A 1,126,351-nucleotide genomic window follows, 5' to 3' on the forward strand; every position below is an offset into this window, starting at 1 on the left:
CTTATGTTTTCTCTTATCTCACGTTGTCCAACAAAGTATTATAATTATTATTTGGAGAGGTTATATTGGGATTATTGTCTGGGTTTCTGAATAGAAATATTGATTCAGAAAAAATATTGGAAAAGGTATTTATACCAGTGCTTTCAACCGGCAGGAGTTAGGTTGAAAGATTTTTCTTTGCAAGAGTTTTCTGCTAAATCCAATTGACGATTTAGAAATACAATTTCATAATTTTCATACTTCCAAATGAATGCTTTTTCTCATCTGTAAAACTTGCTCCATGAGCTTAATCATATTTATGTCCCTTGATATTTCAGTATCAGGAATACCTATATCATAACATGGAATTGAAATATTTTAAAAAGAAACTTCCACATAAACGCTTTACTTATCAAGATGTTTATTTTCTACCTCCTTCACAAACTCAGTATAAGTTACCTCAACATTATTACCTAGATTTACTTTAAGAAAGAATCTGTGAAATAACAGGAATTGGATCACCAATATCATCGCTCGATTTTATTCCACAATTCATCCCTTTCAAATAAGTATTTCCAAAGAATGTTTGATATTTCTTTACGAAACTAAATCAATCAATTCACTTACGATAATTTAGATAAATATCTTGATTTACTAGAAAAACTCTGTTAGGCCGTACAAATCGGTACGAGTACTGACAAACGTCAAAGTTTATTTACATTTCGCAGCGCCCTCAACGGTAATTGGATTCGCGAATAGGCCCGATTGTCTGTTTTTCTCGTCAAATGTGAATAATGTGATCATCAAACTTGATATTTATTACATCTATGGTGATCAGAAAACTTTCATGACCATTACTGACACAAATGGGCGTTGCCGGGTTGTAAAAATGACGTAGAATGTTCACAAGAGCACTTCTGAAATCAGAATTTTCGTAATCGAATACAGACAAAATGCAATATGTTAAAATTCGAAAAAAATATATTTCGAGATATTTGAGTTATAAGGATTTTTATGACATATATTTTGAAATTTAGGAAAATACCCCATTACATTGAAAGAAAAGACGTGATATCTTCCCGGACTAGGCCGGAAAATGCCACTACTCACACAAAAAATTTCCGGGAAGCGGGTATATACCAGACGGTTGCCGAAACAAAAAAACATTTTTACGCTCCTTTGAATTGCATGGTTACTAAGAGATTCTAAAGAATTAAAAAAAACTTTATAGACCGAGAAAATAAGTTTCTTTGTGTAATTCGGTATTTCTAAAAGATTCATTTTGTTTTCACATACCAGCTGGCCTTCTATTTCCACCCAGAGTTTTAATACAGGGAAGTACCTTAGAAATCTTACGCCTTATGTGTCCAAAGCATTCGTTTCGTTGGCTTACAATGACGACACAGGAACAGAAAGTTCCTTTCCCTCCCCAAAGAATGTACACACCTCCGTTTTCAATAAACCCATATTTTCACTAGATTCTTTCTGAGGCTAGAATGTCCTGTATAGAGATGTACTGAGATCCATACACGCCCTGCATCTTGTAGTTTCAAAGGAAGACACTACCAGAGTGCTTCTCTTTTGATTGCCTCATTCTTCCGAACTCTCCCTTTTAGGTTATACCTCAGAAAAGTTCTGGGCCAGTAAGTGACGTTCGTGATGTTTTTTTAGAAAGTACCTATATTGGCATGATCGTTTTCTCTGATTCGCGAGGGACCGAGGAACCAGCCTAAAAATTTTGTTATATCTGCCTTTTTCATTGAGTTTTGTTTCAATGTCTCATGTAGCTGGTCCACTAATGAATGCTGTGTCGCATTCACGATAGTCTGTTTCCAGGTTTATATCTGCACATCTTTCGATGCAACTATTTCCACCTAAAATATAGTAGAACAGAAGCTTCCAAATGCTCTTTCAGTTTTTCGTTGATAATTATTTCTGATATTTGTAGTAGTTCAGCAAAATTCTTATAGATCTCTGGTGTATCGTAGGCGTAACTATAAATGGGTGCTTAGTTCGGAAAAAATATTATGAGAACTAACTTGTAGTGGTTGGAGAGCTATTTGCTTTCTCAATGTATGATTTGTTTGAGTTTCGTTTTGATGGAGATGAAACTTCAGATCAATACGAATCGATTTGGTTTAGTATATCGAAGTTTCTCTAGTCACTGAGTTTTTGGGTTACGACGCATAAATAATGTAAAAAAATGAGGATTCTTCATAATTTATCGTTGCCTACACCTTTGACTGATAGTTACTATAAAAATTATCCGCAAAATAATGATAAGTCAGATATCCAGGACTCTGGTCTCAAGTCGTTATGCACTCAACTAAAACTCTCTCAATAAAAAAGAATTTACAAACATTTTTGTCCCTGATTTTAATGTTTACATATAAGATTCATGAAGGATAGCGATCCACCGCATCCCGGCAACCGTAAGTATGTGCTATAGCATTGAAAAAAATCCTTAAACAAACTCGGCCAATAGAAATATTTAAAAATTTTGGAAAGAAGTTTATTTCATTCACTATAATCCTACGTCATTTCAAGACGATTAAGTGAATTTTCGGTTTTTTTATGTGATTTAATATAATTCAAATTTCGATTCTGGATTCAGAAATCGTTGGAACCGCAAACACTCCCAACGATTTTTGTTCTTTTTGTAATTCTTGAAAACGAGTTGCACCGTCAAAAATATTGTGAATTGGGAGATGATCGTGTTTTTGTTCGTCAGTACCGATAAGCCAGAGTAAAGAAATTTTCATCGACGCGTATTTCACCGAATTTTGAGTACATGATGAACATACCGTTTCTACTTACTGCAGGAGGAAATAAAAGAAGATCATTTCCTGCCTGCTATTCATTCCTTATTGGCTATTTATTCAGCCATGCTTTTCAAGTAATTACTGAGCGGTTCTGAAATAGTGATGCATCCGGTATCTTTTATTGATTCCGTAGTCTTGCTTCATTTATTTATTGATTCTTTCTGCTTATTTCTCTTTTATTGAGTATTTGAATCTTGAGGATTCATTTTCTTGCCGTTCACTCGAAGGGTAACGAGATGCACGTTTTGTTCAAGTGCAACCGGCACTACTGACTTGACAATAGGGTGTATGGTGAGTGTAATAGCTAAGCCACCACATCGCACTGTTAACTCAGATTAAGACGATCCTGTCCGAGTTCTCTCCCTACTGTGAGTTAGTTCTCTGCTGGTGTGTGAGTGGCCGAAAATGGGAGGGGAGAGACACCCTTGTAATGTCCGAGCCCTTCTCCTACTGTGTTATGGAGTTCTTTGCTGGTGCGAAAGCCCGCGAGAAGCTGTAAACGGAAAAGGAGTGCGCAATTCCGTGAGGAGCCGATAACAGATCGGAGAACCGCATCATGGCGTTCTACCTTATCTTCCGACCTGTAAACTTGTAATTTTGATTGATTTTGGGCCAAGACTCTGTTTTTCAAATTGGATGATGTCAAGAAAAAGAACGAATTCTAGTAATAAAGCTTTCATAGGTTAAGCTCTTCTTTGGTTACTTGATTGTTGTTGGTTGTTGATTTTTGAAAGATCGTTACAGAGGCCGTTTTATAGGTCGAGGGAGTTTCATTTCTTGGTATGCAAGATCTCGTGATTTATCGCCGTCTAACTGAACTACATTCGCGATTTGGTTTATGAAGTGGACATGTCCACTATCCATCTCTCTCATCATTTTGCCGTAAAATTTCACTGAAAATTAGAATCAATGAATGACCGATTCACATGTTACGAGTTTTAATACTTACGCTTCCATTTTCCTTAGTTGAGTGAAAAACTTATGGTTTTATTCTGCTTTTCATCTGTAAGTTACAAATCTCTAGCGAACAATCGATCTGTCAGTGTCCGATTCACAGATTCGTGAATAATGCAATTCTGGAAATGTTCCTGTAATTATCTTCTTTACAGTGTTACTTTTGAACTACTTATCGTAAATAGTTACGGTTTCCTGTAAGCTACAGATCACTAAAAACGCCAAGAATTGCAATTTTCCTGTAGGCTTATGAAAAGTTACAGATTGTCTTACAGATGAAAGCAGAATACCACCATTTAAATCTCGCAAAATCCATTCTATTATTTGATCCACATTTCTTTACCATTCAATAATTTTCGAATAATATTTTGGTGTTTTCACCAAGAAATAACACAAAAAAATTGAATAATCATCAACTAAAACGAGTTAGATAAACAAAAAGCGGTACGAAAATCAAAACATTCGAAACCTCTTTCGAATCAAAATGCACTTCCGAAATCTTACAAAATTTCATATATTCCTGCAAATGGCACTCAAATTAATATTTTAACGCTTGACAGATGGCGCTACAATCGCTTTAGTCGACTGTATTAAAAAATTTACATACTTCCTATCTATTTGTATTGAAAATTGATGTGACAATGATGTCCAAATCAACTGACTTATTTGTGATTGGCCTCACTTAACAACTATCTCACTCCAGTCTTTAGAATATTTATTTTCCATTCCATATATCTATGTTTGTTTATTATATCAACTGACATTTTTGTTAGTTCTTCTCGTCTACACGCACCGACTAATCTTATAATTGTTGCTACCTGAAATTTCATTTGATACATTTCTATATCCTACAAATGCAAATTACCAGCATTAGATATGTTTCCTTATCAGCTTCCCTGATGAATTTGTTGATCTGCTTACTGCTGAAGACTTCTATTTCTTAGCTTTGTAATCAACAATCTTTCTTTCAAGAAATACATTTTTCATCACTAGAATGGTACTTTTCAACATAGGGTACACACCGCTCCACAGAGTGAAGGATTTGGCAGTTTCGGATTTTTGCGCCAAATAAGCCAAAGTTGCATCCTCTGTAATAGTTTCGCATTGCTCCATATCCATTCATTCCGTGAAAAAATCAAAAACGTATTCTTACCTGGATTTTGATTTTTCAGGCAATAATTGTGCTGTAGCAGCAGCTACTACATTAGAAATATCCCAAGGCACATTTTCAAAGGTCTAGAATAATAGGATATTTTTCTGCTAGTATTTTCAATTCTCAGGGATCTCTCGATGAACTCAGGTTTTTATTTAACCCTCAGAGCTTTATGAATCTATATTGCAATGAAACTTGTTGATTACTACTGAATGCACAAAATCTATATTTACAAACCCTGCTAAGATTTGGTTGGCAATACAACACAACAACAAAATGATAATGGCTATATTCACCCGGATATTAAAAAAAAATAAAATTAATGGATCATCTGAGGTTTTGATTTTCCACGAAACCAATGCATATTGCTGAGAATGACATTTTGCAATTCGACACAATTACTCCAAATAATCTCTCCCGAAAATTATCATTGAAATAACGGGAAAAACATGAAGAAAAATCATCTGAGATTCATAAGTGTGTTATTTCTTGCACCAGTGAATTCTCGAGTTCCGTCGGAAATACCTTAATAAAACCGCTCCCCCTCGAATAAGCCCTATTCGAATCAGTTCCTCTTCAAACTCCATCAAATGGGGCGATTAGTTTTTCAAATTACATTTTCACAATTTTTATCTGGGGGGTATTTGCGGATACACCAAGATATGGCAATCAGTGTGAGGGCAATTCGTTCACAACATAAATTCAAATTAACGCCCTCTGGGAACATTCCTAACACAATTTCCCATATAGGCTATATGTTACATAGCATCCCAGTCCATTTCACTGCGACTCTCATCATAGTCTATTAATTCGAAATATGATTGAAGTCAAGCGTGAAGGGGCAATTTTGAAGAGGTTGCATGAATATATTTGCTCATTACAAGTCGGATGTGAAAAATCAATCAAAACTGAGATGAGCCAATATAGATATAGATATTCGAGATTAACTTGGACTCAAAGGGAAATTGGAGTAATTGATAATTTTTAGAACTTAGATTATTTATGGTATGTTATAGTAACCATACGAAATATTTATCTTTTTCTAGATTCTGTGTACCTATCTTTTTATTGACATCTAACAAAAGCAACATTTTTTCTTGGCCATATTTTTATATGTTGCAGTGAAAAATCAAAAAATGATCTACTTGTCTCATGATTATGGTTGTTATAAGCTTTTAACTTCAAGGAATTTTTCATTTTGTAAAACGCGTACAGCTATTATACAAAGGCAGGACATGTAATTTACTCATTAAATTGCTTCGTCATTTCTTACCTATTTTCTTATTTTCGGAAAAATTGTCATCCGAAAATACAACAGTATTTGAGTTCGTGATAGCGCAGTTCTGGTTTTATTACCTTTTGAATTCCGCTGGTCAGTTCATCTAGCGATCGCAGCGACTCACTTACTATCCCTATTTTTGGAGACACTTTTGCAGTGCGTTCTGCTTCTCTCTACTCTCCTTAGAAAATCCTGTTGCCTATTTCTTCACAGAATATGGTTCAAATGTGATAATTTCACTACAAGACGTATTTTTCGTTTAATATTTCGACCTATATATTTTCGAAAATCTACTTTTTTGAGTCAATTCAAATTATCATTCGTACAAACAATGATTTTCACCCTTTATTCGGAGAATGACCGCGAAGAGTATCGTAAAAATATGCCTGTAGAACGTTCTCACCTTCGCCAGAAATATCGTGGAGTAAAATTATCATAGGTACTTACTACCTAAACTTTTGGAATCGAACATTAGTTGTGACTTATGGAGCTTCACGATTTTCGAAATCCAGAATCTTTTCAAAAGTGTTTTGTCTTTCGTGCCTAGATGAACGAAGAGCGACGATAAACAAGAAAATTGGGGAACTCTGCACAGTACGAAAAGGGGTGAATACATTTGCAAAACACAATCAAGCGTCAAACTCAAGACCATTTATTATCGGAAGAAACAATAACTTCCGCCCTTATCAAATCCATTAATTCATATAGGAATAAGTATTTGAAAGTTGTTTTTAAAAAGATTTTTCACTATCAACTCATTCAAAGGTAGATACATCATCAGTAATAAAAAAGACGTTTTTTGTGTATTGCGACAAACCGAGGGGTAAACCGCTGATCAAAATCTGTACACCAGACATCCCCATAGTGAAGGGACATCCTAAGACATCCCCAGACATCTCCGAATTTACTAAGACGAGACATCCCCGGACTTCCTAAGACATCCTTGGAATTTCTCGAACATCTTGGGTCTTTTTCACACATTATTACATCTCAAAAAAACTTAATATGGAAAACTAAAAATTTCTTTCGACATATACTTGCTATCTACTTGATTATATTATCCGTGAGTGGAGATGATTTATTACATACAGTTGTTGAGTATGAATAGTGAGGGACAATTTGCCAAACTCAGTTCAGTTTATTGAAATTTAAAAAGCAGATGTCTGCAGTCATATAGCTACGAAAAGAATCAGAAAACGATGAATGTTCTTGATATTTTGATCATTTGCAAGTTGATGTTGCTGTCTCATATTGTTTAATTTTGGCCGTTTCTCGAAAATTTAGGCCGAATAAAAATGAATTATTGTGAAAACTTGTAAGAGGGAAATCTTTTTCCGGTACAATAATCAGTTTTTGAGATATGACTAAATTTCTATATTTTGTCAAAGTCGAAAATGTAGTATATTACAACTATCCTATTCTTTAATATATCCGGAAGAAATAAAGATTTTCTGGAGCAACTTTTTACTAGAAATATGATACTTCCTTGCCATTTTTATTTTTCTCTCGAATATACTTTGGGCAAAACAGGAGGAAATTTTCCGAGTTTTTTTCGGACAAACAAGAATAGTGGAAACCTGGGCCTTCCACGACAAAAAAATTATTTGAATTTTCTGAAATCTACGAAACCTTCATTTTAAATCACGCAACTCTTTCATGTTCAGTTGAGGAGTTTGCTATATGCACCCTCTGCAAGGGTTGGATGGTAGTTAGAGTTTTTTGAAATAGCAACCCTCACTATCTGTTTCAGAAATTACTTTTTGTTTTTGAGGATAATTCTGTGTTCGATGAGGTTTTCCTACCAACCCTTTCCTTATTTTAAAGATTGAATGATTGGATTCAATTAATTCGAATCTTTCTTTTTTAATTTTTTTCTTTACGTACGACGTAAGTGTGAGCCGCAGTATCTAAAAGAATTGATGAATTTTTTGAGTTATGTCTCCATGTCCAATGAATATACAACGAAAAAAAATTAAATGGTCTATAAATAACCAATGAAGAAAAAAAGGTTTCTGACACCAAGGCTCATTTGAGTTCCGTTCCATAGTGTGATGGTCAGATGTCGAAAACTTCTTAGAAAACACAATGGAGAAAAAGAAATAAGCCGACACAAAACTAATAAAGGTGATGAAGAGTGCCTAAGGCAGAATATACTCATTATCGTAAGCAAGTGCTTAAAATACCTCGCGATTGCAGTAAGGTTACATAGCCTTCACACGAGACGGAAAAAACACGAACTCTGTTCTCTATTGGATAAGACATATAAGTCGGCCCAAGCATAGCATTCCTTGAAGAAAGGACAAAAATAACCACCAACATAAATAGTTATCATCCGGTGATGTGATATGAAGCCATCGAGATCTATAAACAAACAAAATAATTTCAACAGAAAAAACAGAGTCCTGAGCTACATAGCGCTTGGATACCTGTCACCAATAAGACGAATTTGAAACCAATGCAAAATAGGGTATGCGGATACATAAGAGCTGGCAACGTTTCCGTGCTCGCCGGGTGGGGATAGGAATACAACTCCACCTGACCATACTACTTTATTATCAATGAGGGGTTAAAACCGGTTAGATACAATATTAGAACCAAATTTCTTTGGAGATGCCTACCACAGCATGAAGAACTATGGCTTTAAAGACCGGAAATATCTAATACTCAAATACTGGGTTTGTGCTGAGTTCCTAAGAAGCAAGGGGAGAACCAACTCGAGAACCAATCTAATTGACAGACGGCGATCATGTGACAATGGGATTTTTCATTTTCCCTCTTTCTTCCTTGGTCTTAGTTTTCAGGAACTCCACATACACGCACCATTTTATATTAACGAATACGCTATTACAAATATTATATATTATATACCCATTTTTCGATGTACAAGTTTTCAATCATGAAAAGCTTCATAGAAAAATTCATGATTCAATGATTCACGGATAAAAAACAGCACTTTCTCTGCCAGAAATATTCTGTTAAAGTGTGATTATATCCGAAGAACTATTTTTTCAGCTACCTCCTAGTGGATCTAATCGCTAGATATGGCATCTAAAGGTGCCTTGGTCGCTCATAATCTTGTCTATATAAATGTACCTACAACATTCTGTGCGAAGGAAACAGAATTCTATTTTTTTTGGAATTAAATTTGTGAAATCTGTAGCACTGATAACTATGTGGAATCTATGAAACTACTAGCAGCACCATACTTTCTCGCATTGCTTTTAAAATGCGATATTTTCTGTCGATGGAAAATCCTAGATTCTTGATTTCATAATTCAAAATTTCAGGTAGAATAACGATTTAACGCTACATCTTTACTATTTGACGATCACAAAGATTGAGCAATTGATTGAAGGATTCATATCGATTTGTGTGTAAAGTTTTTTCACGTAAAAATCATTAAATTTTGGTTATTGAGTCCTATTTATCCAATAATACGGATCACTCTGATATTATACAACTTGAATTGAATAATTTTTAATCGATATCTCAGTAGATATGCCCATAAATACAATTCAGATATTCACCGGACAACCCTCAGACATCCCCTGACATCCTTAAGACATCCCCTGACATCCCCAAGACATCCTCGGACATCCCATGATATCCCCGGACATACCCGGACATCCCCAAGACATCCCCGGATTTCCCCGGACATCCCCAAGACATCCCGGTACATCCCCAATCTTGTACACCAGACATCCCCAGCGACAAACCAACTTGGAATTTCAATCACTGTACTGTAATATTACGAAACCTATTCATTGAGTATTGAATTGAATCATCAATTAATTATTAAAAGAATTAATATTGTATATAAAATATCCTGTAACGACTGTCCAGCCACATACATTGGTCAAACTGCCGCTAACTTGAGGACCGAATTTCTGAACACACAAGACACTCCCTCAACATCCTAAATCCTAATAAACAAAAAGGAAAATAATACGGCACTAGCGGAACATATAAGAAGTCTTCTTCATCCCTTTGACTTCGATCCTGGCTCAGTGGGAATATTAGGTAGGCAAGTAAATTTTAAAAAACGGTTATTAGATGAGATGATATCCATAAAACAGAAGAAAAATTCCAACAACAAAAGAAATTATATAAAATAGTTAAATACCGCGTATTCAATTGGAAAAATCTAAAATAAATAGATGTTGTCCAACCCGAGTGTGTAATTTGCCATAATAATCTGGGCACACTCCAGGAACATCTATGTTAATAATTTAATGACATCACATTAGTATTTTCAAAGATTCAGATGCGAGCAGTACAGTTATTCTATCCAAAATTTTAATTTATGACAACGTAATTTATGACAACGAAACCACAAAAGGTGAAAATGTTGAAAATTCTCATAAGTTTCCTCACTTATATAATTAAGTGTGTATGTATTTTAGAAATAAGTTTTTTAAAAACAAGATTTTAATCTTTAGTCTAAGTTTCGAACATCCGAAATTGTTGCAGTTTTGTTCTTCCATTTCAGAGCTCTGATGAGGATTTTGAAATAAAGTCGAAAGTAGTATACCTTTTTTCCAAAAAGTTGGTTTTGTGATAAATCGTCGACCTAGTAACCTGTCAAAAATCACCTGAATTCAACAATTAATGGTCCAACTGCTGTTGAGGAGTTTCCTCATAATTGTGTCCTCATTATACAGATTGATCCTTGCTTCGTATACATTGCTATCAACATATTGATATCTGAGTTTATTGGAGTTAGTAAGGTTTTTAGGCCTTTGTGCGAAATGGCTCATTTTCAAGATACAAAGAGTGGAATTTACTCCAAATAAATAACGAATTCATCGATATTTTCGAAACGGCTTGAGATATTGGAATGAGATTTCATAAATATGGAATGCTAAGAGAGATAATTACACCATTTTGAATACTTCATCTTGAGCACCTACAGCGGAGTGGGAACAAAAAAATCTGTGCGTTTTTTCTCTAGGATTCACAATATTTCAGTGGGTTTGAAATTGAAAAATCGTTTGTTATCAAAAAAATACTCGAGTAGAGCACACGAACAATGAATTTCATTACATCAAAACGATTTTCAAATTGAAAGAATTGTTCAAAATTGCCACTTCTAGCTAGGATACAAGGGGCCACTCTTCTCCTCATGGATGGCTGAATTTGCTAGTTATTTTGAGAACAAGTAAGGCCCTGTATCTTGGAAACGAATCATTTCCAGAAAAAGGTCTACAGAAGCTTTTCGACTCTAATTAAATCAGAAATTAATATCCTAAATTTGTTAGCAATGCAACACCTTGAATAAATTATTGAAAAAAACTGTTCATTATTATATTATATTGCATGTTTTCTCTCATTGAGTATGAAACTCTATAATTTTCTTTCAAATATGTATGTTCAACTACTCGTTCAACTCTTATTACGTGAAAACAATTACATTATGATTATTCAAACTTTGCGGTTATCATTGACTCTATCGTACGACATTTAATTCTATCGAAATTAGATTTGATTCGCGAATTATTGAAGGTACATCAAACTTACATTCATCAGCTATAAAATTGCTTGATGCGAGACTCATTCAATTATGTCTAGTAGTGAGAAATGATGCTAATTCATCAATCTATGTACCAGGGGTTCGAATTTTCATTTCGGGGAGTCTAATATGCATTTTATTATATTAAAGATGAATTTTGCTCCCAGTTCGTTCCCCTACATTACTACGTCTGCCTCATCAATATGCCCGTCATGTTGAAATTTGTGGGGTTAGATTTGTACGTGTATTTGTACTAACGATAAACCTGTGTATAACGAATATAACGATTGGAACATGATTTGATTGAACAAGGAAATGTAGTATAATGTAGGGGAGAGTTCCTTTGAACTGGACAGCCCATGAACCGGACGCTACAGTTTTCTAGTACACTCGATAGCAATTTAGCATCCCTTACGTAAATCCCATTTTCGCAACATCGATCGAGATCTCTTGTAAAATGGCTGACCCTGTGGCTCGCGCCTTGTTGCGAAAATGGGATTTACGTAAAGGATGCCAAATCACCATCGAGTGTTTTAAAAAACTGAAGCGTCCGGTTCATGGGCCGTCCAATTCAAAGGAACTCTCCCCTATATTAACGATTATTTCTGAAAAATTATACCCCTTATCAGGGGAAACTTCCATTCATTCAACTACCATTGAGTTGAATACTCAAAGGCACTATCCCATATTTCATTCAAAGGTGAATTTGGCCTCCCATAATGGCCTCCTTAGCGTTGAGTGGATTATCGTTCAGCGACTTCAGTATTGAGTAATTTTTTGTGTTATGAATATTTTCAGAGATTATTTATTTATTTTATTTATGAACATAATTCTACAAATCACCAATCATGATGTTTCCGCAGAATAATATAATTTAGACAAAAACATCATAGAAAAGTGAACACTATGTTGGATGTGTCATTATGTATCTTTTGTGCGCCCCAGTGAACAACCTGAAGGATTTTTTCTGTTTTATTTATTGTGGTAAGTTGTTGTATATCGTTGTCGCTTGGTAGAAAGGTGAATTTTTGGCTCTATTTGTTCTTATGTTATCTAGATGGTAGTTGTTCCGTTGTCTGATCTGGTAATTATGAACGTTCAGTCTTTTCTTCACTTCAGTGAATTTGAGCAGGCTATGCTCGATTTTGTACATGTTTGCACTACTCAACAACCTTCGTGGTCTTCATGTTGGGTATACCGAGATTATCATATAGCTTAGCTGTTGGAGTATCATGTGGTAAATTGTATATGGCCTTCAGTGCTCGATTCTGTAGTCTTTGCATTCTCTGAAAATTGCCGATAGTTGTATTTGACCATATACTAATCAAGTTGGTGAGCACAGAATGTATATTCGAATAATATATAGACTTTTTCGCTTGTTTACTGAGATAGGGACTGACTCTTCTCAATGCTCCAATCAAAGGTATAAGTTTAAGTGACAAATAATCTACGTGTACATTCCATTCCAGTTTTGTATCGATATTTAATCCAAGGTAGGTGTGCACATTTTTTTGTTTGATCTTGATTTCGTTAAGTTTTATGTTAAGTGGTTTCGTGGGTTTATTTTTCTGACTGAAAAGAAGAGCAACCGTGTTATCCACATTCAAGATGAGCCTGTTTTTGATTAGCCAGTCCTGGAAACTTTTGAGGTCAGCTTCAAATTTCTGCAGCAAAACGTCTAGATCCTACCCTCATAGAACAACGCTGTGTCGTCAGCAAACATGCAGTACAGTGCCTCCAATCCTGCAGCTTCAAGATCTTTCACATACAAGAGATACAAAAGTGGACCTATCACTGATCCCTGCGGTACTCCCTTCAACACCCTCTCCTCTGAGCTTCTTGTATTTCCTATAATTGCGTGATGTCTTCTGTTCTTCAAAAATGTTTTTATAAGTGTTATGTTATGTTCCTGCCCCACTTTGGTTCTGTGTTTGAGTATGATTTCTAGAGAATAATGTTTTTGTTCATTATTGGAAATTGAAAAAATAGACCATTCGAAACTTACAGATTCGAATTTGTGAAATTTTGTGCTGCAGAATGCCTTTACCAGAGTCTAGTAATTTCTGTTAAAAACAACAAACAACACTAGAACAAATTAAGAAGATGTAGAATTCTGCATCACAGAATAAAGAAAATTGTTTCCGTTCTCTCTGTCTATACTATCTTGAAACCGACATTTTTTCGTCAAATGTAATCCACTCTAGCTGCATTACACTAGCAGGCACCTCGAATAATTTTTACGATTTTTATGCCCTCGGTTGGCTTTCATTTTCTCCGTTTTGCTCACCACTCAGTATATTTTGCTCACCTATATACAATGAGCTATAGACAATTCAAAGTGCCCTGCTGGTGTAATATTACACCAGCACTTCAAGGGATCTTTCCAATATTGGTATCACTCGAAAGCTCTCGTTTTGCTCCGTTTTGTTCACCAGTCCGTTCGTTTTGTTCATTTATAGTTTACGAGTTTTCAGAGAAGAAAAAACTTTCTTTTTCCTAACCTAGCTTGTGGGATATCTGCGTTTTGCTCTCGTTTTGCCCTTTTAAATCTGCAATTATTTTTTCTCTACAACTTACCGTTACCGAGATATAGATAATCAAAAGTGCCCTGCTGGTGTAATATTACACTAGCAGGGCACCTCAACGGATCTTTCCGATATTGGTTTCGATCGGAAGCAGTTGTTTTGCTCCGTTCTGCTCATCAGTCCGTTTGTTTTGCTCATTTATACTTTACGAGTTTTTGGAGGAGAAAATTTTTTGTTCTCACCCTAGCTTGTGGGATATCTGTGTTTTTTTCTTCTCTGAAAACTCGTATAAAGTATAAATGAACAAAACGAACAGACTGGTGAGCAAAACGACAGCTTTCGAATGATACCAATATTGGAAAGAACCGTTGAGGTGCCCTGCTGGTGTAATAATACACCAGCAGGGCAGTTTGAATTGTCTTTAGCTCATTGTATATAGATGAACAAAATAAACTGAGTGGTGAGAAAATGGAGCAAAATGAGAGCAGAACGAGGGCATAAAATCGTAAAAATTTTTTGAGGTGCCCTGCTAGTGTAATGCCGCTCACAAGAAGATGTAGCAAAGAAGGCGCAGGTCACCACTTCATCGGGAAGCTGATATTGTCATTGGAGGCCTATATCAAGATAAATTGACAGAACTTGTGTCGTTAGAAGTGGAGTAAGCTATCTGGACGAAACTTTTTGAAAATAAAAATTAACAGCAGTGCGTGAATGAACTAAAATTGTTGAAAAGACTTTCACCTAGCCTGTCACATGCTGGTGATCCTTTATAAATAATGTAATTTTTAAAAACATACGAAACATATGAAAGGAGGAACGAAAGATAAACAGATTTTTCTTCAAAATAATGCATTCCTCGAAAGTGGAGTAGGCTAACTGGACGAAACTTATTGAGAATAATAATTAAAAGCAGTGCGTAAATGAACTAAAAGTGTTGAGAAGACTTTCACCTAGCCTGTCACATGCTGGTGATACTTTATAAATAATGTAATTTTTAATAAACATACGAAACATATGAAAGGGAAACGAAAGATAAACAGATTTTTCATCAAAGTAATGCATTCCTCGAAAGTGGGGTAGGCTATCTGGACGAAACTTATTGAAAATAATAATTAAAAGCAGTGCGTAAATGAACTCAAAGTATTGGGAAGACTTTCACCTAGCCTGTCACATGCTGGTGATACTTTATAAATAATATAATTTTTAATAAACATACGAAACATATGAAAGGAGAAACGAAAGATAAACAGATTTTTCATCAAAGTAATGCATTCCTCGAAAGTGGAGAAGGCTATCTGGACGAAACTTATTGAAAATAATAATTAAAAGCAGTGCGTAAATGAACTAAAAGTGTTGAGGAGACTTTCACCTAGCCTGTCACATGCTGGTGATACTTTATAAATAATGTAATTTTCAATAAACATCCGAATCATATGAAAGGAGAAACGAAAGATAAACAGATTTCTCTTCATAATAATACATTCCTCGAAAGTATGACTTGCACATTTATTCCAACAAAAGATTCCTGAGTTCAGAAGAAACTCTTTTTCCCTTATCATTTTTCTTTCTAATTTGGCTTAGTTGAAAAGATACGCAGGCTGTTGAAAATATTATGTTGAGTCATATCTCACAAACGATTTAATGTGAAGTAATTGTTTTCGGAATATAGATTTTCATTACTGTGGTGAATATTCTACATCCATGAATTTCTGTGCATATCTATCAGTTTCCTCTATATAACCGTTACATACCATAAAAATACCAGAAATTCAAGGGACTTTGTGTATGTAGAGGTAGTGTATAGCTACCCACATAGCATGGGATATTTGTCAAATATTTATGAAATATTTGTACGCAAGGTTTTGAATATTTAAGAAATCTTTCGTTGAAATATTCATGAAATAAAGTTATGTCCTACTTTTTCTCACATTGAAATATTTCATGAAATATTTCATATAGATTTTTGAAATATTTTCTACAACATTATGTGAAATCTCTTCTAAAGATCATAGTAATATTACATGGAATATTTACGCAAGATTTCTTCTAATTGAAGAAAATGTTTACTGAAATCTTCAGAAGAGGTTTTCGAACTCTTCCAACGAGGGGGTCTGAAATGTTACGAAATATATTTCTGCGATGTTTGTGTAAAGTTGCTGGAATCTTTCTAGAAATATTTTTGGAAGATTTATATGCAATAATAGGAAATATTTCCATAAAAATTTAGGAATTGTTTTGAATTATATTCAGCGTTATCTGACTTTAAATATTTCTGCAATATGCAAAAAAATATCTTTCGAAGTCTCTGAACAATATTTCGCCAGGGTAGCTGAATAACTTCATAAAATACATGTTCCTGAAGAATTGAGCAATACTTTGAACATATATCTTCAAAGTAATACCAAATTTTTGAGGATTTGTATTTCATAAAGTCCCTTGCTAAATATTGTTCAAAGATCTCGCAAGATATTTTTTGAGGAACATTATATTTATATGTATAAGGTTTTCCTGAAAGAGTATAACAAGGTTATATTTGTATTGAATAGATCAAAATCAGTTAAAAAAATTTATTCATTTTTCATTAACTACATTAAAATATGTATCAATATACACGAATTCTTTATCTTCGTCATCAGGATCTGCAGATAATTGAAACGGATATTGTCGTTGGCTACTGGCAATCCTGGAATAAATATATTTTTATGATTTTTCAGAAACAGAAAGTTCCATTTTTTGTGAATTTAGGGTCATGAAAGTTCTTCTATGAATAATTGGGGTAATTATGGCAAAATTGGAGGAAAAGTAATTAATATGTACTTTTCAGAAAATTAATTGAGCAGCAGTAAATACGGGGTCTTTATTAAAGATTGTTGCATAGCATTTGGCTTCGAATGATGCTCCTTACTAAAGGGTTCTGAACTGAATAACATCATAGAATTTCGAAATTGACGCCAACTGGTGTAAAAATTATTTATAAACAACCTGTCAGTACTAGATGATACTACATTGGTGGTATGGAATATTTATAGTACTGAAAAGATTCACTTTACTGAAATATGTTTTCTTCAACTTGTCAAATTCCTGATCGGTGTGATTTTGGTATTAGAACAAATAGATGTTAACAGAAGATTTTATAGTGCAAGTGTGTAACTTTGAACAAATTCAGTAAATCAAAGGCAGTTTTTGTTGTTGTAAATATGCCAGAACAGAGCGATCGGTAGTTTAAGTTGCGCTATTTTTCATTCAGAAAAATGTTGTAGAGCGTGACCTTAATTTCAGACATGACGTCAGTGATGATTTTTTCAGAGGACAATTCTAATTTTTTTATGATTACCCTTATGTTACACTTACGCACACAAATATAAAGTTTTTATTTCATATTCTTTTGTTCGATTTTTTAACAAACGTTGTGACCCACAGAACGACAAACTAATGAATATCCTCGTTAATCTTCGCTGCTACTCTCAACTTTTTATTTGACAGAAAACGATTATCAAGAACCTCGTGTCATTCAATTTTTGAAATAACCGAGTTATTTTTTCGAGTTGAATCAGATTCCCTCGTTTTCGAATTAGTCGATGTTTGTTGAATATCTTTCCAACGACAAGAAATAAGACTTTAATATTTGGTACATACTTAAGTGTAACGTGATAAAACATTCAGAAATGGAGAGGATAACAACTATGTGAAAAATGTACTTACATGTAAGTACATGTAAGTACATGTAAGTACATCGATTTCGAAAGTGGTTACCCCCTCGGAAAAAATTGAAAAAATTTCGATAAATGTATCAAATTACAGTATAATATTCCCTCACTCAAGAAAGCTCCATTTAAAAATACTAATCAACCTGTGCTAGTATATTTAGAAAAAAACTGCCCTTTTCACAGAATTTGTTTGAAGTTAAATTCTCACACTCTATAAAGTGAAGTCATTATTTACAAAACAATAAAAGCCCTAAAAAAATTCACTTCACGAGAACAATTTTAGAGCAGATTCTATTTCGACAGCAACTCGCACAGCAAGTAGTCGTGAAAAGAAACACAAAATTCATTCTATTCTGAGGGTGAACTGAAGAAAAGCAAAAAATCTCAGGATATGAAAAAATTATAAAACTCACTTTTTATTCCGTCCACCATCTGAAGTCATCAAACCATATCCGTATGGGTAACACTGTGTATTATTTCGGCATCTGTCGCTTCTTCATATTTTGTCCTTTCACCAAAAGCTACTGCAAAACATTCACAGTATGAAGTATTGTAACCAGTCCGGCCCTTGCGGTCGGACCTTTCGAGAACCAGGGCGGTCGCTTCCTTCTGGAAGAATCGCGAAAGGTTCGCGAAGGTACCTGAATGTTTCCGGCGCCTATATAAGCCCAGCGGAGGAGCAGGTAGGCAAGTACAAGTACAGTTACAGTGCAAGCGACTAGTGGAAATAAATAGTAGTGAAATAGTTAGTTTGTGAGTTATAAGTTTATTAAGTGTAAATAAATAATTTTAATAAGTTGGACGTTTTAATCAAGCGAAGGAAACGTTACATTGGTGTCACGTGTGCGGTTCAACATCGCTCGAATTAAATAAATAATTTTGGATATTTGGAGTTCATGCCAGTGACCACAAGACTGCAGAACGCGATGGAGACTCAAGCGGTAATGGACTTTTTGAGAAAATTGAATGAGAAAATGGACGAGAACTCTTGTAAGTTAAATGAACAATTGGAAGAAAATTCTAGAAGATTGAATGAGAAAATTGATGAGAAAATGGACCAGATTAAGGAAAATTGTAACAATGTGGTGAGTCAACTTACAGACAAATTGGATAAGAAACTGGAAACCATAAATGAAAAATTTGAAAAAGTAGACGAGAAGTTTGATATAGTGAACGAAAAATTTGACGAAGTTTATGAAAGAGTTGATGAAAAGTTTGACAAAGTTTATGAAAGAGTTGACGAAAAGTTTGACAAAGTTTATGACGACGTTAATGGAAAATTGGAAGAAATGGCAGGAATAATTGAACATCATTCCAAATTGATAGATTCCTTGAAAAAACGTCAAACAGAACAGATATTCTGGCTTCAACACCCTACAACACAGCGAAAGCGGAAAATAACGGCGAAGGTAGTAGAATGAAGATCAAGCCTCCAACTTTTGATGGAAAAATACCCTGGTCGACATATCAAAAACAGTTTGAAGCTGCTGCCCTGGTGAACAATTGGAACGACAACGAAAAAGCCACGGCATTAATAATCGCTCTACGAGGAGAGGCACTCAACATTCTGCAGACGATCCCGGAGAGTCAACAAGCCTGTTACGAAGTTCTTACATCGAAACTTCAGATGAGATATGGTGATGCTCATCTACAACAAGTATACCATGCACAAATAAAGAACCGAGTGCAGAAAACAGGGGAAAATCTCCAGGAGTTTGAAGCTGATGTGGCGAGATTAGTCAGGCTGGCTTATCCATCTGCTCCAGATAGCTTCCTGGAACAGCTATCAATCCAGACATTCGTGGATGGGATAAAGGATAGTGAAATACAACAAGCCCTGAGACTAGCACGCCCTAGAACCATTGATGATGCCTTAGCCCAGGCTTTGGAAATTGAGGCAGCGAAGCAAGCGTCGCATAGAGGACACCTTCGTGTAAGACAAGTCCAAGAAACAGACCGATCTATTGAGGACATTGTCAGAGAAAAAGTCCGCAGAATATTGCTTGCTAGGAAAAAGGATGCTGTGTGCTGGAACTGCAACAAAAGGAGGCATTTCAAGCAAAATCGTCCAGAATTTGAAAGGGCTACAGCTGGGAAAATAAAAGGAGTCGCTGTGGTAAACAATGGCTCGACCAAAACCATCGAGTGTCCCCAGAATTCCAGCCATTGTTCGCGCCTGGAAGAAAAGATCGATTTAAGGCGGACTACCGTAATCGAAGACGACTGGCTACCTGAAGAAATTCAAAGAGCACAAGAAGAAGATAACGACTTGAAAATAATCCTGAGTTGGAAGAAGAGCGGTAGACGACCTACTTGGGAAGAAGTATCCAAACTGAGCCAGAATATAAAGTCGTTTTGGGCACAATGGGAAACGCTGAAGATTGATGGAGGTCTTCTGAAACGTTGCTGGGAAAATGAAGATGGAACTGAGCAGAGACTTCAGTTGATTGTGCCGAAGAGCCGTGTGACAGACATTCTGACCAGACTACATAATGGAACTTCAGGTGGACATTTCGGGATAACCAAGACGTTGGAAAAAGTCAGGCAGCGATTTTATTGGCTAAATTGTAAGAGGGACGTTAAAGATTGGTGTAGAAGATGCAAGGTTTGTGCTGCTGCTAACGGACCTTATGGTAAAGGAAAAGCACCAATGAGGCAATATAACGTCGGATCCCCCATGGAACGAGTAGCTATCGACATCGCTGGCCCCTTTCCCGAAACAGACCATGGAAACAAGTACATTTTGGTAGCGATGGACTATTTCACGAAATGGGTGGAAGCCTACGGTATTCCTAATCAAGAGGCAAGTACGGTAGCTGATAAATTGGTCAGAGAATTCTTCTGCAGATTTGGAATACCTCTTGAGCTGCATTGTGATCAAGGCAGAAATTTTGAATCGAAGTTATTCCAAGAAGTATGCAGCAAATTGGGGATTCACAAAACAAGAACTACACCTCTTCATCCACAATCAGACGGCATGGTCGAACGAATGAATCGGACCATGGGAAAACATCTAGCCAAAGTAGTTTCTGATCACCAGCGGGATTGGGATGAATATTTACATCTATTCACCATGGCATATAGATCTTCGGTTCAAGAATCTACCAAGGAAACTCCATCCAGTATAATGTTCGGCCGAGAAATAAGGCTGCCTTGCGACTTAGAGTTTGGATGTAAGCCTGGAGAAGACGTAGCTGGGGAGGACTACGTTAGTAAATTAAGGAACAAGCTGGATTACATTCATGACAAGGTACGCAATCAAATGCAGCAAGCAAGTGACCGAATGAAAATGCGCTACGACATCAAGGCTATTGAAGGTGGATTCACCACTGGAGATCTGGTGTAGCTACATAATCCACAAAGGAGGAAAGGTTTTTCACCAAAGCTGCAGAGACAGTGGGAGGGACCGTATGAAATAATCAAGAGGATAAATGATGTAGTTTACCGGATAAGGAAGCTCCCCAGAGGAAAACCAAAGGCTGTCCATTTCAACCGATTAGCCCCGTACGCGCAGGACAAAGAAGAGGTACGTCTTGTGGAAGCCCCGATGCAAGGTAGCAGCGATTACCAGAAGTTTATGGATTGTTATGGTGAGACACGCGTTGCACGGTTCGGCGTTACACAGGAAGTACATCAAGATCTCTTTACCGTGTCTGAGGAATACTCTCTCGCTCATTGCGTAGCGGAGGACCTTCGTATGAGCAAAGGAATAGCCAGAGTATTCAGAAATAAATTTGGACGTCAGGAACAACTATTGCGACAGCAGCCAAGAATCGGGAACGTTTTGAAATTGAAGCTGAAGGTCGGTTCATTTATTACTTAGTCACAAAGCAACATTCCTATCAGAAGCCAACCTACCAGAATCTATGGACGGCACTGCATAGCTTGAAAGAAGACCTTCAACGCTTTGGGGTTAGGAAATTAGCTGTTCCCAAGCTCGGTTGTGGATTGGACCAGCTAAATTGGCGAGTTGTGCGAAGCATGCTGGAGGTGGTATTTCAGGGGACTGGTATACGGATCCTGGTGTGCAGTTTCAACCCAAAGCAGGCCAGGGAGCCTGGAAAAACTGTGGAGTGCTACTTCCATCAGAATGGCTACTGTAGGAATGGTGATGAGTGCAAGTTTCGCCACGGTCCTCGGAGAAATTCACTAAATCTGTTCTGGGACAGAACAGGCTTGAGGAGGGGACAGTGTAACCAGTCCGGCCCTTGCGGTCGGACCTTTCGAGAACCAGGGCGGTCGCTTCCTTCTGGAAGAATCGCGAAAGGTTCGCGAAGGTACCTGAATGTTTCCGGCGCCTATATAAGCCCAGCGGAGGAGCAGGTAGGCAAGTACAAGTACAGTTACAGTGCAAGCGACTAGTGGAAATAAATAAGAGTGGAAATAAATAGTAGTGAAATAGTTAGTTTGTGAGTTATAAGTTTATTAAGTGTAAATAAATAATTTTAATAAGTTGGACGTTTTAATCAAGCGAAGGAAACGTTACAGTATGATACAACTTTAATCAAATGATATAATTTGCATAAATACGTAAACAAATATCAAAAAATGAAAATACGAGTAGAAATCCATAAAACATGGAATTCATTACCTCCCAATCACATGTTAAAATAGATATTATAAATAGAATAAAGATTAATTCGAAAATTCCTCTCGTTCAACCTGGTTGTGGTAAGGTAAGACCTAGGGTGAAACAGTTGAATTGCGATGAAAAATAATAAAAATGAACATATACAAATACTTCGGTGACATTATGGCACAAATGGATAGATTTAATAACACGTGTAAGTAGATGGAAAACGTTAAAGAGGAAATAAGTTACTTACCAAGAATCAAGTGGTAATCAAACTGGAATTTATTTCGTTCCATATCAATACACACGTTAGTCTCACACAAACACACAAAACGATCGAGACAACGCGCAAACGACAAAATCAAAATGGCACCAATGAATGCTTCCTTGTTCGGCTTGCGCTTCTTCGAATGAAACCCAAATCTCACGTACTGCCGTTTCTCGTTTCTGCAGCTGCTCAGCTGGCTAGAGTGGCTAGTGATCAGCGTTGCCAGTTCCAGAAATTTTATTCCCCAGTATACGGTATCCAGAGTAAAGTGAATTTTTACTATGTTGAATTACCTAGATTGATTAGATGGAATTTTATTTTTATCAAGCCTTGAAAAGAACGGATAGAGAATAACGACTTCTGAAAGTAGTACTTGTTAAGTTCATTTGTATCCAAGGAATAAAATAAATAAAGTCAGTTCCTAAAGACAATATGATTAAAAATAATTCATCTACTTCACAAATTATTTATTACTTATAATGATTGAATGCCGATTATACAGTTACAGATAAAAGCTTAATCCAACGTTGAACCCAATTCAAAATTCAACTGACTGCCACTGACAATGACAAAATAGAACTGAACTGTCCAAAATTACAATGGATTCAACTTTGAACTCGATTTGAACCTGAACTGTATAAAACCGTGGCTTAGAGTAATTGAAGATAGTGTAATATATGAAATAAAACAGATTTCTGGACATCGGAAAATAAATCTTAGGAAGATTTCTCCAACCTGGCATCGCTGCTGATTTTATCGCGGGGGACTGGGAATGCCGCGTCGACGCACACTAGTCTAGTCGAGAGAAGAGCGCGTTATATGAAAGTTAACTAGGATACGACGAAAATTTAAAGCTGCATTTAATATACATAAAGGGGTAGTAGGTGAATGTAATTTAGTATCTCCGAAGTAATTCAAGGGATAAAATGAAATAAAAATTAATGCTACTCTATGCAATATAGTTTCAATAGAATATCTATAGACAAAATTATAAATTGTTGAAGAATCAAGGTATAGACTATACAGTCAAATTTATTCATACAGATAGATATTTTGTTGTTGTTATTTGCTCTTTCGACGTACTATAATGACTACCTAGTGCGAAAAGAATAATAGCATATAAACAATTTTTTCTTCACACATTAAAAAGACAGTAACTTTTGACAAGAGGGATGCTAACGACAAAACATTAAATAAAAGGTCAGTAAAATATTTCACGGATATAACCCGAAATATTCCGCACAAAAATCCGGAGATGTGTTGAAATATTCCTGCAGTATTTCTTATATATTTATTAAAATATATGAATTCTTATATGAAAACGTTTCGGTGAAATTAAAATATCATTATCTTTCAAAAATATTTCCTGAAATATTTCCTGAAATATTAACAATTTATTTGGGCTTCCACTTCATCTTTCAGAAATATTGCAAAGAAATATTCTGGAGCGATTTCTGAAATATTTATTGTAGCATTACTTGAAACGTTAATGAAATGTTCAGTTGCATTATAGGTGAAGAGCATTCAGTAAGATTTCGGGAATGAAAATTGATATAATTTTTACACTTTCAGCTTTTCATCGAAAATATTCCACTGAAATATTACTTTAAGGTTTTTTTCAATGTATTATGTAGACGAATTAGAAATATTTAGTTTGTATTCCTGCAAATATTTTTTGAAATATTTAAAAAATATTTCTCACAAATATTCTGATTCCTATGGATATTTATTTTCCTGAAATATTGCAAAATATGTCATCAAAATTTCGTAGAACATTTCATTAAATATTGAGGAATCTTATGAAGTCATATTTCATGAAACATTTATTACATATCATGGAAATATTCAGCCAATCTTGCGAAAATTTTCTTGCCGTAAATATTCTCGAAACCTTTCATAAATATTTCAATGAAATCTTTCTCGAGAATATTTTGAAATTTTTCACTGCAATATTCCATGCTATGTGGGTAATTAGAAAAACTCAAAATGACTATATCTCTTTATCTATACCGAATCGGAATTTTTTATTCAGTACTTTGATCAGTGGCAGGACTATTAGTTTTTTGTATACCCATCTTGAAGTTTGCACACTAAATCGAAGTTTTGAATTTTGATTTGTCTTTTTTCATTTGATCTTTTGTACTTCTCATTGTACCAACAATAATATTGAAAATGATAACACATATCTACCCTGCTTTAGTTTTTTATAAATTTTACATTCAGGTTTGATTTTGCAGCAGATTTTTGTTTCGATGTTTTATTCTTGACAAGATGCTATGACCTTCCAATCGTTGAATAAATGATTGTTCTCTGTTAATCCTATCCACAATGAAATTGGTTAGGCCAGCAGTAATTAATTCTATTAACGTTCCCTGATCAATTGCTTTTCTCACCTCAAGTACCATTGAGAATAGGTCTAAATCAGTCCTGGTTAGGATGAGTACTATTTATTATATTATATGTAAGAGATTTCATCGAATAACTTACATTAAACACAAAGCCTCTCTCAATATTATACATATGATAAGTTGAAGTGTTAGTGGAGAGCAAGTACCAAAATTCTTTGCATTTATTTACAAACCCTCTTCGTGTGTGCGAATTGAAGAAGGTAGTTACTCTATAATACTGAAGTGGGTGTTTTGAAATTGTGTACAGGGTGAGCAAAATTGGTTTTAGGTACCTGAATTACAAATTTTTCAACCCAACGAGATACAGGAAAATGCATGGCACATGACGGTGGTCTTTTTCGGGATACTAATAATGCCATCAACTGCCTCCATCTTCTTTTGTATTCGAGATATATAATCCCAAATTAAAATTTCAACGTTGGTCATAAACTCCGTTTCTAATTTCAGTTTAAAGAGAACGTATAATTTGAGTAAATTTATTGTAGAGCTGGTAGAGCGCTTTCTGCTAGTTAGCCATCATCAGTACCGCTAAAAATAAGAACTTGTGTTATCAACAAATTACAAGAGACAACTACAACAACTTACTTGTCCTAAAATAAACATAAAGTGCCTACAGAGTGCAACGTCTTATATACAATATGGGTCTTGGAAATGTAACATTATAAAAATGAAGGTTTTAAAACGACCTAGTCGACTATACATAGAAACAATTATCAACAAAACATTATAAAATGACATACATATCTTTATAGATATGTTTTTTGGTCAACCATAGAATAGAAAAATTTTTTGAAAAATATGTTGTGCTCATGATGAAAATATAATATAATATATACCTACGTAAGGTAAAAATATTAAAGATGACGATATGTACTGCCTAATAATAAATTCTCTTGAAGAGTGGAGTATAACTACGGTTCAAATTGATATTCGTTTGTATATTGAGACAATTCACATTGCTTGAGATTTCGTTCTCAATGAAAATGTTCTCCAAGAAAGATTTTTGAGTTCTTTTGGGGGCTGAAGGAGTGCTTGTTGAATGACAGGTGGTGACCAAAAACAGACTTTTCCACGTTTCTTAGATGTTCCTGTATTCTCGTTCTGAGGGGTCCGCATGTTCTTCCGATATAAGAGGCGTCACAATCCTTGCAATTAAGTTTGTATACTCCACTTTTGTCCAGTGTGCAAGTTTTTTCTTTGTTATTAATTAGAATCTGTCCAAGACTGTTAATGGGTTTTGTTGATACTTCTATATTAGGAAAATGTTGTTTCAGGGTTTTTATTGATTTTTCAACGAGTCTTTTGTCTAAATGGGGGATTGAAACTTCGTTTCTGTTTGAGCTAGGATGTTGAAATGAAAACATTATACAGACACTTTTTTTGATAACAATCCAGTGGCGTACTATGATTTTTCAACAGGTATATTTGCAGAGCTATAACATAGAGTTGTATTTTTTCTTATAGTTCAAAATGACTTAGAAAGACTGAGGGTGATGTATGATATATATCTGGAACGGTAAAAATAGCGATTCTTTCTGAGTCATTTTAAACTACTGTCTTCATGAGAAAAAACACAACTTTATGTTATAGCTCAGCAAATAAACCTGTAGGAAAAAAATCATGGTACGCCACTGGATTGCTATCAAGAAACTGTCTGTATAATGTTTTCATTTCAACCTCCTGGCACAAACAGAAACGGAGATAATGACCATAGTTGAAATCGCCCAAATTTAAATTTTGGACTCAAAAACAAAAGGAAGGTAGTTGATGGCATTATTAGTTTCTCCAAAAAAGAAGACATATATTGCACATTCATTTTCGTCTATCTCATTGGGTTAAAATGTTGTAGTTCAGGTATCAGCAATTTTGCCCACCCTGTACAATAAGACGAATAATGGCTTTAAAGACACGACCAATTCTATTTTCCATTATTCTTTTTGTGTGAATTCAATCGAAGCCAACCCTGCAAACATGCGCCGGAAATTAGGGATTGCTCAAGGAAAATAACGACTTTCCCTTTGAAAATTTCTCGATTCACCTTTTGAGGTATGTGTATTTCTATAATCGAGTTCCTTTGCACACCGCCTTTCATTTTTCTCGACATATTACTTGTGGAAAATTGTGTATAAATGTTGAGTGCTATCTCATATCGATCGTTTCAGCTTTCAATGGCATGCTTTGATGTTTCAAAAAAAAAACAGTGGAATTGATGAAAATTCCATTCTGGAATTATCTTTTATTTCTACTCCATACAGGATTAAGTTATGCCTCAATAATAAATAACAGCTTTTTTTTCTACTATAAAATTATATAAAACATGTAAAGGATAGAACAGGAGTTGTCTGTTTACTGAGAAGTCACTGTCACTCATGGTAAAATGAGACTACCACTTTGTAATAATCAAGATGATATAGAAAGAAGACGCAATTTCCTTCAGAGCTTATTAAAAGGGTGATGGCGTAGAAGGGGGTAGAATAAAGTTCAATTGACAGAACTGGGTCCGTCAGTAGTGGCGTAGCATAGATAATTTGAGATAACATTTTTGCCGAAACGTTTTCTATTTATTTTGTGTCACAGGAAGTGCATTGAAGGCTTTCACGACTTACAGCCGATTTCAATAAACATGTCTATCCATCCTTTCACTTACTGACGATTGGAAACCCTCCTAAATTATAACTATAGATAGATCATAGAAAGGTAATCAGATGGTGTTTTTCTATCTTCAGTATCTGAAACAATGGATAAATAGGTTTATTCAAAACGGCTGTAAGTCAAGTCACTGAATGTGTATCTTTAATTTATTGTACCGCACTGACCAATTTTATGATAGTTAGACCAATGCGAGTTTTTGTGATGTGGCGTGTGTGACAATCACAGAACACGCCCATCTTGACTTACTTTATGGTGACAATACCGAAGGTACCCGAGTATTTCCAATCGCGTATTGCGCCTGCTTTCTATATTTTCTTGGTAATAATGACCCCACTTAACTAAAGGGGAAAAGAATGGAACTCTGTGACGTCGTTTGAGTTCCTCAGGTAACAAATAAATATCGAAGAACCACCAGATTATCGTGTTAACTTTTAACGAAATAAAAAGTTCGCCAGGGAATCACCATGTACGGTGTCATCGTGAATCGAGAAATTTGAAATTTTTTTCGTCAAGACAAGATACGAGGATATATTGAAAAATTTTTAGAACACTATATTTCTCAATATATTCTCCTCTTAATTGGATACATTTATAACAGTGAACCTGAAACGTCTCTAGACCTTTCAAAAAAAATGTTTCTTCTTGCTCTGTAAAACAGACCTCCATAGCTTTTATTACCTCCTCATTGGAAGAAAATTTAAGACCTTTTAAATTTTTTCGTTGAGGAAACAGATGATAATCGAATGGAGCCAAATCTGTTGAACAAGAGGGGTGTTCTAGTAATCCAAACACTAAAACACGAATTTTTTGCATGGCAACATGAGATTTGTGTGTAGGGGCGTTATCCTGCAAAAACAGAACAACTTTAGATAGCTTTCCGCGTCTTTTCTCTTCAATTTTTTTTCCGTAGAGTGGTCAGTAGAGTCGAATAGTAATCCCCGGCTATTGTTCTACCCTTATCCAAGGAATCAATCATGATTACTCCATGGCAATCCCAAATACTGAACAAGAACTTTTCCAGCCGATTTTTGGACACGAAACTTCTTAGGTCTTGGAGAACGAGAGTGTTCTTCAATCCATCGATTGTTGCTTTGTTTCAGGATCGTAAAAATGTACGCAAGTCTCATCCATAGTAACAATTCTGTTTAAGAAGTTAACATCGTTTTCAAATCGAGCACAGATCGAACGCGATGCTTCTACCCTTGGCACGCTTTTGGTCAACAGTCAAACATTGGGGGATCCATTCGGCAGCAATTTTTCTCATGTCCAAATTGAAGTGAACTATATGATGAACGCGTTCGTATGAAATTTTCAGTGCTTCAGATATCCGTTTAAGCCCAATTCGACGGTCTGATAAAATCATATCATGAACTGCATCGATATTTTCGGGGACTGACACAGAAACTGTCCTTCCCGATCGGTCATCATCTTCAATGGAAAATCTACCTCTTCTGAAGATTGAAGTCCAATTTTTGACGGTCGCATGTGAAGAAAGGGTATTAAGCATATCTTCGTAAATCTGCTTACCTCTTAACCCTTTTACATTCAGGTACTACTATGATGGCTCGATACTCGAATTTTTCGATTCTCACAATTTCGGTGGAAATCTTCTTTCTTTTAATTTATTGCGTAACTCTGGTTTACTTTTTTGACCTCGCACTTCACACTGCCACATCTAATGAGTTATTGTTCATTGCTATGGTAAAGCAATAGTTTTTTCATGCATGGACTAGTCTAGGCTAACTAGATATCAATACATCGTATTATATAGTACACGTATAATTTATCAAGGTTACGTCTAGACCAGATTTTTTTTAATTTCTTGACCCTACCTCCAGACAAGATAAGAAGTTGGTTATCAAGACAAGAATTCATATATTGTCGACCCCTATACGTTGACTCTAGTCTCGTCTCGAATCTCGTACATGTTCTATAGTCTCATTGATCAGAACAAAGCTATAATAGATATGTACGAGGTGTAGTTCTAAACTGGTGCTAATAAGAATGGAAATTGGGATTTTTCATTGATGCAAAATAAAAAGAGAATTTAATCTGCAATCGGAAATATCCGCTGTGCATTGAAGAATATGTGGAATTCTCGATTGTAAACATATGAATACTGATATGATTCATAGTCCATTCCAGTGATGCTCACTTCATTGGTAGGATCGACAATTCAGTTCTCAGGCTCAAAAGCTCTTTCGATCGATGACATCTGATCGAATCGGCTACCTAAGAACTCACTTTCCTACAGTAGAAGTAATACGGAGAGTAATACAGTGTTTGAAGGTGATACTGAATTATTCTCTCAGTTTTGAAAGGGCACAAATTCAAATCCTCATTGATATCAGAACCAATTCAAAACTGTTCCTGGAAAAAATCTATTGCTCCTTTTGAATAAGCATAAACCATTTTCCAGTTTCATCTATTGGAATAAAGTGGAATAGAAACTGAGATGAATTATGTATTTAAGGGTGCCCAATGAGAATCATCTCAGTTCGAATATACAAGCCAAAATGTTATCACAGAATACTTCCTAGTATAATTTACAAATTCGAAATCTGTCAGAGAATTAAAAGCATGGGGAGATGACTCAAAATCGTGTACATTGCCCATTGAACTCAAGAAACTTTCTTGAGTTTGACTTTACCTTCGCACAAGGTCAGATGACATATGGAGCGAACGCCTGTGGTGGTTAAGGAGCAAAATATTTGCATCATACAGAGGTGTTAGAGAATTGGACAACCAAGATGATTTTTGGCAGGAAATTTCATACAGATCAGTTGTTCCATGTGTGTGGATTCTTTGACAAAGGACAATTATACGGGTATAGTCAATCTAACATTGACTACCCGTATATCGACACTAATGCCGATATTTCTCAGAGTTCTCAGAGGAGAGGGCGCTCTTACCAAACTAGCTATATAATTGGAAATCATATTAGCAGTCTCTTAACCCATTATCTCTGTTGATTTATCTCTCGATACAATTTTTTCACTATTTCCTAAAAGTATTCATAACATTGAGACCAAAGACATGATGTGAAGTAGTTATCAGGTTCCATTGATTAACATTGGATACATAATTAATCTTGTCTTTCGGCAATATGATCTTCCTAAAATGGTAAATTCCTTATTGTTGAAAAGGTTTCAGAACAAACTTCAATCAGGAATATCCACAATTTTGTGTTCCGTAGATTTCGTAGATATTAGGTCCTTTCGTTTGCATAAAAACTGTAGCACTTTTCTACACTCGATTTTAGTATTCGTTTGCTGATTGAATTTATACCAGTATAGAGGAGGTGTAGTTTATCTACATCTCCTTTTGACTATGTGTGGATAAACTACACTTCTTCTACACTGGTGTATATCAAATCGAGTTTAGAAAAGTACTACACTTTTTGTGCAAACGACAGGACCTATTGTGTAGATACCGAAGTACACAATTAAAAATATCGAAGGAAAAATGTGAGGAGGTTTTCGAATCAATTAAATGTGAATGAAAGCTCACGGAGTTGCTCCATTAATGAAAGAGGACCTTTTTCACCAAATAGTAGTGTCCTCTAGGTTTCGATATGACCGTTATTTATGCGATGTTGAGAAGTATTCAGTGGGGAAGGGGAAAATCCTGTAAATTATTGATTTTCTTGGTGCGGAAACCGAAGCATATACCTTTATGCACTAGATGGCGTTCGAAGCATATCCTGCTGCTTTTCTCGCAAACATTATCCTTATGCCGCAAGCATTCTTTTCATCTGTCCGATTATTTTCTGATGAACTCCTCTCTCAAAAAATCTATATAATCGTTTTTGTGAGAGAAAGACTGTTTTTTTGAAGGTGAGTCTCTCGTCAATAGGAGGTGAAACTGGTAAAAATAAAGCATTACACCAAGAATCACTTATACACGTCATTCAAAATGACGACGTTTGAAAAATCACTGTTTAATTGATAATATGAGTTCGTTTAGTTTTTGAATGCGAATAAAAATGGAAGTATAAATGTCCCTATTTTTCTCATTATCTATGTAACTTGTTACTTGGACAATTTGATACGACTCAACCATTAATAGACACAAGTGTAAAAGAATTAAGTTCAAAGTTCGTCAAAATTATTCAAATTTTTTCAGGTCATGGATTAACTTGAAAATATAATTGAACCAATTATGTATCCAGAGCGTCCGTCTATATCTCTAGAAGGTCTGATTTCATTGGAATCGCCTTCTTCTAATTCGTTTGCAACAATTTCAATTTTCTTCCAGCTAACTTTCGAATATTATCGGCAAAGCTGCAGAAGATTTTCACGTTATGGTGAAAGCATTTAATAAAAATATATAATCATACAATTATTCGAAAATTTCAAAGATCGACATATAAAATGTCTTTTCTTTTTTTGAAAAATCTTACGTTTAATAAAATGATATTGGGTTATATCTATGGTGTTTCTCCATCATAGACCTAATATCGGAATCAAAGATTATAGAGTAGAAAGATAGGAAACGCCCTCATATCGCTAGTACTAAAAACCGACTACATTTTGGCCAGTGAAAACACATTTGACAATGAGATGGCGCTGAAAACGTATTGTCAATACAGAAAAACTGTTTAATAACAGTTTTCTCTTTATAATTAAGGGGCGCGAAATTCGAATTCTATTCCTTGTATTCAATTTCAATATTGACCTTGTTGAGACCAGAAAACAAACATCCTGAGCGACAAAACAAAAAGATGGTTTTGTTTTATGACCAGGATGTTAGTTTTCATCTGAACATTGTTTCGAATCGATTGATATTAATGAAATACGCTGTTGGATGTGATAAATTTATATTTGCAATCTATAAAAAATTTACAAAAATTTGAAATTATGGACAACGAATAGAGCTTTGACTAGGATGCAAGAGTACATGGTTATCTGCTATAGTTACGTCAAAGGTGTTTTTTCTGTGAAAACGTCTCGAATTGATAAACTGAGTTGAATTTTTACAATTTATCTCAGAAATTGATATGAACCAATATTCAATTGACCGTCATAGGATACACATTTCCGTTACTTACATATTATTTACAAAATTTTCAGAACCACAATTGAAAAAAACCTTACGGAGGTATACAAGCCTTGTATTCAAGCCCGTCAATATAATTTCTTCATGCTTTTTCATGATTTCTTCATGGTCTCTTTATGACACAATATACAAATTGATTGACGAATGAACACGCACAGAAGGTTTCATAAAACTTTGACTTTCCAAACAACAATTTGACAGTCACCCGATTCCCAAATCGAAATCCATAAAACTTTTGCATTTCTGAATATATTGAAGGCAATTGACAATCTTTGAATGGACGTATAAAAGTCATAATTTCCCCATAATGAGCCCTTCATGTAAGGGATGCTTCCTGCATACAACAATTTACGTGGATGAACAATTCTCAATCGACTTGCAGTAAAATGTTCATTGCACATGGTGTAGTCAGTAGTGTTTGCAGGCCTTTACGCCTGAAAATTTTATCCACTTCGTAGCACTGAAAATAAAAATCAATGAATGACCGAGTCACATGTTACCAGTTTTAATACTTACATTCCCATGTTCCTTAGTAAAATTCGTTTTATTTCATCCACAGTTCGTCACCATACAATAATTTTCGAACGATATTCTGAGGTTTTTGCCAAGAAATCAGAAAAAATTTTCAATAATCAGCAACTAGAACGGGCTTGAAAAACAGAAGGCGACAACCTCGTGTCTATGGATACGAGAATCAAAACATTCAAAACCTGTTTGATCAAAATGGCCATATGACTCTGACATCTCGCAAAATTTCATATGTCCCTCGAATTGATATTTCAACCAGTCAGGGCCCTAAAAACACATTTGAAACACAGATGGCGCTCACATCACTCTAGTCGCTTCGTTTCCTATCTTTCTACTCTATAATCTTTGATCGGAATTAGATCTATGTTCACCATCAACATTTGTTTTGATTGCTGTCAAAGTTGCAAACAAATCAACATTCAAAAATGATTAGAAATTGTTCATCTTTTGGATTTACTGAACACAAGAACCAACGGATGTTTGTGGAACATTTCACAGGTAAGTGTTTTATATGCTCAATAAATAATATATCTATACTAATATATTCTAATAGGGAAACTGGTGTAGGCCATATGTCATATACCTTTCGTTCTTTCAATTTCAGGTCTTATGCTCCCTCTTGTTATTCTAAACTCAAAGGAGCGAACTGTTATTTAGTCACACTACAAGGAAAAGCAGTGGCTTTGAATAGGTACTCAATAATCGACAATACTGAGGACTCAAAATATGATAAAGATTCGAATTAGATCAGTTTTTATTGCAAAAAATTAGCCTTCAACAGCAAATCCGAATATTTTTCTTATTTTCCTTTGAAGAACATTCTTCAAAAACGTTGCTCTCGAATGCGAACATATTCAAAACGTGCTCTACAGATTGCTTTTCATTCAGTTTCATCTCAAATTGGTTATTGTATCGGAATGAAAATTGGGCTGCTGTTTACTGAGTGAGCTATTCTTTTTTCTGTTCTGTTCGAAGTTCGAATCTTCTGAAAATCGGTTGAAATACCGTTTGGGGTCCTAATGGTGAGATCTTCTAGTAAATTTTTTTTGGTAGTTACTTACGTAACATAATATAAGTTCAGGTCATGTTTTATGTTAACCAAATACCTGAATACCTAAATTACCCTAAATGAATTTTCTGTAGTCTTTTATAAGATGTTTCGCTCTTCCTCTGAGAAACCTGAAAGAATTTTTATTGAAGCAAGCGACAATCAAATCAGATATATTTTGCATTATCTGATGGGTATTGGCAGAATGAAACTAAAATAAAAACAAACAACATTGTGAAATTTTACAGGCAAGAATTTTTTCCGATTCTTGAAAAAGCTCAAGACTATGGCTACCTCCTCCTCTGATGAAACGAAGAAGTGTTTTTCATTAAACTACCGCCCAATATCGATAATCGGTTATTTTCACAAATCGTGAAAGCAGCTACGACTAACAAAATTATTACATATTTTGGAAAAGTGATGGATGAGGCAACTGTATTTGTTTGCTTTTTTTGAATCCAGCGATTCACTAGAATTATGCTTCATAACACAAAGAATAGGAAATTCAGGAGGATCTACCTTTGTCTTCCGAAAATTCCGTTTTAATCCATATTGATTCAAATTACAAATATTTCTATCACTACGATACTTTTTATTATGGTCCAAGGAAAAGAGTATCATGAGGTAATTGGCGATTGATGAATAATCGAAAATATGGCATAAGGGATATGATATTATTCACAATTTTAATGAGGGACCAACATTTATACAAAAGTCAGTAACACACTGGAAGATTTTTTTTCATTCCATGAGGGAGACGCACCAAATAAGAAATTGGATGTTTATCCTAATTGCGAATTCTCAATATGAACGTGGATACCTCTCTTTCTGATTTGAACCGTAAGATTCCGAATTTGTTTCGATAAAGTCGATCTCTTTGTTCCTTCAACGTCATTTGTCCGCCCATGATTCCTGAGAACGGCTGAATAATCAAAGAGTTATCTGTCGTCGGCAGGTTCTTTTCGGAATGTTTGACATATTAAGGCCGGGTTCTGCTGCGAAGGTGGGCTATGTTGAATTTCATTAATTGTAAAAAGGTTGCTCATGTCTTTGAGAGGAAACTTCGTCATGTTATCTTTGACGGTATATGTAGAACAGAAACGAAATGTTCTGCTACGAAAGCTATGTTGATTTAACTCTGATTCCTTTGAGTATGTATATTAAGGGCACGCAATCCGAAAATTCTAGGGAACTATCTTTGGAGATCTCACAATGTAATACAATTATAAAATAGGAATTAATAGTTAATATGACGTTCAGAAAGAAGTTAATTCGAATATATCTATTTTCAGGGAACGAAGAGACTAAATTTGCATGAGCATCACCTGGGGGTTCAACTGTGTCACTTAAATACTAAGAATGGTTGAAATATTTAGTAGAGAGCCATTTGCAGAAATATAATTTGACTTTTGTAAGATTTGAAGAAACATGGCCGTTTTGTTTTGATTCTCGTAACGCTCGTCGTTTATCTAGCTTGTTGTAGTCGTTTGTCACAATCGAAGAAAATAATCTTTGCTTGAGATGTCGTATGGAAACTTTCGTTTGGTGAGGAGTTATGGAAACTGAGGTACCTACAGAAGGTTCTCGGAATATAAGTTTTTTGAATTTACCACTAAAATTCAAACGTATTGAAACTCCTACAATGTGATTCTGATATTGATTGATTTTTGTTTAGGTACTCTGAACTGAATAGTATTTTCAGTACGTCAACACAATGACTTGGTGAACTGAAATAAACATTGAAAATTTGAATCTTTAAATCTCTCAAATACTGAGAAAATTTGTTCTCTTATGTTGGATGAAATTAGTCCTTAAACTGTGACTTATGACTTTGACGATCACCACACTGCCTATGAGTAAGAGGTGGGACAAGCTGACGATGGTAAGAATGAGTATCAAACGTCCAAAACTTCAAGTGATAAAAACAAAGTAATAACCAAATACTTGAAAAACCAACAGTCGAACTGGGAAACAATTTTCAACTTTGAATATGATTTTCTTGAAACTAAATAAAATGCACTTGTACTCCTAGAACTAAAAACACCGTTTTTTGAAATATGAATCGTTTTATGTCTCTCAAACCTTTTGATTAATTGATTAAATGCCTTTTCTCTTCGGACAGTCAGATTATCGACAATTCAGACAATAGAATAGATGAAATTGTTTCAATTTAACAATGAATTTTGAAAACATTTATGACCAGGTATATTTTACGTTATTAGTGAATTTATTAGCCTTATGGAATTGACTTTTTATTCTTAGGTACATGTCTGACATACAGGACTTGTACACCTATATTAAGATTTTTTCTATTGTGGTTCTGAAAATTCTTTAATATGTAAAAGAATTCTTGAAATGTGTATGTAATTATGTCATTTTGAATATTTGTTCATATTAATTTCTGATGAAAAATCAACTGATTTTATTAATTGGAAAAATTGAATTGTATGGATATGATATACATGGTTAGAACTATTAAGAGGGGGACTGCAGTTATATCCAAAACCGTTAAAAAGACAGTGTGGCGTGAATTACAAAAAAATTGCGTCATTTAAGGATGAGTGTGTAAACAGTTCCAAAATATTTCTGGTGGTTCCTGAGATATCTCAAAAAAACAGAAAATCAAGATTACCTTTTTTTCTTTATAATTCATAAGTTTTTGGAGATACTACACGAAATTCGGTTTGTAATCATAATCCTGATGTATAGCGAGGCTGTACTACTTTTTTGTAATTTAAGCCTACCTGTTTTATTAATGGTTTTCGATATTCCTATAGTCCTCCTTCTAAATAGTTCTAAACCTTTATACCATTTCAAAGGTAGAAGGTACTTAGCCGGTTCCAAAAATACCCTAGCATGTATACATGCTAGGTCTTGAGCCACTCGTTTGAAGTCATATAATGAAAATGCTCTAGTGTACGAACGAATAATCACAAACCCATCAAATTTGGTGAGTAGGAGGACGACATTAATCCCCATACCTCAGATGAAACAGTTCATCAGTTTCCAGATCTATTTTTTTCATATTATCGGAAATCACATAGAAAATCACCTTGTAGATGGAAAAGTTTATAAACCTGTTATGGCAGTTCAAACTACACTAAATACATTCTAAATGAGATTCATAAAATCTCGTGACACACCTACAGTTTTAGAGAGAAAAAATTCAGGTGATTTTTGACAAGTTACTAGGTCGACGATCTTTGAAATTACTAATACTACTAGTATTATTATAGTATATCATGATGTGGTCCCGAAGTTCCTGAACATTAGGTTACCCCCTGTATACGACAGAAATAGAAAACATCAAATTAAGATATCACTACTAAAGAAAGAAATACGCCGACAATATCATATACCTATTGAAGTTGAAGTTTCTCCATCAATATTAATTGAAACACCTGCATACCGTTGAATAATACATCCTAGTTGAGAGCTTGGAAGAGGACTTTTGGTACACTAATTGGGATGCTGACCGTAGGAGACACCAAAAATTAAAATTTTTGATTGAACATAGAGACCATAACAGACAACGTTCAGACGAAAACTACACGGGTGCACCTGATGCTGTCCAGTCCAATGAAATACATCGTTTTCATGATAGATTCACCAATCTGAGTGACGTCGAATTTAATGAAGAAGAGGTTAAGACACTAAATCTCGGATATAAATTTGCTCCGATACCAAAATCAATCAACACCCATGAGATTGCCATCGACATAGAGATACAGGTTAGGAGGAACCCAGACTACGATGCCATTGCAGAGGAAGTGCTTCGTACTTTAAGGTGTTATAAGAACAGACGAGTTGTGGTCAGTGACCGTGAACATTTTGACATTAATAGATGCTTAGATAGGAACATAAGAGACATGCGTGATAAGCTATTGACTAATAACTTAATAATAACAAAAGCCGATAATAATGCTGGACTGGTGATCTTGAAGAAAGATTTATATGTTTATATGACATTTTTTAGAGAAAATAATATCAATAAGGTTAAGAATAACCCCCTTTCAAAATTTGTGAACAAGGTTAATAATGCCATAAAGGATTTCCTTCCCACTCTGCATAAATTTAACGAAACTATTTTTAGTATTGTGGAAAGAAATCCACAAATACCAAGATTATATAGCCTGATAAAGTTACACAAAACCGAAAAAAGCATAAGACCTATCACCTCAGCAGTTTGTTCTCCCACCCATAAAATTTCAAAATTCTTAAATAAGCTTATTAGTAGAGATTTGAATATAAGATCAAAATTCTCCATAAAAAATTCATTAGAACTCATAAAGGAACTAAATTCTGTCAAATTAAACCCCCACAGGCATTATTTTCTTGTATCTTTTGTTGTTGTCAACTTGTACACAAACATACCAATAGATGATACCCTCATGTTGCTAGATGAGATCTTGAATGAATATCTTAGAACAGACAATGAAATTAATCTAGAAACTGAGGATATATGTAATATTATGCGTTTAGCCAAAATAGCAACTCAACAAAACTTTTTTATTTTTGATAATGTAATTTATACTATGAAGGATGGTTTACCAATGGGATCCCCACTTAGCGGACCATTCTCTGACATATATGTGAATCATGCATGTTGAAATCCAAATCATGCTTTTAAACCTAGCTCGACATGTGGTATTTCGGAAGAGATATGTTGACGATATATTCTGATTATGGTCTGGGACTGAAGAAGAATTAACCACCTTTTTCAATACTATAAATTCAAAATTCAGGATCAAATTCACATTGGAGAAAGCACATAACAATTCAATTAATTTCCTGGATTTGAAAATAGGCTTGGATGAACATAATACATTCACTTATGACATTTTTAGAAAACCAACACAAACAGATATTATGATTCCCTTCAGATCATACCACTCTACCCCCATAAAAAAATTCAGCTTTCAGATTCCTAATCTATAGACTTTTGAACGTCCCATTATCTTTAACTAATTATAATAAAGAACTGAATATCATATATGAGATTGCAGAAGCTAACCAATATCCGAAAACATATGTTGACAATATTTTTGAATCCATTAAAAAGAAGATCAACCTCAAGAAGAACCCCCATTGTTTAATAAAACCAAATTATGTTTCAATTCCATATTTTGAGGGTCTCAATGACAGATTAAACTCTACTTTAAGAAAATATAACTACTTAATAGTAAATAAGAAACAAAGAAATCTGGAGATCATACTGTTAAACAATAAAGATAAGATGGAAGATATATGTTGCAGTGGTGTTTACAAAATATCTTGTGGTGAATGTCCTTCATTTTATATAGGTATGACCACCCGCTCAGCTAAAATAAGATATGGCGAACATATGAAAAACAGACCAAAATCAGCTCTAGGTGAACATTTAGTAGAAAGTAAGCATAAAACTGCAATTGAGAACCTTTCATTAATACATAGAGAAAACAATTACAACAAACTTATTCATTTAGAGCAATATGAAATTCTAAAAAATAAAAACAACAATTTACTATTAAACGATATATTAGAATTTAATGGAAGACATATGTTCAAGCTGTTTTGAGGTGTCTGAGATATCTGTGTTTTGTATATTTATATAATATATTTTTAGTAAAATAAAACGTGGTAATCCTATATTCTGGAATAGTATAGTAATTGTTAAAGCACCCAACGATGTATATCATTCTTGTTGTTGTTTCATAACATCCCAGGTGACCATATCTCATAACAGTTATGAAGCAGAAATGTATCCCGCGCTCCTTGTTTTATAACCGATATATCACACTAAGAGTACAAATACAGAACGCTTATGTAGCAGCTATGCTCCTATGTCCGCCTCAAACAAGGAACACATCTCCTTTCTGAAAGGAGCATAAATAGTTCAAACATGGATCATGCAAATATTTGTTTCATGGGAGATCTATATATATTATCTTCATGTGTTATGTTTATTATGTTTCATTTGTTATTAAAAACGCTTTCAACAAAAAGATGAAATATTATGGAAATTAATATAAACTATTGCAATAATAATGAACTCGAATTTTGATTTTTCAAAAAGTGTGTTTATCAATCATTTTTGAAGATAAAATTCAAAAACATCTCACATCAGTTCGGTGAGGTATGTGAACGAATGAACTAATGTTCAAAAACAATATATTTTCATACATTTCTGATTACAAAATTAGTGCACACGTTAATAGAACTAAAAAAAATAAATTTCATCATGCAAACTGCTGGGTTCATGATTATTGTTCTCCAAGAAAGATTAGGACATGTATTTCTGGTCTTTGCACTTTCCTGCATTCCACAAAAAGGATAATCAACAGTTCATTAATCTTTTGGCTTAGGTCAAAAAGTTTTTAGAAGAATTTTGTCCATGTTATGCGTTATGAAAATGATAAGAATACTATATGCATATTTCATATCTTTCTGAAGAAAAAATGTTCAATATAGGTATATGATTTATTCATTTATTTCTACATATGAGGTACATGCAACACGTGAGAAAATAACCTATATCGAAATTTACATCAAACAGTACATTATTTATTCAAATATAATTTTTATATGCTGGATATAATAAAACCATAGCCTATTATGTTTTATAGGACTGCTATGAAAATACGAGAAATGATTTATTGACCTACAGTCGATATCCATAGCACTTTCTTTTCAGTAATTCACCATTTCACTGGAAAATCACTATGACACACAAATAACTTATCAAACTTTAAATATCTGCACTTCACTTTCAGTAATCCACTATTCAAATGACAAAACGTCTAAATGATACTAAAATAAATATTGAAACGACAGCAGTATCAATAGTATTTCTCACAATCCTCCATATTTGTTTACGTTTTACAGCGCCCTCGACGGTAGTTAAAACGCTTATGGTGTCATGCTCTGTCGATGATCCCAAAATGATACATGGCAAATAAAGAACAATGTTACAAATATGTTACGTGGATATCTTGGAGCGGGTACATGAAATTTACAAAATGTGGATATAATTTAAATACAGCACAGGTACATCCCAAATATCGTATCAGACACGTAATGGTTACAGAAAAATAACACATAACAAAGTTCCCCATTCGATCTCCGGAGAAAACATAACAGATATGTTACTGGTCAGCTGGGATGACGGTAAGTTTTACTGTTCGAGAAAAAGATGTACCTGTTTACTGCCATTTTTTATCAATCTGACTGCATTTTGTGAGATTTTTCTATATGTAGTTTCTTATATTTTCAGCTGGCCTGATGATGGCCAACGGCTGAAATCGATAGTCATTAGACTATTATTAAAAATTCAGTGTGCTTTCATTTCCTAATACAATAATGGTCACACTAATAGGAGAATTTACTACTACTTTATAGGAGTATATAACTACTAGTATTTTCAAAGATTCAGATGCGAGCAGTATAGTTATTCTTTCCAAAATTTTAATTTATGACAACGTAATTTATGACAACGAAACCACAAAAGATGAAAATAGCCCTGATGAAGATTTTAAAATAAAGTCGAAACTAGGTGGCCGTTTTTACAAAAAGTTGGTTTTGTGATTAATCGTCGCGCGTCGACCTAGTAACCTGTCAAAAATCACCCGAATTCGTACTCATAGTTCTCATCATTTATCGAGAAAAAAATATTGAAAATGCGTACTCGGAGATGAATTTTTTGGACGGCTTGATTTTCATAGAACAACCATACCGAGATGTATCAAAAAGTGGATACAGAAGAATATTATTAGTTTAGATCCACTCGATGTGCAAGTATTGCAATATTCAGGGACGGACTCCCATTTCACATTGGGTTTTTCAATAGTAAATTTTTTTGAGCGGCCAAAGTTTTATGGAAAAATTATACCTAAATGTATAAGAAGTCGATCATGAGGTAAGGTTAGGTTAGTTCAGAAGTTGAACATTATGAGATTATATCCACTCACTATTCAATTATTTCATTTTCCAGGCATTAGTTTTTCATTTCATTCATTTTCCAAATCTTCACTTTTTTTCATTTCCAATAGATTTCCTTGAATATTGGTTACTGATTTTAGGTTTCTGTATTGAAACAAACCTATTTGGTCTATGACTGTTTTCTAATCGATTGACATTACGTTTTCGTGAGACAACAATAGATTTCAATTGATACTCAACAATACCGTAACAATATTCAACAAAGAATATGACAATATGATATACATTTATGGATATTGTGATGCCAAAGGAAGAGATTCTGTAGAAGATTATCGTGCTAGATTTCCGAATAGAAGGATCTCCAACCACCAGACCTTCTCATCAGTTTTTGTGTATCTCAGGGACCATGGAAAATTTCCAAATTCGAAACCACTGCGAAGGGGTATTGTAAATAATAATGAAAACATTGTGGATATTGTCGAGAACGATCCAAGTATCAGTACTCGCAAAGTCGCACAAAGAACACAGGTATCTCAAAAAACAGTGTGCACTACTTTAAAACAGGAAAACTACCATCCCTACCATTTAACTCAAGTTCAACGTTTGGAAGCTCCTGATCATGAATATATCACTCATAATTTTTACTGATGAAGCACAGTTTACCAGAGATGATAATTAATATGAGATATTCACATGTGTGGGCTCAAAAAAATTCCCAAACAAATAACTCAAAGAAATTCAAAGTATAGATTTTCTATAAATATGTGGTGCGGTTTTAAGGATAATGAATTGATTAGACCACATTTTTTCGATAGTATGTTGAATTCACAAATTTATTTAGATTTTTCAAATCATTGTTTACCTGAATTATTTGAAAAATGACAACCAACGTGGGATTTAGTTCCATGCAACACGACGGGGCTCGGCCTCAATCTGCAAGTCCGTGAATTCTTACATATCCGCTATGATGGTCGTGTTATAGGTCGAAGGAGTACCATTCCACAAAGTTTCGAATGCAGAAGTCTTGCAACGCGCCAGTTGTACAATAATTGAGACTCAAGTAACGAGGGCACGACTCAGATGGAGCGGCCACATTCTGAGGATGCAAGACACAAGACTCCCCAAAATAGCTCTGTATGGCGAATTGGCAGAGGGAACCCGGAAACCAGGAGGTCAGCATAAGCGGTTTAAGGATACACTACATCAATCCCTAAAATCAATTAATGCCAATCATAACTGGGAACAACTAGCGTTAGACTAGTGGAGTTAGGAGAGTGAAGATCTATGGTGCACGGATATAATGGAGACTCGAGAAGAATTCACCGGCGGCCAGATCTGGTTGGTGACTATCCATGCCCGGAGTGTGGAAGGATCTGTAGGTCACGGTTGGGTCTCTTCAGTGACACACACAGTCGCAATTAACCCCAAGAAATTATCAGTGTTCTTTTCAGGCCCGGATCTAGGGGGGGGCAAGCGGGGCGCTTGCCCCGGGCGCCAGCTTAAGGGGGCGCCAAAATCAACCAGAGGTTAAAATTTTTTTACTTTTGATTTTCTCGGCGCTAAATGGACAACTGTAGAATGGAAACATGATAAACCATCACTATGCCTAAAATCTTTAAAATCAATGAGGGATCAATTAACTGCATATTACTCAGTCATCTACGAATGACCGCAACACTTGGGTGAAATAGGTTGAAAGATCTGATATGTTTACACTGCGTCGCAAGCAGTAATTCCTTTGTCTGGGGAATTACCATAGACATAACCCCAGTCAATGTCTAGTCTATTATGGGAATTACCGACTCATCTGGAACTAAGGGCCAAAATTTCCGATTTTCTATAGACCATAACTTAAAAACTAATCCTTTCAGCATAATTCTGTTTGAATATTCGTCATCTATGCCTTAGTAAAAACACCAATTTTGGTGGAAATCGGTAAGATCGAAATTTTTTCGAATTTTCCATAGATGTACATGAGTTTTTCACCATAATTTGAGCCCCCCTTTAACTTTGTTACTAAGAGAGGTACAAATAAATGTTTTGTACAAAAGTTTCACGAAATTGAGTTTTTTAAAATGTTTTCACAAAATGAAATATATACAGAGTGGGCGATTTTCTGAAGAATATTTTTGGTCTCCGATCAAAACCGAATTCATTCTGTACACTAATTCGAAAGCGTAGAACACGAGTATGCAAACAGATATTTCTAAAAGAATTTATTTTTCAAGTTATGGTCGATGGAAAATCGGAAATTTTGGACCTTCGCGAAAAAATTCATAAAATCTGAACCGTTCGAGATAGCTGAATGAAGTGTGGTTTTTTATATTTGCAAAGAACCAATTCATCATCAAAAAAACAGCATATGACTAGTGCCTTTTTTCTAGCTGCTACAGCTCCTCAAAGTTGAAATTTTGCACTAAAAGTGAATTATTCCTCAAAATACTGATCCTCCAAAAATCTAATTGCATATTCGTGATCTACCTTGAATTAATATGTTTAATGATCCGGGTCGATATATGTAGCTAAAAAAATAAATTTTTGTTCGGAATAATTTCGTTCATGAAACGCGGGTAAAAACGATAGACGAGGGCGGGTAGCAAACGACATTCTTGTTAATACAAACTCTTTATTTTTTTTTTATTTATGCAATTTTTGGGAGTATTTTGGGAAAAGAATAAATTTTAATGGAACAATGAGAAACAATATCTTTTGATGGAACAATGGGAAAAAAATATGAGTGATTTTTTCCCAATTCCCAAAAATTCATGATGGCGCCCCCCCCCTTCTAAGGTTCGTAGGAAAAATCTAATTGCATATTCATAATCTATACGACCTCGAACTAGTGAAAAAAGTAACTCGAGTTGAAAGCGATGACGAATATGCAATTAGATTTTTCCTACGAACCTTAGAAGGGAGGGGGCGCCATCATGAATTTTTGCCCCGGTCAGAAAAAATCGTAGATCCGGGCCTGGTTCTTTTTTATGTCTTTTTGTAGATTAATTCCCGGTAACGGGATACAGCAATGAATGAATGACCATTACCGCTATGATGGTCGTGTTATAGGTCGAAGGAGTACCATTCCATGGTCAGCAAGATCGCCCCTTGATTATTTCTTATGGGATTACATGCGAGAATTAGTTTCCCCCGTTGAAATAAATTCCAAGGAACAACTCAAAGAAAGGATTGAAGCAGCTTGTGTCAAGATTAGGAGTAATTCCGTAGTGATATGGAAATCAACCCATCATACATATTTATGTCAGTGCTCGAAAATGTGTTGAGATGGAAGGAGGACATTTCAAGCATCTTTTATGAATCTTTCACATTTCTTTTTCGTTTTGTAATAGTGCTATTAAACAGATTTCTTTCTAACAATGGAAGTTGATTCAATAGATTCCTATGCACTGACAAAAATTACCTGTCGATATCAGTAATTTCGGAATAGACTTTCCGTGCCGAATATCTAAAGTGATTCGTACGAAGTAGTTATTCTTATTTTTCTTTCTCAAATAAATGGAAAATTTGTGATATTGAGAATTGTCTATTAATTTGTTTTAGCAGTCAATATACATGGCAATTTTTCTGACCTATCCGATATTGAAAAACACAATCTGAAATGAGAGTCCGCCCCTGAATATTGCAATACTTGCACATCGAGTGGATCCACACTGATAATATTCTTCTATGTCCACTTTTTGATACATCTCGTTATGGTTTTTCCATGAAAATAAAGCCGTCCGAAAAATTTATCTTCGAGTACGCATTTTCAATTTTTTTTCTTTATATCTGTATAGGAGTGCCTCGAGATTGTATTGATCTTATTTAGAATGTATTTAGTGCAGTTTGAATTGCCATAACAAAATTATCAACTTCCCCATCTATAGGGTGATTTTCTAAATGATTTCCGATAATATGAAAAAAATTGATTCCGGTTCTGGAAACTGATAAAGTGTTACATATGCTGTATGGAAATTAGTGTAGTCCTTCTACGTTGATGGGTTTGTGATCATTCGTGCGTCCACTAGAGCATTTTCAATATATCACCTGAAACTGGAAATCGAACTGTATAATCCAAACAAATGGCTGAATACTCGGCATATAAGGTATTTTCAACCAGCTAAGTGTCCTCTACCAATGTGTGAAGTACATACATTTCAACAAGATTCACCCTGTATAAAGCGGTATGAAACCATGTGACCATTTCGAACAATATCTTTACTTAATACAGTTTATATCATACCACAATACATAGGTATTCACTACTACTAACTTACCTTTTTTGTCATTCTAATGAGCCATTGTTGCGCATTTATTGAAGGACTGAAGCATTTTCGTCGATAAAGAATTTTCGAATATCAGAGATTTTTCGTATTCTGTATTGAGAAATTTGAAATGATCAAACTCTGACGTTCTTTATAGAAGATACATTTATGTGTACATACCTTTTTTCGAGATAAGGAGAATTACCCCTGAATAAAAATATATACATCGTGTACCATTTGAAAAAATGAAGTTGCATTCAATATGTTGTCCACTTTCTATATACATATTTCAATTGGCTTAATCATTTCGAAAAAAAACCTTTGATTTTGTACCATTCTTGTTTAAAATATCTTTACTCATTTCATTTTGTATTAGAGTTGAAGGGCAGGTCAATTCGAATAGAAAAACTCGGTCTGTTTAAGCTTGAAAGGGGCTACGTATCAGCCGAAAAACTTGTGTGGAATGGTCGTGGACAGTTCCAATTCCTACAATCCACTACACTCATGTGGAGAAAAAACCAGATTTTAAACTTACGCTCTTGTACCATACGCCGAATTGTAAGTTATCCCGGTGAGCTAAGCTCTTTCTCATTCACGTGCTATTCTTATCTATTGAGGTTGAAAATTGTGATACTCTTCATAATAATACTCGTATATTCTCCATTCATTGAATACCAGACAATATATATTGAATTCTGAAGAAAATTCTCCACTCAGGCAACCTGCAGATATGTAAGATAAGTACTTTTTAGGGTTTTCACTCCAGATCTCTGGAACAAAATCAATAAAAAAATGAAAATAACCCATTTGCTTCTGCGAAAAATCTTGCACTAACTTTCCAGGGCAAATCAAGTAGAAAAATTCGTTGCCTAGCAATGAACTGAAAAAAGAAGCTTCGAGATTATAATTATGTATAGTAACGTTTCGGAGTCTACATCACACTGTTTCATCAGACGATGGTCAATTACTGAAAATTTTTTCAATTGTAGCTTTCATTTGACATCAATTGTCAACACATAGAAACGTTGATTCATTAAATTCAGCAAATTAATCCAAATATGACCTATTCCTACCGAAGCATTGGCCAAATTATTATTTTGATCCAAGAAAATACACGTGGACTCTGTCAACTGTCAATAAAATTTTAGTTTTAGATCCTTCCATCATGTGGTCTCCTGTATTAGAACAAACCTGATCTGCGATCTGTGATCTACTAATTTCTCTAGAAATAAGGAATCATGAACGAAATAATATGTATTAAAAATAGAGAAATTAGTAGATCAAAGATTACAGATGATGTTTGTTCTAATACAGAAGACCACATAATGGATTGATATAACACTAAAAATTTTTATAACAGAACCGGATCATCATAACCGAAAGATTAAAGAGTCCACGTATAATTTGTTGGATCACAATAATAAATTGGCCAATTGTTCGGTTGTCACCCAGAGCGTACAATAAGAAAAGAAAGGACATCTTTTACTTTTTTCCAATTTCCCTAAAAAGCAATGCACATCTATGTGGCGATCGGCAGGGCCGCTGGCCAAAGCCGGCATGAATGTGGAGGCACTGTTGGACGACAAGCTGACCGTTTGCTGAAATCGTGTCAGTCTCCTTCAAAGGGAAGCCGATGGTAATGCATAGTGAGGATGTGCAGACCGCCTGCCTCGAGCGGCTTCAGTTGAAATTCAAACTGAATAGTGTTAAGATGTCGACACATTTATGGATGTCTATGAACTCGTTGGCTTGATGATGGGATTTTGTCGCTCGGCATACAGTGGCATGTGGATGCAGCTTAAGACGTTTTTCCAACCAGCAACAAAGCTCAATACCTTCGGAGCCTTCCAAATTGTACGACTATTTCACTTGCTTAGAAAGAGCGCAAGGAAGTTCAAACCGAAAAAAAATTTCTACGCAAGAAGAAGAAATTAAAAGAATTACAAACAATAAGTATCATCTCCTATAAAAATATAAGAGTAGGTATGTCCTGTTTAAATTTTAAAACAAGGCTTTCAGTGCAGAATTTGTATTTTCAGATGGTCTCTTAAAGTCACTCAGCAACACAGTCAATATACGACTCATTAGAACTTGTTCATTAACTTCAAGATAACTCATTCCATTCAATTAATTTTCTTATCCAAATATGGGATTTAAATATGTTTATCCGTATCAGATCTACATATAGTATTCATTTCTATCGAATCTTTTTCTAGATATTGGTCAATTTCAAAGCACTTATTATGCGGTAACTTTCATATCGCGAACGCCATTTATAGGCTCGAAACGTTTTTGTGTATTAGAGGGATGCACCTATGAGAAAGATTTTCTGGAAAAGAAGAGAAGTGAAAAAAAAATCTTGGGCGGCATCTTTCCGGAATGGATAACTCTATGTATGTGTTCCTTCAGTGATTAGAACTGGAACATTTAAGTTGCAACAAGTAAATACAAAGATTTTATTTCTTCAGACGAGTGTAGATTCCGAGGGGAGGAATTTTTGATTCCGTCTGTGAAGTTTTTGTAGGATCTATATGAAGGGTACGGGGAAACAACCGTCGATGTCAATTTTCTTTTCAGCTGAGAAAAACGCAGTTTCAACTTCAAAATCCGTTCATATTATTTGAAATATAACGAATTAAATATTATTGTTCTCGGAATGATTAGTATTAATATAATTATACATAAAATAAGTGCATTATATGAAATCACTTTGATTTTTCTTTCTGTGTATTGATCGACATCGTCAGTTTTTTCCTCGGTTTTTTCCCTGTACGGTAAATTTTCGGAGGCGATTCAACGTATGACTGATCTAGTTTCATGCCTGTTTTGATATACCATAAGAAACTACTCTTCATTCTGAATTGAATTGTTTGTCTATCTCATTTTCGGACAGAAATTTACATTAATGGTTTTTTCCCTGTACCCTTCATATGTGTATGTGTTATCGAAATTTTAATTCTTAAAAATTTTCAAAGTTGGTGTTCATCTGCCAGAGTTCAGGTCCAGATCGTTGGTACTGCAGAAAGCATCAGTTGAGCTTATTTTTCGTATCTGTTTCCTGATTTTGCTCATAGCGTAGAAAATTTTTGGCTTTATACCACAGTTATATAAGAATATGTTAGTGAAGATTCCTGAATATTTTATTATTTTCAAATTGTATAATATTTTGAGAAATCTATTCATGAAACCATGTCGGAGACCTCAGGTAATAAGGGTTCCTACATGGAGGCGACCGATGCTGGAAGGTTCTGCGACGGCGAACCCGAGGAACTTGTGAAGCTCAGAGAAGAAAATGGGCAGTTGAAAGCTCAAATTATCAAACTGACTGAAACTGTATCACAGTTGGTCGGTCGGACTCTTGAGACAGGAAATGAACCGAAATAATATGGCGAAATCCCCCACTTACACCGCAATCACAAAATCGGTAGCAGGTTCCAAAAATATTTCCCTTAAAGGAATTGTTTCATAACCCGAAACAAAGAGAAATAATGCAACGCTGGTTGCGAAGGCCCAAAACGCGCCCAACAACTAAACGCGCTCGAAAAGAAAGCTCCTCTTCTGATGAGGAGACCGTCAAAAAGACATTGGAAGTGCCTAAAAGGGATAAAATCCCACCCATCACGATGATGGGTACATCAGATTAGGTAGAGATCTCAAAATCTCTCTATACCAAGAAATTCAGTTATAACCGGGCTACCGTAGTGAAAGACGGAATCAAGATTATAGCCACAACTGTAGATGACTACAGAAAAATAACTAATTTCTTCGACCAACTTGGAAAGAAGTACTTCACATACCAGATAGAGGAGGAAAAAATTTACGCCGTCGTTAGGCATATGCCAAATAGACGCAGATCTGGAATTGATGAAAAATGACGTGAAATTCCAGGGAATCGATGATGCTGAGGTATCTAGAATGACATCAAACAAAACGAGAAAGCCAATACCATTACATCTGGTTGAAACACAAAAGAAGGAGATATTCGACATCCAACGACTCTACAAACTCTGAATTGTAGTCGAACTCCAAAAGGAGGCAGAAAGTCCAAGCCAATGCTTCAGATGCCAAAGGTACGGACACGCACAAAACCAATACTCCTTCCCGTGGAGATGTGTGAAGTACTCGGGAAACCATAGCAGAAAAGATTGTGAACTCACCAGGAGAGGTGAAGAAAGAAACGCTACATGCGTTTTATGTGGAGAAGACGGCCATCCAGCAAGCTACAAAGGATGTATCAAATTTAAGCTGGTGACCAGAAAGAAGAGAGCCTGTCAAAAACAAACCGAACAAAAAAATCTGTCGAATAAGGCAACACCTGCGCGAGAAGTTCGGGAAACTGTAAAAACCAAACCTGCAAAACAGGAAAAGAAGAAAGAAACTTCTAAATCTATGCAGAATAAAGCGGAACAGAAGAAGCCTCAATTAAAACCGACTGTAAATAGTCAACAAGAAAAAATTTTCAACAGGATAATGTTGAAAATTGAAAGGTCAATGGAGAAAGAGCTCCAAGCATTATTCAGTACACTGAATTAATGGACCTTACGGATATTAGGAAGAAATCTCTCAAGATAATCTCGTGGGATCAACACTCGGAAAGCCGAGATAGAAGAAATAATATCAGAAGAACAACCTGATATTATACCCTACAGGAAACAAGAATGAACCGGAACAGACGACTGAATTTCATGAATTATGAAACATATATATGCGACATAATAACAAACACTGGAGGAGGAGCAGCAATATTGGTGAGAACAGATCTGAAACACATCTTCAAAAGTAGATTCGACGAAACACAAGGAGAAGCAGAAACAGTGACGATTGTTGCCGAACTAAATCGAAAAAGAGTCGAAATTACCTCGGCATATAAGCGAACAAAAAACAATTTATTGGAAGAAGAGATAAACAACATGTTGACAGGAACAAACTCGAGAATCTACATCGGAGATTTCAACTGTAAATCTTCATTATGGAACAGCAGAACAGAGAATATAAATGGCAAAAAACTCAAGGATTTCGCCGAAAAACAAAATGCCATAGTGATTGGACCAGAGTTACCGACATATCTTGCTTTTGGTATGGGAATACCAGATGTAATAGATATCGCGATATTGAAAAATATAACTCAAGAATTCTCTATTGAAACTTTGGAAGATGGAGCCTCAAACCACAGTCCCGTCGAATTGACAATTGGAGAAGAACAAAGAGAAAAACTGTTCGAAATAAGAGAATATTCCAATTGGGCTAAATACAGCCATTTAGTACAATCGGAAATAACAGAAATTCCAACAATAAGCACTCCAGAGGATCTGGAATGTGCATTTGATAAACTGGAAGGGATTATATCGAAAGCTTACGAAAAAAGCACGAGAAAAGTGAAGAGACCAGCACCAAGTCATTCCCATGGCGATACGCCTAAAGAAGTAAAAGATCTAATACGAGAAAATCGAAGACTCAAAACAATATATCGGAGGAATAAAAATGATCTGGACAAAAGAAACCTCAACCGCCATAGCCAAGTTCTGAAAGATGCCCTGAATCTAAGAATATGCAGATGGAACAAAAAGGTTCAAGAACTAAATACAATAGATCATTCCGCATGGAAAATGCAAAAAAGCCTGCTAGGAGAAAAGGCTAAAATTTCACCCCCACACGGAGAAAGAGGAATGGCGTATACCACTACTGATAAGGCAAATGCATTGGCGGACTCGATCGAACGAGAATAAATTACAGGATAGATGACGATAATGAAGATTTGGAAGAACTGGTCAAAGAAAATGGAGAAAAAATGGATGAATTACCAGCGGCAGCTGAAATAGATAAACCAAAATCGCCAAATGAAATCAGAAAAATAATTAGAAGTTTGAAGAAGAGGAAAGCTCCCGGAAGCGTTAAAATAACGAATGTTTGTTGAAGAAATTACCTAGAAAAGCAAGTTCCCACAAAACTACAGAACAATAAGTCTAATGTCGTCGTTAGGAAAAGTAGTAGAAAAAAGAATTATATCCACGAGGCTGAATGAGGAAACCGAAAATCTGAAACTAATACCACCAGAACAGTTCGGATTCAGAGGAAAGCATTCAACAGAGCAACAATTATTAAGGTTCACAGAATACAGTCACAGAGGCATTCCAAAATAAACAAGCTACAGGTCTTGTTTTACTAGACGTCGCCAAAGCATTCGACAGAGTATGGCATGAAGGATTAAAATATAAGATGGGATGTGCTGGATATTCGATCAATATATGTAAGTTGATCCGGAATTATCTCAAAAATAGAAGATTTTACGTGAAAGTGGAAGGATAATGCTCCACAACAAGAGATATAGAGGCTGGAGTCCCCAAGGGTTAGTACTTGGACCACTTCTGTACAACATATACATTCACGATATTCCGAAGAATCCAAGAACCATGCTAACCTTAGATGCTGACGACTCAGGCATAGCAACTCGACACCGCAACCCAGAAGTAATAGAACGAGTTCTACAAGAAACGATTGATGAAGCAAATGACTGGTGCCTAAAGTGGAAAATCAAGCTCAATGGACAATAGAGCCAAGCCATATAACTACAGAAGAGAAGACTGCGACCCACAACGAATCTAGAAGTTGACGGCGAAGAAATCGACTGGAAAAATGAAGCCAAATATTTAGGAATAACGCTTGACAAAGGACTTACTTGGAAAAGTCATATCAAACAAGCAATCGACAAAACGAAAGCAGCGATGAATAGACTCTATACTCTAATAGGAAGCAGAAGCCACATGTCGAAAGAGACAAAATTGAAGATAATCAAAGCCGTTGCTATGCTTCAACTGACTTATGGATCAGTTGTCTGGGGTTTCGCGGCAAAGAGCCATATCAAAAGAATTCAGGCCACTGAAAACAAGCTGCTACGGTGTGCAATAGACGCACCTTGGTTTCTCAGGAATAGACAGATTTATAGGGACCTAAAATGGGAAACCATTACGAAATTCATGAACGGAAAAGCAGAAAAAATTTTTGAAACAGCGAAAAACCATCCGAATCAACAACTCATGAGACTAGTGGAATACGACCCAGAGGAAGACAAATGGAGAATGCGAATTTACCGAAGGAGACCAAGAGATCAATTAAAAAGAGATTAAAATAAAAACAGAAACTCATTGAAAAATCCAATAAAGTTTTATCCAATAGGGGATAAACACATAAATCCCAGCACGTTAGTGTGCGAGAAGAAAACCGACTAAGAGATGAACGGTTTATGGGCAAATGCCCGGAACCAATATTCAAGAAGCAGTTAAGGGTTTTTAGTGAGTCTCGAGCTCAGAAGAGTGAGAATCCTCACACTTGTTCCCACTCAGGAGAGGGTGGTTCGTCTGACTGGCAGGGGGTTAGCTCTGGATGGGGAAGAATGAGAAAAGCTCTGATGGTTAGCACTATACACAAGCACAGTGCGAGGTTGCGGTGCACTGTAACCTCTTTATAACTATCAACAGCCTCTACAAATATGTCCTGCAACCAATGAAAACATCATTCTCTAAATAGCTCATTTTTAACATCGACAAAATATTAAATTCCACAGCAGTTGCAAATTGATATTAAAAAAACCATTGAAAAAGATTGAATACTAAGAATTAAGAGAAATAATTTTCTATAAAACAAATGGAAAGAAATACAACTTACTCTTATTTCCATTATCAATAAAATAAATACGTACAATCAGAAAGAGCACGTCGGCAACTTTGAGGTCCTCTTGTACGGAAACAGATTTATCCTAAAATAAGCACAAGTGCACATTCGAAGAAGTATTTAGTACACTTTCAAGGAACGTTTTGAGCACAACTACGTATACGAGATATTTAACTACAAAGACATCTTTTTAAAAGCACATTTTGCTACACCGAAAGTTAATCTCACCTATTTCCAGAGCAAAAACTTAGTGCAGGCCTTCTGGTGAAGCCATTTAATCAAAAAAATTTTTGTAAAATCTAAGTTTGCATTTTACTGCAAGTCAAATTAGAACGTTTTATCCACGTAAATTGTTGTATGCAGAAAACATCCCTTGCATGAACCCTACTGACTACACCATATGCAGTACAAATTTTACTACAAGTCAAATCAGAACTGTTCATCCGCGTAAATTGTTGTAGAAATGCAGAAAACTTCCCTTGCATGAACGGCACATTAAGGGGAAATTATGACCTTAGGTCCATTTAATGATTCTCAGTTGCTACTCCTTCTATATATATTCAGAAATGCAGAGGTTTCATTGATTTAGATTTTGGAACCGAGTGACTGGCAAATTGTTGTTTGGAAGGTCCAAGCTTCATGAAATTTGTGAGTGTTTTGTTCATTCATTAATCAATTTGTAAATTTGGCGATCGTTATCTTAATATGACTGGAACGGTAGGTTGTAATGTGTAAGATTTGTAGAGTTTTTTTCACGTGATCGCATAATAAAGATGAAAAAAACGACATAGTTTCAGGACTTTCAGGAAGTGTAGTACCCCTATATTCTGATATCTACAATATATCGGACGGTAGCAAACATATTCAATGTAAGTGAATTTCTATGTTTCATCTGAATCAAAACGACTTGAAATTTTAGCTGAATGTTTGCACAATCAGAAATATTTTGAATGAAGAATTGTGACAAAGAATTTATTTCTATTGGGAGACTTTTTTTTCTATTGGGAGACCTAAAATAGTGGTGGCATCGGATAACTCTATTTTAGGGTGAAGGAATGCGGAAAGTTCCGACAGGATACCTATTCGATGAATATCATCTCAGAAAAAGTTCCAGAAAATTAATTTTTCTATTTATCATTCGACTTGTCCTATACATTGTAAATGTCTTAAGAGATTAATAAATATATGACCATTATTATTATATCAATGTATTGAGAATAAATAGCCATAAATTCGAGCCAGTTGTCTTATTAATTCATGTGAAATTTTTGTTTAAAGGTGAAATTCCTCTTTCTTTGGAAGTTCCTTAAATTCTTTCGACATCCATTGATAAGAGATGATTTTTGTTGAAGAATTCAAGATTATTGAAATTATCCGTTAATTTTCCTCGAGAGATACCATTTCCAATCACTGCATCATATGCATTTCATCTTCGTGTTGATTTTTCTGAAATCTACTACTGATGTAACGTCAATTATGTTCGTCACATCTTTTCGACTTCATATTTTCCGAAGTAATTTGACTTTGTGATTTGAAACCCAAAAATGTTTTGACAAGCCTCATAACCTCACATTTTCGTACTACGCAGAATGGAATGTGTAAAATTTCCATCACCAACCGAGTGCTAAAACAAAAGTGAATGGAGAATTGCTATTAGTCCGAGAATCCCTGCAATAGTCGAAGCGGACGACCGCTGGACTCAACAGAAAACTGTACCACAGCAACGAAGTATTCGTCGTGGACATGTAAAAGTTAGTAGAATTACGTTAAACAGGATTACAAAAGCAAGGGCCGTCCTCGTAATTTCAATTTCCGCAGTGAAATTTATAGGCGGAGTGGAGACCATACAGTGTGAAAATATTTCGATCAAAAATGTTACACACGTTCGAAGTTTGAAAATATTGCCCTAATGTCTTTCTCCCGGAAATTCGCGATAACCCATAATATTGGGGTTCATAAATATATATTTGTTCTCGATATATAACCTAAATTGAATCGGCCGGCGTGAAACGGAACAACTGTTGTTTTCACATCTTCCAGAGGTTATATTGCCGAATCAGAAAATAAATAGAACTCCGTTGTGACATCATCATGGATTCGCTTCTCCCTTTCAGTTCTTTGACGGCTGAGAAGAAACATTTTTTCAGTGAGTATGTCTACGTTTTATCATGGATCAAATGCTGGGCTGTTCATATGTAAGATTAATATGTTTTGCTGAAATCCGAAAGTAGTTTGGTGTGGAAGGTGAAATATATATGTTCTGTCAACAACTCCTTGCAGCGTAGGTATTTTATTCCACAATATTTCATGTGGACATCCATTTTTCTGAAATAAATGAGAAAACTTCTTCGAGATGCAAACGATTTTGGTCTATATTATATCTATACGAGAGTATAAAACAATTCCTCGAATCGGAACTAGTTTAACTTTCAGTTTCTCAACCGAGTTGGATGTTCAACCAACTAACCACAATATTTTGTTTCCAATGAAGCACTGACTAAATCTAATTATTAATTTATTTTTAAGAGCATATAAATGAAGTAAAAAGCAGTACTACATGTACGGTTAGCAATTAATAATAAAAGGATATTATTCTAGACACTACTTCACCAGCGTTTTTCGGGTCCCATGGTTGCACTCGGGATTACGCGATTTCGTCCAAACATGTGGTTTGCAATATACCCTCATCCTGAAACATAATTTCAACACTTTTATTGTTCTCTTATAAGTTCCATTTGGAGTCTTTTGTAGTGCGAAAAGCAGTTTGGTTCAGGTCATTTGTACACCTTAATCACACGACCCAACAGCCACATTAGAGGTGGAAGATTATTGTCCTTCACTATAACCATATAACCTAATGGTCTTCGTCTAAGGTATACTTCTTCTTTTTCCACTTACTCCTCGTTGCTCTCGGTGCTGACTTCACGCTCAGCACCAACATTTTCAAATTACCATGAAATTATTATACTAATATTTAGTGCTTAATTAGTGCCTATTAGTGCTTTTGGAACCAATGGAAAAAAATGAAGGGTTTTCATAATATCACAGATTATTTCCTTTGGTGCTGACTTCGCGCCCACCACCAACATATTGGAATTTCGTGAAAATTTTTGTTGCAATAATTAGTGCTTAATTAGTGCCTCATTAGTGCAAATTAGTGCCGTATAAATCTTTGACAGCACCATTGTAGTTTTTGAGTTACACGAAAATATCTGTTTTGATACCGCGTAGCCATCTATGGAGAGGTATGCGAGTCATTCTCTGCAATAGATTCGTCGTCAGTGCGTCATTTTATTATCACCTAAAGCGGCTCACACATATACGACTTGGGGCGCCAATCTTGATATCGAAGAATAATTGTACTATTGATTTAAGGGGGCACAAAACTATTTTCTGAATTATTCAGATAATGTTTATATGAAGCAAAGGTTCTTTTTCTCAGATATTGCCTAAACTCTTTTTCCTTTTGTAATAATAATAATACTTTTTGGGCCATCGAGATGAAAAAAGAATATAGAGTGTATTATATGCTTAAAAAGAATATCAGAAGAACTGTATTATTTTTCAATATGGAAGTACGAAATTTCTAACAGAAAAATGTATAGTGCTATGAAAATAGACATATTATCCCCTATAATGGGGATAATAGTAAAATATATTGTTATGTATATCTAACCAGATATATGAAAATAAAAATGTCTTAATACGTAGGTACATAACGAAGCATAATAGCAATATTTTGACAAAAAAAAATTCTCAAACATAAACGATGCAACAACAAACTCGAAAAAACGCAAAATTTTCAATATGTAATACAACAAAAAAATGATGACGAGAAGGCAGAATCATATATCCATTTGAAAAGCAGTTTACAAAAATTTCAGCTTCATTCAAATTATGAATTTGTGTAATTTCATGCTACATATCAATCTTTTAATAGGTATACCTATACAGGGTTGGGATAAAGTTTGGCACCAAATTAATATCTTTAAAACAAAACGCCCGATATTTTTAAAATTTGGCAGCTGAGTGTTATGGACCATAATGCATCTGATGAGCATATTTTCATTAATGAGATACTTCCGGTTTAACCGGAAATGACAAAACTTTTTTTTATTTAAATGGGACACCCTGTATATTTCTGCAGATTCTGAAAGTGCACCTTGTTTCGGATCTGTCCATATCGGGTTCCGTGTAAAAATTATCTGTAAAAAGAAGAAATTCAGTCTTTTTGTACATTTGAGAAAAAATCCATTCAAATAAATAAATCGTTGTTATTTGCATCAATAGTGAGAAATAAAACGAAATACTTTGTATTAGATAACTCTTTCTGCTTTTCATGACGTATTTTTTATGAAAATCTTCAAAATTACTGTCCGTTCCGTTTTAAATATATTAATTTGGTTTATCCCAACCCTGTATGTATTCTTCCCATTGACCATTGACCCTAATATTTTCTCTAAAATTAGCTGTCTCGTAAAATATGAGTTTCATTATGAATGATTAAAATAATTTCGATTCCATAAAGATAAATAGCTATCTTTTTATCACAGTCGATAAATGAAGAGTATGTATATTTTTGGAGTTTCGATTAATGAGATAATCGTGAGCTGAGTTTCCACTTCATTTTCTCGTTTGCTTAATATGATCAAGTGTCCTTGAATATTGAAGGTTAAAGATCACGCAAATCAGTTTGTTTTTTCTACATTTCCGTACCTATCTCGAACACTTTTCTGCAGTTGATATTGATATTGAAGTAATATATCATTACCAACGGAAGAACAAGAAAATGAAGAAAATATTGAATTCCCGGAAAGACTATCTATTTCACCTCTCACCATCTCTTATATTCGGAAGTGAGTAAAGTGTTGCGTACTGATCTTAAAATGAGAATATCAAACTCCTGTTAATGCTTAGGTATGGTTTTTTCGCATGGTCGCATGGGCAGATAAAACTTTTCACAAAGCTTATTATTTTAACGTTTGTAGATCGACATTGTTCGATATAAGATTACAGAACTCAAGAAAATCCAGATTGACCTGGTGGCCTGGTGGTCATCTAATATATAAAATTCTCGTGTCATAGTTTTCGTTACCATACTCCTCCGAAACGCCTTGACCGATTTTGATGAAATTTTTTGTGCTTATCCGGTATCTATGAGAATCGGCCAACATCTATTTCTCATCCCCCTAAATGTTAGGGGTAGTCCACCCCCAATTTTTTTTTGTATTTTTTAGACAAAATTTTTAATTTCTATTTTTTTAAGATACAACATACAAAAATACATACAATCCTCAATTTTCACCCTTCTACGATCAACCCTTATTTTTTAATAGCCATTTTAGTAATTTAATCATTAGGAAATTATTTATATGGCAAAACAACGTTTGCCGGGTCAGCTATCTATGAGAATCGGCCAACATCTATTTTTCATCCCCCTAAATGTTAGGGGTAGTCCACCCCTAAATTTTTTTTTGTATTTTTTGGACAAAGTTTTTAATCTCTATTTTTTAAGATACAACATACAAAAATACATACAATCCTCAATTTTCACCCTTCTACGATCAACCCTTATTTTTTAATAGCCATTTTAGTAATTTAATCATTAGGAAATTATTTATATGGCAAAACAACGTTTGCCGGGTCAGCTATCTATGAGAATCGGCCAACATCTATTTTTCATCCCCCTAAATGTTAGGGGTAGTCCACCCCTAATTTTTTTTTTATTTTTTAGACAAAATTTTTAATTTTTATTTTTATATGATACAACATGGAAATTATTTATATGGCAAAACAACGTTTGCCGGGTCAGCTAGTAATATAATACGATCTTAGACAGACTAGACAAATTCGATACGAATATTTTGTTAAGTCTGTGGAAGACTTTAGATTCAATAGATTGGCATTTGCGTCAGATATCGGCTCTACAACGAAAAAGGGCAACTACAAGAATATACCGGGTGTCCCAGAGCTTTTAGGCCAGCAAATATCTCAGTTACCTGCGGAAAAAAAAAATTGAAAAAAATACTTGTCGTAGGAGACCATACGCTCTTTCATGCAGCATAGCAAAATCCACCCCCTGACAAACAACCCCCGAGAAACCACCCCTAACTTTTGTTTTTCAAATGGCACCCCCATGTTTGTTGTGCTTCAACTTACAGTTTTTTTCATTTCTCAATCAATGATATATCATAATATGTAGTTGTAAAGATAGTCACTCGATAAAATTGAATTCGTTAGTGACAAAAAACAAACAAATGTAGCATTTAGATGATTTTGAAACTCCACCATATCTATCTTTGACAACAAGAGGACTAGCATATTCCGCTCTACTGCCATCTAAAGAAGGTCCGTTCGGTCCTTTGGAAATTCTTTCATCTGCTCCAATGATATGGGTCTTGCCTTGAAACATTTGATACAGCTGTGAATACGGGCCCGAACTAAGTTTTTACAACCAACTATGCAATATTTTTCTCTCATTTAGGATGGCACCAATTGGGTACCAGCGGCAATAGTCGCTGATGTTCCATATCCAGTAATAATTTCACAAATAGATGCTTAGAGATCAGGAGAAGCGGATGTCTCCTAGAGAAGCATGACAAACCATTGGGTCCCCCAAGCCTCAGCATTCATTTGTCATAAATAATATAAGTGGACACAACTTCTGTAAATTCATACCGGTTTTCCTTTTATCCTTTGAGATGTCGAATACAGCTACCAATAATACATAAAACAAATTCTCAAAAACACCCCCCCCAAGTAGGAATTCGATCGTACAATGCTTTACCTCAGTATATAAAACAACTAACTAACCTCAGACATTTGGTCTGAAAAAATAATACATGATGCTAAAGTCTGAGACGGTTCTCATCCCTGTCAATAAAATAAATAATGTTAATAAAAAATAGAAAAAAATTAAGAGAGAAAAGAAAGAGAAAAAAATGAGGGAAAGTTAATGAAAAATTGTTAAATCGGTTGGAGATTTGCACGGGGGTTTTCTTAGGTTGAGTCGAATTTTCAGTTTTTTGTTTTTGTTTTTTGAGCTAACAGATGACTTGTAACGTAATTGATTGGAACTGTCAGGCACAAACCATAGGTTCGATTGGCAGTGTTTATTATAAATTTTTTATATTTTGAGTTTTTTGGTGAAATGAACTTGAACTGAACTGAACTGAATAGTCAACGCACTTAGATAACAGACCACCAACTTATATAACAAAAGTGCACCACATAATTTGAGTCGTGGTATTATCAGTTTCTTGAAGAAACTCACCCTCATAGAGTACCGAATTAACTGCAGTTGACACTTTTGCCCACTTAAACGACATCCAAATACCCTACCCGAAAAATGCCTAAGAAAAAGGTAGAATTTTTGCCATTTAACAATTTCATTTCATCATTTGCCATCGAAGGAAAAACATCGAACATGAGTTGAATCACCTGTGGGAAGAAGCAGACCGTATTGTTTTCCGTTCCGTTTGAAAAATTTTGATTATAGGAGGGTTATACCCTCACCCCTTCGAGAAGGAGAAGACTATTTCCAGGCCAAGGAAAGAGCCGTAGGCTCGAGCCACATCCGAGACTAATCAGCTCAAAAAAGTGAATCCACATAAAAATCACCTGAAAGGTGAATCAAAAGCGGTCGTCGTAATCATGGATATTCCTGAGACATACGATTGGACAAATCAACAATTTCTTGACCGTCAAGATGTCGTGGCAGCTGTCTTCGTTTTATTGCTTTCAGGGTGATGTTTGTGATGTGTCGTCAGAATTGTTCTTATTTTCCTCAGAAGGCCTAGGGGTGGTGTGAGATTGCTAAATCAGTGTTGATCCAAGAGATGATACCTTCCTTGTGGTAGAAAATTCTCAAAATGTTCGTGCTGTGCTGGCAACTTAAATCGAATTTTCCTATTAAGACTTGACAATCAATGACTAAAAAAATTAATATATTTGACGAAAAACTAATAACAGCGTTCCGAAAAGAACATAAATTTAGTGGTCTATTTTACTATGAATAAATTTCAAATGCGAGAAAAAGTATTTATTCTTCAGAAACAATCTCCTGAAATATTAAACTCAGAAATATTCAGAATTTATTCAGTAGAGGAGATCCTCGTTTAGGAAAAAAGCTTGTGGATGATGTTTCATTTTTGTCAAATGAAAATATACTTGTGAGCTGAAATATGGAAGACTTAAATAGAGGAGCAGCATGTCAAGATGCGGAAACCTCGTCTGGGCGGCCGAATCTGCAATATATTCTGTTTCGGAGGCAGAAAAAGGTCGAAGAAATATTTCAGGATAGGAAAGTCTGAGTGCAGGCATTACATAGAAATTGATCGATGTATTCCATTACTTCGGTCTCGTTAGGGCTTTTCGAAAATATATAGTGTAAAATGAAAATGAGGTTGGGGTCTCGCTTCTACAAGATTCATGGAATTGAATGAATACTGCCTAAGGGGGCACTAATTCAAACCTGTCCACCTTGAAGAATGACTTCATTTCCATTTAGGAATTGAATTTTTGCACTACGACATATCTGACTACTGAATAAAGTATAAAATGGAACTTCAAACTATTTCAGGATACTATGTGGTATCACTTTTCTGATTTACGAATTCAAGATACTCAAGATTTCAGCCATCTCCCAACAACTCTTTTAACTGGAGACACACGACTACTAAGCTTGGTTTTTGAATGAATCTTTCAGAATGAATGTGAATACCATATTATTCTCAACAGTTGAAAGTCTGCCAATAATATAGAACGCCAATTGCACGAATAGATTCATATCTGAAAGAATAAACTTTTATTCTGCAACCTGAGTCTGTGAATTTGAAGAGAAGAACTTGGTTTTCTTAGCGTCGTCTTCTACTTCGTCTTCCTGAGATTTTTTTCTCTCATTTTGAATTCTTCCCGTTAAATTTTTTTCTTTCAGATATTTTTCTCATCCTGATCCTCGGTCACTTGATTCTTCGTTTTTAGTTATCGTCGTAGTTTCACTTTTTTAATCTCACACTTTTCATATCTTTCTATTCTGTCGTAGGATCTTTTCGCCAGTTAAGTTATGTGTTCTTTAATTGCTGTGTCATCTGTCCTATTTCTACGTTTCTTCTATACAACTCTGCCTCTAGGGCTAATCTAAGAGTATGATTATGTCTTGTATGGTTTATATTTTTTTGAGTTCATTCTTATCCATTATTGAAACTTCTTTTCCGTAAAATTTTAGTCTACCGATTGAATTATGTATGTGAGTGACGTGCTCACTAGGAAAAAAAAATTAATTTTTTCTAAATTTTTATTTTTGTGTGTAAGAACATCAAATCAAGAAGTCATAAGTCTCATCATGGGGGTGGAAAATGCATCTATAACCCATGATGGTTAGGGCTAGCTATTCACCATGGATCATGAAATTTCAGTTTAGTATTTATGATTAGCATGATTCAAATGTAGAGTCATTCGGGGTAACTGAGCGTAGTGGGTAAGTGTGCGCAGTGCGTATATCTCGACTATGCAATGAATAAAAGAGGGGTTCATTTGGGTGAAGCAAGGGCGCAGAATCCCCAAATAAGTTTTTCATAGGAGTGCGCCGTGCGATGTTTCGTTAACTTTTTATTTGCAATCAAGATCTGGAAATAAACAGTAGATTGGAAAGCACATTGAAGATATACCATGCCATGAATGAGAACTTCCTGAGTAGGAAAGAAATATCAAGAAGTACCAAGATGAATGTATACAAAGCGATTTATAGACCAATACTTACATTCGCGTGCGAATCGTGGGTACTTGATAGAAGACAGAAAAGCAGGATGCAGGCAATTGAAATGAAATATCTAAGAAAAGTGAAGGAAATAACAAGGATGCACAGGGTGAGAAACGATCTTATCAGGGAAGACATCGGAATAGAACCTCTGCAGGATTTCATAGAGAAGAGACAATTGAGTTGGTGGGGACATCTGAATAGAATGAATCACGAAAGACCTGCTAGAAAAGTATGGGAAGCAAAGGTTACGGGAAGAAGAAGGCGCGGAAGACCGGTTACTACCTGGGACAAGCAAATGGGGAAGATAATTGGAGAAAGGGGACAAACTTGGGAAAGAGCAAGGAAGATGACAGCCAACAAGAAGGAATGGTCGAAGTTCGTTTACGAGGGAAGAATTTAATATTTGTTTTTGTTATTATACCCTACACCATTTCATGGTAGAAGGGAATCGATTATATATATATATATATATATATATATATATATTTATTTGCAATCAATCAAATTCACTAGTTTTCTTGTTAATTTTCAGCATCTCTGCAAATTCTGCCAGGTCCAAGTTCCGAGTCCGACAGTGTTCAACAATATTTTATTCGATCATGGGCATATTAATCTAAACATATAATAAAAATTTTTAGGTTCTCTTAGCTGCTTAACTCTATAAGAACGTCAATTCAAATTTTGGCTTACTGGGGAAAGTGTGCGCGGTTAAGTGTGCGCGGGTAAGTGTGCGCATAGATTCATTATATGGGCATTAGTTCAGTGAGGAATAAATTATGACATTGTTGATTTTCTTGGTTAAGACTCGATCAATATTGTCCTATTTGTTCGGAAAAATATGAACAGCCAGCAACAGGGGAATGTATCAAGTGTTGTGTTCACCAGGAATTGTGGCACTAACAATAATGCAGTGCTTATAAAAAGGCGCTTCTGTATTGACGATAAACAGCATTTCTCTAATATTGTAATATTTTGATGACATTATTTTGTACTTCGTTTTGATTGTTTGGTTCATTAAACACTGCGTTCACTTACCCCGTGAGGGTGCGCACACTTACCCGCAATACGGGGCATGTGAACGCACTCCGACTTTCACCATTAAATTTCTTTTTGCGGAAAGGAAACGTTTTTGTTTGTTGGCTTTTTGATGTTTTTTTAAAGATTAGAAAATTCTCTATCTTATGAATATGTTTTAATTTTCCTAGCTTCAACATTTGAAACAGGGTATGGCTTGAAATGCAAAAGTGCGCACAGTTGCCCCGAATGACTCTACTATGTATCCCACCAATGAATGCTTGAAAACATTGATTGGCATCAATGATTTGATAAATGACACAAAAATTATTAATTGAAATATAACGAACAGTAGAATTGTTTAGATTTTGTTAATTCAATAAATTTCTAACCAACTTTGAACCACCCTGTGAATTCAGATGAAAGATATACTGTGGTCACTCAAAAAAGGTTCGAAAACTTTTATATTGGAGTTAGATATATCTGCACTTGTTAAAGGGAGGAAATAAAATACTCGAGGCTGACCAAAACTAGCACTTGGACAACGGCAGCTGGTTGATCCAAAACTGACTGCAGGCAGTCATAAGGAGTGTGAAAATGGCTGCAGATCAGACAGCAGAGGCGTAGATAAGTTAGTATCGATAGCGGCAATGCTACAGCGCATGGAAAGCAACGGAAAACTACCATGTATTTTATTCCTAGTACAATTATCATGGCTGAAGACAATCAAAGTTTGGGCCTCAGTCCCCGGCAGACCTTAAATGGTCAGAGGCTGCTAAGAATCTCCGGGTCAGTCATAAAGATCTGTACATGGAACGTGAGAACGTTGTATCAGGCTGGAAAGGCTCATAATCTAATACAAGAGATGAAGAGGATGGATATAAAGATTATGGGCGTGAGCGAGATGAGGTGGCCAGGAACCGGACAATGCAATGTGGATGACTATCAAATATACTATTCGGGAGCGGCTGGAAATGATCATCGATGTGGAGTGGGGTTTGTTGTTGAGAAGTCGATGCGAGGCTGTATCTCTGGTTTCACACCTGTCACAGAAAGAATTGCGTTATTGCAAATAAATACCAGCCCTCTACCATTCAATATCATTCAGGTATATGCTCCAACAGCAGACAAATCCGAGGAAGAAATAGAAAACTTTTACCAGGAGCTGTTGAACACATATAAAATCCTCTCAAAACACCATATGACACTTATAATGGGCGACTTCAATGCAAAAATTGGTCGAGGAAGAACAGGAGACTGTGTGGGCCCCTATGGATTGGGAGACAGGAATGAGAGGGGAGATCGACTGAGTACTTTCGCTACTGAAGAACAGCTGACAGTAATGAACACTTTCTATAAACTACCACCGCGAAGACTGTACACTTGGAAATCTCCGATGGACTCCTCTGACCATGTTGTTCGAAACCAGATAGATTATATGTTAGTAAATAGGAGATATCGTAACTCCTTCATTTCAGTTGAAACATATCCAGGTGCGGATATAATGTCCGATCATGTTCCATTAGTGGGATCAATAAGACTGAAATTAAAAAGGACCAAGCAAAGATCAAATAAGGGTTGGTATGATATTAAAAAACTCAAGGACCCAAACATAGAGTACAACGTTAGAGAAGACCTGAAGAAAATGATGGAAGAGAGTGATGTTAGTGACGAGATCGATTTGGAGGTTGATAGACTGAAGAATATAATAGAAACCACTGGTCAAAAATATCTGAAATCAGACAGAATTATCAAGAAGAAACCCTGGATGACGGACGAAATTCTTCAGCTGATGGGAAAAAGAAGAGTTGCGAAAAACAAAAATGAGGCTGAATACTTGCTTATACATAGACAGATACAAAAAAGGATAAGGGAAGCTAAAAACAGCAAGTTAGAGGAGGACTGCGAGGAAATAGAGGCGTTTCAGGGAAAGTATGACAGTTTTAATGTTCACAAGAAAATTAAGGAAACAACGGGTGTGTTCAAGAAAAGATCACTGAACTCAATCAGAAACGCATCGGGTGTAGTGATCGTTGAAAAACATGAAAAAATAGATGTTTGGAGAGAATATCTGGAACAGCTCTTCGATGACACGCGCCCACAGCTCCCTCCGTTGAAGGATGATTCAGGACCCCCAATTACCATTGATGAAGTCCGTGCTGCCATAAGACAGATTAAGGATGGTAAAGCTGCAGGTCCTGATGGGGTACATTCTGAAATTTTAAAGCTTTTCGAAGAACAAGGCATCAAAAAGATAACCCATATATTCAATCGTGTTTACGAGACAGGGAACATCCCGAAAGAATGGTTAATCTCTGAATTTATTGCGCTGCCAAAAATATCAGGAGCGAAGAAATGCGAGGACTTCAGAACGATCAGTCTCATGAGCCACTTATTGAAAGTATTCCTAAAAGTCATCCATAGAAGGATCTATAAGGTTTGTGAGGAGCATATGTCGGAGACTCAGTTTGGGTTCCGCGATGCGGTGGGGACGAGGGAAGCACTGTTCAGTATTCAGGTGTTATTTCAAAGATGTCGGGATGTGAATTGTGATGTGTTTGCCTGCTTCGTGGACTATCGCAAGGCCTTCGATAGAGTACAACACCATAAGCTTCTAGAGATATTGAAAAAGGTAGGAATAGATGACCGAGAATTGAGAGTAATAGCCCATTTATATTGGAATCAATCGGCATATATAAACATCGATGGGGACAAATCAGAGGCTATAAAGATTCAGCGGGGTGTTAGGCAGGGCTGCGTTTTGTCGCCTCTATTGTTCAATATCTATTCTGAATATATATTTAAAAAAGCTCTAGAGAACAGTAAGGCTGGAATATTGATCAATGGTAAACGCCTGAATAATTTGAGATTCGCCGACGACACCGTGATTATGGCAGACAGTATGGAAGACCTGAAAGAACTAATGACAAGGGTGATAGAGATCAGTCAAGAGTACGGACTCGATATAAATATAAAGAAAACTAAATATATGGTAATAAGTAAAACTATAATCCCTGAAGAAGATCTGATAGTTTCAACAAATAAACATATAAATCGAGTCAATAAATATACCTACCTAGGATCTGTTTTGAATGACCAATGGGATCACTCCCAGGAAATAAAGTGTCGAATAGAAAAGGCGAGAGCAGTGTTTTCCAGAATGGCCTCTATCTTTAAAAGTCGTTCATTGACCATGACAACTAAAGTGCGCCTCCTTCGATGTTATGTGTTCTCCGTATTACTCTATGGGGCAGAGTCGTGGACCCTAACTGAAGCCTCAATGAAGAAACTGGCCGCATTCGAGATGTGGCTATACAGAAGAATCCTAAGAATTTCATGGGTGGATCATATAACCAACGAGGAAGTTCTTCAAAGGATGAATAAGTCTACGGAGATAGTGATGACGGTGAAGTCTCGCAAATTGGAATACCTAGGTCATGTAATGCGAAACCAGAAAAGATATGGACTACTGCAGGAAATTTTGCAGGGAAAAATACCGGGTAAACGCGGCCCAGGCCGTAGAAGAATTTCATGGCTGAAAAACCTAAGGACCTGGTACTCTACAACAACCACATCGCTTTTCAGGTCAGCAGTTGATAAAGTCAAGATAGCCAGGATGATTGCCAACATCCGGACCGGATAGGCACTGGAAGAAGAAGAAGCACTTGTTAAAACATTTGTCCACATTTGAATGTTAAATTGCTTACGGTTAATTCATTCAGTTTTCAGAAAATCAAGGTTAAGTTCACCAAACACGAAGATAATGTCAACCAAATTCGAGCAATAGTTTAGTTTAGAGCATCCTATAAATAATCTATCGAGAAAAACTTCAAATTTACCGAAACACGGCCAATAAACACTATAACCTAGCCGAATCTCCTTGGCCATCACTATAATTCTGCAGGTTTCACAATGCATCTAAATGAAAAAAATAGACCCGCAAAAAGTTTTCGCTTCAATTTCAGCTCAACAAAACTAAAGTAAGAGTAATTCGATGTTATCTAACTCATTGAATATACACTGGACGTTTAGCTGTAGAAGTCTCAACCTATCAACTTTAGCAGCATTCAGATGTGTGTGAAGTTGGCCCAGCACTTTTTGATTTTCGAAAAAAAAAAAATTTGTGCTGAATTGTGCTAGGTTTGTGCTGATTTGTGCCGTTGAAATTTTTGTTTTATTCCACACGGTTCTCAAAATATTTCACAAAATGTATAGAATGGGCTAGCCCAGCACTTATCGAAAAAATTAGTTTTGACGACTGAAACAGGTTGTGCTATGCATGTACAGTGTTGTGCAGTTCGAATTTTTGCGAAATTCCCTCTTATCTCCCGGAAAATAGAAAATGAAGAAAAAAGTTAGCCCAGCACTTTTGAATTTTCTTCTCAAAAATTAGTGGAAAAATTTGTGCTACATTTGTGCTGACTTGTGCCGTAAATATTTTCTCGAAAATTAGTCGGATTTTTCGGGAAATCGCAAAATTGAAAAAAAAGTTAGCCCAGCACTTTCGTTTTTTCTCAATGAAAACTATGTGAAACATTGTGCTAGTCGTGTGCTAACTTGTGCCGTTGAAATTTTCACGAAAATCCTTCTAGTTTTCCAAAAAATTTAGATTTTGGAAAAAAGTCAGCCCAGCACTTTCGTGTTTTTGCTGTTTAATTTTTTTTATTAAATTGTGCTACATTTGTGCTGATTTGTGCCGTTGAGATTTCCAAAAAAAACTTTCAACTTTTCCTTCAAATGGTGGATATCAGAAAAATCAGTAGATTGCCTGAAATCAGTATAAATGGCAACAGGCCTAATACTCGTAAATTGAGCTTAATGAACTCCACGTGGATAGGCAATGACTGTAAAAGATTACTATTGTTTATAACTCAATTTTCTTGATACAGATGCAGATGCGTGACTCTGAAAATAGTTTACCGTTAATCTCAAAATTTTATATATGTATTTGGATACGTTTCAGACCGTGTATGAAATTAAGCTGAAAAATTAACAGCATGTAAACAACCATTAACATTATTTTTTCAAGAGTTTTATCTACAAGTTATAAACAATAGTAATCTTCTTCAGTCATTAGCTATCCACGCTGGTGTTTATTAAGCTCAATTTACGAGATTTCTCTCCTGAAAACTGAATTCTGGCAACATTGTTATCGTGATACACTTCTGATGATTTATGACGCTATGCGAAACTTGATAAGTCGTAGGTTGTGCACGCAGGGTTGCCAACCTCAACAGTATTCGGCCTGTTGCCATTTATACTGATTTTCAGGCAATCTACTGATTTTTCTGATATCCACCATTTGAAGGAAAAGTTGAAAGTTTTTTCTGAAAATCTCAACGGCACAAATCAGCACAAATGTAGCACAACTTAATCAAAAAAATCAAACTGCAAAAACAAGAAAGTGCTGGGCTGACCTTTTTCTTAATTTCGCGATTTCCCGGAAAATCCGATGAATTTTCGAGAAAATATTTACGGCACAAGTCAGCACAAATGTAGCACAAATTTTTCCACCAATTTTTGGAAAGAAAAATCAAAAGTGCTGGGCTAACTTTTTTCTTCATTTTCGATTTTCCGGGAGATAAGAGGGACTTTCGCAAAAATTCGAACGGCACAGTACTGAACATGCATAGCACAACCTATTTCAGTCGTAAAAACTCATTTTTTCGATAAGTGCTGGGCTAGCCCATTCTATACATTTTGTGAAATATTTTGAGAACCGTGTGGAATGAAACAAAAATTTTAACGGCACAAATCAGCACAAACCTAGCACAATTCAGCACAAAATTTTTTTTTTCGAAAATCGAAAAGTGCTGGGCCAACTTCACACACATAGCATTCAGCCCGTTGGATGGTTCACACTTCTGGCATGAAAAAAAAACGATGCAGGTTAGCGTTCTATGACCAACTTGTCCTTTTCATATTCACAGCTTGGAATAGGCAATATGTCAACCAGAAAACTTTCTTTGTCTTTGAATAGCCAATCTGTTCCAGTAATCGGATGTTGTCAGATATGCTTATTTAAACGTAATATAATTCATTTCATAAAAACGAGGAAAGCATATTTTGTAACGAAATGGGATATCCACACGTAGGTGCTTAAATATGTCCTCGCAATGAATCCTAACTACTGATGCATTGGGTACATGGGAAATGGCATAGTTCGAGTATCAAGTACCAAGAATTCTAATATTATGTACAGATATGCCGATATCTGGCTATTCAATGAAATTTTCAGATTTAGCGCATGAGTTCCCTGCAATATACCGCTTTATAGCGCCCTTGAGGGTTACAATGGAAGAATGGAAAATATTGAACTGAATGTAGACACTTGGTCATGAATTCGCAAGATCTCGAATATCGAGAATTTCTCCATGTGAAACTTAGAACCTTTATAAATTGAAATAACCATGTTGAAAAGTTCATTGAGGAGGAAAAATATTTGAATTATGGGTAGGGTTCAAGGATCGAATTCTGAATCACCAATCATTTATGTATATTTAGCCTCCTTCAAGTTTAGAATTATCACTTCCACATAATTTTTATATGATATTAGAAATTGGATCCCTATAATTTGGTTGAAGTTGGTGTAAATTATAATTAAAAAACAAAATAGTCCAAAAAAGTTTTCACCGGCGAGTGAATCAAGTTACAGCACCACTGAAAACCCGCCACGTATGTTCACAGTTATATTTTTCATAAGAAATATTAATAGGTATATTGATATTTATTCCAATTGTAAGGTGAATATGATGATTAATGTTATCAAGGTTAAAAAAAAATATGTACTGACACTAACAAGAGAGTTTTCATTCTTGACCATATCTCGAAAGAAGAAAATCGACCTTCGACTAGATATAAACATAACATTTTTTTCCTACAAGAGTGTGCGTTCAACCTTTTTCTCGCACGCATTTCAAGTCACAAAGAGTCATTTTCCCAAACCGTGCAAAAGAATGCCTGCTCTTTCAAGTAAATTAAATTATCTCATGTCTATGCACCGCACGCCAACAATTAGGTAATCATGGTAAAAACATGCAGAATTACCTCTGTCATCATATATAAATTACTCATACCAAATTTGAACTGTTCCGTAGATTAGATATATTTAAGTATTCAAGCACTTGCAGAAAAAATATCGTTCCTAACTATTGCAGAAAGTGTTTTGCCCGCACTCAACTAGTTTCCCGAACGATGCGGCAGTTTTGTACCGGCAAGTAGCACTTTTCGTACTTCTTAGGAAAATAACAATAACATTAGTCCTTCGAGTCGGATATAAACATAATTTTTATGGAAGCAGACTTTAACATTGGTCCTTCGAACGTTTAGAAACAACCAGCACTACGGTAGACAAATAATGGATACGAAGTCAGATCATTTGAAACGGAGCAAAACGACTTAAAGTTAAAGAAGCAGCTATACGAACTGCCACAAGTGAATGTGAACTGAAATTGGACAACGTTGAAGTAAAGAAAGGATATTTCGCAAAAGAATTTGATGACGAAAAGGCAAATCAAAATTTACGAGATCCAAGTCGAAAATAGAAAATAAGTAGCAGCAATATAGCGTCAAGGAAAAGTAGAACTGAAATCGAAACTGCTGTGAAAAAGAAAAAATTAGAGCAAAAAATGTTAGACCTACAATTACCGCTCAAAACTAACCGAAATTGAGGGGAGTAATGGGATGAGCGAGACCAGTTCTAAACCTCATGTTAATTTCGGATAGATACATGACATGAGTCGTTGGAGTCCAGTCTGGAAGAATGGATAGAAAGACGCCTTCCATGGAATCACGGATAGAAATTTTAAATTAACTGCCGATCTCAATTAAACTTGTATGGATTGAACATACAGCCGAAATCGAAATTGATATTATATAATTATTGAACTGCAATAATTCGATAAATTTCATATCAATTTTGATTTCGGCTATCGCATTTGCTTTTTCGTCCAATACTGGTTAGACCCACTTTGACAAATTTCGAAAAAAGATGTTTTTGCCGTAACCGAGAAATTGATCCATTGAGTTCATGTGAAAAAATTCGAAAATTCGTCAGTGGATGGTCTCTAATAAGCGAATAGAAAAAGTGCTTTTCTTGTCTGACAACTTTTCGTTGCCCAATGATGTGTCGAATTGTGTCTTTCAGTTGACGGACCTTTGCTTATAACAGAATTTTTTCACATTTGAGAACGATTTATATATTCAAGAATAGGGTCAGAGCATGGGAAATTGCTTGTCGCCATTCTTCGGTGAAATGTTATTAGCATATATTGAGAAGAAGCTGGTCTTCAACTCGACTAACCCATTTGGAGACGAAATATTATAGTATTTTGGCACAGATACGTTGATGATATTTTGCTGTGCTGAAATGGAATGGCTTATTGGTTTGCACTTGAATATCGAGCTTATTGTAGAAGTGGAATCCCATTGGAAGATCCTTACTATAATGAGAGACAAAAACATATTGAAGTTAGACATTTTTAGGAAGTACACGCAAACGGAAACTACAATTAATAAGTCGTTTTGTCATTTTATAGGACACAAAATGGCAACTTTCAGTAACTACGTGAGCAGACTGCTGAGGACACATTTGGATGAAGATGCCTACGTCAGGGGAATTGAATACTCTGAAGTATTCGGTGAAGTCGGCTATTCACCGATGTTATAGATGATTTGGTGGTTAGGAAGAGTCGAACAGCTCAACAGAATACAACCCTTGTCCTAATAAAAGAACCATCAAAAACTAGATTTTGCATTCCGTACTCTGGCAGTATTTCACATAAGGTAGCCAATATAATGAACCAAATTAATGGTGTCAATGTCATCTTCAAGTGTCAGAATATTTTAGTCCATCAGTCGACGTTTCGGTCCAGGTATGGACCTTCCTCAGTAGATCCTCAGAAGATCAGTAATTAGTTTATTCATTCCCATAACCCCTTATTCTATATTGTTACGAATTATTGGGAGTTAAATTACCTTGAGAATATTTTAGGCCATGCGTTGATTAAGAACAAGAGTAGCGTTAGCTCGTGGAGAGCATGGTCGTAACGAGGTTTATGTTGGCAGGAGTGGTAGTTCGTTAAAGACTAGAAACACGAAACACTTAACTGGGGTGAGGAATTCCAACAATGAAAGACCTATCTTTGTGTGGTGTTTGCCAACTTTTGTCACATTTACAAATTCAAGTTGCAATTTGAGAATTCATATAACATCTCCAGGTGACCTTCTTTCTTTATTTTTATTTTTAGATCGATTGGTTTTGATAATGGCATCACGTCTGAACGTGTATAACGTCGAAAATAAGTCATTGTTCCACACTGTTGGAATAGTTTGATAGACTTCATCCCAACCATTAGTTAAATATTATTTTTAGGTATTGTCAAAGCTTCATATTCAGTTGGTTAGGCCATTGGATGACCTGAGGTGTTGCATGTAAAGCCCCAAGTTGAAAGGTGAAAAAGTGGTATGCGAAACGACCAAACACCAAAATATTGATATACGGAGTGTTCTTGAACTTGAAACAAACTAGCTTATAAATTTTTGAAATGCTCGCGCAGCGGTTCGAGAGTACGGTTTACGTTTTCCCAACAGACGACAACCAAATAGACAGACATTTGTACAAGTGTTTAGGCGATTAGGTGAAACAGGCTCATTCGGTAGTTTGCGAATCAGAGAAGGTGGTCGAAATAGTCAGCAAAGCCAGCACCGGCTATACTTCGAGCTATCCGGGAGGACCCCACAACAAGTACTCGTCGAATTGGTTCTACATTGAGGATTCATCATTCTACAGTACACAAAGTACTCAAAAAAAAAAGTTACATCCATATCATTTGAAAAAGGTGCAGGATCTGTTACCTGTAGATGCTGAAACCAGACTTACATTTTTTTGGTGGTACCCGAATAAGTTAAAAGAGTGGGAAGGCGATAGGATATTATGGACTGATGAGGCCACATTCTCGAAAACAGGTTTGATTAATTTGCGAAATAGCCATGTGTGGGAAAGAGAAAACCTATAACTATTGTTTCTCATTTTCAACATGAGTTAAGGTTCAACGTGTGGTTGGCAGTCATGAGAGAACTTTTCGGACCAGTTATACTTCCCGATCGCCTTAATGCTGAAGAATTTATTAGATAAATCCAAAGCAACTTAAAAGACATATTGGATGAAATGCCCCTATCTAAAGCCCGTTTGCAACAGCCGAGAATTCTCTGGAGAATTCTCTACAAAATTCTCGCAAGAAAACGGCAGAGATTATTTCGTATGCAACTGAACAGAGAATTCTACCGAAAGTGTACGAGTACGAGTATGTAACGGTAAATAATTCACAGCGCGTGAATTTTCGAGTAAATTCTCTAGAAAATTCTCAGCTGTTGCAAACAGGCTTCACAGACGAAATATCTGGTTTCAAATGGATGGCTGCTCAGCACATAATAGTCTTAATATACGATATCTATTGAATGAATATTTTGAGATGCAATGGATTGGAAGGTACGGTCTGGTAGGATGGCCACCAAAGAGCCCTGACCTTACGCCTTTGGATTTTATATCTGGAATACTTTGAAAGAGAAAGTATATCAAATTCGCGTTCAGACTCGAGAGGAGCTCATCGACAGAATATAATTGTGTTGTGCAGAAATGCGTCAGAAACGCTATGAACTTCGCAGAGTTGTAGATTCAGTAAGAAAACGATGTGTCAAATGTATTGAACAAGGAGATGGACATTTTGAGCAATTGTTATAAGTAGTAGAGTTCTGTTTTCTTTCAATTGTTTTATAAAATTATATTATTAAAATTAAGTTATTGTGTTTTATTATTTTGATTCAAGATGAATTGATAATTTCCATGAGAATTATATTAAGATTCAATCATGAAGAGCTTGAAAAGGAGCAAATTCAGGTTCGGAATTTCTTGACTTTTTCGTTATCTTGTTAGCCATGATATTATGGCAGAGAGTAAACAGCTAGCACAGAAGTCGATATGCCATACCAAAGTAAACTAAATGAGGTATTTTTCACTGAAAAGAAAACATGTGCATAATTATAAATTTTTCATCGATAAAACCATTGGAAAAATAGGACTTATTTTGTTCACTTCAGACTCGTGATATTCATCTCCTTACCACGCCCACAATAGGAGATTTTTCTGCACATAGACTCTCTTGTCTTGTAGAAAATTCATTGCCCTTTCCGAATATGTGGTCAAATTTGATGAGGCTTCAAGGAATACTGAAAAATGATTGGGTTCATGAAAAAACTTGAAATATTTCGTGAAATCAAGAAATGTTAAATTGAAGAATAACCGTCTACATTTCGACCATTTTTTTTATGCCATTTTTTGTTGAAAATCACTCGTATGATCTCCCCTTAAAGTTTGGCCACGTTAAAATTAGTCACCCTGTATATAGTATAGAAGTTTTATGTAGGCCAGAAATTCATCTGAATTCGGCGACTTTTCAAACTGGCCTGTCCTAAAAGAAGATTTCATTTATAACTGAAAGCCCTGAGAGAGGACAGAATATTACTGATTCAAGTTCGACGCTCCAAAAAAAAATGGATGTGCGGAGTAAATGAAAAATGCAGGAGAGTAAAATCAAATCGGAATTCCCTTGCGAATTCGGCAATCAAAACACTTCAGAACATGATTCGGCAATCGCTGCACTTAGCGGCATGCGAATGTGTCACTGTCGATTCCAGCATCTCAATGGGAACTCCAACACTTGATGTGTTTAATTGTCGTTATTCCAATCCTGGCACAAAGAGTTGAAATTTTCATTCTATCGTTGCTTCGGTTTCGGCAATCAGCGAAATCTATTGCTGCTTCAGGGAAGAATTTGTGAGAATCGATAAGTGTTTTTAATTAACTCTGACAGACATATAGGGTGTGCAAGTTATCTAGAACCAAATTTCACGAACTGAATATACCGGGTGACCCAGAGCTTTTAGGCCAGCAGATATCTCAGTTACCTGCGGAAAAAAAAAATTGAAAAAAATACTTGTCGTAGGAGACCATAAGCTCTTTCATGCAGCATAGCAAAATCCACCCCCTGACAAACAACCCCTGAGAAACAACCCCTAACTTTTGTTTTTCAAATGGCACCCCCATGTTTGTTTGGCTTCAACTGACAGCTCTTTTTAATTCTCAATCAATGATATAGCATAATATGTAGTTGTAAAGATAGTCACTCGATAAAATTGAATTCGTTAGTGGGTACTGTTAATTGGACTGATCGAATTAGTCCACATTGTAGAGACAAGAAAAAGTGGATGTTGAAAAAAAAGAGTCAATAAAATGTTAGAACTTTTTGTGCTTTGTTTTATTCCTACGGTATCGGTATCTTTAGTATAATGTTGCAGTAACAATACAGCTGAGCGTATAAATTCGTATTTCATTTGTATTTTTATTTTCCATAATTCTGCATGCCATTCTAGCTACCATGATACATCATTGAATGAGAAATGAAAAAAACTGTAAGTTGAAGCACAACAAACATGGGGGTGTCATTTGAAAAACAAAAGTTAGGGGTGGTTTCTCGGGGGTTGTTTGTCAGGGGGTGGATTTTGCTATGCTGCATGAAAGAGCGTATGGTCTCCTACGACAAGTATTTTTTTCAATTTTTTTTTTCCGCAGGTAACTGAGATATTTGCTGGCCTAAAAGCTCTGGGACACCCGGTATAGGCAATCTGCACTAAAATGTTGTCTATAGATAAAACAATTAGTATACGTATCTTCGAAGTGATTGACAAAATCTGTGATATGGTTTTAAGTGATAGACGAATTTGGGTGCGTAAGATAGTTTTGGATACAGTGTACCCATTTCGTACGAAAATTTAGGTGCGACAAAAAATTACTGCAACATGAGTTTTTGCGTTTGCTCACAGAAGAGAATAATCGCAATCGTATATTCGATTCTTAGGCGATTTTGTTGATTTTTTGTCGCAATCCTGACGAGTTTCTGCGCAATTGCATTACGGTAGACGAAACATGGATTCCCTTTTACACTTCAGAGAAAAAAAAAAGAAAAAAACAGTGGATCTTTGAAGGAGAGCGGGCGAAAACGATTAAATCGGACGACAAAGTTATGGCCACAGTGTTTTAGGTTGCACACGAAATATTCTACATTGATTACTTGGAAAAAGGAAAAACAATAACTGGAATGTAGTATGCGTTTTTATTGAAAAGATTAAGATAAGAAATCTTTAAGAAACGTCCTCATTTGAAAAAGAAGAAGATTTTTTTCCATCAACACAATATTGGACTGCACACTTGTGCAATGGCAATGGCGGAATTCATGGAATTAAAGTTTTAATTATTACCACACTCACCCGCATTCAACTGATGTGGCTCCCAGTGACTACTTCTCATTTCCAAACTTGAAAAATGACTCGGCGGACAACGGTTCCTGTCAAACGAGAAGCTCACCACACGAATGAATGCCTATTTGGAGAACCTTCAGAAATATTACTTTTCAGAAGGCTTGAAATAGTTGGAGAAACTCTTCAAGAAGTGCATAGAACCAAACGGAGATTTAATTTAGAAATCTTGATCGAAATTAATTGCACACCGTTAGCAAAGATTTCCAATTAGGATTATAGTCTTCAAGAAATGCCTTGTTTTGAGTGAGAAACTTGTGGAGAAACTTGAATATCTTCACGATAGAAGATAATTTGACCATACTCTGAGGAAAATTTTTGTTCCAAATCAACTGTAAAATTTGGCCAGAGATAACTATTACACCCTTTATATAAAGAATCCCGGCAATAAGTGACCCCTTCTCGGGTGCAGATAAAGTATACGGGATGTTCTAAATTAAGTCCCCACCATTGCCACCTCCGTTATTATTTTATTATTATGATGCTCCGAGTTCGGTGAAATCGGCCAACTAGTAGCATTTTTAATGGCCTTCTCGATGCTTCTCGATTTTGAAAATTATTTTGTTTTTTGTTTTCGGCATCGAGAAGGACATTTAAATTGGCAATGGTGCCGACTTAATTTGGAATACCTTGTATGTGTTACGGCTATAGACATGTGTGAACATAAATTTTGTACAAAACAAAATGTAAGCAAATTTCAAGCAACCAAAGAGCCTCGGGTTCGACACGAACATAGCACAAAATCATCAAAAATTCAAAAATTGCTTCGAAATATTTATGAAAGCATCCGGGCTGGATAGAAAGCCTGATGAAGTCAAAGTTGCCATTTTTTTGAACGTCGCTGGTGAAGAAGCTCAAGATGTATTCAACACGTTGCAAATTCCAGAAAAAGATAAAGAGAAGTACAGAGAGGTCATGAAAGCTTCTGATAATTAGGCTGCACACCTCTTAGAAATGAAGCATATGATGATTTCAAATTCAATACAAGATGTCAACAAGAAGGAGAAGACTTCGATCATTTTCTCACAGATAACAAAAAGCTGGCGAAACAGTGTCAATTTGGAGAAATCATAGATTTGTGAAGAATAGAATCGTGGCAGGATTAAGATAGTACCTAAACAACAATGAAGATTGTTAAGGATACAAGATCTTACCTTGCTAGTTGCTGAAGAAACATGCAGAACCTCAGAAGCAAGTAAGATACAATTGAAAGTCATAAGAGGAAACGAAATGGAAAATACAACTTTAATTCCATCAATGATTACTCTGGCTGTTTTATACTCTAATGATATCAGCTCTATTTAATTGCTTCAATATAATCTACTACAACTAAAAAGTCCTCACCAGCAAAACTTAGTATATCTGCAGCTACCTTTGCATTGTCAGTTGTCAGGCGTAGCCATTGAGGGACGCTCAATGTATGTAATAAAGTCCTAACAAAGAAGCAAATAGACAAGTAATTTTATTAACAATAAGATATAACATCCTCAGCTCATCGGCTAAGAATGTAAAAGTCAATGGAAAAGAAACGAATAATTATTGGCAAGGTTTGAGGGGTGCAAATTTTCGGCAATTAAAAACATGTTTAAAAAAAATAATATATTCGAAATATTAATGCAATGCATTTTTGTATACATTTTACATATTTTCAATAGCAGAAAAGCATTCTATCGAGGAGTTGTAAAATTGGGAATAAGCATTTTTTGTTTCTACTGTCTGTCTCTCAACGCATTCTTATTAGCGAATCCAAAAATCTAAGCTCCTAATAACAAAACTCGAGACGAACATGCTATTTTGCGTGTGTGGGAAAAGTGTAAAGTTAATGCTCATCTTGATATTATTGATCATTTGACAAGGGAATTGAATGAACAACGAACATCTATAAGTAGCAGTACCCAATCTTGTTTGTAGCTAACTGGACTATTTGGCTGATGACTGTACTAAATTCCTCCGGACAGATAGATTCATCAAGGGTGGCGACTATATTTCGAAAACCTTATGTCTAATGACTTGGAAAGAAATTCTTATAACAAAGTCAGCTGGTAAGAGTGTTTTCAACTATTTTCGGGTTGACAGTTTCTTTCATGACAATTCATCAACAGATGAAGGTTGGAAAAAAATTGCAACTTCAGAAAATATAGTTTCTATTGCGTAGAAAATTTTTTGATAACGTCAAATTTTGAACGGCGGAAAAAATATACGTTTATATACAGTAAAAAAAACTCTTTATTTAATGTCTGATATTTTTTCTTGTGAATTTGTATTCAGCTTTATTACATTATAATATCCACGTTCCTATTGTCCTGTGGGAAACTGTATATTACATCTGTATGTGTGAATTGATTTTTGAAAACTTAGGCTCAATATGAAGAGCATTAAACTCAGTATTCCTTTAATATTTAATGTTATATAACTCCAGGGGGAGTTATCTAACCAACCCTCATTTGATCATACAAAATAGCATTCAATAGCTTTTTAGCATATTTCAATTCTAAAACTTGAAAAAAAACGTGGCCGTGCGTTCGTCTTGTTATTCCATCCGAACCATTCAAAAGACATCACCCCTCCGCGTGTTCATCGAATAGGTTTTTATTTAGCCGTTTCGTTTTGGGTAATGTGCACATTAACCGTCAAGATGAAATTCCCTGACGCAAATGAATAATTCATCGAACTCGAGCAGGTCCTCAAACATAAAAGTTAATCCGGCTAATCTTAAGTTTATGCTCACACCTATCTTTAGCCGCAACATAATATACAAACGAGTCAGGAATTGTCTAATTTTTTCCTACAACGCCGTCCAGGAGATAACTTCCGAACGACTGAAATGATTCTGGCAAATTTCTCAATTTGATCAATACGAATATCAGTAATTTTAGAATACTTATGATCAAGAGGACAAATATCCAAACTAGACTTTTCTTCAACAACAGATGCAAGTCTTTGAACCTTACACCCAAGTACATATCTATCAGAATGAATGAGTCGATACTGACAAATAAAACCCGTAGAATGTTGAGTACACTGAAATCTAGTATAGTTAAAGATGAAATCAGGAAATCATATATATCACTCAATATATTAAATGTGAAACTTAAGAGCTTATATGACAGACTTAAAATACTGCTCACGTACACTGAGTTTAATTACTTTATGGAATCAGTTCATGCGAGGTGCAGGGTACAGAGACGTTGGAAACTCCAGTTGCTGAGAAAGAAGCTGCATAATCTTCAAGTGAGGCAACGTCCCTGTGTTCCTGGAGTGGTTGACCCTGTTGATGTTCATCATTTTCATGACCCGGTGCTCAATTTCACTGAAGTAGTTTTTGAACCGGAAGAACTGAACCTTTTATCGAAAGGCCCAAAGTTTCGACTAGGAAATGGTGGTACACGGGCAAGACTTTCCAACTTGGAACGACTTGCTGCAGAAACAGAAGCTGTGGTGCAGAGGCTTGAGTCTACAGATGTAACTGTGGTGAGAGCAGAGTGTGAACAGGTGATGAGACAGGAAGTGCAGGAGATCAAGAATGTGAGTTTTTTACATCGGGGCCACTTTAGCTTCAGCACAATTAGAAAAATTAAAGAGAAGCTGAATAAAGAAAATTTGACTTTAACCAGAGCTGACAAAGGTAACATTATGGTCATTATGAGAACCTCAGATTATAGAGAAAGAGTACTGAGGTTTTTCTCAGAGAATGGTATTTTGAAGATTAACCCAAAATTCCCCACATTTGTAAAAAATGTCTGGAGAACAATCAAACAATGTAACATGGTTATACCGGAGCGCTTCTTGAGTTGTGTTTCCCCTCAGTACACGACGATACCTAGATTGTATGGGCTAATCAAAACCCATAAGTCGGACATTCCAGATCAGATGCCAATTAGACCGGTTGTTTCCTATACTGGTTCTCCTACACACAAGCTTGCAGAGTGGTTGGCTGGGCATTTTAGACAGATTACAGGATTTACTCCAGAATACTCGATTAAAAATAGTGTAGAACTGGCTAATGAAATCAAGAATATAAAAATTCCACCTGGGGCGGTGTTAGTGTCGTTTGATGTGGTGAATTTGTTCACAAATACTCCAGTGGGTGAAGCCTTGGAAATAAAAACAACATCTTATTGACAGTAATTTGAGTGACATAGAAGTCATACAATATTATAGACTTTTTGAATGTTGTCTGCGACAGAATTTCTTTGTGTTCGATGGAGATTGTTATGCTCAGGAGGATGGCCTGTCCATGGGGTGTCCAGTGTCCCCTTTGTCGGCTGAGCTAGTAATGGACCACATGGAGAAGACCAAAATTTCCAAAAGTTGCCTTTTCAGAGAACATGTCGTATACTACTACAGGTATGTGGATGACATCCTGTGCTTGTGGAATGGTAGCATGGATGTGTTACATGAGTTCTTAGAACACTTGAATTCAATACATACAAAAATAAAATTCACGATGGAAGTTCAAAGGGAAGGAAACATTAAGTATTTGGACCTTAGCATCACAAACGACAATGGTAACCATTCCTTCCGGGTGTATAGGAAACCTTCTCATACTGGGGTGGTTATACATAACACCTCTTTCCATCCGTTTTCCCACCGTTTATCATCTATCCGCAGTTACGTATACAGGGCCCTTGCATTACCGTTGTCATCAGTTGCCCTTGGTGAGGAGATTGATGTTATCAAACAAATAGCAAGGAATAATGGCTTATCGGAGAGTTCAGTTGACAGGATGATATGTAGGAGGAATAGACAAACTCTTGAGCGAAGTGTCTCTATTAGCCAGCTTCAGCAAAGTGATGACGAACCTAAGAAATATGCATCACTGACTTTCAGTGGGACGTCTTCCTACAAGATTGCAAAGATTTTGAGAGAACGGATTAATGTCATGGTTTCCTTCAGGACTGTTGGGACCGTGAGTGAATTGTTGATCAATAATAAGGACAGAAACAGTCCACTGAATAGTGCTGGTGTCTACAAATTGAATTGTACATGTGGTTCCTTTTATATTGGACGCACGAAAAGGAGTTTTGATGTTAGATTTAAGGAACACCACAGGTGCATTAGACAGAATAACACAGAGTCATTGTTTGCTAAACACATCTTGGAGACAGGACATCCGGTAGATCTGGAAGAGGGTTACAAAATATTGCATAGGGAGAGAAGGGTTGGGGTCCTTAATAATTTGGAATACCTTGAGATAATTAAGCATTGCAGATCCTGCCCAGATAAGATACTTAATGCCCAACTCTCAGTGGAGGCACCGAATTTGTGTACTGCTTTAGCGGATGTGAGCGGGGACCGACAGAGGGCGCCTCCGGTCTGACAGTTGTGGGAGGTGGACATAATGTTGGTCCGGAAAGAAGAAAAAAGAAGAAGAAAAGTAATCATAGAGCGGGACCGAATGTCAAGTGTCATCCGATGTCGATATATTTTTTGTAATAGCGTTGATTTCTCTCTTCTGGGAGAGCACATTTTTGTTAACCTTATAGTTGGAGACTTATTGAAGAAAAATTGTTTTTTGACGAAATATTGTATTGTAGGTTAGGAAGCTGTGTTTTTTGATTGTTGTACATGTCTGATATTTGTCTGTTCTTTTCAGTGTTGTGTCTGATGATGTCGTTTTCATGACGAAACCGGTTACACACAAAGAAGTTGAGAGTTTTTTATGGGATAGAAAATATAGAACTTTGTTCCTTCTCGTTTGTTTATTCATTAATATCAGTAATGTTTGTTTCTGATACTTTCTCCATAAGTCTTTATGACCGACAGGAACGGACTGACCCTAGCACTTAATGGTCAGGAACTTTTTTTGGTTGAAGATAGCGGCGTAAATCCTGCATTTAGATATTTCACCATTATTTCTGCAACAAAGGTATAGCAATGTAGCGTCCAAAAATTGCAACGTGTTTTGAAAATCTCTATATATTTGATATCAACTTTTTCCCCAAACCAAGCATCTAAGATGATCCAAAGTTCCTTGATAACTTTGAAATTACTTAAGTGAAAAAAGGGTGAAAGGATCACGTCTAATTGCGATTCTGGTGGAAATAGTGGGGGTATTCTGGATAATTTTCACGCTGAGTAATAACGATACTTCATTTTTTGATGTCATACTTATATCAATTTTTGCACATTTTTTTTTAAGTGTGTTCATTTTCAAACTCTTTTTAAGCATATTTTTTCGGATTTCACTTTGTTTATCTGCTATTTTAAGTTTGAGGTATTCGTGAAATCCGTTACAAAACGTAGTATTTTTCGATAATGAATGTTAGGTTTGTATCGCGAATAAACAGAAATCCATTCCCACATTCAAGAACCCCAAATATCTTTGGGTTCTATTTTGAATTTACATGTCTAGTCAGTATAATTGTTCATAATTTAATCAATACTGAAAAGTAACATTTATTTTTGGATAAACTGTCAAATGAAGTACAATATATAATTTATTCCAAAAATTCATTTTGTTTATTGATGTGCCTGTGGTTCCGGGTATGAACCTATTTTATGAACTTACGGCACTTCACCAAAACTGATCAACGTCTTGGTGATCAGGATATTATTTAAATATGATATGAATGACAACCTCATAACGCTTTTTGTTTTTCAAGCCCGTTCTAGTTGCTGATTATTGAAATTTTTGTCTAATTTCTTGGCGAAAACCTCAGAATATCGTTCGAATATTATTGTATGGTGAAGAACTGTGGATAAAATAAAACGAATTTTACTAAGGAAAATGGAAATGTAAGTATTAAAACTGGTAACATGTGACTCGGTCATTCATTGATTTTTATTTTCAGTGCTACGAAGTGGATAAAATTCTCAGGGCGTAAAAGCCTGCCAACACTACTGACTACACCATGTACAATGAACATTTTACTGCAAGTCGATTGAGAACTGTTCATCCACGTAAATTGTTGTATGCAGGAAGCATCCCTTACATGAAGGGTTCATTTAGGGGAAATTATGACTTTTATACGTCCATTCAAAGATTCTCAATTGCCTTCAATATATTCAGAAATGCAAAAGTTTTATGGATTTCGATTTGAGAATCGGGTGACTCAAATTGTCGTTTGGAAAGTCAAAAGTTTTATGAAACCTTCTGTGAGTGTTTTGTTCATTCGTCAATCAATTTATATATTGTGTCATAAAGAGACCATACCATGAAGAAATCATAAAAAAGCATGAAGAAATTATACTGACGGGCTTGAATACAGGTCTTGTATACCTCTGTAAGGTTTTTTTCAATTGTGGTTCTGAAAATTTTGTAAATAATATGTGAGGAACGGAAATGTGTATCCTATGACGGTAGATTCATATCAATTTCTGATATAAATTGTACAAATTCAACTCAGTTTATTAATTCAAAACGTTTTCACAGAAAAAACACCTTTGACGTACGTATAGCAGATAACCATATACTCTTGTATCCTAGTCAAAGCTCTATTCGTTGTCCATAATTTCAAATTTTTTTAAATTTTTTATGTATTGCAAATAAAAATTTATCACATCCAACAGCGTATTTTATTGATATCAATCGATTCCAAACAATGTTCAGATGAAAACTAACATCGTGGTCACAAAACAAAACCATCCTTTTGTTTTGTTGCTTAGGATGTTGGTTTTCTGGTCTCAACAAGGTCAATATTGAAATTCAATATAAGGAATAGAATTCGAATTTCGTGCCCCCCAATTATAAAACAGAAAACTGTTATTAAAAATTTTTCTGTATTGATAAAACGTTTTCAGCGCCATCTCATTGTCAAATGTGTTTTCACTGGCCAAAATGTAGTCGGTTTTTAGTATTAGCGATATGAGGGCGTTTCCTATCTTTCTACTCTTCTTTGATTTTCGGTATTATAGAAAGCTAATCCATACATAGGAACCAGGGGGGCTATAGTCGTTTGGATAAATTTTAGTTCAATTCCTAGGGTGGATGCCATTGGGCCACAACTTTTTCGGATAGGGCATAGAAATATTTAGGATCATAAACAGCGATGGAAAGGGGTAAGGTGGAGAAGATGAGCGGATTTAGAGGATTACAAAAATGGCCCTATTTGTACATACCCTCGTTGCTCGACGACTAAGCAACAAATCAAAGGAATTTTGAATAATAGGACCGTGCCAAGAAAACCATTTCGACCCAAGAGCCAGATTAAGAAAGTCCAAAAATCTCTAAAATTTGAGATTTTTAACGGTCGCCAAGGCGAATGTGTCAGTTTGAAAAATGTGAAGTTGGCACCGATCACAGACAGGAGTGGGTAGTGAGGGTTCTACTCATAGAGATAGGAGTAGTTTTTGGCCTTGGTACTCATAACCACGATACAATGAAAAGAATGTATCGTGCTCATAACATTCATTTCATTTTAGTTCTTTGAGGGAAATTGTCTCATGAAGCTCTCCTGGTCACTGTTATTTCTGCTATCCGGAAATTATCATCCTTCGATATTTTCCAAAAAAAACATGTTTGTATGAAGAAATGTAGATATACAACATAGACATTAAAATGGGGGTTGGAACGATACCTACTTCCACGATATGCAAACATTAAACTCAGTTATAATTCCAAGAACACCCTTGGGAAATTAAAATAAGCCGTTCGTTCCCACTGAAATCCTCTCATGCTATTAGTGAATTTTACCTGATGTCAAATTTCAATTTAACGCAAAATTCCTGAAGAAGAACAGAGTGGGATTGGGATGGAAGTAGACAATAATTTTTTTTACCTCATTCAATCGACATTGATTTGAAAATTTCATATACAGAATATATAAGGCCAGTTGAACTGGAGTGATGAAATTGAAAATTTTTGGCCGTACAATATATTCACATAACTTCGCTATTTTTCAGCTTGCCACTGTTTTTAGTTAGAAAGTTTCCATAGCGACGGTCGCTATGGCAAGCTGGCAAAACTTAACAAGCTAAGTTTAATCCATTCACTTTTATTTTTGCACTCGGTTGGCCATGAAATAATTATTTTCTCAAGTTTTTGTAACTAGAACGGAGTAAGGTTGGCACCAGGGGGGTGAAACTGATGAACTAAAACCGGCAACAAAACACTCTGTGGTCTGAAATTACCTACAAGATGTCGGCTGGCAGATGTAAACAAGTCTAGCCGTTGTCATGGAGATTTGCATCATTTTGGCAGAGTTGGGTCGGTTAAAGATAACCTATTTCTTTTAGTATGTGCTTGTGTTGTTTTTGGTCAAGATTTACGTCAGTTAGTGCAATAATCTCTAATGAGTTGTGTTATATTTATTTATTCAGTAAGTATTTTAGTTGTTCCTGATATTTTAGAACTTGTTTCAATTAGAATATATTTCTTTTCATGAACCTTAATCTCGAGGAGCAAAGCCAAAGGAAGACTGAAGTAACGATTTTGTGATAAAAAAAGTGATATGGTTCAGTATGTTCCATTCGAAACCTATTATTTTTCAATGTAAATATGTATATCTTATCTATATAGAGTATATAAAAATTTTGGCCGATGTAACTTTTGAAATTTGACTCTATCCTGTCAACTGCTAATCAAAACAACCATCGACAAGCCACATCCCATTTTGAAATAACATTCAATTCAATCAGAAGAAATCCACCTAATAAATTTTTTATTTTGTTATACTTGTAATAATTCAACTTGAGTTTTTTTATGACTCGGTTTGAAATTGTGAAGATTATTCTTTTCTGTATATCTGTATGTCATTATTATTGTTATAATTCTTTTCTATATATGATGTGAATGAAATTCAATAAATTCACTACTTTCGATAAATCTTGCAGTTTTACTTATCCTCATAACAAAAACATTCAAATTGAAAACAATATAACCTAGTAAAATATACCTGCGAATTCAAATTTCCCGCCAATATCTTTCTTCGAACCTACCGAAATGGCGGCCAATGAAATGTCATCGTGTTGCGCTGGTTTTGAACCACGTTTGCACTTCTCTTATATTAGTGTTCTGTGGTTGGCACTAATGAAATGTCGTTAATGTCATAACGCCGTTGATACAACTAATATCAATTAATATTACGAAAATGCCGAAAGTTATTGAAAAAGAGAGAAGACAGGGTTTCGGGAAGTGCTATTCAGAATTCAGGTCCGTTCACTAGAATTCAGGTCTGCTCATTCAAATAGTGGGTTACCATGATATTCTAATATCTACAATCAGACGGTAGCAAAATATTCAATGCGAGTGAATTTATATAATGTTCCATTTGAGTCTAAAGAACTTATATTTAAGCTGAATCTGAATGTTTCCACAATCATACCAAAAAGGTGGTGGTATCTGAGAATTGTATTTTAGGATGAACGAATGCGAAAAGTTACTACCTACAGGGTTTTCGATGAATGTCATCGTGGAATAAGTTAAAGAAAATTAATTTTTCTATTTTCCGTTTGACTTGTCCTATACATTGTAAATGTTTCAAGGGATGATTAATATATAATTATTTTTATTAATCAAAGTATTAAAAATAAACAGCAATAAATAAGAGCAAGCTGTCCTGTTAATTGTTAATTCATACTAAATTTTTGCTTAAAGGTGAAGTTCCTCTTGCCTTGAAGCTTCCTTTGAATCTTTTGACTTTCAGTGATGCCAGATGATTTTTGTTCAAGAATTTAACATTTTTTCAATTCTCCGTTAATTCCTTCAAGAAATACTCATTCCAACCACTGCATCATATTAATTTCATTTCAGGTTGATTTTTTTGAAATCTACAACTGATGTAACGTATTCAATCTCTAGCCAAAGAAGATAACTAACATTAACTCTCGTCAAGCTACTGCATATTATGTGTCAACAATTCAATTTTCTGTCATAGCAAAAATAAATATATTTAAAAACTATCTCTTTTATTTTCCATGCAAATAACTAGATTTGGTATGTCCCATGGAAATATAAAATGAAGTATGTCTTCAATCAGTTTGTATAAACGTCAACTAGCATAGCGCTGATATAAAACCCAAAAATATTGTGACAAGCGTCATAAACCAACATTTTCGTACTATATAGAGTGGAATGTGTCAAATTTCCATGGCACTCGGTTAACCGAGTGCTAAAATAAAAGTGAATGGAGTATAGTTAGTTTTTCAGCGATAAAATTTTGACCCACCTATTTTGATGGCGAAATTCGTGTCATGGTTTAAAAACTCAATTTTGTGAAAAACATTTTATCTGTTTTTAGTTGAATTATGGATTCTTATCAAGTATCAGCCACATCGATTTAATATTCACCAAAATTCAATATGTAGGGGAGAGTTCCTTTGAATTGGACGGCCCATGAACCGGACGCTACAGTTTTCTACTACACTCGATAGTAATTTAGCATCGTTTACGTAAATCCCATTTTCGCAACATCGATCGAGATCTCTTGGAAAATGGCTGACCCTGTGGCTCGCGCCTTGTTGCGAAAATGTGATTTACGTAAAGGATGCTAAATTACTATTGAGTGTAATAGAAAACTGTAGCGTCCGGTTCATGGGCTCTCCAATTCAAAGGAACTCTCCCCTACTATTTTTCGCTAAACTCAATTATTCCGCTTCATACTATATGATTATCTCAATTGTGTACGATGAACAAGGACGGAATACTCGAGTAGTACTTTTATAACATAATCTATGTTGGAGTTTTAAGACTAGTTTTTATTATATGATATTTCTGCATTGCTCGACTACTATTCCATAAATCAGTTGATACGTGCTTAGTCAATCCATAGGATATCCATTTTTTTTTTTTTTTTTTTTTTTTTTTTTTTTGGTGTAGCAGGGGGAAAATCTGCAAACAGACGAACACACCCTCTGCTGAGGGGGAACAGTGTGGGGATTCTCACTCTCTGAGCTCGAGACCCACTAAAAACCCTTAACTGCTTCTTCATAGGTTCCGGGCATTTTGCCTATTAACCAGTTGACTCTTATGGTTTCTGGACTCTCACACGATCATAGTCGTGTTGATAGTTGTATGCTGCCTATAGCTTTTATAGGTTAAGCTCTTCTTTGGTTACATTTAAATCCTTAACTGATCTCTCGGTCTTCGGTGGTAGGTTCTTGACCTTCTAGCTTCTTCTGTTGGATCGTAGTCGACTAATCTTCGTAGTTCCTCATTTGGATGTTGTTTGGCTTTGTCGAATATCCTTTCCGCCTTTCTCTTCATAAATTCTGTAACTGGTTCCCATTCCAAGTCCTTGTAGATTTGTTTGTTCCTAACAAACCAGGGTACGTCCATCGCCATTCTAAGGAGTTTATTCTCAGTGGCCTGTATTCTCTTGATGTGGGTCTTGGCTGCGAAGCCCCATGCCGCCGATCCATATGTGAGTTGTGGTCGCGCAATAGTTTTAATCATCGTCAACTTGATGTTCTTATTCATATGACTTCTTCTGCCTATGAGTGGATAAAGTCTACTCATTGCGGCTTTTGTTTTATCAACAGCACATTTGATGTGGTTTTTCCATGTAAGTCCTCTGTCAAGCGTCACTCCTAGGTATGTTGCTTCATTTTTCCATTCAACCTCTTGTCCATCAACTTCAAGGTTTTCTTCCATCCTCAATCTTCTCTTTTGCAGTAATATTGCTTGAGTCTTTCTTCCATTGATTTGGATTTTCCATTTGATGCACCATTTGAGTAATTCATCTATGGCTTCCTGCAGTCTCCGGTGTATGATCTCTGGGCGTCGATGTCTGAACGCTATTCCTGTGTCATCTGCGTACAAGGTGAGCATATTCCTAGCATTCTTCGGGATATCATAAACGTATATTACGTAAAGCAGAGGTCCAAGTACCGATCCTTGAGGCACTCCCGCTTCCAATTGTCTGGTTTGAGAGGTTGCTCCATCTATCTTCACATAAAAGTTTCTATTCCTCAGATAATTCCTTATAATCTTGCATAGCTTGGTCGAATATCCTGCTCTTTTCATCTTGTAGATTAGGCCTTCGTGCCATACTCTATCAAAAGCTCTCTCGATATCCATCAGAACTAATCCTGTGGCCTGTTTGGTCTGTATTCCTTCGGTGACGTATTCTATGAGCCGTAGTAATTGGAGTTCAGTCGAGTGTTCTCGTCGAAATCCAAATTGTTCGGGTGGGATTATCTTCAACATTTCTGTTTCCTCATTCAGCCTTTTGGCGATAACCCTCTCGACGACTTTTCCTAGTGCTGATAGTAGGCTGATTGGTCTATAATTTTGAGGAAATTTCCGTTCCTTTCCAGGCTTGTTGAAAACTATCATTTCTGCAGTTTTCCATCTCTTTGGGTAGTATTCGGTCCTCATCACTCCGTTTGTTATATTCGTCAAGGCTGCTATTCCTTTTCTAGGCAATTTCTTCAACATATAATTCGTTATCCTATCTTCTCCCGGTGCTTTCCGGTTTTTCAGTTTCATTATGATCTCTTTGATTTCTGTTGGTGAAGCCGGTTTTGGAATGATTTCGGTTTCCGGTGGTTCCATCATCAGTTCTTCGTTTGCCTCCACTTCTTCTTCTAGATCTTCATTGTCATCATCATTTCTGTAATTTATTCTGGCTTCTCTCTCAATTGTGTCGGCAAGTGCTTCGGCTTTTTCAAGTCTCGTATATACCATTCCGTTTGCTCCATGCAGTGGAGGTATAACTGTCTGTTCTCGTCGTAAGCGTTTTTGCATTTTCCAAGCCGAGTGATCTATTGTATTCAGTTCCCTTAATCTCTGGTGCCATCTGTTATTACGCAGTTCTGTTAAAGCATTTTTCAATATCTGACTATGCTTATTCAGTTTCTTCTTGTCTTCTTCTCTTTTTGTTGTTCTGTAGATTTTCCTGAGTCTTCTGTTCTTTTTTATAAGTTCCTTTATATCCCTTGGCGTATCTCCATGTGAATGTTTCGGAATTGGTTTCCTTATTCTCTTGGTGCTTTCTTCATAGGCTTCTTTTATATGATTTTCCAATTTTTCAACTGCTTCATCTAATTCATCCTGGGTGTTTATTTGGGGAATTTCCCTGATTTTCTCCTGAAGTAAATTCTTATATTTCTCCCAGTCTGTGCGTTCCTTGGTTTGTGTCTCTTCTTCGTTTCTTGGGCCATGTCCCACTATGAATTCTATGGGATTGTGGTCTGAAGTTCCGTCTTCTATTGTATCAATGCTGATTTCTTCAGTGATGTCTTTCATTACGACAATGTCCAGTACATCGGGTAGTCCATTTACTCTTGGTATGTAGGTCGGTATATCAGGTCCTATCACAACTGCATTAAGTTTTTCAGCATAAATCTTCAGTCTTCTCCCGTTTGTATTTTCCACCCTACTGTTCCATTCCTGCGATTTGCAGTTAAGATCACCAATTATGATTTTCGGGTGTCTTCCTTCTAGTAGCATTTTTAGATCCTCTTCCAGCATGTCCTTATCCGGTGATTTATAAGTTGAAATAATCTTCACTTGCCCTCGATTAGTATTCACAATAATCGATATTGCTTCTACTTCTTGTCCATTGAATATTTGGTCGAAATGGTGATCCATATTCCTTCTAGCCAGTATAGCAACGCCGCCTGTGCTGTTAGGTCTATCATTTCTGTAAATATCGTAATTGGGAAATGCTATCCGAACGTTGGGGTTAAGTCTCGTTTCTTGAAGAGCTATGACATCCGGTCTCTTCTCTTCAATCAGTTCTTCGAATTCTGATCTGCGGGCTCTCAATCCTTCGACGTTCCAAGAGACGATTATGAGATTGTTCTTTATCGTCGTGTCAGCCATTAAATATTCTTAATAATTTGCTGCATCTTCTTCTCAATCTCTTTCTCCAGATTCTGCATCATCGTGCTGAGGAGGTTTTTCGTGAACTTATCCAGTTCCTCAGTGATTCCAGAAATTCCTTTTCTGGTTTCGGCTTTTTTGACGGTTTTTGCCTTTTCCGTCTTTTTCTCTGGTTTCTTCGTCTCTTTGACTGCTTTGGTTGCAGTTTCCTGGGGTTTCTTCACTTCCGAAGAGTTTGGGGATGGCCTCGGTGTATTTTGTGTTGGCCTCGAGCTGGTCTGGTTCGATCTTGGCGATCTCTTGGTCTTTTTAGTGACCAATTTCCATTCGCTACATCCCTTGTAGCTGGCTGGATGTCCTTGCTCTCCACAGAGAACACAAGAGGCATTTCGCTCCTCGTTCTCCCTGGTGAGCGTACACTCCTTGGAGCTGTGATTACCGGAGCATTTCACGCACCTCCATGGAAAAGTGCACTTACTTTGGGCATGTCCATATCGCTGACAGCGGTAACATTGTCCAGGCCCGGTCGTCCTTCTCTTAGGTTCAACAACACAGTTCATGTTGTAGAGCCTTCTCACCTCGAAGATACCCTTATTCTGGGTTTTAACCAGCAATAAGGGCATCGGCCTCTTAGTTATATTTGAGGTCATTCTTATGACCTCAGCATCGACGATCCCTTGATCCTTGAGGTCGTCAAGGATCGTCGGGATATCTGCATCCAGCGGTAGATATCTCACTACCGCATAGATTTTCTTTTCTTCCTCCCGTTGAAGAGTGTAAAACTCCCTATTTATTTTATGAAGGAAGTCCGTCATTCTTCTGTGGTCTTCCGCGGTTTGTGGAACGACCCTAATTCCGTCCTTCACAGTAGTCGCTCTGCTGTAATTTATTCCGTTTCGCATTAACGCGTTGGAAATTGACGTCCATTCGGACGTACCCCTCAGGGTAACTGGGGGGATTTTTTCTTTTCTCTCCACTGGAGTGGTTTTCTCTTGGGCTGGGGTTTCCAAGACTCTTTTCTTGTTTGCCTCTTCATTTGACGAGGAGCTATCCTTTCTCACTCTTTTGGCGGGTGGGGAAATTTTGGTTTGAGGGGTTTTGACCACCTCCATCTTCTGTTTTTGAACCGGTAAGTTCACTTCTTGGACATTTTTCAAAATAATGTTCTTCTTGAGTGCTTTGGAGTAAGGACTTTCCTTATTTCCCTCCTGCAACTCGAGCCTCTCCCTGAGATTTTTAATCTCAGCAACTAAGCTAGATACGCATCTATCTAACTCATTCACCCTCGCTTTCAAACTTGCGTTCTCCTCTCTCAAAATATCGTGTTCGGACACGACATTAGCGATTTCTGGCGCGTCTTCTTCCATTACGGACTCGCAGTCCGAATGGTCAGACATTTTAGAATCTAATTAATAATTACTTCGCTACTCGAAGAAATTGGAAATAAAATTTTTCAAGACAAAAGAAAAATGTATCTCATGCATAAAAACAAAACGGCTCATCAAAAATTCTCTACGCTATGAGAAAAATCAGAAAGAAAGATACGAAAAATAAGCTCACCTGATGTTTTCTGCAGTACCAACGAGAAAATTCTCTGGACACTTAGGATGAACACCAACTTTGAAAATTTTAACGAATTAAAATTCCGATAACAAATATAGAACCTACACAACTTCACAGACGGAATCAAATATTCCGTAGCTTGGTTAGTGGGCACTTTCACCTCCGCTTTCACTTTTACGGCACTGTGACTTTCTCGTCCGCTTTCTCTTTTATAGCACTAGGAGCACTGTAGCACGTCTTCTCCTGTCAAGCGATTGACTCGGAATGTCGAGGATATCCATTACGGGCGTCCATAGGATATCTATTATGGATATCCATGAGATATCCAAAAAGGTCACACTGTCACATCCCATGGACGTCCATAGGCTATACTAGATCCTTCAACGGATATCCTTCGGACGTCCAACATATCCATCATGGATATCCATAGAATATTCATGGGATGTGTGTGTTCTATTTGGGTCAAAAATTGGCTTCATGGAAAAATTTTCTACGGAATAGAAAAAATGGTTTCAAATGTTGCAATTTCTTTCCAATCTTAATACTTCTGTAAAAAAAAACAATCGTATTTTGTAAAAGGGATAAATTGCGTAATCAAAAAAAGAACTATGGATATGAAAATAGTTGTGAACACTTGTTGTAGCTGATTATGAATAATAACAAGACAAAAATAACTATGTATTAAGTCCAACGTTTACCCTCACACTCAAAAAAACATGTTCGTCTCGAATTTTGTCGACAATTTATTTATTGCTCTGAAACAGGTCGAGATATGCGAATGAAATTTGGTGGGTTTCAAGAGGTAGTTATTGCGCATTTTCTGACATGCAATTAAGAATTTTATGTTCATCAGTGGTGCGCATACTGGTAATTATCTCAATTTTTTTTTTAATGGTACGCCACCGAGATATTTCGACAAAAAATCTATCCTGCCTTTTTTTCATATGGGGCGCAGTTTTTATGCAAAGATTTTTATGTATAAGAAAAAAGGGTGGGATAGATTTTTGTCACGAATTCAACGAAGAATTCAAAAATGAATCCCGGTTTCTGAGCAATAAGTAAATAGTTTTTCAATATAACCTTGAGGCTGTTCGTAGACCGGGTAATACGCTACCGATACGCGACCTCGATTTCTGCTCGTAGCGTACTTTATTTATTTTGAATAATAGCGGTATCGCAAATCATAGAGTAAATCAATCAATGAGTGTTTTCTGTGTCGCCAGTGTACGAACTCCCATTCAAAATAAAGTGTGCTACCTCTCAACGACCAGAAATCACTGACTTATGGATCAGTTGCCTAGGGTTTCGCGGCAAAGAGCCACACCAAAAGAATTCAGGCCACTGAAAACAAGCTGCTACGATGTGCAATAGATGCACCTTGGTTTGTCAGAAATAGACAGATTTATACTGACCTAAAATGGGAAACCTTAACGGAATTCAAGAACAGAAAAGCAGAGAAATTATTCGAAACAGCGAAAAACCATCCGAATTAAGATTTCAGGATACTAGTGGACTACGACCCAGAGGAAGACAAAAGGAGAATGCGAATTTACCGAAGGAGACCAAGAGATCAATTAAAAAGAGATTAAAATAACAACAGAAACTTATTGAAAAATTCAATAAAGTGTTAATCCAATAGAGGATAGGAAATAAATCCCAGCACGATACGGCTGGGAACGGCTTATAGGCAAATGCCCGGCACCAAAGTTCAAGAAGCAGTTAAGGGTTTTTAGTGGGTCTCGAGCTCAGGAGAGTGAGAAACCCCACACTTGTTTCCACTCAGGAGAGGGTGGTTCGTCTGACTTGCAGATTTTCCCCCTGCTACACCACAAAAAAAAAATACCAGAAATCGTGGTAGCGGTAGCGGTAGCGTCTACGAGCAGCCTCACACCATAAAGTAAGTCAATGGGGGTGTTCTGTGCCTCACACTACGTATCTTGGAAAACGAAGCATTTGCGCACGTAACTTATACAGCATAATGTCATTATTTTTTCATGCAGAATCACCTCCTGAAGTGTTTTGCACTTATTCACTAACATCCTGTATAACTTCCATTATAATAGTAATCTGCAATCTCAAACATATTTTCAAATGAAAAATATAAGAAGCTCATTGGACGTTCAATATCATATATCTACACATCGCCTTATTCGAGTTGAGATAGTGTTTCGCAAACTATTCACTTTGATCGCATAAAATATTTGGTTTGTATCGATTGGATATAAAGTGAAAAATGAATTAAAGGGTGTAAGTGGTTTCATCATTGAATGAGAGTAAAGCGGACTGGAAAATTATGGTTATTATCATGAAATTTTTTTAATTGGCAATATGGCATTTGGATCTTATCGATTGGTATACTATTTCTACAACAAAATGACTGTAAAGCTAAATGGAATAATAATATCATGAATATCCAAAGTTATTCGAACACAATTCGAAAGCAACCCGTTACAAATGGGGACATCAATACAAAGGTTGTACATTCTCTTGTGAAGCCTGGATGTGAAATTACACACCAAATTAATTCTTGAACAAAACAAACACTTGACGAAACTCATAGAACGTTTAGAGCATTATAATATTTCACAGTGCTGTCATATGAAGCCAGAAGAAGTATGTGGGTTTTACAGCATCGGCTTCAGGCTTCAGGCGACATGATATCCTTTGAAGAGAAATGGATCTTTCTGCGAACATAATTATAAGAGCTTTGAAGGTATTATTCTTACCTGAATTTTTGAGGCAGCTTGCAACTTCTAACGATTTAAGAAATATGAGTAAAATTTTCGCTTGAATTCTAAATATATCAATATTTACTGCTTGAATATTTCACAGATAAGATAAAATGTTAGTTTGGGCACACTAATTTTGAATATTTCAATATAAAAAGATCGTGAATTGATTAGGTATAGAGTAAATTGCAACAGCGAGTCTACGGATGTTCCGAGCGTCAGCTATTCTGAAGGAAAAATATCAAAAATACCCTGGTGGAAAACTAGTTTCCTTATCATCTGGGGTGTTAGCGATAACTAGTGAATGTCAAAATCCGAGTTCACAAAGTTTAATCGTTGTTTCGTAATAAGAACCACAATAATTTCTATTAGAGAACTCTTAGAATCCAAAGACCTACAAGGATATAAATCGGTGCAATAGGTGCAACCACAGTGCCATAGGTGGAATAAAAACAGTACACTTTATACAACTAAAATGGGTTTTTTTCGAAATTATGTACCTACAAATTACCATGCAAAGGTGGTGAATTCACGGAGTGAGCTGAACGGAAAGAGAAGGGAATCCGATCTCAAACGAGTCACGGTTGTAACGGACTTTTTCGCCAGCCAGAACCAAGACTTAGTGGGAGCGCTCACCAAAGTAGCGTAGCACTGACATGGCACATACATATCAAAGGCGATGCATAATTTTCAGATTTGAACTGAGAACGACATATTTCACGCAACTGGCACTTCACTCAATTGTGCGATATCTGAAAATTATGCATCGCCTTTGTCATGTATGTGCCATGTCTGTGCTACGCAACTTTGGTGGGCGCTTCCCCTAACATTAAACGGGCAATTAAGTCGGAGGAATAGGCTCGAACAATACTACACAAAAACATCACAGCTTATCTCGGAGTCCTTTCTGCTCATACCGGGTTTTCACACCAGCAGGGAGTCGTATTGGCAGTAAGGATAATTGTGGCGAAGGATAATTGAAGGTGGAAGCGGAGATTCCCTGATTCCTAATAGTACAGAGTCCTCATGACAGCTGGACGTCCTGAAGTGTGGATGGTTGGTCTCAGAGCACTCGGCTTAACTGTGGACTTAGAATATGACGGTAAGAAAAATTGAATGATAGCAGAATAACGGAAATAAGTTAAACAGCAATAAATCCCGGCTAAATATTTAGTTATGCCTGGACGTACCTTGACAGAAAACCGCGAATAAGCAAAAGTCGGAATCAGTTCTAAATACAGACTACATGAAAACATAATTGTTCAGAATTAGTGGATGGTGAAAACTCAAAGAAAGGGGTTTTTAATTGCTTTCTTTAGGAGGAACAGGATGAGAATCAGATGCGGCGAAAAATTCAAAGTTGAATAAACCTATTTTTGTTGAAATAAAATATTGATATTAAATTTTTTCGATTGGCTTGAATTATATAACGCCATGTATTGTATAAAATATCACATATCACTATATCCATGATATATGCAACAAATATTTTGTTGCCAAGTATTCTGTTTCCCCATTAACAAATTAGGAAATGAAAGAACAAAATGAAGAAGCAATAAATAACAGAACAGGCATATTTGATGAGCTATAACATAAAGATGTGCTTTTTCTTATGAAAACAGTACAGTAGAATCCGCTTATAATGACATTGAGGGGAAATGAAAAACACGTCATAATAACCGGAAGTCACAAAAAGCAAAATTAATGATATTTTTTATGGATTCAATTTGAGAGAAAAACGACAAATTATATGTTTCCTTTATTGAAAAAATTTAAAATTATCAGCTAAATATGAAGAACTTTTTCGTTTTTACAAAAAAATCTGATATATCTCGTATCGTATCAAACCTCGTCGCATGAAAAGGAGTGGGGTGGCTTGAGAAAACGATCGAGATGTCACTATAACCGGATAAATTTTCTACAAATAATGTTGTTGTATCTGAAATCATGTCATTGTAAGCGACATGTCATTATAAGCGAAGTCATTAAATCCGAACCCTGTTGTAAGGAGTTTTGAATGAAACCAAACTTAACACTGCAATTGCGTCATAATAAGCGATTGGTCAATATAGCCGGCGTCATAATAATCGGATTCTACTGTAGTATGAAATGACTTAGAAAGACCGAGGGCCATGTATGATATATTTCTGAAACGGTAAAAAAATGGCGATTCTTTCTAAGTCATTTTAAACTACTGTTTTCATAAAAAAAACACAACTTTATGTTATAGCTCAGCGAATTAACTCGTGGGAAAAAATCATAGTACGCCACTGGATTGCTACCAAAAAAGTGTCTTTATAATGTTTTCATTTTAACATCCCAGCACAAACAGAAAAGGAGATAATGACCAAAGTTGAAATTGCCCAAATTTAAATTTTGGCCTATAACTCAAAACCAAAACAAGATAGAGGAATGCAGATGATGGCATTATTAGTTTCTCGAAAAAAGACGACATGAATGGCACATTAATTTTCCTCTATCTCGTTGGGTTAAAAAGTTGTAGTTCAGGTATCACCAATTTTACCCACCCTGTACAAGGTGACTGAGTATAAATCCCCATCCGCCTTTTCTTTGTGTCACTGTGTGGGAAATTATAGGAAAGGGCATATGAAATCAATCACCTTTTATGAAGCACTGTATGGTATACATAATGTCAATTATCATTTTAAAATATGAGATTGAAAACTCATTTCTTGGTTATAGGTGGACCCTTTTATTGATTCATTCCTTCATATAATATTAACCGAAATATTTTCACAATGAGCGATCTGCCTTCAAGCGTACATTGTTTCCAAGTTTTCGAAGTCGTAAACACCAAAATTCATAAATATTTAGGGAATAAACATACCGAATTCGAACTAGCACTAATTGGTTCTATTTCCATATTCCCTGCAGGTTCGTACTTACCCTTTCGACTGCCATTAGGAATTTTCGGTCGGCACAAGCGACGTTAAAATGCCTTGGTGATAACCTGCAGGCAACAGGCTTAACAAAAACTCATAATGCTTTGTTATTTCAGAAGGTTCTTAACATTTAACTATGGATTCTGGTCATTTATTACCACGTTCGCGTTTAATGTGCAGATATGAGCTAAAGTAAATTTGGCGTCAGAATGGATTTGGTCTGTTATTTCTTCTTAGCATTCAGATATATAACTTTGCACTGGAAAACAAAGTGGACAGATATGAACGAGTGAAATTCATTGTTGCATCTGGAAATGTTAAAACAAAACAACTGAGATTATATTCGAAAAACCACTACAATAAATGGTATCATTAACCTAACAATATGATTTACGATTAAGTTACACAAGTACACACAAATGAAAAATAAAATTGTCGGTCCAGCAGCGTGGTCTGTGATATTATTTATGGTTCCCTATAAATATGGATGATAATAATAGTCGTTGAACTTATGAAAACTAAAATTTCTTGAGGCATCGATGGTACAAACAACAATTTATTGAGCCGGAGATTCGATGAACATCTGAACAACTTGAGAAATACAAAAAGAAAGAGTACTGTACAGCGTACAGCACTCCAAGCGCCTAACCGGGCGCATCGGAAGAATGATATATTAATGGAAATAACAATTCCGAAGGAATTTTTCGAATTCTCTGGGATTTCCTATGATAGTTCATGACTAACTCACAATATTGGAACGACAATTCCTTCGGAATTGTTATTTCCATTAGGCTCGGTACTTTCACCTTCGAATAAATTTTATTCAACCAATAATGACGTACCGACATTCGATCTATGACAAATAAACTCTTCTAATTAAGTTTCAATGACAGATTTATTCGATGAATAACACTATCTGAAAGTGAAAAGACTGCATTTTTACTAATCTTACGAATAAGACTTAATAAATGCGAATAAATTTATTTATTCGCACGTGAAAGTACCGGGCCTTAATATAACTTGAGAAATGTTCTTGAGAGGCTGCTAACTGCAAATCGAAAACTCGATGCCTCATGTTCAGGAAAGAAATTAAATACTTGGGACATTTAGTATGTGGGGCTTGAGTGAAGGGCTTACCCTTCACTCAAGCTCCAATCTAAATACTTATATTCAGATTATGAAATGCAGTAGGTACAATAGAAAACTTTTGAAATAAATAAATCTTCTTCAAGTTCTTGGATATTCATACTAAACGAACCATCCTCTTAATTATACAGGGTGTTTCATTGAGAAAGGAAAATACTTCACAGGCGGATACGTGGCACCGAGGTGGTTCTGGAGAACCACATTTATTGGCTCTCACTGTATTCGTTGCTGAGATACAGGATGCTCAACGAATTTTGCTCCTTTCATCCTTAAGCCATATCAGACGAACCACCGTGTATATTTTCTTCATATTTTGCAAATGTGTTTCTTATTCAAAGCTCAAAAGTATCGTTCAATAACCGCAAGGACAATCCAGGTCCGGGTTAACAAGAAATTATGAATCCCTTGAAACCTCCAAACAACACCCTGTAAATCGAAATTTTGAAAATCTTTCAATATTTCAAAAGATCACGAAAAACTCAACCGAGGCGTGAGCTTCCAATTTTTGCGCAGACAGTTTCACTGCACAAATTTTCAACAAGCAATTTTTCAGAACTTGGATTAATCATCAAAACTATTGAATCCATAATTATTCTAACATTACTTAGTGATAACTTATAACATTGGTTTTGTTTTCTACATCTGCAGTCCATTTCAGTTTGTATTTTTAAGTTATTCTCTCGTCATTTCCAGAAAAAATTAAGGCCCTGTATGTACGTAATTAACTGATTATATTGCTTGGATATTGTTATTGAATGTTCAAGTGAAAGAATGGAGATGAAGATGAATTAGGTCGATTTCATTTTTATTAAAACAATTATGTATGTAGAGGGTTGGCAAAATTCGTTGTCTACTGAAGGGATCTCGAGAACTATAGCAGCTAGAAGAAAACGGATTACACATTCAGCTCTTTTTTCTTGACTAATCCAAAACTGAAAACACATCCAGCCTTATTTTCATAGATTTTGAGTTAGGAACGAAAATTGAGAAATTGTCATTTTAAATGAAGCGAATAACTCGCTTATTTGAACTCGTATTGATAATCCGTTGTTACATTCTACAGGCTTTTTTGTATGAGGAATTCGAATATGATATTATTGAATTTTTTGATCCAGTAATTTTCGAAATAAACAGGGATATCTGATTTTCTAAATGTAAACTATAGTTGAATGTTCTTTCATCTTGCTGCAATTTTTTTGCTGATTTCAAAAAGGTTTCATATGTCGCTATTCATATGAATATAAAATAAGAAAAGAATTTTTATACTTTTTCCTGCTTTTCGATTCAGTGTTGAATTTTCAGTGGACTGGCGTAAATATAGCAACCGTTCAAAATGCATTATGGTTCGTGAACTCCATATAATCCTATGTGAGCTCAACCAATGTACCTGTAATAGGAATCACCGACTGTCGAATAATTATTTCTTTTATACAGGGTTACAGGGATAGTCGTAATGAAGGACGTTATTATTCAGGTTATTTCTGATGGATTTGGTTTTATAATATGTCCGAAACTCAACCGTTATGGAGATATTGAGTTTTGAAGATTTTTTTGGAAATTCGTTTATTTTTGGCTTTTTTATCGATTTTTTTCGATTTGTAGCTCCAAGGGATCATTTTTTTATGTATTCAGTCAGAGGGCATGTCAATTAATAAAAGTGGTCCGCAGAAACTAAACCTACCACTAACCGCTCAATACGACTACATGACAACGGTTAGAATTAAAGAATTGCACTTAGTGTTTTTAACTTTGAAGCGCTTTTTTTGAAGAAAACTTCATGGAACTAATTCAGCATATAATTTCAAAAACTTCTACGTCTCTTTAGCTATTTATGAAGGTGCTATTAAATGAGCCAAATATCGACCAAATGTCAGTACACGAAGTAGAGGGTACATCTTCAGTTTCAGTTAAAAGTAGCTGAAATAGGTGAATGAAACAAAAAAAGAACAATATTTTTATAATTTATGTTCGACATGGCTGCCGCTATTTCTTACACAAATCATCATTGTTTTTATTAAATTAGTTTTCACGACAGAAGTTCGCAGGTCCGCCTTCTTCCTCAGCCGCATCGATAATTTTTTGCCTGAAAATATCGACATTTGCGATCGGCGTCATTTGGTCGTATACTAGGTTTTTCTCATGACCCCACACATAAAAATCCATCGGCGTTAAATCGCGGCTCTTCGCCGGCCATAGTATGGGTCTACCTCTTCCAATCTATTGGTATTGACATTTCTCGTCCAACCATGCTCGAACACTTCTAACGTATTGCGCTGGGCAGCAATCATATTGAAAGAACATGTCTCGTCTCAATGCAATCGGCAAGTCTTCCATCAAAGAGGGTAATTCTTGGCAGGAAGTATGGCCCTATCAAGTAATTTGATATTATGGCCATCCACACATTGAAACTGAATCTCCTTTGTGGCCCTTTCATTCTTTTTTTTTTTTTGATAACCTTGCGCTTTGGGAGACAAATAATGTGCGTTATGATAATTAGTGATGCCGTTCTTATCAAAGTTCGACTCTCGAATATCTCTTGAATATGAGTTCAAACAAGTGAGTTATTCAGCTTCATTGGAAATGACAATTTCGCAATTTTCGTTCATAACTCAAAATCTATTAACGTTAAGCCGGATTATTTTTCAGTTTTGGATTAGTCAAGAGAAAAGAGCTAGAGAATGTGTCGTCCGTTTTCTTCTAGCTGCTATAGTTTTCGAGATCCCTTCAGTAGACAACGAATATTGCCCACCCTGTATACGCTTTCAGAATAAAAAATTAACGAAACAGACATAAACACAAAATTAAAAGAAAAAACTACACAAACTGCTCGAAATGTCTTCCATTTTGATCTAAACATTTCCTTGCTAGTTACAGAATTACATTAAGAATGTTCTTTATTTTGTGGCTAGCTTCTATTTTTATAATAAACTGATCCCGAGTATTGATCTCAGGAGAATAGTCTAGTGATTTCATGTAATCCCAGACATAATAATCCACGGGATTAAAATCAGATGTACATAATTGTTTCAACAAAAATGAATTCTACCTAATTCATCTCAATTCTTGTACTGAAGCATTCAATAACAATATCTAAGCAATATAAATTTCGATAATCATTTTGTATATACATTCTTAATTTTTTCTGGAAATGACGGAGAAACTTAAAAATGAAAACTGTAATAGTACGAGATCCAGCTGCAGAATTACTACGTTCATTACGTACAGAGACAAACACACATTTTCTCATACGTTTATGGATAGGAGAATACACTGATAACACCGCAGCCTGTCAAAAATGGCCGCAAGTAATTTTAATTAAATTAATGTTAATCAATATTCCAGGAGAAATTTCGTTCACTCCGTATTGAAATAAGATATCATCCACATCATAGCAATGCATGTAAAGAATACTAAAATCCATAGATGCCGTAGCACACTCGGCCGCAACTACCTCGAAATGTTACCTGCTTACACCTGGCTGCGAGGTAGTTGCGGCCGAGTGTGCAACGGCAGCTATGGATTTAAGTATTCTTTACATGCATTGTTATGATGTGGATGATATTTCATTTCAAAACGGAGTGAACGAAATTTCTCTTGGAATATTGATTAACATTAATTTAATTAAAATTACTTGCGGCCAATTTTGACAAGCTGCGGTGTTATCAGTGTATTCTCCTATCCATAAACGTATGTGAAAATGTGTGTTTGTCTCTGTACGTAATGAACGTAGTAATTCTGCGGTGGGATCTTAGACTATAATGGCCTAAAGCTATAGAAATCAAAACCAAGGTAATAAATAGTTACTAAGCAATGTTAAACTAATAATGGATTCAATAGTTTTGATGATTCATCATTAAAAGTCACATAAAACAAGTCTCAGGAATCCAAGTTTTTGAAAACTTAAATTTTACGTAAAAATTTGTGGACTTAAACTTGTTTAGTTTTTTTCAAATATTGAAACAGATTTTCAAAATTTCGATTTACAGGGTGTTGTTTTGAGGATTCGAACGTTTCATAATTTTTTGTTCACTACGACCTAGACTTTCCTTGAGGTTATTACACGATACTTTTGAATATACAGGCTGGTTCGTTTGATATAGCCTAAGAAAAAAACGAGCAAAATTCGTTAAGCACCCTGTATCTCGGCTACGAAAACAGTAAAACCCAATAAATGTGCCAGAACCATCCCGGTGCCACGTATTCGTCTGTTGAGTTTTTTCGCAACCTAATGAAACACCCTATATAATAGATTTTATATTATCTGGGGTGAGATGAAGGCCCTGTTCATCTCAAATTCTGTTCCGTATTACCTCGTATCTTCGAACAGAAGGGTAACTCAGAAAAAAAATTCCTTTTTCATTATTATTTGTCCAAAATAATGTAACAGCCATTATTTACTGGCTGTCACTCACGTGTCAAAGGAGAACGATACCACTATACTGAATTGAAGTCGCATACGAATGTTGAAGAGAAGCACGTCGAATGTTGCTGTTATTGAAACAATAAAAAGTGCCTGGCACTCAAAAAACTTCCTTTCTGAGACAAAATCCGACAATTTGCTATGTATTGTTAGGTTGATTTACCGTACCAACCATATAGAGTAGGCGCGAATTTGTTGCTCTAAAATTCTACATTTTACCAACTTGATTTGAAGATGTTGTGAAAGATGTTGGACAAGGTTTTTGTCGTAAAAAATTAAAGTTGAAACAAGTGTTCAGCTGGAGTTTCAAACACGCGGAAAATGTTTTCCAGTTGAAAAACTTATTGTTAGTACGTACTTATTTCACACTGATCAAACATGACATCATCTAAACTAAACGGAAACCTAGAACACGTTCGTATGCGGGTACCTAATTTTCGTATTATTTCACATTCAAATATTCTTTTTTAATGAAACATGATCAAGTCGTCACCTCTTTTTTTCTATACGCCGAAATTTGTTCCAAGTCACCCTTGCCCATATACAAGGTGTACCAAGTTCGAGGACCTATCAGAAGTTTCTGGAAAACTGGACCTATTGGAAATTGAAAATTTGGATTATGATATTGTTCGACATTATCTACTGAGCTACAATCGAGGCTAAAATATTCTTGAAGCCTAAGCACTTTCAGTTATACAGGAAATGAAAGTAAATTTTTCCGAAAAAATTCTATTTTACTTTTTTCTTCTGATATAATTTAAACAGAAATATATTCGAAATTGAATACTCTATCATATCAGAAACAAAAAAATAGAAAATAAAATTTTTGAAAAATTTATTTCCATTTCCAGTATAACTGAGAGTGTCCACGCTTCAAGAATACTTTAGCTCAGTAAATAATGTCGAACAATATCATAATCCCAATTTTCAGATTTCAAATAGGCCCAGTTCTCCAGAAACGTCTAATAGGCCCTCGAACTTTGTACACCCTGTATAAGAAAGGGACAAAGATGTTCGAAGTTACCAGTTCAACGATTAACTTGGAACTTTTTATTTTTTGAATATTATTGAAAAATTCGAGTGATTTCTCATTTTTTGTGGTTGATAGAATGGATTTTGTTTCGAATAATTAAAAATAGATATATCTCTTCCGCGAAACGACAGACATGTGTTCGCATTTGGAAAAAGTCAGCAGGTTCTACGGTATATTAATAACAATAATATTGAAACCTTCAGAAATATGCAGCCGACAAACGAGTCCTGGGAACAATTAGGTATATTATTTCGAGTGATTTAAACCAAAAACTAATATAGTTCAGTTTTGAATCATTCTGATGACGAGTTTTCGCTTCCAAGTAACTTGATTTGATATATCTTGCATGACACATTCCGTGAAACGAGTATTCTACGAATAGAATAAGACCTATTTGAAATTCAAATTAGTTCTTTCATAAATAAGTCTAGTTATTCAAATCAACGCAAAACCGTGAACTCTTGAAATTAAAGCACCATGTCGGATCATTGTTGCCATTATAACACCCTTGAGTTGCGGACGTTCAATCTGAAGTCCTATTTCATGGAGTTTTCTTGCCCGAGGGACCCAGTTCATAATATATTAGTGGACCGGAGTCTAAGAACTGCCACATTAATTATTTGCGGGAAGCAGGTCGAAGGTCGGTATAAGCTTGTTATAACCAAAATTTCTCGAACATATAACAAACTCAACCTTACATGTAAAGGCGCGTATACATCTGAGCAAAATAGCCGAATGAGCACGCCGCACCGAATGAGCGTTTATGCGGACAATTTTTCTTTCCGACGCACGAACAGCATGAGCATGTGTTCGGAGCCGCTCCAACGGATGTGTCAGTTCAGTGCTTACGAACTGGAAACTTAGAAAAAAGGAATCATTCTATGTATTCTATGTTCTAAGGATGGAAAACTTGGGTTGTGCTAGTGCCTCTTTCATAATTCTGTACGAGTTGCTAAAGAAGAGGAGACGACGGCGTTCTAGATGGTCTTCAAAATTATATCTACAAAGAAGTCGAGACCGTAGCCTCAACAGCACTTTTTTTTGCACGACATTCAGAGTGAGGGCGACAAAATTGAGCGGTTTTCATACTAGTTTATTAAATTCTAACACGTTTCTTGCGAGAAATCCATATTTAAATGTGCGCGTTCGGTTCGAGGAAAAGATGTCAACTAAACCCGTCCACACTGAGCACGAATTCTCTTTGATGGACCGACAAATTGCGGATCGGCTCCGCGCAACATGAGCGCGTTCGGTGCGGTGTGTTTTGCCCGTCCACATCTGAATGCTCATTCGGCGCGATGTGCTCATTCGGCTGTTTTGCTCAGATGTGTACGCGGCTTAATGTTAACAGTACATAATATATCCCCCCTCTGAATAGTTTACAGTCAATATCGAAAACATTTCAACCATGACCGAGCTGTTTGTTCGAATATATTCAACGACAAACGATTTCTAATCAAAATTAGCAGAGTATCATGGAGTAGAAAATTTTCCTAACGCTGCAACTAGGGAATAGTTCCGTGAAATGTTTATTCCAGTAGGTTTTAATTGAATTGATTCATTACATCGAAATTCATACATCATAGAGTTATATTATGGAAGTGTCAAGTTCGAATTCTATCGCGTTCTCTTGAAACGGCTTATAGGCCACGGTACTTGAATCATCCTGTATAGTTCCAAGAAATGTTTTCCAGTGATCCTTTTCTTTAGTAAAGGAAAGATTCCAGGAGTTTTACTTCACCGGAAATTGAAAAGCAATCACGAGGATATCTTCCCTGCTGTCTTTCTGCGGAAGTTGTGTTGAAATTTGAGCATATTGGATTCGGTGTCAAAAACTTTTGGTTTGTTTTTGACAGAAGGATGATCCAACCATTTCGCTTGTTCGAACAAGTTCAGATAACCAATCTGTGAGCGAGAAAATTAGTTCGAAAGTGTCATCTAGGCAATTTTCAACTAATTTATTCAAACCGTATATAGACGTAGGTATTGGACATTGACCTGTCGAAATCGATACCTTTATGGTCCTATTCACATATGGACATGCGGAAAGCATGAATATTAGAGATTTTTGAAATTCCTCACAATTCCTGATGGACCGAAGATTGTCGGGAACGCTGAATCAAGTCAATTTGTTGTGAAGGGGGACCAAACAATATTTACATAGTTACGAAGTAAGTTTTATATTGTGGTAGCAACCATAGACCACCTCTATGAAAATTTAATTGGTAGGGAGAGTTCAAGTTACCCATGTTTTGAAAGCCGCTTATAATAATTTGCCTGTGCAACAATATTTTTCAGTTAGTTTAGAGTTTGGAATAGTTTTTACACACGTGTATAAAGCCCGTTTGTAACAGCCTAGAATTCTCTGGAGAATTCTCTACCAAACTTTGGTAAGAAAACGGCAGAGATTATTTTGTATGCAACTGAACAGAGAATTCTACCGAAAGTGAGTATGTAACGGTACAGATTTCACGGCGCATGAATTCTCGAGTAAATTTTCTAGAGAGTTCGCCGTCGTTGCAAACGGGCTTAATCGAGGGTTTAATGTGAGAATTCTGATTCCCGAAATGTGACTGGGGTAATGGCTCTTCTTGGTTATTTCTCCACGGATAACAGACAATCCGTCAGTAGGCATTGCACAATAGTCTGGTGTCTCAAGGAGTTTAATTTATGTATGAAGATTAAAACTTCACCACCATCCAAATGAAGATCTGAGGGGCCACAATATATTCTTTAAGTATCTTACTAACCTGTCAACTTTGATGTCAAAATTTTATTCAGTTCAGACCATAGAGTCATTCGGGGCAACTGTGCGCACTTTTGCCTTTCAAGCCATACCCTGTTTCAAATAGTGAAGCTAGGAAAATTAAAACATATTCATAAGATAGAGAATTTTCTAATCTATAAAAAAACATCAAAAAGCAAACAAACAAAAACGTTTTTTTTTTGCGAAAAAGAATTTAATAGAGAAAGTCGGAGTGCGTTCACATGCCCCGTATTGCGGGTAAGTGTGCGCACCCTCACGGGGTAAGTGAACGCAGTGGTTTGTGATCCACACAATCAAAACAAATTACAAAATGATATCATCAAAATGTTACAATATTAGAGAAATGCTTTTTTTTGTCAATATAGAAGCGCCCTTTTACAAGCAGTGCATTATTGTTCGTGCCACAATTCTTGGTGAACACAACACTTGATACATTCCCCTGTTGGTGGCTCTTCATATTTTTCTGAACAAATAGGACAATATTGATCGAGTCTTAACCAAGAGAATCAACAATGTCGTCATTTATTCCTCACTGAACTAATGCCCATATAATGAATCTATGCGCACACTTACCCGCGCACACTTTCCCCAGTAAGCCAAAATTTTAATTGACGTTCTTATAGAGTTGAGCAGCTAAGAGAACCTAAATTTCTATATTATATATTTATACTTCATTCAAATTTATTTTAGCAGTCGGTTGGCCATGAAATAATTTTCTCAAGTTTTTGTAACTAAAACGAAGTTAGGTTGGCACTCATGAAATGTCGTTAATGTCATAACGCCGTTGCCACAACTAATATCAATTTTTATTACGAAAATTCGAAAATGCCGAAGTGATTGAAAAAAGAGACAGGGTTCCAGGAAGTGCTATTTAGAATTCAGGTCCGCTCATTCAAATAGTTATACCCTGATATTCTAAAATCCACAATACGTCAGACGATAGCGAACATATTCAATGCAAGAGAATTTATATAATGTTTCATCTGAATCTAAAAGACTTATATTTCAGCTGAATATTTCCACAATCAGAAAGATTGTGAATGAAGAGTATGACAAAGAATTTCCTTCTATTGGGAGACCCAAAAAAGTGGTGGCATTTGGGAATTTTATGTTTGAGTGAATTAATGCGAAAAGTTTACTACAGGATTTTCGATAAATGTCATCGTAGAATAAGTTAAAGAAAATTAATTTTTCTATTTTCCGTTTGACTTGTCCTATACAATGTAAATGTCTTAAGGTATTAATAAATCCCTAATTATTATAATTACATCAATGTATTAAGATGAATAGCCACAAATACGCGCAAGTTGCCCTGTTACTTGTTTATTCATGTGAAATTTTTGTTCAACGGCGAAGTTGCATCTTAACTTGAAACTTCCTTCAACTCCTTTTACATATATTGATGCAAGATGATTTTTGTTGAAGAATTTAACATTCTTGTAATTATCTGTTAATTCCTTCAGGAGATACCCATTCCCAACCACTGCATCATATGCATTTCATCTTCGGGTTAATATTTTTGAAATCTACAAATGATGTAAGCGAAAGAAGATAACGAACATTAACTCTCCTCAAGCTAGTGCATATTATGATATTATACTGATCTCTTGTATTTTCCTTGCAAATAACTGGATTTGGTATGTCTTCAATCAGTTTGTATAAACTTCAATTATGTTCGACACATATTTTCCGAAGAGATTCGACATTGTGATAAAATACGTAGTAACAGAAACTTTTACGTAGAACGGGCAACATAGCGTTGATTTAAAACCCAAAAATGTTTTGACAAGCTTCATAACCCCACATTTTCGTACTATACAGAGTGAAATGTGTCAAATTTCCATGGCCAACCGACTGCTAAAATAAAGTTGAATGAAGTATAGATTAATATGCCCATAAACGAATAAAATATTGTTTAACACTGAGGGACTCGGAACTTGGACCTGGCAGAATTGCAGAGATGCTAAAAATTAACAAGAAAACTAGTGAATTTGATTGATTGCAAATAAAAAGTTAAAGAAACGTGGCACGGCGCACTCCTATGAAAAACTAATATGGCGATTCTGCGCCCTTGCTTCACCCAAATGAACCCCTCTTTCATATATTGCATAGTCGAGATATACGCACTGCGCACACTTACCCACTGCGCTCAGTTACCCCGAATGACTCTATAAAAGCACATGTGACGATATGCATCATTTTTCTATATACAAAAGGATTATTGAGAATTTGGAAAAAAGCCTATGGATGTCTTTCACAAGACTATTGGATTCTTTTTATTGGCAGTTACTCCATTGTTGGTACGTGCACCAGAATTTCGCATGTGTAGTCTGGTCTAGTCAATCCCTACTCAGCTAGTCCTACTCCTTCTCTGATAAGAGTATGTACAGTTACTGCCGGGACACACTGTATACAAGAATGTATTACATTTTTACACAAGAACAATTCAAAAATAAGAAAAGACTAGTACACAGAATTATAACTATCCAAAAAAAGACTAACAACAACACAACAACAAGTAGAATGAAAAAGCCTTTTTTCATACAAATACAACCATCCATCAAAATGAGGAAACCTTTAGGAATCAGCTTTGTACTGAAATCATAGTTATAATGTATGTAGTATGCTATGTTGATGATACAGATTATTTATGTCATCATTATTCTGTATATCAATCATTACATTTGGCGACGGGGATGGGATCGATTAACTCGATATGTAACAAAATATATGAACATAAATCTCTTTGCCTTGATGCTCCATCCGTGAAAACGCGTTTTACAGATGCTATCACATCATTTTCTTGGCGGAAATCAGATGACCTATAGACCTATAACAGAGAATACATGTAGATTTTGCGGGTTCAGTAATGCTTTTCACTGTATGCTGATTATAGATTTATACTCCAAATTGCCAGAAGTATTCCAAACAATAACTGTTACTTCTACATTCATAATAAGAAAACTGAATGAGGTCTGTACACGTTTTGGATACCCTGAAACTGTAGTGATGGATAATGGAACTCACTTCACAAGTGAAGTTTTTCAAAGTTATTGTTTTTTCTGTGAAATACAATAAATTCGTACGGCACCTCATTGGCCCCAAAAAAATAGTCATGCTGAACACTTAGGGGATACTTTCAAGAGCGCATTAGAGGAATTCAAAAAAGAAGGACATCCAGATGAGGCTCAAATTTAACAATTTTTAGTTTCTTACAGTTTGAAACCATCCCGTCCGATACCTGAAAATGCATGAATGAAGATCATTGAAACACTATTTATTCTTTACGAGTATATCAATTATAACTGGAGCAATGGAAATCACAAATTACAAAATATCAAAAAAGAAAATACCAATTTGATAGACATGGAATCTTATCGCCTAGAAGATTATTCAATAAATATCTACACAGTGAATTTTTTCTTGCACAACTTTGTTTACTTTCATGCTGTGCAGACTCGAATAGATTCTGAAATAAAGAGTATAATCCTCGGTATTATCTATCTATCTTTCGTTTATTTAACCCCTATGGGACGACTTAATATTGGCAGCCTAGGCTCCTGATATCGGTGAGACTAGTGCTATAAAATATTTGAAAAAATTTCATAGCTTTCACTCCAGCTTGCAAGTCAGTTAACGAGAACCTATAAAAAAAAACGATTATCAATATCGGTCATTTCATAGTTTGAATCATAAATTTTCCAGATTGGGGATAGAATTTCGAACTGCTGCATAAATTAGCACATTCTTCGGTTTCTGTTCTTCGAGAAACCCAGAACTGCAATCAAATTTTGACTGATTGCTCTGCTAATTTGTTTCAAAGTTTTTCTGAACTTTTTTTCGAGACTCTGGTTAAACTTCGACAACTTAAAATATTACGTGGACGTAGAAAGCCAAACTGGTGAAACTTCCAACATGGGAAATGTAGTTCACAAGAGTTTTGCGCTATTAGGAATGTAACCGAAACAATATTGCTTTCGCCTCCATTTTCTTTTGTTTGTTTATGGTCTGATGAACATCTGGTAGAATTTGAAGAATGTTTGATTGACTCCAAAATATTGACATCGAGAAAGAATAATTGGAATATTGAGAATCCGATGGATAATTCGTTGGAAATATTGTTTTATTTTTGAGAATTTGGTGAGCTCAATGAACAATTTTATATGTCGCGATGCTTTCAGGAGGTAAAAGAAAAATTAACTCAATTACTCGTATTTAATGCTAAACAAAACTATCACAATGACAAACTCGAAAAAAAAAAGGAAAATTATTACTGGAATAGATCCTAATAGTATGGACCCTAGATCATTCGTTAGCTGAATTATCGCGAAGTAATGGGGAAAAACCTATCTCGTGATGACTGACCAAACCATATGGTTTCATTTAGGATATTGATTTTTAAAAGGGAATCAAAAAGGAAACTTGGTATTCCTAAATTTTTCTCATTATTCAGTAACGATACCAACTGACAGTACAAGAGTAAGAAAAAGAAGATTGGTACGAAATCTCACTAATAAAATCCGTGTTCCAACCCTCCAACAATGGTAGTAATAATGGGGTTAGTTTGTACGGGTAGCACAAAAATGAAAACGTCTACTCCCCTTAGAAGTATCCATCTTTCTATTGTCCCACTCGAAATAATCGGTCACAAAAAGTTTTTTGAAATATTTTCGATTTTCCAAAACGTTACAAAAGGATCATTCTATACACCCTGGTGTTTAAGATGATCACTGTGGTATGGTTAAGATGATCCCAATATCATCCAATATCACAAAAATTTGAAACATGTATTCTATGTGGTTTCAATGCACAACCGAAAAAAGTTAATTTGAGATCCATTGAAATATTCAAAATTGTCTGGAATAACAAAATAAAGTACGAAGTTTCTCTTCTTATTGATCCATACATTCTAAGCTCCATGTCCCTCATATTGTTCACGAGCTCGTTTTCTTGTTCATTAGTGGAAACAATTTTTCTCACTCCCAGATATTTCACTGCACCACGAGCTATTTTCTTAATTTCTTTAGTCCTTCGTTTCAATGAAATTAGCGACACTGAAAACTCCTTACTCGCTCTTATAATTGCTATTCCATTTTTAATAGCATCAATAGCACTTGACATTGATTCTTTGGACCATCCGCCTCGAATGGTTTTTCTTTATTTATTTATTACTATTTATATTTACGCGGCATAATTCCTAACTAAAAAATCCCTGTAAAAATGTATGTGTATACCCTTCTGACGATTATTAGACCCCAGAACAGTATGTGAAAAAATTAAGGTGTAAGATGATCCCCAGGGATCATCTTGTATACAAGTTGGGGGATCATCTTGGCCCAAGTTTTTCATTCAGCATTAGCTATTATAACCTTTACGAACGTCATTGTCTTCAAGTCGAGAAAAATCAAAAATAGGCATATAAGGAAGCAACAAATATAAAAATCATTTTTATCAACCATTCACAACGAAAGTAGCATAATCTCAGAGTTAACCTAATCTTAGATTAAGCGGTCACAATTCATATTTTTCTCTGTGAATATCGACTGTTCGCTTGCACTGTACTAAAAATTGACTAAGGTAGAAGTGTGGTAGAGGCTACGTTATGGCATAGAATTCAACCAGATGGCATTTTTCATGAGTCTAAATGAATAGGGATCATCTTACCCAAAGGGATCAACTCGTACACCTTTCCCCTACGTGTCCGTGAAGTTAGCACCCACTTTTTCGAAAATGAAAAAAATTTTTTTTGCATTCGTTAGTAACTCGTTAGTAACTATTTGTGACACCAAAATTTTCGTTTGTACCTTAAAGATACTGGTAGAAAAACACCGCATTCCGCTGGGTGCTAACTTCACGGGCACCCACTGTTCGATTTTTCGCGAAAAATAAAATACACTTGGAAAGTCCATCGTTAGTAACTATTTGTAACACAAAAATTTTCGTTTGTAACCTAACCTATGATGGTAAAATGACACCCCCAAAACGTGAAGTTAGCACCCACATTTTCGAAAATGAAGATAATTTTTTTCGCATTCGTTTGTAACTCGTTAGTAACTATTTGTAACACAAAAATTTTCGTTTGTAACCTAACCTATGATGGGAAAATGACACCCCCAAAATGTGAAGTTAGCACCCACATTTTCGAAAATGACGAAAATTTTTTCCGCGTTCGTTAGTAACTCGTTAGTAACTATTTGTAACACCAAAATTTTTGTTTGTACCTAAAAGATACTGGTAGAATAACACCGCATTCCGATGAGTGCTAACATCACGGGCACCCACTGTTCGATTTTTCGCGAAAAATAAAGTACAGTTGGGAAGTTCATCGTTAGTAACCACTCGTAACACACAAATTTTCGTTTGTAACCTAACCTATGATGGGAAAATGACAACTCCAAAATGCGAAGGTAACACCCACTTTTTCGAAAATTAAGAAAATTCGTTCTGCATTCGTTCGTAACACCCACTGTTCGATTTTTCGCGAAAAATAAAGTACAGTTGGGAAGTTCATCGTTAGTAACCATTTGTAACACAGAAATTTCCGTTTGTACCTCAAAGATACTGGTAGAAAAACACCGCATTTCTCAGGGTGCTAACTTCAAGGCCATCCACTGTTCGATTTTTCACGAAAAATAAAGTACGGTTGAAAAGTTTATCGTAAGTTACTATTAATTTTTTTTGCATTCGTTTGTAACTCGTTAGTACCCTGTTACTAAATGTTCGACACACATAATGTTTCATTAGTAAACTACTCTTCAATTGATAACACCCCTTAAGTGCAAAATTAGCATATATACACATTTTGGAGAATTCTGAATTAGTGTATTGCTTCCGTAAAATGAGTACTTCCTCTGTAACTACATATTTGTGACACAAATTTCTGTTTCTTTTTAAGTATTTTTTTCATGGAAATTTTCGTCTGGGGCCCAATGTTTGTGCTCCTAGTAACTTTGTATTTTTATCCATACCCACATATTTCACATCCAATTCATATTGATTTTTATCCGTAATTTCACCGAGCAATCGAAGAATTGTCTTGTAGGAGGAAAAATGAAATAAACGTCTTTATACCCAAGCCTTTCACTGTCTCATCAATTTTAGGTTTTTTGAATATAAATTGAATAATATTTTAAGAGAAAGTATATTTTCAAAATAAATTTACATGGTAAAATATAAAATTTTTCAAATACTATACAATAGTAGGTGGCAGGTGGACGTCAAGTACCACTGTTTTTGGTACAATTTTCATTTTTTTGGACATATCATTGTATAACCCCAGCGCTCCATCATTTCTCCGACAGATAGCAATGTAGTGTCCCAAGCTCGTCCTAGTATGTGATTTCTGGTAACATACCAAACCCCGTAATATGAACTGATGTTCAGGAAAATTCAAATTCAAAGGCGAATTTTCCAACTTTACATTTTCGGCTTCACTCGTATCAATGAAAATTAGGTGCTGAATTCATTGTCCACTAATGTTGCCTTAGAACACATTCTGCAATTAAACTGTCCTTGCAGTGATTCCAGGTTTTTAGGCTTAGTCAGCTGAAGGGTTTTATACATTCGTGTGAACGTTTCTTCGTGAGAGCATTCCATGCACTTACGCTTTTCTATCACACTATATAATCCTTGTCCCATTTTTTGTAGAGCAGATATGATATTATCTTGGCAGTCCCTTTTAACGATTTGGTGGTTTATCGTCAGCTTTTGTTGTTCGTAGAGTTCACTGAGGAACACAGCTCTTTCCTGATAAAATTGGCTGCCTGATCCTTTGGTAGGTAATGTACTGAGTAGGTTGAATATTTTAAGATCTTCCTTATTTTCATTAATTTCTCGTTGGAAAGCCCTACCCAGGCAATGCAGACTTCTCCGCGAGATCTCTGGGAGGTTATAATGAGGATCTTATGCGAACTCCTATTGCGAGGGCTCGACGATCGCTATGTGTCTTAACTAAGCGACATTCTCCCTGGTGTACGCAGGAGAAATCTCAGAGACCTCACATTGCTTTTTCCAGGTTTCATCTTATTGCGAGTACCAGAAGATGTCTCAAACTTAACATCAATGAGCAATTCTTATTGCGACTTTCTGAAGTTATCCCGAATATAACCAGAATAATAAATTCTCAATGTGAGTTCCTAAAATTATCGCGAACGTGACATAAATGAGAAATTCCCAATGCGAGTTCCTCAAGTTATCCGAAACGTTGCCTGAATGAGATATGTATTCTTATTGCGTGTTCTTGAGATTTTCCTAAAAATGTGTATTTGCTAACTTCGCATTTTGAGGGTGTCATTTTACCAATATATGTTAGGTTACAAACCTTGTTACAAATAGTTACTAACGATGGACTATATTCTAATAAGTAAGTAAGCACCCAGAGGAATGCGGTGTTTTTCTGGCATTATCTTTGAGGTACAAATGAAAATTTTCGTGTTACAAATAGTTACTAACGAGCTACGAAAGAATGCAAAAAAAATTGTCTTCATTTTCGAAAATGTGGGTGCTAACTTCGCATTTTGGGGGTGTCATTTTTTCATCATAGGTTAGGTAACAAACGAAAATTTTCGTGTTACAAATAGTTACTAACGAGTTACAAACGAATGCAAAAAAAATTATCTTCATTTTCGAAAATGTGGGTGCTAACTTCGCATTTTGAGGGTGTCATTTTCCTGTTATAGGTGAGGTTACAAACAAAAATTTGTGTGTTACGAGTCGTTACTAACGATGAACTTCCCAACTGTACTTTATTTTTCGCAAAATTTTTGTCATTTTTGAAAATGTGGGTGCTAACTTCACATTTTGGGGGTGTCATTTTCCCATCATAGGTTAGGTTACAAACGAAAATTTTTGTGTTACAAATAGTTACTAACGAGATACAAACGAATGCAAAAAAAATTATCTTCATTTTCGAAAATGTGGGTGCTAACTTCACGTTTTGGGGGTGTCATTTTCCCATCATAGGTTAGGTTACAAACGAAAATTTTTGTGTTACAAATAGTTACTTACGATGGACTTTCCAAGTGTATTTTATTTTTCGCGAAAAATGGAACAGTGGGTGCCCGTGAAATTAGCACCCAGCGGAATGCGGTGTTTTTCTACAAGTATCTTTAAGGTACAAACGAAAATTTTGGTGTTACACATAATTACTAACGAGTTACTAACGAATGCAAAAAAAATTTTCTTCATTTTCGAAATATATGTTAGGTTACAAACCTTGTTACAAATAGTTACTAACGATGGACTATATTCTAATAAGTAAGTAAGCACCCAGAGGAATGCGGTGTTTTTCTGGCATTATCTTTGAGGTACAAATGAAAATTTTCGTGTTACAAATAGTTACTAACGAGCTACGAAAGAATGCAAAAAAAATTGTCTTCATTTTCGAAAATGTGGGTGCTAACTTCGCATTTTGGGGGTGTCATTTTTTCATCATAGGTTAGGTAACAAACGAAAATTTTCGTGTTACAAATAGTTACTAACGAGTTACAAACGAATGCAAAAAAAATTATCTTCATTTTCGAAAATGTGGCTGCTAACTTCGCATTTTGGGGGTGTCATTTTTTCATCATAGGTTAGGTTACAAACAAAAATTTTCGTGTTACAAATAGTTACTAACGAGTTACAAACGAATGCAAAAAAAATGATCTTCATTTTCGAAAATGTGGGTGCTAACTTCGCATTTTGAGGGTGTCATTTTCCTGTTATAGGTGAGGTTACAAACAAAAATTTGTGTGTTACGAGTCGTTACTAACGATGAACTTCCCAACTGTACTTTATTTTTCGCAAAATTTTCGTCCTTTTTGAAAATGTGGGTGCTAACTTCACATTTTGGGGGTGTCATTTTCCCATCATAGGTTAGGTTACAAACGAAAATTTTTGTGTTACAAATAGTTACTAACGAGTTACAAACGAATGCAAAAAAAATTATCTTCATTTTCGAAAATGTGGGTGCTAACTTCACGTTTTGGGGGTGTCATTTTCCCATCATAGGTTAGGTTACAAACGAAAATTTTTGTGTTACAAATAGTTACTAACGATGGACTTTCCAAGTGTATTTTATTTTTCGCGAAAAATGGAACAGTGGGTGCCCGTGAAGTTAGCACCCAGCGGAATGCGGTGTTTTTCTACAAGTATCTTTAAGGTACAAACGAAAATTTTGGTGTTACACATAGTTACTAACGAGTTACTAACGAATGCAAAAAAAATTTTCTTCATTTTCGAAAAAGTGGGTGCTAACTACACGGACACTTCCCCTACTTATCTATTATATTCTATATCGGTAATGGGACAGAGAAAACTGAAGGCAGCCCGTGGCAGGAATCGTCTTCTGCGCATGTGCAAAAATATTAAGATTGAAAATGCCTGATTAGCTCTGTCTTTTTCTGATACATGATTCAATGAACTGACTGGAATGAAATGATTTCACTTCACAATCATTTGAATATTTTTAACCTAACAATATGTTGATATTGGTTTCAATCATGTTCAAACTCAGGTTTGCATTACGTAGTACTTTATATTTTACCGTTGAATTCTAATAATTACTTAGAAGTCAAAGTTCTTGAAACTTCATCATATTGCAACACTAGACGCTCGGATTCATAACAAAAGTGAAATATTATATGTTTTTCATAGAAAACCTGCGGCGATTAACAAAAGTTATGTTGAATCAGCAAAACTGTAGGACTGTGAATACATTTTTCTTGGTTCGTTACTGACGTATATTAGGTATATATATTGTATCTAGATTAGTCTATTTTTCTTTTGAAATTCAGTAGGCAGTTGAGGTAATAATTCCACTTTAATTTATGATAGCTATTTCAGCACTGAAATAGTGAAACATCTAAACTGATTATTGTATTGATTCTATTAAAGCATGCTTTTTTAATAAGCATTCGGTACTTTCATATATAATATAGTTATTATGTACCTACTATTACATTAAATGTCGACTCAAAAATATTTTTTTTTATTATTGGTTACATTTACAAGAGTGGAAATTCAGGAGGTGATTTAAGTATAATGTGGCGTTGCAGTGTGAGATTTCTGTTGAGGGTCCGACCGGTTCAAAAATTAGTCAGGTAGGTTGCGTAGCCAATTGATAAGAGTGTTTCTTGAACGGTTAATTATAATGAAATTTTCTATGTTCCCGTTTGGGGTGCCTAAGGCCTTATATCCAATACTGGGCCTGATGAGTGGAATTGCTTTCTCATTATGTCCATTACGTACATAAGAAAATACAAAAAATTCGAAGAACGCAAATCGAGAAACTAACTTGCGCGCTATCTAATGAATATTTGAACATTTTGTAAAATAAAAACTTATTCTTAATATTTTTTCGTATAATGCGCCGTTTCCGAGTAATTTGGTGTTCAGAAATTAAAAAGTATAGAGATAACATAAACCAACAATAAAAATGGATATTCAGATATCGACGGAATTCCTCAAATATATTTTTCAGAGAATTCGCATCCTTCATGATGAGCTTTTATGTTGGTCATGCAGTGATTCTCCAAAGAGGAGTATTATTGAAGTGTTTTAGTCAAAAATGACTCATTCATATGCATGTGGTCTGATCCATCTGTAAATTATTCAAATAATATTACATACTTCTGCTGTCAGATTTTTTGGTGAAAGAAAATTGAATTACTCCTATGTTCGTTTGAAATGAATACCTGATCACAAAACAAGCATCCACTTTTGGCCGAATTAGGCCGAGCAACTCATTTGTTCCTTCCCTTCCGTTTATTCTTTTTTTTTGCATTCATTATGGATCATTACATTGTTGCTTTCATACAATGATAAAGAAAAAGTCTATGTAGGTACGTATTCATCCAATAAATTTTAGGTAGCAAAGCAAAGTAGGTAGAAAGCTAGGATAATAATAACAATGATAATAGAAATGTGTGTCTTTATTTGTACAGTACAATATAATTCATACAAAGCACAATGATCAGACGAAGTCTGAATTATGCTATTCAACCTGACCTTCTACAAGAATTCCAGAACTTGATCAGTTATGAAAAAACAACGAAAAATTGTTGAATATAAGGAAGGAAAAAACCTCAAAACAAGTGAATAAAATAATAACATAATATATCAGCAGTAGACTAACCGAAAAAGTCGATTTTCGGATATGCTGATGGAGCCGTAATGGCTTTGTTGAAGTATTCTGAGTATGTATATTCACAGTGTAACCACTGTATATGTCAGCTGCCCCATATATTGGAGAAAGAAGTAGTCAAAATTTCAGTTTTTGTTGATAAGTTAAAAACTGTTGTTTCTCCGAAAAGAGCTCGAAAAGGGCTATCTGTTCTGTTCTAGCTCATCTAGTTTCTGAGATTCTCCCTCTGGATATCGAATTTGGACACCCTGTACATCCGCAGGTTTAAGAAAAGTGCATTATTCATAACGGTACATATCGGTACAAAACTAGAACATATGAATTTCAATCGATATGTTCAAGCTTGTTCCGGAAACCAAAATATATTTATTTATTTTATTCATTTGGAAAACATGTCTTTACCCCCCTTCCCATTCGAAACCCTCTTAAGGCCCCTTAATCTCAAGTTATGAAACTTTTTCTTGACGTCTCATTTTTGTAAAAAAAGGGAAAAAACTGTTAAAAAGAAAATTTTGCAAATTCAAAAGTTGGTGGTGAGCATGTCTACAGCCCGCCCAAATTGAAATCCGTATTTTGATTGGGAGTACAAACCTTTTTCTTACAAGCCTGCGCTCTAAACCCTTCACCCGAACGGATTTCGAGTGCAAAGAGTTACTTTTCCAAACAGTGCGGGAAAAATGCCTTTTAGCATGGGTTTTTCACGCACGCAAAAATAAAAGAGTAAACGCCAACGTTGAGATAGCCATGGTAGTGACATGCATAAATTCGTCCATGATTATCATATGAATTAATCAAATCAAGATTTTTTTTTCGTAAAATGGATACCTATACAGAGTGTTTTCAAAAGTGAGGTTTTTTTTGACAAAAGGTAGAACTTATCGGAATAAGTCATTTAATCAAGCATTGTCTATATGAAATATCCAAGATGGCTGAGATACAGCCCCTAGAAGTTCTACGAAATTTCATTGAATTTCGAGTACGGGACTATGGAAGGTGACTTCGGCATCGCAAAAACGAAACAAAACATAAACATATGGCTGGACAATGAATGGTTCAGTACCAAGATTATCGGATTAGATGCATCAAATCACTTTTGAGAGAATTATAATTGTTGTATGGTGCAATTTAGGGTGAAAAAAAAGTTGAAATTCGAGGCAGTTTCTTGAAAGTGCTTATGTCAGTTATATTAAAAAAGTGCTATGATATTTCCTCATTTCATCCCATTTTTACGACGATTTTTGAAATGTTCGAACAAGAAGATTGTGATGCCCATTGTGAAAAAATTCGTGAATAATTTAGACGAATTTTATTGGTGACATTTTGAAGTAATATTCTATTTTTTACACTTGTGTCTCTTCTGTCAGTTGGTATCGAAATGAGCTATTTCTTGAAGGTACTTTCTTGAAGGTACTTTCACCTTCGAATAATCAGTCAGATTTTGAAGTATTATTCTATTTTTTACACTTGTGTCCTAAGTCACTTCTGTCAGTTGGTAAAGGAGTGAGCCATTTCATAAAATCGTGAAAGTTACTAAAGAACAATGACATCAATTCAGCAATCCTAATCCTAAGTTTCCATCTTCACTACCACGTAAATATCGCATGAGTCAATGTCCTAAACGAAACCACATGGTCGAATCAGGACATAAGTTGTTTCCACTGCTTTGCGGTAATTCAGCTAACAAACGGTCCACATAGGGTCGTATTAGGATCTATTTCAGTAATCATTTTCAATTTTTTTCCAACTTTGTCATTTCGAAAGTTTTGTATAGGTGATTTTTGGCGAATTGCATCATTTTGTCCAGTTCTACCTTCTGTTGAAAAAAGCCTCACCTTCAAATATATACTTGAAATATATTTCAAGCGCAAATTTTGTAAAGTGAATTAAATTCTATCATGTCTCTTTGCACCGAACGCCAACGATGAGAAACCCATGGTGGCGCCATGCAGAACTACGTCTTGTCATTATATATCAATTAATCAAATCAAATTTGATCTGTTTCGTGATATGGATATTATATGTTTATATATTTCAAGCGCTTTTAAGAAGAATATTGTTCCTAACTCTTGCGGAAAGTGTGTTGCTCGCACAAAACTTTAAGCAAGCAGTTGAGGAAGTCTCACTTTCCGCACTTTTTAGGAAAATATCTATTCTCAACGGTTAATTTCAGTACAAAACTAAAACGTTAAAACAAGTGAAAAATTCAAAGTTCGAGGAGGGGCTAGAGGCATGGACCTCATTTAACTCAAAATTTATACTTTCGAATATTCTGCCTATTCCTATTTCGAGAACCAGAACGACAAATAGTTCTTTTCTAATAACTTTAATAATTCAATACCTACTACTAGGAAATTTTAATTGAAAAAGGTTTTCTCGGAAGGACCAGGGATTATTAACTTCGAATTCGAATTGTATACTCAAAAGGAGAACTCACTACCTGCAGTTATAAAGGGATAATTAGCGACCCTTCTGAAAGAGATGAATACTATCAACGAACTAAATATCACTAAACAAATACGGTTGCACACTTCAATAACTTTGTGTTAACATATTTTTAACGATTTTTCAGAAAAGTATATTTCTGCGTGTATTCATTTCCAAAGCGATGACATTATGTCGAGTCTATTATGCACCGAATCCCAGCAAGATTAATATTTAGTTCAAGGAGACCACTATCGGATATGATGAATAAAATAAAGAACGTTATAGATAGACATATTGATATTGCATCCACATTTTACCTCATCTACTGAGCTGAGCTTGTTTCAGAATAGATGCAGAAAATTTTAAAATTTTCAAAGATAATTGCATTAACATTTGAAAGCAGACCATACGGCATGATCCATTTCAGAAATGAATATATTCAATTCATGTCAAAATGACATACTTCTTGCTATTACCTAGCAAATAACTTATTTTCGACACGAGATCTTGAAAATTTTTAGCATATGTACTACCTACTTTTCCAAAAATAGATTTTGATGAACAAATATTAATCATCCACTTGAATGTTGGGGAGCTCAAAAAATTGATGGAACAAAATTATTCGTTTTTATGCTAATAATAAGATGGGACCTAGATTAGCAGAAATGGAAAAGCTTGACAGAGCCACTCACAAACTGAAGGACGTTATTACTATACCCCTCAATAGTCAATTTTCCAGACATGTTTATCATATTGATTGCAAGAAATGATATTATGATGATGAAAGATATATGAGATTGTATTGATTACTAAAAATTGCACAATTTATTATTGGATCAAAGTATTAGATTACCTGCAATAGTTTTCATTTTTGGCACTCAAATTCCAACTTGAGTTGACTTCATAATGGTTTCTCGGTACGAAGTAATTTATTATAGCAACAAACTCATTATTTCTTCAAACTGTTTATTCCATTATTCTCTGTTCATTGCGTTTATTCATTATAATAGAAGTGAGCTCTGATTTTTTCTTCTATATTTTCCTTCAATTTCTGATAGTGTTCCTGTATCTTTTTATGTCATTACGCAATTGTTCTTTTGTGGGCATTCGATGCCCACAAAATTCTATGTTCTTTATTTTTGTATCTTTTCTTCGGCTGAACTTATTAATCCCTTGATGTTTATTTTAATCTTCTTAGGGATCTTCTGTATTAACTTTTTTCATTTTCTTTAATGTACTATGTATTGAGCATTGAATTATCAACTTGAAAACTTAATGCACAATGCAATATTTGTTGTTTTGCTATAGAAGTGGCAACAATGGTTACCACCCCACTCCAGAAGTTATCACCCTAGAAGGCTACTACAGGTAGTCAGTGACATTAGGCTTCAGTTCCATTTTTGTCATAGATGCTGTCGGCAGTAGCATCCCAGTCAAATTTTCATCTGTATAATAATATAATAATTTAATAAAATTTTGGAAACCAGAAGTGAAGTGTGTAAATCATTTTCAGCCAAAGAAGTCTTTGCGAAGCAAGAAGCAAATATTCAATAACGTACCTCCTTCGATCAATATAAAAAAATATTCTTATCACAGCGAGGAGTAGTTGGAAGTAAGTGTTGAAATAACAGTTTTCTAGAGCCAAAAATTTTTAGTGAGTGAGTGTGAAAAGATGTATAAGTTCCTAACTGTGCTGTGTATATGGATGACAACCAGCGTTGGTGCAGGAATTGTCAGGCCTTTAGAAACACCGCAGCAAACCTGCCAATGTGTTCCAAAGTACATGTGTATGGATAACGAATCCGGTGCAAATATCAAGGACCTAGTGGACATTCGGTAAGTTTCAATGGATTGTAAATCATATTCGCCAATAATACTGGCTGACATATTGATGTTCGATTCCGGAATCCATGTGAACCTGTTATTTGCTTTAATATGCGACGGACCAATGGCCCCAGGGCTTTGGGGGTCTATCTGTGCTTGCTTGATATTGGGAACATGCCGATAAATCTCTGAAACAAAGAAAGTATTCGAATTGAAGTTATGAGGAGACGCAGGATTCGAATATTTCGAGGTATCACGTATTTCCTTTTTGAAATATCTGCTGAGGGACTGTTTATTCAGTAAGAAATAATTTGATATGCAGGTCTTCCAAATAATAATTGTTTCCAGGGAAATTTTTTTATTGTTCATCTCCATTATTGAAATTTGCCTCAAGATATCCAGATAGGTTCATTAAATATAAAGAAAATGTTACTCTGTATGAAAGTCAAACCAAAGAGATATTCGCATCAAATCAATAATATTTATTGATTCATATTTAAAATGAAATTCTGCAATATGAGTCTGTGATGACTTTCGATGAATTAAAACTGGTTTTTGCATAAAACGGTTAATATTGTTCGATATACTGCGATATTTTAGGACCTGTTGAGAGCTATCTTCATTCCAAATATCAGCTGAATCTGTGACTTTGTTCACATCCTATATAGTTAAGAAAAATAGCCATCAGAGGTTTTATTGCCAGAATAGCTTCAAAATATATCCCAATTTGATTATCCTAGGTTTTCTCTCTGGAAAATTTTCTGCATAGGGGATGTTTCGCTAAAATGCGGATCATTTTTCTTGTGCGATAAAAAGAGGGATATCGGTCTCAAATAACAATTTTGTGATTAAATTTTTTGTTTGTGGCCTTCTTCAAGCTCAGAATTATAATTCAGAAAAAAATGTAGTGACAATACTGTCAACATACAATCAAATTAAAACGTTTCAATTAAAGGTTTTCAGAGTCTAAATCCACAAATTTCTTGTCCTTTCAAGAATGACTGACATATCGGGAGGCTATGGAAAATCGGATTTAAGTTGGTAATAGACCATAAGTAGAGATTTTGTGTTGCAGAATTCAGGTTGATATTTTGAATAAACAGTGATCTATAGACCTGGAATATGTGAATCTATTCACTTACTGCCGGTTTTTTGAATTTTATACATTTGTTTATGTTCTTAATATAAATCATACAAATTGGAATCATAATTGTGTAAATTTTAAATGCTGATTAATATGCTCCAAATTTGAATATTTTTTGTTTTCATATACTTTTCTAGGTTATATTAATATATTTCAATTCTGTGTTTGAAAGTAGAGAAATTTTTATGAATCTTTTGTGACCAGATATTAAGCCTGGACTTTCAAGACCTACTAGGATGTCGATCCTTCTCTTGAACGAACTATAATTGAAACGTTCGAGTTTGATTGTATGCAGTCTGTTTTTCTATTGTGAATAGAATGTTGACTTTATTGTCACTACAATTTTTCAATCTAAATTATTATTCTGACCCCGAAAAAGGCCGCAAATTTTCAGAAACGTCGCTTATATTCATCATGATTATATTGGAAACGAGATATTCATATATATATGATTTTCTCTTTGCATATTACCTGTTTCGCGAAAAACGATAACATCGTGAAATAGTTGGTACCGAGGTTGGTACTGTGAAAATATGAATAATCTGCAGTAACATTGAAACACTCGGTCTTGAAGTTGCTGAAACAGTTATCGACAAAATATTCTATTTTCTTTCCATTCATTAAATAGGATTCAATATAATGAATGCTATTTCCATGTCGGTAAAGACTATCTTTGATTTTCGAGATGACTTTAATATATACTTCACGGTTTACCTGGAAAATGATAGAGCTATAGCAGTGGCGACATAAAATGTGTAGACTGTATATTCATTACCTATATCCAACTTCCATAGCCTACTCGACGATGAATTTTTTTGAACGCACGTCTTATTTTCCAACGAGCATAGAACGATACTCTTAACCCTTGATTGGAAAATTAGTATTACTTGAGGGAAAGTAATACCTCAAGAATCTCCATTAAAAACGGCATTCACTTGTTCCTAAATTACGCTTTCAATTTCTCACGTGAAGCCTTGATTTTTTTTTAAATTGAAGTTAAAGGACGTCTTGATGTCACTCCGTCTGTTTGTTTTCCAATTCAGTTGTTTTTTATTAGAAAAAAAAACTTGAACTTAAGTGTCAATAAAACGACGGTTTTTCGACAGATTTCGATAAAATAACGACCGGGTGCCATCGGCCATTCAATTGTTTTTTCATTGCAAAAATTTTCATAGCGGTATATGCCAAAATTACGCTAAAATTCAGGAATAACTGAAAATTATTCACCTCTCACGTGGTAATTTTTATTTTCAACTGACTCAGTACGTAATTCGGGCTATTGCTCAAAGATGTGACACATTTTCGTAATTGGGGTAGCATTAGTAAAGCAACCAACGTCGATCGTCTTGATCTCGAATCGTATGTACTACTTCCCCTTAATGGTTGAAGAGTATTGTTCTTCTCATAACCGTTTTCACAAAGCTTAATCGAGAATTTAGAGTTTTCAAAGGGTCTATAATGTTTTCAACAGATTATTCACTTATAGCGTTCGGAATATCATTCTTGATTCATGTCGATATCTACTTAAGTTCATCTATTCTCATTTGATACATTTTCTATATATTTAGAAACGAAAAAGTTTGAATGATCTGATTGTAGAATTCTAATGACTGTGATAAAGCATTCGATATTAAATGGAACCCTCGATATAGCAATAGCATGAAATAGCAAAAGTCATAATTATTTCTGCTCATCCTATCTTTAATATACCGGGTGTCCCAGAGCTTTTAGGCCAGCAAATATCTCAGTTACCTGCGAAAAAAAAAATTGAAAAAAATACTTGTCGTAGGAGACCATACGCTCTTTCATGCAGCATAGCAAAATCCACCCCCTGACAAACAACCCCCGAGAAACCACCCCTAACTTTTGTTTTTCAAATGGCACCCCCATGTTTGTTGTGCTTCAACTTACAGTTTTTTTCATTTCTCATTCAATGATGTATCATGGTAGCTAGAATGGCATGCAGAATTATGGAAAATAAAAATACAAATGAAATACGAATCTATACGCTCAGCTGTATTGTTACTGCAACATTATACTAAAGATACCGATACCGTAGGAATAAAACAAAGCACAAAAAATTCTAACATTTTATTGACTCTTTTTTTTCAACATCCACTTTTTCTTGTCTCTACAATGTGGACTAATTCGATCAGTCCAATTAACAGTACCCACTAACGAATTCAATTTTATCGAGTGACTATCTTTAAGACTACATATTATGATATATCATTGATTGAGAATTAAAAAGAGCTGTCAGTTGAAGCCAAACAAACATGGGGGTGCCATTTGAAAAACAAAAGTTAGGGGTTGTTTGTCAGGGGGTGGATTTTGCTATGCTGCATGAAAGAGCGTATGGTCTCCTACGACAAGTATTTTTTTCAATTTTTTTTTCCGCAGGTAACTGCCTAAAAGCTCTGGGACACCCGGTATATTCACCTCATGAAAAAATTCAATTTATTGTTGAAAGGAATATTCAAAGATTTTGTCTCATTGATTTAATTTTCAGGATACTGGAGTTGCAATGTGGTAACAATGGCGATATTTGTTGTCGCTCGCTGAAACGAAAACTTGCTTCTACTGTGCTACTCGAATCGGAATCAGAAGAAAATACACCGACGGAAGAACCTGCAATGTCCGAATCAGCACACTTCGATTCTTGTGGTTATCAGATGAAATTTTCCGAAAGAATTGTTGGAGGTAAAATAATAACAACGGGAGAAGTGCCTTGGGCAGTTGCCATATTATTCAAGGAAGTTATGTATTGGAGATTTTTATGTGGAGGATCACTTATACATCCGAAAGTAGTGTTGACTGCGGGTCACTGCGTGTATAAATATGATGTTCCTAATTTAAGAGTCAGGGCCGGAGAAATCGATAACGAGAATGACAGCGAGCCTTTACCTCATCAAGACACGTTTGTAGCGGACATGGTAGTCCACAAGCTTTTCCATGGAGAGACCCTGAAGAACGACATAGCACTTCTGTTTTTGACTGAACCATTTGAGATTGCTCCCAACGTTCAAATAGTTTGCTTGCCATCAGGAGATCTAACCTCACTTCGAACAAACTGCGAATCTAGCGGTTACGGAGTGGTGGGGATGGAAGCACCGTTCACGGGAAAACAGCTTAACAAAGTGGATATACCATTAGTACCAAGAGCACAGTGTGTCGCAAAACTCAGGAACACGCGACTTGGAAGTTATTTCAATCTACACAGGAGTTTCATATGTGCCGGTGGTGGTGAAGGTCAAGATACTTGTAAGGGAGACGGTGGAGGCGCTTTGGTTTGTCCCATGAAGAACCAAGCAAACCGATTTGTCCAGATCGGAATAGTTTCATGGGGAGTTGGATGTGGCGAAGGCATACCTGGAATTTATGCCAATGTCAATTTGTTTAGGAGATGGATTGATGAACAGTTTACGTATAGAAAACTGGATATTAATGTAAATAGATATCAGTGACATGTATCCGTTTAACCTGTTAGATTTTCATCGTGAGAGAGAAGATAATATCTCATTTATTATTGATGAAGAATGTAACAGATATTTTTATGTATATTCTACCTAGTCTGAAAATTAATAAATAATCAAGAATCATTTTGAAATTATTTCATTTCAAATTTAATCATCGCACTGAGTGGAGGTTGATGAACAAAAAAATTCATTCCATGCAGTGCCTTACTTTCGTGTCCTTTTTAAAAAGCGCTTCCTTGTTTCCGATTAAATATTATCACTACAATGAACAATTCTTGTTTATACCCTCAAACAAATTTGAAATCAACATTTTCATCTAAGGTAACATCATTAAACAAAATTATTGTCATGTTATTCGAAGATAATATACAATCTATCGGTAAGAACACCCTTCCTTTGCCAAGTGTAACCAAATTGTTAGCAGGAAATGACTTATATGCATGCGCGAATAAGAAATGCAAAAATAACAATAAATATATTGGTTCGTTTGTTTTCATGTTTGACGCAGCATGACTGAATGAATTCGTTCGAATGATGAATTATTTATTTCAATTCCACAACTACAATTTTTGAGGAGCATTTTATACGAAGTGGAATTGCATAATTTTCTTCGATATATTGAATTGATCGAGAATATATCTTAACTCAAGGTCATATTTTTGGGTCAACATCCAAGGTAGTAACACATACATAGTACACATATAAAAGATACAAGAATAGCATGCTTCATTTAAAATTTAACATTTGATAGCAATATAGAAATCACAATAATCAATCTGTAATTGAAACAATTAAAAGAATTGAAAAGATGACAAACTATCGATATATCGAAATAGTATCAATACTGGTCCTTCCCCACAGAATCTTCACTCGTAAGATTCTGATAAACCCATTTTCATCATATGTTTTTTAAGTCGACAATGTCCTATGAGCTAGCCAGAGAGGAGGCGCAACTTATTCTTGCTCAGATCCAAAAACTTCTTGGATCTTGCACTCTCACAATTTTGGAGGATTTATTTGGAATGATCCATTCCTGGAAGATTACTCCAGAGTGTTCCTCTTTTGGATTCTTCATTCTCAAGAAACTCTTTCCTATAGGTACATTTTCTTATACCACAGAAACGCTCTGAGTCAGTAAGTAGAGTTTGTGCCAGTGTGTTGGCTCCATCGTTTCCTTTGATTCGAGAGTGACCTGGAACCCAGACTAAAGAGGCCTTGTCCTTTTCTATTTAGTCGAGTCTCCTTCGGCACTCCCATGTCAGCTTTGAGTTGATGACATAGGAGTTTAGTGCTTTGGTAGCGGCTTGAATAGAAGATCTGAATCGATCACTATGTCACATCCTTGAGAGTTTGATAGTTTCTTTCCAGGTTTATGTCAACGCGCAGGATTGCATGTATCTCTACATGAAAAACACTCGAACTTAAGCCTAATGATAGTGTACATTTGGTGCTTGCCCCGTATATTCCAGCGCCAGCCCCTGTAGTGGTTTCTGAACCATCAGTATTCCATTTAAAGGTATTTATTTAAAATTCTTGGTAGAATGTTTCATTTCCCATTTCTCCTTTTCCTTTTCAAATTTTCGATATAACACACAACGGACACACAACTCTCATTCACAACAGTTTTTGAGGAAGTGATTATTTCTTGATAGATGCTTGCAAAAATTGCTGAGTAACTGCAAGTTTTTTTTGGCAGTGTCCAGTGCTCGGAGCACTTTTTTCAGCGCTTGTCACGAAAACGAATATCCAGAAAAGTTCATGCACCCTTCTATTATAGGGATATTTTGAATTAAATTTTAATGAAATATCTCCAATATAGGTATCTTTTCGACTTCTTTACAAAATGTCTCCAAAACGCTTGTCACACGAGTTCTAATGAAAAAGAAAACAGGTAATTTCCAAAAACACTCAACCAAACATTCAGTTGAGGCAGACCACTTGATTATAATAACCATCACGTAAAAAAATCAACGACGAAAAAGAACAATGACGAGTTAGCTGTCACGAATCTAAAACAACAACTGCATTTAATATCAGAGAAATCTTTCGCAAGACCCAATCTGATATGGGGCATTTATACGGTGCTGCTCTCCTTTAGGAATATGTGTCAATTATGTTGAGAATAAAATAAATATAAGTCTTCTAGGGCACCTTACTAAAATTCGATTTCATTTTTACCAGAATAGGTTCGGTCGACGACTCACCGAATTTCTCAATCAGTTGCTACGAATCTCGGAATTTTATTCAATAAAAGTTCCAAACTTTAATATCACACAAACGTCAGCGAGTTTCGTTCCCTAAATCATTTCATAATTGAAAAATTCGTTGAAATGGTTATCGTGTTGTCCAGAGATCCACCCCGTCAGTTACCGAGTAGAAAACAGAAGAATAAGAATTCGCAGCATCTCGACTAGCTTATAAAACCTTTTTAACAAAGTTGAATTGAAAAAGTTTCGGTGTAATCTGCGTAAAATCTGATTAAATTGTTTTATCAGGAATAGCGGAATAGCGGGGCTGGACAGGCTGGTTGCATGACTTCTCTAAGCACTTAATAAGATTACCAACTTTTTACTTCCCGACTTACGATGTATTTACTGCTTAATCTGAATCTGTATTAATTATTCAAGATCATCCAGATAGCCTCAATAGTTCTCTTAGAAGAAACCAAGAGAGGGTGCCGAATATATACTCATTGCACTGGCATTGCCGATTGTATGCACATTGAATATTTTTTTCCAGTTTTGACATATAAAGTTAAACTGACATTTTGAAACGTTTTACTTTTTGAAAATGATGATGAAATAGTTATTTGTGCAACCAGTTGGGAAAAGCATAATTTTTTCTAATTAGCGAATTTCTGCGTAACGAACGGAGTGAGTGGCGTAAAAGAAGGCGAAATACGAAAAATAATGTTTCGCAAATTCCTTTAAAATCGTCTGGTGTCGGAAATATCAAATATTTCACTCCGCTACTATGGGAGCATGTATCTTTTCATCATCAGTTGCGAAATATTATATTTTACTTTTCGTAACTGCCGAAGCACTTGCCTCTACTTCAACACATCAAGAAAATCCGATCAATGCAACCGTCAATATCGAAGAGCTGAATGAGTCAGTAAATATAGTCAAAATTGGACTATGGTGCCATCGTTTATGATTCTGCGAAGAAGACCGTAGCGAATTAACTGGAGGTTATTCAAATCAACGCATTAAGAATCGCATTGGGGGCATAGGTAGGTATATCGTACCATTCCCATCGGCAATTTACAGTGTGAATCAGGAGAACCATCGCTAGCACTAATAAATACGCAGCATCAGATTTGGCAAATACATCCACATCCTATCCAGTCATCCATCACGTGATAGCCAACTGCATCAAAAACCACGAAGTAATCGTTTCAATTTTCAATGATCATCTTCAAAGGAACCTAGGGTATAAGAAGATATATACAGACGCTTCGAAAACAGAAGACGGTGTAGGAGCTTCATTTACTACCGACAATCAAGAAGCTATATTCAGGCTACCCCTGTTATGATAATTCTCGTCTGAACTTTTTCTGATCACAACTGAAAACTACTGTGGATTTACACTTACAAATTACATCTTTTCCGATGTAGCTATACTTCGAGAACGAGAAATCGTTGAGAAACATTTCAGATATTTTAAGACTTAAGCCTATTCGACATCCAATTAAAGAACGTGACAATTACTTACCGTACACCTAAAAGTATACGAATATTTCGAAGGTGCTGTATTCGATTCCTGAAAACAGGAGTTAATGGAACAGTAAATTGAATCACTTCAGATCCATTTGCTACACAACAGATATTTTCACCGGATTGAAATTGCTCTAGAAGTTTTATTTCCTGAAACAATCTGAACACTTTTGAATTTTCTGACTGCCCTTCTTTTGTGCAAGAAGAGCGGTTGAATGAACTCGAATTAATTGGAAAGCAAAGACAATTCTGTTCGTGCCTTTCCGAGGAGGTAAAATTGTGAATTTTCCAGGTGAAAGGATGGCACAATTCCTTGATGATTGTTTTTTTAATAGTTTTAGTTTCACTTCAGATGGAACGAAACTTGAAGTTGATTCTCTTAAAAGAAGGTGAGATGACTTTTCCCTGAAACGGTTCAATTAAAGAATTGAAAGATTCAATTGGACTTTGTTTCGGTATTCTTACGCATAAATTTTCCAACTGACGATAAGTATGAATGAAATGAATTCATCAATGATTTCTCCATTGACAATTTTTTCGCCATAACAGTTGTAGTTATTGAATCAACTCTGTTTTCTATACCTAGACATCAATTCAGAGCATAAGTTTTAAAATTTGCAAGAACATTATAAAAAACGAGGAAATTATTCATTGGTAAGGCCTCAACTGGAGGCAATGAATCAATATTAGAAATTAATTCAGATGCATACTACCAGCTGATATAGATAGTGTTATGTCTGAACTGAACTAGACAATTTTCCAACGTCAGAACAACAAAATGGAGAACGTTCCACCGAAGAGGAGCTGATGCCGACCATGTTTTCGGTCTCCTCTGACTACTTCAGAGCAACACAGCTCCTTTTCCGATAAAAATGCTTGTAATTGACGGACCCCCATTAAATACTGGTAGTAGCTACTAAGTATTATGAGTACTACTCGGGCGCCATCCAGTATGAAACGAGATTCGGTTTAATCCCCTCCAGACGAAGGCAACGGAATATATGTCCCATATTTCCTCGAATCAGTACGCTGGCCTGTTTATAGCAGACAACGCGTGTGTAAGAATTGAGAAGGTGGGAGCACTTTCAGTTGACGGCAGAATTGATGCCAGCTGTAAAATAATGAGAGAATGAAAATGTCTAAACTGGAGGCACTGGATCAATAATAAAAACTAATTCAGATGCATAGTACCCGCTGATATAAAAGTCAAGTGTTAAGCTGCATTCACAATCAATTCGCGGGCCGAAGTACACTTCGGCACGAAATTTACCATTCGCAATAATCTTGGAACCAAATACTCAAATGAATCAAAAATGTAACTGATCAAAACATAAGCATCAGCATCATCTATAGCCAGCACGAAATTCCTTGCCGAAGTGATAGTTTGCAACTTGCAAGAAATTTTGTTTTGAATTTCATTGTGAATGGTAACGGAGAACGCCATCTGCTAAGCTTCCGTGCCGAAGTACACTTCGGCCCGTGAATTGATTGTGAATGTAGCTTTACGTCTGAAACGACCTAGCCAATTTGCGAGGACAACGAAATGGAGAACGTTCCATCCAAGAAGAGCAGATGGTGACCATGGTTTCGGTCTCATTTGACTTCGTCAAATTAACTAACTTTAATGATTCATTTTCCTACGATATCTCAACATTTGTTCAGATCTCTCAGATTAAATTACGATTGGAGTGCTCATAATAAATATCCTGAGAAATAAATATTGAATATGTTAGAAATTTGTCCGAAGACACCATAGGTACAGGTTGCGTCAAAAGAACGCACCCTCTTCAAGATCGTCACCTTAGGCTTTTGAATCTATGGGATCGCCTCACCACCACAAGGTCAATTGCGGTGATCCTCAATTTTTTGGGCCTACTCTATAGTAAATCGTCCAATGGTCATGGAGAGAGGTCACCTTTGATTATAATCAGGGGCAAGGTGTGGGAGCACATGTTCTGCTTTTGATTCGGACGCTGTCCAACCTATTTTCAATGCGAAACCAAAACCCTGTATAAGTGTTTTCACCTTTTCAGAATGTTGATCAATGCAAAGGCAACAATAAAATATTTCACCCTATCGCACCGTAAATTCTGAGCTCCTAGCTTGTGATCACCAGGAAATAGTTAAATTTCCTGCAAACCTATATTTTATTATGAATATTTTTCTAGTAACGATTGGATTTATCAGATATGTGAAGACTATGAAAGCTTCGGGAATAAATGGAATTTTGGTAGGTATATGTGGAACTGAATAACTACTGAATTATTCCTCCGAAGACGAAAATGCAAACAAAACTACTGATAACATATCGACTGACGAGATCATGTATCTATAATATGTCATTTCGTATTGTTTAGAGAGGACAGCTCAGTTTTTCTTCTTCTGAAATTTCCAACCGTTGCCATTTTTTCAAATCATTTTTCATTCAAGATTCAGTTGAATTTCCTGAATTTTCAGTAAGTCGTATATTTGGAACAGAAAGAAGATTATGCGCACATCTTATGGCAAGTTGTTAAGATACAGGATGTCGATGATGAAAAGTAAATCATCTGGCTTCAATTCAGCCTGAATAAAACTTGCCAATCTTCATCGAAATTAATTTGCATCATTCGTTTCTTCCTTCAGAATTTTTCTTTCATCGGTATTGAGGAAAAGCATTCGATCGAGTGCGGCTACCAGATGTCTTGAAAATTCTGAAGGACGGAAAAATAGACCCTAAACACATAAACGTCATTGAACAGCTCAACAAGAACAACAAAACAAGGGTCACAACTCAACACGGCTTAACAGAAGACGTACTGTCGGGAATTCGCCAGGGCGATACCCTGAGCCCAACCCTATTCAACCTGATCATGAATGAAATTATAGATAGTGTCAACCAAACCAGTAGAGGATATAGAATAGGATCAAGGTCGTTGAAGATCTTATGCTATCCGGATGATGCTATTTTAATGGCCGAAAACGAAGATGATCAACAACGTCTGCTTTATCGATTTCAAACAACAGCCGAAAAATTCAATATGATAATATCATTCGAGAGAACGGAATCGATGGTCATCTCTCGAGAACCTATCCTATGCAAATTGGCCGTCAATGACAGGTCTATCAAACAATCCATGCAATGTACTTACCTAGGAGTAGAAATATCCAGCTGCAAGAACTTGTACCAAGAAGTGCGGACTCAGACAAATAAAGCATCCCGAATATCTGGATGCTTAAGATAAATAATATGGAAGAACAATTATATGACAGCAGAAGGTAAAGTCCGTATATACAAAACGGCTGTGCGACCAATATTAACATACGCAGCAGAAACCCGTGCTGAAACCTCCAAAACAAAGACTCTGATGAGAAGTTCGGAGATGAAAATCCTAAGAACAATAAAGGGAATAACACTGCGGGACCAAATAAGAAGTAGTGTTATACGAGAATAACTGGAAGTGCAGGATATTGTTCGGTTTGTGCGGTCAAGACGCAGGAACTGGAGAGACCACGTGGCAAGAACGATCGATGGACAAAGTGGGCAAAGAACGAAAAGCCAAACTCAAAGCGCACTCCCGGTCGACCACCAAAGAGCTGGGGTGTAAGGGGGAAGGATGCGTTTTATAGCCTCTCCTCTCAAATGCCAACCTCACCTACTCGCGGTGCACCCTGTTCTTACGAACGAGGCTCTGGCGACCGAACATGAGCGGTATAACTCTGTTTCCCACAATTACGTAGCCTAAACATTGGCTTGAGCAGGAAATGGCTCTCTGCGTTGCTCAAGTTACGTCTCAGACCTTGTCGTCTCAGGATACCTGTGCCACAAGATAATCTAGTCGTAGCCGCAACCAAAGTTGCACTGACAGCGTTACCAGTGCAGCTTTTGAACACCTTCTAACGCAGCTCCTACAAAAAGATGGATCAGTCGAACAGGACAAAATTCGTATCCGGAGGTAAAATACCCTCCCATTCGGATCTCCGGGGGAGGGTGCCTGAGCGAGTGAATCATCGAACAAACACCAATGAAAAGCACATAGCTTTTGCAGCATGGAACGTCAGAACCTTGCTAGACAACCCCAAGGCCGACCGACCAGAGAGGCGTACTGCCCTAATCGATAAGGAACTGCAACGAACATCCATTGCAATAGTTGCTTTAAGCGAAACACGTTTTTCGGACGAAGGTAGCTTGGTAGAACAAGCGTATACTTTTTTCTGGAAAGGCTTGCCGGAAGGCGAAATCAGACAACATGGCGTAGGCTTTGCCATTAGAAACGACCTGGCCGCCAAACTTACCGAAAATCCAGTTGGTATCTCAGAACGTTTAATGACCCTACGTTTTCCTGCAGCGAATAACACGTTTGTGAACATCATTGCAGTATACGCACCCACTTTGAACTCCTCTGACAACTTAAAGGACACTTTTTACGAAACACTCGTTGCTACATTAGGTAAAATCCCAAAACGAGAACGAATTATTCTCCTTGGAGACTTCAACGCTAGAGTGGGCAGAGGTCAAGACTCAGAACTATGGCCGGGAATAATAGGGAAACCCGGCACAGACAGCATCAATTCGAATGGAGATCGTCTGCTGGCTCTTTGTGCAGAACACAATGTGTGTATAACGAACACCTATTTTATTACGAGACCCAATTCAAGGGGGACCTGGCGCCACCCGCGCTCAGGGCATTGGCATACCCTCGACTATGTGATCGTGAGAAGGAAAGATCTGAAAGAGGTGTTGGTCACTAAACCCAGAGCAGATCTGGAGTGCTGGACTGATCATAGGCTGGTAATCTCGAGAATGAAAATCTCAATGCGCCCAAAATACCAACGCAAGCCGAAGTATCTAAGAGAGCGCCTTCAAATATCCAAACTACAAAACCCTTCTACAAAGGACAGATTCACAGCTGCCGTCAAAGATAGCCTAACACCATCGGATTATAACGACGACATTGAGACTCATTGGCTCCGTTTCAAGTCATCCCTTACAAATACAGCGAAAGAAATACTGGGCACAGAACGCTCCCGAAAATCCCCAGACTGGTTTGCCGACAGCGAAACTCATATCGCACCCCTTTTGGACGCAAAACACAAAGCGATGAAAACCGCAATTAACAAGCCTGGCGATGTTGCAGCCCAAATAGGTTTCATAAACATAAAACGCGAGGTCCGTCAAGAAATAAGAAAAATCAAGGACAGCTGGTGGAAAGAAAAAGCTAGGGAAATACAAGCTTACGCCGATAACCATGACTACAGGCGTTTTTTCGAAGCTATTAAAACTGTTTACGGTCCAAGCAGAAAAGCTAGCTTTCCTATAAGAGATGCTCATGGAGCTATTCTAACTGATGATAGAAAAATTCTCGAAAGATGGAAAGAGCATTACTCACAGGTCTTGAATCAAAATAACGACTCGGATTTATCCATTTTAGACCTGCTTCCCGCGTATAGTCCGATGACATCGCTTGATGACGAAATTTCCATGTCGGAAATCATAAGCGCGATTAAAAATATGAAAAATGATAAGTCACCTGGTCTAGACGGCATTCCGGCGGAGATATTCAAAGCCTTGGATGAGGACATTGTCAATAGTCTCCTAATACTATTCCGCAAGATCTGGGAACAGGGAGATGTGCCACAAGACTTCAGAGACGCTTTAGTTATCAACCTCTATAAGAACAAAGGCGATACGTCGAATTGCAACAATTACAGGGGCATATCGTTGCTTAATGTGGCCGGTAAAATTCTCTCGAAGATTATGGCTAATCGTCTGGTTCCACTCTTAGAGAAGCTTTTACCTGAATCCCAGTGCGGCTTTCGACCAAATCGAGGTACGGTGGACCTAATTTTTACACTGCGACAGCTACAAGAAAAGGCCCGTGAACAACAATCAAGGATTTATACAGCCTTCATCGATTTAAGCAAGGCATTCGACTCGGTGAATCGGAGAGCGCTCTGGAAAATCATGGCACGTCTAGGAGTACCCGAAAAATTCCTAGCAGTGTGTAAAAGCCTTCATACCAACAACACCGCTAGAATACAGCATAATGGCTCTACAACCGACCATTTCTCAACCAACTCTGGAATAAAACAAGGCTGCGTATTAGCGCCTTTACTGTTCAATATTTTCGCCATAGCTGTATCGATAATTGCTGACATGAGCATGCCCGTAAGAGGTGTTGGGATAAGATTCAGATTTGATGGAGGCCTGTTTAACCTGAAGCGCCTCAGAGCAAAAACCCGTACCAAGTTTATCACGGAACTTCAATATGCAGACGACTGTTCACTCATCGCTAGCAGCTCAGAGGATCTACAGATAATGATGGACACCTATAAACATGTATACGAAGCTTTAGGCCTTAGACTCAATATTGACAAGACCAAAATCCTGGTAAGTCCGCCAGAAAGCCTTCAAACAGATATCAGCCTGGACAATGAAACTCTAGAACAGGTCGAGCAGTTCAAATACTTGGGAAGCTTCATAAATACTAGGGCTAACCTTGACACGGAAATACACAACCGTATCAATTCGGCATCACGGGCATTCTGGAAGCTGAAGGACAGAGTGTTCCAAAATCACGACCTCAATCTGAAGACCAAGACAGCTGTTTACAGAGCAGTGGTCCTCCCAACGCTTCTTTACGGAAGCGAAAGCTGGACTCCCTACAGGCGACATATTAAACAGCTTGAACAGACGCAGCAACGTCATCTAAGACAGATAATGCACATCAGATGGTTCCACAAAGTTTCGAATGCAGAAGTCTTGCAGCGCGCGAGTTGTACAACAATTGGGACTCAAGTAACGAGGGCCCGACTCAGATGGAGCGGCCACATTCTGAGGATGCAAGACACAAGACTCCCCAAAATAGCTCTATACGGCGAACTCACTGAGGGAGCCCGGAAACCAGGAGGCTAGTATAAGCGGTTTAAGGATACACTACATCAATCCCTAAAATCAGTTAATGCTAATCATAACTGGGAACAACTAGCGTTAGACAGGTCACAGTGGAGGTCTTTGGTCCACAGTTATAATGGAGAATCGAGAAGGATACAGCGGCGGCCAGATCTGGTTGGAGACTATCCATGCCCTGAGTGTGGAAGGATCTGCAGGTCACGGTTGGGTCTCTTTAGTCACAGGAGGGCACACAGTCGCAACTATCACTAAGAAGTTACAAGTCTGTTCGAATTATTTTTTTTTTGTCCTTCTTTTTTTTTGTACCTAGATTTATTCCCGGTAACGGGATACAGCAATGAATGAATGGTATGAGAGTTGGACGTCCACATAGCAGGAGGCTGGAAGAACAGAAGATAACAAGACATGGTCTTAAGAATAAGGAGGAAGAAGAAGGTATTGGGGAAGTGTGCCTATGAAGACATCCTGCCTATGGGGGTACACTATGGAAAAATTTGTTAGTGTCGAGTGAATAAGCTTATGTTCCATAAGAAGTATGAAAGGTTTACGTAGTAACACATGAATACGTCCCTTTTGGTGTTTTTTATGGCAGTTCATTCTCTCAGGTAAGTGTTGATATATGAAAGTTGTTCTATTTATTTATACTTCCCTTTAAAAACCCTGTAACATTGTTGTACGTATAAAACTTTGAGGTCATGTAGTAGTGCAAGTACCTTATTGAAAGGTATAAGACATTCATGCCTATGATGGCATACCTACTCAAAATGTTCATTAGATAGCATTGGGTGCCATCATATTCTTTGTTTTTGGATTAAAAGCTATGGCAACAAGAAGTGAGGGACAACTTTGTAAATGTTTTCATTTCCTTTCAGATTAATGCTGAAAATATTCGAAAAAATATGTTTGACATGTGAATAACACTAAATATGTATAGTCGATTATCCAAAAATTTTGTTCACTGAGATATTTCGATAATTCGTTAAGGCCAACATGGGCACACTTCCCATATTGTCAACTGTTTTTTTCAAATAACGTGTAGATACCCTGGTAGAGGGTCCAGGACACACCCCATAATTTAAACTGCAAAGGTGCGTAATTGGAAATGAAACTTGTGAATTTTATGCGTGACCATTTGAATTATACTCCATTAACTTTCACGAGAGCACTCGGTTGGCCATGAACTAATTTGCTTAAGTTTTTGTAACTAGAAGGAAGTAAGTTTGGCACTCATGACATGTTAATAATGTCGATACTACGTTACCATAACTAATATTGATGAGTACTAGAAAAATGCCGAAAGTGATTAAAAAGGGAGAAGACAGTGCTATTTAGAATTGAGGGCTGCTCGTTCAAATACTAACCCTGACATACTAAATACTTAAATAGATCAGACGGTAACGAACGAATGTTTCATCCTTATCTCAGCGACTAATATTTTAGCTGAATGTTTTCACAAGGAGATAGATGCTGTATGAAGAGGATGACAAAAAATTTCCTTTTATTGGGATGCCGAAGAAGGTGGTGGCACTGGGCTGTTATTTTCAGAAAAGATCTGCAATGGTAAATTTGAAAAATTTAACACTTAATTATTAACACAGTACTTAATTACGAATATATAACGAATATGGAATACTTAATAGCACAGGAAACCATTCCCTACCACTGCATCAGATGCATCTCATCTTTGGTACTCTTAACCAGCAATAACTCTTTTCAAGCAACTGCATATTATGTGTCAATAATTCAATTTTCTTCCAAAGCAAAAATAAATATATTTGAAAAATTACTTTTTTATGCAAATATCTAGATTAGGAATACTCTCAATCGGTTCGTATAAACGTTAATTTTGTTTATCACAGATGTTTTGACCAGCGTCATAACCTCACATTTTCGTACTATAAAGCGTGGAATGTTTCAAATTCCCATGGCCAACCTAGTGCCTTTATAAAAGTGAATGAAGTATAGTATAGATGGAGGAAAATCGGAAACGCTGGTGATTCAAGCAAAAATAAACAAAGTTCACAGCATATCGACCACTAAAGAGCCAAGTTATAGCAGACGAGATCAAGAATATATTAGACGATCAAAAACAGAAATAGGTAGAGAATTAATACACCGATTGAGGTGAGTCATTTTCTACAACTAAACATAATACATATCCCAACGATTAACACACCGGACAATAATGAGTTTAGCTACAGTTGAACATCTGGAGTAGAAAATACTTTTTCTGAAAACGCCCTGAAGTAATGGAAACGAAAAGATAGAACTAAAGAGTACAAGAAGAACTGAGTACCAACTTTTATGGAAGAATTTATCGAAATAATTTTACATTTTACAGATTGCATCACTCATATAAATCTGCATCGATATAATGCCGCTGTTAGCCGATCGGCAAGGCCGCTGTGTGCCGATGAAAAATCACTGAAGTGTCGGTCTCCATCAAAGGAAGCCAATGGAAATGTATAGTGAGGATGTGCCAACCGCTGGTCCAAGTGGCCTCGAGCGGCTTCAGTTGCAATTTAGACTGTGTACCAGCATGCTAATGTGGATGCGTCTTCTGTCGTTGGCTTTTCCAATGAGATCTTGTCAATCGGCAAAGCCGCTCAACACACAGCGACATAATGTGGATACAGCTCAAACTAGAGTACATCTGGTAAGTTTTGTATCCTTATTGACGTTTATACGTCATATTTATTTATATGATTGAAAGCCCCAGTGAGATTATATTTGAAGTGATTTTCTTTCAATGTTTTTTGCCTTTAATAAAGGAAGGCTTTCAAAGTGGTCACTATGTTCTTCACAATAACAGATGTTTTCTTTCAAGGCCGATAAAATGACATAATATTGAAAATTTACATGGCCTGCTCCCAACAAACATTGTGTACTGTTTGAATACTAACCGCCCTCTTTAACGGTTTAGCAGTGGATATCATGGCCCTGGATACATTCAAGGAATGTAACAGCTCATCCAGAAACAGTATAAAGTCAGAAGTATCGTAAGCCTCTCGGGGAAGCTGAAGAAGATGCTTGATTTCTAAAAAGAAAAATAATAAATTTTTCATATCATTATGTTATAAAAAACTTACCCTAATTTCACCTGTCATAAATACTATCAGGTGTTTTGAACATTTTAAAAATGTACATAGTATACCTCCTATGACTTATCAACAATTTATTCCAGTTAATCCATTGATTCCATTTTATAGTGTTGGGTTCCTTGGAGCCAACAACGAAAAATTGATTTTCTGCTGAAACTCTCAACTTTCCTAAATGTGTATTTTCAATTGAGACTTGTCTAAGATTTTTAATATGTAATTTGTAAACAGGAATATGCACCAAAACAATTGATTGACATAGTGGACCGTTTGCGTTGACAAATCCGGTGTATCAGAATACAGTAATCTGTGGAGAAAAACACATATATTTTCGTATGCAGTGCCACATGGCGAGTGATTGCAGAACTAAAAACCGTCTTTGGGATGGGGGTAAAGAAGTGTCGAGCCTCTGCTACTAGTATTATTTCATTACAGAGCATTTATAATCCAGGTATAGGGAAGGAGGTCGTGCGCCAAGTTCCTAAAAGCTAAGTGATTGTACCACGATAAAACCAAGATAAAAACAAGACGTCTCCGGAGCTACTTTCTTCAAGCATTTGCTTGAAGTGCTTGCTGTGCGCACTTTTGCCTTTCAAGCCATACCCTGTCTCAAATGATGAAGCTAGGAATATTAAAACATATTCATAAGATAGAGAATTTTCTAATCTATAAAAAGCAAACAAACAAAAACATTCTTGTTCCGCAAAAAAAATTTAATAGTGAAAGTCGGAGTACCTTCACATGCCCCTTATTGCGGGTAAGTGTGCGCACCCTCACGGGGTTAGTGAACGCAGTGCTTAGTGAACCACACAATCAAAACAAATTACAAAATAATGTCATCAAAATGTTACAATAGTAGAGATATGCTATTTATTGTCAATACAGAAGCGCCTTTTTACAAGTACTGCATTATTGTTCGTGCCACCATTTCTGGTGAACACAACCACCATACCACGGAGGTAACGACACAACACAACATTCCCCTGTTAGTGGCTCTTCATATTTTTCTGAACAAATAGTACAATATTGATCGAGTCTTAACCAAGAAAATCAACAATGTCATAATTTATTCCTCAATGAACTAATGCCCATATAATGAATCTATGCGCATACTTACCCGCGCACACTTACCCGCGCACACTTTCCCCAGTAAGACAAAATTTGAATTGACGTTCTTATAAAGTTGAGCATCTGAGAGAACCTAAAATTTTTTATAATATATTTAGATTAAAATGCCCATGATCGAATAAAATATTGCTTAACACTATCGGACTCGGAACTTGGACCTGGCTGATTTGCAGAGATGCTAAAAATAAACAAGAAAACTAGTGGATTTGATTGATTGCAAATAAAAAGTTAACGAAACGTCGCACGGCGCACTCCTATGAAAAACTAAATTGGCGATTCTGCGCCCTTGCTTCACCCAAATGAACCCATCTTTCATACATTGCATCGTCGAAATATACGCACTGCGCACACTTACCCTCTGCGCTCAGTTACCACGAATGACTATAAGTTTTCCTACAAGAGTGCACATTCAACACATTTCTAGCACGCATCAATATAATATGATAATAATATAATATATAGCGACCGGTATGTCCTGGATTCCTTCGGTTATTCGCTGCTCGAGATGTGGCAGGGTGTGTGGACAATGTTTGAGATAACTCCAAAGCCCCAAGGAAAGGAGCCGCAGCTGCTCCAATCAAATGAGTCACTCCACGTCCTCTCTCAGTGAGATCAGTCGCCCTTGGTGCATCTGTCTGATAACAGCTAATGAAATTCGAGCAGTGTGGGCTGTAGCACCGTCCTGCTGGAACCATATGTCTCACAAATCAGCGTGTTCTTCAGCATAGAAGAACGAGACTAACAGCAAAACCGTAAGGTATTTTGGTTCAAAGAATGGAGTTGACTAAGAACTATCGACCCTAAGGAACGAAAAGAGCCCTTTCGCATTTACCTGGCCCCACCACGGACCGAGCAATAAGTTTTCGAAAATCGTCAATGGGCTCTTCCGCAACCTGTGTTATGTAAACGAAACGTAAAGGAAACGTACAGTCTATACGTTCCCTTCACGGCATAGTGAAGTAGGATCCTAATATGATACTGTGTACTGGACAAAGGTCTCAAGTCTTTGCGACGAAAGATCCCTTACCAACTATACCATAAACCATACCCTATTGTATGAAATGGAAATTGTTTTCCTCGTAGACACGTGAGAGGGAAAATTTATGACCTGATCCCTGTTTTCGCGGCAGGTAATAATTTCAATCCAGGAACTGTTGAAAGTAGGTCCGAATGCGATTTCTCGCATCAGTGACATATTTTCGCAATCTAATAGAGGAAAATTTGATTTTCGTTATTCAATATATCCCACCTTCGTCCGACGCGGCAGGATTCTCGCTCGGGAAGGCGAATCAGAAAAACCGACGGAACAGAATGATGCATATGCCCGGAAAGTCGGCTCCCAGGAGTCCGGGACTGCAAAATGACTTCACATTAACGTCCGACTGTCGTACGTAGCCGTCTGTCCTCCATCCGGTTATTTCGCATCTTCCAATCAAATTGGATTTGCGGACTCGACGTTCCTCTTTCACTACAATAATTTCGAATTTACACTTTTATGAGTTCGAAAACCCTTGGCTGTTTTCTCCCTACTTCTGTTCGATGAGATAAATCAACGCCACGCGTCCTCGACACGAGTTAAATCCCTCATTTCTGGAATTTAACGGTTCAACTGAGATATGAGTGAATGAATAAATTTCTTCACCGATTTCTGTGAGGACCCATCGGAGAAAATCCTTCGAGAAATTTTGACAACATGGAAATGATTATTTTTCCTTCTACCATTCACTCACCTTTTTAATACAAGGTATATCTGATCCAAAAAGATTTCAAGAGCCAGCTTCCTTGTATTAGAATGGTTCTAAAACTTCCATGGGACGATCAAAATTCTAAAATTTTTGGTGTATTTTTCGCACACATATGAAAACAGAATTAGGAATGTATCTAATCTTCCTAATTCTGCATATTTGCGTTTTCCTCGCGCAAAACTGTGCCATGCTTGCATTCCTTTCGGTTTTTGGGGAGAATAATTAACAGTTTGAGCAATTTTTCAATATTTTCTTCCTGAAGACATGTTCATATTCAGAAGGATGATTCTTTGATACCTTTTAAGCAAAAAACTCATATGAATGGACTTCTGAATGTCGAAGTTTTCGAGATACCAGGTGATAAGTTTTCTAAGGTGATGATAATTTACACTCGAAAGTTTTTTCCTACCTTTTCCTCCAGTAAAATCAGTTTCTTCCTCTGAGTTGATCAACATTTGATATCAAAGGACCTCTTTAAAAAAGTCAAATGGAATTTAACCGTGAAATGAAACGACTTAAATGAGAAAAACCATGATTACTTCGGAATGAAAACAAATGATCAAATTTAATCAGAAATTAATGAAAATTTCGAAGTTTTTCTTCAGGAACAGAAAGTGGCGTACCATTTTTTGTGCAGAAATAATCAGTGCAAAATCCAAGCGAAAAGAAGCCGCTGGCAAAAAGTATGAATTTTTCAACATCACAAAATATCTGTTTATTCATTGAAGATATACGGGGTGTGGCGTATTGAAAGGATAATATGCTGCCTACGGGTAGAGGACGTTGGGGCGGTTTAGAAAAATATGGTTTATGTTTATTAAAAGTTCTTCGGTTGTCGAGTTATTCGACATTTTCGAAAATAAGAAAAAAAATTACACCCCTTGCCACTATTTTAAGTGACCTCCAGATGAGGTTATAACCTAAGTGCCGCCAGGTTACAGAAGCATTACAGGAGGCCGTAGGGCCCATTTCAGATATGTTTGATATTAATTCCTGCTATTTTGTTCCGGCTCCAGGTTAGGTTTTGGTTTTGCCGACCGCGGAAATTTGACAGCGTTCCAGTCAACCTTATCCAGTATCATAGGCGAATTCTATGACCGCTGTTTGAAACGCGGCCATATTAGACAACACAGAGAGAGACAGAGAAATAAATAGAGACTGGACGTAGTGGACCGATTGACTGACGCAGTGGTACCCACCGCTACTACTGATCCGAACCGAGAGGTGGAGTTAGCTACAACGTTTTCAAACATTTTCGATCTTTCTATTCGAAGTTATCTTGCAAACCCACGCAAATATGAGGTCCGCTAATAATTCAGGAGGCTTCGAAAATAAGACTTCAGATTAAATGAAATACATCGAAGGGAGAATTTGGATAATGCTAACTGAACTATGCTCTGGTAGCACGTGACAAGTTTGAAATTTTTGTCAACCAGCTGTTGACGTAGAAATTTTCATGTCTAATCGGATAGTTGACTTTTTGCCGAGTCAGTCTCAAGATTGCTGGCTTGACTCCCAAAGGAGAATTAGTTGAAAGTTTACTGCTCTGATTGCATGTGAAACATCCAGGATTTTCGTCAATCAATTGTTGTTGAGTACACCACCTTGAATTCTGGCAGGTTTAGTGGAATCACTGGAGAGAACCCGAAGTTTGGGTATGTAAGAGACAGTCTTTCGTGCTCTCTTATATTGTGTATTGGTTGGTTCTTCCTTCTTCTTCTTTTTCATTAGCCTGTGGACATCCAGTGTTGGATATAGGCCTCCCCTGTTCGTCTCCATAGTTCTCTATCTTGCGCCATTCCTGCCCTGTTAAAACCTGCTGTTCATTTTAAGTCATCCCTCCATCTTGTTTGTGGGCGACCTCTGTTTCTTTTTCCCAGATAAGGTCTCCATATATGGATTTCTTCGCTCCATAGCCATTTCAGTGATGTTCTATGTTGTTTCACATCGATAATTTTGGTTCTTTTGCGGATGTCTTCGTTTTTAACTCGATCTTTTAGCGTTTCGTTTGTCTAGCATTTGTCTTTCCATTTGCTCTTTGAGTTTTAGCTAGTCTGTCCATGAAACCTTTGGTAAATCACCAGGTCTGTGAAACATATGAAATATCGGGGAGTACACATTGATTAAAGACGGAGCTCCGTAATTTGAGTGGGATTTCCTGATCCTTTGAAATTTTAGTCTGTCTGCCAAATGCGCACCATGCTGATCTTATACGCCTCGTAATCTCTGCTGCTTGGTTTGCTTTTCGAATGATATTATTTGACCAGGGTAGATATATTCCTCTGTCCGTTCTATAACAGTATGATGTCCCTATCTTCCAGATTGGTCATAACAAACAGTTGATTCAATTATCTGCGGATGTAATGCATCTGAATTAATTTGTTTATTATTTACCTGCCTTACTATGAAGGCGTGATCCATTTCTTATTGGTCATAACCTTGGTTTTTGCTTAGTTCAATCTCAGACCTATCTTTTTTGATTCTTCATATAACACTTGCTATAATTTCTCGAAGCTACTTGCAATGAGGACCACATCGTCTGCGTATTTCGAGTTGTTTAATCATCTTCCATTTATTATTATCCCCTTTTCATCCCGGTCCAAGCTGAAAACCAAATTTTGCATTACGGTTATAAACAATTTAGGGCTCATGGAGTCTACTTGTCTTACTACGCGTCTAATAGGGATTGGTTCAGTTTCTTCGTATAGTTTTATTATTTTTGTGGTTTTTTCATAAATTGACTGGCAATTCTGGAAGTGTTCTAGTTTGTTTTTTAATCTGTTAATTATTATTTCAGTAAGTAGTTTATATGTCTGAGGTAACAGTGATATAGGTCTATAGTTTTTCAGATTGTTTTTATGCAATAGGTCAGTTACCAATTTATTCCATTCCTTGGGGATCTTTCTCTCATGTAGGCAGTTATTTAGGAATGTTCGTTGTTTAAGTGTCGTTTCACTTTCCTCCTTAATAAGTTCTGCAAAAACTCCATCAGTTCCTGGCGTTTTGTTATTTTTCATGGCTCTGATATTACTAAGCAATTCTTCGTCGGTGATATCTGGGATATCTTCTGACCCAAGATTCATAATTTTCTTTTTCATTGAATCTTTAACAAAATTTGGAGCTGGTTGTTTTTGTGCATGAAGTCCTCTGTAAAAATTGTTTGTTGTCTTCAGTATCTCTCTTCTATTTGTTATTAAAGTTCCGGTGTCGTCTTCAACTGCGTTGATGTTAGTCTTTCCTTATATCGTCCTTACGCTTTCCATATTCTTGCCATTCTCTATTGCTTGTTCTGTCATCTTCTCCGTTTGTTTGCTCATCTCGAATGGATTTTCTAAGTCTTTTATTTGTTTCTGTGTATTCAATGGCTCCATGATCTCCCTTCTCTAAACATATCCGTCTTTTCTTGAACAAATCTTCTGTTTTAGTCTTCGTTTTCTAATTTTTGCCACCTTTGCTGCGAAATCCAACATAGCCTTGTTGATTGTAGTGTTCAATTCGTCCAGATTCAAGCTGTTATAATCTTCGGTTTATGTTACTATCTATCTAAATTACCGAATACAATAGAGCAGTGGCGGATTTACATATTTGCCGCCAGTAGGCTATTCAAATTTTGCCGCTCTTACCATAATTATTTAGTTCAAGTTCAGCATTTAGTTCAGAAACTATAAAAACAAGTAGCAAAGACGAAAACAAACAGCAAATATAATATATACATGGTGCATAGAAATAGTTGCGAAAAATTAAATTCTTTGTCAAAAAATAGGGTGGATCTTCAATGTAAAAATTTTTTCTGAGCCCCCTGCTTAGTTACAGCTCCCTAAAGGTGGCACCCGAAAAGCAGTTTTCGATTTTTTTCTTGAGAATCGAAAAACTGACAGGAATCAAATTAAGCAGATATTTTATGCGGGGAAGTTTTCGGTGCTGTTCCTCTATGATTGAAAGTGTTAGCTATTGAAAGCCACCCCTAAACATTGTTCCGCAAGAAACTTTTCTCCATATCCATATTTCACAAAAAAAATAATTGATTTTGGATAGCTTGATCCATTCTTAACAAATAAGGTCTTTTGTAGTATCTTGCGAAAATTCACGGTTTTTCAGAAAAAAGACCGTACACAAAGTGCATATCGAACATTTCTGCGTTTGCGCACACAATCATTTTAATGAGTATGTGACAAAATTCTCTAGATGATAGCCAAATCAACAAATAATTGTAACTGAATCAAAGTTAATCAAAACTAGTCAATCATATCAAAATTACATCCGCTTACTAGATAAATTCCAGTTCCGAAATGATTCCAGCCTCTACGACTCACGCTATCATCATGATCAATTTTTTATACCGTGAATTTTAGCAAGGAATCGCCTTACTTTTGAGAATGGATTTAGTTATCCAAAATTTGTGAAATATAAATATCGAAAAAGTTTCTTGCTAAACAAAAATCTGGGATGGCTTTTTCTTCCACTTTCTATCACAGACAAAGAGAACCTAAAATTTTTTTAATGCCTTCCCGCCCGAATAAAATGTCTGCTTGATTTAATACGTGTCAATTTATTGATTTTTAATAAAAAAAAATTGAAAACTGTTTTTCGGGCGCCATATTTAGGGGGCTGTAACTAAGCAGGGGTACAAAAAAGGAAAGACCTTCCCCATTTTTTTAAGCCCCCTTAATTTTCTGCAACTATTCATATTATTATATGTAGGTATTATATGGCCACAAACTCACTGACGCTGACAATAAAATAGGAAGGTAAGTCATAAAAGTCTCATCTCGGGTTTCATAAAGCTTGATCAGGGAATAAACCAATACGTCAATTTGTTTTTGTTTTCAAGTTATAATTCAGTCAAGATCATTTAGATTATCATTCTCGCAATGTCTCGCATCAAATTATGATGTTCATAGGTGCACTAAATTATTCTCAATTGCTACTTGTTTAATATATTCAAAAATGAAAAAGTTTCAGTGATTTGGTTTTACAAATCAAGTGACTGTCAAATCAAATCAAAGTTTTATGAAACCCGCTGTTAAAATATCTTTCTGCTATGTCGTCATATGAAATTTTGTTTATTAGTTCTGACTCTATATACAAAAAAACCAAAACGTTCAGCTTTTCTAGCCTTAATGTGGTTCTCAGGTACCTAACTTTTCACTTTTTTCAAGCAAAAAAAGCTTCTCTCACCCGAATCATTTGTCGCTGGTGTATACATAGAGCCATAGGTACGAACTGCTATATCGAAGTTTGGACAAACATTTCTTGAATTGTGTTTTCGTAGGAACCGAAGAAACACATTACACATCCCAACGATTCAGAATCACCAAAAATTTTTCACCCTCACGATGTTTCAGTAAAGAGTCCAATGCGGCCGAAATAAGAGGGAAACAGGAAAATAATGACCATGCAGGGCAAAATAATGATGCAATACTTGTTCAGTTTTTCCTATATTTCGAGAAAACCAGATGTAGATAGATATTAAAATAGCTTTGAAATACAAGTATTTCAGTTTCTATAATGGGTTCAAAAAAAATTGTCCCCAAATTTGCCGCCTCCTAAAATCTGCCGCCCTAGGCTTTAGCCTACTCAGCCTCTATGGTAAATCCGCCACTGCAATAGAGAACTAAGAGTAGTTCTTTATTGTATTCGGTATTCTTTTTCTTTCAAGAGTTTTCTGTCTGTAAGTGAAGGTATATACGTTTTTCGTTATTTTCATTCTTTTCCACTTTCTGTTTATCATTATCGCAGCTCTGACCATGCGGTGATCAGTTCCCGTTCCTACATTATTGATCACAGATACATCGTTAAATATCCTCTTGTTATTTGACAGTATGTAGTCTATTTTGTTCTTGTGTTTCTTGTTTGGAGAAGTTCATATTCATTTTCTACTTGGTTTCTTTTTGTAAAACGTGTTCATGGCGTTCATGGCATCTGTCCTCATTCGCTGCGTTCACCGAGTCCAAAATGTCCTATCTTCTCCTCATCTGGTTCCTTTTTACCACCTAATTTAGCATTAAAGTCTCCCATTATGTATTGTATATTGGCTTGAGTTAACATCATGTTGGATAGCTGTTATAACCTCTTCATGAAATATTTCAACGTCTACATCTTCATAGGATGCTGTGGAAGCATATACTTCAATGATCTTTAATATACAGGGTGTACCAAGTTCGAGGGCCTATTGAACGTTTCTGGACCTATTTGGAATATGAAAATTTGGATAATGATATTGTTCGACATTATCTACTTAGCTCAAACAATTATTGAAGTTATACAGGAAATGAAAGTAAATTTTTCCAAAAAAAAATTTCTTCACTTTTTCTTTCCTGATTGATAGAGTTTTCAATTCAGAATATATTTCTGTTCAAATCGTTGCATTTGTCCGAATGGTTTTCAAAATATTGAGGAAAAACTGAAAAAAAAAAGTGATATGCGTATTCAGTACTATGTTCGATATTGCTATTCTGAATATCTGAAGCACAAATCGTTTTCACATTTTTGAAGTTGAAGAATGTGGAAATATTGCTCATTTTCTTTATTTCGAAAAACTTGCCAAAGGGTGTGTGGGGATAAACATTTGCCCATAACGTTTTTCAAATTAGAACCCTAATTTTTATGATTGCGTTCGGTTCTTCGAAGAAAAAAAATAATGATAAGGCTTCAAGAATATTTCAGCTCAGTAGATAATGTCGAAAAATTTCATAATCCAAATTTTCAGATTTTAAATAGGTCTAGTTCTCCAGAAACGTCTAATAGGCCCTCGAACTTGGTACACCCTGTATAGAACGTGGGAATGCACGTCCAACGTCATGTCAGACCAGTTTGAACGCTTCTGCGCAAAATCCCATATTAGATTTTTCAAACATGCGCATTATGACGTGGGCCCACGTCACGTCAAAGTAATCTTGAGGCACCTTTAGATGTCGAAGCGGCAAATTTTTAAAGAAAAATAAATATGATGGTGGATCGCTCGATTGGCAATTGAACAGTGCCTTGTTAAATAAATACTGTTGAGACAATTTTCCAAGTCCCGAAACTTGATTCATGGCGAAAAAGAGGAATTCTCATAAAATCCAGAGATGTCATAAACTATTGATATCCATACAAGCGTTGTCCGAAGAGAATTCTCTAAACAAGAAGCATTAATCTTCACAACTAGAATATCCCATACTTCATCCGAGATATAAAAATAATAATTCACCCTCATGCCAGCCCCTGCAACAAGTATGACGTCTATTTTTCAGCTCTCCATGTGCAGTTCCTTCCCGAATTGTTATTAAAAGTTAGAAGATGTATTGAATTAGTTCTAGGGCCCTAATTGCTTCATAAGTCTCATTAGTCGGTTATATAGCGGTTTTTATATCAGCTTCGGTGTCTCTGGCCATTGCGAAACTCATGAAATTTGTCAAAAGATGTCATAAACGTTTTGGGTGAAAGAAATGACGCCAGTTTGTTCTTGGTGGGTGTACTTCATGGCATGAACTTTTGTCCGTTCGATTGAGTTCTCGTTTTCGTGGTTGGAAAATCTGATCTTACATCTCGTGTGAACCAAATGCAGAGACTTTTCCTAGGTTAATTGCAGTATTCGGATTAAATTATTGATTTGATTGTTGCAATGCAGAGTGTGAAAACTCAACGGAGATTGAATCGCGTATTTTGAATTTTTTACAGTTTCTATTCTTTGCATATGGCCAGCCTCCTTCTGAGTAATTTAAATGTAAATTTCAAGTTCAAAGTCAACTTTCCTTTTTCAAAGAAAATAAACTGTATCCAGGTGCATCGTTCAAATTTCTTATATTTTGGGTACACACCTCAAATCTTAGTGGTTCTGGCCATAAGCCTATAGGAAATTATGTATATTTCGATAATGGAATATCTTATTATAACCTTGAGAAAACGGTATGCATAGAGTATTTTAAATAATGGTGGTCATTTTGAGAAATCTCCTTAGTTGATACGGTTAATGTCACACCACATACCTACTCAATTTTTTTTTGTCATTTGCATTTGTTATTGTTGGAACAATGATGCTTTTTAGTAGACTGTTCGAATATAGAGAAGTGATTGTATTTTGAATCTTCATTTCAAAATTTTGAAGGTATGAAACTCTGAAGTTCTCGAAATAAAAAAACACTTCGCCGACGTTTCGGAGACCATTTTCTTCTTTTTCAAGGCTACGAAGATGACATATATCCTCCATTCACTTTTATTTTAGCAGTCGGTTGGCCAAGGAAATTTAACACATTTCACTCTGTATAGTACGAAAATGTGTATGACGCTGGTCAAAACATTTTTGGGTTTTAAATCAACGCTATGTTGCCCGTTCTACGTAAAAGTTTCTGTTATTACGTATTTTATCACAATGTCGAATCTCTTCGAAAAATATGTGACGAACATAATTGAAGTTCATACAAACTGATTGAGGGCATAACAAATCAAGTTATTTGCATGGAAAATACAAGAGATCTAAGAGATCAGTATAATACCATAATATACACTAGCTTGAGGAGAGTAAATGTTCGTTATCTTCTTTGGCTACAGTTTGAATACGTGTTACATCAGTTGTAGATTTCAAAAATATTAACCCGAAGATGAAATGCATATGATGCAGTTGTTGGGAATGGGTATCTCTCGAAGGAATTAACAGATAATTACAAGAATGTTAAATTCGTCAACAAAAATCATCTTGCATCAATATAAGTAAAAGGAATTAAAGGAAGTTTCAAGTCAAGATGAACTTCGCCTTTGAATAAAAATTTCACAGGAATAAACAATTAATAGGACAACTGGCGCATATTTGTGGCTGTTCATCTTGATACATTGATATAATGATAATTAGCTATTTATTGGTACCTTTAGACATTTACAATATATAGGACAAGTCAAATGAAAAAGAGAAAAATCAATTTTCGGGAACTTATTCTAAGATGACATTTATCGAAAATCCTGTAGTAAACTTTTCGCATTAATTCATTCAAACATAAAATTCCCAAATGCCACCAGTTTTTTGGGTCTCTCAATAGAAGAAAATTCTTTGTCATCCTCTTCATTCACAATCTTTCTGATTGTGGAAATATTCAGCTGAAATATAGGTCGTATAGATTCAGATGAAACATTATATAAATTCTCTTACATTGAATATGTTCGCTACCGTCTGACGTATTGTGTATTTTAGAATATCAGGGTATAACTATTTGAATGAGCGGACCTGAATTCTAAATAGCACTTCCTGAAACTCCATCTCTTTTTTCAATGACTTGGAATTTTCGTAATAAAAATTGATATTAGTTGTGGCAACGGCGTTATGACATTAACGACATTTCATGAGAGCCAACCTTATTCCGTTCTAGTTACAAAAACTTGAGAAAATTATTTCATGGCCAACCGACTGCTAAAATGAATGTAAATGGAGTATATGTATTATACATTTTGTGTGCAATGATGTGACATTTTTACTGTTGAATACATGGATGTGACAAACCAAGAGTTTGTTCTTTATATTTTCCGAACTCTAAATCAAATCTTCATCAGAATATATAAATGCAGCTGTGTTTCTTTCATTTCGAGAAAATTTTAAATCTAAATTCTCAAAATATATCCATGTTGTCTGTGATCCAATCAATACGAAATTTTGAATTATATCCACGTTGACAGTATTGACATAAAAAATTTTCAGAACCATACGATACGTGGATGTAGTTTTCGAATGCAATCAAGCCATTGGCAGACCTTCATTTCGATGACGAAATTTATTGTAGGAAATGAGACTAGATTTTTTTTTATGTTTGGGTAGCTTGGAAGGGATATCGCAAACACATAATGCACATAATAGTTGTTATATCAGCTCTCACTCAATCATTTACATCGTCTATCGATAAGCAGATTAAATGCGGGGTAATCTTCTTATATAACCAAATAGGTACAGAACGTAGTTGCCGTCATTTTCACAAGGTGATCCATTTAATAATAATGAGACCTCAGAGAAAAATCCGATTCACATCAGAGGAAATGGATAAGCCGGGTGAAACTTCTGCTAGGACTATGAAATCATAAATTACCTTTGTTTCCGTCTCGGCTAATGAAACACTACACGCTCTGGTAGTTACCTGTGTTCTCTAAGTCCTCAGTTACGTCCCAACGTCCCTCGCTAAATAAATCCCTACACCTATTTCAATCTGCAGTTCATTCCTCCAGCAACATCAATTTTACATAAATTCATTCAATTTCTTTAATGCCCCTCATTTGAAATTTATATAATATGTCATGAAATTTCTTTTGATATTTCACATCAAAAATATCGGGCACTCGACGATGAACACTGGTGTTATTGTGAACATGAAATTTTTCATGATGAATAGAATAGAATGGTTTATTCGTCCTGAGAGACATTTCACAATGTATGGGACATGTCACAAATAATTAGATAAACTAAAGGATTTGGAGGAAGAAATACCAAACTTATGCTTACTAAAGTATATCATTGAGATATTCTTCCACCCTATAATTTCCATTTTTTTAGCAATAAAGTGTTCACTACTCTACGAAATTCCAACTTATTCAACGATTTATATCATTCGGCAATTTATTGTACAATTTTTTACTTTGGATCATGGCTGATCAACTTTCCTTACTTTATTGCCAGGAAAAGAGAAAATATGCATATTTTTTTCACCATAACATGCCAATATATCATGCTTTATGAACAATGGTTTACTAGACAATCTGTTATTTAATGCAAATATCATTCGCATATTACATTTTTGTGTCACAAATAATCTGTCCAGAGTATTACCCCAAAACTCAATATTAAATGTCAATAATACTATATATTGAGTTCTTGCCGGATCATTATTGGAGCTGCTTTCATCATCTCCTTGGTTAGCTTTTACCAACGTTGGTCACAGGTTTCACCTAAAAATATTTCCAGACTTCTGCATCTTCCGGTTACACTAAAAACATACTTTCTTATTTCAAATGGCACAATCTGTATATCTCAAAGCAATTTTTAGCTGCCTGATTATCCTGTGACTTGCGGAAAACTTATTAGGTCACTAAAATTCGAGGTTCTGATAAATAATTTTCAACATTTCATGAATGGTTCGTGGATTCTCAACAATCCCAACCTACAATTCATACAAGTCATAAAATATAAAAAATGATTAAATTTTAGTTCCTATTTGTTATTTTGGTTTTTGGAATCCACAGGCGCATCATGCAGTTTGAAATTGCTTTTTTCCTTAATTTCAATCTTTTCTTTGAAAATATACTTCCAGTGAAATCACTTTATGGCCATAGCATCTTTTCAATAGGTCCTAAGGCTTTATGAACGCATACATATACAAGATGAAATGAACGGAAGATATAGGTACAAGTGAATACGAAATTGAAATAATGGTATGATTTCAAAATTTTTTGTATAGATGAAAGCGGATAATTTCGTTAAAATTCTTGAAGCGAGGATGATAATATAATAACGAAAACGGAAAATAATCAAAACTGATATCAATATTTTCTCAGTTGCAGAGTGTTACAGAAAGAAAAATTTCTGATTATTTGAATTTCTCTGCAGCAAACTGGCAGCGTCAGTATAAATCGATTTATTCCATTTTGTTAGACTATCGCTGGCTAAAAATATAAAAAATTAATGAAGTTAGCGAATATTTTATACGTAACTGAGGAAAATTATGATTCAAGATTCGGAGAGGCTGTCAATAGAGAGATAAATGAGGTTTGTTGACTTTTCATTTCAGCCACGACCGAATCTTTGTAATAAGGTCTAGAAAGTAGGAAAGAGTATTATTTCACTTTCTAATCAAAATTGACAAGCGTGGCAATTCCTCTCAACAAGAAGGTATTTTCGATATCTATTCGCTATTTCGACATATATGTTATGAAATTTGATTTGTTGAAGTTCACCGCCCAGTTATTGGAACATTGTGAATTCCATGAAAAAATTGGTGACACAGGAAATAGTTTTTTTTTTGGAATAAGACCGCTAGGCATCACTAGGTGCCGTGAAGATTCTATATTTTTTCGTTGGTACTACATTTGAGGATATTATTATTTTTGTTTCATCTGATCCAGGATTAATATGAAGCTATCTACGAAAATATACTGCTGATTTAATCGAGAAAGAATTCAGTAGAGAATTCATTCTGTCTGTATGTTTGAAATTCTATTTCCTTATGAGATCATATTCAGTGTTATTTACACGATATGTGGATGGTCAAAAAACTACTTCCAACTAAAGTCGACGTTTCGTGAAAATATTTTTACTTGTTCGGGACTACAATGCTGAAAAACAGAGATAAGATATGTTTTCCCACAAAACTTTGCCGGCTAAATTAGCCTTTTATACAACTTTAAAGAATAAACACGAAATTACAAGAAGAAACGACTACATCAACAACATTCATTTATTCTATTCATTGATTTATTTTCAGAAAACATTAGATTGAGAATTGAACTTGAAGGAAACATTCACCAAGGTTGAAATTATGTTTTCCACCGTATTCATGTTAGGTACGATTTACTGAACAATTCAGACCAGAAACTTATAGAAATTCGAGAAGGCCCGTCAGACTATTCTACATAAATCTTTTACGAGAATTGTTATGCACCACTTTCAATGATTGTGCCAAAACTGATGCGTATCTATCACAAAAGCATTTTTCAGACAGGTGTAAACAACCGTGTGTTGTCAATTAGTTATAAATGTATTATTTTTTCTGTGATCAATGTACCTAATTTAACCCTCTAATACCCAAGTCCGCCTTGAGACTGATTGCATATAAGTGGATACAAAATTATTCTGCCCATGTCCGCCTTCAGTGTAGGTTCATTTTGTGAGAACAGGTGTTAATGTAAATCAGTTAACTATTTGCGAAAAAAAGATGAAGATTACATAAGCTAATTTGAAACTATACGGAAATAATTATAAAAAAGGAAAAAAAACTTGGGCATTAGAGGGATAATATATAAATATATGACTCATTGATTACAGAGAAAATAATACATTGATAACTAATTGAAAAATATAGGTACGTATACAAAGGGACAGTGTAATATTTTCTGATCCACTTGAGTGAAAGAAAAATTTAAAGATTTCAAGATTAACTCTTTAATTCTACCTGAATATATTTAATTCACTTTCCGTCAGAAGAAATTAGAACCTGAAAGATCAACATAATCGCATCTGTCTAGATTTCCCAAGAAACAGATAATCGCTGAAAGCAGAAAAAAAACATAAAACCGGGAGATCTGGTAATTTCACACAAAAACACTATATAGCAAGAATTGCGGAAACAGAACAATACACCAGCCAAGGCGAATACCCAGCAAACTCCAAAGGATGTGCAGTTTACAGAGATCCGATAAAAAAGCGATAAAAGAATAATGGTAACGAAACTTACATACAAGATCAAGGAACATACAACATTCTTCAAATGCAAACACCTCCTCAAAAATGAAAAAGTCTCAATATTAGAACGTACGAACAAGCCCTAAATAATTCAAATACATTTTGTGTTGCAGAATTAAATTTTAACCATCTTATAAAATCGACGTTTAAATAGAAGACGTTGTCGAATAGTTCAAAGAATCGATACAACATGACTCCTGGACTGCATAAGAGCAAAAACTCATCTGGCAAAAGGATTCTACACAAATTAAACAATGAACTCACGACAGCCACACAAGAGATGAAGAGTAACAGTTTTCACAAATATCCACTGTTATCTCCTGACGACCATCCCTTGTGGAAAGCCACCGAGAAATTTAAACAGCTAATAGTTTACGATTTACCCATCAGAAACCCTGATAGAAGCTGGGCCCGTTCTAACTCTGAAAATTCAACAGTATTCGCGAATATCTAGTCGATTCGTATAGACCGCTCAACTACAAGGAACAGTGAATTCCTGAATGGTTCTAACCAGTTATCTCCTTCAATATAGGCATTCACACCAAAAGAAGTGTATATAGAGATAAAAGCGGTGAATTTACGCAAAGCACCTGTCTATGATCTGATAGAAGGAGACATACTGAAAAACCTGCCACGGAAAGCTATAGTCCCCTTCACTACTATATTCAACAGAATTTTGGAGATAGGATTTCGTTTTACAAAATGTTCAAATATTCATTAGATAGCGTCCATCTTAGTTTCAAGAGTTGGGCTCTTTGAATTATTGGTATTATTATGGTAAGAAATGGTCTTAATGAAAAAACTGGAAGACGTTGTTGGTATCTTGCATTCGAAAAAGAATAATCAAATAAATGAAAAACTATGTTTCGAAATTCATTCAATTCGATAAAATCATTTGTGAGATAGAACTAAAAATGAATTTTTACTGGATAGAAAAACGGGATGACATTTGAGCTTTGAGGCAAATTACTTCTGAAATTTGGGTGATATTTTTTTTGACGAAATTCTGAATCCTGATTAAGCAGAACTCTCTTGTTGAAATCATTTTTCGCTCTCGTTCATGGAATCATCTCGATCCCAATGAAATTGTGGATATGCAACAATAAACATCTAAAAATAGTGAACTCATTGGATCCTGGACGTGACTCCAGGAATTTGGTGAAAACTTTGTTTCAAAGCTGCAATTTAACAGGATTGGAACAAATTCTTTTAATTCAAATGGAATGTGATCAATATGCCATCCCTCGATGGCAGCTTTCGAAGGGAGAAAAATGATTGAACTGTGGGTAGGCGACAGTTGATAGCTGAATGTATAGGCGCCAGGTGGCCCAGCAATTCGTAGCAAAAGGCCGACATTAATTTTCCGGTGTGTTCATTCGTCACTCCCTTGGAGGTTGGAGGACGGGCTGGGGTAGGAGGCGGTGGCGTTCTGGCATGATTTCTGGCGAAGCAAGCAGCCGATTTCTACTTGACAACTGTCCCTTTCCGCATAATTATACATCAAATCATTCCAAGCGGGAATTAACTGAATGATAAAACGAGGCTTGTCGGAAATTGTCGACGCTGAAGTGCGCAATATTATCTTTTCATTAAGTTTCTTGAAAGGTGCTTATTGACAGTGTATCTTGAAGGCGTGGATTTTCTCGGGTGAAGCTATCCATTCAATCGCGTCTAGAGGCACAACAGGGTCTTATTCGCATGAAATTTTTTTTTTTTTTTTTTTTTTTTTTTTTTTTTATTAATTTACATTCCGAGTCAATCGCTTGACAGGAGAAGACGTGCTACAGTGCTCCTAGTGCTATAAAAGAGAAAGCGGACGAGAAAGTCACAGTGCCGTAAAAGTGAAAGCGGAGGTGAAAGTGCCCACTAACCAAGCTACGGAATATTTGATTCCGTCTGTGAAGTTGTGTAGGTTCTATATTTGTTATCGGAATTTTAATTCGTTAAAATTTTCAAAGTTGGTGTTCATCCTAAGTGTCCAGAGAATTTTCTCGTTGGTACTGCAGAAAACATCAGGTGAGCTTATTTTTCGTATCTTTCTTTCTGATTATTCTCATAGCGTAGAGAATTTTTGATGAGCCGTTTTGTTTTTATGCATGAGATACATTTTTCTTTTGTCTTGAAAAATTTTATTTCCAATTTCTTTGAGTAGCGAAGTAATTATTAATTAGATTCTAAAATGTCTGACCATTCGGACTGCGAGTCCGTAATGGAAGAAGACGCGCCAGAAATCGCTAATGTCGTGTCCGAACACGATATTTTGAGAGAGGAGAACGCAAGTTTGAAAGCGAGGGTGAATGAGTTAGATAGATGCGTATCTAGCTTAGTTGCTGAGATTAAAAATCTCAGGGAGAGGCTCGAGTTGCAGGAGGGAAATAAGGAAAGTCCTTACTCCAAAGCACTCAAGAAGAACATTATTTTGAAAAATGTCCAAGAAGTGAACTTACCGGTTCAAAAACAGAAGATGGAGGTGGTCAAAACCCCTCAAACCAAAATTTCCCCACCCGCCAAAAGAGTGAGAAAGGATAGCTCCTCGTCAAATGAAGAGGCAAACAAGAAAAGAGTCTTGGAAACCCCAGCCCAAGAGAAAACCACTCCAGTGGAGAGAAAAGAAAAAATCCCCCCAGTTACCCTGAGGGGTACGTCCGAATGGACGTCAATTTCCAACGCGTTAATGCGAAACGGAATAAATTACAGCAGAGCGACTACTGTGAAGGACGGAATTAGGGTCGTTCCACAAACCGCGGAAGACCACAGAAGAATGACGGACTTCCTTCATAAAATAAATAGGGAATTTTACACTCTTCAACGGGAGGAAGAAAAGAAAATCTATGCGGTAGTGAGATATCTACCGCTGGATGCAGATATCCCGACGATCCTTGACGACCTCAAGGATCAAGGGATCGTCGATGCTGAGGTCATAAGAATGACCTCAAATATAACTAAGAGGCCGATGCCCTTATTGCTGGTTAAAACCCAGAATAAGGGTATCTTCGAGGTGAGAAGGCTCTACAACATGAACTGTGTTGTTGAACCTAAGAGAAGGACGACCGGGCCTGGACAATGTTACCGCTGTCAGCGATATGGACATGCCCAAAGTAAGTGCACTTTTCCATGGAGGTGCGTGAAATGCTCCGGTAATCACAGCTCCAAGGAGTGTACGCTCACCAGGGAGAACGAGGAGCGAAATGCCTCTTGTGTTCTCTGTGGAGAGCAAGGACATCCAGCCAGCTACAAGGGATGTAGCGAATGGAAATTGGTCACTAAAAAGACCAAGAGATCGCCAAGATCGAACCAGACCAGCTCGAGGCCAACACAAAATACACCGAGGCCATCCCCAAACTCTTCGGAAGTGAAGAAACCCCAGGAAACTGCAACCGAAGCAGTCAAAGAGACGAAGAAACCAGAGAAAAAGACGGAAAAGGCAAAAACCGTCAAAAAAGCCGAAACCAGAAAAGGAATTTCTGGAATCACTGAGGAACTGGATAAGTTCACGAAAAACCTCCTCAGCACGATGATGCAGAATCTGGAGAAAGAGATTGAGAAGAAGATGCAGCAAATTATTAAGAATATTTAATGGCTGACACGACGATAAAGAACAATCTCATAATCGTCTCTTGGAACGTCGAAGGATTGAGAGCCCGCAGATCAGAATTCGAAGAACTGATTGAAGAGAAGAGACCGGATGTCATAGCTCTTCAAGAAACGAGACTTAACCCCAACGTTCGGATAGCATTTCCCAATTACGATATTTACAGAAATGATAGACCTAACAGCACAGGTGGCGTTGCTATACTGGCTAGAAAGAATATGGATCACCATTTCGACCAAATATTCAATGGACAAGAAGTAGAAGCAATATCGATTATTGTGAATACTAATCGAGGGCAAGTGAAGATTATTTCAACTTATAAATCACCGGATAAGGACATGCTGGAAGAGGATCTAAAAATGCTACTAGAAGGAAGACACCCGAAAATCATAATTGGTGATCTTAACTGCAAATCGCAGGAATGGAACAGTAGGGTGGAAAATACAAACGGGAGAAGACTGAAGATTTATGCTGAAAAACTTAATGCAGTTGTGATAGGACCTGATATACCGACCTACATACCAAGAGTAAATGGACTACCCGATGTACTGGACATTGTCGTAATGAAAGACATCACTGAAGAAATCAGCATTGATACAATAGAAGACGGAACTTCAGACCACAATCCCATAGAATTCATAGTGGGACATGGCCCAAGAAACGAAGAAGAGACACAAACCAAGGAACGCACAGACTGGGAGAAATATAAGAATTTACTTCAGGAGAAAATCAGGGTAATTCCCCAAATAAACACCCAGGATGAATTAGATGAAGCAGTTGAAAAATTGGAAAATCATATAAAAGAAGCCTATGAAGAAAGCACCAAGAGAATAAGGAAACCAATTCCGAAACATTCACATGGACATACGCCAAGGGATATAAAGGAACTTATAAAAAAGAACAGAAGACTCAGGAAAATCTACAGAACAACAAAAAGAGAAGAAGACAAGAAGAAACTGAATAAGCATAGTCAGATATTGAAAAATGCTTTAACAGAACTGCGTAATAACAGATGGCACCAGAGATTAAGGGAACTGAATACAATAGATCACTCGGCTTGGAAAATGCAAAAACGCTTACGACGAGAACAGACAGTTATACCTCCACTGCATGGAGCAAACGGAATGGTATATACGAGACTTGAAAAAGCCGAAGCACTTGCCGACACAATTGAGAGAGAAGCCAGAATAAATTACAGAAATGATGATGACAATGAAGATCTAGAAGAAGAAGTGGAGGCAAACGAAGAACTGATGATGGAACCACCGGAAACCGAAATCATTCCAAAACCGGCTTCACCAACAGAAATCAAAGAGATCATAATGAAACTGAAAAACCGGAAAGCACCGGGAGAAGATAGGATAACGAATTATATGTTGAAGAAATTGCCTAGAAAAGGAATAGCAGCCTTGACGAATATAACAAACGGAGTGATGAGGACCGAATACTACCCAAAGAGATGGAAAACTGCAGAAATGATAGTTTTCAACAAGCCTGGAAAGGAACGGAAATTTCCTCAAAATTATAGACCAATCAGCCTACTATCAGCACTAGGAAAAGTCGTCGAGAGGGTTATCGCCAAAAGGCTGAATGAGGAAACAGAAATGTTGAAGATAATCCCACCCGAACAATTTGGATTTCGACGAGAACACTCGACTGAACTCCAATTACTACGGCTCATAGAATACGTCACCGAAGGAATGCAGACCAAACAGGCCACAGGATTAGTTCTGATGGATATCGAGAGAGCTTTTGATAGAGTATGGCACGAAGGCCTAATCTACAAGATGAAAAGAGCAGGATATTCGACCAAGCTATGCAAGATTATAAGGAATTATCTGAGGAATAGAAACTTTTATGTGAAGATAGATGGAGCAACCTCTCAAACCAGACAATTGGAAGCGGGAGTGCCTCAAGGATCGGTACTTGGACCTCTGCTTTACGTAATATACGTTTATGATATCCCGAAGAATGCTAGGAATATGCTCACCTTGTACGCAGATGACACAGGAATAGCGTTCAGACATCGACGCCCAGAGATCATACACCGGAGACTGCAGGAAGCCATAGATGAATTACTCAAATGGTGCATCAAATGGAAAATCCAAATCAATGGAAGAAAGACTCAAGCAATATTACTGCAAAAGAGAAGATTGAGGATGGAAGAAAACCTTGAAGTTGATGGACAAGAGGTTGAATGGAAAAATGAAGCAACATACCTAGGAGTGACGCTTGACAGAGGACTTACATGGAAAAACCACATCAAATGTGCTGTTGATAAAACAAAAGCCGCAATGAGTAAACTTTATCCACTCATAGGCAGAAGAAGTCATATGAATAAGAACATCAAGTTGACGATGATTAAAACTATTGCGCGACCACAACTCACATATGGATCGGCGGCATGGGGCTTCGCAGCCAAGACCCACATCAAGAGAATACAGGCCACTGAGAATAAACTCCTTAGAATGGCGATGGACGTACCCTGGTTTGTTAGGAACAAACAAATCTACAAGGACTTGGAATGGGAACCAGTTACAGAATTTATGAAGAGAAAGGCGGAAAGGATATTCGACAAAGCCAAACAACATCCAAATGAGGAACTACGAAGATTAGTCGACTACGATCCAACAGAAGAAGCTAGAAGGTCAAGAACCTACCACCGAAGACCGAGAGATCAGTTAAGGATTTAAATGTAACCAAAGAAGAGCTTAACCTATAAAAGCTATAGGCAGCATACAACTATCAACAGGACTATGATCGTGTGAGAGTCCAGAAACCATAAGAGTCAACTGGTTAATAGGCAAAATGCCCGGAACCTATGAAGAAGCAGTTAAGGGTTTTTAGTGGGTCTCGAGCTCAGAGAGTGAGAATCCCCACACTGTTCCCCCTCAGCAGAGGGTGTGTTCGTCTGTTTGCAGATTTTCCCCCTGCTACACCAAAAAAAAAAAAAAAAAAAAAAAAATCGCATGAAATAAAAATTCCCATTTTCATTAGCGGTCATTCCTTATATAGAAAAATATCTCATTTTTCGACAAAGGTCACTTCAACCTACGAAATATGTCCCATATTTTCCATTTAAAACAGATATTTTTTTTTTATTTTGGTTGTTAATTCTTTCATAGGTGTGTGAACGTAGATAAAGAATAATAGAAAACATTTCTTTGCCGTTTTTTGAGGGCTTCAATGATAAAATCAACTCTATTATCAGAAAACATAACTACCGATAAACAGACGCTATCAGATATTGGAAAACTTGCTGGTCAATAACAAAAAGAAACCCAACGACAAACAAAGAAGTGGCGTATACAAGATTACCTGTGCAGAATGCCCTTCATTCTAGAAATGACAACTTTCAGCAAAAACAAGATTCACCGAATACATAAAAAATCGACCCAGCTCAGCATTAGATAATCACCTGAAGGAGCTAAAACACAGGACATGAGTGGAAAATCTGACGATCTTACATAGAGAAAATGATTACAATAGGCTGATATATTACTTGAACAATTAAAACTCTTAAAGGACCGACAAAATGAGAACCTATTGAACGAGACCTCGTAGTTTACAGGTGGAAATATATTTAAAAAGTTACAACCGTTCATATGAGAAATCCAACATTTATATTTCGCGCCTTAATAACCTGTACAACGCTCTATAGACTCTATAAGAGGATGCATTGCTCATTTATTGACACTAAGGGAGATCGGCCACCGAATGCGAAGTTGAGCGAAGCTGAGCATTTTCAATGCGAAATGACGAGCTGCGTCACTCGATTCGTAGCTTGTCAATTATATTAGCATTGAAAACGGTCAGCTTCGCACAACTTCGCATTCGGTGGCCGGTCACCCTTACTTTTTAACTGCATACTGTCTTCCACGTAACTTAGAATATTTGTCATCTTTATGTTTTCATGAATATATTTTTGGGAGACTTTGATTTCATCCAAAATAAGGAAGATCACCTTAAAGAATTTTATGTCCATTTTCTTAAACATATATGATATATATCCTATTCCTGACGGTGAGTTCAAAATTAACCTAACAAAAAGGCAATAGTTATTAATGAATACACCTTGAAAAAAAAAGATTTTTCATAGGATTTTTATACTTGATGTTTCAAATAAGATGTTGAAGAATATCCATTTGTTATTTTCAGCTGGCCTGATGATGGCCCACGGCCGAATTGCCAATAGATTCTTTTCAAATAACGTGTGTTTCCTATTATTTTTGATTTTTTTAATTCAGATAATCCACATCCACCACGGAGGTTATTAGCGGCGGTACAAACTGAAATGTCAGATTCTAGATTTCATATAGTCCCAGTTGTTCAGTTAAGGATTAAAGTTGATGCTAGATTAATTTTGACATTTCAGTTCAGTTCTTTCAGGTTAATCCAGGATCATCTTAAATCTCGGCTTAATCTTGAACTTAACAACCGGGCCTTAGTATTTGAACAGACTTCAAGAATCGACTCAAGGTTCTCTGGACACAAGGCATCTTCAAGTGTCTTACGGTCAGCACCTCATGGCATATTGGACATCGTTTGGGGTTTTCAGTTTTGAGGAGATATTGATGGGTATATCTATTATAGCCGATTCTGAGTCGAGTTAATATGACCTGATGTTTCCGTGGCGTCCCTTCATAGTGGTCTGGATTCTGGTTAAGCTTAGTAGTCTTAAATAGGAAAGTGTAGTCTTAACTTAATTTTCTGTAGCTTGCCATTTTTCCTTCCATATGTTTCTGTAGAAGAGTTGGATATTTGACGTAAAATCTTCATGTGGCACTCGAAAGATCCGTTGATGAGAAGTTTCTGGGTGGATATCTCTGGCAAGGCATCAGCTGTTTCATTTCCATTTATACCAATATAAGAAGGAATAATATCAGGAATGTGGCCTCTTCATTCTAATAATAGATATAAGTTATTACATGAACATTACATTTTTCCATGTAATCGACAACTATCCTATTTCATTTTGATTTTGAAGATGTACCTATTCTGGAGTAGATAAAAACCAACAGGGAACAGGATGAGGAAAAATCACCAGGACCGCCGATTATTTCAAAATGAGCAAGGGGTATCAAAGATATATCTTAGTTTATTGCTGTTAAAAGTATGCATATCATCATATCACACAACTAAATTAAGATCTACTGCATATACTCAACGACGTTTCGAAAATTCTCATCTACTTCCTCAGGCTTCTATGTGCTACAAGTAACAAGATCTTAAATACAAAATGACAGAAACCAGAATAAGATATAAATATCCGAAAACCAACGCATAATATAACAGGACAACAAGAAAAGTAACCGCTCTAAATGATAATATGTACAGGGTTGTCCATAGAGATTTGAAGTCACGGATAGGCAAATCTCGTTCTGAATGATAGTCTAGTAACTTTGTCGCCTGGAAGTATGGGGTAGTATGCGTCAAATTAGGAAGTTCTGATTTTTTGCGGACTTGTTTATGATGTTGGCTTTATGAATAATCCAAATTTGTGACCTCAAGCGCCGAACGCAACTTTGTCAAAAGTCGAAAAAACCACGAAAAAATCGTGTTTATTTTTAAATTTTGGTGATTATGACCCTGAAGGACTAGTTTCTGAAAAAACTTCTTCAGAACAATAAGGATAAATTCAGATGCATAATACCCGCCTGAATATATCCTTATTATTGTATTCATTGCTTCCCTGTTTAGGTGTGATCATTCTTTTATTCTTCTTCAGAACGTTTTTGAAGTTTTAAAGACTAAATGCATTGTTTTTGTTTTTTGGGCAAGCAACAGGTCTTGTTCTACTATATGTCGTCAGAGCATTTGAGTGTGGCATGAAGGATTGATTTACAAAATGAGATATGCTGGATATTCAAACTGTGCAAGTTTATTAGGAATTATTTGGGGAACAGAAGATTCTACGTGAAAGTGAAAGGAGAAAACTCCACAATCAGATATATGGAAGCAGAGGTGCCTCGAGGGTCAGTACTTGGGTCGTTACAGTATAACATATATATTCACGATATCCCAAAATCTCCAAGGACTATGCTGACACTATACGCCGACGACACGGGAATCGCAATGCAACATCGCAAGCCAGAAATCATGGAAGGAAAATTACAAGAAGCTATAGATGAAATAAATGACTGGTGTATTAAATGGAAAATAAAACTCAACAAAAGAGCAAAGCGATATTACTGAAGAGGAGGAAACTGAGAACTAAAACAAATCTAGAGGTAGATGAGGAAGAAATCGAGTGGAAGAACGAAGCGAAATATTTAGGTATCACCCTAGACAAAGGTTTAACTTGGAGAAGCCATATCAAACAAAACCAAGGGAGCGATGAATATGCTCTACCCGCTGATAGGTAAAAAGAGCCACATGTCAAATGAGACAAAATAGAAAATAATCAAAGCCATTGCTAGACCACAACTGACTTATGGATCAGGTGCTTGGGGATTCGCGGCAAAGAGCCATATACAAAGAATTCCGGCAACAGAAAACAGGCTACTACGATGTGCCATAGATGCGCCTTGATTTGTCAGGAACAAACAGATATATCGAGATTTGAAGTGGGAAACCATCACCGAATTTATGAAGAGGAAAGCTGAAAAGTTATTCGAAACAGCGAAGGAACATCCAAATGAGGAGACAACGATCCGGAGGAAGACAGAGGAAGAATGAGAATTTACAAAAGGATACCGAGGGATCAATCGGGGAGAGATTGAAATGAGTACGGAAACTTATTAAAACTATACTAAGAAGAGATATCCGAAATGGACGAACATGACAACCATAGCACGACAATGTGCAAGAAGAAATAAACCGATCAAGGGATAAATGCTTTATAGGCAAATGCCCGGAAACAATGAAAAAAAAAGCAGGTTAGGTTTAGTGGGTCGCGAACTCAGGAGAGTGAGTAACCCCACAGTGTTCCCTAGAAATGGGTAGAGAGATAGAGCCCCGTGTTTTCACGGTCGCAGATTCCCCTACTATATAAAACAAAAATTTTGATTCAATGTATAGCTTGCAATTGTGCACGGAAGATTTCTGGGTCCTAAAATATATAAAGAAAATTTGGCCTATTCGAATATTTCAGAAAATTTTGTTGAGGAGTTTATTGACAATATTCCTATCAGTGAATCAAGGTTGTTTTCTTATGAGCAGGATGGCGCACCTGCCCATAATTCGAAACGAACTAGAATCAAATGAATAGTTCATTCGAGAATCAGTGGATAGGAACACATAGTCCTATTGCCTGGCCTGCAAGATCAACAGACCTCAATCCGGTCAATCCCTTAGGTGGGGGGGGATATGTTAAAAATAAAATTTTCCAAGCTCTAGTCATTAATTGGGCTGATTTCGAGCAGAGAGTCAATAACGCCACTAGTGACACTTCTCCAGTTATGCTGTTGAATTCAGTGGATTCTGTTAGAAAAAGAAGTAGAATTTGTTTATAGAATAGTGGACCTCAATTTGAGAACTTTCCATAAGTTATACTGAAATTCATCATGGAAATTCTGTTCGATATTAATTCCAATTGAGTGTAAAATGAATTACAAGAATTTATTGAAGTTAAAGGTGTTTCAGCTAACAAATGAAATTATATAAACGGAAAGTTTCAATTCGTATCATAGAGATGGAGATTTATTGGGAGGTGACACTCTTGAGGTCAATGGTTTCATAGAATTTTATCAAATATAAAAATTTCAATAAAATAGTTATTTTGCCTCGAGTAAGAGAGAAATATATCGACATATATATATTTTTGAAAAGCTTATTTTGTTTCGGATGATAAGAGGCCCAAAAAAAAAGCAGTCTCGTATTTAAACTAACGAAGGTGTTTTTTTTCACCCTTAGTACAAGAGATAAAAAAAAGTTGGATATGGTATCGTTTTTCTAATGAAGAGGTGCCTGTAGAAAGTTTTTACCGTTTTCAGATATTATCGTAAATAGAGAAGTTACGGCACATTTTCTAAATCGACAAAATATCAAAATTTGGTCATATCTTCAGGACAATTGAAGATATCGTGAAACAGTTATCAGTTATGGACTTTTCACGAAAATCGAGCCCAGGACTCCTATCAACGCTTTTACCTATCTAGTCTAGAAGTACCAGAAACAGCCAAAATCAAGCAAATTGGGATATCCGGACTGTCAAAGCCTACTGTACAGTGCATTCCATTTTGTGTGAGACAGCCAGGTTTCTCGTTTGTTATTCAAGATAGAGCCTTGCGGTTTTCACGTCCCTGTCCTACTTTTTTGTGAAACTCAAGTTGGCCTTATCAGATTTTGCATAACTGTTTTCGTTTATGAGATACAGGACGATTTTGGAAATTGATACTTTTCGGACCGTTCCTTTATCTTCGAAGTTATTAGAAAAAATACTGAGCTAAAAACTACGTCTGATACAGAATTCTACATTGAATCCAGGGGCGTACTCAATATTTTTTTTCGAGGTACGATTTTGAAAATACGACACAAACCTATATTTTTTTGAATGGAACACCCTGTATTTTATTACTTCGTTGAATTCGTTATTTTTTTCCCTTCAAAATAATGTATAATTTTATATAGGTATGATGTTAAGAAATGCTAAAAAACACTAAAACATCACATAATGATGATTTTTTTGTTAGTGGTTCATGAATTTCCCAAATTTCAAGTAAAGAATTATTACTTTGGATTATTAAAAGTAATAGGTCATGGATGATAAAATAGTTATTTCTGCAACCAGTTGGAAAAAGCATTATTTTTTGTAATTAGCGTATTTCTGCTCATCTCCTCTTCTCATCTCCTCTTCTCATCTCGCTTCGCTCGTTGCGCAAAAGATCGTGAAATTCGAAAAATAGTTTTTCCCAACGTGTTTCACACAATATTTTTCTAATTTTGAATAGGATGTTACTAAGGATTCAAATTATAAGTACCAAAAACGTCTTCAAACGCTTCTCTCGGAGAGTCCTTCAAAATCGTCTAGTGACGGAAATTATTGAATTTTTCACTCCGTAACTATGAAGCAAGTATCGTTTCATCATCAGTTGCGAAATATTTCACTTTGCGTATCTGATTGCAAAAAGTAAAACCGTTCAAAACGTCAATGAGTTTCAAAAAGTGTCATTTTATATGTCAAAATTAGAAAAACATCCTTGTTGTTATTATGGCAACTCTGCATTTGGGAGCATTGTTTTATCAAGTAGGCCTTGGAGAGAGAAAAACAAATCTGATCTAGCTGTCATCGCTATGAATTATTATTGTCTTTCAGACACAACAGTCTCGAAGAACTTCCAGAATTTACAAAACCGCCCTTTTTTAATATTAAATGCACTCAGCCGCATTGAAAAGGTTTGTCAATTATGTATTAGGGAAAATGGACAGCAATTTGAACAGTTTAATTAGTAAAATATTATGCAATGGTGAAAATTTGTATCAATGATACATATTTTATTGGGTATTTCTTCTGTATCTAATTTGTATTATGATTTCATCTAGGTAGGTACCTACGTTTTGTTTTCCGGTGTTAGTGATCAGTGTATTATCTTTGTCCGCTTACTATCCTATCAGCAAAAATCACAAATGAAAATTATTCAAATTATCAAATTAATTCAGATGCATAACATCCGCAGATAATGAAATCAACGAATGTTACGATCTAAATCGAACTAACAAACTACCATCGCTCGAAGTATTACCAGAAATTTCATTTCGCCGACAAAGAGTAGATGCTGACCATGGTTTCGGTCTTATTTGACCTCGTCAGAGCAACAAAACTCATTCGTCAGCGAAATGCTATGAATTGCCGGCTCCTTTTATTCCACATCAGTAGCGTTATGCATCTGAATTAATTTGATTAATATTTACCTGCCTTACTATGAAGGCGTGATCCATTTCTTAGTTCTTATTATTCAAATGATTAATCTTTTATGTGGAAAATCCACGGCCCACTAACAAAAATCATCATTATGTGATTTTTTGCATTTCTGAACATACCACCTATATAATATTTACATCATTCTGAAGGAAAAAAAATAACGAATTCAACGTAATAAAATACAGGGTGTTCTATTGAAAAAAATATAGGTTTGTGTCGTATTTTCAAAATCGTACCTCGAAAAAAAATATTGAGTACGCCCCTGGATTCAACGCAGAATTCTGTATCAGACGTAGTTTTTAGCTCAGCATTATTTCTAATAACTTCGGAGATGAAGGAAGGGTCCGAAAAGTATCAATTTCCAAAATCGCCCTGTATCTCATAAACGGAAACAGTTATGCAAATTCTGATTAGGACAACTTGAGTTTCACAAAAAAGTAGAACAGGTACGTGAAAACCGCAAGGCTCTATCTTGAATAACAAGCGAGAAACCTGGCTGTCTCACCCAAAATGGTATGCACTGTACATTTATGATGGGATGTCAAAAAAGAGAGGTATGAACTATGATAAGCTATGAATAATGAAGTTAAAAAAATAAGTACAACAGAAGTTCATAAATTTTTTTAAAGTAATATTAAGTATATTATAAATCCAAAAAATTCAATAATTTAGCGCTCGTGGAAGATCTCGGTTGAGGTTCGTCCGTATCTGGATTTACGTATTGGGATGGCATATCTCCATCAGGGTATGGTGATGAATCTTGATATTCTCTAAGGAAATAGTGAACGCAAGAAGATTCTTAACACCTCTTTCCTTCACTGGGCGTGCTTAACCTTCACTTAAAGTCTTTTTAGAAATAAAACACAAACCCATGCTGGGACTGAGATCAGACATTCTGTAGATTTTGAGTTCAAACGACACTCCAAGATGGGCAGCAAACCAATTAAAATATTGTTGTAACCTAGAAACAGCAAAAAAAATCGAATTTTGGTAATTATTTACCTGAAAAACTGGTTTTGTAGAAACTTTTTGAAACATTTTCGAAGAAAACTCAATTTGCTACAATATGATGAATTGTCTCTGTGGACCCAATAGTTTCTAAAATTCACGCCCGTTTGTACCGCTTACCCTCATTTCACACCATCAGGTTTTTTACCCGATGTTCCGAGTTATATTGATATAATGGGATCATTCACACGAGCCCACAGTACTGATATAACTCGATGAATAATTTTTCATCCTGTTGTTTTCCAATAAAAACCCGACGGTAAAAACCTGTGGTGTGATGGGAGTCCCTCATTGCTAGGTTCCACTCAAGTTTCATTCAAAATTATTCTCCTTTAGACCGGCCCGCTTAACGGAAGCTTAGCTGACTGACATTTGGCAACACTATAAGATTATTTAATTGTTGGTACCTACACTCAACCTACTAGGAATTATCAATATTTCAATTAGTTAGCCCATCTTTGAGTGCCGTTTGAACTCAAAATCTACAGAATGTCTGATACCGCCCCCAGCATGTGTTTAAGTTTTTTATGTAAGGAGACTTTAAGTGAAGCTGAAATGGGTCAAGAATAGAGAAAGGGCGACTAGTGAAGGAAAGGTGTAGAGAGGTGTAAAGAATCTTCTTGCGTCGAGTATTTCCCTCGGGATCTTCCAATAGGGCTGAATTTATTTATTTTTTTTATTTTTAATATTACTCAATTTCCTAAAGAATAAATTTATTATCTTTTGTTGTACTTAACTTATCCAATTCATTATTCGTAGCTTATCATCGTTCATATTTCGCTTTTTTTAACATCCTATCATAAATGTTCTTCGACACTATAATCAGGGTCAAAATTCGTTCAAAACGACAGAATTGCAAAATATGGTGAAATTCAAAAAAAAGATTCACTTTGAAGGCGTAAACTCGGAACCTTTTGGGTCTACAGAGACAGTTATAGTATCATATTGTAGCAAAAATTAAGTCTACTTTAAAAAGTTCTGAAGAAGTTTTTTCAAAAATTAGTCGTTCAGGATAATAGCAAAAATTTGGAAAAGCATGAGTTTTTCGTGGTTTATTCGATTTTTGACAAAGTTTCGTTCGGCGCTCGAGGTCACAAATTTAGATTATTCATAAGGCCAACATTATAAACAAGTCTGCAAAAAATCAGAACTACCGGATTTAACGCATGCTGTGATATATAGTTACTGGACTATGATGTAATTTAGAAAAACAATGAAGGAATAGTAGCGTGTTTTTGTTCCTTACCGATATTCCTAAATTACATTGAAAGTTACATTTTTTCTGTCTTGTAGGACCATTATTTAATCAGGACGTCATGTTTCGATACAATTATATCATGTTCAGGTCCAAAATGTGCTTCACCGAACTTGTATACACTTACAGCACGTTTTGGACCTAAAGAAGATAATATTACATCGAAACCTTTATTAGCTCTATATTGCACTCGTGGGTTTCAAAGGAGATTACATTTTTATTTTTGAGGTCAATGATATACACCCACTTGGAGTGGTGCAAAAACATAGTATTAATTGATGAACACAGTTGGAATGTGATATCAAATATGTGTTCATTCACTTTTTCAAATTGTATTGGCATTTCAGATAATCCATCAAAAAGTAGGTAGGTAACCTACGAAAAATCCATTCTGATAAAAGGACATGGCTTCTGACATGCTAAAACAGGCGAAACTTTGAAGCTTTCTCTACTTGTTTTGGCTAGTTGTTTCCCTAACCATACATATCATAGATTTCACATCATAATAACTAATTTCACAACCTCAAAATAAAGTGAAAAAAAGCTAATCGATGGTCATTAATAGTGTATATCATTCTAGCCTCCATGTTACTAATTACTTACATTCCTGTAGAAGTGACGGCCGAACTCGAGAAATTCTGGTCAAAATCATTCATCTGTTGAAAAATTGGCAGGCAATGAATTAAATTTGAAGAGTTGTGGATCAAACAAAATGTGGTGAAATATACTGCAGAAATATTGAAGAGATCGCGAACAAAAGACTGAATTGTCTGAACAGAACTTGGGGACCTACATTGATATGCTTCAAGACCACTCATGAACGATTTGTAAAGTTGATTGATTTTTTCGCTGAGAAGAAAAAATGTATTATATAAGGTATAAAAAGTAGTCAGATCCATCACAAATTCAATCGAGAATTCAATTTCGAAAGCTGTGCAAAAATAAATTTCAGTAGTTCCAACCACAAGACGTGGAAGTTTTCAACGAAAGGAGAACTGGCATTCCAACTTAAATCTCCGAATTTATTCCTTCCGTGAGAGTAACGTAAATCGCAAGAAACAACTGAAAAATATCTTTACGAGCTCCACTTTTATCGTAATGACTCGCTGCAAGCCAAAATGTGAAGTTTTTCGTGTTCCGTGGGGTTTCTTTTATGTCTAGAAAGTTTGAGCGGCTTAACGTACAGACGAAGAACAAAAAAAACTGAATCTGATACATTGTTGTGGTGAATTGGAGACTGAAGGTTCGAAGGTGTTCGATGAATTGATGGTTCCTACTGAGTGAATCTCGGAATCTCAACTAGTCCCAACTACTTTCCAAACTTTGATCAGGTAGTTGTTCTTTCGATTACACCTGCAGGATTCTGTTCAGTTAAAACTATTTCTACTGTCTTCGAGATTTCCCTCATAAATAATTAAGGTAAAGTATTAGAAAGATCTCACCGATTCTTATCATTGGTGAGGAACTTTATCAACTAATTAGGATGAAATTTCATAACTATTATACTGAAACGTGTGTTTTTAAAAAGATATAATTCAGTCGCTATCACAATAATATTCTCAGGTGAATGGAGATAGAAATTTTGAAAACAATTGAAATTTATGGTTTTTCATCAAATCAGCTACAATTTTCATTCATAAAATTGACTTATTTCCTTCAAAATATGCAGTCCTTAGATACATCCTTATCAGCTTTGCAGCAATTTGTGGATGAGCAAGATCTTGATTTTCTTGCTATTATATTGAAATTGGAACTTTACAAATTTCAAGTATATGAACTAACTCTTCGTCATTATAGAAGAACACGTAGGTTTTACTATTTCTTTGAGTAATGGAGCTTCAAACTCCTACAGGGAAAACATATTCGTTGCCTGAAATAAATAAATATCAATAAAAAGGCATCTTCAACTTACCCGACAGCGGGGAAACAGAATGTCGACTCCTGGCAATTCAGGACCAATTGGTGCTCAGAAGAATGTACCAAAGAAATTTTGGTAAAATCGACCGAAATAGCAGGTGTTCCCAGGCACCTGAACTGATTCAGCATATGACTTCATTTTGCTCTATACTAGCTCCGGAGGGTTACCTCAGAAAGCACAATTCCATTACAAATATCTACCATCAGCATGTTGCGCCGATATTGGGTCTATTCCAAAAAAATCTATATGCTTATAACTGACTATATACACTGCGAAAAAAAATTAACGCACATTCTGAAAATCTCTATTTTAATGAAAGTTAACTCTACATTGACTTTATAACTTATTTTTTATGTTCTCTCGGGAAGGTTTTGAACGAAACAAGACACATTAAATGGAAGAAAAATTCTGGATTTTACCGAATCTTATGTGAAAGAAGAGAAATACAATTTTCAAAATACTGAAATGCTGATAAGTGATTTAATACTTGGTATTTCCACCACTTATGTTGATTACAGCACGGCAATGACGGTTCATACTTAAAATGTTCCGATCTAATCCTTCCCAGATTCCTCCTAGTTGGATTCCTAAGTCATTACGATTAGCTGGATGATTTTCTGAACTTTTCAGCCTTCTATTGAGGTTGTCTCAAACCTGCTCAATCGGATTGAGATCTGCACTTCTTGCTGGCCATTCCATTCGAGAGACTTCAACCTCTTCAAGGTACTCCTGAACGATGCGCGCACGATGGGGTCTGGCATTATCCTCCATAAAAATGAAATTTTCACCAATGTATGGGGCAAATGGCTCTACATGCTCTTCAAGAATGTTCCTTATATACTTATCAGCATTCATAGCTCCATTATCAACGACCACTAGGTCTGTGCGAGCAGTCAAAGATATTCCACCCCATACTATAATCGATCCTCCCCCGAAACCAGTAGTATTCAGGAAATTGCACTGAGCATATCTTTCATGTGGACGTTTGTATACAAGGAAACATCCATCACAATGGTAGAGGCAGAATCTAGACTCATCTGTGAAGAGAACCCTTTCCCAATCGGCCTCTTCCCAATGGATATGCTCTCTCGCAAAATCAAAACGCGGCCTCCGATGGCCTGGGGTAAGAGCTGGGCCTCTTGCCGCGACACGAGGCCTTTAATCATATTCTCTGAGGCGATTTCTTATTGTCTGAGTGTTGAACCTCATGAGTTTGCTCAAGCTGAATTTGAAGGAGGCGAGCGGTTGCATACCGTTGTCTCAACGAAAAAACTCTCAAGTAACGTTCTTGAATGCCAGTTGTTACCCGTGGTCTACCCTGTCCTGGTCTTCGGACATTCATACCTGTCTCCCTGAATCGCTGCAACATTCTGGACACACTTGTATGGGAAATTCCAAACCTTCCTGCAACTCTTGTGTATGTCCACCCTTCTTCTCGCAAAACTACCGCTTGGGCACATTCCTCTTGGGTCAAATTGCGTGTTTCGCGTTGCATAGCGATCGAGTGTAGAAAATCAAGAGAAAGAAAAACTATTGATCACTAGAATTGATCGAGAACTACTGATTTTAGAATGGAGCTAATACATTCAAAATCTGATAATATCATCTTTTTTTATTCTTGCTGGGAAAAAAACATCTGTATTGAAGAAAACCGTTGAAAGTGGATAACATATGCATGCATAATTCTGATAAAAATAATTATCATTGAGAACACCTTCAGTTGTAGAATATATTTGAGATTTCCATAATATGCGTTAATTTTTTGGCGCAGTGTATGTCACTTATATATGTCCCAAAAACTCTCCTACAAAATGCACGCTACAGACTCTACTGGGTATTCGCTGTGGTGACGGAAATGGGTGTACCTAATGCATAACAGACCTGATATCGCGCTCTTCGGTACTGAAAAAACGACATGCATTTGATAGAATTTACGTTTCCCGCGGTCGATAACATCTTGAAAGGCTACTCGGGAAAAAGCACTAAGTATGGCGACCTCACATTTAAACTGCGCCTGCGTGACACTATGAGCTTTCCCCTGATAATGTTTTTACTACACGGCGTAGTTGAAACCCATTTTAGCCCATGCTAATCAGAGTGTTGGTTGCTAAACATTGCTAGCAAACGGAAAATGGTTTCAAACGACGGAAGACATCACAAATATGGATAAAGTGAAGAGTGCGATAATTTTCTGCTAGGGCTAAACTTTTGGTGACCAAAAAACCTCAGACTTTGTGTTTCTTACAATTTTCACCAAGAAGGGAGCATCTGACAAAATATTTTGCTCACTTCTTCTGTAAAAGGTGAAACAACCTCTGCATCAAAATTATTCAAATCGTCCAACTGATTCAGCCGAAACTCACTGACGTTTTGAAACGTTTTACTTTTCGCAACCAGTTACGAAAAGTCAACAAGTATTTCGCAACTGATGATGAAACGATACTTGTTTTCATAATAACGGAGTGAAAAATTGTCACTAGACGATTTTAACGAAATCTCCGAGAGAAGCTTTCAAAGACGTTTTTGATACTTTTAATTTGAATTCATAGCAACATATCCAAAATTTGAAAAAATATTGTGTGAAACACGTTGAGATAGACTTTTTCGTATTTCGCGTTTTTCGTATTTCTGCTCAACGAGCGAAGCCAACTGGTTGCACAAATAACTACTTCAGAATATAGAACCTCTTGGTCTTCGAGGACATATTTGAAGCAGGTATGGTTCCTACAATATAAACATTTCGCTGAGCATTTTATGGCAGCTTTCTTGTAGGAGAATGCTAGTGAACAAACCCCTACTGTAGGCACAGAAGATGTTGTTGAGTAGATATTATGAGACTGAAAGCAGGTCAATGTTGTTTGGATTGAGACCATTTTTTCTGGGGAATTTACATATCTGTACCTTCAAAGAATCAATAATGGTAAATGAACTGTCATTGGTGCTTTCCGTAGAAATGAGATCTTTGGTTGTGAAAGTTTTTGAATGTGCAATAAGGAGGTTATCGGTGGACTTGGAACCATATGATATTGAGTGTTTTTATGATGTCTGTGTTTAAGTTATCTCGCTTTTGTTACAACTGACTTGTGTAAACATTGTATTATGTAAAACATCAATAAATATCTATCTATCTAAGTATCCATCTATGTCATGCTCATGCTAATCATATGATCCAATATGTTTTAATATCGAATCTAGAACGAAATGAAAATAGGTGATCAACCTGCAAGTATGGCCGTATGTAGTACTTTTCTGCAGCTGTTTCTGTGGGTGGCAAGCTTGCCAGGATGAAGTTGGCTTTGAAGAGGGTCTTCGCAAATGCAGCCGACAGTTTTTCAGTCTATTTTTGTTGGTACTTGTTGGCAGATACTGTGGTCCGGCCTTAGTAACCCAATTAAAATTGAAAGAATGTTGTGGGCTTCTTTCAGATGTCTTTCTGAACTTAATTTTTTTCCGCCTGAAAAAGGCTGACTTACTGTCGAACCCACTGAAGGCACGAAGAAATAGTATTTGTTTTCTTGCAATTTCTGACAACTTTTTCGGACTGTGAAGTCATGTATTTTGTTCGGCTCCTTGTTTCTTGATTTCATTGAAAAAATTATCTTGATAGGTTCTGAATCCAGGAAAAAATTTATAACATGTGCTGTAAGGATGATTAAAAAAAGCGGTACGAGAATCAAAACATTCAAATCATATTTCTGCAAATGGCTTTCGAATTAATATTTCAACCAGTCTCGGTGGTCTTAGTGGAAGCGCCCACCAAAGTAGCGTAGCACTGACATGGCACATACACGATAAAGGCGATTTATAATAATAACTGACACTTCACTCAGATGTGCGATATCTGAAAATTATGAATCGCCTTTGTCATTTATGTACCATGTCACTGTTACGCTATTTTGGTGGCCACTCCCACATTTGAAACACAGATAGCGCTCACATCGCTTTAGTAGCTTCGTTTCCATCTTTCTAGTGTATTATCTTTAGTTAATTCATTGATGAATAGATATGCGTGGGGGTGTAAGGGGGAAGGATGCGTTTTATAGCCTCTCCTCTCAAATGCCAACCTCACCTACTCGCGGTGCACCCTGTTCTTACGAACGAGGCTCTGGCGACCGAACATGAGCGGTATAACTCTGTTTCCCACAATTACGTAGCCTAAACATTGGCTTGAGCAGGAAATGGCTCTCTGCGTTGCTCAAGTTACGTCTCAGACCTTGTCGTCTCAGGTTACCTGTGCCACAAGATAATCTAGTCGTAGCCGCAACCAAAGTTGCACTGACAGCGTTACCAGTGCAGCTTTTGAACACCTTCTAACGCAGCTCCTACAAAAAGATGGATCAGTCGAACAGGACAAAATTCGTATCCGGAGGTAAAATACCCTCCCATTCGGATCTCCGGGGGAGGGTGCCTGAGCGAGTGAATCATCGAACAAACACCAATGAAAAGCACATAGCTTTTGCAGCATGGAACGTCAGAACCTTGCTAGACAACCCCAAGGCCGACCGACCAGAGAGGCGTACTGCCCTAATCGATAAGGAACTGCAACGAACATCCATTGCAATAGTTGTTTTAAGCGAAACACGCTTTTCGGACGAAGGTAGCTTGGTAGAACAAGCGTATACATTTTTCTGGAAAGGCTTGCCGGAAGGCGAAATCAGACAACATGGCGTAGGCTTTGCCATTAGAAACGACCTGGCCGCCAAACTTACCGAAAATCCAGTTGGTATCTCAGAACGTTTAATGACCCTACGTTTTCCTGCAGCGAATAACACGTTTGTGAACATCATTGCAGTATACGCACCCACTTTGAACTCCTCTGACAACTTAAAGGACACTTTTTACGAAACACTCGTTGCTACATTAAGTAAAATCCCAAAACGGGAACGAATAATTCTCCTTGGAGACTTCAACGCTAGAGTGGGCAGAGGTCAAGACTCAGAACTATGGCCGGGAATAATAGGGAAACACGGCACAGACAGCATCAATTCGAATGGAGAACGTCTGCTGGCTCTTTGTGCAGAACACAATCTGTGTATAACGAACACCTATTTTATTACGAGACCCAATTCAAGGGGGACCTGGCGCCACCCGCGCTCAGGGCATTGGCATACCCTCGACTATGTGATCGTGAGAAGGAAAGATCTGAAAGAGGTGTTGGTCACTAAACCCAGAGCAGATCTTGAGTGCTGGACTGATCATAGGCTGGTAATCTCGAAAATGAAAATCTCAATGCGCCCAAAATATCAGCGCAAGCCGAAGTATCTAAGAGAGCGCCTTCAAATATCCAAACTACAAAACCCTTCTACAAAGGACAGATTCACAGCTGCCGTCAAAGATAGCCTAACACCACCGGATTATAACGACGACATTGAGACTCATTGGCTCCGTTTCAAGTCATCCCTTACAAATACAGCGAAGGAAATACTGGGCACGGAACGCTCCCGAAAATCCCCAGACTGGTTTGCAGACAGCGAAACTCATATCGCACCCCTTTTGGACGCAAAACACAAAGCGATGAAAACCGCAATTAACAAGCCTGGCGATGTTGCAGCCCAAATAGGTTTCATAAACATAAAACGCGAGGTCCGTCAAGAAATAAGAAAAATCAAGGACAGCTGGTGGAAAGAAAAAGCTAGAGAAATACAAGCTTACGCCGATAACCATGACTACAGGCGTTTTTTCGAAGCTATTAAAACTGTTTACGGTCCAAGCAGAAAAGCTAGCTTTCCTATAAGAGATGCTCATGGAGCTATTCTAACTGATGATAGAAAAATTCTCGAAAGATGGAAGGAGCATTACTCACAGGTCTTGAATAAAAATAACGACTCGGATTTATCCATTTTAGAACTGCTTCCCGCGTATAGTCCGATGACATCGCTTGATGACGAAATTTCAATGTCGGAAATCATAAGCGCGATTAAAAATATGAAAAATGATAAGTCCCCTGGTCTAGACGGCATTCCGGCGGAGATATTCAAAGCCTTGGATGAGGACATTGTCAATAGTCTCCTAATACTATTCCGCAAGATCTGGGAACAGGGAGATGTGCCACAAGACTTCAGAGACGCTTTAGTTATCAACCTCTATAAGAACAAAGGCGATACGTCGAATTGCAACAATTACAGGGGCATATCGTTGCTTAATGTGGCCGGTAAAATTCTCTCGAAGATTATGGCTAATCGTCTGGTTCCACTCTTAGAGAGGCTTTTACCTGAATCCCAGTGCGGCTTTCGACCAAATCGAGGTACGGTGGACCTAATTTTTACACTTCGACAGCTACAAGAAAAGGCCCGTGAACAACAATCAAGGATTTATACAGCCTTCATCGATTTAAGCAAGGCATTCGACTCGGTGAATCGGAGAGCGCTCTGGAAAATCATGGCACGTCTAGGAGTACCCGAAAAATTCCTAGCAGTGTGTAAAAGCCTTCATACCAACAACACCGCTAGAATACAGCATAATGGCTCTACAACCGACCATTTCTCAACCAACTCTGTAATAAAACAAGGATGCGTATTAGCGCCTTTACTGTTCAATATTTTCGCCATAGCTGTATCGATAATTGCTGACATGAGCATGCCCGTAAGAGGTGTTGGGATAAGATTCAGATTTGATGGAGGCCTGTTCAACCTGAAGCGCCTCAGAGCAAAAACCCGTACCAAGTTTATCACGGAACTTCAATATGCAGACGACTGTTCACTCATCGCTAGCAGCTCAGAGGATCTACAGATAATGATGGACACCTATAAACATATATACGAAGCTTTAGGCCTTAGACTCAATATTGACAAGACCAAAATCCTGGTAAGTCCGCCAGAAAGCCTTCAAACAGATATCAGCCTGGACAATGAAACTCTAGAACAGGTTGAGCAGTTCAAATACTTGGGAAGCTTCATAAATACTAGGGCTAACCTTGACACGGAAATACACAACCGTATCAATTCGGCATCACGGGCATTCTGGAAGCTGAAGGACAGAGTGTTCCAAAATCACGACCTCAATCTGAAGACCAAGACAGCTGTTTACAGAGCAGTGGTCCTCCCAACGCTTCTTTACGGAAGCGAAAGCTGGACTCCCTACAGGCGACATATTAAACAGCTTGAACAAACGCAACAACGTCATCTAAGACAGATAATGCACATCAGATGGTTCCACAAAGTTTCGAATGCAGAAGTCTTGCAGCGCGCGAGTTGTACAACAATTGAGACTCAAGTAACGAGGGCCCGACTCAGATGGAGCGGCCACATTCTGAGGATGCAAGACACAAGACTCCCCAAAATAGCTCTATACGGCGAACTCACTGAGGGAGCCCGGAAACCAGGAGGCCAGTTTAAGCGGTTTAAGGATACACTACATCAATCCCTAAAATCAGTTAATGCTAATCATAACTGGGAACAACTAGCGTTAGACAGGTCACAGTGGAGGTCTTTGGTCCACAGTTATAGTGGAGAATCGAGAAGGATACAGCGGCGGCCAGATCTGGTTGGAGACTATCCATGCCCTGAGTGTGGAAGGATCTGCAGGTCACGGTTGGGTCTCTTTAGTCACAGGAGGGCACACAGTCGCAACTAGCACTAAGAAGTTACAAGTCTGTTCGAATTTTTTTTTTTCTTCTTCTTTTTGTAGATTTATTCCCGGTAACGGGATACAGCAATGAATGAAATGAAGATATGCGTGGCGAGTTCATTTTTCCTTCCTTTAGACTGGGCAAGAAATAAATTAACAAATTTTGGCGATCGATTTTGGCTGAACCACTCTTACGACTCAAACGAATTCGATGTCATTGGAAAAGCTAATCTCTCTTCTTCGAAAAATTTTGGATAAAGTTTTTTGTTCAATGCACTTTCCTGATTGAAAACTGCGAAAAAATTGAAAGTCCGAAAATTCCGAGGGTTTTAGGCCCTTGCAGAAAATTGTCGCAAACTTTTCCCATATTTGTGATGGCCTTTGTCTTTTGAAACCATTACCAGCTTGCAATTTTCAGGAAGCACGGCTCTTTTTAGACCTAATTTGCCTGAGCTATTTACTGACAAACAATAAAAGATTCTACCTTGAATCTGATGTAATCTCTGCTTTCCAAAAGCACATCATCTTGTCTACCACACCTATCGTCAAAAAGTTTTTATAAGGATCCTTCTTTTTTTTGCCTATTAAATCAGACAGAATAAATATTAATGACATAGGAATAAAAATGAAATATAAATAGGAAAGTATAATTACGAAGAAGCTTATCGAATATTTCTGCTCGAAAACGTCAGTAACTTTTGTCATACCGATATCGATAAATTATGCGGACATCCGATTCCATATCTCCCTTTCCTTTCATTTTAGATTATTCCTGATATAGCATTTATTGACTCCGCTTTCTGCGGTGATTTCCATGTGAACCGGATCCGAATACTGTTACAAAACGCGTGACATGTTCTTTCATGACACTAATTTGTCGATGTCATTTCAAATTTGTGGAATCGAGTTTGTGTCACGTATGGAACATTACCCACTTTTTGGTTGTGAAAACTAGGGGAACGATGTATCACTGCTGGAGGGCGACGAGTTGAAGCGAATATTACAGTAATTGGTTTCAGCGGAAAAGATAAACGGTTGAATTTTTTTTTTCGTGAATACCGTTTCATTCGAAGCGATGTTGACGAGGAAATGAATGCGGAAATTATTATGATTCGATGGTTACTACAGTTTCGAATGACATTCGTCGAATCAAATGTTCTTCAACTCCCTTGTAATATTATGGAGGTGATATATCACTCTACCCTATCAATGCGATTTGTTGCAAATGGAATTTGAAAGCTTGATGTTGATATCCATTAGAGGCTTCATATTTATTCATCGCCCCTTTGCGTTGAAAAAACTTCTGCAGTAGGATATCTATTTTATGAGGTTAAAGTACGTTGGAAAAAAATTCTGCATTAAGTAAGCTATCTAGTTTTTGATACCTGCAAAAAAAGTAATATATTGACGATAGCAAGAGTTGAAAACAGATATAAAACAATCAAAAATTCCTCACAATACAAGATTTCCACAATGTTTCCCATTATTTCATAAAAAGAATACTTTCAGTTTTTTTACATCTCGAGGCTGTGTTATATCATTAATACTCTATGGTTTAATACATAAAATGCAGTAAAATATTCACTGCACATGGTGTGAACATTGTTTGCTGAAGTCATTCTCTTAACACCCTGAAAATTTTATCCATTTCGGAGAACTGAAAATAAAAATAAATGAATAACCGATTTACATGTCAAGAGTTTTTTTAATACTAACGCTTACATTTTCCATACTTGAGTGAAAAACTTGATCTCGCAAAATCCATTTTATTATTGGATCCACGGTTCTTCACCATTCAATAATATTGGAACGATATTTTGGGGATTTCACCAAAAAATTAGAAAAAAAAAATTAATAATCAGCAACTACAACGAGCTAGAAAAACAAAAAGCGGTACGAGAATCGAAATATTCATAATCTCTTTGATCAAAATGGCCTTCTGAAATCTTACGAAATTTCATATGTTTCTACAAATATCACTCAAATTAATAATTTCAACTAGTCCTAGCGTCTTAGAAACCTTAGAACATAGATACATGGAATGGACATTCTGTGCTACAAATGAATGTTTTGTAGTAGACACATTCGATGTTTCTTTGTCTAGCGCGATAGTAAGGCAGTGGCGTTATATTGAAAAATTTATATACTTCCTTTCTATTCGTACTGAAAATTAATGTGACACTGATGTCCGAAACAAATGTTTCAATTGTGATTGGCAACACTAAGCAATCTCACTTCAGTCTTTGGAATGTTTATTTTCCATTCCATGTACCTATGTTCGAAGTTAGAAACACGCTTGACACACAGATGGCGCTCACATCGCTTTAGTCTCCCACCTTTCTACTCTATTATATAATTTTTGTCCTATTATATTATATGATATCTGTCAAAAAATGTGTGGAGCTGGTGGAAGCTGAAGTTTTAGTTTATTGCTTACTCTCGAACGATCACGATTTTTTTGCAACATTCAATTCATTTTTGTTTAATTCATCCTTTACTCTGAAAATCAATGCGACAAACGAATGAAATAATTTTTTTTCTGTTGTTATGTTCCACGAAAATTATGCATTAATAAGAAATATACCATCAAAAGAGGTCAGTAATGGGCATTTTCGTGTACGTTGAATAGAGCTACATTTTCATATGAGGTCGACGAAAAATTCATTCATTTGATTAAGAAACAGAGTTTTTCACTTACTGCGCCATGTATTGTTCTTGATTTTTTGTATATTGATCAATATGTTTATTGATTAATAATAACATAATGAAGTTGCTCTGGAAAGTCACGAGTCGCGTTTGCTCTTTTCCGAGAAAAATTTCTCTTTCCTGTCCAAAGAAGCACAGATGAAGCCTTGGCTAATGCTGGAAGTCGAAATGATCAGTATAAACATAGACATAGAGACATGGACTGAGCAATGTCAGCATGAAATTGGCTTTTTTATAGAAAGAGAGAAATGATCGTCGGGCATTTACCTGTCTCTTTTTTGTTCACATAGAGGTGAGTGTAGACCAATCAAAATTCAAGAAAAAGACAACTGCATGCCCGACGTGTGTTTCTCTCTGTCACTGTTTTTGACCGTATTTCATGCATAGATAGAAAGGGAAGGCTCTATGTCTATGAGTATAAACAGGACTCGTCTGTGAACCTTCACTGTCATTCTCACCAAGTTGTTGATGAAGAATTGTAAGAAAACTGTTTTTGAAATATATTTTTAAACTGAAGTTAATAGTTGCTACAATTTCTCAATTATTATATTCTGCTAAATGTTTATAGAGGAAGTGACCAAATGGTCACTTCCTCTATAAACATCATATAATTATATATTATATATATTATATAGTTATATAAACCAACATTTACTTACTCTCAAAAGTAGGTACTATATAAATATATAGTACCTACTTTTGAGAGTAAGTAAATGTTGGTTTATATAACTCACTTAACGTCCAAACTAATGAGTAACGTCCAGTTTCATAATCAAATTTAAAGTCACTTTAAGCTTAAAGCTTCCTTTACTGTCATTTTTACGGCCGGTTTCATAATCAAACCTAAAGTCGCTTTAATTTTAAAGCTGCCTTTAACCGTACTAAAAATGACAGTAAAGGAAGCTTTAAGCTTAAAGTGACTTTAAATTTGATTATGAAACTGGACGTTAGTAGGGTTAAAGGAAGCTTATAATTAAAGTGACTTTAGGTTTGATTATGAAATCGCCCGTAATTTTATAATATTCATTTCGGAAAGTTTATGTCTGATTCCTTCATTTTGTAGCTCAATTCTTCTGTGTGGTGACTCCTCTATTTGAAGAGGTATCAGCGATAACAATTTGAGGATTTTTATTATGAATTCTACAATAGGTGAATTTATAACGAATAATTGTCTGGTTTTGTCTAAATTCAACTATTGTTCCTGTAGCTTTTGCCTGGACCAGCACTCTCTCGGTCGAATTCAACGAGCACAGAATTAGGTTTATCTACGGGAGTAGAAAATTTGAACATATGTATATCTCAAAAGCTGGTAGAGTTAAATTGGCTTCCTATAAGACTTCGTTTCAGTTTTCATGCTCTCTGCATTTTCCATAAAATAATTGTAAAAAAAATGCCACCTGTTCCTTTCAATAGATTGCAAAACAGAGCTGATGTCCATAATGTTAACGTTAGACATAGAAATTTGCTTTAATGTCCTAACCATAGAAGTTCAACCTTTCAGAGATGTTTCAGATACAACATCTACAAGTGGTACAAGTTATACAATGAGATCTCCTCTGAGTTCAAACAACTTAGGACTCAACAATTCAAGAACAAAATCAAAGAATACTCAGTTCTTTCTTACTCTTTCCACTCTCCGAAGAAGTAGGAAAAAAGCTCGGAAAAAAGCTATGCTACCCCCAATCGAATGGAATTGATCGTCGAATTGGCAAATTAAAAATTTCAAAGAATTCAATACATGGTAGACATTACGAAATCAATTATTCAGCCATATGCTCATGGCTAATGGGACGGCCTAAGCTCATTTCGCAATCTGTTTTTTGTTCCTTCTCTTCTCACCATACTTAGAGCTCATACGATAATGACTTTTAGACTGATGTTTATTCTAGGGATACGAGAAATATCGTTTTTAATCACACACATTCGTCCTAATGAGTTTGCCAGTCCGAAAACTGGTCGTGAGAAAAACGACGTATAATGAAAACCCTTTCACGTGAGGACAAAAGGTACCTACATGAAATTGAGCGTACCCTTGATGCCAGTTACTAAACACCAATTAGTTGGGAAACACGAATAGCTCGGGATATCTCAGAGAGAAAACCTCTTACTGAACGATTACCGAATAATAGGGGAGACCAACTGTATCCATGAAGAATTCATATAAAATTAATATTCCGTAAGTGCTAAATGTCCCCGTCAGATTAAAGCGCCTGGCTGATGCTTTGGAAGTGAGTAATTTATAAAACGCCAGCGCTGAATCTGTGTTCTGGAAAGCCGCAAATTTGGGCACTTTCATTTTTACAGATTTTTGTCAAAAACATTGACTTGAAGAGCACATTTTTGAACTATAACTCCTCCTATAAAATAATCCACAAGAAGGGTCATGAGATGAACCCTGGTGCGGAAAAAAATGATTTTTTTTCTTATGATGAAGACTCACAAAAAGGCAACTATATCCCGGTAAAGGTAACTGGTAGAGAAAAACGAATTGCAGATTTGGAAAGAGCAAAACGCAGATGTCCCACAAGCTAGGTTAAAAAAAAATTTTTTCTGCTCTAAAACCTCGTAAAGTGTAAATGAGCAAAACGAACGGACTGATGAGCAAAACGAGGGCTTTCGATCGAAACCAATATAGGAAAGATCTGTTGAGGTGCCCTGCTAGTGTAATTTTACATCAGCAGGGCACTTTTGATTATCTTTATCTCGGTAACGGTATGTGGTAGAAAAAACTGATTGCAGATTTTAAAAGAGCAAAACGCAGAATTCCACAAGCTAGGGTAAGAAAAAAAAAATTTTTTTTTTTCGAAATCTAGCAAAGTATGAATGAGCGAAACGAACGGACTGGTAAGCAAAACGGAGCAAAACGGAGCAAAACGAGAGCTTTCGAATGATACCAATATCGGAAAGATCCGTTGAGGTGCCCTGCTGGTGTAATATTACACCAGCAGGGCACTTTGAATTGTCTATAGCTCATTGTATATAGGTTAGCAAAATAAACTGAGTGGTGAGCAAAACGAAGCAAAATGAGAACCAAACGAGGGCATAAAAATCGTAAAAATTCGTTGAGGGGGCCCTGCTATAGTGTAATCCTAGTCAACCAGTTTCAGTCACAAGGAAGTTGTTCCGAGCAAAAGTGACCCAAGCTACAATTTTTCTGAAATTGAATTAACAGTAAGAACTGCCTAAAAATGAATCAAAATTTTATATACTCCTAAACTCAATTTCAGAAAAATTGTAGCTTGGGCCTCTTCAGCTCTGAACGCCTCATTTGCACCCTGTGTTTACCCTTACCTACATATATTTCGCATTCTGCTCTCATCCTCAAAAATGAAATTGAACAACTATATGGATTACTGATATCTTTTTATTCAAGATTAAAATGTTTCATACAAATCCAAATATGTATATAAAATAAAGGAACGGCATGGTCCAGCTGAAGAAGAAAAAATCAGAGCTATGCCGCTGTATAAAACTCCCCTCGGAACTAGGTTTTTTTTTCTTATATATGTTTCTAGACACGGGATATTCGCTTGAGACCTTCCGATTGTTCGTCTTTCGTTTGGCATTTCTTGTGGACCTAGATATGCAGACTGAAGATGACTTGAGAAACCACTATTGATTTTCTTCCTGAAAGACTCATGAACTTTATTATTCTGTCACGTTGCGGTTGTTCCTGCAAGAAGATATTTCCAGTAATGCTCATTGAAATTTATTTTGAAAAACAAAAATTGCCGTAAATACGTAGGAATTTTCATGTCGAAATATTGGGTTATTTCTGTGCTTTTAGCTGAAACATTATGACAGAATGCTGAAAACAAAAAATATCGTTTCGGGCCATTTTTGTTATCACCATATAATGGATTTTCGTGTTGCGCATATCCACCCGCAAGCAAAGTAATTCTATTTCGGTTCTGCCTCGCGTCACACGTTTAATAAAACACATTAATTCAGTAAACGGCTGCATCAACCAACGAGTCTATCATTTCTCTTTTTTGTTCTAAAATTCATCCCAAACCGCAGGAGACATGAACCAATTTCTTCGAAATCGATAAAATCTGATCAATCGCAGGAATGAAGTATAAATGCGGGAAATATTGAATTTGGGTCCGAATGAATATTATACAGAATTTTAGTGAATAAGATCGACAAACTTCAGCAGGTGATTCTGCATGAAAAATAATGACATTATGCTATAAAAGTTTTCCGAGATACGGGGTGGTGATATTTTACATAAAAACTGACAAAAACCCAGTAGATAAACGAATATGGAACGCCCTAGGCAAGAAACTTTTTGGCGCCCCTTTAGCAGCCATATAAGAATATATAAATTTTAACTCATACCTACTATTAGTGATATATTTGATGGCTATAATTGGCGTTTTTGCATATATCTATGTTCCGTGTGATAGTTGTAAGGGATTTCATTTCATTTTCAACTTATGGTTATCTTAACTACAGCTGCACTATCCTCAATGTTCCGGAGTATTACAGGATTTATTTTGTAGCATTCTTGTTAGAAATTTTTCAACGAGTAAGAACTATAAGAGGCTGATTTTGAAGCTGAAACTTGAAAGTTGGTAATGAGAGTGAACAACACAAGAGAACAGAGCAGACATGTTGAACAGTTTGCTCATTGTATATAATTGGTTTTTCTCTGAAGAAATATGGGGTCATATATGTACCGCGTCTGGCGGTGTGAAATATAAAAACATTACCATTCCGGATCCAAATGTAGGCGCGGCACTGATACAGCACACAAGAAAGACTTTGTTGTTTGTTGTTTTTATGGCAGTATTAGTGTTGTTTTCAAAGGTTTCTACTTTTGGATTCGTCGTAATATCATTCAAATTAAATTTCAGATCAATTTAAATTTGACAAAATGCAGAGTAGAAAGTTGCAGGGTTGCTTGGTGCAATAGACAATTCTCAATAGAAGGGAGACAAGCATGTATTAGGTAATTCTCTTCTTTACTGAATGGCGTATTGGTGAGTTAGAGGAGAGGATCAGTTTTTGATTTATTTATTATAGTTGATAATATTTATTAGCATTCAGATGTAATTCCAATTTCGTAGAGTCCAATTATAAATCATGGTGAATATGTTTGTGATAGAATAGGTAACTAAGATATGCAATTGCTATTTTTTGTTTGTATAAAACCACGCCCTAAGAAGAACAGTCAAAGTCCTCGCAAATTCTGTGAGGGAACGAGGGTTGACACAGATTCGAAGCGGGTGACCGCTTTCGGCTTTCAGCTTCGATTCTCGAGCCCCTTTCGAATATTTAAAGTCAGTTATCAGTGCACTCTGACCTCCGGTGAGTCACCACGATACCAAGAACACTGTATACGCTTGCGTATGTAGTTCCAGGTGGTGGAACAATTAGAGCAATCCTCCATATCAGGCTGTACTTTACTATGCCGGAATAGCTGAGATAGGCGATATTCAGACAAATACTTAGGCCCGGCAAATTCGAGCCATTCAACATTGAACCTAGTTCAACTTGTCAAAGTTGAATTGAATTACAGTCAAAGTTCTTGGTTCAAACTTAAACTCAGCTTAAACGTGAACCGTACAACTGAGCCTTAAATGCATAATGATCCTAATCCTGCTTCTTTTGATCTGGTCATTATACTTCCAAGACGATCTGTTTTGGATTACGAAACCATTTGTCTTATGTCCAAGCTTTTAGAATGGTTTTATTCGTTTTGCTTCCTACAAGTGCGAACTAGTTCACACTGACATCGAAGTGAATTTATTTACAGTTCCGGTTTAAAAAAAAAAATTGGCAAATTAGGTTCAGCAGGAAAAAATCACCCTGTATAGGGTGCGCAAAATTGGTGTTACCTGAAATTCAACATTTTCAACCCAAAGAGATGGAGGAAAACGCATGACACATTACGGTCGTCCTTTATCGAGAAACTAATAATGCCATCAACTGCATTCCTCTATCTTCTTTTGTTTTCGAGTTATAGGTCAAAATTAAAATTTTAACTGTGGCCATTATCTCCATTTCTGTTTGAGCTAGGATGTTGAAATGAAAACATTATACAGACACTTTTTGGAATGCAATCAAGTGGCGCACTATGATTTTTTCCAACAGGTATATTTGCTTGAACTATAACATAAATATGTGTTTTTTCTTCTGAAAACATTAGTTTAAAATATATTTCTGAAACGGTAAAAAATGGCGATTCCTTCTGAGGAATTTTAAACTGCTGTTTTCATAAGAAAAAACACATCTTTATGTTATAGCTCAGCAAATATATCTGTTTGAAAAAATCATATTTCGCTACTGGATTGCTATCAAAAAAGTGTCTGTAAAATGTTTTCATTTCAACATCCTAGCACGAATGGAAACGAAGATAATGACCAAAGTGGTAATCGCCCAAGTTTAAATTTTGGCCTATAACGCAAAAAGAAAAAAAGATGAAGGAATGCAGTTGATTGCATTATTAGTTTCTCCAAAAAAAAAAGACATGAATGGCACATTCATTTTCCTCTATCTCGTTGGGTTAAAAAGTTGTAGTTCAGGTATCACCAATTTTGCCCACCCTGTACATCAAAATTCTTCAAATTTGACAGGATATTCGGAAAAAGGAGAAAATTAATCTAGTCAAATCTGAATATTCAGACAACATAGTGAACAAAATTCAAGAACGGTAGATTTCATTCGTTGTTTATCAATTTTGGTAATTTAATGGAATATTTTGGGTCACAGACTCGAAACACTACGAAACCAGAGGTTTGTATTCGAAGAAATCAGTAATGATTTCAATTAGTTACATCACCACGAAAAACGATAACACCACGAAAATGAAAAAACGATAACATTGAGGATATAATTGATTGATTAAATATCTGAATTCAAAAAACACAATAAAATGAGTTATGATAAACATAACCTCTTTATAGGAAATTTTAGTTTTCTGTAACTTTTTAGGGTTTTCACTCTCAATCTCTGGAACGAATTCAATTGAAAAATTGAAATAACCGATTTGCTCCTGCAAATGAATACCACTTGTTGAAGGCTTTAAGGTATTCGAATTGATATTACATTCCTTAAAACGTGCTCATTTCATTGTTCATTCCAAATTTTTATATCTAAAAGATAAAGTTTATCGTTTTCAAAGGTAAGATTACTTGAAATTACCGCAGATTTATCTCTATACAGATTTGTTAATCTTTGTGTTTCAAGTTAGTGACCCAAAATATAAGTGCCTGATAAAAGGCTGAAGATTCAATTGAATCGGAAAATGGATAAATACAGAATAAAATTGTGATTTCTAATATTTTGGTTGCTGTGTTGTCTAAATATACAGATTTGACTAGATTTGTTGAGTATTAAAATTGCATGTGGAATTGTGGAAGTACTAGAAATAGCTTTTTCCCGTTAGGTTTTCATATGATTTTTTTTTTTCGTTCAATCTTATTTATCAGTTTTCAACGATAATAAACAACAATTTTATACTTGGTACGGAAGTGTATTTTGACATACCTACTCTTTGAGAAGAGTCATAAAAAATTATGATTTCCATTCAAAAAAATTACCTATTACGTCATACCTTGAATTTGGAAGAAGAATTTTAAATAAAAAAAGCACAATTTAAAATTCTAATCGGCCGGTGGAGCTTCACAACCGAAAATCGGAATTTGATTTACTTAATTTATTCCAAGTTAGGGACTCGCACTGTCATTCCGTATAATTGAAGAAATGGGCTTCTTAATTTAATTATATATTAGATATGTATCCATTTGAGAAAGTACCACCTTCAATATCTCGACTCTCAAGCATGCAAGGCCGAATTTGAAAATAGTTTATGTTTTTGTTTACTTTCTTTTTGAATAATGTTCAACATTTTGAAATTTTTTTAGAGTGAAATTGTTTTCATTTTTTTCGTTTTGCGTTTCTTGCTATCAGAACTATTTTACTTTCCTTTTTTTTCTCAATTTCTCAGAAATATTAGTAAGAAAGATCTAGGGTATTGCATTTCTGAAAAAGCAATTGAATTACCTTCAAAACAAGGTGTCATACCAGCTGCCATTTTTTCGACAATTGTGATAAATCAAAAAATTCCTTAACAACTTCTTCTTTGCTATCTACTACGCAGAAAATAACTGAATTTATTACAAGTGTGAATTTTAATTAGCTACTCTGAAATTTGTGGTTGCTCTGTTGGTACATTGTGCTGTTTGCAAAGTAAATATAATATAAATAAATGAACAGCTAACAGCGTTGCTACAAATTGATTGATTGATTGTATTCCTACGACCCAGAGTATTACACTTTTTGCATTTTTCCTTATTTTGCATGGGGGTCGAGATACAATTTCAGATTGACACTGTGTATATCCTATAAAGTGGGGGCCACAAATTGGTCTTGAATATAAAAATCATTGAAATTATCGGATTGGGATATGTTCATCCGTCAAACAGTTGTATTTCGAAACTGACACACACAAATATTCGTGGGAATACATCTGCTAAACGTTAAATATAAACTACTCAGTAATGAAATGGCACGATCCCAACGAAATGAAAAACAAAACAATCCTACTCGATGCGATTCCAGAGGCAGTGTCAAGTAATTCAATGCAGCATTCAACTCGGTCAAGTGCAAAAAATGTCCCCGAGAATCCCGGTCTCATCACTAGGTCGTTTATGTGTGAAATTCGTTGCGAACCAATTGGTCCAGTCGCTGTCAGATGACGAAGGTCTGAATTACGAAGCGGTCAAGCAATATTTATCCGACGTTACTCACGAAGTGCTCCAAGAACTTCTTAGGGATATTCTGAATTCCATCCATCTGGATGCAGCCACCAGATTTAGTATTTTGGAAGTTTTGCTTCGAGACGACGTCAGAAAATTGGATACAGGAATATTTCCGCATTCTTATTACGAAAAAATCCTCGAAGTTATTATATCAAGAGGAGTGGGGCTCCGGCAACTCAATCTCAAAGGAGTGTGGGCCAGGGATCATCCCGCATTGTTAACTAAATTGGTCGGTTCTTTGAACAATCTGAAAGTTCTCATCATACCCCATATGGCTAACGACGCTATTCTTCAGCGGATTGCAGACTGTAGGAATTTGAACGTATTGGATATTTCTGGTGAGTCGTATTTCACCGCAGATGGTCTAGGATATTTGAAAAACGAAAATCTCCGGATTCTTGATGTAGGATATTATGGAAAAAAGGAGATATGTGAAGGAAGCAACGACGATACGGAACTTGTATCCCGTGTCATAAGAAATTTACCGAAGCTGAGAGAAATCCGATCCTATTCGTTCACAGGAAATTCCCTGTTCCACTTACAGAATTCGTCCTACATTACCAATATAACACTTTTGCGTGATACCGAAACAACTCAAGAAATTTTTCATGTTATTTCGCGATTGTGTCCTTTACTGGAAAGCATCCATTTGAATTCCCCGAAAGAAGGAGTCATCCCACATTTGAAAGACTTGAAACGTTTGATCTATCTCAAAATATGTAAAGGCTCCGTTGCGGAGATCACCCAATATCTGGCAAGTCACCAATCGAATTTGGAAGTTATCAAAGTAGCGAGTTGTCAAGATAAACCCTTGGACTTAACCTTTGTAGCCCAGGGATCACCAAGAGTGAACACCCTCGAATTTTATCACATGCATTTAACTATCTCCAGACCTGAATTATTCTTCATGTACCTCACAAATATCGAGATTTTATACTGCAATATGACAGACAATTGCTTAAGGCAAATACTCGCGAACAGTCCTCTTCTTCGGAGGGTGATGATCGGTTGTGCGGTCAATTTTACTGATGGTGATTTATTCAGATTGTGCGCTGATATTGAATTCTTATTCTTAGAAGAGTTGTGGTTGTCCTGTGCAAAAAGTTTGACTGCAATTTCAATAGAATTATTGATGAATCATTGCCCAAAATTGCGATTTCTGGGACAAATGAATGGATGGGACATTACCAGTGAAGAAGTTGAGTTTTTTAGAACTGTAATTCAAGTATCAAATATTGATTTAACGTTGCTACCAACCGTGTTCTAGAAGATTCAAAATAAATTATTTCAGGTATATAAAAGTGTCTTCATCTGACCTCTCGTGTTTTTTTCATGGATAGGTTCATAATTGATAGTTCCTGAATTTTCGTTACAAAAGCGAAAAAAGTGAATGGTCTTCTTTCCAATCGGATCATAAAATCGATATTTTTCGACTTGAGATATTGATAAATTGTATTGGATTCGAATGATCTTATAAGAATAAGTTATAATAATGACTAGTACAAACTGAGAGCAACAACAAAAAAAAATTATTTTGCTAACATAAGTGAAAATGAATCGAACTCAGTCCAAAGAATCTACATATATCCACACAATCCTACTCGAAAAATCTACAGTGAAATCAATTTTAATTGCTATAAAATCTGAAGTTAGGTTTTCCTGATTTTAAATAGAATAATGATTTATTCCGGATCTCTAAGAGAGGAGTTGAAATTGGTAATTTCACAAATATGACTGTTCCTGTTCCGATTTCATCCATCTATGCTGACGAAATTGTCTACATGCACAGATACAAATCAGCCTTACTACCACAAGTCAAATATGTTACGCTTCCTAATGCCAGTGTGTGCATGGGATCTAAGGCGGTTCTTTCACCTTCTGAAAAATTTTGACTATACAGGGTCTTTCACGAGGAACCTCACCCATATTTATACGGGAAACTACTGAACGTATTTTCATGAAATTCAGCACTTATAAGTATTTCACGATGCTGATGAAATCTAAAATATTTTCAAGGCATGAGCACCTCCGGTTTTTCCGGAAATGACGTCAACTTCCGTTTTTCCAATTAGAACACCATTTTTTTATTGCAGAAATAGATTTCTTAGAAAATTTCAAGTTATTTTGATGTAACATTTTTCAGTTTTGGTTGGAAAATTCTGTCTGAGCGGGAAAATTCGAAAAAAAAATCGAAAATAGAGCTCCGCTGAAACAAGAATAACTTCGAGGTTTTTGGATGGAAAATTTTCAGTTTTGGGATTTTTCAAGATGTAAGATTGATGTATCCACTTTCAAAATCGAAATCGCGATTCATGATACAGGGGGTAAAAAAATCGCTTTCAAAGTTAGGGATGACAAAATTGGAAAAATCAATTTTTTAAAATAAGAACCCCATTTTTTTATGGCAGATATTGAATCTACGTTAAAAAATAATGTGAGTGCATGCATCACACCCTTGCCCTAAAGTGGATATTTTCTGAGTTATTTACAAAAAACTGTTTTTCGTCTTGAATTTTCAGCTATTTCTTTTCCCTTCACGCCAAAAAGATGAAATTTTCAGGAACTGTTACTTAAACCATGTTTTAGATTTTACTACCCTAATATGCAAGAGAAAAAGAAAAGTTACAGGTTGTTCCTGAATAGATGGCGAATTTTGATTCGAATTTGTATCGGAAACCTCTTTATTTCAACTAATCGGCCATCGGTTTTCTCTCCAGTGATAAATAAATAATTCCTTATGAACCATATGCAAAAACTTACCATGTTTTACATTCTTTTTTTTTAATGATAGATATCATTAATTACATCTGCCAAATTCCTCTTTATTCAGTAGCATTTTGTGTTTACTATTAATTTGGTGATAATTCGTATTAAGTTATAAAATCGATCACTATGCCTAATTTTACCAATGAAGATTATACTCAGATTGGGGGTTATTTGGGATTGCAGTCAATAACGAATGGATCACTCTTTATTCTTTATACTTATAAGCAAACAGTCGATACCTTTTTACCTTAATGAAGATTATTTAAATCTTATTCTACTTCATGGAGAATGTAATAAAGTTGTAGATAGAACGATTCGACTGTTCATTGAGAGGTTTCCTGACCGACCCAGACCAACGAGAGATACCATTAACAGAACCATGACAAACTTGAGAAATGTCAAATACACAGAGAAAGAAGTGTAGTAGAAGATGAGAACAGCGAAATTACAGTTCTTGCATATTTTCGTGTGAATCCTCAAAATTCTCTCAAAGATGCCGAGATTGATCTGGGATTATCTCAATCGAGTGTTTGGAGAATATTAAAAAAACATAAAATACACCCATATAAATTCAATAGGGTACAGCATTTGAAGGAAACTGATTTCGTCAGGAAAACAGAGTTTTGCGAAGCTATGATGATTCGATTTCAAGAGAATGAAAACTTTTTGGACTGCATAATTTGAACAGATGAATCTAAATTCACAAAGAATGGTTCTTTCAATAGGCATAACAGTCATTCTTGGGATGAAGAGAACAACCACCACTTCAGACAATGGAACTTTCAAGAGACCTGGAGTTTCAATGTTTTTTGCGCCATCAAAAATAATGCAATTCTCGATGTTCACATTTATGATGGGACTTTAACTGGTAAGGTAGAACACTACACATGTTTGCATTATTTAAAGAATGTTCTCCCTTAGGAGATAGATATTCTGACATATTGACTCAAATAATTGAGCCGCTAGTACAGAACCATAATGACTTATGGTATCAACAAGATGGCGCGCCTCCACACAATTCACTCAATGTGTCAAATATCCTCTACAGGCTATTTGAAGATCGATGGTTGGCGAACAATGGTCCACATCTTTGGCCACCACGTTCTCCCGATTTAACTCCTTTAGACTATTATGTTTGGGGTAGGATCAAAAATATTGTCTACACAACTCCCCTGACTGATAAAGAGGACTGCATAGAACGAGTCAGAAATGCGTTCAGGTTTGTTTAGATTTTTAGATTCATAGTTTTGAAACTCAATTTGGTTTTTAAACACTTTTGCAGATCTCTTCCTCCCGATGAAATAAGAAGAGCAACGCACGAAGCATTCCTGAGACGTATAAATAAATGTCTAGAAATTAACGGTCAAAACTTTGAGCATCTTCTCTAGTTATAACTGCGAGAGTTTGCCATGGTTCTCCTAATAGTAACTTGAAGTCGGTTTCAAGAAGGGGTGAAAAATCTACAGCATGGTTCAAATAACAGTTCCTGAAAATTTCATCTTTTTGGCGTGAAGGGAAAAGAAATAGCTGAAAATTCAAGACGAAAAACAGTTTTTTGTGAATAACTCAGGAAATATCCACTTTAGGGCAAGGGTGTGATGCATACACTCACATTATTTTTTAACGTAGATCCAATATCTGCCATAAAAAAATGGGGTCCTAATTTGAAAAAATTGATTTTTCACGATTTTGTCATCCCTTACTTGGAAAGCGATTTTTTCACCCCCTGTATCATGAATCGCGATTTCGATTTTTAAAGTGGATGCATCAATCCTACATCTTGGAAAATCCCAAAAATGAAAATTTTCCATCCAAAAACCTCGAAGTTATTCCTTTTTCAGCGGAGCTCTATTTTCGATTTTTTTTTTCGAATTTTCCCGCTCGGAGAGAATTTTCTAACCAAAACTGAAAAATGTTACATCAAAATAACTTGAAATTTTCTAAGGAATCTATTTCTGCAATGAAAAAATGGTGTTCTAATTTGAAAAACGGAAGTTGACGTCATTTCCGGAAAAACCGGAGGTGCTCATGCCTTGAAAATATTTTAGATTTCATCAGCATCGTGAAATACTTATAAGTGCTGAATTTCTTGAAAATACGTTCAGTAGTTTCCCGTATAATTATGGGTGAGGTTCCTCGTGAAAGACCCTGTATTGTGAATAAGTATCTGTCAAATAATTTAAACTGAAGGATACCTTATTTTGATGCTTTCACATGAAATTGTTCGACGGATAACAATTCTATAAAAACAGGTTATACTACTTTGCACTGTTTAGGATAAGATCAGACACCTCATTGTAGAAATCTTCATAATTCTAACTGAAAAGCCAATATATTTCGTGAGAATCACACAAAGAACCGTACATCAAGACCCTAAAAAATTCAACTGATAATGTTTAATCTTGATTTGTGCTACTTCTCATTGAAAGTATATAATTTTGAAGATAACATTTAACCAAATATTATTATTAACTTTTATTTCAATATCGATATAAGAGTTAATAATTATTTATTGAAAACAGTATATACAGGGCGCCCCAGGAAGAATGCGGCATACGGATAAAATGAATCATGTCCTCAGGCTGGAGACGTATCAAGAGGTTTAAATCGCCTGAGTGCCTCCGTTTAGGATGTACAGGGTAACTCTTGAACTAATTGACCGAATCATTTCAAATTTTGAAATTGTGCCAACTTTTACTATCATCGCCTTTCTTCAACATTTCTGAAATCGAATAAATCAGATCCATACTGGGAAAATTTTAGACTTTCCGTGAACATTCGATGAACTTGTAGGTGGACATTATGATTTTTTTACCGTTTTCGTAAACACAAACAATTAATTCGAAATAAAAAGTATGAATCTCTGCTTGGCAGTTTTATACAGGGTTATCAAATAATATTCCCTTCAATAAATCTTCAACCTATAGGTAAAATTATTTGAAATTTTACAGTTTTGTCACCCTTTTCGACTGCCTTCCTTAAGTTCCTATCAAAGTGGAAAAACAGAACCGGACTAGCAAAATTTCAGACTTCCTATATCCGGTGATATCGTATCAGCATGTACGTATGAACAATATGATTGTTATGACTAAACTAGTGTTTAAGTAGAGAGTTCAAATAAAGTTATCAAATCATGAAAAAATATTCAGAAATGAAACGAATATTCGAACTCATTAACAAATTGAATAGAAAAATATTTAGTTAAGGACGGCTAACATACCGGTCTTGTATACTTCGGTAAGGATTTTCCCAATTGTGGTTCTGAAAATTGTGAGAATATTATATGAATAACTGAAATGTGTATGCTATGATGATATATTGAATATAGGTTCATATTAATTTCTGATATAAATTGTACAAATTAAACTGAGTTTATTGATTCCAAACAATCTATTGCTCAGAAATAACACCTTTGACGTATGATAATAATGTCAAACTTTTGTAAATTTTTCGTGAACTTCAAATGAAAACATAGCTCATCCGACAGCGTATTTCAATGATATCAATTGATTCCAAATAATGTTCAGATGAAAACTAACATCCTGGTCACTAAACAAAATCATACTTTTGTTTTGTCGCTCAATATGTTTGTTTTCTGGTCTCAACAAAATCGGTATTGAATTTCAAATACAAGGGAATATAATTCGAATTCCGCACCCTCAACTATAAAACAGAAAACTATTACCATAGAGTTTTTCAGTATTGATAGTACATTTTCAGCGCTATCTCATTGTTAAATGTGTTTTAACTGACCACAATGTAATAGGTTTTTAGTACTTGTGATATAAGGGCGTTTTCTATCTTTTAACTCAATAATCTTTGGCTTCAGTCTTACGAAAGCATTCAATACGCAATACTCACTTCTCATAAAAACATAAAGAAACCCAGGGATTCAAGTTATTCGTTTACAATCTCACATTATTATATAGCTGCTATGAGCATTCAGTAATCATGACATATGAAATCATGTTCATCTGAATTAGCGGGCATAATAGGAGAGGATGCGGGATTATAGCTTGACCTGTTCCACGTCTCTTAGACAGAACACAAATCTTCGACTGTCACTTACAATCATAATTAACTTGCTAATTTGCTGCTAGATGTCGCAGTAATGATATAGGACTCCTCCTTGGCAACACATACACACTTGTTTTTAAATGAAAAGCGCATAGTTCATTCGCACTCTCCATGTCTGAAAACAGCTTAGCGCTGAATCTTTTGTTTTTCTAGCACTTGAGAACAAATCCAAGCTGTGCTTTCTATTCCTTTGTATGGTTTATGATGAGCGACAAAGAAAATTAATCCGAACGATCCTTTCGAAAGCAATGTATGCGTAAACCCTAATGAAAAATTCCCGTTCAATATGACATGATTTTGAACAGCGTTCTACTTGTTTTGTGGTGCGTGATATGGGGAGAAGCAGGCTTACCATAAATCACCACCAATTATTGATGTTTATTGGGGGCCATTCAGAAAACTCAAAGCGACTTTGAAGTTCAACATACTCACGGAACGAAGGGCAGACCCAAAGAGTTACGAAATTAAAAGCGCTTTAATGAAATAAATTCTGTTCGTTTCTCCAGCGGTAAACACCCTTTCTTCAGAAAGACCAAAACTATAGATTTTATTAACCAGGCAAGTTATAGCCCACATATGGTAAATGGCATTCTTTTGCTTAACGAAATCTTATACGAGGATGTATTGATATCTAGTTAACCTGGACCAGTTCCATGCATAAAAAAAATATTCCGTTACCGTAGCAACGAACAATAACTCATTGGAAGTGTCAGTGTGAAGTTTGAGGTCAAAAAAGTAAACCAGAGTTACGCAATAAATTAAAAGAAAGAAGATGTCCCCGAAATTGTGAAAATCGAAAAATTGGATTATCAAGCCATCATCAAGTGGGGTGGTATTTAAAAAGAGGTAAGCAGATTTACGGAGATATGCTCAATACCCTTGGTGATCAATGTCCTCCGTATGCAACCGTGAAAAGCTGATGACCGATCGGGAAGTATAGTTTCTGTGTCAGTCCCCGAAAATATCGATGCAGTTCATGACGTGATTTTATCAGACAGTCGAATTGGGCTAAAACGAATATCTGAAGCACTGATTATTTCATACGAACGCGTTCATCATATAGTTCTCGTCAATGTGGACATGAGAAAAGATGCTGCAAAAAGGATCCCCAAATGTTTGAATGTTGACCAAAGGCGTGCAAGGGTAGAAGCATCGCGTTCGATTTGTGCTCGATTTGAAAACGCAGTAGACTTCTTAAACCGAATTGTTACTATGGATGAGACTTGGGTACATTTCTACGATCCAGAACCAGTTCTGTTATCATCTAGCCAATTTAGTCTACTTCAAAAACGTCCCGGAGAAGTTTTTTCGAAAACTAGTCCTTCAGGGTGATAATCGCCAAAATTTGAAAAAAGCACGATTTTTTCGCGGTTTCTTCGATTTTTGACAAAGTTGCGTTCGGCGCTCGAGGTAACACACTTGGATTATTTATGAGGCCGACATCATGAACAAGTCTGCAAAAAATCAGAACTACTGGATTTGACGAATACTACCCCATACTTTCAGGCGACAAAGTTACTGGACTAACTGAAATAGATCCTAATATGACCCTAGACCGTTTGTTAGCTAAATTATCGCAAAGCAGTGGGAAAAATCTTATCTCCTGATTCGACCATGTGATTTCGTTTAGGATATTCGCTCATTCGATATTTACGTGATAATGAAAATGGAAACTTACGATTGCCGAATGGTTCTCATTGGGTATTTTTTAGTAACTTGCACTATTCATTGAAATAGCTCATTTCGATACCAACTGGCAGAATAGACTTATAACACAAGTGTAAAAAATAGAATAATATTTCGAAATATCGCCAATAAAATTCCTCTAAAAATTATTCACGAATTTTTTCATAATGTACATCACAACCTTCTTGTTCGACATTCCAACAATCTTCGTAAAATTGGGATGAAATGGAAAAATATCGTTGCACTTTTTCAACATAAGCACTTTCAAGAAACTGCCTCGATTTTCTAAATTTTTTTTCACCCTAAATTGCACGATACAAAAATTATGATTCTCTCAAAAGTGACCTGATGTATCTAATCCGATGAACTTGGTACTGAACATCGTCCAGCCATATATTTATGTTGTTTCGTTTTTGCGATGTCGGAGTCACCTTTTACAGTCCCGTACTTGAAATTCAATGAAATTCTGTCGAACTTCTTGTAACTCAGCCATATTGGATATTTTATATAGAAAATTTTTGGTTACGCCTTTTTTTGATGAGTTCTACCTTCTGTCAAAAAAAAGCCTCACCTTTGGAAACACGGTGTATAGAGGGTGTTTCACCATAAAGTGGACAAACATAATATATGGTCGGTAGATGATAACGGGAGAATCATTTTTGGCTTATGACATATACCCCTTTGTTTGATTGTAGTTCTTCTTATATCTAACACGAATATGAAAACACAATCGAAAAATATCAAACGGTTTCTTTGCAGCCGCTCATTTGAACGTCTCGTTTGGGAACACTAACATAATTTGAAAAAAAAACGATGGGTGGTGTGACCCTAAATTTTTAGAATGGGCTGTTGAAGCATTCCAACTTATGGTTTTTCAACAGCCTGTATCTTTTCAACCGATCCGAATTGAATGAAATGGTGAAAACGTGAAGTGTTCTTTTATTCTGTCATGTTACCTAGTTCCAAGAAATGGTCTACAGAGACTGGTCTTATTCTCAAAAAAATCTATATGTTTCGGTAATCAGTAGAACGTTTGTTTATTTTTCATTTCGCAAGAGACTGGGAAGCAAATTTTCATGAGCATCAATGAAATAGTTCGTTGGTGTCGAACACAAATATTCCTAAAATAACTGTTGAAAATCCAACAATGTAATCATTGCTCTTCATGAACGTCCAAACGAGAATATACACGAGAGCATAACATACTTTTTGATAATATTGGGGCACACCACCGAAATAGTCTGAAAACATTTACATATTCAACGTGAAAATCAGAGTATATTATGCATTCCCCGAATGTGCATACAAAAATCATCTCACGGTCAATAAATCCGGCATTTCATATGCAGCTCAATTTTATGAGGATAAATGGGTGAAATGATTACCTAAATTTAGATTGATGCGTGAGTTTATATATCATTCGTGATTTTTGGGTAGAATATTGGGAGCTTTCTCATTGTCACTGTGAATCGAACTACGAATGAAAAATTGATGATGTGAATACTGCATGTGGAATATCAAAGGTTATGAAGAATATCGAAAATGATATATAACTATTCATGGCAACATGTGGTACTCGACAAAACCCTCAAATAATCGATTTATATTCGAGAGAAAATGATTATGAACCTATAACATCAGAAACAGTATCCTTATGTACTGATGTAGATCGATGGCCGTCAGAAACAAATGAAGATACTGGCCATTCTGTTTGATGTTTATCAGCCCTACCATTCCATCAGACATCATTTCTGCTTGGTTCCATTCAGAATTCCTGCCTTAGTCTGAGTGCAGTTCTAATAGGATACCGAATCGACAGATTCACACTTTTACCAGAACCACGGTTATGGATATGGCTTCCTAGCCATCCATCCACGAACTGGAGTAGTCCGTAGCGGGAAGGATGTAATAATTCCCATGATCATATGCGGGAAACTGCTGAATGTACACGGTGTCTAAATTCGATGTCCAATGAGGGCATCTCAGAAACTAGATGAGCTAGAGCCAAACAGATGGCACCTTTCGAGCTCTTTCTCTGAGAAAAAAAGAACGTTGATTATCGTAGCCGACTACGATGCCTCGTTTCAATGTTGATAGAAAAAACTGGGATTTTGAAAATTTTCAAAAGTTCTCATAAAATTTTGATCTTTTGAAGTTACATATTTGAAACTTGAACCCTCTAAAGGCACTTTCTTACTTAGAATGCACTGACATAATAAAATAATTTTTTTTTCATATATTTTCAATTATAAGGCAGCATCGTGTTTTTTGAAATCGATCTATTATTGAATTTTTCCACTGTAAAGAGGCTTTCAACACCTTTCAACCGAAGTATTACTCAAGCCCTCTCCCCTTATTCAATTTTGATGACTTCAAGCGCCCCTTCTTAGGGGGTTTCTCGTTCAAGCCTCAAATAAACGTCAAAAGATGTCCCCCAAACAGAATCATTCGATGGGTTTCGGAAAATTTTTGTAGTCACTATGAGTTGAAGTTGAGAAATTAAATGATCACTGAAATGGGTTTCACTACTACACACACAGAGTATTATTTTCACCCAACTAAATAAGCCTTTATGGTAGAGAAATACGTACCTCTAGTGACAACAAACGCGTCTAAGTAAGAATTTGTTTTTGGTTCATGAGTCTAAGTACAAATTCATTTATTCTTTAATTCACATTTGTCTCTGTCGGCTTCCTCTTATGAAAATCAAATAATGGTTATAAAAGAGTAAACTCCATAATTTCGAGAAGCAGAAGTTGAAAATAATACGATGTTTCAGTTTTTATTGACGAACGTGATTTTGAAAAAAAGAATTGCATTCTCGTCTGCAGTGAAATATTTCGCTGTGAGATTTTTGTTCTGTAGAGTTAATTCATTTATACACTCATTTTGAATATCTTAATATAGGATATTACCATTTCGACTTTCATTCCACATTATTAATGGTTCCTCCATTTTTGACCACTTCTTTCCTTTTTCCGTACCACTTCGTTAACAAACAGCCAAAATACATTGTATATTTCACGGAATGAAATATTCATTATACTCCAGCGAAGTTATGGCTCAATAAAACAAACCTACTGGAATGGGGCATACGGCGAAAATTCGGTCAATTACCATATTTATTGAACGTGAAATTCTTTTCCAAGATGATATCCCTTCATGGTGGATGAATAGGATAGAATATAGTTGGGGGATTCTGTTGGTAATACTTCTAGTTTACTTTCAGCTTGCTCTTCACTTTCAGGTTACACAATGCTCTTCTCAAGAAAAGAAGTTTCTCTCAAAATTATTATAATGTTGAATTATTTCTAAGACACTTCTTTCTTGAAGTAAGACAATATTCAAGTGGGATATTCTTGCTTCTTGTAGATCTCCTGGGTACTGCCTTACCATACATCTATTATTGTGACTCTAACATTTCGGCTTTCACAATCATCCCCAGAGAAACATTCACTTATCCCAGATATCTCACGTAGTCCAAGGATTGAGGTCTGTTGGAACCCTTTCCTAGTTTTCCGACCTATGGTGTTGGTCGGGTCGTCTCCTTGTTGTCGGTTGGATTCCTGATCTCCCACACTTCTCGTCGAAGTAAAAGCTACAATTCAAAAGATTTTCAGAAATTGACCTTCGTCTGATGAAGGAGTCTGATAGAGACTCTGAAACTTTACTATACATAGAGTCATTCGGGGTAACTGAGCGCAGTGGGTAAGTGTGCGCAGTGCGTATATCTCGAGGGGTTCATTTGGGTGAAGCAAGGGAGCAGAATCGCTATATTAGTTTTTCATAGGAGTGCGCCGTGTCACGTTTCTTTAAATTTTCATTTGCAATCAATCAAATTCACTAGTTTTCTTGTTAATTTTAAGCATCTCTGCACATTCTGCCAGGTCCAAGTTCCGAGTCCTTCAGTGTTAAACAATATTTTATTCGATCATAGGCATATTAATCTGAATATATAATAAAAAATTTTAGGTTCTCTTAGCTGCTCAACTCTATAAGAACGTCAATTCAAATTTTGGCTTACTGGGGAAAGTGTGCGCGGGTAAGTGTGCGCATAGATTTATTAAATGGGTATTTGTTCAGTGAGGAATAAGTTATGACATTGTTGATTTTCTTGGTTAAGACTCGATCAATATTGTCCTATTTGTTCAGAAAAATATGAAGAGTCACCAACAGGGGAATGTATCAAGTGTTGTGTTCACCAAGAATTGTGGCACGAACAATAATGCACTGCTTGTAAAAAGGCGCTTCTGTATTGACAATAAACAGCATTTCTCTAATATTGTGACATTTTGATGACATTATTTTGTAATTTGTTTTGATTGTGTGGTACACTAAGCACTGCGTTCACTTACTCCGTGAGGGTGCGCACACTTACCCGCAATACGGGACATGTGAACGCACTCCGATTGTCTCTATTAAATTCATTTTTGCGGAAAGAAAACGTTTTTGTTTGTTTGCTTTTTGATGTTTTCTTATAGAGTTGAAAATTCTCTATTTTATGAAGATGTTTTAATTTTCCTAGCTTCAACATTTTAAACAGGGTATGGCTTGAAAGGCAAAAGTGCTCACAGTTGCCCCGAATTACTCTAATTATTATTTCAAATTTCCTTTTTTCAGTTCATTGTCAGGCAACAATTTTTAGTACTCGATTTGTTCGTGACAAATTTGTGCAAGAATTTACGCAGGAGCAAATCAGTTATTTTAATTTTTTGTGAAAAAAGTGAAAACACTGATCTGTCTTGATATCTTTCAACTTCCATTGTCACCTGGCTAATTCCCCGAGATCTAGGTACTTTGAAATATCTTCAATGTGCCTATATAAACTCCATTCACATTTATTCTAGCACTCGGTTGGCCATGAAATAATTTTCCCAAGTTTTTGTAACTAGAACGGAGTGGGGTTGGTACTCATGAAATGTCGTTAATGTTATAACGCCGTTGCCACAACTAATATCAATTTTTATTACGAAAATGTCGAAAATGATTGAAAAAAAGAGAAGACAGGGTTTCAGGAAGTGCTATTTAGAATTCAGGTCCGCTCATTCAAATACGAGTAGTTAGGTAAACTGATTATCTGAAATCCATAAAACGTCAAACGGTAGCGAGCATATTCAATGTAAGTGAATTTATATAATGTTTCGTCTGAATATGAGCGATATATATTTTAGCTGAATATTTCCACAATCAGAATGATTGTGAATGATGAAAAAAAAAAAGGATGACTAAGGATTTACTTCTATTGGGAGATCCAAAACAGTTGTGGCATTTGAGAATTTTATGTTTGGGTGAATCTCGGGGTGAATTAATGCAAAAGGATTTTCGATTAATGTCATCGAAGAATAAAAAACTGATTTTTCTATTTTTCATTTGACTCGTCCTATTGTAAATGTCTTAAGGTACCAATAAATACATAATTATTATTATTAATTATATCAAAGTTTTGAAAATTAACAGCCATAAATACGAGCCAGTTGTCCTGTTGATTGTTTATTCATGTGAACTTTTTGTTCAAAGATTCTTCTTGACATGAAACTTCCTTCAATTCTTTTTACTTTCATTGATGCAAGATGATTTTTGTTTAAGAATTTAAGATTCTTGTAATTATCCGTTAATTTCTTCGAGAGATACCCATTCCCAACCACTGCATCATCATAACATGCATTTCATCTTCAGGAATATTTTTGAAATCTACAACTGATGTAACGTCTTCAACCTTCAGCCAAAGAAGACACATAACCAACATTAACTCTTTTCAAGCTACTACCTATATATTATGTGTGAATAATTCAATTTTTTTCCATAGCAAAAACAAATATATTTAAAAACTGATCTTTTATATTTTTCATGCAAATAACTAGATTTGGTATGCCTTCAATCAGTTTGTATAAACTTAAATTATGTTCGTCACATATTTTCGACTTCATATTTTCCGATGTGATTTGGCATTGTGATGAAATACGTAATTACTGAGTCTTTTACGTAGAACGGACAACATAGCGCTGATTTAAAACCCAAAAATGTTTTGACAGGCGTCATAACTCATAACCCCATATTTTTGTACTATACATAGTGAAATTTCAATGGCCAACCGAGTGCTAAAATAAAAGTGAATGGAGTATAGTGGGTCGAGATTATTTGGAATGGTCACGTCGATATAAATTGTGCCCTATTCTCTTCTTTGTAAATTATAATGTCGTTGGAATTGTATAGGCTGAGAATCATTGGTTATAGGACTAATGGAGAAGAAACACTGTTCTTTTTCAAATAAGTCGACGTTTCACCAGTCTTTGCTGATTTCTTCAGGACTGCAAAAAAATTATTTATTCACTCAACACTTCTACACAATATGTGTCAATCATGGTCTTACCTAGTTATGTTACAGTCACAAGATCTTGAAGGTCATAAAAAATTAATGCGTCCGCACAATCAATTTGGGAAAACCCGTCATCAAAAAGCACCAATATCATTTGTCCCCCCCGTCAAAAAATTAAGGTTAGGAAATAGAAACTATAATCAAAATTGGCGCGACCACTGATCCACAGTTTCTATTCCACCCATATTCTTGCACTTTTCACTTGACTCAGTTTATAATGGTGCTTGTTGACTTCCTTATTGAGAGTCAACAGATAAAATTTGTGTCTTATTTTGACTTTCACTGGTTGTCACTAACAACCCAGATAGCAGGGAACATTGTTTTCGACTCAAAAATAACTGGTGCTCGAAATATACGAAGAAAAGTTACAATTTGTTATGTTTCGGCGTATGAATGACATATATTTGGTGCTCGATGGTAGGGTAGACGAAGGCGAATCGGATCAACTTTATTTTGAGGATATAAAAACCATATTTAAATTATATAGATATAACTTTTACTGACGAAATAGTAATGAGTAACTGTACAGCTGCGCAATAAGCTTTTCAACATCGAAATTATCAATAAATTCTGCAAAATAACAGAAATATTCCATTCTCCCAAATTCTCGGGGCCTCAGGGCGAATAGAATCGTAACATAACACATGACTGAATATGAAGTTTCTTAAGAATGAAAACTTTGAAATCATCAACAACATTGGAATAATGAATAGCAATATTTATATTATTCATTAGCACAGAGTAAACTGTTTGGTAAGAACTTTATTTGCGGCTTCTTTCATTATTTCCTGTGACCATTCTTCCACATCTGTTTTCTCTTGGTACATTCGAGCCGTCTACAATGACATAAAAAGGCTATATTTATCTATAAAGGAGAGCGCCCAGCAAAGTAGCGTAGCACTGACATGGCACATATATGACAAAGGCGATTTAAAATTTCAGATATTGTACATCTGAGTTAAGTGTTACTTGCGTGAAAAATGTCATTCTCAGTTCAAATCTGAAAATTATGCATCGCTTTCGTCATGTTTGTGCATGCCAATGATACGCTACTTTGGTGGGCGCTCCCACTAGCATAAAATAAATCATTTTAAAAAAGTGATCCAATTCGCCTTCGATGATGCGATCCGAATAACCCCATATTGAAGACTTTCGAAATGAACATGCTACACATTTACCTTTGATGATGTGGTCAAAAACTGAACTGTTTTCCTAATTAAGAACCCTTTCCAATTAATGTAAGCCGTTCAATTCGAAGTTTCCACAAAAAATTACGAAATGACACGACAAAATGATCAGTACCTAACTTAGATGAACGCGAAATTATTGAGATACAAACAACACTGAATCCCTTTTGGTCTATCTACTACTAATATACTAATTCAACTAGAACACTACCTATGGCATGGGCTATGAAGAGGGACGGGGTTGTAACAAGCTATTCGTCAAAGTCCGTATCAACACATTTTTCCAAATATCAACGGATTTCTTATTTCGATCCGATTTACCCATTGATCCGATTCGCTTAGTCTACCCTAATTCGGTAACTAGAATTAGGTTGACAACAAGGATGAAGGTTTTCTGACAAACCTCGTATCATTTCATCGTTAAGTAATTAACTTGAAGAATCAAATATTTTTTTAACATAATTATTGAAATACTGGCCAATTTTTTTAATTTGAAAATGTAGTTTTGAATTGAAATGATGCTAAATCTCCACGGGGTTGCCGATCTGGTAGATCTCCGGAGACTGCTATACCGATAGGTTTTCCTAAAGTAAAATCTTTCTTTATCGAAGGAGTCTGTCGATATAACATTTTTTTCGAATTCACAAGGTTGTATCGAGGACCAATTACAATTCATTTCCAAACTCGCAAGATACTGTTGAAATCTGCTAACTTGCTACAAAATCCATTCTGGCTCCTAAGACATTATAGATTCTCTTAGAAGTTCATTGAAGAGTCGAACTGAAATATTGAATAAATTTTATTCCAGAAATGCTTGAATATCAGTTTATATGATTCTTCATCGAACACGTTTAAAAGAATTGCTCTAGTTACTTCATGAGCTTTCAATTAATTGTTCAAACTCGCTCTGCAAATGTTTCGGTATGCGATAACTGAATGACATTCTCACAAATGGCCGATTTCAATTATTGACATACCAACAACAAGAATTTGAAAAACTCTTCGAAAATAGGTCTCAAGTATAATTTCCTCAATCTTGTCGCCGAATTTTGTCAACTTAGTATTAGCAATGATTGAAATTGCTTTTCAACTTTCAACAATAATTTTTTCTATAATACAATTGACTGATTAATACATAAGGGCGTTATTAATGAATGGCATTTTCAATAAACTATCTCTCCCTTCAGTTACTGATACAGAAAACGATCCTGAAACCCATCTGCAATCTACATCTACATAGAAATAAAATCAGATGGTTTTTATAGCTCCATTATCTGAAACGAATGATAGATGGGTTAATTGAAAACGACCGTGGGTAAGGAATGTGGGGCTTGCCAATATGTGTGCTGAATCACAAATATATTACCGTATCGGTCATAATTGTGGTTTCTATCATAAACGTACAAACTGAGTACCACAGTAATAACTTCACAAAAGCTGATCAGAATTTAGTATCACGTACAAAAATGGTCTCATTTTTCTTCTGACTTAAACTTCGTATATCTATATTATAAGTATTGGAGATTGTCCCGCATCATTGTGATACTTTTCCACTAGGTAACCTTTTACGTCAGCAATCTATCAACATTGCGGACGGATATTAAAATCTTTTTGTCTACTGCCAACTGCTATTGAACCCAGATATTTTGATTCGTAGTTCATGCAATATTTTGAATTCATGACGAGAACTGAGCATGATTTAAATTTTGAGGGAACTGATTTCAGTTTCAGTTTCTGGTATGCGGCACATTTTGTACTATTCCACACTGTTAGGTGAAAGAAGTATATAATATACATCTTTTCTTTATTTCCATGTTTGATAAGTAATTGCGTCCTTTAAAGATGATAATTGATGGGATTGTTGGTTGAGGATAACTTCAGATTACTAATTTTCAGCCAATGTTTCGTTAATTTAATGCATAAAATTTATCAGGGCCTGCCAAAAATGCAATAAAAAAATGTTTTTTAACAACCTCACTCTTAGCTGTGTGATGGATTTGTATTTTTTGCAGGCTCTGATGGAGATTATGCATAAAATAAACGAAAAGTTGACTGTAAATTAGTATTCTGATTTCTGAAGTTGCCTTCAACCGACAATCCCATCAATTTTTTATTTTTATGCCTGCAAATTCTTTTATTGCAGCATCATAATCCGCACTTTTCGTTAAATCATGTATGCCTAAGAACTGCAGTTCTTATTGAAAAATGGAACGCTGAAAACACTTCAAAACTCGGTTGTTACTTGTTAATTTAGAATAGAAAATTTGATGTTGAAATGAATAGTGGAAAGATTCTATGAAGTTTTCCCCACTCTGAGAAAAAAATATCCTGATTGGTGAAAGAATAATTATTTTTCAAATAGAGAGATATCAGAAGATCCTGGAATTGAAACAATATGATAGAATCGTAGTTCATGAATATAAAACTTAAACAATAAAATTAACCTTTTGTAGTTCTGAAAGAATATGTATAGAAGTCCAAAGATAAAAGGATATCGTTCATTTAAACCAACACTACAGTTTTCCACAATAATATCTAATATGAAATGAAAAACGAATGATAAATTCTCGTTCATCACCATAAAAAATACTCGAATCTTTCTTCTCAGGTTATCGAATGAATATAACCAATATTTACAACTAGAATAAAAAATTAAGAATTGTCTTGCACTTTGCACCCTCTCTCGATACAACATCGACCATACCATGTATCTAGTTTTCAAAGGGATACCTTTATTGCCACCGTTACGACAATTGTAGACGGATAGGAATAATTAGAAACAGTATGCGGAACCTTTGATTTGATGTTATCAGTTGTTTTTTAATGACAGCTGATAGCTGAATTTCGATCTAGGTCTAGATGCGTTTCGTATGATTGAGAGGGAGAGGCAATTTTTTTTCGTTTTTACTTGCAGGACGACTTTCCTTTCAGAACAAATGTGCATACGATCGGGGGACCCTGTAGACCTTGGGGCCTTAGGGTACGTTCATACCGAAGATGCATGGATGAGCGCGGTGGAGGTCGCGGTCGCGGTCGAGGTTTACATCGATGCCTGGCAGTACATGTCGAAGATGCTTTCCTTTCAGTCAAAGCTCATAAACGAACTGAAAAATAAATACGTTACCCTGGTGAATGTCACGTGATTTGAAGAAGAACGTGCAAGGTACCTCGCGGCAACAGCCCGATCGCCATATAAAATCAAACTATTTTGTTCTGCTATCGACATCGCTGAAAACCGCGATGATAAGCGGCGAGGGTGAACGGGTGAAACATCCTTGGTATGTACGATCTCATTAGAATATGAAGGTTTGTTTTGGCATCGATGTAAAGATCGCGACCGCGACCTCCACCGCGCTCATCCAGGCATCTTCGGTATGAACGTACCCTTACGCTTAAACGTACTAAGCGTACCGGTAGATCGCCCACTGATCAGTGGATGCTGTGTCTCTTTATAAATTCTTGTTATTGCATTCATGACCCACTGTTTAATTCATAGTTAATTTTCATTGGAGTATATAATGAAAGTTTCGGTTTCATATCCTTTTGATATTAGTATTTTCGAGTACCGAGATGTACCTATGTTACAATTTTTCGTATTGAATGTGTATACTCTGCGTCGACGTCGTGATATTTCTAAACAAAGTTATAATTTTCGTTTCACTGGGAAGTATTTTATGTGTCTTATCATATATTCAATGCTATTTGATTCAGGTGGAACTTCTTCGCCAAACTGAAAACAAAAACCATGTTATCTATACTCCATTCACATTTATTTTAGCTCTCGGTTGGGCATGAAATAATTTTCTCAAGTTTTGTAACTAGAACGGAGTAAGGTAGCACTCATGAAATGTCGTTAATGTCATAACGCCGTTGCCACAACTAATATAAATTTTTCTTACGAAAATTTCGAAAGTGATCTAAAAAAAAGACAGGGTGTCAGGAAATGCTATTTAGAATTCAGGTCCACTTATTCAAATAGTTACCCTGATATTCGAAAATCCACAATACTTCAGACGGTAGCGAACATATTCAATGTAAGTGAACTTATATATGTTTTATCTGAATCTAAACGAATTATATTTTAGCTGAATATTTCCACAATCAGAAAGATGGTGAATGAAGAGGATCATTAAGAATTTCCTTCTATTGGGAGATCCAAAAAAGTGGTGGCATTTGAGAATTTTATGTTTGGGTGAATTAATGCGAAAAGTTACTACAGGATTTTCGATGAATGTCATCGTAGAATAAGTTCCCGAAAATTGATTTTTTTATTTTTCATTTGACTGGTCCTATACAATGTAAATATCTCAATTATTATTATTATATCAAAGTATTAAGATAAACAGCCACAAATACGAGCCAGTTGTCCTGTTAATTGTTAATTAATGTGAAATTGTTGTTCAAAGGTGAAGTTCCTCTTGACTTGAAACTTCCTTTAATTCCTTCTACTTCCATTGATGCAAGATAATTTTTGTTGAAAAAATTAACATTGTTGTAATAATCCGTTAATTCTGTCGAGAGATACCCATTCCCAGCCACTGCATCCTATGCATTTCATCTTCGGGTTGATATTTTTGAAATCGACAACTGATGTAACGTATTCAAACTTTAGCCAAAGAAGATAACCAACATTAACTCTCCTCAAGCTAGTGCATATTATGATATCATACAGATCTCTTGTATTTTCCATGCAAATAACTGGATTTGGTATGCCTTCAATCAGTTTGTCTAAACGTCAATTATGTTCGTCACATATGAAGGGTACAGGGGTAAAAGGGACTCATCGCATTTTTGGCCAAAAGTGCGATATATTCCGGATGGATAGTATTTTTCATATATTATCACCTCTCAGCTTCCAAACTAGATAAAACGGGCTGGTTAATGAGATATCTGCATTTGAAAAAACTCTACACGGGAACAACGAGCAAACTAGAATTTCAACCTTAAACACATTCTGATGGAAAAACATAAAAATGCTCATAATCTCCTTTTACCCTGTACCCTTCATATTTTTCGAGTTCATATTTACCGATGTGATTTGACATTGTGATGAAATACGTAATAACTGAGTCTTTTACATAGAACGGACAACATAGCGCTGATTTAAAACCCAAAAATGTTTTGGCAAGCGTCATAACCCCACATTTTCCTACTACACAGAGTGAAATGTGTCAAGTTTCCATGGAAAACCGAGTGGTGAAATAAAAGTGAGTGGATTATAGCTGTACTGTGTGATTCACAGCTATGACCTGTTAAACGTTTAACAAATATTTTTCGACATCTGCTACTGCGGTAACTGAAGAGCGGATAACTACACGAACTCTATACCAAAAATGGAAAAACAGAATGTTAATGACAATATCATAAACTGGGTTAATTCGAATTCATTGAAACACAAGATCTCCAGATTAAAATATATGTTTTTGTTTCGGTCGATTCTACGTATAAGAAGAGGCAGGTTACCTCAGTAAACCCTACCTTGTTCTAATGAAGGATTTTGACATTTTATGAATCGTTTGTGGAGATTGTTGAGAATTAATTTTCAATTCATGAAATGTCAAAATTGTTTTGACGGTCCAGGTGATGATTTTCCTGTTCTTCAATTGTTCGAGAAACACTACAGGACCTTTATGTTGGGGAATATGTTGGGGAATAAGATCTCATAGATATGTAGTTATAACGGGTGATAAAAAACGGATACATGGTTGAAATGTGAAAGCTTTGATATTCCAGGAAATTCACATATTTCAGAAGAGATGACAAGGTTGTTATTTCCCTGCTTGAATGATACGTACAGCCGGTTCAATTTGATTTTTCGAAGCGAATTGTTGTCGATATTTGCATGATACTTTGAGCCAAACCTTCTTTTCAATAGTAAAAGTGTTGCTATAATAGAAACAACTGATGAAAGAGCGTGTTTTTCATAGTTTTTATGATATAGAGATTTCATAAATTCTATGAAAAACACACTCGAACTTCTAGGAATATATTCGTTTCATTCACGAATGAACCGACGAACCATATTATCTTCCTGGAAGTTCGACAAATAAACATGAATAGTGGAATGTAACTAGAAAAAATCTCTTCAAATCCGTCATATCGTTTTGCAGTCTTTCATTTAGAATGTTTAATTTGATTAGTTTCTGTTGAGTATTCGGACGCGTTTATTATTATAACATAACATTAATACACTGCTCCACAATTGATAGGGATAGTGTTGAAATTTCTCTCTGTTCGTGGCTTTTGTTGAGTTAACTGAAACATCAAAGATTATGAGGAAGTAAGATTAGAAACACGCATTATGGCCTTGGTTTGCCACATTTGACAACGAAAGGGCGCTGAAAATTTACTGTCGATACAGAAAAACTGTTTATAACCGAAGGGCGTGAAATTCGAATTTCTTCTTTGGTGAAACAGATGTTATATATCGATTCTTCAAGGAAAAACTGGAATATTTCGATTTGTTTTTATCATATTCTTCCTTTAATTCATCAAGCTCTTTCCTCTGAAATCCATTATTTTTAGTTATCGGTAGATGGTGAAGTATCAACCACGTTTCTTTTGATGCTGAAGCAATATCGATGCATCAGTCCTACAGAGAGGACGTTTGGCTCCTATATAACTTGACCACCTCATACGGTGGAATCCGGTGGATACAGGAAGTGTTTTTCCAGCGAGAAGCTTTCGCGACAGTTAAATATTCTGCCAAGTGTCGGGCTATGAATAGGTTCATCCGAAACAAATCAGAAGCTTATGTTTATGGTGGATGTCGACCGAGGAGTGCAACAGCTGCTAAAGATCGCCTTTTGATCATCGATAGTAGAAGGAATCCCACTTATCCAGCATTCTGGCTCAATAGAGCATTGAAGGTTGCAAAGGGAATTCTTATTTTTAAGCAGATTGTAACACGTCGCGTCGACTGCACGTTCCCGGTTTAAGAACACGTGGGCAGGCCTAGCATCTCAGTTTGAATAGGGAGCACAGAGTACGCAAACGGCAGTGGGACGAGGATAACCGCAATGGGATAGTGGTAGGTTGGAGTCGGCCTTCATTCACGGATGAATCTAGATTTCTTTTGGTCAACTACGATGGACACACGTATTTGGATGGCAAGACGTCGAAAATATTCAAAATGGTTCCCACAGCCATTTCATTGTTTCATATGTGTATGGGGAAGCATTTTTTTTGAGCCGTCGCACAAAGTTGTTTTGTAGAATGCTGGAATATCAAGCTTAAGATATCACGATATGATGATTGAACCTAAATAGTCCTTTCTCTTGCGGCATTGGTGAAAATTTCGTTCTATTCGACGATGAACTGATTAATGAATCGATGAAAGGTCATCATGGACTTTTCTGCCATGCCTGGGCAGTGATGTGGAGATAATAATAGACCTCTCTAAAACGACTGATTAATAATCTCGAGCAGCTTCCCAACACTTCGCTGGATATTTGGACCAATTTGTCTAAAAATTTCATGAATTCTCAGCGAAAATATGCCACGAAGATTCGGATGCTTGAGATGAGTTCGCGTGGGACCAACCAAGTACCTACCTACATACTCGCTTCACCGAGGTTTTGAAATATGTTTCTTGGAAATTATTCACTTTTTCTGAAAACGCGAAAATATCAACTTACCATACTCCGATATCTGATCAAAATCAATATACTGTTACGATCCGTTTAATCTTTTAATTTATTTTATACATGAAATTGTTATTTGAATGAACGAAATCGCAACTTAGGAAAAATATTTTTTTTCTGATCGAACCAATATTGAGCTATATCGCCTTAGTTACCATGTGTCATAACACACTCATATTTCCCTAGGGAAATATGGAATGTCAGTTCATATTTCCCTAGGGAAATATGAAACGTCAAATCATATTTCTTTCAAAACGTCAAATCATATTTTATTTCTTTATTTAGTAACAAAATGGAAACTGCAATTGTTGAAATTTCCACTGAAAGTTTTTCCACCAGATACAAAGGAAGAAGAAATATCTTGTTCATAATTATTCGTCGACGAGACTACAGTTTTCTTGAGAACATTCCGTGCAGCAGCAGTCTCGGACGATTCTCCCAAAACGGTCTTCAAAGACTGTGATGCTGCAGATGGCTCTCCCTCCACACCTGCTATCATCTTCGCTACCTTATTTTTGTGCAGCATACTGTCAGCCAGATAGCCTTCTGCAACAGACGAACTTTTCCAACCACCATGTCTCTTGAGTGTTGTCATTGAGGCTCCCGCATCGGCAACCAAAGTCGCGGATGTTCGTCTTCCACAATGGCCTGTATACATTTTCGGATTATCTAATCCCAACCATTCAGCAACCTTACTCGGAATTTTTCCGAAGGTATTTTTGCCGACAGGCTGAAGAGTACACTTCTTATCTCTATAAGCTACGAAGAACCTAAGAACGCCTTGCGGACGCAACGCCGAATACTCCCGCACCAAACGAGCAGCACCCAGATCTTCTTCATCAATTATAGTGAATATTCTGTTTATATCATTCTTAGTTTTTGAGACTTTAATTATGATTACCGACCCACGATCTTCGATATCTGAAGATAGCATATTCACCAGCTCTTGTGTTCTGCAGGCGCCAAAGATTTCCATTATTAAAACAACCTTCAAAATTGTGAATGTAAAAATCTTATAAACAGAGGAAATCAAAATTAAACTTTTACCTTATACATCAAAAAAACGTCATTAGGAGCTTCACTCAAGAATGTCTTGAGCTGCTCCCGGGACAACACTGCTGATTTTTTAGGAACGTATCCTTTATTTTTGTTCTTAACAAATGCTTCGACTTCATCGAATAATTTGACATCAGTTTTTTCCTTCAAATGTAGCATTGATCTTAACATCGATAGTTTCGGCCATAACGTGTTTGGTGAATATTTCTGCGACTGGGGATCGAATGAATTAATCATACATCAAGAATAACAAGAATCAGAGCAACATACCAAATCTTGGAAATATGCTAACAAAATATTATCGCTCACACCGTCCACCAAATTTTTTCTTTTCCACTCCTGAAAGCAATCGTACTCTCTACTGTAGGCAGCTTGAGATTTGGCCGGAACCAAAGATTCACGGGCTTTTGCCGATTGAGTTTCGACGTAGTTCGACATTATTTCAATAATTTTATTTCTGACAAGACGTCAAAATGAAACCAGTCAACCATGATTTTCAGAAACATGGCCCATAGCAACGTTAAAAATTTAATTATTACAAACATATACAATCTAACAATGATTTCCCCATAACAGATTATTTCAATCAGAAAAAACTATTGATTACACCACGGGAAATATGAATATATTTCCCTAGTTGTAGGAATAATAGCTATAATTCCCAACTATAATGAGTGACTTTTCTCAAATTTATTCTGACTGACAATCCTCTCTTTTTTTTTATATCTCCATGCCATCCAAAAATTTCCTAGCATAGCATCTATGATGAAACAATATTACATTGGAAAAAACTCAAATCATAACAAAATCCCCAAAATTAAAATATTTATTCCCCAAATTGAAAATTTTGGGAATAAACATTTTAAATTTAACAAATTGTATTTTACATACACAAAAAAAAATCATCAATTATCAACCTAAATTTTTTTTTTTTTGAACTTCTTATGATTTCTCCATTTTTTTTCTATTTTTTCTCCTTAAATAACTCTCTCTAATCCATTCCACTCCCTTTCTCACTCTTTGCATGACATTCTCCCATTTTCTGTTACTTGTGTAATTCCAATTTCTTGTACATGCTTCCTCTCCATCATTGAACCATAACAATGCTCGATCCACCAATTTCTCAACATTCCTAATTAATGGCACCAGTGCAGTATATTTTCCTTTTACCTTTAAATTGAAATTCCATTCTTGATCCCCCAACTTGACTATTCCTGACGTAGAATTTTCGTTGTTCATGACTCCGTCTGATGTTTCATTTTGTTTGTCTATATTCTCTTTAATTTTATTTATATCCGTATCTAATTTCTCTCTCACCTCCTTTCGAATGTTATTTTCCGTTGTTTCCAAATCTTCCTGACATTGTCTCATCATCATACCCATTTTCCTATCTATTTTCTCTTCTGTTTTATTGACTCTTTCATTGAAAGTTTCATAAATTTTCATGAAACCTTCTTCCATTCTATTTTCAAATCTTTTCTCTATATCTTCCAATCTTTCTGCTGTAACTTTCATTGCTCTCGAATTTTCTTCCATTCTATTATCAATTCTTTCCGCAAACTCTTTAAAATCTTCTTTCATCTTCATTAAAACATCCAATATGTTTGTATCACTATTTTTTTGCGTACTTGTTTCCTCACCTTCCGATCCAGCTAAATGTTTCCTTCTTGTCTCCATATTATGATTGTTAGTGAAATAAATTTATGAATATATCCACAAAAAAAATTGAAATGATTATTATAATCGGATTCAATATCAAAATTTAAAAAAAAAATATATCTCTACAAATTTAAGAGCCCCACGTTGGGCGCCATTTTGTTACGATCCGTTTAATCTTTTAATTTATTTTATACATGAAATTGTTATTTGAATGAACGAAATCGCAACTTAGGAAAAATATTTAATTCCCAACTATAATGAGTGACTTTTCTCAAATTTATTCTGACTGACAATCCTCTCTTTTTTTTTATATCTCCATGCCATCCAAAAATTTCCTAGCATAGCATCTATGATGAAACAATATTACATTGGAAAAAACTCAAACCATAACAATACTTTCTGAATTAGACCGATTGATTCTTCACGGATTTCGAAAAACACTGACTTTTATAATTTCACATGATGCGAAGCATTTCGCATAATTTTTTCAATGATAGTTTTTTACTAATCTGACGCGCTATTCTAAACAATTCCCCCTATATACAGGCATTGAGTATTAATTACTCAATGATACAGGTCTAATTTCTTGAAGAGGTACTCTACAGGGTCCAAAATTCTCGTTTCTCCCCTTACATCAATCTGACATGCTCGATAGTAAAGGAGACCGTGGGAGATCGACTTTCAGCGTTCTGATAACTCGATGAGACATATGAAAATATGTATTTTAGTTTATTCCTTGAAAACTTAATGGAAATTCATAATTCAAAATTTTCGTGTATGTTCCATTCAAAATATCCTTGAATAAGTTTTGTTTTTTCGATAAAAGTCACTTGACATATTTTGTAGAACTCTATGAGCGCTATTCAAAACTCTCACCAGAAGACTTTTGCGATCAAGTTTTGCCAACATAGGAAATATTGGCTTTCAAATTTCTAACCTTATTTTTGCTGATAAATTGAAAAGTTTTGTTTTTTCGATAAAAGTCACTCTTCGAGCGCTATTCAGAACTCTCATCAGAACTCTTTTGCGATCAAGTTTTGCCAACATAGGAAATATTGGTTTTCAAATTTCTTACCTAATTTCAGCTGATAAATTGAAAAGTTTCGTTTTTTCGATGAAAGTCACTTGACATATTTTGTAGAATTCTTCGAGCGCTATTCAGAACTCTCATCAGTTCTTTTGCGATGTGTGATAGTAACTGCTCGCAGTGTTGCCAGCATGAAAAGAGGAAAAGCGGTAGACATGACAAACAAGAAGCAGTAGATTTGTTAATTCGACGGTAGCATAGCGCGCGAGTAATTAAAGGGGGTGGGTTGATTTTGATCCCCTATAAATAACTACGCTAACAACCAATTTTTTAAGTTGAGCACCAAATCCAAATTCTTCTTAGAATAATAAAGCTGCTAATGCTAATTATCTATGCACATTGCGACAAGAAGATCTTCTATTGCAGCCCGACCTGTGTATGCGTTCCTTTTGGCATTCCATTTTGATCTATTTATTTAATTATCAATTAATCAACAAAAAGTGATGAGCGAGAGTTAATGCAGAAATCCAGTCATGTGCCTATAAAAACGATTGAAATTGACATACTACAGTGAATTCAATAGATAGTTTCATTGCTTGCATAACAACGGTAGGAAAGTCTAGTGACCCACCTGTGAATTTAAACCTGCTAAAATCTGTTGTAATCGTTTCTTGATATAAGCCTCCACACTAGTCTAGCGTGTTCCATAAAGAAATTACGATAAAAGAAGTTTTATATATTAGCGTTTCATTCCTGAATGCTTTTGAAGAGGAGGTAGAAAATCTGCTTCGATTGAAATTCGTCCAAGTCAAATTATTGGTCATTATCAAATCTGAATCCTCGTGATTAGTCGTTATTGTGCAACACTTCCGTCCGTTTATTGTATGAGCCTAGTGTAGATTGGTTCATCCAATATGCATAACAACACATTTCTCCGAATTCAGGGGCCACATTCAAGCATCATTGTCCGAAAATGTTCAAATCACGGTGTCGTCAGGAAAAGGCACTCTTAAACTTTAGAAGGAGGGGCCATTCAGATGTATGAAAGTTGAGCAGTATTAGTTTCTATACAGAACCCTGTGGAACAATAAATCTTGAAGGAGTATCAGAAGAAGAATAGAATCTACCTACTATTACTTCAAATATTGGATTATCAAGGAAGGCTCTAATCCCTTCGGAAAGGCTCATTCTGATAAATCGGTATTCAATTCTCCTGAGAAGTCTTCACCAGGAAACTCGATCGAAAGCCCTGACCAAATGAGGGTCCACCACATCCACAGGATTTGTCTAAGCTGAGGTACGCTTTGAGATACACATCAGCAGATTCTTCAGGGTAGAGCGTCCTGGAATGAAACTTTGATCTCTCGTAAACACACTACTTATAAGTGAGTGCAAATCATCTTCTTCGGTGTTTTCGGCATCACCGAGGACGAAAAAGCGGTTTACAGTTATGAGGAGACAATTTGTAACATTTTTTGATATTGCAGCATTACCAGTCAGATGGAAGAATAGCAGTTGGAGGGGATTTCTTGGTAAGCAAATTCAAATCTGCTTTGACGCTTTTTCAAGGCTTTCACTCCATGGCATGACATCAATGTCATGCCATCCGCCCCTCAGGATTTGTTTCCATTCAGGTATAGTAAAGTATGTGTATAGTTTTTGAACTGCCCTTCGCTGATACAAGTTCTGTAATTTCAGCAACACAACGAGGTTTCCTAGGAGAAAACATCATCCCAGCTCTCGACAAGACCCAGACGAAGGCTACCGCAAAGGTACCCGAAGATTCCTCAGCACACCAATTTCGTTCATCACAACAGGAACTCCACCGTTAGATTTAAGAGTGTATCTTACATATTTAAAAATCTTTCGTATCTCCGGAAGAGGTCATTTTGTCTTTACGTTTATCTTGCAATTTATGATGAATGAAAATCTTGGGTATGTTGATTACTTTAATACTTAGCAAGTCAAGATCTTACTGACGTTTCTGTTTTTGAAGAATTATTCGTTTTTTTCTGTAGTAGGTACATGAAATTTCCATATTAGACATTGAGTGAGTTATTGCGACCTTTGAAGATTGCCATACCGTGATAAAATATTGTTTTTATGGTTTTTTTTAGTAATTTTTGGATCAAAGGGAATTCTCGGATTTTTTCACCTACCCTCATATGAATTTACTTTATTGCAATTGTATATGTTAACGTTACTGTAAATGTATTTTTGTGTTTTTGACCTTCCTCTATTTTCGGTGTTTTCATTGTTTTTTTTTTCAATTGTAGCCCTGATGAAGAACTTTACACAGTTCGAAAAGTCGGCAAGATCTTGGTGCTAAGTATTAAAGTGGTCTACATACCCAAGATCATATAGGTATACAGAGGACAAGTGAGTTATTGTATTTGAACCATTTAATCTGGCGACAAACGAAATTAAAAAAGTTGCGATGATTAGGATACTCGGAATCGAACCTCGAAAGCGAGTATGTCACTTATGTCAGCCACTTTAACCTCTTCAGTTTGTGTTTGAGTATACACCCACTGATCCATGCATGGTTTAGAAGGATTAACTTGCAGTGGCCAGAAGTTGTATTAAATGGAGTCATCATACTATTTCACTGAAAGGAAAAAAAAGCAAGGTGGCTGATACTTGTGAAGAAATCTAATTCAGGTTTGATGAAGGTTTAGTTTCGAATTATCTGGAATGAAGCGAATGTTTTCGATAATACTACATATTGTTTTCTAAGACTCTCAATTCACCTCCTCCACTACATATTGTGCTCTTCAACATTCTCAATTGTTATGCCTACGGATAAAGAAGGAGCTAAAATATGTATTGATGTCTGAAATTGCACTTCAATGATCTGTAATTTCTGTTTGAATACATCTAGCCAACAAAAGAAAACACTTTGCGAATAAGATTTCATTTCTCCCCGTCATCATCAGTTCTGCGAATAATGTTCTCAAGAAAGACTGGGTAATATTAAGAACGACAGAGTCTGCACAGCATCTCATTCTCATTCGAGTGGCACTAGTTGCGCTATGCAATTTAAGTCGATGAATTTAACCCTTCGAAACAAATATTATAATATCCCTTTTCTGGTTGAACAAGGTGCAAATTAGGAAAAACGGCTGTCGAATTTCGCAGCAGCAGTGGCAAGGCGTGAATAGCGCTTGCGCTAGGGCGCTTTCAAGTGAAATACAGTAGTATGCACGTTAGAGATTCAGTTTCGGATTTGGCTTTTCCGACGCCTGAATTTCCACGGAAAGCGCAAGTTCGCGTACCCTAATGTTTACTTTACGAATGAAAGCTCCTGTCGAAAATTGTAATTGAATTTTTCAGCGGACATTTATTTATATAATCAGATCAACTGAGGGAGGTTGTAGGGAACTTTTATCGTACATTTCGTAAATTCCTTCGGAAGTGGATGACATTATTCACTGTTTGAGAAAGCTTTAATCAAGAGTTTGTGCCGAAACGAAAAAATTCTTATATTCGTGCAAACTTCATTCAATCAGTTTCTAGATGGAAGAGAAAATGTGAAGTGAATTTGAACTCTGACTTAGTGATGGCTTATTTAATTGAATTCAGACTTTGGTGTGTTGTGCTGCTTGGGTGTTACTCATCAGTGAATAGCTATCAAGGTAAAATTTTGAAAAATTTTTAGTCCTCTAACTTGTGGTTGGAGTCTGTGTTATGCCCAGGTCGAAATATTATGCCTAATATTATTGTATAGCCTACCTCAAATTTCAACGAAAACCAAAGACTATAAAGATAGTGAAACAATAAATCCCCAAGTTGATGTCATTTCACCTTATGAAAATATTAAGAATTTAAATTAAAACAAAGTCTAGGTGAAAAGCAGAAGTTCACCAGAAAAGCGCATTTCACTATACTCATTATCTCGTCTCTTGAAACATTTTATAAGGGTCAAGAAATTATTATTATGTCGGTACTATATGTATAAGTTGGGTGCATTCATGCACTTAAGGTCTATTCATTTAGTTGCCGATAGTTTCAATAATTTCTATATTCTCATTAATCCATAATAATGAATGATGTGTCACATCTCCAAATTGCACTTACCTCAAATCTGCCTCTAAACGATTGACTGGTCATCCTCAGTTGCTTGTCACCTAAGTAGTGAAATGGAAAACCTACAGAGAGTTCACCGAGCTCTCTTCACTTCAAATCAATTCATTTTAGGAAATTGTTTAGTTATTTGGTTTTGTCTATTTGGTTTTGAATTTTGAATAATATATGATTTGAAATGTTGGCTACGGTAATAGTTCATTCATCGTCTTCACGATTTATGTTTATATCACAAAAAACTATAATTATTCATCAGAGCCTTGAAATGAGGGCTACAAAATGTTGATAATCTTGGTATCACCCTAAATAAATAGTCCAAAATACTCAAATTGTGCGAATTCAAATAAAGGTAAAATAAATAAAAATTCTATACAAAAAAATAAGGTGAAATATGACGAATTCGCCAGATCTGTTGTTAAGAGGCTTTTTATCTTTACATATGGCAAATATTTCATGTAGAAGCCGTTTAATATATTCTGCTCTTCTATTACCCGCACCCTTTCAAAGTTACATCCATGTAGTGTCCTCCGTATGCTGTGCAAGAGCTGACATATTATTATCTTTCCTTTTAATTGGGTTGAGAGAATTTATCATGTCTTTACGATGTTCTATAATGCGAGTTATCATAGATCTTCCTATTCGGCAGATAAATATTTGGTCGCAATTAAGGCAAGGTATTTGGTAAATCACTGCTGACAACTGGTCTTTCTTACCTATATCAGATTATATGTCCTTCGAAAATTGCAAAGAATTTTCGATGTTCGTAATTTTCCAATTATTTATTCCTTTGAAATTTCCTTGTAAATCTCCAATGAATTTTTTTATTTCTATTTAAATTCGCATAATTTATGTATTTCGGAGAATTTATGCAGGGTCATACCAAGATTATGAGCATTGTGTACCTCTTATTTCAGGTAACTGATTTCTGTCATCTTCAGATCTTAAACCCATGGAAGCACTCAACTTATATTGAAAAAATGGTCAGCATAATCACACATCACGAATTATAACTCTAATTGGAATATGGGACCCGCCAAATTCTGAACATACTGTATTGGAAAAAGAGTGCTATAGTATATTTGAGCGCAATTTGCGTTGCTGTCTAGTTACAACGTGAATCCTGCACTGGCGATGCTTGGTATTATGAGAAATGAATGGAATAGGTACTTGTGTCGTGTACTGAAAAGGATAATGATAGGGTTACGCAAAAAAGTACCTATAGTCTCAGTGGCATCAATTTAAACCCACTCTTATTTTTTCTTCTCGTTGTTATTGACCATTGGATGTCAGAAATTATTAGTGTGTGGTAGGACCGCTGGAAGAGTCTACTTTGGTTATTCGCATAAGTTCCACAAATAGCAGTGTAGAAAATTTTTTTTGCTGGTTCTCAACATATCAACACTAAAAATTCCAGAGCTTTTGGTGAGACTAATTTCGTCTTTCGTATCATTCTCCTTAGCGGTTCCAAAAACATCATAAACATCATTACTGCATGGTTATGAACTTGATCACAAATTTATTTCACTCAGTGATTATTTAAGTAGCAACGAGGCCCAGAATAAGGCTGATTAAAAAAGTATTGGTGATTGTAATTGCCAGCTCTATTGTTGAAAATCCTGTGGAATATATTAATTTTCTGATGCATTATCATCAGGGATATAACAATGTATCCATGATTGCTATCAGATGATATTGGAAACTGGGGATGTGGATTTTCCGAATATTAATTCTGCTTGACATATTTCAAAACCAGTTTCGTACCAATATGTAGGTGAAAATTACCCTAAAATGAGACCATCATAATGAAGTTCGACATGAACTCGGATAGTTACTATTCGAATATGCAGGGTGATTCATAACTATTAGGACCTAGGCTAAGGCTAGTCGGACCAAAATATAGTAATAGGAATAAATATGCCTCCTTAAAATATTTCCGTTGGAAAAGATACTGAAAAGTTCAAGAACAATAAAGTTCTTGAACTTTATCGTTTCATAACAGAACTAAATCTATGAAAACAAAAATTCATCTATTAGTGTAATTTTTCTGATTGTCTTAATCATACTTTTCTCAATTGAAATTTCATTTGAAATCATGTTCCGAGACAATAAATTCTTGTTTGGTTTCTTCTCGATATATAATCGTGTTAAAATTTCATCGAAAAAGGTAGCAATTGATTTGATCATCAGGAATTATTCAGGTTGCCTTCGATATAGGTATGACAAAATATAAAGTTACACAATGAAATGATTTAATGATTGCAAAATGAAAACAAAAATTATTAGCAAAAAACGACAGAAAAATTCAACCTGCGAATCTTTCAATTTTTAGATTTTTAATTGATATTGCACTTGAATAGACATAAAGAAGTGTTGATCAGCACAAATTGATAAATTAAAAAACATATTATGATTTCAATAGGATCGCACAAATTCGTAACTGTGTGTAGGATACTACACTAGGATAAGGATGAAACATAAGGAGCAGATTTTCTAAAAATCAATAAGTGGCCGGAGGAACTCCAACAAATTTCCTCAATTTCAGTTCAACACATTCTTATTTGAATTGAACATACATGAATATTCGGCTGAAGAATGCCTCTCGTGAAATAAAATTCTGTAATAGGAAGACTGATACCGCTTCATGAATTCATATAATAGAAATATAAATTTCCTACAGTGAAAATGTTCTCTGGTCAATTTTTACACGGAATATTTTATCGAATGTGATAATTTCATGAAAATGTGTATTTTGCTTGAAAACGACAAGAATATCGAGATCTGGTAACGGTCAAGTAAGCTACTTTTGATCTTTCAGACCCCCGCAAGAGTTTGGTCTATCCAGAAGGTACTGTATGCGTGACATGGTAAAATCGGGTCTATGAGAGAATAGCTCCATTTTTATGAAAGTAGGCCTGCGGCTTTCGCTATCCTCACCAGAGGAACATTCACTTATCCCAGATATCTCAGATATCAAAAGGATCAAGCTCTGATGGTACCAAAGCCAAAGGTTCAAGACAGGCAGTCATCTATTGGACTTAGAATGTGAAGCATTGGAACGTTTATATTCACCCTAGTAAAGATCTTACCACATCGTTTTTGTCCAGGAGAACAAAAATGTTCCACGTACAACCACTTCCGTTGTCCAAGTTGTCCGAGGGACTCGATTAAAACTTTGGGCCGTTTATCTCATCCCTCCGGTAAAATAAAAATGAAATAGTATCTGACACACTATAATTCATTGTAATATGTTCAGTACCTACTTACGTATTTGTGCTATTGGTCCGATGGATAGGCAATAAAACCACCCACACTCTTCAACAGTACTCGACCGACTAGTCTCTCTGCCTACCAGAAATTTCAGCTTGTTTTTATATCTATAGTAATATTTTATAACTAATTTATGGTTGTCCGGTGGACCTACACTGCCTCGAAAATTGGAGAGACAAAATTGAACCGCAAGAAATTAATAACCAGTTCCATGCAAATATAAGAAATCGATATGTTTTATTGATGACACTTATCCATAGAAATTTTTACAGGTATAAATATCAATTCAGCAACAGTATCATTTCCGTGATACAAAGTTTTATCGTACACCGTAGCACGGAAACAACTATTAAAGGATGAATCAATGGTAAACAAAATGAAATGTTTTGTGATAAAATGTTAGAGAGTATTGATAGGAACATAAAATAACGTAATACAAATAAAACTCATTGATTTTATATAAACTCATATTATCTATTAGGGACTCTGAACGTCTTGTGCAACATCATACAACATAAAATTTGATCCACCCAGGTATAATTCTGAAAGCTGTGCTGTCTCATGTTTTTCATTCAGCAGAGACAAACCTATAATTTATCAAAATATACAAAAACCACTACTTGCGAACAACGCTTTGTAAAGATAAGAATGTATAATGGAAAACATAATTTGAATCTGAATTATGTCTGCAGTCGATCTGTTTTCAGCATTCATTCAGTACAAAAACAGAAGCAAAATATCTTGGTATTCATCTAGACCAACGCCTCACTTGGAAATCACACATCCTAGCCAAAAAAACACAAATAAACATGAAAATCAGACAAATGTATTGGCTCATAGGAAGAAAATCCAAATTATCACTTCAGAATAAGATACTGGTCTACAAGGCGATAATTAAACCGATCTGGACATATGGAATACAATTTTGGGGATGTGCTAAAAGATCCAATATTCAAATAATACAGAGACTCCAATCCAAAATACTACGCTCGATAACAGATGCGCCGTGGTATGTATCTAACTACATTATCCATAACGATCTAATGATACCATTTATCGATGACGAAATCAAAAAACGCGCAGCAAAGTACCATCAGAACCTTGAAGGACATGAAAACATCCTCATAGACCAACTGGCACGAGATCCCTACAACATAAGAAGACTACAAAGAACTTGGCCAACTGACTTTAGTTAAAGTTTTGTACAGGAGTATCAATATTGTTTGATAACTTCTTCATGTCAATTAATAGTTCAACATATTTACTCAATACTTAAGAATAGTAGATTGTAAATTTCGATAAAGAGTTATAAAAAAAAAAAAAAAAAATTCAGTACAAAGAAATCCAATATTGAATAGGTAACAACTTCACTTGAATCTTCCTTCGGAAACTAAAACAATTGATCCGGAAGATTCCAATTGAAGCTTAAATAAATTTCAATACTCGAATTTCTTTCATCAACAACATTGAAAGGGCCAAACTCACTATTCGTTCTGTATCTCATAACGAAATCTGAGGGGCCCGAAAACTGAGGATTCGAATCTATTCAAACCAAGTTTATTCAAACAGTTTTGAAGAAACTTGACATTAAAATTTGAGTTCCCTCTTGGTGAAGGAGTTGATTTTCATTCCACGAGGAAGTTGATGTTTTGAGTGAATCTCTTCATTTAATAGTATAATTTACCGCTTTCTCGGGGAGTGGAGTTCCCAAATACTCAGAGACTGAGCAATTGAAGATTAGATTCTATCAATTATAGAAAATACTCTCCCTGATATTAATCGCATAATTACAAAAAAAAAATGGTTCCGAATGATAGAAGCAAATACTGACCACAATTCAAACGTTGATGCCAGTCTAAGAATTAGAAAAATTTGGTGTTTTCAGGCGGTAATTACGCTAATGCGTAAAGCCCGAAAAATAGGTCCTGCTTCATTACCGCTTTGTGAGCCGGAGCGGAATATTGTTGAAAGGTCCAATTGATGTAGGCGAAGTGCAGTTGAGCCCACATAAGAGCCAAGGCCTTGAGAATGTCGCAGCAGTTCCTTCTTGCTTCCCATGACCCATTGATCCACTGAAACTGATTGCCAAAGATTAAAGAGTTAGGAAGATAGGAAACGCCCTTATATCTCTAGTTCTAAAATCCGACTACATTTTGGTATATGTTTCATACAATTGACAATGAGATGACGCTGAAAACGTACTTCCAATGTGTTTTTACAGTAATTGAAGAGCATGTAGTTCTGAATCTTTTCTTGCGATTGGAATATCGACTCACTCGAGACCAGTAAAAAACATCCTGAGCGACAAAACAAAAGTAGGTCTGAGTTTTGTGATCAGGATGTGTCTTTCATCTAAACATTGTTTTGAATCAATTAATATTAACACTCTATTAAATCTGCTCTATTTTTAATATGAAATTAAAAAAAATTGACAGAATTGAAGATTATGCAGTGTGTATTCAAATCTGAGGCGTTTTTTCAACGGAAAGTACAACTGATGAAAATAATTTTGTTGAAATTCTAGGGATTTTAGCTCAGCCATCTGGAATATTTTATAGGGACAATTTTCATGTAAAATGACTTATAGCTCATAGGTATTGATGACTTTTACCTTCTGTCAAAGAAATACCTCATCTTTGTATTAAAAAAATACAGCTTTGAATATAGGAAACAAAACTACATGGTGAACTCTTATATATGAAAAGTGTTATTTCCATACAATTACATTGTTTTGAATTATAATGAAATTAGTTAGAATTTGTATAATTTTTATCAGAAGTGAACATGAACAAATATCCAACATACCAATATATTTCAAGAATTTCTTCTCATATTGGTTACAGAATTTTCAGAACCACAATTAAAAAAAGCCTTGGAAGGGTGTACAAGTCCAGCAATTCAGTGAAGACATGTAAGAATAACAACAAGTCAACAGTGTCAACTCTATAAATGCAAATAACTTCATGTATAAATACACTCTCAATTCATCAATGAATTGTAAAAACCATTTATTGCTGGATTTATTTTTGGATATTACTGATCACCAATGTTGACGTAGATTCTCGTACATTTTGCTTGTCCGCGACATTTTGATTTGGTCCTGCTAAAAGTGGCAATTTTGAAGCTATCGATCTCAATTTCGGCAAGATTATGCAGATTCATGACGCTTAGAAGCCTATCGATTTTGGTAGAAATAAAAAAAATAGTTTTTTAGTTGTTTAGTGGGCAACACTTCGATTTATTTCAAATCATTTATCGAATTTCGGGTCTCATTTTGGAAACTTTTTGCTCGTCTGATATAAGTATTTCTCAACGAACATCATTTCATCATACGGAAAACAAAATGTCTCCTAGCAAAAAATTCTCGATGCAGCTACAATTTACACAAAAGTGATAATTTTGGAGTTTATGCTCGACGAAAAATGCAACATTCTTCTATTAAACTTGTTCATTTCAGAAGGGGTAGATTTCCTTCATTTAAATCACATCATGGTGCGCCACTTGGTTTCAATTTTTTTAACCACAATTAATAGTTTCTTGTTCCCACTAAGAAACGTAAGAAATTTTTGGTATTTTAATGAGAGATTTCATGAATTCTTGAAGCAAGGTGCTTCTAGCGCTTTTATATCCTCTGGGTCGAAACCAGTCTATTGAATCTAGTGATGTTCTTCGATCCACTGTTTATCTTGATTTAATCCATGAGCTTTGAAACTTTTTGAAACTCTATTCATGTTAAACTTCTGCTTGGTCAGTTTCCGAACTGATTCACGGTTGATTCCGAACCCACAGGTTATTTTCTCTACAAGGGGACCTTGCTAGACGAATATTGACAGTGTGTTTTCTTCCACTTCCAGGACGACGACCATAATAGACAAGCTCCTTTAAATGGCAAACTGCATGGAACACAATTTGTCGGGGCACATTAAGCAAACTAAAAGCGTTTCGTGACAGAACAATTCAAAATTGCGAGCAAAATTGTAATACGTTTGTTGGGTATTTTGAACCACTGCAAAATGAAGTGATTTCTGACTGACAATAAATACAAGGATGTGTACATGATCCATAATTTTGTTTCTCTAAAAGCTATTTGAGACAGTGCTTTGGATTGTGCACCGCCACCTTGTTCCGACGAGCTGTAGACAAAGTTCAGATAGCGTTGAAAATTGCCAACGTCCGAGGAGGACAGGGCACCTCAAGAAAAAAAAAAGCTATCTACTTGACTTTATTACGAAGATAGGTCCGACAATGAGCGTCAAATAAAAATTTCTTCATGTGTATACAGAATGTCCTGAATGAAATAAACGCATAGGTTCACTTCTGTTGAATGGCAACCCTATATTTCAGTTGAATTTTTGGATTCGCTATTTAATTGTCGAATTATGGGTATAAAGCGCCCCGGTGCCATAGACGTCAACAGACTTACACAAAAATTAATAACTTCAGAACTCTTTTAAAAAATTTTTTTTAAATGCAACACCCAGTATTTCAATGCAGTATTGTACGACATTTTTGAGAGCTTTCCGACAATATAGAGTTTGCTGGAGCTACTTCATGAATTGTTCGAAATATAAAGCAACATCTGAAATAAGAATGGTTTTTGAGTCTAGTAGACAGATATCGTTAAATCTGAGACATCCACAAAATGACGTTTTTTTTCTCATGCTTCACTATTAATCATTCATTGTCATTGTCATGTCATTGCCGTAACCCGTTACCGGGAATAAATCTACAAAAAGAGGAAAAAAAAAATGCGAACAGACTTGGGGCTAGTTGCGACTGTGTGCCCTCCTGTGACTAAAGAGACCCAACCGTGACCTGCAGATCCTTGCACACTCAGGGCATGGATAGTCACCAACCAGATCTGGCCGCCGCTGTATCCTTCTCGATTCTCCATTATAACTGTGTACCAAAGACCTCCACTGTGACCTGTCTAACGCTAGTTGTTCCCAGTTATGATTGGAATTTACTAATTTTAGGGATTGATGATGTAGTGTATCCTTAAACCGCTTATACTGGCCTCCTGGTTTCCGGGCTCCCTCAGTGAATTCGCCATATAGAGCCATTTTGGGGAGTCTTGTGTCTTGCATCCTCAGAATGTGGCCGCTCCATCTGAGTCGGGCCCTCGTTACTTGAGTCTCAATTGTTGTACAACTTGCGCGTTGCAAGACCTCTGCATTTGAAACTTTGTGGAACCATCTGATGTGCATTATCTGTCTTAGATGACGTTGTTGCGCATGTTCAAGTTGTTTAATATGTCGGCTGTAGGGCGTCCAGCTTTCGCCTCCGTAAAGAAGCGTAGGGAGGACCACTGCTTTGTAAACAGCTGTCTTGGTCTTCAGACTGAGGTACATTATTAATCACTGCTCCATGTGAAGTACACGTCTTCTTTTGTTTCTATTAAAACGTCAAAAATATTGTCTACTCATAATTTTGTAGATTTATCGAATTTTGCGACAGCGGCCTACTAGATTCCTAAAAAACCATCCACATTTTTCATTTTGCAATATACAGGGTGAGCCTTTGACTCGTACAAATAATTTGACAGTAGATTCTTGGGTTCAAAAGAAACACTTTTTTCTTATACCATATTTTCCGATTACGCCCTGATAAAAAGATATAGCCATTTTAAGTTTTCATAATGAGCTGCGCCAACAAAATTTACTTCATCTTTTGAGAAAAATTCAATGCAGTCAAAGTTCCCAATTTTTCGAATTTCACAGATAATTTTTATTCATGGACATCAAATTACTCGAAAATGGCGCATTGTACAATGAAATAGATACTTTTATTTCACAAAACGTTCAAATATTCATTAGATAGCGTCTAACTTAGTTTCAAGAGTTGGATTCTTTTGATATTTTTTTTTGCTACGTAATGGTCATAATGAAAAAACTTAAAGACGTGGTTGTCATCTTGTGTTCGAAAAAGATTCATAAATTACCTAAATGAAAAACTATATTCCGAAATAAAAAAAAAATTTCATTAGATTTTTTTTTTTTTTTTTTTTTTTTTTTGTGTAGCAGGGGAAAAATCTGCAAGACAGACGAACCACCCTCATCTCCTGAGGGGGAACAGTGTGGGGTTTCTCACTCTCCTGAGCTCGAGACCCACTAAAAACCCTACTGCTTCTTGAATTTTGGTTCCGGGCATTTGCCTATAAACCGTTCATCTCTTGGTCGGTTTTCTTCTCGCACACTATCGTGCTGGGATTTATGTGTTTATCCTCTATTGGATTAACACTTTATTGAATTTTTCAATAAGTTGTTATTTTAATCTCTTTTTAATTGATCTCTTGGTCTCCTTCGGTAAATTCGCATTCTCCTTTTGTCTTCCTCTGGGTCGTAGTCCACTAGTCTCCTGAGTTCTTGATTCGGATGGTTTTTCGCTGTTTCGAATAATTTCTCTGCTTTTCTGTTCATGAATTCCGTTATGGTTTCCCATTTCAGGTCCTTATAAATCTGTCTATTCCTGACAAACCAAGGTGCATCTATTGCACATCGTAGCAGCTTGTTTTCAGTGGCCTGAATTCTTTTGATATGGCTCTTTGCCGCGAAACCCCAGGCAACTGATCCATAAGTCAGTTGAGGCCTAGCAACGGCTTTGATTATCTTCAATTTTGTCTCTTTCGACATGTGGCTTCTTCTTCCTATCAGAGGATAGAGTCTATTCATCGCTGCTTTCGTTTTGTCGATTGCTTGTTTGATATGACTTTTCCAAGTAAGTCCTTTGTCAAGTGTTATTCCTAAATATTTGGCTTCATTTTTCCAGTCGATTTCTTCGCCGTCAACATCCAGTTTCGTTGTGGGTCGCAGTCTTCTCTTCTGTAGTAATATTGCTTGGCTCTTTTGTCCATTGAGCTTGATTTTCCACTTTATGCACCAGTCATTTGTTTCGTCAATCGACTCTTGTAGAACTCGTTCTATTATTTCAGGATTTCGGTGTCGAGTTGCTATGCCTGTGTCGTCAGCATATAACGTTAGCATGGTTCTTGGATTTTTCGGAATATCGTGGATGTATATGTTGTACAGAAGTGGCCCAAGTACTGATCCTTGGGGTACCCCAGCCTCTATATCTCTTGTTGAGGAGCATTCTCCTCCCACTTTCACGTAAAATCTTCTATTTTTGAGATAATTCCGTATCAACTTGCATATTTTGATCGAATATCCAGCACATCTCATCTTATATATTAATCCTTCATGCCATACTCTGTCGAATGCTCTGGCGACGTCTAGTAAAACAAGACCTGTAGCTTGTTTATTTTGGAATCCCTCTGTTATGTACTCTGTGAGCCTTAATAATTGTTGTTCTGTTGAATGCTCTCTTCTGAATCCGAACTGTTCTGGTGGAATTAGTTTCAGATTTTCGGTTTCCTCATTTAGCCTCGTGGCGATAATTCTTTCTACTACTTTTCCTAAAGCCGACAGTAGACTTATCGGTCTGTAGTTTTGTGGAAACTTCTTCTCTTTGAATGGTTTATTGAATACTATGACTTCTGCTGTTTTCCATTTTTCTGGGTAGTGTTCTGTCCTCATAATTCCATTCGCGATATTAGTTAGAGCGGCTATACCTTTTCTAGGTAATTTCTTTAACATAACATTCGTTATTTTATCGCTTCCGGGAGCTTTCCTCTTCTTCAAACTTCTAATTATTTCCCTGATTTCATTTGGCGATGTTGGCTTGTCTATTTCAGCAGTCGCTGGTAATTCATCCATTTCTTCATCATTTTCTTCAACCAGTTCTTCCAAATCTTCATTTTCATCGTCTATCCTGTAATTTATTCTCGATTCTCGTTCGATCGAGTCCGCCAATGCATCTGCCTTATCAGTATTGGTATAAGCCATTCCCCTTTCTCCGTGTAGGGGTGGAATTTTAGTCTTTTCTCCTCGTAGGCTTTTTTGCATTCTCCATGCAGAATGATCGATTGTATTCAGTTCTTGAACCCTTTTGTTCCATCTGCTTGTTCTTAGATCTTTCAGGGCATTTTTCAGAACTTGGCTATGTCGGTTGAGGTTCCTTCTATTTAGATCATTTTTGTTCATCCTATATATTCTTCTGAGTCTTCGATTTTCTTGTATAAGATCTTTTACTTCTTTAGGCGTATCGCCATGCGGATGACTTGGAGCTGGTCTCTTCACTCTTCTCGTGCTTTTTTCGTAAGCTTTCAATATAATCTCTTCCAGTTTATCAACCGCACATTCCAGATCGTCTGGAGTGTTTATTGTTGGAATTTCTGTTATTTCCGATTGTATTAAATGGCTGTATTTAGTCCAATTGGTATATTCTCTCATTTCCAGCAGTTTTTCTCTTGGTTCTTCTCCAATTGTCAATTCCACGGGATTGTGGTTTGAGGTTCCATCTTCCAAAGTTTCAATCGAGAATTCTTGAGTTATATTTTTCAATATCGCGATATCTATTACATCTGGTATTCCTCTTCCAAAAGCAAGATATGTCGGTAGCTCTGGTCCAATAACTATGGCATTTTGTTTTTCGGCGAAATCCTTGAGTTTTTTGCCATTTCTATTCTCTGTTATGCTATTCCATAATGGGGATTTACAGTTGAAATCTCCGATGGAGATTTTCGGGTTTGATCCTTCGAACATGTTTATCTCTTCTTCCAATAGATTGTTTTGTGGTGGCTTATACGCCGAGGTTATTTCGACTCTTTGCCGATTTAATTCGGCAACAATCGTCACTTTTTCTGTTTTTCCTTGTGTTTCGTCGGATCTACTTTTAAAGTAGTGTTTCAGATCTGTTCTCACCAATATTGCTACTCCTCCTCCGGTGTTTGTAATTCTGTCACATCTATATGTTTCATAATTCATGAAATTCAGTCTTCTGTTCCGGTTTATTCTTGTTTCCTGTAGGGCTATAATATCAGGTTGTCTTTCTGATATTATTTGTTCTATCTCGGCTTTCCGAGTGTTGATCCCGTTTATGTTCCACGAGATTATCTTGAGGGATTTCTTCCTAATATCCGTAAGGTCCATTAATTCAGTTTACTGAATAATGTTTGGAGTTTTTTCTCCATTTCCCTCTCAATTTTCAACATTATCTTGTTGAAAATTTTTTCCGTGAAGATATCTAAATCATCGGCTGATTCAGATATCTTTTTCTTCTCCTGTTGACTGTTCACAGCTTGTTTCATTGTAAGCTTTTTCTGTCCTTCTTTTTTCTGGACGGGTTTTGGAGTCTCCCTCTTCTTTTCCGGCTCTGTAGGTTGGATCTTCGCTACTTCCTGAATTTTTTGTTCAGAAGTTGTTGTTTTTGTTACCTTCTTTTTCTGTTCAACTGATTTTCGGGAATTTTTCTTTCTGGTCACCAACTTGAACTCGCTACATCCTTTGTAGCAAGCTGGATGGCCCTCTTCTCCACATAAGACGCATGTGGCATTCCTCTCTTCACCTTTTCTGGTGAGTGTGCAGTCATTGCTGCTGTGGCTTCCTGAGCACTTCACGCATCTCCACGGGAAGGAGCATTTGTTTTGTGCATGCCCGTACCTTTGGCACCTAAAGCACTGGCTTGGACTTTCAGGCCTCTTTTTATGCACAACCACAATACAGAGGTTGTAGAGTCGCTTCACTTCGAATATTTCCTTTTTCTGGGTTTTAACCAGGTAGAGAGGTATTTGTTTCTTTGTCTTGTTCGATGTCATTCTGGACACCTCAGCGTCTGTTATTCCCTGGAATATCAGGTCGTCCTTAATCAACGCAAGATCAGCGTCGATTGGTAAATGCCTAATAACGGCATATATCTTCTTCTCCTCCTCCATTTGGTAGGTAAAAAATTCTTTACCATGCTGCTCGAAGAATGTAGTGATTTTTCTAAAATCATCTACGGTTGACGCGATGATTTTTATACCGTCTTTAACTGTAGTTGCACGGTTGTAATTTATCCTTTTTGTGTAGAGAGCTTTAGATATCTCTACCCAATCTGAGGTGCCCATCATCGTGATGGGTGGAATTTTATCTCTTTTAGGCACTTCCGTTGCCTTCTTGACAGTCTCCTCATCAGAAGAGGAGCTTTCTTTTCGCGCGCGTTTAGTTGGGGGCGCGTTTGGGGCCTTCGCGACCTGCGTTGAATCATTTTTCCTTGTTTCGGGTTGTGAAACAATTCCATTAAGGGAATTATTTTTGGAACCCGCTACCGGATTTCATTCGATAAAACAAAGATTCACCCTATATGTATTTTCAAATTTCACGAATTAGACCCCTCAAATCATGTATCACCAAAAAGCTGCTAAGAAAATGTCTTTCAATGTTGCAACAAAATACTGGGTGTTGCATTTCAAAAAGTAGAGTAATTGCAATTTACAATTCGTTATATGAAAGTAAGTTAAAAACTAAGCCGAATAAGCTCAGGAAACAGAGCTACGTTTCATGAAAAAATAGGAACCATGGGTGTATTTTATTTTGGGGGCCTATTGTCCGTGAAAAAAGTCATGGACTATATATACACCCCAGTGACCCAGTATATTAGTATTAAGTAGTGCAGAATATTAAATTGCTTAAACAGAGGGGGCAGTTGAGCCTCAATTTTTTTACTTTTTCATATTATTTCTTCTCAATTAAAATAGGAAATCCATCACTAACAGTTTTCATTCTTTATGTTTCATTATTGATTCATAAATTATCTGTACCTGTGTTTTTGCACCCCTTGAATATAAATCCTTATTATTATTCTGCTACCCAAGAATAAATTTGTTATATTATGTATAATATGAGTTTCAATCTAGGACGAACAGTTTTGAAAAATGTTATGAATGGTTTTCCAGTAATTTGCTGAAGCACATTTGTGCATACCGAACGTAGAAATTTCATTGATTCGTTTTTGGATTCACAAGTGAAACCGTAAACTAAGGAAACACCAAATATGTTAATATTCCTATGTGCATGCATTGAATATTTTTATAATTGAAAAAATTTAATCATAATTATTCGAAGTATACTCTATAGATTGAACAATCATAATTATTTGTACATTTAATATTATTCTATCATGAAAGCCTACAGAAAGGATAGCTCTACTCTATTTTCATTCAATCTTCTACTAAATTAATAACCTTCCTTATAATAATGAGACGTAAACAACATTTCAATATTGGGAAATTTGACTGAAATATTCATAACTCGGTATGTATTAGTATTAGATCAATCAATATATGGAACTCCTCAGAATGAAACTCAATGTTGGGGTTATAATCAACAACAGCTGATTTCCCTATTGCGTGTCGCCGATGTCTTTCATATAATGATTACTATTCATCGCTTTCAAAATCATTCGACAAATTTGTCGATGTTATCTTAGTATCCATTTGGTTTGCTTTTGAGCTTCGGCTATAACATTTCTCCAATTTTCTAGGAGGAAATCTCATCTTGTGATAATGCAGAATAATTCTCCTAGAAGACATATAAGAAAACACGCACAGTATAAACGGATTTATCGGAACAATTGTTGATATCTACATGTATCATCAATATAAATTGGTCAATCGATCGAAATTCAGAAAAATCCAACCCTAAGAAGAAAACAAAAAATGAAGAATGACCACATCTTAGTTCTCAGAAACACGTCTAGACGTACTTCTTATAAAATGGCCGATTTCCTAGGCAACTTGTACCTTATGTCGAAGAAGAGTCTTTGGAGGATGTGTGGTTCAAGGAGTGATTTTCTTTCCTTATCCCAGACGTTTTTTTTTGTGTGACAGTTTGGGAGGAAATAAATGGAGGGAATAAATCGATTCGATTATCTTCAACATAACAAAAAGTACTTTTGGCAGCATGTGGTCGTGTATTATCTCGTTGGAATAGTATGTTGTAAAGCGTCCGAATATGAAGCAGAATATTTAGTTCCAGCTCGCCCTGGAAGTATTGCAAGGCAAGCGTGTTATCTTTGATGAGTAACCTTCTTCCATAAGAAATAGCCGTACAATAATTCCTACACTGCGGTACACATGAAATTCCACACAAAAATTGAGAATCTCGTCTTTCACCATACCTGCCTTCACAGCTATTATGTTTGTCCAAACAGAATATATGGATTTATCGTTGAGGATAATGACAGTCGTTCATATCGTTGCCCATAAAGGAAGATGTAGGACAAACTGAGGACGTTGCGAAATCTTCTGATTTTACGATAAACACTTCACATTGGAATTGGCTTGCCATGTTTTACAAACCATTGGAATGTTATTAAACTTGTGAACGTGAAGTGGTAGAGTTTTTTTTGGTGAAGCAGGAAGAAAATCTGCAAGTCAGACGAACCACCCTCTCCTGAGGAAAAACAAGTGTGGGGATTCTCACTCTCCTGAGCTCGAGACTCACTAAAAATCAATCATTTGAAAAAAAAAAAATCAAGTTTTTGTTCTTATTTTAATCCCTTTTCAATTGATCTCTTGGTCTCCTTCGGTAAATTCGCATTCTCCTTTTGTCTTCCTCTGGCTCGTAGTCTACTAGTCACCCCAGTTCTTGATTCGGATGGTTTTTGGCTGTTTCGAATAATTTCCCGGCTTTTCTGTTCATGAGTTCTGTTATGGTTTCCATTTTAGGTCCCTAATAATCTGTCTATTCCTGACAAACCAAGGTGCACCTATTTCACATCGTAGCAGCTTGTTTTCAGTGGTCTGAATTCTATTGATATGGCTCTTTTCCGAGAAAGCCCAGACAACTGATCCATAAATCAATTGAGGCCTAGCAACTGCTTTAATAATCTTCAATTTTGTCTCTTTCGACATGTGGCTTCCTCCTATCAGAGGGTAGAGTCTATTCATCGCTGCTTTCATTTTGTCGATTGCTTGTTTGATATGACTTTTCCAAGTAAGTCCTTTGTCAAGCGTTATTCCTAAATATTTGGCTTCATTTTTCCAATCGTAGAGCCAAAAGCCTAAGACAGCGACCTTGAAGTGAGGTCATTCTTCTGACAGCTCCCCTACCTCTTTATGTACGGCCTTCTTTATCCATATCCAACAGCAATCACACTTATGTTCATTCTAGTGACTATTTCTTTCTGTACAAACCAGCCACTCGTGAGCACCAAATTCGCCCACTGGCTGAGCTGTTGAAATTTTTCTCGTCTTCCCACAAAAAACAAAATGAAGCAAAACCCATTTTACAATTGTAGCTGGAAAACAGAATCAAGGCGTACTTACTTTTTAGTGAGATAACAGACGATAATAAACAAAAACCACTCTGTAGATATCGTTGAAAAACACAACTCAAACATATATATTCCTAGAAATTAGTTGTAATGAATACATCAATACTAGCTGCTCTGTTTCTATGTCACGTAGTATATACTTAATTGATTTATAATTCAGATAATCAATTGTTATGAAATATTCTGCACGAAATATTATTTATGGCCGAATATTCGCATTGAGCTTTTGCATTTGCAATATACATTATTGAAATGATATAAATGAGTATTGTGAAGAAAACCAACCCAAGAGGAAAACAAATATTATTGGTAAAATTTTTATTTAATATTATCTGATATACGCATGTATAAAACCATTGAGTATTTAAACTCAATGATAAAACTGAACCAGAACTCATAAGCAATTGATGAAGAAATGAGAACCTTATTTATTAGGAAACACGTAGTAAAGATTTTCATTCGTCAAAAAAAAATGACTACAAATAATGACAATGTAGGTACCTAATCATTTGTACGATGGGCTAATTTTTTTGAAGCTTCTATAATGCACCACGGATATTATATGAAACATTTTTAATTTCCTTAGACGAGTGTCCTGAAGAGGGATTCGAAATAATTATGATGATTATTATAATTAGATATATTTTACATATTTGGTTGGGCACTCGAATATACACGATTCTTGTTTTTTGTTAATCGATCTCCTTTATGAGGTATTAAATATACTTTGAGGCTCATTCTTAAGGATTCCATTACTACCCAGAACAAGAAATATTTTTTCAACTATTTGTCAAAAATTTCACAGTCTGTAAGTAGTGGTAATGGAGAGGTCATGTGGCAATTGGATTCGATCCATTTTACTGCCCAGAAAAAAAAACATGAGCGATTCTCAACAGTTATTTTGACCTCGTTGGATCCAACTAGCTGAGGAGAGATAAGAAAACGTAAAAAATCTTTGTAGAGTTCGCTTCAGGCGAGATGGGATGAAAGAGGGTAAACTTTGTCCATCAGTTTTCCTGTTAGGTTCTGAGTAATAAAATCGTCTGGGGTTAGTAACTAAGTTTGTGTTCCATGGCTAATAGTTTCTTGAGATTCACATTACTTCAGAGCACGGAAATTCACTGGAACTTCGCTGTTATTTATATGGAACAGAAAACGATTTCATCTTGGTTGCCATATTGTGAGACGCCACGGACCTCTAGAAATAATCAGCATGCAGAATGCTAGAATTGTTAATAATTATTGCCGGGGGTCTTTTGATCTGCTGTCAGTTAGGAGGTATGCTCTTTTAGAAAGGTTGTCGAAGATAATTTCAGGTCTACTTGTTCAGCTATCGATGGGATAAAAAGTTAGTTCTCAAAACTTTCTTTGTGGACTTATGTTGACGCTGCTTTTGGGTGTTCTCACGTTTTAGCGTTCTTGTTCATAAATGAATGAATAAATAAATGAAAAGCTACCATTTTTGTTGATTGAGTTCAACAAATTTGCTGTTTAGAATATCAACATCTGACATCTCTGAATCAAATGGGTTATTTCAGAAGGATGTAGAGTGAAGTGACCATGGTTTCGAACATAACATATCTTTGCTGTATTTACAGCTCTTTCGTTTCTGTTGATTGAAAAGTTTGTTGGACACTCCGACCAAAAAATGTCTTCTTCTAGTTTCTAGTAGTCCTCTCGTTATCCTTTCTTCAATATTGAAATGAAGAAATGTATTCAGATACAGCTAACAAATTGGCGATTGCGTGATACAGCTATTGCTTATAAAATCTATAATTTTTTTATTTCTCATTCGCTTCAATTTGTTGAACATAACCTTAGGTACTTGTTCATTTTCAACTCGATATATATGTAAAGTAGAAAAATAGATCGAACAATCCCTTTTCTGAAAATGAATAATTGAATGAGTTGATAAGTTATTATGGTTCTTTTCCTGTTTTTGAACCGAAACTAAGCCTTAGAACAACAATATCCTTCGAACCGATCCACACCACAACAATCTGAATAAATTTTCTTGTTTTTTCTTAAATTTCCCCGTTCTTCAGACTATATCACTCAAGTATAACGCTCGGTATAACGTAGGTATCATTACAGGAATAACATTAACTACTGGTTATTTATTTCTTTAAATATAATTCAATTTTATATTCATCCATGCTTTAGTCCTTTGGATATTCATTACGTACGGTTAGATGATAGATATATTTTTTAATTATACATTTTTATGTATCAGTTTTTTCCGTTTTCTTCATTTGCTGGGGCTTTGTCTAGAACCAATCATTTGATGTCGATGACTTTTCGACACATTCTAGGGCAACAATTGTTGAAATTTCCATTTCATGTTTTATATTGTAGAATAAATGAGGTGTAAGAATGTGAGGGTAATTTAATACTTTCAATTTGCATAAATTACAACAAGAGTTCTCGATTGGTGTCAAAAATATTCTGGTTTTGAAATTTCTTACGCTATTATTATTTTTTCATTTAAAAAGATGTATTCTTTTAAAGCCAATAGTATAAAATTTACTGAAAGCAACATTGAAACGAACGATTACTGCATTAATCTACAACGAAGAGGATTGAGATCGGTGTTGCGAGCTGTCCAAACCAACACTCACACTTCATTCCGCATGTCGAAAGTTATCTTCTATGTACCAATGTTCATTTGCATGTGACTACTTTATAAAGGGTTTCCAACCCTGTTGTTACTGCAATCCACCAGATGTTTCAATTTCAGTTGTAAAACATACTCCATTTTTCGACACTATTTATTATATACTTAAATATAATTTTAAATCAAAAATTCACAATTCATGAAAGTCAAGTGATTTAATCAAGATGTAGGAAAATTTTTGTGAATAAATTTTTTGTCATTCAATATAAATAAATTGCAGTAGTTTTAAAATTTGTGCTGAAGTTCTGATTGGAGCACTTGTGCTAAGTACTGATTGGAGCACTTGTGCTTAATTTCATATATGTACATATAAAAGGAATTGTGTTGTGGAAAATGAAAAAAAGGTTTCCAAAGAATTTCTGTACTTATTTCAAGAATCATTTCCAAATTTTGCACGACCGAATAAATTCAATCCACACCCCCAATTCCATAGCTTATCAAGCAATCAGCGTGCAAAACAGCGCATTCCATTTACTAGGTCAGGGTGATTTGTATCTCTTGTAATTTTTTGTAAAATGAGGACGTCCTTTGTTTTTTTTTCTAGAATTCAGATGAGAATGCATGCATGCTCATTTTGAAAAGTTACGAATTTTAATGCCCTGTGTTCTCTGAGAGAGAATTTCTGTTTTTGTTTTTTGCAAATTCTTTCACATAATCATGCCACTATTTTATTCACTTATGTACAAACACATTTTTAAATCAGATGCTTTCGGTGCAGCTCACTTTAATTAATTTTCCGTTAAAATTTTCGTGACATGAAATATCATTTTATTTTTGCCACCATGAGCAGGTCAATGCACAAGCTGTCCGAAAAGTTTTTGCTATCGAATCGTTTATGACGGATATCTCGATAATGCTGGTATTCTTGCACCCTCTTCAGGATGTTTACGTCTCAAGAAGAGTTCCATTCGAACTCGGTCTACGAGAAAATGAGACATTGATACGCTAGTACCTGTTTCTGTTTGTGTTTTTTCTCAATGAGAATTGTGATAGAGGCTACAGGCTGCAAGCATATTTTGATACCTATTGTCATCATCCTTTCGGGAGAGATCTTGAATACCTTGAATACCTTAAATACGGATTGTGTCATATAAAATGGAAAATATCGATTACTTTACGAGAATCTTGAAATTTTTCACTTCCAATCGATATAGTTTACAAGCTAAGAAATATCGATTGAAATTCAATCTGGGAGGACTCTGCATCTTCTGAAATTCTTTCGGATTTTCACTTCCGGTCCAAGAAATCATGCAAATATTTAGTTGAATAAATTGAGCGGAAATGTTTTCAAACTTAGCTTTCTATAGCAACGAGAAATAAAGATTTAATTATGAACTAATAGAAGGTTAATAGAAAGTTTCATTTTCTATATTATTTTATGACCGTTCCTCTGATTGCTACCTTCCTTGTGATTGCTCTAATGTTTCCGGAAATTACCTCTATTCTGATTTTTTCATGCCCCAAAATTACTCTGAGTATTAAGGAAACTGTCACTGCCTTCTCCAAATTTTTGGAAGTAGAGTCGAATGCTCGTTTACGTATTTTTGTTTGAGTACCAAATACTTTATCTTCACCCACCTGAAAATGTTATTGTGATAGCGAAACACGTGTCGTGGTTTAACAACTCATTTTGTTGAAATCGTATAATCTGTTTTAAGATTATGTTCATTTCAAGATGTCCCGAAATGAAAATCTATGTAGCCCTTATTGTGAAAACTGCGTTTTCATTCCCGTTTTAAAGATTTCTATTTGCAAGTGACCAGCAGAAGATTTACCAACATATTCAAAACTTTGTGAGTAGCGTAATGTCGGAGTGAATAATACTGCGTGTTCTATCTATATATTTGGTAGTTAAAAATCAAAATAGAAATTACCCTATTTTCAATAATTTCAATATCAGATAATTTCTGTATGGATTTCCATCAAGTATTACCAATATCAATTCAATATCTTACATCTATTTGAAGTGAAATTTAGCAAAAAAAATTAATAGAAAATCATGTTATTGTATAAGTATAAATGGTAATTCCGGAAATCGTTTAGTAATTTCTCAATTTACTTTGTGTTCCTCAAGGCGCCGAAATGACGGGTATTATTTATCCCATGCATTATTCAGGGGTAAGTAAGTAGTTATTGATTCGAGCTTCGAATGAAATTATATAATTTATTCTTATGAGGCTATCTCTTCACCAGCAGAGTTACAAAACTTTTGTGGGATCCGGTCTTCGCTGTATTCCCATCGAAAACAAAATTCATCTTGCCATTTCATTAGTAGTGAATGTTTTCTGACAGTAATGGACACCACAAAATCCCTTCTGTAGCATCTTGAGGGTATTGGATGTTTAAGATTCATTAGAGTAGGATTAAATAAACCATGCCCTAACATAAATCTCTTTTTAGAACCCCCAACAAAATTACCCAGAAGAAGACCATAAATCTTAGAATATTTAATGCCTATAAACAAGAGCGTAGCCAGATCTTCCTAGGATAAATGGAACATTGCGTGACACACATTTTTTTACGCATAAAAAGTTGTCGTACTTGCCTGAGCTCAGATCGTTTTTGAAAATCGAAAAATTCGACCTTTCACATAAATGAAATGAAAGAAAGGGTCTTTTGAAAATTCAACCGGTTAGGTTTGAGGTGATAATATTGAAAAGAAGTCAAATGTCTATCAAGAAAGGAACATTTTTCGGAATAATGTCACTTTATGATTGGATACAAATCTTGAAGTTTGAAGAAGAAAAAAGATCACATGATTCACTATGGATGGAGTATTTTTCGACGAATATAACAACCACAGAATATTATGGGGTTAGTCAACATTCTGACCCAGGGTTTCATAAAGCTTGATCGGAGAATCAACGCTTGATTGACGAATAGACATCAATTTGTTTTCAATCTATAATTCAGAATACCATTCTCCCATCAAATTATGATTTTTATACGTCCATTCTATTATTCTCCAATTGCTACTTCTTCAATATATTCAGAAATGAAAAGGTTTCAGTAATTTCGTTTAAGAAATTGAGTGTCTGACAAATTGTTGATCGGACAATCAAAGATTTATGAAACCTGCTGTTGAGTGTGTCTATTCTATTCATACTTAAACATTTTCAAATAAATATCAACAACATTTGTCCGTTCTCATCGACTTATTGATGGCAGACTTAATGTTGAGGTAGGCTGACCAGATTATTCGCAGTTCACTGACGGACGGACCTGGTGAATGTTGGCGAATCTTTAAATCATAAAAATAGTTCATTCTTAGGTCGAAAAAATACATACAATACATTTTTGTGCCTAATAAAAAGATATAGCCAGTTTAAGTTTTCATGATGAGCTGTGCCACCCCTAGGAAAACAAAATTCCTTTCAGAATATTGAGCAAAATCTGTGACACTACACATCTTCTGTGCATCTTTTAAAAAGAGTTGCATTCGGTCAAAGTACCCAATTTTTTATTTTTGAACGTCAAATTACTCGAAAACGGCGCCTTTCACGAGAAAATATGAAGAATACTGAAATTTGAAGAATACTTCATTTAAAAAAACATTCAAATATTCATAAGATAGCGTCCAACTCTGTTTCAAGAGTTGAGTTCTTTGAATTTTTAGTATTTTTATGATACGTAATGGTCATAATGAGAAAACCGCAAAACGGGGGTGATAACTTCTGTTCGAAAAAAATCATCAAATAATTGAAACACTATATTCCGAAACTCACTTCATTCGATAAAACGTTTGTGAGAACTAAAAATAACATTTTTTTATGGTTTTTCAACAACGTGTATCTTTTAAACCAAGCCGATTAGAAAAATAGTAAGGAAAGAAAGTTTCCCTTGACCTCAAAACTACTATTAAAACATTGATGAGTCCAATACTCATCCTGTATATGCTCCCAGCTACTCAGTTGCCCACCCTGTATGGTGATATTAGGAAAAAATATCATCTGAATGAAACAGGGAAAAAGAGAAAATAAAAGTTCATCACAACATAAACACGAAAATATAATAATATCAATAATAATATAATGAGTATAATGGTTGTGCATTACACTGTGGAATGGGAACAAGGTGTTGCTAGAGAAGCTTCTTCATCGCCAAAATTTGAATGTCAGAAATATTTGGTCAGAGAGAAAGAAGCTGCTGCATTAACAATTTTTTTATGTTTTTCCCTTGAAACATGCCGTACAATATCTATTCTGTCTAAATCCTGATTTGGATTGGATTGATTTGGCCAAACAATTTTTTTTAGGAATGGAAATGTTTTGTAGGATCTTCCACAAATTTGTTCTATCTTTTCTTTATTATCCATATCAAATATTTTACACTACTACTTTTAGACTACAAGATTCAAATTCCCGCCGTACTTATTGAACGCCCAGACGTCCACTAAGACGTACTGACGTTTTCCAGTGACGAACTTCTTGGACGATTCGGACTGTCCGTCACAAAGACGGACCGTCTGGTCACCTTATGAACACATACTTATTTCTCTGATTTTTATAGCAGTTGCCGTAGCAATCAGTGAAATTAATGATTAACGTTGAATCTGACTTCAGTGTCTTCAAAAAGTCAGGCATCAGGCATTTTATTGTTCTGAAACACTTTTGCTTGGAGCTATAGTTTTAAATGATGAAGATTTTACTTTCCGGTTAACGTACCTTTTCTGTATATATTAGGTACGTACCTAATATGACCTCCCACATTTTCCAATACTTTGATGGAAGATAATGAAATTTTGCCCAGCCTATACAGTTTCTTGTGACTCACCCTGTATATAGATTGTATAGCTTCAAAATACCTCGAGATCGAGAAACTTGAACGATAACGAATTCTTTTTATGCAGATCAATGAAGTATTCAATGATGCAAAGGCACCAATTCTTCGAGTTATACAACCAGTTTTTTGTTCCTTAGGAACTACAAAATATGACTAGAGATGTTCGGTTACCATCAAATATACTCATGAAAGAGGAAGAATATATATTACTTCAGCTGAAAAAAGGGCAACTCAGCAAAAGCAGAAACGCTTGAGCATATTGGAATACATATTCGGCTTCAAAATATCTCGGGAAACTTATGCGAATCAGGAATGAATGCGAGCACTTATCTATCTATCCAACTGCACAAAATTCCATTTGGAAGGCCTAGCTGACGACATCAAAATAAAATCTGAATTCTATCTACCCGAAAAAGTAGCCCCATCATTATTTCGGCGTACGGATCCGATATGGCTGAGAGAGGTGATGAACCCTTATATTCCCCTCCATTTCCCCGTTAAGTTCGTCTTAGCCCGCTCCCGTCTACTTATTCACAAACTTTCCTTCGAAATGACCCTGTCTCCGACATTCCACATATTGGAGTGTTCGTTTGTTATATAGGATCCCCATTCCAGGCCATTCGGCTATGGAAGGATCCAAATTACATTGCTACAACTTTGAATATCTTTCTTTCTCGACTTTGTACAAGCTTGCACACGGTTGAGATAAATCTTGGAGAACTGGAACGGATAGGAGATTTATTGTTAATGTATTCCAGGGTTATTGTTCTGTCTTCATATTCTCAGGAGATACTAGATAGGGTGCTGGGATATATCGTATCCTTTCATCTACATATTCTCTTGAAATCAGTTTATGGGGTTGGAAAAATACGACGTGAAGAAATTCAATGATAACAAAATATTAGCAAAGCTTCTGTCCGAAACTGAAGATTTGTCATTGTTGGAGGTATCATTTCCAAATAATGAAACATTTTTCTTATTCTCACTTTTTCATTACCAATTTACAGTTCTATTCATTTCATTATATTTATTCCTATTTTATAAACAGTAAAACCATTTGATACAAAATGTAGAGTAAAATGAAACAAACTGCATACAATTAAATCAAAAACTTTATAACAAACTCAAAACCCTCTTAACAACTATAATGATATACAACAAATTAAAAACTTTATAAGGACCTCAAAACCCTTTAAAAACGATAATGATATACCAAGAAACTGAAGATTGGGTCACATAATTTTAGAGCGTGTTGAACATCTATTAATATGGAAATGGTTGCGGTAGTTGGTACGGACCAGATCAGAATAAAAGTACAACATTAGGTACACATGATATACTCAAAGGTGCATTGAAACTGATCGAGCTCAGTTAGTAGTTCAAGGCAATCTATCTAGCCATTCAAGAACATGTATAGAAACAAAAGATCGAGAAGTGTACTGTCGCTAAGATGTCATACTTGAACTAGTTCTGATAAACTCATAGTTAATGAAGATTTCTCATCCTATAAGCCACCAGATGGAAAAATCTTTTGTTAACAACTTCAACCACTTGAATGCGAGTACTACTCGTATATGGAGGGTTCCATACAAGCGATGAGGCATACTCGAGAACATTAATGATTTCTCTGAAGAACTTCAAAGTTCTTTCGTTGGCATGGGTAATATGCTCATCGTAAAATAAGCGTGAATCAAGAACCACACCCCAGATCCTCGACCACGTGAATCCTTTGGATGGTGACACCACAAAGATGATAGCTGAAAGAAGGCTCATTCGACTTTCCTCTGCAGAATATATTGTTAAGACTGTTTGTTTTGCTATTTATCTGATTGCAAATGTTCCACATCAGTTTTATTTCATTTCTGTATTGCTTTTTTCCTAGTTCACTCAAAGTGACACACAAGTTTGGAAGAATTCAGTAAAAAAAAGTTATCAGTTCTTCCTCAAGCAATTATCTTCTTAATCTCTTCTGTTGCATGCACTTCTGATCATCCGAATAAGTGTTGCCGCAAAGCAACTAGGTAGAATAATTTTTACTGCACGGCTTGAGCGAAGATAATGGCAGAGGTTGTCTCTGATGATGGTTATCTGTTATCGTTCCTATAAACACAAATGCGGTTCTAACATCAGAAATATAATTCAAAGTGAAGTACTTTTTCGAATACTTTGTAAAATAAGGAGACCTTTGAATATCTTTCTTTTTTTTTTATTCTATAGAGAAGGGGACAATCCCAGCATTCAATGTTCATTACCATAATTCCGGCCTGTCCTCTTGTTAAAGTTTTTCAAGGATTTTTTTTTGCATTTTTAAAATAACGCAGTCATAAATTGGTCCATGTTCTTCTTATGCCTAACAAATTTGTAGAAAATTTCTTTCAATTAATTTTTGTTTTTAGGTATATTATTTCCGGATAAGGAGTTCAATTCCAGGGCAGCTAAATACTATGGCTAACTATTATTGGAACTTCCAAAAGAAGTGTCCGAATAAACGTTTATTAGGAAAGTACCTACCAGTTATGAACTCATCATTAATCAGATTAGTTTATACAGATACAACCATCTGTTGAAATGAATGTCAACCAATGTAAACCTACTATCCCAATCCCAATTTAACTAATATATAAAATATTCTTGGTCTCCTCACTGATATATGTTCAACGATGGTAAACGAGAAATTTTAAACAATCATCCTTTATAGTTCAAATATTCAAATGGGAATTCTTAGCTCGCTAATCAAAAATGTATTGATATAATGAAATCAAATACGGAATATATAGCCTATAGGTTACCTGATTCGAGCACTTATAAGCGCTCAAAGCGTTGACAAACTTCAATATGTGAGAGTAGACCATTGTTATCAATCAAAATGAAAAATTGCTAAAAACGCTTGAGTAGGGATTCAGTCAAACCAGGTGAAATAACGTACATATGTGTGATCCACGACAAAATAAGCAATTTATTTTATTTAACAAAACAAATGGACAGGAAATTATTGCATTATTTTGAGCCTTTTACTGTAGGTTTGAAGAACTATCTTTTAGCCAGTGCTGGACCTAGGGGGGCAGGGGGCAGACTGCCCTGGGCGCCAGCCAGTGGCGGGCACTGGCCCCCTCGAGCACAGGGCTGTTATGCTGTCATGCTTGCTGACAGCCACTTTTGCGAGCAACAAAAAGTGTAGATCCGTAGCTGCTCTAATTTTGATGCCTTAATCTCGTTGAGAAGCACATTAGGATATTTGAAGCTCTGCATCTTCTTTGATTTTGAACCTGAAAAATATCGCTCATCATTTTGAATTCTACAAGCGAATTTTGAATAATGCGAAAGTGTTCGCATAATTATCAATCATACACTGAACGCTAAAGTTCAATTTTCAAAAGTACGCGCTTTTCAATAATACAACATTTTCTTAAAAGTACCCCCAACATGTAAATGTCCCGGTACAATTTTTGCAGCACTTATAGTTCGTTAACACATTAAAGTTAATTATTATTCTCAATAATTCAAATCTCCTCCAGATAACCTACGCCACTGCTAACGACACCAGTTCTGACGAGTTAGCTTGACCTAAGCCTTCAATGACGTCATCAGCTTCCGACGAATAGATGACCTGCGCTTCCTTTGCTCCTTTGCTTTCGCAAAAAGTTGCTATATTTTCTTGTAACTTTCGTTGTTTGAAACTACACTACTATAGATGGTTACCATTGTAGCAACTGACCACATTTTATCAAAACGAAGACACTTGCTGAAACTTCGAATGAATCTATTTTCGTGAAACTGTCAAATTCCACAGCGTTATCAACCTGGAATTTGTTTTTCTAACGGAATTGAAAACTAACCGATATCTTTTCATTTAAATATCTCCAGGAATGTCCCTGCAAATTTCTGCTTCTGCAGATGTAGTTAAGTGATCTCATTGGGGAGGACGAGGTTGTATGAAATAAAACTTTCAGTTTATTATACCCTGAGGAATGAGTTTATATTGAACGTTAATCAAGTCGACGTCGGATTAAGAATGAGCTCTCTGTGAATGTTAAAACTTTTTGGAGGCCGCGAAACTGGAGCTTAAGTTCCTTTGTGCACCTTGATACTAAAAGACTGGCCTCAAATTATGCATCTTTCAATTGTTTAGAATTCTTAATGGTAGTCAGGATGTGCAAATTTCGACATTATCAAAGAAGATATTAAAATAAAAGTTACGTTCCTTATCTTAATTACAGATTCAATTCGGGTAAGAAAAACAAGAATTTTTCTTCTCACAGTTGAGTGAAAGGAAGATGGCAACACATTTATTTAAATTAGCATATTTGCTGAATACATTCTATATTAGTGAAATCAGGATGAATTCAAATATTATTAGAGAACGTCTAGACCATATTCCTCTTCAATTCATAGGTTGAAATATGTGTTGCGGCTGTTCGAGAATGACGATATTCTTGTTTTTCCCTTTATTTCACATTCATCCTGCTGCAGCCTAAGCAAGTCTGAAACTCTGTTCTGTAGATTTCTGCTTGTTGATTGTTCATCCCCAGTGTCTCCAATATACGTGTATTCAGCGGCTATGTCTATCGCCTCATATCACTGCCACAGTCGATAGAGTTATTTAGGAAGGATAATACTGGTACATTAATTCATTCTAATAAATACTTTAAAAGTTTAGCTCCACGAGTACGATTCCACAATTGTGATAGATAATCAATAAATCTGCTTTAATGGCTTATATTATTTCCACTTCACTGGTAATATGAAACATCAATCTTTTGTGATTATGCAACTGTAACGAGGATAATCTCCTTATGAGCACTGACTGGCATGGTATATATTTCATAATACCTACCAAGTTTTGTGTCAGTCAAATAGTAATTCGTAGTCACCAATTACTATTTAATGCATTTCTGCTATTTCTAATAATTCAGAATGGATAGTTAAATTGAACTGAAATTGTCCATATTCGAGTTTGATATTTCTGAGAATTAAATATACAGACGTTTGCAAATTGAAATATTTAATGATGTAACTTAAGGGGTTGAGTTTTATAATTATACAATAGGTCCTTTCGTTTGCATAAGAAGTGTACCACTTTTCTTCACTCGGTTTGATTTACACCAGTGTAGAGGAAGTGTAGCTTATCTACAAATAGTCAAAAGGAGATGTAGATAAACTACACCTCCTCTCCACTGGTGTAAATTCAATCAACAAACGAATACTAAAATCGAGTGTAGAAAAGTGCTACACTTTTTATGCAAACGGAAGGACCTAATGTAAAATACCAGATGAGACACCTTTACATTGGAGGATCCTGTTTATCGATTCTATCATATTGTAGGTATCAATGAATGATGAAATCAGAATAACTCTTGGAGAACAAACGAAGTGCAAAAACAACAATATAAGCAGACTAAACTTGCCAAATTTGAGGAAAAAAGAATTTTTTTACTTCATTGTAGTGAATCTATACACGGGTATGTATCCTAAGCACATTCAACAGAATATCAATTGCTTGTTTTCCATTATGGATAATCAACACCTCTTTGTGCAAGATAAAGCTTTTGATCGTTTCTAGAAAGATATTTTGAACTTGGAGATCAGAATCACTCACTGACAAATTGAGATAGGTACCTGAGGACATGGGAAAGCGAATAAAGGACATAACACAGGCAATACAAAAAAACTTTTCAGGCTGTAAAACAGGTACACATAGACCAAATAGCAAGATCAAACTGGAAGAAGTACTTGCGCTGATTCAGGAAATTCTAACAAGTGGATATCGAATTTAACAAGAAAATTCATTGCTGAAACAGTAATTCAACTACTTGCGTTGGAGCTCAAATTCAGTGTAGTACACTCTAAACAGAATCTTTCCGTGGTTGAATTATGATTTAGGACACTGAATTCATCATACAAAATTTTCCACTATAGAAAATACAATGAATAGTCCCTTTATTGGATACTCCGAGGTTACTACACATTTTCGGAGTGAACATGAAGATATTATTTAGGCGGAGCGTGGGAGAGATGATAAAGATTAAAATCAATGACACAGTTAACCATAGGTCTGACACGAATAATTTGAGTTCCTTTTATACTAACCTACTACAAATTCACAAAAATAAAAATAATATTATAGATAACACCAAGAGTTTAGGCTACCATCAATTTTGAGAGTAGTGTATGTAGATCTCTATATCAATGACTGCATCCTTCGGTCAAGATGAGTTTGACGTTTGAGGTTATGATCGTCCCCACTTTGTGGTTCCTGTTTCTGTGTCCCTAACATAATTCAGTGAGGCGAGCATATGTGTAAGTTTTCTCTTGAATTGTTTTCACGTTTCCATTTGCATGTTAATTGCCTGTATGAATTCATGATTTTCACAATTTTTTACACCTTCTTACTGTAGTTAACTAGGTAAGAATTAATACTGAATAAAGATTGTTTGCAGTCCTGAAGAAATCACCATAGACTGATAAAACGTCGACGTAGTTGAAAGTACGGTGTTTTTTCTATCAGTCCTCTAACCAATTATTCCCCTATCTTGATGAAAACTAAGTCCATTAGAATAAATCATACATGAAGATATAATTGTTACTCGAGCAGACAAAGGAAATTTCTCTGTGATTTTATCCTCTAGCTAGAACATACAAGGGGGAAAATGAGTGCCTTGTTCTCCGATGCAAAACATTAACAAGATACTCAAGAAGAGACAATATTAGAACAAGACGAACAAAATTTTAAAAAAGCCTCATGAATGTGAGGTTAGTGAGAGAGAACCTAACAACTCAGCTCCTCCAAAATTATACGGGCCTCAAAAAATTCATAAAAATGTATCCAAGTAAGACCTATTGTATCGTGCATTCGAAGTCTTAGTTTGTTACTGACTTTTGTTCCCATCTTTAGAGTTGTCTGTGGAGAAATCATGTGAAGAGAACCGAAGAAGTGAAGATCCCTAAGTGTTATGAGCTCAAGTCACTAGATATGATATCGCTTTTTATCAACCTACAGGAGGGATTGGTCATAGATGCGATTAATAAATATTGGCTATATTGAACCACGCACCAGAATTGCCAAGACAGAGTTATCAAGACTGAGTTGTTAGAAATGGTAAAGCAGATTTCCGACACGAGTTTATCATATATGATGAAAAATATTATGAACATATTTTTGGAAGTGCTATAGAAAACCGAGCCTCGCCGATTTTCGCTGATTTGAGATACGAACAACAATTTAGAAACAGACTGTTTCTAAAAGCCAACAAACTCTGACACAACGGTGAATTCTAGATCAATACATACAACTCATCAAAAGATAGTGATGTTCAAAGTAATGCTATCTAGAGATACCCGTTCATGTGATAAATATTTCAAGAACAAAAACCAAAACCTAACAAATAGTCAAGAATAATGGTTATATCGAGAGAACAGATAGATATAAATTTATTTCATTAACATAAACATGTACAAGCCACAGAGATAATCATACAGTTAACAATATTCTAAACAAGCCTGTTATGGCTGCTGAGGCCATCAGCAACATTAAACAAGGATGCACCCGATCAACAAATTAACTGTTGTTTTATTTGAGACCTATTTCCGAAAATCTCAAGATTGGTTATGGTAGGTTTTGAGTCATTTATGAGAAGTTTCTGACTTCTCAGTATTGACATCCGGTCTAGTTTCTAGTTGAAAGGTAGTATTGGTTTTAACACTAAGTCCTGGTTTCACAATGTTAGGTTACCAAAAGATAACCTAAAGGTTAAGCTGAAACCACAGATATGTGTTTAAAGTTGTTGGTTAGACATTTCCCAATAGTTAACCTGTAGTTTATTTAACCCAGCGTTATCCGCTATATTCATAGCGCAGTAATGAATAAATTTTACAAATGACCGTCTGTTATTTGGATTTTTTTATAATCTGAAGAGAAAAAGTTTCGTGTCCGAAAAAGAGTTTTATTTTCTGACAACCTTTTTTTTACATACACACTCGATTCTTACATGAATCAAAGCAACAAATAACTTATTAACAATAAAATTGAAAGTTCGTAGTAGTACATATTATGAGAACTACGAAATATTTAATTCAATTTATTACGTACTAGCTGACCCGGCAAACCTAGTTTTGCCATTTAAATTATTTCTAGGGTAAATAATAATAACTAACTCATCGTGATTGTGTGACAATGTGACATATGAGTAAAGGAGACGTGCTGTGGATGATATTCCACAAACAAAAATGTGTCGAAAACCTATAAGTACTCTATGATTGCTCGATTGGTCCTAAGAAAAAGGAATGCCTTTTTTTCTGTTCTGTACAATTTTTTTTTGGAATATTTTGTTATATAAACCTTGCCCTAACAATAATAAACACAACAAAGAAAGAATTGTCCAATTTGGTGCGATCGTTTGAACAATAAAGCAATAAAGCATTTTGAAGTAAACCATAGATCCTCTTTTATTGATATAGATTACATTTAAAGAATTTAATTCTCACATAACAAATAATGAAATAATACCAAGTCGCCAAGTATATTGCTGAATAGGTATTTTTGCTTCTGCATGAACACTCTAGACACTGTAAACTAACCAAAATATCAAAACTAATGAAGGTTATATACGCTGTTGTGTACAGCGAACTTCGAGGTTTTTTCTTCTTTTTCCCTTCCTATTTGAACAAATGACCAGTAAATCAGTATATTATATGGTTTGGAACATTTCAAGCATTGCCAACCTAAGTTAACCAATGGTAATTTGACCAACACCGTGAGCATTTGTTGTGAAACGTTTTCACAGTTAACTACTAGTTCACTAAAAAGTATTTGGTCAAGTTACCTGAAGGTTTTGAAGTGAATGTCCTTATGTATGGGTGATCCATAAAAGGTAAAAGAAAACACTACACCAGATAAATTACTTAGGTGATATTTCATCTCTCGACATGTTTCGAACTAAATAAAGCTCGTCTTCAGGAGTTATCACGTAAGTGGAGCTGAAACCTGAAGGTTTACCAGACATTGCGAAACCGGGGCTAAGGGTAATAAAAAATCTATGGGTTATAAAATATCGTTTCGATGTTTCGTGCAAAACTTAATAATATGAAATTTGTTTGAGAAAAGTTTTTTCCTAGTGAAATAATCTCTAGGAAATTTTGCAAAAGTCGAAGCATCCGCTAAAATATTCGAAAATTCAAAAGATTTGGGAAAATTATAACGCCCTCGGGCAGGAACAAGCTAGCCCAAATAGTTCTCGCCTTTCAGAGCTTTCACAAAGAGGTTACTGTTGTTTGCTTAACTTTCAACCTAAAGTTCGGCATAGTAGTACAGAAAGAAACTTTTCACTGTACCTTCCAGTTGGTCGATGCCAATTATTGACCAATGAAATCTCTAAGGAATCCTGAAGATGGCACTCGTAGTAATTCAGTACATACAAAAATATTTCCTTGAGATATTGGCACTCTATTTTATGGATAAAATTATCCTAGAATTGATTACACGATTTAATGATGCCTCCTCGAAGTTCATTAATTCGGGATTCATTCCTGAATCAAGCAATCGCAAACAAATCTGATACGGTCCTACTACAAACCTCTATTACATTCTACTGTTCAGTTGTTTGCTCAGATACAGCTTCGGGTAACAAAGATTACCCGATCCCCCGAGTATTCTCTTGAAACTGGTATACTAAGAAGATAATCACTCTCCATATCGCAGGGTACAAAATGTTTTCTCCAATATTCTGATCATGAAACACAACAACTGGGGAAGGTTGTCTCGTTACACAGAACAAACTTCGTTCAGTTAAGATGGCACGATTATTCGAAGAGAGACGAAATTTAGAAAGCAGATATTTTGTTTTGGAAATTTTATTCTGATTAATTAGGTAGGGAAGTTCTGAATACCAAAATTAACGAGAATATTTATCGAATTGGTTGTTTTTTGTCATTGATGAAAACAGAAATTTTCATCAATGCTTGAAAATAATTGAATACTTGACTTCAACTCTCATGGAAAATTTAGGTAGATGGTTGTTTTTCACTAGCATTTGAAGACAGGTAGGTATCTATTATTTTTCGGTTTCGGTCGCCATACGGACCTTTTTCAGAGCAAAAAATTTAGAAAAGACATTAATAGACATAAAACAAATCTTTGATACACTTACATAAATGATCTTGAAGAAGTTGAGTCAAAAATAAAAACTGCATACAAGGTTTCATCAAAAGCGACTTTACACTCCAGTGGAAATTTTCCCAAAATTTTTTTTTTAACAAGTCAATAATGTGTGGGAAAACAGAATAATCTAGGTTAGATATTATACTCATAGAGCATAATTTTCGAAATAGAATCATCGAAGTTGGTAGGAAAAGAAGAATCTCAATCATTCAAGTCCACTGACGTCTTCTCTATAATTCACCGTTTTGTTAAGTGTTATGTGAATCATTTCGCTTATGTTTCTGCGGTAACTGTTGTTTTCATGGTCGAGTACTGTTGTTCCCTCGATTAGTCGCTTTTAATGAAACCTTGTATGCAGTTTTTATTCTTGACTCAACTTCTTTAAGATCATTTATGTAAGTGTATCAAAGTTTTGTTTCATGTCTATTAATGTCTTTTTTAAATTTTTTAGCCTTGAAAAAGGTCCCATTGGTGACCGAAACGTCAGTGTAATGATTGTAATAGATAATCCAAATACCTGATAATACTTTTATTGGTATCTATTATTTTCGAATCTTTGGCCGAGAACGGTCCAAAACGATTTATCGAAAATTTTTTCAAGAAAGAACCAAAATATAAACGAATAAAACCTTGGGAATCTTGTGCAGTGCTTTGTAAACCTAAAAACAACCCTCAGTTATGACCTGAGCAAATTTTTGAAATTTGTAGACCACAAAAATTGCCAATATTCATTGTCTTACAGTATGAGGTATGGGGATGATGTGGCATCTGCCGGGAATGACATTGCTAGTCATTTGCTGAATATTTATCATCAGCGTATAAAACAGAAGAATCTTTTGTTGAATTCGGACGAGAAGGCATGGATTCTATTCTATGTATATCTTTTATAGTGCAAACTAGCGACGAAGTTGTTAGGAAGCTTGTGAGTTTGATGTTAAAAGAGAGTTTTAGCCCATATAATAATAATAATATAATAATAATAATAATAATAATAAACAAAATTTCATTTCAAGAAACATCACACAATACATACATGTATGAGCGACATTAACTGAAACAATAGTCAAGACAGAAACAGGAAACATCCTATACCAGGAACTCATCACATGAGTAAGGTTCGATTTTCAAGAGAAGATCATGTATTTGTTTTTTAAACGAATGTAGAGAATTGAGTATTTTGATAGGTTGTGGTAATCTGTTGAAGAATTTTATGCAGTTGTAATAGGCACTCTTTTCTGTCTATGACAGTCTATGTTGTGGAAAGTTATAGCAGAGATTTCTTGTGGAATAGTTTGATTGCGGTTTTAGATGTTCAAACTGTTGTTTATTTTTGAAGAAATACAAGAGACATTCTTGAATAAAGATTGCAGGGAAAGTAAGAATTTTGTTCGACCTGAATTTGCCTCTACAGGACTCCTGCGTATTTAGTTTTAATATTATTCTCAATGCCCTTTTCTGTGCTATATATAGTTTGCCACCTTTATTTCTGCGAGTTGTGGGGCTGTCCTTCGAACCTCTTTTACTTTTATTTGATAGATCCGTATAGGAGGGTGTTTTTCCAGATACCTGGAAGTCATTTGTGCGACCTATCTATACAAAATTGGTTGATGTGGCATTGGTCATTATTAGCGACCAATAAGTATTTTGAGATTAGCATATCGGATAGCATTCGTAGTCTTGTAATCCCACAGCAGCATGAATTTGTCCGCTCTAGATCTTCTACGATTATTTTGTTGTGTGTTATGTATTGTTCAGTATGCTCTTGCGGAATCGCAAAGTGGTTCGCAGGTCGATTGCATTTTTAAGGATTTCCAGAAAGCCTTCGATCGGGTCAGCCATTCCATTCTTGCGAGTAAGTTGAAGTTGGTCGGATTTGGCGAAGCTATGCTGTCCTGCTTGATAAGCTATTATACACTAATACTGGTCGTTTTCAGATTATGTATTTTAATTCTTCACCAATAAAAGCTACTTCTGGAGTTCCTCAGGGGAGTCATCTAGGTCTTATCTTATTTTTTAATTATCATAAATGCGATAAAAAATACAATCAAATATTGTAAGCTTCTGCCTTATGCTGATGAATTCTTGTACAAGTCAATTAGAGATATAATTAATGTACACCACCTTCAGTTCGATTTGAACAGTGTTGAACAATGGTGTCAGCTTAACATATTAGAGCTGAATATTGAAAAATGCATGATTACAACATTCACAGAAATAATTTCCCGCTCGGTGCGTATTATATCTTGAATGGGGCTGTTCTTAATCGAATATTGCAAGTGCAAGATCTTGGTGTAACATTGGCTAATTTAAGTTTTCGCGAGCATTAGGTATACCAATATATATAATGAATAGAGGACTTCAAATGGTGGGCTTTATAAGGCGCAACACTGCTGATTTCGATGACCTTAATACTATAAAAACTCTGTATAATGCCTTTTGTAGACCAGCCCTTGAGTTTTGTTCCTGTGTTTGGTCTCCTCATTATGATGATCATAATGATTTATTGAAAGAGTTCAAAATAGGTTTTTGAAGAATATTTCCTTCAAGCTTTCGGTTTCTTTCTAGAAAGCTATAGGCGACTATTACTCGTCAGAAAATGAAAATGGAATCTCTGCAGCGTCGCAGGGATAAATTTGATTTGCTATTGCTATATGAGATTATTAATTTCCTAATTGACTTTAGCCTCTGTAAATCTGCGAGTTCCCCAGCATGGGACAAGGCTGGGCAATATGTTCCAGATTTGTTTATGTAGAACTGAGTAATGGATAATCTCAGCTTGAGGACCGGTGAAACAGCAAAAGGGAACAAAAAATCTTTGTTGAAATTGGCAATGTTTCGAATCTTTATTGATAATCCATCAGGGCTACAAAAATACATAAAAATATAATAATAAGTGACCTCATTAGAGGAACAGACCACAACGACAAACACAGGTTCGGTAAATCATCAGCATATAAAATTTTTGAAAATAAAAACGACACAATATAAGGAATAAAAACCTCTTAAGCCAGATGAAAGCTACCCAAGAAGTAAAAAAAAATAAAGACGAACGTGTATTCAACATTAATTAACAACAGTCTTTGATCTTCGATGTTATAGGTAAGTATAAGGCTCGCCTATTTATTAGATTTTGTGAATTCCCTCATTGAACTTCTTGCTTGACCCACCCAGATCTCGATTACGTTCGTGCAGGCATTCAAAGGCACCTCCCGAGCATTTCACAACCCAGAAAGAAAACTTATAACCCCCAGTTCACTCTTTTAACAAAATTGCTATGTCGAGGGACTGTCAAATCGTTGATCGAGCAATCAGAGTTTTGTGAAACCTGCTTTGCATATTTAAAGATTCAAAAGAAATTTGTCAAATATTTTGTTGAATTTACAAATTAATCTCACTTGAAATGGGCTGTATTCCGTTAATGTTTGGAAAATAAGAAACTTAAAACTCCAGTTGGTGACTTCAGGCTTGATGATGAAACATAGGTACTTCGCTGGTAATGCCAACAATTCAATTCACCAGGCACCACAAGACACGAAACATTCAAGGATAAGATTCATTTAATAAATTGACAATGCGTCGTACGCGTTGTTTGTAGTCTATAAACTAAAAAATTTAGGCCGACTGTAAAGTAATCTTTATGTCAATAAGGTTTTGGGAAACGTTCGTCAGTTTACAAACTCATTAGTCCTTTCACAAAGCGATTGATTTCAGTATCCGACATATAAAGGGTGTTTCAAAGGTAATAAAACACATAATTCGCATTCGTTTTCAAAAACTTTTTGTTGGTAATATCAGTTATGACATTGATGTACGAAAAATAACATTTACCAAATGGCCTTCTCTTGCAGCTCTACAGACGTCTACTCTCTTGTTAAAATTTACAATGAAATTTTGACATAATTAAGACTTTATCTTACGATACGAATAATTTCATCCTTCAGTTCAGGAATCGATTGTGGATTATTCTTACAGACCTGGCTTTTCACAGCCACACCCATCCACGACGAGACCACGAGACTTTTACGAGACTCTCGAACGAGACTCGAGAAGAGACGAGACTAGGAGACTACAGTAAAGTCTAGTCTCGTTGGTCTCGTGGGCATCACTAATTTCTAATTTACTTATCATATGTACCTTATGGATGTTTATCAAGTATCAGCTTAAACAATACAACTTCTGTTGTGTTCGTTACTGATTCCAGATTTCAAAATTTCTTAATGAATATGACACAGATGTATGTGTCTCACTGACTATAATTAGTTTCCTGGATCTTTCTGATATAAGTGACTATCAGGAGAATCATACGATGATTAATTCTTCACGCCTATTGAATGTTATTTCATCCAAAAATAAATTGTTTATCCACATGTGTTGTTGTTCTTTCTTCAGTATAATGAGAAGATTATTCTAATGAACCTATCTTATTTGTTCTATATACTAAATTGAACGCTAAGTCAAACACTAGATTCCATTCAGAAACGAAATCCAAACAGGAAGGAACCGAATGATCGAGCCGAGTTAACAAATACTGAATTATTCACAATAGTTACATGGGAGTGTTGAAGAACCATTTTGCGTCTGCATAGACAACAAAAGTTGAAACTGTGCCATTTGTCCCTGTATAAATCTGGAAATTGAGGCAGTGAAGTTCCCCAGGAAAATCAGTTTACCCACTTGTCAGGATGAATATTCTCGGCCTGAATAAGCACTATTCACAAGATTGAAATTCAATCTAAGTTGAAGAGGAACGAAGCTGGCAATTGAGTCGGAGACGGAACTACAAACTCAGGTACTTATAAAAGTTTCAATGTTAAGCAGGTGCGAATAGAACTATCAAGTTCTGGGTCGTCGATGTTCGAAATTAGCAATCCCACTTTGATTGACTTACGGATGTTCGGAACATTATTGGATTTCGGAAAGTTTGAAGTTTATTTGATTAGTATTGCGAATATTCAGATTGACTTCAAAAATTGAGGTTTTTCCAATTTTCTGATCAATAGACTGCTTCAACTCAAACCGAGTATGGAACATTTCGATAGGTCGAAAATCCGAATAAGTAAAATTGGGCATGTAAGTTCTGATATTTCGTCACATTATAATCACCCTCAGTCTCTCTTTGTTTTAAATACCACATAGCCAATACTCATCTTGGATTGATGTGGCCGATACTAGATTGAAAATGTACCGTAGCCCTCCTGAATATTGTATTGTGATAGCGAAACACGTGTCGTGGTTTAAAAGCTCATTTGTTGAAAATTGTATAATCTGTTTTAAGTTCAAAACCCATATCAGTTTTTGAAGGCAAATAGTGTTTCAACAGCCTAAAATTTTACTTGTGGATATTTCATGATTCCTGAAGGCATGACTATATCACATACCGAATAACTGGGAGACAAAGCGAAGTAATGGACAATCTACGAAGGTCAATGTGCCCTTTCACTAAAGCTACTTAGTCAATCCACTATGTGTATTGTGTGAATTCAAAATGTTCTCTACAATGGACTGCCTTCAGATAGGAATGTTATTCTTTTATCATTCAACATTATTAACGGAAATGTTTTCAGTGGAATGTGCTCCACCCAAAGATTCAAAACAATGTTTGCATAGTCTATAGTCGGTTTTTTTTATAAAGAGTTAAAAGGAGAATATGTTGATTAATAAAATATTTTGACATTGAAATTTTGTTGGGTTCTATAATAGGCTAAGAATTTTTCAATATATCCTCGTAAATCCACTAATATAGAAGATAATTCAAAAATGAATAATTATGTTATGTTTCCAAACAATTACAAACTAGATATCTGTTCGGTATAAAAGTTGGAAATTCTCACTATACTGATGAACTATATACACTGTACAGGGTGAGTCTTTGACTCATACAAGTATTCTAGCAGTAGATTCTTGAGGTGAAAAGAAAGACTTTTTGCTTATACCATTTTAAGTTTTCATAATGAGCTATGCAACCCCTGGAGAAACAGAATTCCTTACACTAACAAGCTAAATCTCTGACATTACACAACTGTGGATCTTTTGAACAGAGTGGTATTCATCCAAAGTACCCAATTCTTCAAATTTCACAAATTCGCTTTGATTTTGAACATCAATTACTCGAAAACGGCGCATTATACGGAAAAATGTGAGGAATACTTTTATTACAAAACGTTCAAATATTTACTAGATGGTCTTAGTTTCAAGAGTTGAGTTCTTTGAATTTTTTGAATATTTATGGTTCGTAATGGTCATAATGAGGAAACTGAAGGAAGTGGGTGATATTAGATATCTTGTGTTCGAAACAGATTCATCAATCAAATGAAGAACTATATTCCGAAATTGTACTTTTGAAATATTTGTACGAGTCAAAAGATTCATCCTGTATATCTATCTATTCTATTGGATGAACTAGATGAAATATTTTATTTAAATATACTATATTTTTCACGGCAAACTCACAACAATATGTTTTCTACCCTACTAAAATAATCCCATGCTTCGAGATATACCCATTCAAATGCAGGACAATTTGAAAGTTCAAATTTTTTTATAATCCACGAATTATTGCATTGAAACGAAATTTGATACAAATTTTCACCTTGTTGAAACATCCACCATTATTTTCCTCGAGAATCTCACTCTACTTATATACTTATAACTGGTTGGTATTTTCAACCTCTTGCTTTAATTCTTCCAGAGATTCAGATTTTGTAGACATATGTACAGTGGTGGCTTCAGTTTGGAATAAATTGGTCTTGAGTGTTTCGAAAAGTTCATCTTTTCCAAATTAACTTTTGCGTCTAAGCCTTTGTTGGATATTCGAAACAAAATCATATATGGATCTTGCCTTGTTTTTGGGTGAGAAATTCGCGGCCTATTCTTTATTATCATCCTATTTATTTTGACTCTCCTACTCCAGAAGAACTATAAAAATTTATTTCATTTAAGAAGATAGTGAAATTGGTCCCCTTCGTGCTGAAGGTATCTTTCTCTGACGCACTTCCATTTAGTTAAATGCCAGCCACAACTCCTGCTGTGAATTCCGATTCTCTGCCGAACCCCAAAATCACCCGTGAGCACGTAAACAATTTTCCTGGTTTAATGGTATTAGAAGAAAGTCGGCTACTGTCTTGGAATGTTTCGTGCGCCTGAGATTTATTTAAACTTCTCTTATAGATTTATGAAGAAGAGGATATGTGTGTTTCGAGTTTTTCCGTCAGAAATATAATTAATTAATAATTAATAAAATGGAAAATACCACATATTTCACACAATATTATATGGAACCTAGGTTTCATCAGGCAAGAAAATATGTCTGTTGAGAGTGACGGTGATTTCCAGCCTTTACTCCTAACTGAAAACAATGAAGTTTGAATTGTTATCCGAATCATAAGGAAAGTAGCCTGTCGATTCCATTCGTAAAGGTATTTTTTTAAATGTTTTCTAGAACAAAATATATATGATGGTAATGGTACCGATATCCACCCTTCAACTCCGTTCGAATGGGATGATATTGAAGGAACTTGTTCTTCCAATTATGAGTAACATAGTCTCTGATTTTTCTTTATAGAGGATTTTTGCTTCGATGATTTTCGGAGGATCCCAATATTGTGCTTTTGTCAAAGTGCTCTTTTCATAGTTTTGGGATCTTTTTAATCAGGTTAATAACTTATACCATTATAAATTACTTCAGAAAGAGTCTCTACAAATTTCAGACCAGAACTATGTTCCAGTGGAGAGTTGTGATGAAAAATATTTCACCCAGCACCATTTGCCAAACGGCTGCTGGCTCTAGAAAAGTGGCCTTTATTATTATTTTTATTTGAACCATGGTCGTTGAGGCTCGGTTAGCCTTCCGGGAACTGCGACCATGAAGATCATTTGTTCCAACTCATTCATAAGAACCCAAGGAGGTCGTCAATGGTGTTGATAGAACCGACAATATCCTCAAAGGCCTTGGCCGTTATCTCGTGAGTATCCAGGATCGGTTTCCCCATATGAATGGTTCTTAGGACAGCCAGCTCTGGACACTTGCATACCATGTGTTCAGCTGTTTCTGCTTCTGATTCTCATGGAGCCTACAAAACTCATGTTGACTTTCCCATATGGTACAAATGATATTTGTACCCTGCTGGCAGTGCCCTGTCAACAGTCTCAGCATCACCTGAAGTTCAGCTCGTGAGAGTCCAGGAGTGTTTCTCCAGAAGGTTTTTCTGTTGTTCAACTCCCATTGTTCGACCGCTGCCCTATATTTATATTTTTCAAGCCTGGGCGGTTGCTTTATGGTATTACGGTGGCACTTCCACCTCAGCGTGGCCTGACTGTCTGTGGTGATCTAGATATGCGCCCCTTTGAGGTTTATTTCAAGACACTCCTGAACGCTTAAGTTCAGGCCAGTGTCTCGGTTTGTAAAATAGAGGGTTCACTTCCCAGGGCTTGAGAGATCTTCAGTTTAGGTCCATATACGCCAATGCCGGTGCCCCTCTATGGGCGCTTCGAAATAAAAGATTATTGGCATAACATCCGATGGTTATGCTAAGTGGTTTGAGTCCAGTTGATTCAATATCCTTAAATGTCCAACCCAGTTTTCGGGTAAGAGAATTCCGTTAAGGGATATCAAGCATGGCCTCAAGCGCTGCTGTAGGAGCTGTGTGCATAACTCCCGTAACACCAGCACAGGCCAGTTTCTGAAACCGTTTCCGTGTGGTGGCCATTCGGTTTTTGTCCACCATACTCTTTCCACGCATTGGTGACAATAGAGACAATTCGGTTTCATTTGCCATATCTTTCCAAAGAGTCTTTTGCAAGCCCACATGGCTGTCCGTGGCAAAGAGTCTTATTTATGACCAGCCAGTTTATTTGGCTGTCCAGGATAACGCCTAGATAATTGCACTCACTGGAGCACTTCAGAGTGTGGCCATTCAGGAGATATGAGGTCGAGATTCATTTTCTAGTGAATGAAATGTTGTCTTCGAGGGATTGATAGTTAGCCCCTTCACCTCGCACCACTTCTCGATTATACTGAGAGCAATTTCAAACCTAAGTTGAGATTGTATGACTCTGTACTTCTGTTTATATTATTGTTTATATTTGTTATGATGATATGATGAATAAAGAATAAATTTGCATGAGGCTGTTTTGTGGGCACTCATGCTTGCCTCGAACAGTAACCGCTTTGTCGTCGGTGTATGCCTGGTCTTTAAAACCACCTGCCGTGAACCTCTCCAGGAGACCGTCCATGACCAGACTCCACAGTAAGGCTGATAGTGCCCTTCCTTGAGGGCATCCCCAGCACGTCAGCACGGTCACTTCAGTTTCCCCCTGGTAGGCGCTGACGGTTTGCCCTTTCAACAAAGCTGATATCCACTTAAAAGTTCTGATCACTAACTTTTCCCCGGTTTTCCTTTAGCTAATAACATTTCTGTGCTCTCATCAGTGTTATCTATACTTCTTCTTATAGTAGGGTAACTTATGTCTGAATAAATATTGCCCTAATTTCCAAGTATTCACTCGATTAATAATTCGAAATATCTTCCGCCTAGAACAAATTGTAAAGTTGGACCTGAAATTTTAAGGATGAAGTGGGTTATCCTAGGCCAAATAATTTAATCCAGATGCACTTAGGATGAACTATATTATTACCTAGGAAAATCTGTTTTATCCGGTGAATAGAGTTTGGCCAGTGACAAACCTATACACTCTCCGTATGTTCCATTTCGCAGAATTCATTCTGGAAATTCTCCGAATCGAGAAGAAAAGTCTTGCATTTAACGAATTGGAACGTTTTGAAGCCTTGTTCCACGTCGCTCTCGATATATTTCATAATATATTTTCAGATGAACCGTAAACATCGATCCGTCTCGGTGTGTTCAGAAGAAGAAAATGTTTTGTGTCAGATATTGACGTTTTCTCGATTCATTAATTTCTCAATATACACTTTTTCTGGAGTCTGAATCGGAGTGAAACTCGAGAATATCGACATCGATATCTACACACGAATCAGGGCAGAAATGGGTCTCGGTATCGAAGACCCCAGCGGAGTGACATGGCCTTATTGTGCGATCCGGATCCCGCTTTTGTTTTCTCGTCTCCGCAGAGGCGTCCGAAACTTTTCGCTAAACTCTGAAATCTTTATACGTGTGGGCGAGAGGCGACAACAATGGAGTGGAGAATTGTTGATGATATTTTCATTTTTTTTTTCCGTTTGTTGGGATATTCCACGGATATCGCCACATAAGTGGGAGACGGATTCTGTTATTGGATATCTGAGCATCAATATCATTCCAAATCCTGGATGATCCTGAATGATGGGTTATTTGACTCTACAATTTCCATACTGATTAATTCAGATTCCAATTTTTATACCTACATAAACATTTTAATTCTACAGATTGTTTGAGTAACATATTTCAATGAATGACTTCAGTAGCTTACTTCATCTATTTTTATATACTGAGACAAAGCTGGCTGAGGCTGAAAGAATATTATTAACATGGTGACTGATCAAAATATCGATTTAAACTGTTTGACATCTTTAAGGTCCCAATAATTAGGAAATTGAACTTGAACGACTTTAATTGATTGGGATGATGAACCTTCTTATTATTAGTCAAAGTGAGAATTTTTCTTAATCACAACAAAGAAAAATTAGCAGATTCGCAGGAAATGAAAATAAGACACCTTTCTGCCTTGAAATGTATTACGCATATACAGGGTGTATTTGAAGATGAGGCTTTCGACAAATTGAAGCGTTTAACCAAAAATCACCAATACAAAACTTCCAAAATGACAAAGTTGAAAAAAAAATTGAAAACGATTACTGAAATAGATCCTTATACGACCCTTTACCATTTGTTAGCTGAATTATCGCAAAGCAGTGAGAAAAACTTATCTACTCAATTCCATGTGGATTCGTTTAGGATATTGGCTCGTTCGATATTTACGTGGTAATGAAAATGTCAACTTAGGATTGCCGAATTATTTTTTAATAACAATCTTCTTGTTCGAACATTTCAACAATCGCAGTGAAAATGGGATGAAATGGGGAAACATCATAGCACTTTTTCAACATCACCCACATAAGCACTTTCAATGAAAGTGCCTCAATTTCCAACATTTTTTCCCCTAAATTGCACGATACAACAATTATGATTCTCTCAAAAGTGACCTGATGCTTCTAATCCGATGAACTTGTTACTGAACCATTCATTGTCCAACCACATGTTTATGTTTTGTTTCCTTTTTGCGTTGCCGGAGTCACATTTCACAATTGAAATTCTATGAAATTTTGTCGAACTTCTAGGGGTTGTATCTCAGCCAGCTTGGATATTTTATTTTGACAATTTTTGGTTATAAGACTTATTTTGATGAGTTCTACCTTCTGTCAAAAAAAAAGCCTCACGTTTGAAAACACCCTGTGGAGAACAGAAGATGAAAATGGAAATAATATGCATCCAAACTCACATACAGAGAAACAATTCAAAGATCAGAAAGACCGGATTAATATGTTTCCATTTCGAGTCAAATGAACCAAATCAACAATTCGGAATCAGAAAAATCTAAACTACCAATTTCACCTTAATGTACCTTGTATACGAAGAATGAAAAAAAGTTATTTGAAATTATTTAAGAATCAACTTCTCTTAAATTCAGAAGAGCCATTAACATTAATCCTCAGCGTCGCAAATGATAAAATTAGAGTAATCCTAATTGATCAATACTTTTTGTTTGTTTTGTTTTGTTGTTTTTTCGTCATTTTTGTATTTTAGTCTTAGACCACTATTATAGCTATTAGTGAATACATATTTTTTGGGTTTGTTTCGTACTCCTTTTAAATAAATGAATAAATAAATAAAGGGTTATATGTGTAGAGCTTGAATCTTGCTTCAAAATAAAAATAGGGATAACCGCAAGGGGCATGATATAAGTTCCGCACCTTTAATAAATCCATTAGAATATCAGTTAGGAGAAGAAAGTAAATGTGACTTGAAGAAATAACACCAATCATATCATGAGTAATTGAAAAAATCTAGTTCTTTACGTTCCTACAATTGCAATCACAAAACGAATACATTGATTATATTCTTATGTAATTGATTATCTCTTAATTCACATAATTCTTCATTTCTGTACCGAAGGTAGGTTTCGCAAAATCTCATTCTTTTTGAAGCTGTTGGAGGAAATTCGATTAAACTCCTTCCTAGATCATCTTCAGAAAATTTCAAATCAACAGTGTATGTGTAACAATTTCACAAAGATGTATGATGTATGACAATCATTAGCCGAATCATTGTGTTCATTTTTTAATATCGGCACAGTGATTTGTTCCTCTGTTATGTTATGCATAACATAAAACCATCGAAGAAGATTTATATACCGATTATTTTTGTACACATCCTGTATATTGCATATAGCAGTGTGGTCAAAGTTGTCCGTATCAACAACTTATTTCCTGATTTTTTTACTCTATTTGAGTGAGTTCTTCGTCACCATTCACCTAAGCAACAAGCAACAACAACTCACTGTAAGAAATATCATAAAAACATTGATCTTTGATAATTACACATGCAAGAGATAAAAATGGCTACCCATTATCACGTTCATCCTCAAAATAACTCAGTGACGAAGGTATCATAAATTTTTAGCCCAAATTTTTAGATGAAATATTGTCATGTTTTCGAAATGGAACTTTTCGATATGAAAATTGTGTAGTTGGGAAAAACTGATTGTGAAAAATTAATTAAATATGAGTAGGTACCTATACCAGACAAAAATTAATCGAGAACATCTAAAATCAATGTTTATAGAGTCAAACTAACTCTTCGACCAGAACAAACAGATTTCACGTTACACGTGCTCATTACCAGAATCATCAACAAATCGGAAACATCATGTTGGGGTCACCAACATGGCGCTGGTTGAGTTCGCGCCATTTTGAGAATGACTTGCTTTTAAGGATAGAGTTCATCAAAGAACTGGCAACGGGATACAGCAATGAATGAATGAATGAATGAATGACATTCGGAGTATGAATGCGAATGTGCAAACTGTCGCCCGTAGGTGGATGCCACGAGGCCCACGAGGGTTGTTTGTAGAACCCTGTCATATGGATATGATTACCATGTTGAAGATTAGGATTCAATTTATAGGGGGAATGTTCGCAAAATTAATAATTTGTTTGTTCATCCCTAATGTACAATATTTGAGAACCTAGGCAGAAACTTACAGTGACGCATGACGCTTCCATCCCCAGCGTTCAGCCCATCTCTTTTGCTTGACTGTCTGTTCTTTGGTCTATTGGGTAAACATGTGATCATCATGAAGGAGTCCGTTGCAGTTCTCTGACCAAAGCTAGGAAATATTTCTATCCAAATCGGTTTCTTCTCTTTACCAAGGCATAAATCAGAACGTGACTGATTCAAAAGTTGAGCCCAGCACCCAATAATTCATTGCAGCTCTTGAAATCACTGTACTAGTAAGTGACTATTCAATCATAATAGCCAGTCTATTAGTATAGATAAAGAGGGGGAATTACATTTATGCCTTTTTTATGTATATTATCATTTTCGACACTTCGCTTAGCTACAGAAAATAATGCCAGCTGCTGCCACCTTATTGCACCTTAGTAAGGAGCAGCGCCGAATCAAGCCAACTGCGATGTTTTATTCACTTAAAAAGACCCTCTATTAAAAACTACTCAAGAATGTTTACATGTGCTCATGAATTTAATTTGCGTGAGGCATTCGAATGAAAAAACAAACTTTTTGGGTACAAACCGTAACCTAGATTTTCTGATTAATTCTATCATACTTTGCAGTGACCATATTACTTTATTCTTGAGCAAGTTCATCATTCAATGAACATCATCACTACTTGTGTGACATGGTACTTGATTGGATCAGATTACAATGAGACGGATACAGAAGATACAACACAACGCATTCGAGTAAACCTTGAAGACCGAATTTGCCATTGTTGAAACTAGATTGTTTTTTTTAATACACACAGTTGGTTTAAGAGAATATCTTGAAGAAATCGCAGGGGCGCGTGTTCAGCTCATTCACTCGGATCAAATAGAGCTATCAAGAAGAAATATGTTCGTAATTCAGGAAGATGGTTCGTGACCTGTAACCAGCCAATTTTGTGGCTGATTGTGAATAATTTCTATTTCTGTTATTCGTAAACACTCTCACAACCGAATGGAACAGCTAGGAAGGACCTAAATTTTCAAGGAGGTTGAGAGTCTAGATTCGCCGGTGCTGGTTCGTGGAGAAATCCATTCGTTCTTGGTGAAATCCATTTAAGAGTTACATCTTCAAAATTTGAGTCATTTCAATTCTGCGACTTCAAAACTGCTGTGTTATTGTATCTAGACAACGAAACAAGATCTGCTTTCTGATATCTTACTGTTTCGATAAATAGATCGGAAATCCGTGAAGATGTTTCTTCTAACTCAGGATACTTCAGCTAGCATAGAATTCAAAACACCTTTTGCAGTTTCGTATGGCAATTAAAATTGTTGAGAAATATTGCGAGCGAGCAAAAAAAAACCATGCCAGCTCAAGGAATAAACAGCCAAAAATTGCGGGGAGTTTCCAGATATATTTAGAAAATTTTGAAAATGTAGAGAATTGATTTCGTGAAATTAACTAACAGTTTATTGAAATACGTGAAATGGATCTCAATGTTTGAAAATCTGATCATGGAATTGAGTTCCTTTATCACATCTGATTGAAAAATTTAGATCTGAAGAAAAACTGAAAAAGATTTGGTTGTTTCCGAAAATTCATTCAGATTAATTTTCACTTCGTTTTTCGGGCTCAAAGGTTTATAAGACGTAAAACCCAAATGGAGGGCAGTAATAGCGGAAGGAAAACATTCTGTTCACTAATGCACTTGGCATGCTTCGGAAATAATGAAGTTAATAATACAAATCCCTCCGATGGGGATAATTCAACTATAAACTGATTCCGGTAGGTGCTTTATAAGGATGAAATTATTAATGGTTGCTTTAATTATTTTAATAAGGCACAGGTGGTGTTCATTCCCGAAGAGTATCAAACCCTTAGTATGGGGTAAAACTATTTATCTCTGCATATGTTGACTAACTCCACCATAACTCTAAGTTCCAAGTGCCAGATGATTTAAGTAACTATTTTACAAGATGAATGGCGGCATTTATCATAATGCATATGTAAAATGTGAGGCACGACTAGGCGAATTATATTAGCTATGTCTGGAGAAATATATCACTTTGAGTGTATTAATATTTTGTGCTCAACACTTGGGGATAATGAAATTCATATGAGGAGCTTGCTTCTGCATTGGAGAAAACCAATATGCTTGTGAGGCTGGGAGTCTGAGTTCCTTGTTGGCTATACTTCACATATAAATGAGCCTACAGACTCAGATACACTTAATATTGAGCACAGAATAATATGGAACTGAATAATTTTAAGATTATCACTAGAATGGGTTATTAAACCACCACACGTGTACATCCTCAGGTGGCTAAATGTTTACTGCACGATACTGCACTATGTACGACTAGTTGAATTTTTTATAGAAACAATGACCTGATTTTGCACCCATCCAGGTACTTAACTGGTCCACCGATAATTAGTCACAGTTGGTACAATTAAGTAAGACCAAAGCGTTCGATAAGGTATATAAAAACATCTTGCTATCTACCTAATTTTGGGAAATTACCAGTTTAGGGGAAGTCTGGATCTGGTACTGATAAATCGTACTCGAGTATTTCCAATAACTGCAGAAGTACAGACTACAGCATTGCACATGCTGAAGAGTTTTAAAGTGCAGATTGTTTTTCTCTATATAGAAAGTGATAACTTTTGAGGAAAACTTTTTTCATCGAATTGCAGAATATTGTAAGTATTATTTCAACGGTTGATCCAAATTGAAACTAATACTTAATTATTGAAATCCGATGGAAAAAGTTGCAAAAGTAACTACTTTTTTATGAAGAACTTTGAAGTCAAGGTAGAGGTTGAAACAAAATAAATTTATTTTTTCCTATTAGCACTTGACAGTTTTTATTTGAAAAATTATTTGCTGAAGTACATAGTTGTTGAGATAATTAACTGCTTCAAGTTGAATGTCATAACCCTCATAAATAAGCTCAGATTTTTTTTAAAGAGAGTAGTAACTTTTTATCGACACTATTTTTCATTTGATTTCACTTATTATTATTTTTTATTTTTTTTGAACGCCTAAATGTAATTTAGTTCAATATTTTTATTCCATGCTATGATTTTAAGAATGCCCTAGCAACAATCAATCAGAGCGACCCTTTTAATATCATTTTATAAATTATATAATTCTCTGAAACTGTTATAATTTCACCCCTAATAAATGCGGAATACAATTTTGTATACAACACGTGAGTTATTAACTTCTTTTTATTTGAAGAAATAAACTTACTCGCCCTTTGGACTCGTGCGTTCAACTTACTTCTCTTGAATAAATATTTATTAAACACATTTTTTGAATAAAAAACTATGAAATCCAAAGAGAAAAAGGTTCGAACAAAAATTATTTTTCATGGTGAATAAGAATCTGCTCTGAAAAAAATTGTCTTTTCATGAGAAAAAATCAAATTGAACTTGAAAAAACCTTTGAGTCGAGGACAAAGTTGAAAAAAAATTTTTATTCTCTGACCCCCTTGATATCCAAATATTTTTTTCTGAAGTAGGTACAAAGTTTTTGTGATAAATCAAAATGTGTCAAGTTAAACTTCTGTAGGAAGTTATAGATTCATATAGATATGTAACGGCTAAAGATAGGTGTGAGCATAAACTTAAGATTAGCCGGCTAAACTTAGGTGTATATTCGAGGATCGGCTAAAGTTCGATAAAATATTCATCTACGTCAGGGCCGGCTAATGTGCACATTACATAAAAATGTATTCGGCTAAGAACGGACACGCGGAGAGGTGATGTCTCATGAATGGTCGGATGGGATAGGACGCACGCATACGGCCACTATTTTGTTTAAATTTTTAGAATTGAAATATGCAAAAGAGCATCGAATTGTATTACATAACGCCCATGGGTTATCAATTCAACATTTAACGAGTTATTTTCATCTGTTTAGGAGATTAATGCTCTTCAAACCGAGCCTAATTTGTGAAAAACCATAATATGACCCTACAAGAAAATGAGATATTAGACAGGAAATTTTTTCCGCAAACAAAAGTATATTTTCCCTACCATTCAATAATTGGGTTTATGGAAAAATTACGAAATAGGAACTATAGTTTCTAACGTTGCAATTTCTTTCCAACCAATTCTTTCGTAAAAAAGAACAAAAAAAACTATGAACATGAACATAGTTGAAAACACTTTCTCTGGCTGATTTTGTTAAAAATTTCTTCCCGAGTCATTGAACATACGGCTTCCAAAATATGGCGTGTCGCCACCCTTGAATCATCCCGGGGGATATAAGTGCATTAATCGTAAAGGTTATCAGCCAAATCAAAGATTATAGAGTTAACTCTATAATCTTTGAGCCAAGTAGTCCGGTTAACTACAAACAAGATTGGGTACTTCTACTTATATTTTTCTAGAATTTAACCTTTGGTATTTGGATGAAGAAGTTCGCGGCATCATTCTTATTGTCTTCATTATCTCCTTCTGCTCATTCAATTCCCCTCAAATTATGAATAATAACAAGATGAAAAATAATCATTAACACTACAGTTTTCCCTCACACTCAAAATAGCATGTCATGAATTTTGTCATCAAGCGTTTAGATTTTTAGATTCGTCAATAAGAATTCGTTGAGACACAGTTAAAACAAATATATGTTCATTCTCCAATTTCTCAACTGCTTAACAGAATGCTTTTCTTTTATTAAAATATGTGAAATTCTTACAAAAAATGCATTACATTAATAGTTTGATTATACTCGTATTGCTATTTCTTTACATTCTTTTAATTGCCGAAAATTTGCGCCCCTCAAGCCTTCTACATTTTTAGCCGATGGGATGTGGCTACACTTAAGTTTAGCCGGCTTAAGATGGAAGAAACTAACATTAGCAAATACCCGAAGCTAAACCTAAGTTTAGCCGGCTAATCTTAAGTTTATGTTCACACCTATCTTTAGCCGTAACAGATATATAGAATGCATGACGAAGAAGTAAGTCAGAAATGCCTTCATACATGAACATAAAAAAATGAGTAACTGGTCGCAAGCAATCAACTGTTACACTGGCGCAGATATGGTAAAGAAGTAATTTTTTTATTTTCGGATATACCACAAAGCACCCAGCGATCATAGTACTATCAATATAGCAGCAGACATTGTTCTATTCCCACTCATTCTAGGTACTCGAGTATAGAACTCGTTGCTGGGGAACCTACGTCCCGAGGTATTGACCCAAAAATCTACCCAAAATAAAAAAAAACTCCGTAGAAGCCCCCATATCGCCAATCTCAAAATTCTTCGCGTGGAAATGCCCCACATTCACACCCTGTACAGCAAGTAGTCAATGAAGAAAAAATACTTCGTGCCAGTGACTCCCAGAAAAAAAATAGAGCTCTTCACCTTCGGCTAGAAATCCAAAATCGGCGAAAAAATAGCGAAATTATTGCTGGTCAAACTTTGACAAATTTTTAGGGGTTCCACTTCATTTGCTGCTTAGTTTAGTCACGAATAAGGATAAATATAACCTCAAAAAGATTTTGCAGCCTTGAATAGAATCAATAACAAACTACATCAACATAATCTTGAACTCTTTCCTCGAGAACCAATGTAAAGCTCTAGCAAAACAACAAAAGAAGTCGCTTACCTGAGGTACAACGACAGTGAGTACAGTTTCAGAGAAAACTGGCCATATCACAAATATCACTTCTCCGAAAAACATAAAAATATATCATTTAAATTGCCATTCAATAAATACATCAAACATGTGATATTCTTCGATTCAAAATCTAACCATTAAATTTCGAAAGTTACGAGTTTTGGTAGGAATTTTCGAAAAATTCATCTGCCTGAAGAAAACATAAATGACCTGATGATGCAACTATTAAATAGCCCTACCGAGTTTTCATTCAATGCTGAAATTTTTCTTCGAAAATTTACAAAATTCATTAATTCTTGAATATCATTCTATTGCCGGATTATTGAAAAAAAAAGCTCCATCGAAAATTTCCTTCCTATCTTGACGAAATTCGAACCAGTGTCCCAGAGGAGCAAAAATGTTGCAAAGTGGGACAGACAATGAGAAATCTTCTTATAGCACTCCAACTACTCATTTGCTCTTGACACTATTCTCTTTGAAACGACGTCTTTTCGTTTATCCCTATCGTATATCAATGGGCCTGAAGTATTTCTCTGGAGCAAGAGGCATCCTCGAGAGATTGAGTGTCGTCTTTAACATGAAATGTTCAAAGTTTTAAGGAAAGAAATATTTTACTGGGTTAAGAATTCCGTTCCTGTGAATTTTCAAGGATGCAGCCGCGTGGAAACATAGGACAATCACTTGAATTATAGATTTTCCGAAGGACGACTCTCATGATTTGATGGAATTGAAGTAGGTTCTTATGGAAAACTTTATTTTCTACCCATTGTTTCTTCACAGAGATTACTTTCATTGACAGAAGTATGGATATGAAACTATACAACTTCCCTCTGAAAAATATCAGAAGAAGAGGAAATCCATCATTGAACTTGAAAGAGAATTATATGATTTCCACTAATATGAGTTGTGTAACCATGACACGTGTTTCGCTAGCTCAACAGCTAGTTTATTATCACTTCTATCCACCTGAATATGCTATTGTGATCTTAGAACATAGATACATGGAATGGAGATTCAGTGCTACAAATGGATGTAGTAAACACATTCGATGTTTCTCTGTCTAGTGCGACACTAAGGCAGTGGAGTTATTTTGAATAATTTATTATACATAATTTCTATTTATTCGTACTGCAAATTGACGTGACAATGATGTCCGAGTCAACTGTTTCAATTGTGATTGGCGAAACTAAGCAACTAGCTCACTCCAGTCTTTGGAATGTTTATTTTCCATTCCAGGTATCTACATTCTAAGATTGTGATAGTGAAACACTTAACTACGTGTTTCAACTACAACTGTAGTTGAACAGCTCATTGTAGTGAAAATCATATAATTTTGTTTTTAGTTAGACTATTCATGTTCGTCAAGACCTTTTTTCAATAATTTTTAATTCTGAACTCTTCCTTGTTAAGTAGATCAAACAATGTTGAAAGATATTTATCCTTCCCCACTAAGCTATTTAGCTTAGTGTTACAGAATTTTGAGTAGACCTTAACGCAGGCTTCCCTTGGAGCATTATATTTTTGTGTTCGAAAAAATCTTTAATAATTATCTTCAGTTACCTCATTGAAAAATTTCAGTCGAAATAGATATCATTCAAAAAAATAATAACAGTCCAATGTATATATCGGCACAACGAACTGAACCAAAGAAAAACTCATATACCTACATAATTCTTACAACGACGTTTCGGAAAATTAATCATAGTGAAAAAGTCATAAGGAATACAAACGTGAAAATAGTAAAAATCTAATGTTAACTACACTATTGTCATAAAAATTTTGGATTTCTGAGAAGTTAAAATTGAAATAAATTATATGATGAAAATTTTATAATATATAACTAGGAAATGATGAAATCTGAATAAGAATTAAAATATCACAACAACATATGCAATGCTGAAAAAATAGAAAACCTACCACATCAGAATAATATTAACTACAGGGATGAAATATACATCCCTTATCAACTCAAAAATTACATGGTAGTATGAACAGATACGTTCAAAAATCAAGACAACAATGAACGACAAAACTTTCCTGGAATAATTAAACATATGCTCATCAATCTAATTGCATTGATCAAATTACAATATACAGTACTCAACATATCTATATCTGTTCTGCAATTCAATGTACGAAGTGCATCTTATAAATATCATTTCGTTCATTGATCTCTTCAGCACATTTTATTCTCCACCTAAAACTCTAACATTGTCCAAATCTTACATGTGATCATTAAGAACTGCATGCGAAGAAAGTGCAGTAGCCTTTGACAAACTGCGACAATCTCTGATATCTCTTCATAAACTTTTTAGTGTTTTCACTCCCAATCTCTGAAACAAAATCAATTAAAAATGAAATCAACGATTTGCTCCTGGGTAAATTCTTGCACTAATTTGTCAGGAGCAAATTAACTAGAAAAAATTGTTGCCTGACAATGAACTCAAAATAAATAACGTTGAAATTATAATTCTGTAACGTTTCGGAGTCTATATCAGACTCCTTCATCAGACGAAAAATCTATTTTTTAGAAAATCTTCTGAGTTGTGGTTTTTGTTTGACATTAATTGTTTCTGTGTGTTGACAATTAATGTCAAACAAAAACCACAACTCAGAAGATTTTCTAAAAAATAGATTTTTCGTCTGATGAAGGAGTCTGATATAGACTCCGAAACGTTACAGAATTATAATTTCAACGTTATTTATTTTGAGTTCATTGTCAGGCAACAATTTTTTCTAGTTAATTTGCTCCTGACAAATTAGTGCAAGAATTTACGCAGGAGCAAATCGTTGATTTCATTTTCAATTGATTTTGTTTCAGAGATTGGGAGTGAAAACCCTAAAAAGTTTATGAAGAGATGCAGAATCCTCCCAGAATAAATTTCAATCGAAATCTCTGATATGTTGGCTGATGCTGGTTTTTTAAATACAGTTTACTCTGATCAACATAACAATCACCACAATCACGATAATCCACCCTATAAACAACACATGAAGTTTATTATTCATTGTTGTGATATTTTAGTTCAGATTCAGATTTTAAATTTCCTATTGATATGAAGATTTTTTGAAATGAAAATTTTTTATGACAATAGTATTTTTAACATTGTAGTTTTTTACTATTTTGACGTTTGTATTCCTTATTACTTTTTTTGTATACTTTAGTGATTTAGACTTTTTTTTTATTTCTGTAGCTTGAAGAAGGAAATGAACTTTCCCAAACATCGCTGAAAGATTTATATATTTTTTTTTCTCTGGTTCCTTGTGCCGATATAGACCTTGGATTAGATGAATTTCGTTCGTTAAATAATACCTATGTTTCCATTATTCAATTGGTTCAGAGATAGAAAAAAGAAATAAGAAGGAAGAGCCGAGAAAGTTGTGAGAACTTTTTATGCGAGAATAATTCCTTTGAAACAGAATAATTATAAAATAAATACAATCTGGAAACACAAGACATACAATATTTTCTACCAACATGGCTTAGCTGTGAGATTCAATCCATCGATAAGGCACCCATTTAACCAATTAATCAAACATATACCTACCTATATCCTTTGGAAATATAACAGTATTCACATCATGATATCATTCATTTCGGTTTGTCGAAACAAGCTAACATGCTCATGAGCAGCGAAATCACAAACTTTTTCAAGGCAATCATCTGGTACTTTCATCTTCAGTTCTTGAGCTTCAAACGAACCAATTAAGGATATTTCCGATGAGGGACGAAAAAAAAGGTTTTCATGATAAAGCTGATTCTGCTTGAACCTCACAGATGAGATAATAGCTATTTATGTAACAAGTACATAAATTAGGTCTTTATGGACGAGTCCAAAAGTTTATTAACTTGGGCATAAAGCCTAATTATGTACGAGTTGCATACAAAGCTTTATGTTCGACTGCCATGCAGAAATTGTATTTTCCAAAATGGCTTAATTACTGAAAAATATTAAGTGTGCTTTTGATTTTCCTACCTTAGTAACCAGCGACCTTAGCAACCTCAGTAAACACAGTTGTTTACTTCCTTAATTCTGTGACAAACGTCATAATAATCCAAAAAATGGATAGTGCTGGAGGAGAAAACGTAGAAAATTTAGCCGTAAACGACAAAGAATCTTTCTTACCCACTAAATCTAAAAGTGCTTATGAAAATATGTATGCGGCCTATAACAAGTGTTGTAAAACGAAGGAAATTGTAAAATCAACAGAAGACAGTATTCTGGCTTATTCAATAGTGAATTGAAAGCTCACAAAGTTTCTTCGCTATGGACTACATAGATGAATCAGAAAGTACTAAAATAAGTGTTGCCACCAGAATATTGGGCCAGGAAGTAGTTGATCAAGAGTATTGCAGATGGAAAACTGTGCTTCCACTTCAAGCTCGACTTCCTCAGGCATGCATTTTTATGATAACAAAGAATGTGTTTTTAATATTCACTACCACACTAATGCTTAGAATAGTTATTCATAATTTTGTTTTAAGGTCGAAGTTCAATTCTTCTTCCTTGAATAAAGTGTTATTCGCATCTAGTATATTTACTTGACAGAATGATAGTGACAGTTGAGTCCAATAAAGTGGTGTCCAATAAAGTAGTCAATTATGGACTCTAAACGAATTCATAAATGAAGTGTTTATGATGCAGTCGAACATAAACATTCTTATAATCACTTGATGTCATAGGATTGAACTGAAATTGGGCAGTTCTTGATCAAATAATTTTTGTCCATAAGAAGATGCATTTTCAAACTTTCCTGTTGAATTCTCCGTTCATTCCTGCGAGCATTGACTTCAATATTACTGTTAATGTAGCGTATACACCCTATTCCCAGTGCATTTAGACATTTAGACGATGGATTACAAAACTTTCGCGTGACTCGAAATCATAGAAGAGCAAGAGGAAGCATGAATTCAGTTTGCCCTTCGTGCCTCGAGTTGGTCGCAACGATATAACTTCTACGACCGGACATAACCTAATACTGATGATAAAGTCTCGGAAGAACGATTTAGCTCCGGCGGAAGTCGGGCCCCGCATTAGATAGATTCCTAAGTGGAAAGTTTACACAGCTCATTGAACTCCGTGATCACTCTCTCGTTCGATTTAATCTATTTCAACTCCTTCCTTTTATATTGTTCTTTATTATCTAGCAGTTCATCAAAACAGAAAGATTTGAACATGGTTTATCGGGGATAAATAAATCGCACAAACGAAATCAACATGTAGTGGAGAACTAGAATGAAAAATACAACTGGCAAACACGCATATAAAGATAGTGTGTAATATATAGCACCTCCGGTGTAATTGTGGCATTTTCTCTTCTATATGAACATATTATATCCTCACAGTTATTTCTGATTCCACGAAAAAGAGAAATAATCTGGTGGTTCTAAAGAGTTTTATTAGCTCCTTATCATTTTATTCCATGTGTTACAGAGAACGCGATAACGTTCCTAATGGTAAAGTTTCCCTATCAATTGACATCTGTTGATGGTCAGCTTTCCTCAGTATTAATAAGAAAATGTAGCTCTGGCCAAGCCTCTCTATCATATGATCTCTAAAAGTTCTCTTACATTCCCCGGATAGAAAAGAGCTGTATATGACTTCTGTTGATGGTCAGCTTCCCTAATTGTTCCTAAGCAAGTGTAGTTCAGCTCTGGCCAGGTCTCTCAACCATTTCCTGGACGAAAAACAGCTAGAGTGGTTACCTTGTTCAAGAGAGGTGACTTGTCCTATGTGGAAAATTACAGACACATTTCCATTCTGTGAATTTTGGAAAGGTTCCCGAAAAGATTTTGTATTCCAGCATTCACCACTATGTTAAGCCACATTTATAAACCTCACAGCACGGCTTTGTCCGAAGAAGATTGACTGTATCTAACCTGGTCACAATATCGCGGGTTATTGCTGATTCCCTTGATGATGGTCGTCAGGTTGATGTGATCTATACGGATTTTTCACGTGCTTTTGATACCGTTCACCATAATTTGCTATTGGATAAGCTATTACTTTTCGACTTCACTTTAAATTATTTGAAATAGATTCGTACTTATTTGTGGCAGAGAATTAATTATTTTTTATAATGTATATAGTGCTAATGGATAATGCATACGAACTGAATTCCGGTGTTCCTCAGGGATCTAACCTTGGACCATTGCTGTTCGTAATATTCATCAACGATCTTCTATCCCTATTGCGAATCTTCAACCTATATGCGGACGATTTAAAGCTTTACCTGGGAATACGTGGAAATTATGACAAAGTTCTTCTTCAATCCAGTTTAGATTATATGTCAGTGATTGGTGTTTGCGGAATGGTATCTGTTTCAGTCTGCAAAAATGTTTCAAGGTTACTACACAAAGAGGGTAGAGCCGCTCATTTATAACTAACTACCATAGGTTTTATGAACCATTCGATTGCGGTTTCGTGACCTGGGAATCTGGTTTGACAGCTTAATTTCAGTTCCACAAGTTGGAAAACTATACGCACCCGCATGTGAATCTTTGGGATTTCTGTTAAGAAGCTTCCGAGAGTTGAATGATATGTCTGCCCCCAGAAATGTCTACTTTCCTATATTTTTCTTATATTGACTCTTGGTTTTAATCAATTTATATTAGGTTTATATAGAGTAGTGTCGGGTAATATGGCCTATGCGGCCAATATGGCCTGTGCCGATTTTTCCAAAACTAACCAACTGTAGTGGGGTACGTAACCTCCATATCGTCTAGGCTCTTCATTTGACCTTGTGTCGCACCGAGTGCGCATGTGTGAAGTCTGTGCGGAAATCGAAAATTGTCGGAGGCGATCTTATTTTTTAGGTAAGTTCCACTTATTCTCTTTCGTTATGCATTATCTTTTTTTGTATTGCGGTTGCATAGTAATGTAGGTAATCTATAAGACTATATTGTAGTGGCATTTCCATCGATACATCGAATAAAGATTGTTCGATCTTATAAATTTTATATTTTATTTCCAAGAAGGCTTATGGTGTGCCATATTACCGGAATAACTCTACTTATTTAGTAAACTCATCAGTTTATTTGTTCGAATTCAAATAGATAAGCTTCAAAACCGGCTGTGACACTGTAACTGGGAACTTTTATATTGGATGAATAAAGTTCATCAGTATTTATATTATATCTGTGTGAATGATTGCTCTATTTTTAAATATAAAGATACCTTCTAAATGAATCAGCTCGGAGAACAACACAAGGGCTTAAATAGTACAGTATTGATCTGGAATAATATAGAAAAAGATGTTGTAGAGTGGTAGTGACTTCCCTATAAACCTTATACCGAAGAGTATTATACCTAGATCACCTTATCAGACTCATTCTTCTAATCAGAAAGCCGAGCAATATTCGAAGAATTATCTCGAATAATCTCAAGGATTACCTCCATAGTATAGATGGATTATCCAACTTTCCATCTCTGCCATTTCCCAATTTATTACTCCATTGAAGTGGGACTTCAAGCATTCCGCTGTGTTTTTTTCAATCATTATTTTAATGAGTAATAATCAGCTTTTTGAATTTTTCCAGTTTCAGTTTCGCCCAGATTATAGTATGCAATTTGAGATGTCACAGAATTATAGGGAGACAAATCTCGGACTGGCATTCGAAAGTCCTTTGAGTCAGTGACGAACACAAGAAAATAAAGGTAACTCAAAAGGTAGTTGGAGTTTCATGAGCATTGAAATAAATAATGGTGAAGAAATTTGTAATGGTATATCAAATATCCAGTTTATCGAAAATTGAAATACATATTCATTCCCAACTTTTGATAAAATTCTTTGTTCAAAGAAAGACAAAACATTGCAAGCAAAGAAATAATCTCAATTTTCCTTTCGTGCCAAGTTTATAGATTGAATTTCTATTAGATTCTACATGAACAAAACGAGAAGAAAAACGGAAGATAACGGTGTACCCTAGGTTCAAAAAACGTTTTGTGGAGTAACGTGAAACACGAACATAAATTAACGGCGAGAAAATTGGTTACTTTGGGAGCAGTATGAACAAGGGCATACTGTTGGCTGTAGGGAGAAAAACAACGACTGGTTGCAACCGAAGATCAGTATCAGACTTATTTGCTGATTAGTAGCCGAGTAGTAGTGGTGAGTTGTTTAACTCACGGGACGTGTTTCGCTATCACTATAGCATCTTCAGGTGGATGAAGATAAACCACCACGGATCTGGATGGATGTTGAATATTGGGGCTTAAAGGCTCATCCTGAAAAACTTTCTTCAGAGAAGCAAAGATTTGTGCTGCTGTGGAAAATTGCTATTGGAAAATTCGTCAACATTCAATTGAGCTATAAAAGGCATAATAATTTCTTCTTTTTAATGCTCCACTAGTAAGTTTGCATTGGAAAAAATAGGTCCTTCTATTCGCCTCTGACTTCTGAACTTGAAGTTTACTACATCCATTGTTCCCTTAAACACTACCTGTACTGTGGAAGGATTGGTAATTCACAGTAACATTGGGGTACTCGATCTGGAAGTCGCTGAAACATTTGTCTGCAGAATATTAAATCTCCGTCTTCTATTTTCTACACATTTCAGAATTTTCTGATAATGTAATAGCACAATCCAGAACGCTAACTTGAAAGTTCACCTGGTACAGCATAATCTGAAAGTTAAGAAATAATGATGACGCCTCAACAGGAAGAAAATAAATACAATAACAATAATAAATTCAGATGCATACCACCCGCTAATGTGAATATCAACAAGTCCTTATAATTATCCTGAGGATGGCAAATTAGCTAGTTCGATTAAAAACATCGATTCTGTCGTTTACTGAACGTGCTTTCAACTTCTCGATTCTTACATGCATGTCGCCTGCAATGAGCAGGCCGGCGTACTGACTGAATTGGAGAAAACATGGCAGATGTGCCATTGTCTTTCTCTGGGTTCCTATCTGGATGGATTGAAGCGGATCCCGTTTCAAACTCAATGGCGCTCGAGTACTAGTTGATAATACTCAGAAGGTACTACCAGTATTTGATTAGGGTCCGTCAACTCCAAATGTTTTCCATCGGAGAAGGAGTTTTGTTGGTCAGACGAGGTCAAATGAAACCGAAACCATAGTCAGCATCTGCTCTTCTTAGTCTTCTTCAGTGGAACCTTCTTTATTTAGTTGTCCTGGCGATAGAAAATGAATTGTCTAGTTCAATCCAGATCGTAACACTTGTTGATATTCATTCAGATGGTATGCATCTGAATTGATTCTTACCAAAAATTACGTTTAGGAGTCAGAATATCCACATTCAAAAATCCGTAGCTTATTGATGGGTTAGTTAGGATAAGTACATTTTTATATAATATATCAACACATAACTAGTTCGCTGAAATGTATACTTTTAAAAGCTCACGGTAAGGTGATTTTTTATTCTAGGTTTCATTATCAAACATAAAATCCCTTTAAGCTTGAAAAGTCCATTAGGGTAATTTTTGTTGAGCTGATTTTTTAAACACAAAGTTTTCTCATTAAACTAACCTTAAGTTAGTCATACTTCGAACTTGGGCACGCCAAAATAGACCCTAAATCTAAATCAGGCTTCTTATTTTTCGTAATTTCTCATTTTATTCGAATAAACTGAACTCGTGTGGAGGTTGTTAGGTGGTTAGTTTGAGCGCTAAGAAAGTTTGAGATCTAAAGATAATTCAATCGCAGCTTTGTTTTTCTGGTTTGTCTCAATGCAGGTATCTGATGTGTATTTGTTTTCATACACCTACTTCAGGAGTGTAATTCAAAGCAACTCAACATTTTTAGTCATCTGATATCGGTTATGAAAATTAAGGCCCATGTCCCACTGTTCGTTAGCTCAACACGTCAACATCGTAAAACATAAACAAGAGTTATTATAAGTCATTAAAGGAACAATTTATTTCCCAACACATTTTCAGCGTTCGTTCTGAAGGGAGCCAGAATCAACGAAATTGCTGTAATAAAAACAAGTCGAAACTACTTTAAACGATACCAAACAATAAAACATATCAGAACTCACACTAATAACTTTGCTATACTTCTTAAGAATTGAAATTTTGTGGTCCGGCCAACCTCAATCCATTTCGTTCCTGGATATTGCTGGTATAAATTGAAGATAGGATTTTTATGAGAAATACGGTGAAAGGAGGTTTAGTCAATTTTCATGATCATTTTTGATAAAAAAGCTAATCTAATTATTTGTAACAATGTGTATGTTCATTCTCAATTATACAGGGTCCTAATAGATGATATCGACATAATGAAATATCCGTTTATATCTGAGTGTCGCAGCTATCCATATTTCCATTTCATTGTATATTTTGCAGCCGATGGGACCTCTATGAACCGATATTTTTTCAAGAAACAATATAATAAATTGCATATCAAAATTGTTAGTCATAAAATTTGTGAAAATTTGGACTTATCAGTGCACCCATTAAATTCATTCAATTGGATAAATTCGACATCAAGAGTATAGTTGGGGAGCCCAACAGGGAAATCCGGGATTTACTCGAGCGTGTCAAATTAATATAAGATACCATGGACAATGTAGATAACCACTACTAAAAATTAGACCTGCATATAGGTGAAATTGTCAAGGACAGCCTGGAAAGTATAATTCTTTTAATCTGAAAATTTGAGCGTGACGAAAATGTATGAGAGGGCGCCATATTTGCAGAAAAAAAACGTCACGTGTACAGTGCGTCCCATTTTGGGTGAGACAGCCAGAGTTGTCGCTTGTTATTTAAGTTAGAGCATTGCGGTTTTCACGTTCCTGTCCTACTTTGTCGAGCGCAGTGGCTTTTTTTCCTATTTTCAAGCTAATAATTCTAGAATAATGAAAAAAATATAATCTGACATTTTGAGCAAGCCGAAACAATAAAAATTGGATATAGAGGCTACAATTTTTTTTTTCTTAATTGTGTCCTCCCCTGGGCTTCAAATAGTTTTTGCATTCATTATATAAAATGTAGCGCACAACATTTTTCACAAATTTTGTAGGAAGCAATTTTTTCACGTTTCAACGTTTTTGAAATATATGGCGATGAGTGTACAGTGGGCAGGGTTTCTACATTGACCTTGGCCTTTCACATCTGTTGCTAAGCTCCTCGCCCTTATCGCCCTCTAACTCGAGAACGGTTAAGAGTATGTAAAATTGCTTCAGACAAAAGTTGCATAGAATTTTATTATCTACACCTTTCATAAGGAATACAGAAACGATTAGAGGAAAGGAGATATCTTAAAAAATGCCTTGTTATCATCTTCAAACTGTCAGATTGAGAACCCCCCCCCAATTGATGTCAGATTAATTGGTCAACACGTCTGCAACACCGATACGCCCGAGTATGTGCAAGTTACGATTTTTTTGCATTTCAAAGGGCTGCTGGGACCAAATTTGCAGTCTTGAGAAAAGTAGCTTCCTTTGGGTCCAACTAACTCAACCTCTAAGAATCTGACACGCGCGAGAAAAATTTTTTTCGCTATTTTCTTCCGTACGGCCAGCCTCACCATGCAAACTGTCAGATTAATATAAATTTATGATAACACGCTCGACTATGTACACCTGACAATTTTTTTTACATATTTGAAAACCTGCAGACGCTGAAAGTGCATACATCATAGAAACTTTTTTTATTTCTTCGATCTAATCTTCAAAATCCACTAGGTCTCCACGACTCTCGAGTAAATACCCCACTAGCAGAAGAGGTTCAAAAATATGAGTGTGAGTTGAGTTAGGAAGCATGAAAAATTATAATTTTTTTTTACATTACACATCACGTTGTGGTTGTGGGAGAGCTAAGTATTCCAATATTCTAGGTAATAATTTGTTTTTTGACATTATTTCTTGTCTTTTTGTAGTAAAAAAATTCATGGAAGAACGTTCATGTCAACTTCGTCACCCTTTTTATAATATGTGTCAAGTGTTAAACGTTTTGGAACATTGTTCAAAACTTGTAACGGTAATTAATTTATAAATATAAGAGTTCTTCAAAATAAAGAAATATATTTTCCGGTGCATTTAAACGCCCCAGGCAATCTTGTATCACGAGAACTTACAGGGCTATGAAAATATTTTCGAGGACATCTTCAATATCTCGAAAAATAGGCACACCCTAGCTTAAACCGTGCTAAAGCTTGTAGCTACAAGGGTAAGTGAGACTACCCACAACAGTTCAAAAAATGGAAAACCCTGTACACGTCAACAACTTATCAAAGAATTTATCGAATTTCAGATGTATGCGTATTGCGTATCACGTTAGTATATTTGATACCGGCGCATACACCATTCTGGAGAGGCGCAAAATATTTCTCGTTTATCGTATTGACCCAATTGTTTCGTTAGTTAATGAGTTTACAATAGAGAATAATGAGAAGTTTCATCAAAATTGTTTTAGTACCTTTGGGTGCTGATGGAACAAAAAGAAACTTATGTTTGAATTTGATGATTATTATACACCGTCTTAGTGAAAATTAACCCCTCCCTAGAAACACAGAAAAGCACGCAGGAGAGTGTTGATACTTTGCTGAACATTGTAAAAAATTTGCAGCTTCCAGAAATTAATCTGTATAACAAAAATTCAACATGGACAGGGTGTAACCGAAGGTGTATCTAAATGACATCAAAAAAATTGAAGGGTTAATTCTTTTAGGAAAATTGGAATGGGTATTTTCTATAAAATTTTTTGAAAAACCTGCCGCTGGAAAAGTTGCACCCCTCTGAAGATCAACAAAAAAATGTATTCCCTGTATATTAAGCTGAATGACACATGCACAATAATTCTGGTATCGGTATTATTGCAAAAACTATTATATTAAAGCAAAATATCCTAGCGTTAGCTCATTTTTTTTAAGATGCATTGCATTTTCATCTTGTGAATGCTTGGGTTGTGAAAAAAACTTGTAGATGCAAAAAAGTGAGTATATGAATTGGGCTTTTCAGATATGTTTCAAAAGAAAATTTTCACCAAAAAAATATCTTAAAGGTTATTTATATTAAACCTTTCTGAGCATACTGCAGGGTTACAAAAATTTCATCATGAGTAATTTTATTGACGAATAATATTCACCAAGTTTTGTGTCTTTATAGTTTAACATACAGGGAAAATATGTTTTTTTGATTGTCTTCGGAAAGGTTCAACTTTTCCGAGGGAAGGTTTTTCAAAAAATATTATACCAAATACCCACTTAAATTTTGACCAAAGAATCACCCCTCACAATTTTTTTGTGTTATTCAGATACACCCCGTATGCAGGTCTTATTTAAGTCATATTTCAAAGTGATAAAATGAAAGTTTTGCAACTATCACAATATAATAGACAATTTCATCCAACATATCATTTTCGTAATATAATATTGGGTCAGGGATTAACTATTCATAATAATAGTAATTAAAACCATTTGGACTGTTCATTACGAATTTTTCAAACGAATATATAAAGTGTTTTGTGTACCTGATCCATGAATATTGCGTTGTTTCCAGTAATTTTCGAATGAAATGCACTGAAAAAACGAATAGCATCATCATCGAAAATCTGTTTGGAAATGGATTAAAATCTTGTGTTGAATAGGTGTTCACTGGGATTTGGACAATTCAAACTCCATTCAGATTACAATCACAACCATTTCCGTTGGTTTAGCTGTCTGACGAGCATGCTGTTTTCGATTACAGATAGAACTTCAATTCGCACAAGGTGATTCGACGGAATCAATTTTGCAATTTACGATAGGAATACTTATTCAGTATACTTTATCGCATGTAAACATTTAGGTTATAATTTCAGATTAAAACTGAGAATTATCAATGCAGTACTCTTCTCTCTAATTTGTTTTCGTTTCATGATAATCAAGAGATTGGAAGCAGCTTCAACGAAAGCAGAAAAGCACAACAACAATTCTCTCATAGATTTTCTGTTGATCTTCTTCCTAGAACTCATTGCGTTAATTCTTTCCAAATATCTGAAAGACCAGTAATGATGGAAATTCTGAGTAGTTGGAGGTTTGGCGATATTATTTGTTAGGAGCAGTTATTCAAAAACATGTTTTCCAACAAAATATTCTCTTATTAGGTCCTTATTCGAGAAGTATTTCATTATGTTGGCAGTTTTGCTACACAAAAATATAGATTTATTCCACGTAGAAAATTCACACAAATTCTCTGTCTTTTCAACAGATCTAGCCAAACTTCTCATTATTCTTGAAGTTTAAAATTGTTATTTCTATTCTATAAAATACTTACATGTTGACCCTCAAAATTTACCATTTTTATATTCAGGATCGATATTTAATTCTTATAGACAGTTCAAATCATTCTAGCAGCTTATACATTTTTGGATTTCTATTACCATTTAAATTTCTTCAGTTGACATAACAGTAAACTTGAAATGAAAATTTATCCCACTCCAGGAAAGGTGGACCATAAAAAAATCATAATGTACAAAATTCGATTTCAGCAACCTAACGGACAATTTACGTCATTTTCAATGACTATGAAAAAATTTCATTTTGTCAGCAATAACACAATTTCCAACAATATCGAGAGAAAAGTTGAAGATATTTGAAGGAATTAGTGGTTCTTTTTTTTTGTGACAGATATTTTCATCCTCAATATAACATGTTCGCCATTTCCGTTTATACGAATTAATGTCACAGGTGCCTATATGGGTATACCTATATTCATTTTATTTTACCCTGATTCTCCACAGGTACCATTCATTTTGTTTTGGTGTATATTCAATTCAATTCAATGCTTCTTTATTTCAAATTAAATTACATTTTTATACAATAAAAACAAATATGAAATGAAATGACGTCAAAATTAATATTCTATCTGTTTCCATCAGTTTTATAACTCATATACTCTTCTATACTGTAGGGTTCAAGATTTATTAAGAACTGCTTCAACATCTGCCTAAATTGTTTTTCGACTGTGGCATTCTTGATCTTGTCATCCAGCTTATTGAAGAGTTTAATACCCATGTAGTACGGGCTTTTTTCATAGAGTGTCAAGCGATGGATAGGGTATAAAATGTCGTCCTTACGCGTATTGTAGCAATGATTTGACCGAGGAAATACTTGACTATTCTTATATACGAAAACAAGGATTTCAAATATATACAATGCATACATTGTGAGCATTCTCTTCGATCTAAAGACTCCTCTACATGATTGTAAATAGGACATGTTGAATATAACTCTTATGACACGTTTCTGCGTAACAAAAATATCTTGCATGGCAGAACTAGATCCCCAAAACATTATACCATATCGGGCTCTTCCTTGGAAATTAGCAAAATACAGTGTTCTCCTGGCCGTGTCATTAAGATATTTTGACACAATTCTTATGCAATAGCAGATGTTGTTCAGTTTCTTATTCAGGGAATCGATTTGATGAGACCAGTCCAACTGCTCATCCACATAAATACCTAGGAACTTCGAGACACTTTTTATTTCGAGCTGTGTATTTTCAACGGTAATCATTTCAGGTATTTCTATTTTGTTCTGCTTAGTCCTAAAGATAACGACAGTTGTTTTATCCTTGTTGATACATAATTTATTTTTCCTGAACCACTCCACCAAGGCACCGAAAACGAAATCAGTTTTTTCAACAAGGCATCGAATATTTGGTCCTTGCACTGCCACACTGGTGTCATCTGCGAACTGTGTTAAGCTGGAATCTTGTTGGTCTATCACAGGATCCATGAATCGAGTCAAGCTGTTCAAATGGTCCATTATAAGGCTCAAGTCATTCACATATATGAGAAACAAGAGTGCACCCAATATGCTGCCTTGAACAACTCCAACCATGTTCTCAAGAATGTCTGATTTAGTCATTGTACCTCCTTGCAGGATAACCACTCTTTGGGTCCTATTTTTCAAATATGATTCAAACCATTTTAATGCCCATCCTCTTATTCCATATTTTTCGAGTTTCTTTAGGAGAATGTTCCTGTCTAAACAATCAAAGGCCTTCGACAAGTCCAAGAATATGCCCATGCCCATACTGCCCTTCTCTAAATATTTCAGGATTGCTTGTGTGAGCTGAAAAATAGCACTTTGTGTTGATTTGTTAGTCAGGTAACCATGTTGACTTTCGGTAATTATGTTGCATTCTGTTAGGAATTTGGTCACTCTAACATACACCACTTGTTCGAATAGCTTTGAGAACCCCGAGAGTAAGCCTATTGGTCTATAATTATCGAAGCAGTTTTTATCCCCTTTGCCTTTGTACACTGGCCGAATTGCTGCTAGCTTTAGAGTGTCTGGAAATATTCCTTCTTTGAGAGAGTTATTCACGATGTGACAAAAAATCTCAGTAATTGCTGGCAATATTTCACGAATAAGAGAAGTTGGGATTTCATCTTCACCTGAACTATGCTTGTTTTTTAACTTTTTATTCAGTGCTATTAGTTCTTCTTCTGTAACTGGCTCCAATACTATTGATCTATCGTTTTCGAATTTGAAAGTATATTCTTTTCCTTCTTCACTAGTTTTCATCAAGTCTGGGATAATGTCGATTAGATATTTATTGTAGGCATTTGCTACCTCATTTGTATTTCCATCGATAAAGCATTCACTTGATTTTTTCGTCTTGCCAGTAATTTCCTTGTAAATAGTCCACATACACTTATTCTTATCGTCAGAGTTATTTATTCTATTTTCATAATTTTCCGATCTGGCCCTTACTAATAATTTTTCATATTCTTTTTTTTCTGCACAATACAAATCTTTATAATGTCCATTTAATTGTTTCAAAAATAGGAGATTATCTAATTTAATTTTCTTCTGTTGGATCGCTTCATTTGTCTCATATAGTTTTTGCCTAGATTTATAGCCTTGATTGAATAATTTTTTCGGGAATTTTTGATTAAATATAGTCATAAAGATTTTCATGAAAATATGCCATTGTTTATTCACATTCCCATTATCTACCTCGTAAATTTCATTCCAGTTTTGTTCTTTTAAGTCATCAAAGAATTCATTTTTACTCATCACATCAAAAAATCTTTTATAATAAGGGGAATTCCTTGTCTGTAAATCTAAACTGAGTACAATTTTTTGAGCTGTATGGTCTGAAATTGTCGTAAACAATACTGAACTTGAGATGCACTGATCAGGTAAATTTGTAAAAATGTTATCGATACATGATTTTGAGGTAGGTGTTATTCTGGTGTTTTCAAAAATTGAAGGATACAAATTGAAAGACGCTAATACAGCCAGAAGTTGTGATCCAAAATTATTATGTTCGAGCAGCTCAACGTTAAAATCTCCCAATACAAATACCTTCTTGTTCTCTGATATGATCATATGCAGTATCAGCTCTAGCTTCCCGAGGAAAATTTTGAAATCTCCCTTAGGGGGTCTGTATATTGATATTATAATAATATTTTCTTTCTTGAGTTTACATTCAATACTAGCGCATTCAAATATGCTCTCCGATGAAAGCATTTCAATTTTTTTTCTTTTTTTATATTCCAATTTTTCAGACAAATATATAGCTGTACCCCCATAACCATTCCTCCTACAAAAGCTAGCAGCTAGTTTGAAGTTTTCAACATTGAAACATTTCAATTGTTCTTGTGTTTTCCAATGTTCTGAGATACATAGACATTTACAATCATCGTTACTTTCTAGTAGAGCATTTACTAAGTCTATACTATTACCCACGGATTGTACATTTTGGTGTATAATACTAAAGTTTCCACAGTTGTCACTTACTTGATTTTGTTTAGTTGTCCCTGGATTCGATTCTTTCATAAAAAATCAGTTTGCTCATCACCATCACCATTGAAGTTGATATATTGGCGTTGCTTTTCCCTTCTTTGTATATAGGCTGGACATTTCTGATCTCTTGCAGAGTGTCTCCTATCCTTAATACCCAAACGTTTGCAATTTGGACAGTTTAATGGATCTTTATTGGTGCACTCCTTCGATTCATGTCTACCACTACATTTGTGACAGCATGGCTCTGCTCGACAATGTTTGGCTATATGCCCGAAGTTACTACATCTAAAACACATTGCTATATCCACAAATTCTTGAACATACAATTTAGTGAGGTCAAAGTGTAACGATTCGTTTTTAATCAGCCATTTAAAAACCTGCGGAGATGTTTCAAATATCCAGTTTTCTTTCATATTATTCCTACATACCTTTTTTGCGATGAATTTGAGGCTATTTTCCACCTGTGGGCCAAAAATTTCTGTCATCTGCGGATTATCTTCTATCAACTCCTTCCTGAAGATATCTTCTTGATAGCCTTTCTTGATTCCCGTTATCATAATCATTGGATCCTTGTTTTGTATGTTCTTTGTCTGAAGACTGCCTTGTTTTTTCAAAATTTCCTGAATCCGTTTTTGTTGCTCGTCATTATAGCATTCAAATATTACTCCTCCTTTCTGCAAGTGTCTAATATTTTTTAGAGTTTCATTTTTGCCCAATTCTTTAAATTTTAGCTTGACATTTTTTACGATGTCGCAAGTTTCTTCTCTATTATTTGAATTTATCAATATTTCATATTTATTTTCCTTTTCCGGAGTTTTCCATTTTTGAGTTTTAGTTGTTTCCGTATTTTTCCTTGTAGTGAGTATCGAACTGTAAGTCTTGATTTGTGAATGATTTTCCTGGTATACTTCTCTGTCAATCTCTGTATCTCTATTAATTTCGTCGGGCTTGAGGATATTACTTTTAGGATGATTTTCTTTGCGGTTTTCTGTTTCGAGTTTTCCAAATCTATAAACAAGTTTAGTCACTTTTTCGTGGAGTTTGAAAACTGCCTTCCTTAATTGTTCTTGATCCGTCTTTTCAAGTTTTTCTTTCTCCGAAAAATCATTTAGATTTCTTAGCGCATCAAGTATAGTCTCTATTATATTCTCCGTATTTTCCGAATCTCTACTGACTAATGGTAGGTTCATATCTATTTTTCCTATGGATGGTCCAGATATTGCTATGTGTCCATCTCCTGTTCTCTTGACTTCAGGTGGAGTACGCATTACGGTCTTCTTTGGTGTGAAAACTTCGTTATATTCATCCTGTTGTTGTTCCTTTAAGTTTTGAACCTGCCCTCGTACATTATGTTCATTGATAACTTCTTCATTCATAATATCGCTCACGTTATCAGAGATGGTTCCAGCTGTTTTCACTTCCTTCGAGATAATGGTGTTGTTTACCTCCGGGAGAACTGAATCGGTTCTAGATTTCCCTGACAAATTCCTAGTTATTGGACCACTATTTGCCTTTATTTGTTTCTTCCTTGCGTTAATCTTTTCGTTCTCGTTTTTCTCCGACATAATATAAAATTATTCCGAATTTTCTTAAACAAAATACACTGTTATAAACTCGAATCTTCGGGATCGAACGAGTACGGTGTGCATTCGGTTCGCGAATCTCTGAATATATATATAGAGTTGATATCGAGGAATTTATATTTCTGAATAATCAGGGCTGGTTTATTGACCTATCTTCAATGAAATTTACTTGCTGGTAGTACAATTTGTCCTTCAAGTGGGGCAGCTTTTAAAATGTTCGATTTCACATAGAACGCTGGCCTGCTGGGGGGATAAATCACCATTCGAAATAATACAAAAAGTTGCATATTAAATTTGATGCCGAAATGGTCATACAGCAGTTCCGGTACTCGTTGTTATTTACCCACTGACTGATTGGTTTCGAAAATGTTCAGCAGTTTGAAATTAATGTCACTAACAAAGTATGGACAGTATAGTACCAGAATGATCGGAACACACAACATTTTGAATGTCCGAATGAAGGGCCACCGTTTTGTTGTGATTGTCAATAATTTAATTTATGTCAATTATTCAAATATTTAATTAATTGATCGTTTATGTCAATTATTCAAATATTTAATCAATTGATCATCTAGGTCACATAAGAAGGATAGAGTGATATTCATTTCAGTTCATGAAATATTGATCATTACAATAAGATTGAAAAACGTGTAAATTACAATTCATCCAGACAGAAGGTGAGAAATGACAAAGAATAAGGTTCACAATATATAATGAATTTATACAGAGTTTTCTTGAAGAATTTCCACATTTCTTATTATTCTGATTTCAATGATTCATTAATTTTATGTCAAGATAAAGGGGAGATTTTTCTGTTAATGCCGAAGAATGATAAGGATAAAATAGCTCCTTTTCTTCTAGTAATTGAGTTGACATTTCTGTAGTTCTCAAAATATTGAATATAAAGTTACATGAAAATAAGAACTTTATATATGTATGAACGATATAGGTACTGTAAGTAAATTATGTTCTCTAAAGTGATTCCTGCATGATCCTCTGTAACTGATTGAAAGTTCGAAAAATATATCATCTTCAAGGTATATAAGAACAATCAAACTTTCAGAACACCCACTGAATATCACAGACTTTAGTCTCGTCACTTAATTGTCGAAATGGCAGTTCCATTGGAAGTGGTTTTCAAGATATATTCTCGGGAACTTTGTAGATATAAACACAGTTATTTTTTCATTTATATCATTCAGAACAGAAATTGAGGATCTATCAGTATCAAAGACCATGCATTTTTTTTGCAACAATCAGCACAATACAATTTTTGTTGCACCAGTTATCATCAAGCACTGTTTGCACCATATCGAGGGTAGATCCAAATGAGGAGGGGATCTCAGGATAACATTAGTATTAGTATGATCGGCAACGAACAAAAGCTCGACATAAATCATGTCTGTTTTTTCAAATAGCTCTCGATGAGTTTTAGTTTTATGTCAGTTTTGTATGAGCCTTGATGCCAAAATTCTTCCTAATATCTTTATATATAATACTGAAATAGGTTGATAACTGCTTGGATCATTGGGATTACCTTTTTTAAAGAATGGCTTAATAACTGCTATTTTGAGGGCCTCAGGAAAAACACCTGTTCATAACGTGTGCTACCTTTAGCACACGTAATGTGTGTTCAATCAGATGTTTTCATCACCTCAGTAGACACACCATCAAATCCTGCTGATTTGGACTTGATTTTTTACTGTTTTCATGACGCGGTATGGAATCAGGGCCGTATTGTTCATTTGATTGATTTTCAACATTAAGTACCGAATGAATAAAAAAGTTATTGAATTTGTCCAAAAATTTTTGAGATTCGGGCTCATTATTTATTACACCTTATATATTTCGATGTTTCCCTAGTGATTAGGTTTCAAACCATTTGTGATATATTTGTAGATTTTTTGATGACTTTTCTATAATTTTCAGGTTTTTTTTCATCATGGCATCATATTTTAATTTCGTTTCTTTTTAAGCTGAAAAATATCTGTCAGATTTCCAAGGAAGACTGAATAGACCATTCAAAAGCCCTTTGAACTTTTGAACAGTACTATTTGTCAATTTATATTTCTTGTTATTGTGGTAATTTAAGCCTTGATTGGAAAGCAAGAAATATAGTCCTTATAGAATTTCCCAAAAATTGTTTTCAACAACAAATTCACATCTCCATATATTCAAAATTGGTGTTTTTCAGATTTTGCGAAAAATTAAAGCAATAGACTATTACCAGATAATTGAGTTGGAGATGGTAGTGTAAAAGCATTTATTGTATATCATTCACAATCATAAAATGAATAAGTCACTCGCATGAAGCTAATAAGTAATAATACAAATACTGACAACATCCATGAAACTCAGAGTGACATTATTCAATTAAAAACAGAGGTAATCAAGAGTAGTTGAAATTAGAAGTCACTTGAGGTCAGACTTAGACACTGAGTTCAACGAACACAATATTAACAAAACGTTCACAGATCATTCAATGAAAAGTAATTAAGTGTCTCTGTATTCCATCAGAAAAACAGATATGGTTAGAAGGGGCGAAGGTGAAAACTAAAATATCTGAGTCTGGTCATCAATGAGATCAATACATTAACTATGAGCAGAGCAATTATATTATAAGTAATATAAATATAAATAACGTTGATCTTGCAGAGTGTAAAATTCATCAATGATAACACATTTACAGTGATGGACTGCTCACAAGTGAGCGCGATTTGAACGTCCATCAGAAAAACAGGAGATTTAGTTGATAAATTATGAAAAGTAGAAAGTAAGAGTACTAAAGAGGGTAAACACTAATCGTTGTTTTCAAGAAGAGCAGCAGGCTTGAGATCTAATCTGTATATCAAGCAAGATGAATGAATATGAGAATATATCGATGGAAATATATCCATGAGAATACATATTATAATGAGCTATAATTACCAATTGATAGAGTACACGATTACCAGAGGTGGAACCAGGACGAGAGACAGTCAACCAGTATCATGGTTTACTATTGACCGTTGAACCATATTATTTGAGAAGTTCACATGTTCTGAAGGAAAACAACGATTTCCAGGGCCAGCCTGTGGAACATGAACATTCATTCATCTGAAACTAGATAACAGTAATTAGTGAAAAGTTAGCAATAGAATTGACTTGAGAAATGAAATAAACTGATTCAAATTAATTTGAAGCATACATAATTTATTCAGAATTATAAACAATGGTCGCATTCAGCGGACGAAACAGTTGCGCAACTGTTACCAAACGCTAGCGGAAACGTTCGGTGACATATGCGCTACATTCTCAACACGTTCTGGAGCGGACGCCACTTTTGGGAGCGGCTTTGATTTGTGCTAGGTAGCGGTAGCGGAAAGGAGCGAAAGTTGGACTTGAACTGAGTAGGTAGTTGTTATTTAGTGTGGAAGATGTACGAACTTGAGTTTGTTGAGGAAAATGAAAATGGATTGTAAGAAATAAAGAAGAATGTTTAATAAATTATAGGAAATATACTGGAGCAAAAAATAATTCGTCAAAATTCTAGGTTATTTTTGTCACATAAAAATTGACTAACCAGCACAAGGTTAACGAAACTTAAAAAATCCGTTTGTTTACGTCTTTCCTACAGACTTCTCAACTAATCAGCTGATAGTGACAGCTCGTTGGACTGCCTTATCCTATCTAGGCTTGCCAGCGAACGTTCAACATGTTCCCAACCGCTACCGCTACCGATGGGTAGCAGAAGCGCTTTGCGCTCCGTCCGCTGAATGCGACCATTAACAATCAAACCATCATCAGTACATTCGAAGTACGATGTATTCAGCCGTTGAAACCCGAATTTTCTAAAACTACAGTGCTGACCTTTTTATGAATTTCTTAGAATATCTTGAGAACCGCATAGAATACACGACACAAAGCAGCACAAACCAAACACAATTACACATGGGTTCACTTCACACATCTATCAGAATTAAGTTAGTAGTTTGTCCTTGTTAATACCTAAATATTTCAGTTTATCTTTCCACTCGAGTTCTTCTCCATCTACCTCCAGATTCAGAATGATTTTCAATTTCATCTTCTGAAGTATTATGGCTAGCTTTTTGACTCTTAGGAAGCGTAAAACTAATAATATTTTCCATCATAGGGTAATCAACGGAAATTCGAAGAAAAGTGAAATACACATCGTTGTATGACTATCAAATTTTTCAGTTACTAGTGCGTAAAAGTGATTCTCAGGGCTATAAAAAAACACCGTTTTTATAATGGAGTACTACATGTTTCATAGTCTTTTCGATTTCATTACCTCATTTTCAGTCATCAAAGAATATCCTACGCAGGGAATAAAACGAAGTGAACAATTTGAGATTATTCGAACCAATATTCAACTAATATGACTGCCTTCCTCTAATGCAGAGGTACTCAGACTTGAATCGCCTGCGATCTACTTCAATATTAACAGACTCCGATCGATCGACTTTCCGGAACTGCAAATATATGTAATATAGGAGGTTATTTATACAGAGTAAGTCTTTGACTTGTGCGAATATTTTAGCAGTAGATTCTTGAGGTCAAAAGAAACACTTTTCTCCTAAACCATTTTTTCCGATTCATCACTGATAAAAAGATATAGCCATTTTAAGTTTTCATAATGAGTTGTGCCACCTGTAGGAAAATAAAATCACCTTCAGATAAATCTGTGACACTACACATCTTTTAAACAGAAGTTATTGAGCCAATGTACCCAATTTCATCAAATTAGTCAAAAACGGTGCAATCAATATACGAGAAAATATGAAGTCTACTCTTATGTTAGGAAACTTTCACATATTCATAAGAAATGTCCAACTTAGTTGGGTTCTTTTAATTTTTGTTATTTTAACGGTACGAAATGCTTAAAATGAAAAAACTGGTAGATGTGGGTTGTATCTTGTGTTCGAAAAAGATTCGTCAAATAAATGAAGAACTAAATTTCGAAATTCATTTCATTCGATAAAACCGTTTGTAAGATAGAACTAAAAATAACATGTTTGTATGATTTTTCAACAGCATGTATCTTTCAAACCGAGCAGATTCGGACAAAAATGGTAAGGGAAAAAAAAGTTTCTTTTGACCTCAAGAATCTACTGTTAAATTATTTGTTCGAGTCAAAGGCCCACCCTGTAGATCAGAATCGGCTTATTTTTTATGAGATCGACTCAAATATCTCACGCAAACAACAAGTCGATCGCGATCGACAGTTTGATCACCCCTACTCTAATGATAAACTACAATCCTTATTTCGAAATTCATTTTCCTAAATAGGCAAACCAAGGGGACAATAAAACATGTGCTTCTAAATGTTCATTTATTACTTTCCATCTCGGAACAGAATTCAGAACGCGACCTGAAATGGAACCGTGCTCACCTCCGTTTATAAGACTAATATAAGTTATAATGGAACTTTTGGACATCTCATTTCCGGTCTTGTAGGACAAACGCATCAAAGTTTCAACACCGCTTTCCAAAATTCGAAATGAAGCGATCGTAAACTGGATTCGAGGTCCTCTAAATCAGATTCGTTGATTCCGTTTACGTCTGGAAAGGCGTTCTGGAATTTTGCTTCAGTGATATATGCGGCAGCAAATTAGGAACACCGTTGGTTTATTAGCTTCAGTATGAGGAAGGCATGGCTTAGAGTCTACTATCCTAATGCTCGTGCCGAAATTGGGATATTAACATTACATTATACCTATTCCAGTGATTTATGCTGAAAGCCGGGGTTTCCAAGCCGATGTTTTTGTCCTGGACAGAGGGAGAGCGTTCAAACTTTTACTTTCCACGGTAAAAGTTTACGATTTAATAAAGAGGAATATTTGGGAATTGTGTGGGGGTAATATCGTGGAAAAACAGAGTTCGGCATTGTTGCGACCTGTTTCTATGGTGATTGCTCATAAGAGTATGTTAAAAATTCACAAAGTCTCAACCGCATATTGTTGGAACATGATGAGTTTCCCAAAAAATTGTTTTTCCACATAACGAACGTCTGTGCGGATGCAAAAATGTTTATCAGCATTTTTTGTGAACGTATGCGAAATAAGAGGCTATTCATGGAAAACATATCAATATCCATAGCTATTTTACAAAGTAATCAAGGCACGTCTCAAAATAATTCAAACTTCAAACTTTTCGGTAACGTTTATTTTGTTCGTATTGCAACGAATATTGTGATTTTACCAATTCTGCCGACCTAACATGAAAGTTCCTGCAAAATTTTGGTTTTGAGTAAATCCGGGGTTTTTCATTGCATAACACAAAGTATTTTAACAAACTCTTAATGTTTTCAGATTTCAATATCAGGAAAAGAAATCAATAATGGGTCTTTCTTTGTGTTATTCTTCATTGAAATCTGGTAATTAGCGAAGTCGAGATTGAAACATAGCTTTCTTAATGTTTTAATTTATATATTATGTCGAAGAATAAAACTTAATTGCAAAACATAATTTTGATTTATATTTTTTCCTGGTTAGTAAATTTCATCACATTTTGCAGATAGGACCTTTCTTGTTGGCAAGGCAGAATTCGTATCCTCATTCATCTCGATCTCAAGGCCCCAGTCAACATAACACGTAGAATCGATAATTTTTGTTAGAATCCAATGAAATTATGTTCTATAAACCGAAATGAGATTGATCAATTTGTCTATTTTTGTCATGATTCAAATACTTTTCGATATTTATCATAATTTAGTACTTACGCTACTGTATTATGATTCTAAAAAGCAACCTGAATATAGGTGTAAGCATATTTGTTGAAAAGCCCTTTTACGTCAGGAAAAAATTTCATACCATTAAAAAGTTGTGCTCTCAACAGAAAATGATCGATTTCTCACCTGATGAATTCGTTCAATTTTTTTCTTTTCGTATCTGCCGTTTTTGTCAAACGGGTTCTTCGAGTAATATGATTTCTATGAAAATTTGTAGGCTCGATTACTTCCAATAGCCCAATGGTACTAGCAATTTGCAGATTATCAGGACAGAACTCAAAATATTGAGACTTATTTTTCAATTACCAAAATCTTTATTTTCTGTATCAGTGGAATTATTCTTTATTGCAGAATAAAAAAAACATATTTTATTCAATCAAATTCAGTTTTTACTTCGCATGGTACATTTGATCCAAAAAAAAAAACTAACGAACGAAATCATATTTTTGAGGAAACAGTCATGTTTTCAATTACTTAGTTATAATTTTCAATGACACCTGCCGATATTTGGAATGAAAAGAGCTCTCTTTTCAATTGTTTATCACCCTGAATCATCAATACATATCAAGTATTCAAATTTCAAGTATGTGTATGTATATGAAAATTATATTTGTATTAGTGAACTATGTATTCTTTCAAAATTATCAAATCTTAGGCAGAACGACAAAGGATATCTGTCTTCGATATCGATTCAATTCCATGTATAAAAAATCCATATTTTCTGAGCAATACGAATATTACAGAGCGAACACAGTCACTTTTCCTCGATCGTAGGTACAAGGTGTCCGAGTTAAAATGTTCCTATACCTTATTGTGGAAACTAAAGGAGCTGGAAGAAAAAGTTGAATACAACACTTGTCTGTAATCGATTGAACTTTTATTTCTTATAACCCACCTTAAAACAAGGTGCTCCGTTTTTTCCCTGTTGGTATCAACTTTCTTATTTTAAATATAACACCCTATATATTATTGCATTTTTGAAATCCTTGTCAAATTTCAAGGTAACTTCGGTATGACAACTATGGTCCTATATAGCACCGATTCTGAGATATTCGACTTTTTCCTAAAATTTTCACAGCTGTTGCTGCTCACTAAAATAAATGATACTAGTTTTCTAATGAGTGTATCGAAACCAAATTTTGCCCAGCCCTTGTCAACATATTGGATCATACGTTACATCTCTATTTTTAGCAATCTGATGTACAGGGTCTTCAAAAATTAAAATTGGACATACAAATAGGAATTCAATCAAAACTTAATTTTTTCAAAGTTCGAAGTTTTCAAGTTCATCAAAATACATACAAAATATTTCTGCGAGGCATAAATTAACTCATTCATCTCTATTTTTTTCTTCACTATCCAAAGTACCCGGACTATGAAAATAGAAAAAAAATTAGTATAAATTAAAAGAAACATTTCTTCCTCACAATGTGAATTTCAAAAGTAATAACCGTGTGAAGTAATCTTAGACAAATCCAAGGAAATGATTATACTACCACTTGCAGCAATTATTCTATAGCTGCCGCTTGTATCTGCATATACGCGATTCAATGATGAATGTTCATTCTCACCCCGGCAGGTCATTCTCGCCCCGTTTCAGGGTACCTTAGATAATCATCGTTGACCTCTACTTTATTCAAATTAAGATCAATCAGTAATATATAATTAACGATATTATGTAGGTGTATCACTGGTCTCAATCGTTAAAAAACAACATTGTTTTTCCAAACTCAAATAGATATTTATTCGTTGGAACATCCATCATTTCACATTATTCCAATTGTTTGTTGATCTTTCTTTGAAAATAAACTGTAGGGACTGAAAAGTTGCCAGCTAAGTATAAGGTATAAGTGATTCCTCTCAAGAAGATATAGCAAATAAGCAAAGGAGATGTAATAGGTGCAAGTCGACGAGTATAAGAAAATCGTCGAAAATATTAATTTTTATCACCTACGTACAAGTTCCTCGGAAGACATTCAGATATGCCCCAGTTGGCCATACTATTTAACACGTATGTTCAACTACAGTTCCAACCTTAAATATTGCCCTAATATTTGGAGCACGTGTCACAAACGACCCTGTCTGGTACGAACGCTTTGTTTCGGAACTTTGCTCTCTAGAATTCACATAACTTCAATTCGTTCAATTTTACTCTTATAAACACATCATTTTACATTCGTATTGTGGCCAGGAAGTACGTGCCCGTACCGATGGAAAATCTGTCAGTCCATATTGCGACACAGCTGGGAAATGTGTGAAAATATTCAAATTTATACCATCGCGTGTTCATTTTCGAGAAGAGCGCAGGTTGAAATATCAGAATCCAATTCTTATACGACCGTGCATCGCTTCGTCTAGGCATCATATTAGTTTTTGTATTCGAAACTAAAATTCATGTCAGTCTATTTAATTTCCGAATGTCGAATAAGTAAACAATTGGATTTATTTAAGACTTTTCGGTTTATTCGTGGGTGAAACAGAGATGAAAAGGAAACAAATGTTGGGCATGGAATAGACGAATTCATAATATTAATCAAAAAATAAATGGGTTTATAAAACACCGGGAATTTACTGAAGATACGTCGAAAATTCAGTTTCTGACTCAGGTTCTCATTAATGAAATAATTTCGGATATTTGAGAACCTGCTAGGAATATTAAGAAAATAACGGGAATTTTCATGACAACTTCAAATTTACGTTTACTAGTACTAGCACAGCTGTCCTTATTATTTTTGAAGACTGTGGTAGTAGTATATAGATTATCTACTAGTTGGAAAGATTTGGAACATATTCATTTAAATTTAGGTTTAAAAATTTCTGCACAGCAGTATTTCCCGACTCATCCCGAGCATTCGACAAGGTTGGGCACAACGGACTGCTTTACAAATTTGAACAACTCCTCCCAAAAACACATTACATGATTCTGAAATCCTATTTAGCAGACCACCATTTTTCTGAGAAATATGGAGAAGCATCTCTCCCAAAGTCAAATCCACAGGGAAGTATATTGGGACCCCTTCTATATATCATCCATACTTCAGACATACAGGAATATGAGAACACCACCATTACATCTTTTGCAGACGATGTAGCCTAACTTTCATCTCACGGCGAAACAGCTTCTGAAAATCTGCACACTTGAATGACCCTGTACAGTGGCATCAAATTGGTGACTTAGCATCAATAAGGCTAAATTAGTTCAACTAAGGCGCTGGTCTCCCTCACCCGCTGCCCGCTACCGACGACGTGCGGCTGACGTCATACGGGAACGCTGGCGGTCGCTGACAACGGGCGCATGGTCTCTCTGAAATACCTTTCGCATGCTACATGCGTGCTGCAACACTAGGCTACTATGTATTGGTTATCAAATCTCGTCCTTATAATTGGTCAATAATGGGTAATCTCAGCTTGAGGACTGGTGAAACATCAACAGGAAACAAAAAACCCTTGTTAAAATTGCCAACGTTTCGAATCTTTATTGATTCTTCATCAGGGCTACAAAAATACACAAAAATATAACAATAAGTGATACCTCATTAGAGGAACAGAGCAAACGACAAAACAGGTTCAGCAAATCATCAGCATATAAAGTTTTTGTAAAAAATAAAAGCACAATATAAGGAATAAAAACCTCACTATGCCAGATGACAGCCGCCCAAGAAGTCAAAACAATAAAAGACTAAACGTATATTTAACTTAACATTAATTAAAAATAGTCTTTGATCTTCGATTTTATAGATAAGTATGAGACTCACTTATTTATTGGGTTTTGTAAATTTCCTCATTAAATTTCATGTTAGACCCACCCTGATCTCGATTAGGTCCATGCAGGCATTCAAAGGCACCTCCCGAGCATTGCATAACCCAGAAAGAAAACTCACACTCGCCAGTTCACTCTTGTAACAAAACTGCTATGTCGAATTGTTTTTGGATTGATATGAATTAAAATGAAGTTTTCAGGTAAATGCGTTCATTGAACAACGTAGACTCCAATACAGGCAAAAACGAAATGAAGAAGTGAAAGATCACACATGCAGAATAGTCCAAAATAACTCGTCCACCCGGAACTAGGCAACACGAGATACCAACTGATTAGGTGGATAGAGTGCATTCAACAATTTTCCTTTCATTGACAGAGTTTCCGAACATAATTTCCGCATACCTATGACAACCATACTCAGCCATAATTTTCCAACACGTTAGCATTTTGTTGTGCTGAGTACTTTGAGTTTTAAGGTGGAATTTTTGAAGCTATATGTCGACGATACTATTGCGGCTATTCCAAAAAACGCAACGAGCGAGCTATTGGATAAATTTAATGGTTTTCACCATGAGTTGAAATTCACCATGGAATTGGAAGTGGATCAAAAGATCAATTTTTTGGACTTGACAGTGATGAAAAATTCTAATGGTTCGATTTGCACCAACTGGTATACAAAACCAACTGCTTCCGGTAGAATATTGAACTATTTTTCGGAACATTCTACGGTGCAGAAGGTGGCCATTATCAAAAACCTTATGTTTCGGGCTTACACTCTTTCTGATGTTGACTTTCATAGAATAAATGAGGTGGTGATCAAAAAATTATTGAGGGACAATAACTACCTTCCTTCATAATAAGGATGATAAAAAATAGGAGAAAAATGTACAGAGAATACCAACAACGTCAAGATCCAGCCCTCAAACCGCAGATTAATGAATACAATAGGTCAATACATCGAATGATACAACAGTTCAAACAACACACCTGGACTAAGGCTTGTAACGCAATTTGCGAAACCAAAGGAAGGAGCTTTCACCAAGAAATCAAAAAATTATCAAAATACAAAAAATTTCACAATATCCCGACGATCCAAGACAATAACAACAAACCACATAGGTCAGACACCGAAAAGACAGAACTGTTTGCACAATACCTTGAAAAAACCTATCAATACGATAAGGACCCAAAATTTGATGTTGAAATAGAAGAGAAAGTTGAGAGTTGGTATGCAGAATACTTCTCCAAGGAGGTGAATAACACAATATTTGAAATAGAAGAAAGTACTTATTACGAAATCCTACATAAGTCTAAGAACAGTTCGCCAGGAACAGACAACATTCCCTGGAAGATCGTCAAGAAATTGGATCCTTTCATTCACTCGCACATTATTGAGATATACAAATGGAGCATTAATAACTGTATATTTCCACGAATATGGAAATCTGGAACTATCATTCTTATAGGAAAAAGTAATCGAGACCACTCCAAAGTAGAAAACTATAGGCCAATAACCCTCTTACCAGTTCTAGGGAAATTACTTGAAAATATTATCAAATCTAAATTAGAAGAACATTTTAACACTTTAATACCAAAATACCAATTCGGATTCCGTAAAAACAAATCCACTGTACACCCACTTACGATATTCTTCAATAATATACAAAACGCACAGTTGAATAACAAAAAAACAGCAGCAGTGAGCATCGACATTAAAAAAGCATTTGATAGCGTCTGGACTAAAGGTTTACTATACAAAATTTACAAGTCAAATGCTCCTTCCTACCTCATCCATCTGTTGAAATCCTATTTAGAAAATAGAACACTGAGGATAAAAATTAACGAGACACTATCTGAACTTTTTTTTTTTTTTTTTTTTTTTTTTTTTTTTTTTTTATAGCAGGGGGAATCTGCGACCGTGAAAACACGGGGCTCTATCTCTCGCCCAGAGGAACCCATTTCTAGGGAACACTGTGGGGTTACTCACTCTCCTGAGTTCGCGACCCACTAAACCTAACCTGCTTTTTGTTGGTTCCGGGCATTTGCCTATAAACCATTTATCCTTTAATCGGTTGATTTCTTCTTGCACATTGTCGTGCTAGGGTTTTCATGTTCGTCCATTTCGGATATCTCTTCTTAGTATAGTTTTAATAAGTTGTCGTACTCATTTTAATCTCTCCTCAATTGATCTCTCGGTCTCCTTTTGTAAATTCTCATTCTTCTTCTGTCTTCCTCCGGATCGTAGTCCACTAGTCTCCTGAGTTCTTCGTTTGGATGTTCCTTCGCTGTTTCGAATAACTTTTCAGCTTTCCTCTTCATAAATTCGGTGATGGTTTCCCACTTCAAATCTCGATATATCTGTTTGTTCCTGACAAACCAAGGCGCATCTATGGCACATCGTAGTAGCTTGTTTTCTGTTGCCTGAATTCTTTGTATATGGCTCTTTGCCGCGAATCCCCAAGCACCTGATCCATAAGTCAGTTGCGGTCTAGCAACGGCTTTGATTATTTTCAATTTTGTCTCATTTGACATATGGCTCTTTCTACCTATCAGCGGGTAGAGCATATTCATCGCTGCCTTGGTTTTGTCAACGGCTTGTTTGATATGGCTTCTCCATGTTAGACCTTTGTCTAGGGTGATACCTAAATATTTTGCTTCGTTTTTCCATTCGATTTCTTCTCCATCTACCTCTAGATTTGTTGTAGTTCTTAGTCTCCTCTTCTGCAGTAATATCGCTTGGCTCTTTTGTCCGTTGAGTTTTATTTTCCATTTAATACACCAGTCATTTATTTCATCTATAGCTTCTTGTAACATTCCTTCTATAATTTCTGGCTTGCGATGTCGCATTGCGATTCCTGTGTCGTCGGCATAGAGTGTCAGCATAGTCCTTGGAGATTTTGGTATATCGTGAATATATATGTTATACAGTAACGGCCCAAGTACTGACCCTTGAGGCACCCCTGCTTCCATATATCTGGTTGTGGAGTTTTCTCCTTCCACTTTCACGTAGAATCTTCTGTTCCTCAAATAATTCCTAATCAACTTGCACAGTTTCATTGAATATCCAGCATATCTCATTTTGTAAATCAATCCTTCATGCCATACTCTGTCGAATGCTCTGGCGACATCTAGTAGTACAAGACCGGTTGCTTGTTTATTTTGGAATCCTTCTGTTATGTATTCTGTGAGTCTCAGTAATTGCTGTTCAGTTGAGTGGTCTCTTCTGAATCCGAATTGCTCTGCTGGAATGCGATTCAGATTTTCAGTTTCTTCTGTAAGCCTCCTAGCGATTACCCTTTCTGCTACTTTTCCTAGGGCGGACAATAAACTTATCGGCCTGTAGTTTTGGGGGAATTTCTTATCTTTGCCTGGTTTGTTGAACACTATGACTTCTGCAGTTTTCCACTTTTCCGGATAGTGTTCAGTCCTCATTATACCGTTTGCAATATTTGTGAGAGCAGCTATACCTTTTCTAGGTAATTTCTTCAACATAGCATTCGTTATTTTATCACTTCCGGGAGCTTTTCTATTTTTCAAGCTTCTGATTATCTCTTTTATTTCAAATGGAGAAGTTGGTTTTTCTATTTTGTCGTCTACTGGTGGTTCGTCCATTTCTTCTTCGTTGTTCTCTACAAGATCTTCCAGCTCGTCATTATCGTCATCAGGTCTGTAATTTATTCTCGATTCTCTTTCTATCGAGTCCGCCAGTGCTTCTGCTTTATCGATATTCGTATATGCCATTCCTCTTTCTCCGTGGAGAGGTGGTATTTTAGTCTTTTCTCTTCTCAGACATTTTTGCATTTTCCATGCAGAATGATCGATAGTATTTAATTCTTGAACTCTTTTGTTCCATCTATTTGTTCTCATGTCCTTCAGGGCATTTTTCAGAACTTGGCTGTGTCGGTTTAGATTTCTCTTATTTATATCTGTTTTGTTGAGCCTGTATGTTTTTCTTAGTCTCCGATTTTCCCTGATGAGATCTTTGATTTCTCTGGGTGTATCACCGTGTGGATGTATCGGTGCTGGTCTCGTTATTTTCTTTGTGCTCTTTTTGTAGGCATCTATTATATTCTTTTCTAGTTTATCAACTGCTCTTTCTAGGTCTTCCGGTGTGTTGATTGTCGGTATTTCTGTTACCTCCGATTGTATCAGATGGCTATATTTAGTCCAATCGGTGTATTCTCTTGTTTGCATTAGTTCTCTTCTTGGCCCATCTCCTATTGTTAATTCGATGGGGTTGTGGTTAGAGGTTCCGTCCCACAAGGTCTCTATCGAGAATTCTCTAGTGATATTTTTCATAATTGCGATATCAATTATATCTGGTAATCCATTTCCGAATGCTAGGTACGTTGGTTCTTCAGGTCCAATAACGATAGCTTCATGTTTTTCAGCGAGATCTTTCAGTTTTCTGCCATTTCTGTTTTCCATCCTGCTGTTCCATTCTGGAGATTTGCAATTAAAATCTCCGATGCAGATTTTCGGGTTTGTTCCATCTAGTAAGTTGTTGATTTCTTCTTCCAATAGGTTATTTGGGGGTCTTTTATATGCCGATGTGACTTCGACTCTTTGTCGATTTATTTCAGCTACAATCGTCACTGTTTCTATTTGTGACTCGTCAGATCTTCCTTTAAAATAGTGTTTCAGATCTCGTCTAACCAGTAAGGCAACACCTCCCCCAGTGTTTGCGATTCTGTCACATCTATATATCTCATAATTCATGATATTCAATCGCGTATTTGGTTGTATTCTTGTTTCCTGTAAGGCTATAATATCAGGTTTTCTCTCTGATATTATTTCTTCTATCTCGGGTTTTCGAGTTCTGACCCCGTTTATGTTCCAGGAGACTATTTTAAGGGAATTTTTCCTAGTTGTATGTTCCATTATTTCAGTTTACTGAACATTCCTTGGAGTTTTTTCTCCATCTCTCTTTCAATTTTCAACATGATTTTGTTGAAAATTTTTTCAGTAAAAGTGTCTAAATCGTCGGCGGATTCAGAGACTTTTCTGTTTTCTTTTGTTTTGTTGATCGTGGGTTTAGCTTGGGGCATTTTCGGTGTCTCCTTCTTCTGTACTGGTTTGGGTACTTCTTTTTTCTTGTCGTCTACTTTGGAGGGGGTGGGCTTCTTTTTCTCCTGGACTTTTAGAGGAATCGTGCTCTGCTGAGCCGATTTCTGGCCTGTTTTCCTCTTCCTTGTAACTAATTTGAATTCGCTACATCCTTTGTAGCTTGCTGGATGGCCTTCTTCACCGCACAGAACGCATGTGGCATTTCTCTCCTCACCTTTTCTGGTAAGTTCGCAATCTTTTGTGCAATGATTGCCCAAACATTTGACGCATCTGTATGGAAAAGAGCACTTGTTTTGGGCATGTCCGTACCTCTGACATCTGAAGCATTGGCTTGGATTTTCTGCCCTTCTTTTTGATTCCACTACAATGCAGAGATTGTAGAGGCGTCTTATTTCGAAAATCTCCTTTCTCTGAGTTTTTACCAGGTATAAGGGTATAAACTTTTTGGTTTTATTGGATGTCATTCTGGACACCTCGGCGTCATGGATTCCTTGGACCTTTAGATCATTTTTTATTAAATCTAGGTCAGCATCTATTGGGAGATGTCTTATAACTGCATATATCTTTTTCTCTTCCTCCATCTGGTACGTGAAGTACTCCTTACCAATCTGGTCAAAATATTTTGTTATGTTCCTGTAGTCGTCCACAGTCGAGGCTACGATCCTGATCCCGTCTTTTACGACGGTTGCTCTGTTGTAGCTGAATTTCTTCAAGTAGAGAGCTTTTGAGATCTCTACCCAATCGGCTGTACCCATCGTCGTGATGGGTGGAATTTTATCTTTTTTAGGTAACTCCGTTGCTTTTTTTGCGGTCTCTTCGTCTGAAGATGAACTTTCTTTACGCGCGCGTTTTGTGGGCGGCGCGTTCTGGGTTTTAGCAACTTGAGTTGCAAAATTTCTCTTCTTCTCCGGTTCTGGAGCTACTTCCTGTTTGGAGGAATTTTTGGGGACCGCTACCGGCTTTGCAATTTCTGCAAATGTGGGGGATTTCTGTGCCGTATTCTGTTTTGCAATTTCAGCAAAACTAGGGGATTGAGGAGCTTTATTTTTGTTAACTTCCTCTCTCAAGAGGCGTATCTCCCCGACCAACTGAGACACGGTTTCAGTCAGTTTATTTATTTGAGCCTTCAACTGCCCATTCTCTTCTTTGAGCCTTACAAGCTCCTCTGCATCTCCATCGCTAAATTCTTCGTTGTCCGTAGCTTCCATGTAGGAGCTCTCATTGTCTGAGACCTCCGACATGGCTTTTGTCCGTATTGAACTATATGAGGTATTTCGGAATAATAATGAATATTGGAAATCCTTACTACTATGTTACTATTAAGCTATGTGGCTAAATTAAATATTTTCTATACTATCAGAAAAATAAATCGACTCACCAGTGATATCCGTGGAACCAGCGATCTTGGGATCTGGACTCTACACTGAATACACTGAATTTGAACGAATTTCCGCTCTATAACACATACACTTATAGAACTTACAAAAAAACTATCTGAACCTTTCATCCCCATGCAGGGCACACCGCAAGGATCATCTTTATCTCCACTCCTCTTCAATATTTACTGCAGCGATATAAGCCCAATAGAACAAGGCAACCAATATACCCTACAATACGCAGACGACACGATGGCTATTTCTCATGAAAGAACATTACAACATTGTATGGACAAACTACAATTACACCTGAATGACATCACATCATGGTTGTCCAAATGGAGACTCAGAGTAAATCCAGATAAATCTCAGTTGATTATATTTAACCACAACATCAATCAAGACTCCCCAACAATATCTATAAACAATAAAAAAGTGAAACCTGCATCGTCAATCCAATACTTAGGTATTCAGGTGGACAATAGAGCTAATTTAGGTCTCCACGCCAACAACATGAAAAGGAAAGCTATCGGCAGAGCGAAACACTTAAAATGTTTAACTTATGGAGACCATGGAATTGACATTAAGACTGCTTCCACCATATATAAAACCATATGCCGACCAATGATTGAGTATGCACATCCTTTGTATGCAAATTGTAGAGAATCAGTATTAAAAATACTACAAGTGGCTGAAACATCATCTCTACGAACAATAACCAAGTTGAGACATCCCAGGAACCGGCTACACAACCCGCCTAATAATCTCCTATACCAGCTAACCAAAGTAGAACCGATCAAACAGCGTATGAAAAAATTAAATAGAAAATTCATGAAGAGACTACACGACTTGAAGGATGTAACTGACCTAGCACAAGACGAGGTGCCTAGACAACCACAAAGAAAATTTCCCACATGCACATTATTGCAAAAACTGAATGTATTAGATATTACGTAACTTATATTGTATACTTTTTTTTTTTTTTGTAAATGCATACAGAATGTAACTGGAATTTATTATTGGCTGAAGGACTCAGGTCGATGGCCTTAAATACATTTATTATTATTATTATTCAATAACTATCCAATTAATTGGGTCAATAGGATAATGAATAACTATCGACATAGGTTGAATAATATAATTCCAACAATATCAAGAGGAGAACAAACGGCGAAATCTAGTCATATTGCACTTCCTTACGTTAGAGGTTTGTCTGAGAATATTTGTAGGATTCTTCGAGATAAGATCCCGGAGGTCTCGTGTGCTTTCTATCTTGTCAGGAAGGTGGGTGAGATCTTTTCGAAAACTAAAGATTCGACTCCCAACATGTATAGATCCAACGTAGTATACAGGATTGAATGTGGCGGATGTGACAAGTGTTACATTGGAATAACTAAACAATACTTGAAAAACCGTTTATACCAACATGAATATGACTGTAGATTGAGCAACAAGTATAAGAATGACAAAACAGCGTTGGCGGAACACCATTTTCAAACGGGGCATTTATTTGGATTCGAGGACGTGAAGATTGTAGACTTTGAGAGAAATTATTTCAAACGATGTGTCTCTGAGATGATAAACATATTCTTAAACAAAACCGTAAATTTGAGAACAGATACTCAAAACCTGAGTGCAATATATGCTAACGTGTTGGAAAATTATGGCTGAGTATGGTTGTCATAGGTATGCGGAAATTATGTTCGGAAACTCTGTCAATGAAAGGAAAATTGTTGAATGTACTCTATCCACCTAATCAGTTGGTATCTCGTGTTGCCTAGTTCCGGGTGGACGAGTTATTTTGGACTATTCTGCATGTGTGATCTTTCACTTCTTCATTTCGTTTTTGCCTGTATTGGAGTCTACGTTGTTCAATGAACGCATTTACCTAGAAACTTTATTTTAATTCATATCAATCCAAAAACAATTCGACATAGCAGTTTTGTTACAAGAGTGAACTGGCGAGTGTGAGTTTTCTTTCTGGGTTATGCAATGCTCGGGAGGTGCCTTTGAATGCCTGCATGGACCTAATCGAGATCAGGGTGGGTCTAACATGAAATTTAATGAGTAAATTTACAAAACCCAATAAATAGGTGAGTCTCATACTTATCTGTAAAATCGAAGATCAAAGACTATTTTTAATTAATGTTAAGTTAAATATACGTTTAGTCTTTTATTGTTTTGACTTCTTGGGCGGCTGTCATCTGGCTTAGTGAGGTTTTTATTCCTTATATTGTTATATTGTGCTTTTATTTTTTACAAAAACTTTATATGCTGATGATTTGCTGAACCTGTTTTGTCGTTTGCTCTGTTCCTCTAATGAGGTATCACTTATTGTTATATTTTTGTGTATTTTTGTAGCCCTGATGAAGAATCAATGAAGATTCGAAACGTTGGCAATTTTAACAATGGTTTTTTGTTTCCTGTTGATGTTTCACCAGTTCTCAAGCTGAGATTACCCATTATTGGCTACTATGTATAAGAGTGTGTTTCAAGATGAATGTAGAATTCGAGTAGAATTACTTACTCGTTCGATTTTTGGGGAAGAAGACGATGAACTATTGGCTTTGTCAACAAAGAGGCAAAAAACGGATACAATGTTCCAGAACAAGAAAAAGGAAGGCACTTTTTACGGTTTGGATAACTGTATTAAGTTCAATGATACAAAATTTAATGAATTTTCTCGACTTTCCCAAGAACAATTCGCAAGAATATTAAGTTTAATTTGAACATGAAATCACAAAACCTCCAACCATTAGATGCCCACGGCCTATTTCACCCTCTAAAAAACATTATGCTTGAGTACATTATTTTTATAGTCACTTTGTGAGGCATGTATAGTTCAAGATAACATTCTATTAACTGAATCAGCATTTCGTACTTTTTCTTATTAAAAGAACTCATTTTTCCCTCTGACGTCCACCCGTCACTACTACCTTTACAACAAGGAAAAACCCATGTTCCCCTGTCAAAATATTTTAAAAGGAAATACCAGTCGACACCAAAGCAAAGTATCTCGTCATACATTTAAACCAGCGCCTCAACTAAAGACAACACAACAATGCCAAAAAAAACGACATAAAACTGAAATTCCGTTTTTTATTGAAAGAACAATTAAAGACACGATGTTTATTATATATTCTGAATCAGGAAAAATATGGGACTGGAATATGCATTTTATCATTCATATTCGAAAAAATTAAAGTTACTTCTATATCACTTAAGTAGCTGAAAAATAATCTTTGACTGAGCCATTGCATTCTACTCTTTGTCGACGAAATGAAAATTCTGGTAATACTTCGAGCGATGGTATAGTTTGTTAGTTCGATTTAGATCGTAACATTCGTTGATTTAATTATCTGCGGATGTTATGCATTTGAATTAATTTGTTTATTGCATTCTACATTAAAAAGTTTAACTTGAATGTTACATTTGTTTTTGAATATGACTGGGACTTAACAAAATAGAGGCAGCAATTCAAAATACCGAAAATTGAGTTTTCACTTATAATTTGAGAACTTAAAAAGAAAGAGGGATAGGGTTTTGGTCGAGGTCGTTCACGTGTCATCCGTTTCTTCGCAGCTCTTAGGGTTTTGATGATTATGATTCGAATTATACACTTTGAAGTCGATTTATTTATCAATCAAAGGTGATTTGACAATTATTAAAATTATGACCTTGAGAGAAGTCAGTAATCTTCTTTGTTCCAGAATATTTCAGTCTTTCCACGCGTGAAACATTTCAAATTTCAATTATCAATACTATTTTTAGATACCAGGTATTATATATGTATGTTATTTCAATCAGAAAAAAAATGCACTTTAATGAAATAAAATACAGGGTGTCGCATCAAAAAAACTAGAAGTTCGAATTATAACTCGAAAACGATAGGACAGACATTTTTTTAGTGCATGTATGCCAATGAACTTCACGTGAAGACATCTATCAAAGACAGTTTCTACGTTGAAGATATCATAAGAGGTTTTCGCGATACACAGTATCCCTGAAAATGCAATAATTTCACAATGACCCTGTAAATTCCAAAGATCAACATTATTTAGAAACGGAAGGCACCTTTGAATTTATCATAAAAAAGTATCCCATAAGTTTCTAACTTGAAATTTCATATTTCCAACGGTCTACTCAAGGTTATCCTGACCTACTCCGTGTCTGGCCTGAGACAAACTTGGTTGACCCTACGTCCTGGATACAACTCAGCATTCGAGATTGCTAATCATTTCCATTACTTCGACCATAGTCAAAATGCGGGTCTGAATATGCCTCGTTCGTTTAGTTTTCCATTCTTTTAAATGAAAAAAAAAAATAAATGTCACTGCTTGCCCCCACAGTCTTGAGAAAAATGTAAATTTCTCCGGAATATGGGCATGTTTTCAATGAAAGTTTGACTTTGGAGCAATTTCTGTCCAAATTTGCGCAATCACTATCGATTACTCAACGTATGGACACAAACATTGTAATGAACCCCAGTTTTCTGAGGAAAATTGGAGTTCATCTTAGTGAATTTTTTCGTTTTAAATTTCCGTCTTTGAAAATATTTTAATTCTCGAATATTCCGTACGTTCATTCCGACAGGCGGAGTAAATGTAAAAAACCGCTTATCTGTATTTTACGTCGTTTTTCTTACATGCCGCTGAAGATTTCAACGTTTTTCATCTGTTGATATGCGATAAACCGGAGCTGACGACGTTTTTCAGTCTTGTCGCATTCTGGAATTTTCAGATTTTTACCGTGAGAGGGGATATGCCTATAAGAACAAATTTTCCCCCCGCGACGGTCACTTTACTTTTCGACTGTTACTTCAGTTCTTCGGCCGACTTTTGAATTTTACTTCAGTGCTTTCCTTTCGCTTGAGTATTATTTTCGCTTTCTAACGTGGTTTCTAACTGCTAGTATAAATTCAGTTGATTTTCCGTAGTACTTTCGCCGTTGAGAATAATCATTTTGTGTTGTTTGCATCAGTGCTTGGAGTTAATTTTTTTTAGTTTTTCTTTTTTTAAATCCTTTGAGTTTCGAGTGCTTGAAACAAAGGAGGTAGGTCCCCGTCTGTACCGTTCAGTTTCTTTGTTAGACCTACGCCGTTACTTCTTTAACTTTGACACTGCTGTACTGTATCGTTTCCTGTTGTATTTTATCGTTCTTTACCCTGTTTCGCGAGTCTGACTTTTCCCTTCGCTATCAGTCATGGCGTGTTAACCCTTGGGGTACTGAAGGGAAAGTTCCGTCAACCCCCCTGTCCGCGTCATAAGTGTTAAATCCGAAATCTCTTCTTTTCTGTCAGTCATGGCGTGTTAACCCTTGGGGCAGAGAATAAGAGATACCGCAAGTAGTCAGTGAAATCCCGTAGTTGCGCTAAAAATAGACATTTTCTTCGCTGTCAGTCATGGCGTGTTAACCCTTGGGGCAGCGAATAAAAGTCTCGAACAGATCCGCCCTTATTGTGTTTCATTCCCGGAGAAATACAACTACACACCGATACCGTATAGCAAGTCCTTAGCATTCGTCAGTTCTGGTTGGCGCATTTTTATTGAACCGTTAATTTTTCGCTACACCCGGTACAAATTTCATAAAGTGCTCGTGACCGGATAAGATTTCCCGAATGTATTTTCACTGATAGAATCACTCACATTTTATATCACACATATCTCCCTTGTACATGTGATTAGTTTCCGAAGTTGTGAATAAACTTTTACATAGTTCGATTTTGACTTCTTCGTTGTCGCTACTACCCCAGACAACACCGAGCTCTGTCTCTGGCTAGCAGCTACCCTGGTAGGTTTGCTATTCTTCCTATTGAAAAGAATAGCTGGCGCTCGAGATTAAGGCTTCTCCGAGAAACGCACGTTACAACATCACTATTAATATGAAGTAAATTGAAAGCTCGAAATGCGAAAACGATAATTGTTGACAGATAATGTATAGATGTATAAAATATACGTTGATAGGATTTACTTTTTTGCATAAAAACGGCGCTCTATACGTTGAATTACCTTCTGTGTTTTGAAATGAATTTTTCGAGCAGAATATTTTACCGAATAAGATTTGATATTGTACAAATTAAGTTGTGCTCATTCAGAGGGGAGGGGAAGTAACTGCTGGGCAACTAGTTATTTAGTGCTACCGATTCCAACACAAGAAATGCTTGTCCGTAAAACGATAAGATACAGGAAAATATTTTCCTTGGGCCTTCTGAGTTGTTCAAGTTCATAAACGCTTTGGAATTGAATGGAGAGCTTTATGCTGAGAGACAAGAAAGCAAAGTGGTACAATAGACCGTCAGGTTGAATTGGAGTGCATTTTAACCCTCCGTTTTATTGGATCTTAAATCTTGATAACGACCTCGATACTTAGTCATTGAATCTCATATTATTAAAGTTTATTATGTAGAATTGATGAAAACGACATATTCCTCCAGTTACTCCATAATGCTTCAATGAAACTGGTAACATTGTATTTCCATTGGTTTTACAGGGTGCTTCATCGTCATTCACTTCGTTAAAAAATGTTTGAATCTACCCGTTTTGCTCATCTTTATGGCATTCATGAGGTACTTGTGATTTATGAGTCATAATTCTTCTGCTAGAATTCAATTCAAAAGAAATATTGATATGACATGCTCGTTGAATAATAATGATATTTTTCCGTATTTTTGAAATGGTTGATTCAAAACTGCTACAAGTGATATGGAGGCATTTTATTGCACTAGTTTCTGAAAAATAACTTTGTCGTTTGAAACTGCTTCTTCGATATGTATTCTAAGTATTCTAAGTTTTTGGCCTGGGGTATTGACGGCCCCACATACCCCAGTCATCCAACTTCCCAGGTTAGCAGCCTGAGAATAATTAAATTGCTCCTGTCATGAGAAGCAGAACCCGAGGTGGTGGAGGGTAGCGGGCTACTTCGAGTCTACCGGAGGAAGAGCCTGATGGGGTAAACTGTGATGCTAGCGGCACAGTCCCCCGAGTTGGCACTGTAAGCCCAAATTCGGAACCCCTAACGGAGAAGGAACTTATTTTAGCTTGGTTGGAATGAATACCCGGCCCGCTTCGGGTACCTACAAGACGATATGGGAGAGTGCGCTGGTCAGTAGAGGGAAATATCCTCATAATGAGCATTCACTTTGTTTTCCAAGAACTACAACAAACTACTGGGAGAACATACCATATACATCGTATATCGGGTAAAAACGTTCTCCGACATCTTCGGATTTATAATCGCCTTTTTTCCCGGTTTTTCCCTAGCTCTTCAGCGAGTCTTAGGTTTTCCATTTATTTATCTACACCTTCTTTCCAACTTTTCTCCTTGGCCTTTCTCTTTTTCTGCGTACTCGTGGGGTCCAGTTGAAGATTTTCTTCAGAATCCTATTGTCGGACATCCTCTGTACATGCCAGAACCATAGTGATTTTAGAGTTAGGGCTTGACACGGCTAGATATGGATCAGCGAAATTTTGCGAAATTATTGTACAGGGTAGGCAAATTTCGATGTTTTAGCACTACAGCTTTCAAACCAGTTGTGATAGACGAAATCTGATACTCCATTCTCGTTCTCTTTTTCTGAGAAACTAACGGAGAGTAGTAGTCATTTTTGGCCACCTTCTTTTGTTTTCGAGTTATAAGCGAAAATTGGAAAAATGGCGATTTCGAAATAAATTTATATCTCCGCTAGTATTGATGATAGAGCTCTGAAATTAAAACATTATACAGATACTTTTTTAAGTAGAATCCAGTGGCGTGCTTGCCTTTTTATCAGGATTTTCAATTATGAAGCTATGACCCAAAGTTATGTTTTTTTAAATGGGAACACTAGATTTCTATGCAATTTTTTTAAAGCTTAATTTTCACTTATTTCAAAAATATATAACATCATATGGTTTGTATCAATATAAATAATAGAAAATGGTCAAATACCTAATTTCTCAATATTTCTATGGTTTCAACTTTTGACGAACACAGAAAAATAGAACTTTTCATAACAAGAGCAGTCTCCTTCCGGCAATGTCATTCTTTCTATGCTTTTTACAAATTTCCACAAAATTTGAATTTTGGAGAAATTGAATAAGAAGCATAGAAATGAAAGAACTAATAGAAAGAGACTGTGGTAATCATAAGATGCTACATTTTTCTATTGTCATCAAAAGTATTATAGAAACCATAGAAATATCAAGAAAATGAGTATTTGACCATTTTCTATTATTTATAATAATAGAAACCATATAATGTTATATATTTTTGGAATCGGTAAAAATAAAGCTTTAGAAAAATTGCACAGAAATCTAGTGTTCCTATTTGAAAAAACATAACTTTGGGTCATAGCTTCGTAATTAAAAGTCCTGCTAAAAAGTCAAGCACGCCACTGGATTCTACTCAAAAAGTGCCTGTATAATGTTTTAATTTCAGAGCTTTATCATCAGTATTAGCGGAGATATAAATTCATTTCGAAATCGCCATTTTTCTAATTTTCGCTTATAACTCGAAAACAAAAGAAGGTGGTCAAAAAAGACTACTACTCACGTTACTTTCTCACAAAAAGAGAACGAGAATGGGGTATCTCCTTTGATTTGAAAGCTGTAGTGCTAAAACATCGAAATTTGCCCACCCTGTACATTGGATTTTAGGAAATAGTTTCAGACAGCTGGAATATCCGTCTCCGCGCTGAACGATTCGTTCTCGGTGGACGACAATATTTATTCTGGAAACCATTTCCAAAAATAATTAATTTCAGAAAAAATATCACTTTTTAATATATCGAAAAAATATAATTGATTGACTGCTAATACTCGAATTCATTTCTCATCAAAATTTTAGCCCCCTTAGTTGAAATGACCACGAGCCGCCACTGGTCTCGTTCCAAGAATATCTTGAACGTAAAATGTGACAAACGGTTATTCTCTTCAAAGTTTCTCCACAATTTCTCCATAATCGGCTACCAACAAAAATAGGAAAGTGAAGCTTTTGCGGTCGTTCATTGAATTTATGAAACTTTCGTTTTTTATCATCGAATTCAGAAATATGTACTGTAATGGGTTTAGTTTGCAAAAGGTTTCAATCTCGAGGGCCAGCTATTCTTTCAATAGGGAGGAATAGCAAACCCACCCAGGTACCTACTAGTCGGAGACAGAGTTCGGGGTTATCTTAGGTGGTAGCGATAACAAGTACCTTAACACCGAATGTAGTACAACAATCTGAATTACAGTGAACCATAAAATGATTTCCAAAGCAACTGATGACCCAGTTCAAAATGAGGAAAACAGAAATGCAATAATGAATCTATCACGGTGATCAGAAATTCAAACTCAACACAGGGAAATTTTTGAATCAAACAATATTCAAAGTAATTATATTAAGTCAAAATATTAGGTATTAAAGAAAGAAAGAAATCAATAGCGGTCACTCTGATTCCTTCTGAGACAATGAGGTATTTACGGGGTTTACACAAAATTTACAGCAACCGGTTGTCTCAGAAAGATCCAAGTCCCTGTAATCGGTTAATTTATCGATGGGTTTGATCCCGAGCACTTTCAGTGATTTTCAGTGTACAGGCCAATCAGAATTGAAACTATTCAATAAACGGGACGGGGTTGATGCAGGTGAAACACAATGCAACAATTTACAGGATAACGGGGTAGTTTATTGTGGTCTCTCCGTGGCAATCTTGGGTGTACACGCCAAGCATCACCAGCAGAGATACTTCGAGACCTATGCCGATTGGTTTCCGTCACCAGAGAGCCAGGCGACAGAAGTCTGCGGTGAACGGGAAATCTAAACGGAACACAACAGGGGTAGGACGTGATAGTTTACTGTGGTCTTTCCGTGGCAGCCTTGGGTGTACACGCCAAGCATTACCAAAGGAACGACTTCGAGACTTCTGTCGAGTGGTCTTGGTTCACCAGAGAACCAGGCGACAGAAGTCTGCGTTAAACAGGGGGATTAATTTAAAAAAAAAATTAAAGAATGCAACTTTGAATCACAGAGTATGCGGTATCAAGAAAAGACTTACAGTTTGTTCCGGTACGGTCACACCACCACTTAGAGAAAAGAAAAGAAAACAGATCGTAGGATCTTCGAATTTAGAAGAAAATTAAAAGTGAAATCAAATGCCGACTAAAAGATGAATGAACTGTCGGACAGTGAATAAGGAATCACGAATAAAGAAAGAATGACCATCGTCTGGTGGTGCGGCCCTATTTATCAACTTTCCCACATGTGGACGTACATGTGATCAAAATTGCATCCAAAAATTCGGTATTCTCGAATATTCTCCCTAGCAGAAATATTCTCGGAGGCGGTTCTCTCTTTATCAGTAAAAAAAACTGTCGTTATCTGCAATCCACGTTTTTATGCTGAATTCGGTGTGTTTTTTGTGGACGGAAAAACAACGCCGAATGCAGAAAGAAAGACACTTTTTCTTTGTTTTGGATCCTTACGGTGGATTACTGATGGAAAATTCAATTCTACGGAATTTGAATTTATTAATCAGGATTCTGAAAAATATATCTAAAATGAAACGGAATATCTACCTATATTAAAACTGAAATCTCCATCAGACGGTGTTGCATTGCTTCAACTGGAAAATTCAGGGAAACGGACATTTAAAACAGGGCTTGATTTTTACAAACAATCAAGTATCGTTACAGTACTTCAAATATTGTATTTCTTCGAAAGTTTTTTCATAGGGAATAACGAATTTTAACTAGTTTACCTCAATCACCTGAGAATACAATGGAAAACGCGAGAAAGGTGAGATAAACCACATCCTAGAGATCAAATAAGATATTTGATCGTATGACCACAAAACGCGATGATAGTTATTGGGTGGTATTACCTTTGAATCAGATCATTAGATACGCTTGACAACGCGTATTGCAAGAGATTTCTCTGATGTTGGAAGTTTGAAGCAGCTTTGGTAATCGAGATTTCTGGGCGTGAGAATAGCTTGGGATATGACCGAAATACTTGCAGGTTATACCAAAATACGATGGTTCAAGACTATTGAGAATTTAGCATCCTGATGTATTAAAACTCTTCTTGCTTTGGTTCGAGCTTTCCATAGTTTGATTTACTCTTAATCAGGAAGATTGAAACAATGAGTACGGACATCAGAAACACAGTGAAATACGACATCATATACAATCGTACAAATAATTAAAACACGTCTTCTTGTTGTCTGTACTTATTCTTTCAATACACCGGATCACGAGAAAATAAAGTCTCGAAAGCTCGAGCCCAAGATATTGAGAGTTTCAATCCTTTAGGTGGCTGAATTGCTGCTGGTCAAACTATCACGTTGAAAGGAAATATTAATTTCCACATTTATTTAGTGATAAGGATATCACTAAATATATTTATAATTTGCATCTCAATTTGAAGAAAACGACATCATTTTCTTCAAAACTGTAATAGGATCATTCCATCCAAACCTTTAAATTACGCATAGTTTTCAAATTGCAATGCATATTCCAAATTTTACTGCGATACCTTCAGTACAAGAGTAGATTCCATTGGTCGATTCAAAAAAGTATGAGTTCATTTTCTTAAAAACATCAATTCAGTAAAAAATAACCCTGCTTGTGAATCAATACTTTTTTCGGGGTTATGACCTCAAATGAAAGTGAAACGAAAGAACTTACAAAAAAAATACGCAAGAATTCGGGAAGATCTGAACTAATTTTCATCGGGCATAACTCAATGAAGACCCAATAATGGCGCAGATAATTCCGTACGGCATCCACGTTCTGTCGAAGTCGATTGCACTGTGCAATCTCGAGAATGGTAGCGAAAATGAGCGGACCCTCAGATCCAAGTCAGCAAAGACCTGATTGCAGTTATTGTTTCTAATTGGATGTAATCCTGCAGACCGCAGTGCCAATTTAAAATCACTCTTATCTGATTAAACCGTATAATTGTCCGGTGAAGTCCGGCTAGTCGTCCCAAGTTTCTAATTGTCATTCGCCCTTTAATTCAATTTGACATTATCTTGGAGAATTGCGATTTTCCGAATATGTGGGTCTTTTATCTCGAAACCACAAAGGCAATTCCCGAGAAGAATCCTTTTTCACTGACTAATGTTGTTAGGGTAGAATTGTGCAATATGCAAATAGGTCATTCACCGACAATTGTCACGGTCAGAGGTGATTAACCCTTTCCTTGCGACTTTAAATCATCTGCTCTCGTGAATGAACAAGACCCTAATTAATGAATTGTTTTTTTCTGTAGAACCTCACTTCGTACAGAGTCACAAAACATTTAGATTATTTATTTTCTTTTTACCGTCATGTCATTGTAAGTTGGGTTTACCTGTAGAATAAAATTCAGAGTAATTGATGATGTCTATTTCCATCAAGGCATAAGAATATGGATCGTGGGTTAACCTAAAGTTCACAGCGGTATCATGAAAAGATAACCTATTGCCATGGAGTTTTCATTATTTAGAAAACACATGTTTTACTGAGCCTTCAGGTATATTTCGAGACAGAAAGAGGAATTGTAATATGAGTTATAAATTGTTTGCAATTCAGAATATTACCCACATAATTAGAGTATCTATTCCTTGCTTACGTCACAATTTTTTTATTTGATTGAATTTAGATTAAATATAGGAAGGTTATTGTGATCACTTCTGTGAAGCACGTATGAAACAGAGGAATACAAAGATTACATTATATAGAGTGTGAGTCTTTGCCTCGTACATATAAATATCATTTAACAAAAGATTCCTGAATTCAAAAAAAACACTTTTTTCTCTTACAATTTTTTCCGAATCAGCTCGGTTCAAAAGATACAGGCTATTGAAAAACCATAAAAAAATGTTATTTTAGATCTATCTCACGAACGGTTTTACAAAATGAAATAAATTTCGGAATATAGTTTTTCATTTATTTGACAAATCTTCTTCGAACACTAGAGATCACCAATGTTCTTCATTTTTCTCATTATGACCCTGACGTATCAACTAAAACTACCAAACATTCAAAGAAGCCAACTCATGAAACTAAGTTTGACGCTATTTAATGGATATTTGAACGTTTTGTGAAGTAACAGTATTCTTCATATTTTCTCGTATAATGCGACGTTTTCGAGTATTCTGATGTTCAAAAATGAAAAATATCTGTGGAATTCGTAAAATTGGGTACTTTGAACGAATGCAACGCTTTTTGAAAGATTCACAAATGTTTAGGTATATATAGTGTCACAGATTTAGCTACGATTTACCGGTTGACAAATAAGTACAACAATTTACGCAGGAGCAAATCGGTTATTTCAATTTTTTTTTAATTGATTGTGTTCCAGAGATTGGAAGTGAAAAGTTTCAGAAAATGAAAAATCCTGAATTTCAATCGTTATTCTACGATGACATCATATCCACATAGTGTCAGGTTGACTGAACCAAAACCAATAATCAAGAAAACTTTAGTGCGACAACTCAGTAGTTAAATGAACGACAAAGAAATTCTACCTGCTGGCGTCTGCAGGCTCATAAAAGATTTGGTCTCCTACGAAGATCTTGAAAGCAAGGTTTGATATCGAGTGAGGCCTTATTAGATTTTCGTGGTGTTATTGCACCATTCATTATCGTGTCAATGAAATTTCAAGAAATGTTATGCCAAATTTTCGTCAAAGCATTGACAACCTACTGTTGTGGGTCTAGTACGCGGAGTAATTGCTATGACTAGCTCAGACATGTTACAATTTTGATCTAGAAAGGCAGCAGGCGTTCAGTTAGGCCAGGCGCAAAGAGAAACGCAGGTTGGAGAGGTGACGCAGCTTTTTCCTGTGCTGCACGTACTATCTCACAAGTCCCTGTCACGCTTTATATGCGTGGTCTTGTTTTTTCTATGCATTACCTCACTAACCTGCGTTTCTATTTGCGCCTGGCCTAAATGTCATGCATTTCAATAGATAATAAGATCTGTGCGCACATTAAAACAAATGCCTTTTCGAAAGAAAAATGCGCCACCACTGAAAAGAGTCTGTGTCGTCATGAAATGTTTATTAAACCGTTATATATGTTTTAGCTACATCAACATCCGCCAATTAGACTTATAAGGACGAAATCAGGAGTTATCCAGGCACACGATCTCCATCTATGTGTGCTCCCGTTCTAATTTTCGTCAACTCAAAGATATCTTACAAGCCGTTTATTGCCCGCAAATGAAAGTATGAAACCTATTTAGTATTGTTTGACCAGAAACGATACGACCAGTTGCTTGCCGGAATGAGCTAATAATTCGGGATGCTGTAAATAAGGGATTTCGTCGTGCAGTTAACCGTAATAGCAGATATTGTGCAACTGATGTAGCTCTTGCGCTTCCACCTTCTGAGTACATGCATCACTTCTTCTAGTACGATAGTGATTCCAAGATCTTTAGACGTGGCAATATATCCACAATTGGTACTTCACAATATGAGTTGCAATAGCCCATTATCGCGAATACGGACCACAAGAAGAAATATAATACACATACAAGTAATGAGTTCCTTGTAATATTTTTCAATGGAGCAATTAAGTGTCATGAGGACCATATTTTGTGAAAGTGTGTGGGTAATATGCAAGCCTGTCCACATGGTGCGTACAGTATACAGTATACAGCAAAACTGAAAATTCGATTTAAATGCCAAAAGTTCTCTGTCTAGTATCAACTTAAATTTTTGAGCAGTGTAATTTTGTTCATTGCCCTCTTGACAAATAACAAGTTTATATCAGGTCTTCATCTATGAGATTGTATGCGTAGAATCAGAACACTCTCAAGAATATAATTATATTCAGGGCATACCTATTCAAATAATTCAGTTTATATCCACTTCCGGCACAACCGGATGTCATGAATCGTAGCAAATATTTCAAATTATAAGGTTCATCAATCTAATGTCTTTCCTCAAAATTTCAAAACAATATACTCCTGCGCAAAATTCTAATAGGTATTTCCAGTAGTACACTCTGCTCAGGAAAATGCATGTTCATGAAATTTGGGAAATTTCAGATTTTTACAAATAAAATTAACTATTACAATCAATGGAACTATACCTCTCATGAATTGAATTGAAGAACTTTTTTTTTCTCCCTCGAAATAGAGCGCCACATAGTGAAAAAGTCTTCTGCTACTAAATATCAGCAACTATCACTACGACCAAATAGACATGTTATAATTTCAAAAATTATTCATCAGTTCGGTTACATCTCTGTTAGAAAAAGCAGATAGCCTAATGTGTAATCATACACTTCAGCGAAGGAATTCACTGAACAAGTCTAGATTCACCCTGTAGATTTTCACACAATATAATTCATTATCAGACATATTTTGCAGAATGGATATAATGTGTCAGGGAGAATGATGATAGTGAACATAACTTTTCTTGTTTTCTAAGTTTACGTCAAATTCGAGTCTCGTATCCGTTCATATTACAAGAACTAATTAGTAAGTACAGGGGCATAAAACTCTAATGATTCTGTTCGAATATTCCACGTTTATAGCTTCAATAAATGCTAATGAAACCATTTCTACTTTAATTACCAGAGGCACCAAATAAGTACTGAGCAATTTTTGTATATCTGGGTAAATATTACAGCTATGCCAAACCTCAGTATTATACACCTAACCTAAATTCGAGGTCTTGTTAATAATAACAGAATGCAATATGTATAGCGCAAGAAATATCTCCATTCTCGCAAACAATTTATACAGCTGAGTTTCTTCTGTCCATATCGTATTGTTCAGAGTTAAAACGTGATTTCATTAAAAAAAAAAACAGATTTTACGAATTTGCTCTAATTGGTGGAGCTTTTTCGTCAAACAATCTTTTTTTTGTTCAATTCAGTCCAAAATATATGATGAACAATGTGTTATAAGAATTGTTTTTCCTAACTAAATATTTACAAATCATCAACAAATAAGTAAATGAACAAGCAGGATATAATAATAATAAATCTGAAATGAATTATATAATTTACACTACGATAAGTGTTCTAAATACTCCACTTGTTCCGCACGCTCCTACGCGAACGGAGGACAATTTTACCAGGATACGAACTGTAGCCAATGGCGAGACTTTTCGGGAAACTCATAGAAGAGAGTATTTCACCTCGGATAGTTGATAACATGAATGAATATTTGTTCTCACGTGAAAAAAAAATTTTTTGTTTTGTTTGACGAATAAAAAAGTTTCTGACTTTCCGGGGTGACGAAATGATTGAATTGAATTATAATGAAAACCCCATATAAATACTTATTTATATGGGGTTTTCATTATAATCATTATAATTTCATTATAATAAATGAATATCTTTTGAACTGAGCATTAAACGGTGTAGACCCCTCTTAAGGATTTTGATTTAGTGTGAAACAGTTGAAACATATTACCTTAGTGTTAAAATGATTGAACACAAACAATCTGAAAATTAATCGCTGAAAATATTTCCACACATAGGTATTTCATATGGCACAGGAAAAAGATGTTGCTGTGATTCTGGCTTATAATAAAACGAATACCTCTCTGTGAAGTGACTTTTTACGCAATTGTCAGTTGATGTGTAATTACCTAATTTTTTTTTCGAGAAAATATTCGTTCAGCTAAACGGCTTGATACAAGTAGTTCAACGAAAAATTGGTGCGTTTAAAGCTACGCGATAGAAGTGAAACTTTTCGGCGAATTCGGTCTTGAATACAAAAATAGATCTAGTTATGATAAACTGCTGTGGAAATTTCCAGTTGAGATGATCATCTTCTTTTCATCATCATATTCAATAATTACGAAAACTTCAGGGTTAAGCCTAGAAGATGAATTTCGTAGGGTTGCTCGCAATCATTTGGTTAACTTCTAGAAGATCTGAGGAACTTCATTAGTGGTAAAAGAGGCTTATCGCTTTTCTCCTCAGAGTTTATCCGTTCATGTTGAGGATTTCAAAGACATAGTCATAAAAAGAGTGAATATCTTACGCTATTCTAAAACTTGGCTAAAAAATGAATCATTTGACATTTCAAATTTTCATTGCATATGTCAAACGATCTCATATTAAGACTGAAGGAGATACAATTTAACAAAATACTCAGGATGTCATTAATCCGCATTTTATTGATGTAACGATGAGACAAAATTTTTCACTTGCTCCAAATGCCTCAGAAATTGACAAAATGCGTGCAGCTCATTACATAATGGAAAAGACATCCTCTTGGCCTGGACCTACATGTCACCAGATCGTTCTGTCGCAACTATAGTCACTTTCATTCATTAAGCTTTAGTGCTGTAGGTACACACCAGAGGCTGCTGCAATCATTGGATCTGATGATGATAAAACTCCAACTGGGACTTCAATATTAATTTTGCTTCAGAAGAAGCGAAGCCTTGGGTTCCCAAAACGAGCACTGAATCTGACAATGAATACAGATGCTAGAGAGAGAACGATAGTAAAATGAACTACGATTGTTGCAGTTTCCTCACGTTTCCTTGATAAATTGCAATCGTGGGTTTCCATATCTCTTTTCAGTTTCCACAAACCTATACTATCATTCTTGAAAAATCATTATAAAGAAGATTGAGTGAATATATTACCTATACTCAAACAATGAATGGAGTTATGATTTTATTCGATTAAAATAACTTGCGCCTGCATAACTGTAGGTAGATCTATTTCTGATTTTACGACCAAAGAAGTTCAACTTCGCGTGGCTGTCCACGCACCAAATTCTTTATTCTTTCATGAAAGTCTTTCAATCTATATGAATTTGATTTTGGCATTTCAATATTTATAATAATTCAACTTCCATGAACCTTGAAAATTAATTCCTAGAGAACGGCTCGATAATTTTTTTACGAAGAGCAATGATACCAAGACTCAGAAGTGTGCGAATCATACTAGCAAGATCAAGATCGCACTACATACCCCCTTCCTTCACTGCTAAGCAGTCGGCCCCCACCATTATTTCGTTTCATTCGGCCAAAGAGTATCAACACTATCAACTTGATACTCTTTGATTCGGCCGTAAAGCAGATTTGAACAAATGCCCATTTAATCACAACGTCCGAGCGTGCCCGAAGAAGTATTCACTTCAATTATGTACATTACAAATTTGCATATTCTGTTAGTTGAAAATGTGAAAACTGCCTCGTATTCACCAAAGAATAACGCATGCGTACCATTTGCTTTGATTTATGTCGTTGCAAATTGGCGGGTCCGCCTGAAATTTAAATCTTCGACTGGACATTTTCCGAGACTGGTCCCACAAACAACGGACGGATTACCGTCCGAGTGGTAATAGGATGAAACCGCAGACAGAGCCACTCTTGTTTGTCGTCCAGGTAAATTCCTCGGAAGATTAAAATAGGAGCGAGCGATTTATGACGATTTCTGTGACGTCCGCGTTCACTTAGATTAGTTGAGTTACGAGCCGGTTGGGGTTAAGCTGTCCGTTGGAATCTGGTTTCCGCTCGGATATTACTTCATATAAACATCGCCCGGCCGCAATACATTCAAATTAGTGTCCGTTGGTTGGGGATGATTTGCTCGCCATTCTTGTCCATGCAAAGTTATAACTATCGCGGCTCAATGGAAATATTATGTTTTGGGATAAATCCCCATCCTTGTCCGTATAGTACGGAACTTGGTTCACTATGAGACGATGGAAGCGTATATTTTGATCTGTGGAGGACGTAACATGTTCTGTTCCATCTGGAAATTCGAGAATTAATCTTCAACCTGGGCAAATCGGCTTATGATGAATTTTAGAACAAATGCTCTAGGTAAAATGAATCTCGCCGATCCGCTTTCACGGTTCGGGTTATTACATTATTCAGAATTTCAGAATTATTTTTTCGGGTTTCCATCTACTTATTCAATGTGATGCCAAAAAGCGGTTTTTAGTTGATCCATATTTTCATTTCGTTGTTCTCATAAAGATTGTGGATATTCAAGTACTGCGCGTCAGTCATTTTCAAAAGTCCCCAAAAATGTTCAGGGTGTGTCCCCAAAACAACCTATACTTTATAATCGCGAATCTATAAGAGTTGCGGAAAAAATCGTCATATGAATGGGATTCCAATAATTCAATGATACAATATGGCTCATAGCACAGTCATATTAGGTAAAAAAGAGGTCAACCTCGGAATGAAAGATAATGAGCGGTAAATTGGTATAAACCTTTGTTTTGTCGTCCTTAATATTGTCTCAAAAGTCACAAATGCTATCGTGTCCGCGTCTTAAGATATGTAAGGTCAAAGGTCGCAAAAATCGGTCTTTCCAGAATACCTAGGTTCCTATTGCTTGAATGCTTGAATTATTGTTATTATTATTACAAAATTCTCTACAACCTCTGTTTGAAATTTTTTTTTCATACGATCAACCGTTTATGGGGTACAGCTCGAAGAGTGCACACAGTCGTCATATAATCTGTGCTAATGCAAGGCATCAAGCGTTAGTTGTTACGGTTATCACTACGTCGTATTATATCAGTTTATTACTAAAAAATTATAATTATCAGACAATGTACTTAGTATTCATTAATTATATTTAATTAAAATAAGTAACTTAATATTCAACTATTTAACTGAAACTGTAAATTATTAATTCATCAACATATAAATCGTTTCTACTACCAGATTCAAACATGGTAAGGAAAGAACTTAGAACCTCAAGAATGCGGCTGGATGCATGAAAATGAAATCCTGGAACCCATAAGAACTCTATTACCTCCAGCATCAGCCGATAATACATTGCAATAGGGAATACTCCTACTGACGAAAATGATATATTTTTTATTGAATATCTTTGAAACCTCACATTTTGAAATAACCAGGTCCACCGTTTCCCAAAAGAAAATCATTTTGAGTAGGTACTGAAAAATGAAAAATAAAAATGAGTATTTAAAATTTAAAGCGTTTCGTTTCTATTGCACAAGTTGGAAACATCGACTTAAATATGCGTTGATAATAAAGGACATCAAATACAACATCTTGATGAGATAGACGAAGATGGCTTTCTATGAAGTCGGCGACGAACGAGGAAGGTCGTAAAATTTTATGGGATTTTTATGACCGGTTGCTGTTGAGGCTCGCCAGCGAGCACGCACCTTATGATTGCTGTAAATCAACAGCAATTATTTTATAGAGAAACCATTGTTCTTTTTATTTTCTAGTAGGCGCTGTTGACAAATCGTAAATTAGAAGCGAAGCGATTTAAATTTTAAAACCTCATATTTGAAGAATGATTTTGAATAGTTTCCGCGTTGCATTTGAAAAATTCATGAATGAAACTCATAATTATTCAGTTTAAACTTGCATATGCTGTGATAACCCAAATTGAGGAGAATTCCCCATTGCAAAAATGGTTGTGGTTTCCGCTGTAGATGCAGAAAATCAGGGCTACTATGTTCTTTAGCTTGTGGCCAGTGCAATGGACAAGCTTGCCTCAACGCTTCACTATTTCCCTATGGAGAAAGCATGCACGATCCTGAAATTCTGAAAGGTTTAGAGATGAATATGAACGTAATAAGGATGATGACAATGAATTGAACATTTTTGAGCGACAACAGGGAGAGGACGACGCCGAAGAAGAAGATAACTAGCTTCCATTCACAATTTTATTATTATTGAAATCAACAAAATTTTAATATGCCATATTTAATGATACATAAAGAAAGCTGGAGATATATTCCCCCACTGTCTTTTCAATGTAAAATATAATAAAATATAAAAATCAGAATTGATAATACACTTTATTTAAATTGTCAAATACAAATAATCATTAAGTTACTCATAAACTAATAAATAAATTAAAACATAATTATTACATGAATAATGGACATTGTTCAATAATTATAATTTTTTAGTGGAAATTAGATTCAGAATTCACTTCGTTATAAGATGAATAGAATGTTAAATATCGACACGAGAGAAAATTTTTTTATCACTATCAAGAAAAAAAATCATGATGGTGCCATGCAATACTATTTGGCGAAATGAATAAATGAATCTTACAGTTAACGCAGATATCGAGAAAATCATTAAATTCATTGTACAGGGTGATTTCGCGAACTTTTAAGAACTGTCCAAATTTATGTGATAAACTTCATGGAAGCTATCTTCATTCCAAATTTCGGAAAAATCGGTGATTCTGAGTAATTCTACAGAAATCGTACGCTTGAAACACTTTTTTTCATAGAAATTTGACTACATTTTCGAAACCATGAGGTTTTCGTTTGAGCCTTTTTCGAATTGCCTTTCATTGATTAATTTTTTCGATTCTATTTTTCATCGATCCCAGTTTTTAGCCAGATCAATACAATCCAAATCGAGTCAACTATGCACTCACACATGCTACATATCCAAATATCAAACCGTGCCGTTGGTACGAAGTCATACACCAGTTCGAACCTGCTAATCAACCGGAAAGCAGCTTTTACCCGATCCCTACAGAGTCCCCGGGGGGTAGCCCGACCCTGCTTCCCATACATCTCATCGAGTCGGCTTCGTATGCATGGTTGCGAAACATGAATTTTTATGCGGTTTATCTGGTACTGTTTGCTAATTAAGCCTAACCGGATTTATCGCACTATATGCGAATTTAAATTTAATCTCGGTTTGATTTGTAACCGTCAGGACGAATTGATACGAATTGTTCCGGCAGATTGCTTCGAATGGTACTGCTAAAACGTGCCCGTGACCATGTTGCATGGCAATGAGTGAGACTTGAATAGTTTTTAAATTGGTTCATTTGCAAAATAGACTCCGATTCGGGGGTTCCAGGTTTTTCTGTTTTTTCAATACTATCGGGGTCTGATCGAAATTTCTGCTTGATTGATATTGGTGATGGGGAAACGCCATCAGAGCCTAATTCACGGTTTGGTGGATATCGGTCACAATGAACAGTTTCATTATGTCACTTTGAACCGAAAAAGCGACCATTCTTCCCCTGGAAGCACGTATATCCTCATGTCTAGCTCAACGCACAATTGATATTTCGTGTAGTCGATTCGCCACATTCGACGCAATAATCCTATATAACAGTTCGCTATTTATTGGATTTTTTCACTTGTCAAGCTTTCAGAACCAATATATGTTTGAAAATATGGCCTAAAATACGTTCCAGTGTAATAAATATGCTTATAAAATGAAAAGATTTTCCTGTTCATTCGATTTGATAACGGTAATTCTGTTCTGAATAAGTATAGTTTACGAGGTCGAACACCTTTACGGCCCGTTTCAATCTCCTGTTCAAATTTTCCTATGAATTGAACGAAAAAACGAATACAAAACCCCAATTAAAAATTGTTTGAATTTTAGTTCGAATTTTCAATTGACAGAAACTCGAATCTGAGAGAGGGTTCTCAGCTAACAAACCTCTTTGATGAAAATTCTGAATGAAATGAAATTAATGAAAAAATAAATCCAAAATTTTATATAAAAACCTAAACTATGTATTATCTTGAATTAACTTTTAGTTTGATATTATTCTTTTCATTCATTCTTTCACTCTTTTCCAAATTGTATAATAGTGAAATTCATCTTTTACTTGAGATTTTCTTCATCAATTCAATATTTTTTTCTATCGTTTCCGCGATTCTTTAAGGCCAATTTTTCATTATTCTTACTATGTATTTCAACAACATTAAATTGCACTAAACTGTATGGCTGTTCCTACAATATTTCATCACCTTCAATGAATAGCTGTGTCATTTAATTGATTTTTTTTTATTCCACCTAAAAATATTTTCCTTGAAAATTATTAATTTTTGATACATATACTTATACTTCTTTTACTTTTATTTTAGCATTCGGTTGGAAATGGAAATTTGACACATTTCACTCTGTATAGTACAAAAATGTGGGATTGTGACGCTTGTCAAAATATTTTTGGGTTTTAAATCAACGCTATGTTGCCCGCTCTAAGTAATAGTTTCTGTTATTACGTATTTTATCACAATGTCTCTTCGGAAAATATGTGACGGAAGTAATTGAAGTTTATAGACACTGATTGAAGGCATACCAAATCTACTTATTTGCATGGAAAATACAAGAAATCAGTTATCGATTGAAATTTATTCTGGGAGGATTCTGCATTTCTTAACAAACTTTTTAGGGTTCTCACTTCCAATCTCTGAAACAAAATCAATTAAAAATGAAATCGACGATTTGCTCCTGCGTAAATTCTTGCACTAATTTGTCAGGCAACAATTTTTTCTACAACAAATTAGTGCAAGAATTTACGCAGGAGCAAATCGTCGATTTCATTTTTAATTGATTTTGTTTCAGAGATTGGGAGTGAAAACCCTAAAAAGGTGATTTTTTTTATTTTCTTCAGCCAAAGAAGATAACGAACATTACCTATCCTCAATCTAGTGCATATTATGATATTATACTGATCTCTTGTCTTTCTTAATAATTTTTTTATGGTTTTCACTCCCAATCTCTGAAACAAAATCAATTAAAAATGAAATCGACGATTTGCTCCTGCGTAAATTCTTGCACTAATTTGTCAGGCAACAATTTTTTCTACAACAAATTTACGAATTTACGCAGGAGCAAATCGTCGATTTCATTTTTAATTGATTTTGTTTCAGAGATTGGGAGTGAAAACCATAAAAAAAATTATTAAGAAAGACAAGAGATCAGTATAATATCATAATATGCACTAGATTGAGGATAGGTAATGTTCGTTATCTTCTTTGGCTGAAGAAAATAAAAAAAAATCACTTGTAGATTTCAAAAATATTAACCCGAAAATGAAATGCATATGATACAGTGGTTGGTGACGGGTGTTGAAGGAAGTTTCAAGTCAAGATGAACTATACCTTTGAACAAAAATTTCACATGAATAAACAATTAACAGGACAACTGGCTCGTATTTGTGTCTGTTCATCTTAATACATTGATATAATAATAATAATTAGGTATTTATTGGTACCTTAAGACATTTACAATGTATAGGGCAATTCAAATGAAAAATAGAAAAATCAATTCTGAGGAACTTATTCTACGATGACATTCATCGAAAATCCTGTAGTAACGTTTCGCATCAATTCACCCAAATAATTGAGTATTAAAGTTTAATACTCAATGCCCAAACATAAAATTCTCAAATGCCACTACTTTTTGGGTCTACCAATAGAAGGTAATTCTTTGTTATCCTCTTCATTCACAATCTTTCTTATTGTGGAATTATTCAGCTGAAATATAAGTCGTTTAGATTCAAAAGAAACATTATATAAATCCTTCTATATTGAATATGTTCGCTACCGTCTGAAGTATTGCGGATTTAAGAATATCAGGGTATAACTATTTGAATGAGAGGACCTGAATTCTAAATAGCACATCCTGAAACCCTGCCTCGTTTTTTCAATCACTTTCGGCATTTTCGTAATAAAAATTGGTATTAATTGTGGCAACGGCGTTATGACATTAACGACATTTCATGAGTGCCAAACTTACTCCGTACTAGTTACAAAAACTTGAGAAAATTATTTCATGGCCAACCGACTGCTAAAATAAATGTGAATGGAGTATAGATACTAATTCTGCTACTAACAGTTCAACAATAATCATTTTTCAAAATCAATCAAATAAAATAATATTTTTTTCCGCTGAGAAATCTCTTCCGTGACAGGATACGCCTAACTGAAAGAATTCAAAACATATTTACTAGAATTCATGTTTGACAGGATGATATAAAAAAACTACTTTTTTCTACAAGCGTGCGCGTTGAACCTTTTTCCCGCACGCATTCCAAGTTGCAAAGAGTCACTTTCCCAAAACGTGCGGGAAAAACGCCTGCTATTTCTTTCCCGCACGCAAATGGATTAGCAGGGGTTTTTCCCGCACGCAAATATTATAGAGTACATTAAATTCTATCATGTTTCTAAGCATAGAACGTCAACGATGAGAAACCCATAGTAATGACATGCAGAATTACGTCTGTCATTATATATGAATTAATCAAATGAGATATGATCTGTTTCGTGAAATGGATATATTTATATATTTCAAGCGCTTGTAGAAAAAATATTGTTCCTAACTCTTGCGTAAAGTGTCTTGCCCGCACTAAACTGCTTACCCGAACTCTGCTTCGCATCGTTCGGGCAACGGCAGTTTCGTGCGGGCAAGTATCACTTTCCGCACTTGATAGGAAAATAACTATTATTGAATTCAAAGTGTGTTTTCACAAGGAGATTGATTACTGATTCATTGGGAGGTGCACTAGCCAGCGTTCAAAATCCCAGTAGTGGGTAGCAATCATTCATAGATGGTGCCTCAAAGCGGCTATGACTAGTAGCACTAGAATCTCGTCAGAGTCACTGTAGCCAGGACCCGTTAGACCTCAAAGTGGTATTAAATGCGGAAGGTGATAGCATCACAGTGCGTCAGATAGTCAGCGAGTGATGCAGTTGATTTTGAGTGTCGTGAAAGCTATCGATTGAAATTTATTCTGGGAGGATTCTGCTTTTCTTAATAAAATTTTTGCGGTTTTCACTCCCAATCTCTGAAAAAAAATCAATTAAAAATGAAATAGACGATTTGCTCCTGGGTAAATTCTTGCACTAATTTCTCAGGAACAAATCAACTAGAAAAAATTGTTGCCTGACAACGAACTGAAAGCTGTTGCATATGAAAATTTGATATTATTTTTTGGAGTTAAACATAACTTATGCATAATAATTAAATATTGGTTTCAGTGACCGAAGATAGTAAGCCTCTTCTGAATATTACTGGATGTATAAGTCTAAAAGGGCTTATTATCTTATAGTGGTTCAAAAAAGTCTACTGACAAAGTTTTCAAAAATATTCGACTTTGTCTTTTCGTCGTAGAAGAAGTTGCCATTTTTGTTTTTATTTGAGAGTATTCGATTTTTGAGTTTGATTAACAATCATATTTTCTGCTGATTTGAGTTCATAGTTTCCGAGTCATTCCAAATCATCCTTAGCTAGACCTTATTACTCGCACCTCAGCATACTCTGACGTTATTCTCTTAACTGTCATTCCGTTATATCATCATTTTCACCAGACATTTTGGACATGTTTTGTAATGAGAGAATGGTTTTTCAAACCTATTCCCTCATTTTAGAAGAATCTTTTAGTTTTCACTGTCAAGTAATTATATTTTCGAATTAATTTTGGAGAAAAATATTCTCAATTTCCAATTCAGGATTCCGACAACGTTCGGAATTGTAAACATACCGCACCGTTTTTATTCCGTTTTCATTTCCTAAAAACGATGTCGCACCGTATAAAACATCCTGAATTGGTAGATAACCGTGTTTTTTTTGGTCGCTAGCTAGATGAGTCGAAATTAAGACGTTTTCATCGACGCAAATTTACCGAATTTCGACTGTCGGGCACATCTGATTTCCGCACCCCTCCTGTGGGTATAAAATCAGATGTTCCCCCGCAGGCCACTTCACTTACATTTGACTTACGCTTGATTCACCTGCTGTTCAATTGCTTTTCATTTTCCGATTAATCGCCTTACCTTCCGCCGTTGAATGTTATAAGAAGATTTCTTTCGAGTTTCGTTTTCACCGTTCAGAATATAAATTTTTAGTTTTTTTTTCTCTGTAATTATTGTGCACCATAGTGGGTGATTTTGAAATTTGCGAGTGCAAGTGGCCAAACCATAGGTAAGATGACACTCCGCCATTTTTTTTTCTCTCTTTCGTATCATTGGAACTTCAGCCTCCCCTCATCCCTTCCTACCCCTAGGATAAGTTCCACTCCTACTGCAGAAGCACCCCGCTGGCGTGGATACTCAGGGGGCGCGGAAACCTTCCTTCATCCCTTCCTACCCCGGGTTAAGTTTCACCCCTACTGCTAAAGCACCCCGCTGGCGTGGATACTCAGGGGGTGCGGAAGCACTTTGGAGTGGCGAAAAACCTTCCTTCATTCCTTCCTACCCCGGGTTAAGTTCCACCCCTACTGCTAAAGCACCGCGCTGGCGTGGATACTCAGGGGGGTGCGGAAGCACTTTGGAGTGGCTAACCCTCTTTCCTCCCCCGTTGTTCCGAGGCTCACCTCAGCTGTTATCGAAGAACCCCGCTGGCGTGGATACTCAGGGGGCGAAGAACGCACCTAGGGGTGAGCTGTCGGAAATCTGTGCCGTCTTTCATCCCCTAACCTGGCTGAAGTCCGATATCTGTCCCTTAAGTGTGCGTCTCAGGTTCTGGCTGGCGAACTAGTCCGTATACCCCCGTATAACTGTACGAATTTTGTAATAGTGCCATTTGTGTTCCCTTTTTACGAGTCGACAAATAAAGGTTGTGTACGTTGATTTTGACTATCATTGGGCGTCGCTAACACCCTAGACACCAAGGAACCTTGTCTTCGGCTAGTAGCTACCAGGGTAGGTTTGCTATTCTCCCTTAAAGAATAGCTGGCGCTCGAGTACACCGAGGAAAACCCGTTACAGTTTAATTCTCAAATTTTCAGTGAAGCGTTGGAAATATTATAAATAATACCGGTTGAGTAGGTATATAAAATTTTGTCGAATAATTGGACCATTATATTTTCCCTCTTGAAAATTACTTACTTACTTACCTTTTCAAGGTGGTTGAAGTGCACTGAAATGTTGGAAGTTGTTATCGTTTCTTGAAGTAAAAATGCAGACGGCAATATTTTCCAATAATAAATGGAAAATTTTTTTAAACGACCCATCGCTAGGCGGTAAAAATGCCAAAATTCATACATTCGTTTATCATCTGGTGCAAAAATATTTCAATACTTGATGAGAATGGGTTTTTTGTAAACCTCCTTATTTATTATAGGGATGAAATAGTCGAACTCATTCACAGGGAGTTCAAACTTTTCAAATGTATTTTGCTAGGCACTACTATTCAAATCCTAGAATTGAACCTTATGGCAAATAGAAGTGATAAGTGGTTGATGTTTTTGACCCTCCCCTGTAGAAGATATTTCCACTCAGTATTCACTTAAACACATAATAATTTAAATGAATCGAATGCACAAATTTTTATATACACTTGAATTCATTTTCAATATTTTCGTTTGAATTGGATATTTTTACTATGGATATACTGAAATCTACAGTCACCAAATCAAAATATATCAGAGATTGATAAATAATATTTCCGTTCAATTTCAATTTAACGAAATTGACGATATGGTGACGGTCGCTGCATGAGGCAATTGGCTATCCCCAGCAACTCCTGAATACAATATCCGAAGACAACGTAATTCTGCCATCTAATTCAATGTTCGTGTCTGGAAAAACAACAAGCTCGGCACGTTTTCAATATTTTTTTGTTTGGAGAAGTATGCCACTGAAATAAATGGATGTTTCTAGATCATTTAGTTGCCTTGAAATGAATATTTGTATGGAAGTGTGCAAGTTGTGAATCGTGCCCCAGCACATAATGTGGTCTGGAAGCTTTGTATACGAAAGCGGTACAAGCTGGTAGATGGCGTGTCGACAGGTCGATGCTGAATGTAAACTAACCCCGAAATGATGAATTTAAACTGCATCCTGATGCCTCTTGATTGAGTATTCAGAGGAGCATCTTTCAGTGATCCTATACTTGAAATTTAGTAGGGGGATGTGTGTGGATTCGTAGTAGTGTTTCCATTTCAGCGTTGAAACTGGGGAGCATATACGTTTCAGCGACGGAACTTGATATGCTGTTTGCTGATGCTGAGACAGAAGAAGAAAGAATATTGATTGGTATAATAAGCATCCTGAGCTTTCTCACAACTGTGTGATTTATTTTAATATTTTTGACAACCCTTTCAATCAACCCATCATGGAAGCCTGATACTGAATTTTTCCACCATTTGAATCTTTCAAATAATATACTATATCAGAAAAACAAGCATAAACTCATTTGGTGTATGAAGTAATATTCATAATACAATAAAAAATGAGTCCTAATAAATACTGAATATGTTCCCCTTGATTTCTATTTAATTTGTGATAAAAATAACGAATTCAGTATGCAACTACCCATAATAACACTGATAGTCATGAGCAGTATGTATTCATTTATTATCGTTATTTATTTCATTTACTACTAAAATTACCAGGTTCAAACACAACCTACTTCATCTTTCATTTTCATATAAATCTATAAATTACATTTTCTCCGAACGTTGAAACGTAATAAAGCATTATAAGGACGAAAGATAAAAGCATTAATCTTGTTATTTTTTAGTAACTATTGAATTACTCGACCACGGCACATTATAAGAGAAAATATGAAGAATTTTTTTTAATGGTCGAATATACCTACAATATACAATCCCATTCGATTGATTCGTACCTAACTGAAAGCTTAACTTTTTTAGATATGTATTTTTACTAACCTGAGCCGAATTGGAAAAAATGGTGAAGGAAAAAGCAATGTGTTTTTTCACCTCAGAGTCAAAGACCCATCGAGTATAAGCCCCCAGCCAGGTGGGTTGAGTACAGGCAATGCGTCAATTCAAAAAAATTCCAGGGAAATTGTGATCGACTAACTGTGAACCGGTAAACGCATTACTTCCTCATATATCAGAAAGATCAAAGATTGTGAATGCCAGTACTACGATATGAGGTTTCAGCAATGTTGGAAGATATTTTGAAAGATAAGGGGGATATAACATAATTTTTATTATTTTCATGAAGTACGAGCCTTTTTGAGAGATTTTTTATTCTGCATGATCATGGGGCTTTGTGAAGATTGTCGAATTGTTGAGGCTCATTTTTCCGGAATAATAATGAACTTTGTTATTTGAAATTAATCACCTTGTAGAATACCTATAGACTTGTAGGAGGTTTTTAATTACCGCTAGATTCGGGTGACTTGGGACAGTCCTGTAACTTGGGACAATTACCCCCCTCGCAGATTTCTTTGTTTCTTACCATGTATGAATAAAGGGACAAACTTATAAGATTGTGTAGCATCTTTTCGGTTCGTTTAACAATTAATTCCTGTTGAGTTTGCCGTGACCAGATCGTTTGAGACAATTTCGCGTCTTTTACTTTATGCAGGTGCAATTTTTTTGCTGGATACGTGGGATATTGGGATATAAGATATGTCTTGAAACAAGGTTGTTTACAAATCAAACAGCAACACGGATCTCATTTATTTATTTTGTTGTTTCATAGGGTGACTTGGGACAATGCCGAATAGATACAAGCGGCGCATTGGCAGCAGGAAATATGCCGAATTTTCGCAGGATATTATTATTTACGATATTTCCACAAAGAAATCACCAAAGAATGAAAGAAATCAAAGTTTTCTTGTTTTGTTTAGTTTTTTTTTTTACATTTGAGTTGCATATTTACTTTCGCTGTAATAGGGGTTTATCATTTAATTTCCTTACCGAATTTCAACTATAAATTCACAAATTCTAATTTTTCAAAACTATACACCCTCCCAAATCACATATTTCGTTTGAGAGTTGAGAAATCAATAGATTTTAACGAGGATTTTAACGTTATTATGCTTATCAGTTATTCTTCAGATTCCAGGTAAAGAGATAATTATTTTGTTCGAGTTTAAATTTCTGGCGTAGGTTTTATTGGCAATTCATGAAAGAAAGCAATACCGAAATGATCAACTAGGGTGTTATGAAAATAAATCTACAGATTCTGAGTGAGTATTGCAACGATTTCCAGAGAGAAATGCACAGTAAAAGACAAAGGAAAATAATAAGAAGGTTTCAATTTCTGAGTTCAAATTTCAATTGCAGCAATTTTATAATAAATAATATAATTCTGAGGCGAAAAATTCAATGAATAATATCAAAAATCATCATTTGAATTATATAATTGATTGGAAATGCAAAGTATTATTGGCTTAGGGTAGCAAATGAGTGTTCACCGGCACTTTGTGGAAGATCCATCTTAATACTATTCTTTTGGAAACTCATTACATCGGGAATCTTATAAAATTTTGAGTCGAGTTGCAGAAATTCCATTAAAATTCAATGGTTCATGAAAATTTCAATCTCCCATCATTCCCTTCAATAATAACCGATTTAAATTTTAATGTGGGATAAAATTTTAGTGGACGTTCTTGCAAGAAGACTTGAAACATGTCAGAAGCCCTGACTCTTCAGAAAATGACACAATATATCCAACTCGAGTCGACATTTGCCATTCGAGAGAATTATTTCATATTTCAAGCTTTCCTACTAGTGAAACAAACTGAATTTCGGGTAGCTATTTGGACATGCTCTAGGCTTCAGAGACAGGGGTTGAATGTATGAGGGGAGTCTTTCATCATTCTGGACCCTTCGCCCCCATTCGAGGTTTTATGTTCGATCGTGAGTGTGGCGGCTTGAACCGATTTAGGATAATTTTCACGGTTCGTGGACATGATCGAATGCCTGTCGCGGCAAAGTTACCGATAGAGACCAAATATAACGTCATATCATTAATTTGTTCCTTCAGCTGAAAATCCTCTTGATTGTCCCGGTTTGTGCATACCATTTTGATGGGGCAACTTCGCACCGGAATGTATCTCGGATTACAAACTCCAAGTCACATAATGAATTAGTGCATCGAGAATTCGTGGAGACGTTCAATTCTGATCTGGAAAATGCATTCTCGAAGATAACTAGCACGTTCATTGCCAACGAAATCTGATCAGACCAACCTCATATAACTCAAAAAAAGTTGTTGGTGGAATTATTTTTTCTTTATTAATAGATAAATCTGTTCCCGGAAATTGATTGGCAACCAGATTACCTATTACTGATATTCTTGACATGGATTTCGCAAAACATCATAATTTCTACATCACTCGTCCTACGGACTCGCGATGTATTCAAGCAACTGAGGTAATGGTTTGTAAGTTTACCATGCATACCAGAATTCCGATCGCGTGGTCTGTAGTCCCTGCAAAATTGTTTAACTAAAATTAACTGGCACTTACGGACCAAAATCCTGAAAATAACGGTTAACCAAATGCATCAACCACTTCCAAAGCCTGCTTTTCACGTTTGACAGATGTCCTCTGACCTTTCAACTGTATGTTCGACTGCTCGTGTTGAAAATAATAATTAATTTGACAGTACTTTGACAGTGTGTGCTGGGCAGCATGATGCCTGCCCAGCGAAATTCAGTAGAAGTGTTCTCGCATGGTTGGACGAGAAATGCCAATACCAATAGGTGGGAAGTGGTGGACCCATACTATGGCCGGCGAGGAGCCCTTATCTAACGCCGATGGATTTTTATGTGTGGGAGCATGTGAAAACCCTAGTATACGACCAAATGACGCCGATCGCAAATGTCGATATTTTCAGACAAAGATTATTGATGCGGCTGAGGAAGAAGGCGAACCTGTCGTAAAAACTAATTTGATAAAAACAATGAGAATTTGTGTAAGGAATAGCGGCAGCCTTATCGAACATAAATTACAAGAATATTGCTCTTTTTTTTGTTTCATTTACCTATTTTAGCTACTTTTACCTCAAACTGAAAATGTACCCTCTACTACGTGTACTCTGCCATTTGGTCGATATTTCGCGTATATAATAGCAAGTGTTATACCTTTTTGAATAGCTGAAGAGACATAGAAGTTTTTGAAATTATATGCCAAATAATTTCCATGAAGTTTTTTTCAAAAAGCGCTTCAAAGTTAAAAACACTCAGTGCAAGTTCTTCAATTCTAACCGTTGTCGAGCAGTCGTATTGAGCTGTTAGTGGTAGGTTCAGTTTTTGCAGATCATTTTTATTAATTGACATGCCCTCTGACTGGATACATATGAAAAATGGCCCCTAGGAGCTCCAATTCTAAAAAAAATCGATAAAAAAAGCCAAAAAGAATAAAAAAATCTACAGAACTCAATATCTCCATAATGATAGAGTTTCGGACAACATATTATAGAACCAAATCGATCAGAAATTACCTGAATAATAACGTCCTTCAATAGTCAGTACGACTTTTCCTGTAACCCTGTATATTTCTATACATTTGACATTAATGAAATTGTCATTGAAGTGTGTGCAATATAGTAATTGCAGAACGATATTAATATTTCTTTTATCCAAAAGTAAGAGATTTTGTTCACTTTCAAAACCAATTTCAAAAGAAATGAATATTATACAACAAAATCATAAAAGAAAAATACTAACGATTAAAATGGTTTGAACCGTTTTCGACAGAACGTAAAAGAAAATGCTGTAGCTAATAAATCTCTGTAAATGACTATAGAAATTTCGTCCAAAAATTTTTCAGTGGTACAACATCGGAAGATTCTATAAAGAATAAGCAATAAGATGTTACAATTTGGAGAGTAGCCTACCAAAAATTTATAGCTTTAGGCCTGGTGAATGTTCAGTGGTTTATTAGTCCTACTTGGTCAACACTGTAACATTGTCCATGGTGGTTGAACCGTTGGCTTAGTACTGCGAAGTACTGAGTTCGTTACCGGACTAGAGAAGAAATTTTCTAGTCAATGTTGATAGGGGTTAACTGTTGGGTTAAAATTAAGAGCGCTGTGCGGCGTAAGTGTGGCGTAAGGACTCAGTACCAAAGCCCAGGCCCGGATCTAGGGGGGACAAGCGGGGCGCTTGCCCCAGGCGCCAGCTTAAGGGGGCGCCAAAATCAACCAGAGGTTAAATTTTTTTTATTTTCTTGGAAAAAATTGATTTCCTAGGGCTAAAATCGAAACTATAGAAAGGAAACATGATAAACCATCACTATGCCAAAAATCTTTATAATTAATGAGAGATCAATTAACTGCATATTATTCAGTCATCTACGAATGACCGCCACACCAAAGATTATAGAGTTAGTTAACCTAACCTAACTCTATAATCTTTGCGCCACACTTGGGTGAAATAGGTTAAAAGATCGGATATGTCTACAATGTGTCGCAAGCATAGAGCCAGTAATTTCTTTGCCTGGGGAACTAAGGGCCAAAATTTTCGATATTCTATGGACCATAACATAAAAACTAATCCTTTCAGCAAAACTCTGTTCGCATATTCATAATCTACGCCCTCGATTTAGTAAATACACCAATTTTGGTGGAAATCGCAGAGATCGAAAATTTTTAAAATTTCCCATTGCGATTTTTTTAAAATATTTTTGGTCTCCGATCCAAACCAAATTCATACTGTATACTAATTCGAAGGCGTAGAACACGAATATGCAAACAGATATTAAAAAAAATATATATTTTTCAAGTTATGGTCGATGGAAAATAGGATGATGTTTTTTCGTGATTTACGACCTCGAATTAATGAGTAAAATGACCCCGGTCGATATATGTAGCTGAAAAAATCAATTTGTGTTCGGAATAATATCGTTCATAAAGCGCGGGTAAAACCGATAGGCGAGCGCGGGTTGCAAACGACATTCTTCTAAATACAAACTTTTTTATTTTTCGAACGATTTCAACCCGAGTAATTTTTTCTACTAATACGAGATCGTTGATTACGAGTATGCAATTAGATTTTTCCAAATATGAGTAATTTGGAAAAAAATAACTTTGAATGGAACAATGGGAGTGATTTTTTTCCCAAAATAGTTATCTTAGGAAAAATCTAATTGCATATTCGTAATCAACGATCTCGTAATAGTGAACAAAATAACTCGGGTTGAAAAAATTGTAGATCCGGGCCTGCCAAAGCCTACACATAACACAACTATTTCTCCGAACTCGTACAAGCTCACAGACGCAGAGCTTCTGTGGTGTTCTTCGGTACCTAGGACAATCAGGATATTATAATATGATAGTAATAATAGAAATAACATTGTCATTGTTGACACATTACTTCGTGCAACATTTTTCAAGTATAAAAATGGCATCATCGCTCGCATATTATCTTTGTCAGGGGAAGATTTTCATTGACTATTTGTCTCAAAGATAAAACGGAAGAGCTATTGGGTTCACCAAGTTATCAGGCAAATATTCAACATAAATTGAAAAGAGTAATTCACTATTTATCGAAGTCTGGAGTTTGCCTCCTTTCAACGAACAATTTTCTCCACCCCTACTTGGGAAGGGTCTGGTGGTAGTGTATGAAAGTATAAGGGAGGGAAAGCCCGAAGCAACAATCGAAGATAATTTCACGGGAGTACACATAAATAAAATTACGGTTCAGGGCTTTTTTGCAGGCGGAAGACTCGAGCTATAAAGAACATTTGTACGCCTATCGAATAAAGAGTGCGGAATGAATCAGCAATGAATATGAAGAATTTTAGTACCCATTTCCAAGCTTGCTCCTTATACATATTCTTATTAAATAACTGAGGAAGAATTCGGTAACCGCCTGATGTGGGGATAATGCTGAATTTACAGTCATAAATGCCAACTCGAAGGATGGATGATAATCGGGAATGTGGAATTGTTCCAATATTTTTGGTGGTGAAAATAAGTAGATACGTCACATTATAGTGACCTCAAAATTGATTTTTGAGAAGTAGATACAGGTTGTTTTTTGTTTTGAAATTCAGTACAATTATTTAAGGGATATATTGCCCAGTAATTTCTACTTCCTATAAACTTAGTTTCGCAGATAGAGGGTGTTAAAAGTTAAACTATATTTTACTTTTTCGTTTATAGCTTCCTGCAGTTTTTGAAATATTCGGCAGAAGGAGTGGAGCATTCGGAGCATTTTTTGAAAAAGAATCAAAGTCACAATACGTTTCATCGAACTAATGATTTAAAATGTTTTTTGATTTGATAATAGGAAAATGGAAGCATTTCGTTCAGCAGTGATTTTCTCGAGAAATGAGATACGACAAAATTTCAGGATTCCTTGAAGTTTGCCAATGAAATCATTTCAAGTTTTCAAATATACCAGTAGGAGAAAAATAAACGAAAGTAATCCAAAGGCATAACATCCGCTGATGATTAAATCAACAAATGTTACGATCTTAATCGAACATTAGTTCGAAATTAGGCGTTAATTTAAAATAAACTAACAGCCTTCATTCATTATATGCGATTAAATTCATATTATGAATAATATATAACGTAATAGACTAAAAAGTTGGGCAAATAGTTATCTTTTTCATTCATTGAAAATAATGAAGAGATCAATAAAATTAAAAATAAATCACTAATAAACGAAAGAATACCTTTTATTTTTTCAAAAAAGGTTATACATTAGGATAGTGGATGATAATAACTGGTTTACTTTAATATTTATAATTATATATATTCAGTGAGGAAAGAAACACATCAATACATCACAAGGTAGCTCGGCAATCTCAGATTTCTGACTTGATGGAAAATAATCTGTTTCCAACAAACACCTGAGAACCGCTTTAAAGTCTATAATATTGACAATATTTCATAAAAGGCCCAGTAAACTCCATTTCTACAACATGTGAGTTAATTTGCAAATATTTTCATTCAAAAGAGTCAACTTTTCATGGGGAATGACAATTTGTATTCCGTTGATAATGAATCGATCAGTTTTTTGGATATATTCATCGAAATAATGTTTTTGTCATAGTCTAAGATCCCGCTGCAGAATCACTACGTTCATTATGTACAGAGTCAAACACACATTTTTACATACGTTTATGGATAGGAGAGTACACTGATAACAACGCAGCCTGTCAAAAGTGGCCGCAAGTAATTTTAATTAAATTAATGTTAATCAATATTCTAAGAGAAATTTCGTTCACTCCGTATTGAAATAAAATATCATCCACATCATAGCAATGCATGTAGAGAATACTAAAATCCATGGCTGCCGTTGCACACTTGGCCGCAACTACCTCGCAGCCAGGTGTAAGCTGGTAACATTTCGATGTATTTCTACGTTCATAACGTACACGGATGTTTTTGATATCAAATTAAAGCTAATTTTTTTTCGAATCTGATGATATATGGCTGCCTGTGAAAAAATGGGCGCAAGTTAGGTCTGCCATCTGTTGAAAACGCGAGATTATGTTACCTGCTTACACCTGGCTGCGAGGTAGTTGCGGCCAAGTGTGCAACGGCAGCCATGGATTTTAGTATTCTCTACATGCATTGCTATGATGTGGATGATATTTCATTTCAATACGGAGTGAACGAAATTTCTCTTCGAATATTGATTAACATTAATTTAATTAAAATTACTTGCGGCCACTTTTGACAGGCTGTGGTGTTATCAGTGTACTCTCCTATCCATAAACGTATGTAAAAATGTGTGTTTGACTCTGTACGTAATGAACGTAGTGATTCTGCAGCGGGATCTCGTACTATCACACAAATTGATTTAGAGTCACTTTTACACCGAGCCAATATTTTATCATGGTTCATTTTTTTTATCAGAAATGAGAAATTTATTACATATTTCAATCATCTGTTACCACTACCATAAATCAATTCACTCAGCAATCTTCAACTACAAGTTTAAATCGAATACTCGTAATTTGTCACTAACGCCAGCGCATCTATCAGCTAAAACATGAACAAATTTCTGGTAACTATCTATGGTATGCAAGCAACGATCTATAGACATAGAGACATGGACTGAGCAATGCCAGCATGAAATTGGCTATCTATACAAAAGCGAGAAATGTACGTCGGGCCATTACCTGTCTCTTTTGTGTTGACATAGAGGTGAGTGCGGACCAATCAAAATTCATACATGGACCATAGATACACTCTTCCTTAAATTATATACCAGTAGATAGTTCACCTAACGTTACCTAGGATAGGTTAGCATGTCCAACTCAGGTGGCCAAGAGATCCACCTCACCGGGCCGATTAGCCTTAAAAAACCATAATGAAATGACTTTCATTAATACCGAGGCCAAAAACACTACTTGCCCCTATCGATTATTCCACTATCCTTTTCTTTTGTTTTCTTTCGCGGCCGGCGAGACTCAGCCATTTGGACAAGTATACCATTTTTGAAACCCGCTAAATCTTCTGATTTCCAACGACGACTCTACCACTTGGTGCTCACAAGTGCACACAGTGTACACCAGTATATACAGTGCATACGAAGAATTAAAACAGCAAATATTAAAAGAAATCTTGTCTTGCCGAACTATCAAGACCTCATAATTGATTGCATATTTGAACCTTTTCATGCTTAACTACCTTTTTCTGAATTATCGAAAAAATATCTATCAAGTTAGGTAAAAGGAAATAGGAGATCTAAATATAGTGATCAAAACTTATCGAAATAATACAACCTTTCTCATTTTAACGCAAAGTCATGTGTTTGATGACAAAACAGCCGATTTTTCATATCGAAACACTTGGCTTTCAGCATGAAGTTTTGGGAAATCTAGATGTGTAATGAAATAATTTGAATTTGTTGTCATCATCAATTCAATAGGAGATATCGCGATGGTCTGAAATTACCCTTAAAGGAGCCGTGTTGAAAAAGACGTAATCGATTCAAATCCCTAATTTTCTACTTTTTCAGGATTCTTTTGTACATAAGAAAACATTCGTAGAAGTGACAACAGTTTGAGTGAATCAATCTTATTCGCCTAATTATGTGTCAGTTTTCTGTGCACATCCACAATAATAGTTGGACAGTATAGCACAAACAGATCTTATCCGATTGGCTTGCAATGTTCGTCAATCAGTGTTCAAACTGCCTACATCATGTCAGATCCCAAAATGGTATTCACCTCAACAAGAGACTATGTGTCAGGAGTGGCTTTAATCTGACTGATAATTCAGAGTAGAAGACGATAAACATGTTCTCCAACCAGTATCGACCAAATAATGCAGCCTCAATACAATACCAACGTAGGGATTGTATCTTTCTCACAATGAGGGCACACGCAATGAACTGGAAATTTGATCTATTATCGTATATTGTTGCAACCTGTTTTGATTGACGTTGATGAGATTATAATTATTATTGCACTACTAATCGTATGTCTATAATTCATTTCTATCTGTGGATGTAATTCAATTGAACTAATCTTGATAGCACTTCCCCGAATCAGATAAGAAAAATGGATCTTTCCTATAGGAAATACAGGCGCAGTCAAGGGCGGTCCTAGACTGATTTTCTGGGGGGGGGGGTAATAATTGAAAGAACAATTGAAATTTCCAATTAAGACTTCAAATAACACCCTGTAGGTATCTTTAGTTAGCATTTGCAGTACCATATTTTTTGTTCTTCAAATTGTACAGTGCATCCCATTTTGGGTGAGACAGCCAAGGTTTCTCGCTTGTTATTTAAGATAGAGCCGTGCGGTTTTCACGTTTCTGTCTTACTTTTTTGTGAAATTCGGCGTAAAATCCAGTGGCCTACTCAATTTTTGTTTTCGGGGTTTGGTTTTGAAGATACGACACAAACCTATATTTTTTTCAATGGAACATCCTGTATTTCATTACTTCGTTGAATTCGTTATTTTTTTCCCTTCATAATTATGTATAACATTATATAGGTAGGATGTAGAAATGCTAAAAAACGCTAAAACATCACATAATAATGATTTTTTGTTAGTGAGCCATGAATTTCCAATAAGTTCCAATAAAAGGATTATTACTTTTGATTATTAAGAGTAGTATTTCATGTATGATACAAACATCCTCGTTGTTATTATGGCTACTATACATTTGGAAGCATTGTTTAATCAAGTAGGCATTGAAGAGAAAAAAATAAATCTGATCTAGCTGTCATCGCTATGAATTTTTATTGTGTTTAGACACAACAGTCCCGAAGAACTTCGTCTATCAATAGAGAAATTAAAAAACAGCCCTTTTATAATATTAAATGCACTATAAAGTATAAAGTCTTTATACCACGTATTGAAAAGGTTTGTCAATTATGTATTAGGCAAAACGGACAGCAATTTGAATAGTTTAATTATAATTAGTAAAATATTATGCAATGTTGAAAATTTGTATCAATACCAATGAATATTTTATTCGTATTTCTTCTCTATCTTATTTGTATTAGGAATTTTTGTATTATTTATGTGCTGCTATTAGGTAGGTACTGTTACGAACCGCTGAATTCAAATTTTATTTATATATTATTTTGTTAAAATCCATCAACAGAATCATAACTCATAAAAAGCAAATAATTTCAATTAGTCTATTCAAGGAGTGACTTTTCTGAAAACTATTCTTGACTGACAACTCCCTATTATTTTTTTTTATGTTTCCATGTCATCCAAAATTTCCTAGCATAGCATCTATGATGAATAAATTGCTTATAAATTAAATAAAATTTCTTCTAATTCCTAGTACTCATTGGAAAAACTAAACTAAACAATATTATATCGGGGAAACGCAAACCATAACAACAGTACCTTCGTTTTGTTTTTCGTGTTAGTGATGAGTGTATTATCTTTGATAGAAGAATCATCTAATTGATTCTTCTTCTCTAAAATCATCATTATGTGATGTTTTAGTGTTTTTCAGCATTTCTGAATTCAACGAAGTAATAAAGTACAGGGTGTTCCATTGAAAAAAATATAAGTTTGTGTCGTATCTTCAAAACCATACCCCGAAAAAAAAATTGAAGACGACACTGTATTCTACGCAAAATTTTGTATCAGACGTAGTTTTCAGATCAGCATTATTTCTCAAAACTTCGGAGATAAAGGAGGGATACGAAAAGTATCAATTTCCAACATCGCCCTGTATCTCATAAGCGGAAACAGTTATGCAAAATCTGATTAGGATAACTTGAGTTTCACAAAAAAGTTCTATCTAAAGCCCGTTTGTAACGGCCGAGAGTTCTCTACCAAATTTTGGTAAGAAAACGGCAGAGATTATTTTGTATGCAACTGAACAGAGAATTCTACCGAAAGTGCGTATGTAACGGTATATAATTCACGGCGCATGAATTCTCGAGTAAATTTTCTAGAGAATTCTCGGCTGTTGAAAACGGGCTTTAAATATCAATCGAGAAACCTGGCTGTCTCAGCCAAGTAAACTGTAGCACTGTAAAGGAATCTCTCATTCTCATTTCATTATAATATTGTTTTTCTTAGTTTTTTTATATGAAAAATTCAAAAAATCGTAATCGTTATGGGCTCTGTGGGGGGGGGGGGTAATTACCCCCTGTACCCCCCCCCCCGTAGGACCGCCTATGGACGCAGTAATCTGAATCAACCTCCAAAGAGGGTGTTTCCATAAATACTTCCATTTGAAAAGATTACGAATATCAACAAAATGATATTCTTTCCAAAATATTCCTTTGCATAAATAACGTACATGTGTAAAGTATTTCAAAAATAACGATGAAAAAATTATAATGGAGAGCATGTTAGAGTAAAATGTTTGATACGAAAGATTTTTTTTTTCTGCCTATCCCTTACTGACCTTGAAGCTCATATAAGGTCACATGTGATTTTCAAACTACAAAAACACGTTACTTTAGCCACCACCATGAAACATGTATTGTTATCATGTCCCCTCAACGCTTATTCTATAATAGATAGTAAGATAGTAGTAGATGTAGAAAACGTTATATTCGCCACTATTTGCCGTGTGCGGCAAACAATTCAACTCAGGATTATTTTTAATCTGTGATAAAATTTCTTATATTCACTTGGCACAGCATCTTCATTCTGAATCCAATATTCTTACTACTAAATTAATGACAGTATGTATCGCTTCATTGATTGAACGAAGGTTAAGCTCCTAATCTTAATCAGAATCTAACTCATGATATGTTGAGTTTAGCATTCGTATCTGAAGAACGTTATTCTGAAATGAAATTTCAACGTTAGTTTTTCCCAATTATTATTGCTACAAAAAGAACGGTTACTACGTGTGAGGAACCTAGAATAATCGTGAGGAGGTAGGGCTATGAAACGAAACCAGGGTGAAACATATATCTTAACGACATTTTACTGTTATTTCTAGTTAACTGGATTTATTAGGAAATAAATAAAATATACGAAAATACGAATTTATTATCAAGAGATATACTTTTATCAGAACACTGCAACAAAAAGTTCAATATAGCAAACATTTTGCATCCCTTTAGTATAACAAAAAAAGGAATTTTTCAAATAATTACACAAAATACATGGATATGATCCTGTTCCGAATTATGTATTTTATATTGCGATCGTGATGTTCACATTTTAAGGGTCATCTCGATCCTATCAGGTTGTGAACGACTTGTTCTAATCAGTGACAGGTTATCTGCATGAATCATGAAAGTTGATGTTCCGGCAACATCGTAAACATGCACTTTTGATACTGGGTGCATGTCCAATGGACGAGCCCAAGGTTTCCAACGTGACAGTTTGGGAAACATAGAAGAAAAAGAAAAATGCACGTTATCACTAAGGTTCTATTTCAAATATAGCACACTTAGAAAGTCGGAATTTATTTGGATTTCACGAAAATTTTGATATTCTTCATAATGGAGTATTCGAAAGGACAACCAAGAAACATTTTTTTTTTGAAATATTCAATGCTCTCAATAATAATAATAATATATTTTTTTTATTGAATTTATCGAGATTTACAATCTACTTTCAAAAATATTAAGTAAATGTGTTATATGTAGAGACTTACGGCCGTTTTCAATAATCCTATCTATCCATTGCTTCAGTTACTGAAGATAGAAAATGCATGGGATTTCGTTTCTATGATCTATCTGTAGATATATTTTAGAATGATTACCAATGGTTACCAATCGTCAGTAACTGAAACTATGGATAGATAGGTTTATTGAAAACGGCCGTAAGAGAAAGTATTGAACATTGATAAATTCATAGTTAAGATTAGCCAGTTAGGTCGTTTGGACAGGTTTTCTTCATAGTGAATAGAAAAGAGAGCCTTGTTTTTGGTGAAACTTTATTTGAAGACTGCAAAAGCAACGTCCGCTCGACCGGTTTCGGTGAATCAAATCACCATCCTCAGGAGTCAAGTAACAGGACGACTGCAACGAAATAAGATATATTCAAGATTCAAAGATTTTTTAAGAAAATAGGGAGTTTTACTCCCTACTCCACTTATGCTGCAGCAGCCCTGTTATGACTTTTCAAGTGAGCAGAAAAATCAGAATCAGTGAGATCAGTCCTCACTGTTGTCGACATATAAAATCCTATGAACTATAATATTAAAAATACTTAGCTCAAATTCGAAATTCGTCAAAATATCTAGGTTATATAAATCATAGACAACACAAACACACGAAAGAATGTAAAGAGCACAGCGCGCAGGGATGGACCGCGACCATTGAAGACGGATCGACGGACGACATACGGGAGTCGACACACGACCGTCAGTCAACTCATAGGCGGGGGCACGGAAGGGTGAAAATGTGCGGGGTCCTGAGGTCGTTAGTCGCTCACTACCGGGGTTGTCTCCTCCACAGCCGGTTCCATCCTAAGCATATCGAAAAGGCGGAGGAAATCGTGCGTGGACAAAGAATTTAGAGCGAGCAGAGTCTTGTCTTCGATGTGGCAGAAAATCTCCATCTCCTCCAACACACACTGCCTCAAACCGAAGCTGGATGGATGAATGATTTTAGCATCCTTCTCCGGATCGAAAGGGTGACCGGTGAATCTCAGGTGCTTACCGAATATTGACTTATCCCAGTTGCTTCTCTTTTGGCTTCGAAGGTGTTCGTTAATTCTCTGTTGAAGAGGTCTACCAGTTTTTCCAATGTAAACAACGTTACAGTTTGGGTCTCCACATGTCAATTTGTAGACTCCGCATTGCTTTAACGGTGGTATGCTATATATAGGTTATATAGGGTGTTAGTAGATTTATAGGCCACTCTGACATCGTAGTTGTGGAACAAATTGCCCACTCGGGAAGATAGAGACCCAATGTAAGATAGTTTCATGTACTTAGTGTCAATCTTATGTTGTTGAAGAGCCGAAGCTTCACTGTTCAGACGTTTCAGCTCCTCCTTCCTCATCATGGAGTCCACCCAGCTGAGATCGTACCCATTACGGTTGTTTTCAACCTTGAGTTGAACAGATCTTCTGTCAGTTGGTCGATCAGTTTGTTGGCATGTCCTTCTAGCTTCTGATGATATTGCCTCGAGTAATTTTCTATTTCTGTGGTGACATATGGGACTCTTAAATCCTCATGGAGACATACCAATGGTCATTAACCAATGAATGTAGTATTTTAGACTGAAGTCTTCGGATGATTTGAATATTTGATGCTTTAGCGTAACCCCAGAATTGGATGCCGTACGTCCATATTGGATTGATGTATAGCGGTCCGTTGTGCCAAACTTTGTCGAATACTTAGGATGAGTCTAGAAATACTGCTGAGCAAAATTTTTTTTTTCGAGGCTTGTTGAGGTGGTGATTACAATGCGATGGATTTGATGTGTGTTGTCGAGTGGTTCTCTCGGAAGCCTAGTTGGTGGTCTGGTACTAGTTGGTGCATAACCATGTCATCTTTCAGCCTTTTAAGAAGCAGCTTTTCAAAGAGTTTACCCAGGATTGGTAGCAGACTTATGGGCCTATATGATTCCACATTGTGTTCAGGTTTACCAGGTTTGGTTATCATTATAACCTCAGCATACTTCCATTTGATGGGAAAATAGAATATGCTCATCATTCTATTGAAATATTTTGTGAGCAGTACGACAGTTTTTCTGGGTAGTCTTTTTAGAGTTTCTGCCGTTATGAAGTAGTAGCGAGGAGCCTTCTTCTTTCTCAGTCTTCTTATCTCATTGGCTACTTCTATTGGTGTAAAATTTTTAATTGGTAAGGACATCTGACATGGAACATACAGGAAAGGTTCAACTTCTGCATCGTTGATACCAGGATAGGGGTCATTTGGTGTGAAGACATGTGCAAGATGTTTGGCAAATGTATTGCATTTTTCCTCATCTGAGGAAGGAACAATCTAATGTTTACACTGAGTTACTGAGATCTAATACCTAAGACAGGGGCCAATTTCTTTGACAGATGGCGTAAAATTGTCAACTATATTGGTTAATTTTTAGGTATAAGTTCAAAGAAGGCTACATGAACTGACCAGCGTTTTCGAATCTTTCTACACTTGTCCTGTTTACTTCGCAACCGTTCTGAACCACTCTGCGAACAAGTCTTATGAATACCGCAGAATCCACGATAAACATTCTTTTATTATTTTTCATCAATTCTAGTGATGCCCTCGAGACCAACGAGATGAGACTTTACTAAGGACTCGTCTCGAGTATCGTCTTGCCGGCTCAAGTTTCGTCTCGTATTTCGTGCGAGAGTCTCGTAAATATCTCGTAGTCTTGTCATGTATAAGTTTTTGTGAAAGTGAAATATTTAAATCTTATAATTATAACGGACACTCTAAATGTTCGAGGAATTTTTTCCGATTTTTTGCTTCTGGATGTTTAATTAAATCATTTAGGTATGATATTTCATACGAAATTTCATTTATTGTTTGTCGTACTTGTTCCAAGATCTGTGAAAAGAAATGGAGCAGACTTCCGTCTATCGTCCAGTATCAGAAAAAAAAATTTAATGATATAATTATATTAAATTTGGCTTCATTCAACTCACTCTAAAGTAGATGTAATAATCTCGAAGAAAAGTTTTAGATTATTAAAATCGAACTTCCAACTACCTATTATATCTTTTCACGTAACTGATTTTTTATGGGTTCAGTTGTATTAGAAAAACTCTAGTTCCTTTGTTTTTACATAAATCGTAGGTATCTTTCATATTGTGAAAGAAACAAAGCCTTGTCTCGAAACGAGACTCCAGTGATCCTCACTAAATTTAATTCACGAATATTCGTACCTATTCATTAAAGAATCATACAAAATAGCCAGTAGCATTAGCGATATAATTAGTATGTGTAAGGGCTACTAGCCTATGGATTGTTCCATCAATATTATTTCGAGGAACGATATACAAATTGATTATATCCCGGATAGTAATTATGTGACAGAAACTGAAATAGGGCAATTACAATTACTGTACTCGTTTTTGCAGATTAATTTTTTATGAGCTAATGGGTAATCCAATTTATACATAGAATGACATAAAATATTAATCAGGAGTAATTACTCGAAATACATTTCAACACATAAGCTAGTTTCTGATGAGAGTGGTTCACCTTCGTCGCCATTATTCAGAAAAAACATTTTTTCTTCACTGGAGAGCTCTTGTCGTGTTTCAATAAATTGTGAAAGATTATCGAATCCTCGTCTTGATTACCTTATTCTGAAAATTTATCTTCAATAGCATAAAGTAGAACAGGGTGGGCACAATTGGTGATACCTGAACTACAACTTTTTTACCCAACGAGATAGAGGAAAATGAATATACCATTCATGTCTTTTTTTTTTCGAGAAACTAATAACGCCATCAACTGCATTCCTTTATCTTCTTCTGTTTTCGAGATATTGGCCAAAATTGAAATTTGGGCGATTTCAACTTTGGTCATTATACCTGTTGGATGAAATCATAGCACGCCACTGGATTGCCATCAAAAAAGGGTCCTATTTTCATTTCAACATCCTAGCACAAACAGAAACAGAGATAATGACGAAAGTTGAAATTTTACTTTTGGCCTATAACTCGAAAACAAAAGAAGATATTCTGAAGGTCTAGTCGAAAACGAAAATAATTTCTCCAATTTCATGAAATGCTAAAGAGGACGATTCTTTAGATATTGAAAACATGTCATATGTTCTTTGAGGATTATGAGTCTCTCTTTTTCATAATCATTCAATTTTTTTTGCACACAAGAATATTATTGCAATGGGATTTTCTGAAAAAAAAACATGATGAGGATGAAGTTGGCTTTTCAATCTACCACTTCATTAAAGCTCTTGGCCCTGCTGCATATAGTTAGACAGACAATTTTTCTGCCAATATAGTCACCGATTTTTCATTGATAGATTTTTGGCCTTTTAGTAAAAAGGAGTATGCACTTTTCACTTCTTCACCATTCAGAACTCTTATAACATATTCACTGTTCTGTTCGTTTCAATTATTCAATTATTTCTTTTTTAGAGAAGAATCAGGTGCAAATGATTCTTGTGTTTACTCGTATTCATGTTCCATTTATAAGTACCTTTACTTTCCTAATCATTGATGTTCTTCTTGAAGATGATAATGATTGGTTCATTTAATATTCGAATTGTTATTTTTATTTTTGCATACAAATTTGTACCTTATTCTGACAATAATTTGAGTGCTCATGAGTACTCTTTAAGAAACTGAGCCCAACATACTTTTTTAAGACAAAGAAATGAGAAATAATCATAAAGGTTATTTTTGGAGTGAATATTTGTATTCAGAGCTCAAGATGCTTCAACTTTTCAAATCATTAATGATACAGCCTCTGCATTCTCATTTCTTCACATTTTTTTATCTATTATTTTTGTCACAGCTCCTAATTAAACAGGATACTTTTTTTTCAGGTAACTTATTGACGTAAATCTTGTTCATCAACGAGTGATGGCATGATAAAAAATATGAACCATCTGAAAGGAAGCCCTTCTAGGTAAAAATATAGGTCTAGGTGAGTTTTCATTCGGATTTGTAGATTTTTCGAATCAACATGAACTATTTGGAATTATTTCATCTCTTATTTTTGTATTGAAATAGATGCCTGATAAGCACCAAACATGAATATACGAGGGTATTCACAAAAGGTTGATCATTAGGCGTTTCTAAATAACTGAATAAAATTTTGGGTATAAAAAGTGAAAATTAAGTGGCACTAAACCATCCGACCGAAAAATTTTCATTGATGATGCTTTTCTTGTATAATATTTTCAAGTCCTTATTGAATGAAGATATTTTTATCTCAATTATACGTTGTAGACCATGCCAGGCCGATAACATCTTTGATATTCGAATCAAAGTGTACTATTTGAGTTACTTCATGCTTTTGGTTTGAGGCAATCTGATCGGTTCTTTTCAGGCTATACTTTCAGTAATGAGTGGTATATAGGGTTGGGCCTAAGTTTGGAATAAGATTATTTTTTTCAACCACAAACTCAAAATTATATTGCTGAAACCCATCAAATGATTTTTTATTACTCTCATTATCAATAAACTTTATTGTTTTTTGTCAACCTCTTAACGCATCCCTGCCCAACTTTCGTATTTCAAATGGAAAAATAAACCATGTGTGGGCATTGTGAACCTCATGGAAAATGTAATCTCACCATAATGTTCGTTTTTTTTTTTCAATTTTAATATTTTTCTTCAACCGCAATCCTATTCAATATTTGTTTTTCAAATAAGCACAAATATGTACTTATTATGTAGACGCTAGTTGGAGGACTGGTTGAGAAAGTATCAATTCAATATCTCACTTTTATGCCAGAAAATGAGAGTAATTAAAAATTTATTGGTTTGAGCGTTTTCAATTCGAGTTGTTGATTGAAGAAATATTATTTTCATTTAAAACCTAGGACCAGCCCTGTATGAATGCGAAGGCTCTGATATAAACTGAAATTTTAATTTGCCCAATTTCTCCTCTTTTTTTCGTCTGCACGCACATTCAAACAATGTTTATAACATATTGTTGCGGAGTATGTGTATACAGATGTATTACATATTTAGGACCAACACTCCACAGCACTTCCTACCCAACCGTGTGTTCGATTCTCAAACTATGTAGTTGGGGAGCCGACGATGCTATATCAAGATTTACTCGAGCGTCGTGGAGACCTAGTGGATTTTGAAGATTAGATGGTAGAAAGAAAAAAAGGTTTTATGATGTATGCACTTTCAGCGGTGGGGAAAGCGTCTGCAGGGTCTCAAAGATGTAAAAAAAAGTCGTCATACTCGAGCGTGTCAGATTAAGATAGTGTATATGCTCCACGAGTCTCTGATAATGAATTCATGTTGATCTGACAGTTTGCGCGGTGGGAATGGCCGTACGAAAGCGTTGAAAATGGTTAAAAAAAAAAAATTTTCCAGAGTGTCAGATTTTTGGAGGATATGTTAATTAGACCCAAAGGAAGCTACTTTTCAAGGGACTGACAATTTGGAGCCATTAATCTGACACTTTGAAGATGATGAAAATCCCTTTTTTTCGAATATTTTCCTTCCTGTACCTCTAATCGTTTTTTTTTTGTATTCATTATGAAAGTTGTAGATAATAAAATTCTACACAACTTTTGTCTGAAGCAATTTTACATACTCTTCACCGTTCTCGAGTTAGAGGGCGAAAAGGGCGAGAAGGGCGAGAAGCTTAGCCACACATGCGAAAGGGCAAGGTCAATGTAGAATCCCAGTCTAATCTACAATTGTCAAAATGACAAGGTATTTCTATGATGACAATTTCGAAATTAGTCACGAAAATTTTAGTGTTGTCTGTGACTGAACCTTAGAATGTACTATTTTCCAACGAGTGCATTTTCGCTTCAGCATGTATCGCTCAACACCTCGCATTAATCGCCATATATCTCAAAAAAGTTTAAACATAGAAGCAATTGCTTGGGACAAAATTTGTAGAAAATGTTATGCTCTATAACTCCAATAATTTTGATTTGAAGCCCAGAGAAGGAGATAATTGAAAAAAACTGATTTTTATGTCCTTTATGGCCAATTTTTATTGTTTCGGCTTGCTGAAACTGTCAGATTATATTTTTTCCGTTATTCTTGAATCATTAGCTTCAAAATAAGAAAAAACGGCAACGCGCTCGAGAATGTACACGTGACGTTTTTTTTTCTGCAAGTTTGGCGCCCTCCCACACATTTTCGACACGCTTAAATTGTCAGATTAAGAGAATATATTTATCTCAACCACATATATCTTAATCTGACACGCTCGAGTGTGTACAATGATCTTTTTTTTTACTATTCTGACAGGCTGTCCTAGACAATTCCACCTATATACAGGTCTTAATTTTTGGTAGAGGTACTCTACAGGGTCCAAGGTATGTCCCCTTATATTAATCTGACACGCTCGAGTAAATCCCGAATTGCCCGCTTTGGTTCCCCAACTAATGATTTCAAGAACTCCCTACATAGATGTGTGGTTGTTTATTCGAACAAATTTCCATTTAACTAGCTCATGTTTTTGTCCTTTTAATTTAGTTCTGCCTGAGATATTTTGGGTTTATATGTGTTTACCTGTTTGAGTATATATGTATATTTTTCATTTTGTAGACATATAGGATTTATCCTCGACTTTTATAGATTGTTATAATAATACTGAAAAAAATCAATTCTCTTTATCGAAGTATGATGCTCAAATATTGCGCACTCAAGACATACAACGCACATTGTCTGAATGTTGGTATAGTACGGTCTAAATATATCGCTCTCGTATCTTTTGAAGAAACGTCAATCTCCGGGATTTTTCAACCTCCGCTAAAAGGATTGAAATGTAACTCTCAGCTTCATTTTTCGTCTTCTTACAACAAATGGAGTTACTGCTATTATGTGTGCGCATTCTTTTAGTTAAATACGAGGCTTGGTAACATACTCGTTAGGAATACTATCTTGAGTGCATTTTGGAAACGTGCCAACTCCTGTTTTGAACTCAACGCTATTTCAACCACCTGGATAAAATCTCATTACCTATTAACAACATGGAACGGAAGATTTTCCCTGTGAATATATTTCAAGGTCGCATCGCCTGGCACAGAAATTGTAGACAATAATGATTCATCATGCTTAAAACAAAACGGAATGCCCACTTTCTCGGGGCACTATGAGAAACAAACGCGTGCAAATATTAGAATCAGGGAATTCACAATTCGTAATCATCATGGCTAGCTTCACTTTACTTTTCTTGTTCTGGGACCCTGTTCTAATTACGGTACGATGCTCGCAAATAATTGGATCCGTGAGAATCTCCTAATTTAGGGATCATTGTTCCCGAAAACAGGCTGCGCTGCCTTTTCTTCCCATGGCCCCCTACATTTTCACACCCGAAGTTAATGGAAACGAAAAGGGAAAGAGGATTTTTGTTATAATCCGACCCTTCGCAAAAATATGGTCGGAGACAATAATGAGTACGCTCCGAAGGATTGTTACCAATGAATCCTGAGAAGCGTAGTGTATCGTTTTGACCATTATTCGAAATGAAGGTTTCAAATTGTGTATCAGCCTGCTTGATGATGCCAAGTTAGCGCTATTTGGAGCAATCACTGAAATTAATAAAAGTTGTACAGAGGGTGAGTCTTCTAAATATCTTCTGTATTAACAGACGATTCCTGATGTCCAAAAAAGCTGTTTTTTCCTTTACCATTCTTCTAATTCAGCTCGGTTGAAAAGATACAGGAGGTTGAAAATTTATGACAAATGTAAATTTCAGTTGATGACATCTCATGAACGATTTTATCGAATAGAATAATTTTCATAGTTCATAGTTTTTCCTTGTTGTGATGAATCTTCTCCGAACACAAATTCCACCCACATTTTACACTTGCTCGCTTACTTTTGAAGATTTGACCCTTTTTTCGAATTTAAAGTATTCTCCATATTTTTTCGTATCACCCCCATTTGCGACTTATTTGTTATTCAGAAATACAAAATATATGTAAAACAAGGATAGGATACTTTGTCTGAAAGCAAATTTTCTTGAAATATCCATGGAAATAAAAAGTCAATATGTTGAATAAACATGCATAACGTATAACCTTAAAATATATATATTTTTCTCCTTCTATTTTCTCAGAACAGATCCAAAAAATCTCTATACCACGCCAAAATTGAAAATGTTCTTGATCCTAAACAGAAAATACCTAATATAAGTGATAATGAATCCCATATTCCCTTATGAATTAGTAAACTCACCAGTAGGACCAGGAATGGCTTTCATTTCGGCCCCATGTGGAAAATTATCCGAAAAATTGATCCATTCAATCAAGATGTATTGCAATTTTTCCTCAAATTTCAGTATCAAGAATTCCTACGAACTGGTTAATAATAGGTTTTCATTCATAAGATCAGAGCATATCCCTACTCACAGAGAATAGCGGTGTATTACAGCATGATTCATAGATTGGTAATCATTCCTTACTAAAGAATTGAACATGCGGAATTAATAGGATGCTTGCGGAGAAGTTAGTGTAAAACAGTTATAAACGAAGTTTATCCCTTTCAATTAAAAACTAATCATAAATATAAAATAATTTTTTAGGAAAGATTACTGAGGAAATATCAAATTGTCTCGATTTAAAAAATACAAGCTGTATAAAAACCATAAAAAAATTATTTTTAGTTCTAACAGACAATTTTATTCAATGAAATTCGAAAGTTTTTCATTTATTCGATGAATATTTTTCGAGCACAAGATATCACTCACGTCTTCCAGTTTTTTGTATTACGTACAATAAAAATATCAAAAATTCGAACATCCAACACTTGAAACTGAGCTAGACGCATTTTGTAAAATGAAAATATTCTTCATATTCTCTCGTATAATGTGCCGATTTCGAGTATTTGATGTTGAAAAATTAAAAAGTATGTGTGTGATTTGAAATATTGGGTACTTTGGCTGAATACTGCCCTCTTTGAAAGATCCACAGATGTGTTGTGTTATAGATTTAGCTCGTTATTTCCTTCCGATGCTCTGAACTGTTCAATTGTGTTTTTCTCAAAAACGGGTAAAAAAATATACAGTGAAATTATTAGCAAAAAACGAAAAAAAAAATCAACTTTAATGCCCTCTATCTTTTTCCAGAGCAACATTTCATTGACGTATATTTGGTCCTATCGCCATATTTTGGTCCAAACAATCTGCCATTAGCCTATGTCCCAATAGTTATGAATCACCCTGTATACCCGGTTTTCGACGCATAAACGAGATATAGGGGTTCAACGTCATATTTGAGCGATATTTTAATGCGTGTGGTCAGTTATCCATAAACCTCAAAGTAACGGTTTCTGGTCAGATCCGAGTATTTTTGAGTGCTCAATTCAGAATAAATGAAGAACTCCGAGAATTTTTCTTCAAAATGGCGGAAAACCTTCAATGTTCGTGATTTTTATTTTTCGGTTGCCGAATTGAATTTCTTTTTCTGAATGAACACAATTTTCGAACAATTTCTGTACAGAAATTTTTTCATAAATCGAACACAATTTTTTTTTACATGTCAATAGCGAAAAAAAAATTTCACCCGAAATTGTTGAAATGTTTCCCGATTTTACTTCCTTCTATACCTAACACGAATATGGAAACATAATCGAAAAATATCGAACCGTTTTTTTACTGCAGCCGTCCAAATATCTCGTGGGAACCTAGCATTTGCCTTAACAATGTATTCACCAACAAAAATATTCATCAATATGGCAGATCTACAGGCTAACTATAATATTACAGAAGAGATAATAGTTGATATAGTTGCTTTCTGATTTTATTTCACTTCATATTGTTAAAGCTAGGAACGCGAAATATATGTCGCTAAAAAAATATAATTATTTATTAGCTACACAACTATGAAACGTTTTGCTAATGAATTCTTCTCTATTCAGATTATCTACATTAAATATGTTTCACGGATGTTACCTCAAATTCGGAAATGTGCCACATATTTGAGCTATAGCCTCAACTGATACAGTTGAAAAATATAAATTACCACGCGAGAGATAATATTGGGAATATTGAATAGTTTTCAGTTATTCCTGAATTTCGGCGTAATCTTGGTATATATCACTATGAAAATTTTGCAATATATAAAGAATTGAATGATATCCCTGCGCCGTTATTTTGATCGAAATATGTTGAAAAATCGTCGAAGAATGATTGTGAAAACAAATTTTATAGACACAAAATTTTCAACTTTTTTTCCCATAAAAAAACAACTAAATTGGGAAAAAACGCGACTGGGCGACATCAAGACGTCCTTCAACTTCCATTAAAAAAAACTTTACGTACAAAATGGAAAGCGTAAATTGAGAACTAGTGAATGCCGTTTTTGAATAGAGATTCTTGAGGTATTACTTCCCCTTAACTAAGTTATAGCTTCATCATAACATGTCGGTGATAATGAAATCCAGCCTTTCAGGAAGAAAGCACAAAATAATCGTTGAAAAAGTGGATAATTCGAATTAATGTCCTATCCCGAGCAAAAACCATTTAAAGGCCTGCATATTATATAGGCATGTTTATATACTTGCATAACTCTTAGCCGTTATTACAGTGAATGAAGGTTGTTTGAATTTCTGAACTACGATCGTGAAATTCCAAGAGCATTTTATGTATGTCTTGTTAAGCGTACTAAAAGCAATAAATTGAAAAAGAGCGGCTTACGAGAAGGAGATCGGAATTTTATGTGAATATGAAGACAGCCTGATTATACGAATTGTTTTTTGATATAGCATACAGTGGTGGATCAGATGAGATTCATATTCCATCAGAAAATGTATATGTTACCGGCAATGTGTATAATCCGGCATACAATGCCTAGGCATTGTATAGAATGCCTGAAAAAGTCAGGCAATGCATTAAATATTATTCATTTCAGCCATTACCTAGGTATTCTATAGAATACCTAACGCCTAGCAGGCAATGTGTTAAGGTAAGATCTCATTGATGAGGGAAGATGTTGACAATTTAACGAGCACATTCGTTCATTGCGGATTCAATGAAATGGCGGCCGATCAACGATTGTCTTTGCTGTTCATTTTAAATAAAAAGCAAATATTAAACAGATCATGTAGGATCTGAAAACTTAGTAATTTTTGTTCAGAATGTGTTTTCAGATATATCTCTATCTCTTCAAACCTCTATGAAAAAAAGAAATAAAAAAAAATTTTTAATCATAAAATCTTATCAATAACATATTACAAATCATAATAACTAGTACAGGGTTGTCTACTGAAGAGACCTAAGGAATCGAGCTCTTTCAAATAAGCAAAGAATGATGAAAACCGTAGCTTTATATACGATTCTTCGTTTTTGAGTTTTTGGAAAAAAATGAGATTTTGACGATTTCGAAAAGTTCTACATAACTCTTTTGCCTTTGAAGTTACAGTTCTGGAACTTGAACCTTCTACAAGCACTTTTTCACGTAGAATCGAAGAGCTCAAAATATGTTTCCATTTCGAATTATTAGGCGAGCTCTCGTTTTTTTAAAAGCAAACTTTTATTGAAATAGTTATTTATGAAGTGAAAAAAATCTCTCATCAGTAGATTCTACGTATAAAAGTGCCTAAGAAGGTTCAAATTTCAGATCTCCAAGCTCGAAGATGAAAAAGTTATGAGAACTTTTCTAAATTGCCAAAATCTAATTTTTTGCTAATAATTCAAAAATGAAGAATAGTAGGAGGCTACGGTTATCACCATTCTCTGTTTCTCTGAAAAAGAGCTCGGAAATGTATCATTGGTTTTCTTCCAGCTCTTATACTTAGTTCTCGAGATCCCTTCAGTAGAGAACGAATTGTGCCCACCCTGTACATACCCTTTCTAATAAGTTATCATTTCACGCATTCCCGGCAGATCAGCAGGCTTTCTATGTAATACCTAGGAGTTGTATTCAATGCCTAGGTAAAGTATGAAATGGAAATGCATTCGTATTATTTCATACATTGCCTAAAAGACCCAGGCATTTTATACATTGCCTAGGCATTGTATACAATGCCTGAATTATACACATTGCCGGTAACATATTACCGAAAATATCTTGTTGGAACGATTTAATTAAAATGTGCACACATATTGAAATGGCTGAAATTTATAATTTTTGTACTTTGAAGGAATTAATAACTTTGCCATAGTGAATATTCACTATGGCAACTTCAGTTATACTAAAGTAGTTGATGTTGCGAACGGACTGAATGGAGCAAGTACAGTAGAGCGTCTGTCAATCGACTGACCGCCCAGGTTGCGTTCACAAACTTACTCCGAGAGTAGAGTATGAGAATGGCCATGCTCAGAGAGCATGCTCTGAGGAACTAAAAGAATACGTTTGTGAACGCTTCGAGTAATCAGAGCTTACTTCACGGCTTGCTCACAGTAAGTTTGTGAACGCAACCCTAAAGGTATGGTTTCCTGGGTGGTCCATCGACGATTTTTTTCTAATCGATGCATTTCAATGAGAAGCTTACTCATGAGGACCTTTTTCCTTTACCACAAGCAAAGTCGAAGAGCCTTGGTACTAATCAATCAGATTATGAGTGTTCCTTTTTGAAAAGGATTGACTTCTTGAACTGAGCGGCGGTTTCTTCGTATGTCCATATTCGTTTTCACTGATATCAGATTGCGAACTTTGATATTTGACGCTTTCTTTCACTAGTGAATGGAAGTCTTCTCGTCAAGCGTCTAGATGTTATATTTTTTCATGGACACGGATTCTGACTGTGCTTATGGAAACTGACGGACCTGTGCCATATCGAAGACGTTTAGTTAATGCTTGAAGGTTTATTTTATGGAAAGTCTTGTCAATACAACGGAATGAAAATACTATTATTAATAAATTACTATTAAAAATCGAATTTGATAAAAAATATATCTTTTATCTCGTTTTATTGAAATGACTTTCCACACAATGAACGCTGAAAAATGAACATTGATAATTTCAACAGAAGATGTTTCAAAAAAAAAGAATAGAGTGATTATAATGACTATGAATATGATGTTTTTTTCGAAAGGCTCAAGTAATTAAAAACTCAATGCTAGGTTACAATCATTCATTATAATAAACATATAACATATAAACATATAACATATAAACATAAAAAGATCCCGTAGGAATATAATAGCTTATTTGGTAATGAAGTAATTAGCCTGCATCAAAGCTTTACTAATACGTGTACTTCTTCACAGTCCCACAGGAGCCACCGATGGATCAATTTATGTTGATCAGAAATCAATGAGGAAGGGAGAAAAAGACCTTTGTCCGCTTATTCACTCCGCAGTTTCCAAATATTGTTAAACTACTTACTTGTCTGCGGGATTCGGGATTTATACCCATGAAACGTAATACGAAATGCGAATCGAAACGGATTTGGTATTGTGTACACGTACAATTTGGCAAACTCGTAGGTTTGATGCTGTCGAAAGAAATTGGTTTGCGAGTCAGCATTTCTTGCCTCCCTTGATGTATATTCGAGAGGAAGGAGTGAAATTTGATAAATGGTTATTCTTCTCGAATTTACATTATCAAGTCAATGCCTCCAAATCCTAACGGTGTATCCCAATGTCGGTTTGAAAAATTGAAATACATATGAAACCTGGTGTGATTTAGTTATTAAGCATTAACTTCATATTGTGGGTTTTGGATGATCAAGTAGGTACTTGATATAAATGCAGGTTATCATTTGGTCCTTCTATCTTTTATGGTCAACTAGAAGGGAAATAATTCAATAATGAAACTTTAATTAATAAATATTAAATACCGTATAATCGCTCCAACTATTCAATATTGTACCTTTTGGATTTCAATTGTCTAATTTTTTATAGTTCTATGTGCGATGGTCTATCTTGTTTGCAAGGTCAAATTTCAAAATCAAAGCAATCTTTTCAAGGTCATATAAGTTTAGCAGTCAGAAATTGAAACAGCTATCTTTGTCCGAACAATTCTAATTGGATAGCGTGTATCACGTGAGTATTTTATCGAGCAAAATTAAATAGTATACCATGAATATAATATTATTTTTGAAGGGCAAGCCAAATGTGCTATCATAACAATTATAGAAAGAAAGTGTGGAAACCGTTTTCTGAAAACAAAAATAGATTTCATGTATTTTAGAAACATATATGTATATGTAATATGTGGAGTATTGAATTGATGTCGTAATTGAACTTGAAACAGATAATACGATTTTCACAAAATGAGTTTTCAAACCACGACACGTGTTTCGTTATCACAATAGCATCTTCAGGTAATTCAAAAACTCATTTTGTGAGAATCGTAAAATCTGTTTCAAGTTTATAAACATAAAGGATCTTTCTTCCTAAATAAAAAGTGTTTTCAAAAAATTCGTCGTCTGCTAGGCTAAAGAATAATGAAGGATGCTATATTTGTGTTTAAACATAACGCTCGGCTTCTGTAGTGATTCGATAAAACTATCAAGTAAGTGTTTTGGATTCTTGGAAAGATCAGCTAGGAGTTTTGTTTCGAAAAAATTTTCTCAATTCGCAATTCGAACTTAAAAATCAATGGTTCTTTCACATTCATTTCAAGCAATTTCAAATCAACAAAAAGAAAATATGAAATAAATAAAACCTCAATATTCGAAGCATCGACAACTTGGATATATTTTCCGAATGTTTATTTTATTTCCTCATTACTATTAATAGGTGATATAAAATAAGCAAATGTTATGGGGATCGAAACATATTTTGTTTTATGATGGCGGTCGTTTCATGAAAAAGGTTGAAAAACACTGATGAAGAAAATGTACCTAAGAAAAGACCGATTTTGCTGAACATGCTGGATGAAGAATCGTACAAGCTTATGTATAGTCTTTGTAGTCCAGAAAAACCCGAAAAAAATCATTCGATAGTTTGATTCGACGAGGTCTGGCAGTTCGATGCAAATTTGGTAACGAACTTGAAAATTGTCTACGTGATCAATGTTCCTGTGGATATGAAGAAGGCCCACTTTTGGATAGACTTCTGGAGAAGAAAATAACAGTTGCCCTCTAGAAAAAGAGTGGTTCACTTGTTCGTTGAGAATTTAATTCCTGAAGGAAAATGACTTGAAGGAATCGGTGAATTCTTTATTACAACATTATCCCAGAACATAGAGATTTCACTAACAATAGACACGACGAAACAACAAGTTTTCGAAGGAGAGTTTTTTTTTTTGATAAGATATAGTTATCATAGAAATAAATCAATTCAACAAAAATCTGTATAAAACATTCAAGATTTCGAAACAATCACCTCCTGAATTTAAAAAGAATCTAGTGAAAATTCGATTACAGAGCGATAAAAATAGCAAGGCATTCAGAAAACCTTCACTTTCATAGAAATGAAACCCCATTAAGTTTTCTCTGAGTAGCTTGATAGTTCATTAAATGTCAGATGAAAAGTAGCTTGTTCGATTTAGGAAAAACAAGTTTTTACCGCTTTGGTATCGAGTAGCAAGACGAAGAATGTATATCACAAACCAAGTTTTTTCTACGCACTCATCCTCTCAATGACCTATTCTCAAAATTTCAGCTTCCAAAAAAACGAAATATGATTTCTCTACCTATTTCATTGGATCTATTTTTTTCGGCTATTTTTTGTGAAAAAACGTCAAAATCTCTTAAATGATCAGGAATAGGGATAGGGAAGTACGAGACAAAAATACTCCGATGGGAATAGAGAAGCGAAAAAAGGTATAATGAATATGGTGTCCTAGGTGAAATAACAAAATTTTTAAATTTTTTTGTATAGGCGGTAACGTCGCAACATTGAAAATACTCTGCGCAAAAAAATTAACGCACATTCTGAAAATCTCAATTTTAATGAAAGTTAACTCAACATTGACTTTATAGCTCATTTTTTATGTTCTCTCGGGAAGGTTTTGAACGAAACAAGACACATTAAATGGAAGATAAATTCAGGATTTCACCGAATCTTATTTGAAAGAAGAGAAATTAACAATTTTCAAAATTCTGAAATGCTGAAAAGTGATTTAATACTTGGTATTTCCACCCCTTGCGTTAATTACAGCTCGGCAACGACGGTTCATACTCAAAATGAGTGATCTTAAAATGTTCTGATCTAATCCTTCCTAGATTTCTCCGAGTTGGATTCCTAAGTCATTAAGAGTACCTGGATGATTTTCTGAACTTCTCATCCTTCTATTGAGGTTGTCCCAAACCTGTTCAATCGGATTGAGATCTGAACTTCTAGCTGGCAATTCCATTCGAGAGACTTCAATCTCTTCAAGGTACTCCTGAACGATGTGCGCACGATGGGGTCTGGCATTATTGTCCATAAAAATGAAATTTTCACCAATGTGTGGGGCAAATGGCACTACATGCTCTTCAAGAATGTTCCTTATATACTTATCAGCATTCATAGCTCCATTATCAACGACCACTAGGTCTGTGCGAGCAGTCACAGATATTCCACCCCATACCATAATCGATCCTCCCCCGAAACCAGAAGTATTCAGGAAATTGCACTGAGTATATCTTTCATGTGGACGTCTGTATACAAGGAAACGTCGATCACAATGGTAGAGCCAGATTCTAGACTCATCTGTGAAGAGAACTCTTTCCCAATCGGGCTCTTCCCAATGGATATGCTCTCTCGCAAAATCCAAACGCGCCCTTCGATGGGCTGGGGTAAGAGCTGGGCCTCTTGCCGCGAGGCCTTAAATCATATTCTCTGAGGCGATTTCTTATCGTCTGAGTGTTAACTTGCACCTCATGAGTTTGCTCAAGCTGAATTTGAAGGAGGCGAGCGGTTGCAAACCGTTGTCTCAACGAAGAAACTCTCAAGTAACGTTCTTGAATGGCAGTTGTTACCCGTGGTTTACCCTGTCCTAGTCTTCGGACATTCATACCTGTCTCCCTGAATCGCTGCAACATTCTGGACACACTTGTATGGGAAACTCCAAACCTTTCTGCAATTCTTGTGTATGTCCACCCTTCTTCTCGCAAAACTACCGCTTGGGCACATTCCTTTTGGGTCAAATTGCGTGTTTCGCGTTGCATAGCGATCTAGTGTAGAAAATCAAACGAAAGAAAATTTATTGATCACTAGAATTGATCGAGAACAACTGATTTTAGAATGGTGCCAATACATTCAAAATCTGATAATATCATCTTTTTTTATTCCTGCTGGGAAAAACATCTATTTTGAAGAAAACCGTTAAAACATATGCATGCATAATTCTGATAAAAATAATTATCATTGAGAACACCAGTTGTAGAATAAATTTGAGATTTCCATAATGTGCGTTAATTTTTTTGCGCAGTGTATTTTAGTCGACAGATCAGAAGCATAAACCGTAGTACCCCAGTTGACGAGTAACATATCTGTTATGTTTTCTTGGGAGATCTAATGGGGAACTTTGTTATGTGCTATTTTTCTGTAACCATTACGTGCCATGTATCATTTTGAGATCATGAACAGAGCATGTTACCATAAGCGTTTTAACTACCGTCGAGGGCGCTGTAAAACGAAAATAAATATGGAGGATTGTGAAAAATGCTATTGATACTGTCGTTTTGATATGTATTTATTATCACTTAGACGTTTTGTCAGTTGAATAGTGAATAACTGAAAGTGAAGTGCAGATATTGAACGTTTGATTAAATATTTGTGTGTCATATTGATTTTCCAGTGAAATGGTGAATTACTGAAAAGAAACTGCTATGGATATAGAACTGTAGGCCAATAAATCATTTCTCGTATTTTCATAGCAGACCTATGAAACATTTTAGGCTGTGTTTTAATGGAATCAAGAATATAAAAATTATATTTGAATGAATAATGTCCTGTTTAGTGTAGATTTCGATATAGTTTATTTCCTCACGCGTTGCATGTACCTTACCTATATATAGAAATAAATGAATGAATCATATATACATATTTCAAATTTTCTTCAGAAAGATATGCAATACGCATACAGTATTCTTCTCATTCTCACAAAGCATATAACATATAATTTATTTGAAAAAGCAAAATTCGAGTTCAATATTAGGTATAGCAATAGTTTTCATTAATTTCCATAATTTTTCATCATTTTGTTGAAGCGTTCTCAATAACAAATGAAACATAATAAACATAACACATGAAGGTAATACCTATAGATCTCCCATGAAACAAATATTTGCAGGATTCATGTTCGAACTATTTATGCTCCTTTCTTCTCTGCTTCACAACTGTTATGAGATATGGTCACCTGGGACCCAAATTTTCAGAACAATCCGATGATCTGTTGTCTGTAAATATCTAATATGTAGGCCACCCAGACAGAGAAACACTGTACACGATGCGCCGAGAGAAAAAATTCCGAGAAAAAGAGCTTCAGGTGAACAAGTATGGTTCGGAAAACGCAGGATAAAATGGCCAATAAAATAAAGCATTGCGGAGGTTATATTTTCCTTACCTGAGATATTTCCAATTCAACAATGTAAAATGTATTTTATGACTAGAATGTCAATAGGAGAATTTGGGAATGAATGGTGATAAAACATCTAGAATATTCCAACAGTTCAGAATTTTATTTTTAATGATTGAAATCAATAATGCGTTATATGAAATCTATGAGGAAGGTCAAAGGATGGATATTAGGAAACAGGTTTCGTATCGGAATTGAAAAATATAGAACTTCACGTTTCTCTACTAGATCTTTCTCAATTTTCAGCATGAATTTTCTGCACCATGTCATTAGATGGGGTTTAACTAGAAAAAGTTTCACGTTCTTTGAATATGAGATTACAGAAGATTATTGCCCGAAAATGAACGTTGCCGCATCGTGTCTTCAGGCGTAGGCCATTAGTGAAACGAGGTTGAATTAGACATCTGCAAGTATGATAATCGATTTTTTCACACGATATAACTTTTCGAGTATGATGGGAAGGAGACATCATCTAGTGAATTAAATATAAACTAAACTTTTCTTGCAGGTGAGTAATCGGTAACAGTCGGCTCTTCGCTGTTCATGAAGTCTATACCTATAAGAAATTTTTTCGCAACATTTGTTAGTTGTGGTAACTTTTTTATTTACTTTAGATTAGGCTACGTTCATCTCCCGTCATGTTACAAGCCATAAAGAGGATCATTTGTGCTGAAATGAAAATTTTTACATGGAAGTATTTGAAATATCGATTGAAATTTATTCTTGCATTTCTTAATAAACTTTTTAGGGTTTTCACTCACAATCTCTCCAAACGATTTGCGTAGGAGCAAATTGTTTATTTCATTTTTAATTGATTTTGTTTCAGAGATTGGGAGTGAAAACCCTAAAAAGTTTATTAAGTGTTTGAAAGCCTGTAGTTTTTTATAAAGTTGGACTGATAGGTACAATTATTATAGTTTTATCTGCGTTTTCAAGGAATATGTTTCCTCCATTGTTTCAAGCTTTTTTCCGACGCAGATTCATTGATTTCAGGAAAAATTGAATCAGAGTTTTTACTTGTACCGGGTGGGCAAATTTCGATGTTTTAGCACTACAGCTTTTAAACCAGAGGAGATAGATAAAATCTGATACCCCATTCTCGTTCTCTTTTTCTGAGAAACTTACAATAGTAGTAGTGATTTTTGGCCACTTTCTTTTGTTTTCGAGTTATAAGCAAAAATTGGAAAAATGGCGATATCGAAATAAATTTATATCTCCGCTAATACTGATGATAGAGCTCTGAAATTGAAACATTATACAGGCACTTTTTCAGGTAGAATCCAGTGGCGTGCTCGCCTTTTTAGCAGGTTTTTTAATTACGAAGCTATGACCCAAAGTTATGATTTTTTGAATGGGAACACTAGATTTCTCTGCAAGTTTTTGAAAGCCTAATTTTTACTGATTTCAAAAATATATAACATCATATGGTTTGTATCAATATTAATAATGGAAAATGGTGAGAAACACTTTTTCTCAATATTTCTATGGTTTCAACTTTTGACGAGCACAGAAAAATAGAGTTTCCTATAACAAAAGCAGTCTTCTTCCGGCAATGTCATTCTTTTTATGCTTTTTACCAATTTTCACAAAATTTGAATCAAGATATATTTCATAAATTTTCATAATAATGAAGAGACTTATAGAAGGAGACAGTGGTAATCATACGATGCTATATTTTTCTATGCTCATCAAAAGTTGAAACCATAGAAATATTGAGAAAAAAGGTTTTTGACCATTTTCTATTATTTATATTGATACAAACCATATAATGTTATATATTTTTGAAATCAGTAAAAATTAAGCTTTCAAAAAATTGCACAGAAAACTAGTACTCCCATTTAAAAAAACATAACTGTGGGTCATAGCTTCGTAATTAAAAATCCTTTTAAAAAGTCGAGCATGCCACTGGATTCTACGTAAAAAAGTGCCTGTATAATGTTTCAATTTCAGAGCTCTATCATCAGTATTAGCGAAGATAATAAATAAGTTGAACGGTCACTGATTCTACCAGTTTAGAAAATAAAATTATTCCTTGTATTTCTCATTTAATTTGCCATTTTCGAGTAATTGATAAATAACTGTTGAATTGGGTAGATACTTTGGCTGAGTGCAACTTAATTCAGAAGATCCACAGAATTAAATACTTGCTACGTTGAATGAACCAAGAAGATATAGCGAAAGGGGTGCCATACAGTTCAAAACCCAGGTGATGACGTAAAAAGTGGCGATACCAAGTTGAATTCGGTTCGTTGGCAATGGTATAGCATAAACCATCGGTGAACTTATACCTAAACAAAATAATTTGAAACGCCTTTTTCTTTTGTCGTTCTTCAGAGCTTATGAATGAATCACAGAAAGTGTTGCAAAACTTTTACAAGTAAGGTGAGTGAGTGGATAAACATAACACATTATTCTTTTTCTTATTCTATCTTTTCAGTTTTGTGCCTAGCTGATGCCAACTACACATTACAGATGTGTAATGTCATAGATTTAGCTTTATGTTCTAAAGGAAATTTTGTTGTCATTGAAGTGTCTTGTGTTTTTCAACTTGGAAACGTTTGAACGTTCAGATAAAATATAATTTACTAGCTGACACGGCAAACCTAGTTTTGCCATTTAAAATATTTCTAGGGTAGATAATAATAACTAACTCATCGTGATTGCTCGATTGGTCGTAAGAAAAAGGAATGCCTTTCTTTCTGTTCTGTACAATTTTTTTTGGGAATATTTTGTTATATAAACCTTGCCCTAACAATAATAAACACAACAAAAAAAGAATTGTCCAATTTGGTGCGATCGTTTGAACAATAAAGCATTTTTAAGTAAACCATAGATCCTCTTTTATTAATATAGATTTATATAAAAATGGAAGGTTAAATGGGTTATGATCAAAACTGGTAACTCTTGTACGAATGGAAATTAAGAACTATGGCAAATGACTGAATATTGAAATTTGAATATCAGAGCGTATACGGGTGGTTGCAAGCTAAATCTACTGATAAAATATATGTACAATTCAAAGACTCAATCTGTATACCTACCTACTGCTCACGATTTTTATTGATATGGTAGCTATTCCGAAATAGATCCCTGTGGTTAATTTAAACGCAGAAAACCCGGATAAAATACTTGGGTATTTCGGTATTTATTTGTTCTTTCGAAATGAGGATCATAAATAAATATTTTGCATGAATCTTTGAAATAGGAAACCATTCTGCTGGTATGGAAATGTTCAGCTTTGGTGATATTCCGGTCTGAAAACATACTCACAGCGGTTCTGTGACCTTGAGAATGTGTATTCCTTCAACAAATTTTGGGGGACACAAGGGCAGCTCAGGAACTAGTAAGGATGAAATTCTAACACTTAACTCGAATGTTTTATTGACACACTTGGTTATTCACATAACTAACAATCTTAAGCCTACTTAACATTCTTGACTTGGATTGCACGAAACTGAACTGTTAGGTAACGCAACTGGCAACTGCTACTTATATCAGATTGAAGAACTAAACAGTCCTGGTGGATCTGATATTTTGTATGAACTGCTAAGTCAGCATATAAAATATCTTTAATGTGTTTTTTTGGTTCCATAACAAGATTCAATTTAGATTGCCCAGGGTGACTGCGACTTATTTTTTCTGAAGAGTAGAAGTTGACCTTGCTTTTGGGCGGTTGCCGGATATAAGTTCAGGATGGTTTTGAATTTTTTTTCTCTCATTTCTTCATTTAATGTTTTATTATTATTATAAAATCCATGTTGGATGTAATTATTTCGGAACTCATCCATGTGAACGCTCAAATGAAATTTGTATCATAATAAACTATTCTTGCTCTCAACCATGATCGTTCATTTCATATATTGCAATATTTCGTAGGCAACGCTGGAAATTCATATTTCAAAAACTCCCTTCAGAAGTATTTCGATTCTGAAGCGTTCCATTTTATTCAAGTAAGATCCGGAATGCAGCATTCAACAAAGAATCGCACAACTTTCCCAAATCCAAGCAACAGGTCGAAGATTATTGTGAGAGATATTATGAACGGAATTCATGGGTTTGAACGTTGGAGAATCCGGTATGATATTGAAGTTTGTGCTGAAGAGGAGGGTTTGTTGCATCGATAACAATAGGAATTTCATTTCGTTGAACAAATCCTCCGTTAAAAATAAGGGATTGTTATTTCAAGGATGATATCTTGATTTAGTCAGAAAAATAATGAAGTCTCATCTGTTTTTGTAGTAGAAATGATGAACTTTGGTCGATATTATTAATTGACAAAGAATGAATTCTCATAAGGAAAACTTCCGTGGATCAGTTCTAAATATTCATCAGATTATACTTGAACCTCTCCTTCCATGTTCCATAATGTTTAAGGATTCAGTTGGGACAAGGAAGTTCTTATCGAATTACTCCTGTCTAATATCCGGCTCAGTTCGGCTGTATCTTTCTGGTACCTGATGGGAATGAAACTCATCGCAAAGACTACTGTTCAGCGGTGCCTTTCGTTTAGATGAGGTAGTTAAGTCTATCTGAAAGTTCTGCATTCTTGATGGGATTATTATTTCGTAATATCAACCATTTCACGTCCTTCAAACTGTATATCAACGAAGATAGTGTGAAATGAGACAGCCTTATGAAACACATCCACTCAACCGGGCAACAATTCGTCTATTTATCACACCCTTAGTTAATTGTAGTAGACCTGGAATCAGAATTTTTTATAATGTTATACGATAGAGCCCTCCTGACAAAGAACATACGAATCATATATCACAAAAATGTATAGGGTGGTTCATATAAGTTGTAATTAACTGGAAGAATGAGGAAAAATAGTAAATCACCCTGACACCGAAATGATTTTAAATAACCTTTATTTTATTATTTTTCGTAACCAAGACACAGGTTGATCTTCGGATTTTCTCCATTCTCTCAGTTCTATGCATGGAAATTTTGGTAATCAGGTGGAAGCCATATTCTGCAAAAATATCAATAATCTTCGAGGTCACGATTTTAAATTGAGGAAGGAGAATTTCCGGACCATTCCAAGGCAGATGTTTCTACCCAACAGAGTGTTCTCATCCTGGAATATACTTCCCAGTTCCGTGGTCAATAGCTCTACCACCAATAGCTTCAAAAATGGATTAGACAGACTGAGACAACTTTAATGGTGAAGAAATGTTCGCTGTGTTGGTGCCGAATTTTTGTGTCGAATTTTTGTGTCCTGTGTGTGTTACTCACATTTGAAATGATTCGATATATTTTTTTATATTCATTCACTAGTTTATCTTTATTTTGGGGAAGTGTACGTTGAATTTTTTTATATATAAGCTTATTTGAGTTCATAGGTATTTGCCTCAACTCTAATTGTATGGTTAATAATAATAATAATAATTACAACTTTTGAACCATCCTATACATTCTTGTGATATTTGATTCGTATGTTCTTTGTCAGGAAAGTTATCGGTTCTAAGACCTGGACAAACAATGGACATTTGCTGGAAGTTGTCTTGACAGCTGATTAAGTTGAATTGGACTTAATGGATGTAAACTGGGCTAGTTATGAAACTTTTATCGTCGGTAAGTGAATCCATTTATAAGTTCATTTGAAGTCGATATGAGGTTCAAAACTAGCCCAGTTTACGTCCATTAAAATGTTCAATTAATATCCAGCAGCTGTTCCATGGTTTGTTCATTTTGGTACAATTCATGCCCAAAATGTCCAAAATATTGGACCAAATTGAACCATTGGATACCCCTGGGGTATACAATGGACATCCTTTTTCCTTCAAATGATGTCCAATGAATAGCTATATTGCATGATTTGGAGATCCATCGGATGTCCTTGTGCTTATCGGGAATAGAACTGGATTACCAAAATGAACATTTCGATCTGTAACACTAAATCCTGGAACAATTTTCGGTAACAAGAATCGAACTACAAAGGAATATGTTCAAACGGCTTCCTTAGAAACTTCAATAAAAATTCTTTTCACTCCTAACATAATGTGAGTATGGAGTCAGTTGCAGTCACGCGAAATTACAGTGCCAAATATTCACTCCCATATTCATGCTCTGCATTCAGTGTGTTTCCATATTAAAGCAACGGTTCTTCCTTACAATTCGGAGATAAAAAGAAAACTGTAACAAAGTAGGTCGACTCTGGGCATATTTGTCTACTTTGAAATGTGTTCACTTTCGTTCTCCATCGCCGCTTTGCTATAAAGCTCAAAACGTGCTTTTTCCCTGAATTTCCATAAAGGAAATTATCATGGCGTTTTCTGAACTGCGGAACTTTTATCCGGCTCTCATATTTGTTTTCTGAATTGTGGCATTCATACATACACATGTTTGAGTATTGCTCCAGCGCATATTTCGTGCATTCTTTATGTGCGAACTTGCTACTTGTTTATATTGGAAAAAGTCAGTTGTTTTCACGTTGTTTATATATGAATATTTTGTATTGAGTATGCTTCTTTCTATAAGATTTAGAAGCCTAACATTCAATATGTTTATAATGCATACCTATTGAGTTAATTCGCTTATAGTGAAAGTTTTAGCGAAGCTTGTTCATAAAGATCTATTGATACTTCACATTGTTAATCTATATTCTACTGGGTGTTTCATAGTTAAATGCGCAAAGCTCAACTGTGAGTATAGAATACCCAGACGTTTGCCAATCACCTATGATTATAATGTCTGCAATGCCTATTGCAGATGTTAAAGGCGTTATATAGTCCGTATAAAAAGTGTCCGTATTTTATTATATTTCATAATTTCAATATATTTTTTTGTAATATTCTGAAGACAACAGTAATATTCAAAACAGGTTGTGCAGATAGTTGGCTCTTGCCAAAGTTGCATGGCTACTTTTTTGTTAATTATTGTTGATTGTCAGGTTTTCAAAACGTTAAAAAATTAGTGCAATTGACTGAACTGTGAAAACGAATGTGAGATACATAGATCACAGGGAACTGAGGGACATGCTTGCTAATCAGGTTTGGGATCCGTTCTCAGATCGGACACAAACTCCGCAATGAGTGCTTTTGTCGACATTAAACAGAGGAGTATAGAATTTTGCACCCATATTGAAAGAATTCATTTACTGTTGTTTTGCTGTTTCTGAATAAGCCGTAGGAAGGACACAAAGATCGGTCCATGGATGACGAATGATCTCATGAGGTCGACTGTCGTCAAAAATAATATGGCTTAAATGCTGAGACAAGACCCCTTCGACCTGGAACTGAAAAATCACTATAAAATCTACAGAAATAATTTAATGGCTCTTATAGAAAAAACAAAATTTGATTTTTTACAAAAATGAAATCGAGTCGAATAAAGACAGCTGGAATATTGTGAACGCGGTAAGATGTAGCAAAAAGAAGAGAACGAAGCTTGAAGCTATTAAGAATTACTTGGGTGAGCTATTGAGGGGAGATGAAGAAATAGCTGAGGAATTCAATCAAGAGATCCACAATTCAGGAGATCTAGAATACCTATCCAAAATTCTTTAGTCTTACTACCTTCCGATCCCACCGAGGTGATGAACTTCACCCTCCAAGTGAAAGACAAAAACTCCGCTGCAATGGACGGAATCAAAGCCGAAACACTAAAGAAAATTGCAGCCTTTATGTGAACCTTGAGTATGCTAATCAATAGATGCATTGAATGCGGTGTTTTGCCGACTGTTTTCAAGGATTCAAATATAATACTAATCTTCAAAGGGAAAGATAAACAGATGGTTGAAAATAATGGCCGATCAGCTTGGTAAATCACTTGTCAAAAATTGGCATGTTTACGTATTTCTGTTCAATCATTGACCTTATATGGGTGAAATCAACCACCTCAATTCCTAGTATATGCAGTGAAGGAATCTTGAAGCATATTCGCATAATCTTTGTCTGGAAAATAATACAACTAATAAAATTTCGATGATCTAATAGAAGAGAAGAGTTCAGTAGAAATGAGTCTGTTCATTCAGAAAATTTTCACCGCCATTTACTGCTGTAAGTGTTAATCTGGAAAAAATGTATCCCATTGAATATGTGATCTGCAGAGGTGCTACTTGCGGCAAACGGTAATCATTGTTATGGTGCGTTTATGCAGAGTTACTATGATTATAATTATAACTAATATTGAGTATAAACTCAGGTTGAATAAGTAGTATTAACTAAGTTGAATACACAGCGCTAATACCTAAGAAAAGGATTAATCTCATTGGCAGATGGCGTGCAGGTGTTTGCCATGAGATTGTTGCCTTCCCTAGGTATAAGTAACTCTGCATAAACCAACTATTACTACTTTCATTGTGATTTTCCCTTTCGCTCTGGATTCATGCAGCATTTCAGAACGTTCAAGGATATGGCCATATTCGATTGAAAGTATGTTCTTACAAAAGCCATGAGATTTTCCATAAGATACCTTAGGTGTTTTCCGTACAATAACCTTCGAATGGGTAAAGCAATCGCTCGGCGAAGTAACCGAATCAAATTGCCAGCTCTTAACTGTAAGAATCTCTTCCCTGCCAGTTGACATTGAAATAACAGAACCGAATAACAGCCAATAAAAACATGCCTTACGTTCTGGGTATCACGACGGGAAAGGCAATGACAGGACAAAAGCTTTCTACGTGCTTATTACACGTGACGCGTCAAACACCCTCCTAATGGTCGATATATCCGTGCCCTGATGCGAAAACTTTTGTCTCGGTCAGTTTCCACCGCAATTCCACAACAGAGAGATACAATGCCACCACGAAGTAGGGGCGATTTCACCAAAATGAAAACCTATGTCCTCTTACAATTTCCAACAAGTACGAAGATATGGGTCTTCTTTCATATAGATCAAGAGAAGAGTACAAAACCTTACAGATGTATGATATTTTCTCATAGAAAACATAAGGCGTCTTTCTTCAATGGGATTGAATATCTATAGTCAATTATTCGAACTATCAATTATTAAATTACCTCCCCGAAAGACATTAATACACTTAATCTTATGAAAGTACTCGGTTGGCCATGGAAATTTGAGCCATTCCACACTGTAGAGGTATAGTATGAAAACGTGAGGTTATGACCCTTGTCAAAACATTTTGGGTTTTAAATCAGCGCTACGTTGTCCGTTCAACGTAAAAGTCAGTCATTATGCGTTTCTCGCAGTGCAAATTTACGTCAGAAGGTAGATGAATTCCAAAATCAAATAACGTTTATGCAAACTAATCGAAAGGATTCTTGATTTAGTTATTCGAATGGAAAGTACAAGAGATCAGTTTTTAAATGAAGGTATTTAGTTTTGTAATGGAAGACAATTAAATTATTGAAACGTTATATGCAACTGCTCAATTACAGTTCTGTTGATTTTCAGCTTATTTCGGCTAATGTGCGAGGCGCTCCCTCAGTTGAAGAATTTAAAAAATCAATTCAAAGATGGAACGCATTTGATGCAGTATTAGGGAGTGGGTATCTCTCATAGAAATTAATTGAGAATTGCAAGAATGTTGAATTTTTTTAATGTCACCTTCTTCATTTACAATTTTTCTGATTGTGGAAACATTCAATTAAAATATAAGTCGTAGGATATCAGGATTCCTATTCAAATAAGCAGCCCTCAATTTTAAAAAGCACTTCCTGGTACTTCTCTTTTTCAAATCATTTTTGGCATTTTTGTAATATTAATTAATATTAGCCTACACTCTAAAATTTGGAAGATTCAGGCACAAATTGCCTCAATTTCATGCATTACTATTCAATCTATCGCATAAGTTTCTAAGCCTTCAAATGAATCGACTACATTCTCATACGGGATTGTGGACAATTGTATTCAATGGGATTTTCATATGTAATCCGAAGAACGCTCAGCTATTATGAATTTTGCATTCAATAAATAATCATATTACACAGTCTAGAAGCAGAAACGGAATGTTGAGAAAATTTGTTTGAAAAATAATGCATTTAAATATTATCTCCATTCCCTTTTCCAACGGGTTGTAATTCAAACAAGGCAAAGTTCCCGGAAATTCAACAATAATGGAAATTACTGCATGCCTATTTAAATACTGCCTATGCAATTTAATTGCTATGTTAGCAGTAGAATGTAATAAATGCTTTCTCTCTATACGCATTTGAATGTTTTTCGTTTGATTTTCCGTTTGTCGGAATTGTTTGGAGTTTTGCTGTCGAGTTAGACAAAGTGAAATGTTGAACAAATTGTATGATTCCCTATCTGTCCATATAACGCATATATAAGAAGCTATAATGCATGTTTCCACTGACATATAAGACAGCCTGAATGTTAAGACATACTTATTTCAGTGATTGCTCTGTTAATTTCTATAGAAATCAGAGAAATGAGTAAGACAAGGCAAACGGGCATAAGTTACTAATTTTTGGGTGCACTACGCAGAGAGGAAATATTATATATTTGAAACTAGTGCAAACGGTATAAAGGCAACATAAGAAACGACTAGAGATTATGTTAGTTCATCCAGAAAGACACCGATTACACAATACAAACCTAAAATATTTTGCCGATACTTAATTTTTCGAACAGTGCCATCTGATGATTTTTCACTATGCATTTGAATATATGTATCTACTCACGTTCATAAAAAATTCAATCTTGGGACGAAGGTTTTCTCACACTTTTTCCATTCAGACAACACGTTTGTGTTTCATCAACCGGTTTCCAAAAAATCTGAAAAAAATATTGAATTGATGTGGCCAATACTTGATGAAAATCCATAATTGAACTTTAAATCAGATTATATGATTTCCACAAAAATGACCTTACTGGTTAAACCATGGCACGAGTTTATTTTTACCCAACTGAAATGAATGATGAATTTCCGAAATTCGAATAATTGAATTTTATTGCGTCAAATAGTATATTTTCCTCTTCATCTGTTATGCTCTGTGTTTACTTCTAACAAGTTGTGATTTAGGATTATATGTTCTTAACGATTATAAAAGTACATGGACTTTTGTAATTTTGATAATGAAAAATATAATTTGTGACATAGAAAACGGAACACCTAGTAATAAGGAATTTTTCGTATATGATAGGTAAGTATTTCATTAAAATTTGAGAATAATCGAACTGTAGGCAAAAAAATTAATGAAGTGTTGTCTTATGCACTTAGAAACACGTGCGGCAAGCTGTCAATAATATCGATATCTTCTTTAGGTATCTCATCCGAGTCAACTTGTACCTCATCCAGAGGTGCGGCTAGAGTCTTTGGAGGATAATGTGAGAGAAGTTATCTTCTGCCAAAATTGCGAAGACGGTAAAAGATCCGGATTTCTAGAGGACCAAAAGAGCAAATCGACTTGATTCTCTTAAAAAGGAGCTATTGGGGCACTAGCCCCCCCAAGGCTTTTGCAGAAGGTCCCTCATGATCATTCAGCACATAGAACTTTCAAGTATAGTCCGAGTAAAATAAGAAGAAGGCCAATAACATTATTATATGAAGCTACAATACAGCCATCTATTGAATGTCAAGGTAATTCGCAAGAATTTTGTTCGTGCTGTCATCTGGTCCTTCTTTCGGGATGGGTGGTGGAAAATTCTCTAGAGCCATCGGGGTGAATGAATTGGCATCCAAATATTCCTCACTTATCAAAAAAGTTGTTTCGCAGCAGTGCATTATTCCAGCAACGTTAAATAATCTTTCTGACAGTGGAATACAGCAAGAAATATCTGGTATTGATGAACCAGACAGTGACAAGGGTCTTCTCTCCAGTGAATTAAAAAGATGGAAAAAAAGTGGATCACTTCAACACCGAATGATCCCGAATCATGACTTTCATCAGCACTTTCAGCTCTCGAGAAATGTTGCGAAGATTTTTACCTCAATTTGTACATATTTTTTCAAATATTTTGTGTACTTCCCGTAACAACAGCTGAAGAAACAGAGCGCAGTTTTTCTTCCTTAAGGAGACTTAAGACCTTCAAAAGCACTATGGCAGAAAACTGCTCGAATGGAGTAGCTCTAATGCACATAAATTTCTAGAGAGAGTCATTGATACAAAAATGGTTGTAACCAGATTTGCTAATGCTGGCCCAAGGAGCTTGAAGCTTTTATTTATTAACTTAAAACTAGCAAACTTTTTAATATTCGTTTTTTCCCTTTTTATAGATTTATATTTACAAGAAATCAATTTTCTATTTTATTTAATAACTGAAAACTAGTCAATTCTGACATAATTTGAAATTTTTCTATTTGATCTTCATAATTTTTTATAGTTATAAGAAATAAACGTTTTTGTTACATTTTCCTGTTTTAGTGGATGTTAGCTGAACTCCCCCCCAACACACTTTTCTGGGTACGCGCCTGATTCTGGGCATATGTAGTCGTGCGTAGTCTTGTTAGAAAAGTGGGCTTGACAGCGTCAGAATAAAAGGGATGACATTTGGTTTCACCTCCTCCTACATGTAACGCACGGCGTTGATGTTATCTCTGATGAATACCAAAGTTGACCTAGTTCCACAAGCAGTAGTGCCCTATATCATAACATAACAGTGTGTTCTACGAAGTGTTGCACACATGTCTTTCCTCAAAATATTGGGGTTTAGTTGTTTCACCACGCCACCTCCCCACCCTTGCACGGTCATGATGCATGCCCAAACAGAATCTGGACTCATCACGTACGCCCACTATTTGCCCCCATCAAACTCGCTGAGCAAACATTTTCTATTCTACTAGACTACTTTCTGTCAAAAGTGCGGAAAAACATCACCTGCGGAGAAAAAATTCACTTACGAAACGGAAATGAGGTGGGACGTAATATTTTTTTTTAATCTACAAAGATGCGAGACATACATACATATGTACGTCTTCAAAAGCTGAATTTTCACTGACTTTCCATTCAACATTATAAACCAATGAACTGATAATCAAATAACATCACTAGAATGGTGGTGAATAATTATTGATGTTGAACAATTGATGATGATATACGGTGAGCAATAGAAAATTAGAAATGAAAACGAAAAAAGTGTAGAATACTGATTCGATGTAAAGGGCTGCAGTTTGGTAATCATTTGGGAATTCACGGTAAAAGCTCCGAAGGATTCCATTCAAAATTTCCCTACGGTTCCAGTTCATATAATATTTCCATTTTCAGTTTCCATTCCCTGCTTCTATCAAGTTCGCAAGTTCATAATTTATACAAAGCAACTCAGTTTCTATATAAATAGTGTAACTTCAGCGGAGAAAACATGCTGTATTTCAAGTTGCTTCTGGTGATACAAAAATAAACTTGTGCTGTAACTTCTTGGAATGGAAAAAGATTTACTTGATTTCTTTTGACCGCACCCCCTTCGAAATATTTAATCGATGAGAACTGATTTACCTGGCACAACGAATGATGTGTTACTTTTTATAAAACAATAATTTCTGCATCTGTATTCTGCATCTGTTAAATGAATTGGTTCTCACTTAATAAAAAAATTTGTCATCACAGAAAACGAGGTTTGGCAGTTGGCCAATTTTTTGCAGCTCCTTTACTCTTTCGAGTGCAACATTATTTGTTTGTGGTGTAAGATTGTGAGTTTTGAGGTAAGCTTTTGTGCTTCGCATGTTTTCTTCAGAAATACTCCGTTCTATGGCCACTTTTTGCACTGCGATGAGCATTTCGTTGAATTGTTGCCTCTCGGAACGACTCAGTCCACCACTATACAGCGTCTAGCACGTTCAGCACTACTCTATCTTTTTTATGCACTTCATTAACATTATGTTTCTAAAAAGATACACAGACTACATTTCGGTTTTGTCGGTGTGTGAGTATCCGGATGTTCACTCTTCATGTACATTTCATAGGATGGAGGTTTTATGCATCATTTTAATAATTATAATAAAAAAATTGTTCAGTAGAAATTATTCAAATTTATTGATTATTTGAAATTATAAAAAATTTAGACGTATTCAATCTGTACCAAAAATGAAATTTGAAAAAAAGCAATTAATTTGGAATTATTATTTGGAAAAGTACTGTTCATTTTACTGTTATACTGCAAAACAAATTACCAGTGAAAAATCTAAAGAAATGGACCATTTTAGAATAACAAGCATTTTTCCTGAATATTACAAGCTGTTTTTTGTTGCTATGGTTAGTAAAAATTATTTTTTCTGATTGTTCGTTTATCTTCGTTGCACTTTGCTTGAGTGTATTCTTATGTGATGTTTTTTCCAATGGAATTATTCAATGCATTCAGTGTAAAAGGATGGTTTTTTTTTTAAAGTTGGTACTCTCAAGAAATATATTAAACAGGCTAAATGTCCAATAAAATTGCATTCACGTCCTAAATTCGCGAATTATGAAAAAACTGTCGACGTCCACTCGAGGATGTGCATTCATTCCTTCGAAAGCGGCTTGGATTATGACCTAGAAACCAAAAAATAAATTTCCACTCCCAGAGCTTATGAATAAAACGAGTGTGATTTGAATGCATAATTTTCAATTATGTGACGACTACAGACCGTCTTTTCGTTCTACCTTTTCCTCAGATGTTTATTCATTGCCAAAATGGGATTTCTGTCTCTCCAGAGGAGTTTCTGCTATTTTTATGCCTAAACCGTTCTCATTTTATTTCAGATATCGTGACATTATCATGCATTATCCCATCTTTAAATCCGGCTCTCCCCATTTGAAACGAAGGCCCTTCTTTTATATTGAAAGCGCAATAAGATGGGGATTTACATTCAAGTCGAAATTAAAATATCTCCATTGTTCGAGTTTAGATTCTCGTTCCAAATCGGGATAAGAAAAAGTACATCTCTGAGTTTTTAGCCCCTTGAATTTAATCGGGCTGTTTTTCTGAGTTTTCTTGTAAACTTTCACTCTGCTGAATTCGACATTCAGATTCTCTCGAAGATTATCCTCATTACTGTTTTTTTTCTCGAACTCAATATAATCGATCAGGTCTCAATAGGAGTATATAGCAAACCTCTGATCATTTTTTTTTCAGTGAATGAACCAAATAAGAGAATTTCTGTCATATCTTCAATCATTTGGCGTATTGAATCAATTTTCATTGAATGGACAAGGCTCCAATGAATTCAAACACATTAAAAGTTATCGCTTTTCAAATTCTCTCGGTTTTACAAATTTTTAGCGGTCAATTAACACCTGATTGTGAATGAACGTCATGTGCATATGAAGGCGTTTAATCGTCCTATCGTATACAGCCAGTATGTCCTGCATTTTCTCATGGATGATGTGAAAAATTACAGACACTATTCACAGATTTTCTGGTAGTTATAGGTACACTGACGACGAAAAAGGTCTTAAGTGTGGGTTGAAAATTGTTCTGTAATTATATTATGCATAAAATATATGAAAATAGGACATCAGTAATGTTATTCCTATTTTTTAGATCTTTCTCATTAAATATCTATCTACAGCCATCTACACAGCTTAGCAGATTGGAATGTTTTCAAAGTGCATAGGACCCTTGTTTAATTGCATACATTTGTCCAGAAAATAAGTAGGATCCTGCACTATTCTTACTTATGCTAGAGGAAATCATGTTATTATGTTTTAAGTTCAATTGTGAATTTTCGCTAAGTATCGGGCACAGAAATTGAAAGTTCCAGTTGGAATCCAATAGAATGCGAACCTACCTAATGGCCTCGACAAATGCGTCTTTTCCTGAATGCCAATTTATAGCCAGAACTCTGGAATATTTTCAGAATATCTGAAAGATATGATGTGGAAAATCTAAATTCATAACAAGTTGGCAGTTGTTCCAGGTGATAGTTATATGAAAACCTGCTTGATTCAAAAAGTGCCTGAATTCTTCCTCCTTGACTGTTGGCAGAATATTTTTAAAGAGCCGTGAATCCACCTGAAACTATATAGGGAAACCGAGGTGATTTGTGACAATTTTTTTTTATACTATTATATTATCTCATTCTTCATCTTTCAGTTATGGGAGTCAATGTAGCCCAATCATCATTCAATCAGAAATAATTTTGAGAGTTAATTAGTTCATTAAGGTTTCTGAGCAATTCTATAGATAAAAAAATTATCATCCTGCCACAACTCTCCTAATTTCAAGGTATGTTGTGACAAATACTAAGGTAAGTTGTGACACTTACCAAAAGAAACCATTATATTAGTGATAAATAATTAACACATTGATACAACTGTAGGTACTCGAAAATACATATAACATTCAATCCAGTTCCCTGTCACAACTTACCTCGGCCTATGCAGTGAGTGCATATTATCGATAAACGTTCGGTTATTTGTTTGTTGCTGGCTTGACGTTAAGCGATTATAGAATCCAAGATTTTTTACCAATTAGAGAGAAAATTTTTCACTAGACAATTAGGTTTTTGGTTTTTCTGGTGTAACGTTAAGCTAGCAGAAAGCATGATTCGTACAACAATTGGGTAGCCAAAAACATTTTTCTAGGGTAACGAATTAGGAAAATGGCCTAATATTATTGCCAGAAAAATTTCAAGGTGGTTTTGTTAGCTTCACATAGTTGAAATATTGACTGATCATAAATGTTAGTTCATTAAAAAAATTTATCATTTCGATAAAACTATTATCAGGTATTTGGATTATCTATTTCACCACTCCCTATTCAATCATTACACCGACGTTTCGGTCGCCAATCGGACATTTTTCAAGGATAAATAATCTCAAAGAAGTTGTGTCAAAAACAAAAACTGCACACAAGGTTTCATTAAAAGCGACTTTGAACTCCAGTGAAAATTTTCTCAAATTTTTTTTTAAAACAAGTCAATAATGTGTAGAAAAATAGATTATTCTGAAAATACCATATCAGTTAAAGAATTCAAAGAGCATTGTCGTCGAAGTAAGTCCATTGTCATGATATTGGACAAACCTTAAAGAAAAGTTAGGTGGCAACACCCATAGGTTTCCTCACTTTTTTTTAAAATCATTACGAAGTTTTCAATAACCCTCAACTAAATGATTGTTTCACTTATGTTATCTATGGTTTCTTCATGAAGAAGGATTACTAGTAGGATAACTGGTAACTCAGTCTTCTTGATATTTTGCGAAATTTCAAATTTGTTTCCTTATTTTCATCAGTGAAATAATACTCGATAATGTAGGCATTGCAAATTGTGGGCACGTATTTCCCCTGCACATCAACTGAAATATTTCCCATTTTTCTGTCGTGATTCCGCAGGACAGGGCTCCCATTAATCAATATTACCGTTGCAGCTTATAACCATACATTTCTTTTCAATCTTTCATGTCTGCTCCGAACGTTAAATCATCCCTCGAGTGGCGATTCTGAATTATTATTATGAATGAGCTGCTCCGGCTACTTTGGACCGTATGCGAGTTTGAACTCACTGAAATTCAAGGCCTGATTTATTATTTCGATAATTTATATCAAAATTCTCGACCGATCGACTGAATTATATTCGGAATAAAGGTGTTTTCTTGGTGATAAGAAGAATACTCTGCACAGGAAAATGAAAGTAAGTTGACGAATGAATGCTAGTCCCATAAGTATTAAAAAAGACAGGATTAATAAGTTTAATGATCGTTTCCACCACCAATCCCAAAAATTCAAGGAGTATCTAAGCTGGTCTCCAGCAACGGGTTCCAGGAACACTTGGACGCTAAGAACCTACAGAATACTTAAACTGAGGGAGAAGCATCTTTCGTATACCTACATTACACATGAAGAATTTTTTAATGAAGCTATAATAAGTGGTAGTGAAAATGAATAATATAATTTGTGTGGACAGTTGAACAAAAAGTAATAACTTGAATACTATATGTACAACGAATATTCGATAAGAGCCAATTTCACCAAGGATATAAACCAAGACGTAACGAACCGTAATTCAAGAAACTCACCGATTTATGCCGATGACGCATCTTAACTTCAGCCAAAATGGATTTTCTCTGTGTACTGTGGTCTCTCTACCCTTCTACCGTCTCTACTACACTTTATAGACAGAGCAGATGTCATTGTTTTATCAGTTTGTTCGAATCTTGATCTGAGTTTAAGTTAAGTGGAGTTCATCACCCTTTGGTGAAAATGGCCCCAATGGTTCAAGTTGAAAGGCTTCTAAACTCAAGAGTCATGACACAATTGATACTACACTGTATACAGCAGAAACAGTCTGTTTGAATTTTACTCTGAGTTCAAGTAACTGGAGTTGAGTCACCGTTTGGTAAACTTTGCCATAATCATTCACTCGGTAGACGATGACGTACTTATTTATGCTATAAAAGTTGGGGAAATTCGGGATTTACTAGAGCGTGTCAGAATAATATAAGAGGAGATATCTTGCACAGTGTAGAGTACCTCTACCAAAAATTAGACCTGTATATATGGGTCTAGGACAACCTGTCAGAATAGTGAAAAAACGATCATTGTACATACTCGAGCGTGTCAGATTAAGATAAATGTCGTTGATTTCATGTTGAAAAGTATATACTGTCTTGATCTCACAATTTGAGCGTGACGAAAATATGTGGAAGGGTGCCAAACTTGCAAAAAAAGCGTACAGGGTGGGCAAAATTTTTGATACCTGAACTACAACTTTACCCAACGAGATAGAGAGAAATGAATGTACCATTCATGTCGTCTTTTTTCGAGAAACTAATAATACCATCAACTGCATTCCTCTATCTTCTATTGTTTTTGAGTTATAAGCCAAAATTTGAATTTGGGTGATTTCAACATTCGTCATTATCTCCGTTTCTGTTTGTGCTAGGATGTTGAAATGAAATCACAATACAGACATATTTTTATAGCAATCCAGTGGCGTACTATGATTTTTTTCTACAGGTTTATTTGCTGAGCTATAATATAAACTTGTGTTTTTTCTTATAAAAACAGTAGTTTAAAATGACTTAGGAAAACTCGCCATTTTTTACTGTTTCAGAAATATATTATACAGCACCCTCAGTCTTTCTATGTCATTTTAAACTACTGTTTTCATGAAAAAATATATAGCTTTATGTTATAGCTTAGCAAATATACCTGTTGGAAATAATCATAGTACGCCACTGGATTGCTATAAGGAAAGTGTCTGTATAATTTTTTCATTTCAACATCCTCGCTTAAACAAAAACGTAGATAATGACCAAAGATGAAATTTTATTTTTGACGTATAACTCGAAAATAAAAGAAGATAGAGTAATGTAGTTGATGGCATTAGTTTCTTGAAAAAAGACGACTGTAATGTGCCATACATTTTCCTCTATCTCGTTGGGTTGAAAAAGTTGTAATTCAGGTATCACCAATTTTGCCCAGCCTGTACATTCTCGAGTGAGGTGGCTTTTTCCTCTTTTGGAGCTAATGATTCAAGAATAACGGAAAAAATATAATCTGTCAATTTCAGCAAGCCAAAACAAAACAATTGGCCATAAATGGCACAAAAACCATTTTTTTTTATTATTTCCTTTCCTGGGCTTCAAATTGTTTTTGCAATCATTATAACAGCTATTTATGTAATAAGTACATAATTTAGGTCTTTATGGACGAGTCCAATAACTTGGGCAAGTCCATAATGTCTAATTATGGAAAGTGTCTGTCCATTTATATAAATCAGCCATGTGAAAATAAGTTAACACTTATTTTTAGCTAACTTTGCCACCTGGTATCTGCCAAGGTGTCACTAGGCAATCTCCACAAGTTCGCAGGTATTCAATGCACATGAGACTCTATTGAGATCCTAAAGTTTCATCTATGTGAAAATGAGTTTTGTCTGGTCGCTCTGGGATCTTGGACTATTTCCTTCAAAGCCCGTTTGCAACAGCCAAGAATTCTCTTGGGAATTTACTCGAGAATTCATGCGCCGTGAGTTACGTACATACGCACTTTCGGTATATATCACTGTTCAGTTGCATGCAAAATAATCTCTGCCGTTTTCTTACCAAAATTTGGTAAATAATTCTCGGCTGTTACAAACGGGCTTAACTCGAAAACAAAAGAAGATAGTGGAAAGCAGTTGATGGCATCATGAGTTTCTCGAAAAAACACACACTGTACACATGACGATTTTTTTTACATCTTTGAAAACCTGCAGACGCTTTCCCCACCACTGAACGTGCATACATCATACAATTTTTTTTCTTTCTACCATCTAATCTTCAGAATCCACTAAGTTAATCCGGATTTAGCATCGTCGGCTACCCAAATATAATTGATATAGAAAAATCCCAGTTATAATGATAATAACTTTATACAAACATTTTGTCAGACATATCTCCAAGGGTTAGGTACCTGAGTAATCGATCAAATTTTGAGAAAACTCTAAACTCAATGGTGAAGGAAAAAAATCAATATTGTGTTGAGACTCCACGATTTCTCAAACTCTCTAAATCACTTCGAGACATAAGAAGGACAATGTATCTCCATCCCAGGCAGCTTGTAGGTCACGACGAAGTTCCTTCAGAGACTGTGAAGAATGGGTTAAACGAAGAATCGCAAAACTGTTCAATGGGTGGAAAATCGGGAGTTCTAGGGGCTAAGGCAACAAATTGACATTATTGTCTTCAACGTTTTTTGGGCAAAATGGGCTGCTTAGCGTCGGAATATAAGTCAGATCATGTAGTTCTACCACTTCCTGGATGTGACGTTCGGCATTCATGTTGCCTGTGGATGACCTACTTCCACGAGCAATAGCGCCCAATGTCACTACTCCTACAGTGTAATGCACATGCCTTCCCGCAAAGAATTGAGGATTATCTTTTCTCCATCCCGCCTTTTCAACCTTGCATGGCCGCATTATGCAAGCGCAAAAAGAATCTGGATTCATCTCGAAAGATAACATTATTCTCATCAAAACCTCTGATCCCACAATCAAAGTATCGCATTGTAATTGGCAACTGTTACGCAAGTCACCTTGTGGATGTGAAGCGGTCTCGTAGAGCCAAAAGTTTAAGGTGGCAATCTTGAAGTGGAGTTCTTCTTATGACACGTACCGTACCTCTAGCACTTCGTGTACGCCTTCCCTGATTCCATACCCGACAGCAATCCATTACCGTATTCACACTTCTATGCATCATTGTGCCTATTTCCCAAAAGACAAACCAGGCCCTAGTAGCCCCCTATTGAACCCTCTAAGTTGTTGAAAATTTTTTTGTCTTCCTACTATAGACATGATAAACAAATTATCTAAAGCTGCTCATCACGAGGTTTTGTACGATGATCAAATGCAAATTCAATCCAGAAAACAAACACTATGATCGCCTACTCTTTTCTGAATATATGACAGCGCCATATTATACACTCTGGCAGTTAGGAATATGAATTTAGTTGGACCTCTCCGCCCATCAGGTGGCGCTAGGGTATATTGATACACCATAGCGACTTCTGGCATCGAACACCAAAATCCATTTTATCCCATCAAGTAATATTGTAATTTCGTTCAGTCTGGGAGTAAATATTTCCTTTTTTTGTGAAAAACTAATGATTATTCGTCACAATTCACTAATTTCAAAATCAGTTTATGGCGCTCAGGAATTATTATCAACTTCGGAGGGTCATACGGAAACGCTGAATTCCCCAAAAGAAGCACATTCACAATTTCGAATGGTTCGATTCGGATGGCCCGTAAGCCGTTTACGGTTTTAGAGGATACAAATGTAGATGCCTAACAAGGGACGTAAAAGGAAATCCAATAAGTAAATGGAAGCGGTACTCACAAAACATCAAAACAAACTTCGCTGATACTTTCCTATGAAGTTTCTGGGAACTGAAGCTCTTGTTAAGGTGATGAATTGTAAGGATGTATAGGAGTTCCATTCAAAACAACATATCGTAGGCATCCAGCTCGACCTCTACGAGAACCAGACTCCAGAGTCTAAATTAGTTGCATGTTAAACTCTCAACTTAAATTAATTGTTTGATTTACATATTTCCACATCTCATTTGGAACTCAAAATAAACCGGAGCGGTACTTTATATGAAAGGAATTCACGAACGTTGCCACGTGAGTTTTTTTACATTGGAAATTAGTTCTCTGATTTACATTTTCAAGTGCTCTTGCATTGCTAGATGGAAATATCTTTGGGCTTCAGGTATATTCGCGGTGGAATTCACAAATATGCTTCAAATAATGAAAAAGAATACTCTTTGGGTAAATATCATTCTATAAAATAATGCTGGCGAATGAAACGTATTATTTGGCTCATGTTTTTGTATCCAGTCCATTCGAAACCATAGATTGAGCTTAAATCTTCAACATTACCTCACGACTGGAAGTTTTGTTTGATATGGATATGAAATTCAACAAAAATAGGGATATGAATTTTTCAATCTCAACTCATTTCGAAGTTGTCACTATGAAATTTTTACTACGTTTTGATTTTTCCCTGATATCTACCATAAATAGCAAACTGAAAGTTTTCTCAATTTCTGTAACCTGGAAATTAATGGTTGTATGCTTCTGCCAGTTCAGGAACTCAGCAGTGTGAAAAAAGGACAATTCACAGACAAGGCCTCTGCCAACTCTTTTTTTCCGAACCCCTTGTGGTTTTCCTTTAGCGGAATTTTTCAAATCAACTTTGAGCCACCTGACTAGTCTGTTCGCCCGATCCTATTGTTGGCTATCTGGAAGACTTGATCTCCCGCCTTTACCTCTCTGGATTGTCTACTACTCCCACCACTATAATGGTGTCATCTGTAAAGTTCACTATTTTTCCAACCATATCCCAAGTGAATACACTTTAGTATAGATAGAGAACAGAGCGAAGTTTTATATTCGAGGTAACTTTGTGAGCTTCACCTGCCTGCGCACTGATATATCACAAAAAACTCTAGAACAACGTTGACACGCGCCTGATATTTGGAAATTCATCTGGATTTGGGGAGAGTACTAATAACTTCGCTTGAATCACAAACTGAGTCAGTTGAGGAGTAGAAATGATCTCAGCCTGTATCTCGTCTATGCTTCAAAAACAGAGTATATGTCATGGAGCAGAAATGATTCTCCCGGTGCCATCTACACGACCATATAGGTATGTTTGTCCAGTTAATGATGAAACACCCTCTATATTGGGTGTTGCCGTTTAAAATGAGAAAGTACTAGGCTGCTTCCTGTAGAACCGGAAATAATAATCAGTTGAAGAATTGTGTGAAACCTTTCAGAGCCTCAATCAAACTCCTTTAAATATATGTTTTCCAAAATACATTCTGAAACATTGTGAATCAAATTTGAAGAAAGAAAAATTGTTCTCTTCATTACTCGCCATAGTTTTTCATCAATTCAATCAGTGGAGCTAGCGGATTTGTGATAAATAGGTTTAATTTATAGGGAAAGGAGTGTAGATGTAAATTTTTACAAATAAATATTTTATACTCAACAGAAATCGTTCAATACCAGGTCAGCAACTTTGCTTTCAGTATTTTTCAGTTAATATTGGAAGACTTAGAAATTTGGGTGGATTCTCTTGTAAATATAACCTCTCAGAGTACCTCCTTTGTATTCAACGGACAAACTGAAAATGTTGTAATATATGAAAATAATGTTATTGAGAGCTTTCAATCAATTACCTTCATTTTTTATTTTAGTTACCAATAAATATCCTCATGCGATGCTATCATCTATATGGTCATGTATTTGTAGTTTTTCCTGATTGGGATAGACACCTGTTTATTTGGTAAATTATTTTTTGTACATTTTTATGCCGAGACTTTCTCATCCTTTTACTGCTGCACATTTCTCATTTCTTGCAGCATAATTTCTGCTTTACCTTAAACTCCTTCCGGTTTCAATAGAATATCTGTCGGTTTCTATCAACCTCGTACCCTCTCAGGGGTCGGCTAAGAAAGACGAATAATTATAAATAAAACGTTACAGGTCATGAAATAAAACTCGTTACAATATTATAAACGTTGTATTCACATTCAATTGGAAAAATCATAATTTGCCTGCTGTTTTCTCCACGGTTTACAAAAATTTTCAAAAGATAAGAAAATCAAAATTCAAATCTCACGAGGGTTTATTCACAAAAACGACCAATGCTTGTTTTAGAATCACTGAATATATTTGTTTTGACATTAAAAAGAAACTAATCTTTTATATTTTCCAAGGGTTAATTTTTATTGCTTGTCAGCGCCACCTGGCCTATTTAAAATTTTTCGCGGATACTTTTCGGCCCAAAGAGCCCCGTAATTTGTTCTCCTTCTCTCTAGCTTCCATAATTAAGGGTCATGTAGAAGACATTGGATATGTCTTCGTGGGTGTTCGTATGTATGGAATTGTAAATTACTGAGTGGACTGTATTTTTGTTCGGAGACTAAATCAGATTAAAGTCCGAGATTGTAAAGAATAAAGAACCATTTAAAGAGTATAAAATATCTACCTGTATTCTCAGGGGATGATTTTCTGTAATTCCTCTGCTCTGCTCCAAAATCCAACTGGCCAGCGGATAAAAGTTTTGCAGGGAATTCTTCCACTATGACTATGCTGTGGTGATCTCAAATGATGGCCTTTGAATCCGTATAATATAGAATGCGGATAAACACTTAATTCACGAAAATATCGAAAACTGAGTACAACTTTAGGGAGGAAACTTAAGAAAATTCAAGGAGAAAACAATTAGCGAAATTAATGAATAAATCGGCGAAAATTCGAATCATAATGAACATTTTGGGCACGTTGATAAGAAAATAAAATCGAGGTATGTAAGACTCACGACGTCTGTCCATGAATTCCAAGATTAAGGATGAATGTGGAAATGAAATCTTCCCTACATCGAATACTCATATAAATGGCGTTAACAGAAATTATTTCCAATTTTGCAGTATAATCACCCTTCACTACTGTGTCCTTAAACTTTTCCGCAAATTGAGAAAAAAAATTTATTTAAAATTTTCCACATCCGTTTGTTGCATTCTTTCTGGGACACCCTGTATAACAAACGTCTAATAGGCCATCGAGGCGAATCATCCTCTATAGTTTGCTCAAATAATTCTTTGTGCATTTTTGAACTATACAAAAAATGAGCAATATTTTTCTAGTAGATTTTAATTCATCCTTCGGCATCTCAATTATTTCTATCACTTCATGATCGAATTTTCTCACACATATGAATTCAAAAACATTCTCTCCATGTAATAGGAAACAAAAATTCACTCCATTCATATATATTCAAACACAGTTGTCGATTTTGTTTCGTTCCACATTTGATGCATTCCCGAGAAGAAACAGTCAAACTCTATCGAATATTATTATGTGTTCGAAGCAATCATTAACAAAATGAATAATAAACATCAAATTCGGCATCAGATGGAAATAATTTTACAATAATAACAACACTGATAATGATCGATAGATTCAATTTCTCTATTTATCGTTCAACGATAATGGAAAGAAAAACACGTAAATGCAAATGAAACGAAATTTACAAGTTTGAACGAATGTAGTTCAATGATGCAGAACCGAATTTTCCGTCTTGTGCTCAATTTATTGAATCATTGAGGAAACGACAAATTGTTTCAATTCGATGGAAGTTTCGGTAATCGATTTTGCCTCTGCCTCGAAAATTTATGTGTACCAGTAATTCTGTTACAGCTACTCATGTTGATCTGAAATGGAGTTGCGGCAAATTAACTTTTAGTTCTCGAGTTTTATGCAATCCATCCGTTTGAAATATATGCCAATGAAGTGAATTGAACTGTGTTCGACTGCTTTGGAATTCTCCTCTAGATTTATATGAATTCTCCCGTGAGCTCATAGCCATAACAAGTACCTATCACCAACATCTCAGAGTTTTGGAATTTGGAATAAAAATCGAGATATTTACAAATCTACGAGGATGTATTGATATCTAGTTAACCTAGACCAGTTCCATGCATAAAAAAAATATTGCGTTACCATAGCAACGAACATTAACTCATTAGAAGTGTCAGTATGAAGTTTGAGGTCAAAATAGTAAACCAGAGTTACGCAATAAAGTGAAAAAAGAAGATCCACCTAAATTGTGAAAATCGAAAAATTGGAGTATGGAGCCCTCATCAAGTACCTGTATTAAAAAGGTTTAAAAGGTAGGCAGATTTACGAAGATATGCTCAATACCCTATGTGATCAATGTCCTTTGTATGCGACCGTGAAAAATTGGACTGCAAGCTTCAAAAGAGGTAAATTTTCCATTGAAGATGATGACCGATCGGGAAGGCCAGTTTCTGTGTCAGTCCCCGAAAATATCAATGTAGTTCATAACATGATTTTATCAGACCGTCGAATTGGGCTGAACCGGATATCTGAAACAGTGAATATTTCATAGGAACGCGTTCATCATATAGTTAACGTCAATTTGGACATGAGAAAAATTGCTGCAAAATGAATACCCAAATATTTGAATGTTGACCAACAGCGTGCAAGGGTAGAAGCATCGCTTTCGGTCTGTGCTCGATTTGAGAACGATGTAGACTTCTTAAACCGAATTGTTACTTTGGATGAGACTTGGGTACATTTCTACGATCCAGAAACAAAGCAACAATCGATGGAATGGCGACACTCTGGTTCTCCAAAAGCTAAGAACTTTCGTCTCCAAAAATCTGCTGGAAAAGTTTTTGCTTCGGTGTTTTGAGATTGCCATGGAGTAATCATGATTGATTTTTTGGATAAGGGTAGAACAATAACCGCAAAAAATTCGTGATTTAGGGTTTGAATTACTAGAACACCCCCCTTATCCACCAGATTTGGCGCCATCCGACTACCATCTCTTTCCGCAACTGAAAAAAAATTTAAAACGTCGTAAATTTTCTTCCAACGAGTAGGTAATAAAAGCTGTAGAGGTCTGGTTTGCAGAGCAAGAGGAAACATTTATTTTAAAGATCTAGAGACGTGGCAGGTTCGCTGTAATAAATGTATCCAATTAAGAGGAGAATATGTTGAGTAATAAAATATTTTGACATTGAAATTTTGTTTGGTTCTATAGTAGGCTAAGAATTTTTTAATATATCCTCGTAAGTATTCCATTCAGAGTCGTTACTGACATTGTTTAAAAAGTGAGTAAGACTAGATTCGGGCACCACGGTCGATAAGGATATGTTAATATTAAACAGTATCAACTCTGTTAATTTACATTTCATATGCAGGGTGTTTCATCTCAGACTAGCCACCCCGTATATTTCTTATCCCATAGTGAATGGAAATTTCCCGAAATACGGGAAACAAATTTTGTTTAGGGGGACATCATTTGACGTATATTTGAGGCTTGAATGAACAACCCTCTGAGAAGGGGCGTTTCAACCCCCCACAATTGATCACGGGAGAGGGGTTGAGTGATACTTCATATGAAACGTCTTGGAGGGTCTTTAAAACTAGGGGGATCGTTTTCTAATTTTTTTGTTACGGATCAATCGCATTTTCCAACATTTCAAAATAAATTTCGGTATTTCAAATTACCAGTAATAAACAGAGGCCCAATTAGGTGGTCTCCAAAAATTCCTCCATTGTAAAAATGACCAAAATATTCAAGGTGGCTCATTTTAACTGAAAAATTTATTTTTGGCGAAAACGGTTCATCAAAATTACGTTTTTCATACACCGTTGTAATGAGGCTTCCGAGACTTTTCCCTCTCCCCTATTCAATTATAAGGGGTGGAAGCACCCCTTCTTAGGAGGTTGCTCGTTCAAGCCTCAAATATACGTCAAAAGATGTCCTCTAAACAAAATCATTCGACGTGTTTCGGGAAATTTTTCCAATCACTATGGGATAAGCGGGTTGGCTCTCCTGCTATGGAACACCCTGTATACAAACCTCAAGTGTGGTTTAGCCACGGCTTAGCTAGATGATGTAGAGGGTCTCTCTGAATGGTATAAATATCGCAATCCTTTCTCACTAATCTAAATTAGGAATCCCTGAAGCAGAGTAAAACTAAAATAATTTTCAGTGATTCTAGCTGTAGGTACCTCACTCGGTTGTTTGGGCATTTTCAAATATCGCACAATTAAATTCTTTAAGATCATCTCGAATAATTTTTTCTATAAATATGAGATGGGGAATCAGTAATCTGGTCTATTTATTGATAAGTGACCTTTTAATAATACAATTCTGAAATTAGTACCTACTAGAAATAAATATTCTATGAAACAAGCGGTGAAGGTGGTTTATCAATACTGCATCTTATCTGAGAGCCGCTTGCCACTAGGTATAGTATATCGGTACTCGTTTTAGTATAGTGGCAAGCATTTCTTTTTGTTTTCTTTCGTTTCTCCTCCTTTACTAGGCCATTTAGAACATCCTCTTTTTATTGTTAGCACACTTAAAATCACTTGCATTATACAATATTATTATTTTGTTGAAATCACTTTCAACTGGAATAAAATCTCTAACCACAGATTATGGAGCCTATAGAGAGTCCACAGACAAGACATTCCACATACAACGTTATTCCATTAATTTTGTGGTGGTAAAATCGTTTGCTCTAACGATTCCATTTAATTGACGGCAAACATTTTTTCCGAATCTCATAGGTACCAATCGCAATAGATGTTATTTTGGGATCTTTTCGAAGTTATCTATTACCAAGAATAATTCCTTACTGCTTTGATATTGTTAACCTAATGACAAAACAATCAAATACATATAAAAATACTTTTATCAAAATTCATTATGGAATTTCTTGAATGAAATTTGTGACATGCGAAAAACCTTTAACAAACTATTAAATTCACATATTAATGTACGAGGATATATTGAAAAATTCTTAGCCTACTATAGAACCAAACAAAATTTCAATGTCAAACTATTTTATTTCTCAACATATTCTGCTCTTAATTGAATACATTTATTACAGCAAACTTGTAACTTCTCGTAGAAAAAAAAGTTTCTTCTTGCTTTGCAAACCAGACCTCTACAGCTTTCATTACCTCCTCGTTGGAAGAAAATTTACGACCTTTCAAACTTTTTTTCAGTTGTGGAAAGAGATGTTAATCGGGTGGAGCCAAATCTGATTAAAAAGGGGGGATGTTCTAGTAATTCAAACCCTAAATTACGAATTTTTTGCATGGCAATATGAGATTTGTGTGCAGGGGCGTTGTCATGCAAAAACAAAACACCTTTGGATAGCTTTCCGCGCCTTTTCTCTTTGATTTTTTCTCGTAGTGTGGTCAGTAATGTCGAATAGTAATCTCCGGTTATTGTTCTACCCTTATTCAAATAATCAATCATGATTACTCCATGTCAATCCCAAAAAACTGAAGCAAGAACTTTCCCAGCACATTTTTGGACACGAAACTTCTTAGGTCTTGGAGAACCAGTGTCGCCATTCCATCGATTGTTACTTTGTTTCTGGATCGTAGAAATATACCCAAGTTTCATCCATAGTAACAATTCGGTTTAAGAAGTTTGCATCGTTTTCAAATCGAGCACAGATCGAAAGCGATGCTTCTACCCTTGCGCGCTTTTGGTCAACATTCAAACATTTGGGGATTCATTTTGCAGCAATTTTTCTCAGGTCCAAATCGACCTGAACTATATGATGAACGCGTTCGTATGAAATATTCAGTGCAGATATCCGTTTTAGACCAATTCTAGACGGTCGAATAAAATCATGTCATAAAATGCAGTCCAATTTTTCACGTTCGCATACGAAGGACATTGATCGCCAGGGGTATTGAGCATATCTTCGTAAATCTGCCTACCCCTTCACCCTTTTAAATACAGGTACTTGATAATGGCTCGATACTCCAATTTTTTGATTTTCACAAATTCAGTGGACATCTTTCTTTCAATTTATTGCCTAACTCTGGTTTACTTTTTTGACCTCAAACTCCACAATGACACTTCTAATCAGTTATTGCTCGTTACTATAGTAGAGCAATATTTTTTTAATGCATGGAACTGGTCAAGGCTAACTAGATATCAATACATCCTCGTATTATTGTGTTCGAGTAAGCATTTTAATTACTCATTAAAATGTTAGTATCTGGCAGCTATTGTCGAAGCGAATCAATAAAATGTGCCTGTATTGTTTATTATCAGATATTATTGAAATCGAACCTGGAAGTTTCAAAGAATAAGAATTTTTTTTACGAATTTTAGTCCCACCTTCCTGAATTCAAAAAATAAAAATAATTTAAGGAGCATTAAAACCGAAGACGAAACATATTCGATTTCCATGGGAATCACAATGATAATTATTATCACTTCATTCATTTCATATTATAGTCATACCTCTCAGAAACATTGCGGAAAAATTGACGAAAAATGAAATGAATTGTCTGCCTGTTGAAACCATAAGAGAGATAATTCCCCAATTTTGCGATTGGATGTGCGTGGAATCCATAATTGGCGTTTGTTTCATCTGGAAATACGAACGACCATAAGACCCGCTCAGTCTGAAGAATCGAACGATGTACAAAGGAGAACCTGGAGCTTGCAAATCAAAGCGGATTGAATGAATGCCGGTTAACCGCACTCCCACATTTCGCGAACCATTATCTCCTCGTTTAGATACAATCTGACAAATACATTTCTACACCATTTGCTACCTTCGAATTCTTACACTTGATTGATCGTTATTCTGCACGCTCCCTGTTAAGGAAAGTAATCCAAATGATTTTTTTGTTATTGTTTTTTAGCTGTTGAGGGCCGAATGAGGAAATTTCACCGAGGCGAATCAGCATCGACCTATCCTTAGCGTGCTTCGGTTCGCCTCAGCATTTTTTTTTGCGGTTATTAAGGGCATGCTGAGATATCGCCTTTCTTGTATATATCTTCCTTATGTTCTATCTGCAAGTATACGTGTGAATCAACTTTTAAATACTTATTCACATGATGAAATTGTGAATTTTTATTTATTTTTCTTATTGTCCACATTTAAATACTTAATTCAAAGGATAATTTCCCACTGTTTACGATTCTGTATAGAGCAGAGCTGTTTCTTCAAGAAATTAGTAAATTTGTCTAAAAAAACAGCCAAATCTGCCTGTCCCCTAGACCACTATACAAAAGTATTTTTGAACAGAATATATACATCCAATTCTTGTTGAAACAATTATATTACTCACATTCCCTAAACAATACAGTTTCATTTTATCTTCATATATGGCATATATCTTATGAAATTTCACAATATTTTCCATAATCAGGTGCCCCGGACAACTCTAATTCTACAGAATCGGAACTTTTTAATTGGATTGAAAGGATTGCGAAATAGCTATAGTAATGGAAGAAAATTCCTCCAGCTAGGTTGTTTTATATTGTGTAATTGAATGTTTAAAGAATTGAGATCTCTTCTTGAATTTGAAGAGAAAAAAACGATCATATGTGTTTTTATTTTTAGTTGCCCGATAGACATATCTTGTTGTCCAATTGAAATATTACAACCAACAATCTCAAAGAAGGTACTATAAATGAACCAAGTTCAATAAAGTATCAGTAGCAGCAGTTTTAATGGTACGTCAATCCGGACAATGAAAGCGTTATCAACGTTCTTAATAATAAACAATCTCACAAAATAATTTCAAAGCGAAAGGTCTTAAGTCTTGAGATAGGATGTCGACTGTTTGAATGAGGGTGTCAAGCATTAGAATCTTCATATTTCTCAAGAAATAAAACCTTATTACATCGATTTCATTGAAGGGACAACAAAAATTTCCTACGAATAACTACTTCGGTTGTCCAAGGGACTTATCCAAAACTTTAAGCCATATAATGAATATTCAAGATTTTTTGGGTTTTATTTAACCCTTTCCGTGAAATATATACATAAAATAGTAAATGGTACAAATTTATTATAATGAGTTAAGTACTCACGTACTGCAGGTTGTCCGATAGACAGCCAATAAAACCACCTAAACTCAAGTTTGGGTATAGAGTACAAACAGTACACTATACCCATTGACGCCGCGATTTTTGTATAATCAAAATGGCGATTAGGTCTATCTGATTTTCGAGAATTTCAGCTTGTTTTCAAGTATTTTACTACTCCATCGATATTTATATTACATGACTAATTTATGGTTGTCCGGTGGACTTACACGACGAAAATAATAGGGACAAAATCAAAACTCAGAAATTCATAAACCGTTCAATTCAAATATAAGTATTCTGTACATTTCGTCGATTATGCTTATCCATCCAAATTATTCAGCCTATACATATCAATTCCGCAAGTATTTTTTTCGTGATGCAAAGTTTTATGCTGCACCGTTGTACAGGGACAATCTGTCCTAGTATTGAAAACCAACTTTTGGTATTTCGGACAGCCAATAAAGAACTGGTAGATAGTAAATAAAATAAAATTGTTTTTTTGGTGTAGCAGGGGGTGTAGCAAGTCAGACGAGCCACCCTCTCCTGAGGGGGAACAAGTGTGGGGATTCCCACTCTCCTGAGCTCGATACCCACTAAAGACCCTTAACTTCTTCTTGAATATTGGTTCCGGGCATTTGCCTATAAACCGTTCATCTCTTAGTCGGTTTTCTTCTCGCACACTATCGTGCAGGGATTTATGTGTTTATCCTCTATTGGATAACACTATTGCATTGTTCATTAAATATTTGTTCTCATTTTAATCTCTTTTTAATTAATCTCTTGGTTTCCTTCGGTAAAGTCGCATTCTCCTTTTGTCTTCCTCTAGAGTCTAGGTCGTAGTCAACTAGTCTCCTGAGTTATTGATTCGGGTGGTTTTTCGCTGTTTCGAATAATTTCTTTGCTTTTCTAATCATTAATTCCGCTATGGTTTCCCACTTTAGGTCCCTATAAATCTGTCTATTCCTAACAAACCAAGGTGCATCTATTGCACATCGTAGCAGCTAGTTCTCAGTGGCCTGAATTCTTTTGATATGGCTCTTTGCCGCGAAACCCCAGGAAACTGATCCATAAGTCAGTTGAGGCAACGGCCTTAATAATCTTCAATTTTGTCTCTTTCGACAGAGGGTAGAGTCTATTCATCGTTGCTTTCGTTTTGTCGATTGCTTGTTTGATATGACTTTTCCAAGTAAGTCCTTTGTCAAGCGTTATTATTCCTAAATATTTGGCTTCATTTTTCCAGTCGATTTCTTTGCCGTCAACTTCTAGATTCGTTGTGGGTCGCAGTCTTCTCTTCTGTAGTAATATTGCTTGGCTCTTTGTCCATTGAGCTTGATTTTCCACTTCATGCACCAGTCATTTGTTTCGTCAATTGTTTCTTGTAGAACTCGTTCTATTACTTCTAGGTTGCGGTGTCGAGTTGCTATGCCTGTGCCGTCAGCATATAACGTTAGCATTGTTCTTGGATTCTTCGGAATATCGTGAATGTATATGTTGTACAGAAGTGGTGACCCAAGTACTGACCCTTGGGGTACTCCAGCCTCTATATCTCTTGTTGTGGATCATTCTCCTTCCACTTTCACGTAAAATCTTTTATTTTTGAAATAATTCCGGATCAATTTGGATCGAATATTCAGCACATCTCATCTTATATATTTATCCTTCATGCCATAGTTATATAGTTATAGTGAGAAGGGGTTACAGTTCACTGCGACCTTAAGGTCTATTGTGCCCCCTAACAGAGCTGTTTTCATCGCGCCCTTTACAATCCTTCATGCCATACTCTGTCGAATGCTCTGGCGACGTCTAGTAAAACAAGACCTGTAGCTTGTTTATATTGGAATCCCTCTGTAATGTATTCTGTGAGCCAAAATAATTGTTGCTCTGTTGAATGAGCATTCAACAGATTCAGAAGAGAGAGCTCTCTTCTGAATCCGAACTGTTCTGGTGGTATTAGTTTAAGATTTTCGGTTTCCTCATTTAGCCTCGTGGCTATAATTTTTTGTACTACCTACTTTTCCTAACGCCGACAGTAGACTTTTCGGTGTGTAGTTTTGTGGGAACTTCTTCTCTTTGAATGGTTTATTGAACAAGATGACTGTTTTCCATTTTCCCGGGTAGTGTTCTGTCCTCATAATTCCATTCGAGATATGTATTTGTTAAAGCAGCTATACCTAACAAATAACATTCGTTATTTTATCGCTTCCGGGAGCTTCCCTTTCCCTGATTTCATTTGGCGATATTGGTTTGTCTATTTCAGAAGCGGCTGGTAATTCATCCATTTCTTCTTCATTTTCTTCAACCAGTTCTTCCAAATCTTCATTATCGTCGTCTATCCTGTAATTTATTCTAAAATTCTAAAATATTTTGTGATAAAATGTAAGATAATATCAATGGCAACATAACTGAATTCAAATAGAACTCATTACTTTTATACAAATCGATCAGGATCTCTGAACGTCTGATGTTGATCACATAAAAATTGATTCACCCATATATTAGGTCAATTATCGGAAATTTTACCTTTAGAGGGTATTTTTTTCTGAGCCACAATTCCCGAAATTGTTAACTAAACGAGCTCACTGCGCTCACATCTTGATATTTCTGATCTGTATACTCCGGCAAATCGTGATAAATAAAATAACGCTCCAAGAACGCTACCAAATTATCAAAATTCACTTTGATAATCATTCATTACCTCGTCGTGTCACAAAATTCATAGACTACTTCGTCATAATAGTCCATCTCAATAGACCATTCAACGATCTGTGGATATATTTCATAGCACATACATTGTATGCAACGTCAAAGAGTCATCACGCCTCCCCGAGTGGTACCTTCCCCTTGAAATTATGCCTCCAACTTCCTGTAGATCCTGTCCTCCAACCCTGTAGATAAAAATATTCCACCTCCTCCTTCGTCATTCAATACTCAAAGAAACTTGGAATCTTCAGATACTTCTGCTAGCACCTCCAACCCTCCCTCTTTCCCGGAAATACCTTGGTATGGGAATTTGAATGGAAAAGATGGATCTCATGATAAAATTTCATTTCTCTGTATCAGATTTTCAGGTTGAGTTTTCTCGACTCATAGCGTCGATATTTTGTTCCGTTTGGCCTGTTTTCGCTTTTACTCATCAATTCCATATCGCCTTCAACTTTTGAAGACATGCTGTTCGTTTCACTTTTCGTTAGAAGGGCTTCAACGGAAAATGAGTAATCTGTGAAAGATGGCTATTTATACCTTCAACACTATAGTGTTCACTTGCACTTTACAAATATGTTTCCACACTTAATGATAAACATTGGAAAATATTGACCCGTTAGGTTTTCGATTGGTAATGAGAATAAATGTCTCATCAAAACTCGAGTAATATTTATTTCGTTTTTTTTTGTGGACTAAGTCAATTTTTCATACTACCATTTGACAGAAGAGTTCATCTCAGAAAACACGAATATGAATAATATAGAAGATAAGTTCAAAACACACCGATAAATATTGATCAACCTCCAGGACTTTCTCATTCCAATGAACGATGTCTGTCTGTTCTTAATTGAGTCAAGTGTATCTTCAAAATATTACCATGAATAGTCATTGTGACCATAAGGTTACAAACTCAAACTATTTTTTCGTGATAAATACGATATAAGTAGAATGTCCTTTGTGTTATATTGGTCTTCATAATATTCTGAACAAATTTGAGAATTTTTCGTTCAAGATACATGCCTTGGCTTGGTTAAATATATTAATGGTTCACATTGACCAGACCCTGCGATTTTGTGGACTAACGGCCGTTTTCAATTAATCTATACTGACGATACGGAAAACTATTCTGAAACCTATCTACAGACGGATTATAGAAAAGAGGTCAGATGGTTTAACTATCTTCAGTACCTAACTGGGTAGATAGTTTATTTAAAACGGCCTTAAATGCTTGGGGACTTCCAACAGGTGATTCATTTTGATAAGTTCTAATTTCTATAAAAAAAATATATGAAAACTCATCCTTGGATATACCTACCTAGAATATGTAGACTTTTGTGTATTATATCATGTAAAGAAATTTTTAGTTGATTATTGGAGCCTTGTACCTAGTTGAGTATTGAATGCTGAATCACTTTATCTAGTTTTTTATTTTGGCCAAATAATTTACGTTTCAACAGAGCAATCTATTTACCTACACTACGATCAAAAGGAAGGAAAGAATGTGATTTGATGGGTTACTCTGATACCCGATTTTAATTATGTAGAACCAGTTTGCATTTCTCCAAGTTCTAATGGTTGACATCCGCAACATGGTCAGTCGAAAAGGTAACCTTCTACAATATTTTTTTTTTGTATAGTTTCTTGATTATCGATCAGAGCTACTTTGCTTCTGCAGAGATGAACCGATAAAGTCTAATTTCCAACTTAGATATTAAGGGGTTGCTTATTCATAGCCCAAGTGAAATGACAAAGATTATCAAAGACACTAAAATTGAAAAAATAAATTGAGGAGCAGATAGTACGTGGTAAATTTTAGATATAAGCCACGTTATAAGAAATGAAAAACTGTTTTAATTATCAATGTCGCCCCAATCTGAGTATGAATTCGAGAAAGGGGTTTCCATTTTTTATGACCAAGTAGGTATATAAATAATTGAAATTTTCTGGATATCCTGAACGTCTTCATTACGCACACTTGAAATGAGACGAAGAGTCATTCGGGGCAACTGTGCGCACTTTTGCCTTTCAAGCCATACCCTGTTTCAAATGTTGAAGCTAGGCAAATTAAAACATATTCATTAGATAGAGAATTTTCTTATCTATAAAAAAACATCAAAAAGCAAACAAACAAAAACGTTTTTTTTTCGCAAACTAAAATTTAATAGTGAAAGTCGGAGTGCGTTCACATGCTCCGTATTGCGGGTAAGTGTGCGCACCCTCACGGGGTAAGTGAACGCAGTGCTTAGTGAACCACACAATCAGAACAAATTACAAAATAATGTCATCAAAATGTTACAATATTAGAGAAATGCTGTTTATTGTCAATACAGAAGCCCCTTATTACAAGCAGTGCATTATCGTTCGTGCCACAATTCCTGGTGAACACAACACTTGATACATTCCCCTGTTGGTGGCTCTTCATATTTTTCCGAACAAAGAGGACAATATTGATCGAGTCTTAACCAAGAAAATCAACAATGTCATAATTTATTCCTCACTGAACTAATGCCCATATAATGAATCTATGCGAACACTTACCCGTGCACACTTTCCCCAGTAAGCCAAAATTTGAATTGACCTTCTTATATAGTTGAGCAGCTAAGAGAAGCAAAATTTTTTTATTATATATTTAAATTAATATGCCCATGATCGAATAAAATATTGTTTAACACTGTCGGACTCGGAACTTGGACCTGGCAGAATTTGCAGAGATGCTAAAAATTAACAAGAAAACTAGTGAATTTGATTGATTGCAAATAAAAAGTTAACGAAACGTCGCACGGCGCACTCCCATAGAAATCATATTATATATTATTACTCTAGAATGCTAATCCATTAGTAAGAAATGCGGCGAAAAATTGACAGTGGTCGTTAATACGAATGCGCATCATTAGTTTATTTTCTAGTAGAACGTTGCCTTGTTTCTGAATATTCTGTCGATCGAATCTTATGAAGAGGGAACAATTCATATAACGAACGTATGTCGGACAACAACGCGTTTTTTTTCAGTCATTTGATTTTTCACTGTTGCACGATCTGCTCGGAGGTAAGGAGTTTTAAGTCACATTTTCTGAAATGTTCTTGTGTACTTGTCTATCATATTAAAATTAATAAATGCAAACAAAAAATTCAAAACTTGAATGAATTATCGAGTTCCACTGATAGCGAATTCCATTGATGGTATATAGTAGTATTGCACTAGATCAGGATATTTCAAAATTGTTGCACGGAGTTTATAATATGCACTCAATGCTTAGGTATCTGTTCATCTAATCGAATCTGCGATAATATCGAATTGCATTGGTGATATTAAGTTTAGATCTTCTGGAATTTTTTTTGTGAGTTCCAAATATTTAGTAAGCACCAGTTGTTATCATGGAATTCGCTATAAAACTCCAATCTTCAGCCAATTCAAGGTTTGGTCAAACAATCAATGAATACTCAATAATACCTCTATCGACAAATTTTGATTTGGACTTATAACACGTCACCTTTTAGATTCCGATATATTTTCATTGAATCCTGCAACATCATTGTACTGATTTTCTGAAACAAAGCATATATAAACACAATTAGTCATCCATGCATGTGTTCGATACCGACAAGAAGTCCTGTATGAATCGAAAAATAAGTTTTTTCACCGAATGAAATATGTTTATTCCTCATTTATACCAAATAAACAATTCGACTGACATAAGGTAGGAAAGTCTAGGCAATGTTCGAGTTGAAATAAACTAATGTCGCGCATTCGCTTTAACGACAACTGTCAATTTTTCGCCGCATTTTTTACTACTGGATTAGCATTCTAGAGTAAGTATATATATTATGATTTCTATGCGCACTCCTATGAAAAACTAATTTGGGGATTCTGCGCCCTTGCTTAACCCAACTGAACCCCTCTTTCATACATTGCATAGTCGAGATATACGCACTGCGCACACTTACCCACTGCGCTCAGTTACCTCGAATGACTCTATATTTTTGACATCGAAAGTTAAAATAGTTGTAATTCAATGTGAACTCGAAAAGGTTATTAATTCAGTCGACAGTACAGGATATGCAACCCTCAACTCAATACGAGTAGACATATTTATTTGATCATTATCTTTAAACTCTTCAATTTTTTCGGTATGAGGTTTTCCATTCAGTAAATCGAAGAATTTTAGCCATGAAAAAAAAATGTGACCATTCTAGCATAGCCCGGCACCGAAAGTTTTGTCATCAGGTCTTCGAATATTCCGCAAGTTCCACGAGATTTATAATTGAATTCCATATCGAATAAAGATTCCCAACCCAACTTTGCATTCCAATCCGCGAAATTGATGAAGAATTGGCCTCCAGAGTCTGATGAATCGGATCCTATATTTTTCTCACTCCCCCACCAGCCGAAACTATTTTCCATTCAACTGAAAACCTTGGATATTGAATAACTTTCCCGAATGTGAACTCACCACACTCTAACTCCGGACGAAAACTTCCAAAAAATTAATATAAAAGTTCACCACACTCTCCTGAACTTCCTGGAAAATTTTTTCGATAATATTTACTAGTCACTGTGTGAAGTTTGCGAGCACTTCCGGCATCCGAATTTCAATAGATCGAATCTGAAGGGAGTTTTTCTTAGATAGGTAGAAAATATATTCTTTCAGACTCTCGGTTGACAGGTGACATTTTCATCTCGATATTTTGATAAGAAATTCCATATGAAATTGATTTGACAGAACTTGTCAGCCATCAACTGACGAGTGAAGTTTATTGTTTTCTCTGTTAATGGAAATTTTTCAGCACAGATCCATATGAGAGTATGATTTGATGTTTGTCTGGATAATCCTTATTCTTCCTGAAACGCCTCGAATTATTGAAAGGAAAAAGACCGTGAACTTTAGCAGGAAATACCATGAGACCTCATCTGTTGAGGATGCAGCAAGCCTTCCAAAATTAATTTTTATTGTAAAATATGAATAAAGAACAAAGTTACTTGCGTAAAAGGGTTAAGCTGTGGCCTTTCCTACTCTTGCAGTCAGAGTGGAACAGATTTTTTTGAGTACCTTCTCGTTCGTATAAGATAACTGCTCGATTTTATTCTTGTCAGTTCTTCCATAATAAAATAAAAACTGCTTTTCGTGCGCCACCTTTAGGGGGCTGTTACTAAGCAGGTGACTTAAAAAAAAGAAAGACCCATCTTTTTTTTCTGACGAGAACAACCCTCTAAATTTATATACATCATCTATATTATGAATTCCAGAAGGGTGAGATCATTGGTTATGAGAACGTGATGATATAACAGGCCAAAACTAGTTACAAGGTTTTTCTTTCTAATTTGACCCCTTTTATTTTTGTTACCGCGAAAGTAATAGGGAATCGACTAATCGTTTTCAAAATGATCTCATAAAAAGAAATATATACATATTGGAACAGCCTTCTTATTGTTGGCTAGCTCTTTCTCTCCTGAAGTCGAATATAGAAGGTGTCTCAAAACTAGTGAATCAAACGTCACGCCACGATAGAATATACCAAATACTATCGAATGACACCAACACGAGCACCAACATTAGTTCAAAGAAAATGTGCCGTTTCCAAAATAATTGGAATTTTGTGAAAATACCTGAAATTGCCTATTTTTTTCAAGTCCAGAGCCAGTTTGTGATAAAAGATAGCGATTTTCAGCTCATATCAATCCTAGATTACCTCATTAAAATGATTCTAATAAGTTAATCGAAAACCTCACTAAATGTACATTCAAACAATTTTTTTTCTAAATGAATTTTGTTATAAAAAATGAACCCTCTCTGTAGGGGTGATAATACAATAATTTATTATTGTTAAGGGCGAAAACCGCTATCCTTAATCACAAGTTAGTACTTTGATTGAAAACAAAATTTTCGAAAATCGGCAATTTCAGAGTAGTTTTTTTTTTTCGAAACGGTATATTTTCGCTGAACTAATGTTGGTGTCATTCGATAGTATTTGTTCTACTGTTCTACCTGTATATGAATGTGTTGGTCTAATCTTTGTCTGTGTACTACAGAGTTTCAAATTTTGAACCACCTGGCAAGCTCAATTATAGCGGCGATAAATGAACAAACTTCATAGATAACGATATGCACTGAAACCGAGACTGAAACAGAACCATAATTATGTTATTTAAAATAGTCTTACCGATTTGAGAAAATAGTAGGTAGGTATGCACCATGTATAAATAGAGGTGGCCAATTCAGGCTATTTTTTTAGTTGATACGGTTTATATCATACCACCATACGAGTACAAAGATACTAATTTTTTTTGTCATTTTCATTAGTTAAGTATTTATCGAAACAATTTGGGATAATTTCAAATACTTACTTTGTGTATTTTTGTTTCAAAATTTTGAAACTACACGAGTTCTCGAAATAAGAGACACAGAGCTTTATATGCATATAACGTGCGTTCAAAAAAATTCGTCGTCAAGTAGGCTATGGAAATTTAAACGTTGATATTCGGTGTCTGATCGTAAATCTTTTCTTGAATTACTTCATCTTTCCAAAATGTAAACAATAATGACATTAACCTAAACATTGTAATTTTGTATGAAAAGTGGAAAGGCACTTTTAAGGAAAAGTTAATTTCCCCCAAAGTGCGAAAAGCATTTCTTACATTGAGTCAGATCACAAAAATCCAAACAATCTGAGACGGTTAGAAAAATTCTTGGTAAAAATTTTAACCGAGGTTCGTGAAGTTTCTGTTTGTGTCATCATATCTTCATTATTGCTGAATAACTCTGAGGCAAAGACCTCACGTCTGTAAAAACCATCTCTATAATTTCCTGATAATTTTAATTCGACAACAATACAAAATACTAACTTCTAACTGGACAGTTCAACTGGAAAATAGTACAGCAAAAGCTAAGAATTACGTTAAGACTCGAAATATTGACGTTCGAAATCCATAGCCTACTTGACGACGAATTTTTTTGAACGCACGTTATATTCGAGATCAGAAAAAATACTTACCCAAAAATAAAAAATATACAGGGTGTCCCATTTGAGATAATGAAGTTGCTTTCAATATGTTGTTCACTCTGCATATATTTCAATTGGCGTAAATAAAACAAAAATTTTCTTACAGAAGATTGGTCGACTACCAGGATTAATGAGGAACCAGAATTCTTAACTCCGATTGAAAATATGACAATACCAATTGGAAGGGAAGCAATTTTGTCCTGCACAGTCAATAATTTAGGACGTTACAAGGTAAGTGATCCATAAATCTGAAAAATAATAGAGAATAGAAACAATATCAAAATGTTGTGAATTTTTGATACGGCTTAAGTATACCTACTACCAGCAAACTACAAGCGACGAAATAGATCATCATAATAGATAATATAATTCTAATACTATAACCCTCTACTATTCTTTTATTCCTATTCCGTCCGAATATTTCCTTGAATATAAGATTTTCCGTGAGGCACCGAAATGAGCAAATTTCATTTTGTGGTTTATCTTTTGATTTCGATTATCTCCAAAGTGAGGTAAAAATCCCATCAAAAATCTCAAATGGCAACTGGGCCAATAGGGGTCGAGTGATACATCATTTTGAATTCCTTTCATGCTAACTCATGTTTAGGTACCTATATGGCGTTCGTTTCGTCTTCAAAAACTTGTTGAAACTGATTGATGAATGGCAACAAGTGGTCAAGTTTTGAAGAAGAAGTGACATTGTGTGTCATTTTGTTTCTATGCAGTTACAAAATTTTCACTCCATAGTTTAATCAGAAATTTTTTGTTTAGGTGCGATCAGTAATGAGAACAAAGTTAATATGTGCCAAAAATTTTTTCTACAAGCGTGCGCCCTCAACCTTTTTTCCGCACGCATTCCAAATCCCAAAGACTCATATTTCCCGCACGCAAATGTTAAAAAGTAAATTGACTTCTGTAATGTCTCTATCTGTCGGGCAACGGCAGTTTCGTGAGGGCAAGTATCACTTTCCGCACTTGTTAGAAAAATAACTATTTCATCATGGAATTCCCAATACGTACCTATGCAATATGTTACGAAAAAAAGTATTCAATAAGAGAAAATTTTGAACAAAATAAATTTTTACTCTTCAGGAAAAGAAGATGGCAATTTGAATATCTTATCAATCAAAATTTGTACGATATCTATCCACTCAACTTGCCAACATTTCTCACATATCATTTACACTGGAATAAATACCACATAAACATTTATTGACTTATTCATAAGAAGAAAGGCAAAGTATGAAGAATGATGTATTATCCCTATTGCCACTCTAGTTTCTTGAGGGGAATTTTACCCTGTTCAAGGACATGACCAACAACCACTTTCCTATCAAACAATTTCGCTTGTCAAAGTGTGTGGAAAGATACAGCCATGCTAAATACCCTCAATATGACCTTCCTTCCTAGTAGCTAGCGTCAAAACACTTTAAAATATTTTTTTCGCGATCCCTTGCCAATAAAATGCTTGTTATGATGTTGGAGTATGTACAAGAGTATAAGAGGAATATTTCATCATGCGAGGTTTTGAGAACACTGAAAGAAAAATGTCACAGAATATGGGTAAACAAATTCTCCCCAATCCAACACTTGAACCCAAAGGAAGCTGACATTGAAATGCACTTAGGATTTCGCTGGCTGTCGTATGAATAGGACTTAACTTCTGAGAGGTGCTTGTTTCTGATCATTTACAGAATCTACTTTGAACTTGAATGTTTTTCATCTTTTCATCAGGTAATTGCCTAACTTATACTGACGTCGAGTATCTATTGCAGTTGGGAAAATTTTTCATCTAAATCTATTCGGTCTTGTTTTTCCATATGCGAATAATATTAGATTTGTCCTCGGCACAAATAATTATTATATTAAAAAGAGTTTAAACAATTAAAGTTCTACTATCCATAATGATCAATTAATTTCAAAGGAAAACAAATAAAAAATAAAAACTCCTTTTTGAGTAGTAAAATCAGAATATTACTAAAAAAGCGCATCTTTTACATGATTTTATATCAGGTGTTGTGGTTAAATAACTGTAATACCTTATACTCAGCAGTATATTGGCCCTGCAATTAGGCTGCTGCAGTATCTTCTTCTGAATATTCTTTTTTAGTCTCCTCTTTCTTTGTGCTGTCTTCCATTTTAATTTTTTTTTCTGCTAGCAAGAAACAACATATCTCTAATAACGGACATTTCTATACAGTTCGAATATCAATTTGCTTTATTTTGGTGGTTCGTTATGTGGCGAACTGGTGGAAGCGCCGGTCTCTTTTTCTTTTGTTCTGAAGATCTTGGATGAGATACTTGATAAAACATTCAAACTTTAGCCTTTGAACCATGTGCAAATTCTCAAGTCATTCAGAGTTTTTTAAATTGCCGTTATTATTATCATACAGGGTGAGTCGGCAGGAACGGACCAAACTCCAGGTGTGTATTATACACGTTAAAATAATTTCAAAAAACCCATATGTTCTCATACGATTCTCATTTGTTTCCAAAATATAGCGTAATTAAAATGTTTTAAATAGTTTACCCCTTCTTATGACGAATGTTGTATTTATCGATTGTTTGGTCTGTTTTGTTGTTCTGACATTTGTAAGTGTCACTGTATTTGGCGCAATAATACTCACAACTCTCACTGCCAATTCAAAATGATGTCAATGGTGATGGTAATATAACGGTGGGCTACGATGTACACGCTTAAAAATAACAATAATTCAAGAACTATTTTTGACGGAATACCATTATCATTAGCATTACGCTTGACATTAACATTGATGTGAATAGTATCGTAGTAGATTTAATGTATTTCTTATTATTATCGTTAACATTACCATTACCATAATTGTGAATTGGCAGTCATGTACGGTCAGACGAAAATCCACACGCAACAGTCGAAACTAATTTCCAGCACAAGTTTTCGGTTAACGTGTGGTGTGGTACGGTCGATTGTTATTTAATTCATATTCATAAAATCATATTAATATTATCCTGATTCTGCATAGGTACTGAAGTACCCCTCAGAAGCTCCGTAAGCTTGTGCGAGTTCGGACAATCAGTTGTGTTCTGTGTAGGCTTTGTTACTGTGTCCTTAGGCACAGCACTGTTAATTTGAACCCAGCAGTGAATGGTAGCCCGTACCCGTATGGACTAGAAAATTCCTACTCTAGCCCGGGATCGAACTCAGTACCTTGCGGTTGCGAAATATTGAGCCGACGCTTCTAACCACCAAGCTACGCACTCATATTTTAGAAAATCGTCTTACTGGAGAGAACTACTTATTTTTCTTGCGATATGAATTGAAAGCATTATTAGAGGAAGTTCCTCTAAACATCAGAATGCAAATACATATATTATCAGCACCATGGAGCTCCCGCACATTTCAGTCGTCAGGTTATAAAATATTTGGACGAAGAGTTTACAGGACTATGGATGAGTCGCGGTGGTCCTATTAGTTGACCTCCAAGATCTCCAAACCTCACACCACTGGACCACTGTATGTGGGGCTGGCTTAAAAATGAAGTGTGCGAAGTGAAAGTCGACACTCGAGAGGTCCTAATACGACGTATTAGATAGAAATGCTTGTCAAAGAAAGATATGAATCACTTAAAAAGGCAACAAGAGCCATTCGCAGACGAAGTAGAATGTATTTAGAGGTTAATTTCGGTATTTTTGAACATTTGTTGAAACAGTGCTATGATTAAAATCATGTTAATGTAGGAACTTTTGCTTGTTTATAATTACACTATATTTTGAAAAGAAATGAGAATCGTATGAGAACGTATGGGTTTTTTGAAACTATTTTCACGTATATAATACACACTTGGAGTTTGGTCGGTTCCTCCCGACTCACCCTGTATAAATATAAATTTATATCAATTTACGCCTCTGCTTTAGTGTCGCGCTAGACAGAGAAGCATAGAATATCGAATGTGTGTACAACAGCAAATACATACATTCGATTTCCCGTATATTCGAGACGAGAAACTCTTCTAGTGTAAATAAGCCTTTACTTTTGTGTCTTGTCCGTACTCAACTGCTTGGCCGATCATAGAAATGATTTCAATTCTCACGTATACATATAAATACGGTCTTGCCTTTTCGTATTGAAAATTGATGTGACAATGATGTCACAGTCATTAATCTCAATTGTGACTGGCGACACTAAGCAACTATCTCCCTCCAGTCTTTGGACAACAACAAATGTTTATTTTCCATTCCTTGTATCTATGTTCCAAGGGGATTTCTTATGATTTCCATGACCAGCTCGCATTACTGGAGCGACAATTTTCCAAATTTATTTTTCAGGAATCTCGATTTTCTCGGTCTTTCTTTGACTCTATATGAATCCTGGATTTGAAGTGTTAGCTTGAAATGGTCTGATAAGTAGACTTTCATTCAGTTATTATTGCGATCAGTGGAACGTTTGGACACATCGCCCATTTTCTGAACCTTCTGAATTAGCTGGAATTCCTTACGTCTAGCACTAGGTTATATGGGATTAAAGAGAGCTCTTGTGTGGCCAACCTAACGCTTAAATTTTTCACAACAATCGTGAGAAAAATCGATTGGGAGATCATATTTTTTTTTATATTTTCTAAAGAATATTGCTTTCAGTGGAGTTCGTTTTGACGGTTTTGGCTTTGAACAAGGCGAGAAGAACCGACAAAATAATTATCTCTCTTATTAAAAAAAAAATTTGGTCTCAATTTGTCTGAAGATACGATACTTTTTCTTCGTAATTATGGAATTTGAATTCTGCTACCTGGGAATTTAGCCTAACATTGTTATCTGTTAAGGAGAGCCCGTATACCGACCGAGGATTAGTTTTTATCGTTGCAATTCGCCGACTGGATTGGTATTTATGTTACACGGGAATTCTACTGTACAAAAATCGATAAAAGGTCTGCCGACCTGAGTTCAAAAAGACACCAACGTTAATTGTTCGTATCTTTGGGTCAGAAATCCTTCATTGCCGTTTTGATTGCATGGATGAAGACAACACGAGTGAGCTGAATTCGACTTGCGTATAGATACACAGAGTGTAACTAAATAATTGCTAAAATTTTCAAGGGGCGATTCCTTGTCGGGAATAAAAGAAAGTATTATATGTAAACTAAAGCTCTTTGGCTTTTCCTTGAGAAGCTACATGCTTTCAAGAATGGGTAAAAAACGTATCATTATTATTAATTGGAATTGGTGGACAGTTGAAGGAATGCGTTTTGTGGGCAAATTCAACCAAACAATATTTTTTAATTTATAATATTTATTTGATTATTCAATGGGATGTGTTGAATTTCATAAAATAATGGCCACTTCCTCAGTATCTCGATGGCCTGATTATTATTAATTATGCCAGATGTTTATTCTGAGAGGAGGAAGAAGAAGACTCCCTGTTCTCTTTATTTTTCGCTTTTTTTTCATTGAACTGTTCTCTAGTAGGGCAGATTCTTTTCTAGATTTGGCATTTTTATTTATAATGTCATAAAAACCTTACAGCCGTTGCTTTTCATTTCTACTTTAAAATGTAGACACATAAAATTCATTCACTTGCAAACTACATAACAATTTCATCTCGAGAATTATTTATTGTATTTTAGTGACATCTACTATACTACTTCTTAACAACCCTCATTTAGCCTTTCAAATGCTTGATTGTTGGATTGGTATATGAAATTATTATGAAAGTCTTCTGATCATGTGCTACTTGGGACAAAATGAACATCAGTATTTCAGAATGTATCAAGTGCCTTATGGGAGAATATTGAAAATAGCCTATATGGGTTTATATACAAAATATTGATTAGGTGTTCAGATTTTAATTTGATAGAATATGGAACAAAACGAGAAAACCCCATTGTGAGATGCGATTAAGTGATCGCCATCTGTTTGAAGTCATTTGAAAAACTTTGTGTATCGTGAAAGGAGAAGAATTTTGTATAATGCTTGTTCATATGTTTGTTGTGCTTTTTTTTATAGCGTTGTCTCACGAATAATATTCATCTTCCCAATTCATCTGTTGCGGAAAAAAAATGAAAAAAAATGAAAAAAAAATCGGAATAGATTCGAATATAAACCTACCGCTTGTCCCGACGTTGGGCAACAAAATATGTGGTTAAACGAGATTCACTTAACTTTGTTCACACGAGTTTTATGATATGCGAAATCTCACCAATTTTGGTAAAGGGCTCCATTAACAAACTTTTCACCACGCTACAATATCTTTGGTACCACTGAACATTAAACGCGTACCTATTTGATTATCTTGCAAATTGTTAAATCGTTAAAAAGCCCATTATATGGAAATCTTCCCTATCTTATAAGAGGAAAAAACCTGAAAATATGATTGAACACATTTCGACAATAGTCTGAAATTCTACTAGTCAATAAAAAAACTACAAAAAAGGTAGCTATATGAGATTTCATGAAACTCCTATGTAACAAATTCAGTGATTTGGAATCGGAATAAAGTTAGATGCGACATTAAATTAGCTCTAACTTCCAATTAAGGGTCTCCTGGTATAGATAAAGTATGGGGTATTATCATTTTGTCTCGAGAATCCGTGACTAAGATTAAAATTTTGTTGCATTGAATTCGTAACACCGAGAAATAGTTGGGCCATCAATGAAAATGTCGATACTACGAGCATCACATAAAAAGCAAACACTCTATTTTCACCTTCTTTCAGAGGAAATTAATCTGAATTCCCCCTTCACTAGGGTAGGTAGGGTCATCCTGAAATGTCCGTTGGAAACGTTCTCAGTTCAGGTTTACACATACGAAATATCACCAGTTCTGACAGAACCATTTTTCACGATTACTCTCAGTTTCTCGTTTCATTCCCGGTGTTGACAACGCACTTTATCGTTCATGTTTTTATATCATTTACGCCGTTTGCTCCTATTCTCGGGTCCAGTGTTGAGGTGTGTCCAAAGATATGGGAAATGGTGCTTCATTTTTCTCTTTGGCATGCCGTTGATCCATATCGAACAATTTGAATTTTCCTACGAACACCCTTCTCTCCTACCCATGTCACATCGAGAACTATATACATTAATCATGTCATATATAGGCTAGGAGCCATGAAAAATAAATGGACTTCTATAATTCAAGCGTGATGCTTCATATTTTATCTATTCGGCAGCACTTGAGTTTGAGGCATTCAATTTATCCAATAGAGAAACAGAGGTCATGATGTATTCAATGAAAACATTTCCTCGATCGTAGTTTTCTGATAGTTTAACCCTCTAATACCCAACTCCGCCTTGAGACTGGTTGCATGTAAGTGGATACAAAATTATTCCCTGTGAGCAGTTTAGTTCAACTGCCCATGTCCGTCTTCAGTATAGGTCCATTTTGTGAGAACAAGTGTTAATGTAAATCAGTTAACTATTTGCGAAAAAAAGATGTAGATTATACATAAGCTAACTTGAAACTATACGGAAATAATTTAAAAAAGGAAAAAAACTTAGCATTAGAGGGTTAATAGAATACATTTTGTGTTTTAAGCCAATATGGTTTGAATTAAATTTTTATACCTATTGGCATAGCAATGAAAATTGTAATCATAAAAAAGAATTGTCGACTATCTATACCAGGTCTGAAAAAGTAGCGCTTTTAGTAGTTAAACAAGCTGTAAACAAAGGTGAAATATGGTATGCATTTTCCATTGAAGAAGTTTCCAGCCAGTGAATTTTTGATAGAATTAATAACCCATTAAAACTTCTTCACATAACGAGCATTACTCTCCGCAAAAATTTTCTCGAGAGCAATGAAAATTTATGTCGTAACAATGTGAACAAAAGTTTGTACCAGCAGTGGAAAATCACTTTTTCAGTGAATTTATACAAGGCAAGCATGTTGAATCATTGTGAAGTCCGTTGAACTGTGGAAGCATTTCGAATGTGAAGTATCATCCCCCTTTTCCTCATAATCTGAATAATATGACACACAAATGTGTCTTTACCATTATGTCAATTCAACTGAAAGGACATCGCACCATCCTTATGGCCCCCCCTGAATATTTGCCAGATATGTCCTAGATTTGGACTTACACGACGAAGGATTCCAAAATATAAGGGTGGGGATGAGTTGTGAATATAAAAAATAAATTTTTCTGCCCATCAAAATTTGCAATAATTCCAATAATTGCCAGAACGCCCCTTAATGGTAATGCCATGCTTCAATGACGGTATGTCAAGTTGATTACGTTTCTATTATTCTTATTCTTTTTGAACTCTTCAACAGGGCGAACAGAGAAAAGTCGAATTCGATTAGTTTCAAACCGACCAGTGTGAGTTTTCTGAAGGGAATCGAAAATTTAATTAGCCTGGAGCAACTTCCTTCATCTCGATTGAAGCTAATTGACATTTTCTTCGAAGGTCGTTCAAAAAAAGTAGTAGGTCAAACCTTCATTTTGGGAAGAAAAAACGCACTAGAGGTGTAATCCTATAGTTTTAAATTAATATTATTTCCTCTATGAAAGACATGCATTGAAATGTCAGAAAGATATTGCTAGTATATATAATTTATTTTCAATAAATTATCCTTGCTCCGATATTAGAAAGTAGTGTAGTTGCACTTTTGCAGATGTTTCGAGTATATGCATAGGACAATTTTTGCTGTTGCTCTTATGTCAGAAGGTATGAATTTTTCCATCCAAGCACAAGCTGGCCAAATCACAAAACTTTCGCAAATTTTTTGGATTTCAGCTTTGTTTTGGTTCACACTCAGAACATGTTCAGAATCGGTTCAAAATAGTTGAAAAGCAATTGTTTGGGAAGCTACACGCAACCTTACTTCGAACAAATAATTGTGCGACAGTTTTGAACCGAACTGGAACCATGGAAAAATCGAATTAAAACAGTTATTTTGTAGTAGGTATATACGAATCTGAATGGTCTGAAAATCCTCAAGTCTCTCGTTGAATCAGCAACAGGAGTAGGTAAATCAGTCGTCAACTATAAGAATTCTAATGAAAGAAAAATTTTCATCAGTCAATCCTGTTCGCTTCCAATACATCTGTCTCGACGATTTCATTTCTGCCAATTTATTCTCATCAGTTTATAGAGTGTTCCTTTCAAAATTTCATTTTCATTTTCTTTTTTGGATTGAATCGACTCTAGCAGACGCTTTCCAAAATTGTCGGAGAGGTTTCAGGAAAAATACAAATTTTTGTGATCATGTTCTAAGCCTCACCACTTTCATCGAAGCAGGTTTCAATACCTAATTAACTAAAAACATAATAACAGCATTTGTGGATTTATCTGCAGCTTATGACACAGTATGGAATCATGGTTTGATTTTCAAACTTTATACGCATCTGAAGTGTGGAAAGATAATTTCAACTTTGGATAACGGTCTTCCACAAGGATCAATTTTAGCACCTCTTCCTTTCAATTTATATCTTTGTGATATCTCAACAACTTCCTCTGATAAATTTATATACGCTGATGATACTATGCTCTCGCATTCCGTCATTCTGCTTTTAGATGCATAGAGAGTGATCTGTCTAAAAATTTATAAATTTTAAGGAATTACTTTGTCGAATGGAGTTTGCGTCCTAACCCAAATAAAACCGAGGTTTCGTGTTTCTATTTGAATAATCATTAAAAATATTGAAAATAGAGTGTAGTTTTCCGTAATTCTTTCTTTGGATTTTTTGGAACATAAATTAACTCCTAAACATCTAGAAGTTAAGCTGGATTCCTCGCTGAATTTCAAAGCCCATCAGGAAACGTTGCGTCTGGAGTTAAAAACTAGGCATAATATCCTGCATAATTTAGCTGTAACTTTATAGGGTGCTGATGCAACTACTCTTCGAACGGCAGCCCTAGCTTTGTGTCTTCGGCTGCTGATTATTGTTGCCCCGTATGGGTTAATAATGCTCATGTACAAAAAATTAATGCAGAGCTCAATTTTTCCAGGAGAACTATAACTGGAACTGTTATATCTTCACCTGTTCAATGGTTACCAGTTCTTTCAAACATTGTACCGCCTCATATTCGCAGACAGACTGCGGTTATGAATTCCTGGGGTACATTTTAATCCTTTCCCGACTCATTTCCAATTCTGTCCTACATTCATTCTTCTCTTAAGCCCGTTTGCAACAGCCGAGAATTCTCTGGAGAATTCTGTACAAAATTCTCCAGAGAATTCTCGGCTTTTGCAAACGGACTTAAGAGACAAAAAACTCTGGCAGTCTGAATGGAATACGTGAACTATTTTCTACAAAAAACTAGTTACTGATTCCTCGAATAGAGTTCCTGGTTTTGATCTTCCCAGGAAAATATGGTGTATTCTGAATCGTTTAAAGACAGGTCAGGGACGTTGTATGCTTTTATGATTTTTATGAATTCCTAACGAATTCTTGGAAATACCTAATGTCATATATAGACGCTGTTTCAGCAAGTCCGTGAATGATCCTTGTTTTTGAATTCGAATCATTTGATCTTCTCATTCTCCTAAAAATTCAAACTCTTTGTTCGATATACTTCAATACCTGGGTCTGACCTATAACTGACCTATAAATCATATATGGTCAAAATTGACAAAAAATATTTCAGAAATTTTTTAGGAATTGTGAAATTTTTGTACGAAAAAAAAATTTGAAGGGCGGGTAGGAGGACCGACTTTGTGCTCAAGATATAGTTTTATTAAGATATTTTTTCACAAATATGGCTGATGAACGTTTATGAATTGATAGGCTACCAAGGGATGAATTTAATAATGATGATATAAGGAATGGCTTATTAATAGTTTTTGCTTATTCATACCCGTACTTTAAAATTATCAATATCTCCGTGATACCTGTAACAAAGGTGGTGCACGTCAAGAAGATATAGAAAGTAGGCGCACTAGGTCATCAGAAGAACTAGACGTTAATCGGTTGTTGCAACATGCTATGTGATACTTAAAAAGTGCAATAAATTTAAATAGTTTAATTCTCCACCGCTTTACACGAAGGTTGAAGTTACTTTAAATTATGTTTTTTATAACTTTACCCATTGTCTATGCTACGGCTCTTTTAACGACGAACCTAGTCAATGAATGAGTTTTATATTGCCACCTAATACGTCATAACCCTTTGCTTAATTGAATTTCGCCTCCTTTTCAACTATTTCTGATGCATGTACTCACATGCACTAACCTCAGTTGCTAAGAATATATTTCACATTTATATTGACTACTCTGACGAGATCAAATGAAACGAAACCGTCATGCTTCCGCCTATACTTTCGAGGTTTATATATAAATTTGGAATATAATATGACCTTCAAATTCAACGAAAATACAAGCTTACTACTATAACTGTCCCATTGTTATTCCCCCAGTCGTTAAATCATAATTTTTCAAGATTATTTTCGACAATGGAATCCTAAGGAGTAGGGTAATAACATCTTATCCTGCAAAAGTTATGTTCAAGAAATAGAGCTCACACCAAGATGGGGAAAATTTGATTTATGGCCATAAAAAAAGCATACAATGAAATCACCTGGGTTTGCATTATATGCCTTGAGGGTAAAAGCCAAGATGTTCATATAACATTCTAGTAACGGGTTGGATAAGTATATGCCGAGTTAATAGGGCTCTTTGTATTCCTTCGAGCCGCCTTGTGTAAGAGCAATGTCCCGTGGTAGTTGCCCGAACAAGAAAATATACGACCGAGTAGAAAGATTGAAAGTAATTATACGTACGCTCGAGTTTTCCTTCTGGCTGCCAGCTTTGGGACAGAAAAGTAATATACGAAAGAGAAAAAGTAAATCCGTTTAATGCACCTCGTCTTCCAGGAGCTCGAGGTTTGATCTCGCGGCGCTGCATCAACTAACAAAATTGAAGATGTTTGGGAACAACAACAGTAAATACTGCCTCGAAAACACGAGGCAATTAAATACAGCCTTCAACCAAAGATAATTGGCAGGGTTTCAGGATGGAAATGAACGGTAGTGTTATTCGGTTGAGAGAAGGTTTTACATCTAGGAACAGATCTTTGAAAATATGCATATTACTTAGAAGAAGAATATTTTCGAGTCTTCTAAATTTCCGGAAAAATCTAATAGCTCTCATGGGAAGTGGAACTTCTATTTCTGGAACATAGTTATTTCGAAATGTGCATGTAGAGTTTCTTTAGCAGTTTTTTCCAACTTCTACAGTCTCACAGCGAAGAATAAATGAGTATGTCAGCCGAAAAAAAATTGTAACGATCTAGAAAAGTAGGAAAATACTTCTTTACTCGTGGGCATCACTGAAATTTGGATGCCTGGATACTCTTCGCTTCAGAGGCAACGAAACATCGGAATCAGTTGATACACTGGCCATTGAATACACGAATGCAGAACGAACAGTTTCGCAACCAGTAAGTAAGAAATTGGAATTCGTGGAGGAACAAATGGAGGGATGAACGAAACTCAGGATTTCCTGACGGATGTTTGGCCAATCATCTTCGATTTCGAAACGCCCGTGCCCTTTGAAACGGTCATTGCTGACCGTCCTAGTGCAATAAGTTTTGAAAATCGTCTGGACAAAAAGTCATCCACGTGGTTTACGGATGGATCTAAATCAGTAAGGGGCACCGGCATTTGCCTATATGGACCTTAACTGAGGATCTCTAAAGCCCTGGGAGATGATCCCTCTATTTTACAGACCGATACACTGGCTGTCTACGTATGCGCTCAGGAGTATCTTAAAATGAACGTCAGAGGGGTGCATATCTATATCATCCCGGACAGCCAGGCCACGCTAAGATCTCTGGAATCACCCTGCCAGGGATTTCTTCTGACATGGGAGTGCCATAATACCATAAAGAAACTGGTCAGAGGCAATAAAGCGACTATTATGCAGCGGTGCAACAATATGAGGTGAATGACAGAATAACCATCTGGAAAAATACTCCTGGACTTACTCAGTCAAAGAAAGTCGCGATGTTTTCACCGACCTACACCAGGAAACTGACACGAGCTGAGCTTCAGGTGATGGTTGGACTGCTGAAAGGGCACTGTCGATGTCGGTACAAATATCATTTGTACCGTATGGGAAAGTCATATGATGAGATTTGTAGGCTCTGTGGATCAGAAGCAGAAACGGCTGAACACATGGTATGCAAGAGTCCAGAGCTGGCTGGCCTAAGAAACTTTCATATGGGGTAACCGGTCCTGGATACTCATGAGGTAACGTCCAAGGATGTTGTCGGTTTTATCAACACCATTGACGACCTCCTTGGGTTCCTATGAATGAGTATGGTAGAGAACAAAAGATCTACATGGTCGCAGTTAGCGAAAGACCCCAGTTCGAATAATAATAAAAGGAGTCCTCGAGTACTGGCGTAGCAGCCCGCTTCATTGGTTAGTCTTATAGTATAATTCCTGTCCTTCTCTGTCTCTTTTTCTCCGAAGAATGTGGTGGAAAAATATCAAAGTTATGTGAGTTTCATTCGAGAATAAATATAATATGAATAATACTCAACCTCTGAACACGTTGTGGGCAAAGTCTGCGTCACATATTTGTTTATATCCATTACATGATTTCGACATTGCCCACACGGAATCAGTTCATCTCTTTTTTATTCGATGAAAACGCATAAGCCCTTCTCTCTCTAATGCATCCAACCTCTCGATCTACTGACAAGTCACGTGACAGCGAGTCCATGTATTATAAGTCTATGCCTAGAACCTAACCTGCTGTGTAAATTGGTGAAGTAACGGAAAAAATGATAAAGATAAGGCCGGTAATGGGCCCCAAAGTCCTCCTGGAACCTAACTGCTACCTTAGAGTATCAGAAACTGGCAATCTAACGCAATATAAAATGACTAGATCACTTTGAACGGTAGGTCTGGATTTTCAGCTAGCTGAACAGTACAGAGAAAATATCACCCCAGGGGTTCATTGAGAAACCAAAAGGGCAAAAGTACCTTGAATAAAATAATCCTCTATGCACAACTTAACTCACTAGGACACTCGGTAAATCTCTTTGAAAACTACCCAAAACTCTCGACACACCCTCGTCAGCACTTAATATCCAATTAATTTTGCTCTTCACCATACAGGACCTCTGTAGAAAATCCCCTTTCCACTCGAAAAATTTTCTCCATTCTGGGACAACTCATGTCCCCATTGGACAGATTCAAATTTCACGGTTATTTAATTGGCCCGGAAAGAAATAGACATACTTAGTGCGAATGAGTTGAGAGAAATTTTTCAAGCCAGAAAAAGTACGGTTTTCCCTGAAAATATTTCGGTTGTCAGGGCTTATTATATGAAATCAAATCTGTTATCCATCTTATTCAACACTTCCATTTAAAAATTTCAGCGATGACGTCATCACGCTTACATAGATGATGTCAAAAATAAAAAGGTATCCTTAGGAATAAAGCGTTTCAAAATAAAAATCAACGGGTTTCAGGATTTTTCCTTAAAGTCGCCGAATTTATTCCTTTCATTTGCACCATACTGTATTGTTCGTCGTCAGAACCGGTCAAATATAAATGAGGTCCTCTGGTCGTCAGAATATATATTATTAACTTTTTAAGAGAGCAAACATGACATTAACAGAAAACAATTATTATATTATCAACTGTCGCTGTCATCCAGGGCTAGATTTAAATTTTTTCCTCAACATTCTCCACCCCGATGACAGCAATTTTAACTGCTGGTCTTCTTAAAACTCCTCGATTGGTCTTGATTTCCGCTGATCGGATTTGACCATCTTTTCCCGGAAATACCTGAATGATTCTACCCATTGGCCAAGAATTTCTAGGTAAGTCATCGTCACATATTATAACGAGGTCGTCGATTTTGAGAGGTCTCGCTTTCAGGAACCATTTTGAGCGCTTAGTCAAGGTAGGTAAATATTCTTTCAACCAACGTCGCCAAAAGTGATCTGCCATGAGTCCAACTTTTCTCCATTGTTTTCTGGAAAATATATCGTCTTCTTGAAAATTTGTAGATAGGAACAAATAAAAATTGCCTCCCAATAAAAAATGGTTGGGAGTTAATGGTGCTCCATCAGTTGCGTCCAAAGAAATGGGAGTAAGCGGTCTAGAATTGACGATATTTTCTACATAAGAAAGGAGTGTCTGTAGTGTTTCATCTTTAGGATATTGTGAAGTAAGTACTGCGCTCAAGCCTTTCTTGACAGATCTAATCAACCTCTCCCAGCAACCTCCCATGTGTGGTGTTCGTGCTGGATTGAAATTCCACTTGATACCTTCTTCCATATGAATAAGGGTCTTCTGAATTTTTTGATGATCCAAATGTTTCACTTGTTGCTGTAACTCTCTATTAGTACCTATGAAGTTTATACCACAATCAGAGAAGATTTCTCGTGGACAAGGTCTGCGGCTGGTGAATCTTTGTATGGCCATTATACAACTGTCTGTTGTTAGTGAATGAGCGACTTCAATGTGAATAGCTCTGACAGACATGCAAGTGAATAATAAACACCAACGTTTTTCATGTCTTCGTCCTACAGCAACTTCGATGGGTCCGAAGAAATCCATTCCTGTGTAAAATAAAGGATGTGGAGGTTTCGTCACTCTACACTGGGGTAATGGTCCCATTTCTGGTACTTCAGGTTTGGAATCTCGTCTCTTACACCAAAGACAAGTATTTTTTACATTCTTGACAATTGTTTTAATCTTAAAAATCCAAATTTTTTTTCTTAGTTCCATTATAACAGATTCTGTTCCTTGATGTAAAAATCGTTTATGCACATGTTGTACCAACAATCTTACTGCTTTACAATCATCTAGGATTACAGGAAATTTCGTCATTCGGTCAATTTCAGAAGATGCTTCCAAACGACTCCTCATCTTAATTATTCCATCTTCATCAAGGAAAGGTGACAATGGAAACAGTTTGCTTGATTTTTTCAAGGCTTTTTTACTCTGCAGGTGCTTCACTTCTTCTGGAAATAGGGAAAACTGTATTGCAATTAGAGTCATTTTTTCTGCCTCTTCAATTTCTTCTAAGGTGAGTTCAGGCACATCCAATGTTCTATTCAGTGTGTTTCGAATTTTTTTATGACTTTTCAAGTTCCTTGTGAAACGAATAGTCCAAGCAGTGCATCTAAGATATTTCAACCAGGATGACAATCTGTTAATATATGAATTCGGAATAATCCAGATGCAATTCTCCATATAAACAGTCACATACTCCTTCTTCAGTTCTAAATCAGACTTATGATTCAAAAATATACGAGGTTGGTCTGGCCATTCGGATTTACAGTTTTTCAAGAATGGTGGACCTTCTAACCATAATGAATTCAATGTTAGAAATTTTTTCTTGCAGAAGCGAGTCGCTAGGTCGGCAGGATTCAAGTCAGTCGATATCCATTTCCACTCATCGGGTCTTGTGAGATCATGGATTTCTGTGATTCTGTTCGCTACAAATTGTTTATATTTTTTGGAGTCGGATTTTATCCAATGAAGAACAGACTGGGAATCAGACCAAAACATTCTTCCTTTTATTTCTACTTCCAGGGAATTTTGAACTGCTTCAGCAAGCCGAGATCCAAGCAGTTCCAGACGTGGTATTGAAATTCCTTTCAGGGGGGCAACGCGATTTTTCGATATAATTAGGGAAACTGAGATTATTGGACCACTTTCGTTTCTCAAATAAACTGCTGCTGAATAGGCTTCTTCACTGGCATCAACGAATATGTGGAGTTCCGTAGATCCATAATTGCTTGAGAGTGGTGAATAACACCTTGAAATTTTGAACGTCTTCACATTATTTAGTAACTGGAGCCAGATTTCCCATTTTGCTTGAAGATCTCTTGGTAGACGTTCATCCCAGGTAATATTTGAACGCCAAATATTTTGTAATAAAATTCTGCCAGCCACTAATATTGGTGATACAAGTCCTAGTGGGTCGAAGATACTCATCACAACTCTCAATATCTCTCTCTTTGTTGGACTTTTTAAATGAATATTTTCAAATTTTGATTCATTAACTCGAAAAATAAACGTATCTGTTTTCGCGTCCCACCACATTCCTAAAATCCTCTCTGTAGCGAGGCCATCATCTGAATTCAACTGTTTGTCACTGTGGGCTTTGAGATCTTCAGGGATATTGTCTAAAACTTCTTTCGAATTACTGATCCAATTACATATAACAAATCCACCTGCTTCATGAATTTCAATTACTTGCTGAATTCTGTTAATAGCACTATCAATTGTTTCACAGCAGTCTAAATGGTCGTCCATGTATTCCTTGGTACAAATTGCTTTACTAGCTTCAGGATATTGATCTTCAAATCTTCTGGAATTCAATTTTACCACATAAAGGGCAGTCGATGGTGAACAAGTTGCTCCAAAAGTCATTGCTTTCATGATGTAGGTGTCTGGTTTTCTATGCCTCTCCATTCCACGCCAAAGAAACCTTTGAGAATCGACATCTTCTGTTTTTATGTTAATTTGATGAAACATTTCTTTTATGTCTCCAACAAAGGCGATGGCATGCTGTCTAAATTTCATGAGGACCGCTGGTAGTGAATTCAAGAGATCGGGTCCAGTTAGTAAAGCATCGTTCAAGGATACTCCATGACTTTTTGCTGCAGCATCGAACACTAAACGCAATTTTCCAGGTTTATTTGGATTGCGCACTCCAAAGTGTGGCAAATAATAAGTTCTATTGTGTGTTTGGGCTGCCTCTTCTACACTTGATTTCTTGACGTAATTTTTGTTTAAATATTCATCTATTTTTCGACAGTATTCTTCCGCTAATATTGGGTCTCGATCCAATTTACGTTCTATTCCATGAAGTCGACTTAGAGCGTTGTTATAACTGGGAGGAAATCTGAAGTTTTCTGTGGCCCATAACAGTCCAGATTCATAACGTTCTCCTGTATAGGCAGTTGTTTCTTCTAGAATTTTTAGTGCCTTTTCCTCCTTCGGCGATAATGAAGTTTCGTAATTCGGCTTTGTAATTCCATAGTTATCAAGCTTAAATGAATCTTTGACCAACCGATGTAAATCATCTTCAGATTCTTGATAACAAAAGAAATTGGAATTTGAATTGTCGAGAATATCCTTTTTGCATCTAAATTTTCCGTGAACAATCCATCCAAGTTTAGTCCAGCTTAAAATTGGTGAATTTGGTGGACCTTCATAAATCTTTCTAGGCATTATGAGATGGTAGTTACCTTGTCCCAATAAAATAGTTGGCCTAACGTCGTTCTTGAAAAATAAGTTTTGTGGACAAATAGACAGATGAGACCATTCATTTTTCATCTTCGAGAAATCGAAATTCTGGCTTGGCAGACTGAAACCAGTCATAGTTCGAACGTCATCGATTTCATATTCTTCGGTTTCGTAAAGCCCCCTTATTTTCAGTTTCACTCGACGAGAATTTTGATCTTTATGACTTGTTGAATTTGTCCAGCAAATGTTCAATGGATCTTCCTTTCCATTTAATCCCAGATATTCTGCAAGGTTGTCTTCGATTAGAGAAACAGTAGATCCGTCGTCAAGCAAGGCATATGTTTCGATTGAATTTTTCTCTCCGGATAAAACAACTGGACAAATCCGAAGCAAAACTTTCTCATTATAACTAGGAGTCGTTGAACAAAATGATGGTTGGCTATTCGGACCCTCGATTTGTGCTTCTGAATCTTGTTTATGTAGAACATGATGATGGAATTTTGTGCAATTGTTAATTCCACATTTTGTCCTCCTCTTACAAGATTTAATTTGGTGTCGTCCAAAACAAGAGAAACACAACTTCTTCTTTGTAATCAATTCCCATCGTCTGTCGATACTTCTTTCTAAAATCTCTCTACATTTTGAAGTTTGATGATTTTGACTACAAATTTGGCATTTTGGTGTTACTTGCGTTAGAACATGTCTATTGTTGGAGTTTCTTAGTTCTTTGGGGCTGAAGTTTTCTTGTCGTCTCCTGTCATCTGCTTTGGGTTGTAAAAATATACTCAGAATTTTAGCTTGATGTTGGATCCACGAAGAAAATATATCCAAAGTAGGCATTCCAATATTATTCATTCCAGACAGATGGACTGCCCAATTGTACTTCAAATGAGTGGGTAATTTATTGACAAGCTCCCTCAATACATGTGGATTACTCAGATAGATCTCCATGTTGAGATTTTTTGCTGTAGCGCTGAAATTCTGAATTTCAGTGGCGAATTTGATGAAACTGGCTTGGTCATCTTCTTTCAGATTTGGCAGGAAACGAATTTTTCTGAGAATTGTCTCTATTATGAATTCTGGTCGCCCAAATCTCATCGCTAAGGTTTCCATAATAGAATGTATATTTTCGAACGATATCAACAGCGGTCGAACAGCCTCGAGAGCTTCCCCTTTGAGACATTTTGGAAGTCTGGATAGATTTTCTTCCTCACTATAATTATTCTTTGTTCTCTCGAATACGGTTTTGAAAATAGGCCATTCTTCAGATTTCCCATTGAAATATGGTAAATCTTGGGAAGAGTTATTACGTCTGGAATTTTCCAGTACACCAGATAGTACATTAACTCCGTTTGCTATGGTCTGCGTTAGTAGTGCTATGTTTTCGCTAGAGTTATTAGTTTGATGAACAGGATTTTCTTCATACAACCATTCCTTCACTTTTTGTACTGGACATATTTTTTCTGATGTTACAACAGATTTTTTACTTGAACATGATGTGTCTGATGCTTCTGATAATTTAGCTTTTTCCAATTCAATGGTTTTTCTGACTATTTCTCTCATTGAATGTATTTATTTTTCTTTCATTTGTAGAAGCAATTCTGCCTTTTTTTTTTCTAAAACCATTAAATCCTTCTGGGTCTGTAACTCAACTTCTAAAATCCGTATTCTTGATTTGGAAGAATTACTTGTCTTGGTATTGTGTGATTTGTCATCGGATTTGTCTTTAGTGTCACAATTTTCTTCCTGAGTTTCAGAGTGTCGGGGGTAATGTCTGTCGGACTGCATTCTACTTGAAGCTTTATCGTCGTCTTCTCTATACGTTATCTCCTCAGTAGAAATGCGGGTTACCTTTTTACTCTGACTTGGAAATCGTATCGGAGGTTGACCTTTATTATTTCGTTCGCTCCTCCCCAGATTATTCATACACGAGTTTCGGCACCAAATGTTCGTCGTCAGAATCGGTCAAATATAAATGAGGTCCTCTGGTCGTCAGAATATATATTATTAACTTTTTAAGAGAGCAAACATGACATTAACAGAAAACAATTATTATATTATCAACTGTCGCTGTCATCCAGGGCTAGATTTATATTTTTTACTCAACATGTATACTAGAGTACACAAGGTCCTGCAATAGTGCGTTAGGCTTCCATAGCTGCCAAACCAGACGTTTTATAAATTAAGTTGAAGAGCATTTCCTTTGTACTTTCAATTCTGCATCTCAGGAAATACTTTTCTGATATACAAGGTGTTCCCAAATAAAATTATTCAACAAATGAGTGATTTTTTAAATGGAAAACCTCTTATATTTTCAATGCTCTTCAATACCTCTATTATGATCTAAAATATTAGGGATATTTTTCCAACGGTACGGATCTTATTCAGAAAAAACTGCAAAATTTAGATGAAACTGTAGTTCGATAAAAGCCCTTTACCGATTTCCAGAAGCGATAGAAACATGAGTTTGATCAGGATTTCTTTTAACTTAAGAATTTGCCTAGTTATCGTTCGTATAAATGATCAACCTCTCTTATACAGGATGTCCGTTATCAAAGTCCAAATATGAAGAATTTCAAATTGTTTTTTCTCGATTTTTTCAAATGTAACACCCTGTATTTTTTTCCATGATGATGTTCACAGTTTAAAACCTTACATTTTTTCAGAAGGAAACAAAGGTCTGTTTTCACTCCTGCGTCCAGCAGGCACGAAAAATGAAATCAGAACGGAAAATTCTATTTAAATATTGGATATAAAAACAAACGGGCGTTGAAAAAGACAAAGAAAAATTGTGTTAATCCATTTCATGAATAATAATTTTTTTGTGATGCCGATAAAACTAAGTAATCATTAGAACACACAAGTAACCAATAATATCTATGTATTTGTTACTTATTCGGACAAATATTATCATTTTCATGTTGAACTTCAAGGATTATGATTTTGGAAGGGTTTTAAAGTTTTTCAAAAATTAGTCATTCAGTTTGGTTTCATTGTGTGACTCATTTAAAATATCGTTTAGTTATTATGTTCATTAATGCTGAAATTTTTGGTTGAAATGTCATTTTTCCTGTCTGCTGGATACAGGAGTAAAAATAATCCGAAGGTTACTTTTGTAAAAATGTAAGGTTTTAAACTGTGTACACCATCATGGAAAAAAATACAGTGTGTTATAATATATTTGAAAAAATCGAGAAAAAACAATTTGCAATTCTTCATATTTGGACATTGATAACGGACACCTTGTAAGAGAGGTTGATCATTTAGTCACGATGACTAGGAAAATTCTTAAGTTAAAAGAAATCCTGATCAAATTCATGTTTCTATCGCTTCTGGAAATCGGTAAAGGGCTTTTACCGAACTACTGTTTCGTCGAATTTCGCATTTTTTTCCGAATAAGATCCGTACCGTTGGAAAAATATCCCTAATATCTTGCATCATGATGCTCTTCAATACCTCTACCATGGTAGGTTCAAAGCACAAACATTTCTATCGAGTTCAGTTGGATGTATGAAACTCGAAAAAATGAATAGATGGACTCTTGTACCTTATGATTATTTCCATCAGTTATGAATAAATTCGAATGAGTAAGTGCTACAAAGTATCAACAAACGTGAAACGTGTTCACTTCATTTCCATTGAATTCTCCATAAAAAGGATATTAGATCGCGCAGATTCCATAGAATTCATATTGAACTGTCAAACTCACTTGTGAAAATCGGAATGATTGTAAAGAGTTGAATTCAAATAAAATACTTTTCCTCCAACACAGGGAATTAATATTCATTCGTCCATTCGACCAAAAATTTGCATTCACTCCGATGTAAAATTCGATGGGAGCGAAATGGTTTAAGCGTAAAAAGTCGTTAAGTTCCAATTAAGACGATTATTCCTCTATTACATTCCATTTTCCAGTCTACTAGGTGGAGGAGCATATCCTTTGACGAGTTTGAAAAGTGTACCCGGATTCCAAAAAGTCTGATGAACTCAGATAAAAAGCTGAACGAAGCACACTGGCCAGTGCTCCAACTTTCATCGATTGCTTTTTTTCCTTTATTCATCTACGTCCTATAAGGATTCGAGTTTTCGTTATCGATTTTTTATGATTCTGGTCGAGATTAAGTATTTTTTTTCAACGAAAATAATGCAAACAAACTTGTTCAGGAAAAGCAGCAATGGAAAACAAAAGTTTCTAACCATGAAACCACTTTCGGAAATATATATTCATGCAACCCATAAGAATGTTGGACTTTCTCACAGAAATATACAATTTTCGATCAATAATATAATTTTTTTTTCGTCTGACTCATCAAAGAGTAGGTACATTTCACGTACTAATTTCGGAACAAAAAGTCGACTTTTTTATGGCAAGTAGTTTTCGTCTCACACTTTTCGTACCCAAATACTTTTTGTCCCATAACACTTTTCTCCAGCTGTTCATAACCAGGCAATATCAGATCCCGTGGCTAGTCAATCAGTTTTGATGGAATTTTTTATTGATAAAAACATAAGTGCCTGTTTCAAAAACTGCTGTTGTCAAATTAATTTTTCACGAAATCGGCTGGATTTTACGAGTGAATTAGGTATAGTCCCTTCAAGAATGATTGACATCCTAGTAGGTCTTGAAATTCCAGGCGCAGCTTATAATAACTGGTCACAAAAGAATCAAAAGATCTTTAAAATTTCTGTACTTTCAATCACAGAACTGGAATATATCAATATAACCTAGAAAAGTATATGAAAATAAGAAATATCCAGATTTGCAGCATATTAATCAGCCTTCAAAATTGACACAATGTTTACAATTTATACGATTAAATTAAGAGCATAAACAGCTGTACAAAATTCGAATAACCGTCGGTAAGTTCATAGACTCACATATAATAGGTCTATAGATCAATGTTTATTTACAATACGAACATGAATTCCGCAACACAAAATCTCAACTTAAGCCCGTTTGCAACAGCCGAGAATTCTCTGGAGAATTCTCTACAAAATTCTCGCAAAAAAAGGGCGGACACTATTTAGTACGCAACTGAACAGAGAATTCTACCAAAAGTGCGTATGTAACGGTACATAATTCACGCATTTTTTTCAATTTAGACATCAGTCAACCTCGAGACGTTGAAGCAGGTAGATGTGTTGAATGATACCAGTGCGATACGTCATCTCTCGTGTTGTAAAAGAGAAAGTCGAAGTGAAAGTTGACACTAGCGAAGCTACGGAATTTTTGATTCCGTCTACGAAACTTCCGAAGTTTTTTGTAAGTTCTATAAGTGTATGCGTTATAGAGCGGAAATTCGTTCAAATTCAGTGTAGAGTCCAGATCACCTCCAAGATCGCTGGTTCCACGGATATCACTGGTGAGTCGATTTATTTTTCTCATAGTATAGAAAATATATAACTTAGCCATTTTTCTTTTGTCTTGAAGAATTTTATTTCCAATTTCTTTGAGTAGCAAAGTAATTATTAATTAGATTCTAAAATGTCTGACCATTCGGACTGCGATTCCGTAATGGAAGAAGACGCGCCAGAAATCGCTAATGTCGTGTCCGAACACGATATTTTGAGAGAGGAGAACGCAAGTTTGAAAGCGAGGGTGAATGATTTAGATAGATGCGTATCTAGCTTAGTTGCTGAGATTAAAAATCTCAGGGAGAGGCTCGAGTTGCAGGAGGGAAATAAGGAAAGTTACTCCAAAGCACTCAAGAAGAACATTATTTTGAAAAATGTCCAAGAAGTGAACTTACCGGTTCAAAAACAGAAGATGGAGGTGGTCAAAACCCCTCAAACCAAAATTTCCCCACCCGCCAAAAGAGTGAGAAAGGATAGCTCCTCGTCAAATGAAGATACAAACAAGAAAAGAGTCTTGGAAACCCCAGACCAAGAGAAAACCACTCCAGTGGAGAGAAAAGAAAAAATCCCCCCTGTGACCCTGAGAGGTACGTCCGAATGGACTTCAATTTCGAACGCGTTAATGCGAAACGGTATTAAATACCAAAGAGCGACGACAGTAAAGGACGGTATAAGAATCGTCCCACAAAGCGCCGATGATCATAGAAGGATGACGGACTTCCTTCATAAAATAAATAGGGAGTTTTACACTCTTCAACGGGAGGAAGAAAAGAAAATATACGCGGTAGTGAGATACCTACCGCTGGATGCAGATATCCCGACGATCCTTGACGACCTCAAGGATCAAGGGATCGTCGATGCTGAGGTCATAAGGATGACCTCAAATAAAACAAAACAGCCGATGCCCTTATTGCTGGTTAAAACCCAGAATAGGGATATCTTCGAGGTGAAAAGGCTCTACAACATGAACTGTGTTGTTGAACCTAAGAGAAGGACGATTGGGCCTGGACAATGTTACCGCTGTCAGCGATATGGACATGCCCAAAGTAAGTGCACTTTTCCATGGAGGTGCGTGAAATGCTCCGGTAATCACAGCTCCAAGGAGTGTACGCTTACCAGGGAGAACGAGGAGCGAAATGCCTCTTGTGTTCTCTGCGGAGAGCAAGGACATCCAGCCAGCTACAAGGGATGTAGCGAATGGAAATTGGTCACTAAAAAGACCAAGAGATCGCCAAGATCGAACCAGACCAGCTCGAGGCCAACACAAAATACACCGAGGCCATCCCAAAACTCTTCGGAAGTGAAGAAACCCCAGGAAACTGCAACCAAAGTGGTCAAAGACACGGAGAATCCAGAGAAAAAGAAGGAAAAGTCAAAAACCGTCAAAAAAGCCGAAACCAGGAAAGGAATTTCTGGAATCACTGAGGAACTAGATAAGTTCACGAAAAACCTCCTCAGCACGATGATGCACAATCTGGAGAAAGAGATTGAGAAGAAGATGCAGCAAATTATTAAGAATATTTAATGGCTGATACGACGATAAAGAACAATCTCATAATTGTCTCTTGGAACGTCGAAGGATTGAGAGCCCGCAGATCAGAATTCGAAGAACTGATTGAAGAGAAGAGACCGGATGTCATAGCTCTCCAAGAAACAAGACTTAACGCCAACGTTCGGATAGCATTTCCCAATTACGATATCTACAGAAATGATAGACCTAACAGCACAGGTGGCGTTGCTATACTGGCTAGAAAGAATATGGATCACCATTTCGACCAAATATTCAATGGACAAGAAGTAGAAGCAATATCGATTATTGTGAATACTAATCGAGGACAAGTGAAGATTATTTCAACTTATAAATCACCGGATAAGGACATGCTGGAAGAGGATCTAAAAATGCTACTAGAAGGAAGACACCCTAAAATCATAATTGGTGATCTTAACTGCAAATCGCAGGAATGGAATAGTAGAGTGGAAAATACCAACGGGAGAAGACTGAAGATTTATGCTGAAAAACTTGATGCAGTTGTAATAGGACCTGATATACCGACCTACATACCAAGAGTAAATGGACTACCTGATGTACTGGACATTGTCGTAATGAAAGACATCACTGAAGAAATCAGCATTGATACAATAGAAGACGGAACTTCAGACCACAATCCCATAGAATTCATAGTGGGACATGGCCCAAGAAACGAAGAAGAGACATAAACCAAGGATCGCACAGACTGGGAGAAATATAAGAATTTACTTCAGGAGAAAATCACGGAAATTCCCCAAATAAACACCCGGGATGAATTAGATGAAGCAGTTGAAAAATTGGAAAATCAAATAAAAGAAGCCTATGAAGAAAGCACCAAGAGAATAAGGAAACCAATTCCGAAACATTCACACGGAGATACACCAAGGGATATAAAGGAACTTATAAAAAAGAACAGAAGACTCAGAAAAATCTACAGAACAACAAAAAGAGAAGAAGACAAGAAGAAACTGAATAAGCATAGCCAGATATTGAAAAATGCTTTAACAGAACTGCGTAATAGCAGATGGCACCAGAGATTAAGGGAACTGAATACAATAGATCACTCGGCTTGGAAAATGCAAAAACGCTTACGACGAGAACGGACAGTTATACCTCCACTGCATGGAGCAAACGGAATGGTATATACGAGACTTGAGAAAGCCGAAGCACTGGCCGACTCAATTGAGAGAGAAGCCAGAATAAATTACAAAAATGATGATGACAATGAAGATCTAGAAGAAGAAGTGGAGGCAAACGAAGAACTGATGATGGAACCACCGGAAACCGAAACCATTCCAAAACCGGCTTCACCAACAGAAATCAAAGAGATCATAATGAAATTGAAAAACAGGAAAGCGCCGGGAGAAGATAAGATAACGAATTATATGTTGAAGAAATTGCCTAGAAAAGGAATAGCAGCCTTGACGAATATAACAAACGGAGTGATGAGGACCGAATACTACCCAAAGAGATGGAAAACTGCAGAAATGATAGTTTTCAACAAGCCTGGAAAGGAACGGAAATTTCCTCAAAATTATAGACCAATCAGCCTACTATCAGCACTAGGAAAAATCGTCGAGAGGGTTATCGCTAAAAGGCTGAATGAGGAAACAGAAATGTTGAAGATAATTCCACCTGAACAATTTGGATTTCGACGAGAACATTCGACTGAACTCCAATTACTACGGCTCATAGAATACGTCACCGAAGGAATGCAGACCAAACAGGCCACAGGATTAGTTCTGATGGATATCGAGAGAGCTTTTGATAGAGTATGGCACGAAGGCCTAATCTACAAGATGAAGAAAGCAGGATATTCGACCAAGCTGTGCAAGATTATAAGGAACTATCTGAGGAATAGAAACTTTTATGTGAAAATAGATGGAGCAACCTCTCAAACCAGACAATTAGAAGCGGGAGTGCCTCAAGGATCGGTACTTGGACCTCTGCTTTACGTAATATACGTCTATGATATCCCGAAGAATGCTAGAAATATGCTCACCTTGTACGCAGATGACACAGGAATAGCGTTCAGACATCGACGCCCAGAGATCATACACCGGAGACTGCAGGAAGCCATAGATGAATTACTCAAATGGTGCATCAAATGGAAAATACAAATCAATGGAAGAAAGACTCAAGCAATATTACTGCAAAAGAGAAGATTGGGGATGGAAGAAAACCTTGAAGTTGATGGAGAAGAGATTGAATGGAAAAATGAAGCAACATACCTAGGAGTGATGCTTGACAGAGGACTTACATGGAAAAACCACATCAAATGTGCAGTTGATAAAACAAAAGCCGCAATGAGTAAACTTTATCCACTCATAGGCAGAAGAAGTCATATGAATAAGAACATCAAGTTGACGATGATTAAAACAATTGCGCGACCACAACTCACATATGGTTCGGCGGCATGGGGCTTCGCAGCCAAGACCCACATCAAGAAAATACAGGCCACTGAGAATAAACTCCTTAGAATGGCGATGGACGTACCCTGGTTTGTTAGGAACAAACAAATCTACAAGGACTTGGAATGGGAACCAGTTACAGAATTTATGAAGAGAAAGGCGGAAAGGATATTCGACAAAGCCAAACAACATCCAAATGAGGAACTACGAAGATTGGTCGACTACGATCCAACGGAAGAAACTAGAAGGTCAAGAACCTACCACCGAAGACCCAGAGATCAGTTAAGGATTTAAATGTAACCAAAGAAGAGCTTAACCTATAAAAGCTATAGGCAGCATACAAATATCAACACGACTACGATCGTGTGAGAGTCCAGAAACCATAAGAGTCAACTGGTTAATAGGCAAAATGCCCGGAACCTATGAAGAAGCAGTTAAGGGTTTTTAGTGGGTCTCGAGCTCAGAGAGTGAGAATCCCCACACTGTTCCCCCTCAGGAGAGGGTGTGTTCGTCTGTTTGCAGATTTTCCCCCTGCTACACCAAAAAAAAAAAAAAAAAAAAAAAAAAAAAAAAAAAAAAAAAAAAAAAAAAAAAATTATTCACGGCGCATGAAATCTCGAGTAAATTTTCTAGAGAATTCTCGGCTGTTGCAAACGGGCTTTATGGGCTATTACCAACTTAAATTCGATTTTCCATAGCCACCCGAGATGTCAATCATTCTTGAATGGACTATACATGGTTTGAGTGCTCATTATAATCAAGGAAAGATAGTGACAGATATATGGATATCAGTAAAACTCAGAAAAACTTCTTGGGATATGTTAATGAATCCAAATTGACTTTGTTGTTGCATGTCGGAGTCCACACTACTCGCGAAGTTCCTCGGCGAAGTACTCTAGAAAGTTTGGCGAAGTCCGAAGTGCGACGCTACACACTCGTTCAACTTCGCGAAGCTCATTCGCTCCGAGGTGCCGATAGCGTACGTACTTTGGAAATTGTTTGCTTGCATTTGAATACCGATCGCAAATAGCTGTCCATGAAATCAAAAGCAAACCAAACCGTCCGATACCTATACATCGTCGACACCGTCACCAGATTTTAATGACGCTTGTATCTTTCTACAATGGCCCCTGTATGTTCTAAATAGCGAATCCTTAATCCTTCACCTTCTTTTTTTTTCAATTCTTCAACGGGAACAAGATGTCACGGATGCGCACCCTTAGAACATAGATACATGGAATGGACATTCAGTGCTACAAATGAATGTTTTGTAGTATACACATTCGATGTTTCTCTGTCTAACGCGACAGTGGCGTTATATTGAATATTTTATATACTTCCTATCTATTCGTAGTGAACATTGATGTCATACTGATCCCCGAAACAAATGTCTCAATTGTGATTGGCGATACTAAGCAACTATCTCACTCCAGTCTTTGGAATGTTTATTTTCCATTCCATGTATCTACAATGTTCGCAAGTGCGCACTCAAGCATCATTATTTTTTTTCATCCTTATGACATGACATTTGTCATTGGGATCCCAAATGATTGTTTCCGTTTGCAGTGTTTCCAGGAACAACATAATTTGAAATATTAATGGAATCAACAATTCCGAAGGAATTGTCGTTCCAATAACGTGAGTTAGTCATGAACTATCATAGGAAATCCCAGAGAAGTCGAAAAATTCAAGTGCAACTGTAGACCGGTTTCGGGATCATTTTCCCTCGTCAGTACAGTATAGCACTGAATCTCTCGATCGGAGGATGGTGGTCTTATGCGATCTTGGGACGTCGCTTTGAGATATCTCATCACGATACGCCACCTGTCACGCAAAGACTGAACCAAACCTCACTTTCTCTGCAGACTCCTACAACAGTTCATGGCTCCCAAGTTCAACTACTTCCCGCAGTCATCGAATGTGCAAACATTCATCAAGGACCACGGGCGAATTGAGGGGGTTGGCTCACTATGACCATACTCTGGTCTGGAGAATTCAATACAAAAAGAAGGAATACTGTATAAAAAGATATACAGTACTCCAAGCGCCTAACCGGACGCATCGGAAGAATGAAATATTAATGGAATCAACAATTCCGAAGGAATTGTCGTTCCAATAACGTGAGTTAGTCATGAACTATCATAGGAAATCCCAGAGAAGTCGAAAAATTCAAGTGCAACTGTAGACCGGTTTCGGGATCATTTTCCCTCGTCAGTACAGTATAGCACTGAATCTCTCGATCGGAGGATGGTGGTCTTATGCGATCTTGGGACGTCGCTTTGAGATATCTCATCACGATACGCCACCTGTCACGCAAAGACTGAACCAAACCTCACTTTCTCTGCAGACTCCTACAACAGTTCATGGCTCCCAAGTTCAACTACTTCCCGCAGTCATCGAATGTGCAAACATTCATCAAGGACCACGGGCGAATTGAGGGGGTTGGCTCACTATGACCATACTCTGGTCTGGAGAATTCAATACAAAAAGAAGGAATACTGTATAAAAAGATATACAGTACTCCAAGCGCCTAACCGGACGCATCGGAAGAATGAAATATTAATGGAATCAACAATTCCGAAGGAGTTGTCGTTCCAATAACGTGAGTTAGTCATGAACTATCATAGGAAATCCCAGAGAAGTCGAAAAATTCAAGTGCAACTGTAGACCGGTTTCGGGATCATTTTCCCTCGTCAGTACAATAACTCACGTTATTGGAACGACAATTCCTTCGGAATTGTTGATTCCATTAATATTTCATTCTTCCGATGCGTCCGGTTAGGCGCTTGGAGTACTGTATATCTTTTTATACAGTATTCCTTCTTTTTGTATTGAATTCTCCAGACCAGAGTATGGTCATAGTGAGCCAACCCCCTCAATTCGCCCGTGGTCCTTGATGAATGTTTGCACATTCGATGACTGCGGGAAGTAGTTGAACTTGGGAGCCATGAACTGTTGTAGGAGTCTGCAGAGAAAGTGAGGTTTGGTTCAGTCTTTGCGTGACAGGTGGCGTATCGTGATGAGATATCTCAAAGCGACGTCCCAAGATCGCATAAGACCACCATCCTCCGATCGAGAGATTCAGTGCTATACTGTACTGACGAGGGAAAATGATCCCGAAACCGGTCTACAGTTGCACTTGAATTTTTCGACTTCTCTGGGATTTCCTATGATAGTTCATGACTAACTCACGTTATTGGAACGACAATTCCTTCGGAATTGTTGATTCCATTAATATTTCATTCTTCCGATGCGTCCGGTTAGGCGCTTGGAGTACTGTATATCTTTTTATACAGTATTCCTTCTTTTTGTATTGAATTCTCCAGACCAGAGTATGGTCATAGTGAGCCAACCCCCTCAATTCGCCCGTGGTCCTTGATGAATGTTTGCACATTCGATGACTGCGGGAAGTAGTTGAACTTGGGAGCCATGAACTGTTGTAGGAGTCTGCAGAGAAAGTGAGGTTTGGTTCAGTCTTTGCGTGACAGGTGGCGTATCGTGATGAGATATCTCAAAGCGACGTCCCAAGATCGCATAAGACCACCATCCTCCGATCGAGAGATTCAGTGCTATACTGTACTGACGAGGGAAAATGATCCCGAAACCGGTCTACAGTTGCACTTGAATTTTTCGACTTCTCTGGGATTTCCTATGATAGTTCATGACTAACTCACGTTATTGGAACGACAATTCCTTCGGAATTGTTGATTCCATTAATATTTCATTCTTCCGATGCGTCCGGTTAGGCGCTTGGAGTACTGTATATCTTTTTATACAGTATTCCTTCTTTTTGTATACAACATAATTTGCTCCTGGGTCCACTGTAGATTGCTCATACTCGCATTAATCAAAAAATAACGCACCGGCTCAGACGATGTCGGTCTAAATGAGCTACTTTGTCTTCGTGAATGAGAACTGAAGTCGGCCGAGTAGTTTAGAGAGGTACTTCAGGAACGCACTTCGTCCAACTTCGGGCCCTTTGACTCGGGCGCAAAAACCGACAACAAATGGAAGTCGAGCGAGGCGAGATAAACTTCGACGAGGTAAGCCGAGGTGCCTCTATACACTATCGTACTCGTTCAACTTCGCTCAACTTCGCGAGTAGGGTAGAGGAGCCATAACATCTCTCCAGATCTTAGGATATCGGCAATTACGGTGACCTAGATGAGTTCATCAAACAGGTAACTAGCTAGTTTCATAATGGTATGTGAGGTCAACGAAAAAATTCAATATGTTCGACTATACTAGACAGTTTTTCGAAGTAGCGGAGGTTTTTTCTAAAATTCTTGTTTATTCAAGATAACTCAATCAAAGTTCGACAACCTGTAATAAACTGGTTTCTCGTACTACAAATAGGAATGTATATTCAAGGGTGTATTTTGGAGAACATCTCCAGAAATGCAATTGGACATGTTACTTCTACTACGCCTATCAAATATATTAATTCTATTATGATTACTTGCAAACTGGTCACCTGTGTTGACCTACTTAACAAAAGCGTAACATCAGTATCGATATATGATGAACAATTCCATAAGCAAGGTGAATTATCTGTCAACCTAGCTCAATAAATAATAATTGTCCGCGAGAAGTGAATTGTACAAAATAATTTTTTTCAATATTTTTTCGTTTGACTGCTATTAATCAATAAGAGTCTATCATAACCCTGAATTTGGACAACGGTTGACTGCGTTTCATACCAAATTACTTAGACTACATAAAAAAACTAGTTTCGGTATGTTTTGCTCTGGAGGTCCTGGCCAAATAACTGGCTTTTAACTATATGAAGCTTATTTATCAAACCGTTTTCATGCCCAAAATGAAAAACGGCATTATGTTAAATTTCGTTCAGCTTATAGTTCCTCGGAGGAGAAGAAAAAGGGAAAAAATTGATATGCACTCAAATATCAAACATTATTTAACTCTAGTGAAATTAACAACTGTTATCAGAATGAAACTCCTCGACACTATTCTAATTGCGTTTTCTACGATGTCTCGAGCGCCAGCTATTCTTCAGAGAGGAAATAGTAATCCTTACCTACTGGCTTCAAATCGAAGACAAGGTTCCTTGTTATCTAGGGTGTTGGTGAAAGTCAAAATCCGAATCTAAAAATGTATTCGTTGTTCCGAAATAAGGAACACAAAAGTCACTGTTACACCGATTTACAGGTATATGAATTAGTATCAGTCAAGTAAAAAGTACAGTACAATAGTTGGGATTGGTAAACAGTTTTATACAAAACTAAAAGATTTTCTGGGTATGATATACAGATACCAATGAGATTCTACGGAGTGAACGAAAAGGGGATCAGATCTCGAACGCGCCCCGAATATTTCCAATTCGTTCGTCAGCCAGAACCAAGACCCTCACTGAGCGGACAATGATGTCGGAACTCATCAACCTCAAAAGTTACGGGTTTGCACCGACACAACGGTGGATGGTAGTTTTCCTCTTTGTTTTCTGCTCTCAGCGGACTTTCACCTCAACCGAACAGGGCAGAACTGCTTTCGCACCAGCTAGCACTGATTGAAATAGGAAGAGCAGTTCCAGAACTAACTTGTTTGAAGCTGAGGTGGTACGGAGTGGTGGCTCACCTCTGAATCGGATGACTATTCAATACAGAAAAATAGTACGGCAGGAGGACATCCTTATATTGTACCCACCTGCGTTATTCGTAAACAGTATGTCTCTCATGTGTTAAGAATCAGTAAAATCGCGCCTATAAAAAGGTCCTCACTCTGCTTTATCGGTACTGACGACCAAAAACGTGGTTATCCCCACATTCGGGATGTTTTTCCCTGTGCTAATTCTTTTTGAAAACTGAGAAATGGATAATGAAACGGTTCGGAATGCTTACGGTTTCCAACGATGCCTGAACATTGAACATTGAAATTGGAATTGTGCTAATTTGAACTGAAAACGGAAAAAGTGGCCGAACCATTGAAGGTGGATTTTTGTGACAAAAGTTATCTGCTATTTATATAAATGATCTCATCAATTGCATGGATTTTCAATCTACATGGTTCCGTTGAGACAAATCAGGCCTACAAATAGATCATCTATACTCCATTCACTTTTATTTCAGCACTTTGTTGGTCATGGGAATTTGACACATTTCACTCTATATAGTACGAAAATGTGGGGTTATGACGCTTGTCAGAACATTTTTGGTTCTAAATCAGCGCTTTGCTGTCCGTTCTACGTGAAAGTCTCATTGATTACTTTCTTATCTTATCACAATGTCTAATCACTTCGGAAAATATGAAGTCAAAAATATGTGACGAATATAATTAACGTTTATACAAAAACTGATCGAAGGCATACCAAATCTAATTATCTGCATGGAAAATACAAGAGAACCGTTTTTAAATATATTTATTTTTGCTATGGAAGAAAATTGAATTATTGATACATAATATGCAGTAGCTTGAAGAGAGTTAATGTTGGTTATCTTCTTTGGCTAAAGGTAGAATACTAATCAGTTGTAGATTTCAAAAAAATCAACCCCAAGATGAAATGCATATGATGCAGTGGTTGGGGATGGGTATCTATCGAAGGAATCAACGGATAATCACAAGAATGTTCAATTCAAGGGGAACTTCCCCTTTAAACGAAAATTGCTAATGAATTAACAATTAACAGGATATTGGCTCGTATATATTAGATATAATAATTATAATTATATATTTATTGATTCCTTGAGACATTCACAATTGATATGGGGCAAGTCAAATGAAAAATAGAAAGATTAATTTTCTGGAACTTATTCTACAATAAGATTAATCGAAAATCTTGTAGATAGTAACTTTTCGCATTCGTTCACCATAAAATAAAATTTTTCGAGTGCCACCACTTTTTTGGGTCTCCCAATAGAAGGAAATTCTTTGTCACCATCTTCATACACAATCTTTCTGATTGTGTGCTAAAATATAAGTCGTTTAGATTCGAACGAAACATTATACAAATTAACTTACATTTCTATATGTTCGGTACCGTCTGATATAGGTACAGGGTTGGGATAAAGTTTGGCACCAAATTAATATCTTCAAAACAAAACGGGCGATATTTTTGAAATTTGGCAGCTGAGTGTAATGGACCACAATGCATCTGATGAGCATATTTTCATTAATAAGATACTTCTGGTTTGACCGGAAATGAAAAAACTTTTTTTTATTCAAATGTATATTTCTGCAGATTCTGAAAGTGCACCTTGTTTTGGATATGTCCATATCGGGTTCCATGTAAAAATTATCTGTAAAAAGAAGAAATTCAGTCTTTTTGTATATTGGAGAAAAAATCAATTCAAATAAATAAATCGTTGTAATTTGTATCAATAGTGAGAAATAAAACGAAATACTTTGTATTAGATAACTCTTTCTGCTTCTCATGACTTATTTTTCATGAAAATCTTTAAAAAGAAGAAATAATTACCGTCCGTTCCGTTTTAAATATATTAATTTGGTGCCAAACTTTATCCCAACCCTGTATTGTAGATATTAGAATATCAGGGTTGCCTACTATTCGAATGAGCGGACCTGAATTTGGGACCATTTGGGAATTTTCATAGCTCAAAAGAGGGCCTTATGAATCATATTCAATATCCCCTACCGTGAATCTTGTAGACCACATTTCCGTCAATATAACATTTTAACCTTTCTTGTTTGTATATTGTGATATAGCAGAGATAATCTGAGTTGTCTTAGTAAGAATGCTGTTTTCCATTAGTACAATACAACAAATTCTGACATGTTCTCGATACCATGCCATAAAAAAATCGAAATTTCGGCATACTACCATAATCATAATCACTTACCTTCAAGTCTTCAGAACATGAACGAAAAAAAGTTCAAAAAGAATTGAAATCGATGCTGTTATACAAGACATATTATAGCATTGAAGAATTTATGTTAGGTTGAGTAGTTAAGGCTAGTTTTGCGTTCTTTGTTTTTTGACTTGTTGAATTTTGTACATTGCATATTTTCATCCTTTAACAACCATTTGACATGTTTGTTTCATGAATTTGTATTGTATTATATTCTATAATTTTATATATTTGTAACATTATCTGTGATAGATTACCACTTTGACTCGTCCTATACATGTACTATGTCTTTAAGGATTAATAAAGATTACATTACATTACAATTCTAAATAGCACTTCCTGAAACGCTGTCTAGTTGTGGCAACGGCGTTATCACATTAACGACATTTCATATGTGCCAACCTTACTCCATTCTAGTCACAAAAACATGAAAAAATTATTTTATGGCCAACTGAGTGCTAAAAGAAAAGTGAATGGAGTGTATATACGCTATAATGAAATTCTCAAAGCCACGATGAAATTCTAAAAAATGTGTTGGAACCATGATCTATCCATTTCTCACACAGAAAGTTAGGGTTCCCATTTAGAAAAAAACTCAACTGCCATCGACTTCTCGTAGAGAGTGCGCGACAATCTTCTCAATTATACATGAAAATTTTTGCAAGTTGAGATAAAATTCGACATATTCAAACATTTTTCCAACTATAATATCTAATAAGTACCCTTGATATAAAGTTTGTACTCCCTAAGCAGATATGTATGTGATTTAAAACAAAACTTCTTCCTAAAACAACAGTAGAAAATAATGTTGAACCAAACCCTGCTATTTTCAAATCAAGATAGGTTCTCCATCCTCCAGAGTGACGCGGGAATTTAAAATCAACATCTGAATTTGAATCTTCATTTATCATTGCCAAATAACCAAGAATACCTACATATATAAATTTTCCATTTCTCGAGCTGAATTTTCTGAATGATTAAACAACCTTCATCCACAGTTTAACCTCACACTGCTATTGCTGAATATATGCTCCAGAACGGAGCTCATCAGGTTGAGTTGAATATGTTATCCATCTCCTCGAGCTTTCGGCTATATTAACCGAGACGAAATGAATACGTCCGGGGAAGTTCGTTGCACCGTTGAACAACACAACTCAATAAGTTACAGTGAACTGAAATGAACCTATAAATAATGAAAAAGTTTCCTGGACTGATGAATACCATTATCACTTTCGGGTCAAGCGTTTTACAATTGAATTACTTAACTATTGAACAGGTGCTCATTAAATTCAGTCCCAACAACACAAAAAATCCCTCGAATATGCAACGTTGACAAAGTTGAGCTTGAAAGAATTTAGATGCATACTGGTGAAATGGTCGATCTGAACTGTTCAACTACTTTTAGGTCTTTACCACCAGGGGGCTAGAACGACTTATGTAATTCCATTTCACTTTCAGTCCATGATAATTTTAACTGGGATTAAAATTTAAACGGAGAACTCATTAGCCATATCAACATCAGTGAAATACTTTTCTATTCGGATATACAGGCTTCCTTATTTATTGATAGGAATTTAGATATAGGTTCATAACCTCAAAATAAGGCGAAAAGATTCAATGTAGGTAAATCCAGAAACGCTTCATTGAAGAGTACCGTTGCTTCAAAGATGAAGACTTGATTATAGATTTAGTAAATCTTTTTCAAGCATAGGACCAAGATGAACACATGAAGTTTTGCACCCCTATGTAGGAGCATTTCCTCGGAACTAGGGAAATAATCACCTACCGGTAAATGGCAACAGTGATCCCGCCAGGCGGCAGTGGAGTGAGATAACCGGATCAACCAAGTCTCGCTCGAGAGCTGGGGACGCATGCGTGACATTGGTTTTCTGACAGTTATAGAACGAGTTGTAGAAAATAAATGTATATTGAGAAATCGTATTTTAGTGGCCAAATTGTTGATCGCTAAGATTACTTGAGAGGAAATCAAATTCGATTATTCAGTGGAACAAATAGAACCTAAATTTCCTGATATTATTCAAGGCAATTCTGTTGATAAATATATTCCTTAGCTAAAGCTCGACTGATCGATATTTATAAATTCAGTGACGAAAAACAGTTGAAAGTTTAATCGACATGAGTAGAAATGGGCTGATATGAAACCTAACCAATTATTAAGAAAAATGCAGAATTATGCAGGCGTTGAAAAAACTGACAAAGCTCTCAAAACTCTCTGGTTAGATAAATTGCCGAACACAATAAAGAATTGAACATTTTCCTGTTCGTACAATAAAGAATTTTAGAATAGTGAGTAAGGAATCTTCGGATCAATTAGCAGTAATGGCAGATAAAATATTGGAAATAAGTCGACGGAACGAAATTTCTTCAGTTACAAGTAGTCAGAGTCAAAATAATTCCCGAATAGATGATCTAATCGCCGAATTCGCAAATTTAGAATCGAAAATTTATGCAATTCAAGCGAAAAGATGAGATCTCGAGAAAGTAGTAGGAGCACTTAACGCGGAACACGTAGGAAATATAACCCGAATGAAAAATATTGTTATCGACGATTTCGTTTTGGAAAAAGGTGCTTCACATAAAAATGGAAACCACCATTTTCTTGGAAAACATCGGAAAACTCCGATCGGTAGTAGAGCAAGCGGATAGTACTACTGCCGCACAAGAATCCCGCCAATTCCGCTTATTTGTGAGAGACAAAAAACAGGTTGGCAATTCCTAGTAGATAGTGGCGCTGACGTTTCCCTAATTCCTGCAATAAAATAACAAGTGCGAAGTGACTCCGAGTTCGAATTATATGCAGCAAACAGTAAAATATTTGGAACAAAAATCTTGTCACTTAATTTGGGACTTTCAATGGCTTCTAGTTATAGCAAAAACAAGCAAGGCTATAATTGGGGCTGACTTTCTTAACCATTTCAATTTATTGATCGACATACGTGGTAAGACATTAATTAACTGATTGTGGAAAACTTATAAAATTTGGTGAAACTTATGAAATATGCGTATAATAGACGAAAATTAATCGAAAACACTTAAATTCAAGATCCACAGAATTAACCTAAATATTTGGCCAAAACAAAACGATTCAAATAAAAAGCTAGTGCACCGGCAACGTAGCATACTGTCGACAATACAAACTAAAAGAAATTGTGCGAATTCCGAGATGGATACAGTTCGCGCGATTGATCGGCGGTTCGTGACGTCATTCCATACTTTCGGTCAATCGAGCTTAGTTGGCTACTGAGCAAGTGAGAAATTTTGTGTGTACTCGACTACTAGCGTACTTTCCAACATTCTCATAAAGTAATAAATATTCACTCAAGAGTTGAGAACCAAACCATAACTTCGGTATGTAAGCACCCTCATAAAGACTCGCAAAAAACATGGAAAAATCTCTTCACTAAATTGCAAGGAATATTTTCGTAACTTTTAAACTTTCTAGCAATATCGATTCAAATGTAGGTACGAATAATCATAGTATACTCTTGCCAAATCTAGTTGCATGGAAAATACAAGAGATCAGTTTCTAAATATATTTTTTTGCTATGGAAGAAAATTGAATTAGTGAAACATAATATGCAGTAGATTGAGGAGAGTTGATGTTGGTTATCTTCTTTGGACAAAGGTTGATGACATTATAGCAGTTTATGTATGGTAACGTTAATCCCGTATTAGTGTAATGTATATATTGGTAAGGGGTATGACTGCGGCCGAAACGTAGACGAAGAATAAAAAAAGGAGAGAAAAATCTAGCCTTTCACTGAACATCTCCCCGTCATAACCCTTACCAATATATACATTATAGCAGTTGTAAATTTCAGAGAAATCAAACCGAAGATGAAATACATCTGATACAGTGGTGGGGAATGGTTATATCTCGAAGGAATTGATAGATAGGTAATTACAAGAATGTTAAATTCATCAAAAAAAAATCATCTTGCATCTATGGAAGTCAAAAAGGAAGGAACTTCACCTTCAACAAAAATTTCAGATGAATTAACAATTAACAAGACAACTGGTCCGTATTCATGGCTTAAACAGCCATGAATATCATCAATACTTTGATATAATATTAATAATTATCTATTTATTGATCCCTCAAGACATGTACAATGTATAGGACAAGTCAAATGAAAAATAGAAAAATTAGTTTTCTTGAACTTATTCTACGTTGACATTAATCGAAAATCCTGTAGTTACTTTTCGTTTCGCATTCGTTCACCCTAAAATAAAATTCTTAAATGTCACCAACTTTTCGGGTCTCCCAATAGAAGAAAATTTTTTGTCATCCTTTTCATTCACAATCTTTCTGATTGTGGAAACATTTAGCTAAAATATATGAAACATTATATAAATTCACTTACATTGAATATGTTCGCTACCGTCTGATATATTGTAGATATTAGAATATCAGGGTTACCTACTATTTGAATGAGCGGACTTGAATTCTAAAAAGCACTTCCTGAAACCCTGTCTTCTCTTTTTTCAATCACTCATTTTAGTAATATTAATTGATATTAGTTGTAGCAGCGGCATTATGACATTAACGACATTTCATGATTGCCTTTCTAGTAACAAAAACTTGAGAAAATTATTTCATGGCCAACCGAGTGCTAAGATAAAAGTGGATGGAGTATACTTATGCAAAATTTCATGGAGTAAAGATTAAACCGAAAATGTCAGCGTTTCCTAAATATGAAATTCAACGTATAAAGGCTGATTCATGCTAAACCGTGTCGGGTCCGGGCCGGGAAAGACTCCGGGCCGTTGCAACCGGGTCGCCTCTCTGAAAACACGGGCACGGCACGTGTCCCAACCAGTGTAGTGCGGATGGGTCAATTGAAATTTCTCATATAATTCTTTTACCGTGTCCCGTCCGGGTCCCGGCCCGGACCCGACACGGTCTAGCATGAATCAGCCTTTATTCTGGCTCTATTTTATAATCACCTTGACGATCATTTAGAATTCGTATCTTAAAGACGTAGCTTTGATACAAAATTGCGATGATTTGTTTTCTTAGAATTTTTGTTACAAAAAGAATGGTTCTGGTGTGTCAGAAACCCAGAATAATCGTGGGCTCGACCTTCCACTGACGAAGTGTTTTTATATGGTAAAAGACATTCCGCTTGTAGTGGCGATTTTGAAATTTATTCGTCTAACATTCACTCTCCAAGTTTTAGACAGCAATACGCACTGGAAAGGTTTCACGCAAGAATTTGATAATCGCGTTCCTGGCGTGGAAGCTAACCGGTATGGTATATATTTCCACGGTCCTCGTACAAACGAATTCTTAGCGGTTTGTAATTTTAACCGGACATACACTGCGCCTGGTTTGGAAAGGAGGCATTCAGCCTGCGGTATTTAGAGAGTTTTTCGAATAATCTTTCAGGAACACTCCACAAGAATTGGGGTCGAGCCCAGTCGGCAGCTGAAAGTGCCGCCATTCAATTCGATGTTGAATATTATATTCATTCATGTCATTTTGTTCATGATGGTGCAAAGCTTAGTGGGTTGACAGGTTAAGTTATATGTGTGTGTCACCTAAGAAACGACATGGACCATGGACATGCTGGCAATCAGTGCCAGCTCGTCTGTGAAAGTGAAGTCGCATCCGAATCAGAAGGTTAAGGTATTAAGCAAAGTGATATAATGTAGATAAATTATTCAATTGGACATTTCATAGCTTCGAATTTATTGACCCAATTTCAATTTCAACTGTATGTTTTGTACATCTCATATAGAAATAAAATACTTTTTTACATATGTGGAAACCAATCCAATAGAGGTGGTTCAATTAATTGTTCCAATAATTAAGTATATCTTCGTGTATTTTGTTGGCTACGTGGAACAAAGAGCAAAAAACAAACTAAATTCATTTGCCGACGTTTCGTCAAATTTATTGACATCTTCACAGGCTAAAAATCAAAAAACAAGAGACATAGTGAGAAGAAGGAATCAACAACCGAACAAACAATAAAAACGGTCCGATTAAAAACTAACAATGATTGACAATTGAAACATTAATAAAAAACACAAGTGGAATGAAAGTGAGAAATTACAATAAATAATTTGAAATGATGGACAGAAAAACTATTGAAAACAAACATACAGTACCTCAAATTGATCAAAAATATCTAAATTCAGACATTGTTCCTTGAATGAAAATTGAAATAATTAGGTTCTTCATTAAAAAACATCATTACTGTGTCAGCGACGAGTTAAACAATCAGAATGGTTCCAGACAAGCGGGCAAACATATGAGACGCAAACATAAAAAATTTCAAAATGTTAAATATTCATCATTATGTAGGTGTTATTGGTATTATACTAGGTGAACCTTCTGAAATCATATCTCAACTTCACCTTATCAATTAAATGGCTATATATACAGGATAGGCCTTTCGTATCTGTCCTATTGTTTACCGTATCGTCAGTGATACTAATGAAGACCATCTCTTTAAAAAGTCTCTTCGAAAGATTACTCTCAACATCTAGGATGGAAGGGTTGAGAAAATCAAAACGATGGTCTTCTTGAATCGAATGCGCCGTCAGAGCTGTGTTATCCTTTTTATTGTGATCTTTCCTGGCTAAGTTACAGTCTGACCTATGTCCCCTAACTCTATTATTCAAAGTTTGCTTCGTCTGACCTACGTATTTGCCCGCACAATTACTACAGGATATGCAATAGATACAATTAGGTGTAAGCAAAATAGGTGTCTTATCTTTCAATTTCGAAAACAATTTTCTACCTGTCTTAAGATAATATGGGACAACCACCTCAGTTTCAGTATTCAGAATTAGGGAAAGTTGTTTAGTTAACCGCGGTATGTATGGTATCTTATATCTGATCACATTTTTATCATTGTTACCCTCCGGTGTGTACTCGACAGAAGGTAAAGGTCTTTCGTTTAAACTATTATGTCTGCTATGCCAGAGTGTGTTGAGCAATCTAGTCGGGTAGCCACTCTTACGGAACAAATCAATGAACCAACAATAATTTGATGCCCTGAAACTTTTGTCACTGAGCCTGAAAATTCTGGACAATGTTGCCTTCACAACAGATATTTTATGTGAAAAGCTATGTATTGAATCATAGTGTATAATTTTACCTGAAGCTATTGGCTTTGAATATATGTCAGTGATTAGTTTATCGTTCTGTCTTATGATTAGTAAGTCCAAAAAAGGTAATTTGGAGTTTTCTTCAATCTCCTTCGTGAACTTAATGTTGACATTGTAAGAATTGAACTCATGCAGTACAAAATCTATTTCATCCTCTGGCAACAACAACAACATATCATCCACGTAGACATACAAAACAGGTATAGTGACATGAACAGAACTCAGAACTGTAATGATCAAAATATGTATCACCATCTCAGCAAAAATAGGAGAAGCTGGGTTGCCCATAGCACAACCCTTTATCTGTCTATAGTAATCATCTTGGAATACAAAACAAGCCTCATCAAATAATAACTCAACGACAGAAAGGAAGTCAGTACGTGACATATTGGTGTGCAGAGAAATGTCATCCCAAAAATAATTTATTCCCGAAACAGTAAGCTCTTTCGATATATTGGTGAACATTGACTCAACATCAAAACTAACTAATCTATAACCTGGTGGAACAGTTATGTTCTTTATGTTATCAACTAGCTGATAAGAATTCTTAACTGAGTAAACAAACAAATGTCTGATATTTGCAAGAATGTCATTCACAAATTTACTCAAATCATAAAGTGGGGAACCACAGTTAGAAATTATGGGTCTGAAGGGTAAATTTGACTTATGTACTTTTGGTAATGCGTAAGCTTTTGATAAAATTGAGTTATAGGTCTTGAGCCTCTTACATTGAGCCTCAGTGATTGATCGGTTCAACAACAGACTCTGCAAAAGTTCATTCAACTCAGTTTGTATCCTATTCAAGGGATTTTTGGTCAATTTCTGATAAACCGAGCCATCCGAACAAATCTCACCTAGTTTACTGAAATAATCAGCTCTGTTCAAAACGACCGTTATGTTACCCTTATCAGATCTACACACCAGTAGATCTGTGTTGTCCTTGAGAAACCGCCTTGTGGTAGTATAAAGATCAGACAAATAAAGAGAATTAGTATCATCAAATCTTTCACATTGGATAACATTAAGATGGTTAGTAATTACGTTTGTGCAACGATTACGTAAAGAATTCTTTGTTCCACGTAGCCAACAAAATACACGAAGATATACTTTTTTACTTTTTAATGCATTAATACATATACTAACTGAGTGAGAAACTGCAACACCCAGAAGGAGCTGTTTGAATTTTAATGCTTTTTGCTGAAACATAGATAGTATAGCAAAGTGTAAATGATTAAAATTTGGAAAAAAAATTCGTGAAGGTTTTTTCATAAATACATTTTTATTATTTGTTACTTAAATATTTTAGTCTTTTTTTGAAAATCTCTTTAATTTTACAACAAACCAGCTGTTCGAGGGGATTCTAAGTCGATGTTTAGTTGTTGTTAAAATGCCTAGAGTACGCAGAATTTCACGCCAACTAAGTGAATTTGAAAGAGGTCGAATTATTTGTCTACGGGAGGCGGGGTTGTCATTTCGAGAAATCGCTAACTGTACGAACATAAATCCAACTACTGTTATGAGATGTTGTCAAGCGTGGTTTGAGAATGCCCAAATCGAAGAAGAGTAGGCACCAGACGTCGAAGCGGCACAAATGAAATGAAGTTCAAGACCGATTTGCGACAACTCGATATTTGGCTGATGAGTGAACAAGGCCATCCTGCAACTGTCAGAACGGTTTACCGTCGAATAATCATAGTTGATTCAACCGATAATGTCAGCGTTACCTGAATCTCAAATTCAACGTAGGTGTAATTCTGGCTCTATTTTATAATCAACTTGACGATCACTTAGACTTTGTATCTGAGTGAGGTAGCTTTGATGTGAGCAAGGCCATCCTGTAACTGTCCGAACGGTTTACCGCCGTATAAGGTCTTTTGGACTGCAGCATTATCGACCCCATCTTGTGTTACCTCTTACGGTTTAGGAAAGACGGCAACGATTACAGTGGTGTAGAGAACGACAACTGGCCGAAGAAGGGTTAGACGACGTCGAGGAGAAAGACGTGAACCTCATTTTGATTTTGAGCGTCATGTACACCGGACAGTAGTTGTTATGTTATGGGTACTATTGCACATGTAAGTAGGCCACCTTTAGTCTTTATTCGAGGTTCGAGGTAACATGACAGCGCTGCGTTACCTTCAAGAAATAGTGGAGCCATATGTTCTCCCTTACCTTAACCGGCTCGAGAATCCAATTTTTCAGCAAGATAGTGCTCGACCTCATGTTGCCAGAGTTAGTTTAAACTTTTTTGAAGCGACCCATGTGAATCTTTTGCTATGGCCATCCAAATTCTCCGATCTTTCGCCCATAGAGCATGTTTGGGACATTATGGGTAGTACAGGTAGCTTGGTATAGTATCCCTCAAGGAGAAATATACCATCTTCTTGCATCAATGAGAAGATGTGTTGAGGGGTGTATAGATAATCGCGTTGGATAAACACATTATTAACAAATTTGATAAAAAAATTGTGAAGCCTTCGTTTTTTTTCTCCAAATTTCAATCATTTACTCCCTGTATACTATCTATTTTTTACCAAAGAAAATTTGAAATATAAACAGCTCCTTCTGGGTGTTGCAGTTTCTTTGTCAGTTAGTATATTTCGTTTTTGTTGTCAAACGCAATCATACATGAGAATATTTCATGCCAATTTATACTTATTCACTCCTATTCATAATTGAAGCTAACGTTTTCTACTCATTTAATCAGCCTGGAATAATATAACAAAATTTTTGAGAATCATCACAGGGAATCGGACAATAATTAGACAACTATAATTTCGCCGACGTTTCGAAACAATTCGTTTCTTTATCAAGGCTTATTTTACAACGTTAAAAACACGAACACTGACGAATTACAAAATTTTGTTTCTCGTGTTACTCATATTATCAACATCTAATACAAGATCCCCAATAACTTAATCTTGAACAACCACAAACAAAACGTCAAAACATGTGCTCAAGTCAACGAGCGTTTGCTAATTATTATCACTCGTTGTCGAACGAACGTTGGAACGATGATTTTGAACGAATCTTCTATATTAATAAAAGAGAATCTATGGTTTACTTCAAAATGCTTTATTGTTCAAACGATCGCACCAAATTGGACAATTCTTTTTTTGTTGTGTTTATTATTGTTAGGGCAAGGTTTATATAACAAAATATTCCCAAAAAAAATTGTACAGAACAGAAAAAAAGGCATTCCTTTTTCTTACGACCAATCGAGCAATCACGATGAGTTAGTTATTATTATCTACCCTAGAAATAATTTAAATGGCAAAACTATTATAGGTTTGCCGGGTCAGCTAGTAGTTCATAAATTCGTTCCCCGAGAATTTCATTTTCCAGAAATCAACCTTCATGGCATCACGAACGTATCCGTATTCGACGAACGAGTGCTGATCCCGAGAATTGACTTTGAATTACAAATCATACATAATAGGCAGGCACTTGTACTTATTGGTTCACTTCGAAATCAAATGTTTCAATACTAACACCACCAAGCCATAACTGAAATGAACGAAAAAGAACTGTTTGTTTCCTGCATGACCACTTGAAATCCTGAAGCTGTTATTTCAGATCTCGCAACCTGAAATAAATCAATACATTGTGAACAATCAAACTTTGCCACAACGCAACGTCTAATTCGGAAGTGCAAAAGTCGTTCGCTCGGAAACAGTCAATCTCAACTTCGCGACGTCGGATCTCAGACATTGCTGAAGTGGCAATCTGAACCGAGCCCGATTTATTACTCGAATTAGTGTCCTTTTGCTGGACATGTAGTAGACAGTTATAGAAACTGTAGACCGCCGTTACAACGTTTTCCGACACTGTTGCAAAGTGTCTAAGGGTGGAGAAGGAGGGCGACCTGCGAAGGCGACAATCTAATCAGGAATGGTTGAAAAAGGAGTGAAGATAATTTCCATGCTGTTGGCATTTCATTTGTAACATTGAAATATCGTAATGGGTTTTATTAGGAAAACGCTTCTGCGCGAATCGGAGGTCTCTGTTATTCGGAGGTCTCCTTATTATTGAATATTCCATAAAGTGTTTTTTTAATTATTCGTAAATAATATGATTGACTTCATTTTTGGTATGAACGTAAAACCAGCATGCTTCCTTGTAGAGGGTGATTTATTGCGTATAAAAACAGGAAAGATATCGGACACCGAGTACTTCTAAATAACCCCCATTTTATAGATCTATTGTTTTTTTAATAATTTATTCAATTGATCACAACTTTTGAACCACCCTACACATTTTTCATATATTTGATATGTACATTCTTTGTTCACAGTCATTTCAACAAAAATAATAACGAGTCTTATTCTAGGTTTGGCCTCAAGAAATTAACGAGTATGTTTCGAGACGAAAATTTCATTCACAAATTTGGCAAGACCAGAAAAATTTAGTGGGACTCAAAATATTTCGTTTTTCGCATACAAATTTTTCACTATCAATAAATTCAAATCTATATGTTTCGCATATGACGGGGCAGATAATTGAGAAACAAAGGGATTGTCTTCCCAAATTATACTTTTCCAGCGTTATTCCTTGAAAACATCCATTTTTTAATATTCTTTTTTTTTGTCAATTCAATTCAATTCAATTTAATTCCACATAAACACCTTAAAGGTAGATTATAAATGCAGAACAGAGACAATACAGAGAAAATATTCTAACCTACAATAGTATAGATTTCAATTTATTAATGGTAGTATTGAAAATATCCACATCAAATTTTGTTACAATTTCATTGCACACATGCATCATACAATTTACAGGAGATAAGTGTCCTGGCATTACATGAAAAGGTTCCTTGTTTAAAATTCTCAAATTCAATTTAGGAATCTTAAAATTTATAAATTTCACAAAATCACAATCTTGGTAGCTCAACTTTGAACATAAAGGTCACAGCCTTGAATTTACGCCTATTATCTAGTGAAATCATATTGAAATCTTTCATCATGTTTTGATACGATATTCTAAAAGGATATTCATTATCTAATAACTGTGGTTCCCAATCTTATTGAGAAAGCAGAGGACATGTCCGTTACAGGTATATAATTATTTATAATTGAGCCTCAAACCCTATATCCGTAAAAAAATTATCATACCAACTGTGAAGTAGCACTACGTCGAAAAATAAATGGAAAATGAGAATAATTTTCATTCCAAAGAATATATAACTTCATTTTAAACGATAATAACGATGGAAGAAACCTACATTTTGAAAGAGAAACAAAGCAGAAATTCAAAATGATTTTTCAAATCCACGTCTCATATTTTTTTTAGCTAGGGTATGATCGTTTCGTGATTCTTCAGATCTTTTCTGGGGAAAATATTTATAAAATAAAGCACTACCTATGTTTGATTTGAATCATGCGCATTATGACATGGTCCCACGTCAAAGTAATCTGTAGGCACCTTTAGTCATTGATAACAATAAGTTGGTCTCATATAAGATTATGCCCTCTCGTTTCTTCAAATTTGCGATCCAGAAATTAGGAGAATAAGAAAAGGTTGATGGTTTAGGCCTGAAACGAAGTATTTGTGAAAAAAATATACCTATTGTTTTGAAATTAGTGCCACAAAATTTACGAAACATCTTAATTTGACTCAAGCTGACAAGTGAAACAAGTAACAAACTTTTTGCATTTTGCATGAAACAATTGTGGTTGTTGAAGCCAATAATAAACATAAAAATTTTGATAGCATGTCAAAAAATGCGCAATAACTACCTAAATCTTAAAACTCACCAAATTTCATTTGTGTATATCGACGGTTTCCGAGCAATAAATAGATAGTGAGTTTCCAAAAAAAATTTTAAAACTTCGTATCTCAGCAAACGAATCATTTGTTATACAGGCTGTTCCAGAATTAATGGGAATGAATTCGGATAATGGTTCTGAACATCAAAATAAGACGAAAAAATTCTATGATGACAAATTTTCACTTGAAGATCTTCTGTCCCACCTCGAAAAAATTAAATGAATCCATAATCAAATAGTCATCATTTCCCGAAATAAAGACAGATTAACAGCATTCCGAGTTATGATGATTTTTGGAAATGCTTCCATAGAAACGTTGTGTATTTTTTGAGGTTAAAAATCTATATCCAAATTGATTCTCATTAATCCTGGGACACCCTGTATGATGAAATGAGAATTTGAAATTTTTTATGTTTTCCAAAACTAAAGTATAATAAGTCATTTTATGTCGAAGACGATGAAACATTATGGTCATCCTCCCAACATGGCCAAACGAAAAATCTACAAATACGATTTCCTTCAGCGATAAAAAAAGCAGCTCATCTTCGAGGATACTTTTTAGGCCATAAAGCGTTTCCTGAACAATTCCACCGAGTAATCATCGCCCTTTATATCCCCCGGAAAAAGTGCCGATTAAGATTAATCGTAGCGGATGAATAAGTCCGGCGTAATCCGGGAAGATCAGCGGATGCGGAAGGAACTCATTAAATGAAAAGAAAATAAAAAAATTCAGACGAAAGTGGAAATTCACGCGTCGGTATCTTTTATTCCGCCCTGTTGTGAAATATCAGCAGATAAGGCACAAACATCGGAATTGGAATGGTAAGGGGGAAAATAATCTTCTGGTGGGTTTCGATTTTATCGGCGGAATCGGATATTCTCCTCGACAACGATTCGAGAACTTCGTACGATAAGAGAACTCGAAGAAAAGTCATTGATGCTGTCATGGTAATTGAAATTTTCCTAGTCGTTTCCTATAAGCTTTTTTATTTTTACATACAGTAGTTGGGGAGCCCAAGAGGGAAATTCGGGATTTACTCGAGCGTTTCAGATTAATATGAGCGGAGATACCTTGGACTCTGTAGAGTACTTCTACCAAAAATAAGACGTGATTTGGCCTCTAGTAAGAAAGTAATATATCGACATATACAGGGTGTCCGGGGAATAACTGTACATGCTCTCACCAGAGATAGAGTTGGACTAGATGGTTACGGATTGACCATAAAAATTAATTTCTGGATTTCCATAGAAAGCTACAGGGTGATTTTCCAACTTCATGGAAATACTTAGACCATCATAAAATCCAAACTTATTGACGGATATTATTGAAACTTGGGAGGTTATTGTGTGCTCAGGTCAAGTCAGAAATATATCAATTATTTCATTATTCCAGGGCCGGACTCATTTATCTTCATTTAAAGTGTTCAGGGTAAAAAAAACACTTTGTATTTCGAATTACAAATGATTGATTCGCTTTTCAGGAAGAAGCTAAATTATGCTTTAATTTTTGGTATCACTCAAAGTTGTCACATCAACAATTATTTTTTTATGAATTTATGAATTTGGATAAAGTTCGAAAAATTGAATTTTTCACCATGAAGAGAACTGAAAATCTCATGTTTGAATATAAAATGCGAAAGTATTAGTAGAAAATTTACAAAAAAGTTCAGAGCTTTAATAAGCACTTCATTTCTCTGCATTTTTGAGCTTGATTTTTGAATCTAGTTAAATATTTTGTAACATTCTCCCAAACTGAAAATCATAAAACTCATGATTATTTGAACTTGCCATACCAACTTTGAATTCATATAGAGGTTTTTACATTGAAAGAAGTGTAACTTTGGTCTATATCATTGTTGTCGAACACCCGGTATACATAAGAATAATTTTGAAATATGCTTCTGTATACCCTATACACATCACCAATTTTTTTTTTTTTTCAAAATACCTTCATTTACTCCCTCAAAGTGAAATCCGCGTCTGGGGTGGCCGCCCAGTATATCGACAAATTATTATAGTCTTCTTTACCTTCAGTGACTTTTTAAAAAGAATTAATTATTTATTTTCGACCTGCACAAGATGACTATGTCCTGTTCAGGTAAATAAATTGCAATTTTCGAACTTTATCCAAATTAAGAAATTCATAAAAAAATAATTGTTGATGTGACAACTTTGAGCGATACCAAAAATTGAAGCATAGTTTAGCTTCTTTCTAAAAAGCGAATCAATTATTTGTAATTCGAAATACAAAGTTTTTTACCCTAAATAGTTTAAATGAAGATTAATGAGTCCGGCCCTGGAATAATGGAACAATTGATATCTTTCTAACTCCACTTTAGCATGTTTCAATAACCTCCTAAGTTTCAATAATATCCGTCAATAAGTTTGGATTTTATGATGGTCTAAATATTTCCATGAAGTTGGAAAATCACCCTGTAGCTTTCTAGGTAAATCCAGAAATTAATTTTTATAGTCAATCCGCAATCAGCTAGTCCAACTCTATCTCTGGTATGAGTATGTACAGTTACTCTCCGGACACCCTGTATATATTTTTGAAAGGCTAATATTTTTTTTGATGATATGAGGTCAAAAAAAGAATGAATTCGTATTTAAAATAACGAAAATGTTTTTTTTCACCCTTAGTACAAGAGATAAAAAAAAATGAATATGGTATGGTATGTCCAATAAAAGTGCCTGTAGAAAGTTTTTACCGTTTTCAGATATTTTTGTAAATAAAGAAGATACGGCACATTTTCGAAAACGACAAAATCTCAAAATTTTGTCATATCTTCAAGACAAATGAAGATATCGTGAAACGGTTTTCAGTTATGGACTTTTCACGAAAATAGAGCCCAGGACTCCTCTCAAAGTTTTTACCTATCTCGTCTAGAAGTACCAGAAACAGCCAAAAATCAAGCAATTTGGGATACCCTGTATATTCTCGAGCGTAGTGGCTTTTTTCTTATTTTCAAACTAATTTTTCAAAACTAACGGCAAAAATATAATCTGACAGTTTGAACAAGCCGAAACAATAAACATAAGCCATAAAGCTTACAAAAATCAGTTTCCTCTCTTTGGCTGCAAATTGTTTTCGCATTCATTAGAGAACTTCTAGAGCATAACATTTTCGATACATTTCTCTCGAAGCAACTTTTATGAGTTCAAACGTTTTTGAGATATATGGCGATGAATGTACATCAGACTGGGTTTCTACAATGATCTTGTCATTTCGCATGTATGGCTAAAAACCTCTTGCTCATCACCCTCTAGCTCGAAAATGGTTAAGATTGTAAAAAATTGCTGCAAACAATGTATAGAACTTTTTTATCTACAACTTTCATAATGAATACAGAAACGATTATAGAAAATATTCAAAAAATGAATTGTTATGATCTTCAAACTGTAAGATTAAAAAAAACATGAGGAGTGTCAGATCAATAGGTCTACAATAGCATCTGTATGAAAATCAAGTAACGATTTTTTTGCAATTTTAAAGGACCGCTGTGACCTTGCGTCACATCCGCATTATCAGTCTCTTGAAAAGTAGCTTGCTTTGGGTCCAATTGACATCACTCTCGAGGAACTATTTTTTACCATTTGCAACTCTTTTGAATGGCCAGCCCCACCACGCAAACTGTCAGATTAACATGAATTTATTATCAGAGAGACATAGAGCATATACAGTATCTAAATCTCACACACTCGAGTGTGTACCTACACCTGACGATTTTTTTCACATCTTTAAAAACTTGCAGACGCTTTCCCCACCCCTGAAAGTTCATACATCATTGAACCTTTTTTTCTTTCTACCATCTCATCTTCACAATTCATTTAGTCTCCACGACGCTCGAGTAAGTCCCGATTTAGCATCGTGGGCTCCCCAACTACAGGGTGTCCCAACACAAACAATCTAGATATCGATTAAAATTTATTCTGGGAGGATTCTGCATTTCTTAATAAACTTTTTAGGGTTTTCACTCCCAATCTCTGAAACAAAATCAATTAAAAATGAAATCGATGATTTGCTCCTGCGTAAATTCTTGCACTAATTTGTCAGGAGCAAATTAACTAGAAAAAAATTGTTGCCTGACAATGAACTGAAAATAAATAAAGATTTTTCGTCTGATGAAGGAGTCTGTTATAGACTCCGAAACGTTACCACATAAAATTATAATTTCAACTTTATTTATTTTCAGTTCATTGTCAGGCAACAATTTTTTTCTAGTTAATTTGCTCCTGACAAATTAGTGCAAGAATTTACGCAGGAGCAAATCATCGATTTCATTTTTAATTGATTTTGTTTCAGAGATTGGGAGTGAAAACCCTAAAAAGTTTTATAAGAAATACAAACAATCTATGCTTGATGTCTAAAACCGAACAATTGATTTCACCAAAATCTTTTATCGACTCTACAACAAGTAAACAAATTTCAGCAGTGAGTGAAGAGGAGCATCTTCATAGGATTATCGGCCACATCAATTCTATATTTTCAATCAGGTTATGAATCTGAATAATTTCCTAACTTCACGTTAATGCCTTTTTTTTAATGAAATTTCAATAATTGAGAGCACACTATGATCATGGCTCTGGGTACATAGTGATTGATAAAACCGATCCTTCCCATTTTCCGAAATATAATTTCATTGAGTGAATAATGAGGGTAAAATATATATGTTTTTTCAATAAGGAGCGCCGTGATGGACTGAGATATTGAGCATTACATACCCGAAGTTTCCATTATACGAATTGGATATACCATCGAGTCCAATGCGAGCGAGTCGGGCGTGTAATTAAACCGAAACACCATAATCGTTAGCTACTATGGCATAATTATATCAGTTTCTGGTCCATGTGATGCTCATTTCCTAAGGATTCACCGATAGATAGTTAGGAACACTTCAGGACTCATAATGAGCAAACGTTCCTGACTTCCTCGACAGGATATCGAGTGAATATACCCAACTATAAATATCCTCCACTCTGACTCCTATAGTCATTTTCTAAGAAGGAACATAAATTATGACATGAGAATTTATTCAGCCTCATGCTTTATGCTTCATCATTAGAGGTATAATGGTTTTATCGACGTAGTTTCAGGGAGAATTTTCGAACGATATTTTCTAATCATAGAACTTCCAATGTCTTTTGAAGAAGGATTTCGAAGAGAATCCAAAGTTATAAGGAAAGATGATATCGAATATCCTGCAAAATTGAGAAAGTAGAATGTATTTTTCTTTTTACTACTCGCACACTTTTATCGACATCATTATCATATTTCAATGTTTATCTGTTCAACTCTTAAAGTGTTTTTTAATTTCAATCTTAGATTTTCATAACAGATTTTTTGTGAAAAAAAAATTTTTTGTTCATCATTATCAGGTGGGCTTAAATAGATTGAGAGTTTTGTTTTTCATAAATTATTTTATCCTAAAAGGTTCTAATGAACCAAATAAAAAGTGAATATGTTTTGTCTATAGACAAACGTTCCTTGCTTTGTCGAGATATTATATCTTGACTACAAAGCAACCTTCAATTCGTGCTGAAAGTTCCCAAAAATACAGCTAGCATCTAAATCAATCCATAATGTTCCAAGCATGATCAGAGTAGTACGTTTCGATTGAAGGATATACATATATATGGAACGTTCTTGCATTTGTCTTTAAACTCATTACAGGTTTTCTCTCTTCTCCCAACATCTGAAACATAAAGAAAAAGAGTGAAAAATCGTTTGTAGACAAAGGTTCTGCATTAGGACTTTTCAATCTTCATGGACAGCAGATTTTTCGAAACAATTCTGTCTATCGAATAATAACGTGCGTTCAAAAAAATTCGTCGTCAAGTAGGCTATGGAATTTTGAACGTCGTTATTGAGAATCTTACTGTGATCTATTCATATGATTGAAGTAACTAGAACCTTCTTACAAAAAAACATACTACCACGATCAATTCAAGATTCATGTCTCTTACGTATGAAAATAGTGGACGGTTAAAATTTTTACGAAGAACTTTTCTAACCGCCTCAGATTGTTTGGATTCTTGTCATCTTACTCAATGAAAGAAATGCTTTTCGAACGTTGGGTGAAATTTACAGGTAACCTTTTCTGAAAAGTGCCTTTCCGTACAAAATTACGATATATAGGTTAATGTCATCATTGTTTACATTTTGGGAAGATGAAGTAATTCAAGGAAAGACATACGTTCAGCCACCGAACATCAGCCTTCAAAATTTCATAGCCTACTTGACGACGAATTTTTTTGAACGCACGTTATTAAAACAATATGACTGAACTAAATATTCCGTTTATGGGATTCTTCATCTACTCGTCAAATTCTTCGCCTTATAATTATGAGGTTTAAGACAACTCAGGTAACTGAATTGAAAACAAACGTCCACATAATTTTGCAAAGGAGCAATGCTTAAATATCTCTGTTTAAATAATTTCACCATTATCCATTGAACGGATTAAAGTAAAGTCCTGGAAATTTGACAGTGTGTGAGATGTGATTTGAAAACCATTATATGTGACACCGTGAAACATTAATCCCCTGCAAGAATGTTGAAATCTCACAAAAGGATTCTTCTTTCAAATGCAGAAAACTATGAATGAGGCGGAGAAGTAAATCTCAAACATGAGGCATCATCAGGATATTATTATCCTGATATTATAATTATTAATTACACTATTCAACAAGGGTTCTCCCACCTAAGAGATTTATATTTTTTTTGTTAGGTATCCCTCACCTTATTACAAAAATAATAGTACTTACATTTGTTTAGCTTCCGTTATCAAAATAAAAGACATGCGTGAATTGTCCATGTTCGCACTTCTGTACCCTACGATACTTTATAAAATAAACAAACTATTGAAACAAGTTCAGTTTCTGGCAGCATTGAATGACTTTGAAAAAGAAGCCTGGTTGTCCTTTGTAGAAGTGACCAAAAATTTTCTTGGCAATGACAAATCTCCGCAATATATAAATATCGTCAAAACGATGTTACAGGCTCATCAAAAAATGGAATGCAACATGTCCTTAAAGCCCGTTTGCAACAGCCGAGAATTTTCTGGAGAATTCTCTACAAAATTCTCGCAAGAAAACGGCAGAGATTATTTTGTATGCAAGTGAACAGAGAATTCTACCGAAAGTGCGTATGCAACGGTATATAATTCACGGCGCATGAATTTTCGAGCAAATTCTCTAGAGAATTCTCGGCTGTTGCAAACGGGCTTAAAAATACACTTTTTGCAATCACATATTAATTTCTTTCCACAAAATATGGGAGCCGTAAGTGACGAGCATGGAGAGCGATTCCATCAAGACATCGCGTCATTCGAAAAACGCTACCAAGGCAAAGGGGAACCCTCTATGCTTGCTGATTATTAATGGTCCATCGTTAGAGAAATACTGGAGTCGTCCTACAGCAGAAAGGACAAAATATCTAAGCGATCGGAATCTTTTACACCATTGCAAATATTATAATGCATTGTTTTTGTTAAAATCATGAATATAATTATTAAAAAACAACAAGAGCTAACTTCCACTCTTTATTTATCGTGCGTTTATACCTTGGCTACGGAGATTAAAAATATATATATTTTCCTTAGGTGGGAGAACAAAGCTATAATTTTGTCGATCAGTGTTATTATTCGTAATTTCCAAAACTTGAATCAATGGAACTTCATCATTTCTGAAAGTCATCATAGAGACAGAAGCGGAATAAGCGTATTGAGATCGCTTCTATTAAGCAATAAAGGCCTTGGTAGCTTGTAGAATTTTGGCTAGCAAAACTTGAATGGATGATTGTGAAACCATTAATCAGATATGAGGCAATGGTCTAGCATGCCGAAGAAAGTCCAAACAGTACGAAGAAACTTCTCCTAGACTGTATTTGCATCAGTGGATCTATGATGACCGCCAGATTCACATTATCGCTAGGCCGCTATCCGAGCGTAGAGTAGTAGTACTGTCAGGTAGAAATATTTGCGAGCGAAACATGTTGTACCCAAAGATATTGTGTAATATCTTTGGTTGTATCGATGATTCCTTGGAAGTCTCTAGCGCCAGCTATTCTTTAAAAAGAAAATAGCAAGCCTACACAGGTAGCCTCGAACAAAAGGTTCCTTGCTATCCGGGTTCTAACCTTATTTCGCAATAAGGAACCAAATAATCACTATGCAAGAGATGGAATGGCAAACAGTCTACTGTAAACAACTAAAGAAAAGGTTTTTCTCGGAATGATATTCAAATAGTTACATATTCACCATATGCGACTTTTTATCAGGCAGGAATTTACTACTCGGTGAGTATAGTTTTTGCGCCATATTCCTCCTATCTTTTTGAATTTCGAAGAAAATTTTTCGAATGCCGTTTCTGTCCAAAATGTTCGTAAGTGTGAGGTAGGGCCTATTATAGTTATTGAAAACTCTACAAAACAATTCTGTACAGTTTACATGATGAAGTTCTACTATCTACTGAAAACAAAATAAGTAACAGCTTAAAAGATACATTAATTCATTTTTACACAAGGAACTGTAGTTATGACATTTTGAAGTCTATATTAAGGGGTTCAGAGCTGAAGTGAACCAAGTCCATGCAGCCTAGTTTTGAGATGAATGGCTTAGAAGTTGTTTATCACCAATTAATTCAAAAGTGACTACTTTATTTATTATTATTCTTATGTAAGCATATGCTTATAGTCTAACCTTTTAAAATCTAATGAAGTCACTCTTGAATTAATTCTAAGCCATTCATTACAAAACTAAGATCATGTACTTGGTTCATTTCAGCTCGGAACCCCCAATATGTAGCATGCGACTACTAAAATCAGTCAGTTCGTGAAACAACGAACGTTTTCTAAAACCCGATTACAATACAGATCGTTTCATAATGGGTCTGACTAGTCATTTTGCAATTGTAACAGCTGAGAATTCTTTACCAAATTTTGGTAAGGAAACGGCAGAGATTATTTTGTGTGCACCTGAACATACGCACAGAAAGTGCGTATGTAACGGTGAAGAAAAAATAGTTGTGAACGCTTCGAGTAATCAGAGCTTACTCAGAGTAAGTTTTTTAACGCAACCCAGGTAAAGACTGCAACCCCCGTCGTACGGAACCAATTCTTTGATACATAAGTATTTCGGTCCAATAAGTATGAATAAATGAAAGACAGTCATTTCGTCAAAACATGAAGCATTTGATTTTGTTCAGTGGAGGCCAAGGCAGAATTTAGAGCCAGGTCGACGTAAAGTAAACAAATTAAATCACGTGAGATCACGATCCACACCATGCGTGCCACTCCCGTATCAGCTCGAGGAATCTCATCTTATATTTGCCTCCATTAAATAATCATTAAACGCGTAGGAATTTTTCCACGAATCCACTAGTCTCATGTCTTCTTATTGCATGTTAAATTTTTTTATTGATTGATACTTGATACTCGCTTTAATTCAGGAATGATAGGCTAACCAAAAATTCTTCGGCACGTTACGAGGGGTGAAAACTTCATAACAATAATTCCTATGAAAAGTTCTGAATAATCATCTATTTTGCTACTCTGTCCATGCGGTCATTGTGAAAATTCTCGTCTAAATCTACGCATACATTAATGTATTTACTATGCAATGTATGGTTAAACATAGTGACTGCAAGTGCCATATTATAATTTGAGGTATCCTATACAATTTTTCTGAGTGACCTGGCGCGTCTGTGGAGTTTAAAAACAAATACTCAGATGTCTTCAAAATCCCACAGGTCTGGGAGTCTGAGGGTAATTCTGATCATCACTCCAAGTTCCAGATATAAACAAATTTAGCACACCTTTTCTTACATCTTCAAGCTCTTGAAATTTTCAACGCAGGCTTTCATGATGACCGTCATATTCCTTAATGAAGATAGTTTGACACCGAAAGGTCTAGTAAATATAAACTTCTGACCCTCAGAGTTTTTAAAGACCGAATAAAAGAACTTCTCCTGAGAAAAGCCTAGTATAGTGTTGCGGAGTATTTGAGTGACAGCAATCTTTGATCTTTTTTTTTGTATGATGGATCTATTGTCTATATTTATATTTATGTTCAAAAATCATTTTATGATTGCTGATGGATGTTTGTTATTGTGTCTTTTATATGCGCGTTTGTCAATATTGTTATATTGACTTTTAACCTTATTTTTTGATCTGTCCTATACATCCTGAATGTCTGAATGGACCAATAAAGATTTATTTATTTTTTTATTTCAACCTCCCCCAGTCAGCATCAGACTTCAGACTGTAGTAGATGCAGAACACTGCGGTGGAAGTAGAGAAATGTACGCAGATATCTACTTTTGGATATCCATGTATGAGAAAGCTTAGGTCGTTGTTGGCCAGATGTCGCATCGATTTATTCACTACTTCGATGCCGCCACTGGCTCTAAACAAAAAGTCCTCTGCTCCATTCGGTCGACATCGATTGGTTGAGTTATGCGATACTGACTAGCTCAAACAAGAGCGAAACTGGTCTATCGCTACTCACCTTCGATATCAGCATATTCTCCATGGTATACCATGGTATATTTCTGCCAGTTCGATTTATATTGTTGAATTTCCTAATGTTTTTTATGCCGCTGAATTAATGTCTGTCACATGAACAAATTATATGGAGATTTCGACACACAGCTGCCGAACTATTATATAATACATTTTTAAAATTGAATCAGTGTTTTCAACGGTTTCAAGCTGGTGATCCTGAAAACTGTTGGGTGTAGAGCATTAGGCAAGAAGTCCTTTTTTGTTCAACATTTCAAATTTTCAGAAAATAAGGTTTTTATCAGTAAACTGAAATCTTGCGAGAAAAGAGGGTAGTCTTTAAATACACCAATGAAACAAACAGTCGCGAGCCGATCTTATTTTTCGATCAGAATAATAAAGGTTATCAACATATCGACAATTCAACAAAACATGTTCGATCATAGATTTGTATCAACAAAGCGATGAGGAAAGTTCTCATCATCTGCAACCTCATTTCTCAAAGGGAGTGCCTATTATTTGACCACAAATTTCCCCACTAAATGTTAATATTTTTGGACAAGAAATCGCTTTCTTCATTTTTGTTCTCATCTTTAATGACTACCTTGTGGAACACCCAATCAAATAATGATTGAGTGAGTATACCACACCAACATTTCCTAGTGTTAAGTGTATTTTGAATCCTGTTGCGATGATGATATAGGCTGAAAAGAATACCTACATTTCAATTTAAGAAAACATTAAATGAGGTGTTCTTCGAATGTTTTCCTATAAAGTAGTTGATAACTTATTCCTTTCATCAACATAACTAATCCATTTTTTGGGCCTTCAGGTTAAAGGGATCAGGACACCAATCTATTAGAATGAATTGAATTATACAACGACGTCCTTTCATTTAACGCTGCCATGGGTTTAACGGAGGTTAAACGTTTGATTCAGCGATGAAGAAGAGGGATAATCACCTCTATGTTTCACTGTCGCTGAATCTTCCGATGATAAATGGGCCCTTAGAAGAGCTGAGAAGCTCTGATAAAAAGAAGGAATTAGTAATCCCAACTTAGATTTCTTAGAGAGATTTTTTTCCTTCAAGGAAATCAAAATGTGAAAAATGAATTGTGAAGATAATTTTTTCAGGAATTATTATATAGGTAGGTGAGGCTTGGTTTCAACTCAATTACTGCATACAAATCATTCTTCCCAGAATAAAACAAAAATTGGGGTTGTAGAATATGAAAACTGATGACTTCTGTGTTGAGTTTACCTCCCTGAAATGAGGAGAGTTTGGAAAATTATTTTTTCTAATTTCGACATATAAAGTGACACTTTCTAAAAATCATTGACGTTTTGAAACGTTTTACTTTTCGCAAGCAATTACGCAAATAACGTAAAATATTTCGCAACTGATGATGAAACGATATTTGCTTTCATAATAACGGAGTGAAAGAGTGGATAATTTCCGTTACTAGACGATTTTAAAAGAATCTCCGAGAGAAGCTTTTAAAGACGCTTTTGGAACTTTCAATTTGAATTCAAAATTAGAAAAAATATTGTGTGAAAGACGGTAGGAAACACTATTTTTAGTATTTTGCTTTCTTTTGCGCTACTCGCTTCGCTCGTTGTGCAGAAATACTCTCATTACTAAAACTAATGCTTTTCCCAACTGGTTGCACAAATTACTATTTCTAATTTTGACATACAAGGTGACAGTTTTTAAGACTCATTGACTTATTGAAACGTTTTAATCTTCGCAACCAGTTATACAAAGTGAAATATTTCTCAACTGATGATGAAACGATACTGGCTAACGGAGTGAAAAATTGAATAATTTCCGTCACTAGATGATTTCAAAGAAATCTCCGGGGCAAATTTTCAAAGACGTTTTTGGTAGTTCTAATTTGAATTCTTAGCAACATCCTATTCAAAATGAGAAAAATTATTGTGTGAAACACGTTGTAATACGCTCATTACGAGAAATAATGCTTTTCCCAACTGGTTGCACAAATAATAGTACGAGATCCCGCTGCAGAATCACTACGTTCATTACGTACAGAGTCAAACACACATTTTTACATACGTTTATGGATAGGAGAGTACGCTGATAACACCGCAGCCTGTCAAAAGTGGCCGCAAGTAATTTCAATTAAATTAATGTTAATCAATATTCGAAGAGAAATTTCGTTCACTCCGTATTGAAATAAAATATCATCCACATCATAGCAATGCATGTAGAGAATACTGAAATCCATGGCTGCCGTTGCACACTTGGCCGCAACTACCTCGCAGCCAGGTGTAAGCAGGTAACATTTCGATGTATTTCTACGTTCATAAAGTACACGGATGTTTTTGATATCAAATTAAAGCTAATTTTTTTTGAATATGATGATATATGGCTGCCTGTGAAAAAATGGCCGCAAGTTAGGTCTGCCATCTGTTGAAAACGCGAGATATCCGAAATAAAGTAAGAGAGAGTTCGATTCATTCTACACCATCGGGTTTTTACCGTCGAATTTTTACCCGATGTTCCGAGTTACACTGATATAATGGGATCTTTCACATAACCGGATTGCACTTTCGGCGGCGCTTATCGCCGCGAGATTTCCACTATACGGATAAAACCCGATGAATAATTTTTCATCCGGTTGTTTTCCGCTAAAAACTCGACGGAAAAACGCGTGGTGTTAAAGGAGTCTGGGATTCTAAAGAGTGCATCTGCATTATTCTTATAACCACGTGTTGGAGCTCGTTGTACACAACTCTGTTGATGTTATTTATGTAATAACCCTCCGTCAGGCGCTATAAGAATATTGAGAGTTCCGGCGCAATGCATCTAATAGATTCTAATGAGAATGTCATGTTTTAATAGGTCCAAATAAATTAATATTGAAACAGAGGAAGAATTTTTTAAAACGATGATAATTCTCACAAAAGTTTATATGGCATAACCAGAAATAAATAAAATTCTCTGTCAGATCCTAGAAGTTGGAAGACGGACTAATATGCTTTGAGGTCTATGTTTCACACGCACATGATTAGAAATTAGAATTTTTTTTACTGGGTCGTCTTGCCTTTTCCTAAAAAGCTGTTAGCATTTTCATCATACCCAAACCTATCAAAACTCCCATACAGTGTTGAAAATGTATTACGTACCTCAGCTAACAAATCTTCAGATGATGAAGATAAGTCTGATTGCGACGACGATAATGACAACTGCGATTATGAAAGCAGCGAGGAATCGGAGGAAAATGTAATATACTGATATGAAATATCACTTGATTCAAGTGATACTTAGTGAATGAAAAATTTTTTGTTATAAAATAAATCTCTTTATACTTTAACTTTTTTTCATTGTATTCATTAGGTAATTATAATTTTGGATTAAATGTGAAGTCGTTTCTACTATTGTTTGAACCCCTTGCCAAAAACCCTATGTATCGACGCACAGAACACAACTGATTCTCCGAACTCGCACAAGCCTACGGAGCTTCTGAGGGGTACTTGGTCGGTACCTATGGAGAATCAGGATAATACAGAGATATATCTCTGAATATGAATATATATAAATATGAATATGCGCAATGGCTTTAAATACTCACACGGCTAGCATACACATTCCTAATCTAACGAGTGGCGTTGCGCGCCATCTCTTTCACTTTATTTCGGATATCTCGCGTTTTCAATAGATGGCAGACCTAACTTGCGGCCATTTTTTCACAGGCAGCCATATATCATCATATTCGAAAAAAAATTAGCTTTAATTTGATGTCAAAAACATCCGTGTACGTTATGAACGTAGAAATACATCGAAATGTTACCTGCTTACACCTGACTGCGAGGTAGTTGCGGCCAAGTGTGCAACGGCAGCCATGAATTTTAGTATTCTCTACATGCATTGCTATGATGTGGATGATATTTTATTTCAATACGGAGTGAACGAAATTTCTCTTCGAATATTGATTTACATTAATTCAATTAAAATTACTTGCGGCCACTTTTGACAGGCTGCGGTGTTATCAGTGTATTCTCCTATCCATAAACGTATGTAAAAATGTGTGTTTGACTCTGTACGTAATGAACGTAGTGATTCTGCAGCGGGATCTTAGACTATAACTATTATTCACGTACAGACTGCACGCTATCGACAGTTTATCGTGGACAAGCAGGGAAGTTTTAGAAAAGTTTCTTCGACACAGGATGTTCCTCATGGAACAACCCATACTTTATTCCATTTTCAGATTGCATAAGAAATAAGTTGTTAGTTTCTTACTCGGTTTCTTAGAACCAAAAAAAAAAAATATTTTCAATATTTCATTAATTTAAAGTTTTTCAAACGGAATTGATAGCTGACTGCGAACTCGACTAAATGAAACATTCGTTTCAATAAAAACGGAGCGATGAAGATTGATTTTTTTAATTATTCAGAATTCTACTACGCTTTTATTGTCAGGCCTTCCATTTGTCAAGTAATCAAAGAAAAATTCAAAAGGTCCTATTATATTTTAATTATTCGGAAGCAAATTCAATCTTCTGTTTAAAGTTATTGAATATGTCTCACCTATTTTTTTTGGTTTCAGCATTGAGTATTAACTTAAGTTGAATACTCAAAGTTTTAGTCCTTATTTGCAATTTTTTTAAATTTCATATTTTTTCATCACTATTGTAGAGTATCTTGAGAATTAAATGAAATATTCATTCTACAGATTTTCATGTGTTAATATCTTACTTTTTTCATTCGTGCACAAGTTTTCCAGGATCTCAAGTAAAATGAAGGAACTTTAGTGGTAAGGACTCGATGAATTACATAGATTGCAGCTTTTTGTTTCAATTGAGAGAATTTTGACTTATGATCCTTCGAACTATGCCTTCTTTCTTCATTCTTTACTCAAAGGCAGTACTTCAGTCGGTTATACTTGTGAATGAAGGTTTAGAAGCTCGTTTTGAAAGGTTACTTGAAAATGTATCATTATTGGAATAAACATATAGGTATACTCAGTCTTCTGCAGATAAAACGTCAGTTTCACTTCTGGTTACTCCTGCCCTAATTACTTCACGAAAAGCGTAATAACGTATCGATATGGTGAAAATTTGATCACTTATCCTTTCAAAACGAAAGATGTTCAACGAGAATAATTTGAATATTTCAACTGTTACACAGAATCATTTTCATTTAAAGAGTATTTGCTACTATTTGTCCCATAGGCCTATTGTTTAGTTTTGCACATTAACCTAGTAATTTTAAACAAGCATACAACTTGAAGTCCTTCAGTAGAATATAAACATAACTAATTAAAGCAATCCTCAGGATCAAGAAGATATACCAGAGGAGGTGCAATTCAGCAATTCGTCGGAAAGGTGATGATGTAGATGGAGACTAATGTCAAGCGGAATTCATCGCTAGGAGTGGCGTGACATAACCAATAATTAAATTTAGATAGATGAGTTAAAATACCATCAGCTTTTGTGCTGGTTGTAGCTCAGGTTTCAGGAAGGGCTGCAAATACTTTCTCAAGTTAGGAGAGTTAAGGGAGAACTAGGAATTTATCGCATGCTACCACCTTATTTTATGTGAGCTACGCAAATGCGCGCTCAGTGTCATTGTGCTCGCTAGTTTGACGTAGATGGGGGCATCACCAGAGTATTTCCGATCTCCTATTGTGTCTCCTTTGCTATATCTTTTTGCTCAGGAGGTTTCTCTTTATATTCTTTTCTTTGTGAGTCGTTTTCATCAATAAGCCTTCTGAACTGAGCAAAACACCTTCTGAATTCTTCACAGTTGATGTTGTGCGTCTTCTAGACATTTTGGAAAAGCCTCAAAAGGTAGGGATGAAGCTTAGACGAAGTAAAAACTAGTTTCTGGTTATGAACCCCAATCTTAACACATCAGTTTTCAAACATAACCCTCCTTTGTCCTCTTCGATATGAATGAATCGTATCATCGAGAAACAGTCCACCCAAACTTCAAATATCTAAACACTTCTTAAACGAAAACTCAAGTGACTTCGAAATATCCCAATTTGTAGCTCTAACATGACAAGGTGAATTATTTTCACCATATTTCTCCATTCCGCTTTTCTAGAAGACAAAAGTGTCTCACACGAAGTTACAACTTCATTAGAGTGAATTCCTTCTTTACACGTATGAAAGAAACTTTTTGTTAAATGTTGTAAGTTATGACTGCAACGAACTTTGTGAAAGTAAAGAGGGGAAACAATTTATTAGCCTTCAACAAGAAGAATGGTTCACGGTTCACGCCATATAAAACCAGCTCCTGTAAATGTACTATTTCCCCACAAAAAGCATAAGCCATCCTATTGTGATGAATGTCTGGACGACACGAAGCACTCGACATTCGTTTAAGGAAAACAATGAGAAGCAAAAAATATCGGTTTCGTTTTAGATCATAAACGTTGAAATTTGGTGTTTCTACTCGTGGAAGCCATTTGCTGCTTACCACTCCAGCAGTTAAAATTTCAGTTAAGAATTATCGGCGGTGTTGATATAGAGTCTGATAATTTTAACATCACAGTTGACTTTGAATTTCTTTGTACTGCTTTTTATTGAAAGCTTTCGAAATATACTGCTTCACAAATGTTTAGGAAGTTCAGAAATTTTGAGAGTGTTTGAAAATCTCATAATCTAGTGTGCAGTCTTGGACTGTTCATGCATCAGAAGGCTCAATGAACTTCACCATTTTTCTGGGTGCTGTATGCATTACTTGCTCTGGTTGCAAAAACCACGAGCAAAGTTTTTTGCTGTAGATACCCGCAAAATCGCATAGCAAGTGTTCAGCTTTCTCAGTGACTTCTTGAAAGGAGCGATAATATCGACAACTGTTTCGATGTTCCCCATATGCTAATACATCGGATAGCGTCGCGACAGTTCGCTCCCTATTTTCGTCAGTTCTAATCTACTTAGTGAGAAAACCTGTTTGTTTCATCTCGTCAAGTAGGAGATGAATAACAGACTTCAATTTGTCTTTTTCGATTCACAAGTAAACAAGATTCCTCTTTGTTTCAATTTATTGACATCCATCGCTAGCTAAGAGACCACAAAATGGCTCTAGTTCCTGATGTTTCCAGCTGATCAGCCATTTCATTATAATGCACTCCAGAATAACCATGTCGAAGGAAAGGTAGCCTTCTTATTTATTTCGTAGTATATGTTGAGTTGTAATTTATGGAGAAAAGCTCTATATTATATAGGCAAACCTGTGTGGCGTAAGATAAAAATTCAGACTTCAATTCTCATCATTAATTACAATTTGACCTGTTCCTCAATACTCATGAGTTACTGCAGGAGAGATTTGAGTATATTACATGAAATATTGTAATTGATTTTTACAGAATTTTAGGAAAGTAGTTTTTGTACAACCCACTTTCCCAATATTCTGTAAAAATCAATTACAATATGTCTCTATAAGGAAATGATAGATCAGACCATTACATGAAATTCTTTTTTGATGGCAGAATATCACCTAAACTGTCACAATATTTTGGAACATTGAGTATATAATTTTAAAGAAATATGCAAGTTTACATAAATAATATGAAGCAATACCGGAAAACTATACAGGCTGTTTCCTAATTGAATGTTCATATATATATATGAACATATGTCCTAAACGACTTACCTTTTGAGATACAGGATGGTATTATTTAGACAGTCAGCGACACGCCACTGACTGTATTCAACTATGAGCAAATTTGATCTCTTTAATTTTTTTTAGTCCGACGCACGGAAACCGTGAATCGGATCGAAAAAAGTCAAGTAATCAACTTTGGTAAGAAAAATTTGGGAATTTCAAAAATAATTTTTATTTCAGGAAAAATCTGTGGCGTACCATCAATGTCTGCCAAAATATGTAGGTCAAATTACGTACGAACGTCACTGGTGGAAATTTAGAAAAAAGTGATACATTAAGAAATGCTTCTTGATTCATAGTATACATAGATGATAAATTTCATTGAAATATTTGAAGTGGTATTGTTGATAATGATAATAAATTATTTATTCATGAAAACTTTAGCACCGTATATCTCAACAGATAAGACGTTCAGGACATATGTTCATATAAAGTTTTTTTCTTGAAATGGGCCCAAAAATCATCCCCATAAGTATTGACATTTAATTAGGAAACACCATGCATGTATACCTATACCATGCATATAATGATTGACTAAGATATAGAGAGAATTCCCAATTTCTGATACTTTGATGACAAAAATAAAGGTTCTTGTTTCAGCAATTCATTTTTTCATTCAGGAAGTGTGGAATGGATTATATTTTGTCAAAAAGTATTGAGGAATATTGACATGGTTAAAGCATATCAAATCTGCACGCTATGTACAGCCATTTAACGCAAATGAGAAATTGAAGTCTCCATTAATATTCCAATGAAAATCCAATCACGATGAAATCCACAGCACATGGAAATGAAGAATGTTTGCCAGAAAATATGGCCACAGTAACTAGTCACCGATGTGGAATAATTTGTCATATATATTCAGATTTACCGTTTTTGTTGTGTAAATATTCGCCAGTAATCTGCAGGGAATTTGTTTACATGGGAAAAAACGTGGATAACCATTTTTATTGTCATAACGTGAAAATGGGCTGAATGTTTCTGGTAAATTCCGGTGTATTGGTGGAATTGAAGTGATGATTAAAATGGTTGATGCAGAACGAAATCAAATAAATGAATGCTTTATTTTCGCCATTTTCAAGGAAATTGAATTTTGTAGTTTATGTTAGAATTTCGCGTAGAGTGATGGAAACAAATACTTAAACAATAAATATGTACTTCATTGAGCTGCTAAAGAACCGGTGACATTTTTTGAATAAGCTATTTTCTAATACTCCGAAATTTTTTATCTATAAGAAATTCAGAATCCAAAACATGACTGTCTAGAAAAGTATTTAGTTTCTTTTCACATTTCGAAGGAATTTATTATCAAGAAAACTTACTAATATATTTATTCTTATTTAATTTTTTGGTTAATGAATTATCAGATCAGTTGTGCAATCACAGTCCCCATTTGAAAATGTGAAATTTGTGTTGGTGCTTTGCTCGAATATTTTTATTGGGACTCTCTGCATGTACGCGATTACCATTGAAAAATCCGGAATAAAAAACGAGAATCGACGTACCTCAACGAGTTTTTGGAAAATGAATTCCTGAATTTTCCTTTCTAAGTTTTATAATATCTATGTCTCTCTATATTTATAGTTTTGCTTTATTGTCCTAGAGCCGGCAAGAGTTTTGTAATGGCTCATAAATAAATATGATTTAGTATTGAGAGTGTATATTAGTCAGCACCCACTCTCAAGGTCAGGTAGCGGAACACCTAGCGGCGACGCGCTTTGATGTAGTTATATAAAATTACAACATACTTCACAAGTATTTGGTAATGTATGAAAATAGCCATTCGGAACGTTTTACTTTACGCAACCAGTTACGCAAAGTAAAATATTTCGCAACTGATGATGAAACGATACTTGCTTTTATAGTAACGGTGTGAAGAATTGAATAATTTCTGTCACTAGACGATTTTGAAGAAATCTCCTAGGGAAGCTTGAAAGCTTCCTGTTTCTGGTTCTTTTAATTCGAATTCACAGTTATAACCTATTCAAAATTTAAAAAAATATTGTGCGAAACACGTTGGGAAACACTATTTTTCGTTTTTCGCTTTCTTTTGCGCTCCTTACGAAAAATAACGCTTTTTCCAACTGATTGCACAAATAACTATTCTGCCAAACTATAACGGTTATCTTATTTGAATAAATAGCCTGTTTTCAACGAGGGAAATGAATTATATCGTGAAAAATTTTGATTGGATGTACATGGATGAATGGAATAGGTTAATGAAAAATGATTTCATATTGATCCTGAAAAATTTTTGGTCGTATCATTTTGCTCTGCTACCGTAACAGTACGTCGCCAAAGTTTCACCCCACATTAAGTGGTGAGCTGTACTAAATAACTCAAATTTACTTTCCCTCTCTAAATTTTGACCCCTTATCAAGTCAAGGTTTTAAGCCGCTAAGCGATAAATAATCTGTGCCTCCTTACTCCGTACATAACAATTCACCAGAAACTTCAGAAACGATTTCATTCAACATTTATCTATGGAAAAGCAACTTGCTGCTCTAAATTTTCCCTGTTGTTTTATGTATCATCGAATGAAATTATTCTGCCGTTCAAAGGCCGAAGGAAATTGATCTCCCTCATTTATTCATGCAATGACCCTCCCCAACTAAAGTTTGAAAGAAAGATGGACGATTATTGATTCCATGTCATCATCTTTCGAATGAGTTCTTAATGAGATCTGAATTGTTGCGGTATTGATAAGAAGAAAATTTTTCGAGCTGACATCAGTTCAGAATTCTCGTTATGAATAAATATGAATGATACTAATCTTGAGTCGGCAGATTTCTACAATATCAATATGGACAACTTGGTGGTAGAACTAGGGTTATCGAGTGCGATGATGAAAAAAGATAATAATGTATAAAAGTTCATAAGTATTCTTCAAATTCAAATTGGTGATCCAAATTATGTATATTCAAATGATCAAATGGTGGTATCAGGATCAAGAACAGGAAAATGATACTATGTCAGTTCGCCGACGTTTCGGAAATATATTTTTCCATCTTCAGGGCTCTACAAAAGAATATGGAGCATATAATGAAAAATTCCAAAAAATAAAACATGTAAATATATAAAAAACAAGTAGGAATGACAGACTAAGACAAAATTCTATAATTACAGTGTACAAAGTGTAATATTAAACAAACATAAACATGGATACAGCGCAAAAAGTGAAACAATATAAACAATCAGCAATAAAGTTGAAGATTTTCGTGAAGGTGAATGTACTTACATACTAAACAATTGTATCCTCCCATTATCCTCTATATAAATAAAATAGTTTCCAAATCTCATATATTTTGTATGGAAAGAAATTATCAGACCGCAGTGAAATATAGACAAAGTAATAATTTCGAGAGACATACGTCGACACACGGAGGTGGAACTAATACAAGAGCTCTCGATTTCTTAGATGGAAATACCCGAAAAACGCGTTCATATGTTGACGGAAGGCGATGAAAACTTTCGAGGGTGTTTATTCATTCTTAATAAGGGAAAATATATTCGGCTTAGATGTTGGATGTCCGATCTTGAATTAACTGAATTATTAACAGCTATCTGTAACATCTCATACATTAGTCGATTCACTAAGTATGGTTCCCTATTTAGAATTTCGACGTTTTCAAAGTCGAAACTATGTCCCGTGCTAACGCAATGCTCAGCTAAGGCTGTTTTTGGGTTGGAGATGGGCAAACGGACCGATCTTATGTGTTCCTGGACTCTCGCTTTCAAATAACGCGCAGTTTGTCCTACATAAACACTGGAACAATCCGAACATCTTATCCTGTTTTATCGACAAATCTTTGGTTTTGGTATGGGAAGCTGTCTTTCACCCCTTTGCTGTGACATCGTTATGAAGAAGCTTCAGGATGTCTGTCTCGCTCGTCTTCCTTTTAAAGTGTTCATTTTTAAACGTTATGTAGATGACATTTTTATTATAATACAGGATGGCACTGAACAACTTGACAAGCATTATATGCTCCATATTCTTTTGTAGAGCCCTGAAGATGGAAAAATATATTTCCGAAACGTCGGCGAACTGACATAGTATCATTTTCCTGTTCTTGATCCTGATACCACCATTCAATCATTTGAATGTTCATAAGTATCATTGGTGATAAATTGCTTTATTCTTTCATGAAACTCCATACAACATGTGATTTCTCATCAATCTGAATGAACTTAAATAGTTATACTTTGTAGGTAGTAAGTATATTCAACCTTCAGAGGTTCATATCAGAGATAAGATCATTTTTCAATCATCCTATGGATTTATTTCCGCACAGAAACGCCTTCATAGCCGATAATACACTATACTCAACAATGGGGTATTTTCCTAATTTTCAAAATATATGCCATAAAAATCCTTATAACTCAAATATCTCGAACTGTATTTTTTTCGAATTTTAACATATTGCATTTTGTCTGTATTCGATTACGAAAATTCGGATTTCAGAAGTGCTCTTGTGAACATTCTACGTCATTTTTACAATCCGGCAACGCCCATTTGTGTCAGTATTGGTCATGAAAGTTTTCTGATCACCATAGACGTGATCACAAGTTTGATGATCACATTTGACAAGAAAAACACAAAAAATGTCATCGGTTTTAAGAAGGTAAAGACACAGATTACAGAAACAATTTTTTGTAATCTGTGGATATCTTCTTGATCAGTTCCAGTGTTGTCGAATTAACAAAAATTACTATACTTCAATAAAGGCATTCTACGTCACAAGCTTCCACATAGTCGAAGTTTCGAAGGGTGTATTTCTGAAATGTCTGAATTTTGAAGCGAATCTTTTACGTGTTGGATAACTAGTAGAAAAGGCTTTCCATAAATAATCTCGAATTCGGTTTTGGAGTTTTAGGAAACTTGCCCATTATAATGATGACTTTAGCATTGCGGCTTTCACACTATACAGAGGAACATTCACCTATCCCAGATACCTCAGATATCGAAAGGATTAAACTCTGTTGAAGCCCTTTCCAGGTTTTCGGCCTCGTGGTGGTGGTCGGGTTCAGGTCGTTCCTCGGCTGTCATGTCGGTTGGAATCCTGATCCACCCATTCTTTCTGTCGGAGTAGACGGTGTTCCTCTTATCTGAATTCCCCATGTACTTGCGTACAGTTCTCGCCGTGGTCAGCAGTAGGTACCCCTATCTGCATGACTGTTTCCTCAAGTTCTCTGGTAGTTTCTTCGGTATCAGGCCTGTAGATGAAATGACAATAGGGATGGTCTTTATATCTTTCAAATTCCACTGTCTCCTGGTTTGTTTCTCGAGATCTCTGGATTTTGAAATTTTTTCAGTGTGCCTAATTGGCCGCCAAGAGTTTGCGACCAATTTCAGATGATAATTATTGCGAATATTGAGCAACTGAACTGGTGAAAATACTATTACTTACCACAACGGGCTTAAGAATGAACCTGGCGATTCTCCACTGGTCTGGTAGCAGAAAGAGAGTTCCAAAGGGAAGGAAAACAGGGACTGACCTTCCTTCTGTACCGGCTCCGTGGTTCTCACTTCGCTGATATAGACGACAATCGACAAGGCACTCTACTCAAAGTTGCTCAATATCACTCTGATTGAACTAATGGATAGATGATTTCAATTAGAAGACAATCTATGAATTTGGCAATATTACAGACGATTTAGACGATTGCTTTAGTTTTTCGTAAACTTCTAGAGCGCACGGTGACGATACGATTACGATTGTTATCGTGATTGACAGACGACAAAGTTTCTCTTTCTTCCGCATAACGTCGGGAGTGACTGGGTCAACAAACGCCTGATAAACCGGAGTAAGGCAACCCAATTCACGCTTGAACAGTACCTATTTAGAATATTGTTACTATTTGGAATCGCTAGGTCGATGAATAGTCCTCTGTTCAACAATATTAGATCAAGTCTATTGTGATTTTCCGGTCTGTGAAAACCGTGCGATCCCAGTAAAGCTTGTGATGATCGTTTTCCCATACAGCATATGGATGGTAATTGTAAAAGGATACTTTTTTTTACCTTAGAAGTTGGTATTTTATTGCCAATTCTTGGTGAAGAATCTTAGCAATAGCATCATGTCTATTATTATCATTATTAAGGATATATTCACGGCCTTCTGTTTATATTATATTTGAAATTAAGAGTAAAATTGATGGGATAAGGCCAGAAGAAAGGACAATCAATTCGATACCACGCCGACGTTTCGGTTTATTTAAAACCTTCCTCAGGGCTCTGAAAGAGCGATACAAAATTCACATTAATTGAGGAGCTAATATTGTTTTGTCTTGAGTTGAACAATGGCTCTTGTTAGTTTGTATCATATTATGTTGTCATTGTTCAACTCAAGACAAAACAATAATAGCTCCTCAATTAATGTGAATTTTGTAACGCTCTTCCAGAGCCCTTAGGAAGGTTTAAAATAAACCGAAACGTCGGCGTGGTATCGAATTGATTGTCTTCTCTTCTGGCCTTATTCCATCAATTTTACTCTTAATTTCAAATTATCATTATTATTACATTGAGATTTGAATCAAGGAAAAGATCCTATAGGATTCATTATACAGGAAAAAATCGAACTAAATAATACAAACGGAAGTACATAACAACATAACAATAAATGATAAAGATATTCATATACAAACAAAAGAGAAATAGGAAATAAACAAATAACAGGTTTTCAAATATATTTACGAAAGTGGCGCTCACTACATGAACTAGGTGGAAGGAAGTTCCAACGATTGAATATTCTATTGGGAAGGAAACTCCACCGCACAGTAGAAATGTATCTTTACACTTTTTCAGCTTCTGGTTATGTCCACGCAAACGAGTATCTCTGTTCAACACAAAAAGATGACTCAAATCACAGTTGACGAAATTGCGCAGGATGCGATAAGTCATAATGAGGTCACCACGAAGCTTGCGCCGCTCGAAAGAATCCAGATTGCCCATCACCAATCGCCGCTTGCATGATGGCCTGGCCCGGCCAAACGACATTCGCGTGGCAGATCGTTGAGCAGACTTCAATAAAGAGCGATCGTGCACAAGTTCCGCACTCCGCACAGGTCCGTCGAATTCTAAAAACGGTTTGATGAGGAGATCTTGTATAGGTATATTGTATATTGATGTGGGGAAAGACAACGGACAGAAAGATTGATAGGGATCATTGATCTTCCATCAATCTATCCCAGGAATATTCGGTTATGTTTATTTTGAGCAGATACCATGTCATGCCTTTTCCTCGAGGTACTCGAGCGCCAGCTATTCTTTAAGGGAAAATAGCAAACTTACCCTGGTAGCTACGAGCCGAAGACAAGGTTCCGCGGTGTCTGGGGTGTTAGCGACAACCAATGAGAGTCAAAATCAACGTATACAAATTATATTTGTCGACTTGTACAAAGGAACACAAATGGCACTATTATACAATCCGTACAGTGAGAGACTCGATATAAGTAAATTTACAGGTCAAAACGGACGGAATGAAACAGGATCCGATCTCAAACGCGTTGCGGGGTTTACCGATGCGTTCGCCAGCCAGAACCTAAGAAGCACACTTAACGGACTAGTATTGCACCACAGCCAGGTTGGGGGATGAACTACGACGCCACAGATTTACGACGGCTCACCCTTAGGCGCGTTCTGCACTCCTCTGGTATCCACACCAGCAGAGTGCTTTACTAACCGTCAGGGTGAACACGGAAATGAACGGAAAAACTCAAGGAAGGTTAGCCACCCAAAAGTGCCTTCTCTACCCCCCAGGGTTTTTTTTTGGTGTAGTAGGGGGGAAATCTGCAAATCAGACGAACCACCTTCTCCTGAGGGGGAACAAGTCCGGTATTCTCACTATCCTGAGCTCGTGACCCACTAAAAACCCTTTACTGCTTCATGAATATTGGTTCCGGGCATTTGCCTATAAACCGTTCATCTCTTAGTCGGTTTTCTTCTCGCACACTATCGTGCTGGGATTTATGTGTTTATCCTCTATTGGATTAACACTTTATTGAATTTTTCAATAAGTTTCTGTTGTTATTTTAACCTCTTTTCAATTGATCTCTTGGTCTCCTTCGGTAAATTCGCATTCTCCTTTCGTCTACCTCTGGGTCGTAGTCCACTAGTCTCCTGAGTTCTTGATTAGAATGGTTTTTCGCTGTTTCGAATAATTTCTCTGCTTTTCTGTTCATGAATTCCGTTATGGTTTGCCATTTTAGGTCCCTATAAATCTGTCTATTCCTGACAAACCAAGGTGCATCTATTGCACATCGTAGCAGCTTGTTTTCAGTGGCCTGAATTCTTTTGATATGGCTCTCGGCCGCGAAACCCCAGGCAACTGATCCATAAGTGAGTTGAGGCCTAGCAACAGCTTTGATTATCTTCAATTTTGTTTCGTTCGACATGTGGTTTCTTCTTTTATCAGAGGGTAGAGTCTATTCATCGCTGCTTTTGTTTTGTCGATTGCTTGTTTGATATGACTTCTCCAAGTAAGTCCTTTGTCAAGCGTTATTCCTAAATATTTGGCTTCATTTTTCCAGTCGATTTCTTCGCCGTCAACTTCTGGATTCATTGTGGGTCGCAGTCTTCTCTTCTGTAGTAATATTGCTTGGCTCTTTTGTCCATTGAACTTGATTTTCCACTTTATGCACCAGTCATTTGTTTCGTCAATCTTTTTTTGTACAACTAGTTCTATTACTTCTGGGTTGCGGTGTCGAATTGCTATCCCTGAGTCGTCAGCATATAACGTTAGCATGGTTCTTGGATTCTTCGGAATATCGTGAATGTATATGTTGAACAGAAGTGGCCCAAGCACTGACCCTTGGGGTACTTCAGCCTCTATATCTCTTGTTGTGGAGCATTCTCCTTCCCTTTTCACATAAAATCTTCTATTTTTGAGATAATTCCGGAACTTGCATATTTTGATCGAATATCCAGCACTTCTCATCTTATATATTAATCCTTCATGCCATACTCTGTCGAATGCTCTGGCGACGTCTAGTTAAACAAGACCTGTGGCTTGTTTATTTTGGAATCCCTCTGTAATGTACTCTGTGAGCCTTAATAATTGTTGCTCTGTTGAATGCTCTCTTCTGAATCCGAACTGTTCTGGTGGTATTAGTTTCAGATTTTCGGGTTCCTCATTTAGCCTTGTGGCGATAATTTTTTCTACCACTTTTCCTAACGCCGACGGTAGACTTATCGGTCTGTAGTTTTGTGGGAACTTCTTCTCTTTGAATGGTTTATTGAATACTATGACCTCCGCTGTTTTCCATTTTTCTGGGTATTGTTCTGTTCTCATGATTCCAATCGCGATATTTGTTAGAGCGGCTATACATTTTCTAGGTAATTTCTTTAACATAACATACGTTATTTTATCGCTTTCGGGAGCTTTCCTGTTCTTCAAACTTCTTATTATTTCCCTGATCTCATTTGGCGATGTTGGCTTGTCTATTTCAGCAGCCGCTGGTAATTCATCCATTTCTTCATCATTTTCTTCAACCAGTTCTTCATTATCGTCGTCTATCCTGTAGTTTATTCTCGATTCTCGTTCGATCGAGTCCGCCAATGCATCTGCCTTATCAGTATTGGTATACGCCATTTCCCTTTCTCCGTGTATGGGTGGAATTTTTGTCTTTTCTCCTCGTAGGCTTTTTTGCATTCTCCATGCAGAATGATCGATTGTATTCAGTTCTTGAACCCTTTTGTTCCATCTGCTTGTTCTTAGATCTTTCAGGGCATTTTTCAGATCTTGGCTATGGCGGTTGAGGTTCCTTCTATTCAGATCATTTTTATTCATCCGATTTATTCTTCTGAGTCTTCGATTTTCTCGTATAAGATCTTTTCCTTCTTAAGGCGTATCGCCATGTGGATGACTTGGTGCTGGTCTCTTCACTCTTTTCGTAAGCTTTCAATATAATCTCTTCTTGTTTATCAACCGCACATTCCAGATCCTCTGGAGTGCTTATTGTTAGAATTTCTGTTATTTCCGATTGTATTAAATGGCTGTATTTAGCCCAATTGGTATATTCTCTTATTTCCATCAGTTTTTCTCTTGTTTCTTTTCCAATTGTCAATTCCACGGGATTGTGACCTCCCGGGTATCCAAACCAGCCGGATACTGTATTGACAGTAGGGGTGGAACTCAAACTGTTGCATAAGAGGGGTGGAGATGTAAGCTGAAGTTCCAACAATATAAAAATAAACGGAATGTCGTCTTACCTCTGGGTTCTAGTGCATTCACAGCGGAACAGTAGAAAAAAAATCAACTAATACTCAAACTATTTCTAAAATTTCCCACAGTAAAAAAATGGTAAGTTCTCAATATTCCCCGAAAACGGCGGATGCAACGTAAACTCTCTCAAATTCGGCAATTAATTGAAAGTGAGTGACCTGCGGGGGAAACATCTGATTTTATATCCACAGGGGGGTGCGGAAATCAGATGTGCCCGGCTGGCGAAATTCGGTAAAATTTGCGTCGATGAAGACGTCTTAATTTCGACATATCTGTGCTAGCTGGTTATCTTCCAATTCAGGATGTTTTATACGGTGCGACATCGTTTTTCAGAACTGAAAACGGAATAAAAACGGTGCGGAATGTTTACGATGTCGGAAAATCGTTTGATTTTCTCTCAAAATTACTAAAATGAAACTAAAAAGATTATTCTAAAATGAGGGGGTATTTTTGCCAGAAACTACCCATTCATTACAACCAGAATACGACTATCTGATATCCTAGACAAATTCCTCCCCAAAAATATATGGAGCCTATAGTGAAAATGGAGTACAAAGTACTCCAAATACCAACCGATCACTTTAAAAATATCAAACTACAAACAACAATATCGAAGATGCGAGCTAGGCATGAAGAAGCGTAGGGAATTCCAAAGAAGTCGAAACAACTTCTAAACGCAACTTTACTGAACACCGGTTTCAGCCTCATTTTCCACTCATCAACACAGTGTAGATATCAAGCAGCCCAATCAACCAATAACAGCCACAGGGAAGTTGTTGGGAATTAACTCTGTGGAAATGCGACTTCACAATGTTGATTTGAAAAAAGGCCACCAGTACCTACTTATTGGCGAGTGCCTAATATCCTCAACATGGCATATAGCACCATCAGCAGCAACATTGCGACTTCTTATATTGGAAGTTTTAACGATTATTTGACAGAATTAGCTACCATAGATTCGGGTGACTTGGGACGATTGTTGAATTCAATTTGTCATATTTTCAAAACTGTGATCTATTTTTATCTGAGAAAGAGGTTCGATTATGCTTAATGACCCAGTATATTTATATTTATCATGCTTCAGAATTCGGATATAAATTTTGACAAAAATAAAATATACTTGTCCCAAGTCACCTACCGATTTGGGAGGCTTGGGACACAAATTAAAATCTATTGATTTCTCAACTCTCAAATGAAATAGATGTCTTGGGACGGCGTATATTTTGAAAAATTAGAATTTGTGATTATATGTTGACATTCGGAAAGGAAATTAAATGATGAACCCCTAATACAGCGGAAGTATATAATATATTGCAACTCAAATGTAAAAAAACTAAATAAAACAAGGGAACTTTGATTTCTTTTTTTTGGTAATTTCTTTGTGGAAATAACGTATCCTGCGAAAAATCGGCATATTTCCTGCTGCCAATGCGCCGCTTGTATCTATTCGGCATTGTCCCAAGTCACCCTATGAAACAACAAAATGAATTAATCAGATCATGACATATCTTATATCCCAATATCCCACGTATACAGAAAAAAATATTACACATGCACAAAGTGAAACACATGTACAAGACACTAGAAAGTATAAGGGCCATAAAAAAACGCGCTGTTACTCTCCTGAATTCGCTAATTTTTCCTGTCAATTCAAAAGCTCTACTCGCGGTAAAGTCAACAGGAATTAATTGTTAAACCAACCGAAAAGACGCTACACAATCTTATAAGCTGAAGCTGCAATTTTTCTGAAATTGAGTTGTTAAAACGGCCAACAAATGAATCAAAATTTGATATAAACCCAATTGCAGAAAAAAGGAGACTGTAGAAATGTATGCAGGCCCGGACTGGCCAGGTCCGCATGTCCGCGATCGGGGAGGGCCCCCGGCCCTCGTAGATAAAGATAATAGATGAAGTAGCTTCAACAAGTGAGTTGCACACAAAGAAGCTGTTACTTCAGGCCAAGGGGAGTAAAATGTTGAAGCATCTTAGTTAAGCCCCTTCTATTCCAGTATAACAGCATTGTAAACTGTTAAACACACAGATTTGTTTTTAATTTTAGTATTATTTTTCTAATCACTAAAATCCGTTTTTCATTATTTTTATTACAAAAATTATTTTCACTCAATTCATTCATACATTTGGTGTGACTACAATACTGCATTTTAGAACTATATCACATATATGAATTTCACATAAAATGAGAGTGTTTTGTGATCACAATAAGATCTTCAGGTTATTGAGGGTAAACTGAAAAATTTGGTACCGAACGAGGAGATTTATAGACAAATACAGGTTGTTTTTACGGTGAGGCTTTCACGAGCATTTTCAATGCGTTTTCTTAGTTCGTCCGCACTATCCACTTCACCGTCACTGTACACTGATGTTTGCAAATGACCCCAAAGGAAGAAATCACAGGGGTTGAGATTTGAGGAAAGAAATGGATGCGCCACGTTCTATCCACCTATTCGGGAACACATTATTGGAATAATTTCGAACGTTTCTTCGAAAGTGGGGTGGTGCTCCATCCAGTAACAACCACATTCTCTGTCGAATATTGAAAGGAACATTTTATAGTGATCCTGGCAAATTGTTCTGGAGAAAATGGAGAAAGTTTTCACCTGACATTCGTGGTGGTGAAAAAAATGGCCCAATAAGCATTCCACGCAGGAGTCCGATTCAGACATTCAAGGAAAACCTTTGCTGAAAATCTGTTCTTCTGATAGCGTGAGGGTTTTCTGTAGACCATACATGGGTATTGTTTACTCCATTTCTTGTGAAAGTGCTTCGTCAGTAAACAGAACAGAATGGATGTTGTTAGATATTGGTGATTTAAAAGCCACAGGCAGAATTCTTTTCTTCGAGTATGGTCTTCTGGTTGGAGTGCTTGAACTTTCTGGAAATGGTATATATGGGTACAGTTGCTCTTGTCTTAGTGTCTTTCAAACTCTACTGTGGCTCACTCCGACGACCCTGGCTATAGATCTAGTACTTGTTGTCGGTTGTTCCTCAACTATGTCCAGAATCTGCTCCTCGATTTCTGCCATTTGCGATGTTACAGGCCTGACAACATTTGCTCCCCGGGATTAGTGCAAACGTCCAGTATCCCTAGATCTTTGCACCAAGTTTATGAACATCCGAGGAGTTGGGTAATTTCTTAACGGAAATCGTCTACTGTACAATCTGCACGCCGCACTGGCACTCTGTTTGGATTCACCATAAATTAAAATCATGTCAACAAGTTCATTGTTTGAGGAAACGTGTAGCATTTTTCAACTACTTTGCGATACTCCGAAAATTCACAAAAATCTTACGCTGACTCTGACGGTTTCCAGTATACTGACCTTTCGCCGGCACAAGCCTACGCATAAAGGTATGGTTTCGGTAGTGCGTCGGATGCATATAGTGGCTGCAGAATGTGACTACCCACATGCAATTACCAAGCTGCAGTCACATTATGTAGCACTGTAGCATTGCATCCGAAGCACTACCAAAATCATACCTTGAGCCCTGGTGAATATTTTATATAAATGATTTTTGGTACCATGACTTATTTTAAAGAGTTCTATTACCTGTCAAAAAAAAAGCCTCACCTTTGAGAACACTCTGTATTTAACTCTCTACTCTTTAAAATATAGAGGGGGCGGGGGTAGTTTCCAAAACATCAGAACATTCAGATCGATTTCAGGATTTTTTTCGTCTGCTTAGTTGCTAATACGAAACAAACAAGCAAACCAAAAAAACTGTCAGAAAAATTTTTTTTTAAAAATTGTATGCGAAATGAATAGAAAATGAAATCTAGGGAAAGATGATGGTTTTCGATATCATTATGCATTGATAGAAGGTTTCCTTTGCTATATTATTTAATGACCGATCATGCGATTGGTACCTATTTTGTAATAGATCTGAACGTTCCGAAAATTACCATTACCCCCTCTAGTCCGATTTTCACCAACTCTCAAATGAAATTCCACTGAATGTAATGGAAACTGTCACTGCCCCCTGTAGATTTTTAGAATAGAGTAAAACGCTTTTTCAAATATCTTCTCATTCGATACCATATCTTTCAGTTTACCTTTACCCACCTAAAGATGGTATTGTGATTACGGAACGAGTGTCGTGATTTGACAACCCTTTTTTGTGTAAATCATATAATCTGTTTCAAGTTCAATTATGGATGTATCGGCCACATCAATTCAATACTCCACTTTTATGTTTAACACCTTTGTAATCACCTATACCTAGCGTAAAAATGCATTTTCATTGTTTTCAAGCACCTAATTCGTGTTCAAAAATTTTCCGGGTAGAGCCCCGGACACCCCGATATAGGGCCCCTTAAAAGGTCTCAGCTGAGGGCCCCAAGTGGTCCCAGTCCGGGCCTGAATGTATGTAATTGCCCAGTACGAGAATAATTTTATTACAGGTGACAAATTATCGAATGATCATCAGTTCATAGTTCATCGGCATAGTACGAATTCTCAGTGCCCACTTTAGCGAGAAAGCGTACTATACATGAACTGATTCAGATAATTTATAAACTGTAATAAAATTATTATCGCACTGGGCGATTGCATTTCTTCAGTCCTCTTCTTTCTTATGGCAATTCCTATGTTCGGACGTGAATTTTCGTAATCTGTATATCAGCCTTGAATTAAGAGATACAAAAGAGTTTATAGACAACAATGAGTTTATTCTACAAAAATTAGATCATCAGTTGTTGAGATAAAATCACTAGAAGAAAGCAAAGCTATATCCCTTACTCATTCAGTATTCTCTTCTTCTTCTTCTTTATATATAGGCATTTCTGCCTGTTTTTCTTTAATGCAATGTCGTCATAAGTCGTCGTTCCATCGTTTTCGCGGGCGTCCTACACTTCTTCGACCTCCCGGCGACTTATCTCGGGCTATCTTTACTATCCGCTGTTCCGTCATCCTGTTTATGTGTTGGTTCCATTCCCGTTTTCTGTTCTTTACCCAAGTGTTAACATTGTCAACCTCGCATATGCGTCTTATGCTTTCATTTGTTTCTCTGTCCCACAATGTTTTTCCTGCAATCTTTTTCAGTGTTTTCATCTCGCTTGTTTCCAGGTATCTTTGAGTTCTACTTGTTTGTGGTCTCGTCTCGGCGGTGTAGGTCATAACTGGTCTAACAACAGATTTGTATATTCTAGATTTTGTTTCCGTTCTTAGGTGCTTATTCCTCCATATCGTATCATTCAAACAACCTGCTATTCTGTTGGCTTTCATTGTCTGTTCTCTCACTTCCTCTTCTATATCGTTGTTGTATGTTAACTTGATTCCCAAATATTTAACCGACATCACTTGTTTTATCATCTGGCCATCAATTTCTGATTTGCATCTTATTGGTTCTTTAGAGATAACTACTGCTTTTGTTTTTTCTGCTGATATTTTCATATTGAATTTTTTCGCGGTTATATTAAACTGGTGCAGTAGTCTCTGCAGGTCATCTTCATCCTCAGCTATTAGCACAGTATCATCGGCGTAGCACAATATTTGTATCTCTCTGTTACCCATTCTATAACCCCTCTTTGTTTTAACTTGCTTAATTATTTCGTCTAATATGATGTTAAATAACAAGGGACTCAATGAGTCTCCCTGTCGGATACCAGTTGTTACATCTATTGGTTCCCATAACTCTGAATTCACCCTTGCTTCTATTTTATTTCTAGTGTAGATGCCATCGACAAGTTTTATTATCTTCAATGGAATGTTTCTATTGTAGAGTATGTGCACTACGTCCTGTAATTGAACTCTATCGAACGCTTTCTCAAGATCTATTAAACATAGGAACGCTGGTCTGTTATATTCAATTGATTTCTCATTGATTTGTCTAATTACAAATATTGCGTCGTTACAAGATCTCCCGGTCCTAAATCCTTGTTGTTCTTTCGAAATTTGTGTTAGTGAGGTTATTTTGTTGCTAATAATTTTTGTAGTCAGTTTTAACGTTGTGCACAGGAGGTTAATTCCTCTGTAGTTGTTAGGATCGGTCTTTTCACCTTTCTTAAAGAGTAGTATCATTATGCTTGTTCGCCATTCTTCCGGTATCCGCGATTCTTGTATTATCTTATTTATAAACTTTGTTAATTCACTAGTTAGTCTTGTTCCTCCATACTTCAATAGTTCATTTTGTATTCCGTCTTTTCCAGCTGACTTCCGATTTTTTAATTTTTTGAGTGCTTGTTCGACTTCCTGCTCCTCTATTTGTAGTGTTTCATCTGTTACAATTTCTGGTGTTTCCGGTGTTAAGTTTTCTGTTCCATTGTGTAATTGTTTTAAATGGTCTATCCATGTATCCTTTTCGATGTGCCTCACTTCTATTAGCTCTTTCATTTCCTTTCTTTGTCCACGTATCATTCTCCAAATCTCTTTCTGCAATCCAAAGAAGTCATGTTCCATTTCTTTAGAGAATTTTTCCCAATGTTCTGTTTTCTTCTTTCTCACTAAAGCATTTGTTTCGTTTCGGATTGTCTTATATTCCTCATAGGCTTCTCTGGTTTTTCTTGATCTATATTTGAGATAAGCTTTTGTCTTCTCCTGGCATTTTAATTTCACCTCTTCACAAAACCAGGGCGTATTTTTCACTCTTCTTGATGTTCTGTTTACTTTTCGCTCCCCAACTGCTTCCCTTCCTGCCTTGATGATGTTATTTTTTATCTTTCTCCAACTATCTTCGATGTCTTCCTCCTCTGTCACAGGATTTTTGTCTATTTCATTCTCCAGTCTTGACTTGTAAAGATTTCTTGTTGATTCATCTTGTAGGCTTTCGACTTTTATCGTTGTTTCGGAAATTATTGGGTCTGTGTTTTGGGTTTCTGTATTGTCATTCTTATCTTTCCCAAGACCAGATTGTGATCACTTCCTATATTTGCAGAACATAAGCATCTTATGTCCAGTATCTGTGTACAATGTATCTTCCTGTTTGTCAAAATGTAGTCTATCATTGACCTATCTCCTCTTGTGTTTTGAAATGTATATTTGTGTTGTTCTTTGTGTTTGAAGAAAGTATTGTTTATTCGGAGCTCGTTTTGTGAGCAAAAGTCTATCAGTAGTTCACCATTCTCGTTAGTTACATCTTCATTAAATCTCTGCTTCACTCCAGGTATTATCGTGTTCCCTACTCTGGCATTAAAATCCCCCATTAGAATAACTGTTTCGTTTCTTGGTATTGTGTCAATTGTCTCCTGTAATGTTTCATAAAAGCTTGTTCTCTCCGCTTCCGGTTTGCAGTTTTCTGGACTGTATACTCCAATTATATTAACATTTTGTCCCTGTGATCTAAGTTTTGTCGCTACTATTCTCGATGATACGTATTTGCACTCTCGGATGTTCTGAGTTAGCTTTTTGTGGATCATCAATGCCACACCCTCTTTCGCTCTCCTATCCCTTTCTATTCCGCTGTATATCAACAAGTATTCACCGAGCCACATTTGTCCTTTGCCCTTCTTCCTTGTTTCCTGTAGTGCGCATATGTCTATGTTTTTGTCTTCCAGTTCCTTCACAACTTCCTGATCTCTATTGTTCAGCGTTTTCACGTTCCATGTTGCCATCCGCATTATGTTCCTCTTCCTATAACCATTCCATCTCCTTTTTCTCGCCGGGTTCGTCATCAAATTATTCGTCCTATTCCGAGGCATTGCATTAGGTCTATGAGCCCTATATTTGTTTTACTGTGGGTAGGTTGCTAACCTTGCTCACAAACCCTCCTCCTTTTTCCGGGCTTGGGACCGGCAACAGCACCGTCGAGCTACTCAATCCACCCTCCAGTGCTGCAGGCGGAGTTATTTCAGTATTCTCGATGACAATAATTGTGTCACATGACTCAAATACTATAGGATTCATTCCGAGTCATTCGCTTGACCAGAGAAGACGTGCTACAGTGCTCCTAGTGCTATAAAAGAGAAAGCGGACGAGAAAGTCGAAGTGTCACAGTGCCGTAAAAGAGAAAGCGGAGGTGAAAGTGTCCACTAACCAAGCTACGGAATATTTGATTCTGTCTGTGAAGTTTGTGTAGGTTCTATATTTGTTATCGGAATTTTAATTCGTTAAAATTTTCAAAGTTGGTGTTCATCCTAAGTGTCCAGAGAATTTTTTCGTTGGTACTGCAGAAAACATCAGGTGAGCTAATTTTTCGTATCTCTTTTCTGATTTTTATCATAGCGTATAAAACATTCGGCTTTATACCATAGTTTTATATTAGACTATTTTAGTGAAGATTTCTGAATATTTTATTATTTTCAAATTATTCGATATTTTGAGATTTTTGATTATAAAAACATGTCGGAAACCTCAGATAATGAGGGCTCCTACATGGAAGCGACCGATGCTGAAGAGTTCAGCGAAGGCGAACAGGAGGAGCTTGTAAAGCTCAGAGAAGAAAATGGGCAGTTGAAAGCTCAAATAGTCAAACTGACTGAAACTGTGTCACAGTTGGTCGGTGAGATGCGCCTCTTGAGGGAGGAAATGACCCGCAATAATATGACAAAATCTCCCACTTACGCCGCAATCACAAAGCCGGTAGCGGGTTCCAAGAATAATTCCCTTATAGGAATTGTTTCACAACCCGAAACAAGGAAAAATGATTCAACGCAGGTCGCGAAGGCCCCAAACGCGCCCCCAACTAAACGCGCGCGAAAAGAAAGCTCCTCTTCTGATGAGGAGACTGCCAAGAAGGCAACGGAAGTGCCTAAAAGAGATAAAATTCCACCCATCACGATGATGGGCACCTCAGATAGGGTAGAGATATCTAAAGCTCTCTACACAAAAAGGATAAATTACAACCGTGCAACTACAGTTAAAGACGGTATAAAAATCATCGCGTCAACCGTAGATGATTTTAGAAAAATCACTACATTCTTCGAGCAGCATGGTAAAGAATTTTTCACCTACCAAATGGAGGAGGAGAAGAAGATATATGCCGTTATTAGGCATTTACCAATCGACGCTGATCTTGCGTTGATTAAGGACGACCTGATATTCCAGGGAATAACAGACGCTGAGGTGTCCAGAATGACATCGAACAAGACAAAGAAACAAATACCTCTCTACCTGGTTAAAACCCAGAAAAAGGAAATATTCGAAGTGAAGCGACTCTACAACCTCTGTATTGTGGTTGAGCATAAAAAGAGGCCTGAAAGTCCAAGCCAGTGCTTTAGGTGCCAAAGGTACGGGCATGCACAAAACAAATGCTCCTTCCCGTGGAGATGCGTGAAGTGCTCAGGAAGCCACAGCAGCAATGACTGCACACTCACCAGAAAAGGTGAAGAGAGAAATGCCACATGCGTCTTATGTGGAGAAGAGGGCCATCCAGCTAGCTACAGAGGATGTAGCGAGTTCAAGTTGGTGACCAGAAAGAAAAATTCCCGAAAATCAGTTGAACAGAAAAAGAAGGTAACAAAAACAACAACTTCTGAACAAAAAATTCAGGAAGTAGCGAAGACCCAACCTACAGAGCAGGAAAAGAATAGGGAGACTCCAAAACCCGTCCAGAAAAAAGAAGGACAGAAAAAGCTTACAATGAAACAAGCTGTGAACAGTCAACAGGAGAAGAAAAAGATATCTGAATCAGCCGATGATTTAGATATCTTCACGGAAAAAATTTTCAACAAGATAATGTTGAAAATTGAGAGGGAAATGGAGAAAAAACTCCAAGCATTATTCAGTAAACTGAATTAATGGACCTTACGGATATTAGGAAGAAATCCCTCAAGATAATCTCGTGGAACATAAACGGGATCAACACTCGGAAAGCCGAGATAGAACAAATAATATCAGAAAGACAACCTGATATTATAGCCCTACAGGAAACAAGAATAAACCGGAACAGAAGACTGAATTTCATGAATTATGAAACATATAGATGTGACAGAATTACAAACACCGGAGGAGGAGTAGCAATATTGGTGAGAACAGATCTGAAACACTACTTTAAAAGTAGATCCGACGAAACACAAGGAAAAACAGAAAAAGTGACGATTGTTGTCGAATTAAATCGGCAAAGAGTCGAAATAACCTCGGCGTATAAGCCACCACAAAACAATCTATTGGAAGAAGAGATAAACAACATGTTGGAAGGATCAAACCCGAAAATCTCCATCGGAGATTTCAACTGTAAATCCCCATTATGGAATAGCATAACAGAGAATAGAAATGGCAAAAAACTCAAGGATTTCGCCGAAAAACAAAATGCCATCGTTATTGGACCGGAGCTACCGACATATCTTGCTTTTGGAAGAGGAATACCAGATGTAATAGATATCGCGATATTGAAAAATATAACTCAAGAATTCTCGATTGAAACTTTGGAAGATGGAACCTCAAACCACAATCCCGTGGAATTGACAATTGGAGAAGAACCAAGAGAAAAACTGCTGGAAATAAGAGAATATACCAATTGGACTAAATACAGCCATTTATTACAATCGGAAATAACAGAAATTCCAACAATAAACACTCCAGACGATCTGGAATGTGCGGTTGATAAACTGGAAGAGAGTATATTGAAAGCTTACGAAAAAAGCACGAGAAGAGTGAAAAGACCAGCTCCAAGTCATCCGCATGGCGATACGCCTAAAGAAGTAAAAGATCTTATACAAGAAAATCGAAGACTCAGAAGAATATATAGGATGAACAAAAATGATCTAAATAGAAGGAACCTCAACCGACATAGCCAAGTTCTGAAAAATGCCCTGAAAGATCTAAGAACAAGCAGATGGAACAAAAGGGTTCAAGAACTGAATACAATCGATCATTCTGCATGGAGAATGCAAAAAAGCCTACGAGGAGAAAAAACTAAAATTCCACCCCTACACGGAGAAAGGGGAATGGCTTATACCAATACTGATAAGGCAGATGCATTGGCGGACTCGATCGAACGAGAATCGAGAATAAATTACAGGATAGACGACGATAATGAAGATTTGGAAGAACTGGTTGAAGAAAATGATGAAGAAATGGATGAATTACCAGCGACTGCTGAAATAGACAAGCCAACATCGCCAAATGAAATCAGGGAAATAATTAGAAGTTTGAAGAAGAGGAAAGCTCCCGGAAGCGATAAAATAACGAATGTTATGTTAAAGAAATTACCTAGAAAAGGTATAGCCGCTCTAACTAATATCGCGAATGGAATTATGAGGACAGAACACTACCCAGAAAAATGGAAAACAGCAGAAGTCATAGTATTCAATAAACCATTCAAAGAGAAGAAGTTTCCACAAAACTACAGACCGATAAGTCTACTGTCGGCTTTAGGAAAAGTAGTAGAAAGAATTATCGCCACGAGGCTAAATGAGGAAACCGAAAATCTGAAACTAATTCCACCAGAACAGTTCGGATTCAGAAGAGAGCATTCAACAGAACAACAATTATTAAGGCTCACAGAGTACATAACAGAGGGATTCCAAAATAAACAAGCTACAGGTCTTGTTTTACTAGACGTCGCCAGAGCATTCGACAGAGTATGGCATGAAGGATTAATATATAAGATGAGATGTGCTGGATATTCGATCAAAATATGCAAGTTGATACGGAATTATCTCAAAAATAGAAGATTTTACGTGAAAGTGGGAGGAGAATGCTCCTCAACAAGAGATATAGAGGCTCGAGTACCCCAAGGATCAGTACTTGGGCCACTTCTGTACAACATATACATCCACGATATTCCGAAAAATCCAAGAACCATGCTAACGTTATATGCTGACGACACAGGCATAGCAACTCGACACCGAAATCCTGAAATAATAGAACGAGTTCTACAAGAGTCGATTGACGAAACAAATGACTGGTGCATAAAGTGGAAAATCAAGCTCAATGGACAAAAGAGCCAAGCAATATTACTACAGAAGAGAAGACTGCGACCCACAACGAAACTGGATGTTGACGGCGAAGAAATCGACTGGAAAAATGAAGCCAAATATTTAGGAATAACACTTGACAAAGGACTTACTTGGAAAAGTCATATCAAACAAGCAATCGACAAAACGAAAGCAGCGATGAATAGACTCTATCCTCTGATAGGAAGAAGAAGCCACATGTCGAAAGAGACAAAATTGAAGATAATCAAAGCCGTTGCTAGGCCTCAACTGACTTATGGATCAGTTGCCTGGGGTTTCGCGGCAAAGAGCCATATCAAAAGAATTCAGGCCACTGAAAACAAGCTGCTACGATGTGCAATAGATGCACCTTGGTTTGTCAGGAATAGACAGATTTATAAGGACCTGAAATGGGAAACCATAACGGAATTCATGAACAGAAAAGCAGAGAAATTATTCGAAACAGCGAAAAACCATCCGAATCAAGAACTCAGGAGACTAGTGGACTACGACCCAGAGGAAGACAAAAGGAGAATGCGAATTTACCGAAGGAGACCAAGAGATCAATTAAAAAGAGATTAAAATAACAACTTATTGAAAAATTCAATAAAGTGTTAATCCAATAGAGGATAAACACATAAATCCCAGCACGATAGTGTGCGAGAAGAAAACCGACCAAGAGATGAACGGTTTATAGGCAAATGCCCGGAACCAAAATTCAAGAAGCAGTAGGGTTTTTAGTGGGTCTCGAGCTCAGGAGAGTGAGAAACCCCACACTGTTCCCCCTCAGGAGATGAGGGTGGTTCGTCTGTCTTGCAGATTTTCCCCCTGCTACACCAAAAAAAAAAAAAACTATCGGATTAGCAGACGGTCAAAGTGTTAAATGACGATCCCCAGCAGTGTTCGATTGTGTGAACCATATACCTACATGTATTTCTGACATTCAATAGAACATAGAGTATAGATCGACCTTTGCAATTATGTTGCACAGATGTCAATATATTGATCCTCAAAAGACATTTTCTCTCGATGTAATTTTCTTTTTCTTCTCGTCTCCCTTTCTAACTTGGTTAAGTAGTTTATCACTGATTATTTCGCTAATTTGTTAACCTGTGAATACTATTTATGGGTAATTCCTGTTTATATTCCTTGTACTTTAAATAAATAAATAAAATATTGGATATGACTCCATACTTCTTACTGGTAATATTCGCAAATATTGAAAGAGAACAAAAAATCATTCACTATCTACATTTAGAAAATCAAACAACAAAAATGGCTATAATAATTGAAAGATGCTTCATGCGATCTACGCTGATGCACCAAATAAAAATCCTAATATACAAAACTTTATTGAGATTGCAATATTGAGCAAGTTCTATGTTATAGGTATCAGATTACATAAGATATAGATATTAATGGCCTCATGTGGATACTACCGATATCACAAAATTGAGCAATAAAAGCTCATATTACTTACGTATACTTCATTTCCTAATTCAAAAAATGATTTTCAAAGAAAAATAGCGCTATCCTAGAAAAAACAATCAGATTACATTTGCTAGTTTGTTATCTGAAATATTTTCATCCACATAAAGTTATCTTTTTGTCAGTATGTATGTACCATTGCATTCAAAAATATAATAATGGCACACTAAATATATAATAGGGGTACCTTTGTTCGGTGCAAGCCTTAGAATACTCGGTTGAGTTATACTATATTCGATCAAATCTCAGACAATTGCCAGGTCGATTTACAACAAAAACCGAATCAATATTACCCATAAAAGAGGTCAAGGTTCAGTCGGAAGCAAGTCATCACTTTATTATAGCGCAAAGCACGTCTGCGATCTGCGATTTCAACAAACTTTGATGAATTATAACGAGAAAGTTGGTGGAAACAGGTGGATCTGAACTCACTCCATGTATATTTCAATATAAGGATATTGAAGTCACGCATCTCTGAAGAAAACGCAAGATCTACTGAAATGTTCACTTCTTATCGAACATGAAAGTCTAGGATGGATCAACCGCTAAAGTTTGATTGAAGCTAGGTAGGGAACACAGGTGCAATTATAATGCTGAATAACTCGATAATTAAATCGTTAGTGTTAACTTGTGACCAATTAAGACTAGACAGGTTAGTTAGTGTTTCGTTCACTGTTATCAGACATATAAATCGGTTAAACCCTTTTGTTAGAATGCTGAAAATTAGATCGACGCTATACATGCAATACCTTTTACTATTGATGTGAATGAACTAACAATCGTCTTCACTGCAAGTATGTGAGTTTAGAACTTTCGGCATTTCGAAGCAAATGAATAAATAAATGAATACGACTCTGTTATCTCTCTGTTGGAATAGGAATATTATTGCCTGCAATGAATCAATATGCCATATGGATTTACTAAGGATGTGTTCCAGCAAAACATCATTCTCGCGATCTTTACTACGCATAAAAAAGGACAGGAAAACTGAATGATTTTAAGGGATATATAAGATATGAAAAGGAAGTTCACAAACTCATCGATAATAGTGTATTATTTCATAAGGAGGTGAAATGTCACTTTTCATGGAGAGCTTGAGTTTACCCGCCGAACGCAGTGAATGAAATGGGTTATTTTATTTTCAATCATTTTGAAATTCATGAAAATTTGAATATCCACTTCTGGATTGATTTACATTTACGGACCTAATTCTATCTATATTTACGATCGTTATAGTTGAGTAAATTATGGGGCATTTACCTAGTTACAGTTGCCAAGCAAAATTCAATCTGGCAGATATCTTCTTTTTTTTCCGCTTTTCAATAGGACTGTGTCCTGTGTCTCCTGCCTTCTGCCTGCCTTTGGTCTGTCTCCTGTGAAATAGAGCACCATCTTTCCTTCCAACGCTTTGGGGGGCGTCCCAACAACGGTCCGCGGGTATTGGGATTCCCATCTTCTTCACCTTTTCAATGATACGGTCCATTATGAGATTAAAAAGAAATGGACTCAGGCCATCTCTTTGGATATGCGGATTTCGTCGGGTAATCCACAGTTTGTTTTATTCTTGTGGAGTTGTTGGTATTAAGATCTTTAATTATTTTGATATATTTTTTACATAGGTTCTTGGATTGTAGGATCTGAATGATATCACAAAGTATTATTCGGTCGAAAGCTTTCGTTGGGTACAGGAAGCATATGAGCATGGGTATCTCAAACTTGGTTGATTTCTCTATGACCTGACGCAAGATGAAAACCGCATCCACCGTTGACCTACTGCATCTGAGACCTTGTAGTTCCTCGAATACACTCAATCGGTTGAAGATTTTATTGGCCAGAATCTTAGCGAATATCTTGTGAGTTGAATTTAGTAGCAGATATTAAGTAAAATAATTGATAGTTATTATTTGCAAACTATTGAGAAAAGGTTGAAAGTACAAATCTCTTCAGTAATTGAGGTTTTGGCCAACGATGCAGTCTGTTTCAACGATCGAAGTCTATTGAAAAATTATGCTGCAGCTCATGATCACTTTGTTAATTAGTGTAATTCGAAAAATGTGACAGTTTACCAAGAGAATGTGCTTTTAGCATATTTCAACTCAATGGCTCGAGAAAAAACATGGAAATCTCAACTTTGTGGGAATGATATTCAATGTTCAAGTCACAACTAGCGATCAAACATAAGATATTGGTAAATATCTGAAGTTGCGAGCATTTTTGAAAAACTCCAATCATATTTCAAGAAATTTTCATTTTGTATTTTGATCACGTTATTGTTTCAAATTGTTTTATTATTCAGGGTAGCTGGTGCCTGCGAATGTGACGAAATAGTAAAAATGTAAACTACAGATATCGAGGAGAACAGAAATATTAAAATAGTAAATATTCCTGAGAGTAAAAGGAGAAAACTTATTGGGGAGAATAATCTCACTATTATTTCTGGGAGATACACTGAGTTAAGACCAAACGATTCTGTTGAAATTATTTTTTTTTTTTGGAAATATCAATTTGGAAAATGCTACAGAACTATAATGGGAATACAGATTGCTACTTGTTTGCAATTGAAGGTTAAGTGGAAAAACTGGCTATGTCACTAATTTTCATATTTGGGGTTACTGTACTCAAATTGTTGCCAGTCAGGGAATCTATAATACTATTTCAGTATATCAGACCAGGAAATAAGTGGCTTAGTAAGCTGTGAAAAACGCTTTATTGAGGCGAACTTCTGCTACCCTACTTAATAAGTAGTGTCCCAGCAAACACTGAAAGCCAGCTGCGACTCACTCAGCGATGGTAATGCAGAAACTGTACCAAAACTGCATTTGACAAGCAACACAAGCTGCACAGATACAGAAACTGTACAATATCAAATACTGCATTTTTTGATGCAGAATTATCAAAACAGAAACTATGCAGTCACAGTATATGAAAAAAGCATTTTAAAAATGCAGAATTATCAATACACAAACAGTGCGGTAACTGTACATAAAATACTGCATTTTTAAGTGCAGAATTATCAATACAGAAACCGTGCAGTAACTGTATATCAAAAACTGCATTTTAAAAATGCGGAATTATCAATACAGAAACTGTACAGTGACTCTATATCAAATACTGCATTTTTAGTGCACAATTATCAATAGAGAAACTGTGCAGTAACTGTATATCAATTACTATTTTAAATGCAGAATTATCAATGCAGGAACTATGCAGTCACTGTATATAGAAAAAACATTTCAAAAATGCAGAATTATCAATACAGAAACTGTGAAAACTGCATTTTCAAAATGCAGAATTATCAAAACAGGAACTGTGCAGTAACTGTATATCAAATACTGCATTTTTTATTACAGAATTGTCAATAGAGAAACTGTGCAGTTACAGTTATTCGAATTATCAATCCAAAAATTGTGCAGTAGGTGTACCTATCAAATACATTTTTAAAATGCAGAATTATCAATACAGAAACTGTGTAGTTTCAGTACAGCAATTTCGCTGCTGCAGTTGGCACTTATAACGCAGTATTTGTACAGTTGCTGTATATTGTGTTTGTTGGGGTATATCTATAATATAGATGAAGGAGCCAACATTGAGTCTTTGAAAAAATATGGAGGTTGGAAGTCAAGTAGTAATAGTAGAAGGCTACATCGAGGATTTGCTACGAAATAAGAATGAGATTGTTGGTAGGATATTGAGCATCAATGAATTTCGGAACCAGCAACTTACTCTATTGACTAACAAAATCCGAGACAATTTTGGTTATAATGTTCAAAATGCAACATTGACCAATGTGATTCAATGTGACTTTCCAAAGATGTGACTTTTGAATTAGAGACTTTTTTGTTCATGGTAACGAAGTCATCTTTTGCATTGTGAAAGTGTTGCATAGCAACACTTCTCCTCCTTGGCGGAGGAATAAAACTTTTCGAATATCCTCTCAATCGAAAAATGACGTTATTATTATGAGTTTGAAACTGAAATAGATTACAGAAATTGTTTGAAAGAATAGTTACATGCAGCAACTATCACAACTGTTTGCTCACGAATAATTTCAAGTCGCCCTCACATTTAGTTCGTTCCCACTAGTCACCTCACTTCATCGTCACTAGATACCACTGTTTTAAAGTGACATTCACACTTGGAGAAGTTAGGCCAAGAAGTTGACCCACTTCTTTCTATCCATCAACCTTGGAGCACATTATTCAAATAACTTAGAACATTCGCTCTTTGATGGGGAGATGCTCCATCCAGAATAACCACATCCTTTGTCCGAATATTGAGAAGAGCTTTGTTTTTTCTGGAAAAGTAGAGAAAGTCTCCACCTGACAGTCGTGGTGAAAAAAATAGCCCAATAAGCCACACAGGAATTCGATACAGGCATTCAAAAAAAAATCTCTACGGAAAATCTTTTCATTTGAAAGCGTGAGGAGTTTCTGTGTACCATACATGGGTATTGTGAACATTGTTGAATTCATTGCTTTTGAAAGTGGCTTCGTCAGTAAACAGATGGCGTCAGCTGTAGGTGTTTTAAAGCCCCAGGTAAAAATTTTTTCTTCGAGGATGATCTTCCGGTTGGAGTGCCTGAACTCTGTGGAAATGATAGAGGTATGATTGCTCTTATCTCGATGTCGCCAAAAACAAAATTACATTGGCTCACTTGGACGAATCTGGCATAGATCTTCTGATTACTATCAGTTGTTCCTGAACTATTTTCAGAATCTGCTTTACGATTCCTATCATTCGATGTGTTACAGGCGCCTTAAACCATGTGCTCTCTGGAATTCGTCCCAATGACCACAATCTTGATATCTATGATCTTCTCCGGAAGAAAACAAACATTTTGAGAAATCATTAGGAGTTAAGTTCAGGACGGTTGAATAAATGTTCGTTTCAACTTGAGATCAATATCAAGATTAGACTCTACTTGATGAATTAATTCTGCAGAGATTTTCATGATGAATTAATTCTGCAGAGATTTTCATGATTCGTGTCTTTCTGTCCGATCCAAAAGATGCAATTATTACAAACGTCGGAAAAATGTAGTCGATTTATGGGTTATATCACTCAAATTGGCATTCCAACTTCGTGTAACGTAATAGGTCCAAGAACTCCTTCGCTCAATGTTTAAAGAATATAATCGGATGCCAAGTATTAAATCCAATCTCGTTCTTGCTTCATTTCAGAGCAAGATCTAAGGAATTCCTTCAAAAATTGAATTGATGAGATTTCGCTGATGAACCGTTCTTATGACTACAGCAGTTTCTTCATTACTGAAAGGGGAATGAAATTCTTCTATAATAACCACCTTCTTTCATCAGGACTTCAGGAGTGAATCCATAAAACAGGTTCAAAATCTGCCTTCATTTCTGTAACATTTAAATTTCAATTCTTTCGTGTCCATAAACTCTTAGGAACTATAAGACTGCGTTTTTGTCTTTAATAATATAAGTAGATATGACATGAGATCCCTAGCTTTCATGAATATCGTCAAAGAGGGAAAACTAGTCTCGTCCTGGTAAATGAGAACTGCAAACTGAAAAACGTAATTTTTGATATTCGAAAAACAAACTTTTGACTTGAGGGAATTTAGTTTTTACTTCGCATTTTTCATGTTTCAAATTTCAATTGCACATACGTCCAAAACTCGAATCAATTTTTTTACAGTAGCATCGTATTCTTCAAGACCTCTGATCGCCTGAAACTGAAAAGTTCCTCCTCTCCAGCTAAACCGAACTGCCTCCATGATGTGAGGTTTAGAAGCAAATTGCAGCATACGCATAATGAATGACAAATTCCATCAGTAGTGAGTAATTAACGAACAAATGTTATTGTGGGAATTACAAGCTCCATATAACTTCAGCCGAATACGTCGAATGCATGCTATAATATGGTTTCATGCATAGAATTTATGATTATTCGCGCAGCAGAAGTCACTCTTGCATTTTAGGAAGCGGAACATATAATGGTAGATTATCTGGAATCATCAGAACGTTATTTGGTGCCATAGCACGGTCACTAATGCATTCGAAAGAAAAGTGGGATATATGCCCTATACAGAAAAAGTTTCAAAGCTGCTTTTTTAACGCATATTGAATATTCCACAAGACTTGTGCTTATACAACAGTTATTTCCCCAATTACATTCAGTCACCCCTAGGCCTGCCGTAGACATGCAATTTTTAGTTTTGCAACTGTTTGGTTGCAGAAGTGAGTACAATGCATTTATATGGGGCTGCGCAGACATTCAACTGAAAAGTTTTGCGATCGTATAGTTTTAGCCCCGACACAAACTAAGCGATTGCGTATGTGTGCGCCCTCGAACCGCTTGCAATCAAACTGTTGCGCAACTATCGCGAAACTGAAAAGTTGCATGTCTGCGGCAGGCCTTACTGCTACTCGCGTTGCCCGAAATATTTCCCAAAATAATTCTGCGGCAATATCGAAGGTAAGTAAACTGTGCCTTCGCCCACCTGAAGATGCTTTTGTGATAGCGAAACACGTGTCGTGGTTTAAAAACTCATTTTGTGAAAATCGTATAATCTGTTTCAAGTGACTTTCGGCAATGACGGACGAAGAAATTGCAGCCTCAGCACTTTGTTTCTTTCAATTGTATAAAAATGTGAGTGTCTTGAAAACATGTAGAGTAAAAAGAATTCAAGAATTCGATTTCAGTTCTTCTACTGGAGTATCCCTCATATATCTGGCTGATTTTCTTCCAGGCGTTCGTCATTTATTTCAATGCTTCAATTTATGGTTCTATTCCATATCAACCGAGATATCAACCTTTCACCATTGATATGTTTAAGATCAATATAATTTTTTTATTTCCCACTCTGTCGTTTGACTGGACATTTTTTCAACAATGATAATAATTTTTCCACCGTTCAGCAATTCCTTCGGAATGTAATCACTTACATTGGGAATTCCAAACAAGAGACGCCTGCTCGTGTCAATTTCTGTAAATAAAAAGTTAATGCACTTTTGTTTGTTCACATGGAGGGACGGAGAATATTTTTGTGTTTCAATAAGAGTTTTCCTAAAAAATGTATCTTAATCTGTTGGGAATATCTTAATCTCGTGATAATGGGAAAAGCTTAGTGAAGTTTTCATAATTTGCATCCTTTGATCAAATCTTCGATTACGACAATCATCTTGTGAAGATGTCAGTTTTTACTATTTTCCAGGATGAAATGAACGTTTAGTCAATGTTTAAGGACATATATATCTCGTCCTAATTGCCCGGTAAGGTTTCTGTACAATTCAAATTGGTTACGAAGAATATAGAGGATGAATTGACTAACCTGGATATATAACCTCAAACTGAAAGGATTTACATAAAAAAAAAAATCTGTTTCTATCAGAGAGGACTTTTTCAACCTAGTAAGTTGATATTCATATGAATTTCGATCAAATTCACACAAAATTCATTCAGAGAACCATTTGTGATTTCTTGTTCAACTCGGACAAGTTTTCTTAGCATCAATGTTGCAATTTTAGCCATTGTACATATATAATGGAGAAGGCAAGGTATCATAGTTGTGTCTCTCCATATAATCAATTTAATTCTATTATGATCGTGTCTTACCACGATCTTGGCTCTTTCGCCAAGTTCGGATTCAAAAAATATTGCTCTCTTTCATCAGCTGATTCAGAACATAGTCAGAATTTTCTTCATTAATACTAATACTTCTTGTTATTTATTGGCCTAAAATGGATAATAATTAACACACTTGAATCCAGTTTCGACAACCAATCTTCAGAATTGAAAAAAAAACAATTATAAACCGAAAAAAAGGATTCATTTAAAAAAAAATTCAAAACCCCCTCAAAAATGAGAATGACTGCATCAACTTTTCACTTCGAACTGTCATCATCATGTCGGTACAATCTACAATTGAATTGTAGAATTACAACAGCTTGCGCTGTCAGTCCTTTGACTTCTGTACCAAAAACCTCCAATTTAGGAAGCGAAGGGCAGCGCATTCTCACGCTTAGTGAATACTTCCTTGCCGTGGAAGTGAGTCGAGTGTAATTGAGGTCATAATATTATTGGAATATCTGACGCTGTTAGTGGCCTTTTGCAGAAGGTGTAACTGAAGTCTACTACTCACATGGGCAAAGTAAAACTTTTCAACCTAAAAATATCTAATACTCAAGCATCGTTAGCAGAAGTTCGTGGACACATAAAAAATGGTGCAAGTAGTGTAGCTTTCAGCTCAGCATTTATAACGATTCCTACAGTTAACACAACCTATAATGCAGCACAGTATTAGCTGTTTCAATAATCCAAGGTATTATAGCAGTACGAATAGACTGCTCTAATACCTCAGATCATTGAAACAGCTAATACAGTGCTCCAGTGTACTTTTTCGTTGTGTCAACAATCTAGCCTGGATGAATTTTTTCTAATATCGATTTTAACTTAATCAATATAATTTCGTATACTGGATGTTTCGGGACCTCTCTACCTGCTGTTTGAATTTGTACAGCTGCCCAATAAATCCCGATTTCAAATCAGTGATTTTTTTGTTTCTTTCATTTAATATCAGTATAAACAAACAATTGACACTTCTGTATATGAGGAAAGATGAATATTTCAGCTGTAATAAACTATTCATCATCATTCAATCATTTTTGGACCACTTCAGATCGACAATCACCCTATTCCTTTCAATTTAAAATATTTCATGAAATAAATTTGAATAACATTTTCAGGAATTATTATTGAAGCCACGTGTTGTACGTTCTTCACTCTTTTTATAAGAAGAGAAGTTTGAAGGATCAATCACAAAACGATGCCAAATTGTGATCTCAGTTTTCATCAAAATATTACTAAATACATTAAATGAGGTGAACGCCAGATATAAGGACCATGGTTTGTCCGCCTTTGGTCTCGAAGAGGTCTGAACAAAATATTACATGCATTAATTATGGTATGTGGAGGTGTTGGTATCATACGTTCTGAACATTGTTCTCCACTATCTAGGAGTCACTTTCTCTGAGGGTCTGAATATCTATCTCCTGAACATTAGTTTCATTAATATAAAAACCCAGCCTCGAAGTTAATTGTAATAAGTTGATGTTCCATCGATATTATTAACATTAAGAATTGTGTTTTGAGGTTGTCCCAAATTATTTGTGAAAGAAACGTATTTGTGTTTTTTCAGAATTTTCTTGTCGCTAGAATGAATAATGAGATTCAACGAATCTTCATGCGTGAAACCAGGTTGCCTATTTGTCTAGTACGGTTTCAAATAAATCAGATCTATCTATTTATTGCGGCAAAATTATTTTTCATTCTATCCTTACTTATATAGATATAGATATCGTAATAGATATATACCCATTTAAAAAATTGGGGCTTTTCATGCTGATTTCCAAATGCTACAATGGATCTTCATGACTCATCGAAATACGAACTTATCACGTAAAAAAGAAATAAAGAATTTTTTCGTTTTTTTTCAGAGCACACAGAAGCATTTTCGATAGGTATTGGCAGGATTATCTATTATCTATTATCTATACAACTTGTATAGATACATAAATAGTGTTTAAATAATGAAATGTTTCGAACCTCCCGAGTAGGTACAATACTATAGTATATCCAAATCCAAGAGGCCAGTCGTAAACATTGCAGCATGCAGTGATCACGCGTCAAGAACGTGATAACGCAGAGGTGTACTAATAAATTTAATTCCGAGAGCGTTATATTTTAAAACTTTTTGAGTGTTCCAGTTCCGGTGAAAAATATGTATGCTTATCTACGAGTCTCAGTAATGAACAATTTATCTAAAGTTCCCACTTTAATACATACTATGTATATAAATGTGTAACAATATTTTTTTGTAAAAGTGACTAGCCCGTAGTGTCGTCAGAAGATGCAGAACTTTCTTCTAAGTTGACGATGACTGGTGTTATATCATCCATAATATTATCCAGTTTCCACATGTCTACCTCAACTTTTTGTTTGACATGTTCCACGCACTTTCTCCATCTTTCGGAAGTAACCCGTGAGAGAGCCTCTTGAAAAAGATTTTGGACGTCAGCCATTTCAAATGTGGTGTTTTTATCTGCCACAAAATTCTTGACATCGGCCCAAATCAACTCAATAGGGTTCAGTTCGCAGTGGTAGGGCGGTAATCTAAGTACAGTAATATTTTGGGCCTTTGCGGTTTCATCGACGATGTATTTTTCAAAGTTTTCTTTGTTCTGCCTGACTATGTGCAACAATTGCGCTTTTATGAGGTCAGGGGTGAAATCAATATTTTTTTCCCTCAACCATTGTTGGATATCACTCTTTCTGAATTGTGAATTAGGAATTTTTTCCATTTTCCTTGAATGGTAAGGAGCATTATCTAAAACTACTATAGAATTTTCCTCCAATTTAGGAAGTATACCCTCGAACCACTTTTCGAAGGACTGACCATCCATTTCTTCATGGTAGTCACCAGTTTTTTTGGATTGGAAAGTCCAGAGTCCTCCAGTTAAAAAACCAGTGTCACTGCCAATATGACACACTATAATTCTTTGCCCTTTGCCTGGAAAAATATATTCACTTCATTTTTTGAAACTTTCATATTTCCGAATATATTGGAGGAGTAGCAGTTGAGAATCATTAAATGGACGAGTATAGATAATTATTTGGTGCAAGAATGATATTCAGAATGCTTATGACCAACTTATCGACTGAAAACTAATTGACGTTCATCCGTCAATCGATCGTTGATTCTCTGATCAAGCTTTATGAAACCGAGGGTTAAACTCAAAATTCAAGACCTTACCAGACGGATTTTTTAATCCAGTAGATAGTCCAGCAAGTAACCCTTGCCGAGAAGATGTAACTGTTTCATCGATCCACACTTTGGATTTAGTATGACCGGCATTTACCCCAGTTTCATCCAAGTAGTAAATCTTCCTGTTTTCATCACGGAAGGCCCTAATTTAATATATTCACTTCATTTTTTGAAACTTTCATATTTCCGAATATATTGGAGGAGTAGCAGTTGAGAATCATTAAATGGACGAGTATAGATAATTATTTGGTGCAAGAATGATATTCAGAATGCTTATGACCAACTTATCGACTGAAAACTAATTGACGTTCATCCGTCAATCGATCGTTGATTCTCTGATCAAGCTTTATGAAACCGAGGGTTAAACTCAAAATTCAAGACCTTACCAGACGGATTTTTTAATCCAGTAGATAGTCCAGCAAGTAACCCTTGCCGAGAAGATGTAACTGTTTCATCGATCCACACTTTGGATTTAGTATGACCGGCATTTACCCCAGTTTCATCCAAGTAGTAAATCTTCCTGTTTTCATCACGGAAGGCCCTAATTTTCGTGAGATAGTTTCTTCTCCAACATTTAATGTCGTCACGGTCCATTAAAAAACTGTTGCGTTGGCATATTTGAAATTAAGTTTTTTCAATATTGTAGAGAAGGTACTCTTCTTAAAATTCGTAAAGTTCGAGTCTTCATTAACTATTTTTAATACTTTCTCTATAGTCGGGTGTTCATTTCTGAAGAAAAACTCGCCGTATTACATTTTCATCGAAATCTGATAAGGACTCCCATTTGGTGGTCCGATTTTGATTTGTTGCCGGCTGTGATAGAACACCGGAATTTATGTATTCGGAAATAATTCTCCTAACACTTCGAGCTCCAATGCCAAGTCTCTCAGCAACTCGGAGTTCTACGTCCTTTAAACACATTCCTGCATTTTGAATAATCTCAATTTTATAAGTATTCAAAATCATTTCTTTTATCTCGGCACTGAAGTGTCGTTTCAGACGTCTCTTTTTTGGAGGACTTAAGTCAACACGCGATTCCTCAGCAGTATCAGTACTTGACATTATCTTAAATGCTTGTAACTTGAATAACTCGCTACAACTATAAACCAATTTACGCAAGAAAAAGCAATGAATGACCTCTGCAGTTCTGCACAACAATTCGCATACAATCAATGAATCAAACGTAATGCGGTTCTGCATTACTCCCACCTGCAAACATTGCATTCCTGAAGCTTTGACCAATAAGAGGAGTACCTCAAATAAGATCACGCGTTAGTCAGTTTGTTTACGCTGGCCTCTCGGATTTGGATAGACTATAGGCATAGAGAAACTCATTGTCAAATTGAAAAACGCCTATTTCGCAGAATGATCGTTCCAATAATGCGAGCTACTCATGAACTAGCATAGGAAATCCCAGAGAAGTTGAAAACATCTGAACCCAACTGTAGATCGGCTTTGGTATCATTGTCAACTCATCAATACAGTGTAGTGTTAAATATTTCAACCGGAGGATGGGGCCTTAAGCGAAACCTGTCCCGCAAAGACTGAACCAAACCTCTCTGCAAACTCCTACATACCCATTTTGGCTCCCAGATTTAATTACTACCTGCAGTCAACGAATGTACCAAAAACAATTTTTCAAGCGACTGCAGGCGAGTCAAGATGGTTCACTCGGTAGACCAAATTCGGTCAGGAAATAATGTAGACAGTAGCTTAGAGGAGGAAGTGAATGAGTACTTGAATGTTATTTTTGTTTGTTTGATTGAATCACTTTGTGCATTTTCTTTGAAGTTTTTCTTTAATATTTGATTAATGTATCCTGAACAAATTAAGTTTTTCCAAACGGGTATGTAATTCAATTAGTGAGTGCTCGAGTTATAGAAGACGAATTTTGAGATTGCTATCATCAGCAAAAACAAGAACAGCTTTCTCGTCAAGCAGACAGACATGACTGTACAGTTGAGTCATTTCGTTCGCATCATAAAACCCTGAAGTTCTCATTAATCAACGACTCTTTCAGTTCGCTGAAAGCTTCCTGTTCTCCAGCTCGATGTTTGGATAAGTCTTAATGTTTCCTAAGCTTCGGTCCCACAAGTTTCCGAAGTAGTTCCGACAACGTGGCAAGATTTGGAATCCACTTATCAATGAAGTTCAACAACGCCAAATTCCCTAAATTAAACTGGCGTTCTTGGGAGCTCTAAAGAGGAAAAAGAAAATTGTTCACAAATTGCAGATGAAATTTCTACACAATTTTTTCTATATCTCTAGAACAGATTTTGTGACTCAGGTTTTCCACATAAAAAAAGTTAGGCAATACTCACTAATATTATAAATGTGAAAGTCCGTTGGTGTGTTTGTTTGTATGTTTAACTTTTCAGAACTCCGGAACCAAATGTCTGGTTTTGATTAGTGTAAAGAATTGATCAGAGAAGATTTTGGTGTGCAACTCATTTTAATATAATTAAGAGATGAAGAAAAATGATCTTTCTAAATAGGTCATGCATAAAGCTGTTGATTATATGGCCGAAGCCATATAAAGAATTGATTCGAGTACGGTTTTGTGTAAAATTAATTCCTTTGTGATGACGAAACTACGACAAATTCAAATATGTATATCAAAGCCAGTTTTGTTGTTATGAATATGCGTGGACAGATAGATTTGAGTTAAATTGAGGTGCTTTTCAAGTGAGAGAATTTCATACAGCATGTTTCAAATTTGAGATATGACGTCAATCAAAGCTCGTTTAGAAAATCTTCTCAGAAATAGACCTTCTTCGATGGACAATATTTAATTTTCAGAAAGAATAGACGGTTTTCAAAACACTATGAGGCTCCAAGACTTTTGACGCTGTATTTGGTTTCTAGCTTTGAAGCCGACTTCACAATTATGGCTGTATTTGTTCCCCCAACAGACCCTCAATTTGACAGTCACATCAGTTTCTTGACTGAAGCACCTGATCATCCTCATAATGTCTGATGTTATGCATTGCGTCCTAATTTTTCGAAAAGTTGTTCAGTTCTTCTAACAATGAAATGCACCATATTGCTTCCATCCTATCGTTTATCTTCTACAGATCTCCGTTTGATACAATGAATTTCTGGCATCTAAGAAGGTGAAAATCAACTGTGCTCAATGGTGCGACACTTGTGAATGAAGATTTTATCATCCGCTTATGAAAATGGAGCATCACAGAACTGAGCCTTGAGGTACCTCAGGTTTCACATGAAGCGAACTGAACTGACACCATCCAGGACCACATGAATTGGTTGGAAAATATCTTTACCCACTCATGCAGATCTCAGTAAAATCTTGATAATAAGTCTCCTTCAGAATTGATTGATATCGAAGAAAGACCTCAGATGTGTCGGAAACAACTGATCTCGATTCTCCATAGCGCTGGATAGTAGTTGTCCACACACAACTGAGGAGGTCGATGGGTGCAGCCATATTACCTGTCACCGATTAGAACATTACTCTCAAGGTATTCAATCATACTGATATTCATTGCTGATTTCATCACTTTCGCCAAAACAGGCATTATCGCTATTAGACGATGGTTTGAAGGAGACATAAAATAAACGTGAGAGCTTATGAGTGACGAAAGTATTAAATTTGTAGAGCCATCCAAAATTGCGCTAGAAACCTGCCGCACATTCGAATTATAGAAAACATGCAAGATTCTGGACTGGATTGTTGTAAGAAACGAACCATAAAATCTTTATTGCATCTGTTCTTCTGATATGTAGATTTTTTAGAAACCATTTTTTATACCCAAATACTAGACAGAAAAAAACTGCATTTGAATCATAATTTCTGAGCGAAATATTTGTCTTCCTGTATTCCGTCGAAAAATGGACGAGATTTCGTCAGTTCATACTACCTATAATTATCCTTTCTCTATTGAGGTCCTTTATCCCGTTTCGTTCTATTTCTTGAAAATATTTATTTCCACCTATGGAACTACTAAACAATTAAATGAATAATTTAATGTATCATTTTTTGAATAAATACATAAACAAAAGAATAAATACGTGAAACTTTGCCAATTATTGTTGATTTCCAGTTAACATGATTACAGGATTCGCGTAACTTGAAGCTTTCTGTACTAGGAACTATAGCTCTTGTGAGTTCTTAACTCAAGGAAATCCATTAACTCAATGAGGAAAGAAAATTAAATGATCTCACAGAAGGTTCTCCTTCATAACGACTATGGCACCTTACCAAATGGTTTTCAAAGAATTGCAAAAATTAGTGCAAAATACACTATATCCGATCCATTAATTTCTGCTATAATACAAAAACATGAGATATTTTTTTTCTTATCCTATTCCTCATATCTCACTGTGCTGTATAATCTTTCGTAGTAGTTTTTCAGGAAACATTTCTGATTATAATATAACCGAATATATGTCGAAATTTTTATAGCAGCTTTGTAAGAACAACTCTTTTATATATATTATATGTACCATTCTCAGTGGAAAAGTATCGTGAAAAGGTAATAAAATTCCTAGCTACACTTCACTGCTTATAGGTAGGTACAGTCGATCAAGTCCACATAACATTTTATATTTGGCACGCGATTCGATATTGTTCCATACAACCACCCATCAAGCACAAAATCGTTGATTTTTCAACTCTGCACCTCAAGTAACAAATGACATTTTCCCATCTTCACGAAGTTCAAGCGAAGTTCTGGCTCCGAACAAAACTTCCAAAATGAGAAGGGGATTAGTAAATTCACAAGGACCCTGCAAATTAATTCGTTCTGCATGGTATGAAAAACATGCCATGCAAGTGGATAAGTTTTCGTGCTACGAACTCAGGGCTTATTGAGTGATTAATTGATGTGAGTATAAGGCTTAATAGAACTGAGGAGCTCGTGATTTGATAACATTTTAATCCCAAATTCCTGGAGTATGGGCATGAAATGCAACTCGCATGGTAAATGGCCAAAACTGTAGTAAAAAAAATAAAGAGTAAGTTGCCAAAATTTCAGAATTAATAGAATTCGGTTTGGTTTCGTGAGAGTATTTTTTTTTCCAATCAATACAAGGCTACTGTGACGCGTGAAATTTTCTTTATTTTCAGGCTAAAAATCGAATACGTACAAATTACATTAAATAAGGAGGGAGATGTGAGAATACCCAAAAATATTTCTCCTTTCAACTTTGTTACATGCTCCAAGAATAATTTAGGGAATATTTGTTTTTCCAAACTCAATATCAAATTTAATATACCGGGTGTCCCAGAGCTTTTAGGCCAGCAAATATCTCAGTTTCCTGCGGAAAAAAAAAATTGAAAAAAATACTTGTCGTAGGAGACCATACGCTCTTTCATGCAGCATAGCAAAATCCACCCCCTGACAAACAACCCCCGAGAAACCACCCCTACCTTTTGTTTTTCAAATGGCACCCCCATGTTTGTTGTGCTTCAACTTACAGTTTTTTTCATTTCTCATTCAATGATGTATCATGGTAGCTAGAATGGCATGCAGAATTATGGAAAATAAAAATACAAATGAAATACGAATTTATACGCTCAGCTGTATTGTTACTGCAACATTATACTAAAGAAAATGTTTTATAACATAAATTATAATAAACAAAAAGTTCTAACATTTTATTGACTCTTTTTTTTCAACATCCACTTTTTCTTGTCTCTACAATGTGGACTAATTCGATCAGTCCAATTAACAGTACCCACTAACGAATTCAATTTTATCGAGTGACTATCTTTACAACTACATATTATGATATATCATTGATTGAGAATTAAAAAGAGCTGTCAGTTGAAGCCAAACAAACATGGGGGTGCCATTTGAAAAACAAAAGTTAGGGGTGGTTTCTCGGGGGTTGTTTGTCAGGGGGTGGATTTTGCTATGCTGCATGAAAGAGCGTATGGTCTCCTACGACAAGTATTTCTTTCAATTTTTTTTTCCGCAGGTAACTGAGATATCTGCTGGCCTAAAAGCTCTGGGACACCCGGTATAAAATAAATTGCCAAAATTGATATGGTTATTATATAGGTACTACAAAACCAACTTCTCTTAAGATTAGATTGTCCAATCATAAGATTTCAATGAAGAATCTATCTAACAATCAATAGAACGGCCCAGGTGGAACATCATCTACTGGATACAGGACATAATTTTGATGTGGAATTAGACAATGTTACTTTTTTAGAAGAAGAGAGAAAAGGAGACTATAGAAAAAGAGATGTTTTGTATCAGAAAATTTGATGTTCTGCCATGATGATGCAGAAAATTTAAGTAACACAGTGCCATCTTATCTTAAATTTGGATAAATAAAAAGAGAAGAATGTTACTAGTGTGCCGATTGTTATTATGACTCCCCCTATTTTAGGTTAATGTGTTTTTATTCTGTGATTGTAATATGATCTCATTCTCTAGTTGTCCAGATGACTTACAGAATTTTCAGGTTAAGTAAAATTAAATTTGGATGATTGTTCGCAAACTAATTATATTATTTTTGTGAAATTGGAGTGGTTAATCCACTCAATCATTCTATTTATAAGAGACTTCTTAGTTTTAATAGGTACATAGTAGTGGGTTCTCAGAAGGTGGAAGGAGAAATATTTTTGGGTATTCTCACATTTTCCTCCTCACCTATTGTAATTTGTACGTTTTCGTTTTTTTAGCCTGAAGAAGAGAAAAATTGCCCTCGAAACCGTAGCCGTGTATTGATAGGGAAATGAAAATATTGTTACGAAACCGAACCAAATTTTATTGAAAAAAACCAAAAAGATATTCATTTTAATTTTTCCGGTTCCCGAAAAGCACAGACTAATTAATCAGTCTAAATTGCTGTTTTCCCTCATTCCATGAATTTGAAAGTTTTCATATTAGATATATGGTTTTTCAGCATTTCAGCAGAAGCTGCGGAGGTCTGAAAATATTTCACGAAGAAAGTCTTTTGACAAAACTCCAACATTCAAATTTTTAGAACAAAATTATGATTAATTCTCTATAAACATCCAATAGACCATCATGGTGAATCACCCTGTATAATATCCATTTTACTTTGTTACTTGTTGAATTTCGAAGGAATTTCCCCATTCCTAATCATTTATGACAAATATGGTCCACCCCACATCTTTTATTGCAAGAACGACAAAATCACACCCGACTGGAATTGCCTGTGTATAAACCTTCACGAACAATACGCACATAGACTCAATTAACCCTTGAACACTTGATCAGACAACAATCAGAACTGAGTGCAAATGATATTATGGTTGTGGTGAACAATCATTAGATTCGAACCCTTTGGGGAATTAGTAATTTCGTTGTTTAGTCATGTTTGACGCAAGTACATTAATACGGTTCACGTGAACATAATATTTTCAAACCGATTCGCTCCTATTATTATCTCCGGAATTCTTGGTATCTCCATTTTAATAATATAATGTATTGATCGAACATTGTGTAAATACTAGAGTTATTACTTTTCTAATTTAATTTGAAACCAATTGTTTGAAATGACAACAAACGGAAGCACTCTGTACCTCCAAAATAAATTTACAAGGAAAAAAATTCTTCCTTTCCTGAAGGCTCAGGTACACGTGGTGAATTTACGAGCTACAAGGCGGTTTTTTTCACAAACAGCTCGTAAACTAGTCCAGTGTACTAGACACACTTGCTCCGTTAGCCACTTGTAAAAATGCTCTCCACAAAGTTGAACTGCCGGTGACTTTACACGCCATTCGGCTGATTTTGAGCGGGCTAGCTTGTAAACTGACCACGAGTACTCATAGTAGCTTGCGTAGAAGTGTTTAGCATCATTAACACTCCAGTACTCGCGCGGGGTACTACAATACCCCAGGCTCCACGTATTGCTTATGTATCTATCGGACGCGCGAGTACTGGAGTGTTAACAACACGTCGTTTCTACTCCCAAGCTAGTTGGCTACTGAGCAAGTGGGAAATTTGGTGTGTAGGTACTCGACCACTAGCGCACTCGCCGACTAGCTTGCTTTTTACAAGCCAGTTTGTTTGCTTCGAAATTCGGCCTGCGTACTTGACCCTTACGAGTGGTGAAAAATTTACACGCCTTTTGTCGGACCTTGAGCGAGCTAGCTTGTAAATTATAGTCACGTGGACTCACAGCTTCTTGCGCACAAGTAGGTAGTAGCATTAACAGCCAAGCTACTAGCTAGTTATTCATTTATTTATTTATTTCAACAGAACAAGGGTTGAGGTTGGTTAAACCTATAAACCAAAAAATACAAAATAACTTCTGAAAATAAACAATTGATTCGTTGATAGAAACCTTAAACCAAACAAAAATGAGTACTGGTTATCGTGCAGAGCGCCAATCGTCCAACCTGTTCTTGAAAGCGTTCACCGAGGGAGCCTCAACAACAGTTCTTGGAGGCTGATTCCACATGATAAACACTCCGTTGGAGAGAACCATCTGTCTTGTTGAGGACTTGAATGCTTTCTTCTGCAGTTTGAAGCAATGGCCACGCAGGCTATTCGTATTCAGCCAATACATCACCTCCTCCCCAAAATGACCATTCATGGCGCGGTACGTGAAAATTAGATCACCCCTGATTCGACGTTCGGCAAAACTAACGAGACCAGAAATGTGAAGGCGATCTTCATAGGATAGGCGAGGGTACGTGTATGGTTGGCGCGTGGTCCAACGCTGGATGGACTCCAAAAGATTTTTCATCGAACCTAGTTGATGGCCACCACACCTGTCTAGCATACTCCATAATGGGACGTATGTAGGTTTTGTTCAGGAACCCCCACGTTGAAACACTGCTCCTTCCAAAAGTTAGGTAAAAAGCAGGTAAATCATTTGTCTTGCTCTCCCTGTAACCGCTGCCACATGGTACGACCAGCATAGATCCGAGTCGACAGTGACGCCCAAGTCGACGTCCAGTATGGTAACTTCGGGTTGTTTTTGCCAATATAAAGCAAGCAACATTTGCCGACGTTCAGCGGTAACAGCCAGTCATGACACCGCCTGAAGAGGACATCGAGGTCCCGCTGGACAATATTTCTCTGTAGAAGGGGGAGGGCGAACAGTTTTGTGTCGTCAGCGAACGAGGACAGGGCTGACTGAATTAACGGAGGCAAGTCGGAGATGTACGGAATGAATAGTATTAGCCCCAATACTGATCCTTGGGAGACACCCGAAGTGACTCGCTCCTCAACCGAGGAGTAAGCAGCGCCCACCCGCACACGGAACCTGCGATTGCCCAGAAGGATGTCAGCCATCTTAAAAGTTTTCCTTTCACTCCTAGGTGCTCCAACTTGGCGAGAAGTCGTCTATGCGGAACCAGATCAAATGCCCTTGAAAAATCCAGGTACACTACATCAACTGAAGAACCGGAATCCACAGCCTTGGTCCACTCAGCAACGCAGAAGAGAAGATTTGTTGTTGTAAAACGTTGAGGGACAAATCCGTGCTGAGACGTCGGGATCAGCTTGTTGCTCGAAGAACAACTCTTGATGCGTTGCAAATTTTCAGCTCAACAGTCAATAGTCACTCTAAATCTTTCAATTAAAACTAGAAGGAAGGAGCGGAGGAGGAGAATTGTCTACGTCGAACACTATAAACACTATACTATATTCACATCGCAGATATTGAAATGCAAATAATAGATATGGAATTCAAAATTAATTATAACAAGATGCGATATGGTTTGTCAAGTGTGACGTGTGACCCATGTCTGCTTTCACGAAATCCCATTTTGCCAACTTCGAATTTTCACCAAAGAAGTCTGTTACAATGAACATCATCAGATATGTTGAATCCATCCTAATGAAAGAGACAATGTACAAGGAAATTCCCATTTTCGGGCTCAAAACTGGAAATTTATTCCGCTTCGTGACAACATGTATTCATATTATTCATCTTGAGTAAACTTAGAAAACCAGGGTAACTGAGGAAAACAAATTTGAATACAGGCAAACGTTAATTAATGAGATATTAAATAGAAATTATGAAGGCGGTTTAGGTCGCATCCAGGAGTTTCTTAGAATATGCAAATGACGGTTGGCATCTTCTGGTGTTTGAGAAGTGACGAATATCTTGTAAATTAATCTACATCCCTTTGCTGATCCTATCTTTCAGAATATATTAGGATGATTTTTATGGAAAGGGTGCTTACTTTCAACATATTACTACAGGATATATAAGATATTACTCATTAAAAGGTTAATTATTGGCACTTTCATTGGAAAGTTGGTTATCTCCATGGTGATAGCAGAGATATTGGAGCCAGGTAGTCCATGAATCAACAAATATAATATCGACACTGAAAACGATGACAGCCAGTTCATGATTTTTTACTAAACCGGAAACATTGAATTAAAAATTTTCTTCGCGATTTATTTTTCACGCCCAGTGTGGATGGCTTTCCTTCGAGTGGTGTGAATACTTTGAAAAAATATCGTTATCAGAATTAATCAGAAAGCATAGAAGTTCATTTATTCTGTATTTCCTTTTTTGTTATGTTTTGTTTCTTATCGGGTTGTTTTGGCTGAAATAAAATAATTTTGGTTTTTGCTCTCTTTGGAATGAAATCGTTTCGTTGGAACCAGTCGTAAGTGTACATATACACTGCTTGTCTTACTTCCAACTCCGCATCTGTAGTACCCGGTTTACACGCAGTCACTACTGCTGCTACTCGCGTTGTCCGTTGTCTTACCCTATATCACCAGACAGCACTTGAAGCAAGTGACCGTTTATATGCGTCTCCGTTTCAGTCCATTCTTCAATAATAGAGAACATCAAAATGCGACACCGCCTTGTTAGTTCTGAAAAATGGGCTAGAAATTACTGATAGAGTTTGCCAAAGAATACCGGAGCTTCATATTCCAACATGGAGAAAAACAAAGTCACTATCAACAGTATTTCCAATTTCCTTAGGACCGTTTTCAAATATCCCTAAATTTTAAGTAACACCTAGAGTGACGATTTCGTTTTCAACCAATGTTTAGGAGGACACTTAAACGCTAAGGATTAAATTATAAGGGCCCCAAAGTCCATAACCGTTCGATCCTAAACTAACTGACTGCTGATTTCGACATTTAATTCACGACCTTCAAGTATCATTGACTTATTTTCTTTCAATCGAGTATAACTTCTGTAATTTTTTTTTTCAGATTTTCTGATGCCCTTCACAGTCATTCAGAAAGTTGTTTGATTTAAGGATCTTAATTCCTAGATCATAGTTATCATATTGTTCTTGGGTAACTGCAAAACAATTCGTATCAGTTCTAAATGCTAATAATAAAAAAAACGATAACAATGTAATATTTAAAAGGAGTTTATACCACGGGACTTTCTCGTCATCCGTATAAGGCGTAAAAGGAGAAAGACTACCAGAATGTGGGGTGTTGCCAGAACACTCGAACGAGAAGTAGAAGTTACGAATATTACGTTTCTACTTTCGTTGAAAAAATGGCAGTACTTAACGAACGTCTTTTTTCAATTTCACTAGGATACGAATTGTGGCCAATGGCGAGACTTTCCGAAAAAATTTTTCGCGTGGAAATTCATAGAAGAGATAATTTCACCTCGGAAAGTTAATAACATGAATTTATCTTGGTTCTTCAGGGATATTTTTTTTTATTTTTGTTTCTGTATGACAAATGAGAAAATTTCTGACTTTCCGAGCTGAAGAACTGACAGAATCGAATTGAAATGAAAACACCATATAAATTAGTGGTTTTTGAAGTAAGATTTTCATTTTCTTTTTTTGAACTGACCACTAAAACGATATAGACCCCTCTTAAGTGTTCGCAGCATGAAACAGACACTGCTACTGGCTCCACCAGTCCTTCGACTATCAAGAATATTGCCACCGAAGGGAGCACCGAAGTGGCACTGGCGTGAATATAAACTCTGAATTGACGTGTGTCCATACTCGCCCTTCCCACTTCTCTGTATATCGCTGAAATTGTGTTTTTATATGTTTTGCTCAGCCAATCAGTCTATCGATGATTCTGGAATGTCAGGGATTTGAAGGAATAGGAAAGCGGCGTATTAAACCGTTCCTAGCAATAATAACCCCCTCTTCAGCTGTTCGTACCCTGAACATCCTCGGTATAGAGGCTAAATTTACAGAATACGCCTTTTCTGTAATTGAGCCACGAATTTTGTACACAAGGAAAGTTATTTCCTTGTTTTCATTCCCTTTGGAACCCCCTTTCTGCTACCAGACCTGTGGAGATTCACCTAGGTTTCTTCTTCAGCGCGTTGAGTTAAGTAATTGCATTTTCACCAGTTTTTCACCAGTACTAGTTGGTCAATATCCACAATCATAATAATCATTATTGGAAATTGATCGCAAAACCTTTGCGAAGCAATTATTGGTGCCAGGAACCCGGGAGATGTTTAATCTAAAATTCCCTAAATTCAGTACATCTGATTATTTGATTTTAAATTCATCATTCAATTCACTACACAGCAATCCTTATCGCTCTATCATCTGTTTTTATCTTCTGCGATAAAAGCGTGTCGATCAGGGATATTCATTCCGAAACTCTTCAGAAATAAATTCGTATTTTGAAATTGCAAATTCACAGTATTGTAATCTCCAGTGTTGCCATAAGAGTTTTCATACCTCTGTTCATCGATATGCAGGAATAAACTGTGTCCCGTATCAAGTGGTTGTTTCCATAAAAGTATTCATCTTCTCCCTGCTGAGCATTTTGATATGGGTTCTCTTCCCTTATTCCGTCACCCCCCATTTATTTATTTATCATTTCATTTGCAATAATCGAACTGCATGAATTGTACAAATCAGACGGAACTGACAGCTGACACCTTAACAAATGTCATCGAAAACTAAGACGCCAAAGATAAACATAGTAAGCTGTGGTTACTGCGCCAAAATTCGCCTTATGAGACAGAGGTGGGGTTCCACTGATTGCTCCACTGTCGCCCGAACAAAGGCCGAGTGTGAAGGAAGTCTTTTACAATAATAGAGCGTTCACGTCAAAATAATATTTTACTAGTGAGACAATTGAGGAAGGCGAGGAATTGAAGCTTTCACGAAGAAGCATTCAGCATCACAAACTAGATACTCGATGAAGTTCTGAGGAAGCAATCTTGTTCAGGAAATATTCTCGAAATCCTTCAATTTCCTGAGACATATCCACAGTTGGGTAGATCCGAAATTCCTTAACCCCCAAGATGTTTTGGAAATTCTGTTCGTTGTACTGAGCTTTTAGTGTGATTTGGTGAAAATGAGTACTACGAAAAGAAAAAGAAAAATACAAGAAGTAGAAGTTTCACTAAGTGGTAACCGATGCCACTGCACTATCCCTGCCTGAGAGTCATTTATCGTACTAGTTTTCGAATGTTTTCACTGAACTTGAACCAACGACATTCTCAGGCACACGGTTGGTGAGAAAAATGTGATTAGATTGATATAGGGCACACTTTCAAATAACTGACTCAATCGAAAAATTGATTGAGCGTGAGGCCTGAGTGCACGCTGTAGTATAGCGTTTGGTGGGGCGAAGCGTCCAGCGAAAGCTTCAAACACGTGTTGAAGAATGGAAGTGTCCTGAGTACGGCCTTTAACAGCGATGGATGTAGCGTTGACCCGCACCACTGCTCGAGCTTCAGATCAAATTGGAGACTAAGCATATCATATACAAGGTGTTGACTATCAAAAAGATCTTCAAATCGGCCCCAAATTAGAGGAACGTTGCGAACCTAAAACAAGTTGTGATGTCATCAATGTATATGAGAAACAGAAAGGGTCCAAGGTGATTGCCCTGAGTTACACCAGACTGGATCACATATGACGAAAATAAAGCAGCTCTAAATCTAACCCTTTGACAACGACTATTTCAGTAAGACATTAACCAATAAAGCAATATGCTTGAGATACCAAATGCTGATAGGTCCCTCATCAAAATCTCATGGTTAACTTTGTCGCCTTAGAAAAATCTGTATATATGGCATCAACCTTCCCCCTTTCGCCAATCGATAACATATTGAACAAAAACAAGGTTTGATTCAACGCTTCAAGTTAAGAAGATATCTCTTCGCTATTTCTCTAATACTAGGTACTCAAAGATATTTGGTATGGCACTAATAATAGAAATAGATCTATAGTTTTTAATGTTTGTTCTTCCTGTGGTTTAACTGTGCTGCACTTTCATTTCAGAGGGAAAATTCCCAAACTTAACGATCTATTAAACAATATCTGAAGAGGAAGTACTAGGAATGAAGAACAGCTCCCAAGGAAAAAGTCTGAAATCTGGTCAGATCCAGGACCTTGTTGACAAATATAATAATTTATTTTCAGTTGATTTATACATATACAGTACCATGAGCCAACAAAAGTGTATTGAACATTTTCTGAAATCATCCCACATCCTCAAACTAATGAACTGGGATCATATTTTGATGGGACAGTTTTGTGTTGTAAACGATACTTGTTCCGTTTGAAGAATGCTCCAGAAAAAAGACTATACTGGAATATAACAGTAGAAAAATGTGTACCGCTTTCATCTTAATAGAATCGATATCGTTGAAACTTTGAACTCTCTTGGTAGAAAATTATGTTGAAATTCTAGAAGTAAACCCGTAGATTGATCTGAGAGTGTACCATCCTACAATCTTCCGTCCCAACTTAAATTGTATGACACAAGTTATCTCTTCGATTTGAGTTTTTGCTCTGAAGTATGGAAAGAACAAGTTAACTTGTTAGGTATAAAATAAATATACACAGCTCATAGTGCAAGATATTCTGAGTAAAGTTTTGAAATATATTTTCCCCAATCAAACAAACTTCATACTTCAAGATGAGTGTTATTTTTACATTTTCAAACTCAACACGAGATATTTCTACTTACGTTATTTTTATTTCACGACCAAATCGATATCACCACTCGAGGGAAATTGAAATATAATATGATGTTAGAATTTACCGAGATGAAAACATGTAAAATGTTTTCCCCTGTATTGAACAGGGTCAAAGAATACTTCTTTCAAAGATTTCTCATAATGAAGGCTGCCTTGATAAAAACCCATTTTCAGTTACTGCTTTGGCATATATCCTGAACATATTGTGATGATTATATAACTTGATATTTTGGATAACAAAAAATATTCAGAATCATAATACTGGGAAATACTTTCAACTAATATATTGTGATTAAGACTGCATGGAAGCACTATTAATGCTCATTAGTTTAGCTTCTTTATTCTGCAAAATTGTCATATTGGTCTGATCGTCTAGAGATATTTGTGTGTATCTGGGTGTTTCTATTTTTTTTTTTGTTAAGATAATTTGTGGCAATTGTGTCACAAAATTCTTTTAGTTTATATTTATTGAAGTGAAAAAGACACTGATTTTTCACTGATCTTATCCTTCTTATGCTAGAATAAATAGGAATTTTGAGGTCACTGTTTGTTACCAAAAAATGTTTTCTTTCTGAGCACATGTTCGCAGTTGCCCCTTATTCGTTGAGCAGAAATACGCTGACTAAGAAAAAAAATGCTTTTTCCAACTAACTATTGTGAGATAAAATTAGCAAGGCATTCTGAAAACCCTCACTTTCATAGAAATTTTACTTTATTACCGAAACCATGATGTTTGTCAGGGAAACATGATACATCATTAAATGAGTATTATGAGTTTCTCTGAAAATATCGAATGAAAATTAGAGTGTTATATTTGAAAGAGTGAAGTGAGTGAGAGGACGAGAAACTCTGAAACACCTTGTATTTTTTCTACTCGAAACTTATCCTTGATATCTCAGGGATATATTTTCACAATTTCAGCTTCCTAAAGTATAAAATGTCTTTTCTGTACCTATTTCATTGGTTCCATGTTTTTGGCGAGATTTTGGCCACCCACCCTGGGAACCCTGAATCTAAAGTGTACTGAAAAAAGAAATCATTCGAAAATTTTTTTTATTACAAGTAAATAAATTTCTCTGTGTAATTAGCGTAATATTATATGGAATTTATCGCATCTAATCTCGAATATTATCTCTGAACTGCCATGAAAATCGTAGAATTGAATATATTTTGCGATTAATAGTTGACACGTTATATTTCAGGTGGCCTGGGTCCGAGCTGAAGACCAGACCATTTTAAGTCTACATACAAAGGTCGTAACTCACAATTCACGTATCAGCGTTACGCACGACAACCTTCGCACATGGCATCTGAGAATAAAACAGCTTAAAGAGACTGACCGTGGGTGTTATATGTGTCAAATAAATACTTCGCAGATGAAAATTCAGAAAGGATGCTTGGACGTATATGGTGAGTTGAATTTCTTCCTATGTGACTGATTTTTATTTCATTTCATTCCGGTGAAAACCGTTCGTTCCAGAAGAAAATTAATTTGATTTTTTATGACGTATTTGTCGATTTTCCAGTAGTGGATCACCTTTCAATGAAGGATCTGAAATCATCAGATGTTCTCGAAGTAAATATATCTACATATTTCCAATAAAAATTTCCTCTGTTTCAACTGGAAAGGGTATGAATATGAGGGCCGCATTCAAAGTACGCTGCATTTTGCGTCCAGTCCATAGATTAAATATCATAATCAAAGATCTTTATAACAAGTTTAATCGGAAAATCCAATTATTACTTATTGGCTGCAAAACTTCAATAGTCATTCTTTTTTCATCGAAAACGAGCCATGCGATGAAGTATTATTGAATGAACAAATGAATTAGTTATCGTTGCACCAAAATAAATCTTCATAGATAACAATTAGTTGCAGCAGAATTATTTCTTTTGGCATATCTATCATCTTCAAGACATCCAAAATGAGCCTTTTATCGACCTAAGACATCTGTTCTTAACCGTCTGCAATGCATCGTACTTCTAAATCTTAAGGACGTTTTATAAAGGTAGATACATATTGGAACTGAACGATCATCATCACCAACCTTCGGGTTGGTGATGATGACAATGAAAAATAGTAGAGCATGTCCAACCAACCACCTCCTCCTGAGGGGGAACAAGTGTGGGGATTCTCACTCTCCTTAGCTCGAGACCCACCTAAAAACCCTGAACTGCTTCTTGAATATTGGTTCCGGGCATTTGCCTATAAACCGTTCATCTCTTAGTCGGTTTTCTTCTCACACGCTATCGTGCTGTGTTTATCCTCTATTGGATAACACTTCATTGGATTTTTCAATAAGTTTATGTTCTTATTTCAATCTCTTCTTAATTGATCTCCACTAGTCTCCTGAGTTCTTGGTTCGGATGGTTTTTCGCTGTTTCGAATAATTTCTTTGCTTTTCTGTTCATGAATTCCGTTATGGTTTCCCATTTTAGGTCCCTATAAATCTGTCTATTCTTGACAAACCAAGGTGCATCTATTGCACATCGTAGCAGCTTGTTTTCAGGGGCCTGAATTATTTTGATGTGGCTCTTTGCCGCGAAACCCCAGGCAACTGATCCATAAGTCAGTTGATGCCTAGCAACGGCTTTGATTATCTTCAATTTTGTCTCTTTCGACATGTGGATTCTTCTTCCTAGAGTCTATTCATTACTGCTTTCGTTTTGTCGATTGCTTGTTTGATATGACTTTTCCAAGTAAGTCCTTTGTCAAGCGTTATTCCTAAATATTTAGCTTCATTTTTCCAGTCAATTTCTTCGCCGTCAACTTCTAGATTCGTTGTGGTTCGCAGTCTTCTCTTCTGTAGTAATATTGCTTGGCTCTTTTGTCCATTGAGCTTGATTTTCCACTTTATGCACCAGTCATTTGTTTTATCAATCGTTTCTTGTAGAACTCGTTCTATTACTTCTGGGTTGCGGTGTCCAGTTGCTATGCCTGTCGTCAGCATATAACGTTAGCATGGTTCTTGGATTCTTCGGAATATCGTGAATGTATATGTTGTACAGAAGTGGCCCAAGTACTGACCCTTGGGGTACTCCAGCCTCTATATCTCTTGTTGTGGAGCATTATCCTTCCTCTTTCACGTAAAATCTTCTATTTTTGAGATAATTCCGGATCAACTTGCATATTTTGATCGAATATCCAGCACATCTCCAATCTTATATATTAATCCTTCATGCCATACTCTGTCGAATGCTCTGGCGACGTCTAGTAAAACAAAACCTGTAGCTTGTTTATTTTGGAATCCCTCTGAAATGTATTCTGTGAGCCTTAATAATTGTTGCTCTGTTGAATGCTCTCTTCTGAATCCGAACTGTTCTGGTGGTATTAGTTTCAGATTTTCGATTTCCTCGTTTAGCGTCGTGGCTATTATTCTTTCTACTACTTTTCCTAACGCCGACAGTAGACTTATCGGTCTGTAGTTATTATTACTTATTTAATACTGGCAAGCGCTATTGAATACTATCCAGCAAACAGTACTATACTGAGTACTACTGAGTACTATACAGTAACACAGAGCGCCACGCAGTATGAAACGATATTTGATTCAATCCCCTCCAGATAGAAACCCAGACGAAGACAATAGCATGGCTGTATTCGAGTTCGAATTTCGGACAGTTCGAGAATTGTTCTAGAACTGCCCTAGTATCGAATCCTATGCGCAGTTCTTGAACCATTCTCGGACTGTCCGAAATTCGAACCCGAATACAGCTTAGGGTATTGAACTCTAAAAGAACTGGAATGGCCTCTTAGGTAACGAAATACGATGAAAAGTGTGTCCAACTGAGACGGAAGATGTAGAGCAACCCATCTCTTTCTAATGGTTCGGCAACCAATCGAATAACCGCATCAGACGTCAGACGCAGCAGTCGTCTCAATTCAACCCCCCGGGTTGTTTTTCTTTACATCGTTATAAACCAATTGACAGAGCGCAGAGAGAGATAGATTGCTCTACATCTTCCCTTTCAGTCTTCCTCAGTTTGCCTGCATCGAGATGCCATTCCAGTTCTTTTAGAGTTCAATGGCTTAGGCGGTTTTGTCCGAGACGTTTCTCGAGAGTAGAACCGTATCGGAGAGTCGTCAATTGGTTTCAAGTAGACCATGTCAGACGTAGCCTTATGAATCGCCAGGCGTTTTTAAAACCGACTCGAATAGTCGTCGCCTCGGTTTTTATGAGACGTACAGTCATCAGTGGTGGTATGTATATGGAACATGTCAGACGCGGCGGTTTTATCGCTCTATTCACGACCTCACACCGCCTTGTATTTTGGATATAAACCGACGCGATTAAATCGACGCGTGTGACATCGACCATCGACCAGACGAACGCTAGCGGGAACCGTCTCGGTCAAAACCGCCGCGTCTGATATTACCCTTATATGTCCCATATTTCTCTAATTCAGAATTCAGTACGCCGATTCGCTTTGCGAACAGTATGCGTGTGACCAATTGAGAAGTCTGGGAACACGTTCAGATCAACGCAGAAATGATGCCAGCCGTACAATAATCAAGATCACGCCTAAACGGAGAGGCAATGAATACAATAATAAGGATAAATTCAGATGCATACTTCCCGCAGTTATGAATATCAACAAGTGTTACGATCTGAATTAAACTAGCCAGTTTGCCATCGTCAGGGCCCCAAATCAACCACTTTCCTAATTTCAGTTTGTTAAAAACTTATACTTTGAAAACTGAAGTCAGCGAAAAAAAATTAAGAAAAAAAGATCGTAGAAAAAATATGTCTCCAACTAATCCGTAAAGTGTCGACAGAAGTCAGGTTTGAAAAAGTATCCCGATCAAAAGTATATAAGTTTTCTGCAACATCCTGCATATTATATGATATTAGGTTTCATAGAACTTTTGAATTTTTTTTTCTACAGAAATTTAAAGAAAGAAGCATTTATAGTCAATCATGAAACAACTGATTGGTTGGTCCTTGATTCAGCCAGCAGTGGGCGCTCAAATGCCTAGATACGGTAATAAGAAACCATCGAACCTGTTTAGAAACAAAACCTTAATTAGGCGTCTTTCGGCCGCATATTACTTATGTTTAAACTGAGTAGAAATAAAAAATTCCAACTCTTCTGTCGAAAAAATCCATTATTCCAGAAATTTCGCTATTCATAAAAATTTGTTTCTATATTCGGCGAAGCGAAAATATGCTGTCCCTCAAACCTCAACACCTCTAAACTAGGTCATGATTTGGGTTGACCTAGCGCCAAATATGTCACGGCTTATTATAACTTTACGCTATAGAATATGAATATGTTCTACGGAAAAACTGGAGGAACATAAATTTGATGCACCTTTTTTTAAAAAACACTCTATCACAATCAAATCTTCAATATTTCTCAGCAGAAAACGTAATTTAAGTTTGAAGAGATATTACCCAAAAAGATGGTATAATGGTAAGTGTCCATCTGAGATAAAATCTCTAGAGAAACTTTCGAGATCAATCTCAGGGCGTTGTTTAACTGAGCACTTGAGTCACGTTCAGTCTCGGAGACTGAGTACGAGTATTGTGCTGTATCGGAGAGTGCTTGAGAAGGTACACATTGTATAGTACAAATATATGAGATTATGAGGCTTGTTGAAACATTTTTGAGTTTTAATCAGCGCTGTATTGTCGGTTCCACGTAAAAGTCTTAAAAATTACCTATTTCTCACAAGTTGAATTTACTTCAGACAAAATTGAATTGGAAAATATGAAACAGTACAGTAACTGTATATTAAAAAGTGCATTTTTGAATGAGGAATCATCAATACAGAAACTGTGCACTTCTCTATATATCAAATACTACATTTTTAGAATGCAGAATCACAAACACAGAAGTTGTACAGTAAATATGTATCAAATACTACAATTTTTAATGCAGAATTATCAATACAGAAACTGTGCGGTTTCAGTACAGCAATTTCTGTGCTGCATATATTTGGAACTTGCAGTGTCTGTACAGTTGCTGTATATTGTATTTGTTGGGATGTGATCTTCTGAAACTCTTTATGTTTTCACATCCCCAGTCTCTGAAACAAAATCAATTAAAAATTGATTTGGTCCTGCGTGAATTTTTGCACTAATTTGTCAGGAGCAAATCAGTAGGAGTAGATCGTATTTGGATTTATTTACTCAGAAAAAACTTACATCCGATCATTTCAAAATTGAATTTATGCACGTCTCCGTGTATTGACAAATTAATGTCGATTGAAAAACTACAATTTAGAATTTACTTATAAACTTTTTAGGGTTTTCACTCCCAATCTCTGAAACAAAATCAATTAAAAAATGAAATAAACGATTTGCTCCTGCGTAAGTTCTTGCACTAATTTGTCAGGAGCAAATTAACTAGAAAAAATTGTTGTCAGGCAACAATTTGAAATGTCTATGTTGAAATGTCATGTCTAGTTGAATGTTCATGTCATGAAATGTCTTTAATGTCATAACCATTGTGCCATTGCCATAACCACAACTCATATCAATTAATATCACAAAAATGCCGAAAGAGAGAAGACTGGGTTTCAGGAAGTAGTATTTAGAATTCAGGTCCGCTCGTAGGTAACCCTGATAGTCTAATATCTACAATCATTCAGACGGAAGCGAACATGTTCAATGTAAGTGAATTTATATAATGTTTCATTTGAATCTAAACTCATATTTAAGCTGAATCTTTCCACAATCAGAAAGATTGAGAATGAAGAGGATGACAAAGAATTTCCTTTTATTGAGAGACCCAAACAAGTGATGCATTTTATTTTAGGCTGAACGAATGCGAAAAGATAGTACAGGATTTTCGGTGTATATCATAGTAGATTCCAGAAAATTAATTTTTCTATTTTTCATTTAACCTGTCCTATACATTGTGAATATCTTGAGGGATCAATAAATATATAATTAGTACATCGAAGCATGAAAAGTAAACAGCCATGAATACGGGCCAGTTGTCCTGTCAATTGTTAATTCATGTGAAATTTTTGTTTCAAGGTGAAGTGAAACTTTCTTCAATTCTTGTGAATACCATTGATTCAGGATGATTTTTGTTGAAGAATTCAACACTCTTGTAATTATCCGAATTTCTTTGAGAGATACCCATTCCCATATACTGCATCATATGTATTTCCTCTTCGGGTTGACTTTTTTGAAATCTACAACTTCAGCCATCTACAACCTTCAGCCAAAGAAGATAGCCAACATTAACTCTCCTCAAGCTACTGCATATTAATATGTCAATCATTCAACTTTCTTCCATAGCAAAAATTAATATATTTAAAAACTTATCTATTTTCCATGCAAATAAATAGATTTGGTATGCTTTCAATCAGTTTTTATAAACGTTAATTATGTTCGTCGCATATTTTCGACTTCATATATTCCGAGGAGATTCGACATTGTGATAGAATACGTACAGCGGAGAACATGGCGCTGATATAAAACCCAAGAATGTTTTGACAAGCGATATAACCCCACATTTTCGTACTATACAGAGTGGAATGTGTCAAATTTCCATGGCCCACCGAGTGCTAAAATAAAAGTGAATGGAGTATAGAGCGAGTAATCGAGTCCTTGCTGAATCAACCATGACCCAAACTAATAGCAGATTTGCTACACGACTGAAAAACCGATTGAGATAATGGACAGGTGATAGTAAAACAACCAAAATGAAAGTCTTCATTAGTTCTTTACTAAACAAAGTTACTTCAGAAAGTTACATATTTCGATCGCTCTTTAAACTCCCTATCTCGACTCTTCAATTAGTAGGATACGTCAAAAGTCGATAATTTATGACTGCGTATGAAGGGAGCTGCTGTTGTCGAACTTTCTGAACAAAAAAAGATCAACTTGCCGAACCACATAAGCCAATATATAACTTTTTCATCGAAATATCGCTACGCCTTGATAGAAATAGAATAGAGTCCACCAAACTATCAATCATGGTGAAAGAATACCCGCCCAGTTCACGCTGTTGGAACACTTTTTGTAACAGTATAGAAAGTTATTGAATCATTTTGAATCAATTAATCAAACATGCTCTGTGTGAATTAGACGAGCTTGATTTATCAATCTTTTCCTTGATGAAGGCCTATAAAAAATATATTCACTAAGTGGACCTTGGAATGCTAGTTTTCTTCTTGAGTAATTAATCGGCCAGGATCCGAGTGACTTTTAATCCGACCCAAAAGAAGAGAGAGGAAAAATTTCTAAAGGAAATGCATTCGTTCCATTAATATTTCGACTAGCTAGTTCATGGAATCTCGGAAAGGATGAATAATTAACTGTTGCAAGCATTGGATACGACGAGCAATCAGTAACGTTATTCTAGTTGAAGCTTCTCCCTTCCGGTTTCGAATTCAGAAAAACGTTTTTGCTAAAGTAGGAAGAATCTGAATTGAACAATCAATATCATTTTTCTAAAGAATTAAGGAATTATGTGGTATGATTTACATTGATATAGGTTTATTATAACCAACGTTTGCCTAGCATTCGCCAGCCAGGAAATCGGTTGTTGTCACTAACCGACGAAGGTTTCCTTTTGAGTTGCAAATAATTCGAAACGTTGGATGAGATAATGAAATAAATGATGAGGGTAGTCCAATAAACCCTACTTCGAATTTTTCATTATCAATTATTTCACATCAACAAATATGCCATTGTGAGAGCTCTTGTGTGATACGCCGAATTGTATTGTACCCCTTTACACTGTAGTTGGGAAGCCGACGATGCCAAATCGGAATTTTCTCGAGCGTCGTGGGGACCTAGTGGATTTTGAAGAAAGAAAAAAAGGTTCTATGTTGTATGCTCTTATAGCGGTGGGAAAGCGTCTCAAGGTTCTCAAAGATGTTAAAAAGAATCGTCAGGTGTACAGACTCGAGCGTGTCAGATTAAGATACTGTATATGCCTTACGTGTCTCTGATAATTAATTCATGTTAATCTGACAGTTTGCCTGGTGGGGCTGGCCGTACGGAAGAGTTGAAAATGGCAAATTTTTCGAGCATGTCAGATTTTCCGAGGATGTGTTGATTGGACCCGAAGCTATTTCTCAAAGGATTGACAATTCTGACGTTACACAAAAAATCTTTACTTGTACAGGATGGGCAAAATTGGTGATACCGTAATTACAACTTTTTGAACCCAAGGAGATGGGGAAAAATGCATGGCACATTACGGTCGTCTTTTTTCGAGAAACTAATAATGCCGTCAACTGCATCACTCTATCTTCTTTTGTTTTCGAGTTATAGGAAAAAATTAAAATTTCAACTTTGGTGTTTTTGTTTGAGCTAGGTTGTTGAAATGAAAACATTATACAAATACTTTATTGATAGCAATCCAATGGCGTACTATGATTTTTTCCAACAGGTATATTTGCTGAGCTATAACATACAGATGTATGTTTTCTTATGAAAACAGTAGTTTAAAATGACTTAGAAAGACTGAGGGCGATGTATGATATATTTCTGAAACGGTAAAAAAATGGCGATTCTTTTAAGTCATTATAAACTACTGTTTTCATAAGAAAAAACACAACTTTATGTTATAGCTGAGCAAATAAACCTGTAGGAAAAAAATCATAGTACGCCACTGGATTGTTATCAAAAAAGTGTCTGTATAATGCTTTCATTCCAACATCCTAGCTCAAACAGAAACGGAGATAATGACTAAAAAATCACCCAAATTTAAATTTTGGCTTATAACGCAAAAACAAAAGAAGACAGAGGAATGCATTTGTGGCATTATTAGTTTCTAAAAAAAAGACGACATGAGTCGTACATTCTCCTATCTCTTTGGGTTAAAAAGTTGTATTTCAGGTATCGCCAATTTTGCCCACCCTGTACATACACGTGCGTGTCAGATTTTCATAAAAATGGTTAATCTCGGTGTTGCAGACGTGTTCACCAATTAATCTGACACTAATCAGTTTTGAGGTGATAAAAAGGTTTTTTTTGAATAACTTCGTGTATCTCTAATCGTTTCTATACTCATTATGAAAGTTGTAGATAATAGAATTCTATAAATCTTTTGTATGATGCAGTATTACACACTCTACCGTTTTCGAGTTACGGCTGTTTTCAATAATCCTATCTATCCATCGTTTCACTTACTGACGATTGGTAACCATTGGTAACCATTCTAAAATATATCTACAGATAGATCATAGAAACGAAATCACATGCATTTTCTATCTTCAGTAACTGAAACAATGGATAGATAGGATTATTGAAAACGGCCGTTAGAGGGCGATAAGGGCGAAAAGCTTAGCCACACACGCGAAAGGCCAAGGTCAATGTAGAAACTCAGTCTATTGTACATTCGTTGCCATATATCTCAAAAACTGCTGAAACTCATACATAAGCTATATTATTTCATAAGTAAAAATGTATTGCTGGAAAAGATTACTCAATGTGATTGATTGGTAAATGGAAGGATGCTAAGGGTAGAGGTAAAGAGAAATCCAAATACAAATCTCTGTTCATTTCTTGCGTTCCAAGTTTGTGACCCAAAAAAAAAGGCCTGATAAGAGGATGAAGATTCAATTGAATCGGGAAAAGGCTCCTGTTTACTTTAGCGCCCCCCTTTCTGTCTTCGATGTTTTCATCAATTTCAATGAATTCGAATATTAGCCTTAAGAGAACTTAATGAGTTAACGTTTTCAGTTAGTATATTTCGAAAAATGTGTGGAGTTAGTTTAGGTTGGGACAGTGAAAAATCATATTTGTACCTACATGAAAATACCATTTTAAGATATTAATTAATAGCATAAACGATTGGATTTAGATATTCAAGTGCTGAAGAGGGAAAATGTTACAATTAGACTGATTTATACCGAATATTCGCAATTTTCATGAGAACTTTAAGAAATCATATCTACCCAACTACAAGTCTCCCGAAGTTGAGACATGTACCAATCGATTTTTCATACAATGCTTTATCTATGAAAAAATCGACGACAAAATCGGAGGTGGGCACTAATCTAAACTTTTACGTTATTAATTTTTTCTAGGCCGGACCTGAAAAAACATCAGTTGAACTATGTTGCAACTAGTAGTTGTGAAGAATCAGAGCACTCTAAATCTTGGTTATAAAGACTATTTTTTTATAATAATATTTTTCTGACTCACCTCCGTGTGCTCTTTCTACCCTTAGCTTTCGCTCATTTACCAATGAATCATCTTGTAGAAAGCAAAAAGTGATTGAATGTCTTATCTTTGTGGAATTTAAAATTTCTAAATTGTTCAATTGTGAAATTTCATCCAGACCAATTTCTTCAAACTTTATCCGAAGTTTGTGTGGTTAGTTCGAGTCGAAAATATATATATATTTGAATTCTAGATTGTAGATTTAAGGGGAGTTCCATTGAACTGCGACCTGAAAGTCTCATCAGAGCTATTTTCGCCACAACGTATCCTACAGCTCGCCCGGCGCTTCTAGACTTACAATAAACACTAGTGCCTTAAATGTCTGCCAGGAGGTTGCTTCCCATAGAACAAAAACTTTCGTGTCATAATCATTTTTGTGTTTGCTAGCAATGACGAGGCATTTCGTCACCAGGATTCGGAGTTTTTGTCTCCTACAATCTACAATCGTCGTTTTCTGCTAGACCTATTTTCATTAGGTGTATCCTGAATCGGCAATGCCCTCTAAGGGATCCAGTAAGGAGGTGTAGCATAGTACAGATCCTCAGATCTTGCAATATTGAAGTTTCGAAAAAACTCTTCGGAATTATTCAATATATTTCTTTCTATTTTCCTTCTCCTCAAACTCTCTCCTTTTGGTTCATGTACCTATAGGTACTACGAAAGCGAATTTGTGAGTGCCCCTTTCCTGGCAATTGTATTGGCTTCTTCATTTCCGTTGATTCCCGAATGACCGAGAACCCAGACTAAGCAGACCTTGATATTCATGCCTGATTCGTTGAGTATTTTCGTACCATCTTAGAATTGATGATATGAGCGCTCAGAGCTCAAATCGCATCCTGACTGTCAGAATGTATCCCTATATAACATTTATGATATTTTCATTCTAGGTTTATTCCCACACATTTTTCGACGGCAAGTATTTTTGCCTGAAAGATACCAAGACAGTGGTCTAAGGATAATGAGCATCTGGTGCCAGCCCCATGATTTATGTACCATTTTATGTTATTCCTTATGAAAGCTACCCAAGTCTTATTTTCTACTTAGCGTCGTATTGAAGGTTATATGGGATATATATCTCATAGCTCCAGTGATACAAACACAGGTTCACCTTCCTATTCGATCGAGGGCTCTCCTCGTACTGCTCTGAGTTGATTTGACTATACTTGGTACATTACACTATTGCCCCATAAGTTACTATCTGTCTAACAATCCATCACAGCATTTTTGCACTATAGCACCAAGTCTTAAGTCTTACCAACTAGTATCATCAAGACAATATGCACTCTAAATCTGCTTGTTCCACAGAAACCTGCTTTCTGGGTCATTCCCATATATGTATTCACTCTATGATATCTCCATATAGAAAGAGGGATCTCATAGATGGAGTCTTTTTTTTATGTTTCGAATTTTCCTCTAATTATAAGAACTATGTGGTCAGCATTGCCTCTATATTTGAGGTCAATTTACATAAACCTGTGTAATAGCTCATCTACACATCTACTAGACTCTATAAAAAAAGAGTTATGACTCATCCTAGAAGTATTCTTTGAATGGCTTCACCATAGGTGCTTCAAAATCTCATACATCTATTTGATAATGGTTTTCCGTCTCATTTTTGGTGCCTTTTCCAACATCATATGCGTGATGTTGTGAACAGCCCAACATATGTCTAGAAAGACACAATGACTTCAGTCATTTGCACACCCAAGCGTAGAGTAGCTAACTTATTTTACCATAGTTAAAGCTTAGAAATGCCTCCTAATTTCATCAAGCATGCTGTTATGTTTACCCTCCCTTAGAACCTATATATGTAAGCTTCCTCCCAATAAAATCATTCTGGGCGCAACAATGACTTCAGTTAGCTGATACTGCAACATCAATAACTAAGCAATGGATAGTCTCGTTCTGTCACAGCCAACTCATAACAAAAGGACAAACTCTCCTGCTGATGGAACAATAATAATTCTCTGCATCGAAAAAGTTTTTTTTTCGAATAAGTTGCCCTTAGGACAAACTGCATCGTTTTTTCTTCAATCGGCCTAAAAATAAACACCCGGTAAATTCGAAACGCACCGTTTGTTAGTCTATAGTTCCTTGAGAAAAATAGGCTTATTTTTATATTTCGAATCCATAGTTAACGTATGGCGGGTTTCCTTTGGGACAGCGTTAGTGAGAGCAAAAAAATGTGGAAGCAAACTATCAGAATTACTGGGCGAAGAAATAGGGATCCTTCATCAAACTGAAAAAATTGGACGTATAACCTGAGAAATGATTTAACCAATGAATGATGCCGGTTTGAAATATCAATCTTTCCTTCAACTTGCCATTTTCGCGCAAAATATTATGTTCATTAGCTTGGTGGAATCAGGGTTAATTAACTCCTGCCGACTTCTTGCTTCATTAAACAGGACTTGATAATAATTTGTAATGACTGATCCTTTGAAGTCGCTTTCTCGTTTCATTTACTAGGAATGTATAAATTCTGGAAGATTTTAATTTCATTCTGTCTGGGAATCTCTTTATGTTGCTTCGTGTTCGTCTTTCTCAAAGAAAATCTTATTGTATCTTTGCTAGGCTGAATCCAAGTGAGATCAAAGTGTTCTAAGATATGTCGGAAGTTTAGGTATTGACGAAGGGAATCGGAAATGATTCGATGTAAAAACGCACCAGGGAAATTGATGCGCTCAAAGAAATTCTCGCATTTCGAGTTATCTGCTGGTGATGAATTCCAGTCGAACAAAATTAATAAAAAAATGTTTGGGATGCTCTTTCTCCCATGTATTTATAAGGTTTTATATGTTTCGGATCATTTTTTCGAGACTGGTGGACATGCATAATAGGACAATCATAATGAAGTGAAAGCAACCCCTAGCTCAATCATTACTCATCCTCAACTTACAAAACGTCAGCTGATCTTCCATATGCATATAGAGGAAACTGCAGAATAAAAAACTGATTTGTCAGGAAAGAAGTGACTTAATCAATCTATATTTTTTTTATGCGTATGACCCAATTTTTTCAGAAAAATGAAAAACTATAATATATTAATATTAGTGTACCTAAAATTATAACGAAATATCTAGGTACTGACCTCAAGTTTCTCTGCAAAATAATAATGTTTGCATTTATGCCGCAACTTTACTGAGCACCCTGTATTATTCTTCCAACACAGTAACCGCAAACTCAAAAGTTGATATCGTACAAGATTATGTCGACATCCCAGTTATGGTTGTAAACATGTAGAAATTTCGGTTTTGTCAAACGGCTCAAAATTATCGCATCCCTGTTCTGACGCAAAGCAAGCATTAACACCACATCGTTAGTCGCTCCCATTGTACGTGATATTTAAGAGCAAGCCTTCAGAGAATACCCTAGTAAAAAAGTATCATTAAATTCGAAATTTGAGAGTTTCCCTCGACAGTGAATGCTAACCCCTTCAATTATATGTAAATGAACGAGATTCCTGAGTATGAATAGGCAGAAAACGAACATGTCTAACCCTCAGATTCACCATGCAGGTGGGAGAGAATAGATTATTCTCATTCGGTTCTTTCATTTTACGAGTAGTTCGTGAAAACATTATGAAGAGACCTGCTCTTTTTTCAGGTAAATGAATCATATTCTTCCTTGAGAAATCTTGATGAATTTACGCGCATTGTCATATATTTTCCACACGTGAATTGAAAATCGGTTATATTCAAAATGGAACAGAATAATTTTCCAGACCATGCAAGGATCAAAAAAAGGAAGCTATCAATGATATTTTCAATATTATAATGATGAGTGAAATTACTTTTCTTAGAAGAACATATTTTACGAAACTCAAACCCAAGCTACAAGCCCAAGAATTGAAATATGGAACAGGGGTCGTATGAGCCCTCATTTTGGAGGTGTCTGAATTTCCTTTTCAAAAAAGTGGGACAAAAGAGGACAAACTAGTGAACAATTGGTGTACTAAACCCACCTCTTCGAGAATACTCATTAATTATAAGTCACATCACCCTATGTTAGTAAAGTGAAAGTTTACAGATGTTAACGCTCAATAATCACCACAGATCTTTGGTGAGAAGTGTTTTAAATGAATATAAACACAACATATCCGAAGACATACATGGATAAAAGAACGGATGCAGAGACAACTCTAAAACGTTTCGATTTCCTTATATACAAGAGACTGAGATCCCAGATTAAAAAATGAGACTGATAGTGATAAGGTAGAAACGTCTTACGTTGTATATGAGGTTAAGTGTGCAGGTTGCGAAAAGAGGCTCATCGGAATGACGAAGCAATTTCATTGCGCGTGAAAATTTTGAAACAAATTAATTTTTTCAGAAGAAAAATATTTGGCAACAAAATCCTGAAACAGGTAAATTTTTGTATCACTTTCACCAAATTTGTATGCATTTTTTTGAAGGATTTTTGTTGCACCCTGTGCCATCCCCATCAACCCTCTAAATATTTGAATAGGGAAAGTGGGTCATATTGTACTTTTTTGGCAAGGTCTTTGTATCTTCTTTACAGGCATGCAGAAATTTTCAATAAAAAAATTTGTTTTCAACAAATTTGTTAGTTCATATTTTCAGTATGTGCACTTTGTCATGGCTCATTTACTTTGAGAGGATGGTACCCATGGGCGCATGGGCGCCCGCAGGGGGGGGCCAGGGGGGGCCACGGCCCCCTCTGAGATTCTGATAGACTATCGAAACATTTCCAAAAAGATGGAATTAATTGAAAGATCGTCAAGAACGAACGGCTGCATCGAGCTCCATAAAATCTTCAATGTTATAAATATGGCCGACCTTAGATGCGAAAGATTCAATATCTAGTAATTTTGAATTCTTGGGCAAAATATTGAACAAAGAAAAAGGCATTTCATATTCTTTTGAGAATCTCGTTTCAAGGGCTGAAATCGGATGATCTAAATATTGGATGAATATAGATTTTTCGAACTAATCTCAAGCTGAAGATGCTTCATAATTAGATATACATGTACATGTACATGTACATCTACCGCAAATTCGTGGTTTTCCAGTCTTTATATTTGAGACTCTGAGCAAAAGATGATGCTTTGGAAAAAATTTCTGTGAAGCATGCATCACCGGAACGATATTTTCCACATATATTTATAATAAAATTCATGTGACAAAATAAAAACATTTTGTAGTGTATTTGCTATTGGTTCCAATATATTTGAATATTTACTTGCTACCGTTAAACAAACAACAAAATTGAAAGAGTTTATTGCAGCCCATAACTGAGCAGCTCTTTTTGTTGTTGAAGAATTCATTGAAATTTCTTTTTGAATATAGTTTCAAAGTTTTCAGCGAAAACTCGCAAAGATTTATATCTAGCTGACCAATGAGTTTCACAAAACAAAGGATAATATTGAAGGTGTTGTGTTGAAAAAAAATAAGGCGATCAGAATCTCAGGTGGGGGCCACGCTTCCCCCTGCGGGCGCCCATGGTGGTACCTGATAAAATTTGTCACCGAATGAAAGTCGACCATTACAGTTTTGTTCATTCACAACTTTCAACCACTACGAAGCCTTTAATGGAAACAAAAAATTGATTGACATTGGACACCCGGAGAATCATTGTGCATTTCAAGATAATAACCACCATCGTTTTGGATGCAATTATCAAAGCGCTTGGAGTTGAGAGGTGTTGAAAGTTGTGCATGAACAAAACTGTAATGGTCGACTTTTATTCGGTGACAAATTTCATCAAGTACCATCGTCTCAAAGTAAATGAGCCATGACGAAGTGTACATACTGTAAACTTCTTTGAACTCTCTTCTCTTATCAATATTAGATAATAATAATAATAAAAAGTTAAATATGGCAACATCGGATCCACCAGATGCGTGATGAACGAAAACACAATTAAATTTGTCAGCGGACATCTTTTTCACGCGTTACTTATATAAGCGATTGGTATTCCAGAAATTTTCACGTAAATAAAAATCCATGTTGAGAATGGTAATAAAGATAGGTAATTGAGACAAATTTTTGTGACATCATAGCAGCCAGCCTCTCTGTGGAAAGTGTACCACAGTCTAGTCAATTCGGAGAGTAACTTCAGGTTGATGTGTTCGCCCCCAACCTTTCTTGTTCTTTTTTTTGTTATCCCTCCTTTTGTTAATTATATAATATTGTGTAACTGAGATTTGAAATATTAGCTTTGAAAAAGTGTGAAAGGTAACTCGAAATGGCGGCCAATTGAAAAGGATTGTTGTTTTTTCTTATCACCCAGCTCTATGAACAACACTGAACCATTGTATAAAGACCACTTTGGTCTTTATACAATGACTGAACTATACTCAAAATGGAGAGCGCACAGCAATAGGTACGACCAAGCCGAGAGAGATAGTCAATAGAGTGTCGGGCCTTTTTGTCTGCCGGTTCCGTAGTAAGAGTATCGTACCCTTGAACTTCTATTCCGATTTTTCAATATGTTAAATATTTTTCGAAAATAACGATTTTATTACCTTTTTATTGTATTATCTACTCCAAATTGAGTACCAGAATAATTTTTATTCCTTTTTATCATTCTTCACAATAACACCATTGTTTCCTTCACAAATTTTCTTTCAGAAAAATATCAATACACAAAAAGAACTTAAGAAAAGTGACATATTTTTTTAAATTTCGCATGTGCATCTATTTTTCACGTCTCTCTTAGATTATCACCATAAAATCGGTATAAATAGCAAAGGTCATGAGCATACATATATTCTCGTTAACATTTTTCTCATGGCTGGCTGGAAAGAACCAGACTATCAGAATGCCATAAAATTACTGACATCCAATTCAACCATATCAACAAAAGAACATGCCAAAATTACGAGAGCTCATCACACCAGCATATCCAATTATTACATAAGATAACGAATAGAAAAAAATGCCTCGAATTTTAATAAAATATTATATTTTATGAAGAAAAAAACAAGGAAAGCGGTATTAGTTCCTTTTCTCTGTTAGACGGTTTTGAGTGCTGTGGCGAAAACTGAAACTGAAGCTGCATCACAAAACTGGACCCTTTTCTCATCGATTGAGGGAATTGTAATCTGAAATGGAAATCGACAATTATAGGTAACTGAAAATTCGATGTATGTTATTTTTTTATCTAAGCTCATCTAAGTTCTAACAGTGAAATGAAAACTATTAAGGTGAAAATAAGGACAAAAATAACATAAATCTACTGATTCGAATGTTCCTAAAATAATTTAGTTTTGTAAATACCTCAAACATAGCATAGAAAATATCTTACGATTGCTTTCATTCCATAAATTTTCAATTCTGAGAAAAATAATGATTCTTATTTTCTTGTTCAAAACATACTGGAAATGTGACAATAGTACGGTACTGTTTAAGCCGTTTCCATAGTAATGAAATCAAGCAGCAGCAGCGGAAGTGATTGGCTAAAATATATTTACAAGGATAGATGATCCTCCTAAGAAACCCATCTCTCTCGGCTTGCATCTATTTATTACTGGGCGCTTTCGATTTTAATTATAGTTCAGTGATGAACAACTAAACCTTTTCCTCACTATTTTATAATATATTTCTTTTTGTGTTGCAATAATGGGCTATTGCAAGTCACAAAAATTCTATGTTGTGTAGTATCAATTGTTTAATTAGCTTGATATGAATTTAGGAGCCTTCCAATTTTACCAACATTTGTGTTGTTTCAAGGAAGGTTTGATTCAACAAAAGAGTTTAGAGAGTAGAGCGTACAATCGCTATCGTACTAGTACAAGTGTCGAAGTAGAAGTAGGAAAGTAACCAGTAGGAAGGTTTCTTTTCAAACAATTGTAATTGGTTGCACAATTTCATTTGAGGGCAAGAAGATCCGGCAGGCACTCGCGATTGAGTAAGGAGCAGCGTCGTATAAGATATCGTTGGGCTATCGAACATGGGAACTGGAACACACATATGTATAGATCGAAATGCTAACGACGAGAACGGCGTCAACATTTCATTACGCCAACAACTTTGTTCGGTAGCGGCTCAGTGTGCGTATTGGGAGGCATTTGTTTCTATAGACTTATTTTATCTTCATTAATGCAATCATGACAGCGATAAGGTAACGTGATTCTATTGTAGTACTTAATACATTTCGCTTTGCGGTACCATCAGCAACATTTTATTGCTGAGCGACGATGAGCTTGTCCACACCGAGCTAAAATTTTCGATGAACGCATAGAAATGCATCGCTTTAACAGTTGGATTGGCTTGCTGCCTTCACAAACCAAAATTGTTCAGACCATATCTGGTCTGCCACGTTACAGGAATTGAAACGATGATCTGACCCAACCCAGACATTACAACAGCTCTCAAATGCTTTGACAGACATTTGGCGAAACATTCTCCAAAATGCCATTGATTACCTCACTGACCGAGTAGAGTTAGAGCACTGCTGAAAGCTAGATAACGCCCCACTCGATATAACACCTTGATTTCAGGGTGTTTGCAACAGAAGGAAATGTTCTTAAGCCTGCAGACTCCACCAGATAATTTTGTTTTCAAATTTTGGTAACCGTGTTGTTTGAATATTCAGATTTGACTAATTGATTATTGAAATCGCTTGCGGAAGTACAAGAAATACCTTGTTCCTTTAGTTAACTAAGAACAGAGACCACAGCAATCGCAACTGCCATGCCATTAAAAGTGATCTGTTATTGAAAATATTCTAGAGAATAGTTCAACCCTGTTGTTAATCTTGCCATGTTTGTGGGAATTAATGCCCGAAGTTTGTTATCGCACATCATATCATTGATCTACGAGTAGGATCAGGAAGACGCTTAAAATATTGGGCCTCCATACCATATAGGAACCCGGAGTAGCAAATCCTCTTAACGATGTAATTAATAATGCTGTGTTGCGGACCACTACGAGTCCTTTTCCTAGATGTATTTCCTGTTCCGATAAGGTAAAGTGTGCTTTAGACTTTAGGACCGATCGCAGATTATACCGAATGGATAGGATACAATCAGTAATGGGCCTTTGTAGTACAGAGATTGAGCATAATTATGTTGATATATCTACATATGGGACAAGATGCAAAATTACTAAAACAAATAATTTCAAGATGATGTTTTTTTGGATCTTTCCTTATATCGGGGTCTAAACTCGTATATACAGGGTGTAAATATAAAGGTGCTTTAAGATTCAAGATTATTGAAAAATGTGAGCTTGAAGTCATCCAAAAAATGTTTTTGTAGTGTTCCCTATGATAGTTAGGGAAAGAAAAGATCAAACCTAAAATTTTTGTTCGTGAAACAAATACTTTCTGATTAATTACGATGATACTTTGATGTGTGAAAATATAATATAATGGAAGTTTTAACGGCATGCAGACACGAATTGAATTCTGACAAAAGTACCTACTTTTTTTATATTTCTGATTTATATTATTCTATTTGAAAATTAAGTTGTTTTATTCTGAAAAAATTGTAATTTTTTGCTAGAATTTCTTCTGCAAAACTGATTTTAGGGATGGCACTTTTCCCATACACTCGCATAATTTCATCTTGTCAGCTTTTCTGGCGCAATCTTCAAGAGGTGTTTCCAAGCTAGGCATTTAAAAATAATATTTAAAGAAGTCTATTTATTCACACCCTGTATGTAACGTCTGACAATGAGATTGAGATGATTGATTATGAAAACCAGTGAATGTTTTTCAATATATTGAAGGAAAATTACCAGCATGTAATGAAATTGTAAAGCTTTCGAGCAAATCGTATTTCAATTATTGTTCAATATTCTACAAATTCCAACAATCAGTAAGTAATAGTGAGCTGAGTCTGAAGAAATTTTAACATTTGACAATCAAGTATTGGAAACATGATGAAAGAGGAATACTCATTCTGCAGAAATATACAGACGCGTATATGATATTTTTCCACATCCCGTACTGACGTCGCTGATTGAAATATTGAAAAATATTCCATATATCAAAATATAGTTAGGAATATCTAGAAATGTATATGCTGCACTGAAATATGTTTTCATCTCTCGAAACTCTGAAATGATAAGAGGTTCAAGACTTCAGTTCGTTTAAACTTTTCATCCTAGAATCTATATAAGTTACGCACACTTAATGATCATTATTTTTTTCGGAAACATCTTGTATATTTTCGAATTCTGCGTTTCTTGTAAATTTAATATGAAAAATTCAAGAATAGTCTGCATTTAATTCGAAAAATCATTTTATGATTTTATCATTCGAAATCCAAATGAGGGGAGTTTTCTTTGGTATAATGATAGATTCTACTCAAAAAAGGAAAAGTTCTAGATGTACTACCAGCTTCAAGAATGAAAAAGTTAGATTCTAAATTTCAAGTCCCTACAAACTCATGATACTACAGTTTCCACCCATTTTTGTTTCTTGATTTCCTTTTTTAACAGTAAAGGATGTGACATACCATATTTTCATTTTTTCCAAACAGAGTATTCTCAGGTTGAACGTGAACGAAAGATGAAAACCATCGACAACATGAAAAGGAATTATACAGGGTGTTTCATCATAAACTGGACAAACTCATATGACGTGTAGAGAACATCAGGAGAATCATTTTTTTCTTATGAAATATTTCCCGTTTTCGAAGCATAAGGGAGGTACACGGTGTTTAATGTCATTTTCGAGCGTTATTATATTGAGTGTGGTCGGTTATGTATAAGACTGGAAGTAATGGTTTCTTGTCATATCGTAGTATTTTTGGATGCTTCATTCAGAAATGGTGTAGAGCACCGAAAAAAAAATTACAAAATGGCGGAAAACCTGCAATGTTCGTGATTTTTTTTTTCGGTTGCTAAATTGATTTTCATTTCCTAAATTAACACAATTTTTAAAGGATATCTGTGAAAAAATTTTTTCAGAAATCGAACACAACTTTTTTTTCACATGTCTACAGCGAAAAAAAAATTTCACTCGAAATTGATGAAATTTTTCACGATTGTACTTACTTTCATACCTAACAGGAATATCAAAACAGAATCGAAAAATATCAAACGGTTTCGTTTTTACAGCCATTCAAATGTCCCGTTCGAATATCTGAAATAATAAAAAAACATGACACAGCTTGTGTTCTTAGGCCCATAATTTTTGAATTTGTATGTCGAAACATTCCAGATTGCAAAATGAATTTAAAAAAATCAGTGAAACTTCATTGAGAGTCGAACTCCCTAGGCAGCTCATAGAATTTGACAGAGTACCTATTTGAATTTAACTGAATATAATATTGCAACTATCTTACAAAACCATTTTATGCAGTTTGAGTAGAAATTGGCGGTTAATACTTCCCAGATATTAATGGCATGGCATTATTGCGGAAATTTCTACGAATAATTCCACAATTTCACAAACGCAACAAAAAAAACCTATTAGTATAAAATTTATTCATAATTCGTTCTCAAAAATATTGCCATTTTTCAGGATACACTTTCTCGCCCTTTTCGCCACACTATCCACCGCTGAACGAACCATTTCCGGGTTTTGGCGAATCTCTCTGCGGCTGATTCGACTCTTTGAATCAGTTCTTCTCTCGAAGTCACTGGATCTCGCTTATCATAAACAAGACTCTTCATATGACCCCAGAAATAAAAATCCATAGGTGTAAGATCTGGAGAACGAGGAGGCCATGCGACAGGTCCCAATCGGCCGATCCATCGGCGAGGGTATTGAGAGTCTAAAAATTCTCGTACACTCCTCACTGTGAGCAGGGCAACCTTCATGCTGGTACCATATTCCTTGAAAAATTGATTATAGCCATTTCCAGTCAATGTTTCAGGAAGAATGTACGGTCCTATAATGAATCCATCCTTCATTCCCGCCCAAACATTGACAGAAAATCTCTTCTGGCTATTTTTTGCTACTGTTGCATGTGGATTTTCCCTTTGCCATATGATATTATTTTTTTTGTTGAAGAAACCATCTCTGTGGAATGTTGCTTCATCCGTAAACAGTATGAGACGTAGGAAATTCCTATTCTCACGTGTCCTTCTTGAAATAAATTCACAGAATTCTTTCCTCTTCTCAAAATCACCTTCTTCTAAGGTTTGACATGAATGGAAATGGTACGGATGGTAGCGATTTCTTTTCAAAACTCTCCATACAGTGGATTTACTCTTATTCACACTTGGATGATTTGTTAGAGTTCTCGTTGATACCATCGGATTTTCACTCACTAAATCCAGGATACGTTCTTCCTTATTTCGGATTGTTTCCTTCTTCTTGCGGTGAAGAATACCTTCTACACGTAATTCACGCACTGTTTCTATGAAAGTTTTAAAATTAGGAACGTTTCGGCTTGGAAATCTGCTAGCGTAAATTTCCCTTGCTTTTCTCCCTGAGGAATTCGCTTCATAATAAGCCTGAACCATATCATTTTTTTCTAAAAGTGAATATTTCATTTTCGTTTGCATACAAATCGTTTCAATATACTCGAATTATTCAGTAAAATTCAAATACCCTGTCAAATTCTATCAGCTACTGTTGCTCGGCAACGAAAATTAATATTATACTCAGTACCTTAGAACAGACTCATATTTCACATTAATACTTAACTCAGAGTAGGGAGTTCGACTCTCAATGAAGTTTCACTGATTTTTTTGAATTCATTTTGCAATCTGGAATGTTTCGACATACAAATTCAAAAATTATGGGCCTAAGAACACAAGCTGTGTCATGTTTTTTTATTATTTCAGATATTCGAACGGGACATTTGAATGGCTGTAAAAACGAAACCGTTTGATATTTTTCGATTCTGTTTTGATATTCGTGTTAGGTATGAAAGTAAGTACAATCGTGAAAAATTTCATCAATTTCGAGTGAAATTTTTTTTTCGCTGTAGACATGTAAAAAAAAAGTTGTGTTCGATTTCTGAAAAAATTTTTTCACAGATATCCTTTAAAAATTGTGTTAATTTAGGAAATGAAAATCAATTTGGCAACCGAAAAAAAAAATCACGAACATTGCAGGTTTTCCGCCATTTTGTAATTTTTTTTTCGGTGCTCTACACCATTTCTGAATGAAGCATCCAAAAATACTACGATATGACAAGAAACCATTACTTCCAGTCTTATACATAACCGACCACACTCAATATAATAACGCTCGAAAATGACATTAAACACCGTGTATCTCCCTTATGCTTCGAAAACGGGAAATATTTCATAAGAAAAAAATTATTCTCCCGATGTTCTCTACACGTCATATGAGTTTGTCCAGTTTATGATGAAACACCCTGTATTATAGTATTCTTTACTGGTAAGAACCATGATAATATGGCACTCATTTTTTAGACATACTTATATTTCAAATAACTTTTGTATATGTTGAATGCCATAAATATGAAGGTGAAATAAAATTCAATATACCTAACTGAACTTCATTTCCATCACTATACAGTGTGGTCACAAATTAGATGCTCAACACTACTATCTTCCAAACTTTACCAGATAGAAATTCTGTTTAGCGACAAAAAAGTTCTTCTTTTGTGAGTCTCTCGAATCTCCTATTATTCTAGAATTAGTTGTTTCTTATGGGAGCCACATTGAATTTCTTCATTGAAGAATGAATAATATCATGTATCTTCTTATTTATTTATTTATGACAAAAGGAGCACAAATAGGTGAAGAATCCATTGCAGTAATGAATGAAAATGATAAAAACTTAACTAACCCAAATTTAAGAAATTTCTTAAATTCAATAAGTATTAAAAATGTCCATTTCGTGGGAGTTGGAATTAAATGTTTTCAACATCATACACAGTGGCGAGTTTTGTGTTATGTTGATTAAAAAGTTTCAGGAAATAATTTTCATTCTATAGCCTTTTTCCGTGAATTCATCATGAGTGCAGATATTTTCAGTAATACCTTCAAAATTCCCCTTCTCTAAGTCGAATGTTGAATACAAATATTATTCTTCATTTTTCAGAGGGAAATTTTGCCTGACGATCGAGATGACGATAATATTGAATAATTTCAAAATTTCATAGAAATCGTTGTTAAAATAAAGAAGTTATAAGCAATTTTCGAATATCATAATATGTTCACGATTTTTCATTATAAATCTAGAACAAAAAAAGATTTTAAGATTTGAGGGAAGAAATGTTGGAGGACTTGCAAAGGAAGAACTTTTTTGTGAATACACGGAATTTCTATCTAGTAGGTATAGTTTGGAAGATAGTAGTGGTACGCATTAAATCTATCACCTGCCTATAGAGATAATCAAAATAAAAATATTTTCAAAATTTTAATTCTATAAAGAAACCCTGATTGCAAAGTATGTCACTGGAGACTGAACCTGCATATAGCTTCGAATAAAATAATGTACTTTATTGTGTAACGAATAAGGACAACACCTAATAAAATTTTCCTCCCTTCTTTCCAGAAGGGAGTTGTGTTACACAGGCTGAGAGAGATAAACTGCATAATGAATGCACCTATCAGTACATCCTAGGATCAATATAATCAAATAATTGCGTCATGGTCAAATGAAGTATTTCTGAACTAATTCCATTAGCACAACATTCAATAGTTTATTCATCGTATTCGTGATAAACAAAAATATTGGAATATACTTTATTTATTACTCACTATCAAAATATATCGACGAACAAATAAATTTTCATGTGATTTTTTCGGATAACGACTAATCAAAATGAATTTTCATTCGATATATCCATTTGACCAAGCTCTCTCTTGTTCACTCCTGACAGGAATGTCCATTTATTTTCATCGGGAAATATGAAAGTTTTCAATTTCATGAATAAGTTCGATTCGTATTGATGAATGAAACTTTTGTTATCAATCGAATAATGAATGCTAGAAGGGATGTGATATCGATGTACCGGTACAGGGTACACCAACAAAAGGAAAAAAATATTGGATCGAATTGTCCAGTGAAAATCTATACGCAGAAGGACTATTTGAATTAAAAATGGCAATCATTGAACACTTTTCAGTTAATTGGGAATTATGACATCCCCAGCAAAAATTTCTATGGGTAAAAAAAGAAATGTATTATTAGTTTTCCAGATATAGGGTGTCACAGTGGAGAATTCCGAATTTTTAAAATTTTTTTCTACAAGCGTGCGCGTTCAACCTTTTTCCCGCACGCATTCCAAGTTGCAAAGAGTCACTTTCCCAAAACGTGCGGGAAAAACGCCTGCTATTTCTTTCCCGCACGCATTTGCGTGCGGGAATGGATTAGCAGGGGTTGTTGTTTGAATTTCGAAAAGATTTGTGATTCAACATCATAATACATTAGCAGTAGGAAGTCTGATTATAATGATTTTTATTTTTATAGGGAATATGAAGCTCGATACTCTGGAATGACAGGGGTTGAAGAAATATTATTTTATTAATGAAAGTTTGATTACTGTCTGGTGAAATTTGAAGAGTTTTAAAATATATCCATGAAAATATGTCAATCATTGGTGATAACAGATAGTAAATTTATTTTGGCGAAGTTATAAATGAGTCCTTGCATTATTCATAGGTTCTCTTCAATCAATCAAGATATGCAGAATCAGCGACCCGTCGGTGGTGAATATCATAAACCATCGGAAGCTAAACTTCTCTCCAAAAGTAATAATGATAAAATTAAGTATATCCATTAGGTTCAGTCATTATATGCACACCAGCAGACATTCTATGTCTGATACTGTGAGACATTTATACAATTTAATGCCCGTAAAGGTAGGTGATGACTCATGTTTTGTCGTTTTATGCTTAGGAAAACATAAAACATCCTCATGTCTAGTGCTGTAATGATGAAACTCGGTGCATGTTTTAAGTTCTTTCAAATTCCGGTGGACATAAATTAAGCAATTCAGTATGTAGATCGAGGGTAGTATTAATAGATTGTGGTTCTTGAATATAGGACGAAATGATTCCCGAGGTCTCAGGTTGAATAAGAGACGAAGTATTTTCTTTTGCACAATAAACACACGCCAAACATCCGGGGAAGGACCCCATAGGTTAACATTGTGTCAGAGGTGACTGTATACAATTTTATAACATACACCCAAGAGAGCATCCAATAGGAGCGAATTCTTGAGGCGGGATATTGCAAAATAGGATTTATTTATTGTTTTTGCATAAGTGGTCAACTTGGAAAGACCATCTCAAGTTATTGTCCAAGTGAACTCCCAGATACTTGACAACCCCAATATTGGATAATATCTTCGGGAACAGGAGTCACCTAGCTCAACCATCATAGACCGGTTAGAGAGAAAACTTCGAATCCACTCGAGGAATACTCCTCTGAAACCCATTTGATACATTTTGTCGATAAGAAACCCATGTTGTAGGCAATCGAGTGCACGAGTTAAGCGAAAAAGATTCCGACAGTTTGCGCCCTTCATCTAGTGAGGAATAAACAAGTTCTATAAACTCGAAGCATGCACTTTGGGTGGATCTCCCAGCTCTGAAGCCATGCTGACTTGTCAAAATAGAAAACCGAGAAAGATAATCATACATTCGGCGATAGACAATCTTCTCGAATTCCGTGGACAGCTGGCTTAACATAGAGATGCACTAAGTTATCAGCTTTGTTTTTATTCTTATAAATAGGTTTGACCATCGCCAACTTCAGAACTGTTGGAAATTGACCTGACGAAACAGAAAAGTTGATTAAAACTGCAAAGTGATCGGCAATAAGAGGAGTGATATCCAGATGCACGACCATTCTTCAAACCAGATATCACAGATACGATTTCTTCAGGTATAACAGGAAAAAAATAGAAATTGGAATTCACAATTTTCTGGGTGGTTCAAGAATTCGAGATCGAATCTCCATATTCACTTAGTAAGACGAGCTCACCCATTGTAGAGAAATACCTACCGAAAGCATCAGCAACCTCCTTGGGATCTGTAATATGCTCATCTTCAATAGTTAGTGTAATACCACTATGTTTCTGCATTTTATTGGATTCCAGAATGGAGTGGTTCTCCTTGCGACGAAGATGAAGACTGTGTAAAAATATATCTTGCTATAAGGTAGAGCGAATGAAAATCAAACATTTCATCGAGAACGTTTCACATAAGATATCCAAGATATAGAAGTGAAGGTAATAATTTCCTCAAGTCCAATGCAATTCCATTATATTTCAAATACGGGTCTGGAAGGTGGCATTAAAAATAGCCGCCCAAAAAGAGATTAATCTTATCATCAGTCATGAAATTTTGTATAGATGTAGCGTCTTTTCAACCCGCTTGTGAACTAAAAATTCCTGTTGATTTTCACTTATCACTACACCCTGTATAATTCGAAAATAAATATTTCCACAGCAAAACTCTCGAAAAGGAATTCAAGTGTGAAATGGAGTGGGTGCATTCAGAAAATTGATACAAACTCAGACAGCATATTCATGCAATCGCTCAAAAGATGAGTATGTCGAGTTGAGATAAGGCTCGTTCGGGAAAAGAATCATGTGCGAAAAACTGAAAAATATATTTTCATCCCTTATCCATGCCACATTCTTCAAGCAGTAATGGCGACTTGGGTGCCCGAGAGAGGAAACATAAATTGCTACCCTTTTTGACAGTTGCTGTCATCAGTATGAGGGACTAGATTTTTCACTTGAAATTGTCTGCATATTAATCTTTCGATCCGGAAGGGTCTATCGATTATGTTGAGTTCTCAATTACAGGTGGTTAAGTATTATTCGTGAATAAAGAAGAAAACCCAATAATACAGAGAAAGTTTTTTTATTCCGAGAGTTTAAGAGAATATTTTTTTCTGAATTTCATATCTATCTTCAATTATTTTTTTTTAAGAATATTATGAATAATTGGCCTATCTGATCGGATGATGCCTACTCATACGCATAAACTATTCTCACTGTTGTCCGAAACACAATTTGGAGCAATAAAGCTACAAAGACTCCTACTTTTCTACCATGCCACTCACCACTGTCACAGCACTTCGTTGATCCCCCTTGCCTCAGTGAAGTAATACATTTCACCCGGTACCCGTATTTAACAGAACTTCTTATGCATATAAAAAATATATACATAAATATACATAAAGAATTCAAAGATCGAGAAAGATTTAGATTTTTTAATAGAATTTTCTCCTGTGAATTGGATATTTTCACTTTTAAGTTTCGCCTGAACAATTGAGGTTTGCTCTTTCACAGATCACTAAATTCAAATTTAGTCAATATGTTTGCAAACTGACCACAATCATATTTCACCGTATTCTAGAAAACGGAAGTAGCTGTTCATGTCACTCCGGCCATCATACCAATTGCCAGCCACTTTTGAAGAATTATTGAGGCTCGCCGACAGGCTTAACCGAGTTAGTTCTTTCAAATTTGTTCCAATTATCTGGAAACTCTACTTCAATTCATCTGTGTGGACTACTGGACTAGCTCACATTTGGTGCCGAAACCCGGGAATGGACCTTCAGATCATGGGAGTGATCCATGAATATTTCTAATTTTCCGCTTTTGAAGGCTAGTTGTCGATATATTTCGATCACAGAATACAAGTAGGAAAAGTTACTCTGGTTAAAATTATCCAACTGTTTCTTTTCATTTGAGTTCTTCACTATACTTTTATTATTTTTTTTTGTATTTTTATTGCCTGATTTTTGAATGCACATAAGGGTTCACAGTATTTCGAACATTACTCATCGTTTGTATTTCTTTTGTTTTCATTTCTTGGGAGTTCCCATAAAAAGTTCACGAAAAATTACAGGGAGGGGTATTGAAAATGAAACAGAAAAGCTAACGAAAGAAATGAACTTGAATGATTTCGACAAAATACTGGGATATGTCGATTTTCATACCAGGGGGACAAACTTTAAGATTAATAATTCACAACCATATCGCTTCATCTCTTAGTGTTAGAACAGCAACGCCTAAATCGTGTATAGGAATGATGGGGTAAGCGATAACTCATTCAAAATGTCTTTTTATTTTGAGATCACATTTAGTACTGGTTATTCCGTTAAGCATGCCGCGTCGTGTGAATCAATCAAATTTTGAAATTTTTCTTGACTTCTTCTGAGGTTTCGATGCTTATCCTTAACTGTCATATACGAGGGATAAAAACAGAATTCGGTTAGAATTGAATTGATATACAAAAAATGGGGAAACTCCAGCCAGGGGAAAAGCAAGTGATGTGCAAAATTTGAATTTGAATATTTAGAAAACGAATGGAATAAATGAAAATAAAATTAAATATGATGCAAACAAAAAGAAGTACGCCTTTCCAATGAGATATCACTTACCTACACCGATCTTCCCCATTCAAAATGTATGTGTGCGTAACTCTTTCGAATTTGATGAGACTTCGGAGTTTGCGAGAATCTACTGGGAATATTTCCTGAAAAGTTCTTATATCGGAAATTACGTTGATGCCACTGAGACATTCACACATTTTCACTGTACAAATAATGTGATGGCACAACCCCAAAAATTCCAATAGTCTACATGACGACGAATTTTTTTGAGACATAAGTATTATTGTGAGTTTCTGTGAAGATAACTGTGAATATTTCTCAAGATTCTTATTATTAGTTTTAATTAAAGCGTTAATTATAGTGGGTTTGGTGGTTTAAGAAACGGTTCAGTATATACCGCACGGTATATACTGAGTTCGATCCCGGTCTAGAGAAGAAATTTTCTAGTCGATACGGGTACGGGCTATCATTCACTCTTGTGTGACAATTAACAGTGCTGTGTCTAAGGTGGCGTAAGGATAAAGTAACAAAGCCAACACAGAACACAACTGGTTCTTCGAACTCGTACAAGCTCACAAAGCTTCTGAGGGGTACTTCGGTACCTAAGGAGAATCAGGATAATATGATAATTATTAGCTCATCTGTTTTGGCCTCTCAGGAATTGTTGTACCTAATGTGATGCATATTCAAGAAATAACCGAATTCGTCTCAAATACTGAATGAATTATTCGTCAGGCGAAGAAGTTTGAGCCATTTTTTAAAAACTTCCAAAAATAGGAACGGAGAGAATATTTTCAACTATGATCATTGATTTTCATAATAATTAGGGACGAATATAAATAACAACTAATAACTACCTACCAATACTCCATTCACATTTATTTTAGCACTCGGTTGGCCATAAAATAATTTTAACTAGAACTGAGTAAGGTTGACACTCATGAAACGTCGTTAATGTCTTACCGCCGTTGCCACAACTGATGTCAATTAATATTACAAAAATGCCGAAAATTAATGAAAAAGACAGAGGACAGTATTTCAGGAAATGCTATTTAGAATTCAGATCTTCTCATTCAAATAGTAGGTAATCCTGATATTCTATTATCTACACATCTACAATATATCAGACGGTAGCGACATACTCAATGTAAGTGAATTTATAAAATGTTTCAACTGAATCTAAACGACTTATATTTTAGCTTAATGTCTCCACAATCAGAAAGATTGTAAATGAATAAGATGACAAAGAATTTGCTTGTATTGGGAGACCCAAAAAAATGGTGGCATTTTAGAATTTCATTTTAGTGTGAACGAATGCGAAAAGTTACTACAGGATTTTCGAAATGTCATCGTAGAAGTTCCAAAAAATTGATTTTTCATTTGACATGTCCTATACATTGTAAATATCTTAAAGGGGTCAATAAATATAAAATTATTATTATATCAAAGTATTAACAATAAACGGCCATAAATACGAGCCAGTTGTCCTCTTAATTGTTAATTCATATGAAATTCTTGCTTGAAGGTGAAGTCCCTCTTGCTTTGAAACTTCCCTTGATTCTTTTGACTTCCGTGGATGCAAGATGGATGAATAATTTAACATTCTTCTGATTATCCGTCATTTCCTTCAGGATATACCCATTCCCAACCACTGCACCCAGCAAACCAACATGTTACATGCATAAGGGTGCTACATAACATAAACAGAACATTTGAAACACAACTGTGGATTTATAAATAAATATTCCATATACATAACGTTCTCATTTCACGTGATACATATCAAACATAATATAATATTTATGTATCATATACATTAATTTGTTATGTTTTTCATGAAAAGTATATGGTATATCAATTTCGTATTATCTATGATATGTATCATTTTGAATGAGAATGTTATGTATATGGTATATTAATTTATACATGCACAATTTTCATTCAAATGTTCTGTTAATTTTATGTAGCAATCAGAGCATTAAATCCATATTATTACGATATGAGAGTATACACATAACATATACGTATTAATTTTTCAGCAGTCATCCCGACAATGAAACTTACGGTATGATTTATTGAATCGTAAAAAAGTACAAATATCAGTACTGAAAGTAGTTGTTATCGAAACTGTTTTTTTCAATTTCTTACTACTAGCGGATAGAATCCGCCAAAATAGGCGAATTATAAATGAACTTTGATAACTCAACTTTCATAACCTCAGTTATTGACATTCGGAGGAAAAAGAAGGGTTGTGTGATTATGCTGAATGTTCACATTCATGCATCAGTATGACAAATTTATTATATATATTATAATAGTATTTGCAAGGATAGTAAATCTGATTCCATTCGTCAGAGATACAATATTGTGTATATCTGATGATTTTGTGTGACAAATGAAAGGCAAATACTCGAGTTATTTTTTAAAACATAAAGAATGCGATTTTAGTTCGAGTTTTGAGAATTATTTGGTTTCCGCATTGATATAAGAAGCAATTTTATTCCATACAGTTAATATGGTGCACTTATATGAATAGTCACATGTTTCCATAGCTAGATAGGTTGGAGGGACCACTCAGGAACACAAGATGTCGAAAAGTAAGCAGGTTCGAGCCCGGAATGAGAAGGAATTTTAGGTCGGAGCGGGAGACAACCACGGATCGTAGACATAGGTTACTAAAGAAGTCTCAAGTATGAATACTGATAAAATCAATTAGGTGCAACAATAAATTATCGTTTTGGTACAGTTTTTGCCCAAAATAAGTACGTATTTCATCAAATATGGCGATCCATTGAATTTTGGATGTCCTTGTATTTATTGAGGTTATTTTTCTTCTTCTTCTTGATTCTCAAGCAGACTACTCAGCAGCCAGTGATGCCCTTGACTGAAAAGGCCTGAATATGGGCTCAGCCTGAAAGACTATGCACCCAATCTCTGTGTTGTAGTATTGCTTCTTATTCCTAATTCCTGGGTCCTGGGGCATCAGGAGTCTTGGAGTTCCAATCCCAGGTTAGGTCAACTGAGGGACATTCTTTATATCATTAATATTTTGGGATTTAATTTCATGCTTTACATGCTATAGGTGGTAGGCTAATGGAGTAAGGAAGGCAACAAGCAGTTAAGGCAAAAGCACACACAGGAACTAAGTCCAGGCCGACCAGGCATGCCACTACACTCGCAAGCCACTACTAGAAAGAAACTCAACCAGCAAATCCAGCACTTCTAGTTTTTCAGAAAAAATACAATTATATATGTTAACAGGTAAAGAACTCTCATGCAAGGAAAGTGCAGTATACAGCCCGCTACTTCTGCTCAAGTTATTAACACAACCGAAAAACAAGTGTACGATATCTCCTACCTCACCACAATCACATAAGTTTGACTCTTTAAGTCCTATTCTATGAAGGTAAGATGGCGTAAGGCAATGACCGGATCTCAAACGTAGAACGACCGTGAAGAAACGGCGTGGCCGGTTGATTTTCGTAAACCAGGGATCATCCAAAAAGGTGTTGCGAGAGGCATATAACGCATAGACACGCCCTTTCAGGGCACAGATCTGATAAAAATCGTTAATCCAGGTGTTTTTTAGTTCCCTACGGAATTCTGGCCACAGTTCTCTAGGTCCACCCGGGATGATAGGAGGACCAACCTTATATCTGCCTTGATTGGCCAACATATCAGCGATATCATTACCATGTATATAGGAGTGGCTAGGAACCCAGAGGCACCTGACCGCAACCCCGGCCTTCCTGGCCTGATGAAGGAGTTTGAAGGTTCTTATCGTGATGCAATCCGTACTAGAACTAAAATTAGCTGATTTGAGCGCTTCCAACACACTCAAGGAATCCGACACTATCAACGCTCTGGAGATATTATGCTGCCGAATCATTTGAACAGCAGTTCCCACGGCATACATTTCTGCAGTGAATATAGACCAGTGATCTGGTAAACGGGCTGACATTTTTATCAATGGGTTTGAGCAGAACACACCATAACCTACTGAGTCCGGAGATTTGGACAGCGACGCATCTGTAAAAAATATACAATGTTGAGGAAACTTTTCCGCCACTAACGCAACAAACTCCCGAGGATTCGATATTGAAAACTTTGGAAGGCCCGAATTAATTACAAAAACTCTGTTGAGTCTAACCTGAAGGGAAATTTCATAAAATGGGATATTCTGCATGGCCTTTATGAGTTGTTTTCTGGTGGACAGGTCAGAGAATGCCTGAACAAGAGGGGGTATGGATGTACGCTGCCAGAGATGGTCCAAAACTTCATGCTGTCCAAATATCTTGCGAACTGGGTGGTCTTCCACCTGAAGGATCTTTGAAACATACTTAAACGCCAGCCACCTACGTCTGTACGCAAGAGGTTGCTGTGCTGACTCATAAATGATTGCATTAGTTGGGGTAGACTTCAACAGGGACATTGCCGCCCGCAGGACCGCATATTGTGCCCTATCAAGACGCTCCAGGTTATATTTAGAGCATCTCCCATAAAGAAAGCTCGCATAATCTAAATGCGGTAAAGCCAGTACTTTATATATTCTGATTAGTATGGCAGGATGACAGCCCCATGCTGTCCTGCCCAATGCTTTAATGATATTCAGTGCACCCGAAGTCTTAGCGCATGCAGTGGCAATCTGCCCGCCCCAGCGAAAATTGCTCTCAAGTTGAACACCAAGATATTTAAGTGAAGACTTCCAGGGGATAATCTGATCGCGACAAGACACATTAGGGAGGTCAACACGAGTCCTAGATTTAGAGAAAATCATTGCTGACGATTTTTCTGGGGAAAGTGAAAGATTCCTATCAGACATCCAAGCATGTATCCTCCCCAGGTCAGCTGAAAGCTGATCTATCATTGACTGTAAATCAGTGCCACTTACAAGAAGGGCAAAGTCATCTGCAAACTGCAGGCTAACGGTACCAGGAGACAGAGAATCAGCAGGAAGGAGAGAATACAAATTATAAAGAGGAGGAGCCAACACTGAACCCAAAAATGTGGAACGCTTCACGATTTTGCGTGTCATCCTTGCGCAGAGGCCATGCTAATCTTCTCTGTATCGTTCCAATTTTAGTATATGTACCGCCGAAGCGAGTACTTATTGAGGTTATATTTCAAATTGGTTGCAAATGTTCTGTACCAGAGCTATCATCCTTTGCACATAGCATGTAAGGTACAAAGTACCTATATGTGTACCGAACATGTAATATTGCAATTTCGTTACAGTATACATAGCGAAAGGCGGACATAGAGCTCTCGTTGGACAGATAACGGATAGATCGTGTACGGAACTTTGCTATGACGAATGTAAATCCAAGGATAATAGCATGAATAAACATTATTATTATTATTATTATTATTAATTATTATGTAACACGGAACGTTGCAATATGTATGATACGTTGATGTTATGCAATTGTGTTTGCTGGGCATCATATGTATTTCATTTCGGATTGTTTTTTTTTAAATCTACAACTGATGTAACGTATTCAACCTTTAGCCAGAGAAGATAACCAACATTAACTCTCCTCAAGTGATTCAACACCTTGCTAAAATACCTAATTACTTAGACTTTCACATAGAACGGACAATATAGCGATGATTTAAAACCCAAAAATGTTTTGACAAGCGTCATAACCCCACATTTTCGTACTATACAGAGTGAAATGTGTCAAATGTCCATGGCCAACCGAATGCTGAAATAAAAGTGAATGGAGTATATGTGAATAATTCACTCTCAACCTTCATTTCGGAATATTTTCTCGGTAATGAAATACATAAAACATGTCTGAGGTTGAACATTCTGTTCCTTGAAATGGACAGCTTCTTTCAAGCCTTCATACGGCAAGCCACCATCCAAAAAATTATGGGTACGTAACTCGAAAATATGCAAAACAGCTGTAGGGAATGGTAGATGACATAAACGTAGAATTTTAATATACTTATATCTGAAAATGCAATAATGAATAGACTATATAGTATAACTAAGTCATAAGTCATTTGGAAAAAGATTTTTCATTTGCTTTATGTCTCTATAAAAAATTCCAAACAAATCCAACATATATTTCTCTGAAATCTTTTAATGGGCTTTCCGTGTAAAACGGCCTTTATTGATTCTATGTTTCTCTCTAAACAGACGAACAAGTCATAACAGTGCCCATTACTTCAGTCATAAAGAATAGAGTAAAAAATATGATGACGTGTCAGTTTCACCCCATCTACAGAAGTTAAGCTACTTCCAGAAAGTTCGTGAAAAATATGACATTAATTCTAGTACTAACAGAGAAATATCTGGTAGTTTGAGTGCTGCACTTGGCTTCCAACGCTCGAAAATTAGTAAAACAAGACCGCAAACCTCCTTAACGATCAATATTTGTATTCACAGTTCGCGAGGACGTTGCATCAAATACAGGACGAGGTGCTTTCGGCAGGTTCAGACGTTGTAAACTGGGAATTTCAGCATAAAACGAGTTAATGAAGGTAACGAGGAAAGTTCTTGAACCGGATTCCTAAATACCTAACGACACCAGACTGTCGGAAACTTCGCGAAGTTCACTTGTTGTGGCACCACGATACGTTGGACTCGCCCTTCGTCTTGTCTTCTACTTGTTACTCACGCCATTCTTAGCGGAATCATTCATCTTCCGTTTCTCCTACATCTTGTTAAACGTTGTTCCACAAAATTATGTAATTTCAATTAATCTATACGGAACAGCTGGGAATTTCATATGTCCAACATAACATCCAACATAATTTTGATAGCTACGAATAAAATTTCAATATTTTCTCCACTGTGTCACGACGGTAGTCAAGTCAAGTGGGTCCATTAGGCAGAAAGGTTTTTCACTACAAGATTGAGCGCTAATGATTCAGATGATTACAGATCCGGATAAATTGATAGTTGATTGATAGGAAAATAACTATTTCGTAATTTTTTTCTGGAAACCCGCAGAATTATTATTTATTCAAACCGAATCTGTTTCATCGTCACCATCTATTATTCTATATCTAAACAAATCTGCAGAAAGTGTGTTCGACTTGGGAGGTTTAGACCTCCCCTTCTTCATTTTGTTATAAAAAAAATTTTTTTTTCGTGGTTAATAAAGACTTCATGATCTCGATCATTTTAAGGATACACAAAACGCTATGTTCTTTTATACTTTCTACATTTCTGATTATTCCTGAAAGAATACATTTGAGAACAATCTTCAAAAGGAGAAAGGGATCTTGATTCGAAGTTTATGGTGTTGTTTTGACTCATACTTCCTATAAGATGTAGATACTGGGATATCCGTTTTTTCAAACCAAAAAATAAAAATTCAGGAGGTCATTATTTCTCGAGTCGTCAATCTTTCATCACACTTCTTCAAATCCAAACTAAAAGAAAATATTTTTTATTCTATATAAGCCTCAAACCCCAACCATGGCTCGGGTTATACTTTTACTCTTACGCATGCTTAAGTGTTTGGATTAATTTATTTCATCTCAGTTTAAGAATTTTGTAATTGCTGAAAACGCATTTCCTGCTTGATCTTAATATTTTATTCGAGAATGAAACAGGTCAAAGTTCAGTAGGACAGAGGTAATCAGCAGTCGCTCAAAGTGCGAATATTGTAATTTCATGTACATCAACTCGTGGATGCTGACTCATGTCCAAAACCAACTCATATTTCTAAAATAAAATATAAAAAACTTGCTAAGTTTTGTCCCCTGCTCTTGGACTACTAGACTACTACTAGAGTTTTACCTAATAAGCTATTTGTTGGAATTGAGATTTTATGACCAGTTCATGAAATGTGAAAATCATTTATTGCAATATTGAATTTGAGTTTCCATATGTGGCAATAGCTGTTATCCCTTAGCTCAAATTCCTCCTTGATAAACATGGAAGTTTTATTTTTAGTTATAGGGTTTATTTAGGTAACCCTTAGAATCGACTGAAATAAAGAAAAATATATGTTTTGAAGTTTGAAAAACCTTGAGTTCTGATGAATAGATATATCCAAATTGATCATCTTCTCACAAACACCCTGTATATTTTTGGTACAAACACTAAACAGAAAATAGCATGATAATTGATAGTAGGTACCTACTGTTATGGTCCGTTTTTTGTAATACTATGAATTGACTAATCAAACGAATCCACATCTAAAAATTCTTTGAATTAAAATTTTCATTAAAATTTCCCTAAAACTCTATCTCAAAGAGGGTTCGCATCTAACACATTCCTTCGAAATAAAAATTCAAATGAAATAAAACAAAATTTTTCTTTTAAATCAAAATCTTCATACATAAAGCACCTTGACTAATTTTTCTAAATTACGTTACTTTAATTTAATATGGTCTTCTCACTCACTCTTTCATGAAATAATAATGTCTCTAGTCTCTGTGCACTTTCTGAATATCCGTATTTCTTATTTCCTGATGTCGAAACAGATGACGTCTTGTCTGACAGTTTTGAAATTTCTGAATTTTTTTAGTTTACCAAATTCTGTACCCTTTCTGGAATTACTTATGGAAAAGTTTCCTAAAACCCCAAAATCGAACGTGAGATTATTTATGGAAACCCTTTTCTATTAGTTATCCAATACATGAAAGATTCGTTTCAAAATTCATAAATTTCAGAAAAATACCCGTTGAAACTTAGTAAACATTAGAATGTATTAGAATGCCTCTACTAAAATCTAGTAATTTTTGTTAATTCGACAACAGTGGAACCGATCAAGAAGATATCAATAAAATACATGAAATTGTTTGTGTAATCTGTGTCTATACCTTCTTGAGACCGATGACATTTTGTGTGATTGTTTGCTCTTCTTATCAAATGTGATCACCAAATTTGATATTCATTAGGTCTATGGTGAAAACTTTCATGACCATAATTGATTGTGAAAACGACGTGGAATGTTCATAAGAGAGCACTTCTGAAATCAGAATTATCGTGCAATATGTTAAAACTCGAAAAAAATATATTTCGATATATTTGAGTTATATGGATTTTAATGACATATATTTTGAAATTTAGGAAAATATCCCATTGGATTATCTTCTGGTGAAGTTTACTTTTGACTTAAGATTTCTTCCATTAATTCAATTCCTTTATTCTTTCTTGCACCAACACTTCAAGTTTTTTTATATCTTTCTTACTGTTTCAATATGGTCCAATGATATCAAATATATGGTTGTTTTTACAATATCTCATCTCCTTCACTTCAATTTCACATCAATCAATACTTAATTACAATTCAATAATCATAATCAATAATCATTCTTGAAACTAATTATAAAACAATCATTCTTTCAGCTGAGAAACCAGCATTTGGTTCTCCCAACTGAAATAATTTAAAATCAATACAAAAATTTATATTTTTCTTTGATGAGATAGTATGAAAATACATAACATTGAATTTTGAAGAAATCTGGAACTTATCTGTACATTATGACAGAATTAAAAATGGTGAAGGCTGAAAATGTTTTAGGAAGAAAGTGCATGGTGGCAAACCTCAATATGCGAATTTGCATTACCAAATTGTGATGAATTATCTATCGCTTGACTTTCTGTATACTGTTGTAGAAATGGCATCCTTATATGGGGTTTCATAAAACTTTGATTGTCCGATCAACGATTTGACAGTCACTGGATTTCTAAACGAAATCACTGAAACCTTTTCATTTTTGAATATATTGAAGAAGTATCAATTGAGAATAATTGAAAGGAAGTATAAACATAATAATTTTATCCGAGAATGATATTCTGAATGATCATTAGTGAATTATCGATTGAAAACAAATTGACGTCTACTCGCCAATCAAGCGTTGATTCCCCCATCAAGCTTTATGAAACTCGGTATTACCTAATTCCCATTTTACTGGAATTTTTTTGAATAGGATTTTTTGGGGTAGATTATTATCTGTTGAATCGTGTTCATAAACATTGTGTACCTAGTTTTGAAGAATCCGTCAATTAACAGAACTATTCGCATAATTTTCCGACCCATTCGGGTGTCGGAAAATAACAGTTCCACGAACGAGATCATTAATTTTTCCGCTATGTGTTTATAGGTTTCCACAAGAGCAGGAAATACAGTGATAATAATTTTCGCCAAATATCGATTAATAATTCCGTTTGTGACAGCAACCTGCGTTCAACGGAACAAAAACCTCAATATAATGGTGAATTAATGAATTGAATTCTGAACAGTTAATTGCCAAAAGAGCATTCATATCATAAAATGAGTCATGAGTTCGTTGGTCAGTTCCACTGGAAAAGCCCACTATTGTTGTCCACTGCTGATTCCGTTAAATTTCAAATCGAAAAAGTTCATCCTAAACAGAAAACAGAAAAGTGAATATGGGAAAAGTTGGAACGACTATCTAATTTATTCGGCTAGCTATATCTGGACCTCTGAAGTGCTCACTTTTTTCATTAATTCATCCAGATATGATAGGTACTGAACAGAACCTACTCCAAGCATTATAAATCGTGTTTAATTATCAGGTTGAGCGCTTTCGGCCAATCGCCATCCTCAGTACCTCGATAATATTGACAAATTATTATAACAAGTTGTTTTGTTCAAATTCATCCCGTACTTGTCAAATTAAATACGACAAAACACAATTATTCGATACATCTCCACATCGCCTATAAATAAACTAAATGCATCCAATATTCCTACTTTTACAAATTTTCTAGTCCTCAATCTAATGGAAATTGTGGAAACTGCATAATTAAACAATTTTTTCTTGGGTTAAGGCCCGGTACTTTCACGTGCGAATAAATAAATTTATTCGCATTTATTAAGTCTTATTCGTAAGATTAGTAAAAATGCAGTCTTTTCACTTTCAGATAGTGTTATTCATCGAATAAATTTGTCATTGAAACTTAATTAGAAAAGTTTATTTGTCATAGATCGAATGTCGGTACGTCATTATTCGTTGAATAAAATTTATTCGAAGGTGAAAGTACCGGGCCTAAGTCAAAGAAGTAAAACAACATGACATAGAATATTTTCGATAGATAAGCAGTTCTCCCAACACTATCACAAAACCATGTTATACATATATCATCAATCTTCTTCACATAAACACAAAAGTGACACTCATAGGCAAACAAATAGCAAACACATCAACTAGAACAAGAAGCCGAACAATCCAGTAATTTATGCCTTAAAGTCTCTTAAATAAAGGAATATATGATTTGTTCAAGTTTATATTCGTCTGTATATTCAAGCAGTTAATGTTTCTGGTAATCTCATTCCCTATGTGTATATTATCAAGAAAATCCAACCGTGTATAATTTTTATTGTTAGTATGTAATATTCTGTTCAGTACCTATTAGAATTACCAATTACTAGCTATTTAGTAAACGTGTGTGTTCGGACCATTGTTCACATTGATTTATGAATCATAAAGAATAAGAATAAAAAGGAGCAAGGTGAGTGTAAAAACAAAAATAATTATATGAATATGAAAATATAATGAACCTGAAAGTATATTTTTGTTTCATATTTCAGGTTCATTTTTTCCAGTGATGTTGAAAAATGAGGTGGAATGAAAAAGAGTTGAAGGTTAACGCAGTCTCTACAGATGTATCGAAACTTGAAAGAACCTGCCTTATGAAAGAATCCCAAGAGAGCAATTGCCTCAATTTCACTGGAAGACGCAGTTCCTAGTATATCTGGTTACTCTAGGTTGCCTCTCTACTGAAAATCTACAGAAAAATAAAATGACGATACAACATCTCAGGAGAATATATACTTCATTCAAATTTATTTTAGCAGTCGGTTGGCCATGAAATAATTTTCTCAAGTTTTTGTAACTAGAACGAAGTTAGGTTGGCACTCATGAAATGTCGTTAATGTCATAACGTCGTTGCCACAACTAATATCAATTTTTATTACGAAAATGCCGAAAGTGATTTAAAAAAGAGACAGGGTTTCAGGAAGTGCTATTTAGAATTCAGGTCCGCTCATTCGAATAGTTATACCCTGATATTTTAAAATCAACAATACGTCAGACGGTAACGAACATATTCAATGTAAGAGATTTTATATATGTAATGTTTCATCTGGATCTAAAAGACTTATATTTCAGCGGAATATTTCCACAATCAGAAAGATTGTGAATGAAGAGGATGACAAAGAATTTCCTTCTATTGGGACACCCAAAAAAGTGGTGGCATTTGAGAATTTTATGTTTGAGTGAATTAATGCGAAAAGTTTACTACAGGATTTTCGATAAATGTCATCGGAAAATAAGTTCTATATACTTCTATATACTATGTAAATGTCTTAAGGTACTAATAAATACCTAATTATTATTATTACATCAATGTATTAAGATGAATTGCCACAAATACGCGCAAGTTGCCCTGTTACTTGTTTATTAATGTGAAATTTTTGTTCAACGGTGAAGTTGCATCTTAAGTTGAAACTTCCTTCAATTCCTTTTACTTATATTGATGCAAGATGATTTTTATTGAAGAATTTAACATTCTTGTAATTATCTGTTAATTCCTTCGGGAGATACCCATTCCCAACCACTGCATCATATGCATTTCATCTTCGGGTTAATATTTTTGAAATCTACAAATGATGTAAGCCAAAGAAGATAACGAACATTAACTCTCCTCAAGCTAGTGCATATTATGGTATTATACTGATCTCTTGTATTTTCCATGCAAATAACTGGATTTGGTATGCCTTCAAACATTTTCTATAAACTTCAATTATGTTCGTCACATATTTTACGAAGAGATTCGACAGTGTGATAAAATACGTAATAACAGAAACTTTTACGTAGAACGGGCAACATACCGTTGATTTAAAACCCAAAAATGTTTTGACAAGCTTCATAACCCCACATTTTCGTACTATACAGAGTGGAATGTGTCAAATTTCCATGGCCAACCGACTGCTAAAATAAAATTGAATGAAGTATACTTATGTAATTTTTGAGTGGAGGAGTAGAAAGGGGCAGGCTGAGCTGCATAGAGAGTATTTAGTTCCTTAAAGAATGACAAGTTTGAAGTTCTATTAAAACAAGTTCAGAAAAGCCTTATCTGCAGTATTGATTATATAATATTACCAATTATTAGATATTTTGAAAATCTTTTCTTGTGGTGTGTAGGGTGTTCAAAACCACAATTTAAAATTATTGTCATGTATACAGGGTATTCGAAAACAAAGATGTACCCCGAAGTTATACTTTTTTAAATTTAACACGTGTATTGGACCTCAAAAATGAAATGGCTCAAATTATGATGAGTTTCTTCAGACCACTTTATACCTTAGAAGCATCCTTTACGATATAATGGCGAAATATTGAAAATATGCAGTTGTTTCAAATAGCAGTTAATGTATAAATGCCAGTGATACAGACAGTATTTTTTCGAGAAGACAAGTTGGCTACTCCTACACATAAAAAAGAATATCTCTGGAATATACAGAGTGATCATAATTAATTCTCAAACATCAACTGCAAATAATCGTTTTAACTGCTGAGAAATTAATTTTTAAGTTCAACGAGATATAGAAATACCGGGTGTGCGCTTTGAAAGAAGAAAGTTTTTGACGATTATTTGTAGTTGATGTAACTTTAGGTTACCTATATCTTTGTTTTCGAGCACCCTATAAACATGAAAATAATTTTAAATTGTGCTTTTGAACTCCCTACACACACCATAAGAAAAGATTTCCAAAATATCTTTATTTACTCCCTCCCGCGTCTGGGTTGGGCTACCCGGTATAAAATATATTTGAAAATAAGGAATACGACAGTGTTTGATTCAATATATAAAATGTTTCAAATTAGATATCTTCATCTGAACAAAACGTTTCAGATCGAGTTGAATGACATGACCATCAAACGAAAACGTAATTACTCCATTAACGGTTGAAATCGACTATTGTCGCCATTGTGATGTATAATGTCACTGTATCTTGGAGGAGAAAATTAAAGCAGGAATACCTACGCCTCCTGGAAGACCTCTCAGATACTGGAGTTCATTGGAACTCTGGGCATGGAGGGCGACCTGTAGATGGCGCAGTTGGGAGAACAGCTCTAATAGACCATATTAGTGAGGTTTGGCGGGAATTTTGAATCGCGATCCATTCGAGGATCTGGTCCCTAAATTTCCTATGCATTTCTTATGGGACTAAAAATGCCGCGTACTTCTCGCCTGTTTTTAGATATTTTAGAGAATTCCTTAAGATTTATTTCTGTCGGAATGTGTTCTATGATCCTTTCTTAACAAGTTGAAAACAAAATTTCGAAATGAAATGGTATATATTTTTAATAATGGATCAATATTAAATTGGTCGGCAAGATCCATGGAAGTTTATCGTAGCTTCATTTCGTTTCTAACCTCTGAAGCTGACATCATTCTAACGCGCAAGCGTAGCATGTCATTTTCCTTGTTACGGTTCATGATTGACGTATAGCAGAAATGATCTACGAAATACGGATATATTCCGTATAATAATGTGTTCAATTTTGATTTAAGGACATATAAAATTATTTTGTGATATAACATGTACTTGGAAACAACCTCTCATAATGGGGGCACCCAATTTTGCATGTCTTTATATTAACATTTACTTCTAGCTAGCGACATTCCATCTTAAAGTTGATTCCTATGTAGAAAAATTTGAATATGGATCTCCCGCCAATTGAGTGATTCTAACCTCACTAATATGGTCTATAGAAGGCACAATAGATCTCAATATCATATTAACTATTAATGACAACAATTCAGTCATCTAGAGTCTTGAAGAAAAAATGTCTACTCTGGCGGACATAGGAATTTGAGGGATGATACTTTATTTTAATTATTTCGAACAAGATAGAGACCCTTTATTGACGATTCATCATATTGTTTTGACCTATGAGTATGCCGTTATACTCGTGAATGAAAGGGTGGCTGTATATTTTTGCATTCAACATCACGTTTCTTCGACCTCAGGCTCTAACGTAGAAACCGCTATTCGGCTCTTTCATTTTCACCCTCTTATTCATTTAGCCCCAATTAAAACGTGGACATTTACTGTTTACAGAATGTCCATTAACAAACATACATGGAAAAAGCAACATTCTCACTCCAAAAACAAGCCATTGCCTGCGGCTTGGCACGCGTTTTTATTGGTTCGTTTATCAACCCCTTAATTCTTCTGATTCCAAGGACCTATAAGGTTGGTGTTATTCCTTAGCACAACATGAATCCGCGAATTTTCATTTATTTTTGATACCGTTTTTTGATATTATGTCGAATCTAAAAACGGGAAAATGAAACTATTGGATTCGAATGGGTTTGAAATTGGGTGCTCACTTCATACCAGTGCACTTTGCAAATTACTATCTGCTAATAGTGCTTTCTCATTTTGTTCGACTTAAAATCTTTTTTTATTTTATTTGCTGTGAAAACTTATATTCGAACGATAGTGTATGACCGCGGACAGTTGTGATTATAATTATACTCCATTCACTTTTATTTTAGCACTCGGTTGGCCATGGAAATATGACACTTTCCACTCTGTAGAGTAAGAAAATGTCAGGTTATGACGCTTGTCAGAACATTTTTGGGTTTTAAATCTATGGACTATGTTGTCCGTTTTACGTAAAAGTCTCAGTAACTACGAATTTAATCACATTGTCGAATTACTTCGGAAAATATGTGACGAACATAATTGACGTTTATACGAACTGATTGAAGGCATACATTATTTGTATGGAAACTACAAGAGATCACTTTTTAAATATATTTATTTTTGCTATGGAAGAAAATTGGAGTATTGACGAATAATAAGCAGTAGCTTAAGGAGAGTTAATGTTGGTTATCTTTTTTGGCTGAAGGTTGAAGACATTAAATCAGTTGTCTTATTCTTCTTCTACTCCTTGGAGATCTGTTGATCTGTTAATTCTGAAGTTGCCCCTGCATCTTTTTCTGAGAGGTAGATTGCCAACTATCTTTCCTTCTTTTAGGTGGTCTCCCGGGAGGTCTTGAGCCGGACGGGTTGTTTTCTAGAACTATTCTCGGAAGTCTGTTTTCGTCCATTCGTCTTACATGGTTGTACCACTGCCTCTATCTTCCCCATATTACAATATCTTGTATCCCGCACTGTTCTCTGACATCTGTGTTTCTTACTCTGTCTCTTCTTGTTTTCCAGACTATTGTTCTCAGTTTTTTCATTTCGGCCACCCTTAGCATGTGTTTCGTCTTGTTCGTGTCCTCGCGGACTTCCGTGCCGTACGTCATGATGGGTCTGATACTAGTCTTGTAGATTCTAATTTTGCTATCCTTGCGCATGCACGGGTTGTACCAGACTATATCTTGTAGGCATCCTGATAGTGCGGATGCTTTGTTAATCTGGTTCCTTAGGTCTCACTGGGTCGTGGGTACTTGATATATCTATGCCCAGATATCGGAATTGCATCACCTGTTCTATGGGATTGTCCTCCACCACCAGCTTACATCTGAGCGGATCCTTCGCGATTGTCTTACATTTGGTTTTGCTGATAGAAATCTTTATATTGAGTTGGCGGCTTACTAGAAAGAACTGGAAGAGTTGTCTCTGTAGGTCGTTTTCTGATTCGGCAATATCTAATTGCTGCATCATCGGCGTAGCACACCATACCAACTCTTTTGTTGCCTAGTCTGTATCCGAGGTTGAGACATGTTACATTGTTTATAATTTTATCCATGAGGAGATTAAACAAAAAGGGACTTACACTGTCACCCTGTCTAATTCCTCCCGGTGTTGGGATATTTTCAGTGAATTGATCTCCTACCTTGACCTTTGTTACGTTATTGTTATTTAGGTTATGGATTATCTTCGTTATGTTTGCTGGTGCCTTATTTTTCATTAATATATGTAGAATGTCTCCCAACCGGACTCTATCAAACGCCTTTGTTAGGTCAATAAAGCAGATATACGCTGGCATATTGTACTCTGTAGTCTTTTCGTAAGAGCAAATCGTTGATTTCATTTTTAATTGATTTTGTTTCAGAGATTGGGAGTGAAAACCCTAAAAAGTTTATTAAGAAATGCAGAATCCTCCCAGAATAAATTTCAATCGATATAATGCAGTGGTTGGAAATGGTTATCTCTCGAAAGAATTAACGGATAATTACAAGAATGTTAAATCCTTCAACAAAAATCATCTTGCATCAATGAAAGTCAAAAAAGAATTAAAGGAAGATTCAAGGCAAGAGGAACTTCATCTTCGCATGAATTAACAATGAACAACTGGCTCGTATTTATGGCTGTTTATTTTCAATACTTTGATAAAATACAGTAGAATCCGATTATTATGACGCCGGCTATATTGACCAATCGCTTATGATGACGCAATTGCACTGTTAAGTTTGGTTTCATTCAAAACTCCTTTCAACAGGATTCGGATTCAATGACTTCGCTTATAACGACATGTCGCTTACAATGACATGATTTCAGATACAACAACATTATTTGTAGAAAATTTCTCCGGTTATAGTGACATCTCGATCGTTTTCTCTAGCCACCCCACCCCTTTTCATGCGAAGAGGTTTGATACGATACGAGATATAACTGATTTTTTTTTTTGAAAACGAAAAAGTTCTTCATATTTAGTTGTTTTTGTTAAAGAAGCTGATAATTTTAAATTTTTTCAATAAAGGAAACATATAATTTGTCGTTTTTCTCTCAAATTGAATCCATAAAAATATCATCAATTTTGCTTTTTGTGACGTCCGGTTATTATGACGTGTTTTTCATTTCCCCTCAATGTCATTATAAGCGGATTCTACTGTATTACTAATTACATATATATTTATCGATCCCTCAAGATATTTACAACGTTTAGGACAATCCAAATGAAAAATAGAAAAATTAATTTTCTGGAAAATATTCTACGGTGACTTTCATCGAGAACCTGTAGTAATTTTTCGCACTCGTTCACTCTAGAATAGAATGTCAATTTTTTGGGTCTCCCGATAGAAGGAATTCATTCATATTCATCCACATTCATTCACGATAGTGGAAATATTCAGCTGAACTAAAAGTCGTTTAGATTCAGATGAAACATTATATAAATTCACTTACATTGAATATTTATGCTCCGTCTGATATATTGTAGATATTAGAATATCAGGGTTACCTACTATTTGAAATGAGCGGACCTGAATTCTGAATAGCACTTCCTGAAACCCTGTCTTCTTTCTTTTTTTTCAATCACTTTCGGCATTTTTGTGATATTAATTGAAATATAAGTTGTGACAACGGTGTTATGCCATTAAGGACATTTCATGAGTGCCAACTAAGATGTCCAAAAACATGCACTAGTCAATTTTTGAATTTAATGACATTAGACTCAATCGAAAATAAGAGATTCGTTTCGTGGCGGCGCCACCATGTTCTATCCTTGTGATATGAAAGAAAATCTAATGCTACTCTCTCGCTTTATTTTGTTCTACGTTGATATCGATCACAGATTACAGTCATCTCTGTGTTCCTGACCCATCAAAGTATCCAATAGAAATGAACCGGACTATTTTCTCAGCTGTTAACGAATATTTGTGATTTACACTTGAATCTTCAAGGTAATTTTTGTTTAACAAATTGTATTCGTGAGGAAGGTAATTCAATATGATTTCAATAAAACATAGTTGATTGGCGAAATATTCAATATATTCACAATATGTCATTTCTATGACAAAAACGAAATTTTCACTATACTTGTGAAAAATATTTGAAGAACAGACTCGAACAGATTAACGTATTTCTGTTTCTCAATACATGCTCACAATTCACATCACGTATTTTCAATACAGTTCTTTTGATTGAATATTGCTGAAGTTGCCATAAAAGTGATAGCTCTATCCGTCCCGAATGTTCATCTGATTTGGCTCTGCCTCAATTTCCAACAACAAAGAGTGATAGTCCAACAACACCGAATTCTTAGCTGTAGTTCTTGATTGACCCATACAGAAAACTGAACGACATGTTGAATAAAATGGATTTTGTACACCCTTTCTCGAAACTAATACATTTTAACACAGCCATAATCACTTATAAATACAACACATCCGTCGTAGGAATTCATTCAAATTATTTTCAAATATCAATTGACAACTGTCAATTTCTAAATAGCGCTACCTGCAGTGGGAAAAACGAAACTTATCTTTTATTTTCGAAGCGGGAAAACAAAATCTAATCAGTGCATGCACCATGTTTTTAGACATCTTAGTGCCAACATTCAGAAAATTATTTCATGGCCAACCGAGTGCTAAAATGAAAGTGAATGTAGTATAGTTAGTTAGTTCACTCAGCTTCGATCATCAAAGCCTAAAGTAAAGGGTTCCTTTAGGACTTGTTCAGGAAAAAAAGATACATTTGTTTCATATTTCATATTTTCATTATATACCCAAGGAACACACCTTGGATTACTGTATGTCTAATATTCATCCTCCTTATATTATACATATATTATATCGAATGATAAGTATTTACCCTGTGTGACTTATGAAAGAATAACAGTATTTGATATTCAGGGTTTAATATTATTCAAAATATAATAGTTATTGGCGACGTATCGGGCAGTACCCTTTTTCTAGCCGTTTTAGTTCAGTAGCATTTTTATGCGCAAAACGTAGGCTCAGAGATGTCTTCCTTTTCTTGGGCCCAGTTCAGCCGGTTTCCTCCTGTTGAGATATAGAACATCTTCAGTGAACATACCTTTAGGAAGAGAATGGAAGGGTTCTGATATCTCATGCCAAGAGCGACAATCCATCATTTTTTGAAGTACTTCAAGAGTTCACTTTTTATTACTCGTTCAGTTTTGATGAAACTGATTGCCCGTTGCCTTTGGGGTCTTTAAATTATACTATAGTATTTAATGTTTTATTACTGCTGTTGGCTCCTTCAATGTGTTACTTCAATGTTATTGCTGTTTTCCGTGTCAACATATACTGTTGTTTTTGTGAATGTAACAGGCTTCGCCTTTATACATGAAAACATTAATTGGTCCCGTTCCAGTCTATAATAAAAAAAGTGATCCGATTATTTATTTTGACTGGCCTGAATTTATTTAACCGATTTTACTTTGCTATACTTTGCGGTGAGCTATCGAACTGAGTTGAGAAGTGGATATTAAGCATCTGAGTTAATTTCTGCTCAAGCCTTTTATTCATAGATATCCGGCGATACGTAAATGATCCTGATTCATCGATTAATGAGAATTTAGAAATAATCAACCGAATATGACTAATAAGGGCCTTTCTGGATCGATCGAATATCGTGTTCATAAAGGAATAACTTGAACATATTAAACTTGAAACAGATTAAACGATTTTCACAAAATGAGTTTTTAAGCCACTACACGTGTTTCGCTATCAAAATAGCATCTTCAGGTGGGTGAAGGTAAACTGAAGATGTGATTGTGATAGCGAAACACGTGCCGTGGTTTAAAAATTCATTTTATACTCTGTTTCAAGTTCAATTATGAATTTTCATCAAGTTTCGGCCACATCAATTCAATATTTGAACATATTAATTCGTCACTTCAGTGATTGAACGCATCTGAGAATCAGAAATTTTCAATTTAGCCATACAAACATACAAGCCATACAACAAAGATGAATGAAGGTTTGGGTTTTGAAAAAATTTTTGTACAATAGGGAAATTTTTGAGTTTTTGGATAATGAATGTTCATATTTTTTCTTCCTGGTGAATACTGCACAAAATTCTTCACACTGTATTAATTTAATAATAGTTTTCACTCATATTTTGTTTGACACTTTCCTTTTTGCAATTTTACTGAGATATCGTGAATCTGGAAAACTCCACAATACAACAGGATTCATCGAATTCTATGTAGTGATGTGCACATTTTGCGGAGTGTTCGTCTGGACGCTCCATTAGAGAAAAACGACTATGAACTAATCAATAAAACAAGAGGGCTTAGAGGAATTGGATTTTAAGAATTCAATACATTCCATAGGGGAAGGGCCATCAATACAGTATTCTCCTGAAGAAGTTCTGAAGTTGAGAGGGAGGATGTAGTTTCATTGATATATGCACGAATCGTCAAAGTGGAAATTGTTCGGATCGGTGATACGAAATCACATTTCCAGTCGAATTTGTAATGAAATTTTTCATCCTCAGTCCTTATGACGAACACATCTATACAGATGAAACAATTCAACCTGAGAGAAGAGTTTCTCGAACAATTTCCGTGCAGTCTGTAAAGTTTGAAGAATTATTAATGGATTTCGTGACAGAAGAACGTCGAAAAGTTTCGGAGGATTATTGGGGATTGCAGTGAAACGGAGCGAGATTTGTTAACCCTCATATATTTTTAGCGCGATAATCAGCGACTCTTAGCCAGAAGTCACTCCGGTGTCTGGATATTTTTGAATTAATTGTCTTTACTTGTAACTGATATTCTCACTGCTCACTGACATTTTCGCCTTTAAAATTTCTGCTTATTTTATTCCTCATGTCTCCGGCACATAATTATGGGTGAAGTAAGCGAACGAAATATGCCTTCGAGATATTACGGATATTCATTGCTCAACAATTGATAGGTATCACATTACTTATAATTTCTCTTTATTCGTGGCTTATTTTTTGAGTTATCTGGAATATCTGTTAAACCTGTTTCTTTTAAGACAATAATGATAAATTTGAGCAATATACTGGGTGGGCTTTTTGAAACGAAACAGACGAGGTAACGGCCAGAATGAATTTATTTCGAAAAAATGCTCGGACACGTCGATTTTTATTTCAAGGGGGACAACTTTTAAGGTCAAATTCACAACTATATCGCTTCAACCCTTAGTGTTAGAGAACACCAACCCCTAAATTTTGAATAAGAAAGGTAGGGTGAGTGATGCCTCTTTTGAAAGGTCTTTTTATCCTGAATTCAGCGTATTAATTTTTTTCTCATTCCATGCATTTCTTTTCGAGATATTCAATTTTGAATTTCGTACAGTACCAGTCATTCCGCTAACCATGCTATGTGAAATCATCAATTATTTGACTAATTCATTCTGTGGTTACGGTAGTAATCATTAATTGTCAACATTAGACAACGAAATAATTATTATTGGTAATCACTTTCTTCAATAATTGAGGTGGTTGTTTCGTCTGTTTCGTTTTAAGAAGCCCATCCTGTAGATGCATCAGTCACGTCGACAAGACGTGTGGCCCCTGTGAAACTTGACCAAATCATAAGGTGCGTGATAAGGTGACTGTTAGAGGCATGCATGAAGGCCCACTGAGCAGCCTATTACAAACCGCTCTCAGGAGTATCGGAAAGTGGTGCAATAGGGGCTAATTGTCAATTCCTCGAAGACAACACTGATTCCGTTCACAGGAAAAAGGAATCTCGACTTTAGGGCGCCAATCCTGAACGGCCAGTCTCTGAAGTTTTCCAGTAAGTGCAAATATATGAAATATCTAGGTGATATCCTGGACAGCCAACTCAACTGGAGAAAACATATATACATAGATGAGACTCTTTCCAGAACCACGGCGGCCATGTAGGCCTGCAAAAGACTCTTTGGAAAGACATGGGTCATGAAACCGAAAATGGTATAGCCCTGTTGTCACCTATGCGTGTCTAGCAAGGTGGACAAAAACCGAAGAGCACACCACTGCAGCCGGCTGCAGAAACTGCAAAGGCTGGCCTGTGTTGGTGTTACGGGAGCTATGCACACAGCGCCTACAGCAGCGCTTGAGGCCGTACTTGATCTGCCTTCATGTTTGAAGTAATATGAATAGTTATTTCAATCATGAAAAAAAATCATACGACGCATTGCATTTGAAAAAATAAAGATGAATCGATTTGAAAGTCGTCATATTGATAGTCTTTTTGTGGACACTTCATATGGTGGAGATGCTTTATTATAGCTGGCTGTGATTCTTTGAAATCTTGTCTTTCAATCCATGTAAAGTGGATATTGGTATGTGCGAGGGTTCGTAAATTATAATTAAATAACAAAGCCTCTACATGTATCTTTTTTGGCAAAATCTATATTAATAAAAGAGGATCTGTGGTTTACTTCAAAATGCTTTATTGTTCAAACGATCACACCAAATTGGACAATTCTTTTTTTGTTGTGTTTATTATTGTTAGGGCAAGGTTTATATAACAAAATATTCCCAAAAAAAATTGTACAGAACAGAAAAAAAGGCATTCCTTTTTCTTACGACCAAGCGAGCAATCACGATGAGGTAGTTATTATTATCTACCTTAGAAATAATTTAAATGGCAAAACTAGGTTTGCCGGGTCAGCTAGTAACAAATATTTCGAAAACTGTTGAAGGAAAATATGTGAAAAGTATACAAGAGCATGCAGGAAATTCCAGAGCATTGAAAAACACTACTGAATATAGTGTGCCCCTTTTGAAGAATCAATGTCACCCTTTATTTCTCTTTTGTATATTCGAAAATATTTTTTCTACAAGCGTGCGCGTTCAACCTTTTTCACGGAAGCATTTCAAGTTGCAAAGAGTCACTTTCCCAAAAGGTGATTTGCGGGAAAAACGCAACGATGGGTTCCTATGAAGTCAAGCCCGGAAATGCTCCGTGCAACGTTGCTTGAAAGATGACGACTTGATTATGTATTTATTCAATGTTTTCAAAGTGAAACAGAGATAAAAAAATGAAATTTGGCAGTCGTATTTTTCAAATACAGATGCACAGAGAACTCTTTTTTTAACTCATCCCCCATACAGAGCTACAGAGAGGTGGAATCGACATTGTTTTTCATTTTCCACCATAAATTTTCATTGATGCTTTGAGTGTCACCATTATAAAATGTACATTGAAAAACGATTTCATTTGGAAACCTGGGTTCTATGGAGTTCTAAGTTCCAATTTGAAAAATACCTGCAATATTTAATTTCTATATTTATGCCCCACTTTCAAAAAATTGAATGAACCTTTGATCCAACAGTCTTCCTTGAAGGAACGGAACTCTTCAACTTTCGTCTTATTTCAACTTCTTCACCTATATCGAAATTTATTCCCATTAATACTGAGACCCCCTGTATAATCAGCGTTATTTCTCACATATGATATTCCTGTTTCATATATAGGAAATTAAATTGCCGTTATCACTGTTCAGAGAATTTTACGGAGATTGGATCACCGTCGACAAGGCATTATGAATTCGAGTTTTATAGATTCAACATATATATTTATTTCTGTTGTTTATTTCTATTGGAAAAACTATCATATAAAAAACAGCAGTAGGGACATCAATTCGATAAAATTGAATCTTCTGGTTCATTATTTCAAAAGTACGTCGTGAATTAGTTAATCACTGTTCCAAAAATATCTTATTTCATTTATCGAAAAAGAACAGGTAATTCACAGCCATTATGGTATTCAAATTGTAAACGTACCACTAGCAGTGCTGGAAAATAATTATATAATTGAATTAAACATAACTGGTAGGGATAGGAAATAAGATAAATACATAGATTATTCATACAAATATAATAAAGAATACAATTGATTTGATAAAAAGAGTATATCTTGATCACTTTGTCTACACTGTCATGGAACATATCGACATCCCCAACATATGAGTTTGATTATTTTAGCATTCCAACCAAGAAAAGTTCTGCATGGCGCTTCTCCGTTGAAGATAAAAAAGATCATGACGTCAGAAAGCTTTTATTGGACCATAAAAAGAAATCTCATGAAGAATTGAACCTGGCTCGAGAAGATACTCATAAATAACTTAGTAACGAATAAAATACAATTCAACTTTCTACGGAAGTCCAGGATTGACCCTACTGGTGGACAGACCGCATCTTGAACCGAGGAATCTGAAAAATCTATTTTCCACCATTTTTAAACGTGAGATGTGAACTTGATACTGGGGGCTACAGATGATATATAATCTGAAGAGTTGTGATTAACCAGCAAAGTCTTATCTAACATTTTGTTGCAGTTATTATCAATTGAATTTACATGGTTATCAAATACGTCGAAGATGATAGAGTAGAAAGATAGGAAACGCTCTCATATCTCTAATACTAAAAACCGACTACATTTTGGTCAGTGAAAACACTTTTTATATATAACAGTTTTCTGTTCTATAATTGAGGGGCGCAAAACTCGAATTCTATTCCTTGTATTGAATTTCAATATCGACTTTGTTGAGGCCAGAAAACAAACATCTTCAACGACAAAACAGAAGTATGGTTTAGTTTTCTGACCAGGATGTTAGTTTTCATCTGAACATTGTTTGAAATCAATTGATATCAATTAAATACGCAGTCGGATGTGCTATATTATTATTTGAAATTTATAAAAAATTCACAAAAATTCAAAATTTTGGACAATAAATAGAGAGGACACAAAAGACAAAAGTATATGGTGATCTGCTTTACGCCATATTTTAATATTTCAACCAGTCTTAGGATCTTATTGACACATTTGAAGCACAGATGGCGCTCACATCACTTCAGTCGCTTCGTTTCCCATCTTTATACCCTATCATCCTTGGAATAGGTGTTTATTGTCTAGCAACTTTATTTGTTCTTTGGGAGTACTCGACCTGGGTTTCCTGCTGCTCGTGAGAGACAAAACGCGTCATTTTCAAAAAGAGACCATTTTACTCACAGTACCTGCTGAATCTTTTCAACTCATGTTGCATCTTCATGCTTACTTTCAACTCGAAAAAATCTTTGAATCAACAGCGACAAGTAGAATTATGCAATGATTTATTTTATCAACATACAGCAAAAAAAAAAATTGGACAAGAACACGTAGAAAACAGTAGGTCATACAACAAACGCCTCGAAACATAATTCATAAATCGAGACAAATTAAAATCCATCGGTTATGTTCGAACATAACCAGTCAAGTAGCACACTATGCACAACAGGCTGGCAACAGACCGTAATCATAGTGATCAAATATCAAAAGCCTTACTGAATTCAGTGTACGCAACATCCACCTGCTACCGACCGACAAGACAAGAGCTAAGGTACCTACTCGAGAAACTCACCAAATTTGTCTCCATTATCTACCATTGAAAAATCTATGCTTTCCTGCTTATTCTTTCAAAAACTAATATGAAAATATTGGATTTACTTATAGGTCCATAATTTTCTATTCCGCTTTCATTACCTGTCTTATTAAATGGAACGATACATTTGGTCCTATTGAGCTAGATACCGAAAGATAATAAGGACTCACTAAAACTCAAAGTCGAAGGATTAAAGGTGTGTATTCTCTACCTCGTACAGAGTTTAAGTGGTTTTATCCAATGGCAGTGGCGGTATAGAGTTATTGTGTTTGTGAAATAAAAAAACTTTTTTTTTCAAATTATTCTCCCCCCCCTCAAGGAAAATTTGCCTGGAAACGCAGGGGGCAGGGGCCCAATGCTAATGGATCCAGTGAAGATATGGAATTAGGTTCACGTTTAATTCATTTTGAAAGTTTGCTACTCAATTTACAGGTAAAATGTTCTTATGAAAATCCAATATGTTTTACAAAGTGGAAAAAAAAAGTTAATGGAGGAGAAGAGGCAGGCATTCATAATTAACATCAAGTGATGACCAAACGATGAATTTTTCATGGAATATTTTCCATATAAAAGTAACTCCAATTATTCGGCTTATTAAGGATTAATGCTTCAAATGAAAATTGAACCTTTCATTGTGATGCCCACAGGATGAAAATCAACCTCGAGAAATTACAGAATTCATAACAAAAAAATTTCAGTTCGAAATACAATTCCTAGTAACATGAACATGAAATATTTTCTATTGGAGTTCAAATTGCCTAATTCCTGTAAATAATTCTGCGACATTTTTCCGAACATCATTATATGATACAAAACATTCTAAAGGTGCCTACTCTGACATGGCGTGGGACCATGTCATAAAGCGCATGATTCAAAAATCATAACATAGGGTTTTGTGCGGTAACGTTCAAGTTGTTCTGACGTGACGTGAGAGTTATCTGTAGGCACCCTAACGCACCTATATTACTGAATAACTGAAAGATACTCTAATTTTTTCATAACGAATATCTTCCTCATGTTGACAATTTCTTTTCATTGCATCTTTCTCTAAATCAAATCGAGAATGTGTAAGATCACGAGAGACGAGTTCAGAGCCTGATACTCGAACAATTTTATCAATGGAATCACTTCTTTTTTAATTCTGTATGTGCCTTTCGATTGTATAAACAATTTGAGAATCCGTGAAATGCTCCCTGTCATCAAAGACAAGATAGACCACTAATGTTTTCGATTGGACAGGTTCATTCAACTGAACGTAGGCGAATAATTTCAATGGGCAGAATAATGTACGTTTCCTGATTGTCTATTTTTGTTAAGCCAATATCCTTCATTAGAGATGAAACGTTGTTCAAAGTGAACAAGTAAGAGCACAATGGCCTAATCTCCTCAATTACTCGAATGTGATGTCCACCAGAACAGTATTTAGGACTGTTACAGCACCAAAATGCCATTACCGTATTGTTATAGTTACTATTCAAACATCTCTTTGCGAGTAACCCCTATAATCAACACTTCTTTCGAAATGAAGATTTCAGTCTCAATTCAAGGAATATTGTTCGTAACCACTTGGCTAACAGTTAGAAGCCGTTAACTCCTTCCAAATTCTATTAGGAAGGAACGACTAACCCAATATACCCTAACTTAATTGATATAGGGAAAAGCCCTTCTAGTGATCACCCTGGGGCACTCAATTGTCCTTTGTCCGTCCGTAGAAAGTCTATTTAGTGTTTGCAACACTGTCTGGGAAACACAGCTTATCCATTTAAACTGAACAGAGGCGAAATATAAATATTCATACCGAAGGATATAATGAGAAGTTTGATGAATGGATTACCTGACCTACCTCATGATTGTGTAAAGGAAGGGCACTAAATTGCATAACAAGCACTCACATCACGGGTAATTATTTCAATTCAGATATTTAAAAGTCACAACAGAAACAGTCATGATGATCGATGATGATTTTAAGAAAATTTCCAGCAGAAAACAATGAAATTTTCTTCCTCTCGTAAATCAGTAACAACTCACCAAAAAAGAGTAAACGAAAATACCTCTGATGAGCTCATGCAAACTGATGAAATCGTCAATTGATTTCATGACTTATTGTTGAATTCAACTAGGAAAATTTCGATGGCAAAAATAATTGCTGTTTCCTGTGCACTAAATCATTTCGGATTAGGTCCGCCCAGTTGAACACCACACTTTTTGTTTTTGTATTCGAGATCGTACGTGTAATATCCCTCCGAACAAGCAGAGCCAGCGATGTAATGGTCCGTACTTTAAATTAAGTGTTCGCAGGCTTCAATTTTATTAGTTTGTTTCGTGAATTCGCCGTTTTATTTTTGTTTATTGCGACTGAATCACGCTCAATAAAATTGCGGGACTCTTTTTGCGGCAACAGAAATTGCTGGATGGTAAAAAATTCAGCTGCTCTTACTTCACGTTCAAATTTAATGGTCGATGGTGTGAGCAGGTCTCGTTCGGAATCGTCCCAGGGGGAATTAGAAATATGGAGAAATATTGTCAATTTTCGTTCTGGCTGAATCAATATTGTTGTTCTATATACGTTTTCAATTCGAGTTTAGCGACTAACGATTTTAAAATTCCATAAAATAATCCTGCGTTATCCTGGCCATTTTTGGGAAACCGTTGGAGGGATAAGCATCCTGTTCATGATTCAAGCTCCAGTCTCTGAAGGATTTCATAGGCGTTTGTTTCACACGCGTATATTTGTGCCAAAGTTATGTTATACATCGTTCCTCACGGTGGGTGGCCTATTAGACGTTTACGGAGAGTAGGGACGATTGTTCTGAAAATTATGCTTCTCATCTATCCAATATTTTCAATGTTGTGACTTTGCCGCTTATTCTAAAAAATACCACCAGTTTTAATAAATAGGGTGTCCCATTTGAAATAACGAAGTTTGTAGTATTCTTTCGTGTAATCAGCAACGTTGGTTGCAACATTGAAAATAGTTGAGTGAGATAGATCAGAAGCATAAACCGTAATACCCAAATTTTCAGAACAGTCCTATGATCCGTTTCTCGTAAGTCCACCCACCGTGGGAAACCCTGTACAGAGTGGGCAAAATTGGTGATACCCGAACTATAACTTTTCAACACAAAGAGATCAGGGAAAATGAATGGCACAATGCGGTTACTTTTTTCGGGAAACTGATAACGCCATCAACTTGATTCCTCTATCTTCTTTTGTTTTCTATTTATAGGACAAAATTTAAATTTGGGCGATTTCATCTTTGATCGTTATCTTCCTTTCTGTTTTTGTAGACATTAGAGACATTTTTTCCATGGCAATCCAGTGGCGTACTCTGGTTTCTTCCAAGAGGTTTTGTTGCTGAGTTAAAACAGGTGTGTTTGTTCTTATGGAAACAATAACTTAAGAAATATACAGGGTGTTTCCAAATTAGACGTGAACTTGGATGTGTTGGTATCACTCATTTGCTGTCGTTTGAGCCATATTTATTGATAACCAAGAATCAAGAGTTTCCGAGATATTTGAGTTCTTGTGTTTTTCAAAAAATTTGTCACCTTACTTTATTTTTCGTAAATTTTTTCTATGTTGACCAAGTTTAATTATAATTTTGCATTATTTTCAGCAGAAAAAGATATGATATGTATGAAAAAAGCAAATCTATCCTGTATTAGATATTGAAAAATAATTAGTATGATTAAAAATTTGCTATATGGAGGAAAAAAAATTAATTTCTAATATCAATTTGCCTGCAAATTTCAAATTCCACAATTCATAAATGAAAAAATTATTTTAAAAGCTTGCCAAATTCCTTCTTCATTTACTAATCTCCTCTAAGGTTCACGTCTAATTTGGAAACACTCTGTATACAGGGTGTCAATTCCATAACCGAGATACAGGGTGCTAAAAATTTCAATTTCTCATAACTTTTGAACCAACCAGTATAGTCGGTTGATATTCGGAATATATGATTCACTTGCACAGGTCGATAGATTCACATTAAAATTTCCAAAAAATTCCAGGTCCGTAATTGAAAAATACGGGACATCTTCCAAGCTGGTACCTATTCAACACAGTGTATATCAAAATTTTTGGATTTCATGGAGATATTTGAAAACAGCAGAAAATTTTCAATGAGATTCAGTAGATTTTATTGTCCCGCACGTCATTTTGCTCAAAGGAAACTCCAGGGAAAGCGAAGTGAGAAATGTTTTCTTTGCTTATTTTGGTTACAAATTGTTCTAAGGCGATCTGTTTTGTTTTATAAGTGAGATTTAAGTGAGCAAGACACTCAGTTCGCACTTTGATCACAAATCGGAACACGCATTTAATTGTATTGTATCCCACAAGGGATAGGTAGAGGTGGACCGCATGCCTGGTCTGCTAGATCACCAGATTTCAATCCGGTTGATTATTTTATTTGGGGTTATTTAAAAAGTTCAGTATACTCATCTGAAATAGGAAGTGGGGAGATTCTAATGCAACGTATCGAAGTCGCCTGCAATGAATTACGCAATAATCCAGAAATGATAAAAAAAGTATCAGAGGTCAAAAATATGTATTGCCCAAAACGGTGGTACTTTCGAGCACCTTATTTAATTCACGTTAAGCCTTTATGTTTCTTCATTTATTTATTAATCGTTGTTGTCTTCGAATAAATTTTTCTTGATCAATCATGTTTTTCCGGTAATAACTTGAAAGGATTCCTCAGAATATTATGAAATACGAATGTTCAATAAGTGGGGCAAAAAAGCCAATTCGATCACAATGTTCGATGATTAGAGGAATTCCAATATTCAATTTGATCTTTCCCTGGAGTTTCCTTTGAGCAAAATGACGTGCGGGACAATGAAATCTGCTGAATCTCATTGGAAATTTTCTGATCTTTTCAAATATCCCAATAAAATTCCACAATTTTTACAGGGTGTTGAATTTCAGCTTGGAAGAAGTCCCATATTTTTCAAATCCGGACCTGGAATTTTTCAGAAATTTACAGTGAATCTATCGATCTGTGTAAGTGAATCATATATTCCAAATATCAATCGACTATACTGGTTGGTTCAAAAATTATGAGAAATTCAAATTTTAGGTGATTACATGAAGCACCCTGTATCTCGGTTATGGAATTGATTAGACCTATCTAATATGGGTTTTTTTTTACTCGGCTAGGGTAGCTCTAGCTCAGGTTACCGTATGTTCATTTACCAATGAAACACCCTGTACATCATGCATCGCCCAGATGCGCTGAGATATCATAAGAGAAAAAGTCACAAAATTGCTTTCAAAAAAATGTCTCCATAATTTTTTTATTTCAACATTCTAATCCAAATCTCAATTTTGGTCTATAACTCGAAAACAAAAGAAGATTAAGGAATGCAGTTGATGGGATTATCAGTTTTCCGAAAAATGGTAAACGCAATGTGCCATTCATTTTCTCTATCTCTTTGAGTTGAAAAGTTGTATTTCAGGTATCACCAATTTTATTCACGCTGTACATAGGTTCATCGCAGCGCTACAGGTTATAAAGAACTGAGGAGAGGGGTGAACCTTGCGGAAGACCCTGGCGAGGTGTCAGTGGGCCTGGAATTTCATTTTTCATTCTGACCTGTAGGTATAATTCTTTTAGTTCAAAAACTTATCAATTATCTTGAGAAGGTATTTGAGACATCGTACAACATCCAAGAATAGTGCTCCTGATTTTTTACCTTTTTTTATTGCTTTGTGTGTTTGTGTCAAAGCGATTAATGGATGGACTATGGAAGTCTGAACTTAACTGACATGAAGTGCTGAACTTTACAAATGAACTGTGTATCCTTTCAGTCGACGAAGTTTTTGCTCAATGCCGAGGGTAATATGATGGGACTGTAATTCTTTTTTATCACATGAATATTTATCGTCAAAAAGTACTTTTCATTTCTTTCTCGGTTCGTGTACTTGACCAGAATAGGTCAAGTAAACTGTAGGTTTCGAAAAACAGCTTACGAGATTCAACGAGTGACCTCTATTCCACGTCCCTCATCCTATGTAAACGTATAATACACTTGTAGAGTCATTCGGGGAAACTGTGCGCACTTTTGCCTTTCAAGCCATACCCTGTTTCAAATGTTGAAGCTAGGAAAATTAAAACATATTCATAAGATAGAGAATTTTCTAATCTATAAAAAAACATCAAAAAGCCAACAAACAGAAACGTTTTCTTTCCTCCAAAAGAAATTTAATGGTGGAAAGTCGGAGTGCGTTCACATGCCCCGAATTGCGGGTAAGTGTGCGCAACCTCACGGGGTAAGTGAACGCAGTGCTTAGTGAACCACACAATCAAAACAAATTACAAAATAATGTCATCAAAATGTTACAATATTAGAGAAATGCTGTTTATTGTCAATACAGAAGCGCCTTTTTATAAGCACTGTATTATTGTTCGTGCCACAATTCCTGGTGAACACAACACTTGATACATTCCCCTGTTGGTGGCTCTTCATATTTTTTTGAACCAATAGGACAATATTGATCGAGTCTTAACCAAGAAAATCAACAATGTCATAATTTATTCCTCACTGAACTAATACCCATATAATAAATCTATGCGCACACTTACCCGCGCACACTTTCCCCAGTAAGCCAAAATTTGAATTGACGTTCTTATAGAGTTGAGCAGCTAAGAGAACCTAAAATTTTTTATTATATATTTAGATTAATATGCCCATGATCGAATGAAATATTGTTTAACACTGTCGGACTCGGAACTTGGACCTGGCAGAATTTGTAGAGATGCTGAAAATTAACAAGAAAACTAGTGAATTTGATTGATTGTAAATAAAAAGTTAACGAAACGTCGCACTGCGCACTCCTATGAAAAACTAATTTGGGGATTCTTCGCCCTCGCTTCACCCAAATGAACCCCTCCTTCATACATTGTATAGTCGAGATATACGCACTGTGCACACTTACCCACTGCGCTCAGTTACCCCGAATGACTCTATGTGTTTATTGAAATGATCATTGAGGTTCTTGGCAAATAAAAATCTTCAAGAATGTTTAATGGTATTGAATACTATCTTTACCATTACGCAATGGAGAAAAATTACTGTGTAATATTGTAGGTTCAGCTGATCATCTAATATTGGAAATTCTATTGAAGGACATGCAGGCCAAGTGTGTGGTTCCAAAGGACGAAAGCGGTTTGTTTTCCAATAAGCGAATCGATTTTTAGGAAACATTTTTCTAGTAAGCGTGTGGCAACTGTAAACAAAATTGCTTATCTTGATATTTTGTTCAATTAAAAATTGTGAAATCATTGAAGAACTTCGAATTTTTGTATTTGAACATTAAGATCGATCTTGCACTTATTGTCCTAGCTTCCCACCCTAACTCACTGGGACGTTTAAATCATTATTTTCGTATTCGAGTAAAGATATAGGCTTTGTCCCGTCTGTTTATGACACCTTGGGCACATCGGGTCTATTACCCCTCGAGGCAGTATGGAGTGAATTTGATACACCATTATGTGCTAGGCAGGTTAGGCTTTAATGCTATCAAATAACATCATTATATTCAGAGCTTTTCCATATTGTTCCGAATTGTTAAAACTGTTTCACCGTCCATAACTGGACGAAAGGGAAGGAGATAACTTGCCAAAACACTGCGTACGAGAAACAGATATTTTTCATAATTGGCCTGAATGAATTTTGTATCAGAGCCAGGGAGCCAGCAGGCTATTTGCTTGCTTCCTGTCGAATATCAGGAAAGAATTACGATTTCTTTCATTTTCTATTGATGCGATCCTCACGAAATTCTGTACAAGGCCACATATCTGTACTCCAGAAGTAGCCACCGAATTGGATCAGTATTTCTCATATACATGTCACTAAAAAATTCAGATGCCAATCACCCGGCAAACACATCGAACAGACTTCATCCATTTACTTGATCAGAGCATTCGGAAACTTCTGCTACCCTGCGAATTTAAAGTATTTTTCCTACTGGCGGATCGAAAGTATTAATTTTCACACGCATGAACGTTTGGTAAGTACCTATTACTTTTCCAAAATCGTGCGGAAAAAAGGCCTACTATTCACTTTCTGCAGGCGTATACGGGCGGAAAGTGAATAGCAGGGGTTTTTCCTCACGCAAATATTAAAGAGTCGCAGCAATCATAAAATTCTAGCATGTCTCTATGCGCCAATCATAAAATTTAAACGTTTCTCTATGCGGCTGAGCCCAGAAAAATTATATAATTTCTTATAACGTCAGTTTCAAGACGATAAGTCTACCGCGGAAGTCTTTCATTTACGCCAGTCTCTTCAAGCCTACATCAAAAGAGGAAATGAAAAAGAAAATGTTTCAATCATAAAATAGAAATAGTATCAATTACATATTACAAAAAATAATAAATAGTACAGGGTGGGAAAAATTTGTTGTTTACTGAGGAGATCTCGAAAACTATAAGATCTAGAAAAAAACAGATGACACATTGTCAAGCTCTTTTTCAGAGACACAAAGAATGGTGAAAACCGTAGCTATTTACGATTCTTCGTTTTCGAGTTATGAGCAAAAAATGAGATTCTGTGTGCTATCCCTGTACATACCCATTCTGATAAGAAATTCATACCCGAATCATTTCATCTCACACATTCCCGGCACATCAGCAGGCATTCTATATAATACCTAGGAATTGTAGGTATACAATGCCTAGGTAAAGTATGAAATGGACAAACGCATTCGTATTATTTAATACATTTCCACTCACCAACATGGGTTTATGAGGAACAGAAGTACGGAGACAGCTATCTTCAACTTAGTGAAAAACGTTATGGGTGCCTTGGAAGAAGACAAAATACCACTGGCTGTATTCATGGACTTTTCTAAGGCCTTCGATTCTATTGATCATGCAATATTTTTGGGAAAACTAGAGGCGTACGGAGTAAGAGACAATCAACTAAAACTAATAAAGTCATATTTGGAGAATAGAATTCAGAGAACAGTGAAAGAGAGGGATGGTGTTACCTATGTTTGTGAGGGTGCTCAGGCTCAGACTGGGGTGCCACAGGGTAGCATTCTGGGCCCTATTCTTTTCCTCCTGTATATAAATGATCTGCCGGATTTCCTCGGAATTCTGGAGGTCCTTTTGTATGCAGACTATTCAAATATAACAGCTATAGGTGATACTATCGATGAAGTTGTTTCCTCTACTCAAGTACAATTAAAGAAAGTAAATGAATGCATGGTGTGAGGCAAATAATGTAAGATTGAATCTCGAAAAAACTGAAGCAATATTTTACCGAACGAAAAAGTCAAATTTCACACCTCCCGGTGAAATAACAATGGATGGCAAGGAGATAGTAGTACACCCGTCAACAAAATTTCTGGGTCTTTATATCAATGATAACATGAAGTGGGAAACTCACTGTACTTCGCTAAGTAAACGTCTGCATTCGGTGATATATTCACTAAATGTTTTAAAATACCATTTGAAAGTGCCTGTTCTCAAAGTGATATATTCGGCAAACTTCGAATTCCAAATGTCATATGGCCTTATTTTCTGGGGAGGCAGCTCTTTGTCGAATAGAATATTCTTGGATCAGAAATGGGCCATTCGACAATCTATGGAATGAAGAAAACAGATATCTACTTGCCGAGGTGTTTTCGAAAAGCATAGTCTGATGACTCTGACTGGCTTGTATATATATAGATCCTTAATGTTTTTCCGACAACATGGAGAACTCTTCATTGATTATGTTAATCGCAACGATACGAGAAGATAGAACGATAATTATTACCCAAGTGCCATCTCACATTATCGCAGCATCAGGTGGAATTTATGTCCCTGAAGCTCTACAATAACCTGCCATCATCTTATCATAAAATCCAAAATGAGAATGTTTTCAAAAATAGAATTCGGAAATTGGTCTTGGATTGTGAATCATACAGCGTTCAGGAATTTTTCGACTACTGCCGCTCCCTCAAGATGTCGCATTGATCTGATGTTTTTCCTTCTGCATATGACGTATTTCCCTTTTATTGTAGTCAATAATTGTGATGAAATGAATAAAATACTATTACTATTACTATTACATTGCCTAGATGACCCAGGCATTCTATACATTGCCTAGGTATCGTATGGAATGCCTGATTTACACACATTGCCGGTAACAGTATAATAGAGAACTGCACAAGTCGATCTTAAATTATTCGTTCCAAAACTTTGGCCACCGAAGACACAAGGCTAATTGAGCGATAGTTCAAGGGGGACATCACCCTTCTTGAGAATGGGAGTAACTGTTGCAGACAACCAGACCGAAGGAAGACAAGAATCGGAGAAAGACAAGGAGAAGATAATTCATAAGAGGATTGACATCGCCTTGGCATAGTGAATGAGTAAATTTGACGTGATAATATGACTAACTTGTTTGACTTTCAATAATTTCATTTTGTTGGGCTCGAAAAATGATTATAATATCAAAAAGAAATTCATCCCCATCTGTTTCCTAAACCCAACAAAACACACATAAAGAACACCGTTCCAATGTTGCAGCGTATAAATTGTATAAATCAACTCCTGATAAAAAAGTGATGACATTGTTTCAAATGTCTTGGTCAAGACGTCTGGTTACCACATTTTATTCATTATAGTTACGATTCTATCTAATTATACATTGATATTGTTGACTAACAATACTGAAACGTATAAACTCCCATAATTTAGCCAAGAGCAACAAGGGTTCAGCGAGTCCTCTGTTTCATGTAAACCGCCATTTCACCCGAGGTAGTCGGCGAATGCTTTTTATTCCTCAGTCTCTAATTAATCGACTCTCGAATTCAAAGCTCGTTGCTGCAAGGTGAATAAATAATTCAAAGGCATCAATTCTTCATTACGCGACAGGGAATATTTTATCTGTAACGAATTCAACATTTCAATCGATAGATATTTCCCCGAAATAAAGGCAGAAAAGGGGGGTATGGAATCTCTAGAATGATTCAACTTGGTCAGAATTTCAGTTTGTTTATGGATCACTCCCTCTTTGGAGGAATGGGTATAGGTAACAAATAAAATATTTCCGATTTGATGTATGATTCCTTTTTTGATAATGTACTTTTGTAAAATGTAAAAAAAAACTTAGAAACCCTTTAGACCAAGATTGACAACCCTATTTCTCTTCGTCCAATGTACATAGTGTTTTGTGAAATTTTTCAAAAAAAAACAATTTTTTTTTTTTCAAAACTTTTTTTAGTGATATTCGAAAAAAATCCAATGTTCAGGTGTAAATTCGATCAGTACCAGTCTCAAAAATTTATTATAATTTTTCAAATTAGGAGTAATATTTTAGGTTACTTTTTTCGTTGTAAACCAACGAAAGTGTTGCCAAGCATATTGCGATTTCCTATTCAAGGAAAGACAAATGGCTTGTTAATGTTCAAGCTGTGTTCATTTCCAGTTTCTTCAAAAAAATTCAATCGCTTAGACGCTATGTTGAAAAAAGCTTTTTTTTTGATCGGCTTTATCACGGCAAAGATTAGAGAGATTCTTTGTTTGACGGTACTCTGTTTAACATCCAAGTGTAAAGTATAAACGATGGCACTACTTTTGGTTGGGTTCAGGTTTTCCTTTGAATTTCATTATCATATGTATGTTATACTCTTTTTCATTGAATAAATATTAAATTCTCAAACCACGTTTAAACATACAGTGTGCATACATAAAGTATGGAATAAATTCATTTTCTCACACTGATGGGGCTTAAAGAAATAAATGCTGAAACACGTCGATCTACTTTTCAAGGGGGGCAGATTTTAGGCATATTACCTTACCTCTAGATTTAAAACCTTTAAAATGAGGTATCACTCGACCCCCTTCCCATTGCAAAAACTAGGGGTGGCACTCACCTCCGCTCAGGGAGTGAAGCTAGAAGCAAGGTAAAATGCCTAAAATCTGACCCTCTTGAAAAGTAGATCGACGTGTTCCAGCATTTTGTTTTCAAGTCCCAGTGCGAGAAAATGGATTTATTCCATACTTTATGTTCACACTGTATAAGTTCTATAGAATAAAGTCGGTTTGAAAATTGACTCTCGTTTAATGAAACGGCGCATGTACCATCGCAATTAATTTACATTTTTAACGTCGATTTGGGCATCGAATGAGTGATCCAAAATGTCGAACGCTTGAATTTTCTAAAAGGTTGGAAAAAATATACCTTCTTGGCTTATTAACAATGCTCATACGAAGCACCGAAAAGAAAAATATACCGAAAATAAGCAATATGTTGTTGGGATAAGGCTGACCGTTGCTTTATAGCTTGATATTGAAGTGTATGGAATTTGGTCCCTCGGGTCCCCGCCATTTGTCTGTCAACTAAAATTAGCAATTTCCACAGCTATGTGAAGCTGGCAACCCCAAATGCGAATTATGTTAAAAAAAACTCCAGGGTCGTTTGTCCATCGTAGGTCCATGTTTGTCCACCCTTTTTTTAAATTTGTCCAGGCACCGTTTGAGAGATATGGGAAAAAAACTTTTTTCGGTGCATTTTCTGAGCAGCACCCCCAAATTGCAAAAACGTATTTTTAATGGTACAGATCGTTTATCCAACGTAAGTCCACTTTTGACCACCCAATTTTTTCATTTGTCCACCCACCGAACCACAGAAATCAATTTTTGAAAAAAATGAAAGTGTGAAGTTGGCACCCCCAAATGAAAATTTTCCAACCGAAATTTCAAAATCGTTTGTCCATCGTAGGTCCATGCTCAGCTCACCCAAATTGCGAAAATGAGTTTTGTATGGTAGAGATCGTTTGTCCAACGTTAGTACACTTTTGTCCACCCAATAACCTAAAATGCGAATTAAAGGAATTTTCCCAGTACATTTCCTCAGCAGTGCCATCCTATTGCGTAAAAACGTTTTCCGCAATTCAACTACAATCTAGGCAATTATTTGATATTTGAATACCTCTTCATAGTCTTCATGATTATAATTAAAATAACCTAAGCTGTCCCATCTTCATTATAAGCGCCTTTCCCAATCGATAGCCAATTGAACCTTTTCATTTCATCAAACCTCACATATTATATAACATTTGATATGAGGCAGGTGACTAGGTGACTATGTGATACATAAAAACATAAATCGAAAACCCTTCTCTACCCATTCGCTTCATCGTTTGCTCAATGAATACTCGAGAATCTCCTATTTGGCCAAAATTATGAGCCTACAATATGAATTCGTACAAATATAGATCCCCGTCTCATTTTATAAACAGATTTCACAGGGAGGAAATAAATTCAAAGAAATTTTTCTAGCACTGATTCGCTATAGAAACAGGGAGGAAAGTAAGTACATCTTGTTGATGTCGTTTCAGCGCCTTTGAAGTTCAAACACGTCGCTCTGAATATGTAAATTCCTTCACTTCACGTCCGTTATGTGTCCTGCATTTCAAACTAGATGAAAACTTGATATAATAATCTATTTATTGAAATTCTATGATTAGTATACATTCCTTCATCAGCTCCTAGGAAAATCTCGAAGTGAATAATATTTTTCAAAAATGTTGAAATTTCTGAAGGAATTCTTGCATAGTAGAAATATAGGTCAAATATAGCTTACATCAATCATTTTGAAACGTGATCGAGATTCACACTCCTACATAATATCTTGTAGATCCAGCTATATGAAATACATGTATTTTATTCTCACTTCTGTGTAATTGTACCTTTTATTTATGGAAACGTAAACCAAACAGTGGCAGCAAAGCTCATACTGACTGTATACACGAATTGCTATACCATAATTATCTAGCAAACATCCTGAGTTAAAACCATTTGATTGATTCGTTTCTCCAATGCAGAATTTTGTATGCAATACTCTCGCTCATGTTCTAAATCAAACTCCAAACTCAAGGCAACACGTTTTCTGTTTTGATCGAAAAACTCCCCCACAGGAATCAAATATTTCAATTAGGGTTCCATCTTCGAAAGGATACCATTCGAACCGGATATCCACTCCCTACACAGAAAATAAAACTTAGTTCCTGCAGATTATAGTGCCCGCCAGTTATCAGATCTTTTATCTACTCATCTTCGTATTACTTCCATTCCTCAGGTCTCAGTAAACTGTGTTCCGGGTTATGGTCTGAGATGAGATCCCGTTCCATCCCAATACGATGCGATCAAATAGGACATTAACGTGTTATGAAGCAATAAGAAAATACCATTTTCCCTCTCCCCTGTTATGTTTTTCCAGCATTGAACTCCTTCTCTGCTTTGTTTGATATTGAGCGATGACCTGTTCTAATCGATTGGGTCTATTGGCTAACGTTTTTCTGGAAGATTGAGCTTTAACTTCCACATGTCCCATTTTATCACTAGTAACACCAAGAGTTCCTTAAAATAATTGGATTTGACATCTAGCGCTCTCAGAAAATTCCGTACGAATTAACCTGCTGCCTAAAAATTCCCATACCTATTTGATTTGGCTGTGGACTACACTAAATATCACCCTTACGTATTCAACCATGCTATTGAATATGCGAACAAGCTTCTAGTTATAAAAGAAAAAATCTGCTAGGCTTGAATTTTCACGAGGACATATATGAACTGAACATTGTGAAACTGAATAAAACTATCTTTCTTCTACTGAAGTATTTAAAAATTTGTCAAGAATAACTAACTATAAATTTTATATCAAATCAAATCAAGTCTAGATCAGACGGACGAGGTTTTTCAGTCGTTTTGTTTTTCGGCAGCTGCTTTCGTCGAAATGTGAGCTACAAAACATTCTTCATGTTCGATTCCATAGGTTCTTCATTGAAAAAAAAATGGAATGAAATAGAAAGCTAGAAATGGAATCCGATTTGAACATTCTGCTATAATCATTTTTCCGACAAGAATTTTCTTTTACCCTCTCGAATACCTCTCCACTAATTAGAAGTTTGGGCTGTAGAGCTCCGCAAAGGATGAGTTAGACCATAAATCAGTTAATTAAAGGCCAGAAGCTGGACCTTCCGACTTTCTTCTATATGGCGGAGAGAATGAACTCCTCTCTCGGAATACAGCCTAAGACTACATTCAGAATAACTTTGTTCAGCATCGGGGCATGGGCCGAAATGAAATGAAGGTAATTTGATTATTAAGCTCGTTAAAATTCAACAGTGGGATTGAGTGTAACATAGAAGTGGTTGAGGTTTTCAATTAGATATTCTCCCGTACCTGCTCTTCATAGAGCAGGGCGTGAAATGCTACGCCATCGTATACACAGGATACGTGTACACATGTTTCCTGTTAAGAGAAACTGGATCCGTAGGTATATGAATTTTCAACGGAATATGTTCCACCCCATTGTCAAGATGATGCGGATTGAATACCATGTTCCAGCAGTAATATTAGGAATTCCACGAATTTGCCTCCAAACATTGATCGACACTTAGTCCTATGTAGGATATCTAACAATGCGAATATTCACTCACTACTCCTCCGCTAAAATAAAGATTTTCTTTGCACTTAGATACCATACTTGAATCAACACTCCAATTTCTAATGCTCAAGTAGAAAACTGCATACATCCATTTAGTTCTTCGGAATATGGGAGGATTAAAATATTCATTTCGAGGTTTTCTTGGTCCTTATCTGAAAGTCATTGATTCGATATTGATCTTTTTGAAAGTGATCGGTTCAGTAAACAAAAATAACTGCAAATTATTGAAAACAATTCGAAACGCATGCAATATTACTATGACTTTAGCCTTGCCTATCTTTTTTATTCCTGAGTTAAATAAAATGTAGTTTAAGACTTCTGAGGAAGCGGAGTAATGGATGCTCCAATAGATATTAGTCACACAGTGCTAAACTTCAGTGAGCGTAATCAAATAATTTTTATCGAAATCACATTTCAAAATAAAATATATATTCTATTTTGGGGGAGATTCATTATCATTAATTATGGCCCACCATAAATACACTAAACATACCATTAGTCTTTGTAAAACAATATCAACGAATATGAAAACAAACAGCAAATACAGAAACAAAAGCAAAAATAAAAACAGTAAATATAAAAACGAATAATGAATATCAAAATAAACAATACCATCCAACTGACGGTGACAGTAAAATAGGTAGTTAATAATAATAATAATACTTTACTTTATTTACCCAACAGGAATACTCCCAATTATAGGGTAACATATATAGGTACATCTATAAGAAATCAAAACGAGATAAATTATTCAAAAAATAATATCAGTTCTCAAAAATAACCAACAATTATTACTAACTAAACATGCTAATCCTGAGTGTATCCACACTTTTACACATGCGAAATACCGGTGCACGAACCAACAAGTTTGTACGAGGTGTTGGCAGACGAAAAACATTTGCAGACCTGGAGGCCAGCCTTGGAACAGCAATACACATTTTAGACAATAAATACGATGAGTCGATGTCACCCACTAGCAGCCTCTGGGCGAACCTAGCACATTGGTATCTATGTCTTTCGGCCAACGACGATATTCGCAAATCTCTCATTACGGAGGAAAGAACAGCTCCACGTTCAGGATATATACCTGTTTGCCGAAATAGGACATACTTAAAAAACCTTCTATGGATTCGATCGAGCTGACTCAAGTGACATTCATACATGGGAAACCAAATGATACTTCCATATTCCAGCCTACTGACAACCAGTGTGAAGTAAAGACTTCTCAACACTTCCAGATCGTCAAATTCCTTAGAGCACCTGAATACAAATCCCAGCATTTTATAAGCGGAGGCACAAAGTTCCTCAATATGGGGTATGAAGCTCATTTTAGCGTCAAATAAAATGCCGAGATCGCGCATTTGATCCACACGGACGAGGAAATGGTCACCAATGCAGTAATTGCCAACTAAGGGATTCATCCCTCTCGTGAAAGAGATCTGAAAGCACTTATCCAAATTCAATGTTAGTTCATTCCTCAAACACCAATCCCATACCAAATGCAACCTGGACTGAAGGAGCCTTAAATCATTCACACTACGAATCCTCAAGAACAGCTTCAAATCATCAGCATACGCCAAGGCCATGTCCCCCAGGGAATTCAATAGGTCGTTTATGAACACTAAAAATAATAATGGACCAAGATTAGAACCTTGAGGAACTCCAGCTCCTAAAACATATTCAAAAGTAACAAAACCATTATAAAACACATAATTGATTCTATCATTCATTAAGTCATTCAAGTCTTAAAGCATCTTTTTGCGCGATTTTCTGTTATCAAACTCATCAATTATTTCATCATATGAAATTTTGTTCATATGTAGTTCTAACTGACTCTATGCTTACAGCGTTCATTTTTTCTTGGCCTCAAGATGGTTCTTAGGAAACTTTTCATCCTTTCCACACAAAACATGCTTTTTTCACCCGAACAATTAGTCGCCGGTCTACAAGTAAAGGATCCATACGAAATGCTATATCCAAATTTGGAAAAACATTTCTTAAATTGTGTTTTCGCAGGAACGAAGAAACATATTCCATCGTTTCAGAATCTGCTTTCACCAAATTTTTTTCGCCCTCACGAAGTTTCAGTAGAGTACAGTGAGGGATAAAAGGAAAACGGGAAACTAGTAACCTGATGCACTACTTTTGGTCAGATTTTTTTCATATTTAGGGAAAATCAAAAGTAGGGAGAGTCCGGGAGACTTGCTCAGGTAGGAGACTTGAACCACCTCAAATATTTAAATTCAAATTTCGCGCTACCGATATCGTAATAGAGTGCGATATACTCGTAACAAGGCAAAACTAGTGGTGGCTCCATTTTGGCCGGGAGCGTTGAACTATTAAAGAAGTTCTTATAGAGTTCAATGTTCGGGAGTGAGAGGATTGAACGAGATTTTGTTGTTAAGAAGTAAGAAATTGAATTTTTGTTTGTTACGCTATCTGATAATAGGAGCGTGTTGTTATTTAGTTTTATTGCTTTCATTGATTTATATTCTTCTACAAATAATGAGCTTTTTTAATAATAGTTGTAAATATTTCAAAGCGCAGGAGACTTGACCCATCATGGTCGGGAGACATAATCAGTGGTCCAAGTTTCCCGCACTGAGGTTAGATAATAGTTTGCTTCAAAAACAAAAATCAAGTATAGAAATAAATATAAGAAATATACAAAGGTTCAAAAAAGTAAACAACATATTGGAAATAAGTGAGAGTGACTCTGAAATAGAAAATATGTATTTCATACATTTGATGATGAAGACATTGACATAGACAATCGTTGGGATTTGGAAATTGTTTTCTTTCAATGTTTTCCTGATAAACAAACTTATGATCAAGTCTCTCTCACCCCCTGTTCAACTCTCCCATGGGTTAGGGAGACATGAGCCAATTTTCGGTTCCTAAAAAAAGAATTGCTGTACTCAAAATGTTCATTTCACCATCACTCTACTTTTATCTATCGTTATCCTATTTGAGGATAATATCTTCACGCAAATAAATGTGTTTCTACCATTTACAGCTTACCAACTTGAATGGCTTCAGAGTAAAAAGAGGTTCAATTCTCCCGGGCTCCCCCTAGATATGAAAGTAGCTTTGAAATGGTAGTATTTCAGTTTCTGTAATAAGTATAAAAAAAATTGTCCCCAAATTGGCCGCCATAGGTTTCGGCCTACTCAGTCAGTCAGCAGCCTCTTTGACCAAATCCATTACTGATTGGACTGATTATTGAGTTTCGAGGTTTGTGGAGTGATTCTCTTGCCTATTACTATTTTTTTCCAATGAAAATAAGTCATGCATCAATGACCGCCAATGAGAAAAAAATGAAGTTGTATGACCAGTTGATTTTTTTGTATTTTCACTAGTTCGGATTGTGCAGAATATGAGCCTGTTTATAATATGCTCAAAATCGCCATTTCCACCCTTGCACTTCTCATAACGCCGGGATATGAATCAAGCCCTAATTTCAAATTCTGATCTCATTCCAGTGCCGCCGGATATCATAAACGACGACACTAGTGGAGATTTGTCGGTATCGGAGGGGGAGAATGCTACTCTTTGGTGTAAGGCAACCGGACATCCTGAGCCACGCATCGCGTGGAGAAGAGAAGACGGACAGCCCATCCTCATCCGGCGACCCGGTAGGGAACCAACCCGAGGTAAGTCGAATTTATGGCACCTTAAGAAGTCGCGAATGCTAATGATTCACTGCTTTTTATGTTTGTGGCTTTTTATTCCGTTTCCTTAGGGTCCGGATTTTTCCTACTGTTCGCATTACCTCGTGAAAAGTTGGGAGAGTTCATGGTTATTTCTAGTCATAAAAGTCCTTCGCATCGTTTCAGAAGTTTGAGCTCGAGATTCATTCTGATGAAGAATGGAAATGACTATATCACTGCTAGGCATTCAATTTTCGGTTCAAATTCAATTTTCCCTGGAAATATTTGAGTTTGAGCCCGCTGTACATCTGTAAGCAGCTTCAGTGGCAGGTTTGGTTTATCCGTCCAACACACCCATCAATCAGTAATCAGTAATATCTGCAAGCAACAAAATCGTATTTAAATATCATTTATTAAACAACTTCACAAAAACATAGTGTACTATTGAAAGTAGCAATTTTTAGGTCGCTTTCTTGATTTTTTAACTTGCGGGACGATTTTCCGTATACATACTACATTCGCTTCGTATTTATCAGACCAAGAACAGATGGTAACATGGTCGAATCAGAGGCCAAAAACTAGAAGAACGGAAAGAGGTATTCCACAGGATTCGGTACTTGGACCTCTTTTATTTCTCATCGACATCAACGACCTAATGTGGAACACTGACATATATGGAATATCACTGTATGCTGATGATACCTCGTTCTTGATGAGGGGTTAGAATACAGAGGAAGTCCAAGAAAAGATGACGCAAATGATGAAGAACATGACGAAATGGTCCCAGGCCGACAAATTAAAAGTGAATGTAAATCATACACAGCACCTCTAACTTGCATATGCAGTACCAACCGCATCAGCGTCATACATCTGGTAAATAGATTGATTTGAAAGGCAAACATTGATAATCTTACATCGAAATTTTTAGTCGCGGTGTTCTCAATTCGAAAATTCAAAATATGTGCCACTATCCAAGTTGCTCGGCAAGCGTATTTCTAAAATTTTTGCTCTGTGGCCACTAGAATCCTCTTTTGGGGGGCAACTTCAAAAGCGACGAAGATACTGAAAAGGGCAGTGAGGGCCCTATATATTCTTAGATCTAGAGACAGTTGCAGGGAGTATTCGTTTACAAAAAACTCCTCACTATACTCTGCATGTACATACTCGCTTGCCTCAAGTATGTACATAACAATATTGAAGAATTCCCAAGAAACTCATGCAGGCATTTCTATAATACCAAAAATAGAACAGCTCTGGAGACCGCTTGACGTCTTCGCAGCAGTTCATAGATCACTATCCTTTCTACAACAAGATTCCTGAAAATATAAGAATGGCTCAATGGAACACGATTCGGTGTTGTAGTGAAGAGCGCACTCTTAAAGTTCGCAATCTATAACTTGAATTACTTTTTTACTGTGATATTGTTGAATTAACTGTTGGTGTAATTGTAAAATTGTTGACTGTTATATAATGTGCAATTATTGCTTTTTTTTCTGATTAAAATGAAAATTATCATTATTGAAAACTATTATTGTTATTCACTTTCATAAAATATAAGGACTCGGTTGGCCATGGAAATTTGACACGTTCCACACTGCATAGTACGAAAATGTGAGGTTATGATGCTTGTCAAAGCATTTTTGGGTTTTAAATCAGCGTTATGTTGTCCATTCTACTTAAGAGTCCTAGTAATTAGGTACATATTTTCCAAAAGGTGAATTTACTGCCGAAAATAAATTAATTGGAAAATCTATAATCAACTGTTGTTTGATTGTTTGATTGTTCTTAGGTTATCGTCCATTTAGTTAGATGAAATGAAAGAATATTTTTGTATTGAGGAACAATAAATAAAATTAGTCCAAGAATCCCAATATTCTTTCATTTCATCTATAATCAACATAATCAACTTAAAACAGATTAGACGATTTTCACAAAATGAGTTTTCAAACCACCACATGTGTTTCACTATCACAATAGCATCTTGGGTGGGTGAAGGTTTACTTTGTATTTAATTATGACAGGGCTTGTCAAGTAAAATTGGCGAGTAGGTATTTCTTCGGTTTTTCAAATCCAAAAACTGAAACCAGTAGCAAAAGTGAAGAAAAAATATTGCTCGTAACACGATCCGAAAGTGAATTCTTGGATTCCATTTGAAACCAATAAATTTTTTCGTCATTTTGCTCACGTTGATAAAAATATTTCTTATAATAAAAGAGGTTTTCAACGAAAACTTACGGTTGGTTAAATACACTACGGAAAGTATGGTGGGGTGACATGTGATAATTGCTCGATTAAACGCCATCTCTCGATGGAGTGTTACATCAGGTGGGTGAAGACGGTTAATATCTCTAGTGCTTCCTTTCTCTGTCTCTGTGTTGTCCAATACGGCGGCGCGTCACACGGCAACCATAGAAGTTGACGGCTGTCAAACTTCAATGGTTGACTTAGCCAAAACCTAACCTCTGATCCTCCACAAAATAGCAAAAATAAAATGAGAAAAACATCGGAAATGGGCACAACGGCTTCCTGAAAATTTTCTGTAGTCTAACGACACTGCAAATTGGCAATCTAACACACAATATGAATCAATATCGCCTTTCAACTAACTGACTGGCACAGGGGAAGTGGAAAATATCAGCCCAGGGGTGCACTGAGAAACCAAGAGGGCAGAAGTGCCTTATTTCACTTTCTGGTCCATAGCTTATCCTCAGAATACTTTTACTGCCCGTAGGGCTTCCGAAAAACTTCTTCATCCCTTTTGTCGGATCATTCTGCCTTTTGGGGGAACTCATCATCTCATTGGACTGATTCAAACTGGACGGTCATTGGCTCAGAAAGAGAGAGAGAGAAAGGGAGAAGTAAACAGTGAGAAGAAAAAACAGGAAAAGCCAGAAGAACTTTTAATACAAGAAAACATGCTGTTGAAAGGAGAGAATTATAAAATAAATACAATCTGAAAACATATGATACACGGTCTTTTCTACTTACATGGGATAGCCGATGGAAATCATATTTACAGGTATTTCCTGTAAGATAAGTCGGTTTCCTGAGCTAATTCGGTTAAGTAATTGCTCTTTTTTGGTGGAAATTGAACTAGGTTCGAATATTATAAGCTATTCTTTGTTCTCTGAATATCTACTGAAGTTGTCATATGCATCTTTTTAGAAATTCAATGAACTAAAACAGTTAACCGCCATTTCCTTCAAATGAAGCTAATTGAGAAGAAAGTAAGTTGGGAGTCGTGAAATTTATTTCAAATTCAAAAGATGGTATACAGTGGAAGATGGAAAGAAATTAATTACAGATTAGGTCGTAGGACAAAAAGTCTTAATGTGAATTTCACGGATTTCTTTTCAAATCCTCAATATTTGAGAAGTAGAGCCAGCAAATCAAATCTGACGCTCTACAGAATTGAATACAATTCCCAACCCAACAACATTAATAATGGAAGGAAACCACAAAGGAACTAGGATTTGATCCAAATGGGATCGCGAAAGATTGCAGCCAAAATATGTTAATGAGGGCTTATGTGTCGAAGTCGAGGCGGAGATTTCATTCTATCCCGTGAACTCCGTCAGCTTCTTGATTGTATTGGAGCTCACGGAAGTTAACAGCCAGGACTTCCATCCTTTATGAATCCAACAAGAGGATCTTCCATAGTGCGTTGCGAAATTCTGGCACACAACACTGAAATAAATATCTGGGATCTATATATAGCCAGTAATTCCATAAGTTTTACACATACCACCCGCTCTAGAGTTTGAGGTGAATAAATTTTAGATGAATATTCAAATTTCAGCTATCGTTATACATATGAAGCTTATACGGTCGAGTAGCGAAGCTTTTCAAAGGAACTACAACACACGTATTCACCGACAATGATGACGGTATCAGAGCAATATATTGATCCTGCCAAAATGAATTTGAATAAGAAAATTGTTTTTTTTTGAGAAACGCACTGACAATATGCGAGCAGAGTATCATTACCCGCGATTCTGCAATATCTTCTCACCCTTTTAGGTTAAGGTAATAAAAAAGGGATGTGAATGATGTGATAAGTAGATAAACAATGCGGATTCTGGCACAAACAATATCTTATCACTAGTGCCATTTTGTTGGAAAATAATCGTTTGATGATCTTCCGCATTCTCCAATACTTGCACAAGAGGAGGATAAATAGCGTTCTACAATTGATCTAAATAAATTTGGCCAGTGCGATTACCTGGTATAAAAAAGGGCTGATTATGTGATTTCCATAAATACCCGCCCAAAAATTTTATTTTTGGAGAAACTGATTATGCAGCTCACGAAATAATCTTAGATTTTATGTGACCAATATCGACAATTACGCCGGTTTAAAATGCCGGGTAAGATGAGCACTCGTCCGAAAAACAGATATCGAACATGTTGTTTTGACTACCATTAATTAGTTCACTGAACACTTCACAGACCTGAGGTCGGCGATCGGAATCGTCCTCATTCAGTTCCTGAATCAATTGTATTTTATAAGAATGGAATTTATGTTGTTCAAGGATTCTCCTGATCCTTTTGCGTGGAACACCAGATACATCGGACAATTCTCTAGTATCAAAGGTTGGATCCATTGCTACATGACCTTAGACAGCCACGTCCCTCGCTTCGTCTCTTTCATGCGTGCATCCTCTTCTTGTTTCCGACTGACCAGTGGCGTCAAATTTGGCCACCAGTTGCAAAACGTAAGCAGCGGATACATTTTTTCCAGGATGTCGTTCGTTGAATAAAGCTGTCGTTGTTCACGCAGAGTCGTTATTTCTAAAAAATAATTCCATCATTTCCACCCTTTCTTCTACGGAATACATCATTCTAATTCTACTACAAATTTCCAATCGCTTCATCACACTTGTAACGTTCTTGAAAATTCACGGTAGAGACTGAAGTAAATCGAAAACATGGTACGTCTACTTTTTTGGACAAAAAAAAACATAACTACTGAATACCTTTGAAATGTGTCAGATGCGAATAATATTCTCGAGATTAATTCCGTATTGCCCCTTCCACTATTTGCGCTGTTATTTCATTATCGAAATCAAGGGGTTGTGGTCACCGCTGTTGGTGGGTTGAATTTACGGGAAATCAGAAATTGACGGGCCCGAGCGATTTTTCACATTTTCATTTTAAACAAAGTTGGAAAATAGAGGTGTTAAGTTTTCGTTGAACCATCCTGTAGGTGAATAATGAAAATGATATAGGAAAGAGATATGTACTAATTCGTTCATTATCAAAGAGTACATCGTAGCTTGAGAATGTTTTCATATTTACTAGTTATGTATTCAATTGGCAAACATCAATTCAATCATCTGTATCCACACAATCCTCTAAATGGGACCCTTTCATCAATCCGAATTTTTCGAAAAATAAAAATACTACTCAATTTTATGTTGACAGATACGATTTATTTATTTTTAGTATTATTGGTTTTCGACAATTTTATTTATAGATTGTGTTGATAGTTTAGTTTCTGAAAATATAATGAAATGAAAGTATTAGCGGCATGCAGACAAGAATTGAATTCTGGTGGTACTTTTTTCAGAATTCAATTCTTGTCTGCATGCCGCTAATACTTTCATTTCACTTTATTTATAGAGAATGATCGAATTTGTTGTATGATTCGGCAGTTTATTATTCAAAATTCAAGGAAGTCATAGTAAGGCCTTTTTTTACAACGAATTCAAGTAACCTTTCAGAGGTTAATTGTTGACAAAATCTTAAAGAGTGAACAATTTTCTGAAAAAAATATCATGAACACATGAATTTTGTTTCTTCTCCTTATTACTCGTCATATACAGGGTGGGCAAAATTTGTTGTCTGCTGAGAGGATCTCGAGAACTATAGCAGCTAAAAGAAAATGTATGACACATTTCCGAGCTCTTTTTCGTAGAAACAAAGAATGGTGAGAACCGCAGCCTCCTACGATATTTCGGTTTTGAGTTTGACAATTTCGTCATAACTTTTTTGTCTTTGAAGTTACGAATCTGAAACTTCAACATTCTACGGGCACTTTTTTACGGAGAATGTACTGATGAGCTCAAAATATTTTTTTCATTTCGAATCATTAGGTGAACTAACTTATGTGGCCCATAATTTAGTTAGAAAATCTTTGACTCTTAGTGACTCTTGTTTTCATGCTGGAAATTTGAAAGTAGTAAAAAGAATCCTATCAGACAACAACTATCCAGTATACTTTATTAATAAAATGATATAAAAAGTTTTAGATCAGTTGACGAATATAAAAGATGATTCGAAGGTTAGTTTGGATGTTGAGGTGAAAGCCAGTAAATACTGTTAATTCCTTTTATACCTGGAATTTCTTATAAGGTCCAAAAAATTTTCAGAGAATACAATTGTCGTTGTGTTTTTTATAATTTAAGTACCACAAAAGTTTTTCACTCCAACCCCTCCGGAATTACAAACAGAAGTAGTATATATAAGATTCCGTGCCGTGATTGTGAAAAGTGCTATATAGGACAAACAAAACAATATGTGAAGAAAGAATTAAACAACATGAATCTGATCTGAGGAATGCACGTAACGTAGACAAAACTGCTCTCACAAACCATGCAGTTAAAGAAAAACATCACTTCGACTTCATCAACACCATTATTCTCGACAAAGAAAAGTTTACACACAAACGGAATATTAGTCAAATGTTACATATAAAATTAAATACCTTAGTAAAATTTAGAGATGATGTCAAGAACCTTAGCTTAGTCTACGATTTTTTGTTAGATATGACATAACTTAATTTTAACGATAAGATCATAAATTCCACAGTTAATGATCAAATTTCATAGTTCTTAATGTAGGGGTTTGACAGTAATTTGTAACATGTTTTATTCTGTTATGTTATTCAGTGTTAATGTGTTTGACAGAGTTCAGTGGTCCAGTCCACTGCACCCATAGACATATAGACATGGACTGTGCTTTCCCTTTATATCTATGCATGAAATACGGTCAAAAAAAGTGACAGAGAGAAACGCACGTCAGGCATGCAGTTGTCTTTTTCTAGAATTTTGATTAGTCCACACTCACCTCTATGTGAACAAAAAAGAGACAAGTAAATGCCCGACGATCATTTCTCTCTTTCTATAAAAAAGACATTTTTATTGTCACATTGCTCAGTCCATGTCTCTATGTCTATGACTGCACCATAAGTTTAGGACTGTGTTAGGTTAGGTTTATGGCTCCGGCCTGCATATACATTGTGAAGAATTTAGATAAATGATTTTGGTTCTAAACAGATTTTAAAAAGTACAAAATATTGGCAATGAAAGTAGCTTCCTTGTATACTGTTTGCCTTGAACTTGCTTTTTATTTTCACAGCCTTGAAAAAGAGGAGAAAAGACCCCGAAACGTTGGCAACTTTTTTGTAATTAGCAGCAAATAAAGGTCCACATTCCCGAAAACTTTTTCATTTATTTATATCATGGATGAAAATCTTGCATCAACGTTATGAGAACTTTTCGGAATCGTCAAAATCTCAATTTTTGTTTATAACTCAAAATCTAAAAATGACAGGCCGATTCTATTTGCACATTTGAATTAGTCATGAAAAAAAGCTCGAAAATGTGTCATCCGTTTTCTTCTAGCTTCTAGTTCTCGAGATTCCTATAGTAGACAACGAATTTTTCCCACCCTGTACATTAATTTACCTATTATTCTACTTCAAGATCTGTTTCCTCGGAATGACTATCATGCTTTCAACCAACGATGATAAAATCTAACGACTACCGTGGAGCACTACTGTATTTCTTACAGCGCTGCGCTTTTAGTTGCAGACGAAGGCGATTAGAGCCATAAAAGATGCAAGAATATCGAGATTAGCCAACTGCTACTCAACAATCGTTGTTGGTCGAAAGCCGAGGAAAATGGATTTAATTTGTGGCTCTGATACATTCTCTGATCAAAGACATCATAGATATCGAAAAGATTAAGCTGTAGTGGAGCCCTTTCCGGGTTTACTGGCTCATGGCAATGATCGAATCTGTGGTGCTCCTAGGCTTCCTTGTGTAGGTCGGTTCCTTTCGATCTTATTCCGCTTAACCACACTGTAGCTCTTGATGTAGAAGCCGCCGGTGTTCTCTTCCAACATTTTCTGCGCTGTCATTGTATTTTCGTACCGTTCCTTCAGTCCCCAGCTAATTTTGTATGAGTTTCTTTGTTTGATTCGAATAAAGTCCCCTTCGTTCGAACTGAGCAATTCGTATTTTGTTGCCATCTCCTGATGTACAATTTCAGGAACAGGGTAATATGTTCTATTCTTCAGTTCCCTTTAATTGATAACCATCGTCCGCTACATTTGGATCCTTGGCGATATATCTCAGCTAGTTCTTCGTTGGAATATCTCAATCTTGGATATCAGTATTCTCCCAGCTCCAGAAACAATTTTACGCTAGGGTGACAGGGAAAAAAATTCTAAGTAAGGTTGTGAAACAATCGTCCTCCTGACATTTCGCCGAATGATCACTACCTGTTTCTGTCATTGGACAATAATCATCTGAGAGATACGCAGGAAAAAATACTGAGAGATTTTTTGAAGGAGATATCACATGAAATATGTAATAACATATTTCATGTGATATCTCCTTCATTTTTAATAATAATTAAAAAAAACATCGAATACGTCCTCACATCCATAACGAAATTTGTCATCAAATGTTGCTTATTAAAAATACATATTTACCTCTTTCAGGATTTTACTCGGAACTCAATCGATTTAAGTAAATAACATTCCAGACGTCCTCGTCGGGATTACTCTACAGTCTACATCAATAAATGTCAAACTCAGACCGATTTTTCATAATTTCTGGAATGAAGGGACCAACGGAAATACGTCACTCGTTGCAATTGATAAAAAAGAATAGCTTGAAAATAATTGAGTGTCTGCTCAACCATGATGGAAGCGAGGGGAGAACATCGGTATTGCAAATTTTCAGCAGAAATTGCTCAAATTGAATAATATCTACTGTAATGTCCTCACGTACTCCAATAAAACGTTCGATGTCAACATAAATAATCACAATGTACCTAGTATTTCATTTCAACTCCGATCGGGTTTGAATCGAAGTAATATTAGTTGACTCTGAACATGGCATTAGAAGTGATTAAAGAGGTAATGACGTAGACGGTGCAGCCAGACACTCCCTCTGTATGCAGTCCCGTTCCTCTATCCTTTCTCTCATACATCCTATATTTGGGTGGTCTATCTGCTCTCATTTCTCTACCCCTCACCCAAACTAAGAGAGGGATGGCACTCATGAAAATGGTGATTACGAGAAGCCTCGGAAATAATTCGCTGCCTGGGGATTGTCAGAGCATATCTGGAGCCGGCGCTGGACATGGCAGCATGCGGGACGTCTGAGGAAGCTGAGGAAGCAGACTCCTGCCGCGAAAGAAGCTACAGCTCCACATCCCAAACAACAACCAACGAGTCAAATTCAATTGCTGACTCGAACTGCTGAAAGTGCTGCTTAGGATATTCAGCTAGTCCACGTCCAAGCAGGGTAAATAAGACAGCGCATGAAGTGGACAACGCCCATGAATGAAACCATTGTGTGCATATATAACACTATTACGGATATAGGAAAGAACACGAACAACTACAGGAAAAGGCTCCATGAGGAATTTTGCCGTGCCTAGCAAAATCTCAATGTCACTGAACAACGAACAGCAGACCAATATCGCGTAATTTGAGAATTGAACTCATACCCAATTCTAGAAGAAAGAATTAACTGAAGAGTTCATTCGAAGACTGAGAAGGATAATGAAACCTGGTCTGAACAACAAGAATCTGATCAATCACTGAATAGATGAAAATGCAATTACTTACCCCAACAGGTTTGAGAAGAAACCGAGGAAGAAACCTAGACCTCAGAACGAGGGTTCCAAAGGGAAGGAAAACAGGGAACTAACCTTCCTTTCGTACCGGCTTCGTGGTTATCACCTCGCTAATATAGAAGACACAAGTCACTTCACTCAAAGTTGCTCAATATCAGTCTGGTTTGATTAATATAGATGATTTGAACAGAGATGACAAATGGTGCGATATTACAGAGGATTGCTTTGGGTTTTAGAGAAAAACTTTCGGCGCGTTTGACGACGATTTTATCATTATGTTGATTAACAGAGGACAGTTCGTTTTCTGTTCGCAATGCCTCGCCTCCGACTAGGACAACTCCTCCTGAGAACCACGAATCAGGCAACCTGAAATAATAACGGTGTAACACGATTAATACCTAAACTTGCCCGACACTGATCTACTCCTTCGGTATCATCACTTGGACCACCACCGATTTAGAAGCCCTGCAGAGAAAAATAAGAACAATGCTGACGATACATCATAAACATGACCCTAAAATTTCAATAGAACGAATAGAGCTGCCACCACATCTTGGGGGTCGAGGAATTATTGATTTGTCCAACTGTATGTCTAGGAGGTTAGAGAACTTTGAGAATATTTCCTTAACAGGGCCGTTTCATCGGAACTTCATCGAGTAGTTCCTAATTCTGATAATTCTACTCCGTTAAAGCTGCATAAGGATCACATAGAAAACCTCGAACACTCTGCGAAAAGCAAAATGCAGAATATGATTGCCAAACCTTTACATGTGTGACACCAGAACGAGGTCAACCATGATCTGCGTCGAACTACTGGTTGACTTCCGGGAAGTTGTTTCCTGGGACATAGGAATTCATCCTTGCCATTCAAGAACAAATGATTCCAACAAGCAACTATGAAATATATCGCCAAGGATTGGGCGATTGGAGGTTTACAGGGTGGGCAAAATTCGATTGGATTGAATGACAGCTCTGTAACCGTGAGTGCTAGGGAAAAATGAATTGCACGTTTTTCGAAACATTGTTAAAGACCTAAACCGCATCCCTCTATCTTCCTATCTTCATTTGTTTTCAAGTTATAAGTGAAAACACATTTTTTAGCTCTTTGTACTGGTGCCTTTATTTCGTAAAGTATCAGTGATATCGAAAAACAAATAATATTACATTCTACAGATAATTTTTCATGTAGAATGCGTAGTCAAAGATTTTTTTTAGTCCGCTACTACAGGGATATAGTGGTAACTTTCATTATTTCAAATATGAGCTCTATGTTATTTTTACATATTCCAGTCCTATATTTTCAGAATATATAATAATAAGTGGTATCTCTAATTGTTCTTCCAATAAAAAAAAATGAAAAACTTGTTCGGTCAAGTTGGGAGGCCATTTTCATTGATAATATGGTAATTAACTTCATGCTTTTATTTTGTGTCAGGTTATGAGAGATTTTGGAGATCATTTTCGTTCGGGATATTCGGGAAGATGCTCAGGAAATGAGGAAATTAGGAGAATTTCCATGCCTTATTTGTGAAGGCGTTTGAAAAGGCTGTGGTACTGATAATCTCAATAGATTATCTACTAGTTTTAAAGGTTTCCTGAAAGTTTTTCATTCCATATTGGAAAAATTTTCATCCTTTCAAATATCCGGAATGAAAGTGATTCTCAATAATGAGGTTTATTCTTTGAAATCTATAAGGTTGTTACAATTTTAATATCTGAATGATAAACCTAAGGAAATCCACTAAAGGCAAAGCCTGTGTCATTTAATAACCTGAAAAAATTTAGGAGCATAAAGTTCATTATCATATTATCAATGAAAATGACCTGCCAACTTGAATGGTTTGAGTTGAGTTCTTTATTGGAAGAACAATAGAGATGCGACTTCTATTACATATTCTGAATCAGGAAAAAATATGGGACTGGAATATGTAAAAATAATATATGGTTTATATTTAAAAAAAAAGTTACCACTATATCACTGAAGTGGCGAACTGAAAACATCTTTGACTACGGCACTGCATTCTACATGAAAATGTGTCTCTAGAATGTAACATTTGTTTTTCGATATTACTGATACTTTACGAAAAAGAGGCACCAGTAGAAAGTGCCGAAAAATTAGTTTTCACGTATAACTTGAAAACAAAAAAAGATAGAGGGATGCTGTTTTGGCCACTAAATCTATTGACTTTTTCCCTAACTCTTACGGTTACTGAGCTGCTATTCAATTCCATCGAATTTTGCCCAAAAAAACAGGTTTTTATCCTTTTCATCTGAAAAGGATAAAAACTTCAAAGTAGGTGGGTTTTCAGAAAGTCTACTATATAATTTAACTTATTAATAAATAGGTTATGATGTAGGCTGTTAGAAACTAACTACAATGCCTAAACGAAAATGCCTGTTCAACAGCGATTTGCAAAATGAATTTCCAATGTTAAAAAAAGGTAAATATGACTAGAAGGCTTTGTGTACAATTGTTTCGATCGCAAACAAAGGCGTTTCTGACATAAATGAACATTTGAACACATAGAAACACAAAACTAATATAAAAAATGAAGCGGGATCTTCAAAAATATCTACTTTTTTCTCTACATCAAACCCGGAAGACCTTCAAATTCGAGCAGCTGAAGGCACTCGTTTATCCTACAGTCAGCCATCACATGTCTTTCAATTCTCTGAATTGTACTTGCTCTCTTAATCGCGAAATCTTTTTTAGCTCAGAAATAGCTACAAAACATTTGTGTAATCGTACTAAAGCTACAGCAACAGCTACAGAAGTTTTGAGTGCTCTGTCGATTGCCGAACTGAAAAATGACTTACAAAACATTCCGTTTACAAGCGGATGCTAGCAATTATGGCAGTGAGAAACTATTTCCTTTGGTAGTTCAATATTTCGATGTGAGAAATGAAGAAAGTAGAGACCACGGTAAATGAAACGTCCGATACCATTTCTGAATTGATCATAAACCAACTTCGAAAACATGATCTTTTGTCTAAATGTGTAGCGTTTGGAGACGATAACTGCAATAAAAACTTTGGGGGAATAGAACGACAAGGAGTCAGCAATGTTTTCTATAAGCTAAAATAAATTTTGAACCCCAACCTGGTTGGTGTTGGTTGCTCTGCACACGTTATTAACAACGCCATTCATCATGGATGCGACTTACTACCAGTGGACGCTGAGACTATCGTCTTGAAAATTTATAATTATTTTTCTGTATACACAGTCCGAACCGAATCCCTCAAAGAGTTCTGTGAGACAGCTGATGTCGAATACAAACGGCTTCTATACCACTCCAAAACCAGATGGCTTAGTCTGTTTCCTGCAATAGAAAAACTGAAGCTCTTCACTCCCCTCAAAGATTACTTCGAAAATGTACAAAAACCACCTGTCCTGATCAAAGATTTTTTCCAAAATCCGCTGTCAGATGCTTATTTGCTTCTATTCCACTCCATTATGCAAATCTTGCATAGCAAAATAGAAAAATTGGAGAGAAGCGACAATTCCGTCTTAGAAACTCGAAACATTCTTGGATCTATAACAAAAAGCCTAGAAGATAGAATCAAAGAAAGCTTCATGTCCTTAAGTATGACACGACGACGACATAAAACAAGAGTTCAAAAACTGAACTACGAGTTTCTATAATGAAATAAAAACTTACATTGAAGATTGGAATCAGCCTCTTCAACAATTTGATAAATTTGACTGGATGTTTTTGCCGAATATAAATGAAAAGCTTCAATGGGCTGTTATCGAAGATACTATTGTATTTTTGAAAGACAAGAATATAGCAATTGACGACACGAAATTGATAGATGAGTGGATGGATTTGAAATTTTTTTGTCAAAATCTCAGCGCAGAAGATAAGCTTTTAAATGCTAATCTACTATGGTTACACCACCAAATGCCCATTTTTATTCTGAATTACTTAAAATTGCTCAATATTTTTTTTGCATTTTTTTTGCAAAACATAATGCGCATGTTGAAAGAATATTTTCTCTCATAACGCAGCAGTAACAGTGGACAAACGAAAGGAATGCATTGAATGCTGGAACAGTCTCGTCACTACTCAAAATTAAATTCAACTTCAGAGGCAGAGGATTGCACCGAATTCTATAAATTTTTATTACCTAAAAAGGAAGATCTGAAAGCTATTGGTCAATCCGATAAATATAAGTGGACTTACTAATGCCCAATATGTACTTCGTTTCCGTGGGAATTTCTTAAAAACCTTTCTTATTCCCTGCTTAGGTTATATTAAAAAAACCTCTGCGCCGAATTTCATCTTTCTAAAATCAGTCAAAATTATTCATTCATAAATTTTTATTTCGTTGAACAGTTAAAATTAATAATATACGTGGTAATTATAGTTTGAAATTTGAAGACATTTTAATGTTATTACTTTAAGAGGTGTCAAATAATTAAAGAGTAGAGTTTTATTTGTTTTAAGTATGATTAAATTAGTTACATAGATCTATGAATGAAAACAACGAACTGTGTTCTGTTTCTTGTAATATAAAGAAATAAAAAGTAAGTTTGTTGAAATTGTTCCTCAGTATAAGTTATTATAACTTTCTGAATTTGTTTTAATTTCCTTTAAAACTAAGAAACAATTGTAAATTGTATGGAAAAATAAAACGTCAAACAAGTTTTCATTTAATTATATCAACTAAGTAACTAACATTGGGTTTGTTTTTATTTTATTAATACCTAAGAAGGTTAAGAAATAAAGTAAAATTACTCACTTGTCGTCACAAGAACGATTAAACACACTATTTCATGCGACAAAAGAGGCTTAATATTAAAGTTTTCTTCTTTCAAGTACGGAGTAAAATATATCAAGATGTAAGTGAATGAAAAAAGTATTGAAATGTCCGGGGTGTAAGCTTCAAAATCCGGGGAACTTACGCTGCCGGTCCTGGGGGCAGGTTTTAGAGATGGCAGCCCTACTCGTATATAGTCTTTTGAGATCAGTCAATACTGTAATAAGAATCGTGCGAACAATATCCTTACATTATACATCTCATAAAATTCAAATTTCGCAGGAGTAATCCGTAACTCCTGGAGGTAACATTTCCGTTCACATGACCCATTTCCTATAGACATACTGGAGAATTCCATTTCAGGTACCCCATTCTTCACCATATTTCTCCTGCTACCCCATTCGACAATGATGTCACTTTGTCTTTTTTGTTTCAGTTGAAACCTACAACGGAAGCAGTTTATTCTTCTGGCGGTTGGACAGGAAACAAATGGGGGCTTACTTGTGCATTGCGAGTAATGATGTTCCACCGGCTGTGAGCAAGCGTATAGCTCTGAATGTCAACTGTGAGTATAAGAAAAATCGACAATCTTTCCTTTCAATTGACGCCCCTATTTGTGCCATCAGATCGGACGTTTTAGATTGCTCGACAAATAATTGAGTTCTCGAATCTTCGTAAATCAATTCGATGAGATCGATTCAATCAGACGTATATGTGACATACTTTGATAGACACAAAAGTACAGAAGCTTAACGACTGGATAACGTTCCCATTATAATTATGAGAAACATTGATAGCATACCTACTAAAATATCGATAAATTGAGATAGGTCCTTTCGTTTGCATAAAAAGTGTAGAACTTTTCTACACGCGATTTGATTTACACCAGTGTAGATGAACTACAGCTCCTCTACACTGGTGTAAATTCAATCAGCAAAGGAATACTAAAATCGAGTGTTGAAAAGTGCTACTCTTATTATACAAACGAAAGGACCTTATACGAGTTTGAAGTTTTGAATCCATAGGTTTTTATTTCAGATTTTCTCTGCTCTAAAAGGCAAAAATAAATAAAAAGGAATCGATATTTTTCCATTCACTATATGAATAATAATTTTATAATAATGAGAATATTCGTACATAAATGGACCTTTATTATTCAAGATTCGCTCTACATGTTTCGCCCTATAAAGGCATCGTCAGGAGCTTTGTCTAAGTTTACAGGCTATATGCAACATCTTATTTCTGGTCCTAGAGAAATGAATTAAATTTAGGTTTAAGCTGCCACACTGAGGTGATTGTATGAAATGTCAAAATTTCCAATTATCTAAATTGACAGTTTATCCCCATCTGACGCTGTCAATTTAGATAATTAGACATTTTAACATTTTATACAATCAGCACAGTTTGGCAGATTAAAACCAAATTTAATTGAATTCTGCAGGACCAAAAATTAGATGTTGCATATAGCCTCTAAAATTAGATTGAGCTCCTGATGATGCCATCATAGAGCGAAACATCTAGAGCGAATCTTGATTAATGAAGGTCCATTTATGAACGAATATTCCTATTATTATAGAGGGTGTCCCAAGCTCGAGTACCTATTAGACGTTTCTGGAGAACTGGACATACTTGAAATCTGAAAATTGGGATTATGATATTGTTCGGAATTCTCTCCTGAGCTAAAATATTTCTGGAGCCTGAGCACTTCCAGTTATACAGGAGTGACGATAAATTTGTTATAAAATTTTTTTCAAACCATTGTGTTCATTCAAAAAATCGAAAAAAAAAACTGAAGAAAAAGGGATATATGCGTATTTAGTATTATGTTTGTTATTCTTGTTCTAATTGTTCGAAATTCCCTACTGAGCTAAAATATTTCTGGAGCCTGAGCACTTCCAGTTATACAGGGAGTGACGATAAATTTGTTATAAAATTTTTTTCAAACCATTGTGTTCATTGAAAATATCGAAAAAAAAAACTGAAGAAAAAGGGATATATGCGTATTTAGTATTATGTTTGTTATTCTTGTTCTAAATATCTCAAGCGTTAAGTTTTCATATTCTTGTCGAAGTCGAAGAATGTAAAAATATTGTACCTACACTTGCAAATGTTGTGTCAAAAATTGGTTTTAAGATTTGCCCATAACTTTCATTTTCCAAATGAGATCCGTATTTTCTTATGATGGCGTTAGAGTCGGCGAAGATAAATAATCATGGTGTTTTAACACGTTAATGCCCTAAAAGTGAATAATTCCTGAGTTATTTAGGATTTTCTGAATTTATGTCCTACGTAGAGTCATTAATGAAATCTGCTTCATACCAATGATCTATAGTTAGAGAAGATGAATTATCCAAGTAATTCACAAGTGACAGATCTAATAATCTTATGTAAAATTTTTTTATTCAGGCAAATTCTTTATTTTTATTTTTTTTTCAAATAAATGAATTCAGAAAAGATATCTGCCACTTGTAGGTACATTATTTGAAATATTTATCTTCTATGACCAAACATTGTTGATATGAAATAGATTTTATGAACTGTACTACGTACGACATAAATTGAGAAAATTCTAAATAACTCAGGAATTATTATTAAGCATTGATGTATTAGAACACTATTATTATTTTTCTTCACAGACTTTAACACAATCATAAAAAATTAGGGTTCTATGTTGCAAAACACAAGATATGGGCAAATCTTGATCCCAATTTTTGACACAACAGCCAGTGGTAAGTTTTTCAAAATTCGGGAAATGTACAATATTCCCACAATTCTGCTTAAGATATTTAGAATAAGAATAACGCACATAACACTCAATACGCATATCTTCCTACAAGAATACAAGGGTTTCAACATAATCTTATTCATCATCGAATACTCATTCATATATCAGTAACGAAAAAATGGAAAAAAAAATTCGAACAAATTCCCTTTCAATACTGGTATAAGTACTCAGGCTCTAACAATATTTTAGCTCAGTAGAAAATTTCGAACAATATATTATAATCCCAATTTTCAGATTTCAAAGATGTTCAGTTCTCTGGAAACGTCTAATAGGCACTTGGAACCCACTGTATATTGAAAATGGATTATGGCCGATTGGTTGGTACGTTTGTTATACCAATTTTAAAACAATGACGTGAACATACATATCCAATCAAATACCGTCAATAAAGTAGTGATTTGCGAAATATGCGTTAGCCAGATGGCTAGATTAGTTTTAGTTTTCACAGCGAATAAATAAAATAAGGATAGGGATGAAATAAAATCAGAAAGCCCTATTGGGAGATTCCCATCTGCCAATAAGGCTTTTTATTTCATTTGCCATATAAATCCAATTTCGGTTGTTGCGTAATATGAATATTATTTTTATTAAATGTTTGCTATGCTTCTGACTCGAGACTCAAATCTAATTACCCAAGATTCGAACAATGAACATTTTTAAATTAATTACCTTTCCAGGAATGAAATTGTTTAACTACAAAAGATACATTCAAATGCATTTTTTTAATATCCTTTCACTCGGTTGAATTCGGTGAGTTGGCTTTCATGGCATGCAAAACTCTGATGGAAGTAGAATTTCTATCTGGGCTGTATTCATTAACTTCAAAGGGGTGCAATTTGGAAAAGTTGTGAATAGAAAACAGTTTCGGCTAGAAGAAAATATGGCTCAAACACCATGTCTAATCAATGTTCAACTTTCTCTACAGGGTGTAGGTCGTTATAGACATCCCAGCAACTAGCACCGTGCTTCAGTGTCTCTTGTATTTACTTGTAAGTGCTTGTGTACCTCGAAATTTTTGCGAAACGATTACATTGAAGAAATTCAACTCTAAGGTTTCACTTCAATCCAGTTAAATGTACTTACTTTCAAGTACGTAAGGATCTTTCTGTCTAAAAAAAAGGTGGGTTTCATCGAAAAATCCAGAAAATCTTTTTATCCTTTGAAATGTTCGATGACAATAAGAATATCTTATTATCTTCCCATAAGTCCAGTTCAATATTTTCTATACTGAATAAAATATGCTACCGTCGGCGTCGGTAACTGGGGTCCTTATAGCTAATTCGAGTGTTCCTTTTCACTTTCGAACAAAATAGCTGAGCACCGAGTACTCCAAGATGTACTATACTACACGTAAATACACATCGTCCGGAGACTACGTCAGTTTGGATCTTCAGACCTGCTGATTTTAGAGCGAGATTCCTCTGAAGATGCCTAGAGAAGTTGTAGGCGAAACTCTACCTAATTGGGAACAAGAAATTATCCCACGAATTGGAGCAGCGGTATCGACACAAAAAACAAAATGAAAAATTTGAACCGTCCCAGAACACTTGGCAAATGTGAAACGTCGAAATTATTTCACAGATTAAATGCATGAAAGTACTGATTTTGGAAGAAAATGAAGAAGGTATATAAGTACAACTCGATTACCCTCGCCATGACTAATGGTGGTATTCTGCTTTCATCTGTAAGCCAATCTGTAACTTTTCATAAGCTTACAGGAAAATTGCAATTCTGGACGGTTTTTAGTGGTCTGTAGCTTACAGGAATCCGTAACTATTTACGATAAGTAGTTCAAAAGTGACACTGTCAATAGGGAACTCTAACGATTTGTCAAAATCGTCGGCAGCGTTCGCTGTCGTGGGGCACACAAGCTTTTCCTTCCATTGATTCGCATGCTGTTTTGGTCGAGTATTGTGTTTTGTGAATGTCTTTGGAAAAAATGTTTTTCCTTACGTTAGATTAGATTGGTGATTAGACCATAACTTTCTAAGAAATGCCTCTTTACACTGATACTAAAAAGTTTTGTGTGCCCCACGGCAATCAACGCTCAGCTGATTTCGACAAATCGTTAGAGTACCCTATGAGATAGTGACAGAAACATTTCCAGAATTGCATTATTTACGAATCTGTCAATCTGAAACTTAAAGATCGATCGTACGCTACAGACTCATAATTTACGAATGAAAAGCAGAATACAACCATAAGTGTGAGATTCATGTATTCTCCATTCGTAAAATCAGGCATCTCGTCGAAACATTAATGAACAGTGAACTCATATGAGACTTAATAAAAATGAATCTCGCATATTTAAATTTCTGACTTATGCTATTACATATACATATTGAATTATTTGAAAATTAGATGACTAATTATCTGATATGGGTTTTCATTTGAAATAAAGAAGTTTAAGTCGAAAACTCAAGTCAAAATTTGGCCTTTTTTTGTGTGAACTTCTTCATCAAGATTACAGTGAAAAACATAAAAAACCCTCTCGGCTCGAAGATGTCTCTTCCTCCGTCGCAGCACTTGATCTGTATCTCGTGTTCTTATAATTTCTGCACAATCTTTCAGATATAAAAAAAAATATTTTAACAGTCACTTTTCAATGTGAGCATCAATGTAATATTTCAAATCAGTAGAGCGGCTATGAAAATCGGTACACCATTTTCTGAACTTATCCTTTTTCCTCTACCCTGTGAAAGTGTTGCGTCTATTGGTCAGGGGATATTCAGTACAAAAAAAAATTTTATTTATCTGAAAAATCTAGAAAACTATCAAAAATCCATTTTTTCATTCGATGCAAGATTGCCAAAGATTTCAGTCAGTTTCTCGATCAAATTCCTTTTTATTTGTAAATTTTCCAACTCAGGTACCAGAAACACGATGAAAATTTACTCTATGTAGTAAATTTCTGGTGAAACTATAAAGGGTACATTCCGTTAAAAATTTGTACCATCCTATACTTATTCCTCCTGCTGTTCCGATTATATCCAAGATGTGGTAGTATTAAAACTTTCTGATTCGACCCAGGTTGGAGTTTCCGCAACGTTCCACTAATTGTTAGGAGAATACATGCCTCATGTTTATAGAAACATTATAGGTAGCGTAATTAACTCTTTATGTATAATGAACGAGATTGATCTTTAGTCAACTTAGCGAAACAAAAGGTCGTGCACACGATGTGACAATATAATGAGATCCTTTGAGTATTAATGTCCCGAACAGCTGTTTCACTCGCATTGTGGGGGTGACTTCAGTTGAATATGCGCTTATGGAATTTGAGGTTCATCCATTCGAAGGGTATAAGTACTACACAGAATGTGATTTTTCTACTGAAAAGGAGGAAATGATAATAACCCTCAAATATTTGCCAATACTTTTGAAAGAATTCATCATGCCAAGGAAATATATTTCAAAATCGAAAGAGGAATATATTTCCATAAGTCGTTGTTATATGAACGAATTATTATATTTATGCCCGCATGCACCGCCGTGTATGGAACTAGATCAAGCCTCAAACTCTTTCAAGTTGCACTTATGTTTAGCACTGCTATATTTAACAGCATTAAACTGGTTTAAGAAGATTCTGACAACATTGAAGGTTTAAACGAAATTAAATAAAATTAAACGACACAAAATATAAATATAAAATATATAATATAATTTTACAACAATTGTTGAAACGAAAATTTCTTACTTGAAATATTCTCTTCATAATAGAATAAATACTTGGAACGCCATCGTAAGGACTACAGGATGAATTATTCTTTGGAGGGGACGATATATTATCGATAACCAATTTTGGTTTCCCCGTTCGTATTTATGTGGGACCTAATTATTGCGTGAACAAGGATAATTTTTCCTTTCATGGACGATTCAGATTTGCTAAAGAAACAATTATATTTCTTTTAGATCTGATGGTAGGTTTACGCAGACCTGCTAAGAACTAAGACTTAAGAAATTGACCACTCTAATGAGCACATGCAGATACGCGAATGCCATCTGCCAATTAGATTGGTCAATTTCTTAGGTCTTACTAGTAAGAATAGTAACGCTGTACAAACCCAGGTATGAACGCACACTCGATAAGATGGGATTTTGGACATGTTGCAGAGGCCAATGCATTCTTATCAACCTAAATCGACCTCCAGGTATCATGTTCCCTTGCAATTCAGATCCTCATTTTTCTCATCTTCGATGATATGTTTGTAATCATACACTATCAAATTTACCAAATGACAACTTATCGACAGAAATTCAAAAGTTTCAAACTTTAATTTACGACTGCATGTCCATTTTGAGATGAATTTCTGAGAATGCAAATATCACAAAAATTTCCTCCGAGAGGCGAGGTTGTCAGAAATATTTTCAACGGCGATGAAATGAAGGTCTAACTCTACTACACAAGGGATGAAATATGATAGGTACTAGTGTGTTATTTTGAATTCTGAAAATAAGTCAAGCGAAATAATTGGTATAAATTCGCAAGTGACTTAGGAAACATAACAAGCGAGTGGCATACAGTATTTATACAACAAGTAGAATAAATCGTTTTTTATGAGATAATAATTAATAAGCTTTGTGATCAAATCAATGTTTCTTGCGCCTCAGTACCCTATAAATGTCAGAATGAGGCAACAGTGACTTCGACTTTGAACGAAGGAGGTTGTCTGTTTGTTTGGTTGTCACTGGCATGAACATTGTTAGCAAATGCTTACATAAATTTTGAATCTTGTCAGCAAAGATTATAAAGTAGAAAGATGGGAAACGAGGCGACTAAAGTGATGTGAATGTTTCATATGTGTTTTTAAGACCCTAAGGCTGGTTATTTCGTGGGACATTTGCAGAAACAAATGAAATTTTGATTTCAGATGGTAATTTTGATAAAAGAGGTTTTGATTCTCGTACCGCCTTCTGTTTATTCGGCTGGTTCTACTTGCGGATTATTGAATTTTTTGTCTAATTTCTTGGTGAACAACTTAAAATATCGTTCGAAAATTATTGCATGGTGAAGAACTGTGGATCAAATGAAAAAGATTTTCCGAAATTGAGTTTTTACTTTACTAAGGAAAATGAAAATTTAAGTATTAAAACTGGTAACATGTGACTCGGTCATTCATTGATTTTTATTTTCAGCTTTCCGAAGTGAATAAAATTTTCAAAGCGTAAAGGCTCGCAAAAACTACTGACTACACCAAGTGCAGTGAACATTTTGATGCAAGTCAATTGAGAACAGTTCCTCCATGTAAATTGTTGAATGCAGGAAGCATCCCTTGGCCCCCCCGTGAAGGGCCCATAAGGGAATTTATGACTTTTATAAGTCCATTCAAAGATTCTCAATTGCTACTCATTCAATTTATTCAGAAATGCAAAGGTTTTATTGATTTCGTTTTGGGAATCGAATGACTGTCAAAAGTAAAGGTTTTATGAAACCTTGTGTATGTGTTTTGTTCATTCATTAATCAATTTGTATATAGTGTCATAAAGAGACCAAATCATATAAAGAGGTCATAAAAAAGCATAAAGAAACTATACTGACGGCTAACATACAGGACTTCCTCCGTAAGATTTTTTTCAATTATTGTTCTGAAAATTTTGTAGCTACTTAATATGTAAGTTAATGAAATCTGTATGGTATGATGGTATATTGAATATTGGTTCATATTCATTTCTGATATAAATTGTCCAAATTCAACTAAGTGTATTTAATTCATAACAACGTATTGTACAATTGCACAGAAATAACACCTTTGAAGTTTAGCGGATTACCATAAACTTTTGTGACCTAGTCAAACCTCTATTCGTTGTCGATAATTTCAAATTTTTATAAATTGCAAATTGAAATACGGCACATCCAACAGCGTATTTCATTGATATCAATTGATTCCAAACAATGTTCAGATGAAAACTAACATTCTGATCACAAAACAAAACCATACTTTTGTTTTGTCGCTCAGGATGTTCGCTTTCTAATCTCAACAAAGTCGATATTGAAATTAGATACAAGGAATAGAATTCCAATTTCACGCCGCTCAATTATTAAACAGTTTTTTTGTGTTGAAAACGTATGTTTTCAGCGCCATCTCATTGTCAAATGTGTTTTCACTGACCAAAATATAGTCGGTTTTTAGCACTAAAGATATGGGGGCGTTTTCCATCTTTCTACTCTAGATAATCTTTGCTTGTCACTTTTGCCTTCAGAAAATAAGAAGCTTTTCTGAAGAAAAAAAGTATATAATATAGAGGAAACCGATGAAAATTACGTTCCTGAGGATATCCTCACGGAAGCAACAAGGTGTGCAAAATGTATGAGTTTTGGATGGATCCACGGAAGATAAAAGTTTTGGAAGAAGATGCTTATTTTTACATTTGAAAAAAAAATAGCCCTATCGTCGCTATGGACCAAATACCCAATTCTTCGCTCGACTATTCACCTTTATAAAAAAATCGACATTTCAAAACATGGCAAACTAAAGAGCTTTTTGTGAAGAAAATCACGGGGATATAAACTGAAGCAGTCCAAGAAATTGAAACGACCTGAAATGGAGAATATTTCGAACGAAGCTCCCGACGACGAGTACCTGTGTTGATAATGGGGATTAGCGGTGCTTGTAGATGCGATTATTGTCAATTGGAAAATAGAAAACATTCAAGACAAAGGGAAATATTTTCACGTAGTTTTGACAGGCACTGAAACCAAGAAATCGAGAAGTTTTACCTGTTTTACCATACTTGAAGAAGAATTTCCAGTCAACCCGATCAATCTGTGTAAAAAATCATGTCTTTGAAACCAGAGAATACTAGTTCTAACCGCTTTCTTAATAATGGGAGGTGTACCAGCCAGTAGATATGTGTGGAAATAAATACGTTGTCGCAGATACCTTCAAGGGCTATCATGGTTACTTTGAAGTGGATGGTTCTCGATCGTAACAGAAATATACCTAAAAGAATCGCTGCATAATATAATACAAATTGCAGAAAAATTATAAGATTCTAAGTCTTCCAGAACTATCAGCAGCTGTACCGATAGGGCAGCGTCTGCTTCAGATAAACCATCAAATTTTATAATGACTTCAAATTCGAATAAACTGTTAGCGTTTTCCTTTAATTTCAGTGTGACTGTGAATTCTGCTTGGAGTAGTAATAAATAAATATAATATTACATATAATGTCTACGTGAATTATAATCCATAACTCTCTAGTGAGTTATGCATTATAACACACTAGTGTGTTATTTGATGGTTCACTTATCTAAAATTACATTTATAATGACAATCGATAACTGTTATGTGTTGGATAAAACATATTTGATCACTTATGTAATGGAATAAGACCTTTATTTCATCCTTGTTATGAGTATAACTATATATATATATATATATATATATATATATATATATATATAGTTATAAAGTGTTAATACCACCTCCAAAATAGTAACTCGTTTAACGCTCTCACCTCATATATATCGCTGTCACCTCCGAAATCGGAGGTGACAACGTTTTGCCTTGTTTTTTAGCTTGTTAGATTCAGGAGGCTTCAGGGACCAACATATCAAAAAATCGTTTTGAGGTCACAACGCACCCCCTTTATGTACTGAACAATCTTTTAGTTCGAGTGTATATCACTGGCGCTAGTGTGCTGAGCTGTATATGGAAGAATTGCTCTGCGGGACTCTTTGCTCGTTAGCACCTCCGAAAATGGCAACGTTGTACTGTCCAAGCAGATGTAGACAGGCGGAATATCAGAATACGGAGGAATTAAGTGAATAGAGGCGCAGCGCGTTATCTCCTCCATTATTGCAATCCAGGCGGCATATCTCAACGATTTTTGATCGCATTCTTCTGTAGGGGAAAGAATCACGTGAAAGAAAACCAATCTTGGCTCTCTCGAATGGGATTATGACTGTTTATATTCCATCGTGTGTATCTATGCAACCGTTGAACTTCTTTCATCTCGAGCTAACACTATAATTCTGAATTTGGTGAACTATTTCATTACCTATCTGAAAACAAATCGATTTGAGTCTTGTCCATAATAATATTGCTTCTCTCTATGGAAATGATCTATATAGATAATTCTACCTATTAGACTAACGAATAATCAGTATTGTTACATTGCATATAATAAAATGAGCTGTTCAGAGAAAAAAAAAATTTTGGAAAAGAATAGTCAGATGTAAATGGTGATGAATATTCAAGGACAATGAGCCATTCCGAAAATTTTCATTTCAGAATCAAGAGAAAAAATGCTAATAATTTTACAATATCACACAAATGAACAACGTCGGCTAAACCGAATGTTGGACATTGTTGTGTTATTTCAAATGGAACGCTCTATATATTTTTCTTAAATCGGATTGCTAAATGATTTTGAGGAATCCTTTGCTCAGAAGCATCTATTTTATTATCGATTATGTTTAAATATTGGATTTTCCCGAAAATTTAAAGAGCTTGTACCATCTCCTTGGTTTAAATTTTTTAGTGATGTATCATAAAGAAAATTACCAATTATATCGAAAAAAGTAAGAATTTATGAAGAATTATTCAAAACAGATTTGCATTTTTCGATAGATCATACAGGATGTAAGGGAAAAATTAAACAAAATTGAAGTCTTTAGAAGGCCTCGAGTCAACATATTTTGAAATTGCAACCATGTTTTTGTCAAGACATGATGAATCTACAAAATGAAGTTAATAATATAGATACATACTCGGATACATATGATTGATATACAGATGATTGGTTGGTAAATTCCCAAAAGCTATGATGAACAGCGGACACTATGATGGACGCATGATGAAAGGAGAAAGACAAAAGTTAATTTAAGTATTTTCGCATGCTGTTTTATTATTCAAAATAAATGATTCTTTTAATCAACAAATCAGGTGCAATTGACATTTTTTGTTTTGGTCTTCGAAATTAAACTTCTACTATCCAAAATAAATAGGTACATGGATAAAATATATCTATATACAGGATATCTGTAAACAAATGCGAAGGACTAAGGGAGATGATTCCTTAATGAAAATTTTTTGCCAAATCGACAGCCCTTCCAAAATACAGCCTTTGGAAGGCGATGACGAGTTTACAGTTTTTAATTTTTTTACAGGTTCTAAAAAACACTGAGTCATGAAACTATACATATTATGAAGCACTGAGTAGATTGTTACCAGTTTCAACTTCGGCAAGCTCGTAGTTTAGGCGGTAAATTGCTATCGATTTTTTCAATGTGTCTCTCCCTTAAATTCAAAAATTTCTGTGAAAATGTTGAAATTTGAGTTATTATGCTATTGTCATAGAAGTATAAGAAACTAGCAGGTCGGGGGATCCAAGATTTCGGGCCGATTCACCTTAAAAAAACATAATAAAATGAATTTCGTGAATACCTACCGAGGCTGAAAACCACTATTCTCCGCTATAAAAAATTAGTATTATTCCAATAATATACCGACTTAATGAATGCTACGTTGCTATTATTATAAGGCCCGGTTGTTCAGTTCAGGATGAGGCCGAGATTTAAGATGATCCTAGATTGATCTGACAGAACTGAACTGAAATGTCAAAATCAATCTAGGATAAACTTTAATCCTGAACTGAACAACTGCTATACATGTAGAGTTTCGCGAGAATCTACTACTTTTTCTTCAAAACAAGAACTACGCTGAAGGAAATGAGACTGTTAGCGACACGGAATATCAACCATCTAAATTCTGTAGTCCATACAAATTTTTTTGAACTCTCATCATACTATATAGCAGTCTGATACTGAAATCCATCATTTGACAAAATGAGTTGTCAGTTCATAGACTGACCAACATTTTCGAAAGCTATTGCTCTATTAATTAAATCGTTCTATGATTGGTTCTAAATTGACAGTCGTATTGTGAACAACGATATGCAGCGGATTATCTAAACACGAAATAAATTCTGAAATGTTTCGGATCATGGGGTTAATTGAATAAGTATCTTGTTCGTATCATTTGTTGAACTTCATTATTCTAAATATTCTTCAATGAATGAAAATATAATATCAACACACATAATTTTTTTATTTATTCGTCATCTAATCATTAAATAAATCGTTTCTCGAAAAGTTTCGAGTCTTGAGGCAAATATAATATTGAATTATTTACATCATTATTTGTCGAACTTCAAAGTTCTGAATGAATTAAAATCTAAACTTGACAATATACGAGACAGTTTTCGCAAGAGTTTCAATGAAATCTGAAAATTTTCATCATTCTGGACATCAATAATTCTCGAAGCATCCATGGCATTAATTCAATTTTATCCAATATAACACGCAAAACGAAATGTTACTCGAACTCATCTTGAGCAATTCGTTCCTAAAAAGCTCGAATCAGGTAGAAAAGTTTGAACCCTTCGTATCAGCATTAACACGTGTTTTGCAGTAAACAGATGCCGATTTCATTTTCAACGGGCAATGTAACCAGGGTCGGGGGGATGAACCAGAGTCTCTGGACGTGGACGAACGTTTCTACAACAAGAAGAATTTGAATTTTCATATGAGGGTGAGGGCATTTGTTTCAAAATTTTCAGAGTACAAAGAGTATACAGGGTGTTTCACGAGTAAACAGACAAATGAGAACCGTGAATAGAGGGCATTGCGCTGAGTTCAAAATCACCCCATATACAGGGTGTCCCAAAACTAGTGAATCAAACGTCACACCACGATAGAGTAAACCAAATATTATCGAATGACACCAACATTAGTTCAACGAAAACGTACCGTTTCCAAAATAATCAGAATTTTATTAAAATAATTAAGTTCCCGATTTTCGAACTATTTTTCTTAATAACAGGGCCAGTTTGTGAAGAAGGATATCGATTTTAAATCATATTGAACTAAGATTATTGTTTTATCTCCCCTAATTGAAATTATTTTAAGTAGTTAATCGATAACCATAACCTAAGTCTCGACCTAATTTGATGTTAATTGAAACAATTGTTTTTTCTACATGATTTTTAATACTCAGATTAAACAGGGGTGATAATATGGGAGAAAAACGCTATCCTTAATCACAAATTTGCCTTGTGATTGAAAAAATAGTTCGAAAATCGGCAACTTTAGGTTAGGTTTTCTCAGAAACCGTACATTTTCGCTCAACTAATGTTGGTGTCATTCGATAGTATTTGATCTACTCTATCGTGGTGTGACGTTTGTTTCAATAGTTTTGGGGCACCCTATATATAGGTTTCTTCAGTGTTTTTTGAAATTTCTCGAATTTCCGTTCGGCTATAACTCCTGAAATTCTCTATCAAGTCGACTGAAAATTTATATTTAGCCTTTAGTTGTTAATTTCATTGAAACAGACCATTTAAATTCGACAAACATCAGGACCGGGCTCAGTGAGTCTTTACTTAACTTCAAACTCATAAAAACACCGTGTATGTAGTTTTTTAATCATAATTTAAACTTTTTTGTTATCTGCATTATTATTGTCTCAAAATGAATTGATTTTTGGGTTACCCCACCTGTTGATCATGTTCTAGAAGTAATTGTTTTGGTCAGACGCCTCTAAGGAACAGAGCACTTCATGAAAAATAGAAATTCTTTATTGATTTTTTTTTCAAAGAAATGAAATGAATGTGTTCAACAATTATACCATATTCAGTCTTCAAAATAGTCATTCACAATGATAAAATGTTTCAAAATTGATAATGCACAAATATGGATGAAAAAACTACGCTATCTTGAAACTAAATATTAAAACTTGATCTTCAGAATTAATCTATTTTTTTATGGACAACTAGTTGTGTGAATGAAAACAAAGAAAGAAATCGGGGGGTGTCAGATCTGGAGATCTAGCAGTCCAATGTTGGGGTCCTACCCTTCTAATGAAATGGCCTGAAATACTGATAAATACTTTTGCTGGTGCATGAATATCATCAATGTTTCAATAACAAATTGTAATAAGACCAGACCAATCCATAGATTTCCATAGATCCAATAATGAATATAACGGAATAAGTGAAGAATCCGAAAGTGTATTTATCATACTTATTCGAAGTGCCAATCATTACCTTCACTAAAAGACCAAATGAGGTGAAAATCAATTCGGAAAATTACTTCAGGTCCACGTTGTCCATAAAAAGCGATTCATTCGGAAGATATCAAGTTATAATTATCATTTTCATGATAGCGTAGTTTTTTATTGCTATTTTTGTTCATTATCAATAATAAAGTTTATTATCACTGTGAATGATTTATCTGAATAACCAGATAGGCTAAAATATCAAAAACGAAAAAATTCAGTTGAACATTTCCAATTCCATTTTTAGATTTCCACATCCGATTGGCGATCATATTCATACCATTAATTATTGTGAAGTAAAAGTCAATATGCAGCACTGTTTTTTCTAGAGGCATTTCACCACCAAACAATTATTCATTAAAAATTATCCACTGATAAAGCATACCAAAATTTCATTGATTTTGAGAAAATCTATGCAGATACCTGAAAAATTCAAAATTATGACGAAAAAAACTACAAACAGAGTGTTTTGCATGAGTTTAAGTTTGAATATAGCCTCAATGAGTCCGGTCCTGTGTTCGTCAACTTTTAATGTTCTGATTTATTGAAACTTACAAGCTTAAGCGGATAATGAGTTTTTAGCCGAATACAACTAAATTATTTGGAGTTATAGTTGAACGAACTCAGCTCAATTCCCTCTAATCACGGTTTTCGTTTGTCCGTTTACTTGTGAAACACCCTGTGTACTGAAAAATCGCAAAAGACTCCTCGAGCATTTAAGAAATGCCATTAAATCAAGTAGTTTCTTTTGATCCGCTATGATGAAAAATGTCAATATCCAGTTATTATTATTATTTATATAATAATATCTTGAAAACCAAGGCACTTTTACCAAACGTAAAATATATTTATCTGAACCGCCATAGAGTCCTCTACCCGCAGGATCCATATTTTTCATTCATTACGCCACACCCTGTACAATTATTATCATTATATCAATGTATTGAAAATAAACAGACATGAATACGAGCCAGTTGTTTTGTGAGGTGAAGCTCCTCTTGCTTCAAACTTCTTTTAATTATTTTGACTACCATTCACGCAAGGTGATTTTGGTTGAAGAATTCAACATTCTTGTAATTATCCATTCATTTCTTCAAGAGATACCCATTCCCTACCACCTTTGATTATTCAACTCAATGCTAACACTGCATCAAATGCATTTCATCTTCGGGTTGATTTTTTTGAATTCTACAACTGATGTAACGTCTTCAACCTCCAGCCAAAGAAGATAAACAACAGAAACTCTCCTCAAGCTACTGATCACTTGTATTTTCCATATAAATAAATAGATTTGGAATGTCTTCAATCAGTTTGTATAAACGTCAATTATGTTCGTTACATATTTTCGACTTAATATTTTCCGAAGTGATTTGACATTGTGATGAAATACGTAATTACTGAGAGTCTCACGTAGAACGGACTACGTAGCACTGATTTAAAACTCAAGAATATTTTGACAAGCGTCTTAACCCAATATTTTGGTACCATACAGAGTGAAAGGTATCCAATTTCCATGGCCAATCCAGTGCTAAAATGAAAGTGAATGAAGTATAGAAGCTGAAAGTAAAACGTATATCTTTATTGATTCATTCGGGAAAAACATTTATATGGAGTTCCTAATGTCGTGAATATAATGCCCAAAAATTAGACTACTATTTCATACCAGAACAAATGCGGTAAAATTGTCTTTTGAATTAATCTTATATGTCACGAAAAATTTCATTTTCATGTATCATTCATTTTGGGACCTATATAGTATTAGACTCCCCTATCGGACGAAGTATCGTAGACATAAGCATATTTATTCAAAACTGTCCAAATTCATTTACACCGAGATCACGAACCTTATCAATCAATTATTAGCGTATGAAGTTTATTAGTATTACTATCGTTCTCGAACTATTTACAGGTTTCACTATGTGTGAATGAATCGGAAGAGCAGCTGTATTCTATATATGAGTAGAATTCGAGCTATCTTACTTTCTGTCCTCCTAAAATCTGGCAACGTTGCGGGAGGTGAGAGCGCACTACTAATAAGAAATATATGCGGAGGTAGTAAGGTCTGATTCGTTCGAAGAAAAATTTTTCGATAAAAATCTTTTCCCCTCTTTAGGTACCCCTGTTATTTACCTTCCCCTCTACATATATAAACAAAAATTATTCCAATTATATAACTCCTTCACCCGGAGGTCAGGTCGCCCAATGAATTTAACGGAGGTAACAACGCACTACGGGTTCATATATATATATATATATATATATATATATATATATATATATATATATATATATATATATATATATATATATATATATATATATATATATATATATATATATATATATATATATATATATATGGGTTTTCACGAAGAAATATTTCTAGTTTAACCCTCTAATGCCCAAGTTTTTTTTTCTTTTTTGAAATTATTTCCGTATAGTTTCAAATTAGCTTATGTATAATCTACATCTTCTTTTCGCAAATAGTTAACTGATTTACATTAACACCTATTCTCACAAAATGAACCTATACTGAAGGCGGACATGGGCAGAATAATTTTTTATCCACTTATATGCAACCAGTCTCAAGGCGGACTTGGGTATTAGAGGGTTAACTAATCCTTGAATAAAACGAAAGGTGTATATTGTACAAAAGGTATGACATAACATTAATCCTGATTAATAAAACTCGATAAGAAAAAAACGGTTCATACTGGCATCAGGCAAAACGGTTTATAATAACGGTATACTTATTCAGTAAAATCATCTATACTTTCAATCATATATAGGGTTTTTCAACAAGAACTCTGTTTTGTTAATCAAAATAAAACAATAAATCGAGATGACAATGATTCAAATTTTCAGTTTATTCAGAAAAGTATGGTATGGCAATTATGAATAGAAACTTATATCTTATAAATGTCCACCACGACCACGGTTACAGCTGTGTTAAATCGCATGATTTAGCTAGCCCTTTAATGGCTGAATTTCGTGAAATTATGCGATCAGGAAATTTGGTTTGCAATAAATCCATTGTTTCGGTAGATGTGTGACTTGTGGCACCGTCTTATTGAAACCACATATTGGTGATATCCATATCTTCAACAATAGGCCAAAATTTAGTTGTTAACATCTGTCGATTCTGTTGACCGATCTCTAAAACTTTTACAGATCCACCATTTCCATAGTGAATTTACCTAATAAGGTACTTTGATTTTACCTAATAAGGTATTTTGAAACGATTTTTGAGTGAAATGGAATTTATTGTAACAATTGCCCAAGTTATTATAGTCCACATCTCGGGTGGTTATGGAAAATCGAATTTAATTTGGTAATAGCCCATAAGTTGAGATTTTGTTTGCGGAATTCATGTTGGTATTGTGAATAAACATTGATCTATAGACCTATTATATATGAATCTATACACTTACCGACCGTTATTTCAATTTTGTACAGCTGTTTATGCTTGGACATATTTGTGTCAATTTTGAATGCTGAAATATGCTGCAAATCTGAATATTGCTTATTTTCATATACTTTTCTAGGTTATATTAACATATTCCAGTTCTGTGATTCAAAGTACAGAAATTTTCGAAGACTTTTTGTGCCCAGATCCCAGATATTAAGCTGCGCCTGGACTTTCAAGACCTACTAGGATGTGAATCATTCTTGAATGGACTATAGATATGTCAAGTTCTTATTGAAAAAACCTGTATTTTATATTAGTAAAACAGGTATCTATGTAGAAACAGATTTATGAAAATGATTACTAAAATTAAACGAAATAATTCTTCGTAACGTTTTGAAAACTAATTGGTGCGAAAATATACGTTTTATAGCCATAAAAAACAGATGAAAATAAATATATACCAGATTTTCATAAAATATTCATCAAACCAAATATCATTCCAAAAAAATATCCGCTACATTTCAAGAGTTGAAAGTATTATACCAGAGCCGATCCAATTAAATGTAGTTTTATTCCCTACACGGAAAGAATTACTATGAATGTAGAACACGGGAGCGCGAAAAACGTGAATTGGATTCATAAACACACTGCACCCCAGATTTTGGATGTGAAACACATGTTGGAAAAAATTAATCCGATTATCGGAAACGACATGGTACACAGGGCAACGTTCAACTGAAATTATGAGCTACAGTTATTTGGTAGATTATGTTATAATCAAAAATGCACAGGGGAACGTATTTTCAGAAAAACCTATCCCATCGCGATAGCAACTCATTTGTCCCTGTTCCTATTTTTGGAGGTTCTGTCCGAAAACTTCATTGAGAACTTCGATCGATATGTAATGTAAGTAGGTAGGTACCTTTGTTTTTATGTTTATACAATGATGAAAAAATTAGTTTAAATACATTGAAATAGATACATGGATATTGATGTGATTAATTTTCAGCAAGGCATTTGCTTTATATAACTAAAAAATCAAAAAGAGATAATTTAGGATTATTTATAAACCTTCAGATCAAATCTTTGTTGCAAAAAATTCTTGCAAGCTATGAAAAAATTGATCCATTGATTAATAAATAATAAATCGATTGAGCTTTTTTCTAAAATGAACGAAATCAGAAATATTTCGTACTTATATGGGCTGCTATCACATTACAAACTTTTGTAGTCATTATGAGGAAAGAATTGTGGGTTTTTGAGAGTCGATATGCAGGTATTCTAAAGCCCGTATCAATAATTAGATCTCAAAATGGGTCTCAAGATCTATCTCAGTTGATACTTTCTCAAGATAGTAACAGCTTCCCAAGATTACCGCTTATTAATAAACCCATATAAGTCATTATCAGTTTGATACTATCTCAAAAAGCGAGTCTTGAAACTCAACTTAGGAATGTCTTGAGTAATGGTCTTGAGATAGACTTGAAATCACAAAAGGAAAAGAGAATTTACTCTTTTTATTTTCGCTCAATATTTTTCATCACTTTGGATTCCAATGGAGTATAATGAAGTTGACTTTTCGATCTCATAAGAACGGACATATCAAGTCACATTATTGTTCTTTGAAGTGATCGATTTCATCATTATAGTAGTTGACCACTTCTTCCATGGATTCAATATTTTTCTTCGATACTGCCGATTTTTGGAAGCACAAAAAAGAAAATACTGTCAGTTCACATCTTGAGTCAGGGTCCGACCATACACAAAATTTGACGTTTCCAAAACTTTTACTCGAGTGAGATCGCAGAATGAGCGTCATCTTGACGGAGTCTATTAGTTAGACTGGTGTCTCAAGACTTAAGAGGAAGTAGTTACACCTCAAGAATCTCCATTCAAATGCGGCACTACTGAAAACATAGTAAATCCTTTTGTCAACAAGTTTTCATAAAAATGATTATATCAACGATATTATTGAATATAATTATTCAGGAATTCAGAACAACTTCAAGATATGGACTCCAAACAACCGTGAAAAATTGAACGATCATATTCTTGTTGTATCAATTTATAGTAAATACTATGGTGTCGTGGAAACTTTTCAATCAGTTGATTTCCAGTGAAATGAATGAGACTGAGATAACGATAATAATTATTCTGCTGTTCGATTTCGTAGAATGATTATTATAAAAAATCACCACTGTGTGGAAGGTAACGATGTCCAATATCTGTTCCTACGACATCGATGCTTTCAATAGTGCCCTATTTAGATTCAAAAAATTCCAATTAGTTTTTCACACCTACTTTTCACCCCTTACTTTTATATGATGTATGAATTTAGTTGAAATGTTTTAATTCAGCACGTATGGTAAATGTTTTGAATTTGTGAATGGAGTGTTAAGCTTCCACCTGTTTGCGTCCCAATCGTCTCAAATGAATAAAATATATCATTCAACAATTGTCCATCAAAATTCACTGATCCCTAATGATTCATAGCCATCATTCACTGGTATATCAAACTTCATAGTCATAATCACAAACATAAATACATTTATGGTTTAAGCAAGACAAAACTCAACTCTGAGCGAGTAGAACCCAAGCAGAAATCGGTTCTAAACGTAGAGATATTGTTGTGAAATATCAGGAGTTGCTCTGGCAAGAATCTAGACATGGAAATGAAAACACATATTATTGAAAATAAGATGAGATATTTCAGAAAAAATTTTCACAGTCGTGGATGAAATCCATAGTATGGCTATCAGGGCCTATATTCAGTAGATTTTGTTTCTTTCGGTAAACTTTCCTGCACGTGAATAAGAGCCATCATAATATGCTCGTCGAATAATACTAAGGTACTATACCAGAAACGGAATAGACATACCAATTTTTGCAGGTGCAACCGCAAGACATTCCCTGAGGTGAAATTGAGTTCTTATGAATTGAATAGGCCACAGATTCTTTGAAGGAAAATGAATGAATGAAAGGAAATAAATGAGTTTAATCGAATGTCAATCGCATTCGCCACGTCTACGCACAATAGAAACAAACAGGGTGCCCCAATTCGTAGTCGATCTGAAAGATCTTCAATATTAAGAGGTTCTCCTGGGAAACACTGAGATAGGTCGATTTTGCTTACAAAGCCGACTTTGGGTCGTAAATTCATGAGCGTAGAAACATTTCAGTTGATAGGGTCTTCAATTCTCTCGAGTAGGATGCTTAAATTTATACGATGTATGGAGAACAAAAATATATGGTGTCCCATTTGAAATAAAGCTAATAATGCTGTTCGAATAGGTGATGAATAAATTATCTACATTTGAACGCTCAGTAGAGGATGTGGATATCCATTGTTCCTCGATTCCCGATCAGAAACATTAAATTTATTCATTTCGGAGTTTTCAGTTTTCCCAAGGACTCTCCAAGTTTCGAAAAAACGGAATATATCATTAGGTATATAATTTTCTTTTCTCTGATATTAAATAAAGGCTCGGATCGATGCTCTAAAAGAATTTTATTAATTTTCTGCAAGTAGGACAGTAATAAAACAATAATCTTATCTAAAAGAATCGAAACAACAAGCCAATACTCTATCTTCTAATCAATATCTTATCATTAGCTATAACACATGAATTTAAATTCCCAAACAATCAACCCAACATCCTTGATCATACAACATCAATAAAATTATAAACATGGAAAATAATTCCAAATTATTTTACAGGTATAAAAAGGCATACAGAATATGTTACAAGATTGTGCTCAGTCTGTTCTGTAGAAAGTGAGATTGTGCTATTCCACAAATTTTTGTACACATTGTATATTTTGAAATCTATCGAGAATGCAACCCAATAATCCTCTTATCGTTCTGCGTGGAAAAGCTGTTTACAGCTTAATCGCAGTCGGCCGTCGCGTTACACTCTCTATATAAAGAGTGGACCATTGAAAACGAAACGGCGGCTCTGTAGGTCGGCAGAATCAAATTATATAAAAACGCTCGGAAAAATTCAAAACCCTTAGTTTTACCAACCACTATACATATTTTGGATAAAGAAGATGGGGTAATTGATACCTCATTTGAAAGGCCTTTTCATTCTGAGTTCAAGATATTTGATTCTTATTATTATTATTATTATTAAACATACAGTTAGAGTTGAGGTAAATACCTATAAACTCAAATAAGCTTACATATAAAAAAAATTCAACGTACACTTCCCCAAAATAAAGATAAACTAGTGAATGAATATAAAAAAAAAAAATATATCGAATCATTTCAAATGTAACACACCCAGGACACAAAAATTCGGCACCAACACAGCGAACATTTCTTCACCATTAAAGTTGTCTCAGTCTGTCTAGTCCATTTTTGAAGCTATTGGTGGTAGAGCTATTGACCTCGGAACTGGGAAGTCTATTCCAGGATGAGAACACTCTGTTGGGTAGGAACATCTGCCTTGGAATGGTCCGGAAATTCTCCTTCCTCAATTTGAAATCGTGACCTCGAAGATTATTGATATTTTTACAGAATATGGCTTCCACCTGAGGACCAAAATTTCCATGCATGCACTTGTATGTGAATATCAGGTCACCTCTAGTGCGTCTATCCGCAAATGTTGTCATGTTGTTCAGACGAAGGCGGGTCTCATAATCAGGTCGGACGATTCCATATGGAATTCTGGTATTCCATCTCTGGATAGACTCGAGAGAATTTATCTCTCCAACAAGGGCAGTCCACCATACTGGACCAGCGTATTCCATGATAGGGCGTATGTAAGACTCATATATCAGTTTACAAACTGATCTGTCAGAGCCTCGGAAGGATCTCTGAACCAAGTAGGTAAGTTGACGGGCCTTAGCTGTAATTGAAGCAACATGGGTGGACCAGCTCAGATCGCTAGTTATGGTCAAGCCCAAATCACATTGACTGGTGACAGGAGAGATACAATAATCGTCAATTACATAGGACAGTCGCGGATTATTTCTGCCCATATGCAGCACATGACATTTGTCTAGGTTTAGTGGAAGCAACCATTCCCGACACCAAGCGGACAGTTTGTCAAGATCCCGCTGGAGAGTTGTAGGGTTGAGAAGGGGAAAATTATAAATCTTGGTATCGTCCGCATACATAGCTCATGTCGACAAAAAACAACCAGGGAGATCAGAAGTATATAGGAGGAACAGAATGGGACCGAGAACCGATCCCTGAGGGACACCACTCAGAACATGCCACTCAGAAGATGAGTAAACATCACCAACCCTTACTCTAAAAGTTCTATTGGTCTAAAACGCACGAATCCACTCAAGAAGACCCCCTCTCAGCCCCAGATGGTCCAGCTTATGAAGTAGACGTTTATGTGGGACACGGTCAAATGCTCTAGAAAAATCTAGATAGATCACATCAACTGGAACGTTCTCATCCCATGCCCTAGTCCAATCTTATTCATTCAATCCATTCGTTTTTGAGATTTAAGAAGTTGAATGGGTCATTTTGTTAATCATGCTGTGTGAATCAATTAAATATTCGTGAACCAATTTATTCAATGACTGCCATACACCAGACATCAAAATATTACTGTTTGTTCCTTTTATTCACAATTAAGGTGTAAATAAAGTTTATTCATTCGCTGAAAAATTTTTAATAATTTGTTTATATTTCAAAGATAGCCAGGGCAGGGACCGTACAGTAGATTAGTCATCGAATTTGCAGAATACATGAGTGGAAATTCGATTGATTAACACAGAGATGTGAATATTTCGAGAACCAATAGATTGAATGAAAAAAGATTCAATATGCTAAACTCAGAATAGAAAGGCCTTTCAAATGAAGGTATCACTTACTTTTCTATTGATTATATAGGCGATTCCTTTTTGAAATTAATTTTGGTTGTTCCCCTGAAATCAAAAATTGACGTGTAAGGGCATTTTTGTATAATTCGGTGCTGCCGAACTACAAAGCCGCTGTTTACTTTTCAATGGCTGACTCTGTATAGTATAAAATATTCAAAAACACAAAATTAATTCAGATACATAGAACTCGCTGATAGATATAAAATCAACAAATGCTACGAACTAGCAAACCACCATATATATATATATATATATTCTTTTCAAAAAAAGTGTTACAAACTTTTACAATCTGAAATAACAATGAAGCGGGTGTAGAGAAATGGAACAAGAGACAGATCCTAAAAACCTGTTCCTCGTTCCAGATCTCAGTGTAAGCAGAGGAAAAATGTCAACGGGGTACCATACATATCTTCGTATGATACATGAAAAAAACAGAGATAAAAACCTCAGAAAAAACTCTCTGTTTGCCCGTATAAGTGTAATGATGATGTATTTGTGTAAAGAATAAGCTGAAAATAATTGAAATTGAAGGACATCTTCTTCATATGACAAAATCCAAAAACTTCCTCCCATTCTTTCTACTATGATGGTTGACGAAGAATAATCTGAAAACAAAAAAGAAAGAAAAAAAACGAGAGGGGTGTATTGAATTTTATATTAGTCATTAAATAATTTTGAAATTAGTAACCCATCTCAAAAAAGAATCGGTAACCGAATGAATACCTTCGAAACCACCCTGAAAATGATATATTCTACAACTCTTCACAAAGTGGTCTATAGTTTCTTCTTCTGCACCACACTCACATCTTGGACTATCAACAGCATTCCACCTAAAGAGCATGCTATTACACCGACCATGGCCAGTCCTCAGTCGATTTAGTGTACACCAAATTTTTCTTGGAAGATCAAAGCCAGGAACTTTTTTTGAAGGATCAGTAATCAAATCTTTATTTGATTACTGATCCTTCAAACCACCATCACTCACAGTGTTAACAGAAATACCCCTTCGTCGTAAAAAAGTAGATACTGAACATGGTTTCGCTCTCATTTGACCTCATTAGAGTAACACAACTCCCACCTCCAAGAAAATGGAACGAATTGATGGCCCCAATATTCTATATCAGTAGTCAGCACAGTAGAGGAATACACCCTAGTGCCATCTGAAACGACAGGATTCTTTATGTTTCTGAATTTATTTCTTTTATTTATCACCTTCGCCATCTAAAAGGAGCGATGCATTAATGAATAAAAAAATATGTTAACGTATATTTGTGAAAACCAAAAAATGTGTATTGAAAACATTCTCTGTTGGTGCCCAGAACCTTCAAAATGTCATGATAGATCCAAGTACTAGTTTTCAAGTCAAACTGATCTATAATTCAGAAAAAGTCTAAAAGATATTGAATTGATGTGACCAATACTTGTTGACAATTCATAATTATACCAAAATAATGCAAGTACATTTTTTCCACAAAATCTGAATATGCTACTGTGATAGCCAAACACCTGTAATGGTTATGAAAGGTCCTCAAAAACGGGGCAGTCAGTATTATAATGGCTGCTACGAATAAAACAATATTTCCGTTGATATCTTCTTTCATCGACTTCAACATTCAGACTGTCCCAACTTAACCGGCCATCTCATAACCATTCCTGATCACGCACGCTTCTTCTTCTTTCAGTAGTTTAGGTAAACCTGTTTACACTCTAATTCCTCACTCTGGGACTTCCTGAGATATGGAGGTCCATCTCTTTGGTGGTCTACCGAGAGGCCCTATTCTATTGGGTTTATTGTCCCTTGCTGTTTTCGCTGTTATCTTCCATACGTGATACGTGTGCTTTCCATTCCCTCTGTCGTTGTCTTGTCCACCTAACCACGTCCGGTGTGTCACAGATCTCTCGTATCAAACTATTTCTTTTCCTATCCACCAGTGTGGGGCCAGCTATCATTCTCAGGGTCTTCATTTCGAATGTTCTTAATAATCTCTTTGTGATGGATGTGTCAGCTCTGGTTTCGACGGCGTATGTCATTACTGGGTGGACGCAGGTTTTATAGATTCGAGTTTTTGCCTCAGTAGACATGAATTTGTTCTTCCATACAATTTCTTTGAGAGCTCCTGATATTGCCCTTGGTTACTTGTGTTTTTACCTCCTTGGTTAGATTCCTATCGCTCGTGATGTCTACTCCAAGGGATTTAAATGTTAGAGTTTGCTGTATCGTTTTTTCACTGATGGTTAGTTTGAATCTACGTGGTTCCTTAGATATTACCATTGATTGGGTTTTTACGGTTGATATTTGCATGATATATGTTTGTGACGCTAGATGGAAACGATGAAGGAGTCTTTGAAGATCGTCCTCGTTCTCGACCACGATTACTATGTCATCCGCATAGGCAATCAAGCTGATCTTATTATTGCCGAGTTTGTAGTCTATGCCTGCCATTTCACCTCTTTGATAGTCTGATCTAGAACCAGATTAAACAGCGTTGGACTCAGAGAGTCACCTTGTCTTATTCCTGTAGGGGAACTAATACTTGTTGTTAGGGTGTGTTTAATTCGTATTTGTGTTTCTGTGTCGGTGTATAGCTCTTTAATTATTCTTATTATGTCCCCGGGTATGTCGTGTTGTTTCAGTATTAACACTATGTTAGATAGGCGGTTTTCAATAATCCTATCTATCCATTGTTTCAGTTACTGAAGATAGAAAAACCATCTGATTTCGTTTCTATGATCTATCTGTAGATATATTTTAGAATGGTTACCAATGGTTACCAATCGTCAGTAAGTGAAACGATGGATAGATACGTTTATTAAAAACGGCCGTTAGTCAATTCTATGAATCAGAGATCAATTATATAAATCATTCAAATCAAATAATTCTTACCCTTCTGGTCAAATAATTAAGGTAACTTAAAATCACGTTATGCAATATTAGGCTAATAACTGGATGGGTGTCGCTCTGGCTATGAATTTGATATTGCAAATGCTCACAACTTAGTTTTCAGCTTCTTGAACTAGAAACTAAACCTCAGTTTTCACAGGGCTTTGCTCTTCGGGAGTCGGGCACTACATGGACCCTTCTTGTATAACACTGTTGGTTCACCTTTTGAATTGTGAAACTTTGAATAAAATGACTAACAATACAATTTCAACAGTTGTTATGCCAAGAAAATTGAATTTGAATTTGAGAGATTGATATCTGGCAGCAAACGAATATACCCACACTTGAAGGTTTCACAAGAATATGCCGTAGAAAAGTGCCGACACTAGCAACCAATGCTTAAAATGAACACGGTTTTGAACTGAAGTAATAATATTCTACACTGAACCAAATAAGCAGCCCCCGCGAATCACCCTCCGTGGGAAGTAACAGATTGCGTAAACTAATTACAAACTTATCCGAAACAAAAGTTAGTTGACGCGTGATATACTCTCAAATACAATTTTCCCATGGATGGACCTAAATGAGGAATTACGAGTCAGCGGTCCCAGCTTTTAAGAGGAGTGGAACACGTGTAAAATTTCATTTTTCAATACTTTATTATTTAGAAAGCTCTTCAGATTCCCCAATGACGAACCGAATTTCAACATGAACTCATTTACTGAAAGTTTAGTACTCGAAAGTATTTTGATTTTGATGCTGCGTTTCGGATTTCATACCATCAATTTAATAATAATAACATATGGGAGAGTTGGGCAAAACTACGGAGGCGTAGAAGGGCCACATAATATTTCAAAAATATGTTTCGTTAAATTACGACTTTGAAGTCGGACAAGTTACAGTTCAAGATTGGAATAGTAAAATGTCCTTTTTAAAAATAAAGCTATAGGTCAGCAGGTAATGGACAGCAAAAAGTTAGTGTCAGATTGCAGAATAATCAAACGTATATGTTGAATAAGGTACTTCAAGGACCTAAAAAAATTGAATAAGTAATTTTGTTACAAATCTCAGAAAGAAAATATCCCGGCAATATACTAGACCAAATCAGTGGCGGCTCGTGGTCATGAGAGCTGAGGAGGCTAATAGTTTTCGAGGAGTGTTGGAACAAACTTTTATCAGTCAATAAAGTATACTTCTTCAATATAATGAAAAGTTGCCAGTTCTAAGACTAATTTTCAATGCAAGGGGATGCTATATGCTCCTTTAACTTGTTATGCCTTTCGATAGAACGCGGTATATTTTTCAAATCTGAAAACCCCGTTTTGAACCATGAAGTATATTCTGTTTGATGAGAAAATAGTAAATATGGCCAGCAAAATAATTTTTCCCGTTTGATCGATCCAGTTAACCAATCACATTTATCGTACCAAACAACACTGAAACCTCTATTCTGACTATTTTCGGTAGACTTTAGTGTAATTAAATTTGGTGGAGGTCTTGTGAAGGTTTTAACAACGTGTACAGTTAATTCTCAATATTCAATTCCATTTTATTTTTTGATCCGTATCAGTACTTACCCCTAACGCCCTAACAGAACAACCTATCTTAACAAGAATATATCACAAATTTCCCGAAGTTCCAGTTCTCCACGAAGTCGTTACATTCAAATTGAAAATTGAAATCATAACAACTACCGCCGGACAACGCCCCTACCGTCGGAGATCAAGCAAATACTGGGCCTGTTCCGATATTGCTGCTAGTACTAGCCCGCAATCGAATAACAATAGAACTCGAACGACTGGGCCAATAGGCATCGTTTCTGAAATACTGACAGTACTGTTCAGGAATATCGGAACAGACGGATAGTCGAAGACGGCACGAAAGAATCAATGGAGAACAGGGGAGCTGAGCCTCCTCTGGTACATTTTACGGGCGAATATGGTACAGTAAGTCAGCTGAATTCTTGTTCGGTTAGTATGCGAGTCCAGAGAACGTATGCGTGAGTTACACTATCAACGGAGGCAGCAGGCCCAACAGCCTCCGTCCGAATAGGCTAGGCAGTCCTAGGAAATATTCACATTCGATGCGGCGGATGCGTACGCGGCCGGTGGATTGTATGATTGTTATGCTGGATTTTTATGAGCGGAGGAACGAAAAATAAACTAATTTTTATCTGAATATCTAGTTCAGGTGTTCGGGAAATTTATATAGAAATTACTTTCTGAAAATGAGGACATGCCCGAAGTGAATGTATTTTAGCTCTAAGCTTTATGAGGAGGCTTAGCCTCCCTTGCCTCCTCTGACGAGCCGCCCTTGGACCAAATTGATATCAGCCAAAGTAATACGATCCTATGACAACATTCCATACTTTCGTGATAACTTCAAGTTTGATCGACTTACGTTCAATCCAGACGTGCATTTCACAATTTTCCGCCGTATCGCGGATTTTAAAATTGGAGCTGAACTAGTTGCCAGTCACGAGATGAGCAGTAAATTTTCTTCGTTACCGGCATTTCCCTCCTATCGGTAAACTTCGAAATAAGCTGCGCGTCATTTGCATTCCGACCATCATATTTTACTGCAATGAAATTGCGGAGTTAATATCAGAAAAATTCTAGCACTACTCTCACATACATATACTCTCGTGTGACCTTATCCACATATTAAAACTGGGATGTTTTGTGCACAAGTTGCTTTGAACTCCTGCATTTTCCAGTTTATCTCTTTCACTACGTCAGAATAAACTACATAAGCTTAGGAGAAGCCCCTAATCGACATTTCAGATGAACTCTGGGGTATTTCCCAGTGGAACTTATATGGGAGCGAGTTCGAGAGGAATTTTCTATTTATCGAATTTATGTGGCCGATACTTGATGAAAATCCATAATCAAACTAGAAACTGAATTGCATCATTTTCACTTACATAGATGAGTTATTCAACCACCTCACGTGTTTCGCTTCGTAATAGAATCTTCAAATGGATAAATATAGAATAAATAATAATAATAATATCATTCAACTGAGTTTTAATCTTATGTATCCGTTTTTACCAAAAACTATATCGGCTTTCACCTTATTGATAATATGGTTGTTATGGCATAAATGGTTACTTACTGGATAAACCGCCTGATATGATACGATTGCTTTTGAGAAGATACTTGTGGCAGTTTTTCTCACTACTTTTTATGAAACATTTACCGAATATAGCTGACATCATCTGAATTTAGTTGTGCGGAAAGAAGGTTTCATATAAGTTCTTGGAGAATTTTAGAAATTTTCATCATTAATTTCAGAATCAATAAATTAAAATCAATGAAAAGATTTTTATCGGGAAGCAGTAGATGGTATAGCGAATGTGAAAGAATTCTCTCCATTTGTTTACCGAAAAACAACAGTGAGCGTTTCAATTTCATGAGCTTTTGCGTAATATATCTTGAAAAAACAGTAATAAATAAAAAATGGCAGGGACATTATAGTTTACACTCAATTTCTGCTATTTTTTCAAAAAAAGACGAATTTCACGAGAAAAACTAAATTTCATAAAATAGCGTTTTTCCGTAGCAACGCAATGAATCTTGAAAATTACGAAAAAATCCCGAGATATTGACCTAACAATCCACCCAACATAAAGAAGAACTTTGTAAGGACCTGACTGAATCCTCAGTCAGAAAAAAATTACAATTTTTCGCTTCTTTATATTCACACCCTATACAAGAAGAAGAGACTGAAGAAAAAATACACTGGGCCGGTTGCGTGAAGACTAAAAATTATGATTTGCATCATTTGCAGAAAATCCAACATCGGCAAAGAAATGTCGAATTTGTAGCTCTAGCTATATTTCAAGCGATTTTATGAAATGCAGCGATATTTCCACAGCAACGCATTGTATGCGGAAAATGGCGAAGATGGTCCGAGGTGTTAAAATAATAAAAACTCTTTAAAGCCCTGTACTATTCCTGAATTCTCCACTAAAAAACGAAAATTTTTACTGCCTTACATTCACACACTGCACAACGAGCAAAGATTGCATAAAATCACCCTGTGCCATGCATATAGGTACAGGATCTTTGCAACTCGGGTTGAAAATCCAAAATCATCAAAGTAATGTCGTAGTTATAACTAGTCAAACTTAGGCAATTTTTCAGCTGCTTTTTCATGGGGTATCTGTTTAGTTTATTTATGTTTGTCAAAGTTCATTTTGTTTGAGTATACAGGGTGTTTCATGAGTCGTTGGCCATAGCCTAATGGTGAATGCAGGTCATCTAGGCCTTTCAGAAAACTTGCTTGTTTTTTATTCTAAGGCTATTAGTTTCGGAGATACGGGGTGATTCATGATCATTGGCCTAAATTTGCGGTAGCAATAACCCAGGAATGGATTAAATTTTATGAGCTTGTTCACTTCAGAAGGCTCCTTCAAACGGCTCATGAAATTTCAATATTTTCAGGCCAGTACTTGGAATATCATGATTTTTCTTTCAAGCTCCAAAATCTATATTTTTCACATCTCTTGCAGAAATTTCGTTATTGCCATGAAAAACTACATAAGGAATTCAATTTTCACTTTGCATGGCACACTTGTCTCTAGAGTATAGGAAACGGACGAATTAATCTATTGTGTAATTTTTTTGAAATATTCCTTTGGTGATATTAGTTATTGTTTTTCGTCTAGATTTGCAATTATTTTAAATTCCGTTCAACTCTTTTTCATTTTAAACCTTCTGCACCCACTGAGTATTCGTAAAAAAGTGATTGCAAAATCGAGCTATGAATTCATTGGAGATCACATATTGAATTTAGATACAAATAATATAAACCCTCTTGGAAACTATAATCCGTAAGTTTATTCGCCTCATAACACACATTAGTATTAAAATTTATTCCTCCGAAAAATCTTCACAATGTTCCCAATGGAGTTGTTCCTACGTCCTTCCCGACACATTTTCTAGCTCTAGAAATCATATTATTTATTTTCCTTATCATATCGGGTTTTTATTCAACTTCTGCGGAGGCTTCTTTTATCCTCTATCACAAATGCCCCCGTGAAGTTATTTCAGTGGCATATACTTCATCTTCCAGATAACCCCACAGAAAATAATCCAGAGGCGTTAGATCAGGGAACCTTGGAGACGTTGCCAAAGACCCCCCAGTTCCTATCCATCTGTTCGGAAAGTTGTTGTTCAGATATTGCATAACTAGTCTAAATCGGCGAGGACCTGTACTATCATGCTGGAAGTGAATTCACCCTGATATTCAATTCGTCAAATTTTTTTGTGTTTCAAAGCGAATTAAGTCACGTATTACATTTTCTAAGCGAGTTTACTTCGCATTTTCCGATGAGTCTATTTGAAAGTCATCAATGTTTATTGAAATAGTATTGTGACGTTGAGATTTACTTCAGATGAGTTGCAATACCTGAGTTTTTTCTTTATTAAGATTGAGTTTTTTCATATGAAACCATCTAGTTGAAAGTTTAAGACTGTCTATCACGTCAGGTAGCAGCAACCCCTTAACCAGAAAATTGGAATCATCCACATACAAAATCGGATTAAAAACTGCTGGATCAATACTTAATACTATATAATTTATGTAAATTATGAACCACAGTGGTCCAGCGACACTTCCTTGAGGTACTCCTGTATTAAAGGTTTGCAATCCAGATAGCCTTAGGGTAAAAAAAAGCAAGTTTTCTGAAAGGCCTGGATGACCCGCATTCACCATTAGGTTATGGCCAACGACTCTGTATAAGCTATAGGGCGTTCTTCACCTAACCAAAAGATTCGTTCAATACAAATCCCTCTATCACGTTTTCTCCTCTCGTACATCCGGCAATCCCACTCACCCCACAAAGGAGATTTATCAAATGGTGAGATGAAATACATATTCAAACGGAATAACTACAGTTCGCGATCATTTCCTCAATAATGCTCAACTCCCATGCCAAGGCCAATGAAGAACAAATGTTGTGCTGCTACCCAATTTGATGGATCGGATGGAATATGCGGTGTGTTGAATCATAAACGAAACACATTTTCCGCTAACGAGTCTCGGCAAATAATAAGCTTTCCCAGTGATAGCTTCCGCCTTTCGAATCGAAACTTGAAAACAAAAGCTCCTGGGAAAATAGCAGGTGCTGCAAATAAATGAAATTCGGAAATAGAGACGAATCTGCAGCAAGCTTGTACATTTCAATGGAAACGTAATGCTACAGCTCATGAAGCCTGAATTATTGGGCGGAGAAGAAATCGGGAATTATTCTACAGTTTCTCTTGCATTGAACTTTGAAACCGTTTCTGGATGACGAGACAAAAAAAATAAATCCATGTAGTTCGAGAATATTTTGTATAGGTACGAATAAGCTCCTTATTCGTGATCTGTGAGCTCTTCATATGATGAAATATTTTTCACGATGAAATCGCTATACCGCTCACGTTGAACAGAAGGATTACAAAAAGAGACGTTTTTCAGGCACGTGTACCTATATTATCGATTTGATTGGGTATAGATACAAGAATTGGAAAAACTTATATTAACAAGTTTCTTAGAGTGTCTCTGAATGTGAGCTTCATCTCCAGAAAAAAGGACTGATAAAATCAATCGTTATGAATTTCTCCTTGAAACTATCTGGGCCTAAAATGTAATACTGTGAGACACTGCTTTCTTAACAAGCAGTAATTTGTTGAAATATATGGTATCGAATGTTTCCTTGTAGTCTATGTACGCAGCGTAAAGATTCCTTCAATCAAGCGTTCTCCAAGCGAAGGATTGCGTACATAGACTACAAGGAAGCATTCGATACCATACCTCATTATTATTATTATTATTCAGCATCACTTTTGACGCGATGCAGAGCAGGATGCGTTGTCCAAACATAGTATTAAATCTACAGTGTGAGGCTGGGCAGGGTCTCTGCTTGAGGCTAGCAGCATCATTGCTTGCCTAGGCCACTCAACCTTTGGGGGCACATGGGGAAGGGGATCCAGCAGGGCGGTGCTATGTAGTATGTAGTAGTCTATGTACGCAGCGTAAAGTTTCCTTCAATCAAGCGTTCTCCAAGCGAAGGAATCTTTACGCTGCGTACATAGACTACAAGAAAGCATTTGATTCCATACCTCACGAATGGGTCTTGACTATCTTATACAGGGTGGATCCTAAAATTGTTAAGTTCCTGAAAAACGCCATATCAACCTGGCGTATTAGTCTACAAATGAAAGCAGCAGATGGCTCCATTACAACAGGACCTATTCCAATACGACGCGGAATTTTCCAAGGAGATTCGCTGAGCCCTCTGTGGTTCTGCATGGCCCTGAATTCCTTGTCTCATAGATTGAATTCTACGGACTACGGATTTGCCATCAAAAGCGGCAGTAGAACTATGATGAAACTGAATCATCTCCTTTACATGGACGATTTGAAACTCTTCGCATCTACCAAGAGGCACATGCAACTGATGCTGAAAATGGTGGAAGGATTCTCGGAAGACATCAAAATGAAGTTTGGACTAGAAAAATGTCGACTGCTGAACATAACGAGAGGGAAAATAGAAGATGGTACGTTCAAACTCAATGAAGGTGCAGAATTGAAGCATTAAAGGAAGGAGACACATACAAGTATCTGGGCATAAAACAGCTAAGAAATATCAATCAGAACTAGATGAAAAAGAACTAACCGAGGTGTTCACCCAAAGATTGAGAAGGATAATGAGTACTGACCTTAACAGCAATAAAAGCTATTAATACCTACGCTTGCTCGGCGCTGAGCTACTCATTCGGTATCATCTCCTGGACCGGCACTGATTTAGCCGCCTTACAGGGAAAAATAAAGACGATGCTGACTAAACACAATAAACATTACCCCAAAAGCTCAATAGAACGGACCGAGCTGCCACGTCATCTTGGGGGTACTGTTGATTTGTCTTGTTGATTTGTCCAACCGTATGTCCCAGGAAATTGAAGGACTTCAAAAATATTTTCTGAGCAAGGCTGCTACATCAGAACTCCATCTAGTAGTTTGTGTTGCTGATAGTTCTACACCGTTAAAGCTAAAACAGGACCTCTTGGAAACCGTCGAACACTCTGCAGAAAGTAAAATGCAGAAACTGATTGGCAAACCTTTGCATGGTTCTGTTAACCATGATTACGTCGACATGTCTGCGTCGAACTACTGGTTGACTTCCGGAAGGCTGTTTCCTGAGACTGAAGGCTTCGTGCTCGCCATCCAGGATCTGGTGATTCCAACAAGGAACTACATGAAATATATAGCAAAGGATGCCTCAGTTGCGGATGAAACTATCCATCACCGGGGGATGTCAGAAGTTCGCGGGCACGGAGTACAAAAATAGACATGATGCCGTTGCCAAGATTCTTCACCAAGAATTGGCACTAAGGCACCAACTTCTAAGTTCGAAAAGGGTTCCTTATTACAATTACCATCCGGATGCTGTATTGGAAAATGAACATTTCAAGCTTTACTGGGATCGCACGGTTCTCACAGACCAGAAAATATCCCACAATAGACCAGACCTCATATTGCTCCAAAAGAGCTTAATCCTTTTGATATCTGAGATATCTGGGATAAGTGAATTTTCCTCTGGAGAGGAGTGTGAAAACCGCAAGGCTAAAGTCATACTTCTTCATTTTAAATCCCATCCATAAAAAACTACAATAAGTTATGCGGAGTCGAAATGAAATAGAGTCAAAACAAAAAATTCATATTTACAATTAATGCAGTTAACCTAGAAATTCTCCCAAACTGTAAGGCTTCAATTCTAAGAGAAATTTATATAATCTTCTTTTGAAAAGTTTTCCATCTTTTATAATTTTAATCGTATTTGGTAGGAAGTTATATAATTCAAGGCATCTATCTAAATTGTGATGCACTACATCCTCAATACAGTTAGCAATCGAGTGAAGAACAGAATCCACCTATTTGCCTAGCTGGTATGCATGCTGGCAGGGATGCAGTGAGCACGCCCCTAAAGCACCATCCCTAACAAAAACCTCTCCAGCATTTTGACTAAGAATGAGGAAATGCTATTTAGACGAAAACCGATCGCTGTTTTATACGATGGTTCACATTCACGTATTTATATGAAAACAACCAGCACCTGTCTCCAGGACAATGCCATATTGCCTACACCTAGACTTGCTTAGAGTAGGTGAAGCGGTCAAGAAGACAACACGTCCAACCCTTTGATAAGGAGTAACAGGAAAATGCCGTCGTTACTCGTCGCCTTGTAGGGCTCGAAGCCGTTGATAGTCCAACGAATTCAAGACAGTGTAAGCACTTGTGAAACCACCTTCCAATCCTACCGTATGGCATGTCGGTAGCACTCACCCTGAAAGCGCAGAAAGTGCGCTTCTAGGAGATATCTCAAGCTTTCTTTCTGTGAACATGTTTTATGCCTTGTTGAATGCTTCAAGTAGTCTATACCATTATGTCTCCGGCAGAGAGTATCTTCCTTAGCCAGTAGGCTAGAAGGATAAATGTGTCACTTCATAAGTGCCTCCAAGATTCTTAGTAGTCCTCTGTATCATTTCAGGGCCGATGTAATGTCGGTAGTCATTGTCAATGCCAGATCGCATTGCATTCTCAAAGAGTGTGTCTGACATCACTCAGTTCGGGTGTCCACTATTTTGTCTGAATCTTCGTTTGACGAAACTGAAACTTAGAACTGCTATGATAGGCTGAGATTATGGACTTCTTTATTCTTTGGTTTTCCAGTCCTAGGTTGACAGATAGGTCAGTCAAGTATTTGGACCAATCGGTGTTTTTCGGATTCCTGAAAATTTGTGGTTGATGCTTTCAAGAAGCATTTTTTTGGCTATCATCAGAAGTGCTCGAAGAGTATTTCAATCGCATGTCTTGAGAACAATAAAAATATGTTTCTTGTGAGATGACTGTGATTCATGATGACCCCTGTTTGTTCAATCCTTTGGACTTATAGATTTATGACACCGAAAATCTTTTTACAAGAGCCCTGAGGATGATTTTATATAAATCGAAACCGTCAGAAAACTGTTGAATTGATTCCTCAACATCTTCCAATCTACACCTATAAAAAAATCTGAATAGAAATATTTTTGATGACATTCAATTCTTCTTTCCTTCTATTCACAATAGATAAATACCAATTCTCGAATCATAAAAACTCTTCACGTGCTTAATTCGTTAAAGTGTGAAAATTATCCAGTCTCCGAAGCGTTGTAGTTTTATTATTCGGTCCAATTCAGTTCTCATTTTTACTATTACAATACCTACTTCGCCATGCAAACCCTCATTTCACTTGAGTATAAAACGTTTGCTGAAACGAGAATTGTAAACGTGTCTACAAAGGGGTTATAACTCTCATTTTATTTGCTCAACAGCACGTATAAAATAGTTGCGCTCAATTCGATGTCGTTTATTCCAGGTCTCCAAGAGTTGTGGAGCCTTCACTATAAACTTGAAGCATTTTATTTCTAGTCATTCAACTTTATTATTGTACGTTATATTCACCGTGCCGGATACTTACCCTTTCCGAATTTTGGAAACGATAATATTGAGAAACACCTTCCCAGAAAATCAACTTGAAATGTTTTCCTCGCCAAATGCACTAGAAATGGTTCAAACTGAAAAGTAAATAGACGATTGCGTTCGCTTGGTCCTGAGGTATAGATTCTCTACTTGACGAACAGGGTGATTATGAATTATTGTGACATCAATTTTTATAGTTTTGGAAACGGAATAAAGATCAGAAAATTTCAATAAAAATTGAAGAGAATGTAATAAATACCACACTCTCAATTCTGAAATTCCACGATTCTTGTTAGTTCAGAGCGCAAAACATAAGCTGAAAGGCCACTAATTTACAGGGGCTAGAATGAGTCTGAAATAAAATTAATATTTCTTCAATATATAGTACCTCAAAATGAAAACGCTAGACTGAAACATGTCAATTGATTTTTAATCACCCTCATTATCTGGAGATGAAATTGAGTGTTTTTCTCCAACCCTTCAGACTCAACCAGCATTTCTTGTGATTTACAATTTTTGTCTTATACATATCAATATGACATATTTATTATGTCCTCATCGTTCAAATTACATTCATTTTCAGCTGAAAATTGATCCAAGAAACTTGTGCAACTGCCACACTTAAAATAATTGTTTTGTATGATGCATGTGCAGTTTTTAAAATACATAAAACTATTATTTTTGTTATTTCAGTTGCGCCCCTCATCAAGGTTCCTAATCAACTTCTTGGTGCTCCTCTCAATACTGATGTCCAACTGGAATGCTATGTGGAAGCATTTCCGAATACTATAAATTACTGGATCAAGAATAGGGCAGAAATGCTTATCAATGGGTAAGTAAAAAAATCTACACTCAATAAATACTTGAATAGATTTTTAAAGAACTGAATTCAAATGTAACGGATCCAGATACGCCTAATTTTAGCTCATTCCTCCAAGTGTAAGATTATTCGTTTTTTTCATCAAGAAAAGTAGATTCCAAGATCACATTCTCAAAGTTATTCCCCATTTTGGAATCAATTTCCGTATACACAATGGTCACAATGATTGATTTGTTTGAAAGTGAAGTTTTATAATTTTCATGTCGAAAGTTCTGTTGCACGAGGGGCATTCAATTTTTGGTAATAGCATTAATGCTATTAATTTATATGAATATTAATATTCATATAAATTCTTTAATACTTTCTATTCTTCGGAGTTAGAAAAAATGTACATTTATATAACAATATAGAATTCAGTTGTATATGTATTTGTTGACTGGCTGATATAATAGTAGCTGTATTGACTTGAAAACTTATAAAATGGTTATTTGACTATTTAATCTCCATTATTCCAAAAAACAATTCGGTAATTCAAAGATGCACTTATGATAATAACAGTAGGAATCGAGTATTTCAAACAATGCAAAAATATCCGATCCAGTATCGTCTAAAGATATGAGATTATTCTTTGTGCTGTGATAGACTTTTCGTACTCTGGCAGCTCCTTACGGTTGCTCGGGCGCCAGTGGGGCAATCAGTCAAACCCCAAGTCTCTCACAGAATCCCCAAAGAATTGGAGAGCCCGGGCAGACTTGAGTATCAGTGGAGAAGGGTATCGATGAAGACTAGGGCGGTAGCGTCTTCCAAGTGTCTGCTTTTCAACGGTCTTTAGGCGTCAGAAAGAGTACTTACCTCTTCTAACTAAACTCTTAGATGAAACTGATTTAATAAATAGACTCTCACTGGCAAAATAGTTGGCAACAAAAATAAATGTTCAACTATTTATTTCTATTAAAATAAACTGTACACAAAAGAGAATATACAGGTAGACTAAATCGTGGACGTCAACGGCTGTGTCTGGTCGGCGCAGTACGGCTGGCAAAATTTCACTTCAGGAAAATGGACGGTTTCGGAAATATCCGGAAGTAAGTCAAGTCTCAACTAAACTAAGTGCAAAGAAACATGCACGGTTTCGGAAAAATATACGGAAGTAAGTCAAGTTTCAATTAAACTAAGTGCAAAGAAACATGCACGGTGTCGGAAAAATATACGGAAGTAAGTCAAGTTTCAATTAAACTAAGTGTAGAGAAACATGCACGGTTTCGGAAAAATATTTCAACTAAGGCAAGACACAACTGAATGAAAAGTACGAACGGTTTTAAAAATAATAAACGGAATTCAGTCAGGTCAAAATTTAAAAACACCAGTTCACCGGGGTACGCCCTCTATCTCTGTCTCGGTGGTTTGTCTATGATCCGGTGTCCTTCGGTCTCTCTCTCTCTCGGTGACCTCAAGCTGGCTGACTGTCAAACAGCGGCCACAGAGTCCGGCGGTGAGGGTATTTGACGGTTATGGAATCCCAACTCTATGCTCGGCGAATCTAACCTATAACTATAATTCAAACGGTTGGAAATCGGAATGAAACGGTCAAATATTCAGGAATCGGAAAAATCAGGGGGGCCCAACGTCCTCCTGGGACCCAAATGCTACCCTACGGTAACGGAAAGCTATATACAGCAGGAAATGGTTAGCTCCCGGTTTTCAGCCAAGCACAAGTCTAGAGAGAATATTATTCCATAAAGGTGCAATGAAGCGGTAATAATTTCAAATATCACTTGCCTTAGAAATTCCTTTGTGTCTCGTAAGTACGGTTTTCACTTGACAATCACCTCACTCGTTCAACTCTCAACAACGATTCATACTCATCTTGACCTTCAGCGACGGAACTCGAAGAAGTAGGTACCCCGGAAAATTGTCCCCACCATGGGTAACTCAGTCCCCCATTGGATAAACTCAAATTGTTCGGTAAATCAACGGGCTCGGAAAGAGACAGAAACAATTGAAGAGAAGGAAAAACGGAACAAATTGAAAGACCTTTTTCGAGTCAGAAAAAGTACGGTTCAACGAAAAGAATTCTAAAATATATGAATTCTGAAAACAAGATATATTCGGTCTCCGCTACAAATATGGGACTGGTCGGTAGAAAACAATGACATGAACTCAATCGGTAAATCCCCCCTATGATAATTTAACGGTTTTCTTCCGAAATACTTCGATTGTCAGGTCCTATTAAGAAAGTATCGGTAGAGAAATTTCCTTTTCGTGGCGGGGTAAAATCTGCCTCATCACAGTGCCTTTGGGGAAATGTAAATTTCCAGGTTTAGATTGGTAGATGAGTCACGTTATGAAAATTCAACTCTCGGTCTCTACTAAGAGGAAATAGCAAATCAGGTGCCTGCGTCGGTTCCGCCACTGGCCACTTCACACTACGAACTTGCATGTGGTCGACCATCATTGGCCTCATAAGTAAAATCTGAGTATTGGGATAAATATGTATATCATCGAATGAAGGGGACGTCACTTCGTTCCATTTTCATCGGGTTCTGAGTTTTGTTGTTCTGACGAGGTCAAATGAGACCGAAAACATAGTCAGCATCTACAATTTCTTGACGAAATGGTGTTTCTGGTGATACTTTGAGTTAGGATAGTTTGTTCAATTACTAATTATCACTTTTTTATAATAAAAGTTTACTTCAAGAGTGTGACTCTCTCGACATGCGTTTCCACTTCAACCCTTTGAATTACTTTTTGTATGAATGTGATTTTCTTGATGTATCGGCCACATCCATTCAATAAAGGGTGATACTGATACATTGGGACTTACTTACAGTAAAGGTATATGAAAGACACCAAGGTGCTCCTAAAAAAACTCAAATTATACAGGGTATTTAAAAAAAAGGTGACCCCTTTTCTAGGATAGGTAGAAAACTGAAATATAATTGGGGTTTACTCAGTAAAAAATTTTCGTAACGCCATCCGCATAATTGTCAAATTTTATTATTTTGGTGTTGAAGCAAAAAATTATACACATTTTTAACGATTTCGCAGAAACTAGGTACTGGTAACGTTTTTATATCTGGCTCCCTTAGAGAGGACGCTAATTACACGGTTCGTACCAAGTAGTATTGAACATAACTTTTTCAAGGTCAAATTTATTAATCAAAATTTCAAAAAAGCCCTGACGCAAGTTCAGGAGTTTTTTCTAATTCATAATGACAGCTCACCCATCCACATATTGAATTGGCCCGACGCTGATTGGCTCCATGAACAATGAATTCAATCTTCAGTATTTTCAAATACACAAATGCGCTCAAAAACAATCGCTTAAAATTTTAACCGATGTTCACTATTTTCATACGTAAGAGACATGAATCTTGAACGGATTGTGGTATTATGTTTTTTTTTTTGTAAAAAGGTTATACCTATTTCAGTTATATGAATAAAGCACAGTAAAAACCTCAATATGTTTATTAATTCTCTATAAATATTGAATTGATTTGGTTGTACCTGAAAATCCATGACCAAACTAAAGAATTGAATTCTATGAAAATAAATATTGGACAATTCATCAAAATTGAATTTAGCTATAATAAAAATGCATGATGCTTTCTCCTTATTCATAACGTTCTACTCTTCTACTGTTAAAGTTCCATAAAAGAAAATAGGTCCCACATTTTGCCATTGACTGATGAATACCGAACTCCAATTTTTGTGGATGCTATGCAAGGATATGATCAAATATCCTTGTGTGAAATGTATTCAATTTTCTGATTCTGACATTCGAATCTTTATGAAAACAAACTGATGTCTTTCATTCAAAATCGTGCATGTGACATAAAATATGGCAACAGATACTCCAACCACTTGAGATAAAACCCGTGGAGCTTCTGCCTTCTGACATCATATTTTCATTATTGGTGAATAACTCTGATGCCTTCTTCTTTGGTCGACCACCACTTTTTTTTGTTTGAACATACCTGTTCCGTCAACGCATCTCAAAACAGTACTTTCGAAAGATTGATTCTTTCAGCAACATTGGAATTGTCGCTGGAACATTAAAGAAAATTTCCACTCTCCTTCTATTTTCTCCCCAATTTTGATGTAGGATTCAATAATAAATGCTTTTTTCCGCCGACCTTTTAATAATAGCACTGTTAAACGTACACGAAATTAGCTGTTAACGAACCCTTTTATTGGTTAATTTCCTATTAATGCATTATTGTCATGGGTAATCGAACATAGAAGTATTCAGCAGGTTCCCAAATAATTATTTTATTTGTATGTCGCATTGATTTTCGTAGTACCTTGCAGGTGAATTGAGAAGAGATGAATTCTGGAGTTTGCAGAAAAATGTTGATGGTTAGATAGTAACCAATATATCTACAACTGCAGCTCCTACCAGCTCCAAACATTGGTCGCATTCAGCGGACGAAACAGTTGTGCAACTGTTACCAAACGCTAGCGTAAACGTTCGGTGACATATGCGCTACATTCTCAACACGTTCTGGAGCGGACGCCACTTTTGGGAGCGGATTTGATTTGTGCTAGGTAGCGGTAGCGGAAAGGAGCGAAAGTTGGACTTGAACTGAGTAGGTAGTTGTTATTTAGTGTGGAAGATGCACGAGCTTGAGTTTGTTGAGGAAAATGAAATGAAAATTGATGGAAGGTAATAAAGAAGGATGTTAAATAAGTTATAGGAAATATACTAGAGCAACAAAGTAATTCGTCAGAATTCTAGGTTATGTTTTTCACAAAAAAAAACTGATTTAACCAGCACAAGGTTAACGAAACTTAAAAAATCCGTTTGTTTACGTCTTTCCTACAGACTTCTCAACTAATCAGCTGATAGTGACAGCTCGTTGGACTGCCTTATCCTATCTCGGCTTGCCAGCGAACGTTCAACATGTTCCCGACCGCTACCGCTACCGATGGGTAGCAGAAGCGTTTTGCGCTCCGTCCGCTGAATGCGACCATTCTTTAACAGATATTATAGGGAACGATATCAATTTGATTTACTCAAAATGTCACAACTCGAATATGCCCTCTATGGATTTGTCGAATTGTTCGATCGGCCGCATAAATATCAACATTCTGATATGAACATAGAAAATTATAAGGTGTCAAATTTGACTAGGTATCGATAGAAAATTTTTGCAATCAAGAATTCACATTCAATTCAAAATGTGGTCGACGGAAAAATCTTGTAATCAACTCGTTTATTAATTGAGCGATTAATGATCTCGAACATTAACGTGCGAGCGGAGCGAGCACGTTTAAATATCTCAATCATTAATCGCTTTCATTAATAACCTACTTGATTAAATAACTTTTACACGTCCGTAAAACCCATCTTTATAATTTCCTGATAATTTTAATTCAACAACAATCCAAGATGCTAACTTCTTCCTGGAAAATAGTACAGTCAAAGCTACGAAATGCGTTAAGACACCAAATAGCGGCGTTCAAAATTCCATAGCCTACTTGACGACGAATTTGTTTGAACGCACGTTATTGCACTAAATGATAACGAATTAGATCCTTGGAACAATCACTAATGGAAAGCTGATGACCCCAGCAGTCGGAACAAAACGAAAAAAAAAATAGAAAACAAAAATTGTCAAAATGTTATTGTTTGGTTCTTATATTCTGAATTCGGATTAAAATCAATATTCGAAAATTCTCCTCTTAACATGAAACCGATGCATGCGCCATTTTGTTGCAAAGATACATAGATTTCATCAAACGTATACATTACCTAAACAAAAATCTTACAGTTTGCAAGATAATGGCCATATTTAAAATTACTGAAGAATGGCTACTTCACCATCCTAGTGGCATGTCTACGAATCAAAACTGATCCAAATATCTTTAGGGCTGAAGATTACTGATGAGAGATACCTTCAGACAGACACGAGTATTTTTTGAAATCGATACAATATTTAGTAAAAAGCCAGAATTCAGTTCTACAGATTTTCAGTTGAAACATTGACATTATTGTATGAAGAACGTGGGGATGGCAATTTATCGCAACAAAATAAATATTTTGATTAGATTCTTGAATGGTTTAAAATAAATAGGTTGGATGGAAATATGTCATTTCATCTCTATTTCTTAAAAAATCAATTTTAATCTTCAGCAACGAAGATTTGTCGAATTTGTCGAAATAGTACTCAAGAATTCGAGGTGGGGTAGCGATTTTCTAGATTTGCAAAAAATTCCCATTATCTCGTAAAAGGTGAGATCTCTATTTAGGCGGAATTGTGATTTTCTGGACTGTCATGAGCTTGTCAGTAATATTGTCCAATGTTTACCAGACCTGTTCCTGTATAAACAAGTTTTCCATTTTACACTGGCAATATTGTTGCAAGAATCATGTAAATCGATCTGCTAATTTTAGGCGACAGAATTCTCGTCAGTAACAGAAAATCTTATGCCTTTTTGAGTATAATTATTATAGGACCAATATTTATGATTAGTTTATAAACTACTTGAGCCTTTTCATTTCTTTCGTTTACTCACTCCAAATTTCTCCACTGTACTCCTTCAAAATATCATGATATGAGGTGGATTATATTTTTCTTCCCCAATTCCGAAACAAAAGGTAAAAAAGCTTCCTCACAATTCAGAAAATTTCGATAAATAAAATGTTCCAATCTTGTATGAACTATATTTTTTAAATCATCACAACTCTAATAGCTAAAGATAGTTTTTATTCGTTAAGGCAAAATGAAGTTCCTTGAAATAAAATGCCTCATATCTGTGATAAATTTATGGATATATGTTTTAGTTTTCGAATGAAGATAAATTCAGTAAAATTTCAGGAAGGTATTTGGAGCAGTTTTACTGATGTGATTATTCATTTTTTAAACGATTGAAGAGAATCGAAAGCATGAGTTTTAGTATTCGATATTTTCCGCAACATTTATTTTTCAGATATTTCCCTTATTCCACATCATCATACATCACTTCTGGACGATTTGCATCACATATCTAGATTTTGCGACGCATTCAGTGCTTCGAATTTACATCATTCATTATAAATTGATTTATACTCGTCACTTTTATTGACAACGCTCATTATATAACTAGATATCAAAATATTAACTTAGAGTTATCACAGACTATAATTTCTGAATATACATATAAAATTTCATCATTTCACCAATTTCTGTAAATTAATGGTGAAGATATATAGCAACCAACTTGCCAATTTGTCGAGCCTGAATAAATCAGTTACCAAAACAACTGATTTTAGTCTCATTTTTAAAATCAAGCGATTTCGGGAATCCAGATCTTTCAGACTTCCGATATAACCAAGATTCAAACCAGGATTAATATTACAGGATCAAACTAATCGGACTATTCTCGAATAGCAAACGCAATATGGTCTGAATTCGAATGCCATTTTGATGAAGTCATGTCATTATTGAATGGTATTTGTGAAGCAGAACACTAATTACTGAGCATTAATTATTGAATACTATTTCAAAGTGGAGCATCCAAGTAATCGTCATAGGCAGAATATCATGATCCGAATTGCATTCATTTATGTAAACGTTCGATAAAATAATGTTTCACTTCAAGCACGATAGGGATTTTCGTCAATGAAAAAAATTTGTTGAAATTTATCCGCTTTCGTTTCTGCAGTCTCCACTTTTGTCCTTCAGCAATAAGTTTGTCCTGAAATTATTTTATTCTCGAAACTTAAAACAGATTATAAACGACTTTCACAAAATGAGTTTTAAACCACGACACTTGTTTCGCTATCACAATAATAGCAACTTTAGGTGGGTGGTGGTAAACTGTAGTTTACCTTCACCCACCTGAAGATGCTATAAAAAATTTCGGTGGGATTCGAAAGGACGAGAAAATATTTGAGCTTTCAGACAATTATTCTTCTAGCGCGCTCGCGTAATACTTCGTAAAGAAACAACTAGAATATTTCGAGAAAGATAATGACTACAAAAAATTTAGTAGTAGTAATAGTTAATAATAAGCAACAGTAATAACCATAAACAAATCAATAAGTATGTTTTAACGGCTTCTCCTCGGAGTTCTCAAAGGCCGTCTATTCTTTATACAGGAAATGGCAAACCTAGCCTTGTGGCTTCTAGTCGAAGACAAGGTTCTCTGCTAACTAGGGTGTTAGCGATAACTATTGAACTTATTGGAGCTCAATATCCGAATTCACAAATTTATTCAGTATCCCTATATATCCCTATATTGTGTTCCCACACTACAATCAATAACGCACAATCATTAAATCCACCAATTGAAAGGAAAGAAAATTGGCATCAGACAAATAAAAGTACATAACACAATACTAAATAAAACTACAGTTCAATGGAAGGAAATAGAGAAACAGTATCTTACATATTCCCGACTCGTTATCCAGCCAGAACCAAGACTTACTTTCACTTATCGGAAAATGAGGACATAATTCGGCACCAAAAATTACAGGTTTTTCAGGTCGGAAGACAGCACAACGGCACGATTCGGTTCTCCGTACCTTACCACTTTCCCAGGGGCTTTCCCACCGCCATTCAGGTTCTTCTTATTCTACATGAGCTGCCCCACCAGGCTGATCTGAGGTCTGGTTACCCATTATTCATCCGCTTGTAGTTGGAGAGACTCAACCCCTGAAACTAGCTGACAAAAATGCCACAAGTCGATAGAGAGGAGTCCCTCTCACCATAGGAATCGTCGGTATTGTGTTTTCCAGATATGTCATCCTTAACTCTTCAAGGTTGATGAAGATGGACAGAATATGTTCAACACTTTCATCAGTGCTTCTGCAGCAGCGGTATATGTTCAGTCCCCTTCTATTCAATTGTTTATTGAACAGATGGCCAGTCATTGTTCATTTTGCCTATTAACCAGTAGTCTCTTATGGTTTCTGGACTCTCACACGATCATAGTCGTGTTGATAGTTGTATGCTGCCCCTATCTTTTATAGGTTAAGCAGGTTAAGCTCTTCTTTGGTTAATATTTAAATCCTTAACTGATCTCTCGGTCTTCGGTGGCAGGTTCTTGACCTTCTAGCTTATCCTGTTGGATCGTAGTCGACTAATCTTCGTAGTCCTTCATTTGGATGTTGTTTGGCTTTGTCGAATATCCTTTCCGCCTTTCTCTTCATAAATTTTGTAACTGGTTCCCATTCCAAGTCCTTGTAGATTTTTTTGTTCCTAACAAACCAGGGTAGATTAGGCCTTCATGCTATACTCTATCAAAAGCTCTCTCGAGATCCGTCAGAACTAATCCTGTAGCCTGTTTGGTCTGCATTCCTTCGGTGACGTATTCTTTGAGCTGTAGCAATTGGAGTTCAGTCGAATGTTCTCGTCGAAATCCAAATTGTTCGGGTGGAATTATCTTCAACATTTTTGTTTCCTCATTTAGCCTTTTAGCGATAACCCTTTCGACGATTTTTCCTAGTGCTGGTAGTAGACTGATTGGTCTATAATTTTGAGGAAATTTCCGTTCCTTTCCAGGCTTGTTGAAAACTATCATTTCTGCAGTTTTCCACCTAGTATTTGTTTCTCATCACTCCGTTTGTTATATTCGTCAATTTCATTATGATCTCTTTGATCTCTGTTGGTGAAGCCGGTTTTGGAATGATTTCGGTTTCCGGTGGTTCCATCATCAGTTTTTCGTTTGCCTCCACTTCTTCTTCTAGATCTTCATTGTCATCATCATTTCTGTAATTTATTCTGGCTTCTCTCTCAATTGACTCGGCGAGTGCTTCGGCTTTTTCAAATCTTGTATATACTATTCCGTTTGTTCCATGCAGTGGAGGTATAACTGTCCGTTCTCGTCGTAAGCGTTTTTGCATTTTCCAAGCCGAGTGATCTATTGTATTCATTTCCCGTAATCTCTGGTGCTATCTGTTATTACGAAATTCTGTTAAAGCATTTTTCAATATCTGACTATGCTTATTCAGTTTCTTCTGGTCTTTTTGTTGTTCTGTAGATTTTTCTGAGTCTTCTGTTCTTTTTTATGAGTTCCTTTATATCCCTTGGCGTATCTCCATGTGAATGTTTCGGAATTGGTTTCCTTATTTTCTTGGTGCTTTCTTCATAGGCTTATTTTATTTGATTTTCCAATTTTTCAACTGCTTCATCTAATTCATCCTGGGTGTTTATTTAAGGAATTTCCGTGATTTTCTCCTGAAGTAAATTCTTCTATTTCCCCCAGTCTGTGCGATCCTTAGTTTGTGCCTCTTCTTGGCTTCTAGGGCCATATCCCACTATGAATTCTATGGGATTGTGGTCTGAAGTTCCGTCTTCTATTGTATCAATGCTGATTTCTTCAGTGATGTCTTTCATTACGACAATTTCCAGTACATCGGGTAGTCCATTCACTCTTGGTATGTAGGTCCTATCACAACTGCATTCTCAGCATAAATCTTCAGTCTTCTCCCGTTGGTATTTTCCACCCTACTGTTCCATTCTTGCGATTTTCAGTTAAGATCACCAATTATGATTTTCGGGTGTCTTCCTCTAGTAGCATTTTCAGATTTCCTTCCAGCAAGTCCTTATCCGGTGATTTATAAGTTGAAATAATCTTTACTTGTCCTCGATTTGTATTCACAATAATCGATATTGATTCTTCTTCTTGACCATTGAATATTTGGTCGAAATGGTGATCGATATTCCTTCTCGCCAGTATAGCAACGCCATACTGTGCTGTTAGGTCTATCATTTCTGTAGATATCGTAATTGGGAAATGCTATCTGAACGTTGGGGTTAAGTCTTGTTTCTTGAGGAGCTATGACATCCGGTCTCTTCTCTTCAATCAGTTCTTCGAATTCTGGTCTGCGGGCTCTCAATCCTTCGACGTTCCAAGAGACGATTATGAGATTGTTCTTTATCGTCGTATGAGCCATTAATGTCCTTAATAATTTGCTGCATCTTCTTCTAAATCTCTTTCTCCAGATTCTGCATCATCGTGCTCAGGAGGTTTTCCGTGAACTTATCCAGTTCCTCAGTGATTCCAGAAATTCCTTTCCTGGTTTCGGCTTTCTTAACGGTTTTTGCCTTTTCCGTCGGAAGACCCTCTGCAGATATTCACCAGTGTGCATACCAGAACAGCATGCACTATAGAACAATCTCTCCCTAGGGGGATGGACAGGACAGATCTTGTTTGGTGTAGACTACTGTAGACCAAAGGTCTCTATCAGGAACAATTACCCTGCAGGGTTCGTAGAAGTAGCAGCTGGTGCCCGAGTGGTCTCCTTTATTAAGAAGGAATGCGTTGGCATCCTCCGCCATGTTGAGAGCCCTCGTGTGCCCCCTGAACAGTCCTCTATCAAGCCATTGTCTCTGTTCTCGAACTCTAAGAGCTGTGCGAGGAATGGTACTTCCAGTGGGGTGAGAAATCGTTAATCCATTTTGTCTCTCCAGGGCCTTTCGCACCACCAGTCAAACTACATCCGACAGGGCGCAGGGGCGGATTAGGAATTCGTTTTTTTTGGAGGGGGGCACAAAAATCAACGGTTTCATCCACGACTGTTTGATGATCATTTCTACATGGGAATGAGGTTTACACGAAACGCTACTCGAATAAGTTCTCTACAGTAGGGTGAATGTCCCATCAAAATCGGAAAATCGGAGTTATGTAAAGATAAACATAGGAAGAACCTGACAAACACTTTCACATTCATGATGTAAATTGTAATGATTAGGACCACAAAGATGATCATAGATCATAGCCCTCAAACGTTAGAAAGATAAAATTCTCTACGTTGTGAATCAAGTTGTACGTTCTTCACTGTAATCTTGATAAAAAAAATATACAGAGAATTCGCAAACATCCTTATTCGGATGAACCCATCATGAATTCTGCACTGACTGAAATAATAAAAGTCTGTAACAACTAAGCTCTGTCGTCATATTTTCAAAACAGTGACCTATTTTGATCTGAAAAAGATGTGCGAATATGCTTAATAACTCAGACTATTGATTAGGATATATATCATGTTTCAGAATTAGGATATAAATCTTGAAAAAAATAAAATATACTTGTCCCAAGTCATCCACCGATTTGGGAGGCTTGGGACACAAGTTTAAATCTATTGATTTCTCAACTCTCAAATGAAATAGGTGACTTCGAAAGGTGTAGAGTTTTGAAAAATTAGAATTTGTGATTATTAAGTTGAAGAACATCTTGAGGAGTTCAGAGACAGTCCTGCCCACTGAGTGAGCATGCAAGATGCCGATCAATGACCACTACTTCAACCACTTCAAAAAAAAATAATATAATATATATATTGAGTTTGTATTTTTTATTTTTTTTTGATCTGTACAAATGTTGAATTTTCAAACAATCAATCTCCAAATATTGTGCAATCTCACATTTCATTATTATAAACTTACCTGGCTGTAGGACTAATACTGTCGATGGCCATTTGGCCTTTTGGTCAATAAATTGCGTTTATTATTATTTTTTAAGTTGAAATTCGATAAGGTAATCAAATGATGAACCCCTATTACAGCGAAAGTAAATGTATTGAAACTCAAATGTAAAAAAACTAAATAAAACAAGGGAAATTTGATTTCTTCCATTTTTGGTGATTTCTTTCTGGAAATATCGTGAATAATAATATCCAGCAAAAAAACGTCATATTGCCTGCTGCCAATGCGCCGCTTATATCTATTCGGCATTGTCCCAAGTCACCCTATGAAACAACAAAATAAATTAATGAGATCCGTTTTGCCGTTTGATTTGTAAACAACCTTGTTTCATAACATCGAATATCCCACATATCCAGAAAAAAAATTACATATGCACAAAGTGGAACACATGTACAGGACACTAGAAAGTATAAGGGCCATAAAATACGCGCTTTTAGTCTCCTGAATTCGTTAATTTTTCCTGTCAATTCAAATGTTCTGGTCACGGCAAACTCAACAGGAATTAATTGTTGAACTAACCGAAAAGATGCTACACAATATTATAATTTTATCCCTTCAATTATAAATGGTAAGAAACAAAGAAATCTGCAAGGGGGTAATTGTCCCAAGTTACAGGGCTGTCCCAAGTCACCCGAATCTACCGGTAGTCTAAAGTTTGTCTTCCAAAAATTAATCAAGTATCTATCAAGGAGAATATGAAATGTTGAGGTGATAACATTAAGGTAGATCATCATCTTCCTTATTTTTAATCGTTCAAATATCTCGAATCCAAATCAATTTCCTGGAAACCGTTAGAGATAATACAATACTGTTTCCACAGTGTTTAGACAAGGAAAATAGATTTTTCGAGCAATATGTATGGAAAAAGTAACTATATAATAAAGAAAGTAAGGTCCCCATCTTTCGGAACGTATTGAAACGATGGTTATACAGATGGTAATATAACATCAATATCAATTTCATTTCCTTGGTATTTGAGATCAGTGAACAGTGCATTTATTGCTGCAACAAGATATTTTACGATTCAGCTCGAGACTGCCATTAACCAGACAATGTCCGACCTCTCGTACAGAAAATCTGTAAAACTGGGGCATTTCTTTATTAAGTTGAGATCTTTCGATATAATTCGACCCAGCGGAAACCTAAGTGAATTAAGAACGTAAGAATTCCTACCGCCTTTATTACGAGAATATCCGGAATATTTCCGTCGAACTAAATACGAAAGTCCTAACAAACTTTCGATTCAGATTCAGTGGGGCGTTTTCAATTCATACTGAGTGAACTCTCATCCGAATTAATTGAAAAATGCGAACACTAAATATAGCGTATATTCCATTGGGAAATTTTAGAATTTCCAACTAAGGGAGCCTATTAGGCTTTTCTCAGAAACTGGCCATATTTGATATCTCAAAATTGGGATTTCGATATTATTCTTTATTCTCTACTGAACTGAAATGTTTTCGCAATTTCACTACTTCCGGTTATAAAAATAATGACAATAATGTTTTTTGAGAAATTTTCATTTTTTTTTTATGATTTAGTTTTCCATTCTGAACATCATTCTGTTTGATCTACTTGATCAGACCAAATATCCAAATAAACGGAAAGGAATAGTCCAGACAAAATTCCAGCTGAGGTGCCGGGGCAGTGTGCAAAAGCCATCAACCCTTAACCGGTCCGGAGCATTTTGCGTCATAAATGGTCCAGTCATTATGACTACCTACTCTTTTTTGAAAGGAAACAAATTAGAATAATTCTTTGAAATTTCAATTTCATTTTCATAGAATAATGAATATACGTATACAATAAATGTAATTTACTCTGAAAAATAAACAAAACATATTGAAAACTCATTAAAATTCTGATCAAGGGCGAACATCTGATCGGCATTTTCATTATCAAATGAGAATTATGATAAGAAAGATCATTTAAATATTATGAGAAAATTTGTAGTGGCTGTGCCGTGGCAAGTTGTTCAAGAGTGAAGATAGATCCTTGGGGGTTTGAACTATACAGGGTGATTTTTTTAAGTGTTTCATTAGACGTAGGTATTCGAGGAAGGAATTGTAATACAGATTCAAGATTTTAGATTTGTGTTTTAGAGTACATGAACTTGAAAAATATTTTCAAGCGGAATCTACTTACCGGAAATGAATGTACCTTCGTTATTTCAAAGGCAACACGCTGTATATATATATTCATTTCTTCGTTCGTTCAATTCTACACTGATTTGATGTATGATATGCGCAATAAAACTATGATATCTCATTCTTTCAAATGGTATTCTTATAATTTTGTAATTTCAATCGGTTGCTCGTCAAAAACTATTTGGGGAATCCTATAGATTCCATGCCTTCAAAAAATCAGTATTTTCGCCGTTATTGAATGAAATTCGAATTTTACGACTAAAACCAGGTTTCGCACAGTCAGATTAATTTGTATGCTTGTATTTTTTGAAGTAGGCTGTATAAGGAACTGTCGTTCTTACTTGTTTTCACTACTATGCAAAACATGCAATAATAATCACACTAGAATGATTTATATCAAAAGTAGGTATGTTCTTTATTTGCGGCAAATGTAAGTCAATCTCGAAAAGGATAATTGGAAATTTAAAGAAAGAAATTTACATTTACGAACTTTAACCAAATCAAAGTTCAGGAAGTATCAAAACAATTTTGTTAAAGTTCTTAAAGTTTCTAATTATCCTTTTTGATATTTTGTTACATTTGCCCCAAATAAAGAACATACTTTTGATATATCATTCAAGTGTACCTAATTATTGATGCATGTTTTGCCTAGTGCTTCATCGGTGAAAAAAAATGCAAGTATATAAATGAATCTGACTGTGCGAAATCTGGCTGTAGTCGTGAAATTCGAATTTTATTCAATAACGGCAAAACCCCAGATTTTCTTCATTGGTTTCTTTGTCTATTACAACAATTTTGAATTTTATATTCAACTCGGCAAGAAATTCAAATTTTCAGTCAGCTTAGTATTGAATAAATGTAAAATTAATCAATGTTATTGGATGGAAACAGAAAGAAATGATTTTGAATAAAGATTCGATTGGTTCTTTCATGAAGCAATGAACTAACAATTTTTCTCATGAATACATATAATATTTAGAGATCAATCAAATGAATAAACGATTAGCTTCAGTTAAGTTGCGCCGAACATCGAAAATAGGTATAGCATTTCCGAAAAATCAGAATCCACAAGAATTTTATTAATAAAGTCCAAACAGATGAAATCATTATTGAACATTTTGATAATTTCAAATTTCCCTTTTTATATTACTATTACTAATTAATATTTGCAGTATTTGCTCTCCAAATTAAAGAAGGGGTAAACCGATTTTTTTCAACCAACCATCATCTTATAACTTTCGAAAAATACTGAAACTAATAATTTCGAAGAGTTAAAGTGGAACTGAAAACAAATAATCCAAGCAACCGCGAACCTGGTCAATTGTGCTCAACAACTTTAATCCAACGTTCTGCGCAGAGTTGGTTCACCAATAAACGTTTTAGTTATTTATATAATTTAGGAACAGTTCATTGTCTAGAAGCCCGGAGCTGTGTTGGACAGTGGTGCATGAAGCACCAAAAAGAGAGCTCCTATTAAACGGGAGGACACGTTGCTCTGTAAGCACTGTTAAATTCCTCTGCACGATATACAGGATTTGGAAATATTACCAAAATAGTCAATCATTACAAAAATAAACATGGTTTGTCAAAAATGTCTTATATAGAAGTTTTAGAGCTGTTAAAAATCTATATATCCGTGATAGATTGAATAATACAGGTCGCCCACAAAAATAGGCAGGTTATATTTTTTGAATGGGACACCTAATGTTATTTCAATAACGAAAGATTCCCAACCGATTCCAATCGTGACTAACGAAACATCATTCACTCGAATTAATTTCACGATTATCTGAGGTTACAGTTATGGAAACATCGAACTAGTGCTTGTCTTGTGTCAATAGCACAAATCAATATTCTCGAGCAATTTTTTCTTGATATCCGAGTGTAGTAGCGGTTGTTTTGATAATCGAGTGTTTGAGAGATTTTCAAACTCGAGTGGTTCCAACGCTACAAAAAATATTTACTCCAAAAACATGCTTTAGCCTGCAATGATTATTTTCACATGTTGTGAAACATAGGCTCGATTATCTCATCTTAGAAGCTATCAAATTATGAAGACAATTTTCTATTATCACCATCCACTTTTCTCTAGAATCCGAAAAAATTTATCCTGATGTTATTTTCTCTTCGACATATAGTAAAACCACTTTGTCGTCTTAAATTCTAAAATTCTTGTCAATTTCAAAGAAGATAAAGCTTATCTTTCATCTTTGAAGAAACTTAAGGATATAAGGAATACCATTGAAAAGATTTGAGCACCCTATGGCCCCATCGAAAGTTATAAGCCTCGCAAATTGTTCGAGGAAGTAATAAGATATCGAACAACTATCGTATGAATAAGGCATAACACATCGATTCACGTATTGTATTGCTGGCAAATACAAGGAAGTCGTATGATTTGGCTTTGTCCAACACATCGAAATTCCTATATCGACATAAAAAAATCAGATATTCGTTTGAAAAAGTTCAGTCTTCAATGGTTTTGTAAGGTTGAGTTATAATTGAATTTATTTAGCACATACTTCGAATTTCAGAACCTTTTCATTCCTAGGTAGGGAAAATACTTCCCTAAAATGTCTCAAAAAAAATTATTTTAGGTCAATACCGTCAGAATGTTAGAGAGAATTGATCTGTTCACAATCTTACGTGAAACGTGTTTCGAATTCATGTTAAATATTATCAATTAACTTCATGCCAAAGTGCAGGTTCGTGCTAGTTAAACATTTCAACTCCTTTGACCATTCGTTTTTTTAGTGTGTTCAATTTTAGGGAAATATTCAAATTGCTACAGAAGCGTGAGCCCATTTGTAGTTTCACTGTGGGGTAATTTCGGCTGAATTGCAATCTCGGCTTACACATTGAACAATCAGGTTATTAGCCTATTTTAAGTTTTCTTTTAATTAACCACGAACATGTTAGAAATTATGAGGAAATTTCAGTTTGCTGCATTACACTGCACTCAAATTTCTGCAAACAATACTGCAACTTCCCTTTCAAACTCCATTATCCTGAGAGCACCCTGCTAATTTTTCATGACCTCCATGCAGCAATGGAAGTGATGCACTCCAAAAAATATGAGCGTAGGATCCAACTCGAACTTATAACTGGTTTATATCATTTAGTAGAGAATTATCTCTGCATAACGAAGTTTGAAAACCTTTCAAAGATGTATATCGTTTTCGAATCTTCGGACATAACAGAGGCATGACGGGGGTGTTGGAAATCTAATCAATTCACCAATTCATTTGCGATAGAGGTATGAGTTAACTGTGTCTTTCATTTTTCAAATTATATGAAATATTTCTTGCAGGGGAATATAACCATCGAAACAAATGCAGCTTATCGTTTAGTGCATGATCAAGTTAAGTAGAAAATAATGTATAATTATAAAATTGATAGGATTTTGTACCCACTTCTCTGAACTCATTTCAGTTTCGAAGGTATCCCGCACGAATGGGATAATTTCAGTATTTTCTTCAAAGACAATAATTCTTGATCGTACAAGGAATAGTCAAAAAATAAAACAATAAAAAAACAAAAATCGCTTCAAACTAGGAACAAATCCTTTCCCTGTGTTCTAATATTCATTTCTGAAATGGTCTACCAGTTTGACCTATATAAAAAAAAAATTGTAGTGATTGTTCAGCTTTTTATACGGGGTGTGTCTTTCACTTGTACAAATATTTTTACAGTAGAGGTCAGATGAAACAATTTTTCCCTTGCCATTTTTTCTGAATAGGCTCGGTCTGAAAAATACAGGTTGTTGAAAACCCATAAATTTTTTCTTATTTTTTAGTTCTATCTCACAAACGGTTTTATCGAATGAAATGAATTTCAGAATATAGCTTTTATTTGTTTGATGAATCTTTTTGCGACACAAGATTTCACCCACGTCCTCCAGTTTTCTCATTATGACCATTACGTACCATAAAAATACCAAAAATTCCTGAACCCAACTCTTGAAACTGAGTTGGACGCTACCTAATGAATATTTGAACTTTTTGTAAAATAAAAGCATTCCTCATATTTTCTCGTATAATGCGCCGTTTTCGAGTAATTTGTAATGTTCAAAAATTGAAAAGTATCAGTGAAATTTAAAAAATTGAGTACATTGGCTGAATACAACTCTTTTTGAAGAAATCCACAGATGTGTAGTGTCATAGATTTAGCTAGATATTCTGAAGGTAATTTTGTTTTTTCAGGGGTTGCAGGTGGCACAGCTCATTATGCAAACTCAAAATGGCTATATCTTTTTATCAGAGCCGAATCGGAAAAAATGGTATAGGAAAACAGTGTTTTTTTCGACCTCAAAAATTCACTGTTTAAATATTTGTACGAGTCAAAGAACCATCCCCCGTATAGGTCAAACTGGTAGACAATTTCAGAAAATTATATTAGAACACAGGGAAAAGATTTGTTCCTTGTTTGAGGCGATTTTTTTTCCTATTCCTTATAAGATCTAGAAAAATATTGTCTCTGCGGAAATTACTGAAATTACCCCACTGATGCGGGATACTTGAATGAGTTCAGAGAAGTGGGTAAAAAAATCATATCAATTATCATACATTATTTCCAACTCAACTTGATCATACACTTAACGGTAAGGTGGGTTTGTTTCATTTCTTAAATTGTCTACCGGTTTGACTTATATAAAAAAAAACTTGTTGTGATTGTTCACCATTTTATATAGGTCAAACTGGTTGACAATTTAAGAAAAGAATATTAGAATGCAGAAATTGTTTCATCGAAAGAACTGTAAATTTCTAAGTTTGCTGAGCATCTGTTGAATGCAAAGCACTTATTCAACGAAAACTTCGAAATTTTACATATAAAAAATAAAAGCCTAAAAATAAATCTTTTAGAAAGTTTCTAAATCAATAAATCTAAATTATCGCCGGACTTACTCAACGACCAGAATGACCTTATCAACTCCCCATTACTGAATTTATTTTGAATATTTGTGTGCAGCTTGTAGTTTAGTCGCTAACATGAAATAAAAAAAAACAAAAATACAAAACTTGAATGTAATAAAATATTTTTTTTGTGATCTAAGGGTAGAGGATAGTTTTCCAACTGATAAAAGAAAAGATTGCATTTTCTATATAATTTAAAGGCCTATCCTTCCATTGGTACCTGCTCCGATTGGTAATTGCTCTGAACGTTTCCGGAAATTACCATCACTAGCTCTAATCCGTAGGGAGCAGTCCGGAAGACTTGCTCAGATAGGAGACTTGAACAACCTCAATTATTTCATCAAAACAGTTCGGGCAGTAAAAGGATTGAACGTGATTTTGTTGTTAGGAAGTAAGAAATTGAATAATTTTTGTTTGTTACATTGTCTGAAAAGTCCAATAGAAGCGTAGTGTTATTCAGTTTTATTGCCTTCATTGATAAATAGTGTTCTACAAACAATAAGCCTTTTTAATGATAGTTGTAAAACTCTCCAGAAAACATCTGTTGAATAGACTAAAAGGAAGAGTGGGAGACTTCATCAATTCTATGATCGGGAGACATAATCAGTGGTCCAAGTTTCCCATACTGAGTTAAGATAAAAGTTTACTTCTTAAAAAATTGAATAATAGAAATAAATATAAAAAAAATATACAAAGGTTCAAAAAAGTAAAAAACATCTCGAAAATAAGTGAGAGTGACTCTGAAATAGAAAATATGTATTTCATCTGCTGATACATCTGATGATGTAAACCGTGACATAGAAAATCGTTGATCATTGGAAATTGTTTTTTGTCAATGTTTTTCCTGATATACAAACTTATGGTTAAGTCTCTCTCGCTCCCTGTTCAACTTTCCAATGGGTAAGGGTGACATGAGCCAATTTTTGGTTCCTATAAAAAGAATTGCTGTATTCAAATTGTTCATCTCACCATCACTCTACTATATTCTATATCTCATCTATATTCTATCGTAACTTATTTGGGCATGATATCTTCACGCAAAAAAAAGATTGAACTTAAGTGGCTTCAGAGTGGGTTCAACTCTCCCGGACTCCCCATACTTGCCCCAAAAATGCTCCGAATGGTCTGAAAACTATATCATTACAAACTCTACATTTTTAGGAGAAGAGTTGTTATATATTTCGTTCGGTACCAAATATTTCAGTTTTCCTTCACCCACCAAGATGCTATTGTGATAGCGAAACACGTGTCGTGGATTGAAAAACCATTTTTTTGTATAATCTGTTTTAAGCTCAATTATGGATTTTCATCGAGTAACGACCACATCAATCCAATATTCATTTCATGTTAGCTATATATTTAGGTTATTCTGGATTTATAAATTGAAGCTGATCCCATTTCATCTAATAATCTAATTGAAAAAACGCCCTTGTCATTTATTTATACATATAAACTACAAAGGAGGGGTCGCTTGTGGTGCCCAGTTAGGTTGCCAGTATCACCACATACATTTCATCAATTATAAATTTATAAATAACTTTATTTGTGCTGAATAATATAAGGGAGAAATTGAAACAAGTGCTCGCCTTCTATTTGTTATTATTAATTTTATAGAGTGACTGTCGAATAATTCCAAATACCTACCTGTTTTTCTGAACCGCAGAGACTGAATTTCCGCAGGAATTTAAATTCCACTCAAGAGATAAAACGCTAAAATTCAAATTCCGGTCTCGAACAAGAACAAAATTAAATAGAGTGAACGAATAAATGAAGGTGGATCGGAATGAAAAAAATACAATCACCTTATACGAATTCGGTACCTCATGTTCCTCTTATAAAGTAGAACATCGAACGTTCGGTCTGAAAGCGCTGTGTCGCCGTGTTAAATCCTCGCAAAAAGAAAGGTGAGCCCGTAATTGCTAGGGGATTCAGATAGACCGCAACTTTGTAATGTAAAAGACCGAAAAAATCGCTTTGATCTGCAATCGGCAAGCCATTAAACCTGTGATTGATGTGGTTCATTTTCTGTTGCAGAAGCAAATACACGATAAGGGAGGAGCGCAGCGGATACAAGGTGTTTATGTGGCTGGTCATCAGGTCTTTTTCCCCATCCGATATTGGAACTTACAACTGCGTATCCACAAATTCCCTGGGAAGGGTGGAGGGTACGCTGCGGCTTTACGGTAAGTTTTACCCCTTGAGGATAGCTTTTAGGATTTCCTAAAAGTGACCGCTCGGGATTACATCGAATATCCGTTGTAATACTCGATGAAATACTTAATATTTTCCCCATATTGTGTTCAGGTAATCAATTAGTTAAAACGTTGCATTGATGGTAATTGGTTCACAATAAAATGGCTCGTATTTTTTGTAGTGAAAACTCAATTTCATTATCGGATCAATCTTCCTCGATTTTAGGTGCAACGTTGATTTTGCGTTGCGTGTTTTGTGCTTGTATTTTGATAATGTCCTAGCGGCACTTCCTAGGGATCGGGTTAGAATTATTCTTTCGTAAATTAACATTACACTGATAGATAGATAGATAGATAGATAGATAGATAGATAGATAATCTTCTTTATTTCAAATTTTACATAAACTACATAAGAAATGAAATGACGTCAACAAAAAACCAATTTAAATTCCCCCATTTAAGTAATCCCCTAAGCTATAAGGTTCTAGCGTAATCAACATTCCTTTTACATCCTTTTTAAATCTAGAAAGACTTTTACAGGATTTGATATGGTTAGGTAATTTATTGAAAACTTTGATACACATGTAATATGGACCTTTTTCACTCAAAGTTAACCTATGGTGTGGATATAGCAGGTCTTCAGTTCTGGTATTATAATTATGTCTTTCTCCATTATCAAACTTCTCTCTATTCTTGAACACAAATAACAAACATTCATAAATATATAATGCATATACAGTCATTATGTCTAAATTCCTAAATTTGCTTCTGCAAGATTCTCTGAAGCTCATTTTACATATGGTCCTTATAATTCTCTTTTGTGCTACAAAGACTGACTGGATCTTAGAATTCCCCCCCCAAAAAATAATACCAAATCTCATAACTGATTCACAATTTGCGTGATATAAGATTTTAATAGTATCAGTATTCATATATTTAGATACTATTTTTATTCCAAAGCCAACACTGGACAGTTTCAAACTTTCAAACAAACTTTATTTATGTGTATATCCCATTTTAAGAACTCGTCAATCTGTAATCCCAGAAACTTAGTACATGCCACAGGTTTAACAGAATTATTTTGGAGAGTAATAGAGTTGCTAGTAGAAACTTGTATTTGTTGAGTACGAAACAACATTACATTCGTTTTTGATTGGTTTATTGCTAATTTATTCATGGAAAACCACTTACTAGCTTCCGAAAAACATTGCTGTGTTTTTTCAATTATTTCTGTTGAGTTGGTGCCTGGAATTAATATGTTGGTGTCATCAACATAGTTTGTGATGAAGAAATTATTTAATGTTAATGGGAGATCATTAATATAAATTATGAACAGAATCGGTCCTGCGATGCTGCCCTGTGCGATACCAGTTTCTACAAATTGTATATTGGATTTAGCTCCATTAACAATAACTTGTTGCTGCCTATTAGATAAGTAGGAACGAATCCATTCGTTGGCGTTTCCTCTTACTCCGTAACTCTTCAGTTTCGATAGCAAAATATCATGATTCACACAGTCGTAAGCTTTGGTAAGATCAATAAAAAGTCCCAAAGCCAAATTTTTGTTTTCTAAATACTCCAATATTGCCGTTATAAACTGAAAAATGGCAGAATTAGTAGATCTACCTTGCAAATAGCCATGTTGGAACTGGGAGAAAAGGTTTTGCTGATGGGTTACTTTAAATCGGATGGATCTTTGCCATTTTTGGATGTTTTTGTTATTAGGGACAGAGACATATAAAATTTCCAATCAGCATGTCACTCCCTTCGCTCCCCTTTTTTCTACAGTTTTTTATGCTCATCGAGTTTGTCGGCATTCTCTTTGAAATTCACCAGGACCAGATGATCGTTTTATTGGGCAGCCCGCCGGCTTCTTTGATTTGAGATTGTTCAGACAACCCCTTTGATGTTTCCAAATTGATTGTCCATTCCCCAATCGGGATATTTTTTCCGAGAGGAGGAAAATTATTATAGAATCTTTCATTTCTATTTCCATTCTATAAGCCCGTTTGCAACAGCCGAGAATTCTCTACAAAATTCTCGCAAGAAAACGGCAGAGATTATTTTGTATGCAACTGAACAGAGAATTCTACCGAAAGTGCGTATGCAACGGTAGGTATATAATTCACGGCGCATGAATTTTCGAGTAAATTCTCTAGAGAATTCTCGGCTGTTGCAAACGGGCAAAGATTATAGAGTTAGCCTACCTACCTAACCTAACTCTATAATCTTTGGCAAACGGGCTTTAGAAACAAGTAGTCGAATCCGAAACCACCAGGAACACGTAGCTACAGGGGGTGCAAAGAGTGCTGGACTTTTTCAGCATTGGAAAATCAACATTTATTTAATTAATGCATGCGGAAGATTTATAAATACCTATGAAAAATATCAGAACGGTCATAATTATTTATCAGTAAGTACATATTTCTCGTAAAGACGATGAACGAAAATTTTACTGTAGAAAATAACCAATTAGTCAGTTTATTTTTCTTTGAAATCGGCACGCAGTAAAAATTGGACCCTTTTAGGGTTTATGAGTTTATTATCGGTTTCAAGATGATTTTTTTTATTATTGCGCTATGAGGACGTCTACGTCCAAGAGCATGAATGACTGCTACCAGTCCGATTTCAAGTATATATTTATTATTTTCCTTTATCCATCCGCTTTGCCGCCCTGGGTTCTGCCATCTGTGATCAAAGATTATAAAGTTAGGTTAGGTTAACTCTATAATCTTTGCTGTGATTTTTGTATTTCTCATCGGTTTATAACACTCACCCTATATTTTCGGTTTTTTGTATCATTCTCCTCAGGCAATTTCGATAGTGAAGTTCAAATTATTGTCAAAGATTCCAAATCATCTTGCCTTCGACTCTGACAAGTTGCTGTGATACTGAGCTAGTTGCTCGAGTAAGAAATCTAAAAAAATGTTCCTCTTCTGACCTTTCGGACTCTCTCCACCAAGAAATAGTTTCATATGTAGGCACACATTCAGAGACAAAATTTATACAGACGTTTCCGATAGGGTTACGGACAGTCACAATCGTACAAGTCCGTTAGTGTAAAACGTCCGTCAAAATGTCCGCCAAAATGTCCGTCAAAATCTTGAATTTAATTCAGTATTTTTCTCAAGAAAATTTGAGATGGATAATAAAAATTTACGGAAGATCTTTCAAAAAAATTTCCATTCCTTAAAAAAACAAAACTTGATTCTCCAATGTACGAAGGGTCGATTCAGCATTGTATTTGTTTCAAGTTACAAACATAAAAAAATGGTTAGCAGCGTTTTCCTCCCTGACCAAATATTTCAGAAATCCAAATTTTGGGGATTACGAAGGCGTAGAAGGGCCACATAATATTTCAAAAATATTTTCCCCTAAATTCCGACTTTGAAGTCGAAATTTAGTTAAATTCTGAGTTCAAAGTCGGAATTTAACAAAATTCCGAGTTCAAAGTCAGAATTTTGTTAAATTCCGAGTTCAAAGTCGGAAGACTGATTTATCCAGAATAACCTCTTTTTGAGAATTTCTCCCCAACCACTATATTTTTGTTCATAAGGGTCTTTTTCTGGCGGACACTATGTATTTGTGTGATATGCACTGTAGTCGAATTCAATTTGGGTTACTACATCCCAGATTACCTGACCCTAAGTCAAATGACGGTTTGATTTTGATAGAAATGTTTCTAGTTTTCTTGCTATTTCATTTAGGCTCCCCGCTCCCCCTTTCTTTTTTTTACTTATTCCCGAAAAATGAACAGATATTCCAAATATGCCGCAGTATCACACCTGTATAATCATTATATATCGCCCCAGTGTAGTACCTACCATTTGATTTCAATAAATTATTTGATACCATCAAAAAATTTCTGGAACAAATATGACTAATTCGAAAAACAAACCAGAAGGCCTTAATTCTTGACTGCACCACTTCACGAAAAGTAAGTTGTCAATTTCCTTCCTCGTTCCAATTGAATAAGAAAAGCATTCTACTTGTCACTCCATCAACGCAGAGTAACAACTGTTGGGGTGTCAAGCCTTTATATGGGTTTGGGCCTTTCATGGACTATTAGTTATATATGATTGATGATGTTTAGACAGAGTGTGATGGATTCAATTCATGCGGTGGTGTATTTTCGATTCGTCATCCGTTATTGATTAGAAAACCAAACGTGACGACGATATCAATCAAAACTTTGCAGTCTCGTAACATTACTTCGTAGCTTTCAGCGCAGATTTCTCATTTCTCCACTTTCTTATGACGTTTCAGAAACTTCATCTTGCGATTCTCGACCTAGAGATATCTGCAGGATGTTCAAATTATATCGATCAAACAATAACACCACAACTGTGTTTATAAGTTTTATAGTTGAAAGATGATGACTTCGCCAAGAAAGCGTTCAGTCTAAAAAATATGCTGAAGGTCATGTAAATAAGAACACCTAGTAATAATTGAAATGAGTTGATATTTTTTCTTATACATGGTGTCTATTCTTGAATGAGTAAATAAGTGTAATTTTCAAATTACATAGTAAAAGTGTAATTTTTGTTAAGTTCAGTACTATTCTTCTTTTTCCTCAACAATTCTTCATCCACTCCTGGACGTAGGCCTCCTTCAAATGTCTCCACTCCGATGCCATCCATTTCTCGCCTCAGTCCCAATATCGTCTATCCATTTCCGTCGCGCTCTTCCACCACTGCTTTCTGTTCAGTACTACATGAAAATAACTCTTTTGCATAAACTTAAACCATCATATTTATGTAATAAAAAATGAACGAGGGTCCGAAATTTGTTCGTAAGCTAAAACACATCTTTGATTCAGAAGAACTTAAGGACAGGGGCGCATTCAACGGGGGGTACTGAGGGTAATTGACCCCCCCTAGCTCCTCCCCCTCAGAAAAGAGTTATACCCACTATATCTAGGTGAACTAAAACTTTCCAAGTACTCCCCCATACTCAGACTCTGGATGCGCCACTGTGAAGACTTAAATAAAACACGTTTTCCAATAATGCAATACTAAAAATAAGATCTGTATAATAACGAAAATTCTGAACATATAGAAAATTCAGAACCGGAAGAAATCTAAAGCTAGGACAGATTTAAAGTTGGAGAGAACCCTCCAGAGAAAATTCGATACAAATAACTCTGAAATCTTTTTTATATAGGTACTGTCGACAACTAATTTGCCCAAAAATATGTATTTTAATTGATATTTTAATGAAAAAATTCTATTAGAAATGTGAAAAGATTTTTCAAATATTTTCACGAGCGGATGCGTTCATTTCCTGAATGTTTTGAACGTAGGGTTATTCTTTGAAATTTGTTCACTACCACATAAAATACACTATTTTGAATAAATTGAAACCAATATTGCATATGTTATAAAAAAATGAGAATTAATAGACTTCAATCGAAAGATTGGTTTACAAAAATTTTTTTAATTTTTCTCGTTTTGAACGATATTTTCCCAACGAACAATTTATTTTTTATTTTGCCTTAACGTTTTTTGCAAGTTTCTCATGCTTCCGTCAATATTGTCAAAGTAATAGAATGTATACAACATTCAATTAACCAAATAAATGTTAATCTGACACGGTATGTGCAATGATCGTTTTTTTCGCTATTCTGACCACTGAAATATACTCAAAATGGAAAGCGCACAGCAATAGATACGAGCAAGCCGAGAGAGATAGTCAATAGAGTGTCGGGCCTTTTTGTCTGCCAGGGCCGTAGTGAGAGTGTCGAACTCTTGAACTTCTATTCCGATTTTTTTATATGGTACATATTTTTCAATGATAACGATTTTATTACCTTTTTATTCTATTGTCAACTCCATTCTTGTACTCAATTGAGTACAAGAATAATCTTTATTCCATTTTATCATTCTTCACAATAACACCATTGTTTCCTCCACAAATATTCTTTCAGAAAAATATCAATGCACAAAAAGAACTCACGAAAAGTGACATATTTTTTTTAATTTCGTATGTGCATCCATTTCTCTCTCAGATTATCACCATCAAATCGGTATAAATAGCAAAGGTCATGAGAATACATATATTCGAGGCTGTTTTCTCGTTAACATTTTTCTCATGGTTGGATGGAAGGAACCAGACTATCACAATGCCATAAAATGATTATGCCTCGCAATTACTGATATCCCATTCCACCATATCAACAAAAGAACATGCCAAAATTACGAGAGCTCATCACACCAGCATATTCACTAATTACATAAGATAACGAATAGAAAATAATGCCTCGAATTTTAATAAAATATTATATTTTATGAACAAAAAAACAAGGAAAGCGGTATTAGTTCCTTTTCTCTGTTAGACGGTTTTGAGTGCTGTGGCGAAAACTGAATAGCTGCATCACAAAACTGGACCCTTTTCTCATCGATTGAGGGAATTGTAATCTGAAAATGAAAATCGACATTCCACCAAACTTGAGGAAGATTTTTTATCAGATTACTGACCTCCAATAAGTCAGTGCGTCAGATTATTAGGATAATGTTATTCGCCGATTATTCCTCCATAGCGGTAACAGCTGAGACGTTGGAGGTTGGAGGAATTACAATGTCTATGTGAGCTCATCATACAGGGTTTTGTTGAATGGTGTCACACAAATAGAATTAAGATAAATGTCAATCAAACGGAGTGCATTCGTTTTAGTCTATCTAGCTCTGGGGGTAACCCATTTGTTGTTCGGTATAGGGATACAGTTATCACATCCAATGACACTGTTAAATTTCTGGGTATACACATTGATAGATACCTGAAATGGCACTTCGGTCACTTCAGTCACCTGTCTTACAACACTCTGCTCTGGGGTAATTCTTCAGATGTTAATAGAGTGTTTGTTATTCAGAAGCGAGTAATTCTTTTAATGTTCCGTTGTCATCCGCGGTCCTCTTGCAAACCACTCTTTAAAGATAATAGTATTCTCACATTGGCATCTTTATTTATGCTTAAATGCCTTGTATAAGTGAAGGAGAGTGAGGAAAGTATTATAAAGCTTTCTAGTTTTCATTCACACAACACCAAAAAAAGAATGAACTATATTTCCCGATACATAAAACTACTAAGTTTGAGATGTCTCCGCTGTATCAGAGTATTAAAATTTTTAATCATCTTCCTCGATGCATTCAGAGTCTTCCTAAGAATAAATTCAAGAAGATAGTTCGAAATTTTGTATTGAAGGAATGTTTCTACAGCGTTAGGTTAGGTTAGGTTAGGTTGGAGTCTTCCTAAGAATAAATTCAAGAAGATAGTTCGAAATTTTGTATTGAAGGAATGTTTCTACAGCGTTAGGGATTATTATAACTATAATTTCGGTGTTTTTGATTATATATATTCATTATATTATTGTGACTTGTCCTATACATGTAATAACATGTCTCACAGGATGAATAAATATAATATTATTATTATTATTATTATAGGTAACTGAAAATTCGATGTATGTTATTTTTTTATCTAAGCTTATCAGTCCCTTCAGGACTCGATTCACACTTGCATGAATTAATACAGCACTTTTTCACCATTTTTATGAACATAATGATAATTATTTTATTCGTGACAATAGTACGGTACTGTAAGCCGTTTCCATAGTAATGAAATCAGTTATTGAAGCAGAGGAATTGATTGGCTGAAATTTATTCACAAGGATAGATGATCCTCCTAAGAAACCCATCTCTCTCAGCTTGAATCTATTTATTACTGGACGCTTTCCATTTTGATTATAGTTCAGTGATTCTGACAGGCAGTCCTAGAAAAGTCCTCCTTTATACATGTATAAGTCCAATTTTTGGTAGAGGTACTCTACAGGGTCCAAGGTATCTCCCCTTAGATTAATCTCACACTCTGGAGTAAATACCGAATTTTCCTCTTGGCCTACTATGAAAGACCGAAATTCAGCAATCGATTTGTGACAGTTGTGTAGGCAATCCGATAATACGATAGCAGTGGACGCACCACCAAAAACTCATCATTTTCAAGTGATCTGTGCGTTAGTAATGATGCGAAAATGTGGACGCTTACCTCAATGCCAATTCCCGCAGCGCAACTCATTTAGAGAGAGGTGAACGAATTCGATAAACTGGGAACATCCTACTGACCCGAAATGGCCGAAATCCATGCTGATGTGTAACATTGAGTAGTTTTCGAGATAATCGCGTTCGTTCTGCAACATTTTTTTTTTCAAATACTTTAGACTCAGTACAGAGTATCTTCTATAGAGATGAAGAGATGGATCTATTGATCAAATATGTGATATGAAGTACTCACCTATGAGAAGATCGATTGCTTTGATTACCCTAGAAGAAATCAACCCAGGGCATTCATTCATTGCTGTATCCCGTTACCGAGAATAAATCTACAAAAAGACTCAAAAACGAAACTATCGGTGCGATCAAACTTATAATTTCTTAGGGCTACTTGCGACTGTGTGCCCTCCTGTGACTGAAGAGACCCAACCGTGACCTACAGATCCTTCCAAACTCCGGGCATGGATGGTCACCAACCAGATCTTTCTCGTGTATTCTTCTCGAGTCTCCATTATAACAGTAGAACAAAGACCTCCACTGTGGCCTGTCAAACGCAAGTTGTTCCCAGTTATGAATGGCATTAACTGATTTTAGGGATTGATGCAGTACTTACATCCTTAAACCGCCTATACTGGTCTCCTGGTTTCCGAGCTCCCTCTGTGAATTCGCCATACAGAGCTATTTTGGGTAGTCCTGTGTCTTGCTTTTTCAGAATGTGGCCGCTCCATCTTACAGTGACTCTATCAAACACAGTGGCAACAATTGGAAATTTAGCAAGAATATGGCGGCTTAGAAGCACAGATTTCAATTATATGATCTCTAATTCGGAATGTGGATTGGCTCATGTCACGTCACGTGACCAAATCCGCCATATTCTTGCTAAAACGATGAAAAACGAGACCACAGTTGTCGCCACTGTCTCGTTAGAGTCACTGTACTCTATCTGAGTCGGGCCCTCGGTACTTGAGTCTCAATTGTTATGCAGCTCGCGCGCTGCAATACTTCCGCAGTTGAAACATTGTGGAACTATCTGATGTGCATTATTTGTCTTAGATGACATTGTTGCGTTTATTTAAGCTGTTTAATATGTCGCCTGTAGGGCGTCCAGCTTTCGCTTCCGTTAAGAAGCGTTGGAGGACCACATCTTTGTAAACAGCTGTCTTGGTCTTCAGAATGAGGTCGCGATTTTGAAACACTTTGTCCTTCAGCTTCCAGAATGCCTGTGATGCCGAATTGATACAGTTGTGTATTTCCGTGTCCAGGTTATGTTAGAACATAGACCACCGTTATTTTTCGAAGAACTAATGACCAATGCAACCTCAGTCGGCACTACAGCGCACTACCAAAAGTAATTGCTTTCAGAAAAATATTTTTTTTATTTTTTTTTGACGAATAAAATAATTTCTGACATTTCGAGGTGACCAACTGATTGAATTGAATCACAATGAAAACCCCATATAAATTAGTGGTTTCTGACGTAAGATATTCATTTTCCCTTTTTGAAGCGAATACTAAATCGGTGTAGATCCCACTTAAATTTTGTATGTACATTTGGTAAGTATGTGAATAGGTTGTAAGGTATATTCCTATACCGCTAGGTGATGAGGGTGTCCCCTTTTCAGACAAATTGCTACCCCTTCCCTGAAGAGTGTCACTATTCAGAATTTTTTATGGAAAAACGTTTTTCTATGATGATTTGAACAAACTTTGGAAGAGTTTTACTCCACCACCTGTTGAATAATGTCGTCTTTAAATGTCGAAATGAAAAATACATTTCATTTTTTATTAAATAACATTAATCTTGTAAATGTCTAGTCACTCATAAAATTAAAAGTTGTTATATAATATTGACGAATATCCTGCAGTGTAGAGTTTAACTTGTTCGAAAATTTGAACTGATGTAAGTTAATGTTGAAAAGCTGCAGAACACGGTATGCTACGAGGTAATTGCTACATCGTCCGTCGTTCCATTTGTTTTATTCTGCATTAACTACTGCAGCGGTAATATTATCGCTGAAGAGCCATTTTATGAGCTACTCCTACATTGAATACAAAGTAGTCTGGGTGATCTCATTTCCGAAGCAGCAATAGAATATCGAGCGATTTGTTAATAGGAAATCTAAATTCTTAACTGATGCTAAGAGTTTGCTTTCCGCTTAGACTAGTAAATTAAAACGCAGTTAAAACTGAAAAAACCTAAACTTATAATGCCTTCCAAGTAATCACCTCCACAATTCATAAAAAAATCTTGTCCCAAATTTGAGATATGACGTCATCGATAATTATTAGTTATTCCTTTAAATTGAATTCCTTATTTTTTTAAATATTCTTAGAACAATTCAAGAATGGAATATCGCAAGCTATTTATTTATCATTTTTAACGAAGAAGTTATGGCTTTCAAATCGCCGAATTTGGAAATTTTATGATAAATATTTTTTTTGAAAATGAGTCTTGTCAATCATCAGTGACTGTTAGTGGATTTCACGATATGATAACAAAATTCTATCTACATAAATTGGATTATACTAACAGCGCCATCATATGCCACCTGACATACCTACAGCCCATAAAACAGTTCAATTACTAGCCATTTCTTGGTTGTGTACCTACTCTATCGTATCGGTGATCTGAATTACTAGATTTTTCGATAATTATGATATAATATTTGTTCGTGACATCTACCAAGTATCGGTAAAGAATTATATAAGGCCCACTGTGATCATTTATAAAAACCCCGTACATCGACAAGTAACTACGTTTGTGCTATGGAGGCCATTCCGATGTGTGTTATTCCGTAAATAAAACTATTTTATGTAATACTTGTAATACTTTATAATTCAATGAAAAATCTAACAGCTTGGAAGATTCGAAACTGTGTTCCCGACTTAATTAAAATCTTGTGTTAATTTTTGGACACTCTTGAAAAAGTATAATATCTCATAAAAGTCAATCATTCATTCAATGAGCGATTTTTAGCGTGTTACCGGTTATGTTACAAGCGGTATCTTGCGGTTTCCCCCCACTCTTCCGCGGGAAGAATGATTTGAATAACCAGTATGAATCGCAAAAATAAGATTGGTTATGTAAAATGATTGATCGTACCCACATGTCAAAACAAAAATAACCTCAACTCAGTACTCAGTTGAGACTGTTTCTCTTATATTATGAAATGGAATCGCAACAAGTTTACTTCATCATGGATACTATTTCCGATATTACGATCGAATGTATTCTAAAATAACTAATAGTAGATTGAATACTATAAGCCCTCATTTTGAGATACGAAAAGAATATTACAGACCATCCATTCCTAATGAACACTGGATACAATACGTTTCTGCTTAAAAGGGGAAACCTTCGTGAAATTCTGAATATTTTGGTTCTGAACGATAGATATTTGAAAAATTTATTCATACTTATGTACAATGGTATTCGCACAAGTAATGTGGAAAAAAGAACTCTTCAGCACATGCATTATAATATGAACATTTTCCGGGCCGTTCTGTTATACTGGTGAAACTTGGTATAAGCTCGGAACTATTTCTGGAATGGTGTTCAAGAAAACTGCGATGGGTTCTATAGCAGCTGATGTTTTTTCTACCAAGAATTAGGTTCTACACTGGCGGAGATCAATATTCTTCTCTTTGATGAACGAGTGGTATATTTTTGTGGCCAACATCCAGTTCCTCCAAGAAAGCATTGGTCGCATTCTGCTGGTTCATGGTTTATTTCTTTCCACATTCCGTAAAGTCCATGGACTCGTTCTCAAAAGTATATTACGGCAGGAATAGAACTATACAGAATAGCACTTTGAACACATGATAATAAATGAAAAATGCGATTTTTTTCTCGATAACGTTTTTCATTCAATAGTGTCATACATTTGACAAATAAACAATCCCTTGTCACCGCTTATAACTCTGATCGCGAGCTGGGTTATTTGCGGTAAATACTGATGACGTAGGATATGACGTCATATCACTTCCCCTCCATAACCGGTTTCACGCTAAAATACAACGGTAACTTCAGATGACATAACCACAAGGAACCGGTAACACGCTAAAAATCGACTAATATTTGTAAACCACGTTCGATTTGGTCACCAACATTCAAAAAGAAAATTGAATTTTTCTCAGTGATGGAGGTATATAGTAGATGCATAAATAAATTGGAACGTTATCAATATGTTATTGTTATGTTATGAAAATGTTATTGCTATTTCATGGTGGTCCTACAGGCGAAGGAGGGGGGGAAGGGGGTAATTACCCTTCCCACAAGAGCATTACAACCAATTCAATTGTTTGAATTTCATGTAGGAATAAAGTGAGAAAAAATTATAATAAATATATAATAATCAAATGAAAAGGAGAGATTCCTTGTACGATTGTGAGAAAAAAGTCCTATGAATATGGAACTGCAAATGCTTCGTATTCAAGATACCTGCAAAGTGTTACTTGAATTTTCAATCTGAAATTTAAATTGTTCATTCGATTACTACACCCCCCTCCCCCCAGAAATAACTAATGGTGTATGAGGTCATCTAGGCCATTGCTTCTATTGTAGCCAAAAGCCATTAGATTCGGAAATACAGGGTGATTTATATATTGAATTTTCGATATCCATAACTTGAGGAAGATTAGTCCAATTTTGATGGCCTTCGAAATGGCACAGGCCATCAGCAGATTATCAATACAGAACTCAAAATATTGAGATTTATTTTTTTTATTTCGAAATCTATATTTTCTGGATCAGTTGAAGAATTTTTGTTTCCAGAATTGAAAAAAATATGTTCTTTTTCAATCAAATTCAATTTTCACATCGCATGACTCACTCGTTCCAAAAGAGGAACGAAAGAACGAAATCATATTTCAGATTCATTTTTGCGGGAAAACAGTCCTGTTTAGAATTATTTAGTTATATTTTTCAGTGCCACCTTTCGAGATTTTGAATAATTAAAGACCTCTTTTCAATTATTTATCATTTCAAATCATCAAAACACACAGTGCATGTTTAAGTACGCTGCCCAAAATATATATTTGAAAAGTGCATTATTATTAAGTATGAATCATTTCCAAATTATCAAATCTTGAGCAGAACAATAGTTAATGAATATTCATTGTACAAAAAATTCATTTTTTCCTTGCAATACGAACTTCTTCTGCAAAGCAAACACGGTCACGAAATAATACATTCCCGTCACTCTATCTAATTTGATAATTTCGAAAGAATTCATAGTTGAATAACACACTTTTCAAATCAATTTTTTAGGCTACGAGCTTAAACACTTGGTGTGTTGATGTCTCAGAATGAAAAATAATTGAAGGGAGGGCTTTTGCTATCAAAAATATCAGGTGGCAATGAAAATTATTACTAGATAATTGAAAACAGGACCATATTCTCAAAAATTAATATGCAATAAGATTTCGTTCGTACCTTTCTCTCTTGTAACAAGAGTGTCATGCGAAGTGAAAATTCAATTTGATTGAAAAAATGTCCTTTTTTCAATAATAAAAACGAAAGTTCTTCCACAGATCCAGAAAATATAGATAAAACTCAATATTCTGAGGACTGTCCTGATTATCTTGAAATTGCATCATCATAAAGTTCTTCAGTATGAAAATCGGTACCTATAAGAGACCTCCAACCTCAAATAATTTCATGCAAATTTTTTATATGAAAGAAAATCATTATGTAGCTTTAGAATAGTTTTATTGATGTCAAAATTTTCACAATTCATATATTCAACATCTTTTCACACAACTAACAATTATGTATTTCAAAGTTGGATTAGTTTTGAGGGGGAAGTTTATAAAATGAATTACTCAATGCTTTGGAGAGCGTCAAGTACATATCGGTGGTCATCTTGGAGCCTTTGATATTTTTTGTTTCCAAATTTTTGAAATCCAATCCACCGTTGAAGAATTGATCACTTTTATTTGTAGTTATTTGATTAGAGCTACTCTCAGCAAAGTTTCCCGAAGAATCAATAGAAAATGTTTTAGTAAGGTATTCGGATTTAAGAACAGCATTTTGAAGTGGTGAATCGTCAAATATTTCTTTATCAGTCCTCGTCATAGTCTCATTGGCAACGAATTTATTGCTAGATAGATTTGGAACGCTGTTAACTGATGAGTTTTTATTATAATCTCTTTGACCAAGCATATTGGAGTATCGGCCGAAATTATCATAAAAAATTTTTTTCTTCGATGTTGTTGTAGCTAAATGGGGACTCTCAGTTTTTGAATCACAGTCGAAATAATGAGTCTCTGAGGATTTTGACTTAACTGCATTCGACTCAGGATTTTCAGTGATTTGTTTTTCAGAGTCCGAAGTTTTTGGTTTATGTTGTGAAATTGAATTTGTTTCTTTAGGTTTCAAGAAACTCCATGATTTGTTGATGACATTTTTCTCTGAACTCTTTTCTTCCTGTGTGATCAATAAATCTCTTAGTTTTTCAACTTCCTGTTCAGGAAACTCATTACGTCCATTTTTTTCAGCAAGGCAAGCTCCACTTTCGATATTTTTTTCCAACTCCTGCATAAAATCAAGTTCACTAGAATCATCATATAGCTCTATTGAAGGCATTTTTTCAGAGTATTTTCCGATTGATGAAGTTATATTCGGAATCGAAAGATCATCTTGTAAAATAACGTCAGGTATTGTTGAGGAAAAATTTTGACCTTTATCAGAAAGTCGTTTACCATATTTATTGATACATTCTTGGTCTATGAAATTCTCACGCATTTTCTGAATTTTAGTCAAATGAAACTTTTCCAGTATTCTGTTTTTAGCCTCATCTGGCAAAATACAGTCGCTGTTTGATTCTGTAATATTTATCATAGCTTTCTTTACAGTTGGTACTCTGAAATTCTTTCTGCCTATATCATCATCATTTTCATCAATGTGAACAGAAGTTCCTTTCTCTTCAGATATTAGATTCTGTAATTTCTTGATTCTGGATAAATGGAATTTATCTAGAATTTTATCCTTGTCTTCAATTTGTACATTATAATCACTGTTAGGTTCAGTTATGTCAACCTCAGATATGCTTTGCGATCTCAATTTTCCAGAAAAATTATTGGTAGGTTTGAAGGAGTTTTTGGTGCTACTGAAATACTTCTCCTGCATGTCGTTCAGTTTCTTGTTGAGAGTAGTCAGTGTTGATATAACCCTTTCCTTACTATTGACTTTAACGTCGGTTTTTGAGAAGGAAGTGTTCCATTTTGGTTTGAGAGAGTAGCCTTCTTCCGAATTCTTATTCTTCAATATCGTCCGTATCTTTTGAAGTTGATTTTGCGAAATATCAATCTCTTTTTGTGCGTCCTCTAAGACGTTTGATGGCTCTTCATAATTGAATGTACTTATGAATTGTTCAGGGGCTTTTTCTGTTCGAGAAGCAGCATTGAAGTCCTTTCCATAATCATTTTCCTCCTTTATATTTGAATTTATTACTGCTTGACCTCTTCCGAAACGGGGAAGGTTGATTGAAATCATTTTAATTTCAGATCCCAGTGGAGCTCTCTTCAACTGTCGAGGGATATTTATTTTTTCAGATACTCCACTCATATTTGACATCCTTCTTCTCTCCGGTAAAAAATACTTCAGACCGGTCTTATCTAGATCAGTGCCCGTCTTGCGACGCTCGTAATCTGGAAGTTCTGATTTGCGTTTATCTTTCTTCGTTGGTTTTTCGAACTTTTGTTCCTCTTTCTTCACATCCGTGTCCCCAGAACATATTCGGCGAACTTGCAAGGTATCAGCAAAAGGGTCTACTTTTTCGATTTTTTTCTTATTCGTTTTCATTTCATACAGTTTTCGATTGTAGTGAAAAAAGTTGTCAGATAATTGGAAAATTTTGACATTTTGAATTATTCCGAACCCGGTGACTGAAATTTGAAAACTTTCTGTATTCATTCATTGACAGACTCATGTATATCGACCACTGAACTATACTGATTATCATAATGAATGTTCATATTGCAACTCTGTAGCAAACGATCTCATGTATATTTTTTTTTCAGAAATCAAAGTTGGCCCCGAAGGAGTACATGACCACATCAGTGTAGTAGGGGGTAAGTTGACAATAAAACAAATAACTGATAGAATTCGAGGAAAATTGTTCCTAAATTGAATAAGGTTTCCTCATAAAACACATATTTATTTGATGTGATATAATTAATGAACATTTCCAACTCAATTTCCAATAAATGATGTCTAATACTGATCAATCATAAGCCGGTTCTATCCTTCCCCAGACGTATTGAACATAACAATATAATATGAGAATCCAAAGGAAAAATTCTTCAATTATATCGAAAATATAAATTGAGACTACAAAGAATTGATGTTGAATTACAGGGACTAAAATATAAAATGATGATGAAGATTGAAAAATGTTCTGAGAAATGTAAGAATTTTTTTATTTCATCATATATTTGTACTTCGTCATTGTATTTGTACTCCGTCACCATATTCAATAAGCGTGGCATAATGTCCCTTAATATTTTTATTCTCATTCTTTATTCACCATCAAGTTTACAGAAATTGTAAAAACTACAAATAGTAAAAAACATATGAATGTATATACTTTCGTAAATTTACGAGAGTTTGAATACGAGGTAGCCCACATAAAATAATCCAGTAGAATTATTTTTGAAAATATTTAATTCTATTATTCTATCATTAAGTCAAGCGGCTTAGCAACCCCGTCAAGAATTTTTGATGGGAATACGCGTCAAATCACATATTCTTCTGAAGCCATTCTATTCAATTCTTCGTGTTTGGTGCTCGTTTCAGTTTAAAAAAAATTCGTTGCCAATGAGGGATGAAATGTTCGAATGAATTCAAACTGTCCACCATTTTGGAACAGTAATTTAGTGCCTTTTCTCCTGCATTATGTAACCAGCATGTTATTGAATGGAGGTCTCTATTTAAGAAAAGCGTCTTTTTGAGATGCCGACGTTAGGTATATTTTATATACCTGTTTGTTTTAGAGGTACACAAGTTCAAAATGAAATAAAACGCCTAAAAGTAAATTTCATAATCGTGGGATTGGTTTTATATAAAATATGTTATTATTTTATTAGTGCTTAAAAATGATTTCGGGTATATGGAAGCCACTGCAGGCTTTAATGAAGTGTAATTTTCGACCACGTTTTCGAGCCTTCTATCGACAATTACGCAGCAAATGTTGGCTTAAAGACCTGCCGCAGACATGCAACTTTTCAGTTGCGCAACAGTTTGATTGCAAGGGGTTCGAGGGCGCACACATACGCAATCGCTGCAACTTTTCAGTTGCATGTTTGCGCGGCCCCATATAAATGCATTGTACTCACTTCTGCAACTAAACAGTTGCAAAACTAAAAATTGCATGTCTGCGGCAGGCCATAAGGACCAACGTCTGTGGTTTATCTGCGTAGACGTGTGACTTTACATATCCCCTAAGAAAGTAATCCTTAGGTCTCTGCTTAGGTGTTCCATCACACGCTCGTGGAGGCCAACTCACAGGTTCATTATGCGAAATTATGAACTCTTCGAATGTTTTCCACAATAAATTCATGGTGTCTCGCTGTGTACAGTGACCATTGAACTCTTTTAGAGTTCAATGACAGTGACTATATAGTCACGTGGCATGTTGCGCCATCTTATTGAAACCACAACTCTGCCACAGGAGGGAAACAAAAAAAGTCGGTAATCATGGCTCTACAGCACTCTCCATTGACTGAAACATTCTGGCCGTTATCATCTTTAAAAAAATATGGACCAATGAGAACACCTGCCCATAAAGCGCACCAAACAGTTGCTTTTGATGGATATAAGAGCATCTCAATAAGGGCTTCTAGGTTTTCTTCACTCCAAATTCGGAAATTTCGTTTATTGACGTAGCCGTTCAAACAAATATGAACTTAGGGCGCGGTAAGATTGGCGAACTGAACCATTTTTTTCAAAACAAATTTGCACAATTTGCAAGCGTTGTTCTGAAATAAGTCTATACATTGTGAAATGGCAAAACGTACTGGCCACAAATATACCACAAACTCTCAAACGAACAATCACTAGAAACAGTGTTGGCAATTTAAAACCCGATCCTCTGAAAAAACACCCTTTATAACTTTTTCAGGTCTCTAAAACTATATAACAAAAATTCAATGGAGACCTGAAAACTGAAACATTTCCAACGCATTTCTCTACAATACAAACAAAACATGGAATAACAGGATTATGACAACATCGAAAAGAATTTAATGTTAAAAAATTGAAGAAGGATTTATGAATGAAAAAACAAATTTATCAAAACAAAAAGAATGCAATGAATGAAATTACAGGTATGAAAGATTTAAATGTCCCTTATTTCAATATAGACAAGGTGAGAGACAAAATATGAATGTGTGCATTTTTTTTTTTTTTGTGTAGCAGGGGGAAAATCTGCAAAACAGACGAACACACCCTCTAGAGGCTCTCTGAGCTCGAGACCCACTAAAAACCCTTAACTGCTTCTTCATAGGTTCCGGGAATTTTGCCTATAAACCAGTTGACTCTTATGGTTTCTGGACTCTCACAGGATCATAGTCGTGTTGATAGTTGTATGCTGCCTATAGCTTTTATAGGTTAAGCTCTTCTTTGGTTACATTTAAATCCTTAACTGATCTCTCGGTCTTCGGTGGTAGGTTCTTGACCTTCTAGCTTCTTCCGTTGGATCGTAGTCGACTAATCTTCGTAGTTCCTCATTTGGATGTTGTTTGGCTTTGTCGAATATCCTTTCCGCCTTTCTCTTCATAAATTCTGTAACTGGTTCCCATTCCAAGTCCTTGTAGATTTGTTTGTTCCTAACAAACCAGGGTACGTCCATCGCCATTCTAAGGAGTTTATTTTCAGTGGCCTGTATTCTCTTGATGTGGGTCTTGGCTGCGAAGCCCCATGCCGCCGATCCATATGTGAGTTGTGGTCGCGCAATAGTTTTAATCATCGTCAACTTGATGTTCTTATTCATATGACTTCTTCTGCCTATGAGTGGATAAAGTTTACTCATTGCGGCTTTTGTTTTATCAACAGCACATTTGATGTGGTTTTTCCATGTAAGTCCTCTGTCAAGCGTCACTCCTAGGTATGTTTTTCCATTCAACCTCTTCTCCATCAACTTCAAGGTTTTCTTCCATCCTCAATCTTCTCTTTTGCAGTAATATTGCTTGAGTCTTCCTTCCATTGATTTGGATTTTCCATTTGATGCACCATTTGAGTAATTCATCTATGGCTTCCTGCAGTCTCCGGTGTATGATCTCTGGGCGTCGATGTCTGAACGCTATTCCTGTGTCATCTGCGTACAAGGTGAGCATATTTCTAGCATTCTTCGGGATATCATAAACGTATATTACGAAAAGCAGAGGTCCAAGTACCGATCCTTGAGGCACTCCCGCTTCCAATTGTCTGGTTTGAGAGGTTGCTCCATCTATCTTCACATAAAAGTTTCTATTCCTCAGATAGTTCCTTATAATCTTGCATAGCTTGGTCAAATATCCTGCTTTTTTCATCTTGTAGATTAGGCCTTCGTGCCATACTCTATCAAAAGCTCTCTCGATATCCATCAGAACTAATCCTGTGGCCTGTTTGGTCTGTATTCCTTCGGTGACGTATTCTATGAGCCGTAGTAATTGGAGTTCAGTCAAATGTTCTCGTCGAAATCCAAATTGTGTGCATTTTGTAATTCGTTGCATTGTAGCAAATGAAAACGTTTACGTATTGTTCTCCTCCTCCTTTCTGGTTGTTTCCGCCTATCTTGGGAATGTGATAATCATGTTAAATTGAATAAGTGGCTGACAAAGACTGTTTTTTTTTCAAAAAAATTCATAGAATACTTTGTTCTCTCGATTGCTCAATTTGTTTAGCACGTAGAACTTATTTTTGATTTGATTAGCTGCCGTTGTTTTTAATTCAGAGATATTTTCAATCCAAATTTTTTGTTCATTGTTATTTCTCAATAATGTGATCTTTTCATTTATGAGTACAATTTTCAATTTTCCAACATTTCAGGTTTTTCTCTTTGTTATACTTTTAGTTTTCTAGTCTTCATTGATTGTTTTTGGTTTTTCGATGCAGGGCCTTCAAAAGGTTCGAAATATACAGAAATGTGTTCATTGACAACAATATTGAGAAAGAGAACTGATACCTATTATTCAGTAATAGTTTCAGAAAATCATATATAGAATTCAATTGGTAATATGTAACTGTTTCAGGATTGGCAGAACCAGCAAGAGGTCATCGGACGAGGAACAGCGAGAGCTCCTCCAGCACGAAGATCGCTGAATTCTGCACAACCCAAATAGTGACGTTTGTCATTTTATACGCGATTCCAAGGTGACCAATCTTCTAAAACCTCCCAGAGGAGTTCACAAAATTGTATAGCAAATAAAATTATGCTATTTGAATGTGGAATGTCACGTCCATACCAGACTATTTGTCAAAATTTCCTGATTCTAATCCATTTCCAGTATTTTTAGGAAATTTTGCTTGTATATATTCCCTAGAATAAAAATGTAATAAGTTTGTAACTATTTAGACGGGCCACAACTAACTGAAAATTTCAACATATCGAAACTTCTTCGTAGGTTCATCGAACTCAAGTCAATAAATAGAAGATATACTGATGAGAGAAACACGAGACTGGAACAACTTTTCAGCATGTGGCAGAACACGCATAATGTTTGGCCAAATAAGCAAAAAATAAATTTCAGTGAATTTTTTTCATTTTAGGGATATGTTGATTCTGCTTGTTTTACAAAGATTGATCGCACTCGATTGATGGATGCATATCGACTATTTTCTCAAATTCATCGTTGAGTTTCACAAATCGAGAAGTATATTTATATATGTTACGGCTAAAGATAGGTGTGAACATAAACTTAAGATTAGCCGGCTAAACTTAGGTTTAGCTTCGGGTATTTGCTAATGTTAGTTTCTTCTATCTTTAGCCGGCTAAACTTAAGTGTAACCACATCCCATCGGCTAAAAATGTAGAAGGCTTGAGGGGCGTAAATTTTCGGCAATTAAGAGAATGTAAAGAGATAGTAATACGAGTATAATCAAACTATTAATGCAATGCATTTTTTGTATGAATTTCACATATTTTAATAGCAGAAAAGCATTATGTTAAGCAGTTGAGAAATTGGAGAATGAACATATATTTGTTTCAACTGTGTCTCAATGAATTCTCATTGACGAATCTAAAAATCTAAACGCTTGATGAAAAAATTCGAGACATGCTATTTTGAGTGTGAGGGAAAACTGTAGTGTTAATTATTATTTTTCATCTTGTTATTATTCATAATTTGAGGGGAATTGAATGAGCAGAAGGAGATAATGAAGACAAGAATGATGCCGCGAACTTCTTTATCAAAATACCAAAGATTTTCTAGAAAAATATAAGTAGAAGTACCCAATCTTGTTTGTAATCAACCGGACTATTTGGCTCAAAGATTATAGAGTTAACTGTATAATCTTTGATTTGGCTGATAAGCTTTACGATTAATGCACTTGTATCCCCCGGGATGATTCATCAAGGGTATTTTGGAACCCGTATATTCAATGACTCGGGAAGAAATTTTTAACAAAATCAGCTAGAGAAAGTGTTTTCAACTATGTTCATGTTCATAGTTTTTTTTTTGCGAAAGAATTGGTTGGAAAGAAATTGCAACGTTAGAAACTATAGTTCCTATTTCGTAATTTTTCCATAAACCCAATTATTGAATGGTAGGGAAAATACTTTTGTTTACGGAAAAAAATTTCTATGTCCAATATCTCATTTTCTGGTGGGTTCATATTATGGTTTTTCACAAATTAGGCTCGGTTTGAAGAGCATTAATCTCCTAAACAGATAAAAATAACTCGTTAAATATTGAATTGAAAACCCATGGGCGTTATGTAATACAACCCCAATAAATTCGATGCTCTTTTGCATATTTCAATTCTAAAAATTTAAACAAAAAAGTGGCCGTGTGCGTTCGTCCTCTCCCATCCGACCATTCTTGAGACATCACCTCTCCGCATGTCCATCGAATACATTTTTAGCCGTTCCATTTTGGGTAATGTGCACATTAGCCGGCTAAAGATGAAATGCCCTGACGCAGATGAATATTTTATCGAACTTTAGCCGATCCTCGAATATAAACCTAAGTTTAGCCGGCTAATCTTAAGTTTATGCTCACACCTATCTTTAGCCGTAACATATACACCGTTACAACAGTTGATAAAATCTCAGGCTATATATAGCCTAAGGTACAACAACGATCAGATGCCTAAAGATTAAATTGATATTATTGATTGATTGATGAAAATCCATTACGAAACTGAAAACTGACTCACATCCTTTTCACCAAAATAATTTTTTTAACAACTAGGTACATGTATTTCGTATTTCTCTATCAATAGTTTGTTCATTTCTGATAAACCGGAAATAAGCTTAGGCTTTGGTAGGCACTCGATCATAGGTCATATTCTGCCCAGAATGTTACTTCTAACGTTTCTATTGCAAAGAGATATTCAGGTTTGGCCTTAGCCCAACGGCTTGCGACGCCCTTGTTAACGATTCGAAATTTCGAATTATCAATTGACGGGTTCATTTAGAGCAGCCTTGAATAGCTAATGAAATTCAATAACTGTGTTTTATTGTGAGAACCGAAGAGAACTTTCCAAATGTTTCGAACATTCAACAGCAGGTTGATCCTTTCACTCACCCTTTCCTGTTGAATTAAATTGGGTCATGTAGCGTTGAATGAAGGGACTTGACCTCTTCGGATAGAACTACCTTCATTTGAAAAAACCTCGAGTAATAATATAATGGATTGGATACAATCTTCGAGTATTGGAGTTCAATACTCAATCATGCAATGAAGCGTTAAATAACGGAAGCTGCAACCAGCATTTATCATTTTGCCTGACGAAAAGATTCATGGCCGTTTTGTCATTAGCTCCGAAAGATAATAAAAGAATGGTGAATATTCTATACAGCTGAAGTTTATATTGAATTTTTTGCAGCCAAATTTATTACCAATGAGATATGTGAAGGTTTGTTCAAATTATATTCATATATATTCATATCTTTCAAGGGTGATTTTGGTGCGTCTGTTTGAAAAATACACATGGTACTTTGAATTGGTAGAAATGAACTTCCACTACTTATTAAAATTCAACTCTATTGATGTACAGGGTGGGCAAAATTGGCGATACCTGAACTATAACTTTTTAACCCAACGGGATAGAGGAAAACGAATGTACCATTCATGTCGTCTTTTTTCGAGAAACTAATAATGCCATCAACTACATTCCTCTATCTTCTTTTGTTTTCGAGTTATAGGCCAAAATTGAAATTTGGGCGATTTCAACTTTGATCATTATCTCCGTTCCTGTTTGAGCTAGGATGTTGAAATGAAAACATTATACAGACACTTTTTTGATAGCAATCCAGTGGCGTACTATGATATTTTCCTACAGGTATATTTGCTGAGCTACAACATGAGGTTGTGTTTTTTCTTATGGAAACAGTCGTTTAAAATGACCTAGAAAGAATCGCCATTTTTTTTCCGTTTCAGAAATATATCATACATCTACATCGCCCTCAGATTCATTCAGATATTATGAAAAATACAGTTTGTATTCATGTTAAATTTAAAATGAAGAGTAGTATGGGAGCTGAATTATAGATTTATTTTTCAAGAAATCACAAATCTCGTAATTTTTGAATATTTCCACAATACCGCCAATAATGACTTCGAATTCTAATTAATGACAGTTGTTTTAAACCGAGATCAAACCATCGAGGATTGAATCAAGTATTCAAAAGCTAAATAATAATTAAACCATACGTAGAGAAATACTATTGTGTGATTCAGCCTACTGAATACTCAATCATTTGAAATTCACATATAAACTATGTTTTTCATAATATCTGAACGCATCTGAGGGCGATGTATGATATATTTCTGAAACGAAAAAAATGGAGATTCTTTCTAGGTCATTTTAAACGACTGTTTCCAAAAGAAAAAACACAACTTCAAGTTGTAGCTCAGCAAATATACCTGTTGGAAAAAAATCATAGTACGCAGTGGCGTACTATGTACATTATACAGACACTTTTTTGATAGCAATCCAGTGGGATTGCTATCAAAAAAGTGTCTGTATAATGTTTTCATTTCAACATCCTATCTCAAACAGGAACGGAGATACCCTAATAGCACACAACGTCCATGGGAAGTACAATTCATGTCCATTTAACGTCGGAACGTCCATGGACTTGATTTGTATGTCCTTTGGACGTCCGTTTCCGGACAGTTTCAGGACGTCCAAGATGGATATCCATTGTTAGTCCAATTTATGTACAATGTCCGTATCGGATATCCATTGGATGACCGTGATGGACATAATACGGACTATATGACATATGTCCGTATCATATAGTTCCAAAATAGTCTCTGACCGACTCAATACAGGCAATGTCAAAAATATGTCCTTACTGGGATATCCATAAGGTGTCCGTGATGAACATATTACGGACCATATAACTTATACATATATATTACATGGTCCGTATAACGTCCATCACGTACACCTAGTGGATATCCGGTAGGGACATCTTTTGAATGTCCTCACCGGATATTCACTAGGAGTCCATAATGGACGTAATATGGACCAAATGACATGTATATGTTACATGGTCCGTATAACGTCCATGACGGACACCTATTGGATATCCAGTAGGGACATCTTTTGAATGTCCTCGCCGGATATTCACTAGGAGTCCGTAATGGACGTAATATGGACCAAATAACATGTATATATTACATGGTCCGTATAACGTCCATGACGGACACCTATTGGATATCCGGTAGGGACATCTTTTGAATGTCCTCACCGGATAATCACTAGGAGTCCGTAATGGACGTAATATGGACCAAATAACATGTATATATTACATGGTCCGTATAACGTCCATGACGGACACCTATTGGATATCCGGTAGGGACATCTTTTGAATGTCCATACCGGATATTCACTAGGAGTCCGTAATGGACGTAATATGGACCAAATTTCATATACACATTACATGGTCCGTATAACGTCCATCACGGATACCTAAAGGATATCCGGTAGGGACATCTTTTGAATGTCCATACCGGATATTCACAAGGAGTCCGTAATATGGACCAAATAATACATACATGTATATCAATGAACACCAAAATTTAAACTCCTTCTTTTCCGTTTTGTAGTATATGAATATCTTATGAATATTATATTATGTATAACGTTATGATGAACGAAGACTAAATACTTGAGTAATTACTATTATAAAATAATCTATGTTTGAGTTTTAAGACTTTAGTTTTTATTATATGGTATTTCTGTATTGATCGACTACTATTCCATAAATCAGTTAACAATATAATGAATATGTTCCTACAAGTAGGTATATCGTATAGTCTCGGTAGCTAGGACGGTTGCAGCGAAGGCTGAGTAATACGATGTCCCCACGTACTCTCGAGTTCGAATCCGGGCCAAGTGTAAAAACTTTCTAGTAAGTATGGATGGAAATGGGAACAACACAGAAAATACCATCTGCGTCTGAGTGTAAGACATTGGGTTCTAGGACATTGAAATTCTAATAGATAGGATAGCCAACGTCGTGGTAAATTTTTGTACCGTTGAGATAGCTGATGATGGTCCCAACGGGATATCCATTGGACGTCCGCGATGGACGTCCGAATTCGGTTCAAAGTTGTGACATTTGTACGTCCCTCGGATGTCCATAGAACGTCCATTGTACCAGAAATGGACGTCCCATGGATGTCCGTAATGTCCGAAGAGGACGTCCTATGGATGTCCATAGGACTACTTAGTGCTATTAGGGTAATGATCAAAGTTGAAATCGCCCAAATTTCAATTTTGGCCTATAACTCGAAAACAAATGAAGATTATTATTAGTTTCTGAAAAAAGACGTCTACCTCGTTGGGTTAAAAATTTGTAGTTCAGGTATCACCAATTTTGCCCACCCTGTACAATGTATGTGGGTTTGAACTTTCGGCCTCGATACGATTATGGCTTGAAGGTTGTCTTGAAATGTATAGCGCATTAGGATGAGCTTGTGCCCGATAATTTCATACGGATTTTTTTTTTAAATCATTTCCAAAGCATGCCTGTCAAAGCTATTCCTTTATACAGAATAATGAGTCAAAAGCACCTCACAGCTCTAAATACAAAAACATTTCACTTGTGGAAATGATTTTTTTTTCAAAAAAACGGTTTTTGTTGTGTTATGTTGCGTTCCTGTACAAAAAAATTTTATCTGTTTTACGTGATATAGTATTAACCATGGAATATACGAATGAATATGCAGCGAGTCGTATAAATATATGTTGTATTTCTTTGCGATTAAAATCCTCATACCATCATGAAATGTGCTGAATATGTATTTCATGTTGTGTAGATGTTTGAATGTACGTAAGGTACTATTAGTATTTCACTTTTTTCCATGAATCTCTGAGACACCCTGTATATCTAGAATATATTCATCATGAGCCATAATGCTTTAACCGAGAATAAGTATAATGCTATCGAATAATAACCATTTATTGAAGCTGAATTGCACAGAAAAAATATAAATCAACATAAAAAAGGACTAATGGACAGTTTATTCAATTAATTCTTTGTAAAATGAGTACATGTTTGTAAATTCGCATTGATCAAAAAACCTACATGGATTGCGCACAGTTAAGATTCACATTCTTCAAAGGAATTTCGAATCAGACCGATGCTCATTAAACCGCGCTTTCCATGTTCAATATCCCAGGAATGTTAAAACTGTTCAGATCCCACAAAAGTCTGCATGAGTTGTTAATTAATTCATTAGTCGAAGAAGCAAATACCTTAAACACACTTTATTCATTTCATGTTCAGTGAAACTGCGCTTTAGGAATTGATAGCTCAATTAAATCGACTCTATATATACGATCTTTAATCAAATAGCGTCGCTTGAAATCGAGTAGAGTCAATCTCAGAACGACCCTGGTTAATTGGTTTATGGCAGAGTGAAATGCTTATGCTCCCAATGAACGAGTTTCGATGCTAATAGATCGGTTTAAAATCCGATACTGATGAAGACTTCTTGTGCAAAATTCCTTTCTTCTTGTTGGGATTATATTACATGCTTCGCTCGAGATAATTTTGTGTTGTTTGCTAATGATCATCACTCAATGGAATTTCGATGAATTTTATACACTGCTGGACAAAAAAAACCGGACAGAATTTTTTTTACTAAATTAACTTTTTAAGCTATGCATCGATTTTGATCATTTTGTTGTTTATTTGTAGCCTATTTCATCACCTGATGTCGAGTCTGTAGAAATTTCAATTGAATTTTATGGTATACAGGGTAGAACTGAAAGTTGCAATTTATTCTTAATTCCTGAACACCCTATGGAGGTAGTTAGTGACTCAATGATGGGTCTTTGAATGAGTATTTATAGACTGATCTCCTCTCAACATTTTCCTGTTTATTCCGCGTCCATAGCTCCTTTCTGAAAGAAAATCTATATTAACAAAAGAGGATCTATGGTTTACTTCAAAATGCTTTATTGTTCAAACGGTCGCACCAAATTGGACAATTCTTTTTTTGTTGTGTTTATTATTGTTAGGGCAAAGTTTATATAACAAAATATTCCCAAAAAAAATTGTACAGAACAGAAAAAAAGGCATTCCTTTTTCTTACGACCAATCGCCGAGCAATCACGATGAGTTAGTTATTATCTACCCTAGAAATAATTTAAATGGCAAAACACTAGGTTTGCCGGGTCAGCTAGTAGATAATATTTTTCAAACGAAACTGTGCAATTTATAACATTATCGATAACACCTCAAGAATATACAGATGAAACTATGAAAAATAAAAACAGTTTCTTCAGTTCAATTACGGATTTTCATCAGCCACTTCAATTCAATAGCATATTGTTCATTAGTTTTGGCCTCTGGCTTAACGTTTGAAGGTTTCCATCCATTCATTTTTCATTTTCGATTAACAAAGAATAGCTCTAATAGAGATGGAAGATTCAATGAATCTATTTCAGTCAAGCAAAATATCCCTTAGTTCAATTTCAAAACACTGTTTAGTGGATAATTTAAATATTGCTCAAAATCTGAGTAGTGAAAAAAAGGTTCGCTGGTATATATCTTTTCATCTGTGAAGAAACATTATCCAGATCAAGTGACAATTCTACATATATGTTCGATTTTCTGAACCTTCATTGTAAGATGTAATAAATCGGATATTTATTTTAAGAATGTTTATCAAATTTGTCAACGTATTTGTGATATTAGTTTGTTTTCTTCTTTATGCTTTCACTCAAACTTCTGTTATAATGAATATTTATGTACATAAATTCGTCTTCCAAAAATCCCGGAAGAACACAATCTTAATCGCTTATATAAATGCATTTGATTGAAATCTACATTATCTGAAATTGGGGTATATATGTATTTGTCAATAAAAATGAAATACTTTGGCCTACGTATCTTCAACAACCGAAAAGCTCATCTTGTCGAGAAATATGAAGAAAGTATGATTGTATTTTCATCTTAGATATACTTCCAATGAATCCTGATGGAATGAGTCAGAGTACCACAGAACTTTTTCTTTCATTTTATTTTCCTCACACATCACCCAAATAAATTTCTTATGGTCATCCCATTTTATTTGAAATTCCATTTCCTTTCATGGAAACTTATTTTTAGATCAAATTCAGCAAATTTTTCAAACTTCTCAGTATACCTATCTTTTTTCATTGATTTATGAATATTTCTATAGAAATATATGGCCATCTATTTTTGTGAGGAAGTATCTTATTTAACTGGCCTATTTTACTGAATATAGACTAATAAGGTTTTTAAACAATCAACGACCTTTTTTAAATATTAAATCAATTGTACCTATGGATTCTTTGTAACTGTATGATTTCTTTAATTCTTATGGAAATGTACCATATCATTATATTCTTATCAGAATATTATCTACAGGACGAGCGAATTTCAGCATATCATATATGAAGAGAGAATCATCACTGTCGATTTGTGTTTATTTCATGGATGTTCAAAAAAACAAGAACAAATAAAGCCTAAATGTGAGAATACCCTAGATAATACATATAAATGATATTTGTACGTACTATGAAATTTAGAAAACCTTCAATTTATTTTTATGTAAATACTTCGGTTCATTTCAATGAGCTTTAAGATTGTATTATTAGAGTATAGGGCGACTTCCATTAATTTCTGTACAAAGAATTTCTTCAAGTGTTTGAATAAAAATTTATTTCGTAATTTTATTTTATTTTTCCTTCTATATAGCCCTACTACGTATGAAATGAAATTTCATTAGTGAAATAATTGTGGAACAGCCTTAAATTCAATTTAGATTAATTGAGGCGAATTTTGGCGCTGTAACCACAGCTTACTATGGTTATGGTTATGTGTGACGTCATAGTTACTGATGACATTTATTGGAAGGTGTCAACTGGCAGTTCTGTCTGATTTTTTCGATTAATGGATTTCCAAATAAATTAATGAATGGAGGTTAGAGGAATAAGGAAAGAGAAACTATATCAAAATATGTTTCAACTAAGAGAAGATAAATACTTTTATGGAAAGTACCAATGGATAGAAGACTTGTTTATCCCTGCAAACATTGGTTTATGTGTCCATATCGATGAACATCTGATAATCTGAATGATATGGAAAGAGACATGGAATATGAATTCAAATTCACACATATCTTTCACCAGTTGGGAACTTAAGTTTCATGTTTCTCAAATAATGAGCAGCAAAAATTTTTATAGAAGGGCCAAGGAGAAGCATTTCAATTTTCTACTCTCTGAAACGACACGAATTGAGAATACCATTGCTTTGTTTAAAGGAAGATCTGTAATACTGTATTAAGTGTTATTAGTAAACGTGCCTTTTAAAATACCGTTTTTTTTTACACTCCTTAATATTTGTGAGTTTGTTATAGATAAAAATGATTTTACATTGAGGATTCATTATTTCACTATCTACACAGATACTTTTCCATTTGATCGTCTAGATACTCATTAATTCATATTTTCACTTGACATAGTATATGGACCCTATATACTATGTATATATACATCCCAAATAGCTTAGGGCTTTATCAATTCTATCAAAGCAAAAAATCATCCAAAAAGTCTGAATCCGACCAATACCTCAGCATACTTAGTAAATAATAATTCATAAGCTTGAGAATGATCAAAATTATCAAATTCAAATTTTCAGTTTTGCTTAACGAGTGAAAAAATTAATTAAACGGATTATCTTCCAAGCTCCCTTATTATATTATTTTTTTCTGTCTGGTACAGAAATTGGATTTTATTTATAAAAATAACGTTATATCGAAGAGGAAGGTTAATCTTTGATTGTAGCATCCATCTCTTCAAAACTTTGTGAATCCCACATAACATCAATGGTCCAATATTCCATTTCACTCATTGAAAGGAGATAGAAATACATACCACTATGGGAACCCATAGAGTTCAATGACATACCACGCAATTAACCCTACTCAAGAGGAAGGTTACGTGGTTAACTTCGTGTGACGTCATTAAAACGTCATAGTTACCTGGTTATCTTCGCCATAGACTTATAAATAACATGGACTCCGCATGTGAGAGAGAAGTCGGTTGCTTGAATAAGATGGAGAGTTTGTGGGCAAGCTGTCAAAAGGTTATAGAACACAAGTTTATGCGAAAATTTTCTTCAATAAATTTTAAACAAGCTTCCGAGAAGACACACAGAAATTCCATAGCATTCCTTCGAAATCAATTATGTCAAAAAATATGTGAGTTTTAGTCAAAAATAGATGTAATGAGAATAATAATCAACGTATCAACACCTTGTGGGCAAAGTCTGCGAAAATTGTAAAAATTTTCCATAATAAATGTTCAACAAGCTTCCGAGAAGGCAAACAGGAATTCCTCAACATTCCTTCAAAATGGAAAATATAAAAATTATGTGAGTTTCATTCAATAATAAATATAATGTGAATAATACTCAATGTATGAACACCTTGTGGGCAACGTCTGCGTTAATATCCATCATATGATTTTGACATTGCCCACACGGAATCAGTTCATCTCTTTCTTGTTCGATCAAAACGCATAAGCCCTTCTCTCTCTAATGCATACAACCCCTCGATCTACTGAAAAGTCACGTGACAGTGAGTCCATGTATTTTAAGTCTATGATCTTCGCCAAAATGTGGTTACCGGAGTAACTACAACCTAACCATAGTTAACCACTAGCGCCAAAATTTGGCAAGAAGAACACAATCTTAATCGCTTATATAAATGCATTTGATTGAAATCTACATTATCTGAAATTGGGGTATATATTTGTCAATAAAAATGAAATACTTTGGCCTACGTATCTTCAACAACCGAAAAGCTCATCTTGTCGAGAAATATGAAGAAAGTATGATTGTATTTTCATCTTAGATATACTTCCAATGAATCCTGATGGAATGAGTCAGAGTACCACAGAACTTTTTCTCTCATTTTATTTTCCTCACACATCACCCAAATAAATTTCTTATGGTCATCCCATTTTATTTGAAATTCCATTTCCTTTCATGGAAACTTATTTTTAGATCAAATTCAGCAAATTTTTCAAACTTCTTAGTATACCTATCTTTTTTCATTGATTTATGAATATTTCTATAGAAATATATGGCCATCTATTTTTGTGAGGAAGTATCTTATTTAACTGGCCTATTTTACTGAATATAGACTAATAAGGTTTTTAAACAATCAACGACCTTTTTTAAATATTAAATCAATTGTACCTATGGATTCTTTGTAACTGTATGATTTCTTTAATTCTTATGGAAATGTACCATATCATTATATTCTTATCAGAATATTATCTACAGGACGAGCGAATTTCAGCATATCATATATGAAGAGAGAATCATCACTGTCGATTTGTGTTTATTTCATGGATGTTCAAAAAAACAAGAACAAATAAAGCCTAAATGTGAGAATACCCTAGATAATACATATAAATGATATTTGTACGTACTATGAAATTTAGAAAACCTTCAATTTATTTTTATGTAAATACTTCGGTTCATTTCAATGAGCTTTAAGATTGTATTATTAGAGTATAGGGCGACTTCCATTAATTTCTGTACAAAGAATTTCTTCAAGTGTTTGAATAAAAATTTATTTCGTAATTTTATTTTATTTTTCCTTCTATATAGCCCTACTACGTCCAACATGAAATTTCATTAGTGAAATAATTGTGGAACAGCCTTAAATTCAATTTAGATTAATTGAGGCGAATTTTGGCGCTGTAACCACAGCTTACTATGGTTATGGTTATGTGTGAAGTCATAGTTACTGATGACATTTATTGGAAGGTGTCAACTGGCAGTTCTGTCTGATTTTTTCGATTAATGGATTTCCAAATAAATTAATGAATGGAGGTTAGAGGAATAAGGAAAGAGAAACTATATCAAAATATGTTTCAACAAGGAGAAGATAAATACTTTTATGGAAAGTACCAATGGATAGAAGACTTGTTTATCCCTGCAAACATTGGTTTATGTGTCCATATCGATGAACATCTGATAATCTGAATGATATGGAAAGAGACATGGAATATGAATTCAAATTCACACATATCTTTCACCAGTTGGGAACTTAAGCTTCATGTTTCTCAAATAATGAGCAGCAAAAATTTTTATAGAAGGGCCAAGGAGAAGCATTTCAATTTTCTACTCTCTGAAACGACACGAATTGAGAATACCATTGATTTGTTTAAAGGAAGATCTGTAATACTGTATCAAGTGTTATTAGTAAACGTGCCTTTTAAAATACCGTTTTTTTTTTACACTCCTTAATATTTGTGAGTTTGTTATAGATAAAAATGATTTCACATTGAGGATTCATTATTTCACTATCTACACAGATACTTTTCCATTTGATCGTCTAGATACTCATTAATTCATATTTTCACTTGACATAGTATATGGACCCTATATACTATGTATATATACATCCCAAATAGCTTAGGGCTTTATCAATTCTATCAAAGCAAAAAATCATCCAAAAAGTCTGAATCCGACCAAGACCTCAGCATACTTAGTAAATAATAATTCATAAGCTTGAGAATGATCAAAATTATCAAATTCAAATTTTCAGTTTTGCTTAACGAGTGAAAAAATTAATTAAACGGATTATCTTCCAAGCTCCCTTATTATATTATTTTTTTCTGTCTGGTACAGAAATTGGATTTTATTTATAAAAATAACGTTATATCGAAGAGGAAGGTTAATCTTTGATTGTAGCATCCATCTCTTCAAAACTTTGTGAATCCCACATAACATCAATGGTCCAATATTCCATTTCACTCATTGAAAGGAGATAGAAATACATACCACTATGGGAACCCATAGAGTTCAATGACATACCACGCAATTAACCCTACTCAAGAGGAAGGTTACGTGGTTAACTTCGTGTGACGTCATTAAAACGTCATAGTTACCTGGTTATCTTCGCCAAAATGTGGTTACCTGAGTAACTACAACCTAACCATAGTTAACCACTAGCGCCAAAATTTGCCTTTGATAACTCGAACACGAAATGAAAAATCACCTCAGTACTCCTTCATTAGATAAATGCTCTTTTATAGATGTCCAATTATGGAATTTTTCGAGGATTTTATTATGTATGGGAGAGTAGGGGAATTGGAGCAATGTAAGATAAAACGGAAATACTACCTTGAAGTGCCAATCTATATTTTTATTGGCTTCCATCAGTCATTAACATGTTACTTGTTACTAATATATATCATAGATAAAATGACAGTTTTCAAAAATAAAAATTTCCCCCCCCCACCTCGAGTAATGAGAACCAAAAAATTCTCAATTTGATGTGAGAAACATTAATCATTGATTAACAAAAATTAAATGATTTTATTCACATAAAAAAACTACAAACATATTATCAATAGTATCAGGTGACCTAAGTAATCGATTATTCGTACAAAACAACAAAATTAAACAATTTTTCATCTGAAAAGGAATATATCACAAGCTTTCTCATTCATTCAAAGATCCATACAAAAATTTCGAAGGGAGTCTGCTTAGTGAGCCCACTGGCCTACTAATCAGGGGCTATCGATCATACCTGTTATGATCTCTTTGTTAATATGTAGATACTTTTTTTCCAAGAGTGCTAAAAGTTATTGAATACTTTTGTGCTGATTCATGACCAAGAGCTCCCATCACCCAACGCTTAGAAAAGCTAACTGATTGTGCCATGCTAAGACCTCAAAAAACACATCCGGTATTCTCAAAGGGTTTGTTACTAATTTCAGATGATTATTATTGTGGATCTTGAGCAACTGAACGGGTAAAAATGCAATTACTTACCCCAACGGGCTTGAGAAGAAACCTAGATGAAAAGGGGTTCCAAAGGGAAGGGAAACAGGGAAGTAGCCTTCCCTCCGTACATGCTTCGAGGCTTTCACCTCGCTGATAGAGAAGACACAAGGCACTCCACTCAAAGCTGCTCATTATCATTCTGATTTACTCAAAATAGATCATTCCAAAATAATAGAGATCACAAATCGTGCTATTACTGCGACTATATTACAGAGCATTACTTTGTTCTCAACTTTTGGAGCGTCTGACGATGAAATTATTAATTATTATGATATTGACAGTCGAAGAGTTCGTTTTATGGACGCAAGGCGTCGCTAGCAACTGGGACAAAAACGCCTGACAAACCCGAAGTAACATTCACAACTGAACACGGATTTTTTCCCCAAAGTGTTGATGAGGCCAGATGCTTCAAGGAGTAGCAACTATCTATAATTTCAAGATACGGTAATAATTATGAAATTGTGAAAAGATTCATTGGTTTCGACAATTGTTCAACTATGCAGAGAAGCAAAAGGACAAGCTTAAATGATGTTCGATATGCTGAATAAATACAATTTGAATGATCTTAAAAAAATTGTTAAACACCTCAAAAACAATAGATAACCTGGGCCTGGTGGCATTAGCCCGGAGCTATTCAAACACGGGTCAGATAAGTTACTGCGGATCTTACGGAACATGTTTTTTAAGAGCCATAAATGGAGAAAATCTGCCTTCAGAATTGATGGAATCCTAAATAACCTCGATTTTAGAAAAAGGGGACAGAAGGAAGTGTGAGAATTATAGAGGAATTAGCGTCATATCGACAATGGGTAGGATGTATGGTAGACTGTTGAAGGGACGACTGGAGGAGAATATAAAAACCAAGATTGGAGAAGACCAGGCTGGCTTCACAGCAGGAAGATCATGCCAGGACCATATATACACGATACAACAACTCGTCGAAAAAAGAGCGGTACATATAGCTTTTGAGGATCTGCAAAAGGCTTATGATTCTGTACCCCGCATAAAGATCTGGGAAGCATTGGAGAAACTTGACATACCGCAAAATCAGATATCTGCAACAAAAAAATTATACTCTGAAAACGTAGTATCGGTCAAACTGATGAGGAAAAGGCTAGGAAACAGCTTCAAAACAACTAAAGGTCTACTGCAAGGATGCTCCCACCCTATTCAAGATATTCCTAGAAGTGGCACTAAGACCTTGGAAACGGAAATGTGAAGGTATGGGAATACACCTATATACCCTCAGTTTCGCCGATGACCAGGTGATTATGGCACAAGATGAAGAAGACCTCAGCTTCATGGTGAGGAAACTAGGCGAGGAAATTAATTTTTGAAATTAATTTCAATAAGACAGAGTATCTATCAGCTAGCATAACAGAGACATCTGACCTAGAACTAGATGATAAGACCAAATTGAATGGATGAAAGTCCTTCAAATAGCTAGGCTTCACAATTTCAAAAGAAGGAACAACTATAGAGGAGATCAAAAAAAGGTTGCAAACCAGGACGTGCATTCGGCAACTTAACGGCATATTGTGGGATGACCATATCACGAAGACAACAAAAAATAGTCCATAGTCAGGAGTATTATGACATATGGGTCAGAAAACTAGGTGATGAACAAGAGAGAACAGGGAAAAATTCTAGCCACAGAAATGGAATTCTGGTGGAGGTGTGCTAAAAAGACCAGACTAGACCGAATACCGAACCAAGAGATTAGAAGAAGGATGTCAGTGGAGGACGACATACTTACCTTTATTGAGGAAAAACGGCTGGAATTGTATGGGCACGTGAGACGAGCGCCACCGGATAGATGGATATCCCGAATAACGGAATGGAGCCCTTTAGGGAGACGAAGATGGGGAAGACCGCGAAGATCATTCAGGGATGAAGTGGATAGCGCAATGACGAGGAGAAATCTAGAGGATGGAGATTGGAATCATGGACAACCTTGGAATGATATAGATGAGTGGAGAAACCGGTTGAGAGAGGGAAGACCGCGTCACCCTATATTATATATATGAATGATCTTCCAATTATTGGACAGGCTTATGATGGAGCTAATGTGATGTCCGGTAAAAATCAAGGTGAACGAGACAATCATAAAGGAAACTTATCCGCAGACCATTATTATGTCTATATTTTAGCGCACAAACTAAATTTAGTGGCTATCGATTCGTGCGCAAATGTTTCACATTAGTGACAAACGAAAACAAAAAGGTCTTTAAACTACAGCACTATATAAATTCTAAAATTATGATTTTGAGAAATAGAATTAAAATTAAAACTGACCTCATAGCATTCCAATACTTTATTAGTCACATCTCCATGATAACAGTGCAATATCAACATCAGTATGAAAATATGTTAAAACACCAGATTTTGTTGTACTTATTACACATTTATGAAGTATTTTCTTATTTTTGTTAAGAAAATTTTTAGTGATATGATAAAAATGGAATATTAATGTAAAAATATTATCAAAAGCCATATTTTTCATAATTATTAAATACTTTTCAAAAGTTTGTATCTATTTCCCGAAAATAAACCACTGAAAAAATATTTTGTCTTTCCTTCCTTGTATGTCACTGACTTGTTAAACTTCGAAATTGAACCGTAAACAGGGCCTAAAAATAGTTTTAAAGGTATTCAAATACCACACCATTCAACAATTGGTCTACGAAGTGTTTATGTGTTTTGATTTGATATAAATTTTATTGCATTTCTTGAAATATTAACCAATATAGACATCCTTCATTTATATTGACCTCGAAATCGAAAAAACCGATACAAATGAAATTGAAAATATTGAGCTTTTTCAATTAACAACTAAGCATATGTAATCGTATTCAGAATATTCAGATATATAGAACTCAGCCTCAAAATTCGTGTTGATTTGTGCAATTCCTTTGTGTAAAAAAGGCAGACTCAATAAAAAATTGTTACCTTCGAATACAATATATTGAATAGGACATGAGTTGGCAATGGCGAGAAACGATATATTTTCTCAATACAAAATAGGACCATCGCAATCCGTGGCTTCATGCCGATTAAACCAATAATGCACATATGTGTTAAGTTGTGTGAATCGGCCCTGAAAACACAGGACCGTAAATTAACATTCCATTCAGTTTAATAACAAAGGAACATGCCACCTATCGGCGTAAAATGGAAGCAACCTATTTGGGTCCATTTGATGACATGACAATTGGTCCAGTCTAATAAATCAGCCTCTGCCACCCTCAGTTCCACCTTTCACTAAATCATTCACCGTAGACTGTGTGTACAACCGTGTTAACAAAGCTAACAACTTTGGCGAGGGCTTTCCAGCATTCGGACAAAAGCTAGATAGGACATGAAGGGATAGTAATATTTCGGAGACCTGTCGGTTTGGCTCCATATGTGTTATTAATTGTTGTATGATTCATTAATCATACAACAATTAATAACACATAATAATTCCTCATTAGGAATTATTATACCATTATGATTTCAGGATTCAAGAACAGTAACATGAAACGAACAAAAACTGTCTAAACTAGGTACTTAGTCTCATGGTGTTCTCTGGGATAAGTTGTTCAACCGCTACACGTGTTTCACTTTCTGAATAACATATCTTCAGGTGGGTGGAGGTAGTAGGTATACTGAGTAGGGAGCTGTGAATGCAAAACACGTGTAGTAGATAAATAACTTATATCCTACTAGTGAAAATTGTGTGATTCACGCATGGTTGATTTCGCAGAGGAAATAGGTACGTCTGGTCGGTGCTCTCGTTGTTTCAATAATTCGTCTAGATTATAGAGTAGAAATATAGGAAACGCCCTCTCATATCTAGTACTGAAAACCGATTACATTTTGGTCTGTGAAAACACATTTGACAATGAGATTGCGCTGAATACTAGCGCTGAGAAAAACTGTTTAATAATAGTTTTCTGTTTTATAATTGAGGGGCGCGAAATTCGAATTCTATTCCTTGTATTGAATTTCAATATCGATTATGTTGAGACCAGAAAACAAATATCGTGAGCGACGAAACAAAAGTATGATTTTGTTTTTTGATCAGAATGATGGTTTTCGTCTGAACATTGTGTGGAAAAAATTGATTCCAATGAAATACGCTGTCGGATGTGCTAAGTTTTTACTCACAATATATAAAAAATTTACAAAAATCGAAATTATGAACTTATGGACGACGAATACAGCTTCGACTAGGACACAAAAGTATATGGAGATACTTGATAATACGTCAAAGGTCTTATTTCTGTGCAAGTGTGCAATACGTTGTTTTAAATCAACAAACTTAGTTGAATTAGTACAATTTATATCAGAAATTAATATTCAATATACCATCATAGCATTCACATTTCAGTCACTTACATATTATTTATAGAATTTTCAAAACCACAATTAAAAAAACCTCACAGAGTTATACAAGATTTTTTTAAGATTTCTTTATGATATATATGTTACGGCTAAAGATAGGTGTGAACATAAACTTAAGATTAGCCGGCTAAACTTAGGTTTAGCTTCGGGTATTGGCTAATGTTAGTTTCTTCTATCTTTAGCCGGCTAAACTTAAGTGTAACCACATCCCATCGGCTTTAAATGTACAAGGCTTGAGGGGCGCAAATTTTCGGCAATCAAAAGAATGTAAAGAAATAGTAATACGAGTATAATAGAATAGAGTATCAATGCAATGCATTTTTCGTATGAATTTTACATATTTTAATAACAGGAAAGCATTATGTTGAGCAGTTGAGAAATTGGAGAATGCACATATATTTGTTTCAACTTTTTTGTTGCAACAAAAGGAGAGAATGAAGACGAGAATGATATGCCGCGATCTTCTTCATCAAAATACCAAAGGTCAAATTCTAGAAAAATATAAGTAGAAGTACCCAATCTTGTTTGTAGTTAACCGGACTATTTGGCTGATACGACTATTTGGCTGATTACGATAAATGCACTTGTATCCCCCGGAATGATTCATCAAGGGTGGCGTATTTTGGAACCCATATGTTCAATGACTCGAGAAGAAATTTTTAACAAAATCAGCTAGAGAAAGTGTTAAAAGTTTTTTTTTGTTCTTTTTTGCGAAAGAATTGGTTCGAGAGAAATTGCAACGTTAGAAATATTTTTCCTATTTCGTAATTTTTCCATAAACCCAATTATTGAATGGTAGGAAAAATATACTTTTGTTAACAGGAAAAATTTTCTATGTCTAATATGGTCATATTATGGTTTTTCACAAATTTGGCTCGATTTGAAGAGCATTAATCTCCTGAACAGATCAAAATAACTGGTTAAATATTAAATGGAAAACCCATGGGCGTTATGTAATACAACCCCAATACATTCGATGCTCTTTTGCATATTTCAATTCTTAAAATTTAAACAGAAACGTGGCCTCGTGTTTTCGTCTTCTCTTATCCTATCATTCAAAAGACATCACCCCTTCGTGTGTCCAATGAATACATTTTTAGCCGTTTCGTTTCGGGTAATGAGCACATTAGCCGGCTAAAGATGAAATCCCCTGACGCAGATGAATATTTTATCGACCTTTAGCCGATCCTCGAATATAAACCTAAGTTTAGCCGGCTAATCTTAAGTTTATGCTCACACCTATCTTTAGCCGTAACATATATACCTAATCTTTTTATGACACAATATACAAATTGATTAATGAATGAACAGTACACTCACAGCAGGTTTCATAAAACTTTGACTTTCCAAACAACAATTTGACGGTCACTTCCCAAAAGGAAATCAAAAGGCTTATTCGTAGAGTGGTTCACAACGGTTGTGAACTGTACAGTACACTACAGACCAGCGCATTTCCATTTTAGGGTAGCGAAAATTCATTTGCGCTTGCTCTGTACAGTTCACAACCGTTGTGAACCACTCTACGAACAAGCCTAATGAAACCTTTGCATTTCTGAATATATGGAAGAAGTAGCAATTGAGAATCTTTGAATAGACGTATAAAAGTCATAAATTCCCCCAAATGGACCCTCATGCAAGGGATGCTTCCTGCATACAAAAATCTAAGAGGAAGAACAGACTTGCAGCAAAATGTTCACTGCACATGGTGTAGTGTAGTCAGTAGTGTTTACTAAAGTCATTGTCTTTATGCCCTGAAAATTTTATCCACTTCAGACACTGAAAATAAAAATCAATGAATGACGGAGTAATATGTTACCAGTTTTAATACTCACATTTGCATTTTCCTTAGTGAAGTAAAAAACTTAATTTCGGAAAATCCATTTTATTTGATCCACAGTTCTTCGCCATGAAATAATTTTCTAACGATATTTTGAGGTTTTCACCAAGGAATCAGACAAAAAAATTAAATAATATAGTATTATAATAAGTAGAACGAGCCACATAAACAAAAGGCGGTACGGGAATCAAAATGTTCAAAACCTCTTCGATCAAAATGGCCATCTGAAATCTTAAAAAATTTCATATTGCTGCAAATGGACCTCGAATCAGTATTCCAACCAGTCTTAAAAACACATTTGAAACACAGATGGCGCTCACATCAATCTAGGCGCTTCGTTTCCCATCTTTCAACTTTATAATCTTTGGTCATACAATTCAGTAGTATTATTACATGAGCTTGGGACCGTTTTCCTTGTCTAGTTGTGGTGACTGTAATTGTTGAAACAGCTTATTCAATCATTATGAACGCCTGCATGAATTTCCCTCACCAGGAAGTCTCCATCAGGTATTCAATGTACCTAATCAATTACATGCCGTTTGTTTCTTCATGCTCGGATGTGGCAAAAAAACAAATATCATTGATAGCATGTATGCCAGGAGGAAGGTGGGAAGTACTTTGACAGCGCAAATTACACAGTAATCTCTGGAATCTGTACTCCGTAATCTGTGTTCTGCAGCATCGCATGGTTTTGACGCTCCGGAAGAACTACCTGCTTCGGCGGCTGGTATCTGTAAGAACAGATGTGGAGTGATATAAGAGAACTTCGGAATTCCGTAACATTTTGTGCCAACAAAATAACATATTTCGAAATTAAATCGAGCAAGCTCGCTGAAGGAATTAAGGTGGAAAATCATTTACTCAAGAAGGAGTGTATTTTTTTTTTTTTTTTTTTTTTTTTTTGATGTAGCAGGGGGAAAATCTGCAAGACAGACGAACCACCCTCATCTCCTGAGGGGGAACAGTGTGGGGTTTCTCACTCTCCTGAGCTCGAGACCCACTAAAAACCCTACTGCTTCTTGAATTTTGGTTCCGGGCATTTGCCTATAAACCGTTCATCTCTTGATCGGTTTTCTTCTCGCACACTATCGTGCTGGGATTTATGTGTTTATCCTCTATTGGATTAACACTTTATTGAATTTTTCAATAAGTTTCTGTTGTTATTTTAATCTCTTTTTAATTGATCTCTTGGTCTCCTTCGGTAAATTCGCATTCTCCTTTTGTCTTCCTCTGGGTCGTAGTCCACTAGTCTCCTGAGTTCTTGATTCGGATGGTTTTTCGCTGTTTCGAATAATTTCTCTGCTTTTCTGTTCATGAATTCCGTTATGGTTTCCCATTTCAGGTCCTTATAAATCTGTCTATTCCTGACAAACCAAGGTGCATCTATTGCACATCGTAGCAGCTTGTTTTCAGTGGCCTGAATTCTTTTGATATGGCTCTTTGCCGCGAAACCCCAGGCAACTGATCCATAAGTCAGTTGAGGCCTAGCAACGGCTTTGATTATCTTCAATTTTGTCTCTTTCGACATGTGGCTTCTTCTTCCTATCAGAGGATAGAGTCTATTCATCGCTGCTTTCGTTTTGTCGATTGCTTGTTTGATATGACTTTTCCAAGTAAGTCCTTTGTCAAGCGTTATTCCTAAATATTTGGCTTCATTTTTCCAGTCGATTTCTTCGCCGTCAACATCCAGTTTCGTTGTGGGTCGCAGTCTTCTCTTCTGTAGTAATATTGCTTGGCTCTTTTGTCCATTGAGCTTGATTTTCCACTTTATGCACCAGTCATTTGTTTCGTCAATCGACTCTTGTAGAACTCGTTCTATTATTTCAGGGTTTCGGTGTCGAGTTGCTATGCCTGTGTCGTCAGCATATAACGTTAGCATGGTTCTTGGATTTTTCGGAATATCGTGGATGTATATGTTGTATAGAAGTGGCCCAAGTACTGATCCTTGGGGTACTCCAGCCTCTATATCTCTTGTTGAGGAGCATTCTCCTCCCACTTTCACGTAAAATCTTCTATTTTTGAGATAATTCCGTATCAACTTGCATATTTTGATCGAATATCCAGCACATCTCATCTTATATATTAATCCTTCATGCCATACTCTGTCGAATGCTCTGGCGACGTCTAGTAAAACAAGACCTGTAGCTTGTTTATTTTGGAATCCCTCTGTTATGTACTCTGTGAGCCTCAATAATTGTTGTTCTGTTGAATGCTCTCTTCTGAATCCGAACTGTTCTGGTGGAATTAGTTCCAGATTTTCGGTTTCCTCATTTAGCCTCGTGGCGATAATTCTTTCTACTACTTTTCCTAAAGCCGACAGTAGACTTATCGGTCTGTAGTTTTGTGGAAACTTCTTCTCTTTGAATGGTTTATTGAATACTATGACTTCTGCTGTTTTCCATTTTTCTGGGTAGTGTTCTGTCCTCATAATTCCATTCGCGATATTTGTTAGAGCGGCTATACCTTTTCTAGGTAATTTCTTTAACATAACATTCGTTATTTTATCGCTTCCGGGAGCTTTCCTCTTCTTCAAACTTCTTATTATTTCCCTGATTTCATTTGGCGATGTTGGCTTGTCTATTTCAGCAGTCGCTGGTAATTCATCCATTTCTTCATCATTTTCTTCAACCAGTTCTTCCAAATCTTCATTATCGTCGTCTATCCTGTAATTTATTCTCGATTCTCGTTCGATCGAGTCCGCCAATGCATCTGCCTTATCAGTATTGGTATAAGCCATTCCCCTTTCTCCGTGTAGGGGTGGAATTTTAGTCTTTTCTCCTCGTAGGCTTTTTTGCATTCTCCATGCAGAATGATCGATTGTATTCAGTTCTTGCACCCTTTTGTTCCATCTGCTTGTTCTTAGATCTTTCAGGGCATTTTTCAGAACTTGGCTATGTCGGTTGAGGTTCCTTCTATTCAGATCATTTTTGTTCATCCTATATATTCTTCTTAGTCTTCGATTTTCTTGTATAAGATCTTTTACTTCTTTAGGCGTATCGCCATGCGGATGACTTGGAGCTGGTCTCTTCACTCTTCTCGTGCTTTTTTCGTAAGCTTTCAATATAATCTCTTCCAGTTTATCAACCGCACATTCCAGATCGTCTGGAGTGTTTATTGTTGGAATTTCTGTTATTTCCGATTGTATTAAATGGCTGTATTTAGTCCAATTGGTATATTCTCTTATTTCCAACAGTTTTTCTCTTGGTTCTTCTCCAATTGTCAATTCCACGGGATTGTGGTTTGAGGTTCCATCTTCCAAAGTTTCAATCGAGAATTCTTGACTTATATTTTTCAATATCGCGATATCTATTACATCTGGTATTCCTCTTCCAAAAGCAAGATATGTCGGTAGCTCTGGTCCAATAACTATGGCATTTTGTTTTTCGGCGAAATCCTTGAGTTTTTTGCCATTTCTATTCTCTGTTATGCTATTCCATAATGGGGATTTACAGTTGAAATCTCCGATGGAGATTTTCGGGTTTGATCCTTCCAACATGTTGTTTATCTCTTCTTCCAATAGATTGTTTTGTGGTGGCTTATACGCCGAGGTTATTTCGACTCTTTGCCGATTTAATTCGGCAACAATCGTCACTTTTTCTGTTTTTCCTTGTGTTTCGTCGGATCTACTTTTAAAGTAGTGTTTCAGATCTGTTCTCACCAATATTGCTACTCCTCCTCCGGTGTTTGTAATTCTGTCACATCTATATGTTTCATAATTCATGAAATTCAGTCTTCTGTTCCGGTTTATTCTTGTTTCCTGTAGGGCTATAATATCAGGTTGTCTTTCTGATATTATTTGTTCTATCTCGGCTTTCCGAGTGTTGATCCCGTTTATGTTCCACGAGATTATCTTGAGGGATTTCTTCCTAATATCCGTAAGGTCCATTAATTCAGTTTACTGAATAATGCTTGGAGTTTTTTCTCCATTTCCCTCTCAATTTTCAACATTATCTTGTTGAAAATTTTTTCTGTGAAGATATCTAAATCATCGGCTGATTCAGATATCTTTTTCTTATCTTGTTGACTGTTCACAGCTTGTTTCATTGTAAGCTTTTTCTGTCCTTCTTTTTTCTGGACGGGTTTCGGAGTCTCCCTCTTCTTTTCCTGCTCTGTAGGTTGGGTCTTCGCTACTTCCTGAATTTTTTGTTCAGAAGTTGTTGTTTTTGTTACCTTCTTTTTCTGTTCAACTGATTTTCGGGAATTTTTCTTTCTGGTCACCAACTTGAACTCGCTACATCCTTTGTAGCTAGCTGGATGGCCCTCTTCTCCACATAAGACGCATGTGGCATTTCTCACTTCACCTTTTCTGGTGAGTGTGCAGTCATTGCTGCTGTGGCTTCCTGAGCACTTTACGCATCTCCACGGGAAGGAGCATTTGTTTTGTGCATGCCCGTACCTTTGGCACCTAAAGCACTGGCTTGGACTTTCAGGCCTCTTTTTATGCTCAACCACAATACAGAGGTTGTAGAGTCGCTTCACTTCGAATATTTCCTTTTTCTGGGTTTTAACCAGGTAGAGAGGTATTTGTTTCTTTGTCTTGTTCGATGTCATTCTGGACACCTCAGCGTCTGTTATTCCCTGGAATATCAGGTCGTCCTTAATCAACGCAAGATCAGCGTCGATTGGTAAATGCCTAATAACGGCATATATCTTCTTCTCCTCCTCCATTTGGTAGGTAAAAAATTCTTTACCACGCTGCTCGAAGAATTTCGTGATTTTTCTAAAATCATCTACGGTTGACGCGATGATTTTTATACCGTCTTTAACTGTAGTTGCACGGTTGTAATTTATCCTTTTTGTGTAGAGAGCTTTAGATATCTCTACCCAATCTGAGGTGCCCATCATCGTGATGGGTGGAATTTTATCTTTTTTAGGCACTTCCATTGCCTTCTTGACAGTCTCCTCATCAGAAGAGGAGCTTTCTTTTCGCGCGCGTTTAGTTGGGGGCGCGTTTGGGGCCTTCGCGACTTGGGTTGTATCATTTTTCCTTGTTTCGGGTTGTGAAACAGTTCCTATAAGGGAATTATTCTTGGAACCCTGTACCGGCTTTGTGATTGCGGCGTACGTGGGAGGTTTCGTCATATTGTTGCGGGTCATTTCCTCCCTCAATAGGCGCATCTCACCGACCAACTGTGACACAGTTTCAGTCAGTTTGACTATTTGAGCTTTCAACTGCCCATTTTCTTCTCTGAGCTTTACAAGCTCCTCGTGTTCGCCTTCGCTGAACTCTTCAGCATCGGTCGCTTCCATGTAGGAGCCCTCATTATCTGAGGTTTCCGACATGGTTTTATAATCAAAAATCTCAAAATAATAAAATATTCAGAAATCTTCACTAAAATAGTCTAATATAAAACTATGGTATAAAGTCGAATGTTTTATACGCTATGATAAAAATCAGAAAAGAGATACGAAAAATAAGCTCACCTGATGTTTTCTGCAGTACCAACGAGAAATTCTCTGGACACTTAGGATGAACACCAACTTTGAGAATTTTAACGAATTAAAATTCCGATAACAAATATAGAACCTACAAAAACTTCGCAGACGGAATCAAATATTCCGTAGCTTGGTTAGTGGGCACTTTCACCTCCGCTTTCTCTTTTACGGCACTGTGACACTTCGACTTTCTCGTCCGCTTTCTCTTTTATAGCACTAGGAGCACTGTAGCACGTCTTCTCCTGTCAAGTGAATGACTCGGAATGATGAATGGATGAAGCTGAAGAGGACGCAAGATTGAACAATGTGGAAATTTTGGATATTCCGAAAAAAAAGAATGAAAATTTGATAGATATTCAAAAAAGAATTGGTGAGTAACACGTAGGAGTTGTAATTGAGTCTGGTGCATTATCATCTCTTACCCATCTCTTACACGGGTGTAGATTGTTGAAAAACCCAGGAATATTGCGGCGAAATCTGTTTCAAAGTCAAAGAGAGATTATATGATTTTTTAAGGTGAGAAGGAATGATTTGGCTGGTAGGAATGGTTTCAAACTTGATGGACTTTAGAAGATGGCTGTTAGAATTTGCGGAACGAACATCCCACCGGTTCTTGAAGTTGAAATTCACTTATGTCATGTCCAAAGATTATAGAGACTCTATAATCTTTGGTCATGTCATGGTGAAAACGATATTCTGTTATTACTTCTCTGGTTTGTTTTTTTGGTTATTTTACGTTTTCAGTGTATCGGTTGCTTTTTTACCATTTGCTCTCAAACTAGATTTGAATTTACTTCAATGATAATATGCTCAATGTAATTCTGTCAATACTGCGTTGGGTTGAAATAACTTTTAGTATTCCATTTCTCATTAAATAAATAAATGAATGCATATATGTGTTTCCTCCCAAGTTAAGCAAAATTTTATGATGCATAGTAAGCACATTCAAATGGTCAAAATAAAAAAAAAACTGAATTTGCCAACTAAATTATAAAAAAGACAGATTACACGATATGAGAAACCATCCAACTGAACTGAAAAAACTGTAGTCTATATCCGTGAAACTCTCATGCTTGAATACATCTCTGAGAACATTCGTTCCCGGATTTTCTTATTATACAAGCGAAAGTCAGTGTGTTTGTTTATCAAACAAAAGAAAAATCGAACAGGCATTGTATTGACGTGATTCCTCTCATTGGAATAACAGAGGAAGAGAATAATGTTATTGGCGTATAGTTCAAAATTCCTCAATATGTGTTTTCAACAGACCGACAGTTTTCGTTCTTTCGTTACATTCGAGAGGTACGGTGAGAAATGCTGTTATAAGAAATTATTGCAATTGTAAATCTCAAAATTAGTGTCCTCCACAAGTAGGGGAAAGGTGCACGAGTTGATCCCTTTGGGTAAGATGATCCCTTTCGATTACGGACTCATGAAAAATGGTGCATGGTTGAATTCTACGCCATAACGTAGCCTATAGCCCTTCTACCTTCTACCTCAGTCAATTTTTTAGTACAGTGCAAGCGAACACTCGATTACTCGATTTTCACAGAGTAAAAATATGAATAGTGACCGCTTAATCTAAGATTAGGTTAACTTTAAGATTATGCTACTTTCGTTGTGTATGGTTGATAACAATGATTTTTATATTTGTTGCTTCCTTATATACTTATTTTTGATTTTTTCTCGACTTTAACACAATGACGTTTGTATAGGTTATAATAGCATATAATTTCAGTTAGGAATTATGCCGCGTAAATATTATAAACATTACTAAATAAAGAAAAACCATTCGAGGCGGATGGTCCAAAGAACCAATGCAAATGCTATTGATGCTATTAAAAATGGAATGGTAATTAAAAGAGCAAGTAGGGAGCTTTCAGTGTCGCTGATTCCATTGAAACGAAGGACTAAAGAAATTAAGAAAATAGCTCGTGGTGCAGTGAAATATCTGGGAGTGAGAAAAACTGTTTCCACTAATGAACAAGAAACCGAGCTCGTGAAAAATATATGAAGGACATGGAGCTTAGAATGTATGGATCAATAAGAAGAGAAATTTCGTACTTTATTTTGTTATTTCAGAAATTTTTGAATATTTTAATGGATCTCAAATTAGCTTTCTTCGGAGATGCATTGAAACCACCATTTAGAATACATGTTCGTTTCAAATTTTTGTGATATTACACCTTATATGTTGATTTTTAGTTGTTTATTCACTTGATAATTTATAATGTTTTATGCCCAATAAAATTATTTTACAATCTCCAATCTCCACAGATATTTGTTCCACATACTTCATTCTTGAAAATATGGGAGCTTATTGAGAAAATGGGGTCAAGATGATCCCTGAAATCATCTTAACCATACCACAGGGATCATCTCAAACACCCGGGTGTATAAGATGATCCTTTTGTGACGTTTTGGAAAACCGAAAATATTTCAAAAAACATTTTGTAACCGACTATTTCGAGTAGGACAAAAAAAGATGGATACTTCTAAGAGAAGTTATTGCCATTTTTGATCCAAAATAAGACAGCTTTTCAACTGCTTGTTTCACAGCCACCTCCATGGTCTCATAAAACTATGGAGTAAAGAATCTACATAAAGTGGACGATGAATACCCACACTATAAAAAATTGGTCTTGGAACCTGCACTATATCTCATGACTGCTTCAAGCATATGCTTGAAGAAAACTAGGAGGTATTGGTTGTTTAATATCAGCCAGTATTTGGGCTAGTTACAGTCAGAAATACATTAATTTCTTTGTCGAAATTTACGAGTTTTAACAAGTCTATGAAGTTTATCGATTTTTTAGGGGCAGTTCATTATTATTATGGATTTTTTGTAGAAAAACAACAAACTGTCAATCTTTCGGAAGTTTATAGTTTACTTGCTCGATTACCATATATTTTAAAAGTGTTACACTTGAAATCATTCGTTCAATTATTCAAAGCGTCTGAAACATAAAGGCATATGACAGTGTAAAGAATGGAGTACTGTTAAAGTACTCCAAGTGCCCACCGGGCACGTCGGAAATATCAAGAATTAGTGGAAATGACAATTCCGAAAACTTGTCGTTCCAATAATGCGAGCTAGTCATGAACGGTCGTAGGAAATCCCAGAAAAGTCAAAACATCCAAAAGCAACGGTAGACCGTTTTCGGAATCATCGTTCCTTGTCATTACAGTGTAGCGATGAATATTCTGAGGGGAGGAAGGTGTCTCAAACGAAATCGGGGCGACGCCGACGGTTTAAGAAATTCTCATGCCGCGCTATCTGTCCAAAACCTCGCTTTCCCTACAGACTCTTATACCAATTCATGGCTCCCAAATACTTAATAGTCATCGAATGTAAATAAGACATTCATCAAGGCACCGCAGGAGAGTCAAACCCGTATAACTTCAGATCAAGACACTAATGCCATTGTGCGATATGTCATATAAAAGCTAGTAAAATTTCCTAAGGGTGACCGGCCACCGAATGCCAATTTTCAATTGTCGGTTATTCTGCAATGCCATCTTGAAGAAAATATTTAATTTTCTCAAAAGACTTCATGAAGATCTACAATTCAACGCCCAAATTATGGGCCTGGGGAGTTTTAAGAGCCGGACCCTATACAATATATATTGTAAGGTTCTTAAAAATAATTGAATTGTCTTCATTCCTAGCATCTAATTTATTTACACAGCTACTACACTAATTTATGTACAAGGATTAAGAGGGGTCTACACCGTTTTAGTGGTCAGTTCAAAAAGAGAAAATGAATATCTTACGTTAGAAACTAGTGATTTACATGGGGTTTTCGTTATAATTCAAGTCAATCAGTTCGTCACCTCGGAAAGTCAGAGTTTTTTTTAGTCTTCAAACGGAAAAAAAAAATAATTTTCTCTTTCATTGAAGAACAAATATTTATTCATGTTATTAACTTTCCGAGGCGCAATTATCTATGCTACGAATGTCCACATGAAAAATTCCTCGAAAAGTCTCGCCATTGGCTACAATTTGTATGTACGTTCGTTAAGTGCTGTCATCTTTTCGACGAAAGTGGAAACTATTGTAATATTTGTAATTCCTACTGTGTTCCGGAAACACACCACATTCTGGTAGTCTTTCCCCCTTTAAGCGCACATACATCGGCATCTGACGGACGGAAGGGTCGGAATTTTTATGAAGGTATCGCACATATCCATCGGAATCGCCGGAAGAATAGGTTAGTTTCGAATATGTCTTCAAGCGGTGAGAAAATAGCGATGTTCTGGAAGAAGAAAATTTTCGAAAAACGAAGGAGGTGTTGGCGAATGTGGATTAATGATATATATGAATGTCGAAAAAGGCATAGTTTTGGAGAATATGTTCTTTTATTTAGTCCTATTTTAGTTCTTCAATTGGAATCCATAAGAGGAGCCACTGAAGAAAGTGTTTAAAAGCAACAATTTGAAAGAAAAATTTTGTACATAGTGGTTCATTCAATATTTTTTGAATAGAATAACTGAATTGAAAGTATTTTATTCCGATCCGTACCGTCCGTCCGATGCCGTTGTATGTGCGCTTACCTTTAAGGTAAGCGCTTACCTTACGGATGGCGAGAAAATCCCGTGGTATATACTCCTCTCAAAAACCTGAAAAGATTTCATCATTAATCACAAAGAAGGCTTCGAAATTTGCACTACAGCTATATCTAAATGCTGAAATTATGATTTTGAGAAATAGAATTGAAATTAAAACTGACTTAGTAGCAATCCTATGCTTTATTAATCGCATCTCCATGATAACAGTGCAATATAAATATTAATATGAAGAAAGTCCCGTGGTATAAATTTGATTTATTTACATACCCAATAATTCACTTTCACTTCTTTCTGCAGCACCCTTGTTGTTCAGAATAGCATTCCACGCCGTCTGATTGCTCGGGGTGAAACTACATCAATAACTTCGTTTCCGTTCTATTTAAAATGACCTCCAGCATGTTTCGAAAGATTCTACAGTTGGGTTGATCTAGACCACAACCCAACTTACACAGCCTCTACAGCTAGGTTTGTTATCAGAGAATCTCTTCGCTACCAGGTGCAGGTGGAAAAAGAAACGCCGACCATAAAAGCTAGCCTCAGAACTTTTCCGGGATGAAGTTATTGTTTGAAGAGCTCAGGTACACGGCAAAATTTATTCCTGAAGACGAATGCTGTTCTTATGGACATACGCATGTCTTCGGAGTCACAATGGGCCAGTAAACAATCTTCAAGCACAAAGAAGAGATCCTGCCGCTGCTCAATAGTAACTCCAAATCTTGCTTTCCCGGTTCTCCATATTTTGACATGAATTGGTCGGAACTTATATCATATAATGCACTTTCTGGGTGCCTCGTATTTCGCCAAACGATTCATATGGACCACTTGTTTCTGTTTACTGGGTATAGTTTTTGGATACGGTACACTACATCATTTTTATTCTTTTTATAACCTCGTATGGTCCTTCCTCTAGGGGTTGTATAGCCAGACCAAGTCTCCAACATCAAAACCACCTTCTGCAGCTTTGCAATCGAGTCTTTATTCGGTCACTCGCTATTTGGAGATTCTGTCAGACTTTCTCATGAATGTAGTGTAGCTTAACAAACTAGTCACTTAACAAACATTTATCGTCGGTAAATCGTCGGCTGTGTGCTGTTACTGCTGGCGAAGTGCGTACTGCTGTTAACCATCATCGGACCTGTGCTGAAGTCGATTTAGGCAACACACCGTACTCAGTAACCGTAGGTGTGTTTGCCTATAACACCGCCTGGTTTGAATATTGTTTACCGGTTTTTTACTGATTTTTCTTTTAACGTGTGATTCGATTCTTTATCGGACACACGAGAATAATCTAGAAGGAAGAATTCGTTGCTCAGTAGAAGGCTGGTGAACCAAAAGATATTTTTTCTGTTTAAATAATCGTTTTACGAGTATTCCGGACAGTGGGATCGGTCACCTTCTTTTTATAATAGGTGAGTGTATTTGAGAAACTTATATTTTATTTTCAAAATGTAATCCTCTTGTGTAACACCTTCTTTTTACAATAGAGCCATTGAACGTAAAGTGCTTCATTCCTCCCTTTACTTGGTCAACCCCCCCGTATCAGTACAGACCTTTGAAGATCCGAGGACATGGTTTACGCTGCTGAAGATGTGGCGAAACATGAGCATCTAGCCAGCGTCGGCAAAACGCTGCTGTTAGATGAGCAACTTCTTGGCGGTTTATATTCATCGGATCGGTTGCGGTTAGATGCATCTTCAGCGCTTTTTACCCTTAACATAAGGTCAAGCTGTACTATTTAAATTTCGCGGGATTTTGCAGAAGAGCTTCCAGACAATCTAATTTCCGTAATTCGTGTTTCGAAGATAAAAGAGTTTTTAAGAGTAGGCTATTTGACGAAATTTTTCTTTCTGAAAACTTCCTTGTTGTGTTATGTTGTATTAACATAGTAACAGTGATGTCCCAGGGCAGGTGAGTACAAGAAATCAAAATAAAATGGTATTTCTATTTCTAATAAACGTCGGAATATCATCACGTGAAACAGAGAGTTCTCGAAATATTAGGTCCAAGTAGTACATCACCACCATCATTAGAACCGAGTACTTCAACGATCTTTTGAGATTGCATGTAGATAAAAAAAATGCAGAGATAGAAATGGATAAGAACACCATCAAAATAAAAAGGTACGAAGAGTTGAAGAAATTCGATGCTGATATACTTATATATGATCTAGAATATTTGAAAAAATGTGTAGGTAGAATTATGTATCTACTCTTTTGGGATATGCTTTCAATTTTTGGTTTTGGTCTTTTTTATTCTAGAGAAAAAATTCTACAATTTGAAAGACAAATCTATATATACAAATATTTTTCAGTTGTCCAAATTTGGCCTCAACGGGGGTAAGGACGTAGCAGAGACAACACGCAAAATAATCTAACTCATAATAAGCCATGAATCAGGAATTTCCCTGAATTGGTCGGGTAGGAATTAATGATAAAAATGGATTAGAAGCAATGGCGAATATTGTTGAGCTTAATCATGGTGAGTTTTCATGTTGTATTGGTCGAAAATGTTGACATTTTTGAATGTAAGGAAGTTACTTAAATTGAATACATATTTTGCATGTTGACATATATTTAATTAATTTAAACACATATAAGATGATATTCTATAGGAAATTCAATAATTTATTTTATACAAATAATGAAATTCTATTATCCAGGATCTGTAAGGATAAATCCTATTACAAGAAGTGCCACTGATGTGGAAATGAATCATGTAATGAATTGGCTTCGCAATGCCGGTGACAGAGCAGGGGGCAGATTAAAAAGTGCGGAGGAAAAAGAAGCAGGCAATAATGAGCAGTGAATAAATATATACTTTTTTTTTCAAGTAAGCTAGTCGTTTTTATGTGTTCTTCAATCTACAAAGTATTTATATATGTATAATATTATATGAGCGTTATATTTAAGTTGTTTGAATATATGAAGGTTCTTTTCAATTGGCTGTATAAATTGTCTTGCCCTAATCACAATAGAAGTGTTGCAAGGTTTCAAAAAATATTTGAAGAAAAAATAGATCTCCTTCAACATGAGAAATGATTCCGAGATTTCATAAGAAACATTCAAAGATCAGAAATTATTGATCAAATAATTCATATTTAATTTTTTTTGGATTTGCCAATTTCTACCAACGATTCTCAAATTTTCAGGGGCACCTTAGCATATTTACTTGGCATTTCTTTCTAACTCTAGTACGAATTCAATTTTAGCAACGTTAAGTTGGTATTAAGTGTCTCCTAAATGTTGATGAGACAGAAATCGTACATGAGTAGTAAGAAATGTCACGTAAATATGCTTAGGTGTCCCTTAAAATCTAGAGATTGTTGGTGAGAACGAGCATTAGTATTGCAGGTATGTATATATTATACCGACGTTGTACCGATCAATTGGAACAGCGTATTCGCAGCATTGTCTAGACGTTAAGCCGACGTGGTGCCGATCAATTGTAAAAGCATTCTTCCAATATTTTGTAGAAGCTGAACCGACGTCGTAACGATTTGATGAGCGTATTTGAAGCATAGTCTAGACGCTAAACCGATGTGTTTTTGCACAGTCGAATCGTCACCGGATCTGCGGTGTGCAGACTCTGCAACATGTCGGCTCATATTCCGTCGGCCGGCTGTCGGCCGATGTGACACTATTTGCAGTATACCGACTCTAACATCGCAGCACTAACCCAACGTTGGCCGAGTTAAAAATGTTTGCTGGGTATTCCTCGACCGAATATAATATTGATATCTCCTGTCGATGATTTATAGAAATCATAATATATATACTTACTTACTCTAGAATACTAATCCAGTAGTAAAAAATTGACAGTTGTCGTTGAAGCGAATGAGCGACATTAGTTTATTTCAACTCGAACGTTGCCCAGACTTTCCTACCTTATGTCAGTCTAATTGTTTATTTGGTATAAATGAGAAATAAACATATTTCATTCGGTAAAAAAACTTATTTTTCGATTTATACAGGACTTCTTGTCGGTATTGAACACATGCATGGATGACTAATTATGTTTATATATGCTTTGTTTTAGAAAATCAGTACAATGATGTTGCAGGTTTCAATGAAAATATATCGGGATCTCGGAGGTAACGTGTTATAAGTCCAAATCTAAATTTGTATATTTGGTATAAATGAGAAATAAACATATTTCATTCGGTAAAAGAACTTATTTTTCGATTCATACAGGACTTCTTGTCGGTATTGAACACATGCATGGATGACTAATTATGTTTATATATGCTTTGTTTTAGAAAATCAGTACAATGATGTTGCAGGTTTCAATGAAAATATATCGGGATCTCGGAGGTAACGTGTTATAAGTCCAAATCTAAATTTGTCGATAGGGGTATTATTGAGTATTCATTGATTGTTTGACCAAACCGTGAATTGGCTGAAGATTGGAGTTTTATAGCGAATTCCATGGTAACAACTGGTGCTTACTAAATATTTGGAACTCACAACAAAAATTCCAGAAGATCTTAACTTAATATCACCAATGCAATTCGATATTATCGCAGATTCGATTGGATGAACAGGTACCTATAAGCATTGAGTGCATATTATAAACTCCGTGCAACAATTTTGAAATACACTATCTAGTGCAATACTACTATATACCATCAATGGAATTCGCTATCAGTGGAACTCGATAATTCATTCAAGTTTTGAATTTTTTGTTCGCATTTATTATTTTTAATATGATAGACAAGTACACAAGTACATTTCAGAAAATGTGACTTAAAACTTCTTACCTCCGAGCAGATCATGCAACAGTGAAAAATCAAATGACTGAAAGAAAACGCGTTGTTGCCCGACATACCTTCGTTACATGAATTGTCCCCTCTTCATAAGACAGAATATTCAGAAACTCGGCAACGTTCTACTAGAATTCGTATTAACGACCACTGTCAATTTTTCGCCGCATTTCTTACTACTGGATTAACCTTCTAGAGTAAAAATATATAATATGATTTCTATGCGATTATTGAACTGACGATCTGTAGGCTATGGTGAACAGATTAAGGTACCTGTTTCAGTCTCTTTGATGATCAGAGACCACTTTCGTTATATTAGATATTTTCCTACAGTTCGATTCATTCCTTCGACCGTGCCATCCGACTGTGGGTGAAGGGCCGTTTTCCTCGTATTCTTAATTCCGGGCAATTCGCATTCATTCTGGAACAGAGACTGTTCTCGAAGTTCCGTCCTTGATTGAAATGTAGTTCGAGTGGCATACCAAATCGGCTAAACATATCAGTACATCCGCCTATTGGTTTGGAATGGCATAAAGCATTCAGTGATATAGTGCATCGCCACCAGTATGTATTTATTACCAAGGACGAAACAGCTTTCACCCAGAATCGTGCCTTTTTTCAACGTCACTGAGTACATGTTGGTGTTCCAATATCCTTACAGGGACTTCCTTTCTGCCTCTCACCAAGGTTTTCCTGACTAGTAGTGCTTTCCCGAAGTTTTTCTCACTTGATGGTTGGGTGAGCCTTAGGCTTAGTACACGTTAGACGCCGCGTTGAGCGCGCGTTTGTAGTTTTCACTTACTGACCGTCGCGTTTGCAGCGCGCTTCGAGTTACTAGACTGGGCATTGGAGCGTACAGCGTTAGACGCCGCGTTGAGCGCGCGTACATGTGTAATGCATGTGTACGCTCCAATGCCCAGTCTAGTAACTCGAAGCGCGCTGCAAACGCGACGGTCGGTAAGTGAAAACTACAAACGCGCGCTCAACGCGGCGTCTAACGCCCTTATGTGTACTAAGCCTTAGGGCCTGTTCACATGCAAACGCGCGTTCTGAACCAACGTCGCCAAAACGCAACGCTTGTAGTTTTTCCTTCGACCGTTGCGTTTGCAGCGCGCTTCGAGTTACTAGACTGGGCATTGGAGCGTACACATGTACGCGCTCTCGTGTGTACAAAGCCTTAAGGTGTGATTCGTGATTCCACCGTGTGCCGAGTGCTGAACTGTGCGACACTGTTGCGCACATTGTGCGGAATAAAAGTTCATTGCGGTGGACTCGCCCACATGAAAAAGTAACACACAGCTATGCCGGTGGAAACGGACGCTAAATGTGTTAACAGTTTGTACGTGCTGTAGTACTGCACAAAATGTTCCTGAACAATTGTGCCGCACCTTTATACAACCATCCCGAAGGTCTCGAAGCATTCCTATATACCCATCATCTCCATAGTTGAGTAAGACTCGAACCATGGCATATCCACATCCCAGGAATGGAAATTCCAGACTTCCAATTCTCAAGGCATCGTGCCTCATATCCATCTGTAAGCCGTAAGCCATTATCCTGGATGACGTCCATTTCCAAGATGACTTCCTCTATATATCTGCCACCAGCATATCACATTCGAGAGAGACTTGTTAACTTCCGTTAAAATCTCTTCAAGTCCGTTAAACCTTAATCCGGAGTCCGGACCAACTACAGTCCCTGGCCATATTATTAGACGCATTGATTCGATGCGAAATCTCAATATTGAATTATTAAATTGAATGTATATGTTACATATACTTCATCTGCAAATGGTTTTCATATATAATATATCATATTCAACAAAAAATATTGATTTATTGACGATTAAACATGAAATTCTAATATTTTGCTGGGCCACCCTGTGTAGCTATGAGAGTTTTATACTATCAATGCAGAATTTTTCGGTTTGCTGCATTCGAAGATAATGATTTCATATGTGGATTATCGAAATAACGTCCGAACCTGCAGAATACAAGACGTCCACTGGAAGACATAGTACTTATTCATACTTAAGTACTAATACTACAACATCAAAAATTAATGTCAAATAGAACAATTCAATGAGAGTCGTAGATAAAACTGACATTCTGTGGAAATGAAATTCAAATATTCTGCTTTTTCCTCGGGCAATACCAGTAAATATAAAAAAAATCCTCAGTGCGTCTAATAAACTGGCCAGGGACTGTATATACCATGAAGGTAGAATCTCTCTACCCTCCATATATTTACCAAAGCCCGCCCTGCGCGCGCCGACGTGAAAGGCACGTTGCGACAAGTTGGTTTCGGCACAGCCCTCTTAACTGTCTTAAGCAGAGACAACCTGTCTTGTCTCTGGTCTTAACTTAACACAGTTATTAACAGAGTGTTAAAGCAAAGAGATCCTCTTTGGTTTAAGAGGGCTGTGGTTCCGGTCGGCAAGCGCGGCGCGAGTGTTGCCAGCAAAGATTATAGACTCTACTCTACTCTACTACTCTACTACTACTACTCTACTCTACTCTACTCTACTCTACTCTATAATCTTTGGTTACCAGAGAGAGACAAAAAAACTGCCAAGAAATTGAAGTCATCCTTATCAAAGAGGTTAATCTCTGCCAAAAGACCACTAGCCTAAAATCTATTCAAAATAGGGCATTTCTTTGGGAACAGAGATTTTCCTAAATCTGTTTATTAAATTATAAAACAGTTAAACCGTCAAGCGCTATAGCTGAACGTCTTTTTTCCAAGGACAAAGATATTTTGACACCGAAGCTCGCTTCGCTTTCTGACGAAAAATCCAATATTTTGATCTCCATCAAAACATCGAATACATTGAAGAATACATGGATCTTGCAGAACCAGATACCTGGATTTAATGATTTGAATTACATATTCTGATTATACACGTCTTCTATTTTGTTCCTAAACTGTTAATTTCTAGAACCCTAACCAACAATTCTCGTAAGTAGGTAAATCTTGAATGTAACGAAAGAGCATTTTTGATATGGTACTAACGTCGCTAACGATAACTTGCGCTAAATAGTCCCAAAAGTACCCCTGTAACGTTTAACGAAGATAACAATTTTAGTAACGGAGGAGCGATTAACGAAGTTAATTATTTCATTAACGGTAAAACGGTACCCAGCTATGTACCTACCTAGGCAATATACTGCCAGCTCAGCTAACCACTGGCTCTGAAAGGGTTAATGGAGGAGTTCCCTACATGTTGGCCAACCTAGAAAAAGGTCTAAGAGGTCTACCAACGGGGAATGATTGCTTTCTAACGAAATCTACTTCATTCTTTCCGCAATGATCAAATATATTTATGAAATTCTACCGAGCTTTCTAGAGTTTACTGTTAAAGAGAAAAAAGATTTTCATAACCTCGATTGCTGATTGGTTGAAATTTATGTTGGTATTACTACTTCTTGTGACAATTGACATATTTCATTGGCAAATGTCATTTTTACTGATATATATATTATTAATATTAATATTGTCAATGTGCAGTATAGCTTACAAAATACAAGAAAACAAGAATGCGTTCAAGCAAAGATTGTGCACATAACCAAAACTTTGTCCATAACCTAACAGATTACTTTTTCCTTCTTGACATTTGCCAACGAAACATGTCAATTATCACAAGAAGAAGTAATACCAACATAAATTTCAACCAATCAGCAATCGAGGTTATGAAAATCTTTTTTCTCTTCAACAGTAAACTCTAGAAAGCTCGGTAGAATTTCATGATTATATTTGATCATTGCGGAAAGAATGAAGTATATTTCGTTAGGAAGCAATCATTCCCCGTTGGTGGACCTTTTGCTAGGTTGGCAAACATGTAGGGAACTCCTCCATTATGAATTGAAACTATCAAACCAAGTATACCAATAATAAAATTGGTTACTAGCTGTGTTATTTCAGAACTGTTTTCATGTCCCTCCAACAAAATCTTTCCAACAAGATGGATGTTGATTTATCTCCAACCTTTGCTCAAGATCACTTGATCTCTATAACTATATTCATATTACAGAAGTAAACTCCCTAATGCCAAGTTTTATTTTATTTTCAAATACTATGTAAACATATAGCAAAAATAATTTCTAATATATATTTATTTATTTATAAATATTTTATTATAAAGGAAGTAATTTACCATTCTCATGTTATTAAACAACTTGGTTTATTATAATTAACCAGCCATAGTTGGAATCAATCAATCAGTGGAGAAGATTATTGACTTCTTAAGTTGAAAAATTTGAATATTTCTTCAAAACACAACCATTAAAATATATATTCCTGCTACAAGAGCACAAGGGTAAGCTATGAGAGGTTGCTGCTCTTTATCACCAGATATGGTAATAAATAACCTAGATGCAGATAAGCAGCACCATAAGACTGCAATGATTGATAAAACTATGCCAACTAACCCGCGAAGGGAAAAGAATATTCCAATAGCAGATAAACCAACAATAGGGGAAACACTATAACCTAAAATGCTAAAAACAGTCGTAAAAGTGAACACCCCATCCTCAAGTGTCATTAAGGACAATAATCCATACATCAGTAGTGATGCTAGCACTGTAACCCCATAGACATATCCAAAGTGTGGCTTATTCCCTGATAGAAATAAACATACAGCCAGCACTAAATAAAAAAAAATGGGTCCTGCAAGATCAGCATCTTTAGTCAAATATTCTGCATCATCTGTCAAGCAATGGCTTCGAAAAGGATTGAGAACTACTTTTATTTTCTCTAAAATTCTGTCAGGATATATTTCTAACTCCTCTAATAACGGTGGTTCATCAAATTCATCTGAAACCACTTCTTTAGTATCCATGTAGGGCATATTAGGCATGGGTGTAAAACCAGGGCTGTAAACTTGCTGTCCATAATCTTCCAATGGTTTGAAATCTAGAAAAAGCTATATTCCAGATCGGCTATTATTTGGAATACCAAAGAAGAATACCTAAGTTTTGATTTTGAAATTGACTATATTCTGCTTGATAAAAATTATTAGACTGATATGGTTGCTCATTCTGCTGACCCCAAAATGAATTATCTTGAGTAAATCCAGACATTTCGGTTGTGAATATTTCGTAATAAATAGAAGTCAATCAAATTTTGATTGCTGATCAACGTAAAACGTAACCTCAAAAAGAATGCTCGAAATGAATACGATACGTATCGCCTACAAAATATGGTACATTAGAACTAAAATCACAATCAAAGAGGTGTCACAAGCACTTCACAAGGCCAAGAGTTTGGAAAAGAAGAGATGTAAAAATTCAAATTTGGAAGATTCCTCCAAAGATTAACTCTTCGATTTCTCTTTGGAGTTATAGACTATTAGTTTAATGAATGTTAAGCTGAGTTGAGCGAATTTTCAAGCTTAGAATAAAATTTGTTCAAAAAGTAGCGATAGGAGAAAAAAGAAATGTCACATGTTGGAACCATAGACCTAATTCGCCTGTCAATCCTGTCATGAGCCATGACATGACATGGACCATAGATATACTAACCTAAAGAGTTATTATTTCTATGCATGGACAACATAACAAAGAGTATTTATGGTTACAATTTGCTAATAATCATTAGAGACTGTCTTTGATCATAACAATCTTTAAAATATCGTCAATTTATCTAATCATGTTAGAAGCAGAGGTGCTGTCAGACTTGGCAAACTTACCTGCTGATCCTCCTAAAATGCGCAATGTTTGTGATAAATGCGAGTGAGTAGAAGTAATCTCATGTTTCTTTTATCACGAAATTATCAATTTCGTTCCAGAAGACCTTGTAGCGTATGCTGGTGCAGTGCCTTACCAAACCCTCCACTTTGTCCAAAGCATCGAATTGTCATTCTTCAACATCCTGCTGAAGAAAAACGCTCCTTACGTACTGCCCCAATGTTGAAGTTGGGACTTGAACATGATAGTTGTATAATATTCAGGGGCAAACGTTTTCCAGGGCATAATAAAGATCTAGAACAAATATTACTACAACCAAATACACTTTTATTGTGGCCAAGTCAAGAATCAGTAGATTTAGCAGAAGTGGCAAGTGAAAAGAGTTTCCCTTCTTTAAACTTGGTTCTCTTAGATGGTACCTGGCCTCAAGCAAAGACAATGTATTCAGGGAACCCAATTCTGCAGAAAATAAAACAGACTAAATTATTGGTAAAAGAATGTAGCAATTATATTATACGGACTCAACCTACAGATGGTTGTTTGAGTACATTAGAGACTGCCGCAGAAGCTTTAAGTATTCTAGAAAATAATTGTATTTATAAAGAAAAACTTATAAACCCTTTGAAATCTTTATGTAAGTATCAACTTCAAAATGGTGCAGTATCTCATGAAAGTAAGGAATTCAGGATCAAGAACAATTCTTATCCAAAATTGGTTGGAAAAAGGCTGAACAAAGTTTTGAAAAGTGCAGAGAAATTTCACCCTTCATAGAAAAAATTTTCTCAAAGGAAAGTTGATATATCAGAAAAGTTGGAAATTTTTTACCCATCACACAAATATTTACACACAGAAAGAAGATGAAATATCTTCAGAGAGGTGCTGACAGGGAAGTTTTGAAATTATTTTGAAGCTGTGGCTGGAAGTGAAAGATTTGAATCAAATGAAATATAGGTAACAATGATATGAACTTTAGAGCTTCGTTAAAATTCAATTTTCTGTATTGAATGAGAGAATCGATTTGTATCACCATATAATTAATATTTATTTCAATAAAAAACCTTAAACAATTTTCTCTAGATACTCATGACTTCACCAGATTAAGCCAATATTCTTGCTAATTTATCCCAAGTGGTGCAGAGACAACCAATATAAGGTCTCTGCCATGGTGTATAAACAAAAACTCTTTGGTATAAATTCAAGTCACTGTAGTCCCAAATATTCTTGGCTGATGCCCAAAGATTATAGATAATATTTGGCTCATGCCTAGTGAGCACGATTATGGATCATAGACCTAATAATACATGGACAGGCCTTCACGTGGTTTTCCCGTTCACCGCATCGAGGAATACCCACGAGAGAGAGGGGGGTGGTAGAAAAGAGAGATAACAGCAGTCCCTGGTAGTAAACGTCAAGCTGGTAGCTGGTAGAGAATAAATCAACGTTGCCGCTTCAACCAAGTTATCGAGTAAACTCGGGAATTCTACCAGTCCGCTGATCCTCCGTGTTGCATTTTTGGGTGGTTGTCGGTAGATTTATAGATTTTCTATCAATTTGTAGCAATTTTTGTACTGAAATCAACTTCGAAAATGTTATCAAATCAAATATATTTTTCTCGTAAACTTTCAAGTGCTGATAAAATAATAGTTTCAGAGATTGAGAGTGAAAACCCTGAAAGGTTTATTAAAAAAAAATACTACCTGAAATTTTTTTTCTTCTGATTTTTATTAATGTAGAAAAACTTGAGAGTTGTGTAAAACAACAATATTATATCATTCGCCAGGGCTTGATTTTATATACACTGAATTTACTCGTGATTTGGGAAGATAAAAGGACCCCTGCTTTGGGATCTGGCTACACAGAAAAATTAATCGTTGAAGTGAATTTTTTTAAGCATTTCACCTTCCTTGAGCAAAAACATGTGTGGTATAGAGAAAAGGGCTATAATTTTAAGTATGTTTATTGATACTTTCACAAATAATATAAAATTTCCTGCGGGGGAAATATTTATGATGATTAATCATTCACAATTTTTTTTTCAATTATTTTGATAGGTTCCCCATCAGGTGGTTTAGTTGCTCTTCTCTGGCATTCCTGGCATTAATACTTTACTGCTCCTGTTTCTTTATCGTGTGGCTTTACAGTGTTAGATTTCTGTGACACTGATCAACAGAAGATATTGAGTTTTGAGTTTGCCGATGTCACAAGGCTTACTGAATATCAACATGATTCACATCTCTTCTCTTTCTAATATTAAATCCAGATTGGAGTTTAGTATTTTCTTCGGACATGCCTTGAAATAGAATGTGATGGTAGATATGTAACTACTTCGTTTAGAACAACATTCTTTATAATATTCAATAATATATACTATCTCGAAATTCAAGTCACCTCTACAAATTCTTGCTGTGGCCTTATGAAATATAGGAAGTAGATTAGGTATATTCCTTGTGATTGTCTGTAAATTATGTCTTATATGTACATGAAATAACAAAGAAACTCCCTTATTGGTCTATTATTTCCAAAAATAAATCTCTTTCGCTTTATTACCATGTAGCAGTCGATTCTAAAAACCTAGTTTTCTGCTAAATTGCTTGTGAGGAGAATGAAATATCGATTGAAAACACAGTAGCTGAACAGTAAACAATAAACATATGATTTTGACGTTTTCTACCATATGTCCATCTCTTTCTAACGTACTACTCGCATTGAACTAAAGTTCTTTAGTTCAATGACTACTCGTGACCTCTCTCTCTCAGGGCCTGTCCATATTTTATTAGGTCTATGTTATGGATATAAAATTAATGCAGGCGTTCTTAATTCAATAAGGTTATGCTAAATTTCTGTTCTGCGCTGCTCCAATGCTGACCAGGAGGAATGACTGAATCAATCATAGACAGTTTCTTTGATCGAGTTTTGTTCTTAAAATTTCAAACAACAGGTATTCTAAAAACTACATCGTCCCTTTCACGTCTACTTCCACACTTGACTACACAACAAAAGGCAAGCATTTCCTCCAAAGATTATAGAGTTTGGTTAGGTTAACTCTATAATCTTTGATTTCCTCATTAGCTGCAAAAGTATAAAAATCAAAAACTTTAACACACCTATTCAAACAAATGCTTTGTGCAAAGAGGAACTCTTTGCTTTGTGTGCCCCACGGCAAAATCAGCTAAGCGTTCGTAGCCGTGGGGCACACAAGCTTTTCCCTCCATTGATTCGCATGCTGTTTTGGTCGAGTATCGTGTTTTGTGCATGTTTTTGGAAAAAATGTTCTTCCCTACGATAGATTAGAGTGATTAGACCATGGAGGTAGGAACCTCCATGGATTAGACTATAACTTCCTGAGAAATGCCTCTTTACAGTTATAATAATAAAAAGCTTTGTGTGCCCCACGATAACGAACAATCAGCTGATTTTGACAAATCCTTAGAGTACCCTATTCTTTGATATAACCCAGAGATATAACCACATTATTTATGTTCTGTGGATATAACCTCATTTTCATTAGTGAGTGTTCTGTGAATCTGTGGTTGTGATGAAGAGTGAGGACATTTAAATTTTATCTAATGAATATCAAAATAAAATGGTAATCCAATTTTTTTATTATCAGAGAATTGAAATCTTGGTGAAATAACGATTAATTTTTTAAATTGTATTACAGACGAAAGTGAAAGACATCTCGCAATGCAAACATCCTTGCAGTCGAAAAACCAGAGCACTGCAACGGCAAATTAAAAAGTAAGTTTAAGTTCCTTTTTATCAGTGATATTTTCTTCAGACAGTAAATTTCAGAGCAACTACTAAGGAAAAGAAAAAAATTCATGGTAGTATCAAACAAAATCTAATTGGAGAAAAACTGTTATGGTTTCAAGAGCACCTACAACAAGTTGAATTGTTAACACCTGATCATGCCGAGGAGTTAATACATATGTAATTGATGTTTCTCATGAATTAATGCTCAATTATAGATATTTTACTTCTCACAGGTATTTAGGGCGTTTCAATGAAGAATTAGAACAAATTTCAATAAAGCATTCAATTGGAAATAGGAAGAACAGACAGCATGCTAGTAGAGAAGATATTATAAAGCTAACAATAAAAAGGGAAGAAGAGGAATTCAGAACATGTGGCATTGGTAAGTATTTAGACATACTTATGTTAAAATCCTAACATTATATGTTTCAGAAATACCAGATTTATTGAACCAGGATCAGTTGAATCTTTTAAGAACATGGAATGGGGAACTGCGCTATCTACCAAATTTCAAACTCAAAAGATATTCGCATAATTTTTTTGAAACTAGGAAAACAAAGTGAAATTTAAAAAATATGTCCATATTGTAATTCACATTAGTCCAAACCATAAAAAGCAATTTATAATAAATTTTAAGGTTGGTATGTTGGATCAGTGCTTTTCTGAACTACTATTATAACAATGCTGTCAACTAGTTTATGACAAACGAATGAGATTATATCAATTAAATGAAGAATATATTTGATCAACAACTAATAACCCATGCCTCCCTGGGCTTGAGTGAAGCCATGTCGCCCAATCTTCATATACGTGCTGTTGGAGAGACACTAGACACTACCACAAAATGTTGACAGAGAGAAGTGCCGCTTACTATAGGAATAGTGCGCTGTCCTTAACTCAGTATGGTTACCGCAGGTGAACAGAATATGTTCATCAATTTCATCGGTGCTCTTGCACCAGCAGATAAATGTGTAACTCATCAAAATTTCTTGCGCTAACACAGTACAACAAGCGCAATTCACTGTGCTAACTCATAATTGCGACTACCTGACGACATTCTGCGCCAAGTCCCAGGGCTTTTACTTTCATCACGAACCACTGTATCGGCTCTCGTGTCAACGCAGTGAATAATTCACTGTAACACCTACAGACTGTTCCCGTGACAGACAGGTACCTGTTCCAAAATACTTGTGATACCAGCAGATATCGTTCTTTTCCAGCTTCAAGCACCCGCGTATGCACTCGAAACTCGGCAAGGAGTTTTTCACCTCAGGCTCAAAGACGGGTCCACCAATGAGAATCCTGGACTGCCTGAGGCCAGTTCCCATTCTCCATTCAGAGGAAATTTTTCTGTCTAGCCATCTAATAAAAAGTTGCTCACAGATGGAAAGTGCAGGTTCCGGACCAACAAAAATTGAGCGGGTTAGCCATTACGTGTCTACCTTCTCGTTTCCAAGAAACTCGTGCGTGCTGGACACCAAATAACTACTAAGTAAGGGATAATCTTCTCCACAAAAAGAGATTCCAGCATTCCCTTATAGCCCGAGAGCTGGCGACAAAAATCGGCAAGAGTTTTGTAATGGCTCATAATTAAATATGATTTAGTGTATTGAGGGTGTATATTAGTCAGCACCCACTCACTCTCAAGGTCAGGTAGTGGAACACCTAGCAGCAACGCGCTTTGATGTAGGTATATAAAATTACAACATACTCTACAAGTATTTGTAATAATTGAAAATTGTCACTCAACTAGTTTATAGAACTGAAAAAGTGATCAGACCTCATTTCAGTAAAACGCGGTGGGTCAGTACCCCTTTTATGTTGCTGCTTTTACGATGTCGTTTCAGGAGATTTGTAATGGCTGAAAATGCATTTATTGCTCAAATATCATGTATTATTTGAGAATAAAATAGTCAGACCACATATCAATTGAACAGAGGCAGTCAGCAGCCACCCAAAGTACGGATAATGTAATTTAACATAAATCAAAGAGCATCGTCGCCAGTTGTTCCACTACCTGACCTTGAGAGTGGATGCTGACTCATGTACACCACCAAAACTAACTCATATTTAATTATGAGCCATTACAAAACTCTTGCCAATTTTCGTCGCCAGATCTCGCACTGTTATGTACAGAAATAAAGATATTTGATTTGTTTCTCAAATCTTGTTGGAGTACCAGCAAAGGCAGAACTTTTTTTGTCAGTAAAAGACCTTGGTGGAATAGTTTGAAAGATAGTAGTGGTCAGTGTCGAATTTGTCACCACCTTGTACCGATGTGTATTCCGGAGTATCCTCTGCGTATATTGTCCAAAGAGAACCGACAAGAACGACATATGCAGTGCAGCCTGCATTATGGTTGGTTTTTTAGTAGGTGGATGGATTCATTGAAACGATGTCCTGCAATCCTCACACCAGTGCCTGTGGACATCACAGAGTTATCGATGATCCAAGTGGGACCTTCTGGCACAAGAAGCCTGTAGGGTTCCTCAAAGCAGAAGCCGATGCCCGCGCGGTCCCCTTTATGCATTAGCCTCCTCCAACATCTTGGGAGCTCCCGCGCGCACCCCTAAACAGTCCGTATCACGCCATTGTCCCTGTGCCCAGACTGTGAGAGCTATTATCATAACACCTTTCAGAGATACTCCATCACTGCCGTAGCAGATTTCATAGAGCCCGTCAGGCAGACTTTTCCCTGGCATTTAGTCATAATGGAGCTGCTTTAGTTCTGCATGGTAGTCCACCATTTAGTTTATAAGGGGGTTACGTTTCACTGCGACCTCAAGGTCTATTCACAGAACACACCCACTTACTTGACTTACTTTATGGGTCTATTGTGTCCCGCATCAGAGCTGTTATAGCGATTGCGCTATCTACAGCTCGAACTTCAATAAACCCCACTATCTGAGCAGTGGCGGCTCGTGACGGTATGAGATGGTGAGGCATATCAGAAAAAACACGGACCTCAAGGGATCGCCAAAAACGGTTTGCTATACTTAAGCAAAATTCGCAATAAAGGATAAATGTAAATAGCTATCAGGAATTAATTATTATTTTTATTCTCTAAAAATTGGTTCGTTATATGCGAAAGTTCGCTGAAAACGGACCCGTTTCAAAAATGAGGCTTTTTTTTGACAGAAGGTAGAATTCATCAAAATAAGTCGTCTAACCAAAAATTGTCTATATAAAATATCCAATATGGCTGAGAGACAACCCCTAGAAGTTCGACAAAATTTCATTGAATTTCAAGTACGGGACTGTGGAAGGTAACTCCATCATCGCAAAAACGAAACAAAACATAAACATATGGCTGAACAATAAATGGTTCTGTACCAATTTCATCCGATTATATGCATTAGTGCACTTTTGAGAGAATCATAATTGTTGTATCGTGCAATTTAGGGCGAAAAAAAAAAGTTGAAAATCGAGGCATTTTCTTGAAAGTGCTTATGTTAGTTATGTTGAAAAAGTGCTATGATGTTTCCCCATTTCATCCCATTCTTACGACGATTGTTGGAATGTTCGAACAATAAGATTGTGATGCCCATTATGAAAAAATTCGTGGATAATTCAGACGAATTTTTTTGGTGAGATTTTGAAGTACATAATAATCTTTTTTTTCACTCTTGTTTCCTAAGTCTCTTTTGTCTGTTGGTATCGAAATGGGCCATTTCATAAAATCGTGTAAGTTACTAAAAAATAATGACAACAATTCGGCAATCCTAAGATTCCATTTTCATTACCACGTAAATGAAAGAGCCAATATCCTAAACGAAACCACATGGTCGAATCAGGGAGATACGTCTTTTCCCACTACTTTGCGATAATTCAGCTATCAAACTGTCTAGGGTCGTATATAAGAATCTTTTTCAATAATCATTTTGAATTTTTCTTCAACTTTGTCATTTTGAAAGTTTTGTATAGGTGATTTTTGGTGAAACGCTTCATTTTGACCAGTTCTGCACACTGTATACATATCTACACATAGGAAAGTAATTTTTGCCGGATAATTATGCAAAACTTCGCGTATTCTTGGTAGATCCAAGCGCTATCTCCCGCTTCCGGAGCATAGACATAGAGACATGGACTGTGCCTTCCCTTTATATCTATGCATGAAATACGGTCAAAAAAAGTGACAGAGAGAAAAACACGTCGGGAATGCAGTTGTCTTTTTCTAGAATTTTGATTGGTCTACACTCACCTCTATGTGAACAAAAAAGAGAAAGGTATGTCCCGACGAGCTTTTCTCTCTTTCTAATAAATAGCCAATTTCATGCTGGCATTGCTCAGTCCATGTCTCTATGTCTATGTTCCGGAGTAACCCGAACAGCAAAGATTATAGAGTTAGGTTAGGTTAGTCACAGCCCTCTTAAACACAGTGTGTTAAGAGGGCTGTGGGTTAGTTAACCTAACTCTATAATCTTTGCCGAACAGTGCAGAATAATAACAAAGATTCCTCTTTGATAATAATCGCAGTTTGCCGAGGAAACGAATTAAATCACGGTTCTACTCTGTAATCTGTGTCACGGTTCGAGCGAGGGGCCGAGGGCCGGGGCATGCCTCAAAATGATAGGTGCAAAGATTATAGATCTCTATAATCTTTGGATAGGTGGAAGCAGTAGCCGCTTTCAAAGGCGTGTGGATATATTCTCGTCGCCTCGATGTAGATCACGCGCTAGACAAGGAAGCGCATAGGCATGCCTCAAACCTCTTATTTCTCAAAGGGGAAGTGAGATGAATATAGAAGAAAAGTGAGATTGAGCTTGGTTATTATGAAAAACAGAGACTCAGTGCCGTACGGTATGATGGGAAATTTGGACTGAAGGGATGATGAAATGGATTAATAAAATATTCGATTAATACGTGTAATTTCCAGAATTTATTTGGTGAGGCACTGCCTCCTAAAGTACTCTTGTCCTAGACATTCTTTGCGCAGAATTGCAATGGCGAGACATTCTGTAACGATGTGAATAGGAGTTTCCTCCTCTTCCCCACAGAATCTGCACTCGTCGGTTTCTAATAGGTCTATTCTCATCATATGCTTTCTGCCAGGAGGTTTAGCTTATTCTTCGCGAGATACAAGAACTTCTTGGCTCTTGCAGTTCTGAAGTCCCGGAGGAACCTTTTGGAATGATCCATTCCTGGAAGAGTCCGTCAGAGTAATTCTCTTTTGTTTTCTTCCTTTTCCAAGAATTCTTTCTTATAGATGTTTTTGCATACACCACAGAAAGGCTCTGGGCCAGTAAGTGGCGTTTGTGCTCCTTTTCTGGCTAGTGTGTCAGCCTCTTCGTTTCCTTTGATTCCCGAATGACCAGGAACCCAGACTAAAGAGACCTTGTTTTTCTTGCCTACCTCATTTAGTTTACTTCGGCACTCCCATATCAATTTTGAGTCAGTGACATAGGAGTTCAATGCTTCGATAGCGGCTTGACTATCAGAGTGTATCACTATGTCACACCCCTGATAGTTTCTTTCCAGGTTTATGTCCACGCATTTTTCGATTGTGATTATTTCCGCCTGAAAAGCACTCGAGTGGGAGCCTAATGCTATTGTACACTTGGTGCTCGACCCGTATATTCCAGCGCCGGCTCCTGTCGTGGTTGTAGAACCATCTGTATACCATTTAATGGTATTTCTTTTGAAATTTTGGGTAGTGTATTCCTTTTCCACTATGTCCAACATACCAGAGATACTCTCCGAGTAGACCCAAAAAAATCAGAGTACGCCCAACCCCAAACATACTAGGGAGTTTGATGTTGCAGGGCACCCCCCTCCTAGAACCATCTTCCGTTTATAATGGACCGAGAGTTCGTTTTTTAAGTACCATCGCTCAATCTTGCGTGCTGTATCAGATCGAAAATGATAATGATAACTTTATGTAGAAACGATAGGAGAAGGTCATCCGTATAGGCCACAACGTCAAACTCAGCCTTCGCAAATCGACCAGGAGCACATTCAGACAATATTTCACAGAAGAGGTTATGAAACACGACCCTGCGAACATCCCCTTCCCGGTCGAAACGCCTAGCCAAGCCATGATTCTGTAAGCCCCAAGCAAAGACATATCTTCAAGCGAGTGCAGGTTCAACGCAATGTTTGGAAACGAATGTTGTTGAATGCACTGCACTCTCCATGTAGTGCGTCGTCAATGGAGTTAACAACCGAGTGAAGTGCAGAATCTACTGATTTAGCTGGGAGGGGTGCAGTGGACTAGCTACCATTCCTAATATGTCTTTCTACCACCTTCTCCAGCGTCTATCTATACTATGAATTGTGTGCTTCTTGATTTTCATCAAAAACCCTTCATCCATTTCTCAGGTGTGTGCCTTCTAATGTTGTCTCAAGAATGTCGAAAGTAATGAAAAGACAATTTTTGGTTTTATTCCATGAAGAAAATTTTTGGCCTTGCTCTATGTATTCCAGATGCATTTTAATTAGCTCTTTCTTTGATTATTCCAGTCCCAATTCAATTTCCACAGTGTGCTTGTTTTTTTTATGATTCAATACCTTTTGCCTGGGATGCAACGACATGAAGCTGCATTCACAATCAATTCGCGGGCCGAAGTGCACTTCGGCACGAAAGTTGGCACGAAATTTGCCATTCGCAATAATTTTGGAACCAAATACTCAAATGAATCGGAAATGTAACTGATCAAAACATAAGCATCAGCATCATCCATAGCCGGCACGAAATTCCTTGCCGAAGTGATAGTTTTCAGCTTGCAAGAAATTTGGTCAATTTCCAATTCCGTGCTAGTCTTGAATTTCACTATGAATGGTAACGGAGAACGACATCTGCTAAGCTTCCGTGCCGAAGTGCACTCCGGCCTGTGAATTGATTGTGAATGTAGCTTTACAGAAGCACTGAGTGGTGTAATACCTGATAGATATTCAAAGAAGAACTTATAGCTGTGTATGAATCAAATAAATTAACTGTCAATATAGTCTTACTAAATCACTGTTCTCGAATAATAACCTCATTACTTGCATAACCATGGCTGTGATCCGTATATACACTTTGGTTTCTTCTGGTTAGTAAGTGGGCGGTCCGTAAATGTCGAATTCCTGACAATTCAGTTCAATATCTGTCACCAGAGTAACCGCTCTGGTAACTTTCGGTTACCAAATGTGTATACACTTTGGTTTCTTCTGGTTAGTAAGTGGGCGGTCCGTAAATGTCGAATTCCTGACAATTCAGGTCAATATCTGTCACCGAGTAACCGCTCTGGTAACTTTCGGTTACCAAAGGTGTATATACGGACCATACGCCATATTGAAAACGAAATCAAAACTGAATAATTGATAAAATGCAAATCATGACCAGAAACAAAATAACTTTTATAGCCAAGAATTATTTTTTTATTATACATTTTTATAACTACACTGAAATAAATAAATTAGAATGATATAAAAATATAAACTCAGAATGATAAAACAACATTGAAAACTCACTGAGTTATCATAGGGACCTGCAATTTGAAATGATCGATGATATAGGTCTTCAATTGATCTAATAAATGAGAAGCCATTTTATCCGGTATAATCTCAGGACTCTCTTCATAATGAAAAACAATCTTTGCTGGTATCTGTAGTTTTGAACAAAAGTTATGAAATGGAATAATTTCTACCACTGCCTTTTCTTCAGGAAATTGTTCACCTAGAAAATAATTCAGCATTAATGTTTGCTGAAAGTCCCAAATATAAAATAACGGTTGTCGCATTAGATTATAGGATGGGCGATAAGGTCATATGAATATGAACCTCTCAAACAGCTTGACTTGAGAGTTATTTTGTATCTCCACGCTGTTTAGCAGTCAGGCAGCAGTCTGAAAAAACTCACTACCTTCCTACACCGATAACACTGATCGACAAAATTATAGCTTTGTTCTCCCACCTAAGGAAAATATATATATTTTGAATCTCCGTAGCCAAGGTATAAACGCACGATAAATTAAAAGTGGAAGTTAGCTCTTGTTGTTTTTTAATAATTATATTCATGATTTTTAACAAAAACAATGCATTATAATATTTGCAATGGTGTAAAAGATTCCGATCGCTTAGATCTTTTGTCTTTTCTGCTGTAGGACGACTCCAGTATTTCTCTAACGATGGACCAACACTATTCAGCAAGCATAGAGGGTTCCCCTTTGCCTTGGTAGCGTTTTTCGAATGACGCGATGTCTTGATGGAATCGCTCTCCATGCTCGTCACTTACGGCTCCCATATTTTGTGGAAAGAAATTAATATGTGATTGCAAAAATTGTATTTTTAAGCCCGTTTGCAACAGCCGAGAATTCTCTAGAGAATTTGCTCGAAAATTCATGCGCCGTGAATTATATACCGTTGCAAACGCACTTTCGGTAGAATTCTCTGTTCAGTTGCATACAAAATAATCTCTGCCGTTTTCTTGCGAAAATTTTGTAGAGAATTCTCCAGAGAATTCTCGGCTGTTGCAAACGGGCTGTAAGGACATGTTGCATCCCATTTTTTGATGAGCCTGTAACATCATTTTGTCGATATCTAGATATTTTCATATTGCGGAGATTTGTGATTGCCAAGAAAATTTCTGGTCACTTCTACAAAGGACAACCAGGCTTCTTTTTCAAAGTCATTCAATGCTGCCAGAAACCGAACTTGTTTCAATAGTTTGTTTTTTTTATAAAGTAAAGTAGGGTTCAGAAGTGCGAACATGGACAATTCACACCTGTCTTTTATTTTGATAACGGGAGCTAAACAAACGTAAGTACTATTATTTTTGTAATAAGGTGAGGAATACCTAACAAAAAAAATATAAATCTCTTAGGTGGGACATGTTGCATCCCATTTTTTGATGAGCCTGTAACATCGTTTTGACGATATTTATATATTGCGGAGATTTGTGATTGCCAAGAAAATTTTTGGTCACTTCTACAAAGGACAACCAGGCTTTTTTTCAAATTCATTCAATGCTGCCAGAAACTGAACTTGTTACAATAGTTTGTTTATTTTATAAAGTATCGTAGGGTACAGAAGTGCGAACATGGACAATTCACGCATGTCTTTTATTTTGATAACGGGAGCTAAACAAACGTAAGTACTATTATTTTTGTAATAAGGTGAGGAATACCTAACAAAAAAAATATAAATCTCTTAGGTGGGAGAACCCTTGTTGAATAGTGTAATTTTTTACTGTTTCAAGTATATAAATACATTTTTGCTCATTTTAACCTGCTCTACATGATGAACCAGAAAAAAATTCAGGTTGCCATTTGAAAAACTCAAGTTTTGATTGAACTTCTATTTGAATTTTTAACTTTAATTTTCGAAGACACTGTATATCAAATTGCTAAAAATTCAGAGATGTAACGTATGATCCAATATGCTGAGAAGAGCTGGCCAAAATTTGGCTTTGATACATTCATTAGAAAACTAGTATCAGCTATTTTAATGAGCACCTAAAGCTGTCAAAATTTTAGGAAAAAGTCGAATATTTCAGAATCGATAGTATATAGGGTTGCGTTCACAAACTTACTCCGAGAGTAGAGTATGAGTATGGCCATGCTCAGAGAGTATACTCTGAGAAACTAAAAGTACGTTTGTGAACGCTTCGAGTAATCAAAGCTTACTCAGAGCTTGCTCAGAGTAAGATTGTGAACGCAACCTAGGACCATTTGACAAGGAATTAAAAAATGCAATAATATACAGGGTGTCCCATTTAAAATAAGAAAGTTGATACCAACAGGGAAAAAACGGAGCACCTGTATTAAGGTGGGTTATAAAAAATCAAAGTTCAAACGATTACAGACAAGTTTTGTATTTAACTTCTTCTTCTAGCTCCTTTAGTTTCCACAATAAGGGAAAAGGGAAACTTTAACTAGGACACCGCGTACAACTTCAGTAGTTCGGACAGTCGCTAGACCGGACACTGCTAAGATTCGGGCGTTTTGAAATTTACCTCTCAAATCCGGGCAAGGAAATATTCATATGCATAACAATATTTTTCTTGTTTGAACAATTAAAAAACAAATGCATGACGGTTAGAAAACGGCACACCGCACTGGCGGAATCTTTCTTTCTGCATTTGGCTTCACTTTCTTTCACTTGCACTCCCTGAAAAGTCTAAAATATACCTTGATGCAGGCAAAGTACTAACTCATTAGAATTCTTTTTGTGAGTTTTGACAGATAATCCTTATTTTTTTCAATTTTCAAGCCGTTTTATTTTATAAATTCAATAATCCGGCCTAATAGTCCGGTCATGTCCCTGAGCGATATCTGCCCAGCTGCATTGACTACTGAAGTTATGCTGTACATGCTTCTATGATGAATTGGTAATAAAATACCTTTGTGTGTGTAAACATGCTTCTATGATGAATTGGTAATAAAAAACCTTTGTGTGTGTAATATTTTACAGCAGATTTATACAGAGTGTCCCAGATAAGATGGAAAACATTTTGATGTGAGATAGAGAACACTTAGAGGATCATGAAACAACCCCATATGCATTATCTACAAGTTCTAGATTTTGATTTACATGCAGTTTTTCAGATTTGAATGGAAATTAAAATCACTCTATCTCCTGAACGGAATCACCGATTTATCCGAAATTTGAAAGGAAGATAGATTTCATGAGGTTCCAGAAAACTGCAATCAAATATCAATAGATTTGCAGGACCGTGTCACATAAGTTTGGGCAGTTCGTAAGAGTACGCGAAATCACCCTGTACAATGAATTTTATGATTCCTTCGATATCTGCGTACACTTCATTTATTCAATTCGCCTGATAATATAGCATGGCACCGTTCAGGTTGCCGATGACTGATTTTTTGTTCTCGATAGTAAAAAAAAATTTTCTCTCGTGTCGAGATTTAACAGCCTATTCATCTCATAAAGGGGTGAATTTTGAATCTTCATGAGTCCGGTCAATTGGATATAAATTATTGGATGTTAATTTCAGTTATCATTCTATCGAATACAAATATTTATTTTCAAGTCATTCAATTAGCAAGAATAAAAACTATAAACTGATTAATTAAGTCCCGTATTTGTGAGGCTTATAACTTTTTATAGGAGAGTGCTCAAACCTTTTGCATTATATTATATTGTTTTTCCAGGGGTGGCACAGCTCATTAAAAAAACTTAAAATGGCATACATTTTTTTATCAGGTCCGAATCGGAAAGAACGGTTACTGTTAAAATATTTGTATAGATTAAGAACTCACCCTGTAAAGGTAAAATAAAAACTTAGCGGCTCTCAATGTCTGTTCGAAATAAAGGCAAACTTGATCATTCTGTAATCAGAACAAATCAATCTATCATAATAAGTCAACGCCAAACTGGGAATAAATCAAGGTTGTACAGTTCAATATCGACACGAGAGAAAGTTATTATCACTCTCAGAAAAAAAAAAATCCTCGGCACCCTGGATGGTGCCTTACATTATTATTTGGGGAGTTGAATAAATGTATCTCACAGTGTAAGCAGATATCGAAAAATTCATGAAATTCATTGTACAGGAACAGATTTCGAAAACTTTCAAGAACTCTACAAATTTATGTGATAAGGTCATGCAAATTAAATGAAATGATATTTGAAGCAGTTTTCTGGAATCTCGTGGAAGCTATCTTCATCCCAAAGTTCGGATAAATCGATGATTCTTTTCAGGAAATTGAGTGATTTCAATTTCCATTCAAATTTGAAAAATACCTTGCAAATCAGAATCTAGAACTCCTAGATACATACTTAAAATGGGGTTTACTTTGTGATCCTCTAGTTGTTTCTATCTCCCATTTAAATGTTTCCCATCTCCTCAGGGACAGCCTGTATAATACAATTACAAACCAAAAAAAGATTCATTGTTGGCCACAATAACAATAACCACTTAGTGTGTCAACTTTGTTTATTTGTTGGGAAAAAAATTATAAGGTCTTTTTCAAGAAACATCAAAAAACTATATGTGGAAAATGGATATCACTCAGAATATTTGAACAATATTTTTTTGTAAAAATTACATAAATATTTCAGAAACTTACCCATTCTAACTTGCACCAAAAAAAAGCTCCCACTGACTTCGCATAGAAAGGATACCTGATTCATGAAATAAGCATCATATTCTATAATGCTTTTACCCCTCAGAATGAGTAAGCTAGCAACAAATTCTTTCTTAAACTGAAATTTGAATGCTGCATCATTGATATGTTTTTGAAGTAAATGAGTTAACTGTGGAACATAAGTCATCAGAGATATGTTCGCATAAGGAGGTATATTCAACAGATTCTCATTTCCTAGGAACTGATTCAGTCTTGGAGAAAGATTCAATTGAACAGACATGTTTTTGCCTTCATTATCATGATAGTATACTGCCAATAAGGCATAATCTTGGTTAGGATTCAAAAGGGTACCTTCCTCACTGACATGCCTGTAAAATAAATTATTCATCTGGATTCAATTCACCACTACAAAACCATTCAAACAATTGTCTCGAATTCGAAATAATATCACAGTGGCAATAACAGATATATCCTGAATGAAGAACAAACATTAAATGAAAACTTTCAAATAGTAAAATAGCAGTACATGACATCTGCAAAGATCACAAGAGTTTGATAATGAAAAACGGATTCGTAATCCAAAAAAAATTTTTACAAAATAGTATCACGAAACAAATTCAAGTTCATTCTGAAAAGTTCAAATAAATTATTTTCTAAGGAATAATAACCTTAAGCATTATCAAATTCATATGGATTAACTATGAAAAACGTTTATTAACTGAGAGGCACCACTCACTCGAGTTACTATGTTTATTTTCTTTAATAATAATTTAATTATAGAATCAGGAAAAGTTTATATATATATATACACAGGGTGATTCAGAACTCGAGGCGTAGTATACAGGCTGCTATTCTTTATAAAAAAAGGAAAATGAAATTTTTTAATATTGTCCTTGTTTTCGAGATATAAGTGTCCAAAATTTCTGCATGTCATCAATTTTTAACCTTTAATACCTGATAAAAATACAGAAACAATTAAATCAAATGTTCAAAAATGCCTCCATTAGCATCGATACATGCTTGGCAACGCAGAATAAGGGAATTGTACACTAATTGCATGTTATGCCTATTCTGAGTGGATTCGACTGTATCAATAATTCGTTCCATTAATTGTTCTTAATCATTAATTTCCACTGCAGAAACTTGTTTCAAATGCCTTCATACAAAATAATCCAAAGCATTCAAATCAGGTGATCTTGCTGGCCATAGCACCTGACCACGCCGACCAATCTATCTACCATTGAAATTTTGGTTTAACCAGGCGACAACATTTCGTCCAAAATGCGTTAGTAATTTATGAAATTTTTTTGCATACAGTAACATTACTGTCCAAAAACTCGGAAACGAAGCCTCATCGACCAAAAAATGTTCCTGATACGTCCGAATATCACCCTGTATATAACTTCAATGAACAATTTCTACTAATATACTTATCAATCAAGAATTGAGGGGCTCAGAACTGAAGTGAACCAAGTCCATTCATTCTAGTTTTGAGATGAATGGCTTAGAAGTTGTTTATCTCCAATTAATTCAAAAGTGATTTCTTTATTTATTATTATTCTTATGTAAGCATATGCTTACATTCTAATCTTTTAAAATCTAAAGAAGTTACTTTTGAAATAATTGGAGATGAATAACTTCTAAGCCATTCATCTTAAAACTAGGCTGAATGGACTTGGTTCACTTCAGCTCTGAACTCCTCAATTAATATGGTCACCAGAATTCACACTATACAGATAGCGAAAATTCTACTTCGAACATAGGGAATGCCACAAGACTGAAGATGACTATAGAAATGAAATTGCTCAGTGCAAGATTAACTTCTTCGAAAGTGATAAATTATTATCGAATATTCATATTGACCGCTTTCTGAATCAGTTCCTACTATGCTTTGTCATTAGAGTGGGAACTGTGAATTTGTGACCAGTAAGTGCATCTCACTTGAAAATAAGAGGAGCAAATCGAATATCAATCGGTCCAGTTGAATATTGAATAATCCATCACCCTTAATAAAATTATACTCGTACCGGGCGATTGCATTTTTACAGTTTTTTTTTTTCATAGCATCCCTATGTAAGGCATTAATTTTTCCTAATCTGTATAAGTGGCCCTAGATGAAATATTAGTACAAGCATAAGTTAAATACTCAAAGCTAATAGCATTTTCTTACTTACTGAATAAATTCAGGAAGTTGAGATATATCGACATGGAGTACTATCAAAAAATGAGTACTATTGATATCCACAAAGACCTCTATATCACTAGCATTATAGTTTACAAGGGAGCTAGTTAATTCATACTCTTTAGAAATAAATGAACCAACTCTCTGAAGTTCGTTTACCTAAAAATACCAGCTATTACACTAACAACCATTTTCATTGACAAGCAATGATGAACCTGAAACTCTGTGAACAATTTTATAAAGCCTTGAGTGACTAATTCTAACGATGCAGTGTTTTTTATATTCCAATGCACCCAATCGGGCACATATTTCATAATATTATTTCTGTGTATGAATTCTTCAAAAGCTTCATCATTAAAATCGAAATCTGGAGCACTAGTTAAATCATGAGGATTGAAAATAATATCCCAAAGTAATATCCTGGTTGCATAGGGAACATGTAATCTGTAAGCATATGTATACTTGGAATCAGACAATGTTAACTTATTGAGACTCTCCCTTTCCATAAAAGGTCGTAATGCTAAAACATCTTTATCAATAAGTTTTTCAAGACACCTACGTATCTCCTCACTTATTCCACAACTAGTGAATAACTTGTAGAACATTTCTCTAAGACACGGATGTACACTCCTGACGAAATTATTATTCCTATCATTAATTGAATCATGCATTTTCATGAGGAATTTTATACAACATACACTACACCTAAATATTGAAGCTATCTAACAAGAATACGTTCATTGAAACATCACAGGCGAGATGCTAGAGCTAGATTACATTGAATTATGCTTGGAGAAAAAAAAATTTGAATTTATCGCTGACACAGAGAACAGATCGAATCTGTGCCGTTGATCACAGATTACAGAGTGGCCGTTGATTGAAGTACTTCCATAGACAGACAGACAGACATTGAGTACTTCAATGTTCAATGTCTTCAAGCAGCTGTGTCTGTGCTTTTTCGACCCAAATGATTCGGGGCATTCGGGCCGAAATTTTCGGCAGCAGAGCCAGCAGGCACAGAACACACTAGGGCTGTGTCGATCAGGGTCATTGAACTCTATGGGAACTGGAATGGCATCGCGATACAGGCAAAATGAGGAAGAGTGAAAGGGAAGAAGTAGAGCAACCTTTCTCTCTCGCACGCCGTTGCTATTAGCAACGTAAACATTTCAATGTGCGGGAATGAAAGAATGAACTATTCGAACTGAAAATATTTGAAGGTTTGATACTGATTGGAAAAATCCACTTCTTTCTCTATTTCCCAAATTGTTCAAATCTTTCAACGAGTCGGTTCGTACTAAAAATAATTAATCATTAGTTTGTCATTCTAATCGAAATTTCTAAAAATTTTGCACTTTTTTTAGTGATTTATGATGTTAATAATAATTTCCTGAATTTCGGGAACGAAATTTTTAATAATCACCCTTGCAGCCTTGATGAATTAATAAAATAGAAGCTTTAGAGTAATTTGAATATAAATATTAAGTTTAATCTTGAGGCAAGAATATAGGAAATGATCTTCTGAAAAGCCTCGGATAAAGCTTTGGAATCATATGAAAAGCAGTGTCAGCAAAGACAGAGTTGTCTCTGGAGCAGAGACAGTCGTCTCTGGTGTCAGTGCAAGAGATTTTAAATATTCCAAATAGTTCAATATATAAAAGGAATCATATCAAAAAGTAAAGAACAAAATTGCTGAAATATTTATATTTAACATAATTGGGACAAAAATGTTACATTTGCTTAACAATTATTAAATAAAATTAATTTAGTCATTTTCTGACGAATAATAGAGGATCCCCATGAAGTTCATCATTCATTAACTTTGATTGATGGAACATTCTACACTAGCCCTAGTGCACTCTTCATGGTCGAAATAAATCCTAAAGCGAATGTCTTTCGATAGTGAAAAAGAATGTTGGTATCATCAATTTCCAATGATTCTAAATATTCTATAGTTTCACTGAAAATTTCCTCAACATACCTCAGGGAAAAAGATCTAATTGGAGCTTTAAATCCTCTCCGGAACAGATTTCTAGAATTAAGAATGTCAAACACTCTATCAATTTTTCTAATGAATTCAACGGTAGCGGCACTATCTTCGAATTGTAAGTTCTTACATTTGTTATTAAGAAATTCCATAGCATCTGCTACCCCGTTACTCATTGTTTGAGTAGCTAATCTGACATTCATAATTCTATTTTTATAATTGATATGCTGAGATGAGAGGGAATTAGCCAACCTTAGACCTTCCTCCATTTGAACTTTTTCTAATTCCTTGACAAACTGCCAAGAAATGTTTCCTGTGGGGGACTGCAAATTTTTTTCTGCAAATGTATTTCTACGGATACCAATTTTTCCTTCCTGTAGCTTTGGTCCAAAGTTGTAAAGTAAAAGGTTTTCTGAGAGGGAACCTAAAAAAATGAAAAACATAAGGCATAATTCCTAATTATTTACTGCTTCTCTCTTTTTGTGGATTCTCACTTCTGTAAAACTGTTCAGGATGGATTGGTTTATATGATACCAACACTTCACAGAAAAAATATTATATTATATTTATGTCCCCTGCATTATGGCATCCGTTTCCAATACAATACTGGACCATTGTTGTTATGAAATTCTTCTTATTCAAAATGTTTTTTGTTACTGCAAAAACCACTTTGGTCACTCTGGGAAACACATAGACTTAAAAAACACTCACCAAAAAACTATATTTAAGCTTTGAAAAAGCACAAGAGATTCTGTTCAACAGCTAACTTGACTTGATATATAGACATTTTTCGAGTTTCTTAGGAATGTAAATAGGAAGTATATGGCTTCTAAACAATTTTTCACCATGATTTTTACTAAAATACTGACAAAAAGACATTAAACAATGTAATTTAAAATTTATCTACGAAAATGACATTTAAATTTAGGTTATAAGAGTGTAAACAAAAACACGCTAGAGAGAGAAAGGTTGCTCTACTTCTTCCCTCTCTCTCGGTCACAATTTCCGACGAATTTTGCTACCTACGAAGCCATTCCAGTTCCCATAGAGTTCAATGATCAGGGTATTTTCGTAACCCGGGTCGATCGCGACCCACCGGCTCAGGGATCGGGTCAAAAGATTCGATCATTTCGATCACTTCGATCACAGAATCCGAATATGCTATATTAACTCATTTATCGTGTATCAAGCCTGTTCAAATGTGATCGGGCTCAGAAATGAAAAGAGTGGGTTCTAGATTGTGGTCAGAAATGATTTTAACGGGTTTTTTATATATGAAATGTATTTACAATTGATATTTTATCAATTATCATACACCTAATTCGATCATTTGGATCATTCGATCATAAAACCCGATTTTGTTACATCGCATTGACTCATTCACCGACTTTCGAGCCTGTTAAAATTTTATTGAGTTTCGAGTTTAAAGATCGACTCAGGAAATGAATTTTTCTAATTAAAGATGTATTTTTGTGATAGAAGATCATAATTAAATGGTCCAGCATTTTCAGCCTGAATGTGGCCAAAAGTTGCGTCGTCCTAAATCAAGAGGTTTTTGTTATCATTAAATTAGTAGAATTTCATTTCTTCCGAAAAGTTTCTTTTCAATTCCGCTTAATGAGAAATTTCCCAACTTTTAGATGTACTTGTTCAATTAATCTATCGCTTCCAACTCCATAATTCACAATCGATCCTTATGGGTTCTTTAAGATACAATTATTCGATCATTTCGATCTTTCCATCGCGTCGCCTCTCACAGTTTGTCTATGGCCTCTCATTCGATCTTTCGATCTCGACTCGATCAGGCTACAATACCTATTCTTGAATAGACAACCAGCGATACGCGATACACCCTACAACCAATGCCAAAACAACCAATCCATCTATAGGGGGAAACTGAAAGTTGCCATCTTTTGTCAAATAAACAATGTATTGAGAAAATAGTCACTTCAGTCAGTCGAATTCTGTAGTAATGCTCGTGTCCAGAAGGCGCAGGCGGGTCGAACTCGAATATGACCGAATGATCGAAATGATTGGGTCATTTCGAGATCGGTGACTCGATCACTCCCGCACGGGTTACGATCGAATCCAAACGATTCGATCGATCGTGATCGACACAGCCCTAGAACACACCCACTTACTTATGCCAGCAGGCTGAGTAACTCTTTGGTCTGGATCTGGAGCATAGGGTAATAAAAACAGAACACTAATATAAGTAATAAGTAATAACACAGAACATCAAATGTGGGAGTAATAACCTTGTCTAATAATAATCCCTGGAGTCAGCTGATTAATTCATCAAATAAACATCTCGTAGTACTTTGTCTATGCTGTGATAAATAGGTAGTTATAATTATCTTCTCACATTTCTCAAATCAAAAATCACTTCATGAAATAATTCTGAATAGGACTCAACTACGAACGGATTTCCATAAAAAGTATTCAACTGTTTCAATATCCCTGTGATGTTCAATATGAATACCCAACAATTGTTACTATTTTTTATATTGTTGAATACGGTATATTGTCATAATAAATATAGTAAGGACCTGAATACACCAGAAGTTCCAGAGGAAGATTCGGATTTCAGGCCACATTACTTACAACATTTAGATAAACCATTTAGAATGTCTAAACTGAACTTACTGTGGTCCAAGGCTGTAGTTGTAAGTAATTATTGTATAGTTTTGTTTAGAAAGTGGAAGTCTGGTGCTTATGATAAGTACACTAATGAGCATTTATCTTTATAGAGGCTCTCTGAACCTAAACTGAAATCCTTGCTTGGGGATCTGAAGTTACACGATAAATTAGAAATAACATATAAACATGATAGAGCTCAAGGAAAGGATAAAGATGGATTGAAAGAGGAAGAACTACGAAACAAATTAAAAAGGATAATGTTAAATTATAATTTATTAGATCAGATTGAATCTGTTGATGATGGGGGGCATAAAGCAATGAATAGTGCTTCCAATAAATATATAAACAAGAGTTTATTCAGGGATAAAAAATTAAGCAAATTATGGGAAAAAGCTGAGCATTCAGGGTTTACTGCTGATGAATTAGAAACTCTCAGGGAAGAATTTTTACATCATCAGAATAAAGTTGATCAATATTATGCACTACTACATGAAGTGAAGAATAATACAGATGATAAAGTTCATGAAAGTAAGTGGACATCAACCAAATTTATAATTATTTATGAATATTAATTTTCAGATTCTATTGATGAAAAATTGGATAAATTCAACGAAATTGATAGAGCAGAGGAAAATGACAAGCCAAACAAGGATTATTTACATAAGGCTAATTTAATTAGAGAACAAAGTAAAGTGATAAAAGAAGGTTACGATCATTTAGCTCTACTCACAGCTAAAGGACCTAGTAGTAGAGAATTTGTTGAGCCTAAAGTTCAAGGTCTATGGAAAATAGCTGTAGAATCTGAATTTTCCCCAGATGAATTGGAGTCTTTGAGAGTTGAGTTATTACATTATGAGAATAGGCTGATGAAACTGAGGCATCTACAAGCAGAACAAGCTATCAACGAAGAAAAATTCAATTTACATAAAGCAGCTTTAGGAAGTAAACCTGGAGATGAATCCTTTGTGAAAGACCAAATAAAAAAACATGCAAGGAAAGTAGAAAAAATTCATTTGGACTTAGAAAGTCGCATTCTAGAAAGACATGGAGGTGAGCTCTGAGTATAACTTCTGGATTACATGAATAACAAAATGAAAAGATCTGATTAGACCGGACCCTTCCAATGGAAAGATTTCTTTTAATTCTATTTATTGCCTTAATCATTCAACAATCCTTAACATTTTGCTGGCTATTGTATCCAAGTGATCATAAAGTTTATATTGTGCTTTCATTGATAGGGAAAGGAAGGAAACCTGGGGTCTGCACTCCGTGCACTGGCACAGTCTAAATTAGCTGATGACTGGAAAGGCCTTTGAGTATATCACCTTTATGTGGTGTGTTCAACAACTTACTTTAATCCTTGAGTAGTTAATTTTCATCAAAATTAAATACCTAGAAAAAATCACAAAATATGCTAAAAACAATATGATTTTTTTATCATATCACTTGGATTTGATAGCTGACATAATTTGTTGCAAAAGGGTATCTAAAATGAACAAATATAATTGAAAAAAGATTTTTTTTGTATGAGCTCTTTCTCAAGTATTTACAAGGTAGGAAAGCGCCTCTGAACTTGTCCATTCAATAGGAAAGTATTGAGGTCTCATATACTCTAGAATAGAATTTATATTACTTCTCTATTTTCTGTAAAAATTTATAATATATATATTTATAATATCAATAGTGTTTTCCTTTTATATTCACCTATGGTATGGAGATATAAAGTTATAGTACTTTTTTTTCTCTGTCACACTGATTCATCATGAATTTTCAAAATTTCTAAAGATGCATGTTTAATCTGCTTAGCTAATAAGTTTTTAAAATCAGTATTGGGATCCGAGGTACAAATATTCTGATACATATTGTTCATGATTTTTTTCAAAGCAGTTAAGAATTCATTCCGTGAAACTTCATTATCAGCTTTCATTTCACTTCTATTTTTTTCTTCAGTAAAGTTGAAATACGGCTCTACTATGGTCTTCAGTTGTGGATCATGAATCCCATCCTTTATCTTTTTTAATTCAATTATGTCATCTGCTGTTAGTGACAATGATTCAACAACACTTAAAATTTGTGGCAGAATTGACATAAGATGATTAGTTTCTTTACTAATGTACTCAAAATAATCTGTCTGACAAGCAACATCGCACATATTCTCGTCTTGTTTCAAAGATAATTCTTTTGATTGGGAGTCCTTATGGTTTGCATATTTTTTATGGAACTTATCAAGTTCACATTGTAAATTTTCTGATTTCAACTCTAAAGATTTTATCTTAGATTCAAGTTTCTTAAACTCGTTTTTATTGTCGCATTCCTTGAGTGGGACGATTTCTTTCAATTTTGAAGTTAATAAATGTATTGCCTCTTTCAATTCAGAATTATTTGTTTGATTGTTAATCAGTACTGATGTTAACAGTTCAATTTTTTCACTAGTAATTGTTGATTCTGGTTTTAATACCGTATGTTCTCTAGTTCCAAGTTCACTTTTATTCCTTTGTACATCATTCAATGTATTCAGAGAGTTCGAAAGCTCCTTTATATACGTTTTTTTACCTACCTCATTAGAAGTGCAATTTCCATTAGGTTTTTCATCTCCTTTGGAGGAAACCACATTTCTCATATTATCTTTCACAATTTCAAAAGGTGGAAGTTGGGATATCCCAATTTTCTCCAAACGTGTTAAAATATTACTCCTATCATTTTTATCATTTATACAGTCAACTACTGCTCTAGGTGATTTAGTACAGCCAGTTTCTAGGGTAAAATCAAGTGAAACTGTTTGATTTCTATTATAATTCTCTGAATCTTTGAGTACTTCAATTAATCCTCCATATTTAGCATATTCACTGGTAAATTCCAAATATTCAGTTTCATTTTCAAATTCCAATCTGAATTGCTGCTCTCTTTCATTCAAAATTAAAGTGCGATTGTTGGTATATTTAAACAATTGTTTTTCACATATAGGGCGACGAATGAAAATTTTTTTTTTTGATTGATATATAAGCATTTCTGTAGGGTTTGCATTTGAATTCACTAGTGCAATTACATACTTTCCACAAAGTTTTCCATCATGACTAAAAATTTAATGAATGCAAGGACAGGTTTTTCAAATCACTAACTGCACTAACTTACCTCTCATACAACTGAATATATTTATGAAATGTCTTGTAATTTGTTCCTGGAACTGAAGTTGAAGAACTACTAGGCTGTTTTGGGGCTTGGTATATTAGACTTGAATTACCAGCTTCATAATCTTTTTTAAAAAGGGCTGATAATCTACAACTTATTATAAATTTTTTCAAAATGCATTAATTGAATGAAATCATACTTCTCGGTAGACTCGAAATCATAATCATCGTCATTCATCTCAAATAATATGTGAACTCCAAGAAACAAGAATTGCTTATTTATATATATTTTTCAAGAGATATATCTCTGTACTTCTCATGACAAGTTTTCATAACAAAATAAAAAGGGTTATGTATACAAAAGTAAAAAATTGACGTTTGACATTCTGATTCTGTTCTGCGCAGAAATTCTGGCAGAAAACTCCAATTCCAGTTGTCTAGTTAATAACAGAATAACAGAAAGCAAATCCCCCATATCGTACGTTGTTTTCATAAAAGTGCTTTTCTTGAAAAACCGTACTGAGAAGAGAAAAAGATAAATATTTACCACTAATCAAATATTCATTAAATAGTGACCTGAATCAGAAAGAAAATATGTATCTATAATTTGAGGTTATTAATTTAGGAATAAACTGTAATATTTGTGAAAAATGGCGAAGTGGTTCATCGTGAGACGTTTAGAAATGTAAAGAAGCTACAAATCAATTGAAAACAAACTCCATATGTTTTCTGAAAATTCGATTGAGTATCGAGTTTCAATCAGCCAGATGCATAATACTTGCTAATGATGCTTGGGAGTACGTCCAAATATTAATTTAAATTCCAAATACAATGTCCAGAGGTTATGGTAAATATCGTCGGGGGGCTCACTCCCATGCTAGTTTTCACTTTGATAACATCTTTAAAGAAAACAGCAATAAGCCTTCTGCTGCAAGATCAGCTGCTACTGTAGGGAAATGGGGAATAACGTCTTTCACTTCCATTCGTACAGTTAATGGTAAGTTCTCATTGAATATTATTTAATGTTCACACAACAGTTGTTAACTATACAAAGCAAACGCAATTTCATTTTAGGTGTAGGTAAAATCTATCTGTGCTTGCTCTGTACAGATCACAAGTGTTTTGAACCACTCTATAAACAATCCTAATATTACAGAATTTGCAAAATGAATTAGGAAGTTATAATATATGTTGGTTACTTCTAGAATTATTATAATAAAACAGTTTCATTAACTCTATTGCCATGGCATCTTCAATTCATTTACAGCAAAAATGTGTTTCATCCTGATGTTATCTTTTCAACCTTGTTCATATTTGAAATTTTTTTCAGGATTTGGTCAAAGGGAGCCTGATAAATCCCCTACTGTGGAAAGTGCCCCAAAGCCTAAAAAATTTTTTAAAAGTAGGAATGCAGATACTTCAGATGCAAAACAACCTGTTAGTAGGCATTCAGATCCTGATTATGAGCATCCACCTTTGAAAAAGTTGAAACCAACTAATGAACACACTGAAAAACCAACTAAAACTTCAGTAAGAAAGTTTTTCTCATCAAAACACAATTCAGATAAGACTGTTCTAAGCTCTAATGTAAATAATTCCAAAGCTAACAATGATAGTAAGCCTCCAATCGTTTTGAGGATATTTAGAGGTAAATCTCAACTGCTTAGTGATACTGAAGAATCGGAAACTACATCTATACCAAGTTCTACATCAAATGCTACCTCACCCAGAGCCTTAAGAGACCTTTCTCAACCTCAGGTTAGTTGAAATTTATTTAAATATTTTACGTTTGTCAATAGCATAGTAGAAGATCCTTGGAAAACAATGATCCACAAAGGACATTAAGGTCCATACAAATTAAGAATTATTGTCTTTTCTCTTAGGCCCAGTATTATCACCTGTGGAGAACTAAATTTATTCGGCAGATAATTAAAAATGCTGTCTTTTCACTATTAGATAGTGTTTTTCATTGAATAACTATTCCCTATTTGCCTAATAAATCTGTCTTTGAAACTTACGAATAAGGCCTATCGCAGACATGCAACTTTTCAGTTTCGTGATAGTTAGGCAGCAGTTTGATTGCAAGCGGTCCGAGTGCGCACACATATGTAATCGTTTAGTTTGTGTCGAGGCTGAAACTATTCGATCGCAAAACTTTTCAGTTGCATGTCTGCGCGGCCCCATATAAATGCATTTTTCTCACTTCTGCAACTAAACAGTTGCAAAACTAAAAATTGCAGGTCTGTGGCAAATATGAACATAGATCGAATGTCAGTACGTCATTGTATGGTTATTCTTTGTGTGATTTGCACAAAATATTTGCATTCTAGTTGGAATTGTGACAATTTTACGATGAGGTGTCTTATCTTACATCGATCAGGGTAGAGTTCTATATCGTGTTTTTATAGAATTGTTATTTGTCAAATAACTTCATGTAAAAGTTCCGAAATGAGGTATCCTTCGAATTAAAAATTATTTGGCAGATATTTATTCACGATATAGGTAGTTAAAATCCATTCGTAGGTGAAAGTATAGGACATTGCCTCAAAAATGATTCTAGTGTACCCAAGGTTTCCTTCAAGGCTGTTTCTATACCTTTCCAACTTCAAATTGAAAGTAATCACATTCGAATTGAGATTAAACAAATTCAAAATGAGAATATGCAACTTCAAAATGATAAACACAATCGAATTGGGAATAGACACATAATGGGACAAAACAATTTTATATTGAGACCAGTCATTTTCAGTTTTATGTCATATTTCATGAGAATTGTTCTGAAGTAACTAAGAATCTGACATTCGATTATTCCGCTCCTTCAATGTAATCTGGCATAGTTAGAATACAAAACACTCAAAATGATCTGATCAATACCATTTTTATTTGACAATACATCTTTTTAAAGTTTCAAATTTAAGTGGAAATCTGATTTCCAAATATGAGATTTTTTGTCCCATTTTAATTGTGTCTATTCCCAATTCGAAAGTGTTTACTATTTTGAAGTTGCTTGTTCTCATTTTTAATCTGTTTAGTAATTTGAATGTGATTAGTCTCAATTTGAAGTTGAAAAGTTTGTGTGAGGTAGGGGAGTCATTTTACGAAGTGGAAGCGAGACAGATAGTGAGGCTATTAATTAGATTCCTCAATAATAATTGTTTCAACATCATTGGTTCAGATACTAATATCATCTCAAAAAAGATGCCTACTGCAGCGTTACAATCATTTATTCAGTTCGAAACACCTAAGTACAGAGCAGCATAGAGCAATTCGAAGCCAGCTGCTATGGCACAATAATATGAGACGCTACTGTACAGGGCAAATTTGGCGATTACTGAACCGAATTTTCAAAGACCCTGTATTTGGCTAGCAAAGGCTGAATAAGCTGGTATGTAATATAACCATTACTTTTCTCCATGTTGAAGGAATATATCATTGAAGTAAGCTTTTTCTAACTTGTGTTTCTCTTTCCCTTATTTCATATCGTCCTTTCCAGTTTTATCACCTCCAGATAGGAGGCTATAATTTTTTCAATATCATATATAGGGAGATTAGATAGAAAAATTCGCATAGATGAAGGTATATCGTCTTTTGTGTATTTATTTGTGAGCCCTATCGTCGGTATTCTTGCAATTTTCTGGCTATGTACTCTTTTTGAAGAGTAAATTTTGTGATAATTTCTAGCCCATTTTTAAATTTCATATGGTCTAATGTTAGAAGTTCCTCAAGGCTTTAATAAGTGCTTGGTTTAGGTTCGCTTCCCAAAGGAACGGTGTCATGAGCCTTACATAAATCAATGGACATCAGATGGGTTTCCTGATCCATTATTGATTTCTCATGTATTATTTGCTTTCGTTAAAATATATTGTCATTCCAGGTTCAAACAGTCCTAAAACATGACAATTCTTCCTTCTCCCTTGTTTTATATTGTATTGCGTTTTGAATAAGTTAGGCAAGAATTAAGATTATGCTATCACCAATTACAAATAATTGCGTTTGACTTAAGCTTTTAAATTTCTATTTGTAGGTTCAAAGATCTCCTAATTGTCGCATCACTAGGTCTGCAAGAAGGAGTATGCAACAGGACAGTCCTAACACTGCTGATACACCCGGTGAATTTTCTCTCTTTATGTCACCTAAAGATGATGTGGAACTATCGCCAAAGTATATTCCCGCAGAAAAGTATGAGGCTGAGAGGCGAGCTCTGTACGATAATTTATTGAATTCCAGTGTACCAGTCTCCAAGGAAAATGAGAGTTTAAATGATGAAATCCCAGAAGAACTTCAATCACATAGTAACAATGCAGAAAGCATGGAAAATGCTTCTTTAGAAAATGAAAATTCATGTAAGTCCAATAATTTAATATTTTCTTCCTGATAGTACTTTTATGCTCTGAAAATTTTTCTTAGTTTTGGATTCCTATATAAAATTGAAACTTTATAATGAACAAGTAGATTTCGAATAAATAAAAAATTCGTCCATCATTTATACAGATTTGGTTTATGATTTCGAAAAATAAACCTTTGCATAAAGTGGGACTGTTGATGAGGAATATTTTGAAAATTTTGAATAACAGATTTTTGTTTCAAATTCTGCCTTTTATACATATAATAGCTAATGCTAATATATTTCTGTTGATTCATTCAATTTAGCCATCTTTATGTTGTTGAAAGTTTTATTGTGATCTCGATTGTGATAGTGGATTGCACAAGAGGAACTGATAGCTTGATCAAATATATATCTAGTCAATACATCTGATATTCAACAATAATCTATCCTAACTAATAATTGTCAGAGACATACGCAGTATTATCAAGTTTTGAGTTATGATAGATTTTTTATTTTGATTATTTCATTCAATATTTCAGCACAAAGATGTTAATTTCGATATTCACAAAACTGTTTCCAAATTTATTTATTTGTTTTTGCAGTATTTTCTGTTGTCATATTTCCATTACATTTTTTAATGTCACTACAATCCGCCATCTTTATGTTGTTGAAAGTTTTATTGTGATCTCGATTGTGATAGTGGATTGCACAAGAGGAACTGATAGCTTGATCAAATATATATCTAGTCAATACATCTGATATTCAACAATAATCTATCCTAACTAATAATTGTCAGAGACATACGCAGTATTATCAAGTTTTGAGTTATGATAGATTTTTTATTTTGATTATGTCATTCAATATTTCAGCACAAAGATGTTAATTTCGATATTCACAAACCTGTTTCCAAATTTATTTATTTGTTTTTGCAGTATTTTCTGTTGTCATATTTCCATTACATTTTTTAATGTCACTACAATCATTTCAGAAAGACTCAAAACTAGTTACCAGTGAAATTTTGTATTATGAGAAATTCCATTGAGTGCATTATAAAAACATAGTAATAATTTCAGAATGTCCCAATCTATATTTGTTCTGTGATCCATAGAGCCTTTGACTTGTACGTACCATTTCAACAGTAGATTCTTGAGGTTAAAAGAAACTCTTTTCCTCCACCATTTTTTCCGATTCGGACTAGATAAAAAGATATAGTAATTTTAAAGCTGCTCGTAGACCGGTAGAGTCGTAAACCGTAGAGCCACTGAGTTATACCCCGGCTCTTGTAAATTATATAAATGAATAAATATATGAGGGGTTCAGAGCTGAAGTGAACCAAGTCCATTCAGCCTAGTTTCGAGATGAATGGCTTAGAAGATGTTTATCAACCATTAATTCAAAAGTGACTTCTTCAGATTTTAAAAGGTTAGAATGTAAGCATATGCTTACATAAGAATAATAATAAATAAAGAAGTCACTTTTGAATTAATTGGTGATAAACAACTTCTAAGCTATTCATCTCAAAATTAGGCTGAATGGACTTGGTTCACTTCAGCTCTGAACCCCTCATATGAATAAACACGCTACCGCTACGCGACCACGATTTCTGTCGTTGAGAGGTAGCGCACTATAATTTGAATGGTAGCGGTATCCCCAGTGTGCGAACTCCCATTTAAAATAAAGTGCACTAGTGCTACCAATATAATTCGCTATTTCACAGGAGATGAAATGCCAAAACGATTATACAACGTCGTCAAGAGTACATTCACTTATTAGTACGAGGTAACAATGCGAATTTTATTGGTTTATTTAAACTCTAATATTGCCAGGAGACCCACTTTTACGGCCTGATTCGCCTAAGAATACATAAAATGATTTTCATAGATATCGAGGCCAAAAACAGTATATTAGTTTGATCGATGCAGAGCACCCAGCTCAGTAGTCACTGCCAACCACTGTGGCGAGAGACAGTTTTACAACCAATCAGAAACGATTTCCCTTAACCCAAACCTTTTCTGTCCTAGAACCTGCAGTACTGAGATCCGTGTAGTTAAATTAATTCAACTACGCTAGAGTGTTGTTGACTAAACTTAAGTTGCAAGGGTGGGGAGATGTGGCGACAGTACGAAGCTCTGAAAACGTGAAAACGAGCCTTAACTTATATTCGCGTTGCAAAATAAGCGATACGCCCTCTGGTGGCAGCTAGAGTAACCCGAATATGGCTATAGAAATCGGGTCAGATTAGCGCGCATTGGAGCAGCTATCATAAAATTATGCGGTGCCGTTCAACGTGCAAAAAATTCAAATAATTTACTTTTATTTATTTTTACTCGTGAAAATATCTTCAGTACTTACACGTCATCACCCTTTCAATCGGCTTTGAACTGATTTGCACCACCTTTGTATATCTTCTCGATCAAAACCCCGTTATTTCGTCTGATCATTGATAAGAGTTTAGACATTAATTCAGAGAAAGGTTGTTGTGGGAAGGGCGTGGCCTCTATGTTAATGGCATCTCTTCCACTTTCGATGTTGTGCTTCGTCCACACAGTTCGGGGCTCCTAGGGTCCGTTAAGCGGACCCAAGTTTTTCAAAATTCTATGGTTCTATTCTTTTACTATTATGTAGTACAGATGATGAGTTTTATAATCACTGGAAAATAAAGAAACCTTGATAAAACTTGGTATCTCAGTAACTATCAGCCATTTGGCGCTGATGCGCACAAAACGTTATACTGCGGCCAGTTTTCAAGTTGATGGGATATGTATTTCTGGAAATATCAGGATTTTTTTCTGGGATCCAAGCAGCATTGGGTGAATTTAGTACTTAGATTTCCAACAGTCAAAATAGGAGTTTCGACTCCATGCCATGATAAGTTCAGGAAGTTCTTGAGTAAATGCATTTCATTCAGGATAGTTTTCGTTAGAAATAGTTTATACTCTTTTGTATCTAAATAATAAACATACTGCGAAATAGATCTGCTGACCTTGGCAAAACTTATTCTCTAAACCAAATATTCTGTTGTATCATTTGAACTCCATGACAATATTCAAATGTGATACTCTAGTGAAATAGTATTCAAATAATTTGCAATCCTTTCAGTACCAGAAGAACCTCAAAATCTGGAAAAACCAGAAGAAAAAAATAAAAGCCTTGAAATGAATAGTCAAGAATCGGAAAATAATAATTATAGTGTACCAGAAGAAATTAAACTTGATGTTCCAATAGAAGAAGTTCCAATAGAAGAAGCTCCAATAGAAGAAGAACCTAAACCTTATCATGTTTCAACCATATCCAAAGACTGGCTCAGTGATTCAGATAGTAATAGCAATAGTACTGGTCCCGATTTAGAAAAACCCTCAGAGAAATCAGATGTTCTAGAAAATCCTGTCTATGAAGCCACGCCTGTACCTCCAGAAAGTTCTAATAATGGTGATGAGGCTTCTGCGCCTCCGGTGAAATTGGTGATTTCGAAGAAAAAAGGTAGTATTTTCAAGAGCAGAGCTCTTGTGTCAGATGGTACAAAGAAAAGAAGAGCATTGTATAAGCACAAGTGGAGCGATGATAAAGATGGAACACCAAAAGCTCAAGAAACCGCCGTGAATAATGTGATACCAGATGAATTTTCTTTTGACGATATTACAGTTAAGGAGAAAACACAGGACAGCAAATCATTGGAATTTGAAGATGTCAAAAGTGACAAAGCTGTGAGTAGGACATTCTCAGACATTCTCATATACGGGGATTTCCTCGGTGGGTGGCTTATCAGACATTTATGGAGAACGGATCATGAGATTGTTCTGTAAATTTGGGTACTAAAATTCACGCTTCTGATTTATCTGACCAAAATATAGTATAAGTACTATAAACTTCGTAATTTCAAATTTATTTATTACAACTTTTTTCGCTTCTCTATACCCATCTGAGGATTTTGTCTAATACTTTCCTATCCCTTTTCCGGATACTTTCGGAAATATCAACGGTTTTCCACAAAAAATTACCAAAAACATGGATCCAGTGAAATAGGCACAGAAAGACATTTCATACTTCAGGGAGCTGAAATTCCTGAGATGCCAAGGAATTTCTTGTAGAAAAAACTTTTTCTTTTCACTCGATACAAAAACACAAAAAGTTTATTTTTTTCAAATTTAACATCCTACTTTTTATTCCATATTTTCAGAGAAAATCACAATATGCATCTTATGATGTATTATTCCATACAAAAACCTCATGGTTTCGAAAAGTCAAATTTTTATGAATGTGGGGATTAAGAATGCCTTCAGTCGAGTTTTCAATGATTTTAGTTTCGTAGTTAACGAAATTAACGTAGCAGAAATTCTATGGTAGCTAAAAACCCTCACAATCCTATAAATTTTACTTTATTTACAAAATCATGAAGTTTACATTCAGGAACATGATTTTGATTGGTATTTTGATTTTCTCAGAAAATATCAGAGGAAAAGTAGGGTGTTCCATGTGAAAAAATAAAATTTTTGCCGTTTTTGCATCGAGTTTGTATGCTCATTACAAACCAAGTTTTTTCTACACGAAACTTATCCTCAAGATTACAGTGACCATATTTCAGCTACCCAAATATGAATTGTCATTTCTATGCCTATATCATTGGATCCATGTTTTTGCCAAATTTTTGTGGAAAACCATTAATATCTCCGAATGCATCAGGAAAAGGGATAGGCTAGACAAAAATATTCAGATGGAGATAGAGAAGCGAAAAAATATATTATAAATAGGGTATCCCATTTGAACTGACGAAGTTTGTAGTGAGGGGCAACATCACAACATTGAAAATATTTTACTCAGATAGATCAGAAGCGTAAACCGTAGTACCCAAATTTTCAGAACAATCCTATGATCGGTTCTCCTTAAACGTCTAATAGGCAACCCACCAAGGGAAACACTGTATTCAATGTTATTTTCCATAAAAAGACTCTCTTATGATTCATAATATAGCAACCAATATTATATGATGGGGTTTGCTTATGCTAAATTCAATTTTCAGTATACTAGAGTTAAGAATGTGAAAAAAGCACATCAAATACAAGAAATAGGAGAATTTCAAGAGTTCAATGATGATGTTGAATATATATTGGATACCCTGCAAGATAACAATCCTATCAGCACAAGATGCCTTTCTGCAATATCATTGGCATCCAAATGCATGGCACCAGCATTTAGAATGCACGTTAGGGCTCATGGGACAGTTACAAAATTTTTCAAAGCCCTTCACGACGCTACCAAAGATCAGGTGAGAATTATCTCTTTGTTGTTGTTGTTTGTTTTGGTTGTACTGTTTGTTGTGAAATTTGATTTGTCTATGTCCTGGTTATTATAAAATACAACAAAACAAAGTTCTGCTTTGAAGGTTTTATAATGGATATTTGCAAGTTGTTGCTACTACATTTCGTGATATTATTATTTTTAATAATGAAGTGATAACGAGCATCGACTCTTCTTCGGCGGAACGTTCTCTATTTAGTTGTCCCGACGATGACAAATTGACTAGTTCAATTCAGATCGTAACACTTGATATTCTTATCGGCGGGTGGTATGCATCTGAATATAATTATTATTATTGTATTTATTGCTTCAAGGCGTTATCATTTCATTATTTTACCGCTGGCATCAATTCTGCCGTGAACTGAACGTGTTCCCACCTTCTCAATTCTTACACGCATATTGTCTGCATTAGGCAGACCAGCATACTGAATTAGAGGAAATATGGGACAGATGCCATTGTCTTCGTCTGGGTCTCGATCTGGAGAAGATTGAATCGGATCTCATTTCATACTGGGTGGCTCCCGAGTACTACTCGATAATACTCAGAAGCACATGACCCACACCCTTTTGGACAAGCAATCACCTTCACATTTTTTCTCAACTATTCATTTATACCCTGTATAATGGCATTATGTCATCTTGTTCAGAGTTTTTTCTTTGACCTGTGGATGTTTTGACAAAACAGCTGATTATAAATAAATTGTCTTCGTCTGGGTTTCGATCTCGAGGAGATTGAATCGGATCTCGTTTCATACTGGGTGGCTCTCGAGTTCTACTTGATAATACTCAGAAGCATATGACCCACACTCTTTTGGACAAAGAATCACGCTTACATTTTTTCTCAACTATTCATTTATACCCTGTATAATGGCATTATGTCATCTTGTCCAGAGTTTATATATTGACCTGTGGATGTTTTGCCAAAACAGCTGATTATATTGAATGTTAGGTGAATAAATTTTTGTAATATTGTTGAATATCTATGTGAAATTATTTTAATTCTTTTTGTTTTTTTTTTCAGAGCTTGGGGCTTTGTACAGCAACAGTAATGTTTGTTTTGAGTCAAGATCGGCTCAATATGGATCTTGACCGAGATTGTCTTGAACTCATGTTAAACCTTCTTGATTCAGATGTTAGTTATCAGCAAGCACTGGACGTGAGTGGATTGAGCTCAAGCCAATTAGAAAAGAATAAACAACGGGTTAGGGAGCTCTGTGCAGAAATTCAAAGCCAAGGACATGCTATGCATTTGAATTTAGACATGATAACGGTAAGTTATCAAGTCCAGACATGACATGACAGATCCAAGAACATTCATTTTAAGGTTATTTTTGTGATTATTCCTCTTTTCATTTAGGTTGGTCAGTTGGCTATGGAAACCCTGCTAAGTTTAACATCTAAGCGGGCTGGTGAATGGTTCAAAGAAGAACTCAGGGAGCTAGGAGGATTGGAACATATTATGAAGACAATATGTGAATGCTGTCGTCAGGTATCAGATTATGTGGTATCATGGACGGATGTCCTTCTCGACAAATTAAGAAAAATAGATAGATGTTTGAGGGTCTTAGAAAATGTAAGTTGCAATCAGCATAATCATATTAAGAAAATTACAATTCGGAAGTGATTGTTTAAAATAACTTGTTTACATTTGTAATATTATTTTTTTAAGCATCGCATTGTTCAATTTTCAGGTTACGCATAATAATGAGGAGAACCAATTGTACCTGTTAAAATATAGTGATGGGGTTATGTTGGACACATTAGTGAATTTATATAAGCTTTGTGATAGGGAAATTCCGTTATATCCAGTGACAGACATAAGTGATAAAGAATCTACGGGAACCATTATCAGAGAAGCACTGTTAGTAACTTTGAAATTGTTCATCAACTTAACCCATCATTTCAACCCAAAATGTAAGTATTCTACTGCAAATAATGACAACTTGTATAATATACAATGTGGGTCATGGTCGATGGTATGTACAGTGTGTTTCACGTAAACGGGCCACTGAATTTTTCGACTTATTTGTTGGGCATTAGTAAGTGAGCCGTCAATGTGATTATTTTTCACTAGCTTTTCCAATATCTATCGAACATAGATATGGAAGGGAAGTAAGTTTAACTTTTGGTGGCCAAAATATGCCCTCTAATGGAATGTTTTGCGGTTTTTCAGTTATATCTCCCTATGAAAGCAGAATAAAGATCTAACACCAATCCAAAAAACTTTACAGCACTAAATTCTGATTTGGGTCTTTGCCATTATAAATACACGATACGACGATTTTTCCAAAAAACTTACATCAGGACAAACATTTCACGATTTCTCTGAAAATTGGTCCTAGTTTGGTGTTATTTAGTATGGAAACAGTCAATTTGAACAAGACGTGCTTAGTCTCATTCGACCCAGAATTTTGGTTCTTCAACTTTTATAAATAGGTCCTTTCGTTTGCATAAAAAGTGTAGCACTTTTCTACACTCGATTTGATTTACACCAGTGTAGAGGAAGTGTAGTTTATCTATACCTAGTCAAAAGGAGATATAGATAAACTACACCGTCTCTAGACTGGTGTAAATCAGCCAACAAATACTAAAATCGAGTGTAGAAAAGTGCTACACTTTTTATGCAAACGAAAGGACCTATTCTCTTTTCTCATCTATTGGGGGAAATACTCCCGAAAAGTGTTGAAAACGGCATTCTACCTGAAAATTGGCAGAATTTCTAGGTTCCTTAGGGAGGGAAAAGGCTGTAAGCGCTTGTGCATAATTTAAGAATTTTAAACTTACATTTGGGTCCTTTCCATAAAATGAAGGCATTCGAAGATGTTTTAGAAAAAGTAATCCAAACCTACTGTTTAACCTCTCAGCAAATCCAATATTCCTCCTTTCTGGATAGTTACTCCCCAGGTTTTAACAGAACTCATTTTCTGCAAAAAAATATGTACTGATTACTGATTGCTGGGTGTGTTGGTCGGATGAACCAAATCTGCCACTGCGACCAAGCGGTCTATTGGAGCACACAGGCAAGCTCGTAGAGCTAGACCTCTCCCTCCAGTCCCATACTACTCAAAAAAGAGATGATGTCGGAGGGGGAGTGGTTCTTGAGACAACCAGAGAATGTGCTCAATTGTTTCGTCCTCTTCTAAGCAGAGTCTGCAGAGCGGGTCATTGACGATGCTGAGTTTTTTAAGATGGGCTCTGAGTCAACAATGTCCTGTGAAAACTGCCATTATGGACCTCAGATTGGTTCTGGAAAATCCTAGCCAACGATTGGTGTATGGGCTGGGAGGCACTGAAATGGCCCAGTGACAATGACGGAATCCAGTACGCTTGCGCCAGTATTCCAGGACCTTTTGCCTTATCCAGCTGTTGTTCCGTTGGAAATTCCTATTCTGGGTTCCGGGCCAATAAGCGCTGATGAAATGATGTCTCCGACTCTCCCAGACTAGCACTGAGTTCAGTCAGCGGTCTACGACTGTAGACTCCGGCTCCAGATCCCTGGCTGGTTCTGGAGCCATCAGTAAATCAGCAAGGTTATTGTAGATAGAACTCCTAGTGACGGAGCCATTCGTCTCTGCTTGGAATCAGAGAACTGAAGGTTCCATCCGTGCTGGTTCTTGTGATTATTCTCATGCCCATCACCTCATCTGCCTCCAATTGGGCTACAAGAAGATTGGGCACGAAAAAGAGTTCGTCAGACTCATTTACGGTAAGGTGGTGGAGCCTGTGAGTTTCTAGTCTTGCCTCTACCTGAACAATAATGTGAAGGGGGGGGGGAGGTATAATAGGCGGAATGCCCCCGAAATCATGAGGCATGCCGTATCTAGATTTAACTGCATATGCAAAATATCGTCATCGAGTGTAAAATATTTCAGCAACAGTTTATTATAAATGCATATCTAGAAAAATAAAACCATCAATTGCAGCAATAGGCTTGTTCGCAGAGTGGTTCAAAACGGTTGTGAACTGTACAGAGCAAGCGCAAATGGATTTTCGTCCCCCTAAAATGGAATTGCGCTTGCTCTGTACAGTTCACAACCGTTGTGAACCACTCTACTAACAAACCTAATTTTAGCTTATCCTATCAACAAACGAATTGTAGTGAGGATGTGACCAGTGTATGGATAAAGGAAGGAACAAAATAAATAAATACGTAATTAAATTTTTTCAAGAAAATCGAATATGTCAATTCTTGATTGAACACCTTTTTATTTCATTTGAAAAAAATATGTTATTCACCATACCAATTTTTTACACTATCATTTATTCAATTTGCACTGTCTAATAAAGTAGAATAAAATTTGAGTAAGTTATTCGAAAAAAATATTTGATCATAATTAAATCGCGTCGTCAGTAAACTTTTTATGCCATAAGGTGGTTAATTAAAAATAAAAATTGACCAGTTCAAGCGTTTTGCTTGAAAACATTCAATTACGCAGTTCCTTACTCTATCTACACTGTATATGTACCAGCAAATTCTATCTGTTATTTTTTTCCTTAAGATAGTACCAATTATTTTATCAATCTGTTCATCAGTACCAATCCCTTGAGCATATTGCTGGCTCAACATCCAAAAGTTGTTATATAAATTTTTTACAGCTATTGGCGGCTGTTTGATTGGAGCTCGAGTAGGAATAATAGATACAAGTTTGCATCTTCTTCTACAAGTGCCCCTTTATATACCAGAGCAGAAAAAGTTCGAGTTGGGTGTTTTGGTGAGTACTTCTGTTTGAACAAGGCAAAACATTCTGAAAAAATTTAAATTATAAAGGTCCAACTGAAAATTTCATGAAAATGATCAAAATTTTCAAGTATGGATTATAATTGAATCTCGTTCTATTTCATTTAAAATTTTGATGAATCATTTATTGCCAATTCTTATGTATGTTGGGAAATTGTGTGTTCATTTCTGTTTTCAAATTACTACTTATTTGTTTGAGTTATCCAGCTATAATTCCTACAAATCTTTTCAGAACTGCTGTTATTCAATAACATTAATTCATTTCAAGAACTGTTATCCAGAGGCGTATATAAGAATTAATTTTTGAGGAAAATAAAAATTTGAATTTAGCCGTGTTAGTAAATGAAAAATTACACTAAAATAAAATTGTTAAAACTATCGGAAGTTTTCAAAGCAAACGAAAGAAAGCGGAAAATAATTTTAAAATATCAAATGATTAGAATCGTAAGGTTTGCGGTAGGATTTCCCCGTTCTCCCCTCTCATAGATGACCTATTAGTTTAGTTTAGTATTTAAAATCAAGAGCAAGGTGCTTTTTAGAATAATAGGCAGATTGTAAAATTTCCACCATTTCGAATTATTTTTTTCAGATAATTTATTATATACGTCTTTTTCAGGTACTTATGTTTTTAATTAATCTAATTCAGGACAATGAAGCCAACCAAAAATTACTTCTTGAAGCGAAAGCACCTCCACAATCAGAAAGTATTTATTCCAGTGAGTACTCATTGTCATATCATTTCATACATTTATATTCAAATAGCCCTTATTTCTTATGAATAAAAAAAATTTACAGGAGAAGAAAGTGCTGTTGAAGCTTTGATCAAACAATTTTATCATTGGGAGGGATGTGCAAAAATTGCAGAAAAAAGAACAAATGCTATTTTAGATGGGGAAAAAGATACTGAAAGCGAAAAGACTCAATATAAGAGTAATGAGGAATTCATTGAAGAAACTGTGGCAAAATGTGAGTGGCATTTCCCGCTATGAAATTATGTTTTATTAATTATTTTTTTTTTGTAGTGCTCCAAAAGGCTGGTACTCACATGGAGTTTACATTCCTAGCATCCTATATTGTTATGCTGATTGGGTTCTTGATCATGCAGAATGAAATGTACCAAAACAATGTGCGATTCTTCTTGAAGGGAAATAATTTTGTAGATATGGTGGATATTTTGAAGAAATTCTTCAATTTTATGAAGATGACTGCATCGGTAAGTAATTTCAGAGAATTATCCTATCACAAAAATTTGAGCTGCATGAATTTTAATTTGCTCAGAACCGAAACAAGGTTCTAAGAAGATTGATGAGGCGGAATAAGTAAATTTTTACCGCGATGTGTCTCAAGGAAGGTAGGGATAAAATCTGATGAATAATTCTTCAACGGGTTGCCTTCGGTTAAAAACCTGACTGTAAACACCGTATGGTGTGAAAAATGCCTAAGACTCTTTTCACACCACGGGTTTTTACTGTCGGCATTTTACCTGAAAACGATCGGATAAAAAATTATCTGGTTTTATCTTTTATCCGTACGGCGCGCATTTCTCACTGTCGAATCTCAAGGTAATTACAATTGGCGAATTCAAAAACGTAAACGCCGCTTAGAGGATAATAAATCAACCTCGTATTAAGTAATATTGAAGATGAAAACCAGCTGAACCGTACGGTAGATGGTGTGAAAGCTAGAGAGCTCCTCCATATCCTTATGAGGATTTGGAGGACCTAACGGCGATAAGCGCCTCCGAAAGTATCACGCGGGGGTGCGAAAGTTAACTATTATATCAATGTAACTCAGGATATCGGGTAAAAACCGGATGCTGTGAAAGGAGTCTTATTGGGTGATTCTAATTGCAGTTCGGTGTCCGTCAGGTTGTTCCAGACTAGGTTCAATAAGAACCTATTGTTTCGTGGGTGTAAACATTATATGAAAGTGGCAGTATCGCAAAAACAGGGCCTGATGTTCACAGAATTCCAGAAAGTGTTGAGAGGGTGAGGTATAATCGTTTTTGCGCTCTCTTTGGCGTTCGGCGCTCAAACATGCAGTTGCTCTGGGGATTTCTGATCGCACTGTGAGACTTTTTCTTCACAATAAAATTGATGATTCATCCCTACAAACTACAAACGCAAGGGCTAAGAAAGCGATTTTGTTTCTCTCTAAACTGCCCTCCAATACTCATGACGCCCACGTGTTGTTCAGTGATAAGGCCCATTTTCATACGCAAAGAAAATATGCCTTATTGTTATATTTTCAATGCCTGTGAACTTCATGAGGAGCTACTTCACTGTTACTGTGAATGCAGTTCTCTACAGAGAAATTATTGAGTTATTTTTCTTCTTGAACTTTTGGACATATTGTAACGATCTATGGGTTAGCTAAAATATCTTTCTTCTTTATGTCTAATTTATTTACACAACTACTACACTCATTTATGTACAAGGACCAATTGTTTACAGTTACTAGTTTACTTGCACTACTTTGCACTTTGTAACTCTTCGGGATTCACTGTTCACTGTTTCGCCGCGCGTATCTTTTATATCGATACGTCGGGAATGTTCCAGCAGCGTCCAGAGAAGCTGGGAGCAGTCGTTTTCGAGCGGCAGCGAGGGCGTATTAAGGAGATTCGAATGTTATATGCCCCCTTCTTAATACGTTTAGTTCCCGAACACCCTGGTTGGTTTGCCTGAACCTACTTCCTTTCTGCAGCACCCTTTGTGTTCGAAATAGCATTCCACACTCTTCTCCTTTGGCACAGCTAGCTTCTTCACCTTCAGCTTTGCGAGTTCGCCCCTCAGGATCAATAAAGTATCCTACAAACCTCTGCAGCTAAGTTTGTTATCGGAGAATCTCTTGGTTACCAGGTAAAAGAAGTAGAACTGGTCATTAGTGAGCCTTTTGGCTTTCCCGGGACGAGGTTGTTGTTTAAATAGCTCAGGTATACGGCAAAATTTCTTCTTGAAGACGAATGCTGTGGACATATGAAGGTCTTCGGCGTCAACTTGGGCTGAAGTATTATCTTCAGACACAGAAAAGAGATCCGGCTGCTCAATGGCAACTCCTAATCTTGCTTTCCCAGTTCCTTCATAGTTTGACATGAATTGGTCGAAACTTATTTCATCATGATCTCCCCCCTCGGATGGTTTTCCTTCTCAGATGGGTTTTGTTATTTACGTCATAGTCCGCCTCGTATTTCGCGGAAGGTTTATATGAACCACTCTTCTCTTTCGCCGGGGTAGTTTTTGGATACGGTACACTACATCGTTTATCCTTTTCATCACCTTGTATGGTTCTTCCCAGTCTTTCAGTTATTCAAGTGATAATTATCTCACGCGCTCCGCTCGTTGCCCAAAAGAACACGAAATATGAAAAATAGTGTTACCCAACGTGTTTTACACAATGATTTTTCTAATTTTGAATAGGGTGTGGCTATGAATTCCAATTAAAAGTACCAAAAACGTCTACACAGGCTTCCCTCGGAGATTCCATTAAAATCGTCTAGTGACGGAAATTATTCGAATTTTCACTCCATTGTTATGGTAGCAAGTATCGTTTCATCATCATTTGCGAAATATTTGACTTTTCGCAACTGGTTACGAAAAGTATAACGTTTCAAAACGTCAATGAGTTTTGAAAAGTATAACGTTTCAAAACGTCAATGAGTTTTGAAACGTGTCACTTTTTATGTCAAAATTGGAACAAGATATTTTAGTCAATCCAAGCTATTGTCGGAAATATGCCCTTTGAAAGAAGTAGACGGCAGGAAAACCTGAAATGTTTTTTTATTTTTCAGACTGAGGCTTCCAGTGTTTGTGCTATCAAGACGACAGAAAAAATTATAAAATTTTTGGAGGAATGTGATAAAGAGTCTTCTTAAAAGGAAATGAAATGAGGGAATTCAGACAATTAGCACAAAAATCTTCACTTTTCAATTGTACATAATAAATTTGGTTTACATCACACAGCCTCATTGTTTCAGAGATTTATTAAGGTTAGATTGAAAAATGGGTAATAACTATTTTACTGTATATTATTTTGAAGAAATCGGGTAAAGTTTTTATAATTCTGATGAGAGTGTTTCGTTTCGCACCCATTTTAGGATTTTAAATGACCAGAAAATTATGTATATGTAATCAGAAAACGTTGCAGAAAATATTTCTTAAATCAGTACTACAAACATATTTTTTTGTAATTACTTTCTTACATCTAAGAACCCTAAGAAAGTGACTGAAGATAAATTTCTTGAAAATATTTCATTAGTTTTGTATATAAGAGTACATAGAGAGTATAAATATAATTATATTGATTTCTATCAGTACTTGGACATATGTTCACTTCAACCATTCATAAAATTATTTTAGAAGTTTCCATCTACAGATGATATTATATATTTATATTGAATTTTGTTCCGAAATTTGTTAGTATTATAGTTTCTTAGATTTCGATTTGTTGTTTGACTCTAATTTTATACTGTAAGTTTGTAAATATTGATGAGAAATTCCATATCCTTGTTTCTTTTGCTTTATTTATTCAATATTTTTTAAGATTGTATGTATTGGATTGTTCAAATGTAAATACAATTCACTTTTTGAAATTGGCTTTTCATTTTCCATCCCGTGTTGAAAAAGTACGTAGTGAAGGAATAATGTTAAAAACATTTACATTACATTACATTGCTGAATCCTGGTACCGGGAATAAAACTACAAAAAGACAGAAAAAGAAACAATAGACTTAAGGAAACCTAGCCAAACGATCTCAAATGAGGTAAAAGAGGACTGGAAGAGTCCTCTCCATGTGATATCTAGGGCACTGTGAGCCTTTTGCCAACTAATAAGCTTATAAAATGAGTATTATAATTGCTAATAAATATTCTAGAAAAAAAATTTCTCCAGTTTGCTGACATATCCACTCTTTTACTTCCACTAAGACGTCGGTGGCGCTGGTAGCTTCCTAGTTGGGCAGGATATATTACATTATAAATGAAAAAGTGTACCCATAGTGTGAGTTTTCGAAAATAGGACAAATGAACAACCAATTAAAGGTCTCTCTCTTTTATTCAAGAAATCACTACCGGTTTAGGGATGACTCACATGCATCCCATCTTCAGGCTCCTACAACATTAATTGCATAAGCAAAACAGTAAAACTAACAATAAGGTGCAAGCCTTACAGTGATATTAAACAATAATTTTTTGAAGCTTGCACTTTTGTGATCTCTCTTTGAGTTTGATCCTGATCTTTTTTGTAATTGTATTGTTTATTATCACTGTAAGGCTTGCACCTTATTGTTAATTTAACTGTTTTGCTTATGCAATTAATGTTGTAGTAGCCTGAAGATGGGATGCTTCTGAGTCATCCTGAAACCGGTAGTGATTTCTAGAATAAAAATTGTGAGAGAGAGACCTTTAATTGGTTGTTTATTTGTCCTATATTACACTATCATTCTGATTCTCCATAGGTACCGAAGTACCCCTCAGAAGTTCTGTGACAGCTTGTACGAGTTCGGAGAACCAGTTGTGTTTTGTGTAGGCCTTATTACTGCCAGCTTAGGCACATCACTGTTAATTTTAACCCAACAGTGAATGATGGCTCGTACCCGTATCGAATAAAAAATTTCTTTTCTCTCCCGGGACCGAACTCAGTACTCGTACGTTGCGGTATACTAAGCCCCCGTGACGCTTTAACTACCAAGCCACGGACGCTTATAATAATATAAGCCTCTAGAGGCTTCTGCCCACTCACTCGTAAGTATAGTCCTTTGCCGCAATATATATTTGCGATCAAATTCGAAAACAATTGCCACTATAGCTCATATAACACACTTTCTGCACCAGTCCTGCGTCATCAGCCTAATAATAGGGCCCGGTATAACCGCTGCTTCACTTCAGCAGAGCCCCGATCCCCGAAGCACCTTTTGTTTTCGGCTAACAATTTTTGACGCCTGTCTGCACTAGGTATCATTCTCGGTTTCAAAAAATCGTTTCAATACCCCATTGTCCATAGGGTGCCATCGGGTCAAGTAGGATATAGCGGAGTGCGAGTAACCTGTCATGATATGAACAGTCATTTGGTTATGGTGGAATACACTACATCGCATACCCTCAAGATTTCTGAACCGCAAAAGTCAATTTTGATCTGCATGGTAAGTTTTCAACAGGAATCGTCTCCCATACACGTACGTGTGCTCTACTCCTTTACCAACAGCTAGAGCTCTAGATTGATGACAGAGTAATTACGCTCTGGTTTGCTAAGTCTCTTGCAAAAATAACCAATGACCTCTCCTATTCCTCCTGGATATCAGATAGAACTGCTGGCGTCCATGGACAAAATAAATTTTCCGTTGGGTAGGACAGGTGCGTTGATCAAATCATCTTTCAGCTTCCTGAACGAGTTTTTTAGCATTCCTCAAACCACTGGAAATTTGTGTGACCTTCCTTGGCCGGTGGTTTAGAGATTATTGCGAACCCCCAGCACATATTTGAGATAATACGTGCACATGTGTCTTTTGGAAAGGTTCATTCCTGAACGTCTTTGATATTTCTGGTCTCCATTGCTATACTTATTTCCCAAAAACAAAAGTGGGCAAAGTATGGTCTTCTTTTCGAAGCAAAAGGCATTCTTCAGTTGCTGGAATACCTATTCCAGGTTTTTCATTCAACGATCTGCCGACCACCGACCTTCCAGCACTCAATCTCTATCAATTTTTCGAGGGTGGTCGCGTTATGAACGTTAAGAACTCGTTACTGAGTCCTGAGTCCGAATGGCATAATGGTGAACTACCCTACTGCTGGTCCGTTGGTGGAAGCAGTATTTTCCGGCCATCAATTCTGTTAGCCTATATATTCCCTTTTCAGATCGAGGGTCGAGAAAATCGTGGAACCAGCCAACGTGTATCTTCTATTCTCGAGAGAGTATATAATTAAATGTCCTCCCGCGTTACATTGTTAAGCTGATTATAATCTCTGCTCCTCATCTTCACCAGTACAACTTACCTTATGGCAGCTTCTAGGTTAGCAGGTTTTCTGTAAGTTTTCTTCAATACTCCAGAATTAACATTGGCTTTTGCAAGACTACTTTTCTGCCCGTAATTCTAGTGAGCGTGCCAGTGCGTCTACGAGATGTGTTGGACGTAAATGAGCGTCAACGCTTGTCTGGTTTTTTGGTCGAGTAGTCTATCCAAGAATGCTGGACCGCTAATCATTTCATAACGTCCTCCGGTGTGGATAGATATGCGAACAGAACCATGTCTCTATTCTCTATCCTGAAAGATTCGCTACACATCACACAGTTCTTTTCTTAGACCTTTTGTAGTTTCCAGTAGCTTTTCCTTCCAGGCTTTTAAAATTTTATTGCTGTTCTTCTTTCAAAGGTTTTGTAGTTTTTCCTAGGTTTCTAGAATTTTCTCGAAACTTTTATTCCAGAGTCTTCGAGAATTTCATTTCAATTCTTCTTTCAAGAGGTAATAAGTAGTTTCTTCTACGTTTCTAGAATTTTTTGTAAACTTTTTTTAGTTAATTCATAATATATGAATATTTGGATAAAACTGTTTCGGGTTCCTCATCACCTTGTCACCTATCTGTGTACCAGATTAAAGACGTTGGGTGTGTCTGCCTGATCCACTAGAACTGCAACCTAGAACATTGCGTGGTCTATTGTGGCACACAAACAAGCTCAACGAGCTGGACTTCATCATGAGTTCCCCTAAATTCACCTTGAGAAAACCAAATACAAGTGCGACGATATCTACCGCCTGGCGGTCACAAGGGATATTCTCAATGGTTTCGTCCTCCTCTACGCAAAGCCTGCAGAGTATTTTATTGACGATAAGTTTGTGTAAATGAGCTCTAAGTCTATAATGTATCGTGCAAATAGCCACTACAGATTTCGGATGGGTTCTAGAAAATCCTAGTCACACTTCAATATGCGTTTTCAGGGAGGTAACTATATTCGTGAGGCTCAGACAGGGTCGGCTGCGCCAATACTCCAGGACCCAGGACACCTCTGTTTTATCCAGCTATTATTTATTTGGTTCCCTTATAAGGAATTAGAAAATCCATTAGTTGGTTCCGGGCCAATAAGAGTTGAGGTCGCACCTTATCTCGCCAGAGCATCCAATAACTCGTTAGCTATAAAGCCTGAGTGTCCAGATATCCAACTAAGTTGTAGCCTTGTTTATATAACTCCCTTGTCTATAAACAAAGGTTGTAGTCTGCTGCACCTTCCTAATTAGGAGAGGTTAGATCTGCATTCGAGTACTTGTGCCGAAATGCATTTGTCCGCTGCAAGATATTTGAAGGCAGCCTGATAATCCGTTAGAATTTCTATTGACCTTTCCGTCCAGACTTTGTCAATCATGTGATCGGCTCAAAGGTTGAAGGCGGTAAGAGAATGTTGTCGTTGATTTTATCACCCTGAGCTCGGTCAGCGGTTTTCGACCATAAACTACGGCACTAGAGCCATGTGTAAGGCTAGCCGCACATTGAGGCCAGCGTAGCCTAGCCATTGAACTCTAAAAGAACTGGAACAGCATCTCGATGCAGGCAAACTGAGGAAGACTGAAAGGGAAGATGTAGACTATGTAGAGCAATCTATCTCTCTCTACGCTCTGTCAATTGGTTTATATTATAACGATGTATACAAAAACAACTCGGGGCGTTGAAGTGAGATGACTGCTGCGTCTGACGTCTGATGCGGTTATCCGATTGGTTGCCGAATCATTAGAAAGAGATGGGTTGCTCTACATCTTCCGTCTCAGTTGAACACACTTTTCGTCGTATTTCGGTACCTAAGAGGCCCTACCAGTTCTTTTAGAGTTCAATGAGCCTAGCAGGCTATTGAGAGTAGCATAGCCTAGCACAACATAGGGAAGATAATAGGAACTATAGAGGAAAACTAATTATGTGATACACATATGAGCGATGCGCTCATATTGCATATAGATAGTTATTTTTTTCTGTGTCTTTTTGTTAGTTTCTTACAGAAATATGGATCCAGACGCTCAGTTAAACCTACTTTCGTATTCATCTCTGTACGCATGTAGTCGTTGTTACTCGTATTGTAAAGCGCCTTATTTTCGCGAACCATTTCAAATTCCATTTTCATAAAATTTAACCGTTTCATTTAAAAAACTTGGTCACTCTGCAGAGGAAACTGTGCACACCATAAAGTAAGTCAGGTCTGTTCTGTGGTGCACACTCCACAACCGACGCAAAAGTACTGGATCCGCTACTGTTCAGAAATAATCAATTGAAATTCGAAAAACATCAATTGTATTCCAGATTAGTAATTTTCATTTCAGAAAACATCACATGTAATTCAGATTAGTCAATTTAATCTCAGAAATGGTCATTTGAAATTCAGTTTAATCACATTTATTTCAGAATCCGTCAATTGTATTTCAGATTATCAGATTAATCATCTGTATTTCAGAAACCGTAAATTGTATTTCAGAAAATATCAATTGTAATTCAGAAAGGAATTCATTGAATTTATGAACTTTTATTATCCTCAAAAACACTAAACTCCATGTATGTAAACAAGAAAATGCGACAATTTGAACGCCAACAGGCATGTCGTCTATGGCAAAATAGCAGCTGCATGGAAGGTGGTGTGCTATACTGCACTGCTCTAGCACAATCACCCCCAAAGATTGTGTACTAGTCAATATCATTCTCAAGATATGCAGATTCAGAATTTTCAGGAGAATAGAAAGATTAGGTACGTAGATAAAAAATAAGGAAGTAGGATCACGCCAAGATTCTGCAACACCCTAAATATACAGGATTAGAACTATTTAGAGGGGATATCGAAAACCGTTGGAAATACAGGGTATCTTAAATTACGAGAAAGTTGCGTTATTCAAGGATGAGTGGGTGGGTGTAAACCGTTCCCAAATATCTCGGATGGTTCCTGAGTTATCTCGAAAAAACTGAAAATCAAGATTATCATTTTTTCTTCATAACTCATATGTTTTTGGAGATAACTACACGAAATTCGGTGTGTAGTCATAATCCTATATAACGATTATACTGATGTACTATATTTTTGTAATTTAAGCCACCATATATTTTTAACGGTTTTCGATATTCCTATAGTCGGCCTCTATATAGTTCTAACCCTGTATATGAAAAGAAGTTTTTTCAAAAATTTATTTTATATACTTATACAGCGTAGCACAAAAGAGTCAAAGATAGAGGACGGGCATTTATAATAATCAATCGCCCTGTACCTACTGAGCTATCAAATAAATCCTGGAGACAAGTAGCACAGTCTGTATCTGGAATAGGATATGTCATTAGTAGAGTACCTACAACTGAATTAACTTAATAAATCATTTTATGTAGATATGTATCATTCTGATACCATGAAAATGCGTATTAGATAATATGTGAGAGATTCATCTGACATAACCTTGAATAATAGTAGTACTCTTTCTTACTTTCTGAATTACAAATTACGGTTTCTGAAATACAAATGATTGATTCTGATTTACAATTGATGGTTTCTGAAAACAAATTGACTAATCTGAATTACATTTGATGTTTTCGGAAATAAAAGTGACTATAAGTACAGGGTGTTTCATCATAAACTGGACAAACTCATATGACGTGTAGAGAACATCGGGAGAATCATTTTTTTCTTATGAAATATTTCCCGTTTTCGAAGCATAAAGGGAGATACACGGTGTTTAATGTCATTTTCGAGTGTTATTATATTGAGTGTGGTCGGTTATGTATAAGACTGGAAGTAATGGTTTCTTGTCATATCGTAGTATTTTTGGATGCTTCATTCAGAAATGGTGTAGAGCACCGAAAAAAAAATTACAAAATGGCGGAAAACCTGCAATGTTCGTGATTTTTTTTTTCGGTTGCCAAATTGATTTTCATTTCCTAAATTAACACAATTTTTAAAGGATATCTGTGAAAACATTTTTTCAGAAATCGAACACAACTTTTTTTTTACATGTCTACAGCGAAAAAAAAATTTCACTCGAAATTGATGAAATTTTTCACGATTGTACTTACTTTCATACCTAACACGAATATCAAAACAGAATCGAAAAATATCAAACGGTTTCGTTTTTACAGCCATTCAAATGTCCCGTTCGAATATCTGAAATAATAAAAAAACATGACACAGCTTGTGTTCTAAGGCCCATAATTTTTGAATTTGTATGTCGAAACATTCCAGATTGCAAAATGAATTTAAAAAAATCAGTGAAACTTCATTGAGAGTCGAACTCCCTACTCTGAGTTAAGTATTAATGTGAAATATGAGTCTGTTCTAAGGTTCTGAGTATACATATTAATTTTCGTTGCCGAGCAACAGTAGCTGATAGAATTTGACAGGGTATTTGAATTTTACTGAATAATTCGAGTATATTGAAACGATTTGTATGCAAACGAAAATGAAATATTCACTTTTAGAAAAAAATGATATGGTTCAGGCTTATTATGAAGCGAATTCCTCAGGGGGAAAAGCAAGGGAAATTTACGCTCGCAGATTTCCAAGCCGAAACGTTCCTAATTTTAAAACTTTCATAGAAACAGTGCGTAAATTACGTGAAGAAGGTATTCTTCACCGCAAGAAGAAGGAAACAATCCGAAATAACGAAGAACGTATGATTTTGAGAAGAGGAAAGAATTCTGTGAATTTAATTTAAGAAGGACACGTGAGAATAGGAATTTCCTACGTCTCATACTGTTTACGGATGAAGCAACATTCCACAGAGATGGTTTCTTCAACAAAAAAAATAATATAATATGGCAAAGGGAAAATCCACATGCAACAGTAGCAAAAAATAGCCAGAAGAGATTTTCTGTCAATGTTTGGGCGGGAATGAAGGATGGATTCATTATAGGACCGTACATTCTTCCTAAAACATTGACTGGAAATGGCTATAATCAATTTTTGAGGGAAACTCTGCCCGATCTATTGAAAGATATTCCTTTGAGTCACTTTCAAGGAATATGGTACCAGCATGATGGTTGCCCTGCTCACACAGTGAGGAGTGTACGAGAATTTTTAGACTCTCAATACCCTCGCCGATGGATCGGCCGAGTGGGACCTGTCGCATGGCCTCCTCGTTCTCCAGATCTTACACCTATGGATTTTTATTTCTGGGGTCATATGAAGAGTCTTGTTTATGATAAGCGAGCTCCAGTGACTTCGAGAGAAGAACTGATTCAAAGAATCGAATCAGCCGCCGAAGAGATTCGCCGAAACCCGGAAATGGTTCGTTCAGCGGTGGATAGTGTGGCGAAAAGGGCGAGAAAGTGTATCCTGAAAAATGGCAATATTTTTGAGAACGAATTATGAATAAATTTTATACTAATAGGTTTTTTTTTGTTGCGTTTGTGAAATTGTGGAATTATTCGTTGAACAGTCTCAATTCAGATTCCATATTTATTTTAATAGGTACTTAACTCAGAGCAGGGAGTTCGACTCTCAATGAAGTTTCACTGATTTTTTTTAAATTCATTTTGCAATCTGAAATGTTTCGACATACAAATTCAAAAATTATGGGCCTAAGAACACAAGCTGTGTCATGTTTTTTTATTATTTCAGATATTCGAACGGGACATTTGAATGGCTGTAAAAACGAAACCGTTTGATATTTTTCGATTCTGTTTTGATATTCGTGTTAGGTATGAAAGTAAGTACAATCGTGAAAAATTTCATCAATTTCGAGTGAAATTTTTTTTTCGCTGTAGACATGTAAAAAAAAAGTTGTGTTCGATTTCTGAAAAAATTTTTTCACAGATATCCTTTAAAAATTGTGTTAATTTAGGAAATGAAAATCAATTTGGCAACCGAAAAAAAAAATCACGAACATTGCAGGTTTTCCGCCATTTTGTAATTTTTTTTCGGTGCTCTACACCATTTCTGAATGAAGCATCCAAAAATACTACGATATGACAAGAAACCATCACTTCCAGTCTTATACATAACCGACCACACTCAATATAATAACGCTCGAAAATGACATTAAACACCGTGTATCTCCCTTATGCTTCGAAAACGGGAAATATTTCATAAGAAAAAAAATGATTCTCCCGATGTTCTCTACACGTCATATGAGTTTGTCCAGTTTATGATGAAACACCCTGTATGTATTCTGAATTTCAAATGATCATTTCTGAAATTAAATTGACTAATCTGAAATACAATTGACGGCTCCTGAAACTGAAATGAACTTGATTAATCTGAGTTTCAATTGATCATTTCTGAATTACAACTGGAAATGGTGTAGTAGGTATGCTTCCTGAATCCTGGTGAAATGGTTCATTTTGACGTTAAAAAAAGACACCTTCAAAAACGCTTTAGCAAAAAATTAAGATGTAGATATTACCTTTGAGGTTAATACTTATGTTCGTCTTGGGGTAGGTATACGGGGGGTCAGGTGAACCATTCAATTCATTATGAGTCACTCCAAAATGAGTGAATAAAGTAATTTGATCAATTTATTCAACTTTAACTTGATAATAATACGAATACAATAATTTATGTATGTATATGTATACTCTTATTTATAAGTTATGTAATTTAATATTAATAGCAGTTATTTGCTATAATCCAAAATCAGGATGTCTGTATCTGAGTCCATTCATTTCGAACCTATTGTACAAACGATTTGCCTGCAAATCAGTAGAGCAATATTTGAAGGTTGGCGTTTGCACGAAACTACAAGTTTGGCTGTTGAGAGAATTAGTAAAGCTGGTTGTATAGAAGTCTGGTTGGTATTGGGAGCATTTCCATGGAAGGACATACTGTATTTCGCTGTTGTTAACATGTGGAGAGATTGTCGATGGCCTGAAGAGGTTTTTGTCTGTTTCTTCTAGACGGAAAGGAGTTGACTGCACTTTGGGGGTTTTTGGTATTGAATTTTGTTGCGAAGATAAACTTCTTTCGTTGCGTCGAAACTTGGCTCTTCTATTTTGGAACCATACCTGTGAAATGGAATTAATTAATAGCAAGAAAGAATAAATATAGATATGTATTAATGACTTTCAGGTCGTACCTACAGCATATGCAAATTCATTTTTGAGAAAATTGTGAAGGCTATGAGTGGGAACGTTCCTTGTCAAGAGCACAACTTTTTACAAGTTTTTCACTGTTTTGAATCATTTTTGAAAGGACAAAAATAGATTTGAAAATGAACTATGTGAGGATTTGAGCCTTTAAGGATAAAAGACATGCGCTCACTGTTACCTAGAGAAGGTTCATGTAATGAAGAGAAGAAAATGAGTGGTTAATACTCAATCATCTAATCAAGACATACAACCTTTTCATATAAGAGAACACAGAGGGTGTGGTCAGTGGTAAATTTTGGGGTGTGTGGGCTCTTTAACCTATAGCCTCCAAAATATGCCATCCACTCATGGTTATAATCTTAGACAAAAGGTTATAATATAAGGTTATAATGGTATACAGCCTTTGGTCTGCATTTGTATAAGAGGTGAGACCAAAAAAAGTACCTATTTCGCCCTTTCTTTACACATGGAAAGTGCTTAGTAGAGTGGCACTGTGGCCGGATTATTTTTGGCCAACACGTAGCGCGACGAACTACTGCTGGTTTTTTGAGATTGGTGGAAATTTTTAAAAAGCAGATACGGAATCAGACTATCGAATTCCCGAATCGCAATCTTCAACTACAATATTATTTTCGTAGATCAAGGCACAACTTAGAAAAGCAAGGTTATCTTGAGAACGTTAAATGATTTCAGATCAATTGCCATTTTTCAATTGTCAACAGGCTCAACAGCCAGCAAGTGTCTATCACTTGTCCGTGGATGCGGGTAGACTTCCCAACATGCACTTGTGCGCAAAATTGGAATTTAGTTTAGTTTTCTTGATTTTCTCAATTCCCCAGGCACCATTTCTTAATCTCTTCATAAACTTTTTAGGGTACTCAACACTTTCTTGAAAAATTAAGAAATTCTAATTTAAATGCAACAGACATCTTAGTAAGTTTTGATGTAGTAAATCTTTTTCCAAATGTTCCAGTTGATAAAACTCTTGAAATAGTTAGAACAAATTTGATTAATCATAGAACCATTTATGAAAATTCGAAATTGACTATTGATGATAGAATGGAGAAGTTTGCCTGAATTCCACATATTTTCAATTAGATGATGTTTTCTTTAAACAAAAATTTGGTATGGCTATGGGTTTTCCTTTATCACCAGTAATGAGTAACATATTCATGGAATCTTTCGAACAAAAATATATAGACACATACCCACTAAAACCAAAGACTTGGTGGCGATATGTAGACGATATTTTTGTGATTTGGCAACATGGTAGAGATGAACTAGAGAATTTTTTTGATCATATTAACAACAAAGAACCTACAATAAAATTTACAATGGAATTAGAGCAGGATAACAAAATTTCATTTCTAGATGTTTCAATAAAAAAGTTTTCGAATTATTTTGAAACGAGCGTATACCGGAAAAAGACACATACTAATAGATATTTGAATTTTTATTCCAATCACCAAGTAAGTGTCAAAAGAGGTATCATTAAAACACTTTATGATAGAGCTAATTTAATTTCATCTACACCCGAAATTAGAAATAATGAAGTTGACTTCATTAAACATTTTCTTAGGGATAATCAATACCCGAAAAATTTTATTGAAAAAACAATATTAAATTTAGAGAGAAAAATGACTAACCAAAATCGTAATAATGATCAGGAACAACCAACAAACCGTCAAGAACAACCAAATTTGTTGAATGTAATTCCTTATGTTAATGGCCTTTCAGAAAAAATAAGAAGAATCGGTTCGAAGTTCAACATACGAACTGTTTTTAAAACGCAAAATGATTTAAGATCTATATTAACAAAAACTAAACCTTTGAACGAAAAACAAAAATCAAAAATTGTATTTACAACATATCCTGTATTTGTGGTAAAACATATACAGGTGAAACGTCCAGACCTCTAGAAATAAGAAAACGCGAACATAAAAATTATATTAAAAATAGAGAAATTAATCGATCACAAATCGCAGATCACATTTGTTCCAATACGGGGGACCACATGATGGATTGGGACAACACTAAAATTTTAATGACGGAACTAGACCATTTTAAACGAAAAATTAAATAGTCTACGTGTATTCTATTGGATCGGGATAATAATTTGGCAAATTGTTCGGTAGGAATAGATCATATTTGGATCAATTTACTAAAGAAGGAACTGTCATCCGGTAATTTCAAAATTAAATGAATCAAAGTTTCTTTGCAGTCTCTGTTTCTGTGTGTTGACAATTAATGTCAAACAAAAGCCACAACTCAGAAGATTTTCTAAAAAATAGAATTTTCGTCTGATGAAGGAGTCTGATATAGACTCCGAAACGTTACAGAATTATAATTTCAACGTTATTTATTTTGAGTTCATTGTCAGGCAACAATTTTTTCTAGTTAATTTGCTCCTGACAAATTAGTGCAAGAATTTACGCAGGAGCAAATCGTTGATTTCTTTTTTAATTGATTTTGTTTCAGAGATTGGGAGTGAAAACCCTAAAAAGTTTATGAAGAGATGCAGAATCCTCCCAAAATAAATTTCAATCGATAACATTTCTTAAGTTTTATTCTGTAATAATCTTCTAAGAATTGTGAGAGGAAGGTTCTGAATAAATTGAATAAAATCGGTTTAGCCGCATTGACGTGATGCGATGACAACGCAAAACAGGGCTCCATTTTTATTTATAAAGATAAAATATTTAGCAATGAATTAGCTATTTTTACTGTGGATAACCATTGTGGGATAATCATCTGATCCACTTCACCACAGCCTTCTCAAACACGTCATGACTTAACCATGGCTGCAGTTGATCTACAATCTGAAATGTCAGATCTTACGAACGAGTAGTTACTGAGAATTTTTTGATATTCTAACAAACTAACGTGTTGGACGTTTGACCAAAAGTCCTTTTAGATGAACAATTATGTAAGTCTTAAGTAGTAGGAATTCATACAGGGCATTTATGAATGATTTTATAACATCAATCAAGTAATTCTGTCCTGCTCCTAATTGAAGCATATAGAATTTCAGAATTGACGCCCTCACAACTATGTTAAAAAGACCCTGAAAAATAATCATCATGCACGATGTTTCATCTCTTTCTTCATTAATGTAATACCTATGTAACTTTCCTCTTTTTAAAAGTCAAAAAACGAATTCATTGCTCTGCCAATATTTAATACATTCAAAAAGAAGGGATTCAATCTGAAAGGCTCTTAAGTAAAATAGGATTTCTGAAGTAAAACTAAAACCTAGTCAGTCATCCTGAAGTTTTGAATCTTATAACATACCTGTACTCTGGCTTCTGTCAGACTAACTTTATTTGCTAAATCTTCTCTCACAAACGCATCCGGATAATGAGTTTTCTCAAATACTTTTTCCAAAGCAGTTAGCTGAGCAGTTGTAAAAGTTGTCCTATTTCTCCTAGGTTTTTTTTTGTCCTCATGTAGAAGAGAATCGGAAGAATCTGAAACTATTATGCTTTTTTATTGATAAAATATTTACTTCCAGTCTTCTAAATTTCCGAACATATACAGAGTACTCTACAAGCTCTATGACAAGCTTTGACAGATGGTAGCTGTGCTCATTCTGAACATTTTTTTTCCGATTCGTTTTTGTTTAGAAGATATAAACAATAGAAGAATCATATTTTTATGTTCAAATCATAATAATAATAATAAATGTTCAAAATGTCCACCTTCGGCTTGAATGCAAGATTCACATCTACGAACTAAAGATGCCGTTACTCTGCGGCTCAGATTTGGGTCGTTTCGTATTTTCGTATTTGCAGCATCTTTAATTCTATAAAGTAATTGTTGATGACATTGGATTTCAACATTATAAACATGCCGCTTCATAACCCCATAAAGAAAAATCTAAGGGATTTAGATCAGGCGAACGAGGTAACCTTTGTATTGGTCCTCGACCTATCCATTTTTTATTTATTCCGGAAATGTTCATTCAGCCAATTGACTACTTGTCTCCCATCTATGTGGTGGTGCACCATCGTGCTAATACCACATATTTCCAATAATGTTGGGCTCCTAATCGCCAATAAAGTCAAAAAGGTTGTGCTTCAAAAATATTTTATACAAATCTGCATTTAAACGATCATTTATAACATGTACTGGCATCAAATCATTGTTGGAAATCCCACCCCAAACGTTTACACTGAAACGTTGCTGAAATCGTCTTTGTCTAATAGCATATGGGTTCCGTAGTGCTCATAAATGTTCATTATGGTTATTGTTGATACCATCCTTAGTGAAACAAGTGTCAAATGAATTATTAAAATAACGTCAATTACCATATCAACCGATATTTTCTGTCGGCCTACTTATTAATCAAAACATGAAAATAAATTTTTTCAAATGCTTGTAACTCCTAAACGAAAACGAATCGGACCTATGTTCATAGGAAAAAAATGTTCAAAAGAAGCACAGCTACCTTCTGTCAAAGTTTGTCATAGAGCTTGTAGAACACCCTGTATATATTATAGGACACATTATTTTATGAATCTTTTCATGAGAAATAAATAATATTGTGGAAGTTTGACGAATTCAGTCAAAACATCTTATAACTTATATCCATGAGAATGTAAGGTAAGGAGAGTACAGTTTCATTCATTAATGAAGGTAGGTATAAATAAGTACCTTCATTTCCAAGGCCCATAATGAATTTTTCATATTCATGAAAATCTGCTGGATATTTACTCCGCTTTTGATCTTCATAACTCTGTATTTCAAAAAGGCTAAATCATTTATAATTTACACTTAGGCTTATTATTTGCAGAATCTACCAATTATTTACCTACTTCGAACTACAATTATTCTGAAAACACGTGAAAAACGAATAATACCAGGAAAGATTTTCAACAAGGCGATCTTAGGTACGGGTTGACGCTTCTACCGAACGAGCTAATCTGCCTGGAAACTGGGGCAAGAGTAGACTAAATGAAGACTAGAAAATACAAATTTTAATTACGATTACAACTATCGGAATTATATCACCTAAAAAAAATTTTTATCAACTATGTACAGGGTGGGCAAAATTCGTTGTCTACTGAAGGGATCTCGAGAACTATAGCACCTAGAAGAAAACGGACGGCACATTCTCGAGCTCTTTTTTCTTGACTAATCCAAAACTGAAAACAGATCCAGCCTAACGTTCATAGATTTTGAGTTATGAACGAAAATTGGGAAATTGTCATTTTGAATGAAGCTGAATAACTCGCTTATTTGAACTCGTATTCGAAATCTGTTGTTACATTCTACAGGCACTTTTTTTTTGAGGAATTCGAATATGATATTATCAAATTTTTCGATCCAGTCATTTTCGAGATACGAAAGGTATTTCTGATTTTTCAAATGTAAACTATAGTTAAAAGTTCTTTCATCTTGCTGCAATTTTTTGGCTGATTTCAAAAATGTATCATATGTTGCTATTCACATGAATATTACACGAGAAAAAAATACTTTTTCCTGCTTTTCGATTCTCTGTTGCATTATAAGTAGGCTGGGTTACCATAGAAACCATTGAATATGCATTATATTTTGTGAACCTGAGCCTCTATGATTGAAATCACGGATTGCTGAATAAATATTTCGATGATTAATTTGCCATCGTTCGTTCTCGCGATGTTTGGCATGCTTATCTAACGGTTACGATGGCTCACAATTCGAACCTTACCGTTGACAGAACTACCTATTTTTCATCATCTTACTTCTGTAAAAATTATAATTATAGAATTATAGATAGCTATCGTATTTTATTTATAATATAACTGACTCTTGAAGTTTATTTCATAAATAGAAAAACGATAATTGAATAAATTTTTTTCTCTTATAATCAGGCGAAAGTCTTTTACTCTCTTCAAAAGGATATCGATCTCGATATCGATATATAAAAGTAATAATTATTCGTCAGTCGGTGATTCCTATCGCAGAAGGTTGAGTTCATATAGGATTATGTGGAGTTCACGAACCATAATGCATTTTCAACGGTCGCTATGGTTACGCCTGCCTACTGAAAATTCAACAGTGAATCGAAAAGCAGGAAGAAGTATTGAATTTTTTGTTACTTTATATTCATGTGAATATCGACATATGATACATTTTTGAAATCAGCAAAAAAATTGCAGCAGGATAAAAGAACTTTCAACTATAGTTTATATTTGAAAAATCAAAAATCCTTGTCGTATCTCGAAAATGACAGGATCAAAAATTTTATTGATATCATATTCGAATTCCTCATAAAAAAGTGCCTGTAGAATGTAACAACAGATTTCGAATACGAGTTCAAATAAGCGAGTTATTCAGCTTCATTAAAAATGACATTTTCTCAGTTTTCATACATAACTCAAAATCTATGAACGTTAGGCTGGATCTGTTTTCAGTTTTGGATTAGTCAAGAAAAAAGAGCTCGAGAATGTGCCGTCCGTTTTCATCTAGCTGCTATAATTCTCGAGATCCCCTCAGTAGACAACGAATTTTGCCCACCCTGTACATACTAATGAGCATAACATCGTGTTCTAGCTCGCATTGCTAATAATGTGTTGATGTTGGCAAGGTCTTCACAAACTACCCTATATTTAAAATGTACCATTTTTAAGTTATTTTGAGATAAGTGTTGCGTGAGATCAAAATACCAGTTTATTTCGTCCTTTATGAGGTACTTCCACATTGGAAACTCTATGACCATAACTGAAATTATTTTTCTAAGGAAAATGCCTAATCATGAGAAAATTTACGAAAATTAACAGAAATAATGATATTTTGGACGGTCCAACTGGTACTGTCATTCTTATGCATTAATACAATTTTTAAAATATTATTTTCGAAACCGGTATTAAGCAGGCTTTAATTACATCCTCTGGAGTTATCCTTCTGAAATCACTTTCGCAAGACATAAATTTTTGGTAGACAAATTACCAAAATAGTCTTCAATAAACGAAGTCTGTGACTTGAGAAACCCCTTGAAAGACGTCCTCATATATTGTCTTGTGGGTATGACATTTTAAAGAGCCTCTCAGACGACAATAATCAAGAAATACTTCATTTTGCTGAACCATAAATGTATTCAATCTATCTTCCATCCTATCAGTTTGAGTAGAAGCATGGAGTAGATTTACAATGAATTCTCTTTTGATTTTCCCACCGACAACCTCAATCAACCAAAAACTTCGCACTCTATGTTCAATAATCGTATAAAAAATCTCTACAAAAACATGTAGGGCGTTTTATATAGGGTGATTTATTGGGAAATTACAAACAGGACGAGCCGTAGGCGAGGCTGTAAAACTTCAAAAATATCAACCTCTCCTTAATGAATGGATGACACTGACCTCAAAATACATAAAAACTGGTATTTAATAAGTTTAATCATCTCATCCTAAAGGAAGGGTTGATAAAAAACCACCAAATCATCCTTAGCAACAAAAAGTATTTCCACTTCTGTCACACAAAGTGAGCGTTGCCATTGAAAAAAAAAACTCATTTACCCTCCGCCCTCCGTAGAGGGAGGATGCAGGAGAAATTCCTCAATTATACTTGAAAAATTACCTTATTTGAAAAGAACATTTACCTATTCTAGCATTTTTTTACAAAATGTAGTAAAAACCGGAGATATGAATTTTGTGCGTAACTTTTTACTCACATTATATATGCAAAGAATCAAAAATAATTCGAAACAGAACATGTGAGAGTGACTCACTAGATTACCCGAAAAATAGTACACGACTATAACATCTGATTTTTTTGATATGACAAAACATAAATTACATATACCTACAATCGTATAAATCATTTCATGGTTTCGCTCAACTTAATTTATAGCGGCAGCAGCATTTTCCTTTTGATCTGTCCTTTGATCCAATGTCAGAAGATATATTTACCACTTCTGCCGGTCCAACGATTCTGAATCCTCACGCTTAATTGCAAAGTGAATTCTTATTTGAACGCCGTCAAGCTTTTTGCTTTGGAATTATAAGTTAATGAGTTGAGTGGAAGGTTTTAGGAGAATTTCAGAACTTAGTTAATACTCGAGAAATGTGTAAAAGGTCTGTTGATGATGATTAACAACGATTAATTTTAATATTTTACATTCATTAGAAAAATTGGAAAATCTGCGAAAATGCGAAATCATTCATTTGATAGAAGACAGTGACGCACCTAGGAGGGAAGCTAAAAGGTTGCAATGCAAATAGGAGAAACGATGCAAATTTAAACTTCAACTTTATTTTACTCAACCGATGCATAAGTGATGTTGAAGTTTTTCAGGGTTTCGCTACATATTTTAAAACGAATAGAATAATCTATTATCTATTAAAAACTACTGATGATGATCGCGGGTAATGATTCTGAGTATTCAGAAAACGAGTTTGAAAATGCGATTTTCGGTGTCTTCGAATTTCAGAGACGTGGTTTTTCTTCTCCTTATTTTTCCCTTTTTTTTGTTTTAGATATGATTTTTCCGGATTGGAAAACTTCTGGTTTTATAACCCGGAAAAAAATCATTAAATCGAAAAAGATTTCTATCGATAAGAATAGCTTAGGTACTGTATAAACAAATTCAATGCCGCTAGGTACACTCATATTATTGCGGGACAGGATTTTTTTTCTATACCCTTGTATTATACGATGCACTAATCTCTACTGAAATAGTTCTATCTCATACATTCTATGAAATGCTATATTTCTTGAGGTTTAGATAGATATTTCTATTGCCACAGCCAAAGAAATATACAGGGTGTCCGAATTTGATGTCCATAGTTTACAAGGGGTATTCTTTAGGTAAAAATAGAAAGCAAACTGAATATCTACTAAGGTCAATAAGACCGCCAAAATCCAGTAAATCTATGATTTGATAGGTTTGTCATATATTGGCAGAATTCAATGGAATTAGTACACAGGTATTCTTGGATGAACTGAATCGTCCATTGATTCTCATCAGTGGTGGAGATAATGGGGGAGGCTTTCATAAAATTACTTAAATTTTTTTTTTCGTCTAATTGGAATTTCGATTAAAGCTACCCTTTGTGGAAAGCCTCACGGAGTATGATTCTTCGGATAGTAGTGATTTTGTGATGCCAAGCATTCTAACTGAACCACTAACTGCATGTCTCGAAAAACATAATAACCATCGGTTACTTTGACTTTCGTCAACAATATTGACTTCTATCATACTTAATAGTATTAAAAAAGCAATTTTATCTGAAATAAATAATCCACAAATAGATGAAAAAATTTTATTCGAACATAATTCTAATAAGCGAGTTTGACTGAGTAGTGAGTGAAGGACAAAATAAACAATACAACACAATAATCTTAACGATATAACGATCAGAAATAAATTCGAAGAAAAACGCCCATTTTGTTTTTCAAGATAAGTAGTCTGTGGCAGAATGCATATCGTCACAAAATTACTTCTTCGTGGAGAATGGTGCTTAACACTTTCAACAGTAGGTACGTTTTTTCTTCAAAAATGTTTGACCGTTCTTTGAAGAAATCCATGATCCAATTATATCACTTACTCAAACATTGGAAGAAATTTCTTGAAAAACTCTCCTATTATCTACGCCACAAAAACCTTCGTGTATTGAATTTATTTTGAATCTGTCAAATTTTGACAAAGCTATAACAAATTGATTGGATATTGAAGGTTTTGTTGAAAAGGCTTATTTGAGAGCTTAAGTTGTTATGAAGTATTCATATTTTGACGCCTAGAAGCATCAGCCTCTTAAATATTACCGTTAAATCCAAACACTCTGCATATAGGGTGCTTACTGAAGATGCATAAAAAATGCGGGAGATGATTCCTTGTCCGAAAACATCAATATTTCGTGTTGAATATGCAACCGCCCCCCCTCCCCCCTACGATATAGGGCGTCAAAAATGGAAGTTTTCTCATGTTTTCATTGTTACAGGTAAGAGATATTATAAACTTTCTCAGAAGTGTACAAATTGACAACCTTATATAATTAATAATATTAATATGTACCACTCCATCGCTAATAACCCTTGTGGTTGAAGCGAAATTTCTAAATTAAAAAAAAAAAAAAAAAAAAAAAGGTAAGAGATATTTCCTTCAAATTTCGATTTGTTAAAAATTGTTAAAATTAATTGTTATGTATTTTCCAGTGATTTATAATATTCATCATTTCAATTCGAAAGAAAATAAATCACTGAAAGCATGATGTACTAAACGACTAAACTTATTTTTTCGGGCAGCCTGATCTTTCGATTGTTGTATTTCAACAATATTACTTAATTTTTGAGATTCATAGAATTACTTTTAATTCAATATACCAAATATATATTATCTTTTTATGTCAGATTGTATGAAATGAATTGTCTTTGTATGTAATGTTTTGTCCAGTATTTTTCTCATACCTTCGTTGGAGTCCATCTCAGACGATTTTCTCTTATCCTCTAATCGCAACAAACTGCACACTGAAAATTGTCTGTTATTCTCTGAATAATTTGGCCTGATAGGATATTCCATTGGGGACAGATCGGTGTAGGTTCCTTCGTAACTGAACATCGTCCAAAATATTTTTGATACTGTGAATAATTGCTTTTACACACTCGGTTGACTTGGAAAATATTTTTCGAAACGAACTGTCCGCTTAAATCAATGATGAACACTACCAACACATGATTTGTGAGGATTTAAATTGCTACTACCTAATTCTTATTTATGCAAATTAGCTAATCTAATAAGCGTTGTTTCTCAGACGAGACTGAGTAAATTGCGGTATTTTGAATCTGGGCTTAAGTCAGTCGGCGTCTGATCTTTCCCCCACTCAAAAGGTTCGACCAGAAAAAGGGGCGGTTTGAGTCAGTTTGTATGTTAAATTAACTCATCAAGTGGCGCTTGAGGTTTCTTCAGAGGCGGATCCTCGTTTTCACACATCGTTAGTGGGGTGTTTTCATCGGATTATCGCGGGAGAGATTTATTTCCTGTTGTTTCAATGAAAACATGCATTTTATGAGAGAAAATAAGAATTGCATAAATTGATTATGTATGCATCCGATACCTACCAACATAAGGATGGATATCTTGATTTTTTCTAGATAGGTACATCTGAGGGTGGTATAATTTACTGATACTTTTTGAACTATACCGGACCGTAAAATTAACTGGGCAGAATAAATTCGGCTGAATTCAATGTTGAATAGCTTTTAAATTTTTCGACTAATTTATATAATTTTTTGACAACAGGGTGTATAGAAGGTTGACCTAAAATAAAGCGTTTCACTAAAAATCACCCATACAAAACTTTAAAAAACGATAAATTTGAAAAAAAAATATTAGAAATGATGACTGAAATAGATCCTAATACGACTCTAGATCATTTGTTAGCGGAATTATCGCAAAGGATATGGAAAAAACTTATCTCGTGATGACTGACTCAACCATATTATAGTTTCGTTAAGAATATTAGCCCGTTCGATTTTTACATGGTTATGAAAATGGAAACTTAGGATTGCCGAAATGTTCTAATTATTTAGCAACTCAAACGATTTTATTAAATCTCATTTCGATACCAACTGCCAGCAAGTGTAAAAAAATTGAATATTAGTTCAAAATCTCACCTTTAAAGTTCGATGAAATTATTCACAAATGTTTTCACAATGGTCATCATAATCTTCTTCTTGTTCGAACCCTCTAACAATCGTCGTAAAAATGGGATGAAATAGGTTAACAATAATAGCACTTTGTCAATATAAGCACTTTCAATGAACTGTCTCAATTTTCTACAATGTTTTCATGCCAAATCGCACGGTACAACAATTTTCTCAAATGACCCCTTGCAACTCATCAGATATACTCAGATGTACGAACCATTCATTGTCCAGCCATATGTTTATGTTTTTTTTTTCAGACTCCGAAGTCACTGTCCACAGTCCAGTAGTAGTAGATACTTGAAATTTAATGAAATTTTGTCGAAATTCTAGGGGTTGTAGCGCAGCCATCTTATTTTGTTGACTTCTACCCTCTATCAAAAAAAGCCTCAACTTTGAAAACACTCTGTATATATGCAGGGTGAGTCTTTGACTCGTACAAATATTTTAACAGTAGATTTTTGGGGTCGAAAGAAATACTTTTGTCTCATTTCATTTTTCCCGATTCGGCATTGATAAAAAGATATAGCCATTTTAAGTTTCATAATGAGTGCCACCCCTTGAAAAACAAAAATATCTTCAGAATATCTAGTTAAATCTGTGACACTACACATCCAAAAACCTTTAGAACAGAGTTGTATTCAGCCAAAGTATCCAATTATTTAAATTTCACAGATACTTTTTCATTTTTGAACATCAAATTACTCGACAACGACGCATTATATGAGAAAATATGAAGAATACTTTTATTATACAATACACTCAAATATTAATTAGATATAGTCCAATTCAGTTTCAAGAGTTGGGTTTGAATTTTTATAGTACGTAATGGTCATAATGAGAAAACCGGAAGACGTATCACCCACGTCTTCCGACTTGTGTTAAAAAAAGATGCATCGAATAAATGGAAAACTATATTCCGAAATTCACTTCTTTCGATAAAACCGTTTGTAAGATAGAACTAAAAATAAGATTTTTTTATGGTCTCTTAACATCTTTCAAACCAGGCCGATTCGGAAAACAAGGTGAAAAAAAAGTGTTTGACCTCAAGAATCTACTCTTAAAATATTTGTACGAGTCAAAGACTCACCCTGTATAACGATTTCACGGACTGTATGAACGAATACTTTGACATGCGGGGTACAACAAAAAAATTCATTTTTCGCTAAACTTATATTTCTTATATTTCTTGGAACGGCATTTTCAAGCTCAATTTTTCTGAACAATTTGTTTTTTGATTTGAACCGAATTTGAATTCCGAAAAAAAAAACAGATTTGAAGGAAATAATTCCATTATATTATCCTTTATTAACTAGCGACATTTCTTTGGAAGCCCGAACAGACATTGTTACACTTCAGTGTGTGTACAGGAAGTGCAAAATCCGATGAGATTTAATGGCATCTCTGTAAGAGCTAGGGAAAAATGTATTTCATATTATACTTCAATGTTGTGCATAAATCAGGATATCAGAGATCAATGTCATTATGTATGCTAGCTCTTACGATTACAGAGCTACCATTCAATCCCATCTAAGTTTGCTCACCTTGTAGATCAGGCAATGTTTAAGATCGATGTAAATTTCACATATTGATTTGTTGTTGCCAAATATCCAGAATTTCACTTCTCAACTCATCTGTCGATCAAAAATCGACAGGGTGCGTTCGCCTGAAAAAAACCCTGTTAATACCTTTTATGCGAAACTATGGAAATTATAAAAGAATAATTTTCAATAATACAATGTGTAAGTATAACTTTTGATAAACGGTGTGACAATATGAAGTTGTATTTTCGTCAATGGAACTCCCTTCATTTCACTAGACTTTTGAGTAGGACCATTCAAGGAGATATATCTCCTTGGGACCATTGAATATTAAACTCAATGGTAGAGCTTATAATGTTCAATTCAAATATATATTTAAGTTTCATGGTCTCTAATTCTTCGTTTCGAATTTATCGATAATCAGCAGAGAAAAGGGGGACAATATTCATAATACTATTTTAACCTTCGAAATGCAATTCGTGACAAGTTTCAGGGACTAACTTTGAGCCCCTAATAGGAACACAACGTTTTTGAGTAATCAGATGGAGGTTGTTATATTTTATATTACTTTTAGATAGCTCTCTGACAGTCGAATCCAATCATGAATATCATGCGGCAATATACTTCATGTGTATACATGGTGATTCATAACTATTGGCTAAGGGCAGATTGTTTGGACCAAAATATGGCGACAGGAGCAAATATACCTCAATAAAATATTGCTGTAGAAAAAGATAGAGGGCGTTAAAATTGAATTTTTTTTAAGGGGACAGAATAATATTTTCTTCGAAGTCCTTTATTGAAAGAATTAGAAAAGGCATAGAAGTCGGAGGAGGCCACGTAGAACATTTAATTTAAGTTTTTTTTTTATGTTACATTGCTTAATTATGCTTTATCGTCGAAATAAATAGATAAAATAAATAAATCATTACTTCAAATCCTCTTCCGATGCTATGAACTTTTCAATTGTGCTTTTCTTAAAAACCGATGAAAAAATATGCAGTGAAATTATTAGCAAAATATTGATATACATATATCCATTCTACGAAACAGATCGAATTTGATTTGATGGAAAGAAATAGCAGGGTTTTTTCCGCTCCGTTTGGGAAAGTGACTCTTTGGAACTCGATAGGCGTGCGGAAAATAGGCTGAACGCACAGTTGCAGAGAAAATAATGTTCCTTATCCGTAGAGATTAAAATCTTTTATATATGTAGATACTAAAAAAAAGTGCTCGGAATTGTAAAATTCAAAGAATGTGAAGATAAGAGCTCTCAAAAAGTATCTTACTCAATGTCATTTCAACATTTAAGGATGACCTCATCTGGGAACCTTGCGGTGAAAGATAAAAAATCGATAGGTCTAAGTTTTTCTGAGAAATTTCGACGCAATTTTCTTATATTACTATGTTTCGTTTTCATTTAGCGAAATATTGAATTCGTTGTAATGGTGAGTTAAAGAAAATGTAAGCTTGGTCTTCTTTTCACGAAAAAGAAACGAAAAATCAAACTGGGTCGGTTATCTGCGATCCGCCCCTGTTCCTTCGAAAATTATGGGCTCAGTAATTGGTGATAATTGTGTTGACGTTGGAAATGTGCGGAAAGGAAGATTCGGATTTAACTAGTCGTATATATTGTGTTTTATGGTCGATGACAACGAGACTCCTGTGATTTATTTCTGTGTAGTTACATTCTTGAGAGCTCTCATATATGGATCGACAATCATGAACACTTCCGGACCATTAAGACACCGGAGTGATGGATTGGAGAAGCTTCAGGGGGGCAGAGAGCTGACAGGGTGGTCAGAAATTTTCTACATTTTGAGGAAATAGGGGAATATTATTTGTCTTGAGGTTGGTGTTTTCTTTTCTGAGGCAGCTCACCCTTACCCTGCATGTTAACAGTATTTTTAACAACTGTTTAGTTATTTTTTTAGCATTATGTTTTGATGAAATCTAATTTTTACTTTGGATTATGAAACCTATGGTACCAGCATAATAATAGAATTTCTATAAAATCTCCAACTATCATCGTTGCTCGACTTATTTTGATGGTAGGAAATTACAAATTGAATATTGTGAATATTGTGTTAGTGTAATGGAAGTTCATGATTTCGTATATTTGTTATCAAACAAAGGCAAACTTCCACAAAATTTATTGTACCACATTATTTTTTGTACAGGGAGATTAATCAAGAATTGCCAGTTCTCACATTTATGATTAGAAAATAATTTTTTATAAAAATAAATAATAATTCAACTTGAATTTAGTAAAACCAATACAAGGTGTTTCACGAACACTTCCTGTGCGTGATCCTATTTCATCTGATTTTTTCATTCTCCTGAAAATTCTCAATAGTTTGCATTTGAAATATCCTAGCTTAGACAAAAAGAGATATATTGACGTAAGAAAGAAAAGACTTGTCTAGAACAAGTAAAGGGTTTCCATAAATGATTTCAACATCACAGAGGGCCCTGAATTATTCTTTGCCGCTCTAGAATCTCGAGATCTCTTCGAGACTGACAGTTATTTTAATTATTGTACTACATACAAGTTCTTATTGACATTTCATGTTATGTCTCCAAAACCATAAAAATGATTGAAATCTGATTATTGAAAATATTTCGAGGCTCACATTTTGTTCAAATCATTCATAAAGACCCTGTATTATTATGAATGAATTATCAAGGTGCCATCAAAGACTTTACGATTCAACAAATAGATGGATATGAATTGAACATAAAAGTTAACATCACCCTTTATACTTTTTATAACTAAATATTTGGAAGAACAATTAAAGATCAATATGGCACTAATGAAAATCTTGTACCGAAAAGCTAATTTTTGAAATATCTTTAATACGAAAAATTTATTGAAGAAAGATCTGGTGGTGTTCTTATTTTGCACCCTTTCCATTGACGTCGAATGGTTGAAAAGATTATACGGAGAACATCCACGTAGTGCTTCAGAATATGTAAAACCAATTCAAAGCCAACTGCGATGTTACCAGTGATTCGTAAAGAGCCACTCGGTGTTTTTGAGAACCTTTGAAGTAAAAAGTGAAAAAAGTCAACTTGTTTACACATTCTTTGGGCAGCATTTTGAAAGGATGGGCGATTCAAAAAAAAACATGAATTACCTTTTACATAGGTTAGTAATTAATGAATTATCTGAAATAAAAATTTTAATTACAAAAATAAAACAACTTATAATTGATACATTCTTTCAATAAGAATCGAAAAAGATATGTTTTCATTAACATTGTTGAAACATGAAACATCAATCACTCCCAAAGTTATTTCAAAATTCATGTAAAATTCCCAATTCCGTAAGTGAAACCATTCCATCCATATATGTAAATATAATAACACCCATTACCTCCAGAAAAAGGAATTTGAGAAACTCTTCAATCATATATGAAAAGTTACGTAATTTGAAATATAAAAAGTCTGTTTTTGCTTTACTCGTTCTATAAAATAGTAATAAGGTACCGAATATGTGAATGTTTTGCTTTACATTTTACTTGCTCTGTATATTATATATATTATACAGTGTGTCAATTTGAAAAGATATCACCTATGCAAAATTCAAAAAAAATCAAAAAGAAGTGAGCTGTGGCTCGTAGGCAGGCATGCATTTTATAGGGCTGGTTCTAATCATCCCCACGAGAGCGAAGACAGCAGCCAAGGTGGATGACACCTTGTTTTAAACTTAATTCCATTGCCCTTTCAGAAGTGCGATACACACCATTTTTTTTAGTACTTCCGAAGAATTAAAAAAAAATACTATAGTAACGACAGCAAGAGTTGCAATGAAACATGAAAATAATGAAAAATTTTTTACTATGAAAGATTTTCAAAATGTAGTCCATTATTTTGTAGGCAAAAATTATCCTTTTTTCAAATTCGTCCCTCACGTTTCGGAAAACATCAACTTGAATTTATCGGCATGCTCTGCGTATTCTTACCTTCAATTATTTTACTTCTCGGGGCTGTGTTCCATACACAACCGACTTTAAATGTCCATAGAGGAAAAACTGTAGAGATGTTAAGTCTGGGGAGTGTGGTGGCCATTCCATCATCCCTCCTCTACCAATCCATTTATCTTGGAAATAATTCGTGTAGGTGAGCTCTAACCTCACTACATTTGAAATCATGTCCTCCTGAAGATGATTTTCCAAACTTAGTGTTATTAACGTATCTATGACTTCCTCAATCAGATTTGAGTGACAATTTATGGAAGAACACTTTACTGGTGATATTCATTTGAATCTGCTCGAAAAAATAATAGATAATAATAGATGCATTTAATTAACAAGTTTAGAGAATCAACTTGATCAGAATGGCGATATGCTATTATGAGGGCACCTATAATTTACTTTCAACACTTCCTCCTCTTTAGGTACAGTCTCACTTTCATCCAGTGAGGCAATTGCCAAGAGGAATGGATCTTAGAAGATATACCGAAATGTATAGAAAAATTAAAAGTAAGAATACCCTCAGCATGCGGTTGATTAATTGTTGATACACTGAGAATACTTGAATCCTTGCTCATCAAAATGTTATCATCCTCTGAACAAATAACCACGAGCTGCCACTGCTAACGAGAGTTGTTGATTTGGTGAATGAATTCCTAGATTTCAGTTATAAGGCAACGATTCATATTTGAGAGAACCACTTATTGGAGCAGATGATAAGTTGCGCATTCTTCCACGAGCTTCATTGATTTGGGTATCTCCGGTCAAAGGGGCAATTCAGTCATTTTATGGACATCCGTCGGTGTCCGCTTCAGGGTATATCAAATGACTTCTAGTAACCACAGAACACATGTGCCGACGACAAGATGAGTAGCGCACGGTCGGGTGCATTTTGAATCGCTTCCTATGATCTGTCATGGATATGGACCACGTTGTGTGGCGTTACACGCCCGCAGTGGGCTGTACCCCGACTACTAGACGCCTCTGCATAGTACATAGTTTGTTAACTTTTCTCTTTCGAAATTCTAATTAATGGTACCGAAATTTTTCTTCAGATCAGACTGGGAGAAAACTGAATCAAACAACAACAAATTGAATTTATTATTTCCGGTACTTTGAGAATGTAAAAAATTCTTAATGAAATGCCAAAATACTTGGTGAAATATCAGTGATGGAAGTACAAAATATCCTTCCAACTAGATTTAGAACAAAAAAACCTACTTCAAGTGTAATTCGGGAAGATTTCAACATTTAATGAAGTATTCTATTGGGGGTTTCAAATCAGAGCGCAATAATTGAGTTGCATGAATTGAAAAACCTAGAAACTTTTCAACTTTCACCTTCCTCCCCTCCCAAACCCGATTCTCAAAACAAAATGGTGAGAGTTTATTATTAATATTTGCCTTGGCCTCTGCCAATTTTGGTTATACCTACCGAAAACAAATGGCACTCCCAGTATATTTCTGCAGCGTTAGAGAGCTGATTTCATGACAATTTCAACAGTATACACCTTGGGCAAAAATCTAGGCAGAAACTCAAAGGTTTATGAATTATTGAAATCCTCATGAAAAAAAAGGCGAAAATAGAAAGTCACACTTCTTTTTATATTTTTGCTGAGGAGGTTTTTCAAGAAAACATTCACCATTTTTAATTTTTCCATTATGCAGTATTATACAGGGAGAGTCTTCGACTCGTACAAATATTTCAACAGTAGATTCTTGATATCAAAAAAAAATAATTTTCCGATTCGGCCCTGATTAAAATATATAGCCATTTTAAGTTTTCATAACGAGCTGTGCGACCCCTGGAAAAATAAAATTACCTTCAGAATAACTAGCTAAATCTGTGACACTACACATCTGTGGATCTTTTAAACAAAGTTGTATATTCAGCCAAAGTACCCAATTTTTCAAATTTCACAGATACTTTCAAATTTTTGATCATCAAATTACTCGAAAACGGCATATTATACTAGAAAATATGAAGAATACTTTTGCAATTTCAACAAAATTGCCATAAAATCAACTCTCTAGCGATGCAAAGATACTTCAGAGGCCTGAAAATATTTTGAGAAGAAAGATTATTGTCTAAAACCTCAGCATGCCAATTTTCAGCCCAGAATTGTGATTAGTTTTCTATGAATTTCTAAAAGGCCATCGCAGTGAATCACCCTGTATTTGGATTGTGTAGGACAGCTTGGATTTGGAGAGTAACTATCACTTCGGATGTGGGGATTAGGGTACTTTTTGGACCGTACCAAACCAGTTACAATTCTATATTGAAATTTTTTTATATGTATTCAAACTGAAACTTTTTTCTTAATCACTATTTCATTTGCACTTCTTGAGTCTCGAAAAAAAGTGAAATAATTCTCAGAGCAAACCCATTCAAACAGAACCTTTTCTCTGATTCGTTCATATGAAGTTTTCGTTCTAATCATTTTGACGTAGAATATAATAAAAACTGAAATATTGAATTTTCCCCATCATAAGTTATTTAGTTTCACCTAACTGAAGATAGTACTGCGATAATGCTCACACAAAGATGATAAAGAAAAAGATTATATCCAGAGCCACATATTTTACTAAATTAACATATAAGAAACTAGAAATCAACATCTACAATGCAGCAAAAAGATATAAGACCATTTGTAGGCCATTTATTGAATATGCACACCCAATATACGCAAACTGCAAATCCAGAGCAATAAAAAATCTGCAAGTAGCAGAGACAACAGCTCTAAGAAAGATAAAATGAATGGGACACCCAAACAATCTTCTTCACCGAATCAAATCTTGTATGAAAAGGCAGGAATTGAACCAATAAATGAAAGAATCAAGAGACTCAATATGAAGTTTCATTCTAAACCGATAAAACAGCATGATATAATTATACAATATCACGATGATTGAACGAATAGGACTAAAAAAACATCCCCCACAGACTCTTCTGAAAATATTGAATACCAACTAAATAATTATTGTACGATATTTGTGTATTGTATTTTATATAAAAAAAAAATGATAAATGAAACTGAAAATTTAAAAGGCTGAAGGACCCTAGGTCGATGGCCATTTGTTTGAAGACAATAACAATAAGGAACTGCTATATATAAATGAAGCTGGAATTGACTACTCGAAAAAATTTCTGAATGGTAATGGGAAGTTATCATTATAAAAGTCCATTTTAAGTATGCAGTGCAAGACTGTTTTAATTCTGAAGAACCTACCTATAATCCTGAATTTCCAATGCATGTTTAATGAGTGTATTGTCAATGCATGTCACTGCATGTTTAATGAGTATATGAACGTAATGAGAGCAAATAGTAGGTATAATCAATATTAGTTCAATTATTACGGTTTCTATCCAGAGGATATAGCGATTCATAATTCCAAGGACTCTTGGAAATGGACTGAACAATACAAACTGAAACTAATCTTGAAAAATGTATGAGGTGGTTTTTCTTGGTTCAATAAATTTAAGATCTCTTCCGATATATTCGTTTTGAATTTGAAACCAGTTGTGCCTGTCTATTATTTTTGCATGTTATTGAAATAAATAATGTGAATCAGGCTATGTTGTGTTTTCAAATGTATTGGATATAGGGAAATACCGACCCAGCTACACTCACTCTTATTAATGAGGCATTCGCTAGACTATTCCTCATCAGATGGCATGATTTGTAGTGCACCCAACAGCTCATCATGTGAGGGGATGGAGTGAATGATAGCAACTCCGACTAGTTTAGGTAATTTGCGCCAATCAGTAAACCTCTTCATCCTGACAGAGACGTCTATCAATCTTGGCTCTTCAAAGCTGTTGAATACCACACATATGTTCCTATGCCTCCTAACACGTCGACTTTGACATCCGCCTGCGTTAGATAGTGCCTTTATGGTATATTTTTAGCGATGTTCATGAAAAATAGGATGAAACTGTTTGATATATGCTATTGACTTTCTAGTGGTACATTAATTTGTATGAGCACATTGACAGACGATAACGTACCAATCGGTTTAGAAAATTCGTCGTATCAACGATGCGAGATAAAAATATGTATTGAAATTCACATAAGAGATGAGATGAATATATGACAACTAGATTTATTTTCGAGAATCGTGGTGTAGGAATTTTCAAAACAGTGTGGATCTCTATCTTGGATGAAATTCAGTTAATCAAAGACAGTTTTTTGTTGTAAATATGGTTCGAAAAGGTCGAAAGGTATTTGAAATTGCGCTGTTTTTGATGTAAGAAAATTTTATACAGCCAGTGCCAAATTCAAATTGCATATGACGTAATCGATATTTTTTTTAATGCCACTCCTGTTTTTTATGACTAATAAGAGGTATATCAAGTTACACATGCGTACCAGTACCAAATATTAAATCATTATTCCTTGTCCTTCAAAAGATATTTATTGAACATCAACTGAATCGAAAATTAATGGACTCTTAATCCCGATTGCACCGACTTATTTAACACAGGATCAACGTTAATTCGGTGATTGCTACGGTAACTGCTATAGAAAGTCGGCGTATACGGCCCTTAGTGAAATAATTTATCATTTATTTTTTGTATTGCTTCAGGTGAGTTTTTATTTAATTACAAATGGATTATACTGATGAAGTTACCGATTTTTTTTTCAGGTTATAAAAAATAAATAATATTCAACTCAGAAAAAAACACCCTGTATATCAAAATTCTTTATATTTGATATGATACACGAAAAAAGGAAAAACAACTAAAGGGAAAAAGATATTTCTAGTACACTCGCATGCGATTTTGATACTCAATAAACCTAGTCAAATCTTAATTTTCAGACAACACCAGTACCCAAAATCTTGTAGAACACAATTTGATACGGTATTTATTAATTTTCCCCACTCAATTGAATTTTCAGCTTTTTCTGAGGTCCATATTTTTTAAGTCACAAATTTGAAGCACAACGAATAAAGAGTTTTGCATAAAGGGATTAATCTGCGAAAAATTCAAGTAATTTCACCACAGCAAACGATAATATTTCTTTATTAGATAAGTATCAGACCACTGCTTTCGTAGTTTGTCAAGTTTGTGACCTAAAAAAATTCAATTGAATTAATGAATACCGTTTGAAATTGATTTTTTCTCGAAATTTTAGATACTGTGTGGTCCTAATTTTAAGATATGTCTATTGACTAGATTAATTGAGTATTAAAATCGCATGGGGAAGTACAAGAATATCCGAGGAAATACCTTGTTTTTCTCCTTTTTTCGAATATCCTATCAAATTTAAGGAATTTGTTTATACTCAGTGATATTTTTTTGAGTGGAAACTTATTTATCGATTTTTTCTAGTCTGGACCTGACAAAAATTCAGTTTCTATGCTATGTCAGTATGAATTTCTTATTGCGGAGAATAAACGTACCAAATATAATCAAAATATACAGGGTGATTCATAACTATTGGGACATAATATGGCCAAAATCTGGCGATAGGACCAAATATACCTCAATATAATATTGCTGTGGAAAAAGATGGAGGGCGTTAAAGTTGAAGTTTTTTTTCGTTCTTTGCTAATGATTTCACTGTATATTTTTTCATCCGTTTTTACGAAAAACACAATTGAAGAGTTCAGAGCATCGGAAGGGAATTTGAAGTAACGATTCATTTATTTTATTTATTTATTTCGACGATAAAGCATAATTAAAAACAATACAACATAAGAAGAATAAACTTGAATTAAATGTTCTACGTGGCCTCCTCCGACTTCTATGCCTTTTCTAATTCTTTTAATAAAGGACTTTCGAACTGCGAAGAAAATAATATTCTGTCCCCTTATAAAAAATTCAACTTTAACGCCCTCTATCTTTTTACACAGCAATATTTTATTGAAGTATATTTGATCTTATCGCTATATTTTGGTCCAAACAATCTGCCCTTAGCCTATGTCCCAATAGTTATGAATCAACCCTGTATATAAGGTTGTTCGAAAGGGTGGTTAAATTGACAAAATCAATGAAACACTCCGTATCTTGATTAAAATATAGGTTTTTCTGAATCACCTCAGTGAGGATCCAGGATTCGATTATGGGAGGGGGGCACAACCCTCTCCTCCCATCTCTCCCAACCTAAAATTTTCTGTTCTAATTTGAAAAATACTTTTTTTGTCGACCTAAGTAAAAAAATGACATTTTACGTACTAATTTCCAAACGGCTATTTTTGAAGGTGAGTACTTTTCGTACCGATTCACTTTTCGTACTGATTTACTTCTAGTCCGGCTTTCATCACTAAGCAATGTATTAGATCCTGGATAGATTGAATCAATTTTGGAAATACATAATTTGATGAGAGCATAAGTGCCAAACTTTCATTTGATGTTGTCAAATTAATTCTTTACGAATTCGGCTAGATTTTACCAGTGAATTAGGTACGTGGTCTAATCTGAATGTTAGTGTTCAGTATAATCAAGAATGGTTACTGATAGCGATATGGATAACAGTACCACAACCAGAGTTCAGGGAATCGGCAATTACGGACACCTAGATGAGGCCATGAATCTGATAACTTCTTACTTTCATAAAGGTATGTGAGATCGACGAAAAAATGTAATGTGCACCTCGGCTAAAAACTATCTATATTGTCTCACTTGCTTGCTTACTCGGCTATCAATTTGCAGGCTCGACTGTAATAGACAGTTTTTCGTCCTTGGTACTTGAGTAACTATTTTATGCTAATGCGCAGACATCTTTACTCTTTTCCTATTCTCAAGATATAGTTAAAAAAATATTTCTGGTCAATAACAGAAGTAATAACACGAAAATATAAAACAAAATATGAAGTCGTATTCAGAAACTGGTCCCAGATCTGCCAGATTCTAGTTTTGTTGGACTATTCGTATCCACTGACGTAAAATTTCAGGAATAGGTTTAAAAATTATATGAAAGATTAGTGCAAGCGAGGGAGGAGTTTTCGGTTTTGGGGGGCACGTGCCCCCTGGATTCGTTACTGTCTGCTTCCACCCTTAGATTCCGCCTATTTCCCAATGAATCACCTTGTATACCTACATTAAAGATGCTGGATGATAATATTATTTTGGTTGGTATGATGATATACCATATCATTGGACTGTAAAATGCGAATCAACTATAATTGAAAAAAGATGGTAAGGGACGTAAGACTGTAAGAGCCATAGATTAACTAAAGAATATAGATGAGCCACTCTTGTATCTGGCGCCATCTGTTGGGATAGTACACTAAACACGAAAAATTATTCTAAAATTGATGGTTAGATGTCGCTGCATTCGGGGCAAGCAGATCGTAACCACTCGTGAATGATCGTGATCTACCGACTTCGACACGAATAATGTCCGATTCACCTAACTTTTTAGATAACTAATTGAACGGACTATATTTAGGAATCGCCTTATTCTAATTCGTTTGCACCACCCCAATTCCAATTAACTTAGCTAAATTTCGAATATTGGCAGTAAAGCTGGAGAAAAGTTCGAAAGATCACGTTATGATGAAATAGTTTCCATGGAAACATAATCTATCTTCAATAAAATCATTCGAAAACTAGAGAATTCATTTCAAGTTTTATGTGAAATAGTGGCAATGAAATGGATTCGATAGAATATGATCGAGTTAAGAGATAGAGAAGTGGTCAGAGATAGTATCCATATTTCTGGTTTCTAGTAATGCTACTTTACAAGAGTGCACAGTGACTTTGAACGAGAATACGAGTACCTAATAAAAATCGTACTAGATTCGTATTAGCTCTCATTATTCATTGAAAACAATTTTGCAATCAACAAATAATTATAATCCTTCTCTAATTTTCCTCCGGAAAGAATATTTGAAATGTGCGCTATTTAATCCTTTTCAATTTATTTTTTTTTTCATTCAAACATATGGCGCTGACGCTTGTTTCTCGACTCATTCTCTGTTCAACTAATCTATGGTAAGAGCCACTTTTGCGAGTAGGTGCCTATGTAGTTTTATACACTGCGCAAAAAAATTAACGCACATTCTGAAAATCTCAATTTTAATGAAAGTTAACTCTACATTGACTTTACAACTTATTTTTTATGTTCTCTCGGGAAGGTTTTGAACGAAACAAGACACATTAAATGGAAGAAAAATTCAGGATTTCACCGAATCTTATGTGAAAGAAGAGAAATGAACAATTTTCAATATACGGAAATGCTGATAAGTGATTTAATACTTGGTATTTCCACCCCTTGCGTTAATTACAGCTCGGCAACGACGGTTCATACTCAAAATGAGTGATCTTAAAATGTTCTGATCTAATCCTTCTCAGATCTCTCCGAGTTGGATTCCTAAGTCATTAAGAGTAGCTGGATGATTTTCTGAACTTCTCAGCATTCTATTGAGGTTGTCCCAAACCTGTTCAATCAGATTGAGATCTGGACTTCTTGCTGGCCATTCCATTCGAGAGACTTCAACCTCTTCAAGGTACTCCTGAACGATGCGCGCACGATGGGGTCTGGCATTATCGTCCATAAAAATTTAATTTTCACCAATGTATGGGGCAAATGGCACTACATGCTCTTCAAGAATGTTCCTCATATACTTATAAGCATTCATAGCTCCATTATCAACGACCACTAGGTTTATGCGAGCAGTCAAAGATATTCCACCCCATACCATAATCGATCCTCCCCCGAAACCAGTAGTATTCAGGAAATTGCACTGAGCATATCTTTCATGTGGACGTCTGTATACAAGGGAACGTCGATCACAATGGTAGTGGCAGAATCTAGACTCATCTGTGAAGAGAACTCTTTCCCAATCGGCCTCTTTCCAATGGATATGCTCTCTCGCAAAATCCAAACGCGCCCTTCGATGGGCTGGGGTAAGAGCTGTGCCTCTTGCCGCGAAACGAGGCCTTAAATCATATTCTCTGAGGCGATTTCTTATTGTTTGAGTGCTAATTTGCACCTCATGAGTTTGCTCAAGCTGAATTTGAAGGAGGCGAGCGGTTGCAAACCGTTGTCTCAACGAAGAAACTCTCACGTAACGTTCTTGAATGGCAGTTGTTACCCGTGGTCTACCCTGTCCTGGTCTCCGGACAATCATACCTGTCTCCCTGAATCGCTGCAACATTCTGGACACACTTGTATGGGAAACTCCAAACCTTTCTGCAATTCTTGTGTATGTCCACCCTTCTTCTCGCAAAACTACCGGTTGGGCACATTCCTCTTGGGTCAAATTGCGTGTTTCGCGTTGCATAGCGATCGAGTGTAATAAATCAAACGAAAGAAAAACTATTGATCACTAGAATTGATCGAGAACAACTGATTTTAGAATGGAGCCCATACATTCAAAATCTGATAATATCATCTTTTTTTATTTCTGCTGGGAAAAAACATCTGTATTGAAGAAAACCGTTGAAAGTGGATAACATATGCATGGATAATTCTGATGAAAATAATTATCATTGAGATCGCCTTCAGTTGTAGAATAAATTTGAGATTTCCATAATGTGCGTTAATTTTTTTGCGCATTGTATTTCTTCATAAAATAAAACTTCATTCATATTAACAGTACCTAATATAAATATTTGGTATTATGGGGTTAGAACACTTGAATCATTATTATGGAAGAAGTTTTTTCTGATTGAACATGTTGATCTGTTCTGTCGGAGAAAAATGTTGAAAAATATTGAATAGTCAATAACGTCCATCCACAATATTTCATTGTGTTCAACATCGAAGTATATTTTCATACACCTAAAAATAATACTTTTTATTCCAGTTCGGTATAGGGGTTGTTTTTGTGAACAATCAGCCTTATTTCCGTTGGAAATCGAACTGCTGCGTTATCCGACATTATTTATACAAACATACACCATTAACAAATCTGGCTCTATTCAAACACGAATCCCGCGATGACCAGTTTGACTGATATGCGGGTACAGGCTCGTGCATCAGGGATGCCAACGTATTTATTGAAATTAACATGCATGAATACCCTTATCTATGAATATGCGGCTGGCGCAATTATGGCGCGTGCGGGTACCGGTGCAAAAACTTATATTTTACGGAATTGCCGCTTCACCGTATTCGGTAACGGTAATAATGGCTCTTTTTAACGAGGCAGTCACGAAAATTATACGACAGAAAATTTATCAAACACAGTATACCCACCGTTTTCAGTCAGGACAGCATAAAGGCCCCATGTCCAATTAAAGGAGCCAGTGTTGATGTATGTAACTGCTACTACACCCTACCCACCAATTTTCATTCATTATTCATTATAATGAATTTTTGCTCGAAAAGAAGTAGGTACAGATATGAAAAAAATACTGGCATAAAAATAAGAAAACATTGTATTATTTAGTCAATAGTTATCCAAAACTTTGTAGGTCTTCTATATAAGTTTTTAGAACCCTCTGCTCAGGTTCATCCCCCTAAAGATGGACATTTTTGTGGTATAAGTTATCGAGTGACTATGATACTGATTTTTATTTATTTATTCCCGATTGGAAGTACACAGAGAAAATACAGTTCCCTAAAAAATACCCACAAAATTATCAAAAAATTATAAATTTTTTATGGTGTCTGCAGTGGCGTAGCAGAGGTCTCCGCAGGCACAGCGGCGCATGGGAGCCCCCAAAGCCAAACGAAAAAACGATAAATGGGGCCCCCATAAATTTTTTCGGTTGTACTTGCCGATTCGCGATTTTTTCTGATGATATTATAATGAACAAAACAAAACATATAAATTCAATATTAAATAATGAAGGTACAAATATACCCGAAGAATAGAGAAATAATCCCAAATTATATTCGAAAAAACATATAGGGTTTCCAGTCGGCATGCCACTCCCTGAGCTCCTCTATTTTCAAGAGTTTTTATGTTCATCAAACTTGTCGGCATTCTCTTCAAACGTCACCAGATGAACGTTTTATTGGGCGGCCTGTCGGCTACTTTGATGTGAATGTCGTGGCAGCTCTGTCCGTTCTATTGAGCTTTTGGGGTGATGTTTATTATGTTTAGTCAGCATCGTCCTTATTTTTCTCTGTAAAGCTGCTAAATCCGTTGTCGTCCAAGAGATGATACCGAATGAATAGCTCAGCGCCGCGCAAGCGTAGGTGTTAATCGCTTTTATCAGATTCTTGATGTTAAGACCAGTTCTCATTATCCTTGAATTGCTTGAATGAATGCTTGAATTTCTGCACCCCCCTTGAGTTTGAACGTACCATCTTCTATTCTCCCTCTCGTTATGTTCAGCAGTTGACATTTTTCTAATCCAAACTCCATTTTGATGTATTCCGAGAATCCTTCCACCATATGCAGCATCTGTTGTATTTGTTTTTTGGTAGATGCGAAGAGTTTCAAATCGTCCATGTAAAGGAGATGATTCAGTTTCATCATAGTTCTACTGTCGCTCTTGATGGAAAATCCGTAGTTCGTAGAATTCAATCTATGAGACAAGGGATTCAGAGCCATGCAGAAACACAGAGTGACCAGAGTGCTCAGCGAATCTCCTAGGAAAATTCCGCGTCTTATTGGAATAGGTCCTGTTGTAATGGAACAATCTGCTGCTTTCATTTGAAGACTAGTACGCCAGGTTGACATGGCGTTTTTCAGGAACTTAACAATATTGGGATCCACCTTGTAAATCTTCAAGATCGTCAAGAGCCATTCGTGAGGTATAGAATCGAATGCTTTTTTGTAGTCTATGTACGCAGCGTAAAGATTCCTTCGCTTGGAGAACGCTTGATTGCAGATAACTGAATCTATTATTAGTTGTTCTTTGCACCCTCGGCTGTCTTTGGTGCATCCTTTCTGTTGCATGGCGATGATGTTATTTCTTTCGCAATGGTTGTGAATTCGGTTTGATATGCACGATGTGATTAATTTGTACATCGTTGGAAGACATGTGATCGGTCGGTACTTGGATGGGTCTTCTGTATTCCTTTGGTCTTTAGGTAACAGGTATGTTGTGCCATGTGTAAGGAATACTGGCATTCTTTCAGGATTTACAATGACATCATTTATTGCGGAGGTCAATTTGTCATGCATGATCCAAAGTTTCTTGATCCAGAAGTTCTGTAATCCATCAGGCCCAGGTGCTTTCCAGTTGTGCAGTCCTCTGATAGCTGATTTCACTTCTTCAATTGTGATCATGTCATGCTGCATCGGCTCATATTTTATAGCTTCAGATTTTTCATCTTCAATCCATCCGGTATCTCCATTGAACTGAGGTTTCGTTGATAATTGTTCGGTCCAGAATTGTTCAATGGCTTCCTTTGGTGGTAATTTTCCATTTTCTCCATCCGACGATGTGAGTGACCGGTAGAAAGATTCTTCCGACTTTTCGAATGAATTATTGTCTCTTTTCCGGCTATAATTGCTTTTATATCTCCTCAGGCGTTCTGCATACAGACTCAATTTTTGCTTCAGAGTGTCGAGGCAATGGTGAGCTGTAGCATTCTCCGTCTCTCGTTCTGTGTGTGTCCTGTTTCTGTCCATGATATCTTTGGCAGCTTTCATAACCTTTCTTCCTCGATTCCCGTTCAAGTACTCCGTCAGTCGTCCAATGTCTCTTCTTAGCCTTTCTGTTTTGTGTTGAAGACGTTTCTGCCATGCTGGCGCGTGTAATTTGTGTAATTTTGGACCATCGTTGTTCGTTTGGCGAATTTTTGCCCCTATGGTTTTCGCTGTCGTCAGCGCTGCACAGTGAAAAACTAGATGCAGATATTCCAATGAACTTCCGTTCTGTAGGTATTCAGGTAAAACGTCCTTATTCAAGATGTCGATTATAAGTGACAGTTTCTTGGATGTATTGAGTCGTGGAGGTGCTACTCGATGAAGAGGATCTGTTCCTTCCAGTTCGGCAAAGTATTTCCTCATGTCAGAGTCAACTTGTCGGTGGAGCTCTTCCCTATCGTCCTGGTGTTCAGGCTCATTTGCTTTGCAAGAAGGGCTTTCAGTATCAATGTCTTCTGGGTGTTGTTGCCCAGGTATGTGAATTTCATCAGAGGTGTTGGTGTTATTCTCTATTGCTAGCGGATGCTGAAGTTCTCGTTTAATTGCGTCGATTCGGGCCGTTGGTATTAGTTCATTTCTCAGAATTACGCGGTACTGGTCTGCCACTCGTTGTTCAGTGACATTGAGATTTGGGTAGGCAATGCAGAATTCCTCATGGAGCCTTTTCCTATAGTTGTTCGTGTTCTGCCCTTGTCCCGTGATGGAGTTATATATGCGCACAATAGTTTCATTCATGGACGTTGTCCACTTCATGCGCTTTCTCACTAACCCCGCTTGGGTGAGCACTGGCTGAATATCCTGCGCAGCACCTTCAGCGGTTCGAGTCGGCAATTGAATTGGACTCGTTGGTTGCTGTTGTTGCTTTGGAGCTGTAGCTTCTTTTGCAGCAGGAGCCCGCTTCCTCAACATCCTGCCACCGACGTCCCGCATGCTGTCATGTCCAGCGCCGGCTCCAGACATGCCCTGACGATCCCCAGGCAGCGACTTGTTTCCGAGGCTTCTCGTAATCACCATTTTCATGGGTTTGTGCTCCCCTTTCTCGGTTTGGGTGAGGGGTAGAGAAATGAGAGCAGAAAGAGCACCCCTATAAAGGATGTGAAAGAGAGAGGAAGAAGGAATGGGACTGCGGACAGCAGGCGTGGCTGGCTGCACCGTCTACGTCGTTACGATGGCTACCTGGCAGGCCATCTACCAGATAGCTGCCAGGCAGGCCAGACACCCTATTATTATTATTATTGAAAGAAGAAAAGGGGAGGTAGAAACCTATGACCCTCATTTACAAAATAAAAAGTATGTAACATAGAAATATAGAAATCAAGTAAAATCATAGAAAGGAAAAAGAAAAAACAATCAAACAGAAGACAGCACTACGTCCAGCAAGTTCTTGAAAGTGTTCAATGACGTAGCACACACGACGTCATCGGTCAGCGAATTCCAAAGGTGATCTTGTTGCTCAGAAAGTGCTCCCCTGGGGTCAATCTGAAGTTCTCGCGGTAAAGCTTGAGCGCGTGACCGCGTAGATTGGAGCTGGAGAGTTTAAATAAATGTGTCAAGTCATTCTATTCTCATTCTAGAGAAACAAGTATTTGAATTACCAAACCACGTTGAGAGTGTGTTCAGAGTCAAAAGTCAAAGTTGTCAGTATTCTGACTCTTTAGGGGTTTCAGGATTTCAAATTGTGTTATTGAGGGCAAGTTAAGTCATTAATTGCGAAGCTGATATTTCCGTTAAGTGTCTCGTATTTTTCAATTTTCGATGTTCTTTGGTGGAAAAATTGTTATAAAATGAATTGATTTTCACCATTTTCCTAGACTGACATAGCCATGCCAGTAGTCCATAAAATTTTTGAATAAGATCGGAAAAGTGAATAGCGGTGCTGGGTACGGATATCAGAATAAAACTAAATTCTTTGTGAAATCTGAATATAAGTACAGGCTGGGCAAAATTCGTTGTCTTCTGAGCGGATCTCGAGAACTATAGCAGCTAGAAGAAAATGAATGAAACATTGCCGAGCTCTATTTCGGAGAAACAAAGATGTCAAAGAATGGTGAAAACCGTAGCCTTCTACGATCATTCGTTTTTGTCTTTGAAGTCTTGAACCTTCAACAGGCACTTTTTTACGTAGCTAAAAATATTTTTTCATTTCGAATCACTAAGCAAACCTTTTTTTTTAAATGTAGACTTTTATTGAATTTGTTATTCTTGACTTTTGGAAAGAAATCTTTTGTCACTAGATTCTACTTATAAAAGTGCATCAGAAGATTCAAGTTTCAGATCTGTAACTTCAAAGACAAAAAAAGTTATGGGAACTTTTCGAAATCGTCAAAATCTGAATTTATAACCCAAAATCTAGATATGACAGGCCGGTTGTGTTTCCAAATTTGGATTAGTCAGGAAAAAAGAGCTCGAGAGTGTGTTATCTGTTTTCTTAGTTGCTATAGTTCTCGAGATCCCCTCAGTAGACAACGAATTTTTGTTTTTGAATATATATTATTTTCATCATAAAACTTATTATAAATAACAGATCTATTGAGGGTGCCCCGACTAAAATCCTGCGTGGGGCCCCAAATTTTGCGTTAGGCCACTAAAAAACTAAAAGAAACAACCCAAAAAATCAATTGAATTGACAAATCGATATAACTTGAAAACAAAAGAATATTTAGGGATGCGGTTTGTCCATTATCCATCTTTTGAAAATCGAGGTAGGAAACGTGCTATCCATATTTTCCCTAGTTACAGAAAATGCCATTCAATACAATCGAATATTGTCCACCCTGTACTATGCAGATCATGTTTCCGGTTTGGGCGGACTGATTTGGTTGTAGCTACCTAAACTTATGTTTTTGATATTGCAATAAGTTTCTTGAGGGGTTGTTTTTTCGTTTGAGGAAATACGAAGAAGGCCATGGTTTCATATTTAGTTTATGGAATTTATGGTAAGAAGGAATTCGGCAACGTATTATCGATCTTCCTTTCCTCTTTAATTGAAACCAAATCTCTTTAATGGACTTCAAACTTAGGACAACTGTCTAACATAACATGCTCGTGGGTTAAAATAGTAGGTAATGTATCACTGTTAAGATGTGATTTTTTTCATTTTTCGAACAATGAAAAATAATTAGTTTCATTACCTCATTTTCGGTATCTGTTGACAACTCGTGATATATGATTTTACTCAATCCTCCTAAATCTCTCCGACACCAAAATTGTCATTGTTAACAAACGTCAGGACCCCATACAGCTTCCAGAATAAATATACTTGGCATTCGGCACTGAGAACAAAAAGTTGATAATCCTCATTGTGGGAAGGGACATCCCTACCGTTCAAATAATGAAAGGATAGACATTTCTCCAGGTAAATGACTAAAACAAATAGTACGAAGAGATATAAATAAAGCATCTTAAAATTTATAGTGACTTTAGGGGACGACTATCTAACAACTTTTATTATCGTACAATAGGAAGACGGTTTCTTACTCACGGTGATGATTTTTTGCCTCATTTCAATATTCTCCCTTCGACAATGCAATGGTGGGTCGGAGAATAGGGGAGCTCATTTTTTTGCGATTTAAAGGGGGTGATGCGTCTTTCACATATAGGAAGAATAAAAATAATTTATCAGTTTTTTTCTGTAGAGATTAGGTATAAGAAAGCAACGAAATGAAGGTAATTTCTAATTTCATCAATCCACCGTTTCCCTTAAAACAATTATGGTTTTAGTTACTCGATGTGAATTTTTCGAAATGCTGACTCTGGGAGCTAGGAAGATGTCGAAACAACGTTCAATCCACGATAGAATTTGACCTCTTTCAACCTAGTTTCCAACTTCACCCCAAATTCAGGGGAAAAATGTAAAAAAAAAGATTTCTCGTTTTCAATATTTTCCGCAGACATAAATAATACTGAATTCGATCAAAATCACTGAAAATATATATTTCTACTAGCTGACCCGGCAAACCTAGTTTTGCCATTTAAATTATTTCTAGGGTAGATAATAATAACTAACTCATCGTAATTGCTCGATTGGTCGTAAGAAAAAGGAATGCCTTTTTTTCTGTTCTGTACAATTTTTTTTGGGAATATTTTGTTATATAAACCTTGCCCTAACAGTAATAAACACAACAAAAAAAGAATTGTCCAATTTGGTGCGATCGTTTGAACAATAAAGCATTTTGAAGTAAACCATAGATCCTCTTTTATTAATATAGATAGATAGATATCTTAAATAAGCAGAATTTTTAAGAGGGGTATGAGTATTCATTTTTGTATTTTTAAGGGCTATAATTTAAAAAAAACGAATTAAAAAAAATTGAATTTTCGAAAATTGAAATTTGTAAATTCACTCTTGCTCATTTCTTCTTTGAAATCTAACCTAATAATATTTTCTGCATGAAAAAATATTTTTTGAAGGAGGAATACCTACTAAAAAAATAATTTTTTCAAAATTAATTTTCATTACATGAAGCTTTTTTCACCCTTCTATATCTTAACTCGTATCGCGCAGATCAACCATAAACAAGAACATTTTATAGCTTTAAATATCAAACGACACATTCCCATTTTAGAAATTTCAATATACATATGTATATACTACATTTTCCGAACTTTTAAGCCAGCTATTTCGGTGCTCGGAAGTAGGCTACATGGACCTCTTCAGCTCTTCAACTCTTTATTTTATATGTCTGTGAATGAATGCTTACGTTTTTGGGACTTACTAGTAGGGGTAAAATATAAATAATTTGCGAAAGCACCTCCCTTCCAATCTGAAGCAATATAAGGTATAGATGGGTTGACGTTTTTGTACGAGTTCTGAAAAACAGTTTTATAATTCAACATAATGAGAAGTAGTTTTTAGATGTTTACCATCACCCACCTGAGATGCTATTGTGATAGCGGAACACGTGCCGTGGTGTAAAAAGGCATTTTGTGAAAATCGTATAATCTGTTTCAAGTGCTTTATTCTGCTTGCATATCTCATTTGGGTTGCTGAAAATTTGAAAAACAAGGTTTACATTGAACTAGGCTTCAACTGATTGTAAAAGGAATTTATTTTGTATTAAATTTTGGAAATACAGAAAGTTATTCCATTTCGGAATTTCGAAGAAAGAGGCATGTATTTTTTTATTTCGGAACTCAGGTAACCATACATATTTTGTTTTCACACAAAAAATCATAAATAACATTCGATAGCGCATCTATCCAGAAATACTATCCGCAAAAAACAGATTGAAAAATTTCCTTCATTTGGAGACCTCCAAAATGGATGGCAAAGGGTATAATTTTCTTGAATTCTCGAAAATCTCCAATATCTCGAAAACCAAGGGACATATTTTTCTGAACCACCATAACCTCTCCTCTACCATCAGGTACCATTTCATCGATTCATACCCTGTATACAAAATTGGATTCAAACCCTTTTTTGAATCTTAGACACTTGTTGACATTTATTTTTCGTGCCTCATATTGAAGATATTGGAAATCGATTCAATTCTATTTGTTTGTTCCAATGAGGAATATTGGAAATCGATCATGAAGTGAATTATGTACTTAGAAAGGACAAAGCGCATTGTGATGAACAACGAATTTCTAGGAACTGAAACTAGGAAATTGAAAAAAATAATATCAATAATACTTGGCACAGAAATGTGAATAATTATTTAACAATTCAATACTGGTTACTCAAGTTGAGTCCCACACATTACCCCTTTTTCAATTACTTAGATGTTTTGCTGGAGTCAGACGTCAACACAGACATAATTAATTTTCAGAGCTTACCCAAAAAATACTTGTAACTCAATATTTAGACATTTTGTGCTTACCGCCGGATATTCGAGACATAATACATGAAACCTTTCAATATAACTAATTAGTACACATCTTCTTCACGCTGGTACGCTTTTAGTCACAACTTCATCTTTGTCGACTAACAGTAAACTGCAGGACATAAAAACCAGGGTACAGCCACAGGCACATGTATCGAAATAGGATGAAATATGTCAAACAAAATGCTGAAAATTTTAGTGTAGCCTGTTTTTTCTAACTAACTAGTCGACAAGTATGATTATTATTACTTTTTTGAAGATGAGGGGAATTTAGGAGGCTGACACGCGACGGCAGGTGAGGGAAAATGACACCTTCTTTCATTTTTTACATCAAAGGAATCGCATGTGTCGTAAATTCGGCAGAAATGTTGCTTTCGGCAGCTATTTCAAACTACTGATTCCGTTTTAGGGCTTTTTATGTTCAGGATAAACCGAAAGTATGATAGACACAGATTGCTTATTTAAATTCAACTTCTATGGCCTTAATTTCGATATATTTCCCCTTTATAGACAGGATGATTCAGAACTCGAGGCGAAAAATTGAGGAACGTATACAGGCTGCTATTTTTGATGAAAAAAGTAAAATAAAATTTTTGAATATTGCCTAGTTTCTGAGATACAAATGTTCAAAATTTCTGCATGTCATCAATTTTAAACTTTAATAGCTGATAAAAATGAAGAAAAATTAAATCAAATGTTCAAAAATGCCACAATTAGCTTCGATACATACTTGGCAAAGCAGAATAAGGGAATTGTAGACTAATTGCATGTTTTGCTTATTCTGAGTGGATTCGACTGCATTCATAATTCGTTGCATTAACTGTTCTTTATCATTAATTTCCACTGCCTAAACTTGTTGTTTCAAATGTCCCCATATAAAATAATCCAAAGGATTGAAATCAGGTGATCTTGCTGACCATAGCATCGGACCACGCCGACCAATTCATCCACCATTGAAATTTTGGTTTAACCAAGCGACAACATTTCGTCCAACATGCGGCGGTATTGCTCCATCGTGCTGATACCACAAACGATTGTTTACCAAATCCAGAGGAAAATCTTCTAGCAAATTATCGAGATTGTTTTCCAAAAACTCCAAGTACGCATCGGCATTCAAATGATCAGGCAGGAATTGGATTGGTAGTAATTTTTCGTTAAAGACTCCGCCCCATACATTAATGGAGAATCTTTGTTGAAAACCCCTTCTTTTAAAAGCGTGAGGATTTTCTAAAGACCATATGCATACATATATATGTTCATTATGGGAGTTATTTATGCCATCACAAGTAGCTTCGTCCGACCAAAACGTCTCCCTTAAGAAATTTTCATTTACTTTTTGTTTATGAAATGGATGTAAAATATCGGTTTTCAAGGGTTTTCAATGGTTGTCGTCTATTAGGAAATCTCATGTTGTACTCCCGATAAACTTTTAATGCGTTGCCATCACAAAAACCGTACACAAAAATAATATCTGCATATTCTTCGTTAGAAAACTGCTTGTTTAACAGAAAGACTAAACCACCAAAGCAACTTTTGAATTGGCAAACAATAAGTGTTCTGTCACCAGGTGACATTCATCTCATTTATTTTTTCTAGGCTTAATGTAATTAATGAAATTCAATTGTTTGCTTACAGAAACATTAATGTCCAAAAACTCGGAAACGAAGCCTCATCGTCCAAAGATTTTTTTTACGTTCATTCAAGAATATCAGTCTCCATATGTCCCTTAATTTTTGGCCTCGAGTTTTGAATCACCCTGTATATTTTTTGTGCAGCCGTTTCATTTAGGAACTAAAATAGTACATTGTGTACTGGGTAGGAAAAGCCTAACTTTCCTGGACGATTTGAAGATTGCACACTTAGCAACACAGAGTCCAGGAATGTGGCTTTTCTTACGAGATAAACATACTATTTTTCTGCGAATCGTTTAAAATTCGACAGATATCAATTTATTAAAAAAAAAATCACGAATTATTTTATTCATAAATAAATGGTCAAATTCGTAATAAAATTGGCTGAGTTACTATGGAAAAGTATAAATGTTGAATTTTCGAAATTGACGCTTATAAAATTAATTGCTGGTGGAAAAAAAACAGTATAAAGTGATAAGTGATGATGAATTTTCCATTTCTGAGACTCCTCCAGGGCTGGTTGAGGCCGGTTGAGGCAGTGAAAACTGCTTCATTAGAATTATTACAGAAGAAATCAAGAGAAAAGTACGAATATGCATGAGTATAAACGTTTTGTGGACTATCGCAAGAGTGAAAACACGAGTTCTATCCCAGAAAATGTTGTAATGGCATAATTTCAAGACCTTTGTTCAAAGATGAAATCTTCAACATTGTGGGCCAATTATTCTCAATGTTGAAGTCAACCCTTGCAATTAAACACAATGTAGATATATCTACATATTCACCACTTCGTTCTTCATTCAACAGGAAGCTCAAGGTTATAGGGCAAAGAAATTTAAGATTTTAACGAAGGAAGAAATCGAAAAATTTATCCAGGACGCTCCAGATGAAGGCAATTTAATGATTAAGGTAATTTACAAGGTTTTAATTTATTATATTAATTATTCAGATGACACATTTATTCATTTTTCAGGTTTCTTTATTACTTGGTATTTCTAGGGCCTGTAGAATGGTTGAGTACGAACTACTCTACACGATATAGAAGACCTAGAATCTAAGCTTTTAATCAGCATACCTGATTCAAAGACCAACAAACCAAGATTATTTGTAGTCAACCACATGAACTTGAATCTTTATCGAAACTATGTTTCGTTAAGAGAAGAAAATATGAACAGAAATTTGACATTCCAGACAAAATTTCTCAAAGAAAAACTCAATATTTCCCAACTGGAAATATTCATTTCCTTACTGTATTTCGCTATGGTTGTTAGTGTTCTACATAAATGATTGAACGTTGTCTATATGGAATTAATTCATATTTTGAAAATTTCGATGCATTGCAGAATACATTTTGAAATCAGTTTGTTATATTTACAGTTATTTGACAGTTAGTACAATTATTGAAAATTGGAGGAACATTATTAAAACTATGAGAAACATTTTGGACAATATACGAGGGTTATTTTTCCAGCATTGATTGCGATTTCTGTAGCACGATCAATCCTCAATCTATCGACAACTTATCGATGTCGGATTCGATAAGGCGTTGTCCAATAGATTAATCTAATTACAACGGATAGTTTTCGTGTCAACTAAATGTTTATATAGCCGAAACCGATAATCTATGGTACCGATTTTCACCTATTTGACTGAAAGATAAGTTGATTTTTAATCACTCAGTAAGGAGCTTTGAGTTATTTCTTATGATCATTAGTTAATCTTATGAACTTGGAATAGATTATACGATTTTCACAGAATGAGTTTTCAAACTACGACACGTGTTTCGCTATCACAATAGCATCTTCAGGTGGGTGAAGGTAAATTTAATAGTTGATTTTTTGTCAAGATTGGCCGATCTGGCTACACTGCCTATAAGAATTCTTCAAAAAAATAATATTTTTGAGCTCTTAAAGAATTCAAGAATCAAAAAATAAGTAATATCGAGAAACATATTTCAACATTGAATTACACTTTGTTCTTTGCCATTCCATAAAAAAAAGTAAAGTGAAAAATAATGTGATGTATAAATTGATTTCAAAAAGACTGTGCAGCGGAATCGCCATTTTTCAAAAACGGAATATTTGATGACATTTTTTATGGGTTGAAACAGTGTATATATTTATGAAATTTTTTGAAATTCCGCATTATTAACTGAAAGACCTGAAATGTGTTGGTTAGCGATAAATATTGAGATCGTTATATCTTCTTGTTTTTGTACGGTGTCAATTCGAGGCTAAACGGAGACCAAAAGTCCCATTGCAGATGAGAAGATGTAATTTTGAATAAACCAAAGAAACTGACATACATCATTGGTTGGATCGAGAAGTTGTTATTATAGCAAAAAGTGTAGTGGTAAAAACTCATCTTGGTGTAATTCATGTTAGGTCAATGGTTGTTTATTATCGTTGCCACATCAATTCAATAACTGCAATTATCATTTGTATCGCTTGTAATAGCTCATAGAACTCGTGTCCCAGTATTTCTCCAGAAATGAAAAGAAACACAAATGTTACTAATCTATTTCAAGGATTGCAGCAGATTAATCCTGCGTGAAAACTGAGAACATTCACCCTTTAATGCGACATTTATTATGACTACACGGAAATATGTTGTAAAGCAGGATAAATAGTAGAGAACTACAGCACTGTAAATTCGGTTGAAATAGGAATAAATCTAACTCCGCCGTAATTTTATTCAGGACAGTCAGAATGAATGGCTACATAATGAGGTTCATATATAAGCCACTTTCAGGTTATATTTCACTTTCTTCGAGCAACACAGCAAAAATGTAGAACTTGGTGGCTGCTTGTTTTTGTGTGACATTTAGATGAGCTGTGAATGTTACACGTAAGTTTTTTCACACTTATTCCTGTACCAAATCGTTCTCATTTTTCTGGGCAAAATGGGTAGGAACTTCAAATTTTAAGGGTTTGAGTTCGGCACCTCAGAAAATATTCGTCACATTCCGCTGAACTGTTTTTCTCTCCTTATAGGACTTCGATAACATGAGTTATTCTAGAATTTAGAGAAGTTTTCTTCGTGAAAAAAGTTATTGGAGAAATTCAGATAATTTCAGCGCGATGGTCTAATAGGCGTTTATTGAGATCTATTCACAATGATGTGCTGAAAATTTGCATGATGAAATTTTCGACAATGAACTTTCCCATCAAAATATTTTCATATCTCTGCAACTTCTAATTATAAGGAAAATAAACTACTTGATTAATTAATTGATGTCAAATAAAAGCTAAAATTCAAAAGATTTTCAGAAATTGACCTTCGTCTGATGAAGGAGTCTGATGTAGACTCCGAAACGTTAGGTTACAGAATTATAATTTCAAAGTTCCTATTTTCAGTTCACTGTCAGGCATCAATTTTTTCTTCTAGATTTGATCCTGACAAATGAGTTCGAGAATTTACACATTTAATTGATTTTGTTCCAGAGATTCAAAGGTTTTTCAACAGCCTGTATATTTCAAACCAAGCGGATTTGGAAAAAATGATAAAGGAAAAAATTGTTTCTTTTGACTTCAAGAATCTACTGATAAAATATTTGTACGAGTAAAAGACTCACCCTGCATATAAGTATTAAAAGAATTGAAAATGGTTAATATTAACTACAAGCTACTATAGTTTACTAGTTTCATCAAATTCTTAATTCCTCTGCATAAGGAAGGATCCGTAATGGAGCAAAAAAATGAACTTACGCTGTGGAAGTCTATAGTGAAGACTTTATACAATGAATGTAATTAAAATGTAATTAAAAATATGCTTCAGTTATTGACAAGTTCTTGACTTCCTTAGTTGTTCATAATATTCGAAGTCCGATATGGTCTAGTGGCTAGGATACCTAGCTTTCACCCAGGAGGCTCGGGTTCGATTCCCGGTATCGGAATATTTAATTTTTGATCTTGTCAATCTAATGAGATTATGTATGCAGGTTAGGTTATGTTTATTGTTTGCGATATGATAATAGACAATATAAAACTAAATATGGGAATATACAGTACAGGAAGTCTTAGAGCTTAGAGCAAACTTATCTGCTTCATTCATAAAACTGCCTAGTCTGACTTTCCCGGATCATCCATGGATATCAAGAAACTGGAAACGTGACCGAAAGGCCGAGAACTGGACGCCTAAGATCTACCACTCCTGCACAAGATTGGTTTCCGGCTGTGTCTACCCGTAGTATGCATTTGAGTACCTAATTGTCTAATCCTGCAACAGCAGTTTTTGTAACTAAAACGGAGTAAGGTTAGCACTCATATAATATCGTTAATGTCATAACGCGGTTGCCACAACTAACGTCCAGTTTCATAATCAAAAAAGTCACTTTGAGCTTAGCTTCTTTACTGTCTTTTTTTTAAGTAGGGTTAAAGGAAGCTTCAAATGTAAAAGAAAAAGTTTCCACAATCAGAAAGATTGGAAATGAACAGGATGACATATAGAATTGCCTTATATTGGGAGACCTAAAAAAGTGGAGGCATATGAGAATTTTATTTTAGGGTGAACGAATGCGATAAGGTACTACAGACTATAGGATTTTCGATTAATCTTATCGTAGAATAAGTTCCAGAAAATAATCCAGAGGCGTTAGATCAGGGGACCTTGAGGACCATGCCAAAGGTCCCCCATTTCCTATTGATCGGAAAGTTGGAAAGATATTGCATAACTAGTCTAAATTGGCGAGGACCTGTACTATCTAGCTGGAAGTGAATAACCCCTAATATTCAATTAGTCAAAATGTTTTGTGTTTCACAGCGAATTCACTCACGTTTTTCATTTTCTAAGCGGGTTTACTTCATTACAAGTGAAAATTGAATTCCTTAGAATAACTTATGCAGTTTTTCATGACAATAACAAAATTTCTGTAAGGGATGTAAAAAAATAGATTTTGGAGCTTGAAAAAGAAATCATGATATTCTGAGTGCTGTTCTGAAAATATTGATATTTCATGAGCCGTTTTAAAGAGCTTTCTGAAATGAACAAATCCATAAAATTTGATTGAAATCGGACTTTGCATTCCAGACTTATGGCCATCGCAAATTTAAGACAATTTTCATGAATCAGCCCGTATCTCCGAAACTAATAGCCTTAGGGTACAAAACAAGCAAGTTTACTGAAAGGCCTGGATAATCCGCATTCACCATTAGGCTGTGGCCAATGACTCATGAAACATCCTGTATAATGCGCCACTCCATCGTTCGAGAATTGTTGACCAAGTTCTGGAAACTCATGGTATTCCGAATTTGTCTTTTCCCCTCCGGCCGCTACACCTCAATCCCATTGAACACGCATGGAAGCAGCTACAAAGAGTTTTATATTCACATCAGTCACCTCCCCATACACTACAAGAACTCACAAGGCTTTTACCACAACATCAACAACTCTAGAGAGCAACTGCACAAGGCTACATCAACAATCTGATCGAAAGCATGCAAAGGTGTTATCAGATCAGGCTCTAGTTGATGTTCGAGGAAGCCATTCTCTTTACTGAAATTTATTTTCCATTTCATTTGTGAACTGATTTTGTACTACAAATACAAGATAGTTATTTATGTACCAAGGAAGAAAAACTGTCTATTACAGTCGAGCCTGCAAATTGATAGTCAAGGCGCAGCCGAGGATAGCAAGCAGGCGAGGAAATAAAGACAGTTTTTTGCCGAGGTGCATATGAAATTTTTTCGTCGACCTTACATACCATTATGAAAGTAAGAAGTTCCCCTATTTATGGCCTCTTCTGGGTGTCCGTAATTGCCAATTCTCTGAGCTCTGGAGAAGTGTTACTGTTATCCATATTGCTATCAATATCCATTCTTGATTGTACTGAACACTAACATTCAGACCACGTACCTAATTGACTGGTAAAATCTAGCCTATTTCGTAAAGAATTAATTTGACGACATCAAATGACAGTTATTGTCACAGACACTTGTGTTTTCGTCAAATTCTTTATTCACAAAATTAATTCAGTCGGCCCGGGATCTAATATATTGATTAGTGACGAACAGCCGGACGAAAAGTATATCAGTACGAAAAGTGAATCAGGGCGAAAAGTACTCGCCTACAAAAATAGGAAATTAGTACGTAAAATGTAATTTTTTGTTCAGGTCGACAAAGAAATGAATTTTCCCCTCAAACTGTGAAACTTGATGAGTTAGATAAGAGAGTGAACATTTCAATTTCTTATATTTAAAAAATTCGTGAAAAAAAAATGGAAGCAGACTAAAAATTTGTTCTTTCTTCTTTTGGAGCAGTATAATCAAAGTACCTACGTTTTGATCAAAAAGCATTATCAAACGGGCTGATTCCATTTTGTATTGTCGAATTCAGAAGAAATTATTATGAGGAAAATGCAGGTCCATGATTTCCAAAGAAAATACTTTCTCGTACTCATATTATTATGATATAACAAATATCGAGGTGATTTCATTGGCATCTTGAGATAGAATAAACGCTTCAACCAAGAGTTTTTACTCTTATATGGTGGTGGTATACACAAATTTCAAACCACCAGATAATCAAGATCCAACCACACAGTATATCTAGTACTGCCACCTCTCCTACAGCGTCATATTTTTTGGTAACTCCGTTCAGAGCGAGAGTCATGCGAATCATGTTCGACATCCCTCACAGAGATTCTTGTAAACCATTCTTTGTGGCTCGCAGGATTCTCACATTTCCCTGTATTTATATTTTGAATGTGCTAGTGTATATGAAATCGAATTGTGGTTCGGTGTTCAAAAATTCCAATTTTTATGACTACCCGACCAGCTTGCTCAGTGTTCCCTTACATAGGACAAAAAAGTTTGAGTCGTCTATGTCATATCAGGGCCTCACCTTGTACAACCACGTGCCTAGTAAACATAAAGTTCTGACCCTCAGAGTTTTTGAAGACCGAATAAAGGAACTTCTCCTGAGAAAAGCTTACTATAGTGTTGCGGAGTATTTGAGTGACAGTGATCTTTGACTGTATCTATCTTTTTTTGTACTTTTGTATTTATGTTTACAAATCATTTTATGATTGCTGATGCGATGTTTGTCATGGTGTCTTTTATATGCATGTACGTCAATATTGTTATATTGACTTTTTACCAAATTTTTTGACCTGTCCTATACATCCCATGTCTGAATGGATCAATAAAGATTTATTATTATCACTATCCATTATCAAAGAGTGCGTAAAAGTCGAAATATTGTATGTGAATACTGCGAATACTCGCTGACATATAATGAGTTCTAGAAATTAGATTATCTCTGTACGAAGGCAATGAATACGGGTGGTATTTTCACATTGATGAGACACATACTTGATGAAAATCCATAATTTAACTGAAGAAATTGAATCACATCTTTTTCCTAAGGATTGTTGGAGTTTTGTCCTAAGGAAGGATGCCATTTTGAAAAATCAGAAGAATTCTCGATAAATTAATCAGAAATCAACGAGGACCGTGGGAATGTTTCAAAGGGAAAGGAAGTTCAATTAGCTAACTGCATTTCTTGGCTGAATGTGTGTACAATGTTTGTCTTTCCGATTTTATTAACATCATTCATTCCATTGATTTGTAATCAGCGTTATGGTTTTATACCAATCCTTGATAAAGAGTTACATTTGATTTTCTTTATATCAAAACAGTTCGAATTCTATGGAAATAACTTCGAACTTATTTTCTCGTTTTGACGGCCTCTCCAGATACAGCATCTGTTTTTAGGAGGGCAAAGTACCCTCCATCGGAAAGCAGTATATGAGGATAACAAATTGAACATCCCTAGTGGTCTACATGAAAAATACTCAAGACTCTTGGTGACACATTGACTGAAAACGAAGGTTTATCAAAGGCGCAAATGCAAATGCGTACCTTGTGAATCTGCAGAACACAAAAAAGCACATAAACGAACCCTTTTCATTTCTCTAATTCCCTCAACTCTTCAATAGTTGTTCACTTCGCAGTAACAACTTCAGTAAAAAAAGTGAATGTCTGTAGGCATGTTATTTGCGGTACTAAATAACCGTTTACCCCAACCCCTTACGGGCGAACCAGAAGAAAAGTGTCATTAATGAAAGGAGCAAGTTTTACTAAACTCGTATTCACCGATCACTTCCTGGACCGAGAATATCAAGACAGGGAGCTAAAACGTTGAACTCGTTGACAAACTGGACGAATTTTTTGTGATACCCGATCATGGGAAGCCTACAAATTCGCATTCCCTCATTATTCGGGGATTATCGGGATGTCCATTAGACCATGAAATTGTCTTGGAATTGAAAATTTCAACAATAACCTCCGAACATGAATGGCTGGATTGGAATGGGAAGAATTTATTGGTACTTTCGAATTAATCTGAATAGGAGGGTTGTGAAACTCTGTAAGTAATTTCGTGAAAAGCAGGATTATCGGATTTTCTTTATGCTTGATATTATCATTGAATAAACATTATACCTATACATATTTAAATATTCAAATACTCGAATAGATTTTAGGCGTTGTGCAATATGATGTACTTGAATATTATTTCATTCTCGAATAGAGCGACATGTTAGTTGGTAGGTATCATTGCGAAAATTACTGATCATTGGAAGGGGAACTACTTATACATGATAACCAACTCGAGAAATTCAATTGAAATTGTTCATAAGTAGCTATTTAAGACTACTCAAAAAAAATATGATTTTCGAATTAAATTGAACAGAAGTTTAATCATATTCGTACCTAACGAATACAATGAAAAACCTTCTACATAGTGGGCGAAATTCGATGGAATTGAATGGCAGCTGTGTAACAGTAATACTTAGGGAAAATGGCACTTTTTCGACCTCGATTTTCAAAAGATAGATTATGGTCAGTATCGCATTTCCTATCTTTTATTTTAATAAATGAAAACATATTTTTCGGCTTTTTAAAGTAGTGCCTCTAGGTATCAGTAAAATCGAAAACAAAATGTAATGATTTTTCATGTAGAATTCAGTAGTGTTTACACATTCATTCTACATGACAAATAGTTAAAGATTTTTTTCAATCTGCCACTTTTAAAGAAAAAGTTAAGATTATATAATTGAATGGTAGACCAAAATAGTTATTTATGTACCAACGACGAAAAATTGTCTATTACACTCGAGCCTGCAAGCAGGCGACACAATGTAGGCAGTTTTGGCCGAGGTGTATATTCCATTTCTTCGTCGACCTCACTTTCATAAAGGTATGCCTTTATGAAAGTATATAAGAAGTTACCTGTTTTACGGCCTCATCTAGGTGTGCGTAATTCCAAATTCCCTGAGCTCTGATGAAGTGTTATCGGTATCCATATCGCTATCACTATCCATTCTTGATTATACTGAACACTAACATTCAGAGCACGTACCTAATTCATTGGTAAAATCTATCCGTTTTTGTAAACAATTAATTTGAATTTGACAAAATCAAATGACAGGTACTGTCATAGGCACTTATGTTTTCATCAAATTCTGTATTCACAAAATGGATCTAATCACCCCGGGATCTAATATATTGCTAAGTGACAAACAGCCAGTCAGTAGGAAAAGTGAATCAGGACGAAAAGTACTCGCCTTAAAAATAGTCGATTTTTCGTTTGGAAATTAGTACGTAAGATGTCATTTTTTGTTCAGGTCGGCGGAAAAATATTTTTTCTTAATAATAGCACTGTTTAACGTACACGAAATTAGTTGTTGATCAACCCTTTTATTGGTTAATTTCCTATCAATGCATTATTGTCATAGATGTATTCAGCAGCTTTCCAAATAATTATTTTATATGTATGTCGCATTGATTTTCGTTATACCTAGCGGGTGAATTGAGAAGAGATGAATTGTGGAGGTTGCAGAAAAATTATGATGGTTAGAGAGTAATCAATATATCTATGTACTACAACTCTAGCTTCCACAAGCTTCACACATTTTTAACAGATATTATAGAGAACGATATCAACTTAGAACATAGAATATCAGGAAGGAGCTTTTTCGAATGAATGTGACGGGAATTGTGCGACGGAAACGGCCATATTGGTCTTCCAAGTTTTAATTTTTGTTAAAGTAATATAGCTCATATTTCGACGCGCTGCAATCATTTTAGACATATGTGCGAAATATGTGAAGAAAAACTGACCACAAGGAACAGTCTAATTTTGGATGTTAAAAACAGTGTGTGCTCGCTGAAAAATCGCTTCGTGAACTAATCAAGTGTCGCTAGAAAACTTGCTAAAGTCAAATAATTAACCCGCAAAGACGTAAAATTAGTGTTAAGCAAAAACAGTGCATAACCTATAGTGGAAGTTGCCCAGAAAGTCTGGTCGCGGCGTGTAGGTGGGATCGGGTGAGGTTCTCCCAGAGCAGTGGTTCTTAACCTTTTAATGATCAGGGACAATTTGACAAAATTGTTGTCTTGTCACGGACCACCAACTGTTCCGAGGTAATATTAAGTACGTAAATGTAAATTTTTGTGAATGAATAAACAAGGTTGTTGTAGTTATAAATTTGAATGAACGGGCTCGACTTCGATTTATGCCCCACCTCAGATTTTGATGATTATTTTTTTATAGATAGAATTTTTCATGAAGAATCGAATGGTAGTAATCTCAATCTGCGGAAATTTATAGTTCATTAGCTATGATTTTTCGAAATGTTCGTTAAATTCACTCAATTATGACATTTGAATGTTTGTTCACTGTAATTCTCGGTTAATTCGAATGTTTTTCTCAACAGAACTTAACCAATTGGGATTTTCAGGTTATTCATTGGAAGAAATGTGAATGATTGATCAATTTTGGCTAAAAATTAAAGGTAAGGTTCGGTTGGGTTAGGACAGTGAAAAAACAATTTCATACATGAAAGTATCATTTTGGTTTAAAGGACCGAAAAGTGAAAATATAATTTTTCATGATATTATAATGATATAGCACGTATTTTGATGAAATTTTCGAAAAAGCGTTTCTCTCAAATTAAAAGTTTGCCGGGATTGATAGTTGTACGAATAGATTCTGTATCTTCTCTTGCATCCAGGAAAAAATCGGCAAAAAAATCTGACGTAGGCACTTTGTCGAATTCGAGAAAAAGCACTTTACAAAAATTTCAAAAAATCATAACTGCCGAACTATAAGTTTCCTCAGATTGAGACTAAATACCATTAGATTCCTTTTAAAAAATTCTATAAATCTATAAATATATATATCTATAAAAAAATAATTATTAAAATTTGAGGTGGGGAATAAATCGAAGTTTTACCGGTACTAAATGCCAAACTAGCATGTCGGCACTGGCATCCAACCGATTTCGATGCTTGTTTTTAATTACCAGTATCAGTGTCGATGAAAAGAGAGAGCATTGGGGTCTCCCCATTTTTTCTATTGAAGAAACCCAGTTCAATATACTTTCGTTATGGTGGCATTTTTCTAAAAAACTAATATAAAATAATTGTTATCAATAAGTGATCTTCAGTCTGGTTCAACCCTATGTCCTGTCGGATGGCTTCGCGGACCACTTCGGGTGCTTCCAGGGACCACCAGTGGTCCGCGGACCACCGGTTAAGAACCAGTGTCCCAGAGGGAGTACTAAACCGAATAGGCCTATTCGTGAGGACGGAAGTCTACAGGAATATCTTCTGGAACGACCCTGTAAGTGCTATCCATTTCGTCTTTTTCGCCATCGGCTTAGATTGGTTCAAGAACAAAAACGTGATTACAGTCCACTAAAGCTTACCAACAAAACTGAGCTATTTTACCGCAACAATTTTAAAAGTGGCAGACTTGGAAGTCAAATGATTCTGTTATCTGTGGCCAAATGAACAAAGTGATGTTTTAACTTAATTTTGGTAATTTGGATTCTTGAAATTTGCTGGAAATAAGGATTTTGGATATTGTAGCGTGAATAATTCATAGGTAGGTGATTTTTTTAAGCTGAATATCAGGTATTAATTATGTGTTCCTGAATTTCATGACATATAACCAAAGATATTACACAGTAATATCTTTGCATATAACAAGGTTATCCCATGACAATAACACTCCATGGGCGTAGGTGATGTTAAGTCATAGACCTTAATACCATTAAGTATCTAGCCAAGCAGTGTTAGGCGGGGTGAATTTCCGCTTTGATTATCAATTTGAACGAGATTGAAAACGCTTCTGACTTTACGTCAATGCTTTCCTAATTTTTTTGATTAATCAGAATCAACTGACTATTGAAATTAGTTTTTTGGAAACTTCATTGTCCTACGTCACTGTTGAAACGGAAATATATGTCGGCCATATTTCTCCTCCATTCCGGTCAAATTGAAATGAGCAATATGCTCCTTCCTGTTATTCTATATTCTAAGGATATCAATGTAATTTACTAAAAATGTCACAACTCGAATATGCCCTCTGCGGACTTCTCCAATTGTTCGATCGACCGCATAAATATCAACATTCCGATATGAACATAGAAAATTTATAAGGTGTCAAATTTGACAAGATATCGATATAAATTTTTTGCAATCAAGAATTCACATTCAATTCAAAATGTGGTCGACGCAAAAATCTTATAATCAACTCGTTTATTAACTGAGCGATTAATGATCTCAACCATCAATCGCTTTCATTAATAACCTAGTAGATTAAATAACTATTAATACCCTTCTGAATTCTACATAAAAAAGCTAACGTTGTTTTTGAACATAACTATATACCTATAACTAACTTTACGAGGAACCAATTCGAAGAGAGCTGAAAAATAAGTTTGCACTTATAACTTGAATACAATAAAAAGGGATGTGGTATTAGCCATTTTTCGAAAAGACGTAGGTATATGTTCGAAAAGTGTAACTCACCCCTTGAAATCTACCCTACGTAAATCCGGAGAATCAAAGAAGTTTAAGCAAATAACGTGTCTTGGTATCCTCCAGTAAACCGTAAACCCAACATTTGAATGCATTATAGTACCTACTCATTCTAAAGTTATGTAGGAAAAACTATTAGGTATCATTACGCATATTTCAAGGGTAGTAGCACACCTAATGAGCGGTTTCGGACATGAGTCCATCAGACCAAGACCACTTATTTTCTGCTGTTCTATAATCCTTAGAAATATGGCTTTACGTGTTCGATTCATCTTGTATACAATCAGGGCCGCCGCCAGACATTTTGCCGCCCGGCAAAACAAAATTTCGCCGCCGCCGCCGCCGCAAAATGATATTTTGCCACCTGGCTGGGACTATATTGAGTTCAAATTGATCATTATTTATGGAATGACGTACAGCATGTTCAAAATGTAGATATTCAGAGATAAATCTTTTTTGTAAATTGGTATGCCTTAGTAAATGTTGAATCTAAAAAAAAGATAAGAAAAAAAAGAAACAAAAAAGTGGGTTATATATCTACTAACTACACATACAGTAAAATATATACAGTGAAACGTTTGAAAATTACAGATATAGAACTGACTTTCAGTATGATTCAATTTGAAATGCTAAACTCCACAGATAAAGAGATATATTAAAATCTACAACAGTCTCAATTCGTATAAATATGATATACTATTGTAAAGGATAAAGTACCTTTAAAGTACTCTTGCTTCTCAAGTATTTCAAATTCCTCCCAGAAATTAACATTTCGAATTCAGATTGGCAAACAGAATATAAAAATTATTTCTGAATTATCTTAGAAGCCGTCCCAAAAACTATACAGTCTGTGACGTTTATCAAAGAGACCGATTGGCTAGAGAGCAAAAAAGGGGCAATGAGTGACCGCTGCGGTGGAGATATTTACAGGCTGATTTTGATAGTTATTTATGAGTAGAATGCGGCATCTTTGATCGTTTTCCATCTGGCGGTATTCCCCTTGTTTCTTATTAAAATGCATTTCTATTCGGTACTTTGAGAAGAACATATATGTGTGAAAAAATTGGTATCGTTTTATCAACTGATTTGCCGCCCCCAGAATGTGCCGCCCCGGCAGGGTGCCCGGTTTGCCGGTCCTGACGGCGGCCCTGTATACAATGAATTGAATTGTATTTGTTGGAATCATTCCAACAAATGTAGGAGACAGAGAACTACGTACTTATTTTCATGCAGCACATTTTCAGTTTGTAATCCGAGGAAATCTAAAATATTTTTATGTTTTGTAACATCTAATTATGCGGAAGTAAACGTAATCTACCATGTAGCAATCAACTAGTGATCAATGCTCAATGTATTATTATCACACTCTTGTATTTCACATCAAAGTTCTTTGAGCTTATTCTGTGACCGTGAAGTTAGCACCCACTTTTTCTGAAATAAAATTTTTTTTTTGTATTCCAATAACTTGTTATAAACTTTTTTTAACACGAAAATTTTCGTTGGTACCTCAAGGATAGTGGTGGAAAATCACCATCATTTCGCTGGCCACTAACTTCACGGGCATCCACTTTTCGATTTTTCGCGTGAAATAAAATATACTTGGAGCGTACTGTTTGTTTGTAACTATTTGTAACACAAAAATTTCCTTTTGTAACCTATGTATAATGGAAAAATGGCGCCCCCAAAAATGCGAAGTTAGCAACCAAATTTTAGAAAATTCCATATTTCTCTTTTGCTTCGAATAGTAAGTAGGTGCTTTGTTAGTAACTATTTGAAGAATGGAAATTTTTTTGTGTAACGTCATCTATAATGGAATATTAGCACCAAGCACCATCAAAATGCGAAGTTAGCTCCCACTTTTTCGAAAATGAAGAATATTTTTTTTTGCTTCTGTTAGTAACTCGTTTCAAACTTTCGTTTTTAACCTAATAACCTTTAACGCCAAAAGGCGAAGTTTGAACCAATATGTTGAAAAAAATCAGTACCTATTATTCGTTTGTTTTCATTGGAGTTTCGTTAGGAACTACATATTTATCTGCAACACTTACATTTTTTGTTTGTTTCACATATAGTTACAAACCGAGGACATTATTTTTCGAGAAGTGAATGTACGTGAAGTCAGCACCCAGAGGAATGAGGTGTTCTGCTTCCATTCCCTTTTAGGTACAATCGAAAATTTTGATGCTACAAATAGTTACTAAGAAGTTAATAACGAATGCGAAAACATTTTTTTTCATTTTCGCAAAAGTGGGTACCAATTCCGCATTATATCATTATACAATGTGTGGATAAAGTAACGAACAAAATTCATAACTACGTTATTGAATGCTTTCAAGCAAAATGGTCGGTCAGGTCAATTTCAGTTTCTAGTTAACCACCTTATTAAATAAGATTTTACTTATGACAAAATTCATACCAAAAAACTACCCCAATATTTTTGCAAATCACCGGACGTGAAAAAGTGGTACCGTAGATAAAACAAAATAAAAAAAATAAAAATTATAAAGTTACTCTGTAGAAATGAATGACGTCATAAGTAAAATTTCATGTTCTAAATAATTGAAGACTAAAATAGCCCTGTCCGAGTGTTTTGCTTGAAAACATTCAATGACGCAGATATTAAATTTATTTCTTATCCAGATACTGTAAGTAGAGTTACAAAAGAAATTTTCTAATTTACAAATACATACAAATACAAAAGAGACATAATGAATTTTCTGAAATGTTGGTTTTAACTTCGCATTTTGGGAGTATCATTTTTCAATTATAGGTTAGATTGAAAACAAAAATTTTTGTGTCACAAATAGTAACCTACTAACGAGTTACCATTGGAAGCAAAAGAGAAATCTAGAATTTCAGAAAATAATTCGTATGTAATGGGTCTCATTTTTATATTATAGGTGATAAACAGAAATTTTTGTGTTACAAATAGTTACTAACGATAGATAGATTCAAAAAGTAGATGCCCGTGAAGGAAGCACTCAACAAAAAGCAGTGTTTTTCCCCACTATCTCAAGGTACAAATGAAAATTTTAGTATCACAAATGGTACCTAATTATGAGTTTTTACAAAATTACGAACAACTAATAAATACCTATTTGTTGTTGTTGATATCGTCGATTTGAATTATTCAGAAATTCCATCTTCATATTTGGCATTGCCCTAGTCCAACTTCTTATGTGTCTTGTTATGTTAACTTTTCAAAATTGAGGGTTGAAAATTCTTTTATTGGTAGAACTGGAAGTTGTCAATTTTCTGCAAAATGGGATTTCAAGTTCAATTTTGAAAAAAATATTTTGATATTCAATAATTCAATCATGAAAATGCTTGTACGCAACTCGAAAACGGTGCATTTTTTCGCTGATAACAACCAATAAACAGTTTCTGACCATTAAGTGCTAGGTTCGGTCTATTCCTGGCCGTCCTGATGACTTATGAGGAAGGTGTTGGAAACAAATCATTACTGCTCTTTGTATGACTCAATTTCAAAAAATTAACAGAATCGGTAAAGTACTTAGTTCAGAAGTTATCTGAATTACGGGAGTACCATTTATAGGCATTAATTTTCGCAAAGGATCGTTAAGGAAATAAAATAAAGCATTCCGTCTTTATATACTTTATAATCTCACCCTAGAAAGAGTCACGTATCTCCTGGTCACCCTGTATATATATGAATAGTTTGGCGATATTTTATATGCGGAGATAGTAATTTGATAACCTGCAGCAATTCATGATAACTATAATATAATAATCAGGAACAAAAATAGTCCAATTTCCATTGCACATAATTTTTCGGTGAATGGAATCCTTGTTGATATCCGAAAGTTTCGTTCAGTTGTGTGATGATTGAGTTTATTATATGGTTTAACCCTATAATTTTAATGAAATAGCTTCCTTCCTTCCTTCCTCAATGGCAGGCGAGTGTAGCTCAATCTATAGAAATGTCCCAAACACATATTCTGCCACTTTTTTTAATTTTATTAGCTCCAGTGGAGGTAAAAGAATATGACCGTGAAAATTTTACATAGAGTAATCGAAATGTATATGTATGTGTACCAACTTTTCGCAGGGCGAAAGGGAGATGATATTCGAAATGAAAACTTCTTATGAAGAGGCTGACAATGGCACCTTGTTATGCTACTTGAAGTGTAAGTCGGACAGAATTCAATATACAGTAGATAGCAGTATATTCTTAGACTTGATAAATATCTTTCCCGATGAAAAATTTTTCATACTTGACGGAGCTATCAGGAATATAATGTTAGAATGTATGGGATCCAATCTATCAACGAAAACTTGTGGGGAGAACTACAGCAGATGTAAACCTCTTATATCGAAGGTAGGTACTGAATAAAATTACGTTTTCCTACCGCTCTCTACTGCTCCGATATGAGTTCATTGAGATGAATGATTCATTTATTTCTTCCTCATTGGTTTCCCCTTGAAAAAACCAATAGATATCTCTATTCAACATTTTTTTATTGAAAATGGTGCTGTCTATGGCGATAGTTACAGGGAAATTTTGTTGTACACATCTCATATAACGTTGAAACGTCCCAATTTAAGGTTATGGGCTTATTCTTATATGAAATATTTTTCGATAGAAGTGACATTAATATTTTTTAATTCTACATGGGTCATATTTCAACAATGCAAATGCCAGTTTGTATAATACTAACAATGCTATTATATCTCGATAGTTTGCTAAATTATTGGCTTAGGGTCTTATGACCTTGGTAAGCAAAGGTTGTGAAGTAGGAATTTTTTTATTACATATTTGGGTATATTGTTCAATTTTACACTTTTACACGTCGATAACTTTTAGAATTTTTGGGCTAGGAGAATAATTTCTACTTTGGCGTATGAGCGAAAATTATTTTTGACTTTATAGGGCGAACCACCCTAATAAGTGGTGAAACCCGTTACAACCCTGTCTCTTCAAAGGAAAACACCCAATTTTTATTTCATATTCTAAATGTACATAAAATTTTTATTTCGTGGAGTATCCTAATTGTCATAATTTATATGATATATAATATCATATACTATAATTTGTGTTTCTTAATGACGTATGACATTTTTTCCGATAAATTTCATGGTTATGATGATGTTTTAAACTTGAAATCGTGTATTGAAAATCGTTCCAGATAAATGTATGATTTTCTTTTTCATAGTGTTTTTAGGATTATCCTACAAGAGATCCAAACGAAAATTTTTGACTGCCTTATATTCACCCTGTACAACAACAAGATTTTGAAAAAATTACCCTGTACCAGTGGCATATAGGCGAAGGCTTGTCATCTCGGGGTGAAAATCAAACATCATTGAAGTGATGTGGAATTTATACCTAGGTATAAAGTTTGACTCAAAGATTATAAAGTAGACAGATAGGAAACGTCCTCATATCTCTAGTACAACAAACCGACTACATTTTGGCCAGTGAAAACACATTTGACAATGGAATGACGCTGAAACCGTATTGTCAATACAGAAAAACTGTTTAATAACAGTTTTCTGTTTTATAATTGAGGGGCGCGAAATTCGAATTGTATTCCTTGTATTGAATTTCAATATAGATTTCGTTGAGACCAGAAAACAGACATCCCGATCGATAAAACAAAAGTATGGTTTTGTTTTGTGACCAGAATGTTAGTTTTCATCTTAACATTGTTTGGAATCAATTAATATCAATAAAATACACTGTCGGATGTGCTATATTATCATTTGCAATTTACAAAAAATTTAGAAAATTTTAAATTATGAACAACGAATAGAGCTTTAACTAGGACACATTGATCTGCTATTATATGTCAAAGGTGTTATTGCAATACGTTGTTTTTAATTGATAAACTTAGTTGAATTTGTACAACTTAGGGGAGAAATTAATATGAACCAATATTCAATATACCATCATAGCATACACATTTTCGTTACTTAAATATTATTTACACTTTACAATTTTCAGAATTAAAAAAAACCTTACAGAGGTATACAAGACCTGTATGTTAGCCCGTTGGTATAGTTTCTTTATGCGTTTTTTATGATTTCCTTATGACATGGTCTCTTTATGACACAATATAAAAATTGATTTATGAATGAACAAAACACTTACAGCAGATTTCATAAAACTTTGACTATCCAAACAACAATTTGAGAGAGGCTCGATTCCCCAATAGACATCAATAAAATCTTTACATTTCTAAATATATTGAAGGAGTAGCAATTGAGAATCTTCGACTGGGAGTATAAAAGTCATAAATTCTCCTAAATGGGCACTTCATGCAAAGGATGCTTTCTGCACACAACAATTTACGTGGATGAACAGTTCTCAATTGACTTGCAGTAAAATGTTCACTGCACATGGTGTTGTCATAGTGGGTTTGCAGGCCTTTACGCCCTGAAAATTTCGGGGCAATGAAAATAAAAATCAATGAATGACCGAGTCACATGTTACCATTTTCAATACTCACATTTCATTTTCTTTAGTAAAGTAAAAACTTTATTTCGGAAAATCCATTTTATTTGATCCACAATTCTTCACTATGCAATAATTTTCGAACGACATTCAGAGGTTGTCCCCAAGAAATTAGACAAGAAAATTCAATAATCAGCAACTACAACGAGCTAGATAAACAAAATGCGGTACGAGAATCAAAACATTCAAAACCTCTTCGATCAAAATGGCCATCTGAAATCTTACAAAATTTCATATGTTTCTGCAAATGCCCTTCGAATTAATATTTCAAACAGGCTTAGGGTCTTAGAAACACATTTGAAACATAGATGGCGCTCACATCACTTTAGTAGCTTCGGTTCCCATCTTCCTACTCTTTAATCTATGGTTTGACTAGTCATACTTAGGCAAATTTTCACCTATCTCACTTCATTTGCTGCTTGGTTTAGATATGGCACATGTGAATAGAATGAAAAATTATTCTGAACGACAGTTGCGACAAATTAAAACTTTCCCAAATATTCTTTAGAGCCTGCGAAAAGATCAACAGTGACATTATATTATTAGTGTCAGTGGAGTTTAATAATTTTGGCTTCTGTCTAATTTATCATTGCATAACTAACATTATTTTTTCTAGTTTTCGAATATAAGCGGTGAAAATTCAACATGCTGCCTCCAGGAGATCTATCCGGATAAGTCGAAGCTAGACTGGCGCAATTTCCTGGGTTTTCCAGAGGGAACGGAATGTCTGATGAAATGTATTAAAGCGCAAACAAGTATTTTCAATAAGAAGGGGGAAGCTGATGCTTCGAATGTATACAGAAATACGGAATTTGTTGATATTATTCCAGAAAAGAAACAAACTTTCAGGCGCTGTGTACTCAACGGATCTGGCGTTCATACTTGCGAAGAGATAATTCATCTTTATATTTGCTTTTTCAGGAACATGAAGAAAGCTGATTCCAGGGAATGGCTTTATCCTTAAAACTTTTAACTATGATATAGATGCATAATATTTTTTATGGATTTGGAAAGATATTCGTATTGAAGTGTATGATTAAACTGACATAATAATAATGCAGCTTTATTTGAACAGAATTTGCTCTAACTACATCATTACCATAGATTAAATAGATGGATCATAAGCTATTTTCCAGACTGTTCATTTTTCAAATTATTCCCACTCCCAATAACCACCAATGAAATGAATTTTCGCTTGTTTTCCCCTCCAGATCGCTTCTAAAATTTCTAAGACGGCGTGTGTATTTGTAATTGTCAAAATATTATTTCAATCATTCACGTCGTAATATTTTGGAAAATAAGCAGCGATGTGCCGTAAAAACGTGTGTTCGAAATAAAAGTGCAATTTATACACGAAAGAGGAAAGCGATTTATTTATTCTGGTAAGTTTTTGATATTTTATTCTTGTTTGAGTTCACGACTTTATGAAATCAGGGGAGGGAGTTATGGGACGCCAGGGTCGTATTTTGTTTGAATCCCATCTAATGATGGGATTGAAATGTTGAGTTTATACAATCAAATAATTGATTTCAATTTTAGATTTCCCAGAAATGTAACCAGACGAAGGCAGTGGAGAGTTGCACTGGGTCTTGAAAACAATTTACACTTCTCTTGTAATTTATACTCCAGACTTTAGTATAATGAGAGTAATCGACTTTTACCGTAAATTTGAAAGCAGATGCCATCCCGAGTGAGGTAAGATAGGTAGTTTACCACTTATTTAACTCGCTTTATTGTCTGATTATCACTTTCTTTGGAATTTTGCAAGTGATTTCTGAATACTTCTGAACTTGAAATTTATAGTAGATTCTCTTTTTCTTATTATATCATGCTTTTTTGTATAAATATTCTTCCTGGTTTCGAGATGAACAGTAGAACGAGATTTTAATTGCTTCAATAAAGTTGTAATTATAGCCACTACTGTGCCAAACCTGTTATCAGTACTGGAGTTTTTGAGGAAAATGGGAACAATATCAAGAAACACGAATGCCAGTTCAGGATTTGCAGAAATGAAAGCTTCTTGAAGTTCAAGGATAAAACAAGTGAGGTACATACCTACCCAGGGAGGTATACAAAATTCCTTATAAACTGCTATGGCAAATAGAACTCGTCTTAGGAATGAAGATCCATAAAAATGAGCTGAGGTCATGTTTGGAACTTTTTGTGAAAATCAAAAAGTTTCCTTTATTTCTAAAATGTATTTCAATGTAAAAATTATGCTACTACTGTAATTATGATTACAATAATGACCATTCAATTAGAGCTCAGATATTCCCATTATTTTTATGATTTATTAAATGAAAATGTCTGTTATCAGGATACCTCATATTTCGAAGTAAAACTTCAGTTGAAAAATTGTTGCAGAAGACAAGCGGAGAACAGAAATTAAAAAACAGCTAATTGACGTCAAAAAACCGATTTAAGATTACCAGTGAGTCGTCAGTACTACAAGCAGTTCCCAATTCATTGGAAAGAAAAATTCAAGATGAAAGCTTGGAAAGCCGAGGCAAATACCTAATAAAAAATTTCTTCGAAGACAGCTGCATGCATAAAATACATAAATTTGGCAATGTCCTCGAACAATTTGCTTAAAAGTTACATTATTATTGAGTTAGAGCTTACAGTTTCGTAAAATGACTCTTGATTATTATGCACTTCAACACCAAAAAGCACTTTCGAGGTGGTATAAAAATTTGAAAGAGGAAGCAGGTTGTTGAACTAGGTATTTGAGTTGCTGAAAAACAGTGCTCTTTAGTTTATATGCAATATAACTTAATTCAATTTAAAACTGCCCGTAAAAAAAAATATTGATGCTTCATCTAGAATTGAGGGATTCTTTTATGAGTTACTGTATACAATAAGAAATAATTTCCTATTTCACAATCATTGGTTCATGTTTACAGTATTACATTAATGTTTCATTCCGCAAAATCTGTACGGAAGACTTGAGGATTTCTTCAATGAACAAACTTTTTTAGATTCTCATTATACAAATTCCATAAACTTCAGCTGCTTCCACTTCTATTGATTTGAGAATTAACCATTCTAAAGGGAATTTTTTTCATGAAAGTAATTTTTGGTTTTCAGTTTATGCTTAGTGAATAAAATTTCAAATAATCTGTATGTAGGTTAAGGTCATATTGACTATTTGTGAATGGTAACATTGTATTCAAAATAAATTCTTTTTTACATAAGTTGTTTTGGTATTACATATTAGTTCTACATCCCTTTGATTAGTTGTCATAAGAAAAATACTCGAAATCTTTGCATTGAAACATATTTCCATTCGATATAAAATTATTGCTGACTACCTGAAATATTCACAGTGTGACTAGTTCTGAATCCGCCCCTGTCCAGTTCCCCCACCCAAGATATCCAAATTCATATTTATGGCAGTATTATGTGAACGCGTTTTTGTCGAGATGCTCTATCTCCTGTTTTATTAATCTATGATCATTACATTTTATGGATAAAGTGGTCCTTGCAGTACATGCTCATTAAAGTCATTATTATAACATTTTCTAGAAATAAATTTTCATTTGATCAGTAAGAATTCTGCAAATATGTTCAAATCAATTGTTCACTGATCCTCAACCATACATATGTTCGGAAAGTTATCCCCAGATGAGAATGGGTATGAAATTACTGTACTTAAACTCTGCAAGCAAAGCATATGATGAGCTTATTAGTTTTTTATTGATGTCATATGGCTGAAGTAGACTCGTATAGCACTCGATACCTAATTAATCATAGGGATCATCAATGAGTCAACAGAATGCCATTATGCTTATTAATCCAACGTTGTTTTTGGGGTCGTTATTAGATAATGGTAAATGCTGAATCGAGTTGCAATGCTTCAAATAGTTGCATTTTACTTTAAATGACAAACAGGGACGGACTTAAAAGGATAGTTGGGGACGATCTCCCTATTGTTGAAAAAATTTAAAAGCAGTTAAAAAAATTTAAGCAGTTGAAAAATGGAAAATTTGGTTTCGACTAATTTTTTTAAATTTTCTCCCATTAATATGAGCAGCAAGCAGTATCAGTACTTTCTTCGATGCACATTTGACCAGTGATTTATTTATCATAATAATCGATATCACTTTGTGCAATGAGGTGTTCTTTATTAATTCATTGGAAATCACAGCATTGTTCTGATTTTTTAAATTGAAAATAACTGAAGTTCATATTTTTAAAGTATTGCAGCAAATTGCGGTAATCGAATGAAATCATTTTTGTAGGTTAACTTTTTTTTCGAAAGAGAAAGAAGATACCTTTCGAATTATGTAATATAAGCTTATATTTCTCATTTAAAAATTGGTTGTTGTATTGTAACTGTTACTGGAAGTGGGTTGAAGAATGCCAAGATATAATTTGAATTTGACGTCTTTCGGGATTTACTACAATAGTGTACAGGGTGGGCAAAATTCGTTGTCTAGTGAGGGGATCTCGAGAACTATAAGAGCTTGAAGAAAACGGATGACATCTCCGAGCTCTTATTCAGAAAAACGGAGAATAGTTCAAACCGTAACCTCCTACGTTTCTGCGTTTTTGAGTTATTAGCAAAAAATGAGATTTTGTCGATTTCGAAAAGTTCTCATAAATTTTTTGTCTTCGAAGTTACAGATCTGAAACTTGAACCTTTTTGGGCACTTCTATATGCAGAATCTATTGAAAAAAATTTTTTTTTTCAAACTCAAAAATACCTAATTCCATAAAAATTTGCATATGAAAAAACGTTCGCCTAATGATTCGAAATAAAAATATTTTCAGCTTGTCAGTGGAGTCCACGTAAAAAAATTCCTGTAGAAGGTACAACTTTCAGATCTGTAACTTCAAAGACAAAAAAGTTACGAGAACTTTTCGAAATCGTTAAAATCTCATTTTTTGCTAATAACTCAAAAACGAAGAATCGTAGAAAGCTACGGTTTTCACTATTCTTTGTTTCTCTGAAATAGAGCTGGAAATGTGTAATCCGTTTTCTTCTAGCTCTAATAGTTCTCGAGATCCCCTCAGTACACAACGAATTTGGCCCACCCTGTACTGTACAGTTACCGAAATAATGTATATGTATAGTCATCATGTTGTCCAAAATTCTACGCTGTTGACGATTACGGAATCATTTAGTTCCAGTTTAAGTTTGAACCAAGCTCAACTTTGACAATTCAGTACAATTTTGACAAGTTGAACTGGGTTCAATGTTGATCTCGGCTCGAAAATTAATTGTACAACAATCGGGCCTTAATCTGATTTTCTAATGTCACTTACGGATGTCCTGTTGTATAAAGCTTGATCGGGAAATCAGTAGGTATATACTTGATTGTCGGGAGTATTTAATTTTCTTTCAGTTCATATCATTTTGAATTTCATTCTGGCATAAAATTAAGGTAACTTTAATGATTCGCAATTGCTACATTGTCAATATATTCAGAAATTGAAAAGTTTTAACTCATTTAATACTGAATACTGAAAATATCGATCGCTCACATTTTGTGTATGCGGCAAGCAAGATTTTTGATTATTTCTGCTCCGGTTGCCTTCAATTTCCAACTATATAGGTATAATTGACTCCCTGGACAGGAAAGCATTCGATGAGCGTAATCAGCGCATAAATGATTTTATGAGCAGGAATCTGGAATTTAGTGGTAGTAAAGGGATGGTTAGGTCCTCTAAATTCGCTCTTATCTCATGAATAAATTAAGCGTCGTTTGTGATGGAATGTTTCGATCTACTCCACATAGAGTTTCTGGAGTATCTCACCGTATGCAATCTAGAAAAACAAATACACTATAGGAAATTTGAAAGTAAATGGATATTCTTGTGAAAAGCAACTTAAACTTGAATTTTCGGGAAAAAAAATTGTTGCCTTAATACTCCTCTAGTAGATCTTCTCCAACTATTCAGACCTTTTATGTTCACTTCTTAATCGCAGTCAAGAAATACGTACACTGTGTAGCAGAAAAATTGAATAAATTACTTATTTTGACTAATAATGCCTTCTTGACCGACTTATTTCAGGAAGGCTTAACGTCAATTCTTACTTATTTCAATTTTTTTATCACTGCCGAATCGGAAAAATAGTATATGAAAAAGCGTTTTTTTACCCCAAGAATCTAATGTTAAAATATTTGTACGAGTCAAAGACTCACTCTGTATAAGCAAGGATCTGCTCGCAAAAAAATTTATATGAAAGAGCAACACTATTTTTGACAAAGAATAAACTCTCAAATTTTTTTGCAACTCTTCATTAACACCTTATAAATCAAGTCAAAAGGATAAAGGGAAAGTATTTGAGATAAAAACTGATTTTACGGTTTAAAATCTCATTAAATAAAACAGGAAAACTGACAGACCAAATAAACAAATTGGCATTTGTAAAGAGGAGATTTCTTTCTCAATTCTTAAATTAATTGAGGTGTGGAATTTCCCGCTGATACAGTAGCGTCCGTGGAGATAATCAGTAGAAAAGTTCATATGTGACTTTCATATTATCGGTCAACTACGCATTCAGCTTGTTGTTTTCAGTATTCTGGAGAAAATTTCTACTTCTTCTAGAATTTCCTTGTTGTGGTTAAATTCACAATGCAGAATTATTTTGGGCACAGCATACAAAAAATATTTTGCTCAGGACACTACATAAAATTATGTATAATACATAAATCATACGGTTTTGTATTTCAGGGGAAAGAGTTACATTCTTTCGCTAAAAGCATTGAGTATTAAATACATTGAGTATTAAAACTCAATGCTATAAGCTATAAGTGAATCTGTATCAAAGTTCCTTTTGTAAGAATTCTTCCGGATGTGATGAAATACACGAAAAAGCTCAAAGAAACTTTTTCATTCTCTCTACAATATTAAAACTAATATTTTCAATGTTGTGTAAATAATACTAAATGCAGATTGATGCAAATCAATTCAATTAGATAGCCTTCAATTATTATTCAAGAATGTTTTCATTCATGAGGTTTATATATAGGGTGTGCATAATTAATAGAAATGATATGGTACCTGAGGGTAGAGGACGTTGTGACGGTTCAGAAAAATATATTTTGTTTAGTAGAAGTCCCTCGGTTTTCGAGATTTTCGAAAATTCAAAAAAATTACACCCTCAGTCATTCTCTTTGTCGGCGTGAGTTGAAATGAAGGAAATTTTTCATTCTGTTTTTTGGATAGTATTCCAGGGTTGATGCGCTAAAGAATGCTGTTCATGATTTTTGGGACGAATTCATAGTGTTTTTTCAAACAAAGATCCAACTCAAAAGTCCTGTTTTGATATTTTTTTCTGAGTTTAACCTAACGTGGTGTGACAAAAACATGCCTGTTTCATTGGGATTTCGAAATGGTATAACTCACTCTATTTCGAGCGTTTGAGACAAAATTCCTACTAAAATGAGTCAAGGCCAAGTTTAATGTACCCTTTTTTTAAAGCTTTTAGCAACTGAAATGAGAAATGCAAGCAGAATTAAGCTATCTTTCATAAGAAGGTGTAGAGCATAATATATTAGAGCTCATGGTGACAACTTTGAACACTTTTTGTAAAATTCAATTCAATAAAATGATAAATTAGTTATTTTCAAATTGATATTTTTTCGCGTTTCATTTCATGATTGAAATCCACAGTTCTTAAATCAATATTTTCAAGTCAATTTGGAGGAATTAAGTAAATTTTAGCACTTAAGAAAAAATATCTTGAATCACTTGTGGCAGGAATTTACTTTGACTTTTTCTCTTTAGATATTACAAAACTACAAAAATTCACTTCATTACTTGAAATTAACTTGAAAACACGGATTTCATAACTGTGAGGCTTAATAATCAAAGAAAACGAGAAAAATAACACTTTCCGAATATTGTTAATTGTTAATTGTTAATGTTTTATCAAATCGAGTTTTACAAAAGTTCAAAGTGCACTGCACCTTCTAATGAATGATTGCTTTATTCTGCTATTTTAAAGAGAAGGTTTGCGTCAAACTAGGTCTTGACTCATTGTAATAGGAATTTTTTTCCTATTAAATTTTTGACATTCAATTGATTTAAACCCTGTCGTAATCTCAATGAAACAGGCATATGTTTTTGCTTACTTTGGCACTCAGTTAACCAAATTTTTTATCACCACGTACAGTTAAATTGGAAAAAAATAAGCAAAACAGGATATTTTAGTTGGATCTTTGTTTGAAAAAACTATACATACGCCTCAAAAATCATAAATCACGTTCGATAGCACATCTATCCAGAATACTATCCAGAAATATTATCCAAAAAAACAGATTGAAGAAATATCTTTATTTGTAGTCTTATATATATATATTCTTTTGAATGCCAGCAATACATTTTAGTTATCAAACAAGCATACATACATAGCATATGTATGAGTTTCAGCAAAGGTTAGTGTAACGGGGTACCATACAATTTGGAGTATGATACAAGAGCTTAGGGAAAAAACCTCAGTAAAAAAACCCTGTCTCCCCGTGAGTAGTGTAGTGATGTCAAATTTGTTTACAGAATAAGCTTTTAATACTGAAGGGCTTCCTTTCCATTGATATGAAAATTTCTTTATCCTCTTTCCATTTCAAAATAATATCTGAAACAAAGAAACAGAGCAGAAAACGAGAAAAAAAAAAGAATAATAAAGCCTTCATCCAAACTCATTCTAAGACTTGATGATGACTGAAGAAAAAATAAATAATCATAGGTACATAACCTGTTTTTCAATTGCACTGGGAGGAATACCATCTCTGCGTAAAAAATCTTCTGCTGATCTTGGTGGAGGATCACTCTCGTCGTTAGAAATGCCTTCAGTACTCAAATTAATAATAGCCAAATCTTGCTTTTGACTGGGAGGGTCTTTCGACCAGGTCCAGTCCTCCAAGTGATGATTCTTCTGTTCTTCAGTTGTTCGAGGAACGCTACAGGACCCTTATATTGGGTAATCATCTCCCATAGATATACCAGTGGTTATTCAGTAGAAAATTGAAAAAACGGGGAAGATATTCAAAAAACTTCTGACACCTTATTGACAATTTGTCTTGATACCAAGAAACGTGGCAAAGGGGTATAATTTTTTTGAATTTTCGGGAATTATCAAACATGAAACTTAATCTTCTGAACCGCCACAATATACTTCACCCCCAGGTACCATAGTATCCACTCATTACGACACACCCTGTATATCAAGTACTAAAACTAACTCATAAATCTCAAAGTTAAAATAAAGCTCTTTTTGATTGGGAAAATTTCATGAGGTTTACAAATTATTTTCCATGGTGGATTTCAAATGTTGTAGGAATAAGGGGAACACACAAATTGACATTCTGTAGAAGAATAACCTCTTAATGGTTACATTCATTTCTTACTCGTATCACTATAGTATTTAACAAAAGATAAAATTATCAGTATTGTCGATGACAACACCCTCGTTTTCGTCTTGTAAGAGAGGACAAGACTTTGAACTACCTATTGAAGATCCCCAACATAAATCCTACGTTCAACCGTCGAATCACCACAGGCAGGTGAAAGACTTTTGTGTTCCAGCAGATGCTCTCAATCTGTCTCAAAATATATCACGATATCTGACGTACGGCGTAGCACCAACAGCAACTAATTTTTGGCTGCCCATCTGGCCTTTTTGCGAAAATATCGGTATGGGTCTGTTGTTTTCCCCACATTATAAACACCTACTAGATGAGATAATCAATCATGATTCGGGGAAACTTCTGACTCCAAGGATATTAATCTTCAACAACTCATTCAAACTGTTTTGACTTTTATAGGTTGTTAATGTAGATGTTAAAGACTATTTATGGATTGTTTTCGTTGTTCACTTGAAGAACAATCTTAACCCGAAGTAGGTATCTTAAAGTCTAAAAGACTATATAATCTTACAAAATTTATAGCACATTGTATTTCGATGGTTGCAGTGAAGGTAATTTATAGGTTCGCTAATTGTTCTGAAATATTTTTGTTTGAAGTTACCTCAATTACTTACATACATAACAAAGTTACCTCAGTTACATGCTATGGCGGTTCATCAGAACAAATTTAAAAAAATCTTCTCCTTTTCCTAAATAAAATCTTGCTTTTTATACAATATGCCATATCATGTCACGTGAAACCATATCTACTAATTATGACTTGAAGGAAATCTTTGTTGAATCTACTAGAGCGATCGAAGTGGTTTTGCGGTTATGCAAATTACACAAATTATACAAGTTATACAAATAATAGGTATATTATTTTATTAATATTACTATTTTGGATATAGGTATATAGTATATAGTGTATTCAAAGGTGAGGCTTTTTTCAACAGAAGGTAGAACTGGTTAAAATAAAGTGTTTCACCAAAAATCATCTATACGAAACGTCAAACAAATTTGAGAAAAAAAATTTAAAATGAGTACTGAAATAGATCCTAATATGACCCTAGATCATTTGTTATCTGCATTGTCGCAAAGCAATGGTAAAAAATGTTTCTTGTGATGACTGACTCAACCATATGATTTCGTGTAGGATATTTGCCCGTTCGATATTGACGTGGGAATGAAAATGGAATCTCAGGATCGCCAAATTTTCCTCAATATCAAGTAACTTAAACGATTTTATGAAATGGCTCATTTCGATACGAACTGTCAGAAAAATACTCAGGATCAAGTGTAAAAAAATAGAATATTAGTTCAAAATCTAACCAATAAATTCCGTCTAAATTGTTCACAAATTTTTTCACAATGGTCATCACAATCTTGTTTTTGTTCGAATCCTCCAACAATTGCCGTAAAAATGGGATGAAATATAGGGTAACAATAATAGCACTTTGTTAACATAAGCATTTTCAATAACTTTTTCTATACTTTTTTCACCCTAAATTGCACGATACAAAAATTTTTTCAAGTGAACTGATGCTACTATTCAGATTGACTCTGAAGTACGAACCATTCATTTTGCATCCGTATGTTTATGTTTTGTTTCGTTTTTCCACAGTTTCGTATTCGACATTTAATGAAATCTTGTAGAATTTCTAGGGGTTGTATCTCAGCTATCTCGAATATTTTATATAGACAATTTTTGGTGAAATGACTTATTCTGATGACTTCTACCTTCTGTCAACAAAAAATCCTCACCTTGAAAAATATCCTGTATAGGTTGCCGAGTTTTTATTTTTTCATTATTTAAAAAAGACAATCCAATTGAATTGAAACATTTTGCAACATTTATTTCGTTAACACCCTAGGACTAGAAAATAAAAAATATCCAAAAAAAGTCTCTCCGCTATTGTTTAACAGATCGGATCTCAAATTCTGCAAGAACCCCCAAAATGTTATTTCAAAGCAGAGAACAGCAATTAACATTTACAGATCTGCACTTTTGAAAAATACCGGGAATAGTTATTTTCCTAACAAGTCCGGAAAGTGGTACTTGTCCGCAACGAAAGTGCAAGCAGTTGAGTGCATGTCGTTACCATGGCTATCTCATCGTTGGCATTCGGTACATGACATAATTTAATTTACTACTCTTTAACATTTGCACCGTTTAGGGAAGTGACTCTTTGGGACTTGAAGTGCGTGCGGGAAAAAGATTGAACGCGCACGCTTGCGTAGAAAAAGGAATTCAATTACAGTTGTGTGAAATGTTACTTCAAAGAATTTTCCATCATAATTTGGAAGTGACGACTAGTTATTCATAATCTAGATACACAATTTTGGAAATGATTGACATATTTTGTCTATCATTTCCAAAATTGTTGTACAGGGTGTTCTACAAGCTCTATGACAAACTTTGACTGAAGGTAGATGTGCTTCTTTTGACCATTTTTTTCCTATGAACATAGGTCCGATTCGGACCTATGGAGTTACAAGAATTAAAATTTTTTTTTCATGTTTTGATTAAGTAGGCCGACAGAAAATATCGGTTGATATGGTAATTGACGTTATTTTAGTTATTCATTCGACACTTGTTTCACTGAGAATGGTATCAACAATAACCATAATAAACATGTATAGGCACTGCAGAATCCATATACCATTAGACAAAGACGATGTCAGCAACGTTTCAGTGTTTTCATATTATAAATTATCGTTTAAATGCAGATTTGTATACAAATTTTTTGGAGCACAACCTTTTTTACTTCATCGATAACTTACAGCTCAACATTGTTGGAAAAATATGGTGCACGATGGTGCACCATCACATAGAGGTAGACAAGTTGTCAGTTCGCTGAATGAAAATTCATCGAATAAATGGATAGGTCAAGGAAGACCAATACAATGGCCACCTCGTCACCAATTCTTGTGCAAAATTTCTTGGAAATCACAAACTAGGAGATAAAAACATTTTCGATGTAATTTCTGTATATTAGAAATTATTAGCCAGATGATGGGAAAGAAATTCTAGCTGGGAGCTAAGCAGCTTTGGACGAGTTCATTGTCTGGGTTGGCGAATACAGTGGTTATTGTTATATAGTATTTCAGTAGAATCATTCTACCTTTTCGATTTTTCAATAATTTCCAGTAAGTGACGAAAGACACAGGGACAATTACACACAGATTGAAAGTTTTGAGGAATTTTTCTCAAATTGAATGAAATTTCCAAATCCTTCTACTCACTCAGACTATCCGTTGCCAAAAGCTGTTAAATAGGTAGCAAAACAATGAGTAGTAATGAAAGAGCTCGACGAAGGAAGTTTAGCACGACAATGCAAATTTATTATATTGCTTATAGGCACATATCAACAATGGAACCGACGTAATAATCTACCCAGTGAATTCCTGTTCAATTATGATGGGCATTGTGCCCGAATGGCTTCGCGGTGAAAGAACATAAATTTGTATACCTATTTCGACTTCTTGGTCTCTCCACTACAACGTTGGATTATGTCCAACATTGACTGCAAAATTTCAAAGACAGCTCTCTTATATTCTTTTGAAAAACTCAGAAAACTGGAAAACTTCAAGGTTGAGACGGGTGTAGAAATTAAATTATATAATTACAATTACAACAAAAATGGGAACTATACAAATTCTTCCACATGCATCTCATATATTGCGATAATTCATTTTCCAATTATTAACTTTCAGTAGGTTCAGTAAATGCAGGCGAAAATGCCTTCCATACTAAGGTACATTACAGAATAGATCCTTGTTCAAATTTGCGCTAATCAAAATAACATTAGTGAAAATCAAATTGGCAGCATCAATTTCAAACTGGCAGTAATCAGAAGCAAATTGGCAATAATCAAGTTCAAACTGGCATTTACCAATTTCAAATTGACAATAAACAAAATATTATTATTATTATTATTATAATTAACAATAAAATCAACAACATTTTATTCTAATGGGGAATTTAAATTCAGAGTTACCAATTCGATTGTGTTCATTATGTCAATTTGCAATTGACTAATGCCAAATTGAAATTGATAAATGCCAATTTGCTTTTGATTAATGCCAGTTTGAAATTGAAAAGGTATAGAGCATACTACATACCTGCAGTATGACACAGAAGAAAAAAATTAGAATAGGGGCACTGAAACTCATAAGAATTATCAAAGGTCATATATAAACACCGATGAGTTACTAGTTATTACAAAAAGTACTAATCACCAACAATGAATTATATTTTTCTCAAAGTGACAAGTACCTACAACATAATATAAATATGTACGGTGGGCAAATTTCGATGTTTTAGCACTACAGCTTTTGAACCAGAGGAGATAGACAAAATCTGATACCCCATTCTCGTTCTCTTTTTCTGAGAAACTTACAATAGTAGTAGTGATTTTTGGCCACTTTCTTTTGTTTTCGAGTTATAAGCAAAAATTGGAAAAATGGCGATATCGAAATAAATTTATATCTCCGCTAATACTGATGATAGGCACAGGCACAGGCACTTTCTTACGTAGAATCCAGTGGCGTTCTCGCCTTTTCAGCTGGATTTTTAATTACGAAGCTATGACCCAAAGTTATGTTTTTTTAAATGGGAGCACTAGTTTTCTGTGCAATTTTTTGAAAGCTTAATTTTTACTGATTTCAAAAATATATAACATCATATAGTTTGTATCAATATAGGTAAATAATAGAAAATGGTCAAAAACACTTTTTCCCAATATTTCTATGGTTTCACCTTTTGACGAGCACAGAAAAATAGAGATTCCTATAACAAAAGCAGTCTCCTTCCGGCAATGTCATTCTTTCTATGATTTTACCAATTTTCACAAAATTTGAATCAAGACATATTTCATAAATTTTCATAATAATGAAAGGACTTATAGAAAGAGACACTGGTAATCATACTATGCTATATTTTTCTATGCTCATCAAAAGTTAAAACCATAGAAATATTGAGAAAAAAGGTTTTTGACCATTTTCTATTATTCATATTGATACAAACCATATGATGTCATATATTTTTGAAATCAGTAAAAATCAAGCTTTCAAAAAATTGCACAGAAAACTTGTGTTCCCATTAGAAAAAACATAACTTTGGGTCATACCTTCGTAATTAAAAATCCTGCTAAAAAGGCGAGCACGCCACTGGATTCTACGTAAAAAAGTGCCTGTATAATGTTTCAATTTCAGAGCTCTATCATTAATATTAGCGGAGATATAAATTTATTTCGATATCGCCATTTTTCCACTTTTGCTTATAACTCGAAAACAAAAGAAAGTGGCCAAAAATGACTACTACTATTATTAGTTTCTCAGAAAAAGAGAACGAGAATGGGGTATCAGATTTTGTTTATCTCCTCTGGTTTAAAAACTGTAGTGCTAAAACATCGAAATTTGCCCACCCTGTACATGTACATATATTGGAGATGGAGATTCTGGATCAGATATTGAGTAAATGATGAAAGTGTGATACACTTGAGAAGCACAAACGTTATGATTTCAATATTCAACTCACTCAATGACAGGTTGCTCAGTTTTTCATTGATTTAACAATGCCCTTTAAATTTTCAATGAGATTTCCTCATTCAGTAAGGATGTAAGAAATCATGACTATAATAATAACTGCAAATCGTGTATCTATACCATGTATTAATTTATTGATTTTTTGTGCCCTGAATAGGTACTCTCCATATTTTTTCAAGGGAAATTTTAATTTAATAAACCTGGGTTCGCTAAATGCTGGACTGTTTGGATTTCCTGGAAAAAATAACCAAGATGCAAAAAACACATTTTTTAAAACACATTTAGACTAGGATACTCTTATTGGCTCACTAAAGAAGCCAATTGATTGAACTTATTATTATTGATTATAATACTATTTTCACAAAAATGAGTTTTCAAACCATGACCATGACACGTGTTTTACTATCACAATAGCATCTTCAGATGGGCTAAGGGCTAAGGTATACTCCAGTGGAATTTCACCATTGAATTAAATTTTTACACAAGAATTTTGATAAGTCAGATATCGTGGGGACACTGAAATCTACAGGTCCCCACCGAAAATGCTTTTCTCGAATATTCTAATCAAATTCCAATATTTCGTCATACATGTTGTTAAATCTCAGCTTGAGAAAAGTCCTATGTTTTTCTAATAAAATTCTAGATTATTCGATCAGTTCAAGCATGAATCGATTTACCAATGGAAGTATATTTTACATTTTATTTATAAATATCAATTGATTGTACAGGGTGATTCGAAAGTAATAAGCAATTAAAAAAGCTTTAGGTATCTATATTCACCAATGGAACACCCCGTATTTATGAAGACTAATGCGGTTATTTTTGATAGTTTCAACGATTTTCTACCTTCGTTTTTGAGTTATCAAATTCTTCTCTTGTTGAATGAACGTATGCCATCTGAACTCCAGAACACCTGGAAACAGTGCGAATATGAAAATTTTGACAAACCAGTATCAAAATCAAGACAATGCATTTGACCTATGTGAGAAGAGGAGAATGGAGCAAAAGTACAGATACGTTACTGAACCTCCGCCTTCTCTTTTCCTAGATTAGTAACACCGATCGTCCAGGAAACAGAAGATAAATGCGAGGATCCAAAAAGAAGTTATTTACTTGAATTATGATCACCGAATCTTAATCCGGAACTATTGTTATTCCCCTCCCGCTTTCAATAAATTCGTTGAACTGAGCAGAAACGCCAAAAATTATTGAAATGAGACAATACGCTCGGAAGTTACTGTCGCCCTCAGGCTAGATTCATTCAAAAACAGGGAGAGTTCCTGAAGATATGCTCCAAATTTCTTCGCATCCATTGTATACCCCAATTTTATCCGGCTTTCAACAGAAATCTAACAGTGCGTTATGGCGAATCAATATAAAAACACCTGGTGTTGGTTTCTTGCATAACAGTCGCTTTGATGCCAGTCTGCAGCTCGGGTATTGTGAGACGCACAAAAGAGGATGCGTACCACTCGTAAGTTGCAGAAACGGAGCATCAAAGGTGCCCGACTCGAGCAGCCCTTACTACCGAAATTTCTTCATGGTAAGTGGATCGGTCTCTGCGTCACATCCATGCCAGACTCTTAGAAACCTTCTAGACGGCTGAACAAGAAACCATGCACGAGCCAACGCATTTCCGTGTGTCTCGGATGTTTCGCAAACGACTTTGCCCATCTTTTATCCGGTCCAAATTATATGGTGTTATAAAGAATTCAGTCAGGGTAGCTCCAGAGACTCACCGGTTAGGAAATATACAGGATGCTTCAACTGAAACAAGTCAGTCTTTGAAACTTGTCGAGCTATTGATTTTTCCAAAAACCTTCACAGTTATACTGTTTGGAAGGATTCACGTTCTTTGGTACTCATTTCTTTCTGATGTTCAAAACATCCTTCTTGAGTTTTCGAGAAGGAAATTTCGGTTGAATGACGCATGATTCCGAAAGTTTTTTTAATTTCAGTAATGTGGCGCATGTATTCTATACAGGGTGTCCCAAAACTAGTGAATCAAACGTCACATCACGATAGAGTAGACCAAAAATTATCGAATGACACCAACATTAGTTTATCGAAAATGTACCGGTTCCAAAATAATCCGAATTTTATTGAAATACCTAAAGTTGCCGATTTTCGAACTATTTTTCTTAATCACAGGGCCAGTTTGTGAAAAAGGATATCGATTTTAAATTATATTGAACTAAGATTATTGTTTTATCCCTAATTGAAATTATTTTATGTAGTTAATCGATAACCTAAGTAAATGTAAATTAAAACAATTGTTTTTTCTATATGATTTTTATTACTCAGAATACACCCCCTCTATAGGGTTGATAATATGGGAGAAAAACGCTATCCTTAATCACAAATTGGCCTTGTGATTGAAAAAATAGTTCGATAATCGGCAACTTTAGGTTAGGTTTTTTCAGAAACGGTACATTTTCGCTCAACTAATGTTGGTGTCATTCGATAGTATTTGAGTTTTGAGACACCCTGCATATCCTTTTTCTGAGATTTTCACTAAAATATCCGAATGGATAATGGAATCAGTGAAGGAGATTGGCTCTGCAACTGAAAAAACTGCCAACATAACAACATTTGCATACCCTAAAACTTTGCTCATTGCGAGAAGTTAGGGTGGTTTTAATGTTTGGTAACTCTTTGAACGACCACTTGAAAAATAGGTAGTAACCGAATGGCTTATATTTTTAGTTTAGAGTAATGAAAGAAGAAGAAGAAACAGGTTAAACATATGCAAAAAATCTTGGTAATTTTTCGATTTAATACATACTTAGAATAAGAGAAGTAAACATAACTACTTTCCTGTATACCTACTTTTATTTTTGCATCGACACTCAATTTTTCTGGTAACAATGTCTGAACTATGGTGCAAAACAAACACTATATAGAGATATACATTGAATTAATTATGATAAAGTTCTGACTAGCATTCAAATGTCTGGTCAATTTAGGTTAACAGGTTGTAACGAAGATCGCATAGAACAAGGTTGTATAGGAATTTGAATAGTTAATAAAAGATTCAAAATTTTTTATCACATAAAACTTTTCGTTTTGATTCTTAACCGAATCGAAGTGGTGATCATAGTTGCCAATTGCCATTTTGTTTTTTTTCAAAATAATATTCCACGGATTGACATAAGCACGAAGAATATTTTCCCGAATGCAATCCATTCCAATGCCATCAGCAAGTGCTTATAGATTGTTTAAAAAATTTTAAAACAAATAAATAAAGTATAAAGCGGATTGAATAGGATTATGTTGAGAAATTAGTATCTACTTAGAAAAATGAAATATATTCTGCTATTTCAAGCAATTAATGTAATTAACGGAATAGTTTGTTTCTCAAATTCGATCTATAACGTCTTCTAACTAATAGTCTAGTGAAATAAATTTTCAACAAATATGGTATATATATCCATCTTATGTACTCTTCATTTGATATTGAATCTGGATACAAATATAAACTACTGCTAAAAATAGAATTATTAGATTATCATTATAATATGAGTTGTTTGACTACACTTGTTCAATCAGACCGTGTGTTGAGAAACTCATGTTAGTGACAATGATAAATACATAAAATTGTGTTTTTACTTCAAATATGGATTTTCATCAAGTACCCGCCGCTTTTATTCAATAAGCCACTGCGTTTTCATATTTTTAAGACCTCAAAAGTGCCTGAAAATTGTAGCGAGGCTTCTGAATTACCCCGTAATTAGAATAAAGATGAACTTAAGAAAACCATTATGGACTCTTGATGAAGATAAGATATTCATATTTAGTGATGACGAGTTTCAAGTTTTTCAACGAAATGAGAGGGTTTTTCTCTAAGATGGAGAGTAATTACCGAACTTGCTCATAAGGACGAAATAATATCTGTCTCATATTGAATATTTCGAATTCGCTCAAAAATTAGGTGAATTAACCCTACTGGGTTACAAAATATTCGTTACCCCGTCGGCTTCTTTCCGTTGTCCATTCTGATACCTAATGAGTGTTTTTGTGTTGCAGAAGATGTCCTGCTACTCGGGCTGATTCTGAGGTGTCAGATTTATCAAGGAATAATATAATATCAGTGTTTTTTTTTTATTAAAAAATCTGATGATATGATCATTATAGTCCTAAAAGCACAAAAGTAATTCTGAAAGGGATGCAAATGAATATTTATATAACTCATAAATTGTTTACCTTGGTAAAATTATTTTATGAATGGATATCCAAAAAGATACTGTCCCTCAGAAATTATTTTGAAATCATGACCTCCAAAATCTTTCTTACCTAACTCAAATCTGGAAATATGTTCTTTACTTTTTTGAATTTGATTAAATATCAGCCCAAAGTTTTGGTCATCCTTTTATATATGTTCTATCTTCAGTTTTCTACCCAAATGTCTAAAATTCATAGAAATACTGAATCCATCATCAAAGGCAAACTGATCTACGAAATTTATTGAAACTTGGGGTTTATGGACACATGCTGAGATCGAGTCACAGAGATATATAAATTATTTCAATATTCCAGGGCCGGATTCTCATTAATCCACATTAAAGTGTTCAGGGTAGAAATATCACTTCGTATTTCGACATTCAAATAATTGTTTCACTTTTAAGGAAGATATTGTACTATATCTGGATTGGTTGCAATAATAAATTCTTATTGCTGCAAATTTCGAAATATCATGATATTTGTTAGTATGGAGTGAAAAAAAATCTGAGATGAATGGATGACATTAAACAGGCAGCGGTTCCTATCTGGTATAAACTGGCATGACATGGATAAAAGAAAAATGGATGCCTATATCCAGAAGTGGATTTTGAATGGTCGATGAGAGATCAAGTACCTAACAAACAGCCAAAGATCAAATTTTATATTATTAAAGCATTTGGAGGTGACAATTCAAAAATATCTTTTGGGACCTTTTGGGGCGGACATTTAAAGAAAAAAGGTCTTGACTTTAACTGGCTCTATATGCTCTTAATTTTGGACCACCTGTTTTTGAAACATCTTATTTATATAATTATAATATCCATTAATCATCTTACGCAGATCATTTCCTAGTGAAATCCCAAATGATTTCAATTTCACACAAGACAGTCAGTCGGGTTTATGCTTAGGAGTATTACAACAGTAAATCATTTTGTAGCAAAGTATCCTTTTCGAGCATTGTAGGAACAATATCAGAAATTCATTAGAAATTGAGGAGTCTTTAAATTTCCTTTTTTCTTGAAATTTTGCTTATGGAACTTTTTTTCGATAAGAGGAGACTCTTCTGGAAAAGGGTAGTTTAGGTTTTCTTATGTCAATGGCTGTGATTGAGCCTGGAAATAAATTTCACAAGAGATCGTTGACGCCATGGCATTGCTAAAAAAATCGACTTTAGAGCTCCAATTCGTTAAGGGGAAATAGAACATACGATTCGAGATCGAGACGATCGACATTGGTTGCTTTACGGATGCTACCCCTAATACGAAAATGTGTCACATCTTTGAGCAATAGCCTGAATTACGTACTGAGTCAGTTGAAAAGTAAAAATAACCGCGTGAGAGGTAATATAGGAATATTGAATAATTTTCAGTTATTCCTGAATTTCAGCGTAATTTTGGCATATATCGCTATGAAAATCTTCGCAATATATAAACAATTGAATCGCCGATTTCACCCCGTCGTCATTTTTATCGAAATATGTCGAAAAACCGTCAAAAATGATTGTGAAAACAAGTTTTATTGACATTAAAGTTCAAGTTTTTTTTCTCACAAAAAACAACTAAATTGGAAAAAAAGAGACAGGGTGACATCAAGACGTCCTTTACCTTCAATTTAAAAAAAAATCAAGACTTCACGTAAGAATTTGAAAGCGTAAATTAGGAACTAGTGAATGCCGTTTTGTCCGTTTTTGAATGGAGATTCTTGAGGTATTACTACCCCTTAAGTGAATCGTGTTTGCTTCTTATCTATCAAGGTCTTAAATGAGATTCGAATGTTGAAAGTCAAAAATTCAGGCAACTCTTTTCAAACACCCCATACTGCACCAAGAAATTAAACGAGCAATGTTTCCCTCTATCGATTCTTATCTACCAAGTAGGTGAACCGCACCCAGCGGTAACGTTCAAAAATAAAGTGATATTATTTTATACGCCAATCAAACCATATCGCGATGAATACGAAATTAGCAGTTTCGTATCGTTCACGGTCGAAAGACCACCTAAAATACTGGTAAAGTTTTACTTAGTTGGACCATGAAAAATTCGTGCCATATGCAACTTTTGACCCCGAGTTCGAAGTCGGTAGAACATGTGGCGGTTTTATATGTATCAAATTGAATTACATTAATGAAACCGTTCCGTTGAAAGAGAACAAATTGAATGATATATATCTCGTTTGTGGAGGTGTACTGTTGCTCGGATTGAAAAGAAAGATAGAGTTTTATCGGAATCCTCGAACTTCCAATTTCGTTTCATTTCATTCACTTCGGACCAGCTATTGTGATTTATTTTTGGAGACTTGTGTGCAATTACAAGACATCATTACTATAATAACAGAACAAAAATTGCTTCAACAGTATAGGCTTATTCTGAAGAACTATTGGAGATGACAAGTGCGTCTATGGAATTCGATACAGAGGATTAAAACTTAGAACAAAGTGCAGGAAGTGCTTTTTATGATCGATTCCTTTCACACGAAATGCTACAAAATCATCATTAACTTACCTCCATTAGTGAAAGTCAAAGGTCCGCTTCCTTTTTGGAAGTTGTTTATACAAAATACCAGGTGTTCAATTGGGAATTGCGCATACTCATTGGAACTCATGGAGTCATTAATTTTCCCCATGTTTTCAACTTATTTACCACTACATTTTTGTGATATTTGTTCGAAAGTCTGTCACTGTCTAGAGAAAGGACAAGGTTTATCCTCGAGAGAATTCAATCATAAGATATTGTTGAGTCGATTCAATGTTATTACTCTGCACATTGAAGAGAAACTTCGTCTTTCAAATTTTTGCACAAATTACTGCACAACAGTATTGACTGCCTTTCCCTCTCGTCTATTTTGTTTGAGGTTTCGTAATCCAAGACAAACTTCCTATGGAATTATTCCATCTAAAGACTCCCAGGACCAAAACTTTAATGCAATTCCCCATTTGATTCATGGTGTCTACATTTAATTAAGTTGCAGGAGAGTCTGACATTCACTTTGGCTCAATTGAGCTATTTATTAGCAGTTAACTCAGGTGTTGAATTACATTCAATCATTGAAAGTTGAATATCTAAGTTTTTTCTTATGTTCCTCCCAAAAAAAAATTTTATTTCCTATTCTCATCCCTTCTGATGTTTTGCATCATAGAGATTAATATATAACTTGTACTCACCCTAATTTTATCTTTGAGGATACTAGATAACGATAGGTTAATGCAGAGATACTAAGAACTAAAACCAATCTAATGGGTAGATGGCAAACAAGTGAACGCCATCTTACAATTAGATTCGTCGCTTCCTTGGGTATGAGTTCCTAGTAACGTTCTATGAACTCACCCTTAGAATCTGAATTCTTTTTATTTGTTTCTAGTGCTATATCTCGAATCTTTCTTTTTTGTCTTGTATTTTACTATTTTGTGTCCTAAATATTATTCAGTTGAAAATACAGAAATTTTTGTTATTTTGTATATATATTTTTTTGAATTAATTAACGTAGAAGTAACACTTTGCCATTACATAATATCATAGGAACTGTAGATATGTGGAACATGCAGGTTAAGAAGAGGACGGAAGATGGCGATGGTTTAAAACTCTCAATCACTTATGAGACTTTGACGATCTAGTTCTTGTAGTATTTTGGAGTACCTACAATCAAATTGGAAGGAAATGAATTAAATACGTAACATCTGTAAGTATTTGAAATTCACAGTGTTTCAACTTTTTCCTCAACTCCAGAATATTTGTCGACGAAGAATTCGGTAATAATCATTTTGGTTTATTCTGAGAGAACTAAACTTCTAGTTTTATGTTCACAATCAATGATGAATAAGGAAAAAATTAATTGATGTTTTGAATTTCGTAAGTAGATACACAAAATAGGTGAAGCAATTGTGATGGACATCATGTATCAATGAATCTGAATTCTATAAACAAATAATTTTTCTGAAAATTTTGAACAGCATATTTGATACTTAGTATGTTCATGAATCAGGAAGAAAGTTAGGCAGGCAATCCATCCCTTATATTTCGAAAAACGGTCTCCTTATTTTGGTTGATTCATCGAAAGGTATATAAAACTAAATTAAGTCACCATTCTCGAATTTCATGTATTGACTGACTCCACTGTTATATCTTCCTTGAGCTCAATTATTCCTATTCATGAAGAGTCCGAAAACCGTTTTCGGTTTAGTACCATGAGGTCCCAGAATTACGTGTATAATTACAGGCTGCTTCGGACTTGAGGACCCTATTTCATCCTTATTTAACTTTACTTGGTTAACATTAGAGCAGATGTTGTGTCGAGAACACGGTCCTTGTAGCCTGAGGCTCAACACTTAGATAGTTAGAACGTGGAATGAACGTAATTTGACTAATCAAAGATTAATTAGGATATGACCTAACGAATTCGAGAATATAGAATATTCGAAACTCCAGTTTCAAGCCACTATAGTATTTATATATTATATTATATTTTTGTAGACTGTATGACACGAAGTCAGATATATTTTTTATTCTCGTTTGAAAGTGTCCTTATATCTCTAGCTATTTTTAGATCTTGGGGCAATTTGTTTAATTTTTTCATGGATTTTCATTATGGAGGAGTATCTCAATTTCCTTAAAGACAATTTGAGTTATAGTCTATTGGTATAATTTCGAAGGAATTTCATGAGGTCTTGAGTCTTTGATCTCCATGTTAGGTATACAGTAATGTAAAAAAAGAGGTTTTCAGTTGCATAAACGTATTGCACAGCTTAACATATTGAAGAAAATATCACACATTTTCTAATGATTCAAAACAAACAGAACAAAACTTCCATATCTGAACATACTTGGTTGAGTTTCTCTAATAATAAGATTCGATATGTGGTTACCGTTCCAAGTCCCTACTTGTCAGAAACTACAAATGAAAGTCTGAAGTTTAAATCTTATCAACAAAAGAATATGATGCTAATTATCGAATACGACGAAAATTTGAGAATTTTTATGGTAAAGAAAATATCCCCATGTTAGATAAAATCAGATGAATGTACCTAGTTGTTTTCATATTTGTGGATAGATGTGGAAGAAGATGAATGTGTGAAGTTAGAGCTTTGGTTCAATTTCGGAAATCTGCAGTTGTGCAAGTGAAGTATTCGGAATCTTTTTGAAGAGAACAATTTTTTTTTTTTTTGAGAACTGCAGGAAGCTTTTATTCGAAATGTATAATAATATTATTTCGTGAATATTTCTGAAATCCATATATCGATGAAAAGGTCATCGAATTTGTATTGCCATGTCACTTGTGAGAAAATACATACAAATCCTTAACCATAATATACACCCCTTTCCCTTTTTAAAACACTCGAAACTTGAAAAAATATATGTATATATTTAAAAAATTGGAATTTTTTGAAACGTTCCTTTTAGAATAGGAATAGGACTTATTTTATCACATGGAGTTTGGATTTCCAGATACTCAAAAAATTTCAGGCCATGTTACTTATCATACAGCGTGCCAAAAAAGTTAAGCAACAACCACATAATTCTTGTACGAAGAATTATCAAGGATGGATTAAGGAAGGATTTTGAATTTCAAAAGCTACCTTTAATTTTCAAAAGTTACCCTATGCCTTTTTGAATTTGATATTTCTCACCACCTACGCGCTACATCTGACCACAATATGGATTATATGGATTGTGGTATATCAAATGAAAGGTCATTCGATCACCCATTCAGCGCTGTGACTGAAATGAAAATTGGTCAAGCCAAGTTTTTTGCTTGAAAATAAACAATTTGTGATTGGATAGGACTGCAATCTTTCCATTATTCTTATACAAATAATGCATTGAGAAAAATCCTCTCACTTGTCCATTTTTTATTTCAAAAGCGATTTACCGTATGCCTTTTTAATTTGATATTTCTTACCCCCTTCGCCCTATAACCCGCCATGTATTTTTCAACTGTGAGTATAAGGATTGTGATATACCAAATGAAAGGCCATACGACTAAAGAGAAACTGAGGTTATGGCCTAAGGTGACCAGATGTCGGTCATTGTGACGGACAGTCCGTCAATCTTCCAAGAAGTCCGTCACTGGAAAACGTCCGTCAAAATCTTGAAGTCAACTCAGTATTTTTCCCAAGAATATTCGAGATGGATAATAAAAAAAGAAAGTGCAAATTTAGGGAAGATCTTTCAAAAGAATTTCCAGTCCTCAAAAAAACAAAACTTGATTCTGAAGTCCGATGTATGAAGTGTTTGGGTCAATTAAGCACTGCATTTGGTGAAATATGACATATTGTAAGGCATGTTTCAAGTTAGGTGGCACAGCTCATTATGAAAACTTAAAATGACTATATCTTTTTATCAGGGCTGAATGGGAAATAAATGGTACAGGAAAAAAATGTTTCTTTTGACCTCAAGAATCTACTGTTAAAATATTTTTACGATTCAAAGATTCGCCCTGTATATATACAGGGTGTCCCGTAAAGACCACGTCAAACGAAAACGGAAAGTAGATCAGAATGTGCTCTACCTGATGTGAAAAAATCGTTCATATGAAAGTCTCACAGTTTTCGAGATATCTGATGTTTTATGAAAATGTTGAATTTTTTCACTTAAAATGCTTTTTCTCTTGCGGAAGCTACAATTAAATACTTTTCGAATCAGTTTTTTTCCGTGAATATTGTTGAATGGTTACTTCAATTCATGCAATGAAAAATACCACAAAATTTCATACAGGGATTCTGAAAAAATAAATTAAAATTCATGTTCTGAAGGAAGTGTTTTTTTGTGATGAATTCTATCTGACGTGGTATAAAAAAAGACACTAGACCTTTTCTGCATATTACGTTGAAAAGTTGCTCATTTTGTGATGATTCCGAAAAGGTAAAATACAGGTGATAACCTTCTTCACGAAAAAAGATATTTGAATGTTTATCGAAAATGGAGCATTTCTGTGAATAACTGATTTTGTCACTTTTTCCATAAATACTTTCATTTTGCACTTCCTGATGAAAATAATCAATCAACAAATCAATAAAATGTTATTAAGATGCCAATTGCCACTGACTGAGTTTTTTTATTTCATTTTCTTTGCCTAAAGAACTCTCGAACATCGATATGATGTGATGCGATTCAATGATGGAAAAATATTTGGTCCGACAGAATTGCCGCAATCATTAAACGGCAACAACTATTTGAATTTTCTAAGGAACAGTGTACCCTTACTCTTAGAAGATATACCACTGGATATGCGACGTAATCTATGGTTTCAACACGACGGGTGCCCAGCACACTACAGTCGTAATGTTACGGAATATTTAAACCAAACATATCCTCACCGGTGGATCGGAAGGGGCGGTGAAATTTTGTGGCCACCCCGTTCACCAGACTTAAATCCTCTGGATTTTTTTTACTGGGGTTTTTTTAAAAATGAAATTTATTCGATTCCCATAAGAGATGAAGCACAACTTAGGGACCGCATTCGTATTTCAGCAGCCAAAATAGCGGGGAGAAGTTTGTATGGTTTGAAAAGGTCATTTCTCAATAGATGCAGGGCATGTATTAGCGAAGGGGGTGGTCGTTTTGAGCATTTGCTCTAATAAGAATCCTGAATTTTTATTATTGATATTTTTATAAAGTTCATTCACAATAGATTTATTGATGTTGAAGGTTATTACATTATATCATTGCAATTAATGAATAATTTCATTTTATAAGTAATTTAACGACTAACTGACATTTTTCAAGAGAATAATTCAATATGTTACAGCAGAATCTGCAAAATGAAAGAAAGGTGACAAAATTAGTTTTTCACAGAAATGCTCCATTTTCGATAAACATTCAAATATCTTTTTTCGTGAAGAAGGTTATCACCTGTATTTAACCTTTTCGGAATCCTCACAAAATGGGCAACTTTTCAACGTAATATGCAGAATAAGTCTAGTGTATTTTTTTTATACCACGTCAGATAGAATTCAGCACAAAAAAAACACTTCCTTCAGAACATGAATTTCAATATTTTTTTTCGGAATCCCTGTATGTAATTTTATGGTATTTTTCATTGCATGAATTGAAGAAATCATTCAACAAAATTTACGGAAAAAAACTGATTCGAAAAGTATTTAATTGTAGCTTCCGCAAGAGAAAAAGCATTTTAAGTGAAAAAATTCAACATTTTCATAAAACATCAGATATCTCGAAAACTGTGAGACTTTCATATGAACAATTTTTTCACATCAGGTAGAGCACATTCTGATTTACTTTCCGTTTTCGTTTGACGTGGTCTTTACGGGACACTCTGTATGTATACTTCCGTCATTGAACTGGGGATAATCTGGTCAGCCTATTATGGCCTAATTGCAGTACTCTCCAATCACGAATTGTTAATTACATATTTCCTAATGTTTCAATGAAATACGGTTTGACCAATTTGCTTTTAAGTCACATCGCTGAATGCGTAATCGAATGGCTTTTCATTTGATATATCATATAATCCCAATCGTGGTCAGATGTAGAGCGTAGGGGGTGAGAAATATCAAATTCAAGAAGATATAGGGTGACTTGCTGTTGAAATTAAAAATGAACGTGTGCAAGAATTTTCCCATATAATTTTTCCTACAAGAATTATGGGCCTCTTGCATTTCTTTTAGGGCAAGCTGTATAGAAAAAAACTCTTGAAATCTCCAAACTCCATTTGCAATTTCTCACCCTTGTTAAGAAGAGGTCGTTCGTATGAGGCTAATCTTGCGGAATGCAGATTGAGGTGCGTATAGACGAGTTCTTCTCTGAATCACCTCATTAACTTCTTCACCCTTGGAAGAAATGGGCAGTTCATCACCAGACCTAATAAATACAATAACATGTTTACTGAAGTAGTTATTTGGGCGCTCATGCATCAAGTGCACGTTGTTAGTGGGGTGGTTCTCACTCCTCAAAAGTGTTATTGTTACGAATATACGTGGACCTTCCCAACACGCCCCGGGATTCTTTCAATTACGCTTATTACGGTCGATTGTGTGAGGCTTTGGATGTGGTCTATTAATCTAGTTCTTGATCTACTGTGCATGCCGTGAGTTCAGCCCCTTAGAGAAGGGGGAAGAGTTATTTGCACCCTCTCACTTTTCTCAGTTGCACATTATTAGGATTTATTATGATAACGAACCCAAAAAATTACGAAGGCGTAGAAGAGCCAAGGAATCATTTTATCCCGACTTATAGGTCTGGATCTCGAGATCCCGACATAGAAGTCAGGATCATAACCTATAACTTTCGAATTTAACTTAGTCGTGTCATGTTCGAGGTACAATAGTAATATAAATCAGTGATTCCGTTCAGAAGATAGAGTTGTTTAAATTTCCATTCAAATTTGAAAAACACCCTCTAAATCATAATCTAGAACTCCTAGAAGTATCTGAAAGTTCTAGTAACATAGGCGGGTATTTCGTGATCCTCTAGGTGTTCTCTATCTCACATTTAAATGTTTTCCATCTTATCCGGAACACCCTGTATAAACTGCATTATCAAGATCTGAAGGCTTGTTGTGCGGTTCATGTCATGAATTTTATCTGAAGAATTTGAGAAATATGGAATTTATGAAACAATTACTGCTTAATTTTTCAGTCTCAATTTTTTCAGTTGTCCGTAATTAGTTGTCGGAATTTCTGATCAGATATTATTACAATAAATAACCTATTGCGATCTTGAGTTTGCTATGCTCTGTTTTATAGCCTTGTCCTTGAAACAAGGCTTAATTCTAGACAAACACGCTCTCAAACAAAACAACATTCTTCCGACTAATAAATCGCTCTTCTGACTAGCTTATATAAATTCGAGTTGCACTCAATAAATGCAGATCTCCATTAGTGAAAACCAAAAGGAATAGATTCCTTATTGATTTCTGGAATGTTTAAGATATTATCGGTTAGTTAATTGATGGCATTTTGGGTATTCATTGAAGAAACATATTCGAGTTTATATCAGGTACATCAATAATTGATATACCCTATAGTCATGGAAAAATTGGGATTGTCATTCAAAATGTTATTAACGATGCCATATCTCAAATTTGAGACATGCAGTGCCAAATTTTCCGCATCAAAAGGAGCGAAATTCAAAATATTACACCTGTTCGAGTATATTTACAACAAAAAAACTGTCTTTGATCTACTGAATATAATCCAAATTAGAGACTCGCCTTGTGTACAGGGTATCCCAAATTGCCAAGTAGTAGTGCACAGCTAGTTCAGTTATTTATAAGTTATATATAAGAAACTATTATGATATACAGGGTATCCCAAATTGCTTGATTTTGGCTCTTTCTGGTACTTCCAGACTAGATAGTAGAAAACGTTGAAAGGAGTCCTGGACTCCATTTTCGTGAAAAGTCCATAAGTAGAAACCGTTTCACCAGATATCTTCGTTTGTCTTAGGCCCGGTACTTTCACGTGCGAATAAATAAATTAATTCGCATTTATTAAGTCTTATTCGTAAGATTAGTAAAAATGCAGTCTTTTCACTTTCAGATAGTGTTATTCATCGAATAAATCTGTCATTGAAACTGAACTTGAAGAGTTTATTTGTCATAGATCGAATGTCGGTATGTCATTATTCGTTGAATAAAATTTATTCGAAGGTGAAAGTACCGGGCCTTAAAGATATAACCAAATCTTGATATTCTGTAGATTTCGAAAATGTGCCATAACTTATTTGTTTTCGAGAATATATAGAAACGATATAAAACTTTCTACAAGCATTTTTTACTGCGAATACGACACTATAGTCATTTTTTTATCTTTTGTACTAATGGTGGAAAAAAACAACCTAGTTTTTTATATACGAATGCATTCTTCCTTTCATCTCATATCATACAAAAAAAGAAGCATTGCCATGGATATTGGCAACCAGTATGGTCCTATTGCCCGGCCAGCAACATCACCACACCTCAATCGTTTGGATTTTTTCGTATGGGGATATGTTAAAAATAAAATTTTCAAGACAGTCATAAATAAAGCTGATTTAGAGCAGAGAGTCATATTTCCCGCGTTATTCTGTTGAATTCGGGAAATTCTGTTACAAAAAGATGTCGAATTTGATTACAGAATAATGGTACTCAATTTGAGAACTTGAGTTATATTAAAATTGATTATAGAAATTCTGCTCGATATTTATTCAAATTGAGTGTAACATGACTTACATGATTTTATTGAAGTTATAGATGTTTCTGGTAATAAATGAAGTTTTAATTATTATCATAGAGATGGAGATTTATTGGGAGTGGATATTTTTGTGGTCATAGGTCTCATGGACTTCTATCAGAAATGGGAATTTAACTGAAACGGTGATTCTTCCTTGAGTATAGAAGTAATATATTGAAATATATTTTTTTTTTGAAAAGTTATTTTTTTTTTGTATAACATGAGGTCAAAGAAAGAGATACCATCCGTATCCTGTATATCATAATAGAGTGGATATTCTGAAAACTTATTATATAACCGAATTACATAACTGAACTATCTGTGCTCTACTGCTCAGCAGGACGAATTTTTTCTCTACAATATTTCAGAAACTTATGCTATTTGAATTCATATAGCATGTAGTTCATTCTGAATAACTCCTAAATATATTTTTCGTCAACCTAAACAAGCAATGACATTTTACGATTTTACGTACTAATTTCCGAACGAAAAGTCGACTATTTTTGAAGGCGAGTACTTTTCGTCCTGATTCACTTTTCGTACTGATTCACTTTTCGTACTGATTCACTTTTCGTCCGGCTGATCGTCACTAAGCAATATATTAGATCTCGAAGCGATTGAATCAATTTTGTGAATACATAATTCGATAAAAACATACGTGCCTGTGACAACTGTCATTTGATGTTGTCAAATTAATTCTTCATGAAATCGGCTAGATTTCACCAGAAAATTATTTACGTGTTTTGAATGTTAGTGTTCAGTATAATCAAGAATGGATAGTGATAGCGATATGGATACCGGTAACACTTCATCAGATCTCAGGGAATTTGGAATTACGGACACCTAGATTAGGCCATAAAACGGGTAATTTCTTACTTTCATAAAGGTCTGTCAGGTAGACAAAAAATGTAATTGCACCTCGGCAAAAACTGTCTATATTGTCCCGCCTGTAATAGATATTTTTTCGTCCTAGATAAATAACTATTTCGATGAATTATGTAATCTTATTTTTCTATTTCTATAAAAATAGAAATATAAAATGTAATCCTTCATTATTTATTCATTATCAGTACCTATTTGGAATCATAAAATAATGTTCGAGGGTGACAAAGCATAGTCTCACAAAACTGAATATATTTGAATTCATACTTCGGACAGACTTCTACAAAATAGTGCTTGAAAGTATAATATAAATAAAAAAATTTAATAAAAAAGAGTCTGTAGAAACTTTTTACGCTGGATTCTGAAAAACTTAATGAATTTTTTTAGGATAGTGACTTTTTTCAAGCTTTCTCAATCGCAATTATATCCAATCCATCTTCCAAGATTGCTAAAAATCAATTCAATTGCTTCAAGATGCAGTGATATAAATTTTTGTTGAACAAGCTCAGGGGAGGTCCTGAAGCGTGTCTTGAGCATCTCATAAATTCCTGCTAAATTTGATTGCGGCCAAGGAATCGTATAAAAACGGGATTAGACCGATAAAAAGAGGGGATTACGATATGGAGTGTTAAGCCCGGTATGTATGTGGCCTTCAACCATCCGTAGGGACGGCATCCGTGGGGTGCAAAGACAAATGCACATAGAGGTTGGCCAGGTAGAGGTACCTTCCCCAGGTAGGGTCCTAGTCGCAGTCACCAGACACTTGCGGAACGAGTTCGAGACAACTTCTGCTTATGCGAGCCTTTTCATATCAGTCTGTCCGTCCGTTTGATACGAATTTGAGGTTATGTTTGTTGAATTCGCGCGAATTCGAGTGACGTTAGTAACCCTTCTGCCGAACAGTTGCGTGATTTACTTGCAGTGATTTGATATGTGAATTTTGGCCGATTTGAGGATATTTTGAAGGTGAGTGAACGATTTTTTGGTGAAGTATCAGAGTTTTTAATCATTCTATTCAATTATTTCTGAGTGTATGAAATCATACTTGGTGAAGACGATAATTATTGGTAGAGGTAGTAAAATTTGCCAATTTTTTTAAAATCAATAAACTAAACTTTCGCGAGAATTTTTCAAAATCTTCTGCTTAGTGGATAGTTTCAAGAGAAATCATTCTATCTAGCTGTCAAATTCTATACATCAACCTGGAGTTTATCTTGATTATCATATTTCTGGAATCAGATTTCTTCAAAATGAAATTATAATGAAACGATAACTTTAATATTGAATATTCATATTCTTTCAGTGTCAAAGATTTTATAGATGATTCTGACAGAAATGCACAATACTACAGTATCTATTTCGAAATGGAGAAATTTTCGATAACTCAAAATGTTAATTTTCGTATTTGATTTTTTTGAAATTATATTGTCGTAAGAATAACAATTATAATAAGAAGTTAGGTACACATTTAGAGCAATATGCGATTACCGTAGCAAAACTTTCAATGGTAAATGAAAATTACCTATAAGTAGATAAACAACATTCATTCCAAAAAGTGCCTAAGCAAAATCTTGAGATATTATACAATTTACGGTCTTTGAACAGTTCGTTCTTAAACCACTTCTTTGGCCGCAACAGCTCATTGAACCGCCTCCAAAACACATGCTCCTAGAATCTAAATGATTCTTTATTACCCTATGTTTTGAAATCAGCTGTAACTGATCTTATCTACGAGACCCCCAAGCAGATGTCCACTTGAAAGAAAGTGTGTTCCTTCACGTCGGTGAAGGTGGAATTGAAACTTAAACAAACATCCATCGTTCCTGTTCAGGGAACATATGCCCTCAACAATGAAAAACCGTTTCGGAAGAAAATTGAAAGAACCTCGATTGGAGCAATGAATCACAAATATTCTTTTGTCGCGGAAGCATAATGTTGCATGTGGAGTTTTTATTTGTTGGCAAAAATTCATAATGGATCCGGAAACAGAATAGGGATCTCGAAATGCTCCAGATTCAAATGAATAAAATTGAGGGTGTACAGTGTTAGAAGTCTCTAACTTCTTCCGTCCGCTAGAAACCGGAAGATGCTAGTTCCTCCTCTTAGAACTAGTTTCAACTCTTTTCTACAGGATGGAACAAACGGAGCTGTCGTCACTTCTCTAGCGTATTCATTCGATTTAATGATAGCTGTGAAGGATCCCCGCTGAGATAGTATAAAAGCGCATCTGACAAATGATGCCTGAAGTCACTAGTCATTGTGCTTACAATGCAAATTGGAAAATTGTTGATGTTGCCGTGATGTCTACATTTCAGTATTGTGATTCACACCAGAATTGATCGGAGAATCTGTATGGAGATAGGGGTAAATTGATGAAGTTGTACATTGTGTGGCCCAATAGAAATGTGTCAACCGACACCTATTGATTTATGCTATTTTCTATGTCGATAAAAATAGAGGGGTTTTCAAGCATCGTTTGCAAAAATTCGATGAGAATGCACAAATTTTCTTGGAAACTGATGGAGTTTTGTGCAAAATTCGAGCACCATCTGACAGAGACTCTTTCATCTCTTGGGTTTGATCAAATTATTCGAAGGGTTGAAAATGGAACAATGAAACATAAATTCAAATTTTGTATTCCAGTAAATCAAAGTCTATTTCTTTTCATTCTGCAAGTGTCAGTAGCACAGTTAAAAAATGTATCATAATCATTACTTACAAGTGCTTCTGATGAAAAAACCAAGTACCTATTGAATTTATTGTATAAATGCAGTATTCGATCTGTAGGGTGATTTGATTAATTTGACCAAAAAATATCATTATTCAAAAAGAAAAAATGATTTATTCCAGCAGTGATGAAAAATCACCAAAAAAACTTTCATTATAGAACTTTTTTTTTTCATATTATCATATTCACAACAGGAATTAGGCTTTCCCGAGGGCTTTCCTCTCTTCACTTAAAGAAAATAAATATTTTGTATCCCCTATTCTTTTCATCTTTTGTTTTGGTTATTCTCAATGATTTGTTTCCAAAATTTTTGTCTCTATCATTGGTTATATGTGGAAGAGCGCAATTTACAGAAATGAAAACCTCAATTAGTTTTACTTCTACTTATTATTGTATTTAAAATCGGTTTACCTTATTCCAAACATGAACTGTGGAAATTGGAAATTTTGAAAACGGGTCTATTCATTCCACCTAAATGTTATCCATAGCCAATTAATGACTTCATTATATCCCGGACGGTTTCAAAAGAACCTGTTTCGTCAAATCAACGAAAAAAATAATTGGATCTTGAAAATCTGATGCATTCCCATGATAGGTATCTATCTATTTTAATTCGGAATTCAGAGGGTTTTGCAGTCTTTAACCAGTAGGTAATATAATGAATCATTCAATAATGCATACAAAAATTCTCCCCTTAGTGATAAGCTTCCGTCACCTACTGAATTATTTATATATTACGTACAAGAAACGTTAAATAAAACCCAATTATGCCACTTAAGGTTCAGCCATCGTCGTTAATTTGGGGGCTGAAATCATAAGTAATTCACGTTTGACAGTGCATTACCCCCTTCTTGGTTGGTCGCGAACATAAAATGCTAATGATTTTGGTGGCTAGTCGGGCTATAAAAATGGTTAATGCGAATTTGAATCCTATTTAATTTAAATCATAGGCCATGCGACAATATCCAATGATTCTGTCGCATCAAGATAAGCAGGCACCTGAATAATGGTTTCCTTTCTGGTTATAAGATTAATTAAATGTTTTGCCTTGGTCTATTGGTCGAAGGAATATTGAATCTTGTCGATTATGCTTCGAAATATATTCCATTCCTGAAATGATTTCAAAGAAATTTCTAGATGGTACGAATAATGATGCAGTGAGAATGAGATATGTTTCTATAACTGACAAACAACAAATAAATATCATGAGCTAACTAAAAAGCTTTTTAGCTCTAGTTCGAAAGATGATTAACTCCTAGTATATAGACACTACAAATTTGTTAATCAATGATGAAAACAATAACTAGGTACAATAAAATATCGAGTTGTATGTATGTAGATACTTGCAGAGTGTAAATGAATAGTTGCGAAAAAATTTAAAGGATGATTAATTTTCAAGAATTAGTGAGGGACTTTCATAAAGCCCCCATAGCCTCTGCTTAGAAATAGCCTCCTTGAGATACCACCTGAAAAATAATTTTAAATTTTTTCTCCGAATTCAGAAAACTGATAAAAATGAAATAGCGCCCACATTTGATAGAAGCGAGAAAATAAAACAATTTTTGATGTTGCTCCCCGATAATGTTAGCATCATACTACTATGTACAAGGTACAATTGAATTTGGAGTTAAATCCAGCCTGTATACGACTAAGGTTACGTACCTGTTGATAAATAGGTAATTTCTTTTTTAAAAACCCTTACTTTCAGCAAGAAATTAAAAAGGACATCATTTATATTCACAATTAATCAATCTATCCAATATCAATTTTTCAATGGTATAATATGAATAACAAAGAAGTTTCATACGAAACAAATTTAAGTGATTTCTTTTTCTACCCCTAGGGAAACACCGCCAAAAATTTTTGTATTGTCATAGAATATCTGCACAATTTCATTTTTGTCAATTCTCTGGCTGATCACAAAAGTAACCTCTTTAGAGAGCTCTTTCTAAGCAGGGGCATCTGAAAAAAAAATTATAAGAAAAACCCTCACTTTTTTCGGCAAAGAATGATGCCTTAAATTTTCGCAATATTTCATTTACACCCTGCATAATGCCATTGTTCCAAACTTTATACAATTTCAACCGAATCTTTATTTTTTCTCAAATCGATATTTTATTATCTGGAAGAAAATGGATAATTTGCTTGATTCAACGCATCATACATCAACAAAAGATCAAATTAGAAATGAAAAGGAACCCTTCATTATTATTTCTAAACTTCTCCCAGTTCTTTTCTACAAAAAACATACCTGTTCCAATTTGACAATTCATCTATATATAAAATAAAATCCCCATAATTTACTGGTGGTAACATAAAAATTCTCCTACAGTAACTTCTTACCCTCACCTAGTCAAAAAGACATAAATTCGTCGTACTAAAGCTAGCCCTCCCATAAAATCATTCTTAGTCATTCACCAACCAAACTGGATTCGTCTATTAAGAACGTTACAATTTTTTTTACTAGGGATCGAGGGGTAGAATGATTCTCTAATATTTCCTAGTGACGTTGAAATCGTTTCTCTATCATAACTAGATCTGAGTGTCCCAGAACGGGACAATACACCTTTGCCTTTTTCTTTAACGGGTTTTGAACCTGGAATACGTTGAAAATCGTTATCGTCTATAAATGCATACCTACCTATACATATTCCATGTAGAGTTTTCCTTGAAAGCTCACACAAATCGTTAAGAGTTTATAACCGACAATATAATTTTTTATTACCTATATTTTCTAAGTAGATCCTCAATAAAACTTTTCACTGATAGAATTAGACTAGTCTTTATTGGTGGAAAATGAATTTATAGAGTTTTGAAATTTGCATCCCATCTAACAGTTCGAAATAAATATACATAATTGATAAACTACATATTTCATCAAAGATTACTTTGAAAATCGAAATTGCGAGAAGTTATAGCGGAAAAACCGTTTTTCAAAAAAGGTAAATTTTCAGAATTCGACTGGTTAACTGGTTTTCAGTTCAAATGGCCATTTTTGTTTCATTTCAACTTTAACGGTTCTTACGAAAAAGTTAAAAAAATTTTTGCACAATATTCTTGAAACTTTTTTTCATATTCGATTTTTCCTGATTTCGAAAGGATAGGAAGTTCAAATGAAACACAAATGGTCAGAAATTGTCCCTTTACAATTCAATGTTGAAAACCAGTCGAATTCTAAAAAATGATTTCTTCTCGAATAACTGGTTTTCCGTCATAACTTTCCTTGTCTATGTTAGATATATTCGAGGTCGAGACCATGTTTGGAAAGCGAGTTGGAAAGCATGTGAAAAAAAAAACTATCATACTGGTGCTTCACTTTTTAATCTCACCCAATAAATAAGTCACAAAATCTAGTGAAACACACTGTTGGTAATAATAATAAATATAATTCGATAGGTAGTAGTAATTCGTCCAAACTTTTGGACTCTTCTGTCGCTGTTACTGGTTCTAGGACCGTAGGAAAAAAGTTTCCTTCAGATAAAACAATATGCAAATATGTGAAAGCATCCTTCCGTTTTGACAATAGTGGTCGAAGTCAAAATTTATGATGATCAAAATGTGTTTCACACAATATTTTTCCTAATTTTGAATATGATGTGGCTATGAATTCAAATTAAACGTACAAAAAGCGTTTATACAAGCGTTCCTAGCAGATTCTTTTTAAATATGGAAGTATCTTTTCATCATCAGTTGTGAAAAGTAAAAGGTTTCAAAATATCAATTAGATTTTAAAAGTGTCACTTTATATGTCAAAATTGGAAAAAAAAATCATGATTCAAAGAATCAATCAATTTTTTATTCGAATATTTGAGATTGACTTACGATATTGCTCCTATTATACCTTCCCAGGAAACCACCTTTCGTTTATTAAACATATATAAGTCAACTTATTCCGACGTATAAATACGGTTTCATTAGACCAAAATAAGAAGGACAAATGTCCGCGTGGTAGACGTATAAAATCAATCCTGGATATACGTCTCCTATTCGTATTTTATATACGTCTGATACTCGTATTTCATATACGTCTTTTAGACTACTTAAGTAATTCAGAAATTACGTCGAAAACCAGTCGTCTATAAACGTTCACAACTCATATATTATAGACTATATTTCAACGACTTCAATGTACCAAAAATAGACGTTTAATAATCGTATTTTGTACTACAATTAGGTATCAGTAATAGACGGCTGTGAACAACGTTAGACCTACTGTTCATGTATACGATATCCGACGATACGATGATCCGAAATTGCATTAATATGTGTTGATCGATGATTTCGAATATAATAAATTAAAAGAACAATAAATGCACTTTGGGATCATCGTTCATACTGTCGAATATCGTATGAATGAACATTAGGCTTATTTGTTGTTAGATATTACTGTTCTGAATATAGTCAATCTTCAACATTTATTATAACAATCTTACCCTCTTTCATACTTGTCCTTTTCATAGTTTCGAATAAGACATAACGTAGTGTCAATCGGATTTTAGGAAAACTAAATTTTAAACTATTTAGGTCTCAAACCAATTTATTCAGAAAATAATAAAATAGTAGTTTTCAAAATTTAGGTATATACATTGAGCACACCTCTTCAAATAAATATAATGGTCTATTCCTATATTTTTAGATTGCTTCAATCAGATGTACCCACATCAGCACTACGACCTCTGTAAAATGTTATTTCAGTTAGTTTTAGGAGAAAAAAATATGTCGAACAAAACATACCAAATATCTTTTTCATCATATTAGTAGACTTGAAAGTGGAGAGCTTTCTTCAAAATCGGTTATATCATTTTGTTTTTTAGCAGATGTTTAAACATGTCCATCACTATGTTGAATCAGAATCCATTTCAATCACTCATGACAAAGTACAATTAATTTCCTCCAGACAAAATAAACACAGTAAACACACACAGCTTACGAAACTATTTCAAGATGGACGACAAGGAGAACGAACTACGAACAGCGCATGCCGCATAGCATAGAAACACGGCCGTGACTGCCACATGCGTGTATTGTAACGATAACTAATTGCCTATTGGCCGGTCGGGCCTGCGTAGATCCTCAATCCGCTGCCTACGTAAACATGGCACCAACGTTGCCAGGCTATTAAAAATGTAGTAGATCTTGAACATTCTCATAAATCTGCTAGGCTTGTTTGAATTAGAACTAGTAGACTACAATTATATCAAGTGAATACTAATTGAAGAGGGCTCATTCAGTTTTCCAGATCACAAGTATAGACAGCAGAATCTTTGATGGTTGAAGCAATCAGTGTATGGACAGGACATTATTTCATTTCATGTGACAACGCTGTGAATTGTCGAATTGGGGGACTTTTAATCAGAGATATTATATGTGTAATATTTTTGCTTTTAATTGGTTGACGACCATCAATCCGAATGAATCAAACTCCATTTGGCGAGGAAACTATAGAAAAATATGCAAATACGCATTTTTTCCGTTCAATGTATATATTTTTTTTTCATTTATTGCACCTATGATTGTACCCTCTATTCAAGAATATCTAGTATGAATGTTATACATATAAATTATTCCTGCCACGGCTCAACCATTTATATACAGCTATCATTTAAATGGTGATTTTTATGGAAAAAGATTACGTTCGATGTGAGCCGATTAATTAGCTACCTGGTGAAATCAGTTCAAACAATTAAAGCACTTATATAAGCTGAATCGCTTTTTCAACTTCAAAAAACTTGAATGTTTGGAACTATATGTACTAGGTGTATAAAACTCAGAAACATAGATATGACAATAATGAATAAAGGACCAGTATTTTTTTTCTCCCTGATAACTAGAAGTAATGTAGTAGGTATCTACATGTGGCTTATAATAATAGTCATATTTGAAACCTTTCATATATTTGTCCAGTGTAGACCTCAATGATGAGTGTTAAAAAAATTCGCTAATAGACAGATTGAAAACCTACCATATATCCATTTAATATATGTACCTAAGTTCATGAAGTAGGAAGGTAGGTTGAAATATGTACGACTTATAGTCGTATAATTTGTGGAACTTTATAGACCTAGTTTATAAATTATGGAAAATTATTAAAGCTGGGAAATAAGCGATATATATTGTAAGATGCATATTGTTCTAATCGTAAAAACACAACTGGGAGACAAAATAGATCTCATTATGTATATATGACTTCCACTTATAGACATTTCAAAAACCTATCACATATTCGTTTAATATAGGTGTAGGAAGTACGTCGAAAAGTACAATATATTCGACGTATAATTCGGAGATCTTGTAGACTTCGTTAATAACTGATGAATATGACGAAGAGTTTAAAATAATTGAAGTATATAAACAAAAAATAATCTTCAGTTCTTGAAAAAACTATTGATAAGCAAAAAACATATATTGTGGTATATATAGCTAACGCTAAAAGACGTTTTATAAACCTACTACAGAAAAATGGTATAATATAGACGTAAAATACTCGTACTGTGATAGACCAAAACGAAAAATATACCATCAGGATGAATATTAGACGTATACTAAACCAAGGTGTGTTTCCTGGGTTTTAACAAAAAGGCGCATGCAAGGGAAGAGCATGTTAATTGCATGCAATATCATTGAAAAAACGACAAGGTTTGTATTCAAACTTCAAATATAAATTGGTTAAGTTCCTTATAGAAATATAATTTAATCAAAATTGGTATTCAGATAGATTAAAATATCTTTAATTCAAAACTTGTCGTATAAAAAGTATAGTTAGAAATGAAAATATATCAAAAGTTTTTGAACTTAACGTTTGTGTTACGGTGCAGGTAAATGTAAAAATTATATTCCACCTTGTGAACACTTTCATCTAAAACCAATACTTCAAGTTTACGTTTTACGTGGAAGTTGCGTTCGAATTACGAATTACGTCCTTTATGAACAATCTAATAGTTATGCAATGAATCTCAGTCACTATTTTGATTTTCGTTAAACAATATTCTGTTCTTGATAATATTCCATGGAAAAATGAGCTCTTAAGCCTTTTAAATCTATTGAAAATGAATCAATATGATTCCTACAATAATATCATATTTAGTCCTGTGAAATGCACCCTGAGAGTATTTCTGTATGAAACTGAGTAAAACTCAAGTTTAATAAAAAGCAAGATCGGCCTAGCTCGAAATGAAATCTTGTTGCCAAATCGAGAGAGATGGTTGGCATTATCCACAAACGTAGGATGTATTTCGATAGCATCAAATGTCGCGTATCAGTTTCAAATAGAAAAGACGAAAAGAAAGTACAACATTCGAAAATCAATGACCAGCTGCAAGGCAACAATGAGAAATCGATCATATTGTATAACATAACTGAATTTCGTGAGAAAATGATTGGATCCGTACGCAAACCTTTCCAACATACCTTACATTGTATTATTTAAAATTAGATCATGCATTGTGTTCGTACCGGAGGGGTAAGAAGTAAAGGTTAGGCAGGGTCTTGACTTGGGCCTTTGAGACGGTTCACCTTTGAGAACATCACCTGGATGAGACCCTGACAGTCTGCCCCCCCTTCTTGCGGAAGTTGAAAGAGGAGTTGGAGTTGCCCTCAAATCGGAGGCTGCATCGTGTTAAAAAAATAAATTCAACAGTAACAAAAAGTGCATTATGACTACCTCGAACCTTCGCTCGGGTTTCCGTTATGAGATCAGGTCATGATGTGAGATACTCGTGGAAAAATTATTCTGCAGAATGAATAATGAGGGGGTTAATTTTATTAATGAAATTTTCAAGAAGACAAAAAGACCCTCCGGAATCTAGAGATGATATGGAAATTTCTTCTTTTGAGATGTGGAGAATGTCAATCAAGTTAGATTGTTCACATTCATCTGAGAAATGTTGTAGACGGTACCACCGTAGAGGTAAGGAAAAATAAGGTTAATTTTCCATGGGAATTTATTTTACATGTATCCGAGCATGTGTCGTTTTTAACATGATCTCTATAAAAAAACAAATGGAAATATGTTTTACTGTGATATAAATATATATTTTATGATTTGTTGTTTCCGATTAGTTACGTTGTAATCATTCTTATTATTTGTGGTGTAGCAGCAATTATTTTTATTGGGAACTCTACATAATTAAATCTATTATTCATAAAATCTCAATCTCCTAAGATAATAATATTCATTTACATATATTATTTGATGCATATGCAAATAAAATTCAAGTAAGAAGAAAGAGTTTCACTACTCAAATAAAGTATTTCGTTTTTTTTATTTTCTTCGTTTCAAATAACCTCAAGCACGAAGTGAACTTTTTTTGTCGAAAAAAATTTGGAAATTCTTCATTCTTTCGGGGGATGTAGATAGATGTAGATGTAAGATTTCTGTTAATTTCATGATGATTATGATAGGAAAAAGATGGATTACAAGGTAGTATATAGCTCCTGTATATTTGGATCTCACCTGTATTCTCATACTCAATCAGATCCTTTTCACTAAGATCTCTTAATATTCGTTGAAGTATTCCACTCAGATACCAAATATTCACGAAAAATTTAAATTTCAATCTTTTTTTCGAGTTCCTCATCCATGAATGCTTGTTCAGCAAATTGTTGCGAATAAGAATAATTACTGAACAAATTGGTATACTCTTAATTACATTCAAGAATCATACTGTGAATAAGGAAACCAATTATGAAATTTTAATACTTTTATTCGAAACGGTAAGAATAAAATTCCAATTTGATTAACCATATTTCCTGATGCACCGGAAGTATTATTACTACCCCAAGGTTGAGTTCATTAATTGGGCAGATCATTTAATTAAAATTCCGTTTTTTCCCACAGTTTGAGTATTTGTACACCTGAATTTCTTTGGATAGAACTTCCGAGATGGGTTATATCGATGGAAGTATCCGGCTAATCAAGAATATTCGGTTCTATCCACAATATCCGCTGTGAAATTTTTATTATTCTTTTCATTTGCATCACCAAGTGTTTATAAGAAAAACTTGTGTATAGTATCCTTCTCTTTCTGAATTTTGATATAAGTATAAGCAAACTTTTTTTCCTCTTTCAACTGCTTCAGTCCTTCATGACTCATGAGCATCAGTCTACAAAATTGCCTGAATACTTAATTTAATAATGATCTGAATAAACAATTCAGAAGACAGCTATCGAATAGAATATCCATTATTCATTTCACAGGTGTCAATAGCACAAGAATTTATCCGTTTTTATCTCTGCTTAGAATCGAATAAGAAAAAACATATTAGAATCGACATCCCCTAACTGAACGTCACATAATGACCCGATCTTGAACGTAGATAACATAAAATTAACACATTGTCCTTGAACTCCCAACGTTTCTTTGATATTATACATTTCTTATTTCATATCTGTCTTGGTAAATTTCACTTAACCGTCATATTCTGTAATTCAATTGTGACATATGGATATGGTAATTATTCATATATACATTCGTTCAATGTTTAATTGGTGGGTATATATAGATGTTGTTTTGGAATGAATAAATTAAGAATATAATAGTGAGATCGCATAACTTTTTTTCCCCTCAAAGTAGTTATTTGAAACTGAATATTGCAAATGTTGTGAACTTTCTTACAGTCTAATTAAATTAGGCACAATTTTTAATTGCAAAAGATATTAAGTTAATTTTTTATAAGAAATATATAAATATGTTGCAAATATTATCCGCAACTTCGAAAACCAATTATCAGGCTGTTACTAAGGTACTTTATTAGCATATAATATACTTATCGTGGAAAGTATACATTCTACACCTAAAAATCTGGACTCATTTCTTTCAGGTGAATATTTCGCAAACTTCTAATTTAGGGTCATGTCTGGACGAGAATGATCAGAAGGAATGATTGTTTTATACCATTTATCCTTCTCTTTTCGAAAGGATTGAATATGCTTATCGAATAAAAGATGAAATAGCATGTGTACTATACTGGTGTGTAATTATTGGCATTGTACGGCTTTATTTTATGAAAGCTGCTATTAAATCTGCCGTGTGTAATTTATTTGAAATATATAATTTCGTATTTCGGCAAATCAGCATTATGCAGCATGATTTGTGTTGCGACCAACGTCTTTTATCGGAAATGAAAACTGTTAGCATGCTGGGTTGTTGTCGACGACATAAGGAGCACGTGCTAGCTTGAAGCGTCTCCCACATGCCTGGATAACCTTCTTTATAGCTTTATTTGCATAATTACTCGAAGGAACCTTTATCCCTCAATACGTGTTCAATAGGAAGGGACGAATATCTAACAGTAATTCAGATCTTGAATCGAAATGACATTCCTATGCAGATATCTTGAAGTTGATGTTCTCGACAAAGGAAGAGAGGAATGAAATTTCAGTTTTTATTATGGTCATTATTGTTCTAGTATTTGGCACTTTTCAGCCCTACCAAAGAGCCGCTTACCACTATGCTATAAATTCAGTACTAAAAGTTGAAATATTCCCAAATCACATGATTTGGTAATTGGGAAATTCGTTCATACCACTTGTTTTTCTGCAAAGCTTATGAACTTGAAAAAACACATTTAATGAATTTTTTAATTGAGTTAATAACACCTTAGTTCATCAACCAATAAGGTGAAGACCTGAACTGAATAAAAATAGAAGTAATATTCAGACTAGTTCTTGGTAGACGTGTATTTTTTATTATTCATGCCGACAGGTGTTATGCAAATGACTGTTGTCTTTAATTAGATAAAAAGAAAATATTCTCGAGACCAGACAGCAACCCATAATGCGATATCCAGGATATACTGAGTTTATTTTCTATTGAATAGAGGAAGGCAACTTGTATTTTAAAATTTTCAATTCATGAATTAAATCGTATTTGTGGAATTATGAAATATTTTCAATTAGCCATGGTGAAAAAGGTTATGGCTACAAACATGAAAGTGAATATGTACATTATACATGTATACATGTATTATAGTCCATCGCGTAGTGTTTATAAGAAAAACATGAATATCGTTCTGTTTCTGAATTCTTGCTACATCGGTATACTCAGTTATACAAAATCGCATCGTGTAAAAAAGCTGTATATGGACATCATAATATGAGTCTTTTGAATTCATTTCGAAACAATTTAGAAGACCGATTTGCAATATCGTTTATTCAATCCTCAGGTGTCAAGTTTCCCAACCTTACCCTTCTAAAATTTTCTCAACTTTGAGTACTTCTCGATAAACAAAATTTATATATTTCGATCAAAGTATAACGGTGAAAAAAAATTTTTTCATGTTCCGGCGAGTGTTCCGGTTCGGTTGAAAGGATACACCCACTGAAAATCCATAAAACAATTTTAATTTTGAGTTATCTACATCTCACAAATTTTAACGAATGGAACGATTAGGATATAATTTTTCACAAATGTGATGAATCTTCTCCGAACACAAAATTCTACCTACATCTTCCAGTTTCTTAATTATGACCATAACACCAAACATTCCAATCACCCAACCAACCCAATCTCTCGAAAGTAAGTTGATAACTGAATATTTGACCATTTTGGAGTAATTCAATAGAAGATATTCTGTTGGGTAATATCGGTTAATATTCAGTGCATATATACCTATTTTGAGTCTCGATTGCAGCCTTACTTATAACTTTTATACTTTTTTTAATTTTAATCTTTAATAGTAGTATTCAAGGTAATAGAAAATTCGAGCTACAAGCAACGATGAGTTTGTCAGATATTACCTGATTTTTTTGGTAAATTTTATCAATCTATCTTCTATACAGTATTCGGCGGAAAAAAGATTTTTAAGTACCTACGTTATTTTGGGATCTTAGTTGTCAACAAAAATAATTTGTATTTTCTACATTTCACGATCAGGCTATTATAACCAAATCTCATAGAAATCAAATAGAACACAATGACAATGACAATGTTAAACCGCAACAGACGTAGAATTTAATAAGCGTGGCACGAAGCGTTACCACCTATTATTCACTATTAGAAAATCCATTATGCAGCTGACTTATAACCATTGAGCACCTGCTGCGTACTTCCGATTTAAAAATTTTATTGCATTATTATGCCATATTCGGCTTCTACATTCTGAACTATTAGGGGTTGATGCAGTGGCGGACCAAAGCACTGGTCCATGATTATCAAAACATTGGTAAGAATTGATTTTGTAACCATTAATTGGTTGATGATATGCATTAATGACAATTGTGTCCATAATCTAGAGAATAATGTATATTCAACCTCATCTTGTAAATGATTTTCACATTTTATTTCACTAAAAATTTCCAAAATGTTTTTACTAGTGAATGGTCACTGCGTATTCTTTTAACAGAAAGGATTCGATGATTGATATATGAAATCGTTCTCATAGTTCACATAAAATCTTCAAGTTGTAGTTGAGAGTTGAGGAAAAATTGACATACACTAGTGCGCACATATAAATTTTCTATGAATCTGCCTCTCCTAATTCTAGGTTGCTAGGGGGTAGAGAATATAATAAAAATTTTAAGTAATAAAATTAATCAATGAAATCATTTAAGTAGGTACATACCAGAAATCAATGAAAAATCAATTTCCTCTTGAACGCATAAAGGGCTTCCTAATGGAGGAAACAAATTAATGATACTTGATATTACCGTTTCCGAATATGAATCAACTGAATATATTTCAACAATTAAATTGTCCTTGTAATAAAAGTGTTAAAGTGTACTAAAAAAGTTTAAAGCATAGTGAGCTAATCATCATGCAAAAGTTAATTTAAATTTTTTAAATCTTTTTCACTTTTTGATTCTACACGAAAATTTTCCATACTGTATTCATCAACTATCTTTTACACATCTGCATCTATTAAAAATGAACAGATCATCCTATCTTTCAAAGCACAACAAAATTCATCCCTACTAGGTATTTACTCTCGTATTTACCCTGCCTTTTACTAATTTTCAATCAATTCAATATTCAATCATCAAACTATAGTAAAATGTATTTCAATTATTAATTTAATTAATTATATATTATAGTCTGATGAAATAGTTATATTCAGCACTCAGGAATAAATTATAAAATTATCTGACATTTTTATATTACAACTAAGTTGAATTTTTTATTTTTTTATTTTGTTCTTTTTTAAATCTTCTTCACTCTTTAGTTCCACACCAAAACTTTTGACACCGTATTCATCAACAATCATCTGTTACCCATCTATCAAAAATCAACAGGCAATTTTTTCCTATCTTTCAAACCACAAAAAAATTCAGGCCCACCGTAGTCTCAGAATTCTCTAATTTTCACTTATTTTCAATCATCAAACTATAGTTAGATGAACTTCCTGTTTGTTTCAATTATTAATTGAATTAATTATGTACAACTCTCATATTTTGATGAGATAGTTATATTCAGCACTCGGCAATAAATTATAAAATTATCTGACATCATTTAAAGGTTTATTTCTTATTTTTGTATATTGTTCTTGAAAAAATGATATATCAACTTCTTCATATATACATACATTTTTTTATTGAAGCTCTTCTGAACACATATTATCCTCTCTATTTCCGAGAATGAAATGATCAGTGGAAATCATTATACAGGCCCTTTATAAATGATTATTGCATTGCAGTGACCGTTGGAATATTCTCATTTTGACGATTCTAATATTTATCAAGGTTCTTCAAAACATATAGTTTACGAAATATCATTAAAAATTGAAAATAAATAAAAATTGGAAGCACATTGCGATATTACTATCATTTATAGGGACCATGTATAATTAATAATACATCATCACCACAAACCGGACAGAAAACAGAGACCACCCCGATATTTTTTTAAATTTTTGATCTCGAATTCTATTTCCTTTGCACTATAAAATGTCTTCAAAAAATAGTTTTGATATTCGAATATCTCAGGAAAAATATTTTCCGGGAATTGTATATTTTCGAAGACAAACGTAAAAATCGAGGAAAAATTTCGATGAAGGAAAAAAGTTGCAACCCTATTTGAGTGAATTATGGAGCTTTAAATTCGAAATATTTCAGAATTCAATGCGGACAACATACTATGAAGCCTTTGCCTTCTACTAGTGCTTCAAAAAATTTTTGTAAATGGAAATGGCTTTAATATACCTATACACCGAAATGTACAAAATGAAATTTTCAAAATATAATAATACATAAGAATTAATTATACATATAAATAAAAGGATTTAACCTCGTGATAATAATGTCCCAGTGCCCCAAAACTCATTTCGTGAATTTACTGCATAATCCAGCTATCAATTTCTCGAAATAACCCTTGTACGCCCTTGCTCACATCCCTGGACCCTCATTTCAACCAAATTGTAAACGCTAACATAAATAAATTATCGCATGCCGTATGCGGCTTTTCCACCCCCTCGGAACAATTACCCCATTTGGACCTTTCAACCAAAGTGTCCCGGCTGACACTATTATTATATCCGACTGAAATTAGCAGGTGATTAGATGTGTACGCATTTAGCACCTGCTTTTTCTGAATATTATTTGATCACAAAAGAATTTTATTTTGTTATTGTATGGTCTTCGGTTAGGCAACGGTAACAGGTTGAAGATTTATTGACTCAATTTGATAGAGCTTTGTTCTTGACATCCGAAATCGTTTTTACTGAATTCCCGTTAAGGACGGTTACTTTTATAGTCGTTTGGGTGAAACTTTTTGATAGGATTTTTAATTATTTTTCTGGTGTTTGATTAAAGTAGCATTGAATTAATAGAATTACGGAATACTGGAAAAAATTCTGCTATATAAAATTCAATGAAACATCTAATATTGTATTTTTCCATATGATAGTTTATTATATTGGTTTTTCATATTCAGTTCATGTTTCACAGAAGAACACATCCACTGAGTCATTATCCAACATCCAAGATTCTTTTCCGATGATGCTAATCCATTTTTTTAGTTTTAACTTGATGACTAACTGCTTTGAAGGTGGTTCAACTTAACGATAATTTTTTTCCTCGTGGTGCTCATTATCCTACAATAATCTTATTCTTACTCATATTTTACTTCATTGTCTTCACTCGAAATAATTTTTAATGGTTTATTCAACAAAATTATATGATTTTGTCAGTATTATTTGAAATATGTTCTGCATTTTTTTATCCTTTCAGGTGAAAATGTTGAAGTGGTCAGTAACATCCCGACGCAACCAGGATCATCCAATGGAATGCCCCAAACCTTCAAATTCGGAAGCCAATGATGGTGTAACTCCTCGCATCCAACGAAAACGTAGAAACTCCAGCGCGAAAAGAAAACGCCACAGTTTACCCAGCAAAAAAGTATTAGAATATGAGGATAATAAAGAAAATCAGTTCACCTCCACGCCAATCAAATCTCTTGATGACCTCAACCTCATCGAGGTCTTCAGGGATGTGAGTAATCTCTCCCCCAAGCAAAGATTCGAAACAAGGCATCCTGCAGTACGATTGGAATCTAGAAAGAGCTTAGGAAATTTCCAAGAGGACACATCTCCAGCTACCCCCCCTACCACACAGAAAAAACTCAAGAAGAGGAGAAGTTTTCTCACCCCGTTTAGAGACTTTCAAGTGAAAAAACGTGCCAACCAAAGTTCCGAGTTTTTCAAACATTTCGAAGGCGTAGACTCCCATATCGGCGTCATGCCAGATTTACCTAGCTGTGATTGTGATCAAGATACCAAAAATGTAACTCCAAAAGAGTCATCAAGGAAAAGGATTGTAGATATATACGCCCCAACTTTACCAACGTTTACCATCGATTATTCCCCAAGTTCCATGAAGACCACTCATTGCCTGCTCACTTTGAACAAAGGGAGTCCTTCAAGATCAACGCCACTTAAGGGTGTACTTGAAACAGCCACAAAAGATTATCCCCCCTTCAAAAGGCCAAGAGTAGATCACGTCAATGATTTCCTGCAACAAATTTCGTTCCTAACTTCCCCTGAAGAAATTGGATCTACCTTTTACAACTCCAAATGTAATAAAAAAGCGAAGATTTCACCTCTAGTCAAAAAATTCATAGATTTAGGTTTTAGTAATAAGAAAAACGAGAAGCAGTCTAGAAAAGGTATCAATGATTCATCTTTCATAAACGATCTTTCCTTGAGTCAGATAGTTGATGCTATACTGGACGAAACTGGGGATAATTACAGTGATATGTTCAATAAAAATAGTGACAATATAATTCCTAGGGAGGAAAACGAACTGAATGAGACCCATGAAGAAAATATGCTCAACACAGAATTCGAAAAAAACAATACATCCTTCGATTCGGGCTTCAAGAGTACTGCAACATCAGAAGCGTGTCATCAGTTCGAAGATACTTTCAAGTGTAAATGTAGCAATAACAATGACATGAATATAAGTGAATTAGCTTGTAAAACAATCATTAATTTAGATGAAACTTTCAATGAGAGATGTGTGGATAGGACAATTGTAAGGAAACGACCAGCATCCAATTTCGATCAGTATTCTGAAATGGAAACGAAACGTTTAAGTTTAACCAGAGACTATGGAGACAATAATTTCGCTTTGAAGAGACAAAAATGCGTGAGAAGGAGGAAAACCGTGAATGAAAAATGTCTCAACTTCGACAACGCTATCGAAAAAAATACAAATTCTCCTTCAACGAGCCAAACGCAATGGTCACGAGGAACGAATCCTGTCCTCTATGATAATTCTTTCGAATCGTCCATTGTCTCAGACTCTGATGTTGCCAAAATTACGGAACTACATATTCACTCTTCAGAAGAAGAAAATCGTGCGATGAATACACCCGTGACTAGTAGAGGAAGACTTCGGAAATGTCTTCTGTTCGATTCTTTAAAGAGTTTGGACGGTGATGTTAGTAACGATATGGCTTCAGAAAATCGATCCAACCATCCAGCTGGACAAATAGAGCTAAGGATAACACCAGTCGGAGACGAGTTGATTGTAAATGGTGAGTTTTGCCCCTTTTTGTTGATTTATATTTAGACTAGTAGGCCAGGAGATCCAACTTTCCGAGCTGATATGCTGATATGTGCCTTGAAGAACCATAATAAAATGAATTTCATGAAAACGAGGCCAAAATAGTACTCCTCCCATCGATGAGTACTACCCACCCCTTTGGGTGATCAGTCCTAATCTCAGTTTTGTCAAACGACGACTGACGTAGTTTTGTATACATCTGCGTTCGGTAAACATAAAATATCTCGAATTTCTATATCTTTGTACAGTAATTAAAGAATTACGACCCCTAATTACGTCCCAACTCCACTGATAGTTAAATGACCAACTTATATATACTCCATTAACTTTTATTTTAGCACTCGGTTGGCCATGGAAATTTGACACATTTCACTCTGTATAGTACGAAAATGTGGGGTTATGACGGTTGTCAAAACATTTTTGGGTTTTAAATCAACGCTATGTTGCCCGTTCGACGTTAAAGTTTCTGTTATTACGTATTTTATCACAATGTCGAATCTCTTCGGAAAATATGTGACGAACATAATTGAAGTTTATACAAACTGATTGAAGGCATACCAAATCCAGTTATTTGCATGTAAAATACAAGAGATCAGTATAATATCATAATATGCACTAGCTTGAGGAGAATTAATGTTCGTTATCTTCTTTGGCTAAAGTTTGAATACGTTACATTAGTTGTAGATTTCAAAAATATTAACCCGAAGATGAAATGCATATGATGCAGTGGTTGGGAATGGGTATCTCTCGAAGGAATAAACAGATAATTACAAGAATGTGAAATTCTTCAAAAAAAATCATCTTGCATCAATATAAGTAAAAGGAATTAAAGAAAGTTTCAAGTCAAGCTGCACTTCACCTTTGAACGAAAATTTTACATGAATGAACAATTTACAGGACAACTGGCGCTTATATGTGGCTGTTCATCTCAATACATTGATATAATAAGGTATTTATTGGTACCTTAAGACATTTACAATGTATGGGACAAGTCAAATGAAAAATAGAAAAATCAATTTTCGGAAACTTATTCTACGATGACATTACTGTAGTAACTTTTCGCATTAATTCACCCAAACATAAAATTCTCAAATGCCACCACTTTTTTGGGTCTCCCAATAGAAGAGAATTCTTCGTCATCCTCTTCATTCACAATCTTTCTGATTGTTGAAACATTCAGCTGAAATATAAGTCATTTTTAGATTAAGATGAAACATTATATATAAATTCTCTTACATTGAATATGTTCGCTACCGTCTGACGTATTGTGGATTTTAGAATATCAGGGTATAACTATTTGAATGAGAGGACCTGAATTCTAAATAGCACTTCCTGAAACCCATTAACGACATTTCATGAGTGCCAACCTTAATCCGTTCTAGTTACAAAAACTTGAGAAAATTATTTCATGGCCATCCGACTGCTAAAATAAATTTGAATGGAGTATAGAAAATGGCAATTTAGCTTTATAAAATTCTCCTTGAATATTCTATTGTAATTTTTCACGATTCCTTTCTGATATCCGTCCCTGGATATCAGCAGGCAAACGCTATCTCGCAAACAACCCTTAAAGAAGGGGAGTAGATGATCGTCAAACCACCAATTATTCCATTCTTTTCGGTGGAAAGTCTCGGTTTCATTTCTTTTTTCGGATCATCGTGAGAAGAATCGCTTCCATAAAAAATGTAGATTATCTACTTAATTGGACAAACGCACAGATAGTCATCTATCAGAGTATTCGTGACTCGTTTGAGGAAGGAAATGAAGGGGAAGTAAATATGTGCTTGTCTGCGAGCTTCTTAATGTTGAAATATATCAGTAGACAGAAGGAAGCTTCGCATCAGATAACTAATAATTCCTTCCTTTGATTCGAATCAAACGTAAGTGGAAGTGTCACTAGATAATATTTGCTTTTTCACTCCAAGAAACAAACGTTGGTGCTGGCGGTCACCATGGGAAACATTGTTTGAGAAAATAAAGCATTGTCTAAATTCCTTAAAGTTTTATTAAATGCAATCATGGACGAAAACAAAATTGAACCTGTAGAACTGTAGAATTTAATTTGATATTTTGGTGGGATTACCAATTTTTTTCTCCGGTAGTTTCAGGAAGATTGAAAACATATCAGAGATATATTGAGTTCCGAACGAAAACAATCTTAAAATTGTCTATGAAAAGGAAAAAATATTGCATATTTGTTTATAATTTCCAAGTTTCTTTCCACGATGATAGCTTTTCATTTTTCACTTCACTCTGCGTTATTCAAAAAAGATTTCTGACCGAGAAAATGCGTGATTTACATTTACTTTGACAATATAATAATAGACTTGAACTTAAGCTGAATTAATCCAGCGGACAGAAGTGTTTTATTGAGTTTCGTTATAGCATAAGAAATATTAGTTTTTATCAATTTCAAATCTTCGAGCAGGAATTCCTTAATATCATATTGGTAACTTTTTTTTTATACTCTCATCTGATTGCTGTTCATTTTTTAGAAGGGACAGTAATATAATGTGGATATTATTATTTCAACGATTTTTCAACGCAAACATAGTAAATACGATGTGAATATGGTATAAACTTACTTGTTTGATTATGTTCGTTAATTACAGTTAAGTTTGAATGAGTTGCATATCATGTGATATAGGGGAGACTGGGGAGGGTTGATACGTTTTTTGGAATTTTTATTCTGGGAACTGAATTAAATGAAGAAGCAGGACTTTTCTTATATTATATAATTCTTCAATTAATCGTTCAACAAAATAAATATGGAAGTCTCAAAACATAAACATCTTATTCTGTACAGAACGTTGAACACAAAAACATGCAAACTGTCTCAAGCCTCCCCACATATGGGAGGATTGATACGATGTACTGGGAGAGTAATCGAGAGGATTATTTAGCTCAGTAGGTAGGTCAGCAACTCGGTCAGCAATGATACTGGCTTGCTTTGGTCCCATAGGTGTAGAAAAATCAGGAAATGGTCAGTCGGCCTCGTTAAATACATGGGGATTGTACGGATAAATTCCAGTTTTTAAAAATCCCTTTGATATGTTGGATGGTGAAAAGGCCTTCATGTAGGCCTATCCAACTAGCTACGGAATATTTTTTGAAGATGATACATGTATCAGGCCTCTCCACGACAAATGTCTCAAACCTCCCTGAAAGCAATTTTTTAAGTGATTTATGTTTTCATCTTATACTCATATATTTTGAAAAGCGAATAAAACTGTAAATTGAGTAGTTTTATGCATATTTCCCAGTGAAATGTTTGTTTATGCCGAAGAATTAATGCATGATCATAAAACCCTTAGGTAACTTGAGTAAAAACTTACAATTTCTCACCTCGAAACACCCTTCGTTGAATATTTCACAAACAAACTACTGTTAGCCTTACAGATTAACGTCACGCAATGCCCTCTGCCAAAGAATAGTGTTCACTAGTATAATACTTTTGAAAACGGCTACAGATCGCGGATATAAGCCTGTATCAAGCCTCCCCATGTATCAATGCTCCCTAGTCTCCCCTATATTACCTGATCAGAAAATGCACTGAAACTATTCAGCATAGTTCTCTTACTTATTGATTACACTATTTATTGATTTGCTATAAAATCCAATAGAGATTCATTTTATATCTGTTTTTTCTCTCCTGAAGTTTGTTCTTGGATTTTCTTCAGCTTTTTTCCTAGTGCTATTTACTTCTTTTTAATTAGTTGATTTTATTAGGGTTAGCGAATCAGACGTGTGGGGTTTGAATACTCAGAATCAGAATGAACTTATAATGATTGGATTTTCCATGAAATTATTATTTTTATTAATATATTCGTTCTTTTCTTTTGCAGTTCTTAAGGCTTCGAACATAACAAGAACCTCTAAAGGACCAATCAACTCTTACGTCAAGGTGAGTAAGAAACAGAGCACCTTTTCACTATTTCGATTACTAACCCACAAACTGCTGTAATTTTTGGATTTTATTAATTTTTGTAATTGTTTCTTATATGTTCAGTTGTTGTTGAAAATGAGAGTAAATTGTTGCTTCAAATAAAATGAGGACTTTTTCTTATTCAAAGCTTTGCCAGTGTACCCAACAGGGAAATATGTTTTGGAGAGAACCCTATACAGATCATATAAAATAATTCACTTCATAACAAATCAAATTGAATTTATTTCTTTGTTATTGTCTATCACAGTATCACCTTTCATAACATATAAGTATACCTATAAAATTCTTCCAACATCAGTGTTAAAGAAAATCAAATTTCATAGCTATACCGAATAGTCGAATTGGCTATGTTTAAGGTTATTAATTTTATGTGGACTCAAAAGTAAATTAAATCATATTCTGTTAGTTTAGCAAGAGGTTCGAATAGAGTATTAGAAAAATGATCCATCCCAAACAAAAGAAGCAAGAATTAAGTGTGAAAGCTGATCATCGAAATAATGTAGAAACTGAAAAGTAAGTACAGTGCAGGTGTTCTCCATTTCAATTGTAAGGCATTATTGAAGGACGAAGGACGAACATTAGATATCGAAAACACCATATTATATTAAAGACATGGAGCTGGAGGTAGCTGAATAGTGGCAGAAAATTCACTATTGAATCATTTTGGGGTAGTGGTCAAGGGTTCTGAATTTCAAAAAATTTGAAAAATAGGAAATCTTTACGAAAGTAACGCTTGGTTTTTCGTCTCTTGATTTTTTCTATTTCATTAGTTCTTTCACTATTTATTGGAGAACTGTATTGTTCAGTTTTTGGACGTTAAAGATTCAACCACTGCGAACAATTTTGGATGAACAAACAAGGCAATGGGTTTAGGGTTTATTCCCGGATATCCTGGAGTATGTACATAACCTTTTCGTATTCCTGTAATGGAGCAACCTCGAAATCATATAAATTTCAGTTCTGAGAGCCTCTGAGGGTACAACGTTAACAGTGAAACATCGGCTGCTCCGGTGAGCAATAAAATTCCAAAATTTATGCCTTCCTCTTCTCTGAAGTGGGAAATACCTTTCTGTAGATTGCATTCACGTATTATCAACACAGTTCTGCCTGTTGTTTTTGAGATGCAGAAGACCTGGGTTTGTGAAAAATTTAGTAACCGCTGTAACATCGAGAATTTCACTTCACCCAAACATACATCCACTATTATCTTTTCATTCTTCATAAAGAATAGATGCAAGGAAAAATTGTATATATACCTAAATCGTAATTATGAAATAGCCACTCCCAAGGTACTGGATTATACTGGGGACGGAAAAGAAATGAAAAGAGCTGATTTATCAAGTGACGGCAGAAAAAAAAAACGATTTCAGACTCCTAGGTGTAAATGAAATACACTTCTCAGGCAAAATTAAAAACATTTTATACCAGCATTATTCCCATTTTTTCAGCCGATGATTTGACGAAGTAGATTTTCATCATCCATATAGGATATTTTGAATGGAAGAAATTTTCAAACTGCCAACAGTTAGGTGTATATTTATAATGAGTGCGTAATTCCATGAAATTTATTTGATGAAGCACCGTACTGAAATTGAATTGGTGAGTTTTCCTAAAAAGATCATCGTTTTCACAGAAGGTAGAGCTCATCAAAATAAGTCGTTCAACCAAAAATTGTCTATATAAAATATCCAAGATGGATGAGATACAACCCTTAGAAGTTCGACAAAATTTCATTGAATTTCAAGTACGGGATTGTGGACGGTGACTCCGGCATCCCAAAATCGAAACAAAACATAAACATATGGCTGAACAATGAATGGTTCAGTACCAAGTTCATCGGATTAGATGCATCAGGTCACTTTTGAGGGAATCATAATTGTTGTATCGTGCAATTTAGGGTGAAAAAAAAAGTAGAAAATCGAGGCAGTTTCTTGAAAGTGCTTATTTTAGTTATGTTGAAACATTTCTATGATGTTTCCCCATTTCGAACATTCCAACCATCCAGATTGTGTTGCTCATTGTGAAAAACGTGAATAAGTTAGACGAATTTTATTGGTGAGATTTTGAAATATTATTCAATTTGTTACACTTGTGTCCTAAGTCTCTTCTGTCAGTTCTTATCGAAATGAACCATTTCATAAAATCGTGTAAGTTACTAAAAAATAATGGGAACAAATCGGCAATCCTTAGGTTCCATTTTCATTACCACGTAAATATCGAACGAGCCAATATCTAAACGAAACCACATGGTCGAATCAGGTGATAAGTTTTTTCCCACTGCTTTGCCATAATTCAGATAACAAACGGTCTAGGGTCGTATTATGATCTATTTCAGTAATCATTTTCAATTTTTTTTTCCAACTTTGTCATTTTGAATATTTTGTATATGTGATTTTTGGTGAAACGCTTCATTTTGACCAGTTCTACCTTCTGTTGAAAAAAGCTCTACCTTCAAATACACCTTGTATATGTTCAGCTACATCATCATTTATATGTTAGACAACATTTTCATAGGAATCAATTAATTCAGGCAAATAATACTGATATTATCCAGAGAAATAGGTCCATAAACTCTTCAGCTAAATAAAAAAAACCCAAGTACATTTTAGGAAGCTTTAGTTCAATCCCAGCATTCGAAAAAAATTCTTTATTCAAATTGGTTTTGGCCACCATGCACTGCTGAAGAAAAAACATTATTTATTCTATAATCTTAAATGCCTATAGGCACAATTTTTAAACATTCCAATTGATGACAGTAAGTCGTTACAAGACTTATTCAATTTATTTAAGAAATCAAGAAATGTTTTCGAAAAATTTGTAATTTTGTTTTGAATGTTTATCTATGAGATTCAATAGGCACAAAAGCGGGACCTTTCATTTGAAACGTTTTTACTTTATAATTTCATCAATGAATAATAAGATTATATTATGAACTCGAAGACCATGTTGATGATCAAAATAAACTTATCTATTGTGAGAAAAACCAATGAGCCCCTGAAATCTTCCATTGAACCATAAAAGAAACCTCTCCATTTCGTGATGTTTTCGCCCATTTGAAAATTCTGCTGGTACACCGACTCTGCTATTCAATGTATTTTGACATCATGAGAGAGACAAATTTTGCAGTTTGTATTGAATGATAGGGATTACATAAACTTAGCAGAATAGCCCTAAATTCAACTTCCCCCCATTAATATTGCCAACAAAAATATGATTCAACCTTTTTGCAGTAACGTTATAAATTCATCAAGCTTTGACTTCATGCCTTGTTATAATTATTGATTCTAGAAAATGTGCTATTATATTAACTTCGTGAAAATTTATCTAATATAACCGAGAATATAACTAAACCACAGACTATGCATTTACTTCCTAATTTTAATTTAAAGCAACTTCTCAAATGACTTTCAACCATTTAACACAATATTTTCCGAATGACCATTTTCCGAAATTTCCCTGAAGTTGAAAATGTAAATCATCAAAATCCATGGGTCTGTGTCCTCTCTCTGAATTTTCTAGCTATTTCCGTATAATCAATAAATCACCAGTAAGAATCTCAATATGTTTAATTCTCTATTAACATGTGGACGATACAACTAAACTAAATAAATTGAATTAGGTACATGATTTTCATCAGAATGAGTTTAAGGTTTTAGTGTCCTCTATAATTGAGGAAGTTTCTGAAAATGTTCTTCCCATTGCTCCTAACATTTCTCACATCTTGTGACATATTCGGAATGTTTGAAGAAATTAAAATTGTTTATTTAATGAATTTTTATTAATGATTCTGAAGTAGATATTTGAAAACTAAAATAATCCTTCAAATGAGTCGTTAAGAAAAAAATCACTCAGTGTCAGATAACACGATCATTAAAGAAATTCATGTACGGTATCAGGAAATGAGCTAAATCTGAAACATATACCTTAGAGTAGCTGAGATTTCTACAGCTGTTGAAAATAATCATTAGGCAATTCATCAAAATTCGATTTAGCTATGATAACGCAAGATGTTTTCTCTTTCATAACATTCTGCTGTTGAAGTTCCATCAAATAAACTATAGGTCCCCTAATTTGCTTTTGCCTGATGAGTACCAAACTCCAATTTATTGGGATGCTGCGGGGTACCTTTACAATTTTCTGATAAAAGGTCAATCTTTATGGAAACGATGATATTCTTTTTTCAAAATCGTGTGGCATATAGGTATCAACGAAGACTCCAGCCATAAAAGCTGAACGTTGGTGGTGCTTCTGTCATAATAATTTCAATATTGTTGAATAATTTTTTTTGTTCTTTCGTTTTTTGCTTGAATACACCTGTTCAAAACATCGCGAAACAGTGTTTGGGAAAAATCGATAATAATCTACAGCAATATTTTGATACTATAAAGTCGGTGAGCATTTATGAATAGAACATTTCCACTCTCCTTCTATTTTCTCCCTAATTTCGAAGTAGGATTCAATAGTAAATGCTTTTTGCACGTCCGTAAAAACCATCTTTATAATTTGCTGATAATTTTACAACAACAAATCCAAAACGCTAATTTTACAGTTCACCTGGAAAATACCACATCACAAGCTAAGAATTACGTTAAGATATGGAATATCGAAGTTCAAAATTTCAAAGTCTACTTGACGTCGAATTTTATGAACGAGCATTATATATTAATCGATATTAATACTCATACTGCACTTTCTGACTTACTCCTAATTATTGAAATTAGAATTATTAGAATATCTTTCTATTCAACTTCAAGAATAAATCCATGTAGATGCCAGGCCTTGAAAGAAGAAGTTCAAGGACAAACCAAACTGGGGTGGTACATCTACTTGAACCCCTATAAAAAGAACTCTTTGTATCCCATTCGGAGAATGATGGCCCCTCATAGTAATGAAAATGTAGGTATGGAGCAATCAGAAACAACTTTTCGACGACAGTATATTTTATTGATCTCTAAATAAAGCATGCAGTCCAAACCATTCAATCACTTTATCGACCGCGGGTATTTTATGTAAATGCTTTCGACGATTGCCAAATGGGGACCTCAATTGCGAATCAAAGCGATTTTATCATCGCCCATCGAAGCGAACCGTCCCAAAATTCCGGAATTTGAATCTTCCACAGTCGGCCAGCTATCACATTACCATGATGACGCAGAAGACACTCCAGTGACGTAGCTAATGATATCGATCCGTGGGGGTTCCGTGCCCTAGTGCCCTCGTAGGACGGAGTGGAATGAACATTTCGGCAGAAAATGGAGGAACCACACTGAGCAATTCGTTCCTTAATAAGGAAACTCGAAATTGACGGGAAATTTCCTGTGCGGATAAAAAACTTGCCATCCTTAATCCAGATTTAAAACTTCCTGCATCGAAACAGTAACAAAACGCGAAAACCGCAGAAATCTTCTCTGACATTATGAATAATATCCATAACCAATGTTATAGATACATACGAAATTGGAATGATCGATTTTAGGTTTTTTTGTAGAACTGAATGTAAAGTTTCTGCCTAAAATTCGAAATCGCATTTTGCTGTGTATACTACATTATGACTACATTTGCGGAAAATAAAATAAAATTTCAAAATTGAACAATTTCCAATACAATGGGATTGAAAATCAGTAAATGAGCTAATTGTAAATTGCCATCACGAAGATTGGTGTTCGGATATAAGAGATTGAAAAAAAAACGAAAAATTTCTGTACCTTCAAAAGTAATCGTCAAATATTTTTGGAAATATCTGCAAAACTGCACTCATTGGTGTATGGGTTTTCGATATGTATTTCTTCCAAATATCTACGTTTGATCGTGTGTTTAAAGTATGCAAGTTTTATGGGGGAATACACCTTATCATCTAGGTTTGTGCAAATATTTTACATTTCGGGGCTCAGCTTACATCCAAATTTGAGGTCCCACTTAGGTAGCATAAATTTTAAATAAAAGACGACAAACCTCAGAGAGCAGAATGAAACACTAGAACAACGTTTCGGCGACTACATTTCAGGCCCTCAGGCTACAATAAATGATGCTATTAAGAGTACGTGAAATATCGTATTATGAACAAATTTAAAAAAATACTAATGAAAATAATCGAAAAAATACACAATAACATTCTCAAAAAATTCTCTGTTTGAGGACTGATTTATTTACCTGAGAAATCGTTAAATAAGATTTGAATTTTCAAGTTCAATTTAATTTTTTCAATATGAAAATCAGAAATATTTCATGTAAGTGACGTTATAGATTAGGAATGCCATTGAGATGTGAATATTTGATGAGGAACGCTGAAGAGTGACGGATGTTCAGTGTTGAAAGTATTGTGTATCAAATTATGCCGAGAATGACAAAGTCAAATAATATTTGGTCTTGGAGTGTGGTAAGTAACGAAACAGTTACATTTTACAACGTATTTGAAAGTAAAGCAAGCAAATATTACCCTCTCTATGAGAAAGTGGCCCTTTGTTGATAAAAATGTGTAGTAGGTATAGAAGAAGATATGAAGTAGAGTTCACTGGAAGTAGTGCTAACTCTACTACTCTACTGACTTCAAAAAACGTCTTAATTTTCGTATTTAGTGGTTTTCAAAGCTTAAATTAAATTTTACTATACTTGTTGTGTGTTGTGGTGTTCGAATTAAAATTCAGTTACAAAAATTGTGTTAACTGTTAAAAAAAGGAAAGAGAAAAAAAACGTTAATTAAATTTGAGATTTAATTCCTCTGATATCTGCACACGGTACCAAAAATTAAGTTAAAGAGCATTGTTATCGACTTTTGATCATTCTATTTTTTAACAGATGTGATAATTTCAAAGCTCAATTTTTGTTGTTGAATATTTCCCCAATATTTTGCGAAAATATGCATTGAATTTTTATTTTTGTATGGCTTATTCGCCTTATGCTTTACCAAATTATTGAATTCTACAGAGTTGACCTCTGTTGTGGCGGCAAATTGGAGCTGTTTTTTCGCAAATAATTCTTTCTGTTATATAGCTGATAAATAACAGGTAGGTACGAACTGCTCACTCAGCTTCAAGGATTATAAGGACGCATTTCATTTTTTATTGTATGTTAAACCTGCAATGAAAAAAACTAAACAAAATAACAAACTCATATCAAAAAGTAATGGCTTTTGAAAGTAATTTTTTCATACAATATCTTTATCCGAGATCCTGGTCTACGATTCATCAGAAGCCAAAAACATATTGTAGTATGGTAGTATGGTAAAAATATTGAATAAGTACAAGCTTATCGAGCGAAGAGTAGCGAAAATATTTATTAGTTTATCGTTTTGATGAAAAATCAGACAAAATGTCGTACTCAAGTTTTTTGTTTGACAAAAAATGATAAACAGATTCCACTTGACATTTTCACTGTCTGAATTATTTCATTGGGTTGAATCAGATTCCTTCATTTTCGAATTACGTATTTGACGTTTGTTAAAATCTTTTCTAAAACAAGGAATAAAAATTTGATATTTAGTACGCATGTGCCATAAGAAAATAAAGATTGCAATTTTAAAATATTACCTCAACGCTGTATAACAATTTCCAAATGATAATTTGCATATCCCAAGTCTACGCCCTTGTTCGTAGCAATAGTCGGTACAGGGTAGACGTCAACAAGATTTTGTCGTTGTGCAATTCCATATTTATGTGTATTTTGAAATTTTTTTCACTGTAAATCAGTAAAATTGCCAGCAAACATTAGCGAATGATCCGAATGCTGTTACTCTCAGGGAAATCTTTTTTCATATTTCAAAAAGCATTTTTATTTTCACTATTTCTGCTATCAAAATATCAAGGGAACAACATTTTGGAAACTTATTTCATTTTGATTTTCTAATTGTTAGTGCAAACTAAAGTCGATTCTGTGGTACTAGTACAATACGTTTCAATATTTTTTGTGCTGAATTGTGCTAGGTCTGTGGTGCTTCGTGCTGTTGAAATTTTTTTTTGTACGGTTCTTAAGATATTTCACATAAATGGGCCAACACTTTCGAAAAAGTAGTTTTCCACGGCTTAGACTTTATATGTACCATGTTGTATGTTTTGATGTTAGTTATTAACAATTAGGAAAAAGTTAGCCTATCTCTTTCTTTTTCCTCAATGAAAGCAGATACAAAAAATTGTGCCACACTAGGCCAACTTCCGTTTAAAATTGTCACGAAAATCCCGTTCATTTTCCGAAAAATTGAATATTCTGAAAAAAAGTAAGCTAAGTACTTTCGCGTACAAACAAGTCTTCTTCACAGATTACTCTGTAATCTGTGGTCGTATTCTCATAAACGAACCGTCTCGTCGGTTGTAATTTGTGATATCATTTGAAAGCTAAGTTTTGGCAACACCATCAGTGGAATCCGCTTCCGATAATTGCGTCACGGTCCTCAACGGTCTGAATCTAGAGGCATGGTAGTTGTCATGTTTACTGATTTTCTTACAATCTACTTTTTTTATAATTTTCATCATTTGAAGGAAAAAGTGAAAGCGTTTTATGACAATCATCACAATTGTAGTTTGTAGCACAAAAAACGAAAGTGCTTAGCTCCATTTATTTTAATTTTAGATTTTCTAAGCAAAAAGAGGTACTGTCGCCAAAATTCAAACGACGTCACTCAGATGTCGTCTTTTTCAGCTGTTGGAACCAACTTTTTTGAAAAGTGCTGGGTAGCCAGTTTTGCTCATTTTGCGAAATATCTTGAAACCCATGTAAAATAAAAAAAGATTCAAAAGGAATGAGAGATACAACCAAGCCCAATTCAGCAGAAAAATGGATGCAGTGTCGGACAAATGAAAATGTTTGTTGGACTGAGAAGAGTAGTGAAAAAAGGAATTTATTCTCCTAAGGTATACCTATATTGGTTCATTTTTGTTGTTGATATGTAAGAAGTTAGAGAATTCAAGAGTCCAGGGCCCGAAAAAACATTAAACAGAAACAACAATAGTATTGTCGTATTCATTCCAAGTTAGGGACTCGCACTATATACATGATTTACTAAAGAACAATAATTCGGGTTGAAGCGGATTCGAACAAATCCATTTTAGTATAGATATGTAGGTACAGATAACAGTGTTTCCCCCGTTGGAGCGATGTAGAATGTATTTGCCCCGAAAATGATTCCTTTGCGGGTCTTTTGAAACAATATACTTTTAATTTCAAATAGACTCCTGCCGTTACACAAACACGTCCAGTCTTTGCAGTAGAGCCGCTCGGCATGTGGCGAAACGAACATCGAGATGTCGACATGTTGGCAGAGAAAATAATACAGAGTAAATTTCATAATCATGTCCGACAAGACATCAACTGCCAACGTAGCATGAATTCACGCTTCTCTTCAGCTGCTCAGGATCGTGTTTCCCAGTATACAAAGGTCGATATTTGCGGTCATGATAAAACGGACCGTAATCACATCAGAAAACAACGGCGTATCCGACGACGTCCTTTGTAGGAGGCAGGATTTGCCGCCCTCTTGATTCGCCAAAGGGGTTTTCCGCTATACCGTATTTTTCCGCTACTGATATCGGCCTGTTCGTGTGGGCCTCTTGAGAGCTATTGCATAATCATGATTGAGGGCAGAGTTGCGTTCAAGGCAGATATTGAAGAGCTTCTCCATGCTCTCTTGAAACTGGAAAAAGCTGCATCATAATCCGTTTTGAATGTATCACGATGAAAAGAAAAAAAATACATGATTCCTGATTTCTTTACATGCTTCGGCATATGAAACTCTAAGCAGCCTGTCTTCTCAGTCTCTGATAATATAGATATAGAACACCCATTTTATGAATAAAATCCTCGACTGAAGTCAAGAAAAATTTGAATGGAATGATTTGAATTCATGTTAAAAACCTCTAAACATAAAAAGATATTCTGTTCGACTAACAGTTCGTAGCATCATTTGTAACAAGAAACTCGCCCTTTTTGAAACACATAATCCTTTCTGGATTTTCGATGTCGAGTTGAATGAAATTCCGAATATTTTTTCGGACTCATCAACAAATCTATGTGCATGCATTTGTGCGTGTTTGCAATAAATTATTATTTTTTTGTTTGTATATTTCAAATAAATATAGATCAATATTATGACACTTATGACATATAAGGAACATTAAAAATTATCTTATGACAATGACAATTAGTGTTACTGTTTTTTAGTTATTATTATTATTTAGTATTGGGCTACTGTCATATGTTATAATTTATTTGATGGAATTGAGGCAGATTTACTTCTTGCACTGGAATGCTGATTATGGCCACTGATAAGATTAGAACTGCACCGCTTGACTCTATTGGAACAGAAAAAGTACTTTAAGATATTGGAAAGATTATTATGACAGACGATAGGGACAATTTTTATAGTAAAAAAAGTCTTTGTGTTGCTCAGATGTAATAATCTTTTTTGTCGTACTAGTCTCCAGTATTTGAGTTGAATTTATTATATGTATTATGAATGACACTACCTTGTTTTTTCTGTCTACTCGAGCAGAAACTAACGAAATGATTTCTTTGAATTTTAATATTTAAATTTTGTAAGTATACACTCAACGATTTACTATTTCAAAAAGAATCTTTGAAATCAAAATAATCAACTCTCCGTCCACCTTTCAAGGTAGTCTCAAACTACTAGATATAAAACGTCAACGTGTGCAATTTTTCATTTGTTTTTCAATTAAAGAAGATAAAGAGCTTAATGCAAAGGAACCGGTAAAGTGGGTTAACTTCGAACAGTACGGGTAATTTCGGATAATTCGATGTAAAATCAAATTTAGCGGCAGTATCATCTCATAATGGGTAACCGAACTTGTGTATCCTTATAATTATGTTCACTGTAATACAAACTTCAAATTAAAGTGAAAATCCGATGTAGTGGTAGTGTTTATTTCTCGTACAGGTGAGTTCAATAATAAATAAATATTAAACATTCATGCAAATCACCATTTATATTTGTGTATCCGACTATCGAAGATAAAAAAATTGTTGCAAAAAACCAAGTTATTCAGGTTTTGGAAGAACCCAAAATTTTTAGAAGAAATAAATATATTTTCAAAGTTACGAATCTTGATATGCATATATGTTTTAATAAGTCTTTTATACTTATTTACAAATTTTAGAATCATCTCTTCTGTTTTATGTTTGTTTAATGTTGAAATAAGCCGAATTTGTATTATCTGGACAATAAAAGTATTTTTAATATATCCAAATGTGTTTTTTTATTCAAAATTTTCATTAAAACCTCTAAAATATGCTTATTTTAGTAGTTTTGGTGTCCGAATTAATTAAACACACGGAGTTACTTCAATTTACGTGCAATTTAGATTCTGTCCGATTTTACCCCATCTGTGCGGGAAATTCCGAACACTATCTGAATAAAAAAAATACTAACCTTAAATTTGACTATTTTTCATATGAAATATGTTTGAATAAATTACCAAAAAATCTATATTCAATTTTTCAATATTTTTTCACATTTCACTCTTCTGTATTCGGACGAAAACTTCATATTTCGTCCGAAGTTACCCCACTTGACGGTACATGGTGATCGCGAGCTATAAAAATATTAATACTCCCAAACCACTATATCTTTATTCGGAGTTTTTATATGTTTCATTCGCCATTTTCCAGCTTCAAATTTGGTTAGTCAAAGTCATTTCCGCTATGTTCGATCGAGGTTATGTAGAAATTATCACATCACACCAAAATTCTTGTTCAATACAATTTTGTATACAGTAAACTTTTTATCAATAGTTTGGGGAACGTTTTTGAGAGCATTGGGGTAATTGCAAGTTACAGTTATCCAATTTGGAAACGCTGAAAAATCATTTAAAGCAGTCAATTTGTTAATTTTTCACTAAGGAAAACCTGTGCTGAAACTATGTTATGACGTTATCTTGATGGGGAGATTTATATAATGAATATTTCAAAATCTGCCTTCGGGTAGACAAAAAAAATCTTCATATTTTTAGCCTGTTCGTTTTAGTAGGAAAAAGAAGAAGTAGAAGGGCAAAAAATTTCCAGAAAATATCTTGCTGAAGAGATCTCTTTTCCATCGATCCAGTTGGCAATAGCTAAGAAATATCCCCGATTATTCAAATGACAGATGGACCGGAAACCTTCGAGTTTATCGTCTTTGGACTCGTTTCAAGGAATAGACTATGCATAAATTAAATGACAGATTCAGAGCGTTGCCTGTTGATAGTTATCAAAGCGCATACAATCACTCAGCTTCCTTAACATTATGAATCAATTTGGATCGAACTTTCCATCTGACACGTAATGTTTCTTTTGCCTTCCAGGTCTACTTGAGCGATCAATCAGGAGAAGTGAACGGAAATGGAAAAACATCTCAGCGCACGGCCGTGCAAGCGGATTCAAATAAACCCATTTTCAATCACGTGTTCAAGCTAGGGGATTGCAATAAACATGAAAGGCTACACATCGACGTTTGGCACAGGGACCGATCCGCAAGGTAAGTTATTAGTTCATCTTTGTTCCCACAGCCTGAGGTCATTCAGAAATCGATCCGGTAACCGGGAAGGATTGAGACGAGAGCAGTGGCGTGTAGTGTCCCACGATTTGCAATGCGAGAGGGGGCGGCGGCAAAACTCTCGGGGGGGTCCTATCAACAACGGTCTACTTCAAGAGAATGTTCACGCCACACTCTTCTGGGCTCTAGATATGTTTAAAGAGTTCATATTTTGACTAAATATGGTGATATAATGAAGATTGACTTCATCCTACAGGGAAGAAAATGATTTTGGATAAAAAAGTTCTATGTAGGCAATGATTATTGAAAGTAATGGTACCAATGGAACCTTAATTATCAGGAGAAATGTCTCAAACATTTGAAATCTGTCACAACAAACCTCTCGTGATTACATTTATGAATCATATCATAATTTATAGGAGAAACTATATACAGGGTGAATCTTTGACTCATACAATTATTTCAACAGTAGATTCCTGGGGTCAAAAGAAAAACTTTTTTTCCATACCATTTTTTCCGATTCCGCCTGATAAAAAGAAATACCCATTTTAAGTTTTCATAATGAGGTGTGCCACCCCTGGAAACATAAAATTACCTTCACAAAAACTAGCCAAATCTGTATCACTACAAATCTGTGGATCTTTCAGACAGAGTTGTATTCAGCCAAATTACCCAATTTTGCAAATTTCACAGATAGATTTTGGTCAAATTATTCGAAAAAGGCGCATTATACCAGAAAATATGAAGAATAATTTTATTTTACAATACGTTCAAATATTCATTAGATACCCTTTAACTTAGTTTAGAGAGTTGGGTTCTTTGAATTTTTGGTATTTTCATTGTACGTAATGGTCAAAATGAGAAAACTGGAAGTTGTCGGTGATATCTTTTGTTCGAAAAAAATTCATCAAATAAATTAAAAACTATATTCCGGAATTCATTTCAATCGGTATAATCGGTAGAACCGTTTGTGAGAACTACAAATAATTTTTTTTATGATTTTTCAACAGCCTGTATCTTTCAAACCGAGCCGATTCGGAAAAAATGGTAAGGGAACAGAGTGTTTTCTTTGATATCAAGAATCTACTGTTGAAATATTTGAACGAAGACTCGCCCTGTATTATAATCTCACTACCTATAGTCTTCTACAGAGTCTTTTTAATGATTTTAACATCGCAGTGGGCATTTAATCATACTTTGCCAATACTCATAAGAGGGTCTTGAGCAGAAACATACGGCAGATAGTATAAATGAAAAACTATTTTTACTTTGATGCCACAGGGTGTTAAAGCTCAAAAATAATTCAGTTTTTAGAATTAATTAAGAATGCCTGAAGATATATTCACTTTTAATGTTTCTTGCGTGCTACAAACATTATCAGTTTCACAAAATCTGAAGTGGTGACCCCAAAAATATATAAGAAATGATTGACTGTTGGTGGATCATAAAACTGGTAATTGATACTGTTAGTAGCGTTGATTAAGAAGCTATTTGATATTAAAATTTCCCAAACTTGAATGGAACTAACGTTTTAGTCATTTCGTGAAGATTCTTGAAGGAAATGGCGTTGGACGAAAGATCCAAATCTCACCGTTTCCGAGAAAATCTGCGTCAAACATTTTGAGATTTGATTCATCATAAAAAAGGAATACAGAAATTTAACGGGATCTTGATCGAAAATTAAGAAAGCAAATCAAAGTAAAAAAAATCTATATACACATCATTGTTGACAAACAGACAACGTCCACCCAAATTTTTCGAGCTCTTCAACATTACTTTTCAAATTTTAACAACCTATGTCTCTGAAGTGAACAGCGTTCACATGCTCGTAGGAAATTGGTTCTTATTTTCATTCGTGCTTTATACACTTTCAGACTGTCAGACCTACTCTGAGACACCCTGTATAAAAAGTAACATTTTATCACTTCCCAAAGGGTAAAATGAAAACTGCACTGGTAGTAATAAGTAAGATGAGGCGCTTTCATTGCTGCGTGAGTCCGCCTCTGGACGAAAGGCTTCGGGTTGAGTTTCGGCGTTTTTACAGTGAATTATGTTATTTGAGGATGCAAAGATATGGAGCTAAAACACTTTTATAACCTCTCTTTTGCTACGATATTCTCGATTTCACCATAGAAACGTGACAGTAATCTTGACAACGATTCACGTTATTGAGAAAGCGCGATTCCGAAATACAAATGAAAACCAACCGTTATGACTACCTTTCTAACAGCAAAGGTTCGGGATAAATCTAATAAATTCGGTACAGAAAGTTTAAACCGCTTCCTGGGTATTTATACCTTCGTGGGTATTTATACCCAACCAGCAATTTTGAATTTTGATGAATAATTTCTAGAAAGGTGAGCCACCTAATCCAATAGTTGATGGGTCCATCATGAAGATCGTGTGAGAAAAATTCAAATTCCTGATAAATATTACAGATGCATGGATTCTCTTCATAATTTTCAATTCACTCTATTCCTGAATGAGAATTGATCCTACATAAAATTGAATCCAAGTATACGACAATAAAAGGATGTTGCTACCACAGCATATGCCTCATAATACAACGTCAGACCATTGCTTAGCTTTCAAATCATCATTACCCTGAAGATGGTGTGCTACCTATAGTGTATTGATTCCGAGTGCTGCTGATTGCGTCGGACTGTCCAAAATAACTTCAGTTCAGTAGTGAAAAATATCAGAGTTATGGTCGTTTTAAAAATTGTCCTACTGTGATGTACCAATCCAAAGTATTCTATTTTGTTTGCGAAAACTCTATTAATTCGGAATGGAACTCGGGAAAAAATACAGCATTACTGGTTTTTTCACATTTTACAATTTGTTACATGCAGAATTCACTTCCGCATTGCTCAACAGATTTGTATACAGGGTGAGTCTTTGATTCGAACAAATATATTAACAGTAGATTCTTGAGGTCAAAAGAAGCATTCACCATTTTGTCCTAATCGGCTCGATTTAAAAGATACAGGCTGTTAGAAACCATAAAAAAATGTTATTTTCAGTTCTATCTCACAAACGGTTTTATTGAATGAAAGGTATTTCGCAATATGATTTTTCATTTATTTGATGTATCATTTCCGAACACAAGATATCACCCACGTCTTCCAGTTTTCTCATTATATTTTTATATATTATATTAAAATTCAAAGAACCCAACTCTTGAAACTAAGTTGGACGCTATCTAATGTATATTTGAACGTTTTGTGAATAAAAGTATTCTTAATATTTTCTCGTATAATGCGCCGCGTTTTCGAGTAATTTGATTTTCAAAAATAAAAAATATTTGTGATATTTTTGGGTACTTTGGCGGAATGCAACTCTGTTTAAAAGATCCACAGATGTGTAGTGTTACTGATTTAGCTATAGTTATTCTGAAGGTCATTTTGTTTTAGCGTCAGGGGTGGCACTGCTCATTATGAAAACTTAAAATGGTTATATCCTTTCATCAGGGCCGAATCGGAAAAAATAGTATAGGAAAGAAGCGTTAAAATATTTGTACGACTCACCCCGTATAAGTACAATGCGAGAATAAACTTGGAATGCATTCACCACGGGTTTCATAAAGCTTGATCGGGGAATAAACGCTTGATTGATGAATAGACGTCAATTTCTTTTCAATCGATAATTCAGTTATCATTCAGAATATCATTGTCGAATCAAATTATGATGTTCATACGTCCATTGTATTATTCGCAATTGGTACTTCTTCAATATATTCAGAAAAGGTTTCAGTGATTTCGTTTCAACAATCGAGTGACTGTCAAATCGTTGATCGGACAATCGAAGTTTTATGAAACCCGCTGTCAGTATATCAAAGACAGTTTTTGTTGTTGTGAATGCTCCTTTTGGTGTAAGAAAATGTATAGCGTGTCCCAGAATTTGAGATCGGACGTAATCGATAATTTTATGAATATCAATAATGAAATATTGGAGGCAGTTTGAAAACGACATTTGTTCATAATTTTTCGTCAAACAAAATAGATTGAATAAAAATAAGTAAGGAGAGTAGCATCGTATTGAACCAAGATTAGCTAGGATATTTATTATATTGTCGTGAGAAACAACGTTTATTGCAAAATCGGACAAAATACCGTACTCAGCTATTTTGTTTGATAATAAACGATGAAAAAATACCATTATATCATTATAAATTTTGAAAAGTGACCCTCTTGGTTGGTGAACCTGTAAACCGTGATTGGAAAATATTGGTTGACTCAAATTTCGAGTTTATTTGACCGTCGATAGAATTTCGAAAATGTATTTTTTTTAATTTTTCATTTTTTTAATTTTTCATTCCTTGATTGTTTTTACATCGAACAGGGATGAATTAGGTCGAAAAGGATTTGGTACTACCTTCATAGTATTATCTTCAATAGTTCAACAACAAAAAATTCCAAAGGGCTGATTTTTCTCTTCTTTATTCCTCTATAAATCAAAAGGCAATTGGTATGCATAGGGAGTTCGTCTCCTTGGGGGCGACTTTTCACTTGTGAACCCATTGTAAGTCCAAATAATCTGCAGCTTATATGATTGATTCCACGATGTGATGGAGCACTTCCTCTTGTCAATAAGAGTAAAGTGTATAGTATACACATCATTTCCGGTAAAGGGATATATGTATCCAATGTGGAAACTGAATGTGATTAAATCATGGAGGCTAGATAATTCTCAGTAATTTCGTAGGATGTGAGAAATTTCTTTATTGAGTTTTGAACATTTTGAATAAATTGTATTTTTTAGATATAGGTATAGCTAGTACCAGTAATATCCCATATCAAAAAATTTCTTTCGGACTGAATCTTCTATTGAAAAATATATAACTAGTTCAAATGATTGCTATAGGACTTTTCTTCCTGATTCCATTTTCAATTTTTCAGAACCCCCATCGAACAGTATCTTTGATAACTCTTTGGGAACTTATATCTTGGTGACTAGCGCACATACTGCAAATTACTAAGAAACAGTTCTTGCAAAAAATTTCAAATATTCCTTATCTACTCACCCATTACCATAATAATGTTGAGAAGTATAAGTGCAAATACTATCCACCCTAGTTTGACATGTCTTTGAATTACATCAGCCATGTTATGAACCGTCAGTTGATCAAATTTGTTCATACGAATTGAATTGGTGTGACAGTTCGAGTTGAACTTGAACGTCAAAAGTGATGACACTTTTTTACGTTTTGAGACAACCAAGCTTTCTGAAATGGGTGGTAAAATTTTGGAATACTTTCCAGCGAGCTTTCCAGTATTTAAAGATGTAGGTATTATTACGACAGTCTAACATCGACTTCAAACAATCCGAAGCATCCACTATCAATAACAACTTGATTGCATGTCGTTTTCTGATTGGTTATTCTCTGAAAGTACTTAACTCGAACTTGTTGGAAAATTTGGTTCTTGAATCACAAATCCTAATTCACGTATCTATGATTGATTTACTTTTTTGCATAAGGAGGGTATAATCACGTATAATCTTGATCTAAAGCTAGAAGAAATTTTATGACCTATTTTGCTTGAAATTTACTACGTAGTAATCGATTTAACCTTCATTAATAAGCTTCAATGCTTCATTGTAGTTCTTCTAATAGTTTATGAAGTTCTTTCGATTCAAATTCATTAGGCATCTATTTTTTGACTTGTTTTCTGTCTTGATTGTGTATTTTGCTAACATTACTCTCAGAGTGCTGAGTGCGTCAATGTAGAATACAGAAGATTTGGTTTTGTAATGGTGAACCACTGACCAATGGATATAGGACCAACATCGTTTTTAGCTGTTATGAAACGTTTTCATCGCTCATTACTAGTTAAATTGAAAGTATTTGGTCAAACTACCACACATTATGATAATGAGCCTTAGGTTAGTTAACTGTGAAAACGTTACACAACAACTAATAACGGTGATGGTCGAATTACCTTTGGTTAACGTAAGTTTTATTATTATTTTTATTATTATACAATGGTAAAGAGTTGAGGCTAAGCCTATAAACTCACAAAAAAGAAAAAAAAAAATAAGCATATGAAAAATACACCAAAAACAGTGAAATGCAAAGGAAAGAAAGGAAACTGACAACTGCACAAGTGGCACTCACTCGCGACGAATCCAAGCATCATAGCTATTCTTAAAGGCATTCACAGAAACTGAGTCCACCACCGATGAAGGTAGAGAGTTCCACACCGAAAACACGCGGTTTGTGATAAAATACTGCCTTTGCTGTGTTTTGAAGTTCTCCTTCCTCAGTTTGTAAGCGTGACCTCGAAGACGGTCGTCAAGGTTCAACTTGAAGAGACTGCTGAGGTCAACTCCGAAAAAGTTGTGGAGAGCACGGTAGGTTATGATGAGATTCCCACGTTGCCTTCTTTCATCAAACGTAGACAACTTCATGATGGACAGTTGTCAAAGCTTGAAATTTTTCAAGCTATAGAACCTACTGATTTACTTGCCATTGATTCGAAGGGGAAGAGAAGCAAACAGTTTATAGTTCAGTGCACAAAACAGCTGATATAACCTCACTGTAGTTTTGCTTCACTTCACTTTGCACTTTTTAGTTTTCAAGTGAAAATTAGACAACAACAACAAACTTTGAAACAAAATATAATCAATAGGCCCCTGGTGACATGGCGATAAAAAACCATTACTGAAAAAAAATGAGAGTATTTACTCGAGTATTAATCATATATTCATATACCAAAAAGACTAAACTTCCTCACATGACCTGTTGCTTCAATTGTAACACTAGCTTCTATTTTTCTCCTCTCAGATCATCGAACATTTCCGGAGTATTCCTGGCTCCTCATCTTTTGTAAAATTCCTCAATGACTCATTCAGGATTCTCCCTCGAAAACAAATCTGAACTATTTGAGGTCACGTGTTTTGGTATTTCTCATTCAGAATGACTTACAACTTCAAATATCAAGGGCACATGGCTTTCCAAAGCATGAGTGACCAGTTTGTAGACTAGGCAAGAAGAAGAGACCATTCAAAGAATCAATTTCCTGTGGACTCTCTCCAGTGATATAGATATTTTTCAAAAATCTCTGAAGACCAATCACGAATGCTCACCGAAATGAATGATCTGAAGTAATGGAGAAAGTTGAATAAACCTTCAAGTCCTTCTTCCTTCAATTATTCAAAAATAATCTCAGCAAGATGGTCTTTACTGCAATCTCATAATTTCATGAGAAGGTGGTAGCCTTCGTATGTGATTTACGGCTAGAATTTCAGGAATAATATAGTTTCTGGTAACGAATGCTTGCCAAAACGTTGAATAGGAAATTTCACAAAGATGGAAGTAGCCGAATAACTATATAACAATAACAATATAACTAAACATTTGAAATTTTTGTATAGGTATGCCTTGTCCAGTTTTCAGAATTCTTAATCAGTTTTGACTTACGCTCAGTTGGAGGAAAGTCCACTATAATTTAATGCACCATTAAATTTTCAATCCTCTATTATCCCCTTCAAGAAAAGCTCTTTTTCCTCACTATGAGATGTCCATTAAGATCTTGATCAATTGGATTGAGTCCAGAACATTTTTCGCTGAAGGACGAACAACTTGAGTAGACTGGGTTGTTGACCAAAGAACGTTTACCATTTACACACAACCAGATCCATATCACAATAACAGAAATTGAGATTTCCCGAACGAATAAAGCATTTTTATAACAATCAATAGGTCACTGGAAAAGGTCAGTAAACAATATCTCTAAGCTTTCTGGATATTTTTTACTCATCAGGAAGAATCTGTCAAGTCATCCTCTCGGTTTGCTGAGTGGCACTTTGCCAATCTCGCTATTGATTATCCATAAGAAATTTTTTATGCGTTTCATTTGGTTTTCCGACAACCCATTTGATCATTACATGGAAAATTTTATATGGGCGTATTGAGGAACTCGTAAAATGAAATACTCGGATCTTAATAATTTGCCGAAATGATATTAAAATAAAATGTTATAGCTTTCAATCAGCTATGTCTTTTAGTCTTCTACCATAATAGATATCGATTGAAATATACTCTGGGAGGATTCTGCATTTCTTAATAAACTTTTTAGTGCAATAATTTACGCAGGAGCAAATCGTTTATTTCATTTTTAATTGATTTTATTTCAGAGATTGGGAGTGAAAACCCTAAAAAGTTTATTAAGAAATTATACCATAATACTCAAGGAGTATTGAGCATGTGATTTCATCTACACGGACCTGCCAATCTGAAATTTTGATATTCTAATGAGAATGGATCGAGAACATGAAAATTGATACAATGCAAAAAGCCTAAACTTTTCCAATATAGTCAGCACTTAAAGAACTAGTAGGTATATGGTTAGATGCTCCTAAAATGAGAATGTTATGGATTGAAAAATTGTAGATCAATAAACATAAAGAGTGGGTGTATAAATTCCAAAATTAGAAATGCGCATTCGATATCAAGCTAACCATTTTATTGAACCAAGAGGGGACTCAACATTATTGGAAGATTTTTGGGATGATGGTATTGGTGGTAGTAAGATGATGGGTATAAAAAGATGTTCAAGATTTTGAATAAGTTATCGCAGGCGTATTAATAGTAGAAGCAGTATTTCGATGTTGATTTCTGACATGGAATATTTCGAACTGTTTTGCCTTATCACCGTGGGTTGTGAAATGAGATGAGATGAAATCGTTGAAAAATATGAAATTGAATAGGAAAATTAATGAAAGTGGGCGATATTGATGCAGATTTTCCACCGTTTCAAGTATGACTAATAAAGGAAATTTCAATAATAGCTTTAGATTTGTATTGAGCTCTAATATGGCTGGTCATAATGAGACATTGATTATGTCATGACAGACCGATAGCTGACCCATGTGAATTTATAACCAATGAGTGTGCATCACGGTGCAACGAGTAATGATTATTCAATAATATTATCAGAATTACATATTTATGAGAAAACTAAGTATCCAGGTTCCACACCAACTTGAAAATATCGAACATATAGGAGGTCATGTGTTTTCAGTAACAACATCTTGAAAAATTTCTGATTTTACAACTTAGTTTATAATTTTTTAAATTCCTCATTAAAACAATAATATTATTATTATTATTTTTCATTTTATATCAGTCATCATACAAATTTTTAACAGTTTTAGTACAGCTTCAATACCTATGAAGTGGAGAAAACTTATATGATGACATTATGCAATGTTTTGTACTAGAAATAGTTCAAATAATTTCGCAGTGAAAATTACTTAACACAAATATCGAAAATTTGTAAAGAACACAACGAAAAAAAAGGGTCAAAGAATACTATCCGAAACTTCACATTACATATTTTTCCTTTTTGCATAAGGTAATCAAAACTTCGTAACTCTCATCTCTATCGACTTATAAAAAATTCTAGAATCCATTGATTCATCGCGTATTCTTTTCCTCATTTTCCTGCAATATTATTACTAGAAATATAAAAATAAAAATATCGAATTATTCGAATCATTTGCATCCACACATTTTAAAAATTCCAACATCAGGGCCTTCAGCTAGCGAACCCATAAAGAAGTTAATGGAATATTGGAAATCCAATAAAGTATCGGAATGAAATACCTCGCGTCGGTTATGTCAGAAAACGAGTCAACCATCAGGCGGGCGTAAGTGATTTCATTATCAGGAGCTAATAAGGTGAGAGGGAAGAAAAGCGATCTGATTAGATCGATAAAACTTGTTTGAGTTGTAATTCGTCACAGCAGGTGATGTTTAAGATCTCATGCTTCTGTTTGGGGGTAATAGAAATGCCAATTTAACTTTGATTTTCACGTTATCAAAAACACGAACGAATTGGAGATCTTTTAATGAAATTTGCGTTAATTGAATAGTTATCATAATGACGTAAGTAATATCATTCCTACTTGGACAACTGGCGATATTTAATATGGGGCATTAATATCAACATTGATGTGTTTTTTTTAGTAAAAGTTTGCATTACGAGAAAAGTAATAAATTTGGTTAACGTTTTGATTCCACGAAGTTTTTACTGACGAAAAGCGTCTGAAAGATAGCTGCTTTTTATTTGCTGGGGCACACTAAATGGTTTGAAATAAATTTATTTTATTCCCGTTAAGTTTCTACCCAATTTTCCGCACTCGTTTTAGCTTCGAAAGTGTCTCTTTTCCGTTCTAGTGCGGAAAAGTGATTTTTCTCTCTGCTATTGGCGGAAGGGATGTTTTTCCGGGAAAGTAATATTGCAGAAACTGAAAGGGATGAAGGTTAAAGGAAAATAGAGAAATTAATATCGTAAAAACATTAGTGTTCCTAACTTATGTGTGAATTATTTTTTTTCAATTTTGATGTAAAAAGTGCCACTTTTTAAGACTCAATGACGTTTTGAAACGTTTTACTTTTCGCAACCAATTACGCAAAGTAAAATATTTCTCAACTTATGATGGAACTATATTTGCTTTCATAGTAATGGAGTGAAAAATTGAATAATTTCTGTCACTAGACGATTTTAAAGGAATCTCCGAGAGAAGCTTTCGAAGACGTTTTTGGTACTTTTTATTTGAATTCATAGCAATTAAAGCAACATCCTATTCAAAATAAGACAAAATATTGTGTGAAACACGTTGGGAAACACTCTTTTTCGTATTTCACGTTCTTTTGCGCTCATTTCGAGAAATACTGCTTTTTCCAACCAGTTGCGCAAATAACTATTCTCGCATTTGACTGCTTCCGTCGTTTATAGATAATAATTTGATATAACAAGGGTATTCTGAAAGCTAACGAAATTAGCGATCTGAAACCAATCCATCTAGATTGTCAAGTGCTCATTCTCGGATCAATTTTTGGTGAACCAGGTGAAAAAATATGTATTAACTCAAGTTTTCGTCTAGTTTTTCATTTAGTTCTTCATCATACTGGCGCATTCGCCAATTGGTTGCGGGCATTGATACAGTTAGGGCATTACAAAACTAGCTGTCAAGCAAATCCAAATTTTCGGCGGATTTGCCTTGAAAAAATCATAATAAAATATATTTCATTGATACCTAGGCCGGACACTCTACTCTTCGCTATCGATGAATTTGATCAGTGCTAATGTCACTTTTGCCAAACTGACGACTCAATTGGTTTATTTACATTTGCAATTGATAAATGGCTAAAATCCCGTATTTCTGATTTTTTTTTACTTCTTTCCGATCTGACTGACAGGTCGAGAATGTTTGCTGGGTATTTATTTATTTATTTATTCACCAGGACACATACAGGTAATTCAATACCCAAAAGTGATCACAGTTTATATTCAAAAATAGAAGAAACTTCAAGAAACAGCAAGAATAAATTCAAGTAGAAATTCGAGAGATAATGTTACAAAAAATTTATAGAAAATATTGAGTTAACCATATTATAAAAAAACAGATGCAATTTAAAAAAAAAAAATTCACAATACATAAATATTATCGCGTAAACCGAAAATCAGAACGCAACGGTTAATCAAAGGATGAGATGAAATAATTTCTTAGTATTGACTTGATACAATTTAGGCTCTGAAAAAATTGATCAATTGCATCCTTGGAACGGTTACATTGAGCGAGCATTCTATGAACAGGAGAGATTACAGCGCTATTGGTGTTTCTTATCGGTAGCTGAAAAATATCTAGTCGTCTGATCCTTCTTATTGGGGGTATGTTCGGAATATTTCTTTGGTAATTTTTCGCCCCCTCAATATGAATTGGTTTGCTCGCAGATAGCGATTTCCCCACCCTTTAAATCAGCCGATTTTTCCCTTACCTCTCCTACTCGTTGCTTACGAAATTAGTAAAATACGGAAAAGTGATTCATAAGTATGGCGGTACAGGGTGTTTCTTAAAGACATGCTTATATTTGAGGAAGCAATTCTTGGCCCATTTAAGAAAAAAACTTGATGAGAACGAATATCGGCAACGTTCGTATTTGTGACATAAATGGTATTGAAGTTTCTAATGCGGCTATTATTGGCATTTGAAATTCTGTATAAGAATTAGTTACTTCCTCTGACCTAATAAACATTTAATATTAAATGAACTTAATATCTTCAAACCTTTTCCGTACAAATAAGGCGAGATGTGGCAGTCTCCTTAGGTGATCCTAATAGAAGCAAACGGTGTTGTAAATGATAAAAAATCCCAAGGAATTTTCAATTTGGAATGTCACTATATAGGGCGTCGTAATATAAAGGAACTTCGCCAGATATTTTTCGAAGTAAAATCTATATTAATAAAAGAGGATCTATGGTTTACTTCAAACTGCTTTATTGTTCAAACGATCGCACCAAATTGGACAGTTCTTTTTTTGTTTTGTTTATTATTGTTAGGGCAAGGTTTATATAACAAAATATTCCCAAAAAAATTGTACAGAACAGAAAAAAAGGCATTCCTTTTTCTTACGACCAATCGAGCAATCACGATGAGTTAGTTATTATTAGGTTTGTTCGTAGAGTAGTTCGCAACGGTTGTGAACTGTACAGAGCAAGCGTAATTCCATTTTAGGGTAGCGAAAATCCATTTGCGCTTGCTCTGTACAGTTCACAACCGTTGTGAACCACTCTACGAACAAGCCTATTATCTACCCTAGAAATAATTTAAATGGCAAAATTAGGTTTGCCGGGTCAGCTAGTTCAATATAATTCGTTCAGTATGCTGACACATTTTGCGATACACAAAAGTCTTGAAATGGTACTGCCTTAAGAGAGGCGGCTCGCTAAAACCACCCCAAAAATTAGAATAGGGAACGTGACACATTTTAAAGTTCTTTGATTTTCTCTTTCAGAAATGTCTATTTATTCCGAAGATTATGTCCAGTAAAGACGTTAATTTTAATTTTGTGATACGTCTAGAATTCCATGAAAAAGTGTCAGATTGTCTGAATAATTACCTACAGCTTCTATATGACATTTGTTTTTCGTATGAATGTTTTTCTAATGGTTACGTAAATCGTTACAACTGTCAAAATGCTTGTGCTGGAATCTTGGGTAATAATATTCATTTTTCTTTCGGAAAATTGTAATGGTGAATGTTTATCTGGATATTCTCCGAATATTGATATATCCACGAATTATGGAAGTATTACAAAATCATGAGAACGTACTCGAAGATGATGACATTTTCCAATAGAAACTATACACTATGCAGCATCAGTTCGAAATTTTTTTTGAGTGAAAAATTTTCCTGAGCCGTATATTGCTCTTGTAGAATGGACTTCCTAGTCACCAGATCAGACGCCTCTAGATTTTTCCTATGGAAACACCCCAAATATAAAATCAAATAATCCGAGCCAACTATTTCAGAAAATTTACATTAACAATTAACACCAGTCTTTCAAAATATCACGTTCGTAATATTGTATGGAAACGAATGAAGCTGTGTATTTCAATATTCAATTCGAAAAGAAGAGAATATTTGGCTCCTTGCCAACTACTGACTTCAGAAACTCGAATTGAACATTTCTGAAAAGAAAATTTTCAAAGGCCTTTGAAATCATGGTTGTAGAGTCCACTTGAGGAAGTTGCGTTTTTATGACTTCTCAGTACAATATGCACAATATGTTTATAAATATCGATGAACGTATCTCGTTTACTTCAGCTTTGTATTATACAGTTAGTATATTACTCTCACACAGGTGCCGTTATTTAGTAAGAAATGCAATCAAATTAGAACCTTAATTATGTTATTTCCACTAAGATGAGTTATTCAACCACTACAGTTGAATACTATTTTCGTATGTAAAACTATTCCTCCACACACGCGAAGAGGTTATTGTGATAGCGAAACACGTGCAATGATTGATTAGCTAACCCTATCTTGATTTTCAACTTCTAGTTTGCTGTAAGAAATATTTGAGCCACCCTGTAATCCCCCACTCGTTAGGACATCAAAAGGTTAGTGGAATCTCCATCTAAACGGATCCCTGTTTCCGGAAAAGCAGAAAGACGCCCCTGCCGCTATCTCGCGATACATCCAGTACGCAAAATCGCGCTCGTTCGATCGATGGGGCCCTCCTTTCTCCTCCAAAACAGAGGTAAAAGCTCCGGTGTCCCCACAGCGAATATTAAGGCCGCACTGGCAGCGGGTAACAAGTGAGGGAACGGGAGGCGCATTCTATACCGCGTACGTTTTCCGCCGCAGCTGGTCCTGGAAAAGCGTAGACCACTCGTGACCTCGCAGAGTTCCTTTCGCTGGGGCTCAACGTGCGGACTGCGTGGAACTGATATTGCGGCAAAGGGGCTCATTTCGGATTCTTGAATGGTTGCTGTGTTTATCAAGCCACTAATTGGGGTAAAAGGGGACGGACGCGATAGAAAAAATTTCTCGAGGCTGAACCCATCTTCCATTCCTATATATTTCCAGTTGAAAGTGGGTTATTGTAATTTGTAGACTTTGAATTTTGTGCTTTGATTTTCAGACGATTTCTCAGAGGTAAGATAATTGTTGTATTCATCTTTGTTCGAAAACCTACCAGTGGACGCTTTTTCGATAGAAAGTTTGTTCTATCTAAAAAGATTCCGATCTACCATGTTTCACTTTCTTATAGCGCCTCTGATGTGAATTAGGTCAATGTTATGAAGTGAAATTATTCTCAGTTATATTATCTTTCCTTTATCTATCAGAAAGAGAGTACTGATGCTTTACGTAACAATGTAAGCGAAAAAGATTACTGATATTAACTTGGTTTTCATGATATACCTTGATCTCCTCATCATATGAATGTAAAAAAATTTAACAGTCGCAGCTGATGCAAATTGGCGAATACGCTGGTTAAAATCGAGGAAAGATTCTCAAGGTAGTTAGGAATGCTGGCATAATGCATAATGCATAAAGCTACTTTAAATTTGAGGAATTCCAGTCGAAGTTATGCCTATAGTTCAGTTCATATGCATAAAAAATATATCAATGCAAGATTTCATTCTGATCCATAATTGAAAATTTTCTTTATAGTATTATTTCTGTAGTAGAATTAACTTTGAAGCGAAAGGTAGAGTATTATTCTAAAATCTACAATGGAAAGGATGATTCAGTGGAACAATTTTTTATTACTATTGTAGATTTCTTGTCATATCATATTAATGCTGCTTTCCTTCTTTTTAGTATAAAAATACAAGTATAGGCTGATAACCCCTCATGGTATTATTTTGGCGAAACCTCCTTAGAAGGAGCTCTATATAATTAGATTAAGGTTGATCGATCAAGTTATAACATAAATTTTCATCTAGTACTGACTCGCTCTACAATAGGTAACTATTTTCAGTATATTTGTAACGAAATTTTGCCAATAATAATAACATTGAATTATTACCTCAATTTGTACAATCTGAGGGAAGCAATTAAAAAGGAATATGAGATCGCACTGACATATTTTCACGTCCATAAAAACTGATGTTACTGAAAAATTATTACATAAGGAGAATATTTTGATTTTGATTTAACACAGTGAAGACCACCTGTTGAATCAGGATGCATATATTCAACGATGTAGGTAGTAAAGATTTCATAGCAAATTTAACAATTTGAGTGGAAACCATAGTTTAACCTTCCATTGGCTATCAATCAACCACCATCAAAATAACTAAATGATTACCTAATGGACCAGACTATCAAAAAAGTTTTCAATCGAATATAATATACAGGGTGTCTCGGCATTAGGTGACTCTTTTTCAGGTGTGAATAAAGTATATAAAGACGAATCAGGAATTATTTAATTTTCTTCCAACGACGCCCCCTTCGAATATATACCTATGCCTGCAACCTGCAAAAGGTACTCCCATAATTCATTCATTTTGTTATAACTTGCAAACGACCCAACCGATTCTGGTAATTTTTTGAATTTGATTCATATAAATTCTTAGTCTTGAAGATAGCCAGAAATGGACCCTATATAGATTTTATAAGTCTCAACTTTTTTTGGTTCAAGATATTGGCGAAATTTCTCTTCGAAAATTCTTCGAAAAGTCCATAAATAGAAGGTATTAATTTCTGTTTCAAAAAGTTACGGCTGTAATTTTCAAAAATCTCAAGCACGCTTCAACCCTCATTATAAGGTGTATCCTCAGCTATACATGAAGTGAAAATACAAATACATCTGATCTAGTATTTTATTACAGAATAGTAATTACCGAAAAATTAATTTTGTGAGTTACTTTATCTTCACTTTGTAAATAATATTTCACATAAATATGATACGTATTAATTTTTTTGCATATTCTCAGTGGGATGGTAACTTCAACTGTAAACGGATTGCAAAAGTGACTTGGAAATCAATATCGAAAAAACTGAAAATAAAGAATTCGTTATTCTGAGCTCTCCTCTGAAAACAAATATTTCAAGTCAAGAAAAACTTTCCTCTAAAAACTATTGGATAAACTTCACGAAACTTTTTCCCTTCCTGGATTTGATGGAACTCAATCGCCCCCATTTGATATGGGGAATATCAATATTTACAGTCCAGCCGGAGACAAAAGAATCTAGGCTTTTAGTATGTTCGTATTCTAGAACTTTTGCACCACTTTTCGTAGCTTCTGGATCACTGAATCTCGGAAAGATTCCCACTATTCATCGAACATTGAAATCTGAAAGAAACCATCATCCCTACAAAATTATTTTGAACTGTTAAGTTTTTTTTTGAGTGGAATCCTGTGTGTCAAGTGTTATTTCATATTGACGAAACAATGCTCAATAGTTAAATAAGACGAAAATAAGTACCTAAACTTGATCAAAGATCATTCACTAAACTTTTATTGCTATGGAGAGTAGAGAGAAGGATTATTTGTCCCCTTAAATATGTACCGATAGGTAGTTCATGTTTTAGCCAATTGAAGCGCTGGCGATCATAGGAGAACGTGATTTTTATTTAAATTAGTTAATGTAGGCTGAGTAAACTGTCTTCCTGACGTGACAAACGATAATAGTATTTAATTAATTTTCAATTTTGGATAAACAAACACTTTTTCCGAATTCAATAATTGTCTGCATGCCGTTAACTTATTTATTGATATTTAATTCACAGACATTAATTCCACTACTCAACTAAAAATTATCCTCAGTTGAAAAATTGCTTAGCTGATTGTAATGTCTATTTTTCAACCTTTTGATCAATATTGATCAATGAAATATTTTTCCCGATATTGAACCAACAAGAAATCAGAATATTGTGTTGGCTAAAAATGTGCTCAATTGTTTTTATTCAAATCAATTTATTCACAAACTTTTCATGAACTTATCTGTTGTATTTTCCGAGGAATAGCTGCCGAGCAAAAATTGCGCTCTTTAGTTCTAATTGGATCATTAAACGCAATCTAAATGATACTAATATTCGTTCAATTTTTTTTATTCGATTATAGGAACTTGTTTTTATCTCTAACGGGCGCCAATATACAAATATAGCTCGGAAATAAAAAAATTATGTTTATAATCAATTATCGAAATATTTCTAAGCAAATTTCATTTCTAATTTTCCCTATTTAAATAAAAATCGAAATAAATCGTATGCGCTTAGCGCTAAGGCGTTCTAAGGAACGTTTTCTTGCCCATACTAGCTCCATCTCATGTTGGCCGCACTCGTGGCTATTGAAACTCACTGGAAGGGCGCGTCCATGTGTTTTATAGGTCTATGGGTTATAACTACCTTCTTCAATAATAAACAATAACTTACTTTACTTAATTAAATATTCAAACTGAAACCCTTCTTGTGCATTACGGTATCTCAAACGATCGACAAACTCCTTTTGGACCATACTTATAGTTTGGCAACTGATATTAGCACATTCGATTCTAATTCTAGTTTTTTTAAGTCCGCAATTGTTTCAAGTTTCGTTTTATAAACAACATTTTACAATTTCTGTTTATATGACAGCTTGAAAAATCTTATAAAATTAGAAATTTTGATAAGCTGTTATGTTAATAAAGATAACACTAGCAACTTCAAAATCTATAATTTGGAGAGAGACTTTTAAAATGAGGTATTACTCGACCCATTACAAAAACTAGGGATGGCACTCACCTCCGCTCAGGGGGTGAAGCTAGAGAAGAGGTAATATGCCTAAAATACCCCTCTTAAAAAGTAGATCAACGTGTTCCTGCATTTTGATTTTTTAATTCCAGTGCGAGAAAATAAATTTATTCCATAATTTATATACACACTGTATTGTTTGTTATACCAACAAAACTCTTCAAACATGTCCATTTCTGAACCATGTAAGTTTATTGCTCAAATTATTCATTAATTTCTTCATTATTATGAATGAATAAAGTTGATAACTTACTACCGCTTATAAATGTGAATAATGGTATTTTGTTGCATATAAATAAAAAAATTAATATTTATAATAGATTTGAAAAAACTACGGTGACACACAACCTAAAATTTTAGATTGACGCTAAAATTCCCACTTTTAATTGATTCTCCTAGCGATAGCAGCGACTCCTATTATTCCCCGTTTTTGGAGACACTTTTTTAGCATGACGATCGTTCCCTCTCTACTCTCTATATTTATTATTTTGAAGATTATTCCTACAGACTAGTCACTGAATTTTATGGAATCTTCAGCAATTCGAATTAGTACCTATTTAATAAGAAAATATCAGACGCCTGTCAATTCAGTTCAAATGGAGACAAATAATATCACTACGCCAATCGATTGACTCCTTGCAATATCTGATCAAATTACACGGAGCTCATTGGCAATTTGCCATTTTGAGAAGCCTGCTGGCTAATTCCAGTGAAATATATTGGATTACCTTCTCTGATCCTACTAAAATAGCAATTGAGAGGAGGTTCTGGCAGAAGGCAAGCAGTCATTAGTGATAGATTAAAAAGTTCCTCTCTAGAACTACCTCATGAATTTTTCCTTCTGAAATGTCTTGTATGAAGAACTTCAAAAAACTCATATAACTATTTCAGGATTAGTTGAATCTCAATATAACAATTACTTTTATTTAATTTTTCATAATAAAAGGTAGTTATAATTAACGAGTTACTATTTTATACCGTTGATAACTAAATCGCTTACTTGATAACTTCCTTACAGTTACCGAATTGGCTACTAAACACTATGGGTTATAGTTAGGAAAATTATGTTTCTACCTTACCTAATGAGTTATTTTCAATGTATTCCATTCGTTAACTGAAAAGTTTCTATGAAAAAAAAAATTTTTTTCTTGAATAGCTGACACGAATCCATGAAATCATTTTTTTCTTGTTATTGCGAATACAATAGCTTTTAATTTATTCATTCTTTCATTCAATCTATTTATTTAATACAATTATCACGTACAATCAAAATAATTACATGTAACTTCGTCACTTTCCAATTCCAATCCAATATCATTTTAATAACTATTTTTTCCGAGGATTCTTTTGCATTCTGAATAGTTTTATTGTAAGATTTACTAAACAATTTTCATCATTTTGAATTATTTTTTCAACGTTTGGGCAAGAGTGTGGCTGCCATTTTGGGATTTCTAAGTTTTAACCGAAGGAGTTACTTATCCGGTTACATGAAAAGAATTGGCAGATTTGGAAATTGCGGATAATTAAATTAGGGATGCCTGGCATTGCATTGAATGGAATAATGTGACATATTTTTCAATAGAATATTTTCGAAAGCTTTTGCCAGATAGAAATAGCATTTGTTACATCATTCCTGCACTTTTATACAAAAACAATTGCTTCATTCGAGTTTGTTCTCAATAAAGCTTTCTCTCTACCCTTATCGATAATTCATAACGTTTTTCCTCCGGCGAAGAATTTATAACTCCCAGTGAAAGTGGATTACGTTTTGTATTCTGGAGTGCTCTCATGAAGGTACACAGGGGAGTGAGGCAAACATAGTTGGAAGTTTTTCAGTTTATTCAGTAGATTTCCTCTGAATTACTCATGAACATGTCCAGTTTCTAGTGGTTCGATTTTGCACATGGGGGTTTCGAGTTCTTTCTTCCTCGTTTTATTGCGACTGCAGGTGCGAATTGAAGTTTTTATTGAGCTTAGAGGGATTTTATAACCTTCTTCTTCGTGTTTCTTCATGAAACATTTCGTAATCTTCTTGCACTATATGTATACAAATAAGATTGAACAATGTTCAATTTAGTGAAAATATGTGGAGAAAAGTTTGAACGATTGATTTTGGGATACTTATCTATACATCGTTCTGTTTTATATCACAAATTGCATTTTATATTTAATCATCATTGTATTTGGTTGAGAGTTTATGTATTTAGTGCAATCTGAAAATGATTATGCCGAAAAAGTAAAAGCCTACGCTTTTTGAAGGTTTCGATACTCAAAGTATCATGGGAGAAGAACCAAGATTCAACTGCAGAATATTATCTGCCTAGAATATTCTTAGCTCTCCCTTGAACCCTGATCTCTTGAAATATTTCTTCCCAAGGCTTACTATGAAACTGGACATTTTGAAAGAACCATCTCGAAGAAATACTGAGAATTTCTTAGATGAAAGTTTCAGTATGTACGTATCTTTCATTAGGTTGCAATAATTTTAGAAATTCACTTAGTAAATTACTTGAGAGGAATAGTCAGAAATATCGATATAGGTTCAAGTTTGAATAAAAAGGATTAAAATTTAAATGTGATTTTTCTTGAAGTGGCTGCATTCCTTATTGATTACGCACTCCCCCAGTATTTATGATATGGATTGATTTCTTCTCTAGAAATCCATAATTCGAGTTGTACACATGTACAGCTATAAAGCTGCAAACCGCCTTATAGTGTTATGTACCAAACATGTTAGATATGCAAAAGATGTAGCTGGTTCTTGATTGACATTGTCCTCTGCAGATTTCTTCAATCTGCTGAGGAAATATAAGGTTCTACCACTTTTTTTACATATTGCTGATGTTTACATATTTTCTCGAAATAATAATAAACAAGAATTTCTACTATTTATAGCACCCCCATAGACCCACTGGTTTTTGCGCATGCCTCACAATAGAAAATTCAATATTGGGTGTTTTTGGAGTTCTTATAAGTAATAACTGCATATTTAAATATAGATACTGAACACTGAACAAGTTTCTTGTGACCGAGCAGCTTTCTATCTTCAATTAAAAAGCTCGAAAATGAGCATTGGAAAACCATTATTTTTTCTTGAAGATAGAGAGATAGAGTGCTAAAGATGATAAATAACAATTGGTTATTACAATACAACACATGAGAAAGTTTCCTTTGATTTGAAGATTCTGATTTCTATTAAAAAAAAATGACACCGAAATGTGAACAAGCATACATTATATTTATTATCATATCTACAGTAATTTTGAGCTTATTTCAGTACGCAATTATTATTTACCAGCTTCAGCACGCTATCAGAAAGAAATATGCTTGTTCAAAGTTCGGTGTCATGTATCGTATTCATTTTTAAAGGAAACTTGCTTGTACGCAAGGCAATACTTTAAAACTTTCTCATTCAACTTTTAAGCTCGTGATATTGGGCAATGGAATTGTAAAAATTCGCTACAAAATTAATAAACGTTCGGATCAGAAAGAAATTTCAAGTCACATTAGATATGAACGTCTAATTTTCTGGGAAATTTCGTCGTATTCGTTAGTTAGCAGCAACCTTTGAATTTGAAAGGTTAAGAATTTCTTAGTTCTTTTTTCTTTTCTCTTGAATTGTCCTGCGCATTTGTAGTGTCTTGAAGATTGAATATATCAGAGTAATTTATTGTAAAACATAACTAATCATTTGAATTAGACATTAAGAATGTCATAGTCACAGTATTGTGAATTTAGCGGTTGATCCAGCGTAATAGAAAGAAAAAGTGCCTTAAAGGGTCAATAAAGTATTGAGAAACATAACAAAACACTTGAATTAGACATGAGAACTGTCATGGACAGAGTAGGATCAATTTTGGGGATGATCCACTGGGATAGAGAAAAAAGCTAATTTTTCAATAGTGCACTATTCATTCAATTATTGGCAGGAAGCAAAAAAAAACACACTAAGAAATTCGAAATAGGAATTTGCAAACGAAATATTGATGTATTGAAAAAATCGAATACTTTCTTGGTATTGCAGCTCAAACACTGTATAATCTATATAAATAAAAATAGAGTCCTGCTTTGTGGTGGCTTGACGTGAAAACGGCTGAATCGATTTTATCCATTTTTCCTTGAAAGCTTCGTCCTTATGTAGAGAAGGTTTTAACGGAGCAAATTTCAGAACAGGTGCCTGGAAAACTGAGAAAACCAAGAAAACTGAACGAAATTTGAATTTCGCGCACAATTGTATTTTGGGTAGTCTACTTTCCATGGACAAGTGAATGACACTTCCTGGCGGTTGACACCTGACACTTAGTTGATTATTGTTATCATGATCAGTATATTAATTTTAAGTACTACTTATAATCACCATTCGACTTTACACTTTTCTTACATTTTCGTTGAAAAGACAATTTTTCGTGCAACTTGACTCCGCGAAGACAATAAATATATCGCCCTTGAGTGTTTGCTGCATTAACCTCGAAAACCCATGCTTTTTACACGGTCAATTATATTTATCCTGTTGCGTTGACAATAAACCCTCAACATTGATTATGCAACAGACAAAACAAAAAATGTTATTTGCAAAAAGACATGGCAATGAAAATGTTAATGTTAACTTCAAATAAAAAATGAACATAAAATAATATGCATAAATTTATAAATATGTACCCACTAAAACAATTTTTTTTAAAGGGAAATTCAAAATAGAAACTGTATTCAGTTTTCATATTATTCTTGATTTTGTGTACTATGGCAAGACAAGCTCTTAACTCATTGGTTAATTTTTGTACATAATTGACGTAATTGTTAACATGTGCATGAATGAATTTGTATTTTTTTGCAATTTCCATGTTCAATTCTAGATATTTGAGTTACGATGTTCAAAATCGATACATAATTGAAAATTTTTGCTTTCAGGATTTGTCCGTTATCTTTCTTTGTGTTCCGTTCTAATCATTTTTGTAACACTCCGTCAATACACGTGGAGCAGTTTTAGCCTAGTATCTTACATCAATACCAACCCTATGTCCACGATCGATGAACCAGATATAAAATATTCATTTCCCGGCTCCCGTTTATAGATGCCGAAATCCTCATTCACCCGTGGATTCACGTCCGCCTAAAATCATTTGAGTACTTTGATCGGGAAGTTACTCCACGATTCGCCGACGTGACTCAACGTCCCGCATATTTTAGGTCCCTTGGTTTTCCAGAAAATCGCATACAGGAATGGCTCCTACCGCAAATACGGAACGACAGCGTCAGGGGTTCGGCTTGTTATCCACTGGATTGTGAAAGTGGGAGTTTATAAATGGGGAATCGTTTTGTTTTCGCCTTTTTTTGTTCACGAAGAATTCATTTCTCTCGGTTCATTATTTCTGAATATAAATGCTGAGAATGACAAAAGAACAATCATGAATTCTTCTGCGATTTGGATATTTTTCGTCTTGTAATATGTACAATCCAGAGACATGCAGGACTGGAAATCGATAGCCAGAGCTTCACATATTATATTCATTATTTCCTACTTAGTTCAAGCCTATGAATTATTTCGCCTATCTCACTGTAAAAACAACGGAAACCTTTGGGAGAGACAAATTTATTGTCAAGTAGGTTGTGGAATTTGGAAAAGTAGGATCAAAATAGCTTCTTCATGTGGATAAAGGAGCAATTAAATACATGGGGGTTCTAGTTAATAATAATCATTCAATCTGATGTTTTATTAAGTTTAAAAGGGCACATAATAATGAGCTGAATATTTATCCGTTCATAATCTCTTCAACTTCTGATTATACCGAAGATGGCCTCGACTTCGTTATTGTAAATGGAACACAATGTATCATAGAAAGCGTTGACCACATAAAACAGTCCAACCTGTCCAACCTAATATTAAATTTTTTCAATCAACCATCTCAAGAATCTTTAGTGGCAATAGAGGTCGAGTGTTATATTGTTTTAGTTGGTAAAAATGATCTGGAATCTTTTTCAGGATACAACTAATCAAAAATATTACCCACTTTTTCAAGACACAATCACCATAATCCATCATCCTCAATATTCCATTAGATAATATGAAATTTAAAGACAACTTCCACAAAATATTTTAATAATTTCACAACAATTGTTTCGCTAACACTGTAGTGTTAGCATTGTAGTTCTACAGTGTTAACGAAACAATTGTTGTGAAATTATTGAAATATTTTGTGGAAGTTGTCTTTTAATTTAATTTTATATAATTTAAAATGAACTTCCATCAAGTAAAGACCGAATCAATCAAATACTCAATATTCCAATATAATTTTCTCACTCGAATGTACCATGTTTTATTTCCCTTCACTTCTCTACTCTTGTCTGCCCTCCTCTACTCCACTGCTCGAATCTATTCTACTTTGTATCCTAGCTTTTCTTGGAGTGTCTCGTTTCCGAGTCAAAATCTCGTGAAAATCGTTAAGGCCAATTTGGGGATAACCCTGAACAAACATACAGACCAAAATTCGGAATGAGTTAATAAGGTTCAGATAACGTGAAAATATCCCTCACTCAAAAAAGTATGGATTTCATCATAGATTTCAAAGAAGAGACAGCTTAGATAGAGAACATTGAATAATTGAAATAGATCTGTTCGATGTTACTTCGGTTTAAAATTTTGTCAAGACGCCCATTGTGACAAAAATTATGACTTTAGCCTTGCGGCTTTCACACTCCTCTCCAGAGGAACATTCACTTATCCCAGATATCTCAGATTTTAAAGGATTAAGCTCTGTTGGAGCCCTTTCTGGGTTTTTGGGCCCGTGATGGTGATCGGGTTCGGGCCGCTCCTCGGCTTCTTGCTGTCAGTTGGATTCCTGATCCACCCGCACTTCCTGTCGAAGCAGACGGTGTTCCTCAGCATTCCCCATGTACTTGCGTACAGTTCTCGCCGTTCCCAGCAGTACCGCCTTCTGCATGACTCTATAGATATTTACGTCCAACAGAAGTTTCCTCAAGTTCTCTGGTAGTTTCTTCGGTATCAGGCCTGTAGATGAAATGACAATAGGGATGGTCTTTATATCTTTCAGCTTCCACTGTCTCCTGGTTTGTTCCTCTAGATCTCTGTACTGAAATTTTTTCAGTGTGCCTATCTAGAACATTGTTATTATTTGGAATCGCCACGTCGATGAATAGTGCTCTGTCCTTATCCTTATTGAGCAATATGAGGTCTGGTCTATTGTGGGTTATTTTCCGGTCTGTGAGAACCGTGCGATCCCAGTAGAGCTAGTGATGTTCATTTTCCAATACAGCATCCGGATGGTAATTGTAATAAGGAACCTTTTTCGAACTTAGAAGTTGGTGTTTTAATGTTGGTGAAGAATCTTGGCAACATCATCATGTCTACTCTTATACTCCGTGCTCGCGAACTTCTGACATCCCCGGTGATGTGCTGGATAGCTTCATGTGTCGCACAGCCATAACGACAGCTATCGTCCTTCACTGAGGGATCCTTGGCCTTATTATCCTTATTATTATTGTTCAATCATTCAATAAATATCGATGTACAAGTGAGCAAGTACTTTACATATACAGGTTGTCCCAACGAAAAATTTTCCCCCAGAATTGAGAAACGAAAAAAAGTTTAGAGAGGGGTGAATTTTCGAAAAAAGCTCACTTATGAAGGTGATATCAACTCCCAAAACTTTTGAATGCGGAAGAGATTTCGAAAGTTGGTTAGTTTGAAAGTTATTCATCTTCTGTACACAACCCCCTGTAACCCCTGTACACAAATAACGTAACAATTGAACTTACCGTCAGAAGGTGCTGTTGAAGAGACAGTTGAACCGCCCAAACTCAAGCACCTAAGAGTTTCGAAGAATCCAAAATAACATTCAAGTTCTGTATTAGGGTGAAAGAATTCCTAGGACGACATTGTTCCGTAAAAAACCGAACCAGCTGCGGGTAGCAACAATTTTTTTTTAATGGAAAAGAGATGGCGAATGTTGAAAAGCTTTTTAACTAAAATACATCCAGCATCTCCTCCCTATTACAAAAATTTAGTGATTGTTGCCACCCTAAGAAGGTTTTTGTAGAACAATTATATTATAGGAAATCTTTCTCTCTTAAACAAAACTTGAAAATAATTTTTGGATTCTTCAAAACTTTTGGGTTCTTAATTTGGGCGGTTCAACTGTCTGTTATTACATCATTTCGTGAGTAATAGACAGATTTTGAAAATTTTCACTTGATTATGTACTGAACATAAATAACTTTGAAACTAAACAACACTCGACATCTCTTCCCTAATCAAAAAATTTTGCGAGTTGATGCTACCTTCATGGGGTTTTTTTCGGAAATTCTTCGTTTTTGAGTTCTGGGGGGTCAATTTTCGATGGGACACCCTGCGTGAACTATCAGTATCTTCTTTATACGCGAAAAAATACTTTCACATTGACTCAGAACAATTTAGCATAGGTCAATCAGCCAATAAAAGGTGAAAACATGCTTTTCCACTATCATTCTCACACCGCACAATTTCCAACCCCAATAAACTCATTACCATTCCTCCATTAAACTCCTTCCGGGCAGCCTTCTTACTACCGAAACAAATTATAGGTTATACTAAACGACTTCTTGATTAAATTACAAACACGTTAAGTAATATGAGTTAAAAAAGATGCCTCTGGCGAAATGGTCACGCGAGAAAAAGGCGTTGATGTGATTTCATTTCACGTCAAGCAACCCGACATGATTACTCACTTTTTTGCGAGGTTTTCACTCTAAATTGAATTTCAGGCTTCGGGTTAGACAGGTTAGACAGGTAAAGACATTCTTCTATCCGTATAAGATTCGATAAGATGCGACAATGAATATTTTATGACCTAGAGCCTTTTTGGATGGTAGTAGATTTATTATGATCGGTTTATACAGCCTAAATTCCTATATGAACTGAAATGTTGGTGGGTGCAGTCTGATAACCGTAAGACCTAAACAAGGAACCAATCTAATTAGGATTCTAATCTGCCAATTAGATTGATTCCTTTCTTGGGGTTTAAGTTTTTGAGTCGAAATTTTGTAGACAGAAGAAATCTTTTAGACTATTCTAGAGCCATATCAGGTTCGATATGATTTGTTCATTTTTTTTCACTGTCGCATTTTCTGGCAATTCGCGAATCCAATTACCGTTGAGGGCGCTGCGAAATGAAAACAAACTTTGACGTTTGTTAGTACTCTTTTCGGGATTTGTACGGCCTAACAGAGTTTTTCTATAAAATCAAGATATTTATCGGAATTATCGGAAGTGAAATGATTGATTTAGTTTCGTAAAGAAAGATCAACATTCTTTGGAAATATTTCATTTGAAAAGGATGAATTGTGGAATAAAATCGAGCGATGATATTGGTGATCCACTGTACCTAGACACAAAATCCTATTATTTCACAGATTCTTTCTTGAATTAAACCTAGCTAATAATGTTGAGGTAGCATATACTGAGTTTGTGAAGTTTCTATTTAAAGTATTTCAATTCCATGTTATGATATAGGTATTCCTCATACTGAAATCTCAAGAGACATAAATATGATTTAGCTCATGGAACAAGTTCTACAGATGAGAAAAGCATTCATTTGGAAGTATGAAAATTATGAAATTGTATTTCTAAATCATGAATTGAATTTAGCAGAAAACTCTCTCAAAGAAAAATCGTTCAACCTAACTCCTGCCAGTTGAAAGGACTGGGAAAATTCCTTTTCCACTATTTTTTCCGAATCAATATTACTATTCAGAAACACAGACAATAATCCCAATATAACTTCTCCAAATAATAATTATAATACTTTGTTGGACAACGTGAGATAAGAAAAAGCATAAGGAACAAAATTTGTTTCGACTTTGCAGTACTGACAAAGTAGTTTCGTAATTCTGTCGGCAGAGGGCGTCTAGATTTTTGGATTCGCCAATAATTATTCAGATTCTCCACTTTTGCTCCACTTCGATGTTCCAAGCAAATGGAATGGTCCATTCCGAATTGTGGACTAGGTTGCATGTCAAACTCTCGAGACCATATCTCATCATCATCTATAATGGACGTTATGAAGTTCCAATAGTAATTGACCTGTTCAAGCATTTTTCATTGTTTTTAACGAGCATTTTCAATCGCCGTTTAAATTATTTTAGCGATGTAGCATATGACATCTGGAACTAGAGAATTTTTTTGTTGGGTTATGTTGGACATAGAGACATGGACTGAGCAATGTCAGCATGAAATTGTCTTTTTCATAGAAAAATAGAAATGATCGTCGGGCATTTTCCTGTCTCTTTTTTGTTCACATAGAGTGAGTGTGGACGAATCAAAATTCTAGAAAAAGACAACTGCATGCCCGACGTGCGTTTCTCTCTGTCACTTTTTTTGAGCGTATTTCATGCATAGATAGAAAGGGAAGACACAGTCCATGTCTCTATGACTATATGTTGGAAATGGACTGAAAGTATGACCATAGAAATAAAGCGGATTTTCAAGCATTTGTTGTAACTTCCTGTGACATTTTCAGAATATTTTCATCTCTTGCGTGCAATAACAAAATATGCAAATTATAGCTGATATTAATCTTCACGTTCACATGTCGTTAACAGTATTTGGATTAGATGATTGCACTGAAATCGGCGCATTTTACTTTTACAATGAAATAAATGAACTGAATGAATGAAAAGAATATAATTCTAATAGTTTCAATTTCGTTATTAATAATATTAATTTTATACTATACTAACTTATTATTGTATTGTAGTTCTTTTTATGAAGAGATAAATAAATCTTGAAATCTCGAGTGAGAAAAAAAGAATTCACAATTTAAATAATTGCAGCAGTCCTACGAATCAGAATCATTGAAACAATAAATAAAAATCCTAATGTGTCGCAAAAGTTGTTTGTCCAGTTTTTAATTCTATGAAAATTTGGGATTTCCGTAAATATGTAAATTTTCAGAGGTTTCAAGGATTTTCTTAGTGGAAACTGCAGCGATTTTGTGGGATTTTTAATAGGGTTCCTTAATTTTTGTTTGCCATGCAAGATTTTCAAGCCCGCTTTAAGATCAGCATTCATAAACAAACCATATATTTATTCCAACAATTATCACAAAGGTACACTATTATGAAATAAAAACAGGTCAAAGAAGAAAAAAGTAAAAAGCAGAGGCAAAGGTTCACATTCTAGAAATTCCAACAATATTCGAAAAATCCAGCTAGAAGAACATGGATGGCACGTTTTCTAGCTCTTTTTCAGAGAAACAAAGAATTTTGAAACTGTGAAAACCGTAGCCCCCTACGATTCTTCGTTTTTGAGTTATGTATTAGCAAAAAATAAGATTTTGACTTTTGTGTTTGAAGTTACAGATCTGATACTTGAATCTTCTGCAGGCACTTTTTTATGTTTTTTAAATGCAAACTTTCATTGGAAAAAAAACTTTTGTTAGTAGATTTTGCGTATTCAAATGCCTTAAAAAGCTCTCAAGTTTCAGATCTGTTACTTTGTAAGACAAAAATGTTATGAGAAATTTTCGCAATCGTCAAAATCTCAATTTTTGTTTGAACCCAAAATCTAGAAATGATAGGCGGGTTCTGTTTTCAGATTTGGATTAATCAGCTAGTAGGAAAAATATTTTTTCGACTTCGCTCCTCAGCTAGTAGGAAAAATGTTTTTCCTACTAGCGTTTCGAAAGTATTACTTTTCACACGCATTGACTTTTGGAAAGTAGTAGGGGAGAGTTCCTTCGAATTCGACAGCCCATGAACCGGACGCTACAGTTTTCTACTACACTCGATAGTAATTTAGCATCCTTTACGTGAATCCCATTTTCGCAACATCGATCGAGATCTCTTGGAAAATGGCTGACCCTGTGGCTCGCGCCTTGTTGCGAAAATGGGATTTATGTAAAGTATGCTAAATTACTATCGAGTGTAGTAGAAAACTGTAGCGTCCGGTTCATGGGCCTTCCAATTCAAAGGAACTCTCTCCTACTTTTCCAAAATCGTGCAAAAAAAAGCCCTAATGCAAAAGTATTTTTCATTCCCATAGAATAATTTATAACTTGTTACTGGTTTCATTGGTGTAGACAATGATAAAAAGAAAGAGTATGTAAATTAATACAAATAAAGAAATCGTCGAAAATTTTAAAACAATGTAGAATATAAATTGGAAAACTAGCGGCATGCAGACAATTATCATTGAATTCTAAAAAAATTATCTCCCCGAGACGCAAGTTTTCCAATTTATATTTCATTTCAGACATTAAAACTATTTAACTGTTGACTCTTAGAACTAGATTTTGTGTTGGCCATATTCAGCAAAAGCTGATTAGCCACGTTTTGCAGTAAAACTCCTATTATTGGAAATATTCCATATGGAATGTTTCAACATATTGAATTCCATATTAGATTTTATCCACAACTGCATAATATATTACCATCTATCCTGCGACAATTCGTTGTAAATCAATAATGTCATTTCGGAAACTAATGATTGAACAACCGCGGACTTAATGCCGATATAGGGAACTTTACAGCTGTTGGCTGTTGTTGACATGCACTTCATTAGAGAGTGTGGCAGTGTGGTCAGGCTTTGTACCAAGAGGTATCGACAACAGACAGAATGATAAAACGGCAATCAGTGGCGTCTAACAATCCGAAACGTTGAACAGTGATTGGGGCTGAATTCCGGCGTACCCCCACTAAGGGATTTGTTATGCGGGTAACTGTCGAACAATCGATTTGAGGGCTTACCGGGGGTTCTTGCCGATATTCAGCGTAGGAGTTTATTTACTGGCTTAATTTCCCCATTATTCACTTTCTATTGTGGATTAACCGTAGGTTATGGGGGCCAATTAAGGTGTACCCGTAATAATCAGACTCATTCCAAGCATATGTTCCAGAAGCATGGAATCGAACTTCGAACCCCTAACAGAGATTCGATATACATTGAACACTGGTGAAATGAAAAGGTCGTGAAAAATTTTCTCCTGCAACTCAATGTCCCTACTCTTTACTAGAGTACGATGTTCCGGAACTTTTGTTCGATGTTTACTTACAAAAACTGAAATGTGAATGCCAGATATCTTTGTACTCAAAAGAGAAGTTTAGTTGTTATTTGAGTCGGATGATGGTGCAAACAAGTATACGCCCGTCCAAGTCTTCATTTCCCCCTACTGAGTCACTCAGGAAGAGATTCCAGGATGAATTCCATTCAATTCAAACTTTTAATTAGTGTATTCCCGTTTGTAATTGAATTTTTCAATGAACGTAAAAAAATTATAACGCTCAGTTGGGGATTTGCCCCGAACCACTTGAGATTTAATACACGGGTTTCACAAGACTTTGATTGCTCGAGTTCAAGGATAAAGTCACTAAAACTTTTTTATTCCTAAATATATTGAAGAAGTAGCAATTGAATGGACGTATATAGATCATGAGTTGATGCGAGAATGATATTCCGAATTCACATGGCTGATTTATTGATTGGAAACAAATTGACGTTTATCCATCAATCAAGCGTTGATTCCCCGATCAATCTTTATGGAATAAATTCTAGTTATGTTGTGCAGTTATGAAGAATAGTGAAGAAGAATCTTTTTTTAAAGACAAGTCGCAATTGAATTTAATCTTACAAATCGCTCAAAAAAGTCAAAGCCAAAATTTCAAATGAAAATGTTTGGCTTGTGAAACCTCAACGGGTAGTTTCCTTGTTATACATTTTGCGATGTTTTTAATTATTAGATTCATTGGAAATATAAAGAAGTAAGATTTACTTATAGTCCATTCAAGAATGATTGGTATTCTTGAAATTCCTTGAAGATTCAACTGCAATTTAAAATCTGGCCACAAAAGATCTTCGATAATTTTTGTAGTTTTAATCACAGAACTGCGATAAGTATATAAATATAACCCAGAAAAGTATTTGAGAAGAAGAAATATTAAAATTCAGAGCATATTTATCTCCATTCAAAATTGATTAATGTTTCCAATTTGTACTATTAAATTAAGTACAAAATTCAAATTAACGTCGATCAGTGCATAGATTCTCATATAATAGGTCTGTAGATTTATTCACAATACCAACCTGAATTCCACAACATAAAATCTCAACTTATGGGCCATTTCCAACTTAAATTCGATTTTTCATAGCCACCCGAGATGTCAATCATTCTTGAATGGACTATATGCTCCTGGCTACTCTAGCATAGATTTGGCTGTCAGAAAAAAACGGAACCTAAGCATATAGTTCAAAAAATACGAACTCTGATCGGAAACACATTATTTTATGAATTCCTGTTCAATCTGGATCATGTAGGTACATAATTTTTTTTTCTTTTCAGAACTAGTGAATTCATCGGATGTACATCATTTTCAGTGAGAGATGAGTGTCAATCGGTAAGTAGTATCTACTTTAAGTAATGAAGGTTTAGATGAGGTTCAATTACAAGAAATCTTAAGAAGACATTTTGCGAATATTTTGAAAACTCGATACATCCATATATTGGAAGTACAAATGAAGGGTACAGGGAAAAAACCATCAATGTCAATTTTTGTCCGAAAATGAGTTAGACACACAATTAAATTCAGAACGAAAAGTAGTATCTTGGTATATTAAAACAGGCATGAAACTAGTTCAGTCATACGTTGAATCGCTGTCAAAGATTTACCGTACAGGGAAAGAACTAACGATGTCGATCAATACACGGAAAGAAAAATCTGCGTCATTTCATGTAATGCACTCATTTTATGTATGATACTATTAATAATGATCATTCCGAGAACAATAATATTTAATTTGTCATATTTCGAATAATACCTATGAACGGATTTTGAATCTCTTCATAAACTTTTTAGGGTTTTCACTCCCAATCTCTGAAACAAAATCAATTAAAAATGAAATCAACGATTTGCTCCCAAAATAAATTTCAATCGATAACGGATTTTGAAGTTGAAAACGCGTTTTTCACAGCTGAAAAGAAAATTTACATCGATGGTTGTTTCCCTGTACTCTTCAAATTATTTAGGTCCCTTTATTTATCAGAAAAACATGAATGAACAAATAAGTCATGTTTTTCTTAAATGAATGCATTTTCGAGAATAAATAATCGGACCGAACTAATTTGTTTAATAAGGTTGTGTGCTAATTTTCGATTTGCCCTAATAAAGTGACCTCTGCGATTTGAGTCCTATAACAACTTCTCACTGTTCAGTTCATAAAGTACCTACTCGAAATTGCCTTGCTTTTGAATGATTCCCATGGATTTAAATTGTAAGGAGACTGCTTGTTGAGTCAGCCCACATCATGATTCTGTAAGCGCCTCTTGCGTTCGAGTCTGATCTTCATCGAGTAATGTTTCAAATTCTTCGCCTTGGAGTTTTTTTTTTGTATCCAGAGAGGGGCTTTCTTTACGCTGAAATCGCTATTCTGGAAACATCGGAAGCATTACCTACATAATTTGTCAGTTGGAGCATTGTCACGATTATTTGATGCATTTCAGCTGCATTTTTCTTTCAATTAAAGCACAAAACTAAAAACTCCCGAAATGCTGTATTGTTATCACATAGTCTTACATATTCACAACAGTATAAAAAAGGTTTTTGTATGAAATTCTAGAAGAAATGAATTTGATATTATTGACTGCTGTCTAACCTTTCTGAAATCACCAAAATCAGCTGCTACTTATATGAGACATTAAAAAAGTCAAAGCATTTTTTTTTAAGCGCACTGAATCAATTTGTACTGTCCTAATCCAAGTAGATTCCTATTTTAATAGGATAAAAATTTAATATCCAGATATGTTTCATTGTCTTAATTCATTCGAATTGTTCAGTTATTAACTAACTAACTCTTTTCTTTAATCGTGTAAGATTCATTTAGATATTTCATGTAAACACAGATCTTTAGAAGCTGATCACATCAATCTACAACTGATCAATAAGTTTATTCTTTAGAGCAAATTTTATTTAATTTTTGCTATTTTTGTCATCTCTCAAAATGAGTTTTTTTAATAGTTTTACTTTACACAACATCGTTTCGAAAACTTGTTAAAAAACTGTCAGAGCCACTAGTAGGTTGATGTTCATATGAACATCAAAGCAAAGCTCTAATGAATTACTGGACTGCAATGGTCTACTCTTCCGCAGTTTTAGCAGAATTGGTAGCGTCTTTCTCCATAAGACTAATTTAATGGTATAGGCAGGGGGATGAACGTTAGGTGCGCTTCGTCAGCAAAAATTCAGTACAATTTTTCCATATATTCAGAGTAATCGCTAAGAAGTAGTGATGATAATCATAGAAAGCACTTGCAACAGATAGAGTCCCGCAAAAAAGTATGATATTTCAGGGATGAATTCGTTTGCAGCATTCCATCTGCAGCAATTCATCGCAGGGTTCATATAGTGTTCCAAGTTCCAGAGCCTTTTACCCATTGTCTCTATATTTCGATGTTTGATAAGAGATGGTTGTTTGCCCTTGAGGTTTTTTGTGCGTAGCCATACATAATAAATATGTCCCAAGAAATCAATACTACAGCGGAACGACTATTTTCTTTGTAAGAGTTAAGTCTCCACGATGTGTTTTATTCGCCAGATTAAATTATCGATGGATTCGTCAACTCACTCATATACCTCTCAAAAAAATTCGTTTGTAAAGTTTTTCAAACCGATATCTTACAGTAGCCAACAAGCAGACCTCTAGAAAATCGTCTCATCTCTTTTTTTGATAGCCATAAAATTCGTATTCTCATTGAAAAATGCCTTATCCGTTTTGCTTAGCTTCTGTTCTTCAGAATTCAGGGACGTTTTTAGTTTTTTTCTATTTATCAACCTCTATTTTTACTTGTGGACGTATTTTAATATATGTTTTTTTATATTTCTACGTTTTTTCGCGAAGGCATCGTATTTTGCAATAACCTGGTGATTAGTTGGAATTTGTCAGTTTTATGGAAAGATTTTGTTAGTTTTAGTGATTCTTCTAGGTTGTCTGAATCTGAAGGAGTTTTGGGCCTCCAAGTGTTTCAGGCAATTCAAATCCTTCCTCCTCGGTACTGTCTACAGCTTGCAGAACCATCCAAATCCATAAATCAGACCATATGCACACTGAAAGTACTGATCATTGAAAAAGCCATCTTGAACGAATGTAAACTTTTTCGTCTATAATCACTCTTTTTTACTGTACTCGTAGGCTCCATTTTGTCAATATATTTATATATTTTGTACTTTTCATGAAAGGTATATTATAATATCGAAACGGTAATCTGTTATTTTAAGTTTTGCATTTTAATTGCATTTTTATGTGCGAAAACACTAGATATAATATCACATATCTACATAAGGTTCACGTTGTTTACGACTTGTTTAAAATATTTGTGCATGACTTCTTCAATCACTAATTCTTTTAAAATAATTCAAGTCGCCCAAAAAGCATAAGAATGTACGAGAAACCATGAAATATATTCATCAACAGTCGAAAAAGCAAGCATATTCTATCCGTTTTCTTGGGTATTATATTCATAAATCACTTGTGATTAATGAGCATGAGCCATAATTCATTGATTGTTTATTCAACATTTGTGCAATTATTCACTGGTCTATCAAACCGCAAACACGGTTTGAAACTGCGATTCGCTAGGACCCGACTAGAAGAGGGTTCTCCACTTAGAGATATTGCTATACAGAGTGTGTACAAGCTCTATGACAAACTTTGACATAAGGTAGCTGTGCTTCTTTTGAACTTCTTTTTTCTATGAACGTAAATCCGATTCGTTTTCGTTTAGGAGTTACAAGCATTTTAAACTTTTTTTTCATGTTTTTATCAAGTAGCCGACAGAAAATATTGGTTTTAATTACTCATTTGACACTTGTTTCACTAAGGATAGTATCAACAATAATGATAATGAACATGTATGGGCACTGCAGAATCCATATACTATTAGACAAAGAAGATTCCAGCAACGTTTCAGTGTAAACGTTTGGGGTGGGATTTTTAAAAACGATTTGATACCAGTACATGTTATAAATGATCGTTTGAATGCAGATTCCTATAAAAAAATTTCGGAGCACAACCTTTTTGACTTCATTGATGACTCAGAGCTCAACATTGTTCGAAATATGTGGTATCAGCACGATGCTGCACTACCACATAGAGGGAGACAAGTAGTCAGTTGGCTGAATAAATGGATAGGTCAAGGAGGATCAATACAATGGCCATCGCATTCACCTGATTTAAATCCCTCAGATTTTTATTTATGGGGACGTAAAAGGTAGCTTGTTTATCATGTTGAAATCCAATCTCATCAACAATTACTTGATAGAATTCGAGATGCAGCAAACAGAATACGAAACGACCTAAATCTGATCCGCCTAGTTACGGCATCTTTAGTTCGTCAATGTGAAGAATTTTTATAGTCTCAAAATTTCCATTTATTATTATATTATGATTTGAACATAAAAATATGATTTTTCAAATGCTTTTATCTTCTAAACAAAAACGAATCGGATATATCCTCATAGGAAAAAAAATGTTCAGAATAATCACAGCTACCATCTGTCAAAGTTTGTCATAGAGCTTGTAGAACACCCTGTATAATTATTAATTGTATGTATATAGTTGTGAAATGTGAGTAATTGCCGAAGCGAGTATTGAAATATTGACACCAATACAGATATTATTGAAAATGAGTTGATAAGAAATTTTAGAAATATTTTCTTATAATCGTGCATGTATATAGAATAGTATTCTACTCGCATATTATGGCTATTATTCACGTGCATGATTTAGCAAACTCGACCAAGTGTTTCTTTTGTTAAACGTCATAAGCGTGAATAATAGCCATTATAATATTATGCTCCTTGAATAATATAAATAATGAAGTTGCATAAAAAATCGATAATATAATAAACAAGAATTGAAAATTCCAGATAATAAATTGTGATTTTATTTTCAGGAAAAATATGGCGTTTTTCAACTCCTACCTTTACCAGCAGGCAGAAATCAAAATATTCCGATAACCCAAAATAATATTCTAAGGACAATAGAAGATAAACCTTCATCGGAACACCAAGCAAACATGTGCGACAGTCACTCCACTAGTATCGACGAAATGATCAGTTTAGAGGAATTCGATAATTTCCAAGGGAATACCAACAAGGCCATACTGAGCGAGCAACAAAAATCGGCGGACGAAAATCTTTTTCTTCGATATTTGGAGCTCGACCCCATCGAAGGACCGGATGCTATTCCTGCGGCAACGCAAAGGAGAGCTACCGGAATAAAAAATGGAAGGACGCCATTCACGCACACGAAAAGATTGATGAAGTGTGGTAAATCTGGTTTTGGATTTTCAGTGGTATGGACACATCCGCCTAGGATAGAAAGGGTAGAGAAGGGACTACCCGCGGATAGAGCAGGGATATTACCTGGAGATTATCTCATTTTCGTCGATAAGCACAATGTGGTTATGATGCCCGAAATAGAAATTTTGAATTTAATTAGGTATGTATACCTGCATAAATTATTCTTTGTAATGTTAATCATAATAACGAACTTATTCGTATCAACAAAGCAAATCAGCTAATACTTCATCCCAAGAATGAATTAGGTACGAGTATTTCGACTAACCAGGTACATACAGGGTGAGTCTTTGACTCGTACAAATATTTCAACAGTAGATTCTCGAGGTCAAAATAAACACTATTTTCTTATACCATTTTTTCCGATTCGGCCCTGATAAAAATATATAGCCATTTTAAGTTTTCATAATGAGCTGTGACACCCCTGGAAAAACAAGATTACCTTCAGAATAACTAGCTAAATCTATGACACTACACATGTGTGGATCTTTTAAAACGAGTTGCATTCAGAATCTACTGCTAAAATATTTGTACGAGTCAAAGAGTCACCCTGTTATACGAATACATACAGGGTGTTTCCTAATTGAATGTCAATATTTGTGGGGGTGATTTTTGGGCCCATTTTAAGAAGAAAACTTCATATGCACATATGTCCTAAACGTCTTACTTTTGAGATACAGGTTGGTATTATTTAGACAGTTAGTAGCATGCCACTGCCATGAGCAAATTTGATCTCTTGAATTTTTTTAATCCGACACACGGGTTTCCCCTAAGAAAATGAAATGTCTCTGCATGGTGATATTGTCATATTTATGTATTAAGTATATATTGTTATGATCATGCAGAGAAACGGTTTTTATTTTTTTTAACGGAAACCGTGAATCGGATCAAAAAAAGTCTAGAGATCAATTTTGGTAAGAAATGATGGGGAATGTCAAAAATAATTTTTATTTCATTAAAAATCTGTGGCGTACCATCAATGTCTGTCAAAAAAGGTAGGTCAAATTACGTACGAACGCCACTGGTGGAAATTAAGAATAAAGTGATACATTAGAAAATACCTATTGATTCATAGTATACATGTATGACAAATTTCATTGAAATATTTGAAGTGGTATTGTAGATATTGATAATAAATGATTCAATTTTGAAAACTTTACCGCCCTGTATCTCAAAAGGTAAGACATTTAGGACATATGTGCATATGAAGTTTTTTTCTTAAAATGGGCTCGAAAATCACCTCCATAAATATTGACATTCAATTAGGAAACACCCTATATATCAGCCTATGTCTCGGCTATGGAGTTTATTAGAACTATCATAGTCGTATATAAGTTTTTGGACTCGTCTAGGCTATCTCTACCTCAGCTTAAAGTATGTAAATTTACCAATGAAACACATTTTGTAGGATATTTATAAATTTTGATTCTTAAATCTGCATCAGTTCAAAGAACCGGTCATTCCTACCCAAATTCATTTGAAAGGTTCTAGGTTCTGCTAGCTGCTAGTTGTTGTATTCCTCATTATCTCTTGTTTTTACGTTTTGTTTCGCTCACCTCACCAAATTCAATTTTCTTTTTGAATCAGGCGACAATTTATTATAAAACCTTTACTTTGTTACAGATCTTACGGAAATCAATTAACATTAGAAATTTTCCGACGAAATTCAACGAGAAACGGTTCTGTTCCAAGCGTTAAACGCATAAACAGTATTGGTACAGTGAGTTCGGTAGCGCTTCCTACACCAACAAGTTTCGTCCCACGTAGGCCTTCCACAGTATGTTCCACCAATACAACTTCCATGGATTGTAGCAGGAAAAAGTTGCAACTACCTCAAGTCACATTTAGTTCCGAGGTTGGTAACGGTGTAATTGTTTGATATTATCTAGTTTTGTTAATGTATGTATATAATTTGATGCCTATTTGTTTCCTAATTTTGATGTTATCCCCAAGATAATAATCAATGATGTTTATTATTTCGCCTTATTGTATCAGTGATTCAACTATTCGGCCAGTAACTGCTAGTTTATAAGTGAAATTCAATGCTTTGTTCTTGATTTATTTTTTAGTTTAGTTTTTAAGTTTATTTATTGAATTTATAAGCGTTTCATAGTTGGTTTTTAATTTCAGTTATTTTGTTGAATTTTGTTCAAGTTTTGCTGATGTAAAATATATTTCTTGAATTTATTTTTTCAATTTTTCCTTCGTCAAACCTTTATCAGAAAATTTTATTCAGTTGGATATTATACTAATTTTCCCTTTTCATAGAACAGTTTTTAACTGAATATATTTGTATCATTTATTCAGTCACTGATATTTCCATTTAGATATGAGGGGTTCAGAGCTGAAGTGAACCAAGTCCATTGAGCCTAGTTTTGAGATGAATGGCTTAGAAGTTGTTTATCAGCAATTAATTCAAATGTGACTTCTTTATTTATTATACTAAACTAATTTTTGCGCTCATTTGTAGTAGGAAAAAAGGATTTATTACAAAAGCCAAATGACTACAATTTTCGAATTTTGAGCCGAAAATTGCAACAGACTGTTGAGTTTGACACATTGCTGAAAGACTCTTGTAACACTCTAACCTCTGAAAGTCAAGTGCTAAGAATTGAAGATTGTCAAGAAAGGTTCGTAATGGGCTAGTTTCTCTTTAATGGACAACATGGGGTAGTAATCATTTCACTAGAAAATATTGAACAACTCCCAGATAACTCTTGAAAATTTCATTTTTTAGAGAAGTACTACTTTTCATGATCTTTGTTCTTTTGAAATATTTCAAGCAGTGATGGGCGAGTTGATTGCCTCAATTGGTGGTCGCTCTGGTTATGATTTAATTTGAACAAGAACGAAAAAGTTTCTAACTCACTTGAGCTGACTAACGGCCGTTTTCAATAAACCTATATATCCATTGTTTCAGTTACTGAAGATAGAAAAACCATCTGATTTTGTTTCTATGATCTATCTATAGATATATTTCAGAATGGTTTCCAATCGTCAGTAAGTGAAACGATGAATAGATAGGTTTATTGAAAACGGCTGTAAGTGTGTAACTGCATGGATTCCAAAATCAAAACTGAGTTAACTCAGATACGATACTAGTAATACTTCTCAATTCGACCCTGCATATCGAAAACCAAAAAGCTATCAGAGTTCTGCTTACGGCATTTTTATTTTATATATATATATATATATTCTTTTGAAAAAGAGTGTTACAAACTTTTACAATCTGAAAATAACTATGAAGCGGGTGTAAAGAAATGGAACAAGAGACAGATCCTAAAAACCTGTTTCTCGTTCCAGATCTCAGTGTAATGCCGCCCACAGACTTCGTTCTTTTCCATCCGTTCGAATCGCCGCGATTCGAACCGTCGTTCCAAAAACGCCAAAAACCGATGTGTGTGGTGAAAAACCGTCGTTCCGAATCGTCGGTTTTTCACCACACACATCGGTTTTTGGCGTTTTTGGAACGACGGTTCGAATCGCGGCGATTCGAACGGATGGAAAAGAACGAAGTCTGTGGGCGGCTTAAGCAGAGGAAAAATGTCAACGGGGTACCATACATATCTTCGTATGATACATGAAAAAAACAGAGATAAAAACCTCAGAAAAAACTCTCTGTCGCAAAAACGACAATCCTCTATCTTTGAAGATAAGAGAGATACCCTGCAAAAGTGCTCAAAATGGGATATGGTTGACAACGGTTGACATTCATACAAAATTTGAACCGGTATCCTTCAACCGAATCATGAGAGCATGATTACGTTTTTCAAGCTTAGATGAATTGAAAATAGTGAAAATATTACTACCGTGATAATTACAATGAATAAGAGTAATAGTTGGCTCAATTTCTGATAAATTATCCTTGAATTCACAAAAATCTGATACACATCGGAGTCACACTTGGCAAATTGTGTTCGCTTGGAATTCTAAAACCAACTAGGGGAAATTCGTCATTCCACCAAGGGCGAAAAAAGTCCGTAGTAGGTATCACAGTTTTTCCTTCACACTTCTTTGGGATTATCCGCTTTCTATTTCATAATACTTGATCAGATCTAGTGGATGAAAGCGACGAGTGGTCCTCTTGGGTTCCCAATTAATAGTAAATGACTGCCAGTATTTAATTAGGGTCCATCAGGCATCAATTCCAAGCGTTTTTCCATCGAAGAAGGAGCTGTGTTGCTCTGACGAGGTGACCGAAACCATGGTCACCATCTGCTCTTCTTCGGTCCTCCATTTAGTTGGCCTGTCAATGGCAAACTAGCTAGTTCAATTCAGATCGTAACTTTTTTTGATATTTATATCGGCGGATGGTATGCATCTGAATGAATTCTTGCTATGTATTATTGAATATGTCATTTTATATTTTGTGAATATGGCCTTCCAATTCAAATTTCTTCTCTGAAATGGCTCGTTTGTTTCTGGAAATACCCATATCGATTGTTATTTTTGATTGGAAATTCCAAACATATCGCGGGGAAGCTAACTGCGACTATTTCCTGTTTTATAGGCTTCCCAAAAGCCTCTCGCGAAATATACCTCCCGTCCCTCTCTGAAGTGATTAAATGTAAATCGCTGCGCGCATTGAGGGTCATCCTGAAAATCAAATTAAACCGTTGTTTCGAAGATTGGGAAGAGCGGTCGGCATGGGTTCATGGGTATGTCGTCTGCAGTGGAGACTACTTTGTATTGAGGGGATGGAATTAAATTGGAAAAGTAAATGAGTCATTTGAACCTACAATAACCTCCGTCACTTTTTCTTCCTTGGTGGTACACACAAAATAGAATAGGTTTCATAGGATGAATTAAGCTTCATTTTTAGGGGATGTTAGTGTGAACTACGTTTTAGAATCGCAACTTCCAGGTGATATACGACTATTTGTAGGCCGATAGATGTTTGCGCAGTATAGAATATTATAAACAGTTAATTGAAATTTAAAAAAGGAATATTTAAGTGAGCTCCTACAAAAAACTGGGCAATAACTACATATCTATGTGTCACCCTTGTCATGAGCTACCTATCCGTATGTTTTATATGTTACTAGCTGACCCGGCAAACCTAGTTTTGCCATTTAAATTATTTCTAGGGTAGATAATAATAACTCACTCATCGTGATTGCTCGATTGGTCGTAAGAAAAAGGAATGCCTTTTTTTCTGTTCTGTACAATTTTTTTTGGCAATATTTTGTTATATAAACCTTGCCCTAACAATAATAAACACAACAAAAAAAGAATTGTCCAATTTGGTGCGATCGTTTGAACAATAAAGCATTTTGAAGTAAACCATAGATCCTCATCTTTTATTAATATAGATATAAGATTTGTATAGTCTTTATCTTTCATTATACGGGGTGAGTCATAGTACAAATATTTTAAAAGTAGATTATTGAGGTCATAAGATACACTTTTTTCCCATGGCATATTTTCCGTTTTGGCTCTGATAAGAAGATATAGCTATTTTCCATAAGTTTTCATAATAAGCTGTGCCACCCTTGTAAAAACAAAATTACCTTCAGAATAACTAGCTAAATATGTAACACTACACATCTGTGGACCTTTTGAACAGAGTTCAAATATTCATCATCTGATGCCGTCCAAGTTAGTTTCAAGAGTTTCAAGGTTTTGAATTTTTGGTATTTTTATGGTACGTAACATAATGAGAAAACATGGGTAATATTTTGTATCCGAAAAAGATTCATCAAATAAATGAGGATAACTATATTCCGAAATTCATTTCATTCGATAAAACCGTTTGTCAGATTTGTTATGGTGTTTTAACAGTCTTTATCTTTGAAACCGAGCCGATTAGAAAAAAAAATGGTAAAGGAAAAAAGAGTTTCTTTTGACCTCAAGAATCTACTGCTGAAATATTTGTACAAGTCAAACAATCACCCTGTATAATATGTTATACTGGGCGCTATCCGTCATGCTCAATGTAGTGCGAAATAAAAAAAAATGACCAATCTAACCGTACCATTTTTGGTTCGAAATTCGAAAATTGCAGATATTACAGATCACTTGATTTTCAAAGGAAATATTTTTTTGGTTGATTGAGGATCAAGACATTTCATTGAAGAGATACGAACAACTCATAAAACCTTGACCTGTAGTATGTATCCTACAGCTTGCACCATGATTTGATTGACGAGTTTCAAAGGGTTATGAGAAAAAAAAACGGTTTCATTTAATCGAATCAGTAGGAAATGTAGTTTTTATACTCAAGTTTTGGAAACGATATCGCTAATATGGCGGGCGCCATCAGTGATACACGGATATAGTCGACTTCGGCATATAGCGAGTGGTATGTCCCAGATTACTTCGGTACTTTGCTGCTTGAGTTATGACACGATGCATGGAAGATGCTTATGAAGACCTTATTTTCAAGGTTGCCCCAAAGAAAGAAGTCGCAGATGCTCAAATCAGGTGTGCGCGCTGGCCACACCACGTCCCTTCTCAGTGAAACCAGTCGCTGTGGGAACATCTATCTAAAACAGCTAATGAAGTTCTAGCCTAGAACCTAGAATCACATAATCCAGATCGTGTTCTTCATCAATTTTTTCCAATTCAGGCTGTGAGAAGGTTTTCAAAATCGAAACGTAATGCTGGAGAGTTACTATGAAGGACATTTTCCTCCCTAAAAAATCTTATCACAATCCCTCCTAATTGAGAGAGGCGAGTAAGTTTTGATTGTGTCTGCAGAGGGGACAAAAGTGTTGATAGCTCCTTAAATGGCGCCGAAAAGTCCGCTGGGTCGCGATCACAGAACGGTTATTTTAGAAAAACATACGAACGACAAAGCCCTGATGCATTCCTGTCCAACTCATGGTTACAGATTACAGATTACTCTGTAATACCAAAGAGTATCAACTTGATACTCTTTGGTAATACTGTGTAATCTGTGCTCATGGTGCCAACTAAAAACGAGAGACCTTAATAAAGAGTCCCCCCACCTACCTGTCCCCACCAAAACCCCAGCAATGGCCCTTCCAAAACTCGTCAATCGGCTCTTCGTACCTTGTATGAACAGAATATTATCAGTAGTAAGGTCGAACCAAAACTCAAAAATTTCCTGACACGCAAAGTGTTATTTCCCTCCTTGAAAATAACATTTGATCTTGAAATAAACTTGAAATTGAAGGTCGAATTTTACAGGCGCCTTCTGACTTCTGATAGACAGAATGAATCCAGAAACTTCTGTACAGAACATTTTCTACTGAAATGCTTTCTTGGTACCTTGAGGTAGGGGGTAGCCTCTTGGTCGAATAGAGGATCACTATAAAGACCTCTTTTCATTTCCGAAGGTGAATATTCCGGCCCATCTTCAAAATTATATTTGACATTTAAAGATGAATGTTCAAGTAAGGAACATGCCATAGGTAAAATACACTAACCTTTGTATGAAGCCCTTACTCTAACATACTCTAGCCGAATTTTTCTGCTGTTCCTGTAGTTTCAAAAGATCCTGTATAGGTACTCCAATAAATTATGATGTATTTTCAGCTCCTATTTCATAAAATTACTACTTTTGTGAGACTATCCCATTTTTCTTGAATTATCTGAACGATCAAGGCTGAGGCTGAGACGATGTTTTTTTTACAGAAAGCATCGAATAATCCCGAAGAGAATAGAAAAAGAACAATGTATCAATTAATAAACAAGGAGCAGCAGTATGCAACAGGTTTGCAGTTTGCTGTTACAAGATTTGTATCCGCCTTAGCAGAAAGAAATGACCTTATAACCCCTTCAGAGCACAAAATATTATTTCAGAATTCTGAAGAGGTAAAAACAATTTTATATTTATTTTTCATCATTGTGTTCATAAATCAACTGGTATTTTTAGTACTTTGAGTATAATCGGAATATTACATGATAAAGACAATATTTAGCAAAAGGTGAACAATTTTTTCAGCTACATTATATGCCATTGTCATGTAATATTTCATTTCATGTTCTAATTTTTTAGTTAGAACTAGGCTTTAAGTATAGATTGATAGATTTCATAATTCATTTAGAAAACTGAAATAGTGAATGAAAGGAATTCAGATAGACCAAAATTGATAGTATTATGTACAATTAGGGAGATGATCGCAATACAATCAAGTGCATGACAGCTCAAATGAAAATAATCTTGTTGTCAATGATGTTATTTCTGAGATTCACTTGTTGAGATAAGTAGATACTCACTTGATAATTATGCAGTCTCTTCCTTACGACTCGTTAATAGAATGTAGGTAGGTAAATAATTTTTCAGTACCTACTCATTAATTTCAGGTAGGGAATTTGAAAAATTTCTCTTGCGATTCTCTTATCTATTTAAGTGTATCAGAAATATCGAATCATTGTATTTTTCAAGAAACGGCGACACACTTCAATTGTATTCAGGGCGAAATGATTTCATTTTTCAGGATATCATGAACAATCAGGTTTTCTCTTTCCAACTTTTTGCAGGTTATTCACACTCAGAGTAGAACCGAAGAAAACAACCCATTCCTTCCAAATTCAACATTCATTCCTAATTCAACATTCGTTGACTGTATGTAGTAGTTAAATCTTGAAGCCATGAATTGGTGTAGGAGTCTGCAGAGAAAATGAGGTTTGGTTTAGTCTTTGCGGAATAGGTGGCGCATCGTGGTGAGAATTGAAATAATTTCTCAGAACAACGCCCCGGTTTAGTTTAAGACCCCATCCTCCGGTTGGAATATTTAACGCTACACTGTGCTGATGAGTGGACAATGATCCCAAAACCGGTCTACAGTTGCGTTTAGATGTTTCAATTTCTCTGGGATTTCTTACGCTCCTTCATGACTAGCTCGCAATATTGGAAAGACAATTTTTCAATTGTTGTTTCCAATTTTGATAGTTCCGATGTACCCGGTTGGCACTTTTAGGATTAATGTGTACAGCATTTTCACAATTATTTTTTAATTGCAGCAATAAGAGTCTGAGAAAGTTGAAGATGTTATTTAACACTAGATTTTTATCAGACAAATTATTTTTGAGAGAATTTCGAAGAGAAATTTATGAACTGAAACCTGAGTCCTCATGAGGAAATTGTTTGAAGTATAAAATGTGTTTTGTTTTTCTTACACAACTTTTTTGTCGTTCTCATTTCTCTGTTTGTCACGACGAATTGATAATTTGAACGTATTAATCTCCACCGTTAATATACAGAGTGCGTAAATATAACGTGAGTATAGTATCACCTTAAATCACGTTAAAAAAATGCTAGATATAAGGTCAATTTTTATTTCGAGTCACAACTTTTCATGAATAATTGGAAAGTTTGTCCTTCATTCTCTACGGTGAAGGGTAGTTGGCATTTCGAAATGCCACACCCTACTTTTTGCTAGAAACAGATAAATTTCTGTTGCTGAGGAAGATTTGGTCATTGGTGGAGTGTTTTATCAAACTTATTTTATCAGTGATAGAATGGATAGACTTATCGAATTCGAATTTTTCTTTTTATGTATTGTGAGTAGTGATGCCCACGAGAGTCTTGTTTTGGGGAGGAGACTGAATATTTTGGCCAATAAAGTTTTGCTTCCGAATTTCGCGTGTAGGCTTCATCAACAAGCTCGAGAATGCTGATAATATACAAGTTATATTTATCCTCATAGAACCATAATTCACATTCTTTTCTCTGTAGTTCATAGAGAGGAAATGAAATAATTCGTAATGTTTCGAATCGTTCAAGTTGGAGGCGCGTTCGGGTCTACAATTTTTTCCTTTCAGTTTAGATTCGAAATAGTGAAATATTTTTTTGACATTCTTTGGGAAATTTAGATCTTTTATTCTTGAGTAATGAAAGACCGGATACCAATTACAGTTTATACAAAATAAGTCAGAACAACACAGCCGAGCTTCTTATTCATAAGTAGGTATATTTTTTTTCAAGATTTCGAAAGCACGGAAATAAATTGTTTTCTATCGAAAATTTCATCATAATGATCTAGAGTAGAAATTTTTCATTCTTCTTTCTACTGTAATGAACTTGCTGTAGCACTGCCCATCGAAAGACAAATTCCTCAACATGTTATAACATTTGTTTAACTAAAAATAAAATTGACCTATTCAAACATTTTTCTACAAAATCGTAAATATCAAAAATTTCAGTAGTACCTACCTTATGGTTTTTCAGCTCTCATATCTGCACTTTGCCGTCAGCTCCCTAATATTCATACGTATATTATGAATATAGATTATATTAGCAACAATTTATTTTCTAGATAATACCAAACTAATATCAATATTGAAATTCTGTCAAACAAACATTTTTACGCAGGACCAAACTCGGAACACAATTTTTATTTAACCTAACTTCCATCTCTTGGAAATTCCATTTCAGATTTTAAGGATAACTGAAGATATTATCGACAATTTAGTTCAAGAAGACGGCGAACTTCGAATAAATGCTTTATGTAGAACTTATCATTCGAAAACTAAGGAGTTGTGTAGTGCTTACAAACGTTATTGCTCAGGAATAAAAAAAGCAGACTGTGTATTAGCCAACAAATCGAGAAACTCCAGTTCGGATTTTTGCCGGTTTCTGCATAAACCGGAGATACCCAGACGAAGGCCGGACATAACAACCTTCATCCATAAGCCTTTAGAGCACTTTAGGGAGATACTCAAATTACTCACCGTCATTCAGAGTTTAACTAAATACACCCACGAAGACTTTACTGTGATAAACCAAATAGTTCAGGAAATGCAGGTAAATACTACAACAATTTTTTTTGAATTTTCATATGTACAGAGTGTCTAAAATTTGATACCCAGTTAGAGAATTTCGAAACTAGAAAAGCTATTGGAAAACAGATGGGATATTTCCGAGTTCCTTTTAAATGAAACAGAGGATGGTGAAACGGTAGCCTTCTACGATCTTTTGGTTGTTGTCGTCGAAGCTAGAAATCTGAAAAGTTAACCTACGGCACATTTTTGAGCTGAATCCTCTGGCATTCTGTAGAACTGTTTTAAAGTTCGAATTATGAAAACGTTGTACTTTTCAAATGCAAACTACTATTGAATTCGTCATCATTAAATTGAGAATGAGGATACAAGATAAACATTTGCATCAACTAATAATCTGTATCTGGATTTTCGTCCATGTTATCAATAATAAGACAAGTTTTTTCAGGAATTTGGACTTTAATGCTTTTTTTGTTAAATTTCTTTAAATCTTTACCAACGTTTCGGATTCAATTTGATCCTTTATCAAGGCTAAAAAAGGTAACAAAGTATAGTTAAAATTTTGCAGAGTTCGCCCAGGCGAGCAAGAACAAGTATTGTTGATAGGTTGGTCAGTTGGGACAAATGTACCCATTTGAGGGGATGATTGTCTCTGTGGTGGCACTTGATGGTTTTTTGAGAGAGGGGATTTTTGGAGTATTTGAAAGACTCTTTTGTAGTTTTTAATTGTTGAAGATATATCGAGTATGAGTTTATTTGTATTGATTGCCCAATTCATTGTTCAGTGTATAATTTTGACTTGTGAATTTTCAAACTTGTCCGACTCTGTATGACCTATTGTTTCATGTAATGCAGATGGCGCTTGGACGGGCGGGTTCAGATGCCTACCCAGATCACGGATCTTCAACAGAAGAAAAAGTACTAAACAATATTCAGTACTCCTCACGTACTTCTAAAAGAGAGAAAAAAGATTTTCCTTGTGACATCAAAAAATTCCAAAATGAAAGATCTTCCAAAAAATGCTTGTTAGATTGAGGTAAATTCGAGGTGGGTACTTGTTTTTGCTCGCCTGGGCGAACTCTGCAAAATTTTAACTATACTTTGTTACCTTTTTTAGCCTTGATAAAGGATCAAATTGAATCCGAAACGTTGGTAAAGATTTAAAGAAATTTAACAAAAAAAGCATTAAAGTCCAAATTCCTGAAAAAACTTGTCTTATTATTAACTAATAATATTTGAATCAAGTACGCCTTGATCTTATCAGAATCATAACAGGTGACTAGAGAATTGATGCATAGAGAGTGAGTTTTGCATCGGATGCTTAAATATTAGTTGCTAAATAATGATTGAATCGTAGAATTCTCTGAACTCATTATAATTTTGTTACAGATCGTAATTTCCCAAAATATTGAATTATGACCATAAGAATATCAGAAAAAATACGATAGGCTCGAATGCTACAGACCAGCAAGAACATTTTATCTCAGCCTATGGTTTACGTAACACCAAAAACTTCTAGAGAAATTTTAGGTATATTTGATACTTGTACCTTTTTTTATGAAAATGCCGCGAAATGTATCAATTTTTTATAAGAAGCTATTTCGAACGCGGAAAGCAGTAATGATATGCACCATTGGTATATAGTTATCAGTTCTTATGTAAACTTGTATTCTTTTATTTGTAAAAAACAACACTTGCAATCAGAAAAAAGTCTCGTCACCTTAAATCTGGAGATCGAGAAGGCCATTCCATTAGAACTTTTTCCATCCGTCTAAATTTTTTTGCTGCATTCAAAACTTCAAAATATAAATTCAATTAATTCATAAAATTTCTCTTCGCGTTCGGTTATCGCGTATATCGTATATCATAATCTCGCGAAGTACTGCAAGCGTTCATGTAATTCTACAATTTGACTATTATTCTTTACTCATATTTAATGATACTTGAAAGAAATATTCCAAAATTTCTGTAGAGGAAAACCGCAGGCATATTTTCATTTTTCAATTCTGTGTTTTTCCCATTCAAAGATGACAAATTCAAATTAATTAAAAAATACAAGTTTCTTTCATAATTCTAAATATAAAAAGAAAAAAATACGGCAGATTGTCACTACACTATATTCAAACAAAAGAGTGGTTGTAGAATTTTCGTAACGTTTGAAATCCCTAGCTTGATATGAGTAGTTTTCGAAATCAACAAATTCTCTTTTTTCATAAAAAGGAAAGTCATAAACCAAGGATAGCATAATGCTACGGTTTTTCGTTTGACGGAAAAAAAGCAACGTAAAATCTGTTTTGCTATACCTCTTCTATATAGTTACCGAAATCTTGAGTTAGATTTTTAGACAACCTGTATATTTTTTTGAAAATTAGGAGAAACCTTGTTTTTTCTAAAGTAGCTTATTTGTTTTTTAGGAACTGCATGTTAGTGCTGTATTTTAGTACATATAGTAGCTGAATAGTACCTAATTAATAATATAGCGCAATTTCATCTTATTCGAAAATTAATCTTTTAAACATAAGTTGAATTTCAGATAGGTACGGTACACTGAGTTTCTTCATAAATGAACAAACGTTTTCACGTTATATCGATGAAAGGTGATAAATTAACTAGGCACGTCCATATATATAACTAATAAGCCTACAGTTTATTTATCACGCATGCGGACCAGCAATTGGAATCAATATCCTTGTAATATACACGGTATTGAATACCAACTACGCATGTTTTTTTTTCGAATAAACTATTTTGCCAAAAATCTCTTGTACCTTCCATCGATAAAATAGATCCCAATATAACCCTAGCTCAAGAGTACCTAATCTATCTTCTTCATTCTCGAGAAAAATGAAATCAAGAAAAATCTCATTCAACCATCAACCATATGAATATTGACCCATCCGAATTTTAACTGTGGTTGAGAATTAAGGGCAACTTAGGATGTCCGTATTTCTCAAACTTTCTTTTAAGATGGGCGATTCCATATGGAATAGTACATTTCGATACGTTCTAAACTAACCCGTGTTCAAGAAAGACTTAAGATACCATTGTGAAGAACAATTCAAATCAAATGTGAAACCCAATGAATAAACTGGTGCAAATTATTATTATTGTTCGGAGTTATATATACATTAGTTAAATGTTCGCACAGAGTTGCCCAGCGCGAAAATGGGAAAGAAATGAGTTAGTAATGATCTCAGACCGACCTCAAACAATTTCGCAAGCAATTTCAACACCGGGTCTAAAATTTTCTACACTATTCACCCTCCCTTTCAAGGTACACCCAGTTTTCAGGATGATGAATGAGCTCCAACTAGAATTATGAAAATTATTAACTCATTATATGAAATTGTTGCTTCATCGGTGAAAAATTAGTTGATATTCTTGAATTATTCAGACCCAACGGCAAGAACCTTTTTTTCTGAAATTTCGTCCTTGAGAATTTCCAGAATTTAATCCTCGATTTTTCGCTTTTGGTATTTGTTAGGCATCTTAATGAATTAACGGAAGCAATAAGAAACTGAACTAAAAAAAAGCAAATCGTTCAGAGAACTAGCTAACGAAAAACTCGCCACGGAATACAAAATTTCGGATATTAAAAGATTTCTACCCAAGATTAAAATTGTAGGTCTTGTGGGGGATTACTCAGATGAAGATATGTTGAAATTTTTGAGGGGACAGAACAATGTATTATCTGATTCATCCCATTTGAGGATCCTGAAAACCTGGCCGACGCACAATAATCCGAGCATATTCCAGTCACTAATTGAGGTAGATGCTGCCACTCATATTTCGATAATGGATCGGGGAAAACTCTTCGTAAATTACGATGCTTGCTCGGTTTATGATGCTACGGATTTGAGGATTTGCTATAGGTGCAGTGGTTTCAATCATAGGCAATTGAACTGCTCTCGCAAAATTGTTTGTCCAAAATGTGCGGGAGATCATATTTTGAATGAGTGTACCAGTTCTGTTCACAAATGTATCAATTGTATCAATGCTAATTTAACTGACAGTTGTCATGTTGTATGGGATGCCGTAAAATGTCCAATTTATAAAAAAAAACTGAAAGTTCATAAGTCATCTATTTTTCCTCCTAAATAACAATTATGGCGGGAAAATATTTCCGCAAATTTTTCTGCAGCCCATTCAGCAAACTTAATTTTTTTTTATCAGAACGTGAGGGGACTTAGATCCAAAAGTTTTGAGGTATATGATAGCATTGCCCAATGTGATTTCGATGTCATATGCTTGACGGAAACCTGGTTGTCGTCTGATATTTCAGATTCTGAAATTTGTAACGAGCGGTACGTTCTGTTTAGAAAAGATCGAGACTTTGACCTCACGGGTAAAACGAGGGGAGGTGGTGTACTGATTGCAGTGTGCTCAAATCTTTTGGCTTCCCCACTTGATCTCAGCTCCGTGAGTGCTGTTTTCCCCGGGGTCGATGTGATCGGGTTGAGGTTGACTATTCGAGGCTCAAATTTTTACATTATTAATATCTATATACCACCAAATACCTCCTCCGATCACTACGAGGAGATTTTTGAGACCCTTTCTTGCCTACCATGTTTATGCAATGAAGACGATAAGTTGATAATTACAGGTGATTTCAATATACCGGAGTACATCACGGGCAGGGATAAAAATTCTGCATAATGGCAGAGTCGACGCGCTTGAGAATTTTATTAACTTTTTCGGACTCACCCAGCAAAATAAGATATTGAATGCTAAAAACAGGATTTTGGATCTTATCTGCACTCGATGCTCTATTGTTGTTCTCGAGTCCCTATTTCCTGTTGTTGCCGTCGATGCGCATCACCCCCCCTTGGAATTTTCATTGTCATTGACTTCGAAACCGATTAAGAGTGTTAAAGCCAATCTTGAGTGTTTTAACTTCAGGAAGGCAGATTTTCCGCGGCTTTATGACGCGATCCTCAACACCAATTGGGATCTATTGAATGAACAGACTGATGTCAATTTAGCTTGTAACATGTTTTATTCTATTCTGAATAATGTTTTTTCTCAATGTGTCCCCAGATCGATAAATAGAAAGTCTTCTTACCCGCCATGGTTCACGGGACATATTATTACTAGGCTGAAAGAGAAAAATAGGTATTTGCGCATGTATAGGTCAACGGGCGATGTTCAATGTGTCAATAAATATAAAGATCTTCGCAGGGATATAAAGAAAGAAATAGCTGTAGCACGTGCGAATTTCACGAAAAAGGCTGAGGCAGATTTATCGGAGAACCCATCAAAATTTTGGTCATATATAAATTCAATTCGGGATAGTTCTCTCATTCCTGGTTCGATGAACTACGGAGATCGTCACCTCTCAGCTCCTCAGGACATTGTTCAGGCTTTCGCTTCTTTCTTCAGCTAAAATTTTAATGAAACCTCAGACTTCAATCTGAGTGATCTGCCACCTGTCAACTCTTTTGGCCAAACTCTAACTATTCCTGAAATAACAGAGGATGCTGTGCTCAAGTCCTTAAAAAAATGCAAAGCAAATATGACAGCGGGACCCGATGGAGTTCCCTCGTTCCTGTTGAGGGACTGTGCGATCGTTTTGGTCAGGCCTCTGACTGTTATTTATAGACTGTCTCTCTCAAAACTTTCCTTTCCGACCATCTGGAAAGAGGGTAGAGTGTGTCCGGTTTTCAAAAAGGGCAACAGGGTTAACATCGAAAATTATAGACCCATTGTTAATTTGAGCAACTTCAGCAAAGTTTTTGAGAGAGTGCTTTATGACATAATTTACTCACATGTAAGATGTCATATTTCTGACAGTCAGCATGGGTTCGTGAGGGGTCGATCAACCGTGACCAATTTAACTTGTTTGACTGAGTACATCACTGCAGCCTTGGATGAATCTTCTCAAGTCGATGTGATTTATACAGATTTTTTCGAAAGCGTTCGACAGACTTGATCATGGTATACTCCTCCAGAAGTTATCAGCTTTTGGATTGGATCTCGGATTTTTGCGCTTCATGAAGTCTTACCTCTCGGACAGAAAACTTTGGGTTCGGTGCTTCGGTTTTAAATCGAATACGTTCGTGGCGTCATCTGGTGTTCCACAGGGGTCTATTTTGGGGCTACTGTTGTTCATTATTTTCATCAACGATATTAGTCTGTATTTAGTATGTTGTTTCCTCCTTTATGTAGATGATTTTAAATTGTTTCGTCGTATTCTTTCGATTGAGGATTCTTGGGATCTTCAGGGTGACATAGATGGCTTGAATCGTTGGTGCAGGGATAACTTACTTCCCCTAAATATCGGAAAGTGTAACGTGTTATCATTCAGCCGAAAAAGAACAATGATTGAGTTTTCGTATAACGTTGACGGCCGTGTCCTTGGTAGGGTTGCGGAGTATAGGGACCTTGGAGTTCTGTTTGACCAGGGACTCAGTTTTGTACCACATGTGAGATCTATTGTTTCAAAAGGATTTCAAACGCTTGGTTTTATTTTGCGAAACTCAAGGTGGTTACAAGATAACAGGACACTTTTCACTTTGTTTAATGCACTTGTGAGGTCGAGGCTCGAATGTGGGAGCTTAATATGGAGCCCGGGATACGATGTGCATGTCAATAGTTTAGAGAATGTACAGAGGCGATTTTTGAAGTATATATGTTTTCGAATTGACGGTGTTTATCCAAACAGGGGTACTGCACATGCAAATCTTTTAAGTAGATTTGAAGTTAATTCTCTAGAGCGACGGCGTACTTATTTAGGTATTCTGTTCCTGATGAAGATTTTATCCTCGGTAATTGATTGTCCCTACTTGCTTGCCCTTATAAATTTTCATGTTCCTAGACTACCCGTGCGAAATATGACCACATTTTACCTACCTTTTCCACGTTCTAATGTACTTCTTTTTTCGCCTCTGTATAGAATGTGTAGTGATTACATGTCCCATCAGGACATTATTGATATATTTCATTGCAATCCATCTGATGTAAAAAGGGCCATTCTTGGTTAAATTTTTTTTTTTTTTTTATCGCGAGTGTGAGCTTTTTTCTCCAATGGAGTTTTTTTCAGCTCATGCTCTGCTTTGGGTATTATAAAGGTGCTTATTGTTTGTTTAGTTTAGTTACGAATTGTACACGAAGTTAAATTATCGTATTATTTTTTATTGTAAATTTCTCCCATTCTATAATTGGCCTAGGCTGTGGAATGGTGTATTACTTAAATAAATAAATAAATAAAAAATAAATAAATCGTATGTAGGTACTGAGAGGAGCGATTTTTTTATGTAAATGATCTACTTCTTGTAAGAAAAGACCCATCTTTGGCAGCAATTCATCAAAATATTGTAATTAATGAAAGAGAATTACAGTTGCTTCGTTGGAAAGTTATAAACTCAGTTTATAAAGGCTCACTGGTGTTAAAAAAAGAGTTACGATAAGGTATTTCAAAGAATCTTTGATTGTTTGAGCTAAAACAGGCTAATTCACTACATAAGAGGACTGCGAAATTCCCTTATGAAGGGTCTACACCGTTTCAGTAGTCAGTTCAAAAAGCGAAACTGTATAGTCCATTCAAAAATGATTGACATCCCAGTAGGCATTGAAAGTCCAGTCGCAGCTTAATATCTGGTCATAAAAAATCTTCAATACTTTCTGTTGTTTCAATTACAGAATTTGAATATATAAATATAACCTCGAAAAATTTTTGAAAATAAGAAATAATCGAATTCAGAGCATATTAATCCGCTTTAAAAATTGAAACAATTATGTTTTCAATCTGTGCGGTTCAATTGAGAACATAAACAGCAGTACAAAATTCAAATTATTGTTGGTCAGTGCATAGATTCACATATAATAGATCTATAGATCAATGTTTAATCACAATACCAACCTGAATTCCGCAACACGAAGTATTCACTCTGGGACTATTACCAACTTAAATTTGATTTTCCATATCCACTCGAGATGTAAATCATTCTCGAATGGACTATATATATCTTACGCCAAAAACCACTAATTTATGCTGACATCTTTTCGACGATAGTGCAAAATATTTGTAATATTCGCAACTACTACTGATCGTTCAAGTGTACTGCCAACATTCCACATTCTGGTAGTCTTTCACCCCTTAACAGTCAGATATTATGCAGCTTACAGTCGAAAACTGTAATTGAATTAATTGAAATCCGGCTTGATTCTGCATTGGAGCAAAAACATCAGAGATAATAAGTACATGTTGAAACAACCATAACGGATCTTTCAACACATTCTCGATTCTCTTTCCGAAAATTTGTTTTGTTTTACAGGGTGTTTGACTAGTGGTTAGGCATAGCCTAGGGGTGAATCCAGCCTTTCAGGAAAGGTCTTTTTTACCAAAAGATTATAGAGTATAATCTTTGACTTGAGGCCATTAGCTTCGGAAATACAGGGTGATTTATGGATTTTGGCCTTATATAATTTTCGATATCTATAAGGTGAGAAAGAGTGGTCCGATTTTCGTGAAATTCTCTCTGCAATATGAAGATGTCTGTATGGCTCAGAAAATATGGATTTTTTATACATTGAATTTCATTGTGTGAATTTCTATCGAAGAATGATATCACCCGTCCTTCTGTCTAAGATTTGATAATTTTTGACAGAATTATTAGTTCAATAATACACTTTCAAATATGATTTTTACGCTTGGCGTGTGTTGATGACTCAAAATGATAAATAATCGGAAAGAGGGCTTTTATTATTCAAAATCTCGTCAAGTAGCATTGAAAATTATAACTGAATAATTGAAAACAGGACTGTATTCTCAAAAAAGAACCTGAAATATGATTTCGTTAGTTCATTTCTCTTTTCGAACAAGTGTGCCATGCGAAGTGGAAACTGAAAACAAAAATTCTTCAACTGATCCAGAAAATATAAATGTCGATATTTCAAAACTAAATCTCAATATTTTGAGTTCTGTATTGATATTATGCGAATTGCCTGTGCCAACTCGAAGGGCTATTGGAAGTTAACGATCCCACAAATTTTCATCAAAATCGGACTACTCGTTCTCATGGTATGGATATCGAAAATTTGAGCTGAAACCGATAAATCACCCTGTATCTCCGAATCTAATGAGTATAAAAGAAGCAAATATTTTTCTGAAAGGCCTAGTTAACCTTTATTCACCATTAGCCAAATATTCGTGAAACACCCTATAGAAATAAGCAATAAACTGAAATGAATCAAGTTTCGAATTGGACAGACAGTGAAATATTAATTCCCTGGAAATAAGGATTACATTCCAGTTCATCATTAATATGAATTAGCTTCTCTCCTGCTGAAAAGTTATTTATTATTTCCGAGTAGCAACGTGCTAACCATTATCTGAGAAAGTTTTATAGCAGAAACTTCAGAGATAATATGGGAAAAAAACTTTTCCCCATAATTAACTATTGTTCTCACTTAAAGGTAACATATAAGGAAATCACATCTGAAGCAGGATGGATGGAGCCAACTGGCGGAGGAAGACCACTCCTTACAGTACAAGATTTAGAAAATAGATTAGTTTTCACCAAATGTAAGGTAAGGATGAAATGAAAATTGAGTATAGGAAAAAATTATTGCATTAAATAATCAAAACAGTTTAATGAATTTCTTGTATCTGAATGTCTATCACAATGGAATATTTACGCTACTTTACTTTTATCATGCTTTTCCTTCGATCCACCTTATTGTTATTTTTTCTTTAGTCGTTCTCGTTCCCTTTTCATGGGTTACTTTTGATGTTTTACCTTGGAGATATCATAGAAAACAACTCGAAATATGAATTCATATTATATTTAATATTTCCTTTTCAGCCTTTCATTTTGAATAAACCTGGAAGGCAATGGATTTTTGGTAGCGATTTAAGTAGAATAGAGGGAAGAAATGTAAGACAATACTGGACGTTGTTATTCAGCGATTTGTTGTTATTTGCCAAAGTATCGAGGGATCGAGTGTTGTTTATTACTGAAGATCCTCTTCCACTTGCTCATGTTACAGATATGTTATTCAATGTTAGGAAAAAAGGTGAGTGTCGTGAATATATGATTGTTTATTCAACTGGCAAATGACAAACATGGAGATCAATCTAAAAGGGGTCATTCCTATCGTTTGAGAACAATTGAAAATGTTATTTCTTACATATAGTTTGGAGAAAATAACTTCAATTCATCTTCACATCTCTTGCTATAACAACTACAGTGAAAACCTTAAAAAGTTTCAGAAATCTGTTTCTAAGTATTGACAATTAATGTCAAATAAAAGCTACAATTCAAAAGATTTTCAAAAAATTGACCTTCGTCTGATGAAGGAGTCTGATATAGGCTCCAAAGCGTTACTATACATAATTATAATTTCAAATTTCCTTTTTTCAGTTCATTGTCAGACAACAATTTTTTCTACTTCATTTGCTTCTGACAAATTAGTGCAAGAATTTACGCAGGAGCAAATTAGTTATTTCCACATTTTAATTTATTTTGTTCTAGAGATTGGGAGTGAAAACCCTAAAAAATTTCAGAAAATGCAATGACATTTGGCTGACTGAATGAAATATATGCCCTATTGTCAAAAAAGATTTAGTTACTTTTCAATATCAAATATTTCAGCTCATTTCTTACAACCACTACACTCACGAGGTTCCTTTATCGGGGTTTTTTCCTACGCTCTTGTATCATACTCCGAATTGTAGGGTACCCCGTTACGCTAAAACTTCATCTCATACACGTGCCACACTTATTGTTTGATGTTCAAAATTGTTAAGCTCTTTATTATCTCTTTCAGAAACTGAATTCAGAATATCAGTATCACCAGAAGGTAGATCAGCCGTCAGTCCAACAATCCATTGCGGTCCTGATCTGTCAAGGACCCCGAAAAAAGGTGCTTCGAAAAAAACTGTGATCCTTAGGGCGCCAACGGTAGAGCTCAAAGCGGTTTGGCAGAACCTCCTACAAAGGCAAATGTGAGTATTTCATTCTCATGCATCTTCCGAGTCTAAATTTCGTGGCACTTATTTTATTATTCAATGTTGTCAAAAATGATCTATATTCTTGTCAATATCACCCTTCGATATTTAATTGAATTCATACTAAAAATAAAAAAGCACAATTGATTTGAACCTTTTAAAATAATATGAATCAACTCAAAACACTGAAAATAAACTCATGTGTTAACCTTAGTAACCAAGAATCACTTAAACTTAAACACATGTATAAGTAAGTCAATAAAGAGTTCCATGAGAAATCATGAAACCATAATCCTATTAATATAGGTTGCATAAGATGCCTGGATGAATTATACTATTTTGCGCCTTTCACAATTTTTATCTAGTGGATTTTGGCTCGGTAAAATCTATCTCATAACATCTAATGAAATTCGAGATGTGTTAGGCTGTAGCCCCATCCTGCTGGAACCAGTCGTCACCCAGATCTGCAAGGTCTTAAAATTTAGGCTGGCACATCAAACCGTGACTTTAGGTGAGTGCAGTGGTCTCTCATGGACAGAAACGTTGACAGCAGTTGACAGAAATGTCGAAATGGTGCCAGAAAGTCTGCTGGGTCTCTATCACAGAACCGTTTTTTTCCTAAAACATACGAACAGCAAAGACTAGATGCAATCCGGTTCGAATCCTGGTGCCGGCAAAAACAATAGGCCCTAAGGAACACAAAGATTCTTTCCGCACCTGCTCCCCTTCCTACACAGCACCCCAGTACACAGGGTGAGTCTTTGACTCGTACAATTGTTTTAACAGTAGATTCTTGAGATCAAAATGAACACTTTTTTCCTATTAGCATTGTTTCCGATTCGGCCCTGATGAAAAGATATAGCCATTTTAAGTTTTCATAATGAGCTATGCCACTGTAGAAACAAGATTCCCTTCAGAATAACAAACTAAATCTATGGCACTGTGGATTTTTTTAAACAGAGTTGCATTCAGAGAAAGTAACCAATTTTCCGAACATCATAGATATTCTTCATTTTTCAACATGAAATTACTCGAAAACGGCGCATTATACGGGAAAATATGGAGAATACTTTTATTTCACGAAAAGTTCAAATATTCATTAGATAGGGTCCAATTTAATTTGAAGGGTTGGGTTCTTGGAATTTTTTGTATTTATATGGTACGTAATGATCATAATTAAAAAACTGGAATACGTGGATGATATCTTGTGCTCGGAAAAGATTCATCAATTAAATAAAAACCATATTCCGAAATTCATTTCATTCGATAAAACAGTTCGTGAGATAGAACTAAAAATAACATTATTTTATGGATTTTCAACAGCCTGTATCTTTCAAAACGAGCCGATTCGAAAAAAATGGTAAAGGAAAAAAGTGTTTCTTTGGACCTCAAAAATATACTGAAATATACTGTTAAAATATTTGTACTAGTCAAAGACTCGCCCTGTATATTGAAATTTGAAATCGTCGAATCCGATATCACTGTCGGCAGAGGACGCAGAGGCCAGTGATTTCAACTCCTCAATTTGGGTTATCACTGCATATGCAAGTTTAAACTGAGTAATTATGAGTTTCATTCATGATTTCTTCAAATTCACCGCGGAAACTATTCAAAATCATTCTTCAAATATGGGGTTTTAAAATTTAAATCGCTTTGTGTGGAGTTTACGATTTGGCAACAGCGCATACAAGACAATGAAAAGAACAATGTCCGAACTGCTGTTGATCTACAGGCGCGTACTTACTGGCGAGCTTCATTCGCAACCGGCCATAAAAATCCCATAAAATTTGACGACCTTCCTCGTTCGTCGTAGACTTCATAGACAGCCATCTTTGTCTATCTCATCAAGATAATGCATTTGTTGTCCTTTATTATCAAGGCATATTTCAGTCGATGTTGCCAACTTGTGAAATTCTCACAAAACGCTTTAAACTTCAAATATCCATTTTTATTTTTCATTTTTAAGTGCTTAAAATAATTTTTTTTGGGAAACGGTTGAAATGGTTATTTCAAAATGTGACGTTTCAAAGATATTTCATAAAAAATACATCATTTTCGTCAGAAGGAGTATTCTTTATTCTTATATACTCTATTTACTATGAGAAAAAAGTCGTTGTTCAAGATAAAGATAACACTTTATTTGAACTATGTAAATCAAACTTATTTAAAATTGTTAAGTAGAAGGTACAGATCAATTGTGCTTCTTATATAACTACACTTCAGTTTTTCCAAAGCTTTTCTTTTGAATATTCTTTTCAGAAGAAAAACTTTATGTTTCTTTTGTTAATATATCAGTAAAAATATACTCTACGTCCAGAAACATAAATATTATTTATAATATAATACCACAAATCGTAGTAGGTAGCTTTTCGAGTAAGTAGAAATATTAATATAGTCATTTAGAGTTTAGGAAGTTATTTATGTAGAAATCATATAACTAATGAATTGATGAAATAGCAAGCTTGAAATAGCTCAGACAATGAGGGAGTATATATTACTTACTGACTTACTCACAATTAAATGAAATGTTCAAGTAGGTTCTAAATCATTTTCATTTTTTATTTCGATGATTTATGTCAGCTATCGATGTGGATATTGAAATCCCTTGAGAAATCTGTTTTAATCACAATCCATCTTTGGATTCGTGGCTATGTTTATGTAGTTTCTGGAGGATACCTATAGATTGCAGTTGCTAGTTCCCCCAAATTGAAAAGTAAGTTCACCTAGAATGAAAAATTAGATAGTTTAGTTCGAAGTGTTCTTTCCAAATGCCCGATGATAATATTCCAAACAAGGACAATTTAAAATTTAACATGAAGAAAAAAATATTCGGTATTACGATTGAAATGTTCCCTGGAGAAGTCCGGCTCTAGAGCTAATAAATATCTATATTCATTATGAATACGACTGCAGTTTGAAGTAGAAAGAGTCTAGAAACTTGAAGAAATATTACGTGATAAGTGAATTGAAAGTTATCTTGAATGGTTTCATTTTGTACATTATAACATCAAATAACTGAAATGAACGAAGTTAATAGTGAAATATCAAAAGAATACATGCCACTATTGATTTGGATTAGTTGAAGGAGTTCCTAAACGGTTTCAGGAATAGTCTTATTTTTTCCAACATTTCTAGTGAAACGTGCAACAAGTATATGAAGATGGTTTGTCTGTATGTTCGATCTCTATGATTCACATTATTTAAAAAAAAACAACATCTGAAGCATCCGAGAATATCCTTGGTTCCCTCATGAATCGTAACCCTCCTTGTGTTTTTTCTGTTTTGGAAGAGAATGCTCCAATACTTTTATTACGCAACTTTTCATGTGAAAGATAGGCGAAAAGAACGATTAATTTCAAAATTAGATAACAAATATATATCTCAATCATATCTTATTATAACTTTGGTTCATGACACTTTGAATAATTAAATTTAATGATTCAAGAAAAATTATAATGAGAATGAAGAACTTCTCAAACAGAATTAGAAATTAAAAAAAGTTAGAGTTATACGTTTTGCCCACCCAGAGCGGGCAAAGTGGAAGACACATATATGTGTCTTCTAATTAGTAATTTTTAATCAAAGCAATCGACGCAAAAATATGAACCAGGTCTCGAATATGAAGAATAGGCTTTTATGTCCACTCTCGAAAAATTCCACATTGTAATAAATATCCCTCTGGCGAGTCAACATATTTTTCTTTGCGAACCAATTGAACCTCAGTTACTACTAGGCAGTAAGCAGAGACAGCAGGTTGTCTCTGGCAGTAAGTATCCGTTTTAGCGGTAGGCTAGTATTGTAACATTAAATTATTAAAAACTACCAAGATAAAAACTGAAAAATATCTATTAATTACATAGTGTACCAAAAAATTATAATCAAACTCAAAACACTCATAGAAAGATCTCCATTCAGCACCAGTATTTTCTTATATTGTTGGATTTCCGAATGTTGAGGGGATTTTCTCAATTATTTAGTTCCATTAATTAAGTTCATAGAACAGTCCTTCGAGATGTTTTACCTTCTTCTCTATTATACTCTTCAAATCATTTGCTCATTCTGATTATTTTCTATTCAAGAATTCTCTAAAGTTTAACCTCCTGGAATTGTAAATAATACCTATGGAGAAAAAAGTCTTAATTTCCCGTATTTTTTGAACCACTTTATTTGTACTGTATTGACATGTTTCGGTTTATAGCCAACTGAAGAATATACAAATCACAATAAAGTCATCGCTCAAAACAAAAGCAACATCATCACGGAGCCTACAAAATACGCCGTTCCTTAAAATATAAATTGGAAAACACTGTTAATCATTGGTTTTGTTTGGGCCTTTTTCTGTTCCTCTTTCATAAATTATAGGTTTAGTCATACATTTTTACTTCTCTTCTTCTGTGAAACTGCACTTGCATTTTTCGTGCGATTCTGCAGGTACTGTTTTAGGCGATATTGTATATTCTGATGATATTTCGAATGTGGTTTGAGGTCAAAAGAAACACTTTTTTTCTATACCATTTTTTCCGATCCGGTCCTGGTGAAAATATATAGCAATATTTAGTTTTCATAATGAGCTGTGCCTGTAACAAAGTTACCTTCAGAATAACTAGTTAAATCTGTGACACTACACATTTGTGGATCTCTTACACAGAGTTATATTCAGCCAAAGTACCCAATTTTTCAAATTTCACAGATACTTTTTAATTTTTGAACATCTAGTTACTCGAAAACGGCACATTATACGAGAAAATATGAAGAATACGATTAGTATTTTTTATGGTACGTAATAGTCATAATGAGAAAAATGGAAGGAGTGGGTGATATCTTGTGTTCGAAAGAGATTCATCCAACAAATGTTCATTTCATTCGATAAAACCGTTTTTGAGATAGAACTGAAAATAAAATTTTTTTATGGTTTTTCAACAGTCTGTATCTTTCAAACCAAGCCTGTTCAAAGACTCACCCTGTATATTTTACACAACTTCGTGGAAGTCAGAATTCTCCGCGTATCTGAAGCATTTTCTTGGACTTTTTTCCTTCTTTTTGTGTTCCACTACAGGGCAAAGATTTCACAATCTTTTAATGTCAAAAATCTTTTTTTTTTATTTGGACGAGGTAGGTATAATGGATATTTTGAAACATTTTATATCAGCGTCTATTGGCAGAGGCTTCAAAACGGCGTGAGTCTATCGTTCATCTACTATCTGATAGGTGGAATCATGTTGATCTAAGAATTTTTTTTAGTCATTTACAGTTGAGGCTATAATCATAATTCGTCTGTCACTATGGTCCTTCGGTTACAACTGTATTTTTTGTGCAGGCAGAGAGCTACCCAATATGACGTTCCTATACCGATTATCGTTCTTGGTAGGATTTCAATTTTTTCGTGCAGTTTTTTTGCACTTTTTTAGTTGGTAGCGCGTTTCGTGTTTTTGAACAACTCGAGCACATAAAAGCCCCAAAACCACACAATGCTTTGCCACAGGCCACAGCTTTGGTTAAGTAGATAAAAAATACTTTATGGAGTACTTACAGACCAGAATATATTGTTATTAGGAGTGATTTATAAGCTGAAACTGGGATTACTGTAAAAAAAAAACTAAATTTAGTCGAATTAAAGCTGTGTGTAATAAGTTTCTCATTATTACTGACATTAATGAAACAAATCGAAACTATTTCTCGATGTTAATCGAAATAAAATCCTCTGTTACTTCTAAAATTCTGAAGTTTGTGATCATCTTTGTTAAGTTTTCCTGGTAAGGCTTCGGCCTAAAAGTGAAGTAGTAGAAACAAGGCCCAAGGCCACATACTCAAATATTAAAAATTTGAATCATCTCGAAATAGGAATGAAGCAACAAACCATCTTCATATTTTCTCGAGATATAAGCATTTTATGAAGAAGTTCTTATGTGGAATAACAACAATCGATTCAAATTCAGCGGCATTTCTATGTATTTGCACCTTACATATGACGTTCTCTATTGTGCACGCAGCCTCTACATAAACGCGGGCATGGAAGGAAGTTCACTTAGCAGTCCATTAGAATCCCCCGATGTTCCAATCACATCCTCAGTGGTGACCCTGCAATCTGCAGAGTCGCTGTCTTTGCGACAGCAGGTGCGTCTGAATAGCGGTCACTGCAGCCAGCCAGTAGATAATTCCTGCTTGCCTGCACTCACACAATTTAAAACTCTCAATAAATGTAGCTCACCCATTCCCATTCGCCAAGTGTCACTTACCCAAACTCCGGACAGTCCTTCGGCCAACGTTTCCTCTACCAGCTCAGAGAATTCCCAAGCTTTCTCGTCTCATTTCAACTCCCAAACCACCCTCCTGTCCCAGTCACGTCCGCCGCGTAACGAGCAATCGCCTCCGCTCCTCACTCCATCTCCGGACCTTTCTTCGGATTCCGAGAACAAATACTTCGAAGAATTTGAGTTCTTGAAATATGACGGAGATTCCTGGAATTTTTCGAATTTTGATTACGATTTGATAAGTCTGAACATGGATGATTCCTCGACCAAAAGTTTTCCTTCGAACTGAAGACGGGCTCCAGAATCGCCCAAATTAAAGTGCTTCCACCATAGTTCTGATACAGTCAGATAAAATGATTGAAATGTCGGTCATTTCATGGGGTAACTTGGTAACTGAGTGAGATACAAATAGTAGTTTTTCGAGGCCAAAATTAGTTGAGGACAATTATCATTTTACCAGAACTTCAAGTGCTTTATCTTCCTACTCATATTCTCAAAATGAAATAATTTGAAGAGAAAGTAAATAAACGGAATAGGATTATCTTGAAAGTTTCAACAGTACTATATGTCAGATAAAAGGCAACATATAGCGTGCCGAACAAAAGTTTGACTCCGTAAAAATGATTTTGCTTGTGTAATATGTGTCACTCTCTTGTCTTTTGTACAATTTTCGGGGTATATAGCTCAAAATGGGTTCTCCAGTAAATCCTCGATGTACTACTTATTGATTTTTGTGGAAATCGGAAGAACCGTGTTGTCAAGTTAGGTGCTACTTTGCCATACTTTTGCATTCGCAGGTGGCTCTGAAGAGCGACGAAGCCTATTGATTTCGGTCAGAATCAATTCTATCGTTTTTAAAAGATTTTCGTTTTTTTTTTCAAGAATTTTTTCTCTCCAGGTCAGATAATTTTTTGAACGAGGTGTATATTGTTTTATAGTGAAAAATCTTTTTTCGAGACAGATGTGACGATAACAATTTGTGAATTTTTCAGCTAAAAAGGCTATTTTTGTCTTGCGTTTCGAGATATAATCCGTTGCATGCGTTGTAGTAATTTTGGTTTTGGTTTTAGGAGTAGAAATTTTCTATTGGTACAAGACCAAATAATGCTTTTTATATATTGCATTAAAAAGAGCCACAAGTTACAGTCAGTGTGTTAAATGCGGAAGTGACAATAGCTGTTTGATGAAGAATAGTTTTAATGAAGTGGTCCATTTTCAGCCAAATATTTTTGGACCTGATTAAAACTCCTGAACAGAATCACTGATTTATCCAAAATTTGTAATGAAGATAGGTTTCATAAGGTTCCAGAAAACTGCAATCAAATATCATTATATTTGCAGGACCGTATCACATAAATTTGGACAGTTCTTAAAAGTTTACGAAATCACCATGTACAAGCTGGGCAAAATTGGTGATACCTGAACTACAACTTTTTAACCCAACGAGATAGAGAAAAATGAATGTACAATTCATGTCGTCTTTTTTCGAGAAACTGCAACTGCATTCCTCTATCCTTTTTTGTTTTTGTGTTATTATAGGCCAAAATTTAAATTTGGGCGATTTCAACTTTGGTTATTATCTCCGTTCCTGCTTGTGATAGGATGTTGAAATGAAGACACAATATAGACACTTTTTTGATAGCAATCCAGTGGAGTACTATGATTTTTTCCTACAGGTTTATTTGCTGAGCTATAACATAAAGTTTTGTTTTTTCTTATGAAAATAGTAGTTTGAAATGACTTAGAAGAATCGCCATTTTTTTACTGGTTCAGAAATATATTATACATCACCCTCAGTCTTTCTTAGTCATTTTATACAACTGTTTTCATAAGAAAAAATACATTTTTTGATTTTTAGCCTGTGAAGATGTCAATAAATTTGACGAAACGTCGGCAAATGAATTGAGTTTGTTTTGCTTTTTGTTCCACGTAGCCAACAAAATACACAAAAAATACATGTTTATGTTATAGCTCAGCAAATATACCCGTTGGAAAAAATCAAAGTACGCCACTGGATTGCTATAAAAGAAGTGTCTGTATAATGTTTTCATTTCAACATCCTAGCTTAAACAGAAACGGAGATAATGACCAAAGTTGAAATTTCAATTTTGACTTATAACTCGAAAACAAAAGAAGATAGAGCAATGCAGTTGATGGCATTAAATAAGTTTCTCGAAAAAAGACGACCGTAATGTGCCATGCATTTTCCTCTATCTCGTTGGGTTGAAAAAGTTGTAGTTCAGGTATCACCAATTTTGCCCACCCTGTACAATAAATTTCATGATTTCTTCGATATCTGCTTGAACTTAAAGTGTTTTCTCTACTGGCAGTTGAGCTATGTACATTTAACTATGAAACACCCTGTATACGAAAAGATATCTACCTATATGATGGATCTACCGCATAGGTAGTTAAATATTTCTATTGACGATTCTTGTTGTTGTGAAACAGAAAAACTCCAAAAACTATATTCAAATTGAACAAAGCTGGACACTTTTTATGAGAATCAACAAAAATTCCATCTTCCTGCCAGGTTAACATTTATGTATAGTTAGATTCGTCATCTGAATAGCTTTCGGAAGATATCATTTTATATAGAGTGCCCGATTAAAAAAAAAACAGCAAAATATGAATTTTTAAATGTGACAATTTGGCTGCAGAGCTTTTAAATAAGCAATGTTTGTATAAAGGACTCAAAGTAGGATATTCCTTAAATCTGTTGGTATGAAATGCAATTCGATGGCTATACCTGACGATTACCTATTTACAGAATTTCAAATGAAGAATCATTTTCTTTTTCATTATAAGTAGGTAAATCTAAAATAGACCATCTGAAAACTATAAATATATTTGAATTGGATGTACTCAAATGTCCAATGAAATATATGGTGTCCTATTCAAAGAGAGGAAAATAACACTAACTTATCAAGAACAGCTTGTATTTGATATTTATTTCCTCCTCTCCTTTAATTTCGTAGATATATAGAATTCTGGAGAACACACTGTACATTTCACCACAGGAAAAATATACTAGTCACACACCGTTTACGCGAAAAACCCATTCTACAAATGAATTTTACTGCTTGGAGTACTGAAGTATAAAATAAAAACCATTCTTTGAGTATAAATCATGAAAATCAAGTCAAGTAAATGAACAATTCCAAAGAAAGTCTTTCAGATTCGAACATATTTGGCAGTTTTAGGCATGGACTGCTATGGTAATTAGTCTTGGGTACAACAGTACTAGCAACAATTCATTTTTCCATGGACAAAAATATGAATGAGACACATAGTTGGCATCTCAATGAATTAACTTATAAACATATAAAAGATATACATAGAACTATACTACCTGATGAATAATCGGTATAAAAATGAATAAATTAAAAAAATATTATTTTGAAAACTATAAAAAATATTTTTTTCTCAACTGAATAATAGTATTTTGATTCTTCTCGGGAGAGTTAAACTAGATTCTACAAACGGTAATATACTAATTCCATTCATATCTGCAATGCAATATACCTATTTGTTCTTCTCTAAAATTCCAAACTCGTTCATAACATGTATCGGAAATACTAAAAGCTAAAATTGCCTTAGAGCTCAAAACGAAAGATAAGGGTGGAACTAATATTCTGGCTTTATGCCAGAGAAAGTTGATCTGAAATAGGTTTGTAATTATTTGTATCTCTCACAGTTCGTAATCAAGTGAAACATTGAAACTTAATCACCCCTTACGAAATGGATATATTTATGTTTCTTCTTGGATTATTCCATTTGTGATAAACTTAATAAATACGAATTATCGTTTGGAAATTCGATATCAGGAAGTATCCCTTCCTCAAATACAGAGCTTCGAAGTACCTACGTTTGAACTTCAAATGAGGAGTTCCAGTGAGGTAAACATTTTGCTGTCGTTCACTCTTTCAATTTTCCATACCGGATTGGAGGTTTGCCATCTTTTTACTCCTTTTCATCCATTATCAGTTTTTCTTTCAAATACTATAGGACATCCGGTCCCGAAAATTTTTTCCTTTGCATGAAAACTCTAAAAAAGGACACTACTCCACATTCCCAACCTCTACTCTTTTATACTCATCCTGCCTTAGTAATTTCTGTTATCATGGAATTTAATAATTTAGATTATCAGTTCAGAACCATTTTATAATCCATCTAGTTGAAGGAACATCGTTCAGTTTCGCACATAAAAATTTTATATTCAATATAGATTCATATTTAAAGTAAATTATTCTAAGCTTGAGTATATAACAAGCATAAAGCAAGTGACATTAACTATTCAGCAGAACGATGTACCTCCGAAGTTTATTGCTAAGCACTTGTACCAAACTGACTGCCTCATTGAAGAAAAATCCCACAAATTTGGTATACTACGTAGTTGCATCTTAGAATAAAGTTTATATTGTTACAGAGTGTAATTACTTTATGATTATATATTTGCAAATAAAAGCTTCAGTTATTACAGTTGCTTTTTAATAACCTTTTATCTCTTGATTGAAGGGGAACAAAAGTTAGGATTAACTCTAAACATTTTTCAGACTCCACATAACTTAAATCAAAACAGCAATTCAGAAATTGACAGGCAAATAGATGCCCTTATAGAACATAAGTGTAAACAAATAAGCAAAAGTAATAACAGTAGCAAAGGTAACGCTATTCATTTAGAGAAATGGATGAAAGGTCATTTAGACGCAGGATCCACTGTCACCGACCTAGAGCCAATGGGGGAAGAGTGGACTCCGGAGAGGCTGAGGAAGAGATCGGAGGAATTACATTTGATCGATTGTCAAGGAAACGTTATATGTCGAAACAAGGAAAGCAAAAAAGTTGATGTTATAGCGGAGGAGAACCACGTTTCTGATACAGAAAGGAGTCCATCCAAGAGTACTTCTGAAAGTCAGGTAATATCTTTTAGTTAAAATGAGGTCAGTTGATGGTAATGAGGTACGTTATGTTCATTCAGAACTAGTACCTACTAGTAGAAGTTTCACGAGCTGTTTGCCATAGCCAAGTGGTAGATGCAGGTCTTATGGGCCTTTTCGAAAATTTGCTGCCTTTGTACACTTAGGCCATTAGTTTTTAGTGTATTTTATGGATTTCGGCATAAATTTTCCATATCCATATACTATTCATTAAATGAATTGAATCCGAAGAAAGATATTGGTCATTCTGTCCTCCCATATGTAGGGAGCCTTGAGACAGTTTGCATGATTTTTTGTTCAACGTTTTGTACGGAATAAGAAGGTTATGTTTAGAAAATTCTATATTTTTTTTGTTGGACGTATAATAATTGTAGAATTATATAATGTCGTGAAAGTCCTGTTTCTTAATACCATTTAGTTTTTAAAATTCCAAAAAACTTATCACCCCTTTCCGGTCTCCCCTACTATCAACCCTGTCAATATATTACGCCTTCTGTGTGATACCCTGTAGACTCCCTGTAGAAACCCTGTACCTCTATATTTCGTCGAAAAAACGGAGAAATAATGATTGTTACAGAATTGGCCAAGTTTATAACGCAAACTGTCTAGCCTAAAAAAAAAAACTACCGAACGGAAAAAATGAGCAACTCATATGTATTCACAAATTCTACATCTTTGTATATTATGTAGGTACATCTTTCGATATTTCAAATAGCGAGAAAACTCCCCCACACTGAACACTTTTTTGAAATAGAAATCTTTCTGAAAATGAATAAAAAAAAACGATGAAATAGTGTTTCGTTCAATTCACCAATAGAGGGAAGTCGAGGGCGAACTATGATTTATCAAAGCAATCTATTTCTTACGTTTTTATCCTTCGGAAGTCTTCTGCACCGGATACTTTAAGTCAGGAACCTGTCAAACTCGATGACCATATCATCTTTTTCCCACCAATCCAAAACCAAGAGGTTCTTTAAGTTGCTCTTCACAAAGAATCAAATACAGCCTTCAGTATTTTCTCTTGTGCCAAAGCTCTCTTCCCTTCAGTTTCTTCATGAAAAAGCGGTGAATTCCTACTATTGATGGGTTTTCATATAAGTAAAAAGCTTCGAACAGGTTGAAAAGAAATCAGTAGAAGATTCAATATGCAGTTAATAAGTTTTCCTTTTTTCAAATCAAACTGATATTTCTAGGTCACCGTAAGATCAAGTCCTATTCTTCCCGAATCATTACCCGTTTGCCGCCAATGCCACAAAAGTTGCCTTACAGTAAATGGTAGAAGTAGTAACGACAACTCGAACTTAAGCCTAAAGACTGTAAATAAAACCGAAGACGATGAGTGGGGGTCCCTATTTCTGATGGGACTCAGTGCGATAAATCCCGCAGCTAGCCTATTACAAGTAGATCCATTCGTTCCTAATGGAAAAACTAACGAGTTCATCGATAACAAGAATAAACATCCGCAAAATAACTGTTGTAATACACTTCTTCAAAACGTAAGTACTTCTGTGTTTATTCATTCGTTATTTTTTTATTTTATGAACGAATTAAATTATTTTACTACACCTACTGTAGGTGTAATTTGTGGTCGTTTTTACCTGTTTTCAAAATTCAATAATTAATCTTGAGACAATTTCTGAGCATTTTCTCTTATTTTATCTTTCGGTTTTCCCGGAAACAGCAAAACTGTTCTTGCATACATACCTACTTAAGAGAATATTCGGCATATTTCCTGAAAACTCAATAAATTCTCGATTCTAATATTAATATAAAGGTAATTTTTGATTTACTTTAATCCATTCTGTCCAAAATTACTCTCAGGAAATGAAATGAATATTAAAAAAACATTTCCATGTCTATGGTTCAATGAATAGTTGATATAAAATATTGAAGTCTCACCCATTTTATTCAAGAAGATAAAGCAATAGGAGATTGCAAGTACTCAGGTGTTGCAAGTATTGAGGTATCGCCACACGCCACGTCACATGAGGCGTGCAATAATTTCAAATAATATACTTCCCATCTGTTACCTCCACCAACTTGTGAAAGTATCACTTCCATTGGCGTAGTCATTAGATAAACAACGTTTTCGGAACAAAGTTGAAGTTATTTTGAATTATCTTCTTTAAAATCCATAGTCTGCTACGCAACTGCTAACGAATCTCGTTCTGTCAATGAGCTTGGCCTTGCCACCTTCCACGTAATCAATCTTCCAATCGGCTCTGAACCGAATTGCACCTCTTTTGATATATCTTCTTGAGGTCAAGTTTTTATTGAACTATAGACAACTTGGATATATTTTCCGCACTTCGATTCTGAATTTCCTCAGGTTAATTTTCACTGCAATTGCTTGAAATGAATATGAAAGAATCATTATATTCATATATTTGTATTAGGACTTCTACATCATTTAATTATGAAAACCAGTAAAACCTGCCAATTTTTTCAAATGATTTTTCTATAATAACGTCCAAGTCCGATAGTTTTTCTATAGCCTTCGAAAATAATAATAATAAGTCAAAAGAATCGGTGACCTACTTATTGTATGTGACAAACTGTACAATTTCAATATCTCGGGAATGGGTCTGTGTTAACATTTGACTGTTGTTAAGAGGAGTTTATACCACGGGACTTTCTCGCTATCTGTATAAGGCGTAAAGGGGAAAAGACTACCAGAATGTGGGGTGTTGCCAGAACACTTGAACGATAAGATAAGTAACGAATATTACAATAGTTTCCACTTTCGTCGAAAAGATGGCAGCACTTAACGAACCTCTTTTTTCAATTTCACCAGGATACGAATTGTAGCCAATGGCGAGACTTTTAGAGAAATTTTTTCATGTGAAAATTCATATAAGAGATAATTTCACTTCGGAAAGTTTATAAAATGAATGAATATTTGTTCTTTAATGAAAATTTTTTTTTCCGTTCGACGAAAAAAATTTCTAACTTTCCGAGATGACGAACTGATTGAATTGAATTATAATGAAAAACCCATATAAATTAGTGGTTTCTGAGGTAAGATTTTTTTTTTTAACTGACCACTAAAACCTTTCAGACCCCTCTTAATATGGTAATACATAAGAAAATTGAAGGCAATTGGAAAATCTTAATTTGTATCGCTATGAGGCATACTGAATAAAAAAAAACCTGGCTTATCTCGTACTAAAAAATCGTAGTTTCACTGCTCCATTTTTTTTACATATCAATGAGTTGTTTTCGTGAAGGAGAAGAGAATTACGTTCACCCACTTATTTATCCAATACTACCAGATAGAGGTTGTCTAGTACATCCTGACACAAAAAATCAATCAATAAGTACCAGTTCGAAAGTTATAGAGCTTCAAAATTTAGGCAGTTTTTCTGTCCAAAACTAAGCGATTTCACAGTAGAGTATTCTTCTAGCTACAACCCTTTAGAGTTGAATACTCAAAGCTACAACTAACGTTTGGACTGTCTATCACCTTGTATAATTGATTGGATAATGACCTGAATTTCAAGATTTTCGGTAGAAGACGTTATATAGAGCTATTGAAATAATATCTTCAGTTAGATGAAGTGACAATTGAGACACATTGGTCTAACAATTCTCTAATGAAATTAATGTGTAAAAAAATTGAACAAAGTGATTATAAATAGAGATCTCCTGCTGAGAAAACTCTAAAAACATGGATTCATTAGGTGCTTGTTCTGATGGTTCAAATCGTATCTAGACTCGATGTCGAATGTATGTGATGACAAAAATTAAATTTTATAAAAATGTTAATAATCTTCCAACTTCGTATTCACCCGTGAATATCCCTTGAACGTTAATAATCTTCCTTTGCAATCTGTAAAAATTCAGATATGTGGCTGCAATGAGTCGTTATTACTGACTGCATGCAATACTAGACTTACGAATTCATTCGCTCATATTTTTCCTCAAAGGAAATACATTTGAAATTGAATTTTTTCATATTTCAGGATGGAAAACAGGAGGTTAAGAGTTATGAGAGCACTCCTGATGATTCTCCCCTTTCAGAAGAACACCCCTACCATTCTTTGAGTAGTTCAAACTTAACTATACGTCGATTTGGTACAGTACCTAGTCTTGAGGTATTAGGAACTGAGGACGAACATTCTGAAAAAGGAGACAGTTCGGAAACTGACGATGAAGAGTCTTTAAGAGGTTTAGAAAATGAAGGTTACAACAGTCCTTCTGAATTGACTTGGACGGCAAAAGCTGGAATGTTCATGGCCGAAAAAATGGCGTTTTTGGAAAAACTTGGAGAAGATTATAGGGCTTCTGGAGGCTTTTTTCAAAGGTAGAGGAATCAAATTGCGAAAACTTCGTGTTATTATTGACATAATTTTTTTTTTCAATTTTAAGGTATCTCAAGTCATCAGAAAACCATATTAATGGGGAAGAGGTCCAGGAAGAGGAAACTTCTGGAGGTACTTCCGGTGAGGAAATTTGGGGCACTCCAACCAGTGGTGGAGAATTTGATGACATGATGAATTCACCCACTTATGAAGGAAAACAATCGGTGATTATTTCATTTTAAGCATGGTTATCCAATATCAATAGGGAACTATGAGCACGTTGAAATTTATGTGTTTTTTAGCCGAACGATGGGTCCCTCTCCTCTGAATATAATGATGATACTGAGTTGATGATGGATGAACTTTTAATGACGCCACCAATAACTGGTGCAATTATAAGGGGATTACTGCCTAGGCGAACATTAGAGCCACTCATAGAGGAAGATATATCCGATACTAATTCTTCGTCATCATCAGTCACACCAACAGAACCGTCTTCCTCATCTGGCCAGGTAAATACTCCTAGTTATCTAGTTCAATTATTCAGAAAAGTTAGGATATTTGCACAATAATTATTTAATGATTTTTGACGTACTGTTGAATTAATCAGAGCGATTACTGAGCGAGATGTTTCAACGTGCGAGCGTATCGAGAGCGTTGATATTTGAGATTATGAATTATGAAATCGCTATGGATTCGAGAGGAAAACCATTGAACTGATATAATATTATAACGTCCATTCAAAAAAAAAAACAAATTTCGTCGACAAGCGGCTATGGAATTATGAAGGTGGCTGAACGTATGTATTTCCTTGAATTAGTTCAAAATGTAAACAATGATGACATTAACCTATATATCGTAATTTTGTGTGGAAACAAAGATTATAATACTAAATCTAACACTATCGTATTCCTCATCTTCAATAATATGGATAAATTGTCTTGGGAGAAGTTTAAATGAGAGACGTTAAGTCATTCCTTTAAGCGACGTTTCGCAACTTTCGGTCAATTGAATTTGCACCATCTCCCCCATATTCCGCCTAAACCAATTGGACTCCCTATCCAAAACTGTAGTCGCTTCAAACTTAAAATCGTGTCCAGTACTAAAGTGATGTAAAGCCAAAGCTGTTTTGTTTGCTTTGGCCTGATTGTGATTTTTACAATCATTTTTGTGCTGTCCTATTCTCAACTATAAATACTGTGACCTATGTATGATTTTCCACACGAACAAATTCTGTAAATCACATCAAATGTGATTACCTTACAGAGATATACAAGACCTCTATTCAAGCCCGTCAGTATAATTTCCTCATGCTTTTTCATGATTTCTTCATGGTATGGTCTCTTTATGACACAATATACAAATTGATTAAAAAATGAAAGAAAGACTCTCAGGAGGTTTCATAAAATTTTGACTTTCCAAACAACAATTTGATAGTCACCCGATTCCCAAATCAAAATCCATAAAACTTTTGCATTTCTGAATATATTGAAGGCAATTGAGAATCTTCGAATGGACGTATAAAAGTCATAATTTCCCCTAAATGGGCCCTTCATGCCAGGGATGCTTCCTGCATATAACAATTTACTTGGATCAACAGTTCTCAATTGAATTGAAGTAAAATGTTCATTGCACATGGTGTAGTCAGTAGTGTTTGCAGGCCTTTACGCCCTGAAAATTTTATCCACTTCGTAGTACTGAAAATAAAAATCAATGAATGACTGAATGACCGAGTCACATGTTACGAGTTTTAATACTTACATTCCCATTTTCCTTAATAAAATTCGTTTTATTTGATCCATAGTTCTTCACCATACAATAATTTTCGAACGATATTTTGAGGTTTTCACCAAGAAATTGGACAAAAATTTCAATAATCAGCAACCAGAACGAGCTTGATAAACAAAAGGCGGTACGAGAATGGAAACATTCAAAACCTTTTTGATCAAAATGGCCATCTGAAATCTGAGAAATTTCATATGTTTCTGTAAATGTCCCTCGAATTGATTTTTTAACCAGTCTTAGGGCCTTAAAACACATTTGAAACACAGATGGCGCTCACATCACTTTAGTCGCTTCGTTTCCTATCTTTCTACTCTATAATCTTTGGTCTGGAAAGGCTCTTTTTAGGAAAAGTTACCTGTGAATAACACCCAACGTGCGAAAAGCATTTATTTCATTGAGTCAGATGACAAGAATTCAATCAGTCTGAGAAAAATTCTTGGTAAAAATTTCAACCGAAGTCCTCTATCTTTATACGAGACATGAATCCTAAAGGGATCGTGGTATTATGTTTTTTTTTGTCAAAAAGTTCTACCTATTTCAGTAATATGAATAAGAAGTATTAATTATCTATAAATATTGAATTTATTTGGTCGTTACAGAAAATCCATAACTAAACTAAAGAACTGAATTACATGAAAATAAATATTGGACAATTTATTAAAATTCAACTTAGCTACAAAAAGGCATGATGCTTTGTTCTTCATAACATATCCTACTGTTGATGTTTCATTAAAAAAAATAGGTCCCACTTTATGCCTTATGGCTGATGCGTATCATTTTTTTTTGGTGCTACAAGGTTAGGTAATCAACATTTTCAATTTTTACATAACTTGGAAAAAATTGATGTCTTTCATTCAAAATCGTATGCCACCGGATACTCCAGCCACTTGAGATAAAACCCGAACAGAGGTTTCTGGAGCTTCTGTCATATTTTAACTATTGCTGAATCATTCTGGGGTTTTCTTCTTTAGTCGACTCCTTCCTTTTTTGCTCAAGCATACCTGTTTTGTCAACACATCGCAAAACAGTACTTTGGAAAGATTGATAATAATCTACAGCAACACTGTCTTACTTTTATGAAGTCACTGGAACATTTAAGAATAATTCCACTCTCCTTCTATTTTCTCCCCAATTTCAAAGTAGGATTCATTAGAAAAAGCGTTTTACACCTCCGAAAAAACCATCTTTATAATTTTCTGATAATTTTCATTCAACAACAACCTTAAATGCTAACTTGACAGTTCACCCGGAAAATAGTACATCACAAGCTAACGTCCAGTTTCATAATCAAATTTGAAGTCGCTTTAAGGCCTGCCGCAGACATGCAATTTTTAGTTTTGCAACTGTTTAGTTGCAGAAGTGAGTACAATGCATTTATATGGGGCCGCGCAGACATGCAACTGAAAAGTTTTGCGATCGAATAGTTTCAGCCTGAGCCTCGACACAAACTAAGCGATTGCGTATGTGTGCGCCCTCGAACCGCTTGCAATCAAACTGTTGCGCAACTATCGCGAAATTGAAAAGTTGCATGTCTGTGGCAGGCCTAAGCTTCCTTAACTGTCATTTTTACGGCCGGTTTCATAATCAAACCTAAAGTCCCTTTAATTTTAAAGCTTTCTTTAACCCTACTAACGGCCGGTATCATAATCAAACCTAAAGTCGCTTTAATTTTAAAGCTACCTTTAACCCTACTAAAAATGACAGTAAAGGTAGCTTTAAGCTTAAAGTGACGTTAAATTCGATTATGAAACTGGACCTTAAAATGACAGTAAAGGACGCTTTAAGCTTAAAGCGACGTTTGATTCGATTATGAAACTGGACGTTAGTAGGGTTAAAGGAAGCTTTAAAATTAAAGGGACTTTAGGTTTGATTATGAAACCGGCCGTTAGAATTACGTTTAGACACGAAATATCGACGTTCAAAATTCCATAGCCTACTTGACAACGAATTTTTTTTAACGATCGTTATAATAATTGTTTTGATGAGGAGATAGGTCTTCGAGGAATACTTGTAACTAAATCTGGCAAGCTACCAGTAGCATGGACGTTTAATTACGAACTTTCTCATCTAAATTTCAAAATTCAATATAAAATTTTGTGAAAAGAATTGAATTCTGATGCATACCACCCGCCGATATGAATATCAAAAAATGTTACGATCTGAATTGAACTAGATATAATTTGCCATCGTCAGGACAACTAAATGGAGAACGAAGATGAGCAGATGCTGACCTTGCTTTTGGTCCCATTTGACCTCGTCAGAGCAACACAGCGCTTTATCCGATGGAAAAATGTTTGGAGTTGATAAACCCTTATTAAATACTGGCAGACGCTTCTGTGTAGGTATTTATCGAGTAGTACTCGATCGCCACCCAACGACTAAAACGAGATCCGATTCAATCCTCTCCAGATCCAAACCCAGACGAAGACAATGGCAGATGTCCCATATTTCCTCTAATCTCCAATTCAGTACGCTGGTCTGTTTAATGCAGACAACATTCGTGTAAGAATAGAGAAGGTGGGAACACGTTCAGTTCAGAATTGATGCCAGCGGCCCACCCGCCTGTGCACTTCGCAGCACGAATTTCATATTGTAGAATTTTTAATATTAATTTTTAATGAGTAACTGATAAACAAAAAAATTAATGATTGAATAAATCAATTTCTGATTTCTTTTTGGGCACTGAGATATAACAAAATTTGTAAATTGCACTTGTACGAAAATCAGTTCTGCAATAAAAATTTTGTAGACGAAAATAATTTATATATTTGAGGTTTGATATTGTGGGCAGGACAGCGGAGCTGGAAATGTTGCTGACACATGTTTCGGTGCTGCAGAAAGCCGAGAGATAAGTACAGAGAAACCCTCAGTACCTTCAGACGTACATCAAGTTCAGGTCCTACCGTGTATCCCGCGATCACCAAGTTACCGCAAAATTGTAGAGGCGGCCGAGGAGGAGATAGTGGAAGACAGTATGAGTTTCTTCAACAGGTTCAGGCCAACAGCCCGGTTCGGAGGTATTGAGAAAGTACCGAAATCAAGGAGTGTCAGAATGTAAGTATATATAGATCGTAAACACTCATAAGCAGTTCTTACAACAAATTGCCATCATTTACAATTATTCTTTCTAATTAAGGATAAATTAGGAAAATATTGTTAAAATTGGATACTATTTTATTCTATTGTTTAATTTGTAACAACGCCAACATTTTCGAAACAGTTCGGCCAGAAGATGATTGCTGGCCTCATCAATAGTGTCCATTTAGTATTATTTTGTTATGATCGTACATTAATATTGTTTGTCGTAGCTATAGGTAATGTATTTTCACATTATGTCATATTGTACGCCTTACATATCTATGTATTTACTTTCAGCCTCGAAAAGGTTGTTGCTTGTTTCGGAAGGTTGGCGTTGATACAAATTACAATAAAGCAGTATCCAATATCCCCAATATTTTCATTTAAATAGCAATAATTAATTAATCATTAATCGCTGTCATCAATAATTTAGTTGATTAAATAACTATTTGCATTCGATAGCAAATTTAATAAGTTTCGCTATCAAATGCAAAAATAAAATACGAGGTGAGCCATTTGAAATAAACCCAAAATTCCAAATTATAGTTTGAATTTGTCGTCAATGCGTTGTCTCATTTCGAACAGCCAGAGTTCTGAATAATTATAATAGATGCAGAGTCTGTTTCCACTATTCTGTGTAGTACCGGTACATTCGACTTGTGACAGTCCTATAACTTGGGACAAATACACCTCTTGCAGATTTCTTTGTTTCTTACCATTTATATGAGTCAAGAGACGAACTTATAAGATTGTGTAGCGCTTCTTCGATTAGTTTAACAATTAATTCATGTTGAGTTTGTCGTGACCAGTTGTTTGAATTGATGGGAAAAATTAATGAATTCAGGAGAGTAAAAGCGCGTTTTTTATGGCCCTTATACTTCTAGTGTGTAATTTTTGTCTGAATACGTGGGATATTGGGATATTAGATATGTCACGGGACAAGGTTGTTTACAAATCAAAACACAACACGGCTGTCATTCATTTATTTTGTTGTTTCAGAGTGTGACTTGGGACATTGCCGAATAAATAAAAGAGGCGCATTGGCAGCAGGAAACATGCCAGTTTTTCTCAGGATATTATCAATTACGTTATTTTCACGAAGATGTCACCAAAGAAATCAAAGTTCCATTTTTCGTTTAGTTTCTTACATTTGAGTTTCAATATATTTACCTTGTCTGAAATGGGGGGTTTATCATCGTTTATCACCGTCCCAAGTAAGCTATTTCATTTGGTAGTTGAGAAATCAATGGATTTTAACTTGTGTCCCAAGCCTCCCAAATCGGTGGGTGACTTGGGATAAGTATATTTTCTTTATTTTTTAATTTATATCCGAATTCTGAAGCATTGCATATATCCTAATCAATAGTCTGAGTCATTGAGCATATTTAAACATCTTTTTCAGATAAAAATGGGGAACTATTTTTAAAATACGACTATTTGAATTTAACAATCGTCCCAAGCCACCCAAATCTACGGTATTCACAACCAAAATCTCATTCCATTCGAAGTTATCAAGTTTTTTCCGAGACCCTCATGTTTTATGAAAAAGCGAAATATCTCAGAAACGGCAATTTTTAAGCACTTTGGAGATGTCAAATAAATTTAGTCTTATTTTCACCATCCTTTATAAACCTGCAGTAGGATACAGGGTGCTCCATAAGAAAAAAACATATATTTGGAGGCACCCTGTATATTCAAAATGAATCTCAAAATATATTGTATATTCATTCTGTTTCAGATTCCAGTTTTTCAATGTTCGTAAATTGGAGAGGAGAATTCACGAAGCTAATCCTGACGAAAAAGAACTAATAAGGTATTTCAACGAGAGCACGTTAGATAATATAGCGGGATCCCTGTATCAGAACGCAACAAATTCGCCAAAAAAACCAAAGGTGAGATTAAAGTAACTAAAAATTAGATTATTTGGAATGAAACATGAATACTATTTTCAGGATAAACAGATGGATAGAATAGATAGAAGATTTTGGAAACAGCTGAGCAAACGTCGTGGAAACAAACCAAATTCTACAGAATGAACTAGGCTCGAAAAGTCTAATTATTCTACATCAACAATGATACTGACTAAGCTACATATAATTCAACGTGAAATGGTGCTTTTCATTCAACGACATAATTTTGCAGTTCCACAACCATCCGTTACCTCAATATCGCAATTCTAAGAAGTTTCATTTAGTTCGGCACAGTGATAATAATTTTTTGCAAACCGTTTTATATGAAATTTTCACTTCAAATGAATATAATTTTTGTACTTGCCCATCGAGTTGTTACATTATATGTCATATAAAATTTTTTTCGCTTAAAATGAACTGTTGAATCCTACGTTCGAAATGAAACTTCTATAATTTAGTGAAAGTAGATCAGCTCTCAGCTCTCATCCCGACTGACTGAAGTTAGAGCAAATTAGTAGAAAATCTCCCCTGCACTGGACGGACAGTTAGAATCGACCACTGAGGTGTTCTTATTCTCGACTTCATTTCTTCAATCATCATTCGATAATTTTTACTTTTATAGATGCTTGTGCATCATACGAACCATAATCCGTCACATTATGTGTGATATAATTAAAATTTTGTATGAAATGTTGAATAAATGGTGAAATATTGAAGTCGTATTTACATCGAACTTAGATATAGAAATGTTACGTTTACTGTTCCACAATAAAAAAATAATAATTTGAATAGAGCCGAAACGAGGGCGTGGCGAGAGAGGCGGTCGCTACGGGCGCTAGCGATCTAGGGGCGCAAAATAATAATAATAAAAAAACAGTTTTCTCTCCAATTGAATATTTTTCATTTAATATTTAACACAAAACATAATATTATAAAAATATGCCACAATACATTATAAATATGTGTGTGAATTAAATCAATGTGAACGTAAACAAACACTATACATATGGGATTGTAAACAACGTCCGTAGTATATAGTCCACACCATCACTGGTCCTCCCAACGCTTCTTTACGGAAGCGAAAGCTGGACGCCCTACAGGCGACATATTAAACAGCTTGAACAAACGCAACAACGTCATCTAAGAAAAATAATGCACATCAGATGGTTCCACAAAGTTTCGAATGCAGAAGTCTTGCAAAGCGCGAGTTGTACAACAATTGAGACTCAAGTAACTAGGGCCCGACTCAGATGGAGCGGCCACATTCTGAGGATGCAAGACACAAGACTCCCCAAAATAGCCCTGTATGGAGAATTCACAGAGGGAGCCCGAAAACCAAGAGGCCAGTATAAGCGGTTCAAGGATATACTCCATCAATCCCCAAAATCAGTTAATGCCAATCATAACTGGGAACAACTAGCGTTGGACAGGTCACAGTGGAGGTATTTGGTACACAGTTATAATGGAGACTCGAGAAGGATTCAGCGGCAGCCAGATCTGGTTGGTGACTATCCATGCCCTAAGTGTGGAAGGATCTGCAGGTCACGGTTGGGTCTCTTCAGTCACAGTCGCAACTAGCCCTAAGAAATTACAAGTCTGTTCGCATTTTTTTTCCTCTTTTTGTAGATTTATTTCCGATAACGGGATACAGCAATGAATGAATGACTGAAAACAGAATGCGTCGCCACAGCCTTCTAAAGAACGTCTCTATAGAAGGTTGTGGCATCGCATAACAACCAACACGATAACAAGAACCACGTGGCCATGTCAAGATCTAATCACAAAAAAAAACTATCGGAGATCGATTGAGGCGCAAAACCTCAGCCGATTTGGTGTATTTCCTTCAGAACATAGACAACAATAGCTCCTTTTATCGCAGACAACGCTCGTGCATTTTGGTTTCTAAGGGTTTTACTTCTTCTTATTACAGTAGAATCCGCTTATAATGACATTGAGGGGAAATGAAAAACACATCATAATAACCGGAAGTCACAAAAAGCAAAATTGATGATATTTTTTATGGATTCAATTTGAGAGAAAAACGACAAATTATATGTTTCCTTTATTGAAAAAATTTAAAATTATCAGCTGAATATGAAGAACTTTTTCGTTTTTACAAAAAAATCTGATATATCTCGTATCGTATCAAACCTCGTCGCATGAAAAGGGGTGGGGTGGCTTGAGAAAACGATCGAGATGTCACTATAACCGGATAAATTTTCTACAAATAATGTTGTTGTATCTGAAATCATGTCATTGTAAGCGACATGTCATTATAAGCGAAGTCATTAAATCCGAACCCTGTTGTAAGGAGTTTTGAATGAAACCAAACTTGACACTGCAATTGCGTCATAATAAGCGATTGGTCAATATAGCCGGCGTCATAATAATCGGATTCTACTGTATAATATATACTAAATTATTGAGTGAAGTTATAATATAAGCCTGGAAATCATTCGAACTGGGGAGTTGGTAAATTATCACAGATAGAGATTACAGAAGAGGAAAAGAGAAGAAAAATAAAAAAGCCTGGTGGAGAAGCTGATGATGAAACATTTAATTTTGACTAGAAGAATAAGCTGAAAAAGGACCTCATTCAAGTATTGAGCTCTATTTCAGTGCAACTAGAAAAAAGATTCAGATCCGTAAGAATTTGTGGCCACTCAAAATATTCTTGACTTTATCAGTAAAACTACAGCTGCCACAGCTACATATTAACGTTCTTTCAACAAATTGAAATTCGTGAAAACCTATTTAAGGTCTTCAACTGGACAGGAAAGGCTGACTTATTTAGCATAGCAGTCCCATCAATTGAAAAGAATCACGACATCATTGATATTCTTGCATAAACCAAAGCAAGAAAAGTCAAATTATAGTTCATTTTGAATACATGTTATTGTTATTTCGTATCCCTTTTATTTTGATTTTATTTGTATTAATTTCTATAAAACAGGAAAGATTTTTCCGAGCAAAAAAGCTAGGTATTCGATTATGAAAGATAAATACAAATCAACATAAGAAAGAGAATTTCTAAGGGGCGCATTATGAGAAGTCAGAGAATCCTAGTTCCGGCTCTGAGAATTTGTCTGCGTTTTTGCATTGCTGTTCATTCAACTATCAATGAATCTGAAATTCTAGTACTCAACATTCTCAATCTCAATTCCACTTTGATAAGTGTGGAATTTCAATTTTGGATGGCATAATGTTGTTACGCAATGTATTTTCAAGAGAAAATTGGTTCCAGATTGAACAAACTGGAATTAGTTTCTCCAGAAAGCGAACAAATTTAATTTGAAGTTATAAATTTATGCTATCGAAAATTCTCCCGCTACGAACATTTCCTCATGTTGATTTCGAAGAGAAGAATTGATTTTTTATTTTGTTTTCGACACCTGTATATCAGAAAAGGGCCTGAATTCCTGAATTCATTATAAGCACGAAAGAAAAAATCCACATTATCAAGGTAAAGATGGACAGCCTGAGAAGCCCTGTATATGGGCGATTTAGGTGAGTCTTAAAATCGAACGGGACGCCGAGACATGTATAGCACTATAATTTTTTTATTATTATTTGAACTGGGGTCGTTGTGGCACTATTAGCCTTTCGGGAACTGCGACCATGTAGATCTTTTGATCTCTACCCTACTCATTCATGGGAACCCAAGGAGGTCGTCAATGGTGTTGATAAAACTGACAACATCCCCAGGGGCCTTAGCCGTTACCTCGTGAGTATCCAGGACCGGTTTTCCATATGAGTGGTTCTTAGGTCCGCCCGCTCTGGACACTTGCATACTACTACTACTACTTGCATACTTGCATCTAGCAGGCTACATTTCCTCACATGTAAGTGTAGGGAGGCAGATCAAGTAGAGCCTCCAGCACTGCTAGTGGAGCTGTGTGCATAGCTCCCGTAACACCAACACAGGCCAGCCTTTGCAGTTTCTGCAGCCGGCTGTGTGTGGTGACCTCTTCGGTTTTTGTACACCATGCTAGAGACGCATAGGTGACAATAGGGCGTATCACCGCTGTATATAGCCACACTACCATTTTCGTTTTCATGCCCCAAGTCTTTCCAAAGAGTCTTTTGCAAGCCCACATGGCCGCCGTGGCCATCCTTTACTATGTGCTAGGTCGAATTCCATCCACACATCAAACAAATAGCCTTCTCGGGTAGTGTTCCAATTACGTTTCCAATCAAGTATTTTTACAAGGATTCTTGGACAGGCCAATCCCCAAGAATTTTTCCAAATGCAGTGTAGGTTAGAGCATGCGCTCTCCCAGAATCACTCCAATAACAAAGAATTTCACACTTATATCACGAACAAATAGATACGACAATCATATAGACCTATATGAACTAATATTTTCTTCAACGGTTGCAATTCAATAATGATTTTTGAGTTCCAAACCAGGACGCGGGGTACAATAATCACCCGCAGTGACAACCATTCTGAAATTCGTATGTTGTTCCTTCGATTGAACTGGGGTAGAGAAAACAGAAGGCGAGCCCATAATTGGGGGCAGTTGACTTGTCCATTTATGATCTTATATATTGAGAAGGGTCTACACCGTTTCAGTGGTCAGTTCAAAAAGCGAAAAGGTTTATCTTATTAGGTCAGAAACATATGAGGTTTTCATAATGCAATTCACTCAGCTCGTCAGTTCGGAAGGCTAAAAATTTTTGTATTCGTCAAATGGAAAGAAAAAATTTTTCATTCAAAAAAAAAAGGAAAAAAACATTCATGTTATTCACTTTCCGAGATGTAACGATTTGTTCAATTGATTTCCAAAATTTCTCGAGAAGTCTCCCCATTCGCTACAATTCGAAACCTGCTGATATTGACAAAAGACATTAGTAGGAGGGCCCACCAAAGTAACGTAGCACTGACATGGCACATACATGACAAAGGCGATGCATAATTTTCAGATTTGGACTGAGAACGACATATTTCACGCAACTGATACTTCACTCAGATGAGCGATATTTGAAAATTATGCATCCCCTTTGTCATGTATGTGCCATGTCGGTGCTACGCTACTTTGGTGGGCGCTCCCCCAAATCCCAGAATCGGGAGACATCGTGAAATCTTCCGCTTCCGGGGATAATAAGGTACTAAGAACTAATGGTGAGTTTATGCATACTAACTATAAGAACTAATACCTAAGAAATGGGCCAATCTCAGGAGTCAATTAGATGGTCCCCTTCTTAGGCATTAGTTCTTAGTAACTCTGCATAAACTCACCACCAGCAAACTCATCCACAACCCATTCATTACCCAAGACTTCAACGCCCTTGTGAAAGAAGGAAGCACATTTCTCTGAATTATTTCGATTTCCCCTATGTACCGCCAAAAGTCACATGGATCCCTTTCTTAGTTATAGTTTTAAGTATCGCTACATGAACCGAACATTCTCGCGGTATTCCTAAGATCCTTAGAACTAAGACCTAACAATGGATTGGTGGGTTTATACAGAGTTACTAAGAATTAATATCTAAGAAAAGGACCGACCTAATTGGCAGATGACGTACACATGTTTCCCATCTTCCCATGAGATTGGTCTCTTTCTTAGGAACTCTGCATGAACCTACTATAAAGGTGTGATTGGCAGATGGTGTTTCACCCAGTAAGGCTAGGCGCAAATAGAAACGCAGGTTGGTGAGGTGACGCAGGGTGACGCAGCTTTTTCCTGCGCTGCACGTACTATTTGACAAGTCACTATCACGCTTTATTTGCGCGGTCTTGGTCTTTTCTATGTTTCACAAAAACTCACGCTGCGTCACCTCACTAACCTGCGTTTCTATTTGCGCCGGGCCTAATTGTTCGCTTAAATCGCTTACATATTCCGGACATGCTGAAAAAACCTTTTGCAAAGAGTAATTATTTCTATCAGGGTCCAAAAACTATATATCACCATAAACCATTTCAGTAAAATGTTTGGGAAATCAGTTTCAATGTGATTTATATTTCTCATGTCACGCATTTTTTCCATGCAATTTCCTTGAAATTGCTCGAAAGTCAATAAATCAAGATTCCTGAAATTCTTATGAAAAATGAATGTTATTTATATAGGCCTATCACAGTATCCGGTTCGACACGCATATTCCGTCCTAACATAATTCATCTCTGTAATATGCTAAATTGTTAGAAAATATGAAATGAAGCTGTGATACCATAATCGGTGAGGAATTGAATATTCCATCACCAATTATTCTTACATGTTTTATTCTTTACACTTTTCATATTGACAAAAGCCAGAGATTGTATTATTCAAAAAATACATGTATATCTGAGTAACAAAAATATCAGAATTGAAAATTATTAATGGAAAATGGTTTGGTTATCCATGTGAAGGATTCTAATCAAAATTCAGTCAGTAACAAAATAGATCCTTTGGGACTCATTAAACATTCGCATATCCTAATTTGATAACTAAGGAAACTTGTGATTAGTATAAAATATAGTCAAATGAGTCCCATGTTTATTGAAACTAAAATAATATTGATCACAAAAATATTACTTATACATCATGTACGATACAACACTAAAGTATCCAAAAAAGAAACAAAATAATGACACTATCATATAAATAATATGTATCTCAGTGTTCATATAGACATATACAATTTAGGATTTCATTTTTTATTCTTATCTGCATACTTGTGTTTCGTCAGCATGTACTCAATTTCACCTATCGTGAATTCTATCTCGATCATATCGTTGAATTCAGAACCGTTCTTCCTAGGCAGCTGAATCGTTACCTTGTCTTGTTTTGTCTGTCCGTTGGCCTTAGCTTGTGCCCATATACTTTCCCAAAGACGCTCTTTGTCTGAATCCTTAGTCCTTGATAGAGTTCTTAAAAACTCCAGCTTTTCTGTGAAAATTAAAAACAGAATTATTATAGTTCAAATTATTCGGTTTGATTTGATATTCGCATTGTTGAAGTAGTGAAATGGAAGTACAACAGAGTTAGATATAATCCATACAGAAAAAATATATTCACTTCGTAGTTCGTATCCTGCATTCTACAGCAAACATTGAAAAGCAGCAGATACATACAGAACAGGATTGGCTTTTGCAATCAGTCGAGATTACAGGCGAAATAAATTCTTTTCGAAAAAATGCTCGAACAAGTAGAATCTGGACCACGATCTTGACTCAAGGGAAACAACTTTTCATATAAAATTCATTATCTATATTATTTCAAAGTTGTACTCCGCTCAATTTTAACACTTTCGTTCAATTTTCTCGGGTTGAACTCGTCTTTTATATGAATTTCACAAACTCAACCTCCTAACTTTAAATAGAGAATACTTCATACTTCATTATAGAAAGGCCTTTCTGTCAGTAGTTAGGAAAGGTAAATTTTTTTCGTTCAATTACGATCGTTTTCAATAATCCTATCTATCTATTGTTTCAGTTACTGAAGATGGAAAATGTATGTGATTTCGTTTCTATGATCTATCTATAGGGGAGAAGAGGTACCTTTCAACGGAGGCACCTTTGAACAATTGCCATTATTTTTTCATCTTGGAAATATCTTACATAATTTCAACTTGGCATCGTTGTTCGATAAGTGCTAAACATCCCACATGCGTTTCAAACCTCAGTCTGTTGATAGCTAGGATATCACGCGCATGCGTTGTTTTGTGACCATCTGCTATAAAACTAAACGAATGTAGTCTAGTGAATTATTCAGAAAGTATAGATATATAGGGTGTCAGGATTTTTTAGATAAAAATATATATCCAGAAGAGCAAGAAAGGTGCTTTTTCAAAGGTAATAGAACAATTTTTTTCCAATCCTGCTTGTAAAGAATTTCATTGCTTGGGGCAGATTTGAACAGCATGCGTGGGGCACTTTTGAACACAATTCTACGATGTTCAAAGGTGCCCCACTAAAATAGTTCCGAATGAAATTGAACAACAAGTGTCTGAGCCTGAAGTAATTTCGAATATTTAATTCTAGCATCTTTATAGGTAAGAACCTATATAAAGAAGAGAACAAAACCAGAATTTCTCGAGGAGGATATGCAAAGGGCAATCCATAGTGTACAACGGGGAGAATTGTCGTTAAGAAAGGCCTCTCAAGTTTATTCGGTTACACACACGGCTCTCTTTTATAGATTAAAGAAATTGCGTAGAAATGAACAAAAAAAAAGGAGAGACTGAAACATTTTCGTCAAAGCATACCTTTCGGCAGGTGTTCAGTAAAGAACAAGAAAAGCTGCTCGTCAAATATTCGTTGGCATGCGCTCGCATGAACTATGGTTTGACTTATCAAATGCTGCGAACATTAGCCCACGATTATGCTCTAAAATTAGCAAGGAATCTTCCAAATTCGTGGATAGAAAATAAGCAAGCAGGTTCAGACTGGGTTCAAGGTTTCATGAAGAGACATCCGGAACTTTCTTTACGGAAGCCAGAAAACACAAGTCTATCAAGGGCAACCAGTTCCCACAGAGCAAATGTCGAAACCTTTTTTGATAATTACAGTAGAGCCCATCAAAAACATTCATTCACAGCAAGCAGAATCTTTAATCTAGATGAAACTGGTGTCATGACCGTAGTGCAGGCTCCTAACGTAATTGCTGAAAGAGGAGTGAAGCAGGTGGGACAATCTGTTTCTGGTGAGCGTGGAAACCTGGTAACAATGGTTGACATAATCAGTACATCAGGAAATACAATTCCACCCGTATTTATCTTTCCTAGAGCTCGATTTAATGACACTTTTATGAACGGTTCACCTGGAAGCATTGGTTTGGTGAATAGTCCAAGCAGTGGCTGGATGACAGCGCAACTCTTCCTGCAAACTTTGAAGCACATAGTAAATCAAACGAAGTGCACCAAACAAGATCCAATCCTCATTGTCATGGACAACCATGAAAGCCATTGCTCGTTGGAGGCCATTTTATATGCCAGGGGTAATGGCATAACAATAGTAACGTTTCCCCCCCATTGTTAGCATCGTCTACAGCCTCTTAATGTCTCCGTATTAGGACCATTTAAAGGAAAATATAAAATAGCTTCCAATGACTGGATGATTTCGCACCCCGGCAAAACCATCACTATTCATAATATCGCTGAGCTGGCTGGGAAAGCATTCGAAAATTCATTCACAATGAAAATCATCTTATCTGGTTTTCGAAAAACAGGAATATTTCCTTTGGACAGAAACATATTCACAGATGAAGATTTTGACCCATCTTCTGTCACTGATAGACTACCACCTGATGCCCAACTTCCTGCGTCATCAAATGGCCCTTCAAACATCTGGACATCTCAACAGATTGAAGAACTATCTACTTCATGTGATATAATATCTGAGCAATCCACGTTCAATAAACATATTGACCCCACCGACAAATTTACGAATGCCTTTTCGTCTCATCGAGTAAAACCTCACTTTTCTGGTGCCATCAACGTTGTTTTACCTGCATCGGCTATCTCTGATGGTATTCCTCCCTGCTCCAATTTTGCTTCGGTTATTTCGTCAGAAGTTGTACGTCATTTTCCTAAGGCACCTGCTAGAATTGAAAACTATCGTGGTAGAAGAAAAGGTCGCTCAAAAATTCTGACAGAAACACCTGAGAAGGAAGCATTGGAAGAAGAAATGATATAAAAGACAAAGCAAAAGATTTTGATGTTGTGGAATCTGAAAAAATTAACACAGTTGAAACCAACTGAAAAAACTATCAAAAATAGAGTCGCACAAAAAGAAGACACATCTAATGATAATAATGATACATTATCCACCTGTGATGATTCTGACGATCTTATGTCGAAACAACACACAGACAGTGATCTGGTTGATGAAGTTGAATACCATAATTTGTCCGTAAACGATTTTGTTCTGGTGAAGTTTTGTACGAAGAAAACTGTAGTTCATTACGTTGGTTTGATAGAACAAAAAAATAAAGATGGCACCTTTGAAATACAGTTCTTAAGAAAAAAAGGGCTGTAGGCCCCTGTAGATGATGTCAGTAAAGTGGAGTTTGAGGACGTAGTTCGGAAACTACAGCGTCCAATTACTGCCAAAGGTACTGGAAGAACCTCATCCTCGCTATATTTTCATTTCAATTATACCCGATATAACAAACGTTAGTCACTTTTCGACGCAAATCTCTTTTGTGAATTATTCGACTGAATAAAATTTATTTTTCATTATATTGTTCACTTTGTTCAAACCTGTCCCTCTTCAAGTTCAAATGTGCCCCGTAGAGGGGCACTTTTGAATATTTGTTGTCACTCGAACTTTTCAATTATAACACTCAGATTTTCTGGCGAATAATAAAATTTTTCATTGAAAATGGATCACAACATATAGTAGAATCATAAAGTAAAATCAAATTTTGCATTATTGCAATAAAACAACTAGAAGAGTCTTTCATTGAAATTTTGGTGAAAGGTGCCCCCTTCTCCCCTATCTATATTTTAGAATGGTTACCAATCGTCAGTAAGTGAAACGATCAGTGACGGCTGGTGCCCATAAGGTGTGGGTCGGCCAGACCCAGGATATACAGGGGAATATCCTGAAATAAAATTAATATCTATTTTTTCAACCAATAACTGAAAATGAAAACGCGGAATCCCACCATAATCTCTGTTTTTCTAAAATTAAATATTGATATACTTTTTGTCGATTAAGTTTCTAAAGATAAGTTGGATAGGGTTGCGGCTAAGGGATGGAAAAAAATATTCAATTTTATTTCCCAAAAATAAATGCAATCAGAAATTACATGTTTTTCAGCATCTTGATGTTAAGTTATTGGTTGAGAAACTACTCATTGATAGAAGAAGAAGGTAATTGAAAAGCAATTGGTGGGTTTTAGTGTCTTCATTTTGGGTGGTTGATCAATATTGAAGAAATATTAATTTTATTCCAGACTTATGCCCCTTCCTGTAGATATAGTCTGATTTATTTTTATACAACAGTGTATAAAAGTTTCGTTTTCAATGCGATATAAAGGCTTGTTTTTGGAGAAAGAATGTACTAAACTTCTTTGTTTTTGCCCAGATTTTGAATAATAGTTTTATTCTTCTTCGGTGTCTCTCTGTAAATACCGATAACAAATTTATTACAACACAAAACATCAACGTCAATACGAATCAAAACTTTAAGTTCACTGAAACACATCTACAATTTTGATTTTAAGTGGAAATTTACTAATTTTTCCTTTCTTTATTTCACCATTCTTCCTTCTACTGTCACATGATCTTGTGACAGGATGCAAAGTTTGTTTCGATTTCCTACTACTCCAATTATTCAACAATTAAAGAAATTTAGAATCCACTCAGATTGTCAAAATTTACGAAATGAATCGAAGAAAACTGATAAACACGTGCACCCCTTTCTCTTATTCTACGACACTGACCTAATTCAATTCATAATATAGGAACAGCGATGCGGATGCGATTCTTATATCCCCACTCCGAGGCTCGGCCGGCCGACCTACGCGTATTCAAGAAGCTTCGAAATCACCGTGCCCTTATAAATTCACTAGGAATTACGAATTTTTATGGTAAAAAAATCACTAAACTATTCTTATACGGTCGCAATACCCTTTTTCAAAAATTAACTATTCATTTAATAATAAAAAAATCTAACTATAATTAGGGATATATGTATTATATTTTCATTGACTAAAACTACTCTTAAAAGGTGCGAATACGCTCTTTTCTAAAATAGACATAATATTTAATTATTAACTATTCATTTGATAATATAACATCTTAGAATAGACAATGAGGAAATCTAGAAATATGGCAACTAAACGACCAAACCATAGCAAGGTAGGCCCAACTCGTGCTGGCCGACCGTGTATGTATCTAGCAGCGACGTAATACGATGTTCAACTTGGTGATAACTGCGTGCGACGTAGGTGCTGTATAGTACAATAACTTGAAGCGTTTCGCTAGGCTACTGCCGGCTGGCCGACCTAGCGTGTAGTGTGTTTATCGTAAGGAAAGAGAACTTCGAAATAAACTAACTCAGGGCGACAGGGGCGTCACGTTGATCGAAATAAGTTGCCGTACGTATTACTAGGGAATTAATCGAGAATTTAATATCGAAATAAATCATTTGGAATAAGTTTTTGAAGAATAAAATAATTATAATTATTTTCCATTTCTCGATTATTTTTGGGTCGGCCCGGCCGACCCTGCATACCCGGACGAGCCGTCATTGGAAACGATGGATAGATAGGTTTATTGAAAACGGCCGTTAGTAGTTTCGAAATATCAAAAATTTGATTTTTATCAACACTAGTCTTTTAATGTCTGGTATGACAGTTATTTAGTGGGTAGGTATCTTCCAAACTAGATAATGAATTATTAAAAATTTCATTGAATTACACAGTGCCGTATCTAGGCCGTGGCAAAGGTGGCACTGGCCACGGGCGCAAGGTCCGCAGGGGCGCCAAAAATAACCGATCACAATTAGGTTTTCATGTACAGGTAAGCCTAGCAACGAGATATGCCGAGGAATCTTGAAACAAAAATATTGCTGGCCTCCCTAGAATTTGACAAACTAAGGCTAAAATAATCAGAAGATCAGCAAAACTTTGATAAGGTGAGAAATAATATAAATATGGCTATGTCGGCAAGTTCAAAAATGCTGCAACCAGGTCATAAATATTACAGTCGCGCGTCGGCCTGTGTGCTTACCCCTATTTTCAGGATTTTTTTGCGCTTCATCAAGCTTGACGGTATCTCTAGGATAAACGGTACCATCTATTTTTGTGTGAAGTACGGCTTTTTTGATACAGTTTTATAACGATAGGTTTTTTAGATCTTCAGGCGTTATCTCTGATACACCAGTAATTGTTTTTATTTTCAATTCCGCAATCAGAATTTTGAACCCCAAGAAGAGGGAAAAATACCGGATGTGAAAAAACAACGGTTCAATATTTTGGAAGCTAATACTAGACCTCCAAATGAATAAAAAGTTTCATATAAACATGGGTCAGCAAATGAGCCGTTTTAGAGATATGAGCGATTTTAGGTTTTCAAAATATTAACTGCTAATAGCGGAACGAAATACGATAACTAACAGAATATATTCGATTTATTGTTGACTTCTAAGGTTTTACAGAAGATGTTCCATATGATCACCGTCCATTTCAATGCAGGTGTTTCAAAAAAAAAGGTGACCCCGTCTCTTGGATAGGTAGAAAACTGAAAAATAAGTGGGGTTTACTAAGTGAAAAATTTTCCTACCTCCATCCGTATTCAATATCAAATGCGTTGAAGAAAAAAAATATTACAAGAAAAGAAAGCCCTCAATCCCAATCTTTTAATATGTATTCGTTGTATCGGTGGGGTCTCATTTACGCGACAAAAAATTTCTAATTCACATAATTCATACTAATTAATAATGATATTAATTAACACGTTGAGCGCCATCCAAATATCGATATATTTTCTTGTGGGGCCAAATTTTCTGTGTCGATATTTTGATTTGCTCTTATATCATATAGATAATCCCTTTGCTCAGATTCTCGCTAAAAGTGCAATATCGCCTGATATCAAGAATATTGATGAGCGGGCCCACGGGACCGCTCTGGTCCCCAGAAAAATAGAAACGCACAGCAAATGCGGTACAGGTGAAATTTGTCGAGTCCAATCTCCTTATTATAACCATAACAACACCTGTTCAATTTTTTTCGAATAAAAATTCGAAAAAAAATACTACTGAAGAGTAGTCGTAAATTCCAAAACAGCGGTCCCTACGGACCGCCGTGGTCCTACAAGTAAGACTATCAGCGGTCCCTACGGACCGCTGTGGCGCTCAACGTGTTAATAACTTCATCATTATTTCATATCAGCATTGGTTATTACTTCATGATTTTCAAATCAGAATATTCCGAGAACAGTACACAGAATTGTGTTTTACCAAGGGTACCTTGAATGATGCTTGAGTTTACTTGAAATTTTGAGTAATAAATCCTACTTTAAAAAAGTTATGTTCCATACTACTTGGTACGAATCGTGCAACTAGCGCCCTAAAAAAAGTGTATAATTTTTTTTTCTTCAACGCCCTTCATATTGAATACAATTACCGTTACGAAAATTTTTTACTAAGCATTTTCTTAGTGCGATTATTTTTTAGCTTTTTACCTATTCTAGAGTCGGGCTCACCTTTTTTTAATGTATATAAAATGTGTATCTCAATGGTCCATCATATTGTGTACCTATTATTTTGAATCATTAACGAAAATATATGACCAAAATTATGAACAAAAAATACAATGAATAAATACAAAATGCCTAATAGTTGGGGAGCCCAAGAGGGAAATCCGTGATTCACTCCAGCGTGTTAGATTAATATAAGGTAAGAGGAGATACCTTGGACCTTGTTGAGTAGGTACCTCTACCAAAAATAAGACCTGCATATAGGGGGAATTGTCTAAAACAGCCTTTCAGAATAGTAAAAAATAACGATCATTTTACATACCCTGGCGTGTTAAATTAAGATATAGATATTTGGTTAATAACATATTGGAAAGTATACATTCTGTTAATCTGAAAATTTAAGCGTTACGAAAATGTGTGGAAGAGTGTCAAACTTGCAAAAAAAAGTCACTTGTACATTCTTGAGCGCGGTGGCTTTTTTATTATTTTGAAGCTTTTATAATTCGAGAATAACAAAAATAACATTATCTGGCAGTTTCAGCGAGCCGAAACAACAACAATTGGCAATAAAGGTCACAAAGATCAATTTTTAATTATGTCCTTTCCTGGGCTCCACATCGTTTTCGCATTCAATTTAAAAGTTGTAGAGTATAACATTTTCTACAAATTTTATTCGAAGCAATTTTTTCTACGTTCAATCATTTTTGAGATATATGGCGATTAATGTACATTAGACTTAGAATCTACATTGACCTTGCCCTTTTGCATGTATGGCTAAGAACCTCGCCCTCATCACTTTCTACCCCGAAAACGGTTGAGAGTGTGAAAAATTGCTTCAGACAAAAGATGTACAGAATTTTATTATCTACAACTTTCATAAGAATTCAGAACAAAGGAAGATACAGGAAGGGAAACATTTAAAAAAACTCATTGATGTTATCATCTTCATACTGTCAGATTGAGAAAACACACCCTGAATAGTGTCAGTCTAGAAAAGTAGCTTTCCTTGGGCCCAATTATCATATTCCCTGAAATTCGGAAAGTCGGAAAAAATTATTTTTTTACTATTTTCAACTCTTTCGTATGGCCAGCCCCACTACGCTAACAGTCAGAATAACATAAATTTATCATCAGAGACACGTAGGGCATAAAGAGTAACCCAATCTGACACGCTCGAGTTTGTACACCTGGCGATTATTTTTACATCTTCGAAAACCTGCAGAAGTTTTCCCCACTGCTGAAAGTGCATACATCATCTAATCTACAAAATCCTAGTCTAATCATTTTTGTATTCATCAGAAAAATTGTAGATAATAAAATTCTATACAGCTTTTCTCTGAAGCAACTTTACATACTATTAACTGTTTTCGAACTAGAGGGTGATGAGGTCGAGGAGCTGAGCCATATATGCGAAAGACAAGGCCAATGTCGAATCCCAGTCTGAAAACCTAAAAATCAATTGTTTTCAGAGGGATTGCAATAAGTCTTTCCATTAACTGAGATAATTCAAAGTTTGAAAAAACTCTTTACCTATTATTATAATATGAATAATTCTACCCTCGAGTGATTAATAATCACAAATACGGACGCAATATAAAAAAATATCACTATTACCTCAAATGGTCGGACTAGCGAGATATCTGGACAAGATATATGAGTCACGCCACACATCTTTTGTTAAATATAATTGAATGAACATACCTAGATCTCTATTTTTAGAGTCTTTATTACTCCGAGTATTTGTGTCGGCGTCAGAGAACTCTAATCTAAAGGAGATTTGCGATTCCTCCTCTTGCCAAGTCGACATTTTCGGATTCAAATAGGAAACGTTTACTTTCTTTCCCGTCTCATGGTCCTTATTTTTGTCACTGTTGGACTTCATCTCTTTCTTGGTAATTTTCGGAATCATAGACTTCTTCTGTGTCTTCGAATCTTTTTCTCCTCTATGAGGTTTCTTATACAGGGACGTATCGGACATAGTCTGGGCGCTGGACTTGGCAATGTCCAGTCTTGTTTTGCAGTTCTCTTCCTCCTCTTTCGCCCTTTTTTGAGACTTGTATATTTTAGCTGACATCGCTTCAACGAAACTCTTGAAAGCTGCAGAATTGAATTCTTTACTATCTGGAAGGGAGCGATTACTGCTAGAATTTTTCAATTTTTTCATTTCTCTCGAAGTTTCTTGAGTTTTCGGACGATTGTCCGTTTTCCCGTCCAACTTCTGCATTTCTTTAGTCATGTCTAGTAACGACAGAATCTTGTTCTTCAAATCAACACCAGGTTTGAGTATTTCTCCACCCCATTTCCAGAAATTTTCAGCAAATTCAGTCTTTCTACTTTCTGGCATGTTCTCTGTGAGATCGCTCAATAATTTCTTAAGATTTTCATGGTTATCTGACTTGTCGTTCACACCCTTTTGACTCGCATTCCTATCAACTAATAATGTATTCACAGAATAGTTCTTTTGGTAACGCGGTTGGACAACGTAAGAGCTAGAATCCGAGTCACGTAGCTGAAAATTTTCATTTCTGTAGGAATCTTTGGGAGAGAAATGTGATATAATTTTCGTGATGATACGTTTGAAATAGTCTTTGGGAACAGCTCTCTCTTCCTGTATATCCATTCTTTCTTCTAACACTTTGACTCTCTCGTACAAATGCGCTAATCCAGCTTGGAAACTCGACTTATCTTCGCAGGTGTAAGGAACATCAGGTTTCCTTTTTCTGTACTCGTGTTTCGATTGCTCCTTGTATTCTTTCCTGTTCATCCTTCTCCTCAAATCACTTACATGTTCCACTGGTGCAGTTATGATAGGACGCTTTTGTGTTTCGCTCAGGAGACTCGCAATTCCGCAATGATCACAAAGACATGGGGTTCGATCATCCTTACTCATACTTTGGCATGTTATAATGGAATTCAAATCCTTGAATGTTCTGGGGGCAGCATACACGTGTTGAGCTTTTTTATGGTCCCCACACTTGAAGTTTTGTGGTGGTTCAATGTTGTCAGTAAAAGATTCATCTGAAGGTACTTTGGAACAGTTTTCACCGATAGCTGGCGAAACTTGAAGCACCCCTGGAGAGTAGCAATGATTGAACATTTGTTTCCGGCCAGAGGTATCTACAGGTGCACTTGAACACATATTTTTCGGCTTTATAGGCCTATGGAACTGAGATTTCAAAAACTTCCTCTCCCTCGTATTTTCATGACAAATTTCGCTCACTGCTTGCATTTTTCGTCGGGGGTTGTGCTTATGTATCCTGATAATAGTGTCTTCAGATGGTGCTTTGTCTTCGAAAAGTTCTTTAATGAGTTTCTTATCGCGTTTTTCACGATCCATTGTAGTCAATAACTTTCTAACTTGAGTAGCTTTCATAATGTTAGTTTCTATGGCAGACTGGTTGTCCGCTCCCGCTGGTTTGATGATTGTCACATCAAGCAGGGCTGAATTACACTGATCAGGAGAAGACAACAAATTCTGGACGCTTTGGTCCATTTCAATGTCGATGCATAATTGAGGCAGCTTCTTGTTCTTTCTTTTTGAGGTACGCAAATCTTCGAAGTCTTCTTCGTAGTCGCCCTCTTCTGCATTATTATTGCCACAATTCGTTTTGTACTTGGGATTTTTTGTATTCGAATGCATATCTTTCTAAACTGAATAATTTGGTTTTTCCTTCATATTTATTCTCGGAGAAATATAAACGAATTCCCGATAATTTATACTTATAAATGTCAAAGTCATCTCATGGACATATACAAGTAGAATCGAGTGCACATTTGTCATGAAAGTAAAAATATTAGACGTTTTATTTTTTGAAAATCAAGTAAAATGTCTGGAATTGATGTACAACGGTGTGAAATAGAGAAAATAGGTGAGAAATCTAGTCCAATCTTAATACATCCCTTAAGAGCATATTTTCAGAAAAAGACCCCCTCGATTCGAAAAATATATTGACGGCAGAGAGAAAATCGAACACAGTCGCAGTCGAATTACTCAACGATATTGTCGAAAATGCACTTGATTCTGTTTTGACTGACGAAGGAGGTACGAGAAACGTTTGCATGGTAGGAGATATTGTTGATCAATTTACTCCAAGAGCAACGAAACTCACAGATTTGTATGATACTTCAAGTGACATAAAAAATAGAAAAATTTTGACATCTACGGAGGAAGAAGTAAAGAAATTCATTGGCGAAATAAGTTCGCCGTCGACGAAAGGAACAGGAGATCAGCTCGGTGAAAGTGAGGAAATAGTGGCAAAAAAGAAATCCTTCACATTCTCATCAAGAAATTTCACTCTAGAGAAAAAAACGAGATTGACAGATCTGGTGAAAAATTCCAAGAGTTTGATCTCCAAATTTTTATCTATCGAAACCAAATCAAAAGATTCTGAGTGGGAAGAGCATAGCGAAGAGTTCGTCAAGTGTATCGAACTAGATCAAATCAACGCCAAAGAAAAGAGGAGGACACTCAAAGATCAGAACATCCGATCAGTTACTCCATCACATTCAGGTGAAATGATCAGAATTCCAGACGAAACTGGCATGGAAAACATCAATTTGAAGGATATCAAAGGTACGGCAGCTGAGCAAAGCTTCGAAGTAGAAATGGACCACGTCCAAAAATCCATGACATTCCCCATCGCTAGTTGTTCGAAAATTCCATCTACAGAGCACGAAGGTAAAGAATCTTTGAAAGATAAGAAAAAGTGGAGTTTGGGTTCCAGAATTGTGAACTACATCAAGAAAAGAACGTCTAAGAGGGATGTAACAAAATCTGAAGTTTGAATATCTTTTATATCTGGTTTGTGAGACTGATTGCAAATAAAATTATTGAAACATGATTCAAATCGTGATATCAGTTAATTTCAATTGTATACTGAACCATTCACAAAATGAATGTTATTTTTAAATAAAATAAAACTGGGATAATTTCATCATTTCATCGAATAAAGCAGTGAAATAATTATAATTCAATTTCGAAAGAAAAAAGTCACAACAGAATAATTAATTTTTATTGTACCCTTCTAGGAATTTTTCGACTTCTTAATATTATTATTCTTAAAAAAAATATTGATATGGCTTGAACCTCATGATTTTCTTGCAGTTCACCATCATTTTCTTAATGTGACTTTATAACGACTCAGATGAAGAAACTATTATTTCAGTCCTTCAGTGACATTTCAGGATAGCTTGAAGATTTTTCATTTATTACCATTATATTCATCTGTTTTCAAAAATCAATTCAATTAGCTATAATTCTGTTGAAACCAGAAAGAGCTTTGAATTGAATTGGGACATCAAAGGATAGGAATTCACAAAAAACTATTGGTCAGTTCAATCCAACATCGAGAACGTTCTCACTGTATATAGATATAGTCAATATACAGAGTGAGTAAAGAGTAAAATACAAAATTTATATCGGTATACGAGGTGTTCCTAAATCGGAGATAGGCAAAAACGAAGAATAGATATTTCTTTAGTCATTTTAAGAAAAAACGTTTCCTTTTCGAGATAGAGGGCGTAAGAGTTTGAATTTTGGATTGGTATCAAAACAAGTTGTGAAAACCTATCCGTTACTAGAAATACCGAGTTACGACAAAACTATAAGAGATTATAAAGTTCAGAATAGAAACACAGCTTTTTTTACATTTTTTTCAAATTAATAGTCGATCACTAAATAAATGTTCTGAAGGAAAACAGGGCACATTGTTTCAGAAAAACAATCACCCTGTAGATCTGGTATCGAAATTGACATGTCGCATGGTGTAAACTATCAATTATAATATTCATGCCAAATTTCAGTTGAATACCTTGTGAAATGTAGATACTACAAGAAAAAAACTTTAAAAAAATCTAATTGTAACACCCTATACATATCTCGAAAACGAATCGTTTGAGGTCCGATGTTCATGAGAGTTTTCTCAAAATTAATCAGGAATCTCCTCTTTTCGTTTGAACCTTTTTCGTAGGATAGTAATTGAAAAAAAATGAAAGAATTTTTTCAATTGCATGTTCATTAATTACTCTACCCTACGAAAGTAGATTGTTTTTGACACTTTTCGCAATTGTTAGGAAAATAACTATACTACTTTTTGGCCACCCATGCTCCTAATGTACCAAACAACAAAAACTCCTAAAATTCAGACCATTCTGTATAACGCTTATAGCACATGCCTCGGGTCTGGCCTGCATTTCAGTTATACATCAAAGCTGCGAAGAAGCTTAAAAATAGACGGAAAATGTCGGCGGTAAAATTTGTTTCCTAATTGTCCTATTCCCAATTTCCTTTTTCTGTTGAGCACACGGGAGATGTGAATATAATACTGAATATAAATATGTAATTTGAAAGCTGGGACCGTTTCAGTTTGATTCAATAAAAACGTCTTTTCCTTTGTGTTCGTTTATCCGTTCGACTGAAAATATATGAAACGAATACAGATTGAGCAAAATATAACTCACAAAATTCATATCTTCTTTATTTAGTATTCGATAATAGTAGTATTTTCCAACACCAACACATTTTTATTTTATGCAACTTATGAAATTTTTCATGTAAAATTGAGGAGTTTATTATGCAACCACTATAGGGTGGAGGGTAGGTAACTGACAACCCTAACTTTTCGTGAAATATTTGGACCTTTTGTTGCAGATCATCATTCTGTCATTGATGGAGTTTGTATCAACACTTTTTCTTGATAGGTACGAATGGAATAGTTACACTTGAATTTGATTTTCCAATTTCTTCATGTAATTTGACATATACAGGGTGGTACAGATCGTAACCAAGAAATTTTAACCACATATTCTACATCAAAAATAAGCCCTAGTTTGTCATATAAACATATGTCGAATGTCGAAAAATGTTTCCTCCCCTCCTACGGGGTGTAAAAATTATAGAAAAAAAAATGTTTTTTATTAATATCTTTCACACTGCTCAAAATATTTTTATGAAATTTGAGACATAGGTTTTGAGCGCCAAGGAGCACTTTTTGCATAATATCATTTCTTTTTTATTCTACCAGTGGCGTCCATACTGCAGCGAGACAGAATATTTTCAGATGAAAAAATGATACGCCACTGGTTTTTCCGACAGTGAAAATTACTATTTAAATCCAATTTGGAGCAAATTCGGTCTCCTGACTTTTTGCTGTACGAGGCACCGTTTCCGGTTGAAAAAATAAAACACATTCTCATGCATGAAGAGATCGCCAAAATTTGATATGGTAGGTACATAATAATAATAAGACTATTTTTGTGAACGATTTCTTCATGCATGAGAATGTGTTTTATTTTTTTAACCGGAAACGGTGCCTCGTACAGCAAAAAGTTAGGAAACCGAATTTGCTCCAAGTTAAAAAAGGATTTAAATAGTAATTTTTATTGTCGGAAAAACCAGTGGCGTATCAATTTTTGTCTGAAAATATTCAGTCTCGCTGCAGTACGGACTGCTCCTTGGCGCTCAAAACATATGTCTCAAATTTCATAAAAATATTTCAAGCAGTGTGAAAGTTATTAATAAAAAACATTTTTTTTTCTATAATTTTAACACCCCGTATCCCGGAGAGGAAACATTTCTCGACATATATTCATATGACAAACTAGGGCTTATTTTTTGATGTAGAATACGTGGTTAAAATTTCTTGGTTACGATCTGGAACACCCTGTATACACTGTGACTGATATTTTAAAGTATGGTCAAAAATATGCCTTCTTCATAGGGTAGTAATTGATGAAAGATGAAAGAGAATATCAATAAAATCTATATTTATTTTTATGATTCGGACAGAGGCGGTCCTACGGTGGTGGTAAAGGGGGTAATTACCCCCCTCCCCCATGAGCACTACAACCAATTCGATTTTTCAAATTTTATTCAGGAAAAAACTGAGAAAAATAATATAATAATGAAATGAAAATGAGGATTTCCTTGTACAATTGTAGGAAAAAATTCCTATAAATATAGGGTGTTATCCCCCCATGTATCGTTTTAAAAAAAAACCCAACCTAAAATTGCCGCTTTTCGAAATATTGTTTTCAATCACACGGCCAATTTGTGATTCGAGATAGCGTTTTCTGCCGATCCTATATTATTGTATTATCAGCCATATTGAGGGGGTTTATTCTGAGTATAAAAATAATGTAGAAAAAAAATTGTTTCAATTTACATTTACTGAGTTTTTCGATTAACTTCTTAGAGTAATTTCAATGAGGGGTGATAATACAATAATGTAGGATTATTATGAGCCAAAATGGTTATCCTTAATCACAAACTGGCCATGTGATTGAAAAAAATAGTTCGAAAATCGGCAATTTTAGGTATTTTCATAAAATTCTAATTATTTGAGAAACGGTACATTTTCGCTGAAATAATTCAGTGTCATTCGATAGTATTTGGTCTTTTCTATCGTGGTGTGACGTTTGATTCACTAGTTTTGGGAAACCCTGTATAATACGAATCCAATGAACAAATCATTCTTAGCGACTATCCACTCTATCACAAAAAGTTATTGTTGCCATTTGAAAAACTTAACTACCCTGCACCATAAGTAGAGTGTGCATTATAAAATCGCAATTATGCATGGTTTGAGTAATTTGAAAAGAAAATTAACTTACTCGAGCATTTTTCTACAAAATATACACAAAAGATATGAATTCGATACTTTTTACTAACTCTGAAAATTCATTAAAAATGGACAGGAATTTTAAATTCGAAAGAGACATAAATAAATTTCATCGCAGTTCAAATCGAGGTTTTTTCAAAGTGGATGGAAAACAGGAAGATGAGGTAAACTATGGAAAATCCTAAAAATCTTCTTGAGGATTGATACTTAAAATTGAAATCATCAAGAAATTAATCAATTTCATGATGAATATGCTGCATTCAATTGAAACACAAATAATTTTCCACAAAGAGCCTTGCATATGGAAGCATATCAAATGCAATAAATTGCCTCAGATACCGAGTGTCTTCTAAATCCAGTTTTGTTCACCGAACTTGACCTACCTCCTAGTAGCCTGAAACAATTCAAAAATACTTTCAGAATTACTCAAGAGAATCGGTGGCAATGTTGCCAAAGTAAGTCTGGTTCCTGAAAACGAAATTTCAGCGGTTTCAGTTACCAAGAGATCGCAGCGCCATCTGCTTATATAAAACAACTAAGCCTTGTTCTTCCGAGCCCCACTTCTGGTCCAATTATACTAGAAGGCACGTAGCTATCACATCATCACAATGGTGAGTACAAGCAAACAGTGAACGTAATTATATTTTCGTGTTTGTGCATAAAGTGGCAATGGATCAAAACGCTTTACCAAAAATTACGCTCGGTGACGCTCCCTACGTCAAAGCTTTCAAATACTGGAAAAAGAAGATCAAGTCGGCAAAAATAGTACATATTTTTTTTTAATATCAATCCCATCAATGTTTTTCATCATCATTCGAATTTTTTGATAATTCATGATCTTTTTCCAGAAATAGGATTCTATGAATAGGTAAACCGAGGGTAAATTTTAAAATTTTATATTACTGTGACTGTACTCTTCCTACTTTTCTATACTTGTTGCTTCTTTGAATTGTCCGTCTGTTTGGTAAATGTCATTAACATTCGTAATTGAGTAGAAAGAATTAATTGGCAGTAGTAGTTGGCTCATACTCATAATTTTCCTATACTTGTTATGTGTATATATGTTGTATATGTCGCTTCTTTATGTTGTAATTAGAATTAACATTTTTTAAAGACCTTTTTCATTTTAACGTAGAGGTTCAATTTTTGTTTATCTTCACTACTTGTAACAATCGTCTCTTATCCTAACAAGAAAAAGGTCTTTAATTGTGATACAAATTTTAATTTTCCTGATGTTCTAGGCTGACCTCAGTGCCAGAGACGTTGAAAGTAAGTCAAAGCTTTTAACAAAAAATATTCACTTCTTGATTTCCCATTGAAATCGATAAACGTTAGATTCTCCGACCTACTAAAATTAGAATGGTTCATATAAGGAAAGCTGAATCTACTATTGGCGTCTAAAATTAAATCGGTTAAAAATATTCTGACGCTATTGCCCCTACCGACTGTCGTAATAGTGACCCGAATAATATTTTCTGTCTTTCAATTACGACATCCGAAATATTTACGAATTGGAATTCTTCCCATTCTTGTTTTTTTCGGTTTGGTGTTGAATTGATTTGAATTATATATCAAATATTGTTTTTTTTTCAATGAAAATAATATATGTAATTTCGACTTACCCCAAAGCTACGAAACGTTTACGATTTCACTGGTTCAAGAATTATTTAGATGCAATGAGAATGTGAGATGATTTATTTTCTTCATACCTGAATTATTCCAGGAGCAAACTTCGTATTTTCCATTTACGATTTTGAGGGAAATGGCACAGTTGATGCTGTCAACTTGGGCGACATGCTCCGTGCCTTGAACCTTAACCCAACCTTGTCTACCATTGAGAAAGTAGGAGGCACCAAGAAGAAGAGTAAGTTCTGAGGTGAATCACAGATTCATATGATAATTCGAATTCATTACAGATGAGAAGAAACTGAAAGTGGACGAATTCTTGCCAATTTTCAGTCAAATCAAGAAAGATAAGGAACAAGGTGGATTCGAAGATTTCTTGGAATGTTTGAAATTGTACGACAAGGAAGAAAATGGCAAGATGATGGCCGCTGAGCTTTCTCATACACTTCTGTCTCTAGGTAAACAGTTAGGCCATGAACTAATCATGTCATAGTATCAGGTTAATTTCATTTTTTTAAATTTGATACTCATGAACTCGTTCAATATTTTAGGTGAAAGATTATCAGACACCGAAACAGATGAACTTTTAAGAGACTGCCTTGATACTGAAGATGATGATGGATTCGTCCCATACGAACGTAAGTTCTCATATCTGAATAATCGTAGTTTTTTTTCAATTGATTCAATCGTAGGGTATTGCGGATAAAATTCGATAAAAAAAAACCATTAAACTTTTTCTATTTTGTCATTAAAGAAGAAGAAAAACCTTATTCACTGAAACAATAAAACAATTTACAGAAATTTACTAGTTGTTAAAAATTAAAGTATCCTACACACTCTAGAATTTCGATTGAGAAGTTTTGGTAGTGATAATAATGAAATTTCATCATTTTTAACTTGAATTGAGGGGATTCGTAAAAGGTTATGAAGCGCTATATCAAAATGGGAAATCTTAGTGTAATATAAAAAACACCAAATTTTCATTCCATTTTTAATACAACATAATAGAGTTCGTGTAGTGGATGATCTCTTTTACATTCGATATATCATATTACTAAACTTAGAGTTGATGAAATCACTGATCCTTATCCAATTTCCAGCATTCCTCAAAAAGATGATGGCGTAAATTATATGATGTTAATTTTAGAATTTATTTTAAGTAAGTCGAGAATTATGTTGCATCACCAGCTTGTTTGCTCCAAGGATTTCTAAAGAATCTTGCTTCGCTACCTTGTGGATTTAGGATGAGCTTTCTATTTCGATCTGCTAAAAAAATTTCTTTCAGCTTTCGATTTCTGCAGCTTTTTTTCTCATTTACTGCAGCTTTCTATTCACAATATTTTTTTCTTCCTGATTCCTTTAATCGATCTATTCTCTGAATGATCTTGTGGCTGAATTTCGCTATTATAGATTTTATTTGATTTGCTCGGTATTGGAATAATGAGTTTGTATTTGCAGCAACTTGATATGCACAACAACTACTGTATACGAAGCAGAAGATCTGGTTAACTTCATCAACAACAATGAGAGTACATTCACAATGATTTCATCTACAGATGTAGATAGATTTTCGTTATAATGAATATAAGCGGTATATTCATAAAGACCTGTTATATTCCAAAACATTATATTATATTGTCGAAAATAAACTTATATTATTAATAAGTCCAAATTGTGCTTTTGTTTGTCCCAATAATACCTACTCCTCTAAATTCGGTTATGGAATGATTAATACAATTCCATGTGACGAAAACCGAAAAGTTTCGACTTTTGACTTTCTCAAAATATGTAATTTTACTAGTGAAAGTGTGAATACCACTCGATGAAATTTTGTAAAATATTCTTGACGGTAAACCTACTGAAATAAATCTTGAACGAATTAAAAAAAAACAGTTTCGAAAAATTCCTGAGATTATCAATTCAATTGAAAATATTTTTTGAGATACGCTGATATTCAATTTAACCAGAGCAGATTATACATATATATATAGCGTATATAGCTAATATTATAAACTGTGTGTAAATGCAGTGGTTAATAAAGTCCAAAATGAGTAAAATATTATCATCTCTCCAGTGTGAGGATTAAGGATGCCACAAAAATGCAGGAGGAGATTGCTTGTCCAAAAGCACAAATATCGTGATTCGTGAGGTATATCGGGTAACATGGGAGGGTGATAGCCCCTGAAAATACTATTCAAACAAACAGAGGGTGAACATAACCTAATTTTTTTTAGAAGTGCGACTATAACTGTATCGTAATGAAATTTCCACTATTAAAGTTTTGATTGGTTTTCTTTCATGTTCAAACATTAAATTATGAAAAGGGAATAGCAAGTTAACTTATTTCCTTTCTCTAAATTTTTTTTCTGATGTTTCAGTCCTTCATTTCTTACCATCGCTACCTCTGTTAATATTCAGACCACCAAAAAAAAGTTCTCTATAAAAACTTGCGTATAAAATCCGATTGAGTATTCGAATTACCAAGATCTGCTTAGCAGCAGGCTCATTCGGCTGATGTGGAAATTTGTCTGAATGGCCTAAGCAGCCGTGGACATAGTAAAAGGAAGAAGAAGAAGAAGAACAATATCAAAAATTTTAACTAAATATCTCAATTTTATCCATGATCATACAGGGTGATTCACAAGTGGTTTGCCATAGGATAGTGGTGAATGAGGGTCATTTAGGTCTCTCAGAAAAATTGCTTCATTTGTACTCAAAGACCATTAGTTTCGGAAATACAGGTTGATTTATGGATTCCGGCCTTGATTTGTATAATGTGTATAACGTGATAATGAGTGGTTCTATTTCAATGAAATTTTGAGGGCTTGTTAACCTTCGTTTTCAGAAGTGAAAAAATTACATTTTTGTCCATCAAATTAAATTTTCACTTCGCATATAGCACACTTGTTGAAAACGAGAAACGAACAAGCTATATCATATTTCATGTTCATTTTCGAAGATACGGTCCTGCTTTCAATTAGTTTTAATTTTCATTCCCAAATTCCCACTTTTCCATATTTTGGATATGAAAAACCATATCTTCAATTATTTTTCATTCTGAAGCTTCAGCACGAAAGCGTAAGCACGTTGCCTGAAAAATATATGTATTATTGCACTATGCATTCTTTCGAAATCATCCAGTATTAGATGTAGGAAAACGTATTATTTCGTGTGTGTTCACTTTACAATATGAGATAATCTTATTGCCATGAAAATATGCATTTTTTATACACTGAATATTCATTATGTGAATTGATTTCAGGGAAGTATATAATCCGTCATTCTGCCTAACATTTGATAATTTTTAAAGAATTAGTTCAATAAAACAATTTTCTAATACCTATTATTTTTCGCCAGCGTACTCGATTGAACACTTGTATGTTGATGATTCAGGAGGATAAATGATTGAAAAGAGGGCTTTTATTATTCAAAATCTCGACAGGTGGCATTGAAACTTATATCTGAATAATTGAAAACAGGACTGTATTCTGAAAAATGAACATGAAAAATGTTTCTTGCGTTACATGCGAAGTGAAAATTGCATTTGATAGAAAAAAATATGTTTTTTCAATTCTGAAAACAAGATTTTTCAACTGATCCAGAAGATATAAATTTTGATATTTGAAAAATAAATTTTAATATTTTGAATTTTTCCTGATAATCTGAAAGTCACACTTGTTCTCAAGTTATATGGATATCGAAAATTTGAGCCGAAATACATGAATCACCCTATATCTCCCAAACTAATAGCCTTTGGGTACAAAAGAAGCAACTTCTAAGTTACCCCTTATTCACTATTAGGCTATGGTCAGCCGCTAGTGAAGCACCCTGTATTAGGAACGTTCTCATTTTTGACCCCCCAAATATCGGAAGCCCATGTTTCTTCATTTTCATGTTCAAGAGACCACCTTCTGCATGTTTATGAAGCACTGAAGAATATAGCATTTCAATTCAGAGGGGTGGGCATATGTCTGGAATAATAAGAAGTGAGTAAAATGAATGTTCATTCACGAGGAGGAAGGTGTCGGTCGCTTCGATTGATTGTTGCTAGGACATTAAGCAATCCATAGCAACAAGAACAAGATGACATTCAGTCATAGTCATGCTCATATTATTACATCTCACTTGTGAATTAAATATGTAGTTATTTTCCTAACAAGTACGGAAAATACTTGAGCTCACGAAACTGCCGTTCGGGAATGCAATTGGAGTGTGGGCAAGAGACTTTCCGCAAGAGTTATTTTTTCTACGAGCCCTTGAAATATATAAATATATCCATTTTACAAAACAACTCTGCCTGCATCATCGATGGGTGGATTGAGTAGCCTGTTGGTGATGTAGCCGATCCCAAGCCCGGATAAAAGAGGAGGGTTCACAGACCGGGCTAGCATCCCATCTGTGGTGAAAAAATTTAGAATGCTCACAGAACCGCAACCATGCCTCGGAATAGGACGGATTATAGGATGACGAATCACGCAAGGACTAGGATAACGAGATGGAAAAGGAAAGGGATTTTGCGCTTCGGAACGTGGAATGTGAGAGCATTCAACAACAAAGATCAAGAAATGTTCATTGAGCTAAAAGACAACAACATCGATATATGTGCCCTGCAGGAAACAAAGGTAAAGGGTAAAGGACAGAAACGGTATGGAGACTACACAGTTGTATAAAGCGGCGTGGAAAAAAGAGAGCGAGCAAAGGAAGGTGTAGCAGTGGCGATGCACAATAAGTACCAGAACAATATCGAAAAGTGCCATTACGTATCCTCTCGAATTCTAGCTATCGAACTGAACACTGATGAACAACAATTAATTATACTGTCGGTGTATGCACCGGAGGACAACAAACCTAGGAAGGAGAGGGAGGACTTTTTTGACCAGTTGCAGGATGTGGTGGAGTCATTCCCACCGAATCGAGCTATGATAATTCTAGGCGACTTCAATGCTCGTGTAGGAAATGAGGTGATTCCTGGTATAAAGCAAAGGTTCAACGAAGAAATTTTGAATGATAATGGAGAACTTATGACCAGTTTTTGCTCAATAAATGAACTGCGTATCAATAACACTTTTTTCGACCTTAAAATGCAGTACAAATACACATTCACTAATACCAGAGGTCATGCTTCTGTGATAGATTATATAGTCACCAATAGACCCATACATCCAGGTCAGATCCTCGAGGTTAGAACTCTTAATTCAGCTAACATAGGAAGTGATCATAAATTACTGCTAGGAAAAATTAAAATAAAACTAACACCCAAGAAATATAAGCATTCGACAAAGCAAATAGAGAAAATCAATATCGATTCCTTGTGGGATCTGTCCATAAGGAAGTTATACCAAGAAAGGCTTAGGGAAAAGATAGACACAAACCCCGTAAATAATTCAGATGACAAATTCAACAAAATATCAAGGACGCTGCTAACGAAGCTTTAGGCAAGCGTGTAGTAAAACGGGATACCAACAATATAAGTAAGACACCATGGTTTTGCCAAGAAGTCAAGGCTAAATGTAGGGAAAAGAAGATAGCCTACCTTAAATATAGATCCTCAAAAGCCGCAGAATCTTACGAACACTACAAACGTGTTCGAAATGAAACAACAGCCTTGGTCAGACAAACAAAAAATAGTCACTGGGAAAAATTGGAAGATGATTTTTACGGTCTGCAGAAGCAAATGTGGCGATTCATTCGGAACCAAAGAAAAGAAATCAGAGAATTGAATGAATCAAGTAAGATCAAACAAGAAACATGGATCCAATACCTCACCGAAATGTATAAAGCAGACAGTCCTAGGACTGAAAATAGAATACCAGAAATAACAACGAATGAGGATATTGAAATAAATGAATCTGACGTGGAAGACGCTATCAGAAAAATGAAGAATAGGAAGAGTCCGGGAATAGATGGTATAACGAATGAATTACTCAAATATGGCGGACCAAGCCTCACACGTCAACTAACCTGTTTGATTCGGAAGGTCATCTCCAGTCATAAAATCCCGGATGAATGGCGGACCAGTATCACAATCCCAATGTTTAAGAAGGGTGACAAAAAACTTCCAACTAACTACAGATGCATTAACCTTCTCTGCACTACATTGAAACTAACAACGAAGATCGTAACCAATCAGATCAACCGGCTGATTACGCTATCAGATGAGCAATAGGGGTTTGGATCAGGGAGATCATGCACCGATGCGGTCTTTATCATCAGGCAGATAATGGAAAAGTCCATCGAATATAATAAACCAGCATATTTATGTTTTGTAGATGTGGAAAAAGCGTTCAATCGGGTTGAGGACATCATACATCTTCTCCATGCCAGACAGATCCCTCACAACTTGATAAAAACCATTGAGAATATATATGAGGCAAACAAAATCCATGTCAGAATAAATAATGAGCTAACCCAGGCAATACCAGTTGGAAAAGGAATTAGACAGGGGGACTCTCTAAGCCCACTTCTTTTCAACATCATCATGGACGGGATAATACAGAAAATACGTAAACTGAGGGGATACAAAATGGGCGATAAAGAGATCAAAATCTTATGTTACGCCGATGATGCGGTCGTGGACGCAGAGAGCGAAGATGATCTACAGCGGCTTCTTCATATGTTCAATCAGACGGCTAAAACGTTGAATATGATGATATCAATATCCAAAACAAAATGCATGACAACGGCAAAAATTCCAACAAGTTGTAACCTGGTTGTTGATGATAAAATAGTTGAACAAGTCATGAAATTCAAATATCTCGGTATAGAAATATCGGGATATGGAGATGTTGAAGCCGAGGTCCAAGAGCAAACCAACAAAGCCTCTAGAATAGCAGCTTGCCTCAATAACTCAATCTGGCGTAATAAACATATTTTAACAGAAACGAAATCAAGAATATATAAGGCAACAATAAGACCAATAATGACTTATACTGCTGAAACTCGACCGGACACATCGAAGACAAAACGATTACTGGAAACGGCAGAAATGAGGGTACTCAGAAGAATTGTTGGAAAAACATTGCTAGACCGAGAACGCAGTGAAGCTATCAGGGAAACATGTAGGATAAAGGATGTTAACAGCTGGATACTGGATAGGAAGGTCGAATGGAATCAACATATCAATCGAATGGACGACACACGAATTGTAAAAATTGCCCGCGACAAATCACCTTTGGGTCGCAGAAGTGTAGGACGACCGAGGAAGCGATGGAGTGACAACATGAGACCAGACTAGGCATGGTGACGAAGAAGAAACAGGCAATTATGCCTATTTTTTGAAGTTTGAAGAAGAAGAAGAAGAATTTCACAAAACAGATCAAATTTGAATTCATCATTTCATATATAATGACAGACGTAATTCTGCATGTCGTTACCATGGTTATCTCATAGAAGGCGTTCGGTGCATGACATTAACATTTGGGTGCTGGAAAGTGACTCTTTGCGACTTGAAGTGGGGGAAAACGGTTGAACACGCACGCTTGTAGATTTTTCTTTATTTCACTGAATGGATAAACTACCCATCAAAAGCTTGTAAGAAAAGGTTTATTTCTCAGGAACGCAGTGCACAATCTCAGAATCATTTCATGAAATTCATTATCGAAAATATATTCAATGTTATTTTTTAGGTGAAATAAGGCTCTGATGTACAGGAGGTTCAAATGAGGCTGTCGAAAATGAATTTCAGAAACATGTAATCGTAATTAGTCGACTTCTCAAATACTGAATGTTGTACCATCACATAAATCTGAAGACGAAGAAATTTAAAAGATTGAGGTCTGGTGATCATTCTGGAATGGCAATAGGACCATGCGTTCACATCCACTGATTCTCGAATAAACTATTCAATTTTATTTCAGTTCGTTGCGAATTATGGGCGGAAATATTGTCAATATACTCCTCAACAAAATTCTCTGAAATATTAAAATAAGCCCGCGCATCCAAATTTTCTCCATATATTTTGGGTCCCAGAAATATTTACTTCACAATTGCAACCATCCATTGAATCCAAATCGTCCTTGCCTGCTTATTTGTCTAAATAATTTCTTTTTGTTTTGACCAATATAACTTTAAACTTATGTGAACGGAAAGTTTCAATTCGTATCATAGAGATGGGGATTTATTGGTAGTGGACAATTTTGTGGTCAATAGTTTCATAGAATTCTATCAAAAATGCAAATTATACTAAAATGGTGATTTTGCCTTGAGAAAGGAAGAAATATATCGACATATATTGTAACGTGCGTTTCTCGGAGAAGCCTTAATCTCGAGCGCCAGCTATTCTTTTCAATAGGAAGAATAGCAAACCTACCAGAGTAGCTGCTAGCCGGAGACAGAGCTCGGTGTTGTCTAGGGCGGTAGCGACAACGAAGAAGTCAAAATCGAATTATGTAAAAGTTTATTCACACCTTCGGAAACTAATTATATGTACAAGGGAGATATGTGTGATATAAAATATGAGTGATTCTATCAGTGAAAATACATTCGGGAAATCTTCTCCGGTCACGAGCACTTTATGAAATTTATACCGGGTGTAGTGAAAAATTAACGGTTCAATAAAATGCGCCAACCAGAACTGACGAATGCTACGGACTTGCTATACGGTATCGGTGTGTAGTTGTATTTCTCCGGGAATGAAACACAATAAGGGCGGGTCTGTTCGAGACTTTTATTCGCTGCCCCAAGGGTTGTAGCACGCCATGACTGACAGCGAAGAAAATGTCTATTTTTAACGCAACTACGGGATTTCACTGACTACGTGCGGTATCTCTTATTCTCTGCCCCAAGGGTTATAGCACGCCATGACTGACAGAAAAGAAGAGATTTCGGATTTAACACTTATGACGCGGAACGCGGACAGGGGGGGTTGACGGAACTTTCCCTTCCGTACCCCAAGGGCTAGGGCGGACCTGTTCGAGACTTTTATTCGCTGCCCCAAGGGTTATAGCACGCCATGACTGACAGCGAAGAAAATGTCTATTTCGCGCAACAGGGTAAAGAACGATAAAATACAACAGGAAACGATACAGTACAGCAGTGTCAAAGTTAAGGAAGTAACGGCGTAGGTCTAACAAAGAAACTGAACGGTACAGACAGGGACCTACCTCCTTTGTTTCAAGCACTCGAAACTCAAAGGATTTAAAAGAAAAACTAAAAAATTAACTCTAAGCACTGATGCAAATAACACAAAATGATTATCTTCAACGGCGAAAGAAATACGGAAAATCAACTGAATTTATAACAGAAGTTAGAAACCACGTTAGAAAGCGAAAAATCGAAAATACTCAAGCGAAAGGAAAGCACTGAAGTAAAATTCAAAAGTCAGCCGAAGAACTAAAGTAACAGTCGAAAAGTCGAAAAGTGACCGTCGCGGGGGGAAAATTTGCTTTTATAGGCATATCCCCTCTCACGGTAAAAATCTGAAAATTCCAGAATGCGACAAGAATGAAAAACGTCGTCAGCTCCGGTTTATCGCATATCAACAGATGAAAAACGTCGAAATCTTCAGCGGCATGTAAGAAAAACAACGTGAAATACAGATAAGCGGTTTTTTTACATTTACTCTGCCTGTCGGAATGAACGTACGGAATATTCGAAAATTAAAATATTTTCAAAGACGGAAATTTAAAACGAAAAAATGCACTAAGATGAACTCCAATTTTCCTCAGAAAACTGGATTTCATCACAATATACAGGGTTAGAACTATTTAGAGGCTGATTATAGGAATATCGGAAACCGTTAAAAATGAAGGGTGGCTTAAATTACAAAAAAGTAGTACACCAGTATAATCGCTATATAGGATTATGACTACACACCAAATTTCGTGTAGTTATCTCCAAAAAGAAATGAGTTATGAAGAAAAATTGATAATCTTGATTTTCAGTTTTTTCGAGATATCTCAGGAAGCATCAAAGATATTTGGGAACTGTTTACACCCACCCACTCATCCTTGAATAACGCAACTTTTTCGTAATTCAAGCTACCCAGTATTTCTAACGGTTTTCGATATTCCTCTAGTCCACCTCTAAATAGTTCTAACCCTGTATATTTTTGAAAAGCTAATTTTTTTTTTTTTGATATGAGACCAAAAAAAGAATGCATTCGTGTTTAAAATATCGAAGTTGTTTTTTTTTCACCCTTAGTACAAGAGATAAAAAAAAGTTAAATATGGTATCGTATTTCCAATGAAAAAGTGCGGTAAGAACTGTAGAAAGTTTTTAGATATTTTCGAAAATAAAGAAGTTACGGCACGTTTTCGAAATCGACAATATATTAAAATTTGGTAATATTTTCAAGACAAATGAAGATATCGTGAAACGGTTTTCAGTATTGGAATTTCCACATAAAACGAGTCCAGGACTCCTTTCACCTATCTAGTCTAGAAGTACCAGAAACACCCAAAATAAAGCAATTTGGGATACCCTGTACTCTAGTCTCCAACCGTCCACCTCTTTTCAGCCTGACAACCTATAGTGGGGTGAACATAACTGTAAATACAAAAAAAAAATGGAGAAATATGGATTTTGCATTGAATTTGAAAAAATTATAAGCACAGAAGCACTTTTCTACTTTTACTCCCTCGGGGAATAATGGGTCACTTTAATCCCTCAATGGAAGGATTAAAAGTATCCTTTTATTTCCTAAAGTGCATAAAACATACTGTTCGCATTTGAGAGGATCGAAAGATTGCCTTTTTGTTATACAAATTTCATAGTCTCATTTGAACCGCCTGTAATGTTACCCATAAAATAACATGACATGTTTTTTGGCTAAGGAATCTTATAAAACAAAACATATATGAGGTTGATGTATATTTGGGGCTCCTGAGAAATAAACAGACCTATTTCTGTAATCCGTCAGGAAATCTTCTTCTTCGTTTTCTAAATTTGGGAAATCTTGGGCTCGTCTCTTGTACATGCACCCAGCATCACATATCACTGTCAGGGAATGCTGAATAAAACATAGAATACGATCACCAAGATTCAAATATCTACGCCCATGAGTCGTCGGCATATAGCATATAGCGATACCAGCAGAGATCGGAAAAGGATCTCCTAACGTCTTCTTCGGTAGCTCAATGGCAAAAGGCCTGACCGGCAATCCGCGGTCGTAAGTTCGAGCCCTGCTCGAGAGTTACTTTGCCAAGAATTCAATAATCTGCATCCGTTATAAAAATTCCAAATAGAATTTGAATATAGGTACATTTGATAAATAATAATATTCAATGATATAATAATCGATTTGAATTGAATATTGAAAATAATATTTTTGTACGAAATTTCAAACAGATCCAATATACCTATATATACAGTCCCTGGCCATATTATTAGACGCATTAATTTGATGCAAAATCTCAATTGAACACGCTTTGAAATTTGTTATTAGGTTATTGGTTTTTTGAATATTGAATTATTGAATTGAATGTATATGTTATATATACTTCATCTGTAAATGGTTTTCACATATAATATATCAAGTTGCAAGTTGCTAGCTTCAATGTACCAGCAGTTAATCTCAGAACTTTCGAGACTTTTTTCATTCCTTCAAGAAGAACCAATGCATCGAAAAATCAACCTCTATTTCGAATGCTCCGTGCCTGCAATGAAGTTCAAGAGGTCGTTGACATTTTTCACGGTAATGTTCTGAATTCAAAATTGCTCCTCAAAAGATACTACCTCTCAATGTAAAATCCATTTTTTTTCTTCTCTTGTTTTTGTATGTTGAATTGAATCTAAATTTTGTTAATTAGTTTATCACTGGTTATTTCGTTTTATTATGTTAAAATGTGAATACTGTTCATGGGTATATCCTGTTTGTATTCCTTGTTCAATAAATAAATAAATAAAAATCATATTCAATAAAAAATATTGATTTATTGATGATTAAACATGAAATTCTAAAATTTTGCTGAGCCACCCTGTGTGTAGCTAAGAGAGCTTCATACTATCGATGCGGAATTGTTCGGTTTGCTGCATTCGAGGATGATGATTTCATATGTGGATTATCGAAATAACGTCCGAACCTGCAGAATGCAAGACGTCCACTGGAAGACATAGTACTGATTCATACTTTAGAACTGATACTACAATATCAAAAGTAAATGCCAAATGGAACAATTAAATGAGAGTCGTAGATAAAACTGACATTCTGTGAAAATAAAATTCAAATAATCTGCTTGTTCCTAGGGCAATACCAGTAAATATAAAAAAATCCTCAGTGCGTCTAATAAACTAGCCAGGGACTGTATGCATGCACATTTCTCCGAAAACTTAGTTAGTCAACAGTGATCGATCGATTAATAACTCCTAGAAATTTTGTGCTAGGAGAATGATTCAAACTTTGACGAAATCGACTCTATTTTGAATATACGTTAAAATTATTTTTGAGTTTATAGGCTGGTCCGAAAGTAGAGAAACACGATACCACCGATTTTCCAAATGATAATACCCATAACCCATTTTATATCATATTCTGAATCTACATGAAATTCTGAATTCGGAATATCCGAATTGTTATAATTTATCTGTGTGTCATTTTGACCAGGCCATTTTTCACGACTTATTTCAATGATATGATGCTAGAAAATATGTCTTGAAAACCACTCGAGATTAGTGTATGATTATTATTTTATAGAATGTCGAAAGAGTTTTCAAGTCTTATTCGGTTTTTTGGATCACTCTACAGGTTTTCCGAAAGACATTGCTATTTTTTCGAAAATGACCTGTCAATTAGTCCATTTTTTCAAATGGCATACCCTAAACTTTTTTTGTCTGTTGCATGTCCTGGTCTTCATTTTTATGGAAACATTTGAGGCTTGAAATTAATAGTTTTTAAAATTCGTTATAGGCCAGAATAGGCCATGAATGTTTTTGATTTTGTCCAAAAAGGGACCCAATTAAATAATGACAATTTAGGTATTTTGAAATCAAATTTCAGAATTGGCTATTCTCAATTGAAAAAGCAGGGTGCGTGTTTCACCACTTCCGGATGAACCTATAAAGTCAAAAAATAATTCTAACTAATGCGCATTCAGCCAAAGTTTGAAGCTTCAACTCCTACCTCCAGTTCAATTCTTCCGATCAAGTTACGTTTTTGTTTCTTCATTTCTATAGAAAAAAGCTCCAGGGCTTCAGTTCGTACGGACAAAAATGGAAACAAATGATGAACCAACTCACTCATAATTTCCTATTCTCAACGCATCCTTTTGTAATAATTGTAAAACAGTCCTCAAGCATCACTATCCTTTTCTCCCCCATTTAACAAACACAGAATCTTCAACATACACGACAAGGAAGAAAGGGTGAAATAACCATATATTAAACATTAAACAACATGATATTCCCTCCATTTATATCCATACTGATCACACTCGCCACAACTGCCAATCCCCTGATGGAATGACATGCACCTCAATCAACAGGATACCTGCAGAACTCCGCATCAGCGCCCAACTTTTTTATAGACTCACCATTAGAAGCAATGAACGTTGACATACTTGCAATTAAAAGACCGATATAGATTACATTCTGTACTATAAAAACCTGCCAATGTTCCTGTTGATTCTCAGTCCTAATGTCATTCGACCATCGATAAGTGAGAAGTTGCCAGTGACCAAAAATGGTGAGTGCAGTTATTTTCCAAAGAACGAAAAGTAATAAGCGTTTCTTTTCAGACGGACCTGAAACCCTTTGAAATTGAGAGTAAGTTGTTTTTATTAAAAAAAAAGAGTTCTTTGTTCCGTTGGTCTCACACCCAAGTGACATTTCAGCTGGATATCTTATTTTCATTTTATTCGGCATAATTTTTGTTCATCCTGATTTCCTTTGAAGAGTTCTTGCTTCTGATATCAAAAGGATGAAATAATATTTTTAATTTCCTCAGCTGCGGAGTTTGCATTCGAAGTTTATGGCGAAAATGGAAATTTGGACGGTACAATGTTGGGGAAGTTCATGAGATGTATGAACCTGAATCCCAGTCTTGCAAGACTAGAGGAACTAGGAGCTACTAAGAAGCCAGGTGAGTTACGATGAAAAAGAAAGATAGTCACACAACAGTTCAACAAATCAAACCTAAAATGTGTTGAGTCACCTTATCGAATTTCATGAAGTGAAAAATAAATGAATGCTACAAAAATATCGAATTTCGCAAATAGGTACCTCACTATTTAAACAATTCGCAGTTTGTTGAAACCATTAATGACCTTAAGACACCTCTAACGAATAATTCACTTTTGGTGACTTGACACAGTTTGCCTCTGAAGTGCTGAATGCGGAGTTCTAACATCGTGTCGTTTTCGTCTTCCGAATAAAAAAATTGGATGACACTGACTGGTGCTCTTTTATAACATAACCTATTTCTCCGTATCCTCCCAATTTTTCACAATATTTCTCAATACAAAAATACGATGAAGTTTAAAACCGATATGTGTCATTACAAAATTTTTTACAAATCCTTGTATCCTTACTTTGAAACTATCTACCTAGTGTAAATTGATATTTTGTGGAATGTTGAAGAATTTTCTGCTCAAAATTCGAAAATCTTAGAAAAATGACAGCATAAAGCGGGCAGTTACGAAATATTTCAATTGTGACTATTGCAAATCATAAGTAAGCGAAGAATTTTTTATTTATAAGCAACCCACGAGCCTGTAACTACTCGTACAACTCGTTATCTTCGAATTCCCATAGTTGGTACAATGTCGTAAAAAAAAATTATCTCAAGTATAGTGTGAGACTCGTGAAGTGAGAATTTTTTCAGTAATTTCAGTTGTTTGAACACAGATCGAGAAATCGAAATTTGAAAAAACCAGGTGGTTAAGCCTGTCGGTGGGCCTCGATGATGCTTCGAAAGTAGCTTGCTATTTTCATGGTGGTCGGGATATCAGAATAGTTCTAATTGGAAGAACAGTCGAATTAAATTTAGTAAAAAATCAATTTTTCAATTGATAATCTGGAAATCCTATGTTGAATGTGTTTCACATACTTCAGATGCCTCGGCTCTTGGCACTTTTCAAAGGATGAAAAACAAAACATGTTATTCAAAGATGAGTTATTACCAGATTTTTTGATCAATATTATAATAACTAATACATACTTCTACATTTGCGAGCCCTCTCGTTTTCATCATACCTAGATGGACAATTTGAAATATTTTGTCCAAATTAGATTTCAATCGAATACTTTTCACATCATTCGAAAACCAAGATCTAAGAAAATTAAAACATTACAGATGATGTAATGTTTATGTTTAGCTCATCTGGCATTGATATTGACAAACATTTGTTTTGGTTTTTCTTGAAGGAGAATTATTTGAGATTTCTCTGTAAAGAATGTCACAGAGAACTTGAAAATGGAAATATTTGCTGTCCGAAACAATTTTTTCAACATTTCGTCCATGGTTCACAAGTAAACTCCGTCGTATGAATGAATTCACGTGAGCAAGCATGGGCGCTAAGTCTAGAAGAATGAAGTTTAGGACATAAAATGCTCAGTAAGAAAATGATTCGAAGGACCATCCTCTAAAAAATTAATGGCGCATATACTGGCTGTTTCACGAGCTATAGCTAAGTGGTGAATACAGAACATCTAGGCTTTTCAGAAAAAATACTCCTTTTGTACCGTAACGACATTAGTTTCGGAGATAAAGGGTAATTTAATGATTTCCGCCAACATTTTCGATACCTATCCAAAACGCTAGAATGAGGGATTTCAATGAAATTTGTGGGCTCCTTTTGGATAGCACATGCAATTTCAAGATTATCAGGACAGTACTCAAAATATTGAGATTTATTTTTCGAATATCAAAATCCCTGTTCTCAGTTGTTCATAATTTTCAATTTCATAATTGAAAAAACCTATTTTTTGTATTCAATTTCAATTTTTTCTTCGTATGGCAAATTTGTTTCAAAAGAAAAACAAATAACCAGCAAAATCACATTTCATGTTTATTTTTTAGATGACGGTCATCTTTTGAATTATTTTAATTCCACCTTCTAAGATTTTGGATATCAAAAGCCGTATTTCAAGAAATGTTTCATTCTGAATCATCATTCATCAACATACCAAGTGTTCAAGCATTAAAGAAGCCTAAAAAATATATTTGAGAAATGTAATACTGAAATATGAATTCTCTCGAACTCATCAAATCTTTTCAGGAGGACATATTATACATTTTCGAATTAAATTCCATTCCCATAATAAATATTCTAAGAGCAAACAAAATATATTCTCAGCAATGCCAACTTCCTCATATATCTAATAAGAAACATATTGACGGAATAATACATCTTTCAATATAGTACTCACCAGTCATTATGACTAAGGTTTGATAATTTTGAAAGAATTCAAAGTGTTCCACAATTATTTTCTAGGTAGTGTAGAATCAGTAGAGTGCTTGAACACTTGGTGTATATTGATGACTCAGAATGGATAATAATTAGAAGAAGGCTTTTTATATCCAAATCTCAGCAGGTAGCATAGAAATATTTCAAAAATAAACATAAAAATTGATTTCGTCCATTAGTTTCTCCTTTGAAAAAAGTGTATTAGGTAAAAATCAAATTCCATTGAGAAATGTATGTTTCTTTTTAATTCTGAAAGCAAGCATTCTTTAACATATCAAATGTAGATTTTGATATTTGAAAAGTAAATCTCAATATTTTGAGTACCTACTGCTTTGATAATCTGGAAATCATATGTGGCATCAAAAAAAGTGATTGGAAATAAAAGAGCCCATAAAATTTTATCAAAATAGAACCACTCCATTCTCCAGTTATGTAGGCCCGGATCTAGGGGGGGGGGGGCAAGCGGGGCGCTTGCCCCGGGCGTCAGCTTAAGGGAGCGCCAAAATCAACCAGAGGTTAAAATTTTTTTTTTTTAGTTTCTCGGAAAAAATTAATTTCCTAGTGCTAAAATCGAAACTGTAGAATGGAAACATGATAAACCATCACTATGCCAAAAATCTTCAAAATCAATGATGGATCAATTAACTGTATATGTATTGACTCGGTTGTAATCTCGTCCATGCTATGGTATGAACGTGGTATCGTAGGGAGTTGGACAAATCAAAAGCTTTTTATAACTTCGTCGACGTTTCGGAACATATGGTTCCTTTCTCAAGACTAGAAAAAATTATTCTTTATTGAAGAAATGTATAAATACACACAAACACACAAAACAATCCTACAATCATTACCTCGTTATAATACGGCAAAAGATCTTAAAAGTTGAAAATAATAACATGGATTAGGACTGAATTATCAGATTTTTCGTAGTCAAGAATACAAATCATAATCTTAATCTACAGCACACATAAACAAATTCATTAATTGTCAGGTCTCACATACGTATATGTATTCAGTCATCTCTAGGAACGATCGCCACACTTGGGTGAAATAGGTAAAAAGATAGGATATGTCTACAATGTGTCGCAAGCATAGAGCCAGTAATTTCTTTGCCTGGGGAATTACCGACTCATCCCCATTTCATCTGGAACTAAGAGCCAAAATTTCCGATTTTTTATGGACCATAACTTAAAAACTAATCCTTTCAGCAAAATTATGTTCGCATATTCGTAATCTACGCCCTCGATTTAGTAAATACACCGATATTGGTGGAAATAGCAGAGATCGAAAATTTATTGAAAAATATTTTTGGTCTCCGATCAAAACCAAATTAGTACTGTACACTAATACGAGTGCGCAGAACACGAATATGCAAACAAATATTTTTTAAAAATTAAGTTTTCAAGTAATGGTCGATGGAAAATCGGATATTTTGGACCTTCGCGGAAAAATTATATAAAATCTAATCTGTTAGCGGTAGATGAATGAAGTGTGGTTTTTTCTATTCGCAAAGAACCAATCTATCACAAAAAAATCAACATATGACTAGTGCTTTTTTTCTGGCTGCTACACCTCCTCAAAGTTGACCAATTTCTTCGGAATTTTGCACTAAAAGTGATTTATTTCTCAATATACTGATTTTACAAAAAATCAAATTGCATATTCGTGATCTACGACCTCGAATTAATAAGTAACATGACCCGGGTCGATATATGTCGCTGAAAAAATTATTTTTCGTTCGGAATAATTTCGTTCGTAAAGCGCGGGTAAAAACGATAGGTGAGCGAGGGTTGCAAACGACATTCTTGTGAAAACAAACTTTTTTATTTTTCGAACGATTTCAACCCGAGCCATTTTTTCTTCTAATTCGTGGTCGAAGATTACGAATAAGCAATTAGATTTTTCCTAAGATGAGTACTTTGGGAAAAATATAACTTTTAATGGAACAATGGGAAAAAAATAAGAGTGATTTTTTCCTAAAGTACTCATTTTAGGAAAAATCTAATTGCATATTCGTAATCAACGACCTCGAATTAGTGAAAAAAATAACTCGGGTTGAAATCGCGATGACGAATATGCAATGATATGTTTCCTAAGAACCTTAGGGGGGGAATATCGAAACTACAGTCCTTGAGGTACGAGAGAACTAACTTTTCTGGAAAGCCTAGAATCTAGGCCCTAGATCCTTGATTCCCAAAGTGATCCAGGTGGACCCCCAGGGGTCTATGGAAGACTCGATGGGGGTCTACGTTGGCGTGACAAAAAAATAGGGGTTCGCAGTTCGTAAGCGGGGATCCACAAAAATTTATCTGGTCTCGATAGTGAAGAACTAAAATGTAGGTTTGACTTCACCTATCAACGTAGGCAGATAACATTTTGAGAGTAAGAGATTGCTCTTACATACTGATGAAGTACGCTGGTTATCGAAAGGTGCATGTTTATCAAGAATATATCACTTTTTGAATCTTTTCTAGAGTTTTTGGATAGTAAAGATCCAGATTTAAAAAAAAAACCTGATCAATTCGAAAGCAGACAGATTTGTTCAAACAATTTAATGACCTCAACTTACAATAAAGGGATAGCCTCAATTTAATAAAAACAAAGGGTGTAATCTCAGCTTTTCTTGGAAAATTGAAATTTATGAAGCAGACTATCAGTCGGCGAGAATTTTCTCATTTCTCCAACTTGTCACAGGTAGAATGTCTTGATGAGGATATTCAGACATACGTTCAACATTTAATCGCCCTGCATGATGACATTAAAATCAGATTTGAAGATATCTTGACAATAGAAATACCAACATGGATCATAAATCCATTTGATGAAACGGAAATGGGGATTGTGATATTATAAGAAAAGCTACTTGAACTCAGCATTGGAGGAGCTGAAGGTTAAATTCAAGAAGTGGGTATCAAACATTCTGGCTGCAGGCAGAAATACCCGAAAAATATCCTGGACTGGAATTGCGAGAAAGCTTCTGATAGCCTTTCCCTCGTCATATCTTGTCGAAAAAAGTGTCGTCACAAATCTTTCAACAAACGGAGCGGATTGAATATCACAGAACGGGGAAATTTGCGGTTATTCCTAACAAAACTGAAGCAAAATATTGATAATTTGCTGTCAATCCATCAAGTACATACCTCCCATTAAAATTATGAGTATTTTGTTATTGTAGAAGTTATATTACGTTATTAATGTTTGATTTTAGTTATACTGCTATCATATTAAGCCCGTTTGCAACAGCCGAGAATTCTGTGGAGAATTCTCTACAAAATTCTCGCAAGAAAACGGCAGAGATTATTAAGTACGCAACTCAACAGAGAATTCTACTGAAAGTGCGTATGTAACGGTACATAATTCACGGCGCATGAAATCTCGAGTAAATTTTCTAGAGAATTCTCGGCTGTTGCAAACGGGCTTTACAGTATAATATTCTCGATAATATCATTTGAAATTATTACATATTTGAATATTAGAGAAAATATAGGTACTATTTTTCTCCTTACCATCTCCGAATGGGGAGTTTTCTAAATAAAATAAAAGAGAATTGATTGATTCCTTGTGCTGTCAGTGAATGACGAAAAAGAAAAGTTGGATGGAATTACTTTTTTCATTGGCCAACTTTACTTTTCTGACAACCACTCACAGTACAATAAATCAATTAATCAACCAATTATTCTCAGATTTCTTTCGAAAACTGTTAATTCGCCTTAACTCAAATTTCTATAGTTTGCTTTAGTCTTCACATTTTTTTGTTTTGAGTTTTGGGAATATGGAAGAAATGTAGGCCGAAACTAGCAAAATTTTGAAAGTGGTCCATGAGAGAAAAAAGTTTGGGAACCTCTGCTCTAGATGATCTGCATTTATAACTAGTCTTTGGTCACCACTAATGAAACACTTAAGTTAATTGTTGCATCGAAGTTGGCTTCGAAATTTTAAATTACTTAGTGGTGCTTCTTACTGAAGGGTTTCGAGCTAAAAGAATTTCAAAATGGACGACCTCTGCCATGTTACAATAATTTATGAAGACCCATTGGCGCACCCAGGGGGGGGGGAGGCACGGCGGTCATTAGCTTCGAAAAGTTAACTGATTTTGCTATGGTAAAACCGTAAAAAACTACTTTCATCAAGCATGCAGTTAAGCGTGCCCCCCTCAAAACCTATGTGTGCCCCCTCATAATATCATTCTTGTTGCGCCACTGTGAAGACCCGATAGTTATGAAAAATATCTATGCTGTTTCAGCTTAGCATTTATTAATGAGTACAATTTTTGAGTGTGGAATGAAAGAAGCACCCCACTGACATAACACATAATGAACTGTGAGAACAATGTATTAAATGAGCCTCATATTCAAGAGATCATTCCTATGAACGCGAGCGTTATCATTTCGTTCCAATGTAATATTTTAAGCAAAAAATGGTCTCAAACTTTTGAGTTATATTACCATCCGGCTGGCCGTCCCTAAAAACATTACCATGAAAAGGCAGCTAGGCATTTTTAGGGTAGTTTCAGGGTCTAAATGTATTAAATTCTTTAATTGTGGCTGATAGTTCCAACGTAATTGGATATTTTCGGTTATTTTCCAGCATTCAAAACACAACCAACAAGTACAAAGTTAATGCAAAATTTCGTGGAGAACGTAGAACTTGGAACTACAAAAAAATTGGTCGAACCTTCAAGACGTTATATTAGAGTACTAGTTTCCAAATCTATTGCATCTATTGTTGGAAATATTAAAAAACTACATTTTTGGGGCAGCCAAAAGCCTCTGTTTATATACGTACCTATACGAAATTTCAGTAAAGCAAATGGATAGGTGATTATGATTGCAAATGCTCCAGGGCTAACGTTAATGCTTTACGAATTAATTTTTTTCCTTTTTTGCAATTGAAAGAATGCATGCCCAGTGAGGGTAAAATTATATTATATCCATTCCAATGAACCTATGGCGAATATTATAATAACCATATTATGGAATAACCGTTCATTGAAAAATATTACAAATTCAGGTGAAAAGTCGTTCAAAGTAGAAGAAGTTCTGCCAATGATTTCACAACTTAAGAAGGAAGTCAAGGATATGGGCTGTTACGAAGATTTCATTGAATGTTTGAAACTGTATGACAAAAAAGGCGATAGCAAAATGTTGGCTGGTGAACTGACACATGCTTTCTTAACCCTTGGTAAGTGGTCCTTCATCAATATCTATATAAGGAGAATACATTCAGATCGAACATCTTTTAATTATAGGCGAGAAAATGACAGATGTTGAAGTTGACGAGCTAATGGAAGATTGCTTAGAAGAAGAAGACGATGAAGGAGAAATTGATTATATACGTTAGTATATCAGTATTTTTTGAGAAATTCTGTTCAATTGCGCATTGTCTTCCTTCAGAAAATTTTAAATAAATTAGTATAGAAATACCAATTAAGAGCAAGTTTAACAACTTTCAATTAACTATGCTTGTTTCGTGTTTGCAGCTTTTCTACAACGCATGTGTGAGAAAGCACCTATACTAAAGAAGAAGAAGAAATAATCATGAATTACTTTAATGGACAAATATTATTGACTCTCACGAAAATAAAAGATATGTATAACTATAGTTTCGTTTCATTCAACAAATTTTTTATTTAAAATAAATGATTAGCAATACAGTGTAACTCCTCCTGAATAACTACGAAGAAATTTTAACATACGCCGAGATTCAGTCTGAGGAAAGCATCGATTCATATAATCTCTTTTGTCATCCTTTCGAATCTTCATACAACTAGAGATCAAATTTGTAAATCCAAATGGCATAGGCCGGTATAGAGCTTATGGACTCTTTGGATATTGAGTCTGACAGTCTGAAGCTCTGAGAAATAAAAAACTCATTTTTATCTAGAAAACATAATTCAAATTCCCTTTCATTTGCAAAAATTTCAGGAGTTGAAATACAAAATACACTTACAGTTTGTTGGGAGCGTCGGTAGGACACACTAGAACTGCCCCCGCAACCAGAGTTGTTCAAACAAGCTCATAGAACTAAACCTCTCCCTCAAACGTTATCTTCTTGAGTAAAGAGATTATGTCAGAGGGAGAGTGGTTCCTAATCTCAGCTTCGGAAAACCAAAGTTTTAAAATCTGACTCTATCTGCCACCAAACAATTAGGAAGGTTATTCTCAATAGTTTCGTCCTCCTACAAACAAAGCCTACAGAAGGTTTCGTTGACGATACCAAGTTTATGTAGGTATACTCCAGTCTACCAGATAATTTTTTTGGATTATTTGCTTTAAGTATAGCCTTGGGAATGTTGTTTTATTTTAGAACTTCAAATTTTAATTGGAAGTTTTATATCGGCTTGGTATACGAGGATGTATTGATATCTGGTTAGCCTAGACCAGTTCCATGCATGAAAATATTGCGTTATTATAGCAATGAACAATGACTCATTAGAAGTGTCAGTGTCAAAAAACTAAACCAGAGTTACGCAATAAATTAAAAGAAAAAAGATGTCCACCGAAATTGTGAAAATCGAAAAATTGTAGTATCGAGCCATCATCAAGTACCTGTATTTAAAAGTGTTAAGAGGCAGGCAGATATACGAAGATATGCTTAATACCCTTGGTGATCAATGTCCTTCGTATGCGACCGTGAAAAATTGTACTGCAATCTTCAAAAGAGCTGAATTTTCCATTGAAGTTGATGACCGATCGGGAAGACCAGTTTCTGTGTCAGTCCCCGAAAATATCGATGCAGTTCATGACATGATTTTATCAAACCGTCGAATTGGACTAGAACGGATATCTGAAGCACTGAATATTTTATACGAACGCGTTCATCATATAGTTCACGTCAATTGGGACATGAGAAAAATTGCTGCAAAATGGATCCCCAAATGTTTGAATGTTGACCAAAAGCGTACAAGGGTAGAAGCATCGCGTACAATCTGTGCTCGATTCGAAAACGATGTAGACTTCTAAAACCGAATTGTTACTATGGATGAGACTTGGGTACATTTCTACGATCCAGAAACAAAGCAACAATCGATGGAATGGCGACACTCTGGTTCTCCAAACCCTAAGAAGTTTCGTGTCCAAAAATCTGCTGGAAACAGATTCTTGCTTCAGTTTTTTGGGATTGCCATGGAGTAATCATGATTAATTTTTTAGATAAGGGTAGAACAAGAACCGGAGATTAGATTGATTTTTCAATATATCCTCGTATCGAGGACTCATAAAAGGCTGTGGTTTTTATTTACTCTTTATTGAATCCTTAGCTTTCGCTACCGTTTGTATAGCTTCATCAGAGGTCTAAAAAGGAAAACATGGAAATGAGTTCAAATTCTAAAAGTATAGTGTGAGGTATTCACTCAAGATGAGGTTGAATTTAATTAAACTTTTTCCATTCAAAACTTTCTCATTGAATTTATGTTCTGGTCTGATAAAATACTTTCGCTGGCCAAATGTGACACACGCAATTAAAAAACAAATAGGTTATTTTTATTATTTATTCTTGGTAATCAGATCACTCGAACTAGCAAGTGTGACGGCAATCTGGGCTCAGCAATGAGGCTATGTGCCCAATTTCGGTGGAATCTTGGTCATTGTCTTCTTGAGGTCCTGACGAACAGCAGGATTCTAGGAAGCACCAATCTCCAACAAAACTTGCAGATCCTCACATTTTGACTTATGTATTAATTATTATCAAAGAAACACTCAAATTTTTAGTAATATCTATCTTGGTCCTGGAGCATCAGGATTCTTGGGCATCCAATCCCATAATTGTCTCTGGTAAAGTAATGTACCCAGGCTATATCGAGTACAAATTCTCTGCAAGAATATTCTAACAACTTTTCCTTGTAAATTATGTTTCTGCATCGATAAAAATATAATAATTTTTAATAACTTTTGGACTATTTAGTACATGCAGTAGTCAAAGGTTTGGTGTCGATCGAATGGATTCAGGTAGAACTGGTAGAAGGAATAGGTTATGACGAGAGGCGCTTCACAGAGCATGAAACAAAAAAAGTTAAAGAAACAAAAACTTCACCTGAATACAAAAAAAAATTACCGAAAAATATCTAGGATTCATCGACTGCTTTCAGCTTGTCAGGGAAGAAGAATCGAGCTAACCAGCGTATACTCTCGAAAACTAGACTCTAGTGGGCATTACTATATGTAGGAGTGCTCTGAATCTGCCATATTCCGTCAAGCAATGGCTCAAGTAGTCTAGCCAGCAATTTTTGTATTTTTTAGTAGGTCCAAAGATAGAGCATTATAGTACGTTAGGTGAGTAGCGCTGATAGTGTTAGCTGCGCCAATACTCAACCCTTTGTTTCACCCATATCTCATATATTGTCCTTTCACCATGGAATTGGAAATTCCAATAGCTGGTTCCGGACGAATCAGTGCTACTTTCGCTTCTTCTTTGGAGAGGACTTTCGATTTCTTCTCGCCTCTGAGTCTTCAAGTGAATACAGTCCGTTGCACTCTTCTAATTTAAAGAGGAAAGATCTGCATAACAATGCTCCTAATGCTTAGCAGAGAATTCTTTCATTCCAGGTGAACACACGAAAATGTTTCAGCAACAATGTCCGCTGTTTCAGCTACAAATATAGATACTAATATTCTGTGGCCAGTTTCGCTCGAAAGAAGAGACGTGCTCTCTTCTGAACTCAGTTAAGATCGAATGAATTTGATCGATTGCAGTTGACTATCGAATTTTGGTAGTTAAAATTCTTATGAGCGTACCTAGTGGTTAGGTCAACAGTATTGTATAACTGTCTATGCTCCTAGCTTCTGAGTCTAGATAATTATCTCTATCACAAGAAATCTTTTCTACAGGTGTTTATGTGGATATTTTCAATATCTTCAGTAAGCTCCAATAAGGTAGGTAGCAGAATGCAATTATCTTTCTCTGATTGCCAAATAATTCAGGCCATTATTCATTTAGGTATAGTTTATCGTAAAATTTATGAGTATGATACAGAGATGTATAGAAGATAAGTTAGGTGAACATTATCCGAAACAGATTGATCCAATAATGTCCCATCGTGAATGTTATAGGTTTGCCTGACTCGAGTTTGTCAGGCGTTTTGTCTCAGTCGCTAGCCACACTTTGCGGGCAGGAAAAAGAGCTCTTCGTCTGTCAATCATCACAACAATAATAATATTAACGTTGGACACGCCGAAAGTTATTCTTTTAAGCCCAAAGCAACCCTCTGTAATCGCGGCATTTATCGCAATCCTGTATTAAGTAAACCAGAGTGATATTGAGCAACTTTGAGTGGAGTGCTTTTTGTCTTCTCTATCAGCGAGGGGATAACCACGAAGCTTGTACAGAAGGAAGGTTAGTTCCCTGTTTCCCTTCCCTTTCTTTAATACTCCCTATCTGCTACCAGACCAGTAGAGATTCGCCTAAGTTTCTTCTTAAACCCGGTGGGCTAAGTGCCTAACTACATTTTCACCCGTTCAGTTGCTCAATATCCACAATAATAATCATCTGGAATTGGTCGCAAATTCTTTGCGAATCAATTATGCACCTACTTCATCCTGTATTGTTTATCATTCGATAATTTGTATGAAACATATTCTAGACATCAAGATTCACGGCATCGATGCAAAATTTCTATTATTTTTTTCTGTGGATAAAATCCTAACACTATATCTTAAAATTGAATATTAATAGGTAGATGGATTGAAAATTAGTTAAGTTAACATCTGAGTAAACAGTTTGATCCTGGATCCTGGACTTTATCCTATACAGGAAGTTCAAAAATTTGCAGGAATCATGTGCTCTAGACATCAGTATTGACGGCATATCATTTCATACAAAAAATGGTTATAGATGATCCTAAAATTAGATACCTATTATCAAAAGAAGATGTATCAAAGATGAGTTAAGTTAACATCTGGATAAAGAATTTGATCCAGGACTTTATCCTTGTTTCTTAACCGTTTATATTCTAAACATCAGGATTGATGGCATTGATATAAAATTCTTCATCATTTTATAAATAATAAAATGCTTATAGTTGATCATTAAATTGAATATTATTGTGGGAAGATGTAATAAAGATAAGTTAAATTAACATAAGGATAAACAGTTCGATCCACGATTTCTATAGTTTACCGTTCAACAGTTTGTACGAATTTTGTTTTAGACATTAAGATTGATGACATTGATGCAAACTTTCAATTTCTAGTTACATATTTTGAAGGTAAAATGATAAAAACCTCCAACTAGCCCTCACATGGATACTATCCAAAAATTCAAGAATTAACAAATGTTAAGCTAGGATGATCACTCCATGGAGCGTAAGCACTTCAAACACCGACATGCGTCCTTGCACCCTATTCATCCCAGTCCTGAGAGAGATCCCGAATACCGATCGAAATCGAGCTGCAGCAGCCTCTCAGTAAAATTTATTGCGAAGATTCTGCCTGCTCGGCCACCTTCGCTCGGGATCGTCCCCGGTCGCTCAATGAGGAAGGATAACGGCAATAGATGCTCGTTTATCAGCAGAGATATCGTAATAATAAACGCCTAGTAGCTCAACCTTATTCCGTCACCAGTGTTTTTATATTCACGTGAGAACACAGTTTGACAGCTAGGACTCTGGTCCTTTGAGCCGGATCCGTGATTTCTCGGCATCAGTGCGGATTTATGTTAGTGAGAGACTATAAAGATGACGGAAGTGCAAACTAACGGAAGACGGTATCCTGAGAATAGCAACAGGAATCCTCTTCCTGCTAATAACATAGGTGAGCCCTTGAAAATAATTCTGAAAACATCAATGATTATTCTTTTTTTTCTGGAAGTGTATTTCATAAAACTAGCATGCAAGAATTATCATTTTTATTTTCCGAAAAAATATATGTATATATTAAATATAAATAAAAACGTGAGTATTTGTGGTAATGAATGTTTATTTATTTATTATTGTATTCATTGCTTCCCCGTTTAGGTGTGATCATTCTTGAAAATTTATTTAGTTTTATCATTACTGAATGAAAAAAATCAGCAACTTGTCCAGAATGAAAAGAGATACCTATACATGGGAATCAGTCCAGGATAATCCTTTATTTGAAAAAAATAGGATCATTTATCCATGAGAAAAATTATAATCCTCATTGCATATACAACAAAATGAAATGAAGTTGATGAATACGATTTCAAATTACTCACCGATAAACCTAATTGGGAATTCTTTAATTTAAATGACCACCAATAAATCAACAATTTTGCTACTTATCTCTCGATAAATGATAACTCATATCGAAATTTGATATCGCCAATTATTGCATTTATCTGACCGAATCATAAACATATTAGACTTATAGTATACTTTAATGTGATTTTACTTTTGTTTTTAAAACGATTTTTTTTGCGTGAACGTAATTTTTGATATTGTTGTTCACAGAATAGTAGGAATGTGGATGGTCAAAAACTACTTCCAACTAATGCTGAGGTTTCGTTAATATATATTTACTTCTCAGGGCAGGGCTACAAAAGGATTAATAACAGAAATTAGATGTGTTCTCCCACAAAACAGTACCGGCTAAATTAGCGTTTTAAGCAACTTCAAAGAATAAACACAAAAAAACGACTATACCAACCGAGTACTAACATGAGTAAAACAATTTATCATTTAAAATTTTTTTATTTATTCATTTATCATTCAATTATATTCTCCACCGTATAGATATTAGATACGATTTGCTGAACAATTCAGACCAGAAACTTATAGAAATTCGGGAACCTCCGACAAAATATTCTATATAAATGATTCTACCATCTATACATCTATACGGTGAAAAACATAATTTCAACCCGAGTTTCAACCTTGACGAGTGTTTCCATCAAGTTTAATTCTCAATCTAATTTTTTCCAGAAAATATATAAATGAATTGAATAAATGGGAAAATTGTAAATGATAGATTCAAGTGTTTTACTCATGTTGGTATAGTAGTTTTTTTTTGTATTTTATTTTAATCTTTAAAGTTGTGTAACTTAGCCGGTATTTTTCTGTGAGAGAACACATCTTATCTCTGTAATTAATTCTTTTGTAAGATTTTGTAGGAAATTTCGTGAAAAATATATTCACGAAACGTCGACATTAGAGTTGGACGTAGTTTTTTGACCATCTACATTCCTACTATCTTGTGAGTAGGATACGATACGAATACGATTTCACAAGGGAATGAAGTATGTATCAGACAGTAATTTTTGATGTATCAATTTTCCAACTTGGGTTGAATTCAGAATTCACCAAATCAAAAGAACCGTTTTTTTGTTGTGAATATGTGATAATTTTTTTAAATGCACGACAATCCCAATTTTTATTCTCTTCTCAAAGGAATATCCAGATACACATGCTCACGAAATACCAAATTCGTATTATTTAACAAACATCAACTGATTCCAAAATGAAGAAATCTGATTCAATTCAAGGAATTGAGTTGAATAAGCTTAAAAATGAAATGAAAAAACTGTTGTTCATTTTGGGTGAAAAAAAAAATGAATAAAAATAGTAGCATCGAATCTGGCTAAGACTAAGAGAGGATATTCATTAGGTAGTTTATCGTTTTGTAAAACATGGAACAAAATGCCGTACTCAACTAAAACCCATAAAATTGAAATTCTAATGATGACTGGCTACTTCGTTGGCTACGGAGATAGGACAAAACAAAATAATGTTCTCTATTGAAGCCGATGTCGGAAATTATCATAAATATCCTAGCTAATTGTTGCTTGATACGATGCTACTCGTATTTTCATTCAATTTTTTCGTTTGACAAAAAATTATAAACAAAGATCTTTAAATTTCATTTTTAAAGTGACTGAATTATTTCACTCATTTGAATCCGATTTCTTCATTTTCGAATTGGTTAATGTTTGTCAAATATCTTTGTAATGACAAGGAATAAGAATTTATTATGTGGACAACATGTGTGACTTGATAAATCCTCCTCTGAGAATAGCCATAAAAAAATCAGAATTCCAATTTAAAAGAATTATCAATGACGTCAGATCTCAAATTTGGGACACGCTGTATAGCATTTTATCACATCAAAAAGAACGCAATTCAAAATACTAATCGACTTGTCCGAGCATATTTACAACAACAAAAATGTCTTTGATTAACAGAATTCATGACCAGGTCCAAGACGCGCACTGTAGAATGAATTGAAAAATTCGAAAAAGAAGAGTACAATGAAAGTAGTGTTCGCATTTGAAATCTGAACTAAGATACGAATCTGTCATTTTACAAATGTTATATTTTATGACATATTTTCTCAAATATATTTATAAATCTAATTACATAATCGAAAAAACGAATTTTTCCACAAGAATGACTTACAAGACGAACGGTGAAGTTCAATCGAAAATAAGAGAAATAAATGTAACGCTTGAAGAGCTTGAAAATAACTTATATGAGTCCAGAAGCACTGAACGAAAGGCACATTTATGTTTTCACGTGGACAACCTCAAATCCAAAGCTCTGGCCATTCAACTGGATGATGCAAAACAGGATAACAAACACCTTCTGAACGTTCTCCAGAATAAACACTATGATGAAAATCCAAGAGGTATTGAGCTCACAACATCTATGTCTACAATGAGCATGGTTCACCTGCAATATAAGTACGAAGAACTTCTTAATAATCACAACGGTCTTCTCAGAATGCTGGAGAGAAAATTGACTGAAATCCATACATTGACTGAAGATAAAACTAAACTGAGAGAAGAATTGGAAGTTTACAAATTCAAACTGGAAGAAGCATCAGAGAAAATCGAAGACTTAAACGAGAAACTATCGAGTTACAAAACTGAGCATAAGCGAAAACTGGAAAAGTTAAATTTAGAAAAGGATACACTGAGGACGGTTCATAATCAACTGGTGACTTTATTGCACGACGAATGTATGAAAAAAAATGACATTTTATCAAATGAAATAAGAGAAACGCAAGTTCCCCAAAGAGCGCAGCTATTGAAAGAAGTCCAGAAGAATAATTTATTGATTTTCGATAATATACATTTGAGACAAGAGAACGAATATTACAGAGCTCTTCTGAAATTATCGATGTCCAACTCTAGGAAAAGGAGGAAGAATCAGCAGATGATACTGAATGGATAAAATTGAATATTAGGGACGGAAATCTCGAAAATAAATTGAAAATATGGTACCCTCTTTTCTTCCGTGATTTATGAGATCCGAGAACACTATATTTCAGTAGTAATCCATAAGAGTCTAATGAGTTATAATTCCGAACTGAAGCTAAGATGAAAATACCCTCAATTCATTCAAGAAATAAATCAAAATTATCAAATCATCCTGCGTTAGTAAATCTTGAATAAAATCAAGTTTCTTTGAATGCAGACGCTATAAAATAATATCCTCTCAATTGGCCATAAGCAATGTATTAAATCGGAATAGAATGTCGTGACACAATGGTATTTCTGATTATGAAAATTCGTCATAAGGATGGTACAGTGAGGTTCCGTTCCTTTCCCATATCAATCATTTCGCTGAACGCTACCATTTAAGATATCCTTTTTTACATTTGCTATATCGACCATTTCAAACTGAAAGGAAAAACGAGGGCAGTAAGTAAATAAAATGTTTCAGGAGAATGAGTAATCGATTTTCTAGTTTTCAAGTGATGTATGTACATTAAGCAAATTTTGAAATTTTCACTCAGAGATAACACTTGATTAATAATTTAAATTTAGTCACATGTTCATATATTTTTTTTTAATTTTACAAAATCACAGAACTCATTCAAAATCTAAAATTTTAGATTCAATGGACCTAATGGCGATCGAAATCAAAGAATATATATCATGTTGCACATATACCAAATATCAATTTCTTATTATTTGTCGTCAAAAAGATATTCAACAAACATTAACTATGTAGCTAATTCAAAAATGAGGGAATCTATAACTAAGGCAGTTCAAAAATGGAAATTAAACAGTTACATAAAAATAAGTTAATGGAGTAGCATCGTATCGTCCGAGGATAAGTGAGGATATTGTTGAGTTTGTCGTTTAGTGAGGAAAAACGTCTGGTGAAAAACCAGACAAAATGTCGTACTCAATTGAAACCTACAGTATTGAAATTTTAGGATTTTTTTAGGATTGGCTACTGGGATAGGATAAAAACACAAAATTATTAAAATTATTCAGAGAAGAGTATCCTGGTTTCCGCCCAACTCGCAAAGTACCATAAACATCCTCACCTATCTGCCCTGGATACTAACTCTTTTTATTTAACTTTTTTTGACAAAAAAAATATTTCTTGATCATCAATTTTAAACTGTCTGAATTATTTCATTGAACTGTATCAGATTGCTTCATTTTCGAATTAGATAATGTTTAATCTTTCAATGACAAGGAATAAGTATTTGATAATTAGATATTATATACACTTTTTATGGACATAAAAAAGTTAGGATTGCCATTCAAAAAAATTGATGACGCAATATCTCAATTTTGCGACACGCTGTATAACATCTTCTTACATAAAAGAGAGCGCAATTTAAAACACTGATCGACCTGTCCGAGCATATTCACCACGAAAAAAAACTGTCTCTGATTTACTGAATTTATTCCAAGTTTGAGACTTGCAGATTATTCAGTTAATGATCTTATTTTTCTGTTTAGAACAATGAAGAACTATTAATATATCGAGAATTCTATAGGAATATCTCTTTCAATCTCACGAACAATGATTCAGGAATCACATTCTGCATTTTCCTTCATGAGTAAAAACCCTTTGTACCCTAACGCTGTTGAATCTCAGACGTCCATAAAAACTTAAAGTGGCTGTGATTAAATATACCAGTGAACAATCTTTGTGTCAGTAGGACATCCACAAAAGATCCATAAATAAAAATGGCTCTTATCCTATGTTTGAATCAACAAAAAAGTACATTTTGTGAATAGCTCTATCTATGGATTTGCCTTGAAAATTATTAGAGATTTTTCCCAACATTTGGTACATAAGAAAAATGCTTCTACATTAGACTTAATACACTCTTTAGTATTTGAACTGAAGAAAATGAATTATGTGATTTCCATCCAGAATAAGTTTTTACCACTACTGGTGAGAATTCATCCTAGTGGAAATCATTGAACTCAGCTCCTTCAGTTCAATTATGGATTGTCATTGGGAATCAGACACACTATTTGGAATATTTGAATTAAGGTGTCCCATACTTGATGAAAATTTATAAAAGAACTGAAGAAACTGAAATTTTCACTAGCTAGGTTAAGTTTTTTACATAGTGATAATCATGTATTTTGTTTAATAAGGATTTTTATCAAGTATAGACCATATCAATTCAAAAAGTATACAAATTATGAATCGATTGCTTTCTTGCAGTGAGGCACGCTCCCCAGAATTGATACCTGTAAATTTTTTTCTCTGAGGACGTGTAAATTCGGTGGGGTGTGAAAAACAGCACAAAAATGTAGCAACAGCTTGACGGGAAATTCAAGTGGAAGTCTTCCGAAACGTCAAATAGGTTATATTTTCGTCTACAAAATAATGGAACATTTTGAAAACCTCACAAAACATCCTACGAACCTTTGTTCCTGATTTTGCATGGGAGCCAAGATATTGAAGGTGGTATCTTTTCAAATTGACACACTGTATAATTATATATGTGAATTATATATTTCGTGTTGGCCAAGTTTGAAGAAAAATTTATATTTATTATATTTCGATTATTTTGTATGAGAATCATTACAATATTTCCTTAGTTCAAATCAGAGAAGTGCCATACATTAAAACTAGCGTTCCAAGAAATTTGTCTAGTAGTCTATTGAATTGGCCTAGATTCTACTATAACATTTCATTATGGTTAAGAGACTGTCTAATTATTCTTTCGGGTTTTGCACGAAACTGTTAATATTTTTTTCTCTAAGCTCGAGAGTAGGTGTAGAAGCCCAATTGAGACAAATTATATCAACTTCGAAAATCCTGCAGCTTACTTAACGAAGTTTTTTGACGTCAATATGCGGCAACAAATAATTCTTTCTTGTCAACCCAATTAAAAAAGTAATTGATATTCCTTTCTTATTCCAATCAATCTAATGTCTTCCGCCAACTTTAAAGATTCATCTGAACTTCTGCGTGTTTGATTGAATAATAATAGAACAAAAACAAAATATCGACTGGGCGCTTCTTATATTTTGACCTAGCTGCGCCCTACAATCATTCAATTTGAAGAACAATAAAATAATAATTCCTAATGACTGCTACTTTAATTTCTATAATTTCGGCACACCCACTACTCTAGGAACCGAATTGAGCTTAGGACCCCAATCACTTCGACTTCAATTTATTGACCAGAGGTGAACTTCTATCGTTTATTATTTTCCAGAGTCCCGAATATAAAATTTTTACAACAGATGAAGTTTTACGGGAGTTCGGAATAATTTATTGTTTGAAAATGCGATCAGGTGAGCTCAAATTTGAAACTTGCTTTAAATTTTTCTGTTTCAACATTTCAGCGCAGTATTTGTTTCGAATTGAATGAAAACCAAAATATACGTATCTATAATTTTTCCCCAGGTTATAAGTAGGAAATATTTCGGACTTATCCTACAAATGACAAATTTTATGAATAACTGCAGACTTCTTTTCCCAATCAAACATTTCAAATAGAAAAGAATCTTTCTTCAAGTATAACCTATAATAAATATGTTTCGTATATTTCGGCTTTGTTTGCTGAATGGAATGAAATCATGAAGCAACCAATTTTTTCTCACTTATCACTTCTATTTATATGATTCCAATAACCACATAGCGACATTGGACAATTTGTTTTTGAAGAAACATTTTGCAAGGAAGTTGAATCCCATTTTGTGGTATGTTAGATGTTATTTTTCACAAAATTCAATATTTCTGAGGAAGAAACATTATTATTTAATCAATATATTTTGATTAATAGAAATGAACAATGTCATAGTAAAATAAGGTTTTCTTAGGTTAAGTTGAAGTAAAGAATGTCATTTATATAAATGTAATAAGGGGGTTTCGAGAGTAAACGGAGGAACGAAAACTTTGAATAGAGAATACTTATCAAGCTTAATTGAAAATAACCCCATTAGGGTAGTTTAGGTTCCTGGTTTTCGAAATAGAAAGTGTTTTCCGAAAGTTTTCAATTTGGGTTTGTCTATAACTTCGAAAATCATTCATCGGACTAACTGAAAAGTATTGGGGTTTCTGTTGCTCCTAATTTCAAAAAAATCAGGACCAGATGAAATGAGAAGTGCTTAAGTTTCCTGAGGTATAAGAACCATTTGATTCCTCTGAATCTTGCGTTTTGCTCTCGTATTTTTCTTCTGGTACCTACCAAATGTAGGTAAAGAGAAATTTCTCTCGATTTTTTGTAATGGTCAACAACCATAGGATGATCATGTGAACCATAATCTCCATGAGCATCTTCAAACGAAATAATTAAATAATTTCAACATGGAATTCAGTTATCTGCTGTTTTTTTTTCTGGGATCGAAATATTTCACGCTCAGAATTATAGGTACTCTTTTGCAGTTGAAGGATAATCCATATCGAATTCGAAGTACAATTAATTCTATAATTCACTCGGAATGGATTATTATTATTACTCATGCATCAAAGACGCCACTTTTCGACATTCATTGATATTCAATTTGCTATACCTATTCATTCTTCATATATTATCTGAAAATTTGGCAATACTTTATAGATGCTTTTGAATATTCATAATGAGGTCTGATTTTCTGTTTTATTTTGAGAATAAAATTCAACTTATTTTAAATTCTTTTCTTATATTTACTTGAGAACTTTCCAAATAATATCCTTATGCCGATTCGAAGACCTCAGGTTATTGGTAAATTCGGGTAATTTGGGACAGTCCTTTAACTTGGGACAATTACCCCCCTTGCAGATTTCTTTGTTTCTTACCATTTATGAGTGAAGGGACAAACTTATAATACTGTGTAGCGTCTTTTCGGTTAGTTTAACAATTAATTCCTGTTGAGTTTGCCCTGACCAGATCGTTTGAATTCACAGGAAAAATTAACGAATTCAGGAGAGTAAAAGCGCGTTTTTTTATGGCCCTTATACTTTCTATTGTCCTGTACATGTGTTTCACTTTGTGCATGTGTAATTTTTTTTTCTGGATATGTGGGATAATGGGATATTAGATATGTCATGAAACAAGGTTGTTTACAAACCGAACGGCAACACGGATCTCATTAATTTATTTTGTTATTTCATAAGGTGACTTGGTACAATGCCGAATACATAGATACAAGCGGCGCATTGGCAGCAGGAAATATGCCGATTTTTCGCAGGATATTATTTACGTTACTTCCACAAATAAATCACCAAAGAATGAAAGAAATCTAAGTTCCCTTGTTTTGTTTAGTTTTTTTTTATTTGAGTTGCAATATAATTACTTTCGCTGTAATAGGAGTTTATCATTCAATTTCCTTACCGAATTTCAACTATATATAATCATAAATTCTAATTTTTCAAAACTATACACTGTCCCAAGTCACCTATTTCATTTGAGAGTTGAGAAATCAATAGATTTTAAGTTGTGTCCCAAGCCTCCCAAATCGGTGGGTGACTTGGAACAAGCATATTTTAATTTTTCAAAATTTATATCCGAATTCTGAAGCATGGTAGGTATATATCCTAATCAATAGTCTGAGTCATTAAACATATTCGAACCTATTTTTCAGATAAAAATAGGTCACCGTTTTGAAAATATGACAAGTTGAATTCAACAATCGTCCCAAGTCACCCGAATCTACGGTATTTAAAAAATAAATAAATTGACCTGTGACACAGATATCATAAAGATTTTTCATCCCATTACAGATCGCAATGTCCTTGCATTCAAATAGTTGCGTCATGTCTGGGATGAGTGAAAACCAAAACAGAAATTATGTCAGCTCTTTCTGTTAGTCGACGAAGTGTTAATGCATTTCATTCATTGACCCATTGAACAATTGAATATTGATTAACGCTATGAATATACATTACCTTTGTAGACTTTTTGTAATTTCCTAATTATTGTTTGTTATGGATACAAACGGAATCTACTTATGTGCTGCAAAAGGTGAATTATTATGTATGTTCAAAATTTTAGAAGTGATTATCACATTTTTGTGTGCTTCATTGTTTATTCAAAATCAGACACAACAAGAAAAATGTAATGGAAGTTCCTTGAAGTTTTGTCATGAATTTAGATTTACTGTACATATAGGGTATCCTTCCTCCTCGGCCTATATCTGCTGAACGGTCAAATATGAACAAAATTTGCTAACGCCAACTTGAATTATTCCTCACATTGCACAACCAAAAAATATTTTCGAACATACGAGTAGGTACATGTTCCACAGAAGCAGAATTAACGGTGACTCACTCTTTTCAAACACACAGGACACCCTATATTCAGTTATGCTTTCTAATCCTCAGGAGCATTCTGCATGTTTCTGGGCACTTTTTTGATAGAGATAAATAAATTATGTTGATTTAAAAAAGAAACTTCAGAGTATCATTATCCGTTGAACAGAAGCACCTCCAATATGTGTCCATAAAAAGTAGCCAACATCACAAATTTCAAATAGCTTTATCTTCGTTTTTTCAATTTCTTTTGAGAAATTTTCGAATTGGAATCCAACTAGGAATTTAAACTGAGAATCTATGAAACTATTTGTTTTTCCATAGTTATTGAGAAGTGTCAAGATATTTTAATTATTCAGATATAACGTGCCAAAATATTTCGTCGTCAATTAGGCAATTGAATTTTGAAGGTTGCTATTCTGTGATTGAACGTAACGCTTAGCTTCAAGTTTTCATATCGAAAATTACTAAATCATAGTGTCTTTGGTATGTTCACATATTCTTCCTCTTCGAATAGAGTGATGGTAAAAGCATACCAACACGTTCAAACCTAAAATATACAGCCTACAACGAACTTTTTGAACGCACATTATTATTCGAACTAGTGAACTACAACTGATCCTTCTGAACCTTCATCGAAGATTTTTTCTTATTCATGTATTTAAATATTCTTTGGGCTCGTCTTCGGGACACCAACGGGACGAACCCAAAAGAGTATCCACCTTTTTCACGATTACAATACTTAGATCAAATTGATATCAAGCAAAATAAAAATTTTACATATAGAAAGTAAGCTTACTAAAATTAGATCCAAAGTACATCAAGATCGAACGAGACAGTGTTATAGGGTGACCGTCAATCGTCCAAGAAGTCCGTCACTGGAAAACGTCCGTCAAAATCTTGAATTTAAATCAGTCTTATTCTCAAGATTATTTGAGATGGATAATAAAAAAAAAGTTCAAATTTACGGAAGATCTTTTAAAAGAATTTCCATTCCTTAAAAAAACAAAACTTGATTCGGAAGTCCAATGTACGAAGGGTCAATTCGGCATTGTATTTGGAGAAATAAGGTATATTATACGGCATGTTTCACGTTACAAACACAAGAATATAATTAATGCAGCAGCGTCTTCCTCCCTGACCAAATATTTCAGACATTCAAATTTTGGGGGTGATGAAGCTTCTCTAGGAACGCCTGAAGCCCTGTTCTCATTCCACAGTGTAATGCACAATGCACAGCCATTGTATTAAGATTATTATATTTTCATTTTTGTGTTGTGATAAACTTGCATTATTTTTCTGTTTCCAATAAATCATTTTTTTATCACTATACGGTGTAGGAAGCTGAGTAGCTGGAAGCATATACAGGGTGAGTAGAGTACTGTAGATCCTTGATGTCAAAGAAAACACTTTTTTTCTTTGAAAAACATAAAAAAAATGATATTTTCAGTTCTCACAAACGGTTTTATCGAATGAAATGAATTTTGGAATATAGTTTTCGAGTAATTTGGGGTTCATAAATAAAAAATATCTGTAAAATTCGAAAAATTGCGTACTTTTGACCGCATGCAACTCTTTTGAAATCTATATCTTTTTATCAGGGCTAAATCGGAAAAAATGGTACATGAAAATTTTTTTTCTTTTGACCTCAATTATCTACTGTAAAATATTTTTACGATTCTAAGACTCGCCCTGTAAATAAATATATACACATTCACCAGGTCCGTCCGTCATTGAACTGGGAATAATCTGGTCAGCCTACAGTGCTAGGAGCAAAGAAATTCAAAATGAAAATAATTAAACAAAATAGTGCGAAACCTTCTAAATCTGGAAAAGATGTCCAAATCCGTCAACCTAGACAGAGAGTTATAAGTTCCCAACGGTCTGTGAAGGAAAGAAAACAAGAAATAATAGGTATTAGCCGGTTCCAAAAAATGGAATGAGAAATGTCAGTGTACTCTTTCATTGAAGAATAGATTATTTATTATATTTATCGTACGGCATATTAACACATATATAGAGGGTGATGTACGAAGACCATTCTTCAGAATATTTCAAAGAAAGATACGAGGCAGATATACAGAGATACAGAGGAGAATTCTCGAAAAAAATTTCAGATTCGTTCAACTTCCGGTTTCACCGAAAATGATACCAACTTTCATTTTTTGAATGTAATACCCAGTTTTCCATTCATAATCATTGTCTTAATGAGTCATATATTATTCTCAGAAAATTCGTTTCCTATCTGGAAAAAACCATTTAAATTTTCTCAAATAGATTAATACCTTGTAGATTTTTGCATAAAAATTCCTAATTTTCCAGCTTCTATCAGAGACATTCCAATGTTTCCCCCTTCATTAATTAAAAAATCCACAGGGTGTTTCTATTTCAATGTCAAAGTCAGTCATGAAAAAAACCTCAAAACTCAGAGGATTTTCATCTAAACATCTAGTCCAGGCGTTCCAAAATATATTTTTTTAAATTCATTATATTCTGAACTTTATTGCTCAGCTATATTCGGAGGATTAGCCTCCCTTTCAAGGCACCGAGTACAAATCTTCGATATTTACTATTTCTACTCGAACAGTTCAATTGTCACTTTAAATTAGGAAACTTTTTATATTGTTATAACTGAGGAGTGGAATGTAATTGATTTTTTTGAAGGCTGTGACTGGAGTCCCGACTCAGGACTCGTGACCAGTCCCGAGTGACGTCATTAAATTCGGGACTGATATTCGGTCCGGAATAGGAAATACTCCTTATGACGAAAATGATGTATTTTTTATGAAATATCTTTGAAACGTCACATTTTGAAATAATCATTTCAACCGTTTACCAAAAAAAATTATTTTAAGCCCTTAAAAATGAAAAATAACAATGGGTATTCAAAGTTTAAAGCGTTTTGTGAGGATTGTACAAGCTGGCAACATCGACTGAAATATGCCTTGATAATAAAGGACAAGAAATGCATTATCTTGATGAGATAGACAAAGATGGCTGTCTATGAAGTCTGCGACGAACGAGGAAGGTCGTAAAATTTTATGGGATTTTTATGGCCGGTTGCAGTTGAAGCTCGCCAGTAAGTACGCGCCTGTAGATCAACAGCTGTTATTTTATAAACAAGCTGATCGGACATTGTTCTTTTCATTGTCTTGTATGCGCTGTTGCCAAATCTTAAACTCCGCACAAAGCGATTTAAATTTCAAAACCCCATATTTGAAGGATGATTTTGAATAGTTTCCGCGGTGAATTTGAAAAAATCATGAATTAAACCCATACTTATTCAGTTTAAACTTGCATATGCAGTGATAGCCCAAATTGAGGAGAATTCCCCATTCAACTTTGCACTGCATTGGTACTTTGAAATTATTAAGCAGTGAAAAGAGTAGCGAAAAACTACCCTATACCCAGTCCAATAGAAACAATGATTCATATTTCAATCGTGCATGTAGATATGAGTTGTTAAAGATAAATATGTCGTTATAAGTAGGTATATTTTATTTTCAAATCATCACATTTATAAAGAAGAACAAGAGCAAAATCTTGAAATGAAACATCTAAGGTGAACATTTTGAACAGAACCACTACCTCTTTACCTTTTTAGCAAAATTTTTACTTCAAATAAAAATACATTTTATTGAGATGCTGCAGCATTGTATCGTTATTTCGTATAAAATATCATACATTTCACAAATATATTTGGCAGCTTCCTTTCTCGATCACATTTTTTTAGTCAAGAATGGATTTACATCCAAATCCATGGCAATTCCTCTGGATCAATTTACACTAAGCAATTCTCAACTTTCTCACCAGTTAGAATTACATAATTCGCTGCTCCTTCTATTCTCAAATTCCAAGATAGTATTTTCTCCTGTCTTTTCAATCTTGATTTAGAAAACGCCCACACTATTTTTTGATAAGGAATCACTGCAGTGATTTATATTAATATTATTTCATATTACCAATAAACTCCTGAGTACTAATGACAATAAATCTTCATCAGGTTCAAAAGCAACCCTAGATCACTTCCTGCCGAAAAACCATCCAGTGTGTTTTCAAGAGTCCATTTCGATAATAATTATCTGTATCTTCGGGATCTTTGACTTCTTTCGTTACACCTATATGGAATCGAGATTTATATATAATAAGAATATTTAATTGAATTCTCACTTCCAATCTGATACGCTCAATTCTTGTACAGGCATTCAATCTAATTCTAATTTCATAAATATCAACAGGTCGAAACGATTTGGCAGAGAACTGCTGCTATTTACAATTCTGCTGACTAACGGTGGTCGAAAAATACCATTTTGGTCTATTTATATATCCACTACCTGCTCAAATTAAGTTTTTCGAATCTGAAACCGATAACAATACGCACAATTTACCTGAAATCGCTGAGCAAATGGAAGATGTACGGTTTCAATAATTATCATTCAATATGATCGTTTATAAAATTCTATTCATTCAACTGAGAAATTCGATTAGCAATCATTTTCAACTTCGAAGCATTTCGAATATTATGGAGATGAGAATTGTTTTCTATAGCAACATTCTTGCATCAATCTCATCATTTGTAACAAAAACTTGAAAACAGAATTAGGTATATGATTTTCATGAATTTCAGTTTACTTACACCCACCTGAAGATGCTTTTGTGATAGCGAAACACATGTCGTGTCGTGAAAATTATGTTAGTGAAAATCTTATATTTCTGTTTTTAGTTCAATTATGAATCTTCATGCATAACGGCCAGATCAATTCAATCTTCAACACAAACTTGACAAATTCTAGGAGTAGATTCAGGGTTACCACGTCGGAGTCGAATTTCATCTGCAATCTGCTATCTTCGATCCAAAGACACTCGTGACCTTAAATTAAAGTTTTTTTCATAAATGAACGGAAACGAATCCAGAAATCACATTCACAAAAATGAATCAAATACAATCCTACATTGAGTAGTTACTATAATATAGGTATATTATATGCAGCTAATTTTTTTGAAGTCTTCACGAGGTTGACATATATTTTTATGAACTAATTAGGAGCTACTATCAAAAATTTGTTTATCATACCTAAAGTGAGAAGAAGTTATAGACTTTTGTTATAGTGTGAAAGGGCCAAGAGAGTATTACAACAATGTGACCTTTAGGTCTATTGTGGGTACCATTAGGGCTGTTCTCACTACTGCACCAATCTAGAGCTAGCCCTCTAGCTCCAGAGCTCTAATCTACACTCTGTAATAGAGTTATTCGACGTTTCATACTATTTCTCACATAATCAACACTCGTCAGTTTTTGACTGACCAATTATCATAGGCGGCGACAATGTACTCCAAGAAAGCCAATAATAATAAGGAATTATTTACAACAGGTTACAACCCATATACAGGACAAAAATGAAATGAAACAATTCCAACAAAAAATTAGGAAAAACAAACTAAATGATTGATACTTATGAAATCAATGCAATGACTAAAATTATTTTAATGAAGAATGCATGTTTGAAACTTGTTGCAATCAACAAAAAAAGGTAACGAAAATGGATACCTACTAGAATACTAGACACAGATTATAGGTAGAAATTACAAACTTGGGGGAGAAAATCAGTAGGTATGTAGATCACAACATTAAGATAAACTATCCAATGTTTTGAGTTTATGGGGATTGCTTTATTTCTCAAACTGTATGAAAGCTCACCGAATGCAGCCCAAGTGAGTTTTATTCGCCTTGATATTTCTCTGGACTTATTGTCATTTCCCAGGGTTATGATATGAGCCAGTTGCATTTTCGATGACCGTGTTGGTTTCTCATAGATGCATTTATCTATATCACACTCGATACCAAAGCAAGGTCACGGATGAGTGGCATTTGTGTCCCATTTCTGGCTTGGGTATTTGGCTTCTTCTTGGCTTTTGGTTCTGAGTTACCAGTACCCCAAACTAGAGAGACCTTGTTGTTTTCGCCTATTAGGTAGAGTTTTCTTCGGCACTCCCATATCGGCTTTGAGTTGATGATATACATATAAGTTTAATGGTTTTACAGCAGCTTGACTATCAGAATAGATCACTACATCAGATCCTTGATGGTTGCTTTGATGTTTTTATCTGCACATCTTTCGATTTCAAGTATTTTTACGTGAAAGATGTTCTAGACAGAAGAAGCCACAGAAGTTTAAATACCATTGAGGATTATTTTCGGATATGGAATCAAGAAGGCCGAGAACCTGAATTTTTTGTAAAAAGACATGTGCAACAAATTTCCTGAAATATGGTATTGGAAGCTATGGCTCATGGAAGTAGCTCACCTTTGCTATTTATCAGAGGCAACATGACCACCGTGAGTTGCAACCAGGAGGTGGTGGAATCACATGTTCTGCCACTCATGTCGCACTATATCCAACCCTCTTTTTCAACAAGATAATGCAGGACCACATGTAGCCAGAATTATGTTTGTTCAATTTGAAGAAAATCTAGTCGTTTTTTTGCCTTGGCCTCTCAGATCTCCCTATCTTTCACCCATCCAACATGTCTGGGACATTAGGGGAAGACAATTACTTTGTTTAGACCTATCTCCACAGACTCTAGCGGTACTTCGACATGAGATAAAGTTGCCTAGGACAACTCGGGAGGAAATCGACAATCTTATTAGGAGTATGCCCTGAGGTGTTCTTCAGTTCAAAAGAGGTCTTGTAGGTCCAACATTTCCCGTTTTTCCCTATAGTTAGATTTTAATGTTATAGTTTATAATTTGGTGAGGAGATTACACAGATCTTAAGGCCGATTGTGAACCCCATCAGGGATGTTGTCACAACTGCGTCATTTAATAGCTCGCCCTCCAGCTTTAGTGTTCCCGTGAACTCCAGGATTTGACAGGGCTTCAAGGAGGCTACATAACTCTAAGACAAGTGTACCTACATATATATAAAATTGTTCGGTACCAAAATTGAGTTCGCTGCCTGACATTCAAATACTATAGAAAACAGTTAAAAGATTTTCATGTATATACAGGGTGTTTCATTAGTAGTTAGCCATAGCCTAATGGTGAATGCAGGTCATCAAGGTCTTTCAAAAAAGTTGCTTGTTTTGTATCCTAAGGCTATTAGTTTCGGAGATACGTGGCGATTAATGATTAGCCTAAATTTGCGATAACCATAACTCTGGAATGCAAAGTCCGATTTCGATCAAATTTTATGGGTTTGTCCACAGCTCTTTCGAACGACTCACGAAATATCAATATTTTCAAGGCAGTACACAGAATATCATGCTTTTTCTTTCAAGCTCTATTTTTCACATTCCTTTCAGAAATTTCGTTATTGCCATGAAAAACTACATAATTTATTCGAAGGAATTAAATTTTCACTTTGCATGGCGCACTTGTCACAAAGGATAAGGAACCGGACGAACTCATCTTTTTTGTAATTTTTACGAAATATGGTCCTCTTTTTATTCCTTCAGTTATATTATTTATTTTCTTCTGTCGTGATTTTGATTTTTTTTTTTAATTCTGTTAAAGTATTTTTCATTTTAAACCTTCAGTTTCCACTGAGTGTGCTTGAAAAGTGATTAAAGGTATGCATAATCTAAGATAAGATATGAGATCTTTTGGAATCACATTTTGAATTTAGATTCAAATGAAGTAAACTCTCTTAGAAAATGTAATACGTGAGTAAATTCGCTTCGAAATACAAAATATTCTGACTCGTATTCAGCAGTAAATATGCTTAATATGATTTTTTTCAAACATTGAATATTTGTGTTAATTAAATTCAAGAAAAGATGTTCTTTGCTTCCAATTAGAGCTGTCCATATCAGTTATTGTTCCTTACATATTCGAAGAAAGGTAAACAGGAGAAATCAATTTAAATTTTTTTCAATTTCCTACTTTTGCTCCATGGCTAGAAGAATCGGGAGAATTCACAGGCTGAATAACAACTTTCCGAACAGATGGACAGGAAATGGTATAGACATGTGGCATGGACCTCGAGGTCCTCGGATCTAACGGCCCTAGATTATTTTCTGTGGGCTATCTGAAAGAGGAAGTATAATATGCCACAGAGGATAGAAGAAACCTACGCAGTGCAATGAATAATATGATTTCAAGAGCTAGGATATGAGTCGATATAGAAGAACTCCATTGGAACATCTCTTATGACATTCTCATTGTTGTTTTAGAGGAATAAATCGGTTTTTCGGAAAAATAAATTTTAATACTTATGTGTTTCATGAAGCAAATTCACTTCCGGATTATATTTTTCAATAGGGTTCATATCATTTGTATCTGAATTCAATATGTATTTTCAAAAGAATTCACTGCTCGACTTTACATACCTTTAACCAGATTTTTACGAACACTCGGGGGAGCGGAGGGTTTGAAATAAAAAAGAGTTGAACAGAATTTAGTAATCCAAAATCTCGGCAAAAGACAATAAATATTACCCCCAGAGGAATAAAAACAGGACCGCATTTCGAAAAAATTACATAAAATATGAAATCATCCGGTTCCTATTCTCTTGTGACAAGTGTGCCATGCATAGTGAAAATTGAATTCCTTAGAATAAATTATGTACTTTTGCATAGCAATAACTGAATTTTTATGAGAGATGTAAAAAATATAGATTTCTGAGTACTGCCCTGAAAATATTGATATTTCATGAGCCGTTTCATGTTTGAAAGGGCTTTCTGAAGTGAACAAACCCATAACATTTGATTGAAATCGGACCTTGCAATCCAGAGTTATGGCTATCGCAAATTTTGGGCTAATGTTCATTAATCACCCCGTATCTCCGAAACTAATGGCCTCAGGACACAAAACATGCAAGTTTTCTGAAAGGCCCGGATGACCTGCATTCCCAATTGGGTTTTGACCAACGACTCATGAAACACCATGTATGACTAAGTTATCGTAAATAAGATATTTCATCAGACAGTACGTGAAATACCAATAGCACTTCTTAAAGGTTGTAATCATTCTAAGAAATTCTAATTTTTTCCTTACTTGATTCAGCTGGGTTATTGAGACGAAAAAATGAAATAATCGAATACTATCTCTACATCAAAGTTATGCATTCTCGTTGAATTTCCAAAGGCCGATCACCTGAAGGATGCCATACTAATAGACGATTAGCTCATATAGATAATTGAAGGTGTGAAACGTGGAATCACCACAATTTTCCATGAGAAGGCTCATGTCCGTGCAGCCCGCGTTTTGTTTTGGATCACAAGGGATCGATCACACACAAGCGCACTCGATCACAGAAAACCTCCTGAAAGTCAGTGTACTCCGAAGGCACAGTGAACTCACCCTCTTTTTTATCGTCACAGGTAATCCAACACCAGCACGTAATTATTACCCCGCACATTTACAGCAAGATAAATCAATTGATAACAGCATGCAATTGTATATCACAGTGATACACATTAACGGCACACGTAGTGAATTTTGCACTTACTGGGTACAAACAAAATAATGCTAGTTTTGTTACGTAGAGCTTCGGTCATATTTACTATTTTGTTTAGACACTAGATTGGTTATAGGTGAGTAGGAACACACTTGCTGAAAACTGTTTCCACTGACGAAATCGAATCAGTAAATAAATCTTAGCAATATATGGACCCACAGTTAGTGAAATATTCAAATAATTTCTTTCAATTTTCTAAATTAATGCCTGAATATTTAAATAACTTGTTTTCATATTATTCGTTGAGTTGTGACTTGTGTTTGCCATTGCTTTTATTGTTTATGCAGCTTTTATTGTTTATACTCTTATAATTCAATGCCACATAAAGGAACAGTATAGAATATTTTATTATATCGGGAATTATTGCCACTGAAATGATTTACTTCTTCAGACCAAAATTTTCAAATGCGTTTGAAACAAGGATGAATTTACCTTCAATAATTTATTTCTGACACGAACGCTCTGAAATGAAATTTGTTTTTTGCACAGTTCCAATTTCAGTTCCATTGCTTTTAAAATGAATTCAACATTTTCGTCAATTCCTTGATTTCCTACATTTTCATTTGTCCAAATTCGACTTTAACACGCGAACTAAGTATAAACATTTCTCGAATTATGCATGGAGACGCTACATAAAATATAAAACTTGAGGTGTGTCTTCGTAACTGAACACGTAAATCCTAGCTAATTGGCTAATGATCTTACTCCACACGAATGTCTCCCTCAATAGAATACTACCTTATCGCTTTCGGCTTAATTTTATTATGTCCTGGTGATAAAACACTAAACAGACAGCTCTCTGGAGTCATCCATTTGATTGTCTTACTAACCAAAATATATTATACTTCGGAGAATCAGTGAATTCTTTTAATTTTCCGAGTCATGAGATTTGTGTAAATTTATGTAGGTATCAAGGTATGTTACTCACGTGACTTCGCAATAATTGATCAGAGGCATAATCAAAGCGATGGCTAATAAATTTATATGCGATAACATTAAAACTCGATTAAACGATGTGAATAAGTTTCCACATATCAATTCATGTTAGTGATTCCTGGATTGTGTAGAATCCCTTAGACCTCTGCTTGAATCAATGTTAATAAAAACTAAACAGCAAATTAAGTGGGACACCTAAAGAATTACCTAAGGTTGACTTCAACGAAGTTATTTTTGATTCTTCGCGTTTTTTTGGACGCAATATGTTGCTCTGGAAATATAATAAATAATATTCAATGGTGTAAGCACAATCTTTAATCTTCAAGTAACTGGCGCGAGGTATTTTTTTCAAGCTCCTCTCATTGTACAGGGTGAGAACATATGAAAGCGAAAATTTACAGTTTTTTGGATAGGAATTTAGAAATATTGAGGGCCTTATAAAAATTTTCTTATGTTGAGTGGATTGTTAGGTCCTTACCTTGGGACATTTTCGTCATATTCTCGATACAATGCGTTGTTATAGACATATACCGATGTTTTATGAAATTCTGTTTTCCTCCTGAAATTCACCTTTACTTAAATAACAATAGCAGAAATAGATTACCTATAGGATATCCTATAATTAAAATGATCAACTGCATAGACGTGCTGAAGGGACATAAGATAGTAATTAGTGCACAAGAATCGTCAAAAACAAAATCCTTTAATCGTAGTGAATTTCTCCTAGATCCCTAAAAAACAACCCTATTGCCCCATTGGATGAAGTTAGAGTTTTTCCTGCAGGAACGTCATCCAGAAACGCTTCTTTAAGTGTTGAACAAAACGATAAAAAATTTCAAATGAAAATAAGGTTTTTTCTCGTTTTTTTATGACATACCTCATATGCACACCACTGCTTTTGATGAATTTCCTTACAAAGTATTCCTGCAGGAACGTCATCCAGAAACGCTTCTTTAAGTGTTGAACAAAACGATAAAAAATTTCAAATGAAAATAAGGTTTTTTCTCGTTTTTTTATGACATACCTCATATGCACACCACTGCTTTTGATGAATTTCATTACAAAGTATTCCTTGATGCAGTTAACACTCAATCTCTGCTATTATTTTTCAAAAAAGGCGAATTTCACGAGAAAAACGAAATTTCCTGAAATATCTTTATTTCCATAGCAACGCAATGTTAATGATAAAATGACCAACAAATCCCAAGGTAAACACTCAACAGCACACCCAATGTGGAGAAGAACTTTGTAAAGCTCTCACTTTCTGAATTCTCGACCAAAAAAATATAATTTTTTCGTTTCCTTATATTCTCACCATGTGCAACAAGGAGAGCTTGAGTTACCTACGTGAGTTGTTGTAAATGTTTATTCGTTTAACTCACATGTTGTATGTTGTATAAATAACTATCATCTACACCAAAAAATAAATATGTGAAATATGCAAAAAGCATCACCTAATAGTCAAATTTCAAGCAATGTGGCTGCTTCGAATATCTTCAGCCATTTTGGAATTATTGTCAGAAAACCAACTTCAACACCCCTCGTCTCAGCAGTTAGGACACATTTTTGTAGAAAATGAAAGTTTTTCCTCATTTTGATTATTACTATCTACCCTATCAGTTTGTTATAGCTATTTAAATCTGAAGCACCCTGAATAAAGTAGGTACCTGGAGATGTCATTACGACAAAATCACTTTCATTGATCAATTTCCGAAATGAAATTGAAGAGCACTTAACTTCACTGAAATTGAAATAATGGTTTCTAATTTTTTTTTTCAAATTTGGCGAAATACGACGGTATTGTCCGTTTTGAAAAATGTTCCTTATTCTGATTATTCGATTGGATTAACTGACTGAAATCTTTTCACAAATAGATATGGACCAATTATGATCACTTTATTAGTCTTGAATTATTCAAAGTCGACTGAATATCCGAATTATTTCAATTTTCGATTTCGAAAAAAAAAATTTGTTCCGCTATTTTCAATTTTGTCTCCCAATGAGAATTTCGAATATAAGTAAGTTGAAGTATCTCAAATTTTTAATTATAGAAAAATTTAAAATTTGATTAGAGCACAAGTCGAATAAAATCAGACAATAGCTGAATAAATTCAAAGGATCATTTGAAAATTGGGAACAACCTTTCAAATAAACAATTAACCAAAAAAACTTCATAGAAGAACAAAGCTGATGAATATAAATATGTCCTATTATAAGCACCGCATGTAGGAAAACTTAGGATTGCCATTTTTTCAACATTAGTCAAAAACAAGAACTATAGTTGAGGTCTTCTCAATATTTTATTGCTACCTGTTTTCAGAGGTTGCGTGGCTCATCCCTTGACCTTTTGCTATAATTCCCATCTTTGGGGTGTTTCCTATCCATATGTTACACTATTTCACAGAGAACAAGTAGTAGGTACCTACATTTGAACTTTTCAATATTCAACTTACTTACCTATATCATGTCAAGAACAGATCTTTTCACTGGAATTTATTTTAATATTTTGGCAGACAAATTATCGAATATTTCAATTTGCATCAAAGTCGTTCTGATTTGGTATGGTATGGTAAGTTTTTACGAAATTCTTTTGGTATACAACAGAAGAGTACTCATTGAAATTCTTGTCCGAAATCATACAAACAGTTACAGTTGTATTCTTTTCTCTCTTCATTTATGATATACTAACCAGAAATGAATTCAGATTGCATCATATTGAAAAACTCTCGAAAGAAGAAAAAAATTCCACTATATGATACAAATAGCCACAAATTTAAATTTAATTCCTGAAATTCAGGAGAATCCACTATAGACTTCAGGTAACCACTATAGACGATGGCTCACTTGCAAGGTTATATTTTGTGATCACTGATCATTGTCTGAAAATATATTGAGTGTCTCTTTGAGATTCATTCAAACAAATCTATTCGAAATATTTGATATTTTTCACGAACTGAACCAGTTTTTGACTATATGTTCTGCTTCACCTAAAACGCAAATATTGAATCGTTCAAGTTTCTGCAAACTACATTTCAGTCGTACCCATTCCTCAAATGTTAATGAAGCAGATGACGGATCAATTGTAACTTTTTTTTTGCACGGATGGAGTCCCGAATTTTGTTTGAATACTGTGAAGGAAAGTGCTCGCATCTCTAGCTAATTATACAATAAACTTTGCTGGCACGCTACTTCACAAGCAATCATGCCAAAAGATCTTCCCCACTTAGGTAAACACTGTTTGGCACGAAACAACAAGGTAGGCACCTTCCCCGCTTATGAGTTACTGCTTGTGGCAGATTTTATGAAATAACAAATATTATTCCAGTTTTTTACTAACTCTGAAGAAACTGTAAATAATGTCACAGCCTACAAATAATGTTTTCCATCATCCTGAGACTGAACGAGCCGAATCTTTCAAAGATCAAGAAAAACTTCCTTCCGAAGGGGTAAGAATTTTTCTGATTGAATTTACTGAAGCACTGAACCCAATGTACCACTTAAACTTCTGGTAGCTGGATAACAAGAAGTAGAGAAACAAAAAAGCCATAAATATTGAAGAAATTCACTAATATAAAAAATATTAATTTTTTTTTAAGGTTATATGAAGGGCGAGTCTTTGACTAGTATAAATATTTTAACAGTATATTTTTGAGGTCAAAAGAAACACTTTCTTCCTATACCATTTTTTTTGACTCGGCCCTGACCTGATAAAAAGATATAGCCATTTTAAGTTTCCATAATGAGCTATTCCAGACCAGGAAAAACAAAATTACCTTCATAATAACTAGATAAATCTGCGACACTACACATCTGTGGATCTTTTAAACAGAGTTGTATTCAGCTAAAGTACCCATTTACTAACTACTAGGTAGCTAGGTACTTAACACAAGTCATTCAATTTTTCTCATATATAATATATAACAAAATAATAGAAAATATAAGTGAAAAAAATGAAGTTTTCCATTATACCAATGAGCTTAGCAAGTGAATCTGAGTAAGCTCTTATGAAGAAATATATTCGAGACAATATAACAAAGCTTCAAAAAACAACATCTCATAGTTTCCAAATATTTTCGAAGAAAAAAAATAACTTAGCAAATATTCATCCTACACATAGCAACGTACACAATCACTTCTGGGGGAGAACCAAAAACCTGCAAATATCCCCAAAATCAGCCTTTGTCATCACATTCAAAAGACCTCATAATTCTGTTTGATATTCTACTTCAATTCATGTCTATTTCTATTCTTCAAAGGTATGTGCTTCAGTATTAGCACCTAAAATCGTTCATTTTTCATATTTTCATTCGAACTCACATTGTATTGATGAGTTCATCCTTTGTGATGTCTTACCGAAGTTTCACTGAATTTTCTCAAAGTGAACCAAAAAATTTTTTCATGATACCAATATAATCAAAGTCATCAATCATTATTCTAGGAAGAACTGATGTATGAATAAAATGCCATGAAGAGAAATTCATGCTGTTCGAAAATATTATGGAACTTATTGTTAAGATATTTCTCCATTTCTGCTTTCTTATCGGTCTAATCCATTATTTTTCAAACAATGGATCATATATACTCCCAGCCTGGAGGTCATAAGAACTATTTGAAGAATTCCTAGAAATTAATTATTTTTTCAAAGACTGGAGATTACGAAAACGTGGAAGTGCCACACAAAAAAAAACCCAAATGTACAATACCGACTTGCAAGTCGGAATTTTGAGATACATGTCAGAATTCTGACTTGAAAGTCGGAATTCTGAGGTGAAAGTCAGAATTGTACATTTGGATTTTTTGTGTGTGCGGCATTTCAACGCATAAAAGAAGAAAGTTTCAATATAGGTAAATCAATGGGAAATTCACAATGTTTCGAAATAAACGATAATTGTTGCTGTTTGGCTCGATATAATATTTTCTGAAGAACCTCTATATTCGAAATTTCAATTTGAGGAATTCCTGTAAACCTCATCTAGCACGATTATGCAAAACACGGCACTATATGGTGATCAAACATATGTTAATTACCAAGATGAATATATATCACGGAATTTTTCCGAACCTGGAAATCGGAGACCTTAGAGCCTGGTACATGAAATGCAACAAAAGATACTTGTGTGACATTCTTCTGCTTAGATACTCAAATTTTATTCGAAGAATCTAGACTCGTGTAACCCTAGATCACGAACAGCTCTATCCCCCTCATATAAAACACAAAATTGTATCCCAAATGTTTTTGTATAATCGATATCTAGCGATGCAACAACCTCCAACAAGGTTTATGAGATGGACTTGCATCATGAAACCCACTGAAGTTGAATATATTAACTCATATATTATTTACTTCTCATTTGAACACAATCAAAAATAAGGTGAGTGCTTTGTCGTGGGTCTCAACTTCAAAAACAATAAATTTTACTTTCTGTCCCCACAACCTTGAGGAAGGAGGAATTGTTTCCGAAACGTTGGCGAGTTTTTAATAAAGCTTTGAAAGGAAAGATAAATTCTCCCAAATTCCCGCAATCACTTTTGAATTATTTCAGAATTTTCTAGAAGAATTAAAAAATGCTTTAATTAAGCACTATTGATGCTATCGTATAAAATCAGCATCATTCTTTTTAAACCTCACATATCTCCCGTAAAATTATACGGAGAACTGCTCAAGATATTTGCATGAAATTAATTTTCACTGTGTTATCTGTATGCGAGGAAAATCTGTTTTTTTTCACTTCCAGTTATACCGAAAAAAGCTATCAATTCCAATGTTTCAAACGGCATTCTCAATAAAATGTCACATTAGAATATCTCGAAAATGGTCGATTTTATCCATATCATTGATAGGACATTAATCATTGTTTTATACTTTCCATTCAAGAATGATTGACATCTCTGGTGGCTATGGAAAATATAATTTAATAGTCCATAAGTTTAGATTTTGTGTTGCGGAATTCAGGTTGGTATTGTGAATAAATAGTGATCTATAGACCTATTATGTGTGAATCTATTCAATGACCGACGATAATTTGTTTTTTGTACTGTTCTTAATTTAATCGTAGAGGAAGTGGCCCCAATATGAGCCCTCCTTTTGGTTTTTGTTACTTAATCTTCTGATGCTACTAATAAATATCCAATAAATGACACACTGCAAGCTTAGAGGTTTACCTATGGTATATAAAAAGAGATTAACAAAAAATTAAATTTAGGTGGGATTTGTGTTAAAAATTAAGATAATGTACATATCTGGATCAGATTGCGTGTGATATTGGCCCCCTAGTGAATAATTGATAGGTAAGAGTTTGAAATAGGCATGCTGCATCACGGTCATTAGGAACAAATTTTCCAATTTCGTCGATATCCATATCCTCATCGTCTGAGACAAACTCATGAGTTCCATCCTCAGATTTGCTGACCTCATTGTCTTTTGCTTGATACTTTTTTGTTTGTTGTCTTCTTAGCTCTTGATTCTGAAAAGACTTGTCGTTTGGTGTCTGTTTTCTTAGGTATGCTGATGCTGGATTTCTCTAACTCTTCCGAATATGAATCCTGTCCCATAATAGGACCACGTAAGTGGCCCATATTACCAACATTCCATGTGATTCTTCAAAAGCATCTAATGTCTTTTCTAGTTAGTATTTATGTTAGTTTTCCTTTGGAATATCAGCTATTGGTCACTATTCTAACATACTAACACGTCAACTATCACGATTTAAACACAGACGTTAACAAGTCCCACAGAAACATTTACCATAAAACAATTTTGTAAATACATAAATAAACTTATCGCTCCCGGTTTCTACAGAAATACAATAGATTCTGCGCGCATGTACAATAAAATGTTTAAGAGCCTAATAGAAGTGTTTCAGTACGGAATTCACTTTCGCGCATGCTCTAGTGGAAATAGTGGAAATATATCAGGGGCCCATAATAACTGCAGGGCTCATATTCGGACCACTTCCTCTACAAATTGGAAACATAATTGTATCAGTTTTGAAAGCTGATTAATATACTTTGAATTTGAATATTGCTTCTTCTCAAATACTTCTCTAGATTACATTTATACAGGTTGAGTCTTTGACTCGTACAGATATTTTAACAGTAGATTCTTGAGGTCAAAAGAAGTCCTTTCAAGATTTCATAGTGAGCTGCGCCACCCCTGAAAAAACAAAATTACCCTCAGAATAACTAGCTAAATCTCTAACACTAGGTACACATCTGTGGATCTTTTAAACCGAGTTTCTTTGACTCGTACAAATATGTTAACAGTAGATTCTTGAGGTCAAAAGAAACACTTTTTTTCTTTACCATTTTTTCCGATTCGGCCCTGATGAAAAGATATAGCCATTTTAAAAGTAATGAGCTATGCCACCACAGACATTTTGCCAAACAAAATTACCTAGCTAAATCTGTGACACCACATATCTGCGGATCTTCTGAACAGAGTTATATCAAGCGCAAAGTACCCAATTTTTCAAATTTCACAGATACTTTGTATTTTTTGAATATCAAATTACTCGAAAAAAAAAAGACTGGGGTGATTTCTTGTGTTCGAAAAAGATTAATCAAATAAATGAAAAACTATATTCCGAAATTCATTTCATTCGATAAAACCGTTTGTGAGATAAAAATAAAAATAGCTTTTTTTACTGGTTTTTCAATAGCCTGTATCTTTTAAACTTAGCCGATTCGGAAAAAATGGTAAAGGAAAAAAGTGTTTCTCTTGACCTTAAGAATCTACTGTTAAAATATTTCTACTAGTCAATGACTCATCCTGTATATTCCAGTTCTGTGATTGAATCTACAGAAATTATTCAAGTTCTTCTGTGGCCAGATAGCTGCCTCTCTGTACTTTCAAGAACTACTAAGATGTCAATCATTTTTGAATGGAGTATAAATAGGTCCTTTCGTCTGTTTCTCAGTGTAGTGTAATCTACACTGCACTTTAAATCAGCTGATTTTCGGTGAAATTGCGCAAACGAATGAAAAAAATACTGACGTTAGGTTGTCAAGCTCATAGACTAATAATTCGAATTCGACTCTGGTAGACTCTGATTTATAGTAGTAGTGGTTCATTCGGCGAGACGCTTCATGAAACGAAAATTCAAAAAACATTGTATCAAAATATGGCCGCCAGACGCTTGTCGTGTTTTAGCGGTGTAGCAACCCTACTTCTTAGTACCATCAAACATATCGTTGTACGATTATAATCAGGTTTCGATTGAAATTCAATCTGGGAAAACTCTGCAGGGTTTTCGCTCCCAGTCTCTGAAACAAAATCAATTATTTCAATTTTTTAATTGATTTTGTTTCAGAGACTGGGTGTGAAAACCCTAAAGAGTTTCAGAAGATATAATCATATAATCAGGTTGTTAGAACTACAAATAAAAAACTCATTCCCTAGAAAATTCTAATAACAGAATGACTTCAAATCATAGTACTGCTTGTAAAGCAGTATTGTCAGTCTATGATTAGCTCACGATCCCAATTATTTTCATTAGATCAAGCAATTTCCTAACGGAAACAACACACCCCCTGCTGGATATCCTCCACGACCGCCCTTGACAAGGATTGATAGCAGGTCGTCCTTTCCCATACGCCCGGGGTTTCCAAATCCGCAACAAATCAGACCGCCAGGTCAACAGATAAGACCACCACCTCCAGGAACAGCTTTCATACAAAGACCCCCAGGTGCAACGGGTAGACCTCCTTTCCAACAAGGATTCCCAAACAATCAGATAAATCAGAATATAAGGCTTGGGGGGCCTAATATAAGACCTCCTGGAGGACCTTTTCCACCTGGCGCCTTTCCAAGAGGAATACCACCTGGGGCACGAATTCCTAACTTGATTCATCAGAGATCAGACCCCAATTCAGAGCATCAGAAGATTGGAAGAGAACATTTTACAAGAAGCCAAACCCTGGAGTCCACAGATATCAACAGTTCACCACCCGGAAATGCAAATATGGAGATGAATGAGCATGCCAACGCCAACTGGGGGAGAAGTACCCCTCCCAAATCGGCATCTAGTTCTTTACACTCGTCTACTACAAATCTCAATGAAGATCCGTCAAGAACATTCAGCAGAAAAAACAGTATAGATGAAAGGAGGCTTACAGGTTCACAAGAAAGTTTGGAAAGGAAATCAGAACATGAATATCCTTCTCGTCCAGAGTCAAGGTCCAGTTCAAGAATGAGCCAAATTTTGGAAAACTTCGATGCGAAAAATATAAACGGTACATCATATGGCGATTCATCCATTCAAAGAGCAGATTCCAGATCATCAATCAATTTGAAAGCATCTCCTTCAGTCACAAGTTTAACGAGAGAAAATATTAATGAGAATCCAGTCATCGATAAACCTAATGACAATTTGGCCAGCAAAACTGATAAAGAAAAAGAGAATAACTCTCATCAGACAGAAAGAAGTGAAGCAACCACTCCTCAATCGCAAACGGATAGAGGTAGTAACCTTCAGCAGACAGAAACAAGTAGAGCATCCACTCCTCAAGCAAAAACGGAGAAAAGGAGTAATCTCCACCAGACAGAAACAAATAGAGCATCCACTCCTCAATCGAAAACAAAGATAGAGAGTCACCTCCACCAGAGCGAAATAAATAAAGCATCCACTCATCAAACGAAAACGGAGAAAGATAGTAACATTCAACAGGTAGAATCAAATGAATCATCTACTCCTCAACCGAAAGCGGAAAAAGCGAATAATGTTGAAACGAAAAAAAAATCGCTTCAAATAGAGAATTTAACGAAAGCGAAATCTTCTGTTAAAATAGGTACTCTGGTCTGATCTCACCTCGGCCCAAAATGTTAATTGCCGTTTTTGTTTCAGAAGGAGATAACGACAGCGGCGTTGACGAATCTACGCAAGGAAATGTGAGTACTTCTTAATTTTTTTTCATTTCATCATATATACAGGTTGAGTCTTTGACTGATACAAACATTTCAACGGTAGATTTTTGAGGTCAAAAGAAACACTTTTTTCCTATACCATTTTTTCCGATTCGACACTGATAAAAATATACAGACAATTTAAGTTTTCATAATGAGCTGAGCCACCCCTGGAAAAACAAAATTACTTTTATAATAACTAGCTTAATCTGTGACATCTGTGATCTTTCAAACAAGGTTGTATTCAGACAAAGTATCTAATTTTTCAAACACAGATAGTTTTCAATTTTTCAATATCAAATTACTCGAAAACAGCGCATTATACGGAAAAATATGAGGAATACTTTTATTTTACAAAACATTCAAATATTCATTAGATAGCGTCCAACTTAGTTGGAAGAGTTGGGTTCTTCGAATTTTTTGTATTTTTTGGTACCTTATGGTCATAATGAGAAAACTGGAAGGCGTGGGTGATATCTTGTGTTCGAAGATTTATCAAATAAATGAAAAACTATGAATATTCCCAAATTCATTTCAATCGATAAAACTGTTTGTGAACTAAAAATAACATTTTTTATGGTTTTTAAACAGCCTGTATCTTTCAAACGGAGTCGATTCGAAAAAAATAGTAAGGGAAAATGGGAAATGTTATCATTGTACATTGAGGGTGATTACTGCGAATTGTGTAGAGAGAGGTGTGAAAAGCTATTCTTCTGCAATGGGGTTTTTCCAAGATTTAATTCTCAGGCGCCAACTCAAGTACCTACTAGTCGATGAGTTATCTTAAGTGTTATCCATAACAATTAATTGAAACCTAGATCTCATCAATTTAATTACAAGTAAACCACTAGTACTATTAACTTCACAAAAATTTGATTCAATCTACATATCGACAATAGTAAGTCGAGTTTTGACTACCATATAAAGTCAAGAAAATCAATTTTCAATCATTTACCGCTTGATTTAACTCTCGAAAGTTGAATGAATTCAATAAAAGTGATAAAACCATAATTCAACTTTAAAAGACAATAGGTACTGTATATGTAGCAATTAACTCAATACAAATGAAACTTTCAAGAAAATCATGCAGTGAATGCAATTAGTCGGTTGACTTAATTATATATTATAAAAAAAAGTGCAGCGAATTCATTAGGTTGATCACAAAATGTACCTATTGCAACCTGATAATTTCACCTTCAAGAGACAGAGAAACAAATTTAATGGGTTAGTTCGAATAGGTTCGACCACGAACACTTAGGCGGTTTCGATGTAAAGGGTATCCCAAATTGCATGATTTTGGCTGTTTCTGATACTTCCTGACTAGATAGGTAAAAACGTTGAGAGGAGTCCTGCGCTCGATTTTCGTCCATTACTGAAAACCATTTCACCATTTTAGTGAAATTTGCATTTTTGATAGAATTCTATGAAACCATTGACCACAACATGGTCTATGGAGAGTAGAGAGAAGGAGAACGATCGCTGCTTTGAGACCACAGATTTTTTGTCCCCTAAAATATGTACCAATAGTGGTAGTTCATGCTTTTGCCAACAGTCGCGCTGGCCATCACGAGAGTGCGAAATTTTGTTTACACAAATCAAATTGTAGTTGGCTCGTTGGCTGAGTGAACTGTTTCCCTGGTGACAGATGATAGGAATATTATTATTGTCGATTTTTGATAAGAGAACAACATATGACCATGGTGAAATGTTGAAGCGTGCGCTAGTATAAGAGTGTTTTGTCATCGGAAAGAAAAGGAGAAGAGATAAAATTTCCGAGAGCATTTTTGAGAGAAAATTGGAAAAAACCTTATCTCAAGAATCAACTCCCAATCAATTTGTGTGTCAAGAGCACTTCTGCGATGAAGATATCAAAAAGATGATGGATTCATTATAAACGAAATCGAAATTGTCATCCCTCGTGAGAAGTTGTTCAGAAGTAAATATTCTTGAAGAATTTTGTTGGCATAACATAATATATGGTTTATATCGGTTCTCAGCTGAGTATTGGCAAAAGAATCTACTCTAATACCTAAGTGATAAATCTGAGACTGCTACCTTTTGTTGTCTGGATGTGTACTACTCCTCACTACGGATTTATATTATTTTGAAGATTAGTAAACCAACTAACATAGCTGCTTTCAATAAACAATGATAAACAAAAGTAGGTACAATTTTTTTGATCAGTGATTTCTTTTGAATTTCATTGATTTCGACTTGCATTTTATTGCATATAATTCAGAGAACTCATATTCAATATAGATTTGAAGAAAGTTATTTGAAAAATCATCAGAAAAACCACGATGACACATAACCTTAAATAACATGAAGGCTGTTCATTTCACATTGACGCTTGAATCCCCACTCCTTATCGATACCCGCTGTAATCGCAGCGACACCTATTTTCCCCGTTTTTGGAGACACATTTTTAGTACGGCGATCGTTCTCCTTCTCTCTACTCTCCATAACATGGTCAATCATTTCTATGATACGAATTGAAACTTTCCGTTCATTTAAGATTAAAGTTATATGGATAGATATAATGGACACTATTGGTCATACCAAAATGAAAATATACAGGGCGTTTCCAAATTAGACGTGAACCTTGGAGGAGGTGTTAATATCACTCATTTGCTGTCGTTTGAGCCAAATTTATTCATAACCAAAAATCAATATTTAGTTTCCGAGATATTTGAGTACTTGTGTTTTCAAAAAATTTCTTACCTTACTTCATTTTTCGTCAATTTTTTCTATGTTGACCAAGTTTGATTATAATTATTTAGGATTATTTTCATCAGAAAAAGATATGATACGTATGAAAAAAGCAAAAATATCTTGTATTAGATGTTGACAAAGATCCCTTTTGATAACTCATTTACTATTTCTCATATTGGACATTCAAAGGTTATTTATAAAATAATCTGCTGAAACGAAACTAGTGACTGCATTCTAACGAAAACTCTTTTAGGGAATGAATAAGGAATTTGGCAAGCTTTTAAAATAATTTTTTCATACATGAATTGTGGAATTCGAAAGTTGCAGGCAAATTGATATTAGAAATTGATTTTTTTTTCTTCATATACCAAATTTCGAATCATTAATTATTTTTCAACATCTGATACAGGATAGTTTTGTTTTTTTCATACATATCATATTTTTTTCTCATGAAAATAATCCAAAATTATAATAATATAATAAAATATATAATTATTATTATAAAACTTGGTCAACGTAGAAAAAATTGACGATAAATGAAGTAAGGTGAGAAATTTTTTGAAAAACACAAGAACTCAAATATCTCGGAAACTGTTGATTTTTGGTTATCAATAAATATGGCTCAAACGACAGCAAATGAGTGATACTAACACCTCCAAGGTTTACGTCTAATTTGGAAACACCCTGTATATTTGTAGACACAAATAAACAGGCATGCGCCGTTTGGATTCAATGTATGGCTTGCAATTGTGAACGGAAGATTTCTGGGACCTAAAATATATGAAGAAAATTTTGATACGCGGGTTTATTTGAATAATTTAGAAAATTGACAATATTCCTCTCAGAGAATTGAGGTTGCTTTCTTATCAGCGGGATGGCGCACCTGCCCATAATTCGCAACGAACCGAAATCGAATTGAATAGTTTATTCGAGAATCAGTGGATGGGAACGCATGGTCCTATTCCATGGCCAGCAAGATCACAAGACCTCAATCGTTCAGATTTCTTCGTGTGGGGATATGTTAAAAAAAAATGTTTCAAGACTCCAGTCATAAATAGGGCTGATTTAGAGCAGAAAGTCAGGATAGCCTTCAGAGATATTTCCCTAGTTATATGCTGTTGAATACAATGAATTCTGTTAAAAAAAGAGGAATAATTTGTTTACAGAATAATAGAACCCAATTTAAGAACTTTTTATAAGTTATATTAAAATTTATCATAGAAATTCTGCTCGATATTTATTCTAATTGAGTGTAACATGAATTATGAATTATATGATTTTATTGAAGTTATAGGCGTTTCAGCTAACAAATGAAATTATATGAACGGACAATTTCAATTCGTATCTTAGAGATGGGGATTTATTCGGGGAGTGGACAATTTTGTGGTCGATGGTTTCTTAGAATTCTATAAAAAATGCAAATTTCACTAAAATAGTGATTTTGCTTTGGGTAAGGAACTAATATATCGACATAAATATACAGGGTGGTCCAGATCGTAACCAAGAAATTTCAACCACTTATTCTACATCAAAAATAAGCCCTAGTTTGTCCTATAAACATACGTCGAGAAATGTTTCCTCTCGAGATACGGGGTGTTAAAATTATAGAAAAAAAATGTTTTTTATTAATAACTTTCACATTGCTTGAAATATTTTTATGAAATTTGAGACATAGGTTTTGAACATCAAGGAGCACTTTTTGCATAATATCATTTCTTTTCTATTCTACCAATGGCGTCCGTACTGCAGCGAGACTGAATATTTTCAGATAAAAAAATTGATACGCCACTGGTTTTTTGGACAAAAAAATTACTATTCAAATCCTTATTCAATTTGGAGCAAATTCGGTTTCTTGACTTTCTGCTGAACGTGGCACCGTTTCCGGTTAAAAAAATAAAACACATTCTCATGCATAAAGAAATCGCCAAAATTTGGTATAGCAATAAAAAGCTTACTCCGGTTTTGTAGCAATTTTCTAAGATTAGATAAATTCAACACACGCCCAACTCTTATTTTTAGGGTAGAATAATTTGATTAAAAAACTTAAATGACAGTTTTGTTTTCCAATTACTCGTTTCAATACAAGCATAACCATGAAAAACAAGTTCAGCAAAATGGTTTATACTTCGAACATCTTCTTTAAGTTCGTTTTGAGTGTGGTTGTTAGTTGAATGCTTATTTTTTTTAGTTATAATAATAATAATAATTTTATTCAATCCCCTCCGACATTTACATATGTATGGGCACGTCGATAAAGCAAACAAAACAATACAATACAAGTAATAAACATAAAGACAAAAGAAAAATTATCAAACCAATATAGAAAAAGTCTTTCTCTTAAACATGAGAATCGGCATCACATAGATACTCATCAACAGAGTAATATGCCTTACTGACTAATATTTGTCTCAGTCTACTCCTGAACGCAGTGAATCCCAACTCTCTAATAGCTGGTTGTATAATGGTTGTATAACCCAATGCTCTGGAAGTGAGGAGAATGCTCATATTGGGATGTTCTGTGAACAGGAATAGACAAAGTCGTTGTATTCCTAGTATTATAATTGTGACTGTCAGAGAGATGTGATACAGTCCTAATTTTTTCTTTAATATATATCAAACATCTATAGATGTACAGTGAAGGCACAGTCATTATCTTTTTTTCACTAAAATAACTTTTACATGAAGTACGAGCGCTCAACCCAAAAATAAGACTTATGATTCTCTTTTGTGCTATTAATATTCTTTGAATAGATACCGAATTACCCCAAAGTAGAATATTGTAATTCAAATGAGAATGAAACAAACCATAATACACATTAATTAGTGACTCAACAGGAAGAGATCTAGCACTCAAGTAGTCAATAAGATCACACCACCTCAGTTGATCATATACGATCAAGCCAAGAAATTTGATAGATTGATGTTACACGTTTTGTTCACAAAAATAGTCTTATTATTATCAGGTAGATTCCTACCATATCAAATTTTGGCGATTTCTTCATGCATGAGAATGTGTTTTATTTTTTTAACCGGAAACGGTGCCTCGTTCAGCAAAAAGTCAAGAGACCGAATTTGCTCCAAATTAAATAAGGATTTAAATAGCCATTTTTATTGTCGGAAAAACCAGTGGCGTATCAATTTCTTTATGTGAAAATATTCATCGCTGCAGTACGCACGCCACTGGTAGAATAGAAAAGAAATGATATTATGCAAAAAGTGTTCCTTGACGCTCAAAACCTATGTCTCAAATTTCATAAAAATATTTCAAGCAGTGTGAAAGTTATTAATAAAAACATTTTTTTTCCATAATTTTAACACCCCGTATCTCGGAGAGGAAACATTTCTCTACATATGTTTATATGACAAACTGGGGCTTATTTTTGATGTAGAATACGTGGTTAAAATTTCTTGGTTACGATCTGGACCACCCTGTATATGTATACATATTTTTGAAAAGCATGAATGCATTCGTATTTAAAATAACGAAGTTGGTTTTTTTTGGGCCCTTAGTACAAGAGATAAGAGAAGTTGAATATGGTATAGTATTCCCAGTGAAAAAGTGCGTGTAGGAAGTTTTTACCGTTTTCTGATATTTTTGAGAATAAAGAAGCTAATACGGCACATTTTCGAAATCGACAAATTCGACAGATTCGGTCATATTTTCAAGACAAGACAAATGAACATATCGTGAAACGGTTTTCAGTAATGGACTTTTCATGAAAATCGAGCCAAGCACTTCTATCAACGTTTTTACCTATCTAGTCTAGAAGTACCAGAAACAGCAAAAGTCAAGCAATTTGGGTATAAGCGAACTGAAAATTATATTAAAATCAAAGAACAGTGACAGAGTTTGAACTCGAAAGGTAAATAATGCAACTGCACGGAATATCGGGATTATACGTATATAAAGTGAGGAGGACAGTTTCAGGATTGTGCACCTGAATGCTGAGAGAGTTAAAAAACCCCTTGTTAGAGTTGTATTGAGGTGGATCCCATCGACCCATCTCGATTTCACCGGATATCGGTGTTTACTTGATGGTCGGGAAGGGATGTAGGGTGGTCCAGGATATTCGGGTACCACCCTGTTTCATCCGTGGTCTTTCGCAACATGAATCAAGAAAGAGAGAAAGAAACTCTCGAGAAACATTCGCCCTCCTCTTTCAGATTTTATAGCGTGAGTCTAGCGACAAAGGTTTGCTTTCGAGGAAAAGGGGTACGAATGTATCAGTCAGAATAAACGATAGAGATAGATACAGAAATAAACATACAGGGTGCAGTGTACATAGCTCAACTGCGGGTAGATGACAAACAAACGATTGCAAATAACCCATAGTTGTAGGGTCTACGATGCCTATTGTAAAGGATACACAGAGTGCTTTATGAAACACCCTGTGTACAGGGTGAGTCTCTGACTCGTATGAAACTTTTTTCATACCATTTTTTTTATTCGGCCCTGATAAAGATATAGCTCTGGAAAAACAAAATTACCTTCAGAATAACTAGCAAAATCTATGACACTACACATCTGTGGATCTTTTAAAAAGACTTGAATTCTTTAAAAGTACCCAATTTTTCGAATTTCACAGATATTTTTTATTTTTGAACATCAATTCATTCGTAAACGGCGCGCTATAAGAGGAAATATGAAGTATACTTTTGTTTTACAAAACGTTCAAACGTTTGTAAACGTAAAAATTATGTTTCGTACTCTGTCATGTGAAACCAATATCTACTTCAACTTTTCGTTCTTCGTTGAAATTGAGTACGAATTAAGTGAAACTGTTTGAAAACCAAAGCATTTTTAGGTTAATTCTTAGGAATCAATGGTTCAACAATTCTGTGTCGTCTTTTATCAAAGTGGGAGCTTTTGTGCTAAGATATGGTCAAATAAGACTGAAACCATGGTTAGCATCTTCTTCGATCGAATGGTCTTTACGTTGGTTGTTATCCTGAGTGAAAGCATGTGGCTAGTTCAAATAAGATCGTTATATTTGTTATTGTCCAGCAGTAGCTGCTGGACTGGATTTCCTGTATATCATCCTCTTTAAGACTAGGTTTAGAGTCCCACATTGTCTACGAGCCTACGGTCATTCCTGAGTTTTACTTCGCTGGTTTAGAACATTAGCCCATAAACAATATCTTGTGTCGACCAACACTCCAAGGTGTCAGAGAATTTTTTCGACTAATTTTCAACTTACGAGAAGTAAGAATCTCTGAACAACACCCTGTAGGAATAATATATCAATTCTACAATTTTTAGGTTCAGAATATAGCAACTGCTGCTCTTCAAATTCGATACACATATTTGACAATATGTCAAAGGGAGAAAATTGCAAATGTGGAATAATTACGCACATCAAAAAGAAACACACGGTTTATTATCCAGTAACACCCTATTTTCGAATCAATATATCACTGGATATGTCTTAATTCCGCTGAACATGTGAAATCTATTACTATCATTTGCTGCGCAGTTAATGTCAGACAATTGCAGCAACACGCCAATTTGCTCCCACTTTTAGAGTTATAATATCACGTGATAAAAGCTCGTTCTAAAACGTTATCACCTTCTACCTAGTTTGAAATAGTACGAAAACTGATCGAATTTTATAGGTCTCCTAGTAACAAAGGGTGAGAACATGATATATCATTCCATATCAAACTCTATCCAATTATATGTAGGTATACCATCGATTCAATTGGTCCTTAAAATAAATTAACAATTATCAGTTTCTAGAAGAACTAGTGGAACGAGCATTTTTATTGAGCAATGGTGATTTTCTCGTAAACAAATGGGATTCAACTAAATTCCAAAACAAATCTATAAATATCCGTACACTAATGGTACAAATGGAAACAAATATCGTATCAGTTTGAATAATCCGCTATATGGTTTAGTTTCGAATGCAATGGATAAAGTCATGAATGGCCGTTCAACAAAAAAAGATGAATTTGCCTACTCTTTATTAGGCCTATATCCTAAAAAAATGATAATATCCAAGTTTTAAAACTCACCAATAAAATTGATCGAAATCATTCAAGGAAGTTCTTCAAATTTGTCAAAATAAGTTGGATACGCACAGTCACAGTCTTGCTTATTTTTGGGCGTATGACAAAAATGAATTTTTGTCGATTTCAGGACCAATCCAGCAACGGCGATGCTAGTTCTCCAAGAAAATCTGCTTCAAAAGCGCCGAAGAGGGTATCTTCGGCCACACCTTCTAAAAGTAGATCGCTATCTAGGGATTCCAAATCACCAAGTTTAAAAAGTCCTGATTCTAATGCAACTACTCCAGGCACGACTGAAAGAAAAAGTGAGTATAAAAATTATAGACAATATTATACATGTCACATTTAAATAATTGGTCTCAAAAGACGAATATGAATTTCGGAGTATATCTATTATACCAATTATTTCTTTACATTATACAATTCCATACTAGATAAAAACTTGTCTCGAGAATATATCTTGGCACAAGTAATTTTTTTTTACATAAGACCGGAAAATCTAGCGACAAGCTTTACAGGGTCTTTCACGAGGAACCTCACCCATATTTATACGGAAAACTACTGAACGTATTTTCATGAAATTCAGCACTTATAAGTATTTCACGATGCTGATGAAATCTGAAATATTTTCAAGGCATGAGCACCTCCGGATTTTCCGGAAATGACGTCAACTTCCGTTTTTCAAATTAGAACACCATTTTTTTATTGCAGAAATAGATTCCTTAGAAAATTTTAAGTTATTTTGATGTAACATTTTTCAGTTTTGGTTGGAAAATTCTCTCTGAGCGGGAAAATTCGAAAAAAAAAGTCGAAAATAGAGCTCCGCTGAAACAAGAATAACTTCGAGGTTTTTGGATGGAAAATGTTCATTTTTGGGATTTTTCAAGATGTAAGATTGATGTATCCACTTTAAAAATCGAAATCGCGATTCATGATACAGGGGGTGAAAAAATCGCTTTCAAAGTTAGGGATGACAAAATCGTGAAAAATCAATTTTTTCAAATTAGAACCCCATTTTTTTATGGCAGATATTGAATCTACGTTAAAAAATAATGTGAGTGTATGCATCATACCCTTGCCCTAAAATGGATATTTTCTGAGTTATTCACAAAAAACTGTTTTTCGTCTTGAATTTTCAGCTATTTCTTTTCCCTTCACGCCAAAAAGATGAAATTTTCAGGAACTGTTATTTGAACCATGCTGTAGATTTTTCACCCCTTCTTGAAACCGACTTCAAGTTACTATTAGGAGAACCATGGCAAACTCTCGCAGTTATAACTAGAGAAGATGCTCGAAGTTTTGACCGTTAATTTCTAGACATTTATTTATACGTCTCAGGAATGCTTCGTGCATTGCTCCTCTTATTTCATCGGGAGGAAGAGATCTGCAAAAGTGTTTAAAAACCAAATTGAGTTTCAAAACTATGAATCTAAAAATCTAAACAAACCTGAACGCATTTCTGACTCGTTCTTTGCAGTCCTCTTTTCAGTCAGGGGAGTTGAGTAGACAATATTTTTTATCCTACCCCAAACATAATAGTCTAAAGGAGTTAAATCAGGAGAACGTGGTGGACAAAGATGTGGACCATTGTTCGCCAACCATCGATCTTCAAATAGCCTGTAGAGGATATTTGACACATTGAGTGAATTGTGTGGAGGCGCGCCATCTTGTTGATACCATAAGTCATTATGGTTCTGTACTAGCGGCTCAATTATTTAAGTCAATATGTCAGAATATCTATCTCCTAAGGGAGAACATTCTTTAAATAATGCAAACATGTGTAGTGTTCTATCTTACCAGTTAAAGTCCCATCATAAATGTGAACATCGAGAATTGCATTATTTTTGATGGCGCAAAAAACATTGAAACTCCAGGTCTCTTGAAAGTTCCATTGTCTGAAGTGGTGGTTGTTCTCTTCATCCCAATAATGACTGTTATGCCTATTGAAAGAACCATTCTTTGTGAATTTAGATTCGTCTGTCCAAATTATACAGTCCAAAAAGTTTTCATTCTCTTGAAATCGAATCATCATAGCTTCGCAAAACTCTGTTCTCCTGACGAAATCAGTTTCCTTCAAATGCTGTACCCTATTGAATTTATATGGGTGCATTTTATGTTTTTTTAATATTCTCCAAACACTCGATTGAGATAATCCCAGATCAATCTCGGCATCTTTGAGAGAATTTTGAGGATTCACACGAAAATATGCAAGAACTGTAATTTCTTTGTTCTCATCTTCTACTACATTTTTTTCTCTGTGTATAGTTTTCTTTACGAAAGATCCGACATTTCTCAAGTTTGTCATGGTTCTGTTAATGGTATCTCTCGTTGTTCTGGGTCGGTCAGGAAACCTCTCAATGAACATTCGAATCATTCTATCTACAACTTTATTACATTCTCCATGAAGTAGAATGAGATTTAAATAATCTTCATTGGTAAAATTAGGCATAGTGATCGATTTTATAACTTAATACGAATTATCACCAAATTAATCGTAAACATAAAATGCTACTGAATAAAGAGGAATTTGGCAGATGTAATTAATGATATCTATCATCAAAAAAAAGAATGTAAAACATGGTAAGTTTTTGCATATGGTTCATAAGGAATTATTTATTTATCACTGGAGAGAAAACCGATGGCCGATTAGTTGAAATAAAGAGGTTTCCGATACAAATTCGAATCAAAATTCGCCATCTATTTAGGAACAACCTGTAACTTTTTTCTCTTGCATATTAGGGTAGTAAAATCTAAAACATGGTTTAAGTAACAGTTCCTGAAAATTTCATCTTTTTGGCGTGAAGGGAAAATAAATAGCTGAAAATTCAAGACGAAAAACAGTTTTTTGTGAATAACTCAGAAAATATCCACTTTAGGGCAAGGGTGCATACACTCACATTATTTTTTAACGTAGATTCAATATCTGCCATAAAAAAATGGGGTTCTAATTTGAAAAAATTGATTTTTCACGATTTAGTCATCCCTAACTTTGAAAGCGATTTTTTCACTCCCTGTATCATGAATCGCGATTTCGATTTTTAAAGTGGATACATCAATCTTACATCTTGAAAAATCCCAAAAATGAAAATTTTCCATCCAAAAACCTCGAAGTTATTCTTGTTTCAGCGGAGCTCTATTTTCGATTTTTTTTTTCGAATTTTTCCGCTCAGAGAGAATTTTCCAACCAAATCTGAAAAATGTTACATCAAAATAACTTGAAATTTCCTAAGGAATCTATTTCTGCAATAAAAAAATGGTGTTCTAATTTGAAAAACGGAAGTTGACGTCATTTCCGGAAAAACCGGAGGTGCTCATGCCTTGAAAATATTTTAGATTTCATCAGCATCGTGAAATACTTATAAGTGCTGAATTTCATGAAAATACGTTCAGTAGTTTCCCGTATAAATATGGGTGAGGTTCTTCGTGAAAGACCCTGTATATCATATAAAATTGAATAATGTACTTTGAAAGTTGGTTGGATCCATAGATTTATCAATCTAGAATCTAGAATCTAGATTTTCCCGATACTTCATTATGAATGAAAAAAATGGCGTGTCAAGATGGCGATTATGAATTTCAAAACGAGTCTATAACTGAGTGCATCAAAGTTGGTTTTTGTGGTAAATATACTCGTACAGGACAATAACACGGGTCAACACGAATTTTTTCTTTGCTAAGAGGGTATGAAATTCATAGTAGAACGAAAAAAAATTTTCGACCTGAAAATGTTTACTGTATCCAGAAGCATAGTTGATCGATATTTCAGAAAATCCCTAATTCAAATGTTCATTTATCAATATCATATTGCTTGAAAAATACTTTTTTATGAGTACCTACACGGTGAGTTCGTTTAACTGGGGTAGCCCTCACAGGGCTACCCCACGTTCTAGTCGTTGATGATACCTAGACATACCTAGATACCTAGACATATGTACGACATTACGACAAGAACTACTCTTTGTCACAATATGTGAGTACGCATCAGTGCGTTGGCCGTATTTCACGGCTCCCTTCACGAAAGGGTTAAAAACGTTTTAAAAATGCTAGGTCGTAAGGTAGCTTCAGCCAGTGGCAGATTTACCATAGAGGCTGAGTAGGCTGCAGCCTAGGGCGGCAGATTTCAGGGGGCGGCAAATTTAGGGACAATTTTGTTTGCACTAATTATAGAAACTGAAATATTTGTATTTCATAGAAATTTTAATATCTATCTACATCTGATTTTCCCTAAATATAAAAAAAACTAAACAAGTAGTGCATCATTACTATTTTCCTGTTTCACTCTTATTTCGGCCGCTTTGGACTCTATACTGAAGCTTCGTGAGGGTGAAAAATTTTGTTGACGCCAGATTCTGAATCGTTGGGATGTGTTTCTTCGGTTCCTACGAAAACACAATTCAAGAAATGTTTGTCCAGAAGTTCGTATGGCTCTATTTACAAGGAGGGCAAAATTCGTTGTCTACTAAGGGAATCTCGAGAACTATCGCAGCTAGAAGAAAACGGATGACACATTCTATAGCTCTTTCTTCATGACTAATCCAATTCTGAAAACAGAACCGGCCTATCACTTCTGGATTTTGAGTTATAACCAAAAATTGGGATTTTGACGATTTCGAAAAGTCTCATAGATTTTTTGTGTTTGAAGTTACATATCTGAAACTTACCTTCTTAGTCACTTTTATACGTAGATTCTACTGACAGAATCTTTTTTTGCAATTCAAAAATAACAGATTCAATGAAAATTTGCAGAAGAAGGTTCAAGTTTCAGATCTGTAACTTCAAAGACAAAAAAGTTATGAGAACTTTTCGAAATCGTCGAAATTTGCTTGAAAAAAGTGAAAAGTTAGATAGCTAAGAACCACAGCCAAGAAAAGCTGAAAGCATTGGCTCTTTTGTGTATAAAGTCAGAACTAATGAACAAAATTGCGTATGACGACATCGGAGAAAGATATTTCAACATAAAACTTTGAGCGATCAACGCTTGATTTCTAAAACGAAATCACTGAAAACTTTTCATTGCTGAATGTATTGAACAAGTAGCAATTGAGAATAATTTAATGGACGTATAAACATAATTTGATGCGAGAATGATATTATGAATGATCATGACTGAATTATCGATTGAAAACAAATTGACGTCTTCTCTTGGTCAATCAAGCGTTGATTCCCTGATCAAGCTTTATGAAACCCTAGGAGAGAGTTTCATGAATTACGTTCCTATTTTATTGTCATCGTCAGTTAGATTTTCTTTTTTTTTCCCCTGTCTAGAAACAGCCCCCTAAAGATGGCGCCCGAAAAGCAGTTTTTGATTTTTTGTATTGAAAATCAACAAACTTTCACGTATTAAATCAAGCAGATATTTCATACGGGCGGGAAGACATTGAAAAAATTTTGGTTCTGTTTGTCTATGATAAAAAAGGATAGAAAAATCCACCCCTGACCTTGCTTCGCAAGAAACTTTCTCGATATTCATATCTTATGATAAAAAATTAATTTTGGATAACTTAATCCATTCTCGAAAAATCTTCTTGAGATTTGTGTCTTATATACTCATCAAGATGACTGTGTGCACAAACACAGAAATATTCGATATGCACTTTGTTTACGGTTTTTTTTATTTCCTGAAACACCGCGAATTTTCCCAAGAAACTACAAGAGACCTTATTTGTTAAGAATGGATGAAGCTATCCAAAATCAATCTTTTATTTTGAAATATGGATATGGAAAAAAGTTTCTTGCGGAACAATGTTTATCAGTGGCTTTTTCTAGCACTCTCAATCATAGAGGAACAGCACCGAAAATTTGTACCCCGCATAAAATATCTGCTTGATTTCATTCTTGTCAGTTTTTCGATTCTCAAGAAAAAAATTAAAAACAGCTTTTCGGGCTATAACTAAGCAGGGGGAATCAGAAAAGAAAATTTCACATTAAAGGTTCACCCTATTTTCTGACGAAGAATCACCCCCTTAATTTTTTGCAACTATTCCTATGAACCATGTTACCATGTATATATAGTGTGCCATACTTAATGATAATAAATTTTTTTTTCGCTTGATATAAAATATATGTATTCTATTTTAAACTGTGTGCCCAATAAAAATAATTTAATTACGTTTACTGAATGTATATCACTGTGTGACTAATATCAATTAATACATCCATAACTTCGCCTCATGAGAAGTCTATGACTAAATTTTATTTCATTCAGAAAGGGACGTTCTATTTCTTGTGAAATCTCAACTTAATCGTTGCGTTGTAAAAATGATCTGGAAACTCGGGAACTGACACATCGATTCCCTAGGTCACAATAATTATGAGTAGTAATTAGTGTACAAATCTCAAAGTTACATTTTCACTGACACAAAAATTTTCATTAATATTTTGAACTAAATAATTATGGTAAGTGCGGCAAAATTTGAATAGCCTACTGGCGGCAAATATGTAAATCCGCCACTGGCTTTAGCTCTGTCTGGTGAAATAAATGTTGAGCCAGAAAAAAATTATTCACAGAATTTCTCAAGAAAAACGTTTCTGGATTTTTAACATATTTGATGAAAGTCGTATATTATGTCCATCTACCAGATTTTGAATATATTATGTTTATGTTTAAGGAATGAACTACTTTCATTCTTACATTGGTGCCCTCTCCCACTGGCGCAGCTAGGAGGGGGGGCTTTGGAGCTACAGCCCCCTCAAAGATACCAACAATTCAATTTTTTTCCTAGTTCAAGTTCAAACATTGAAGCTTTCGCCAAATATCATTATCGATCGGACCGTTCGGTGTACAGCCCCGCAAAAAAAATCCTTGCTGTGCCACTGCCCCCTTCCCCCTCCCTGGAATCGAAAAGCTAACTGATTTTGCCATAGTAAAACCTTAAGAACGCCTCCGGAACAACTTTTCCCCCCATAATAATATAACTCTACTTTCTTACCTGAGAGTTATACATGTTACATATTTCTTGAATAACAATTCCTTTCTTTCTTTTCAGAACTTCCTATGAACAGAGTTCAGGTTGGTTCTGCTCCTTCGCCAAATCTGAAGGAAGTTCGATCCAAAATCGGATCTCTACAGAATGCAACGCATAAACCTGGAGGTGGTAATATCAAAATTGAAACGAAGAAAATCGAACTGAAGAATGTTACACCAAGGATTGAAGCTAAGAATGACAAATATATTCCCAAAGGAGGAGAAAAAAAAGTAAGGCACAATTCATAATTGTATGTGATGTAGTACGTCTATACTCCATTCAATTTGCTTCACGGTTGGCCATGGAAATTTGACACATTTTACTCGGTATAGTACGAAAATGTGGGGTTATGACGCTTGTCAAAACATTTTTGGGTTTTAAATCAACGCTATGTTGACCGTTCTACGTAAAAGTTTCTGTTATTACGTATTTTATCACAATGTCGAATCTCTTCACAAAATATGTGACGAACATAATTGAAGTTTATACAGACTGATTGAAGGCATACCAAATCCAGTTATTTGCATGGAAAATACAAGAGATCAGTATAATATCATAATATGCATTAGCTTGAGGAGAGTTAATGTGCGTTATCTTCTTTGGCTAAAGTTTGAATACGTTACATCGGTGGTAGATTTCAAAAATATTAACCCGAAGATGAAATGCGTATGAGGCAGTGGTTGGGAATGGGTATCTCCCGAAGGAATTAACAGATAATTACAAGAATGTTAAATTCTTCAACAAAAATCATCAATATAAGTGAAAGGAATTAAAGAAAGTTTCAAGTCAAGATGAACTTCACCTTCGAACAAAAATTTCACATGAATAAACAATTAACAGGACAACTAGCTCGTATTTGTGGCAGTTCATCTTAATATATTGATATACTAATAATAATTAGGTATTTATTGGTACCTTAAGACATTTACAATGTATAGGACAAGTCAAATGAAAAATCAATTTTTGGGAACTTATCCTGTAGTAAATTTTTCGCATCAATACACTCAAATGCCACTACTTTTTTGGGTCTCCCAATAGAAGGAAATTCTTTGTCATCCTCTTCATTCACAATCTTTCTGATTGTGGAAATATTCAGCTGAAATATAAGTCGTTTAGATTCAGATGAAACATTATATAAATTCTCTTACTTTGAATATGTTCGCTACCGTCTGACGTATTGTGGATTTTAGAATATCAGGGTATAACTATTTGAATGAGCGGACTTGAATTCTAAATAGCACCTCCTGTAACCCTGTCTCACTTTTCAATCACTTTCGGCATTTTCGTAATAAAAATTGATATTATTTGTGGCAACGTCGTTATGACATTAACGACATTTCATGAGTGCCAACCTTACTCCGGTCTAGTTCCAAAAACTTGAGAAAATTGTTTCATGGCCGACTGCTAAAATAAATGTGAATGGAGTATACATATTTATATTCATTAGCCTTATGCTTCCACGAAGTTGTTTTGGTAGTTAATTGTTTATTTGATATGTTGTTCCCAATTTTCAAATAATCCTATGAATTTATTCAGCTATTGTTTGATTTCATTCGACTTGTGCTTTAATCAAATTTTAAATTTTTCCATAATTGAAAACTTGAGATACTTAAGCAGCCACACTAGTAAGCTATAGGAGTATAGGAGTTAGAGTTCTTACAAAATCCTATATTTGAGGAACTAATGGCCATAAGCGCCGTTTTACAAAACGATTAAATGATTATACGAACTCCTATGAAACGAAGATAATTTGAGAATTCAATGTTTGTTTGGAGAAACGCTAGTTAGGGTGGTAAATGGCATCCAATAAATATAAACAGATGTTTTTTGGGGTAGAATCAAGAAAAACGCGAACATAATCAAAAACAGAGAACAATTGCGAATAAAAATATCCGAAGCAAGTCTAGATTTATATCCCGCCAAATTACGAAAGGCAATACAGTCTGTCGAAGATCGAATTTTGAAATATCCCGAGCATATTGAACATTTTTTATTGGGAATGAGGCTTATGGAAACAGTTTATTTCCACTTTCGTTTGTATTTTCAGAAGAATAAAATTCGAAATATGATTGAAAAAATTGTTTCTTCTGAATATCTCACCAACATTATTTTTCAACGAAAATTCCATATAAAAAATGTGGTTTCCATTGAAAAAAAAAATGGGTTGTCACGTTATCGAGATTGCCAACTTTGACAGCGATTTCGTGACCTCCTGTATCATAATTTGTAATTTTGAATATTGCTTCAATAACATTATTATTATTCCTCACGGAAGCCCAAAAATAACAATATGTTAATAGGAAACATTGAAATTATCTATGTTTCATCAGAGCTGTCTTTTCAGATTTCTTAACGAAGGGAACTCTTCTGACAGCCTGTATAGTTTTTGCGTTATGACAAAATTTGAAAAATTTACAAAGGATAATGAAACAATAAAATACTTTCAATGAGCTGGTTCCTTTTTCATTTACTTCAGAATAAGAATTTCATCTCGTTACGTAATTCAATATATTTATTTTCACATCGATATTCTAGTAATTCAAGTTGAATGATAGTTAATCATTATTTTCAGATAATATCACAAAAGCTACAGTGGAATGCGAAGCCGAAAGTTGGATCATTGGATAACGCCAGTCACAAACCCGTTTCCAGTGGAAAAAAAATTGAAACAATCAAGTTAGATTTTAAAGAAAAAGCAAAACCAAAAGTAGGGTCTAAGGATAATATGAAGCATGTTCCTGGAGGAGGTGATGTAAAGGTATTTTAGAATTAAATCGCTTTATAATTTATGTTACAGAAAGGTGTGTTAGATAATGACATATTTCAGTTTGTTCCGTTGACGATAATTTTTTTCCTTTTTATTCAACAATCCTGACTCGAAAATAATGAAACCTCTCACTATACAAGAAATTACTCTGATTGTAGATGTTTTCATGAAAAATAATTTAGTATATGAATTCATGTCCTATGATCGGTTCTGAACGAAAACAAGAAAATTTATATTGTTTAATTTAATCATGAGTTCCAATTTGATTTGACAAAATTAGACTATTCTCATTGCGTCTTATATTGGTTCTGAATTGATGCGATAAATATCAGAGGGTGTATTATTATAAAAATATGACCTTCAATATTCTGCAACTTTTGAATACGTCTAATTTTTGCTATTCGAAAAATGGATTGTGCAAGAACAATTCAATATACACCTTTTTTTTTTTATTCTTCTTCATTAAAGTTTCTTGAAAAAAAATCAGATGAAAAGATCATGGCAAATATTTTCACTATTTCTTTACTTCGTCCAGTCATAGTAAACCAAAACTGACCAATAAGGTTTTCTGAAGGAAGTTTTATTGTTTTAAACTTCAATTTTGAAGTGAAAATACTCCTTTTGGTGGCACTTCTTTACCACTTCCCCTAAGATAGTCGATAGTCCTATTGGGTCTCTAAAACCATTAAAACCTTAAAATCATTTATAGGGATTGAATCCTTTTTGGATGCCAGTTTTGTCAGACTATTTCTGGTATTTTGTATATTTTTCGCACATGGCAATAACACTTCATTGAAAGAATGGTATTTTCACCCCCATCCCTTCGCGGAGAGGACCACTCCCTGGCGACTTGCGGCATTCTTGCCGAGTTTGAGTCTCTCTAAATTTAATTTAATTCAATTTATGCGGTAAGTATGATTAATGGGCATAATGGCGTGCCACAAGTTCGGGATGGGGGTCATTCAGATAAATAAGAAAATAGAATTTTGCCATATTAGCAGAGACCATCGCAAATAAGAAGATATTAAAATAGATCAGAATAAGGAATTAATTTGGCACTATCCCAAAGGATTACTTTCAACGAATAATACTTTTGTGAGTTCATGTTAAGAAAGAACCAATTTTTTCGATCAGATATCAATCAAGTCGTGAATATTGCAGATTTAATTCGTCCTTGACAATCCATATTTTGAGTGGAAACTAAGGCCTATTCAAAAAAATGTTTAACCCAAACTCAACCAGGTTATTACTTGAATAGAGAGGAGTTTTGGATAAAAATTATTCGAATAGAATAGAATGAAATTCTTTCTAAAAAAAACACTACCATCATTATTGAATGTACTCTGTACCTTCACAATACTTAAAATAAAACACTGTAAAAATCAAAATATAATGACGTTGAATAAAATGGAAACATCAGAACCAGCAGAAAAGCACTGATTATTCTTTGTGTTGACTTCATGTTTCAAACTTTTCAAGGCTAATTTAGAATTTCACTAAGTGAATTCGATCGATTTGGATATATGTATGTAGCCAATAAAAGATCGATCATTTAGGGAAACTCGAAACTTCGAAGACTCTCAAGAGTATCAAAATAATATTGATGATTTTCACGAAACTAATTTCTAAGGAAGAAAATAACTCGAGAACTGAAGGAGTTAGGACATACCTTCATCTAAATTATTTTTGGTGACATGTGAATTCAATAGTGGAAATTTCAATAGCATCGGAATTTCAAAACGCAGAAAATTATTTAATTTTATACTGTTATTTTAGAATTGTAAGGAAATTCGAGATGATTTGCGTAAAGTGAGTAAAAAATATTAGAGTACACAGCGACATACTTCGACATGAGTAGATAATGCTTCCGAAAAACTTTTTCATAATAACATGCTCTACTTCACTGCTTATCACTACAACTCAAAGACACTTCACTAGTACTGGAATGTAGTATTGCAAACCTTATACTTGTGCACGCCGTAACACTTGCAAAGCATCACTACAAAGTCTGTAACCCGTGTAACCCCAATCTTTTTTATTTCCCAGAAATTCTTAATAAATAATAATGAGAAAATTTATATACTAGGTATATAATAATATTCAATACAGACAACAGATATATTTCAATCCAGTATTAATCTTGGGCTGCGATTACATCCCTTTAGATTAGAGAATACATACTTTAATATTTAATTTCAAAACAAAAATAGCAATCCTCAATAAAACAAATGGGGGGAATTTTTTCTCGATTTATCGTTTCCAAATTTATTTTGAATCATAGAAATACTACAAAAGAAATAACTGGAGCGATGATATTTATTCTTCAGGAATAACTGAATTTTTTTTAAAGGGAATATAGAATATCCATTTTAAAGCAGCAGATGCAAGCACAAATATCAAATATGTAACTGTTACAATAAAATTTGAGGGGTCAAAATGTGATTTTTACTAACAGGGTAAATTCGGGGTAATTTCAAATTCATCTTATTATGCAATCAAGAGATTGTATTATTAGAATCATCCTGAATAGCCGTATTACTAATTTATTTATGACTTTTTTTTCCAATTCCAAACTTATCGTTTATAATTTGAGAATTCTATGCTTTACGTTTGAGTATTTTTGAAGAGATTTTATTCAAGGGAAAGGTACAACGGAAATCATTAGATATATCAGTATACTTCCAGATAAATTGAACGACCAGAACACAAAACGTAGACATTCGGACAAATCACATAAAAGAATTCAGGGGAAGATCTAAATTCACCTATATTCCCTTTACAGATAGAAACCAAAAAACTAGAATTCAATGTCCAGAGTAAAGTGGGGTCAATGGATAACGTTAAGCATAAGCCAAAAGGTGGCGATAAAAAGATATTCGATGATAAAGAATATTTAAAGCAAATGTCCGGCATAACCAGTGAAAACCATTCCCTCTCAGGATCTCAGGTAATATTAATATACTAACTTGCTTTGAGTTTTTCTATGCTTCAAATCTTTCCATTGCATTGAAAATCACAAGCACCCTTCATTTTCATTTCAGGCGGATGAATACTTGTACAAATTCTATTGATTTATTTTAGTATATCACAGAGGTAATAAAACGAGCCATGCATCTTCTTAAATATACTAATACAAAAATACTAAAAAGAGTGGAAAACGACGAGTTTGCCTACTGTCGTGAAACTATTGGGAGTACAATTTGGTTCGGTCCTTTAAAAAAAAAATAACTTTGACTGTTTTTAACGTCTCATTAGTCGCAGCTGATTTTGGTAGTTTCAAAGAGGTTGAACATAACGTTCAGTTCATATCGCTTCAAATTGTGTTGAATACATTAGAATAAGCTATCTTGAACTTCGAAAGCTTTACCTCCATGATATATCATTTGGAAAACTGATATTTTATTGTGTAGAGAAAGCTTTGGAAGTTTCAAGATTGCTTATTATAACGCTTAAGTCAAGCCGCTCTCTGTATAGCCAAAAAATTAGAGGCATAATACTCGAACGCAGAGGGTGCTTTCAGAATCATATGGGCTGACTCAACAAGCAGTTGGAAGATCAGTAGCCAGCACTTTGATGTTGTTCATTAATTTTGATTCGAAATAAATGTATTTTTTTCCATGGAAACAGAACCAAACTAATTTGTACTCTCGTTTGTACTCTTTATAACTCATGAGGGAGGTGCTTCTGAAAGTTTTTACATCCAAGTCTGAAATATGTATATTCGGAAATAACAAGGTACTTATTGAGTTATTGAATTGATTTGGCCGATACATGAAAATACAAACTGGACCAGAATTGGTACCTACTACATAATTTTAACTAGGATAGGTAGAAACACTAGACTCTGTTTCTCTATCAGAACAACATCTTCATCCACCTGGAGGGTGCTTAAATAGGTAACCAACCTATCCTGGTAAAAGTCATGTTTTTTTAATTACTATAATAGTTTATTCAGGTGTTGAATTTTTTTCGTTCTTTGTTTTCAAAGTGGAAAATCCTTCACTTTACTAGTGACTTAAAGTTGCACCAACCTTATAACCCTACCAAATCAAAAAGTATGATTTGTATGCGTATTTGTTAGGTACATCCTAATTACAAATTATTACAATACATAATTTCTTTCCATTTGTTTATGCAAAGTTATGCCTGGTTGGTGTATTTATGTTCCTATAATACTACAATATCCACATGTAGGTAGCACTTCTAGGAATTGTGATAGCGAAGTTGGATTTGAACTTTAATTGATACATACAGATAAATCACTTCTGAATCCAATTTTCTACGTTTTGAATCATTCAATTTTTTTTTTCGGCTAAACTAGGGTAAAGGAAACTATTATTTTTTGGTATTTTCACTTTTAATAGTGGATAGCTTTACTTTAGCAATCGTCGGTCATGGTAAAATATCATTCATATACTTAGTTAAAATATCACACTTCAGGTGGTCAAATAGAGAGAAAAAAATCCAGTGGTAAACAAACCCTATTCATTTGTCATTTGTCATCTAATTTCATTAAAAAAAACGTGTCTCAAGAGGTTCAAAACTTTAATTCAAATTATCCAATCAGTCAGTTTTTTCGGTATATAAAATAACAGGGAATGGTATCAGTGTAACAAAATTCGGAGCTCAAATAATAAATTGTAATGGATCCGTAACTCATTTTACCAAACTTCTGGATTTGGTAGCAGGATTCAGCTTTGAGTCACTAATCATAAATGAATTGTTTTTCACAATAAATATGGAGAAAAATCACGAAAAGGACAATAATGACAAATAGGAAAGTGTAAAAGTACAATAATGACAGCCTGGCAGCATTATAGGTTTTTGATGAGTTATTTCCGAAAGCTCATAATTTCTCTAAATTCATCTTTGAATTTTCTGACTTGGATGACATTTATTTCGAATATTTATGGATATTGCATGAAGTGAAATTAATCTAACTAATTCTGTATACTAAAACAATAATCCTATATACTCAAAGAATAACTGGTCACGTAACTTGAATTTCAATCGCAAAATTCGTCGCAGAAATGTAGATGAAGGATAATAATTCACGAGCACCATGAACTTGATTTTCTAAAATGAAACGTAAGCGAATCATGATATTATTATTTTAAAGGATAGCAGGATTTGTATCCATGAAGTTTGTTACCTACTCAGTGTAAAATGATCTAGGATCATTTTCGTATACAGTATATGTGAACAGAATGCCTAATCCCTGCGCGAGTGTAATCCGGATTGATAAAATAATTAGGTTGTTCATTAAGAGATTTATTGGCCGACATAGGCCATCAAGAGACACCAGCAATTGAACCATGAATATTATGGGATATTTTGTTTTTTTTTTCATAACAAAACGGTAGGGAAAAGTGTCAAAACCCCAAGCTTATTTCAAGATGAATTTTTGAAACTCTAGCGTTCAAAAAACATAGAAATTTCGTTAAAAAATAGATCTATGTTCTAAGGAAATTTCTATATGGATTTTTACATTGTCTCTTTTTCGGAAAGGTAAAGTCAAACTTGTCACTGTAGCAATTATTGCAATGCCTCTTTTCGTAATTGCCGGTAAAGCAAACTGTCCCTATTTCGTTCATGCGATACAAATCGCTAATTACCTGAGTGATCACTTGCCGGATATAGTAATCAACAAACGAGAATTTCTCGGAGAAGAATGGACTGAATTCTTAATCGATATAAATCAAACTAACGGTTGGTCCATCACGAAATCTCCAGTCATTTGGAAAGAAGTTGGATTCGCTGGAAGTAGACCTCATCTCATAGGTGGTTTGAGCGAGTTTTGGGAATACATCGATGATTATTATGGAACGAAAACATTCCTCGAAAGGAAAGCGGTTGCAGAGTTGTGTTCACAAAACTTGAAAGCCTTCAAAGAAAGAAACCTCATAAATGCTAAGGAAAGGCTCAAGTCATCGGTGGTTGGTATATACGGTTTGAACAATAACCTAGCCCAGATGCTTCTGCCAGAACTATTTAAGGTTCCTGATCTTTTCCTTAAAAATATGGTAACTATCAAAATATACGATTCCGAATCGTTGAGAGACTTCGACACAGAAGAAGAAATCAGATCGATTATGCAGACTTATGAAGAAGAGCTACAAACATATGTGAAATTCGAGTTGTTATTCTGCACCACTATATCATTCTTCATTGAGAATACAGATTTCATACTGATAACTGAAGACTATTCTCAGCGAGATTCTGAAAATAGGGAAACATGGTTAAAGAGATGTAGCGGTGACATGTACGAACTAGCTAACGAAATAAACGACACCGGCGGTGAGTTTTTAAAACTCATTTGTTGTCATTTGGGACCTGTTTGTTTCACAGCAACAACCATCACAAAGTACGTGAAGGAAAAATTCAGAAGCAGTGTAGTTGCTGTCACTGCCCACGAAGGATTGAAAGCATTGAATTCAGTCAGTAAAATGACGGAGATACCAATTTCCCATCTAGCTTCTCCTCCTGTATGGGGTTTCGTTGGTTTGGATCAGTTTGTAGATGTCCAAGGCATTATAGTAATTCAAGACATAATAAGGCCGTATAAAAGGGCCGTTAAGGATATTAGAGACTCGTCGCTTCCTCAGAAGAAAGTCAGAAAAGAGCTTCGAATGTTATCATGTATCGTTAATCAAAAAAATTTCGAAAACGACATGGTCACACGTTGCAATATGTACAATAAGTTGGGTATAAAGCCTGTATTACCCCTTCTCAGAGCTACACTTCATCTCCTGGAGCTATGGTCTGCCCCTAAAAAAGCAGCAGATGTGGTTATTTCCTTGGGAATTTATTCCGAAGGATCTAGTGGAATACCCCAAAAGATAGTGTTCTCGCAACCAGTAACGCTGAATGATAAAAATTCATGGGTACCTTTCGACAAACTTCCAATTTTGGATCAATCGTATGGACAGATACAAAAATGCAAATCATTTACTGCTGATTTGATAGAGATGATCCGAGATTACTTCTAATGGAAAGTGTTCAGATAACCCATTTAATTTTTTTTTTAGTTGTCAGTTGTGGTACTGGGTCCTATCGATTTATAGCAAGTATTTGTGAGAGTAGGTTTTTGCAGCCTTCTTGAAAACTGAAGAATCAACCTTATTACCTAATCTCCGTCCAAGGTTTCAGTTCTAAGCTTTGAGTATTCAATTAATTCAGTTAATAATGAAAATTCTTAGGCTACATACCTCATATTCCTCCACTTATACCGGTAATAAATACCATCTCTGTTGTTTTATTTCATAATATTTTTATTATTTAATTACACAGTATGATTCAATGCTCCATTCAAAATGAAAAGAATCTCACCTTTCGGGCTTTATCTAAAATAATATTAGACATATTTAGTTTGGTGAATAATTCGAAAAAACCAATTTTAAAATGTTTCATTATGATCCATTATTTTTTCTTACTATCGCGATCAATTCATTTGAACGGTATAAATTGATTTCCTCGAAATGTTCCGTAATAACTTCATTGTACATCGGTATTTCACATCCTTATTTTTTAGCCCCTGTCAATTGTTATTTCCGGCTGGTCATTCAGCAATGTATAAAATGAATCATATTTCGATACACGCCTAAACGTTTTAAATATCAATACCCCTCCCTATTGTAAAGAATATTCTTTACATCTTTAAATCCGGTATAAACCGGATTATACACATTGCTGGCAACATATAAAATTTCATGGAGTAATCCTATAGGCAATTTGCTACAAAAAAATTTGCCATACAGGGTGAGTTTTGACTTGTACAAATATTTCAACGGTATGTTCTTGAGGTCAAAAGAAACACTTTTTTTCTATACCATTTTTTTCGATTCGGCCCTGATGAAAAGATATAGCCATTTTAAGTTATGATAATGAGCTGTGTGCCACCCCTGAAAAAAAAAATTACTAGCTAAATCTGTGACACCACACATCTGTGGATCTTTTGAAAAGAGTTGCATTCGGTCAAAGTTTCGAATTTCACAGATATATTTTATTTTTGAACATCAAATTACTCGAAAAGGGCGCATTATACGAGAAACTATATATGAAAAATATTGTTATTTTACAAAACGTTCAAATATTCATTAGATAGCGTCCAACTTAGTTCCAAGAGTTTGGTTCTATGAATTTGGAGTATTTTTATGCTACGTAATGGAGAAAACTGGAAGACGTGGGTGATATCTGGTATTCGAAAAAAATTCATTAAATAAATGAAAAACTACAGGGTGTTTCCTAATTGAATGTCAATATTTATGAGAGTGATTTTTGGGCCCATTTTAAGAAAAAATTTTTATATGAATATATGTAATAAACGTCTTACCTTTTGAGATACAAGGTGGTGAAGTTTTCAAAAACAAATCATTTATTATTAATATCTACAATATCACTTCAGATATTTTAATGAAATTTGTCAAACATGTACTAAAAAAATTAAATCTACGTATGTCTCTGCATGGTGATATTGTCCTATGTATGTATTAACGATTGTAGGTCCTTTCGTTTGCATAAAAAGTGATGCACTTTTCAACACTCGATTATAGTATTCGTTTGCTGATTGAATTTACACCAGTGTAGAGAAGGTATAGTTTATCTGCATCTTATTTTGACTATGTGTAGATAAACTACAATTCCTCTACACTGGTGTAAATCAAATCGAGTGTAGAAAAGTGCTACACTTTTTATGCCAACGAAAGGACCTATTGTTATAATTATGCAGAGAAAAGGTTTTAATTTTTTAAGCGAAAACCGTGAATCGGATTGAAAAAGGTCAAGTGATCAAGTTTGGTAAGAAATGATTGGAAATTTCAAAAATAATTTTTATTTCAGGAAAAATCTGTGGCGTACCATCAATGTCTGCCAAAATAGTTCAAATTACGTACGAACGCCACTGGTGGAAATAAAAAAAAGTGATACATTAAAAAATGCCTCTTGATTCATAATACATGTATGACAAATTTCGATAAAATATCGGAAGTGGTATTGTAGATATTAATAATAAGAATGATTTCTTTTTGAAAACTTTACCACCCTGTATCTCAAAATGTAAGACGTTTAGGACACATGTTCATAAAAAGTTTTTTTCAAATGGGCCCATAAATATTGACATTCAATTAGGATGAAACACCCTGTATATTCCAAAATTCATGTCATTCGATAAAACCGTTTGTGAGAGAACTAAAAAAACTTAACATAACATTTTTTACGGTTTAACAGCATGTATCTTTCAAACCGAGCCGATTCGGGAAAGATGGTAAAGGACAAAAGTGTTTCTTTCGACCTCAAGATTCTACTGAATATTCGTATATCACTCTGTATAGTATGGTCCAATTATCTTCTGTTGTAAAGTTATTATTCTGTAAAGTCCATTATTTTTTCACTCAAATCAATCTTGAAAACTATAACCCTAATCGGAAATCTTTCCCGTGGTATAGAGGGAATTTTCATTAAGATGACTATGAAACTTTACAAAATATTGCTAACATTACAATGGAAGATAATTGGACTTATAAACGAACCTTTTTATATTTGGAAACATTTTTCAAACAAAAAAATATAAATTTCTCCCAACTTTTTTAATCATATAGGTAATACGGTGTTGAATGACAAACCACTGGGATAACCTGTATTTGTATTTCTCAAAGTCTCAGAGCGTATAGAATAAATAATAAAAATAGATAGATATAGAAATTGGAATTTCTTCCTATTTATCATTAATTACCTCTGGATCATTTTCTAGTGCATTTGATTCAGCTAGCAGTGGTGAGGAAAGCTCGATGTCATAATATTGGAACGAACTATGCTTCAACTTACAAATCAACTAACATTATTATTTCAGAATAAGGGATTTAAATCCAACCACCTACATTTTCCCTCTTCGGTTCATATTCTTATTTGTGAAATAAATATTTCGGTAGCATCAAATATTCTTCTTCTAGAATATTTCTTGACATAGGCTGTTATAATTTTCGAATTGATTTTCATTTTTTCACCAGAATTCTCTACGTTCTCAACCAGGTGCAGCTAGTGGAGCAGATGAAAACCTGAATCAGCATCATCAGCAATAAAGAAATATAAATGTCCAAAGATTCTAGTTCACACATTCACTCGAGTGAGACATATTCTTTATAAAATAGAGTAAATGAGATGATCACAAATCACTATAAGAATTATCATGTAACATTCTTCCTCTAAGAAGTACAAGGAACTGTTTATTAATTCTAATTTTAATTCATCACTCAAAGTAATGAAATGAAAATAGGGTTCTTCTGTAAATGAAAATTATTTTTTCTGTATATCCGACAATTCTATTCAGTTTTCGGAAATGAAACACGAGTTATTGAGCATGTGTCGTTTTCTATATCGGCAGTTTTGGATCACGTGGTAACTTTATTACTGCAAAAGTATTTTGTTACAATAATCTTCACTAAAGCCCGTTTGCAACAGCCGAGAATTCTCTGGAGAATTCTCTACAAAATTCTCGCAAGAAAAGGGCGGAGCCTATTTAGTACGCAACTGAACAGAGAATTCTACCGAAAGTGTGTATGCAACGGTACATAATTCACGGCGCATGAAATCTCGAGTAAATTTTCTAGAGAATTCTCGGCTGTTGCAAACGGGCTTTAAACAATAAATATTTTCTCATTAAGGCCCCTATTAAGCCCGTTTGCAACAGCCGAGAATTCTCTGGAGAATTCTGAACAAAATTCTCGCAAGAAAAGGGCGGAGCCTATTTAGTACGCAACTGAACAGAGAATTCTACCGAAAGTGCGTATGCAACGGTACATAATTCACGGCGCATGAAATCTCGAGTAAATTTTCTAGAGAATTCTCGGCTGTTGCAAACGGGCTTTACACAATCACAATATTAATATCTTTTTGAAGAATTCGTTGATGATATTTTAATAAACCACAGTATTCTATTTTGAATAAATTAGGTAGTTATTATTCCATCAATGTAACACTAAAAATTAAGTACTGAAACATTAAAATATTTCAAATTCCACCTAGTATTATTTCACCTGCAGTAGTTTACGCTTTCAAATAGAAGCGCACTGGCACAATTTCACTTAAAAGTAGGCGGTTACTAGAGGTAAGTATATTAGAGGTAACATATTACGATATTTATTCATTAGTGTTTAAGCAAATAGTTTTAGTTTGGTTCCTCAATTATTTGCTAAAAACCAAACTTTTCGCATTTTTTAGAGACCTCTTTCAAGAGATGCCTATTCGTCGCTTGATTATAGACCCAGATATTTAGAAACAGTGAAAGAAGAAGTGATATTTTCGGAGAAACGTTCATCATCGAGGTCATCAATACTTACTAGATCAAAATCAGCGAATCATCGAAGCTGCTCAACACCAAGACCACGATGGAAATATTAAATAATAATCTTTTTTTTAATCTTTTCAGGAAAATTTAAATTCTGATAAAAATAGGATACTCCCAAATGAATTTCGTGTGAGGGTTTTGAAATTTGAAAAAAAAATTTTTTTAGCTTCTGCAGTATTCAAAATATATTACTCAAACTTAATACAAATATGAAATCTACACACGAAGACACAGCACAGAAAAACTCATTTTTCATTTCTTGTTTTTAGATTTTGGACGCATATTCTGAAAAAGTACTTGAACACAAGAATATCCTTAACTAAAAAAAAAATCATTTCTCAATGTAGATTTACTTCGCGCACAAAATTTCAGGGAGAAAGCGGAAGCCATGACCGTTGAAAAAATTCTGTAATGATGTCAACGCTATCGCGTAATCGTATATTTCAAATTTCAGTATATTATTTCGAAAACTGTTATAAAGTGGATCACCCAAAACACACCCTATACAAAAAGGTAACAATACGTTCAATTATCTATCTATGTTTATTTGAAATTTTCAGTCATGAAATTGATGAACGAATAATTACCTCAGGCATATATATATACATCATAGTAAGAAACATTTTATAAAATAGCTATTGAGCAGGAATATAAAAATTTTTTAATAACAAAACAAGTAAGGAAAATAAATGGACATTAAAGTTACTTATTATAGGTATTTATAGCTTCCTCTTAATTCAGATACTCTTGTAAAAATAAGGAACTTTGAGAATGTACTGACTTATATAAAAATAAGGAATCCTGTTGACTTTGATAAATTTGATACTGTGTCCTCAATTCATCTGAATGTATTTCGAAGGATATTCCTTTTTCTTGTTTCCATAGATGGAAAGAGTATAAAAAGGTTAAAGTGATGAATGCGTTAAAGTATTGAATGCGTAATGAAAAGACACCAGGAAAATAGAAGCGTAATTTATACACATATATATGTATAGGTATATATTATATCTCCACATTGTATCCTCTAAAAAATGAAAAATATATATTTCACTTATTCAATTTACCAAGTAAATTGTATAAATAAGAGAATATCGCGTCATTTATAAAAGGAGCTTCCATGAGTTGTAGTATTATTTGAGAAGCTTACATTTTGTAGATGTAAAGCAATAATCAATAAGGCAGTGTCTTGTTTGCACAGTACTCATAGGAACCAACAAAAGTATTATAACTATTTGTTTAAGCACAGTTCAATCAAACTGGAAAAAAATGACAATAATTGCCAACTTGAACGAAAGTTAAATTTGCTCCAAAAGATTTTTTTGTTCTCTCTCAATTAGGTACTTATTTATTACTGTATTCGGGTTCACTTGGTAAATCTAATTTTAAGAAAAGAAGGTTGAGTTTCAGAAAAAAAACAATGAATGCTATAGATATTGAAGAAACAAAGGGAAATATTCTGTGGGTATCCTAATTCCTATGTCTCATTCCATTACAAGAAAGGTGTCATAATAGTGATGTTTCGAATTATTGCATAATTTATGTAGCCTAAATACCATTTCATTTCGATTTCATTTGTCATAACTGTCATTCTAATTTTTAGAATTAGTTTATTTGCATTCGGAATTTCGTAACATCCTTCCCTGTGTAATTTAACAGCATTTGAACTGAATAAAAAACTCGATTCCACAGATTCTTATTCCTTTTTCTTAGTTTGGACAAAATAGAAATTTTTATAGATGCGGGTGGGGAAAATTCAAATGTTTTGGTGAAGCAGCTAGGCGAAAAAGCTTCAGACTGGTCCATTTCTCCATCATCAAATAACTTTACGAAGAATTAATGGCCGAAAACAAGAGGCAACAGGGGCAGTTTTGTTCTCTCTGCCAAAATTAAAACATCTCTCATATTTAGTAAACGAAGGAAGGACGCTCCCGAAAATTTGGGTCCGCCATATTCAGATCAAATAATAACATTGAACTCTATGGGAACCCATAGAGTTCAATGAATAATAAGTACCTACTCTAGTCGCAACTCCGTACAAACGGAAAATAATATAATAATGTAATCCATAATGGATAGTTTCCTAACTATTGTCCGACCGAGAGAATGTGATACGTACGTATACCTTCAGAACATATAACTCAAATTGAAAGTAAGGAAAAAACTTTGGATACTTTATTTTTACTTTCGCATTGTAAGTTGTAAGTTGTATGTGAGAATGTCAGTTTTCATACACAACCGCGGGTTTCAGAAAACTCTGAGTGCCCGATCGATAATTTGATCGACTCGATTTCCAAAAAGATATCACTGATACCTTTGCATTTCTGAATATATTGATTATTGAAGGAGTTTCAATTGAGAAGAATTGAATAGACGTATATACATGGATCATTTTTGATGCTAGAATGATATTCTCCTGACTGAATTATCGATTGAAAACAAATTGACGTTCATCCGTCAATCAAGCCGTGATGCCCTGATCAAGCATTGTAAGTAATTACACTGAAGTAAGGAATACTTTTTCCTCCTTGGTTTTTTTTCGCAATAGATTGTTTCAAATTAAGACATTCTTTGCCAACCTCAGTTCGCTTCACTCCAGCATGTCATTTGACAGACCGTTCCGACCTGAGCGGCATCGACGTCAGCATCAGCAGAGATCTCAACAATAACCGACTGATGGAGTCCCAGAAACCGCGTGAGCTTCAATTTGCCGGAGTTTTCTGCTGTCTATCCAACAAAACTCACACAAATACATCTGCTGCCATTATTAATGAATGATCATGGGTCTCTTTGCGACTTGTTCAGGTTGTGGTGGACTTGGCGAATGCGTCTAAAAAGAAGCTAAGGTCAAAATTATAGAGAGATATATTACTTTATAATCTTTGGCTAAGGTTTTTGTTCAGAGCTCGTTTAGATTTTTCACCCTTCAACTTGGAAATAATTTCCAAGACTCAAAAACAACCGGGATTAAAATAATGCTCCCATGTTTTGAGTGCTGCAGCACCAACCAAGTTATTATGGTAGTGTTATGAGTGCGTGCTCAATCTATGGTGCTGGACACCAGTTTCACCTATAGTCTATCCAAATCCGAGAGGCCAGCGTAAACAAACTGACGAACGCGTGATCGTATTTGAGGTACTCCTCTTATTGGTCAAAGCTTTAGGAACGCCATGTGTGCAGGCGAAAGTAAGAACCACTCTCCGCAGAACCGCATTACGTTTGATTCATTTTGTATGCGAATTGTTGTGCAGAACTGCAGAGGTCATTCATTGTTTTGTCTTTCGTAAATTGGTTTACAGTTGTAGCAAGTTATTCAAGTTACAAGCATTAAAGATAATGTCAAGTACTGATACTGCTGAGGAATCGCGTGTTGACTTAAGTCCTCCAAAAAAGAGACGTCTGAAACGACACTTCAGTGCCGAGATAAAAGAAATTATTTTGAATACTTATAAAATTGAGATGATTCAAAATGCAGGAATGTGTTTAAAGGACGTAGAACTCCGAGTTGCTGAGAGACTTGGCATTGGAGCTCGAAGTGTAAGGAGAATTATTTCTGAATACATAAATTCCGGTGTTCTATCACAGCCGGCAACAAATCAAAATCGGACCACCAAATGGGAGTCCTTATCAGATTTCGATAAAAATGTAATACGGCGAAAAGTTCACGAGTTTTTCTTCAGAAATGAACACCCGACTATAGAGAAAGTATTAAAAATAGTTAATGAAGACTCGAATTTGCCAAATTTTAAGAAGAGTACCTTCTCTATTATATTGAAAAAACTTAATTTCAAATATGGACGTCGCCAACGCAACAGTTTTTTAATGGATCGTGACGACATTAAATGTTGGAGAAGAAAGTATCTCACGAAAATTAGGGCCTTCCGTGATGAAAACAGGAAGATTTACTACTTGGATGAAACTTGGGTAAATGCCGGTCATACTAAATCCAAAGTGTGGACCGATGAAACGGTTACATCTTCTCGGCAAGCGTTACTTGCTGGACTATCTACTGGATTGAAAAATCCGTCTGGTAAGGTCTTGAATTTTGAGTTTAACCCTCGTTTGAACCTCGGTTTCATAAAGCTTGATCAGAGAATCAACGATGGATTGACGGATGAACGTCAATTAGTTTTCAGTCGATAAGTTGGTCATAAGCATTCGGAATATCATTCTTGCACCAAATAATTATCTATTCACGCCCATTTAATGATTCTCAACTGCTACTCCTCCAATATATTCGGAAATATGAAAGTTTCAATGATTTCCTTCGGGAAATCGAATGCCAAATTGTTGATCGAGCAATCAAAGTTTTGTGAAACTTGATGTAAGTACCTTTTTGGTGAAGAACAATTTCAACATTCTTTTTCAAATGTAGTGAATATATTTTTCCAGGCAAAGGGCAGAGAATTATAGTATGTCATATTGGCAGTGACACTGGTTTTTTAACTGGAGGACTCTGGACTTTCCAATCCAAAAAAACTGGTGACTACCATGAAGAAATGGATGGTCAGTCCTTCGAAAAGTGGTTTGAGGGTATACTTCCTAAATTGGAGGAAAATTCTGTAGTAGTTTTAGATAATGCTCCTTACCATTCAAGGAAAATGGAAAAAATTCCTAACTCACTATTCAGAAAGAGTGATATCCAACAATGGTTGAGGGAAAAAAATATTGATTTCACCCCTGACCTCATAAAAGCGCAATTGTTGAAGATAGTCAGGCAGAACAAAGAAAAGTTTGAAAAATACATCGTGGATGAAACTGCAAAGGCCCAAAATATTACCGTTCTTAGATTACCGCCCTACCACTGCGAACTGAACCCTATTGAATTGATTTGGGCCGATGTCAAGAATTTTGTGGCAGATAAAAACACCACATTTAAAATGACTGACGTCCAAAATCTTTTTCAAGAGGCTCTCTCACGGGTTACTTCCGAAAGATGGAGAAAGTGTGTGGAACATGTCAAACAAAAAGTTGAGGTGAACATGTGGAAATTGGATAATATTATGGATGATATAACACCAGTCATCGTCAACTTAGAAGAAAGTTCTGCATCTTCTGACGACACTACGGACTAGTCACTTTTACAAAAAATATTGTAACACATTTATATACATAGTATGTATTAAAGTGGGAACTTTAGATTAATTGTTCATTACTGAGACTCGTAGATAAGCATAGGTACATATTTTTCACCGGAACTGGAACACATAAAAAGTTTTAAAATATAACGCTCTCGGAATAAAATTTATTAGTACACCTCTGCGTTATCACATTCTTGACGCGTGATCATTGCATGGTGCAATGTTTACCGTTGGCCTCTTGGATTTGGATATACTATAGTTAGCTGTTAACGAAAGACTAGAGGCACGTGTTTGTACTGTACGTTATAATTGAGTCTAATATAAACCAAGTCACTTCTCAAGTCTCATTATTCATATACTTACCACTACAGGTAGTATCCTTGTTATGTTTCCATCATGCTACAAACTTTTTCGGTTGCATACAGTTTTAAGGTCAGCCTACACATGTTCCGTACTAGCCAAGACTAAGTAGTAATTACAACATCCTAAAGATAATTTCCAACAAAAAAGCAGTGTACGGTAGGTGTTTATCCTAGTAGGTAAGAATATCAGAGATATTCTAAAAAAGTTCGCAATAATTGGAGAGTCATACTCAACTCATGTGGGAGATGAATGCTGTAGATTGTAGAGCATGAGTTTTCTCCTAGCTAATTGGTGAAGAATGTTTGTTTCGCCAGAAAAACAAGTACTGGTTTATAGCAATTGTGCAGGCAAAATCGATTTGCATTACTTAGTCAGCTTTCAGCCAATCTAGCAAACATTGCTTCAACACGGAGAGCGTTTAATAACGTTCCTAAGCAAATACTTATGTGGCCAGATTTCTGCCCTGTCCACCCTCCCTTCATGGATATTGCAAACATGCAGAAACAATAGTATTATCTCTGGAGATAAAGAGCAATTTGCTTGGACAGTGAAATATTTCAATTTATTTCGATTTTTTATAACCTTACAATAAACCAAAGTAATTCTTTGATCATGGCAGAGTGTTCTGGTACTGGATGTCGACGAGTGAGGTATCGAAAATCGATAGCCTACTCAACTCTCGTTATTATAATTCAAATTGTTTTTATCAAATTTTTATTTAGCCTATGTTCTACTCGAACATTCATGAAAAAAAAAGGAAGAAAGAAAGGAATGTAAATACAGGTACACACAACACAACACTAGAACACACTTCACAACTACACTCACAATCATTGTCTCCACTATCACAGCTCCAGGCATAGCTGTTCGAGCCAGGAAATGGCATCCGGTGTCGCGCACAACAAGTCGTCGCCTGTTCCAGGAAAGGTTGTTAGCGGGCATTCATAGGTGATGTGGCCCATTGTTTGGGAGGCAGCACCGCATTCACACTCTGGGCTGGAGCGCATTCCCCACCTATGGAGTGCCGATCCACTTCTGCCGTGACCAGTGCGTACTCTATTTAGTCGAACCCAAAGGTTGCGGGGCAAGTAAAAACCGAGGTGGTTCTTTAGAATTGAGTAAGGGGTGCCAGTTCGGTGAAACTTTGCCCTGCCAGTTCGACTGCCACTCCTGGTATCCGTCCAAGTTGTTAGTGATTAGCTGTTGTGCCGTTCTGACAGAGGAACTTCTGGATTTTAATCGTTTAAAGTGTATGAGATCCTGGTGGATTGGTAAGTCCGGGTTCGAGGTTATTTTTTTGTACTCTCGTACCAAGATCTGTTTTATGCGGATTCTCGGTGGTTCTATGTAAGATAGCACTGGCAACCACTCGACTGGTGTAGATTTAATGAATCCCGTAATTATTCTCATCGTTTGATTCAGAACTGTGTCGATTTTACATAAGTAAGGGCTGTTTATCCAAGCTGATGCGCAGTATTCGGCCGTTGGGAAGACAAGACTAAGTGCGGAAGTACGCAGGGTTGGAGCATCAGCTCCCTAGGTCGATCCAGCCAGCTTGTATAGGATGTTATTGCGGGTCCTTAGTTTCGCTGCCAAGTTGGTCAGGTGTTTGTTGAACGACAGGGTACGATCCAGCGTGACACCCAGGTATTTAGGGTTGTGATTATGGCGTGAAACACTGCCATTTAGAGTGACTCTTAGGCTGGTAGATGCCCAATCTATTATTGAGATGAAATTTTTTTATCAAATGGAGTGTTTCCATAATCAGAAAAAACCAAGAACTGTGAAAATGGTTGAGTTAGGGATTTTCATCATATGGACATAGTTCAAGCATGGGGAAGAAAAGAAATTTTCTAGTACAAGGTACCACCATCTTTGTACCTTTCAGAAAAAATATGTAGAAAGGGAGATGCAATTCAATTCAATGAACTGTGCTAACATGTAGCGATACCAAAATGACCGAATATTTCCGATCTACTATTGCACCTTCGCTATATATTCTTGCCTCTCAGTACCTTCGGAAGAATGAGGATAATAATCCATAATGATAACAATATCAAGTGCATGAAAGTTTAGTAGCATATCCATAATCGCACATCTGACGAAAGACCATTGTTTAGAGATTAGAATGTTTAGCTTTAGTACGCAAGTTTTCCTCACAAGAAACACTAAAATATTTTAGTTGTATTCTGCCTATGATAGCCACGGATATAACAAATGCTATCAGGTGATAGCATTTGTTAACCTGATAGGTATCAGGTTTCTTGCGAGAGACATTTGGGATGGTATGCCCGAATTTGCTGACTAATGCTATTACGTCGCGTGGTCTATCCGGAACGACCCACAGCCTTCCTCTCTATAGACGGCTGTGAACGACCGTAGCAAGGGAAATGAAACATCCCTGACGAGTTATAATCTGAACGTCACACTGCAGAGTATTAAAATGAGATTTGAGTAGATTGGTTGAGCGTTTCAGAACAGCGGCCTTTTTGATCATGCGTTTCGATAACCTGCTCAATCAGTACTCTATGGTGGTCTATGGTATTGGCAATTGTGAAGACTTCTTTAGGAGTCCTAGCACTCACAATTTGAGGATTGAGAAGTATCTCGCTAAAATTTGAACATCTTGGAATGGACAGTTGAGGCCACTTTCAC

The 1,126,351-nt window shown here is 35.2% G+C and overlaps 25 protein-coding genes, 6 long non-coding RNA genes and 2 other non-coding genes across 39 annotated transcripts; 21 read left to right on the forward strand and 12 right to left on the reverse strand.

The window, feature by feature from the left end:
- Nucleotides 1-16,774: 16,774 nt before the first annotated feature.
- LOC123315682 lies at nucleotides 16,775-22,931 on the reverse strand. The gene is made up of 3 exons (XR_006537977.1): nucleotides 22,755-22,931; nucleotides 18,342-18,452; nucleotides 16,775-16,904 (listed from the first exon to the last, which is right to left on the reverse strand). It is a non-coding gene; the product is annotated as an uncharacterized LOC123315682 (long non-coding RNA).
- Nucleotides 22,932-63,981: 41,050 nt separating this feature from the next.
- Nucleotides 63,982-64,467, forward strand: LOC123315971. Its single transcript, XM_044901883.1, has one exon. It carries the CDS (start codon nucleotides 63,982-63,984, stop codon nucleotides 64,465-64,467), a length of 486 nt encoding a protein of 161 aa, XP_044757818.1.
- An 18,261-nt stretch (nucleotides 64,468-82,728) lies between these two features.
- Nucleotides 82,729-83,772, forward strand: LOC123315972. The gene has a single exon (XM_044901884.1). The coding sequence runs from the start codon at nucleotides 82,729-82,731 to the stop codon at nucleotides 83,770-83,772; it is 1,044 nt and encodes a 347-aa protein (XP_044757819.1).
- Nucleotides 83,773-125,925: 42,153 nt separating this feature from the next.
- Nucleotides 125,926-130,820, forward strand: LOC123315179 (phenoloxidase-activating factor 2-like). Its single transcript, XM_044900775.1, has 2 exons — nucleotides 125,926-126,104; nucleotides 129,746-130,820. Exons 1-2 carry the CDS (start codon nucleotides 125,941-125,943, stop codon nucleotides 130,698-130,700), a joined length of 1,119 nt encoding a protein of 372 aa, XP_044756710.1. The 5' UTR covers nucleotides 125,926-125,940; the 3' UTR covers nucleotides 130,701-130,820.
- A 66,207-nt stretch (nucleotides 130,821-197,027) lies between these two features.
- On the forward strand, nucleotides 197,028-198,692 carry LOC123315155. Its single transcript, XM_044900741.1, has one exon. The coding sequence runs from the start codon at nucleotides 197,166-197,168 to the stop codon at nucleotides 198,642-198,644; it is 1,479 nt and encodes a 492-aa protein (XP_044756676.1). The 5' UTR covers nucleotides 197,028-197,165; the 3' UTR covers nucleotides 198,645-198,692.
- Nucleotides 198,693-228,079: 29,387 nt separating this feature from the next.
- LOC123314905 (lachesin-like) lies at nucleotides 228,080-716,160 on the forward strand. The gene is made up of 10 exons (XM_044900355.1): nucleotides 228,080-228,489; nucleotides 421,308-421,432; nucleotides 537,893-538,100; nucleotides 611,986-612,156; nucleotides 627,224-627,352; nucleotides 664,968-665,106; nucleotides 686,599-686,747; nucleotides 702,824-702,874; nucleotides 707,033-707,153; nucleotides 715,858-716,160. The coding sequence occupies exons 1-10, from the start codon at nucleotides 228,414-228,416 to the stop codon at nucleotides 715,991-715,993; spliced, it is 1,305 nt and encodes a 434-aa protein (XP_044756290.1). The 5' UTR covers nucleotides 228,080-228,413; the 3' UTR covers nucleotides 715,994-716,160.
- On the reverse strand, nucleotides 298,696-300,879 carry LOC123314906. The gene is made up of 2 exons (XM_044900356.1): nucleotides 299,916-300,879; nucleotides 298,696-299,772 (listed from the first exon to the last, which is right to left on the reverse strand). The coding sequence occupies exons 1-2, from the start codon at nucleotides 300,861-300,863 to the stop codon at nucleotides 299,767-299,769; spliced, it is 954 nt and encodes a 317-aa protein (XP_044756291.1). The 5' UTR covers nucleotides 300,864-300,879; the 3' UTR covers nucleotides 298,696-299,766.
- Nucleotides 569,843-570,482, reverse strand: LOC123314908. Its single transcript, XR_006537880.1, has 2 exons — nucleotides 570,381-570,482; nucleotides 569,843-570,041 (listed from the first exon to the last, which is right to left on the reverse strand). It is a non-coding gene; the product is annotated as an uncharacterized LOC123314908 (long non-coding RNA).
- On the reverse strand, nucleotides 572,023-572,129 carry LOC123316172. The gene has a single exon (XR_006538030.1). It is a non-coding gene; the product is annotated as a U6 spliceosomal RNA (small nuclear RNA).
- LOC123314907 lies at nucleotides 651,890-656,557 on the reverse strand. Its single transcript, XR_006537879.1, has 3 exons — nucleotides 656,397-656,557; nucleotides 656,163-656,340; nucleotides 651,890-652,041 (listed from the first exon to the last, which is right to left on the reverse strand). It is a non-coding gene; the product is annotated as an uncharacterized LOC123314907 (long non-coding RNA).
- A 5,941-nt stretch (nucleotides 716,161-722,101) lies between the features above and the next one.
- Nucleotides 722,102-722,515, forward strand: LOC123315973. The gene has a single exon (XM_044901885.1). The coding sequence runs from the start codon at nucleotides 722,102-722,104 to the stop codon at nucleotides 722,513-722,515; it is 414 nt and encodes a 137-aa protein (XP_044757820.1).
- A 400-nt stretch (nucleotides 722,516-722,915) lies between these two features.
- LOC123315974 lies at nucleotides 722,916-723,323 on the forward strand. Its single transcript, XM_044901886.1, has one exon. The coding sequence runs from the start codon at nucleotides 722,916-722,918 to the stop codon at nucleotides 723,321-723,323; it is 408 nt and encodes a 135-aa protein (XP_044757821.1).
- A 16,220-nt stretch (nucleotides 723,324-739,543) lies between these two features.
- Nucleotides 739,544-740,312, forward strand: LOC123315802. The gene is made up of 3 exons (XR_006537999.1): nucleotides 739,544-739,644; nucleotides 739,836-740,002; nucleotides 740,184-740,312. It is a non-coding gene; the product is annotated as an uncharacterized LOC123315802 (long non-coding RNA).
- Nucleotides 740,313-746,377: 6,065 nt separating this feature from the next.
- On the reverse strand, nucleotides 746,378-747,449 carry LOC123315038 (protein YIPF5). The gene is made up of 2 exons (XM_044900576.1): nucleotides 747,250-747,449; nucleotides 746,378-747,194 (listed from the first exon to the last, which is right to left on the reverse strand). The coding sequence occupies exons 1-2, from the start codon at nucleotides 747,359-747,361 to the stop codon at nucleotides 746,551-746,553; spliced, it is 756 nt and encodes a 251-aa protein (XP_044756511.1). The 5' UTR covers nucleotides 747,362-747,449; the 3' UTR covers nucleotides 746,378-746,550.
- A 377-nt stretch (nucleotides 747,450-747,826) lies between these two features.
- LOC123315723 (tRNA-uridine aminocarboxypropyltransferase 2) lies at nucleotides 747,827-749,035 on the forward strand. 2 transcript variants are annotated; one of them, XM_044901556.1, is made up of 2 exons: nucleotides 747,827-748,012; nucleotides 748,069-749,035. In XM_044901556.1, exons 1-2 carry the CDS (start codon nucleotides 747,930-747,932, stop codon nucleotides 748,736-748,738), a joined length of 753 nt encoding a protein of 250 aa, XP_044757491.1. In that variant the 5' UTR covers nucleotides 747,827-747,929; the 3' UTR covers nucleotides 748,739-749,035. The 2 variants fall into 2 exon arrangements, with proteins under 2 accessions (XP_044757491.1, XP_044757492.1); XM_044901557.1 differs by having other exon boundaries at nucleotides 748,072-749,035.
- An 873-nt stretch (nucleotides 749,036-749,908) lies between these two features.
- Nucleotides 749,909-750,659, reverse strand: LOC123315724. The gene is made up of 2 exons (XR_006537984.1): nucleotides 750,356-750,659; nucleotides 749,909-750,257 (listed from the first exon to the last, which is right to left on the reverse strand). It is a non-coding gene; the product is annotated as an uncharacterized LOC123315724 (long non-coding RNA).
- A 766-nt stretch (nucleotides 750,660-751,425) lies between these two features.
- On the forward strand, nucleotides 751,426-752,369 carry LOC123315180 (translation machinery-associated protein 16 homolog). Its single transcript, XM_044900777.1, has 5 exons — nucleotides 751,426-751,553; nucleotides 751,629-751,705; nucleotides 751,760-751,897; nucleotides 751,954-752,102; nucleotides 752,153-752,369. The coding sequence occupies exons 1-5, from the start codon at nucleotides 751,551-751,553 to the stop codon at nucleotides 752,281-752,283; spliced, it is 498 nt and encodes a 165-aa protein (XP_044756712.1). The 5' UTR covers nucleotides 751,426-751,550; the 3' UTR covers nucleotides 752,284-752,369.
- Nucleotides 752,370-756,844: 4,475 nt separating this feature from the next.
- On the reverse strand, nucleotides 756,845-757,425 carry LOC123315860 (ribonuclease H1-like). The gene has a single exon (XM_044901750.1). The coding sequence runs from the start codon at nucleotides 757,400-757,402 to the stop codon at nucleotides 756,875-756,877; it is 528 nt and encodes a 175-aa protein (XP_044757685.1). The 5' UTR covers nucleotides 757,403-757,425; the 3' UTR covers nucleotides 756,845-756,874.
- A 1,642-nt stretch (nucleotides 757,426-759,067) lies between these two features.
- On the reverse strand, nucleotides 759,068-766,778 carry LOC123315836 (BRISC and BRCA1-A complex member 2-like). 2 transcript variants are annotated; one of them, XM_044901713.1, is made up of 5 exons: nucleotides 766,503-766,778; nucleotides 766,147-766,451; nucleotides 765,924-766,090; nucleotides 763,732-764,117; nucleotides 759,068-759,377 (listed from the first exon to the last, which is right to left on the reverse strand). In XM_044901713.1, exons 1-5 carry the CDS (start codon nucleotides 766,606-766,608, stop codon nucleotides 759,169-759,171), a joined length of 1,173 nt encoding a protein of 390 aa, XP_044757648.1. In that variant the 5' UTR covers nucleotides 766,609-766,778; the 3' UTR covers nucleotides 759,068-759,168. The 2 variants fall into 2 exon arrangements, with proteins under 2 accessions (XP_044757648.1, XP_044757647.1); XM_044901712.1 differs by having other exon boundaries at nucleotides 766,147-766,460.
- A 3,384-nt stretch (nucleotides 766,779-770,162) lies between these two features.
- LOC123315837 (alpha-2-macroglobulin receptor-associated protein) lies at nucleotides 770,163-772,235 on the forward strand. Its single transcript, XM_044901714.1, has 3 exons — nucleotides 770,163-770,584; nucleotides 770,669-771,086; nucleotides 771,138-772,235. The coding sequence occupies exons 1-3, from the start codon at nucleotides 770,384-770,386 to the stop codon at nucleotides 771,617-771,619; spliced, it is 1,101 nt and encodes a 366-aa protein (XP_044757649.1). The 5' UTR covers nucleotides 770,163-770,383; the 3' UTR covers nucleotides 771,620-772,235.
- Nucleotides 772,165-774,039, reverse strand: LOC123315835. Of its 2 annotated transcripts, none has more exons than XM_044901711.1 (3): nucleotides 773,887-774,039; nucleotides 773,691-773,834; nucleotides 772,165-773,632 (listed from the first exon to the last, which is right to left on the reverse strand). In XM_044901711.1, exons 1-3 carry the CDS (start codon nucleotides 773,922-773,924, stop codon nucleotides 772,306-772,308), a joined length of 1,509 nt encoding a protein of 502 aa, XP_044757646.1. In that variant the 5' UTR covers nucleotides 773,925-774,039; the 3' UTR covers nucleotides 772,165-772,305. The 2 variants fall into 2 exon arrangements, with proteins under 2 accessions (XP_044757646.1, XP_044757645.1); XM_044901710.1 differs by having other exon boundaries at nucleotides 773,691-773,840.
- Nucleotides 774,040-774,149: 110 nt separating this feature from the next.
- Nucleotides 774,150-792,634, forward strand: LOC123315834 (protein wings apart-like). Its single transcript, XM_044901708.1, has 13 exons — nucleotides 774,150-774,683; nucleotides 775,017-775,444; nucleotides 777,711-778,029; nucleotides 781,113-781,717; nucleotides 783,031-783,276; nucleotides 784,330-784,578; nucleotides 784,666-784,881; nucleotides 785,000-785,222; nucleotides 787,905-788,020; nucleotides 788,663-788,762; nucleotides 788,842-789,012; nucleotides 789,069-789,259; nucleotides 791,834-792,634. The coding sequence occupies exons 1-13, from the start codon at nucleotides 774,518-774,520 to the stop codon at nucleotides 791,915-791,917; spliced, it is 3,114 nt and encodes a 1,037-aa protein (XP_044757643.1). The 5' UTR covers nucleotides 774,150-774,517; the 3' UTR covers nucleotides 791,918-792,634.
- Nucleotides 792,635-801,489: 8,855 nt separating this feature from the next.
- Nucleotides 801,490-813,003, reverse strand: LOC123315801 (retinal homeobox protein Rx1-like). Of its 2 annotated transcripts, none has more exons than XM_044901661.1 (3): nucleotides 812,463-813,003; nucleotides 805,365-805,540; nucleotides 801,490-801,989 (listed from the first exon to the last, which is right to left on the reverse strand). In XM_044901661.1, exons 1-3 carry the CDS (start codon nucleotides 812,611-812,613, stop codon nucleotides 801,609-801,611), a joined length of 708 nt encoding a protein of 235 aa, XP_044757596.1. In that variant the 5' UTR covers nucleotides 812,614-813,003; the 3' UTR covers nucleotides 801,490-801,608. The 2 variants fall into 2 exon arrangements, with proteins under 2 accessions (XP_044757596.1, XP_044757595.1); XM_044901660.1 differs by having other exon boundaries at nucleotides 805,365-805,546; nucleotides 812,463-813,001.
- Nucleotides 813,004-842,989: 29,986 nt separating this feature from the next.
- Trnae-uuc lies at nucleotides 842,990-843,061 on the forward strand. The gene has a single exon. It is a non-coding gene; the product is annotated as a tRNA-Glu (tRNA).
- A 12,721-nt stretch (nucleotides 843,062-855,782) lies between these two features.
- On the forward strand, nucleotides 855,783-859,516 carry LOC123315568. The gene is made up of 3 exons (XM_044901312.1): nucleotides 855,783-855,988; nucleotides 856,063-856,332; nucleotides 859,085-859,516. The coding sequence occupies exons 1-3, from the start codon at nucleotides 855,935-855,937 to the stop codon at nucleotides 859,430-859,432; spliced, it is 672 nt and encodes a 223-aa protein (XP_044757247.1). The 5' UTR covers nucleotides 855,783-855,934; the 3' UTR covers nucleotides 859,433-859,516.
- Nucleotides 859,517-860,455: 939 nt separating this feature from the next.
- On the forward strand, nucleotides 860,456-860,920 carry LOC123315703. Its single transcript, XR_006537980.1, has 2 exons — nucleotides 860,456-860,515; nucleotides 860,833-860,920. It is a non-coding gene; the product is annotated as an uncharacterized LOC123315703 (long non-coding RNA).
- A 29,407-nt stretch (nucleotides 860,921-890,327) lies between these two features.
- On the forward strand, nucleotides 890,328-1,007,532 carry LOC123315465. Its single transcript, XM_044901157.1, has 21 exons — nucleotides 890,328-890,604; nucleotides 907,527-909,333; nucleotides 913,208-913,266; nucleotides 925,596-925,768; nucleotides 958,148-958,202; nucleotides 962,753-963,300; nucleotides 964,782-965,013; nucleotides 970,758-970,937; nucleotides 973,504-973,872; nucleotides 983,262-983,375; nucleotides 983,651-983,861; nucleotides 984,615-984,792; nucleotides 990,786-990,909; nucleotides 995,603-995,965; nucleotides 997,180-997,482; nucleotides 999,949-1,000,289; nucleotides 1,000,355-1,000,511; nucleotides 1,000,590-1,000,799; nucleotides 1,004,864-1,005,126; nucleotides 1,006,889-1,007,042; nucleotides 1,007,103-1,007,532. The coding sequence occupies exons 2-21, from the start codon at nucleotides 907,533-907,535 to the stop codon at nucleotides 1,007,184-1,007,186; spliced, it is 5,919 nt and encodes a 1,972-aa protein (XP_044757092.1). The 5' UTR covers nucleotides 890,328-890,604; nucleotides 907,527-907,532; the 3' UTR covers nucleotides 1,007,187-1,007,532.
- Nucleotides 1,007,533-1,013,517: 5,985 nt separating this feature from the next.
- LOC123315052 lies at nucleotides 1,013,518-1,024,853 on the reverse strand. Its single transcript, XM_044900600.1, has 2 exons — nucleotides 1,022,892-1,024,853; nucleotides 1,013,518-1,013,932 (listed from the first exon to the last, which is right to left on the reverse strand). Exons 1-2 carry the CDS (start codon nucleotides 1,024,828-1,024,830, stop codon nucleotides 1,013,694-1,013,696), a joined length of 2,178 nt encoding a protein of 725 aa, XP_044756535.1. The 5' UTR covers nucleotides 1,024,831-1,024,853; the 3' UTR covers nucleotides 1,013,518-1,013,693.
- Nucleotides 1,024,854-1,024,920: 67 nt separating this feature from the next.
- LOC123315053 lies at nucleotides 1,024,921-1,026,031 on the forward strand. Its single transcript, XM_044900601.1, has 2 exons — nucleotides 1,024,921-1,025,059; nucleotides 1,025,110-1,026,031. The coding sequence occupies exons 1-2, from the start codon at nucleotides 1,025,017-1,025,019 to the stop codon at nucleotides 1,025,973-1,025,975; spliced, it is 909 nt and encodes a 302-aa protein (XP_044756536.1). The 5' UTR covers nucleotides 1,024,921-1,025,016; the 3' UTR covers nucleotides 1,025,976-1,026,031.
- Nucleotides 1,026,032-1,030,283: 4,252 nt separating this feature from the next.
- LOC123315055 (myosin light chain 1-like) lies at nucleotides 1,030,284-1,033,106 on the forward strand. Of its 2 annotated transcripts, XM_044900603.1 has the most exons (7): nucleotides 1,030,284-1,030,419; nucleotides 1,031,050-1,031,077; nucleotides 1,031,532-1,031,672; nucleotides 1,031,725-1,031,892; nucleotides 1,031,986-1,032,072; nucleotides 1,032,535-1,032,593; nucleotides 1,032,893-1,033,106. In XM_044900603.1, exons 1-6 carry the CDS (start codon nucleotides 1,030,417-1,030,419, stop codon nucleotides 1,032,558-1,032,560), a joined length of 453 nt encoding a protein of 150 aa, XP_044756538.1. In that variant the 5' UTR covers nucleotides 1,030,284-1,030,416; the 3' UTR covers nucleotides 1,032,561-1,032,593; nucleotides 1,032,893-1,033,106. The 2 variants fall into 2 exon arrangements, with proteins under 2 accessions (XP_044756538.1, XP_044756539.1); XM_044900604.1 differs by lacking the exon at nucleotides 1,032,535-1,032,593.
- An 11,814-nt stretch (nucleotides 1,033,107-1,044,920) lies between these two features.
- Nucleotides 1,044,921-1,053,373, forward strand: LOC123315054 (myosin light chain alkali-like). The gene is made up of 6 exons (XM_044900602.1): nucleotides 1,044,921-1,045,052; nucleotides 1,045,105-1,045,132; nucleotides 1,045,314-1,045,448; nucleotides 1,052,785-1,052,955; nucleotides 1,053,023-1,053,109; nucleotides 1,053,254-1,053,373. The coding sequence occupies exons 1-6, from the start codon at nucleotides 1,045,050-1,045,052 to the stop codon at nucleotides 1,053,307-1,053,309; spliced, it is 480 nt and encodes a 159-aa protein (XP_044756537.1). The 5' UTR covers nucleotides 1,044,921-1,045,049; the 3' UTR covers nucleotides 1,053,310-1,053,373.
- Nucleotides 1,053,374-1,081,901: 28,528 nt separating this feature from the next.
- On the forward strand, nucleotides 1,081,902-1,117,348 carry LOC123315157 (microtubule-associated protein tau-like). Of its 2 annotated transcripts, XM_044900743.1 has the most exons (8): nucleotides 1,081,902-1,082,006; nucleotides 1,087,056-1,088,346; nucleotides 1,088,403-1,088,446; nucleotides 1,097,313-1,097,487; nucleotides 1,104,169-1,104,377; nucleotides 1,106,720-1,106,905; nucleotides 1,109,697-1,109,861; nucleotides 1,116,919-1,117,348. In XM_044900743.1, exons 1-8 carry the CDS (start codon nucleotides 1,081,917-1,081,919, stop codon nucleotides 1,116,988-1,116,990), a joined length of 2,232 nt encoding a protein of 743 aa, XP_044756678.1. In that variant the 5' UTR covers nucleotides 1,081,902-1,081,916; the 3' UTR covers nucleotides 1,116,991-1,117,348. The 2 variants fall into 2 exon arrangements, with proteins under 2 accessions (XP_044756678.1, XP_044756679.1); XM_044900744.1 differs by lacking the exon at nucleotides 1,109,697-1,109,861.
- Nucleotides 1,110,869-1,114,730, forward strand: LOC123315158 (putative malate dehydrogenase 1B). Its single transcript, XM_044900745.1, has one exon. The coding sequence runs from the start codon at nucleotides 1,112,458-1,112,460 to the stop codon at nucleotides 1,113,901-1,113,903; it is 1,446 nt and encodes a 481-aa protein (XP_044756680.1). The 5' UTR covers nucleotides 1,110,869-1,112,457; the 3' UTR covers nucleotides 1,113,904-1,114,730.
- Nucleotides 1,117,349-1,126,351: the final 9,003 nt, after the last annotated feature.

The sequence above is a fragment of the Coccinella septempunctata genome, chromosome 6, assembly GCF_907165205.1.
Source record: "Coccinella septempunctata chromosome 6, icCocSept1.1, whole genome shotgun sequence".
In the NCBI taxonomy this organism is placed as follows: domain Eukaryota; kingdom Metazoa; phylum Arthropoda; class Insecta; order Coleoptera; family Coccinellidae; genus Coccinella; species Coccinella septempunctata.

Coding starts and splice junctions, on each gene's coding strand:
- LOC123315054 (XM_044900602.1), top strand. Junction 1,045,449..1,052,784: donor AGGAGCTACTAAGAAGCCAG/GTGAGTTACGAT, acceptor TTACAAATTCAG/GTGAAAAGTCGTTCAAAGTA. Junction 1,053,110..1,053,253: donor AGGAGAAATTGATTATATAC/GTTAGTATATCA, acceptor TCGTGTTTGCAG/CTTTTCTACAACGCATGTGT.
- LOC123315723 (XM_044901556.1), top strand. CDS start 747,930: ATGTTAGAAGCAGAGGTGCTGTCAGACTTGGCAAACTTACCTGCTGAT. Junction 748,013..748,068: donor AATGTTTGTGATAAATGCGA/GTGAGTAGAAGT, acceptor ATTTCGTTCCAG/AAGACCTTGTAGCGTATGCT.
- LOC123315157 (XM_044900743.1), top strand. CDS start 1,081,917: ATGTCACAGCCTACAAATAATGTTTTCCATCATCCTGAGACTGAACGA. Junction 1,088,447..1,097,312: donor ACGAATCTACGCAAGGAAAT/GTGAGTACTTCT, acceptor TGTCGATTTCAG/GACCAATCCAGCAACGGCGA. Junction 1,104,378..1,106,719: donor CCAAAGGAGGAGAAAAAAAA/GTAAGGCACAAT, acceptor CATTATTTTCAG/ATAATATCACAAAAGCTACA.
- LOC123315179 (XM_044900775.1), top strand. CDS start 125,941: ATGTATAAGTTCCTAACTGTGCTGTGTATATGGATGACAACCAGCGTT. Junction 126,105..129,745: donor AAGGACCTAGTGGACATTCG/GTAAGTTTCAAT, acceptor TTTAATTTTCAG/GATACTGGAGTTGCAATGTG.
- LOC123315971 (XM_044901883.1), top strand. CDS start 63,982: ATGAATGAGAACTTCCTGAGTAGGAAAGAAATATCAAGAAGTACCAAG.
- LOC123315837 (XM_044901714.1), top strand. CDS start 770,384: ATGTTCAATATGAATACCCAACAATTGTTACTATTTTTTATATTGTTG. Junction 770,585..770,668: donor TGTGGTCCAAGGCTGTAGTT/GTAAGTAATTAT, acceptor TTATCTTTATAG/AGGCTCTCTGAACCTAAACT. Junction 771,087..771,137: donor AGATGATAAAGTTCATGAAA/GTAAGTGGACAT, acceptor ATTAATTTTCAG/ATTCTATTGATGAAAAATTG.
- LOC123315801 (XM_044901660.1), bottom strand. CDS start 812,613: ATGTTCAGTTACGAAGGAACCTACACCGATCTGTCCCCAATGGAATAT. Junction 805,547..812,462: donor TGAGATGGACTCCAACGAAG/GTATGAGAAAAA, acceptor AAAGCATAATAG/TTTCAGATTCTTCCGATTCT. Junction 801,990..805,364: donor TGACAGAAGCCAGAGTACAG/GTATGTTATAAG, acceptor TCCATTTCACAG/GTATGGTTCCAAAATAGAAG.
- LOC123315972 (XM_044901884.1), top strand. CDS start 82,729: ATGGACCACATGGAGAAGACCAAAATTTCCAAAAGTTGCCTTTTCAGA.
- LOC123315155 (XM_044900741.1), top strand. CDS start 197,166: ATGCGATTCCAGAGGCAGTGTCAAGTAATTCAATGCAGCATTCAACTC.
- LOC123315860 (XM_044901750.1), bottom strand. CDS start 757,402: ATGTTGGACATAGTGGAAAAGGAATACACTACCCAAAATTTCAAAAGA.
- LOC123315568 (XM_044901312.1), top strand. CDS start 855,935: ATGTCCCAAACACATATTCTGCCACTTTTTTTAATTTTATTAGCTCCA. Junction 855,989..856,062: donor TTTTATTAGCTCCAGTGGAG/GTAAAAGAATAT, acceptor AACTTTTCGCAG/GGCGAAAGGGAGATGATATT. Junction 856,333..859,084: donor GTAAACCTCTTATATCGAAG/GTAGGTACTGAA, acceptor TATTTTTTCTAG/TTTTCGAATATAAGCGGTGA.
- LOC123315038 (XM_044900576.1), bottom strand. CDS start 747,361: ATGTCTGGATTTACTCAAGATAATTCATTTTGGGGTCAGCAGAATGAG. Junction 747,195..747,249: donor ATTTCAAAATCAAAACTTAG/GTATTCTTCTTT, acceptor AGCTTTTTCTAG/ATTTCAAACCATTGGAAGAT.
- LOC123314905 (XM_044900355.1), top strand. CDS start 228,414: ATGGCTTATTTAATTGAATTCAGACTTTGGTGTGTTGTGCTGCTTGGG. Junction 612,157..627,223: donor CGGTAGGGAACCAACCCGAG/GTAAGTCGAATT, acceptor TTTTTGTTTCAG/TTGAAACCTACAACGGAAGC. Junction 707,154..715,857: donor ATTTTATACGCGATTCCAAG/GTGACCAATCTT, acceptor TATTATCTACAG/GACGAGCGAATTTCAGCATA.
- LOC123315180 (XM_044900777.1), top strand. Junction 751,706..751,759: donor CTGCAACGGCAAATTAAAAA/GTAAGTTTAAGT, acceptor AGTAAATTTCAG/AGCAACTACTAAGGAAAAGA. Junction 751,898..751,953: donor GCCGAGGAGTTAATACATAT/GTAATTGATGTT, acceptor TACTTCTCACAG/GTATTTAGGGCGTTTCAATG.
- LOC123315973 (XM_044901885.1), top strand. CDS start 722,102: ATGGGTAGGATGTATGGTAGACTGTTGAAGGGACGACTGGAGGAGAAT.
- LOC123315052 (XM_044900600.1), bottom strand. CDS start 1,024,830: ATGCATTCGAATACAAAAAATCCCAAGTACAAAACGAATTGTGGCAAT. Junction 1,013,933..1,022,891: donor CTCTAAAAATAGAGATCTAG/GTATGTTCATTC, acceptor TAATTTTCACAG/AAAAGCTGGAGTTTTTAAGA.
- LOC123315053 (XM_044900601.1), top strand. CDS start 1,025,017: ATGTCTGGAATTGATGTACAACGGTGTGAAATAGAGAAAATAG. Junction 1,025,060..1,025,109: donor GTGTGAAATAGAGAAAATAG/GTGAGAAATCTA, acceptor GCATATTTTCAG/AAAAAGACCCCCTCGATTCG.
- LOC123315465 (XM_044901157.1), top strand. CDS start 907,533: ATGTTGAAGTGGTCAGTAACATCCCGACGCAACCAGGATCATCCAATG. Junction 973,873..983,261: donor AAATAGTTCAGGAAATGCAG/GTAAATACTACA, acceptor TCTCACTTAAAG/GTAACATATAAGGAAATCAC. Junction 1,000,512..1,000,589: donor CTTATGAAGGAAAACAATCG/GTGATTATTTCA, acceptor TGTGTTTTTTAG/CCGAACGATGGGTCCCTCTC.
- LOC123315836 (XM_044901712.1), bottom strand. CDS start 766,608: ATGAAAATGCATGATTCAATTAATGATAGGAATAATAATTTCGTCAGG. Junction 766,091..766,146: donor AATTGTTCACAGAGTTTCAG/GTTCATCATTGC, acceptor TGGTATTTTTAG/GTAAACGAACTTCAGAGAGT. Junction 759,378..763,731: donor TTTGGTGCAAGTTAGAATGG/GTAAGTTTCTGA, acceptor ATTATTTTCTAG/GTGAACAATTTCCTGAAGAA.
- LOC123314906 (XM_044900356.1), bottom strand. CDS start 300,863: ATGAATGAAGAAGTTATCAATGAACATAATGTACGAGGGCAGGTTCAA.
- LOC123315974 (XM_044901886.1), top strand. CDS start 722,916: ATGAACAAGAGAGAACAGGGAAAAATTCTAGCCACAGAAATGGAATTC.
- LOC123315055 (XM_044900603.1), top strand. Junction 1,031,078..1,031,531: donor CAGTGCCAGAGACGTTGAAA/GTAAGTCAAAGC, acceptor GAATTATTCCAG/GAGCAAACTTCGTATTTTCC. Junction 1,031,673..1,031,724: donor AGGAGGCACCAAGAAGAAGA/GTAAGTTCTGAG, acceptor AATTCATTACAG/ATGAGAAGAAACTGAAAGTG.
- LOC123315158 (XM_044900745.1), top strand. CDS start 1,112,458: ATGCCTCTTTTCGTAATTGCCGGTAAAGCAAACTGTCCCTATTTCGTT.
- LOC123315834 (XM_044901708.1), top strand. CDS start 774,518: ATGTCCAGAGGTTATGGTAAATATCGTCGGGGGGCTCACTCCCATGCT. Junction 784,579..784,665: donor TGAATTTAGACATGATAACG/GTAAGTTATCAA, acceptor CTTTTCATTTAG/GTTGGTCAGTTGGCTATGGA. Junction 784,882..784,999: donor GTTTGAGGGTCTTAGAAAAT/GTAAGTTGCAAT, acceptor TTCAATTTTCAG/GTTACGCATAATAATGAGGA.
- LOC123315835 (XM_044901710.1), bottom strand. CDS start 773,924: ATGAATGACGATGATTATGATTTCGAGTCTACCGAGAA. Junction 773,841..773,886: donor GATTTCGAGTCTACCGAGAA/GTATGATTTCAT, acceptor ATTTATAATAAG/TTGTAGATTATCAGCCCTTT. Junction 773,633..773,690: donor TATATTCAGTTGTATGAGAG/GTAAGTTAGTGC, acceptor TTAAATTTTTAG/TCATGATGGAAAACTTTGTG.